This window comes from Triturus cristatus, chromosome 5_1 (genome assembly GCF_964204655.1).
Source record: "Triturus cristatus chromosome 5_1, aTriCri1.1, whole genome shotgun sequence".
Classification (NCBI taxonomy): domain Eukaryota; kingdom Metazoa; phylum Chordata; class Amphibia; order Caudata; family Salamandridae; genus Triturus; species Triturus cristatus.
The window spans coordinates 139,935,938-141,014,420 of record NC_140587.1 but is presented as its reverse complement, the minus strand read 5'-3'; the positions used below and the strand labels follow the sequence as shown (position 1 = coordinate 141,014,420).

General features: G+C 46.8%; 1 protein-coding gene across 28 annotated transcripts; it reads right to left on the bottom strand.

The window, feature by feature from the left end:
* Positions 1 to 228,452: 228,452 nt before the first annotated feature.
* On the bottom strand, positions 228,453 to 1,021,052 carry SCRIB (scribble planar cell polarity protein). 28 transcript variants are annotated; one of them, XM_085604619.1, is made up of 47 exons: positions 1,020,747 to 1,021,052; positions 825,355 to 825,472; positions 779,205 to 779,283; positions 773,623 to 773,712; positions 772,100 to 772,156; positions 759,088 to 759,151; positions 740,431 to 740,505; positions 739,875 to 740,019; positions 738,141 to 738,259; positions 736,132 to 736,331; positions 726,141 to 726,307; positions 724,974 to 725,095; positions 714,494 to 714,619; positions 711,370 to 711,597; positions 691,869 to 692,192; positions 685,603 to 685,665; positions 645,512 to 645,601; positions 625,388 to 625,465; positions 624,258 to 624,584; positions 515,447 to 515,527; positions 508,397 to 508,672; positions 494,613 to 494,723; positions 494,239 to 494,415; positions 475,312 to 475,428; positions 474,814 to 475,002; positions 474,364 to 474,489; positions 465,436 to 465,492; positions 459,078 to 459,134; positions 439,874 to 439,954; positions 398,522 to 399,045; positions 396,061 to 396,121; positions 393,768 to 393,818; positions 391,549 to 391,587; positions 387,045 to 387,170; positions 382,727 to 382,834; positions 360,726 to 360,773; positions 349,844 to 350,003; positions 349,000 to 349,174; positions 348,734 to 348,820; positions 348,030 to 348,218; positions 337,601 to 337,747; positions 324,895 to 325,034; positions 318,599 to 318,636; positions 317,501 to 317,575; positions 252,258 to 252,309; positions 251,509 to 251,542; positions 228,453 to 233,052 (listed from the first exon to the last, which is right to left on the bottom strand). In XM_085604619.1, exons 1-46 carry the CDS (start codon positions 1,020,903 to 1,020,905, stop codon positions 251,538 to 251,540), a joined length of 5,928 nt encoding a protein of 1,975 aa, XP_085460745.1. In that variant the 5' UTR covers positions 1,020,906 to 1,021,052; the 3' UTR covers positions 228,453 to 233,052; positions 251,509 to 251,537. The 28 variants fall into 28 exon arrangements, with proteins under 28 accessions (XP_085460745.1, XP_085460733.1, XP_085460747.1 ...); XM_085604607.1 differs by lacking the exon at positions 251,509 to 251,542; XM_085604621.1 differs by lacking the exon at positions 317,501 to 317,575.
* Positions 1,021,053 to 1,078,483: the final 57,431 nt, after the last annotated feature.

Genomic DNA, 1,078,483 nt, shown 5'->3' with positions numbered 1-1,078,483 from the left:
CTGCTCCAAGAGTGTGATTCTTGGACAGCTATCAACCAACCAGATGTCTGCTTCAAAGTGTGGCCCTGCACAGTCATTCTGACAGCTTTCAGCCACATATGGTATTATACGAAAAACAACAAGCTCAATCAGCTTTGTGTCATCACCCCGCCCCCCGTTCTTTAACAAGACATCAGGATAAGCCATACCCTACCGATGGCAGATAGGCATGGACATCCCTGGGGGTTTTAAGGCATATAAAAAAGGGGGAGTCTCCTTTTCTCGCAGCTTTATAACTCAGCAATGAATTCGTGGAGTGTGATCACCAGGTAGCTTCAATATTTAGCTCACATTTAGAATGAACTTCTCAATAATGTCACCAAATCAAATACAAGCTGATTTTGCGGTAACAGAATGCCTCACCAACTTGTAATTCGGCCAGTACTTTAGATGACACTAGTTTATATCATTCCGTTGCTAATTCAGAGTTAGGCCTTTACAGAAACCCACGGTCAAAATTGGCTCAACCAGCCGTCCCACGCCCAACTCGGCCATATTGGCATTTTCAGCAAACTTGGAGTCTGGACTATGGTCTCTTACTATTAAACAGGTTTGTGAGCATAGGCAGATAGTAAAAGGACATCTGCACAGCTGTGGGTGGCTTTCTTTTCTAGTGCTTCTTACCTGGCAGCTCACACTGCACTTAAATGCACCAAAGAGCTCTACAGTTTGCAACAGGTACTGTACAAAAAAACTCCCTCACGTAAGAGTGGGAGAAGAAAAAGGACCAGCATGCTGTAAAATGTTATCTGGCATAATGCTTTGAGCTAGGAATGCACAGTACCGTGCACTTGGTTGACTAACTAGTAATTAGTGAAATATTCACTTGGAATCGCATATCTATGTAATAAACAAATTCCAAAAACAAAAAAAAAGGATTTTCTAAAAAGCACGTGTTCGTTGGAAGGAATATGCCAACATACCATTTCGGAAGCGGCAGCCTGAGACCTATGCACAGACACGTGTGTGCGCTCGCGCTCACATTTGCAATGTTGCGATGGATACAAGGGACGCTGCTGTACTGCTACCGCTTGCGTCCCCTCTAATGCATTACAAGCCAGTCACTCTGTTTAAAGAGTTCAAGAGTATTTTGGCCCTGGACTAAGACCAGGCCCGGCTCTATGAATTTTTATTCAGGTGGGCCAAGGGTGCATTTGGGTGGGCCACTGCGGGCTCGATTTGTTGCATATATGCTTCAGGGCCCTCCTTTATCTCTTCTTAGTCTTACAAGGCCCAGTAAAACGCTCTCTTTTCCAAATCTCTATCTAAATGTTATCACTCTCAAAAAGTGTTTTTTCCATGTAATGTTCCTTTGATGGGAAGAGGAGGTTTCTGAGGTGGGAGTATCGGGCAAGTGACACTTCTCGGGCTCCCTCTGTGCGAGCCTTCAGGAAGAATCCCACTTCATTGCTACCTCCACCTGACCCCGGACTCTGCAACGCACTCCTTACAGGTTTGATTACCCACTACTCCTCTCCAGTGCACCTTATCTCACAGCTGACCTTGGGCCCCAGCCCCACATCAGGCACCATCGGGCTCCACTTTCATTTTTCCAGGTAAAAACATTAGTAAAATCCCCTTCAAACTTAAAAAACATTGAATATAGCAGTAAATATAATTAGCACGCACTTTAAAGTATGTTCCACAGCAGCCCTTATGACCCGACTGCTAATTAAATAAACAAAAACAGAAAGGCCATGACAGGGCCGGATTTAGCGCTGATGCGAAAGTTTTTTTTGGCGCCACACCAATAACCTCTTTCTCTGTAAATACCTTTACTATCACCTTCCTACAGTGCCCCTCATTCCTCCATGCCCCCCCTATTGACCTCCTCCTCAGATTCCCTCACTGCCACACGCCACAAGTGCCCCTCATCTCCCCATAGCCCCTCTCCCTTATGACCTCCTCCTCCTCAGATTCCCTCACTGCCACCCTCCAACAGTGCCCCTCATCTTTACGTAGCCTCTCTCTAATATGCATTTCATTTGTTGTACAGCGCTACTCATATCAGTGTAGTGTGTATCAGTACTTTACACCACGCACACATTATACAGAGACAATGAATCATACAAGTATGTAAATCAGTATACAGGGAATGTCGCATAAGTCAATGAGGATTACAAGGTGTATGAATCACATGTCATGCATACTGGTGGGCAGTATATTTTAAGAGGGTTTCGTCTGGGGAAACGCAACCTTAGGATTTAAAGAGTATTCCATGGGGGTCAGCTTTACTGATAAAAATGTATCTCTGCCCACAAATACTCATTTCAGCAACATTAGAATAATGAAAGACTGGGGAAGTTCTAACTATATCACACAAAAAGAAAGCGAAGTTCTAACTATACCATTCAGGTTTGTATGCAGCTCTTTGGTGCCAGTTCATTGGTCACTGTCCTATGTTAGGATTGTAACTTCTGAACTGCAAGTAACACAAGGATCTCTGTGACAAAGGCAGTAACCCACTGAGCTTCCACATAAAATACAGTTCATCTGCATTTAAAAACTACTAACAGACAAATGATTGCTCTCCAGCAGGATCATTAATCACCAGCGTTATTGGAGCATCTTTTATTGTCTTATTGTTGTCCTGCATCGGCCATGATAATGATAAAAACCGTTTAAATGAAGCGCACACGAAGTATGTGTCCTGCTGGGCCTGTGCAGATTTTAAAAAGAAAAACAACTAGTAACACCTTCTCTTACCTACTCCATTAGTCAAACTTTGTGCCACAGCCTGATGTGATAAGCAGCTGCAGGGGTCAGGAAAGGTGAATAGCAATAAACAAACTTCTTTTCTCCTGCGCTGCATAGAATAGAAATATCCACGCAGCAGAACAGTAGGCAAAGGTTACCGCGGCCAAAGAAAGGATATGTCCCTTTTCGCCATGTGGAGATGAAGGGGTGAAAAAATAAACAAAGCCTCTTTTTAACATGTGTATGGTCTTTTAAAGACCTGTGAAGTACTCGGGTGCGGCTGCGATAATCTCAAAAACAGCCTGTGTGTGCGCCCGGGAAGCTGTCTCAGCCCGGGCGCACACACACACAGACAGCCCTTTGAGCCCAATGCCGTTGCGTGCCTGCCTTCAAGCCCTCACTTCGAGGGCCAAGGCTCCTGTTTGGGTGGGCCAGGCTCATGTTTGGGTGGGCCTGGACCACTCGGCCCACCCGCTAGAACCGGGCCTGACTAAGACTATTCCAGTACCATACCCACCGCCCTTTCAATCAATAGCTTCCATTGCAGACAGTAACATTGGGGAGACCCGTCCGTCTGGCTGCTCTCTGTGCTCGGTTTCTGTGACGTAATGCCAATGAGTAGGGTGACCAGATTCTCAAAACAAAAAACGGGGACAGGTCATAGACATAGAAGTAGGACTACGGTTTGCAGTAACCATCGACATAAAGGTAGGACTATTTGACAGCTGCCATGGACATAGAAAAAGGACTATAATGACAGCTCCGTCCACAGACCGAGATGAAGCATTACAGACGACAAATCAGAGGTCTTTTATTGGCTGTAACCATTAATTCCATTTAAACAGACTTTGCCTCAACATTTGCTATAGTTGGTGACCACGGCTTTAGTGCTGGTGGCGCCCTGTGCGACAGTGTTTGTTGGCGCCCCCCCAAGACCACCTCCACCACGGATTCTCTCACTAGCACCCTTTAACAGTGACCAAGTCTCCATAACCACACTCTCTCAGATGCATTGAATTAGTTATATAGCGCCACTCATACCAGTGTAGGGTGTCCGAGCACTTCGCATCACACACACATTACACAGAGACAATCAATCATGCATGTGTAATCAGTGTATAGGAAATGTTACATAAGCCAAAGGACTAAAAGTGTAGGGAGTCACATGTCATCCATACTGGTAGGCAGTATAGTTTAAGAGTGCTTTGTGTGGAGAAGCACAAACGCAGAGTCGAAAAAGAAACAGCCTAGTTGGGAGTTTTCTTTAATAATAAGAATCGATTTCTAGCCAAATTATCCCTTTTTGCAACATTAATCAATGCTCTAATAATGTATACTTTGCAGTGTGTATGCAGTTCTAGGATGAAAGTTAATAGCTCACTATTCTATATCAGGACTTTAAGTTATAAATTGCAAGTAACAAAAGGATATCTCTTTTGAAAGCAGTAATCTGCTGATCTGTTTACATCATACGCACTCTGTAATCTACTTGGTACAGGTTCTTTGCAGCAGGCATGTTAACCCTCTACACTAACTTCACCGAAGTCAAAACCTCAACTATACAAAATGCTGATCTCTCTCCAGGAAGATTATTAATCACACGAGTTATCTTGACATTTATGTGAGGCCTGTTAATTGCTGGGGGTAAAGAAACACTGCAGCAGGTGCTTCAAAAGCATAATAAACTTTAAAACACGGCGCCCCCAGGAAGCCAGCACCCGGTGCGGTGTCACTCGCACCGCCCTAAAGCCGGCCCTGGAAACGAAGTACAAACAGGTTACTGTTTCTAAACAAGGATATAAGCAGGTCCTGCAAGTAGGCTTTTACAAAATAAAGACATTCAAAGACGCACTGCCATCAGTAGCTGTTGGAGCAGGAGCGCTGCATTAACAAAACAAAGGTATCTCTGGAAGCACCCTAAGTGACCGGCATTCAGGTGTGAATGTATGCAGATTGCATCCTTTGACTTCTCGGCCTGGAGACAGAGGTCGCATTCAAAGCGCTGAACCTCACGCTGTGGAATGAAAGGAGCACCTCTCCCCACCCCCCATTCCGTTCAAAGCCCGATTTCCCATCCTGCTACACCGCTCACCTAAATGTCACGCTTTAATCAGTGCAAAGAGAGCATGCACGCGCATGCTCAAACAACCGAAACAAATGAAAAACCGGGACATTTGTATGTTTAACCCGGACACTGTTTAAAAACCCGGACATTTCATTGAATTGGAGAAAAGTGTCGGGACACGGGGACACTTCTCCAAAAACGGGGACCGTCCGGGGAAAACCGGGACGTCTGGTCACCCTACCAATGAGTCACACACCTATGTACATATTTACCGAAGAACGATCTGCTGAACGACTTCCAGTCATGTGTTCATCTCTGTCGTGGGAGGCAAAGCGTGAAGCTTCACATCCGGGAAGGGTTGCTTGCCAAGGGGGGGTAAACTGCAAACCTGCTCCAAGACACCAAGGACCTCTGGGCAGCATTTCACCATATGTTCCTAGAGATGTAGGTCAGTTATCTCGCAACTTATGCTGGAGAGGTAGGTATTGTGCATCACATCCTTCCTGCCAACCGCAGTCACCAAGTGCACTGGCCCGCTACCATCACATGCCGGGTCTGCTAAAGTTCTGCATCCCACCATCACCTGGGCGCACTGGTACACATGCAGCCTGCTGGCAACAAAGATCTGCAGATATCCAGGGCGTGCGCAGGACATACAGACAGTCTCAGTCCAGTACGCTGGGGGCTTGCGCGATGCAAGTGCGGGCAGCCCATCCTTGGTCTCAGTATTGCAGCCAGTAAAACACCGCACACTACTGCAAGCGAACAGAAACGCGCAGAACCTCCTTTATAGGCAGTGGTTTTCGGGGGACAAAGTCAAAACTTTATGGCTTGCTCGAACGGTGGTGTGGGGTGGGAACGCCTCGCCCAGGCAGCACACACACGGCTCGCAATAATTACAATACCCAGTGTTACTCTTTTAAGTAAAGGAAACGAGTTAATAATCTTTAAGAAAAAATGCTTGTAAACTTTAAGAAGTTCATAGGGCATTATCTAAAACAGTCTTGGTTACACTGGAACTTTGGTGTTCTATGCCTGAAGCGGAACTGGTTTACTTTTGACAGCACAAAGCCTCAGAAGTAAGCACACTGATCTGCTCCGAGGGCGATCTAATGGCACAGTTCGATAGCCGATTCCTGTGTGTAGATCTTGGCCATACAGCTCTTCGGGAGCCGGCAACGGGGACTGCAGTCCTCAAACCATCGTGGTTGCAAGAGGTAACAAGGTATGGGCCTGCGGTTGTCGGGGTCAGAGGGGGAAGAAAGCCATCTCAGGGTGCCATGGAGTTCAATCAAGTGCAGGCACTCTTGGAGAGCTCAGTCACTCACAGTGAAGGGAAAAGGCTGAGGCGAAGACGCAGGATAGAGGCTCCTCGTGTTGCTGAGGAAATATGACGTGATGAAGGCTCACTGGCCTAGTCCGTGCCTCTATGTCACTTTAAGAAATGTGTCATGCGAATACGAAGTGCAGGCTCAGAGGCCTCACACAATCATTGGTGGCACATACATTCCGTGTTTCACAACAGAGAACATGCCGGCTTCAGCAGCACCGCTTGCAAGAGGATTGCCCGTCAGGGTGGGCCGCTGTTACAGCCGTCCACTCACGGCAGACTCTACGCATCTGGCATTCTCATGGGAAGTTTCTACCTCTGGCTCTCACTGACCAGGGCAGGTCCCCTCCTCACTGGCACACTCCAACTCATGGGTCCTTCGGCAGCGGGCACGCAGTTTCTTCCACAGTTCTAAGAGTATAGACCTTACCCGTAGACAGCGGATAGCCATGATTCCGTCTCTTGTCCTCGAGTTCCTCTACGCGGTTATGCATAGCTTCAAGAGTGAAAAGGGAGAGCACAGGATACCCAAGTGACCAGTCAAATTCAGAGCTAAACCAAACATTTAGAAGGACCAATAAACTCAAATTGCATTTGTGGTCAAGACGCCACCTATCCATGGTAACTAGTTTCAGGCTAAAGTGTCCTCCTGTATTTTAAGCATTGAACTCGGGCAGTCCCTGCTATTCTGCACACATCGTCAGATGTTGAAATGGGGCATGAAGCCACTTTTACCTTAAGAGGTGTTAGACTTACCGTGCCTTTTGGTCATTTCGGTGCGTTTGATGTGATGACAAGACTAGCCTACTGGAACTCAGTCCAGGGAACAATACAAGTCCTCTTCTTCCTTGAGGATGGGGACTGGAGTCCAGAAAGATGCACTTGGCTTCATCAAACATAGTGGATGAGGTGAAGTGAAAGGAGACGTCCGCAGGGGAGAGGTCAACCCACTATAGAGCATCCTTTTACCATAGTAGTTTCATACTTATCAGTGGAGGGGGTGCACAGGCAGACCACTATACAGGTTTTCCAAACAAATTCATACATGCCCCCGTGTTAGCAGGTCCCGGCACCCCGCTTTCCAAAGCCCCTCTAAGTGTGCCCCGTGTTAGCAGGTCCCGGCACCCGCTTTCCAAAGCCCCTCTAGGTGTGCCCTCGTGTTAGCAGGTCCGGGCACCCTGCTTTCCAAAGCCCCTCTAGGTGTGCCCCCGTGTTAGCAGGTCCCGACACCCCGCTTTCCAAAGCCCCTCTAAGTGTGCCCCCGTGTTAGCAGGTCCCGGCACCCTGCTTTCCAAAGCCCCTCTAAGTGTGCCCCGTGTTAGCAGGTCCGGGCACCCCGCTTTCCAAAGCCACTCTAAGTGTGCCCCCGTGTTAGCAGGTCCGGGCACCCCGCTTTCCAAAGCCCCTCTAAGTGTGCCCCCGTGTTAGCAGGTCCCGGCACCCTGCTTTCCAAAGCCCCTCTAGGTGTGCCCCCGTGTTAGCAGGTCCCGGCACCCCGCTTTCCAAAGCCCCTCTAAGTGTGCCCCGTGTTAGCAGGTCCGGGCACCCCGCTTTCCAAAGCCCCTCTAAGTGTGCCCCCGTGTTAGCAGGTCCGGGCACCCCGCTTTCCAAAGCCCCTCTAAGTGTGCCCCCGTGTTAGCAGGTCCCGGCACCCTGCTTTCCAAAGCCCCTCTAGGTGTGCCCCTGTGTTAGCAGGTCCCGGCACCCCGCTTTCCAAAGCCCCTCTAGGTGTACACAGACAATTAGTGATTTGAGGGGGCCCATTTATGACCAAATACAAGTATTTACCAGGAAGAACGAGTGGGTAAGCGCCCTACCTAGATGTAGGCAAAAAAGGCCCAAAAGCCACTACTGAGATCAATAGCAGTATTATTTCCTAGTCATGGGGGCAACTGTCGCCCAGGTTAACAGGAGAACCACGTAGAAGGTCCCCAAATGTGCTGAAGAGTCAAAGGCTCTCTTGTCAAGCAACGCACCATAATAATGTAGAACCCTTGCCGAAAGACACCTGATACACGACTTTCGTGCAACAAACGACAGAGGGTCTGCCAGAGCATAAGACTGAAGATTATGACGTCATATTGGCATTGCCAGGGACTTTTTCACCTACAGTCCTACCTTAAACAGGAGGAGGGATAGTGATCCGGGCGGGGACACCTGATACAGCCCTGGAAAGAAAAAAATATACCTATGACACATTTAAACACGCAAGGGATTATAACTATCATGCATTTAAGCAGCCAAGCAACTCTCTACAGGGTGGCGCGGGATACGGTCTTTATCCCCACAACCTGCCCTGCCCCCAGGAAACTGTTGGAAAACATAGGTTGGTGTTTGGAGGATTCTTACACGGTCCTCAAGCACCCCCCAGAAAATGTTCGAAACAAATTAGGCCGCACTGCATTTTACAGCCCAATTTTTCAAATATGTTGACTAATTCTATGGGTTTTATAGGCAAGGACGCTAATAAAATATTCAATCACTTCAGAGGCTCCCACAGTATCCTATAGAAGCATTTCTAGTGAATAGCAAATCATATGTATGTGGTCTGTATCATACGGTTAATCAATTCGTATGAATCCTAGGAAGAGGCCAGAGGTGAAACATCTACCCCTGGCGGTGCCTGCTTTCATTCGGTAGATTATAAATGTTTGCAACAGGAGCAATCTATACGAATGTGAGTTACACAAACCATCAAAGAGTGTGCTCTTGCAGGCTACACAGGAGCACTGAGGAGGAACCCAATAGGATTGAAACCCTGTGACCTTGGAAACAACACCAATTTCGATTTACCGCGCCATGACATAGCGTCCATAATTGTAACTGTGCCAATAAACAGTCCATTAATATTCAAGAAGATAGGATTTAGGCCCAGGCTCGCCCTGTCAAGAAAACGTGGCTATGCCACGAACTAATCCCTTTTTTTTAACCCGGTTTGTTTTCCCATTTAAAAAACAGAAGATCACAACGACTGCACCAAGTTGTCAACACGCATTTCCCCCAAACCAGAATGCCACATTGCAGTCTGACACGGTTTTAGTTTCAAATTCATACCTGAATGACAATGCATACCAGTGACGTCATCAGTGAACGACTATGTTCTTCTGGAAAAGTGAGTGCCAGCATACTGCTACTATTAAACTCAAACCGAATGTCATTCATGTGCATCAGCAAAGTAAGCTAACAACTGGTCTAAATGAGAAACATTTTCACTCTATTTTGCAACTAATCCACATATATATTACCTACTGGCGGTCGCCAGTAGGTAGTTATAGTTAGGACCTATTTTCCATAGGAAATCCGCAACATTCTATTCCCAATAAGTCTGGCGCCGGTTGACGAATCCTCGCAAAATTTTCCAAACTTTTGGCCAGCTCCGCTCCGACCCTGAAAGTTTCGTGGTGATTCGTCAAGCGGGGGCCGAGAAAAAAAGGGGGGTCCCAAAACGCGTTTTCCCCATGCAATTTCCCATAGGATCTGTTCTCGCAGCTACAGCCCGAACCGCTGAACGGAATGACACCAAATTTGACAAAGAGGTAGTCCTCAGTTCAGACTCGTGCCTATTGCATAAATGGTGTGAATCCGTTCAGTAGTTCCTGAGAAAATTAGAGTTAAAAGTACATAAATATCTATGGCCGAGGACGATCCGCGGACCCTACACGCACCGTTAGCGCACCCTCCCCAAACCGAGCGCGCACCCTCCCTATCGTACGCTGAATGCTAATTGGCTGTCGAGTGTCTCTCTACATTCGAAACCAGGAACTGTTGGCGGCCATTTTCTGCCTCGGTAGAAGCGAGGCTGAAGAAGCAAGGGGAATAAGTGTGTAAAACATATAAAGGGGGCAGAGTGGAAATACTCTGACCCTCTAGAGGTACTTAGGGGGTCCCAGAAGGACCCCCTTGGGCCCCCTTTTAAAAAAAAAAAACGGCGAAATGCGCGCACGGTGTGGAAAATGAAAGGGAAACTTTTCCATTCTTTGTTTTTGCTGAGAGGTGCACGGTGCAGAGATTCTGTAAAAGACCCTACACGCACCGTAAGCGCACCCTCCCCGAACCGAGCGCGCACCCTCCCGATCGTGCGCTGAATGCTAATTGGCTGTCAAGTGTCTTTCTACATTCGAAACCAGGAACTGTTGGCGGCCATTTTCTGCCTCGGTAGAAGCGAGGCTGAAGAAGTAAGGGGAATAAGTGTATAAAACATATAAAGGGGGCAGAGTGGAAATACTCTGACCCTCTAGAGGTGCTTAGGGGGTCCCAGAAGGACCCCCTTGGGCCCCCTTTTAAAAAAAAAACGGCGAAATGCGCGCACGGTGCGCGCATCCTGTCGCGTTGGGTGCGCGGATCCATGGAATTTTTTTTTAAAAAAGACAAGAAATCAATATATGTGTGGAAAATGAAAGGGAAACTTTTCCATTCTTTGTTTTTGCTGAGAGGTGCACAGTGCAGAGATTCTGTAAAAGAAAATATGGCGAGTAACTGATATACTTCTTAATCTACAAAAGAACTTGAAAGATGAGTTATTTAATTGTGAGGGGATGTATGTAGACTATTTTGATTTTAATCAGACTAATGTATTTCTCCTGCTAAAGTGTAGGGAGTACTTTTTTTCTCTACAATCTTATTGACAGTGTGTGTGCATGTAGAAACCATTCTGTGATAAGCATTTGTGTTTTTCATGTGTTTGCAGACAGATAACTGTGCTGTTTTTATATTTTGGTAGAATTAGAAACCAGTCATTGTTTATGAATTTGTGAAATGAGTTATGTTATGTTTCTATATTAAAATGTAGTACTTCTTCTAGATGAAGAAATGTGTTTTGGTATAGTGCAAGGGATAGTGTTGTTTGTATAGAATCACACAGTGAGTATGTGTGCATTTGGGAACCACTGTGAGAGAAGCATTTGGTAACATTGTGTATTTGCTGACAGATAACTGTTTTAACCTGTCATGTTGTGAAGTTTTAGTAGCATTAGAAGACAGTTATGGCTTATGCTTTGATTAAATGAGTCAGGCTTTGACAGAAAAGTGCAGTCCTGAAATATGTAGATTGTGTGCAGTTCCCTTACCACTTGCACTGTAGTGAATGAGTTTTGGTAAACTCCTAGGGATAGTGGTGCTTGTCTAGACTCACACTGTGAGTTAGTGTGTATTTGGGATCACTGTGAGAGAAGCATTTGGTGACATCATGTATTTGCTGACAGATAACTTTTATAAAACCTGTCATGTTGTGAAGTTTTAGTAGCATTAGAATCCAGTCTTTGCTTATGCGTTGATTAAATGAGTCATGCTTTGACACTGATGTGCTGTACTTAAATATATAGATTGTGTGCAGTACCATTAACTCTTCTAGACTAGTGAATGAGTTTTGGTAAACTCCTAGGATAGTGTTGCTTGTCTAAAATCACACTGTGAGTCTGTGTGCATTTGGGTAAGGATTGTGAGAGAAGCATTTGGTAACATCGTGTATTTGCTGACAGATAAATGTTTTAAAACCGGTCATGTTGTCAAGTTTTAGTAGCATTAGAAGCCAGTCTTTGCTTATGCTTTGATTAAATGAGTCAGGCTTTGACACTGATGTGCTGTACTTAAATATGTAGATTGTGTGCAGTACCATTAACTCTTCTAGACTAGTGAATGAGTTTTGGTAAACTCCTAGGATAGTGTTGCTTGTCTAAAATCACACTGTGAGTCTGTGTGCATTTGGGTAAGGATTGTGAGAGAAGCATTTGGTAACATCATGTATTTGCTGACAGATAACTTTTATAAAACCTGTCATGTTGTGAAGTTTTAGTAGCATTAGAATCCAGTCTTTGCTTATGCGTTGATTAAATGAGTCATGCTTTGACACTGATGTGCTGTACTTAAATATATAGATTGTGTGCAGTACCATTAACTCTTCTAGACTAGTGAATGAGTTTTGGTAAACTCCTAGGATAGTGTTGCTTGTCTAAAATCACACTGTGAGTCTGTGTGCATTTGGGTAAGGATTGTGAGAGAAGCATTTGGTAACATCGTGTATTTGCTGACAGATAAATGTTTTAAAACCGGTCATGTTGTGAAGTTTTAGTAGCATTAGAATCCAGTCTTTGCTTATGCGTTGATTAAATGAGTCATGCTTTGACACTGATGTGCTGTACTTAAATATATAGATTGTGTGCAGTACCATTAACTCTTCTAGACTAGTGAATGAGTTTTGGTAAACTCCTAGGATAGTGTTGCTTGTCTAAAATCACACTGTGAGTCTGTGTGCATTTGGGTAAGGATTGTGAGAGAAGCATTTGGTAACATCGTGTATTTGCTGACAGATAAATGTTTTAAAACCGGTCATGTTGTCAAGTTTTAGTAGCATTAGAAGCCAGTCTTTGCTTATGCTTTGATTAAATGAGTCAAGCTTTGACACTGATGTGCTGTACTTAAATATGTAGATTGTGTGCAGTACCATTAACTCTTCTAGACTAGTGAATGAGTTTTGGTAAACTCCTAGGATAGTGTTGCTTGTCTAAAATCACACTGTGAGTCTGTGTGCATTTGGGTAAGGATTGTGAGAGAAGCATTTGGTAACATCGTGTATTAGCTGACAGATAACTGTTTTAAAACCGGTCATGTTGTCAAGTTTTAGTAGCATTAGAAGCCAGTCTTTGCTTATGCTTTGATTAAATGAGTCAGGCTTTGACACAAAAGTGCAGTCCTGAAATATGAAGATTGTGTGCAGTTCCTTTATCACTTCCACAGTAGTGAATGATTTTTGGTAAACTGCTAGGTATAGTGATTGTTGTCTAGAATCACACTGTGAGTCTGTGTGCATTTGGGAACCACTGTGAGAGAAGCATTTGGTAACATCGTGTATTTTTTTAGCAGATAACACTTTTAAAACCTGTCATGTTGTCAAGTTTTAGTAGCATTAGAAGCTAGTCTTTGCTTATGCATTGATAAAATGAGTCAGGGTTTGACACTAAGGTGCAGTACCATGTACTATTCTCTTCACTGTGGCAGAACTGAAAATTTAAAAGTTTTACCCAAGCACTGTCCTAGAAGTAGTCTGATTATTTAGTCAGTTTCTAAGTACCAAATAGACTGCTTCAAATGTCTATGCAGTATGCATGTAGTGTTCTAACATACTATACACTTGTCTTTTACACCTTCAATTCCCTAGTCAGTATCCATACACTTCCAGGAAACACCCTGTCACTCCCTTTGCAGTCCTCTAGTGACCCATTCAACACCATGTACCAATCCATTCACTGTGCCAAAACCCAAACACTTATAAATTCACCTAGACACTCTCTTTCCAGTACTCTAATGATTCAGTCACTGCCTAAGTATTCATGTACTGAGCCAGGCCTTAGCACATGGACTTCTTCAAACCCCTATCCACTATGCATGCAGTCCTCTAACCACCTACACACTTGTCTTTCACACCTTCAATTCCCCAGTCAGTATCCATACACTTCCAGCAAACACCCTGTCACTCCCCTTGCACTCCTCTAGTGACCTTATTAAGCATCATGAACTAATCCATTCACTGCGAAAAAACTCAAACCCTAATAAATTCACCCAGGCACTCTCCTTGCAGTACTCTAATCATTCAGTCAGTACCCAAGTACTCAGCCAGTGACCCAGGCCTTAGTATATGGACTGCTTCAAACCCCTATCCACTATGCATGCAGTCCTCTAACCACCTACACAATTGTCTTTCACACCTTCAATTCCCTAGTCAGTATCCATACACTTCCAGGAAACACCCTGTCACTCCCTTTGCAGTCCTCTAGTGACCCATTCAGCATCATGTACTAATCCATTCACTGTGCGAAAACTCAAACACTTATAAATTCACCAAGATACTATCTTTGCAGTACTCTAATCATTCAGTCAGTGCCTAAGTATTCATGCACTGAGCCAGGCCTTAGCACATGGACTGCTTCAAACCCCTATCCAATATGCATGCAGTCTTCTAACCACCTAGACACTTGTCTTTCACGCTTTCAATTTCCTAGTCAGTATCCATACAGTCCAGCAAACATCTTGTCACTGCCTTTGCACTCCTCTAGTGACCCATTCTGTACCAAGTACTAATCCATTCCCTGTGCGAAAAGCCTAGCACTTATAAATTCACCTAGGCACTGTCCTTGCTGTACTCTAATCATTCAGTCAGTACCCAAGTAGTCATGCAGTGAGCCAGGCCTTAGCACATGGACTGCTTTAAATGCCTATGCAGTATGGATGCAGTCCTCTAATCACCTACACAGTTGTGTTTCACACCTTCAATTCCCTAGTTAGTATTCATACTCTTCTAGCAAACACCCTGTCACTCACCCAGTGTGTCTCCTTATAGTACTATAATAATTTAGTCAGTTAGCATGTAGAGTTTTAGTGAGGTAGGCTTGAGGGCATGAACTGCTTCAAAGTAGTATGCACTATGCATGTAGTGTTTTAACCATCGTCACACTTGTGGTTCAGGGCTATAGTTTCTTAGTCAGTATTTATATAAAATGTGTTTGTACAGTAATGGAATAGTATAATTTTGAAAGTTATTAATATACATTTATTTGTGATTCTTTTTTACAGATACAGAACAGGAGTGTTTCTCATCTGTTTGCACTCTTCTCGTGCAAGATTGTTTGGATGAAGGGTCCTTAGGTGTTTCATCATACTTGCTGTGCAGCATGAGTATTTTTTGTTAGGATCCCTTCGTAACCGAACTCTTTTGAAAATCTTGGGCATGAGAAAGGTGGTATTGGTCTTTGTTTGCCCCTGGAGAAAAGTAGAACATTTCCACATCACTGAAGGAAAACATTGTGGGCGTGGTGCATCCTCCAAAAATTCATCTTTAGATTTGGTGAATATTTTATAGCGACATCATTTACAGTTTTTGTAAGTTAAAGTTAAACATTTTTGTTAGCTGTGTGCATTTTATATATCTGTGATTTGTATTTTGAGAATGGCATGTAGGTTTTTTTTTTAATAATCTTTGAGATTGTGTTTTTTTTGCCCGCTGTTAAGTGATGAGTGCGATTGAAATCACTATTTTTAGTGAAATTTAATATATTCTGAGAACAGCAAAAAAGGCAAAAAAATTACTTTGTGGAAATTATGCTGTGTTGTAAAAAATGTATTATTACATGTTATAATTTTTTTTTCCTTTTCTTTCACAGATCCAAATTTTAAAATAAGCAATTTATATGAATTTATATTTGAATGAAAAACAGAAAAAATGTACACCATTTTTTTATTCCTATTACTGTGATGGTAAGTTTAACTAAGTCTCAATATGCAGAATGAAGAGGCCTGCAAAAAGCTACAAAGTTGAAACACATTTCTAAAAACACTCTGTTTATGTAGTTTTGAAATCTGACCATAATCAGATATCATGTGACCTGCAAAAAATAGAGATTTGAGGGGTTCATAATATTTCCATTTTAGCTGTTGAAGGACCGCAATCATTTCAATCATTCTTCTTTGAACATCTTTGCAGACAAAACTCTGTGCTTACCTTCTATCATTCGCAAGGAAATTTAAAAACGGAAATATGTCACTTTTTGTAACATAGTTATTGTGCAAGATACTCTTTCATATTTACAAAGAGAAGAAAAGGCACTCTGTGCACTTTTTATACTCCATGTAAATACAACCTCATCATGCACACCACTTTGTGTTGAAAGGGTGTTCTATAAATGTTGTTGTGCATGATTGCACTTAATACTCATAGAACAAGACATATGTCTAGATTTATCAGAAATCATAAATCTCGATATGTGTGTGAATGCTGCACCATTCTAAAATCGGTGTAGGAAAGCACAACACGGAGAATTGTTTTAATTTCTCCACATTTTTATATCTTCAATGCATGCTGAAATGTTCAGCATACATTGAAGAAGAAAAATGCATTTTCTCATTGCTTTGCAGGAAGGTGTGTCTTCCTGTAGAAAAACAAACAGCACATGACACAGATATCCTTGCACTATGGTGCAAGGGTGCCTGTGTCACCACATGGCTGCAGTTTAAGCAGCCGTGCAGAGAGAAGCATAGATTTGCAACATATTTATGTACATGTGTTGCATCCCTGTGCTTCGGAAGTACTACAGCACACTGCAGTTAAAGAGGTTACTGTGTGATGCTGCAGCACTTCCTCATAGTTCTGCACTTATACATTCACCATACGCTACTAATGCATTCATTCAGTCAATTACATACTACACATACATTCATCTAAACTAACACTAACAAAGAAATTTAGCTCTTTTTTTAAACCAGGAAAGTTAGTTCTTACAAGAACTTTTTTTTTTCTTCTTTCATAATTTTTTGGGGGTTTTCTGAACAATTATTTTTTGGGGTTTTTCTGCAAAAAACCAAACGAACTTCAGTGAACAATAAAAAATAAAATAATAAACTAGCAAATGTGACTTTCTTGCCGGCGGCAGATCAGATCGATCGATTGCTCACCATAGCACAAAGTCTTATTGCACTTAGTGCAGAGCACTTTTAAAAATTGAAATTGAGGACGGATGTCCAAGGTTTGGGCTGATGGATGCACTCTTGATGTGCTCGGCTGCGATGAGGTGGATGGTGCAGGAGCAGGAGTGTTTCTCATCCGTCGGCACTCTTCTTGTGGAAGATTGTTTGGATGAAGGGTCCTCATGTGCTTCATCATACTTGCCGAACCGCAAGAGTATTTCTTGTTAGGATCCCCTCTCGACAGGACTCTTTTGCAAATCTTGCATGGGACCAAGGTGGCATTGGTCTTATTCTGCCCCTCGGGAAAAGTAAAAAATGTCCACACCACTGAAGAAAAACGTTTTTTGGGTGGTGCCTCCGGCAAAAATTCATCCTCAGAAGTATGAGGTGATGCAAGTGATGCCTGCTGCCCCGAAGCCATTTTTGGTTGAAAAAAGTTAGAGCTAAGTGTAAACTTAGTCTAAAAAAATCTTCTTCTCTCCAAAGAGATGGTGCTCTAAAGAAGGTCAAAGAAGAATGATTGAAATGGGTGGGGTCTTTCAATAGTTAGAAGAGGAAGTGTAATGAACCAATCAAATCTCTTTTTTTGCCGGTCACATGGGATCCGCGCAGCACGCACCCAGCGCGCATCCGCGAAATTGAATAAAAAAAAATTATAGGATTAGATGTAAAAAAAAATTAGTTTTAAGACTAGTTTAGAGTTTGTCTTCAATTAATATTCACATGAAATACATACATATGTTTTTTAAAATGTTAAATACTTCGCGGGATCCGCGCTCCTACCGCGTCATAGACGCAGATGACGCATCGCGGAAGCGCGTAAACGTCGCGTTACGTACATCGAACGTGTCGCGTATAGGCTGGGAGTTGCGTACCGGTCGCATTGTGATCGCGCACTAAACACGTACCCAACGCTTACCATGTGCGGATGCTATCGCGTACGGATCGAGAACGGTGCGCATAGAGTGCGCGGATCCAAAAACATTGAAAAAATATATATAAAATAAAGTTTTGTACATATAGTTAAAAAATATTTTGAAAAATATAACAAAACATGTTTGAAAAACCCATTAAGTTCAAATAATATTTTTTAATTTTTAAAATAATTAATTGAAAAAATAAGTTTAAAAAATGGTGATAAAAAAGTATTTTAAAAAAAAGATAATTAATGAAATTGACACACTGAATTTGAAAAATATAGAAATCCAATCAAAATCATTAAACATTATATCTTCAGAGATAAGTTATAGATAGGAATTAGCATTTAAAAAACCTTTGAAATTCACTGAAAAAACCATAGGTTTCATGCACGTTAAAGTTAGGAATTGGCATTTAAAAAACCTTTGAAATTCACTGAAAAAACCAAAGGTTTCAGGGGCATTATAGTTAGGAATTGGCATTTAAAAAACCTTAGAAATTCACTAAAAAAACATAGGTTTCAGGGGCGTTATAGTTAGCTGGGTATTTCCCTCGTACAAAACCCTAGAAATTCCCCCGTTATAGTTAGTTCAGCTATCTATAACTCGTGCCCCCGCAATGCACTGCTGATGACGTCGCATATTACATCACTCATGACATGGTCAGTGACATCACTGATGACATCTCAAATGACATCACTGATGGCATCACTGATGACGTCATCCATGTGATAAATTAGTGCATCTTCTCACACCCTAATATAACCTTTGATACACAGACTCAAAATTTCAGACGGCCATTTTGAAAACCATAGATACTCCAATACCAATAACTACATACCCACTCATTGACTCTTAGGTCTACATACATCTCCACTCACTCACCTGTACAGTCACTCATACTTACAGTCACTCTGTACAGGACTATCATATGCATTTATACACCTATATAGACACTCACACACCGCCAATCATCCATTGAGGTACTGACACACCTAGTCAGTCATGCAAATAATTAATCACAGTCCAATTTACTCACCTATACAGTTAAACACACTCAAGTTCACTTACTCAAAAAAATACTAACAAATTCTGACGCTCTTATGCAATTACTGATACAAGCACACACTCATCCATACAGCCACTCCCGCAATCACACACTCTCACATATAGTTATATACTCTTTCACACATATACACCGCGTTTCACATATGCAGTTACTGACACATGTACAACTGAGATATACATTCAATCACTAAAACACCCATACATACACTCACCCAACCATACAGTCCATAACAGTTGCACTCTTAAAACCATGCACCCATAGAAACACCCACTCACACATCTATGCACAGAGTCACACACACCCTACCCACACAAACACTCAGGCACCCATACAGATACTCAGACAACCAATCAATAACCCATATAGACACTCATATAGCTATTTAGAAAACCATGCAGCCACATATACACCAACACACAGACACATACAGACATTCACACAGTTTAGTCACTAGTCTTCAGTAAGATACATTTAATGACTCACTTATAGAGTCAGTTACGCACCTAGAAAATCATCCATTCACACCTTGCACACCCACTCATTCTTTAACAGGCCTTTCCCTATATATATTAAACATATTAAAACTTTACAGAAACACAGACTCACTGGATGACGTCATCAGTGATGTCATCAGTGATGTCATTTGAGATGTCATCAGTGATGTCATCAGTGATGTCACTGACCATGCCATGAGTGATGTAATATGTGACGTCATCAGCAGTGCATTGCGGGGGCGCGAGTTATAGTTAGCTGAACTAACTATAACAGGGGAATTTCTAGGGTTTTGTACGAGGGAAATGTTCAGCTAACTATAACACCCCTGAAACCTATGGTTTTTTTAGTGAAATATATATATATATATATATATATATACACACACACACACACACACACACATACACTGTATTCTGGTCATGTATTTCTAAAAGTGTCTGGCAGGGTGTTGTATGTCCACAAATACAGTGGGGCTAGTAACGTAACATGACTGCCCCCCCCCCCCCTTAGAGGCCCGTGTTCTAATGTAGTCAAAACTGGTGTAATCATGAGAAAACTGGTGTAATGCTGAGAAATGATTGTGTGTTTTATGTCTTAGTGAAATAATTTCATATTGTGAATACATTCATATACAGTATGCCAATGCTTAACAAGCATTGGCATAGCCAATAGGTCTCGCCTTTGGGACCTTAAAAGTGTTTCGCCATGCAACAGTTGCATAACTAAATACTTATAAGGTCCCAAAAGCGAGACCTATTGGCTATGCCAAGCGGCCGTGCGGCCGCGAAAGTGAAAGTGATCGCGATCATGATCAAACATCAAAGCTGCCCTGCGGCCACGAAAGTGAAAGTAATCGCAGTAAAAGCGGCACGTGCGCCCGCGCACATGCACTGTAGCTCTAGGCTGGCCTGGTAGCACTTTTTGGAGCCCTCTCAATAAGTCTCGCCAGACCAGCGCATGTGCTGGGTCAGGCGAGACCCAAAAAACAAAAACAAAAGTGATAGGACAAATGCTTGCAAATAACTAACTTGTTACAATCGCTCCAGGTAGTATTTCAACCCACAGTTTTCCGCCCACTGTGCCACTCTAGACAGGGGTTCACCTAGTTGGGAAATTTGAGATTCACATCTCCTGAATTTCACTGACTAAGCAGCGCTCCAGCACTGTACTGCAGCGCCTTGAGAACAATGGATCCATGGGCGCACTTTCACTTCGCACATATCAGTAGGCATCATGTAGACACAAGGGTGGCCAACTGACTCGTTTTAGAAGGTCCCGCTCTTGGAATGTGTGTCACATGTTTGCGCCCAGCTGGTTCGGGACAGCAAATTTCTCACTGTGATGATGCTGGCCGCTCCTCAGAGGATATGAAAGAAGCGAGGGCAGTCTGTCATACCCAGTGGTGTCATGGGCACTAGAGTGAAAGGAAATTCCCCCCCACCCCCATCTGCGGTTTGAACTGTGAAATTCTGTAATAATCAGGGCGCAGGGGGTCCCTCTGGGCAATGGAAGCTACACTCCTGATCATGCCTCGCTCACATAACATGAGCTGTGCAGTGATGCCCGTCAGGGGCAGTGTTGGATGTGCCACAAGGGCCAGAGCTGCCAACTTTGGAGCTGGGGCACCAGGTTCGAATCTAGCTGTCGGCTCAACATCCTGTGTTTCTGGGCCTATCACTTAATCTCCCCATGCCTACAAAAAATGAATGTGTCCTTCAGGGGCGGCTGGTGACATTTGAAAGTGGTGGGCGTAAAAGTTTGGGATGAGCAGCATGTTGCGATCGAACGCAGCGAGCATCCCCGTCTGTCATAATGGGGGTATATGGGGGGAGGGGGGGAGAGAAGAGTTCTGATGAGAAATTTGCTCACTTTTACAAAAAAGATGATGTATAAAATGGGGATGAAGAAATTAAACTCAGTCTGTTTGGTTTTGAAAAAAAACAGTCATCAGTTTTTGAATTACACACTTCGGGGGGGTTGAATCGAAGCAATTTCTGCAATATACCACCTAATGTTGAGACTACGAGTTGTTCAGACTAGACATCTTCCATGAAAACTACAACATTTGGTGGTGTATTATGGAGAAAAACTTCACCAAATGACTTCGTTTTTCATGCACACGCTCTGAGTAAAGCACGACTGGCAACAATGGCACACTTCATAATCTATCTTCCCTTTGGAATCGTTTTGATTACCTCATCCCCCAGTTAGCCACGTAGCAAGATTACTTGTGAATACCTCCCACTCGGATTAGGCAAGTAGAGTTAATCTGCTAACCTTCCAACTAACACCGCGCAGTATTGTGTATTTATCCAAGCACGGACTTCAATACTGCAGTTTCGAACCAATTCCAGAGGCTTTGAGACAGGCTCTGTGCGTGAAATTCTAAAACAGCCTTTGACTGATGTAATATACCGTAAGCATTTCTAGCCGCAAACTGTGCCCATAAATTGTTAATGTGCCGCAGTTAATTTTGCCATACACACATTACACAGTCCTTCGTTCTTCATCAATTTTTAAATTGTTTGGCATTCGTGTGAAAGATAGAGGGCATCGTTGCTATGATGTCAAGCATTATTTAAACTCATAATGACGACGAATTTCCTTTTCTGTGCTGTGTGATACTTAGGGTCTTCAGAGGTGTAAAGCAGGCCCCTGCGGCCTCTGCTCTGACGAGATGTGTAGACTAGAGTGCGTGCATGAAAAACTAATACATTTGGTGCTGATGTATGGCCAGGCCTCGGCTTCTACTGACTGTACCCTTGCTCACATTCGTCTGGTGTCTTGCGGTCAGCACAGCAGCCCGTGGTAAAATACTAAATTAAGGCCTAATGCAGAATCTTCCCGCGCGCCTGACATCTCGGCAGAAATGAAGCCCTGATCCCCAGAGGACCTGTGTGGAGGCAGAGCTACTCCGGAGTGTGCTTCAAGAAGAGTCCCTGGTCTGTCATTCGGAAATAAAAAGAGCAGTTTAATTTTAGTCTCCACAGGACACAAAAGCCGGAGTACCTCCTTAAACTAACAGCTAGTATGTTAAGAGCACCATGCGGAGGGGATCCATCTCGACGCCGATTCTCAAAATGTCTCCGAGAACGATTATTCTGTTTAGCACGCTGTAGGTGCCCCACAGATAAATATCTCGGTTTTTTTTTCAATTAACTGTGCTTGAACTGATAGCGAGGGAAAAAACAGACCGTTTTATTTAAGCTGTTCTGAATAAAGCTGACACAACAAAAGCCCAATGAACACATGACCGGAAGAGTATATTATGTTCCACATTATAGTCGTTCACTTACCTCGAAAGCTTAAGCTAGTGCCTGGTTAGGTTCCATCTCGTCTGGCCGGTGTCCCTCCTAGATAATAAACCGCCAACACGATACACACCTACTGCATTCTGATTATCCCGACCCCGAAATGAAATCGGAGCTGCCTAGACGAACTCCTCCACAGCCCACTCCCCCAGCTTCCAACATCCAATCAGGATGTTTAAACGGCAGTACAAACATGAAGGGATTCCTTCAGTTGTTGCCACCCACTTCGCTTCCTCGATATAGGCCAGCCCTGCCCCTAACCATTTATTTCAATGGCACTCTGCTGAAAATGCCTGGGCCACAGCATAAGCGCCCCATATACAGGTTAACCATTCCACTTCTACCGGCCACTCCTACCATGCTGACATCACTCTCTCCTCGTGTCTGCCTCAAGGGCGAGCGAAAGCCGTCGCCCCAGCCAGCACATGTGCACAAGGACGTCTCGGCTCGCTCCTCAGTACTTTCATAAAGCAACTAAGCAAGTAAGCAACAGAATCTGTGTTACAGAGTTAGTTAACACGAAGCAGAGAGCACTTTATTTAAAGCTGCTTCGTGTTGTACATTAATTCTCTCTTTTCTCTCGGATGCTAGGGAGGGCAACGCCCCTTTCGCCCGTTATAACCAGCGGCCACTGGTGTCCTTGTGGAATGTAACTGGTGCTCATGTAAAGCGCTCCAATACTTTCTGGTCGAGTTCACGCTGTATAAAACTGCAAAAAAAAGTCATTCTGCACAACACAGCTTTAGAAAACGGTTTACCTCTGGAGATGATAAAGGAAGACTGAAAACACCCGAGGCGAAGGGGCCGTGAACCAGCAGGGGCCAGCAGTGGCGTAGCTAGGGGGGGGCGGTCCGCCCCAGGCGGCACTATTTTTGGGCGGACAAAGGCATTCAGATAAGGCTCGGCTTGCTTTCGTAGACGTTCGGGGACGGGCAGAGAAGGAATAGGACTCGGGCAATGACCTCTTCTTTTTTGTGCTGGCAGCTGCCCCCCCCCTCTTCCTATTATTCCCTCTCTTTCTGTCTTGCTCCTCACTTACTGAAAACCGTGACTTGAAGAAACGGTTCACAACCTCTCTTTCCTTCTTTCATTTAGTTGCTTCTCTGTGAAATGGATCCAAAAAAGAAAAACACTCTTGCGAGAAATGCCCTTTTTCTGACATTTTTCTATTCCAAAGTGCAGCAGGATGGAGAGAAATAGAAGGTTTTAAATATGAAAAATAAATATATAACTAAATAAAGCAAGACAGAGGGGTTGCAAAGTGGCCAGAATGGTTTTATTTACATCCAAATACATCAGCCTCACTTTGCAGACTTTGCCAGTGAAGCGCTACTTTCGTTTTCTCGTCTTTCTTTGAACAGCATTGCTGTCCCCAGGTGGGAAAGTGTACCATTCCAGGAGGCACTGCAATACCTGGTTGATGGATGGATTGGAAAACAAAACGTGTACCATGGCTCTGTGTTTATGGATGTGGTCTTTTTAAACCATACTGCTTACGTTTTGTAAGGATATAAGCAATGGACATTAAAACGGTTCCCTTCAGGGCCCTGTAGTCATGTCCTTAACTTTTCAGGTAAAACAACTCGCTGATTTCTGAATAGTGAATGAGAGATCGTTATGGTAACCATGTTGTTTCTGCTTACATTTCACATGCTTTACTTAATCTTGCATTCCCTTTGCTTTTACTTTTTTTTTAGGCAGCATATTACTCTTATCAAGTGTATAATTTGAATTGAGCCACACCCAAGGTTTATAGCGGGCACAATTATGTTGTAGCTAAAGGCAGTGCAAGTCTCTCTCAGTGGGGCAGTATGGTGTTCAGTGGGGGAGAGCATGTGGCACTATGGCCAGAGCTGTCGAATTTGGAACTGGGGAACTGGGTTCAGCCTTCATGACCAGTCCACCAGACCACTCTAATGAGGGAGCATATTCCCATGCTAGACCTTAGAAGGCCCCACTAGACCTTAGAAGGCTTGATGTCTTAGCACAAGCAGGTGTACCCTAGTGGTGTCAATTGTGAGTTAACCTTGAAGGCCTGTCCACCACAATCCATACTGAAGTTCATCTCCAGTCTTGCGGGCAGGCCTACGAAGCAGCACACCCTAGAGCAACAGTGATCCAGTCACTGTGACTCTGTCACTGAGGTCACATGAATCTTGAGCAGGTTAGGGCGGTGCAAACGATGTGACCGCACTGGGTACCTATTTCGGGTGGGTGCGTAGTGTTTGCAAGTATATTATTGTTTAAAAAATACTGGCTGCCACCTTCCTGACCTCCAGCAATTTTCAGAAACAATAAAAATTTCATGATAACTTCAGTGATTAATGTTCTTCCTAGAGAGAGATCCGAGTTTTGTCTAGTGGAAGGGTTGACTCCTGGAAAGGTAGCACAGAGGGTTAATATGCCTGTTGCAAAGAACATGTACCATGCAGATCACAAAGTGCACTGCTTTAATGGGGGGACCATGATGAATGGTCATTTAATGTCAGCTGTAGATGATGGATCCCTGAACAGTGTCATGTATGTGCATGTTAGCATTGTACTGAGGGGATTACCAGGTAATTGTTCACGCAGCTCTCTGATGGATGTCACATGCAGTTTTTCTGAGTCCCCAGATAGATCATGCAGGCTGTGTGTTCTCTTTTGTGCTGCCAGTCACTGCCAGTCACCGGTGTATTCAACTGTGTAGCCTTGGACCGTGTCATGTATGTGCATGTAACTTGCATGATCGAGGTAACTATTAGCGGCGATACTACGTGTCTCTCGGTCCTCTTTCAAGCGCTTGCCGTTCTTTTTCCACAGCAGCACCCCCCCCCCACCCCCAGGGGCGGCAATCTGAGGGATATCCCCGGGCGCCACAAGCTCTAGCTACGCCTCTGGGGGCCAGTCTTGAAAATCCTTCACCTAGCTCACAGTCAATAAATACTTAGCCAGACTGAGTGAATACCCGGCTCATCTCTGACACACCTGTGCAGCAGAGCACTCCGCTTTTCACTAATTTCACTGCACGGTAAAAAGGCAAAGAAGACTTCACCTCCTCCGGAATGTTTGCAACTTCCTTTCCTGTGCTGGGATGTGTTGCAAGTTTGACCTTCGGATGTCTTCGCCACAGTGTAGAGCAGACAGGACGTGAGAGTAAAAGCGGGTTACGGTGCCTCGGCTTGGGGGCACAGTGGTGGTGGGGCTACATGAGCACTATCTGTCAAGTGCACCGAGTTAGCCGTGAAAATATGATAAAATACGTATATGATAAAATACCAAACTGCTGTGAATGAATATTGTGGTGAGTGCACTTTGTGAAGAAGGTGCCTATTTCCTATGCTGAGCCGGTTTTAAAAGTCTCATCTGATCCTACATAAGGAGAGTGAGGGAGAGACAGAACAGGATTGTCCCAAGATCAAACAGTTTGCAATACTTGTGCAACAGATGGCCACTCTCTCCAATCTGGAACTTTCCACAAATTGCCCTTTTTTGTGAGTAGTGTGTGGGAGTGAGTGTGTGCGTGTGTTGCCTTCAATGTGGGTTGGGTTCCAGTCCAGTTTTGCGATCACAAATCTATCTTGCTAAAAAAGGGAGCAGAGGAACAAGTTCAACAAGCGTTTGCAATGCAATAGGTCTCGCATTTACGAGAGTGTGGGCTATTGGCATTGTAAATGACAATGCCTTTTATTTATGTGTTGTTTTTAAAACAGATAAATAAAAGGCATTGTCATTTACAAAGCCAATAGCTTAAACTCTTGCAAATGCGAGACCTATTGCATTGCAGATGCGTGCTATAAAAATAAAAAAGCTTTAGGAGAGAGCGTGTCCTGCCTGCTAACCCTATTTGAGAAAATAGTGCTCGGAGGCTGTAATTAAAGCCTACCAAGCATCAACACATGTAACAGGGGTTGTCATCATGGGAGGTTACAGAATGAGACAAGGCGGTACTAAGGAGGGGACTACTAAGCCTTTTGACCAATGAACAGCCACAATTTACAGTGGACAATTACACAAGCCAATGAAAGATGCGTGCAGAGCTTCAAGTCCCTATCTGAATACAGCAAGCTTCGCTGCGCAACGCATGCGCTACTTAGGCTTGAGCACAAATGGATTGTCTAAGAGCACACAACTGTGAATATGTCTGCAATTATCACAAACATTATCTGCTGCAAGCACACATGCATGCACTCTCCCGTACCTTGCAAAATAACTATCCAACGTGTTTACAAGTTAAAATCTGCCCTTTTGCAGAGCATGGGCCACTTTTTTAGCTGCCTGATTTGTTAATGAGCTATTTTTATTTTGGTGTCCAAGCCTAATTTGTGTTCCAGGCCAACCCTGCCCACCCCGGTGAACTGCAGGGCAGCCTGGCCCGTAGGCCCATCATACAATGCCAGAAGGTCAATGGTAGGCTGGTTTTGTGGTTGTGTGAAGCTGTTTTGCGGTGTAGTCGAAAGTTGTGTGGCTGTGTGTGGACTAGTGTTGCACATATATTACACAAAGACTTATAAGGCAGTGGAAAGCAGCAACGGGAGGCTCTGGCTGCTTTCAGCTCACCAGAAGCAGCACAGATGGAAGATTCATACTTTATGGGCAGAAGGGCGGGGCTGGGGCAATGTTGTTATCTTTTTGACAGGGAAAGAACATTGTGAATGTGGCGACTCATTGCTCGAATATTTCCATTGTCCACAGCAAGCACAAATACATACACCACGGACGCCAGCCAGGCAGGTCTAAAAAAAGACAAGAGGTGCTCGAGTCGATTCACAAAAGTAGGCATTTTTTATTTTTTTACTCCACAAATTAGGGCACTCAGGGGTGGGAAGGAATCAGCACCTGTTTATTACATCTGGCCCCACCGGACAGGATGCGTTTCGGCTGCACAGCAGCCTTTGTCACCTAATGAGCGCCATCTTGTGAGCAATATACATATCCTCTTATAAGAAAAAACACTACATTGTTCGTTTCTAAGCAACACAGTATCACAAAACCATTAAGTGCTTGGGGTGATTCGATAATGCCTATAAAATTATAAGAATTTAATTTCAACTTTACATTTTCAAATGTCTCCAAAGTTTTCTTGGTAAGCACACATGCTTGCTCCAATTCCAGCCTCGTGGCCCTACAATGGAAGCTTACCAATAAAGCTGCGTAGTCGTGCCGCTGCTCAACTCCAGTGTCTTCCAATGGCCCAAACATTTTGAAATTCAGCCCTGGCTCAGTGGGCTGCACAGACGGCTGGCACCAGCTGCTTTGGGGTTTTACTCAAGCAACAATGGATTTTGATTGTTTCATTTCTCGGGGGCAGGGCCGGCTCTAGGGCGGTGCGATCGGTGTCACCGCACCGGGCGCTGACTTTGGAAGGGCGCCTGTTTTCAGGTACAATAGTTTTAAAAGCACCTGCTGCCGGGTTCCTTGACTACAGCACTTTTCAGGAAACCATACAAATGTCAAGATAACTCTGGAGATTGATGGACCTGCTGCAGAAAGATCTGAGGAAGTTTTGACTCATCATAAAGTAGCGCAAGAGGTTAAAATGCCTGATGCAAAGCACGTGTACCAGGCACATCACAAAGTGCATATATTGTAAATAGGTCAGAGCGTTTCTGCTTTTGTCAGAGAGCCCCTTTTGTTACTTGCAGTTTTTAAGTGTAAATCCTAATATAGAACATTGAGCTATTAACTGTCCTCAAAGAGCTGCATGCAAACTGCAATTTATAGATTAGAGCACTATGACCTGACCCCCCCGTCTTTCATTATCCTAATGTTGAAAAAGAGTTCACTTGGGTAGAAATCAATTCTTATTTGTAAAGCCAAGTTACATTTTAAATTCTGAGTTTGTGTTTCTCCAGACCAAGCACTCTCAAACTATACTGTGTACGAGGGTAGATGACTTGTGACTCCTACACCTTGTAGTCCTCTCTCTGATGTAACATTTCCTATACATTGATTTACACACAATGATTCATTGTCTCTGTGTAAAGTGTATGTGATGTAAAGTGCTTAACATCTTACACTAGTATGAGTGGTGCTATTAAACAAAATAAATGCATGAGAGAGAGAGGTTATGGAGACAGGAGGGGCACTGTGAAAGGGTGGTAATAAGGGCATCAGTGGCAGAAGTGGTCATTGGGGGCCCCAACAAACATTGTCGCACCGGGCGCCACAAGCACCAAAGCCGGCCCTGCATTCACTCTTAAACCTACAGAGACACAGATCCACACAGACGCCCACAGATCCATTTACACCCACTTACAGACCCACAGACACTCACACACTCTCACAGACACACACAGAGGCACCCTCCCACTCACAGACCCATTCACACACTCACCTACCCACTTACAGACTGACATAGTCACACACGCACTCAGACACACACATACTTGCAGACCCAATTCATACACCCCATCTACAGACACTCACAAACCCACGTAGATGCTCGCACACACTCACACACTCATTCTCATACTCTCAGACCCATTCACAGACTCACACCCCACTCACAGACTGACTTGGATACTCACACAGCCACTTACAGACACTCATTCACCCATATAGATACTCACACAGCCACTGACACACCCATTGACAGTAATACAACCACTTACACACTCATTTACTCACCCATACAGCCCCTGACACACCTAACCACACACTGATACAAGCGCAGACACACCCTAAACACTGATACAGGCACTTACAGATGCATGCACACACTCATACAGCCTCTGGCACCCACACACACCGATACAGGCAGTGACACACCCACACACACACCGATACAGCCACTGACACACCCAGCAATAGACCGATACAGCCACTGACACACCCACTCCCACACTGATAAACCCACTGACACACCCAGCCACACTTTGATACAGCTACTGAGACATAAATGTACACACCGATACAGACGATAACTCACCCAGACACAATGCTATAGCCTCTCGCACACCCAGGCACACACTGATACAGCATCTCACTCATCCAGGCACACAGTGATTCAGCCACTGACCCACCTATGCACACATCAATACGGGCACTCCAAGCCAAACAATAATGCAGCTACTAACACACCCACACTAATACAGCTGCTCTCTCTCTCTCTCTCTATATATATATATATATATATATATATATATATATATATATATATATATATATATATATATATACATATATATATATATATATATTACCTACTGGCAGTCGCCAGTAGGTAGTTATAGTTAGGACCTAGTTTCCATAGGAAAAGCGTTTTTTCTTTTCCCAATAACTTTGGCGCTGGTTGAAGAATCTTCGCGAAATTTTCAAAAAAAGCACCAGCTCTGGTCAGCTTCTGTCTTGAAAGTTTCGGGGTGATTCGTCATGCAGGGGCTGAGAGAAAAGGGAGTCCCAAAACGTGTTTTCCCCATGTTAATTTCCATAGGAAACTTTAGACAAAGCTACAGTCCGAACTGCTGAACGAAATAACACCAAATTTGGCAAGAAGGTAGGTCTTGGTTCAGAAAGAGCCCGTCTTTTAGGTCTCGCCTGAGCCAGCACATGCACTGCTCGGAGAGACATTTAGTATACGGGTTTCCAAAGTGCTACCAGACCTCGCTGGCCTAACGCTTGTGTTCACACAAGCGTTCACGCGCGCAGCTGCCAATCACTGCTGCGCGCACACCACTCGCGTGGTTACCACACAGCGCGTCCCGTCCTCGCGATCACTTTTGCTTTGATCGCGATTACTTTTGCTTTCACGGCCGCACGGCCGTTACTTTTACGGCCGCGCGGCCAATGCATGTTACGATTCAAATGGCTTCTGACTTGAGTTGTGTGAAAGCAATCAGCCACCATGTCCTAAACCGCAGAGTTGCACAGGTCTGAATTATGGACTGTGAAATTACATTTTAAGTGACTGTAATTTGAACATCGGGTCCTTATTACGTGTCATGTGCAGGGTGGGGCATTTGTTATATATGTTAATTTTGTTTTGTAAACAAAGCAAGTAGTAAATTTTATTTACGCATCACTGCCCACTTTTATTTATCGTTGTATATCATGCTGTAAAAATGCCAAGCATTTTTTTCTTCTGTTGGAATTGGAGTCCCGATGCTTTAGTTGTTGTTATTGCAAGGGGAGGACAGCTCTATGCCTCATCCCCTCAGCGCGCCTTCACCAGCCCTGCTTCTTTTTTTCACTTTCAACATTAAACCTCCCACCTCTTCCTCAGCAACATCTGACTGCAAAAAAACATTAATTCGAGGTTTTGAGGCCAAACCGCCCACTTCACTTGTGGCACTAGAGGATTGGAGAGGTAATCCAGGAATTAAAAGCATAAATCAAAATTTCTTTAAAAGTCTACTAGTCTGACTTTAACATCTACCAAAGAAAATGAGTTTGTTGGAGTCACACTGAAAGAGACAAAAATATTATTAGTTTACATATTTCCACTGAAATGTCCACGTTGCTGTATGTGGAATGGTAGACTCCACCCCACCGAATGCTTATCCTCTCACATCCATGAGATGTATAAATATGTCTAAATGCGCTTCTTATGTCTCCAGCTCTTCTCTTCAACTTCATGAATAAGCGACTGGAGGCCGAAAGAGCGGCATTAAAGCTGTTCAACTCTGAAAAAACGTGTCTGTCCCCTGGTAGGTTTATATCTCATGTTCTGCTTCCTGTGCCATGGTGGGTGAGACTTGCAGTGCTTCATTGGCACAGAGAGAATCACATGATCAGTAGTGTGTAAAGTAAACATGAACCAGGAAGTGACGTAGATGGCTTGAGCGGCCTGACCCCACCCTAACCTCAGCCTTGCCCTCATTTACAATCAGCTGGGAAGAAGAGCTGTGAGTGGTTGCCATTTGTTTATTAGGAATTTGTTTACAAATCATGTTTCTGCCTTTTCTACGTGTGGTACATATCAAGTGTAACTATTAGCCAATTAATGGTATTCAATTTACCCACCTCAGAAGGATGAGAGGCTGAGTCAGGATTCTAATGAGTGACCTGTAGGATATTGCATATTTCAGTCAGTCCTTCAGCTCACTTATCTGCAGTTTGCATGGGAGGTTGGGAGGGAGGAGCTGAAGCACAGACGATGTAAAGTACAATACAGTTTCAGAAATACGTTTATCTTTAGTGATGCTAAGAAGAAGGACTTTGGTCATTTCTGGAGAAGTTACCCTAAAACAGCAGGGGATGGGCCCTTAGGCTTTGAACACACCATCTGACCCCGCATTTGCCTCTTAATTTACCCTTGATGTAAAAAATGGATATAGCAGTTACGTGTAAAAGTATATTCAAGCTGGAAAGGGTCCTTTTGGGCCTTACATCACTTTTACATAAAGTGGACTCATTGTTCAATGGAAGAGCTCCAGTGCACAGTTGCTGCTAGTGCCTTGCTTGGGGGATGTAATCCACCCATGGGTGGCTCCTGAGCAGTGCATAATTTGTAAAATAATAAGTGGCAGGGCCCTGACCAGGAGGCCACTGCAGCTTGCATCACCCATTGCCCCATCATTGCTGCCAATGATGGTACCAAAACAACTACTTACCGTCCCTCCCGCCTGCAAGTGTGACTGTTCTGATGATTCCAGGTCGCCAAAGCTAAAGGAATAGCTGGGGAGGCAGGTATAAGTATTTTCTAATGCACAATGTGTATTGTATTCATAAACAACCGTTGTTCTGCTGATCTCTAAATTAGTTGAGCAGCGCCATGCTGCTTAGGACTCTGGTGTATACAGTCAAGAAGCCTTTTTACTACAGCACATTCTCTGATGAAAGGAGTCTGATGGTTCTCCTTAAAAAGCCTTCAGCTGTCAATTTGGAACACGTGCAACCAGTAGCTAAATTGTTGGGCATGGAACTGAAACATTTCAATACTGGCTCGTTCTGTTTACAAAGACCCTGAAAAAGTGTGATCAGTGGATGGTGAATTCAAGTCACCAGTTAACAAATCTTAGGGCAAAGTAAATGTGCGGGGGCCAAACGATTTCCAGTAATAACTTCTTTATTAGTGTTTCATCAAAATGCAGTACTTCAGCCCAGCCAACACGTTTCATCCTCTAAAGGTCTTCATCAGGGTTAGCGTGATCTTATATAGATTATTTGTAAATAAAGTGCAATCTGAAGGAATAAAATATTCCACAGAGAGTAATCTCCCAGAAACCCTATCATATGAAGATGAAGTAATCCCCAAATACTAGGGGTTACCCAGTGAAATTAGGACAATTAGCGTGTATTTTCTCCCAATCATTATTTATTTATTTAGAAAGTTTTATAGAGCGCGAACAAGATCCTAAACGGATATCAGAGCGCTATACAGTCAGTAAAGTTACTATACAACAAATATATGTTAAACATAGCGCATACACAGAGCATCTTGTGAAGGCAAAGCAATAATCAACATGAAGAAAAACAAAATGTCTAGTTGCTTAGATGGTCTATTATCACCATCTAGATAGGGCACGGATGTGATTGGAACCCAGATGTCTATAGTTCAAAGTTAAGTGAATTTGGCCATGAGTATCGATTTTACCTCCATTTTGAAAGAAGCAGTGGAGGGGTTAAGTCTGGTTTCAGGAGGTAAGGCATTCCAGATTCTGAGAGCCATCCCGGAGAAGGATCTGTTATATGTTTTCTTCTTGTGGAACCTTTGTGGTTTCAGTAGTAGGTTATCCGCATTTTTTGAAGGTCTGATCCCGCCAGAGATCGTCAGTTTCTGTGCCAAAAAAGTGGGTGCATTGTGATGCACGGCTTTGTGCTTCATACACGCAATTTTCAGATGAATTCTGGCTTCAAGGGGTAGCCAGTTCAAGGATTGAAGATCCGGGGAGATGTGGGAATTTCTTTTGGATCCAGTGATGAGTCTAGCTGCAGAATTGATAGAGGCTCCTAATGGTGTGGTTGATACTTTGGGTAGGCCACAAAGAGAGATAATACCGTATTCCAGTCTTGGTATAACTAGAGCTTGTACTGCCTGTTTGAAGTCGTTGGGTGGTAGGAAAGGTTTACGTTTCCTTATTGTGTTTATCTGGAAGTTTGCTCCCTGTGTAGCAATGCTGATGTGTTTTTGCATACTGAGGTTATTGTCAAGAGTAATTCCGAGTGATTTCGCTGAGTCCACGATGGTAGGTTGAACTTTGAGTGCCGTAAGATGTTTAATCCACTCTTGCATTATGGGGACTTTGGCAGGTGGAGCTATAAGGAGGAATTCTGTTTTTAGGGCATTCAGTTTGAGATGGTTTTCTGCTAGCCAAGTTTGTGTGTTCCTAAGCATTATATTAAGTGATTTGATGTCTTCTAAGGAGTGGATCTTGAGGTATAGATCTTGAGGTATTATACAGCAACAGTGAAGACACGCAACACTCCACTGTGTTGTAGGTCCCACTTGGGAGAAAATACTCGGTAATTGGCCAAATTTCACTAGAAATAATTTTGCTCCCTCCTCTTATGTGGGTTGCGAAAGAAAAAAGAAGAATTTGTGGGATTTTATTATGAACTAATTTTTACCTTGAGACTGAGATCCTAGTGTTCCCTCTCTAATGGAATTTCTTGTACCCATACACACTGCCAGACACACCGGCACAGACACTTATATACACTGCCAGACACATACTCACAGAGACACATGCATCACAATACACATACTCCCATACACAAACACACACATAGAAACATACCCAAACAAACACACTTAGACATACTGAAAAACTCACACTTACACCGAAAAGCACACATATATACAGACATAGAGGCAAACATTTACATGCACATACACACAGACATATGGTTTATGTGCGTCTTTCCATTACTGCAATATTGCCACAAAAATACTGTAAGGGGATGACTGTCTTAAGGCCTCTGCCTCAAACAATATCATGCATATTTTTTTAAAATATTATTGCTATTTAAGTTGCTTGCTGGTGCATATTGAGATTCCATATCCAGAAAGACAGCTGCCTTTGAAAGGCACATAAAGCTGGGAAGAGTTGGTCATAACACTCAAACATTAACATGCTTTGTATGCAGCGCTTTCTGCTACAGTTTGTTTTTTCGTAATACTATAAATAGCAAATGTTGACAGGAAATAAACCTGTGCCCTACAGAGTCGGTCTGGCCTGTAAGGTAGTCTGGCAGTGAGAGGAGGGCTGGTCTGACTGTCCAGTATGTGGGCCAATTATTTTAAGGGAAAAAGGGATATGACGCAGCCAGCACTGCCACACCTTATCACTTTTTTTACACTTTTAGACATGCTGCAAAGCAAAGCTGCGCTGCTCTAAAACAAGGGTAAAATACATTGGCAAAGCCAATAGCTCTTACTTCGGCAACCCTATTTGCTTTGCTAATGCTTGTTGTGAGTGCCTCTTTATCCTTTCTTCCTGTACTAGTATGCAAATATGACTAGAACATAGTTAAATCGGTCTTACTGGATAAACTGAAATGAAGTTGGATCACTCACCGGACTTTCCGCGTCTCCAACACGAAGGATCGTAAAAGAAGGGGCAGTGTCCGATCACTCGGACCATTAGGTCTGTGAACACATGAGCAAGTTGGAACAGGAGGAGCAGTGTCTTCCTGAAACTGACCACATTACAATAAAAAGCAGATTTTGTCACAGCTTCATAGTTCCAGCAGAAAAAGTATCCCCTGATTCAGACTGAATTTTTCCTACCAAACGCATACAAAAAATACAGCTTTGAAAATGTGTAGATTTTTCTACCTATGTGTTATTATTGCCAGCACACCCAGTGGTCTAGCATGCAGCCCTGTGAATTAAGCAATTTGACTAAATAGCTCTCACTTTTTTTAAACATGTAAACTGTGGAAAAGTGCTTTTCTCAAATTGCGTATAATATTTTCATCAATTAAACTTACTTTAATAAAGTGCATTATTTAGATGCAGTTCAGAGGACACCTCACGATATATATTAGAGAGGGACTTCAAAAGTCAACATGTCACAAGTCATACTGTTCATCTTTCATAAGCATGCAACTTAACATCAAACCACCAAAGCCTCCATCATTCAAATGATATATTAACTTTTTTAGCTCAATGTTCACTCATTTATTTAATTGACGCAAAACATTCCTCTTATTCATTTAGACTCCAACAATCAGAAGTTAGAAAACTTCAGAGACTCTTGAACAAAATACACGTTTTGTTTAGTGTATTTTGGCAAATCCAACGCTGGGCTTCATTTTGAATAACTATTGATAGACATTATGCATTTTAAAAATCAAATATCTAATCTTTGAGCCTTCGGTGCATGCTGGTACAAAAGAATGAGCTGCTGTACCTCTTCAATGCGGTGTGTTTATTTAGATGTATATATGTCGTATAAAATAGATTGTTATTGCGAATTCCATATTGCATTTTAGTTGGCAAATCTTTATCAAATTCAAGAGAGGAAATTGGCATATTTATTATGTACAGTTGTCTCCACTGCCTGCGCTTCCGCAGATTACTTATTTAACCTGCTTACTTGTAGTACAGGAAATGCAGGCTGACCAACAAAGTCACCGCAGGGGACCCTCATAAGAGGGCAGCCCCTTTAGTGCCACAAGATGGCACACTGGGCAGCCTAGTGTCCAGAGACTCCTTTGGGGTCGTCCCGCTCCTCACTTTCGGCCGAGGTGGGGTTTGGGGAGAGGTATAAATTCCTCCACCGCCCCCCGGGCGGCCTCTTTGTCCCCTCGCCCTGACGCCGATTGCTGCTGCTTCTGCATCGAGGTCGCTTGACCACGAGGTCAGTCAATGAGGGCCTCGTTTATTCCCCCCTCCTCCCCGACCTCATTAGGGGTCTCTTCACACGGGCAGCTCCTGCCACGGCCTTTGCAATTTAACTAGCTTTGATGGCTGTGGATGTTCGGAGGTAGGGGAGCGGGACGGAGGTCAGGGCTGGAAGGGTGGGGTCCCGCAGGCAGCAGCTACCTCCCGTCTAGTGACAAGGTCGTGGCCTCGCTTTCAGGGGAGGGCCCGTTTTCAAAGAGCCACAGGCGTACAGCAGGCCCTGGGATTCATAGAAGGTAATATCGGGCCACGAGTGGCAATTATTATCTCTGGCCCATCCTCCGCTAAGGAGCCTTCGGGGGGCATCGGGCAATTAGGGTAGCGCTTTCCAGTTTCTAAGGGTGGCGCTTTTCTAATGAGGCCAACTTTTCGGACTCTTCACCACCGCATGCGCCTATGCGCTGGGTGCTCGCTGGTGGGTTAGGCCGTTTCTACAGAGTTTGGAAGCCCGTATGGTAGCGCTTTTCAATTGCTTTGGGCGGCGCCTTGCTTAAACATGCTTATTATACGGTCTCATCTCTACCCAGGAGGCTATGTAGCGGCCGTCGCTGGGGTCTAGATCTCGTGCTATGGCGCTTTGAGGCCCGTAAGGTAGTGTTTTATCTTAAGGTTAACGATTATTTATTTAGCCCCATTGTACGTCCTTTACTGGCGGCTATGTTGCCCAACTTAAAATCCTACACCCACCACAGGCTGCTTCTGTGTGGGGGGAGCAGCTGGTGCCGATTGCCCCCCCCCACCAAAAAACTGCAAACGTACAGCACTAAGGGCCCTCCCGTGTATGGTGCTTTTCAGCTGTGGTACGATCGCTTCAAGGATTTTGTTCTCTAATTGGGGCATCGTCTAATCGCCACATGCTTTCATCACCTTCTTTACTTCATTATGCTCACGAAAAAGTGTCTCTCAAATCGGTGAATTAACACTTGTTACACGGAAATTATCGTAATGTCACTTTTTGCAATCCTTTACTTCGGCAGCTATCTTCAATGTTTGATCCCATTCCCTGCCATCCACAGTTGAATGACTGACGACGACTGACACAGTTAACAGCAGTTACAAAATCATGCGAGCGGTAAGAAGCGATTTTACGAATGTTCAGCAGCAATAGTAGCCAATAATTTGAATCGGGAAGTCGGTGCTTCCCCCCAGTAACCAAAGGCAAATGCAGCATTGAAGCTTACAATGTAAACGGGTAATAACAATGTTCACGGCAGGTATGATGTTTTTGCTGCATCATAAGCAATATTGTCTGTCAGCGCGCTCAAGTGAAAAGTTTGCAATATTAGTTACAAGCTCAGTTGTGGCTTATTTATCTTATGCAACTAACAACCATTGACAAAGCCAACAACCCTGACATGTCAGCTATGATGGTCTGGCTGGATAATATATCCGCATGCAATGACAGAAACAGCAAAATACCAGTCGGGAGGCACATCACCTAGGCACAGAATAGCTCCCTCAAGCACAGGGGGACCCGGGTGCAGGTACTCAGGGGGTGTCACTGGGGGCAGGTTCACACGAGCTTTTATGGTTGCAAGCACACAAGAGGGGACACCAAGTGCATTTCTCATGTGTGGTCACAGTGTGCAAGCACACACGAGGTGTCTCGGCCTGCAAAGCAAGGCACGTTTCCTGGTAATAGGACCAGCAGGACTGGGGCATCTTAAGTTAAAAAATAAATGAATTAATTTTTTTAATAAATAAATAATAATCCAGTAATGAAAGGCATTCATTTTATTTAACAGAAGTGCCAGGGCACTCATCAAGTGCCATTGACAGTACCCGTGGGTAAGTGCGACGACTCCGTTTTTTCGAGCCCACCCCCTCTCATTGTACAAACAGCGCCATCATGGGCAGCGGTCACATGTCTCATTTATTTCCAATTATTTTCAGTAGGGGGCAGGGTGCATTGAGCAATCTGTGTATTGTACTGTGAGAGGTATATTGGCTAAACTATTAGGGGGGACAGAAGGTGCCCCGTGGGCATGGTATCGGTGGGTGGGCACACTGGTCCCTTGGAGGACGTGATGGGGTTTGGCCGTCTGGTGCGGGGTCTGCACAGACTTAAAACTGGAGGTCAGTCCAGGCTTCCCACGTTACCCAACTGGGTGATCACAGGCACATTTGCATTTCAACTTGCTTCTAGGCCTGGGCGAAGCACTACGCTACGCTCGCGTAGTTTGCGAAGTTCGCGCTACTTCGCGCTACGCGAACTGCACGTAGCACAGTGCGAACACGCGTAGCGTAGTGTTGCGTAGTGCTGCGGTCATTTTTTGCTTGCTCGCGGTCCTCAACGTCAAGTTGGCGACCGCGAGCAAGCAAAATGACATCCTGGCGAGACTTTTTCCTTGTTCGCGATCGCGAGCATGGAAAATAAACCTCCCGGCGAGATTCCCAACGCGAGAAGGTCAGGTTTCTCATTGCGAGGGGTCGCGTATGCTCGCGACCGCTCGCGATGAGAAACTACCAGTTCGCGTTGAGAAAGCTGCAGCTCGAGTAAAAATCTACTCGAGCAGCAGAAAACTACAGCTCGCACTGTGCAAGATGCCATTTTCAATGATTGCACAGTGCCGGTTGCTTGTCCGCACTGTGCAATCATTGAAAACAACATCTTGCACAGTGCGAACATGTTACTTCGCAGTTCGCGAAGTGCTACGCGTAGCTCGCGTAGTGCGAACTTCACTTTGCGTAGCTTCGCGAAGTGCTACTTCGCGAACTACGCCCACCCTTACTTGCTTCCTTGTGTTCATCACACGTGGGAGTGCTCTCATGCGAGTCGATTTAGCAGACTGCAATGTCACTCTAGACCTCATGTAGGATTCAGATGCAATTAAAAGGTTTCTTCGTTCACTGGTAGGATGTTCACTAATACTGAGCTCCATAACACTCCAGAAATTAAATACAGCGGATGATGCAAATGCCCATAATTACCACATTTACAGATTGGGACGGGTTACTGGGTATGCCTTGCCAGGACAGCGACACACACTTTACACAAACTGGAGCCTCAGTAAAGGTATGATGGAATCGCAAACTGGTACGTGGGACTCTCCTCTCCAACATGCTGCGGGGCATTATGTTGGCAGGGCTGTGACTGTCAGGCAAGGGCATCAAGGGGCTATATTAATCAACAGGTTCAGTTGCAGGGTGAACTGCGTAAGTTGTCACTCAGCGAAAGGGTGTGGTGGCCCCACAGTGGGCACAATTCATATCATTTCCAAACCAGGTCAGGAATGCATACTCGTGCACAACAGCACATGCGGTAGTATTAGCAGTTGCCCTTGGTAGAAACTTATTTGGGGGCCTCTGTTTGGATCAGCTTTGAATTTGATACAGTCCAGCTCTTTCTTGCCCACTTTGGGAAAAGTACTGACAGTGCACGGGCATAGTCTTCCAATTTCTAAATGTGTTTCCATACAATATTCGGGGATGGTGACGTGCCGTAACAGCAGTAGCTCACTAATAGTAATGAAAATAACAGGTGACTCTACCAACTAGCATATAGGAGGTTCTGTTTTGATATAAAAAAATAAATTAAAAAAACACCTTTTAGTGATGTTGTAAGGGTGGAACACATGGCCCAAGTGGCGAATGGTGAAGCTTTTCAGGGAGGCATACTGGGCTCGGTAATCGGAGCACTGTGGGTCGGTAGTGTGACCGTTGGTGTTAGTTTTGCTCTCACAGGTTGAGAAGAATAATAAGAGACTTGTACTTGGTTGGTGCCAATTTGATAAGGGGCTGTGTTCTCTGCAAGCACATGTGCCACCTGTCCAGAATCGTTGCATTTTCAGTATACTAGTACACCAAAGCCATATTAGGGCTGTTCGCCTGGTTGGTGTCCTGTGCTCGAGATGGGCAGATTCGGGCCTCCCGCCCCCGGGTAGGGGAGGGCAGTGCTCTCTCTAGGTGCAGCTGCTGTTTGGGGGCTCTTTGGGGTGCATCTTGATGATGGCACCATGGGTCAGTGAGTGGCGTGCTCAGTATGAGGCGAAACCGGCACGAGCCGATTACCCCCTCAGCGCAAGGTGTGTACATCGCGCAAGGCTTGTAGTTTGCAGGCGCCCATCGCCTGTACTTACGGTGCCAGGCTGTTCAGACTGACTGTGTATATTTGTGATACTCTGCTCAATATGAGCTACTTCAGTCTCAGAACATTCCAGGCACTTTGACTCCCAAAGTATCGTAGATATGTTACTGTCTCACACATGCACACTCCAAGCTCGGGAATATCTCTCAAAAGCAGCCTGAAACCTTGGTTGTCTTAGAGTTCTTGTTGGTAAAATAGGCGTAATTACTGATATCGGTATGTCTCCCTCATCTTCATGGTTTGATTGCTAGCAAGAAAGTGTCATTCATAGTCTTTTAAAGGTCACTCATAGTGCACTGGAATGATGGAAATGTCACATATAGCAGTTGAAACCGTGGCAGCCATGGATGGGGGCGGCTAGCTCTCAGTTGGCTATGCAAGAAAGCTATATTGTGGCTTATTTACCTTATGCAACTAAGAAGCATTGACTAAGCCAACAGATGGGCTTATTGTAGGGTAGTACTCCTTTTGTAGTAAATATAGGGAGACAATGACCTAGCGGCTAAATACCAGGCAATATTAAGCACATTGCCTGAGCAAGCTGGGTAGCCCTGCAGATTAGTTGGGCCTGCACAAGCCACACATATACCGCCTACATTCTGGCCCACGCTAAGACATTTACATAAGTTGTATCACAGCATCGCCAGTTTCTTTTACTCAGGCCCATTGGTACTATGGTGATGCATTATCAATTTGCACAGATTTTGGGCCTGCATTAGCCACACATACCTCCGCCTGTCTGACCCCACTAAGACCATTCAGCTCTGGCACCACTTCGGGTCTGGCTGATACAATAAAGCCTCTAACAACTTGTTTAATCTCATTGGACACATGTTGGTAATAGTTCAACTAGTTGCGCAACATGTATATACATTTGTATATGGTGTTTGTTAAAAGCTTCCTCGGGTCCAACGAGGGCCAGGCAAACGGGGACGACTTGTACAAGAGATAAACATGAGTAGTTACTCAACACGGTGTGTTAGAAGGGATGTTGCCTAAGCAGTACTCAAACTGGCCTTAAATGCATGATGGAGACAGTGAGTGACATGCCAAAGAGAAAAAACCTGTGTTAAAGGGAGGGTATGCCTAAGGAGATAGCTTATATATTTCACGGGATCCCGTCAATCCAACATGCCTAAGTAAGCGAGGAATGCCAGAGTGATGGGTTGGACCTGGTATTAATTTTATTAAACACACCAAGTACTACGAAGTAGTGACATTGGAAGTCATATCAATGGTACTTCCAGGACACATCTCCTTCAGTACACACACCTCCAGACGGGACTGCTCTCCCCTGGAGCAAAGGGAAGCAAAACACCATAGATGGCATAACGCCAACGTTGGGAAGCAAGAAAGATGGTGATGGAGTGGGGAGCGATGAATCTTGGTCTGCTAGCACAGGCAGGCAAGTTCCGCAGGGGCTTAGCTAAGCTTGCGGCCAGGCAGTGGGCTTGTCAAACTAATGTGATAATGTTAAGGGTTGCAAGCATGCACCAAGAGATGGATCCTCGAGACCATCCAGTACCAGCCCTATAGCCAGGGAGCCAGGCATTTTCTGAAGCTGCCAGCTAACTAGGGGGTTGTAGTGCAATAAGCTGAGGGAACATGGGGTCAGAGCATATTTGGCTAGAAGAAGAAGGATTGTTTTGGCGTTCCCACTGCTCAAGAAGGGGCAAGTATTCGTTCATGTTGTTCCCCTTCTTACACTGCAGGTACACGAGGACACCCATACTTATGTCACATATCCTGTGACCAATGTTCCCTCTAATTTCTTTCCTCTGTGTGCGGCAGTGGAGGGTCTCTGTGTGCTGCAACCATGGCTATGTGCGCCAGGAACCACACCGCACGTGTGCGCGGCGCAAAATGTCACTCAGAACGTTTACTTTAATAAGTGAAAAGATGGTGCATTTTCACACATACAGTGCGACAATAAGTGTCTTAAGCAGAGTCTACCAAGAAATCTGCCACGGGAGGCAACATCTAACTAGCTGTAAAAAAGCAACACGCAAACACTGGTACATGGTAGGAGTACCTGTGTGCGACATCTTGCAGGTATTGGAGCGCTTTAAATAAACACCGTCTTTACATTACATGTTCAGGCACAGGGAGATTAAGTGATTTGCCCACAATCACAGGATGTGGGCGCGACCTCGAGGCTCGAACTCTGGCCTCTGGCCCCAAAGTTGCTGCCTGAAATAGTCCCCGCACCGCGCTTTACTAACAAAAAGAGCAGAGCCAGTTTCAAAATACAGCGTGTACTTTCTGAAAGTACACGCTGTGTTTTTAAACTGGCTCTACCCTTATCAAAGTACAACACTTTCCCCTATGTGGTAAAGTTAGGAATGGGAATAGTAATGTTGAATCCTCCAAAGTTCAACACTTTCCACAATTCAGTTCAGGGTGGAATGGGAATAGTCAATCTGCCCCCCATCAAAGTCCATCACTTTCCTCAATTTTGACCGCCCAAAGATCAACACTTTTCCTAATGTGGGTACATTTGGAGTGGAAATGCTAAATCTGGCACCCCAAACCCCAATGTGGTTAAACTTGGAGTTGAAATAGTAAATTGTAACACTCCGAAGTTCAATACTTTCCAAAATGCGGTTAGTCAGGGGCTGGAGTAATGCATAGGATGCTGTGAGTTGCTTTGCTGGGGGCCCACGAAGGACTACATCACCCAGCGTGCTGTGCCCTGAAGGAAAGGAGGGACTTGCCATCAGCCATCTCTTGCTGCAGTGCTTTAAAAGCGCTTAGAGTACTCTTGCGGCTTGGGACTCTGAACTGCTTTGCTGGGGTCCCGGGCAGGACTACATTACCCAGCCCGCTGTCCCCGAAAGCAAGAAGGAGCTTGCCACAGCTGCTTTCCAATGCCGCACGTTAAAAGCGCTTAGAGGAATCCCATGGCGCAGGCATTGCAAACTGTTGTTTCAGCCAAAATTATTGTATTTTCAGATATTTTTAAAGCTGGTATTTGTGGTATAGTTCCTGCTTAGTTCAATGACTTTTGGCTAATATTGCTAGGTTGATGTCAGAAAGCACTTACTGCGTTGGCTACTTTTTCCCTTGTGTGAAGACAATTCATTGTTTATACTGATATGGTTTCCTAGGATATTATCACTACTGTTGTCTAATAACTGAACATGTAAACATGGTGTGCCCTGTCAGATCATGTAAGCTCTATATAACCGAACAGTGGCATTGCTGTATGAGTTGTTTATCTCATGTTTGTATTACATTTGATTTTACAGCCAGGGTCCTTCAAAGTTGAAAGTTATTCATAACACATGACTGAGAATCTACAGAGAAGAGAGAGGATGAAAAAATAAAGCAAATAAAGATGCTAAATACATTTTGGAAAATGTGTAATGCAGAATTGCATAAACAGATTGTTTTACTGCCCCAAATACATATGGCTCTTTAGTCGACTGTTTTTATGGAAATTGTGTTGAAAAGTTCACTCTAAAGTCCACTATTTTGGTACCATTTTGTCAAATATTCTTTGTCATGGGTGAGGCCAAACACCTCTGTAAGCCCCTCAACTTAGGGACAGTTCCGTGGACATCTAAGCCTACTTAGAGTAACCAAAGAGAGGATACACGTAAGAGATTTGTTTTTTGGTAATTTTATATAGCGTGAACTCGACCTGAAGGTGTCGGAGCACTTTACATGAGCACCAGTTGCAATGCAGACGGACACATTATTTTTTGTTAGGCACAGGGAGATTAAGTGATTTGCCCAGAATCTTAGGCTGTTGAGCGTCCCTGCCGAGGCTCGAATCCAGTTCCCTAGATTGAGGTCGACGGTGGGGCAGACTATGAGGTTCAGTAGTATTAGTGCCTGAACAAAAGTTATACCTGTTTTTGATAGCTGTGTGTGTGTGTAAATTAAAGTACTTTAATTTTCCGCTCCAGTTCTATGTTGCTCCCACTGGCTCTACTCTTTTGTTAGTAAAGCGCCCATGAAGGGGCTCTGATTACCATCAATACTTAAACAAGAAGCCACAATCGTCCTCGCACCGCGCTTTACTAACAAAAGAGTAGAGCCAGTTTAAAAACACAGCGTGTACTTTGGTACACGCTGTGATTTTAAACCGACACTACTGTTTTGTTAGTAAAGCGTGGGGACAATTGTGGCCTTTTGTTTAAGTATTGATGGTAATCAGAGCCTTCACGGGCTGTGATTGTCATCAATACATAAACATAAGGCCACAATCAGCCCCGCGCTCTGCAGCCACACGTCCCCCCCCTCAAGCCGCCAGAAGCCCCCCCAAGCCGCCAGAAGCCCTCAAGCCCCAACAAGCCCCCAAGCCCCCTTGCCTGCACTCTCCACGTCTCCTCGCCGGCACCGCAGAAAAAAGTGCCTGGTTTTCGAGCCGCTTGCTTCTTAAAGCGGCGGCGCGGCCAGTGCCTCTCCGCCGGGACTTCCTGGAATCGTTGTGCGCGCTCCACATCCGGGAGTGCGCGGTGCCTTCGGGGAGGGTGCGCACCCGCGCGCCTTAAATGGAACGTAGCCTGTGACCTGTCGAAGGTTCAGCAAGCAGGGTAGGCTGCGTAAGTTGTCACTTCATTAAAGGGGGCAGTGTCTATTAAAGGACACCATACACTTATTCCCTCAAACCTGTTGTGACACCATTACTATGTTCGCCAGGGATCAATCGAAAAGAACTATGAAATTGTCTGGTCAATGTGGCGAAGTAATGCACCCTAGAATAAGGCCACAAGGTGCAAATTAGCAACCAGTTGGGGACAGGTGAATTTTAGTGGTCGAAATTCACCCCCGGCTCCCATGGCATGGAACTCGGTTGGGGGAGGCGATGGAGCCTGCGCACAAGAGGTGCATCTGCGCTATGCGTTAATTCACTGAGCAGAGGGGATTTGGCTTCATTAGACAAGGGTTGCTACACGCCAAATTCACAGGGTGCTTTGAGGACGATAGGATACATCTCTCCAGAATAGGCATGGACTTGTTCCTTCTGGACCTAGGGGAGGCCCTGGAAATAGCGGGATGTAAGTAGGAGCGCCGGCCTTGGTGGGGGGCCCTGGCTGCGACGGTCGCCACACCCAGGGCTGTGGCGGAGTTACATGGCGATCCAGAGGCGGAAAGGTACTAAGGGGGAACCCTCTTCAGGAGCACAAAGGGTGCTGAGGCTGAATATCCCCAGGAAGTCTGTGCGGTGGACCCTGGGGTGCGACGGCGGCCCATCTGTCCTACGGGCGGTTGGAAACCTGTACAACCGGGGGTCGCTTGAACGCTCCGCCACTCGTAGGGGAGGCGTGAGTTATATGGTGAACCAATGGTTCACCGGAAGTGGGAGGGGCTATCCCCTCACCACAACCGCTAAGCACCGATTGGCCAAGACCACGATGCAAGTTGGCCCATCAGGTGGAAGGCCGCGAGGGGCGGCTTGCCTTTGGATCGCCTGTAAGATAACCCACCATGTTGGCATATTTGGTATGCTAATAAACCTGCAGCAATTTTCTCCACCAAAAAGTTGTCTTATCTGCTTGTTTATGCTACCTGTATGTTGCTGCGGGAGGGCTGGTGAGTGTGGCCGATATTCGCACTAGGTACTTTGTAGGTCTCATTACGGGAAGGGCAGAAGTTTAATCTGTACCTCCTTCTACACTCCCCATGTTAGTCACTATATATTCTGCATAGATAGGTGCAAGTAGTTGTGTTTTCTTCTTTTACTTTTTCTCATTAATAATTTAAAGTCCTGCCGCGGATGAACATATCCCGGGGGCCATCCGGAAGTTTCCACATTCTTGCTTTGTGGAAATATCACAAGATTTACGGTGCGTGGGCTGTGTAAAAGGTGAGAAGGTGGCGGGCTCTTGACGGTAATGGGCATTCAATCACATCCGAGGTGCCTCTGTCTGGCAGAGTTATTGAACGCGTAGCTGTAGGCTTTTTCTATGCAGCGGGTTTACAGCACGCCTGAAAACGTACTGGTGGATACAAGTCATGTGTACTCTGCTGCTGCCTGATGACCATGTAATTTTGAAAACAACACACAAATCTGAAATTAAGGCATTAAAGATCTGGTGAGGCTTGCCATCTTTATAGGTATTCCATAGAAAGTGTCCTACAACCCAAAGACCAAATATGGAATGGTGTAAACCTTATATAAATTCTTACTTTTCTGTTTTAAAATGTCTCACCTCCTGGTGAGTTTCCAGGAACCAGGACAGCAGGAGACAAGTAGTAGTATATCGACATGGCGCCCCTGATAAACGTGTAACTATAGGGGCATGTGTAATGGCTGAAATAATATGGCAATATGCAATTAGGGCACTAGTAGGCGCAATTCCTCTGGGTGAAGTAAGCCTTCCTTTTTTTAGGTCTCGCCTACACAGCGCGCATGCGTTGCATAGGAGGACCTTTAGCCGTCGTTTACTCTTTTTGGAAGCACATACTCGTGCTTGTGGCAGCATACACCTTGCGGGAGCGCGTCACGAGCACGAGTATGTGCTTCCAAAAAGAGCAAAAACAGCTGCTGCTTCGCGCGCGTTTGGAAGCATTCACAAGGCGTCTCTTGGCGACAGCCCTCCGAGAGCTCCCTCTTCAGATTTCGAATAAGTGGGTTATGCTGCTTGTCAGGCACTGGCAACATGACCAGCTCCTTCGCAATAATAAATCTTCCTTCCCTTCGTGGCAGAAATGACATACGGCACAAGGCTTGGTAAAGTAGGTGATTTTGAACCCAGCAATTGACCGCTGACCTTTCAAACCACAACGTAGTGCTCATCAGTAAATCTTGTTAGTAGAAGGGAAGGCCTGTTGTGCTGTGGGAGAGGATGTTATCATATTTCGTTTTTTATTGGCTGTACATTTTCCCTCCTACAATCAGTCATAAAGCAGAGAAAATGTGATGGAACGTGAGCAAATTTCTAACCTTTACTGTGAACAAATTATTTGCAAAGTAATCGATCCTCATCTCCCTCTCTCCCCGCCCACTCGCTCAGCCCTGCCCATCTCCTTTTTGAAGACCGCTTGTTACTTTTGTGTGAAGCACTTCCCTAGAGTGTGCATGTTTTCGAGCAGTCTCCCTTGTGTACATCTGTTGCCAGACTGCTCCGGCCTCTTGTGCTTAACCGTGTCCCCCTCTCCATTGCTTCCCTCATCCGTGCCCTCCATGTGGCTTTCCACCAATTCCTGTGATGCTGTAGCTCCCGCCATCCCCAGTGTTGCTTCCATTTCCCCTCCCCTCCCGTCCCCATGTTACTTTACCATCCCCCATTCTTCCCATGCTGCTTACCCAATCCTCCCACCCATCCGATATTGCTTTTCTGTTCGCCCCCCTACTCTCCCCCATGTTGCTTCGGTTCCCCTCACCTGCTTATTAAAACATTTTTTTTTAAAGTGTGTTTGTTTCTTTTTTGTTACAGATGCAATGTGGATCGGTAACTAGAAAGAAAACAAAGTGCCTACATATTGTGTCTCTTTTGCACATAATTTTCTAGGACTGCAAGGCTGTATGTGCGTGTGTTTTTTTGTTTTTTGTTTTTTTTTTTACTTTAGCCATGCTCCACAGCCTTGTGGAGGCTGTGCAGAATGACTAAACACCATTTGCAAAGCCAAACGGTCACAAAGGCGCAACCTATTGGCTTTGCCAGTGCTTGTTACGCAAAGGCCACTAAGCAAACATCTAGTCAACAAGCGAGAGCCGCCACTATAGCCAACATTTCTGGACCACTAACTATGAGATGCCACACGAAAGCCAAACTACACAGGTCAACCACTCTTAAAGATTGTACTGGCTCTCGTAACAAAAGAAATAGAATCACAATTCTCTTCTTTACCTAGACAGAATCAGAAGAGATGACACCATCTATACCCAACACAATTCTACTGACCTATGCCGCGCACCACGGTTCTGCTGGTTGCTTAAGAAACTTCCACTCCCACTACTGCCCTCCAAATGTTCAACCAGTGACAACGATGGCAAGACTGTAATACTCCCTTTCAAGGCCTATGACCCTTTTGTACAAAATACATTTTATTAACAATACAAACATAAGATTTTAAGAGAAATATTAAACTGAAAACTATATTAGAAAAGGAGAATCAGCAGCTTTTAAAGTGGTAGTGTGCTCAAATTAGTAAACAGGGAAAGAAAATAGGTAAACAGGTCAAAAGTGTCAGTAACGCCAAGTCAAAAGGACATATAGCTAACCTGGCAGCATAAATTTGACAGTGTGATGGTAAAACAGAACAAGCATTGGCATTGCCAATAGGTCTCGCCTTTGGGGCCTTATAAGTATTTAGTTTTGCAGCACAATATCCTTAGTGCAACAACACCAACTGTAGCATGGCTAAGCACTTATAAGGTTAATAGGTAAACTGGAGTTCGATTTGTATTGTGTTTTCTGTTTTGGTAAATACTTTACACATTTCTCCTAATTAAGCCTGCCTGCTCTGAGCTACATCTACTCAGAGTTGAGCTCGGATCTAAATTATTGAGAACTACCTGGAAAGGAAAAGTGACATTATTGCTTGAAGAGGGCTACCATCCACTTTCTCACTGTGACCATTTTGACAAGAATTACCTTCAGTTTGCCAGTGCTTGAATTTTGCTATGCGGCCCTTTAATGCCAAAAATTACATTCAGTATGCCAACACCAGCATTGTGCTGTTGGTGTCCCATGTGCCAAGAATTAACTTCTAGTGAGCCAGGGTCTTCTTTTTCTATAGGCGTCCTTTAAGCCAATAATTATTTCCCCTACAGCAGCATTTTACCCAGAGTGCTTCTGTGAGCAATCAATTACCTCCAGTATGGCAGGACAAGCGGCAAACTTGCAAGCATAACACACACACTCATGCTCACTTAAATTCACTCACTCACGCATGCTTCCTCACTCGCACTCTCTCACATTCTCTCAATCATTCACTCCCACTTACTCATACTCCTTTTCACTCTTGCCCTGTCGCATTCGCACAATCTCACTCACATCTTTACTTATTCTTAGTCATTATCACTCAGTCACACTTCCTGTCACTCACTCTAACTTATTTTCACTAACTCTCATTCACTTTCAATCACACACACTTGCTTATGTTCATTTGGGTTCACTCACTGAATATTACTAGCATTTACTCCCTCACATTCTTACATTCACGTGCTCTGAGCCTCGCAATACTATTCACTCTCAGTTAGTCTCACTGTGGCTTAGTCCTCCTCTCTCGCAATTACGCTCACTGTCACATACTCTCACTTAATTCCCCATCACATGGGGCCATTTTCACTTATGCACACATATACAGACGCCCTCACTTAAAAAATAAAAAATAAACACACATTTTGTTTTTTACATACACTAAACAACATTTGAGAGATTTTTCCTCAATGTACTTTCAACTGCTCATGTTGCTCCTCTTCAGCTGCTGGATAGACCCTTGTAGCAGACACACAGCTCCCTTACGCCACTGACACTGAACCAGGAAAGTAAGAACAGGCCCCAGCTTTCAGCCGCTTGCTTTTTCGCCTTACACTCTTCATCTCGCCACAGAGTGGGGTGGGGTCAAAGCGAGATGGGAGATGGTGAGGCGACAGCCTGCGTTTTTGTAAACAAATGTTATTGATTATCTCTTCTGCATCAACTTAGTACCTAATCATAAGGCAATTTGTTTAATTTGACATTAGTTTTCTCATATTCTTTTCCTTTGCCCCAGAGATAGTCAACTGGTATGTTCAAGCAACAATATATTGACAATAACTAAACCCCTCCCCCCACTCCCCTGAGTCACCCTGTTAGTAAGTCTCTTGTACGGTGCTGGGTCAAGTGTATTATTAGTTCTCTAGTTGCTTGTGCAGGGTAGGGTGATATCAGTTATGTATGACATTCGCAGTCTCGTGGTGGTTGGCAATCATGCATATGCTATTTGCTGTTGACATGTTTATGTCTGAAGCGTTCGTTTTTTATTAGGTCTCGCCTGATCCAGCGCATGCCGAGACATTTAGTGTACGGGTTTTTAAAGTGCTGCCTGTGGCCTACAGCTTGTGTGCACGTGAGCGTGCACGCGCCCGTGTACTTTCACCGCTTCAGTTTCCTACCAGGCGCCATCTGTCTTTCCTTAGTTTATGGCTTTCCTATGCAACTCGCAGGCACCCTACCCCCTCCCTTCTCCCCCTCCCTCTTCGTCAGCTTCAGTTTCACGGCCGCGCGGGATATTAGTTTCACTTTCACGGCCGCCAATGCTTGTTACTTCATGTTGACTGCTTTGTGTGAATATGTCCACTTGTGCTGTAGGTAGTGTAGGTAGGTAGAAATTAAAAAGCTGTATTAAACACTTCTGTCTAGCCTGCTCCTCAGCTGCCTTAACCCAAAAAGTCTGTGACTTTCACTGTCACCATCTGTACATGTTTATCCATTCCCCACAAAAGTGCAGATCAGTTTTCAGCAGTGGCATGTGTGGAATACTTTGAGTACATGAGTCTATTTTTACTCTTGTTTCAAATGCTTCTGCGTTAATCCTCGATCCCTTGATGCGTTGTGAAAATGCTTTTTCGGTTTTTTAAAACAATTAGATTTGATTCGAGTTCTCCCGATGCAGTGTGAAAATACTGAACAATAAACTTAACGTCAGAAAAGCGGTTTGTAAATGCTACTGCGCTAACTCCAGATGCTGTCTTAAAATCCTTTGTTGCATTGCCTAACTATAGTAAACGTTCTACTATTGGCATGGAGAATGGCAAATTGAATAATGTCATGGTTAGAAACGCCCTATTAGTGTTTAATTTGTAAACAAATTAAGGGCGGTGAATCATATTATTTTGAAGGTTCAAGGTGCACTTTTATTTCCTTCTTCTAACAAACAGCATGAAATCTGTGTAAACAAAAAGCGGTGCGGTTTTGAAAAGAAAATGCTAACGTCGCATCTTGGGACCCACATTGCTGTGTCTTATTTTGCTTATATTTCCCCAGCTACATGTGTACGTGCACACAAAGCATACTCAATCACCAATTGCAGTTTATAAACATTTCAGCATGTTTTTAAACGCGAATGTTTCACTCAGATATTTCACGGCCTGTGTGGCATTTATGAAATCTTTAGCAAACGTTAAAAAACATGTAACAGTTGTTTAAATTCTTATTTTACTTTCTAGATGCAACCTACAGTTGGTTTCGGTACTTGGGCATCCTGCTGTTTCTTTTTCTAAAGTTACCGATTTGCATTTCACACATGCTGCTGACTGAAAGATTTCGATCTTTACAACGAGGAGGCTTATTTCTAGACAACTCTTCTTGATTTCCTTGAGTCCTTGGTTTGTGATTTTTAACACTATAGCAGACTTTTAGGCTCCGTCAGTTTCTGGAAAACCAATGTCAATAATGTAGGATTTATTAATTTAGCTACATGAGCCAGCGTTAAAACTACAGTTTTTGGTAACAAAGTGTTAACCGTATTGCAATTTTCAATGTTTAAGGGTAAATTTAACATTTTGCACAAATGTGCCTTCAGCCGCCTTCTTACTGCTTTTTTTGTATCCAAATAGCTGCTGGAGCTCTTATTTGGCTTAATCTTTAAACAACATTTATTTTCTGTGGCTCTTGCTCCCTTTAACTGCTTCAAAAGTTCTGGCTTCTTTTAGTTTTATTAACCTCCCCAGTAAAAATCCCAGGATGGTGCTTATTGTGCAAATGAAGTACAATCATTGGCATTGCACCCACGTATTTACAGCATGTGCTCAATCTACTGAGCTACCTTACTAATGCTTGTTGCTTTCTGGTGTAGTGTGGAGCTTTATCATATATTTTTAGGTACATTCAAATGCTGTATTTCTCAGTGCGATGCAGTGTGCAAAGACAGAACGATAAACCTCACGTGAGAAATATTGCTGTTCCCACGATGCGGTTTGAAAATCCTGAACAAACTTCACGTTAAAAATGTGTTTTGAAAATGCTCTGCGCTAACCCCCGAACTGGTGTGAAAATGCTTTGTCAACAACCTTTTTTTATAATAATTAGATTTTATTGGTTTTCTCCCTAGGCGGTGTGCAAATATTGAACAATAAACCTTACGTGGAAATGCGCTTTACAAATGCATTTTTTGTTTGTATTTCTCTTCTCATGATGCGGTGTGAAAATTCTGAACAATTAACTACAATTAACTTCGTGACAAAAATGCTAACCCCCCATGCGGTCTGAAAATGCTTTGTCGCTAATAACGTTTTTAGGCCAATTAGATTGCTAGTTACTATATCGAACAATGAACCTTATTAAAGGATGCGGTTTTAAAATGCTTGTGCGTTACTCTTGTTTATTAATGCTCCCTGATGTCTGGTGTACTGTGGGGCTTTATGCTTTATCTTTCTGTAGGTTCAAATGCTCTATTAATCATTAGAATGCATTTTCTCCTTTTATGCCTCAAGGCACAGGAGTAGGGTGGCCTATGGCTTTGCGCAGCAACACATCCGAGTTATTCTGGCATATAACATCCAGTGTATTATTGAAAATAAGCTCAATTAAAGGCAAAACCAGTGCCTGGAATTTCTTCCAACATAGCATAGCTTTAATTGAGGAAATGTATCCAGTAGATTTTACTCAAGGAACGTTTTTCAGTGGTCTGGGAATAGGCCAGATTTTCCACGTATTTTCATCCCCTCAGTTACCTAATGTAGCTTTAAAACAATGGGTTTTTTGTTGCTTCTAAATATCAGCTTTTGGACACTTGGTTACATTTTTTTAAATGCCTAACAAACAAGCATTGGCATAGCCAAAAGGTCTCGCCTTTGGGGCCTTATAAGTGCTTAGCCATGCAACAGTTGATGTTGTTGCACCAAGGATATTGTGCTGCATTACTAAATACTTATACGGTCCGAAAAGCGAGACCTATTGGCTATGCCAATGCTTGTTTTAAATGGTGTAAATCTGTGCAGTAGTTCCTGAGAAATTAGAAAAAGAATGGGTTCGATATCTGTCCTCCTTAGGAAACTTTAGACAAAGCTACAGCCCAAAATGCTGAACGGAATTACACCAAATTTGGCAACAAGGTATCCCTTGCTTCAGAAAGAGCCCTTTTTAGGTCGAGCTTAGAGCAGCGCATGCGCTGCATGCTTGACTTTTAGTAAGGGGGTTCTCAAAGTGCTACCAGAGGCTTTTGCTGGCCTCAAGCTTGCGTGCATGTGCGCGTGAGCGCGCGCAGCTGCCATCTGTCTTTTCTCCGTCACAGGTAATTAAGTGCATCGCGATCACTTTCAGCGCCCGCGGGGCAAAGGCTTTTCACGCGTGCTTGTTTAGGACTTGTACCCTGCCCTTGCCAATACACATCCGACTCCCCGCTCACCCGAAACCTCGCGTAATAGCTTCGATCCTAGATCCCCAGCTCACCTCTCCATGCCACCCCCCCTCATCCCCCACAGACTTCCAGCTCAAATTCATCCCCGCCACACCCTAGACCACCACTACTCACTAGAGTAACCGCATCTCCGCTCAGTGCCATGGTTCATTTGCTTTACCTTTTCTCAAAGCCAAGGGGTGATCTTCGGCAAATCACCCAGCCTCGCTCATCCAGTTCACATCTTTGCTGGAGTGCTTCGAGATCAGCAAAATGCCAGCTTAAAGGGAGCTCTTTGTGAACACTGCTTGGAGCCCCTCCCTCCGAGCCCCGCCGCAGCCAAGAATAGATCATGTCCATTAATGCATTGGGAGATTTCCAGTCATAGGGTCTTCAGAGAGATGACGCTCTTAGTCGGCCTAAGCTCTCCACGTCACAAATAACTTGCCCTAATAGTCAGACCATGTCACATACAGATATCTATCTGTTCTACACACGGTCAAGCAGAGCAGAGCGTGCCCGGTGGCTGGAAGTCGAGCTGGAACCATAGCAGGGGGTTTCCAGCGAGTCTTTGGAGGCTGTGAACTATTGATGTCCATTTGAGGGGTGTGGAAAAACCCGGGACATCAGCAGCAACTTTGTTAGTGTTTTTCATCCGCGGCGTGACGATTCGTGGGGGGTGGGTGCAGAAGCCCCTCTTATTCCCCTTCGGTAGTTCTTGGCCCAAGGCCTCGCGCCCTCCAAAGCACCTCCCTCTCTTTACACAATGGTTTAAATTTGGGAGATCTGTAACCATACATGGCAATAGACCCGATTCGGGCGGGATACTGCCGATTTTTCAAGCCAAAAATGTCTTTATTTTAGCTGCCTCCGCCGGAAATTGCATTTTCTGCAGTAGAAGTCAATGGGGAATTTTCACTCTCCCAATATTTTATTTTAAATCTCCCACGTCCCTTTCCTGAAATGTTGGCATGTATGTCTGTAATATACTTGCATGCTCCTGTTTTTGTAGAGAGATTTCCGTGTAGCATCTTTGAACTGAATTTTAGATGTGCAAATTCTAAATCGCCGGCTGCCTCCAATTTGGTGCATCACACAACCCATCAAAACATTCAAACTAAAGCCATAACACAAACAAAATGTCCCTTGCCCAGAGGAAACAAACTCCAGGGAAGGCACCAACTTATGATCGCATCTCCCATAACCCCAACCCCTTTCAAATCACCAGACAGGAAAACAGCTGCAACACTATTGAGGTCAACTTCGAGCATACAACTCTGAAAAATCTAACCCAACAACTCTCCCTCCACCTCAAGTTGCAACCAGACTACCCCCAAACACTCAACACCAATGTCCACTAGGCAAATGTTCCTCCTCCTGTAGTAGAGGACACATGCCTTTCAAAGCACCACGACATCAAGAGGAAGGAAACAAAAATGCTAATTCGTCAATGCAAGAACCATGAACAAAAACAAAACAAAAAAACTCACTTCATATTTGGTCTCTTCCCAGAAACAGCACTAAACCTCTTCATTACAGAAGCATGGCTCAGAACCTTACACCCCTATGCCGTGAAGCCACTGCCCCTGAATTTCATATCAGCCCAAAAAGTCATATTGGAAAAGAATTAAGTCTTGCCAGCCATCTGTTAAACAAGCATTGGCATAGCCAATAGGTCTCGCCTTTGGGACCTTATAAGTGTTTAGCCATGCAACAGTTGATGTTGTTGCAGGAAGGATATTGTGCTGCATAACTAAATACTTATAAGGCCCCAAAGGCGAGACCTATTGGCTATGCCAATGCTGGTTTAAAATGGTGTAAATCCGTTCAGTAGTTCCTGAGAAATTTTAAAAAGAAAAATATCGATATTTGAGCACCAAGGAGGGTTCGCGAACCCACCCTAGCACGAGCTCAATTCTGATTGGCTGCCAACACTCCAAACCAGGAAGTGTTGGCAGCCATCTTGTGACTCAACCAAGTCACAAGAAAAAGGGTGAAAAAAAGATGAAAAACAAGAAAAGGGGGCAGGGTAGAAACACCCTGTTCCCCTAGGCTTTCTCAAGGGGTCCCACAAGGACCCCCCAGGGCCAAAAAAAGCATTTTTTTAAAAATAATTTCAGCGGAATTCACGTTGGGGTCGCGAATGCCGCCGAAGTTTTTAAAAAAATGAAGCGATGGCTCCCGCGCTTTTAGTGATGCCCCCGGGTGGGCCAGGACCCGGGGGCAATGTGGATTAAATTTGCGGGGCGCACTGTGGCTCCCCCCCCGTCCCCGGGGACCGCCACCTTGGACTCAGTCCACGCCGCCGGTGAGGATTCGTCAGTATAAATCTCTGTTAGTCTCTTTTGACCCTTCACGTCTTTTAATGCCGGGTCCTTTTCAGGCCTGGCTGTTTCTGCCACGAAGGCCGAATAAAATGAAAACAGCCAAGGATGGTACCAGTCCCAAGTCCATGATTCCCGGTCCTGTTGTTCTTCCTTGGTGTTGTTCCTCCATGCCAGGTCTCTCTCGGCTGAGAATGGAAGAGAGGTAGGCAGCCTACCACGCTGACATGCTTAGAGTCCTCAGCATGACAGCAAAGCCCAGACTCCTCCTCTCACTGCCTCCCAACCAAGACGGAGTTGAAGGAGCCTGTGTAGTATCTTGCATTTCTGCTTAGCCATTCTAGTTATCCTGTGGAATGTTATCATTCATGTGATGTCTTGGAATGTTGGGATACTGGACTCTAGGAGTCAGTTGAGAGCTGGGCTGAGCAAGTAACATACTGCTCCTAGTGGGGTCTCTGCATAAGCTTCCATCTTCTACTTGGAATAAACTTCTAAATATGCTACCTCGTCTGATTCCTGATTCATACACCATCACTACAATTTTGGCAACGATTTGACTGAACTTCCGCCTGCTACTTCAAGGATTTCTAAGATTAATGAAACTTCAAGGTAATGGACTTCCTTTTCTTCTAACCACTAATTCAAAAGCATACTGGCACCCTGCGAGCCCCACCAGTGACCTTTCCACCGATCGCCCACATCCCTTAAGTGCCAGTCCCTGCTGTAATTTACCTACATGCTTCTCCTAAAATCCATGGAGAATTATTCTGCCTTGCTGTAACCTCCTGCCTACTTGCCTTCTACCTGCTGGTCACTGTTTGCCTGTCTTGGAGGAAGATTGCCTCTCCTGCCCCTTGGGACAGCCGTACCCTTCCTGCTACTTTAGGAGAGTTTATCCATCAAATGCAGAGCAACGACTTCCCTTTCTCCTTTGTTTCTTGCTGCCTGCCTGCCTTGCCCCTCTGCTTCTCTAGGAGAGGTGTACTGCCCTGCGGTGTCTCCAGTATGCGTGACCACACCAGCGTGTCTGTCGAGGTGTTTCTGACGAGCGCTAAGTTCCTTTAAGACACCCCTTTACGTTACCGTCCAGGACCATTAAGGGTGTTGGAACATTTTGCCTTGCAGTTCCTGGTTCAATGTGCAACATGGGTGAAATGTCCCTGAAGTTACTGCCACTAATGAAATTGTGGATGTTTTTCAAGTTTAAACTGTCAGGTACACCACCTGTGACTACTTAGAGCATTTCGTGAATGAGTCACGTATTTATTTATCCCTACACCTGTTGTTCCGCCGAAGTTGACAGTATTTTAATATGAAGCTTTGAATTAATCATTTTCCTTCAACCGCCGTTCACACCAGCGCGAGCCTTACCTTTTGAAAGTGGCCTCACGCGCGTTGTTCACTCCTCTCCCTCGAGACTCTATGACGTTTCCTTTCCTGGCAATCTTTGCTGCACTGTGATGCCGGTAACCATCCGGTACGGCGTCACTGTGCGTGCCGCCATCTTGTGGTTGGCAGCTGAATTAGATTACATTGGATTCTGCCATTTGATACTTCCTTCTTGATGGAGAATTACTGGCAATCACGTTTTTTTTTTCAAGAGCAGCAGCAGCGTCAAATTTCCTCAAGAGCAACTTTTCACATGAAATCTCCTGTATTTAGCATGACATCGGGGACGTCGATCTATTTCTCACCTTAATGGGTTGCTGTACTCCAGTTTTCCTTGTTCTGCAGGACATCGGCAATTTCAACAGTGTTTTGTTCCTCAAGGTACTGTTAGTGAGAGTACTTTCTTCATAAAAAAAAAAAAGGCACGTAGTGTGTGAGTAGTTGATTTACACCTTTATTGTCTACAATTTGCAGTTTATAAAGTTTTCTTGAATCCCTGCTGCGAGTCCTCTTTGCTGATTCGCACAGCCTTTTATGTTCTATTTCCACTTATTTTCGCTAATGGACAACGGTGACTACCTTATTTATTTTATTTTATTATTTTGGGGACATTTACTGTGTGATACATGGTTAATTTAATTTTATTCAAGTTTCCACTCCACCTTAATTTTTATGTTTTGGCATGATTTCCTTCTACATTCCCACTTATCGGTTGAGAATTCGCTCACCTGTAAGTATTATGAGGCTGTTGTAATTTTCTAATGGATACTTAATGATTCTATTGTTGTATTCCAAATTTTGTTCTACAAGCTTTAATTGTTTTTACTCATTTCTGCTTATTTCTTACAATTGTTTATTCGCAATTCCAGCTTTGTAACTTTCAATTGCTTTTTGGGCAAATTTGTGATAATTGACATTGGTTGCTATCTGCATTGTCATCTGCATTTTTCGAGCTTCACATTTCATTTTCTGCCTTCAGTTTATTTCTCGTGATCTGTGCTTTTTCTTGTGTGTAGACGTACATCACTTGAAATTGATTTTTCACATTCTTCTGATTAATGATTATTAATGATACTCATTATTTTCTTTGCAGGTTAGACCCTTTAAACTATGTTAGAATTTTTTGGCAAATTCTTCTTGATGTTTGTCACCTGCATTTTCATTATTCTGTATTTATTCTATACTCATGAGTTTTCTTGGTTTTGTGCACGAAACCTCTTCCTGTGATTCTTCTTCAAAAGTTCTGTATGATTTTTCTTCAACAGTTCTGTATGATTCTTCTTCAAATGTTTTGCCAGTTTCTGTTTTACCTTGTGTAAGGGTTTCTTTCTAGAAATTTTACTGGCAATTGTGGTTTTTCCATTTTTTAGATGGTTTGTACTCCTGTTAGGTGTAGTTTTCTCACCTTTCTTCTTTCTTTCTTTCTGGGAGATTCTTGTTGTTTTCTCCTGTTAGGAGTACTTTTCTTGTTTTTTTGTGTTTTTCTTCTTTGCCTTCCGTTCGTCGGTTCTCGCCTTCATACCAGTCTGGCCAATTGGTGTGTTTTGCTGTACCTTGAACGTATGGTTTAATTCTCTTTTGTCTTTGAAAGAGAAGATGTTGTGTCTTGTTTCCTTCATCCTTGTTTTATTTTTCTTACCTTTGCTATGTTTTTCGTATTGTGCGTCACATCTTATTCACATTTTGTAATTATTCACCTCATGTAATTAGTGTTCTCTTCCCTTCTTATTCTTGCTGTACTCGTTTATTGCTCTTCCTATTCATTTAATTATGTTCTATGTATTTAGTGTTGTCTTCTCATTTTATTCTTCGTGTTCCTGCTTTGTAGTTTTTCTTAATGCTTTGTAGTTTTTCTTAATGTTCTTTCCTCATCGTCCACTCTATGTTTCTATTGTTATGGTTATACTTTGCATTTTTAATGTTTTTATAAAGGGGAAGATGTGTAGTATCTTGCATTTCTGCTTAGCCAGTCTAGTTATCCTGTGGAATGTTATCATTCATGCGATGTCTTGGAATGTTGGGATACTGGACTCTAGGAGTCAGTTGAGAGCTGGGCTGAGCAAGTAACATACTGCTCCTGGTGGGGTCTCTGCATAAGCTTCCATCTTCTACTTGGAATAAACTTCTAAATATGCTACCTCGTCTGATTCCTGATTCATACTCCATCACTACAGCCTGCTCAGCTTTCCCGTCTTCCCTCACAGGCCGATGACAGTCCCAGAGACCTGCCAGGTCCAGCAACAGCTGCCCGAGGCACATTAACCCTTGGCGCAGGGGATCAGCGGATACGGCGATGCCCTTCTTCCTGCGTCGGCGGATTTACACAGCCGCTAGAGCCGTGGCAGTTCGTGGGTTCATGCACCTGCTGTGGAGCCCTGGGTAGTTTCTAGGTCATCGGCTCGGATTTAAGGAAAGATGCACCTGTGATCCACTTGGATGTGAAAGACTTGGTCAGTTTATTTTATCCAGTGTGACACTTTAATAAGCACGAGCTCGACAAAAGCAATTTAATCGCAGTTATCAATGCATTATAAAGCGATGTTGATAACTAGAAACATTAAGGTTAATATTATGCATTTCCATCTCTATGGAATATAGATTAAACGTGTACTGGTGTTTGTTCTAAGGCACTTTTACAGGGGAAAACCCCATCAATAGAAAACCGCTGGGGACACGATAAGGAGGACGTAAAAAAACAAAAGTCTCATTCCCATCACTGAACAGCGGCCACAGTGACTGGTAGAAGGCCACTGCGAGCTCATCACCGCCTGTGACGCTGCTTCATGGGCTCGCTGAATGTAAAGTATTTCAGGATTGCATAAAGGCTCTTGAGACTGCACAAGGCACCCGCAGCAGCGTAAGCCGCTTTCACTGTAGAGCGGTCTCCGTCACTGTATAAATGCCCTATTCAGACAAGACCTACTCCAGTCCCCGTGGCTATATAAAATATCCCTGAAAATGTATTGCATTGCCCGGAATGTCCTAAACCTCCCCTCAAAATGTGTGAAGGCGGGGTCGCTGTTTAAAATCTGGCATGACTGCATGAAGGGCCGCGTTGTTTGTAAGACAGCCCACGCGATCATACAGCACCAGAGCAGGCTATATACTGGCCTCCGTGATTGGCTGAAGAGTCTCGTGACTGCATGCTGGGCCCTGTGACGCATAAAAACCATCATGCCTCTACAACAGTGACAGGGCAACGGCACGTACGGCTATAGAACCCCCTTGTAATTGACTACAGACAGTTTTCAATATCTGACGACCATTATGACTCTAGTGCGTCCTAATGTATCGACACACACACACTTGATTAAGTCACATGTTTATTTTTTTTTATACAGCATCACACTGTGATTAGTATGGCCACGCAACTCTGTCAGCCAGGGTAGAAAGTCTCAGGTGGCCGTATAATTGCTAATTATTTTCTGACTATATAACACATTTTGACGCATGAACCACCCCCCTCCCCCCCCCCCCCCCGTCTTCGCACAAAAGCATCCGTTTTTAAATAAATGATCCTCAAAATGTCCAACTTCACTGGTACCTGCCACAGTGAATGTATATTGGCTTTATCTCAACTAATTTACATATCGGGCTCCATAACAGTGTAAAGACACTTTTCACTTTGTACTTGCTCAATGCACTCGTTGCCATGTAACACATAATGTCAATAAAGAAAAGCCCCATGTCTGCACAAAGACCTCAACCAAAACAAGGTTCCATCGAGACTGCAAAAGCCTGCAGTACTGTTTCAAGGCATCTCTGAGAGCCACCGTATTAAATCCAGGCCATCATGCCAGGATAGAGGCCCCTGTGAGGGCACTATACTTCCAAAGGCAGCACCGGAACCATCAGACTCGTGAGAAGTCTCGCTGCTTGTGCGCAGCCTCAAGTTATCCTTGGACCGTTCATGAGGGCGATTTTTGTTGGGAGACTCTCCCCACAATTGCTGTGCCTGGGTGGGGATGGACATCCCAAAACATGTGGCACAAAGAGGAGGTTATATTATAGAAAGGGTACGGGCAGGGCAGGGCATGGCCTAATCAGAGAATGGCCATAGCCCAAACGGGTCACAGTTACAGAAGGGGGAACGTCGGACTTGAACTGAATACAGGGCACTTTTGCACCAACATTCTTTGCTTGGTGATATGGGATTCTTATACACCTCTCTTAATAACACCCCTTTTCTGTTGCTGTCATCCACATTTCTTACACTGTCACCCCACATTTTTCTTTCCTCTGTCCTTCATTTCAATGTTTCTATTCAAGTAGTAGTGTGCATTTGTTTACTTATAGTACTTTAATTAATGGACCCTATACACTCATGTCACCAGGAGAGAAAAAGAAATATCCCAGAGGGCAAAGTGATTACAGAAAAGATTGTACTCTGATAGATGTATGCTTCATCTCCCTGCATTAAGAATTTTATGTTTATTTTTTTTTATTCCCTGAAAAACACACTTGCTCTCCCTTTCTAAAACAAAGATGTTAGAATCACTTCTCCTTTACAGAAGTTCTAATTTAACTTGGCCACCTGTGGCTGTATTATTGAAAGTGCCCCAGGGGCGCAACGGGCATGTGCACCCACTTTGTGTGTCCCTGGGGCACTTTGGTTTTGCAGAAAGGGCTGCAGATACTTGTGTGGCACTTTCTGATATGCAGATATCGTGGGCACAGATCTAGCGCCAGCACTATCACCAGAGAGTGTCCCTCATTTGCATAGGGGCGTGGCCCCATGCAAATAAGGGAATATCTTTGCCTCTGAGCCCACACTGTATTATAGGCAAAAGCAAAGCAGCTGTTGAGAGACACCCCCTAACGGCTGGCGCACTATTAGTGCACCCACTAATATTAGCCCCCTGGAAGGAGTAAAGGGGGTCCTATGGACCCCCCCAGACATCCCCTTGCAGGTGGGTGCAGTCACTCACTGCACCCGCCTACAATAGGATCTGTTATACACCCCCCTCCCCAAAGGTGCAGGTTGGTTGCCACATGCACAGTGAAACATGGAGCAGCTGCTTCAATACCGCTCCGTATTTCACTTGCCCCTAAGGCAGCACAGCCTTGCGGATGCCCTGGGGGCAGTACATTCAATATAATACGGCACACTCTCCTTGTTTGTTCAGGGTGCACCTTTTGAAATTTGTGCCGGGCGCACAGAAAGGAAGCGCCTCATATTCTGTAGTATGGTCCCTGCTTGTTTCGTTTTTTAAGTCCATTTAAAACAAAATTGTATTTAAAAAAAATAGAAAATAAAATTTGGGGAGTGAATTGGGAACCCGCTGCGACCAGCTCCTATCAGTCAGCAGCCACATTTGCAGCACTTGAACACTTCATCAGCGGATGAGCAGTCTGCGCCAAAAAAGGAGAGCATTGCCTGGAAATGTTTTACAAATCCATCCGGGGAGAAAAAAGGGGTCGCGAAGAAGGTGCAATGTACTCTGCGACCGAACGTTATCAAGGCCAGGGGAGCTTCGACGAAGTACTCGCATGCTACGAGTTCGATGTTTAAACATGTCAAAACTATACATCCGTATCACCTGGCAAGGGCACAGAGGGAGACGGACCTACAGCAGCCTGTTACCTCGGGTGTGGCTGCTATAGCACTAGGAATGTTACCATCTGCTGATCCAGCTCCACCTCTGATCCCGACAAGAGCTCCTGAGCTTGCTAACATTAGCACCTTTTGCAAACTGTGCAATAAAGTCCTAACTGTTGGAGAACAGTCCGCTCCAGCTCCCCCAAATGTTATCTTTTTTTTTGTTCAGGACTTGTTGCACACATTCTGTGCATTCTATTTTTATAGTTTATATTTCACAGTTTTAGAAACTTAAGAAAAAACAAAATAAAATTAACCTACAAAACTATAAAAAAAAAAGGTTCTCATTAGAACTACCTTTACCGTTTTAAATAAAAGCAAACTATATGCTACATGTTTGTCCCTGAATCTCTGTTTAGGTGTGTATATATATATATATATATATATATATATATATATCACTTTCGTCACTTTCACACTAAGCGTACACTCAGGAAGGAAGACACAGTGTCATTCGGAGTTGCTGCTGTTTAATCACAATGCGTTTCATCTTAACCAAAGGTTTGATCACGTGAAAAGTACAACCAATACCGGCAACATATGTAGTGTATGAGGTAATGAACAACGAATATATATATATATATATATATATATATATATATATATATATATTATCTGAAAAAACCATAGGTTTCAGGCACGTTATAGTTAGAAATTAGCATTTAAAAAACCACGGGCAGATGGAACACAATGCACGTCATTGCATAGGAAACCGACCAAAGGGAATTCCGTGCTACAAGCAAACAGTTGCCATCCTGGGAAAACTATAACTAGCATCCCATAAGGCGAATTATTAAGAATAAAAAGGAACTGTACGCGCACCTGTGATTTTCAGACAGCAGCGAAAGACAGCATGAATAGACTGAAGGCCCGAGGATACTGTAAAGAGACCTTAGAAGAGGCCAAGTCAAAAGTAGATAGGAAGCACAGAAGGGACCTAATAGCTGGCTGTGACTTTAGTGTACAGAAAGAAAAAACAAAAGAAAAAAATAAAGATGCTGAAGTCAATAATCTAAGGATGATCACAGACTACTCGGGTGATGCCTCGGAGATTAGAAGAATTTTTGTTAAAAATTGGCATATCCTGAGGTCAGGCCCAGTAATAGGGAAGGACTTGCCGAAAGCGCCCCTAATGACATTTAGGAGAGCAAGATCCCTACGGAGTAGTTTAGTCCAGAGCCACTGTGGAAACGAGAATAGAGTACCATCTTTTGGGAGATTGGCGGGGTTTTTCCCATGTCTTAAGTGTAGGGCATGCAGAAACAGCAAAAAAAGCTTTGGAGTATGCAGTGCCGGGAATGAGGGAACCCAAGAAAATCAAAAGTCTGATGAACTGTAACACTAGCCACACGGTGTACTGTCTGGTGTGCCCGTGTGGCTTACGTTACATCAGAAGTACGATCCACCCTACAAAGATAAGAATTTTGGAACACCTCAGGGCAATACAAAACAAGGACGCCACTTATCCAGTGGCGAGGCACTTTGAGGTGTTTCAATAAAGTAACAGGGATCTGTTAAGCTTTTTCTGCATAGACCAAGTGCCCATGAATGTGAGAGGGGGCAATAGGCAACTGCAATTACGCAGACACAGGAGGTCTTAACAGTGGTGAAGAGATGGCTGTGCATCTGTAATGCTATTTTAGGCAATGTTTGCTTTTGACAATGCTTCTTTGGAAAATATGAATTTATGTGAATCGATTGTACTGATATTTCATTGTGATTTGGATTATACCAGCATGTATAGGTACTGAGGTTTGTTAAGCACTATCTACAATATGGGGAGTGATAAACATCAGGAACTAAAGACAGGCCCGGTCTCGACAGAAACTACGGAGGCAAGATGGCCGCTGACGGGCTGTAGCACTCAGTCGCAGATCTCCCTCTTCCCTCTCCGGTGTAGGATGGTGAGTTGAGGAGGATGCTGTGGATCCCTATCGGCCAGGACTACCCCGCGGTTGTGAGACAGCAGGATCTCGGTGCAACGTGGTGGTTACTACACTCGGCAGCTTCACTTGTCGCATTAATTAAACACAGCCTCACAAGAATAGCCGCATTGCTATTACGATCAAGAGCGGGGCACAGGAGGCCTCCACGGGGGCCAAAACAGGCGAAGGATCAGAAGGATTTGGGAAACCCCAAGGAAAACACCAAGGAGATGAGCAAGGACACCCCAGCCCTGAGCGCAGCGCTCCGCTTCACGGGGACTGTGCGAAGGGCCCCCACGACGCTCACAAAGAAGCCAAGTGAACAGCAAGGGAATGTTGGCTGTGCCGTGATTGCGGCAAACAAAGACACTGCCAACCATGCCCGGAAAGCCTCAACACAGAAGGTTCCGAAAGAAGTATTAAAGCCCAGGGACACTTCCCTAGGTCAGCCTACCTTAACCGAGGCTTTTGCTGCCAAGTCGCTGGAGAGCACGGAGAAGGGAGACAGCGAAGTCGGCCTCGAGGACGCTGGAAGTCCGATAACCAAGCAACGCCGTGATACAGTGTTGCAGGCCCCGCGCAGGGAAGCATCGAGGAGCGGGAACCTGAGCACAGAGCACACCGATACAGAACAGACGGACGGACGGAAGACAGAAAGAGCACCTCGACAACACTGGAGATCCTGCAGCATCCATAACTGGAAACAATATGGAGGGGAGTGCTCGAGCTTCTCCGGGAGTGGAGTTGATCGCATTAAAGGGAACAGTGAGTACTTGGTAATGCGATCCCATTTTGGTATGCCGTGACGTTGCAAATATCTCACAACAACAAGGGATAATTCAGGATAGAGGGGGCGCGGGCTCACCTGAGGGAGACTGCTTTTTTTCATTAAATGAAGACTCTGAAACTTTGTTGTCGAGTGAAGGGAGCTCGCTTGAGGACACAGACTCTGTAAGTAGTACATCCGCTCAGAAGAGCACCCAGAAGAAAAGGAGGTCTAAAGTAAGAGCTAAGGCGCTGGAGAGCCCCTCCGATACTGCCAGAAAACTGGTCTGGGATTATTCAGCCACGTCACAAATGTATCAGGATGGTGGTAATCTGCTCAAGCAAGCAGGCGAGACCGCGTCAAGTACCCCTCCTCAACCTCAGTCTACCTCACTGGATTTACTGTTTAGTACATTAAAACAGATGCAGGGAGAAGCTAGGATGGAGAGCCGTAGGGCCAAACAGGCAACGAAAAAGATCCAAAGCTCGCTGAGGAAAATGAACAAAATGTATGAAGATATGGCAGACAGAGTGGCACATGTGGAAGAAAGGACAGGAAGGCTCGAGGATGATGTTGGCAGATGGCAAACTTTCAAACAGGCACAAGAAAAGATGGTTGATGATGTCCATTGGAAGCTGGAGGATTTCGAGAATCACCAGCTGCGGAACAACATAAGATTACTGGGTGTGGCCGAAGGGGTGGAAGGGCAGGATGCCAAGATGTTTGTTGTTAACCTATTCAAGGGCGCATTCCCCGAGACGACCACCTGGAATTGGGAGAATGAGGTGCAGAGAGCGCACCGGTTTCCCTTGACCTTGAGGAAAGGGCATGGGGCGGCCCAGGGGGATAGGCCCAGGGCAATCTTGGTCTATGTGGGTAACTATCTTCTTAGACAAGAAATTATGGATAAGGCGAAGCCTGAGTCTAAGTGTACATTTAAGGATATCACATTCTTTGCCCGACCTGACTTCTGCCACGCCACCGTAGAAAGAAGGTGGAGGCTAAGGCAATTGATAGCTCCCTTCCAGGGTCTCGGATCTGAGGCGTATTTGTTATATCCCGCAAGGCTTAAGGTGGTTACAAAGGGGCAGGTCAAAATGTTCTTCTCTGAGGTGAAAGCGCAACAGCACATGGAGGAACTGAAAGGGCAGAAGGGGGGATGAGATGCTAGAGCTAAGGAGTAGACATCATAAGAAGGGGTTATAACTGCCTGTCCCATTCCATATAGGAACTTTTAATCATAATCCTGGCTCTTTTTCTTCTTTTTTGTTAGGTATTTTGGGGATAAAATGTGATTTGGCACTTATACAATAGAGGGTCACACTGGTTTGAACTGGCATTAGAGAGGGAGGAGGCTGCGATGGCTGCAAACTAAGCGGTCACGCTTGACCTATTTGCCTGTAAAGGGGGGTGGGGGAGTTTTCAAGGGGGGGTCCTGTGGGTGGGGGGGCGGAGGGGTTGGGGGAGGAGGGGGCACAAGGGGGAGCACATACAGCACAGTTCAGCATGTTATCCAAGCTTCTTTAATTTACTGGCTGAGAAGGCGGGACTGCCACATGATGTATTCTAATGAGTGTGCGGATCACATCAATCAATGTTTGTGGCCTCAATGACCACATTAAAAGACAGCGGGTGGCTGCTTTAGTGAGGTCAATGCGATTAGATCTTGTCTGCCTACAAGAGACACACATGGAAGGGACGAAGGGTTATTTTTTGGAACAGTTGGGTTTTTCTCTGCTCGCCCATCTAAACAAGGCTCCAAGACCAGGGGTGTGGCTGTATTAGCCAAAGGAAGTGGTATTGGAGTTAAAAGAAAGATTGAAGACCAGTGGGGCAGATGGGTCCTCCTCGAATGCATAGTAAATGGGGAAATGTTCACTATAGTGTCAGTTTATGGGTCAACGGAAGACTACCTGGACATTTTTGAGTTCTTGGACTCAGAATTAGCCCTATGGCCGGAGCCAATAATTTGCTGTGGAGACTTCAACATTAACGGGCTGGCTGGGTTAGGGATTGAGGGGGGGCGCGTTTATCTTGATCGTAAAAAAAAAAAGACATGTCGCGCAATAATTGATTTGGCTCAGTATAATTTGCTAACTGACGTTTGGACGCGCCTGAATCCTGTAGGCACCGGCAGTACATATTATTCAGCACCACATAAGATCTGCGTGAGACTGGATTATTTTTTAGTTTCTAATTCTTTAATCGCAAGAACTCAGATCGAGAAACTCCCCCGGATTATCTCTGATCACAACCCACTAGTCATCACCCTTAAGCTCGAAAGGGTAGCTAAGCGGGAAAGTACCTGGATGTTCGAAAGGGCACTGCTAAAGGATGAGAATTATATTAAACAGCATGTAAATATTAAGGACCCCCTGTAGTTCCTAGGACAGGGCAAATTGACAATGGAAAATATAATTTCTAGGACAAAGAGTAAAAACACAATAAACCTAATAACATACAAAAATGAGTTTATGATCATAAATTTGCCACTCATTGTTTTGTTATTTCTTCTAATAGGATAAATGAAATATAATAAGGATCAATTAATGTATCAATTTGACCTTTCTATTTTAGATTATTGATGTTTTTATTATTAAAATTATTAGTATTGGAGGAGGAGCCTAGCGCGCAACCAAGATGGCCGCGTAGGCTTGTGGCTCCCGAGGGCCTCCGCAACCTCCCACGTCTATCCTGTCATGATCCTGATCTTTTCGACGGGCTTTTGTCTATGATCTTACGCTAAGGTGCCACTCGTTTTCCAAATCGAAATTGGACTCCGGGAACCTGGTTTTTTGGCGACCTGAAGTTTGCGGCCTTCTCCGGCTTTGGTCCCGGACTCGGGTTGGTGAGGTGCCCGGCTGCAAATTGAACAACAACGGCATGCCAGGCTGGGCCTGCCCTGGAACTCGTACTTTCACTTTCGGTTTCGAGTTGACCGACCAAAACTGTTGAGGAGACATCGGGAGAGCTGCACCGAGTGCGGAGTGCCAAGCCTGGACATCAGCTAGCGGCCCGGATCCCCGGGCCTTCCTCCGGGTGCTGGAGGGTGCTGACCTTGCTGATCGCCAACGATGACGACAAGAGTGGATGGCGACAATCTAAAACCCAAATCTACCCGGAGGGGAGCCTATTCTCAGGCCAACAATATGGACCGCTATGCTCAGCCAAAGGGATCCCCTAGTGGATCACGTAAATCGCCTGAGCAAGGAGGCCTCGGGCGCATCACCCGAATTGACTCTGCTGGATGTCATGGGGGCCATCGAGGAGATGAAGGTGACCGTGAACCAGCAACTGGATACTCTGGCCAACAAGTTGGACTCGGTACTGATCGATGTCACCTTGGTCAGAGCAGACCTGTCGAAAACCAACGACCGGGTCGACTCGTTGGCCCAAGCGACTTCGAGCCTAACGGTGGATGTGGCCGCTTTGCAGACGACGGTGCGGAGGTTGCAGCTCGCAAGCGATCTGACCGAGCGTCGCCTCGAGGACTCTGAAGGCAGGGCCAGGCGGAACAACGTCCGCATTATCGGCGTGCCCGAACGATCGGAGGAATCTGCTGTGGACCTCTTTGTGGAGGATCTAGTGGTGACTCATCTAGCACCCAAAGGGCTGAGCAAATTCTTCGCCGTGGAACGGGCCCACAGGATTCCAGGGGGTGCGCCTAAGGTCGGTGCCCCCCCGCGGCCGATCATTGCCCGACTTTTTAATTTTCGGGATAGAGACGCTATCCTGCAGGCGTCAAGGGTGGCGGGGCCATTACGCTTTGAGAACTCTAATGTTAGCTTTTACCCAGATTTTACGCAAGCGGTTCAAAAGCAACGGATGGGTTTCTCGGCCATCAAACGGCGCTTGAGAGACATGGACTTTAAGTATGCGATGCTCTTCCCGGCTAGGCTGCGAGTCGAGCTAGATGGTCGCTCACACTTCTTCGACCGGCCGGAGGCGGTGGGAGAGTGGCTGGATGCCCTGCCCAAGATTCGGGAGCCGGAGGGGCGGATGACGGAGAGCGGAGAAGGTTCGCCGGAGTAGCAATGGATCTGTGATTCTGGCGCTGGACTGCTTTGGTAACGTTTTGCGCCTGTGGCTGCACCGGACTCCAGTTGTTGACACTTTGCCCCGTGGTGTTTGGAGGTTGCGGGGGGCTTGCTGGGGCCCTTTCCTCCTTCTGGGGTTCTTTTTTTTTGTCCTTTTTGTAGTGAATTTTATAATGGGGCGACAGGCACACTGCAGGTTGGGGGGGCTGTTTGGGCTCACGCAGGGGTGCAGGGAGGGGGGAGTTTTGTTGGGGTTGATGGGACGGGGTTGGGGATTGTTTGTTTGTTTCACAAGGCGGGATAATATTTCATGCTGTTCTACTATGATTGTGCCACCCGGGAGGGGGATGTTCTGTGCTGGGAGGGATGGGGGGTAGGGGGCTGAAACTTCTTTCCTGGAATGTGAATGGGCTGGGGGACAGGATAAAGCGGGGGGTAGTCCTGCAGTTTCTGAAACGTATCTCGCCAGACATTGTGTTCCTGCAGGAGACACACCTCATAGGGAACTCTTTCCATGCCATGAATAGACGAGGGTATCGCCTTCTGGCCCATTCTGGCTTCACTTCTGGCTCGAGGGGAGTGGGCATTTTGGTCAGGACCTCTCTCCCGTTAGTGTTGGATGAGGTGATCCACGACGACAGAGGGCGCTACGCTGCGCTGGTGGGGAGGTGGGAGGGTAGATTGATTACGCTGGTCACGGTCTACGTCCCGCCGGGCCTGCAGACGGCCACCTATGCTGATTTGGGACGTCTGCTGCTAGGGCTCCCGGGGGGGGTTGTGTTCCTGGGGGGGGATTTTAACGCTGTTGTTTCCGGAGTTGAGGATCGATACCCCCCTAGGGACCTCCCTCGGGCCCAGAGTTGGTTGAGGGGTTTTCTGGATGCCCTGGGACTGATAGATTGCTGGCGGTTGAAACACCCTGGACAGGCGCAGTATACCTTCCATTCTGGGGCCCATGGTAGTCTTTTGAGGCTTGACTATATGCTAGTTCCTGCGGCCCAAGCTGGGATGATCGGGGAGGTGAGACACTTGGCACGCGGTATTTCAGATCACTCCCCCCTTTTGTTGCACTTGGATATCGCCCTGGGGGCGGAGGGGAGGGTGGCGCCGATCAACCCCTGGTACCTACGGAACCCCGCGATTCGTGCAGACTTGGTCAAGTCTCTGGAACATTACTTCAAGGACAACGTGGGGTCGGTGTCTTCCGCCATCTCCCTTTGGGAGGCCTTTAAAACGGTGCTCAGGGGACAGGCCCTATCTCTCATTTCCTCCACCAAAAAATGCGCTGCGCAGGAGGTTGTTCGGCTAGAAAATGAGATTACTGAGTTGGAGAGTGAGTTGGAGCAAGGTGTAACGGATGACAGATTGCATATCTTGGAGCTCAAGCAGGCCGACTACAAGGCGCTGGTTACTGAATCTGCTAGGAGTGTGAGCAGGGAGCAACAGGGACGTTTGTATGATATGGGCGATAAGGCCGGGAAATTGATTGCTTGGTTGGATAAGAAGGAGAGAGCGAGTCGAGTGGTACCGGAGGTTGAGAGGGTGGACGGTGTGCGTGTGACGGACCCCGGTGATATAGTTGATTGCTTTGCGGAGTATTTTCACGGGGTCTACTCTCCGGTCTCGGAACGCTCGGAGGAAGACTCTCGACTGCTGCTTCGGGACGTAGCTCTGCCCTCCTTGTCCGATGAGGATAAAGTAGTGATGGATGCGGCCCTGTCGTCAGATGAGATTGCTTTGGCCATCCGCTCGATTGCATCGGGCAAGGCCATGGGTCCTAACGGACTCCCCATTGAATTATACAAGTTGCGCCCAGATGTTATTGCGCCTTATCTCAGGGACATGTTCCTTGAGGCTAGGGCGGCAGGCTCTCTCCCCTCTGATCAACGTCTCGCTACCATTGTTGTTATCCATAAGGAGGGGAAGCCCCGTGATCGATGTGCTTCTTACAGGCCCATCTCCTTATTAAACGCGGAACCTAAAATCCTCGCCAAGGTACTGGCCAATCATCTGGTCCGGGTTGTGGGCGACCTGGTTCATCAGGATCAATCCGGCTTTATACCCCATCACAATACCGCTTTGAACCTGCGGCGGTTGCATGGCGTCCTTGCTCGCGCACCATTCCTTCGTGAGCCGGCCATCTTGGTGTCCTTGGACGCTACCATGGCGTTTGATACCCTGGAATGGCCATACATCTGGGCAGCATTGGCGAAGTTTGGTTTTGGCCCGGGGTTCATCGGTTGGGTGAAATTGCTCTATGACAATCCGCTGGCACAGGTAGTGGTCAACGGACGGGTATCGGCTCCCTTTCTCTTGGGCAGGGGCACCCGACAGGGTTGTCCGCTGTCGCCTCTCCTATTTGCGCTTTGTTTGGAGCCCCTTGCGGAGTGGTTGCGATGGGAACCCTCGATGCGTGGTCTTAGATGGACGCCGGAATACGAGGACCGGGTCTCCCTATACGCGGTCGATATACTTTTGTATCTCGCATCACCGTGCAAATCGCTCATCGTGTTGGTGGACGTTTTGAGCTCCTTTGGTCGCAACTCCGGATTGGTCATCAACTGGGCTAAGTCCTGTGTGTACGTTCTTTCCGGGGAGGCCCCCCCCCCTTCCGGGGGGGTGCCCTATCCAGATTGCGACATCGGGATTCACTTATTTGGGTATTTTTATAACACTGGACCCAGTGGCCCGCTACGAACGGAATCTTCTCCCCCCCCTCCAGCGCCTAAGGGCGGACGTGGCGGGTTGGCGGCGGCTGCCGCTTTCGCCACTTGGCCGGGCAGCGTTGTTCAAAATGATGTCGCTGCCCCGCTTTTTGTACGCCCTACAGAACACCATGGACCTGGTGCCGACCCGTTATTTTCGGGAGGTGGAGTGTCTCCAGCGTCGATTGTTTTGGGATGGGCGGCCGCGGATTGCTCTTGCCAAACTAACCCTGCCATGGTACGATGGGGGGGTCGCCCTCCCGGACATTAAGCGATACTACTGGGCCTCCCAGTTGGCTGCCGTCAATCACGGGATGTATGGCCCTGCTTTGAACCCGGCTTTTGAGATGGACAAATTGCTATTGCCGGGCGGTGACTATAATCGAGCATTATACTCGGGGTCCCTCGATGCGCGGTTGACGGGCCCGACGCGGGTCGCGGTACAGGTGTGGCATGCAGCAAATGCGGCGATGGGGTGGAGGGATCGCTTGACTCGGGCTACACCACTGTATACATCTCAGCGCTTGGGCTATCTGTATACTAAGAAGGGCTTTGAGAAGTGGGATACGATTGGTATCAGCACGGTAGAGGATCTCTGGACGAAAGGGAAATTCAAGACGTTCGACATGCTGAAAACTGAATATCAGTTGAATGATAGGGAATACTATTGGTATGCTCAGGTTCATCATGCCCTGTGCTCCGTGTTTCCGGACGCGGCGGCTATTCCGGAGAATTCCCCGTTGGAGGACAGGGTCTTGGACGGCCATGTGCCGGATAGCACCATTTCGCTGATTTACAAGAAGCTTATTAATGATCGGGTGGGTTTGCTGGCCTCATTGCGGGAGACTTGGATTGCCGACGGTTTGGAGCTGGACGACGAGGATTGGGTGTCAGCGGTGGCCTCCCCGAAAGAGGTGGCTATCCCGGCCCGATTGCGGTTCGTCCAGCTTAAAATACTCCACAGAGTGTACGTCACGGGGCCTGGTTTAATGCGTATGGGATATTCGGTGGATGGGTTGTGTAAGCGAGGCTGTGGGCTACTGGGGAGTTTCCTCCATATCCTGTGGGAATGTCCGGAGGTGACTCGGTTTTGGTGCAGAGTGCATGCTGTGTTAGAAGAAGTCACGCATGTGGCCTTGTTGCCGGAGGCACGGCGATGTCTGTTGAATGTCTGGGAGCCTACTGATTACAATGCGACGCAGACGCAGTGGGTGACTCTGGGCTATATGGTAGCGAAGCGTGACATTGCACAATTGTGGGGCTCCCAGAGGCCGCCCACGGTCAGCGAGTGGAAAGAACACATGGACTGGTGTATGTTCAGAGAGAAAACGGTGTACGTGGCGAGAGGCAAGCCTGGCAAGTGGAGTAAGGTGTGGGGTCCTTGGAACTCCTATCGCGGGGATATATGTTCCCCGCCTCAGACGCGTGAGATAGATGCCGCGCTGTCGCCCTAGCCCGCGCATTCCTGTACGCTCCTGCGACATGCGAGTTTGGTTTCTTCGGCCTTACCCCCCTCCCCCTCTGTTTACCCGGGTTGGTCTACTCCCTCGATACGATGGGCACATGCTACTGCTCTAAAATTCCTTGCCTTGTGTGTTTGTTGTTTTTCGTTTCTTAAAAATATGAAACCTTTGTTTGTTCATGGACTGCAACTGCGGCCGACGGCAAGGATTTACACTCCAGTGACCCCCCTTTTATGGCTTCATCGACGTGAATGTTCCAGTTGTACCTAGGGTCACACTGCATTTTAGGGCCGGCCTATTGGTTGTAGGCCCATACTTGTATTTCTCTGAAATTGTAATAAAGGTTTTTCAAAAAAAACAAAAAAACAAAAAAAAACCTTTTTTAGTATTTTGACATTTATAAACGGGTTCGGAACTCATTTTTGTATGTTATTAGGTTTATTGGGTTCTTACTCTTTGTCCTAGGAATTATATTTTCCATTGAGAATTATATTAAACACATGAATAATTGGATTAAAGCTTTTTGGGAGATCAACAGAGGAAGCACTTCTTCCGGTGTTGCATGGGATGCATTTAAGGCAGGCATACGAGGGGAGACCTTGAGCTACAGTATACACAAACAAAAACAGGAAGATGTAAGATTGAAAAAACTTATTAAGACTCTGGCGGAAGCAGAGGAGGAGTTGAAGATAGCAATTCAGCAGAGGATGCCCTTAGAGCAAATCCTTATTAAAATTGTAGCTGGTAAGGCAGGGGCAATTGAGAGTATTGCTAGTAAGGCAGCAGTTAACTTTTTAATCAAGAAAGAACAATGCCATGAGCTAAGTGAGAGGGTGGGGCACACCTTAGCAATTCGCACGAGGTAGAAAGCTGCAGTGGGGGAAATATGGAATATTTCAGACGGCAGGGGAGATATAGTAACAGACTCCGGGGAGATTCGGGAGGTCTTTAGGTTATTCTATGCAGGACTATACAAAGAGGATCAGCCAAGGGATTCAATAGCCATCCAGAAGTATCTCAAGGACATATTAGCCCCTGGTTTTCCTGAGGAGGAGAAGGCGGCACTCAAACTCCCTATAACCCTTGACGAGATACTCATGGCATTAAATAATCTCACATCAGGTAAAGCGGCAGGTCCTGATCAGATACCTGTCGAATTTTATAAGGTCTTTCAAGGGGCTCTAAGCAGGGATATGGGGGACACAATGTTGCAGACGCAAGAGGGAGATTCTATACCAGATTCCTGGGCAGGGGCAGACATAGTAGTAATCTTGAAAAAGGGCAAACCGTCTTTAGAGCCAGGGTCTTATAGACCCATAACTATTATGAATGCGGATGCAAAGATTTTCTCTAAAGTTCTGGCTCTAAGACTATGCAGGGTGAGAGAGGGACTGGTTAGCCATACCCAGCACAGCTTTATACCAGGGAAGGGCACAATGCAGCACATACGGCAAGTTATTACCATCTTCGATGCAGTGGAGGTCTCAGGGGACTCTATGGCTGTTCTGTTACTAGACGCAGAGAAGGTATTCGATAGGGTCTCCTGGGACTACCTCTGGATGTATGTAACTCACACAAAGAAGGGTCTAGGGAAGGACTAAGCTACCTCAAAGAAACTAATGTCCTATATGTCTTCCAAATTTAATAATTCTCACATGTGATATAGGGTAGCGCACTAAAAACTATATACCAACCATCTACTTGGGCATATCCCAGTTATGGACGAAAACCCTCAGTCACCCGAGGGTGACATGCTTCATCATTGGGTTCCTCCAACACACGGGGACCGCAAGGTACCCCGTGTGGGCTATGACTTAACCCAAGAGGGAAGGAGCAGGAGTGCAAAGCACGTGTTGGTTCTACCAACTCAAAATGGTAAGGAGGGGCAGAGTGCAAAGTGGAAAAACAAAATGTGAAAAAGTGTGGTTAGAAACTATCTACTTAGGGGCAACAATTTAATTCTTCCTGCCTAAGTGATAGTAATTAAAATGCAAGTGAATATAGGGTTAAGAATACCCTATCTATTAATCAACATGTTTCTGCCCAGGTGACATTACTGTTCAAGGCATTCATCAGGATCAAGAGATAGTCACTCTGCTGTATCAGTGCACAAATAATAATGAAATACTTAGGCCTCAGGTTCTTGACCATCAAACGCAAAGTCGATCAACATGATAGGTCAGAGGGCTCTAAAGCATATTATGTATGTGTCAACTCAACCAACTTCAGAGTCTCACACCACGCTCGATATGTCTGTAGATTCGTGGCGCTGCTTCCAGGACTCCCCGCAGAGGGAGAGGGTGAGGTCCACAGGCACCACCGAGTCTAAGAGGGTGCCAGGAGCAAAAACAGGCCTCACAAAGCAAGGAGAGTTCAGGGACGGGGTAGCGAAGGCAGCTGGAGTCCAACTGGCGGAAAAGCCTCTAGGGAGGAGTCCAAGCACAAGATCTCCTGTGGAGGCGGGCATCCGCGGAGGTCACACCAGGGGATAAAAAGAGACTGCCCTGGTAGTATGGCAACCAACGAGGAGGTTGAAGGAGAGAAAAGTCCTCACAGAAGGTTGCACAACCGCAATGCAGAGCGAAGGCAACGGATAAACAGGAGCAGGAGGCTTGAGGTAAGCGTGAAGTACTCACTTGTGGTTACTACAATCAGGACAGCTGACCTGGAGTAAGCGTGGGGGTGGAGGTGAACCATCCCCACCCAGTGATTCGTCACCAGTGTTGCAAAGAAGACAAAGAGTAAGTAGGAAAATAACTCTTCTTTATTCGTCTTCACACCACCACAGGTTCCAGGCAGCTGGAGGGCACTGTGGAATGTTGGCAAACCATGCCAGGAAGGAACCATCCGGGACAGGGTAGAGGGGGGTCCGGAATGTACAATAAAAGATGGAGATTACAACAGAAACTTTCCACACTGTGCTCCAAATGTTCCAGTGACTCCAGTAGTGGCCAGTATTAGAGGAGAGGGGTAGGGGGGCAGCGACAACAAAAAAAAGAACCTGCATAGGCTCCCAGCCTCCCTTACCGCGAATCCTGACGCTGCTGTCATGCATGAGACTGAGAGCCTGTGCTTTGCTGTCTCGAACCCAGCTGGGTGGGAGACTGCTTCAGTGTGCATGATGGTTTGGATGGCCTGAGACAGCCGGGCAAACAGTCATGCACACTGATTGCAGTGCCCACCACACCCGGTCTGTGTCTATATTCCCCTAACCCCGCCCCCAAGAATCGGCCTGGAAACAAAATAAAACGGTAATAAACTAGGTGTTATTATCTTTTATTTTTTTATGCTGCTGGTGGGGTGGGGGGAGAGGAGGTGCACTCCTCCGCCATAGCTGAGGGGTTGCCACTCAGTGACTCCTTGTGTCCAGGCAATCCACCTTTAAAGTGCTCTGAGTTGTTGTTCGTAGGGCCATCCTTGGCAACCGTCTACGCTTTGTCCATGTAAAGACCCAGATGCTCAAAAACAGAAGTCTCCCCCTAGATTAGCAGCTCAGCTCATCACCCCTGCTCACCCGGAAGAAAGACACCGGTGGAACCAGCTCTTCTGTGCAAGTTGCAGCACTATGGAATTCCCTTTCACCAAAGGTACCTATCCAAGATCATCTGGAATTCAGGAAGGAGGTAAAGAGCTCACTATCCCAAAGAGATTTTGCAGCATCATACCACCAAGAAACTGAACCATTCTCCCACACAGGATCAACAACAGACGATTCAGGACCGTGCCCACTGGAAACTCCATCCACGAGAAAATAAGAGCAATCTGCTACTACACAGTAGTAACACTTCCTGTACAGGCCTCACTCAAACACACACCCTTCCAACCAGACACGACATATAGAACTATAGATGAGTGACATTGAATTACGGGGATGTTTTTCACCGAGGGGTTCTGAGTGAGGTCAAACGGACAACGAGAGCGAAGCTTGAGTGGTCTATGATGTCAATGACAACCACGAAGAGAAAAACATCCCCGTAGTTTACTTTACACCCATCTATAATTGTATGTTATGTATGGTCCCCCAAATCATCTGCCCCGGCCTTCAACTACTCCGCAGGGGCAGAGGATGATGGGAGAGCTATATGTATACCATGCACTCTCCTCCCTGATGCAAATGTGAAAAAAACGAATATCTTACCTGCTATCCATACCCAAAGCCCACCATCTTCCCGGCCTTCCATTCCCCTGCGGCAGCTCTGCTGACCGCTCTCAGGGAGCCCCGTCACCTGGCCTGGAAGGCCCTTATGACACTCCATTACTGACCAGGTGTTTTCATCAACTGTTGTGATGTCATAGCAAGGAGTTGCGACTTTCTGAAACTGAAATACATATAAAGCTCCCACATTCTGTTCCGCACTCCTCTCTGCTGCACTCCAGGCTTAAGAACAGGGACACCCAACAAGATGGAAGCACCTCTCTGGTCCTCACCACAACATTACACTTCCCATGTATGCCACACCCCAAACCAACATTCTTACAACAAGCACAAGCTGGTGCATTGTACTGCGAGTCAGCTAACCTGCTTCAGCGTCTCCTGAGGGGTTCGAAGCGCGGTGTGCGCCGCTTACCTTATGCAAAGTGACAGAAGAGGTGTTGCACTCCATGCGGTCATAAAACTTGAGCAAGAAACATTCGTTGTTTTAGTGTGGAAATTACACAGCAGATAGTGGTGGATTGTGAGGGGGGAGTAACACATTTTTTTACATGGACAATCTGCTCAGGAATTGCATTCGTCCAATGACTTTGCATCATTTGTAAAGCGCCAAGCTTGGAGAATACCAGGCACAGACGTGTTGGAGCACTTTCTAATATTCAATATACTATACAAGAATAATAGAATAAAATAAAAATAGGTGCCCAAGTGACAATCAACTAAGAGTGAAAAATAGCGAATATATGTAGAGAGAGTGTACAATAGAAAAACATCACAAAACGGACACTGATCAAGATTACAAAATTAAAAGTTAAACACAAGAGGTCTGGAAAAGAAAGGTCACGAGCAATGCAGCATGGGAAGACACTGCGGAGAAGTATTTGTTTCAAAAAGCGGACCTAGATAGAAACACAAAATAAAAAAAAATAATCAGATCCGGAAATGACAGGAGTAAGAAGTCTTTAAGATTTTTCTTCAAGAGGAGTAAGACGGAATGAAATTGGAAACGTTGGGAGAATGGTCTGGGAAGGCACAAGTACGGGTTTATGTCCTTGAAACCTGGCTACGACGACAGAACTACAGTTAGGGTGACCAGCTGGCATAGGTGCAAATTCAGGACTGTGAGTGTAGAAATTCAGGACAAAGGGTCAACATTCAGGACAAAAATTCAGGACACAAGGTCAAAATTCAGGACAGAAATTTGGGACAAAAGGTACGTTTCCATACACATCAGAGGAGGTCGTACAATAGTGTATAAGTAGGTAAATACACAACCAACATAAGTACACATCAAAATATGTTTATATTAAGTTGAGACAATCGTGCACCTCACCGTTTTCGTATGTGCACAGCTTTGAGCGACTGTGCAGGTCTTTTTGTAGTATTTCATATGACATTTTGTTTACAGTTTGCGGTTCCTTTGAAGTGTTGTCCCACCCGCACTGCAGGGAATGCAGAGGCCTTCAGCCTTCATTACACCCCTTCACCAAAGACCTCCCTCTGCACAGATTCCCTCACTATCAACCTCGCAAGGTGCCCCTCATCTCTATATAGACCCTCGCTCATGGGTATGTCATTTATTTTACAGTGCTGCTCAGCCCAATGTAGGGTGTTGAGCACTTTAGCTCACACACTTATTGTTCAAGACAATGATTCATAAGTATGTAAATCTATATATAGGAAATGTTACTCAAGACAAGGAGGACTACAAGGTGTAGGAGTCACATGGCATCCATACTGGTAGGTACTATATGCAGGGCCACTGGAATTATGCATCGTAATGCTGCACATTTCATCATAGTAGTGCCATATTATTTTCTCATTTTTGCACATTTTAACCATTTCTGGTCATAGGTTGCACCTCATTAGTACCCGTATAACACCCAAATATAGTAATATGCAAAGGAAGGTGACCAATCAACCTTTACAAAGGGCCTTTGCAACACGTCACTGTCTTTTTAGTTGTTTTTTAACCATTTGAGGTAGAAACTGTTTTAAAATTAGAATCTTCAGATATATTCAGCTAATGATGGATTATGTGGCACATGCGGCAAATCCAAAATCATGCGAAAATTGTTGAATCCGCACAATCGGATAATTCCAGTCACCCCAAAATACAAACTGAGGATATAACACATAACATAGTTGTTGGGGTTGTTTTTACAATTATTATACAAATGAATACTTTGTTCTGCATGTTACACTTTGTGCTTTACAAGAGGGGCATTATACCTCTATGCTTCTTTATGTTGAGTCAAAACCGGGATAAGTAAAAACTCAGATCTCTCCAAGAGATACATTAATCACCAGAGTTAAATAGACATTTTGTTATGGCTCGAAAATTGCAGGCGCGCAAACCCCTCAGAAGTCTTTGCCTTTCATTGTGTGGGATATTTCAAAATGTAGCTTAGTTCTCCAGCACGGCTCCTCCACAAAAGCAGCATGCAGTGCCGTAGGCCTATGCAGAGGACAGCACGCCACATGCGGTAACCACACAAGGGCCCATTGCAAGGGGGTAGCCAGAAAAATAAAATACCCTCGCTTTATATGGCACTAAATAAAGGAGCAAAGTGAGCTATCCTGGTCTTTTCTTTTGAAGTCTGTGACATTGTTCCTCTGATGAGAATTTGCAAAAATAATGCAAATTCATGCTTTTTACAGCAGGAAAGAAACTTGGTCAAAAACTGCATTTACCTATATTGACGTTTGTCTTTTATTCTCTCCGTCTTTTCGTTTTCTTTCTTTCCTTATGTCCTTCTTTCTATCCACCTTTGTTCTCTACATTCTTCTTTACATCCTCCATTTATTTTTCTTTCCATCTTTCTATCTGTGCATCTTTTCATTTTGTCTCTCATTCGCTCTGTTCTTTAAATTCAGATTTCATTTTCTTTTCATATTTCCATATTCCACATTAACATTCATTTTGGGCTCTTTTTTCCATTTGATCATCCTCTTGTCCTTCCTCCCATTGTCTAAATCTTTCTCTATCTTTCCTTCATTATTTGCGTTATATTCTTCCTTCGCTTTCTCACTCCATTTGCCTTGTGCTTCTTTTTGATTTACCATTATCATAATTTCTGTTTCTGTTGCAGCTTTTGGCTATGTTGGCACCCTCTGCCCCCATCCCTCCCCCCCCCCACACACACACAGCTGCATCACAGTGATTATTCTTGCTTTATTTATTTGTTTTTCTGTCCTGTGCTGATCTGCCAGTCAGAGATCACAGTTAGGAAGGGCCATGAAAACGTATCTGACCCTGGGTGCTTTCCTACACCTATAAGTGACAATCAGCCACATCAGAATGACCATGGGCCTGTCCACAGACTGAGCGAGGATGGGCAGGGGCTGCTGCAGCCTCTAGAGTTCAAGGAGAAGTGCGAGCTGGCTCATTTTGTTGCAGGGAAACAGCACAGCTTGCTGCCATCCCCAAAATTACGGACAAAAGGCGTCCGTGAAAGAAATACTCATGGACAAGGGGCCCAAATAACGGGCAGTCCGTGAAATTTACGGACGGTTGGTCACCCTAACTACAATGACACTACGGCCCACCAGAGCAGGGTAGTTTTCTAGTCCGGGTGCCAGAGTGTAGGATTTGATGTAAAACACAAGTCATTGTATAGATGCTCTTGGTTTCGCTGGGAAGACTCTGAATAGAGAGGAAATCTTGTACATGGATGTTACGTTGATGACACATCCAAAAGTGAATGCCACCAGAATCTTAGTTAGATGAGACATGTCGCTAGGCAACGAGTCTTACTAGTAAAGCGGATGTAAAGTAGGCTCCCTGGGAGTTTAAAGTTAAGATTATAAAAACTCAGAGCTGCGATGTTCATGGGGTTTGGAAAGGTATACAGAGTTTCAGAATTCGTTTTAATTGCGCTGCATATCTACACCATTAATGGTAAATATTTTCTCGTTTTCCCCAAAGGGAAAAGTGGAATATTGCATCATGTCAATAATAAAGTATTCCCTCCTCTAGCAAGAGCAAGTATCCCTTATTTATTTTTGAAGGTTTTATAGAGCGCGAACAAGATCCTTGCGGATATCAGAGCGCTTTACATAACAACCAACTGTAAGTTGAACAAACAATAATGTGCAGGTAACAATCGTATAAAACAACATTTCGTGCAAATATCGTAGGAGGATTAAACATTGTAATGTATATTATAACAGGATCTAAAGAACCCGGGCCTGAATAGATAGTGCTCATGTACATTTTGCCATGAGAAATGCTTTAACTTCTTTTTTGAAAAATGCGGTAGCGGCATTCAGTCTGGTTCCAGGGGGAAGTGTGTTCCATATTTTGGGCACCATCCTTGATAAGGATCGTTTATAAGTTTTCTTCTTGTTGAACCTTTGCGGTTTCAGTAATAGGTTTTCAGCACTCCTAGAGGATCTTAGACCACCAGAGATCGTCAGTTTCTGCGCGAGGTAGCTGGGAGTGCTATGATGTAAGGCTTTATCTGTCATGCACGCAACTTTTAGGTGGATTCTGGCTTCAAATGGTAGCCAGTTCAAGGTTTTTAAGTCAGGGGAAACATGTGAACTTCTTTTCGAGCCAGTGATGAGTCTCGCTGCAGCGTTGATAGAAGCTCTTAGGGGCGCTGTTGCAGCTTTTGGAAGGCCACATAAGGAGACACTTCCGTACTCCACACGAGGGATAACTAGAGCTTGTACTGCCAGCTTGAAGTCATCGACTGGCAGGAAGGGTTTCAGCTTCCTCAATGTGTTTATCTGGAAATGTGCTCCCTTTGTGACGTTACTAATGTGTTTTTGCATCGTGGGGTTGCTGTCAAGAGTAATTCCCAAGGATTTTGCTGAGTCCACGAAGGTTGGTTGAACGTTGAAGGCGGTAAACTGTTTGATCAAGTCATGCATTAAGGGGACTTTGACCGGTGCTGCTATGAGGAGGAATTCTGTTTTTAGCGCGTTCAGTTTGAGATGATTTTATGATAGCCAAGACTGGGTGTTCCTGAGTGTGGAGTTAAGCACCTTAATGTCTTCTAGGGAGTTGATCTTGAGATATAGTTGTGTGTCATCTGCATACATATGAAATTGTACGTTAGATGTCTGTAGAATTTCAGTGAGAGGTTCCATGAACAAGTTATATAAGGTCGGCGAAAGTGAGGACCCTTGCGGAACCCCAAGTGTTACAGGTAAGGAATTGGAGAGCGTGTTGTTGACCTTGAATTTTTGTGTACGGTTATGGAGGAAGGAGGTAAACCAGGTTAACACTGTGCCTGACAGACCCATTCTATTCTCCAGGAGATCAATTAGTTTCTGGTGTTTGACCGTATCAAAGGCTGAGGAAAGGTCTAGCAGGATGAGGAAGCACGATCCGTTCTGGTCAAGGATTTGTAACGCATCATCAATAATGTGTGTCATGGCTTATTCTGTGCTGTGACCTGCTCTGAAACTTGATTGGTGTTTATTTAGGAGGTAAAGTGATCTATGTGATTAGTCAGTTGTCGGTGTACACATTTTTCCAGCAGTTTGGCCAAGGTGGGAATTTTGGATATGGGACGATAAGTTGTTAAGTTCCGTAGGGTCAGCTGTGGGTTTCTTTAGGATAGGTGAAACTTGACCTACTTTGAGGGAGTCCGGGATGCAGCCTTGTTGAAGTGAGCTGTTAATGATTTTGGTCCAAAGGTCTTTGACTGCATTGACAGGGAGAGGGTCAATGAGGTGATTGGCCGGTTCCAGAGTGTTGAGAATCTTGCCTAGGGCATCTTCAGTGTACGTATCAAAGGAAGACCAAGCTGTCTCGTTTTTAGGGCCGGCTTAGGGGGGAGTTGGCATGGCGCGGTTGGTAATGAGTTGGTGATTTCCGTATGAGGAGCAATGTGTAGTAATCGGTCATTGGGGAGATCCTTCATGATGTTGTCGGTCTTCAGATTAAAGAAGGTAGAGAATTCTTCACAGTTGGATTGTGGGCGAGCTAGGTCTTGTAGCTGTTGGGGTGCGTCCTTGGATTGATTTTTGATTAATTCGCAAAGTTTTTTGGAATGATTTTTTGCTTGGTCTAGTTAGTGGCTGAAGAAGTCTGCTTTAGTGCGCTTAATCTTTTTGTAGTATGCATTTCTCTTTTTCCTTAGTAGTTTAAGGCGGTTAGCAGATGGGACTGATCTCCAGTTGCGTTCCAAGGATCTGAGGGCCCGTCTGTCCTCAGTAAGCAGAGCGTTGTACCAGGGCTTGGAGTCTTTAATGGGAGCTCTCTTAAGTTGCAGAGGGGCTACCTCATTAATTATCGTGGTCATAGCGTTGAGATAGTGGTTGGTGAGATCATGGACGTCAGAGGTGCCTACAGGGGGCTGGAGCAGGTTGTAGCTGGAGGAGGGTAGCCAGTTGGGGTTGAGATTTAAAATTATTTTATCCCTGTAAAATAATGAAAACTTCTCAGTGAGTCTTCAGAGCACTGCTACTCCACCCCCACAGCGGCACTAGGTACAGTTCTTCTTCCCGGAGTTTTATATAGCGCAAACTCACCCGAAGGTATCGGAGCGCTTTACGTGAGCACTAGAAGCGTTACACAAAGACACTTTCATTTTTGTTAGGCACGTGGAGATTAAGTGATTGACCCAGGATCACAGGATGTTGAGCGTCAGTACCGAGACTCGAAACCTGTTCCCCAGATTTAAGACCGCCCTAGACTTTAGACCACATCCTCTCTTGCACCTCCCCACCCCAGAGACATCCACATAGCCTCTGTCCCACTCCCGCAGGCATCACTAACCCCATGGAGGCAGCTGCGCCACCCATCAGACAGACAGGCCCAGCCCTGGTCTCAGAGGCCGCCACGCGTCAGCGTCTCCCCTTTCGTGAGGCGCTCAAGCATCACCTGTAGAGGGAGATCCCGGGCACTGCAATCAGGCTGTCACCCCTCGCCCCCCATCTCGTCACAGAATGGGGGTAGTGTCAGTGGCCTCAACCCACTCAACCCAGTAACAAGCTGAGAGTAAGAGTGAGTGAAAATGAAGGTGTGTGTAAGCCTGAGAGGGAACATAGGTGTGCATAAGTAAAATAGAGTCTACATGTGCGAGTGAAAGTGAGTGGGAATAATTGAGAATAAGTGCCTGTGCGTGTAAATGAGTGAGAATGATAACGAGTGCAACAGTGGGAATAAGAGTGAATGCAAATGAGTGAGAGCAAGCATTGAGTGATATAGAATGAGCGAGAATGAGTGAATCAGTGTGAGTAGAGTGAGTAAATGTATGAAAGAGTGTGTGAGAGAGAGAGAGACTGCTGCTTACCCTTGGCATGCTCGATGCAATTATTGCCTTATGGAGGCACACATGTCAAAATGCTGACACTGGCATACTGTGGGCAATCCCTGGAACTCGAGTGGACAACCAAGGCATGTGGGTGTTGCGGGGTGCAGGCAACCGTGACAAAATGCTGGGCCTGACATACCAGAGATAATCTTTAACATACGGGTTACCCATGCCATAAGGATTGCAAAATTCTAGCACTGGCATATTTTACGTAATCCTTGGTATAAGGGGGTTATTATTGACAACATGCTGGTCTTGTCATAATGTAGGTAGACATTGACCTACAGGAGCCATACACTGCACATTCTGATTAAAACAGGGGTCTACTTCTCGCTGGCATCAGGCTTATTGTCTTGGCACACCATGAACTTATTTCGATATTTAATGAGTGCCCTGTCAGAACCTATGGCTTTTGAGCAAAGTTATGTGAAAATTGTGCCTTCACATGCACTCTGACAATTTTTTTTTTATAAACGTTTTGGGGGAGGAGGGGTAGCTTTAAACCCTCTTAGAAGAAGTCAGGCTTGTTCACTGGAATTGGTGCCAAGTGTTAAGCCTCGCCACTTTCAAAGGTCACCAGCCACCACTGGCATAGAGCGCCAGCCAGGAAGGAAGGAGGGCCCTTTCCAGTGCTGGTGCTCTGATGCTGGGACTGGTTTGGACACAGGGTATAGGAAGAGATTAATGAATAGACAAAGTGAACTTAATTCAACTCCCCCCTCCTCTTCCCTGAGACTCTGCTGTCCTGCTGTGCACTTTGTAGAGAGATCTTTATGAGCTCAAAGTCGGCTTCTAGGTTAACATCAGCCACTTTATTATTCACTTCACCTTTACCCACGCAAGAAAGTAGGGGGAAGAAAACAAAGTTACAAATAGAGAAAAAGGGTAGAAGTAAGCAACATCAGACAAACAAAAAAGGGTAATAAAAGAGATAAAAGAAACTAGAGCAAATGAACTTAAACGGCCAAAAGGGACTGAAGGTCAAGAAACAAAACAAACAAAAACGAACAAAGAGAAGAAAACAGCAGAAAAAAACACAAGGCTGAGACCTGAAAGAGGATGAGAACAGATAACAGCACACAGGGCAGAAAACAAGAGGAACTAAAATAGGAGTGGTAAAGGTGAGAGAAATAATCAAAAATAACGAAATGGGTGTAAATAAGCTGAAAAGGCTGACAGAAAAGACGGTGTAATCTACATGCCTCTGGTTCCAATCCTTGGGCGATAGCGCAGTGGGTAATATACCGACTGTAGCTACCCCCGTATCCTATCCTTTTTTTTTTTGTTTTTTTTTTTCTTTTTCATCTTTTAAATAGCGCGAACTCGACCCGAAGGTATTGGAGCGCTGTACATGAGCACCGCATTTACATTACACATTCAGGCACGGGGAGGTTAAGTGACTTGCCCACAATCACAGGCTGTGGACGCGACCCCGAGGCTCGAACCCTGGTTTCCTGCACCAAAGTCGGCAGCGCAACCGACGGACCACATCCCCTCCCAGCTCTAATCTGAGTCAGAAAAGCATGTGTACAGGCCCCTGATGCTGGGAGTTGTGATTTTCCTGCAGGTCACAAACTGTAATTCTATTGAGAAAACCAAGAGGTGCAATGTACCTACGGTTGTGACCTTGGATTCACGATTTCCAGATTCAGACCCCCCACTCCCATCAGTTGTTCGATGAGTGATTGTAATGCCTGTGTGAGGAGTACAGCACGCCTCGCTGTTGATTCCATCTCTCTAGACAAGTGATGGGAATTCCAGACCCCAGTCTGCACATCACCAGCTGGGACTCCCAAGGATGGCATTGTTGGCCTGGACCAGTGTTGAAGAAATGGAGGGTAGAATTCAAAGTACCAAGCAAGAAAGGCTCCTGGGGCTCAAAGGGTGTCAGCGCTACTATAGAGTATGCTTCTGTTTCCCATCTCAGGTTGGATCTGTTTCTCACTTCAAGGTACAGGATTCTAAAGCAAATGATCGTAAGTCCTCGGTATTAATAGTCACAATGTCCAAAATGTACTTCCCAGAGGGTTATGCAACCTGATGGAGAATGCACTATCCACAAACAGATAACAACTAACTGGGGGGGGGGGGGGGTCTTTGGAGCACAGGTATTGAAACAAGACTGGTCTCTTATTTAACAGTGGCATGCCAGGACTTATCTACAATAGCAATACAAACAAGCATTGGCATAGCCAATAGGTCTCGCCTTTGGGACCTTATAAGTGTTTAGCCATGCAACACTTGATGTTGTTGCACCAAGGATATTGTGCTGCACAACTCAACACTTATAAGGTCCCAAAAGCAAGACCTATTGGCTATGCCAATGCTTGTTTAGCTTTTGAAGGAACCTCCTTCCTCCCTCCCACCTCTTTGAATTGTTCCTTGCCATACCACCCCTCCTGCAGTGTTGCTACTCTGGGGGCGGCCGCTCACCCTTTGTTGCTCGCCCCTTCCTGTTCCACCAGAAAAAAAAAGCAACTAAACCTCACACTAACTAATTTCAAGATGCTAGAAGCATGCAGACGGCGCCGCACTCCCTGCTCTGCGCGGCTTTCTTTGTGCTGTCTTCATGCAGGTCGTGCATATAGAACTTCAGCTTCAACAGAAGGTAATTTAAAGTCTTTTGTTTTTTTCTGGGAGAAGGCAGACCATACCATACCATACCATACCATACCAAGGAATCACATCACTGTGCCTTGCAGTCAGTGCTAACCACATCATGGTGATTTATTTTCTATCATTTAGACAAGACCTATATGGCTTTGCCAACGATTGTTTTAGATGGTGCACTTGGAAGGCTACCCAACCCATCCTGTGATGTATTGCATGTAATGAGAATGCAGGAACTGTATCAATGTTAAATTGCTACCTAGCAACACAGGCGAGGTAGCACATCTCAGATCTTGGACTGTCATTGGTTAATGTTTTTGGGGAGTATTTGAAGAGTGGGTTAAGATACTTGTCACAGCACGTTTCTACCCACCGCAGCTAAGAGGCGCTCACGAGGTGCCTTGGTTTATGGGGACTTCATAAAAACTTCAAATAACTAAATAGTTGTCTAGGTGCACTTCCCTTACAAACACTTGGACTAACACGTCCACCGATCATTTTTATCACAGAATCGCCCGGTCCAAATACATAAATGCTGCTAACATGGAGCGGTCGGGCAACTTCGTACACCCATGGTGCATACAGCTCGGACCAAATGGGCGAGACGTTGGTAGAAATACCAGAACTATGGCATCGTACCTATGATTAGGGGATTAGGATTACTGTGACAATTAATCCTTAAATAAAATCATGCAACGCATAGTGGGCAGGTTTTCTAAGGCAAGTTCTCCTTAATTCATAATAAAACCATTCCCTGCACACGGGGGAGCAGAAACACTAGTTTATAAACGCAGTAACTAATGGATGTTAATATTAATGCCCAGTGCAATGGTACTCAGTTTCCCAAACTTAACAGGGTGGTAGGCAAAGTGGACAGAATCTTATTTAAAATTAGTGACCCTCGTAGCACAACAAATTAAAGGCAAATCACGGAGCCCTCAAGCTTTATAGGTCACAATTCTAATTAATTTAGGAAATTACAATGGCTTTCCAAAACACATTAAAACAAACTAGAGAAATATAAAACTATCTAGAAGTTAAAAACTAAACCTATAAAAAAACAAAGCAGGGAAAATACAGCCAGCTGCTTATCCCAACTAGACAGTTGAATGAATCAATGAATCTTTACTGTTCAATTAATTAAAATTGTTATAAAATTCCATCAATAAAACAAAACTTGTTTAAAATCTCACACAGTTAGTTAAGAACGAAAAAGACATTTAAAAGAGATAAAAATAGTAGAAAGGACCATTACTGAAAATATTGTCCTATCTAGCAGTGAGGTGTTGAATATTGAATTTGATCAAAAGTTTTATCCTAGACTCTCATTGCTTGATGGCCAACTGAATGCTGTTATGACTCTGTTTTCAGTTTCATTGCGGCTCGGATTGCGTCTGAATTTCCCTAGTCGGGCCATAATTTGAGGTGTTTTAGCGGAGAAGCACAGGTCGGAAACTTCCCTGCAACTTTGTAGGCCATGCAACTGATAGAGATCAGGGTATCTAAAATATGCCCACTACCACGGATAGAGTAATCATACAGTTACACGCACATACATTCATCATACGCTAGGGCCCATTTCACTAACATACGCTCAAATACTCTACCAGCAATAAACCTGTGGAAAGAAAACACCTAAACACCCTGCATCAATATCAGGTCGATCAGATCTGGTTTAGTGACTGTCCTAATCAATAACATAATCTACACAACATATACAATAATGATCAAAAATATAAACCCAATAATTGACAAGAAAGAAAATTCAACACCATGTTTAAAATTATATTGCTTTATCTAAAATTAGTCAAAGTAAAATCAATCAGAATAAATCATTTCTCATAGTTACCTATTCTAACTAAGTGTCAGAACGGGTCAGGACAAGTCTCTCGGTAAAGTCTCTCAAGACAAAGTCCTCAGCATCAATCCTCAGCAACGCAGCTTCACGCAGCAAAGGTAAAATGGCAAATGGCAAAAGGGTGGCCCGATCCCTCCCTAAGCTAAGAGTTTTTATAGTGAAAATTACAATGGAAACTCACATTAAGTTTGCAGAATACACTGAATCACTGAGCAGAGCGAAAAGGAAAGGATGCAACATTTATGAACCTCCGCTCAGGAAAAATACACATAGCGAAGACCACAGAACAGGAACCAAGAAAATAAAACATGTATCACATTTAATCCGGCTTCTCCTCGGCCATCGAGCCACAGTTCAGAGTTTCCCTCTAAGGCTCCTTTGTCTTTCGAGATTGCCAAGGACACTTTCACTTTTCTTGGAGAACTCCCAAAAACTGCTGCTGTCCTCATGGAAAGTTTTATAGAAGGACCATGGTCAGTCAACTTCAAGACCATTTCCAGCAGGGGTCTCCCTCGTCACGTCTTTCACATATTCACTCGAGGCCAGGCTTCAAAATTAGCCATCATGGATTAGGCCTCCATAGGCCGCAATAGACCATCTCAATTAAAAGAAATAAAACAACGTTACTACAGCATAATGATTAAACAGTGTTAACCCCACTAATACCCTTATGTGTATGCATTTATCTAGCTTTTGCGACATAAAAAGCATTAATTCAGACAGCGTTTTGTGCTTAAAATAAACAGCACACAGCAACGTTTAAACATGAAAACTTGCATGTTATTTTTTAGAAAACAAAAACAGCACACACATGCTAACCCTTGTGTAACTTTCTCTTATGTTAAGACAAACGAATTGATTAATAAATACACACTTGCACAAGACAAATAATTAATTGTTATTCATTAATATTTAATAAAACGCATAGACATACTAGAGCTTCAAAAGCCCCTGAATTTTCTAAATGAAAACTCTGCTCCAGCAATCCCCCCTTTGGTGATTTTATCACCAAATAAACCCAAAAAAAAAATTAGTGAAAATTTAGTCCCATTTTAGGAGAAATCAGAAATGTCTTTTCCCCTTACACAACATTAAACACCAGTCACTCTTTCATCATCTCTCTTTGTCTCTAAATAAACACTCTCCCTCAATTCTTCTAGTTCAATTTCTTGAGGTTCTCTTTTCAACTTCTTATTTTTCTTTTCCTTATTCAATTTCTTTTTCCCTCCCCTGTTTTTACAACACACACACACCAATCTTATTATTAATAAAGCCACAATTATACAAGACAAGGGAAACAATATTCTACCTATAATTGTATTACCTATTTTTGCAATAAAATCCCTAACAGCTATCATTTTATTAGCTATTTTAGTCCACAAACTCCCAGCTTCAAGCGGTACTAATTCTTCATGTAAATCAGTAATATTTTTGATATAGACCTTCAGGTCTTTACTTTCATCAGGAATGTAAGTGCAACAATGTTGAACTTTCAATATTCCACAAACTCCACCCTCCTTGGCCAATAGAATATCAAGGGCAAGTCGATTTTGCATAGACATGGCACGTACAGCACTTAATTCCGTATTCACCAAAAGAAACCCTCCTGCGGTATTTGTCGATAAGCGATCAACCACTGTGGACAGTTTCCGAATTCCATAAGCATTTAAAGAAATTCCCACTGCTGGAATCAAAACCCCAAAAATATCACCCACAATTTCAGACCAAGTTTCTCTCTTAAAACGTGATAATAAGTTAATATCTTCTACATCTCTTATTTTATCTGTATGAAAAATCTTAGGAAAAACCAGGCCCACATAATATGTGCCATACCAATGGTCAGGCAACTTGTAATAAGCCTTGTTCCCACAAACATAGTACACTCCTGAAAAAATCGTATCTTCTCCACCTCTGAAACCCCAACCTGTCGCAATGAAGTATGTATCATAGCACTCACTAGTTCCCACAAAATATGTATCATATTGGGATTTCCTTCTGGTAATGCAAAGCTTACCCTTCTGCGGCGCATCTAGAGCTAAAGTTGGACTAGCCCCATTCTTCAACTCTTTTCCCATCTCAATGTCCCAAATTGTCTCACTCACTTCATATTTTCCCCCTTTCTCATGCATGTTCATTCTCCTTTCTTCTACCATATCCAGGAAAGCTCTCTCCTCTTCTTTCAAACTACAAGTTAAATTATTCTTAAAAATGTAATCTAATGTTAATCCTTTTTCTTCAATAAAAATCTCACCAAAAGTGTTAGCTTCTTTAGCTGGATTCAGCTCTTTGTTCATTGGCAAGTGCCCAAAAATTCTATCTCTGTTAGACATCTTATAATCTATATTCCCTAACAAATAAAAAACACTACTTAAAATACTACAGGAAATACCATATGTAGCTGGTAAATGGTGATAAGTAACACCCTCTGAGACAGATGCAGGTAATTGCATACAGACGTAGCAATCCCTTACTTCCATTGTCTTCAAATATTCATATAACAGTTTAGAAAAAACATTACTAGAAAAATTATTAATTGACCTATCTTTATGTATGTAACTACTACTTCTAATTGGAACTACTTTTTGTGAATTCTTCTCTACATTTGTCACATTCTCTATATTCATTCCAAATTCTACTCTAAAAGTAACTAATAAAACTAAAACACCCCATAGAAGCATTAATAATCCAGTACAACAGCAGCACATTCTACACCACCTCTTAAAGAAGGCACATCTATTTCTATTATCCTCTATGTTAGCCATATTAGTTTTAGTTTAGCCTCTACTACTCCACTACTGTTTGAACTTCTTCAATTCTTCAGCAATTCTTCAGCTTTCAGTTTATCCAAATGATCTCTTCGTTCACTTGATCCAAGTGAATCCTTCTTTCACTCAATTTGGATACTTGTCATTTTTTACTTCAATTTCTTCAACATCAAATTGTATCAGATCTCCTACGTCAAAATCCTCAGTACCCGACTCTTCTCCAATGTCAGTCAAGAGTACTTTCAGAATTTCACCAGTATCTTCCTCAACCACTTCTCTCAAGACCACTTCCGGATTATCTCGAGTCACTGTTTCTTCTTTTCCTCCTTCAGACAGTGCCACATAAGACCATTCCGGTGATCTGTACTTTTGGTTGGGTCTTCTTACTCTTTTTATTTCCACTGGTTCGTTTGACTCCTTTGATTCTTCTCCTTCAGCTTTTGAACTTTGACTCGAAACTTCATTCACTTGTTCAGCTTTCGATGAATTTGCTCTTATTACTCTGTATCTCAGCCTCTTAACTCTGTTGTTAGGCCAACGGTCTCCTCTTAACACCTTTTTCGGCTTTATTTCTTTACTCCTTTCTCCAATCCAAGTTCTCTTTCTCAGAACTCGACCCTCTGTTTGTTCATCTTCATCATCTGTTTCAAGTGCCTCTTGTTTCCGTTTTCCAGCAGCTTTCTTCTTCTCCACAGATTTTTTCACCACTGTCTGAGACTTCCCTACTCCTATCCCTCCTCGGGTCTCCGACACGCAATCTTCTTGCTGTCTACTTGTCCCTTCACCTAGCTCCTCATGAATGTTCCCTACACCTCCTCGGGGGTCTTCCGCAATCTGTCCCTCTCTATCTTCTTCTGACCCTACTTCTTCAAGTATAATCTCAAGTGGTTCTTCAATCTCCTCCTCTTCTGATTCAGGAGTAATCTCTGTGTGATTTCTTTTTTCTTTTCTTTTCCCTTCACTGCTGTTTGAAACTTCAGGCTCTGTTACAGAATCTGATCTTTTCTCTGATACTCGCAGTGATTCTCTTGAAGCTCTCTCTGCTTCTTTTCTCACTGATTCCGTATCATCAGTATCTTCACCACCATCACTGGAATCTGACTCTTCAAAATACTCTTTACCAGTCCCTTCTTTCGGATTTGGAACTCTCAGAGTATGACTTGCATGTACCCAGTGCTTCACTCCAGCACACTTTACTGCAGTCGTTGTAGTCAGAATAACTTGTCTCGGCCTTCCCCACCTTGGAATCAAGCAATTTCTTCTTCTGTGTACCTTAATCCTCACCCAGTCTCCTGGACTCAGATCATGGGCTTGCTTCTTCTCAAGTGTGGTAGCTTCTTCTCCAACCTGGTGAAACACAGAATGAACTGCGTCAGCCAGGCCTTTACAGTAATCCAAAATCATGTCATCAGTTATTGTCACCAACTTATTGACAGGCACGAATGCATGGCGCATAGCACGTCCCATGATTATTTCATGCGGGCTCAAACCAGTAGTTCTATCTGGAGTAGATCTCATTGTCATCAGAACTAGAGGCAAAACATCTGGCCATTTCATGCCAGTGGCTAAGCACATCTTTCCAATCCTATTCTTGATTGTGCCATTAATCTGCTCAACCACACCAGAAGCCTCTGGTCGGTATGCACAATGTAGCTTCTGCTGTATTTTCAATGCTTCACAAATCAAACCCATGAGCTCATTCTGAAAGTGTCTACCTCTATCAGACTCAACTGTAACTGGAAACCCGTACCTAGGAATCAACTCCCTCAACAGTAACTTTGCCACTGTTAATCCATCATTTCTTCTGGTCGGGTATGCTTCCACCCACCTTGAAAACAAACAGACTACCACTAGAACATACCTCAGTCTGTTCACTTGGGGCATTTCAATGAAATCAATCTGCATTCTTGTAAAAGGACCTCCTTCTCTGCCTATTGTTCCCAGACTCACCACCGTCTTTTTCCCAGTGTTAAATTGCTGACAAACTAAACACCTCTGACAGATGCTCTCTGCAATTGTCCTGAACTTTGCATTGTACCAGGTCTGCTTAAACGACCTAACCATCGCGTCTCTCCCCAAATGTCCCTGGCCATGATACATCCTTGCCATTGACGACAAGATAGAGTTAGGCATCACTGGTCTGCCATCTCTGTAGACCCAAACATGGTGTCTCTCTTGGAGCACATCCTGCCTTAATCCAATCTTGTTTCTCTTCATCTCCTGCCTCATCTTGTAACTGTTTCACTTCATCCCAGGTCTCTAGGACATTAGTAAACATCACAGAAAGAAAAGACATTTCCCCTTCTCTTTCCCTGTTAATGGACTGATTGGTCTTGGCACAATACTGTGCAACATCATTTGCGTACCTATTTCCAATCGTTATAAAATCTTCCCCTGGACCATGGGCAGCACATTTTACAACTGCTAACTCCTTAGGCAGCTGTATCGCCTCAAGCAATTTTCCAATCATTTCAGCATTCTTTATTGGAGTTCCACTCGATGTCAAGAAACCTCTTTGTAGCCAAAGTTGGCCAAAATCATGCACCACTCCAAATCCATACTGACTATCAGTCAACACAGTCGTCCTCAAATCTTTCCCAATCTCACAAGCTTTTGTCAATGCTATTAATTCAGCAACTTGCGCAGATTTCACTCCTTTCAATGGTGATGCTTCCATGACCTCTGAAACTTTGCACACCGCATATGCTGCACATAGCACACCATCATCATTCCTCAAGCATGATCCATCCACAAACAACACATGGTCATTCTCAGGTAAGGGAATATCCCTTATGTCTGGTCTCGGTTTTGTACAGTACTCAAGCACATCCAAACAATCATGATCATCTTCCATCTTTATACCCACATTTTCAATATCCGGCAAGAGTGTCGCTGGATTCACATTCACACATCTCTCAAGAGTCACATTTGATGCACCCAGTATCACTTTTTCATACTTAGTCAACCGACTATGTGACATGTACTGAGTTCTGCTTCTTGTCAAAAGAATTGCCACATTGTGAGGTACGAATACCCTTACAGGATATCCCATTATGATTCCCTCACTCTGTTCCAGACTTCTGCATGTTGCAGCCACAGATTTCAGACAACCTGGTAAACCCACAGCTACAGGGTCAAGTGTTGATGAGAAGTACGCAATAGGCCTTCTCAATTGTCCATGTTTCTGGATTAACACTGAAAGTGCACATCCATTTCTCTCACTGCAGTACAGCTCGAATTCTTTTTCATAGTCAGGCATACCCAAAGCTGGAGCCTCACACATTTTACTCTTGAGCTCTTCAAATGCTGCCAATTGTTCTGCATCCAGATCTAATGGATCTGTCATTTCACTTTTTGTCAGCTTAATCAGTGACTTTGCTATCAGGGAAAAATTAATTATCCACTGACGACAATAACCCACCATACCCAGGAACATTCTCACTTCTCTCTGGGTCTTTGGAGCTTTCATTTCTCTGATTATTCTGATCCTGTCAGTAGTCACTTTTCTCAGACCTTTTTCAATATTGTGTCCAAGATAATGAACCTCTTTCTTGCAAAATTGCAATTTGGCTGGAGATACCTTTAACCCTCCATCTGCCAGATGATTCAGTAAAGCTATGGTATCCACTTCACAAGCTTCACGTGTCTTTGATGCCACCAATAGGTCATCAATGTACTGCACTAACACTGAGTTTTCAGGCATAATCAAACTCTCCAACGATTTCTTCAGTAACTGATTGAATATCGAAGGACTCTCTGTATACCCCTGTGGGATTCGACACCATGCTAAGATACGCTGGCCAAACCTAAATGCAAAAATCGGCTGGCTGTCATGATGCAATGGAATTGAAAAGAACGCATGACACAAATCAATCACTGTATACCACTCAGCATCATGTGGAATTTGATACAGAATCACTGATGGATTTGGCACAATAGGACAACATGCCACCACAATTTGATTAACTTTTCTCAGATCTTGCACGATCCTAAATTTGCCATTGGGCTTTTTCAGTCCCATTATCGGTGAATTACACGGACTACTCAGTAGTTCTCTCAAAACTCCCTGCTGAATCATTTTCTCAATTATAGGAGTTATCCCTTCAATTATTTCTGGTGTCATTTTGTACTGAGGAATGTTAGGATATGTAATTCCCTCTTTCACTGCAATTTTCACTGGATCTACATTATTCATCAATCCCACATCCTCTCCTGTAAAATCCCAAACTGCTCTTTTCACAGTGTCTCTCAGCTCTTGAGGCAAATCCTCCGGATTAAACACAGCAAATGCACCAATTAACTCACTTTCTCTATTTTCTAGAGTCATTCGGTAGAAAACATCATCATCTGGTGTCTCAAAAGCTATTCCATCTGGTGTACAAAAAATTGTGCAGTTCATCTTACACAATAAGTCCCTACCTAACAGGTTCACTGGACTCGTGTCACAGACAATAAATCTGTGCATGTCTGAAAATTTCCCTATCTGTACTCTTACTGGTTCAGTAAGACGTGTTCTGATTTGTGTATTGGCTACACCAACTACTTGGATTGCTTCATCCGAGAGAGGAAGATTTTTAACATCTGTTGACCTGACAGTTGATCTTGTCGCACCTGTGTCTACCAAAAAAGTAACACTCTCCTCATTTATTTTCCCATCAACAAATGGTCCTGCCTGGTCTATTTCTAGAGTTGCACCAAGTATGCACTCTTCCTCCTCTCTTCGGCACCGTCAATAATCACCCTCAGACTCACTCCCTTCACTCTTTAACAAGTACTGCTGTACTTTGTTAGAACGTCTTGGTTTGTTTACCTGCTCATCATTGTAGAATCCTGAGTCCTGATTATATTTTTGTACCCCTCTATTCTGCGGCAAGGGCGGTTTTGGCTCTTGACTCTGCTGTCTCACAACTTTCTGTTGTTGCTGTTGGTTATTCCCTTCATTCTGGTTCTGCACCTGTTGATTTAAAGGTTTATTCTCATTACTCACTAATGGTGGATTTGAGGAAATATGAATTTTGTGATCAGTTATGTCCCCTATCGTAGACCCCAACGGCTCCATGTGCATGCTATAAGTACATGTATGTTCCCTCCAGTTCCAGTTTCGAAGACGCAAATACATGCGCGTCCACCGTCAACATGTCCTCTTTCAGATCCACCATGAATGGGTCAGATATTCCATTCCTAAGTATGAAAGGCCACCGACTTTATGTGGTTCACTTTCCACATTTTACAGATTCAGGCGAGTAGGCCCTGGATTCTGCCATCAAGCCTTTTCCTGCTTTCTGCCTCTGAAAGCTCCAGCCCGAGCCCGCATCTGTATCCATGAACTTTGTCCTACTCCCTGCGCGGCTAACGGTGCCTGATCCAGCCTGTTGCCTGCCAAAAACTGTATTTCACCTTCAAGATTATCTACTCCGCTCCTCATCCGATGCATTCCTGTCTAGCAGTTTAGGTAAACATTCCTCCAGCTACCGTGCAAGGGGCCAGGCCTCACTGTCCTCATGCAAGTAATTCATAGCCCCTGTTACCATGGAAGATTCCTGCCCCCTCGCATCTCATGTAGACACTTAGACGCTTGTACACGCACTAACAGTCAGTATAGAAAAGATTCCGTCCGAGAGACCTTTCCTTTTGGATAATACAGTTCTTTAAACATAAGATATTAGATATGATTTGGGATTAGGTTGACATGACCCCTCAGACTTCTGTCTCCACATGTAGAGCTAAATGTCAAGTCCCCTTCACCCTCTAGTTGCACGTCAATCACACGTCATGCGGCTGCGCGCGCATCTCTGCCAAGTATTTCTGCTGACATTGCAGGATTCTCTTATGGATCCACCCACTTGTGACATCATGTTTAATGACGCATTTTAGTTACACCCATGTTTACGCCTTTTTTTCATTACGTATGTGTATTATATCTGTATTATCAGCTGTTACGCCTCTTGCATCTGTCTTAATGTAATGCTTTCCATATAAATACCATTACTTGTCAATAATGTATGCCCTTCCTTCCTGAACCCTCATGGTGATGGAGTGTGAAGCCTGCAATTCGAATTGTATTTCCTTTATAGAGGAATAAAGCCTTTTAGAACCTCTAATACCACGGATTCTGCCTCTTATATTTACTGAGTTATTCTTACTAGACTATACCGCATAAAAAATAGTACCGGTAATGAAATATTTACCACAGAAATTGGCGCCCGAACAGGGACACTTTCTCGTCTCCTGCCACAGCTGAACGGACAAAAACGCGTACCCGCAGGATTTCCTGTATCTCCCTCCGGCCAAGCGGGGGTGACTGAGGCTGCGATCAACACCCAGACGAGGCGGTGAGAAGTGCGAAGTATCTCGACCAGAGCCTAGCTGAGAGAGCAAGATCCGAGGTATACAGAGGCCCACCAGGTTCCGAAGTTCCGAGTCCAGTCGAGTCGAGTCCAGTCCGGTCCAGTTTCAGTTCAGTTCCGAGGCCTTCCGTTCCGAGCTACCCGGTGAGTACCATTGCCGGGGAGGCATTTAAACGTGCACATAGTCTGTGCCGGTCAAGACGGGTTTGGGTACACAAATCCGGTCTGCACTGTTTCAGCAGTGTATCTGTACTGTTTAGCAGTATATCTAGTATGTCTTGCATACAATCAAGTATTATTTAGTGTTAGTATTATGTCAGTAACTAGTTTCTTATTAGTCATCATTATTCGTTAAATGTTAAATATTAAATGTTTTAATACGTTCTATATATTGTGGTGTGAATGACTGTTCATTATTGTGTTTATTTGTATTAAGGTTGTTTAAGATTAAGTAACCAGATCAAAAATGCCGTTCTTTTCGAAATTAAGACAAATCAAAACTAGAAAAGGGGTACTCGAAGAAGCTGTTCCCATCCCACCTAGGGACACTCCAGGGTACTTTATGTATCATAAGCATGGCCTAGATGCCGTGTTATTTCTTGATTTATGGGTGGACTACACCAAGGATTTACCAGAGAGTCAAAGATGGCCCGCAGCGGGGACCTGGGATGCAGACTGCATCATGAGAGTAGAAGAAGAATTATGGAAAAAGAAAGCCAGACAGTCACAGAAAGATGCCATTGAATTATGGCGTAAAGAATCATATAGACGTACAGAAAAGGCACTCAGACAGGAAGAGAAAGGTAGGGAGCATTCGAATAAAACCCGAGAAAATTTATTAATAGAGGAAGGTACCCGAGTAAAAACAGAACAAGTAGATAGACAAAGAAATACTCTTATGAATGGTATGTATCCTCTTCTGGCCGAAGGATTACCTAAGGCTACCCCGGAAATACCAAAAGACTTGACTCCTCCATTGCTCCCGATAAAAGCACATCCTAAAACAGCAAAGGACGTTTTCCTTTCCTCCTATTTAGATGACGTAGCTCCCGAGTATGCTAATACCATACCACACACACCGCTTGCCGATGGTGTTCAACACCAAGAGCATCCGTCTGTATCTCCGCAACAACTAGCTCCGCAACAGGCAGCTCCACAACAGACCGTAGCACCACCACCAGCGCAGCCTATTGCTGCCACACAAGCGATAACGCAACAGATGTACCAGTATGCACAAGCAGATTATCCTGATTATCAGCGATACACATGAAATAGCCTGGAGAGGGAAGTTGGCTTACCCCTTATTGAGGTTCGTGTAGATCAAGAGGGACCTTATGTACATAGTGAACTATTAGGGGAAGACAGAAAGTTTTTACTTGATACAGGGGCAAGCAGAACAACTATAAGACACAGTGAAGTTCCAGGGGCACCCCTCTCAGGCTCACAAAATATTTCCCTTGGATTCTCAGGAAAACCTATAATTAATTACGTAACACAGCCCCTTCCACTTACGGTTGGTCCATTGACACGAACTACAGATTTATTGCTTACTAAATCATGTCCAGAGAACTTGTTAGGTATAAAAACATTGAAAGCTCTAGGAGCTATAATATGTTGTTCTCCGGAAGGAGTACGATTATTTTTACGAGATTTTAAAGGTCACTACGTGTCCAGAGACATGGATCACCGGCTGCAGAGCTTACCTACGCATTTATGGGCACAAGGCCCCACTGATGTTGGTTGCATGAACATTACACCATATCGAGTCACACTAAAAACAGGAGTAGTACTACCACGAATGCGACAATATAGGTTACCACCAGATGCTGTTGCGGCCTTACTGCAAATCATTGACGAACTCATTGCACAAGGAGTGGTTGTAGAAACCGACTCCAATGTATGCAATTCCCCGATAATTCCGATTCTTAAAAGAACGGATCCAAAAGCGTCACCAGTATATCGATTAGTTATTGACCTGCGCGAATTAAATAAGTGTATTGTACCACAATACCCTGTGGTCCCAGATATCTCTTCATTACTAACTGCTATTGATTCAGAAGCAACGTTCTTCACTGTAATTGATCTCAAGAATGCTTTCTTTAGCGTCCCGATAGATCCGGAAAGTCAATATTTGTTCGGATTCAGTTTGAATGGACGAAGTTTTAAATTCACACGCGCACCTCAAGGATTTACAGAAAGCCCCAGCATCTATAGCCAAGCACTAAAACGAGAACTTGACAGTATCCACATGCCAGTTAACACTGCCTTGCTTCAATATGTCGATGATCTGCTGATCACCGCCCGAAGCGAACCTGAATGTGAAGCAGCGTCACTGACGGTTTTAAAATTTCTGGCCGACAAGGGGCACAAGGTGTCCCCTTCTAAGCTGCAATTCTGTGTCCCGCGAGTTGTCTACCTTGGGCACTCGCTGTCCAAGGAGGGAAGACAGCTTACACCCGATCGCATCCAGTTAATTGCTAACATGCCACCACCCAAGACACAAAAGGGGGTGCGGGCTTTTATAGGCCTCACTTCATACTGTAGGCAGTGGATCCCTCAATATGCATTTCTAGCAAAACCACTCATCCAATTGACAACACAGGAGGCCGCCACACCGACTGTCCTCCCTTGGACTCAAGAACATACACATGCTTTTGAAAACTTAAAGAAAGCTTTATGCCAAGCACCTGTTTTAGCAACGCCATGTTACAATAAACTGTTTACACTCTTTGTTACAGAACGCGAAGGTACTGCCTTGTCAGTACTCACTCAGGAACAAGCAGGATCACACAAACCATGTGCTTATTTCTCTAGTACATTAGATCCAGTAGCTCAGGCTCTTCCTGCGTGCCTGAAATCAGTGGCAGCAACAGCTTTAGCAATCAGACAAAGCGATGCCATAGTGTTAGGACATCAATTGACAGTACAAGTACCACACGCAGTAGAGGTTCTCTTGAACCGCACACAAACACAACACTTGACTATAGCGAGACTCACCGGTTACGAATTGACATTGTTTCAGCCACACATAGAAATCAGACGTTGTAATACGTTAAATCCTGCCACACTTTTGCCAGTAAATGGAACAGATCCATTAGCACATGATTGTATTGAAGTCATTACTATCACGACAAAACCCAGACAAGACTTGACAGATATCCCTTTATTAGATCCAGACTTGACATTGTATGTAGATGGTTCATGTATGAGAACAAGTACAGGAGAGTTAGTGGCCGCTTACGCAGTCACAACAGACACTGAAGTCATTGAAACAAATTGTATTAACATTTTGTCAGCTCAAGCAGCAGAGCTCATCGCTCTGACACAAGCTTGTATTCAAGCCAAAAATAAGAAAGTCAACATATACACAGATTCACGTTATGCATTCGGAGTCGTCCATGACTTCGGCGTGCTGTGGCGAGAGAGAGGTTATTTAACTTCTCACGGTGCCCACATCCAACACGGACCCCTCATTCAAGCCCTATTAGATGCGATTCATTTACCTACTGCAATATCGATTATGAAATGCAAAGCTCATACAAAAGTTACCGATATCATTTCCCAGGGTAATGACCTAGCTGACAGAACAGCTAAACAGACTGCTCAGAACCAGACTCATACAACTGACGCGACAAAGACAATAGTTCCGACACCAACACATTGCATGACAGTTAAGGATCCCGCCCTTGATATAATTGACATACAGACACACGCTACACCAGAAGAAATAAAGAAATGGACTGAATTAGGAGGGATCCAAACGGATCAAGGATGGATGACGAAGGAAAAATCTATATGGTTTCTTCCCGATTCCATGGTTCAAGTCATCATTAACACAATACACAGTCCAGCACACCTAGGAGAAAAAGCTATGCTAGACAGCATTCAAAACATTTGGTTCAACAAACACTTGCGAGCAGCAGCCAAACAGAAAGTACGTACCTGTATGATATGTTGTCAGTTTAATCCAGGTAAAAGCATCCCCGTAGAGCAGGGTGGATTTCAACCTCCCGATCATGCTTTTGAAGTCCTCCAGATGGATTATATCCAGATGGAACGATGTCGAGGATTCAAATATGTTCTCGTAGTTGTCTGTGCTCTTTCCCGTTGGACAGAAGCCTACCCGGTTTCAGATTACACTGCCCCGACTACTGCCAAACAGTTAGTTCGAGAATTCTTCCCACGGTATGGTTTGCCACGTGTTGTCTACTCAGATAACGGCCAGCCATTCTCATCCGAACTAATGAAACACGTTTCACTTTTGTTAGGCTACCAATGGAAATTCCACTGTGTCCGACATCCCGAGGCAGCAGGTCTCGTGGAACGTCATAATCAAACTCTGAAAATTAGATTGTCCAAAATATGTAGAGAAAAAGGTGTCGATTGGATAGTAGCCTTACCAGTTGCACTCTTTTATATGAGAATGGTAGCACATTCTCGAACAGGGCTATCCCCGTACGAGGTGATCTTTGGTAGACCACCAAATATGTGGGGGACGCCTATACCTCGTAAAATCACTGATGTTGACTGTAATATGCTGACAGATTACCTGGCTTCCTTGATGTCTGCACTACAATCTTGTCGTTCACAGGTAGCTGCAGCTTTTCCCGATAACACTGAGGTAAAGCCCCATGACGTGGTTCCAGGTGATATGGTCCTAGTGCGGAATTTCGACCGGAAGACCCAACTGGAGCCCAGGTGGAAATCACCAAAGCTTGTTCTACTGGCAACAAGGACAGCCGTGAAGATCGAGGGACGTAAAGGGTGGTTGCACTCGAGTCATATCAAGAAATTTTATGGACTACCGTCCAGTGTGGATACTGAGCCCTGCATTTCCTCACAGACAGACTCAAAGCTCCCCTTGGTTGAACCCTCGAAAACAGAACTTTATAAACTGAAATTACGGTCTAGCAAGTCAGACAATTTGATTGTTTAAGTCCTCTCCAAGGTGAATCGGTTGAATTTGTCTCTGACATGTATCCTCTAGACCGGAATAGAGAAAGAAATCAACAGATGCAGCTTAAAAAGCATGCGTATTGTAAATCACTTCGTAGTCACTGCACAGTAACATTATTAATTTTGTTTTCTCTCAGTCTTCTGATCATCATTTTTAGTATATTGCTGCATATGTATTACCCTATTTCTAAACGTGCTTACAATGTTACTGCTGAACATTCTTTTAGCGAATTACCTCCGCATGAGTTGTCCTACAGATTTGCGCTGCGCAACAACACATTCATTAGTATGTTACATCATTCCCATCAGACCAGCAATGCTACTAATTGTTGGATATGTGGCCGACTCCCTCCCTATCAGAACTATAAGGGAGTTTTGCCCCTCTTTCCGTATCCGTTCACACACAATGGCTCCTGTGGAGCATGGTTTAGTTTGATTAATTCCCTAGATTCAAATTCCGCAGTTTATCAAGACAACTGGGTATGGGGAAACCTGAACCTAGTTTTGCTTCGAGTCTGCTACCCTAACAAGGAGGGACTTCCCAAAAGAACAGGAACTGATCTAGAAAATGAAGTATATGGATTAGGTAATTTTACACTTAACCTCCTGATTCTGAATGTCGAATCCGAAGCTACACCAATTTTGCCCGCTATGTCAGTATTCCCAGTTAAAGGGGAATTATGTGTAAGAAAGAATGGTTCCATACACGTGGGCCATAGTAAATGCACCACTGTAATAAAATTCAGTGATCAAGGCAAATCTACATTTAGAGCTTCCCGTCATTCCTACTTCATATGTGGCCAGACCGCATATATATGTCTACCTCTAGATTGGGATGGTACCTGTTACATAGCATTCCTTCTGCCACCTGTTTTCCTAGCTCCTCCTGATTATCACAGAAATACCCATTTAGTACACAATAGACAGCAGAGAGATCTCCCGATTGTCGATTACACTGAAACGGCATGGGAGCAATACACAGATTTCAATAAAGGTTTCTTTCCTTATATAGGAACAGTCACTAATAGTAAACTGATACGTAGATTAACTAGAACTCTTGAAGCAGTAGTAAACGAGACTACTTCCGCCTTAGGCAATTTAACAGAAGAGCAGTCTGCTATGCGGATTGTTGTGCTTCAAAATCGTCTTGTCCTTGACGTCATCCTGGCCGATAGGGGCGGAGCTTGTAGGGTCATCGGATCAAGTTGCTGCATTTTCATACCAGAAAATTCACCGTCAGTATATAAAGCTATAACCCGCCTTCATAAGATTATAAGCCAGATACACCAGAGTCCAGGCACCTGGACTTGGTCCGGTTGGTTCTGGAGCGTGTTGTCCACCTGGGGATGGAGGATCCTATCCTTCCTAGGTATTGGCTTTCTCATACTATTCAGTTGCTGCTTATGTCTACAATGTGGGCCAGCGATTCGTGGCCTGTGTGCCACATCGTGTATCCCACCTCCAAGTTTTCGTTCAAAATCTCGGAAGAAGAAAGAAGAACAAATGATGCTATATGAACAGATCGATGGATTGATGAAGATCGATATCTCCTGAGGGTCCGTAGGGGACAAGGAGGGAATGAGGAAATATGAATTTTGTGATCAGTTATGTCCCCTATCGTAGACCCCAACGGCTCCATGTGCATGCTATAAGTACATGTATGTTCCCTCCAGTTCCAGTTTCGAAGACGCAAATACATGCGCGTCCACCGTCAACATGTCCTCTTTCAGATTCACCATGAATGGGTCAGATATTCCATTCCTAAGTATGAAAGGCCACCGACTTTATGTGGTTCACTTTCCACATTTTACAGATTCAGGCGAGTAGGCCCTGGATTCTGCCATCAAGCCTTTTCCTGCTTTCTGCCTCTGAAAGCTCCAGCCCGAGCCCGCATCTGTATCCATGAACTTTGTCCTACTCCCTGCGCGGCTAACGGTGCCTGATCCAGCCTGTTGCCTGCCAAAAACTGTATTTCACCTTCAAGATTATCTACTCCGCTCCTCATCCGATGCATTCCTGTCTAGCAGTTTAGGTAAACATTCCTCCAGCTACCGTGCAAGGGGGCAGGCCTCACTGTCCTCATGCAAGTAATTCATAGCCCCTGTTACCATGGAAGATTCCTGCCCCCTCGCATCTCATGTAGACACTTAGACGCTTGTACACGCACTAACAGTCAGTATAGAAAAGATTCCGTCCGAGAGACCTTTCCTTTTGGATAATACAGTTCTTTAAACATAAGATATTAGATATGATTTGGGATTAGGTTGACATGACCCCTCAGACTTCTGTCTCCACATGTAGAGCTAAATGTCAAGTCCCCTTCACCCTCTAGTTGCACGTCAATCACACGTCATGCGGCTGCGCGCGCATCTCTGCCAAGTATTTCTGCTGACATTGCAGGATTCTCTTATGGATCCACCCACTTGTGACATCATGTTTAATGACGCATTTTAGTTACACCCATGTTTACGCCTTTTTTTCATTACGTATGTGTATTATATCTGTATTATCAGCTGTTACGCCTCTTGCATCTGTCTTAATGTAATGCTTTCCATATAAATACCATTACTTGTCAATAATGTATGCCCTTCCTTCCTGAACCCTCATGGTGATGGAGTGTGAAGCCTGCAATTCGAATTGTATTTCCTTTATAGAGGAATAAAGCCTTTTAGAACCTCTAATACCACGGATTCTGCCTCTTATATTTACTGAGTTATTCTTACTAGACTATACCGCATAAAAAATAGTACCGGTAATGAAATATTTACCACAGATTAGGACATTCAGATCTCCAATGTCCCAGCTGGCCACAGTTGTGACAAGGGAACTTTTTCTTTGCTTCCTCAAGACTTCCTTTCCCTTTTCCTGCATATCTGGGTCTATTTCCTGCATTATTTCCTGGATTATTCGCCTGTTCCACTAACTGTGCTTCCTGTCTTTCTGCAACTTTCACTTGTGCCCACATTGCTTTCTCTTTCAGCTTTCTTTGTTTTGCTTCAATTTCATCACTGAAGTATTTTGCATGTCTCAGAATCTCATCTACTTTTTTACTCTGCCAATCCACTGTGTGTTCACGAATTCTCTCACCAATTTCAGGTCTTAGGCCATATACAAATCTGTATACAAAGTGACTCAAATCTTTGTCACCCAGGTGTTCATCTCCACTGAATTGTTTAAAAGCCAGTATCAGCCTCTCGTAAAAAGCATGAACTGATTCTTTTGCTTCCTGTTGTGTTCGATCTATCTTAACCCAGTCTGTCTCTTTTGGAGGAACTTTACTCTTCAGGTATACCATCACCTGATCATATTTCCTCATCACTTCTGGATCTGGTGCCCCTGTTCTTGGATCTCTTGGATATTCCTCAGTAGGCCAACTCACAACTATTTTACACTCAGTCCACAAGTCTGCTGGAACAATTATATCAAACAGACTATTCAGGTCAACCCACAGCACTTTTGACAATTTCACAAACCTATCTACCTGCCTATACCACTCGACGGGCTTTTCTCTCAATCGAGGGAAATCATTCGTAAATGATAAAATATCCTGTCTGGTCCATGGAACATGTACATATCCTCCTCCAGGTATTTCTCTCATAGGATAATTATCCACTGGTTTCTCTTTTTCTCTCACTGGAAATGCTGAATAAGTTGTTCTATCTACAGATTCCTCTCTTTTCTTATACCACCTATCCTTCCACTTTTCAACATCACCCCATCTTCGCAATAATGCCACCATTTCTTTAATCTGTCCTGTTCTACCAGAAGCATTCAAATTTTCAATGTCCTTCTCTGTAAAATCCATCCTGTAAGTTCTCTGTAAAGCTTTCACTTTATCAATGTCAACTCCTTGCTCATTTGCTATTGCTCTTAGCCTGTCATATGTATTCCTTGCTCTCCAGGTAACACTTTTACACATAAACAATAGCTCACCATCATGATGACTCTTCAGGATTTCTGTTGGAACTGTTCCTGTCACAAGCTCTTCTAATTCTATACGTAACCTAGCCACATCAATAACTTGTGAATCCTTATCCTTTTTCTGAAGAACCTTCATCCAATCATTCAAATCATCAACTGTTATTTCAGCAGTTTTTCTCACTGGAACCACTTTTTTCTGCGGTTCTAAAATTGGCATCCCTGAACAACCAGGTTCACTAGTATCCAATAGTTCACTACATGTGTCATGTCTTGTTTGTCTCAGGTCACTTCTTTCTGCTCTTTTATCTGAATCTCCTGATGGACCAACTGAATTTGTCAGATTATTCCCAACATATGGAATCACTAGTCCATTCTCACCTGCTCTCTGTTTGTCAAACACAGGCATAACTGGACCTATTGTTACAGGCACCGTAACAGCTTCCAGATTCTTCGTTAACTCCCTAATTTTCTCAGTCAGTTCTGTTGTCGTTTTTGCTAATTTTCTGGCATTTTCCTCACTACTTCGATTTTCTCTCTCCCTGAAAGAACTATTACTTCTTGATTCAGGTGTCATTTTTTCTTTTTCAATAATACAGACTGTATCTCTTATCGGAGAAACAACTGGTGTACTCTCATCTGGTTCTGGTCTATATGGAGGTGGTCTCTTGTAAATCATGTCATTTAAGACCTCATCATCATACTCATTAACTCCAACTGCTCCCTCTTCAATTGTTCTCATAGGATATAATCCCTCTGACATATTAACATCTCGCCATCTTTTCATCCGATCATGATGTGTTTCACGATCATGTCTCCTCCCAAACATATTCCTGTAATACCCTCCAGATCTTTGCTTTTCTCGCTCATGAACTTCCTCTTCCCATTCCACTAAAGCCTCGAACTGCGTAGGTCTCGGCTTCGGGTCCAGACGTACCATCTTTTCCCGTAAATTTCTCAACACGGCCAAATTAAATGAACCATGTTCTGGAAATGCTAGAACACCATCTTCTTTAGTATACCTAACCCAATTCTGCAACCATATGCAAGTATGTAATCCATATTTCGCAACCATGAAGGATGCAGGTGTTTTCGCTGGAGGTAGCAACTCACCCTCTCTTGTTTTAACCTCTTTATCCTTAGTAAACCACTTTTTAACTTTCCCAAAGAATGTTTTTTTCTTTTTCTCCTCTTGATAATACATTTTAGCGCTTACCAAACTCTCTACTCTCTCCGTATTATAAATATACAATACGAGCTTTTCAACCAACAGCAGCGCGACTCACACTAACGCACCAATCCTGGAGCGTCTACGTCACTAAACAGCTCTTCCAATCCCTGCGCGACTCACACTAACACACCAATCCTAGCGCGAACCCTATTCTGATCCACTATCCAATCAGAGCGCGGACTTTCTGACGTCAACAGTCGCTGCAGTTTGTCTCTGTCTTCTGTCTCTCGTCTACCCCTCCTTTACAAAATTTCTCAGTAGACTTCGTGTCAAGATTTCTACAAAATCTATTAGTTACAACATAAAAACATCTCCATTGTCTGCTTCGCTAACCACAGAATAGTAAAAGAGAGTCTATTTTTCAAGAGTCAACCTTTCATTGACACAGTAGCACTTCTACTCTGCCCTACTAACATACATTCATTAACTGTTTCCTCTAGGACTTGTCCAAAGAGTCTTACAATCAACTAAATGTATATACATTCACGCACATTCATGCAAGAAAAATATAGTACATGCACACAGAATCCTGTTCTCGGGAAACAGCGCACAATCTGTCCCACTACAGAATTATAACATACATTAACTAAGCAACCTCGCCCAGTTCCTCAAACAAGCTCAGAGAATACCTATTACTCCTCCCGCGATAAGCTTTAACGGAAATCCTTACGGATCCCTGGGACTTAAGACCAGAGTTTCAAAGATAACCTTCACTACGATACACACTCCTTACATACCAGAAATATATCTAATAGTAACATACGACGATGTCACTGATTCCGAACCCAGACAATGTGAACGCGCAACTTCAATTGTCACACGTTATTCCTTACAATCCCGTCTTTCCCGAGAGCAGCATATACTTCCCTCTGCCCTACTACGGAACTGCTACAACAGCTTCCAAGTTCCAGAAGCACTACATATAACTCAACATGACGACTTCAACATATAATATTAGTACATATACCAATATTGACAAAATAAAATCAATAATCAATAAGCCAATGTACAAGCAATCTTATCAGATCAAGACAACCATCTAAAACCATCCTCTGCTACCAGGAAATTGATAGAGATCAGGGTATCTAAAATATGCCCACTACCACGGATAGAGTAATCATACAGTTACACGCACATACATTCATCATACGCTAGGGCCCATTTCACTAACATACGCTCAAATACTCTACCAGCAATAAACCTGTGGAAAGAAAACACCTAAACACCCTGCATCAATATCAGGTCGATCAGATCTGGTTTAGTGACTGTCCTAATCAATAACATAATCTACACAACATATACAATAATGATCAAAAATATAAACCCAATAATTGACAAGAAAGAAAATTCAACACCATGTTTAAAATTATATTGCTTTATCTAAAATTAGTCAAAGTAAAATCAATCAGAATAAATCATTTCTCATAGTTACCTATTCTAACTAAGTGTCAGAACGGGTCAGGACAAGTCTCTCGGTAAAGTCTCTCAAGACAAAGTCCTCAGCATCAATCCTCAGCAACGCAGCTTCACGCAGCAAAGGTAAAATGGCAAATGGCAAAAGGGTGGCCCGATCCCTCCCTAAGCTAAGAGTTTTTATAGTGAAAATTACAATGGAAACTCACATTAAGTTTGCAGAATACACTGAATCACTGAGCAGAGCGAAAAGGAAAGGATGCAACATTGCAACATTTATGAACCTCCGCTCAGGAAAAATACACATAGCGAAGACCACAGAACAGGAACCAAGAAAATAAAACATGTATCACATTTAATCCGGCTTCTCCTCGGCCATCGAGCCACAGTTCAGAGTTTCCCTCTAAGGCTCCTTTGTCTTTCGAGATTGCCAAGGACACTTTCACTTTTCTTGGAGAACTCCCAAAAACTGCTGCTGTCCTCATGGAAAGTTTTATAGAAGGACCATGGTCAGTCAACTTCAAGACCATTTCCAGCAGGGGTCTCCCTCGTCACGTCTTTCACATATTCACTCGAGGCCAGGCTTCAAAATTAGCCATCATGGATTAGGCCTCCATAGGCCGCAATAGACAATCTCAATTAAAAGAAATAAAACAACGTTACTACAGCATAATGATTAAACAGTGTTAACCCCACTAATACCCTTATGTGTATGCATTTATCTAGCTTTTGCGACATAAAAAGCATTAATTCAGACAGCGTTTTGTGCTTAAAATAAACAGCACACAGCAACGTTTAAACATGAAAACTTGCATGTTATTTTTTAGAAAACAAAAACAGCACACACATGCTAACCCTTGTGTAACTTTCTCTTATGTTAAGACAAACGAATTGATTAATAAATACACACTTGCACAAGACAAATAATTAATTGTTATTCATTAATATTTAATAAAACGCATAGACATACTAGAGCTTCAAAAGCCCCTGAATTTTCTAAATGAAAACTCTGCTCCAGCACAACCTACAGATCGGGGGAACCAAGCGCTGCCGCTCACTGACTAACTTTGGGCAACAGCACAACAGATGGAGCCAGGATTCACAATGGTAGTTGCAGAGTCGGCAAGCCTCTGAATTATCCTGCCAGGCCCAAGTTGAGTTAAAATCCGTGATGGACAGAGCAATAAGTCTCATGTAGGTGATTATACCCAGAGCCAGGACTGTCAGGGCTTACTCAAGGTAGGGCTGCGGTTTTCCCATGATATATGAGGAGTCCAGTGAGGAAAGATTAAATTGGTGATGCAGGCTTTCCAGGTCCCTTTCAAAAGATATTCTCTTGGCCTGAGTATTCACTGTTTTCCTCCAGGCTATTAGTGGAATGTCAGAGTTGTGCAGATTTTGGACATTAATGTCCAATAATCTAGTGCCTGCTGCAAAGTACACTGCCATGGGGAGCCCTCCTCTTCAAAGAGCATTTTAATTTGTCTTTTTAGTGACCGTTCTGGTGCTCGCGTAGTCCTGATATAGTATTTTATTAAATCACCTAAGCAAGTAATATCCAGACTGGTGAGACCCAACTCCAGCCTTACTCTTGCTCTCCTCGCCTGTCTAGGGAGAGCTAGGACCTTTTTGTAAGCAATCATTTGATAGTTCGCAACAAATTTGTTGAAGGCACCAGGAAAAACTAAGAGGCCATAATTAAGAGGGCACTAATTTTGCCTTAAGAACTTTAGAAATGGGTTCAGCTGTTGGACTATGAAGCCGCAGGTTAAGGCTTTTTAAAGAAAAAATGATGTCTGCCGCTTTCCTTCTCAGATGTTTCAGGTGGGCTATGGGTTCTGCCCCTTCCGATAGCCAGAAGCCCAGATAGTTGTAGCTCATACTTGTTTTGATGTGCAGGGCCCCAAGTTGCCAATGTGTGGTCTTTTTACGTGGGTACTTCCCGAATATAAGTATCCTAGTTTTCTCCTGGTTCACCAGGAGTTTATTCTGTTGATTATATCCTTGTAAAGCTTTTAGGGCCTTCTGTAAGCCAATTCTCGTGTGGTCCATTATGACGATATCGTCCGCATACTGGAGTATTTGAAGCCGCGTGTTCCCCAGTTTAAGAGGCAGTAGACTTGCCCCCTCCAGTGCTTTCCCCAGGTCAGCTATGTATAGATTAAAAAGAATAGGGGCAAGAACGCACCCTTGTTTTAGACCATTATCAGTTGGTACCTTGGTGGTGACTAATGTTTGACTGATTTTAATACGGACCCAGGTCCCCAGATATAAAGAGATTATGGCCTTTAGCAGCTGTTGGGGAATTCCCCAGGAATGCAGTTTTTCCCACAGTTTTCCACGATCGACCCGATCAAAAGCTGCACTATAGTCCACAAAGCAGCAAAAAAGTGGTAACTGAGATGTCTGGGTAGCACGGTCAGACAGGTGGCCCAGTACTAAGATGTTATCTATAGTAGAGCTTGGGGCCCTGAATCCTGTTTGAAAAAGGGGAAGAATGTTATTTGTTGCCCAGGATTCCAGTTGTTTCAAAAGTATTCTGGCATATGCTTTCGCTTCAACATCTAGTAAGGCGATAAGCCGGGAATTTTCGGGTTTTGTGCTATCCCCTTTTTTATAAATTGGGGAAAGTATTGAGCCTTTCCACGATGATGGAACAGTAGAAGTGGCGAAAGTGTGCTTAAAAAGTGTTAACAGTTCTGCCCAGTATCGCTGCGAAGCTTTAAACACAGATGCGGGAACTCCATTGGGTCCTGGAGCACCATCTGACCTCATATTTTTGACAAGGGTAATTACCTCGGCCACAGAGATGTTAGTAGTGTTGATGACTTTATCTTTTATTGGAGATTGTTGATGGGAGTAGATTTGAATAATATCCTGTTGGGTTGAGTACAGCTGAGTTACATGTTTAACCCACTCCAAGGCTGCCACTCCGTTTCCTTTTATCTGATCGTTGTACGTGAGTTGCTTAATATATCTCCAGAGTTGGATGTGCCCCCTTTCTTTGAGGAAGGCAAACATTTTCAGCCATTCTGCCTCGATTTTCTTGGAGCGTATTTCCCAGACTTTCTTCCTGTGCGCTGTATGGAGAGCTATTATTTCCTGAGTTTGAGGATTTTTGATGCCTTTCCTTCTTGCCTTCAAGGCCCTTTAAAGGCTACGTTTTGTGTGAATGAAGTCTCTTAGTTTTATACATTGAGGGGGTCCCAGAGAGTGTGTATCCTGCACTTGGGTTTCTCCAGTTCGTATCCCTAGGGCTGATTTTAATTCTGCTAGGAGTGCTTTCCAGTGCACCAGGGGAGAGACTAGACTCATGTCTATGGAATGTATTTCTTTGTAAATTACCCACTCCTGGAGTTTGGGGCTAAGGTTAGTGGTCCATTTTATTCTCCTCAGGACTTCGTAACGTTCTTTGCCAGTTGAAACCCCCAGTGTTTCCAGTTGTGTTGCAGATTCCCCATTTAGCTGGAGGGTTATCCTGTGGTTCCGTGAATTCTGAATCCATTCAATGAAGGTTGTCGTATCGTGATGATTTTGGTATCAGCGAACCGCGACTGACAAGTGCGGTATGCGTAAGCATTTTCGTCATACTACACCGATGGATTCACTGTGTATTTAACGATCTAGTCTGCACCCGTGGGTTCCATCTTGTGCATAACCGCCATTTTGTGGTTGCCCTCACATAGGCTGATGACTATAGGATGACTGTGGCCAAGCGAGCCTCTAGGGTCGCATACACCTTAGTTTGAATTTGTGTTGACTTCTGTTTGACCTGAGTCAACTGACCCTGTTGCCCAAGGCTAAACTTGTTGAGCCAGTACCTTGTTAAGCAGCTGCTCAGATAGAGATCAAAGAGCAGGACATTATTGATTCTATGGCACACGCACACACCCCTCTATCTTTCTCCTCATCTGTTTCTGCGCCTTACTTTTATGGCCTTATGGCCTAATTATTGATTTGGGTTGAGGTCTTTTATGATGGGCCCGTCCGGCTTGTTTGATTTATGCTGTGTCATTGGCGGTGGGTTGGATAACTGAAAGTGGGTTTGTCGTTATGTGATGCCTCTGTAAATACCATCCTCTGATTGGTCAAGTTTCTGAGTAATTGATGCTAGCCAGGAATGTGGTTTTTGGCATAAAAGACGATGCTCCGCTCTATTATGTTGAGCAGGCTCCTGAGAACATACACCGTGTTTTGTACTTCTAGGACCTCTGTTACTGGCTGCAGCCAATAAATTTGATCTTTGACATCGACAGAAGAATCCCGTGTCTCTGTACTCCAAGACAGGTGAACCCGAAGACTTCGGGCGTGTCCCCTGCGCCGCTGGGATTAAATCCCGGTTCTTCAGTTGGCGCCCAACTCGAGGCGACTTCAGAGGTACTGGTCCAAGCCTGAAGATCGTGAGGAGCTTCGTGTGAAAATTCTGGATGGAGGCCTACCACATCATCGACCCCTGTATGTCGTTGTGGTCCGAAAGTCTTTGCTGCGAAGTTCCCCGCATTCCGACGGCTACGAATGACTGCTGCCCTGACCGTCGCCCTGTCTTGGAGCCCTTTGATGATTTGTAAAGCGAGACGATAGACGGGTCTTCTGGCGACGTCATCGATATTTCAGTTAAGTCTGAGTGGAGCGTCTCCCAGTCCTTAGTTTGTTTTGGTATCCTTCGGGATCGCTTTGATTTGGTACCTGCAGGCCCCAAAGCCGAGGGACTCGTGTATTCACAAGGCTATCGTTTTGATATTCCCTTGAAGTTTGAAGCTAGACTAGTGAGCGAAGATGCCTGGTCTTAGCAGACTTGTAAAGATATTTTGTTATGGTTGTACTAGGGATTCCCGATTGGAGGACTCGTGTCCGGTGCCTCCGATTGGAACTCCGACCTATGAGCCCTATTTAAAACACGGCGTGGGCCCCATCACATATAATGATGTATGGATTAGGTATACTAGGAAGGATGATGTCCTAAAGTGGCCCCAATATGGTAGTTACGACACGGAAATTTTAGATAATTTGGAAATCAGACTCTTCAAAAAGAAAGCCCGGCCGGCAATGTTTGACTCTTTCCGCCTTTGGCGAAAGGAAGCCAAACAAAAGGAAATTAAGTTAGCGAAACAAAATAAGCGTGCACGAGGTATATCGATGGTGCAAGCTGCTATACAGTTTAAGGATAATGAGGAAGAGCAAGAAAGCGAACAGATGCTTAGGCAACGTAAATTAGCGGTAGACAAATGTTACCCAGCTTTGCCGCCTCAACAGCAAGAAGAAAAGAAAGATCTTGCGAAAGATTCTTCAATGTCGCATCTATTAAGTTCGCCACCCCCTTATGCTCAGATTGCTACCGCACCTCCGCCTCTTGTAGTTGCGCAACCCCCGGTTGTTTTACCTGCAGTGTTTCCTCAACAGCCAGCTCTCCCTCTACTGGCTGCTACTGCCTCGGCGCAGCCTTCTCAAGGGCCGCCGTCTTTGCTACCTCCTTCGTCTGCTACTCCTGTACCTGTGTTGTCTGTTCCCTCTGTCACTGTTCCGACGTCGGTTCCTTCTCATTCTGCTTTGTCTCCTGTTCTTTTGTCACCTTCTCCTTCTGCTCGACGAAGGATGACTGATGCGGTTGCTAGTCTTTTTTCTCCTCTAATGGGTTCATTGGGTATGTCTCCTGCTGTAGAGCGTAAACAATTGCGTAGTCAATTGCCTGGTCCTGATGAACGGACAGTGTTAGATCACTTGGCGCGTAAATGGGTTACCTTTCCTTCGCACTATGATCTTGAGGGTGTTATGGATGTTTTCCATCAATGGGACGCACCGAAACAGAGATACGTATTTGATATGATGTGTTCTTTTCTTCGTGAACAGTGGGAAGATAGCGAGGTAGGACAGACTCCGCATGAGTTGTTCCGTGTGCGGTCCGAGTTTGCGAAAGGAACTATAGTGGGTCTTGATGTTGAAAGAGCAGTCGCGACATTGTTGTCGTTTAGGAGTGAGTTTCCTTCTAGGTCATTGTTTGAGCCTGATTCTTCAGTTAGGAGAAAGGCACGTCAATACCCGATGCGTGAGGTTCCTCCCGTTTGGAGACCTGGTGATGTGAATGCTAATCCACCTGTTCTGGCACATTTCCAGCGCGTTTGGGTACATGTTCCATGGAAACGTGCCAAAGTACTAGCTCTAAAGCAGACTCTGCCTGATCCACGTAAAAATCCTGCGGGGTTTTATAAGGAGCTATCTCAAACTGCGGGTTCATGTATCATGAATTTGGCTGATATAGATATGTTATTTGGGAATGTTGTTCCACAGCCTATATGGAGTAAGATTCGTCATACGGATCATGCGTAGGAATTAGGTGATACATGGAATAACCTTAGAACTGCAGATGAAAGACAAATAGGTGGTGCTAAACCCGAGAATGTGATTGCTGATCTCCCCGGTAGAATTATTGATTATATGAAGACTTTGATGCCTGCTATGTGTGTCAATTGGGACAAGTTGTCTGCATGCAAGCAGAAGAAAGACGAAACTGTGTCCGACTTTTTCACCCGATTTGAAGAGACATTTGCAGACCACAGTGGTCAAGACATGAGTACTGAAGGTGGTCAAAGGTTGTTCGTTGACAAGTTTGTGCATAATTTGCTTCCCGAGTTGTGCAATAGGTTGAAGGATTCTGAAAGTGCCTGGGCTGTTTCTTCATCAGCACAGATATTGGCTACTGCCCAGTACTATGAGAATAGAAATAAGGATGAGATAGAGAAGGCGGATAAAAAGACTAAGGAGGGGGAGGAGCCTAGCGCGCAACCAAGATGGCCGCGTAGGCTTGTGGCTCCCAGAGGCCTCCGCAACCTCCCACGTCTATCCTGTCATAATCCTGGTTTTCTAGACGGGCTTTTGTCTATGATCTTGCGCTAGGGTGCCACTCGTTTTCCAAATCGAAATCGGACTCCGGGAAACGGACTGGTGGCGATCTGAAGTTTGCGGCCTTCTCCGGCCTTGGTCCCGTACTCGAGTTGGTGAGGTGCCCGGGCGCGAAGTGAACAACAGCGGCATGCCAGTCTGGGCCTGCCCCGGACCCCGTGCTTTCACTTTCGGTTTCGAGTTGATCTGCGGAAACTGACGTCGGGACTTAGGATAAGCAGTGCCGGGGCCTGATTCTCGAACTGTCAACGGGCCTATTTCAGTTGGCGGCCCGGATCTCCTGCAGTGGTCGCCTGGCCTTCCTCCGGGTACTGGAGGGTGCTGACCTTGGTGGTCGCTGATGATGGCGGCGAGAGTGGACGGCGACAAGCTGAAGCCCAAGTCTACCCGGAGGGGAGCTTATACCCAGGCCAACAACATGGACCGCTATGCGCAGCCAAAGGGATCCCCTAGTGGCTCACATAAATCGCCTGAGCTGCCCAAGGAGGCCTCGGGCGCATCGTCCGAATTGACTCTGCTGGATGTCATGGGGGCCATTGAGGAGATGAAGGCGACTGTGAACCAGCAATTTGATACCCTTGATACCCTAGCTAATAAATTGGACTCGGTGTTGATTGATGTGACTTTGGTCAGAGCGGACCTGTCCAAAACAAATGACCGGGTTGACTCATTGACTCAAGCGGCGTCGAGCCTAACCGTGGATGTGGCCGCTTTGCAGACGGAGGTGCGAAGGTTGCGGCTCGCCAGTGACCTGACTGATCGTCGCCTTGAGGATTCCGAAAGCAGGGCCAGGCGGAATAATGTCCGTATTATTGGGGTGCCCGAACGATCGGAGGAGTCTGCTGCGGATCTTTTTGTGGAGGATCTAGTGGTGACTCATCTAGCACCCAAGGGACTGAGCAAGTTCTTCGCTGTGGAACGGGCCCACAGGATTCCGGGTGGTGCGCCCAAGGTGGGTGCCCCCCCGCGGCCTATCATTGCCCGACTTTTTAATTTTCGGGATAGAGATGCTATCCTTCAGGCATCGAGGGTGGCTGGGCCATTAAAGTTTGAGAACTCTAATGTTAGCTTTTACCCAGACTTCACGCAAGCGGTTCAAAAGCAACGGTCGGGTTTTTTGGCCATCAAACGGCGCTTGAGGGACATGGAGCTGAAATATGCGATGCTATTCCCGGCTAGGCTGCGGGTTGAGTTGGAGGGTCGCTCGCATTTCTTCGACCGGCCGGAGAATGGCTGGATGCTCTGCCTAGGGGTCGAGGTCGGAAGGGTCGGATGGCGGAAAACGAAGAGTGCTCGACGGAGTAGGAATAGAACTGGGATCCTGGCTATGGACCGGACTGGTAACGTTTTGCACCTGTGGCTGCACTGGACTCCAGTTTGTAACACTTTGCCCTTTGGTATTTGGAGGTTGCGGGGGGCTTGCTGGGGCCCTTTCCTCCTTCTGGGGTTTTTTGTTCTGTCTCCTTTGTAGTGAGTTTCATATTGGGGCGACAGGCACACTGCACGTTGGGGGGGCTGTTTGGGCTCATGTAGGGGTGCAGGGAGGGGGGAGTTTTGTTGGGGTTGATGGGGTGGGGTTGGGGTTTGTTTGTTTGCATCACAAGGCGGGGTAATGTTTTCTGTTGTGTTATTATGACTGTGCTCTCCGGGAGGGGGATATTTTGTGCTGGGGGGGATGGGGGGTAGTGGGTTGAGACTTCTATCATGGAATGTGAATGGGCTGGGGGACAGGATAAAGCGGGGGTGGTCCTGAAGTTCTTGAAACGTATTTCACCTGACATTGTGTTTCTGCAGGAGACGCACCTTATAGGGAACTCTTTCCATGCCATGAACAGGCGGGGATACCGCCTTCTGGCCCATTCTGGTTTCACCTCTGGCTCGAGGGGAGTGGGCATTTTAGTTAGGGCCTCTCTCCCGTTGGAGGTGGATGAGGTGCTCCACGACGACAGAGGGCGCTACACGGCGCTGGTGGGGAGATGGGAGGGTAAGTTGATTTCGCTGGTTGCTGTCTACGTGCCGCCGGGCCTGCAGATGGCCACCTTTGCTGATTTGGGGCGCCTGCTACTTGGGCTTCCGGGGGGGTTTTGGTCTTGGGGGGGGGGGATTTTAACGCAGTGGTTTCCGGAGTTGAAGATCGACACCCCCCTAGAGACCTCCCTCGGGCCCAGAGCTGGCTGGGGGGCTTTCTGGATACCCTGGGACTGATAGATTGTTGGCGGTTGAAACACCCTGGACAAGCACAATATACTTTCCACTCCGGGGCCCACGGTAGTCTTTCGAGGCTTGACTATATGCTAGTGCCTGCGGCCCAACCTGGGATGATTGGAGAGGTGCGACATTTGGCCCGCGGTATTTCTGATCACTCCCCTCTTTTGCTACACTTAGATATCGCCATGGGGGCGGTGGGGAGGGTGGCACCGATCAACCCCTGGTACCTACGAAACCCCACGATCCGTGCAGACCTGGTTGGGTCCCTGGAACACTATTTTAACGACAACGTGGGGTCGGTGTCTTCCGCCGTCTCCCTTTGGGAGGCCTTTAAGACGGTGCTCCGGGGCCAGGCCCTGTCTCTCATCTCCCAAACCAAAAAATGCGAGTCGAAAGAGGTGGTTCGACTAGAAAATGAGATCACCGAGTTGGAGATCGATTTGGAGCAAGGTGTTACGGATGACAGACTGCATGTGCTGGGGCTTAAACAGGCCGACTACAAGGCGCTGGTTACTGAATCTGCCAAGAGTATGAGCAGGGAGCAACAGGGGCGTTTGTACGATATGGGTGATAAGGCGGGGAAGTTGATTGCCTGGTTGGATAGGAAGGAGAGAGCGAGTCGAGTGGTGCCGGTTGTTGAGAGGGTGGATGGTGTGTGTGTGACGGACCCCGGTGATATTGTGGATTGCTTTGCAGAGTATTTTCACGGGGTTTACTCTCCGGTCTCTGAACGATCGGAGGAAGACTCTCGCCTGCTGCTTAAAGACAACGCTTTGCCATCTCTATCTGATGAGGATAAATTACTGATGGACGCTGCCCCGTCGCCGGATGAGATTGCTTTGGCCATTCGCTCTATTGCTTCTGGCAAGGCCATGGGTCCTAATGGCCTTCCCATCGAATTATATAAGTTTTGCCCAGATAGGATTGCGCCGTATCTCCGGGACATGTTCCTCGAGGCACGGGCGGCGGGTTCCCTCCCCCCTGACCAACGTCTTGCTACTATTGTTGTTATCCATAAGGAAGGGAAGCCGCGGGATCGGTGTACTTCTTACAGGCCTATCTCTTTGTTGAACGCGGAGCCCAAAATCCTTGCCAAGGTACTGGCCAATCGCCTGATCCGGGTCGTGGGCGACCTGATCCATCAGGATCAATCCGGTTTTATACCCCACCGCAATACCGCTTTGAACCTGCGGCGACTGCATGGCGTCCTCGCTAGAGCGCCATTCATGCGTGAGCCGGCCATTTTGGCGTCCCTGGACGCTACCATGGCGTTTGACACCTTGGAATGGCCATATATTTGGGCAGCATTGGCGAAGTTTGGGTTCGGCCCGGGGTTCATCGGTTGGGTGAAATTGCTTTATGATAACCCACTGGCACAGGTGGTGGTCAACGGACGGGTGTCGGCTCCTTTTGCTTTGGGTAGGGGCACGCGACAGGGATGTCCGTTGTCGCCTCTTCTTTTTGCACTTTGTTTGGAGCCCCTTGCGGAGTGGCTGCGGTGGCACCCTTCGATGCGTGGCCTTAGATGGACGCCGGAGTACGAGGATCGTGTCTCCCTATATGCGGATGATATCCTCTTGTATCTTGCATCTCCACGCAAATCGCTCATTGTATTGGTGGATGTGTTGAGCTCCTTTGGTCGCAACTCCGGATTGGTCATTAACTGGGCTAAGTCTTGTGTGTACGTTCTCTCCGGGGAGGCCCCCCCCCCTTTCGCGGGGGTGCCCTATCCAGGTTGCGCAGTCGGGGTTTAAGTATTTGGGAATCTTTATAACCCTAGACCCGGTGGCCCGGTATGAGCGGAATCTTCTCCCCCCCCTTCAGCGCCTAAGGGCGGATGTGGCGGGTTGGCGGCGGCTGCCGCTCTCGCCGCTCGGCTGGGCGGCGTTGTTCAAAATGATGTCGCTGCCACGCTTTTTGTACGCCCTACAGAACACTGTGGACGTAGTGCCGGCCCGCTATTTTCGGGAGGTTGAGTGTCTTCAGCGTCGATTGTTTTGGGATGGGCGGCCGCGGATCGCTCTCGCCAAACTAACCCTACCGTGGTACGATGGGGGGGTCGCTCTCCCTGATATTAAACGATATTATTGGGCCTCCCAGTTGGCTGGTGTCAATCACGGAATGTATGGGCCTGCTTTGAACCCGGCTTTTGAGATGGACAAATTGTTATTGCCAAGCGGGGATTATAATCGAGCACTATACTCGGAGTCCCTTGATGCGCGATTGACAGGCCCGACGCGGGTCGCGGTGCAGGTGTGGCATGCAGCCAATGCGGCGATGGGGTGGAGGGATCGCTTGACTCGGGCAACGCCATTGTACGCTTCTCGGCGTTTGGGTTATCTGTGTAATACGAAAGGCTTTGAGAAATGGGATATGATTGGTATCAGCAAGGTAGGGGATCTCTGGACGAAAGGGAAATTTAAGACGTTCGACATGCTGAAAACCGAATATCAGTTGAACGATAGGGAATACTTTCGGTACGCTCAGGTTCATCACGCTTTGTCTTCCGTATTCCCGGACGTTGCGGCTATTCCGGAGTCCTCCCTGTTGGAAGATAGAGTATTGGACGGCTATGTGCCGGATAGCACCATTTCGCTGATTTATAAGAAGCTTATCAATGATCGAATGGGTTTGCTGACCTCATTGCGAGAGACATGGACTGCCGACGGCTTGGAACTTGACGACGAGGATTGGGTGTCAGCGGTGGCCTCCCCGAAAGAGGTGGCTATCCCGGCCCGTTTGCGTTTCGTACAGCTTAAGATACTTCACAGAGTGTACGTCACGGGGCCTGGTTTGATGCGTATGGGGTACTCGGTGGATGGTCTGTGTAAGCGAGGCTGTGGACTACTGGGGACTTTCCTCCATATCCTGTGGGAATGTCCGGAAGTGACTCGGTTTTGGTGTAGAGTGCATGCGGTGTTAGAAGAAGTCACGCATGTTGCCTTGTTGCCGAAGGCACGGAGATGTTTGCTGAATGTCTGGGAGCCGACTGATTACAATGTGATGCAGACGCAGTGGGTGACTCTGGGCTATATGGTAGCGAAGCGTGACATTGCACAACTGTGGGGCTCCCAAGGGCCACCAACGGTCTCAGCGTTGCAGGAACGCATGGACTGGTGTATGTTCAGAGAGAAAACGGTGTATGTGGCGAGAGGCAAGCCTGGGAAGTGGATTAAGGTGTGGGGTCCCTGGAACTCCTATCGTGGAGGTATTTGCGCCCCGCCCCAGACGCGAGAGATGGATGCTGCTCTGTCTCCCTAGCCCGCGCATTCCTCTATGCTCCTGCGACATGTGCATTTGGTTTCTTCTGCCTGCCCCACCCCCTCTTTCTCCCTGGGTTTGTTTACCCCTTCGATACGGGGAGCACATGATATTACTATTGACCTCCTCTGCCTTGTGTGTGTGATGTTTTTCGATTTCCTTAAAAATATGAAACCTTTCTTTGTTTGTCTATGGACTGCGGCTGCGGCTGGCTGAGTTGATTAGCACTCCAGTAGCTCTCTTATTGCTTCACCGATGTGGCTGTTAAGATGTGTCTATGCTTATAGTGTGCATTAGCGGCCGGCCTGTTGGTTGTAGGCCCATACTTGTATGTCTCTGAAATGGTAATAAAGGTTTTTCAAAAAAAAAAAAAAAAAAAGACTAAGGAACTGAAGACTAAGGTTCTTTTGCAGCAAGCATACCCGCCTCGCAACACCCAGCGTGATTATCAGCAACCCCAACAATATCAGAGAAACTCGCAAAGGTTCGAGTCTTCTCAACAGCGTTTTTCTGTCGGCCCTAATCAGTGTGCGTACTGCAAAGAAGAGGGTCACTTCAAGAGTAGTTGCCCGACTTTATTACAGCGCACGAATGGTGTTTCTGGTATGAGAGGTCGAGGTATCCAACAAGCTCCGCGTGGTCGAGGATGTGGTATGTCTCAGATTGCGCGTTCCTTGCCTCCGCAGAATTCAATGAATTGTTTTGATCAACAGAATGGTGCGTCTGGTAGGACGGCTCAATACTATGCGGATGACTATTACGTTGAAGGTGAGAATATGGAAGGTAACGATTGCTAGGACAGCCACAGACAAAGAGAGGGAGTCGTTTCAGTTCCAGTAGATCAGAGTGGACCTTATGTTGAAGTGATTAAATCAGGTGTGTCAGAGCCTTTTCTGTTGGATACTGGTGCTGCGAAGAGTTCTATCATGCACTCTAAACTCCCTGGTCACCTTTGTCTGGCTCAACGAATGTTTCAGTAGGTTTTTCTGGCGCCCCGGTTAAAAATCCGATTTCTAGTCCTTTGTCTCTTTCTGTCGGTCCTTGTGAATTCGAAGCACCCCTCATTCTGACGACGGGGTGTGGTGAGAACTTGTTGGGATTGGACTTGTTGAAGAGATTGTATGCGACGCTTTATTGTTCTCCTTCAGGAGTGCAGCTTACATTGGGAAAGAGAGTGATCTCTCCGATGTATTTGGCTAAAGACCAACTTCCAGCTGAATTGTCTTCTCCTCCTGATTCTCTTTGGGCTACTGGTCCAAATGATGTGGGTCTTTTGGAGATTCCGCCATATGTTGTGACATTGAAGGCGAATGCCAGATTCCCACGCATTCCACAGTATCGTATCTCAAGTGATGGTGAAAGAGCACTTTTGGCGATCATCTCTGATCTAATTGAGAAAGGTGTGATTGAGGAAACGAGAGGTAATGTGTGCAATAGTCCAGTTTTGCCTGTCCTGAAAAGAACCGATTCTTCACAACATCCTGTATATAGGTTTGTGATCGATCTTCGCGAGGTGAATAAGATCGTTGTTCCACAATTCCCTGGTGTGCCTGAGATCAACGCTCTACTGACTTTGATTCCGGCTACAGCCACGTGGTTTTCGGTGATTGATTTGAAGAATGCCTTCTTCAGCATCCCGATTGCCGCAGAGAGTAGAGATATTTTTGGCTTCTCTTTAGGAGGCCGAAGTTTCCGGTTTAAACGCGCTCCTCAAGGCTATTGTGAGAGTCCATCGATCTATAGTCAAGCTTTGAAGACGCAACTTGATTTGTTGGTTTTACCTGATGGTGCTGCCCTTATTCAGTATGTTGATGATCTTCTAGTCGCTGCTGACAATGAAGAGACTTGTAGAGAGGCTACCCTGTCGTTGTTACGTCACTTGTCTGATTTCAATCATAAGGTTTCTCTTTCGAAGTTGCAATATTGCCGACAAGAAGTTACCTACTTAGGTCACCTCTTATCGAAGGAGGGAAGAAGATTGACCCCAGAAAGAATTCAAGCGATTGCGAAAATAAGTGTGCCTACGACACAGAGAGAAGTGCGTGCGTTTCTAGGTATTACATCGTACTGTAGACAGTGGATTGCTAATTTTTCGTTGCTTGCAAAACCTTTGATAGCTCTTACTGTTAAGGATACTCCGAATCCTATTCCTTGGACTGACGAATGTCAGAAGAGTTTTTCAGAATTGCGTGATGCGCTGTGTTCGGCTCCTGTGTTGGGTACTCCCGATTACAGTAAACCTTTCACATTGTATGTCCACGAGAGAGAGGGATGTGCATTGTCAGTTTTGACTCAACAGTTTGGTGATAAGCAACGTCCATGTGCTTATTTTTCGTCGACTTTGGATCCGGTAGCTAGAGCGTTGCCGAGTTGCTTGAGAGCTACAGCGGCAGCGGCTGTTTCAATCCGACAGTCTGCTGGTTTGGTGATGGACAATACACTGATCGTGATGGTTTCACATGCAGTGGATACCTTGTTGAACCGTACCAAGACACAGCACTTAAGTAGTGCTCGGTTGTCAGGTTACGAATTGACCTTGTTAGCAAGTCATGTACACATAAAGAGATGCAACACGTTGAATCTAGCCACGTTGTTGCCAATCTCAACTAAGACAGATGATACCGAACAGCATGATTGTTTTCTTAGGACTGAGGAAGAAACGAAAGGGAGGATAGATCTTAGGGACACTCCTCTTGCGGAATGTGATGGTACTTTATGGGTTGATGATTCGTGCTTCAAGCTTCCGAATGGTGATACGACTGCGGCATATGCAGTTACAACCTTGCATACGATTGTTGAAGCTGCTCGTATCCCACATAATTCAGCCCAAGCAGCAGAGTTGATTGCATTGACAAGAGCGTGTGTGTTGTCGAAAGGGAAAAGAGTGACTGTGTACACTGACAGCCAGTATGCGTTCGGTGTTGCTCTTAGCTTTGTACGATTGTGGAAAGAACGTGGGTTCCTGACTTCGCATGGGACCAAGATCCAAAATGGTCAATTGGTGAATGAACTTCTTGAATCTCTTCCTTTGCCGTTGCAAGTTGCGATCGTGAAATGCAGTGCGCATAAGAAAGTCACGGATGATGTTGGTCGTGGTAATGCGTTTGCATATGAAGTCGCGAAAGAGACTGCGAGAGATGTGATGAGTCGAATGTACGTTGCGGGTCCGGCAAGATGGGTTCCAGATAGAAGTATGTGTGGAGATACGATCGAGAGTGTGAAATCCATCCAAGCTGAAGCTACAGAGAGAGAGTTGAATGAATGGAGAGAAAGCAAGGGTAAATTGGACTCGAATGGTTGTTGGGTTGAGTTGTCAGAGCATCAGCGATGGTTGTTGCCTGATGCGTATGTACTTCCAGTGGTTACGATGGCACATGGAATGGCCCATATCAGCGTGAAAGGAATTTGTAAGTTGTTGGCCCCAGTATGGCAAAATTCTGGAATTCCTAAGTGTGCAGAGAATTTGGTCAAGAACTGTATGGTTTGTTTGATGTACAATCCTGGTAAAGGAACTCCAACTCCAGCTGGTCATTTTGCTCCTCCCACGTATCCGTTTGAGGCTTTGCAGCTAGATTTCATCCACATGGAGAGGTGCAACAACCTGAAGTATGTCTTAGTGGTTGTTTTTTCTTTTTCTAGATGGGTGGAAGCCTACCCTTTGAAGGACAATACTGCCTTGTCCACAGCTAAAGCCCTTATTAAGGAATTTTTCCCTAGGTATGGGTTGCCGAGGATGGTCTGGAGTGACAATGGGAGCGAATTTGTGGGTCAAGTGATGAAGAGAGTGTGTGATGGGTTAGGAATCCGGCAGAAGTTCCACGCTGCAAATCATCCCCAGTCAGCTGGTCTAGTTGAGTGCTACAATGGCACGTTAAAATTGAAATTGGCCAAAATTCAAGCGAGCTCTGGTCTACAATGGCCTGATGCTTTGCTGTTAGCCCTTCTGTCCACAAGAATGACTGTGCATTCACGAATGGGTCTGAGCCCTTATGAGGTTGTGTTTGGCCGCCCGGCAAATATTTGGGGAGTGCCGCGGCCGACAAAATTTAGTGAGATATTACACCCTGTATTGCTTGACTACCTGTACGAATTGACGGCTAAATTGCGTGTTCTGCATCAACAGGTTCATGATACTTTGCCACAGGTTTCTGAAGATCCAGGGCACACCATTGAACCTGGCGCGTTGGTGCTCGTGAAGAATTTCCAGCGAACCAAAAACGAGCAGCCCAGCTGGACAGGACCGTATCTGGTGTTATTATCCACCCGTTCTGCGGTTCGAGTGCAGGGTATAAAGAACTGGATTCACGGCGTACATTGTAAGAGGGCCCCTTTGCCTCTGCCGTACGACCGGTGGGTCCAAAAAGGACTTCCTGATTCCGAGACTGAGACCGTGCCTCGTTTTCTGCCTTTCAGCGATGCCTGTTTGATTGGAACAACCGCTGAGCCAGAAAGCGATAATCTTCTTCAAGAAGCTGTGCCTCCATCGAACCGTTTGAACACTGTTGAACCTGAGCTACTTTTCCGAGAACAGACATTGCCTGGCAAAGAGCGTTACAATTTGCGACCAAGGGTCACGGGACAGATAACAAATTAAGTTCCTTCTCTGTTTTTTTAAGGTCAGCTCCCCTCCGAGAAACTATTTTGATTTTTGTTTTTCTAACCACCATCCGGGTTCAGCTGTAGGGTCGCGGTGCCAAGTCCTTGGAGTGCAAGCCGAAGACGTTAGGTCGACGGTTCTGGTTGGTCTAAGGGCGTTCCCTGGACCAACAGGTGCATTCCTTAGCACAGAACACCCATCCACCGCGAGCAGCACGGTTAGAGGATGGAGTTTTTCAGGATGGAGAGACCTACTAAAAGAAGGAGTTTCAAGAACGAAATGTGTATAATAATGAGTAGAAAACGTTTTTTAATATTATGTCTGTTTATACTGTTTAGTTTAATGATGTTTTTAATTGGATATGTGACATTCTCTATTCAAGTAACATTCATGCCCACTGCACAACCCATGCCTCCTCCTACTGTTTCTTCGCATTCTTTTCGCCCTCTGCCTGAACATGAGCTCATTAGGAGAACAAAATTCGCTAATAACTCCTTTGTTCAGCTTCTGCACCAACACCAGCTAGTAGTGAACACAACTAATTGTTGGGTGTGTGGCCTCATGCCCCAAACTACTGACAAAGGTATTCCTTACCTGGTCCTGCCATTTAGCTACAATGGTTCTGTGTGGGCATGCAGAACAATGTTCATTTATGCCCGTGAAGGCAACCCCCTACGTTCTGTGAAGGATAATCCAAAGAATAGTGCTCTGGTCAAGGGAATAGTCGACATGATTAGAGGAATAGGTTCTTATGAGACTATCCCGAGAGATGAGACGCTAGCGTATATTGGATGGAACGTTACTGGATATGGAGCTAGTCTGAGTGGGAACCAGCGAGCGAAGAGATCCTCCCCGATTTGGATAGTAACCCATCAAGGTCATTACTGTCTGCAAGGTAATGGAAAGAATCCTAGAGCTCAGCTAGGGAAGAGTGTTTGCATTGAGACATACGTTTTTGCATCCCACACTTCCCCACCGTTTCTAGCAGCTAAGGGTACCTACTTCATTTGCCATGACAGAGCGTATACATGGTTGCCCCCTGATTTCTCGGGCACATGTTTTGTCTCGTTCTTGTTACCTCCCACATTTACAGCTGCGGCAGATTACCACAAGATGAGAGCCGTTAGAGGTGTCTTCAGAAAGGAAGATACCGCAGGACAAGAATTGGGAGATTTCTCGAAGGGTTTTTCTGCCGTTTTGGGGACCTATGGTTAACAGCAGGAACATACGGCAATTGACGAGAGTAGCTGAGTCCACCATAGTCGAGACTGCCGGCGCCCTTAGTAACTTGACTGCTGAGCTCCAGTCGGATCGTCTTATGACTCTTCAGAACAGAGTTGCGTTAGATGTCATACTTGCAGATAGAGGAGGGGTCTGTAAATTGATCCAATCAAGCTGTTGTGTTCTCATTCCAGACAACGCTCCAACAGTTTTCCAAGCCATCTCCAAGCTACATAAGCTCTCCGAGTCCGTACATGTGGACGAAGGAGATTGGTCGTTAATGGGATGGTTCTGGGGATTGTTATCAACCTGGGGATGGAAGATTCTGATGGTCATTGGGATGGTATTAGCTATCCTTTTCCTGTTCTGTCTTTGTATACAGTGTGCTCCTGCTATCTGTGGCCTTTTTGCTACCTCGTGTTCGAGGAGACCTGTCCAGAGAGAGTTACTAAGTACCAGAATGATGCTACAGCAACATCTCAATGATCTGATGAATATAGACCTGGACTCAGATTGACGTGAGTTTAGGTTATTGTCTATGTAAGGGCAAAAGGAGGGTCTGTGGTTCCGTGTATTCTGAATCCATTCAATGAAGGTTGTCGTATCGTGACAAGTGCGGTATGCGTAAGCATTTTCGTCATACTACACCGATGGATTCACTGTGTATTTAACGATCTAGTCTGCACCCGTGGGTTCCATCTTGTGCATAACCGCCATTTTGTGGTTGCCCTCACATAGGCTGATGACTATAGGATGACTGTGGCCAAGCGAGCCTCTAGGGACGCATACACCTTAGTTTGAATTCGTGTTGACTTCTGTTTCACCTGAGTCAACTGACCCTGTTGCCCGAGGCTAAACTTGTTGAGCCAGTACCTTGTTAAGCAGCTGGTCAGATAGAGATCAAAGAGCAGGACATTATTGATTTTATGGCACACGCACACACCCCTCTATCTTTCTCCTCATCTGTTTCTGCGCCTTACTTTTATGGCCTTATGGCCTAATTATTGATTTGGGTTGAGGTCTTTTATGATGGGCCCGTCCGGCTTGTTTGAGCAAGAATGCTGGATTTATGCTGTGTCATTGGCGGTGGGTTGGATAACTGAAAGTGGGTTTGTCGTTATGTGATGCCTCTGTAAATACCATCCTCTGATTGGTCAAGTTTGTGAGTAATTGATGCTAGCCAGGAACGTGGTTTTTGGCAGAAAAGACGATGCTCCGCTCTATTATGTTGAGCAGGCTCCTGAGAACATACACCGTGTTTTGTACTTCTAGGACCTCTGTTACTGGCTGCAGCCAATAAATTTGATCTTTGACATCGACAGAAGAATCCCGTGTCTCTGTACTCCAAGACAGGTGAACCCGAAGACTTCGGGCGTATCCCCTGCGCCGCTGGGATTAAATCCCGGTTCTTCAATCCTCAGTGGCCTGTGATCACTCTCATCCCTGTTGTCCACTTCAAAGTTGTTAAAGTATGGTACTAGATGATCCGAGATGAAGATGTAGTCTATTGTAGACTTATCCCTAAAGGTGGGGAGTGGGAGCCAGAGAGGATCCACGGCTGTTTGGATAGTGTGAACAGATACCAGACTGTGATTTAGAAAAAGCTGATGCAGTAAGGCACCATCAATGTGCGGTAGAATGTGCACTTTCGACTTCCCTAACTCCCGAGTGTTCAAATCACCAGAATTAACGGGGAGGTGTGAAGCATATTTGTTTATAAGCTGGTCCATTTTTGTTGTCAGTATTTTTAAGACATGTTTTTTTTTCTGGGAGGCAGGGTTTACATAGCAGTTGATTGCCAAGAGACGAATTGGGTTATTATTAGTTTTCAGTCCGCTTACTAGGACCGCTTGCATGTCTGGGATGTTGGTTACAATAAAAGTTGTCTCTAGTCTGCGTGCTTGGTTTATGTAAATGGACAGCCCTCCAGAGGCTCTCCCGAAGATGTTACGTTTTATAGCTGTGGTGTGTAATTCATAGAAGCCGTGAAGAATTAATGGTTCAGTGGTCCAGGTCTCTTGTAGGCACAAGATGTCATTTCCACGGAAGTAGTTACTCACTAAGCTGTGCTCAAGAAGTCTTTTTAGGCCAGCTACGTTCCAGGAGATCATGGACAGCTGAGTGTTATTTCCCAGAGTTCTGGTGCTGTACAGATGGCGTGCAGGGTTTTTGATGTTAGAGGTGCCATCGTAGTTGTTGCTCTGCTGGACGAGACCTAATACCCATCCCAGGGGAATGGTTTGGCCTACTTGCGTGCACTGTCCTATGTTCAGAGGTACTTGTAATCCTTAATGTATGGTACAGACTTGACTCTGTGGGTAATTGTTTTGCTTGTGGGTTGCACTCTGTCCCCCTTAGGACTGAGTAAACTTCCTTAGTAGGTGATGGTGCTGCTAAGACATGCGGATATTTCTCTGGGATGGGATAAGCAATATCAATGCCCCACTCTGCCATTTGTGATATTTCTTCTGGAGTTAACCCCACACTGGTGTGACGACTCAGCCCTATCGAGATTGATTCCCCATGGGTGTCACTAGTAAGGCAAAGGAACTTAACCCAAACTAATTCATCTGAGTGTGTTCCTGACAGCGTTGGAAAGTGTATTGCCCCTGTTTAAGATGTCATGTTGGCCTTTGATGAGGTATCTAGGCGTGAGGATTACCTCATGAGTTTTTTTGCAGACTTTTCTTAGATTACTAACTTGCTCTGCTTTATGGTTGATGTTAAGACCAGTATAAAAAAGTACTTTGATTGGCACTTGGGGCTATATCACTTTGAGTGGTCTCGGAGCTGATCTTAGGAATTTGTGTTGGCGGACTGGTCCTCAGAGAAGCCAGTGGGAGATGGTCCTGGGGGCGCAGATTCCAAGATCAGATCCTTGTTCGTAGGGCAGTCTTAGTTGATCATTGTGCTCCGACCTCTTGATGTCGATGTTTTGTGAGGGAACTGATTGAGTATTTATTGCCGGATCTAGTAAACTGTGCGAAACCCCCTTTCTGGGAATGGACTGTGAAGATCTTTCAGTCACTTGCTTTGCTTCTGATGGAATTGATACTGTAGGTTTTTCCTCATTCAAAGCGTGTTATATAGTGAAAATTGGAAAATTCCAGTTTTTCCCGTTGTCGGCTTGTGATATTTGTTTACAGGTTGACACGGAGCAGGCAACTGTTTAATAGCCTTTGTTTTTTTCTCTAGTTTCCTTAGTGTTTTTTTGGCCCTCCTTGAGAGAGGTGCGTCCATTCTTCCCTGGATGAGATCCTTGCTCTCAAGTTCTTTGGCTTGGTGCATGGATCCAGGGCTGGAGTTGAAACCTTGTGAGCTGATGTGAACTTTGGTGGATGTGGGTAAAACTTGGTTGTCAGAATTTATTAAGGGATTACTCGGGGAAGTTGTAACCAGATTGGCTTTAAGCTCTTCACTGTTTGTTGTAGATGCCGTGCCACTGTTATTTAATTGGCAAGTAATTCCTTCTTTTTGTTCCTTCAATGAGGCTACCAAAGCTGTTAGAATTTTTGGGAGTGTTGCCCATTTATCGATGAGTACAGCGCACGTGCAAGTACAGTGTAGGTTGTCCTGTGTATCACTAAGCTTTTTTTCTATACAGTCCATATTGTTGTTTAGCTGTACCAGGCGCTGTGCAATTGTAAATAGCAAATCAATTTGCAGCTCCATTTTATTAGACTGCCAGAGTAGTGCCCTTGCCGTTGATTGATTCGTTTCACTAGTTGAGGTAGGATCAGGGTCTTTTATGAAGCTGCTACTATGGCTTTGAAAGCTCTGGGTTGGTGAAGAAGAGAGCCGAGTATCGTTGGCCGTCCTGAGGAGTTTTGGGGTAAGCTCCAAGGTTCTTTGTATCTTTGCTTCCAGATTCTGTAAAAATATTGGTGATAGGAACCCACGGTTTCCTTGTTGTGCTGGCGTATCAATCTTAGTTGAGCCAAGTCGTAATGGCTCTAGAGAGGACATCAGAATGGGGGACTGCAGGATTGCTTGTTGGTGACAGTGTATTTGAACTGGGACAGCCTGCTCATGTTTTCCAAGAATTTGAGCAGAAGAGGTCCCAGGTAAATCGGATGGATCAGTTGCTTGTTTCTATTCATTTCCTGGCCAAGTACAGGATTTGCACCAGCGTCTCCCAGTTTGAGTGCTCTGGCCTGATATTGGATAGGGTTGAATGTTATGAGATCTCTCCAAGAGGGGGTTCGTGACATTGCTGGATTTAGACCGTACTGGTAGATCAATCAGGAAGAGGGGAGTCCTGTCATTAAAATGGTGTTTATGAAAAAATTGAGTAATAAGGCCTACTTTAGAAATGACTTCGGGTCAGGGACCGTGTTCCGTGAGCTCCTTAAGTATCTGGGTGAGACTTGAGTCGAGGGGTTTGATTTTACAAGGATTTTTCATTGGCATTGGGAAGCTATTTTTCTTTTAGGCATCCTGTAGTTGAGCTTCAGCTGCCAGTGACTGGTCACCAGAAAAAAAGGCTTCAGGAAATCAGCAGGTCATCTCACACCCAGGGAGCAAAAGAGAAGTCGCCCCTCCTTGTCTCGGGCGTACCTTCCTGCAGCCTCCCTGAGTCTCTGCTGCACACAGGGCCCGGTGAGGCACTTCGCTACCTTCAGCGATGAGTCGCACCAACAACTGCCATCAGCAACTGCCGCTATGCCAATTCCCTGCCGACGAGTTGCCTGGGAGCTGGAATGCAGGCAACCGGGCTCAGCGTAAACCCTGGCTCCACCGGCTCAGTCTGCAGCTGCTTGCAAGGGTCACTGGGGTGAAAATGCGGGTCCTGCTTGGCGCCCCAAGAGGGAAACCTCTCCAAAGACCTGGACCACGCAGAAGACCGCCAGCAATCCCCGCAGTGGCAATCCACCAAATACACAGCTGCCCCACAGTTCACCGTAGTTTTCACCGACACCACGACCCAACCGCACCCCGCAGCTCTCACCTCCACTCCAGAGTTCGCTCCAGGAGAAGACGCACCATGCGGCAGGTGGCAGGCGGCAGGCAGCGATGCGGGCGGGCAGCGAACAACGGCAGCAGGCAGCAAGCGACAGTGGCGGCGTGTAGTTACCCTTGTTCCTCCCGGACAACAAGCAGCACAACAGGCGGCAAAGTGATCCGCGGGTTCCCCCGGAACCCCACGGCTCCTTCCGGGCCAAGAGGCAGCAGTACCAGCAGAACTACCGGCAGAAAGTGATCCACGGCTCCCACCGGACTCAACAGGCCCCCACGCCAATAGGCATCACAGCAGGCGGCGCCGTGCACCGCCTCCCTCTCAGAGCCCGTTTCCGGTGAGGAAAGGCCCGGGGAGACCGGCTCGCAGCCTGCGGCTCTCTGGCTTCCTTCTTTCTGTACTCCAGCAGCCCCCAGCTGCAGCAGCGTCCTGCCTTCCCAGCTGAGGTCCCGAGCCTGCAGCCTCCGAGCCTCCAAGGTCTCCCGCAGAAACGTGGCTTCGCGACAGCACGGGTTCAAACATAGACCCAGTTCTTAACAGTGGACCTTGGTTCAAGCACAGCCGCTGCTTCTCCGCTGCTGCTCCCGCTCTCTCTCTCCAATCAGACTAGAAGTCCGACCAGCTGAAGTTCGTCTCACCCACTCTCCACTCTCTGGCCAGTTAAATTAAAAGGATTTACAACAACAGCACTCTTCCATCGTGAACTGGAGTGTTCACTGAACCCTGAACTAAATCTGATGGAATCAAAGAGCATTATCGGGCATAACTAATCTGGAATAGTAACAGCAGCTGGTTCAGCAGAGTTCACACACACCAGAAATGAACAGGTTCTGTAGGTGTCTCATCTGCCGAACGGCACAGGGGACCAGACAACTATATTCAAACAAAGTGAAATGTTCTGTACAACCCAACTCGGGCCCCATGCCAGCTCTTCCGGACAAACCCAGACCTGTCATCAGTGGCCTACTGTAGACAGGAAGGGTTCTCTCCGCGTGCAGAAACAGGCAACTTTCAGTGGGAAATGTCTAGATCCTTCGTAGGAGAATGAAGATTGTGTCCTCTATTTGAAGCGTGTGGTTTACTTATAAACAAAATATCTTGGATTAAATATCTCTGCCTAGCGGGCACTTTGCAACATCTTAGCACTTGTCCTTTCTTGATAGACAGCTGCTAGTTTCAAGGAGCTTTCTGGTACTTGTAGGTTTCAATAGCCAAGCTCTAATACACTGAGAGCTAGGCCACTAAAACCTTCAGGAGTTGTTATAGCATGAAGCAAGCTCAAATGTGAGACAGGCAAATGTAAACAAGCGCGGCCAAGCTAATTAGAAACAGATGGCCCCTGCGCGCCGCTTCTTGCTCCCGTAAGATGGATGCCGCCACACACACAAGTGTTAGAAAAGTGCAGATCGATTCTAAAAGGTCATCTCTTAGAGCAGCGCATGCACGCTTTGCTAGGCTCGACCTAAAAACTGTATGATCCGAACGGCTCATAGAGATGGCGCTTGATTTGTTACCCACTAGTACTAATATCTCTGGGCATAGTCCATCCATTCGACCCGAGAGATACGCTAATCATAGCTCCCATGTCCGTCTTGCCTATTTTGAGAAACAGGTTATTAAAGAAACGATAGAAACCAGGCATAGGCAGGAAATGTATGCAGATGTTTGCTATATCTTGCTTCTGTATTGATGTTTCTCCCGTTACCTTGGGTCCTGGCTGCTCAGCCAGTGTGAGTGATCTGCGTGGAATGTTGGTGTGGTGATGGTGAATGGAATGCTTAGGTGGCTGTGAGGTGTAGTGTGACAGTTGGAGTATGGGCTGAGCAGCAGGCAGGCTACTCCTTGTGGGGCTGCTGTACATGGATCTACCAACCAACAACTAAGGCTAATAAACTATATCAAAGTAAACCTCGGCTACTAGTAATGGATTAAATTTCTGGCGACGATCTGGAGATAGACCCATGTGTAGAACCATCTGCGTGGAATGGAGCAACTACTGAAGATACAAGAGTCAATCTTGATGGATTTGAGTAACCATAGAAATACAAGTCAAGACAGCAACAGAACGTGCCGAGCCCTACCAGTGTTCTGTTCTTCGGACGGCCCCGGCAAGGGCATGCTTCTGTTATGTACATTCCTGAGTTTTTGGATGGGTGAAGCATACCTGCAGCACACTTAGCTTGCCCAGCAGTTTTTACCACATAAGGATGCAAGGGATTTATAGATCACAACTACTTTTGTCACCATTTACAACAGGTTGATGTTTAAAAAAAACAGTTATTACCATTGACATGGAAAACACCGGCACAATTTTTCAGGAATGGGTGGTCTTTACAGCAACATTATAGTCCCGGAGACTGTTTTCAGCAGTGTGGCAAGCTGTACAAACGTCATCATTGCGTGCATGTGGGACTGGTAACGGGACTGGCACTGGAAGTAGTAACAGTTGCATCTAGAGGTCACGCTGTGTTTAGCAAGGTAATCAGTCCAAGACTAAATTGTTATTGGTGCGCGTTGTGCCAGAAGTTTTAGCATTGGTTTGAAATATGTAAGTACATTATTCAATACAGTTACAAGGCGATTGTAACATTGTGCCTTTTACTTAGATGTATCAGGTTGTCCCTTTAAGGGTTTTAGTTATTGTTCTTGCAGCACCATGGCAATGGAATGTATATGTATGACCAGCAAGTCAGTTGCACCTGACTAGATCAAGCCGATGGATGGGACTTTTCCTTCTTCTGAATAAACTTATCTTTATTCATCCTCCTGGAGATTAGTCTTAATTTTACACTGGCGACGATGAAGGTCTGAAACCTACCCTGCGTATCCAGCACCTTATTTTTATGGATTTGTCTTATCAAATTATTACAAAATCAACGGTTTTCAGCTCTGTGCTACAAAGAAACTTGCTACTTTCATGTGAGTTATAAACTTTCATACAACTCTGTGAGCATCGCCACATGCCTCACTCTGACAAACTTTAACTTTAGGTTTAAGAGCTGGGAGGCTTCGATGTGGGTTCACTTAGAGTGCATGGAAAACAGTTAGTCACTGTATTACTCGGTTCCTCTAAAGTTTCTATAATTTTGTAGTAACAGCAGCACTTCAACGTTTTGGGAGATTTTACTTCAAGAATTGTCGGTGAAAGCGCTTACTTTGGGGAGCTATTTGTAGCTTTGTTCAAGCCAGCATGTTGATGTTGACTGAAAGCTAACTGTTGGAACAGTGAACGGAATGACTCTTAAAAAAAAAAAAAGATGCGAATTTTGCTGATTCCATTTGTAAATTAAGGGAGTGTTTAAAGCGAGTGCCAAGGAAAACTGTTGGATGTGAACAAAAGCCAGCAGCGCTGAGTGTGACATCTCTTGTGCACGTGAACTTTACATATTCTCAGGAGTTCAAACATTTGGGAAAATGCGGGTCTAAAATTACGTGCGAGCAAAGTCTGTTAATCTCTATTGTTGCTGAATAAATAAAGCGCAACAGCGCTGAGCGTGAGAAGCCTACTTCGAAGCAATTGTTGTGTTTCATAAATAAACAAAGCGCGCGTTTCTTCAATCTACTGAAACGCATCAGCACTGAGCGCGAAAAGTCTATGGTGAAGTAATTGCTGTATTTGTAATTGCTGCATTTCATTTCACAAATAAACAAAGCGCGCATTGTTCTGATCTACTGTTCCAACTGTCCCTTTCAACCTTAACGAGCGGACATGTTAAAAATCAACATTAACAAATTGCCTCACCGGTTGCTACGCCACCATTGAATTCCACTCATTCCATCTACGCCGCAATAAGAACATACTTCTTCGGAGTTCTCTTCCTGCACCTCCAGTGAACTCATCATTCCACAACGCTGCGTGTACGTGCATAACGTCACGTAAGCGCCATATTTTTTTATCTTTATTAATCGTAAGCGGACGCAAAACGGACAAAGCTTCAGTTTCCAAGGGGCTTGCACATCGAGAAGTTAAAAAGACTTTGTTGGACTTGGAATCTCTTCGAATTACTAAGGACAGTATTTTCCTCACATTAGTCTACAGCTTCATTATAGCATTAAAAGTAAGAAATATTTGGAACGAAGGAAAGAACTCCGTTTAAGACTTAAAGATTTTATATCACTTGTAGGAATGCTTCATGTTATACTACCCTATAGCTCCATCTAGTGTTTGCTTTTTGGTGTTACCATTTTCAATTATACTTCAATACATTTTCTTAATTATTTTAATTATCAGATGGTAATACGAGTTAAGACTATGGAGTTGGGTAGCACAATATTCATGTTATAGAGTGTCAAACAACTTTCCAGTGTTTTTTTTTATTTTTTAGAGTGTTTATCAATAACAATTTCATTCTTTTCCAAGTGAGAATTTTAGTACTCACATTTAAAGTTTTTGGACTCTGGTATTGTTCGTACACTTCTAGTACATGTGGATTACACACAGCAGGATCACAGATTTTTTTAGGTTGTAAAAATATTTGCGCAACTGCAATTACTGATTTTAACTTACATTCTTAAAGTCTTATAATTTCATATTCCTCTCCTTTTAACCTGTAAGAATGCTTAATGTTGCCACACCACCTTTTTTCTTTTCAATGCCAGGAGACCCATCCATAAAGTGGCAGAAGTGGAAAAAAATGTTTGAACGGTACGCTAAGGTGTGTGGTACCAAGTTACATGCAGAATGTAGAACAGCACTCTTGCTACACTGCCTAGGGTCCGAAGGGCAAGAAGTGTTTGATCACCTTCCAGATGTTAATGATCAAACATTGAACGAATATGAAATATGCATCCTAAAGCTGGACAAACATTACTTACCTAAAGTAAGTACGGTCCTTGAAAGATATCACTTTGGGCATAGAACCCAAAATGAAGGTGAAACCGTAGAGAACTATATCACAGCTCTAAGAATATTGGGCTCTTCTTGCAAATTTGATGCCTTGCTTGAAGAGAGAATTAGGGACCAATTTATGCTTGGATGCAACATACTGAAGGTGAGAGATGATATCTGGCAAAAAGATGATCCCACTCTAGAAGAAGTGATTAACATAGCCAAGCAGATCGAACACTCAGTAAAGTGCGTTGAGATAATCCCAAAACAAGAAAATAAAAGCAATGTTATACATGAAGTTAAGAGCTCTTCCAATGGGAAAGGCTTTATGAAAAGTGTTAGACCGAGTAGTAGTGATTAATCTTTCGGTAAAAAGTCTGGTTTTCAAGGTAAATGCTTCCGTTGTAGGAACTTTGGTCACCTAGCCAATGATAAGAAATGTCCTGCATTAAAAGCCACATGTAGTAATTGTAAGAAGGTTGGGCATTTCACCTCCGTTTGTCATGCGAAAAAGAAAAAGGTAAAAGTAAGTTCAGTGTCTCGACAAATTATGTCAGATAGTGATTCGAACTCAGATGTTGACTGTGGGCAAATTGTATCACAAGTATCTGAAAGTGATAAGAAAGGACCTTTTGACGAAATACTGGTGGATGGAATGTCTACTTGTGTATTATTTGATTCTGGGGCAAAAATAACGATTATATCCAGACATTTGTACATTCATCATCTAGAGGGTAAAGTTAAAATTTTTAAAGCTGATATCAAGCCTTATGCTTATGGTGGAGAACCTATCAAACTCATTGGGTATTTCCAAGGTTTGATAGAATATAAAGGAAGATTAGTTTCTGGGAAGGTTTATGTTTCTCACAGAGGGGACAGTATCTTAAGCTGGTTCCACCAACAAGACTTAGGGGCCATGTTGGATCCCAACAGTAATCCCCCCATCTTATTAAAAGAGAGACTGAGTGTGAATGAGGTCAATGAGAGTTAAAGTGATACTTCGTACAATGAACATCTTAAAAGCTTGTTTCCCAATGTTTTTAAAGACAAGTTAGGTTGCTTACGCGATTACACGCATAAAATTAAGTTACTACCTGATGCTAAACCAGTTGCTTGTAAAGTTCAAAGTGTACCCTTCTCAGTGCGGGAAGAAATAAAAAGTCAATTAGACAAGTTGAAGGATGAAGGCATTATTGAAGAGGTTGAAGGCACGCAGTGGTTGGTCCCCGTGGTCGCAGTCAGAAAATCTGATGGCAGTCTGTGCTTATGCATAGACTTGCGCTCTCTCAACAAACAGGTCGTGGTGAACAGATATCCCCTCCCGAGAATCTCAGATATGCTTATGTTATTAAAGGATGCTAAGCTTTTTTCCACTGTAGACCTAAAGTCAGCTTATCATCAGATAGAGCTAGATAAGAATTCCAGAGATCTAACCGCATTCATCACCCCATTTGGCACGTTCAGGTTCCTTAGACTGCCTTTCGGTTTAGTCTCTGCAGCTTCAGTTTTTCAGAGGGCTTTAGAGAAGGTGTTACAGAATCTAAGCGGTGTTAAGATATATCAGTACGATGTTTTGATTTTTGCCCGTGACAATGAGGAACATGATAACATTTTGAAAGAAGTTTTAGGAAGATTCTGTAAAAATAACCTCACGGTCAAGTTAGAAAAATGCAAATTTAGGAAATCGTCTATTGATTATTATGAAAGTTCTGGGAATTACAGCAAATTTGTGGAAGGGTTTACTGAGAAAACGGTTAACATAAGGAAATTACTGTGCAAAGATGTTGACTTTCATTGGTCTGAGTTGTGTGAGAAAGAATTAATTAACTTGAAACATAGCCTGAAAAAGACACCAAAACTTAGGAGTTTTGATCAGTCATTAAAATCTGTGCTTATTAGGGACGCAAGCATGAAGGGTCTTGGTGCTGTCTTACAGCAAGAGCATCGTGAGGAAGTGAAAGTTATTCTGTTTCTCTCTCTCAGTTTGAAAGGTACAGAGTTAGGGTACTCCGTGATAGAGAGGGAGGCTTAGGCAGTTCATCGGTCTAATGAGAAGAGAAAGGCATTTGCTAGGAAGGAGTATTTTGATTCCAGAAAGGGTGTGAAGTCTACGACTGTCAACATAGGAGATTTGGTCATGATAAGGGCACCTGTGGGTAAGAAAACTTCCATTTTATTCTCGAAACCACACAAAGTTGTCAAGATCTTAAGGAATGCCATAAAGACCGAAGACTCTCGCATATGGAATTTAAATAGAGTAGTTGTTTTGAAAAATAAAACATTATTTGATGACAAAAACACAGTTGATTCATGTGATCCTAATACCACATCTGATGTTCCTTCTCCGACTCATAAGGAATGTAGAAAAATAATTATACCATCCAGATTCAAAGATTTTGAAATGAATTTTTAAGAAATGTTAGATAGAATATTATATCGCTTTAATCTCTTGCTTATATTGTTTTTTTTGGGGGGTGTTTGTTTTTATTGTATGGAAGGGAGGTGTGTAACATGCCTTTTACTTAGATGTATCTAGTTTTCCCTTTAAGGGTTTTACTTCTTGTTCTTGCAGCACCATGTCAATGGAATGTATATGTATGACCAGCATGTCAGTTGCACCTGACTAGATCAAGCTGATGGATGGGACTTTACCTTCTTCTGAATAAACTCATCTTTATTCATCCTCTTGGAGATTATTCTTAATTTTACAGCGATCCTCCATTATCTTCGGAATGCACTGTTATGTGCGTTCAAGATATGCACGTGTCTTACCTGCTTCAAACCACCCGTGTGGGAGCCGACAGTTGTGGATGAGTCATGACGCAGGGGGCAGGCACGAGCATGTCCAGTGGTGCCTACAGTGACGTTTCTCCAGCACGGGAATGCATTCTGCGCTGCAATGTTTGGTGCACGGATCCATCTTTGGTCACTGCGGCAAAACACTGAGAGGCTTGGTGGTTTTGGATCTCATACTGTGCCTTGTGCATGCTTGTTGAATAGTGGATGCGCTTTTGCAAGGAGGAGGAGCAGGCTGAAGGGAAACAAAACAAGCATTGGCATCGCCAATAGGTCTCGCTTTGGGACCTTATAAGTATTTAGTTATGCAGCACAATATCCTTGGTGCAACAACATCAACTGTTGCATGGCTAAACAGTTATATGGTCCCAAAGGCGAGACCTATTGGCTATGCCAATGCTTGTTTTCTATTTGCTGGAAAGGTTTAGGTCTTCAAACACCAGTGAGTGGTTTACTGCACAAAGGGCCCAGGGCTGCGATGAGGCTAGGATAAGGAGGCTGTGCCCGAGAACTGCCTATTGCTTGTAACATGGAAAGGGTTCAGAATATCTGCATTCATCTGTATTTTATTAATCCCACCAAACATCAGCATGAAGAATCTCAAACATCTGCATCTACTCACATACCTCAACCACTCCCCCACCCCACTAATGTTAACACCCAACTGCTATTTATTTCATCTACCCCAAGGAAATTCTAGTGAATGCATGGAATAGTTGCTTGAGTCACTAAACTAACCCCAATAACCAATAACTTGACTAGCCACTGACCTTGGGTTCGGTAACAGCATGCTGCCCAGGGTAAAGCCCTTCAGCACCTCGTCAGGGGTAGTAAGTGTTATATAAAGGCAATTACAATTTACCAAGGTTCCCCAGAAATTGATTTCTGAGGCTTAGATATCTGTGTGAGTGCGAAGGGCTGGGGTGAGTGGGGGTTCAAGAGCTATAGAGGGGGGGAAAAGAGAAGGCTTTGACTGTTGGGGAGAGGCTAGAGAGGGCGGGGCAGGCAGAGAACAAGACAGATGGAGAGTCAGAGGAGGGCGAGAAGAAGCAGGAGGGAGAGAGTGACAGAAAGTGAAGTAAGTGTGTAGAGAGAGAGCGAGGGGGGTTGGGTGAGGGAGTGGGCTGAGGGCAAGTTGTGTTTAGGAACATCAAAGGTTCTTGAAATGAAGTGACGTCATTGAAGATGCAGTAGGTGGGAGAGAAGTGTCATGGCGAGGTGCAAAGAGATGAAAGAGGTGGGATTGGTAAGGGCAGAGGGGGTTGGAGTGTGTGCAAGACAAAGAATTTATGAAGGGAGAATGATGGAAGCACGGGAAGGTAATGTAAAAAAGGAAATAATGGCAGAATATGAAAGACGGGCGGGATAAAGAGATAGGCTATAAAGGAGAAGAAAGGTGTGATGAAAGGAGCGGTCAGAAGAGGGTAGACATATAAAGTGGGAGAGAGGTAGGTGACAACGTAAGGGAGTGAGTGATGGAAAAGGACAATGCAGATATAAAAATAGGAAAGGGAAAGAGGAGACGATGAGGGTCCGAGAAGGTGGTGAAGTGAGGGAGAAAAGGGGGCGAAGAAAGCACAAAGTAGAAACAGGTCCAGGGAGAAGAAGGGTTCAGAAGAGTGATGAGCATGAGATGTAAAGGGGGACAGAATGGCGGGAAACTGGAATGAAAAAGACAAAAGGTGGAGACGGGGCAAAGTATGAAGAGAGCGGAGGTTGAGACGATAAGGAAAGCAATGAGAAAAGGAGAAGCTACTGAGACCATGTATGATGGTCCTGGCTCGTTCACGTATGGAGCGGAGATTCTGGGAGAGTGAGGGGAGGAAAAGTGGGGAGAGTCCTTGGGCAAGGGAAGAGAGTCTGGAATGAAAAAGACCAGCGAGAACAAGGAGTCTAAGAGGGGAGAGAAAGAGATGTCAAGGGAGCAGGAGAGGGTGAGAAATGGCGCTTCATGCGAGTGTGTGAAAGAGCGGTAGATTGGGTCGACAGGGACAGAAAATAGTACGGGAGAGCATCAAAGAAAAAGAAGAGATACCCCCATAAAGAAAGGGATGAAACAGAGAAGATAGGATGGTAGGTCTAAGGGGGAAGAGAGATGGTGACAGAGAGCAGGATAGAAAATGAGAAAGGGGAGGGACAGGCTGGAGATTAAGAAACGCGGTGGCGACGGAGAAAAGTGTTAGAAAGCGAGGGAGTGAACATGTAAGAAGGAACAAAGGAATTGAACATGGAAGGGTGACATAAACCAGGGAAGAATGAAGAGAGGATGTTTGGAAACAAGAACAGGGAATTCCTTTTGTAGGCAGAACTCCTTAAAATCACACGTTCAACCCTATCAACAGACACCATTCAGATCTTTCTTGTGGCGATTACATAGGATTACAGCACACAAATTATAGTTTTGGCCTGCAGGTGGCGATAGGCGACCACGTCCAGAAATTAGTTTGGGGATGGTAACTTGTCTCCGTAACATCCCCCTTTTGAGTGTGCCCAAAAGTGTGATAAGGGCTCCACACAAAGTTTGCGGCATTTAAAAAACATATTGTGTGGCAAGAATGGCAAAATTATGGGAAAAGAAAATACAAATTATGGAGCATGTTGCCACATATACAATGACAATGTTCTTTTTTTATTTTAACACCAAAGCAATCGGCAAATAAAACAAGCATTGCTTAAAAGCGGATGCCCATTACTCTCAGGGAGTGTGCTCAGACGGAGTGACAAGCGCCGAAAGGACGGAAGCAATGACGGGCAGAGGTGCGAGCGAGGAGACGCGCGCACACTAAAAGGAAATAAAAACAATCATTGGCCGCGCGGCCTTGAAAGTAACGCGATCGCGGGCTGTAAGGGTGCCGCGAGCGATGCACTTAATGAGCCATGACGAGACAGGAAAGCCAGATGGGGCCTGTGCTCGTAATTGTGCGCCTAACCGCACGCTCTAGGCCACACAAAAAGCTGTGGGCGGCTTTTTGAAGCCCACTTACTAAAAGTCTCACCAGAGAAGCGCATGCGCTGGCTCAGGCGAGACCTAAAGATGTGAGCTATACTCCTACTACCATGCTGGATTTGTGTTATCTTGGGACTCTATATCAAACTGCGGATATTGGTAAGATTGCTCCATTTATTCAAACTACTATCTTGGTGAGTTCCATAGTGATTGAACCTGTGATCTGGATTCCAAATTCGTGTGAGAAATCGCTCACAGGAAACTATTTAGAATCACATTTGAATGCAGTCCCCGGTCCTGCAAGACATGTTTGCTTTTCTGGTGTTTATTTGGGTCATCTGGGTTTGACTTGCCAATGATGTACTATGCTATGGTGCATGCTGCATGTATTTCTTGTTTTGGCACAACAATGTGTTTTCCTTAGTAGTGTGCTCTAGTGTGCATTGTCCTCATGAATGCTCTATTCCTATGTGGGTTTGGATTTTCCTACCGTTGTCCGAGGGTTATAGAATAGGTGTATTTCCTGTCTGTGCGCATTTTCTGTATGTTAATGCCGTAGCTGTAGTGACATAGCTTTTTCTGGTTTGGGTAATTTCTTTATGGTTTTGTCATGTTGAATTTCAACATTTTCACATTATATTTGTGGTTTAGCTATATTTGTACGGGTGCATTATCACACCTTACGCTATGTTATTATGCTGACACTACTTTACATCTTACGCTTCATGGCTACATTGTACATTACATACCCCTCACATGGGTGTGAATTGCCCATTTCTGTTTGCCTACGTGCCCTTCCGTGAGGGATGGCTAAGTGGGAGGGAGTCATCCCAATTCGGTTAGACGGTACACACCCTTACATGAGGTATGGAAATGGGTTACAGTCCCATTTCTCCATTTCTACAATTTACATTACATGAGGGATGTCTATGTGGGTTACAGTCCATTTCTACCATTTACATTCCATACCCTTAAATGAGGGATGTCTATATGGGTTACAGTCCCATTTCTACCATTTACATTACAGACCCTTACACGATGGATTTCTATATGAGTTACAGTCCCATTTCTACAATTTACATCACAGACCCTTTGTTGGGACGGGAAGTCTCCTGCATGTCTCTGGAGAGAGTGCTTCCCCTGCCTTATGCTAATCTCCAGGCAAGTCACTCAAAAGCTACTGGATGGTTTCTAGATCCCTACCTCAGTGAGCATGACAATCATACATGTCCACTGAGGATCTCCCTGGTTACATGGATTGAGACCCTAGAGCTTGGCTCTGAGGTCGAGGGGGCATGCCTAGTGCACCCCTATGTTTCAGAGCGTGGCTACTGCCCTCTCTATTAAGGCTGTGGTAGACTGACTGTGGTGGCAGCAATCAATCTATAGTCAGGAGGGGTGAGTCCATAGGCACCCCCTGACCATGTCTGTGCAGTCTGCCATGCCTGTGGTCCTGTTGCCTTTGTCTACCCGACGTGTGTTTGAGAGCCCGTGGGTGTACTGGGGAAGAATGGTGAGCTGAGCCAGTGTGAGGAATGCGAGCTGTTCTGCTGGACATCCAAGCTCCCCCATGCCCCTTCCCATTTCCTTTGAAGGGCCTGGTGGGCTGGGGTAGACACTCTTATCTGGCTTTAGCTGCACTAACTCTGCTAAGAGGACCCTCCCCCACTGGTCGGTGCCTCCTGGGCTGGAGTTAATTAAAATTCCCCTTTAGGGATGCACAGGCTGGTGCCAGAAAAACATGGAGGGAAATTGTGCATGCTTTAGCCATGCATTGAACATGCCATGAAGGGTTTGTGATTGAAGGTGTATTCAGGATGCAAAGGTAGCAGACCCTCTGATTGGATGAGCCTATCAATCAGAGGTGATAAAAGTCTGGCCTGAGTGGTCAGCTGTTGTTCAAGACTAGTCTATGACTGAAGAAGCGGCCACACCAGGTCCGTCTGAGGATAGCCAGGCGCAACCCGCAGTGTGAAGGCAGGAGATAAGACACTGTTCACTGTGTCTGGAACTAAGGCAGTTTTCTCTGTGACAAATGGAGTCTGCTGCCAAGAGTTCAATGAGAATCCGGGACATCAGCAACATGGGAGCCTTGTGGAGCATGCGCTTTTGAACAAGGAAATTACAGACAGCCGCCCAAGGTGTGGCAAGGAAGCTTACAGCACATCACAGGAGTTGGTGTGGAAAGGAAGCTTGCGACACATCAACTAAGCTGGTGTGGAAGGAAGCTTGCAGCGCATCAAGGGAGCCAGAGAGGGGGAAGCTTGATTCCCCTCTAACCTCCTCCCCTGCGCTCTTTGAGCCTGTACAAGCAGTAGCTGGCAATAGAGGCCAGTGAAACAGGTCCCCAACTTTCTTTTTGTGATCTCTGGGGGTATCAGGGTTAACTGGCACTCTGTCCAGCCACTACCCTCTTACAGCTAGCCAGTGGCTACTGGACTAGTGGGACTCCAGTAAACTGTGCCAAGACATCAGGCACCTGTGGTCAGATCCCTAACACCACTAGAGCAGTGTCCTCACGACGGGAGGGCACTGCTGTTGCTTTGGGTAGGGGTTATGGGGCTGATCAAGAACATTTGACTTCACATCATATGCTGAAACTATATCCTTTCAATCCAGAGATTGGTATCAAGGCTCTAATGAATGAGAGCAGCCCTGTGTAACATGGTCTGTAATATGCAATGCTTACTGTGTGTTTTCATGTTAACTGTGTTTTTATAGTGCTTGGTGTCTAGGCGATATAATACTATTTGGGGTCAGAACTCTGTCCCAGAGGGTTGTAGACATCTGGTTTTCACTGTTTATCCTAGTTTTATGTGTAGCATAATTATCTTGTGTGTATTAAAGTACTTTTCTTTTATAAAAAGTAAAGCACTGACTGGACATTGAGTTTATCAGCTGGTGGTACGGTGTGCACTGTATTCTGAACGTCTAACCCCACCTCACCTCCTTGAGTAAGCCTTGGACTGCTCTGTCTCGCTACCCTGAGAGAGTCAAGTGCTGGAGAGGAGTACTTGGTTATCCAGTTTTGGGTCCACTAGTACTGAGGCCCAAGGACACCCGTGGGGAACACTCCAGTTGATGCGATTGGAGTGCAGTTACCCCTGAGTGCCCTGGTGCCCAGGAAGCTGGGTCTAACACCCTTACACTAGGGATGTCTATATGGGTTATAGTCCCATTTCTTCAATTTACATTACAGACCCTTGCACGAGGGATGTCTACATAGGTTATAGCCCTATTTCTACAGTTTACTTGAGGGATCACTGGACAGGGTGCAGTTCACCCTTATCTTCACTTGTTTCCCCTTACATTAGAGATAGTGGTCTGGGGGTGCATGTCATCCGTGGCTATGCGTTACATGATTTCCCCTTTGTTGAGGATGTTTAGTTGGGTGTTTCACACCCATATCTTCAGTATTCACATATTTTTGTCTGATTCAGTTCCTTACATGAAGTTTTTTTGGGTGAGTTTTGCTTAGTCTGCTGTCTAGTCACATGTGATGTGTGTGACAAAATTGTTTCACCAATTTCGCTCTCTACATTTTCATCTGTTTATATAAAAGGGGAGGACGGGTGATATTTCTTATTTATTTATTTATGCATCCTCTCTGTTTTCACATGATGGTTGTTCTATCTTGCATTTGTGTATATTGAACAAATTTCTCGTTTATACATGTGAATAGTTTATTCCACCTAGAATTTTAAACTTTAGTATTTTCTAAAGGGGGAGGATATGTTATATTTTGCTTATGTATTCGTGCTTCTCCCCCGTTACCTTGGGTCCTGGCTGCTCAGCCAGTGTGAGCGTCCTGTGTGGAATGTTGGAGTGGTGATGGTGAATGGAATGCTCGAGTGGCTGTGAGGTGTAGTGTGACAGTTGGAGTATGGGCTGAGCAGCAGGCAGGCTGCTCCTGGTGGGGCTGCTGTACATGGATCTACCAACGTACAACCAAGGTTATTAAATTACATCAAACTACACCTTGGCTGCTAGCAATTGAATACAACAATGTTAGACAGTAATTACTAAGTATTTGGGAAGAAAATTTAATAAGAAAGTGGTGGGAAGGCTTGAGTTAGTTACTTTACTATGTGGAGTACCAGGTTGGGACAGGGCACCCCCAAGAAATACAAAATGGAAAAGGCTGGCCACGTGGCTCAACAAAGAAAATCATTGGGGGCAGCTTAATATGCACACTTCCCGGGAGGGAGCACCCCAAAATGCCCAGTGGGACTCAGCAAACTCCCAAAGTTCCCCTAAAATGGTGGTCCCAGGATGGCAGGAGCACTACCAACAAAGCAAATAGAGTTTGGGGGAGGAGGGCTACAGGAGTGTAGCAGCTCCCCCAAGGAAGTTCTCAAAAACCACAGACTGAGTTTTCAGGGTCTCAGAAAGGATGACAGACCTAGGAATTACTTTTGCTTCAAGGAGCGCAGCAGCTTCCTCTGGGAGCCGATTCTTTTATGGCAGTTTATGTGGCCTAAGGGCTGGAAATAAACAAAAGGGCAGACACAAAGGGGATGTTTGAACAATGCTTTATTCAAAACATAATATGAACAAAGCTTTTATTGAAAGTATTCTTTAGCCTTTGATCAACAATCCTTTGTTTAACGATATCACCTACAATGCTTCATGCAAAGGTGTGATCGCGGACAGTTATGCCTTTCCCTGAAATTCTGCAAAGCTTTATTATCGGTGTGCACATAGGTGCAAAGCTTTATTATTGGTGTGCACATAGGTGCAAAGCTTTATTATTGGTGTGCACATAGGTGCAAAGCTTTATTATTGCTGTGCACATAGGTGCAAAGCTTTATTATTGCTGTGCACATAGGTGCAAAGCTTTATTATTGCTGTGCGCATAGGTGCAAAGCTTTATTACTTCTAATAATTGCAGATGGATTATGGTTACTGGAGGCAATGACGGAATGAGATATTTTAACACGGGAGTCTGGTCTTTAAGTGTGCTGACATTAACACAACGTAAAGTGACACCGCCTATAGGGTTATGCGTTGGATTGTACATGTAAGGGGGGGTGTTGTAATTATTTGGGGTCAGGACATAATAGGGGTCAAATGTGACGTTTTCACTAGTCTTATAAATATTTGTAATTTAGTGGATAGCATTAAGTAGTGTGTGTGAAATAAATACACTTTTCCTTTCCTAAAGAAAAAGCACAGACTGGACGATCATTTATTCTGTGTTGCTATTGTGTGCCAGCGAATGGCATTTACTAACCCACAGCACTTCCCTTGAGGCAGCCTTGGACTGCTCTGCTTCGCTACCCTGAGAGAGTCAAGCGCTACAACGGGGTGTTTGGTTCCCCGTCAAGGGGTGAATGTGGAACAATTACTTGTGCAGGCCTCACAACTAATGGGCCTTTTCCTTACAGCTACACATTGCTTTAATTTGTCCTGCTCTTCATAATCATATGAAGTTATTATTAAACACAATGTTTATTAGAAAGAGTATATGCACTATAAATAATTACACCAATGTATTACCTGCAGCTAATATGGTAAATGTCTGTGTCAAACTTTGCAGATTTTTTAAAAGGAATTTTCAAATGTAAAGTGATTTAATTATGCATTGTTTGGTGGGGTTTTACATATTTTGAATAAATACAACTCAGACGTTTGATGCTAATCCGTTGCTGGAAGCAGAACACTCAACCCCTACAAGGCGTATGTGGACTAAGGTTTGGCATGTTCATACATTGGAAAAGCTGTCTGAGCTGCTGGCAGATGAAATGTTTAAATTCGAAAGGACTGATGTAAAGACTCAGTAAGAGGGTTGGAGAATGTTGTGACATGTTCCAGACCTGGTGAGAAAGAGCCTGCATCACAGGATGTCTGCTTGTTCGGAACATGACACAGATCCTGAAGAAACGCTGCAGGCCCAAGGGAGGCAACAACACCGGCCATACACCCCCCCTCTCCAGAACTAAAGATGAGCCATTATTCCTGCTTCTTATTAGGATGAGTTTGGACGTCTCCTGTGTCCCCCCTCCCTCCCCTCCTCTGTTTCCTCTCCAGGCCCCTCCTTTTTGCATAACCCTTTTAAAATGCACCAATGTCTGAAGGCTTGTGTTGTCTTATGTGACTTAAAACTTTAAAAAAATTAAAATGTGTGGGGGGAAAATATCTAACGTTTGTGATAATATTTGCGCATATGTTGCACCAAAGGGCAGCTCAAACACTGCGCACGTTGGGGTGACCTTCTCCATGACCTGCCCAACCCAGAGGCCTCTGCTGACTCCGCCTACAGCGCCCTCTGCCTTGAACTGGCGGTGGAGGAGCAGCGCCGACCCGCAGGTCAATCTGGTAATATTTGTTGCCTTTTTAATGGCACATTTCGTGTAGGTCAGGGTGCAACGAACCTCACTGTGCAGGAAGGGCAGATAGAAGTACCAAGGTAGGTGCACACAACATGGACTACAAAAGTCTGACTTAAGAACAGGTCACTTACCTTGAGTAGCACTTTTCTTTTTCCTGGTAGAGAACACCTAACCGCAGATCCCTCATAGTGAGAATGTTCCAAACGTGCCAGAATGGATCCGCAAACCTTCGTAGCAATTCCATTGTGTGTAGACAGGTGGCGTGTGGTTCCACATCGGTCCGTTCAGCTCCGAACATGGTGGTTGGCCACCATATCTGCGGCACCTCCACGCGATGACGTCAGTTACTTTCTGGTTTCCATTCACACCAACCGACATAGAGCCACTGAAATCAGAAGATGGCAGGGTGCAGACTTGCATCTGGTCAATGGACTACGAGTCCATTCTACAGAACAAGGAGGAAGGTGGTTTGGTCAAATTGAGTCTCTTCCAGAGTACGTTTTACCGAAGGGAAGCAACTTGTTCTTTAGAGACTTCTAACCGTAATACCTCACCTTGTGAATAGACAACAAAGCAGTTCACCTCCCCCAGGGGTGGATCTATGGAATGGCTCAAACCAGGAAACCCTGTTTGACTGACAGGACTAACAAAGTGCCTGTCCCTCTGGCCCTGGCTATCCAAGCAGTAATGTTTTTTTAATGTGTGGAGACATGTCCATGTCGCAGCCTGTCAAATGTCCAGAACTGGCACACCATGCACCAATGCAGTGGTAGCAGCCAATGCTCTGGTGGAATAAGCATGCAAGCCTTCTAGAGTCTGCTTCTTGGCTAGCACATAGCACATCCTAATACACAACAATTTCATCTGGAGATAGTCCTCCAGTACACTGCTTTCCTTTTCTTAGCCCCACAGAAACAGACAAGAAGTTGGTTGTCTTTTCTGCACTCCCTGGCCGGGTCCACGTGGAAGCTTGGTACCATCCTAGCGTCGAGGCCAGGATGCTGCTCTGACTTGAAGGGATGAGGCGAAGCATAGAACGTCAGCAAGGGAATATGACATGTTACAAAACGTACTAATACCACGTGTGTCATTACAACGCGGGTATTACTACACGTAGTCATTCACCACGGCCTACCATTACAACACATACTCTTAACACAAAAATGCCTTTCCCACGCATGCCATTACAACGCAAAGGCATGCGTGGTAAAGGTATATTATTGGTAATAGTATCTAAGGTAAGTTACACTACCCTGCCCTACCCTAAACCCTAATTTAGTACCCCTGTACGACCTCCCAACCTCCAATCCTTTCCCTAACCTAAACCCTAAATCACTACCCCTGCATGACCCCCAACCCCCAGTCCACTCCCTACCCAAAACACTACACTGCATGACCCCCCTACCCTAAACCCTAAAACACTACCCTGCACGCCACCTCCGACCCCCAGTCCTCTCCCTACCCTAAAACACTACCCTTCACGACCCTCCTCACGACCCCCAATACTCACCTTACACTAAACCACTACCCTGCACGACCACTACCTGAAAAAGAAATACCCTGCACGACACGCCCAGACCCCCAGTCCTCTCCCTACCCTAAAACAATACCCTGCATGACCCTCAAACCTCTCCCTACGCTAAAACACTACCCTGCACGACCCCACCCTAAACTGTACCTTGCACGACCCCCAACCCTACCCTAAACCAGTACCCTACATGACACACACCCCCACCCGACCCTCTTTTTTTATTATTTTTTTATTGTATTTTTGACTGATAACACTCAGTGACATACATTGCTTCTCGCCTACAACCCTGAGGCCGGCTTGCATAGCTTCGCAAGAAATTCCGCATCACATCTTATCCCACATCCCTGAGGCCGGGCATCGATGCGCGCCAAACACACCCTGCATGAAGTTCAACAGATATTGCAGCTTTGTACATCAGTGCTATAGCAAATTTCCTCACTGGAAATCACAGTTTTCTTATTTAACGTAACTGTAAAAAGAAAAAGGAAAAAAAAACCCTAGCTCCCGCCCCTCCCCCACCCAAACCAATAACGGTATCTAGTCACTAATCCTCCCATAATTCCTACTCTAATATGCTACCTAGCTATAAGATCAGTTCCCTGAGGCCACCCCATCTCCGTGGCTCCCATTGCAGCCAGTAATTCGTCAGTAAGCGGCCATCTTGCCTCCCCCGACCTCCAAACCCCATCTGCGCCGCAGGTAAACCAACTCTTCATTCCCAACACCCCCACACGCTTTTGAAGACTATCTCTAACCCCACCCGACCCTCTTTCACCCTAAAAACAGTAGCCCCCACTCCAGACCCAATCCCCCTTACCTCTCTCTCCTCTTGGTTCCTCTCTCTCCTCCTGGTTCCCCTCTGGTCGTCTGAGGGGCGGTGCGCGTCGTTGTGAGGAAACGAAAGAGCCTCTGTTTCCTCACAACGTAGATCGCCTACATCTTTTTTTACATGGTATGTGCTTTTACCACACATGCCTTTACAACGAAATTTGTTGTAAAGGCATGTGTGGTAAACGCACATACATTGTAAAGAACAAGTTACTTACCTTCAGTAACGCTGTATCTGTAAGAAACATTAGTTAGTTAGATTCCTCACCTTAGAATATCCCCAGGCGTCAGGCTGGATCCGGAAAGATTTTTGTAGCAATACCCCTTGCGCGTCGCTAGGTGTCGTCTGCGGCTCCGCGTCCGTCGTCGGCGTCGTGCGCCGGAATGACATCGGAGTACTTAGACGCCGCCCTCGCGCGCTGACGTCAGTTCTTATACATAGCTTTCCGCACCAGGGACGCTGAGCCATGCAAGAGACTGACACTGGTGCCAAAAAATCTAGGGCTCTGAAAGGGAGAACCTTAACCCTAGATGTCGGTTCGCAGAACGGGGAGGCTGGGTGGGTCGGTGAGGAATCTAACTAACTAATGTTTCTTACAGATACATCGTTACCGAAGGTAAGTAACTTGTTCATCTGAAAGAAACACGTTAGTTAGATTCCTCACCTTAGATTAGATACCCCAGCAATACCAACCCCGGAGGTGGGCCTGCGAACCAAGATCACACCAGAAAGTCCTGGAGAACAGAACGGCCAGTGGCCATCTCTCCGGACTTGGCTGTCCAGGCAATAGTGCTTGGCGAACGTGTGCAGTGAAGCCCACGTCGCCGCCTGACAGATGTCCTGCAAGGGGACTCCCAGTCCCAGGGCAGTTGTCGCCGCTGTGGCCCGGGTGGAATGGGGTCGTAGCCCAACAGGAGGGACCTTTTTCGCCAAAGAATAGCAGAGTTTAATACACAACACGACCCATCGCGAGATGGTCCGCTTGTGCACAGCTTTACCCTTCTTCGCACCTACATATCCAACAAAAAGTTGGTCGTCCGCCCGGAACTGTTTTGTGCGGTCCAAATAAAATGACAGCGCACGTTTTGGGTCCAGACGGTGGAGCCTCTCTTCATCTTTTGAAGGATGCGGAGGCGGAAAGAAGGTGGGCAGCGTGACAGATTGCCCGATGTGAAAGGGAGTCACGACTTTAGGAAGGAAAGAAGGACGGGTCCGGAGGACAACCTTATCCGGATGAACCGAAAGGAAGGGAGGCTTAGCTGACAGAGCCTGGAGCTCACTCACCCGCCTAGCGGAGGTGATAGCCACCAGGAAGGCAGTTTTCAGAGTCAGTAGATGAAGTGGACAGTTGTGAAGGGGCTCAAAGGGAGAGCACATCAGAAAAGTAAGAACAAGTTTCAAGTCCCACTGAGGCATTACGAATGGAACAGGAGGGAACATATGAGTAATAACCTTGAGAAAACGGGAGACAACAGGGGACTTGAAAAGAGAAGGCTGATCAGGAAGCCTTAAGAAAGCAGAGATTGCAGCAAGATAACCCTTCAAGGTGCCCAGAGCAGAGCCCTGCTGGGCCAAAGAAAGAAGAAAGAGGAGAACCTCAGAAAGAGGGGCAGAAAGGGGATCCACAGCCTTTGCTGTGCACCATGCCACAAATTTGTTCCACCGGCAGGCGTATACCGTCTTTGTGGAGGGACGCCTGGCTGCCAGAATGACATCACAGACTTCAGGAGGCAAGTCAAATGGCCTCAACTGCCGCCGCTCAATCTCCACGCATGGAGGTGGAGACTGGACAGGTTCGGGTGGAGGATTGTCCCCCGCTGCTGCGACAGAAGGTCCTCCTGAAGAGGCAGTCGTATCGGGGGATCGATGGACATACTGAGTAGCTCGGGATACCAGTACCTTCATGCCCAATCCGGAGCCACCAAGATGACTTGGGTCCGGTCGCGCCTGATCTTCTTCAGCACTCTGGGCAGAAGTGGTATAGGCGGAAAGGCGTACAACAGACCGCAACTCCACTCGCGACGAAAAGCGTCTCCGAGCGAGTGCCGCCTTGGAAATTCGAATGTGCAGAACTGCTGACATTGCGCGTTCTCTTCGGTGGCGAATAGATCTAACCAAGGCTCTCCCCACTGCAGAAAGAGACCTTGCGCCACGTCCGAGTTCAGACGCCATTCGTGATCCATCATGCACCGGCGGCTGAGTTCGTCTGCTCTGGCGTTCAGAGAGCCCGCCAGATGTTGAACTACCAGGGTGATGCCCTGATGTTCCAGCCATGTCCAGAGGCGCAGAGCCTCCTGACAAAGGGTCCACGACCCCACCCCGCCCTGTTTGTTGCAATACCACATGGCGGTGGTGTTGTCCGTGAACACCTGCACGACACTTCCCCGGACAGAGGGAAGGAAGGCTTTCAGTGCAAGTCAGATCGCCCTCAGCTCCAATAGGTTGATATGGAGCCGAGTCTCCGCCGGAGACCAGAGTCCTCTGATCTCCGCCTATCCCATATGGCCCCCCATGCCAGGAGGGACGCATCCGTCACTATGACATGCTCCGGTTGGTGTAGGGAGAGGGATCTGCCGCCGACCCAATCGCGATTCGTGAGCCACCACTGCAGCTGGTTCGCAGTGCCCTCCGAGATCAGAACATGGTTGGACAGGTTGCCTCGATGCTGGGCCCACTGAAACTTCAGGTCCCACTGCAGAGCCCGCATCCGCCACCTGGCGTGAGGTACCAACAGGATGCAGGAGGCCATCAGCCCCAGAAGCCGCAGCACCAACCTGACCGAAACCCAGGACAGAGGCCGGAAGATGGAAATCAGGGCCTGAATGTCCCGGACCCACTGTTCCGGCGGATAGACCCGGAACTGCGCCGAATCGAGAACCGCTCCAATGAAAAGGAGCTTCTGGGAGGGACTCAGTTGCGACTTCGGCACATTGATGGAGAACCCCAGCGAGTGCAGGAGGTCGGCCGTAGTCTGGAGGTGGGAGACGACTTGCTGGGGCGAGCACGCCTTCAACAGCCAGTCGTCGAGATAGGGGAAGACTGGAACCCCTGATCTGCGCAGATGAGCTGCGACCACCGCCATCACTTTCGTGAATACCCGAGGGGCACTGGTGAGGCCGAAGGGGAGCACGGTGAACTGAAAGTGCTTCTGACCCACAGGTAATGCCGGTGGGCCGGCAGGACGGGGATGTGGAAATAAGCGTCCTGCAAGTCCAACGCTACCATCCAGTCTCCAGGGTCTAGGGCAGCCAGAACCTGAGCTAAAGTGAGCATCTTGAACCGGTCCTTCCGGAGAAAGGCGTTGACGCTCCTGAGGTCCAAGATCGGGCGTAGGCCCCCTTTGCCCTTCTTGGGAACCAGAAAGTAGTGGGAATAACAACCACGACCTACTTCTGGACCAGGAACGTGCTCGACGGCCTCTTTGGCCAAGAGGGACGAAACTTCCTCTCGTAGAAGATGCAAATGGACCCCCAACATACGGTGGTTCAGCTGTGGCATGGCTGGAGGGGTCGTCTCGAAGGGGAGGGAGTAGCCCCTTCGGACGATTTGCAGCACCCACCTGTCCGACGTGATGGAGCGCCAGTGGAGCAGGTGATGGCGAACTCTGCCGCCCACTGGCATTGAATGGGCCTGAAAGCTCGGACTAGGAGGCGGATGCTGCCGGGGTGGATGTGGACTGACCGGCACGTTGACCTCCAGTACCGCATCGGCGGAATCCACGTCCGCGACCACGTGCAGGTTGGTTCTGCGGCCGGTGGCTGGGTGGACATGAGGAGGCATCCCTTCCTTGGCCACGAAAGGGACGAAAGGCGGAAGTTTGCGGCCGCGGGGCCGAAAGACCCAAGCACTTGGCCGTGGCCTGGGAGTCCTTGAACCGAGCCAGCGCACGGCCTGCCTTCTCACCAAAAAGGCGAGTGCCATCAAAGGGCATGTCCATGAGGGAACTCTGGACATCCCCCGAAAATGACGTGGACTTCAGCCAGGCGTGACGCCGAAGCACCACCGTGGTGGAAATCGCCTGACCCAGCGAGTCCGTGGTGTCAAGTCCACACCGTATGGCATGCCGTGCTGCATCTCGACTGTCAGCAAGTGCCTGAGTGAGTCGTGTCCGGGCCTCCACCGGGCACAAGGGCAGCACGTCCTCCACCGTATCCCACAGAGACTGGGAATAACGGTCCAAAAGGCAAGCGGTATTTAAAGACCGCAGCCCCAAACTCAGGGACGAGAACAGTTTCTTGCCAAACTGTTCCAACCTCTTGGATTCCCGATCCAGAGGAGCGGACGGGAAGGAGATTGGGAGGTTGAGGCCTGGATAACCAGACTCTCGGGGTGGGGTGTTGGGAGAGGAAACTGGGGTCGCCCGGAGCAGGGCGGTGGCGCCGGGCAACGTTCCGGTCCACAGGAGGGACTGTGGAGGGCCTGGACCAAGTGCCCTGCAGAACGTCAATGAGGGCCTCATTAAACTGCAGCAGAGGCTCAGTGGAGCTTGCTGTCGGTTGAAGGACCTCAGTGAGGACGTTAGTCCTCACGGCCACAGCAGGCAACTCGAGCCCTAGGGCTTCAGCCGCGTTGCGCAGCACCACTGAGAAGGCTGCACCCTCCTCCGAGGCCACAGTCGGAGGAGAGATGAAACCAGCATCCGGGGAGGTATCCAGACCACTGGCATCCCCCAATTCCTCTGCCCAGTCCTGAGAAAGTTGGGCCTGAGCGGCCATAGGGTCTTCAGACCCCTCCCAGTCGCCCTCGTCATCCGATTCCCGATAAACAGGAGCCGGGCAGTAGATGAAGTGTTCACCAATCGGCGCCGCGCCGGCGTCGGGCCCGTACCGGGGCTAAACTGGGGAACGACGTTGTCCGGGGACGGCATCGGAGGTGGAACCGGTGTCGGCGCCGGAGGAGGAGGCGTCGTGAGGTCGACCGGCGCCGACTGAGATCCAGGCCTGGATCCCTCGGGGACCTGCGGCGTCGGGGCCGGAGCCGTCGACGGGGCCGGAGCCGCCGGCACGCGTGGTCGCCCAGTCGAACCTGCGGGGCCCGAAGGCGTGCCTACAGGCGTCGACGGCGGAGCCAGGCCCCTCATGGCCGAGAGGAAGGCACTGACTTCTGCCGGAGTCGCGTCAGTCCCAGGGACCGGCGGGTATGGGGACGGAGGCGGCTCCTGCGGCTCAGACGGAGCCGCGGGGGTGGGACCACTTTGACCCTCAGCCGAGTCGCGCGACCGGCGAGGGGAGTCCGAAGAGCGATGTCGTCTCTTGGACTCCTTGGAGTGCTTCGACTTACCCGAAGACCCCTGTGAGAAGTTGGCCTGATGTATGATGTCACTAGTTCTAGTGTACACCTTATATCAGTCCAAACAACCCTTATGGTGATTGGTTGTAAAGTCAACCTTATAGACCAGCTATCCTAGTGGTAGCATGGACAAGAGCAGTCTTAGGCTAAACTCTGAATGGCATGTGAAGCCAGCTGTTATACCATTTGTAACCCCTTGAATACCAAATGAAAGGACACCACAACAGATATATATATAAAATAAAGTGTATTTATTCTAGTCAAACCCTCAGCACTCTTTATGAGATTCGAGGTAAGTACAACACAGTCTTATTCAAGCATACATTAAGTCACACAGGTAAGTAATACAGTTAGGCCCTAGGGGCCACGCAAACCATATACTAAGTAAGTGGTATAAGGACCACTGTCACGGAAATAGGATAGGCCTAGGCCTAGGCATAGGCATAGGCCTAGGCCTAGGGAATCGCTGGGGCTACACTACACTACCAAAGGTTAGGAAGTGGGAGGCCCACGGGATTCAGGTGCAGAGTGGAAACACTCACGCGTAATGCGTATAATCGATAGAAATAGTACAGTTTAGAATTATTAAGATTTAGGACACTTCTGGAGTAACTAGGAAGTCGAGACTTGAGAACTAGACACGAGGATAGTCAATACCCTGATGAGCACCAGAGTACCCAAGTTACCTAGCCCACGGGCTGCGGGTGCATAGGTGTGAAGTTGCGTCGGGTTTCGTCGTCGACTCCTATGGATGCCTGAAGGAAAGATGCTGACAGGCAGTCAGTGAAGAGTGTCCGGTGGATCCCAAGGCTCGGATCAAGAAGGAAGGATACCTGCAAGCAGAAGGGACAGAGTCTGGGTCACTAGCCAGTGACCACGTGGAACCAGGAAGGAACCAGGCGATGTCGGGAGTTTGCAGGTGAAGAGGTGAAGCTTGTCGCAGCAGCCACGGGTACCAGGAGGCGTCGAGGACGACCAGGACCAGGAGGCGAGCTGTCCCACGAAGGCTCTTGCTGTCGGCGGCGTCGAAGTCGAACTAGGACTCACCAAGCCTTGGCAAGCGGAACCCAGGAAGAATGGAGGACTTGCTTCTGGAAAAGAAATTGAAGAGGGGAGCTACCCCAATGTGCAACACACAACGGGACGGGGGGTAAGTAATGGAAAATTTACAAAATGTCCCTATTTAGACAAATTAGAATTGCTTATAGACAGGGTACTATAGGTGTTGGAACAAATTATTCGGGTTTATGCAAACACTGTACACAATAAAAGCACTTTAGGAAAACTATGTGAGACAAAATCATTAAAAATTATCATTTATTTCCATACATATAGTGACAAATAGACAGATACCTATAACTCCCATTACTGGGTTACAATCTATAATCCTTATAAAATGAGTTAATTCAATATATTTAAAACACAAGAATTAGAAGTCGACGCAGCGTTTCGGTGTTGTGTGCAATATTTCACCTTCTTCAGGACTAAAAAAACTGTTTATTTCATCTCATCTTAAATTTGAGAGTGTGTTAGGAAGTGGAGGATGACCTTCCAGTTTCGAATTCCTGACAGGTTAAATGATTTCACCTGAATTATATATAAAAGTCTTTCTTTTTATACCACGAGAAGCCACCAAAATTGAGTATTGTTTCCTTTTATTCCCGGACACCAGAACTACTTAAAAATAATCGGTTTTTGTAGTCTCTCAGTTTCGAGAGCAGATCAGACTTTATTGTCCTGGTTAAAGATTCTTTAGGATGGTAACTTTGCATCAGGTAGAAGAAGTTTCAATTTTCTTCAGTCTCATAGACTGCCTCGTCACGTTAATTCGGCCTCCCTGCTCTCGTGGTACATCCAAATCGGGTTTAAGAAAGACTTTTATATATAATTCAGGTGAAATCATTTAACCTGTCAGGAATTCGAAACTGGAAGGTCATCCTCCACTTCCTAACACACTCTCAAATTTAAGATGAGATTAAATAAACAGTTTTTTTAGTCCTGAAGAAGGTGAAATATTGCACACAACACCGAAACGCTGCGTCGACTTCTAATTCTTGTGTTTTAAATATATTGAATTAACTCATTTTATAAGGATTATAGATTGTAACCCAGTAATGGGAGTTATAGGTATCTGTCTATTTGTCACTATATGTATGGAAATAAATGATAATTTTTAATGATTTTGTCTCACATAGAGTTTTCCTAAAGTGCTTTTATTGTGTACAGTGTTTGCATAAACCCGAATAATTTGTTCCAACAACTATAGTACCCTGTCTATAAGCAATTCTAATTTGTCTAAATAGGGACATTTTGTAAATTTTCCAGGACTTGCTTCTGGTGCAGACCAGGAAGGTCTGGGGTGCTTCTCTTTTGCAGAGGAGCAGGGGCCAGTCTGGAGGAGCCAAACCAGCAGTGGAAAGTTAAAGGTGTGTCGTCACAGAGGTTACTAGCCAACGGGCAAGTAACCGGACAGACGCGGCAAGCAGGAAAATGCAGAAGGGCCCCACGCAGGACTCGTGGAGTGTGGGGGGCTGATCTTCGGTGCAGATGGTGCTTGGGGTTGGGGCTTCTCAATCCCCAGTGCACAACTTCGAGGGTGCCTCAGAAGCTGCGCTGGAAGATACTCGCCACTTTTCCCAGGTAGCCGGTCCCACGTCTCTCGTCGCCTCCACGGATCTCAGCTCGGCTGTGGATGTGGATCAGGGTCGGAGAAGTCTGGAAGTCAAGGCTCTGGTCGGGCTCTGCAGTCGGTCCCTCGTAGAACTTCAGCAAAGCAAAGGGTAAGTCTCTTGATGGTGCCTGTTTGCACAGGGTGACCACTCCTTGGCCACAAGGGAGATTCTTCAGTCTTCTTCTTTCGTCGAATGTCGAAGGTCCAGAGTTTCTGTTCAAGTTGCAGGTTCAGGATAATCTAATCTCCTGGGGCCCAGCTACCACACTTATACTAATCTGGAGGGCTGGGTTGCCTGCTAGGTCACGCCTTATGGGTGGGACCTGGGAGGGGGGTGGTTACACCCCCTTCCCTTTGTCCAGTTTCGCGCCAGGACTGGGGCTGGAGTGCCCCAGCACCGGTTTGAACTGGACTATGCATGGGACACCTTGTGTGCCCCAGGCAGTGTCTCGTTTCTTTCATCCCTCCCTGCCCCAATACACTAAGGCCTGTCTGGGGTGGTGCTCGCACCTCCCAAGGCAGGAAACCTATTGTCCAAGCCTCCCATGCCGGGATCACTCCCAGCAGCAGGAGGTCAGACTTGTGTCGTGGCAGCAGCATCCATTTTGTGATGCTGGGGCTCTGGTTAACTTTAACCGGGTAAGTAGGTTTCAACATGTCTTCTCCCTCTAGAAGGGAGGGATAATATCCTCATCCCCCGAAATGGAATGGTGGTATTATTCCAAAGTGTTAGACACCTTACACAACATGTTTTGATAAAGCCAAACCATAGTTACCATAACCGTTTAAGATTATAAGGCACTTTAAGAGTATATGGTAGGCTATATCATAGAACAGCTATAAGGACATGGTTCCGAAAGCTGCAGAGAGGCTCAGCTCATGCTAGAGCACCATCTCACATGTTACCAAGCACTCTGCCTCCAGGATTGTTAAGGCCTGCCATAGGAGTGGCTGATAGGTGCACATGTGTCTATATATAAGGTAGGTATAGGAATACTACACCTAAGCAAGGGGTGATTACACGAGCTTGCCCCAGCTGAGTGATCAGCCAGTTGTGTCATAATGGAAGGCCAGGCCAGGGGTGGCATAATACATGCTGCAGCCCCTGGTAGGCCTAGGGTACACCTTTGCCCTGGGTACCTAAGGTACACTGTACAGGGGCCAATAAGGTGATCCTATCAAATTGGGTTATGCACCTAAAGTACATAGTATTAATTTAGAGAGAGAACAGCAGGGCTGTGGGTCTGATTAGCAGGCCCACAGCCACATCTAAGTCGAAAACCAGTAAAGCAAAAGCAAAAAGTGGGGGTGAACATAGAAAGCAGACCCTACTCTCCTACAACCCCGACGAGCGAGGACGATGGCTGCAGCTCCGCGATCGGTCCTTGGACCTCCTCCTGGACCGGGACCGAGAGCGGCGCGGAGCCGAGTGCCGAAGCTCGAGAAGCTTACGGGACCGCTCCCGCCTAGCATCGATGTCAAGGCCTGGCAATCGAGGCACGACTCCGCGTCATGGTCGGCCCCCAGGCAATAAAGGCACCGGCGATGGTGATCCGTCACCGACATCAGGCGATGACAGGCGTCACAAGGCTTTGAAACCAGGCATCCTACCGGCACCAGAGTCGAGTCAATAGACCAAAATAAGTCAAAAACGTTATTCAAAAAATGACTAGGGGTAAGCTCGACGGACGCGGAGCCGCAGACGACGCCTAGCGACGCGCAAGGGGCATTTCTACAAAAATCTTTCCAGATCCAGCCTGACGCCTGGGGATATTCTAAGGTGAGGAATCTAACTAACGTGTTTCTTTCAGATAAAAATGCATAGTAATGACTACGTGTTGTTACAACGCATGCATGGTGACGCTTGCGTTGTAATGGTATGCGGGGAAACAGCTGCGTTGTAATGGCTGTTTCCCTCAGCAAAGTGATGGACTGCCCTATGTGGAGAGGCATGACTACCTTGGACAGGAATATTGCTTTTGTCTAGAGGACCAATTAATCCAGAGAGAAGGAAGTGTTTATGGTGGAGCTAGTAATAATGTCTGGAGTTCACTCGCTCCCCTGGCTGAAAGGATGGCAATGAGGAAAGCAATTTTGATGGTAAGAAAGTCGAAAAGGACAACTGTGCATTTGTTGAAATGGAGTGCACATCAGGTAAGTGAGTATCAAACTAAGATCTCACTGCAGGATAACAAATGGTGTCGGCAGGAACGTGTATGAGCCCCAGAAGAAGTGCATCACAACAGGTGACTTGAAGAGGGGTGGCTGATCGGGTAAACATAAAAAGGCCAAAAAGCACCCTTAAACTGTTGCCACTGTAAGGCCTTGCTGGGTGAATGACAGACAAACAAAGAACATCTGACCACTGTGTGTAAAGGGGGTGGATGTGTCAGGAGGAGCACAAAACTTCTCCCAGCGTCCTGAGTAAACAGAGTTGGATGATGGACGCCTGGCTGCCAAGATGACACCAATCACTCAGGGAGGATGGTCGAAGGCCGTCAACTTTTGCCACTCAATCTCCATGCGTGGAGGTGCAGGTTAGGCAGGCTTGGGTGGAGGACTATCCTGCTGCTGCGACAGGCAGTCCTCCCGAAGGGGCTGCCGAATCAGAGGACATGTGCTCATGGCCAGACATTCTGGGGAGCAATATCTCCTTGCCCCATCCGGGGCCACTAGGATAACTAGGACCCACTCTTTCCTGATCTTTTTCAGTTCTTTAGGTAGGAGAGGGTGGAAAGGCTTACAGGAGTCCCGGCCCCCAATGCTGGTGAAAGGTGTCTCCAATGGAGTACTGCTTTGGAGACTCCAATGTGCAAATGTTTGGATACTGTGCATTCTCTGCGTTGGTGAATATATCGAGACAAGGTTCTCCCAGTTGCTAGATAATGCCTTGTGCCACCTAAGAGTGTAGCTGCCATTCGTGATCTGCTAGGCGACGACTGCTGAGTTTGTTTGCCCTGGTGTTGGAAGAGCCCAGCAGGTGATGGTCAATCGGAAATGCCTTGAGCATTCACCCACCTCCAGAGACACAAGGCCTCCTAGCAAATAACCCATATCCCCTGCCACCCTGTTTGTAGAGGTACAGCATGGTTGTTGTGTTGTCTATGTTGATCTGCACCCGTTCCCCTTTGATGGTCGGAAGGCATGCTTTTAGAGCTAAGAAAACCGCTTGCAACTCCAACAAGTTGATGTAGAGGCGAGCCTTAGTCAGAGACCAGAGGCCTCTGATTTCCACCTCTCCTAGATGACCGGTCCAGCCCAGCAACAATGCATCCATTATAGACATTAGCTACAAGTCGGGTAAGGAGAAGGGTCTGCCGCTGGTCCAATTTTAGTTCAGCAGCCACACCTGCAGGTCTTCCGCAGTCTGATTCTTCACCTGGATGGACTCCGATAGGTACATTGGTGCTGAATCCACAGAAACTACAGATCCCACTGCAAAGCCTGCATGTGCTACCTGTCATGTTGCACAAGCAGGACGCACAAGGCCAATAAGCCCAGCAGCCTTGGAGCCGACCTTCACTGAGACCCAGGTCAAGGGTTGAAACATCGAGAGCACAGCCCACATACCCTGAACTGATTGAGGAAGAGGGATGGCTCGGACAAGCACAGTGTTTAGGATGACTGCAATGCAGGAAAGCCATTGTGAAGGAGTGAGGTGTGACTTCGTTTGTGGCCGTCTCGCCTTAAGGAGACAATATCGTCAAGGTAATCCCTCCACAGATGTGCTGTGACCACCACTATCACCTTTGTGGACACCAGAGTTGCGCTGGTAAGACCAAAGGGGACCACAGTGAAACTGAATGTGCTTTTAGCCTACCTGAAACAGGAAACGTCTGTGTGACTTTTGGTACAGAGATGTGAAATTATGCATCCTGCAAGTCCAGCGTTAACATAAAATCTCCTGGATCCAGAGGAGAAAGAACTTGGGCCAGGGTGAGCATTTTGAACAAGTCCTTCTGAAGGAAGAAATGTAGAGGGTGAAGATCTAGGCTGGGACAGAGGCTCCTATACTTCTTTGGCACCAAAAAGTAGCAACCAGTTCTGATCAGGGATGGAAGCTACCTCTGTCGCTCCCTCGTCCAAAAGAGCCTGAACACTCCGTGGAGTATGGATAAGTGGTCCTCCGGGAGGGCTGTGAATCAGTTGGCATGTTTATGGAGTAGGACAGAGAGGGTAGGGAATATGTGTTCCACAGTCTGAAGCACTCATTGATCTGGCATGATGTTCTGCCATCAGGGGAGGTAAAAGGAAACTCAACCGCCTACCGGGTGGTCGAGCGCACCAAGGACAATATAAAGCGGTTTAGCGGCAGCTGTGAGGGCGGGGATAGCACCTTGCCCCTAGGGGCCTGGGCGCTGCCAGCCCGCTTCACCTCCTTACTGCCCAGTGCATTTGGAGCCCTGTTGCTGCTGAGCAGGTATTAAAGCTGCCTCTGCTAATATCCCGTTCCAAAGCCTTCCAAGGGGCGCTGTTGTTGTGGAAACTGCCATACAGGCGGAGCTAGGCCCAAAGAGCGAGCAGTGGTTTCGCTTTCATCAAATCTTTCCAGGGCTTAATCGTTTGCTCTTCACAGTTTTGGACCATCAAACAGCATGTCCACAAGGGACTCAGCTGCAAGTTTGATGAAAACTCCACTGAGCAAATCCAGACGCATCAGTATTCTATTCCCCCCCCCCCCCACACCCCCCCCCGTGCTCCATGCTTTGCTGGCTTTCTGTAGGCGGATGAATTCTTTACATCTGTAATTTCAAAACAATGCATTATGGCAGCAGATAGCCCTGTGGGAGATGTACATATTTCTGCAGGCGCTCACCGTGTATGGCTGTGATGTAAATACATTCTGGGCTTCACAGCAGTGAGACAGCTGAATATTGATTATTTTCTGACACGGTCACCTCACCCCCTGTGATCTGGGGGTGCCGGCGGTCTGAAGAAGTATGACCAAGGACATGTGTCAGTGTTACCATCGTCGAGCTGGGTGCACCAGCATCGCTGAGCAGCGTGGAACAGAGTGATGGGTAGTAGCGTACCGCAGTACAAACGAGTCCCTAATGATTCGGAGGGAATCAGGCACAATGTGGCCCTCACACCCCTTACCCTACAGGGGGCGTCTGCCTTCCTTTGGGAGTGCTACACTTACACAGTCATTCGCGGTAGGATTCCTTATTTCGGGTTGGCCGGTCCTACATGCACTAGGAGTGTGGCATAGAATTCATGGGTGCTTTTTGGCACAGCAGTCTTGGGTCTTGCTGTTGTCGCCTCTATAGGACATGCAGGAAGAGCCTGCCGGTCATGTAATATCATTTAATCAGCTCTTTTTGACACTAGCGGAGGTCATTGCGTTATCTGAACTTCTAAAAGTGTGCGTACACATATGATTTCAAAACGCACCACTAAAAGTGAAGATTGTGACTCGTTGGGATCCCAAGAGCTAGAGCTGCTGACAGGGGGGGAATAAGCAGGATTACTGCTGCAGGACGGCCCGTGCAAGCTTCCTGATGGCGGCACTGAAGCCCCAAAGAAGCCCAGCGCCCAGTGTCGTCCCCCGTGGTGTACTAGCTCAGGAGCTCACAACTTCCCCGCATTTTGAAGACCCACCTTAAAAGAAAATCTAATGGGATCAGTCAAGAGAGGTTGAATGGTCAGTAACTTGGAAGAAACGAGGATGGCTTCGCTAGGATTCCATTTCCGGGGGAAGAGATAGTGGGGCTACAGGAAAGAGGTCTGTGCAACTCTGATTGTTCTAGAACTTTTCACCTTTGGAACAATCCAGATCTACCTGGTGATTTCTTTGCTAAACCGTCCGAATTTAGAAGCTGTTTTCACTTATTTGGCTGTCAGAATCCCCTCACAATAGGACATTTGAGACCATTGCAGCCAAGAGGCCAAGAATTGAACGAGCTTGGAGCCACTTGCTGCCCCATTCGCTGAGAAAGTACAGTGTGCTATGGGTGGCCGTTTCTGAGATGGTACTCTCAGTCCAAAACCTTCCATGAGCACTGATTTCACCAAAGCGCCGAGAGACAGTTAAGTTAAGGGTGTGTGCTATATACAACAAGCACAGGCCAACAGTAAATGAATGTCTCAGTGAGTCGAGTACTCAATTAAACAACCATTAAAAATGCAATAGGTCTCGCCTTTTATTAAGTTAAAGCCATTTGCTTTGCTATACAATACCATTAGCAAATCAAATGGCTTTAACTAAATCAAAGCGATACCAAAGTGGATGATGGATGGAGCGCTTGAGCGAATCAAACACTCACCCCCAGTCAACTGATCTGGGTTTAATCCATCATCATTATTTAGCTCACTCCACCACCCCAGTTCAGACATGGCCATATGCAAATCAGTCTGACCCTGTGCCTCATGGGAACAGTCCAGCCCGAACTGCCAAGTCATACTCGTTGGAGATGCCTCTTTCACATCAACTAAGAACACAGTATGATTCTTCTAGAAATTAAGAGGCGTGAACACGGAAATAACCCTGAATGAGTTAAATGCGGTCTGAAAGGGAGGCTGGGAGGAAGGGGTAGAAAGTGTGGGGTATGTGTGAAGCTGAAGACTGTGCTGGGTTAAGAGTAAGCAGCCGGTGCGTCAATGACAGGAGACCTGGGTTTTCTTGTCTGCAGTCACATTCTAGGGATCCCCGTCCCTAATTCCTTCCCAGCTCTTGCTATCTGCTGCAGAGTCCCCCCATGACCCCTCACATCCCTCCTGACCCCAGGTCACCAGAGGCCGGAGCTGTTTCTCCTTCTTGACAAGGTGTTATCCAGTGACAAGCAATGACTGACTTTAGTGTCTACCCCCAGGGTCTGCCGGGCTCTAGTCATCAGTGCTCAATGAGATAATTCCCCGCCAGTGACACCTATGAACAAGCTTGCACTTCTGCCTTTTGCAGGTGATGGAAGCTTGCAATGCTACAGTCCACGCTGTACATGTCCTACATGTAAGAGAAGCTTGCACCTCTTATGCTATGCCTTTTGCAGGTGATGGAAGCTTGCACTGTTAGTAACAGCCCATGTACTTGCTGAACCTATGTCTGCCTCTTGGAAGTGAGGGAAGCTTGCACTGCTGCACTTCATGCTGTACGTGCGAGAGAAGCCTCCACATACTATGCTGTGTTCACCTCATCCTATGCTGTGCTCTCCACAGTCTATGATGTGCTCGCCCGATACTATGCTGTGCTCTTGCAGGTGATGGAAGCTTGCACTGTTCCAGCCAATGTGCTTACTGAACCTCTGTCTACCTCCGACAGGTGATGGAAGCTTGCACTGCTACATTTCATGCTGTACGTGTGTGAGAGAAGCCTCCACACCCTATGCTGTGCTCGCCCCATCCTATGCTGTGCTCTCCACATCCTGTGCTTGCCCCATCCTGTGCTGTGCTCTTAGGCTGTGAGCTGCGCTTGCTCCTTGTCTGTACCTTCAGTGCCAAGAAGCCTACACTGTCTGGGCGGTGTGCATGTTCCACATCAAGGACTTCACATCTCCGCGCCACCCGGCGGCCCCTTTTACTCACACTAAATCTAATGCAGATGCGGCCCGAGGCGTGGCCCTGGCACACAGTGCGCTAGGCCAGTGCCCATGGAACTGTGGGAGGGGCACTATATTCACAAACGGCCAGTGCACACCATTCGGTGCACTTGTAAGAAATGTGAAAGTGGCGTGTTACCCTGTGTTCGTATAGTGCAGCACTCACCGATCACTTGGCTTCAGGGTTGCTGCGTGACCGTGGTGTCTCTAGAAGTGTTTTTAGAGGAGGGGTAGGGGCACAAGGGGCCAGATTGTGCACACGCGTGTAGCAAGTGTATACACACGCGCATACAAAGTCACAAACATTTCAAGCAGAGTACAGAGTATGAATTAAACATTCCTGAAAGTGCAGAGGCCTTCGTCGTGCCCCATCCACCCCCTCGCACTGCTCTCTCCTGCAGCCCTCCGGTTAGATGCTTACAACCTTTTCCTCTTGCCACCTTTCTGGAACCTTCCGTCTGCAGATCCCACACTTCATCCCTTTCCTCTTTTCACTCTTTTGCATACTTCCTTGCCTCGCTTTCCTTTCACCGCCCCCTCACACGCACACAGCGGGCTCACTCGCCTGTTCGCACTGCCTTCTCTCTTAACTATCGCCACGTTACTATTGCGACAGCTGTATACCTCATTCACACAATCACAACTGGCATACCCGGCTAGTGCTCTGTGCGCTCTGCAGAGAGGCCAAGGGCTGGATGAGCACACATTCTGAACCCCTGAATTATGGGACACTGAGAAAATCAAAGTGCCTTCGGCCTGAACTTCACCGTTCTCAATCGTGACCCGTTATAAACACCCACCCGCAGCCTGAACTCACACAGAGCATAGAGGCGAGTTTTTTCACAGTAAGCGCTGCATGAAAAACCGACATAAAAAAAAAACATCCCTGAAAAACACAAGTCCTCTTGGGAAATGGAAGAGAAAGGAACATGTGAACTGAGCACAGGAACCACATGGCTGTTCCCAAATTGAGGGGGCTTGGGCGGGCACCAAGGGGTGGGGGTGCCAGGACAGTCACATATGGGGATGCAGCCCCATCTGTATGTAACAACACTATGCCGGGTCAGTATTTTCTATGTAAGGGCCTGAGAGACTGGTGGCAAAACCAGCAAACCTTGGTCTCCGTGCCTTAATGACTAATAAAAGCCAGCAGAGGCCACGTTATTGTATTAAAAGGAATAGAGAACTAGATCTGCGTCAAGCGCTGGCCGCGGGGTGCTCCGAATCTCCAAGGACGAAGAAATGGCCTGCATTTTGTCCAAGAGAGTTACCAACACTGACCAGACAGCCGGCGCTTTGTGATTACGTTGGCCTGTGGTTGTGACACATCTGGATTCCTGAAGGGACTTTTAACCGGGATATTTAATTCCAGATTGTGGGGTAGTGTTCAGGGCGTGGTTTATCATCTTGGGGAATTTTTCATGGATGGGGCGAGTCCTGCAACCCTCTCACCCAATCCATGCGAATGTTCCTGATCCGGGTTCTAATAGGAGCACGCGGAGCCGGGTTCTGGCCAGCTTGTCTCTTAGTGCTGGAGTGTGCCTCTGCCAAAGAGAAGTGGGGGCTTCTACCCGGTGGATTGGCATCAAGAGGGTACATCCCACACAAGACGACACGGCCACTCTCCTATACTGCCAGGTGGTGCCCACTTACCTTAGAGTGCCTCATGGCTCACCCGTAAAGCGCTTAATCCACGGCAAAGCGCTAAAGTGAGCATTTCCAAGTTTGGGGCTGGGAGCAACGCGAGTCTTCTCCGCTTCCCTTCCCATATCAGGAAACGCTGCTGTTGTGGTTTGAACTTTATCGAAAAACACAATTTAATACTAAGTCAGTATAGCAGACGGGATATTTGCACCCCGAGAACGTGTATGGGAACGCGTTACCCCATCCTGTTTTAGAACAGATGGCACAGCCCACTGTGCCCCACAGGGCCCAGCCGGGTGTTTGGGGCCCGCGTGTGTACACGCCAATTAACTGCACTGACTCTTCTGCTGCCTCACGCCTCGCCTGGCAGGCGCCCACCACTTCACACTTGGCGCTCTTTCTGAGATGTTATTAAAATGGATTGAAGCATCACGGAGTCCCTGCAGGAATGTGCATCTGATACGCCGGTAGGGCCGGGGATGGGTCAGTCGCGACTACCTCCCTCCAGCCCTGCAGGATTTTGTCATACGCTCCTCTGTTTGGGAATCTCACAGTTTCCCCATATGTCTGCCTTCCTCCGTGTAAAATGTCAACACTAGTCGGGTGATAATAAAACTATTTTAAAACCACTTGGACTGCATTGGGATCACCACCCTCGCAGTGAAATGTTCAATTATAAAGCAGTGTGCGTGATGTTCAAACAGTGCTTGCGCCCTCTGGGGTAAAACTTCATTTTCGCATGGTATGTTGTCAGAAAAGAGTTTGGAGACAAGTCACTGTAAATGTTCATTATGTGCAGATATTGCTGAACGCCTCTCTTATCGTCTCATTTTTTACATTCTCAGTTTTGGCATAGGAGGGAACTGAGGAGGTGGATGGTTAAGCAATTTGCCCAGGATCACACGGTGTGGGTAAACACTACATCTCCTGGCCCCAAAAGCAGCATTTTAATCTATTTCCCTTTCTACTCCAATGCTAGTTAAGACTGAAACTCTAACCAGCTACGTTAGCAGGGAAAGCGAAAGAGGATCGCGCTGGAGCTTGTCTTTATGAGGCCATGTGTTTGAAACAGATGGACCCATAAAGATAAGAAACTTTTTGCAGCAGAAGGAAGGCAGACGAGCCCGTCCCAAATGGGACGGCTCAGAAAGCCAAGCAACAAGGTCACAAACACCTCTTTTCCAATGGCTGGCCACCGTTTAGCATAAACGGTGACGCCAGCCAATGGAAAAGAGGGGCGGGGCTTACTGCCCCTTACAGAAAATACCCCATATCATTAAATCTCGCCAGCGAGACTGCGCATGCGCGCAGCCTATGCTAGCGAGACCTAAAAAGGTTGCTGCACTGTAAGAATAAAACAAAAATGAATTACTGTATACAATGAGTCTACGAGATAGAGAACTTAAGCGATGCTTCAAATTACTTATGGGATGTAAAATAGTCCATAATACACTGCAGTGTAAGCATTCCATATGAGGCAGAATGATACATCAAACAGTCATTAGGATATGTTCCGTGTGTGCAGTCTTTGAACAGGGCCACTGATATTATACTATTTTGCAGCCACATTTTTTCCTGCCAAATTATGGATTTGCTGCTGCTGCCACCTAATCCATTATCTGCTTCATTTCCTACAGATGCTAATAAAAAAGGTTTCTAGCTGAAACGGATCAAACGTTACTAAAAACGCATCAACATGTGTTGCTGCGCAATGGAAGGCCCTTTGCAAAGGCTGACTGTCATCATTCTGTTGTTTCTTGCTGGCTTTGGGTGTCAGACTGGAACTCATGAGTTGTACCCTCTGCCTAGATAATGATAACATGTAAAACAAAAAAGACTAAATATTGAAGTATCACAAAATGTGCCACTTTATGTTGCATAATTTGCCTTTTCTTGCCGCACATTTAATAAACCCTGCCACATAATGTGGCCCTCCCCTGCTTTCATAATTCCAGTGGCCCTGTCCTTTGAGTTCAAGATGGAGCGAGGTTGGGGGAAATATCAGGGACATTTAATTAGTCTTTAATTAATTAGTATTTAAAGAAGGAGGTTTGTCGCAGGGAAAAAACACACATTTGGCAAATAAAATGTAAATAAAAGTATATTCGAAGACATCAGAGTCGAAATCTCAGGTCAGATCAGAATCTGAAAGTGCTGTAGTTTTGTGTTTCAACACGTTCTCCAGGTTTGCCATGTTTACGCACACCATATAAATACACATATAAGTTATACCGAGCACAGAGGCGACATTTGTAGGGAGGGGCAGTGGTCTTCCAACATCCACAGAGGCTGCTGAGCACTATCCCAGGTAGAACTATGAATTCCTGCTCGAAAATGCGTTTACAGTCAATAACTCCCCCCGCGCGAATTTCCGCGTGGCCGCATGATCACGTGCACACTTCTTCAGGAAGTAACACTGGCTGCCTTTTCTTCTATTATCATATGGAATGTCTACCATACCCCGCCAGTCTGTGCGAACGGCCAGTCACGCGCAACCAGTCAATCATATGCACCAAGCCTGTTGATAATCAGTTGATATTCAGTCACTCCTCCGCAATTGCATATTATGCGTTGGACCACAATGCTTACGTTGTCGGTCACGCAAATTGTCGAATTCAATATATCCCTTTTATGTATACATTGTAAAATAGGGCATATCTGTGTTATTATCCGGTTTTATTAAGTTAATGTTAGAAATCCTGATTTAGAATTCTGGAGCATAGACAGTGTCAGTTTAGAACGGCGGTGAACCGTATTTACCTTGAAAGAGTGTTAAACAGTTTGAAAAAAGTTTTAAAATCGGAAGATGAAGCTGAACTTAAATGTATTAAAGGTACATGGCAGTAAGCCCTCATGTGTACACGGTTGCATCAATAGAACTGTTCTGCCCCTTCAACCCCTCCCCTTCGAAGCAGGAAGTGGTGTCATTTTGTTTTGTGATCAGAATGTCCACCGTTTGTCGGTTCGTTGGCTCCAGCTGAATATTCGAAGCCAGGTGAAGAGTTGTCCCAGAAGGCCGGGTGCTTCGACATGGGATAAAATGGCGCGACCCTAGGCCTAAAGCCACGTCTATGTTCCTAATCCTTATTGAGCGCTGTTGCGCTGCGAGACCTTCCTGTACAACTAATTTAATGTTGTGAGGTATCACCATGGAAATCTCTGCATGGTGCTGATCCCCGCGAGTGCCAGTGACGACTGTGTCGCTCTGTGTGCGCGCGCATCGGAGTTCTGCTAGTGTGTGCGTGCATACGTGTGCACTAGGATTTTCAGTTCTCACGCTGGTGCGCCAGTATCTTCATTTTCACAGTGGTGTTAAATTGAATGCAGGTCTTTAAACAGACATTGCACGAAGTACTTTAATTAAAATGCCACTAATACCGAGTGGTGTGGACATTTCCTGCATGTTCACGATTCACAGGGGAAACGTGTTAACCATGTAGTGATTCCGCAGAAGGCATCCACTGTTTATTTTTGCGTCGCGCTTTCACTTTAAAGTGAAAGCGAGATGCAAAAATAAGCACGCAGGCATCCGCAGTTTATTTTTGCATCGCACTTTCACTTTAAAGTGAAAGCGAGATGCAAAAATAAACACACGGCGCCATGTCTCTTTTTTTTGTCCAGCCCATTCAGAGAGCCGGACTGCCACGTGCAAGGCAGCGTGACGAAGCTTCTGATAAGAAACTTTGTCACGACAGCTGTAATGCAGACGAGCCAGTCCAGGTGGGCCGGAACAAAAAGCCAAAGGGAGGCAACCAAAAACCCTCCTTTTCAATGGGAAGCCAGCGTTTAACAAACGCTGACGCTACCCAATGAAAATGAGGGGCAGGACTTCGAGTCCCCTTCTTCAAACTGACTTGTTCACTATAGCTCTCGCAGGCGAGGAGCACATGAGTTCTCCAATGCCAGCCGAGACCTCAAAACAAGTGTGCATTGCAATTACACGTAAAAGAAAAGTTAGTACCGCTGACTCTTTGCTAATGTCATATAAAAGAATGTAATTAATATCTCTTAAGTGAGATCATATCGCACCAAGTTAAAACAAGGTAAAAATCAGTATGCCTGTGATTAGCACCTTCAAGCATGAGCGAGCGCAATCAGGGATGTCGGAGAAAGTCAATAATATTTCATGATTAGTGAACGAGAGTAAGATCTGCTTCTTATAGTTACCCCCATTTTTTGCTGATGTTTCACTGTTTTTCGACTTTAGTCTGGCTGGGCCCCTGCTAACCAGGGCCCCAGCCTAGCAGCTTCCTCTCTAAAATGATTGCATGTACTTTAGTTACACTCCAGATTGGTTTCTGGGGTACCCTTATAAGTCCCTAGTATAAGGTATACTATGTACCCAGGGCATAGGTACCCCAGAGGCCTACCAGGGGCTGCAGCATGTATTGTGCCTCCCCTGGAAGCCATTTAAAATGAAAACGACACTGCTACAGCAGCCTGCGTAAGGTGGTGTATGCACCCCTTACTGACATATAGGTTCCCTATATCTCTCTATATCACTGCACGTATAAACCTATCAGTCACCCCTATGGCAGGCATTATCAATCCTGAAGGCAGGGTGCTGGGTTTTATGTGAGAGGGAGCCCATGCATGAGCAGAGCCTCCCTGCAGCCTTTGGAACCTTTATTCCTGGGTTGTTTGTGATGCAGCCAGACCATATACTCTTAAGTGCATTATAACCTCGTGGTAAATACTAACTTTGGAATGGCTGCATGGAAACAAGTTGTGTTTGGTGTTAAACATCTTGGAATCATACCTCAACACCAGTAACTGGTGTAGGAGGTATGATTCCACCCTACTAGAGGGAGAAATATGGCAGCACCGGTATGCCCGTTACCAGCTTTGCAAGCACTGGCATCACAAAATGGATGCTGCGAGCCACAGACACGAGTCTGCCCTCCTGCTGCTGGACGAAACTCCGGCAGGGGAGGCCTGGAAAATAGGTTTCCTGTCACAGGGAGATGTGAACACCTCCCAGACAGGCTTTAGTGTATTTGGGCTGGGTGGGTGCACTCAGAGGGCTTTGAAGTCTGCACTGGGGCACATTTGGTGTCCCTGTGCATAGTCCAGCTCAAACCGGTTGCAGGGGCTAACAGCCCCTTCTCTGGCGCGAAACTGGACAAAGGACAAAAGAGCCACCCCTCTGTCCAGACCCTCCCCTATGTAGGACCCAGAGTTGGTCCCACCCCTTCCTTGGGTATAAAGTAGGAACCCCTGACTACAGGACTTTAGATTTACCTGGATGAAACTCTGCTACAGAATTCCAGAACTTCTACTATCTATACAACGTTGGATGACCGAAGAATCTCCCTTGGAGTAAAGGAGTTACTCCCCTGCAAGGCAGGCACCAAAGACGCAACTGTCCGGTTGGCAACTACGCAGCTCCTGAAAGACTCCGAAGTTTTTGCAATGCAGGCAGTGGGTTTCCAAGCTTCCCCGAGGCCAATCCGTGCTCTCGGCAAACCTGAGACCCAAAGCCCACGTGGGGACTGTGCAACCCGTACCCCTGGACACCGTGACCATTTGCAGCAGCATTTGCTTTTTGGAGACCTCTAAGGCTGTGCTTTGGGCTACTTGCAGTCCAGACCCGGAGCAGTGATTCCACCGAAGATTACTGGCCTACACTCCTCGAGTGACCCGTGGGCTGGTATCTAGTGATTCCTCTTGAGGTCCCTTCGCGATCCCTTGTCCGTCGACTTGTGGGTCCCTGAGAAAGGTACTTTAAATTTCAATGGGCTTTCCTGGTTGCCCCAGACGTGCCCTGACTCTCAACCGCGTGGGGTGTCCACAGGACCTTGCTGGTCCACACCGAAGCCATTTTATCTCACCGCGTGGGTTGCCGTTGCCAAGGCTTTTTGGTCCCCAATCCGGACACCGACCCCCCAGCACTCTAATCCTTTGTGGGACAGCTTGCCTGCGGACTGTGGTCATCATCGAAGCCTCCTGGTCCCCGTGGCAGTGGAGTCAAGCTTCACCTCTCCGCACCTGAAGTACGAGTTACTTACCTTCGGTAACAATGTATCTGGTAGAGACGTTGTCTAGCTGCAGATTCATTAACTTAGAATATCCCCAGGCGTCAGACTGGATCCGGAAAATTCTTTGCAGCAGCACCTCTGCACACGGGGGGATGGCGCTACATGACCCCGCCTTGACGTCGTCCACGTACGTGATGTCAAGGAGGTCATACAAGTCCCTCCCGGCGCGCTGACGTCCGTTTTCTTCGGAGAAACTTTTCCGCGGCACAACGCGGAGCCTCCAACAAAAACTGTGAAAGTATGGGAACAGTGTGCAAAGGATGAAAAATCCGCAAAACAAATATGGTGGATGGTGCCAAACACCATCATAAAAGACAGCATCAGACACTGTCTACACATATATGCATAGCGAAGCGTAGACCCTTCTCAAAGTGTGAGCAACAAGGGTTGAATATCTCAACAGACAAAATGATAGACTCCTATTACCATGTAGAAATGTGACTGCTATTGCCCTGTAGAACCTTTGACCCAGTTCTGAGGCGGAAGCCGGGAGCTGGAGGTACTCTATTGTTTTAAAACTGCTCATTTTCCTTCATTTGTTGCTCTGTGTGGTGTCACTAAATCCTATGTGTTTTTAAAATAACAAGGCACTAATTAGCGCTCACACTCACCATGGGCACAGCTGATTACTAGCTGGTCGCGCCCCTCTCTGCTCTCTGCCAGCAGCCGCCATCACCAGCGGCGTGCGCGCTGACTCCGCCCCCTTTTTAGGCCACGCCCCCTGATCGGCGTACTTAAACCGCTGACTACAAGCGTCAGCCAGTAAACCTTTGACCCAGTCCTGAGGCCGAAGCCGGGAGCTGGAGGTACTCTATTGTTTTAAAACTGCTCATTTTCCTTCATTTGTTGCTCTGTGTGGTGTCACTAAATCCTATGTGTTTTTAAAATAACAAGGCACTAATTAGCGCTCACACTCACCGTGCGCACAGCTGATTACTAGCTGGTCGCGCCCCTCTCTGCTCTCTGCCAGCAGCCGCCATCACCAGCGGCGTGCGCGCTGACTCCGCCCCCTTTTTAGGCCACGCCCCCTGATCGGCGTACTTAAACCGCTGACTACAAGCGTCAGCCAGTAAACCTTTGACCCAGTCCTGAGGCGGAAGCCGGGAGCTGGAGGTACTCTATTGTTTTAAAACTGCTCATTTTCCTTCATTTGTTGCTCTGTGTGGTGTCACTAAATCCTATGTGTTTTTAAAATAACAAGGCACTAATTAGCGCTCACACTCACCGTGCGCACAGCTGATTACTAGCTGGTCGCGCCCCTCTCTGCCAGCAGCCGCCATCACCAGCGGCGTGCGCGCTGACTCCGCCCCCTTTTTAGGCCACGCCCCCTGATCGGCGTACTTAAACCGCTGACTACAAGCGGCAGCCAGTAAACCTTTGACCCAGTCCTGAGGCGGAAGCCGGGAGCTGGAGGTACTCTATTGTTTTAAAACTGCTCATTTTCCTTCATTTGTTGCTCTGTGTGGTGTCACTAAATCCTATGTGTTTTTAAAATAACAAGGCACTAATTAGCGCTCACACTCACCGTGCGCACAGCTGATTACTAGCTGGTCGCGCCCCTCTCTGCTCTCTGCCAGCAGCCGCCATCACCAGCGGCGTGCGCGCTGACTCCGCCCCCTTTTTAGGCCACGTCCCATTCCTCTCTCTACAAATGTGCATGCATAGAACGCGCAGCGGACGAGCGCAGCGGGAGCGCCGTTTGCGCGCCGAAGGCGCACCTAAGGCAAGCCCGTCTGCGCCCGTCCGCGCCAAGACCGCGCCAGGCGCAGGAACCCCTGCCCAAATTCCTCCAACCATCAGGTACGCTCCCAACGTCCTCCTCAAACTCCAAGGTAGATCTGACTGCCCCTGCAAGCTTGATCTTGCTAATGTATTCGGCTCCACCAGCTGTAACAATTGTCGTTGGACTCTCAACTTCGCCTCCAAACAGCCAACCTCCCCCAACAGTCCGCACTTTACAGGCGGTCTGGTAAATGCTAGGTCATTGTGTAAACATAGTCAGGATATCCACGACCTCATCATTGACCATGACCTAGATTGTCTCTTTATCACCGAGACTTGGCTTACTGAAGACAGTAACCCAGACATAGCCATCGCCCTCCCCCCTGGCTACTCCTTTCACAGACAGGACAGACAGAAAGGTAGAGGAGGAGGTGTTGCATTCATCCTGAGGAACTCCTTTAGCTGCCACACCTTCTGCCTCGACCCTCTCACGGATACAGAGGGGCTAGGTTTCTCCATTAAACTTAGTCAAACCCTTTCCTTCTCCGGGGGTTTGATTTACCGCCCACCCGGCAATGCCACGAAGTTCCTTGACTCCCTTCACGAAGCCCTCGGACACTTCTTACTCCGCTACCCCCATTTCACCCTCTTGGGCGACTTTAATCTACATCTCGAAAAATCTTTCGACCCCCTTACCAGTAATTTTCTGCAGACACTAGACATCTTTAAGCTGCAACAAACCGTCAAATTGCCTACTCATTCTCTTGGTCACACTTTGGATGGTGTCTGTTCCAATTTCCCGTCTATCACCACCTTGTCCCCCACCCCCCAAATTTGGACTGACCACTGTTTGATCCCCTTTCACATTTCAAGCGTTCCTCCGCCTACCTGCATAAAACGCACTCGCCAACCCATTCACTCTATTAATTGGAAAACTGTCGAGAAAAGTTTCAGTTCCCATCCCTTCTCTCCTACCACTACCCCTTCTTCCTCTGGTAACATCGATACTGATGCAGTATGTCTCAACAACTGGCTCTCTCACGAAATCTCAAAATGATGCCCTCCGAATAACAAAGGCAATACCCTAAAGAAATCGAAAATTAAAGCCCCCTGGTACACGCCTGATCTAACAGCCGCTCACCTACTCTGCAGGAAAGCTGAACGCAAATGGCGTAGATCCTACGACACTGATGATCGTAACTACTACATCCTGCAGAGGAAAAATTATCTTTCAACAATCAAATCAGCAAAAAGAACATACTATGTAAACGCCATTAAAGAGGCCAGTCAAAAACAAAAAACCCTCTTTTCCATAGTAAAATCTTTCACCAAACCTAAAGCTCTTCAACCAGAAATCCCCCCTTCCCAAGAGCTGTGTGACAAGATTTCTGACTACTTTGATGAAAAAATCTCCTCCATCCATAAAAACTTCCCCCCTCCCCCCCCTGTGCACTCAATCTTGGATCTAAACCAACCTCGCCCAATCGCTAACAGTCTCTACCACTTTACCCCGGTGACCTTGACTCAGACCAGAGAAGCGATCCTTTCATGCAAATCTGGCTCTCCCTCTGACCCTTGTCCCCCCAAGATCCTCCATATCATCATTGATGAAGTCAATCCTATCATTAATGAAATTGTCAACCTCTCCCTCAAAACTGGTTCTGTTCCCCTCTCCTGGAAAAAAGGGGTGGTTAAACCTCTCATGAAAAAGGCAAACAAACCCCCCTCCGACCTAACTAACCTCCGTCCCATCACCTTATTACCTGCACTAGGCAAAATAACTGAACACTTAGTCCACAAGGAGCTCAAGTCCTTTCTTGACACTCACAACCTCCTTCACCCCCAACAATCCGGTTTCCGGTCTAAACATTCTACCGAAACCGCCTTGATCGAGCTGACCGATACCATTAAAACCCTCCAAGATCAAAGGAAGAAGGCCATCCTGATCCTTCTTGACCTCACGGCAGCATTCGATACCATTTCTCACTCCATTCTGCTTAACAGACTCAAGGACATCGGCGTTACAAACTCGGCCCTAGCCTGGATTAGTTCTTTCCTCTGCGACAGGTCTCAAACTGTCACACTGGGTCCCTTCCATTCAAAAGAAAAAATGGTCTCTTGTGGAGTTCCTCAGGGCTCCATTCTGAGTCCCCTCCTTTTTAATATATATCTCATCCCTCTGCTTACCCTCATAGAATCGTTCGGCATAACCGTCACGTCTTATGCCGACGATACCCAGCTTGTCATCCCTATCGACGACAATTCAAACACGGCCGAACTCAATCTTAAGCACTGTCTCACAGCGGTCTTTCAATGGATGGACGCCAACCACCTCCGCTGCAACTCGAATAAAACCGAGATCCTGCCCATTGGTAAGAACGCTTCTTTTTGCCCTGCCCTGTGGTGGCCTGATAATTCCGCTGCCCCACCTCAGACAGTTTCATCAGCCAGAAACCTCGGAGTTATTTTTGATTCCGATCTCTTTCGATACCCACGCCACGACCGTAGCAGGTAAATGCTTCGGCATCATAAAGTCCCTGAGAAAGTTCTTTGACTTCCTCCCGCTCGACTCCAGAAAGACCATCGCGGTAGCCCTCATACTCTCTCGAGTGGACTACTGTAACGGCCTCCTGGCAGGGACCAAAAAGTCCACCCGATTGAAAATTCAAGGCGTCCTACACACTGCTGCGCGCCTTGTCCTTAAACTCCCACGCAAATCCTCAATCTCCTCTGCTCTTAAATCCTTACATTGGCTCCCCTTGCATAAGAGAATACTCTTTAAAATTCTCATTGTAGCTTTCCGAGCCTTCAACAAATCCGGTCCAGCATATTTGTCAAGCCGCTTCCCCCACTACACACCGGGCCGCTCTCTCAGATCCTCGCAAGAAAACCTCATGACCCCCTCCAAATTCAATCTGAAGTCTAAAGGCGGTAAAACACTTAGTTCCCTGGCTATCAGAGCCTGGAACAGCATGCCAAGGCATCTCAGATTTCAGACGCTTGAAAAGCCGTTTAGGAAACATCTCAAAACGTGGATTTTTAATCTCTCTGATGACTGGACCAAAGCAGCCATCTAGCCCCCCACTACCTTCTTTGTGATTTGGTCATTGGTTTGTCAGCGCCATGATGCTCCTTCCGGAGCGAACGTTTGCGCTCTATAAATACCTATCCAAATCCAAATCCAAATCCAAATCCAGTGCCGTCCAACAAGGACGGAACACAGATTGAACAGCAATGTACTCCAAGAAGGCATCTTCCGTACAGAAAGAACAGCAATGTACTTCAAAAAGGGTATCTTCCCTTACAACAATGGAAGTGTGAAATAGAGCTGAAGTAATCGTCCAAGAAGACGACTATATAGGAGACAAGAGCCTCTAGTGAATGGAGAAGGCGGGCGAGAGGGAAGACAGCAGGAGACGAAAAAGAAGAAGAATAATCTCCTGATGACAGTGAAAGAAAAAGCACCATCTACAGGAAGAAGCCCCTTGGAGGGAATCAGCAGCATATGGTAATTCCGAAAGGGGCGCAACTATGTGAGCACCTTTGAAAGAAAACCAATGGCAACTGAAAGTAGGCAAGAGAAGAAGCCCTCCTGGCCAGCTTCTCGCAGAGCGGGGAGGATGGGTGGGCGTTAAGGAATCTGCGGCTAGACGTCTCTACCAGATTCATTGTTACCGAAGGTAAGTAACTCCTACATTTGATAGAGACATCTAGCCGCAGATTCCTTAACTTAGAATTGATACCATAGCATTACCCCAGGGGGGGTGGTGAGTCTGTGACAGAACAACAGTGTGCTCAAGCACGGAGCCGGCAACAAAGTGACGGACAATGGGTAAGGCTGTGGCAGAACAACCAGACAGCAACCCAATTAGCTTGGAAGAGCAAAAAATAAGGGGAGGCAAGGCATCCCAATGGAAATGCCACAAAACACCTGTATAAGTATGAGATGTGGAAACGGCACCAGCTCTACAGGAGAGAGAGAGAGAAGAGAGGAGAGAGGAGAGAGAGAAGAGACCAGATTGAAGGAGGAAGACAGACCACTCTCGGTTTAATGGCACACTATGTGAACACCAACCAAAGGTTGGGAAAAACAGGAAGCGATGCAGCATACCAGAGCCTACGAGGCTAGCCCATGGAAGGAAGGCCGGTGAAGCTACCGCCAGGAAACAAGGGCAAGAAGTAGAGACTGAGAAATGTCCAAGAAAGACAGGTGCGAACAGTAACAATCAGAAGCAGACTGTTGCGGGCCCACACTGAAACATGCATAGAGCAGACAGCCACAGAGACAACAGGATGGCGTAGCTAAAATAAGCATAGGACTGCCCAACCAGGCAGCTGGAAGAATAAGGTGAGAACTAACTCACGAAATACAGATATGCAGGGTACAGACCCTACGACGACTGACATCAGAAGAGCTGTCCTGCAGGCACAGTCGACATAGTAGAGGGTGAAATTCATGCAAAGGGGCACATCTGAAGGAAGTGGCAGCAGAGGCACCAGAGTACCAACAGATGCATACATTTTTTTTAATTTTTTTATTTTTATTTTTTATAAATTTTTATTGTGTAGAGAAAAAGGGTACAAGCACGGGCCTACAACCTCCTGGGCCGGCCGCTAGTATTCAGAAATGATCAAGCAGTTCAAAAACAATGACTGGCCCGCAGGGGCTCCGCTAAATGACAGGAGATCAGGCTGCACATAAGGGAAGTCAGGATACACCCTTTTTTACATAAATATCAACAAAAGTAAAGAAAAACAAAAAGCAAGGCGAAAAACATTAAAAGGGCGTCTAACCACAGCAGAGGAACTCCACATAGGACCACCCTAGGGTGGTCAATAAAAAGGGGGTCTGAGAGGGAGGGGAGGCCACGGGAAAACCAAATCTATACTCAGATGAACAAATTAAGCAAGGAACCCTCAAGAATCAGGGGGACAAGGCAACATCAGACGTATCCACCAGGGGGGGGAGAACAGATAGTCCCTCGATACACATTCCACTGACCCCAGATTCTACCCCACGCCCCCGGTTTACCACGAGCAACATACACCGTCTTCTCCCTGAACATGCACCAGTCCATGTTCTCCTTCCATACGGACACGGTGGGAGGCCGTTGGGAACCCCAAAAGTGCGCAATATCTCTCTTTGCGATCATGTTCCCAAGGGCCGCCCACCGAGCCTGGGCCGCATTATAGTCATTGGGCTCCCACACATTCAGAACACATCGGCGCACCTCCGGCAGCAGAGCGACCCCAGTGACTCGTTTCATAACATCATGCACCTGGCGCCAATATTCCGCCACCTCGCGGCACTCCCAGAGGATGTGGAGAAAGGTGGCACTGAGCCCGCAGCCACGCTTACAGAGCCCGTCGTCAGAAAACCCCATCGAGACCAAACGGGGACCCGTCACATAGACACGATGGAGAATCTTAAGCTGGACCAGACGGAGACGGGCCGGGATGGCAACCTCCTTAGGGGATGACAGCGCAGACTGCCAGTCCTCGTCGTCCAACTCAACCCCATCTCCCGTCCATGCCTCCCGAAGACGCACCAAGAGATCAGCCCGATTATTTATTAGTTTTTAATAAATCAGGGAGATAGTACTGTCGGGGATGTGTCCGTCGAGTATACGGTCCTCGAGAGGCAAAGAAACAGGGACCGTGGTCCCCTCCCCAAAGACCGAGAGTAGGGCGTGCCGAACCTGGGCATAGCGGAAGAACTCCCTTTCACTAAGCTCGTACTCGCTCTGAAGCGCCGCGAAGGATTTAACCGCGCCTTTAACCCATAGGTCCCCCACTCTGCTAATGCCGATCGTATCCCAGTGCTCAAAGCCTTTCGTTGTCCAGAGGCTTCCCAACCGCTCACTCCAGCCCACAGCTACATTCGCCGCCTTCCACACACGTACCGCAATCCTAGTAGGGCCCGTGAGGGTCCTTCCGGCAGATCGAGAGTAGAGCGCTCTGTTATAGTTACCGCCGGGCAGCAGGAATTTATCCATCTCATATGCCGGGTTCGAGCCAGGAGCGTACGTAGCATGGTTAATGGCAGACAGCTGGGAGGCCCAATAGTACCTTCTAATGTCAGGAAGCGCGATGCCCCCGTCATACCAGGGAAGAGTCAGCTTTGCCAAAGCGATACGCGCACGACCGTCCCAAACCAGTCTCCTCTGCAAACTCTCCACTTCCCTAAAGTAGGCCGCCAGAATGATATCGAAGGAGTTCTGGAGTGCGTAAAGAAATCTGGGAAGGGACATCATTTTAAACAGTGCTGCGCGACCAAGGGGAGACAAGGGCAACTTACACCACCGAGCCGTATCCGCCCTCAAACGCCGGAGGGGAGACAGGAGATTCTGCTCGTAGCGGACCGCCGGATCCAACGAAACGTATAGCCCCAAGTATTTAAAGCCGGATTGAGATGTTTGGATCGAAAGCCGAGGCGGCAAGAGAGGAAGGCCACCGGAGATAGGATACACGCAAGATTTGGACCAGTTAATTATCAAACCCGAATTTCTCCCGAAGGAAGTAAGGACATCAAAAAGCACATTGAGCGACTTCCGCGGCGAGGTGAGGTACAGAAGAATATCATCCGCGTACAACGAGACCCGATCCTCGAAGCCCGGGGCCCACCGGATCCCTCTGATCGAGGGCACCCAGAAGGGGTGAACGACGTCTCCGGGCCCCAGAGGGCGAGCAACACCGCGACTGTAAACCAGAGGAGCCTGGCGGCAACGAGGATGCCAGACGACGTGACGACTCCGACCGGGTCAGTCGAGCCGAAAGGAGCTTCATCCGGTGCTACCGCCGGGACTTCGGCTTGAGGTGTTGGCAGGCGTCGCAATCTGTTGAAGCGTGGTGTTTGCCCAAATACCACATACAGATAAGATGAGGGTCCGTCGCGGACATTTGCCGCGAACAGGAAGTACAGGTTTTAAAGCCCAAAGGCATCACACACTGTTCCAGACGCGAAGCGTCAAAAGGGGCCTGAAACCAGGCCAGAGGAACCGCTTACTATGAATCCGCGTTGCACGCGGAAAAGGAAACTGACGTCAGCGCGCCGGGAGGGACTTATATGACCTCGCAGATTTCACGTATGTGGACGACGTCAGGGCGGGGTCGTGTGATGCCGTCCCCCGGCACGCAGAGGTGCTGCTGCAAAGAATTTTCCAGATCCAGTCCGACGCCTAGGGATATTTTAAGTTAAGGAATCTGCGGCTACATGTCTATCAGATACACCCGCCATCAGGGGGCATTTGTCTATCGTGCCCCTGGTCACTGGCAAGTGAACCAGACACTGTCCCCTCTGCTTTCAGGTTCTTCACATCTTCGATCCAGGCTTGGATCACCCTGGACACTTCTCCTTTCCACGGCAGCAGCACTTTGCAGCACATCGCCATTGAAATCAATGACTATTCCCGACACCATTTGACAACTATGTACCCGGCTTCCCTGGGTGAAGTAATACGAGTACTCCGGTGCTCCCGTGGGTGCTGGCCCTAGAACCCTCTAAGTCTAAAGGGGTTTGCTCAAAGTCCTCTTCCAAGCGTTCTTATTCTTTAAAATTCCAACCGCGACTTTCCTATTGAGTTGTACAGGGCTCGTGGCTGTGTTCTCACACTGCACACGTCCCCTGTGGGTCTCCTGTGTCACTGCCTTGGGTGGTTCTCCTTGGGGTCCCAGTGATTCTACGTGCTCTAGGCAGTGTGTCTGGTCAAGTCGTGGTTCTTATACCACTTTCTTAATATATGGTTTTGTCTACCCCTGGGGCCCATTGTATATTGTGATATTTACTGTTGTTTAATAACTGTTATTGTGTGCCTTGCTCTCTAACTTCATAGAGGTTAGTAGAGAGTGTTTAGAAATAAATACATATTATATATATATCCCGTGCTGCTTAACTAACATTGACATTTGCGATACTTCCAGTCTATTTATTTGAAATTCGAGCTTTCATTCCTTTGTGCAACAATCATCCGGTTAAGGACACTGTTAATTCATGAAATATTTGCACTTTCGGAATGACACGGACTATTTTTTCTCGGACACCAAAGCTGCCTAAGGGAATTATGGGTCACGTAGTCCCGCTGAGAAGAGTAGCTACCACCCAGAGGCCGGCATTTTGTCATAATTATACACAGCATGTGCAATCAGAGCCCTGTGGACTTGTTACCAGCCCTGTATGCTTTCACTTTCTGTGTTCGTTTTTGTATGCAGTTGAAAACACAGTGAAATTCAGTTCCGTCTAGGGCAATGTTTTCATTCTCCTAACCGGGTAGCTTCTGCTTTATGTAGTCACAAGGGAATGAGGGGAGATTTAACACGCATCGTCATGTCGCAGCACTATCTGCATTTTAAGCAGTTTTAATTTTTGCAGTTTTATTTTTGCAGTTAATCGGCAGATTGTTTTGAGAGCATTGACGCCACATATTTAATTATCATAAAAGCACCTCGGCATGTCATTATGACTTGTTTAACCTCAGGCCAATAAGACATATTTATATATTTGCTGTATATACATAAGGAATTTGATCAAGCCTAATAGTCGACATTACTTGCTCATTTGCGCAATATGCAGTTTTCATATTTGTATTTGTTATTGTTTGCATTTTGCATTGTTGCACATGTTAAAACCAGTATATTTCACTAGCTATATTTCCGATTATACAGTCCACTTTCTATGTCCATTGTATGCCTGATGGAGGGAGGAGGGCTATACATTTCAAAAATTCTATGGCGCCAATTAGATTGACAAAGCCTGCTGCGCAGGCGAAACACGTCTTTTTATGCGGGGGTCGTGGGAGACCTGAACAACAATAAAGAAGTCTTATCTATGCATACCTGGAGTACGTGCCTCTTCGTTTGGAGTAGGATTGTTTTCTTCGATATATATATATATATATATATATTACCTACTGGCGGTCGCCAGTAGGTAGTAGGTAGTTATAGTTAGGACCCCTTTTCCATAGGAAAACCTCAACATTCTATTTTGAATAACTTTGGCGCCGGTCGATGAATCGTCGCGAATGTCTCAAAATAGGTGGGGCGCTACGCTACGCTCCTACCCTGAAAGTCTCGGGGGGATTCGTCAAGCGGGGGCTGAGATAAAAGGGGGGTCCCAAAACGCGTTTTTCCCATGCATTTTTCCATAGGACCTTTAGAACGAGCTACAGCCCGAACGGCTGAACAGAATTACTAGAAATTTGGCAGAGAGGTAGTCCCTAGGTCAAGGAAGTGCCTTTTGTAGGTTTGGTGTAAATCTGTTCAGTAGATTGAGAAAATAGCCTTTAAATCAATATATATATCTGAGCCCGCTTACGGTACGCTTACGGTACGCTTACCGTAAGCGTACGGTGGCGTGCGCGAGCGCGATTCTGATTGGCTCTAAGATCTTAGTAAACATTCGAATCGGCCGAAACCAGGAAGCGGCGGCCGCCATTTTGTCTCTCGCACTGAGTGTTGTTTATCAAACAAGATGGCCAAAAACATGTTACGGGGCTGTTTTGACAACTCCCTCCCACATAGTCATGTTGAGGGAGTCCCCAAACATCCCCCAAGAGCAAAAACGGTTTTATTTTTTTTTCGGCAATTTCGCCGAGTACGCTTACCGTACGCTTACCGTAAGCGTACGGTAAAAAAAAAAAAAAGAAAAGAAAACACTATCCACACTTACCCCACCCCCTGTGCTTTTGGTGGCCGTAGGCCACCAAATGTACAGGGCTTATTAATAGGAAAAAAAAACTAAATTTTGGCAACATGAAATTATAAAATCGAAATAAAAAAAACACTATCCACATTGACCCCACCCCCTGTGCTTTTGGTGGCCGAAGGCCACCAAATGTACAGGGCTTATTAAAGTTGATAAAAACCGTGCACGGAACGAACTGCGTTAAGTGGGCGCGCACGCCTCGAATGGCGTAAAGTAACTTAGCATTTAAAAAACCGTACAAATTCACTGAAAAAACCATAGGTTTCACACACGTTATAGTTAGGAATTAGCATTTAAAAAACCTTGCAAATTCACTGAAAAAACCATAGGTTTCACACATGTTATAGTTAGCGGAAATTTTACTGATAAAAAACCAGTGAAATTGCCCCGTTATAGTTAGTGCTGGCAACTATAACTCACGCGACCGCAATCTTCTGCTGATGACATATGTGTCTTTATGAAAAAAAAATATTTGTAATATATGTATAGCTAAAAATGTATGGAAGAAGACATGGGCAAATAAGTGTCTAAATACAGTATTAGCATCAGCAGAGGATTGCGGTCAAGTGTTTCGGATGCATTATGGGATCTGTATTTTTCAGTCACGTGACTCAATGACATTTTCAAAAAAGCGTGCACACATGCACTTGGCGTTCAGCTTCCTGTCCGTGACCAAGGCTATTCGCCGAAACATGTTGGAACAATGGAAGCCTAACTGTGCAGCTTATCTCTAAATAAAGCTGTTGTTTCCAGAGACGGGCCTCTATTTTGTGCTCATTGGCGTGGTGAATCGGCAGGCTGCTCCGTGCCTGTCTCCAGAGGCCGCCCTGAAGGGTCGAGGGCTCCTTAATCGGAGGTTTTTCTTGTGGATTTAATAAAGGAGCATGGCCCACTTGCTGTAGTCTGGACCTACGAAAGGTAATGCGAATGTGCAAATCAGAAGACAGCGTTGGAAGGGATTTGATGAGGAGGACTTCCAACATCAATCGCTCTGAAAACGAGAACTTTTGAAAGAGAACGATAATATCTGGCAACATGCCTGCAAATTCATATTTCCGTGACTGATGTACCACTCATTTGGAATTACATGCACCGGCACAATGCAAAGAGCAAGTTATTTACTGCCTTAAACAACGTGAATTGTTCCGTGTATTACCAGCAGCCAGTCAAGTGTTTCGGATGCATTATGGGATCTGTATTTTTCAGTCACGTGACTCAATGACATTTTCAAAAAAGCGTGCACACATGCACTTGGCGTTCAGCTTCCTGTCCGTGACCAAGGCTATTCGCCGAAACATGTTGGAACAATGGAAGCCTAACTGTGCAGCTTATCTCTAAATAAAGCTGTTGTTTCCAGAGACGGGCCTCTATTTTGTGCTCATTGGCGTGGTGAATCGGCAGGCTGCTCCGTGCCTGTCTCCAGAGGCCGCCCTGAAGGGTCGAGGGCTCCTTAATCGGAGGTTTTTCTTGTGGATTTAATAAAGGAGCATGGCCCACTTGCTGTAGTCTGGACCTACGAAAGGTAATGCGAATGTGCAAATCAGAAGACAGCGTTGGAAGGGATTTGATGAGGAGGACTTCCAACATCAATCGCTCTGAAAACGAGAACTTTTGAAAGAGAACGATAATATCTGGCAACATGCCTGCAAATTCATATTTCCGTGACTGATGTACCACTCATTTGGAATTACATGCACCGGCACAATGCAAAGAGCAAGTTATTTACTGCCTTAAACAACGTGAATTGTTCCGTGTATTACCAGCAGCCAGTCAAGTGTTTCGGATGCATTATGGGATCTGTATTTTTCAGTCACGTGACTCAATGACATTTTCAAAAAAGCGTGCACACATGCACTTGGCGTTCAGCTTCCTGTCCGTGACCAAGGCTATTCGCCGAAACATGTTGGAACAATGGAAGCCTAACTGTGCAGCTTATCTCTAAATAAAGCTGTTGTTTCCAGAGACGGGCCTCTATTTTGTGCTCATTGGCGTGGTGAATCGGCAGGCTGCTCCGTGCCTGTCTCCAGAGGCCGCCCTGAAGGGTCGAGGGCTCCTTAATCGGAGGTTTTTCTTGTGGATATATATATATATATATATATATATATATATATATATATATATATATGCTGTGGTTCTCCTTTCATTTAGTCATTCAGGAGGTTATAATCTGGTAAACCAAGCTGCTTTGCACTTCTTCAAGACTTAGCCTGAAGGCTGCTCTCCTTAGCTACCACTAGGATACCTTTCAATAAAGGTTGTCTTAAACCTAATCATCAAAAAGGGTTGTTTGGACTGGTGCAAGGTGCCCACTAGAACTAGTGGACAGCATATACCAGGCCAACTTCTCACATTGGTGTGCAGCGGTTGGATTCAGGCTTGCTATTGCTTTACCAGATAATCTCATTGAGTGACTAACTGAAAACCACTATAGGTACATATAAATCAAGATTAGAATAACAGTAAGTTCTACTGAACTTAGAGTTGTGTGTCAAGGGCTTAGCACAACCTTTCTACATCTCAAGAGAGTTTAGTAGTTCCCACTAGGTTAGGTAGGTGCAAAACCTCACAACACTAGTATATCTTCAAGAGCAGAAGCCAGTGGCTCCTTGCTGAACAGGTATGACCACCTCTCATTTCAAGAATTAAGAAATGTGTGCATCCAGAAAATTGAAGACAGGGAAAAAACCCTAGGACTCAACACCTCATAGAGGCTTTGCTTTTAGATTACCTCAGAAAGACCCCAGGGTCTGATGAGGCAGGCAAGTTGGATGGGACAGCAGAAGAGGACAGGCCTGGAAGTGAAAACATCCAGGACCAGGACTCTGAAGCTGGCCAGGAGGATCAAGAGGATTCTAACCTGGACAATCCAATCTTTCCTGAAGGCGAGGATGAGGAAGAAGGCCTCTCTTCAGCCCACCTGGAAGGGTTAACAGTGTGCCAAGAAGATCAAGATCTCCTTCTCTGGAGTCTAATCATACTGGTACATCTGTAGGGACCTCTGTTTCAAATATGACCACTACCTCTCATAGGAGGAAGACCTCTTATGACTGGATGTGCAGACTGCTTGACTTTGAGAGAGCGAAGCTCAGAATCAAGAAAGAACAGCTGCCCCTAGACAGGGATTCCCTGGAGCTCCAGAGAGCTTCAAAACAATTGGGGCTAGAGCCCCATGGTGGCAGCAACAGTGTCCCTAGAGTTAGAGAACATACTTATGACCATAGGAACCTGAACAAGATTGTCCCTCCCTACCAGAGTGGGGATGACATCCATAAATGGATAACTGCACTTGAGAGGGCCTGTAAAGTACAGAGGGTCCCTCGGGAGCAGTGGGCAGCAATCTTGTGGCTCCCCTTTGCAGACAAAGGTAGAGACAAGCTCCTCGCTGTTAAAGAAGAGGATGCTGATAATTACAAAGTCTTGAAGAGTGCACCTATTGGTGGGTTTGGCCTAACCACAGAACAATACAGGTTAAAGTTCAGAGATACCCAAAAGGCACAGACTCAAGACTGGGTTTGTAGATTGTGCTACTAAGGCTCTGGGGGGCTGGTTACTTGGCAGTAAGGTGTGTGATTTTAAAGAATTGTACAACTTAATTATGAGGGAGCAGATCCTTAATAATTGTCAAAATCAGCTGTTGCATCAGTACCTGGTGGACTCTGTTCTGACCTCTCCCCAAGAATTGGGCCAGAAGGCAGACAAATGGGTCAGAACCAGAGTGAGGCAGAAGGTTCAGAACCACGGTGGTGACTCCAAGAAGCAGGATTCCAAAAACTCTGATAAGGGTGATAAGGGTGGGGAAAAGGGTAATGACCAGAAGTCTTCTCAAGGGCCCCAAAAATCAGCATCTGGTGGGGAGTCCAATCTAATCAAGGAAAAGGCCAAAATAAACCATGGTGTAAAATCTATAAACAGAAAACCCATTGGACAAGTGATTGTACCAAGTTCAAGACTCAACTCCATCCACCATTGCCCCTAAGGTCTAGTCAGAGTTCCAACTCAGGCTGTACTGATCTGTGATGGAGGCATGGACATGTCCTCCTTTGTCAGTCCCAGTAATCTGGGCAAATACAGACAGCAGCCTTTAATCAATGGAAGAGAGGCCTTGGCATTCAGGGACACAGGAGCAAGTGTCATAATGGTGATAAAAGATTGTGTGGCTCCTGAGCAAATCATACTTTGTGAGATGTACCAAGTGACCAATACTAGCAATGTCAGGACAGACCATTCCTTGGCAGTTGTTGATTTCTCCTGGGGAGGGGTAACTGGCCCTAAAAAGGTTGTGGTAAGTGCAGACCTCCCTGTTGAATGCTTGCTTGGCAATGATTTAGAAACTTCAGCTTGGGCTGAAGTGGAGCTTAGGACCCAAGCAGAAATGTTGGGAATCCCTGCACATGTGTTTGTTGTGACCAGGTCACAGGTCAAAATGTCAGAAGCTGAACAGGCCTTGGATGCTGGAACAATGGGCCAGGAGCCTTCCAAGAAAAGGAGCAGTAGGGGTAAGGCAGTGTCTTCCCCCCTGACTCAGAAAGCAGATTTGTCTCTTGAGGGAGATGATCTCAGTCCTGAGGAAGGAACTCTCCCAGATGAGCTTGAGCCTGATCTGGTTGAGTTCTTGTGGACAGGGGGCCCTTCCAGGCCAGATCTGAACCAGGAGCAGCTGAGCTGCCCTTCTCTTGAACCCCTCACACAGCAGGCAGCTGCGGGGGCTGCTGGGAATGCTAGTGGAACCCATAGGATCGATTGGGATGATGGACTCCTATACTCAGAGAGTAGAGACCCCAAGCCTGGAGCCACCAGGAGGTTGTTTATACCTCTGAAGTTTAGGGGCTTCCTATTAACACTAGCCCATGATATTCCCTTAGAAGGTCATCTGGGCCTAAACAAGACATGGGACAGAATTGTCCCTCACTTTCATTGGCCCCACATGTCTGAAGACACCAAGGAGTTTTGTCGCTCCTGTGTCACCTGTCAAGCCAGTGGGAAGGCAGGTGGATACACAAAGGCCCCCTGATACCACTACCTCTGGTGGGGGTTCCCTTTGAGATGGTAGGGATTGATATAGTTGGTCCCATGGATCCTCAGACAGCCTCTGGTGGTGGTGGACCATGCCACTAGGTACCCAGAAGCAATTCCCCTTAGGAGCACCACAGCACCTACGGTGGCAAGAGCCCTCCTGGGAATATTTTCCAGAGTGGGTTTACCTAAGGAGGTGGTATCAGACAGGGATGCAAACTTCATGTCTAGTTACCTGACTGCTATATGGAAAGAGTGTGGACTGAATTACAAATTCACCACCCCTTATCACCCACAATGCAATGGGTTAGTTGAAAGGTTCAACAAAACCCTCAAGGACATGATCAAATGTCTCCCAGAAAAGCTTAAGTGCAGATGGGACATACTTATGCCCTGCCTTCTCTTTGCCTACAGAGAGGTTCCTCAGAAGGGGTTTGGTTACAGTCCATTTGAACTTCTGTTTGGACATCCAGTTAGGGGTCCATTGTTTCTAGTGAAGGAGGGATGGGAGTTACCTCTCAAACCCCCTAAACAGGATATTGTGGACTATGTACTTGGTCTCCGCTCCAGGATGGCTGAGTACATGAAGAAGGCAACTAAAAACCTTGAGGCTAGTCAGGAATTACAAAAGGCCTGGCATGACCAAAAGGCTGCGCTGACTGTTTACCAGCCAGGGCAGAAAGTATGGGTGTTGGAACCTGTGGCCCCAGCAGCCCTCCAAGACAAGTGGAGTGGCCCCCATACCATAATTGAGCAGAAGGGAGAGGTCACCTGCCTGGTGGACCTAGGAACTCCCAGGAGCCCCCATAGGGTGCTCCATGTCAACAGGCTCAAACCATATGATGAAAGGGCAGACATGGGCTTGCTCGTGGCTACTGATGAGATGAGTGACAGGAGGAAGAGAGTGATCCACTCCCTGACCTGCTCTCACAGAACCCTGATGATGGATCAGTAGATGGTGTAGCTTTGGCAGGCAGCCTCACTGTCCAGCAGCAACCTGATTGCAGAAAAGTTCTCAATCAGTTCAGACATATGTTTGCATTGACTCAAAGTCAGACTACCTAGTGCACTCATGAAGTCGACACTGGGGACAGTCTGCCTGTTAAAAATAAGATTTACAGGCAACCTGACCACGTCAGGGACTGTATCAGGGCTGCAGTTCAGAAGATTTTGGAATTGGGAGTCATTGAACCCTCAGATAGCCCTTGGGCTAGTCCAGTAGTCTTAGTGCCTAAACCTCACACCAAAGATGGCAAGAGAGGGGTGAGGTTTTGTGTAGACTACAGGGGTCTCAATGCAGTCATTAGGACTGATGCCCATCCAATCCCAAGGGCAGATGAGCCTATAGACACTTTGGCCTCAGCCAGGTTTCTCAGCACATTTGACTTGATGAACAAGTTACTTACCTTCGGTAACGATGTATCTGTAAGAAACATTAGTTAGTTAGATTCCTCACCTTAGAATATCCCCAGGCGTCAGGCTGGGTCCGGAAAGTTTTTCGTCAGCAATACCCCTGCGCATCGTTAGGCATCGTCTGCGGCTCCGCGCCCGTCATCGGCTCCGTCGTCGGCGTCGTGCGCCGGGACGACGTCGTCTGATTACTTATACGCCGCCCTCGCGCGCTGACGTCAGTTCTTGTACATAGCTTTCCGCGCCAGGAACGCAGAGCCATGCAAGAGACCGACACTGGTGCCAAAAAATTCTAGGGCCCTGAAAGGGATAACCTCAACCCTAGATATCGGTTTGCAGAACGGGGAGGATGGGTGGGTCGGTGAGGAATCTAAATAACGTTTCTTACAGATACATCGTTACCGAAGGTAAGTAACTTGATCATCTGAAAGAAACACGTTAGTTAGATTCCTCACCTTAGAATAGATACCCCAGCAATACCAACCCCGGTGGTGGGTCTGCGAACCAAGATCACACCAGAAAGTCCTGGGGAACAGAACGGCCAAAGAAGCAGTCTCTCCGGACTTGGCTGTCCAGGCAATAATGCTTAGCAAATGTGTGCAGCGATGCCTGACAGATGTCTTGCAAGGGGACTCCCCGTCCCAGTGCAGTGGAAGCCGCAGTGGCCCGAGTAGAATGGGCTCTCAGCCCTACAGGAGGTTCCTTATTAGCTAAGGAGTAACATGCCTTGATACACAAAATGACCCATCGAGAGATGGTCCGTTAGTGCACCGCTCGTCCCTTCTTAGCGCCCACGTAACCTACAAAGAGTTGGTCGTCCACCCGGAACTGCTTGGTGCGATCCAAATAGAAGGACAGCGCCCGTTTTGGGTCCAGACGGTGGAGCCGCTCTTCCTCTTTCGAAGGAGGCGGAAAGAAGGTGGGCACCGTGACAGACTGCCCAATGTGAAAGGCAGACACAACCTTAGGAAGGAAAGAAGGACGAGTTCTGAGAACAACTTTGTCCGGATGGACAGAAAGGAAAGGAGGCTTAGAAGAGAGAGCCTGGAGCTCACTCACCCTTCTAGCAGAGGTGAAGGCCACCAGGAAAGCAGTTTTGAGCGTCAAAAGACGAAGAGGACAATTATGAAGTGGCTCAAAGGGAGCACACATCAGAAACGTCAAGACCAGATTCAAATCCCACTGAGGCATTACAAAAGGAACAGGAGGAAACATGTGAGTAATGCCCTTAAGAAAGTGAGAAACAAAAGGGGATTTGAAAAGAGAAGGCTGATCAGGAAGCCGTAAGAAAGCAGAGATAGCAGAAAGATAACCTTTCAGGGTGCCCAGAGCAGAGCCCTGCTGGGCCAAAGAAAGATAAAAGAGGAGAACCTCAGAAAGAGGGGCGGAAAGGGGATCCACAGCCTTTGCTGTGCACAATGCCACAAATTTGTTCCACCTGCAGGCATATACCGATTTTCTCGAGGGACGCCTGGCTGCCAGAATAACATCACAGACTTCAGGAGGCAAGTCAAATGACATCAACTGCCACCGCTCAATCTCCACGCATGGAGGTGCAGACTGGACAGGTTCGGGTGGAGGACCGTCCCCTGCGGCTGCAACAGAAGGTCCTCCAGAAGAGGCAGACGGATCGGGGGATCGATCAACAGACTGAGTAGCTCGGGATACCAGTACCTTCGTGCCCAATCCGGAGCCACCAAGATGACTTGGGCCCGGTCGCGCCTGATCTTCTTCAGCACTCTGGGCAGAAGTGGTATAGGCGGAAAGGCGTACAACAGACCGCAACTCCACTCGCGACGAAAGGCGTCCCCGAGCGAGTGCCGCCTTAGAAACTCCAACGCGCAGAACTGCTGACATTGCGCGTTCTCTTCGGTGGCGAATAGATCTAACCAAGGCTCTCCCCACTGCCGAAAGAGGCCTTGCGCCACGTCCGAGTTGAGACGCCACTCGTGATCCATCATGCACCGGCAGCTGAGTTCGTCGGCTCTGACGTTCAGAGAACCCGCCAGATGTTGAACCACCAGGGTGATGCCCTGATGTTCCAGCCCTGTCCAGAGGCGCAGAGCCTCCTGACAAAGGGTCCACGACCCCACCCCGCCCTGTTTGTTGCAATATCACATGGCAGTGGTGTTGTCCGTGAACACCTGCACTACACTTCCCCGAACAGAGGGAAGGAATGCCTTCAGTGCAAGCCGGATCGCCCGCAGCTCCAATAGGTTGATATGGAGCCGGGACTCCGCCGGAGACCAGAGGCCTCTGATCACCGCCTCTCCCATGTGGCCCCCCCCATCCCAGGAGGGACGCATCTGTTACTACTACATGCTTCGGTTGGGGTAGGGAGAGGGATCTGCCACTGACCCAATCGCGGTCCGTGAGCCACCACTGCAACTGCTTTGCAGTGCCCTCCGAGATCAAGACACGGTCGGACAGGTTGCCCCGATGCTGTGCCCACTGAAACTTCAGATCCCACTGCAGTGCCCGGATCCGCCACCTGGCGTGATGTACCAGCAGGATGCAGGAGGCCATCAGACCCAGAAGCCGCAGCACCAACCTGACCGAAACCCAGGATAGAGGCCGGAAGATGGGAATCAGGGTCTGAATATCCCAGACCCGCTGTTCCGGAGGATAAGCCTGGAACTGCTCCGAGTCCAGAACCGCTCCGATGAAGAGGAGCTTCTGAGAGGGACTCAGATGCGACTTTGGCACATTAATGGTGAACCCCAGCGAATGCAGGAGGTCGGTCATAGTCTGGAGATAGGGGAAGACTGGAACCCCTAATCTGCGCAGATGAGCTGTGACCACCGCCATCACTTTCGTGAACACCCGAGGGGCACTGGTGAGGCTGAAGGGGAGCACGGTCAACTGAAAATGCTCCTGGCCCACTGTGAACCGCAGGTAACGCTGGTGGGCCGGCAGGACGGGAATGTGAAAATAAGCGTCCTGCAAGTCCAAAGCTACCATCCAGTCTCCAGGGTCGAGGGCAGCCAGAACCTGAGCTAAAGTGAGCATCTTGAACCGTTCCTTCCGGAGGAAGACGTTGACGCTCCTGAGGTCCAAGATAGGGCGCAGGCCCCCTTTGCCCTTCTTGGGAACCAGAAAGTAGTGGGAATAGCAACCGCGACCTACTTCTGGACCAGGTACGCGCTCGATGGCCCCCTTGGCAAAGAGGGAAGTACCTTCCTCCCGCAGAAGATTCAAGTGATCCCCGACATACGGTGGTACTGCGGTGGCATGGCTGGAGGGGTCGTCTCGAAGGTGAGGGAGTAGCCCCTTCGGACGATTTGCAGCACTCACCTGTCCGACATGATGGAATGCCAGTGGAGCAGGTGATGGCAAACTCTGCCTCCCAATGGCGTGGAATGGGCCTGAAAGCACGGACTAGGAGGGCTTGGAGGCGGATGCTGCTGTGGTAGATGTGGACTGACCGGCACCTTGTCCCCCGGTACCGCCTCGGCGGAATCAACGTCCGCGACCGCGTGCAGGTTGGGTCTGCAGCCGGTGGCAAGGCGGACGTGAGGGGGCGCCCCTTCCTTGGCCACGAAAGGGACGAAAAGCGGAAGTTTGCTGTCACGGGGCCGATAGGCCCAAGGACTTGGTCGTAGCCCGGGAGTCCTTGAAGCGCACCAGCGCACTATCCGCCTTTTTGCCAAAAAGGCGACTGCCATCAAAGGGCATATCCATGAGGGTGCTCTGGACATCCCCTGAGAAAGACATGGACCACAGCCAGGCGTGGCTGCAAAGCGCCACCGTGGTTGACATCGCCCTACCCAGCGATTTCGTAATGTCTCATCCACATCGGATAGCATGTCGCGCTGCATCCCGCCCGTCGGCAAGAGCCTGGGCGAGCCGTGTCCGGGCCTCCTCCGGACACTGGGGCAGCACGTCCTCCACCGTATCCCACGGGGAGTGAGAGTAACGGTCCAAGAGGCAAGCGGTATTTAAAGACCGCAGTCCCAAACTAAGGGAAGAGAACAGCTTCTTACCGAACTGTTCAAGCCTCTTGGATTCCCGATCCGGGGGAGCGGACGGGAAGGACGACTGGGAAGTAGAGGCCTGGATAATCAGGCTCTCAGGCGTGGGGTGTTGGGACAGAAAGCTGGGGTCACCCGGTGCAGGACGGTGGCGCCGGGCCACGTTCCGATCCACAGGAGGTACTGTGGAGGGCTTGGACCAAGTGCCCTTCAGAACGTCCACGAGTGCCTCATTAAACTGCAGCAGAGGCTCTGAGGAGCTTGCTGACGGTTGGAGAACTTCAGTGAGGAGGTTAGTCCACACGGCCAAAGCAGGCAGCTCCAGCCCAAGGGCTTCGGCCGCCTTGTGCAGCACCACGGAAAATCCAGCACCCTCCTCCGAAGCCACAGTCGGAGGAGAGATGAAGCCAGTGTCAGCGGAGGTGTCCAGACCACTGGCCTACCCCAGCTCATCTGCCTAGTCATGTGATAAGTTGGCCTGCAAGGCCAGAGGGTCCTCAGACCCCTCCCAGTCGTCACCGTCATCCGATTCCTGGTAGACAGGTGGAATGATCGGAGCCGGGCGAAAGATGAGATTGCCATCCATCGGCGTCGGACGCGGCGCCAGGCGGCGCCGCTCCGACGCCGGGCCCGGACCGGGACTGAACCGGGGAACGGCATCGTCCGAAGGCGGCGCCGGAGGTGGTACCGGAGGAGATGCCGGCGGAGGGGTCGTGAGGTCGACCGGCGTCGCCTGGGATCCAGGTCTGGATCCCACTGGGACCTGCGGCGTCGGGACCGGAGTAGACGACGGTGCGGGGCCTGGAGCCGCCGGCCCGCTAGACCCCCCAGTCGAGCCCGTGGGGCCCGAAGGCGCGCCCGCAGGCGTCGACGGCAGAGCCAGGCCTCTCATGGCCGAGAGGAAGTCACTGATCTCCGCCGGAGTCGCGTCGGTCCCAGGGACCGGCGGGTATGGGGACGGACACGACTCCTGTGGCTCCGACGGAGCCGCGTGGGTGGTACCACCCGAGCCCTCAGCCGAGTCGCGCGACCGGCGAGGGGAGCCCGAAGAGCAATGTCGCCTCTTGGACTTCTTACCATGCTTCGACTTACCGGAAGACTTGAAACCAGACGAGTGGTGGTGACTGCGGCTCCGTGACCAGTCCCTCGACCTCCTCCTCGACCGGGACCGTGAACGGCGCAGAGCCGACTGCCGGTACTACAAGAGCTTGCGGGACCGCTCCCACCTAGCCTTCTAAGTCAGGGCCCGGCAGTCGAGGCACGACTCGGAATCGTGGTCGGGCCCCAAGCAGAACAGGCATCAGCGATGATGGTCCGTAACCGACATCAGTCAGTGACAGGAGTCGCAGGGTTCGAACCCGGGCATCCTACCGGCACCAGAGTCGAGTCGACAAGAGACCAAAAGAGTGAAAAAAGTCAAAAAAGCATTTGCTAAGCATTATTGCCTGACAGCCAAGTCCGTAGAGACGGCTTCTTTGGCCGTTCTGTTCTCCAGGACTTTCTGGTGTGATCTTGGTTCGCAGACCCACCACCGGGGTTGGTATTGCTGGGGTATCTATTCTAAGGTGAGGAATCTAACTAATGTGTTTCTTTCAGATGATCAAGTTACTTACCTTCGGTAACGATGTATCTGTAAGAAACGTTATTTAGATTCCTCACCGACCCACCCATCCTGCCCGTTCTGCAAACCGATATCTAGGGTTGAGGTTATCCCTTTCAGGGCCCTAGAATTTTTTGGCACCAGTGTCGGTCTCTTGCATGGCTCTGCGTTCCTGGCGCGGAAAGCTATGTACAAGAACTGACGTCAGCGCGCGAGGGCGGCATCTAAGTACTCCGATGACGTCATCCCGGCGCACGACGCCGACAACGGACGCGGAGCCGCAGACAACGCCTAGCGACGCGCAGGGGTATTGCTGACAAAAAACTTTATGGATCCAGCCTGACGCCTGGGGATATTCTAAGGTGAGGAATCTAACTAACGTGTTTCTTTCAGATAGCTGGCTACTGGCAGATCAGACTAGCTGATGATGCAAAGCCAAAGACTGCATTTTCTACCCCTAGTGGGCATTACCAATTTGTGATGATGCTCTTTGGTTTGTAAGATGCACCTGCCACTTTTCAAAGGTTGGTGAACAAAGTCCTTACAGGTCTGGAAGCCTATAGTGCAGCATATCCAGATGGCATTGCTGTCTTTAGCTCCACCTGGGAGGATCACCTGGTCCACTGAGAAATGTTTTGGAGGATCTGCAGAAAGCAGGTTAACTATCAAGGCCACCAAGTGCCAGATAGGACAGAGTGAAGTTGTGTTCCTGGGACACCTTGTGGGTGGAAGCCAGGTTCAACCATTGCAGAGCAAAATCCAGACCATAATGGACTGGGTTGCTCCAACTACCCAGACTCAGGTCAGAGCTTTCTTGGGCCTGACTGGGTACTACAGAAGATTTGTCAAAGGGTATGGATCCATAGTGACCCCTTTGAATGACTTAACTGCTAAGAAAATGCCCAAGAAAGTTCAGTGGACAGTAAGCTGTCAAAAGGCATTTGATGACCTGAAGCAGGCCATGTGCATTGCTCCCAATTCTGCAAAGTCCTAACTACTCAAAAGAATTCATTGTCCAAACAGATGCATCTGAGTTGGGGGTAGGGGCTGTGTTACCACAATTGAATGATGAGGGTCCGGATCAACCAGTAGCTTTTATTAGCAGAAGGCTGACCCCCAGAGAGAAATGTTGGTCAGCTATTGAGAGGGAGGCCTTTGCTGTGGTTTGGGCTCTGAAGAAGTTGAGACCATACTTGTTTGGCACTGATCTTCATTGTTCAGACAGACCATAAGCCCCTCTTATGGCTAAAACAGACGAAGGGTGAAAACCCCAAACTTTTGAGGTGGTCCATTTCCCTACAGGGGATGGACTATGCAGTGGAACATAGACCTGGGAGTAACCATGCAAATGCTGCTGGACTCTCCAGATATTTCCACTTAGAACATGAAGACTCAACTGGTCAAGGTTAGTTTAATGTCCCTGCGTTTGGCAGGGGGGGGGGGGTTGTGTAGGAGAGTAGGATCTGCTTCTTTTAGTTACCCCCACTTTTTGCTGATGTTTCACTGTTTTTCGACTTTAGTCTGGCTGGGCCCCTGCTAACCAGCCTAGCTGATTCCTCTCTAAAATGATTGCATGTACTTTAGGTACACTCCAGATTGGATTCTGGGGTACCCTTTAAGTCCCTTGTATACTATGTACCCAGGGCATAGGTACCCCAGAGGCCTACCAGGGGCTGAAGCATGTATTGTGCCACCCCTGGGAAGCCATTCAAAATGACACAACAGGTCTGCTACAGCAGCCTGTGTAAGGTGGTGTATGCACCCCTTACTGAGATATAGGTTCCCTATATCTCTCCATATCACTGCACATATAAACCTGTCAGTCACCCCTATGGCAGGCCTTATCAATCCTGAAGGCAGGGTGCTGGGTTTATGTGAGAGGGTGCCCATGCATGAGCAGAGCCCCTCTGCAGCCTTTGGAACCTTTATTCCTGGGTTGTTTGTGATGCAGCCAGTCCATATACTCTTAAGTGCATTATAACCTCGCAGTAAATACTAACTTTGGAATGGCTGCATGGAAACAGGTCATGTCAAACACCTTGGAATCATACCTCCACACCAGTAACTGGTGTGGGAGGTATGATTCCACCCTACTCGAGGGAGAAATATGACAGCACCGGTATACCCGGTACCAGCTTTGCAAGCCATGGCATCACAAAATGGATGCTGCCAGCCACAGAAACGAGTCTGCCCTCCTGCTGCTGGACGAAACTCCGGTAGGGGAGGTCTGGACAATAGGTGTCCTGTCACAGGGAGGTGTGACCACCTCCCAGACAGGCTTTAGTGTATTGGGGCTGGGTGGGGGCACATTTGGTGTCCCTGTGCATAGTCCAGCTCAAACAGGTTGCAGGGGCTACCAGCCCCTGCTCTGGCAGAAAACTGGACAAAGGATATGGGTGTAGCCACCCCTCTGTCCAGACCCTCCCATAGGTGGATCCCCAGAGTTTGTCCCACCCCTTCCTCGGGTATAAAATTGGAACCCCGACTACAGGACTTTAGATTTACCTGGACAAAACCCTGCTACAGAATCCCAGAACTTCTACTATCTACACGACATTGGATGATCGAAGAATCTCCCTTGGAGTAAAGGAGTTACTCCCCATCGCACAAGTTACTTACTTGTGTAACGATATATCTGTAAGAGACATTAGTTAGTGATAGATTCCTTACCTTAGAATAATCCCCAGGCGTCAGACTGGATTCGGAAAGTGTGTCAGCAGTACCCCTGCGCGTCGGTAGGCGTCGTCGTACAGCTCCGCGTACGTCGCTGGTGTCGTAGCCGCCGATATGACATCGTCGGAGCTACTTAGATGCACCCACGCGCGCCGTCAGTTCTGTACAAAACTTTTCCGCGCCAGGAGCGCAGAGCCATGCCAGAGACCGACTACTGGTGCAATAGAACTAGGGCCCTGAAAGGGATGACCTGAACCCTAGAGAACAGTTTGCAGAACGGGGAGGATGGGCGGGCGGTAAGGAATCTATCACCAACTAATGTCTCTTACAGATATATCGTTACACAAGTAACTTGTGCATCTGAAAGAGACACATTAGTGATGGATTCCTTACCTTAGAATACATACCCAAGCAATACTAACCCCGGTGGTGGGACTGCGAAGTGAGATTACACCAGAATGTCACGGAGAACCGAATGGCCAAAGAAGCCGTCTCTCCGGACCGGACTGTCATGGCAATAGTGCTTAGTGAAAGTATGCAACGAGGTCCAAGTGGCCGCCTGACAGATGTCTTGCAGGGAGACACCACGCCTCAATGCTGTAGTAGCTGTTGTCGCCCTGGTAGAATGGGCGAGCAGCCCAACCAGAGGTTCTGTTTTTAGCCAGAGTAACAGGCTTTAATGCACAAGACAACCCCTCGGGAGATAGTTCGCTTGTGCAGAGCCCAGCCTTTCTTAGCACCCACGTAGCCAACAAAGAGCTGGTCATCCACCCAGAACTGTAGTGTGCGGTTGAGATAGAAGGAAAGCACACGTTTTGAGTCCAGACGGTGGAGCCGCTCCTCTTCTCTTGAAGGGTGCGGAGGCGGAAAGAAAGTGGGCAGAGTTACAGTTTGCCCGAGATGAAAGGCAGAGACTACTTTTGGTAGAAAGGAGGGACGTGGTCGAAGCACAACCTTGTCCGGATGAATCGCCAGGAAAGGAGGTTTGCAGGAAAGAGCCTGGAGCTCACTCACCCGCCGAGCGGAGGTGATGGCCACCAGGAAGACAGTTTTCAAAGTTAATAACCTCAAAGGACAGTAATGAAGAGGCTCAAAGGGAGCGCACATCAAGTATGTGAGAACCAGGTTCAAGTCCCATTGAGTCATCACAAAAGGAACAGGAGGGAAAAGGTGAGTAATGCCTTTGAGAAATCTATTGACAACTGGGGACTTGAAAAGAGAGGGCTGATCAGGCAGCCCAAGAAAGGCTGAAAGAGCAGAAAGGTAGCCCTTGATAGTGCCCAGAGCAGAGCCCTGCTGGGCCAAAGAGAGAAGGAACAATAGAACCTCAGAAAGAGGGGCAGAAAGAGGATTTACAGCTTTCGCTGTGCGCCATGCCACAAGTGTTTTCCACCAACAGGCGTAGACTGTTTTAGTGGAGGGACGCCTGGCTGCCAGGATTACATTACAGACTCCATGAGGCAAGTCAAATGGAATCAGCTGTCGCCGCTCAATCTCCACGCAAGGAGATGGAGGCTGGACAGGTTCGGTGGAGAACCGTACCTGGCGACAGGAGATCCTTCCGAAGAGGCAGTCGGATCAGGGATTCCACGCTCATACTGAGTAGCTCGGGATACCAAACTCTTCGAGCCCAGTCCGGTGCCACAAGAATTATTTATTTGTGTATTTTATAAAGCGCACAGCTGCCCCAACGGGGCGTCCCGGCGCGGAGAACTCTGGGAAAAGAGAGCCAGAAATGGAGGGCCTGTCTAGGAGGAGAAAAGGTGTGTCTTCAGCAGTTTACGAAATGCTGATTCTGATTGGCTGGTACGTAGAGCTAGCGGGAGCTTGTTCCAGCACTGAGAGGCACAGACCTCAAAGGTTTTTCCACCTGCACGAACTCGTTTAAATCGTGGAGTGTGCAAGAAGAATAGGGAGTTGGAGCGCAATGTCCTGGAGTGGGCATACGGTCGCAAGATGTTTTTCAGGTGAGCCGATCCGGTGCCTTTTGAGGCTCGGAAGGCCAGCGTCATTGCTTTGAAGACACTTCTTTTAGCAATGGGTAACCAGTGCAGTTTGCGTAAAAGTGGAGAGACATGGTGTCTAGCAGGAATTCTCTCTACAAGCCGAGCGGCAGCATTTTGGACTGTCTGAAGTTTATGACACAGGCCTGCTGAGATACCAAGGTAGAGGGCATTAGCGTAATCGAGATGGGAAATTATCAATGCCTGGATCACAGTTTTACGGCAATCCGCCGGCAGGTAGTTAATGAGGCGTTTAATGGTCCTGATTTTAGCGAAACAGGAAGCAGCCACTGTCTGTACCTGATTGCTGAAACTAAGATGGTTGTCCCAACGTACCCCTAAGTTTTTCACCGAGTCTTTAGGGGTAGGGGCTTGACTTAGATCGTCTGGCCACCATAGGCTAGAGTCCAAAGGAGATGGAGAGTTAAAAAACAGGATCTCCGTTTTTCCTGCGTTGAGTCGGAGAGAGTTAGCGTCCATCCAGCTAGAAATGTCCCTGAGGCAGGATTTCAGCGGATCAAAGGCAGAAGCAGAGGGGGTGTCAAAAGTAAAAAGAAGCTGAATATCGTCAGCATAGGAGGTGGATTTAATCCCTGTCTGAGCGATCAGCTTGGCCAAAGGGGTAAAATAAATATTAAAAAGGAGCGGACTCAGGGAAGAACCCTGGGGAACTCCCCATTTAAGTGATCTGGCAGGGGAGGTATAGGGAGGGGTGAAAACCTGCTGTGTGCGGTCCGAAAGATAGGATGTGAGCCATTTCAGCACAACACCTCCCACACCCAAGTCCTCGAGCCTACTCAGCAAGATCTTGTGAGAGACGGTGTCGAATGCTGCTGATAAATCCAACAGCACTAGCACCGCCCTCGACCCCTGGTCAAGCGTCCACCTCATCGAGTCCGCCATTTCAATAAGGGCAGACTCCGTGCTGTGGCCCGACCTGAAGCCGTGCTGGGAATCATGACTTGGGCCCGGTCGCGTCTGATCTTCTTCAGCACTCTGGGCAGAAGTGGTATAGGCGGAAAGGCGTACATCAGACCGCAACTCCACTCGTGACAAACAGCAACTCCGAGCGAGTGCCGCCTTGGAAATTCCAACACGCAGAACTGCTGACATTGTACGTTATCTTCGGTGACGAATAGATTCAACCAAGGTTCTCCCTAGTGCCGAGTCCCTCTGAGTGAAGATGCCATTCGTGATTCAGCATGCACCTGCGGCTGAGTTAGTCTGCCCTGGCGTTCAGGGTACCTGCCAGGTGTTGAACCACCAAGGATAATGCCTTGACGTTACGGCCACGTCAAGTGACGTAGAGCCTCCTGACATAGGGTCCACGACCCCGCCCTGCTTGTTGCAGTACCACCTCCACTACTCTCCCCTTGACAGAGGGAAGGAGTAGTTTCTTACCTGTAACTGCAGTTCTCTTGTAGGGGTATTTCCATGATAGTCATAATCATGTGAATAGTCCCGCCCATGTGAGTGGACCAGGGAGCACTTCATTAGATATATCTTCTTAAGTTAACATCTTCTGCCTTTCTTCAGGAAGACCTGTATGGACACTTAAGAGATAAAAAGACAATAATGCAGCCTAAGAGACTAGGCTACACTGACCATTACTTCATCTTGAAGGGAAAACGATAGCCAGTTTAACTTTAAGTTTAGTAATTTACTGAGTTTTACACATAGAAAACTCTTCTTCACAAAACTGCTTTTTCATGATAGAGATGAAAGGAATGGATAGAGAAGCCCCCATAGGCTGCCATTATGTGTCTGCAAATGGGTACCGTGCCTTTAAGAGTCTCCAGAGACCCCCGGTATACCATGAGGCACAGCCAGAGGCATTTACTTTCAGTTCTTTTTGAAGACTTAAATAGGCAGAGCCTGCTGAGTCTTGGGGACATCTGTATCTGCCACCGGTGAGGAGGGCGGGTTGCTTATGACTATCACGGAAATACCCCTACAAGAGAACTGGAGTTACAGGTAAGAAACTACTCCTTCTCTTGTAGGGGATTTCCGTGTATAGTCAATCATGTGAATAGACTAGCAAGCCCATCCCCAAAACAACTCACCAGCGGTGGCAGAACAGAGGACAATCGCACTATTGTGCGAATAGATTTCGAAGTGAAGCCTGTCCAACCTGAGCATCTGCCCTAGCATCAATATCAAGGCAGTAGTGCTTTGTAAATGTGTGGACTGACTTCCAAGTGGCAGCCTTACAGATTTCTGAAATAGGTACATTACGAAGTAAAGCCGCAGTAGCTGCTTTACCTCTAGTAGAGGTAGCCATAGGCTTACTAATCAAAGGTTTGTTTGCTTTTTGATTAACACAGCTGAACACATTAAACAATCCACCTAGAAATGGATTGTTTAGAGGTAGCTAGACCAGTTCGAACCCAGCCATAGTTTACAAATAGCTTGTCTGTTCTACGGATATCCTTAGTCTTGTCTAAATAGAATTTCAAGACTCTCCTAACGTCAAGAGAATGTAGTGACCTCTCCGCAGGAGAAGATGGATTTCGAAAAAATGTAGGTAAGGTAATAGTCTGGTTTACATGAAAAGCTGACACAACTTTAGGAAGGAACTTAGGTTGCGCCCTCATAACTACCTTTGAGGAATGAAAGACTGTATAAGGTTCTTTACAACATAAAGCCTGAAGTTCGCTAACCCTGCAGCCAGACGTAATGGCCACAAGGAAAGCCATCTTCCAGGACAGATGCTGAAGAGAAGCCTTATGAATGGGTTCAAACGGTTCCTTCATCAGTCGTGAAAGGACTACATTCAACTCCCAGGGGGGGCGAAGGACGCCTGATAGGAGGAAACACTTTCTTCAATCCTTCAAGAACATTTCGGATGACTGGGATTTAAAAAAAGGAAGTTTGTGAAGGACATTTCCTATACGCAGTCAAAGCTGCCAGATGAACTTTGATCGAATGGAACTGAAGGCCAGACAGCGGCAAGTGTAACAAGTAAGAAAGGATGACATCTTCCTTAAGGAGGTAGGATCGAAGTCCTTAGAAGCACACCAGATGCAAAATCTCTTCCATTTATACGCATAGGACGTGCGTGTAGATGGTCTCTTGGCCTCTTTCAGTATCTCCATACAGTCATGAGGGAGATTCACATGTCTGTACTGTACAAGCTCAGGAGCCATGCCGCCAAATTTGACGAGAGGTTGGGGTGGACCATCTGTCCGCCGAACTTCGTCAGAAGGTCCGGCCTGCACGGCAGCCGGAGATGTGGCAGGAGAGACCGGTGGAGTAGGTCTGTGAACCACCACTGCTGGGGCCACTCCAGAGCAATGAGGATCATCTTGGCCCGTGATTAGTAGAGCGGTCGGAATCAGGGGAATTGGCGGAAAAGCGTACAGAAAGCCGCCTGACCAATTGATCTATAGGGCAGTTTGCGGTTGGTAAAACCTGGAGGCGAAGCCGTGGCATTTGTTGTTTTCCGCAGTAGCGAACAGATCGGCTTCTGGAGTACCCCATCTGTCGAAAATTTCTTGCACCACTTCGTCGTTTAAGACCCATTCATGGATTTTGTGAATGAGTCTGCTGAGCGCGTCTGCCTGAACATTCTGAACACCTGGAAGGTGAGTTGCTGTGATGGTCAGGTTCCTGGCTAACAGCCAGTGCCAGATGGCCTGGGCTTCCTGAGACAGCACTCGAGATCTGGAGCCCCCTTGCTTGTTGAGGTAGAACATCGTTGTCGTATTGTCCATCTGAACAAGCAGGGAGTGGGAGTGAAACGACAGCTGGAATGCTTTCAGCACCAAATGGACTGCTCGAAGTTCCAGGAAGTTGATGTGGTACTTGGTTTCCTTCAGAGTCCATGCGTCCTGTATCTGTAGGTGGCCGAAATGCACACCCCATCCGTGGAGAGGAGCATCCGTTACTATTGTTTGTGTGGGTATCTCCTTGTGGAAGGGAATCCCCCGGAGGAGATTGCGTGGAGAACACCACCATCGGATTGACTGACGAGCCTGTTGCAACAGTTGAATCCTGTCTTCCCAGTCTCCCAGTGTCTGGTCCCACTGATCCTCCAGACATTCCTACAGGAGCCTCATATGGAGGCGTGCATTCGGAGTGAGGAAGATGCAGGACGCCATCGAACCCAGGAGAGACGATACTTTCCCCACCGTTGGTGCGGGCATGATCATAAGAGTTTGAGCCTCCCAAAGGATCGATAAGCATCCCTCCTCTGAAGGACACACGCTTGCTGTACGTGTGTCGATAGTAGCTCCTATGTACTGAAGACACTGAACAGGAGTTGAGACAGACTTCGTGAGGTTGATGTGAAGTCCCAAACGAAGTAAGAGATTGGAAGTCCGATTGAAATGCAGTTGCGCTTCCTGAAACGTAGCTGCCTTGATCAACCAATCGTCCAGATATTGATAGACAAATATTTTATTCTTCCTCAGATGCGCAGCCTCCACTGCCATGCATTTGGAAAAAGTCTGAGGTGCTGACTTCAGGCCTAAGGGCTGCACGGAGTATTGATAATGGTTGTTGCCCACTGTGAAACGCAGGAACTTGCGAGGTTTCCTCGCTATGGGCACATGAAAGTACGCGTCCTGCAGATCTATTGCGCATAGCAAGTTTCCCTGATGAAGTTGATGGTAGATCTGATGCAAGGACATAATCAGAATCCGAAATCTTTCTCTTCGAACCCATTTGTTGGCTTGTCGTAAGTTGAGAATGGGTCTGAACTCGTTCTGGACTTTCTTGCGGACTAGAAAGAACCGTGAATACAGCCCTGTTCCTTTCTGATTTAGAGGGACAGGTTCTACCGCCCTTTTCTCTGGGAGGGTGTTGGCCTTCTTCTGCAACCCGCGCAGCATGTATCTTGATCGAGTTGGAGGAATTGATAGAGGAGGGCTTATAAAACGTATCCACTGCAAACAATATTCAGCACCCAATTGTCCTGAGTTATTTTCTGCCACTCTGCCAGATGTAAGGCGAAGCCAAGCATGATGTCGTAGAGCGATACCATGGCAATACCCGTGGGCTGCCAGAAGGGAAGTATCCGCTGCAGCGCTGATGACTTGGTTAGAGACCATCAGGCCCTCATTCACAATCTCCTGGAAGTCTTCCATCTTGTCCCTGGGTAGAAGATCCACAAATTGCTGAAGGGACTCCCACAATGATCTATCGTAACGGCCCAGAAAGGTAGGTTACGCCAATGGGCTGGCAGGACGGGGATATGAAAATAAGCATCCTGCAAGCCCAACGCTATCAGCCCGTCTTGCGAGTCTAGGGCAGACAAGACCTGAGCAAGCTTGAGCATCTTGAACTTCTCCTTCCGGAGGAAGCGATTGACGTTCCGGAAGTCTAAAATAGGGCGCAGACCTTTGTCCTCCTTTGGAACCAAGAAGTAGTGGGAGTAACAACCACAACCTACTTCTGGCGTCGGAACGTGCTCGATGGCCGCAACTTTCTGCTGGAGAAGTACCAAGTGATCCCCCGACGTGTGGTGGTACTGAGGTGGCATGGCTGGAGGGGTAGACTCGAAGAGAAGGGAGTAGACCCTTTGGACTATTTGCAGAACCCATCTGTTCGAAGTGATGGCACGCCAGTGGGGGAGGTGATGGCGAATCCTGCCGCCCACTGTCGTCCAGTAGTTCTGAAACACTGGTCTAGAAAGGTTTTGAGGTGGCGGCGGCAGGAGCGGTGGTGGATTGACCTGCCCGCTGTCCTCGGGACCCACCCCATTGGGTCCCACGTCCGCAGCTGCGCTTAGACTGCAATGGCGCAGGCCTGCCGGTTTGAAAGGAACGCGATTGGGCACCTCGACCCTGACCTCAAAAGGAGCGAAAAGCGGACCCCGAGGGAGTGCGCGTGGTGACGAGACCCAAGGATTGAGCCGTACCCAGAGAGTCCTTAAAGCGTTCCAGGGTGCTACCCGCCTGGTCACCAAAGAGGCGTGTGCCATTAAAGGGCATGTCCAACGAAGTGATCTGAACAGCCCCGGAGAAGCCAGTTGTTCTGAGCCAAGCGTAACGGCAGAGCGCCACAGTTGAGGAAAGTGCCCCGACTAGTGAATCGGCCGTGTCAAGTCGGATAGTGAATTTAGCAGCATCTCTCCCCTAGGTAATGGCCTGGGAGAGCACCGCCCGAGCTTCCACAGGGCACTGAGGCAGCACCTGTGCCACCGTGTCCCACACAGAATGTGAATAGCGGCTCATCAGGGACGCAGTATTCACCGCCCACAACCCTGAACTGGTAGAAGTGAAAATCTTTTTCCCAAACTGCTCCAGTTTCATAGATTCCTTGTCCGGAGGGGCAAAAGGGAATGCGCTCGGCGAGGCAGAGGGCTGGACACCCAGTCGGGTGTTGCGTGAGAATGCTGGGGTCGCCTGGCACCGGGCGATGGCGGCGCGCCACACCCTTATCCACAGGTGCCATGTTTTGGGTTTGTTCCAGGTGCTCAACAGGATGTCGGTAAGTGCCTCGTTGAAGGGCAGTAGCAGCTCCGCCGAGGAGGACGCAGGTTGCAGTACCACAGTAAGGAGATTGGTCTTGATAGGCACAGAAGGGAGCTCGAGGGCAAGAGCCTGAGCCACCCTATGCAACACCACAAAAAAAGTCCCAACCTCCTCCGTAGCCACAGACGAGGGGGACAGCATACCAGGGTGTGAAGAGAAATCCAGATTCACTGGACTCTCCATGGCGCCTTCCCATTCAGGCTCATCCTCGCATTGAGCTGCAAGAGGGTCATCAGACCCCTCCCAGTACTCCCCTTCATCCACCGGTTTTATGGTGCCGCGACTTACCTGTCCCCGATTCACGACAAGCGATGGTGTCGGCTCTGTGACCGGTCCCTCAACCTCCCACGAGAGCGGGACCTCGATCGGCGCGCAACTGATTGCCTGGCCTCCAACATCTTTCGGGAACGCTCCCGCAAAGCTTTCGGTGCCATGGCCAGACAATCGGGGCACTCCTCGGGGTCATGTGCGTGCCCCAAGCAGAAGAGACACACCTTGTGCGGGTCCGCTACCGACATGTTCCGACGGCAGACCCTATAGGACTTAAACCAGGGCATCCCTACTGCACCAGGAGTCGAGTACTCGACAAAACAAGATAAACACGTTCTCAGAAACCAAGTTAAAACTTTTAACTAGGGGTACCGCTCTCTCTTGGATGTGCACGGCTGGTGCGGAAAAAGAAAACTGACAACGCGCGTGGGCGTGAGCTCCGACGACGTTATCTCGGCGTTTACGACGTGAGCGACGTATGAGGAGCCGTAAGACAACTCCTACCGACGCGCAGGGGTAATGCTGACGAAAACTTTCCGGATCCAGTCTGACGCCTGGGGATTATTCTAAAGTAAGGAATCTATCACAAAATGTCTCTTTCAGATAAGGCAGGCACCAAAGATGCAACAGTCCAGTTGGCAACGACGCAGCTCCTAAAGAACTCAAAAGTTTTTGCAACACAGGAGGTGGGTTTCCAAGCTTCCCCGAGGCCAATACGTGCTCTCAGCAAACCTGAGATCCAAAGCCCTCGTGGGGACCGTGCAACCCGAACTTCTGGACACCGCGACCATTTGCAGCAGCAAATGCTTTTTGGCAACCCCCAAGGCTGTGCTTTGTGCTACTTGTAGTCCAGACCCCGAGCAGTGATTCCACCGAAGATTACTGGCCTACACTCCTTGAGTGTCCCGTGGGCTGGTATCTAGTGATTCCTCTCGAGGTCCCTTGGCGATCCCTTGTCCGTCGACTTGTGGGTCCCTGAGAAGGGTACTTTAACTTTTAACGGGCTTTCCTGGTTGGTCCAGACGTGCCCTGACTCTCCATCGCTTGGGGAGTCCACAGGACCTTGCTGGGCCACACCGAAGCCATTTTCTCTCACCGCATGGGTTGCTGTTGCCAAGGCTTGTTGGTCCCCAATCCGGACACTGACCCCCCCAGCACTCGACATCCTTCGTGGGACAGCTCGCCTGCGGTCATCGTCGACACCTACTGGTGCCCGTGGCAGTGGAGTCAAGCTTTACCTCTTCGCACGTGAAACACCTGACATCGGGGGGCATTCGTCTATCGTGCCCCTGGTCACTGGCAAGGAACCCAGATTCTGTCTCCTCTGCTTTCAGGTTCTTCACATCTTCAATCCAGGCTTGGATCACCCTGGACACTTCTTTCCACGGCAGCAGCACTTTGCAGCACATCGCCATTGAAATCAATGACGATTCCCGACACCACTTGACACCTATGCACCCGGCTTCCCTGGGTGAGGTAACACGAGTACTCTGGTGCTCCCGTGGGTGCTGGCCCTAGAACCCCCTAAGTCTAAAGGGGTTTGCTCGAAGTCCTCTCCTAAGTGTCCTTATTCTTTAAAATTCCAACTGCGACTTTCCTATTGAGTTGTACAGGGCTCTTGTGTCACTGCCTTGAGTGGTTCCTTGGGGTCCCAGCGATTCTACGTGTTCTAGGCAGTGTGTCTTGTCAAGTCATGGTTCTTATACCACTTTCTTAATATATGGTTTTGTCTCCCCCTGGGGCCCATTGTATATTGTGCTATTTACTGTCGTTTAATAACTGTTATTGTGTGCCTTGCTCTCTAACTTCATAAAGAGGTTAGTAGAGAGTGTTTAGAAATAAATACATATATTTTATATATATACATATTGTGTGGTTCTCATTTCATTTAGTCCTTCAGGAGGTTATATCTGTATTCTACTTTGAATTGAAGGACCGATGTGGAGCCTTCCAGTGCTTCTTCACATAGAGCTTTGTGTTCTCTTATGACCTTTGGATTCATCTGGGTACAGCCACTGCAGGTTTTAGAGTTGTACGTTGAACCCAAACACCAAAGGCACACCACATAGGGATGTCACAGACATCTGGTTGCAACAGTATCTACAAGGTTTAAATCTTGTCTTTTTAGTGAGCAATAGGATCCTTGCACAGAGGAATATTTGATAGAAAAACTCTTCATAGAGCAAAGAAAAAAGAAACAGAGCTCTGAATCCGTGGAAAGAAAGGAAATGACATTAGCAGGCATGAGTGGTGCTTATATGCAGCTCTGAGTCACATGACACCACTTACCGGCACGCTGGAGCAGTGCTTTTCAGTTTTCTGGATCCAGTCTAGTGATTTGGGATATTCATGAGGTGGTTAGAAATAGCCATAATAAATTATCTCATATGCTCCGCTCCCTACTCTCAGCCCTATCCTATCCACTACCCCAATTCGCGCTATAAGCAATATGGTTTGAAGTTGCCCTCCTAACCTTCAAAGCGTCTCAGAGCAAAGCAGCTTGAAGACCTCTGCTTTAGAGCAAGAAGACACAACAAGCAGCTTTGCATTGGCTTGAAGTGAATACACATGAGAAAAGCCAGGACCAAATTAAGATCTAACTGTAGCATCACAAAGTTTGGGAGGAAACATCTGGGTCAAACCTTTAAGAAAATGCATTACAACAGGTGATTTAACCAAGGACAGTTGGTCCGGTAAATGAGCAAGGGCGGGCAAATAACCCTTAAAAGTGCCCATTGCAAGACTTTGCTAGGCAAATAAAATATCTAACAGTTTGACATGTAAAGGGTCTGTCAGGTAGACTCCACACCAGGCCACAAAATGTCCCAGTGCTCGGCATGAACAGACTTCTTGTAACGGAACCTAGCAGCCAGAATGAAATTAATAGCTTTAGGTAGCAAATCAAGTGCATTCAACTACTGCCACTCAATCTCCAGGAACGGAGATGCAGATTGTGCAGAAATGGGTATGAAAGCCTGCCCTAGTGCAATCAGAGGGCACCATGATCATACACAGAATTCTTGGAACCATACTCACCTTGTCACGAGATCGGCCTCAGGAGAGGGCCTATGCCCTCTTTGGAGGGGGGCTTACACAAGGTCCGTGACTACTGTTCAGCAACAGACAGCTTCGTTTCATGGTCCTGGATCACCTTCGGGTGCATGAAGACACACATTCCACAACTTGGAGTTGTACCCCGAGCCCAAACACCATAGGCACACCTTGTGTGGGTCTGTTACAGACATTTGTTTTCTACAGTCACAGCATGGATTTGAACCCTGCAGTTTTAGGTGGGAACATCGGTCTCTTGCACATCGGATTTTGAGATTGGAAGGTCGCTGAATGAACAAGTTACTTACCTTCGGTAACGATGTATCTGTAAGAAACATTAGTTAGTTAGATTCCTCACCTTAGAATATCCCCAGGCGTCAGACTGGATCCGGAAGATTTTTCGTCAGCAATACCCCTTGCGCGTCGCTAGGCGTCGTCTGCGGCTCCGCGTCCGTCGTCGGGCGCCGGAATGACGTCGGAGTACTTAGACGCCGCCCTCGCGCGCTGACGTCAGTTCTTGTACATAGCTTTCCGCGCCAGGAACGCAGAGCCATGCAAAGACCGACACTGGTGCCAAAAATAAAATCTAGGGGCCTGAAAAGGATAACCTTAACCCTAGATGTCCGTTCGCAGAACGGGGAGGATGGGTGGGTCGGTGAGGAATCTAACTAATGTTTCTTACAGATACATCGTTACCGAAGGTAAGTAACTTGTTCATCTGAAAGAAACACGTTAGTTAGATTCCTCACCTTAGAATAGATACCCAAGCAATACCATCCCCAGTGGTGGGTCTGCGAACCAAGAGCACACCAGAAAGTCCTGGAGGACAGAACGGCCAAAGAAGCCATCCCTCCGGACTTGGCTGTCAAGGCAATAATGCCTGGCAAACGTGTGTAGCGAAGCCCACGTTGCCGCCTGACAGATGTCCTGCAAAGGGACACCCCGTCCCAAAGCAGTGGTAGCCGCTGTGGCCCGAGTAGAATGGGCGCGCAGCCCAACAGGAGGGTCCTTTTTTGCCAAGGAGTAACAAATTTTGATGCACAAAACGACCCACCGAGAGATGGTCCGTTTGTGCACAGCTTTCCCCTTCTTAGCACCCACGTATCCAACGAAAAGTTGGTCGTCCACCCGGAACTGCTTTGTGCGGTCCAGATAAAAGGAGAGCGCACGTTTTGGGTCCAGACGGTGGAGCCTCTCTTCCTCTTTGGAAGGATGCGGAGGCGGAAAGAAGGTGGGCAAGGTGATAGACTGCCCAAGATGAAAGGGGGTCACCACTTTCGGAAGAAAGGAGGGACGAGGCCGAAGGACAACCTTGTCCGGATGAACAGAGAGAAAAGGAGGCTTTGAAGATAAAGCCTGGAGCTCACTCACCCGTCTAGCCGAGGTGATGGCTACCAGAAAAGCAGTCTTAAGCGCCAGCAGACGAAGAGGACAATTATGAAGAGGCTCAAAGGGAGCACACATTAGAAATGTGAGAACAAGATTCAAGTCCCACTGAGGCATTACAAAAGGGACAGGAGGGAACGTGTGAGTAATGCCTTTTAGAAAGTGTGTAACTACAGGGGACTTGAAAAGAGAAGGCTGATCAGGAAGCCGCAAGAAGGCAGAGATGGCAGCAAGATAACCTTTCAGGGTGCCCAGGGCAGAGCCCTGCCGGGCCAAAGAAAGAAGAAATGGTAGAACCTCAGAAAGAGGGGCGGAAAGGGGATCCACAGCCTTTGCTGTGCACCATGCCACAAATTTATTCCACCGGCAGGCGTATACCGTCTTTGTGGAGGGACGCCTGGCTGCCAGAATGATATCACAGATTTCAGGAGGCAAGTCAAATGGCATCAACTGCCGCCGCTCAATCTCCACGCATGGAGGTGGAGGCTGGACAGGTTCGGGTGGAGGACCGTCCCCTGCTGCTGCGACAGAAGATCCTCCCGAAGGGGCAGACGTATCGGAGTCGGTCAACATACTGAGTAGCTCGGGATACCAGTACCTTCGTGCCCAATCCGGAGCCACCAAGAAGACTTGGGCCCGGTCGTGCCTGATCTTCTTCAGCACTCTGGGCAGAAGTGGTATAGGCGGAAAGGCGTACAACAGACCGCAACTCCACTCGTGACGAAAAGCGTCGCCGAGCGAGTGCCGCCTTGGAAATTCCAACGCGCAGAACTGCTGACATTGCGCGTTCTCTTCGGTGGCGAATAGATCTAACCAAGGCTCTCCCCACTGCTGAAAGAGACCTTGCGCCACCTCGGAGTTCAGACGCCATTCGTGATCCATCATGCACCGGCGGCTGAGTTCGTCTGCTCTGGCGTTCAGAGATGTTGAACCACTAGGGTGACGCCCTGGTGTTCCAGCCACGTCCAGAGGCGCAGAGCCTCCTGACAAAGGGTCCACGACCCCACCCCGCCCTGTTTGTTGCAATACCACATGGCGGTGGTGTTGTCCGTGAACACCTGCACGACACTTCCCCTGACAGAGGGAAGGAAGGTTTTCAGTGCAAGTCGGATCGCTCTCAACTCCAACAGGTTGATGTGGAGACGAGACTCCGCCGGAGACCAGAGGCCTCTGATCTCCGCCTCTCCCATATGGCCACCCCATCCCAGGAGGGACGCATCCGTCACTACGACATGCTCCGGTTGGGGAAGGGAGAGGCTCTTGCCCTTGACCCAATCGCGGTCCGTGAGCCACCACTGCAACTGCTGTGCAGTGCCCTCCGAGATCAAGACATTGTCGGACAGGTTGCCGTGATGCTGGGCCCACTGAAACTTCAGGTCCCACTGCAGAGCCCGCATGCGCCGCCTGGCGTGATGCACTAGTAGGATGCAGGAGGCTATCAGCCCCAGAAGCCGCAACACTAGCCTGACCGAAACCCAGGATAGAGGCCGAAAGATGGGAATCAGGGCCTGAATATCCCGGACCCGCTGTTCCGGCGGATCGACCCGGAACTGCGCCGAATCGAGGACCGCTCCGATGAAGAGGAGCTTCTGAGAGGGACTCAGGTGTGACTTCGGCACGTTGATGGAAAATCCCAGCAAATGCAGGAGATCCGCCGTAGTCTGGAGGTGGGAGACGACTGTCTGGGGCGAGCCCGCCTTCAACAACCAGTCGTCGAGATAGGGGAAGACTGGAACCCCTGATCTGCGCAGATGAGCTGCGACCACCGCCATCACTTTCGTGAACACCCGAGGAGCACTGGTGAGGCCGAAGGGGAGCACGGTAAACTGAAAGTGCTCTTGGCCCACCGTGAACCGCAGGTAACGCCGGTGGGCCGGCAGGACGGGGATGTGGAAATATGCGTCCTGCAAGTCCAACGCTACCATCCAGTCTCCAGGGTCTAGGGCAGCTAGAACCTGAGCCAAAGTTAACATCTTGAACCTTTCCTTCCGGAGGAAGGCATTGACGTTCCGGAGGACCAAGATAGGGCGTAGGCCCCCTTTGCCCTTCTTGGGAACCAGAAAGTAGTGGGAATAACAACCACGACCTACTTCTGGGCTCGGAACGCGCTCGACGGCCCCCTTGGCCAAGAGGGCCGAAACTTCCTCGTGGAGAAGATTCAAATGATCCCCCGAGATACGGTGGTGCTGCGTTGGCATGGCTGGAGGGGTCGTCTCGAAGGGGAGGGAGTAGCCCCTTCGGACGATTTGCTGCACCCACCTGTCCGATGTGATGGACCGCCAGTGGAGCAGGTGATGGCGAACTCTGCCGCCCACTGGCGTAGAATGGGCCTGAAAGCTCGGACTAGGAAGGCTTTGAGGCGGATGCTGCCCGGGTGGATGTGGGCTGACCGCGTCGTCCTCCAGAACCGCCTCGGCGGAAACCACGTCCGCGACCGCGCGCAGGTTGGTTCTGCGGCAGGTGGCTAGGCGTACGTGAGGAGGCACCCCTTCCTTGGCCACGAAAGGGGCGAAAGGCGGAAGTTTGCGACCGCGGGGCCGAGAGGCCCAAGGACTTGGCCGTAGCCCGGGAGTCCTTAAAGCGATTCAGCGCACTGTCCGCTTTCTCGCCGAAAAGGCGAGTGCCATCAAAGGGCATGTCCATGAAGGTGCTCTGGACATCGCCCGAAAAGGACGTGGACCGCAGCCAGGCGTGACGTCTAAGCGCCACTGAGGTAGAAATCGCCCTACCCAGCGAGTCCGTAGTGTCAAGCCCACATCGGATAGCATGTCGCGCTGCATCCCTCCCATCGGCCAGAGCCTGGGTAAGTCGTGTCTGGACCTCCTCAGGACACAGGGGCAGCACGTCCTCCACCGTATCCCACAGAGAGTGGGAATAACAGTCCAAGAGACAGGCGATGTTCAAAGACCGCAGGCCCAAACTAAGGGAGGAGAACAGCTTTTTGCCGAACTGTTCCAGTCTCTTGGAATCCCGGTCCGGCGGAGTGGTCGGGAAGGAGGAGTGGGAGGTAGAGGCCTGGATAACCAGACTCTCGGGGGTAGGGTGTTGGGACAGAAAACTGGGGTCGCCCGGAGCAGGGCGGTGGCGCCTGGGGACGTTCCTGTCCACAGGAGTAACTGTAGAGGGCTTGGACCAGGTGCCCTGCAGAACGTCAGTGAGGGCCTCATTGAATGGCAGCAGAGGCTCAGTGGAGCTTGCTGCAGACTGAAGCACCTCAGTGAGGACGTTAGTCCTCACAGCCACGGCTGGTAGCTCGAGCCCAAGGGCTGCGGCCGCCTTGCGCAGCACCACAGAGAAAGCAGCACCCTCCTCCGAAGCCACAGTCGGAGGAGAGATGAATCCAGTGTCTGGAGAGGTATCCAGACCACTGGCCTCCCCCAGTTCATCTGCCCAGTCCTGTGACAGTTGAGCCTGAACGGCCATAGGATCCTCGGATCCCTCCCATTCGCCCCCATCATCCGATTCCTGGTATGCAGGAGGAAGGATCGGAGCCGGGCGATAGACATAATGTGTCTCCAGCGGCGCCGAACGCGGCGTCCATCGACGCCGTAACGGCGCCAGGCCCGGAGCGGGGCTGAACTGGGGCCCGACGCCGAGCGGAGCCGGCGTCGGAGGTGGTACCGGTGTCGACGCCGGCGGAGGAGGCGTGACTAGGTCGACCGGCGTCGGCGGGGACTCGGGAACGGGTCCCTCGGGCATTTGCGGCATCGAGGCCGGAGCCGTCGACGGCGCCGCCGGCAGGCAAGGTTGTCCAGTCGGGTCTACGGGGCCCGAAGGCGCGCCAGCGGGCGTCGACGGCGGAGCCAGGTTCCTCATGGCCGAGAGGGAGGCACTGACTTCCGCCGGCGTCGTGTCAGTCCCAGGGACCGGTGGGTATGGGGACTTGCGCGGAGCCTGCGGCTCCACCGGAGCCGCGGGGGTGGAACCACCCTGACCCTCGGCCGAGTCGCGCGACCGGCGAGGGGAGTCCGAAGAGCGATGTCGCCTCTTGGACTTCTTGGAGTGCTTCGACTTACCCGAAGACTTGGATCCCGACGATCGATGATGACGTCGGCTGCGGCTCCGCGACCGATCCTTGGACCTCCTCCTGGACCGGGATCGAGAGGGGCGCGGAGCCGAGTGGCGAAGCTCGAGAAGCTTACGGGACCGCTCCCGTCTAGCCTTCGAGGTCAGGGCCTTGCAGTCCGAACAAGACGCCGCGTCGTGGTCGAGGCCCAAGCAGTAAAGGCACCGGCGGTGATGGTCCGTAACCGACATCAAGCGGTTGCAGTCAGCACAGGCTTTAAAACCAGGCATCCTACCGGCACCGGTGTCGAGACAAGATCAAAAAGGATCAAAAAACTTAGTCAAAAAAGACTAAAAGGGGTAGCTCTCCCGGATCTGCGCTTACTGGCGCGGAAAAAACGTCAGCGCGCGAGGGCGGCGTCTAAGTACTCCGACGACGTCATTCCAGCGCACGACGCCGACGACGGACGCGGAGCCGCAGACGACGCCTAGCGACGCGCAAGGGGTATTGCTGACGAAAAATCTTCCGGATCCAGTCTGACGCCTGGGGATATTCTAAGGTGAGGAATCTAACCAACGTGTTTCTTTCAGATACCCACAGTAAGGGAGCCGGTCTAAAGATCTGTGTTCAAAGGCACGCAAAGAAAGGAACTGCTGTCAGCACATAGGTGTGGCGACTATGTGGCTCTGCTCTTTTGCTTCCAGAGGAGTCGCACAGCGCCATCTAGTGGCATGCAAAGCACTGCTATGAAAAGTTGCCAGCTCAGTATGGCACCTGGGGAATATTCTAAAGGTGAGGAATCTGTGGTTAGTAGTATCCATCAGAAGGAAAAGTTACTTACCTGTAACCCTAGTTCTCATCTGGGGTGGGTGTGTGTGTGTGTCCCTTGCTCACTGTGCCACTGGATTCAAGCTAGCCTGGCTGAAGAAGGGTGACATACCCAGAAACTGGTCCCAGGATGCTTGTTTCCGGTCCAGGGAGGACCTGGCCTGGCAGTTCGGTCTGGACTGTTCCCATGGGGCACAGGGTCAAGACTGATTTGCATATGGCTGGGTCCAAATTGGGGTGGCGTAGTGGGCAAAAGAACAATGGATTTAACCCATATATTTTGACTGGGGGAGAATGTTTGCATTGTCAGCATTCCGTCCATCATTTGTTTGCTGTAACACTTTACCCAGGAGACTGGCACCAGGTGGTGACTGGGCACTGCAGACGCCTATGCCAAAGCAGTGAGGTCAGTCTTGGTGTACTCACTTTTAAGCATCAGTCCCCTTCAACCTCAGTTTATGTGCCTGGTTAGAACCCAATTTTGCTGCTTCACATTTGAGACAATGAGAACATAGCCTCTGGCCTTGCTTATTTTCACCTTCGTGCTGACTCCTACATTAGAAGAAGATTCTTCTTGTGCACATTAGCTTTGCCATACCAGCTAAGGGGCTTTATGGGATTGGTAGTCCTGTTGAATTTTGCGCACATGCTCGCTGGCAGACATCAAGTCTAAAGTTCATACTTGGTGTAAAACCTGGCCCCGAGGTGCGGAGGCCATCAATCTGTTTCCCTGCCCCCAGATGACTGGCTCTCTATCGTGGTATTTATAACATGGCAGGAGTTTACATTATTTGCACAATAGAGTTCACAGAGACTCGAGAATGGTGAAATTGTTATCGGCTCGGGTGAGCACTCCGGGCAGAGGCTGCCTTGATTGGGAAAATTCAGTTAAACAGCAGCACTGTTCTTTGAATATATTTAACAATTTGTTGTTTTTATGAAAGGCGAAACTTGATGAGACTCTGGCGGCACATTCCTAAATTCATTATATTACCACTATGGCGTGTGACATTTTCTATAAGTTAAATGAATTTAACCATGCAAAAGCTAATTTGGTGAAATATGTAAACTACGGATTTGCACTGTGCAATTGAAATATTACATATTAGTTTACCTGATAACACTGCTGATACTCAATTGGAGAGAGCATGCATGTACTGCATAGGTTTGAAAATGTGACAGCTCAATGAAAACTATGGGGCATATGCATCAACATTGGCATTTGCGATTCCTTATTAGCGAAAAATAAGGAATCGCTAATAAGGAATAGCAAAAGGCTATGCATGTAGGAATCGCTATTCAAATAGCGATTCCTTAACTTTCCTTAATTGCTACTAGCAAATAGCGAGTAGCAATTAAGGAATGCCATCCCAATCATTCCTATGGGCCTCCAGGCCCATAGGAATGAATTGGAGATTGCATGAGCAAATAGCGAGTACCAGTAGGTTCTCGCAAATTGCTCATGCAATTTCAAGGGTGCAAGGGTGTCAAAATGACACCCTATTGCACCCCTGAAATTGATATGTGCACATAAGTTGCACACACACATGCTCTAAGGGCATGTGTGTGCGCAACATGAAACTTTGAAAAATGCACAAAAGTGCATTTTTCAAATTTTTAGCAAATTACCATGCAGTTCATCTTCATGGTAATTTGCTCCCCCTATTAGCGAATTCGCTAATTTTTTTACTTTCATGCATTGCATTTAAGGAATCCCAAATAGAGATTCCTTAAATTAAGGAATCTCAATTTGGGATTCCTTAAATGCTATCGCTATTTAAGGAATCGCTATTTAAGGATTCCTTAAATAGCGATTTTTGCTTTTGGGTTGATGCATTGGGATTGGGTATTTTTAACTCAATACCGGGAGCTATTAGCGATTCGGTATTTTACCGACTGGATTTTGGCTTGATGCATGAGGCTGTATGTTGTTTATGTCTACCATTTGCTTTAAGTAGGAAGGGCTATATATACTGTGAAAATAATGGCTCAAACCAGATTGATAAAGGCTTCCAACAAGCCGAAACGAGTCTTATCTCAGGGGTTGAGGGAGGACCTGAGAAAATAAATCTCTGCCAAATCTTGACTCCCTCGAGTCCGTGCCTTCTTCCATGGATGTCTCTGTGGGAGCTGGATATTATATATACATATACACACATACATATACACACACACACACACACACACACACACACACACACACGTATATATATATATATATATATATATATATATATATATATATATATATATATACACACACACACATACACACACATATATATATATATACATATTACCTACTGGCGGTTGCCAGTAGGTAGTTATCGTTAGGACCTATTATCCATAGGAAAACCGTAACATTATTTTCCCAATAACTTTGGTGTCGGTTGACAAATCTTCGCGAAATTTTCAAAACTCGTGGGGTGCTCCGGTCAGCTCCTATCTTAAAAGTTTCGCGGCGATTCAGCAAGCGGGGGCCGAGAAAAAGGGGGGTCCCAAAACGTGTTTTCTCTATGTTAATTCCCATAGGAAACTTTAAACATGGCTACAACCCGAACTGCTGAACGGAATGACACCAAATTTGGAGAAAAAGGTATACCTTGGATCAGAAAGATCCCTTTCTGTTAAATGATGTTACAGCCTCTGTTTCCTTACAACAACGTGGATCATCTACATGTTTTTTAGAACGCATGGTCATTTACCATACATACCTTTACAAGAAAATTTGTTGTAAAGGCATGCATGGTAAATGACCATGCGTTCTAAAAAAATGTGTAGTAATGACTTTGCGATGTACAACGCATGCGTGGTAAATGACCATGCGTTGTAATGGTATCGCAAAGTAAAAAAGTTGTTGTAACGGCTGTTTACCGAAGCTGGCCCCTGTTCTTCAGTGAGACATTTATTTGATTAATTAGGAGGAAGTAATGTTTTTTTACCGAAAAGTGCATTTCCAGCTGTTGTATTGTGAAAGTATCCGTGTGGTCTGGTTTCACTTCCGGTGAGAAAGTGGAAGAGTCTCTTTGGAGCTAAAGGAGTTCTGTTGTTGGACAGGGCCGGCGCGACACATCATCAGAAAACATAGCTAATGGAAGCGTCCTCCCTGAAGTGTGGAGCAGTGCCATGAGAGGTCAACGAGTGTGCGTCCCACCGCAGTATGACCGTACTGCGTGACCCATGTGCCGCCTCCAGGGTACGGGAGGCAGAAGCGGCATCGCAGGTCGTCTTGAAGACCGTTGTAGCACTAATTCTACATTTTGGTACTAGGGCATTTTAACTTTGTTGTTCCTGCCAGATACAAAGAGAAGATCCTGTGTTATTCAGTGCCCTCATTACTTTTTTGTGGGTTGTGGTGCTTGTCACTTCGCTGCCCCGACTGTGCACACGACTGGGCAGCCCACCTCGTGTGCCATCTGCAGGGCCTCTGCCCTCGGATCACTGGTTTCGGTTTCTGGAGTGGCAACAAACAGTTGATCCGAAAGGACTAGCCTGAACACTTAGGTGAATATCCCCTGCACCAGCATTCCACGGAAATTCTTTCCTAGCTCTCCCACGTCGATGACGTCATAATAGCACGGCTCCGCTCGCAACACCTTATGATGTCATCCGAGCCATAAGAGGACATCGACGGCGTGCTGACGTCAGTTCCACCCATTTTTTATGTGCCACAGAGGCAAACAGGCGGACCGAGACATTTTCACATGCATACATAGTATAATAAATGTCACATATTACATCACACATGACATGGTCAGTGACATCACTGATGACATCACTAATGACATCATCCTTGTGATAGAGTGGCAGACCTCCTGTCACCCTAATATAATCTTTGATACACACACTCAAAAATACAAACTAACATTTTCAAAACAATGGACATACCAATACCATTTACAACACGCCTATTCAGTAATTTCAAGATCTACACACACATCCACTCATTCACCAACAGTCCCTATACAGTCACTCATACATGTACTCACTCATCATATGTACTCATACACCTATACATCCTGTTACACACCGCCACTCATCCAGTTACTCTCACACAGTCACACATGCAAAGTATCAAACATCCATTTACTTGCATATACAGTTATACACACACTACCACACTTACTTCTACAGAAACTTACACATACTTAATCTCTTAAACAATGACTTATGGAAACACCTACTTATTTGTAGAGAAACTCTTCCAATCTCTCACTCTCACATATACTCACTTATATGCACCAATACTCACATATACTAGTTAAAACATATGTAGTTACTCATAAAGACACTATTAAGACAGTCATTCACTCACTAACACACCCATACACACACTCATCCACCTATACAGTCCTGCACACATGCTGTCTTCAACACATACAGTGAGTCACTCATTCATGCATCTATGCACTAAGTAATACCCCCCACCGAACCATACAGACACTCATACTGATACTCAAAAAGACAACTAATAACCCATATAGACACTCATGTAGCTACTCACCAACCCATGCAGCCACTTATACACAAAGTGAGAGACTGATACAGATATTTACATATTTAAACATTACTCACTAACCCATGTATTCACTAAAAATACACTTAGTCAGTTATACAATCAATTTTACCCCAAAAAATCATCCATTTAGACACTTATATACCCATTTATTTTTCCATCGACCTTGAGATATACATATATAAAACATATTTAATTTTCAGAAAAAAACACATTCACTGGATGATGTCATGAGTGATGTCACTGACCATGTCAGGAGTGATGTAATATGTGACGTCATCAGCAGTGCATTGCGGGCGCGCGAGTTATAGTTAGCTGAACTAACTATAACGGGGGAATTTCTATGGTTTTGTATGAGTGAAATGTCCAACTAACTATAACGCCCCTGAAACCTATGTTTTTTTCAGTGAATATATATATATATATATATATATATATATATATATATATATATATATATATATATTATATATATACACACACATTTATACACATATACACACATATATATATATACACACACACATACATACACACATACATATATTCATATATATATATATACACATGTATGTTTATGGAATAAAAAACACAACGTACATTCAAACATTCATATATATGAATATCTACGTATACATATATGCAGCCTAGAATACCAAGGGATAAAACGCCAAAATTGCATTTACATTTTCTTTTAAAATAAATGAATTCAAGATAATACACAGACTGCTTCTAATCCACACATCCCTAACTTAGCCCAACACTCCTACGATGAGCAGTTTTGAAAACTGACAATAACAGCATCAAGATCTACAGGGGTGTTGTCTAACTAAGAAGGGAGCATCATACACCAGTGTGCCAGCTCACTTTGAATACGTTTTTGACAAACAAATTGCACCATATGGTCATCGAAGACATATGATATAAGAAGAATTAATCCAGCTTCCTGGTTCTGTGCTTACCACCAGAAGCACAGGTGCTCCATAGTCCTCAGGATACTCTTGTCCTGAAGAGACCCTCCCATTTCAAGTAGGGTCAAAACATCGTCTGCAGTTTCGTCTGCAGTTTCTAAGGATAGTCTAATACTGAACCAAAAAAGATTCTAGTTCTTGGTCTGCAATATTGAAACCGAACCACACAGACCTCCTAAGACATACCAATAACCTGTTGCTTGATTTTAAATCACTATATGTCCTTTTAAATGTATGGCTGGTAATGGTCACTTCACTGGGGTTGCAATTGTCACTTTCGCCTTTAAAAAGAACCTATTAATCACTGCTTTGTGCATTGTATTTATAATAGACCTGTGTCATATGATAGCTGGAGCTCAGTATCAGTGTGGTGCAACTTGACCCTTTCCAAACCACGCTGGCATTTCAGATTGTGCTTTTGTCCCTAAGCTGAGAGTTGCTATTAGATCTTGGTTAGCCTAAGAGACTATTGTCCCATGAATAAATGTATTACTAATTTAAGCTAAAATGGAGTACAAAATTATATATTTTGGGCCAGTTTCTTCTCAGGACAAATAATTGTAATGTATTACTGCAATGGATTTACAGCAGATTGATTCTACCTTATCGTTAATTTAATATCCTTTTTTGTCTATGACTAAACCAAGACCTTGTGATATATATATATATACATACAAAAAAATATAATTTACTCTCGAAAATATATTCCATGTGAACAATTATTGCAAGGTAAGAGGTGGTTGGAGCAGGCAGCTCAATGTTTAGCTTAGCTGTTCTTCTACATAGGACCTCATTGAATGTGACAATATTGTCCACTGGTGAAACCCTAGCTGGAAGGGTCGCAGATAGGGTAGGTGAGTAGTCGCGAACAGACAATCTTGATGCATCTGTAGACCAGGAAAAATACCTCTGTCTGTGCCTCTGAGATCTGGATGAGTGGGAGTGACAAGAACTAGATGGTGATAGTCTGTGAAGACTCCTCGACTGAGACCTTCTTGTTGAAGGAGACCGTGGCCGCATTTGAGATCTTTGGGGAAATCTCATGGGAGCTGTCATGGGAGGAGCACCAGCGTAGATTCTGGAAGGTAAATCGGTTTAAGAAAAGTCCGAACCTGGACTCTGTCCTGGAACTCTCCACTATTTCACACTTTGTAGCCAGAGCGGTGAAAGATGAACTAGTGGTGTACGTTGTTCCCTACTAGGAGATCCCTCTGGAGTAATCTGCACAATCCTGTGCTTCTCAACGTTGACTGTCTAGACCTCCACACTGATCTCTGTGTTTCAGTCACTTGTACTTCTCTCGACATCGATCCGAGTGAACCAGAAGCCTGCTTCCTCTTCCCCGGTGGAGACAGGTGTGAAATCAGATGTCTTGACGTTGACCTTCTAGACGCTGTCGTCGACCGTCTGAGGCCCGAAGTTGAAATTCTATGGCCCGATGTCGGTGGAGTTTGACATCGACCACCCATGCCTGGTTGGCGGCGCGGTTCTCTACGTTGAATGTCTGTATTCTGGCGTCGGTGGAGATCTCAACGTTGACATTCGTCGAGGGGTTGTAGACGTCAGCCAGTGAAGCAGTGGAGATGTTCGACGATGACCCAAGTCTAGACTTCGACATCTGCTTACTTGGGGCCATCTGTGATGATGATCTTTGGATTTCAGCCTTGACGCCAGAGTAAGCGGTTTCGATGTTAACTTTTTCTTTGTCGACGGGTCTTTTGCAGTACGCCTTGTCGGCGATTTCTCCCACGACGTCGCCACATGCTGAAGATGCCTTTCTGACGTTGATCTTGACGCCGACGGTAAACAAACAAGTATTCTCAATGTTGATCTTCTCTCCGTCAATGGGGAGCCTCAGCGGTGCCTTTTTTCCTTTCTGCCCCTATGCTCAGCCTGAGCGAGCACTTGAGGAGGGCTCTTTGAAAGGTTGCTGAGAACCTTCAAGGCCACTTGTAGATCTCACCTTTCCTCTCTCCTGTATGGCATGCAGATCGATTCTTTCCTTGTCAAGCAGGGTCCTTCTGGGAATTTGTTGACAGTACCAACACTTGTATGGTTGATGAGAAGATGGCAAACACACAATGCAGACAGAAAGTGGATCCGATTTAGCAATTTTTTTTCCCCACACAAAGGACATTTGTTGAACAAGGCTGGCATTTCTGACTAAAAATTATACCAAAATAGACAGGAAAAACAGGATGGTAGTACAGATTGTACTAAACAAATTCGAATGAAGGTCAAAAATAATTCTTGACAGAAAGTAAAAAACTGACTAGCTCAATGCTCCAGGATCCTCACAGGGGGAGCTGGAAAAATGAACTGACATAACTGTGACCTGTGGGGCATGATGGGAGCATGAAGGTCTTGGCGGTCTTGAAGGCACAACGCCAGTTTTATTCTGTTGTGGTTTGTCTATGCAGCCTATGGGCGAAAATGCCTTCTATTACTTTGCCTTTTTCTTTGTAAATAAAGGCAATGTTTAAACGGTGAAAGTTCTATGTTACAGAAATACTATTATAGATATATATATTTTTTAATGTAACATTCAACACAATTTTGGCATTTTATCCTTTGGTGTTCTAGGCTGCATGTGTGTGTATGTGTGTGTGTGCGCGTGTATATGTATATATATATATATATATATATATATATATATATATATATATATATATATACGATCCAACGCTCACCTTAAACACAAAAGCAAGCAGGACTAATTAGTGCTTATGACCAATGACGGGTAACCCCTGGAAGAAAAAATGTGTTATACTAATAACAAATATCATCCTTACAAGTCTGCTTAATGTTTGTTTCTTCTAAAGGCCACAACCTGTACTTTTATGTGTGTTCAACCCTGGCACATCAAGAGGAATCACCCCAATGAAAGAAAGACCTCCAATCAGTCAGTGGAGTTGGTGAGGGAAGGATATGATTATGGTGTGGAAGTGGCTCAATGGATATGGAATGCATTCTGTCCCATCCTCTGCTGATTTTCCAACACTCACCTGAATGCACGACTTCACTCAAGGCATAAAATGTAAAGTAAACTTTATTGTTTGAGAACCACAAAATAGACTTCTTTGGTTGTACAAATTTCACTAGTTACAGTCTTGGTGAGCTATGTTCCCCCTCGGCTACTTTCCCCCTGGTGGCAAAGGAGAACCACAAAAAACTATGTAAAAGACAGCAGGGGCTTCTGAACCAGTTTCCTAGATTTTCAGTTTCCTTCACCTTTCCTTAGAAGCCATTCATGATTTCCTCCTACCCCAAACCGCACTCCAGTTCAAAGCCAAAAACACTAAAATCAGTTGATTATAGCAAAAATAGATAAAACCGTTCATTGTTAAATACATGGCTCAAAAAGAGAATTGACAAGATGTTTGTTTCTTGTCACTCCTACCTCCTCTCCCAGCTCCATCAACTATTAAAAAAAGTGTTAGGAGTTTGGTTTTATTTTGAAAAATTCTCTAAAGACAGGCATTCAGTCATTCATCGAAGATACATGCAAAAGTGCAGTTTGGGAACTGGAAGAGGAGGCACGCTGGTAATTAAAAAGGAGTAGGGGAAGCTGATCTTAATGGAAGATTACTCTAGGGAGAATGGTTGTGAAACAGGGCAACAATGTGCTCACTGACAGGCAACTTAAAAATTTGGACAATTCTGGACTTGTAGGCAGGTTACACCAAAGGGCATACTGTTGGAAGAAGAGCAGCGCTACCCAGTAGGAAGCATATTTCAAGAGCCATAGACACTGACTTTCGAACAGCAGACAACAGCAAAAATACTGGAGCTTCTGACAGACTAAAGAGAATGAATAACAAACCCAACAGACTGTCGACTTGATGGTAAATATGAAAGGGAATTATGCATTCTGGCAAGCGAAGGGAAAGGTATCTAAGGACTCCAGACTATGCTGGACTCCATGGGTAACAGAAAAGCGGATATTGGACTGCTCTCAAACAATGAGAGAAGAAAAACATACTAATTTCACAGTAGAGAAGTAATGACGGTGGAAGGCCTGCTTTAGTAGCTGAACAGTAGTGGTGGAAGTATAGACGATGTCTCACTTCTAGACAGACAATGGCGGAGTTGGGAGTCCGTGGGAACATAACACACCTGAACCCAAAGCAGACATCTGAGACATAAAACCACTGGATGGGAGAGACTGCTGGGACCACTGGCTGACAATAGGATGACAGTGAATGGCAGAGGTGGGAGAAGGATTGCACTATCGTCAGAGAGCGAGGGAAACAAATGTGAGGCAGAAGGGCGAGATAACAATGGGAATTATTCTCAAACACTGGGGTCAGGGAGAATGATAGGACCGTTGTCAGAATAAAAGGGATGAGACAAGAGAAGGAGAGACCCCGCTGTCACCCCTGTCAGACACACGGGGGGAGATAGAATGTAGGAGCTTCTGAGTGGCTTGAGGTAACAGAATGGTGGACAGTGGGAAAGTTTGTTTGTAACTTAGAATGGAGAAAGGCATTATTAAAAAAGTGATTTGGTTGTATGAAACATTGTTACAGGTCATGAAATGTTAAGAGATTGGCAACTATGTAGACACAAGTCACCAGTTCCCTTTGTGTTTATAAAATTGGTAACTCCCTCAAGATGGAACGTATCAAACGCAGGCAACAATAAATACATACACACATCCCTGGAAGGAACTACACAAAGCCAAATATTAAATACACATCCAGAGTCATCAAACAAGTAGAAGAACAGGCACATTAATGTACATATATACAAAAAGGGCTTGCACAATCCCCACACAGCAGCTCGCATACACAAACATTCTGATACCGCCCCCCCATATCAAATCCACACAGGCAAATGCATTCACAAATAAATATGAACAAACGTAGATAGTAACATCTTGCACTGAAAATAAGTGCAGTGGACTATACAGAATAACTACAGACTCACGCTTTTTCCCCATACACTGGCAAGCACACAATCCGCAACATGAGATTGCAATCGATTTCTAAGGTGTTTAGGTCTTCCATCTCACACACAGATCACACACACGAGGATCCCTGCAATAACTCGCATACAGGAATAAAACAAATTCATATGGCAGTAAATATATACAGTGGTGCACAGCAACACAAGATCATGTTTTCCATCCTCACAAGTGTAGGCATTCTAGATGGACAGGTTTTGGTTGGTTTGGTGTGGAGGTATGACGATGGGGAGAGGAGAAAGTATGTTTGGAAAGACGATGGTGAGTTTTGAAAAATGAATGTGTCCAGGGTTGTCAAACAGATCTCTGCTGAAGGATACACATATGACTGTGAAGAGGAGTGAAAGCACTTGGACTCCTTTGTGACAACCCTACTGCAAGCACACTAGAAGAGAAGGGGCATATAGGTTTAAAATCAATTTTAGCCCTTCACAGATGAATAGAAGCAAAGAAAAGGGATAAGATAAAACAAGATCAGGAGGAAAAAAAAGGAGGTTTCACGCAGTGCTGCGGAGATGCCAAGAATGTTTAGTCACTGGCAGTTACTGTCTTTGCGTTATTTTCCAGGCACAAATTTATATGAACGATAGCACCAGTAAGGTAGGGGATTTCACTGCCTTAGAAGTACCAGGGTTCACAGATATCACCAGTTCAGAGTGATTAGTGATTTAAAATGCAACTTCTCTGGGACCAGCTATAATGAGTAACATGGGCAGGCATTCCTTGCATGCTTTAGAGTAAACTCTGCACAAGCACTGGCCATCCTGCTTGCACACTGCATATCTTGTGGAAGGAGCATCCGAGATGTGCTGCCTGCTCACCATCAGACTAATACACAAAGGTACACTTACAGTCGCATGGTGCTACTGACAATCTGGATGGTATCTCAAGCTGTCACAAGTGCAGTGAAGGCGCACCTATGATTGAGCACTGTCCATTTAGAACAGACAAGATGTTCTGCCTTCAGAAAGAGAACAGGTCTGGGAGAAATGGACATTAAACGCAGGCAAAGGGTGTGGGTTTTGTGCTGTAATTCAGAGCTCAAACTTTCATTACTTGGGAAACTGAAGCTTCAAAGGATTGGCATGGTTATAAAATTGAACCATTGTTGTATGTGTTCGAGCACAGCAGTTTTATGTCCGAAACATTTCACATGCTGGAGCTCAGTATCAGTGTGGTGCAACTTAACCCTTTCCAATCCACGCTGGCATTTCAGATTGTGCTTGAGTCCCTAAGCTGAACGTTGCTACTAGACCTTGGTGGTCCCAGGAGACCATTGCCTCATTGCCCCCATGTCCTGCTTAGCTCCATGTCCCATTACCAGCATGCAACTGACAACAGCTTCACATCTGAACCATTAGACACCAGGCTGCAGGTCCTGAAATTCATTAGGAGATTGCAATGTTTCCACTTTGTCTCCAAACAAAACACAAAGATAATTTAGCTATCTAACAATCCTTTTGGGGGCATGAGTCATAACTGAAGGAGGATTAGGGAAAGAACAGTCACTCAAGTGAAATCCAAAAATAGTTAAAAAAAAACAACCAAGCGCTGAGGTGGAACCCAACCAATGCAATGTCATAAGAGCACAATGAGCCAATAGGGACAAAAAGAGGGAAAACAGCCATCAACGCATGGAGAGAAACCCACAAAAGACATCAGCAGTTTGTTCGGAATGACAGCTACCCAGCCGTCCCTCAGCAGCTAGGCCCAGAGACATCCCAGTACTCCTTTCACCTGCACATGAGACATACCAGAGAGGACAACACTGCAGGTGAATATTGCTGTTTGCAGGATCGAAAAAACCTAAAGCCACCCTAACTGTGCTACTCTTCCACAAGTAAAAAAGAAAGGTTAAAATACCCAACTCCCTGCATTTACTAATTCAATAAAAAAATCAACTAAGGAGTCTCTGGCAGCATAAAAACATGATAAAAACCGATCTGGGAACAATTGAGATGCGTCTTCTCCCAGGGCTCTCTGAAAAACGAGATGCGTGATCTCACGCATGCACACGCAATCATACATACACTATTTACAAGTTAAGAATTAGGCCGGCCTCTTCCCCCTCCCCAACTTCGATATTGCAGACTAGAGGATAGCCACTGATCTCCAGCCTCCTTCAACGATAAGGGTAAAATTAACAAAAGCTGAATACCTGAGCCCCCTCCCCCTTTGCTCCCCCCCAAATCCCCAAAAATGTCCTCCCTGTTTCGGACGCCCTACCCCATTCCAAATGTCCTCGGCACCAAGAGGATGACGGCAGGAGTCCATCTCAGCCTAAGAGCACATTAGCAAGCCAGTCAACCCATGAGGTGTTCAGGTTCAGTATCATGGCCATTGGCAAAGACTGCGCTCTAGTATCTACCCCGTGGCAGTGGGGGCCTGAGGCTCCCCGCTTTTGCTGCTCCATCAGTATATCATGTAGTGGGATTTCACAGTTCCAAGTGCGTGCTATGTAGCAAAGAGGGCAGTAGCCCCGGCGGTGATCTGCCCCGCCGCCTGGCGGTCTATGTTGGAATGGCTGCCTCCAAGCTTCTTCGGCCGTGTCGCAATTTTCTTTTACTGCTGTAAACGGACATTTCCTCAAGTGCGGAGGGGTTGGGTATGGAGATGTTCTCTGCTAAATCTGCATTCTCGGCTTCTCCATCTTCGTCTGGGTGATCTGTGTAGGGAAACAGCAGGCAGGTAAATATGCAGCTAGAAAGAAAGACCATCTTCTAAAACAAAACAAATGAAAACAAAAAGTTAGTTGTCCATAGCATTGGCTCTTGCATGCTGAGGCTTTTTTTGTGTTGGTGTAACACTAACGCCCTCCTCCCTTACCCTCATGTCACTGTTAAACATATTTGGGGCTGGAGAACCTTTGGGTCTCTCTCAGAGACTCATGTTCAATTGCGAAAACCAGTTTGAAAAAATCTATTGGGAAGTCTATCATTCAAACTATTACAACCAGCAGTGGTCTTTTGACAAGGGACTTTATGAAAGTAAAATCATTCACATGTTACGAGCCTATCATTGATGAAATTAACCCCCGTTGGCTCACAAACTGTATATTCAGTTCAGGTACAGGACTCTTCCAACTAAGAAATTTTGCAGCAAGTGGTCTAGAGCTGTGCCTGAGAAAGCTCTATGCCGTGCCTGTGGAGAGGCTACGTAATCGTTAATGTGCATTCTGTATTTTTAGCTCACCAAATCGGCACCACAGAAGAAAGTGGATAGCTCCTCTTTTCATCAAACTGAATTTTAATTTAATTTTTCAGATAGTAACTGTATCTGAGGTGGCTTTTCCTGAAGAAGGTATTGTTATGCCGAAACGCGCGTAGAAACCACCCGGGAACTGCAGTCACTTCACGACGCAGATACATGTTTTATATCAAAAGCCCAAAGACAAGGCCCAGTCTTGAAAAATGATAAAAAATAATCAAGTGTTGTTATTAAGATCTAATGCATCAGCACATGTACATATTATGTTGTTAGACAAGGTCTCAAATATTGAATATACCTGTATATGTATATATTCTGAATGTTGAGTGAGTATGATTAGATGATGGTGGCGTGCATGTAGGTTTTATATTGGAACAAAGAATATACTATCAATAAATAACTTGGCTTAATGAAAGCACAAATTCAACCATAGCAATAGCGATTCCTCCAGGGTACTCTATACTGAGGAAAGACCGTGTAGGCAGTAAAGGGGGAGGGATTGCTATTATTAGTGAAATAGAATATTCGATCTCTCATATTGATATGGAAGACATAGAAGGGGCGGAATGCCTCAGTTTTCAATGCATCCTTTCCCCCCATCAATGCTTAGCAGGGATATTAATCTATAGACCCCCAGGTCATGCCAGAGGTTTCTTGAGAACTTTCGATGCCTCCTTGGCCTCGCTGGCCCCCAGATTCAAACACTTCTTGGTCCTCGGTGATTTTAATGTTCACCTAGTCAACCAGGAGAGAGACGATGCTTATTTTTTTCTGGAGTCTATGAAATCATTAAACCTCGACACGCATGTGACATCTCAGACTCACACTAAGGGACATATCTTAGATCAAATTTTCACAAATTTTGATATTCAAACCGATGTTCCTCTGCCTTGGTCGGACCACTTTTTGATTAGTTTTGAGATTCAGAAAGTCCTCAAACCTCGACAGCCCCAGGCAAGGCAGGCATTGTTTTCCTCTAGACCACTGCATAAAATTACGCCAGAAGCTTTCAAAGAGGAATTAGCCAAGCACCCCATGGTGCTATGTGGGAATATAGAACGGGATGTGGAGTCCCTAGAAAGTTGGGTCACTTTTGGCACTAGGTCTTTAGCCCTGCTGACTGTTTGTTCAGTAAGATCGGTAAGAAGGTCTGCACCCTGGTTTAATGCTACTCTGCTGCAGGCAAAGAAAGACTGTAAACGTCTGGAAAAAGTGTGGAGGAGAGATTTTAGTAAGGAAAAGAAAGAAAAATATAGGTAAACAATAAGAACCTATCATAGAATGATACAGGAGGAAAATAAGTATTTTTACACTTGAAGAATTGAATGTGCCGGGAATAAAAGTCGAGAACTCTTCAATATAGTGAAAAGTTTCTCATCACCCAAAGCGGGAGTCAACCATCCCTCTTTTACCGCAGACTGGATTACTCAGTTAGCCAGCTTTTTTTATTCTAAAATCATAGAGATACAATCCTCTTTTGGCATGTCAGACGGCTCAGCGAATAAAGTTCCCACCTTGGTAAATTGTCAAACTACGATAGGAATGGTTTCTCTCTCTCATTTTTCCCCGATCTCTCTAGATTCTTCCTTAATAATAATGAAGGGTCTGACGTCTGCCTCTCCGTCCGACCCTTGCCCGGCCAAGATGGCAGAGATACTGAATTTAACAGTAAACACCATTCTGAATCTGTCTTTGAGCTCAGGCCAGGTACCCGAGCTATGGAAAAGCGCGAAAGTAATTCCGTTGCTGAAAAAACCCGTTGCAGATCATACTATACTTTCCAACTATAGACCGATCTCCCTTCTTTCATTCTTTGCCAAAACATTGGAAAAATACGTTCATTCGGAAGTTTCCAACTTTGCTGAAACCAATGAGCTACTGCATTCAAGTCAATCAGGATTCCGTCCTAATTTTAGTACGGAAACGGCCTTACTTGAGGTCTCAGACCATTAAAGAAACACTTGATAAGGGTGGAAAAGCTGTCCTTATTCTTTTAGATCTTGCAGCAGCTTTCGACACAGTGCCCCATGATCGCCTGCTGCAGAGATTGCAGCAGTGTGGTTTTGGTGGCACGGTTTGCCTCCTTTTTAAAGGACAGAAAGCAAGAGGTTTGGTCTCCTCCCTTTACCGCCAGGATCCCACCTCTTAATGTGGGGTCCCTCAGGGCTCTATTTTGAGCCTGGTATTATTCAATCTGTACATGTCCCCCCTTGCAAAATTGGCGGTGGCAGGAGATGCGAAGATTATATCCTATGCGGACGACACGCAGTTGTTGTTCACTTGCAGGTAGGGTGAAGACTTCCAAGGTCAGAAGATTAGAGCTTGCTTGACCGAAGTGTTCCTCTGGTTCCAATCCCACCAACTCAAATGTAATCCGGAGAAATCTGAGATCATTTTCTTTGGTTCCCCCCCTTCGGATATTTGGAAACAGTGGTGGCCTGACGAAATGTCACCTCCCCAGACGGCCGTTATCATGGTTACAAATCTGGGAGTGGGGGGAGGAGCCTAGCGCTTGACCAAGATGGCCGCGTGAGCCTTGAGCTCCCGCGACCCTCGCGCCCTCCTGCAATCATCCTGTCCTAAATCCTGATTTTCATGCACGGAATCCTGCAGATGAGTCACAGCTGGGGCGATTGACGTTGTCCGGGCTAAGATCGCCCACCGGGGACCGAAGTTGTGCATGGCGGAAGATTGCGGCCTACCTCCGAAGGATGCCAGGGGCTTGCGTTGGCAGGATGCCCGGCCTCTAATTGAACAACAGCGGCCTTGGGAGGTGTGAACTGGCGGACGGGTGCCGCTGCACTTTCACTTTCGCTTTCTCGCCCTTTGCTTGCTCTGGGTTGGGAGTGCTTCGTGCCGATCCCCTGTTATCTGGAAGACCTCCACTCGACCCTGGCTGGCCTAGTTGACCCTGTTTCCTCTGGCTGAGTGAGGGACGTCTTTTTGCGACTGACCGCCCTGCTGTTCGAGATGTCGACCAAATCGGAGGCAGACAAGCCGAAGTCTAAGACTACCAGGAGGGGAGGCTATACCCAATCCAACAATATGGATCGCTATGCCCAGCAGAAGGGGTCGCCTGGTGGATCGGGACAGTCGCTGGAAGCACAGAAGGCCGATTCATCCCCAGCCTCGGAGTTATCATTGCAGGATATCAAGGGGCGATAGATGGGATGCAATCTTCGATTGGGCGACAGTTCGAGACCCTGACGCACAAGGTGGACATGATTTTGGTTGATGTCAACTTGATTCGCGCGGACCTGGGCAAAACCAATGAGCGGGTCAAATCCCTGGACCTCAAGACTACTGGCCTCGCGGACGATGTCTCGGAACTCCAGGCTGAGGTTCGTAAGTTACGAACCGCGAATGACCTCTCCGCCCGCCGGCTCGAAGACTTTGAAGGTCGGGCCCGGCGCAATAATGTGCGCCTTATTGGGGTCCCGGAAACTTCGGAGGAGCTCTCCGTGGATTTACTCGTCGAGGACTTGGTGGTGAATCATCTTGCGCCTAAGGGCCTCGGCAAGTTTTTTGCGGTTGAGCGGGCTCACCGAGTGCCTGGCGGACGGCCTAAGGTGGGAGCCCCCCCGCGGCCGATTGTCGCCCGGATCTTTAATTTTCGGGATCGAGACGCTATCCTGCAAGCATCGAGGGTGACAGGCCCGGTGCCTTTTCAGAATGCCTCTGTGAGCTTTTATCCTGACTTCACCCAGATGGTGCAGAAACAGAGGCAGAGTTTCCTGGGGGTGAAGCGGCGGCTTAGGGAGATGGACCTGAAGTATGCCATGCTTTTCCCAGCCAGGCTACGTGTGGTGTATGAGGATCGGACTTTCTTCTTCGAATCACCGGACATGGCAGGGGACTGGTTGGATGCGCTCCCTCGGCGACAGCCCGAACGGGACCGCGTGGATGGAGCGGAAGGCGACCGGGATGGACAGAAGTGATACCTCCGGTGTCGGTCTGTTTTGACTCCGGACAGTGACTCGCACCCTACTGCAGTAATGGGAGGGCGGCGGGGGGAAGATAGGAGCTCTTTCCTCCCTTGGGGTACTTTTTGTAGATTTGTTTTTGATAGGGCGACAGGCACACTGCAAGTTGGGGGGGCTTTGTAAGCTGACGCAGGGGTGCAGGGAGGGGGGGGGGGATTCGGGATGTTGGGGTTGTTGTTGGGGGTTGTTTTTTTCTCGCAAGGCGTAGCAATTGTTATCAGCATTGTCCGATCGTGGTTCTCCGGGGGGGGGGTGGAGGTCTCTTTGTGTTTGGGGATGGGGGATAGGGGCTTAAACATAATTAGCTGGAATGTTAATGGCTTAGGGGATCGTATTAAACGGGGGATAGTCCTACAATTCTTGAAACGGACCTCGCCAGATGTGGTCCTCCTGCAGGAGACCCACCTTATAGGGAATACATGTTATGCACTTAACAGAAAGGGTTATAAATTCATTGCTCACTCTGGGTTCTCCTCGGGCTCCAGGGGTGCGGGCATACTTGTTAGAGCTTCCCTACCATTTGAGGTTGACTCCACCATCACTGATGACAGGGGGCGCTTTGTGGCTGTGGCGGGGAGGTGGGAGGGCAGAACGTTGGTATTGGTTTCTGTTTATGTCCCCCTGCCCTGCAGGCCTCCACGTTTGCTGATCTGGGCAAGGCCTTGTTGGAAATCCCCGAAGGGATGTTAGTGGTGGGAGGAGACTTCAATGCGGTTGGATCTGGAATGCTCGATAGGTACCCGCCCAGGGACACCGGGGGTGCTCAGAAGTGGCTTCCTGACTTTATAGATACTTTTGGCCTGGTAGACTGTTGGAGGCTACGGCACCCCACTCAGAGACAATATGCCTTTCATTCCGGGGCCCACGGGAGTCTCTCTCGGATTGATTACTTGCTCACTCTGGCTGCGCACGCCTCATTGGTATCTGAGGCTAGGCACATGGCACGGGGCATATCTGATCATTCGCCGGTGTGGGCCCGTCTGGATATTGGCCGGGTGGTGGGGGGCAGGGTGGCTCCCATTAACCCCTGGTACTTTCGTGACCCCAAGCTGCGCAGTGCGTTGCTGAAGACAGTTGATCACTATTTTCAAGATAATCAGGGTTCAGTTGAATCAGCGGTGTCCTTGTGGGAAGCTTTTAAGACTGTATTGAGAGGGGAGGCCCTTTCCTTGGTAGTGGCCGCCAAGCGGCGGAGAGACGCCGAGGTGACACAAGTAGAGGACGAGATAGCGGCTTTAGAAGTGGCCTTGGAAGAGGATGTTGCAACGGCCACACTGCATAATTTGAGCTTGAAGCAATTGGAATATAGGGATCTGGTGACGAACGCTGCCAAGACCCTCAATAGGGAGCAGCAGGGTCGATTGTACGATGTTGGTGATAAGGCCGGGAAATTGCTGGCGTGGTTGGATAAAAAAAGAGCGTGTTAATCGAGTGGTGCCGGAGTTGTCAATGGATGGGGGAGAGGTTGTCACTGACCCCGACGGTATAGTTCAGTGTTTCTCGGACTATTTTCGTACGGTATACACCTCGGTTTCGGATAAGCCGACTGAGGACTCGTGTGACCTTCTGCGTGATATCGCTCTGCCCTGCCTTTCTGCCATTGATAGGGATGACCTCGATGGAGATATAACTGTAGACGAAGTGGCGTGTGCTATCCGTGCGTTGCGCTCCGGTAAGGCCTCGGGCCCAAATGGTTTGCCGATTGAGCTGTATAAGCTTCGTCCGGATAAGTTGGCTCCTCACCTGCGCGCCATGTTCGTGGAGGCGCGGGTGAATGGGTTTCTTCCGCTCGATCAACGGCTGGCGACGATTGTGGTAATACATAAAGACGGTAAGCCCCGGGACAAGTGTGGCTCCTATCGGCCGATATCACTTCTCAACGCCGAGCCGAAAATCCTTGCTAAGATCCTTGCTAACCGCCTGGTCCGGGTGCTTGGCGACCTGATCCACCCGGATCAGTCGGGCTTCATCCCGCACCGTAACACTGCACTGAATCTTAGACGCCTTCATGGAGTGATCGCTAGGACGGGCACGATGCGAGAGCCGGCTATTGTGGCGTCCCTCGATGCCACGATGGCCTTCGACACGGTGGAGTGGGCATACCTGTGGGCTGTGCTAGCCAAGTTCGGCTTTGGGTCTGGATTTGTAGGCTGGGTGAGGTTGCTCTATGAGGGGCCTCTTGCTAGCGTCGTGGTGAACGGGCGGGCGTCGACACCGTTCGAGCTCGGGAGAGGCACCCGGCAGGGCTGTCCCCTGTCGCCGTTGTTGTTCGCCCTTGCTCTTGAGCCGCTGGCGGCGTGGATACGATGGCACCCGGATATACGTGGGATTCGTTGGTCGCCTGACCACGAAAACCGTATTTCACTTTACGCCGACGATATTCTGCTATACCTCACCTCGCCTAAGAAATCTCTGATAGTGGTTTGCGACGTCTTGACTTCTTTCGGTAGGAACTCTGGTCTTGTCATTAATTGGGGGAAGTCATACTTGTATGTCCTGTGTGGGGATGTCCCGCCTGTCCCGCGCAACTGCTCGATCCAGATAGCCCGGCAGGGCTTTTTGTATTTGGGGATCTATATTTCCACCGACCCCATTTTAAGATACGAGAAGAACTTGCTCCCTCCCTTGGCACGCCTGCGACGGGACGTGGCGGGCTGGCGGCGGTTGCCGCTTTCCCTCCTTGGCCGTGCCGCCCTGTTTAAAATGATGTCTCTTCCCCGTTTCCTCTATGCCCTGCAGAATACCCTTGACTTGGTCCCGGCCAGTTATTTCCCTGAGGTCGAAAGCCACCAGCGCGCGCTATTGTGGGAAGGGCGCCCGCGCATAGCGATTGCTAAGTTGACGCTTCCGTGGTACGACGGGGGTATCGCGCTTCCAGACATTCGACGTTATTATTGGGCAACTCAGTTGAGCGCGATTAACCATGGTGTATATGGTCCGGCGCTGAGCCCCGGCTACGCCATGGACCGGTGGTTGCTGCGTGGGGGTAATTACCACAGAGCGTTGTACTCGAAGTCGTCGGACTTAACCCTTACGGGGCCCACCAGGGTGGCCGTGCATGTATGGAAGGGGGCGACGGATTCACTGGGCTGGAAGGGTAAGCTTACCCTTGCAACCCCTCTGTTTGACTCCGATGTTCTGGGAAAGCTCTGGCATACAAAAGGGTTTGAGAAATGGGACCTGATCGGTATATCCAGGGTTGGAGACCTTTTGGTTAAGGGTAGGGTAAAGTCATTCGAGGAGCTGCAGAAGGAATATGAGCTAGGGAGCACGGAGTTCTTCCGATACGCTCAAGTGTGCCACGCCTTGCGGTCAGTCCTTGTAGAGGGGGAGAAGGTGCCTGAGTCCTCTCCGTTAGAGGACCGGATCCTGGATGGCCATATGCCAGAGAGTACAATCTCGCTCATTTATAAGAAACTAATTAATGTTCGGGCGGATCTTCTTCTAGGGTTGCGCGATCAATGGACCAGGGATGGCCTCGAACTAGATGATGAGGATTGGCAGTATGCAGTTTCTTCTCCCAAAGAGGTCGCGATCCCCGCGCGCCTGCGGCTGGTGCAGCTTAAAATACTCCATAGGGTCTACGTGACGGGGCCCAGGCTGGTTCATATGGGTTTCTCTGAGGAGGGCTTATGTAAGAGAGGCTGTGGTATGGTGGGCACCTTCCTACATATTATTTGGGAATGCGGTGCGATTATGGAGTTTTGGAAGCGAATCCACGATGTGATGGGGGAGGTGACAGGCATCGTCATGCAGCCGGAGGCGCGGTGTTGTCTCCTGAATGTTTGGGGTCCTACTGACCACGACGCGGCACAGACTCAGTGGGTGACCCTAGGGAACATGGTAGCTAAGCGCGACATCGCTCGCCTGTGGGGCTCTACTAGGCCTCCTACATTGACAGCGTGGATGGAAAACATGGACTGGAGCATGTTCAGGGAGAAGACAGTGTATTGTGCTCGAGGGCGCCCTCGGAAATGGCACTCTGTATGGGCGCGATGGAACCAGTACAGAGGGGGCATATGCCTGCCCCCAGACCCGGACCCGCCTGAGGAGCAGCTCTCCCCTTAGCTTTCTTTCCGGCTTTGTACTCCTTGCTGGTATGTGTTTGTCTTCTTGAGTCTCTGCCTTCCCCTCCTTTCCCTTACTATAGACCTGTTTCTGATGGACGAAATGGGGCTCGCTCCCCCTGATGGGAACCCTTTTTGTGCTTTCAGTACTTATCGCCTTGCTTGTGTTTAGGTTTGGGTTTGTGTTTATTTAAAACAGAACCTTTGATTCTCCTGTCAGTGAAATGTGGACGCTCACATGTGTTGTGTTTCTAAAGCTGCCGTGCCTCCGGGTTGTCGGCTGAATAGCTGTGTCACTGATTTAAAAGAATAAAGGTTTTTGAAAAAAAAAAAAAAAAAAATCTGGGAGTGAAAATGGACGATATGTTATCAATGAAAACACAAGTCCAAACTGTGACGGGTACTTGTTTTGGCTTACTAAAAATGATTAAGAAATTTCTCTATCTCCTGCCAATGACGCATAGTAAGATGGTTTTGCAGGCCCTTATCACCTCTAGATTAGATTATGTTAATGTCCTTTATTTTGGCATAACGGAGGGATTACTGAGTAGACTTCAGGTCGTGCAGAATTCTGCGGCCAGAGCGGTTTTGAAGCTGGGAGTCGGAGAACGGATTTCGCCCCACTTGAAGAAATTACACTGGCTCCCGGTTCGCTGTAGGATTCTTCTCAAAGCATTAACCCTTGCTTTGAAAGCTTTGCACGGGTTAGGGGCTCATTACTTGCATAAAAGAGTTCTTTACTACACCCCATGTAGATCTCTTAGATCAGCCCAACAATATTTGATCTCAGCGCCAAGGCTCTGCAGAGCACGCTGTGGAGGACGGTCTTTCCAGGTACAAGTGGCCCGTGCCTGGAATACTCTGCCGCTCCCCCTAAGACAGACTACCTCCCTTTTGGAGTTTAGAAAACAATTAAAAACTTGGATGTTCCAACAGCTAATCTAATCCGCTTCCCCACTCTGTCAATAGTTTTGGGTGCATAGCTTTTACCTCTGTCTTTACTGTCATAGCCCCGGGACACTCTGTTGAGTAGCTGTGCGCTCTATAAATCCCTGTTTAACATAACAAAACTATTTTTGTATTTTTCCATTACACTTGTCTCTCCTAGTATTTACTTGTTAGTCTTGGATATTGTTGTTGTTGAAGTTGCCCTAGGAATTTACATTATGTATTATTTCTCTGCTTAGAGGAACTTCCTATTAGTAGCAGGGTGCCCTTTAGCTTTACAGATATATGGAGGCATACAGAATCCTCTCCACTGACAATTAGAGCAATGTTTTTTTCAATTGCCAGATTCCTAATGCCAGCTTGGATCTGGTGTTGCAAATGTCTACAAGCAGCAGCTATCCAGGAAAGGGTTAAGTGTTGACTCGCCAAAAAGAGATTGTCTTGTTGATGTTTTTTTTAATGTTCTCTTATCTGTCGACCACATTGTGTTTAATGAGCTGTGAGTTTGTATGTCATATCTGTGATGTTTATATAGTACTTAATTCTATTTTGCACATCTGTAACAGGGGAAGTTTCCTATAGGTACAGGACAGCCTATGCGCTGGAATGCTATGAAGGCAGTACTTGGATTTGACTGTTGCATCTGTGAATTAACATTTAACTAGAAGTTGCACAATTTTATGTTGATTTTTGTGCTGCACCAGGATCCTCTCCTTTTGTTAGGAGTATTATTTTTTATACTTTTAATTATTTTTATGAGAATTTGCACTGTGGTTCAATTGTGCACTTTAATAATGTATCTAATACTATGCTATCATGTTCTTAACTATTTAGTTTACAGATTGCCAGGGCTGCTTTGGGTTCCCAGTCCAGTCCTGGGTGTGGTGGAGTGGACTTGAAGGGTAGAGCATACCCCTTCCGCAAATTTTGCAGTACCCACCTGTCCGATGTAATGGCCTGCCAGCCAAGCAACAATAGTTGAATTGTGCCTCCATACGGGCAGCTGTGCTCCACAAAGGACAGAAAGGTGGAGCCATGGGTGAGTGGTGGAGTGACTGGCACTCTGTCTCTGACCATGGTGTCAGTGGGTACCACAGCCTTGGCAATCAAACAGCAGAGAACCCTGCTGAGGCTGAAGTGGCTATCTGTATGATGTACACCTGCCAGAGCTGTGGAAAGAACGAGAGGGCTGAGGATGTTGGTGTTGTGGAGCAGACAAGTCCAAGGAAAGTACTGTAGCCCTGCTCTCTTTGAAATGCTCCAGAGCGGAATCTTTTTGTTCCCAAAAAGGCAACGCCCATTAAAGGGCATGTCCATTAGGGACGACTAAGAATTGCCAAATAAGGAATGCAACGTATGAGACCTGCCTTGCAGGATTAGGACACCAAGTGGTTCGATGGACATTGAGCGCAGCCTATGTCGAGTTTGGAGTAGCTCAGAGTCGGAGAGTGAATTGGGTTCAGCCTCACCCTTCTACATTGATGGAGGCAGAATTTGCATTCCAGAACCCGGTGTGGAGACAGAGGTGGAGTTGGCAAAGGTGCTAGTAGAGGTCCAGTGGCAGGGTAAGAGGGTCCAACTGTCACTGAGGGGGAATCCACCAGTGGTATCCCAGATGGAGTATGTCTTTGCTTTGTGGGCCCACAGGCATGCCAGGAGGAGTTGGAAGGTATCCAACGAGACTCAAGATGGCCCTGCGGAACTCTTGAATCTGCCTCTGTGGTACAGACAGCCTGGAAACTCTGGCTGTTCAGAGACAGGTTATGGGACTGGAACGATGTTTACTAGCTATGGGAGCAAGATCGAAAAGCATGGCAATGCCCTTGCACCTTCTCAGGTGTACGATTGTCGCGGGAAGGAGCCGAGTCCCACTTGTATTTTTTATGTTTTGTCTTAGACTTCTCTGAAGATGAGGAGCATGACCATGACCGACCAACTTCTGGAGACAGAGACCGACCTTTAGACTTGGATGGGTCTTGGCGTGAAATCTGCCAATGTTTGGCAACGTACAGCTTCAACTTGTGGTCCCGAATGTCCTTCAGATTCACCAACACGAGTTCACTGCGGGACTTAGAGTTGTGGCCCGACCCCAGACATCACAGACAAACCAGATGTGGATCTGTTAGAGACATTTGCTTGCGACAGTCCTAACAAGGTTTAAACCCAGTCATCTTGGCAGTACTTGCCCACTACGTAAAATTGAGGCAAACGGTCTTAAAATAGACAAGAGGGGCTCTGGACCGGTGTCTGGTGATGTGGAAGGAAAGGAACTGATGTCAGTGTGTGGCACATTTCCGGAGAGGCATCAGTGTGGAGCTGCACGTTGCCACCTGGTGTCATGCAGTGGTACTGCAAAAAAATTCCAGATCAAGTCTAATACCTGGGGGCGTGGGGGTGGAGGGGGAGATATTCAAAATGTGAGGAACCGGCGGTTAGAAGTCGATCAGAAACATTCTGAAAACATTTCAAAAACTGCATCACAACTGGTGATTTTAATAATGATGGTAGATCTGGCAATTACAGGAAGGCCAAAAGAGCTAATGAGCAGCCCTTAAGGTTAGTCCTTGCCAGGTAGGGACAGGAAAAAAAAATAACTTCAGACAACTTTGCCCTTAAAGGGTCAATGTGGTGTTTACCGCATCAATCCACAAATGCATCTCAACAGCTGGTATACTCTGATTTAGTGTAAAGATGCCTTACTACTAATATTAAATCAATGACCTCAGGATGCAGACAGAAGCAGGTCAACTGCCGCTGCTGAATTTCCAAGCATGGAGATGCAACATGCACAAGACAGGGCAAAACACACCGCCCACATGCTGCTGCGACAGAAGACCTCCCAAAGCCGTAGCTTGATTGGAGGACAGATGCTTATGCTCAGGGTTTCCCGAATATCACTTTTTCCTGACTCAATCTGGTGCCACTAGGATTACAGGGCCCGGTCGTTCCTGATCATCTTCAGGACTTGGGACAGGAAGGCCCGTGGTAGGAAGGCATACAGGAGTCTGGAACGCCACTCTAGACAGAAGGCATCTTTGAGCGAGAGCTGCTTTGGAAATTTCACTATGCAGAAGTGGTGACACTGGACGTTCTCCCCTAAGGCAAAAATACAGAGCAAGGGTTCTTCCAATTCCTGGAAGACAGTTTGTGCCACTTCGATGGAATAACTGTCATTCCTGATTCCCCAGGCGCCCGCAGCTGAATTAGTCCGTTTTTATTTTACAGAGTTTTATATAGTGCGACTTGACCGGAATCGGGTATCAGAGTGCTTTACATAGCACCAGTTGCATAACATGAGGACACATTCATTTTTGTTAGGCATGGGGAGATTAAGTGATTTGCCAGAATCACAGGATGTTCAGTGTAATTGCCGAAACTCGAACCCAGTTCCCCAGATTCGAGGTTAACCGCCCTAGCCGTTAGGCCAACTCCTCTCAATATTGCATAGAGGATCAATGTGTCTGCTGGAAAGCACATCATGCAACATGTAAATCACAGATTAGTTGTTTTACGTAGATAGCTTAGTTGATTACTGTTTTTGTTGCATAGAGCCTTGTGTTACCTGCAGGTCAAAAGTTAACATTCCTGTATTATAGCTTAGTGAGTTATGAACCTGCAGCAAAGACCTGCCTGCAAACAAGAAGGCATATATTTAGAACTTGCTGTTTTTTCCTCAATCTTTTCTTATTTTAAAGTTGCTGAAAAAAAGATTACTTAGGATAGTAATAAACACTTATTAGTAAGTGCCATATATATAGTATTTGTGAGATAACTAATGGACAGATACATCCCACATTCTAACAATGCATGCAGATTTCGTGCATACAACCTTGGCACGGTCAAAAAGCGAACACCGCCCATTGTGCCCGCCCTAGCACCACCCTTGTGCCCGCCCTAAACTCAGCCCACTGCTCCTTTTGGTGTGTACCTGCACCTATTTTTTTCCATTTAAAGCACTGAACAAGACTACAAGTCACAGAAATCAAAGAAAAAAACCTGGACTACAGCAGCACATCACTCATAAAACTGTGAAAGTTGGTTGCAATGCGAGGGTGCCGCTCAAAGAAAAAAACTTGTGTTACTAGCAAGCATCAAGGGCTGTGCAATCTTTAAATCACAGGTAATTTCTACCTGCAAAAAGGAAGATTGGTAAATTACAACAAACAGTCACTCTGGGTAGCACAGTTTTACAATATTTACATGGTAATACTTCATGAATATTTTTTAAAATGTTATTTGGGCACTTTTAAAAGCTCAATTAAATATCATAAAACCACCTACATATGATCAGGAAATACATGTATAGAACGTTATTGTATGCTCCTTATTTTCCAGGTATTGCTGCACCCAGTAATTATCAACATTCATCATGGTGTCATGCTTAAGTTTACAAATTCAAGATGGCTTACGTATGGGTCACCGCAGCTTAAGTATCCAGATTTCTAATATATGAACATAACAGGGCTTAATTTACTAATAATATAATGCGTCATTTGTAGATCATGAGAATAATCGTGAATGGAGGAAGGGTGTGCTTTTATTAAAACGACGAATCTGCCTCCTAAGAAGTTGGCGAGATTGTCCGAGGGCTTCGGCCATTTTTCAGAGGCGCCTTTTGCAGATCAGATGTTTAAAGATCCCACCAGGTCATTTACCACAAGAAAAATCTCTTCGCAGTCCACCAGCTTTCATTGGGGCAAGGCCTGCTGTCACAGGGTCCAGGACCTCCCTGCACGCTGTTTGTTGCAGTACTACATGACAGCACTATTTTCTGTGAGCAACTGCACCAGCTTTCATTTGATGGTGGGCAGGTAGGCATTCAGTGCAAAGCGAATTGCCATCAACTCCAACAACCTGAAGTGGAATAGAGTTTCCGCCAGAGTCATCTGAGATCCACCTCTACCAGATGGCCTCCCACTACCCACTAGTGATACATCTGTGACCAAAAGGGGTGCAATAAAGCAAGGTGCCTGCCACTGACCTATTTGCGGTCCAGTAGCCAAACAGAAGATCTTTCGCAGTCTTCTCCAAAATCTGGATACAATTCAACACATTTTCCTGACGCTGTGACCACTGGATTTTCAGGGCCCGCTGCAGAGCCTGCAGGTGACACTACCAGCATTCTAGATGCCAACAATCCCAGCAGTCTTAGTCAGCCACTCAGATCCAGGACTGAGGCTAAAACATTGAGATCATAGACCGATTTTCCTGGACTCTCTGCTCTGGAGGGAAAGCATGAAAAGTACTGTATCCAGAATAGCTCTGATGATGGGAAGCGTCAGAGAGGATGGGTGTGACTTCGGCACGTTGATAGTGAACAGCAACGAGGTTAGGTTTGCTGTCTGGATGTGGCTGACGACTGGCTCGAGCGAGATCACCTTCAGAAGCTAGTCATCAAGGTAGGAGTAGACTGGTACCCCGATCTCCGAAGGTGTGCTGCGACCAACGCATCACTTTCATTAGCAACCGAGGGGCACTGGTGATTCCAAACTGAAGCACTGCGCATTGTAAATGCTACTTGCCTACAATGAAATTCAAGTAGCGACTGTGGGCCAGCAAGACGAGGATATAGAAATAAGTGCCCTGCAGGTCTAACACACCCATGCCGTGTCTAGAGAAGACAGGCCCTGGGCTAGTCTGAGCATCTTGAATTTGTCCTTTCGCAGAAAGACATTGAGGGAGCGAAGATACAAAATGGGACCAAGGATTTAGTCTTCTTCAGCACAAGAAAGTAGTGTAAGTAACACCCAGTTCCTACTTATGAGGCCGGATTCCTCTATGCCACCTATGGTCGAAAGGGCCTGCACTTTCTGCTGCAAGAAGGGCAGATTATTTTACGTCTGCCAGCCTGATGATGATGATGGTGGTTGAAGGCGAGGTAAAAATAAGGGGGAGGCCATAGCCCCAAGGGACAATGTGAAGGGCCCACCTTCTGAAGTAATGGCCTGCCAACCTTGGAGAAAATATCATATCCTGCCTGTGACAGGGTGGCAAGGGAACACCAACAGTATTGGTGCTGCCTTGTGAACCTTGATAATTAAAGGTCTGAAAGGTCTGCTGGACTGGCGGAGGGGTCTAGAGTTGGCCATACTGAAAACCCCGATTGTAGCCATGGAGTGGGCGAAATAGTTTGTGGAATTGTCTGGAAAGAGGAAAAATTCCTGAGGAATGTGCTATGGCCCTACTCTCCTTAAGTGTCTTGCATTTGCTAGATCATTGGCGTTTTAGCCATACTCTTGACCAGACTAAGAAGGGTCCAAACTTAAACTACCTCGTCAAACTTTGTTCTACACTGAGCAGCCTGACCAGAAGCCTAAAGTAGGACTCCCAACATGGTCTCTCAATAGCAACTTCAAAAATGAAATGGTATGGGGCAGTTCACAGCACCAACAAGATTTCTGCCTTTGGAACTCTTAGTTCATACCTTTTCCTGGAAACCAACACCTTATCCTTCTGCAAACATCTGAAGACTTACCTCTTCTACCAAGAACCTGCAAGACCCAGAGCTCTAGAGTGGAAAACAACATCAAGAGAAGGGCATAATACATTCCATAATCTACAAGATGCAGAGGTCCTGGGGAGAAAACCCCTTCATGGAAGTACATAACACTCCATAATCTGCAGAAAAAAACTGTTTCAAGATGGAAATCAACTGAATGGAAGAATAAACCAGGATTCATAATCTGAAATATCTACGGGTCATTAATAGAAAACTTCAGAATAGAAGGTCGGTCACAGAGCCCTCTTAAATCTGCAAGAAGCTCTCAGATGGCTTTTTTTTTTAATCGCACAAGACAAAAAACATTTGAGAGACAGCAACTGGGAAATGCTCCAAAAGAGCCCATTGACTGTACTTGGTATACTGTACGAATATAATAACTGAAAACTGTATGTAGGCTGAGCAGGAGAAGAGTTGAAGTATTAAACAAATACAAGACCACCACAAGTTTCATTAAATAAAATATTTTTCCCTCCCTCTTTGGTGTCATCAGGTGTTAAGAAATAAAGGTACTGCATATGTGAATCTGCTCACTGCCCCTTGCAAGTTACTGTGCTCAGTAAGCACTAAGCTTTTATCAGGTATTCAGGAACATTCGTTTTGTTTATGTAATAAATATTAAAAATAGGACACAGAGGCAGTCTATATGAAGGAGATAATCATTAGTGTCTCCTGTCTTGCATACTACCGGGACTGTTTTTTCCTTTATACACTCCAGCATGTCCCATCATCCTCATTTCCAGCAAATCTGCAATTAACCAGCCTTATAGTCACATCATTATTTGTAGCACTTGGTCTATGCCCACAATGTCATTAAACAGGACCAGTCCCTATCCACAGTGCACAAACTTCCGTCACCCACACAATGTTCAAGGGAGCAGCTCGCTGCTTACAGTGGTTGGAACTCATTTATTGCCACAGTACGAGTGGCAGACTCCCTTATTGATGCACCATATTTAGACCGTGAACAGCAAGAATCTGTGGTCACAGCTAGCACAAGTGCTTTGATCTTAGAATCAGTGTAACCAACTTCACTATCTCCATATCACAGGCCTCCACACAAACTTAAGGAGGTTTGGTTGCGATTTATTACTCATATTCCCTCAGAGTTTAACACAGAATTGCCCAAGTATAACTGAGTACTCTAGTCAAAGTTACTACTTGAAATATTGATAACCAGCGATGATCAACCGGTTACCAAAGAGACACCCTTATTCGCTTCTATAATCTTAAATATTTATACAAGTAATCTTCAATTGCTTTGAAAGTTAAAGTCATATGCAACTTAAGGAGAACGTGCTATGGATTTAGGATTTCTTTAATCCCAGACTACTCTGAAATTTCCACCTCAATCAGGTGAAAACCCCCTTCACCTCTTCCCTTGCTTCCATACTCTGAAGACAGAAAAGATCCTCCTTAAAATTAACATACTCCGTATGAAGTATTTATTCACCGTACATTGACATTTCATTCCGAAATTTGTCTATGGAGAGAATACCATCAGCAGACATGCGATCAATCTTACTCAGTTCGCTAGCTTGGCTTCTGTAATTTCCAAGTGGGGAGTGCCCATTTCCAGAAGGCATCATGTGTATTTTAACCAGGGCAAAGCATCTTGTCCTTCACATACAAAGATGTGTAAATGCCAGAATAAACAACTGGGGTACCTCGCTTGATTCTAAGAACTATTTTTAGGAATAATGTCTGGTCCAAACTGCAATACTTGTATTTCAAAGCACTCTTTGCACGATGCATGCTTGGTGTTGGAAAGGCCAGTCCTCTCACAGGATTGGGATGGGAGGAGCTTGATATAAGGAAGAAAACATTCTACTTATTTGTATAGAAAGTTATGCACTGGTAGTCATACTCTCTCTTAATTTGGAAAGAGCTGATGCTTCCTTTCCTACAGCTCCAACAGATAATTGGTTAAGGAAGGGAAGATATGCATGCACGGTTCCAGGCGAATGGAGCCTGGAAGTGGGAGACTGTAAAGGCCTTTTTGGAGCCCTTGCACGTACTTCGACTTCAGCTTAATGAGCAGTTTACAAGATGGTATATTATACCCCTAATGAGTGCGTGTAGTGAGTCTAGGACTCTGGGTACATTCATGTTCCTGAACTAAAGAACTTTATAAAAGGTCATGGTAGAGAAAGATGCACTGTAAGATAAATACGAAGTATGACCACTGATGGCATGTTTCAGTTGCTATTATTCCATGAGTAGTAAAGAACAAGGAATGACATGCACCTTGTTCTCTCAGACTACTGGTAGTATCATATTGCAAACAAGCATGATGGGACCCCAAAGACAGGTAAGTGCAAAGTTAGCAGCACAACTAAAACTGTGCCCACCACACTATGGAGACATGCGCTTTACACTCAATTAGCAAAACCCAGTTACAAGCCACAGGCATTTACCCAGAGTTAAGCGCTGTTCCTCACATGGATCAGTCTGGTCAGAAGAAGAAAAACAAACTTTAGGAGGATAGTGATGCACGAAAATGACTACTCCCACCTGGCTTATCACAACTCAATTTGGTAACCAACAGCACCAAATCAGTATCAATGCACTTTCCAGTAGGTAAGCATACAACACATGTATTGCATGCTAATGTAGTGACTTCCGATAACATGGAGAAGCAGTTAGCTATTCGGGCAAGGAATAGATCACAAGAGATGAGATATGAACACTGCCACATTCTCAACTTATTGCAGGGTTCAGAAGGGCTTTCTCTTTGTTAAAATATAAAAGCAGCCACCTTAATCCGGTAGATGAGGATCTGGACATTTCAGTATGAGCAAACACACTAAGATACCAGACCAGCAGCTGTGCAATGGGTTGACTCGCCTATGTGTACTTCTAAGTTTAGGATGGAAGGCAACACACAAACCAAGAAAGCAACTAATATTAAAATAATATTTAGGAGAGTTAACATTTCTTCAGGAGCAACACTGTAGGAGACACTTCCCGAAGACACAACGGCAAAGAGACACTCCACCCACCAAAAGGTCTTTTCAATAGACTCTGGCTGAGGAGTGGTATGTTCTGTAGACATTAATACCCTCCAACCCTAACCCCTGTACACCAGACGTAAATGTTGACACCTGCAAACTACAATGTGCCCCACACCTACGCGACTTTCAACATTCTCTCGGGTCACACTTACCTAAAGCGTTAGTGTCAGCCGTGTATTTCAGGTCATGTCCAAAGTCGGGAGACTGTAATAACAGAAATAGGAAAGAATTAGACTTGCCCATAATACAGGATCATTTAGTTGAGCTCTCGGGCTAGTCCTGCTTTGGTGCCCAGGCCCTCTAGCACTGAATATGAAACAGTGAATGAGAAATTCAGTCACAGCCTACACCAGCCAGGGTTAAATACTAGTAGGTTACTCAGATGATGCACTGGCAAAAGAAGCAGCCCCCTGCCAACACTAGTGCTTGCAGCAGTGCACCTTCCTCTTAACCGGAATCATTTTTAGTGGTCTGTTGGCAAGTTAATGATATCCATGCTACATTGCACCGATGTGCATTTTGTGAAATTAACCCCATTATCCTATAGGTAAACAACTACTTTCTGCTAAAAATTATTAACATGGAATAATGATGCCACCAAGTGCCTGCTGTATTACTGACAAGCCAGATGAGTTTGAATTGCCAGTTGGTTGGTTCCTAGGAGAATTTACTGCCTGCACCCAATATGACAAATATGTATCAGATCAATCTCAGACCTCAATTGCCTGACGTGCAAATTAAATGACTGTGGCCAAGTTTGATAAAGAAATCTGATGTAGCCAAAAGGTACATTGCTGGACCGCACACAACATAAAAGAAAACACTACAGTGACTCATGCACAGCAATCCTCTTTCCTTTACATTTCCAGGATGTTCTCATTGGCAGGGGACCTGCCAGGAACATTTTGCACAGCAATTTTGTACGGATGGAATGTCCAAGCATGACAAAGATAGCTGTAACACTCTGACCCTCATTGAAATTCTATGACCTGCTATGCACTTTTGTCACATGAGAAATCGCCAATCTGAGTGCACTGGGTGTATGCATACATGCATGCAAAAACACAGGAAGATCGCCCTAAATATTTTCCCTTTAAAATAGAAAGTTTTTTTTTTTTTTTTTAAAGTTTTATTTTGCTTTTCAAAAGAAAAAGCAAACAATACAAATACAACAGCGATTCCATGAATGTCGATTATAGTGTTGGGTAGATTTCAAGAAATCTGTGCCCCATGCAATCTCGAACAGTCTGTTATTTCTGTGACTCCAGTATTCAAACACAATTATTTGTTTATCTTGTCAGCAAATACGACATAAAAGGGCCCCAGAAATCTTTAGGTTGTGAGGTCTGTGGGAGTTCTTCTGTGCAAGCATCAAGTTGGGCCTTACAGTATGCCATGTCCTTCAACCACTCTGTAAGCTTAGGAGTATGTCTCCCACCCCAAAAAACTGACCCTCTTCTTTTCGATAGCAAGAGCGGCACCAACACCATCCTCCAATTTGTTGGTTGAAGAGCTTAACTAGGGCTCAGAAGACACACTTGCAGTTTAGACTCACAGGTTCCATTACCATATGCTTTGTTACTGCAATTTCTGGAGCGCACTTTCACCAAATGGTCTTTTGGCGCTAGGTAACTGAGTCAGCGCGGCTGAAGAATTGTATTGGTAGGCTTGCTTAAAGAGCCAGGTCTTTAGCAGCTGTCTGAATTTTAGCATACTTAGTGGTGGTCCTAAGTTCCAAAGGCAGCAAGTTCCGGGGGCAGTGCCCGAGAACCTAGTGGCGCCTGTCCTCTTCCTCCTAAATGGAGGGCTAGCTAGATAATGTAGATTACTGGATCTCAGTTCTCTGGTGGGGGAATATTTAATTATCCGAGATTTGATGAAGGCAGGAATGTCCATATGCAAGGCCTTGAAGACAGCGCAGCTTACTTTGAACATAGTTCTCTTTACGACTGGAAGGCAGTGGAGATATTTAGCCACCTGAGAGATATGGCAGTATTTGGACAGGTGATATATCAGCCGGGCAGCCTGGTTTTGAATCCGCTGGAGCCTGCGTGTGAGAGATTTAGGGGGGCATAGATAGAGGGTGTTGGTATAGTCCATTCTTGACATGACTATAACCATTATGGCTTGAACGAAGGAGTCTGTGGTGAGAAATATATGTATCTCCTTAATGCAGCAAAGCTGGATGAAGCTTGAGGATGTCACTTCTCATCAATGATAAGGCCGAGGCTTTTTAGTGTTTACTGACATTTGCCGGGGGCATTTCACTGGGCCACAAGGAAGGGTTCCAGAGGTGAAGCTTGTTTTTGGTGATTACTATCTCTGTTTTAACAGAGTTTAGCTTCAGATGATTGTGGTTAATCCAGTCCCGGATGAGCAGCATAGTTTCTTGAAAATGCAATCTGGACTTAGGGCTATCATTGATTGTAAACAGTTGCATGTCATTGGCATAATTAAAAATATTTACTTTCCTATTTTTGAGATAGTTAATCAGAGGGTGGATATAGAGAATAAAAAGATGAGGAGAGAGAGAGCGGAGTCCTGTGGCACCCCGCAATTCAACTGGACCTCTGAGGAATTAAATGGGGGAAGTCTAACTGAAAGATCTGCCTCTAAGGACCGAGACAATCCAGTTGAAAGCTGTATGTCCTGTATGCCTGCGGCCTTGACATGATCAGCTAGGAGGGTGTGGTCGACCGTGTCAAAGGCTGCCCACAGGTCAAGGAGTACTAGGGCTTGAGTGTTGCCACTATCCACTTCCTTCCGCATTATTACTGAGAGGATCACTGCCTCCTAGGAGTGTGCAGGTCGGATTCCGCTTGGCAGGCGTCAAGAAAATCTGAGGCCTCGATGAATGAACAGAGAGGACGGGCTATCTGTGTCTCAAGCAATTTTGCTAAATAGAGGAGGAGGGAAACTGGTAGAAATATTTTCATATCGAGTGGATCTATCCCTGCTTTGTTTTGGAGTGGCACTATGATTGCCTTTTTGAAGTACGTGGGGACTAAACCCAGAGGAGGAGCGTCGCCCCACTGCTTTTAAGCAGTGTGAGGAAGAAGCAACATAAAATAACTTAGTTATCATTTTATGCATTGTGCTGCTTGACGGGTGTGCCTGCTCTCAGAGCAGGGGGAAGAGTGGTTTGCCCACTCCTAAGTGCGCAAAGACTGTTTGGTCGGCCCTCTTGGGCCGCCCAAACCAGTCATGCGCACTTTCCCCATTCTCCATGCAGGCTGCATTATAGCCTGCGTGGAGAACAAGCCCAGGCCACAATCCCTGGTTGAGCGTCGAACCAGGACGCTCAAAACCAATCACAACGCTGCACTGCATGGCAGCGTTGTGAAGGGTCAGGGGAGCCTGGGTGCTTACCAATCACAACGCTGCATTGCAGCTTTGTGAATGGTCAGTGGGGCATGCTTACTGTTCGAGTTCCACGAGGAGAGCAAAAGCAGAGATGCGGGACCCGGCAGCTAGGTAAGTTTATTTATTTTTTTACTGCCCGATCACCTACGAAAAATTCCCCCCACCCACCCCTGCATGAACCCCACACCCTGCAAGCCATGCCGGCTGACACTGACTGAACCTGTGTTAATGGAATGATTGAGAAATTATATCAGATATGCGAAGAGGGTGAATACTATTTTTAGGATATTTGGGAGGCAGGTGTCATTAGGTGACTTTGACTTGACTTTCGTCAGTAAATTAGCTAGGTCCTCTTGACTTATCTCAGTAAAGGAGGTGAGCATGCAAGTATTTGCATCACTGAGTGAGAGATTGTGAGCTGAACAAGGGGGAATGCTTTTTTTGATGGACTCAATCTTATTAACAAAAAATGAGTTAAGAGAATCACATAAGCTTTGTGAAGGTATGACAGGTGGTGTGACTGTCTGGGTTGGAGAGTTCTGTAACAATCTCAATTATCTCTCTGGATTTATGGGGGGCATTAAAGATGTTATTGGTAAAAAAGCTGGCTTTAGCTTTCCTATTCAGGAGATTGCATGCTTTAAGTTATTGTAAATACATTATTCTGAGGTCAGGAGAGTACATGATGGGCCATTTCCGTTCTGAACATCGCAGATTCAAATTGGCTATTTTTAGATACTCTGCGAACTACCCATTAGCCTTATGACACCTTGTCAGTCGGGTTCTGTGGAGTGGGGGCATATACATCGCTGGCCTCAGTGAGCCAGCTAGTGATTGCTTTTCCTAAGGCCTCTATGTCATCCTTTGGGGATGGCGAAACTTTCCCAGTTTGTTACACGAGGATGTCAGGTTGACTTGGGCCCAGTTCCTGGAATGAATGGCATAGCCGATTGAGGGTCTGTGAGAATTAAGGACAGGAAGGAGAAGGAGATCAGGTGATGGTCTGACCATCCACATGGGACAATGTTCAGGGTCAATGCGAATTCGGTGTTCCATATCTGATCCAGAATGTGGCCTTTAATGTGAGTGGGAAGGTTCACCTACTATTCCAGATTTAAGTTATTAAGGTTGTTGGTAAGATCAGCAGCTTGCTGCCAGCCCTTTTCCTCATTGGCCCAGTAGTTCAGGTCTACTACAAGTAATACTTTGGCATGTTCAATGATTAAAGGTGAAATTAATTCTGCTAAGGTATGAGAGAATTCATGCATGTAGTAGGGGAGCCTAAATAGGACACAACAGAGATGAGGTAGAGGACTCCAGATTGATTACTATATTCTCCAATAAGGGAAAGTTTAGTGAGGACATCTTAGAGAAGCAAAGCACTTTCTTAATTACTGGCGCAACGCCCCTTCCCTTCTTCCCAGTTACCCTATTGGCTTGTAATATGTAGTAGTCATTCGGGACAGCAGATAATACATCTGGTGAGGACTCATCAATGAGCCAGGTCTCTGTTAGTAAAAGTATGTCATTAGTCTCAGAGTCCAGGAGATAGAAAATTTCATCCTGGTGCTTAACTAGAGAGCATATGTTCAGATAGATCAGCCGAAGTTTGGTGTGATTTTGCTTGTGTATAGTGGTGGTGGAGATAATCAATCTGCTGGCTGACCCAGCTTTAAGGCGGCTGCCAGCAGTGTAGGTAGAGTCAAGCAGGATGGGGGGAGGGGGGGGAATAATAAGCCTAGCTCACTTAACATGGAAAGTGAGGGAAGATATGTTTTGCCTCACTAGATTGAGCTCTAGTAGTTCTACCTGTGAGTGCGAATTTGGGCATAGTGGCTGGCCCCTGGCCCCGACCGGAAGGGCGCAGAGGTGCGTGCCTTTGGCGCACCCGATGCGCATATGCGCCGTGCACCTCCTTAAGTAGGTGCGGATTCAACCCATTCCACGGCCTTCGTCCCAACAAGATCTCTGATTGGTTACCCCTCAGACCAATCAGCCTGTATACAAGACCTTTTTAGAGAATGCTGCAACCTGAACAGCACGATGCAAATCAGTTGAGCAACGTTTTTAAAAACATCAAATTCATTCCAATCAGTGCAATTAAAAAAAAAAAAGATTTACATACAGGTGTTGAGCGAACAGAGTTACCGGTGCGTACCATATCTGACAGAGCTTGTGTTATCTGCATCCAATATCGAGCTATAGGGCCACAGGATCATGCTAAATGCAAGAAATCCGCTGCCGGGTCTCCCCAGCGGGTACAGGCCGAATCCGCTCTCAACCCATATTTTTTTAATTGATTAGAAGAGTAATACATCTGTTGTACATATTCAAACTGAATAATCCTCAAGTTGCAATTCGCCGTTAATCTACACATTAGGGTACAGCAAAATTCCCAATCGGCCAATGTTAGTGGATTGCCTAATATGTCATTCCATTTATCTAATGCAACCCTTAGGATCTCTGGCGTTTTTTGCTGAGAAGCATATATTCTCACTACTTCCGTCCCAACTGTAGACACGGGGGTTAGCTTTCTAGCTTTCCGGCATCATAAAGCCTTCTTAAACCGCTTCCGGATTTTATTATCCCTCCCCACACTCCGGCAGCGAGACACTCTTGTTCTTGACCCGTCTGCACCAGGTAATTTTCCAAATCCCCCCTTTACCCCATGGAGATTTATTTATTTTTCTCCCCTTTCGGTCCGACCCCAAGTATTCATTTCTGCCCCCACTCCCTTTTAGGCTCCATTGATATACGGATGTATCCGCCCGTTTGACTTGTTTTCCAGTTATTTCTATTCGTACACCCGAATTTTACCTTCGGATCATTTTGGAATTTTCACCGTAATCTCGATTTCCATCCCTAACTCGCTTACATCAGGTAATAATACGCTTCCTGGTCCGGCTTTTCAGCCGCTCTCTTTTACCTGCACGCTTTGGTTACACGGTTTTCTTTCACCTCTCCCGTAGCCCACTTTCGGCCTGTGTTATGTTTTAGAGCAGCCTTTCATTTACATTATGTATTACAGCAATGATTTAGTGCGGTTTAATTTTGACTTCCTAATCATATGATTCACCGCTCTCCTCGGAGGACACGTTATACGGACAATTGCGCTTTGTTTAATCATTTTACTATTGTTTTACTATTACGTATACATGGACAAATTTTGCCTTTTCTGTCCATTTACTTAATTTTTCCTAATTACTTTGCTTTGAAGGATTGATTCGTATTCATTCTCTCTACTTTTGACCAATTTTAGACCATTTATTGCTATTTTATTGTTATTTTTCTACACTTTGCGGCACAACTACCTACTTAAATTGTCATTTGTTACACACCCACCTCAGCTTGTAAGTGGGTTTCTGAGGCCTTCACTCTTATGCTATGTCACTGTATGTCACAGCTCCTGACCCATCGCCTTTTCTTTCTCTGTGAACCATATACCCCATCCTTTTAAAACTTTCTTTTCTCCTTTTATGTTTTCTTCCGTTAAGATCTCCACCACCAATATTATTTACGTATGATATTTTTTCGTCACTAATTATTGACGTGTGATTTCCTTTTCGCCTCACCGTTCTTATTGATTTTATGTTACCTTTTTCCTAGTCGCAGGTTTGATTATTGTTATTGTATTATTCCCAGCCCTGAAGAGTCACAGGTTTCTACCTGTTGACGAAACACGTGTCGGCTGGCGCCTTTTGTATTGATGAACTCAACTTGAATTAAAACAACATTCACAGAACTACAAGTGATGAACTACTTTTACTATACTGTGAATGTCTTATTTATCTTAAAACGTATGCACAGGACTTGTTTATAATTATATAGTTTGGTAATGTTTCTTGCGATTGGAACAGGTAAGAAGAATTTGTAGGGATTCCAGAGTCAGCGGTTCCTGTGAAAAGGAAGGGTACAGGACGTTCATAGCCACGCAGAGATGATTAAATATAAACAATTAAAGTATGGTATGATCCCTGGTGCCTAGAAAGGCAACAAGCGTAATAAAGGTCCCCAAGTATGCATCGCCCTTTGTCTTTAGACCTGCCCCTCCCAGGACAGAAAGCACCCCTGGCTCTTGGGTAGCTGACAATACCGGATGGTTCAACGACGGCATTGCTGGGGCATACAGTAGGAGTTCACCCGCACTCACGCTCAGCGTACGCCAAGCACTTATGTTACGGAGCGTATTTATTTCTGTGACAACAGCTTCAATGCGTGAATAGAGTAATAGGGCCATGAGGGGACTAGTGTGAGCGGAGTCATTTTTGATCGCTGTTTGTGGCGTGTACTGTTAAAGATGATATCAGTAGTGGGCACAGTGCGCCTGCACACACAGGTGATATAGATAAAAGTCAGGGGTGACAGAACCCCCATGCTTGAATGGGCGTGTAAGCATGAGCCAGCAAATCCTAGGTTGCCTTCCGGTCCAGGCAAGGGTTATCAAACAAGATTGGAGAATTTTAAAGACAGCCCGAGTCAGAGGGTCAGAAACAATAACGAATAAATACAGAAATCTGGACAAACAAGTTACTTGCCTTTGGTAATAATGTATCTGGTAGAGACACATGTTAGTTGTAGATTCCTTACCTTAGAATTTCGCCTAGGCGTCAGTCTGGATCCAGCGATTTTTTCTTCAACAGTACCCCTGCGCGTCTTTAGGTGGCGTCGGTAGCTCCGCGTCACTCAGCATCCTAGGTACTGGAATGACGTCATGGGACCTACATAGACACCGCGGATGCGCACTGACATCAGTTCTTAACAAGACTTTCCACACCAGAAGCGCAGAGCCATGAAAGACACTGACCACTGGTGCGTCAAACTAGGGCCCTTTAAGGGAGCCCCTATCCCTAGAAATCAGTTCGCAGAGAAGAGAGGATGGGTGGGGCGGTAAGGAATCTACAACTATCGTCTCTACCAGATTCATAATTACCCAAGGTAAGTAACTTGTTCATCTGATAGAGAGACAGTTAGTTGGAGATTACTTACATAAGAAGAGGTACCCCAGCAATACCAACCCCCAGTAGGAGGGTCTGCAAACCAAGACCATACCAGAAAGTCCTAGAGGAAAGAACGGGCAAAGTACCCATCTCTCCAGACTTGGCTGTCCAGGCAGTAGTGTCTGGTAAACATGTGCAAGAATGCCCATGTTGCTGCCCAACAGAAGTCAAGGACTGGGACTTCACGTTATAATGCAGTGGTTGCCGCTGTTACTCTGGTGGAATGAGCACACAACCCCACAGGAGGGTGCGTCTTCACCATAGCATATTTTGATGCAAAGGACAACCGTTCTGGAGATGGTCCGTTTTTTTGAACAGCCCAACCATTTTTGGCACCCACATAGCCAAAGATGAGTTGATCAAGACACGGTAGTCTTGTGCGATCAAGATAAAAAGACAGTGCATGTTTTGGGTGCAGACGGTGGAGTCTCTCCTCCTCCTTGGAGGGATGCAGGGGTGGATAAAAGGTGGGAAAAGTGATAGATTGCCCCACATGAAAAGGTGTGATGACCTTAGGAAGGAACTAAGGTTTGGTCTGAAGCACAACTTTATCCGGATAGAAAGACAGAAAAGGGGGCTCAGATGATAAAGCCTGCAGCTCGCTCACCCTCTGAGCAAAGGTGATGGCAACAAGGAAGGCAGTTTTGAGAGTCAGCAACCTGAGAGGACAGTTATGAAGGCTCGAAGGGAGAACACAAGAAAAGTTATAATCAGATTTAAATCCCATTGGGGCATTACGAAAGGAGATGGAGGGAACAGATGAGTAAGGCCCTTAAAGAAGCTATTAACAATAGGAGATCTGAATAAAGAAGGCTGACCTGACAGCCAAAGAAAAGCGGAGATGGCTGCAAGCTATCTTTTGAGTGCTCAAAGCAGATCCCTGCTGGGCCAACAAAAGAATATATAAAATGACTTCAGATGGAGGAGGGTCAACAGCCTTTTCTGTGCACCATGCCACAAATTTATTCCATCTACAGGCGCATACCATTTTAGTGGAGAAGTACAAGTTACTTACCTCTGGTAACGATGTATCTGGTAGAGACGATTCTAGCCGCAGATTCCTGAACATAGAATTATCCCCAGGCGCGAGACTGGACCCGGAAAACTTTCTTGCCCAGCATCTCTGCGCGCCGGGGGGTGGGGGGGGGGGGGGGTCTGGGCGGCACCACGCGACTCCGCCCTGACATCCTCCGCGGGCGTGACGTCAGCGAGGTCACATAAGCCCCACCCCGGCGCGCGGACGTCAGTTTGATTCGGAGAACTTTTCCGCACCACAATGCGGCGCCATCACAACAACACTGATGAGAGCAATGGGAACAGTGTGCGAAAAAAATCCGAGAAACTAAACAGAGAGAGACAAAGGGTGAAGAACAGCACCAGTTGGGACTAAAGTACCAGAAGGCAATAGCAGCGAAGCCATAGCAGGGAAAGAGAGAGAGAGAGGATGCAACCACAAACCACACAGTGAAGGGCCACAAGCCTGGAAAAGAGGAGCAACAGCAATCCACCCCCAGACTACACTGTCAAGGAGGGCCATATCTCCTGAAAGGAGCAGGAGGCCAAAGGACAGGCAAAGAATCCCCAACGCAGAAGACCGCAAGGGGATCAGAAACTCCAAACAAACAGAGGGGAAAAAAGAGCAAAAGGAGGCCCCTACACTGGTGAGAAACGAGCTGGAGGGAAGCAAAGGCAGGCAGAAACCAACCATCCTTGTATCAAACGAAAAACAGGGGGATGGAACAATCAAGCAGAACCGGACAGCCTGATCGGAAGAAAGCGAAGGTGACACCCACAGAAGACAAGCCACCCAGAGGGAGGCGAGTGCAGAAAATCCAAGCTGAGGGTCCTCGCAGAACGGGGAGGAAGGGCGGGTCGTGAAGGAATCTGCGGCTAGAATCGTCTCTACCAGATACATCGTTACCGGAGGTAAGTAACTTGTACATCTGATAGAGACTACTAGCCGCAGATTCCTTAACGTAGAATAGATACCCTAGCCATACCCAGAAGAGAGGAGGGCCTGCGAGAGAGCCCCCCCAGCAGGAGAGACACAGGGCCCCAGCAGGGGACATGTCACAGGAACAAGAAGGGAAGGCCAGGAGATCCCAAGCCCAACTAAGGGAGAACCGCCCAACACCCCGCAGGGGCAGACAGCGCCCGAAGGGCCTCAAGGAACAAAAGAACCACCTCGAACCAGAGGGTGAAGAGGTAGAACCGGAGGCAGGGCCCGCTGTAAGAAGCACACACAGTGATAGGAAACGGCCGAACAAATCTCGGCCGCAAGCAGCGGACAAGGCAGGAACGGCCTCACCACCAATATCGCAGGCGTAAGAAGAAAGGCACAGGTGCCAAAGCCCCAGCGGAACCAGAGGCAGGGGCACATGGGAACACATCAAAGGCTACGACACTGGACCAGAACAAGCAGGCATGCACAGGCATGAACAGCCAGCAGCAGGCAACACCATGGAGCAGTGCACCAGAACAAGCCAGGTGCAAGCCGAAGGCAGAGGCCAGGGAGGGTCAGGACACACCCAAAGGGGGGGGGGGGCGGTCCAGAAAGACACACTGACCCACAAAAGAAGTGGGACCAGGCAGAAGAGAAAGCGAGAGAGAGAAAGACACACGGAGGACGGGCCCAGGTCGTCAACCAGAACACAGAAAGCCAAGGAAAGCCAATCCCTCTGGAACACCAGACAGAGGACCAGGTCGAAACGCCAGACAGAAGGGCGAAATCGCCACAACACGATGCCGCAGACAACAGACCAGACTGGTCCAGTGACGTAGCGAACATGGAGAAGGACAGACCTGGCCGCAACGCAAGCTGTGTCAAGACAATTGTCAAAGAGACCGCACCTGCGATATACCATGACGCCAAGGAGAGCAAGGAACCCGAAAGGGTGACCACACCTCCCCAGCACATGACAAAGCTATGTAATAGCTACAAGTACCCCACATAGGGTATGTAATGTCCCAAGAAAACATGGGAACACCTCTTAGGAAAAAATTCCGCAGCAGAGGACAAACAGAAAGGCCTGCGGGTAGAACAGCAGATGGCTTGCCAAGCAGCAGATAAGACACAAAAGGCCCAATCTCAGGACCTACACGGGCTTACCAACAGCCAAAACCACAAGTCAAAAAAGGGGTTTGAACCAGCAGCCAACAGCACCGAAGGGCCAAACGAAGGACCCGGAAGGCACACCAACCACACAACACACAACCGGGGCTACCGAACACTCGACCCCAGAAAACAATGGGAGAACATCTCCCAGAACACAGCAGAGGACCAACATCCAAGTTTACTGAGGAGGAGGAGGACAACGAAGCCCCGCAAGGAACCGCTGAATGGCAGAATCCGCATGGCGTGAAATAAAAGAGTGCCAACGAAAGGGAGGTCAACCAGACGCTCCCTAACATTCTCAGGGAAACCACTATCCCTCAGTCAAGCATGGTGACGGAGGGACACCGAAGAAGCCATAGTGTGACCAAGTGCCTCAGAGACATCTAGAGCCGAGCGAAGAATAAACGCGGCCAGCTCCCGGCCATCCAACACATGGTGCCGCAGATCAGCGCAGGTCTTGGCAACCTCCTGCGACACCACAGGGACCCCCACAGGGGTTTGCGGCGAGGCAGAGGCGCTGTGGGCCGAAGGGGGGAACCGTGTAGGGACGCACCCTGACAACACCACATCTCCAAGACCTGAAGTCGAACCTGTCGGCGCCGGTGCCGGAGCTGCCGGCGACTCCGCAGATGGCCCGCACATGGCAAGGGATCTGCGGACATCCCAGGAAGAGGAGGAGGAGCCAAGGAGGCCTGCAGGGCCGCAGCATAGGCCACCATTTGGACTCTGGTCGCCCCCACGCTGGGAAACAGCAGGTAGGGTGGCGACGCGCAAGGCTGCATGACCTGCGGAGAACCCGTGCCTCCCACAGGGTGGGGACCGGGCCTCGGAGACAAGCTGTGACACTTACCAACAGGCGAGCGACGCCCTTGCGGCCTCGGAGAGGAACAATGTCAGAGACGGAAGTGGCGTTTTTTTAACCATTCCGCGGGGGACGGGCGCGGTGACTACGCCGACCTAAACATGTGGGCCGAAAGGAGTGCTATCCGGCGCTCCCGCCAGGACTTCGGCTTCATCTGCTGACAAGCCTTGCAGTCCGTGGAGTCATTGTGATCACCCAAACACCACATACAAATGGGGTGAGGGTCTGTCGCCGACATCTGGCGCGCGCAAGACGAGCACGTCTTGAAGCCCGAAGGCATTAGCACACTGTTCCCAAAAGGAAACGCAAAGCGTGAAAAGAAGGCCTGAAAACAGGCCAGGGACACGATCCGGATCTGCGTGGCACGCGGAAAAGGAAACCGACGTCAGCGAGCCGGGGTGGGGCTTATGTGACCTCGCTGACGTCACGCCCGCGGAGGACGTCGGGCGGAGTCGCATGGTGCCGCCCCCGGCACACAGAGATGCTGGGCAAGAAAGTTTTCCGGGTCCAGTCTCACGCCTGGGGATAACTTGAGCCCGATCGCGCTTGATCTTCTTGAGCACTCTGGGCAGAACTGGTACAGGTGGAAAGGTGTACATTATGCAGAAGCTCCACTCGCGACGAAAAGAGTTGCCCAGCGAGAGCCGCCTTGGAAACTCCAACGTGCAAAACTGCCGACATTGCGTGTTCAGTGGGGAAAGCCCTCCCCACTGTTAAAGAGACCTTGTGCCACCTCAAGACGGAGATGCCATTCATGATTGACCAAAAGAGACAGATGATAGACGGAATGCAGAGCAAATCAAACATTCACCCCCAGTCAAGAGATCTAGGTTAAATCCATGGTTCTTGGTGGTGTGGCCAGCGATTAAACATGGCGTTCGCACACTAGGTGAGCTCTGGAGTCCGAGCTGCTCTGCCCCATAATCCTGCCAATATCCGGTGCAGATCGGGGGGGGGAAAAAGGCAATCCCCATCTCCCCACCAGTTTGGCGGCTTCTGCTGTCCTTGTTTGGAGGCGAGCGAGGCTGCAGTGGTGCGCCAGACCTTGCAGCCTCGGGCGCTGCGGAAGAGACGGAAAGCGGCACCAGATGCCATGCCCGACGCGCACAGATGGGGGCATGGACATGCCAGTGATCGGACACCAAAAGACGATACAGACAATAGCGCGAATGGGGGGAGGCACCCTGATGAGGTTCCAGACATGCCAGATCCCTGAATCAATTTAGAACTAACTAGGTACCTCCACTGTTACAAGCTCTGAGGCATACGCACAATAAATAATCATGTAGGTCGACGAGCTGCAAGGATAGCCACTAGTGTTTATACTCCAGGGGAGACACCGAAATGCATATAGAGGAAGAGATAAGCGGACATTGAAATAATAGAGGACATTTGCTGCCAACACTATTTCCTGGAAAAGACTAATTTCCTCTCGAGAGCCAACCCTCCGAGACAGCAGAGCGGCGAGCGATAGTTCTGGTCGCTGTCTCCCCCTCAAGAAACCTGACCTAGACCGACACTCCCAAACCCCTCTGACCTACTGGGACCCCACGCTATCCAATTTTGTCACTGCCCTAGGCCTTGCTAACACTTGGCGCACACGACACCAGTCAGACCGCCAATACACCTTCCTTTCCGGAGTCCACCACAGTCTCGCTAAGCTAGACTACATTTTCACACAGGTGGCCCACTTGGCCAAGGTGCAACACTTGGTCAGAGGAATCTCAGACCACTCCCCGGTGTGGTTGGAACTAAAGGGACACGCTAACACAATTTGCGGTCCACAGCGCATCAATGTCTGGCACCTCCGGGATGCCAAGTTCACTGAGAAACTAGGCCAGGCCACAACAACTTATTTTGAAACCAATGAGGGATTGGTTGCCTCCTATCTAACACTCTGAGAAGCCTATAATGAGGTCATACGATGTACGGCATATTCACTAATAGTGGGGCGTCAACAGGAGAGGGGAAAATCACTCCTTGCGTTAGAGAATGAAATAAAGGCACTAGAAGAGAAGGGAGGTAACGACTTGAATGAAAACCACGTGCATATCTTCCTACTAAAACAAAAAGTGTACATAGATTTAATAGAAAATAGAGCGAAAAATTCATACACCCTGTCCCAACAATGCCTATATGAGGTAGGCAACAAAATCGGGAAACTACTTGCATGGCCCGAGAAGAGAGATTGTGTGAAAGAATGGGGACCCCAAGTTGTCACCGAATCAAGTGAAACGGTCTCTGACCTAGAGGGTATAGCGTAGGCATTTGCACAATACTATGAGCAGCTTTACTCCACCTCAACACAAAGGTCACTCACAGAGGTTCATGATTTCTTGAGAGATATTAAACCCCCAACCATTTCGGAGGAACATTGGACCGTTTTAGAGGCAGACATTGAACCGTGTGAAATAGAACAGGAGATACGAGCATTGAACTCTGGGCTAGGCGATGGAACCCAATGGCCTTCCCATTGAACTCTATAAACGTTTGGTGTCTTAACTAACTCCTCGACTACTCCACATGTGGAGAGAAGCGAGGGAGGAAGACGTGCTTCCCATACACCAGTGCTTGGCGACGATAGTCGTCATCCAGAAGGCTGGGAAACCATCAGAGAGACACAACTCCTATCGTCTTGTCTCCCTTCTCAACTTTGAAATCAAAGTCCTAGCAAAGCCCCTTGCAAATAGGCTGCGCCGGGTCATAACTACCCTGGTCCACCCTGACCAATCGGCCTTTTTGCCAAACAGGAGAACACGCCTCAACTTGCGCAGGCTGTATGGAGCGATGGCGGGCTCCCGAAAAGAGGAAATATCTACTGTGGTTCTATCGATGGATGCCTCTATGTCATTCAATACTCTGGAGTGAAAATAGATGTTTGGAGTGCTTGAACATATGGGCTTCGGACCAAATTTTTTCAGGTTGGATGCAATTATTGTATAGGGCTCCAAAGGCACAGGTCATGGTCAATGGGCATTATATCACGTAACTTTCTTCTGGGTATAGGAACCAGGCAGAGATGTCCCCTTTCCCCACTAATATTAGCACATGCCTTGGAGCCCCTGGCGGCCTGGGTATGACATGACCCAATCGTAAGGGGCATCACTGGGGGGAGGGAGAGGGTCGGGCCATGGGAAGAGCGCACATCTTTGTATGCTGATCATACCCTTTTTTTTGTAACCAGCCCCCCTGTAACTATCACCCGCCTTACACATATTCTGCGTATATTTGGCCAATACTCCGGATACACTGTAAATCGGGACAAATCCCTTATGCACCCAATAACGGGCCCTGTGCCCACGCTGCTGAGGGGTGTTGACCACCTCCTGTCAGCTGGGCATTTTAAATACCTAGGCATTCATGTCACCATGGACCCCACCCTATTCTACCATCTAAATTTAGTCTCCCTCCTTGAACGTTTTGGGTCTGATGTACAACATTGGAAAACCTTGCCACTCATTGGGGCGAGTGGCAATGTTTAAAATGAGGACGCTCCCCAAATGCTCTATATTTTAAAAAAATACCCACCATAGTGTGCCGGATAATTTCTTTTGGACCACTGAATCCCTTCTCTGCTCGTTGTTGTGGGAGCAGGCCAACCACGGATTGCCCTCTCCAAACTGATGCGTGGACTATACGACGGAGGCATCAGCCTCCCAAACATTAAGAAGTACTGGGCAGCGCACCTAGGGATAGCAAATTGTTGAATGTTTACCCCCTGGAACGACCTGACCTTTAGGCTGGAACTACTTTCCATGAAGATATCCGGCCGTGCTCTATAGCTCACTTAAGGCCAAAAATGTATTTCCCTAAACGCACAGAAGCTCAAATATGGAGGGCGGCCACAACCTTCTTGGGTTGGAGAGGGAAACTCCCTGGCATGACCCCATTATGGCAGAGTGAAGCATTCTCCCAGATGCGTGACCTTCAGGGTTTCAAAGCATGGAACCTAATAGGTATATCCTCGTTGGGGAATGTATGGAGAGAGGGGGTAGTGTGCTTACCTGGGAGGAGCTACAGATTCAGTACAAACTGGCTGTCACTGAAGCATATAGATATCTCAAGGTCCGACATGTCCTTGGGAAACACATTTCCCGGGGGACTGTCCTCCAGGATTCCTCCCCTTAGAAGATAGAATCCTAACTGAGCCATTAAACAAACCAAAAAGAAAGTCTCCCTGCTCTATAAAAGGTTGCGAAATAACTCTCCCAATATTCTCACCTCGCTGAGGTCCAAATAGGAGGTAGATATAGGCGACCGTGACAACGGAGAATGGGAGAAGGCGCTAGGGACCTTTCGTGAAGTAGTTATACATACTGGGTTCTGACTAATTTTCCTGCACATATTACACCGCTCTTACTACTCATGTACAACACTCAAACTCATGGAACGCGCCCCAACAGGCCACTGTCTTAGGGGTTGTGGGGGTGAGGGAACTTTCTTCCAAACGATATGGACTTGCCCAGCAATTCAGGCCTTTGGGACCACCATACACAGAATCATGGGGTAAGATACTTCAGAACTCCCCCGCCCACCTTTCACAACTGCAAAGAAATGCATTTTACATATCTGGGGAGATGATCCGCCACCAAAGTACAGGAGTAGTTTGATAATAAGATGCACCAATTACCTAGATGCCTGAGACGACAAATCTGTACTGGCTATGTCCAACTTAGATCATTTCTCCTTATGTAGTTTTTTTTTAATTTATTTTGAGATATGTACCAGTGACTTAACTCTCTCTATGCTGCCCAATGTTATGTTGTATGTATGCTCTTTTACTTAAAACAAAATAAAAAGATGGTTAAGAAAAAAAACATTGTTCTTTTGCTCACCATGCCAACCCAGTTTAGACCAAGCCATATGCAAATCAGTCTTGACCCTGTGCCTCATGGAACAGTCCAGCCAGAACTACCAAGCCAGGTCCTCCCTGGACCAGAAACAAGCATCCTGGGAGCAGTTTTAGGGGCATCACCCCATATCAGACAGGCTAGCTTGAATCCAGTGGCACAGTGAACCTGGGACCCATGTCTGGGCATACCTGGGGCACTTAGGGCTAGAAAGGAAAAGACACACAGATGATGGATGGAATGCAGAGCAAATCAAACATTCACCCCAGTCAAGAGATCTGGGTTGAATCCATTCCATCCCAATTTAGACCCAGCCATATGCAAATCAGTCTTGACTGTGTGCCTCATGGGAACAGTCCAGCCCGAACTGCCAAGCCAGGTCCTCCCTGGACCTGAAACAAGCATCCTGGTCAGCCAGGCTAGCTTGAATCCAGTGGCACAGTGATCCCGGAACCCACATCTGGGCTTACCCAGCGCACTTAGGGCGAGAAAGCAAAAGACACACATGCTCTCCATGCCACTGGAATCAAGCTAGCCTGGCTGATAAGGTGAAACACCCAAACCGGTCCTAGGATGCTTGTTTCCAGTCCAGAGAGGACCTGGCAGTTAGGGCTGGACTGTTCCCATTGGGAGCAGGGTCAAGACTGATTTGCATATGGCTGGGTTCAAACTGGAATGGCATGGGGAGCAAAAAAACGATGAATTTAGGCCCAGATCTCTGTTCTGGGGTGAATGAATCACATTGTTCTGCATTCTGTCCATCAATTATTCTTTTTGCATTCATGATTGACCAAGCACCAATGGCTGAGTTCGTCCGCTCTGGCATTCAGAGAATCTGCCAGGTGTTGAACCACCAGGGTCATGTCCGGATGGTCCAGCCATGTCCAGAGGCGGAGAGCCTCTTGACAAAGGGTCCACGATGCCACCCCACCCTGTTTGTTGCAGAACCACATGACAGTGGTGTTGTCGGTAAACACCTGCACGACTTTGCCTCCGAGAGAGGGAAGGAATGCCCGGAGCTCTCAATCTTGGTTAGTTTGCCACCATTGCAGTTGGTGCACAGTTCCCTTTGAGATCTGGACGTAGTCGGAAAGATTCCCCTGATGCTGGGCTCATTAGAACTTCAGGTCCCACAACAGAACCTGTGCATGCCATCTGGCACGTTCCACCAGCAGGTTGCAAGAGGCCACAAGACCCTGCAGCCTCAGTCATTCTCACCGAAATCCGGGATAGAGGCAGACACATCGGTATCATAGCCTGATTATCCCAGACGTGCTGCTCGGGAGGACAGGCCCAAAACTGCAGTGTGTGCAGAACTGCCCCAATGAAAGGGAGCATCTGAGATGGAGTCAGGTGTGACTTCGGCACATTGACAGTGAACCCCAGCGAATGCAGGAGGTCTGCCGTAGTCTGGAGGTGGGAGACTACTACAGCCTCAGGCGAGCCCGCCTTCAACAGCCAGTCGTCGAGATAGGAGAACACTAGAAACTCCCCTGGTAAGGCCAAAGGGGAGCACAGTGAACTGAAATTGCCCGTGGCCCACCGTGAACTGATGGCAACGTCTTTGGCCCGGCAGGATGGGGATATGAAAATAAGCATCCTGCAAGTACAACACCACAAGCCAGTCTCCTTGATCGAATGCAGACAGAACTTGGGAAAGGGTGAGCATTTTGAACTTCTTCCGGAGGAAGAGATTGAGGGCCCGGAGGTTAAAGATCGGACGCAGACGTTTGTCCATCTGGAGTACCAGAAAGTAGCGGGAAAACCAACCACGACTTACTTCTCGCACAGGGATTCTCTGTAAGGCTCCCTTGGCCAAGTGAGCCGATACTTCCTGGTGGAGAAGTGCTTAACGATCGTCCATCATGTGGCATAGAGGGAGGCGTAGTTTTGAAGAGGAGGAAGTAGCTCCCTCCAACGTTTTGCAGAACCCACCTGTCTGATGTGATGGATTGCCAGTGGAGGAGGTGATGGCAGATCCTGCCTTCAACTGGCCGTTTATGGGCCTGAAACGTCGGACTAGGAAGGTTTTGATTGGCCCGTCTTCTGACTCCCTGACCCATGAGGATGCTGGGTCCCAAGTCCACTGCCACACAGAGGCTGAACAGCTTGCGTAACTCTGTGGCTGGGCGCCCCTTCCGTAGCCTGTCCACATCGTATGGTGAATTAGCCTGCGTCTCTCCAGTTTCCAACTGCTTGAGAGAGAATGGTCCAGGCCTCCTTCGGGCACTGAGTCAGCACCTGCGCGATCGTATCCCAGATAGTATGGGGAGTATCAGCCAAAGAAGTATGCGGTATTTACCGGCCGCAATGCCAAGCTGGAGGAAGAGAACATCTTCCAAAGATGGTCCAGCTTTTTGGATTTCCCTATCTGGGGGAGCAGAAGGGAAAGCGCCTTTTGAAGAAGTGGCTTGGACTATTAAGCTCTCAGGGGAGGTGTGTTGGGTCAGGAACGCTGGGTCGCCCTGAACGGGGCAGTGGCGGGCAATAGTCCTATCCACAAGAGCCCCTGTGCTGGGCTTGGACCAAGTGCCCAGAAGGACGTCTGCGCGGGCTTCGTTGAATGGCAAAAGGGGTTCAGAAGAGGAACTTCAGGATCTGGGCACAAGACGCTCCAGCACCTGGAAAGGAATGTAGGTGGGGAACAGTCTACGGAGCTAGAGCCTTTAAGTGACGACGCTTGGGATCCTGTATTGCGTTGGATAGGGAGAAGTCGAAGATCGCATGTACGTCGACGACTTCTTGTGTTTTGTTGAAAGACCTGAAGAGGTCCCCGAACGTGAAAGTGAGTGACGTGGAGCCGAGCGCCTGTCATCCAGCAGCTTTCGGGACTGCTCACAGTAAACCTTTAGGTTCATGGCCCGGCACTCTGAGCACAACTTGGGTCGTGGTCTCGCTCCAGATACCAAAAGCATACAAGGAGAGGATCCTTCATGAACATCATCCGGTGGCAGAAACCGCAGGGCTTGAAGTCAGTCCTTCGCTGGGACACCCTTGACGCACCGAGAGTCTACGACTCGAAAAAGACGTTGACAAATTTTCTAAAAAAAGTTAATCAAAAAGTGTCTGGGGTAGCTCTCTCCAGATCTGCGCTAGGCTGGCACGGAAAAAGAAAGAACAGATGTCAGCGGGCATGGGCGGAGTCTATGTAGGTATCGCAATTTCATCCTGGTGTCCACAATGGGCACGGAGCCAACCAATACCACCTAACGACACCCAAGGGTACTGCTGAAGAAAGAATCTCTGGATCCAGACTGACGTCTGGGGGAAATTCTAAGGTAAGGAATCTACAACTAACGGTTTCTTTAACATGATATATAACCATTTTCATGATGGCCAACCTATCTGCCAGGGACAAAGGGCGACAACGGGCCACCAACTCAGGGTACTATAGGCAACCTCACCCCTAATTATTTCATGGAATCCGCACACTATTCTAGTGGGTAGTTCAGGACATGCGGTTTTGTGAATGGAGTAAGTGGAAAAACAATCTATTTAGACCAGTTTAAACTCAGTACTGAGTACAATTCATATTGCATGTACTCACAGATAATTGGTACCAAATTAATATCAGGGTCGTAAACATATAGTACCATATCGTCCGCATATAATTCAAAACAGAAAGTTAATTGAACAAATACAAGATAAAAAGATATCCAAATTAGGTCAGAGCTGTGAAAAAGATTCCTAAATGCTTTTAAAACAAATAGAGGCAGAATTGTGGTGTTCACATATAGGGTTTAACCTAAATCGTTATTTAAGTATCTTCTCCTGGCCCTTCCAAAATCTGCGGCTGCCACCCTCCCTGGTAGAGGAAGCTAAACTAACTAGTGTAGATCGGGACAGGACTCTGACCAAAAAGACAAATCGCAGTGTCTCCCAGGAGGTGGGTCTGTGAACTAGCTCACCAAAAAAGGTTGCAGAACCGAACGGGCAAAGTGGCCTACCTTGTGAAAGTATGGAGGGATGCGCATGTAGCCATCTCACAAATATTCAGGATAGGTACTTCGCATGCCAAAGCAGAGGCTACTTTTTCGCTAGTGCGTAGCACATTTTTATGCTAGGTACGATCCAATGAGAAATGGTTCCTTTCTCTAGTACTACTTTGCCTTTCTTTGCTCCTGTCAACCTGGCAAAAAGCTGCTCATCCACGCAGTGTTGTCAGGTATGATTGAGGTAGAAACTGAGAGCCTTCTATGGATCCAGCCAATGAAACCTTCTCTTACTTTGAGGGGTGAGGAGGAGCAAAGAATGTCAGATGAATGTTGGTTTGACTGATGTGAAAAGGAGTCCCTATCTTCGGCAAAAAGGATGCACAAATCCGAAGAACCAGCTATTCTGGGTAGAAAGGGGTATACGGAGGGTTCATGGAGGAGGCCTGAAGGTCGCTCACCCGCTGTGACAATGTTATGGCTACCAAGAATTCTGTCTTAAGACAGAGCAACCTGAGAGGACAGCTATGCATAGGGTCAAATGGACAAAACAAAGGTCAAAAGTAAATTAACTCCTACTAGGGCATAATGAAGGGGAAACGAATACTGTAGCCCTTTATGCAAACGCCTCCCAACTCGTGATTTAAACTAAGGCCGGTGCAGCAAATGTAAAAAGGCTGAAATAGCCAAAAGGTACCCTTTAATAATGGCCAAAGCAAAACCTTGCTGGGCTAGGATAAAAAACAAAATCTTGGACAGCTTAGCATCAAGTGGGGCAACATGTGTGATCGTGCATAAGGGCACAAACTTGTCACAAGGCCAATAAGCTGACTTGGGATCGGTCGGTCTTGACAACTACGGGTAGGAGTGGTATTGGCTGAAAGGCATACAGGAGAACAGAGTTCCACTTGAGGAGGAATACGTCTCCAAGGGAGAGACACATTGGAAACTCCAACATGCTGAAGTGCTGACATTGCACATTCTTGGCAGTGGTGAACAGATCAAGCCACGTTTCTTCCCATTCGGAAGAGAGACCTCGTGCCACCTCTGGAGGTAACTGCCATTCGTGTTTCCCTAGGAGCCAATAGCGGAGCTCATCCATACTGCCATTCAAAGATCACCAGGAAAATTCCTTGGTGGTCCAGCCACTTCCAGAGGCACAAGGCCTCTTGGCACAGGGTTCGTGACCACACCCCGTCCTGTTTGTTGCAGTACCACTTGGCAGTGGTGTTCTCAGACAGCACCTATACCAGCCTCCCTTTGATGGAAGGAAGGAAGGCTTCTGATCGCCAACCTCTCCCAGGAGGCCACCCCATCTCATCAGCGATTCATCAGTAGCTACTGTGAGCGGAGTTGTGTGGGGGTTACCGCTGACTCAATCGTGGTCTAGTAACCACCACTGCACGTCTTTTGCAGCCTACTCAGAAATCTGGACGTAGTAGGAGAGGTACCTTCGATGTTTGGTCCACTGAAACTTCAGGTCCCACTGTAGAGCCCACATATGCTACCTGGCATGCTGAACTAAAACGAAGCAGGAGGTAATCCGTCTCAGCAGCGTCCGAGTCGACCACACTGAAATCCAGGGCAGAGGATGAAAGATCTGGATCATAGCCTGAACATCCTAAACTCTCTTTCCCAAGGGAAAGGCATAAAAGCAAACTGTGTCCAGAATGGCTCAGATGAAGGAGATTGTCTGAGAGGGAGTAAGTTGCGACTTTGGAACGTTGATGTGTGAATCTGAAAAATTACAGGAGGTTCACTGTAATCGGGAGGTGGCTTTTGATTGCCTGAGGTGAGCTGACCTTTTACAGCCAGCTGCCAATGTAGGTGAAGACCTCGGAAGGTGTGCTGCCATCACCGTTATTACTTTCGTGAACACCCGAGGGGCACAGGTGAGACGTAATGCTCCTGTACCACCACAAACCATAGATAGCGCTGATGGGTCTGCAGGATGCGTATATGGAAGTAGAAGTCATGCAGGTCTAACAATACCATCAAGTCTCCAGGGTCGAGGGCAGACGAGGACTGGGCCAGTGTGAGCACCATGAATTGCTCCATCTAGAGCATTCGCCTAGGGGCCACAAACTACGGTCTGTGGCATGACCAAGGGGCGCAATGATGCCAGCAGGTTGGCGGGTGGGGGTCTGGGTGGGTCAGGGATTGTGTAAGGAGATCTAAAAACAAGTTAAATGAACAGGCAATAATTTTTAGCACTTTAATAAATGCTTGTCCATTTAACATTTTTTCTGAATATTAGTGCTCAGCAACTAGTTCTGCAGTTCACCATGGCGGCCGCATGTAAAGGTCAGGAGGGCCGCAAGCGGCCCCGGGCCATACTTTGAGTATCACTGTTCTAGAGAAAGTTGCTGAGAAGTCGCAATTCTAAAATAGAATAAATGCCTCCTTCTTGGGCACCAGAAAGTAGCGGGAATAGCAACCATGCCCTACTTCTGGTGCAGGGACACTCAATACACCCTTAGCCAAACGGGCCTTCGCTTCCAGCCACAAGACAGAAAGATGGCCTTCTGTTAGCCATTGGGGAGACGGCAGAAGGTGTGGCGGTGCTGAAAGGAAGTGAAGGGCATAGCCTTTCCAAACAATTTGCAGGACCCACCTGTCTGATGGTATGGCTGGCCAACTCGGAAAGAATATTCAGATCCTGCATCCCACCGGGTGGCTGTGCTCCATGAAGAGCACGCTAAAGGAGTGTGGCAGGTGGCTGGGAAATGGGCAGCCCATTGACCTTGGCCACAGGCGGCAGTGGGCACCACGGCCGTGAAACTATTGTGCACCATGCTGTGGTTGGATTGCCTGGAAGTTTGAAGTATGTCTGCTGAAAGCGAGAAAGGAGCAATAGGGTCTGGCAAAGTTGGTGGGGTAGATAGGCCTAGAGATCGAGCTGTGGCTCTGTTCTTGAACCACTCAAGAGTGGAGTCTGCCTGATCCCTAAACAGGTGAGTCCCATTGAATGGCATGTCCACGAGGGTCACCCGAAAAATCACTGGACCGCAGCCAAGCGTGGTAAAGAATAGCAACATTGATGCTAAAGGCCTCCTCAGTGGAATTGCTGGTGTCCAAGCTACAAAGAATTGTGAATTTGCCCATGTCCCGATAACCTTGAATGGCCTGGGCAAGGTCAGGTTGGAGATCTTTGAAGACAAAGGGGCGTGGGAGTAGTGTACCAGGAGATAGCTGGCATTTTCTGAATGGAGAGCCAGGCTGGTAAGAGAGAAATCTTACTTCCTAAGTGGCTAAGGCCATTTGGACTCCCTATTGAGTGGGGGAGGGGGAGTAGTCAGAAAAGTGTTGGGGTTAGACCTGCTCGGGGAATGGTGTTGAGACGGGAACGCAGGGTCACCTGGGGCAGGGTGAGGACGTCTCACTATTTGCCTGTGGTCTAGGGAGCAAGAGGAAGGCTTGGCCCAGGCACCCAAAAAGGTAACCGTTAGTGCCTTATTAAATGGCAAAAGAGGTTCAGAAGACGTACACCCTGGGTTGGAGGTCTTCAGTCAGCACATTAGTTTTAACCTCCAAGGTAGGGAGCTGGAGGTCACCATGGTGCAGGATGACAACTCCTCAGTAGCAGGAACTGGGGGTGAGAAAATACTTGACTTGGAAGGTATCAAGACCCCCTGTCCTCCTGCAAGTCGTTGCACAAGTTGTCTTTTGTGTAGGGCTCAGTGAACTCATCATCCACTTCATAATCATTGTCACAGTTCATGCCGGAAAGGGAGCGCAATGTGTTTGTTCTCCCTTGTGGAGGCAGCACCTCAACCGATGTCGGACTGGCTCGGAATCAGAGAGTACTATAGGTTTCTCCTTGTCAGGCGTTGATAAATTAGAGACAGGTGTCTCTGGGATCCTAAAGTGTGCCAGAGGGTGTCGGCAAAGATACAAAGAGTAGGTGCATGGCATCGCGGAACTCTTCAATCAGTTTAGGAGTGGCAGACGGCCCTGTTCCAGAAGGAGTTGCAGGATCAACTCCAAACTCAACAGATTATAGGAGCCAGATCAAGAGCCATGGTGCTGCCCCCACACCTTCTCAGGTAAAAGCAAGAGGCGAGAGGAGGCCCACTTTGATTTCTTATGGTTCTTTTTGAACGTACTGGAGGATTTAGATTTCGACGAAGACAGATCTCCGGAATGGCTTTGGTGACTTCTGAAGCAAGAATGGGACCGAACCTTCGACTTGAACCGTGGCTTTTACAAGTCTTGTTGTGGGGTCTTCTTATGTTTGGGGATGTAAAATTTAGCCTCACAGTATTGGATGGCATTTGGGTTCATTGATGTGCAGTAGCTTCTAGACCTTAGAGTTGTGACTCGACACCAGTCACCACTTGCACACGTGATGGGAATCCGTCACAAAAGTTTGCCTGCAACAGTGTCTACTGAACTTAAAACCTGTCATTTTGTGGGGTGACAATTCCTTGCACACTGAAATTTTTAAAAAATATATCTGGGCTAAATGTGTCTGATTGACAAGAGAGCGCTCTGAATTCACATCTGATGGCGCAGAAAAAAGGAACTGATGTCAATGTGTGGGAGTGGTGCCCATATAGGCCTTGGACATAATTTCCAGGCTAGGGCAGGGTGGATCTTAGATCCTGTGCATTGGCACTCATCGAGAGATGGCTGGACAAACAGAAGATCTTTCTGTAAGCCAACCACCTAGCAGGTTCTGTGAACTCAAGAATAGATGAACTAACCAGACATTTGCTGGTAGGCCACAAGTGGGGTCTCCCTCCCAATGTGGCACAGGTTATCTTCGATGAGTGGGGCATGCCTCGGCTACATGGTGCCACCTAGCGCTGTGTAGTGGTATGGTTGAAAGTTTTCCAGATCCAGTCTTACGCTTGAGAAATATTCAAAAGTTGAGGACTCTGCAGCCAGAAGTCTATCAGATTTGTTCTTTTTATGGATACTTCTAATTGCAGATTCCTCCCCTTTAGAATACACACCACAGAAGTACTTCCTCAAAGGTGGAGGGTCGGAGCCATGAACTCAGAGCAGGAAGTCTTGCAGGATCAACCAGGCCAAATGGCACACCAGCAGAATGGACAGTGAAGACAGTAGTGTTTTGCGAATTTGTACACCAATGTCTACGTTGCAGCCTGGCAGAAGTCCAGAATAGGCACCTCCCTTTCCAATACTAATTTAGCAGCATTGGCTCAGCTGGAATTAGCATGCAGGCCAACTGTTGTTTGCATCTTAGCTAGCGCGTAGAAGAATTTAATACACAGGACTATTCACCTCAACACCTTGCCTTTTTTGTCCTGTGAACCCTACAAATAGCTGATCATCCACACCATGGGTTCTCGTAGGGTCAAAGTATAAACTCAAATCTGGTCAAAGCAATGGAGCCTCTCCTCTTTCAAGGGATGTGGCAATGTGAAAAGTACTGGAAAGGTAATCGATTGACTGACATGGAACGATGACACCCCACCCCCCCTTTGGCAGCCAGTGGCCTCAACTATTTTGTCCAGGAAAAAGAGTAGCATAGGGAGATTGCCCAGAGCGCGCCTGTAGTTCACTGCCTGCAAGGCATTCAAAAGTGATAGCAATAAGAAAGACTATCTTACGGTTTGAAGCCGTAGGAAGCAACTGCGCTTAGGCTCAACTTGTGTGCACTTAAGGAACGTAAGGACTAGATCTATGTTTCACTGTGGCATGAAGAATGGCTTTCAAGAGAATATACATGTCAAGCCTTTCAGAAAACAACTGGCCATCTAGTGTTGGCCTCAGGCGTTTGCAAGTTTTTCGAGCCGTGAGGCGTATGGTGACGATTTCTTATGCTGTTATTGCTCATGGGCACTGACTTCATATTATGTTGTTGTTGTTCGCCTGGCAGTTGAGAGTAGGATGGAGTGGTTGAAAGAGTATGGTGCGAATTTGCATGGTTAAAGGTCTTGTGTATATTAAGGAGAGATCTGCATCTCAACCTACATGCTCCGAGGAGGGCACATGTGAATCTACAGCACTGCACGATACTAAAACAGATGCTTCCAGCGCAAGTAATTTTACCCGTTCGTAGCATATGTTGCTGCAGATACACACTGCATAGACTGTAAAGCGGTCCCAATGAATAAGCGGTGGTTAGCATGAGGATGGGCCAGATGTCTGAAAAACAGTCCTTAGGACTGTTTAGGCCAACAACAAAATGAGCAGTGGATCAGAAAGTTTGGACTGCTGAAGGTGGGTGTACAGACCACACACCAGGTCACAAACCTTGCCCAGTGCTTGTCGCAGATGGATTTCGTGGATAGACATCTGGCTAGAATGACCTCTACAATTTCAGGGGGTAAGCCAAAAGAATTCAACTGTCATTCATGCATGGAGGTGTAGGTTGTAGAGATTCAAATGTAGGAATCTCCACTGTTGCTGACACACAAGGTACACAAGACACAAGGGAAGCCAGATGGGAGGGCAAATGCTCAGACACTTTCGGTACTACACTCTCCTGGCCTAGTCTAGGGCTGTTAAGATGATTTGAGCCCATTTAGGCCTGACTTTCCTCAGAACTCTAAATGGGCAAGGTAGTGGGGGGGGGGGGGGACATGTACAGGATACCAGAGTTCATCACAGACAGAATACATCTTCCAGTGACCTTTAGGAAGGCAACACCACTGCAGAAGCTTTGACAATGGTTTTTCAACAGAGAAACATATAGTCATGGCATGCCCCACTTATCGAAGACGGCCTGTGTCACCTTGGAATAGGGACCCCCCATTTGTGATCTACCAGCAGATGTCTCGTCAGCTCATCTGCTCTCGTGTTTGCTAAGGTGGTTGGCTTCCAGAAAGATCTTCTGCTGGTTCAGCCATCTCTAAAAGCCTTTCGGCATAGGTTCCCAACCTGCATTTCTGTTGCAGTACAACATGAATGTTGTGTTGACTGAGGATCTGCACCAGCCTGCCCTTCATGGATGAAGGGAAGACCTTCAGGAGAAGGCACCAAAAGGTGGATGTGGAGCTGGTTCTCCACTAGAGGCCAGAGGCCTCATACTTCCATCTGATTCAGATGGTCCACCCAACTCAGCAACAAAGTATCAGTTAAAAAAATGGCATGTGGGGAGGGGGCTTGGTCTGCCAATTGTCATGTTGGCACTCCTCTGCCACCACAAAAGGGTCTGGGCAGTCGCCTGCAAAATTGCATGGATTCAGAGAAGCAACCCTGGTGTTGGCCACATTGAAACTGTAGGTAGGTAAATAAAAACAAATAAAAATGTAAAAAAAAATAGGTAGCCCTGCAGGGTACGCATGTGCAACGAGGATGCATGAGGCAGTAGCCCAGGAAGCCTCGGACCCAGGCTCACCAAGACCAAGGACTGACACCAAAACGATGGTATATCTTGAATGTCCCAGACTCGCTGTTATTGTGGAAAGGCCTTGAACATTACCATGTCCAAGAGAGCAGTATTGAAGGGAATCCTTTGTGCATGGCTCAGGTGGGACTTTGGCTCATTGGTGGAAAAACCCAAGGAGCTGAAGAGCTCGGCCATGGTCTGGATGTGGTCTCTGATGTATTCTGGCAGACCCCTAATGAGCAGCCATTGAGGTATTGGAATCTTTTAACCCCCACTGTGAACTGCATGTAGCACCTGTGGGGCTGCAGGATAGGCATATGTAAATGCACGCCATGAACGACTAGGGACACCATCGAGTCCCCTGGATCCAGAGCAGAGAGGTTCCGAGCCAGAGACAGCATTTTCAATGTTTCCTTCTTCAGATAGCCTTACAATGGGTTAAGATTCTCTACAGGCATGAGGCCTATGTCCTTTTGGATGAGGAAGTTGTGTGAACAGCCCAACACCCCTCTCCAAGTCTGGCACCCACTCTATGGTGCTCTTGGCCAGCAGGAGATTGACTTCTTCCATCAAGACAGAGGAAGCTATCTGCCAATAAGTGCTATAAGTGCTTTTTTTGGGGGGGGGCAGGGGGGGAGGAGGAGAGGTGGGGGGGATAACAGGTGGGATTAAACGAAAGGCAGGACGTAGGCCCATTTGAACAATTTAAATTCAATAAACTTTATTCGGTCGACAGACCATAAAAGTACAAATGATATATATAAGACCCAGTAAAAAATGTAAAGATATCATTAAACCCATCATGAGCTTAAAAAGACACAATAATTCATCATTTTGGAATCAGCTTGAAAAACAGTGCAATAATCACTGTATAAACACCAGCAGATCAATTCTAAATGCTTGATACATAAATAAAATAGACTGAGTAAAACTAGATTGTTAAAAAGTAGTGCAAGGAATCTATTGTAGTTATGCTTCCACTACATAAAAAGATACAAAATGACAAAATCAATGACCAATGGTTTACTCGATAATAGTATACCCTCAAATTTAGGCTCAGTAACTCTGCCATCAAAGTCGGGGTGTATTAAGGTAAGATCAAGGTTGAGCTCTTGGCCTTCCTTCTTAAGCCCCACATATGACCCAGGAACTTTGCAGTTGGCAACACTAATGATGGTCTAGTAACTGATTTTAGTATGCACAGAGCTGCTCAGGAATCACGGGTTCCAAGCTGCTTACAAATGGGAGTTAGCCATTTTGCCCTGGGTCAAGAGAATGCAGGGCAAGCGAGGAAAACATGGCCAATTGATTCAATCGGGTGGGGAAGCAGGGGCAGCCGTTGGTCTGGGCAGCATGGCATGACCAAGAATTTGTATAGATTTACCGGCAAGGAACCATGCCTAAATTGGAAATATAATTTTGTATTGGCTGTTACCTTGATGAGGTCAAGATAGCCTTCCAGTGAGCAGCTTGGTTTAAAATCTGTGAATTCCTCGGTTAGTCTGCCCTGATTGCTAGCCATTGATTCCAACTGCACTACCCAGTCCCAATACAATACTTTAATTTGTTTCTTAGAACTTGGTGCTGGGCTGTTGATGTTATGCCTCCTTAGACCAATACTAGCGATGAGGTTTCTAATATTTTTGATCCATCCTATTTTTTTTTGTGTGTCTAATAAGCAAAACTCATCTACGACAGATACATACGGGGACAGTTCTGGGGTAGATATGGGCCTCTGCCAAAATAAAAGTGGGCAAAGCTTCACTAGATCCTTGATTGATTTTATGCCCATGTCCAGTTTAAGGAGGCAAAGGGATATGCTGAATGGGAGGGTCACTAAATTCCTAAGGAACTTGTTCTCGGTCGCTGCTAAGTCAGTCAATTTTTCAAAGCCCCAGAGCTTTGCCCCATACAGGGCACTACTTACAGCCTTACTTTTATATAGTTCCCGGGCTGTCCTACTGGTTTTGTATAAGAGTGACGGTGTTCCTTCCTTATTGCCCCAGTTATCTGTAAAAACTGGAGGTGGGCCTTATTTATATGTTGTTTCCAAGCCATCCCTTCAGAGAGTCTAATGCCCAGGTACTCAAAACTGCTCACTCTCTCTAGGGAGATGTTATGTAAAGTTAAACACCCCTTGAAGGTCTTATGGGGGTTCAATGTCATCAGTTTTGTCTTGGAAGTATTAATTTCAAGAACCCTCATCACAGAAGGTCTTGAATCGATTTAATAGAATTTGCAGCCGCATAGGTGTTTTAGAGATGAGAAGTGTATCGTCTGCAAAGAGCAGAGTTGCGATTTTCTGTTTCCCTAGACGGGGCACGTCCACTGAGGTTGCTTCTAGAAATTCGACAATATTATTGATGTATAACAAGAACAGTGTTGGAGCCAGACGCAACCCTGGCGGACTCTACGCTTACTATTGACAGGATCGGTAACTTGTCCCTGTCTGCCCCATCTTACCCTGAAAAAGTTCACTGCATGTAAGTTTATTAGTAGTGACAGAATTTCTATGGGCAGCCCCATCTCCAGAAGACCTGCCAGAGCTTGCCCCTGGGGACGGGATCAAAGACGGACTTCAGTTCTATAAATGCCACGTAGAGACTCCCCTTGCCCAATGTTACCAACTTCCAATATAATAAAAGAAAGCGAAAGACCTGATCAATTGTTACCGTTTTCTTACGGAACCTTGTTTGCAGTGGGGACAGGATGTGATTGTCGGCCATCCAGTCCTGAATCGTCACTAAGAGGGAGCAACAAAATACTTTTTGGACGCAATCAATCAGACTAATGGGCCGACAATTAGCCAGATTGCTCCTGTCACCCTTCTTAAAGACGGGGAGCACTTCAGCTCCCTTCCACGAAGCGAAAATAGCCCTCCCAGAAATGTCATTAGCAAGTGCCATTATATATGCAGCCCAGTTGTTCCTATCGGAGAGGATGAGATCTCCCAGAATCCCATCTGGCCCTCGTGCTTTGGAGAGAAGAATCTCATCTACAGAGGTCAAACTTTCCTCCATAGAGAGCAGAATGGGTTAGGTCCACAGAGGATCGGCCTAAGTCCGGACAAATAGTATTATCATAAAACGCACTAAAGTGCTCACACCATGTATTAGCCACAATATTGTTAGCTAGGAGGGGGTGAGTTTTCAAAGTTTTCCTTTGCTACAAGTGCCCAAAATGTCCTAGTTTCTGATTGGGAACATGCCTCCCCAAGTTTGCTCCACTTCTCATCCCAGTCTCGTTTGGGATATTTTGTAGAGCCTCCTCAGGTCTCGTGTCAAGGGGATGTTCTTGGATCTGATGGCTGTTGTCAACTGTCTCCTTAGGGTTCTGCATTTTCGTGTAAACCACAAATTCACCTTGGGGGCTTCGCTTTGTTTTAAGCTAGGATTGTGCGGAGGGGCAATAAAGTTCTGAGCTAATTGGACAAAGAACTCTGCATGCCTAGTGCTAACATTCACTGATGAGCACGGCTCATCTGGTGTTGATCGAATCATAACCAGATGTGCCTCAAGCTCCCTTTTTTTTTTTTTTTTTTTTTTTAACAATTTGTAAAACCCATCCGTCTGACATGCTTGATTTCCACCCAAGGGAGGAAATATATGCTACCCCCTGTGAGAAAGTGCCATCTTTAATGCATGGTATGCCCCAACTTTTTGCTGAATGTACTTGGACTGAGTGTGTCCTGGACTCCTGCCAATCAGGTGCCCAGGGCCGATGTTCCTTCCCTAAAAACCTCAAACTCATATTGGCAAACCCTGGCCGCATGTCAGCCCCTGGTAAATGGTACCCTAGGTACCCAGGGCCTTGCGACCAGGGAAGGCCTCTAAGGGCTGCAGCACTTATTGTGCCACCCTTAGAGGCCCTATACCCTAACACAAACACACTGCCCTTGCAGGCTGAGTGTCTGGGGACAAAACAAAGAGTCGACATGGCACACATCCCTGTGTGCCATGCCCACAACCTACACTGCCCTGGCACATCAGCCACCCCTCTAGCTGGGTGCCCTATGCCAGTGGCGTGGGCACAGGAGCATGAGCCCTGTGCCCCTACAGTACCCAGGTCCATTCCTGGGCACTGTAAGTGGAGTGCTGCCATGTAAGAGTACATGGTGCTGAGAGCTCGTCAAACACGAACTCCACAGCACCATAATGGCAACACTGAAGACTGAGAAGTTTGGTATCAAACGTCTCAGCGCATTAAACCCACACTGATGCCAGTGTGGGATTTAATGTACCAAGCACTACGGAGGGCATCTTAGAGATGCCCCCTGAAACCTAACCTACAATCCACGTCTGGTCTGGGAGGCTGCCTAGGCTGCCACACAGCAGACATGTTGCTGGACCCCTGGGTGGAGAGCCCCCCGCTCTCCTGGGCCTGCAACAATGCACATCCTGGGCGAGGTGCTAGGTCTCCTCCCCCAGGATGGACAGGGGGAAGCTTCAAAGGCATGCCGCCTCTGTGAGCTTCTCCAGGCCACTTGCTGTACCCAGCAAACTGGCTCCCACCGGTTCTAACCCCACTCTGGCGGGAAGACTGGCCTGAAACCCCAAATAAGGACAGGGGATGTGCCAGCCTGCCAACCCCACCCCTCAGGTGGGGGAGGCGAGGTGAAGCACATCTCCGGGCGCTCGCCATCTTGAAGATGGGAGGCCTGCCCAATCAGGACTAGGCTACTGCCCCCCTCCCACAGGAGAGTGGCAAGATAGGGGGTGTACACACCCCAGAACAGGGACCCATTGATCCCTGCCCTTTACCTACCTGTAACACCCTAAATCTAGTATTTAGAGGCACCCTGAACCTTCCTTCTCCAGATTCCGAAAAAGCAAAGAAGAGCAAGAAGAAAGACCTGCCGTGCAGCTGCTAAGAAGAGGAAGACACCAACTTCTTTGGCCCCAGCCCTACCGGCCTGTCGACCCTCGAACCTGCTCCTGCTACATCCCGGCACCTCTTGTGGCCAGCAACCTCATAAACCCCGGAGGACCTGGCTACCTTGTGACTCTGAGCATCTGGGACTCCCATGAGCAGTGGCTCTGCTCAAAGCAAGTTCTAACCCCTGGCATCAACCCGGAACCGCGAACCCTGCACACTGTGCACCCGCCAAGCCTGGCCTGTGCCGGAGTGCACAAAGACCCCAAGGACGTCCCCCCGGCGACTGTGACCCCGAATCAGGCACCCAAGGACTCACCTTGATGTTTCTGATGACGCCTGCAGCCTCAAAACCAGGTACCCCATCAAACCGCAATCAACAGAGGGCAAGATTTCCCGACATCAAAAGGCACCCCTGCACCCGGCCCCCTGTGCCCAACTCCTGGGTACCTACCTATCTTCCAACTACCCAACTTACCTCTCGAAGTGGTGGTGGCACCTTAAGAATCTTCGTCCCCGAGCTTGCAGCCTTTGTTCATCCTGGAGCTTTCCCATTGAAATCCATTGAGCGCCCGAAGGCTCAAAAGCACCCTGCACCCAGCCGCCCGAGTGGCCCTGGCAGTGTAGCCTCTACTCCTACCTACTTCCCCATTTGCCCTGAGCAAGTGACCAGGATCCCAGCTCCCACAGCCGCGTGGCCTGCTAGTCAGCAGCCACCAACCAAGGGCCCCCTGCCCCCCATAGGATAACATTGGGCCTAACTCACTCTGCACCCAGCTGCCCCTGTGCCGCTGAGGGTGTAACAACTGTACTTACCTGACCCTGGGAGACCCCCGAGTCTGTGCCCAGAACCTTAACTCTGCCAGTCGAGTACTTACCCAAAAGCCGATAACCCAATTTTCCTCCATTGTGTAACATTGACTGGTTTCTTCTGAAATTTCGTCTAAGTGTGGAGTTTCTAAAACTTAAAATATTCACCGAAAATCAACCGAGTAACGAAAACGAAAATACTCACCTGCTATTACGAGAGATCCCAGTGCTGGATATTGGTGCCCAGCACTGACCCTGAAAAGTACTCACAACCGTACTTACCATTAACCCAATAGTCTTCCATAGGAAATCAATGACTGTTTTTCTGTGAAATTTCTTCTAAGTGTCGATTTTTGTAAACTACAAATATTCTTTAAAAATCGTACCAACTGTGAAAACGTAATTGCTTACCTGTTTTAGATAGAGGTCCCAGTCAGTACTGAGCCTAGGAGCCCAGCACTGGATTACACAAGTAACAAGAACATACTATACCTGTAACTTGAATTTTCTCCCCTAGGGAATCATTGACTGTTTTTCTATGAAATTTCTTCTGTCTCATCTTTTAAAATAGCAAAATATTGCCTAAAAATCACAACAGTAACTAAGTCGACTTTACTCACTTGTTTCCAAGAACTGTCCCAGGACTGAATCTAGGATCAAGTCCTGGAGTTAGAAAAGTAATCCTGAAAGTAATCTATTGCAAATAACTTAAAACTCCCATTGAGCTCAATGAACTATTGTGTTTGAAATTGTGTTGCCAATTGCAACAACGTCTAACTATTACCTACAAAAGTCAATTGCATAAGTATATAACTAAAGCATCTCATTCTGAGAAAGGAATATGCTACTTACCAGTATGCATCTGTTCTTGGCATGTAGAGCTGCAGAGTTGTACACTTAGCATAGGTCGCCATCTGGTGTTGGGCCCGGATGTTTGCAGTTTGTTTTTCTTCTTGGACAGTCTTTGGAAGTCACGAGTTTGGTGACTCCTCCTTCGGTCCGTACTGCGCATGGGCTTCGGCTCCATCCTCAGATTGTTTTTCGACAACAGGGAAATGATGGAGCGTAGTAATAACAGTGAGAAACCCATGTGTTGTATCTAAATAAGATGTACTGGAACGGATACAGGTAGCCGGGGAGGCGGGTGGGCGTGTACAACTCTGCAGCTCTACATGCCAAGAACAGATGCATACTGGTAAGTAGCATATTCCGTTCGAGGCATATGAGCTGCAGATTGTACACTTAGCATAGATTATATAGCAGTACCCAACCTTAGCGGCGACCACCGGTATCCGTTGCAGCTGTTTGAAAAAGTGTCTTTAGTACAGCCTGGCCCACCCTAGCTTGCTGCTTGGAATGCACATCTACACAGTAGTGTTTTGTGAAGGTGTGCGGTGTAGACCATGTGGCTGCCTTGCAGATGTCATCTAAGGGTATATTCCCTAGAAAAGCCATAGAAGCCCCTAACTTTCTTGTAGAGTGGGCTTTAGGGGGAACAGATAATGTTCTCTTTGCCTTTTGATAGCAAATTTGGATGCATTTTACAATCCACCTAGCTATCCCTGATTTTGAAATGGGGTTGCCTTTATGTGGTGGAGAGAAGGAAACGAACAATTGTTTAGTCTTCCTGAAGGGTTGCGTTCTTTGTATGTAGTATAGTAACGCCCTTTTTACATCAAGTGTGTGTAAGGCCCTTTCTGCAACAGATTGGGGTTGCGAGAAGAAGACAGGTAATTCCACTGATTGATTGAGGTGGAAGGGGGAAATGACTTTGGGCAGAAACTTCGGATTTGTGCGAAGTATGACCTTGCTGTGATGCATCTGTATGTAGGGTTCCTGTATGGTGAACGCTTGTATTTCACCAACCCTTCTAAGGGAAGTGATAGCTACAAGGAAAGCTGTTTTCCAGGTGAGAAACTGTAGCTCACATTTGTGCATTGGTTCGAAGGGCGGACCCATTAGTCGTGTAAGAACTAAATTTAGATTCCATACAGGGGAAGGTGGTGCCCTGGGAGGAATTACTCGTTTAAGGCCTTCCATGAAGGCTTTAATAGCGGGCACTCTGAAGAGTGATAAATGCTGCCTGTTTTGTAGATAAGCAGCGATCGCTGCAAGGTGTAGGCGTATGGATGAATATGCCAGGTTACACCTGTGAAGATGGAGCAGATAGCATATGATGTGCTGTATGGATGCATCTAGAGGGTTGATTGTATTGTTACGGCAGTAAATTACAAATCTTTTCCACTTTGCGGCATAGCATGCTCTAGTGGTAGGACGTCTTGCTTCCATGATGATGTTCATACAATCAGGGGGAAGGTTAAGGTATCCGAATTCTAGGATTTCAGGAGCCAGATCGCCAGGTTGAGCTGAGCTGGGTCCGGGTGCCTGATTTCTCCATGGTTCTGGGTTAGGAGGCATGGGGATAGATGCAGTTTTTGATGTGGTACCACTGACAGTTGTAGTAGCGTGGTGTACCACGGCTGCCTGGCCCACGTCGGAGCTACCAGAATGAGTGTGAGGGAGTGTTGTTGTAGCTTCCTGACCACTAATGGAATTAGTGGGAGAGGTGGAAAGGCGTATGCAAATCTGCCTGACCAGTTCATCCATATCGCATTGCCCTTGGACAATGGGTGTGGGTATCTGGCGGCGAAGCTTGGGCATTTTTTGTTTTCGTGGGTGGCGAAGAGGTCTATCTGAGGATGCCCCCACCGTTGGAAGAATGGGTGAAGAACTTGTGGATGCAGTTCCCATTCGTGTATTTGTTGCGTTTGTCTGCTGAGCAGATCTGCCATGGTGTTTTGTACGCCTGGAACGTGCTGTGCCAGGAGAAAGATGTTTTGAGGAATTGCCCATCTCCATATGCTCTGGGCTAAGCGGGAGAGCTGGGGAGAGTGTGTCCCCCCCTGTTTTTGGATATAATACATTGCAGTCATATTGTCTGTGCGAATGAGGACTGCTTTGCCCGAAATCTGTTTTTGGAAAGATTTTAGGGCTAGAAAGATCGCCAAGAGCTCCAGATGGTTGATGTGGAGCGATTTTTGCTGTGGCGTCCATAGACCTTGCATGGTGAGGTGTAGAAGGTGCGCTCCCCAGCCGGAGAGCGATGCGTCCGCTGTTAGAGTCACTTGAGGAACCGGGTCCAGGAACGGCCGCCCTTTGGAAAGGTTTGTGGTGTTCCACCACTGCAGAGAGTGATGTGTGCGGCCGTCCACCAACACCAGATCCGTCAGCTGACCCTGGGCCTGGTTCCACTGTTGTGCTAGGCACTCTTGAAGTGGACGCATGTGGAGTCTTGCATGGGGCACTATGAAAATGCAAGACGCCATCATTCCTATGAGCTTCATAAACACTCTTGCTGGAAGAGAGTGCTGAGGAAGGAATGTTTTGCGTAAGGCTTGAATGCTTGTGATTCTGGCTGAGTTTGGATAGGCAATACCCTTGGAGGTGTCTATAGTGGCCCCGAGGTATTGCTTTGTGTGAGATGGTATGAGGTGGGACTTTTGGTAGTTCACCGTGAAGCCTAGCTGGTGGAGCAGTTGGATGGTGCTGTTTGTATGCTGCACACATTGGTGGTAGGACGCGGCTTTTATCAGCCAGTCGTCTAGGTAAGGGAAGACGTGAATATGTTGACGTCTGAGGTGTGCTGCTACTACTGCTAGGCATTTGGTAAACACCCGTGGTGCGGTGGTGACCCCGAAGGGGAGAACCGTGAATTGGTAATGTTGCCCGTCCACCACGAACCTGAGGTATTTCCTGTGAGAGGGGTGTATTGGAATGTGAAAGTATGCGTCTTTCAGATCCAAGGTTGTGAGAAAGTCTCCCTGGCAGAGGAGTGGGAGGACTTGTTGTAGAGTGACCATGTGAAAATGGTCTGAGTGTATGTAGGCATTTAGAGGCCGGAGGTCCAGAATGGGTCTGAGGGTCTCGTCTCTCTTTGGTATTAAGAAATATAGAGAGTAGACCCCTAGATTTCGTTGGTTGACGGGGACCTGCTCTATAGCATGTTTTTGCAGGAGTGAAAGTACCTCTTGTTTGAGCAGTGTGGAATGTTCTTGAGACATTGGACGGTGCCTTGGTGGGATATTGGGTGGGGTAGATGTTAGCTCTAGACAGTACCCTGACCGAATAATTTGGGTCACCCATTTGTCCGATGTTATGGACTCCCATACGTGGATAAAGTTTTGTAGTCTGCCCCCGACCGGAGTGGAATGGTCTGGGGGGAGCGGAGGGGAGTCATTGTGCGGGGGGGGGGGTGGCAGAACGGGTGTTGTTGGTTTTGCCCCTGCCCTTATTGTTGTTACCCCTGTAACCACCTCTCTGATTGCCCTTTGAAAAGGTATTTTGAGGAGGGGACTTGTAGGAGGAAGAGGCGTTATCGGTGGAGGAGCCTCTACCTGTGCCACGAAAGGACGAGCGTCGAAAGGAACGTTTGGAGGCTTGTGTTTGGAGTGCCCCCATAGACTTTGCTGTGTCTGTGTCTTTCTTCATCTTTTCGAGCGCTTCGTCTACCTTTGGCCCAAAGAGTGTTTCCTGGTCAAAGGGGTGATTGAGTATGGATGCCTGGACTTCTGGTTTGAACCCTGAGATCCTGAGCCAGGCGTGGCGGCGAAGCAGGACACTGGTATTTATGGCCCTAGAAGCAGTGTCGGCTGCATCGAGGGCACACTTAATGGAGGTGTTTGTGATTAGTTTACCCTCCTGTATGAGGTCATGAGCCTTGTGCTTGTATTTTTCTGGAAGGTGCTGCATAAGAGCCTCTAGTTCGTCATAGTGTGCTCTATCATATCGCGCAAGCAGTGCTTGTGTGTTTGCAATGCGCCACATGTTTGCAGCTTGGGAGGCGGTGCGTTTACCAGACGCGTCCAGAAGTTTAGATTCTTTGTCTGGCGGTGGGGCATCTCCTGAGGATTGGGAGTTAGCCCGCTTTCTAGCTGTGGAGACAACTAGGGAATCTAGGGGAGCAGGGCCCTTGATGTAAGCAGGGTCTGTGGGTGCCGCCTTGTACTTCTTCTCTATTCTAGGGTTCAGTACTCTGGCTCTGACAGGGTCTTTGAACACCTCTGTAGCGTGCTTGGTGACACCCTTAAGCATGGGTAAAATGGAAGTAGATTTGTCTTGTATATCAAATGTATCCAGTAGGAAGTCTTCTTCTACTGGTTCACTGTGCATGTCCACCCCATGGTAGTGTGCTGCTCTCTGCACTAAATGATGAAAACCTAAGGAGTCCTCTGGAGGAGACGGCCTTGATGGGTATAGGTCGTCCTGAGGTACATTGGGTATATCAGGGTTATTGTAATCCTCCCATGGATCTGGGGTCCCTGGTGGAGTGGGATCCATTGGGGGGTCCGCCGGGTAATTGTCCGGATCCCCATCATCTGGATCTGGGGATGGGGCCGGATCGTAGTGAGGTAAAGGTGGCGGAGACCTGTGAGGTGGAGGCGGTGGAGGAGGTGTGGGTAGGGGAGGCGGTGGTGGGGAGGGCACTCTGAGGGGAGAAGTAGCAGAGTCCTTCCTTTTGGGTGGAGGAGGAGGAGCCGGAGCATCAAGGCGTCTTTTCTTGGTAGTTAAAGTCAAAAGCCCAGTCTTTGGATCTTTGGACAAAGTCTTTTGTAAAGGGTCTGGTGTAAACAGAGCCAACGGTGTCGAGTCGTCTGTCGGCACCGGTGATTTCGGAACCGGGGGTTTCGATGGTCTGTGTGCGCCATGCTTTTTTGAGGTCTCCGGGTGTTTCGGCGTCGAATGATGTTTCGGCGCCGGAGCGTCGGTGCCGACAGATTTGTGTTTGTGTTTGGTCGGCACCGAGTGTCCAGGCTTCGGCACCGGTGGTTTCGGAGTCGAGCTGGATTTTGCAGTCTTCGGTGCCGGATGCTGTTTTTCGGCACCGGGTGTCGGCTGGCTCGATCCCGAGCTGCCATGAGACTGGGTGCTTCGACACCGGGCCCGAAGGTGGGGTGATCGAAGTTTTGGTTTTGGTTTTGCCCAGGCCGGCAGGCGAGGGAGTAACCTGAGTCTCTTTGGTTTTCGGCGCGGGGGTGGGAGGGGGCATAGTACTCACGGCCCGCTGCGCTGGTGTAACGTCCTCCACGTCGGAGTCGTCGGCCTCGGAAGCGCTGACGACGTCTTCCTCCTGCTCGGTGTGTGTTTGCCCCGAAGCTTCGGCGTCGTCTCCGAAGATGTCCGGTGGAGCTGCCGAGGATGAGTGCGCCATGGTGCGTCGAGCTCTTCGATCTCGGATGGTCTTCTTCGATCGAAAAGACTTGCAGGCGGGGCAGTCTCTAGCCTCGTGTTCCGGAGAGAGGCAAAGGTTACACACCTGATGGGAGGTCGGTGTGGGGAAATTTAGACCCACATTTTGGGCACTTTTTGAACGGAGTCCTTTCCATCGGCCGGGACCGGAGTCGCGGAGGGCCCGAAGGCCGGTGTCGATGTACGGGATGGAGAAAAGTGCCGCTTCGAGAGATGAAGATGATGAAGGAACTCGAAGAATCGAGGATTTTCCGTCGAGGCTGGAACCGTAGAAGTTCGAAGCCGGAGCACGAAGTATCACATCCGAGCCCGATGGCGGAAAAAAACAATCTGAGGATGGAGCCGAAGCCCATGCGCAGTACGGACCGAAGGAGGAGTCACCAAACTCGTGACTTCCAAAGACTGTCCAAGAAGAAAAACAAACTGCAAACATCCGGGCCCAACACCAGATGGCGACCTATGCTAAGTGTACAATCTGCAGCTCATATGCCTCGAACATATAGTTTAATACCCATTGTTGGTTCTAAAATAAAACAAACATATATTTCTTATATATAAACCATTGGCCTAGAGTTCAGTTTTTGAGTGTGTGAGAACATTTGCTGACTGAGTGTGTACAACAAATGCTTTACACTGTCCTCTGATACTGCCTTACTGGTCGACCAAGCTACCACTTTAGAGAGTAAGGTTATATCTAACTTTAACCTCTGCCAAACCTCTGGGGACTGTGGACTCTGTACACACTGTACCTATGTGTGAACAGTATATACAGAGCCACTTTCTCACACCGTCTAATAGCGGATTGTGGGCCCAGGAGAGCAAATCAAAGCAACTTAGGAACAGCAAAGGAGGAAAAGTTGGAAGATTGCGGCCTCTGCTGGTGTGCACTGCTTCAGCAGCCACTACAGTCTGTCCTGAAAGGGCCAAGTTTGCTGTTGCACCAGTTGGGAAGGCTGATGCTGCCGGTAAGCTAGAATTCTGGAATAGCCCTAAACATTCTATATTTCTGGTGTGTGAGAAAGTGCCATCTTTCTTGCATGGTATGCCCCCACTTTTTGCTGAATGTACTTTGAGTGTGCGCTGGACTCCTGCCAATCAGGTGCCCAGGGCCTATGTTTCTTCCCTAAAAACTAAAACCAAAATTGGCAAACCCTGGCCAAATGTCCGCCCCTGGTAAATAGTACCCTAGGTACCCAGGGCCTTGTGACCAGGCAAGGCCTCTAAGGGCTGCAGCACTTGTTGTGCCACCCTTAGAGGCCCTGTACTCTAACACACACACACTGCCCTGGCAGGCTGAGTGTCTGGGTACAAGACAAAAGAAATTGTCGACATGAGACACATCCCTGTGTGCCATGCCCACCACCTACACTGCCCTGGCAAACATCAGCCACCCCTCTAGCTGGGTGGCCTATGCAGTGGTGTGGGCACAGAAGCAGGAGCCCTGTGCCCCTACAGTACCCAGGTCCATTCCTGGGCACTGTAAGTGCAGTGCTGCCATTTAAGAGTACATGGTGCTGAGAGCTCGTCAAACACGAACTCCACAGCACCATATTGGCAACACTGAAGACTGAGAATATTGGTGCCAGTGTGGGATTTAATGTACCAAGCACCCCAGAGGACATCTTAGAGATGCCCCATGAAACCTAACATACAATCCACATCTGGTCTGAGAGGCTGCCTAGGCTGCCACACAGCAGACATGTTGCTGGACCCCTGGGTAGGAGCGCCCCTGCTCTCCTGGGCCTGCAACAATGCACATCCTGGGCGAGGTGCTAGATCTCCTCCTCCAGGATGGGCAGGGGGAAGCTTCAAAGGCATGCCGCCTCTGTGAGCTTCCCCAGGCCACTGCAACCCCCCACTCTGGCGGGAAGCTTGGCCGGAAACCCCAAATAAGGACAGGGGATGTGCCAGCCTGCCAACCTCACCCCTCAGGTGGGGGAGGCGAGGTGAAGCACATCTCCGGGCGCTCGTCATCTTGAAGATGGAAGGCCCTACCCAATCAGGACTAGGCTACTGCCCCCCTCCCACAGGAGAGTGGCAGAATAGGGGGTGTACCCACCCCAGGATAGGGACCCATTGGTCCCTGCCCTTTACCTACCTGTAACGCCCCTAAATCTAGTATTTAGGGGCACCCTGAACCTTCCCTCCCCAGATTCAGAAATACAAAGAAGAGCAAGAAGAAAGAAGACCTACCATGCAGCTGCTAAGAAGAGGAAGTCACCAACTGCTTTGGCCCCAGCCCTACTGGCCTGTCGACCCTCGAACGTGCTCGTGCTACAAACTGGCATCTCTTGTGGGCAGCAACCTCACAAACCCCGGAGGACCTTGCTACCTTTTGGCTCTAAGCACCTGGGACTCCCATGAGTAGAGGCTCTACTCAAAATCTACTTCTAATCCCTGGCATCAGCCCGGAACCGCAAACCCTTCACACTCTGTACCCGTCAAAACTGGCCTGTGCCGGAGTGAACGAAGAGCACGAGGACGACCCCACGGCGACTGTGACCCCGAGTCCGGCACCCAAGGACTTCCCTCGACGCTCCTGACGACGCCTGCAGCCTCAGAACCAGGTGCCCCCCCAACCGCGATCAACAGATGTCCCAACACCAAAAGGCACCCCTGCACCCGGCGCCCCGCGGCCCCCTGTGCCCAACTCCGAGTACCCATGTAGCTGGACACACTCTTGACGGGATTTTTACTTCTAATCCCGACATCAAACTCCTAGACATCCTACCAGTTCCCTGGTCGGACCATACGGCTATAATCTTTACTATAAATACTAGAGACACTCGTAATACAGCTGTCATTCTCTCCAATATAACATCCTATTTTGACTGGAGCAAACTAGACGCCACAAAATTAAATGATCAGCTCACCCTATCCATTCCTAAATTAGTACCTGACAGCAATAACGCAACACTTCAAATTTCTAGCTGGATAAAGACAGCAATTCATGAACTAGTACCTTTAAAAAAGAGTACTTCCAGCCGAAAAACCCCTTCTCAACCTTGGTTTTCAGATGCTCTAAAAACACAAAAGGAACTTTGTAGAAGGGCGGAGAGTAGATGGAGGACCAATTATGATCCTCTGCTGAAAGACAGTTCTAAAACCTCCTTGGCCTCCTATAAAAAATTAATTTTAGAGGAAAAAAGCAAATACTTTGTCTTGAAAATTAATGAAGCAAAGAGCTCCAGCAAGGAACTCTTTGCCACTGTGAAGAAACTGTAAAAAATTGACAGTGATAAACAGGCAGTAATAAGTACTGAATTTAGTAACACTCTGGGCCAATTCTTTGTGGACAAAGTGACCACAGTTTATGAATCCTTCAAACTAACAGATAAGGTCACACCTATACAGTTGCACACTATTCCCGATAAGGTTCCACAACTTTCAGAATACAATACCCACTTTGTACCACCGCCAGTGGAACAAATCCTTCAAACCGTCAAGACTATGAAATCAGGGAGTCTGACAGATCCCTGTCCTCCCAAGGTTATGCATCTTTTCCCAGAGCTTATAAGTGAACAACTATGTAGTCTTTTCTCACATATAATAAACTCTTGCCAATACCCTGATCTCTGGAAAATCACCTCGGCACTGCCTCTCTTGAAAAAACCTAATTTGGACCCACAAATCCCAGCTAACTACAGACCTATTGCAAGAATTCCTTTTTCAGCTAAAATTCTTGAAAAAATATTAAATAAACAACTGTCTAAATTCCTTTCAGACACCCATGCTCTAGACCACTCGCAATTCGGCTTCCGAGAGGGTCACGGAACTGAAACAGCATTGATTACGGCAGTTGAAGAACTTAGATACATCCTAGACGCCGGAGGGAAGGCCGCCTTGATCCTACTTGATCTCTCGGCGGCCTTCGACACGGTCAATCACGACACTCTTCTCACCCGTCTAACTGAAGCAGGAGTACACTCATGAGCCCGATCATTACTTGCCTCCTATCTGTCTAACAGAACTTTCACTGTAGAGTTGGGGGAAGTAAAATCACAATCTTTTAGCTCCCCATGTGGTGTGCCTCAGGGGTCTTCCCTGAGCCCCACTCTTTTTAATCTTTACGTCAAGCCCCTTGCTGCCATTATTAGAAACTGTGAATTTCTGCCAGTTTCTTACGCCGATGACACCCAAATAGTGGTGTCAATCAAAAACGACATGAGGGAAACAGCAGATAAATTCCAAGATTGCATGACACAAGTCAATCACTGGCTGCAGAAGAACTGTCTAAAGCTGAACGGAGATAAAAGTGAAGTCATGATGCTAGGCACGGACATGGAAATCTGGTCCTCAGAATGGTGGCCGAACAACCTAGGCCAGTGCCCACGTCCAGTAAACAAAGTGAAAAATCTTGGCTTTATACTGGACAATAAGCTGACTTTTGATGCACACACCAATAAACTTGCATCTACTATATGGTATATTCTGAGAGTAATCAGGAAACTCCTGCCTTTTATACCCCTAGCTTCCCGCAAAACGGTGGTAACCTCACTGGCCTTATCGAGGCTCGATTACGGGAATGCTCTGTTTGCTGGGATCCAGGCCCAACACCTAGCTAAACTTCAACGCCTGCAGAATGCTGCGGCCAGATTGATCCTTGACATACCCAGATCCGAGCCAATTTCACATAAATTGAGATCCCTACATTGGCTACCAATAGACAAAAGAATAAAGTTTAAATCTGTCTGCCTGACATACAAGGCCTTGCAAGGGATCGGTTCTAAGTTTCTGAAAGATCACCTGCAACTGTACGAGACCCCTAGGACCCTTCGCTCAAGTCAATTAAAACTCATTCAGACTGCAAGATACAAGCAGGTCAGATGAGGGGGGGGGGGGAGGAGAAGCTTTCTGTTACATGCAGCAAGGGCTTGGAATCTCCTTCCTATCGCAATCAAAAATAGTCCCTCCATCCTGTCTTTCAGGAAAGAGGTAAAAACGTGGCTGTTTTCTTCCTTGTAGATCAGACCGTTGACATTTTTACCAGGTAGTTATTGTCTCTGTTCAGCGCCAAGACGCCCATGGGCATACGTGCGCTTTATAAATTTTTAATCAAATCAAATCAAACTCCGGGGTACCTACCTATTCTCCAACTAACCTCTTGAAGTGGTGGTGGCACCTGAAGAATCTTCGTCCCCGAGCTTGCAATCTTTTTCTAAACCGGAGCTTTGCCATTGAAATCAATCAGGCTCAAAAGCACCCTGCACCCAGCCGCCCTAGTGGCCCTGGCAGTGTAACCTCTAAACCTATCTCCTTCCCCATTTGCCCTGAGCAAGTGACCAGGAGCCCAGCTCCCACAGCCGCGTGGCCTGCTAGTCAGCAGCCACCAACCAAGGCCCCCCTGCCTCCCATAGGATAACATTGGGCCTAACTCTCTCTGCACCCGGCTGCCCCCGTGCTGCTGAGGGTCTAAACTGTACCTACCTGACCCTGGGAGACCCCCGAGTCTATGCCGAGAACCTTAACTCTGCCAGTCGAGTACTTACCTTAAAGCCGATAACTCAATTTTCTCCATAGGGTAACATTGACTGGTTTTTCCTGAACTTCTTCGAAGTGTGGACTTTTCAAAACTTAAAATATTCACCAAAAATCAGCCGAGTAACCCAATTTTCTTCCATAGGAATCAATTGACTTTTTTTCTGTGAAATGTCTTCTAAGTGTCGATTTCTGCAATCTTTAAATATTCTTTAAAAATCGTATAAATTGTGAAAACGTAATTACTTACCTGTTTTGGATAAAGGTCCCAGTACTGAGTCTAGGCACCCAGTACTGAATTACAAAAGTAACGAGAACATACTATACCTGCAACTTGAATTTTCTTCCATAATCATTGACTGTTTTCTATGAAATATTTTCGAAGTGTCAACTTTTAAAATAGCAAAATATTGTCTAAAAATCATAACAGTAACTAAGTCGACTTTTATCACTTGATTCGAAGTACTGAACCAGGACTGAATCTAGGATCCAGTCCTGGAATCCCAAAAGTAATCTGTTGCAAATAACTTGAAACTTCTATTGAACTCAATGCATGATTGTGTTTAAAATTGTGTTGCCTATTGCAACCACTCGTAACTTTCTACCAAAGTCAATTGCATATTGCAAAAGTTTTTATATAAAGCATCTCATTCTGAGAAAGTACATTTAAATACCTATTGTTGGTTCTAAAATAAAACAAGCATATATTTTTTATAAATAAACCATTGGCCTAGAGTTCAGTTATCGAGTGTGTGAGACCATTTGCTGACTGAGTGTGTGCAACAAATGCTTTACACTGTCCTCTGATACGGCCTTACTGCTCGACCAAGCTACCACTTTAGAGAGTAAGGTTATATCTAACTTTAGCCTCTGCCAAACCTCTGGGGACTGTGGACTCTGTACACCCTGTAACTATTTGGGAACAGTATATACAGAGCCACTTTCTCACAACCTCCCCTCATTGTGTGTAAACTATCCTTTGACTGAGTTCACAGGCTCTACTACTTTACATGATCATATCCGTCTCTTTATGTCCTTTCTGGCACTCTGTTTCGGGATACTGTGTTTGCCTGCGATTTTGATTTGTGCCCGTGCTGGAAAACGTGTGCCGCCCAAGGAACTTGCACCTGGAAAAATTATTACTTTGGTGTCCGTGTGACCGAAGAGACTTGTTCTGAGGAGCGTGTGCCACGCAAGGAACTGGCAAAATCACCCAGTTTGCTGTGACTGGTCCAGTTCACTACAGGGAACTGTCAAGTGCAAAAACAAATAAAGAAATGCTATTCAAGAGATTGTGAGGCCGAATGAAGGACATCATAGTGTTTGCGGCAGTTACTAGCGTCTATTTGGTTTGCGAGAAATTGTGAGGCCAATTGAAAGACATCAACGTGTTTACGGCAATTACCAGCGTCTATTTAGTTTGAAAACAAACTTGCATGTCAACGTCTTTCATAGAACCTCACCGTACGACTCGCGTGTTGCTCAGAGTTCAACAGATGCACTGCCTTGCGTTCCGAGTCCAATCTCTTCACGTCGTACTCTAACATCTATTTCCTCAAGAACACAGACGCAAACGACATACCGTGGCGGCCATTTTTAGTAGATGGTAAAGTTCCTTACAAAAGATTAGATCTACAACGTTCTCCATTCCAGGATCCAGGACGTTCCCTATTTCAACTTCCCACGAAGGATTTTCTTTACCACAGCCACACCGCATTGACACTCATCCTGAGGAAAACGCTGCCAAAAACGTCGGTCACAAGGTTTTTATTCTAATTTGTTCTGTTAGTTTGTTTCGTATAACTAATGTTGCATCTTATTGCAGGTGGACTTAGATGTGCGAGTGAAACTGTATACTAGTTTTTATTTAATTTGTTATGCTAGTTTATTTTATATAACTAACATTGCTTCTTATTGCAGGTGGACTTTAATGTTACGAGTGAAAGCTTTATACATTAATTTAGCCACTAAGTGTAGTGGTAGTCATACTTCAAGTCCTGTTTTAATGGCTGACCAAGGTTTACCTGCTCCTCCTTCCTTCCTTCCTTCCAACTCCTGGGGAGCCCGTTATTCCTTGGAAAGAAAGGAAGAAATAATTTTTAACATACATATTAGCAACAGGTGCGGACAAATATGGTCCAGTACGCAAACAAGCCATTTTACTCCACAATTTAGGTGTAGAGGGACGTCGCTTGTATGACAATCTTTCAGAGGTATCACTTAGGGTAGGTGATGGTCAGCACCGCAACGTGTATGACATGACTATGCAAATGTTGGATTTAAGATTCACTACTAAGGTGAATGTAGTACTTGAGAGGCATAAGTTTTTCTTTAGAGCGCAAAAAGTAGTTGAAGACATTGCGAGTTATGTCGCTGCTCTAAGAGGACTTTCTCTAACTTGTCATTTTGAGAAGTTAGCGGATTCTCTTATTCGAGACCAAATAGTAAGATGTACGAATAACAAGAGGGTGCGTTAAAAGTTACTCATAAAAGATTCTACCTTAGAAGAAGCAATACAGATAGCCAAAGGACTTGAGCATACTGATTTGTGGATAAAAGAAATGGACAAGTGTACCAGCACAATAGTATCCAAAGACTCCGAGTCAAAAGTAGTGGCTTCTAAGGGAACCGAAATTGATGCATGTATTGATGAAACCAAAATCATAAAGCAGCCAATTGTGAAATCACAATCTAAGCCCTTTAACAAACCTTTTGACAAAGGCAATGAAGTTCCTCACACCACAAATCCTGTTCCTGGTCTTGGGGCACGTACTGTTAAATGCTATCGTTGTGGTGCGCCAGGTCACATTGCTTCCAGCACTAAGTGCATGGGTAGGAATGCAATTTGCAGAGCATGTGGCAAGAGAGGCCACCTTGCGAAAGCATGCAGGACAAAAACCACATATGTGCAAGAAGTTGATGATTCCTGTGAAAGCATTCATGAGTTGATACCATGTGTTGATAACATTGATGTTCCTCAAAAAGGATATTGCAACAGAATGACAGATGGAGACGTTATCGCAGAAAGCACTGATAAGTTAGAGAAACCCCATTGTGTCATTAGTTTGGATTTAAATGATGTAAGAATGTTAGCTGACTCAGGGAGCTTGTACACATTACTCTCCAAAGAAATGTATCTCAAAACTTGAGGGGGGGATGAGTAATATGGAATCTTGGGATATTCCTGATATTAAGGCTGTCGGATATGGTGGCAACACAATTGACATTTTGGTTCTTAAGTGGATGGTAATTGGCTTTGAAGGAAAAAAGGTCTACAGGTGTGTATATTTGACGAAACAAGGCTCCAACTTACTAGGTTGGCGTAATTAAAAGGACCTTGGTATCCCATTGAATCCCAATGCCGCTAAACCTGTCAAATCGACTGTCGTACATAGTGTCAACAATTATGATTCAGATATAATGGAGACATTTCCTAATGTTTTCTCCGATGAATTAGGGAAACTCAAGAATATTTCTCAAAAAATAATACTTAAAAGTAATGCGACAACAGTTGTACATAAAGTAAGGTGTGTACCACATCTCATGAGAGGTCCCCTGCAAGAAGAACTTGAGAAGTTGTTGAAACTGGAAATAATTGAGCCTATTGAGGCTTCAGAATGGTTGACGCCCATTGTTGTCGCACCAAAGGAGGGGAGGGGGGGGAAGAAGATTTGTTTGTGTGTCGACTTGCGCAACCTAAATAAAGATATATAGGTCGACCGACAACCTCTACCCAACATTTCTGAAATGTTGACTGCTATGGGTGGTGGGGCTGTATTCAGCGTAATTGATATGTCGGCAGCCTACCATCAAATTGATCTCAGTGAAGAATCAAGACACCTTACCCCATTTGTAACACCGCTGGGTGCATTTCGCTACCGCAGGATGCCATTTGGACTGGTGTCTGCCTCAGCGGTGTTTCAAAGAGTTATGCAAAAGGTCCTTCTGGGATTAGAGGATGTTCTGTGTTTTCAGGATGATGTGTTAATTGTGGGGAAGGACCACGAACACCATGACAGAATAATGAATGAGGTTTTGACCCGTATGCAAGAGCATGGATTGACTATAAAAAAAGGAGAAGTGTCAGTTAAAAAGAGATTGTGTGACCTATCTGGGACACGAAATATCTAAAGCTGGGATTAGGCCAAAGAAAAGCATTGTGTCTGCTATCAGAGATGCTCCTACCCCCATTAATAAAGACCAGCTGAAATCATTCTTAGGGCAGGCAGAGTACTGCTCCGAATTTGTGAATGGCTTTACCGAAATTGTGGAACCGTTGCGGGCGATGATGAAGAATGGTGTAAGTTTTGAATGAAGTAAAGTGTTTGACAAGGCGTTCAACAAAATAAAGGCTGGTATTCTGCATGCGCCTACTCTTGGGCATTTTGATGTCAAAGCTAAGACTTTTGTTACAACAGATGCCAGTGTTGTAGGAATTGGTGCTGTTCTAACGCAAGTGAATTGTGGTGAAGAGAAAATCATAGGATTTGCATCTAGGAGACTTCAGGGAGCGGAGGCATTGTATTCTGTGATAGAAAAGGAGGCTCTATCGTGCTGCTGGGGGATTAAGCACTTTAAGTACTTTGTTTGGGGTTTACCCTTCAAGGTTCGAACCAATCACAAACCTCTTGACCATTTATTTAAAGGAGGCAGGGGTCTCGAAGGGAGTGTAACTCCTAGGATCTCAAGGTGGATCTTATCAGTGCTAGAATATAACTTTGAAATGGAATACATGAAAGGCCTAAAAAATGTACTAGCAGATTACTGATCTAGGATGCCTATAAAGGTTGGTGAAGAGGAATCAGAGATTGTGATTGATTTCATTAGATGCAGTGAGGAACAAGCCTTTGACAAGCAGGAGTGGAACACTGCCATATTGAATGATGTGTTGCAAAGAGTCATGCGTGGTGTATCTGAAGGATGGGGTGGCGATCTTGTTCAAGATGTGCGTTTCAGAGGTTATGACCATGTTGAAACGGAATTGAGTGTGAGTGAGGGAAAATTTTGGAGAAGAAACAAATTGGTACCACCGGAAGCACTTAGAACAAAGATTGTGAATATTGCTCATGAAGGACACTTGGGCAGAAACATGACAAAAAGACGTGTCCGATATTGAGGAAGTTGTCAAGAATTGTTATGCATGTGTGACAAGTGATAAGACCAAGACTGTGCGCCAACCCCCTCTTGCTTGTGTGAAGTTTCCAGTGCGTCCTTGGGAGAAGGTAGCAATTGATTTTCTTGGTCCCATTTCTAGACTAGGTTCGCGCTGTAAGTTTTTGATGGTTCTGGTAGATTACCACTCCAAGTGGCTTGTTTTTGAAACTGCTGACTATATTGTATCTGAGAAAGGGATTGGTTTTCTGGAGAGAATTTTTATGAATGAGGGAATTCCTAAGGTGCTTGTGTCAGATAATGGAGTCCAGTTAGTGTCGAGAAAAATGCAGGAATTTCTCTGTAAGATGGGTGTGAAGCATGAAAGAGTTGCCATGTTCAGGCCTCAGGCTAATGGTCTGGTGGAGAGGATCAACCGGCTGATCATGGACAACATACAACTTTCAATTTCCAATGGGTTGTCATAGTCAGACGAGCTTAAAAAATTAGTGTTGTCTTAAAGAGGGAGGCCACATTCTGTGACTGGAGTGTCGCCCTTCGTCTCACTTAAGTGACGTGAACAAGGCGTGAAAGAAGTTCCTGGATGGCTAAAGAACAGGGATTGCGTGTGGGTTGATCGTGATGTAGTTGAGAGAGATGTCACCAAACAGCAAGCCATTGCTGCAAATCATTACAATTGTTAAGAAAGGTGCCAAAGTTCCTGACATAAAGGGGGTGACTGGGCGGTGGTAAAGCGCGGGGGAATAGTTGCTAAAGGTGACAGTAAATTTTCTAAACTTGTTCAAGATAAGAGTGTGAACAAGAACGTTATCATTTTGACTGATGGGTAAGTTTGGAGCATTGGAAACATTTCTAAATGCCGTGCTCCTCAGCCATTACTGTGTGATTAATTTCTTGTGTTATCCTTGTGTTCTTTTCCTCCTTTAAATTGTACATATTTTGGAATAAAATTATATGTAAAGGGGGGAGATGTGTGGAGTTCAGTATATGTAGAATGTAGACTTGCTGCTAGGTTGGAATGTTAGTCTTTGAAGTGGCAGGAGTTAGAGCTGTGAAGCTGGAGGAGGAAGCTGGAGGTGCCCGCTGTTAACTTACAATAAAGATTTCTTCTCTTCACCTTGAGTGGACTGGATCTTTACACTGAGTGTCTGGGCACAGGACCAAACATTGTCGACATGGCACACATCCCTGTGTGCCATGCCCACAACCTACACTGCCCTGGCATACATCAGCCACCCCTCTAGCTGGGTTCCCTATGCCAGTGGTGTGGGCACAGGAGCAGGAGCCCTGTGCCCCTACAGTACCCAGGTCCATTCCTGGGCAATGTAAGTGCAGTGCTGCTATTTAAGAGTATATGGTGCTGGGAGCTCTTCAAACACGAACTCCACAGCACTGATGGAGCAGGTAAAGCAACATTTTGTATACCTCCTCTATTTTGCACGAAAATACAAATTATATAACCTACTTATATTATAATTTGACTAACGGTTTGCTGTGTTATATTAATCAACTATTTGCATTTTTATTAGACACCAATTACACGTGGGACTTATTGCTATTTGCATGGCAGAATAACTAATAACTAAATTATGTACGCATATTAATAATAGTACGTGTGGTAATAGGATATCGCATGATTTATGCTGCTTTTGTGATGTTTGCGTTCCCGTTTTGGATCGTAAGGGTGAGTTTTATCGCTTTAAATGTCGCTAAAAGCTAGGAAAATACTAAAACCTAAAGGGATTAGGGAGGGTTTAACATTAGAATCTTTATTTCTTTGTATTAATTACACTTTTGTGTTTGTTTCGCTTAAGTTGGCATTTGGGCCTACCAAATCATGGCGTCCAAAATGGAGTTCAGAAGTGGCCACCGTCTCGTGAGCGCGATGCCTACTGCGCAGACTCGGATGGCTCCGTAGACCTCCAGGCACAGTGTTCCTGGTCAAGGATAGGAACTTGGTGGACTGCCAAACTTCAGCCAGTAAAATCTGGTCTAAATGAACAATTGGGACATACAAGCAAAACTTTTACATTGTTGCATAAGGGCAAAATGGACAGAGGAAGTGAACCAGCAAAATCCATGAGAACCTGGATTGACGTAAAATCGGATGACATTACAAAACTCATCAAATCAACCAATCATCTGTTTCCTGAGCCTAAGAATGTTTCATGTTATTCCGGATTTCATTATAAAAAGGGGAGTAGAATAGGGAGGGGCATCATCATCTTCTTCTTTTGCAGGCATTCTGCGGTTTTCGATGACTGCACACCCTATTGACCCCACAGGCGATGACAGATGCTTGCACGATCTCTGGTCCTTTGGAGATCTTTGGGACTGTAACGTGCTGAGCAAAGAACTTTCGGACTTTGAGCTTTGGCCTGCTTTATTTAGACAATTTAACGGCTAAATTCGGTTATGCAGAGTCAAAGGAATTAGGAAAAATCCAGATAGCAAGAATAGGTCAATATAAATGTCATGCGATTTGTGCTGATTGAACAAAATTCTAAACTTTGATTGACCAAAATGCTAATATTAATTGCAAACAATTTTTAGATAAAAAATATTTGATTAACAGAAATTACGAGTTTGTGGTTTTTCCAATGAAGAGACATCAACCAGACCAACTAATTGGTCCATCGACCAAGTGGTGGAGTGCCTTGATGTTTAAGGTTAGGATTCTATAGGTGGTGATGCTAATGTATATTCTTTAAAATAACTTTTCTTCCCTATAGGTAATAAGGTACTCCCCCACATGTCCAGCGCTTGATTTTATCATCCCTCCTGTGTGCAGACTCGTGAGTGGAGACGTGCGAGTGTTGGTGTTGGTGTTATGGGTCCCACCAATGAATGCGTGTGTGAATGAGCTAGTGTGACATCGGGTCTGCGACACAGGGAGGATAGTTGTAAATTTGCCCTTTATCCCTGATTTTGCGCTGGATCAGCACCATGAGGGCAACACTGAAGACTGAGAAGTTTGGTATCAAACTTCTAAGCACATTAAACCCGCACTGATGCCAGTGTGGGATTTAATGTACAATGCACGACAGAGGGCATCTTAGAGATGCCCCCTGAACCTAACCTACAATCCACGTCTTGTCTGAGGGGCTGCCTAGGCTGTCACACAGCAGACATGTTGCTGGACCCCTGGGTGGAGAGACCCCGCTCTCCTGGGCCTGCAACAATGCACATCCTTGGCGAGGTGCTAGGTCTCCTCCCCAGGATGGGCAGGGGTAGCTTCAAAGGCATGCCGCCTTTGTGAGCTTCTCCAGGCCACTGTACTCAGCAACTGGCCCCTACCGGTTCTAAACCCCCATTCTAGCGGGGAGACTGGCCGGAAACACCAAGGAAGGACAGGGGGTGTTGCTAGCCTCTGCCAACCCCACCCCTCAGGTGGGGGAGGCAAGGTGAAACACATCCCCGAGCTCTCGCCATCTTGAAGATGGGGAGCCCTGCCCAATCAGGACTAGGCCACTGCCCCCCTCCCACAGGAGAGAGGGCAGGATAGGGGGTGTACCAACCCCATGACAGGGACCCAGTGGTCCCTGCCCTTTACCTACCTGTAACGCCCCTAAATTTAGTATTTAGGGGCACCCTGAAACTTTCTTCCTCAGATTCCAAAACAGCAAAGAAGAGCAAGAAGAAAGAAGACCTGCCGTGCAGCTGCTAATAAGAGGAAGACACCAACTGCTTTGTCCCCAGCCCTACCGGCCTGTCGACCCTTGAACCTGCTCCTGCTAAATCCCGGCACCTGTTGTGGCCAGCAACCTCACAAACCCCGGAGGACCTGGCTACCTTGTGACTGAGCACCTGGGACTCCCTCGAGCAGTGGCTCTACTCAAAGCAAGTATCTAACCCCTGGCATCAGCCCGGAACCACGAACCCTGCACACTCTGCACCCATTCAGCCTGGCCTGTGCTGGAGTGGACAAAGACCCCGAGGACGCCCCCCCGGCTACTGTGACCCCGAATCCGGCACCCAAGGACCCACCTCGATGCTCCTGCCGATGCCTGCGGCCTCAGAACCAGGGACCCCCTCAACCGCGATCAACAGAGGGCAAGATTTCCAGACACCAAGAGGCACCCCTGCACCCGGCGCCCTGCGGCCCCCTGTGCCCGACTCCTGGGTCCTATCCTCCAACTACCCAACTTACCTCTAGAAGTGGTGGTCACACCTGAAGAATCTTCGTCCCCGAACTTGCAGCCTTTGTTCGTCCTACTCCCCCATTTGCCCTGAGCAAGTGACCAGGAGCCCAGCTCCCACAGCCGCGTGGCCTGCTAGTCAGCAGCCACCAACCAAGGGCCCCCTGCCTCCTATAGGATAACATTGGGCCTAACTCACTCTGCACCGGCTGCCCCTAGGCCGCTGAGGGTGTAACAACTGTACTTACCTGAACCTGAGAGACCCCCGAGTCTATGCCCAGAACCTTAACTCTATCAGTCGAGTACTTACCCAAAAACCGATAACTCACTTTTCTTCCATAGGGTAACATTGACTGTTGTCTCTTGAAATTTCTTCTAAGTGTGGAGATTCTAAACTTTAAAATATTCACCTAAAATCAACCGAGTAACGAAAACGGAAATACTCACCTGCTATTAGGAGAGATCCCAGTGCTAGATCTTGGTGCCCAGAACTGACCCTGAAAAGTACTTACGACCGTACTTACCACTAACTCAATTTTCTCCCATAGCAAACCATTAACTATTTTTCTGTGAAATTTCTTTTAAGTGTCGATTTTGCAAACGTATAAATATTCGTTAAAAATCGCCTGTATAACCTAAACGCAGTTTCTCAACTGCTTACAGGTGGTACACTTGTGCTGGATCCAGGATCCAACACTGACCTAGAAAAAGTAACCAGAACTCTACTTACCTGCTAAGTGAATTTCCTCCCATAGGATAACATTGGTAATTTGATTAGAAAAAGTTTCTAAGTGTCAACTTTTAAAATAGCAAAATATTGCTTAAATTATCAACAGTAACTAAAACGTATTTACTCACTTGTTTCCAAGAACTGTCCCAGGACTGAATCTAGGATCCAGTCCTGGAGTTAGAAATGTAATCCTGAAAGTAATCAATTGCACATAACTTAAAATTCCCATTGAGCTCAAAGACTTATTGTGTTTGAAATTGTGTTGCCTATTGCAACAAACTAACTATTGCATTCCAAGTCAATTGCCTCTTGCAAAGTATTTAACTAAAGCATCTCATTCTGAGAAAGTATATTTTGATACGTATTGTTGGTTCTAAAAAAAAACAACCATATATTTTTATATACAAACCATTGGCCTAGAGTCCAGTTCTTGAGTGTGTGAGACCATTTGCTGACTGAGTGTGTACAACAAATGCTTTACACTGTCCTCTGATACTGCCTTACTGCTCGACCAAGCTACCACTTTAGAGAGTAAGGTTATATATCTAACTTTAGCCTCTGCCCAACCCTGGGGGACTGTGGACTGTACACACTGTACCTATTTGGGAACCGTATATACAGAGCCACTCTCCTACATGGTGGAATTGTCTGGCCGAGAACAATGACTCCAAAGATTGAGATCTGTGTGACTATCCTTGAACTGCTTGAGCAGAGTCAGCATTTTCTCTGTTTAGTCCAGAACCATTGAGGGGTATGTCAATACAGGACGCCTAGACAGCTAATAACCCGGGTGACTGCCTCCAGGCATGCTTCTAAGCAATAGGCTAGTGGCAGTAGTAGAACCTATGCAGTCTGTAGCGTCCAGGCATGTACACAAGACATACTTGGCTGAGTCTTTTCCATCTTGGATCATTTGGCCCATTGAGTGCGTTAGTTTGTTTTCAGCTTACATAGTGATGGGTAGCTACCATATTGCTTTTCTACCTAATTTTGTACAGCCCGAGTTGAGCTGATAGGTGTGTTTACAAAACACATGTGCTTCTAATGCATCATAGGTGTGTAGAGGTATTGTACATGTTATAATTGTTTGCACTGAAGAGGAACTCTGTGTGCAGGTAACAGTTCACAACTTATGTCCAGCGTGTTCCATGCAGGTTTTTAGTATATGCAGAAAAAGGTTGCAAATAGGCAAAGATTCGACGTAAAACATACTACATATTGTAAACAGTCTTGAGTTTTTAGATAGAGAGGTCTCAACGTGACAATTTCTACACAACAAAGTCCTGTGCACACATACAAGTTCAAAAGCATAGATGCAACATAATATTCAAGTGGTACGTTCAGAGTGCTAAGGTAACACTGGAAATTCTTTATTCTGTAAGAGAAACGCAACCAGCCGACACGTGTTTCGTCAGGGAAATGAATCCCACGACTCTTCAGGGCTGAGAAAAGTTGCTTGAGCGAGGTGTATTCCCAAAACCGGTGATAATTCCAACCCGGCTGGGTACAGAGTAGCAAAGACAGGATAATGGGGCAGCAAAATAAGTCTAAATCAAGAGTCCTAAGTGATTGTGCCGCAAGTAAGACGAGGAGTAGATTCATCAATAGTGCTAAAATAATGGGTAGAAAGGATTAGAACCGAAATGCGTTACACATGTAAAATCACAACAGTGATGGCAAATGGGACGAACACGGGTGTGTGTTCCCCATGGGTATTACGGATAAGAAGAAAAGGCACGTCCTGCTGGCATCTGGAATCGTGTGTGAGTGACAATTTCTACATAATGTAGAAGACTGTGTCCACCAGGTACTAGGCTATGTTAATGTGTTTGTTTTGCTTCAGAAGATGGGCTATCTGTTTTCACCACAGAATGAAGTTTTCACCACAGAATGAAGGCTGCAGGTAGTATAGTCTTTAGCACCTTCAGACGTTGCTTATTTTAAGTAAAGAGTGCCTTTTTTGCCAAGTGTAGCATAGAGTGTACACTGTACTTAGCAGATACTTTTTAATACTCTGGGGTATTTTTCATGAGAGTTTCACGGTCTGCAAACAGTGTGATACAGGGTAAAGTCTCTCCGTAGAGTGAATAGTGATTACAATACCCACTTCTCTACTCATATCAACTTCATTTCTCAAAGTAGGTTCAGTGACTGTCGGGGTTTGATACGGAAAAATGCTGTCTGTAGTTGGGAATTCGCTTTGGAACAGACGCTCAGTATTTTTAGGAACTTGGCTTTCTCTGTACAGTTGTATACAGATTGAACACTGTATGCAATGAAGGTTTCCCATATATCTGTGGTTGATTGTTAATCTGAACTACGCTACCTGTAAAGTGTATGGTATAATATCAATGTGGCATATAACCCATGCTTTCTACAGCTAAGAGTTGTTTCTGTGATTGCATTAATTATAAGACTCACTAAAGTTATGTTCTACCCATGTATATGAAACAATACTATAGCATTGTTTTGCACACTATAGTATTGTTTCACATACATGGGTAGAACATATCTTTAGTGAGTCTCAAGATTAGACAGGGAGGGATATGTTTTATGTCACTCTCCCTCGGGTCCCACGTGTGGTCTTAGTATTGCATTAAGTATGCCTCATTCTTCTGAGCTATTTTGCACTTACTTTCAGAACTCTAATGCAATATCTGTTCATAGAGCAATGTGTACAAAATAAGCTTGGATGAAGTCATAAGTGATGCCATTTCAGATGTCAGTGATGTCAAATGTCATAGAACATGTCATGAGTGATGTAATAATTGAGGGCATCAACAGTGCATGGCGGGCGCAAGTTAAAGTTAGCTCTTCTAACTATTACTGGTGAATGTGTTTTTCTCAGTTTCAAACGTTATTGTTGTGACTGACAAATTCACCTAACTAGAACGTTTCTTTAACCTTTGGTTTTATCGGTGACGGTCAATGTTTTTTTTTTAATGTTTGAGGGAGGGGGCACGTGCCTACCCACCCCAAGCTTAATTAATCCCAGTAGGCCCTGGTGACCCCAGGACCTTATGTTTGTAAAGGGAGGTGGGCTGGGGGAAGTGCCCCCCCTCCCCATGCCTTATTAGACCCTGGAGACCCCATCCCCAAGACCTATGGGAGATGGACTGCATGGCCCCCGTCCCTAAACCTTATTAGGCCCAGGGAACCACATCTACTGGGGTAATTTTCTTTTTTTTTATTAAGGGGGGGGGAAGGCATGGCCTTCCTCCTCAAGCCATTACTAAAGTTGAAAGGGGAGTCCCCCCTCCAGCCTTGTTTGACCCTGGGGACCCCATCCCCCAGGTACCTCAAACCTTAAAGGTGGGTGCCCTGGTGCCCACCCAGGGAGCCACCATATACTCTGAGGCCGCAGGGGGGAGCCCCAAGATGCTCACCCCCAGCCAGCTTACTGGTCCTGCCTGGAGGGACCAGCTACTAATCCTACTCCCTCCAGGTGGGATTATTATTTATCTATTTCCCAGCCCGCATCAGTGTGGGCAGAATAAACGATCAAACATATCAAAAGAGGGGGGGGCCAAGGAGCTAATAAAGGTCCAGTGTCCATGCTCCAAATGCTTAAGTCTCGTTAACACAAGGGGCACTGTTCCTGTATGCGGGGTGCAAAAGTCACTCACGCATGAGGGTGCAATTAGTCACCCGTGCAATGAAAAAAAAAAGGGATGGGGGATAGAAGAAAGAAATTAAGATATCCTAGGTAAAAATGGGGGCCCATTCATGAAGTGGAACAACCACTTGTACTCTGTTGCCCTCACACACCCCAAGGGGTGTCATGCTTCATCATCGGGCTGTTGCTCCTCGTGGGGCCGGCGCTGCAATTCCCCACGGGTCCCCCGAAGGGTCTCTTTGTCGGAGATCTTTTTAGGCCTGCCGGATGGTGCATGTGGGTGTGTGGGGTATGGGTCCAATTGAGGGTGAAAGTGGTGCGTGCAAAGTGGTGAGATATTTAACAAAGGGTAAACATACAGCAAATGTATGGATAGTAAACCCTTGGCAGATTGCCTGCTGATTAAAAACTTGCCCCGGAAACACACTATGTCCGGGTGTCAAAAGGTCATAGGTCGACATGTTTCGCGCCTGTGTCGCCTTAAGGGTCGTTGGCGCTTCTTCAGGACCAGAGCAATGATATATAAAGTGCACGTGATAAAAATTCCAAAACCCTCTAAATCAAAAAAAGGGGCGGGGCAGTAACCTGATTACCATTAGTACGGTTACAGCTGCATGGTGAAAGAACGCTCCTGATAAAAACCTAGGAGAAGGAACAGAAAAAGCAGATAAGAGCATCAGTAACAACTTGATGTCTCATAATGTGACACATCTGTATTCACATCAATAAAAGCAATAGGCAAAGAAACAGGCACAGGGGGCATATAAGTACGTTCAATGGAGCAGTGGCCCAGTGTGGTATTATTGAAACACCATGCCATATGATAATGTCAATATCGGTACCACTCGTAACCCTCCCAAGTGGGGATTATGCCTTACAGTAACAGCAGCTGATAAAACGAATGTTGCTTCGCCTATTGGCGGTGCCGTGAAGTCATTGGTTATAAAAGGGGCTTACCTCATAATGTTATGAGGGTACCTCCGCCGGCAAGAGCAGGGAATGCCTGCAACATTACTGGGCTGTAAAAAAATGGAGATGGACACATAGATGCAGGAACAGAAACCCAGCACAGACTTTCCTGAGCCAAACGCTCACCATGTCTGAATTTTATGCCACGGGAATCTACTTACTGTTTCTCCGGGGGGGCTGCCTCCTCTACACCTACCCCTTCCAAGTCACTGCCGGGAGTGAAACAGTGGCAGCGGAACTTGGTGCTAATAAAGAAGTGAGGTCAGGTGTGGGCGTATACAATTTCCGGGTTGTCCTCACAGATCAACATGGAGCGCGCATGCGCACAAGCAGGGGTAAACAGCGCATGTGTGTAACAAGGGAGAAGATCTCTCGAGCACATGCGCAAAAGCTAAATGGTCAGCCGCATACCAAACTGGGCTAAGAAGTAGCAAAAAAATTCCTTTTGGCAAAAATCTATTTGGATCGTTGTAATAGCGATCACGAAATTGCCCACAAATTGAAGTGCCTGCTGACCACTGCCTTGTTACTCGCGCTAAATATCCTGCCGCAAGAACGCCGCTCCCACGTTGTTAATCCGGGAATACCCCGTGCTGAACAAAGTAAGAAGAAGGTCTGTGTTCCTAGTGTCAGTGAATATACCAACTAAATCTACTAAAGTGAGGTAGTGGGTTGTGGTGGAGAGGTGTCTTTAGGGTAGTGACCCTTGTATACCCTCAAGACTATTTTCTCATTTTTCAGAAAAAGAGGGGGAGTTTATGTAGATAAGACCCCTAATAAAAGTAACAATGTCTTGTGTGCCTGTAGAAACGGAAAGAGAGAAAGAGCAAATATAGTACTGGCCCTCGGCTGAACCGCCGTGCATAATTAAACATATCAAAAGAGGGGGGGCCAAGGAGCTAATAAAGGTCCAGTGTCCATGCTCCAAATGCTTAAGTCTCGTTAACACAAGGGAACATTTTTAAAGCTCCCGCCCACTGGGAGTGGACTTGGTGTTTGCTCCCGCTTGGTGGGAGATTAAAATATGCTCCCGCCAAGTGGAAGCAAACAGGTTTCCCTGCCTGAGCTCACACTGGTGAGGGCAGGGAAACAGCTATGTCCTTGTGAGCCAGCCAGGGGGCTTGGGTCCCTGGGGCCGGTGTCCCCGCGGCCCATTAATGGTTCAGGGAGGACGGCTGTGGGGACACGTCCAATTTAAGCAATTTTGGCCCTGGGGAATGTGGTTTCCGGGGGCCTTTGGAGGCTGAAAGAGGAGAATGTGTGCACTACCACCCTTCCCTTAATCGTAATTTTTTGTTATGAATGTGTGCTTCCCGGGGCCTTCAATGGCTGGGGAGGGGGACCGTGTATCCCCTTCCTTTTTTACATGATATCGACCCTAGGGGTGAGCTCCTCGGGCCTTTAATGGCTCAGGGAGGGGGCCTCGCGGCCCCCCCAATTACTGAATACAGCTCCGGATGCGGGCTCTGCAGGGCTTATAGTTATTGAATGCGGCCCGGACCCTATTTTCTTTTTTTCCCCCAATCCCGTGGCAGTCCCACGGAAATTGTGGCATTTTGTGCACTCTTTATTGTTTAAGCCCCCAATGGAGTCTTCTGGGGGGGGGGGGGGGGAGTCAGGGTATCCCTACCCTGCCCCATATATTATTTTTCTTTTTTTTACTTCAGGACAGGGGACTAAGTAATGGCTGCCAGCAACATTTTTCTCATGTTGCTGGCAGCCAATCTCAGCGCTTGCTCCCACTAGAAATAAAGCTCCCTAAGTCAATCAAAACGCTCCATTTTTAAAATGGCACTTCCGCAAGAGCCTCTCAGGGGACCCAACCGTCCAGATATTCAATTATTTTTGGCCCTCAATTTCTCAAAAAACTACTGAAACGATGTACACCAAATCACCAAAAAACAAAATCTGCGGATCAATATCTAGCTTCCTGCCGAATCTGATGTAATTCCGTTCAGCAGTTTTTGCGGCAGTCCCTCTTAAAGAAGTCAATGGAAAATTTATGGGAACTTTGCGTTTTGGGACCCCCCCCCCCCCTTTTTTCTCAGCCCCCTCTTGATAGATCACCCTAAAACTTTCCATGCACTAACTAGTCAGAGAATAGCCCCTTTTGGAATGTTTCGTGGAGATTTGGCAAACGGTGCCGAAGATATTAGCAACACAAAAAACGCATTCCCTATGGAACAGCTGACCCAACTATAACTACCCAGTGGCAACTGCCACTGAGTAATATATATATTTATAATATATATATTACCACTGGGTAAGATACATATATATATATTGCCACTGGGTAGTTCTAGTTAGGTACTCTGGCTGAGTCCTGAGTCTCAAGATGGCTGCCACCACTTCCGGGTTGAAGTAGCAGCCAATCAGATCTCATCATGAGATCTGTCGGAACTGCGGAGCATCCGTGTCCCTAAATATATATAAATCATTTTCCTTTAATAACTCAAACTACTGAATGGATTTACACCAAATTAAAGAAAATATTTTTCTGGAACAAGATCTGCCTTCCTGCAAAATTTCGTGTTATTCCAATCAGCAGTTCGGACTGAAGTCATGTCTAAAAGCCCCATGGGCAATTTCATGAGGAAAAAGCGATTTGGGACTCTCCTCCCCACCCCTCCTTGACAAATGACCCCAAAACTTTCTAGACAATAACTAAAGGGAGTGGCAAACTAGTTTTTTTTTTAATTTCGTGAGGATTCGTCAACTAGCAGCAAAGTTATTAGCAAAACAATAAGACATTTCCAATGGAAATTAGGTCCCAACTAAACTACCTACTGGCGATCGTCCGAAAGAGAGACACCCACACACACTTTCCATCTTGTTCCACAGATCTGTTCAAGTGTCATTCCCATTTTGATTCCTTCCACCATGGCATACTTCTTGGGGCGATGGGCCAGTCCACTTCCTTCACTGGCCATCGTGCGCTGTGAGTGACACTATTTTGCATGATCACATGTACACTTAGGTGCCAGGACTTTATAGTTTTGGCTAATTTTTGCCACATTATAGAAGTGCGATTTTTCTTTTTTGTTTTAAACACTGCACACATGCCAATGCCTAAGCTTTGCAAATGCTTGCTTACTATGCTTTGTAAGGTAATCTATTTATGTTTGCATTTAAAACAAATACTCTTGTAAAGAAATGCCTTTCAGCTCAGCCTGCAAAACCACAAAGACAAACTTGCAGGATGTTACTGAGAAGAATCTCCGTGTTCTGTTTTCCTGTTAGAGCAGGAATCTTCAAGACAGGGAAAATGGGCTATGCATTTAAATGCGCTTCTTAAAAAACAGAAAAGGCTAACCCATTGACCAACCCATGTGCTTTCCCGGGAGCTAGCTCTACTCCATAATATCCTCATGGTTAGATGAGTACAACCAGTTTTATTTAAAATTTCTCAGTACCACTGTATCAATCTCACAAAATTCCAAACTCATCAGCCAGAACGATGGCTGGAATAACTAATCACGATCCCCAGGAGGATACACTCAGAGATGCCCACTTAAAGGCCAAATCTGGGGGAAAGTAACACAAAGGAACATCCTTTTTGTCAAAGCACTTCAACCCCTATATTCCAATAAGAATGCTAAAGTGACCTATACACTATTCTGAGAATTTCCAGATCCTCCAGGGTTACAATGGAGAGCAGAGCTTTCTTGGTGCTGGGCACAGCCCTTTAGAACACCCTTCCTCGAACAGGAAATTGAGGTCTAATGAGGACTATCAGAAACATGATTCTTCCCCAAAATAAAATGTTATGTCATAGCAATTTTTTTACAACTTGCTACACTCAGCCTATGTCATAAACCAACAAAACAGCACAGCACAAATCGCACAAGAATGATTAATCATACTGTAAAAATACCCTCTTCCCCACTGCAACCATCACTTCTGCTGCTCTGGATCTAAACACAAAGACATAAGTCCCCTAGCCACCCCTCCCAACCAATCTTGTAGCAAAGATCCAGAGTAACAGAAAGTAAGACACATACATTATGGAAAGAGGCAAGACACCACAAACCACCACAGACAAGATCTGCCACTGAGGTTTCTGCATAAAGTCTGATTGAACAGTGTACACCCAAATTTCTCAGAAAACTGAGCAGCATGAAGGCAGGATATACAATGGATTCAGTTTGTCAGCTGTGGAAGCAGCATTCTGTGCCCCAGATTAAAAAAAGAAAACATTGGTAAAACAATTGTGCCAGCTCAGATCAGATGCTCAGAACAAAAATGCTAACAGGGGGAGAGGACTTGACCCAACGGCAAATAACATTTGTTTTGATTATCTTGTTTAGGGTCTTGCCAGAGAATGTGGGGGAGCACTCCTTACAAGCTACTCAAGTGCATCCAAACCTCAGGCCTAAACTAGACCTTTGTGAAAGAGAGGCCGGCAGAAAGGGAAAGTGGGAGATTTGCTAACCGGCACCTTTGAAAGACTAGTTAGACTGAAGTAGAACCAGCCATGTGCAGGGATAGCCTGGACCATCTGACATCTCCAGCCCTACGTGGCTTTCAGAAGTACCAGCCCATGAAACAAGCTCCCAATTCCCTAAGAGTCAATCGACAGCAGTCTGTAGGTTAACTATTTCTCGGTGCCCTGATGTGCCTTCATGCTGGATTGTAAAAAAACACAGGAGTGAGAGAAGACACAGAAGTGACTGCAGCGAAGAAGACAGGCAGGAGAGAGAGCAAATTCCTTTTAGATCCCAACATAACACCACATGGGCAGATCCTACTTCCCATAACAGCATGCCAATCAAAAGACTTTCCTCCACTTTGCCTCCGCCCCACCTCCGCATGAGCCAGCCAAAGATCAGGCAAGACTACACCCTTTTAGAATGTAGGTCAAAAAATGTGCCAATGGAGCCAGAATCTTCAATGAAGGGCTGGCCATGGGAAGGAGGGGCTTTCTGACCATTAAACAGACACCAACTAGTTAGGCCTGCAATTGTGACCCAATCTGAGTGGCGATCAGCATGCAGGCAGTACCTGGATCTCATAAACGGGTTTGGAAGAAGGAATAGCAGCAAACTCTCTGTAGTCAAACTTCTTTTCAGAGATGGACTGGAAAGAATAGCAAAAAAACAGAAGGGAGAGAAACAGTGTGAGCAGTAGTGGGTAAGTGGAAGCAGGGGTGGTGAGGATGAGCAACCTTGCTTCACTGGGCACAAAGTGAGTGAAGGAGGGAGACGCAAGAATGAGCAGTGGACAAACTCAGTGATTGTTGTGAGAGTGAATAAACCCTTTAGCAGCTGTGCTTCATTAGGACAGAGTGAGCATGGAAGACATCCCTGCAAATGGAGATCTGAGTGAAGATTAGCAAGTGAAGGAGGGGTGGAGGGGGAAGAAGAGAAGACGAGCAGAAGTGCTTAACCTGGGACAGGGTGAGACTCACTGAATGACTGGAGAATCAGTGAGATATTCAGTGCAGCTATAGCAGACTATCAGGATTTATGTCACGTCTAAGTGAAGAATCAGTAAGGATGAGCCCCAATGCTTCAGCAGGGCATGGAAAGTGTGTGTGTGTGTGTGTTTCACATGCACATGGAATGAGTCAGTGAGGGAAGGTGGCAGCAGTGATCAGCCACAGGGCTCAACCTACACAGGAAGTGAGTACGCGAAGGAAATGCTGATTACCATTTTTTTCACATGTAGTGAGTTGGGGAATGCTAAACCCGGCGATGAGCTATGGTGCTGTGGCTGCACATGGAGTGAGTCGAAGTGTAAGGGCACAAGTGCTAAACTGTTTTCCAGGGCCCCACCCAACATTCCCTTCACATCGTTACAAGGTCCCATTTCGCTGCGATGGGATGAGGTTTGTCTTGGCACTGCATTAAGGTTAAGGCTTGAGAGAATGTGTGTGTGGGACTCTTGCTCGGACTGAAAGAAGAGAGAAAAGGAAAGAAGAGAGAAAAGGAAAGAAGAGAGAAAAGAAGATCTGCAAGTACACAGAGCATTTAGCCCTCTAACTGAATGAAGAGAATGACTAAGTGTACGCAGGGAAAAGTGCAGATATTTTGCAATTTTCTGAAAAGATAACATCTGACAAATGGGGGAAGAGAGCCAGGAAAAGAGAATACTTCTTACCAGCCTCCCTGGAGACGTCACATTCCTGGGACTGTAATCTGAGAGGGAGAGAAGAGGAAGAGAATGAGAAACCAGTTCTGGCACCTACAGCTATCTAAGCCAGAGTACTGTTGCTCATAACAAATAAAGATATGACGGAAGACGGGCTCACGGACTACGCTCATGAGTACACACTGCAGCAGGTGCAGAGACTGCAGTCAAAGGTATCCTTCCTTGTTTGGAAAATTATGATGGTGGGAAAAATGGTGTTGAGCCCAAGAATTGTCATGGGAAACACTGTTTTTTTTAAAATACCCCTCCACACTAAAAATGTATTCAGTGTCCCGCTTCATCATAGGGGTCTTCCCGTCCCTCTACGGGGTGGGGTGTGCTGCGACCTACGGAGATGCGGGAGCACTTAATTTAGTGAAAAAATATGTGTTGTGCAGAGGTGGAAGTGGTAGGGTCAGGAAAGATAGTGGTGCAGAATTAAAAGTTACCCGGCTAGTGGAAAAAATAAATTGTATTGCCTTCCCTAGCTGGAAACATTAAAAATGGGGAGACGTAGGGGGTATACTTTAATGAGTTGCCTCCTACTTGGTCAACATGTTTCAAAAGCCATCCCCTTGGCTTTCTCTTCAGGACCATGCATGATCCCACTTTCCATATTGCAGGATCTTGCATGCCTAGATCCCACATACCATAGGTATAGCACCTCCCTCCTGAGATCCTTTGCTAGAACAGTATATGGCACTGCTGTACCTTGGATCAAGCTGAACTATACACACGTAATACCTTAAAATACTATAAATTAATAGAAAAACACACCTTAAGTGGGAGTGTGTGCAGCTTTCAACTTTGGTACTGCATCCATGTCTAAATCAATTCCTGTGACAGACCTTTATGGACAAAAGTCCTATTGTCTGTTTGAATACATTTTCTAACATCTGAATCCTTGTGGAGACTTAGTATCTGAGAACTGTTTTAGCAGGAGAGGACTGGGTATTCCCATCTGTTTCATGGTGGAAATAACTTGAGTGAGACCTGGAGATTTTTCAAGCTGTCCTTTTAGGACACAGAATGGATCAAAAATCTATTTAAAAAAAAACCCTGTGTTATAAACATCCCCACACAACTGGCCACGGACCCAACAAACCTAAATAATCAACTACAGTAAAAAAGATGTCCAAGACGCAAGATATGCAGGGGCCAGGATAAAGATACTGATAGGAGGGCTGCTGTATGCGACCTCTGGTTTTACTTTTATAAACTACCCATGCATCGATTTCTGAGCATTACAGAAGATTTTGGTCATATGCTAGACGCTGGGAATAAAATTGACACAGGGATGTGAAGATTACCCCCACCACATACCTCCTTTTCTATCTCCCATTAAATATATCATGTTTTGAATACACTGAATGTGGACAACACTAGATTCCTCTTGTATCACCACATTAATATTCTGACAGACAAGCATCCTGAACCTGCAGACAAATTTCTCACTCAGTTCCCACTTCAAATATAACACACTAAAGCTGCATGAAGATGCCAGCCCAACTAACTAAACAAATGCAAAATGAAGCTTCCCATTGAACTTGAAATCTGATTCCTCATTCTACAAAAGTAGAATGCAAACCCTTGCATAATCACAAAGTAACACAAGAGCTCTTGCTGAACTTGAAAGCAGGTACCCCATTGTGTTACTGTGACAAGAGCTCTGCAATTATATAGGGCATCTGACTAAATATTAGGAGGAGCAACTTATTCTGTTCTATGAGCAAATACTGAGAGGTGGGAACACTGAGAACATTAAAAAAAACTGCAAATCAATTAACAGTGTTAAACTCAGTCACTGTGCTGGTAATTGGATTCTCTCTGGAATTTAACATGACATCAACAGAACAAGCAGCAGGGAAGCACACACCATTCAATGACAAAATAGTTAAATGAGACATCTAATTTAACATGTTTGATCCAACTGGACCTGCCTAGAGTCCCAGAGAGCTTCTCTTGCAATATGCTGGACAGGGTACTCCAGGCTGAGTCGAGTTATGATGCTACACTGCCCTTTTAACCTACATGGAGGTGTCTCATACTACTCTGCAGTAAAGCATAAGCAAATATCCCTGACCAATTCATCCATAGTGCATTGCCTTTGGACAATGGGTGTGGATGTATGGTTGCGAAGTTTGGGCATTTTGCGTTTTGGTGGGTGGCGAACAGGTCTATGTCTGGGAAGCCCCACATTTGGAGGAATGGTAAGAGAACTTGGGGGTGAAGTTCCCATTTGCGTATCTGCAGTCATTGACGACTGAGCAGATCCGCAACTTGGTTGTGTATTCCTGGAAGATGTTATGCAAGGAGATATATGTTTTGAGGTATGGCCCATCTCCAGATGCTCCGTGCTAACTGTGACCGCTGTAGAGAGTGCGCCCCCCCCCTGTTTTTGTATGTAGTACATCACTGTCATGTTGTCCGTGCGAACCAAGACGGCTTGGCCTAGTAGATGAAATTGAAAGGCTTTCAATGTTAGAAAAATTGCTAGCAGTTCTAAGTGGATTATGTGGAGTTGTTTTTGCTGTAGAGTCCACATGCCCTGAATGATATGTTTTCCCATATGTGCTCCCCAACCAGTAAGGGATGCGTCTGCAGTTCTCACTATCTGAGGAACCAGATTGAGAAATGGCCATCCCTTGGAAATGTTTTTTATGTTCCACCACTGCAGAGAGCGACGAGTACGGCCATCTATCAACACCAGATCTGATAACTGACCTTGAGCCAGGTTCCACTGACGTGCTAAGCATTCCTGTAGGGGACGCATTTGGAGTCTTGCGTATGGAACGATTAAAATGCAAGAAGCCATCATTCCGATTAGTTGCGTGAACACTATGGCTGGTAGTGAGTGTTGAGGCTGAATAGTGAAACTAGAGCTTGGAAGTTGCGAATCCTGACTGGGTTGGGGTAAGCTAAGGCTTTGCAAGTGTTTATTGTGGCTCCCAGATACATTTGCATGTTGGATGGTTGGAGGTGAGACTTGGCGAGGCTTACTGTGAAACCCAAGTCGTGAAGTAGTTGGACTTTCTTTAGAGTGTGATGTATGGAGCTTTGTTGTGATCTGGCTTTTATTAGCCACTAGTCTAGGTAAAGGAAGACATGAATGCGCTGTCTTCTTAGATGAACTGCGAGGCACTTGGTGAAAACTACTCTGAGTGCTGTAGTTACTCCGAATGGTAGGACCTTGAATTGATAATGTCCGTCCACTATAAACCTAAGATATTTTCTGTGAGCAGGTTCAATGGGAATATGGAAATAGGCGTCCTTTAGATCTAGAGTGGATAGGAAGTCGCCCTGCCGAAGTAGTGGGAGCATTGGCTGGAGTGTGACCATGTGGAAGTGGTCAGACTGTACGTAGAGGTTCAACTGTCTGAGGTCTAATATAGGCCTGAGAGAGCTGTCCTTTTTGGGGCTTAAGAAATACAGGGAGTACACTCCCGTACCTTGATGTATTAGCAGAACAGGTTCTATAGCGTGCTTTTGTAACAGGGATAGAACACTTTTTCTTTAAGAGAGTGAGATGTTCCGGTGACATTGTATGTGCTCTTGGAGGAATGTTTGGTGGAGTGTTTGTAAGCTCCAGGCAGTAACCATGTTGGATAATTTTTAGTAACCATTTGTCGGAGGTGATCGAGTTCCAGACATGGAGGAACTGGGAGAGACGTCCTCCAGCAGGAGTGGGATGATCGGGGGGTAGTGAAGGGAAGTCATTGTTTGTTTCCGGGGCAAGAGCATGTGGAATTACCTCTTCCTCGCCCTCTATTATTGTTCCCTCTATAATTTCCTCTAGAATATCCTCTGTGGAAGGGGGTTTTTTGGTTGCCCTTGTAAGTGGAGTGGTCAGTGGAGACAGCTTTTGAGCCACCACTGTAAAAGGAGAGGCAAAGGAACCTCTACTGGCCGGCAATTATAAAGCCCCCATTGACTTTGCGACCTCTGTGTCTTTTTTCATCTTTTCCAGCATGGTGTCAACTGCTGAGACAAAAAAGATGCTCTTTATCAAATTGATGGTTAAGTATAAAGGTTTGTACCTCTGGCTTAAAACCCGAGATCCTGAGCCAAGCAGGTCTGCACAGAAATACACAAGATGCTGTGTCTGCTGCGTCCAGTGCACATTTTATGGAGGTGTTAGTAATGAGCGTACCCTCTTGTATATGGTCGTTAGCTTTGGATTTGTATTGGTAAGGCAGATGTTGGATTCGTTTTTCCAGCTCATCATAGTGAGCTGTGTCATAACAGCTAACAGTGCTTGGGCGTTAACAATGCGCCTGTCATTTGCGGCCTGTGAAGCTATCTTTTTGCCCGAGGCATCAATAAGCATAGATTCTTTGTCAGAAGGAGGGGTGTCTCCTGTAGCTTGAGAGTCAGCACTCTTGCGTGCATTGGCTACTACAAGAGAGTCTAAAGGTAGTTGTCCTTTAATATAAATAGGATCTGTAGGAGCCGATTTGTATTTATCTATCCTAGGAGTGATAATCCTAGCCCTCTCAGGATCCTTAAAGACCTCATCCGTATGTTTGAGCATACCCATTTAACACTGGCAAGGTAGGAGTTGTTCTTTGTGAGGAGGAAAGTGTTTTTAAAAGAAAATCCTCTTCTAAGGGTGAAGTTCTACCCCATGGTAATTAGCGACCCTGTGAGAGAGTTCCAAGAAACCGATGTTGTCATCAGGTGGGGAAGGCCTAGAGAAGTACAAATCAGGGTCATTGTCTGTATTTGGGTCTGTGTGGCAATCATCCCAAGCATCAGCGTCCTCATCCTTGTCCCCTTCATCCTGTGGGTCAGGTGTATCGGGCCTAGTAGGTGAATGTATAGGTGTAATGAGCCGGTTAGGATTAGGAGTAGGAGGAGGAGGAGGAGGAGGAGGTGATATGTAAGGAGGAGAGGGGATAGTGCCCATATTCTTTTTAGGAGGGGCATGGTGGTCCTCTGGCAAGTCAGCTTTCTGTTTTTTAAAAATAATTGCTTGAATATGTCCAGTCTTAGGATTTAAGACCAATTTCTTCTGTTTTGGGTCGAAAACTGGGTAATTCGATGGAAGTTCCTTGGGGGAAGTGCCTTGGAGACTTTGGCACCGAAGATTCCGAGCTCTTGGGTGCTGGTATTTTCACCTCTGTGTGTTTGGGTTGATCAGAGTCTTTGGTTCTGGACGATTTCCGTTCCGAGTCTCTGGTTTTGGAAGTTTTCGGTTCCGAATCTTTAGTTTTGGAGGATTTAGGCGCAGAGTTCTTGTTCTTGGATGGTTTCGACTCCAAGTCTTTGGACCTGGAATGTCTTGGCTCCGAGTCTTTATGCTTGGAGGGTTTCGGCTCCGAGCCTTTCAGCGTAGCAGGTGAAACCTTCGGTCCCGAAGGTAGGTTGCTTTTATGTTTCAAAGCCGAAGGTGTCGGTTTGATGTCAGAGCTGGGCCGGGCCGGGCCGGAAGGTGGGGCATCAGAAACATGTTGTCGGTGCCGACCTGAACCCAAAGGTGAAGGAGGGATCGGAGCCTTTGTCTTTTGTGGATTGGGTACTAGGGGATTTGTACTCACAGCACGCTGTCCCGCAGTGATGTCCTCCTCATCCTCCATGTCTGAGTCGGCTTCGGAGATGGAGACCTGCTCTTCTTCCTCTGGCTCCGAAGTTACAGGTTGGATGCCGGAATCTTCTCCAAAGAGGTCCGGAATGGAGTCGCTGTGGTGCGGCATTTCGTGGTGCCAAGCCAGACGATCACAAAGTGTCTTTTTCGATCAGAAGGATAGACACGCGTCACAGCTACTTTCGTTGTGTTCCGGGGATAAGCAGAGTTCACAAACTTCATGCAATTCGGTGGGTGGAAATTTAGCATGACACCCGGGACATAGTTTAAATGGAGTCCGTTCCATCGACAGCTAACGCGGTCGGCATGGGTAGGCACAATGGCCTGCCTCGAGGATCCCAATGGAAAGTTTTCCTAAGTCAAACAATGTGCATCGAATGAGGGATCGCAATCGGTAACAAAACAGACTAGGTTAGTGGATTGCGCATCGAAGGGTTCCGAAAACAGTATCGAACCGGAGCGTAGCAATATACATCCGAACCCGATGGCGGAAAAAAACAATCTGGGGATGGAGTCGATGCCCATGCACACTATCACCGAAAGGAGGAGTCACCCATCTTGCGACTACAAGACTTCTTCGAACAAAAACAAAGTGCAAACATCAGACGGCGAGCTATGCATGGAGACACGGATGTAATTTGAGCTCCAGGTATTGGACTACTCAATTCAACTAATATCATACCTTCCAGTGGAGTCGGTGATGGTGTGGGTGCTGGGGAAGGAGACTCGGCAAGCTGGTCCAGCGTACTTCGTTTGCGGCCCTCTTTCGATTTGGCTATTACCATCTGGGCTTTCAGTGCATCCTGTTCTAGAGACTTCATCCTACAAAGAGAGATTTTCATATTTTCAGAAATCTGCAGAATAATACAGTAGTACGCACCTCCTACCTTCCCACTATCTCAAAGGCAGTAATTCACCTTTAAGGAGCACCACATCAATTATGTTTTCAAAAGGCAATAGCAAATTATGTGAATGGAGGCTGGTTCAATAAAAGCACATCTTTACATTTTCCAACCAGGACACAACCCACACATTGTGTATGTGATACATCTCATGGCGTTGACCTTCATATGTTTGTTGCAAAAGTATCATTACACGGGTGTGTTTGAGACAAGGTTCCCTAGGCAGGGAGAGGATTCTCAGATCTTCAGAGAAGAGAACTTCCAAACCACAGGCTTTCAATAACCATATGCAGTACACAACGGAAGAGGTAGACATGCAGATTCATGCATTTACCTCCTCACATTCACACAAACACCCCTTCTTCAAATGCAAGGGCATTATCCCAGGGCTCATACAGGAATACTGATGCTCAATGCAGAGTGCTTTATTTCAGGGGATTAAAAAAAGGTCCACAACCGATATGTAGACCTTAAAGAGGCGCAATATATTTTGAAACGTGTTGGCTAAAAATATATAAATTTATGTGTATATAAAATAACTTTGGAACTAACTGGCAACTAAATAAACCTCGTCTTTGGATGGATTTAATAACAGACTCGAGTGGATTAACTTTTTACTTGCTGGAGTTTGTTAGTACTTTGAAAAGAAAGGGCTGTGTGCAGCAAAGGCACCTGAAGGGGAAAGGGTGCAATTATTTGAGAGCACCTCCAGCTCTGGGCACATTTGTAGGTCTTAGCTAGACAGTGCATGCGCTGTCTCTTTGAGACATTTTGTCTACACACAGTGAACTTACAGCCTGCTTATAGCTCACCACTGGTTAGCTTCAGTTTCCTAATTTGCTTTGTTCCAGCTTATCAAGGCATGCATGCGTCATGTCCTTTTCTTGTGTTTGGCCCTCCAATGGAGCATGGACCAAATGCTTGTGCCCTTCCACTGCTCCAATTTTTGGAACTTTTTTTTTGGTTCCAAGAAATCCATAGGAGGTAGCCCATCTCCCATATCCCCGTCCATGCTCCGTCTCTGCCATCCCCCCTTCTGCCCCTGATGGAGCCTAGATTTCACCTAGATTTAGGCATTTGTCTGTTTTAAGTTTCAGACAGACTGCATTTCAAAAACGGCACGCAGAATTTTGGTGCAAAGTGAAAACATGATAAGTGAATGAGGCCTGGTCAGATGTTTCCAGTTTAATGAAATCATGTAAAACCTTGCTCAATTAATTAATCCAGGGTGGTTAAAAATTTGTTTAGTTTAGATTTAACCTCACTATAGAATGTACATTTAATTTAGAAAATGTGTTTGAACTTTCAAAGTAGCATATATGTGTGCTGAATAAACACGCATTTACAGTGTAGAAAGGCTGAAATACACAGCTCAGTGGCAGGCCCACTGTGGCCTTTGGCCTTTAAGATAAGAAAGGAATGTTTGCTCTCTGTTTCCTCCCGTCTCTTCTCCATGAAAGACCTTTGTTATAATTTACGCCTCTGTTTCCGTCGATGTGTTCTGAAGATCCTACTGGACAAACTACGAAGACCAAGACATGAATTTTTGCTTGAAATATGGGTTGCTAAGCTGGGAGGAGCATCCTTGCTCATTTTTTTTAGCAGGACGCAAGGCAGAACACCGTTTTTTTTTAAAATCCTGTGAAGGGAGGGCTCATTTAATGAGCAGCTTCTGTGTCAGATGCAGACAGGCAGAGATGAACAGACAAGCGCAAAGAGAGTAGCTGAGAGATCAGGACACGTTTAGGTACTAAAATTCTAAGTTTTATGCTTTAACTAACTAGTTTTGAAAATATTTATCTTATGCATTTATTTCTATTTATGGGAGATTTTTGCCAAATATTAATTATTAACTAGCCTTGCAAAACTCACTCTAGAGTTATATTTTTTGTGACACTCTTTAAAGAGTTCTGACTGACATTTTATGCCTCATACCCTTCCTTTATGAAGTGCTTTATATACAATCTATAATATGTTCTGTATTAATTCTATTTTTCAATTCTGTAACCGGATTGAAATTTGATTAATGAATAAAGAATCAGAGAACCTTAACTTTTGACTATAAAATAAAACCCTTTGAAACTACTCACAACTTTCATTATTGCCTTAAATATTATTTGCATTTAATGTTTCATGTTTGTGTAAAGTCTCCTGATGGATGATAACACGGTGGCAAAGGTCCATTCCCTTTAAGTGGTAAACAAGAGGTAATGAGGTTTTGCATTGTGAAATTACCTGCTGGATCACCCCGGTTCAATTCTTTTTTTTTTTCTTCAACCCATCTATTTCATTCCCACCCCACCTGCCCTTGTTCGTGTTTGGCTTTCCCCCTGTCCATCAGCTCCCTCCCACCCACTGTTATATTGGCTTCTTCCCTCCCACCCATTTTCTATGTGTTGCCCCTCACTCCTGTTGTCTCAATATAAGAAAGGCCTACAACGCAAACACTGCTGGCCACGTCATAATGCTTTTTTTTCTTTTTTAACCTTCTGACCACCCGTCCTCCACTTCCTCTCGTGTTGTGCTACAAGCCACGACCCCCGTATTGTGCTGCTTATCTCGCCCCTCCTGCTAGACAAAAAGTGCTTTGACACTGCTAGCGTCACAGCACTTTTCCCCCATGACTTTGTCATTCCTGAACAGCAGCTGTGCTGCTTATACAACAGGGCTAAAAGACATTGACAAAGCCAACAGCTCTCGCATTGCTGAGATCTACTGACTTGCCAATGCTTTTTTTTTTAGCTTCTGGCTACAGACAGCCTTAGATATCAGTTTCCAGTAGAATAAGACATTGATATAGTACAGGGCCTGGCATAAAGATACACCACCAATCACTTTCTCTTATATCGACAGACATACAGCTCTGTCATTTTCAGCTTCATGACTTCATATGCAGGGCACACATCTACCACCATGTGTCCATTCTTGGTACTAGAGGCATGCAGGCTAGATGTGTTGGCCTTGCCAATACCAGTTTCCTTTTTCCTATGTGTAGAAGTAACAAATTAATGCACCAGTGCCCTTACCACACCAGCGGAAGTCATTCTCATCAAAATATCCTGACAGTGGCTTGTTTTAGCAGCAGCGTTCCCAGGCTACTAACCTTCCTTCATAGAAGACCCACCCACGGCTAGCATTTCTCTTACTTATCAGATACTGCCAGATCGGACTAACATACTGTGCCACTTAATTTTATTTTCTACTTTTAGATGTACTTTTCTTTTCATAAACCAACAAAATCCTCCGTACACCCCTCCCTGGGGCAAGCATTTCAGGGCTAGATCACCAACCTTGCTTTGAAAAGCCTACTCTGTGGGAGACAAGTAATGCCAGTAGCAAATATGGACTGTGTGTTTAAAGCTCACTGAAGCACTGATGGATGAAGCTATACAACTAGAATCTAAACTTGATGATTCTTAAAGGAATGGTGTGAGAAAGTGCCATCTTTCTTGCATGGTATGCCCCCACTTTTTTCTGAATTGCTGAATGTACTTTGACTGAGTGTACCCAGGACTCCTGCCAATCAGGTGCCCAGGGCCTATGTCCTTACCTAAAACCTAAAATCCAAATTGGCAAACCCTGGCCACATGTACCCTAGGTACCCAGGGCCTTGTGACCAGGGAAGGCCTCTAAGGGCTGCAGCACTTATTGTGCCACCCTTAGAGGCCCTGTACCCAACCACAAACACACTGCCCTTGCAGGCTGAGTGTCTGGGTACAAGACAAAACAGAGAGACGACATGGCTCACATCCCTGTACGCCATGCCCACAACCTACACTGCCCTGGCATACATCAGCCACCCCTCTAGCTGGGTGCCCTATGCCAATGGTGTGGGCACAGGAGCATGAGCTCTGTGCCCCTACAGTACCCAGGTCCATTCCTGGGCACTGTAAGTGCAGTGCTGCCATTTAAGAGTATATGGTGCTGGGAGCTCGTCAAACACGAACTCCACAGCACCATGATGGAAACACTGAAGGTTATCAAACTTCTCAGCACATTAAACCCGCACTGATGCCCGTGTGGCATTTAATGTACAATGCACTACAGAGGGCATCTTAGAGATGCCCCCTGAAACCTAACCTACAATCCACGTCTTGTCTGAGAGGCTGCCTAGGCTGTCACACAGCAGACATGTTGCTGGACCCCTGGGTGGAGAGACCCCGCTCTCCTGGGCATGCAACAATGCACATCCTGGGCGAGGTGCTAGGTCTCCTCCCCCAGGTCGGGCAGGGGGAAGCTTCAAAGGCATGCCGCCTCTGTGAGCTTCTCCAGGCCACTTGCTGTACCCAGCAAACTGCCCCCACCGGTTCTAACCCCCACTCTGGCGGGAAGACTGGCCGGAAACCCCAAGTAAGGACAGGGGATGTGCCAGCCTCTACCAACCCCACCCCTCAGGTGGGGGAGGCAGGTGAAGCACATCTCCGGGCCTTTGCCATCTTGAAGATGGGGAGCCTCACCCAATCAGGACTAGGCCACTGCCCCCCTCCCACAGGAGAGTGGCAGGATTGGGGGTGTATCCACCCCAGGACAGGGACCCAGTGGTCCCTGCCCTTTACCTACCTGTAACGCCCCTAAATTTAGTATTTAGGGGCACCCTGAACCTTCCTTCCTTCGATTCCAGATTCCGAAACAGCAAGGAAGATCAAGAAGAAAGAAGACCTGCTGTGCAGCTGCTAAGAAGAGGAAGACACCAACTGCTTTGGCCCCAGCCCTACCGGCCTGTCGACCCTCGAACCTGCTCCTGCTAAATCCCGGCACCTCCTGTGGCCAGCAACCTCACAAACCCCGGAGAACCTGGCTACCTTGGGACTCTGAGCATCTGGGACTCCCACGAGCAGTGGCTCTGCTCAAAGCAAGTACCTAACCCCTGGCATCAGCTAGGAACCGCGAACCCTGCACACTCTGCACCCGCCAAACCTGGCCTGTGCTGGAGTGGACAAAGACCCCGAGGACGTCCACCCGGCGACTGTGACCCTGAATCTGGCACCCAAGGACCCACCTCAAGGCTCCTGTCGATGCCTGCAGCCTCAGAACCAGGGAGCCTCCCAACCGCGATCAACAGGGGGTAAGATTTCCCGACACCAAAAGGGACCCCTGCACCCGGCGGCCCCCTATGCCCGACTCCTGGGTACCTAACTATCCTCCAACTACCCAACTTACCTCTCGAAGTGGTGGGCACACCTGAAGAATCTTCGTCCCCGAGCTTGCAGCCTTTGTTCACCCTTCAGCTTTCCCATTGCAATCCATTGAGCGCCCGAAGGCTCAAAAGCACCCTGCACCCACCCGCCCGAGTGGCCCTGGCAGTGCAACTTCTACTCCTACCTACTTCCCCATTTGCCCTGAGCAAGTGACCAGGAGCTCAGCTTCCACAGCCGCATGGCCTGCTAATCAGCAAGTTCATTAAAGAAAAAAGGTTGAAGGTGCACTCCAAGATAGACCTAATGATAATCAACTTGTTCGCGTTAAATAATTGGTGCTACGATACTGCATCCGCTGTCAGACAGGATGACTGGATAGTTATAACATGAATATAGCAGGAAGACCTACTAGTACCATGCACTGTTCAATTGTTTTTTTCCAAAATCACTATTAATAAATAAAAATAAACAAGACTAACCCAAAGAATGAACTGTCATTGTATTAAATGTAGACACAAAATCGCAACAAATCACATAATAACATCCATAATATGGAAACAATATATCTGAGTTTAGTTCTGCATAACATTAATCACTCTTAATGATGCAAACAACATTCCATGGACAGTCTTAGATGTTACAGAAACATAGTTGTTCAACTCTTCATCCGTATTTGACGTGCGGCCCGATGCATTTCGGGACAAAAGAGTCCCTTCCTCAGGGGCAAACCTATAACAAATATTCTAAAATTACTCATGATGTCAGTTTACAGGCGGTGGACTCTGTTGCCTCAACAGAAAATAGCAGAAAGACGAAGGTCATACAAGGAATGTGCACGACACTTAAAATGTACTTCAAAAAAAGATATAGGTCAGAAAATCACCGAAAAAGTGCTCATATTAAGGGCAATACGAAGATGGAAGAAATCATATGTATGAAAAACAATTGAAAAAAATTACTCCAGGTGGTAAAGGAAGACTCAATATACTCATCAAGGGAAAAGACCCATCGAGTGAAAACGGTGCTGAGTAAAAAGCAACAACTCACCATGGCACGAACTACAAACACGTGTAGTGAAAGGGGCATACAGGAATGGCACATGTCACTGTAAAAAACATGATATATAGAGCCTAAATTGAAGAAACTTAAAAAAATATATATATTGAGCACACTAGAACGAACAGCGTTCAAAAGAGCTCACCTCTGGATCCACTTAGTGTAATGCGTGCTACGTGAAGAACTTGAATGCAGTGGCTTGGGAGAATTATCACCGGAGCCTATGAATAAAGTAAACTTGGTATGAGTACGGAAAGTACTCGATGCTACACCAATATGAACCACCATTAAAGAAATTAAGGTCTTACCGGTGGAAATACTCACTAAATCAACAAGTAATCCTCATGAGGCGCGAACTCTGTGGGAAATCAGCATGTGTGTGAATATACGGGACGCAAAGCATTTAAAACAAAACCGAAGGAACACGTTAGTCACCCTGGTCACGTGACGGGTTATGGAAACAGAGGATGCACTGACAGTAGTTCCAAAAGAAATGGAAACGACCCGTGTGTGTTGAAGTTAGGAATAAGTGAATATATGAATGATTGTGACAATTAGAAGGCACAATAACATAAGAGCACACAATTTATGATACGGCAAAAGACAAAGAACTTCCCGAACAAAATACTCATTAAAACAGCATGTGATCCTCGTGAGATGCGAACTCAGAAGGCAATCAACATGTACGTAGATATGTGGAACGCCAAGTATTTGAAAAGCCGAAAGGGCACAGAACACACCCTAGTCACATGGTGGTTATGGAAACAAATCATGCACTATCAGTAGTTCCATTGTAAATGGATCCTACCTGTGTATGTGTTAATCAAGGATGAGTAATGGACATGTAAAAACGATGGTAACAATCTGATGGTGCGTTAGCATGAAAACATGTTTGCTCATAAAAAGAACCACGAGAAAACCTAACAACGAATATTGCCGCATGTGCGAGAAAAAAATATGAAACTGGACTAATAGTAGGCACAACATGAAGGAATGAGTGTGTCAACCAATGATGTGTTCACGTAATGGTCCAAATACGGAGTAAAATAAAACAAAATATGAATGCAAAAAATGTATAGAACAAAGGCAAGCCAGAGGTGGATGAAGTGGTGAGAGGTGGACACAAATTAAGCCCCTCAAAGAATAAGAATGCTGAAGCTAACCAAAAATGGGGGATGTGTGGTACAGAAACCAGATACAGAAAGCCATCACCATAGAGACCTACATTATAAATATTGTGACATACCCAGTTATAGAAAAGATAATGTATGATCACAATGCAGATGTTTTAAATAAAAACAACTAGACAACACTTATGTTGCTCCATAAGAACATTAGGAATAAGCATTATTTAGATAATCCTAGACATAATAATGATGTGTTGTCACAGGAACAGTGTGTCATAGGAAACAATTCATAGCTAATCTGTTATTTAACCCGGAGGGCATCATAGAATTTAGATTTTTAATCCAATATATTTCTCTTTGAAGTTTTTTAGTGATGTCTACCCCAGGGTATGTTGTCAAAGATTCTACGACTTGAAATCTCAGTTGGGAAATGGTGTGTTTAGATTCATCCCAATGTGTTGCTAGGGATGACGTGGAGCTATGGTTTCTAATTTTACTTTTATGCTCTGTTATCCTTATTTTCAGTTTACTCTCTGTTTTGCCCACATAGACTTTGCCACAAGGGCATTTGATGCAATATATTACATTTTTAGAATTGCAGTCACTCATATGTTTGAGACCAATCTTTTTACCAGTGGACGGATGAGTAAGAACATTACCCATGATAACGTTGTTGCAATGAATACAGTTTGTACATTTAATGGTGCCTTTGTATTCAACAGTAGTTTCTGGTTTTGAGGGGGATGACAATAATGTTCGTAGATTATTGGCTCTTGTATATGCATAGAGAGGTTTCTTCGAGAAAATGCCATTGAAATCAGGTTAATTTTCTAACATTTCCCATCTTGAATTGATGATTTTTTTCACTGATTTAGAAGCTGTAGAATACCCGGAAACAAAAACCATTCTATCCTCCTGTTGTCTGTGTTGTGGTAATAATAAGCCACGACGGTCTTTCTTTTGTGCTCGTTTCAGACAGTTTTCAAGAATAACCTCTGGATAACCTTGCGCTTTAAAGCGTTCCTGTTCCTTCTCTGCTGTGGTGTTGGGATTTGTGCATATTCTCCACACTCGAATAAACTGTGAAAATGGAAGATTCTTAAGTAAACTTTTGGGATGAAAGCTGGTGTAAGCAAGTGTGCTGTTGCGATCTGTCGGTTTTTGGAATACTGTTGTTTCAAATTTCTGTTCGTTAATAGATTTGGTGACAAGATCATCAAGGAAATGAATACTATGGTTCTGAATATTGTAAGTAAATTGAATTCTTGGGTCAATTGTGTTTAATGTGTCGATCATAGTCCTCAGTTTGGTGCTGGTATCTGTCCATTACATGAAAATATCGTCAATGTATCTACAATACATATGAATGTGCTGCCACCAGTTTGGGTTCGTCATGATGTTTTCTAATTCAAAGAGAGCCATGAATATGTTAGCATATGCTGGGGCTCCAGAAAAGCCCATAGAAGTGCCAGTAAGTTGGGCATAAAATCGTCCTTGCCATTCAAAATAGCTATGGTTAAGGCAAAATTTCAACAATTTTATGATGAACAGTTTTTCCATGGCAATGTCCTCTGTACGTAATAATGCCCACTCAACGGCTTCAAGACCAGCTTGGTGTGGTATGGACGTGTATAGCGCAGTAACATCAATTGTGCAAAGCACAATGTCTGAAATGTTCGTAGCATCGATGGTTTCCAATTTTTGAAGAAAGTGTGTTGTATCCTTCACATATGATCCTCACTTCTGAACAAATTGTTGCACGCGGTGATCCAGAGATTTCCCAAGGGGATCAAAAATTGATCCACACCCTGATACAATTGGCCTGAATGAAGGGTTCAAAGCATCTTTGTGTATCTTAGGAATCATGTATAATTTTGGCCTTCTTGGATTTTTAGTTGTAAGTTAAGTTTTGGTCAGTAATCTAATCCTGATCCGTAGCTTCATTCAGCTAGTCAGCAGCCCCCAACCAAGGCCCCCCCCCAGCCTCCCATAGGATAACATTGGGCCTGTCTCACTCTGCACCCAGCTGCCCCTGTGGGTGTAACAACTGTACTTACCTGACCCTGGGAGACCCCCCCCCCCCCCCCCGAGTCTGTGCCCAGAACCTTAACTCTGCCAGTCGAGTACTTACCCAAAAGCCGATAACTCACTTTTCTTCCATAGGGTAACATTGACTGGATTCTTCTGAAATTTCTTCTGTGTGTGGAGTTTCTAAAATTTAAAATATTGACCTAAAATCAAACGAGTAACGAAAACGGAAATACTCACCTGCTATTAGGAGAGATCCCAGTGCTGGATCTTGGTTCCCAGCACTGACCCTGAAAAGTACTCCCAACCGTACTTACCACTAACTCAATTTTCTCCCATAGGAAACCATTGACTGTTTTTCTGTGAAGTTTCTTCTAAGTGTCGATTTTTGCAAACTACAAATATTCTTTAAAAATCGTACCAACTGTGAAAACGTAATTACTTACATGTTTTAGATAGAAGTCCCAGTACTGAGCCTAGGAGCCCAGCACTGGATTACAAAAGTAACAAGAACATACTTTACCCGTAAATTGAATTTTCTTCCATAGGAAACCATTGACTGTTTTTCTGTGAAATTTCTTCTAAGTGTCGATTTTGCAAACTTATAAATATTCCTTAAAAATCGCCTGTATAACCTAAACGCAGTTTCTCAACTGCTTACAGGTGGTACACTAGTGCTGGATCCAACACTGACCTAGAAAAAGGAACCATAACCCCACTTACCTTTTAAGTGAATTTCCTTCCATACGATAACATTGGTAATTTGATCAGAAAAAGTTTCTAAGTGTCAACTTTTAAAATAGCAAAATATTGCTTAAAAATCACAACAGTAACTAAAAAGTATTTACTCACTTGTTTCCAAGAACTGTCCCAGGGCTGAATCTAGGATCCAGTCCTGGAGTTAGAAAAGTTATCCTGAAAGTAATCAATTGCATATAACTTAAAATTCCCATTGAGCATTGTGTTTGAAATTGTGTTGCTTATTGCAACAAACTATCGCATTCCAAGTCAATTGTCCTTTGCAAAGTATTTAACTAAAGCATCTCATTCTGAGAAAGTATATTTTGATACCTCTTGTTGGTTCTAAAATAAAACAACCATATATTTTTATATACAAACCATTGGCCTAGAGTTCAGTTCTTGAGTGTGTGAGACCATTTGCTGACTGAGTGTGTACAACAAATGCTTTACACTGTCCTATTACACTGCCTTACTGCTCGACCAAGCTACCACTTTAGAGAGTAAGGTTATATCTAACTTTAGCCTCTGCCAAACCTCTGGGGGCTGTGGACTCTGTACACACTGTACCTATTTGGGAACAGTATATATAGAGCCACTTTCCTACAAGTGGTACAAGCTGCCATGAAGTTGACAACTACATTTTATGAAATTCAGACAGCTGGGCTGAAGTAACATCCAAACAGAGCTATGTGTGGGTCTGTCAGAGCCTTTAAATGTGCCACTGTGCCTGCTCTCTGACCACAGTAGTTTTATGACTGAGCATGATTGATTTAGGTTTGTGAAGCTACAGACAGAGTTCCCATTTCGCTTGTAGTTGCATACTAGCTGAGCTTTAAGCGGCTCTTCAACGTTATGTTTGCCTGTTTTGTGTTTTTGGCAGCTCTTAAACTCAGTGCTGGTTTACAACAAGTATGTCACTGGTGCAACTGCATGGTAGCTACTTTACTATAAAATACAACAGTGTTGCCTGTTTTAGATAATTTCAACGATAGTCATTCCCCACAAACTCTCAATTTACTGTGAGTCTCTTAGCATTTTCAGCGTCTTATCTTCTAGCAACTTTCAAATTCAAGGCAAAGATTCTTAGATAAAATGATCCAGTCACCTTTGCTGCCTTATTTTGGTTTACTGTGACAAACCCACTGAACGTTCCAATCTTGCTTCCAGTTTACAAGTTGCATCCCTTTTCCCCAGACTTCTTTCCAATGCTTAGCTCTGCTATTAGCAGTAAACTTTGGTTTTAGGGTACAGCTTGATGTTTTGCATTGGGAACTTTGTACTAAGTCAACATTATTTATCTCATGCTAATGCAGTATCAGTTCTGTATCTTTTTGTATGCTGCTACCTGCATAGACCACGAGCATGAGACAAACAAAAAAACACAAACAAAAAAAAACGTTTACAGTTAAATAGAAATACAGACCGATGATGCACAGTATGTTAAAATACAATATGTTCACTCAGCAAAAAAATAAGTCATTGGAAGGAGAATGTATCCAAGTTGGCACAGAGGATTAACGAAAGCTGTTTGAATCAATGGAAGACAAGGAAGTATTCCTATTTTTGAAGAAGTAAGCCAAGAGCCAAGTGAGTTAAAAGTGATTAAGGGTTCAGTATGTATGGCTTCATTCCCAGAAAAAAAACTCCGCATGCAGGTCAATAAGGTGTCCTCAAACTACTGCTCTAAGCTACAAATTCCCAGTGTATGGAATTCCAAACACTTAACTGTACTAACCGAGACGCTAAAAAATAAACCAAAGTCTGTGAGGACCAGCTAATCCTTGTTCCATTGAGAGGAGTTACTTGACATCTTGATACAAAAATGTTATCCTAGATCATTTACAGTGATGCTCTTTCTTTACATAGGTACTACACATTGCAAATGAAATCAACAATTTATAACCAACCCATTCTGCAGGTTTCAATGAGGGAGGCTGCAGGAAGGAAGAGGTCTACAGGTAAACCTGTAAAAAACATACATTACACAGAAAATATCAAGTGAACATGCAGCTTCATTCCTAAATATAAAATATATGGAGGATGTGAGTGAGATGTGCACACAAATCAGGCACACATGGTAGTGAATGAAATAACACGTGACTTCTCTACTCGAGCACCTAGAATGATGAAAACTGTAGAAGCTTGCAGGAGAAACAAGAGCCCAGTGCAGACATGCGAGCAGCCCTCCAAAACATGGCACTCATACAGACCAACACCACCAATATATGCTGAATAGTAATTGAAACAAAAGGGGCATGGCGGATGTGGAATCCCCCCTGCCCCGCACTAACATTACCTATATGGATGTTGCAAGAATACATGATGGGCATAGGAACTGCATGCGCTCTAAACCTGCTCTGCATGCAGCAGGTGTGGTGAAGTGGCACTATGCACACCTGGAATGGCCTGCTGGCACAGCTGCTCCTGGAATGGGAGTCTGTGCTGGACTTGATGCCTGAACTGGCGCAGGCACGCGCTGCCGCGACTGGTACAGCTTCCTGGCCAGATCCTGCTCATACTGTTTAATACTCTCTTCCAAAGTGCTGGACCGAAGAAGGAACAAATAGCGAAGGAGGAAGAGGTAGGCGGCAGCAGGAGATGACGAAAGCAAACATCACAGCGGGTGAGGAAAGAGGGAGAAAGAACAGGTGTCATATTATGACAAGTTAATTTGGAAAGAGACAATGAAGGCAGAAGCAGGCAGGGAGGAAAGAATGCATCACAAGCTGTACAACAACAGCATCAAGAAGACGGAGGTATAATAAGAGAAATGAGTAAGTCAACCTGCAAACACAAATCAAAACCAGGAAATTGTACAGCAAATATCACCATGAACCTTGGAAGAGCATTCAAAGCTGATCAGAATGTGAGCACAATGAGTAGAAGCGGGAAGGTCAATGGAAGGTCAAAGCCTGGCCAGCCCAAGCCTGGTTTACTGGTATAGCTTGAGCAAGATGCATCAAATTGGACCAAATAAGCACCTAAACCAACTTGTGATTTTATATAGGATGTAGCACTATTGCTCCTGGTATCTTTTTTTACATGTTTCTTTTGTATGTTCACGTTGCCAAGCACTTCCTAATCTCATGGCCTATGAGTAGGTTCTCAGAACCTTCTGGCCTGCACAGGTCTATTCAAGAGTAGAACTGGTTTATTTGCTAACACCTGATCTTAATGCACAAGTTACTTACCTTCGGTAATGATATATCTGTAAGATTCCTTATCTTAGAATTATACCCAGGCATCGTCAGCAGTACCCCTGCGCGTCGGAAGGTGGCGTCGAGCGGCTCCGCATCCGTCGTAGACATCGTGATCGCTGGGATGACGTTGCTGCAGCTACTTCGATGCTGCCCTCGCGCGCAGACGTCTGTTCTGTACACGACTTTCCACGCCAGGAACGCAGAGCCATGCAAGATACTGACCACTGGTGCATTGAAACTAGGACCCTGAAAGGGATGACCTTAACCCTAGAAATCAGTTCCCAGAACGGGGAGGATGGGTGGGGCGGTAAGGAATCTATCACTAACTAATGTCTCTTACAGATATATTGTTACCGAAGGCAAGTAACTTGTGCATTTGAAAGAGACACGTTAGCGATAGATTCCTTACCTTAGAATAGATACCCCAGCAAAACCCTGGTGGTGGGTCTGCGAACCAAGATCACACCAGAAAGTCACGGAGAACAGAACGGCCAAAAAAGCCGTCTCTCGGACTTGACTGTCAAGGCAATAACGCGTATTAAAAGTGTGCAGCGAGGCCCACGTGGCTGCCTGACAGATGTCTTGCAGGGGAACTGTCAAGAATTCCTGTCATGCGAGGGGAGGAAAACGGTAACCAGCGAAAACGGACTACATCTCCCAGGATGCTTAGCGGTTGAGAGGTTATGTAAACAGGAGAGCTGTTACATAACTCAAGGAAAACACGCCCTTATGTAAAACAGGAGAGCTGTTACATAACTCAAGGAAAACACGCCCTTATGTAAACAGGAGAGCTGTTACATAACTCAAGGAAAACACGCCCTTATGTAAACAGGAGAGCTGTTACATAACTCAAGGAAAACAACGCCCTATAAAGGGAGGAACCGGGAGGCACAACGCTGTCGGATATTGTGTTTACAACCGACGTACCTGCTTAGTGAAGAGCAGTGTTCCGGAGTGGTGCTCCAGTAAGGCAAGAACGGAGGTAGGTCGAGTCGTTACTCCCTGGGCCGTGTCTTGCCCCATCGTCACCTGTGAAGGACCCGGAAGCTCTACCGGATAACCATCGAGCTTCGCTTTTTGACTCGGCTGAGTCAAAGCGCAGTGGCGCTTTTGCTGGTTGGAGTCGTAACTCCCAGCCCGACCAGAGATACAGGGACTGCCAGCTGTAACGCACACCAGGAGGTGTTTGCCGCGTTACAGACTTGGAAGTCCACAGGATCGATCGAGCGGCTGCTCTCGGTTCAGTCTTCTTTGCTTGTGATTGGGGTATCGGTGACGCATCACCAGGAGGTGACTCCGCGTCCCGGTGCAGTCTGAGGAAGAGGTTGAGCGGCTGCTCCCTTCAGGTAGAGACCCCGGCTGGGTGTTTCCCTGACTCCTCGATTCTCCCCAACACTCTTCGTGCCCCTCACAGCCTACCGATTGGCATTGTCGGCCATTTCATTTCTGCCCTCTGTTGGCATACGCCGGGATCGGCGTATATGCAGAGGACGGTTAGGACCATCCGTGCTGTGGGCTGGTAACGTACTTAGCCTGGAGGATTCCAGTGACTATAACCTTTGTTTATTCCTTGTATTATTTTTGCCTTCATTAAAATAACTAAACCTTCACAAGTGGTTGCGTTCTCATTATCGTGTCTGTTAAACGATCCTGAGACGTTCAGGGCGTTACAGGAACACCACGTCCCAATACAGTAGTAGCTGCTGCCGCCCTGGTAGAATGGGCACGCAGCCTCACCGGAGGTTCCTTTTTAGCCAGAGAATAATAGGCTTATATACACAAGACAACCCAGCGGGAGATAGTACTCTTGTGTACAACTCAGCCTTTCTTGGCGCCTATGTAGACAACAAAGAGCTGGTCATCCACCCGGAACTGTTGTGTGCTATTTAGGTAAAATGAGAGCACACGTTTTGGGCCCAGACGGTGGAGTCTCTCTTCCTCTCTGGAAGAGTGCGGAGGTGGAAAGAAAGAGGGCAGGGTGATCGCTTGCCCAATGTGGAAGGCAGTAACAACCTTTGGCAAGAAGGAAGGATGAGTGCGCAGCACAACCTTGTCTGGATAAACAGAAAAGGAGGTTTACAGGAAAGAGCCTGGAGCTCACTCGCGCGTCTAGCGGAGGTGAAGGCAACCAGGAAAGCAATCTTTAAAGTCAGTAAACAAAGAGGACAGTTGTAAAGTGGCTCAAAAGGAGTGCACATCAAATAAGTAAGAACCAGAATCAAGTCCCACTGTGGCATCACAAACGGAATAGGAGGGAAAAGGTGAGTAATGCCTTTGAGAAATCTACTTACAACAGGGGACTTGAAAAGAGAGGGCTGGTCAGGGAGCCTGACAAAGGCCGAAATTGCTGAAAGGTAGCCCTTAATAGTGCCCAGAGCAGAGCCCTGCCGGGCCATAGAAAGAAGGAACAAAAGGACTTCTGAAAGAGGGGCAGAAAGGGGATCTACAGCCTTTGCTGTGCACCATGTCACAAATTTGTTCCACCTGCAGGCGTATACCGATTTAGTGGAGGGACGCCTGGCTGATAGAATTATATCACAGACTTCAGGAGGAGAGTTAAATGGAATCAACTGTCGCCTCTTAATCTCCACGCAAGGAGGTGGAGGCTGGACAGGTTCGGGTGGAGGAGTGTCCCCTGCTGCTGCGACAAGATCCTCCTCCTCCTGGGGATCCACGCTCATACCGAGTAGCTCGGGATACCAAACTCTTCGAGCCCAGTCCGGGGCAAAAAGAGTGACTTTGGCCCGGTCGCGCCTGATCTTCTTCAGCACTCTGGGTGAAGTGGTATAGGCGGAAAGGCATACAATAGACCGCAACTCCACTTGTTACGAAAAGCGTCGCCGAGCGAGTGCCGCCTTGGAAATACCAACGCGCAGAACTGCTGACATTGTGCGGTCTATTCGGTGGGGAATACATCTAACCAAGGCTCTCCCCACTGTTGAAAGAGACCATGCGCCACCTCAGAGTGAAGACGCCATTCATGATCCATCATGCACCTGTGGCTGAGTTTGTCCGCCCTGGCGTTCAAAGAACCTGCCAAGTGTTGAACCACCAAGAAAATGCCTTGACGTTCCAGTCATGTCCAGAGGCGCAGAGCCTCCTGACATAGGGTCCACGACCCCTCCCGGCCCTGCTTGTCGCAGTAGCACATGGCAGTGGTGTTGTCTGTGAACACCTGCACTACTCTCCCCTTGACAGAGGGAAGGAATGCCTTCAGTGCAAGTAGAATCGCCCGGAGCTCCAGAAGGTTGATATGGAGCCTGGACTTCGCTGGAGACCAGAGGCCTCTGATATCCGCCTCCCCCATGTAGCCCCCCCATCCCTGGAGGGACGCATCCGTGACGGATGCTTTCCTGGTTGCCATGACCTCCGCTAGACGCGCGAGTGAGCTCCAGGCTCTTTCCTGTAAACCTCCTTTTCTGTCTGTTTATCCGGACAAGGTTGTGCTCCGCACTCGTCCTTCCTTCTTGCCAAAGGTTGTTACTGCCTTCCACATTGGGCAAACTATCACCCTGCCCACTTTTTTTCCGCCTCCGCACCCTTCCAGAGAGGAAAAGAGGCTCCACTGTGTGCTCCGGTTGGGGAAGGGAGAGAACTGCCACTGACCCAATGCTGGTTCATGATTCACCACTGCAACTGTCGTGCAGTGCCCTCCGAGATCTGGACGTACTCGGACAGGTCCCCTTGATGCTGCACCCACTGGAACTTCAGGTCCCATTGCAGAGCCCGCATATGCCATCTGGCATGATTGGTCAGCAGGAGGCCATGAGGCCCAGCAGCCTCAAGGTCATCCTGACCGAAACCCAGGACAAGGGCCTTAAGATCGGAATCATAGCCCCAAATGTCCCGGACTCGCTGTTTGGGAGGATAAACCCAAAACTGCACCGTGTCTAGAACTGCTGCGGTAAAGAGGAGCTTCTGAGAGGGAATCAGGTGCTACTTCGGCACGTTGATGGAGATCCCCGGCAAATACAGGAGGTCGGCCGTAATCTGGAGGTGGGAGACAAGCCCGCCTTCAACAACCAGTCGTCGAGATAGGGGAAGACTAAAACCCCTGATCTGCGCAGATGAGCTGCGACCACCGCCATCACTTTCGGGGGGCGCTGGTAAGGCCAAAAGGGAGCACGGTGAACTGAAAGTGCTTGTGGCCTACCGTGAACTGCAGGTAACGCCGGTGGGCCAGCAGGACGGGGATATGGAAGTAAGCGTCCTGCAAGTCCAACGCTACCATCCAGTCTTGCGTGTTTAGGGCAGACAAGACCTGAGCAAGTGTGAGCATCTTGAACGTCTCCTTCCGGAGGAAGCGATTGACGTTCCGAGGGTCTAAGATAGGACGCAGGTCCTTGTCCTTCTTTGGAACCAGGAAGTAGTGGGAGTAACAACTACGACCCACTTCTGGCGTCGGAACGCGCTCGATGGCCCCCCTGGCCAAGAGGGCCGCAACTTCCTGCTGGAGAAGAGCCAAGTGATCCCCCGACATGCGGTGGTACTGAGGTGGCATGGCTGGAGGGGTAGTCTCCAAGGGGAGGGAAAAGCCCCTTCGGACTATCTGCAAAACCCACCTGTCCGAAGTGATGGTGCACCAGTGGGGGAGGTGATGGCGTAGCCTGCCGCCCACTGGCGTATGATGGGCCTGAAATACCGGACTAGGAAGGTTTGGAGGCAGTGGTGGCAGGGGAGGTGGTGGACTGACCCGCCCGCTGGCCCCGTGACCCACCTCGGCATGTCCCACATCCGCGGCTGCGCTGAGACTGTTGCTGCTCAAGCCTGTGGCTTTGAAACGAACATGTTTGGGCGCCACTTCCTTGGCCACGAAAGGAGCGAAAAGCAGACGCTTAAGGAATGGGCATGGCCGAAAGGCCCAAGGACTTGGCCGTAGCCCGCGAGCCCTTAAAGCGCTCCAACGCACTATCTGCCTTGTCGCCAAAAAGGCGTGTGCTATCAAAAGGCATGTCCATCAGAGCGTTCTGGACATCCCCTGAAAAGCGAGTGGTCCTCAGCCAGGTGTGACGGCGTAGCGCCACCGTCGTGGAAATCGCTCTGCCCAGCGAGTCAGCTGTGTCAAGGCCACAACGAATTGTGAACTTGGCTGCATCTCTCCCCTCAGCGATAGCTTGGGAGAGCACCGTCCGGGCCTCCTCCGGACACTGAGGCAGCACCTGCGCCACCGTATCCCACACAGAGTGGGAATAACAGCCCAAGAGGCATGCAGTGTTCACAGATCGTAGCCCTGAACTGGCGGAAGTGAAAGGAAAATGCTACTTACCAGTATGCATCTGTTCTTGGCATGTACAGCTGCAGATCCACACACTATGCATAGATCGCCATCTGCTGTTGGGCCCAGTTTCTTGGATTCCCTGTCCGGCAGTGCGGAAGGAAAAGCGCTTGGGGACGCAGAGGCCTGGACAACCAAGCTCTCAGGGGGAGGGTCTTGGGAGAGGAAAATGGGGTTGCTTGGGCCGGGCGATGGCGTCGAGCCACGTACCTATCCACAGGAGCCCCTGTGTTGGGCCTGGAACAGGTGCCCAAAGGGACGTCTGAAAGTGCATCATTAAAGGGCAGCAGCGACTCCGCAGAGGAAGCCGCCGACCGAAGCTCTTCTATCAGTAGGTTAGTCCTGATGGCCACTGTAGGGAGCTCGAGGTGGAGAGCCTCTGCTGCCCTACGCAACACCACTGAATAAGTACCACCCTCCTCCGTAGCCACGGTAGAAGGAGACAGTGTGCCAGGTTCTAGCCAGAAATCCAGATCACCGGCGTCCCCCAAATCCTCTGCCCAGTCCGGGTCTAACTCGCATTGGGGTCTTCAGACCTCTCCCAGTCCTCCATAACCTGCCGGGCAGGTGGAAAAGAGGGAGGAGGATGGAGAAAGGGATACAAATTCCCCATCGGAATCTGCGTCGATCGACACTGGTCTGGCACCGTCTCCATGTCGGGGTGGAAGCCGGGGACGACATCGGCCGGGGAGCCAGCCGGCGCCGTAGACGTCTATGTCGGAGGTCGTACGAGGTCAACCGACATCAGCTGAGATCCATGCATGGATCCATGGAAGTCTCGCGACGCCGAGGCCAGAGCGGTTGACGACTTTGGGGCCAGAGAGGTCGACGACGTTGGGGCCAGAGCCGCCGACAAAGGGCGAGGACCCCCAGTCGGACCCGCGGGGCCCGAAGGCACACCGGTGGGGCCCGACGGGCCAAAGAGGTGGGCCGTGGCTGTCAGAAATTCCTGCATCTGGGCAGGAGACGCTGACGGACCCGGGAAGGGCGGGTAACCCGACTGCATAGGCTCTGCCGGAGCCGCGGGGGAGGCACCACCCGCACCCAGAGCCATGTTGTGCGACAGGCCAGGGGAAGGCGAAGAGCGACGTCGCTTCTTCGACTTCTTGTGCTTCGTCTTACCTGACCGAGTGCGAAGACTTCGTCAAACGATGGTGGCGGCTCCGCGACCGGTTCCTCGACCTCCCACAGGACCGGGACCTTGAATGGCATGGAACAGACTCCCGGGCCTCAAGCAACTTTCAGGACCACTCCCGCAAAGTTTTCGGAGCCATGGACTGGCAGTCGGGGCACGATGCGGGGTCATGGTCGCGCCCCAAGCAGTAGAGACACTCGCGGTGCGGATCCGTCACCGACATCATGCGGGGACAAACCTCGCAAGACTTGAAACCAGGCATCCCTATACACCAGGAGTCAAAGACTTCAAAAAAGACAGAGACAAAAGTCCCCAAAATCTCACAGGGGGTACTGCTCTCTCCGGATCTGCGCTTGCTGGCGTGGAAAAAGAAAGAACTGACGTCAACATGCGAGGGCGGCGTCCAAGTAGCTGCCGCAACGTCATCCCAGCAATCATGACGCCTACGACGGACGCGGAGCCGCACGACGCCACCTTTCGACGCGCAGGGGTACTGCTGATGAAAACTTTCCGGATCCAGTCTGACCCCTGGGGGTAATTCTAAGGTAAGGAATCTATCACTAACGTGTCTCTTTCAGATAGCAGGGCTGTTTTGGAATCACCACAAATCCAACATACCTAAATTCTTGTTTATCTTTAAATTATCAGAGAGATACTTGTGGAATGCAGAACTTTATTTCTCGCCCTCAGTAGCAGCCTCCTCTTTAAACCCAAAAAATGTGGAGAGCGAGCCAGTCAAATGTAACTGCCCTGTACTAAATCCCCCAAATGATTCCACTGGGGCACACAACTTTACAAATACAGAAAGACAGACTGCCAAAAGGCTTCAGTCAGTAGTTGTTTGTAACTGTATGAATATTTATAGCATCCATTTATTAATAGTATAAATCAAAAGATTGGGTGAACATATACGAGATTAAATATGGCGCTCACTATTCATGAGCTAATATAACAACCCTCTTTTTAAGTTGCGGTGCTCCACAGGAAGGAAGAATCACCCTGACTCCTTGAAATCCAATCTGGAGGATCTTTGTATTAGTATAAGCCAAGACCCTGTGCACACGCTAGATCATAATAAAGTCCATGTACAAAAATTAATGCAAACAAGTTCCTTTTGGATTTTTATTTTCTTAACTTTTTGCCCAGCCAGCATGTGTTTTGTCAGAGTTCCCTACGACTTCTTCAGGGCTACAAGATATAATAAACATGTGGTTGTAGTGTGCATACAACACACCACACCATAAAGCACCTGTGACTCTGGTGCCACACATTATGGTTACAGAATTTGCAGAATGGTGTGTATACTGAATGGTGATAAGATATTTACTTAAGAGAAAGTGTGCAAGTGCTGCACGACAGCATAGCTGCATGGCTGCCTCAGCAAGTCAGGATGTTCTCATGCAGGGTCTTTCAGTGAGCTGGGATTATGCAGACCTTCCTTGGAAGTCAGGTCATTCCTCCTGGCTGGTGCAGTCTCACTGTAAGAGAGGCAGGTAAGCCTTCTTTCTTTCCCTAGTTCACACTAACAAGGTGACTAACCAGGCTTTACTAGGAACTTCTGGAAAGAGAGAAGCATTTGGTAGACATTCAACCCCTGCTACAGAACAGTGTCTTTAAGTACAGGCTTCCACATGATGAGTCGTGACTGTGAATAAATTACTGGCTGAGATGCCTAGTACTTAAGCTTCTCTGATGCTTTAGGAGGGCTGTCAGAAAGAACTAGAGGTTTACAAACATTCAAATGCTTGTGGCCTCCTCTAGTCCTCGAGGACCTTTCTGTTGATGGATAGATTTCCCAGGCTCATAGCCAACTGTCCTTTTGCCAACAGAGGTGGCCACAACAAAGGAAATGGGTGTGAAAGAATGAGTTTCACCCAGGAAGGCAAACCTACCTCGTCCATCCACCAAGTAAACAAGTCAGGTAAGAAGAAGGTAAGAGGGAGAGTGTACTTGCAGGCTCAGATGTCTGCAAGGGACACCACCAAGTCAGCACAAGAGAGTCTATTATTTAGTGCACCACACATACATGCACTCACCAGTCCATTGTTAACTCGGAGTCCCAAGGTTTCAGCAGGCATGTTTCATTCATGCCCCAGACATAATGAAAGCAAATGACCTCAGACTGGATATTTCACAGGGAAGACTCAATCCCCCCCCCCCCCCTAATACTCCCCCCTCAAGATTTAAATCACCAGGCACTAACAACATAGGTTGTGTTTAGCTAGTGGTAGTCTCTTACACAAAAGCAAGGTGCACGTAGGGTGTCCTTCTGACATCAGAGCACAGCTTGATTATCAACATATCAAAAAAATACCTCCAGTGGGTGTGTATGTTTGTCAAGCGGACTAGGGAAAAACATAGATCACAGGAAACATACAGAGGCAATGCAGCCAAGCTTCATAACGTTGTGAAGAGGTTATGGGCTCCAAAACAAAACCTGAACCAACAAGTAAAGGCATATATGTATGGAAGTGGCATCTGTATCGCGCAAGCCTACACAAAAGATGGCAGGTGATTCATGTCAGTTCACACCTATGGGGAGCCCAATGTAGAACTAAATTACATGAATAAAATATATTTAAAGAGGCTAAGCAAACATTCACTCATTTCAAATATGTCTTATCAACTCACACACATAGGTCCTTAATTTAGAAACATCCTTGGAGCCCATGTAAAGCCCATGAACTAGCAGTGTTTGCCTAGGAGCTGTACTCCCACACTCCGAGTGACCTTACTGTAGAAATATGAAACGAGTACATGCTGTCATTAAAAGGCTACTTTTTATGATTTCATAAAGACTTCGTGGTTAGCCTAATGGTAAACTCTAAATATTTTAAATACACCTTAGGGGTCAGGAAGTGCAAGACCCACAATTCTATGTAACAAAAAAACAAAAAAAACGAGTGATCAGTTAACATTGGCCAAGATGTCTGTCTTTTGGACATCATATTTTGTCCATATTCTTACAAGTAAGAGGTCTAGTTAAGGCTGTCTTAGTAACAACCCTACTTTTACACAGAATGCTGGTCCTTTGAAAATCGGCTGCACAGCCCACAGAGGAGCAAAGGTTATCTTACTTTAAAACTGAAACTAATTAAATGGCTTGTAGATTTTATTGTGTCCTTTTAGTGATTGCATTTTATCCACATTGCTTCATGCGTCTCATTGCAAAGCACACAGGGCAGCATCTGCTCTCATCGTCCTATCAATCTTACCTCGCTGCTCTCCACATGGCTCTCTTTTCCGCCTCTAGGGCACGGCGCTCTGCCGGGGAAAGGTCCTTTTCCTGGGGGGTCAGCAACTCCGGGCTCTGCATTCTGACTCTATCCTGGTATCGTCGCTCAGCCTTTGCTGTCCTGATCGGAGCACTGGCATCTACACTTCCTGGGTAAACTGGAGTCAGCCTGTGGAAGTCAAGAACACAATTAGAACTACGGTAGTGGATATGGGTGGAATGAGTGTGGGATGGTGTGCTGCTACCCTAGAAACTTGATTAGAATCAGTACTTGGGTCGAGAGTTGACTAATCACTATGGGACACTGCACTGCTACCCACAGCGACGAAGCTGGAGTCAGTGCGGGACAATGTGCTGCAACATGAGCAAAGGGTTATCGAATTAGACTGGGAAATGCTCCCTCATCCTACAGCTGACAGAAACCAATGAAAGGACCTGCAGAGCTACCCGAGACTAGAGGTGAAAAATCATTTGGCATGCTGCCCTGAAACGAAAGATTACTGGAAAAACACACTGGAAGATCTAGTTCTGGACACTGCATCGAGCACAAGAGGGGACACAGGGTTCAGTGTGGAGTGTGGTTCTGACTTTTAGTGTCCCAAGAGATGTGCAACTGGAATCAATTGGTGAGTGTGTGCTAACAGTTGCATCTGAAGGGAAGCAGTTTAAACAATGTCCACATACCCAGTCATGGAGTCCGGCCTCTCGGACTTCAAACTCTCATCCAGAGAGTTTCTTTGTGAGTCGCCACGCCCATCAACTCGCGACATTCTGAAAATAAAGTCCTATTATTTAGCTATACTTGTAAATTCTAATAACAAGGTCATACAGGAAAAGTACACTGCATCAGGGATATTATGAACACATGGAAAGCCAAAACATCATTACACGCCTCGGGAAAATTACATGCAGCAGGGACTACAAAATCATTGGAGAACAAAACTTCTTACCCGGTCAGAGGTGAAGGCTGGTTCCTCCCGTCTATCCTCTCGATCTTGTATTCAACCCCCTCTATGTAGACAGTGGACTGACTGCTCATGTCGGCCATTTTCTTCACTGCATCTTCCTCATCCTCCTCGTCCACCTCATGCAGGAGCATCTGCCTCTTCTGTTGCAGTTTCCGAGCTTTAAGAAAAAGAGACATAGTAAGGGAGACAAAACTGAATAACATGACAGTAAACAAAAATGAATTTTTAACTACTGAGCGTTCCCTACATTTAGGGTAAATGACAGCACTTAGACATGCTTGCAAGCAACAGCGAGAAGAAGCACTAGCCTCTACAGCAAGAGAAACAATAAACGTAGTCCCATAACCTTTGATGGTGCAGACATTCAAATGACGTATGAGGCATGGCATAATGCTGAGATTCAATAATATAGTGAAAAGAGCTAATAAGTTAGCAAAGGCTGACATCCAAAAGGGATAGCACAACCAAGTCTCAACCCCCAACTCCCAGAACATCTGAAAAGGGTAGAAAGCAAGCTTGTGGTTAGCATGATTAGTGAAAATTCATTACTTGCATCTCAAGTCATTTCCACCTGTTCCACTACATACTTGAGTCACTCCTTTAACTTACAAAAGCCAGGACTCATTCGACCACCACAGGGCCATGAGTTTCTCCTATCATGTCTGAATAATCTTCACTACGCTCCCCAGCCTGTAATGTGAAATGCAAGGACCCAATGTTTCTCACTAGAATGGTCTGCTTTACTACAGGAGACAGCGGGATATCACCTACTGTCAGATCAGACTGCCCCAGTGAGTTAAATGGTCATCCCTCTACATCCTCTCACCTTCTTCTTCCTTCATTTTCTTGAGGTCATCTTCTCCAACAAGGGACACACGTTTGGGTGGCTTTTCGGATGACTGCTGCTTAACATCAATTTCAAAGTATTTCTGTCGTTCACGGAAGGATCGTTGTTCTGGGCTGTCCAAACCTGTTGGAGTTGAAACCTGCACACAACGCATAAGTATGCTTGTTATTTAGCTGAAAATAGGCATGACTGAAGCTTGATTTATCAGATACATTTGACACTGATGTCTCACCCTCCTTTCTGGAATTGAGACAGAATTTGGGATGTTAAAATCGACAAATAAATGGTTTGCCAGAATTGTAGGAAACAACGGTCTGCCAGTGTGATGTCTTCTCATTCAGTAACAGGCAGCTGTGGAGAATGCCATATCTAATTTTTAATATTTAGGAGTACCTTTTACACCAAAGGTTGAAGGCACTGGTGGAATAGTGGAAGACACCTGAAGGTATGCTAGAATTTACAACTGCTCAGAGAGACCTCCAGGTCCTACAGGAGGTATTTTCTAAGACCAATGCCAGGCTGAATCAAACATGGTTTAGCCTCAATGCGTCCAGGACAAGATTTCTACTCTCAACTTAGCAAAATTAGTTGAAAAAACCTAACCGCGTTCTTAAAACCTACTGCTAGGCAACACTATGAATATATACAGTGATGAACAGAATATATGGGTCCTTATGAATACATTACCCAAGACAAGACCAACAAGTTATTACCAATCTACTAACATTAATCTTATTCTCACATGGTCACAAATACTAGGGCACAGCCTTTGTTAGAAAGACCCTAATAGCACACAATAAAATTACAAACTTCACAACATTTGTCAGCAAAAACATGAATATCTATTCCAAAACAAGGATGAAGAGTTACTCTCCTCTAGAGGAATCGCCACTGAAATTCTATGCCTAGAATAGTCATGCCCACACACAGGATTCCAAAGCACTTTTCTGTAAAGTATTTTAAACTTTTTTTTTTTTTTTTTTTTTAAGTTTCAAAGACCTTTATTACAACAGTGCACAATATTACAGCTCCCCGCCTACAACCTCATGGGCCGGCTACAATGCAGCATTCCAATTTGTTTTAAATGCACGTATACACAGCCAGCAGGCCGACATCCCGGAGGTCCGGCGGCAGCTTCACATTACCCATCCTGCATACCATCTCTACCGAAAGTATTTTAAACTTTTTATGAATGCAATTCTTTTAAAAACTATTTTACAATACCTAATTTTTTTCAATTAATGTATAGGGTCGCTTACCCAAAGCTACATTGGCCAAATGTCATTTATTTTTTTTAAATTGTCTAAATTGAGACAGAATTGACTTATGAAAGAATGAACAGACTTCTAGGTGGTTGCTTTGCAGATTTACCTAAAGGGGATTTTTCTTAATTAAGTGCTAGATGCAACTCTCCCTATAGCAGAATGGGCTTTTGATAAGCCGTTTTGTTAGCTTTTCAGTAGCATAATAAAATAGAGACCCTCACCTGACAAACCAGTGGTTAGTCTACCTTAACTGTTTGCCCTTATGACAGAATTTCAATACCCTTTTAACGTCTCCTGCAAAGGGTTATCTATCTACTGGAGTAAGTGATTCTCCCCCCCTCCCCCGCCTAAAAAGGATGGTTATGAAATGGATAGGTTAACATGGATGTCGGAGGCGATCTTAGCAAGTAATCCCGGATACGTTTGTATGACCACCTTATTCTTCGGGAAGAAAGCATAGGGCTCATCTAAAGCTTCGCTCTGAAGTGATGAGACAAGGAAAGCAGCCTCCCACGCAGACGTTGCAAAAAAGGCTTACGATAACATGAGAAGGGTGACTCATAGGATTTGAGAAGATTTAATTTGGTGCCCAGGGAAGTAAAGCTCTTCTGACTGGGAAGTACAAGTTACTTACCTCCGGTAACGATGTATCTGGTAGAGACGATTCTAGCCGCAGATTCCTTAACATATAATTATCCCGAGGCATGAGACTGGACCCGGAAAACGTTCTTGCCCCAGCATCCCTGCGCGCCGGGGGGCGGCACCACGCGACTCCGCCCCGCCGTCTTCCACGGGCATGACGTCAGCGAGGTCACATAAACCCCACCCCGGCGCGCTGACGTCAGTTTGCTTCGGATAACTTTTCCGCGCCACAACGCGGAGCCATCACAACAAAACTGAGGAGAGCATGGGAACAGTGTGCGAAAAAACAGAGAAACAAAACAGAAGAAACAAGGGGTGAGGAACAGCACCAATTGGCACCAAAGTACCAGAAAGCTATAGCATCGAAGACATAGCAGGGAAAGAACAGAGCACCACTTTGAGGAACAACTGTGCAAGCCAGGGCAACAGCACCAGACGGCACTAAAGTACCAGAAGGCCAAAGCAGCGAAGCTATAGCAGGGTAAGAGCAGAGCAGCCCCCCGAGGAACAACCGAACAAGCCAAGGCAATAGCTATCCTGAAGGCACAAGTATATGAAAGCGTCGGAACAGAACGAGAGAGAGAGAGAGGCTGCAACCACAAGCCACACAGTGATGGGCTACAACCCCAGAAGAGAGGAGCAATAGCAATCCACCCCCAGACCACACAGTCAAGGAGGGCCAGGCCTCCTGAAAGGAGCAGGAGGCCAAAGGACAGGTAAAGAATCCCCAACACATAAGACCGCAAGGGGATCAAAAACTCCAAACAAATAGAGGGAAAAAGAGCAAAAGGAGACACCTACACTGGAGAGAAACCAGCTGGAGGGAAGCAAAGGCACGCAGAAACCAACCATCCCTGCATAAAGCAGAATCGGACAGCCTGACCAGAAGGAACCAAAGAGGACACCCACAGAAGACAAGCCACCCAGAGGGAGGCGAGTGCAGAAACCCAAGCAGAGGGTCCTCGCAGAACGGGGAGGAAGGGCGGGTCGTGAAGGAATCTGCGACTACAATCGTCTCTACCAGATACATCGTTACCGGAGGTAAGTAACTTGTACATCTGATAGACTACTAGCTGCAGATTCCTTAACGTAGAATAGATACCCTAGCCATACCCAGAAGGGAGGAGGGCCTTCGAGAGAGCCTCCCCAGCAGGAGAGACACAGGGCCCCAGCAGGGGACATGTCACAGGAAGAAGAAGAGGCCAGGAGATCCCACGCCCAATTAAGGGAGGACCGCCCAACACCCCGCAGAGGCAGACAGCGCCCGAAAGGCCTCAAAGAACAAAAGAATGACCTCAAACCCCAGGGAGAAGAGGCAGAACCGGAGGCAGGGCCCACCGTAAGAAGCACACACAGGGATGGGAAACAGCCGAACACACCTCGGCCGCAAGCAGCGGACAAGGTAGGAACAGTCCCACCGCCAATAGCGCAGGCATAAGAAGAAACGCACAGATGCACAAAGCCCCAACGGAACCAGAGGCAGGGGCACAAGGGAACACATTAAGGGCCACGACGGTGGACCAGAACAAGCAGGCAGACGCAGGCATGCGCAGTCAACAGCAGGCAACACCATGGAGCAGCGCACCAGAACAAGCCAGGCGCAAGCCGAAGACAGAGGTCAGGGAGGGCCCGGACACACCCTAAGGGAGGGGCCGGACCCGAAACACACACAGACCCACAAAAAAACTGGGTCCAGGCAAAAGAAAAGGAGAGAGAGAGAGACGGAGGACGGGCCCAGACCGTCAACCAGAACACAAAAACCCAAAGAAAGTCAGTCCCTCTAGAACACCAGATAGAGGACCAGGTCAAATCACCGAACAGAAGGGTGGAAGCGCCACGACACCACGCCGCAGACAGCAGGCCAGACCGGTCGAGCGACGTAGCGAACCTGGAGAAGGGCAGACCTGGGCGCAACGCAAGCTGCACCAAGACCATTGCAAGGAGACTGCACCAACAATATACCGTAACGCCAAGGAGAGCAAGGAACCGAAAAAGGGTGACCACACCTCCCCAGCACATGACAGCGCTATGTAATAGCTACAAGTACCCCACATAGGGTATGCTACGTCCCAAGAAAACATGGGAACACCTCTTAGGAAAAAATTCAGCAGCAGAGGACAAACAGAAAAGCCTGCGGGCAAAACCACAGACAGCTTGCCAAGCAGCCAATAAAGAAGACACAAAAGGCCCAATACCAGGACCTATACAGGCTTACCAACAGCCAAAACCATAAGGCAACAAGCATTGGCATAGCCAATAGGTCTCGCCTTTGGGACCTTATAAGTGTTTAGCCATGCAACAGTTGCATAACTAAATACTTATAAGGTCCCAAAAGCGATCGCGATCAAACATCAAAGCGGCTGTGCGACCGTGTAAGTAATCGCGGTGCACGCGCCCGCGCACATGCACTGTAGCTCTAGGCTGGCCTGGTAGCATTTTTTGGAGCCCTCTCAATAAGTCTCGCCAGACCAGCGCATGCGCTGGGTCAGGCGAGACCTAAAAAGGGGGGTGGGGGCTGAACCAGAGGCTAACAGCACCGAAGGGCCAACCGAAGGACCCTGAAGGCACACCAACCACACAGAATACACAACCGGGGCTACTTGTTACTAGGCCCCAGAAAACAATGGGAGAACACCCATCAGAACACAGACCGACATCCAGGTTCACTGAGGAGGAGGAAGCCCTGCAAGGAACCTCTGAATGGCAGAATCCGCAGGGATGTGAAGCAAAAGAGCGGCATCGAAAGGGAGGTCAACCAGCCGTTCCCTAACATTCTCAGGGAAAACACTATCCCTCAGCCAAGCATGGCGACGGAGGGCCACTGGTGCGACCAAGCGCCTCAGAAATATCCAGAGCCGAGTGAAGAATAAATGCCGCCAGCTCCCGGCCATCCAACACATGATGCCGCAGATCAGCGCAGGCACCCGCCGAATCCCACAAGCAAGAAGTGGCTCTGGCCAACACACAAAGCGTGTTGAGCGCCCGCAAGGCAGCACTGGAGGAGGCGAAGATGTTGCGCCCCCATAAATCTAATCACCAGGACTCCCGTGACGGTGGAGACAACAACGATGGCAAGGAGGGAAAGGCAGTCTGCAGAAGAGGGCCCCTGGTAGAAGGGTGGAAGGAAAGGTAGATCGGATCATGCGGAGCTGGACGGTGGCGGTGCAGAAGCGGCTGGGGCACCGGGTCCCCCATGGCAGGATGCCCCCAGGCCCCCCAAGAGAGAATTATGGTGCGAAGCTTTGAAGGGAAGAAGCAGCTCCCGTCCACTAGAGCCCTGATGGAGAACCTCAAGCAAATGATCCGCGGGGAAATGGGCAGCTGGGTCGCCCATGCGCAAAATGCCCGCGGCCGTGTAGACAGCCCGGGCGAAGGCAGCACTCCCCTACGTAGGGCAACGCGGTGGGGAGAGCAATTCCTCCGTGGGCGACAGCTGTAAGCTAAGCTGGCTGTCCCCCAGCCCAATCGGAGGAAGGAAAGACTAAGCTCGGAATGGTGGAAGGTTGAGCGACGAGTGGGGAACCTGAGGCGCCTCCGGGGAAGACTGCGGGCGTGGGGATAGCGAAGAGCCCTCCTTGGAAGACGCCGGGGAAAAGGCCACAACGCAGCGTCCTGTCTCCGGGGAAGAAGAAACAAACAGTTGCCGGACCTCTGGAGAAGAGGGGGCCTCCGAAGACGAATAAACGACCCGACGCCGGCACGGTGCCGTGGAGTTCGCCACCGGCGTCAGCTCAACGCCGAGACGACCTCTGCCACGACTCGCGCAGCGGGAGGGCAGGGCCGGGGCAGCCAAAGAACGGCGCCTACTCGACCTCCGACGAGGCAGCCACCTGCGTGGAGAGACGAGGGGGGCAAGGGAAGCGCCCCGGCCCCTACGGCGCCGCCAGGGCCAGAGGCCGCCGGCGCCTGCGCGGCATCAGCTCGGCCTCGGACAAGGCCACCGCTTGCCCAGAGGACCGAGGAGGACTCGAGGACGAGCCCCGAGTCCCGGCAACCTCCCGCGACACCACAGGGACCCCCACGGGGGTTTGCGGCAAGGCAGAGGCGCCACATCCGAAGGAGGGAACCCCGTAGGGCCGCACCCCGACTACACCACATCTCCAAAGACCTGAAGCCGAACCTGTCGGCGCCGGAGCCGCCGGTGACTCAACAGAAGGCCCCGCATATGGCAAGGGATCCGCAGACGTCCCAGGAAGAGGAGGAGGAGCCAAGGAGGCCTGCAAGGCCGCAGCATAGGCCTCCATTTGGGCTCTGGTCGCCCCCACGCCGGGAAACGGCAGGTATGGTGGCGATGTGCGAAGCCGCACAAACCACGGTGAACCCGCGCCCCCCACAGGGCGGGGACCGGGCCTCAGGGACAAACTGCGACACATACCAACAGGTAAACGACGGCCTTGCAGCCTCGGAGAGGGACGATGTTGGAGAAGGATGCAGCAGTTCTTGAAACCTTCCGCGGAGGACGGTCGCTGCGCCGACCTGGACATGCGGGCCGAGAGGAGTTTCATCCGGCGCTCCCGCCGGGACTTCGGCTTCATCTGCTGAGAAGCCTTGCAGTCCGTGGAGTCATGGTGCTCCCCCAAACACCACATAAAAATGGGGTGAGGGTCCGTCGCTGACATCTGGCGAGCGCAAGACTAGCACATCTTGAAGCCCGAAGGCATTCGCACACTGTTCCCAAAAAGAAACGCAAAGCGTGAAAAGAAGGCCTGAAAACAGGCCAGGAACACGATCCGGATCCGCGTTGCACGCGGAAAAGAAGGAAACCCAACGTCAGCTCGCCGGGGTGGGGCTTATGTGACCTCGCTGACGTCACGCCCGCGGCAGGCGGAGTCGCGTTGTGTGGCCTGCCGGCGCGCATGAATGCTGGGACAAGAAAGTTTTCCGGGTCCAGTCTCACGCCTGGGGATAATTCTACGTTAAGGAATCTGCGGCTAGTAGTCTATCAGATATATACCTTTTTAATTCCCTCCAGAAATCATTGATGCTTGGGACTCTGAAAGTTTGTGAATTACGTTTTCTATAAGCAGCAGTGTGTGTAAGGTGTACATTTATGGAAGGGTATCAGTCCTACGTGATTAAGTGCAGATTGTGAAGTCTATCCGTTTTTTTAAACCTGGGTGAGATCGCGGTTCTTCTGTACTCGGCACTTGCAGAATTTCTTGTTTTTGAAGGCTCAGGAAGTTCTGGTGTATACACATGGCTACATTCAATATGTCAACTCAGTCCTGAGGATGATTCAAATGCTGATATAATCATTGATGATGAATTGGAGTGCAGAGGTTTGCCTCAAATTTGTGTAGATCTGTCCTGAATGGCAGCCTTGTGTGTGGTTGCCTCGAAGTGAAGTAGGTTCATAAAACTAGGTCTGTTATTGCATTAGGAGGATCATGTTGGCCTACGAGTAGGTTTATTTGAGGACGATAGATTGAAACAGGAATATTGGTGCAAAGGCACACAGAAACTCACCCGAGCAGTCAACCCAAAAAGCATTCCACTTTGTTTATGCCTAAAACTTTTGGAGCCGAAGCGCCAATTCTTGTTTCCTGTGTCCACATAAACATGTCCCATTCATAGTACAAGTCCTACAGCATTGCATACTATAGGGTACGATAGGGTTCTCCTGTAATGTTCTGCTGTGTGAATATGCTCCTGCATTCTGAAAACCAGTGCTTCTTAAAACAAGACCACGGGTCTTGTACCTCCCTACTCTTTTTGAAGTACATAGTTGTGCTTTCGGTCTAAACAAGCAGATAGTTTGTCCTGAATGCTGGAGGAATTTGAGAGCTAAATGAAGTGTTGCAGAAGGTTTAGATGGTGTAAGCCATTTCATTTGGAGGGGTAAACTAAATGGGCTCCCCAATCCCATTTGGGAAGGGTCTGATAAAATGGTCTGCATTGGTATGTCTTGATGAAAGGGGACTCCCTGGAACACATTTTCTGACTGTCATAGAATGGATTGTACAGCAACTACCGACAAAATCAGACTTTCTTCCCAACTGCTTGAGTTTTGACACTACTGGTACTCTAGGCACTGTTGCAATGGTGTCAGTTGAGAATGAGCATGCAGGACTAGAAAACAGTAAGAGGCCAGTGACTGTAGCAAATATTAAATCTGTTGCACAGTGTAGTGCTTTGCATTTAGAAGACTGGGGACGGACAAGTAACTCTCTATCAAAGGATATAATTTTGCTAACTGTGCACCAAAAATCACCCCCAGGAAATAGATGGATTGCACTTAAATCTATGTTGACTTTCTTGATTTGCAATATTGGCAGAGGCAGCAAAGGAAATAGTCTTTTTATCTGGAAGCACTGAAGAAGTTACTGGGGTTTTGTCTCTTTGATGATCAAAATTACTTGGAAAAGGGTAACTGTAAATATTATGTCTCCTCAGATATGTCAGAGTTATTGGCGTTGCCTCAAGGCAAAAGGCCAAGACCTTGCAAATGTAATTATAATTTCCCACCAAGAACTTCACGAATTTCTAATGTTTTTCCACAACTGGCATGTGGAAGTAAGTGTCCTGAAGATCTATGGTGTACATCCAACCTCCTCGATAAACAGCGGATAGATCTGATAAAGTACTACCATCCTAATTACCGCTTTTCTTACATTTGCTTGTGGTTTTAACATTGATAAGGTCTCTGAATATGTATTTTGTTCACCTCTTTCACACCAGAAAGCAATGGTAAAAAATTCCCCTTTGTTACTGAAGTGATGAACCCTCTCCATGGCACGCTTTTGAAGAAATATGTTGATCACCTACTGCAGTCTATCTTGATGGTAATTTACATTTACTGTACTGTCAGTGGAGGAGACCAAAACCTTATAAAGTTGCCATGTTGCACAATACTTGCCACCTATCTTTGTGATTTTTACATTTTGGTGCTTGGTAAAGTTTTTTCTAACTGGAATGGATAATGGACAAGGGGGGGGGGGGAGAGAAGAGCTACTCTGTCTCTCCTGTGGTGGGGTTCCTCATGACTGCAGCTTAGTTGCTCGCCCCCTTTCCCTCTGGACTGCACTTGTGCGGACACGACTGCCTAAGCTGTTTCTGAAGCATAGGCCAATGAGGGGGTTTGGCCTGCCTATTTAAAGTGGAGACTATCATAGGACTGGTTAAGTGTTTTTGCTTTTATCTTTACTAGGCCATCTACATTCACTGTCTCTAATTGCAGTCTCCAAGCGTTTCATTACTTTAGCGGCATGCGGCAGAAGGGAATGGTGCATGGGAAACAAAGATTGATGATGCTTTGTTTAGCTTCTAGTTGGAGTCCTGCCAGACTCGTCATGGAAGAACACCTTTTGGAAAGACCATGACTAACATGGCCAGCTAGGTCAGACAGATCTGCAGCAGAATTTATAAACAGAATAGAGACTATTATCAAGCTTCTGTTCAGGATCTTTTTTAAATCCTCCTTTTGCTCGTTTGCCAAACCTCTTGTGAACCGTTGCACTGGGACCTGTAACTACCCATCAGAGCAGTCACATTATTCACCTTATTTGCTGCAGCGGATGCACTATCACACTTTCCTGCCGACTGATTCTAGGTATCTGCTCTCCTCATCAGGAGGATCAGGAGAATATGCTGCTGTAGCATGGCTTCTTTCCAGGTGACAATCACAGATTCTGGCAGGAAGATGACAGAAGTTTCAAAGGATCACATTAGGGAGGTCTGCATTTGTTCTGGAGAGGCAAAACAGCCACCTTTACAGATCATCAACAGGATGAGGAATAGAATGCTTGAACTGATCGCGGCCACTGGGGGCCGTGTTCCAGTCCTTCATTTTTCACCCCACTAAAGGGTGCCCACCATCTTAGATCAGTTAATAGAAAAATAAAAGAAAATGACTCGCTCATCATTTTTGCGTCTGCATATTGACAAGACTATCAGCGGCCATGTCACTGTGCCTTTTTTTGTTGTTGCAGATACTAAACACCACTGGCCCAAACCATGGCTTTTAACTGATGAGTTCAGCATTGTCAAAAACATTGGCAAAGCCAGTCGGTTCCTGAGGCAAGACCAACTGGCTGTTCTTGATGTGACCTATTTTGATCCCCGATGGAGGAGTTGCAGATAAGAACTGTGCTTCCTTAAATAAACCAATGTCAGTTTTTCAATTACTGAAGGACGCAGCTCAACTAGCAACATTTCCAGTGTATCAATTTATTTTCTTTTAAAAGGTTTGGGAAAACTTTTGTCACATTTATTTATATAATGTTTTTTTAATTATAATTGCTTCTTTTAAGAATAATAGCTGTAATTCAGCCAATATAGGAAGCAGATATGTCACTACACACACACACATGCATTTTAAATTGGCTTTTCTAAAGAAAACATTTAATGTAAATATTTTACAAAAAACAGTGGTCTGGGGTCACTCATTTGGGCAGCACTATTCACTGGAGATAACCTTTAAGGAGAATCATAAGAGGACTCTGTCAGAATAAAAAAATGAAGGTGCTAACAGTCTGTAAAGCCATTTGATGGTTCTCCTTCACTTGACTTAATATATTACAAATAAATAACACTGCTTTAAACATTTAATCAACTGATGAACAAGCTTTAGAAATGCCAAGAATAATCAGAATTGCATAGGAGGCAAGTTACTCTCCAGTGATGATGGTGAACTGTGGAACATATTACAAGAAATCACTGCAATCTTCCCAGTCAATAAGTATAGTGAGAGACAGCTGTTTTCATCTCTTCACTCAAATACTGTGAGCGCTCTAAAGTCAAATCTAGGTTTGCTAAGTGCTTTAGAAGAAGCGTAAGGATGGTGTAGCTATCTTATCCATTTTATGCAAGACCTGTTTACCCTGCCCCTAGCTAGGCATTTCTAAGCCTCCATCAGGTGTGTACTTGTTATTCTGTTTCTGGTTTAAACAAAAGGGGAATGCTTGTACAGGAAGACAAGAGTAAGACTAGATATATTTCAGCAAGTGCACACTTACCTCGGATGGAGCATTTGGTCGCTCTGGAGTTCTTGGGATGTACACATCCTGCATAGAAAGAACAGACCACCCGGTTGAGGACCAGCCGATTCTAGTTATACTTCACCATCACTACATTTCACTGAAAGATCTGAATCATCTATTACTACCCAAGCATGTATGCAACATTCCATGCACTACAGACCCTTCCTTGCCAACCATCACATTAGAAGTGCACAGATTTTCCTACATCACTTACCTTTACCATACCCCTCAAGAGAATCTGTCTCACTTCTGTTCTCCGCACTCTACAGATTAGAAAGTGCCCTGTTAAATCTAAATTGCAGCTCAGAATTTGCTACACCCTTACTTTGATCATTAATCTGCAGAATAAATGAATCCATCCACTCCCTTCATATGGAATCAGACACATCCCTTTACCTCCACAAATCCAAATCAACAAGCCATCACTTCGACACAATACCTAACCTGTTAATATTCTGCACTCCAGTAAATGCCCTAGGTATTAGGTTCACCTTTATTTTGTCTGAATTGCTCACCACAGCATAAGGTACAACCATTGCTCACAATCTGATTCCTCCATTGGTATCTGCATCACCTCCAGAATTTGACGTTGCTCTTTTCCCTAGTCAGATTTATCATCTGATAAGTAAAAGAAGGTTCCTTGCCTTCAAACAGCTAAAATATTGAATTGGGCTTTTAAAGTGCAACTGATACTCAAAGGGCATTCTGGTGCTGAGGGACAGGAACTGCAGGGAAGGAACAGACTTGTAGGAAATACAACATATGCAACTTCTTCCTGAAGAGATACGGGCATGTTATGTTCCTGAGGGTAATGGGTAAAGAATTCCAATGTTTGGCAGCAAAGTATGAGAAGGAGCGACCCCCGATGCAGTTATGCACGAAACGTGGCATCACCACCTGACTGGCCAAGGCACAGCGTAGTGAGCGGGAGGGGCAATATGGAAGGGGCTGAAAATTCTATGTAAATAAAAAATAATCAGTGACACGTTGGGGACTCCACACTGTTTGGGTGGGCTCTGACAAGAGTCCAATGAATTGTGTGCTTTAATATGAGTTGGACAATTGGGGATGGCGAGGAGGCCACACTCCAATACATGGTCTTTACAAAAAAATAACTTGCCTTGTACACCCTGCTTTCTTGTTTGGTGTTCAATATTATCTTTGACAAATTTTAGAAGGAATGTTTAGCCACTTGTGGTATGTGATTTACAGTAGATTTGTGATGTTCACTGAGGTTTTCCAGGGACATGACTAGTGGAACATACTAATCTGAAAGTGGGACACTAAAATAAATGGATCACATGGCAGGGAGAAATGGGGTTGTCAAATGGAAAGTTAGGCCTCGGCTTCCTAATTGTAACCTTATGTCTCTAAAGCTATTTGCTTAGCTCATGGGGTTCTTAACATCTGTGGGCCTTCATACCTCAGATGCAAATGTCTTCCTTATTGCTCTTCCCACTCCCCTCTTTCTTCCTTGGACAGTCAGGTGAGGATGTCACTTTTCAAGCATAGCTGAACTGAGGGTCGCTCCTTCTCCTACTTAGCTGCCAAACATTGGAATTCCTTACCCATTAGCATATGAAATATAACATGCCATATCAGGAAGACGTTAAAAGCTTTGTATTTTCAACAGAACTATTCCTTACCTGCAGTCCCTGAGCACCAGGAGGCCCTTTGAGTATCAAATGCCCTTTACAAACCCAATTAAGTTCAATAGTTTAGCTGTGTAAAGGAGATGACAAATCTGAAAAGGGAAAAGAAACATTCTATGCTGAAGGGGATGCAGATGCCTTAGAAGGAATCATTGTGAGCAGTGGGTGTGTCTTATTCTGGGGTGAGAGATTCAGACAAAATAAGTGTGAATATAATACCAGGAGCACTTGCTGGAGTGCAGACAATGAACAGGTTTGCAGTTATGACAAAGTGATGGCTAGGGGTAAGACAGTTTCTGGATTCTGGAGGTAAAGGAGTGTGTCTGATTGCATGTGGATAAGGTTGATTTATTCTGCAGATTAATTGTCAGGATAAGGGTGTAGCAAACTATGTGGAGTGATATAGACTTAAGTGGACATGATCTAATCTATAAATTGTGGAGGAAAGAAGCAAGTCTGACTTAAATCAAAGGTAATGTGAAAAGTATTTAAGCAGTGTATACAAAATACAAACAGTTGTCACAAAACACAAAATCCCACAGCAAATTTTAAAATACAGAGAAATATTTTATGAGTAAAATGAGACCAAAACGGAAAATATCCAACAAGGGAAACTGGAGATTATTTTAAAAGATTTAAGTAAATATAGTACCAAATAGCAAAAGTGCCAATGATAGTCTATGGAAGCTGTAGACAGGAACCTAAGCGTGGTTTGAGGCCACCCGTGATGGAGCCCTGGTCAGATACAAGAAGTGGATTGGTCCTGGTAAAAGTCTGAAAAGAAAAAATTAAAGTTTGAAAAAGTTTGTAAGTCCTAATCCAAAACAGGACCTTATCTGTTTGAAGATCAATTTGCCTCCCAATGGGACAGATGTCATTAGCAAAGACCAGTCCAAGTTCTTGTTGCCACTGTTCATCAGGGAATTGTAGGCAAAAGGCTTCTTGCAGTTTTTTGTGTTCCTGTAGCCACACGGGAGGTCTGCCACCTGAACCCTGCAGTCCACTATCTTGTCGCGGGTACACGGGGGGCAGGTCCAGTCCTTAAGTGTTCCTCACAGATCAAAGACAGCAAGCCCAGTCCTCTTCAGTTCTTCTGCAGGTCCAGGCAGCGTTCTGAGGAAGTCTGGGTGAGGGTCCAGCATTGTTGGGTTCATCAGCCTGAGGGCGGTGGACACCCTAAGACACTCCTAGTCACTCCTAGTCCCTCTATGACCAATTGAGTAAGTTAGACTCTGGCCTACCTTTTCAGTTGGTTCTATCTTACTGCAAACAACCCAGCAATCACCCTAGTCCCAAAATACAAAATGGGGAAACCCTAATACCCTTGTGCAGAGCCTGTGTGCTCAACAGGAGCTGAGTACAGGGTAATGAGCAGTACCTGTCTCAGTGGTCACTCAGAGTTCTGGGGATAGCGTTTCTCTGTGTTTGGTGGCAGTCTGAGTAGGGGGGCAAAAGCAGGGTCATTTCCACGTATTGCCTTTGCGACAGTGAAGGCCACTTTAAAGTAAATTACGTTCCTGGCCCACCTCAACTGGTCTTACTGACAGGGGAAGAAAACGTGTCTGCACTCCCAGGGCATTGTTTCTGCTTTCCGGCCAGTTCTCACATCTCTTTTGTACCCAATTCAGGGTAAACACTGGCTGAGTATTTGCTGGGGAGGTAATTCAAATTAGCCTCTATCTGATTCACACACAGTAAAGGTAACTTTCTAAAAGATACATTTCCCATACTTTAATACAATTTCCACTTTAACATTAGATATAAAAGTAAGTCTGAAGGGGATTCTGTAGCTGGTAAAGCGCAAATGTTATAAATTAAATTGTATAATCTATATTTTGACTTTTTCCTATGTACCCGATACTGCCTGACTAGTGCCAATGTCATTTTGGGCCTAGTCACCAGGGAAACATGCATTTTTTTAATGTCACTCATGTTCTGCTCTTAAAAATTATGCACCCTCCCTTGTGAGCAGCAAGGTGCGCTTATGGTCGACTAATTTAATATTTTAAATCTGGTTTTCCTACCAGTGAAACTTTCCATGATATAGGTGTTTTTGAAGACCATATACTAAGGCCTTATAGGAATGTTAAAAGTGGCAATTAGGTTTTAGGCCAATTTCATCATGGTTTATGGGTCAGAACACATACAGTGGGGGCACTGTATGGAAGTGTCCCAGTGTTAGCGTTCAAGATTACAAGTAGATGAATCCTCAAAAAAATTAAAAACTGGGGGTGACCACCCAAAAATGGGTTCACTTTCCAAAACTAACTACAACCCTAAAGGTCAAGGAGAAGCAGAGGTGGGTGCATTTATGTCATGGTGTAGTCACAAAAGCGGCCCTCCCTCATGGACCACAGTCGGTCCAAAGATGATAAAAACACATAAAAGCAACAAAGGTGGCGCAAATGCAACGATCCAAAGCAGAGTAGAGATTCATCAAGTTTGAGAAGGAGTCGTCATTGAAGAATGCATAGATGGAAGGGGGGAAATAAGAAGCGCACACAGGTACTGCCATAAACCTGTTGCAGGACCAAGCCAAAACCCTCAGACTCCAAGTCCTCAAAAGCATCCTTGACACTGAAGGCCTCAGCAGGTGAGGGGGGAAATGAAAGCAAAGAAACCTTGTGGTTCTACACATAGGCGGCAACTTCTCAGAAGCCAGTTCAATGCCAAAAGGTAATAGGGCCTGGGGCAAAATGGCCATCAACTAATCCAATGCCGCCCCCCCCCCCCCCCGAGATTTCGAATCCCAGTAAGACCTCTGATTTCAGAAGCGAGATAGAGCCCCAACCAAAACTCAAACCTCATGATGAACAAGAACTCTACTGATAGCAATACGAGCAAGGTTCCAAGGCACCAAAACAGCTGAAGGGGATTGGCAAGACTTGGACACTGACTCACCAGAAGAGGATATCGACTCACTGCATTCTATGCATTATGTTTGCATAGGCAAAGCTGTGAGCCACCTTTTCCAGATAGGAGAATTTAGAGAATTTAATGTTAGGGTCGGAGCTGACGAATGAGTAACTCTGGAAATAGGTTTGAGTCCAAGCTTCAGCTCAACATCTTGTGATTCTGGGCAAATGACTTAATTGTCCAAAGCCTAAAATAAAAACGAATTTGATTTTCTTTAATTTACTAGTGCTCATGTAATCTCTGCCCTTGGGACTAATTCACCCTACATAAATGTACAATAAAAAAAAGAACTTCTGTTTGCTCATCTTTTCAGAGTCTGCAAAGGCTGCAACATAATAATGAGAGCACAATATTTATACAATAATATAAAAGTCTGTATTCCTTCTTATCATGGCTTTTCTTCCTTTGTTTAGTTCTAACCATCAGTCACAGGTCATTAAAGCAGCTTTACACCATATTTTAAACTGCTTTCACCCTATGTTTACTGTTTCAACTTGGCCTAACAGCTAGAGCGGTCGACCTCGAATCTGGGGAACTGGGTTCGAGTCTCGGCAATGACACTGGACATCCTATGATTCTGGCCAAATCACTTAATCTCCCCGTGCCTAACAAAAATGAATGTGTCCTCATGTAACGCAACTGGTGCTGTGTACAGCGTTCTGATACCCGATTTGGGTCAAGTTCGCGCTATATAAAACTAAAAAAAAAAAAAAAGTGCATATTAATCAGATGAGAAAGTATCAGCTTTAGGTGATTTTCTTCATTTTTATACCGGCAAGGACATTCGAATACTGGTAGTGCCGGTTAGAAAAACGGCAAACACAGCCAGATCAGGAGGTGTGGCCTGCGGGCCACATTATTTCCCTCCGCTGCCTGGCCAAAATGTAGTGTTTTTAATTTTCACCTATGTTTCTGGCTCCCTGAGCTTTAAAATACATAATTTAGCAAACATGTCTAAAAATGAGCCCAATAAGATTTGCTGTTTCAGGAACAGGCGTGATCTGGGAATGTGAGCCACTTTTTGTTGGTGCCCGGGCCGAATTGTGATCCCAAGCCGACCCCCTTCCCCACGACACAGCAACACATCTTTTTCCCAGCAACAGGGCCAGGTCAACAAACTTTCTATTGTGCTTAGGTACCTCTTTAACATAGCCCCGGAGCACCATCAGGGACTCTGGCTGATGTGCCAGGCCCACAATATCATTTAGTAATTGGAACAACAGGGACCAGTAATTAGCAATCACGTGGATAGTCCAGCTGCAGATTTCTCACCATAAGAACATCTCAGGCATGAGACTGAATGAGGAAGATTTAAACAGCATTGCTCCGCACCAACTTCATTCCTGTCCAGAAGGGATGACCAGATATAGAAGAACCACAGCTACATACTGTTAGTTTCTTTAACTCTGTCCATGCCCACAGACATGAATCCCAACATAATCAGCTATACCAGTTTGCTAATTGGAAAGGAGGCAATTCCACACGCCGGCGAGGAGGGAGTGCAGTGAGGAATCTGCAGTTAGATAGTGGTATCCACCAGAAAGAGCATTACTGAAGATAAGTATCTTGCTCCTCTGATGGATACTTCTATTTGCAGACTCCATACCTTTAGAATAGATACAAAAGGAAACCCCATAACCTGTGGAAAGGCTCAGAACAAAAAGTCCTGCAAAATTATACAGGTGAGGTCCGTCTGACCCGGATGTCAAGCGAGTAGTGCTTTGTGAAGGCTAGTACAGATTCCCGTGTTGCAGCCTTATAGATACCTGGTGCAGGCACTCTGCGTGCCTGAACAGTGGTAGCAACCTTGGCCCTGGTGGAATGGGCCCTCAAACCCTACAGAGGCCGCTTCTTGGCCAGTGCGTAGCATCTTGATGCAGAGGACTATCCACCTCGCCAAAGTCATTTTCCACACTGCCTTGTCCTTTTTTGCCACAGAGAACCCCACAAAGAGTGGTTTGTGCACCTGGTGGTCATGGATATAATCAACGTAAAAGCTTCAAGCTTTTTTGAGGTCCAGCTGATTAAGTCTCTGCTCTTTTTTTTGAAGGGTGAGGCAGTGAAAAGAACATTAGAAAAGTGATGGATTGTCCAACTTGAAAAGCAGTTCCAGCTTTAGGTAAAAAGGCCACCTTGGTCTGCAGTATCACTTTGTCTGGGAAAAAGGTGGTGTAAGCTGACTGAGAGCTTGGAGTTTGCTCAGTTGATGAGCCAAAGTCACCCTGACCAGAAACATGGTCTTCACAGTCAGGAGACGAAGTGGACAGCTGTGCACAGGCTCAAATGGTGTGCATATGAGCAAGGACCAACTTAAGATCTCACTGTGGCACCACAAAGGACATGGAGGAAATAAATGAGTCAAATATTTAAAAAATCTCAACACAAGAGGTGACTTGAACAAGGGTTGGTTTTGTAAACATACAGAAAAGGCTGAACGGGCCAACAGATAACCCTTAATGGTGCCCAATGCAAGTTCTTGCTTGGCCAGTGATAAAACGAACAGAAGGCCATCCCACAATTTGACCTGCAATGGATCGATATTGTGGGTAACACATTAGGCTACAAACCTGTCTCAGTGTCCGGCATAGGTAGATTTAGTAGACGAACATCTGGCAGCCAGGATGACATCCACAACCTTGGAAGACTGCACGCATTTAACTGCTGAATTGCCACCGATCAATCTTCACGAAATGTGCAGATTCTGCACATTAGAGTGCAGGACCCAGCCCAGCAGCTTTGACAGGAGGTCCTCCTGAAACAGTAGCCTGTTCTCAGGACAGAAGCTTGACTGGGGGCCAATCGTAGTCTTCTTGAGAACGCAGGAGATGCAGAGGTGGAAAGAAATACAAGAGTCATATGCTCCACTCTATCCCGAATATTTCTTAGAGAGCGTCTTCTTGGAAACCGTTCAGTGAGCAAAAGTTTTGAGATTGGGCATGTGACTAACAGGGAGGACTGAGATCTAACCAGGGTTCTCCACATTGCACAACGCCTTACACCACAGATTGTATTGGCCTCGTCACCAAACAGGCGAGACCCATCACATGGACTGTACATTTAAGAGGCTACATGCCCCCCTGAGAAGCCAGTGGATGCCAGCATGCAGCCGCAGCACAATGTTATTGACAACTGGTCTACTCAGGCAGTCGGTGAGGTCCAGCCTACACCGGATGAAGTACTTTGCAGCAACATGACCATCCTGGATAGTTTGAGCCAGGTTGGCCCGAAATTCCTCTGGAGCTGCCAGCAAGACTTTGCCAACCATGTCACTTAAAGCATGGGCATATCTCCCCAGCAAGCAACCCGCCACACACTGACAGAAGGGTGACACTAGCTTAGGAAACCATTTGCTTCCCGAAGGTCTCACGACATTTAGACTTGAGGATTTGTCGTGGGGAAAGAATTGTGTTTCACCCTACTGGTGAGAGCTTGAACTACCAAACTTAGTTTGGTGCAGTGTCAATCATGGTCGCTTAGAGCCTGTGGTGTCTGGCAACCTGCCTGGAGCTGGCAAACAGGATCTAGACCAGAGCTTCATTAAACTGAAGTAATGGTTCTAAAGAAGTTTGTCCCGAAGCATAACTTTGATAGTACGTTGGTTTTGACTCCCATATTTGGCAGTTTATGTCCAAGCTTACACCTCATTACCACAGCATAGGCGGCTTTCTTCCGTTAGCGGTTCTAGGTGATAACACAACTCAGTGCTGGGGGTAGATAACCCACTGGCTTCCTGTAAATCCAGATATAAACTGCCAGTATAATGTTGGTGAAAATATTTCCCCTCACCCCCGTTGTCAGTCCCAATGCCAGGTTGACTCTGATCAAGGTCTCAGCCAAAAAGTTGGTGGGGAGCAGCTCTCCAAGGCAAACATCCAGATTGAACTAGGGCCGGTGCATTAGTATGGCAGTGAGACAACCTCAGTTAGAGCAGAGATGGATTAAACTTCGAGTCAGAGAAAGCTATTGGAATGAAGATGTCCTCTGGCACCAGTGGTCTCTGCATCAATGTTGCAGGGACCGGTGTGGATTTTTTGGATTGGAAGTCAGCTCCAGCATCGGAGCAGAACCCAAGGCAGGCTCTTGAGGCACAGACAGTGCTGAAGGAGGACCCACACTGTGCTATCTAGACTGGAGGCCTGCATAGATCCTTGGGGCCGAATGCACACCGCAGAGAGTCTAAGGGTGCTGAAAATTCACAATGTGGCTCCTCTAAAGGCCTTAATCTATTGTGACTTCACCGACGGACCCGGAAACTCTGGGTGCATCACAATCAGTTGCAGTATCACCTCTTGGGCATGGGACAGAGAGTGAGATCGCAAGGATTGCAGGCCTTGCGACCATGTGGTTTCCCTTTTCATTGTTAACCAGAGGTTCGCTTTCCCCTGCATGCCCTGAGCAGCTCAATCTCGGGCCAGCCCGATTTTAGGTAAAGATATTTATTTGCCATAAGGCTTACTTTACTTGATTACATTTTATAATATTAAGAAAGGTAATAATTCATTCTATTTTACCTTGATAGTAAGCCTGTTATGCTTCATATTTAGTCTGGATCAGGTTTGCTTTATCTTTACAATTTTTACTTTGCTTGGTTAGGCAACCTTATGTACTGATGCTTTTGAAAGCAGGATTTCTTCTTCCACGTTTTTATAAGTTGATGGTACCACATATACGTTCAATTATGCACTCTTAGCGGCCCTTCACCGTTATTCACTGATGCTCTTAAGATTGCTTCCTTCCTGTGTACACATTTTACTAGTAGCATTTAATGTTTTACCCTTTGATGATGATGATGCATTTTTCACATATCTGGTGGTTTCGTGGTCACCTACGAGCTGCACTTAGGAGCGCTTCTTTTCGAACTATTGCATAGGTGACTGCACCAGACTGAGTGGTTGCTGGCTCATATTTTGTGTCTGATGTTTCCATAAGGAATCCAAAGAGATTTGCATGGATCAATTTATGTGCTTCACAATGCTTGCACTTTATCACATTTCTGAATTATTTTCCTCACTTTGATATAAATATTTCTGTTAGGACTAATTGTCCAGTCGATGTATTCTTTCACAGATTTGTGCATACAGGTTACATGGAATCTTAACATGAATATACCAGTATTACACTGGTCAAGTGAGATTAAGTCTTTGGTACATTCATCCTATCAAGCTGCAGTAGGAATGTAGACCTTGACAGTTCCTACGTTATTTCTTGTAGGTTGCTACCATCCTTTGCTGTCCTGATGAGGATCCTACATTCACAGTAAGGTGTCAAAATGTTGTCTTATTAGGTTTCACCCATATCGCTGAATGTTTAACTACATAAACCCAAATGTCTATATCTTTGGGTTCTTAAAAATCTTTTTGTCCTATGGGCATGAACCACTTTTGTATATATTGTAAATATCATCAATGTAGTATATGATTGTATCACATACTTGCACTTTTCACTGTGCTGTCATTTGGAGCACCTACTTTGTTTTGATTTTGTATAATTGTGACTGTGATTAATACAGAATATTAACCACATAAAAGGGCAACAAATGTTTGTAAGAAAAGATGCCAGAGTACGAAATACCAACTGGTCAGGGAATGAGTTGGTATAGGGAGGCTGCAAGGACAGCACCTGTAGCTCACTGACTTATTGTACAGAGGTAACTGCAACAAGAAAAATAGTCTTAAGGGTCAGAAACCTCAAAGAACAACTGTACCCGGGCTCAAAGGGCATGAACATTACTAACAGTAAGGACCAGATTAAGGTCCCACTGAACATATTAAACAAACATTGACATAGCCAATAGGTCTCGCCTTTGGGACCTTATAAGTGCTTAGCCATGCAACAGTTGATGTTGTTGCACCAAGGATATTGTGCTGCATAACTAAACAGTTATAAGGTCCCAAAGGCGAGACCTATTGGCTATACCAATGCTTGTTTGTAACGTGATGTGACAGCTCAAACTAGTTTGCTGTAGAAGTGGGTACTGCAATGCAAGATAGCATACAGCTGCATCGTCAGCTGTGGATCCAGTCATACCAATTTATTTTATTTTAGTATTTATATAGCGCAATCGGGTCCTCAATGGTGTGTGGGGGTCTTTATATTGTAAACTTATGTAACTTTTGAGAGAAGGGCAAAAGAGGGGAAGGCGTTTGGTCTGGCGTGACAGTTGAAACTGAAAGCCATCATCTTGTAATAAAAATGGATACATAAGTAACACATCTAAGCTCCCCTCAGGCATTGCTTTGATTAATTGCCAATTACACTTTGGATCAGTTCACAGCACACTATACATTGAATTGGGGCAATTGGTCATCCCCATTGTGTAACTTGTTACACGCCATGAAGCCCCTAAGCTCTATGTGAATGGAATTACAGTTCAATTAAGGTATTTGCTTTTAACGCAACACATTCACATTTGTCCTCTGCCCACAAAACAACTGTTTGGTGTATGTTTGTTGTAATTGTGAATGACGTCATTTTGCCTACTTTACTGTCAGCTTTCATAATCATTCCATGTTGAAGCGGCAGGTGAAGGGGATGAATGATGTCCGTGCAAGAGTAGCGCATCTCCAGCTGCAGATGCACCTAGGCACTGGATGCTGCAAGAGTAGCGCATCTCCAGCTGCAGATGCGCCTAGGCACTGGATGCTGCAAGAGTAGCGCATCTCCAGCTGCAGATGCACCTAGGCACTGGATGCTGCAAGAGTAGCGCATCTCCAGCTACAGATGCGCCTAGGCACTGGATGCTGCAAGAGTAGCGCATCTCCAGCTGCAGATGCGCCTAGGCACTGGATGCTGCAAGAGTAGCGCATCTCCAGCTGCAGATGCACCTAGGCACTGGATGCTGCAAGAGTAGCGCATCTCCAGCTACAGATGCGCCTAGGCACTGGATGCTGCATTCTCGCATGTTTATGGCGAACATGTCCCAGAATGATGACGACTAACGCTGTATTTCATCTGCTGTGGCTGCCGTGAGTTGCTGCAGAGTGGTCCTTGCCAATAGATGAGCCATCGCTGAACTTACAGTGCACCCATCTTCGATATCCCCACTAGTCCATCCATGGCTGTCCATAACTGAGGAGTTTTTCTATATTTTATGTGAACATTAACATTTCACTTCTGAGCATGGCTTTGTAACCTCAGCATGAAGGAGCACTGCACGCATATATTGTGAACAAACATTTTAGACTTAACTGTATTGTTGGCATGTGATAAAACATGCTCCCTGTTAAATTTGATGCAATTTTTATTATTGGTATGATTGATTTGGTGCTAAAGATTGGCACTCCAGCAAGCAGTACTTGGAGCAGATGTGCGAGGACATGTGCACCTAAACTACGGCCCCCTTTGTATGCCCACTGTGTTTCATTGAGGCCTCCAGGTCATAACCTGGAGGTTTTTCTTACGAGACTCTCTCAGCCAGGGGGTTGCGGAATCTAAGCAAGTCCTGAGGGGGTGGCGGTTAACCCATTTGCCTTACACCTACATTTCCCGCTGCACGTCACTTCCTATGGAAATATGTTTTTTGGGTATGAGGCAATACCACATGTGGAAGCCTAGGAGGTTGCAGCCGGTGGTTTTTGGTGTGGCCAGACAGAAGTAGGCTAGCGAGAATTATTGAGTGTAGAGTTGCATGCACTTGTGTTGTTTCCATTTCTCTGTGTTTTGTTTTACAGGTTCTACTCCCTGCTGTTCCCTTCCCTTACTTGATCGCCCTAATACCCTGTGCAATCATTGTAGGAGTTGGGGATGTTGAGGAGTGGAACCCCTATTGCGACGCACGAATCCGGAGGAGCCTCCGTTTCCAGGCGGGATCGTGACACTGCTGCCCTTCCTGATGGCCACATGCTCGACCACCACCAACTGTGGACCAACAAAAAGGCCAAGCAGCTTCTTTGACATGTTAGGAGGGCTGCCTCTGGTGACAGGCAAGGGCTCCGGAGTAGCTCTGGCAGTTCTGGTACTGCTGGTGAAATTGGGGGATGGAAGATCACACACCCAAGGAGTGAGCCATAGCTCTATTTTTTAAGAGAATTCGAAGGTTGATGGGCTGAGAGATGCAGTGGATCCAAGAGTGGATCGGAGATGTTGAAGACCTGTAAGCAGAGGGGACAGTGTTCACAGTCACTAGCCAGTGACCAGCGTGGCACCAGGTGGGTACCAGGCAATGTCGGGTGCAAACAGGAAGAAAGGTGTAGCTTGTCTCTGCAGCCACGTGGTCCCTGGAGGTCGACGACGTCCAGGAGTCGGTTCACGAGCTGTCCCACGCAGGCTCTCGCTGTCGGCGGTGTCGGCGACTTGATCGAAGCAAACAAGCCTTGGCAAAAGCAATTGTTGTAGGAAATGAAATAAGCTGATGGTTCTGACCAGCAAGGTCAGAAGGACTGCTCCTTTGGAGGGGAGCAAGGGCCAGTCTGGAGCAACCAGACCAGCGGTGTATTTCGTAAAGTTCGTCGCCAAGATGGCTACTAGCCAGCGGGCCAGCAACCGGTTAGGCGCGTCGAGTGGCAAAATGCAGAAGGGCCCCACGCAGATCGTGGAGATGCAGGAGGGCTCACCTTTGGTGCAGATGCTGCTCGAGGGTTGGGCTTCTCAGATCCCAAAGCACAACTTGGAGGGAGCCTCGGTTGTTGCACTTGTCAGCTTGTCGTGGTCGTTCCAAGATGGCTGGCTCCACGTGTCTCGGTGCCTCCACGGGTCTCCTCTTTTCAGGGACTGTGGATCGGGCGGTGAGAGGTCTGGAGGTCCAGGTCTTGTCAGTCTCTGGGCTCGGGCTCCGGCGGGAGGCGGCGGCAAAGCAGACGTTGATTCGCTGGATGGTGCTTGCGTTAGCAAGGTGGTCACTCCCTGACCACAGGGGAGATTTCCTTCAGTCTTCTGTGCAGCAGAATGTCGAAGTTCCCGTCTTCTTCTTAGTTTCAAGTTGATTCCAGGATGTCTGAAGTCTTAGGACACAGCTCCTACCTTTAAGCGGATTCTAGGGGCCGGACTACCTGCTAGGTCCCTCCCTATGGGTGGGACCAGGAAGGGGGGTGGTTACACCCCCAATCCTTTGTCCAGCTCGCCTCAGGCCCGGGACTGGTGTGCCCCAGGGCCGGTTTGAACTGGCATATGCACCGAGGCTCCTTGTGAGCCACAGGCATGTCTGGTTTCTTTCAAGCCCTACCTGACCAATACACAAAATCCTGTCTGGGGTGGTGCACGCACCTCCCCTGGCAGGAAACCCTTTGTCCACACCTCCCAAGCTGGAAGGACTCCCAGCAGCAGGAGGGCAGACTTGTGTCTGTGGTGGCAGCATCCATTTTGTGGAGCTGAGGCTATGTCTGATTTTACCCGGGTTTCAGGTACTGTACATGTCGTGTCCCTCTAGAAGGGTGGAATGCTAACCCCGTCGCCAGAATTGGCGAGGGGTTAGTATTCCAATTCGTATGACACCTTACTCGACATGTTTTGATAAAGTCAAACCAAAGATAGCATTTAACCGCGAGGTTCATAATGCACTTAAGAGTATATGGTATGACGATATCTGGAAACAGTAGAAGGAAGTTGTTCCGACCACTGCAGACAGGCTCAGCTCATGCCAGAGCACCACCTCACATGGAACCAAGCACTCTGCCTTCAGGATTGTTAAGGCCTGCCATAGGAGTGACTTATAGGTTACCAGGTGTCCCATTTAAGGTTAGGTATAGGTATACTACACCTAAGTAAGAGGTGGTTACACCAACTTACCCCAGCTGAGTGATCAGCAAATTGTGTCAAATTGTTAGGCCAAGCCTGGGGTGGCATAATCCATGCTTCAGCCCCTGGCAGGCCTTGGGTACACCAATGCCCTGGGTACCTAGTGTACACTGGTACAGGGGCTGACAGGGTGATCCAACCAATTGGGTATGTACCTAGGGTACATGGAGTCCATTTTAAAGAGAGAACAGCCAGGCTGAGATCCTGAATAGCAGGATCTCAGGCCAACTAAGTCGAAAAACCAGCTAGACACTAGGCAAAAATTTGGGGGTAACCATAGTCAGATATCCACCTTCCTACAGAACCCCCCCCCCAAACGAAGGGAGATAAGGCTGACCTCAACCAGGTAAGCCTATATTGCCCAAGTGGCCATATGAGGAGGAACCAGCACTGGCATGGTTACCCCCTGTCTCATGGTCCACTAAGCAATCCCTCACCCTAAGGGTAGCAGAGGGTCTCCACCATAGGGAATCTCTACCTTTGGTGCGTCTTGGCAAAGTAAAAGGCTGGTGTTGAGATGGAGTACTGAAGTGAGTGTCCTCAAAGTGAGGCCTCAGCTTCCTCCAATCCTCCTCCACCATGGATGCCTTTCTCTCCTTAACTGAGTTGCACTGTGCTCTCAGGGTCAGCCTCTGGCTACCTAAAGCTGGAGGCTGGGTCCCTTTTGTGGGCTTACTGGGGGGACAGGTCAGGTCTGGGGCCCTAAGGTCCCATGTTTGCCTGTACCCAACAGAATCCCTCTGGGGGAGGTCCCTAACTACCTGTAAAGGAGATCCCTCAGGAATGTTTTTACCCATCACCTGACTAGGGCTACTAGCCAGGCAATCCTCATTCTTTTGATGGGGGGGTTCTTGTGGACAGGGGCCCTCTTGGGGTCCACTGGCCTCCCTGACCTCTGCAGCCCTGGGCTGACTGAGGCAGGGTAGAGAGAGGCAGGCTACCTGCACCAGACTGGGTCCCACCTTGGAAGGGGCCACTGACATCAGAGGCTCTGCCAGGCCAGGCCTGGCTACCTCTGGGGCAGTTCCTTCACAAGGGGTGAGGTCAGCTCCCTGAGGAGGCTGACTTTTTCCTAATGTCTGGGGAGAGGGAGACTTTTCTTCCTCCCCACTACTCTCTGTTTGTGTGGAGTGATCCATAGTTTCAGGCTTCACTACACCTATGTCAGTCTGAGTATAGGCTGAGACCATTACAGCCTTGCCAACCTTTTCAGGGGGGCCCTCAGTTTGTGTTTGAGCTGTGACTGTCACAGCTCTGCCAGTCTCTACAGGGAAGTCTGTCTGGGCCTGGGCTGTGGCTACCACTGCCCTTCCAACCTTTCCAGGGAGGAAATCTATTTGGACAGGGGTTGTGAATGGCACAACCCCACTACCCTTTTGTGAAAGGCCTACCATTTTAGAATGGGTGTCTTGTTCAACTCCAGCCCAAGCTGAGAGTTCTAAGTCATTCCCCAGTAAGCAGTCTACAGGCAAGGTTGGGGACACTGCCACCCTTTTAGGGCCAGTGACACCTCCCCAGCTGAGACATACCTCTGCCATGGGATGACTGTTCTGTTTACCATCAATGTTGGTCACCTGGTAGGAGAAACCAGGCAAAAGCTGCTCAGAGGGAACTAGCCAATGGGCCACCATTGTGATGCTAGCTCCAGTGTCTCTGTAGGCCTCAGCATTTGTACCATTGATGTAGGGCTCCTGTCTGTACCTTCCCAAAGTGTTGGGACAGGCAGTGAAGTTGGCAAACCCCATGCCACCATCACAGACAAGAGTATCTGCTGCAGGGGAATTGGCTAAGCCAGGGTCCCCCTGTGTTCCCCAAGTAAACCCACCCAAATTTTGGGGGGCACTCCCACCACCCGGGGGATTACTGCTGACAGTAATAGGTGGTGTGACAGGAGTAATTGGAGGAACAGTTTTGTTTGTAGCCCTTGGGCAACTGCTGTCAGTTTTCCAATGCCCAGGAGTTTTACACTCATGGCAGTAAGGCTTTTTACCTGTGGTAGAGGAGGGAGCTTGGGACCCACCACCCTGTGTGGAGTTTTGGGGCCCTGAGGAAGATTTCTCTTTTGCCTTATCCCCTCCCTTCTCTTGAGGTTTGGTGGTATCTTTCTTTTGGTCACCACCCTGATTCTTAGGCCTGATCCTGGTCCTGACCCATTCATCTGCCCTCTTTCCCAATTCTTGGGGAGAGGTCAAATCTGAGTCTACCAGGTGTTGATGGAGGAGCTGGTTTTGACAGTTACTTAAAATCTGTTCTCTCATCATCAAATTGTACAATCCTGTATAATCAGATACCTTACTTCCCAGCAACCAACCCTCCAAAGCCTTAGTGGCACATTCAACATATTCAGACCAGTCCTGAGTCTGTGTCTTCTGGGTGTCTCTGAACATTAACCTGTACTGTTCAGTGGTTAAGCCTAACCCATCAACTAGGACACTCTTCAGGGCTCTGTAATTTCTGACATCCTCCTCCCTAACAGTGAGGAGTCTGTCTCTGCCTCTTCCTTCAAAGGAGAGCCAGAGGATTGCTGCCCACTGGTCTTCAGGAACCTGCTGTACTTTGCAGGCTCTCTCAAGAGCAGTTATCCATTTGTGGATGTCATCCCCACTTTTGTAGGGGGGCACAACCTTAGACAGGTTCCTATTATCAAAGACCCTATCTTTGTCCTTAGGGACAATGCTGCCACCAGTGGGTATAGACCCACTCTCTCTAGGTTGCCTAGCCTTCCTCAGTTTTTCTTCCATCAGGGCTACTTCTTGCTCCTGCTTCCTGATCCTCAGCTGGGCTTCCTGCATTCTGGCCTCGTGTTCCCTCCTCTGAGGGGTGGTCATCCTTTTCCTGGAGTGACCTTGAGAGCCTCTAGAGGCATGAGAAGCATTAGAGTCACCTGAGCGATTCCTTTGCCTCCCAAGCCCCTGGTTAAGTCCACTGGGGAGATCCAATGGGATGATCCCATTGTCAGTCCCCAATAGCCTTAGTTTAGCTGGGCCAAGTATAACACTTGGCTCTGGGCTATTTCTCCCTTCATCATCACTACTTTCTGTATCCTCCCCACTTTCCTCCTCTGTAGTATGGTTCTCATCTAAGGGATGGCTATTGGAAAGGGGTACTTCTGTAGCATCTTCAGAAGGGGGGCCTCCTGTTCCAGTCCCTAAGGGGCCTAACTGGGAAGCTTTCTTGAGCTCTCTCTGATTCTCATCATTTTGCAAGAGTTCTCTGAGCTCAGCAGAGGTAGGGTTCTTGGGCTGTTTAAGGCCTCTAAGAGTTGCCAAATGCCTGAGCTCATTCTGGTTAAGGGTAGCAAAGATGGATGGTGCCCTCTGGGGGTCACTCTCAACAGAGATAGGTACATTGGACCCCTCTGCCCCAGCCATTGCTCTTAAGTGTGGGTGGATGTGTTGCAATCTACCTACACTTGGGTTTACCTACTAAACCTATCTAGTAGTTGTAGTCAGGGTGTGCTACTCCCTTTGCTCTACAACAACTAAGTTCAGTAGAACTTATGTATATCTAATCTTGTTTTATATGTACCTACAGGTACCTATGTGATCTTTCAATTGGTAACCAAGAGATTACAATGGTAAAACACAGCAAGCTCAAATCCAACCGCTGCTCACCAATGTGAGAAGTTGGCCTGGTATATGATGCTCACTAGTTAAAGTGATCACCTTGTACCATGCCAAGCAACCCTTATGGTGTGGTTGTAAGTCAACCTTTTCGGACTAGCTGCCCTAGTGGTAGCGTAGGCTAAGCAGTCTTTGAGGCTAAACTCGTGAAGCGTGTTAAGCCAGCTGTTTTACCAAATGCAACCCCCTTTTATACCAATGAAAGGACACCACACAGATATATATTCAAAATATATATGTATTTATTTCTCAAAGTAACCCCTAGTCTCTTTATGAGCACAGGAGCACAAATCGTCAAACAAGATTACAGTAGAATACACAGAAGTTGCACTTTATATGGATAGGCCCTGGTGGCCGCTCAAACCATATACTAAAATAGTGGTATAAGTACCACGAACAGAAAAGGGAAAAGGCCTAGGGCCTCTAGAATCGCTGGGCCTACAAGGAGCTAACTTCAGTTAGTGACCAGGAGGTCCACGGGTGGCGTGTGCAGAGCAAATAGTCACACGCGTTCTCCCATAGGTTTCAATGGGTGCGTAAAAAGTACAAAGTTACTGCAAAAAGGATCTTCCGGATGGACTAGGAACTCAAGATTTGGAACACAGGCACTAGAGATGTAATACTACACTTGGGCACAGGGGTGCCAGCTTTACCTCACCCACAGGAAGCGGGTGCATAGGCCTCGAAGTGCGTCGGGTTTCTTCTATCTGTTCCGTGGAGCTTGAAGACAAAGATGCTGCAGGCGGTCGGTCCGGGAGAGATGCAGTGGATCCAAGAGTGGATCGGAGATGTTGAAGACCTGTAAGCAGAGGGGACAGTGTTCACAGTCACTAGCCAGTGACCAGCGTGGCACCAGGTGGGTACCAGGCAATGTCGGGTGCAAACAGGAAGAAAGGTGTAGCTGGTCTCTGCTGCCACGTGGTCCCTGGAGGTCGACGACGTCCAGGAGTCGGTTCACGAGCTGTCCCACGCAGGCTCTCGCTGTCGGCGGTGTCGGCGACTTGATCGAAGCAAACAAGCCTTGGCAAAAGCAATTGTTGTAGGAAATGAAATAAGCTGATGGTTCTGACCAGCAAGGTCAGAAGGACTGCTCCTTTGGAGGGGAGCAAGGGCCAGTCTGGAGCAACCAGACCAGCGGTGTATTTCGTAAAGTTCGTCGCCAAGATGGCTACTAGCCAGCGGGCCAGCAACCGGTTAGGCGCGTCGAGTGGCAAAATGCAGAAGGGCCCCACGCAGATCGTGGAGATGCAGGAGGGCTCACCTTTGGTGCAGATGCTGCTCGAGGGTTGGGCTTCTCAGATCCCAAAGCACAACTTGGAGGGAGCCTCGGTTGTTGCACTTGTCAGCTTGTCGTGGTCGTTCCAAGATGGCTGGCTCCACGTGTCTCGGTGCCTCCACGGGTCTCCTCTTTTCAGGGACTGTGGATCGGGCGGTGAGAGGTCTGGAGGTCCAGGTCTTGTCAGTCTCTGGGCTCGGGCTCCGGCGGGAGGCGGCGGCAAAGCAGACGTTGATTCGCTGGATGGTGCTTGCGTTAGCAAGGTGGTCACTCCCTGACCACAGGGGAGATTTCCTTCAGTCTTCTGTGCAGCAGAATGTCGAAGTTCCCGTCTTCTTCTTAGTTTCAAGTTGATTCCAGGATGTCTGAAGTCTTAGGACACAGCTCCTACCTTTAAGCGGATTCTAGGGGCCGGACTACCTGCTAGGTCCCTCCCTATGGGTGGGACCAGGAAGGGGGGTGGTTACACCCCCAATCCTTTGTCCAGCTCGCCCCAGGCCCGGGACTGGTGTGCCCCAGGACCGGTTTGAACTGGCATATGCACCGAGGCTCCTTGTGAGCCACAGGCATGTCTGGTTTCTTTCAAGCCCTACCTGACCAATACACAAAATCCTGTCTGGGGTGGTGCACGCACCTCCCCTGGCAGGAAACCCTTTGTCCACACCTCCCAAGCTGGAAGGACTCCCAGCAGCAGGAGGGCAGACTTGTGTCTGTGGTGGCAGCATCCATTTTGTGGAGCTGAGGCTATGTCTGATTTTACCCGGGTTTCAGGTACTGTACATGTCGTGTCCCTCTAGAAGGGTGGAATGCTAACCCTGTCGCCAGAATTGGCGAGGGGTTAGTATTCCAATTCGTATGACACCTTACTCGACATGTTTTGATAAAGTCAAACCAAAGATAGCATTTAACCGCGAGGTTCATAATGCACTTAAGAGTATATGGTATGACGATATCTGGAAACAGTAGAAGGAAGTTGTTCCGACCACTGCAGACAGGCTCAGCTCATGCCAGAGCACCATCTCACATGGAACCAAGCACTCTGCCTTCAGGATTGTTAAGGCCTGCCATAGGAGTGACTTATAGGTTACCAGGTGTCCCATTTAAGGTTAGGTATAGGTATACTACACCTAAGTAAGAGGTGGTTACACCAACTTACCCCAGCTGAGTGATCAGCCAGTTGTGTCAAATTGTTAGGCCAAGCCTGGGGTGGCATAATCCATGCTTCAGCCCCTGGCAGGCCTTGGGTACACCAATGCCCTGGGTACCTAGTGTACACTGGTACAGGGGCTGACAGGGTGATCCAACCAATTGGGTATGTACCTAGGGTACATGGAGTCCATTTTAAAGAGAGAACAGCCAGGCTGAGATCCTGAATAGCAGGATCTCAGGCCAACTAAGTCGAAAAACCAGCTAGACACTAGGCAAAAATTTGGGGGTAACCATAGTCAGATATCCACCTTCCTACACATAGGTATTGCATAAATGACCTTGTTGGTTAGTTTATCCCCATGTCATACAGGAAGCTTGTATTTCAAAAATGGTCATCCTTCCTTTGACTCCGCATTGAATCCATGGCGATAATCTTTTACTGACTGGCAAAACGAGGTAATCGTCTTTCACTAAAGCAAATCTGTAATTAATTAAAATTATACAGTTGGTTCTTGTAAACAAGCTACTAATAACCCTACTCAGATTGGCGATCTACTACTGAGCCTTTTCAAATGGCTGGGTGTCTCTGCAGGCTCCATGCCTGTAGAGAGGATATGGAAAATTAGTGAGTAGTGTTATCTGAGCCCTTCAATAACCTAACATAGTTGTGGGTTTTTGAACAATCAGTTTTCAGTAAAACGGGCCTCTTGGTGTTGTGTCCTGTAACTACCATGTGGCAGCGAAATATCCTATGCAAGAAAAGGCATTACTTTTTACAATAGGCGTCACATTTACTGTCACTTCCTTTATGTGGACAAACTCATGCACATATATACACCACATACATTACTACCTTCCATACTGGGACTATACTAATACAGATTTATAAGCCCTGGAGAGCACTTCACGCAAGAAAACCTTTCGGTGGGGAAACTCTCAATATTGAGGATCCCCAGATAAAGTAGTTAGCTGTCTCTCAAGAGGAGATGGTAGACAAAAGTGAAGGAAACGGTCTACACGACACCCTTTGCAATAATATCAACCCTTCTAAAAAGCAACATGCCTCCAAAGACATCCATTCGGTCATGCTCTTTACAAGCTTGCCACAGCACCCAATATTTTATTTCCTCCATTCATTTTAACACGAGCACCCTCTTTACATCAGGCCTCATCCCTTTTTGAGCGCCAGCTGGTTGACATGCACGAGCCTTCTTCATGACTGCATGGAATAAGGCCACCACCTTCTAAAGGAACGGCTAGTGGAGCAGGTAACATTGTAGTTCCAAATAACTTTCAAGAGTTGTTCAGACATTTTTTCTGTCCTAACAACCATCAATCGTTGTGTTTGCAACACTTGTTAAAGTAAACCAAACTTAGAAATGACCAATCCTTAAAATAAACCACTGGTACAAAATGTTTATGCCTTTGGACACATTTGCTGGAGGGATACAGATGGAGAAAGGTGAAGGTAGTAAAAACAGGAACGTGAAATCTTTAAAGAAACACTGAAGGTGTGCAAGTGTGTGGAATAGAAATCTGTGCTGACTTCAAAGGATCGACCACTGCATGACCAGAGACAGTAAGCCTTCATAAACAAAAAGTACGACTTGGGATGAGGAGCAACAGTACCTGCAGCTCCAGCACAGGCTGTGCTACGGGGACAGCAGCAAAGGTCTTATACGCCTGCTTGATATTGGCTGGGAACTCATCGGGAGAAAGAGGGGTGGATGGTCCTGGCTGCAGAGAAAAAAGGAAGGGAAAGCAGGAAAGAAGTGAGGAGGAAAAACACAAGAACAGAAACACAAAGAAAGAGAAAGTTCAGCAAGAGAGAACCAGAAATCGCTTAAGTGCACTAGCAGTATAATACAAGAGGAGCCAAAACAGGATGGACAGAACCGAGCAGTCAGTGTTAACTTCCAAGAGACTAAAAAGTGACATAATATTGGTCTGTGTAGTGTACTGCGGGTCTGCACATGAGTATCTCTATGTAGTATTTATGTTGTGTATTTAGGCCAATAGGTGTGATGATATAGCAGTCATAGCACGTAGATATTGTGACACTTAAGAAGGTGGAAGTTCCTAGAGGAGCAATCAATGGGCGCTATGTTTTAAGAATCCAAGTGCAATGTTAATGTTGATATAACTTTTAAAGCGCACGAATACCCGGAGGTGTCTTGCTGCTGAACCTGACCGCAAGCCCTGTAGAAAAGGAAGGGAAATACATTAATTAAAAAATAACCAGGTTTTCAGGCCTTTTCTAAGAGGCAAGAGAGTTGGCAGCTCTCATTTGCCGGGAGCGTGTTCCATATTTTAGCCGTGCCATGGCCTATGCTTTGACCTCCTCAGCTCGAGGTTCAAATCCTTGGTACCAACATCAACCTGGCATTGGTGGACCTTAGGTGTCTGCCAGGGTGGTACCAGGATAAAAGGCTTTTCAGAGAAACAGGTCCTGTATTATTCAATGCTTTATAGGCTAGACAAAGTGCCTTGAACTTAATGCGTTGTGCCACAGGCAGCCAATGAAGTTTCGGGATGTCTTTCGCAACTGATTGATACTTTGGTATGTTCAATAAAAGCCTGGCGGCTGCATTTTGCAGCACGTGAAGTTTGTTTGGATGTTGTTTCTGTAACTCTAGGTAGAGGCCGTAATAATAGTCTAGTTTTGATAGTACTAATGTGGTTACAACCGTCCTCCTGGAATCTTGGGGGATGTACGGCAGTATCTTCTTCAGTTTCCTTATCAAGTAAAACATGCCAAAACTGTGGCATTGGTTTGTTGGGAGAAGGTGAGTTTACTGTCGATCAGAACCCCGAGGTTCTTAGCCTTTTCTACCGGCTTCGGAAGCTCTCCGATTTCAGCTGGCCACCATAGTCTATCCCATCTTGGTTGAAGGTTACCAAAGATCACCACTTCGGTTTTGTCCGAATTCAACTTAAGGCAATGCCTTCCCATCCAGCTTCTGATTTCCCTCATGCAGTTTTGAAACTGCATTGCAGGGGATACTTGATTTTTATGAGCCACGATCACAATCGGAGTGTCGTCGGCGTATAATGTTAAGTTGAAACCGAAGTATTGGATTAGGGGAGCCATTTCTGACACAAATGTTTAACAAGGATGGGCTCAGCGATGAACCCTGAGGGACCCCACACAGGAGCACATAAGGAGTTGCTTTGACCTGAAGAGCTAGTGTGCCAGGCTGCGCATCCTTTCAACATTTCTGGTTGCCACAGTATGTTTTCTGGCACAGGTGTCTCATGAACCAATGCATCTGGCAGGCGGTTTACACGTTGTGGAATACAAAGCTCCACCGTTAAGTTCTCAACTTGGCATGAGATGGGGTTCATCCTTTAAGTGGACCATCTTTTAACTTGGGCAACTACCATTCCCATGTCCTTGCTTTGATATGGCAAATTGTTGGTTGCATTTGACTGATAGTTGTAGGGTAAACACATTGCATCCCCAGTTGTGGCCATCAACTGCTGATCTTCCCTGGAAAACGCATTCAGACTCATTATTGCAACTCCTTACCTTCCTTTCAATTTGATGTAGGCGTGTGCAGCAAAGAAAGATGTGACTGGAGTACATGAGAGGTTGGGTACTCCACAGTGGGTTTCCACAAATCTATGTATAGCCCCATGAGGGTTGGTTTTCCATGCTAGACAGCAGGGGTTCTTTGGCATTTGTCTACCCCTGCGTATTCCAGGGCTATTCTTAGGACAAAAGACAGCTACACACTGCACCCACCATCGTATTCAGGTTGTGGTCACCTTGCTGCTAATACCACCTCTGAGCACAGGTCATTCTTCAGCCTGAAAGAAGCATCAACTTCACAAAGATTAAGACCAAGGTTATGGCCAAGATGTGAACAAATGTGGTGGCACGCCTTCCCACCCCCACTCTTGGTGGTAAGCTCTGGTAGAAGAGAGTTTAACTACACCAGCAGTGAATGACTGGCTGGAGGACAATCTGGGACAAATACACATTCTCTGCTGGTATTAAGTGAGGCCTACCATCACCAAGGAATCAGAAACACAGAGAACTTTATAGTAGGCCTGTTACCTAGAGGCTGAGATAAATGTATTTAATTAGAGAATACATATTTCACTGCCCATCACCTCATGAACACTCCAATGTGCATTATATTCATTATTGTCTAGATCTCATCAATATCAGATATGTGGAGATATCACCCCCCTCCACAAAAAAACACGGGCTGAACTGTTTCCCTTGACCACAAAGATCAGACTCTTATCTCATAAAGGTCTGTAGAATGGGGATATAAGAAAGTAGGAGCTTTCTACACTGAGGAGAAATTCTAGATAGAAGCCAATGTCACGAACGGTGATAGGAAGGTTTGGCAAGAGAAGGGTTTTTACTTTAAGTGCTGCCTAATAGGGTGGAACTACACCAAATAAGCATACAGTAGAGGCACACATTACTGATCATTTATACAACAGCATGATTTCTGGCTTAGGTTAGGGTTACAGGGTTTAACTAAAATAGATTTTAGAGGAAGCAACTGGGGATGGCTAGAAGGGTATTAACTGGGAAGACGATTAGGTATAGCTGCAAATATAATAAAAAGAACACCCAACTTACAGTAACATGTCAGCAAGGATGTGCGGGGTGTAATTTAAACTTGTTTTAAAGGGCGCAGATTCAGACTCAGCTGAACCTTTGAATGCAGTGCACATGCAATGGGGACAATCAAATGGGTCAGAAGATATGGGGGGGGGTGGAGACAGCTGACTGATACTGGTGATATTCTAGGAGGTGGTTACCTATTTCAGTTTCTACTGATAGTTTAAAACTATGTCCAGTCAATCAATGAACATGGAGAATACAGGTGCTGCATTAGGGACTAGGTGACTCTTGGAGCACGCACACTTGTCACCTGTGCTCAGGTGGCCGGACAGGTCCAGCGAAAATGGATTGTCTTTACCTGATTCCCATTTAGGTTTGTAGTGAGGCAGCTAAACATTTATCAAATGAGTACAACGCAGAACTTGACCTGAGGGAATACCTATTGCAGCTCAAAAGTTAAACTGAGGCACACAAACCAAATCAAGGCTAACTCAAAGGTTATTAAAACACATGTTCACCTAAATTTGCAGCATTACAGACTATGGCCCCACTGGTTACTAATACAAGCTATAGAACTCACTAAAGCCAATGTTAAATCGTAATGCAGGAATCGCCACATGGCAAAAACTACTTAGCATGCCAAACTCCAAGCAAAAGAATAAACTCAGAATTATGTTTACTGATTTTACAGCACATAGCACAGGCTGTGAATAAATTATGTCCACATCTGTGCATACTGAAGTAGATATCTAGTTTCCACTGGAAGGATCTGGCGACTCTAGGAGGAGAGGATTTCTAGGAGCAGCAGATTATCAACTACAGAGTTAAGACATGCTACAGTGCCGAAGAATACGAGCAGTTCTTTCAGTTCAGATTACAAGAACCACAAAGAGGATGAGGTTCTTTCAAACAAAGACACTGGAAAAATCAATGTGGACTGGTACAATTAGCTAGTGGCAGGAGAAACAGATGGAACACGGCTGTGATGTGTCATGCAGCTAACACTTCCCAATAAACCCAGACAAGATTAAAATTTGCAAGATGACGGACATTATAGTGGGAAGATTTTGATGACCTCTAACAATGCACACTAAAAAATGATGAGATACGAATGTGAAAATGAAGGTAGAAATTGAGGTTCATGATGGTGTCTGGGGAACCAGCCATAGACCATATGATTCCTACCTATATGCTACGACAACCCAAAATGAATCTAGAGTAATATTGTTAGTTTCCTGTAGACCCAAATGAGTAGAAAAAACAGATTGGCACGATTTCAGGCTTCCAGCAAAACTTTGCTACAGAAGCTGATTTTCAAATCTAGCTAAACTCTTACCACAAGGAGGGATACGGGGCACTTACAGAGTTGTGTACGCTGGAGGAAACCTCTGGCTGTTGGAATGGGTTCGGGCTGTTTCTGCCTTCTGTGTTGGGTGGAGTTATGGTCTGCCGCACCCAGGAATGAGGCTGAATGGCACCAGGTTTTGTCTGTTTATCCAGCCACACCATCAAGAGGAGGTTAAGGATAGGAGAGTGAAATAAAGAACACAGACACAGGAGCCAGTGTAAAAAAAAAAAAAAACATAGAAAGGAAATAGAAATATTTAGGAAAAGGTAATTAAATAAAGAAAAGGGCAATAATGTTAAAGAAATTAAATGATTCAGCAGTGAAAAAGCAAAAAAAAGAATCAAGATATAAAGAGCAAATGAGCACAAAAAGGAATCAATTACAATAAAATAAACAAAGGAAAACAATGATAGAAAAGGTGAGAAAAACAGTAGTTGGGACAGAGAAAGTTTTGCAAAATAGATCACTGCAAACCTCTCAAAGCTTGCCTAAGCATCAAACACACAAAGGTTGTACAAAACATAATGAGATGTAAAGGTTCGGTGTATCACTGGAAAGTGTGTCCATCTATCTATACCATACTGTGATGTCAAAAGAAAATAGTGGTTGGGAGATCTCGTTTCATGGCAGATTACGGCAGCTCCACCGCAAGGTTGATCTGCGATTCCGTGAAGATTTATTTGAATGACTCTATAGTAACTTCATAACAAACTGCAGCTATGCAATCATTTTTATTTTAAATACCATATTTATTTATTTATCTCACTCTTTTGCCCTTCTACACTGACTCTGTTACTACCACTAAGAGGTAAACACAGTATATGACAGCTCCATTATAGATGCATGCCGGGATGAATTTACTAGCCCTATTACACTCTGCATCCACTTCTGAACTGAAATCTAAAGAGCAATGCTTACAAAGCAGCATACGGGAGTCCCACAAAGCTCCACCTGCAACTAAAAAGCAAAAAAAGGCCAGAAGATTATGGACTCACCGGACTGAAGTGATAGCCACTACAAATATTTCTTCACATCATAAAAACAATCTCTTAAATAGTAACGGGCTCAAATCTCACTGCCAACATGACCACAAAAAAGTATAAATATTAGATTTCCAAAAAGGATGAGGATTATTCCAAAAAGGATGCAACTTCCTTATTCAAGGAAACAACTTACGTAGACCATCCAAACAAACTCATACCAAGATCTCAAATTAAATTAACTCAACTAAAGTATTTTAAAGGCCACATTTGAATCATACTTGGGTGCTTCATAAGCTGTCTCAAGCATGGCATTACAACTACAAAAAGCTCTTCAAGGGTGAGAACTGAGTTGGAACCAACACAAAGTCCTCAAAGCGGAGATGACAGATCTTAAAGTAATAAGGACATGTCTGCAGTGCCTTCTTAAGGAGACAAAGAGGGCATATCGTAATGGTAGCAATGTCCATCTTCTCCTTTGCCAATGGAAGCTGCTTGAGAAAAATCTTTGCACTCTCCAAGACCAAGCTGAATATCATTTGATAAGGTAAGTGATGAGCAATGAGCACTAATTGGCCACAGGTTTCCCCCCTAAGCATGAAAGGAAGGCATTTTAGGAAATGTGACTGAGGGACACTGAGCACTAAATAATGGGCCAGTGACACTGGCAGCATTTCAGTTTCCCATGGTATGCTTCTACCGCAATGCCCACCAAACATTCCACATCAGCTGATGTCTGATAAGCTGGTCCCAGCTAAGTCCACACCCCATTTGAAGGGAACTGCAATTGGTCTACAAATAAGGAAGAAAGGGAATCAAAGAAGATTTATGACTTTGGTGGGAGCTGACCTAAACACTTGTAACTTCAAGTACATCTACTACAGGGTAAGTACCAGGACTGCGAATAAAGGATTTCCACAGACCTCACATGCAATTGTATACACAACACCTTTCCACAATCACCTCCAGAACTGCATGCACTAGAAGAGTAGTTGAACCTTCATCTCCTCCAGGAAGCATATTACCCTCTTGTACTCTATTATGCACGCTAGGGCACCTGTGCTCAACCCTAGGGCTCGAATCAACTGGCAGGCCGACATCGATGTTGAGCTCACAGATAACCAATTGGGATGATGTTGTGCCCAAACAGGTCCACTATTGTACAATTATAGGTACAATTGATACATGCTAAAAACCTTAGCAGGATGTTTCACACCCATGCATTTCTCAATAACATGGGCTTGCTCAATACCTCGGTTGTATGCCCTGCAAAGCCATGGGAACAGACGTTCAGCGCCTGGACTGGCTCTGCTCTGAGGTGGCCAGGTCTTGGTCACTGGTACTTGATAAAATAGACGAGGTGACTGAGGCTACAGTTCAATGTACCCCAGTCACGGCCCATTTGGGCTATGTCAAAGATGTTCACCTGGGGATGTGTAAACGGAATGTTTTAATGCTGCTACTGGCTAAGTGTAGATTGGCGATACATTGAGGATGTAGCATTTTTCACCAGCATTAAAACATGGTGGGAGGATGTAATATAGCCAGGAGCAATTAGAGGAATACTGGAAGCTGATGAACTTTGATCATCTCAACCAAGAGACATCTGGAGCCCACTTGTCAACTTTGTGCATGGGAAGCAAGTGAGATCTGGACTACAGGACACATACTTAGAAACTGTATTTGGGCTACTAATGTTGCGATTCTTATAAGGCAACCGTAGCCGGCTCACTCATGTTCATTACAAAGTGAGAATGTGCAACCTCTGAGGTCTTCAGAGCTATGTGGGAGCCTTGGGATGATGTGTGACATGAAGGTAGCGAATTTTGTTAATATGCAGAAGGAAGAGGGGAAGAGAGAAGTGAGGGAATATAGTACATTGCATCCGCTTTGTAACCGTGAGATGAAAAGTTATAAACACTTCTGGGGTCTGGGATTGTGGCAACTTTCGCCATGTTCTAATATTGCTTCCTGTTACTTTTTTGGGGGAAAATCCTAATAAATAAAACATTTTAAAAGAAGGATTTCTGCAGACCTGATAAACCACAGAGCACTCAGGGAATTTTGCTACATTGAAGGTATTTGCACTCAGCCAAGCACCGGTTACCATGGAATAGGGTATGATGCAAAAAAGTGTTTCTATACTTAGAGACTACACTTGGAAAGCTTTGGTCTGGAACACTTCCCTCAATGCCAGGAAGTAGGGCTGAACCTTTTACTTTGGCAGCTGGAAGACTGAGGTGATGATGCCTTGAAGTGGTCTTCCAGATACCTCATCTAAAAGCAATTATCACAAAGAGCTGGTAGATCAGAAACCAGTTTCCTGGTTAGAGAATACAAGCTGTAGGGGTCCCATATAGGCAACAGTCTATAGCCCATCCAACATCATACAAAGCAAGGCCAAAGTGGAATGATGTGAACAAAACCAGTATTCAAAAAAGAAGCAAGAGCAGTAAGCTTCCTTTTAAAAATACTTTGAAAAGCTGGTGCAAGTAAAAACACACTTAACAGAAAAAGTAAGGAATTTAATGAACCTAGCAGTAGCCAAAAGTTTCTGATATGCTAATCTGAAACATCCAGAGTGAGCAGAGGAAAAGACGCTGCATCTGGCAGGAGCGATGAGGAGGGCAATGTGTAATCAACAGCAAAACCATGTACAGCCTCCAGAGTTTGCGGCGCGTTTTCACATGTTACTGAAATATCGGTTTTCTACCACATTCACAAATGCAAATAATCCTTTCCATATGACTGCAGGCAATGTAGCCATCAATAGGACTTGTGCAGGGATAACTGCTGTCGATCCGAAGTGTACAACCTGCTCAGCACGGAGGCCTATCTTCACAGAGGCTTAATGATTCACTGCTCCAAACAGCAAACTCATGGCCTCACCACCACACTGGCAGTGGAGTTAACATTTTAAAAGTTGTAGTATCCGAGATATACAAATCTGCAAGTCTGATAACTGAGCTTTTGCATGCATGTCAGAGTCCTTTTGAGCTCTAGTCCTTTGTCCTCACTGTTAATAGGAAAGGTGCCCATCCAGAACCACTTTGATTGGAACAGCGGTGCCTTTTTGTCACCTCCTCTCTCGCTTTAATACTGTGATCTTGAAATGTGGATCCTTCTTTTGTTTCTACATTACTCATGTCCGCTGTTGGACTTAAATCTTAAGTGCCTGCTATTCCCTTCCACTGCTACGTCTACTTTGTTGTCCACCATCAACCCAATCACAAGGACTCCCTCCCAGTATCCAAAATTAAATGAGCCCTAGCCTGAAGCTTACCTAGGCCACAATGGAGTAGTAGTGCTGCCTCACCCTGTTCCTTGTACAGCTTTTACAATCATGCATATTTCTATTGCTATTAGTTCCAACAGCAGACCTTGCTGTGGGCACACCATAGGTGTACCATCTGGACAAGTCCGGAGATGGAGGATAAATTTGGGGTTGTTATGCGAGGCTAGAAAACACAGATTACATTTAATAAAAAAAAAAGGTACATTAGGAGATGTAGACCAGATCAAAGGACGTGCCACTTACCGATCTGCTGTCACTCTGGGAGAGGAAGCTTATGGAAGCCTAGGAAGAGAGAGAGTGTGAGATTCTTCAGAGTGCGCTAGCAAACAACATGCCACAAGGATCTGGTGCATTTCCAATCTACACAACATCAACACATGCAGGGCCCACTCTAGCAGAGTGAGCCTTCGTACTTCAAATGCACAGAAAGGCAGGACGTTACAAACCTAGAAGGGCTGTCGCAGATTTGGAACGCCCTCAAAAGGTGCGAATAAAACATGACAACTTTCAAAGAAACACTTTACGGCCATTTTGGAAAGCAAAAATGCGGCTCCAAAACAGCAACACATGCAAGGAAAGTGTTCTATCATACACATGTTTCCAAGCTGCTTAACATAATGCATTTCAGTAGCAATACAGGAAATATATGTCATTTCCAGGCATTTTGTTCAGATGGAGGACAGATGATGCACACTAGCCAATTCCCATCTGTGGGATTACACCTCCACAGATCGCACCTTCTCAAAGCATTAGGGCAACAGCAGCATCTGAAACATTTCTGTGTTGAAGAGGAGTGGAAAGCTAGTTATCAAACTACCAGAATAAAAGGCAAGACAAAACAAAACAATGTACAAGTCTGATGAACATGACTTGTGCAGATACTGAGCAGCCATTTCCACTGAAGAGGAGCCTAGGCTGGGCATGAAGCCGGTTAGGAGGGAGGTGCTAGCTGCTAGCTGAATGCTGTGCAAAAATTATCAGTACCTTAATATCATCCACAGGACTACCTGCAATGCATTTTATTATTCAACAAAGTTTCATCATAGTGAAGACCACTGAAGTCCTGTCCATTGCTCTCCTCAGTCGAATTAGTATCAAATAATGATGTATTCCCTATCAGGACATTAAATGCTAAATCGATTATCTCGATGAATAATTCTTAGATAAGAGCTTTGTTTTAAACGTGAACTTCACCACTGATAGAGAAGCCTGATTTCAGCACCAAGAAGAAGAAACAATGTTAAACTGCCAAACAGATCTCAAGTTGTCTTGTGGATGCAGTACACGAGTTGGAACAAAACAACTGCAATTTAACACAATTTAATGGAACGATCACACTGCTCTCTTCGTTTGCCCTGGGGATGCTCCTTGGGCATGGGTGCTTGCAAACAATCCAAGGGCCATATCCTCGTGGGCATTCCAATTCAACCACAGATACCTAGGGTCTGAAATAGAGCCATTACCATGGGCCGTCGGAAAGCTGAAAACCTGAGCGCTGGCCAATCAAGTGGCCAAACAGTCAAAGTTATTCAAAGAGAAAACAGAGCATGGAGGAAAGGTAAAGGTGTTTGGCTGGTAGGCAATGGGCAGAACAGGCGAGCAATGGTTTACACTGGACTGTCATAACTGGTGAAACCGAAAATGCAAAGCATAGCTGCAGTTTGACCAATGAAAGCAAGAGCATGGCGTAATCCCCTTCATGAGCAATGGTGATACATGCACAAGGGTTGTTCATGCATGCAGCACGGTCACATCAATTCCGAGCCAAACTATAAACCATGACATCTATACTGCCCTGAAAATGGGACAGTATGGATAATCATCTGAGGATTGTTTAAAAAACAAAACACATTACTGAAAGGTATTGAGTGCCTATATCTCCAGATCCCCACTGCATCTAATGGAAGGCCTATGCTGGTGCACGGAGGATCACATCATGAGACTTGGTCTATGCATAGGTACAACCCATGAGGGATGAGAATGGAGGAATAACAGACAGTGATGTGATGGATGCAGGTGAAGCAAAAAGCCTACAAAGGGCACTTCAGATAAAGTGGCAACCGCCCAGGGGTAGGACCTTTGGAGGAGAAAGGAGAGTATAACTGGGGATCTCCAATGCAAAAGGACTTCGGGTGGAGGCAGGCTGAATGAATAACTTATAAGTGACGTGGGGGTAAGGTCACAAGGAAGCATTTATAAAGAGGGATGTCACAGAAATCAGTGCACCTAAGGTGATAGTAAGATGTTATGAGCAAGAAAGCCTGCAGGGGAGAGGTGCATATAAAGGCAGATGTCTGCTGATGACACCTCTCTGAGCAACAAGAGTAGGAAACAGTGACATGGGACACTGAAGCTGACTGCAGGAGGTAAGGCACACTATGATCGGAGACTTGTGCGGAGCATGTTTCAGGTAAGCAGAAGCCAGCGAAGCCCTTGCACACAGCAAGCAGAACTCCACTTACAAACCGCGTCTCCCTGCCTGACATGTGAACGGACCGAGAGGCAGCAGGCTGCTGGAGACAGACACAGAGGACAAACACAACAAAGAATATGAATGTTAAGTGAACCTTCAGCAGTACACGCCTGGATGTATTTACAAGAGACATCTACCTGGCTGAACACAAACTCTGGTTCAACAAAGGTATTGTAACTGCAAGATTGCCAATTTTTCTTAATTAAACAAAATGTGTTAATCTTGCTACCACAGCATGTTCCCTGCTCTAACGACCACCTGTAAAGTCTATATGGTTTCTCGTCGGAAATGCTACAGGAGTCCTTAAAGGATTGGACTAGCACTGAGGACCACGGCTGAAAAATAACCAAGGCTTCGATAAAGGCTGCAGTAATTTCCTTTGGGAACATCATCATACTCTTTCCACCAAAAGGAAAGACTGGGAGGTTTATTAATGCTTGCAAAATCTTACTGTGGCTTTATCTTATTATTTTTAAATAAAACCACACTCTGCCTCTCTTTTACGATAAGCACCACACCACCTAGGACCAACCAGACTTCATCAATGCAAGTAGTCAATGAACTCTATAACTCTTTAGATGTAATTAAATTCGTTAAGACAAACTTGCAACCAATATTGTTGATCCCTGCTCTAAAGGAGGTCAGGCTCTGCAGAAAGCACTCTTCTACCTGTATTTGAATGCCTACATTTTTTGTTGAGCTTTGCTGGAAGGCGATTTGATGGACAGTGATCTAGATGTCAATATCTTCTCCCATCTCATTCAAATGCAATCTACTATTCAAGTGTGTGAAGGGGAAATCTATCAAAGACTTTTTTTTCTTTTTTTACACAAGCTGTAACTATTTGACATATATCTAAGTTAAGTCTGTTTTTTGGGTTTATTCCTGCGTTTGAAATTAGGGTCTCTGTAGAAAGAAATGGAAAGCACTTCTATTTTCACTGGAAGTTTAAAGGAATGAGAAAGGAAGCTTGGAGAAAGGGTGTGAGGATTTGGAGAAGGGACATGGCGAAATGAGGAAAAACAGACTACGTTTTCCTAAAGCCTGCAGCTCCATGCATCCACTCCGATTATTTACTTTGCAGCAGACATATAGTGCTCAGATATAGCTTTCAAAATATCTGGTCTCATAAGTAAGTGGCTCCAGATTAAAACAATGTATTCTCCAGGGAAGTCATGTTGTATTGTATAAACACAGTCTAATATGACTTCTACCTGGGAGCACTCTACTGTTCTTTCTTCCTTGACTGTTAGTAGTTTATGATCAGAAGATATCCAAGGGATGCTTGGACTTGCTGTGTGCTTTGTCTCACACTAATGGTGCACTGTACATAGATGGCTTCACACAATGCCACTAGTAGAGAAATGTCACTCAGTACATCTATATTTTCATAAGTCTATTTAAAAAATAATTCAATCACAAAATATAATCATCTTATTGGTCAATGTATTGAATCCTGAAATCTGTGTAACCGCATAAAGTGCACTGCCGTGCTTAAGTTCTTTTAGCATCCAACTCTGTCAGTACTCACATGTCGAAACTGGCCTAGGCTGTGCTCAGAACATAATAAAGCAGCCAGCGGTACATATTTTATTAGATGACTAATATGGTACACAATGTGGTTCAAAGCTCTGACAAGAGAGAGCCAATGTGAAACAAAGAAAATCAAGGTTGCAAAACGCAGTTATTTTTAGGGTACCCAAGTAAACAAGGCTTTGGTGACCTTTCATAGCACAAACAACTACTTTTCTCACCAATGCCCAAAAGACATTAACTACGACAAAGTCTGAAATAGCTACACCAAAGTGTAAAATGCTCTACACATGAAATTTTAAACTATCAAGAGATGAACTTCTGGCATTGTATCAGCAACTATTTGAAGTCTACATCAAGGCGGAATCCATTTTTAGTTTACTCTCAGCACCTGGGAAGCAAATTTGGTATCAATGTGCCAGAGCATGTTATTTTCACCTTTTCCTTAGCATGCCAATGACTGAATGAAGAAAACTCTTAAGCACATATTAGAGTGATCACAATATTGAACCGATGGACAGCAAAGAGATAGGCTAACCAATTTAGGACTGGCGGATAGTTTAAATATACTGTAAAAAATATATTTTGTCTGCATAGGGACATTTTAGGTAAGCATGTTAAACATGGCCGGAAGCCAAAACGGAAGAGCATTATCTTTAAGAAAAGCAATGGGAATGATGGAACATGCTATGCCTGCTCATGGGTACTTTGATCATCTTGTAGATATGAGTACTGGGGGAGGAGTTTACCTGCTGAGAGGATGGAGAGTAGGGGGCATCTCGTTTCACGCTGCTCCCGGAGAATCCATCAGTTGTCTAGGTAAAAAAAACATATCAAACTTGTGAACATACTGGACCTTAGAAGCAGATCCAAGCTTTTAATGCAGAACACAATACAAGAAACAACTGAACGAGTAAAATTAAGAGTAGCAGCACATCAAAAGGCAGCCGTGTCCAGCAGTGGGCAACCATGAAGGACAATGAAAAAACTGTCCTTTGAAAATCAAAAGATGACGAACGTGGACATTACGAAGATAGATATTACTCAGCTACATTCATCGATGACTAAGCAATGGAAGGACCATCCGAATTATGTGAACCCTGGTATGGGACCTTGGCATAAAATCATAACGACCTGACCTACCATACCTAAGCCAAGCCCTTACTGTGTGTTGTTATCTAAGAGTAGCAAGCTAATTGGACAAAATTGTGGATATTCCCTGGGTTCTAATACTTGGGTTGGCTTCAGGTGCCCAGGTCATATGATTAGCTTTAGAGTTCCAAGAATGGATCAGCAAATTATTTAAAATTTGAGAGATCCAGGACAGATTTTAGGCCACTTGCCAGCTCGTGGTTGCACAGATCACATCAGATATGGCATATGAGCCCAATGGTTTCTTGGGTACCCTGAAGACAAAATTTCACACCAGAAAGTGGTCTGTACCCACCAGGAAAAGAATGATAATACCGGCCCAGTGATTATATAAGGTGCACCAAACCACTAAATCCCTTCAAAGTATTAACTATTCCCCTCCCAAACTATGGTAATTTCAATACAATTGCAGTACCTGACCTAGTTTTTAAAGATTGATGGAGTTTCCTTATTGAGATCGCACCACATTGTTCAGCAGCAAACAGGACCAAAACAAAGTGCACACATATTGAACACCAGGTGCACTTCAACTGGTTACTATGAGCTGCAGCAATAAAATAAATGTATAACGTATCAGAACCTTTCCAAGAACAAGTCAGTACAAATTAAATGCAACTCAAACGTACCCTACAACAGTGATGTTTTTTAACGCAAGGTTTGGTCCAGTGCCTGTATCTAGGAGGACAGGGATCGCGAAGCTCAGGCTTCTAATTTGGATGGGACTGAGGAATGATTCATCTTAACTAGAACTAGTTGGAAGATCACAAAACCAACAATCTGGCCCAGGGTGAATACTCCCAAAAAGTTACGTGCAGAAATATGAACTGAACTGGATGTGTCATAAAAATAGCCAGCGGTCTATTAGTGGAAATAAAGTGTCTTCCAAAAGAGACTTCTTGTATCTTGATAATTAAAATATTTATAATCAAAGTCAGTTAGCTGAACACAATGTGATATGGGGCCGAAAAAGGTTAAACTATAATTATTTGAATGGCTGAAACCATGTATATGCATCAAAATAGTACATCTAGTGCCCTCCTAAGGCACAAGGTGCAACAGCGTCATGAAGCATTACTGCATAAATCGATGGACTTTGAATCCAGCGCCCAGTAGGCAAATGTTTTGATAAAAGATATTGAGAACTCAAGCTAGAAAGAACCCAACCACGCTCTATTGCCAACTGATGCCACTGCTGCTACGATTCTCTTTGGTTCATTGACCAAGTAGGAGCTTTACATTAAACTACTAACTAGATTCTAGTCTACGTTAGTTAAGGGTTAATGGGCACAGGACAGATGGATTGAAATATGAGGTTAAATAAAAAGGTGAATCTAAGTGGAACCGTGAATGTTACTGCTTGCCGAAAGCTCACTTGAACTGTGAGTCAATAAGACTAGGTCCCAACAAGCCAAATTGGCCAATATTGCTCCTGCTTTAGTGGTGTGTGCAGTGGAAAAGGGTAGCTATCATAGCTTGCAATATTTCAATGTCTCCATGAGATGCATGTGAAAAGAGAATATATTCAGAGGCCCAACCTTTAGCCTAGGGTTTGCCCAACAGTGACAAATTGACACCTGACAAACAAATACAACCACTTTAGTTACGATACTGAGAAGTCACAGAAAGCAACCCAAGCACGATTCAAAGGTCACAACCTATCTGCCAGCCACAGAGCACACACAATGGCAAAATAAAAGGTAGTGAATCCACTGAACGGTGCCACCATGAAACATTTGGTGACTAGGTCCACAGTTTAGATCAACTTACCAGATAGGACCGCATAACTAATGGAAACAATACCACTAAAGCATACCTTCTTGTCCCATCCTTGGACAGGAGGGGCTCTGGGCCCAGCTCAGTACATACAATGTGGTTTTGTGCTCAACAAAAAGCGTAGCTACTGTGAGAGATAGAAGCAGGGCAGCCGTGCAGCGCAGTTTAAACCATGCACACTAATATTAATGCCACAAACACACAAAACGCTCGGCTTGTTTAGTCAGGGGGTGATGTGATGAGCATGCTCCATACATGGGCCCACGAAAGACAACACACAGGCAGCTTGCCTTCTTGGCGAACATGTTGGTCTTCAGTACGCCACTCTTGCCGTAGCCAAGCGGAGGGCCTCCTAGGCAGGCCCCTCCTCCAGATTTCCCCTTGCGATTGGCTACCACGAACGGGTTCTCACTGAACAGGATGGGCTGAGAGTCAACCAAGGTCTCCTCGCCCTCCTGAGGAGGGGCTTCAGATCTGGGGGGAGATGGTTCTGATGTCTTTGGCTTCAAATCCTGTTGTGGGAGATGGTCAGCGGCCACCATGCACTGGTCACTTGTGGCAATTACATTATTTGTTGTCCTCTCCTGAGCAGAGGCCATATTTTCTTCAGCTTGGATGGCGAGATACTGGGGGGCCCCATTTGGGTCACCTGCTGGACAAGCCCTTACACAATTTTCTAATTTCTGAGTGGCTGCATGTCCTGTCAAGTCCTGGCATGGAGGACCCTCAGTGTCTGTGCAGCGAGGGAGCTCCTGAAGCACAGGGCAGTCTCTATCCATTGCCAAAGTGCACGTATCAGTGTCAACCAGCTGACAACCACCATTGAGAGTCAGACAGATAAAAGGAAACAGGAGAAATAGAAACAGGAAAAAGTGAAGAAAACAAGGGAAAAAAATAAAAGCGATGAGAACAAAAAAAAATCTGATGCAATGGTCAGTTTTCTAACTGAAGCATGTTACAGATAAATAACAATGACCCCTCACAAGCAGAGAAGTGGCTTCAAAAGAACACTGAAAAGTCAGTCTTAAGTCATCGCACGGACTACAGATGGGAACGATGAATTTTAAGCCCCTACCCACATTACTCGAGTCTCACTTCTCTATTTTCTTACAGTAGGCTTCCAGCCGCATAGCTGCAACTTCTCATGAGAAGACAGAACATTCCATTGTCTTATCACCCTTCTCTTACTGAAGGACAGAGGGGCCGACTTATCGCTGCCTCCTCTTACTATAAAGCAGAATTTTCCAGTCCCCTTTCCCAGACTCTAGGAGTATTTGATGGAGTTTACATCCAGCGCCTCCTACCTTCTTTTTGATGAGCTCGGGGCAGCAGGGTTGAATGATCACATCTCTCCAGTACAACAGAATATGAAGTCCTCATCTCAATACACAATAATCTTACTAAGGGACAAAACAACAGAGACAGGTTTCCGTCCTGAGAGTCCACAATTGACGTTGAGTCTCCTAACTAGTGCGAGGTGGCAGGATTGCACAAGAGCACACCTACTCCAAAATATGGCAGGCCCAGGGCTCAATCCTCCAATAAGGCAATGTTCCATAGTCTTACTACGGACAACACTCCAGTCTTAATCCTCCCTATGTTTCTTGCTCCAGAAGCACAGTAGTCTACTCTTAATGCATCTTCCATCTTCAAGCCCTTTGTCTTTGGTTTTCTCACTGCACAATCAAGTAAAATAGCCCCCCTTCAATCGCTTAATGACAAAGGATTTTAACAACTCAACTCTCTTCCTACATAAATGGATGTGCTATTAACTTGTGCGTGCCTCCTTCTTTCTCTAAGGAATAGTACTTTAGTGCAGGGGCTCCAAACTCTCAACTTATGACCACATATTCTTAGCCTATACCCCCACTATCCTATCACTCTGCTTCATACTGTTTGGAAAAATGAAATACTTCTTGTCATATTTTGACCTTCTTGTGTTAAATCAAAGTGCTCTAGGTCTGAGTCACAACACTCACTAAAGAACAGAACTGTGTAATTCCTAGTATCTGGGCTCTCACTCCAGACCCAGGTTACCAATAATCTTACTAAAAGACAGAAAATACCAGATGTTCCCGATGCACAAACATGCATGCCAGGCTCATCTATCCAGCCTCTTCACACAAGACAGAGGATTGCTTTTGAGTTTTAAATGTCGCCATCCTAAAACACGCTGAAGAATTCCACAGCTGTCACCAGTTCGAGTTATAATAAGCTATGGTAGCATGTCCACTTTCTAATGAGGGCAGAATTCCAAGCAGGAATCAAACACTTTCCAGAGCACACAATCCCAATGTCCCCCGTTTAATACATTATCGGAGAGGCAAGACTCCCATCGAGGCATTCACTCTGAAAGGCACACACTCAGACAAGTCTAAACCCTTAATGCACAGCAGAGGAAAAAGTTGCATGGCTGTGAAGGCGCAGGTAGTTATCGGGCGTTCACAGGAATACTACTTTCATAAGTCTTCCAGAGAAACAAGGAGGGTATCCAGTACTTCAGTAAGTGGGGTTCCACCCAAACCAAAGCAAGCCACACAATACTGCATTTTACTTGAAGTCCCATGCATGTTTGCCCTCATCTTTTTTGTTGTATTTCAGCAAACAGTCAAAATTTCATTCCAAAATTTCCAACAAATCACATCTCCTTTGAAAATCATTCCTGCAACCCAACCATACTTAATCTCCTCTATCTAACATAATAATTCCACCAACCGTCTGCATTAACTCGCGTACTCCCCAACACCAATCTTCACAAGTAATTCCTATTAATGTAGTCCACCACAAAGAAACGCGTAAATGCACCAAATGGTTTTCTTGACAGCACAAGACCAATCCCAATAACCACTGGATTAACCACTAACCGTGGGTTCTAGAGCAGCGTGCTGTCCTGCATAAAGCACTCCAACAACCCAACAGGGATAATAAGAGCTATATAAAGGCCATTACAGTACAATATAATTTCTGAAAGTGCATCCCCTCATTCACTCTTCATGTTCTTACTGATGGGGAGGCAGTAGCCCAGTTCAAGTAGGACAGAAGACCAATTTGCCAGCTGACCATTAGCTTTCCGAACATGGGCTAAGCTAAAAGTCAAAGCAACTAAAGTATCCCAGATAGTCTGCATGATCGGTTGCCACAAGAGTGATGCGTTGCGGATAAAATGGTCATCTTGGCATGTTTGCACAGCGCTGGTTGCATCCCCGTTGGCTTAGCACAAGGTCATTTATTCCAGATGTGTTTAAACATTTTGTACTAACAAGAAAATCACTGGATTCCTTTTATGTCAAAATAAATGAATCAAGTTTCTATCTTCCTAGCAAAGACCACATCTTTTAAGTAAAAATCCACACTAACTGCTTGCTGCAAATTTTCCTGGTCCCTGGCTGAGAAACATTTAGCGTTACGGTTACACTTTCTTTGAAGTCAACATTTTCAGCGCTTGCACATTATTAGGGGTCTACCTTACAGGGCATTATCCTCTCATGGTCCACTACTGTGGAGCTAAAAATAATTGCATGTAAGCTATCATGAGGGATGAGTGACAGAGCGATAAGTACATGAGCAACATAACCCGGGCAATTAAAAGCAAGTGTAACTTCCATTTCATTCTACTCCACTGCACAAGGTCTTAGCAGATATCAATGCAACCCTATGCAATACTGTGATCAACTGCTTCTACATCAGGTGTTGTACCCGTTTTTTACTGTTTAACATCCTAGGTCTTTTTTGTCACATTTTCTATGGACTGGGGCCTGTTCACCAGGTCTCAATGACTATGTGATCTACAGAAATTACTTCTTAGTGCAACCCTTGTGGGATTGTGCCGGTCTTATTGTGCCGGCCTTGTGATATGCACCCCTTCTGTTGTGTCTTCCATCATGAACACGATTTCTACTGCATGTCCTGCACCATGGAATTAGACCACAGCATTTGGGAAATATATATATTTTTTTAAATAAACTTAGATGTGAGGGTCTGGGATGGAGAGAAACCACCCTAAAGTGAAAAACAAAAACTGAAACATGGGAGAAAAACAATAGGTTAAAAAAAAAACTGCACTTGGACGCAACAATGTGGAGAGCCTCAACATCTGGGTTATGGCCAACTCCCTTCGAAAATCTCAGAATACTGTGCCGCTCTTCCCCAAACTGACGTAGCAAGAGGGGAGAACTTCTCGTGTAAAAAATAAGAGCTGGAGGAGAACAGAAGCCAGGGACTGTTGAGAACTGTTGCATGGGGAATTAAAATATCTACAGACACTAGCAGAAAGCAAGCATCCATGACAGTGGTGTGATGAAAAGGCTTAGAACACGCATTTGTTTCAGGTACCAGGATGAGAGGAAAGTAAAGAAATATAACACACACACTTTAAGCTGCCTGTATCAGTTTCGGACTGGCACAGACCAGTTACGCGTGTAGACCATGACACTTTATTTTTAAATTAAACTTGGCTTAAGACTAGCTCTTACCCATACTTGATAGTGCAGTTCCTACCCCTACCTAATGTACAGAACAGACTACCAAATAGAACCGATGATAAATGATCATGAAATAGTGAAGATGCAATTTTCTAAATTTACTGTATATGGTGTACCTTTCAAACTCTTTACACTTGAGCTCACCGCTCATTACATTCCTCATGCAAAACCTACACTCTAGTTAATTGAATTGCTTTTTATTAATTTACCAAGTTACACTCCATTTTTTTTAAAAGTGGCATCTATCAGTTGGTTGTCTGTTAAACGCTGGATTGACTTAGGCTATGCACATGGTACGAGGTTTTATTGATTTAGGCCATACACCATTCGCTTACGCTCCTATACAAGTCTAGAACTGTCCAAGATGTGATTACTGCGTAGATCTCCATGAGGAGATTCCCGACAGTCGGGTAATTCACTTTTCTTCTTACTATTCTCACAGGTTTGAAGTGCACCTTTACATCCGAGTCCCATCCCTGCTGCATGCTGGACTCCGTCATGCATTTATGAGGGATTAGTGTGTACTCCTGGACCGGATTGCGGCGTTTCAAATGGCCGACTACAGCACAATGAGCCGAATGTCCATCAACTGCCTGCACATGCATAGGTCCAGGACGGGTGTGCCTCTTTCCATTCAGGTGGACTATGTTCATCACGATGGGTCACCCCCATGCTCTACCATGGACCCCGCTGGTCATGTCTACATGGAGCCACGGTGGGATCTGCAGCAGGACATCTCTTAATCCATTAGGTCACCAATGTAAGTCTTCAAAAGTGGCACGTCCAGTGCCTGAAGCAGTCTTGTATCCATTATGGACTTGAAGAATCTTTCTTAAACCTCCCCCACCTAAAGCATAGCTTCATCTTTCATCTTTCCCCTTTCCAGTTGTGACTTTGATAATTCTCCGCCTCAGTAATTCTCTTTAACATTCTCCTGTGATTAAATCTCGGAGGTTCCTTTAGGTTTGTCGCTTAATTTCTTGACTTTCATGAGTGATTTGGTGTTCATTTGTAATTTCAGTTCTTTGGGGGAAAAAGTACTTCCTTAATGCTCCTTCATGCTTTTGATTTCCAAAGCCATAGTTATTTCCAGGGTGGAAAGTGGTGATAATTTACACACTTGCTTATAGGCCTCTTGTGTTCAGTAGCCAGGCTCTTCTCCCACGCAGACACCTTATCAAGGTAGAGAGTGTAGGGTGAGGGGGGCGGGAACGGATACACATCATTGATGCGAGTAAGAAGGGTCGGATTGGCTTGTCCAATGGGGCATACACACAAAGGATATGAATCTAGGGCAGGGTGGCGGAGGCGGGAGGCGATGAGGTGAACAGCGATCCTGTAATTATTCTGATCATACTGTGCCCGATTGTGAGGCACTGGGGTGTTAAAAGGATGTTGTCACTAGTGTGAAACGTACTTGTTGTGATGTATAAAACAATAAGAAAATAAAAACAAAAAAGGTAGCGAGTGTAGTGTAAGTAGAGACTGCCTGCTGCGCCTTACACCAGCCCACCTGTGGCCTGGCTCAGGTTGTGGTAGCAGGAACACGAACAGATCACCAGTATTCTTTCTGTACTGTCGGACATTCAATATTGGGTTTATGTTAAGTTGCGCTGGTCACTTTTGAGGCGTTCGTTTTAGGACTGCCCAGATATGCGGTGGACAAATTGAAGAACTTACAAGCGGGTTCAGGGGTACAGAGTCATGATACTCTTCATTGCAAAATTCTTATATTTCATTTAAATAAATTTGTATCCTCAAATATACAAATATTTCACACAATCTATAAAAATCCATTGACACTGTGAAAAAAATTCCCATGCAAATCTTCTCAAGCCCCTCTATTTAGACTATAAATGCCAGACGGCAAATGCTTCTCAGTTGTAGGATCCGAGGCATGGAACCAACCCGCAGCCCTTCGCGTTTCACAGAGTCGGAGCCCTATTCAAAGCTCTTGAAGAGGCTCTTGCTGGCACCTGGTGAGCTCTGCTTTTCCCTTATTTAGATATTTTTCCATCTTTTCTTCCTTTTCGGCCGAGTATCAGATTCAATTTCAGAGCCAGGATGCTCCATTGTGAGTGACAATAAGTTTTAAAGTCAGTCAATCATTCAACTGTGTACAACAAGCTCCCCCACCACACAAAGATACGACTCAAGACTACACACATGGAAGCAGCTAAGGGCCACCAAGTACTGAGAAGTTGCCGGTTTCCCACACTTTGTCGCCATTTGAGCTGTCTTGTAACCATTCCAATTGGCATCCATCGGCTAGAAGCTGAAGGAGCAGGTAAGACTGACGGCAGCGATTGCAAATGCTGCAGACGCCAGTATGCTTCAAAGCGCTCCCCTATGATACCTTCTAGTGATGCAAGCGTAGAGCAGAGAGCACCCCCACAGACAACAAGGCACTCCACTTTGTACCCCACCCCTTCCTGTTCCACTTTGTATCCACCCCAGCACATTCACACCACACTTCACAACTGAAGCGTAAGGCGCAGTTGAACTGTGTGTGGTTTCTACGCTAAGAAGTTTACACTAACAGCTAGATCGAGATTTCCGAACCTAGCCAAGAATACTCGTCCAGCAACCTAGCCAGCAGAACAAGCAGCCCACCATAACGCACCGAGGGCGCAGGGATGAACAGTGCTTGCACCAGGACACGCGCAGCCCACCATAACGCACCCAGGGCGCAGGGATGAACAGTGTTTGCACCAGGACACGCGCAGCCCACCATAACGCACCGAGGGCGCAGGGATGAACAGTGCTTGCACCAGGACACGCGCAGCCCACCATAACGCACCCAGGGCGCAGGGATGAACAGTGTTTGCACCAGGACACGCGCAGCCCACCATAACGCACCGAGGGCGCAGGGATGAACAGTGCTTGCACCAGGACACGCGCAGCCCACCATAACGCACCCAGGGCGCAGGGATGAACAGTGTTTGCACCAGGACACGCGCAGCCCACCATAACGCACCGAGGGCGCAGGGATGAACAGTGCTTGCACCAGGACACGCGCAGCCCACCATAACGCACCCAGGGCGCAGGGATGAACAGTGTTTGCACCAGGACACGCGCAGCCCACCATAACGCACCGAGGGCGCAGGGATGAACAGTGCTTGCACCAGGACACGCGCAGCCCACCATAAGGCACCCAGGGCGCAGGGATGAACAGTGCTTGCACCAGGACACGCGCTATCACCACTCAGGGATCCAGCTGGAGACACCTGTGGACCACACGAGCACAGCAATCAACGTTTCACCATCAACGGGGTCTTGTCTCTATAGCAATGACTTTGAGGCCAGCTCTTGGGCTACGGTACATTAGGGTGCAGCACTAAGGATTGGGAAGGCCAAAGATCACACCGAGTGACAGCTGGGAGCAGCATCTAAAGGCAGAAGGCGCGGCCCAATGCCCATCTTATAACAATCTGTGAACACAGCAGTCACATTTAAGGGGGGGGGGGGGGGGGGTACGTAATTTGGCTAAATGAGAACATCAGGAATAGAAACCCACGCTGCCAAGTTCCACAAATTCCAGCTCAACCATTGGACCACAACTGAGGCGAGTGGTGAAGGGACTGCCTTGCATGGGAACGGTGACGAGTGCCACTCCCCGGAGAGGGCACACAGCGTGTGGGGGAGGCCTCAAAGGCTCGTTGTGGTGCAGTGTTGGTATTCTGTTCAGTCACAAGTACCTGGCCCGTTCGGACTCTGCAGGATGCTTGGCATGTGGACACGACATAAAGCGGGTGGGATGCAAGTCGCATCTCCTTCTCTAAATCAGGCCATCTTAACACGTATACCCCGGGTGGTCAGAGTGTGATTATTACTCACACTGTGATCGAATTCCAAACTGTCTCCCGGAGTAAGCCTTCACTGCTCGCTACTGCCAGTTTTAGGAGACAAGTTTGCAAAATGATCAATTATAATATCAGAGTGGAACAGTCTTGAATACCAGTATCCAGCAGGGGCGCTGCCGAGCAACCCCCTACAGGACTCAAAGAAACGTTCTTAAATCTACTCAGGTCTTCTTCCCACTACATGAAACTATCGGGGGAGCTTAGAAACCGCTTCAATGCAGAGGGTGGTTCTTATGAGCAACCTATACAGGACCCCTAATAAGGCGGGCAAGTCAATGGGGTGGAGCACAATAAAACTCTGTGTGGACCAGTGGGCATGATGCCATGGCTAGGGCCACGACTGCGGCGCACACCTGCAAAACGCCGTCCTCTCTCCGAGCCGGGGCTCTGTGAGGCTGGACGCCCCCAGGGACCCAACTGACTAGCTAGGGCCATCCGGCCAACGTCGGGAGGGCAGGCAGCCCCGGAGGCCGCCTCACTCCAGGGACACAGGTCCGTCCATAGCATCCCTAAAGGTAATAAAAGGGGTTTGTGAGCCGCGCTGCGCATCCACACACACCCATCCCACGATGACACCCCCGGCCCACTCCTCGCCCAGACTTGTTCCCAGGGCAGGCAGGCGGACGGCCAAGTAAACCCCACGGATGCACCGCACCCCCTTACCTCGCACATCCACCGCGGGAGGGAAGGCGACGGAGGCAGCGCCGAGAGCGGGCCCCTGTGCCCTTGTCGAGGCGGGGTGGGGCTTGGACAGTGTATTAATATCTGCGTCCTGATTCACGGGCCTGGAATGGCAGCTGTGAGAGCGGGGGCACCCGGGCATTCCTCACAGCTCCCGACTCCCACCGGGGAACAGGCAGAAATAGCAACCTACGGCTCTCGGAATGTGCGGGCCACTGTGCCATGACACAGACATTCCTAGCGCCCGTCACAGCGACCTGAGGCTTCTCAGCGCACGTCAGAACGGGAGCACAGCCAGGCTCGCCTCTGGCGTGTCTACATGACTGAGGCCAAAAATGTACAAAAAAGGACACCAGGCACCTTCGAGTATTTTGAAATATATATAATTACAGACATTATTTGCCAATTAAGCACTCCATAGTCTAGTGCCTCCAATTACTCAAAATAAGCAGTCAAGCCTCCAAGCACTTCTATTAAAGTTAAGCGCCTCGCACTCAAATGGCGAAGTGAAAAACTTTATAACACCAATAACAGCAGTAAGACCTCCATGTGCGGGTACAGGAAAGGAAGGCGTTGTTGCACTTGGGAAGACAAAGACCGGCGCAAATACCATAAGAGCTATTTGTAAAGTGCACGTTCACCCGTGGGCATCTTGGCGCTGAATAACAGATGATTGTTACCCAACTCATTGTATCGACCTCAGAAGGATGAAAGGCTGAGAATTTGAACCTGAGACTCATGAGGTCGAACACAGGCCCCTAGGCGGACGCATTAGTCCACTGAGCCACCAGACGCGGCAGATGTGCTCACAACAACAGCGTCTTACACATCTAGGCACTGGGAAAATCAAGCTGTTTCAGCCTATGCATAAGAACTAAGTCAATCCCCTTTGATACTGGTACAGTGACGTCAATTACTACCACGTACAAGAACAAATTACTTTACCTTAGAATGAAATTTGAGGCCTTTTTATTACCTTTGATGTATTTTACGCATCACTAGTAGCTGCTGGCGTCCCTAAAGTAAGTATTACAAAGTATAATTAACAGGCAAACAAATTAGGAAAAGTAACGCGGCCCTGAACGGCGAAGCACGCGCCTTTTTTAATTCATAAAACTACTAAGGGAAGCACTTCTAGGCAGTCTGGTATTCGGGATGCCTACGGGCTCTTCACTTGGGGTCGAACAAAATCGCTTCTACGTCCTTGCAACACTTAAAGTCGAGCGCCTTGAGATAAAGAAAGCCAAAATTAACCAGGCACTTTGAATAGCAAAGCCCCCTGAATTCTACGACGCATTCGCCACAGGTCGAAATATAGGTAAGATGAAGATATTTAGGTGAGGTTTTTGGCTTACTGTTTTTATGTGTCTTTTTTTAAATATTTGTAGTCTTTGTTTGACACGCAGACTCCTGGAGCAGCTGCCCCTGCGCCCGGACCATCATGGCTGTGCATTCCAGCGCCAAGGGGTGCCAACGGCCCCAAGGTCATCCTCCCTGGAAGGACCCAGCCTCCCGCACAAGCACAACTAGTAGTCCAGCAACACCCCCAATGCCTCACGGAGGTGCCCGAGCTTCCTGACACCCACCTCCAAATCTCAGAGAGGCAAAGTCAAATATCCAAATATTTGCTTTTCTAACTCCAATATCGTTGATTTTTTTTTTTTAGAAGTCGCATGCGAAAAAGCGTGCGCACCCAAGTCTTGGGAGTTTGAAGGCCTGGAGCACGGGCCGACCATCTCGTGGTGGTGCGGCCTCGCCCCAGTAACACACCTAGACAGTAACGAGCGCCCTGAAGCTCCCGCACCAGCCCTTTACAGAGACATCTTAAGGATTTTGGGGGCCCTGGGCCAAACATATTTTGGGGGCCCCTGTGCAGAACAGCTTTGAATTTATGATACAAATTGAGCCCCTATTTCCCACGCAGTTTCCGCTTCCTCAGCTGCGTTAGCGATCTAGTTTGCATCATGGGCATTAGGCTATATTTTCCCCGATGTAAACAGATGCGCGCAGCTGACAGCGGTAGGATTTAGTGTTCCCTGCCCTGCTACTAGGTTTTTAATACTTTTTAACTTGTATATATGTGGCTGAATTACTCTGTGCTTTTTAACAATTTCTCCTACCTATGCGCACTTGCACTTTACTTGATTTTGCTTGCCTACACCTCCTTAGCTGCTCCGATTCGCATCTCGCTTTTCCTCCAGTCCTTGTCCGCCGCGGCTGATACACCGATTGAGCGGAGGGCTGGGGCTACTATTGGGCCCCTCACTTCCGCCGTCACAGTTTCCGCTTCCTCAGCTGCATTAGCGATCCAGTTTGCATCATAGGCATTAGCCTAAATTTTCCCGATGCACACAGACGCCCGTCAGCATCCTGGAGGCGTCCGGCACCAGCCATGCTGCCCAGTTCCCCCCCCAGTGAGTTTCTTCCACTATATTACATTAGGGAAAATCCGCTTAGCCATAGGCGGCTACCATTATGTCAGTGTACAGCGGCTGATCCGAGCTTGGAGGTAGACTTTCAACGCAATAAGTGCAACTGGTCTCCTCCAGCCAAGGAAACGTGTACCCAAGATCCTCCCACGCAACAATAAGTGTAAAAACAATAAGAAAACAGAGGACTTAAAGGCCACACTTTTAAATTGTAGCTCCATGCAAATGCATGAACCACACATTTATGACCTACTTTTAGATGAACAGCCTTATCTCTTATTTCTCACTGCGACCTGGCTGTCTGAAGCCACCAACCCTACTATCACCTCTGCCATCCCTACGGGTTATAAAATCCTTAGGAGGGAACGACCGAGTGGGAAGGGGGGCGGTGTCCCCATAATTTACAATAAAAAACTCGACTGCTCTCCCATCCCGATGGAAAACATTGAGGGTGCAGAGTCCTTAGGCTTCCGCTCAACCTTATCCCCCCATCATAGCATAGCTGGTTTTCTGATTTACAGACCTCCCAGTGCAATTGGAAATTTTATTACTACGCTTAATACATCCACCACCTCCCTGGCCTTAAAATACAACAACTGCCTTGTTGTGGGAGATCTCAATATACATATGGATAATAGAAAAGACCCTCAAACAATTTCCCTTATTGGAGACGCTGCAGGCCTGCAACATGTTTCCATGTATTTCTTCAGCCACCCATGAGAAGGTCCATACCCTCGACCACATTTTTCACAACTTTGACAGATCAGTAAGCTTACTTCTTCTCATTACCTGGTCTGACCACCACCTATTAAAATTCATCATTCCCAACTCTGCCACTGCCCCTCGGGCTAACGCAGGGCAGAGGGTCCCTAATTACAGGACATTCCATAAAATATCCATCCCAATGTTAGCAGACGCCCTCAGTTATTCCTCACCGGAGCTGTCTGGCTGCCCCGACTCGGACGCCCTCTCAATAGATTCATGGCTCCGAACCAACATCGGTGCAGCGGTATCGGTGGTTTCCCACTCCTCAAAGAGGTGGGCCCCACCAGCTCCATAGTTTTATGGTTCCCTTAGATGTAGCAAAAACAATTGTAGAAAAATGGAACGGAAATGGCGTAAATCCTATGCACCTTAGGACAGGAAGGTGTATAAAGACACCTTAAAAGCTCATTACATTCTCGTGAAGGCAGCCAAGAAAAACTTCTTTCAAACCAAGATAGAAAATGCCCAAAATAAGAGTAAGGAAATCTTTAGCATAGTTAAATCCTTTACCGCCCCGAAAGCCGGGACAAAGGAAGGGCCATGCACAGAAGAATGGTCTAAGCAAATAGCTCAATTCTTCCACAAAAAGCTCTCTCGTGATCAAACAAGCATTCACTAACATCTCAGAGGAAGAACTGACCTTCTACCTTAGTTCTAATAACAAATTTCACCTCTTGGATCCTCCATCTTTACTAGCTTTCCCTGAGTTTCAGCTTGAAGAATCACTGACCCTTCTCCAAAGCATTAAGTCTGGCTCTCCTATCGACCCATGTCCAGTGAATATCCTGAACCTATTAGCTCCCACCATGAACCCCATGGTAAACCAGCTCTTTAATGCTTCCCTCTCCTCAGGGAACATGCTGAAATTATGGAAGAATGCTAAGATTCTTATACTGATAAAAAAGGCTAACGCCAAACTGACGGACCCTGACAACTACAGGCCAATCTCCCTTCTTCCTGCTCTCTCCAAAGTATTAGAGCAGCATGTAAACAAGGCCCTCCAAAAACACATTGAAGATGGGAAGCTCCTTCCTGAGTCCCAATCCGGTTTTAGGGCTATTTACAGTACGGAGTCCGCTTTGCTGGAAGTGACTGAATTTCTCAAGGGTAAGCTGGACCAGGGAGGCAAGGCTATTCTGATACTGCTCGATCTGTCGGCGGCCTTCAATACAGTCCCACATGAGAGGCTCCTGGAGAGACTTGCTAGCATCGGCCTGGGGGGACCGCCTTAACATGGATGTCATCCTTCTTGGCAATTAGATCTCAGGACATCTGGCTTCCCCCTTTCTTATCCCCAGTTCCGGCCATGAATGTAGGTGTCTCTCAGGGCTCCATTCTCAGTCCTACCCTTTTTAATATATCTATCCCCCCTTGAGTTTCTGGTAGAGGAAGAGGGCGTCAAAATAGTTTTCTGTGCTGATGACACTCAGCTGAGTTTTACATGTGAAAAAGGAACCAACTTTGACGGGCAATGATTAGGACTTTCCTCACAAAGGTTTTTAACTGGCTTAAGATCAATCAGCTGAAGTGCAATCCTGACAAAACTGAAGTTGTTTTCTTTGGTAATCCAGAAACGCTCTTGGTGACAAAAAGATCAGCCACCCCCGCCCACAGAAAAGGAGAAAGTCAAAAACTTGCGCTTGCTTTGGCATGCTCCGGATGTCAACAAAATTCCTGCCACTGTTACCGCTTGAGAGTAGAAAGATTCTGGAGCAGGCTCTGATTACATCAAAGCTTGACTATGTCATCAGCTTGTACCTCGGTCTTCCCAAATCCATAATCCAGCGCCTACAAGTGGTACAAAATGCGGCAGCCAGAGCCATCCTGAGACCTAAACCCAGATCTAGTATGACCCCTATTCTTAAGTCTCTACACTGGCTCCGCATAAAGAACAGATCGACTTCATAGCGATGACCATCTTCTTTAAAGCTTTCCATGGCTTAAGAGCCAGCTAACTAAATAAGCGCGCTAATCGCTACACAACATCTAGACCCCTAAGATCTTCCAATGCCAACCTGGCCATCGTGCCTAAAATATGCCATGCCTGCACTGGAGGCAGATTCCTCGCCTTTCTAGGCGCAAAATTGTGGAAAAGACTCCCTGAGTTTCTGAGACTAACCACAGACCTACTCTCTTTCAGGAAGAACTTAAAAACCTGGCTTTTTAATAACTGATGGGTCTTTCATGAATGTTTTCCTCCTACTGTCACTTTTTGTGACGCACCGGCAGCGTAAAAAATGTGCTTATTGCACACTATTTACAAAGTAACGCATCTAGGCAGATGCGTCACTTTGTAAACCCCTGCACCGCATTATACCTGCGCCAGGTATAATGTATGCAGGGTGGGTGTTACCCCGCAAGAAGCCTTGCAGAAGTGGCGCATTGAAATCTATGAGAACTCATTGCGCCGCTTCTTGGACCCCATTGCGTCAATATCTTACCCCTGCCTCACAGCAGGTGTAAGACTGATGCATTCTCTTTCACGTGGGGCTGTCCCATGTGAAAAGACACATCACTGGATTTGTATCTATTTTCAAACACACCCCAGCAATGCATCACTGTTGCGCTTACAGATACGTCAGAAATACTGACGTATCTGTAACTCCTTGCGACATGATGCGTCATACAGTAACTATGATGCATCCATCATGTCGCAAGGAGGGCGCACTAAGAATTGACGCATCCCTGTTTTCACACAGCGATACATCACTTCTCATAAATAAGGCCCTAAATGTGTTTACAGCCAATATTCAGGGATAGTTGTGTGTTTTAAATATTGTACCACACCAGCAGCTCACCAATATTTCTGCAAATAATCCCTGTGATGCCCTCCCATTTCTTATATGTTAGGCCTTGTTTGATATAAAAGAAACATTTTTTTATGTATATTGCATGAAACATAAACACAACATTTCTCTGCAAAATGGCTGTACTAGACTCTCACACACCAGCTACATAAAAAATAAAGTAAAGGAAAACAGTATTTAAAACAATCTGTTTAAGAAATTTGCAAGGTCATGAGGGCAAAAGTCTGGAGAATGGAGATGACTGCCAGGGGGCCCCCTGAAAGGCTGGGGCCTGGGGCCAGAGCCCACTTGGCCCATGCATTAAAACGTCTCTGGCCCCTTTAACCAACAATCTAACAACATGGGAGGGTTTCGAGGCGGAGGGCCGCCGTTCCAAAGACCCAGAAACCGTGACCGAGACAGTAAAGAGCGCCCTGAAGCTCCCGCACCAGCAGCCGCAGCACTTTAACCAACAATCTAACAACATGGGAGGGTTTCGAGGCGAGGCGGAGGGCCGCCGTTCCAAAGACCCAGAAACCGTGACCGAGACAGTAAAGAGCGCCCTGAAGCTCCCGCACCAGCAGCCGCAGCACTTTAACCAACAATCTAACAACATGGGAGGGTTTCGAGGCGAGGCGGAGGGCCGCCGTTCCAAAGACCCAGAAACCGTGACCGAGACAGTAAAGAGCGCCCTGAAGCTTCCGCACCAGCAGCCGCAGCACTTTAACCAACAATCTAACAACATGGGAGGGTTTCGAGGCGAGGGCCGCCGTTCCAAAGACCCAGAAACCGAGACCGAGACAGTGTCTGCAGGAGAAATGATGACAGCTGGAAAGAGCAAGCACTGGCAAAGCCAAAAGGTCTCGGCAATCCTTGCTAAACGCGTTGTCAATGACAATGTCTTTTAGCCATGTGTTATGGAGTGGAGTGGATCCAACCTACATAATGTAGGTTGGATTGGAATGGTTTGTTGTGGAATTGTGTGGAGGTAAGCAGCAGTGGAAATATGTGGATAGTAATTAAGTGGAGTGTGATGGAGTAAAATTATGTTGAGTGATATTGTGTTTTGTTGAATAGCATACAGTGGAATTATGAGGTGTGCTGTTGAATTTTGTGGCATGATGTGGAATTCTGTGATGTGGATTGGATACATGTGATGTGTAGTGGAAAATGCTGTGGCGTGGAATCATGTGGGTTGTTGTGGAATTAAGTGGTGAGGACTGGAAACGTGTAGAGTTGAATTGTGCGGCGTGGAACTGTGTGGCGTTTAGTTAAATTATGTTGGCATGGTGTGGAGTGTATTTATGTGGTTTGCTGCTATGTGGCATTCAGTGGATTTATGTGTTTTTGAGTAGAGTGCAATTATGTAGAGTTGAAAAACATTTAAAAAGGTTATACATTCCATGAAATTGCCCCTCGGTGTCCAAATCTCGCATCTTGTTACTGAACTCCTTGCAAGCGATGTCTTTTTTTACTAGAGCCTGTTTTAAACGTTCAATACACGCTTTTCGTTCCATTTTGCAGATTAGCGAGACCCGTTGTAGAATGGTGTGCTTCACAAGGACGGTCTGCCCTCTTCAGTCTCTTGTGGCACTGCTCTGGGCAGGTGGAGAGTGCTGATGTGTGCCGGTGGAGGCTGATGGAACGCTTTGCTGTGACGGGCATAGGGATTTCTTCCTGGTCGAGGGGAGGCTCAGTGCCACTTGCCCCAGTGAAACCCTCACAGCCGGTGTTGTGGTTGTGCGGTTGCCTTTACAGGGAATGCTGGACAACATGTATGGCCTGCTTTCGCGGTATGCATGCCCTTGCCTACAGCCCATAGCAACAATGGCACAACAGGGAAGATGCACGTGTTCGGACGGAGGGAAGGTTGAAATGTGGTTCATGGACGGTAGTTCATGCAGAAAGATTATTAAAAAAAAAAAAAAATTAATTGTCACCACAGTTGGCTGATAATAGGACATTTAGGGGGGAAAAACAGCTGAATGCAGTTTTAAGTAAGACAACGGGAATGGCTTATTTATTTAAATGCTCTGAAGCGCTTTACAAGAGCAGGAAAGCCCAAAAAGTTCAGAGCACGTCAAGTTCCACAAAAACAGGGGCAGGCGTTGCTTGGCAACCCTTAGAGCAGCCCATCTTGGGAAGGTGGTGGGTCGGATTAACCAGCTCCGTGTTAACACTTGAAATATAACGTAATCCAGCTGATTTTGGGAAGTACAATATATAAATAAGACCTATCAAATGCCATCAGTCCATGTAATAGGCAGGCTAGCCAGCACCTTCCATGACTGCTGATGGCAAATCTATCCAGAGGGAAAAGAATTCCTTACATTCTTGCATAATAATGCTTTGTGCCACAGTTCACGATGACGGCTCGCGGCTCCCGATTCCAGTGGCTAGTGACCCTGGATCACGCTTGGACCGCCGCATCCAGTCGGGCCACAGATGCCCGGTATGCTGCTTGCTGGATAAAAGCAGTTCCCGTGGAGAGAGCTGCTCTAAACAGCGGGAGCCGGAGCCACCACGGTTAGAGATGGGTGAGCGAACAGCCCGCGCAAAGCTCTGAAAGCGTTTGCAATGTAGATCACGTAAAATATGACAGGCTTTATAAAATACTCTGAGTGTATTTCTTCAACATGTTGAAACGTTGCTAGTAATACGTCACGTTATGGCACGGCACTGAGAGGTACTTGTCGAAAGTGATCGTTTAAAAAAAAAAAAAAGTGTGATGGCCCTTGCAGGACAGGAGGAGAGAACGGATCAAGGCCAGAGGTGCAGACTATGGAGTTGGGAAACAGGATTAAGAGTCTCGGCGTCGGCACAACATCCTGTTATTTTGGGCAAATCACTTAATCTCCCTGTTCCAAGAAAAAACAAGCATTTGCAATGCAATAGGTCTCGCACTTACGCAAGTTTGAGCTCTTGGCATTGTATATGAAAATGCCTCTTATTTATTTTTTGGTATTTAAAACAAATAAAAGCATTGCCATTTACAATGCTAAAAGCTTAAACTCTCGCAAATGCGATACATATTGCTTTGCAAATGCTTGTTTTAGAAAGCTGCGTTGTAATTGGCTAAAAACGTAATGCTGCCTTAAGGCTATTCTATCAGTTCAGTCTGTTTTAAATGTATTCACACCTTGTGCTTCAAGAAAGAAACATGTGCCAAGCAGTGTGGCGTGGTGTGAAATCTTGCAATTGTTTCTTAAATGTACTTCTGTTAGAGACTGAGGCAGCACACTTAAAAGTTGGGATATAAGGATGTAGGGTATAACAAAGCTCCATGTTCCTTTGTCGTGACCCGTGGCTTAATGTGTGAGCAGTAACTGAGCCAGTGTACAACTGTTGACTGTTATCAGTTCCTCCCTGCCCCAAGAAGTCTGGCGTGGTGTCAAAAGTTCCAATTGTTTAGACTGTGGCAGTATAATAAAAGACATGTGGCCTGGCACTTAAGATTGCTATCTCCTTGAGAAGTTGCTGTTCTGTCCCATAGGAGCAGGGAAAAGACCATTCCATGTAGGCAGAAGGAAAACGGAAGGTTTATAAGGAGGTGCATTTTCGTATGGTACCGTATGAAAAAAATGTGTAGATTTCTGTTATCAGAATTAAGTGTTTATAATTTGGAATAAATGAAAGCATTTTTTGTAAATGTTTTCCTATATGTTAGACGAGGCAGGGTAGCCATGTGTTAGGTGTGGCCAGAGTCACACTGATTTATGGTGGGGCTCCCATTCACCAAACTTTAAAGTTTTTAATCCACTATAGAAATATTGTACAAAGAAAATTGTATATTTCTTAGTATATTTGTGTAACGTTTATGTTGTACAGTGGCATGCAGGTTTCTAACAACGCGCCTTTATTAAAACTCCTTTTTTTGTCATTTCAATGTTGACAGTTGTTCCCTCTTACTTCTATGTATCACACCATATCCGTTGCTTCTGCCCCCCTGCGTGTGGGAGCAGTGAAATATGAAGCGCTGTAAGCCAAAGCAGAATTTTAAATGTGACCTTATTAACCTCGCAGGCTCCTTAAGTATATGCAGCACGGACACCTCTGAGGGGAAACCGCAATCAAGGAGGATGGTTCTGTCTGGCTTCTGCCCTAGTGGCGCCTCTGGTCTGTTTCCTGCTGACACTTGTTAATTTAGCATTTCTAATGTAATTGCAAAGAAGCCCGCTGTCTGCATGCTTGAACCACAGTTACTATTTCCCATATCTCTAGTGTCAAGAAGGCAATATTTACTTCATTTTAATGTACTTGCTTTCGGCCTTGATTCCTTTATATGTGTAACTGTAGTATACTTCGATCACACTACAAAAGGATGCAACAAGGATACTGTAAAGAAAGTTTATATTTGCCTGTGGAACATTCCTGTGGTATGGTGAGCCGGTGAGAGTGAGTCAATGAGTGAGTGAGAGTGAGTGAGAGTGAGTCAATTAGTGAGTGAGTCAATCAGTGAGTGAGTCAATCAGTGAGAGTGAGTCAATCAGTGAGAGTGAGTCAATTAGTGAGAGTGAGTCAATTAGTGAGAGTGAGTCAGTGAGAGTGAGTCAATTAGTGAGAGTGACTCAGTGAGAGTGAGTTAATTAGTGAGCAAGTGAGCCAGTGAGAGTGAGTCAATTAGTGAGAGAGAGTGTGAGTCAATTAGTGAGTCATTGAGAGTGAGTCAATTAGTAAGTGAGTCTGTGAGAGTGAGTCAATTAGTGAGAGTGAGAGTGAGTCATAAGAGAGAGAGTGACTCAGTGACAGTGAGTCATTTAGTGAGTCAATTAGTGAGTCATTGACAGTGAGTCAATTAGTGAGTGAGTCAGTGAGACTAAGTCAATTAGTGAGAGTGAGTCAGTGAGAGTGAGTCATAAGAGAGAGAGTGACTCAGTGACAGTGAGTCAATTAGTGAGTCATTGAGTGAGTCAATTAGTGAGTGAGTCAGTGAGACTGAGTCAATTAGTGAGAGTGAGCCAGTGAGAGTGAGTCAATTAGTGAGTCAGTGAGAGTAAGCCAGTGAGAGTGTGCCAGTGAGAGTGAGCCAATGAGTCAGGGAGTGAGAGTGAGTTTGTGAGAGTGATTCTGTGAGTGTGGAAATTAGTGAGAGAGTGAGTCAATTAGTGAGAGAGTGACTCAGTGAGTGAGTCAATTAGTGAGTGCGTCAGTGAGAGTGAGTCAATTAGTGATAGTGAGTCAGTGAGTGAGTCATGAGAGAGAGAGTGAGTCAGTGTGAGTGAGTCAATTAGTGAGAGAGTGACTCAGTGAGTGAGTCAATCAGCGAGTGAGTCAGTGAGAGTGAGTCAATTAGTGAGAGTGCGTCAGTTAGTGAGTTATGAGAGAGAGAGAGTGAGTCAGTGTGAGTGAGTCAATTAGTAAGAGTGACTCAGTGAGAGTGAGTAAATTAGTGAGCCAGTGAGTGAGTCAATTAGTGAGTCATTGAGAGTGAGTCAATTAGTGTGAGTCAGTGAGACTGAGTCAATTAGTGAGAGTGAGTCATGAGAGAGTGAGTCATTGAGAGTGAGTCAATTAGTGAGTGAGTCAGTGAGAGCGAGTCAATTAGTGAGATTGAGAGAGAGAGTCAGTGAGTGAGTCAATTAGTGAGTCAGTGAGTCAATTAGTGAGAGTGTGTCAGTGAGAGTGTGTCAGTGAGAGTGTGTCAGTGAGAGTGTGTCAGTGAGAGTGTGTCAGTGAGAGTGTGTCAGTGAGAGTGTGTCAGTGAGAGTGTGTCAGTGAGAGTGGCAATTAGGGAGAGAGTGAGTCAATTAGTGAGAGAGTGAGTCAATTAGTGAGTGAGTCAGTGAGAGTGAGTCAATTAGTGATAGTGAGTCAGTGAAAGTGAGTCATGAGAGAGAGTGAGTCAGTGAGAGTGAGTCAATTAGTGAGTCATTGAGAGTGAGTCACTTAGTGAGTGTGTCAGTGAGAGTGAGTCAATTAGTGAGTGTGTCGGTGAGAGTGAGTCAATTAGTGAGTCCGTGAGAGTAAGTCAGTGAGCTAGTGAGTGAGTCAATTAGTGAGAGAGTGTGTGCCAGTGAGAGTGAGTCCATTTTTGAGTCATTGAGAGTGAGTCAATTAGTGAGTGAGTCAGTGAGAGCGAGTTAATTAGTGAGATTGAGTCAGTGAGAGTGAGTCATGAGAGAGAGAGTGTCAGTGAGAGTGAGTCAATTAGTGAGAGAGTGACTCAGTGAGAGTGAGTAAATTTGTGAGCAAGTGAGCCAGTGAGAGTGAGTCAATTAGTGAGAGGGAGAGAGTGAGTCAGTGAGAGTGAGTCAATTAGTGAGTGAGTCAGTGAGTGAGTCAATTAGTGAGAGTGAGTCAGTGAGTGAGTTAATTAGTGAGCAAGTGAGCCAGTGAGAGTGAGTCAATTAGTGAGAGAGAGTGTGAGTCAATTAGTGAGTCATTGAGAGTGAGTCAATTAGTAAGTGAGTCTGTGAGAGTGAGTCAATTAGTGAGAGTGAGCCAGTGAGAGAGTCATAAGAGAGAGAGTGACTCAGTGACAGTGAGTCAATTAGTGAGTCATTGAGTGAGTCAATTAGTGAGTGAGTCAGTGAGACTGAGTCAATTAGTGAGAGTGAGCCAGTGAGAGTGAGTCAATTAGTGAGTCAGTGAGAGTAAGCCAGTGAGAGTGTGCCAGTGAGAGTGAGCCAATGAGTCAGGGAGTGAGAGTGAGTCTGTGAGAGTGAGTCTGTGAGAGTGTGGAAATTAGTGAGAGAGTGAGTCAATTAGTGAGAGAGTGACTCAGTGAGTGAGTCAATTAGTGAGTGCGTCAGTGACAGTGAGTCAATTAGTGATAGTGAGTCAGTGAGAGTGAGTCATGAGAGAGAGAGTGAGTCAGTGTGAGTGAGTCAATTAGTGAGAGAGTGACTCAGTGAGTGAATCAATCAGCGAGTGAGTCAGTGAGAGTGAGTCAATTAGTGAGAGTGAGTCAGTGAGTTATGAGAGAGAGAGAGTCAGTGAGAGTGAGTCAATTAGTGAGAGAGTGACTCAGTGAGAGTGAGTAAATTTGTGAGCAAGTGAGCCAGTGAGAGTGAGTCAATTAGTGAGAGGGAGAGAGGGAGTCAGTGAGAGTGAGTCAATTAGTGAGTCATTGAGAGTGAGTCAATTAGTGAGTGAGTCAGTGAGTCAATTAGGGAGAGTGAGTCAGTGAGAGTGAGTCAGTGAGAGTGAGTCAGTGAGTCAATTAGGGAGAGTGAGTCAGTGAGAGTGAGTCAGTGAGAGTGAGTCAGTGAGAGTGAGTCAGTGAGAGTGAGTCAGTGAGAGTGAGTCAGTGAGAGTGAGCCTGAGAGTGAGCCTGAGAGTGAGCCTGAGAGTGAGCCTGAGAGTGAGCCTGAGAGTGAGCCTGTGAGTGAGCCTGTGAGTGAGTCTGTGAGTGAGTCTGTGAGTGTGAGTCTGTGAGTGTGAGTCTGTGAGTGTGAGTCTGTGAGTGTGAGTCTGTGAGTGTGAGTCTGTGAGAGTGAGTCTGTGAGAGTGAGTCTGTGAGTCTGTGAGAGTGAGTCTGTGAGAGTGAGTCTGTGAGAGTGAGTCAATTAGTGAGTCAGTGAGAGTGAGTCAATTAGTGAGTCAGTGAGAGTGAGTCAGTGAGAGTGAGTCAGTGAGAGTGAGTCAGTGAGTCAGTGAGAGTGAGTCAGTGAGAGTGAGTCAGTGAGAGTGAGTCTGTGAGAGTGAGTCTGTGAGAGTGAGTCAGTGAGAGTGAGTCAGTGAGAGTGAGTCAGTGAGAGTGAGTCAGTGAGTGAGTCAGTGAGTGAGCCTGTGAGTGAGTCTGTGAGTGAGTCTGTGAGTGAGTCTGTGAGTGAGTCTGTGAGTGAGTCTGTGAGTGAGTCTGTGAGTGAGTCTGTGAGAGTGAGTCTGTGAGAGTGAGTCTGTGAGAGTGAGTCTGTGAGAGTGAGAGTGAGTCAGTGAGAGTGAGTCTGTGAGAGTGAGTCTGTGAGAGTGAGTCAATTAGTGAGTCAGTGAGAGTGAGTCAATTAGTGAGTCAGTGAGAGTGAGTCAATTAGTGAGTCAGTGAGAGTGAGTCAATTAGTGAGTCAGTGAGAGTGAGTCAGTGAGAGTGAGTCAGTGAGAGTGAGTCAGTGAGAGTGAGTCAGTGAGAGTGAGTCAGTGAGAGTGAGTCAGTGAGAGTGAGTCAATTAGTGAGTCTGTGAGAGTGAGTCAATTAGTGAGTCTGTGAGAGTGAGTCAGTGAGAGTGAGTCAGTGAGAGTGAGTCTGTGAGAGTGAGTCTGTGAGAGTGAGTCAATTAGTGAGTCAATTAGTGAGTGAGTCAGTGAGAGTGAGTCAATTAGTGAGTGAGTCAATTAGTGAGTCTGTGAGAGTGAGTCAGTGAGAGTGAGTCTGTGAGAGTGTGTCAATTAGTGAGTCAATTAGTGAGTGAGTCAGTGAGAGTGAGTCAATTAGTGAGTGAGTCAGTGAGTGAGTCAATTAGTGAGTCAATTAGTGAGTGAGTCAGTGAGAGTGAGTCAATTAGTGAGTGTCAGTGAGAGTGAGGCAATTGGTGAGTGAGTCAGTGAGTGAGTCAGTGAGTGAGTCAATTAGTGAGTGAGTCAGTGAGTGAGTCAATTAGTGAGTCAATTAGTGAGTGAGTCAGTGAGAGTGAGTCAATTAGTGAGTGTCAGTGAGAGTGAGGCAATTAGTGAGTGAGTCAGTGAGTGAGTCAATTAGTGAGTCAATTAGTGAGTGTCAGTGAGAGTGAGGCAATTAGTGAGTGAGTCAATTAGTGAGTGAGTCAATTAGTAAGTCAATTAGTGAGTGAGTCAGTGAGAGTGAGTAAATTAGTGAGTGAGTCAGTGAGAGTCAATTAGTGAGTCAATTAGTGAGTGAGTCAGTGAGAGTGAGTCAATTAGTGAGTGAGTCAGTGAGAGTCAATTAGTGAGTCAATTAGTGAGTGAGTCAGTGAGAGTGAGTCAATTAGTGAGTCAGTGAGAGTGAGTCTGTGAGAGTGAGTCAGTGAGAGCGAGTCTGAGAGTGAGTCAATTAGTGAGTCTGTGAGAGTGAGTCAGTGAGAGTGAGTCTACGAGAGTGAGTCAATTAGTGAGTCTGTGAGAGTGAGTCAGTGAGAGTGAGTCTGTGAGAGTGAGTCAATTAGTGAGTCAATTAGTGAGTGAGTCAGTGAGAGTCAATTAGTGAGTGAGTCAGTGAGAGTGAGTCAATTAGTGAGTGAGTCAGTGAGAGTCAATTAGTGAGTCAATTAGTGAGTGAGTCAGTGAGAGTGAGTCAATTAGTGAGTCAGTGAGAGTGAGTCAGTGAGAGTGAGTCAATTAGTGAGTGAGTCAGTGAGAGTGAGTCAATTAGTGAGTGAGTCAGTGAGAGTCAATTAGTGAGTCAATTAGTGAGTGAGTCAGTGAGAGTGAGTCAATTAGTGAGTGTGTCAGTGAGAGTCAATTAGTGAGTCAATTAGTGAGAGAGTGACTGAGTGAGTCAATTAGTGAGTGAGTCAGTGAGTGAGTCAATTAGTGATAGTGAGTCAGTGATAGTGAGTCAGTGTGAGTGAGTCAACCTATGGCATAAGTGGTCTTTTTTTCAAGTCACTGCTTATGGCACGGAGCAAGGGAAAAGAGTAACTAAAGTAACCATTAATCGCCACTTAATGTGAATAGATTATATAAATTAACCACAGTTACTATTTCCCACATCTCTAGTGTCAAGTAGGCAATATTCACTTCATTTTAATGTACTTGCTTTCGGCCTTGATTCCTTTATATGTGTAACTGTAGTATACTTCGATCACACTACAAAAGGATGCAACAAGAATACTGTAAAGAAAGTTTATATTTGCCTGTGGAACATTCCTGTGGTATGGTGAGCCAGTGAGAGTGAGTCAATGAGTGAGAGTGAGTCAATTAATGAGTGAGTCAATCAGTAAGAGTGAGTCAATCAGTAAGAGTGAGTCAATCAGTAAGAGTGAGTCAATTAGTGAGTGAGTCAGTGAGAGTGAGTCAATTAGTGAGAGAGTGACTCAGTGAGAGTGAGTCAATTAGTGAGAGAGTGACTCAGTGAGAGTGAGTCAATTAGTGAGAGTGAGTCAATTAGTGAGAGAGTGACTCAGTGAGAGTGAGTTAATTAGTGAGCAAGTGAGCCAGTGAGAGTGAGTCAATTAGTGAGAGAGAGTGACTCAGTGAGTGAGTCAATTAGTGAGTCATTGACAGTGAGTCAATTAGTGAGTGAGTCAGTGAGACTGAGTCAATTAGTGAGAGTGAACAAGTGAGAGTGAGTCAATTAGTGAGCCAGTGAGAGTGAGCCAGTGAGAGTGAGCCAATGAGTGAGAGTGAGTCTGTGAGAGTGAGTCTGTGAGAGTGTGGAAATTAGTGAGAGTGAGTCAATTAGTGAGAGAGTGACTCAGTGAGAGTGAGTCAATTAGTGATAGTGAGTCAGTGAGTGAGTCATGAGAGAGAGAGTGAGTCAGTGTGAGTGAGTCAATTGGTGAGCCAGTGAGAGTGAGCCAGTGAGAGTGAGCCAATGAGTGAGTGAGAGTGAGTCTGTGAGAGTGTGGAAATTAGTGAGAGAGTGATTCAATTAGTGAGAGAGTGACTCAGTGAGTGAGTCAATTAGTGAGTGAGTCAATTAGTGAGAGAGTGACTCAGTGAGAATGAGTCAATTAGTGAGAGTGAGTCAGTGAGAGAGTCAATTAGTGAGTCAATTAGTGAGTGAGTCAGTGAGAGTGAGTCAATTAGTGAGTCAGTGAGAGTGAGTGAGTCAGTGAGAGTGAGTCAATTAGTGAGTCAGTGAGAGTGAGTCAGTGAGAGTGAGTCAGTGAGAGTGAGTCAGTGAGAGTGAGTCAGTGAGAGTGAGTCAGTGAGAGTGAGTCAGTGAGAGTGAGTCAGTGAGAGTGAGTCAGTGAGAGTGAGTCAGTGAGAGTGAGTCGTCAATTAGTGAGTGAGTCAGTGAGAGTGAGTCAGTCAGTGAGAGTGAGTCAATTAGTGAGTCAATTAGTGAGTGAGTCTATGAGAGTGAGTCAGTCAGTCAGTGAGAGTGAGTCAATTAGTGAGTGATTCAGTGAGAGTGAGTCAATTAGTGAGTCAATTAGTGAGTGAGTCAGTGAGAGTGAGTCAATTAGTGAGTTCAGTGAGAGTGAGGCAATTAGTGAGTTCAGTGAGAGTGAGGCAATTAGTGAGTCATTGAGAGTGAGTCAATTAGTGAGTCAATTAGTGAGTGAGTCAATTAGTGAGTCTGTGAGTGAGTCAATTAGTGAGTGAGTCAATTAGTGAGTGAGTCAATTAGTGAGAGAGTGAGTCAACTAGTGAGAGAGTGAGTCAACTAGTGAGAGAGTGACTGAGTGAGTCAATTAGTGAGTGAGTCAGTGAGTGAGTCAATTAGTGATAGTGAGTCAGTGATAGTGAGTCAGTGTGAGTGAGTCAACCTATGGCATAAGTTGTCTTTTTTTCAAGTCACTGCTTATGGCACGGAGCAAGGGAAAAGAGTAACTAAAGTAACCATTAATCACCACTTAATGTGAATAGATTATATAAATTAACCACAGTTACTATTTCCCACATCTCTAGTGTCAAGTAGGCAATATTTACTTCATTTTAATGTACTTGCTTTCGGCCTTGATTCCTTTATATGTGTAACTGTAGTATACTTCGATCACACTACAAAAGGATGCAACAAGAATACTGTAAAGAAAGTTTATATTTGCCTGTGGAACATTCCTGTGGTATGGTGAGCCAGTGAGAGTGAGTCAATGAGTGAGTGAGAGTGAGTCACTGAGAGTGAGTCAATGAGTGAGAGAGTGAGTCAGTGAGAGTGAGTCAATTAGTGAGTGAGTCAATCAGTAAGAGTGAGTCAATCAGTAAGAGTGAGTCAATTAGTGAGTGAGTCAGTGAGAGTGAGTCAATTAGTGTGAGAGTCTCAGTGAGAGTGAGTCAATTAGTGAGAGTGAGTCAGTGAGAGTGAGTCAATTAGTGAGAGAGTGACTCAGTGAGAGTGAGTTAATTAGTGAGAGTGAGTCAGTTAGTGAGTTATAAGAGAGAGAGTGAGTCAGTGAGAGTGAGTCAATTAGTGAGAGAGTGACTCAGTGAGAGTGAGTCAGTGAGAGTGAGTCAATTAGTGAGAGAGAGTGACTCAGTGAGTGAGTCAATTAGTGAGTCATTGACAGTGAGTCAATTAGTGAGTGAGTCAGTGAGACTAAGTCAATTAGTGAGAGTGAGTCAGTGAGAGTGAGTCATAAGAGAGAGAGAGTGACTCAGTGACAGTGAGTCAATTAGTGAGTCATTGAGAGTGAGTCAATTAGTGAGTGAGTCAGCGAGACTGAGTCAATTAGTGAGAGTGAGCCAGTGAGAGTCAATTAGTGAGCCAGTGAGAGTGAGCCAGTGAGAGTGAGCCAATGAGTGAGTGAGAGTGAGTCTGTGAGAGTGAGTCTGTGAGAGTGTGAAAATTAGTGAGAGAGTGAGTCAATTAGTGAGAGAGTGAGTCAGTGAGTGAGTCAATTAGTGAGTGAGTCAGTGAGAGTGAGTCAATTAGTGAGTCAGTGAGAGTGAGTCATGAGAGAGTGAGTCAGTGTGAGTGAGTCAATTAGTGAGCCAGTGAGAGTGAGCCAGTGAGAGTGAGCCAATGAGTGAGTGAGTGAGTCTGTGAGAGTGTGGAAATTAGTGAGAGTGAGTCAATTAGTGAGAGAGTGACTCAGTGAGTGAGTCAATTAGTGAGTGAGTCAGTGAGAGTGAGTCATGAGAGAGAGAGTGAGTCAGTGTGAGTGAGTCAATCAGCGAGTGAGTCAGTGAGAGTGAGTCAATTAGTGAGAGTGAGTCAGTGAGAGTGAGTCAATTAGTGAGAGAGTGACTCAGTGAGAGTGAATAAATTAGTGAGTCAGTGAGAGTGAGTGAGTCAATTAGTGAGTGAGTCAGTGAGAGTGAGTGAGTCCATTAGTGAGAGTGTCAGTGAGAGTGAGTCAATTAGTGAGTCATTGAGAGTGAGTCAATTAGTGAGTGTGTCAGTGAGAGTGAGTCAATTAGTGAGTCCGTGAGAGTAAGTCAGTGAGAGTGAGTCAGTTAGTGAGAGAGTGAGTCAATTAGTGAGAGAGTGAGTCAATTAGTGAGAGAGTGACTCAGTGAGTCAATTAGTGAGTCCGTGAGAGTAAGTCAGTGAGAGTGAGCCAGTGAGTGAGTCAATTAGTGAGAGAGTGAGTGAGTCAGTGAGAGTGAGTCAATTAGTGAGTCATTGAGAGTGAGTCAATTAGTGAGTGAGTGAGAGCGAGTTAATTAGTGAGATTGAGTCAGTGAGAGTGAGTCATGAGAGAGAGTCAGTGAGAGTGAGTCATGAGAGAGAGAGAGAGAGAGTCAGTGAGAGTGAGTCAATTAGTGAGAGAGTGACTCAGTGAGAGTGAGTCAATTTGTGAGCAAGTGAGCCAGTGAGAGTGAGTCAATTAGTGAGAGAGAGAGAGAGTGAGTCAGTGAGAGTGAGTCAATTAGTGAGTCTGTGAGAGTGAGTCAATTAATGAGAGTGAGTCAGTGAGAGTGAGTCATGAGAGAGAGAGTGAGTCAGTGAGAGTGAGTCAATTAGTTAGTCATATGCCTTGAGATCAGCACTATCCTTTTTGGCTGCATATAAACTGTCTTTGATCTGCACGCAAGCCTTGTGGTTTTCTTTTGTGAAATTTGTGTGGAACTTTTTATCACATTTCAGCTGCATGTCCCTGTTTGATCATGCATGTGATTGAGAGCCCATGACTATGTGCTTTAAACAAGGAAGTCGCACAAAAACAACTCTTTGTTCCACAGGCCATACGATCTTCTGTGTTCTTAGATAATGTTGCTACCGAAATGCGGAAGTTTTTTTATCTGACTTGTATTTCATCATTATTAAGTACTCATTGAGGCAGACATTAATTTAAAGCTACATCATTACTGAACAGAGCCCCAGAGTGAGACGCTCTTAACGTATCAGCTGGCACATAGTCTTTTCACTGTATGCTCTTTCAGCAGCATAAACCGAAAGTGCGTGGGGCACTGACAGAGCTGAAGTGGGTGACTGGTGGCCTGCTGGTTCTGTTGAAGCAGTAAAATAAAAAAGCCATTAATCAAGCATGATGGCTCTGTCTCCCTTCACGCCCAGGGAGGAGGGAGATGCTAGCAGAGCATCAAAGGGCTGGGTGAGAAGGGAGGGGGGAATGCAAGGGTCAAAGCGGGCGAAAGTGAAAGTAATCAAGCAGAGCATCAAAGGGCTGGGTGAGAAGGGAGGGGGGAATGCAATGAGCAGAGGAGCAGCTGTGCACGTGCATGTGATCTCGTGCACTCAAGGTTTAGGCCAGCCAAAAGACTGTGGGTAGCACTTTGAAAATCCCACATATAAAATGTCTCTTTGAGCCTTTGGCTCGCGAGACCCAACGAAGGTGTCCTTGTATAAAGTAACTGGCACTCACGTAAATCGCTCTAACAATACATTTGGGTGGAGTTCGCGCTATATAAAACTGCATTTAAGCATTGTGCATTGCACCAAGACGACGGAACGTGAAGTCAGAAAGCACCAAGCCAATGAAGGGCTTTAAGGGGTGACGTTAACAAGACAGCATGCATTTATCATTTGCAATAGTTTACACCTGGCAAGCAATGATGAGAATAAATGCATCAGTGGGCAGGGGATAGGTGATAAGAAAGAGTCAATCAGGTGTGTGTGTCTGCTGCCATTAGTACGAAAAGTGGCCATGCTCTTGCCCACACTATGGTGTGCACTTTGGGGCTATTCGGCCACAGTTAAGCAACTTTTCTCTAAAACGCCACTTTGTTTGACCTCAGAAGGAGTGAACCATTAATCTGATTTAAGCAGGAGTCGGAGAACCTTATTACTGCTAATGTCCGCACCATGTGCTGCTGTCCCCGCAGTAAGCTGGTAGGTATTTCACAATCCAATGAGTTGATAATTCTGTAAACAATAGTCCTATGAATCTGGCATCAACACTTGCTACTTGAGCGGGCACTGTCTGCACAGCCAGCAAAAGGGGTCTATTAGAAACTCTGCCCTTCCCCATTGCACGCTGCAAGTGGTATGATCCGCCGCAGTGAAAAGACAAACATTGCCCCAGGCTGGCCTGCGTGCCACTGCTGCCCGATCTCTAGGATTGGTTTAACACCGGGCAGAAGGCCAGAACACCGCTTCAGGTACGGTTTTAGGACCGTTCGTGCAATTATTAGAGTTTGTGTCGGCACAACATTCTACGATCTTGGGCAAATCATTTAATCTCCTTGTTCCCTTAAAAACAACCGTGCCCTTGTGTAAAGTAACTGGTGCGCACGTAAAGTCCTCTAATAATACATTCGGGTGGTGTTCGCACTATATAAACTGCATTAAGAAAAAAAAAGATGGGCGGAGCGAGTGAACTGAAAATACGATCATTGTACGGAGTGATCCAAGACAAAACAAGCATTTGCAATGCAATAGGTCTCGCATTTTTTTAGAGTTAGAGTTATTGGCGTTGTAATGGAAATGTATTTTACTTATGTGAGAGCAAGTGCGAAAATGATAGAAAGGGAGAGCGAGTTGCTACATAGAGATAGTTAGAGTTATCTGCGTATACAAGTGTGAGGTAGAGTGAAGAGAGAGAGAAAGAGAATGAGATAGAGATTGAAAAGAGAGTTAGAGAAAGGTAGAGTTACATGCTGGAGGCCGGGGATACTTGTAAAAAGCATAGTCAGGGTGAAGCTGCTCCCAAAGCTACTGATATATATTTTGGTGTCACGTTGTGTTGTCATACTTTATATATTTATTATTGCAATGCAAAAACAATCTATGGACGCATCATGGTGGTCCATGTAGGTTATGTATTTGTTGTTCAGGTTTAGAAGACTCATGTAGGCTTCATGTTATTAAATGCGTTAATGCACTTAACTTTCACAGATCAGTAAGCATAATGGTGTTGGTCATTAAAAATTCTGACGGGGACCAGGTATTGCTTGGATATGCAGGTTCCCAAGTCCATTTGAGTTGCTGCGGTATATGTGTGCGTCCCTGCGGCATCAGACTTTTGTGATGTGGATATAAGAGCGGCAGAAACAGCGGGACAATGTAAGAGGCGCGGGGGTCAAAGAGGACAGATGGATGTAAAAGGGACAGACCAGCAAAAATAAGTGGCGGCCCAGTGTGATGACGTATGCACGTGTATGCCTTGCCTTTTTTTTTTATTATTTACGATTTCAAGATGTCGAATGTCACCTTTAGCAGTCAATTTATTTTTGAAAAAGACAGGTAATTTCTGATGTATATGTTTCCCTCGTCTTCATTTTGCTTGCAACAAAGTGTCACCCATAATCGCTGAATGCCACTCAGAATTAAAGTGAAGTTATGAAAATGTCATACACAAGCAATATGAAACCTTGGCATCTATGCGTCTCCGCTGATGCGGTCTGAAGGTGGCGTGGGGGGGGGGGGGCTGTTGCAGCCTCTCTGCTGATGCTGTCTAAAGGCGGGGTGGGGGGCAGAACACAGCTGGGCTGCGAGGCCTCTCTGCTGATGCTGTCCGAAGGTGGTGGTTGAGGGGGCAGAAGAGGGCTGTGCTGCGTGGCCTCTCTGCTGATACTGTCCGAAGGCAGCATGGGAGGGGGGCAGGGGGAAGCAGAAGGCTGAGCTACAGAGTCCTCTCAGCCGATGCCATCTGGGAGGGGGAGGCTGACTCGGGACTGTTGTGGCCTTTCTGCTCACGCTGTTCAAGGGGAGGTTGGAAACACAGCGGGCTGTGTGACAGGCGAAAGTGAAAGACGAGTGCTTTCAGGCTGCCAAATGGTGCGCGCGCCCGGCACACATGCACAGTAGTTGGCGGCCTGAAAGCACTCGTTTGCACTTCCAAAAGTGCTTACTATAAGTCTCGCCAGAACAGCGCTAAAGCGCTGTCTCAGGCGAGACCTAAAAAAGCAATCCCGAAAATATTTCCTAAAATGGCCGCTGTGTATGAATAGTAGTACTTGGCCCTTGCAAAGCCAGGAAGAGGCATGACACACGCAAGCCATGGGGAGAACAAACAATGGAGTGGGGAGGTAGCCAGCAAATGGCAAGCACACCGGCACGCTGAAGCCCACAAAGTACATACAGCCGGTCTCTTTGAGACAGCGCAAGCGTGCTGCTTACAGCGGTGACCTAAAATAAGGAAAACGAAAATAACTTTTTAGAGAAAGAGAACAATGATTAGGAAATACAGAATTAGAGAAAAGATGGAAAAAACACCACATGAAAAGATAATAGCATGGAAATATGGAGAAGAGGAAAAACTGAGAATAAAAAACAAGCAAAGAAATACAGAAGACAACAAGAAAAACAAGTTGAAAGGAAGAAGGAGAAACAATGAAAAACTAAAGAAAAATAAAGCTGCAAATATAGTAAAAACTTTTAGTAAAAGAAAGATGGAGGAAAGGTAGCTCGAGTTAAATGAAAGGAAAAAAAAGTAAGCAAGAAAGGTAGAAAGGAAAGATGTATCAAAGATGGAAACAAAAAGAATAAAACAAGGAAAACGAATATTGGCAAAGCTGATAGGTCTCACCTTTGGGATCTATTTTTTGGCTTTGGGAATGTCTTGACGATTATGCTTAGCAAGGGCAAAATAAATATTTTGTAGGCACACATGTGGTATGGTGCCATTTGTTTATTTTACCATTTTGGATTGGTAAATCAAAAAAAAATCAAAAATAGAAGCACAAAAGAACTTTTTGAAGGCAGAAGTGGCAGTAGTTTGCTACCTGGTTCCCCCATCCCCAGAAGCGACCGTGGGTGTAGCAGGCAACAGAAGAGCAACTGGGGGTAGGCAATAGGGAAGTTGGGGAGGGGAGAAGCAGCACATGAGGGGCAGCAACACAGGGATGGCGGGGGAGCAGAAGAACACTAGTGAGAAAGCAACATTAAACATGTGGGAGGCAGGGAGTTTGACGGGGAGAAAGAAGCACACAAAACGCCTGCACCATGAGGGAGACAGCAACACCGAACGTGAGGGTCGAACACAAGGGGAGAGCTGGAAAGAACACGCACGCCTATGGAGAACTTAAGCACAAAGGATAAGTAAATTCCCTAAAAGTGAACAGTGGAAGACAGAAGCTAGCCAATCAGAGATGGTAAAGAGGCTATGCGCCGGGAGGGGCAAACACAAGATGGACACACTAAGACAAACAACACCATCAAATAAACAAGTAAATGAAAGTGACAAAGCTAACCATTGGTAACCAATGGGCGGGTTGTAAGCACACTAAGTTGTTGGAAACTCCACAATAGGTCTTTTGCAACTTGAAGTTTGCCATGTCTACTTAGGTCGACGTAAAAGGAGAATAGCTAATGCAAATTCCCCCTAAGCGAGACAGCACTCTTTAAAATGAATCTAAACTTTCTCACTTTATGCCTCCTGGCTGAGGTGTTAGCTGAATAAGGAAAGCACCAAGGAGGAAGTGGGAATTTCTAGCTTCCTCCTTCAGTGCATCTTGGGAAGTAGCAAGAGGGAAGGTTGCCAATTTGGAAGGTATGAACTTTTAAAGTGTGAGAGAATGTGTTTATGCAAGAGATGCTCAGTAGGTAAGCATTGGGTAGTGCTTCGTCGTGTGCAGTTGGACAGGAGATCCGACATCCAATCTGGCTTCCCTGCTTAAATTTGCGATGGTGGAATCACTTGAGCCCCACAACAGAGACATTTGGAAATGGCTATGTTTTGTCTTCAAGGCACTGCTCACCGAATCTCTAGCCCCACACTCTGGTGTCTCTCTACGGTCACCCAGCGGTGGAGAGTGCTGCAAGAGGAGGCAGGTGGCAAATGCCACAAGCATGGAGGGGGAGGGCATGTGGCCATGGCTCCAGAGCTGCTGATCCTGGAAGCAGGGTCAAGTCCCAATGTGTGCTCTAAGTCCTGGTAGTCTGGACAAGGCACTAAACCTGACGTCCTCAAAAATGTGTAACATACTCTGGTAATCATCTAAAGTGCTTGGGTGTTTTTGGGCAGGTTCACGTTCTGAGTGCTACAAAAGGTGCAACCAAAACAGCGTCTTGGCTGATGTCACGTGGGCGTGGCCATAAGAGCTGTACTGGGGCCAAGCAGCCTATGCCCAGAATGCACCTATTTTTAAGTGTGTTTCTGGGGTCTCGCTGTATGGAGAGGTGGGTGCTTAAGGCGACTGAGACAGATAAGTATGCTACAGTGGGGATGACTGTACGCCTGGGGCAGGCATCCAGCCACAAACACAGCTCAGAATAGTATATTAAGCTAGTAGCACTACTGACTCTTCAAGTCACTTCGTGCCACACTGCATCGGTAGTTGTTTCCTTACACCCTCCTACCTGCACAGGTACTGGGCTGATGAAAGCTTGCTGCGCCTTAGTAACCCTTCTTTGCTTCCTACTTCAGTCTACATCCTTGCCTTTAATGTGCTTCACGTTTACTAAACAACTTAAGAAAACAAGCATTGGTTTTTAGCAATGACGCTGTGGCATTTTTTGGCCGAGTACAATACACAAAATATCAGGCTTTTTTCTTCTTAAACGAGGAGAGGAAAAGACAAGCGTTTTCAATGCAATAGGTCTCGCACTGACATTATTTTGAGCTATTGACATTGTAAATTACGTTGTTTTTTGGTTTTGTTTTTCTTTTGTAAAACATAAATAAAATGCATTGTAATTTAATATGATTTAATTTAACAATGCCAGTTGCTCAAAGTCTCGATACTCGCCTGCGAACTCACAGCATTTCTTCATAGAAGCATAACAAAATAAAATAAAAAAAATCACCTTAAAGATATTGTGAGCCTGTCAACACGTGCTCACAATTCATGAACCCAATATTAGTATTTATTTAACAAGCAATTGTGAAAGCAGTGGGAACTATTGAATAAGACCCTCGCAGCAATTATATTTCGCGCCCTTCAGCCAAGTGTTTTTCGCTGGAGTCTATACCATAAGACTTGCATGTCAGAAGTTAACCAGAGAAAAACTGACATTTTAAAACGGATTTTCTTTCTGTATTTCTTCACAAATAATATCGGTCTAATCTATTTTAGTATGGCCGTCGCTTAACAGTACAGACGGAGATCCTGCAAAGAAGCGTCACCTACTTGAAAATAAAATGTTAACTGAAACCCTAGAGACAAAAAACGATAGACATATAATACAGGTACAAAAATAGTTCTGTCAAAACCACAGCACCTGAAAGCTAAGCTCCGAGACTAAAGGCATGAAGAAATCATCTGACGTCAAAGTCCATTCCTATGAAGCCTATCTGTCATAACAACTAAAGCAATGAATTACTGCTTTGAACGAAGGCTCCCTTTAGCGACCGACATCCTTCGATACTGTGACTTGACCATTAGTGCTTTTAGCACAAAGGAACTTAGAAGATCTCCTTATCCTTCATGAGTACATATACGATTCCATTCAGAGAATTGAAGGATTTCGAGGCAGACTCGACTGAAGCACTGCAAGGTAGAACGTTCGCCAGTCCTCTCTGTATTGCTACTTCTGAAAACAAAACAGGAGAACTAAAGGGGATTTTAAATGCATAAATATAATCACATCTATGTGTATAAGAAAGTTCACATTTGTTGCAGATTTCAGTGGAGTGTAATTAGACCAGACCTACCATGTTGATTTTAAAATTTAACCTGCTTGAACGATAGGTATAGAATGAAAGGGGGGTCCTGTTGCTCCCTTCTACATACATAAACGAAAGACAACATAGCTAAAATGTCTAAAAAGGGTTCTCAAAAAAATTGTAAATATAAATAGGGAAAACGTAGTTGATTATAGTGATTTGTTTTGGCAACCACATTTTAAATATAGGATGGTATATGCGGCGTTAGATCGCAGCTCAGACCGCCCAACCGGAGCTATCCCGACCCAACGCAAACTCAGTAGCTGAAGCACAAACCACGCGAGCCACTGCCCCAGACAGGGTTTGTATTTGATCAACAGGAGAGATGAAAATACATGCTGCAGTGTGAGGTGCTGAAATGCGACGGAAAACACTGAAAGGGAATGTGTGTAGAAATCAAGAAAGAGTTCGAAATGCAAAAAGACAGCTCTATACAGTGGAATAGCAGGACAATAGGGGCAAAGACTCATGAATGTCAGATATGGAAGAGCAAAGATCTGGCAAATAACAGGTAACTGAAAAAACCCCTTACCAGGTATGCTCTTGATCAGACCGTTTTTATGCAGTGGGCATGTATGAACGTTTGATAAAACTGGGGTCTTAGAAGACCCTCAGTTTTCGCTATGCAATGGTGTTGGGCAACTCCTAACGGTGAGTAAAGGCGGAGGTTGGCGAGGGGGCTTTCACAGACACAAAGTAGCAGTGTTCAGGCAGCTCTCAAGGAAAAGCGGAAGAGGGTGTCATTGGGCAGCGGTACATAGGCACTAAGGTAAGTACAAATGCTCTCAGCACTCTACGGGGGGGGCAGACATGGATCAAGCAAATACTACGCATGAAATCTCTCTGCACCGTACGGCAAAACGGGTGGGGCTCGATCGGCATTCGCAGCTGTGCACAGAAACAGATTGGTCCTACTCTGCAGTGACTACTGTGTGCGCATTGCAGCAGATGGGCGGGGCAGGGACGCTGCTCTCGCATCTTGCTTATGCCGGGTTTTAAAATGCTCAAGTTGTGCACTGGAAGCAACAAGTTATCGGGCTGACTACGAGTGCAGTAGTGGAGGTTTCCCGGGCCTCCCTGCCCTCCACCGGCAGCTGCCGGGACAGCTTGTGCACTGAGAAAGATACGCACAACCTGCCCACTGGTATACTTGGACTTTATGCCTTACCTCTGCCATATCTGTCGTGCCGAGGGTCACATTGCGGGTGACCGAGAGAGCCAGGATGCACAGAAAACAGCACAAGAGAAACAGTGTGAGTGACTGTGAAAGCGAGAACCAGCCTGAGTCATCTGTGTACCGTTGCAGGCAATAGGAAAGTCCCGGAGTTAGACTAGAACATCCTCACAGCCAATGGCAGCACGAGAGGGGACGGAACAAATTTAGCCGGAGTCAACTGCAGTGCCGAACAGGAGGTGAAAAACAGCTGGGCCAATAGAAGCAGGGATACAAATATTTCACAACCAATGGCAGAACCGAAAAGAAACGAAAACAGAAGCAGAGAATTTGAATGGGAATATAGTGAGCCACCATTTAATTTTCCCTTCTATGGTACACGCCCAGTTCGCACATATCTCACACACTTATTATCTTGAGAGACCCAGTACAGATTACCAGAGCTACAAATGTCCCACTTTGCCTCACTAATCTACTTCTCCAACGGAAACTGCAACAAGCCCTCGCCATTGCGGGAAGGCAGCTGCGTGTTTATATTTGCATCGCGCTTTCTCTTTCATTTTAAGTGAAAGCACGATGCAAAAATAAACACACGGCTGAGTGAAAACAGATGGCCCCTAATAAAGATAAGAAATTGCTTTGCGACAGCTGCAAAGCAGACGAGTCAGTCCGGATGGTCCGGAATAAAAGCCGGGAAAAAAAAAGACCCCGTTTCCAATGGCAGCCCACAGTTTAGCATAAACGGTGATGCAAGCCAATGAAAATGAGGGGCAGGGCTTCAAGTCCCCTTCTGAAAAACCCTCATCCACAATCTCTCTCGCAGAGCGAGCATGGCATGCGCTGCAACGCTAGGCGAGACCTAAAAAACGGCTGGTGTGGGTGATGGGATACAACACTGAGAGGCACAGGTGAGGGAGAGGGACATGGAGGGACATGGTTGGGGGAAGCAACAGACGGGTGGAGGAAGAGCAGCACACAGGCGAGAAAGAGTAACGGAGCGGGAGGGGGAGAAGGACATTGGTGAAAGAGCAACACAAAGGGAGAGAAGCGCACACAAAGAGTGAGTGCAACATGGAGGGGTGTACAGGAGAAGCACGGGCTAAAGAGAGAAAAATACAGTGTGAGGTGGAGAGAGGGGAGAGAAGTTCACAAGGGAGACAGCTGGAAAACACATGCACTCCCTTAGAGTTCCTAACCCAAAAGAAAAAAATAGGGCTTCAAAAGTAAGCAGTGGAAGGAAAAAAGTAATAAGGCCATGCTCCAGGGTAGGGATAAACACAAGAAGTGAGAGGGATAAACACAAGATGTGGAAGGAAAGCCCACACAAGCAAACATATAAAAGTAAGCACAGGAGGGTGACTAAACTAAACTAATCGTAAGCAATGGGCTAAGCCCCCTGCAAGCTGACAACAGGTCTTTTTGTAAACAGACCGCTTGTGCGGTCTGGTAGGTGAGACCTAAAAAGGAAGCAAATGTGAGAGAAAAACCAAGACAGAACCAAAGACAGAAACCCTAACAGGAAAGGATGGGATCACTTGCTTTGTTCATTCACTCCACTCGCTCAATGTAATTCGGGATATGGTTCAAAGTTGGGGGGGGATACCTAATTTTTATGGCTACTCCCATGGATAGAGCTCCAAGGTTGTACAGCATGTGTTACACTGAAGCATCTTAACCAATCCCATACTGCCACACTAACATCGTTACACATGCTGCTTGCAAGGCCTTTTCTCAATATCCTGCTAACTGGGCAGTGTCCTGCGTGGCAACTGTCTTACCACTAGTGTCCCAGGTACGGAAGTGATATTTCACTAGAAACTGGAGGCACAATTTACTCCCTTTGGGTACTTATCTCCAAGAGGACCAAAAACTAGCAGTCCAGGCTTACTGCAGAAGGCGGAGGGAGCTATAAACTCTAAGTGGCATAAGAGACAAAATTCAATGGCAGCGTCCAATCAGTACCTTACAAAAAGAAAAACTGAACAGCTACCTGAAGCAATGCGGTTAAAACTAGAACAGGCACAACAAAACTAGAATGTGTAATCACTTTCTGGGTACAAGCTATGCCCACTAACATTACTATAGCATCATAGCCCTAGACACTAGATTTTTAGTAACAGTGGCATTATTGTATCCTTTGGGGCATTTGGGTCAACTGTGGGACAGCTGGGATCATTATTCTTTAGCAGCAGTCCCTCTCCCCAGCCCCTAAAAAAGGAACTGAAAGTGGACGAGGTGCACAGATTCAGGGACAACAAATCGAGCTCTAGCACTGGACCAAACTGTGGATACTACAAGACTAGCAGAATGAAATCACCCCCCCCCAAAAAAAACCTAGGAACTTCCAAGTCTCTGTTCCTACAGTTTTCCAGGTGGTGGTTTTCAGTTGGAGATGTGGTACAAAAAACAAACAATTATTGGAGCCCAACTATTTTAGGACCCAGTTTGTAGTCGTCCAAATGGACTGAGGAACTAGAAATCTTTGAAGTAGTCCTTTGGGAAAGGGGCAGGGAAGTATTTATACTACTCCACTGCAATGGCAGGAAGCTTCAGCCAACAAGATTGTCTACAGATTTAAAAATGTGGAGCCTCTCTCAAATTCGGTATGGCATCCTGCCCTTCTTGGTCACATTGTCCGCTGCCACATCAGTTCTGACTAGGACCAGGTTTTGTGTATTGGGCTCAGGCTCTGTTCAGCATCTGCTCCCATTGTCAAGAGAGATGGTCCAAGCACAGGAAAATGGGATTAGTCTAGTTAACCCAGGGCAGAAGAACATACTCTAGATAGGAGGAACGGGCTATACACCTTTCCCACTACGCAGCTCCAAAGGTTACGTAGAAGGGAACAGAAAAGACACCAATGAAAGCTGATCTACCCAAGATGGCTGTTACCAGCTTTATACAAAGGAGTCCTCCATCTTGTACAGCATGCAAAACGGATCATACCGTTTCACCAGTCAAACAAAATAAAACGGGTAAGGGTACAGCTTACTTGCCCCTCTGATGACATAAACCAGCTTGGATGTTGGATCTTGGATGTTGACAAAACCAATTATGTGATTGAGTATTCTAGTGGGCAAATTGGAAAAATATAGGGTAGTTTAGAAAACACTAATAGAACCGAATTTTTCCAAGCCATGTAGGGAATGTTCCTCCCAACACTTTCACACCAAACATAACAAAAAAAAAACCTTGCACCAAACACCTTACACAACTCCACTCCCCCAACAAGCTGCCACATAAAGTGTCCCACAAATTGTCCTATGACATGCTGCCACGTAAAACGCTGCACAGAATTCTGCTTACTCCATTGCTGCCACACCAACCTTATACTACTACTAAGTTATAATCCATACTTGTAAAGCACGACCATATCAGCCCTTAAGGTTTCAAGGCACTGTGGGCCGTCGAGGAGGTTAAGTGAGCTATTGCCCGGTCACATGCTGCTGAGCTGCCGCCGGCAATCGAACCGTGAGCCCCGCGCTTTGGAGTCAGCCGCACTGGCCGCTGTGCCACGCCTCTCAACCTTCTTACTCAACTGTATCCCTGTTCCCAAAATATGCAACCACGACAACAAACTTGCATAGCTCCCCCCATGCTGCCAAGTCACATAAAACATCCATAATATTGTGCCAGCCAATGAACCTTACGCAACTCTACCCATTTCCCTAACATCCTCTGTTTGCCCGCACCATATACAATGCCACTCCTAGTTATTTCTGGACCAGCAAATAAAAAAACAATGATTTTACACACGGTTTAGACTTCACACCAAGAGTCCCATGTCTCGAACACAGAGGCAACACGAGCAGTATAACTACCGTAGGTTTTATTGGACAAACCGTGCAAGAAGTGCACAAACAGTATCCAAAGAATTGAAATCGCTGCTAATTGCAGGACTGTTTCAACTTTAAATGCTGCAAGGTGCGTCTCTGTGACTGCCTCCACTGCCAGGACATAATCTCAAGTCATGCCTGGCAATAAAGCATGCTACCCACAATATTTCACTAACTGCTGCTACAACCATACAGCGAACAGCCCACAACTCTTCCTTTTCAAGTTTCAGATGCTAATGCCGGTGTTTGACTTTCATATCAGAAGAATTAGCAGCTCCTAGTGCAATGAGCCTATATCCTCCTCCTGTCTGCATGTTGGAAAAGTGCCTGGTGCACTCCCCAGCCTGTCTACTGGGCCCTTGTCCAGGCTTGTCAACACAAGTGGATCATTCTTTAACCCACATGTGGTGACTCATCGTCCCCCAAAGCATCCTGATGTAATTGGTAGACATCGCGGCCCAGGGTGACACCACACTAAAACAATAACAGCAGGAAAATATACACCCATAGAAACAGAGGACAAAATAAGAAGCCTGAGAAATAGAAGAAGTCATAGGAAACATATGACAGCCATGTTAGTAAAGTCACACTACCACCAAGACCTCAAAAGGGACTCTGCTTGATATAGGAGGACGCGGAAGAAGACCGGGGCTGATATTCATGAAGTGCAATAACCTGCAAGTAAACACTCTGGTCTGACAAAAGAGAAGGTAGATCGATCTACCATCAAGCACACGTGCTGCGATGCCCAATACAGGCTCGACGACAGACTCAATCAAATGAATGTCACGGTTTGGTCAAGAACCCAAACAGCTTTCCTAAAAATGGCCAGAGTATATATACATCTGATGTCTTGTGTCCCTGGAACAATGGTGAAAGAAAAGGACTTGTTTTTCATCCTTGCACAGCCAACAATTTTGTGCAAGAGTGCAGGGGAAGGCAGACCACTTTTATTGGTGTTCACTTCCCACTCAAATGAATTGGATCCAAACACCATTACTATTAAGGAGAGGTAAATCACCAGGGTATGCATTCTCAAAGTTAGTACCATTATCTAAACCTCATGCCACAAAGAAGAGGGATGGGGGAGCTGAAGGTGAGTAACTTACCCGGTTGACTTTCTGAAGGCTGGTGTTGGGTAGCGCAGCTAACGTCTTGTAGTCTAGTTTCATGGGCTGGGTCATGAAGCTCTGAAATTCAAAAAGCGAACAATGAAATAAGAAAAAACACACGGTAACCATCACTGGATTCCGTTTTATACACCATGTCACTGTTTACAAGTTGCTGGATGGATGTAACTCAAACATACAAGACACCGCCATCTTCCTTGGAATTCGAAGTTCCATTTTTAGGAATGAAAAAATCATAAAACTACGCGCACTTTGGTAAACTTACAAGTGAGACAGTCAGTAAATCAATACCAGAGCATCCATCTTGGTCAATCCTGGCTGCAATGACCCTAAGCAGTCCAGACTACAGTAGACAGCACAAGCCCCTCAAAAATTGTTTGTTTTTCCTGAAACCATCTAGGGTCTTACAAAAAAATCTTCCTAAAGAACTCCGGCGCTCCAATGACTACCCCAATACCTAAAATCAGACGGACAAGTTACTTAAGTTCGGTATCTGGTAGAGACATGAGCTAGTCGCAGATTCCTTACCTTTGAACTTCCAGGCGTCAAGCTTGATCAGGAAGATTTTTTGTAGCAGTATCCCTGTGTGCTAGTAGGTGGCGCCAGTCGACTCCATGTGACGTCGTGTTCGTCGTCGTGGTGACGTCCGCATCGTCAATATAACCACCACTCTGGCGCACTGACATGAATACTTTTCCTGACTTTCCACGCCATAAGCACGGAGCCATGAAGTGACTGAACGCGGTGTTAAAAAAGGCAACTAGGGCCCTGAAAGGAAATAGCCCTTAACACTAGAACCGATCCGCAGTGCGGGGAGGATGGGTAGGTCAGTAAGGGATCTGCGGCCAGATCATGTCTCTACCAGATAAGGAGTTACCGAAGGGAAGTAACTTGTCTACCTGAGAGGAGGTACTGCGGAACAGTTCAGACCAGAAAATCCTGTAAACAGCGCAAACAAAAAGGCCCTCTCTGCGAACCTGGGAGTCCAGGCAGTAGCGTCTGGCGAACGTGTGCAGAGATGCCCACGTGGCAACTTGACAAATATCCGATACGGGAACACCATGCTGGAGAGCCGCGGTGGCCGCTTTCGCCCTGGTGGAATGGGCCCTATTCCTTCAGGAGGCTCCTTCTTCGCTAAAGCGTAACAAATTTTTATGCAGAGCTAATCCATCAGGATATAGTCCTCTTCTGGACAGCGGAGCCTCTCTTTGTGCCCAAGTACCCTATCAAGAGTTGGTCGTTCACCTGGAACTCTTTTGTTCAATCAATGTAGAACTACAATGCTCTTTTTGTATCCAGACGATAAAGACGTTCCACTTCCTTGGAAGGATGCGGGGGCACATAGAAGGTGGGCAGGGTAATCGACTGACCCAGATGGAAGGGTGTTACCACTTTAGGAAGAAAAGATGCCGTAATCTGGAGTACTATCTTATCCGGAAGGTCGTCAGGTAAGGAGGCTTTGATGAAAGCGCCTGTAGTTTACGGACTCTCCTGGCAGAGGTTATTGCCACCAAAAAAGCTGTTTTAATGGTGAGCAACTGCAGATGGCAGTTATGCAGCGGCTTAAACGGTGCACACTAAGAAGGTGAGCACCAAATTCAGGTCCCACTGTGGCATGATAAAAGATAAAGGAGGAAACAAATGGGTTAGCCCCTCAAAAATCTCTGCACAATTGGAGATGTGAATAAAGATGGCCGATCAGGCAGCCGAAGAAAAGAAGAAAGGGCCGAAAGGCAGCTCTTCAAAGTGCCCAGAGCAGAGCCCTGCCGGGCAAAAGAAAGTGTGAAGAGTAGGACTTCAGATAAGGGAGCAGACAGAGGGTCAACAGACCGATCTGTACAATATTTACAACATTTGTTCCATCGGCAGACGTATAATAATTTGGTAGAGGGACGCCTCGCTGCCAAGATATCCTCACAGACTTCAGGAGGAAGGCCAGAAGCGGTCAACTGCCGCCGCTCAATCTCCACACAAGGAGGCGAAGAGTGGATAGGTTCAGGTGGAGGACCCTCCCCTGCTGCTGCGACAGAAGATCCTCCTGAAGGGGCAGCCTGACCGGAGGATCGATGCTCCTGTCCAAAAGCTCGGGATACCAAACTCTTCGTTCCCAATCCGGAGCCATAAGAATGTTTTGTGCACGGTCACTCTGGATCTTCTTGAGCACTCTGGTCAGAAGTGGTATGGGCGGGAAGGCGTATAGGAGGCCTGAGCTCCATTTGCGACAAAAAGCGTAGCCGAGCGAGTGCCGCCTTGGAAACTCCAACGCGCAAAACAGCCGACATTGACATTTTCATCGGATGCGAACAGATCTAACCAAGGCTCTCTCCACCACTTAAAGAGACCTTGTGCCACCTTCGGATGGAGACACCATTCGTGATCCCCAAGACACCTTCGGCTGAGCTAGTCTGCCCTGGCGTTCAGAGAACCACCGGGGAAATTCCATGATGTTCCAGCCAAGTCCAGAGACGCAGAGCCTCTTGACAGAGGGTCCACGACCCCACCCGCCCTGTTTGTTTCAGTACCACATGGTAGTAGTGTTGTCTGTGAACACTTGAACAAGCCTTCCCTTTATGGATGGCAAAAAGGCTGTTAGTGCCAGTTGTATCGCTCGAAGCTCCAGCAGGTTGATATAGAACTTGGTTTCCACCGTAGACCATAGTCCTTTGATCTCCACCTCCCACAGATGGCCACCCCAGCCCAGAATAGACAAGTCTGTCAATACTGTGAGTTCTGAGTGGGGAAGGGAGAGGGGTCTGCCGTTGAACCACTCGCGGTCCGTCAGCCACCACTGCAGACCTTTCGCAGTTCCCTCTAAATACTTGACCAGGTCAGCAAGATTCTCGATGCCGTGCCCATTGGTACTTCAAGTCCCACTGCACAGCCTGCATGTGCCACCTTGCAGGTGTCACTAGCAGCATGCAGGAGGCCATGAGGCCCAACAGCTTCAGAGCAGTCTCACCGGAACCCAGGACAGAGGCTAAAACATTGGTATCATAGCCTGAATATCCTGGACTCGCCGTTCGGGAGGATAGGCCCGAAACTGCACTGTGTCCAGAACCGCCCCAATGAAAAGAGGTGACTGAGAGGGAGTCCGGCGTGACTTCAGCACGTTGACAGTGAATCTCAGCAAATGCAAGAGGTTCGATGTCTTCTGGAGGTGGGAGACGACTGCTTGGGGTGCTTGTGGCCCTCCGTGAACCGCAGGTAGAGACGATGGGCAGACAGGATAGGGATATGACATTAGGCATCCTGCAAGTCCAGTGCTACCATCCAGTCTCCTGGGTCCAGGGCAGACAGGACCTGAGGAAGGGTGAGCATTTTGAATTTCTCCTTCTTGAGGAAGAAATTGAGGGACCTGAGATGTAGGATAGGATGAAGGCCTCCGTCCTGCTTGGGTACCAGGAAGTAGCGGGAGTAGCAACCACTGCCAACTTCGGGCCTGGGTACCCACTTTATAGCTCCCTTGGCCAAGAGAGCACAGACTTCCTCACGGAGCAAGGCAAGCTGATCCTCCGTCAGCCGATTGTATACTGGAGGCATAGAAGGAGGAGTAGTCTCGAAGGGGAGGGAGTAGCCCCTCCGGACTATTTGCAGCACTCACCTGTCCGATGTGATGGTTTGCCAGTGGTGGAAGTAATGGTGTATTCTGCCACCAACTGGCCGAGAGTGTTCCTCGAGGTTCAGACTAGAAAGGTTTTGCAGTGGAGGAGGCAATGGTGGCTTGGCTCGATTTCTGGTTCCCGGACGCACGAGGCCAGGGTGAGCCACTTTCACAGCCCCACAGAGGTAGCTGAACTTGCGGAGCCCTCTGGTCAGAATCGGGTTGGCACGGCTGGTAGCCCCTTCAGTAGCCATGAAACAAACGAAAGCTGGATGAAGCCCTGGGGGCCGTAGTGAGGCTCAAGGACTTGCCCGTGGCCCGGGAGTCCTTGAAGCGCTCAAGGGCAGTATCCGCCTGGTCTCCGAAGAGACGAGAGCCATCAAAGGGCATGGCCAAGAGGTTGGCTCAGACATCCACCAAAAAACTAGATGTTCTCAACAAGCGTGGAGACGAATTACCACTGTCGTGGAAATCGCTCAACAAAGCGAGTTCGTTGTGTCCAAGCCACATCGGATGGCGAACTTAGCTGCGTCTCGCTCATCGGATATAGCTTGGAAGAGTAGAGTCTGGTCCTCCTCCGAGACTCTGGACAGCACCCCCGCAACCGTATCCCATAGAGAATGAGAGTAACGGCCCAAGAGGCATGCGTTCACCGACCACAGTGCTAGGCAGGTGGTGCAGAAAGGAATGCGTCTCGGGACGTGGAAGCTTGGACTACCAAGCTTTGGTGGTGGGGGTGTGGATTGGGTGGTGAGGAAAAGTGGATCCCCTATGTCCGGGGCGGCGGGCGATAGTCTTATTCATAGGAGACCCTGTGCTGGGTTTGGACCATGTCCCCAGAAGGACTTCGGTCAAGGCTTCATTGAAAGGCAGCTGGGGTTCTGAGCTCGAAACCCCAGGCTGCAGGACCTCTGTCAAGACGTTTGACTTGACCGTAACTGTAGGAAGCTGTAGGTCAAGGACCTCCGCAGCCCTACGCACCACCATGGCAAAAGTTGCTCCTCCCTCTGTAGCCAGGGTTGGTGGGGAAAGCATGCCAGAATCTGGGTAGGTGTCCAGACCACTGGCGTTACCCAATTCCTCATACCAGTACAGGTCTTGCTGAGATGGAATTTCTAAGGGATCTGGCTCCGCTTCCCAATCCTCTTCCTCCATTCCAACCCCTTCAGAATAGGGCAGAAAAAACAGCTGTACGGCTCAGTAGGCACTGGTGTCGGTAGACACCCGACCGGCTCTGTGTCGTCAGGACTGAGGATTGGGGAGGCTTCACCTGCGACGCCGAGGACCTCGGCGCCAGACGCACCGCCGGGGAAGGTCGCTGTCGAAGTGCGACCAGCATCAGTCCGGACCCGGGAACGGGTCGTCTCGGAGGCCATGGAGCCGGGGTTGGTGCCGCCGGCACTGGAACCATGGGGGCCCTTTCATTATCTGAGGCTGTGGGGCCCAAAGGTATGCCAGCGGGGTCAAGCCGCCCAAAAATGACGCACATGGCATCAAAAAAGTCCTTGAGTTGGGCGGGGATCGCTCCCAGCCCAGGAAAGGGAGGAAAACACAAAGTCGACCCGGGCACTTGCTTCGTGGAGCGGGTCCTGGAGTGCTGAGGTTCCTCTGCTACGTCATGAGACAGGGTGTGGGGTTGGGGGGGGTGAGTCAAAGCACGCTTCGACTTCTTGTGCTTTTTGTGGTGCATCTTACCAGACTTCGACGAAGAGGACTTTGAGTCGCCAGAGTGGTGCTCGGGCCTTCTTCTCGACCGAGACCGGCGAGGTGACCTCCGCTGTGCAGGACACCAGGCCACGAGAAGCTTTAGGGATAGCTCCCTCAAAGCCTTCGGCGCAGTCAGAGCATGACTTGGAGTCGTGGTTGCGTTCCGGACACCGTAGACAAACAAAATGGGGGTCTGTAACCGACACGGCGCAGTGACAGGTGCTGCACGGCTTGAACACAGGGGTCTTCTTACTTGACATCCTAACACACAACGGAGTCAACAAAAGTCGAAAAAAGTCTCTCAAAAAATGATAGGGGGTAGCTATCTTCAAGATCAGCACTGGCTGGCGTGGAAAGAAAAGAACGGACGTCAGCACGCCGGAGTGGAGGTTATATTGACAACGTTGACGTCACGACGACAACGAACGCGACACCGATGATGTCACGTGAAGTCGACCGATGCCACCTACGGGTAACTGCTACGAAAAAATCTTCCGGATCCAGTCTGATGCCTGGAAGTTCAAACGTAAGGGATCTGTGGCTAGATGTCTCTATCAGATAAAAATGTCAATGTTTCTTCCAAGATGAAGTAACAGATTGAAAGAGTCCCATGAACTTGGATAGGCACTCACAATGGAGACAATCTCATGTGGGATGCCCGCCAGCAATGGCTGAATACTGGATTGGGTTTAGTGTGTGTAAGGCCTGGCAGTTTCTGATTGGGTCTAGGTGGACACCACACCGTGCGTGTAAGTCCTGGTAGTTTCTGCTCGAGTCTAGGTGGACACCAGACAGTTTGTGTGAAGGCAACCACAATAAGACGATGGACGGAGCGCTGAAACTTTTCAATCACAGATCTGGGTTTTATCCATCATCGTTCTTTAGCTCATTTTGCCACCCCAATTCAGACCCAGCCATATGCAAATCAGTCGTGACCCTATTCCTCATGGGAATAGTCCAGCCCGAACTGCCAAGCCAGGACTGCCCTGGACTGGAAGCAAGCATCCTGAGACCAGTTTCGGGGTAGCACCCCTCATCAGCCAGGCTAGCTTGAATCCAGTGGCAAATTGAGCAAGAGGCCCACGTCTGGGCATACACTGCCACCTTAGGGTAAACAAAGCAAACACAAGGAGACAATGGACGGAGCACTGAAACTTTTCAGACACTCAAACCCAGTCACAGATCCATCATCGTTTTTTAGCTCACTTCGCCACCCCAGTTCAGACCCAGCCATATGCAATTCAGTCTTGAGCCTATTCCTCATGGGAATAGTCCAGCTCGAAAAGCCAAGCCAGGTCTTTCCTGGACTGGCAGTTTGGGTTGGACTGTTTCCACTCAGATCTGTGACTGGGGGTGAGTGTTTGAAAAGTTTCAGCACTCTGTCCTTCATCTCTTGTGTTTAGTTTGTGTGTAAGGCCAGGCAGTGTCTGTTTGGATCTAAGTGGGCAATATACATGTATCTATAAATGTCACAGTTCTAGGAAAAGTACAAACAAATCCATTCAAAGCACACAGGCCTGAGGGCTTTTTAATAAGTCCAAGGCCACAACTGATGTCCGGGAGTCCCAAGTGAAGAAGAAGAAATCATTGATCATTTTATGCAACTCTGACACGTCATGACTTTGGGCTGCAACTTCCCAACATACATTTTAGTGATTTCTGATTTTGAACACTACGGTTTTAGGAAGGAGTTCTTATATCCAGGTTTTGTTTGTTCTGCATTTTCTACAATTGCAGCATAATAGTAGTAACTATTAATGTAATACATATTTGTCAGTAGAAGGGTGCTGCCTAATATGATAAAGCATAGTAATGTAAAACACTGAGCTTTATAACTAGTGAAAATCTATGACACGATCATGGCAAGGCTAATACATTTTCTTCAATGGGGCAATGCCCGAAAGTTGGCACTGATCTCGAAGCTAACAAAATATCTTCGCGAACACCTTGCTTTAAGGTGTATCTGGTTGTCAACTCGAATATCTCTACAGAAAGCTCTGCGGACAGTTGTAGAGTTTGCAAATACACATGGGTTCTACTTCTTTAATCGTGAAAAGAAAACAGGTGATCTGATTGCTTTTGAATGCTCCTATTACATACACTTCATGTACCTGCCTGCTGTGTGTACTGATAAAACTTTAGCCCTAGGTTGGTATACTTTAGCTATACTTTGGTCTCTACGTGTAACTGAAGTTTTTAAAATTCATTTGAGTGTTATACTGATCAGGTTTCCAAATACACAGGACCCTTTACATTAAAAAACTGAAGGTCGTAAAACAGAGGGGTGGGCTGAAATAGTCGCCAAGGGCAGGAGATTGCAGGGATGTGAAGGTGTACAAGGCTCTGGATAAGAGGCACATTTCCGTACGCCCCAGGGAACACAGACAAACAAAACTGTTAAAGAATGAAAAACAGTGGCAGTGAGCCACTCTGTAATGGGCCATCGGTAAGGTCTTATCTCACTCATGCCTTTGCTGGAAATAGGTGTGATGGTGGGGTGGGGGATTACATTGGCATCTGTCCAGTATGACGCCAAGGTGATCAAACAAATCAAAATTTTCTAGGCATTTTCTCTTTATGGGGAAAGTGCATATCAAGGGTCTTGGAGGATTTATAATCATTAATGATGTCTTTCCAGTGTCGATTTTCTGTTTCTTACTGTGAACACATGTCTCAAATCCACTCAGTGGGCAGTGCATTGATATCTCGGTTAGGGAGAGTAGTACCAAAGAGGAGTAGGACTAACTTTTCGTCTCCTTTCTGCTGTATCTGGTTTTAAATCAGGCAGATGTATTGAATATAAATATCTGTCAATATGAAGGAATGATAGGAGGAGAGTGCATGAGAAGACCAAAGGTTTGAAATGGATTGAAGATAGCAAAAGACAAAATGGGTGGAAAAGAGTAAGGGTCATTATAAACCCGTCCCAGTATGGATGCTGAAGAGCAAGAAACAAAGTGTGAAGGGTGGTGCAAATGGGAAAAACAACTGCAATTTCCAACCTAGAGTGTCTTGATTTTGAGATCTTCAAAGGAGAAATGCACTTTAACCAGGTGGTACTTTGGGGTGCAGAAGTCAGACAACAGCCTGCTGCTTTTGGAGGTGTTCGATTGGATTATTTGTTTCCTGAAACGCTGAGTCCATGCAACTCTCATCCGAAATGTCATTAAGAAATATACAGGTAAGAAAGCTAACACTTTACTACTGAAGCATGCACAGCAATGCTCTAAAAAGCTTTTGTATGCCGCCATTCGACTCCATGTAAAACATTTTTTTTAATAGTCACACCTCTCCCACCCCACTCAATGATGTCAAACCCATTATCTCATAATTATTCTATAAAATTGGCAGGTCTGAACATATTTAGCAATACAAACCCAACTGTGGAGGGGGAAGTAACCATCAGCAGGGATGTGTGTAGCAGTAGACAGTAGAAGAAGGGCGTGGCCAACTTAAAACATTTAAAGGCCAAATTGGTTCAAAGTAGTGGTGCAACAGGTAGGCACAGAAATGACTGGACGAGGGGGAACTAAAGTGGTTGACAGCACCTGCCGCAAGTGAGGTTGTAGAGGAATGCTGCATTTGCTGCTGGCATGAATCCTGAACTCCCTTTCGGATCGGCAAAAGGGATGGACAGGCTTTAGAGTGGGCTGCCTCTAACGAAAGTTCATGTGCTGGTGGAGCACATTTCGAAGACAATCAGCTCCATAGAGCAACTCAATGCCCTCCTCTCCTAAAAGTGCTCTAGCCCAGAAGAAAAGGAATATGCTACTTACCAGTATGCATCTGTTCTTGGCATGTAGAGCTGCAGATCCACACACTAGGATAGTAGATCGCCATCTGGTGTTGGGCTCGGATGCTTGCACGTTGTTGTTGTCTTTGGAAGAAGTCTTTGTGGTCACGAGATAGGTGACTCTCCCTTGGACGATAGTGCGCATGGGCATCAACTCCATCGTTAGATTGTTTTTCGCCATGATGGGAAATGATGGAGTTTGTAGAAGAGAGAGAGATGTCCATGTGTGATGTCTAAGTAAGACCATGCTGGAACAGATACAGGTCCCGAGGAGGGGGGTGGGCGTGTGTGGATCAGCAGCTCTACATGCCAAGAACAGATGCATACTGGTAAGTAGCATATTCCGTTCGAGGCATATGAGCTGCAGATCACACACTAGGATAGACTATATAGCAGTATCTCCCCTAGCGGTGGTCACCTGTATCGGTTGCAGCAGTTTGAAATAAAGTTTTAAGGACAGCTTAGCCCACAGAAGCTTGTTGCTCTGCTTGCACGTCAACACAATAGTGTTTAGTGAAGGTGTGTGTTGTAGACCATGTGGCTGCCTTACAAATGTCTTCTAAGGGAATGTTCGCTAAGAATGCCATGGAAGCCCCTATTTTGCGTGTGGAATGCGCTCTAGGGGGAACTGTTAGTGTGCGTTTAGCTTTGTGGTAGCATATTTGGATACATTTAACTATCCACCTAGCTATCCCAGATTTGGAAATGGGGTTGCCCTTATGTGGTGGAGAGAAAGCTACAAACAATTGTTTTGGTTTGCGGAATGATTTGGTTCTGTCAATGTAGTAAAGAAGGGCTCTTAACATCTAAGGTATGAAGAGCTCTTTCAGCCACCGAGTCTGGGTTTGGGAAGAACACTGGTAACTCTACTGATTGGTTAAGATGAAAAGGAGATATGACTTTTGGAAGGAATTTTGGATTTGTCCTAAGAACCACTTTGTTACGGTGTAATTGTAAGAATGGTTCTTGTATGGTTAAAGCCTGGATTTCACTTACCCTTCTGAGGGATGGGATAGCGATAAGGAAAGCTACTTTCCATGTGAGGAACTGTAGTTCGCATTTAAAGGGACGCATTTAAAGTCTTGCATAAGGCACAATGAAGATGCATGACGCCATCATGCCTATGAGTTGCATGAACACTCTTGCTGGAAGAGAGTGTTGGATTTGAAATGTTGTGATAAGAGCTTGTATATTGGCTATCCTGGCTGGGTTGGGATATGCTAGGGCTGTGGAGGTGTTTATGGTGGCTCCTAGATACTGGTGTATATGAGAGGGTTGGAGATGAGACTTGGGATAGTTGATTGTGAACCCCAAGTTGTGTAAGATTTGGATGGTTTGGGGAGTGTGTAGACCACATTTGTTGAATGACTTGGCTTTTATTAGCCAGTCGTCTAGATACGGGAAGACATGAATTTGTTGTCTGAGATGTGCTGCTACTACTGCCAGACATTTTGTGAATACTCTGGGCGTGGTTGTTACCCCGAATGGAAGGACTGTGAACTGATAGTGTTGTCCGTCCACCACAAACCTTAGATACTTCCTTTGAGCAGGATGTATGGGAATGTGGAAGTAGGCGTCCTTGAGATCTAGTGTGGCAAGGAAATCGCCTTGTTGCAGCAGTGGGAGCACTTGTTGAAGAGTGATCATATGGAAATGATCTGAGTGTATATACAGATTTAGGGGTCTGAGGTTGAGTATTGGTCTTAGAGTCCCGTCCTTTTTGGGGATTAGGAAGTAGAGTGAGTATACCCCTGTCCCTTGATGTTCTAAGGGAACTGGCTCTATTGCGTGTTTTTGGAGCAATGAGAGAACCTCTTATTTGAGGAGCGTAAGATAGTCTGGTGACATTGAACGCTGTTTGGGTGGTATATGTGGGGGGGGGGTTGGGGGGGGGGGGAGAGGGGGGGTAGTTGTGAGTTCCAGGCAGTAACCATACTGGATAATTTGTCTTACCCACTTGTCTGTTGTGATGGAGTTCCAGACAGGTAGGAACTGTGTTAGTCTGCCCCCGACTGGAGTGAAATGGCCTGGGGGGAGCGGAGCAAAGTCACTCTTTTGTGGCAGGGGAGGTGCGAGTATTGTTATTACCTCATCCTCGTCCCTTGTTGTCGTTTCCTCTGTATCCGCCTCTAAAATATCCTCTACTGGGGGACTTTTGTGTAGTGGCTTTGAATGTAGATGAGGTGTCTGCGCCCAATATTTTGGAGGCTCCTCTGTAGAAGGAGCGCCGAAAGGGGCCACGTGCTTGTGGAGACTGTAATGCTCCCATGGACTTAGCAGTCTCGGTGTCCTTTTTCATTTTTTCCAAGGACAGTGTCTACTGCTGGCTCAAATAGCTGTTCCTGGTTGAATGGCTGACTAAGTATGGTAGTTTGTACCTCTGGCTTAAAGCCTGAAATGCGTAGCCAGGCATGTAGTCTAAGGAGCACACTGGTGTTAATTGCTCTAGAGGCAGTGTCTGCGGCGTCAAGCGCACATTTGACGCATTTGAAATAAGCTTTCCCTCCTGGATAAGGTCATTTGCCTGGGTTTTATACTGTTCAGGCAGATGTTGTAAGAGATTCTCTAACTGGTCGTAGTGTACCCTGTCATATCGTGCTAATAGTGCTTGGTTGTTGGCAATACGCCAATGATTAGCGGCTTGTGCTGCTACTCTTTTGCCAGAGGCTTCTAGCAGTTTGGATTCTTTGTCGGGGGGTGGTGTATCTCCTGTGGTTTGGGAGTTGGCACGTTTCCTAGCATTGGAAACGACCAAAGAATCCAAAGGCAACTGTCCTTTGATATAATTAGGATCTTCAGGGGTAGGCCTATAATTCTTTTCTATTCTAGGGTTAAGAACCCTGGCACGGACGGGGTCTTTAAATACCTCGGGGGCGTGCTTAATGATTCCTTTGATCATAGGCAGGATTTGTACTAACTTTTGAGATTGTTCAAAAGTATCTAAGAGGAAGTCTTCCTCTGGTGCGGAGTGCAGTGTAACGCAGTGGTAAAGTGCCGCTCTATTTAATAATTGGCCAAACCCTAGGTGATCATCTGGAGGAGATGGTTTGGAGGGATATGGCTGCGGTTCTGGCATGTCTGTTGGGAGAGGGAATGCCCAATCAACAAGTGGTGAGGTATCTGGATCCGTGAACGGGTCATTAGGATCACCCCCACCCCCTAGGTCATCATCATCATCATCTGGAGGTGGTTTATGTGATGGAGAAGTTACAGGTAAGGGTGGTGTAGGCAGAGGAGGTGGGTTAGAAGGCAGTATAGGAGAGGAAGGGGGTATAGGCGATGTTGCAGAGTCCTTCCTGTGTACAGGAACTGGAGCAGATGGTGTGTCCAGTTTCCGATTTTTTACATGGCACAGCCGTGACATGTCCAGTCTTTGGGTTAATATAAATCATTTTCTGCCTTGGATCGATGGGATCTGGGTGAAAAAGTTCTTGTTCCTCTGGAACAGTTTTTGGTGCTGATTTTTTCGGTTCCGAGCGAGGTTTTGGCTGATCCGTGTAGGTTTTGGCTTTAGGCGGTGTATCAGAGTCCTTAGCTGTTTGTTTAGGTGCCGATGATGGTTTCGGAGCCGAAGCTGGATCTTTAGAACCTTCGGTGCCGGTTTATCTATGGGCCTTGGCGTTTTCGGGGCCGAAGGCGTCGGAGCCGATTTTGGTGCCAAGTGGTCTTTTGGCTTTGGTGCCGAAGGTGCCGGTGGGACAAAGACATGCGGTTTGCTCGGTCCCGAGCTACCGGAAGGCTTGTGTTGTTTCTTCGGAGCCAAGCCCGGAGGCAGGGCTTCTGAAGGATCTCGACTGGGGCCAACAGGCGAAGTCTTGACCACTGCCTTTGGTTTTGGAGGGGTTGGTGCAGGGACAGTAGTACTCACACGTTGCCCAGGAGTGATGGGGTCGGAGTCCTCTGCTTCGGAGATGATTTGGAGATCCTCTGAATCTTCTTCTGGGACATCGGGGCCTTCTTCAAAGATGTCCTCTGGTTCCGGAGCTGGTCTCTGTGCCCTGATGTGTCTTCGAGCCCTTCGATCTCGAATGGTGTTTTTGGATCGAAAGGATGCACAGGCTGGACAGCTGGACTCCTCGTGTTCAGGTGATAGGCACAGGTTGCAGACTTTGTGATGGTCACTGTGTGAAAATTTTGCTCCACACTGGGGGCATTTTTTTGAAAGGCGTCCTTTCCATGAGCCATAGGCCTTACGGCGTGGATAGGCCCAGCGGCCCGCGTCGACGTCTGGAATCGAGCCGATGAAATCGATGTCGAAGATGAAGGTGCTTCGATGGTTTCTGTGGAAATTTTACGCTTCGAGAAGCTTGGAATTGAGATTTCCAACCGGAGCGGAAAAGTTGCATCCGAACCCAATGGCGGATAAAAATCAATCTAACGATGGAGTTGATGCCCATGTGCACTATCGTCCAAGGGAGGAATCACCTATCTCGTGAACACAAAGACTTCTTCCAAAGACAACAACGTGCAAGCATCCGAGCCCAACACCAGATGGCGATCTACTATCCTAGTGTGTGATCTGCAGCTCATATGCCTCGAACCGTTACTTACCTGCCGGTAAAGATCTTACCTCACCTGTAAAAGAATCATAGACATCAAACTGAATCTGGTAACTCCGAAGCTCTCACTTCGCCGGTACGGTGTGCTGATTTCATGCAACACCAGCAGTGGCGTTTGATGTCACTGAAGCCATACATGCACAACCCAGCGGATCATCCTCAGTTTCAACCCATTTTTCGCCCTGCCTTCAAGGCATGTGGATGGAGTGACATCAATAGACTAACAACATCAGGTGTAATCTTGTTCACTTTCCCTAAAGGGGAGGCAGGTGGGTCGGAGAGGAATCTGCAGCCAGATACAGTATCCACCAGAAAGATCGTTACTGCAGTTAAGTAATTTTTCTTCTGATGAATACTTCTACCTGTAGATCTCTCACGCGCAGAATGCATTCCAGAGCAATATCCTGCCCTGGAGGTGGGCTGATGGATGGTTAGGCAAGAAAATCTTACAAAACAGACCTGGCAAAGTGGCCTTCTTAATCCAGGCAATGTTGCTTGGTGAAGGTATGTAGGGATGCCCACATTGCCACCTTGCAGATCTCTGCTGTGGGAACACTTCTGGCAAGTGCCAAACAGGGAGATTTGGCTCAGGTTGAATGGGCCCCGATGCCTTCAGAGAATTACTTTTTGCTGAAGTAAAGCAGTTTTGAAGCAGAGAATGACCCACCTTGAAAGGGTTCTCTTCTGCACGGTCCTCCCTTTTTAGGCTCCACAATACCCTTCGAAGAGCTGGTCATCCAGTCGTATGCCCTTGGTATGGTCCAAGTAGTAGTTGACCACCCGCCTATGATCCAGCCTATGCAACCGCTTCTACTCAGTGGGATGCGGAGGGGGATAAAGAGCGAGTAGAGCAATGGACTGACCCAGGTGGGGGGGGGGGGGGGGGGGGGGGGGAGGGCGGTCATCATGTTAGACTGGAAAACATTTCACAAACTTGTCAAAGAAAAAGGAAGTAATGAGTGGACGGAAACTAAGAGCTTCTAATTTGCTCACCTGTCAGGCTGAAGTGATAGACACCCAAATAGTTTTTAATTTTTTTTTTTTTTTAACATTTTTTAAAAGAGTTCACATCCTTAAGGGTCAAATATTGAGGGGCTCAAACAAAGTCCTCATAAGAAAAGTTACAATCAAATTAAGGTCCCATTGCGGCACAGAAAATGGGGTGGGAGGATACATGTTCATCAACCCCTTCCGAAAACGTATAATGGTGGGGGATTTGAAAAGGGAAGGCTAGCCTGGCAGACAGAGGAATGCTAACAACCCAGCCAAATACCCCCTGACAGTGCCTACGGCTCAACCCTTCTGGGCAAAGTGCATATCAGAGGATATGTGCGGAGCCATGTTAACAGTTAGAGGTGCCCAGTGCAACAATTGTATTTGGCATCCCCCTCCATGACCTCCTCCACAGATTACCTCACCACCACCTTCCAACAGTGCCACTTATCTCTCGGCAACCCCTCTCTCACATGCATTTTGTTTTATAGAGTTACTCATACCAATCTTCGAGTGTCCGTGCACTTTACATCACACACACATTATACAAAGGGAATTAATCTTGTGTGTGACACAACAATGAGGATTACTGTTTCCGATCTGCGTGGTACACATTCTTTGAAGCAGGCATATTAACCATCTACTTTAGGAGTCCAAAATGGTAGCAACACAACTTTAATCTCTCGCCAGCAGAAACATTAATCACCTGCATTGAAATTTTTACTGTTGCCTGAAAACTGTTGGATGCAAAGAAACACTAGATGTTTTTAAAACCAATAGTTATTTCTGAACACAGCGCCAGGTGTGGCTGCACCTATCGCACCATTCTAAAGCTGGCGCTGAACATGTGACAGTTTGACATTTAAGGGGTTTAGATTCTTGACCGCTGCACACGATGCAACAAAGCTTATCAATCTCCCAGAGTGAGCAGATTTAGCAGAAGGGTAAGTGGAGGACGTCCGGTCTGAATGATAGCTTGATCGGTGGACAGTTGAAGAAGCGCAGGTGGTCTTCATAAAACACCCTCCTTGTCAAATGTGAGGCAATGAGAATAAAGCAGGGCAATGAGAATAACTTAGGCCCCGTATTTGAGTATCTTCCTCAGGACTAGAGGATTCAAGGGTTTGAATGGGAAACGCATGGTGCAGTGGAAATTTCCATTTAAACTGAAAACGCGTCCCTCAACACTCTTACAAAGGATACTGCAGGGTGCAGAACTGCTGGCATTGAGCATTCTTTGAGAAGGCAAACCGGTCCATCTGAGATGTGGTCCCACTGACAGATGATGTTCTGGACTACCTCTGGCAATAGTAACCCCACTTGATTGTTAATATAACGCCAGCTCATGCTGTTGGCTGACATTCAGAGCCCCCTTTAGGTCAATGGTGTTAAACCAGAACCCTTGACAGTGTGCCCAAGTCCACAGTCTCAGTGCCTCCAGATAAAGGAGGTGAGACCCTAATCCCAATTGCTTGTTCACGTACATCGCCAGTGTGTTGTTCGTCAAAGATCTGGATGGACCGATCTTGGAAGGGGAGGAAGGCATTGAGTGCCAGCCCAATTGGCCACAGTTCCAACAGATTAATGTTAGGAACCTGTTCTTCTGGAGACCAGAGGCCTCTGATCTCCAGATTCTCCAGGTGAGCACCCCATCGTAAGGTGTAGGCAGCCATCACTACCATAGTCACGGTTGGAGGGGGTGAAGGCCATTGTGCCACTGAGGTTTGCCAAGTTCCCCCACCAAGCCCCTTATGCCGTAGTGCTTGGGGAGATCACAATGGAGTCAGTCAGATCTCCACTCATACTGTAGCCACTGCCTGCGCAAGCACCACTGCACAGCTTTTATTTGCCAACATGCACAGGTGACCAGGAGAAGGCAGGAAGCCATCCGACTTAGGAATCACACGAGCCTCAGGACTGAAACTCTCACGCTTTAAAGGAGTGGAACAATTTTCTGTATGCTGACACTCATTGGAGGTGGAGGAAAGGCACAGAGAAGGGCAGTATCCAGAATAGACTATGAACAGGAGCTGTTGGGAAGGCCATGGGTGAGATCTGGGCTCATTGATTAAAAAGCCCAGGTCGAGCAGCAGAGATGCTATCTAGTACTGATGGCACAACACTGCCTCTTGCAAGTAGGCTTTGTTTAGACTGCCATCAAGGTACAGAAAGATTGGGGTGCCCACCCTTTTGACATGGGCCGCAACCACTGCCATTGCCTTAAAAAAACTTGAGCGGACGATGCACAGCCAAATGGTAGGACTGCAAACTGGTTGTGAGTAGAACCCGCCACAAGTTGCAAGTTCTTCCAGCATGACTGCAGGATAGGAATGTGAAAGTGTGAAGTCTGTAGGTCAAGTGGCACTATCCAGTCTCCAAGCTCCAACCCAGCAACAGTGGGGAAGAAATTAAATTCACTGATGTCTAGGATTAGCCTGGTCTCTGAAAAAGCAAGCTCAATAGAATGGCAGGCCCATTAAATTTGCCTAGACATCACTTGAGAAGTTTGAAGAATGTAACCAGTCTCCGGGGGTTTTGATTCTCTGAGGGGACTGCTGGGAAGGACCTGCCTGACTGCCCCGAAGAGCCGGAAGCATGAACAACCAGACTCTCAGGTGAAGGGTGAGCTGATAGGAAGGACAGGCCACCTGGAGCTGGGTGATGGAGGTGTGCCACTAGCATGTTCACAGCAGGAGGGGAAGTTAGGTTTTTACCAGGCTGCCAACACTGGGTCATTAAAGTGCAGCATGTTGGTGGCATTGGAAAGTGGACTTCCTTTAGGACATTGGTCTTGACATCCACTGCAGGAAGCTGAAGATCTGATAAGTCCACAACCCTTTTCACTATAAACTGAAATGACACTCCTTCTGGAGTTAGATGGCCAGTAGGGAATTACAGCCCTGCTCTGGGGAGGAGTCCTGGCAACTAGCTGACAAAAGCCTTTGAGATCATACCCTTGGTCACCACCATTTCCTTTATGAGAGTAAAGACCCAGAGGATCCAAATCAATTCTAAACAGGTCGTACATCCTGGTTCTATATTCCTCTTCCTGTCATGAAGCCTCCCAGCAGGATCTGACGTGAGTCGCAAGTTCAGGAACTGGTGAAGCCGGCAGTGTCCAGTACCAGTGGCAGAGCTGTCCAGGGCATGGGTGTCTTGTAACGTTGTGCTAGGTCAAACCAGTGTGAAGTTGGTGTCTGGCCCAAAGTGCCAACACTAAGTGGTGTACGAGTCATGGACATGAGCATTTAGAATTAGCATGAAGACATGGTGCCCCCATGCGCGCTAGATTCACCAGGAAAGATGGAGTGCGTGGCGATTAAAAATACTGGATCTGAGCCTGACGTTGGAAACTCCAGGATGGCTGAAGCCGGCATCAGGAACTCTAGGTGCAATGGTCTTGGTGCTAAAGGGTCCGGGAAGGATGGTAGAGGAGCAAAGAGGGTCGAGGTGGCTCTGGGACCAATTCCAGAATAGTCATCGGTGCGGGACTGCTGGAAGGGGGAATCAAGTGCTCCAAACCAACCAACTCCAGTTACAATAAGACCCTGTAGGAGTCAGAGGGTGCTGGGGTGACTTACCATTTGCTTGCTTATATGTTTCTTGTTCTACTTCTCCCCTCCCAAAAAAAAGTGCGAGGAAAATGACCTAGAGAGAGGTTTCGAGTGTCGCTGACTACGCTGGTGAGCTCTTGCCCTGGCCATGTAGAGTTTTGCTTCCTTCTCTTTGAAGGCCATCAATTGCATGCTCTGGCATGAGCCACAGGGACACGATTTAAGGTCTGATCCAAGACATTAAGAGACAGATGAGTGGAGATCCATTATGTCAATCTGTCCCTCACAGTCCCTATTGGGTTTAAACCTGGGTTTCTTGAGGGATTTGAACTGTTTCAATTGTTCTTCGTAGGTCGGCAGTGCAAGAGCTCAAAAAGCACATTCGATCTCAATGCCAGAAAAAAAAACAATCGGAGGTGGAGTCTTTGTCCTGGTGCATTGTGAGTTTCACGGAGGGACCAGGAGACACCTCAAAACCGCAACTTACACTACAAAGAAAAAACTTTCAATGTCTGTGCTCAACGTGAGATTGCAGGAGAGTTCAAAGCATGTGCTCTTTACCAACACAGGCTAAACACAATCTAATTTCCTAAGGGTCCTTGTAAGACATACTCTCAACTTGCACAAGGTTTAACATGTCCACTTCAGAAAAGACTGAGCGTACGATACCCACCTGTCCCTATACATTATCTGCAAAGGCTTTGTAGTCTGAGATGGCGGAGGGCTTAGTGTGGCAAGAGAGTAAAGCATATTGGGAAAAATACTATGTCAGAATGAAACATCTATACCCCAGTAATACAGACTTTCTCAGAGTGGGAGTATCAGGTGAGTGAGCTGCTTACAATAAGGAAAGCAGAGTAGACAGAAGGAGCAAGTGCAACTCACCAGGGAAGCAAAGCAAGCAGTTAGACAAGCAAGTCCCAATCCCCACCCCTTCCCTCACTCCCACCCACTCTGTACCCCTGACCTTTCTCACCTCTGCCTCCTCCTCGAGGAGTCGCGTGGCCTCCTCCCGCTCCCTACGCATCCTTTCCTTCATTGGAAACAGGACAGCATGACAGTCAGAGCAACATCCGGCCAAAGACACAAAGCAGTGCAAGCATAAAGACCAAGAAGGAGAGAAAGAAAGGGATAAGCGTGAAAGGTAGAGCTTGAAGAGGGTGACTGCCAATTCCTGTTGCTTGTCAGCCTTAACCAATGACCCCAGAGAATATCTCCTTTTGTCATCCACTTTCAATTGAGTGTCGGTGGAGCAAGGTGGAAACCGGGGACCACAAGTTTGCCAGTAACAGCATTGGTAGCAACAAACTTCCCAATTGTGTTTACTTCTGACCTACGCTAGAGAGGCTCAAATGGGTGTATGAATGTGTCCCATGATGTAAGCTTATACAACTCCGTTTCCTCCATTCCTAGAGAAAAGACAATTCAAAAGCAGGTTGAAACACGCTAAACTCAAAGGCAACAACCATATTTCAATAGTAGATCTCAAGCGACTTGAGAAACAAAGACCTTAGTCACAGCCAAGCTTGCCACAAAATGTTGCATTATCTTTGGCCAACAATCTTTAGGTTGCAATCAGATTGAGAACAACCAGGCTGGATTTCACAGCCCAGGTCTATTCATTTGTCTACTACAAAACTTAGTATGTTGCATCCATTACACTTACTTCTTTAAAGATAAACACCCCCCTTTATTTTTCATCCTGTTCAGGACTGGAAACTGCTTATTAAAGCACTTAATACAAATCTACGGATGATCCTTCGCAATGCCTGCGAGAGAAGCTACACTTGTGTGTGCGCCCTCTCAACACATCTTAGTGTGAAGGTTTCTTACTAACAGATTATTTAGGGTGTTGGGAATATGAGACCATGCCTATGGACTAGTAGCAATAGCATCACTAAAAAGGCAACTTTTTCCTTTGCTTACATTATGTGTCAATCTTAGTCTAAATCTGTGGTAAAAAGGCACCTATTCTTATTTTCCGTACCACATCAAGGTGTTCGGACAGCAACCAAGAAAGCGTATACAGTAGCGACCATGACAGTGGGCAAAACACTGAATGCCGTGAGATTTTATTAACAATGGCACTAACCCTTAGGGAAGTAACGCGCACTGCAAGGGATATAGTATCCACTGGAAATGTCGTTAACTGAGGCAAGTAACTATTTCTTCTGATGGATACTTCTTCCAGCAGATTCCTCACATTAAGAATTAGTACCAAATCAATAAATTGAAGGAGACAGGATTCAGTAGAACTGTTTAAACTGCACTGGCAAAGTATCCATCCATGTGAGCCTTAGCTGTGAAACAACAGTGTTAACCAAAAGTATGCATGAATAGATACGTGTCACCCACCAAACAATAGCCAAGGACTACTCTAGTGAGGGCAGCAAAAGTTACCATAGCCCTTGTGGAGAGGGCTCAAATGCCACCTGGAAGATTTTTATTTCCAAGGCATAGACGATCTTAATACCAAGGGCAACAAAGTGATAACATGCGCCAGATTACCACCTTGCCCTTCTTAGCTGCAGTAAAGTCCACAAAGAGCAGACCATCCACTCTGTTCTGTTATATGCAATCAATATAATCCGACAACACTCCGATGGAGTTTAGTATATTGCATCCCTGCTCCGCTTTGGTGGGGTCAGGGGGAGAGAAGGATGGAAGGGCAATGGATTGACTAAAGTGAGACAACGTTTGGAAGAAATGCACGGCAGGTGTGGAGCCCCAGTTTGTCTGGATAGCACACCATGAAGGGTAGACAGACCGAAAGGACCTACTGATCAGCATTCCTACACACAGAAATTTTTCTGAGCAAGTAGCCAGTATAAAGCATTAGCAGATAAACCAAGCAAGTGTGGATTGGTTAGAATAGCGAAACCATGAGAGAAAGTCTATATCAAATTAAAAACTCCCTGAGGGAGAGAAAAGATGGTAAACGTTTAAAAAAATGTGTCACAAGTAATGACGTCAGGGAGACATACGGCAGAGGGGGCTGCCAAATGGACCTTAAACAGGAGTGACTACCAAACACTAATGAGCAAGAGGCAGCATGAAGTGTAGAACATGAATGCTGCTCCCTGAGAAAAGAAAGAAGAAGGCCTTGAAGGCAAGGCAAAACACCCTAATTCGAAAAAATTAATGTGCAGTCCTTGCTCTGCCAGGAGAACACACACCCTTCGCCGTAACGTCACACAGATGAGCGTCCCTGCCAGGAGGCGTCCATAACCACTGTAGCCTACAATATTAGAGAACTGAATGGACAACCTAGCAAAGGATTGTATGGCACATTAGAAAGAACAATCTTAATTCTGCACCGGAGAACAAAGACTTCCCCAGATACTGAGGCCACTGTTTTCTCAGACTCCATTGAGGAGTTATCATTCACCAACCAGGGTGGGACACCACTAGGATACATGAGGTTATCAGGCCTAGCAAGCATAAGACTGGAATCTGTGTCTAAACAGAAAACTCGAAATCATACGACTAATGTTTGCAATCCTATGGGGAGAAGAAAAAAGCCTTCATAGCGATTGTGCCTAGCACCTCTCCTTTGAAGGTGAACCTTTGCGTAGGGCCAAGGTGAGATTTCTGGGCACTGACGGCAAAATTCAATTTGGTGGGAGGGTCAAGGTGCGCTGAAGATGTTCATCAATTAGTGCATGCCTTAATCAGCCAGTCATCCAAATATGGAGCAGCCACATGTACTCCAGATCTCTGCAGTGAATCTACCACAACTTCAGCAAATGCTATGGTGTAGTCGCTAGACCAAATGCAAGAACCATGGGAAGGTAGTGCTGCAGATCCTACAGCAAACCTCTGGTAGTGCAAATCAGCAGGCAGGATTAGTAGTTGAAAGTAGGCATCCTGGATGTCCTGGGACAACAGCCAATCCCAGACACTGAGTGCCAATAGCATTTGGCACAGGATCAGCATTTTGAACTTGTCCTGCTGAATGAGCAGATTTATGAGGCATAGGTCGAGGATGTTCAAGCCCCTGGTCTCTTGGGACCAAGAAATATGAGAAGAATCCCATGCCCCTTTCCTCCAAGGGCACCACCTCTATTGCAACACTGTTCAGCATGGATACAAAACTGCACTTCAAGACAGAGGTCTGTGTCAGCGAGCACATCCTGGTGGAAGGACGGCAGGCAGGAAGGGAAGAAAAAAACATAGTGTGTAGCCCTTGCAACAAAAAAAAAAAAAAAAAAAAAAAGAATGAAGAGGATCTAGCAGTCCATTGTGATCACCTCCCAACTGGCGGTGAAGTGGGAGACACTGACACACCCACCAGAAGCTGGTGCATAAAAGGTGTTGTAGGGGGTGTGGGAGTCAACAAGTTTTTGAGGCAGCAAAGCAGGCAGAGGATGTCGGGTACTGGAGCTGCTGCTAGTGATGGCATTTCCTCAAATCCTCTTCTTAGATCGGTTGCGAAAGGTTTTGTGTTGGCCTTTAAATGCACTATAGAGCATAAGTTGCAGGCCAATAGACCACAGTTGGAGCAGATAAAACACACGCAGATGTCATGAGAATCTGGCCTTTGTTTTTTTTTTTGTAACACCACCTACGGCAAGGTTTAATTTCTCAAATCTGAGGAGGAGGAAACATAAGGAATCTCATCACTGAAGGGCCAAGAGAGATTTGGAAACAACATATTGAGGCATGGAAAAACAAGAGCTGATGCCTGGCATGCTGGTTAGCACAGTAAATCTCCTGATGTTGTCACATCCTGGACAGGCAAAGCTGTGTCACAAGTCGCATGGCTTATCGCTGTAGAGCTATTGCTGGGAAAGAAAAGTTTCTGGGTCTACTCACGGCCTGGAGGGTATCGATAAGGTAAAAAATCTAAGGGAAGAAATATCAGCAATTCAAAGTTAGGTATGTCTCCTGGAAAACGGGTCACTCCAGGTGTGGACACAATATAAATTGGGCGAAGCATCTTATTTAAGAATTTAATCAAGCCTTTGGGACGAAAGATGTACAGAGAGGCACACCGTCCAACTCACAAATGCATAAAAGTTGGAGGCACCTAGGACTTGTAGATGATGTATGCACCCTTCTGAGATAATGGCTATAAAATACACAATATTACATAACAGTAGCGATTTATCGAAGGAAGCTATGGGTCAGATGGTTTGTATCTCAGACCAGATAAAAATTGTTTGGTGTCCCACTGGTAAACTTAATGGGCGATAAGAAATATAATGTGGCAATCAAATGATCTTTGCTGGCTTCTTTAGCTGTCCAGTATTCCCCCGACATATTTCAGAAAGTTGCAAAGTAGTTTTAGAAGTATCTATGTGCACAATAGTCTACATGTGTCTGAAGAAGGTTAGTTCAACCACAAAACTCCGCTGCCAAACCCTAGCTAGTTGTTCTTACAATGACAACAATTGTGGATTTTCTGGTCTGGATATCATAAGAAACAGTTTTCAATTGATGTTTTGTAACAACCGCCATTCATCCAACTTCTGAGAAAATACTGAATGACCAATTTCTGGACAAAGTTGAGGATGTCTATGGACCAGACTGAAGATGGCACAGCACCTGGGGTTGTGAAAGATCTTTCTCAGAACTCTCGAGGTCAAGAGAGCAGAGTCCACCAGGGAATCCAACCCACACAAGAGGCAAAGATGTCACATTTTTTTCAGCTGCAATGATAACATGTCATCACCTGGTATCTTCACTGGCTCAAATACTGAATTTTGATGTCTACACAAAGGGGAAACCGGAAGGAACATGCACTAGGAACTGGTTGACTACATCAAATGACGTTCTTGTGGTAGAGTTGTGGCGAGTGAGTGTTTCTTTGCTTTCTGACAGAACAGGATTGTGTTCTCTGCTTTATGAGCATCATGGCCATATTTGAGCCGACTGGGAGGAATGCCTTTAAAGTTAGAAAGACTATTTTCAAATGTATTGGTACTATCCCTTGAAATGATTGGCAGCTTCCCCAGTGGAGTACCAGTTCGTACATGAAACAATCTGTCATTACCAAAACTGTATGGACCCATTAGGAGCTGGATGGACTGGGAAAGTCTTGGATTGATTGTCCAAGCAGGAGTCAGCATCAAGTACTATTATCACTACTGGATCTGTTACTAGGAAACCTACTAACATTACTAAAGCTGGGACCACTACTACTGACATTACAATTATCATCACCTAAAGAAACAGCACACCAAGTACTTCTAACTTTAGCATGACCCCACGTCCCATTACTGGTAGTAAAGCACTATTACTTTTACTACTGGATCCATTACTAGGATACCCACCAAAATTACTAAAGCGGGTAACACTGCTACTGATATTACAATCAGTACCAGTAGAATGCTAAAAGGTGTGCCTAAACAAGCACAAGTGCTATCATTGTTACACTACTAGAACCACTGCTGGTTGAAGCTCCTGCTACTAGCACTGCTAATAGTAGTTCCAGTAAGTCCACAACAAGTTCAAAGGTCAGATTTCTTACCCCTACTGCCCCTTTCGTGCGAACGTCACAGTATGACCTTGACTGATGAGAATCGTTCTCAACTTGTTTGAGCTTGATGAGTTGGCTTGTTACATTTATTGGCAGAAAGAAAGAGGAAGGGTAGACTTTTCTTTCTGTTCACCAGGGATGCTAAATTGAACCATTGATCACGAATAGGGTCAATAGTTGTGGCAAACGAGCAAGCAAGGGGCAGCCAAAACAAAGGGAAAAGCAACATCTAGATGGAGATGTACGGGATGGAGGAATCCACATGGGCTACTTGGTGCGATGAAGGATGACACAAAGAACTAACTGGAGTGGAAGATGGAGTTTATGATGGGGACAGGTGATGCATATTAAAACAGGGCTAGAAATAATAGCAATATGTGCAGTCAAGATCTGCGATTTAACACTGCCCCAAACCATTCCCTCACTTCTGAGTTGTGGATGCACTATAGCTAGAATAATAACACATTAAATAAAAAATAAATCACTGAGAAACATTCTGCAGTGAAACTCTGCTGGTCTGCACATATGTATTATGTATTACATGGAGGCACATTGACCGAAATAGTAAGGCCAGTCTAGTGGAACGCAGGTAAGGGAATTATAAAGGCAAGTTTGTTGATGCTGGTAACAGCAACATTTAAAACTTGACTTAGCTTTATGGGTGAAATATAACTCCCTGAAAGCATGTGTAGTTTCATGAGCATTGGATTCGAAGTAGATGTGAGACGACTAATGTCTATTGCAACACCTGACTGCAATATGGCTGCTGATGCTAGTATTTCTAACCCAGTGTTGCTACTTCTCAGTTAGTAACTAAAGGATGGAACTGTTAACATTAGATCAATGTGCTCACCACTTTCTCCAGCTCTTCTTTCTCCCATTGAGAGGTCTCTCTCACCATCTCCATTTCCTGTGCAAAACAGAACGCAAGCATTAGAAACTCGGCATCAGACTTTCAGAAGCCCGCCAGCAAGCAAATTGAAGACGATACCCAAAATCATACATCAAATTTGGTCACACTCAATTTTTACTGTGGTTCAGACAATCCACCAGCCAATGACCGCAATAGCATGACCAGCTGGACTACACGGGAACACTGCAGATCAAAGGGTGGTGATGGAAAAAGCTAGGCCATTAGCTGAAGGAGGCAGAACGCAAAGGATATTTTCTTTTTCTGTGCAAAACATTTTATTATTATTTTGAACAGTATGGTAATCAACAATCAATAGAGCAACAAATTACTGACCTTCTGTTGATTAATAATTTGTAGGAATCTAGCTCTTTATGTGATGTATCAATAATCTGATATATTGTGTAAAGAGTCCAGGGGTTCCCTTACTAATGGGTGTACAGGGCTTGGTATGCAATCCCAAAGTGCTCTGTTAAGGGGTAGTGTGGTCGAGCAGCCTTAGACTTAACACAGAGGAGTGTAAGACATCTGCAAATACACACAATGAATAATAAATGACAAGAAGACTCAAGAAGGAGATCCATGACAATTTATAAAAATAGCAAGTATCTTAATATGTGTTTAGGAATCAGAGAAAAATCGTTCAGGTAAGTACGTTTAAAAATATATATTTTTTTCACTTTAAAAAGTATGGACAGTGCTACAACGCAATGCTGCAGACAGTAGGCCAGACTAGGCCAGCGACACAGCGATCCAGGAGGAGGACGGACCGGGGCGCAACACAAGCCACTCCAAAACCATCAGCAAGAAGGTCGCACCAGCGACAATCCGTGTGATGCCACGGAGAGCAGAAGTCCGAAGGACGACCACACCTCCCCAGCACATGATAAAGCTATATAATAGCTACCATTACCCCACATAGGTCATGTGACGTCCCAGCACATGGGAACCCTCTTAGGAAAAAGTTTCTGCATCAGAGGACAAACAGAAAGACCTGCGGAGAAAAACGGTGACGGCTTGCCAATCAGCCAATAAAGAAAACACAGAAGGCCTAATCTCAGGGCCTACACTGCTTACTAACAGCCAAAACCACAAGTCAAAACCGGGCCAGACCAGCAGCCAACAGCACCAAGGTCCTAACAAAAGGATCCGAAGGCACATGAACCACACAGAACAAACAACCGGGGGTGCGCCCTAAAAGGCCCCCGGAAAACCACGGAAGAACACCTCCCAAAACATGGACCGACTCATGGGTCACTGAGGAGGAGGAGGACGAAGCCCCGCAAGAAATCTCTCAATGGCAGAATCCGCAGGGGCGTGGAACAAAAGAGTGCCATCAAAAGGAAGGTCCACCAACCGTTCCCTCACGTACTCCGGGAAGATACTATGCCAGAGCCAGGCATGCCGACGTAGGGCCACCGAAGAAGCCATCGTACGACCTAGCACATCCGAAACGTCCAGAGCCAAGCGAAGAATAGAGGCCGCCAGCTCCTGGCAATCCAACACATGGTGCCTGAGATCAACACAGGCACCGTCCTGAGAAGCGGCCGACGTAAGGGACTCCGCCGAGTCCCACAAGCAAGAAGTGGCCCTTGCTAAGACACAGAGTGTTAAGGGCGCGCAAAGCCGCACTGGTGGAGGCGAAGATATTGCGCCCCCAGGAATCCAACCAGCGGGTCTCCCGTGACAGGGAAGACAACACCGATGGCAGGGTGGGAAAGGCAGTCTGTAAAAGAGGGCCCCTGGTAGAGGGGTGGAGGGAAAGACAGACAGGGTCATGTGGCGCAGGACGGTGGCGGTGCAGAAGTGGCTGGGGCACCACATCCCCTGTGGCTGGCCGCCCCCAAAAGAGACGTGTGGAGCGAAGCCTCAAAGGGAAGAAGCAGCTCCCAACCCCCATAACCCTGATGGAGGACCTCCAGAAGATGATCCGTGGGGAAATGGGCAGCGGGATCGCCCATGTGAAAGATCCCCAGCGCCGTGGAGACAGCCCGAGCGAGGGTAGCAGCATCCTCCGTAGGGCCCCGTGGCGGGGAAAGCAGTTCCTCGGTGGGCGACAGCTGCAAGCTAAGGCGGCCGTCCCCCAGGCCAATTGGAGGCAGGAAAGGCCAAGTCCGGAAAGGAGGAGGGGGGGGGGGACCGAGGAATGGGGAACCTGAGGTCCTTCCGGCGAAGACTGCGAGCGCGGCGACGGCGATGAGCCGTCCTTGGAAGACGCCGGGGAAAATTCAACGACACGGCGGCCCGTCTCCGGAGAAGAGGAAACCAACAACCGCCGGACCTCTGGAGCAGAGGGAGCGTCTGAAGACGACTCAACGACCCGACACCGGCCCTGCGCCGTAGAGTCCGCGACCGGCGTCTGGTCAACATCGACCGGTGCCGAAGGGGACGCCGGACCGACCTCCGCCACAACGCGCGGCGCAGGAGACCAGAGCTGGGTCGGCGAAGGAACGGCGCCGAAAAGGCATCGACTCTACCTCCGATGAGACAGCCGCCTGCGTGGAGGGATGAAGGGGGCCCAGGGACACGCCCTGACCCCTAGCAGGCCCCTGCTGCGCCGCCAGGGCCAGCAGCCGCTGGCACCTGAGCGGCGTCACCTTGGACAAGGCCGCTGCCTGCCGAGAGGACCGTGGGGGACTCGAGGACACGCCAGAGTCCTGGCAACCTCCCACGACACCACAGGGATCCCCGCGGGGGTTTGCGGCGAGGCTGTGGCGCCTGGGTCCGAAGGAGGGAACCCCTGTCGGGCCGGAGCCGCCGGCGACGCCGCAGACAGCCCCGCACGCGGCAAGGGATCCGCAGATGTTCCAGGAAGAGAAGGAGGAGAAGGAAGAGGCCTGCAAGGCCGCCGCATAGGCCTCCATCTGGGCTCTGGTCGCCCCCGTGCCGGGGAACGGTGGATAGGAGAGCGACGCGCGGGGCCGCACCACCCGCGGAGAACCCAAGCCCCCAACAGGCCGGGAACTGGCCTCTGGGACAAACAGCAACACTTACCAACAGATGAGCGACGCCCTTGCGGCCTGGGAGAAGGACGATGTCAGAGACGGAGGTTCTTGAAGCCGTCCGTGGGGGATGGACGCGGCGATGACGCCGACCTGGACATGCGTGCCAAAGGAGCTTCATCCTGCGCTCACGCCGGGACTTCGGCTTCATTTGTTGACATGCCTCACAATCCGTGGAGTCGTGGTGCTCCCCCAAACACCACATGCAGATGGGGTGAGGATCCGTCGCCGACATCTGGCGCGTGCAAGACGAGCACGTCTTGAATCCCGAAGGCATTCGCACACTTTACCCAAGAAAAAAAGCCCAAAGCGGGAAAAGAAGGCCTGAAACACGATCCGGGTCCGCGTTGCAAGCAGAAAAGAAGAAAACTGACGTCAGCGCGCCAGGGTGGGGCTTATGTGACCTCGCTGACGTCACGCCCGCGGAGGACGTCGGGCGGAGTTGCGTGGTGCCACCCCCCGGCGCGCAGAGATGCTGGGCAAGAAAGTTTTCCAGATCCAGTCTCACGCCTGGGGATAATTCTACGTTAAGGAATCTGCGGCTAGTAGTCTATCAGATATGTTATCCTACGGAAGGAAGAACAATGTCTGCAAACAGGTACAGTACATCGACTTACAGGACCAATCCCCAGGAGTTAAGGTGAGTGGTGGGCAAGGTCCGAGGCAGCACCAACACTACACCACCAGCGGCACAAGGGCAGCCGGGTGCAAATCAGCGTCAGGAGTCCAATGCTTTTCAATGGGGATCGGTCTCTGTAAAAGAGACTGCAGGCTCTGGCTAGGAAGCAAGTTGGGCTGAACCAGCAAGCAGGCTCAGGCCGTGCGATGCTCTGGGACAGGGGCACATCTTTGTTTCTCTTCTCCAAGGGCTAGGGGCGACGGGTGTAAAGGCGTCTTTAGGCGTCAGGTTTTTCCTTACCGGAGCAGTCGCGGTAGTGGGGACCTGTGTGCAGAGGCTGCAGGTGACGTCGCGAAGTCCAGGAGGGGTGAAACCACAACTCGAGCTCTAGAGGACTGGGGAACCGTGTAGGCATCGTTGTCCCACCTCAACTCTGGCCGGAGGCGTCCGGTGCAGTGGCTGCTTCAGATGTCGGGATTTGACGGTTTGAGGGCCCTCAGTCTTTTTTGCAGTTTGTGCTTAACAGGTCTGCTGTTCACGGTAGGTCTTAAGTCTTTTTTGAAGGCAGGCAGTCCTTCCAAGTTTCTGGAGTCATAGCTACAGGTAGAGTCAACTTTGGCGCAGTTTTCGACTAGGGCTGCAGACAGGCTGGCAGAGCTGAGGCAAAGTCTGGTGCTCTCTTTAGTCTTCTCTGCCTTTGCAGCTCTTCTGTGTCCTCTTTCTTCTTAGGTTACCAGGATCTGCTTCTCTGGTGCCAGGGACTCTGCTAAATACTGAATTTAGTGGTGTTAGGGGAGAGCAGGGTAGTAGCCAAAGGGCTACTGACCCTTTGGGTCACTACACCCCCCCTATATGACTACATCCTGTGGGAAGTGGGCAAAACCTTGCCCCAGAATTCCTAGGAATGCCATCACAAAGATGGATACATATTGAAAATAGTGTCCACCTCGCAGTTAGCCCACCTTTGGAGTAGTACTAGCCTGGGGGTGGCATACTTCGCTCACTAGCTAATGTTTTCACCTGTCCAGGTGCCAAGTGGACTTTGGACAGGTAGAGGTGGCTTCCTCTTCTGAGCCAGATTTGCATTTCAAAGGTGACAGCTCCCTTGAAGCTAGCTAGGCCAAGGAGGCTAATCAGCAGGTAATCCTGTGGGAGGGAGTGTTACACCCCCTTCCAGGACAGGATTTTGTTCCTGACCTCCTTAGATCATAAGGCTCTCACTTAGGAGGTCAGAAACCGGTCTTGGTGGCAGGCTGGCAGAATTAAGTCAGCAAGCACACCAGAGGCTGGTAGGTTTTCAGGGGTGCACCTCCAAGGTGTCCTCTGAAGGCATGTTTTGATACATCCAACACTGGCATCAGTGTGGGTTTATCAAGACAAGAAGTTTGGTACCAAACATCCCTATTTTCACTAAAGCCATCATGTAAGCTGGAGAACTCTATCTCCAGAGTGTCCAGTACATGGTTTAAGATAACGTCCCTGGTCACTTGCACTGGATTTCTTTTATGAAAAAATTCAAGCCATTTATACGTCCTTTCCTCTTGCAGATGGTCACAGCAATTTTCGAACACTGGATATTAGTCCTCAAAGCAGGGAACATCACTAGGAGGCAATTCCCTCGATGGACCCAGAGTCGTTTGAAACCATCTTGGCACTCGTGAAGTGTGGGTCGCCAAGAGATTCAGCACCTCCCAATATTTTGAAGCAGGCGTCCGGAACTGTCTCCCCTATTATATTGGAGCTGATTAATGCCTCCATTTCTACTGGAATAGTTCCTCCTCCGTGGAAAAGTGCCATGGAGAAGCCTAGTCTTAACCCTGATCTCCTGGGAAACTATCGTCCCATCTCGCTTCTCTCAGGGATCAGTAAAATTGTGGGAAAACATGTTAACTCAGTCCTTTCTACATTACTGGAGTCCCACAATCTTCTCTATCACTCGCAGACTGGCTTTCGACCACTTCAGTGAACAGAAACTGGCCTCTTAGCAGTAGTCGAAGAGTCCAAGAAGATTCTGGACGCCGGAGGCACCACTGCTGTTATCCTTCTGGACCTCAGTGCAGCCTTCGACACAGTTAACCACCAAATTTCGGTCCATAGACTCAGAAATTTGGGGATGACTGGGGGAGCTTTAGTGTGGCTGTAATCATTCTTGGAAGACCGGTCTTTTCAGGTTTTCGAAGGCGATGCCACTTCAAAACTGATGTCCCCCCACTGCAGGGTTCCCCAGGGATCCTCCTTGAGTCCCACCCTGTTCAATGTTTATATGAGCCCGCTAGCGGAGATTGTGCTTCCTTTTGGGGTCCATATAGTGACCTACGCATATAGTGACAACTTGTCGTGGCCCTGAACCATTCTGACAATTCCTCTTTTGGTCTACGTCCTTGCTTGGAGAAGGTGGCCAAGTGGATGGATCATTCATATTTGAAATTGAATGGAGATAAGACCGAGATGATGCTTCTAGGGAATCCCTCCTTTTTTAAAGCAGAAGTAATGTGGCCAGCCTGTCTGGGCTACGTTCTTGCTCCCAAGAACCAGATTAGAAGTCTAGGTATCTGGCTTGACTGTGATCTGAGCTTTAAGGCACAGGCTCGGAATGTGGCGGCTTTCTACTATGGCATCCGAAGGATGCTCCGTAAAGCCCCTTGAGCTACTATCTCGAAACTCCAGATGGTACAAAATTGCGCAGCGCGGAGGCTTCTTGGGGAAGGGCACTGGTACTAGAAACCTGGTTAGCAGAGACTCAGTCCACCCCAGTCAACGTTGCATCAAAAACGAGGTCTTAGAATGGTAAGGAGAGGTTTGATTCTGTGATTTGATTCTGTGAAAGAGACACTAAGCACAAGGTATAGTTTAAGGACCATGAATATACAGATGGATATACTAGAATAAGAAACACATGTTGAGTGTTGTGTACAGTATACCTGAAGTGGTATACTTCAAGAAGAATTGTTTCACAATATTCTGAGTGTATCAGATCAGTACCACATTTTGAGCATAACCACAAGAGACCCATTTGCAAGCAAAGATTCTAAACAAGAGTTATTTACACAGTGGTTAGTCTGAACAACTGGCATTGATCTTCCCATGTGGGACAACATTGGGAAGATTATTAGAGCACAGATGGAAATATGGGTATGTGATAGAGACTTCCAGTGTCCCTAGTGCAAGAAGTAACAGGAGGGTAAACAACTGGCACTCCTGCTCATGTCCAGTTTTATCTGGGTGGCATAGGATAAAAATTATCTATGGTATTTTATGCAAATGTAGGACCCTACTTTTGTGGCCCTATGTATAATCACCTTGATATCGGCAAGCCATATTCTGGCAGCACAGGAGAGCTGAGAAAAAAGAGATGGTTTGTATCTCAAAGAATTTAGGTCATGTGTAATATTAGTGCTGAAAGACCAAACCCCTGCTTGTCGACGCAGTACCTTTCCTTCTTCATTAAGATTTATATTTCTAAATGCTAGAAAAAAACAAGCAAAATTACAAGACCTTGGAGCACGGTGTTAAATCAGAATAACCAATAAGTTCTCACCCTGAGGCTTTAAAACCATTTTTAGAATGACCCCAAAAATGTAGCTATTTGGCAAATTCCTGAAATTTGTTTGTGACCACTGCTCCAAACCAGCTAACTGGCAGGAGTCCACATTTTTTAGAGAGATTAAAACATGCCCTCCACCTCGGCAAGCAATGCATGTGCCTACTAAAGAGATCTACCTTAAATTTTCATCTTCTGGGCAAACATAATGCTATCTGGTTCGGTTTTTTAGTACATTTACACAATACCTGGCCCTCCCTGGAGAAGGAGGAAGTACCTGATCTAGTTTCCCAATGCCTATTGATGCAGGTTTTGGCTGAGATTTCCATATCGGCAATAAATATTTGGGGTTAGTTTGATCAGCATCAACACAGCAATGTTAATATGCTACAATTTCCCAATGGCTATCAGTTGCTAGTTTACCCACTTGCCAACCTTCAGTTTATTGCTAGTTTCCCCAAAGGAACTCCTCAGTTTAGTAAAAGTTAATCTGTCCATAAAGTCAATTACATTCGGAGGTTGATGGAGACATAACTTTTGCTAGGTCCAGTACAACTCTGAACATTGCATATTTGCACTCAGTCATGCCCGGTTGCCTGCTCTTTCAGGACCGCTTCTAAGCCATCATCAAAATTCTGCTTTGCACAATCTGTTGCATTCAAGGTAACATCTAGTAAAAGAGCGCTCTGGACTGCTTGAATGTAACTGTGACTTGCCACTGTGCCAACAGAAAGGGATTTATGATGGTTACTACTTTGACTGTCTTTGCTGGATGACTCAACTTCATAAGCCAACAACTGCCCTCAGAAATAGTAAGGTCTTCACAACATGTTTTTATAAGGCCTTTGTTGCAGTTCTGCTACTTTGTAGTATGGTAACCAACAAGAGTCACAATAATCCAAAGAAATAATAAGACGTGGCAAGCATGTTATCAGGCGTCGTCTGTCCAGCCACAGCAGTGAATTAAGTGTCCCTGCGCTGTGTGCAGAGCAGGTATCAGCCATGAGAGTGAGGCCAGGACAATGATGAGATGACCAGAGCTTGAAACATTTGAATATAGAGATTGGTATGCTGTATATCAAGCCTCCAACAGAAGCGCCTCGAAGAACGGATGTCCTTGCTATGGACTTCTGTTTTCTATGATACAGTTTATGTACATTGCATATATACCTGTATGTATGCTAACCTTTAACCTATACACCATCATGTCATTTGAATTAGCTCTTATGATTTTTTTGCATAAATTATTATATATACTATTGTGTTATTATTTTTCAACATATAAGACATATAGGGCTGGCAGATGGTGAATATGTGAAGGGCGTCTCACAGGAAATAGCCTTTTGAAGGACAAGCAACTGAACCAAATGGTGCATGTTCAAGACATAAGAAATCTATAGATAACATGCTTTAGGGGTGATGCATGTAAGGCAATTTCAGGAAAGGGAGCCCAGATTCCACTATATTTTGAGATGTTATACCTCCAGCGGTGTGCACAGAATTGAAACTTAAAGGGTTTGTTCATTCACCAATGTCGTATATATATTGCATCAGAATCACCAAACACACTGTCTGCTACAGACATCAAGAGTTTGTCACTTTTAGTATTTAGTTTTCTGGAACTCCAAAAGTAAGCCCTGGCATAATGCTACCAGCTCAGGAAACTTGGAGATGGATGTAGTGGGAGTGATGTTGGTAGACGCACTCACCCTCACCTTTTGAAGGATTTCCATCTCTTCGGGGCTCATGTCGCGGTCGATGGAGGAGATGCTCTCCATGCTATTCTTCCTGGCTATGCCCGCAGCAAAAGGGTTGGCGATTATTCCAGGTGACACCTGAGAATGAAACAAAGATTAAGAAATGAGCCCAGAAACAACAGTTGTGGCATCCCTATCTTCCCAGGACCCAGCATCTCAAAACCATGAGGAAAAGCAACACCTCTTAACATACTCTATGGCGAGTGTGACCGTATGCCCTACGCATCAAAGTGTAGGTAATGGGGTCAGATCAGCAGCACAAAGCCTTGCTGCCATGAAGGGTATACACTAGCAGTATAGATTAAAGCACAATATGTCCAGATGGAACAGTGAGATGAGGGTAACAGCACAGCATCTTTGCCACTCCCCCCCCCAAACGCCCTTTTGACAAAGGATACATACCTCAATAGCAGCTGCAGCTCTGGGATCAAAACCATCACACACCAGCACTAACAGGGTGTCGCCGACCGATCGCAGAATCTGCACTGCTTCCGTATGTGTCATTCCCAGGAGAGATTGGTGATTCACCTCCAAGATCCTCATGCCTACTCTCAGCCTGCTGTCCCGTGCCGCAGCACCTGAAGAGCTCACCTAAAAGAAAGTGGGGACCGTATCATTGCTGTCCAGCCACAAACCTGCTGATGGTTTTTGTCCCAGGAACAGTGTCACAACAGGCATTAAAAAGTGCCCTGCATTCTCAACTTTGCAAATGGCCCCCCATAAGCCCACCACAGTACATTCTAGGCTCCAACCAGCAAGTCTGCACACCATCAGCACATTAACTGATGAGGCACTCAACAAGTTAACATGCATCTGCAGAGTGCAAAATACAGACACATGACCATAACCAAAGCCCTCTCACTAGGACATTTTGTGAATCATGTCCTTGTGTGCACTTACCCTGGAGATAAATATTCCCTCATCTGTGGCATCAAACGGATTTCCTGCATGACCCTTTGCTCCACCTCGGATGCTGATACCAAGCTTTTCACCAGGACCTTTCTCAATGCTGATCTCCTGCAGAAATTAACAAAATATGGAGTTAAAAAACAGTAAGTACTCCTCCAAAATCACCGACTAACATCACATTTGTGCACGATACACAGCACACAAACAGGAAAACCACCATCATTAAAATAAATGGACAGTTGGACCAAAAAGCTCCAATAACACCCTAAACCAGGGGCAGTAAAAATATTTGCCAGCTATTATTACATATATATATATATAAAGTGCAACTATCATCAAACGGGCATTGTGACGCTTCTAACTTATCAGTAGAGAAGCTCAGTTAAGTTATATTTGAACTACAGGTAACTTTAATGGAAATTAAAGGGTAACATCAGTGTTTTAGGTCTGGTGCAGGGACAGATTTAGCGGTCTCACCAGCCTCATATTTTACAACAAATTTGTTATAAAACCACATGCATATATAGGCACAAATGGGTTTGGGGATAGCCCTCTTCGTCCACGGGTCTGTTCAAGTGTGATTCACATTTTGCCTCGGACATCACACATACAGCATGGGTCAGTTCACTTCAGCTTTTGGCTCTTTTCACTGTGACAGCATTTTGCCTGAGCACACCTGCCTTAAAAATGTGTACACTTTAGTGACAGGGCTGTTAGGCCAATCTCTACCTGTATTTTACTTCTTTTATTTCTTCTTCATGCTTTTATTTTATTTTCACGAGGGGTCATTACGTATTGCTTTTGCAAACACATGCACATTACATTTAGACAGCAGACTTACATTTTTAATGCCTTAAAAAAAAAAAAAATTGCAGGCTTGCAAATAAACAGCTAATAACATTTGTAGATTAGATCTGTAAATGGGGTCAGAGGCTTTGCATGAGAACCCAAAGAACAGTATAGAATTCCCCAGCACAAAATTGTTAAATTATTGTGGAAAGATTCAAAACAAACCTCAAACATCTTCACCACTCTGGTGAATAAGAGAGTTGATGCCATTGGTGTTTTGAAATATCTTAGGACTGTTTGCAAAGAAACACGAATGGGGGTATATTTCAGTCAGACTTTACCAGAGGCAGTAACTACAACATTTCTTGTCAACGCATGCTTACAGGATTGATATTATGATCCACCAACCAAATAAAGAATCTTTTCCATTGCAAGAAATAGGTCTTAGTTGTTGAAGTGCGAGTTACTTACCTTCAGTAACGATGTATCTGGTAGAGACACAGTCTAGCCGCAGATTCCTTAACTTAGAATATCCCCAGGCATCAGACTGGATTTGGAAATCTTTTGCAGCAGCATCTCTGCGCGCTGGGGGACGGCGCCGCATGGCTCCGCCCTGACGTCGTCCGCGGACATGACGACAGTGAAGTCATACAAGTCCTTCCCGGCGCTCTGACGTCAGTTTTCTTCGGAGAAACCTTTCCGCGCCACAACGCGGAGCCACCACCGAAAACTGCGAGAGTATGGGAACAGTGTGTGAAAAAATGAGGAAGATCAGTGAAACAAAAAGAATCGAATGGTAAGAAACATCACCATAAGGGATAGTGACAAGCACTGTACACTAAAAGCAATTGAAGATAAAGAGCCGAGCAGCGCTCTGGGAAGCAGCCCCACAAAAGCGAAGGCAATGCCCTTCCCTGAGGCAAACGACACATGAAACGAATGCCAAGGCAGACGAAAGAAAGCCTGCAATCACAAGATCTAACCGTGACCGGCAACAAGATCTGAACCATATAATGAAAGACGATCCACCAAAGTACAGCAACACCAGGCATGCGATATCCTCTGCAAGAGAACTATTGGACTGAGGCCTAGTCAAAGAGACCCCAAACCAATTGACTGTAGTAGAGTCAACGACAAGAGATCCCATATCAATGGAGAAGGTGGGAGGGAGGGACTAAGAACATTAGAAGGCCCCAAACGAAGGACTAGGGAGTAGGAATGTAGGAGGAGACATGAACCCTCTACCCCATTACGAGAATGGGAGGAAGAGAACAAGGAAAACAAAGAACCATTCTCTTGAGGAGGGAGGATGAAAGAAGTCACCCCGCAGAAAGACAAAGCCCCCCAGAGGGAGGCGAAAGCATAAAACCCAACCTGAACAGGTCCTCGCAGAACGGGGAGGATGGGGGGGGGGGCGTTAAAGAATCTGCGGCTAGACTGTGTCTCCACCAGATACATCATTACTGAAGCTAAGTAACTCATACATCTGATAGAGACATCTAGCCACAGATTCCTTAACTTAGAATAGATACCAAAGCCATACCCCTGAGGAGGCAGGTCTGTGACTGAACCCCACCAAGTTCCAAAGGAACCTAATCGTCAACAGGTTGACTAAACATAGTGGGGGCAGCAATGCCACAGTGGGCAATTACAGACCAGGAGGTCTGCAAGGAAAGCCCATCAGTGTACACAGTGTAGAAAGGGAGCACAGAACCAGAAGGGCAGTGCAGAACGAGAACGTCCAAAACTCCAGTAAAGGAAAGGAAGTGAGCATAGGAACCGAGGGATCGGCAGAATCCGACGGGTCTGCAGAAGAGAAGGGGCTAGGGAGAGACAAGACTGTATGACTGAGTCCAAGCATACAGGTGGAACATGCATAACAGTGGAAGCGCACCAACGAGGACACCGGGGACAGCAGCGGTAGAATGCTGATCATGCCCAGGAAGAGCCAAAGGGACTAGAGGTACCAGACTAGATAGTGCGCAATCGCCCGTTTTCAAAGAGATATATGAAAGGGCGAACATCAAAACCATATAATCATGCCACAAAAAGCACAAGCGGGAGACGGAAGTACATAGGGTAGACCGTGTGTACCGCCACAACCACACCACGTAAAAGGAAAGGCACAAGGGAGTGCCGCGAGAATAGTCCAGATGCGAGAGATGCCTCACCAGGTACGCAACTGTGAAAGGGATCCGTGAAATGAACACACACACACACAGAGGGATTGCACCTACGAGAAGTCTAGGGCAAGGTCATGGACACCGCCGCCAGGACCTAGCATGCGCCACTCCTGGCTTCGTGTGGACGCCAGACAGAACAAACGTCCAGAAAAGATTCAGCCATGAGGATGAGTGGCATACAAAAACCAAGAGTGAACCATAGGTATTAACAGCTGTGTGGTAACAGAACTGGACAGATAAAAGGCCAGAGCTATAAGCGACACCAGCCACCTGGCAGGGGGGAGCCACGGTCTCCTGCGAGACCGGCCGGAAGGCGTAACAATACAGGAAAGAACCAGTACGAAACGTATATAAAAGAGTATCATGAATTGCATAGAGATGTACACACAAGAACACAGAAGACAGTGAATGTCCTGAGGAGAGCACCTCTACAGAGCTTAACCTGCGCGGAAGGACGCAGGAGAAGAGAAAAAACCCGTTCGGGGGAAGGGCCCAGGAAGGCAGGGCACAAGGCTATGTACATTACCGGCGCAAGTGGCTAAGATGCCACGATGCAAGAACAAATTACGAAAAAACACTACACACCACGGATAGAGGAGGGGAAGTGTAAGGAAAGCTTCAGGGCTCCGTAACGGTGAACACACTAGGAGCAACCACCGGATGCGCCAGAACATAGGAGAAGTGCGCCGTGTCAGCCCTGCGCATTGTGGGACAGCGACAGGGCACCGACCAAGGCAGTCCACAGGTAGGACATCCGTGCTCGCACGGAGCGAACGCCTGATGACTGTGGAGCTGCCAGTCGTGACGGTGCGAGAGGCGTGGGCCGGACGGAGATCAGGAGGTGGACCCCGGCGACTGGGGAGGCACTCTGTGCGGAGCTCGCTCGCTGCGGTACTGAGCACCCGTCGGTGCTGGTTGCGGTAAGAGGGGCTGTGGTCCGGCTGAGGCTCGGGCTGCAGAGGCGGGATTGGGCCTTGAGCCGGGGCCGCGTCCTGCGAGCAGCAGCCGGCACGGGTCGTGGGGTGTGCGACCTGACTTGTGAGGGGCAGTGGCCATCAGAGACGGAGACATTGCGGTGCCAGCTGCCGATCGCTTCATAGGGGCCCTCTATCTTCCTGTCTCCTGCGCTGGGAATTATGTCAGCCTGTATTGCTTGCCTGGAAGCTGGTGGTTCTCATTGCGTGCTGCCAGTCTCTGCATATTGCTACGGCACGTCTGGACTGCTCCAACGATTATACGGCCTTGATTGAGTGTGGCGGCATTGACCAGGGGGGAGATTTTGCTGGGCCTGGTGCCGGCTGCTTGCTGGGGCCCCTGTCCTCCCGCCTCCTGGATTGGACACAACATACAGCCATTACATCCTCTGTCCTGACAGCTAGTGGAAACTCCTGTGGAGGTGTTAATCCCTGCCTATTGCCAATAACTACTCTTAATAGTGTATAGGCTGGTAGTATCGAAGACAGCCGGAGCAGCTACCTTCGTGAGTTCAGTGCCACGGTCTACCTTGTCTTGTGCTTCTGTCCTATGGGGCCTGGTGAGTTAGCTGGCTCCAGTAGTGTAATTCCATAAGCAGCCAGGTGGCCACCTTTGCGCTTCTGACTCCTACTGGTTCGTACTTGGGACACTTGGCACCACCCCACAACAGATATCACCTGTTTGAGGTACCTGGTCGGGAGCCATGGGGAGAACTGACAAAACGCAGCCACGCCTCAACTTTGAATCTCGCAAGGTTGCAAAATCTCTGCAAAAGGACGCATCGGACTCCGATGCGGATGCCCAGGCGGATAACCCCCTCCACCCCCCCCCCCCCTCGCTGGAATCCATGCTAATGGCCATGCACCGCACCCTGCAGTCCATCGAGGGCACGATGGCTGCGGTAAATCATCGCTTAGATTACATGTCCTCCCAGCTTGAGAAGCAGCCTGTGCGCGTGGGGGAGGTGGAACAGAGGGTATCCGCTACGGAAGATGGCTTGAGCTCCATCTCAGATAAAACTTTGAACATGGAGAAAGTCTTAGCCCTTATTCAGGCAAAGAACGAGGACTTAGAAGCGCGGTCTCGACGCTACAATATCCGCATCACGGGGCTGCCAGAGACCACAAATGTGGGTAAGATGGAGACTTTCATCGAGCGCCTGGTCTCAGATATCTTCGGCTTGGATCAGCTCTCCAGCATGTTCATAGTGGAACGCGCCCGCCGCTCTTTGGCTGCCCGACCGGTCCCAGGGGCCCCTCCTCGTCCCATTATCGCCAGGATTCTGAACTATCGGGACCGTGACACTAGACTACGGATGGCTAGGGAGAAAGGCACTATCGTTCATCAAGGCAACACACTGGCCTTTTTCCCTGATTTCACGGTGGCGGTCCAGGCAGCCAGACGAGAATTTGGCAATGTAAAAAAGTTTTGCAAACTGAGGGGGTCCCATACGCCATGCTATACCCGGCCCGTCTCCGCATTGCAGCGGAGGGCGACAGTAAAATATTTTCATCCCCGAAGGCTGTGATGGAGCATGCCAAGCAGCTGAAGCGCAGGAGACGTGAATCTGGAGCTGCACCTGAGGAGGAGCAGCAGCGGTGGGATATACTAATTAACTTGAGCTTGGTGCTTCAATTGTTTTTTAGCCCGCACCTGACAACCTGTTTGGCTTACTGGAACTGTGCAAATTGTCAACGTACACGCACTGGGATGTACAGGAAAAATGCTTCTATTTCAACCAAATGTGGCTGCTGTATTTGTATTTTACAGTCTTTGTGTCTTTTTTCATTATTATGAAACTTCACTGCCTGTGTTCGGTGGGAGGGGCCCTTATATGGAGATAGTATTTGACATGCAGATGTAGCCTGGTACGTTGTGTTCTCCATTGGCGCTTTAGTCGCCCGGGATATTGTAGCGCTTAGCTTAGGTTGGGTGTGTTGACAGCGACAAGTGTATGCCTTAATACATATTGGATCTGCTCGGCCACCTCCTACAGTGTTGGGGGCTAGTGGCTCTATGTGCCCCCCGTGAATGGGTGTACCCCAACCTTGTATTGCTGATGTTGGGAGTTTGGGGGGTGGTTGGATTGGAGATTGGAATGGCTTTGGCATGTTGGGGCAGCTGAAGTAGGTGGGGGGCTGGGGGGATTTGGTTTGGGAATGGCAGAATGATAATAGTAATGGTCCGGATGCACAATACGAGTGTATGCAACTGACCCCTGGGCATTGCTTACCAGTTATCTTTGTTGTGTGTCTTCATGGCTAGTGTCATTAAGTTCCTTACATGGAATGTGCGTGGCTTAAAAACGCCAAAAAAGATCAGATCAGTGTTTGCCTATTTGGATCGCATGGGAGTGCAGGTTGCCCTCTTGCAAGAAACTCACTAGACTAGGGACACAGCGAACAAAGTGGGCACGCGATGGGTGAGCGTGAAGGCATAGTCTTCCTTTTCTACCTACTCCAGAGACTTAACCCTGGTGAAAAAGGGTGCACCCTTCACTGTGATTCGATCTGAAACAGACGAGTGTGGTCAGGTTGCGATAGTACATGGCCGTTTAGGCGGAGAGAGTGTGCTGATTGTAAATGTTTACAGACCAAATGTGGATGACCCCCTCCTTTTACTCGGATGTGTGGCGCAGAATATCGCTGTTTCCTCAGGCGGCAATCAAATTGGGGGGGTGGGGATTTTAACTTGTGCTTAGATATTACCATGGACAGAACTGGCAGTAGCGAGGCCCGACCCAAGCGCGCTGTGGACATGTTATTGGGGCTTCTAGAGACTGGCCATTTGCATGATGTTTGGCGCATGCGCCATACCGCTGGTCGGGAGAGCACATATGCTTCCTCGGTGCACGGGTCCTGGTCCCGCATTGATTTTTGGCTGGTCTCGGAAATGGTCTGTACCTGGACAGTGGCGGTGTCGCATGAGGCCCGTACTCTGTCAGATCACTCCCCGGTTCTCCTCGCGCTACAACTTCCGGCATATCAGACACCGGCTTTCACGTGGCGGTATCAACCTTCCGAACTCAAAGATCCTGTGTTTAAGCATAGCCGAGGCGATAAAACATTATTTTAGAGACAATGAGGGTTCAGTGGACAGCACGGGAGTGTTATGGGAAGCTTTCAAAGTTACCATTAGGGGAGTGTGTATCGGGCCCAGTCTGGAGTTTTGCGCGACATTAAGCGCAGAATAAAGACATTAGCTTCTGACATCTCTAAATTGGAACAGGAATTTGAGTTAGGCCCTACCACTGCAAAGTTAGCCGCAATAAGGGAGCTGGTTACAGAACATAATGAGACAGTTGACCAGGAATTGCTTCACTGCTTCCGGCGTAAGATAGCAAGGTATTATGGTGAGGGTGGCCGTCCTGGTCGCTCTCTCGCGCAGAAACTTTCGGAACCACGAAGTCAAGAGCTCATAACTGAACTCATTGACGATAATGGGGTGGCTCGCCACTCGACTTCGGATCTCTGCGATATCGTCTTGTAGTTTTACACCAGCCTTTATGCCTCTAGAGAATCTCCGTCGACAGAGGAGATACATGACTATCTTGATGATGTGGCACTTGGGTGGCTGTCAAATGCCCATCGAGAGTATCTTGTACAGCTGTTTGATGAGGAGGATATTAAGGAGGCCATAATGCCAACCTGCAAGGCTGCTGGGACGGACGGATTACCCAGTGAATTTTATAAGGCATATGCAGCGGACCTTGCTCCTCAGCTACTAGCAGTTCATGCAGAGGCATATGATAACGGGACATTGCTACCCTCTCTCCGGGAGGCTTTACTGGTCACGCTCTTAAAACCGGATAAGCCCTCAAATCAGTGCGGGTCGTATCGGCCTCTATTGATCATTAACATTGATGCCAAAATCTTAGCAAAAATGATAGCTATTAGGCTGCAACCCCTGGTTCCATTATTGGTATTGCCAGATCAGTCTGGGTTTGTCATGGAACGCTCCACGACTCATAACTTACGCACACTTTTTTCTACCTTGCACTGTTTTGAGTCAGACTTCCAAGCAGTGGCCGTGCTGCTAGACGCAGCAAAGGCCTTTGACTCTTTGCAGTGGCCTTTCAGGTTTACCGTCTTAAGTAGGATGGGATTTCCTCCTTTCTTTTTGCAGTGGCTTAGGGTACTCTACAGTGATCTGGTTGCCCGAGTCCGGGTTAACGGATGGGTGTTATCCTTGTTTATCATCAGGAGAGGCACCCGGCAGGGCTGCCCCCTGTCACCCATGCTCTTCTCTCTAGCTCTGGAGCCCCTTGCATATAAACTGCGCCAAAAACATGCTGCAGCTGATCTAGGGTTCAGGCAGCGGCCATTGATTGTCTCCCTCTACGCTGACGATATGTTGTTGAATGTCCGTGAACCTGCTGTGCATTTATCTACGTTACTTAGGGAATATGTGCAGTTTGAGCGATTTTCAGGCCTAGGGAGAAATTGGTCCAAATCCGTAGTGTTTCCCCTAACTGCACTCACTAAAGAAGTTGAGATGGACTTCCCACTGTCCTGGACTTCCGACCCTGTAAAATATTTGGGGGTTTGGATACACAGGGATCCCGATATAGTAATCTCCTAGAATTATGGCCTCACGGTTACACGCATTTCCGAACAAGCCACGCGATGGTCGCACCTGCCCCTCTCTCTGGCGGATAGGATAGCTGTAGTAAAAATGTTTTTTTTTGCCTAAATTATTGTATTTTTTTGTTAACATCCCTATTAAATTGAACATAGCTTTGTTCCACGCTCTTCAATCGACGCAATTAACATTTGTGTGTGGGGGGGGGGGGGGGGGGGTAAGAAACCTAGATGCCGATGAGAGTTGCTGTTGCAACCTTTTGACCGAGGAGGGTATGAGGCTTCGGATTTTCGCCTTTACTATTTATGCGCTCAAGCGCAGTTTGCGCATTATTGGCATTTCCCACAGCGCTTTTAGCCTCATGTGGCTAATGAAACGGATGTTATGCTTCCTACCCCGTTGCAGGTGGGGTCCTTTCGGGAGGATCTAGAGGTCCGCGGACCGAGATATCCTACGCAGTGCACAGCGTGGCCATGGCGTATGCTTGCATCACAGGCTCAACTATCCTATTTATATGCTCCACTGCTGCCACTAGCTTCCCACCCTGATATTTCAGCAGCACAGGAGCCTTCCGCCTTGCGGGAATTGGCAGCTGTTGGCATCTCTTGGTTGGGTGACTTATACAAGGGGGGGCGGTTTAAAACGCTGCATGAGGCGCAGAATGGTACAGATCGTAGCTTTATGTTCAGTTTCATCTATGTCCGGGTTCGCCAAGCTGTCCGTGCAGCATATCCAGAATATCCCACTGAGCCCACTACTTTATGAGCGCTGCAGGTACTGATGAAGGAGAGAGTCACAAAGGGTAAATTACAAAACTGTATAATGCCTCTACATGAACGGGACCAGGAGGAGCATCCCTCTTGCCTGCGCTGGCAGGCTATGTTGGGTATTCCTATTGCGCCGGAGGTCTGGACGGCGTGCTGCCAACTTACGGGCCGCCTCACATCCATCTGCAATCTTAGAATTATTCATTTCAAATTCTTGCATCAGGTGTACTACTCCCCCTTACAGCTCCACAAATATGGTCTGAGAGAGACTGCTAACGGTGTGAGATGTGGAGCAGCGGATGCGGATTTTCTTCATGTTGCTTGGCTGTGCAAGGGTGTGTTTGTTTTTTGGACTGCAATAGTGACCATTCTCACTGATGTTGTATTGGAGCCTGTGTGCTGCACTCCTGAGCTGTGTTTGCTGGGCTACGTTAAAGGCCTTAAGTCTGGTAGTAAGCGCATTGTGGCAGTTTCCACCCTCTTTGTCAGGAGGGAGGTAGCGCAATGCTGGGGAGCCAGAACTACACCTACTATAAACGATCATTTGCAATCAAATAGGTCTCGCATTTACGCAAGTTTAAGCTATTGGCATTTTAAAAGACAAAGCGTATTATTTTTGTTTTTAAAAAGATAAATTAAAGGGATTGTCATTTACAATGCCAATACCTTAAACTCGCATAAATGCGAGACCTATTGCATTGCAAATGCTCGTTTTATCTGCAGTTTGGTAACTTTAGCCCATTTTATTTCATTATAAATTCAGGGCTGCAGGTAAGAGCGCAAAAAACAGGACATGCCTGAAATTGTCACACATGGGATGGTAAAGTTAAGAGCTCTGGCGCAGTCAACTAGCATTATGGTTAACATCAATGGTGTCATTTTACTTGTAGGGACTGCTTCGAGAAATTCAATATTCGTATTTGCGCGAATATACTAGAGAGAGCAATAATTAATTTTGCTAACGTTGTTTCACTATTTTGCATCAATAATTAAATCTGCGATAACAGGTCAGTCGAGATGTCATAAGTGGGACAAGAAAATTTACACAGGTAGAACGTAAAAACTGAAGTGTTGCGCATTATCAGGCTGAAAACCAGACCAGCTCTGGATGTCTGCAAATGTTAAGAGATCCTGGGAACTTGGCTTGGGGAATGCTTCTGGGTCAAAGGCTCTGGCCTGCTGCAAACAGGAAAGGGACCAACATGTTCTTTAAAGAACGCCCGTGTGGCACGACGATTCCCCTTCTGGGACGCCATGTGCTTGAAGAAGAACGGCAGCACCAGGGGCGCGTTTCCCATGTAAGGGCACGCACGCGCACAAACACTACCCATCTGATTCATGGGTGGTGTCTGCTCGTCTTTGGGAACCGCGAGCACTGCGGAGACTGTAAATGACAATGTCTTTTACTCCCTGTTGACCCCCAGGTGCCTTAGCAGTCACTAAACTGTGTCTCTCGTCACTCACTGCATCAATGTCCAGGTCCCAGGTGCCCCGACAGGCACTGAAGCGGTCTCTTTCTCGTCACTCACTGCATTAATGCCCAGATGCCCTGGCAGTCACTGAACCTGTGTCTTTCTCATGCATTATTCCCCAAGTCCCAGGAGCTCTTGGAGTCAATGAAGCTGTCTTTTTCTCGTCACTCACTGTATTAATGCCCAGGTCCCAGGTGTCCTGGCAGTCACTGAAGCTGTTTCGCTCTCGTCAGTCACTGCATTAATCCACTAGTCCCAGGTGCCCTGGCAGTCACTGAAGCGGGATCTCTCTCTTCCGTCACTGCATTAATCCTCAGTGTGACGAGTGTGAGAGGAGCCTGGCATTAGTCGCTTGTAAACACAGGGGCTGCGCACGCACGGCGTCACAACTATCCCGGCACACCCGCGGGTGAGCAGGAAGGAAGTGGGCAACCACGGATCCACCGGGACTCCAGATCCTGCCCTGGCAGAAGGGGCTGTTTGCACTGGACTTCACCTGTGCAGGTGTGTAAACAGGAGCCTGAGGTGGGAGGGTGAAGTGAGGGGGAGGGAAAGTACGAGGGTGCAGTGGGAGAGCACAAACAGGAGAGACAGAGGCATCGAGGTGGAAAGAGATAACCAGAGGCAGACAGCAAGAGTAGAATGAAACAGTGATAGAGTGTGACAGGGAAAGACAGCACGCACGAGAATAATCGAGGCAGGAGAGACAAACCTAATCTACAATTTAAAAAGTGAAACTACACCTGCGGGAATGCATCTCGAAAGCGGCTAAAAGCCCAGCGGCCCCAAAGTAGGTTACTGTACAAAGAGCACCTTTACAAGCGGGCGGCAGCCTCGTGGGTGCCAGACTCGCGGCCTCCGTTGGCAGCGCACCCAGAGACAAGTTCCTCACACGCAGACGGTGTCTCATCTCACACGCAGAGACTTACCGTTACACTACCAGTGTGTCCTGTGACGGTCAATGCGTGTGCTCTTACATAGTGTTTTGCGGTCCCATGGAGGTGCTGCGTGTCTGATCACGGGTCGAGTACTGAAACGCCGTCGAGATGGAAAGCAAAAGCACGCCATGCGTGCGTTGAGGGAGACGAGCCATACGCATGCTCACGTAAGCAAGCCGCTCCTGGACAGGAGATGTGCACGTGTATGGTCCGAGCAGGAGTTGTAACAACGCCGCGAGCCTTACGCGTGCACATTGGCTGTCTGGGCTGAAGCTTAAACAGACGCCGTGAGCGTGCACATCGCCTGTCCGGAGAAAGTGCACATCTTCTGTCCCCCTTCCAAACTCAAGTCGACAACAATAGATCTCGCTAGCGACAGCGCTTCGCGCTGATTCACTAGGCGCGACCTAAAAACGGCAAGTACAGTTTAGAAAACATTTTGAGGTAGCAAACCATGTGATTATTAAATCACAGGGCATGAAACTGCAACACGGTTTTGAACCTCAGACCAATGTGTGGAACGCCACAATAGGACAGGCCCAGCTTATGAATATTAATGAACAAGGCTGCGCATTGATGGGTAAGTGAGTTTGTTTTGATACAGGCTTGCACAGGCTAAAATGCCTCATCTAAACAGTAGTCCGTGTCACACAGAAGCTTACCAAAAAGTACAGTGCTTTGTATGCGGAGAATGGGCCGTCGTAGATAAACGCTACATGGATCACAGGTGTCCTCAACAAAACCTTCCCCTCACAGTTTTTTTTTTTTTTTTAAAGGTGTGCATTATGGCTTTGTGTGTTTTGCATTAGGGCAGGTTAAAGCAGACAGTAAAAAACATGAATACCGGAATACAAAACCTGTAGTGAAGCCGCCAACTGGTGGACACATTATTAATCTAGAAAATGTCCAAGCTTTTATAAATTAGTTGCAAACTCCACTCAGTGCAGCAGAAATATTAACTCACTGCTCTGTCCGGCTGCTGGCAGTTGTAAGTGGTTTGATTGGACATAATTAATAAGTCACAGTTGAATGCAACCTAATCACAAACACAAGTTTCCTTCAAGCCACGAACTTCAAATAAAGTCAACGTAAAAGGTCAGTTTTTTTTATAGCACTTAATTGGTCATTTTGGAAGTTTGCAGCACTTTTAGCTGACAGAGTAACAGGGGCACAAGCAAACTGACTAACTGTTCAAGCACCACACAATAGGCCGGATTAACTAAACTTCGAAACAGAAAAACACACATTTACAGATTTACACTTACACCTTTGGGCCGGCAAAATGTAAACTTCCCTTACAAATTCTTGAACCTTCGCCATTTGAGAAGCAGGGACGTTTTCAGACTTTGCCCCAGGCAAATTTTAACCCGCGTGGTATGCAAAGTGATATTTTCCTGCCTCAGTATGTCCCACCAAAGAATTACAGGTCAGTGTAGCAGGGATAAATAGAGTCTGGAAACTTCTGTCCATTAATGTTAGAGGAGGTGGAAGGGACACAAGTCAAACGTAGGTGTGCTGATGGCTTTGTGAATGGGGCTTAATGTGGTTAAGTGGTGAAGCTGGGATTGCAACTTCAGCCTCCCGGTCTAAACCACTAAACCGCATTCCTTAGCAGAAAAGAAATCAATACATGGCTCAGTAAAGGGCACCGGATGCTGTGCAAAGTAAAGACGTTTTAGTATTAATGAATCATACATGGTTCTAATCAGTACAATCCTTTCCAACCAAATGGACCAAGTGAGCTAACTTTTGCCACAAAGCACTAGAAGCAGAGATTCAATTTGATGATCAATGATACACACATTTTTCAATATGTGCCCGGCAGTTGAGGAGTTCAAAATGTATTGGAATCCTAAACAGGCCGCAGTCCCAGGCGAAAGAGGCGCCGAGAAAATCCACAACTTCAGCAAACAAGCATCGCGGCACCCGCGCTTTACTTATAACGTCAAAAGTAAAGCGCGGGTGCCGCGATTATACCAAAAGTAAAGAAATAGATGTTTTTTTCTATTTCTTTACTTTTGGTATAATCGCGGCACCCGCCGCTTTACTTATAACGTCAAAAGTAAAGCGCGGGTGCCGCGATTATACCAAAAGTAAAGAAATAGATGTTTTTTTCTATTTCTTTACTTTTGGTATAATCACTGCAACGCTAGGCGCGAGACCTAAAAAAAAGGCTCCGTGACTTGATTTATTGTAGGGATCAGCTGCAGATCTATGAGGAGGAGCTGCCGGAGTCATCCCGCCCCAAAGATTTCTGGGCCCTGCTCACGGCATATTTAATGTCCCATCCTGACATACTGTGAACACTATGGCCCACCACCTCTGTTTTTTACTTTTCCTTCCACAGCGTGAAGGCCCTCTGGAGGAACTTGCCTGTCGCCAGAACATTTGTAGTTTTTGCCGGATACCCGGAAATGGATGTGTTTTCATTCCTAGTATATATTGGTGGACTATACGTAGGAACTTTCCTTAACACTGCCATGCGTTCCTTTTACTGTAGAGGATGTGTCACTATGTCCGGAATGTGCTGCAATTATGATGTTGTTCTGCCTGGGGGGGGAAGGGAGGGCGGGTTTGCTGGGGATCTATGACCATCTTGCTTTTCATTAGTCTGAACTTTTGATTGTTCATCCAACTTTAAAATCAATAAAGTGTTAAAAAAAAAAAAAAAGCAGTCCAGGCCACCCGGGTATTGCAGCATGAACCTACGGCCCAGACCAACACTGCACATGGAAGTAAAAGGGCCGCAAAATAATCTCAAAAACACAAATGTTATGGTAGGCCAGACAGGAGGCGGTTGACTGCTGAGTCCGCATGACTGTCAAAAAGGGATACGCCATCAAACGGCAAATCCCGTAGACTCTCCCGAATATTTTCAGGGAAACCACCATCATGCAGCGAGGCACGGTGATGCAAAGCAACGGACCTGGCAATCGTTGGACACACAGTCAGTAGTGTCCATGTCCGATCTAATGGTAAATTGTGCCATTTCCCGGCCATGATGGAGACGAGCCAGGTCAGCACGAGGACCCTCTGGAAGAGAGAGAAGAAGACCCTCGACCGAGTCCCCAAGGGCAAAAGTAGCCCGTGCAAACACGCAAGTCGTGTTCAACGCACGGCTGCCCGAACTAGTGGACACAAAAATGTGGCGCCACAGGTCTCCAACTAACGAGACTCCCTAGTGGGAGGCAGTAACGGGAGAGAAGAGGCAGGCTGCGTGGCGAAAGCCACCTGGACGTCCTGGCCCTGTGCCCTAGGATGAAGGGACAAGCAGACAGGATCATCCAGAGCTGGACGAGGCCGATGAGCAATGGCCTGATCCACAGGATCACCCGAGGAGGGTGTCAAATAATGACCCACCAAAAGGCAGCAAGTGCACCCCTCCACCGCACCCTGGTGGAGGAGATCCAATAATGGTTCTGAAGACAAGGAGAGCGAGGGGGGCTGCAAGTGTAAAAGAGCTGCAGCCCCACGAACAGCCCTCGCAAAGGCTCACTAGCCTCTGTAGCCATTCTAGGAGGCGATAACAGATCATCTGTAGGGGACGGCTGGAGGCTAACTCGTCCACCGGGAAAGAAAGACGCCGCAGTCTGATCAGCAGGGGGCCACTGGCCAAGGGGCTGCAGAGCCAAAGGGCATGGAGAGACCCCAGGGTGTTCCTCCTCAAACAGAGGAACAATAGGGACCGGTGTCAAATCGATGTCGACAATAAGCAAAGGCGACTAGACCCGGTCTCGGACCGGCGTCGACTCACCCTCCACTGAGACCTGTGGAGAGGAAGGTTGTCGACAAGGAGCCGATACCCTTGGTGCAGTCGTCGCCGACATCGGCGCAGGAAGCTGCAAAGGGCTATGCGGAGACATGGCAGAAGGGCTCAACGTCTGACAGGGATGCCCCTCCGGGCTGTGTCAGACATCGCACCGACTCCGGAACCGGAGTCGAGGGACTCGGCCGGCGCCGAGGGCGAACCCACCGCGATGATCCGACCTGAGTCCTACCTCCACTGTGGGGCCCGAAGGCACGCCAGGGAGAGGAGGTGACCCAAGGGTGGAGTGCAGAGTCTTGAAATAGGCTTCCATCTGGGCCCGAGTCGCTCCAACACCCAGAAAGGGTGGGTATAAGGGGTCGACTCCTGGGGGCCCGCGTCCGGCAAGGACTGGGAGCTGTGAGCCCCGCTGTCACGTTGAAGAGATGCCGACAACATCCGTGACTTGTGCTTCCGCTTACCTGCGTGAGGCAAACAACGTCTGCGAAAACGACTCCGTGACCGGACTCGAACACTAGCCCCCTCCCGAGATGGAGATCGGCGCGGAGGAGCCGAGCAGGACAGCTTCATCCGGCGCTCCCGCAGGGACTTCGGCCTCATCTGCTGGCATGCGTCGCACACTTCGGAGTAGTGGTGCGCCCCTAAGCACCACATGCAGATCGCGTGCGGATCGGTCGCCGACATCAGCAGTGTGCACGTCTCACACGCCTTAAAGATCAAAGGCATCACACACTGTTCGCGGATGCCTGGAGGCGTCCAGAAGGCCTGGGAAAACAGGCCAGAGGAACCGCTTACTCCTGGATCTGCGTTGGGACACGGAAAAGAAGGAAACTGAAGTCAGCGAACCAGGAGGGACTTGTATGGCTTCGCTGACATCATGTCCGCGGACTATGTCAGGGCGGAGCCATGTGGCGCCATCCCCCGGCACGCAGAGGTGCTGCTGCAAAAGATTTCTGGATCCAGTCGGACGCCTGGGGATATTCTAAGTTAAGGAATCTGCGGCTAGATGTCTCTATCCAATACTGTTCTCACCACCGTTCAGATGGTTCAGCTAAAATGTGGACGGATCCAAATTCTAATTCTGTGGCAGCCGGGTGGCTGATCAATGTTTGTGGTGCAGAACCCGACTGAGACCTTTAGTCAGCAGATAAGCGTTAAATCAAATTAGAGGGTCCACCTAGCAGTCATATATATCGTAACTACCTTGCCCAATCCCTGACCTGGGAATTAAACCAGCTACCCTCAAGTCCACAACAATCACTATCTGCTTGCGTAAAGTAGGCATTTGTATTGCCTGGAGAAGAGAACAGATCGAGGAGGGGCACCACATCTGTTGAAGAGCAGTTGCTTCATGTCTAACTCCCACTCCTGGCAGCTCCAACTGGTTTTGCTCAAGGTGTCCGCCATAATTTTGCAGGCTCAACTGTGAGCTCTATGTTGTGAAGCAGAACCTAATGCCAAAAGATTGAGCTTCCTTTGATAGTTTGACCCACCTTGATTTTTAAAGCAAGAGTGGTTTAGTTGTGGGTTCTTATGAGTACTTGCTGATTTTCGACCTAAGTTAGAAAGGCTTTTAGAGCCAATCTTACCGTCCTTAATGGTGAGACTTTGATTGGAAGACGCATCCATTGTCAGGCGGAAATTACAATAAATGTGTCACTTTCAAATACAGGTCCTGACCCGCATAGATGTTGGCCAGCTCAATCCACCACGCAATGGATTGCTTTACTTTAGGAGCCCAAGAAATAATGCTGTCCCAATAACTGGGTGTAGGAGTGGGTGCATCTGAGGAGACACTGAGGGATAAGAAGAATACAAGATGACATCATCCCTAGCATTGTCTTATATTTGAGAATTCAAATCCCGATCTGTTCTGAGTTCTTCTATTAACTACATCAGCTTGTTGACCTTTCCTACGAAGAATAAGCATTTAGAGGAGTGTGCAGATGTCAAGACCCAAGGGATATGAACTGTTGGTGAAGTGCTAGTATTGACTCTTTTTCTGTTTAGAGTTAGGCTCATTTGGTTTAGCAGGTGTATGAGCACCAGTGAGTTCAGTAACAAACACCGTATTTTGCAACGAGATACTCCATGGCATTGTCTGCTTTAAAAGTACACATTACACTAATATTGTGTAAGGTCGAATTCTCTGCTTGCTTTGTGCGCTCAGATGACACGCCTTTGATGAGACAAACTTCTAATAAGGAAAACACCCTAATTCCTTGCAGTCACAGGGTCAGACATTTTGATGAAGACAGAGTCAAACAAACAAAAAAAACAAAGGGCAGAGTCTTGAACTAAATATGCTGACCAATGACCACAAACAAAACTCCAGTGCTTGAGGAGAATTGGAAAATAAAATAGGCATCCTCCAAGTTGAGGGACGCTAGGACACATTCTTCATGATCGATTCTAGTATGCTGAGAAGAGAGACCATACTGAATGACACAACTTTTTCCTTGGGTCCAGAAAAGGCACCATTACCCCAATTTCTGTCTCACTAGAAAGAACCATGAATAAAATCCCAGACTACGTTCGAATTTGAGCACCGGTTCTATCGCTATTCCTGAAAAACCTTTTTTTAAATTTCTGTAGATGGTGTTCTTATTTTTGGTGGGGTTATAGGAGGGTTGTAAAATAAATTATATGGTGTGGCCAAGCTGCAAAATATCCAGTCACAGTGCGCAAATGTTAAACCATGACAGCCTGGAACATAGACCCCCATATACTCTCACACTGGCTTGAATATAGAGAGGGATGGGCGGCATGAGAAGTAAGGCTTGTCGATCATGGTTCTTCAGTTTGCTCATCGAGGAGCCTCAGTCCCACCATTAGGCAAGTCCACCTGATTGCTGTTGAAGGCCATAGTACTAGGAGGTGAATTGAAGGTTGGTTACAGAATCCTGATTGGTGATAAGGTTGAAAAGCTTCAAAGGATGATCACTAACATTTGCAGTTTGGCTGCCTTCATGGAAGCCTCTGAGACACCAACAGACCCAAACAGTTACAAAGCTGAAGTGGCCCCAATGAAGAATGACTTACAACTGCAAGTATGAAGAGCTCATCCTAATGTTTTTTAAAAACAGACTGGAGAGAGCTCTGCAAACAAACCAAAAACGTGTACGCATCGGACCGATCAGGTCATTTGTTGCTGTTTCCAATGCTAAACAGCCTCTGAGTTGAACAGGTATGTTTAATCATAAGGTCCCTGAAAAAAACTGAAATAATGTCATGTCAACTCCTGTCTGGGAAGAGATGCACTAAAACAATCCTTCCACAAACGCTAGTCCCATGGTGTGAGGAACTCCTCCAAACAAGCATCAAATACAAAATGTAGATACTATTGGAGTGGCTACTGTAGTTTATACACAGACACACACACAACGCCTTGTTACCAAGTGTTGTGCCCATCCTAATTATCCTCAACATTTGACACTGTGTACGTACCTGCATTCCCGGTGGTGGAGGATCTCTCCTGACCAGCATCCGAATTTCCTGCGAGTTAGAAAGCAGGGCATTCACTGCCTCTTGGTGGGTAGCATGTCGCAGGTCAATGGTGTTAACTTCTAATATCCTGTCGCCTACTCGTAGTCCACTACGAGCAGCTAGCCCTTGGGGAATCACCTTGAATAAATGACAAGTACCAGAGAATCAGAGGTGGGAACAAACACCCTCTGTGTGTACAAAAATTAAGTGACAACACAACTGCGCTTTCAAGAAACCGGTATCTGCCATTAAAATCACATCGTCGAATCAGCACATATTGACCCCAAAGTGCACACCTCCCCATACACAGGTTGGCTGTCCCCTTTTCACAGTACCTTTGAGATGAAGACCCCTGGTTCAAGGACTCCGAAAGGATGGCTCGAATGATCACTTCCACCAACGATACTGAGTCCAAGAGGACCACCTGCTTTCACCAGCAGGACCTCCTGTAAGAAATAAAGGGTGGGAATTTACGGAATATAAAGTTAATGTTAGGAGAAGAAAAATAATCTCAGATCAAGAACAGTTCAACATTGATAGTTTGCATACACCACAAGGCTAATGACATCCAGATTGTGTCAAAGAGAGGGAAACAGCTGCCCTTTGAGTTACTGTGAAAAGGCCATGTTTATGCGGATCACCTCATACTCAAGAGATCTATCCTTGGGGACAAATTGTGAAAAATCGGGACATTGCTACAAAATGGAAAGTATTTCAAGTTTGAACCATTGCTGCAGCATAAGCATGCATTTCTTCTCTGAAAGAAACAGTTTCAAGCACGGAGTTATACAACACAAAAGAAATTCTTAACATTGTGAAGCAAGTTTGGATAATAAAACCAGCTTTCTTCCACTGAAACTTCCCCAGCAACCAGGGGAATGTTGTCTAGTGTCAACCAAGAAAAAAGGTGACTAGGTGGCCGCCTGGAAAGCCAGAGATAAAAATTCCCACCTGACTCGAAGAATGTTTAGATTTTGCATTGTTCCTAATCCTAGCTACAGCCAGTGCCTCTCTGAAACAGTAACTCGCAATTCATCAGGACATTGAGGAGACTTCATTCACTAGATCAGAGAGAATGCTTACTTAAGACAGGACCTTGTTGCTAGATGATCCCCAAGAACGTGAGCCGGCCTATGTATTGGAAGAGCTTTAGGAGAGCTGCCTCAAGAGGGGAGAGGAGCTGGTTCCTTTCCAATGGAACAAAGAGCAAAAGCAGCTGTTTAGCCCAGGAGACATGAATACCTTGCAGCTCAGCTAAACCAGATTTTCCCCTAGAATAGAATATGAAATCAGAGGTCCAAGAGCAGTCAAAATGTATTCGAAGACTGAGTGAGGAGAGCTTGTGACATCCTCTCCCTGCCTGGTGCCAAAGAAGAGCCTGTATTGACCCATATCCAGCACAGACTTTTAATTTTGCTCATCACCCCTCATCTAAGTTGCAACTAGTCACCTTAATTCTGGCACCAAAGGAATGGTCATTCAAGGACTAATTGCTCAAGAGTTACAAATGCTTAAAGTCATGATTGCCCCCCGATTCTAAATCTCAGTTCTCAGGTGTGCTTCTCTGAGACCGTGGGTGTAGAAGGTTACTCCAACCATTGAGGGCCTAAGCCAACTGAACATTTTGATTAACTATCCAGTTTTGAGATTCGGGCACCTCCTATCAAAGCCTGGAGGACTTTGCTGAAGGTGCCTACAACAAGCAGCATCCAGTTCCCATGCACATCATTAGACCAGTTACATCTCCAACTGACTCCCTTACCCAGTGACTATGTCAAGCTGCTGGGACTTTGTCACTACTGGACTCCCTGTAACCCCATTAAATGAGAACAGCAAGGCTCTCTTGTGAATTTGATTTAGGTACTGTGTTAGGGTAGTTTAGAATGTCTTTAAATATTTTGCCTTTTGGCATGATATCCAAGTAAATGTCAGTCAAACAAAAAAAGAAAGTGTTTCTATGTCATATCACAAGTGTGTACTCTACTGAGCTGACTAAGTGGAAGTAAACAAGCTAGTAAACGAAAGGGCATACAATGAGTGCTAAGATCACCCTTGGTTTTACCCATGAGCATGGACAGGTTATAAAGGCCAAGGTTATTTAAAAAAATTAAAATAAAAAAAACATCTAAAAGGGCCCGAGGTGTGTATCTGTGCCTCAACAGATGCTAGCACCTTCAAGTGATTTTACGAAATTCCTAAGTTTAACTTTACTTTACCCACCTGTAAACAAGAACCTATATCTGACAGATACTGCTGGGTATCAAGTTTATGTCCTTTACATTGTCATGTTGTGTGTTAATTAAAAAAAATATTACACTTAACAGTAAGCCTCAACTGCTCAACTTGGAGAATCAACTGCAGAAAAGAAGTAACTTGGTTAACCAAGTTGAGGGTCACAGTGCTGGCAGCCAAGAGAGACAGACTGTAAACCATAAGAACCAAACAAAATATTTATTACATAGGACCTACTACACCAGGGTGGTTTTACACAAGATGGGAAGGTCCCCTGACCCGGGTTGTCTACGCCAGTGTGGGGACATGGGTACCTTCTACCTCACATTGTGGGGCTGCATGAAACTGGGACCATATTGGGAGACAGTGGTAAGAATAATTGCAGAGGTAACAGGGAAACTAGTCCCGCTGGAGCCTAAATGCTGTCTTTTGAATGTGTGGGGGCTAACGGATCTTACTTACGCCGAACGACAATGGGCAAAGACACGCATGGTGATAGCCAAGAGGAATATTGCACAAAAGTGGGGGATTGAGAATGTACCATCTGTGGTGCAATGGGGTAATGATAAGGATGTAGTCATGGTAGCGGAGAAGGCCACATTTATTAATAGGAAATGCCCCCAAAAATGGGGTAGAATATGGGGAAAATGGAATACATATAGGGGAGACATCTGCACCCCCCCAGAAGAATAGTGACTCAGATGATGACGTGTAATAGTGAAGAGGGCATATGTGAAGTCTTAAGTTCATATTTGTATTGAGTAACTGTAATGAAGTGTTGTGCAGATGTTAACTGTACATGCAGATCTCTGTTTACAATAAAAAATTAAAAAAAAATATTCAGTAGAATGTGCAGAGATAAAGAAAAAGCCTCACAATTTTGATGTAAGCGATAATCCACTTGAACAAAACTTGCTTTTACTCAACAGAATGCTTTTAAGCAGTAGCCTGTCACATTGGTTTGCATTTATTGGAGAATTCAAACAGTGTCAAAAGGGCATTCTGACATGAAATGTGCACTATCTATGGAGTGAGTGCTAGGCAGTTAAGAAGGTAAAGTGCAAGAGTAACTGTCATAGAAGTTAAAGCTTAACTACTAACAGATGGCTTCAACAAGGCATTCCTACAATGGAAAACAGTGCACAGCTCCACAATCAAGTAAGACCTTTTGTTACATTCACTAAAATAGTTTTCAATAAAGAACACATCTCACGATTATACACAATGTTAATCAAATAAGAAAATGTCATCCTAAGCTAGGTTTCCAATCTCTCCTTCAACAAATATGAATGACCACGAGGCATAGCAAATTAAATTTGGCTGTAGAAGACAAGTGGACAATAATTAAAGCATAGATGTGACCTGTATGTTATATACAAGTTAAGAGCCGTAATGCAACCATAGAAACAAGAGAAAACCTACTAAAGAGCTCAGATGCACAATCAATTAGAACAAGTAACTCACTATACTAACTTGTATTAACAAAACCTAATCAGCACTGTTCATTAGCTCCGTGAAAAATTCCAGCTAGAAAACATTGATCGCACAAACTGCACAAGAAAATAAACTTCCAAAGGGCATTCAGTGTGGATGCATGGCCAAAGATTACACTAATCTATGGTTTCCCTGGCTCCCTTTAGCCAGAGTTCGCTTTTCAACATCATACTGGTAAAACGGGTTTTCAGGGCTACCGGAACTACCAGAACAAGATGCATTTCAATAATTGGAAATAAGTTACTGAAACGATTGCTCATTTAAATGTCCAGAGCCCTTTGGTGGGTAGCTGTGTTTCCCCATCCTTCCAGATGTGTCTGTGAAAAAGCAGATCTATAGCAAGGTTTCATTGATTCGGTGACCATGAAAGGGTGTTTTTCATGATGTCGAATGTATAGGCTCCAAGGATTTGGTTCCTGTAGGAAAGTGCCCCTTTTGGACATGGTCACCACCACTTTTTGCCAGGTAACCGATGTGATTTCGACTGAAAGTGCACTGGGTTCCTGCTAACCAGGTCCCCAGTGCCAGAGCTTTTTCACAAGACTGTACAATAGTTTCCTCAATTGGCAAACCTTTAACGCCCTCTGTAAGCCCCTAGTAAATGGTACCCAGATACCTACAGTCTGAGGGACCCTATGGATCCCTAAGGGCTGCAGCATGAATTGTGCCACCCTAATTTAAGAGTTACTTACCTTCAGTAACGATGTATCTGGTAGAGACGATTCTAGCCGCAGATTCCTTTAAGTAGAATTATCCCCAGGCGCGAGACTGGATCCGGAAACTTTTTTGCCACAGCATCCCTGCAGGGCGACATCACGCGACTCCGCCCAGGCGTCGTCTGCGTACGTGACGTCAGCGAGGTCACATAAGACACGTCCCGCCGACGTCAGTTTTCAGTGGAGAACTTTCCGCACCACAACGCGGAACCACCAGATAAAAAACTGTGGAAGCATGGGAACAGTGTGCGAAGAGCAGAAAAATTGGAAAGAAACGATGACTAACACCAGAGAGTAGTGCCATCACCGCAGAACCCAAGGGCAGGGGAAGAAGAAGAACAAGCGGAAACCTGCGCAGTCACCCTGCCAGCATATAGACAACCTCCCATCCCTGTGCCCCGGAGGCAAGAACATGCATAAAAGTCATGGCACATGTAGGAAACCCATCCCCCCCCATCCTGAGCAAGAAATAGGACCAGTCCCAAGACAGACAGGGACAACAAACCTCCAAGCCGCCCCAACCTCGAGGGCAACCAGCCACAAGGGACAAAGGCAAGACAAGGCCAGATGACCCTTAATCAGAGCATAGCAATGGAAGGGAGGGAGGGGAGGGAGGACAGGGATGGAAAGCAATGCCCCCCAAACCTGGAGTAGCCAGAGCAGCAGGGCACTGGAACCCCATCCCCCCCCTAAAGGAGGAATGAACCGCCCCCAGACGGAGCCACCTGTCAAGAACAAGGAAGGCAGTCACAGGAGACACAGCCCCCCACTGGGAGGCAAGTACCGAAGACCAACCCAAGGGTCCTCGCAGAATAGGGGACGAAGGGCGGGCCGTGAAGGAATCTACGGTTAGAATCATCTCTACCAGATACATCGTTACCGAAGGTAAGTAACTCGTACATCTAATAGAGACTACTAGCCGCAGATTCCTTCACGTAGAATAGATACCCTAGCAATACCCCCTGGGAAAGAGGGTCTGCAAAAGGACCCCACCAGCCAATGCAGAACAGAGGGCCCCACAGGGGACCAGATCTGTGGACCAGGTAGAACCTCGCCCCTGCCAGGCCAAGGGAACCCCCTCAAGCAGGACCCCACCGACCCCAAGGGGATATAGGAGGGAAAGAAGGCTGAAGAGGCTCGTACACTCACTGCAGAGGAACCAAGGGCAAGGACAGAGGCCGAAGCACCCCACTACCCCACAAGGCAACATAGCTTCCGCCCAATACCAAGACAGGAAAAGCGGAAGAGAAAGAAGAAGCCGCCTAGAGGGCACAAGGAAACTAGGGAAAAGAAGGCAAACCTACTCCAGATGGAGAGCAGCCTGCCAGCCAGAACAGCGCCGGCAGTCAAAGCCAGAAGCAAGAAGAACAGCCTGAGGCCCCAGGAAGGCCGAGTAGGCGACGCCCGGCAAGGGAGACACAGGATCATCCCAGACCTCAGGACAGGAGTAGGGAGAGGAGGAGATGACCAGGCCACCACTACGAGTGGCCGCGCACACGACCTCAGGAAGCAAAAGCAACCTACCTAAACGCCATGGAGAACAGGCACCCGAAGGCGACCAGAACCCTTTAGAAGAGCGCAAGTCATATGACAGCTACCACTACCCCACATAGGGTACGTTAAGTCCCAAGATAAGGGAACCCTCTTTGGAAGAACTTCCGCAGCAGAGCGGGGGAAAAAAAAGAGCCACGGGGAAAAAAACACCGCCGCTGAAGGCTTGACAAGTAGCCCAAGCAAAGCAGAAGGCCCAATCTCAGGGTCAGGCCTGCGCAACAACTCCTGCAGAACCACACACGATCAACACAAGGGTCGTCCAGCAGCCAACAATGCCAAAGTACCAAGGAAGGACGTAAACGGCCAGAAAACACACTGCACAGCTAGAACAGCCAGCTTAAGAAGGCCCAGAATCAACCCAACTCAGAAGTCACTGAGGAGGGGACGGAGGAGGATAAGGCGGAGGAGGATAAGGTGGAGGACGGAGCCCTGCCAAGAGCCTTTGGATGGCAGTATCGGCCGGGGCATGGAAAAGGCTGCCATCAAACGGAAGGTCGATGAGTCGCTCCCGAATATTCTCAGGGAATACTCTGTCCCGAAGCCAAGCATGGCGATGGAGAGCGACCGAGGAAATCATGGCCCAGCCCAGCACCTCTGAGATGTCCGGAGCGGAGAATAAACACCGCAAGCTTCCGGCCATCTAATGCATGATGCTGTAAGTCCACCAGGCCAGACTCCTGGGACGCTGCAGATCCCAGAGACTCAGCCGAGTCCCACAAACAGGAGGAGGCCCTAGCCAGCCCACACAAGGTGTTAAGGGCCCGATGGTTGAGGCGAACATGTTGCGTCCCCAAGAGTCCAGCCAGCAGGCCTCTCGGGACGGCTGAGTCAACAGTGGAGGCAGGGAGGGAAAAGCAGTCTGCAAAAGGGGGCTGGCGGCTGAGGGGTGAAGGGAAAGACACGCCGGGTCACGCGGCACCAGGAGGTGCCGGTGCAGAAGATGCTAAGGCACCGGGTCCCCTGAGGCAGGACGCATCCAAGCCCCCGTCAAGGAAGAAAGGAGCAAACCTTCAAAGGGAAGCAAGATTTCCCTCCCACCAGTGCCCTGGTGGAGGACCTCCAATAGATGGTCTGCCAGAAAGTGAGCCACCGGGTCACCCATGCTCAGAATGCCTCACAGTCGTGAGCGAAGGCCACACCCACCTCCGTAGGGCCCGTGGTGGAACAAGCAGCTCCTCCGCGGGCGACGGCTGCAAACTAAGGGGGCCGTCCCCGAGGCCAAGGAGGGCGGGCAAGGGCCAGACCTGAAAGTCAGAAGGAGCCGAAGAATGAGGGACCTGCCGCTCTTCCGACAAACACCTCTGCCCCAGGAAGGTCAGGGAGTCGCCCTTCGACGCCGGTGAAAAAGACACCACATGGCGACCTCGCCGGGGAGGACAACACCAATATACAGCCTGCCTCCAGAGAAGGAGCGTCCAAAGACGAATCCGCGGTATGACCCCTGCGCGGAGCCGTAGAGTCCGCTGCTTGAGGTAAGACATCGACACCAGCCGGCGTCAACGGACAAGGCACCTCCAAGTCACCCTGCTCCAGGGACCGGAGACCGGAGTAGAGCTGGAGCCACACCGGCCCCGGGGCGGCGCTGGAGTAACGCCGAACCCCGCTGTGACAGCCACCTGCGTGGGGGAACGAGACGGACCTGGGGAGTGGCACGAAGCCCTCCGCGGCCCAGAATGAGGCGGAGAACGCTGGGCAACCCATGTGGCGGCGCCAGGGACGATTCAACCTCAGACTCGCCCTCTGACGAGGCAGCCGCCTGTGGGGAGGGACGAGAGGGGCCCGGAGAGGGACAGGGGGTCTTCCCTTGGCCTCGACCCGGAGCGGGACGAGGAGGGTCCACTGACCCCAGGGGCTCCGCACGGTCCAGCTGCTGCCGGCGCCGTAGCGGCGTCACCACGGCCTTAGACAGGACCACCTTGTCAAAGGACCGAGAGGGGCTCGGGGATGCGACCAGAGCACCGGTGACCTCCCGCGACACCACAGGGACTCCAGCGGGAGTTTGCGGGGAGGCAGAGACGGCGTGGCCTGAAGGAGGTGCCCAGAGGAGCCGCGCCCCAACAGTACCACATCCTCCAAGCCTGGATCCGAACCAGTCGGCGCCGGAGCCACCGGCGGTGCCGGAGAGAGCCCTGCGCAGAGCAAGAGATCCGCCGACGCCCCAGGAGGGGATGGAGGAGGAGACGCCAGCGAGGCCTGCAAAGCCGCCGCGTATGTCTCCATTTGGACTCTCGACGCCCCAACACCGGGAAACGGTGAATAGGAAGACACGTGGTGCCGCATCACCCACGGAGAGTACACGCCCCCGGAAGGCTGGAAATCAGCCCCCGGGGACAAACTGCGACACTTAGCCACCGGGGAGCAACGCTCATGTGACATCGGAGAAGGGCGAGGACGACGACCACGGCCGTATCTGAAGCCGTCCGCCAAAGCAGACCGATGGCAGGACGTCGACCTGGAGAGACGCGCCAAGAGAAGTTTCATCCGGCGCTCCCGCCGCGACTTCAACTGTTGGCACGCCGTACAATCTGTGGTGCCGTGATCCTCCCCCAAACACCACATACAAATGAGGTGAGGGTCTGTCGCCGACATAAGATGCCCACAAGACGTGCAAGTCTTAAAGCACGAAGGCATTTGCACACTGTTCCACCAAAAGAAATGGAAGAAAAAAGGGGGACCCTAACAGGCCCGTAGCAAGGTTCGGATACGTGTTGCACGCGGAAAAAACTGACGTAGGCGCGCCGGGGCAGGTCTTATGTGACCTCGCTGACGTCATGTACGCTGACGATGCCTGGGCGGAGTCGCGTGATTTCTCCCCGCCCCCGACACGCAGGGATGCTGTGGCAAAAAAGTTTCCGGATCCAGTCTCACGCCTGGGGATAATTCTACGTGAAGGAATCTGCGGCTAGTAGTCTCTATCAGATAGACCCCTCACCAGGCATATGCACGACTGCCACTGCAGGCTGCGTGTCTTGGTGCAGACAAAAGTGAAAACATGACCAATCACACATCCCTGTGTGTCGTGTCCCCTATCACTGCATGTAATATTTGTAAGTCACTCCTACAGCAGCCCTGAGGCAGGGTGCTTACTATTATATGTGAGGATATATCTGCCTATGCTGGGCAGCCCTACTTCTGCCAGTGCAAGTGACCAGGGAAGCCCTTTTAAGGACATGTGCTGGACACTGGTGAAAACAAGTTCCCCAGCTACATGATGGCTTCATTGAAAATAGGGATGTTTGGTACCAAACTTCTCGTCTTGATAAATCCAACACTGGCATCAGTGTGGGTTTATCAAAAAACATTCCCTCAGAGGGCATCTTCGAGATGCCCCCTGAAAACCTACCAGTCTCTGGTGTGCTTTCTGACTGGATTCTACCAGCCCGACACTTGAGACGAGTTTGACCTCATAGGGTGAGAGCCTTTTGCTCACAGGAGATCGGAACAGAAGCCTGTCCGGGAAGAAGGTGTAACACCCCCTTCCACAGGATAACCTGATTAGCCTCACTGGACTGGCAAGCTTTAAAGGAGCTGCTGCCTTTGGAATGCAAATTTGTCTCGCCTCACAGGAGCGGAAGCCACCCCCTGTCCAGAGCCCCCTTGGCACCTAGAGAGGCACGAAAATTAGCTAGTCAGGTAAGCGGGCCACCTCCAGGCTAGTACCACCCCTAAGGTGGGCCTACCGCGAGTTAGATGTGATTTTTCAAAGGTAGCCATCTTTGTGATGGCATGCCGAGACATTCTGGAACTGGGTTATGCCCACTTCCTACAGGAAATGGTCATATGGGGGGGCATAGTGATACCTAGGGTCACTAGCCCAGTGGCTACACTCCCATACGTTCAGTGTTTAGGGGAGTCCCTGGCACCACAGAAGCAGATCCTGACGACATGAGAGAGGACACTGAAGAGCCGCAGAAGACTGAAGAGAGCACCTGACTTGGCCCCAGCCCCGCCACCTGCAGCTCTCATCTAAAACTGCACCAAAGTCGACTCGTCCTCCAGATGTGACTCCAGAAACATGGGAGGACTGTCTGCCTTTGACAAAGACTGTTCAAGAAGAAACTCCAACGAAGGGACTCGGAGACCTCCGGAACCACTAAAACCCAACATCTGAAGCACCACTGCACTAGTCTCCTCCGGACTGAGCTGAAGTGGGCCAACGTTGCCAACAAGGTTCCCCAGCCCTGCAGAGAGAGTCTGCATGGTTTCACCCCTCCTGGACTCCCAGTTGCCTGCAGCCGCTGCATGCAGGGCCCCCCACCCCCCTACCGCGACTGCTCCGGTAAGGAAAAACTCAACGCCTAAGACACCGTCTGCACCTGTTGCCCCTAGGCCTTGGAGAAGAGGAACAAAGGTGTCCCCCTATTCCCGAGCATCACAAGGCCTGGCCTACTTCACTGGCTCAGCCCCACTGGCTTGCTAGCCAGAACCTGCAGCATCTTCTTCCCAAGACCGATCCCCATTGAAAAACATCAGGCTCCAGACACTGATTTGCACCCTGCCGCCCTCGTGCCACTTGTGGTGTATTATTGGTGCTGTCTTGGACCTTGCCCACCATTCACCTCAACTCCTGTGATTGGTCCTGTAAGTCGATGTACTGTAGCTGTTTGCCAAACTTGTTCTTCCTCCATTGGATAACATTGCAGAACTCTGAAATTGCACCATGTCCACTTTTTAAAGTGAAAAGTACTTCTATTTGAAAATGAACTTACCTGAACGATTTTTCTTTGATGCCTAAACATATATTAACATACTTGCTATTTTTATAAACTGGCGTGGATCTCCTCCTTGAGTTGTGTTGTCATTTATTAATCATTGTGTGCATTTGCAAATGTCTTACAGTCCTCTGTGTTAAGCCTAAGGCTGCCTAACTACATTACCCACTAATAAAGCATTTTAGTATTGCATAGCAAGCCCTGTCCACTAGTAAGGGAACTGCTAGACTCTTTACACGGTACATTAGATTGATATATCACATTAAGAGCCAGCTTCCTACAGTTCCACTTCAGATGAAGCACTTCTTGGAGAGCCCTAATTCAGATTATGCAGAAGAGGATCACAGTTCTACAGGATGCAGAATGTACACAAGAGCCATGCATCTACCTGCAGGTACTGATAGGGCTATCTGGAAATGTGAGGCAATTAGCGAGTGAGTATCAAACACTTGGGCTGACAATGTCACACTGCACAGGTGTCTCCAAGCACATCCCGAGGCACATTATAATCAGGCTAGTGACTAAAATGGATACCTACCGCAACATGTGAATGGTGACAAGGCAATGCTCATCCCTGAGATCCAGTGATCAAATGAAATCTGCCCTAGGTTATGGGAAAATTCACAGCAATGCAAGTATGTTTCAAGGTGTACTTGTTGATAAATCTTAAGACTCTAGGGCTGCATGTTTCAGCTTGTGCTGCCCCAGGAAGTACCTGGTTTGTCTTTCTTGTAAAGTCTTCTAAGGCACCTTTATGCCACAGGCTATGAATCTGTTGGATCAACAACTTTAGATCTTCTGTCAATGTCTGAGAATTCAAAGAATGTAAGGGTACAGCATAAATGAATATTGTTGACTACTCATCTGTTTGAAGTTATCCAGACCCATTTCAGGAGTAATGAGCCACCCACACTAGTTGCTTGTAGGACGACTCAAGTTTGATCGGTTAGGTCCTCTGTCTTAAGAACTAGTGCCTGTTGACATGGTGAGCCTCCATCCACAAAATCATTACTTCTAACGACCATTGTTACTTCAACCTCACTACAGCACCTATCCCAATACTTTTATTTAGATATACTATGATGCAACTACAATATTAGGTCATTTAAGGTAAGAAAATAAGTCATTTAAAAGTGTATGTAAAAGTAACAACAAATTTAAGTGATCTAATTCAATAATGTAAACTTACTTCCAGAATATATATTTTTTAAATCACTTAAAAAGGTTTCCCGGTTAGAATTAGCTTAACAAACACATGCTTAGTAATTGATTACACAATTAAATTACAGAAAACATTTTAAGACCAGGAGTCCTATTTTTTAAATTTAATACATTTTCAAATTATACACTGAACCTACAGACAGGGGTTATTTACTTTATTTAGTGGGATCCCATTTGCATGGCTTTTTTGCAGATCCAGGGCAGTAACAGACTACCGGAAATACGCTAACATTTAATGTCATTTAGCAATGCTTTTCTGGGGTCAAAATACTATTGCACTTGGATGACCAAGTGCACCCTTTTATCACTTGACTAACCCAAGGTAGCAAGGCCAAGCCATAGCAGTAGAAGGCTCACTCCATAAGCTGGTGGGAGGTATAAAACAGAAAAAAACATTTAATACATGCAAGTCCAGGCAATTAACTTGTAAAGAAAAGGACGTTGTTTATAAATCTTTGCTAAAATAAACACTAAACAGGCATAAATATTGAAAAAGAAGTGCCTAGCTTCTTCTGGACTAGGTTAGCGCACCCAACACAAATGCAGCTCATTAACGCCATACGCTTTAATTTAACTTAAGACTGAGCCATATGGCACATGTTACAGTGTGGAGAACGGCTGGTGTGGCCTGAGAACCACAAGAAGCCTCACATTGTTACTCAAGCCTTCTTTTCAGAGTATTTCCAGTGATACTTAAACCTGGAAGGTGATGGTTCTTGAGGTTTTAGTCGCACCCATTCAGTTTCAATGATACAGACTAAAGTCCTCAAGAGAGCACTTGCAAGAGTACAGAAGACCCCTACCAGAAGGAAAGAAGAGCCCTGCCCCTTCAAGAAAGAAAAGCATTATTTTGGAGAGATTCCAATGTTATAATGGATGGAAGGAGGTAGGTACCAGGTCACACATCTCAATGACTACAGGTGAGAGACTCTCCATGATCTAGACCTCAGTAGTGCTCAGCTGCTACATTATATTTAGAGTTAGCTATAGCAACGTCACAGACATTGCAACAATCAAAACACGAAATGACAAAGCGTTAGGAATTTTGTGTTGTAAAAGCAGCACTACTCTCCCAAAACGCTTGATTAAGGAAATGAAAATGCTTCCGATTAACACCCTTAAGGAAGGTACAATATGAACTTAAAGATTATCTTCCTGGTTACAGGCATTCTCATGCGCTTCTTCTGAAATACTATTGTTTATTCTATGCGTGTTGGTTTTTCTCAATTTGCTATTTGCATCTATTGCTTGGTATCAACATGCATTTTATATGGAATCAGCCAGTTGTCTCATATTACTTCTCACTTACCTTATCTACATGGTTTACCTATTTTGTATACCTTGTGATTTAATTAATTGTGCATAATTTTTAAATGTACCAAATGTCGTGTCTACACCCCTTCTATCGTTTTGATTTCTTCACTTTGTACCAGCCAGCTCATTCTGAGAGTAGATGTCTCTGAAACGGCCAATGTCCTACCTGATTTTACTCATATTTTGGCCTCCTTTTCTCTTTAAAGCCCAAAAATGGGAAATGAGTCACCACCTCTCCATACTTCTGTTAAAATGCTTAAGAGACATCACCATAGTTTAGCACTACTACCTTAAGTTTAGGTTCTTTGTGTTTTTTCTTTTTATGCATCTGTGTTAATACAATTTTTATGTGTCTTTGATGTTTTAGCATTTGTTAGATTTCTTCACAAAATTGGATACAAGCTCTTTATATATGTAATGCACAGGTAAATAAATTCGCCATCGGGTATAGTGCTCTGCTGAAATCTTTTAATCTTGTTTGTTAGGTTTGAGGGAAGAGATCTACTTCTTTAGTTACAGTGGTCACTGCCTTCAGGCTGCCATTTGTCCTCCTATTGTTTGCTGAACACATGATTCAGCAATGATCCCCAACTCCCCCCGTCACTCACCTCGGCTTGTACATTTTAATGACATGAGGACCGGTTACACAATGGGACTGTGCCATTACAAACATTCAAAAGAAAGTACTCCTCTGAAATGCGTGAAGAATCCCCTAAGTATTGCAAGAAGAATTTTAAAACTAAAACATGTATGCTAGAGAACAAATGTCCCCAACCCCAAAACAAAAGGTCTGGTGTGACCAAGCTCAATTTAAATGCAACATTTAATTACTCTTAAGGGGATTTCAAAGCATGGGAACAAAAAATAAACTCTTACCTCCATTGGATATTCATCCTCCATGCCTCGTGCCCGGTTATTTCTTTCAAATGGATCCACCTCCTGCCCTTCAGCTTCGTCACCAGGATTCACTTGACTTGGTGGTGGCGGGGAATGTGGCCTCATCCGCTGCAGTGCTGGTGAGGCTCCAGCATTTGCTTCTTCACCCGGCTTTACTATCTCTCGCTCCACCAGCAGGGTGATGGTGGGTGAGGAACCGGTAAGCAGCGCTACTGCCTGATCGTGCCTGGCTTCTGTCATGTCTACCCCATTGATCTAAAACAACCCGTAAACCCAAAGTGTCAGCATCTGGAGAACAGCCATTTGGAGTTGAAATCCACAATAGTCCCCATTCTTGATCACACTCATCCCAGCCACACACCTCAGACTCGGGCTTGTCAAACATGTCTTTCAATAAGAGTAAATAAAATTAAAAGCTATGGAGGACGGGTTTGTTAGGTGCAGAATTAGCTTAAAAAATTGAGGTGACCATGTTTGCAGGTCAGAAGGTGCTTCTTTCCTATGCATTGAGATCAAGACTAGAAAGATGCAAGATGGCGACAGGTGTAGGGTTAGCATGTCAGTGAGGGGGCATATATAACAGCAGTCATAAAACATAAGGGGGATAGGGACAAACATAGGAACCGAGGAGGGGGCTCAGGAAGATCCACAGAAAGCACTGCATTGTGCTTACAATGTTACTCAACTCCAGAGTGGAGGAGTTCCTCGAATAGACAACCAGTAAATGAAAGAGATGGATTGTACTAGATCCAAAAGACAGGGGTGAAGGCTCTGTGACAGCCTTTAGATTGAATCAAATCCATATTTTAGGCAAGGAACCTGTACAATCTTCAGCAGCAATGACACAACTGTTACTATGTGCAGCAGAACAATAAACCACACATTTTGGTCTAGTGAACAGGTGAGAAGTTGCTTTGACTGTCCCTTGAATGTAAAAACGATTACCTCGACAGGTCCAACGTGCCTCACTGTATTGTCCATTATTAGTGGTGCATGAAACAAAAGGCCAAGCTAATACAATCCCTTATTTTCACTTGTACAAAGTGCTGGTGACAACTCTTACAGTGGCAGAATAAATGTGTTGCTCAGCTCGGGTGTTCTGACCTATTTTGTAGATAATGGACCTGCCAATGTTGTAGAGTGCTAGTGGTAAGATACAATAGCACCGAATTGGTTATGCACGCCATTACTCCTAAAATTACAGTACACTTACCTGGGAATGCTGTGAAGCACTACTGAAAACATAAGCTAATGCTGCATGTCACTATTACTAAGATACAAGAATAGACATGGCTGGATTTACTTGAGAACATTATTGGCATTATACAAGAGTAGAGATGCTTGGTCGCTTGGTAATTATTGCTAAAGGGAGAGTACACAGGCCTCATAATACTCTAGAGCATCATAAAGTTTAGATACAAGAGTGCACATCTGGTAAAGCAAATCACGTCCAGTAAGTTACATGTGCACGGTAATGCTGGGTGGCACTATTGGCAAGTTATGACAGCTCATGTGAATGGTAAAGCTTGAGGACACCATTGGTATTAAAAGAAAAGTAGGGATGGTTGGCAATGCCACGTGGCACAATTGCCAAAATAGGATTACAGGTCTCCTAATGCTGCAGCTTATTTGTGAATGCTGCAAAAGCTGACCGCAGTGAACAGATTATCTGCAAAAGCATTTTGCAACTCAGATATAAGATGGTACAGGAATCAGAAGTGAGGAAGTAATTGAATGTCTATGCAGCACTGATTCAGGATCCATGGAAGATCCAGCCAAGTGAACAGGATGAGCCCCCAGTTTTATCACTGCGGGATTTTGTGCTAAGTGGTTTTCTAAAGAGGAATTTCCAAAGCATATTCATGTAGTAAAAGTATGTAGTCCTAGTCAATTTTATTGCACAATTAAATCCATACCAGACGAGCATCTTATTAATACTTAATCAAAGAAAAAGGCAGAAAGTCATTATAAAAATACACAGTACAGGATAAAAATGTCAATTTACAAAGCCATAGTTTTGGAATCACGTTATACAAGCAGACAATACAAGATAAAATGTTGATCACAAAGCAACCCTTTTTTTTTAATGGACAAAATATACCAAAGTTGTGATAACATCAGCAAAAAGTGCAAAGGCTACTTCAGATGCCGTCACCTGGCTTTCGGTGAAGAGTATTTATTTCACAGTAACCGTAGAGATAACGTTGAGGTACTACAGCAGCGGTCACTGAGCGCTGCACAGAAGTACGTGATTAGAGACTACAAGCAAAGGCCCAGGATAGGCAACACCTAATAAGTGTGCCAGAGGTGTAAAACATTAGTTTATGGCGTGCTAAAAAGCAAACATATTTGTATTACATGGTTAGTTAACCCTTTGCAGCTCAAAAGCTTCATAAGAACACACTAATCACAGAGCACTTAAAAATAGTACCCTCGTAAGAGGTGACAGGGGTGGGTGCGTAAAAGCGCCGACAGAGGTGAAAATACGTTTCAAGATCAGGGATGCCAGGTTACTACCCATTTGCAGCCTAAAAATGTTAACATATGAGTTGCAGGGAATATGGTTGCACCGTAAGCTTATTAAAGGGCTTCAAAAGACAACAAGGCAAGTGCTTAAAAGAGGCGCATCTAGACTTAAGGCTGTCTGCTTGTTCTTAACCTACTTTTTCAAGAATGGGTTCAGGATGCGTTTAATTGCTTTTTTAAGGGAGCATCACTTGTTTTATAAGGACCTTGAATTTCCGACAGACCAGCCTAGGCTTCAATTATTAGGCTGCAAGATGTCACAAGCAACCAGCCTTTTTGCGCGAGCTTCAAGAATTTTGTAAACCGACAGATCCGAATAGGGCCCGTTGCTTTGAGACTTGCAATCACATCCGGCCTGCAGGACCGGATGCCTCCTAGGTTAAAAGGAGCTCTTAGTAGAGTCCTACTCCCTCGTAATGAAGCAGGGCACAAACATGTTACATGATGATTTTCTTCCTCTGCATTACACAATCTTCAGCAAGCCTTTCAGTGATCTACTTCCATGGTACCCTATGTGTCTGGCCTGGGAGAAGGCCAAAGCGATATCTCACAAAATGAACTTTGAGGTGCCTGGACCCAGCTGACCTCCAGGTAAAACTGGGGCTTAAGGATTTTATACTCGATTAAGATCATCCAAGTGTGAGATCTGGAAGATATGGACTCTCCTATGAGCACGGAGACTTTTTTCGTCACCCCAATAATCCTTTTTTAAGGGAATTTTCCCATGTTGGCCGAACGCTCAGATCGTCAATGGCCAGGTCTGGGTACCGACGAGTGGGGGCATCGTCATTTGTTTGTAGTTCCTGCCAGAGCGGTTGGCACAACTGGTTTGCTGGGGTGGACTTTATTCTGCTCCATGCTTTTATGTAGGCCCCTTTTGGGTTGGTTTAGTAGGCCAAACTCCAGCCTCATCTGGGCCGGTGAGGTGTTTGGAGGGAGATGACTAAGCAGTCTGAATATTTTGGAGGTGATTAAGTTTAGGGTTAAGGCATCTCTAACTCGGAGGGCTTTGCTGTCATAACAGATGCTCAGTATAACTTTTGCGGTTATCTTCAGCAGTGGCAGGTAGCTTGAACAATCCAGTACTCTTTGTAAGGTATGAAAGGCAAGGAGCACGTTGTCACCTTTTCTCAGCAGGTTCATCCTATGCTGATGGAAGGTGACTATCATCAAACAGAACTCCTAGATATCTATAGGCTTTTACCAGCTCCAGTTGCAGACACCATTTAAAGGTACAGGTTCATATGATGAGGTGCTTAGTTACAAATTGATGCTGAAACTAGTGCAAGGCAGTGCCTCACTGAGATGTCCAGAGACAGAGGCTACATGGCATAGTACGATCACCTATCCAAGACAGCGCAGGTGCTCAATGGACAGTTTGGTTTGAAGTAGTATATCCCCATACAGAAGGGTTATTTTGAAGGGATCATAGTGGGAATTACCACTAAAGAAAACTACACAGTACTACACAGATAGTGTTTTATGAATAATCTTTATTATGGTTTAGAGCTCAAACTTTGATGAGGCATAACATCCTATGTGATGACATGTTTTATTGGCACCACAGGAATAACTCATGTAGCGCAATGCAGCATTAGATATACAAATGGGAGTCTGTCCACGTCCGTAAGTGGATAGACTTGGAAGAAGGTGCAAGGAAAAGTTAGAGGGCATACGCTGACCAGAAGGATTAAACTGAAATGTTGCATCAAGAAAACACCACAACCACCAATACTTCTACAGCTTCCACAGTTCCATGCCCAGGCAGAAGTATCCCTTGGTTATTCATATACACAGTAGAGGAAACCTAATATCAAGATGGAGCACTGAATCGCTCTTTGACTGCATTGGATGACTTGTTTACCCTTCCACCAATGCTCTTGTAATCTGGCGAATGATAAGAGGAGGAATTTGCTTACAACCCCAGACATTTGTGGATCTTCCGGAGAAGCCGTTACCTATTTCATAGGTTTGGAATTGTCAAATAGCCACAGTAGGTGTCTATCAGGTTGGTGTTGCTAGATGTGTCAAGAAACAGGTTTCATAGAGGGTACGTCTTGTTCGTAGTCCAACACTAAACTGGTGGACGAGTGACAAAGGTTGGTGACTGAGGCAAGAAGGACACGGTAAGGAAAATACCCAGATGTACCCCTCTTTTCCCAATTTCCTTCTTGAAGCAGAGGGCCTTCCATGACATTCATTTCCACAGTTCCAATGACAAAACAGATGTGTACACTTTCAAAGTGATTGTTTGACACCTATGTCGTCTCAGGGATGTCAGATGAGAGGATGTGCTCTCAAAGCTTTATCAAACGTCAAAACCTGAAGATTTGGAATAATGACACAAGCTCCAATGTGCATTGTCAGATGAGAAAATAGACAAGAGGGAGATGTTTTAAACTAACATGCAGCACACAGGGCTAGGATTGTAGAAGACATGTCTGCAATTCCAGGCATTGCTGTATTATAGCATTGCCACATTTTCATTAAAGTCAGTGTAGCTGTTTTTGTTGGTTACTGATAAGGGGTAAACAAAAGGGAAAGATTTGAGGCTTCCTTCTTGTAGTGGTCTGAAGAATTCAACATGTGACGATGCCCCCTGAATATGGTTATCTATTCTGCCAAAGTAAGGACATCCTTTAACAAAATCCTCGGAACATCGAAAAGTAGATAACTCCAACTTCACAAAATCCTCACATCATCTCTTCAATAATGCCATGCCCCAAAACTACCAACCACACAGCAATATCCATATGTGCTACGTCTAACATACCACATTCACAAACACTACAGCAACTCCTGCTGCAGAGCAACATTTGGTACAAATGCCAAAATGCAACTTCGATGCAGTCACTGAACTGGAACTCACTGCACCAGAGGCATTGAAAAGCATCCTCGTGTTAAGTTTTATTACTAAAGATCACCGTACAATCATTGAGGACTTAGACAAGTGGTGATGGTTTACTCAGGTATGTGTAAACGTAAAAGGGGCAGCGCTACTAGTAACCTACTTTTCTCATCCTCGTGTTGTGCATGGGTGGCCTGCATGTATAGACAAAGACATTCGCTCAGAAACCAACCCAGAAGAGGAGGAAGCAGACAAAAGCTACGGGGTTAGTAAAAGAAGACCGGTCAAATGAGCAGGACCAAAGGCTGAAGGGTAAGACCAGATCATATTTTCGCCATCACCAGACTCCTCACGTGCCGCCTTCCAAAAACAGCAAGTAGTGCTTAAAGGAAGTGCTAAGAAATGTCCCTTTTAGCTCTCCATTCTCAGCAGCCCAAGTCAGGATGCTTGTGTAACCTACTAATGAAGGGAGGGGTGTTGAGCTGTTTGTTCTATGAAACACTAGGATGTCTTGCTTTAATAAAAAAGGACTGGTATTCTGAACAGAAGGCACAGTAATGAGAGGAAAGATAGCATGTTGGTTATGTGCTCAGGCCATAGATATAAAAGGCATAGGATGGCAAGACCTACTGAGACATCTTATGTATTTTATTACCAACATCTTATGTAGTTCAAGACTAAAAAATAAACCAAAAAGCAACCTACAAGAGGCAGGAAAAAACTCTGATACTCCCTTTCAATGATTTTCATATGTGATAAGCTATGGTCAGTCTAGCATAAACATGTAGAACCTTACAACAAGGAGTCCCCTTTAGGTAACTACTCAGAATAAGGTCAGAGACCAAGTCTGACACTTGCTCTTAGGCAGAAACATTACTTAAGTGGATAAAGACTTAAAGCTGGCTAAAGTGCAGTCCTGTGGTAAAGGACAGACAGAAAGCCAGCACCGACAAGGCAGTATCCGCTCTTACCAATGGGAGTTGTTATGGTAACACATGCTGTTACCATCACAGCAAATTTAGAATAACCAGCACTCCACCAGCAGCTGCCAGGTGAGCCCAACTCACTTAGGGCATGCAAAGTGAAGATGACATTCCATGAGTCAAGGAGAGCAAAGAGGCAAAAGCAGATGTGGGGAATTGGAGAGTGGGGCAAAGAGGTGCAACTGTATTTCAGTACAGAAGGAAAGGGATGGTCTAGAACATGGCAAATAAATGACTGTTGAGAATACACCACACCAAAAATGCAAAGGAAAACTCATTCCAGTTTGTCCAAAGTGCACAGAAAAAGGAAGAACTGGTATAAAACAAAGTAGGGTTAGATAATAAAAAGCCAGCCTCAGCCAGGTGGAAGAAAGATACAAACACAACAGGCACCAACAGAGCAAGCACTCACAAAAGCTATATTCCTTATATCAAACTCAAAAGAATATTTGACATAAACTAGGGTTGCTGCCTCAGAAACCAGACCCAATAGTGTAGCTGCAACTCCAAGAGCACAAACATGCAGCCATGCAAGCACAACACATAATATAGCCACTTCAATCCTAATGTTGTAGAGATGGGATGAGTGTTTTCGGTGACTGGAAATCTGAGAAAGGGAGACCGAGTGTGAAATGTCAGCAACTCAAAGAAGCATGCAGCTGGAATACTCACCGATATAACTCTATCCCCCACGCTGAGAGCACCATCTTTATGAGCAGCTCCGCCCTCTGCTATCCGTGAAATGAAGATTCCCTGTAAACAAGAGAGAAACCTTGGTCAAATTCAGAAGACTGGGTTGCACACAAGTACTGCAAAGCTCAAGCAGGGACAGGAGTTTGCATAATGATATGGTCAAAAACTAAGAAGTGAGGAAAAGGTAGCAGAAACTGTTGGGCAGACATGGTGAGTTGGTCGCCATGTTAAAAATTCCTAGATATACGAAGCCACCTGTGCTAGCAGAACAGTTATTAAGAATCATGTAATTCGAGCTTTACTGCTGAATAGGGTTTCAGACCGTGGTTGAAGACCACGACCACCGCTGAAGCTATGTCACTGCTGCCTCAAAAGAGCACCAGCACTTTTTGACATGGGCTAAACAAACCCATTATGCACAATACAGAACACATATGAGCTTCTCAAAATAAACAAAATAGTTCCTTCCAATGACAGTGTGCAACACTTAACTGACAAACAAAAAAGTGCCTTATCAGAACCTACAATGTACCTCAGTATCCCAAGATATAATCACTTTGCAGAAAGCAATGGAAGGGTGAATGTGAAAGAGCCATCTCTCATGGTCTTAAACTAAAGATAGAGTTTGCACAGGTATTTGTACTCTACTGTAACCAACATCCCCTTCTCATTCATTATTAAACATCTGTCAAAATATTTTTCTCATCCATCAAGCCTTCACTAGCGAAACCAAGTCACCCATAACACTGTAAAGCAAACAGCGCTAATTTGCCCTCAATGGACTCATCATGAAAATGTACAACACATTTCAAGCAGTTGAACCAGAGTTAATAATGTCTGTTTGTTGTCAGTTTATAGTTAAGCTTTTATTTATTTTACAGAAAGTTTAGAGACAGGTGGGAAAAACACAACTATGGTTGAAAAATAATGCTTCAACAGTGGCAAAAGAACTGAAGGAAGACAGAACTAGTGGTGAAACAACATCCATAGTAGAAGAGCAAAGGTGACCAGTTGAGGATAAGAAGTTAAAAGTGGAAAAACAAGAGAGGAAAGATAAGACCCAATGAGTGGTAGCTTAACATAGGTGAAGTTAGCATTGAGGATGGAAGAGGCTAGGGGTCAGTGCTAGAACCAATCAGACGCACAGCAAAAAGTGCACAAAAGGAAAAATGAGTGGAAGAGCAAGAGGGTCTGCAAAAAATAAGCAGGCCATATTACAAAGGGGCCAAGTCAACAGACTACAAGTGAGGAAAGATGGGCACAACTAAGACCAAAAGCATGTGAAAAGAACGGTACAAACAAGAGGTAAAACAAGCAGATGAAAGCAAAAACAGAACAGAAGACAAAGAAAGAGGACTATGACAAGAATGAAACAGTGAGAGAACAAAGGCAGAAACAAACAAGCATTTGCAATGCAATAGGTCTCGCAGTTACACGAGTTAAAGCTATTGGCATTGTAAATGACAATGCCAATAGGCATTGTTATTTGCAATGTCAATAGCTCAAACTCGCGTAAATGCGAGACCTAATGCATTGCAAATGCTTGTTCTTGAATGAGGGTGAAGTGTAAGGAAGAAATTGTCTCTGATGTAATGATAGTACCAGAGTCCTCGGGGCACATTTATGAAAAGTAGAGGAGAGTGCCAGAGGCATACAACACATAAGAAGGAGCTAATAAAACAGGAGAGACTGGCAAGAAGGTGGTACCTGGAAAGAACAAGCTGCCGCCATTGTGAAACAAGCAGGAAGTGGGATAAGGGAGGGGGTGGCAAATGGTGTGCACTTTTGCGGCCGCTTTGATGTTCGCAGTAGCCACGCGGCTCACTGAGAACATCAAAGCAGCCGCGAAATGATCACGCAGGCTGCCAAATAAGAGGAGAATGGAACGAATGGTGCAGCGTAAACAAGAACTAACAAGTTGAGAGGAGGACAAAGTAACAGCCAAGAATGAAAGTGCCAAATTACCATAACATGAAACATTAGGGTGAAAAATAAATCAAAAAACCAAGCAAGAGGACTAAAACAAAAGCAGCGAGTGGTTAAAAATAGGAGAATTACGACAAGAATCAACTTTTGCTAGAGACAGAACACTATGGGAGAGCAAGAGGGTCACAACAAGTACTTAAAAGTGTAGCAGGGAGTGAGAAATCCTGGGAGTCTTCGTTCTACTACTTTTCACTTCTTTGGGACACAGTGGACTGCTTCCTGAGTACATGGATTCTCACTATTGTTGCAGACGTCTTGCTCTGCTACCCTTTCATTCCTGCTGTACACTACCTATTTTGTTTCTGACCCTCTCACTTTGCCCTTTTGGCTCTTGCGCATTTTTGTAGTGGGTTGTCTATTTAGTTTGCTTACTTGGTTTCTATGTATTACCTGCTATTGGAATTCTATGTATGTAGTATGGAATGTATTGTTTTGAATGTACGCATGGAGCCTTCTTCGGTTCGAGGTTCAATGGGCTGAGGAAGTTGCCGATCAGACTTCGTGCTGAAGAGGTGCTCCATGTGCCAAAGTGAGAGGGTCATTGTGGCGCACGCGTAGGATAAACTGAGCTTTGTCACAGCACGTTCCTATTTCCTAGGGAACAGTAGACGCTACATAAAAGTTACGGTCACTTTTGTAGTTCCCTCGCTAGAAATACATACGCTGTTGTTTTGAAGAGGTCGAAATTCGAATTCACTTTGTTTCAATAACAACATCACGGTGACACGCAAACCTTAATAATAAAGAGGATTCATTCTGACAACAAGCGTGTCTTCGTGATATGCACAACTCTTTTTAATTAATTCTTGGGCTGAATATTGAGTGTTTCGGTGATACACTCACCATTTTAAGCAACTGCAAGAGCACTTAGACAACAGGCATGTCTCGGTGATACGCACACCGCATTTCAATTAATTCTTTGAAATAAAATATATAAACATGTCTACAGTTCGAGAAATCACTCCACCTTCTACGTTTTTAGATAAACCTGGTAAACCAGTAATGCTATGGGCAGAGTGGTTTGGCTTATTCGAGAACCACCTTGTGGCCATCGATGCTACAAATTATTCTCCTCCTTGGAAATTCGCTTTGTTGTTTGGAAGTTTGGGTCTAGCGGCCCAACGCATTTTCAATAGCTTAACGCCAATACCTCCTCCTCATGGCAAATCAGGAGACAGGCAGTGGAATGTTTATTTAGAAGCTATTGCTAGGTTGAAAAAGCAATTTGAGGAATCCCCGAATATTATGCTAGAAAGGCACCATTTTTACAAACGGAAGCAGGATGATGATGAAAAGGTTGAGGAATACATTTCTGCCCTGAGAGTATTAGCAACTTCTTGTGATTTCGGCCCTCTGTTGGATAATTACATCAGAGACCAATTTGATTTTAATTGTTCTTCCTCTAAGATTAAAGAGAGAATTCTTAGTTGTAAAAACCCTCCACTCTCTGAAGTAATAGACTTGGCATTAAGCATTGAAAGATCTGTAATTTCAACTAAAGCAATGCTGTCGGAATCAATTCCAAAGGTAAACATGATATCGGAGGAGTTTAATGAGGATGGATTATATGCTGTAGGCTCAAAAGACAAAACCACGAAACCTGTACAATCCAAAGTCCAATATTACTGCTACAGGTTGTAAGAAATTGGCTCTATATATACTGCACTAAAGTGAGGTACAGTGTGTATAGAGTCCAAGAGTCCCCAAAGGTAGGCAGAGGTTAAAGTTAGATAGAACCTTACTCTCTAAAGTGGTAGCTTGGTCGAGCAGTAAGGCAGTATCAGAGGACAGTGTTAAGCATTTGATGCAATCACTCAGTCAGCAAATGAATTCACACACTCAAGAACTGAACACTAGGCCAATTGTTGTTGTATAAAAATATATACTGTTTTATTTTTCTAGAACCAAGCAAGCCTGGCACAGGTAAGCATATAAATACTTTGCAGTAATATGATACTTTGTAATACAGTTCAAACATGCAGTAGAAATTATACTGGTTTTGGTTTACAGATAATGTAGCAGATTGCAACACTTAGCAGGTATAGTACACATTAGAATGAATAGACTTTTTCAAAAAATTGCAGGTAAGTTACTTTTTCTAACTCAGTGCTGGATGCCTAGATTCAGCACTGGGATATTTCCTGAAAACAGTTGAGAAAATGCGTTTTTGTTATTTGTGTGATTTTAAAGAATATTTTCAGATTTCAAAACTCCACACTTCGAAACTTTTTGGAGCAGTACATTGAAATAAATGGGCTTCTACCATAAATTGTAGGTAAGTAACTTTCACGATACTTTTTCTAACTCAGTGCCGGATGCCTAGATTCAGCACTAGGACCTTTCCTGAAAACAGTTGAGAAAATGTGTTTTGGTTATTTAGATTTTTAAGGAATATTTCAAGTTTTCAAAACTCCACACTTAGTGGATTTTTCGAAGAAAATTGTCAGTTATTCTAGGGAAGAAAAACAGGTTATCGGTTTGCAGGTAAGTAAACGACTGTGGGAGTTAAGATTCTGGGGTTAGACTCAGGGGTCCCCCAGGGTCAGTGATGCACTGTGATTGCACCCTCAGTGGCATTAGGGCGGCCGGGTGCAGAGTGTTGAGGCCCAATGTTATCCTATGGAGGATAGGGGGCTTCCAGTTGCTGGCTGCTGGCTAGCAGGCCACACGGCTGTGGGAGCAAGGCTCCTAGGGTTTAGCTCAGGGCAAGTTGGGGACCAAAGTAGCACCAATGGTGCACCCTCAGCGGCACTAGGACCGCCGGGTGCAGGGGGCTGTTTTGAGGTCGGGTGCCCTGTTTCCAATGGAGAACCTCCAGGACAAAACAAAACACTGCAGGCTAAGGGAGGAGGACCTTCTGGGTGAGACCACCACTTCGAGGGGTAAGTTGGGAAGTTGTGGGTTGGTTAGGCACCGTTGGGTTGGGCACACAAGGCCGTGGGGCGTCGGGTGCCTTTTCACGTCGGATTTTCTTACCCGCTCTGGTCGCGGTAGGTGGGATCCTCTGGATGGAGGCTGCAGGCGTTGTCAGGAGGCTTGATGCTGGTCAGGGGTTGCCGGATCTCGGGTCAGGATCGCCGGGGGGACCTCCTCGTGGTGTTGGTTTACTCGAGCTCGGGGTCGGTGGGTGCAGTGTGCGCTGGATTCGTGGTTTCTGGCTGGCACCAGAAGCTGCAGTTTAAACACGTCCAGTGTTCTCGGGAGATAGAGTCCTGGAAGTGAAGGTAGGCAGGTCCTCCGGGGTTTGTGAGGTTGCTGGCTGCAAGACACGCCGGGATTTCGCAAAAGCAGGTTTGAGGGGAGACAGGCCTGTAGGGCTGGGGCCAAGTCAGTGGGCGTCGCCCTAGTTAGCTCTGCACGGCTCTTCGATCCTTCTTATCTTTTCTTGTGGTTTCTAATCTGAGGAAGCAAGGTTCAGGGTGCCCCCTAAATATTAAATGTAGGGGTGTTACAGGTAGGTAAAGGGCAGGGACCAATGGGTCCCTTCCCTGGGGTGGGTACACCCCCTAATTCTGCCACTCTCCTGTGGGAGGGGGGCAGGAGCCTGTCCCTGGTTGGCTGGGTCCCCCATCCTCAAGATGGCGGGGACTTGAGGTTGTGCTTCACCTTGCCTCCCCCACCTGAGGGGTTGAGTTGGCAGAGGTGGGCACACCTCCCTTCCTCACTTGTTTTTCCTGCCGGTTCTCCCGCCCAAAGTGCGGGTAGAACCAGTGGGGAACAGTTGCTGAAAGCAGCAAATGGTCGGGGGAGGCTCACAAAGGCTTTGAAGCTTCATCTTCGTGAACGCTGCCCATCCTGGGGGAGGCGCGTAGGGACCTTGTCCCGGGATGTGCATTGTTTCAGGCCCCCGAGAGCAGCAGGCTCTCGACCCAGGGGTCCAAAAACATGTCTGGTGGTGGCAGCCTAAGCAGCAACTCAGTCAGGTCACTAGTAGTTGGTCGAATTTCAGGGGGCATCTCTAAGATGCCCTCTGTTGTGCATTTTACATTAAATCCCACACTGGCATCAGTGTGGGTTTAATGTGCTGAGAAGTTTGATACCAAACTTCCCACTCTTTAGTGTAGCCATTATGGTGCTGTGGAGTTCGTAATGACAAACTCCCAGCACCATATACTCTTTAATGGCAGCACTGCACTTACAGTGCCCAGGAATGGACTTGGGCACTGTAGGGGTACATGGCTCATGCACCTGTACTCTCACCACTGGCATAGGGCACCCAGCTAGAGGGGTGACTGATGTATGCCAGGGCAGTGGTTTGTGGGCATGGCACACAGCAATGTGTGCCAAGTCGACTCTTCACACATGACTTCACACACACGCAGCCTGCAAAGGCAGTGTAACTGCAACAGAACCCCGCTTTCCTACACAGGTGGGGTTCTAAATTCCACATCGGCAATTTTAAAGGCTGTCCAGCTTTAGGTAAATGCTGCTCCATTTGCAAAAAGGTTGGTCATTTTCAGAAAGTCTGTAGAAATCTAAAGAAATCTGTGAAAGTAAGCAGTGTGGATGTTTAAATGTGCTCAGAGTCTCTCGACAATCTCTTATTAACTCTGGATTTTGTGGCTGATCCAGTAGAAATTAAGGGTCCTTTGTGTGAGGCTACCATCAATGGAAGAGACCTGAAAGTCATGGCAGACTGGTTCGCCATCACTATTCTTCGAGACTCTACTTTTTATGAAAAATGGGGTAAAGAAGTTAGTTTATCTAAAGCAGCCGTGAATCCTAAAGCCTTCGGCGAAAAAGATATCGATATGATGGGATTTTTCATGGGCAATTTACAAATTTTGAACAGAACACTATGTACTAAAGTTTATGTGGCAGTCAAGGGAAAAAACATTGTGGGGTGGAAAGACCTAGCAAAAATGGGACTGTATTTAGTACCAGGGGATGAAGATCCTATAAGGGCAAGGGAATTGTCTATATGCAATGTGTATGAATCAAAAATTGATCGCAAGGATCGGTTAGCTGAATTCAGAAATGTATTTAATGACAAGGTGGGCTTAGTGAAGGGTGCTAAACATAAAAGAAAATGCTACTTACCGGTATGCATCTGTTCTTGGCATGTAGAGCTGCAGATCCACACACAATGCATAGATCGCCATCTGGTGTTTGGCCCGGATGTTTGCACTTGTTTTTGTCTTGAAAAAGTCATCGCGCTCCATCTTCAAATTGTTTTTCGCCAGCAGGGAAATGATGGAGTTTTGCGAGAAACAGATAAGATGCTCATGTGTGCTGTATCTAAATAAGAAAGTAGTGGAACAGATAAAGGTAGCCGGGGAGGTGGGTGGGCGTGTGTGGATCTGCAGCTCTACATGCCAAGAACAGATGCATACTACTAGTAAGTAGCATTTTCCGTTCGAGGCATATGAGCTGCAGATCACACACTATGCATAGATTGTATAGCAGTACCCATCCCTAGCGGTGACCACCAGTATCTGCAGCAGTAGTTTGAAATAATGTTTTGAGTACAGCCTGGCCCACATAGCTTGCTGTTTTGTTTGCACATCTACACAATAGTGCTTTGTGAATATGTGCGGTGTAGACCATGTAGCTGCTTTGCAGATATCATCTAAGGGAATGTTTCCTAAAAATGCTATTGAAGCCCCTATCTTTCGGGTAGAGTGGGCTTTAGGGTGAACTGATTATGTACGTTTTGCTTTGTGACAGCAAATCTGTATGCATTTGACAATCCACCTTGCTATCCCAGATTTTGATATGGGGTTGCCTTTATGTGGTGGTGAGAAGGACACAAAAAGTTGTTTTGTCTTGTGAAAAGGTTTTGTTCTTTCAATGTAATAAAGCAGTGCTCTTTTTACATCTCTTTCTGCGACTGTTTGTAGTTGCGAGAGGAATACTGGCAACTCCACAGACTGGTTGAGGTGGAAGGGAGAAATAACCTTACCTTAGGGAGGAATTTTGGATTGGTTCTGAGAACCACTTTGTTATGGAGTTGTAAAAAAGGTTCTTGAATAGTGAGTGCCTGTAGCTCACTGACTCTTCTAAGGGAAGTAATGGCCACTAGGAAAGCGACTTCCCATGTTAGAAATTGTAGCTCGCATTTGTGCAGAGGTTCACAAGGAGGGCCAATTAGTCTTGTGAGAACTATTTTTAAACTCCACACAGGTGAGGGTGGTACCCTGGGGGGAATTATTCTTTTGAGGCCTTCCATAAATGCTTTGATAGAAGGTACCCTGAATAGCGACAAGTGTTGTCTATTTTGTAAGTAGGCTGCTATGGCAGCAAGGTGTAACCTAATAGATGTGTATGCTAAATTACACCTTTAGAGATGCAGTAGATAACCTATGATGTGTTGAATAGACACATCTAGAGGATTGATGGAGTTATTGTGACAATATATCACAAATCGTTTCCACTTTGCTGCATAGCAGGCTCTAGTGGTGGGGCATCTAGCTTCCTTGATAATGTTCATACAGTCAGGGGGAAGGTTAAGGTAACCAAACTCTAAGACTTCAGGAGCAAGATCGCTAGGTTGAGCTGTGATGGGTCCGGGTGTCTGATCTCTCCACGGTTCTGGGTTAAGAGGCGTGGGGAGAGGTGTAGTTTTTGGTGCGGGACTACGGATAGTTCCAGTAATGTGGTGTACCACGGTTGTCTGGCCCATGTTGGAGCAACTAGGATGAGAGTCAGTGAGTGTTGCTGTAGTTTGCGCTCCACCAGTGGAATGAGTGGGAGAGGCGGAAAAGCGTACACAAATCTGCCTGACCAATTCATCCATATCGCATTTCCATTGGACAATGGGTGTGGATATCTAGCGGCGAAGCTTGGGCATTTGGCGTTTTCGTGTGTAGCGAGGAGATCTATCTCTGGTTGCTCCCACATGTGGAAAAATGGTTGAAGAACTTGCGGATGAAGTTCCCACTCGTGAATCTGTTGCGTCTGACAACTTAAGAGATCGGCTAGGTTGTTCTGGACTCCCGGGACATGTTGGGCTAGGAGAAAATATTTCTGAGAAATAGCCCATCACCATATGCTTTGCGCTAGTTGAGAGAGCTGTAGGGAATGTGTCCCGCCTTGTTTCAGTATGTAGTACATGGCTGTCACGTTGTCGGTGCGGACTAGGACAGCTTTGCCTGATATTTGTTTCTGGAATGCTTTTAGGGCTAGGAAGATGGCTAGTAACTCCAGGTGATTGATGTGGAGTAGCTTTTATTGAGGTGTCCACCTGCCCTGAATGGTGTGATGTAATAGATGAGCTCCCCAGCTGGAGAGCGATGCGTCCGCTGTTAGCACAATCTGTGGAACCGGCTCGATGACGGTCGCCCTTTGGAAAGGTTATTGGTGTTGCACCACTGCAGAGACCAGTGCGTGCGACCGTCCAACACCAGATCTGTCAGCTGACCTTGAGCCTGGTTCCACTGACGTGCCAGACATTCCTGAAGGGGATGCATCTGGAGTCTTGCGTGAGGTACAAAGAATATGCAAGAGGCCATCATCCCTATCAACTGCATGAACACTCGAGCTGGAAGAGAATGTTGCGGCTGAAATTTTGATATGAGTTTTTGTATGCTTGCTATCCTGGCTGGGCTGGGATATGCAAGTGCTTTTGAGGTGTTTATTGTGGCACTGAGGTACTGTTGTATGTGGGACGGTTGTAGGTGAGACTTTGCGTGGTTTACTGTAAACCCCAAGTCGTGGAGTAGTTGGATTGTGGTGTGAGTGTGATTTACACACTGATGGTATGAGTTGGCTTCTATGAGCCAGTCGTCTAAGTATGGGAAGACGTGGATGTGTGGTCTTCTGAGGTGAGCTGCAACTACCGCCAGACACTTGGTGAATACTCTGGGTACTACGGTGACTCCGAATGTTAGGACCTTGAATTGGTAGTGCTGACTGTCCACTACAAACCTGAGATATTGCCTGTGAGAGGTGTGAATGGGAATTAGAAAGTAGGTGTCCTTGAGATTTAGAGTGGCAAGGAAATCGCCTTGTGAGAGAAAAGGAAGGACCTGTTGAAGCGTGACCATGTGAAAATGGTCTGAGTGTATGTACAGGTTTAAGGGTCTGAGGTCTAGGATAGGTCTTAGGGAGCCATCCTTCTTCAGAATGATGAAGTACAGGGAGTAAACTCCTGTGTTTGCTGTTGCAGGGGGACTGGTTCTATTGCATGTTTGTGTAAGAGGGAGATTACCTCCAGCTTTAGCAGCGATAAATGTTCCAGTGACAATGGGCACTGTCTGGGTGGTATGTTTGGGGGGGTAGAAGTGAGTTCTAGACAGTAACCCGATTGAACGATTTGTCTCACCCACCTGTCTGTGGTGATGTTGTTCCAGAGAGGTAGGAAATGTAGCAATCTTCCCCCGACCGGAGTGGAATGGTCTGGGGGAGCGGAGGGAAGTCATTGGGTAGGGGTGGAGGCAGAGCGGGTATTATAGGTCTTGCCTCTACCTTTGTTATTATTGCCTCTGTAGCCTCCTCTTTGATAACCTCTGGTGAATGTGGTCTAGGTGGGAGTTTTATAGGACGTGGAGGGATTGTCAGAGGAGTAGCCTCTGGAGGTGCCCTTGTAAGAGGAGTGACAAAAGGAACGTCTGGGAGCTTGTGATTGTAAGGCTCCCATAGATTTAGCCGTGTCGGTGTCTTTTTTCATCTTTGAGAGATGAATCCACGGCAGGCCCAAATAGACGTTCCTGGTCAAATGGCTGGTTAAGAATGGAAGTCTGTACCTCCGGTTTAAAACCTGAAATGCGTAGCTATGCATGCCTGCGCAGAAGGACACTTGTGTTGATGGCTCGGGAGGCAGTGTCTGCCACATCTAGAGCGAAATGAATGGAGGTGTTTGTGATGAGCTTACCCTCCTGTATGAGGTCGTTGGTCTTAGTTTTGTATTTGTCAAGGTGTTGCAATAGGGACTCTAGCTCATCGTAGTGTGCCCTATTGTATCTGGCTAACAAAATGAGTGTTGGCAATGCGCCATATATTAGCTGCTTGTGACGCCGTACGTTTACCAGAGGCGAAGAGTTTTGACTCCTTGTCCGGAGGTGGGGCGTCCCCTGATGTTTGCGAGTTAGCCCTTTTTTTAACATTGGAGACCACTAATGAGTCCAAGGATATTTGGCACTTAATGTATGTGGTGTCTGCTGGGGCAGCTTTATATTTTCTCTCTATCCTGGGGTTTATAACCCTAGCCCTAACAGGATCTTTGAACACATCAGGTGCATGTTTGATGACCCCTTTTAACATAGGGAGGACGTAGGTGGACTTTTGTGAAATATCAAAAGAGTCCATTAAGAAATCCTCTTCCGCAGGGTCTGTATTTAAGGCAACCCCGTGGTATTGTGCAGCTGTGAACGAGCTGGGTGAAACCTATGGTATCCTCTGGAGGAGAAGGCCTAGAGGGGTAGATGTCGTCTTGTGGTACTTTAGGGACATCTGGTGTGTTGTAATCGTCCCAGGGGTCTGGGGTATAAGGTGGACCAGGATCCCCTAGTGGTTGATCGTCCACCCCCTCCTCAGTGTCATCGTCCATTGGTGGAGAAGATGGTGTAGGAGAGTGGTGTGGCGGGGGAGGTGGAGGAGGAGGTAGAGAAGGGACTCAGAGGCGATGTTGCAATGTCTCTCTTCTTAGCGGTGGAGGCGTGTCCAGTGTTCTCTTTTTAGAACTGAGAGTCAGTTGACCAGTCTTTGGGTCTTTTAGAAGAGTTTTGTGGGTGGGATCCGGTTAAAAAAGCTCTTCTGTTGGAGGCTGGTGTTTCAGCGCCGATTTTTTCGGTTCCGAAGGCTTGCGTGGCACCGATTCTGGAGTGGACTTGAGCTCCTTAGGCTTTGAAGCGTGAGATTTTTTTAGTCTCTGCAGGAGTTTCCGGAACCGGTTGTTTTTTCAGTTCCGATTGTTTTCTCGGTTCTGAAGGTTGAGGATGTGAACTCTTCAGTAGTGTATTTTTGCTCGGTTCCGACAGCTTTTTCGGAGTTGATGGGTCGGTGCCAGTAGGTTTGGGTGCCGAGAGCGTGGATGTGGAGGCAGTGGTGAGCACTAAGGTGGAGGAAGGTTTCTTTTTCGGTGCCGGGGCTTGAGTTTGGGCACCAACGGCAGGCTGACTCGATCCAGAGTGGCCTGAAGGCTTAGTTGTGGACTTCTTTGCCGGGCCTGAAGGTGTGGCGTGAGAAGTATTGTCTCGGTGTGCACCTGGGCCCAAAGGTGAAGGTGTTACTGAAGCCTTTTTCGGTGCGGGGGAGAAGGGGGCAGGGTCGACGTCACTACTTACGACCCGCTGCCCAGGAGTGATGTCTTAGAGGTTGGAGTCATCGGCTTCGGAGGCGCTGACGGGGCCTTCGTCGACCTGTTCCTGTTCTGGCACATCAACGCCCTCCTGGAAGATGTCATCGAGAATGGATGCCGATGAGCAAGCCATTGTTCTTCGAGCTAGACGATCCTGAATGGCTTTCTTAGAGCGGAAAGAGGCATAAGCTGGACAGTCTTTGGCCTCGTGCTCCGGTGAAAGGCAGAGATTACACACCTCAAAGATCTGGGTGTGGGAACTTCAACCCACATTGAGGACACTTCTTAAAAGGAGTCCTTTCCATGGGCCAGATCGAATGGCCTAAGTAAGCCTGAAGGCCTTCGTCGATGACCGGAATCGAGGACTTTGAAATTGAAGAGATGTGAGACGACTAGGGATCGCGTACGAAACAATACCGGAGAAAGGGTGAGGATTGCGCATCGAAAGTTGGATTGATAACGGCACCGAACGGGAGCGCGATAAACACATCCGAGCCCGATGGCGGAACAAAACAATCTGAAGATGGAGCCGATGCCCATGCGTACTATCATCCAAAGGAGGAGTCACCTATCTCGTGACTTCCAAAGACTTTTCCAAGACAAAAACAAGTGTAAACATCCGGGCCCAACACCAGATGGCGATCTATGCAAAGTGTGTGATCTGCAGCTCATGTGCCTCGAACATTAGGTTATTGCTTGGTGCATCCCCTGTTTCACATAAGGTCCACCCTGTACCTTTAAGTGTGAGAGGTGAGTTAACAAGCATTCACAATGCAATGGTCTCGGCATTGGTAAAGTTAGAGCTATTGGCATTGCTCATGACATTATTTTTGTTTATGTTTTTGTTTAAAACATTTAAAGAAACGGCATTGTTATTTACAATGTCAATAGCTTAATCACTCTCCAATGCGAGACCTATTGCATTTGCACCCACACACAGATTAAGCTATTGACATTGTAAATAACAATGCCGTTTCTTTACATGTTTTAAAAACATAATCAAAAATAATGTCATGAGCAATTCCAATAGCTCTAACTTTAACAATGCCGAGACCGTTGCATTGTAAATGCTTGTTATAATGATCCCCACAATGCAGAGAAAAAAACTTGGGTTGGAACAGTTCATCATGCATGCATGGGAAGCTTGGCAGGGCAGAGGGAATTGACCCTGTTCTGTACCAGTGATTTGGGCAGTTTCTGTGTACACAATCCCTGTATTTACAAAACTGTAACATAGTTTTTATGCGTGTCATGTCCTCTGCTATGAACTGTCATTAAGGGTGCAAGGCTGTTGTCCTGGGTTTGCATTTAAAATCTTTTGAATTGCATTCTGGGAGTTGTAGTCCTAGATCAGTTCACTGGATACAAGTGACTGCACAAACTTTGAAACTGTGATTTGTAAAAGAAAAGCCCTGGACTGCAGCAGCACGCCCTTGAATATACCCAGTCGCTCGGTATCCTTAATTTCCACATCTTTCCCGCTGGCCCCATGTCCGGTGTGTGACTTTCAGCCATCCCGCGCTTTTCACTTCAGGCATTACAAAGAAGCATGCGTTGGTGCAGTTGTGTACCAGAACGGAAGTGGCTGATGGACACCATGTGAAGGGGGTGGCGGGGTGGGGACAGTGGTGCTGGAATAATCTTCAGAGTGCCTGTGCTGTCATCAATGTTATGTCAATCTGGGTAAATCATTTAATCTCCCCAAGCCCATTGACGGTGCATGGATACCCTCACGGGTGACAAGCCGCACTATATAAATCCACAAATGAATTATTTATTGAAATTACGAGAAGGGTGAGGTGGGGAGAAGTGAAGGCGTAGCAGAGAGATGGGAGGGTAATTGGGTTAATAAGGAGGAAGCAAGAGGATGGGTAGTAAGAACAAAAGGATAACTGTGATGGGGAGAGAGGAGGGCAAATTGGAAAGACAGAAAAGAGTAAGCAAGAGTGAGAGGAGGGCGAGGAACAGAGAAAAGGGTGAGGAAGAGAGAGATGGGTTAAGTGGAGAGAGAAGAGTGAGGTGGAGAGAGAAGAGTGAGGTGGAGAGAGAAGAGTGAGGTGGAGAGAGAAGGGTGAAGTCTAGTCAGAGTAAATTGAGGCACAGTGAGAGGTTTGCGAGTTCAGGAAAGCGAGAAAGTAGGACAAGGTGGAAAGAGAGGAGGATGAGGTGAGAGGTAGATTAAAGGGAAGTGTAGAAAGTGAGGGGACGTACGGAAACAGGTGGCTAAGATGGAGAGTGAGTTGGATGATGTAAGGAGAGAAGATAGTAGGGTGAGAGGAAGAGCGTGCAGTGAGCAGGAGAGCAAAGTGAAATGAAGAGAAAGAAGGGTGAAGTCGGAAGAGAGGGAGTGACACGGAGAGAAAATAATGTGATCTGGAAACAGCATTAGGGATGAAACCAGTAGGTGTAAACTTCTAGCAATGCTCAATGAAAACTAGTAGTCAGAACCCGGTAATAGGTATGGTATGCAGTTCAAAACCGTACAAGACCACCCAACATGCACACACCAAGCTCAAAGACACCTGGGGGTCTCTGGACAACCCCGCTTATCTTTATGGCCTATCCATTCTTCTTCTTGGCCCACCCAGATCCCAAATCCTGGAGCCAGGCCTGATTTGCAGTTGATAGTGGCATGCGGATGGCCCGACTTATCTAAATAGAGGACAAACATCTGCAGTCGGGGCAGTCAATTCTAACAGCAACTTATTTGGACAAGCTATGGGAACACCAAGTTATTTGCATCGACGCAAATAACATCACGAGCCAGTGTAGGAGTCAAAGTGCAAGTGCCGGGAGCGTGGGAACAAGTGCCAAAATTAGATTTCAGAACAGATATCTTTCAGGTAAACCGTAGGGAGCATGAAGGCAAGTGGGGGTACTACTATTACCCAATATCTCAGGATGCTTGTCTTGTGCAGTCAGCACACACACCAGTCTCAATGGAGGCTAATATTTGATGCGGTTTAAACTGTCAACGCCCTTGGATTGGAGATTCTCACTTGTTACTGAGGAAATGTGGCCTCGAACACACAGGAACACAAATAACTGGGATAAGAGCTCCACGATGTGCCAGCCCTGGGCTGAAACCCATCAACTGGGCGCTACTGGCATCCTTTGCAGAGGAGACACACATGCCCAGCACCCCCAGGGCCGCGTCCTTCTATTAAAAATAAATATGTCACCTACCAGACAGCAGCAAAGTAAGGAGACACGAGGAGCAGCAGGAGGTAAAGAAAAAAGAAGAAATAAAAGCACGACCCAGTGACGGAGAGGAGGGAGCGGTCCCGTTAGAGCAGCGTACAGATGACCGCCCTTCTGAATGCAGTTCTTCCTCCTCTCAAGCAGTTGCCGGCCGCTGCTAGGAAAAGCTGCCGGCGCGCCTGTCAATCGTCTCGCAGGACCCCTCCCACCATCTTTACCTTTTGTCCAATAGGAGGCGCAGTAGCGTCGCCGCGTGACTCGCGAGGTGAGTTCTGGCCCTCGAGTTGATTGGCTGAGGTCAGGTGGGATGTTCAGTGTGGAGGCGGTGGGGGTCGAAACTCGGGAAGAAAACGAAGGGAGGCTGAAAGCTTAACGAGGCGAGTTAGATTTCGAGGTGTAGGCTGCTCTTGTTACCTCGGTGGCCGTGACGTTCCTTAGGAGCTGTAGTACATGATGGAGCACAAAGATTGTTTAAGGGGAAACACTGGAAGAAACACTGAGCACAAGTGCGACGTAGCCAAGACCAGTGCGAGTCCTAATAAGGGGAAACACTGGAAGAAACACTGAGCACAAGTGCGACGTAGCCAAGACCAGTGCGAGTCCTAAAAAAACACGAGGGCTCCGAAAGACACCACCGCCTTTCTCCGAGGCACAGCAGAAATGCCTCGGAGAAAGGGAGCGTCCTTTTCGGATTCGGGGGCGTGTTTTGCTGTTGTCTCCTCCCTGAGACTTTTCGCAAAAAACACGCCCCCTGATCCGAAAAGGACGGGGCATGATTGGAGTGACGGGACCTCTTCTCCAATGGCTGGCCAGCATTTACTAGGCCAGCCAATGGAGAACAGGGGAGAAGAGGGGCGGGTTCAAGCCCCTCTTCTCCCAAGTCATTATCTCTCGCGAGCGAGACTGCGCAAGCGCAGCCATCGCTAGCCGAGACCTAAAAATGATGCTAGAAGATTTAGGTTCCCAAGGTATAATACAGCCCACAGAGTCATCTCAATGGGTCACCCCCATTGTTGTAGCTCGTAAGAAGACCGGCGAGATTAGATTGTGTGCAGACCTCAGGGGTCTGAATAAAAACATCAAGGTGGACTGTCACCCCCAGGGCAGAATTCGCGAATTTGGGGGGAACCAAATGGTTCTCATTGATCGATTTAAATTCCGCCTATAATCAGGTTCCTTTGTCCAAGGAGTTCCAAGAGCTGACAACCTTTGTTACACCGTTTTGGGAGTACAAGTTCCTGAGACTCCGTTTCGGGCTAGCATCGGCGCCCAGCGTCTTCCAAAAACTTATGGATACAATGTTTAAGAATGAGACTTCAAACCGTGGCAGGGTTACAGTCTAGCGCACATCCAAAGTCCTGTCAGCTTTGTTGATCAATATCTGGAAAGTGCTCTAGGGAAAATCAAGGGGAACAGCCACTTATGCCCCAATGTTCCTCCGTCCCAGCAAAATGAGAACTAAGTAGCTGTTTTGACATGCAGTCTCTGACTTTAGAAAATGTACAGGATAACAGGACATAGGTTGTGTCGTGTAGGTCATCCCCTAGATATTCTGATATAAATATATATCTTAGTTTTGTTGGGTAGACTACTGATGATATGGTCCTGTGGTAGAGGTGTATGACCTATATTCGGTCTTTTATTTTCAGATATACTAACCTTCCCCGTCATCTGATGCTTTTGATCGGGATTGTAATCCGCTGAAGGTATTTTCCGTTTAATGTTTCTTTAATATGACTGATACTCGTTTCGAGTGATTCTTATATGAATATGATTCTCCATAGGTCACGTGCCGAATAACATAGACTGAACCTGGTTCACTTTTTAGTCGCTTTTAGCTTTACTGATATATTTAAACTGCTCAAGGTACTAGGCATGGAGAGAAAGGTTCTCTTTAGTCTGAAATGATGTCTAAGAAAGTCTTACGTTTTTGATCAATGGTTATGATTTGACCTGTGGGGGATAAGACACAAGGTGATGTCTTGTCTCACATTCTCTTCCCCTTAGACCTTTTATGTATACACGAATGAAAGTGTAAGGATTTACACTCAGGATTTGTCATAAGTGTGGCAAAATAAACAACAATATATACTTCATTTGAGACTTGTTTTTATGGTGAGTTAAAAAATCTTTTAGGGAAAACATATGGTCATAATTGGGTTACATTTTATCTTTATGATACACTGGGACTGTTATATTCCCTTCCTTTATTTTCACAATGATGAGAATTAATTAAACTTCTAGTATAGAGCTTCTTTTTCACTTCAAGGTGTTTCTTTGTCGCTTTTTTCCTTTTTGCTCGTTTGGTGCTGGGCAGCACTTTTACGTCTTCGGTTAGCTTTCACTTGGTGGATATATTCTTTTTCCCCTGATTTAGGGTTACTTTTCTTTCTCTATCTGAGTCACATTTGCACCATCTATGTGGATCTTTTGTGTACTGAGATTTTGTGAGAATATGATTCTTAAGTGACAAATGTTTTGAACAGAACAATTTTTATGGTTGTTGTTGTAGCCCTGAGGAAGTCGCCGGGCAATTTACCCGAGATGAAACACATGTGTTGGCTACTGAGCTCGTTGTGGCGTTTCTAACGATGCCAATATGTCACTATGGAAGAATTGAGAAGGAACAAAGAAGATTAAAGAAATAAAAGAAGACATTTATTTGTTTGATTTACTGGACTCTAAATCAGTCTCTCTACAATTGTTATTGAAAATTGATGTTTAAAGGCCTAATTGCCTTGTTCTTGCTCGGGAATCTCTTTTTGTTTTACAATGTTTAAGAATCTTAAAGGGGTACAGGCATACTTAGATGATATTTTGATATTTGCCGAAAGCTTAGAGGAACATAATCTGGAATAAAAAGTGCTATCTATTTTAGGTGAACGCGGCATGACGGTCAGAGGACAAATGTAAATTCAGAGTGAATAAATTGGAGTACTTAGGTCACACAATATCGGAGTCTGGTATCAAACCAAAATTTTCAGTGGTCAGAGCTTTGAAAGAAGCAAGTGCACCTTGTGATAAAGATTATCTGCGCTCATCTTTGGGGTTAGCTGAGTATTACGCAAGGTTTGTGGTCAATTACGCTCAAATCGTGGAACCTCTTCGTGCTTTACTAAAAAAGGGTCAGAAATTTTTGTGGTCTAGAGAACTGGATGTAGTCTTTGCAAGGGTGACAGATTTAATTGTTTCAGTACAAGCTCTTCATGCTTTCCGAGATGATTGTACCTCAATCATTTCTGTGGACGCAAGCATGAATGGTTTAGGGGCAGTTTCAAGTCAGGAAGTTAATGGCAAGGAGCAAACTGTGGCTTTTGCCTCCAGATCACAAACAGTTTGAGCGTCACTATAGTACTATCGAACGAGAGGCTTTAGCCTGCGTTTGGGCTGCACAGAAATTTAAAATGTATATTTGGGGACGCTAATTTGTAATTTATCCGGATCACAAGCCTCTTTCTTTCATATTTAGTAAGGTTGCTGGCAATAATAATATGTCACCAAGATTAACCAGACTGGTGTCAAAAGTGCAAGAGTATAATTTTGAGATGAGGCATATCTCTGGAGGAAGAAATTTTCGGGCGGAATGTCTATCGAGGATGTTAATGGAAAAAGATGATGAGGATGATTTTATTGAAGAGGATGTTGAATGTGTGGCGGTGGTAGATGCAATTGATGAATGGAGTTTGGCAATTTCTGAGAATGGATGGAAAGAGTCTAGTTTAAAAGATACAGTACTATCTAAAGTAATGGAATTTTCAACCAAAATCTGGCCCAACACAAGCAATTTGTCTGGGGAATTGAGAAATGTTGCTCAAGTGGCAGAGGAAGTTTCTGTAAAGGACCACATCATATTGAGGGGCGATAAATTTGTACCTCCAACAGATCTGAGAAATACTATTGTAAAAATGGTTCACAAAGGTCATATGGGAGTTACTAAAACTTGCATGAGAATCAAACAGCATTACTGGTGGCCCGGCATTGATGCTCAGGTCAGGGCAGTGGTGAATAATTGTGAGGAGTGTTTGCTGTCAGACAAGCATTGGAAAACATCATCATCCCTCCTACATCCTACTCAGTTCCCCGGGTCAGCATGGGAAAAAGTGGGATTGGATTTTTCAGGTCCTTATGTTTTACGGAATGGAATGAGGTACCTCATTTTAGCAAGAGATTATTATTCAAAATAAATGTACTATAAATTTGTGAAATCACTTGATTCAGACAATACCATCACATTTCTGAAGGTATTTTTTTTCGAACGGGCCCCTTGTGTTCTAGTCACGGACAATGGGACACATTTTGTATCAGGTAACAAAATTATGAAAGAAGGGATTCAGACTGCTATTGCTTCAGGTCTAGATGTTGGAAAGTTTCTTGAAGAGAAAGTATGGAACTATAATACATCTCCCCGTTGTACCACCGAGGTCTACCCTTTTGAACTCCTAAGAGGCAGAAAAGCGCACACTACTTTATTTCCCTCTTGGTTAGGTAAGAGAAGTTCAAATATTGCAAAGGAATGTGTTGACACAAACGATGGTAAACACATTTAAAGAAAAGCAAGTGTATGGAGGAAAATTTTGATTAAAAAAATAGTTAGAGAAACTTGGACATTTCTGTTGGTGATTGGGTAATGATAAAAAAAACATTTAAAGTTTCGAAAGGGAGTTCGGTATTTTCAAATCCAGTTCAGGTTAGCAAAGGAGCTGCTTTCCTGAATGAGAAAGGTTGGTGGAACAAAAGACAATTAGTGAAAATGTCTCAAGAGCAAGCCAGGTTGGTTGGTAGTGGGAAAGACAATTTGGATGCTGAAAATAGTGGGTGGACCCATTGGTTACAGTCTGATGTGAAAACTGATGCTGTTTCCGGAAACGAAAGTTATGGTCCTGTTAGAGGGTCAGCTGATTTGGTTGCTCCTTCATTTAATTGTAGTGGCAGACTGAGATGAGCTCCTGCTAGATACAATGAGTTTATTGCATATTGAATTGTTTTATGATAACGGGGGAGGTGATGTAGTGGGTTGTCTATTTAGTTTGTTTACTTGGTTTCTATGTATTACTTGCCATTGGAATTCTATGTATGTAGTATGGAATGTGCGCAGGGAGCCTTCTTCGGTTCGAGGTTCGATGGGCTGAGGCAGTTGCCGATCGGACTTCGTGCTGAAGAGGCGCTCCATGTTGTGGGTGAATCTTAACCAATAAATGACTTGCTTTTAACTGGAAGACATCTCTCGAGTAATGACTTGTTGAATCATTACAATCTTTCACTCTGCCATTCTCCGCATCTTGATGCGGCCCTCTCGCTCAGCCAAAGCATGAGATGCCAGGTGACACAGAAAATGGCTGCATTTTTCCACAGATATTTGCTCAGAAAAGCCAAATAAGGAGGCACACAACTGGGCTTTCTTCAGCTGTAAGGGTTAAACTAAAAAAAACAATTATTAAATGTGAAATATTTAGTGCATGGATGCTCTCCAGATTGAAAACACGGTCTTACTGAGAAAGAGAATATATGCAACTTGGTCAGCTTGCGGAGCTCTATGTTGCATTCAAAAGATGCTCAAAATAAACAGATCTGTTTTACAGATTGAGCCACGTGAGGTCTGAATGAGTAAACTAGTGACCGTTGAAGCTTATAAACTTTATTTATGAAATTCTGCGTGGAAAATGGCTGCTGGTTTTGTTTCAAGGCCTGCTGTATTTACAGCCTTTAAAATTGGATCTGCCCAAACAACAGCTCTGCTTTGTAGAAAGAAGAATCGCTGTACAGTTTAAGGCCAGTGCCTTACAGGTTTCTGGGGCCCGCGAGATAGCTCTGCAGTGTAAAGCTTAAAACTAGAACAGTGGTGCATGGATGAAGTCTCAGGTGGCCTAGAAACGAAGTCCTCTGCAGGATCGCTCAGCTGCATTAGGCTGAAACCTCGAAAGTTCGATACCTCGAGCAAACATCTGATGTGTAAGACTGCCCTAAAGGTCCTTGTAACCCAATCATTAATGCTGTGGGGTACGGAGGCTTACCCGAGAAGTAGTTCTGTATTGTAGGCTGGTGCTGGTATAGTTCCCGTGTCTCAGGCAGCGCCATCAAATACGGTGCATGTAATCCAACAGACAACTCTGCTGCACAGACCTGCAAGGTTAGTGAACACGAGTAACTGCTAAGAAGGAAAACTGCTGTACAGGACTAGTTCCTTTAACGCCTGTGTTACTGTACTCTGCTGTGTGATGCTGATGACTAAGGTCTGTAACGCCTGAGGCATCGCTCTGCTGCTAAGGCTGGTACCGGTTTGCCAGGGACTCCCCCAATGTTGGGAATACCTAAAGTTAAGGCATCGCTTCAATGGCATACTTGGACCGGGCCAGTTAGCGCACCCAGTGTCACCAGGGCAGCGGGGAGGGTTCTGCTATCATATGCAGTGATTGTTCTTTTCAACTCCTCTGCCAAGATCGCCACCTTGTACCTTCTCTGACCTGGACGATACCACATCTCACTGGAGGATGTAGATGGCTACAGCATTAAATGTTTCTTCTCCCCATCCGTTGATCCTCTCTCACCCTTCCACCTCTGCCCCAGCTTGGTTTCTTTATGGGTCCATTGTTTACACAGCTAATTGTTCTCGAATGGCTATGGTGCGCCTGGACTGTCACTGTGACGTACCATGTGTTAGTTACCTAGCCACTTATTTGCTGGCACTGTGTCTATAGTCACTGCAATACCAGGAGTTCTGTTTCCATGCCAATAAACACAAATAGGTCAAAAAATACAATAATCGAGAGCCATGCAGAGTGCACGCCCAACGGGAAGCAACATGTTGAGTGCCACGAAAGCCCTAAAGTGAAGGACAAAAACAAATCAGCATAGCAGGGATTTGAATGCGTCCCTCGACTCTGCATGATGGCAATTACCCTCCTGGTGGAACCATTCCCCAATGTGACGCCAAGCACTCTAGGAACTCAAGGACGTGAAAACACAGGAAGTCAATAAACACAGCGGCATACAGAAGTGTGCAAAAAGGGGGCCATGGAGGACTTCCGTCCTTCCATTGCAAGGCTGTGCGCAACCTAGAGCGATACCACTGCTGCATAGGGTCGCGTCAGCTGAGGGACAGTTTAGTGCAGCTTATACGTTAACCTATGTGTAACTTGGCGGATAGCTCTTTCATGTAGACTGGCTGCATTACTTTGCTATGTGAGTTAGATATCTCTATGGGATGTGTAATCTCAATGAGACGTCAGCTTTGTGAGGTTAGTCATATGACATCGGGGTGCAAAACCTCTATGGGGGTTGGAAAAGCTGAGCAAATGGTCCCCTGGTTATTTTTTATGGCCTTTTACAAGTTTTGCCTCCAATGACCTCAACAATGTACAAGTCCCCTAGAAGTGCTTCACATTAATACCATGGTTTGTTAACACAAGAATGCTCTGCAGCTATCAGAGTACATTAAAAATGTGCCACCATCCTCAGCGAAAGTGGATCCAGAGCTGTAAACTGCCTTGATGGCAGCGACCATAGTTCAGTACAGATCTTTTTACCTGCACTCCAGCTGGAGGGATTGATTACCAGTGCTCCCCTATAAAGATCTGTTCAACCCTCTGGGGTCTTTATTCCATTCATGTGTGGGATAGATATGCGTACCTTGTCTGCGCTTAGTGTGCATTTAACTGCATGGAGTTTGTCCATAGGAACCGCCATAGAGAGGCATGCTGTACCTGATGCAGGACATCCTTTGACCAAGCTGGAGATGACGCCCTCCAAGCCCCTTTGCTTCAGGGCCAACCCTTATTATGAGAAAAAAGTGACTTTGAAATAAATCAGAACATTGGTTGGCTCCAGGATCTCGCCCACATCTCCAAAACGGGACACGTCCTGGCTCAAAACCACAGTAAAGCATTGCCTTAGTTGTAGCGCTGCAATGCCTTCCAGCATCATCAATAATTAAACCGCCTTGTCTAATGCCACCCTATACCTGTAAGGTACTGGTATGTTCCTTTCTCAGTCGCAAGCAACCTAGAAGCGCCCCACATTTAAATACCCAGCATATGGCTCCCTTAGCCAAGCCAACTATCCTGGTTTCGTAATGGTATGAAGAATCTTTCTAACCCTTAGGATTCCCGAGATAGAGCAGCATGAATTCACAAAAGGCTCATAACCTTTAATGTTTAGTCACCATATGAAACTGGTGAGGGGTGTTGTGGTAGTCCCATGGCGGACCCAGCCACCAGAATTGTTTGACCACAACCGGGCGTTTGCAAGATCTGGACTGTTAAAGTCTGACAGTCCACTCCACGGCGGTCTGTGCAGTCACTAGTGAAAGACCACAATGACCACCCTAAATGAATATTTTGTTTGTCTTAAAATTTCTGCAAGTAGACTGTGAACTTTGCAAAGACTATAGACCCAAACACAGGACACAAGTTACCAGTCCATCAACGTCCTGCGGCCCTCCACAAGATATTTGGTGGGACTCAATGCCTAGCTAGATGGTGGGTTTTAAAGTGCTGGCCATTTTTTGACTGTTTTGCCTGAAACTCAGCAGAAAGTTCTCAACGACACGTAGTTACAATGTATTGGGCGTTCATGTGGAAGAATAAAATACTCATTAAACCAAAAGGCACAGCTCTGTTGTCTAAATCCAAACCAAGAAACCTGCAAACATTAAAGGTTCTCGGGATCTAACCCCTGTATATGAAATGGTCTTGAGTCAGGAAAGAAAGCCATCTCTAACATGCTTCGCTCAAGTAACTTGCGGCTATATTCACAAAATAATAAAACCTACAAATTCAAGTATAACAATCCCAGAGGAGGTCAGACAAGGTAGATGTAGCCCAAGACAGAAAGCATAAAATTGGATGCAATACCAGGTAAGTGATCTAGTCCCAGACAGAGATCAAGCAGGCAGACATCAGATAAACAGAGGTAATGTCAGGTAAATGATAACCAAGACAGAAGTGAGACAGTCAGGTGTACTCTCAAAGATCAAACAGGTGTTATATAGCGCTTCATATTGCACTTCTGACTCTTCCAAGCGATGTACATAATAGATGTTAGAAATGGGGGCCTCTAGTTGGCAGAGGTAGGTACCTTTGTCGAAATAGGGACCCTTGCTTCTAGTCAGGCTAAGGGGGATACACACTTTAGATAACCCCTGCTCACCCCCTGGGTAGCTTGGCACGAGCAGACACACTTATCCCAAAGGCAATGTGTAAAATATTTGTACTCAAAACACACAGTAATACAGTGATAACACCACAAATGGACACCTCACCAGTTTAGGAAATCTAAAGTATCTTTATCTAAATTCAACAAGACCGAAACGACAAAAATCCAACATACATGTAAAACTCTGTTAAATGCAGTAACCCACTTACCCATTTACATCAAATAAAAATCTGTCATCTGCGTGTTACACAATGTGCTTTGCAGGAAACATATTAACCCTCTATGCTACTTTGATTCAAACCTCAATGGTATGCCCAGACATGGGTCCTGTGCTCACCGTGCCACTGGATTCAAGCTAGCTTGGCTGATAAGGGGTAATACCCCGAAACTGGTCGCAGAATGCCCGTTTCCAATCCAGGGAGGACCTGGCTTGGTATTTCGAACTGGACAGTTTCCATGAGGAACAGGGTCAGGACTGATTTGCATATGGCTGGCTGCAAACAGGAGTGGCGTGGTGAGCAAAAGAACGATGGATTCTGGGGTTGAATGTTTGCATTGTCCATCAATTGTTTTTTGCTCAAACCAAGGACTAGGCAAACACAGATCTCTCCAGAAAATACTTTATCCCCCAGAGCTATTTTGCCATCATTATTAGTCACTGAGATTTACTAGGCATACAAAGATCTCTGCAGCATGTGCCTTAACCCCATAAGATATTTTAAATTGCAGATTTTGCAACCAATTAGGCCAAACTGATTTGCTGCCACCTTTCTCCTTGTCAATTTATTTGTGGCAGAGTTTAAAATAAAAAAAAAAATCATAAACTAAGGCCCTGATTTCGCATCAGGTTGTCACTTTTTTAGCACAACCCAGACGCAAAGTCTCCTTTTCTAAATATTGCAGTGCTCTCAAATGTGCTCATGAAAGACTGCCAAATGCAGGAGGGCTTAAGATCTGATGGCACTTCTTGGGAGGTCATGGGTATAGATGCCACATGCAATGTCACGAGCAGTGATGTCACTTGCATACTGCACAACTTGGTCAGTCCCCCAATTCTTTTTTTAGGACGTGTGCCCTGCTGTTGTAGCTTCAAACTGAAATCAGGCAGGCTGGTGTTTTCCAAGGCAGCCGTGAAACGGATGGATTTATTACTAGATGGAAATCGGGCAATTACAGATGGACAAATGTAGATCTGAGGAGATTTAAACCAGGATAATGTAATCCGAGTCATATCGATATGTTGGCAACAATTAGAAGAACAAATAGTACCTCACTTAGATAAACAATCTCAGAGATTAGAACAGTAACGCACTGTTCAGAGATCAGACTAGTAAACAATTACAGACCGGCAAATGAAACTCGAAGCAGAGAGAGGTAGCTTCAATCTTTGTTTGGAGACTTAAATACAAAAATAATCAGGTAACCAAGCATAGGAAAGCATGCATGGGTCACCGAGCTACAAAACTTGCCTTGGTGCGTGAGGCCCATACGCACCAGGTGGTAAAATAACCTGAACGGTATGGAGAAAGTGTCAGGCGTTAGAAACCGAGGGGTTTCGGCTGCTGAGAGCTGGACGTGTGTGGGCACCGAGCAACCCTGGTTGGGAGGCGGACCGCACTTGTGCAAATCAGGTTTACGGAGACAGTAGGCCGTAGAGGGTGAGAGACCAACTCCGTCCCTACAACTCCTGCTGCACCGAGGGGGACACTTCGGTGCCCTCGGGGCGTGCGCAACACTCGCACCAGCCTTGCCTGCCCAGGCCGAGTAACACCGCAGTTAGCATCCACTCTTACAACCCGTGTCAGGGTCCGGGGGCGGGCGACCCGAGAGCAGGAGAGGGTCAGACACAGAAGAGGGGGTCACAGCCACATCCACCCAAGCGGCACAAGGACGAGATAGGAGGACAGACACCCCGAGAACCGTCCACACGCGGCAGCGTACCTGTGCGACGCGGAGCCAGGCGCTCTATCCACAGGCTGGGATGCGAGCTCCCGGTGCCTTCCGAGCTCTGCTCTCAGCTCAGCCGAAGTTCGCAAGCACCTGACCTGACTCAGCAGAGATCCCAAAATACTACCACAACCCCGCAGCCAAAGAGCAGCCAGGGCAGCGCAGATCACCTTACCGCCGCCACCTCTGTGCTCTGTCCGTCAACCAGAGGAGAGGTCTCCAAAGGCATCGAACCTCTGCCCAGTGCCACAGAAAACCAGCCCCCGCAGAGAGCGCCGCAGACCACCTTAACGCCTCCAACCCTGCGCGCACTGCACTGACACCAGGAGAGGTCTCCAAAGAGATCCAACCTCTGCCCAGTGCCAGGGTAAACCTGCCCCCGCAGACCACCTTAACGCCTCCAACCCTGCGCGCACTGCACTGACACCAGGAGAGGTCTCCAAAGAGAACCAACCTCTACCCAGTGCCACAGGAAACCTGCCCCGCAGAGGGCACCGCAGACCACCTTAACGCCTCCAACCTTGCGCGCACTGCACTCACACCAGGAGAGGTCTCCAGAGAGAACCAACCTCTACCCAGTGCCACAGGAAACCTGCCCCGCAGAGGGCACCGCAGACCACCTTAACGCCTCCAACCTTGCGCGCACTGCACTCACACCAGGAGAGGTCTCCAGAGAGAACCAACCTCTGCCCAGTGCCACAGGAAACCTGCACCCGCAGAGGGCACCGCAGACCACCCTAACGCCTCCAAATCAGCGCACACTGCACGTCAAAAGAAAGGAGTAATGTTGTGTTTTATTGTAGCGCGCAGCACAGGTGCGGAGCGCTTTTAAATGTAAACTTGTTTGGGCACGGACCCTAAGCTGGAGCAACAGGACCGACAGTAAATCTGCACCCACAGAGGGCGACACAGGCCACCTTAGCAAATCTAAGGGCGACACAGACCACCTTAGCAAATCTAACTCTTTGCGCCCTGTACCTCAAATCAAAGGAGAGATTTGCATAGGCATCCCATGTCTGTCTGGAGCCACGGGAGTACAAGTAAATACGCACACCACAGAGGCCACTGCAGGACACCTTACCACCTACGACTCGGCACATACTGTTTGTTAAACCAGATTTTTGATGAGATCCAACCTTTGCCTGGTATCACAGGAGCAAGAGTAAAGCCACAGTCGCAGAGGACACCACAGATCATCTTATTACATCCAACTCTGTGCGCACTGCACATCAAACCAGATTTCCAATAAGAACCAACTTCTGCCCGGTGTCACAGGAGCAGACTAAACCCACAGCCACAGACGAGACCAGGGCATCTGCTGATCACCTTTCGGATTTTACCTGTGCGCACACTATGTCAAACCAGGAGAAGTGATCTCTGGCAACTTTTAATCCATGTCTGGAGATCCAGGAGCAAGAGTAAACCCACAGAGGACACCACAGATCAATTTACTACATCTAAGTCTTTGGGCACAGTTCGTCAAAGCGGATCGTTGATAAAATGAAGCCTCTGCCCGCTGCCGTCTGAGTGAGTAAACCCACAGTCACTGAGGGCACCGCAGATCACATCCGTGTATCCAGCTCTGCACACAATACCGGAGAGATTTTTGGCAAAATCCAACCTCTGCCTGGAGCAACAGGAAGAAGTGCAAATCCAGAGGCAAGATCAACTAAGTCTTCAAGGAGTTACAGGAATGAGAGTAAACCTCACAGCCACCGAGGGCAATGCAGATCATCTCACCGTATCCAACTCTGTGCTTAATGCAGACCAAGCTAGAGGAGAGCTGTCCGGTAAGATCTAGTCTGCCTGTGCCTTGTGGCACAGGAGCGAGAATAAACCAGGAGCCGTGGAGGGCAGCACAGTTCTCCTAGCCACATCAAACTCGGCACACACTGCAAGTCAAACAAGAGGAGAGATCTTCACCGAGACACAACCTCTACCTGGAGCGAGAATAACCCACAGTTGTAGAGGGCACCACAGATCACCTTACAGTATCCAATTTGGTGCACAATGCACGTTCAACCAGAGGAGAGGTCTCTGGTAATGTCCACTCTACACCTAGAACTCCAGGAGCCAGAGTAAACCCGCTGCTGTAGAGGGCACCCGGGCAGCCACGGACCACCCGACTGTAAGCCACTCTTTGTACACTGCATGTCAGGACAGAGGAGAGATCTCAGTAAGATGCAACCTTTGCCTGCAGCTGGTGCAGCAAGAGTAAATCCAGCACTGCAGCGGGCACCAGGACAGCCAATGATCACCTAAACACATCCAACTCTGCGCACACCGCAGGTTAAACCAGAGATCATCAGTAAAATCAAACCTTCGGCTGGAGTTACAGGAGCCACAGTAAACCCACTGCCACCAAGGGCACCACAGACCATTTACCGCACCCAGCTCTGTGGACACTGCACGGCAGAACGGAGGAGAAGTCAAGGGTAAGATTCAACCTCTGTCTGGAGTTACAGAAGCAATAGTGAACCCACAGTCGCAGAGGGCACCAGGGCAGCTGCAGACCACCTTACTGTATCAAACTCGGAGGGCACTGCACGTCAGAACAGAGGCAGATTATTGGTAAGATCGAACCTGTATGGAGCTACAAGACCAATAATAACCCACAGCCCACCTTCCAATACCCAACTCTGGGCACACTGCAAATCAGTCCTTAGAAGGAGTCCGTGGAGGAGTGTGGCTCAATGGTTAGAGCGGCAGACCCTGAAGCAGAGTTCTGGCCAGGGACCAGGGTTCGATTCCCGCCTCGGCGGGGCTCGGGCTCAATTTCCTCGGACCTGTCTATTCTCGCCTCGGTGCCTCTTCTAATCACGGGCCCCACGCTGCAACTCTGGGCAATAGCTTGCTTAGCCTCCACACCGGCCCCAACAGCGCTAAGGATGCCTGGCTTCACCCTGGGGGTGCCCAGGAGTGGACACTTCACAGGGAAAGCCAGGAGGGGTTCCACAGCGGTATGAGTATCAGCGCCAGGAAACCGCAAAAAGGCGACACCGCAAGGTGGCCGTCTGGTGACAGTGCGCTCTACAAGTACCTTGACATTTACATTTACATTTAGAAGATGCGTCCAAAAAAGAGCTATAGGCGCGAGCCTGCAGAGGCCACAAGGGGCTGTAAATCTGGGCCCAGAGCGGTTGTGAATAGTGCAGAGAGCCTCAGTAGCACAGTGCCAAGGTTACAGAAAGGACCAAAGGGTATAAGACGCAAGGGCAGTTATCCACTCCACTGCAGTTTGTCATCACTTCTAAATGCGGTGCCATTGAACCTTAAGTGGGCACTGAATCTGGCAAGCTGCTTCAAGTCATCTTGCCTTCTGCTGTGCCACCCAAAAGCTGCAGAGTCTACATCACCCAACCACAACCTCCAGAAGGCTCCTTTGTTTCTGAACAGCATTTGATACAACAGTCTTCTTTGCTCCAGTGTCAACACACTCCAGTCTGATCATGAAATGAAATGAACGAAATGAGGTATTTATAAAGCGCGACATAACCCGGAGGAATCTAGGCGCTGGATACACCAGAGGACAGTTATTTCCCAACAATGTCACTAGTACAGCCGGGTCTATAAGCGCTTCCTAAATTGAAGCAGGTTATGTTCGTTTTTCAAGCAAGTGGGAAAGGAGTTCCAAAGTTTAGCAGTGGTATAGGAAAAACTTTTACCTCCACATTTTACTTTTAAAATCTTGGGGACAGAAAGGTTGCCACTGTTAGACTATCTTAGTGATCTGCCTGGGACATAAGGTCTGAAGAGTTGCGACAGTTGTCGTACAGGTACCAAGGAGCAAAACAGTATGTCAAATGAATGAAGCACTTGCAGAATTAAATCATTCCTTACAGCAACTAAAACAACTGGAAACATTCATTAGAAGCCGCTAGAGCAGTAACTGCATCAGTGATAAATACCAGACCAGAATGAATATTTTACGCACATGCTAAACCATCAAGGCAAGAATGGAATTATTCTTTACACGCCACCAAGACAAGAACACAATCAATCACTACAAGCTAAAAAGGCAAGAATGGAATCATCCCTGACAAGCTACACAAGCGCCAAAGGCATGAATGTAATCCTTAGAAGCTACCAACACGTACATTTAATCAGTTAAGAGCCACCAATGTACAAACGAATCACATACTTCTAAGCCACCAAGGTAAGAATGATGCATATTCTTATGGGAATGACCAGACCGGGCCCCATCAGAAATGTTTTGCATATGTTCGTTCCTTGTCTGGAATGCCACAGTGGGCAAAAAACAATGGACGTGAATGAAGCTCTAGTGACATATGTTAAAAGGTTTTTATAACATGCATTATGACCAATAGTCTTATTCTGTACATTACATGCCAAAAGGCTTGACTAAAGAGGCACGTTTTAAGTTGGAAACAGAATGCGTGAATAGAGGACTAAGAACATAGATGGATGGGGAGAGAATTACAAACATTCACCCCCCCCCCCCCTCAGAATGTAAACGGTTTGAGGCTTACTCCTTGAGTTTCCGGACAGATAAATGCTTCACGGGCAAAGATCTCAGTAGCCACAGAGGCGTTCAATTTTCGGGTGCTTTATGATAAAGTCAGGCAAGTGTGCTAGTCAAGGCCTTATGAGTCAAAGGAGCAGCAGTAGCTGCAGCCTGAGCAGGATATATTTAGGAAGTTGGAGATAAAGGAAAGCAGCATAATGCAATTGTGATCCTGTTCGCGCCATGACGGAGGTAAGCTTGCGTTCTGTGCATAGTAGGGGAGGATCTTTGAAGGAGTTTACGGAGGTAAGAACATTATGAACAAAAGACTATCTGAGCAGTCAGAGATAATTGGGGAAACAACTCATTAGTTTTAGAGGGAATAGGCTCAGTGCCCATCAGAATTGGCCCGCAGGTACTGAACAAGAGGCCGTTGAGGCCACCGACAACAAGAACCTCTGTTTTGAGCAGTTCGCTTCAGTTTATTACTCCCCATTCAGTGGGTATCATGGTCATTTGGAACTTTTGATAAGACAAAGGATTATCACCTAAATGAACTCATAACTGCGAGTCATCTGCGTACATGTAGGCTTTAATTTCTTTCTTTGATAACATACCGGAAAGAGGAAGAACATAAATGCTAAAATGACCTGGCGGATCCTTGTGGAACGCCGTATGTAATAGGTAATTGGTCACTCATAAATTAATCTAGTTTAAGAGACTGAGTCCCGTTAAAAAATAGAATAACTGAAAGCAATGCAAGGCCCAGCCTCTTCGGCACACTGCAGCAACTGTCCAACAGGATGTTATGGTCCACCACATCAAAGAGACCGGTCCAATAAAAGTAGCGCATTGACTTCACCCGCATTACAATGGTGTCTTAGATCATCTAAAATGACAAGAAGCACAGGTTCGGTTTTATAAGCCAGCCAAAATCCTGCTTGCAGGGATACTAAACAAGTGTTGGCCCGACTATGGTTATCTAGAAGTTATGCCACATGTTTCTCCAAAACTTTGGCAGCAAAGGGTAGTAATGGTGTCGGATGAAAATTCTTAAGATTAGAAGAATCTGCTCCTGTTTACTCAATATAGGTGTGAGACTTGCTGCTTTAAACGGTCAGGCTCGGAGTTTTGCAAGCACTCCATCCAGCCTGCAGCTCTTGTTTTTTTGCCATACTTATTTATTTATTTATAGAGTTTTATATAGCGCGAACGTGACCCTTGGGTATCAGAGCGCTTCACAGTTACATAAGATAGGTTTGAGATACAGCTAGTATAGCAGCATTAACATATATACATAATATTCCTGTACATGTCTATCTTCTCGGTTTCAAATAATTTTTTGAACTGATTAGTATACAAGGTGTAACAGTATTCCTATACAAATGGTTCCGATGTGTCTTTTGTCCGTGATTTCTACATCAAAACGAGTCCCGAGTAGTACAGTACCATTAAAGACTATTCTCAGCTTAACTGGTGACTTTATCTTTACATACGTTGTTGTTCTGTGTTGGTAACACCTATATCACAATGCTGGTGATGAACAGTCTTGCCTAAGGAAGGAACTTGCTCATTAGGAAGATCTTCGCTTCCCTCTTGAATGTTGCCGTGTTTGGAATTTTTCTTATGTTTGGTGGGAGTGAGTTCCAGATTCTGGGGGCAGCTCCGGAGAAAGCTCTGTCATAAGTTTTCTTCTTCCGAAAGATGGGTGGTTTCAGCAACAACTCTCTGGCACTCCTGGCTGGTCTGCTTCCTCCTGATAGCTCAATTTTCTGGGCTAAGTACCTTGGTGTTTTGTAGTGGAGCGCTTTGTAGGTAATACATGCCAGTTTAAGTTGTATTCTGGCTTCGTATGGTAAACAGTTTAAAGCTTTCAGGTGTGGGGAGATATGGTCGTATTTCCTAGATCCGGTAAGAAGTCTTGCGGCCGCATTGAGACATGCTTTTAGTGGTGCTGAGGAAAGTTTTGATAGACCTGCTAAAGTTGTACATCCATATTCAATCCTTGACATAACTAAGGACTGGACTGCCAATTTGAGGTCTGCTGCAGAAATGAGTAGTTTCACTTTTCTAATATAGTTCAAGTGAAACTGGGCACTTTTTGCCATTGATTTGATGTGGGTTTTCATCTAGGTTCTTATCCAGCATGATTCCTAGCGATTTCGCTGAGTTAACTAGAATAGGGGTGCAGTGTAGTGCTGTGATCAGTCTGGTCCATTCCTTCACTTCTGTGGGGTTCTTTGGTGGAGAAATTAATAGGAATTCCATTTTTTTGTGCATTTAGTTTCAGATGATTGCTAGTTAACCAGTGTAATGATACTTTTAAGGCCTCATTCATTACCTTGATGTATTCCAGTAACGCGATCTTGATGTAGATCTGCGTGTCATCCGCGTACATGTGATATATGTTTGCGTCTCTGAGAATTTCTGTAAGGGGTTCGACATACAGGTTGAATAGTGATGGAGATAGTGTATATCCTTGAGGGACTCCAAATGAATTCGGGCATGATGGGGATAGCGTCTGATTGACCAGGAATCTCTGTGTTCTATTCTGAAGGAAGGATTCAAACCATTTCAGAACATTTCCAGATAGACCTATCCTGTCATGAAGCCTGGCTAGTAATTTTCATGATTTACCATGTCAAATGCAGACGACAGGTCAAGAAGGACTAGTAGACATGTTTGATTACGATCTAGGGCCTGTAGCGCATCCTCCACTATGTGTAGGATCGCTGTTTCCATACTGTGGCCTGTTCTGAATCCAGATTGGCAGTCGGCCAGCAGCTTGAAATTAGCGATGTTATGGCTTAGTTGATTTTGCACACATTTTTCAATTAGTTTGACAAGTAATGGAATATTGGTTACTGGGCGAAAATTATTTGGCTCTGCCAGGTCCGCTGTAGGTTTTTTGATGGGGAGGACTTGACCTGTTTTTACGCATTCTGGAAGGATCCCTTGAGACAGTGAAGCATTTATTATTTTTGTTCATATTGGGACGACGATATGGTTGATTCTTTTTAGGCATTTAGAGGGGAGTGGGTCATTGTATTGGTTATTTGGTTTGATGTCTGCGAGAGTTTTGGCAGTGGTATTCTGGTCATACAGCTTGAAGGTTGCCCATTGTGCCTTGTTTTTCGCCCTATCATGATCGTTTGTTGTAGTAGCATTGTTCAGTGTGGGTGGTGGTCTGGGAAGGTTGTCGGCTGCCATCCTGAGCTCTCTTTCTAGCGTGTTGGCTTTGTCAGTGAAGACTTTTGAGAATTCTTCGCAGCTCAGTTGAGTTTTAGAAGTTTCTTGGGCAGATTTGTCCAACTTACTGGATTGTTGCTTTAACATCTCAAATAGTTTCCGTGGTCTGTTTTTGACGTTGTCCAGTTCCGATCTAAAGAATTCCTTTTTGGAATTGAGGACCCTTTTGTTGTATTAGTTTGAGAGATTTCAACTGGGGGGATGATTGGTGCTGTCTCCATTTTCTTTCTGCAAGTCTCAGTTTCCGCCTATCTTCATTCAGTGTCCCAAACCATGGGTTTTTATCTTTCTCTGTGACTCGTTTCAGTGGCATGGTGGAGTTGTCTATATTAGTCATTGACGTAGTGTAGTGATCCGTGAGTTCATTCACATTCAGCAAGTTGTTAGGCGGATTTAGGTCCTTCTCACATCTTGGTACTAGTAGCTGAATATTAGGGTCTTTGGTGTCCCAAGTCCACTTTTTGAGTTTGATAGGCTGCGTGGTCTTGTTCTTTTTCAAGGTGGGTATCAGGAATGTTATGGCATGGTGATCCGACCAATCGCAAGGAACAATTGAGTGGGTTGTAGTATCCTGGATTCTCGAGATTTTCCAGTCTAATTTTGCCCCTTTCGAGTAGGTTGGCTGTGTGGAGGCTTGGGTCAGGTTTAGATCTGTTAAAAAGTCTTTAAGTGCGTTGACCTGTTTGTCATTCCAGTGTAAATTAAAATCACCTAGGAATATGTTATTAGAGTGAATGTTAGGGTTAGCCGTGATGATCTCCATTAACTGGTCTATGAAAGCAGCATTATTTCCTGGTGGGTGGTAAAACGCATGCAGGTTGCACCTTTGATTATCTGCAGATCTTAAACTAAGACTGAGGTATTCACAGGATCGAGTGGGTCGGATTGTATTTGGCTGACCTCTATATCCGATCGGTGAATGCAGGCTATACCGCCTCCTGTCTTTTCTAGTCTGTCTAATCTCACAATGCTATAATGAGGGGGCACCTGTAGATCCATGAAAGGGGAAGAGGAATCTGAAAGCCATGTTTCCGTTAGGATTGTCACGTAAATATACTGGCGAACGATGAGGGCAGCGATGTCTGAGGCATGCTTTGCTGCGGATCGACAGTTGAGCAGTAGGCATATCAGTGGTTTCCCCGAGCTACTAGGGTTCAGCTCTTGAGAATTGGCGGTTAGCTGGACTTGTAGGTTAAGGTTGGGTTTCCTCTTCTTAGGCCAGGATGTTTTATTAGCATCGATCGGGACTGATCTAATTTCCTCACCTCTTCTGCTGTCTTTAGACTCATATGACTGGACTAAGGTTAAGGTTTCATCTTCCGATAAGTATTTAAGATTTCTGACTGGTCGATTATACCTATTTGATAATGGCATGGCTGTCTCACTGCTCTTTCCTTGAGAATTATGCATTAATTTTTGGATGTGCTCGACTTTGGAGTGAGTGCTTACAGTGATTTATAGTATTTTTTCCATAGATTGTAGTGCGCTTAGAATGTCCTGTGACAACTTGCCCACTTGTGTTTGAAGAGCTTCGATTTTGCTCTTAGTCTGGGGTGACATATTAGGAGTGTGCATCTGCCTATTTCGGGATTTGTTGTTTGTGTCCCAGTGTTTTAGATCTGTGATTTTTCCCCGAGTTCCTTTTTTTGCCATTATTTCGGTTGTCTGCGCCTCCTCTATGTGAGATGCGCTCCCTATGTCTTGTGATCTTGATACCATGCTCGGGGGATATGAGTTTCGTAAGGTCATAGATGCAATTTGTGCTGTTGTAAGGGGGGGGTATGGAAGGGGTGATAGCCTCCACATCCTTTATGTCTGGATGGAGGTTACCGTTGAATGGCCTACATGTGGGAGAGGTCAAATCCTGGGGGAGAGGCGTTGATTCTTTCCCCTGTAACGGCATCAGAGCGGTATTAGCATATAATATAGATTTTTCTGTTGTCTCTGTATCCTTTCCATCCAATGTGCCTCCTGTCAAGGTTGTGTCTCCTGGCATCATTGTATGTTGTGGTTCTTTTTTTTTTTTGGTTTTTAAAAAAAAAAAAAAAAACCTTTATTTGTGCATATGAAAATAACAAATACGGGCCTACAACCGTCAGGCCGGCCACGGTACGGTTAAGCACTGGTACAAACATTACATCCCCTGCGCATCCACGGTCAAGATTAGCAACGAGTCATGAGGTATAAACTGGAGAGATCTTTGACACCAGGGGAAGGAGAAGTGAAGGTTAATTTTAAGGTTTTCAAAATAATTTTATCAGGGAAAAAATCAGTAAAGAATAAGAACCAAGGAGATTCGAGTCCGCAAGATAGCTTCACCACACGGGAGAGCAGCAGCATCATTAAAACGGTCATGGAAGGAAAATCTCAGGCAGTGAGGCGATGCAGCTATATAACAGGATAGTCACATGATTGAATATGCACCCCTCCAGAGCCGCCCCCATTCAATCCACCCCACACCCGGACCCCGAATCGAAACAAGTATAGCGCAGAGACATAAAAGAACAAGCATTTACAATGCAATGGTCTCGGCATTGGTAAAGTTAGAGCTATTGGCATTGCTCATGACATTATTTTTGTTTATGTTTTCGTTTTTAAAACATTTAAAGAAACAGCATTGTCATGAGCAATGCCAATAGCTTGGAAATCCATGGCTATCCGCCCCTCTTCTCCCCTGTTCTCCATTGGCTGGCCTCTTGAATGCTGGCCAGCCATTGGAGAAGAGGTGCCGTCACTCCGATCAGACCCCGTCCTGGACGCTGCGTTTCTCCGAGGCATTTCTGCTCTGCCTCGGAGAAAGGCAGTGGTGTGCCTTTTGCTCTGCCTTATCTAACCCCTCAGCGGTTGTCTCAGCCATTTGTTATACGTGTTCTACACTCATTTAGAAAATGTTCGAAATTAACACCGGAACACGCGCCCCCTCCAGGGAAAAGAGTGAAAGGGCGATGTTTTCCCGTTTGTCCGTTGCTCCACCATGGACTTTGGTTTTCTTGCTATATCAACTCTTCTTTCTATCAGTTTTAATCTTCTACAGTGATTTTTTGCGGACACAAACGGAAATATACAGCCCGACGCCAAAGCACCAAAACTCCCAATTGGTGATGCGCGCCCGATCACAGGTAAATGCGGGAGAGAACGGGGTTGTTGAGCAGGGCCGGGCTGGCTTGCCCGGGCATCGGGCGTTTCCTGAAGCAAAAGTGCTTCCCAGTTAACCTCCCCCATGACCCTCCAGCTGTTCCGACATAATTGCCAGGCCTACTTTGGGGTTCCAGTTCTGTCCTGTTGTTGAGTATCCGACCCACGGCTTTAAGTGGGATAAAAAAAAATGGGTGGGGGTGGGGGGCGGTGTTGCGCGGGGTCTATACGACTTGTATTTTGCTGTCTCTTTTGTCATTGCATCCAGGCATAATGATACAGCAAGTAACATGATACCTACAACAAGTACCGACTATTGGCTTTGTCAATCGTTGTTAGTTGCATAAGATAAATTAGCAGTAACTGTGGCTTGTACAGAATATTGAAAAAGCATCCACTTGAAGCCCTAGTGACACCACGACAATGTTACTGCTCCTGAGTTTCAAAAAGAGACAACAATATAATCATGCAGTGGCTGAACTGAAAGATTAAGAAATATATCCCAAATTATATATAACAGTCGGTAGACGCATGCCTCTACAGTGTTCTCTTATATTTTGAAACCAGAATTGTTCAAGTTCGTATCCTTTCAAAGTTCCCTTTTCAAACAATCATTATCAACGCCAAGTCTGGCCCTGGCACGGTAGTGCGTTTTTTGTTTAGTATTAATAAAATTTGACACTTCAGAGAGCAGTTTCAGCAGAGAGGACAAAGAAGGAATGGGCATGGAATCCAAATACAGAAACTGAAACTTCTCTATCAAGGGGAAACATCACTGCCAAAGTTCAGAGCTTGTGAAAAAGCGACCAGCGAAATCACTTGCTAGTTAATGTTGGGGCGGGGGGGGGGGGCTAAGCAAAAATGTCGGGGGGGGGGGGCTGAATCTTTAAACAGTAGGCAGAGTGGCGCTGATTTCGGGGGTGGGGGGGCTGAATCTAGGCAGAGTGGAGCTGCGGGGGTTCTTACAAGGGGTGAACCAACAGCGAGGCCTCATTAACCCCTTCGATGCTCATGACGGAACGGTTCCGTCATGAGCATCGGTTGGGCTGTGCTCATGACGGAACCGTTCCGTCATGAGGACAGCCCCCGGGGGAAGCGCTGGCGCTCCCCCCCTTTTGCCTCGATCTTGCCCCCCTTTACGGGGGTGGCAGCGGAAGAGCTTCCGCTGCCACCCCCGACCCCCCCCGAGCCCCCCCACGCTTTCTGATGACGTCAGCGCGCACAGCGCGCGCCGGCGTCATCAGGAAGCGTTGGACGCGCTGGAATCCATTTCTTCCAGCGCGTCCAAGGCAGCAAGAGGTAGGTTCCGTTGTCCGGTGGGGGCCGCGGGGGTGATTTCTTTTGTATTGAGGCATCGGGGGAGAGGAAAGAGTATTTCCTCTCCCCCGATGTCTCAATACAGGGCATTCCTGCTCCACGATCGCGCACAGCGTCGCGATCGTGGAGTAGGGATGCCCCACTAGACACCAGGGATTTGTTTATTTGGATTTGGGAAGCGACCCCTTAGGCAAGGGTCGCTTCCTTGGGGACGAAAATTTTGCAAAGTCTTTTCTGCCCCCCCTGGGGGCAGATCGGCCCGCTTTCTGCGCGTTTCTGCCCCCGGGGGGGGCAGAAAAGCCCACTAGTCACCAGGGATGCTGTTCCTACTATGTAGGAAGCGACCCCTTGGGCAAGGGTCGCTTCCTTGGGGGCAAATTTTGTTGAAGTCTTTTCTGCCCCCCCTGGGGGCAGATCGGTCCGCTTTCTGCGCGTTTCTGCCCCCGGGGGGGGCAGAAAAGCCCACTAGACACCAGGGATATTGGTTATGCTATGTAGGAAGCGACCCCTTAGGCAAGGGTCGCTTCCTTTGGGGGCCAAATAATTTGAAGTCTTTTCTGCCCCCCCTGGGGGCAGATCGGTCTTCTTTCTGCCCGTTTCTCCCCCTAGGGGGGGCAGAAAAGCCCACTAGACACCAGGGATGTCTATTTCGTTATGTAGGAAGCGACCCCTTGGGCAAGGGTCGCTTCCTAGGGTGGTAAAGTGATTAGGAGACTTTTCTGCCCCCCCTGGGGGCAGATCGGTCGTCTTTCTGCCCGTTTCTGCCCCCAGGGGGGGCAGAAAAGCCCACTAGACACCAGGGATGTCTTTTTCTTTATGTAGGAAGCGACCCCTTGGGCAAGGGTCGCTTCCTTTGCGGCCTAATTTTTTAGAATACTTTTCTGCCCCCCCCCTGGGGGCAGATTGGTCGTCTTTCTGTCCGTTTCTGCTCTTTGGGGGGGGGCAGAAAAGCCCACTAGACACCAGGGATATAAATATTATTGTAGGAAGCGACCCCTTGGGCAAGGGTCGCTTCCTTGGGCCCCTAAATGTTTTGAAGACTTTTCTGCCCCCTCTGTGGGCAGATCGGTTTTATTTTTTTGCCGTTTCTGCTCCCATTGGAGGCAGAAAAGCCCACTAGACACCAGGGAATTAGTTCAATTAGAAATAGAAGTGACCCCTCGCTTCCAGGGTGCAATTTGTTATATGTATTTGGGTCACCTGCCCCGGGACTGAATAGCCTTTTTTTTCCTGCTGTTTTCTGCCTGACCTGGCACACAAACCGATTGACCATTTGGGTAGTGACATGGCATGTTATAATGTTTATTGTTATATGTTTTGTGATTTCCAATTGTAATGTTTTTTTTGTTTACTTTTTTGTTCTAGGTGAAGGCTTTTCTTCTGTTCACGGTGACATTTTGGTTCTGGTGGTTTTGCTGTTTGTGTAGTTTGGTAAGAGACTGTTTTTTTGTACAATGCAAATGTGTTTGATTTCTCTGCCTGTTTTTTTTTGCAAATGGTGTAATAATAGCAGTATGTTTGGTTTTTGAGTTTCAAAAACTTTTTGCATTGGTGCATGATGTGTATTTTGTTGTCTTGTGAGTAATTTGTTTTTTTTTCTTCTTTCTAGTTTGATATCGTTGGTCTTTGCTGTGTCACTGCAGAGTTTGTTTCTGGTGAGTGTAGCTGTCTCTTTTGATTTTGGATTGTATAGTTTTTGAGTACATTGATCTTATTGATATAAGGTACACATTTCTTTACTTACTTGGTTTGCACATTGTTGGTTGTTGTTGACTTGTTTGTGCAGTCTTCCATCTTAGTAGGTATAATGGCTAGCCGCAGGATGACTGCTCAGCAGGTTGTTGGTTTGCTGTTTGAGTCTTCCTCTGATATTGGGTCAGAGACTGACTCTGCTTCTGAGGGAGAGGGGGCAGGGGACGATTCTGGCAGTGAGTTTTCTCTCCGTATGGGGTCATCGGATGATGAAGATACTCTTAGCGCGGATGAAGTGCCTGTGTTAGAGGAGGAGACTGATGTGCCGATAGTGCGGCAAGAGGCATCTGGGCTGCAGCCTGCGCCTGCAAGGCTTCCCGTTGGTGTAGTGCGGCAAGAGACATCTGGGCTGCAGGCTGGGACTGCAAGGCTTCCCGTTGGTGTAGTGCGGCAAGAGGCATCTGGGCTGCAGGCTGGGGCTGCAAGCCTTTCCGTTGGTGTAGTGCGGCAAGAGACATCTGGGCTGCAGGCTGGGGCTGCAAGTCTTCCCGTTGAAAGTGATGACCTCTGGGTTGCCCCTGGCATGGTGCAGCCGGAATTTCCTGAGTTTACTGGTGTTCCAGGGTCTAGAGTGAATACCGAGAACTTTTTGCCTGTAAATTTTTTTCAGTTGTTTATGGACGATGTGTTTTTGGCAGAGATTGTTGAGCAGACTAATTTGTATGCCGAACAGTTTTTGAGGGACAACAGTGCCAGTCTTAAGCCACACTCTAGAGCTACCCGGTGGACTCCCACAAATGTTGAAGAGATGAAGAAGTTCTTGGGTTTAACTTTTTTGATGGGCTTGCTAAGGAAGCCATCATTGGCTTCATATTGGTCTAGCAGTCCCTTGATGGCAACGTCTATTTTTCCGGCAGTCATGAGTCGTGACAGGTATTTGCTTCTGCTTCGGATGATGCACTTTGTAGATAATGGTTTAGCGTTGCCACGAGATCACCCTGATTGTGACCGTCTTTTTAAGATTAGGCCTGTCCTTGATCACTTTGTTGATCGATTTTCTGAGATTTATGCCCCTGGTAGAGAAATTGCAGTGGATGAGTCTTTGGTGTTGTTCAAGGGCCGCTTGGTTTTTAGGCAATACATTCCTAGTAAGAGGGCACGCTATGGAATAAAGCTGTATATGCTGTGTGACAGTAGGACTGGATATGTCTCTAATTTCAGGGTGTACACCGGTAAGGAATCTAGGTTTAACCTCCCTGGTTGTCCGTCCACTTTTGGAGTGACTGAGAAAATTGTTTGGGAACTTGGAAGAGGATTTTTTAACAAAGGCCACCATTTATATGTAGATAACTTCTACACTGGTGTACGGTTGTTCAGGGAATTGGCCAAAGTGGACACTTTTGCTTGTGGCACAGTCCGCTGTAACCGTAAAGGTTTTCAGAAAGAACTTGTTTGTCAAAAGCTTGTGCGGGGACAGTGCAGTGCGTTGCGTTGCCAGGAGCTTCTTGCTGTGAAGTTTACAGACAGGAGAGATGTCTACATGCTGACTTCCATCCATGATGAAAGCACTGCACCTGTGACTGTTTGGGGTCAGGTCGCTGAAGCGCGCAAACCTGTATGTGTTTTAGACTATAATAGGTACATGGGTGGTGTTGACAGAGTAGATCAGAGGTTGGAACCTTACACTGCTCTTCGTAAGGCTTACATTTGGTACAAGAAGTTGGCTATCCATCTTTTCCACTTGGCAATGTTTAATGCTTTTGTTGTGTTCCAGGATTCTTGCCCTGAGTCAACGATGACTTTTGTTAAGTTTCAGGAGTCTGTAATAGGCAGCCTTGTTGTAGTGGAACAGGCAAGTGTTCCTAGAGTTGGACTGGTGGAGGATGTTGCTAGATTGAAAGAACGCCACTTTCCAGATCACATTCCTCCCACACCCGCAAAAGATTTTCCCAGTAGGAGATGTAGAGTCTGTTGGCGAAGAGGTACGCGGAAGGAGTGTCGTATGTACTGCCCCGATTGTCCCTCTCATCCTGCACTGTGTCTCTCTGCTTGTTTTAGAGCGTACCACACGCGAAAAAATTTTTGGGAGGATTCTTGAGTGGTAAAGTGAACTGGCTGGTCTGTATTCTTTGGATAATTTGATTCTGTTTCAAGGTTGGTGTTAGTGCAATGTATTTAGTTGCTGATTTTCTGTTAGAAAATTTGTATCTATTTGCGATTTGTTTGTGTTTTTATTTTTTTCTAAAAAAATCCAAAATGTGATGGCGGTGTGTGTAGGCTTGCGCTTGGCTGTTGGTGTGTGTGGACTGGCACTTGGTTGGTGGTGTGCGTGGAATGGTGCTTGGCTGACGGTGTGCGTGGACTGGCGGTGTGCATGGACTGGCGGTGTGCGTGGACTGGTGCGTGGCTGGTGGTGTGCGTGGCTGGTGGTGTGCGTGGAATGGTGCTTGGCTGGCGGTGTGCGTGGAATGGTGCTTGGCTGGTGGTGTGCGTGGAATGGTGCTTGGCTGGCGCTGTGCGTGGACTGGTTCTTGGCTGGCAGTGTGTGTGGACTGGTGGTGTGTGCGGACTGGTGTTTGGCTGGTGGTGTCCGTGGACTGGAGCTTGGCTGGTGGTGTCCGTGGACTGGAGCTTGTCTGGTGGTGTGTGTGGACTGGAGCTTGGCTGGCGGTGTGTGTGGAATGGTGCTTGTCTGGTGGTGTCCGTGGACTGGAGCTTGGCTGGCGGTGTAGGTGGATTGGCGATTGGCTGCCGGTGTGCCTGGACTGGCGATTGGATGGTGGTGTGCCTGGACTGGCGCTTGGCTAGCGGTGTGCGTGGACTGGCGTTTGGCTAGCGGTGTGTGTCGACCGGTGCTTGGCTGGCTGTGTGTGAGTAGTGACTTTCTGCTGGTCACTACACACACTGCTAGCTGAGTGCCACTCCACGCAATCCTTCTGCCTGTGTAGTTGCTGTGTCTGGATTGTGGGCGTGTGAAAGTGATGGGCCCTTGAATGGCGCTGTGTGCCGGTGTGAGTTTTGTTATGTGATGGGCCCGCGGCTGGCGGTGTGAATGGTTTTGTATGTCTCACACGTATGAAAGGTGTATGAATGGCCTGTAAAGAGGTTGGTGCCTTGTCGTGGCTTTACAGCTCACGAGCTGTGAGTCAATGGTTCAGTTTCTTGCCCTTTCAATTATTACCAGTGCATTTCATTTTTTGTGAAATCACTTGGTAATACAATTTTATCTACTGAACCATCACTCACCCTCGTGCCAAATCCAACCAGTATGTGCGTGTGCTTGCGGGTTAGATGACTGTGCAGTAATATTTGTTTTTTTGAAGCAGGGTGTACCTTGTCCCTTTTTGGTGATTTTTGTACTGTGTTGCTTTTGTACCTGGTGGTGCGAATGGTCTTGTTTGTATCACGTATGAAAGGTGTGTGAATGGCCTGTAAAGCGGTTGGTGCCTTGACGTGGCTTTACAGCTCACGAGCTGCAAGTCATTGGTTTGGATTTTTGTGAATTTAATTATTGACAGTGCATTTCATATTTGTGAAATCTCTTGTTAATAAAATTTAATACACTGAACCATGACTTGCCCTCGTGCCAAATCCAACCAGTATGTGTGTGTGTTTGAGGAATAGATGGTTGTGCAGGAATCTTTTTTTTTTGTTTCTCTGCCAAGGTACACTTTCCATGTAAGAATAACCCACCAACTGTAGATATTGTCGAAAACCTTTGGGAGTTCATGGTGATGTCTCTCTAGTGATTTGAAAAATATTTTTTATCCCCATTGTCCTGTAAACCTCAAATTGTCTGCCACATTTTCTTTGCAGTATTATTCCTAAATTCTCACGCTGTAGTAACAATAGGTAATCTGGTTATGCAAGGGGGGTTACTTTTGTTTTTTGCCCAGGGCTCGGCGGCCATCTAGGGAAACCTACCAAACCCAGGCATTTTTGAAAACTAGACACCCGGCGGCTTCCAGGGAGGTATGGCTTGCGTGGATCCCCCAACGTTTCCTTACCCAGAATCCCCTGCAAACCTCAATTTTTGCCCAAAAAATCACTTTTTTCACACATTTTGGGGTGGGAAAGTAGTGGCATCACCGGGCTCACACAAATTTACCACCACCCAGCGTTCCCCCAGGTCTCCCGGTAAAAATGGTGCCTCACTTGTGTGGGAGGCCCAAGTACCCGCGGCAGGCAAGGGCCCCAAAGGTAGTGAGGCCACCTCAAGATGGCCTATCGCCAAACCACCTGGTTTTGCAAGGGGGGTCACTTTGGTTTTTGGCCCGGTGCGCGGCGGCCATCTAGGGAAACCTACCAAACCCAGGCATTTTTGAAAACTAGACACCCGGCGGCTTCCAGGGAGGTATGGCTTGCGTGGATCCCCCAACGTTTCCTTACCCAGAATCCCCTGCAAACCTCAATTTTTGTTCAAAAAATCACTTTTTTCACACATTTTGGGGTGGGAAAGTAGTGGCATCACCGGGCTCACACAAATTTACCACCACCCAGCGTTCCCCCAGGTCTCCCGGTAAAAATGGTGCCTCACTTGTGTGGGAGGCCCAAGTACCCGCGGCAGGCAAGGGCCCCAAAGGTAGTGAGGCCACCTCAAGATGGCCTATCGCCAAACCACCTGGTTTTGCAAGGGGGGTCACTTTGGTTTTTGGCCCGGTGCGCGGCGGCCATCTAGGGAAACCTACCAAACCCAGGCATTTTTGAAAACTAGACACCCGGCGGCTTCCAGGGAGGTATGGCTTGCGTGGATCCCCCAACGTTTCCTTACCCAGAATCCCCTGCAAACCTCAATTTTTGCTCAAAAAATCACTTTTTTCACACATTTTGGGGTGGGAAAGTAGTGGCATCACCGGGCTCACACAAATTTACCACCACCCAGCGTTCCCCCAGGTCTCCCGGTAAAAATGGTGCCTCACTTGTGTGGGAGGCCCAAGTACCCGCGGCAGGCAAGGGCCCCAAACGTAGTGAGGCCACCTCAAGATGGCCTATCGCCAAACCACCTGGTTTTGCAAGGGGGGTCACTTTGGTTTTTGGCCCGGTGCGCGGCGGCCATCTAGGGAAACCTACCAAACCCAGGCATTTTTGAAAACTAGACACCCGGCGGCTTCCAGGGAGGTATGGCTTGCGTGGATCCCCCAACGTTTCCTTACCCAGAATCCCCTGCAAACCTCAATTTTTGCTCCAAAAATCACTTTTTTCACACATTTTGGGGTGGGAAAGTAGTGGCATCACCGGGCTCACACAAATTTACCACCACCCAGCGTTCCCCCAGGTCTCCCGGTAAAAATGGTGCCTCACTTGTGTGGGAGGCCCAAGTACCCGCGGCAGGCAAGGGCCCCAAACGTAGTGAGGCCACCTCAAGATGGCCTATCGCCAAACCACCTGGTTTTGCAAGGGGGGTCACTTTGGTTTTTGGCCCGGTGCGCGGCGGCCATCTAGGGAAACCTACCAAACCCAGGCATTTTTGAAAACTAGACACCCGGCGGCTTCCAGGGAGGTATGGCTTGCGTGGATCCCCCAACGTTTCCTTACCCAGAATCCCCTGCAAACCTCAATTTTTGCTCAAAAAATCACTTTTTTCACACATTTTGGGGTGGGAAAGTAGTGGCATCACCGGGCTCACACAAATTTACCACCACCCAGCGTTCCCCCAGGTCTCCCGGTAAAAATGGTGCCTCACTTGTGTGGGAGGCCCAAGTACCCGCGGCAGGCAAGGGCCCCAAACGTAGTGAGGCCACCTCAAGATGGCCTATCGCCAAACCACCTGGTTTTGCAAGGGGGGTCACTTTGGTTTTTGGCCCGGTGCGCGGCGGCCATCTAGGGAAACCTACCAAACCCAGGCATTTTTGAAAACTAGACACCCGGCGGCTTCCAGGGAGGTATGGCTTGCGTGGATCCCCCAACGTTTCCTTACCCAGAATCCCCTGCAAACCTCAATTTTTGCTCAAAAAATCACTTTTTTCACACATTTTGGGGTGGGAAAGTAGTGGCATCACCGGGCTCACACAAATTTACCACCACCCAGCGTTCCCCCAGGTCTCCCGGTAAAAATGGTGCCTCACTTGTGTGGGAGGCCCAAGTACCCGCGGCAGGCAAGGGCCCCAAACGTAGTGAGGCCACCTCAAGATGGCCTATCGCCAAACCACCTGGTTTTGCAAGGGGGGTCACTTTGGTTTTTGGCCCGGTGCGCGGCGGCCATCTAGGGAAACCTACCAAACCCAGGCATTTTTGAAAACTAGACACCCGGCGGCTTCCAGGGAGGTATGGCTTGCGTGGATCCCCCAACGTTTCCTTACCCAGAATCCCCTGCAAACCTCAATTTTTGCTCAAAAAATCACTTTTTTCACACATTTTGGGGTGGGAAAGTAGTGGCATCACCGGGCTCACACAAATTTACCACCACCCAGCGTTCCCCCAGGTCTCCCGGTAAAAATGGTGCCTCACTTGTGTGGGAGGCCCAAGTACCCGCGGCAGGCAAGGGCCCCAAACGTAGTGAGGCAACATCAACATTGCCTATCCCAAAGGTCGCCTCACTACGTTTGGGGCCCTTGCCTGCCGCGGGTACTTGGGCCTCCCACACAAGTGAGGCACCATTTTTACCGGGAGACCTGGGGGAACGCTGGGTGGTGGTAAATTTGTGTGAGCCCGGTGATGCCACTACTTTCCCACCCCAAAATTTGTGAAAAAAGTGATTTTTTGAGCAAAAATTGAGGTTTGCAGGGGATTCTGGGTAAGGAAACGTTGGGGGATCCACGCAAGCCATACCTCCCTGGAAGCCGCCGGGTGTCTAGTTTTCAAAAATGCCTGGGTTTGGTAGGTTTCCCTAGATGGCCGCCGCGCACCGGGCCAAAAACCAAAGTGACCCCCCTTGCAAAACCAGGTGGTTTGGCGATAGGCCATCTTGAGGTGGCCTCACTACGTTTGGGGCCCTTGCCTGCCGCGGGTACTTGGGCCTCCCACACAAGTGAGGCACCATTTTTACCGGGAGACCTGGGGGAACGCTGGGTGGTGGTAAATTTGTGTGAGCCCGGTGATGCCACTACTTTCCCACCCCAAAATGTGTGAAAAAAGTGATTTTTTGAGCAAAAATTGAGGTTTGCAGGGGATTCTGGGTAAGGAAACGTTGGGGGATCCACGCAAGCCATACCTCCCTGGAAGCCGCCGGGTGTCTAGTTTTCAAAAATGCCTGGGTTTGGTAGGTTTCCCTAGATGGCCGCCGCGCACCGGGCCAAAAACCAAAGTGACCCCCCTTGCAAAACCAGGTGGTTTGGCGATAGGCCATCTTGAGGTGGCCTCACTACGTTTGGGGCCCTTGCCTGCCGCGGGTACTTGGGCCTCCCACACAAGTGAGGCACCATTTTTACCGGGAGACCTGGGGGAACGCTGGGTGGTGGTAAATTTGTGTGAGCCCGGTGATGCCACTACTTTCCCACCCCAAAATGTGTGAAAAAAGTGATTTTTTGAGCAAAAATTGAGGTTTGCAGGGGATTCTGGGTAAGGAAACGTTGGGGGATCCACGCAAGCCATACCTCCCTGGAAGCCGCCGGGTGTCTAGTTTTCAAAAATGCCTGGGTTTGGTAGGTTTCCCTAGATGGCCGCCGCGCACCGGGCCAAAAACCAAAGTGACCCCCCTTGCAAAACCAGGTGGTTTGGCGATAGGCCATCTTGAGGTCGCCTCACTACGTTTGGGGCCCTTGCCTGCCGCGGGTACTTGGGCCTCCCACACAAGTGAGGCACCATTTTTACCGGGAGACCTGGGGGAACGCTGGGTGGTGGTAAATTTGTGTGAGCCCGGTGATGCCACTACTTTCCCACCCCAAAATGTGTGAAAAAAGTGATTTTTTGGGCAAAAATTGAGGTTTGCAGGGGATTCTGGGTAAGGAAACGTTGGGGGATCCACGCAAGCCATACCTCCCTGGAAGCCGCCGGGTGTCTAGTTTTCAAAAATGCCTGGGTTTGGTAGGTTTCCCTAGATGGCCGCCGCGCACCGGGCCAAAAACCAAAGTGACCCCCCTTGCAAAACCAGGTGGTTTGGCGATAGGCCATCTTGAGGTCGCCTCACTACGTTTGGGGCCCTTGCCTGCCGCGGGTACTTGGGCCTCCCACACAAGTGAGGCACCATTTTTACCGGGAGACCTGGGGGAACGCTGGGTGGTGGTAAATTTGTGTGAGCCCGGTGATGCCACTACTTTCCCACCCCAAAATGTGTGAAAAAAGTGATTTTTTTGAGCAAAAATTGAGGTTTGCAGGGGATTCTGGGTAAGGAAACGTTGGGGGATCCACGCAAGCCATACCTCCCTGGAAGCCGCCGGGTGTCTAGTTTTCAAAAATGCCTGGGTTTGGTAGGTTTCCCTAGATGGCCGCCGCGCACCGGGCCAAAAACCAAAGTGACCCCCCTTGCAAAACCAGGTGGTTTGGCGATAGGCCATCTTGAGGTGGCCTCACTACGTTTGGGGCCCTTGCCTGCCGCGGGTACTTGGGCCTCCCACACAAGTGAGGCACCATTTTTACCGGGAGACCTGGGGGAACGCTGGGTGGTGGTAAATTTGTGTGAGCCCGGTGATGCCACTACTTTCCCACCCCAAAATGTGTGAAAAAAGTGATTTTTTGAGCAAAAATTGAGGTTTGCAGGGGATTCTGGGTAAGGAAACGTTGGGGGATCCACGCAAGCCATACCTCCCTGGAAGCCGCCGGGTGTCTAGTTTTCAAAAATGCCTGGGTTTGGTAGGTTTCCCTAGATGGCCGCCGCGCACCGGGCCAAAAACCAAAGTGACCCCCCTTGCAAAACCAGGTGGTTTGGCGATAGGCCATCTTGAGGTGGCCTCACTACCTTTGGGGCCCTTGCCTGCCGCGGGTACTTGGGCCTCCCACACAAGTGAGGCACCATTTTTACCGGGAGACCTGGGGGAACGCTGGGTGGTGGTAAATTTGTGTGAGCCCGGTGATGCCACTACTTTCCCACCCCAAAATGTGTTAAAAAAGTGATTTTTTGAGCAAAAATTGAGGTTTGCAGGGGATTCTGGGTAAGGAAACGTTGGGGGATCCACGCAAGCCATACCTCCCTGGAAACCGCCGGGTGTCTAGTTTTCAGAAATGTATAGGTTTGGTAGGTTTCCCTAGGTGCCGGCAGGGCTAGGGTACAAAATCTACAGCTAGTCACTTTGCCAAAAAAAGGGTCATTTTTCACTCCAAAACCACGTTGCGTTTTGCGCCGTTTCCTGTCGCGGGCACTAGGCCGACCCGCACAAGTGAGGTACCATTTTTCTCGTAGGACTTTGGGGAACGCGGGGTGGGTGGAAATTTGTGGATCCACGCAGATTCCAGAACTTTCCATCACAGAAATGTGGGGAAAATGTGTTTTTTTTGTCAATTTTTTACGTTTGCAAGGGATTCTGGGTAACAGACCATGGTGGGAGGCAGTCAAGTCACCCCATCCTGGATTCCCCTGGGTGTCTAGTTTTCAGAAATGTATAGGTTTGCTAGGTTTCCCTAGGTGCCGGCAGGGCTAGGGTACAAAATCTACAGCTAGTCACTTTGCCAAAAAAAAGGGTCATTTTTCACTCCAAAACCACGTTGCGTTTTGCGCCGTTTCCTGTCGCGGGCACTAGGCCGACCCGCACAAGTGAGGTACCATTTTTCTCGTAGGACTTTGGGGAACGCGGGGTGGGTGGAAATTTGTGGATCCACGCAGATTCCAGAACTTTCCATCACAGAAATGTGGGGAAAATGTGTTTTTTTTGTCAATTTTTTATGTTTGCAAGGGATTCTGGGTAACAGACCATGGTGGGAGGCAGTCAAGTCACCCCATCCTGGATTCCCCTGGGTGTCTAGTTTTCAGAAATGTATAGGTTTGCTAGGTTTCCCTAGGTGCCGGCAGGGCTAGGGTACAAAATCTACAGCTAGTCACTTTGCCAAAAAAAGGGTCATTTTTCACTCCAAAACCACGTTGCGTTTTGCGCCGTTTCCTGTCGCGGGCACTAGGCCGACCCGCACAAGTGAGGTACCATTTTTCTCGTAGGACTTTGGGGAACGCGGGGTGGGTGGAAATTTGTGGATCCACGCAGATTCCAGAACTTTCCATCACAGAAATGTGGGGAAAATGTGTTTTTTTTGTCAATTTTTTACGTTTGCAAGGGATTCTGGGTAACAGACCATGGTGGGAGGCAGTCAAGTCACCCCATCCTGGATTCCCCTGGGTGTCTAGTTTTCAGAAATGTATAGGTTTGCTAGGTTTCCCTAGGTGCCGGCAGGGCTAGGGTACAAAATCTACAGCTAGTCACTTTGCCAAAAAAAGGGTCATTTTTCACTCCAAAACCACGTTGCGTTTTGCGCCGTTTCCTGTCGCGGGCACTAGGCCGACCCGCACAAGTGAGGTACCATTTTTCTCGTAGGACTTTGGGGAACGCGGGGTGGGTGGAAATTTGTGGATCCACGCAGATTCCAGAACTTTCCATCACAGAAATGTGGGGAAAATGTGTTTTTTTTGTCAATTTTTTACGTTTGCAAGGGATTCTGGGTAACAGACCATGGTGGGAGGCAGTCAAGTCACCCCATCCTGGATTCCCCTGGGTGTCTAGTTTTCAGAAATGTATAGGTTTGCTAGGTTTCCCTAGGTGCCGGCAGGGCTAGGGTACAAAATCTACAGCTAGTCACTTTGCCAAAAAAAGGGTCATTTTTCACTCCAAAACCACGTTGCGTTTTGCGCCGTTTCCTGTCGCGGGCACTAGGCCGACCCGCACAAGTGAGGTACCATTTTTCTCGTAGGACTTTGGGGAACGCGGGGTGGGTGGAAATTTGTGGATCCACGCAGATTCCAGAACTTTCCATCACAGAAATGTGGGGAAAATGTGTTTTTTTTGTCAATTTTTTACGTTTGCAAGGGATTCTGGGTAACAGACCATGGTGGGAGGCAGTCAAGTCACCCCATCCTGGATTCCCCTGGGTGTCTAGTTTTCAGAAATGTATAGGTTTGCTAGGTTTCCCTAGGTGCCGGCAGGGCTAGGGTACAAAATCTACAGCTAGTCACTTTGCCAAAAAAAGGGTCATTTTTCACTCCAAAACCATGTTGCGTTTTGCGCCGTTTCCTGTCGCGGGCACTAGGCCGACCCGCACAAGTGAGGTACCATTTTTCTCGTAGGACTTTGGGGAACGCGGGGTGGGTGGAAATTTGTGGATCCACGCAGATTCCAGAACTTTCCATCACAGAAATGTGGGGAAAATGTGTTTTTTTTGTCAATTTTTTATGTTTGCAAGGGATTCTGGGTAACAGACCATGGTGGGAGGCAGTCAAGTCACCCCATCCTGGATTCCCCTGGGTGTCTAGTTTTCAGAAATGTATAGGTTTGCTAGGTTTCCCTAGGTGCCGGCAGGGCTAGGGTACAAAATCTACAGCTAGTCACTTTGCCAAAAAAAGGGTCATTTTTCACTCCAAAACCATGTTGCGTTTTGCGCCGTTTCCTGTCGCGGGCACTAGGCCGACCCGCACAAGTGAGGTACCATTTTTCTCGTAGGACTTTGGGGAACGCGGGGTGGGTGGAAATTTGTGGATCCACGCAGATTCCAGAACTTTCCATCACAGAAATGTGGGGAAAATGTGTTTTTTTTGTCAATTTTTTACGTTTGCAAGGGATTCTGGGTAACAGACCATGGTGGGAGGCAGTCAAGTCACCCCATCCTGGATTCCCCTGGGTGTCTAGTTTTCAGAAATGTATAGGTTTGCTAGGTTTCCCTAGGTGCCGGCAGGGCTAGGGTACAAAATCTACAGCTAGTCACTTTGCCAAAAAAAGGGTCATTTTTCACTCCAAAACCACGTTGCGTTTTGCGCCGTTTCCTGTCGCGGGCACTAGGCCGACCCGCACAAGTGAGGTACCATTTTTCTCGTAGGACTTTGGGGAACGCGGGGTGGGTGGAAATTTGTGGATCCACGCAGATTCCAGAACTTTCCATCACAGAAATGTGGGGAAAATGTGTTTTTTTTGTCAATTTTTTACGTTTGCAAGGGATTCTGGGTAACAGACCATGGTGGGAGGCAGTCAAGTCACCCCATCCTGGATTCCCCTGGGTGTCTAGTTTTCAGAAATGTATAGGTTTGCTAGGTTTCCCTAGGTGCCGGCAGGGCTAGGGTACAAAATCTACAGCTAGTCACTTTGCCAAAAAAAGGGTCATTTTTCACTCCAAAACCACGTTGCGTTTTGCGCCGTTTCCTGTCGCGGGCACTAGGCCGACCCGCACAAGTGAGGTACCATTTTTCTCGTAGGACTTTGGGGAACGCGGGGTGGGTGGAAATTTGTGGATCCACGCAGATTCCAGAACTTTCCATCACAGAAATGTGGGGAAAATGTGTTTTTTTTGTCAATTTTTTACGTTTGCAAGGGATTCTGGGTAACAGACCATGGTGGGAGGCAGTCAAGTCACCCCATCCTGGATTCCCCTGGGTGTCTAGTTTTCAGAAATGTATAGGTTTGCTAGGTTTCCCTAGGTGCCGGCAGGGCTAGGGTACAAAATCTACAGCTAGTCACTTTGCCAAAAAAAGGGTCATTTTTCACTCCAAAACCATGTTGCGTTTTGCGCCGTTTCCTGTCGCGGGCACTAGGCCGACCCGCACAAGTGAGGTACCATTTTTCTCGTAGGACTTTGGGGAACGCGGGGTGGGTGGAAATTTGTGGATCCACACAGATTCCAGAACTTTCCATCACAGAAATGTGGGGAAAATGTGTTTTTTTTGTCAATTTTTTACGTTTGCAAGGGATTCTGGGTAACAGACCATGGTGGGAGGCAGTCAAGTCACCCCATCCTGGATTCCCCTGGGTGTCTAGTTTTCAGAAATGTATAGGTTTGCTAGGTTTCCCTAGGTGCCGGCAGGGCTAGGGTACAAAATCTACAGCTAGTCACTTTGCCAAAAAAAGGGTCATTTTTCACTCCAAAACCATGTTGCGTTTTGCGCCGTTTCCTGTCGCGGGCACTAGGCCGACCCGCACAAGTGAGGTACCATTTTTCTCGTAGGACTTTGGGGAACGCGGGGTGGGTGGAAATTTGTGGATCCACGCAGATTCCAGAACTTTCCATCACAGAAATGTGGGGAAAATGTGTTTTTTTTGTCAATTTTTTACGTTTGCAAGGGATTCTGGGTAACAGACCATGGTGGGAGGCAGTCAAGTCACCCCATCCTGGATTCCCCTGGGTGTCTAGTTTTCAGAAATGTATAGGTTTGCTAGGTTTCCCTAGGTGCCGGCAGGGCTAGGGTACAAAATCTACAGCTAGTCACTTTGCCAAAAAAAGGGTCATTTTTCACTCCAAAACCACGTTGCGTTTTGCGCCGTTTCCTGTCGCGGGCACTAGGCCGACCCGCACAAGTGAGGTACCATTTTTCTCGTAGGACTTTGGGGAACGCGGGGTGGGTGGAAATTTGTGGATCCACGCAGATTCCAGAACTTTGCATCACAGAAATGTGGGGAAAATGTGGTTTTTTTTTCAATTTTTTACGTTTGCAAGGGATTCTGGGTAACAGACCATGGTGGGAGGCAGTCAAGTCACCCCATCCTGGATTCCCCTGGGTGTCTAGTTTTCAGAAATGTATAGGTTTGCTAGGTTTCCCTAGGTGCCGGCAGGGCTAGGGTACAAAATCTACAGCTAGTCACTTTGCCAAAAAAAGGGTCATTTTTCACTCCAAAACCACGTTGCGTTTTGCGCCGTTTCCTGTCGCGGGCACTAGGCCGACCCGCACAAGTGAGGTACCATTTTTCTCGTAGGACTTTGGGGAACGCGGGGTGGGTGGAAATTTGTGGATCCACGCAGATTCCAGAACTTTGCATCACAGAAATGTGGGGAAAATGTGGTTTTTTTTTCAATTTTTTACGTTTGCAAGGGATTCTGGGTAACAGACCATGGTGGGAGGCAGTCAAGTCACCCCATCCTGGATTCCCCTGGGTGTCTAGTTTTCAGAAATGTATAGGTTTGCTAGGTTTCCCTAGGTGCCGGCAGGGCTAGGGTACAAAATCTACAGCTAGTCACTTTGCCAAAAAAAGGGTCATTTTTCACTCCAAAACCACGTTGCGTTTTGCGCCGTTTCCTGTCGCGGGCACTAGGCCGACCCGCACAAGTGAGGTACCATTTTTCTCGTAGGACTTTGGGGAACGCGGGGTGGGTGGAAATTTGTGGATCCACGCAGATTCCAGAACTTTGCATCACAGAAATGTGGGGAAAATGTGGTTTTTTTTTCAATTTTTTACGTTTGCAAGGGATTCTGGGTAACAGACCATGGTGGGAGGCAGTCAAGTCACCCCATCCTGGATTCCCCTGGGTGTCTAGTTTTCAAAAATGTATAGGTTTGCTAGGTTTCCCTAGGTGCCGGCAGGGCTAGGGTTCAAAAACTACAGCTAGACTCTTTGCAAAAAAAGTGTAAATTTTCAGTGTGAAAATGTGGTGTGTTCACCTTAGGTTTTGAGCCACTTCCTGTCGTGGGCACTATGCCTACCCACACAAGTGAGGTACCATTTTTCTCGGGAGACTTAGGGTAGTTCAAATTTGTAAAGCTACTGTTATTACCTGTTGATTTTTGATGCATTTCTCCCTTCCAAATGAAAGACATTGTGTAAAAAAAAAGTCATTTTGAAAAATGACCAATAATTGTCATGCAAATATGAGTATTCCCAATTTCGAAAATGTGCAAATATGCACTGTTTCTGAACTCTGTAATTTGTTCCCATTTCAGAAATACATAGGTGACTTTCATACCGATTTTTCCAAGTATACATTTTCCCACAATAATTGCTATATACCCGGACCAAAAAAAAAAAACATTACAAAATGCTGCTCATTTTTCTACTCTGGGTTCGTTGGGCTCTTGATGAACCTACAAGTCCTATATGTCCACACAACCAGGAAGGTCTACCGGATGTAACGGTACATTGCTTTCAAAGAGATGTCATAATTCGAAGAAGTTACAGGTAAAAACGTTGACTCAAGAGGCTGCTTTTTTCAACAAATTTTTAATTTCTCATATATTTGCCTGTAAATTTCTATAAAGAAACCTTGATGGATCTACGCAAATGACCCCTTGCTGAATTCAGAATTTTGTCTACTTTTCAAAAATGTATAGCTTTCCAGGATCCATTATTGTTTTGTTACCCTTTTCTACCGTTAACTGGAAGGAGGTTGAAAGCACAAAAAATAGCAAAAATAGGGTATGTCCCAGAAAAATGCCAAAACTGTGTAAAAAATGTTGGTTTTCTAACAAAAGTCTGTCATTCCCTAAAAGCTGGAGAAATTGTGATTTCAGCCCCACAAACCCTTTTTTGATACCATTTGCAGAGAAAAACCCAGAAGCTTTCATTTGCAGCCCGTTTTTCACATTTTTCACAAAAAAAAAAAAAAATTGCTGTATTTTGACTAATTTCTGTGACCCCTCTAGGAGAATCCACAAACCCTGGGTACCTTTAGAATCCCCAAGATGTTGGAAGAAAAGGACGCAAATTTGGCGTGGATACCTAATGTGGTCAAAAAGTTACAGGGGCCTAAGCGCGCACTACCTCAAATAGCCCAAAAAGGGCTTAGCACAGGAGGGGAAAAGGCCTAGCAGCGAAGGGGTTAACATGCAAATGGTCTTTTTAAAGACCTGTGAAGTGCTCAGGCGCGGTTTATTGTGTAGTAGAGTATTGAATAACTCACTGAGCCATATGGCTTGATTTAAGCAGTTTTAAAGCATCCGAGGGGAAGGGGTGCTGGAAACGAGCTTCTTGAGCACAAAGGTCAGTCTGTGCTGCATTTGTTGGTAATTGTGTTCTGTTTCCATTGTTAAGTAGAGGGTTGCACAGGCATTTCCAGTTGTAGGGTGACCCTTACAGACAGCGAGCAGGAGATGTGGGGGAGGGGAATTCCATCAGGTCCGAGACTCTGCACTCCTGTTTCAGCGCCTAGTAGACCCGCTGGCACTGCGTGTGTTTATTTTCAAGCCACTACAATATAACTGTCCTTGGAGCTAATGTCTGCCTCCTAACAAGAGCATTAGCCTTTCAGTGCACACGTCCAACCACTGTCCAGACTCCGGCCCATGCTCACCTCACCGACCACCACCCACAGTGACTCATCTCTAAACAGCCTGAGACGTAAACAAACATATATCAGCAGACCTCTTCCTGTCACCCACTAGCCAGGGACAGTAGGGGTCCGGGCGCCTAGATTCCGAAAGCGCCACGGAACTTCCAAGCTGTAGTAAGCGCTATTCACATGCACATAACTTAGGAATGTAGGGAGGGGGGGGGGCGGGGCAGACAAGGTAGAGCCAGACGAGAAGTGATAAGTGGAATATGTTGTGAGGTTTAATGCAATGCGTCAATTTACTCCATGTCAGGCTGTATATGGCAACAAAATGCTGCTTAAGTGGCTTCATACTGTATTGCAGGGTGTTGTGTTTGAATCCCAGAAACCTCTGGCGACCAGCGGCAACATGTGATCCTCGACGTTTATTTGTTTAATTCTAAATTTAGCTCCGGGTGACTATAGGGCTGATGCAGCGTTGAGGCTGTTTGTTGCTGGTGATAGCACGGGCATCCTTCTCAAGGCATCGAGATGTGATCAGACGTCATGGGAGAGAGGCGAGGAGGAGGGAGGGAGGCAGAGAGGCAGAGGCGGAGGGACTGGGGGAGAGAGGGCGCTGTGCATACCAATGCTGAGGGAGATCGGGTCCAGCTGAGACTGCAGAGGAAGAGGCTGAGGAGGGGGCGGCGGGGGAGACAGTGAAAGGGCGAGAGAAGAGGCAGAGCTGAAGCGTGCCGGTAAAAAAAACGCAAGAAAACACAAAATTCTGAACGGAAATTCATATCTTTACCGGACTTGTGAAAACTGTGCTGTACTATATCCTGAATCACACAGACGCCCTTTTTGAGCTAAGCTTGAACTGTTAGTCAATAGTTGCCATGAGAGTCTAGGAAACTGGATACATTCACTTTCTGTTGCAGCTGGGAGTCAAGTACCCACGTTAGCAGGGAGCATGCGCAGCTTACAGACTCAGCCGATTGTCCTTGCAACTTGGAATGTTAGAGTAGAGCAATTAAGTTCATATATTAAAACTTTCTACCGAAAGAATGCCTGAAGTAGTAGCAATGCTCGCATGCCGAAAGCCGTGAATGCTGGGCCAATGAATCAGCAATGCAAGGTTCGACAAATAAAAATAAAAGATTTCCGGTCTATGCATCTGATGCCCTTGTTAAGGGCCGACGCCCAGCATATAGGAGAAAGCGCCCCTGACACAGACCCTGTTAAGAACCACAGTGGGGCCCACGCAGCAACCCTTCCTGGTCTTGTCATCCCTTCTATCCCCCAGAGACCTTCTGCGGTCAATCTCAGCTGACCCCGGGCGTGACGAAGCCTCTCCTACTAAATGGACTGTGTAAAGTTAAAGCATATCAAACGGCCACATGCCAGAGTTTAAGAGACGAGCGTATATCAAGCAGAGCTCGGAGCTGCCAGGAGGCAAATCAAAAACAAACACGGCAATATGTTATAGCAAAAGAAAACAAGGCAGAGCAAAAGGCACACCACCGCCTTTCTCCGAGGCACAGCGAAAATGCCTCGGAGAAAGGGAGCCTCATTTTCGGATCTGGGGGCGTGTTTTGCTGTTGTCTCCTCCCTGAGACTTCTCGCAAAAAACACGCCCCCCGATCCGAAAAAGACGGGGCTTCAACGGAGTGACTGGACCTCTTCTCCAGTGGCTGGCCAGCATTTAAGAGGCCAGCCAATGGAGAACAGGAGCGAAGAGGGGCGGGTGCAAGCCCCTCTTCTCAATGACATTAAATCTCCGGACTTCCGGTCTGCCGACCGGATGGTCCCGAGACCTAAAAAGGCCCATAGAACTAAGTAGAAACAGTGAATTACCCCCCCACCCTACACCAATGCGGAGGCTACGGCCTGCCCCCCCCCCCGGCATAGTGCCTGTCGCCCAATGAACCCGAAATATAGACAAGAGAGAAAGTAGGAATAGAGTAAAGAAAAATAAGAGAACAGAGAGATAAGTGGGGAGGAGCCTACGTTACCCCAGAGCGCCCGAAACCATCGGCCAACTATGGCCGCCACACACTGAGAACCCACTACGCCAACAGCGATCGTGGGAAGATACAGTGTCACAACAATTTAACTGAAGGCGGACAAACCGCGACGAGTGCGCACAACATATGCAAACAGTTCCAGTCCCAGTCCAGCCCATCCGTGAAACCATGTCGATATAAATCAGTTTAGCCCTGGCCCGACAGCGGGCTTAAGATTACACCCGCCCCTACATGAAGGCCCCGCACCCCGTGCAGACAAAGACAATATGGCCGCTTGGGAGAGGATGGTGAAGTAGAGTCACAAAATGGCCGCCGACCATCTATTGAGGTCCCCTTGTGCACCACATAAAGTCCAGACCTGGCATGTAAAGTACAGGAGTTCCACAGAAAAGAAGCAGTAGGCCACCGTGAACGGTTCCTCGAGGACGTCAGGTGTCGCTCTGCTGGATACCCTTGCGGGCACGGTGAGGCAGGCAACAACGAAGCAGGCGGCAATGAACGGGGAGACAAAGTATCCGCAATTGAGCTGGAGAGCGATTGATCCTGGGTGCCGGTAAAGCCAGATGCAGGCACCAGTGTAGCACGATCATAAACAGCCATTGCGTCCCCGCAAGAGGGCAAAAGCACTGGCAGACCCACTCCTTGTTGATGACAAACGGGGCGCTCACGACCCGCAGCCGACAGTATGGAGTCAAACCGTTCACTCAGCGCCTGCAAACCAAGACACATTTGTAGACGAAAGTCCCGCAGGGCAGCCAGCACGGAGCCGCATGTCAGCGGAGGCTGCGCCCCCACATCGGTAGCAATCCGGGACGGCACTATGGAGCTGGTGTCTGGTAGAGGGAGGGCGAAGCGGGCAGCGGGCGAGACCGGAGTGGCATCCCCCAGCCGCGAGCAGGCAATCAACGCCATGTTTTACCGCAGAACGGTACAGTGGCCAGGGGGGGGGTCGTAGGAAGGAGGCAATTCCCCTCCGGTCTGCGCCGCAACAGGGAAAAGCCAACAGTCACTGCCCTTCCCTCGGGATCTCTTTGCAACCGACTAGGCAATAGAAAAAGGGGGTCTGCAGCCTCCCACAGCGCGGTCCACAGAGCGGGGCAGGAGACCCGCCGCACCGGGGCCTACCCTATAGCTCCAGCCCATCAGGTGCGGGGTGCAGGGGGTGTCCGGGCGTCCCTCCCCCGGCTCATCCGGCGACAGTCCGTGGTGTGAGGTGGGACCGGGTCCGCGGGGCTCAGGTTTACGCTAGCGGGTCCGGTAACTGCGGAGCTTCCAGGGGGCCGGCCACGGCCACAATAGAGCAGGGGTCCAATGCGGAGAACAAAAGCACCAAGAACTCCGGCGTCCGGGCGGGCTAAAACTCCGGGAAGGCAGCGGCGCAGTCAGCGCGTCGTCGCACACGTTGCACCTCGAAAATCGGCGAGGATAGTAGTCAGGATGATAGTCCGAGGCCAAGGGCCGACGGAGCCGGGCGCTCAAGCGTCTGCTCCGGTCGCCATCTTGGCTCCTCCCCCCTATGTTGTGGTTCTTGAGGGTCTCTAGGTATTCTGATGTCTGTGGTGGTAGTGTTGGTGGTGTATAGGGTGGCTGCTTGTGTGGTCCGGTGTTGTTGAGACCTTGAGTTATCTACACACTTTTAAGGTTAAAAACAGGTTATCGAACTTTTCAAACTCGTTGTTGGCTGCTTGTATAAGCACAATTCCGTTCTTGTAGATAGTTATGCAAAGGTCCGCTCTTAGTCTTGGTGACGGTATGATCACTAGTTTTGTACCATGTGGGATATTGCTTACATTTTTTATGTTGAACATCTTCGTAAAGACAGTGCGCCATTTAGCCGTTTTTCTGGTGAAAAATATCAGGTCATTAATAATAATGCCTTTGTCTAGATTAAGGGAGGGGTCAGAGATCAGTGTGTCCGCGTTTTTTCTAATTAGATTGTGTTTGAATTTTTTGGCTGCATTCTTGGATAGGTCAGTTGGGTACTTTATGACGTAAGCGTTTATGCCTGCTGAGTTTAAATAGGTTCCGGCCATATTTGCTGAATGGTGTTAAATACTTTTCCGGGGTTTTCCTGCAGTGGTGACCTCACTTAGATGTCATTATCTGTCTCCGGCTGTTTAAAGGTCTATTGTCGTTCCTGTGGTGTCTCTCTTCTCCTTCGTTTCCTTGTGTCCCACTTTGATGTATCCCCGTGCCCCCTGGGCCTTTCTGTGGTTTATGCTACTGTCTTTGCTCTCTTTTTGTTCCTTAGGTTTGTGTTCGTTTGGAATTTCTCCTCCTCTAGCATAGAATGTATTTATTTCTATACCATTTGGTTAGGGCGTATGGCAAAAGTACTGTTCAATGTACTTTACCAGACCATTCCACATTTCCATTCATTGGTGCTATATAGAGTTATTCCAAGATGGCCGCCGTCTTAGTGGTCTAAACTCATCTAATAGCTGAATGCCCTTTTCTGTTTCTATGCCTAGTCCTCTTTCACTTGCCCTTTCCTGGTTGCTTCCATTTTGGAGATCGATTTGATGCCTTAAGAGGGAGCAATACTCTACTCAAAATGGCTGTGGTAATAAGGCAGGAAAGACGAAGGCAACGTGTGTAAATAGAAAGGGAAAGAAGACAAATGTTTGTCTATTGTCTGCCTTGCATCACATCGCATCACTTTAGGTCTGGTAGTCAGCGGCGGCCACCATTTTAAAGGCAGGCTGCATCCTGACCTCCAAGCTCGATGGGTGTGATTTAGCCAGCTTTAATATTTTATTGTACCTTTATTGTTCCTACAAACGTGAGGCAGCGCAGTGTTGGCCAGCAAGGGGGGGGGGGGGGGGGGGGGGGGAGAGGCAATGAGTCCACAAGTTAGCAGGGATGCAGCGTGTTCAGCACGGCCTCCGACCAGGAGGACAGCGTCTTAGGGGAATCCACTCCGCAGTAAAGCAGAGCAGCAGATCATCAGGGCCCTGGGAGCCTCAGCCAGCAGTCCGACTTACATTGACGCAGAGCAGCGCGGCCTCGGGTGCACAGGCCAGTACAGTGCCGCACTTTGCGGGAGACTAGGCTCGGGGGCCGGGGTTAGCACAGACCCTGGGGGCACCGACCAGCCTGCGGGCGATGCGGCCAAGAGGATCCACAAATCGGTGGGGGTGCTGTGTGTTCAGTGGGGACCCCGATGCAGACGATGCGGCCAAGAGGATCCACGAAACAGTGGGGGTGCTCTGAGTTCAGCGGGGCCCGATGTGATGAGTAGTGGCAGTCGATGAGGGCGATGCAGATTGGAGTAACCCACATGAGCGGCTCAATAGCTGATCCTCCTCCGTGTGTAACGCTGATCCAAACCCCCACATCTGGTCAGTATCGGCGACAGGGATGCGGCGTGTCCTGCGATGCCCCAGCAGGGAGCTCGATGGTTCCAATCGCTAGCGCGAGCGATCAGCTGTCTGGGTGGTAAACATCCACCGTGACCACAGCCTCCTCAATGCCACAGGATGTGGTGATGTTGTGGTCCCGTAGCGATCCTGTACACCCAGTGTGGATCCCGACGCCTTTGCAGGCCTGGAGCGGTGAGGCAGGAGAGAAGAAGGCACGTTGAACCGGAGTCAATCCTCTTGGGGTAAGATGATTTATGTTTAATGTGATCTGGAGTGTTGCCAAAGGTAGTTGGGTGGCAGGCGGATGGATGGCGGGGTTTGCAGGGGGATTTAAATCATTTTGGTTATCCCCAACCCAGCTCTAGCAGAGAGCTCCTACTTGGCGGCCATCTCCTCCTTCTTCTGCCATGTTTTGCAAGCCACTGTGAAAGTTTGAGTAATCACAGGTTGCAACTGCGCCTTGACTCTGGAGTGATATCCAGGTTGCCAGGATCAAAGAAAGGGAACATTTTTCACTGTACAGCGAAGAAGCTCTTTTAATATTTTCACTAACATTTTAATAGAAAGTTTGTCAAAATGGAATTCAGACTTGTATGTATTACCGAATTTTGGGGGTACAAAACTTTATAAGAGTTTGTAATAATGGACTCTAGAACAAAAAGCCTGAATTTCTTTACAAGACCGGAGGTTACATTATGCATAAATCTTTTAATGCAGTCACAAGCAGCCGCACTACATCATAAAGGAAAACAGTTCTAGAATAGAACACACAGATAGTATGAAGGACATGAGCATCAAACAGACTGCCTCTTTTAAATGTGGCTCTCAAGCAGATAAGTTCCTCTTCTGTTCTCTACTAAATGTACTGTATAATCCATTTTAGTTTAGATTGTTAATTATTATCCTAAACTTAGGTTATGTGATTATTCAGAGGTCTTTTACCTTTCCTCCCCCCCACCCCCCCCTTCTCCCCTTGATTTCCAATTTATGTTTATCAATCCCTCCCGCCCTTCCCGGAGTTTGCCTCCAATCTGCCTCAGGGGGTCCGCACTCCTTAACATGGGGTCCGCTTTGATTAGGTATTCTTTTTTTTGTGAACTGAAACTCAATTCACGGACTCTGCGTAGATCGCACCTCCCTAATCGCCTTCACGCGCCTCAACATTAAATAAATCAACGCCAATCATTTGCGTCTTTCACATAATTGTTTTCAGGCTCCCTCTGAAGCCCTGTCCGCGTCCCTTAGAGGAACGCCCGTTAGCAAAAGTGGCGCAACGCCCCCCTGTTGCCAATCTCTCCCATCTAATCTCTTGGCAGCAGCCGATTCTCGAGCGCGTCTTGTCAGTTACCAGTTGCTGCCAGAGACTGTGCTCCATACGCGTCTGTTCATTTCTCTCCTCATTTCACTGCCCCAATACGCTCCAGGCTTTTAATCTTGCCTAAACTTACCAAAAAAGAAAAAAAAAAAAAGGGGGACATTTATTATTATTAATTCACTAACAATAATCCTTTCTCTTCTTAATTTCAAGCAAAACTGCCAACATAATGTCTGACTCTGACGTTGCTGCATTTGGCTCTCCTAATTTCAATAATGAATCCTTTAAGAATTGTATTAAAAAAGAATTGCATGTTAGACACATTTAAGGAGGTTATGTCATCAAAAAGAGCCCTCCCCTTTCAGGACGAAGTCCATGAAGTCCCCATTACATACACCTATTAACCAGGGGAAAAGAGTTAAACAAAACAAAAAACGCGGAGCCATATTTCAAGAGCACTATGGGAGGTCCTAGCACCTCAACTGACTTGGGAGGTCTTAGCACTTCAAATATTGTGGGAGGTCGTTGCACCTCGAATTCTACAGGTGTCCTTAGCGGCACAAATCACTCAGGTGTCCATCGCGGCACGAGCTACATGGGTGTCCTTAGCGGCACAAATTATCGAAGTGCTCATACCATAGCTGATGCAGATTCTGACGTCGAAGATAGGTTCCCTAATCCTTATGAGTTAGTCCTTGACTTGGACGATGAGGACCTTGATTTCAATAGCCAAATTAATGACGATTCTCCATCCTCATCTAAGAATGTAATTCTCGACCCTTTGGGCGAGGAAATGTTTTCGCCACTTATCTCCCACCCCAGGAGTTCTGAATGGTTTCCACAAGACCATGTGGCGAAATTTATTAAAAGATGGCTCAGGAACACCCTGGAGACTCGGACTCGTAGTACCCTCAGGTCCGAGTGCCCTAGACCGGCAATTTAAGCCAAGGTCTGTCAGACACCCAACCTTGACCCCCAACCTAATTAAGTTTTTGTTCAAACTGGGTAAGGACCCGAGGAAGGGTATGGAGAAATCCCTCAAGGGCTGCCAGGATAGCCTTCTCGACATCCTGGGACCTCTGACAAGAATGAATATGCTACTTACCAGTATGCATCTGTTCTTGGCATGTAGGGCTGCTGACATTCATATCTGTGCATAGATCGCCGCCTAGTGTTGGGTCCGGATGTTTGCACGTTGTTGTCCTGGAAGAGTCTTCGAAGTATCCTCTCCATCCTCAGATTGTTTTTCGCCATTGTGGCAGTGATGGAGTAGATACAGAAAATGATGACCATGCTTGCATTAATTCTGAGAGCTGCAGCTGCTACAGGCGCCGGGGAGGAGGGAGGGCGATATGAATGTCAGCAGCCCTACATGCCAAGAACAGATGCATACTGGTAAGTAGCATATTCAGTTCGAGGCATGTGGGCTGCTGAATTCATATCTGTGCATAGAATACATAGCAGTGCCCTCTATTGGCGGCGGCCACCCGTGCCAGCTGCAGCGGTCTGAAAAAGTGTTTTGAGAACAGCCTGTCCTACAGCTGCCTGCTGTTTTGACTGCACATCTACGCAATAGTGTTTTGTAAATGTGTGTGTAGTGGACCATGTGGCTGCTCTGCATATATCATGCAGGGGAATATTTCCTAGAAAAGCCATGGAAGCCCCCAACTTGCGTGTTGAGTGGGCTCGTGGTGGAATAGTTAATGTGCGTTTTGCCTTTTGATAACAGATTTGAATACACTTAACTATCCATTTGGCTATCCCTGCTTTGGAGATGGCGTTACCTTTGTGGTGGGGGCAAAGGCAACGAACAGTTGTTTTGTCTTCCTGAAGGGTTTAGTCCTGTCGATGTAGTACATGAGGGCCCTCCGTACATCTAGTGTATGTAGTGCCCTTTCTGCAACAGTTTGTGGGTTTTGGAAGAAAACTGGCAGTTCAATAGTCTGATTCATGTGGAACTGCGATATTACTTTGGGCATGAATTTGGGGTTGGTACGTAGTACGACCCTGTTGGCGTGAACCTGTATAAATGGCTCTTGAACGGTTAGTGCCTGGAGTTCACTAACTCTTCTTAGGGAAGTGATCGCTACAAGGAAGGCCACTTTCCAGGTAAGAAATTGAATCTCGCATGAGTGTAGAGGTTCAAAGGGTGGACCCATCAAGCGTGTGAGGACCAAGTTGAGGTTCCACATTGGAGCCGGTGGGTGGCTTGGTGGAATGACTCGTTTGAGTCCTTCCAAGAATGCTTTGATGGCAGGCACTCTGAATAGAGAGAGGTGCTGCCTGGTTTGCAGATAGGCTGAGATTGCGGTCAAATGGACACGTATAGAGGTGTACGCCAGATTGCATCGATATAGGTGTAAGAGGTAACAGATGATGTTTTGGATGGATGCGTCCAGCGGGTTGATGTCATTATTACCGCAATAAATGACGAACCTTTTCCATTTGGCTGCATAGCAAGCTCTGGTAGTGGGTCTTCTGGCCTCCTTGATGATGTCCATACAGTCAGGTGGCAGGTTGAGATAGCCAAACTCTAGGACTTCAGGAGCCAGATCGCCAGGTTCAGCTGTTGCGGATCTGGGTGCTGAACCTCTCCATGGTTCTGCGTCAAGTGCGCGGGTTTGATCCGCAGCCTTTGATGCGGCACCACGGAAAGTTCGAGGAAGGTGGTGTACCACGGCTGGCGTGCCCACGTGGGAGCAACTAGGACGAGTGTCAGGGAGTGTTGTCGGAGTTTGCGGGCCACTAGCGGTATCAATGGCGCTGGGGGAAAAGCGTACGCAAATTTGCCGGACCAGTTCATCCATATCGCATTGCCCTGCGACTGCGGATGTGGGAACCTGGCGGCGAAGCTTTGGCATTTTGCGTTTTCGCTTGTCGCGAATAGGTCTATCTCTGGATGACCCCACTGCTGGAAGTACGGTTGGAGTACTGATGGGTGTAACTCCCACTCGTGCATCTGGTGGCTGTGTCTGCTGAGCAGATCCGCCATCTGGTTGTCCTTGCCAGGGAGGTGTTCCGCCATGAGGAACATGTTCCTCTGAATGGCCCACTTCCACATGCTCTGAGCTAAATGAGACAACTGTGGAGAGTGTGTTCCTCCCTGTTTCTGTATGTAGTACATTGCGGTCATGTTGTCCATCCGGATCAACACGACCTTGTTGCATAGATGTACTTTGAATGCCTTCATGGCTAGGAAGATTGCCATCAGTTCCAGAAGGTTGATGTGCAACTTCTTTTGTTGTGTTGTCCATAGTCCCTGCACTGTGTAGTGGAGTACATGAGCTCCCCATCCCTGGAGAGACGCGTCCGCTGTCAGTACTATCTGTGGGACAGGTTCTTGGAATGGTCGGCCCTTGCAAAGGTTTTGTGGGTTCCACCAATGCAGAGAGTTGTATGCCCGACCGCTCACCAACACTAGGTCCTTTAACTGTCCTTGAGCCTGATTCCACTGACGTGCTAGGCACTCCTGGAGTGGGCGCATATGTAATCTCGCGTGCGGGACTATGAAGATGCAGGAGGCCATCATGCCTATCAACTGCATAAACACTCGCGCTGGAAGTGAGTGATTGGGTTGGAACTTGGAGATCAGCAGTTGTATGCTGTTGATCCTCACTAAATTTGGCTGAGCTGTGGCCGCCAGAGTGTCTATAGTCGCACCTAGGTACTGTTGTACGTGTGTGGGCTGGAGATGGGACTTTGGATAATTTAGTGAGAATCCCAGACTGTGAAGAAGGTGAATAGTGCGGGACATGTGGCTTGCACATTGCTGGGCTGACTTCGCTTGAACGAGCCAGTCGTCTAGGTAGGGGTAGACGTGTATATGCTGCCTCCGTAGATGTGCTGCCACTGTAGCTAGGCACTTCGTGAAAACCCTGGGCGCTGTTGTCACGCCGAAGGGAAGGACTTTGAACTGATAGTGCTGCCCCTGAACAGTGAACCTGAGGTATTTTTTGTGCGAGGGGTGGATGGGTATGTGAAAGTACGCATCCTTGAGGTCCAGTGTGGCTAGGAAGTCTCCCTGCTTGAGAAGCGGAAGGACTTGCTGTAGAGTGAGCATGTGAAAGTGCTCTGAAAGAATGTACTGGTTCAGGGGTCTCAGGTCTAATATAGGTCTGAGCGACCCGTCCTTTTTTGGAATTAAGAAGTAGAGGGAGTACACTCCCGTACCCTGCTCGTGGATGGGTACAACCTCTATAGCGCCTTTTAGAAGCATACTTTGCACCTCTTGCTGTAAGAGCGTTAAGTGCTCTGAGGACATAGGACGGCTTCTTGGTGGTATTGTGGGTGGAGTGGAGGTTAACTCCAGACAGTAACCGTATTTTACAATATCTTTGACCCACCTGTCCGTGGTGATGGAGTTCCACGTGGACAGGAACCTTTGTAGCCTTCCCCCGACAGGTGTTATGTGGTCGGGAGGAAGGGAGAGGGCGTCACTGCTTGTTCTTGGGGGAGGACCTGGTGTTGCCGTAGCCACGTCCTCTGCCCTTTGTACTGGAGCCACGATATCCACCTCGGGTGTTTTTATCGTAGGTGGTCTGTGTATTGCCTTTGTTATATGTTTGTTGTGACCCCTGTCCTCTACCTGCTCCCTTGTTTCCGGGGCGACGAAAGGAGCCGCTCCGAAAGGACTGAGTTTGTAGGGCGCCCATGGACTTTGCAGTGTCCGTGTCCTTCTTTATCTTTTCGAGGGTGGTGTCAACCTCTGGCCCGAATAAATAGTCGGGGTTGACGGGCTGGTTCAGTATATTGTTTTGTACCTCAGGCTTGAATCCTGAGATCCGTAGCCAGGCATGTCGTCGCAGCATGACGCTTGTGTTTATGGCTCTGGCAGCCGTGTCTGCAGCATCTAGTGCACATTTGATGGAAGCGTTCTTGAGTAGCTGTCCTTCTCTGATGAGCATTTCTGAGCCTTCTTTGAACTGGTCAGGGAGATGTTGAAATATTTGCTCCAGTGTGTCATAGTGCGCTCTATCATAGCGAGCAAGGAGCGCTTGAGTGTTGGCTATGCGCCATATGTTGGCAGCTTGGGCGGCAACTCTTTTGCCAGAGGTCTCTAACACTTTGGACTCTTTGTCCGGGGGAGGAGCGTCACCTGTCGTTTGCGAGTGTGCCCTCTTGCGTGCATTCGCTACGACGATGGAGTCGAGTGGTAATTGGCCTCTGATGTAAGTAGGATCCCCAGGTGCTGATCTGTATTTCTTATCAATCCTGGGGTTTATCACTCGTGCCCTGGTGGGTTCCTTGAAAATGTCCTTAGCTGGTTTGAGGACCCCCTTCAACATTGGCAGAGTTTTCACATGTCTTTCTGAGGATGCAAAGGTGTCCATTAGAAAGTCATCTTCGATGGTATCAGAGTGAAGCTGTACCCCATGGTTATTTGCAGCACGTTCAATAAGAGCGTTGAACGCCGCAGTATCCTCCGTAGGAGATGTTTTTGCCCCATAAAGTTGTTGGTCCTGTGCATCGAGAGGTGCACTGGGGTCTGCAGGGTCGCCCCAAGTTTGATCAGGGTCCTGCTGGTCATCAGGGTCTGTGTCTACATGGTAGGGGACTTGGTCATCCATGTAGTCCTCCAATGCGTCCGTGTCGGAGCGTGTGGGGGAGAACCGGTGTGGGGCCTGGTAGGATGAATGGAAGCGTTCATAAAGGAGAGGTTCTGATTCTACAGGCAACTTCCTTTTTAGTGGGATCCTGAAAGGGTCCAGTGGCGGCTCCGAAGTTATCCTTCGGTCGTGGAGAATCATCCTGCCAGTGTCGGCGTCGATGACGCGTGCCGGAGACGTCTCAGCCGGGGTGACCGTAGTTTGGGTGACCCGTGTCCTGAGTTGGAACATTTTTGGGATTGTCGACGGAGGCAAGCCGAAGGTAATGTTGGCCGGCACCGAAGAGGCTGCTGGAGCTCCGATCGAACCGGAACCCGACGTGTCCTGGAGGACAGCCGTGGTTTTGCTGCCTTACGTCGCACCAGGTCGTATTTGGGGCGCCTTTGAGGCTTTGGCACCGGCCAGGTTCGTAGAGGCGGCCGTGGATTTTTTCGGCGCCGGCGGTTCTTCGAGTCGAGGTGCAGAGATTACCGTCGAAGTCTTCGATACGTGAGGCTTAGGTGTCGTCGAGGGAGCGACGCGAGACGCAGCAGGCGTTACGGCCCTCGGTGTCGTTGGTGCCGGTAGCCGAGCAGGTTTGTCGGTGCCGATGGCCTTTTTCCGTTTGTCGACTCCAACGTCGCCCGCTTCAAGTTCGGCACCGAAGTCTCTCTTGGTGCGGTCGGTGCCGACGCGTTGCGCTGGCGTCGAAGGCGTTGAAGGCCTCGATCCGACCAGCGCCACTTTCAGTTTCGGTGGAACCGGAGCAGCTTTCGGTTTCGGTTTTGCGGTAGGGAAACCAGCCTGTTTATGCAATAATGGCTGCCGCTGAACGTCCGAGGCCGGGCCCGAGGGCGGGGCCGAAGAACTGCGGGATGGGTCTCGGGTAAGGCCCGAAGGCGATCCCTCGACCGGAGCCATAGGCTGTGGCACTGGTGTTTCTTCGGTTTGAACAGGTAGGCCTTGTTCATCATTGGAGCTACTCTCTTCGGCCCCTAAGGCCTCCTCGTCGTCTCCTACCTCGGTGTCGTCTTCACCTCTGTGGAAGAGTGACTCGTCTACCTCGTCCGATCCGGTGTCGTGCTCGGAAACGGGACTGGAGGGCAAGACTTCTAATTCCTCGACTTCTTCGGCCTCGTTGAAGATGTCTGCTGGGGCCGGTGCCGCGTGCTGCGCCTCGAGTCTCGCCGCTCGTCGATTCCGTAGTGTCTTCTTCGAACGGAACCGGGCACAGGCCATGCATGTCGATTCGTCGTGGTCCGGCGAAAGGCATTTGTTGCACACCGGATGGACGTCGATGTGTGGGTACTTCGCATTGCATACCGGACACCTTTTGAATGGCGTCCTCGATTCCATCGTCGAAGTAGTCGATGGACAGGTAAATGCGAAAAAAGTCGGTGTTGAAAGTTAGTAAACTAACAGAATTGTATCGAAACCCGATCGATAAACAGTACCGACGCAAACTAAAGGCCTTTTGGCCTCGACAAAATATTTTCCTAACTTGAGCTAAGATAGCACATCCGAACCCAATGGCGGAAAAAAACAATCTGAGGATGGAGAGGATGCCCATGCGCACTGTAGTCCAGGGGAGGAGTCACCTATCCAAGGATACTTCGAAGACTCTTCCAGGACAACAACGTGCAAACATCCGGACCCAACACTAGGCGGCGATCTATGCACAGATATGGATTCAGCAGCCCACATGCCTCGAACTTCTAGATACAGCTGAACAATGTCACATTAATGACACTCCTCTTGACACTGATCTTGTCAGAGGCTGGAGCCAAAGGGCCTTGGTTCTCCTTGGCAATGCCAACGCTAGCCTCAGCGTCGAAAGGAGGAGAGTCATCCTCTCTAAGATAAATCCAAAATTGGGGGATATGGCAGAAAAAGAACCCTCCAAAAATCCAAAAGGCTTCCTGTTTGGTGAGGATATGATTAAGTCAATTGGTAAATATGTTTCTACCTTCACTGCCCTCGACAAAGCCCAAGCTAATATGAGGCATGATTTTAATTCCAATCTTTTTGGACGGGCTGGAAGAAGGGGCCTTTCTTCCGGCCGTGGCAACCAAAGGCCCTTCTCGAGGTTCAGAAGCTCTGGAAGAGGTTTCTTCACATCCAACGCACAATTCTATCCTCAAAGAGGAAGAGGCTCGCGGAACAGAGGATTTTTAATTCCCGCGGCACACCCATCAACACCAATCTTCAAAGTAAGTATACCTCTTATTCCTTCTTCCCCTCCAAAGGTAGGGGGCAGACTTCAGTTCTTCGCCCACATATGGGAAAGCCTGACTCAGGACCCCTGGGTTCTGGAAACCGTTTGAGGCTTCAAAATAGACTTTACCGATACCCCCTGTACAAATGTACAACCCGAAAGCTCTCTCTCTCCCAGAGGATCAACACAAAATTGTAGAAGAGATTGCCTCCATGCTTCAAAAAGGTTGCATGGAGTTTAAAGAGGTTTGTAAGCACGCTTTTTCTTGTTCAGAAAAAAGACAAAGGTTGGAGACCCGTCATAAACCTACGGGAATTGAACAAGTGTCTGGTCTACAGGCATTTCAAAATGGAGGGCATACACCTCCTGAGAGACCTACTTTTAGAAGGAGACTGGTTGGTCAAACTAAACTTAAAAGACGCCTACTTTACCATTCCTATGGCCAAAGAACACCAACCCTTCCTTCAATTCACTTGGAACAATCGGCTTTTTCAATTTCAGGCTCTGCCTTTCGGTCTTTCCTCTGCCCCATGGTGCTTCACCAAGATCATGAGGACTATCGCCCTCCTCTTAAGGGAAAGAGGTATTCGCTTGATTATATATATTTGGACGACATTCTCATTATGTCCGAACAACACTCAAGTCCTGAAAGACCTGAAGATTGCAATGAATCTCATAGAAAGTCTAGGCTTCATTATAAACCGAGAAAAATCAATCCTTACCCCCTCCAGATCCCTGGAGTTCCTCGGTTTTACAGCGGACACTTCAAAATGTCTCCTCTTACTTCAACCGAAGAAGATCGCCAAGATTCGCAAAGAGATCAGATTTGTTCTAAAACAAAATTCTTTAACACAGAGTTAGCCAGACTTCTAGGTCTCCTTTCATCTTCTATTCAAGCCATCTTCCTGGGACCTCTCAACTACCGAGCACTTCAGGGAATAAAAGGGAAGGCTCTCAGATCCAGCCTGTGGTGGACCTAGTCAAGTTAGATCAAGAAGCCAGGTCGGAGCTCTCCTGGTGGCTGGAGAATATGGATGCCTGGAATGGCAGGGCAATCTTTGGCTCAACTCCAGAGTTCGTGCTGGAATCAGATGCGAGCCTTCATGGTTGGGGTGCTCGCCTCCTCAACCAAGACACTGGCGGTGTTTGGTCTCTTGCGGGGACCTCCCACCACAAACTTTCTAGAACTTACGGCAGGCTTAAACGCTCTTATGAGCTTCAGACACTCGCTTCAAGGGAAATCTGTTATCCTGAAGATGGACAACATCTCCGCAGTTTCCTACATCAACCGCCTAGGTGGGACCAGATCACCCAACCTCTCCAACTTAGCAAAGAAACTCTGGATGTTTTGCTTAGAGCACAAGATCGCGCTAAAGGCAGAGTACTTCCCTGGAAAATCCAATTTTTACGCAGCTTGGAGTTCGAGATTCCTCTTAGACTTCAGTGATTGGAAACTCAATGTGAATGCTTTCACCGCCTTAAATCGCTTCTGGGGCCCCTGGATGTCGACTTATTTGAGAGCAGACTAACCTTCCAGCTAGAGAAATACTTCACCTGGATGCCGGACCCGGGCGCCTTTGCAGTGAACGCCTTTCTACAGTCATGGTCAGACATCCGGGATTATGCTTTTCCCCCCTTTGTCATGATTCAAAGAGTCCTCCAGAAAGTGAGACAGGCCCAGTGTTCATCGATACTGATAACCCCCTTTTGGCCGTCTCAGGCCTGGTTCCCAACAACCCTGGAGTTAGCATGCAACATTCCTTTCATAATTCCAGCGGTCAGGGGTCTGGTTACCAACGGAGAAGATCACCATCTAATTCTTTCCGGGAATTTGAACCTTCTTGCCAGGAAAGTGTCAGGAAATACAACAAACTGTCTGGCCTTTCGTCATCAGCTGCAATTCTGCTCAGAGAATCTTTGGCCCCTGGAACACACTATAGGTGCAACAACATTTGGAGAAAATGGTTTCGTTGGTGCATCAAGAGGGACTTGGATCCCGTGGAAGCTCCTATCGTACACGTAGTCAATTTTCTTGTTGAACAATTAGATTTGGCTCTTTCCGATAGATCTATTAATTGTTATAGATCAGCTGTCTCCGCTGGTCATTCGCTCATCAACGGTAAGACGGTAGGTAACATTTTTCTTGTTTGTAGAGTTATTAAGAGAGAGGCTGAAGAGGCCTCCGAGACCCAAGTATCAATCCATGTGGGACTTTAAGGCTATTTTAGACCTTTTTTGTTCTTGGCCTGATAATTCTTTTCTTAACAGGACATGTCTTTCTATTAAACTTGCAACACTCTTGTGCTTAATTTCCTGCCGTAGAGTCTCTGATATTAAATGTCTTGATATATCTTATAGATCTTATATGTTTGGTGTCAAATTCGAAATTGTTAGAAGAACCAAAACTAATGTCAGATTTTATTTTTTATGCTCGTTTCGACCTGTGTAACAAACTTTGTGTTGTAGACTGTATGAAAGAATATGATAGAAGAATGAATGATCTTCGTCCTCATGACGTAAACCAACTGCTTATTTCCTTTCTCAAACCATTCAAGCCCATTAGCTCTGCTTCGATTGCCAGATGGGTCAAATCCACTATGGGACTAGCCGGTGTTGACTTATCTAAATTTCAGGCCCATTCTCTTAGAGGTGCTATGGCCAGTAAGTCCTTCTGGTCTGATGGTAAGTTGGATGATATCCTCAAAGCAGCGGACTGGTCCAATGCGTCAACCTTTGCTTGACACTATTGCAAACCTATCGAGCCCATGTCCGATGTTGTCCTACACGGCTACCAACATGCATAATGTAGCCTCCAATCTTGTAATGAAATTGCGATTCTTCTATTAACATGATCAGAGAATCTGGATTTCATTAAAGACATGGAGGCTAACATTATCCCTCCCGTCCCTCCCTGGGTCGGACATTTCCTCGCTTATTCTGTTCTTTCTAAATGCATCTTTACAATTGTTGTTTTTTAATCTTCTGCCTATATTTATTTATTATACCGCTGCATTATTCAGTTTTGATGCTCTGTTATTTGGACATGTTTAACATACTCCTCCTTTTCAGACATCTCCTCTTAATGGATTCTTCTCATCATCATTGTCTCAAGATTAAGATGAAGCTCACCTTTTTGGAACTTTTTCGTTTTTCTTCCACATTTAAAAGAGGCAGTCTGTTTGGTGCTCATGCCCTTCATACTATCTGTGTGTTTTATTCTAGAACGGTTTTGCTTTAGGATGTAGTGCGGCTGCTTGTGACTGCATTAAAAGATTTATGCATAATGTTAGCCTCCTTGTCTTTAATGAAATCCAGATTCTCTGATCATGTTAATAGGAGAATCACAATTGCAAAGCCTTTCCAAAATGTCTCTCTTCTTTTGACAGATAAGTGTGGACTGTGCTCAGTAACTGGCTTAGCTAAGCATTGGCACAGCAAATATGTTTGATGCCAGCTTTTTGGCTTTGTCAGTGCTTGTTTGGTATGGTTTTTACTAAACATAGTTGGAGAAGCTGCCAAGGCCTCAATTTGGAAAAGAAAACTATTGGTTAAAACCAATATTTTGGGCCTTAAAAAACAGGGTAATGTGCTTGTGGATATGCAGAATGCCATAATTCATAATGAGATGGCCCAATGCCCCATTCCGTCATGTTGTAGTAGGCAGAAGACAAAAGTGAATGACAATAACAGATCAATGGACAAAGAGTGCTGACTGAAATCCCCTTTAAGTAGGCATATTATGCATTTTATTTTAGTAAAATCAAAAGGTTACTAACAAGCACTGAAAATGCAACAGGTCTTGCCTTTGTTTAGGTTAAAGCAATTTTGTTTATGAATGGGGTTGCTTTTCAGCTTTGCTTTTATTATTGTTTTTTCAAACTTGTATGTACACATATGCATGCAATTATATCTGCATTTATATAAATATGCAGATATATATATATATATATATATATATACACACACACACACAGATATATAAATGCATATATATGTCTATATGAACGGACATATGCATATATATAGTCAAGTCAAAAGTATGCTTTATTCGAATTTCATTCATAATGAATATGCTACTTACCAGTATGCATCTGTTCTTGGCATGTAGGGCTGCTGACATTCATATCTGTGCATAGATCGCCGCCTAGTGTTGGGTCCGGATGTTTGCACGTTGTAGTCCTGGAAGAGTCTTTGAAGTATCCTGAGATAGGTGACTCCTCCCCTGGACCACAGTGCGCATGGGCATCCTCTCCATCCTCAGATTGTTTTTCGCCATTGTGGCAGTGATGGAGTAGATACAGAAAGTGATGACCATGCTTACAGTAATTCTGAGAGCTGCAGCTGCTACAGGCGCCGGGGAGGAGGGTGGGCGATATGAAAGTCAGCAGCCCTACATGCCAAGAACAGATGCATACTGGTAAGTAGCATATTCAGTTCGAGGCATGTGGGCTGCTGAATTCATATCTGTGCATAGAATATATAGCAGTACCCTCTATTAGCGGCGGCCACCAGTGCCAGCTGCAGCGGTCTGAAAAAGAGTTTTGAGAACAGCCTGTCCTACAGCTGCCTGCTGTTTTGATTGCACATCTACACAATAGTGTTTGGTAACTGTATGTGTAGTGGACCAGGTGGCTGCTCTACATATATCATGCAAAGGAATGTTTCCCAGGAAAGCCATGGAGGCCCCTAACTTACGTGTTGAGTGGGCTCGTGGGGGAATCGTTAATGTGCGTTTAGCTTTTTGATAGCAAATTTGAATACATTTAACGATCCATCTGGCTATACCTGCTTTGGAGATGGCGTTACCTTTGTGGTGTGGGGCAAAGGCAACGAAAAGTTGTTTTGTTTTCCTGAAGACTTTAGTCCTGTCTATATAGTACATGAGGGCTCTCTTTACATCCAGTGTAAATGTAAATGTAAATTGATACTTGTATAGCGCACTACTCACCCGCAAGGGTCTCAAGGCGCTTGTACGAATACCGCTGTGGAACCCATCCTGGCTTTCCCTGTGAGGCGTCCACTCCTGAGCACCCCCAAGGTGGAGGCCAGGCATCCTTAGCGTTGTGGGGGCCGTTGTGGAGATTAAGCAAGCTATTGCCCAGAGTTGCAGAGTGAGACTCCATGATTGGAATGGCACCGAGGCGAGAATTATCAGGTCCGTGGAATTTTTGAGCCCAAGACCCACCGAGGCGGGGAATTGAACCCTGGTCCCGGGCTAGACCTCTGCATCAGGGTCTGCCGCTCTAACCATTGAGCCACACTTCTCCACAAGTGTGTATGGAGTGCTCTTTCTGCAACAGTTTGTGGGTTTTGAAAGAAAACAGGCAGTTCAATAGTTTGATTCATGTGGAACTGCGATATCACCTTGGGCATGAATTTGGGGTTGGTACGTAGTACGACCCTGTTGGCGTGAACCTGTATGAATGGCTCTTGAACGGTTAGTGCCTGGAGTTCACTAACTCTCCTCAAAGAAGTGATCGCTACTAGGAAAGCTACTTTCCAGGTGAGGAATTGAATCTGGCATGAGTGTAGAGGTTCGAAGGGTGGACCCATCAGGCGTGTGAGGACCAAGTTGAGGTTCCACATTGGAGCTGGTGGGTGGCTTGGAGGAATTACTCGTTTGAGTCCTTCCAAGAATGCTTTGATGGCAGGCACTCTGAATAAAGAGAGGTGCTGCCTGTTCTGGAGATAGGCTGATATTGCGGTCAAATGGACACGTACTGAGGTGTATGCCAGATTGCAACGGTATAGGTGTAAGAGGTAACAAATTATGTTTTGGATGGATGCGTCTAGCGGGTTAATGTCATTGTTATTGCAATAAATTACGAACCTTTTCCATTTGGCTGCATAGCAAGCTCTGGTAGTGGGTCTTCTAGCTTCCTTAATGATGTCCATACAGTCAGGTGGCAGGTTCAGGTAGCCAAACTCTAGGACTTCAGTAGCCAGATTGCCAGGTTCAGCTGTTGCGGATCTGGGTGCTGAATCTCTCCATGGTTCTGCGTCAAATGCGCGGGTTTGATCCGCAGCCTTTGATGCGGCACCACGGAAAGTTCGAGAAAGGTGGTGTACCATGGTTGGCGTGCCCATGTTGGAGCAACTAGGACGAGTGTTAGTGAGTGTTGTCTGAGTTTGCGTGCCACCAGCGGTATCAATGGTGCTTGGGGAAAAGCATACGCAAATCTGCCGGACCAGTTCATCCATATCGCATTGCCCTGCGACTGCGGATGTGGGAACCTTGCGGCAAAGCTTTGTCATTTTGCGTTTTCGCTTGTGGCGAATAGGTCTATCTCTGGATGACCCCACTGCTGGAAGTACGGTTGGAATACTGATGGGTGTAACTCCCACTCGTGCATCTGGTGGCTGTGTCTGCTGAGCAGATCCGCCATCTGGTTGTCCTTGCCGGGGAGGTGTTCCGCCATGAGGAACATGTTCCTCTGAATGGCCCACTTCCACATGCTCTGAGCCAGATGAGACAACTGTGGAGAGTGTGTTCCTCCCTGCTTTTGTATGTAGTACATGGCGGTCATGTTGTCCGTCCGGATCAACACGACTTTGTTGCACAAGTGTACTTTGAATGCTTTCATTGGGAGGAAGATTGCCATCAGTTCTAGAAGGTTGATGTGCATCTTCTTTTGTTGTATTGTCCATTGTCCCTGCACTGTGTAATTGAGTACATGAGCTCCCCATCCCTGGAGAGACGCGTCCGCTGTCAGTATTATTTGTGGAACAGGCTCTTGGAACGGTCGGCCCTTGCAACGGTTTTGTGGATTCCACCAATGCAGAGAGTTGTATGCCCGACCGCTCACCAACACTAGGTCTTTTAGTTGCCCGTGAGCCTGATTCCATTGACGTGCTAAGCACTCCTGAAGCGGGCGCATATGTAGTCTCGCGTGTGGGACTATGAAGATGCAGGAGGCCATCATGCCTATCAACTGCATGAACACTCGCGCAGGAAGGGAGTGTTGGGGTTTGAACTTGGAAATCAGCATTTGCATGCTGTTGATCCTCAGTAAATTTGGCTGAGCTGTGGCTCCCAGAGTGTCTATGGTCGCACCTAGGTACTGTTGTACGTGTGCGGGTTGGAGATGTGATTTTGGGTAATTTAGTGAGAACCCCAGACTGTGAAGAAGGTGAATGGTGCGGGACATGTGGCTGGCACATTGCTGGACTGACTTTGCCTGAACAAGCCAGTCGTCCAGGTAAGGGTAGACGTGAATGTGTTGCCTCCGTAGATGTGCAGCCACAGTAGCTAGGCACTTTGTGAAAACTCTGGGTGCTGTTGTCACGCTGAAGGGAAGAACCTTGAATTGGTAGTGCTGCCCTTGAACAGTGAACCTGAGATATTTTCTGTGTGAGGGGTGAATGGGTATGTGGAAATACGCATCTTTGAGGTCTAGCGTGGCCAGGAAGTCTCCCTGTTTGAGCAGCGGGAGGACTTGTTGTAGGGTGAGCATGTGGAAATGCTCTGAGAGAATGTAGCGGTTGAGGGGTCTCAGGTCTAGTATAGGTCTGAGTGACCCGTCCTTTTTTGGTATTAAGAAGTACAGGGAGTACACCCCCGTGCCTTGCTCGTGGACGGGTACGACCTCTATTGCGCCTTTTTCCAGCATACTTAGCACTTCCTGCTGTAATAGCGCTAAGTGCTCTGAGGACATAGGACGGTGTTTTGGCGGTATTGTAGGTGGAGTGGAGGTTAATTCTAGGCAGTAACCGTGTTTGATAATATCTTTGACCCACCTGTCCGTGGTGATGGTGTTCCACGTGGACAGGAACCTTTATAGCCTTCCCCCGACAGGTGTTATGTGGTCGGGAGGAAGGGAGAGGGCGTCACTGTTTGTTCTTGGGGGAGGACCTGATATTGCCGTATCCGCGTCCTCTGCCCTTTGTGCTGGAGCCACGATACCCACCCCGGGTGTTTTTATCGTAGGTACTTTGTGTGTTGCCCTTGTTGTAGGTTTGCTGTGACCCCTGTCCTCTGCCTGCTCCTCTATTTCCGGGGCGACGAAAGGAGCCACTCCGAAAGGTCTGCGTTTGGAGAGCCCCCATGGACTTTGCAGTGTCTGTGTCCTTTTTTATTTTTTCTAGGGTGGTGTCAACTTCTGGCCCGAATAAGTAGTCGGGGTTGACCGGCTGATTGAGGATGTTATTTTGAACCTCAGGTTTGAATCCGGAGATTCGTAACCAGGCGTGTCGTCGTAGCATGACGCTGGTGTTTATTGCTCTGGCAGCTGTATCTGCGGCATCCAGTGCACACTTAATGGATGCGTTCGTGAGGAGTTGTCCCTCCCTGATGAGGATCTCTGCTCCCTCTTTGTATTGGTCAGGGAGATGTTGGAGTAGGGTTTCTAATGTGTCATAGTGTGCGCGATCGTAGCGAGCTAGGAGCGCCTGGGTATTGGCAATACGCCATATGTTAGCTGCCTGGGCTGCAACCCGTTTGCCGGAGGTCTCTAGCACCTTGGACTCTTTGTCCGGGGGAGGAGCATCCCCAGTTGTCTGCGAGTGCGCCCGTTTGCGAGCATTTGCGACTACGATGGAATCCAGAGGCAACTGGCCTCTAATGTACGTAGGGTCCCCAGGCGCCGACCTGTATTTCTTGTCGATCCTGGGGTTTATTACTCTTGCCCTGGTGGGTTCTTTGAAAATGTCCTTTGCTGGTTTGAGGACACCTTTCAACATGGGTAGAGTTTTGATATTCCTTTTTGAGGATGCGAAAGTATCCATTAGAAAATCGTCCTCTATTGTGTCAGAGTGGAGTTGCACACCATGATTTGCCGCAGCACGTTCAATTAGGGCGTTGAATGCGGCAGTGTCCTCTGTGGGAGACGTTTTTGCGCCATATAGCTGCGTGTCCTGTGTATCCATAGGTGCACCTGTGTCTACAGGGTCATCCCAAGCCTGGTCAGGGTCCTGTTGGCCTTCAGGGTCCATCTCTCTGGGGTAGGGGACGTCGTCACCCATATAGTCCTCCAAAACGTCGGTTTCGGAGTGTGTCGGAGAGAAGGACTGTGGATCTGGGTAGGAGGTATGGAGACGTTCGGAAAGAACTGGTTCCGAATCCGCTGGCAGCTTTTTCTTCAGCGGGATCCGGTAGGAGTCCAAAGCGTGTTCGGAAGATATTCTCCGCTTGTGGAGCATAATTCTGCCGGTGTCGGCATCGATGATGTGGGACGGTGACGTCTCCGTAGGAGAGCGTTCGGCAGGTGTGATCCTAGTTTGGGTGACACGTGTTCTTATTTCAAACATTTTGGGCGCCGTGGATGGCGGCAGGCCAAAAGTGATATGGGGTGGTGCTGGAGAAGCTTTTTGAGCTTTTTTCGGCTCGGGGACCGACGTGTCCTGGAGGGCTGCCTTTTCTTTGATGCGTTGCAAGGACGCTGCAACTTGTCGCACCTGGAGCGCCGACGGTTCTTTGGCGCCGAGCGGTTCTGTAGAGGCAGGCGTGGGCTTCTTCGGGGCCACGGGGTCATCGAGTCGAGGAGAGGTAGTAGCCGTCGACGGCGTCGATGATTGGGCCTTAGGTGCTGCTTTCGAAGTGGTGTGTGACGCAGCGGCCATTTTGACCTTTGTGGCCGGAGCCGATTGTTTCGGTGCCGGGGCGGTTTGGCGGTACCGATGGCCTTTTTCCGTGTGTCGGCGCCGACGTCGGCTGCTGCGAGTTCGGCACCGAAGTCCCGTTTGGTGCGGTCGGTGCCGACGGGTTTTGCTGGCGTCGAAGGTGTAGTGGGCTTCGATCCGACCAGTGTCACTTTCAGTTTCGGTTTCTGTGGAACCGACATGACTTTCGGTTTCGAGGAAGGGAAACCAGTCGTTTTGGATACTAATGGCTGTCGCTGAATGTCCGAGGCCGGGCCCGAAGAACTGCGGGATAGGTCTTGGGTAAGGCCCGAAGGCGATCCCTCGACCGGAGCCATAGACTGACGCACTGGGATATCCTCCGTCTGTACGGGTAGGCCTTGCTCGTCACCGGAGCTACTTTCTTCGGCCCCTAAGGCCTCATCGTAGTCTCCTACCTCGGTGTCGTCTTCATCCCTGTGAAAGAGTTGTTCTTCGATGTCTTCCGATCCGGAATCGTTTTCGGAAGCGGGGCTGGAGGGTAGGTTCTCCACGCCTTCCACATCTTCGTCCTCGGCGCTGAAGATGTTGGTCGGGGCCGGTGCCGCTTGCTGCGCTTCAAGTCTCACTGCTCATCGATTCCGGAGAGTCTTTTTGGATCGGAATCGGGCACAGGCCATACATGTGGATTTGTCGTGATCCGGTGAAAGGCATTTGTTGCACACCGGGTGGACGTCGACATGGGGATATTTCGCATTGCAAACAGGACACCGCTTGAATGGTGTCCTCGATTCCATCGTCGATGGTGTCGATGGTCGATGCGAAAAAGTTGTTTTTGAAGTTAGTAAACTAACAAGTAACTGTTGATACCGATCGGGAACAGTACCGACGCGAACTAAAGGCCTTTTGGCCTGAAAAAAGTTTTTCCTAACTTGAGTCAAGATAAGCACATCCGAACCCAATGGCGGAAAAAAACAATCTGAGGATGGAGAGGATGCCCATGCGCACTGTGGTCCAGGGGAGGAGTCACCTATCTCAGGATACTTCGAAGACTCTTCCAGGACAACAACGTGCAAACATCCGGACCCAACACTAGGCGGCGATCTATGCACAGATATGAATTCAGCAGCCCACATGCCTCGAACAAGCCAAATACAATTTAAATAATCAATTACATACAATAGTTTAAAATAAGGTTAAACACAATCAGGACATCGAATACTAGACATACTTTGGCGAAATTCTTACTTGATAATGACCCTAAGTGAAACATTCTGTTCTAATAACAATAGATGTTATTAATTTAAAAACCGGGAAAAATGATTAAAATAAAAATAAAAAATTTAAAAGCATGATACAAAAAGTAAAATGTAGAAAATAACATGGCAGAGAATAGTCGAACGGCTAGCAGTCGCTCCCTTATCAAGAGAGTAGTCAATCGACTAGCAATCTCTGTCTAATCGACCATGCCCATCCTAAATATTTTGCAGTGGCTACAGAAATCCAAGTCAATGTACTGGTGCATATAATACGCAGAGCTACGGTACTACTGGTTGTTCCTAAATTTTTACACATCGGAGTCAGCCAGTTACGCCTTCGTGCCACATAAAATTTACAAGCAAATAAAAAATGTCCGATAGTTGTTTATTAATACCACAAGCAGGATAGCCATCACATGATCCCACTTCCCACTTAGATGTCAGAAATTTAAGAGGGAGTGCCCCTGCTCTCAGTTGAAAAAGGAGCTTCCTTTCTCTGGGCTTTGTTATAATGTCCCAATATGGTTCTAAACAGGGATACATTTTGGCCTCTAGGAACTCTCCGGTCATAGAGCCAGCACTAGAGCTGCTCCAATGCCGGCGGGCGACCATCTCCCAATAAATGGTCTTTAAAGTACTTTTAGACGGAAAAGTAGAACTCACCGGATCATCCCAGAGTGAGCACAAGCCAAGCTCAGACAGGGATATCCTAAGTGATTTTAACCATCCAATTTTGTGGTAGACATCGGATCTTATAATATCTAGAAAACCCTCTGCATAGTGAGAAAGCACAGGAGTTGTCCATAGCCTGCGCCAATACAGGATCGGACGAAGTTGAGCCAGATCTGAGATAGCTCTTCTGCCCAGATCGTATTTAAGGGGCAGCAATGGAGTACTTTTTGGGACGCCTGTTATTGCCCTGAGAAATTTATTCTCTGAGGATTGAAGGGCAATCATCTTCTCAAAGCCCCAGAGCTCAGCACCATAGAGTGCGGATCCTAGAGCCTTTGCTTCATAGACCTGTAAAGCAGGTTTTACAGGTTTAGTCAAGGATTTTCTATGCTCTGTACAGATAGCACCAGCCAGTTGCCTATGTTTAATTGTAGCGATATCAATATGATGCCCCCAACTCTTCTCGCTAGATATATGCATGCCCAGATGAGTAAAGGTATTCACTACCTCCAGCGGACGATCATTTAAAACAATTTTTGATTTAAAACTACGGTGGGGGTTAAAAATCATAAGCTTTGTTTTAGCAGTGTTAACCTCCAGTCCATACTCTCCACAAAATTGGTCAAAGATAGACAAGGCGCATTGTAATCCACTAGGAGTTTTAGATAGGATGAGCGTGTCATCTGCAAACATTAAAATGGGGATTTTAGTCCCAGCTAAAAAGGGAGCATCCACTTGTGCAGAAGTCATGCGTGCAACAACATCATTAAAATATAATGTAAAAAGGACAGGAGCCATTGAACAACCCTGCCGGACTCCTCTCAACGGGGAAGTCCGAGGTTACCGAACCTAATCCCCCACACTGAATTCTGGCATAATTAGATTCGTGAAGCCTCATTATCAAAGATAATAACTCACTAGGAAGACCCTGCTTCTGGAGGACCATCCATAGCTTAGATCGGGGGACAAGGTCAAAAGCGGCCCGTAGATCAACAAAGGCTGCATACAGGCTTCCTTTACCCAGCACAACCGTCCTCCATTGTAACAAGGTAAAACGAAAAACCTGGTCCACCGTACTTGTGGATCGTCGAAAGCCAGCCTGAAATGGCAAGAGAGCATTAGTCTCTGCCGCCCAATCCAGGAGTCTATTGACGATCACACGTCCTACAACCTTTTGAATGGTATCTATAAGATTTATTGGCCTGTAATTACCCGGCAGGGATCGATCACCTTTCTTAAAATCAGGGATAATTACTGCACCCTGCCAGGATTTTGGAACTGCTGCACCCAGGGCAATAGCATTAGTGAGATGGTAAATATACTGACCCCAACGCTCTTTATCATTTATAAATAGATCAGCTGGCACTCCATCGAGACCAGGGGCAGTTAGTGCAGGCAACTATAACTCACGCGACCGCAATCCTCTGCTGATGACGTCAGAGATTACATCACTGTATTTAGACACTTATTTACCCATGTCTTCTTCCATTCATTTTTAGCTATACATATATTACAAATATTTTTTTTCAGAAAGACACATATGTCATCGGTGATGTAATATCTGACGTCATCAGCAGAGGATTGCGGTCGCGTGAGTTATAGTTGCCTGCACTAACTATAACGGGGGAATTTCAATGGTTTTTCACGAGTGAAATGTCCAGCTAACTATAACATGTGTGAAACCTATGGTTTTTTAAGTGAATTTGCAAGGTTTTTTAAATGCTAATTCCTAACTATAACGTGTGTGAAACCTATGGTTTTTTCAGTGAATTTGTACGGTTTTTTAAATGCTCAGTTATGTATTTTTTTTTAACATTTTTTTAAAGGTTTTTCACCGTGCGTGTACGGTACGCGCACGGTGCGCTTTGCGCACCGTGCGCGTGCTGTGGGCGTGCGATGCGCTTCACGCACCGCACGCCCACGTTACGCAGTTCGCGGAATTTTTAAGTTTCTACCGTACGCGCATGCTACGCGCACTCCGCGATTTTTCGAAACAAAATTAAAAGAAATTTTGGCCCTTGGGGGTCCTTCTGGGACCCCCTGACAAAGGCTAGGGGGTCAGGAAATGTCCACCCTGCCCCCTTTTCACGTTCTCCACCTTTGTTTTTCAACCCCTCAGACTGCGAGACACAAAATGGCGGCCACCACTTCCTGGTTTCGACCGATTCGAATGTTTACTAAGATCTAACAACCAATCAGAATCGCGCTCGCGCACGGCAGCGTGCGCGTACGGTAAGTTTACCGTACGCGCCCGGTGCGCGCTTATAGATATATATATATGCTTTTAAATGCTATTTTCTCAGGAAATACTGAACAGCTTTACACCAGACCTGCAAAAGGCACATCCCTGACCTGAGGACTACCTCTCTGCCAAATTTCAAGTAATTCTGTTCAGCCGTTCGGGCTGTAGCTTGGACTAAAGGTCCTATGGAAAAATGCATGGGGAAAACGCGTTTTGGGACCCCCCCTTTTTCTCAGCCCCCGCTTGACGAATCCCCCCGAGACTTTCAAGGTCGGAGCGGAGCGCCCCACCTATTCTGAAAATTTCGCGAGGATTCGTTAATCGGCGCCAAAGTTATTCCAAATAGAATGTTGCGGATTTCCTATGGAAACACGATCCTAACTATAACTATCTACTGGCGACCGCCAGTAGATAATATATATATATATATTCACTGAAAAAACCATAGGTTTCAGGGGTGTTATAGTTAGCTGGACTTTTCACTTGTACAAAACCATTGAAATTCCCCCGTTATAGTTAGCTGAACTAACTATAACTCGCGCGCCCGCAATGCACTGCTGATGAAGTCACATATTACATCACTCATGACATGGTCAGAGACATCACTCATGACATCACTGATGACATCTCAAATTACATAACTGATGACATCATCCAGTGAATGTGTGTTTTTCTGAAAATTAAATATGTTTTATATATGTATATCTCAAGGTCGATGGAAGAATAAATGGGTATACAAGTGTCTAAATGGATGATTTGTTTTTGAAAAATTGATTGTGTAACTGACTAAGTGTATTATAGTGAATACATGGCTTAGTGAGTAATGTTTAAATATGTAAATATCTGTATCAGTCTCTCACTTTGTGTACAAGTGGCTGCATGGGTTGGTGAGTAGCTACATGGGTGTCTATATAGGTTATTAGTTGGTTTTTTGAGTATCAGTCTGAGTGTCTGCATGGTTCGGTGGGGGGTATTACGTAGTGCATAGGTGCATGAATGAGTGACTCACTCTTTGTATGTGTTGAAGACAGCATGTGTGCAGGACTGTATGGGTGGATGAGTGTGTATGGGTGTGTTAGTGAGTGAATGACTGTCTCAATAGTGTCTTTATGAGTAACTACATATGTTTTAAACTAGTATATGTGACTATTGGTGTATATAAGTGAGTATATGTGAGAGTGAAAGATTGAAAGAGTTCCTGTATGAATAAGTATGTGTTTCTATATGTGATTGTTTAAAAGACTAAGTATGTGTAAGTTTCCGTAGAAGTAAGTGTGGTGGTGTGTGTATAACTGTATATGCAAGTAAATGTATGTTTGATTCTTTATTAGCATGAGTGACTATGTGTGTGAGTAACTATGGATGAGTGGCATTGTGTAACAGGATGTATAGGTGTATGAGTACATATGAGGAGTGAATACATGTATGAGTAACTGTATAGGACTGTTGGTGAATGAGTGGATGTGTATGTGGATCTTAGAATTACTGAAGAGGTTGTTGTAACTGGTATTGGTATGTCCATTGTTTTGAAAATTGTAGTCTCTATTTTTGAATGTGTGTATCAAAGGTTATATTAGGGTGAGAGGAGGTCTGCCACTCTATCACAAGGATGATGTCATGAGTGATGTCATCAGTGATGTCATTTGAGATGTCATGAGTGATGTCACTGACCATGTCATGAGTGATGTAATATGTGACGTCATCAGCAGTGCATTGCGGGCACGCGAGTTATAGTTAGCTGAACTAACTATAACGGGGGAATTTCAATGGTTTTGTACAAGTGAAAAGTCCAGCTAACTATAACACCCCTGAAACCTATGGTTTTTTCAGTGAATTTCTGAGGTTTTTTAAATGCTAATTCCTAACTATAACGTGCCTGAAACCTATGGTTTTTTCTGTGAATTTCAAAGGTTTTTTAAATGCTAATTTCTAACTATGCCTACAGAGATAGGACATGTGAAGAAAGAAGAAAAAATGCACAGAAAGAAAAAAAAGAAGTGCAGAAAGAAGCAACAGAAGTCCTCAAAGACGAAGAAAAGTGCAGGAAGAAGGATAACGTGCAGAAAGAACAAAAAGAAGAGCAGCAAGAAGCCTTGTTGCAAAATCATCCTGTACTTTTTCAGACGGATACTGGTGGTAACTGAGTCTGACTAACCAGTCCTAGAGACAGTGCTATGTTAAAAGACACTTAGAATACAGTGAAAACACCTACATACAATAGGGAACATTATGCGTTGGGGTCCCCCTATGATTAGCATGACCTCCTCTGTAAGCCCCTAGTATATAATAAGGCAGGGGGATTAAAATAGGCCACAGGGCGTTTTTGCACACGTTAACTCAGGCCCCGTCCCCTCCCTTCACCACTGTGTAAACCCGCCCTGTGTCCGTTTTTAGTTGGGAGATTAAGTTCATTTGAATCCTGAGGGTCCCTAGGGTCCAACTAGCCCACTAGGTACCTCCAGTAAGTGCCACAGAGCTGCGTTGCAGAGAGGTGTAAAAAGTGGCACAGCCATGACCACCTCTCTGCAATGCAGCTCAGTGGCGCTTACTGGAAGCACTTGGTGGGCTAGTTAGCCCCCAGGGGCCCTCAGTATTGAAGGAAAATTATATCCCCAATTTAAAACGTGCCATAGTGCGTGTTTGCACACGTCACCTCAGGCCCCGTCCCCTCCCTTCACCACTGTGTAAACGCGCCCTGTGGCTGTTCTAAGTTGAGAGATTAAGTCCCCTTGAATCCTAAGGGTCCCTAGGGCCAAACTAGATCACTAGGTACCTCCAGTAAGCGCCACAGAGCTGCGTTGCAGAGAGGTGTAAAAAGGGGCTTGGCCTCAGAACACCTGTCTGCAGCGCAGCTCCCTGGTGCATACTGGAGATGCCTGTTGGGCTAGTTGGCCCTCAGGGACCCTCAGTATTGAAGAGGAATTAATTCCCCAACTTACAACTCGCCAGGGGGCGCGTTTGCAGAGTGCTGCAAGGAGGGGGCGTGGCCTCCGGCACGATGCCAGTCTTTTATTTATTTTAATTTTTTAAGAAGGGGGGCTGTGTGGTTCCCCTTCTTATTCTAATTTATTGGCCCTGATGACCCCATCCCCCAGGGCCTGTCTCCGAATTATATTTTTTGACCCCAATCCCCAGGGCCGGCCACTGTTTTTTATTATTTTTTAAAAATATATATTTATAGACACACCTAGGACATGCTGGACAAACCGTACGTACCTATCACCATGACGATTTGCGTGATATTCATTAAAAGGCGACTAGGCATACAATGACTCCACGTGGAATGTATTTACACCACTAGTGAAGCTCTGACATGTCTGATGCCCTACCGTGCCTAATCCCGGTAGACACCCTTGTTGTTTATTTATACAAACATGGGTAGCTATTGATGGGCACATTTAATACACATGCACACCAAGCCATTCAAAGGGGATTCAACAAAAATTCGACCAAAACTATGCAAGAAACCCCCCTCACGGTTAATAAAACACACATCCACTGCCGGATGTGTAATACTTTTTATTTTACTCTCTGGAAAGGGGACGAACATCACTTGAGAGTCACAGCGCGCTGCTGACAGAGCCCAATGCTGTGTTACACCCACCATTGCCTGCTGAGTGCCACACACCTCTGTGTTGTATTCCACTAGCTAGTGCATATGCTATGACACTCTCTAGCCCATGTGCACTGTAACACCACCCCGTGAATATGTCATGCCACACTTGTCTTCGCACTGGTTATATTGCCCCATCTAACGTGCCTTCCTCGATGCCTAGGTTATAACGCACAGTGCTATGCCATACATATTACAATCTGGGATCCATATCTTTGTCACAGTGCATATACAACGTTACACTCCCCAGCACATATTTTATATTACAACTTTAGAGACTAGTTAGGTTACACAACACTGCCCTGTGCATATTACACTCCAAGGCGCATATAGCATAGCACGCGCTAGTGGCTGTGCTATCTCGCGCTCTCCAATGAATCTGTCATTGCGCACAATGAATTGCATATTATATTTCACGCCTGGTTCATCTTATATCACACTTTTTGGTGCATAGTTTATACCATACACTATATCTAGTTTTCATTTTCAATCGTGCTCTCAGGACTATGTTCTATATAACACTGTGTTCACCTACCCTTTTCACGGAGATTACATTTTGCGATAGGGGGTGGAGGGTCAGGGGTTTTTTCTGCCAAGTGAGCCTCTTCTTCCTGAATAAAAGTGAGATTATGCTGCATACTTGTTCATATTTTAAGTAGTTCGCACAGACACACGTTTTAAAAACAATAAAGTTCCTAATACCTGCCTTCTCTGAACAGTTAGCTTGCTGCCCCATCCCCCTCCTCCCTATCCTCTGTTGTGTGAATCCATGGACTAGCCTCCGCCCTCCTGCCATGCATGGTCTGATGTGCTGCCACTGCCCTCAATTTAGTATGATGTACCAGTCCACTCCTCCTGCCCTCCATTGCCCAATTCTATGCCCCATCATTGACCTCCTACTTAAACTCTGTGCTTAGCTTGCTGCCCCTATTCTCCTTCCCCCTGCCCTCCGATGTCTTTGTTTATGCCCCTGCTCCATCCTTTTTGCCCACCATGTTCCATGGACCTGCCACTCCTATCTACTCTGAGTGTTCTGTTGAGCTGCCACTCCCCTCCCACCTGCCTAGCATTTTCAGATGACTGTAACCTGTCCCTGCCACCTCCACCCTGCCTGTCCACATGCCATGCCCCTATCCTCTTCCTCCTGTCCTACATGGTCCATTGTACTGCCACACCCTTCTGCCCTCCCTTGTCTGTTGTGCTGCAACTGCTCCTCCTGCCTGCCCCGTGCGGTCTGTTGTGAGGCCCCTTCCCCTGAACTTTCTCGTTTGTGCACAGGTCCTGACCCTCCCTTCTATCCTCCATCGTCCTTTCTGCATGCCCCTGCACCCTCCTTCTTGCCCATCATAGCCATTGTGCTACCACTAACCCTCCCACTTGCCATGCATGGTCTTCTGTGCTGCCATGGCCCCTCCCACCTTCCCTGTGTGGTCAGTTAGCTGCCCCTGAACCCCTCCCACCTTCCCTCCATGGTCTGTGTGTATGCCATCACAGTCTCACTGTTGCTCTTCATGGTGTGTCTTGCTTCTAGTGCCCATCCTGCCTGACCTCCATGGCTATCTTGCTGCTCCTGCCCTGCCCCCTTGCCCCCAGCCCTCTGTTTACATGTGCAGACCCCTACTCCCTCCCTCCTGGCTTGTCTGTTCCATTGTAATGCCCCTGATCCGTCCCTCCTGCCCTTTATGGTCTGTGGTGCTGCAGCTTTCTCTCCTGTCTGTCCAATATGGTCAGCTAGCTACCATTGCCTCTTGCCCCTCTGTTCTCTGTTGTCCATGTGCATGGTCCCGTCCCCTCCCTCTTGCTTTCTATGGATTGTTGTGCTGCACTCCCGTCCCGCATGCCCTGTGTGGTGTATTGTGCTGCTGCAAACCCGGATGCCTGCCCTGCAGGGTCAGTTTGGTGCACCTCTGCATGTCCCTCCTGTCCTCTGTTATCCAAGTCCATGTCCCTACCCCATTTCCTTCCATGATCCAATGTACCATACTTGCGAACATTTTGAACTTGGTAAGAGGGAGATTTTGAAAAAAAACTGGGGTATTGATTTTCCCCTTTGAGTTACATTGAAAAAGAGGCGATTGTAGACAGGAGACAGATAAAATAAAGCCCATTTGAACTTAAAAACATTGGACGTTTCCTGGCTGAATCGGGTCTGTTGGCATGTATGGTTGTACTACCATTGCCTCTTCCTTCTGCCCACAATGGTCTATTACATTGCCACAGCCTCTCTTGCAAGTCCTGTATTGTTGGTTTGTTGCCCCTGCCCCCCTTTCCACTGCCCTCCATAGTCTGTTGTGCTGCCACGGCCCTTCCTGCCTGCTCAGTGTGGTTAAATTGTTGCCTTTGCACCCTCCTACCTGCCTTCAATTTTCAGAGTCCGTGCCCCTGGCCTCTGCCTCTCAACAGTATCCTAATGAACAACTAGATTGCTAACATTCTATATTTATTACAAAAGTGTGGAACGCCCGACGTCATCTTGATGTAATCAAAACTGTAATACCTAGAGCATTTCCTTTAGAAATTACATATACGAGAGGGTCTTATTGGCATCAAAATTATGGTTAGTGCTCTAAAAGACTAAAATAAGGACATATTTTCTGAGTTTTCAAATAGCGAGAAAGCACTTTTAAATTATTTGTTACCTTTATGTTTTTTTATCCAGTTGACCACTTGATTAAATGTTGCACTTAGGGGAGAGGATGTGGTGTTACTTCCAGAACTGCAGACTTTGCAACTGGGGAACCAGGTTGGAGTTTCTGCTTCAGCTCGACATTCTGTGATTCTGGTCAAATCACTTAGTCTCCCCATGTCTACAACCAAAATGAATTTGTTCTTGTGTGATGTAACCAATGCTCATGTAAAGCACTCCAATACCTGACAAGTCTGCACTATATAACACTGCAAAAACACAAAATAATAAGTGTTTTGCACACTTCTGTCATTGGGCTATATTTGGGCTACATCTGGGTGATTTTGGGCTACATTTGGGCTCTTTTGTCTCCGGTGGCCATCTTGGGAGATTTATTTGTTATGAAGTTTCCTAATTTCCTCATGTACTGCAGTCTCCTCAGTAGGAAATGCTTTCAGTTTTTTAATTTGATTCCATCATGAAGGTATTCAGATATGTCACACATTTGCCATACATTCTGAATGTTAGCACTCTAGTTGCTCATTAGATCACTGTAGTAAAACTACTGTTCACCATGGAAGTCTGCTCCTGGTATTGAAAGTGCATGTTTCAGTCTGCATGTCAGAATTTTTTAATGAAATAGAGGAGGATTTGAGAAGTCACTCAAAGTGTGCCCTCATTTTCTTTCTTCAGCATTAATCATAATTTCTATGGCAAAATGAACCCCCTCATTGTGTTCCTTTTTAAATTAAATGTTTTAAGTGTTACCTGTTTATTCCAATCAAGATGGCTTCAGGTGTGCCATACTTTTGTCATAATAAAGACAGTAAGCGCTCTAGTTGTTTTTAAGAACACTCTGGGACATTCTGTCATTGGGCTATACTTTGGCTACATCTGGGTGATATTTGGGCTACATTTGGGCTCTTTTGTCTCTGGTGGCCATCTTGGCAGACTTATTTGTTATGAAGTTCTCTAATTTCCTCATTTACTGCAGTCTCCTCAGTAGGAAATACTTTGTTTTTTACTTTGATTCCAAAGGCATTTAGATGTGTCACACATTTGCCATAAATTCAGAATGTTAGCACTCTTTTTGCTCATTAGATCACTGTAGTAAAGCTACTGCTCACCAGGGAAAACTGCTGCTGGTATTGAAAGTGCATGTTTGAGTCTGCATGTCAGAATTTTTTAATGAAATAGAAGAGGATTTGAGAAGTCACTCAAAATGTGCCCTAATTTTTCTTTCTGCAGCACTAATCATACTTTTTATGGAAAAATGAACCCCCTCATTTTGTTCCTTTTTAAATAAAATGTTTTAAGAGTTACCACTTTAATCCAAGCAAGATGGCTTTAGGTGTGCCATACGTTTATCATAAGTAGGACTGTTAGCGCTCTAGTTGTTCTTTGGAACACTCTGGGAAGCTGCAGTAGAACACAAAGGAATCAACTGACAGTCTCTGACCTTGTTGGATGTACATGTTTTACTGAGAATGTCAGACTTCATTCTCACATGACTGAGAAAGATAATGTGAATTTACAGAAAATAAGCTCTCAGTTTAGCTTATAGATCACCTTCCAAACCTCTGTGGGAAAAGCATGAGAAAATATTTTTCTCTCAATCACGATATCCCAGCAGAAGGCTTTTTCACATGGTGAAATCACCTTAGAAAATACCACAATTCCTAAAATGAGTATGGTACCATCAACAAATGATTTATAATGTAACTAAAGTCTTAAAACCTTCTATTAACTGCAATGCTTTTTAATGAGGTGCTATCATGTATATTGGTCCCACGATGGCTGCCATCACTTCTTGGATGAAGTGCTGACAGCCAATCAGATCTCAGGATGAGATGTGTGGTTAGGCTCCGCCCACATATATATATGATTTTACTTTTGATTTTCTCAGGAACTACTTAACAGATTGACACCAGACCTGCAAAAGGCACATCCCTGACCTGAGGACTACCTCTCTGCCAAATTTCAAGTAATTCTGTTCAGCCGTTCGGGCTGTACCTTGGACTAAAGGTCCCTATGGAAAATTGCATGGGGAAAATGCGTTTTGGGACCCCCCTTTTTTCTCAGCCCCCGCTTGACGAATCCCCCCCGAGACTTTCAGGGTCGGAGCGGAGCGCCCCACCTATTTTGAAAATTTCGCGAGGATTCGTCAACCGGCGCCAAAGTTATTCCAAATAGAATGTTGCGGATTTCCTATGGAAACACGGTCCTAACTATAACTATCTACTGGCGACCGCCAGTAGAAAATAAATATATATATAAACGCGAAACGCGTTGTGAATAAACGGCGATTTCACCTTGGTACGGAGTTTTGTGTTTCTGAGAGTGCACTTATCTTAAAATTGGTTTTGATGAGATTACGAACCGTATTTCCCTGCCGGTGTGTGCACCACTCTACGTGGGTCCCAAGCTGTCCGGAAGGGGAGAAGCGCTTTTGGATATATATATATATATATACATATATATATATATATACATATATATACATATATATATATATACATATATATACATATATATACATATATATATATATACATATATATATATATATATATATATATATATATATATATATATCTCAATTCAATGGTCCTGGATCCCTTGAAGCATACTCCACAAGTCTCACAGGTACAGACCACAACAGTGCGCCGTATAAATTTTCAACGTGCTAAATTTATTCTTCCATTTGCCAGCATGACGCGTTTCGGCTGTGAACACACAGCCTTGATCACATGACCCCCCCGGTGAAGCACATGATTTATATACTGTGACAGATTGGATAATCAAAGCTGCGTGATGGTTAGTGCATGGAGCTAAACAAAATACTTACAATTAGACAAGTAGATGTTTAAAATCCATAAATATATAAATAGCATTATAAATACATTATTACTATAACATATCTAAAAGCAACGATAAAAATACCAAATGTATAAAATCCATTAAGTAAAAAAGGACTAATCCTTTTTATATAAGCAGTTTACGTAAACAGCCTAGATCTGGAGTCTAATTGCAGTCAAGTGACCAATTAATGCTCCTATAAATGAATTGTCCTATTGCACTGTCCCAATCACGCTTGTATATAAAGTGCTAGTGCTCAAAAAATCCAAAATTACTTAAGCAAACTAAGAAATAAACAAATCCTATTTTGATATTAAAATTCATATCAAATCCCATTTGTCTCTTAAAACACAGCAAGACAAATAGTGACAGATAAACTTTATATTGTGCAAAAATGTGCAAAATATATAACTCAATCCTATACACATATATATGTAAACTTATATCCATACATGCATATGTATGCATAGATATATGTATGAGAGTGGACGAGAGCGTGCAAGACTGGGTTTTAAATGTGGCAACTCTGTTCACCCCCACAATTAGTAAAAGTTGGAATTCAGGGCCGTCGTAAAAAGTGGACGAGAGCGCACAAGTCCATTTAAAGTAAACCAAGATGGCGTCAGGTTGCCCAGGCGAGTGTGTGTGCACGTGTCTGTCCGTGCGCATGCATGATCCCCTGCAGCCACTCCAATGCGTCCGTGCTCACCAACTCCAGCCATCACCAGACTACAAGCAGTCTGTCCTAGGGGCGCGATGCCACCACACTCAGCACCGGTACCGCTCTCCACGTCAGAATGGCAGCGAACTCCAGCTGTCTGCTTTCTAATTTGCATCCCAGTGCTTGTCACCGGTTATACAGAAAGGTCCTGAAAAATTGTGATCGTAATCCTTACACAGAATTCACAATCAGTAACAGTCGGAATTCAGGGCCGTCGGAAAATTGGACGAGAGCGTGCAAGTCCATTTAAAGTAAAACAAGATGGCTTCGGGTTGTCCAGGCGAGCGCATGTGCACGTGTAGGTGTCTGTGTCTGTCCATGCATTTTTTTTGTAAACCAAGATGGCGTCTTGCCCTGGCGAGCGCTTGCGCACGTGTATGTGTCAGTCCGTGCGCATGCCTTTTTTTTCCCTCCGTACGCGTGCACATCTAGATTTTCAATAATGTGAATCGATTACAAAAAGCCCTCGCATAGCGAGAGCAGCGCTGCTAACGCCAGGCGAGCCCTTAAAAGGTTGTCAAAGTAAAGTGAAAAAATAGCTTCAAGATATTTCATATGGAGCAAAACTATCTCCCAGGAACATCAGAGGGCTTCTCAGACAGAATTATAATTGTAGAGGAGCATCTCAAACGTGAGGTGCTGTGAGTCTGTGAATTCAGTTGCAGCCAGAGAAACTAAGATGTGATGACTGGAAGGGAGATGAGGTGGTGGTGAGGAGTGACTGGAGAGAGCCGTCTGCTCTTTGTAGATAGAGCCTAGGCAGCACGGTCTCTTCGAAACATGCTGCATTCACTCTGTGGGCTTGGCAGCCCGCCCACTGCTTTTCATTTGTTCATTTCAGTGTGCTTTGAAAATTCCTGCTTCTAAGTGGTTATTATTCCTATTTGTCCCCTCCTTTTTCGTTATTTGTTCCTCCCACAGAGCAGGCCCCCATTACTTGTAGCATTCCACTTGTCTCATAGTTACTGGCTCAGGAACTTTAAAAAAAAAATCTGAAAAGAGTATTTCACACCAGTGTTTGTGTTTTGACTAGCTCTCACTCATGTCGGTTTCTTTCCCCGGCCCACAACCAGTCCGTGCCGGTTTCTTTCACTCCCCCACCCCACATCCCTTCAACCTCAGTTTTATATGACCAACGTTAAATAAAAAGATTACAAAGAAAAAAAGTGCAGGGTTAACCCAGACTCTAGCAAAAGAGCCTCACTAGCTCCGACTCCGGGTGAGTGTGTGCCATTCACAAAGGTTTAAAGAGGGTCCAACGTGGGTTATTTTTGCAAGCGCAGAGCAGGCATTGCTGCTCTAGCTGTAGGACCAAAATATTTTTTTATGTTTTATTTCACATTAACGGCAACAGTTATGAAATACAGTTAAAAATAACACTTTGAAAGCCCCCTACATTTTTCCATAGCAACAGGAATGGACGGTACCAAACAATTGACCAACTAAGGGCTATGTAAGTTCCCAGGTACTGGGGGTGGGAAGACTATTGACGCACAAGTTACTTACTAAGACACAGTTAGTGATAGATTCCTTACCTTAGAATATCCCCAGGCTTTATACTGGATCCAGAAAGTTTGTCAGCAACCTGCGCGTCGGTCGGCGTTGTCATGCGGCTCCGCGTACGCCGCTGGCGTCGTAGCCGCCGAGATGACGTCGGAGCTACTTAGACACGCCCTCGCGCGCTGACGTCAGTTCTGTACACAACTTTTCCGCGCCAGGAGCGCAGAGCCATGCCAGAGACCGACTACTGGTGCAATAGAACTAGGGCCCTAAAAGGGATGAACTGAACCCTAGAGAACAGTTCGCTGAACAGGGAGGATGGGCGGGAGGTAAGGAATCTATCACAAACTAAAGTCTCTTACAGATATATCGTTACACAAGTAAGTAACTTGTGCATCTGAACGAGACACGTTAGTGATAGATTCCTTACCTTAGAATACATACCCAAGCAATAGCAACCCCGGTGGTGGGTCTGCGAAGTGAGATTACACCAGAAAGTCACGGAGAACCGAACGGCCAAAGAGGCCGTCTCTCCAGACCAGACTGTCAAGGCAATAGTGCTTAGTCAAAGTCGGCAACGAGGCCCAAGTGGCCGCCTGACAGATGTCTTGCAGAGGGACACCACGCCCCAATGCTGTAGTAGCTGCTGTCGCCCTGGTAGAACGGGCGCGCAGCCTAACCGGAGGTTCCTTTTTAGCCAGAGAGTAACAGGCTTTAATACACAAGACAACCCATCGGGAGATAGTTCGCTTGTGCACAGCCCGACCTTTCTTGGTGCCCACGTAGCCAACAAAGAGCCAGTCATCCACCCGGAACTGTTGTCTGCGGCTGATATATAATGAATGCGCACGTTTTGGGTCCAGACGGTGGAGCCTCTCCTCTTCTCTTGAAGGCTGCGGAGGCGGAAAGAAAGTGGGCAGAGTGACAGTTTGCCCGAGATGAAAGGCAGAGACTACTTTTGGTAGAAAGGCGGGACACCGTCGAAGCACAACCTTGTCCGGATGAATCGTCAGGAAAGGAGGTTTGCAGAAAAGAGCCAGGAGCTCACTCACCTGCCGAGCTGAGATGATGGCCACCAGGAAGACAGTTTTCAAAGTTAATAACCGCAAAGGACAGTTATGAAGAGGCTCAGAGGGAGCGCACATCAAGTATGTGAGAACCAGGTTCAAGTTCCATTGAGGCATCACAAAAGGAATAGGAGGGAAAATGTGAGTAATGCCTTTGAGAAATCTATTGACAACTGGGGACTTGAAAAGAGGGCTGATCTGGCAGCCTAAGAAAGGCTGAAAGAGCAGAAAGGTAGCCCTTGATAGTGCCCAGAGCAGAGCCTTGCTGGGCCAAAGAGAGAATGAACAATAGGACCTCAGAAAGAGGGGCAGAAAGAGGATCTACAGCTTTCGCTGTGCACCATACCACAATTTATTTCCACCGACAGGTGTATACCGTTTTAGTGGAGGGACGCCTGGCTGCCAGAATTACATTACAGACTTCAGGAGGCAAATCAAATGGAATCAGCTGTTGCCGCTCAATCTCCACGCAAGGAGGTGGAGGCTGGACAGGTTCGGGTGGAGGACCGTCCCCTGTTGCTGCAACAGGAGATCCTCCCGAAGAGGCAGTCGGATCGGGGGATCCACGCTCATACCGAGTAGCTCGGGATACCAAACTCTTCGAGGCAGTAGTGGCTGCAGTTGCCCTGGTCGAATGGGCACGCAGACCCACAGGAGGTTCCTTCTTGGCCAAGAAGTAACATGCTTTGATACACAGAACGACCCACCGGGAGATGGTCCGTTTGTGCACCGCCCGACCTCTTTTGGCGCCCACGTAGCCAACAAAGAGCTGATCATCCACCCGGAAATGCTGTGTACGCTGCAGATAGAATGCAAGCGCACGTTTAGGGTCCAGACGGTGGAGCCGCTCCTCTTCCCGTGAAGGGTGCGGAGGTGGAAAAAAGGTGGGCAAAGTGATGGTCTGCCCGATGTGGAAGGGCGTGACAACCTTTGGCAAGAAAGAAGGACGTGTCCTCAGAACCACCTTGTCCGGATGAACAGAAAGGAAAGGAGGTTTGGGAGAAAGAGCCTGGAGCTCATTCACTCTCCTGGCAGAGGTGATAGCTACCAGGAAAGCCGTATTGAGAGTATGAAGACGTAAGGGACAGTTATGAAGTGGCCTAAAGGGAGCGCACATCAGAAAAGTCAAGACAAGATTTAAGTTCCACTGAGGCATTATGAAGGGCACAGGTGGGAACGTATGCGTAATGCCCTTAAGAAAACGGTTAACAACCGGGGACTTAAAAAGAGAAGGCTGATCAGGAAGCCGTAGGAAGGCAGAGATAGCCGAAAGATAACCTTTACGAGTGCCCAGAGAAGAGCCCTGCTGGGCCAAAGAAAGAAGGAACAGGAGAACCTCAGAAAGAGGGGAAGAAAGGGGATCCACAGTCTTAGCTGTGCACCATACCACAAATCTGTTCCACCTACAGGCGTACACCGTTTTAGTGGAGCGAGTGCCGCCTTGGAAATTCCAACGTGCAGAACTGCTGACATTGCGCGTTCTCTTCGCGTTCTCTTCGGTGGCGAACAGATCTAACCAAGGTTCTCCCCAGTGCTGAAAGAGACCTTGTGCTACCTCTGAGTGAAGACGCCATTTGTGATCCAACATGCACCTGAGTTTATCCGCCCTGGCATTCAGGGTACCTGACAGGTGTTGAACCACCAAGGAAATGCCTTGACGTTCCAGCCACGTCCAGAGACGTAGAGCCTCCTGACATAGGGCCCACGATGCCACCCCACCCTGCTTGTTGCAGTACCACATGGCAGTGGTGTTGTCTGTGAACACCTGCACTATTTTCCCCTTGAGAGAGGGAAGGAATGCTTTCAGTGCAAGTAGGATCGCCCTGAGCTCCAAAAGGTTGATATGGAGCTTGGACTCGGCTGAAGACCAGAGGCCTCTGATCTCCGTCCCTCCCGTGTGGCCGCCCCATCCCAGGAGGGACGCGTCCGTCACTACTGTGTGCTCTGGTTGGGGAAGGGAGAGGGATCTGCCACTGATCCAACGCTGGTTCGTGAGCCACCGCTGCAAGTCCTGTGCAGCGCCCTCCAAGATCTGGACGTAGTCTGACAGGTTTCCCCGATGCTGCGTCCACTGGAACTTCAGGTCCCACTGCAGAGCCCGCATATGCCATCTGGCATGATAGATCAGCAGGATGCAGGAGGTCATGAGGCCCAGCAACCTCAGGGTCTTCCTGACCAAAACCCAGGGCCGAAAGATAGGAATCATAGCCTGAATGTCCCGGACTCGCTGTTCGGGAGGATAAACTAGAACCTGCGCCGTATCCAGAACCGTTCCGATGAAGAGGAGCTTCTGAGAGGGAATCAGGTGCGACTTCGACACCTTGATGGAAAACCCCAGGAAATGCGGGAGGTCGGCCATAGTCTGGAGGTGGGAGAAGACTGCCTGGGGTGAGCCCGCCTTCAACAGCCAGTCGTCGAGATAAGGGGAAGACTGAAACCCCTGATCTGCGCAGATGAGCTATCATCACCGCCATCACTTTCGTGAACACCCAAGGGGCGCTGGTAAGGCCGAAAGGGAGCACGGTGAACTGAAAGTGCTCGTGGCCCACCGTGAACCGTAGGTAACGCCGGTGGGCTGGCAGGATGGGGATATGAAAATAAGCATCCCGCACGTCCAACGCTACCAGCTAGTCTTGCGGGTCTAGGGCAGACAAGACCTGAGCAAGCGTGAGCATCTTGAACTTCTCCTACCGGAGGAAGTGATTGACGTTCCGGAGGTCTAAGATAGGGCGCAGACCTTTGTCCTTCTTTGGAACCAAGAAGTAGTGGGAGTAACAACGACAACCTACTTCTGGCGTTGGAACGCGCTCTATGGCCCCCTTGGCCAAGTGGGCCGCAACTTCCTGCTGGAGAAGTGCCAAGTGATCCCCCGAAATGGGGTGGTACTGAGGTGGCATGGCTGGAGGGGTAGACTCTAAGGGGAGGGAGTAGCCCCTTCGGACTATTTGCAGAACCCACCTGTCCGAAGTGATGGCACGCCAGTGGGGTTGGTGATGGCGAATCCTGCCGCCCACTGGTGTCCGGTGGGTCTGAAACACTGTATCTGGAAGGTTTTGAGGCGGCGGCAGGAGCGGTGGTGGATGGACCAGCTCGCTGTCCTCGGGACCCACCATGTCGGGTCCTACGTCTGCGGTTGCGCAGGCCTGCTGGTCTGAAAGGAACACGATTGGGCGCCTCCACCCCGACCTCGAAAGGATGGAAAAGCGGACCCTGAGGGAATGTGCGTGGTGGCAAGACCCAAGGACAGGGCCGTCGCCCGAGAGTCCTTGAAGCGTTCCCGGGTGCTATCCGCCTGGTCACCAAAGAGGCGTGTGCCATCAAAGGGCATGTCCAACAAAGTGTCCTGAACATCCCGGGAGAAGCCAGTTGTTCTGAGCCAAGCTTAACGGCAGAGCGCCACCATTGAGGAAAGTACCCTGCCGAGTGAATCGGCCGTGTCAAGTCCACAACGGATAGTGAATTTAGCAGCATCTCTCCCCTCGGTAATGGCCTGGGAGAGCACCGCCCGAGCTTTCACAGGGCACTGAGGCAGCACCTGTGCCACCATGTCCCACACAGAATGCGAGTAGCAGCCCAACGGGCACGCAGTATTCTCCGCCCGCAACCCTGAACTGGCAGAAGCGAAAATCTTTTTCCCAAACTGCTCCAGTTTCTTAGATTCCTTGTCCGGAGGGAAAGAAGAGAATGCGCTCGGCGAGGCAGAGGCCTGGACAACCAGACTGAGGAGTTGGGTGTGTGAGAAAGCTGGGGTCGCACGGCGCCGGGCGGTGGAAGCGCGCCACACCCTTATCCACAGGTGCTCAACAGGACGTCGGTAAGTGCGTCATTGAAGGGCAGCAGCGACTCCGCAGAGGACGACGCTGACTGCAGTACTTCAGTCAGGAGATTGGTCTTGATAGGTAGAGAAGGGAGCTCGAGGTTAAGAGCCTCAGCCGCCCTACGTAACACTACAGAAAAAGTCCCAAGCTCCTCCGTAGCCACTGAAGAGGGGGACAGTGTACCAGGATGTGGAGAGAAATCCAGATCCACTGGACATTCTGTATCACCTTCCCATTCTGGCTCATCCTCGCATTACTCCCCTTCGTCCACCGGTTGTTGAAAAGGCCCTTAAGGACGAGGTTCCCGGGGGAATGGAATAAACTCTCCACCCAGAAACGGAACGGAGGGGTGGGGGGGGGGTAGACAAACCCGGTTCTGCGCCGTCCGGCGGCACCGTAGGGTATTGTGCCTGCGTAGCCAGGGCCAAAGGCGGCGGCACGGGGGCAGAACCACCCAACGGGTCTGCCGGGCCCAAAGGCGCTCCGGAGGGACCCGATGGGCCAAACCAACAGCTCATGGCAGACAGGAAAGCCTGTATTTCGTCCGGAGTCACATGCGGGCCTGAAAAGGGCAGGAAGGCCACAGGCAACAACCGAGGATCCATCGGAGCCGCGGGGGAGTGACCGCCTGCCCCCTCCACCGCGTCCCGCGACCGGTGCGGGGTAGACTAAGAACGACGTCGCTTCTTAGACTTCTTATGGCACCGTGACTTACCTGTCGCTGTGTCCAACGAGCGATGGTGACGGCTCCGCAACCAGGCTCTCGACCTCCCACGTGAACGGGACCTCGATCGGCACGGAACCGATTGCCGGACCTCCAATAACTTTTGGGAACGCTCCCGCAAAGCTTACGCCGCCATGGCCCAACAATCAGGGCACGCCTCGGGGTCATGGGCAAGCACCAAGCAGAAGAGAGACGTTGTGCGGATCCGCTACCATCATGTTCCGACGGCAGGTCCTACAGGACTTAAACCCGGGCATCCCTACTGCACCAGAAGTCGAGTACTCGACAAGAGAATATTAACTAGGGGTACCGCTCTCCCTCGGATCTGCGCTAGCCAGCGCGGAAAAAGAAAGAACTGACGTTAGCGCGGGTGGTGCGTCTAAGTAGCTCCGATGACGTCATCTCGGCAGCTACGACGCCAGCGACACACGCAGAGCCGCACGACGACGCCTACCGACACGCAGGGGTACTGCTGACGAAAACTTTCCGGATCCAGTCTGACACCTGGGGATATTCTAAGATAAGGAATCTATCACTAACGTGTCTCTTACAGATACGTCTCCCAGTATCGCCATTGAATGGTTATGATGAGCACGTGAAAGAGAAAATACATGCGAACACAAATGTGCGACATGACATTCTTAATTAAAGGTATGGCACACTATCCACGTTGTATTCAGCGCCCACTTATTTTGTTAGCCCACAACCCCGTACACCTTTCCCAGAGGAACTCCAGATTCAGACACTGGTGAAACCACCTACGGGCTAAAATGGGGGAACAACTGTTGAGAGATTTATTTTTATCCTGTTCAAGAGCAGTCTTTTTAAAAAAAATTATAACAGCATAGGCGTGATATCGGGCGCCTTTCTAGAGAGTTGTGTTTGACATACAGATATCCCACAACAAACTGAGTCTCCCTGGAACCTCGAGTTTTCACCATAGTGGACTAACCCATTAAATTCGGAGGCAGCATCTGGCTGCCAGCGGTTCACAACAGGACTGACAGTCAGAGATGGCAGTAATCTAGTGCAGTTGCTGTACTATGGAGTCTGTCATAGATGGTGGTGCCAAACCTGCCACTGCACCTTTTAAATACAAGCGAGAACCATCCTCTACCTCATAACGTGTATCTGTTGTAATCACTCATTTGCAGCTTACTAAATCTCTGGAGCATCTTTTATAAGCTAAATTGGTTTTCTGTAAGGTCTCCTCTTTCATGACCTCAAGAGGGATACTTTGAATGATCACAACAATACCACGTTTAGTTTCCTTTAAGAATCACCGTGGAGCTCATATTCAAGGGTCAGCTCAAGGTTTCTTTTTAAGGATTACGAAGAACCACTGTTGTCTAATATTTAGTAACCCATACAATTTGTTTATCGCTCTTTCGCTGTGTTTTCATCCCTGTCCACATCGAAGTCACCTGGCGCCTTGTTGAAACTGGGGGTGCGCCCAAGGCATCTCCGCAGCAATATGATGATCTGTCCGCAAGACACCTATGACTGGTACAGAAAGCTGTCAATGGTATTATAATGCTGAGCACGCGGTCACGACTAAGTAAAGCCTCCACAGGCAGCTCTGTCTGTATGATTTTCTCTTTCACTGCTATTACATACTACTTAACATGCTTCCAAAGCTGTGTTCTTTTTACTCTGACCTGGGATTTGCTTATCTGTAATTTGTTTTTAACATTTCCAACAGCTCTCGTGTCTTAAAAACTGCTTCATGTCTGATCGTTGATGGGACCCATTACTTGTGCAGCCCTAGTGAATCGGTGCATCGTGGCGTGAGTGGTGTGCTAGAATAACGAGAGTTCTGTATGTAGAGTGTGTTGTGTCGTGTTCCAGAACTCTTCTGCAGTGCCATGCACGCTGTGGGTTCCCGGCCGGCTGTATATCTGCATTGGGCCTATTAAGCCTATTCTCAGGTGGTAGGACCCAATCTAGATTTTAAAAAAAAATCCCTTTTTTTTTTAGTCTCATCACTTATTCTTGGTTTTTCCATCCTCACCCAATTCATTGCATTTAGTGTATCTTAAAACTGTAACTCTTGCATGGTTAGGTTTCTCATTTAAGGTCTGCCTTCTAGGCACTCGCACGTTAATTAAAATGTATTTGTGTTGCTATTTCTAATGGATTGAAATTATGTTTTTGATGTTATTTCTGAGCTAATGAATTGATGAATATATTTATTTCGCTGTGCTAAGGACTTAATGAATAAAAGTGCCACTTCAACACATCCGTGTTCATTATTAGGTCTCGACCTTGCTATCGCGTAAGCGATCGCAAAGCTAGACTATAGAAAGCTGGTTTGAAAAGTGCTCCCAAAAAGCGGATTGCATTGCTAGCACGCGCACAATCACGCGCATCGTGCCGCCATGCAATCTGCCTTTTGGGAGCACTTCAAAGGGTCCGCTCCCCCGCCAAGCGCGCGCGCCACGCTCCGCTTTTTGGGAGCACTTCAAAGGGTCCGCTCCCCCGCCCCCGCCAAGCACGCGCGCCACGCTCCGCCGGGCTTCTCTTGTTAACAACGCTGCATACCGTGCTTTCACTTCATTGTATCGGACGCGCTCCATGTCCTCTGATACTGCTGTGGCCCCGGCACCACATGACACCCCCTGACCCCGCCCCCACTAACCACAAACAGCAGTGCCACCGGTTGCAAACGCCATAGCGTCGGAAGCGGCAAAGTCACTGGCACTGAATCACATAAATGCCCTTTGAATGCAGCATATGCTCGCGAAGAAGCATTTCTTCAGCTTATTTACGATTGCTACTTTCTGCCGCTGCTTGCATTTATTGTCCTTACCTTTCCTAGCGTTGGGCGTCTTGATAGGAGTCGAGCATGTTTAGGCGTCTTTCCAAAGCTATTCCTGCATGCTTTGGATTCGATGCCTGACGGGGACACAAACATAAACGGCACGCCCACAGGTTCTCGCAAATAATTGCTGTTTCAATGTAATTCAACTTGATAGCTGAGTTGTATTATATGCGTGAAATGTGCACATTTGACTGCACTGGTGAAATGGCAAATTCATTAACTTGTAACATTGTTCTTTCACTTTTGACGAGAACATTGTCCGGTTAATGACTTCATTTAAAAGGGCGTTGTGTCTCCTGGAGGAGGGGTGATTACAGTGTAGAGGGAGTGAAGTTTGAGGTGAAAGGGCCGCCCATGCTGGAAACTGTTAACATTTATACGCCTCAACACAAGCGCGCAACACCTTCACAGCGTTCTCCAGCCTCTTTCCATTTTTCGGCAGCAGGCAGTGGGAATGTCCAAACAGTGCAGGCTGGGGCTGCTACTGCTCATTTAATCATTAAGATGTCATTTGGCACCTTGCGTGATAAAGTGCAGGAGCCCTCGAGAGAAAATAAACACGCTTCTGCAATGCAATCGGTTTCGCATTTGAGCTATTGACATTGTAAATAACAGTGCATTTCATTTATGGGTTTCAGAAACCTGTAATAATAAAAGACAATGCCAATAGGTCAAAGTTTTAACAATGCGAGACCTATTGCATTGCAAATGCTTGTTTTTACATAAGCAGTGTTTGAGTGGCCCGTGACCACAACAGAAGGGAAATACTTACCCTTTATCACTATAACTCCAGGGGAGGAGCCTCACGGATCTTAAACATTGTCAGCACATTAATCATGGTGTGTCCGATGGCTGTAGGCAATGGGTCGGAAAACAGGTACTGGTGTGCTTGTGCAGAGTCTGCACCCCGCTGCTCTATTCATTGGCTTGCAGGTGGCGCTGAAACAAAGTCATTGTAGAGCGCCAGTTGAGGCTGCAAGGTAATAACACAACAGCAGCTAATGAAGTTTTCAAATACTCTCCAGTGCTCCGTGATGTGCTGGTTGGCTTGTTCATGCTGCTGCTCGTCTTCAGGTCTGCACGTTTGACTTGTCACTAGCAACGAATTTATGCTGCTTGTTTGCACTTAGTTACATTGTGGGCACTAGTACACGTTCTGCGTCTACGCACATGACCATTTTCGCCAGAAAGGTAGTTTTGTATGTAATGTAAATAGGGGCGCAACTGCAATCCCAATAAGAAAGGCATATACATTATGGACATTAATACTAGTCTGCTAACAGAGTAGCGGTGAGCGTCAATGTTTTGCTTTTATCGCAAACACGCCGATGATTTTTAGAAATGTTACTAGCAGTACTATATAAGAGTAATTAATTCCATTCCGTTTTTTGAGTAAGCCTATTGGCTGTAATTTATTTTAAAATGATATGCTTATCAACCAAGTTTGTATCGCAAATAATTGTTTTAACAACAATGCAAATAAATTAATTGTTGATCTTAACAGGCTGTTTCTAAAGAACTCACTCTACTGCCTCATCTACTTAAAAAACACATACAATCTACACTTAACTATCAACCCACACTACTGTAAAGCAAAGAAAAAAAACTTCTTGCAAATTCAAGACCTATTAGCTTTGCCAATACTTATCTATGCAGCAGATATTTAAACTTGTGTACTCGACACAAACTGGGATTATGTTATACTTTTTAAAATCTGAGGCAGGGGGAGATAAAGTGATTTGCCACAATCACACAATGTTGCTGAAATGCCAGAGCCAGGATGAGATCGGTTTATATAGGATTTGGGGATGGTTCAAAATGAATGTTTCAGATCAACTGCATTTTTTACCGGGTGCAAAAAAGGCACATATAAGTATCATATTAAACTGGGGGAGAGGACCAAAACTGCTAAAAAAGGGACTGGCGTCAACTGAAGCAGGCCCAAACCCTGCGACAAGAGGCGGTTCGACGCTTCTTGAAGACTTTCTGCACAACTTTCTGCTCTCCTCGGCATGAACGTCTCTTTATTGCTTGTATTAGTTTAAGAGTACGAGGTCATTGACTTATTTTAACTATTGTTTTGTGAAACATTGTCATTAAAAAGAAATTAGCAAACAGTATAGTAGATGTCAATCTAAATAATATATTTTAAAACACCTGCCGACACGGATTCTTTCCAAAACTTAAGTTTAGGATAGGGGTGGCTCACCAGCTGCAATGAGAAAGTATCTCACATACACCTTTTTCTTCTAACCTTCCAACCTCAAAAATATCCTCTACAGTTTGGAGAACAATAACTTGCTTCCAACATTTTTAATATAGGTAAGAGAACTGCGTACCCTACAGAAAAGTCGTTGAATATCTATATAAACTCCAGACCTTTAGATACAGCAATGTCTCTAGCCAACTTCAATCCTGGTATGCCAGAGACAGAAATGCTGTTGGATAAGTATTGAAAAGGGAAGTGCCATCCTATTTCTTCCTTCTCTTTGAACGTCCTCACAATTTAGTAACTAGCTAATAAGGAAACATTTCATGGGCCAACGCATTCATTGTTAGGTCTCGCCTACGCAGCACGCATCCGCTGCATAGGAGGGCCTTTAGCCGTCGCTCTGCTCATTTTCAAGCACACTCGTGCTTGTGGCGGCATCCACCTTGCGGGAGCGAGCAGCGGCGCGCCACAAGCACGAGTGTAGAGCTTGAAAATTAGCAGAATGCTCTCCCAAGCGCGCGCGCCACTCGCGGGCTCACCTCATCGACTAAGTCGTGCGCGCTGTTTATAGCGCGTTCGCTTTCACTTTCTCCCTGCTGCTCTGACTGAGACCTCTTCCCACTGCCTGCAGTGCGCTACTTTCATCCCTTGTTGCATCGCTTGTGTTACTCTTTTCTACCTCTTCCCTTCTCAGCCCATGGTCTTTTAACATTGTTTTGTTTACTCTTGTCTGTTTTATTCTAATTTCTTATTCAAGTCTTCTACATAATGGTTCTTACCTAATGTGTTCTAATGCCCTTGGGGTTTGACTGCGCTATAGGAAACTGTTAAGTAAGTGAATACATTGTGTTTGGATGCCCCTTATTTTGAGTGAGACACACACACATCCATCCCCCCCATCCCCCCCTGAGGCTGAAGGAGAGATTTCATGCACTATCCCCTCCCTGAGGCAGTGCAAAAGGATTTACTAGCCCATCTTGTGATGAGCTAATGGGGCTATTTCGCCCTTTTTGTGCAGTTTAGAGGGGGCTAATTTGGAAGCTCTGTTTTATGCAGGAGTGTGTGAAAACACAGGGAGTGTGAGTGGATGAGTGCGAGAGGCAGACAGAAAAGACTTCTTTTTTGCCTTCTTTTCTATTCTGAGAGGTCAGTCGGAGCTCCCTCTGCTCGTTTAAGTTGCTCAAAGAGCGGTCGGAGAATGGCAGCGAAGCCCGTAAACAGGCCGAGCTCTGGGTTTAAGCTTCGGGCCTCCTTGTCTTGTGACCTGGTCATGGCAACCCATGAGGCCCCTATACATTCTCACTCGGCCTCCGCATTTAAACCAAGATCACACATTTCTCCATCCCCGACACTGTTTTCCCGATGGGGGTCTGCCTAGGTTTGCAAAGGCTACAGAAGGTCGGAGCTGCATGCAGACGCAGAGTGTGACCGTGAGCAGGTTGTGCGCCCTCCATCGGCTCGCACAGCACATTCCAGTGGGTTCTGTTGTAAGTTTGTTTTGCTTGCAATCTCCCACCCAGTGCTACACGTAGTAAAACCTGTAAATGTTAAGCACCCAGAATAATGTGCTGCATGGCTAAAAAAGGCGAGACCTATTGGCTACGCCAATGCTTGTAATAGTGTGCCGCTACCAGGCTTCAGGATTAAATATATTAGCCTATGAGGCAAGGCACACAAGAACCATTCTACAACCTACAGTTGGACAGTAAAGTGACTTACACTGACCTACTCCCACAGCTGAGCTCCAATATAGACTGGTAAACTATTGAATGGTCATGTAATGTAGAGCACACTGTAGGAGGGAGAATCAGTTTAATTGCTGAATGAGTATTGACTGAAGACCTTTGATGATTACATGGAGCAGGTGTCCTCTACCACACATTAACATGATAGTGCACCTCATGCAAGAGTCTCTGCGACCTCATGTGGGAAGCTGGCCACCTAAAGCTCCTATTTGGCTACAATGACTGGACTGTAATGCACGTATAGCCATAAAACACTAAATTCTTACACCGTACAAAACAATATATACATTTTTGGGAAATTCATCTTCAGTGCAGACAAATAGATGTATCTTTAAATTGGAATTTTGGACTCTGGATGCCCAGGGTCTATGAAATCACTTAGTGCCACCCCGAGAATACACTTAACTGGAGTGCAAAGACCTCCCAAGAGGACACAGGGCCCGGCAGAGTACTCACCGTGTCTCCCACTTTGTAGGGCGTGGAGCCCTTGCCCCCGGCGATGCTGAAGCCCAGCCCCTTCTCATTGCGCATAAGGCACGTGGAGAAGCGCTTGGTGGGCACCGCCGCCGCTGGCTCCTCGTCCGTTTCCTCGGGGAAGCTCATGGCGCTCCAGCGCTCCCGTGGATAGTAGTCATCTTCAGGCCGCAAGGGGGTGACGGTGATAGCGTTCTCCGGCTCTACCATCCGCTCCCGCAGCACAGACATGGTGACCGAGGTTCCTGAGCTGCGCAAGGCCTCCACCGCCTTGTGGTGCTCGGCGTTGTGCAAGTCCACGCCGTTCACCTGGTGGAGACAACGGAGAGAGTGAAGCTGGAGACATTCACAGACTCTGGACACCTTCTGAGCACAGCCTTCTGAAGACCAGTGTGTGTGGAGCAGAGACACCGCACCGCACAGGCCTACCCAGTAGTCCTCTACAGACCAGTGCCTGTGGAGCAGGGACACCGCACAGGCCTACCCACTAGGCCTCTGCAGACCAGTGCCAGTGGAGCAGAGACACAGCACAGGCCTACCCACTAGGCCTCTTCAGGCCAGTGCCTGTGGAGCAGAGACACCGCACAGGCCTACCCACCAGGCCTCTACAGACCAGTGTCTGTGAGGCAGAGACCGCACAGGCCTAACCATTAGGCCTCTGCAGACCGGTGCCTGTGGAGAGGAGGCTCTGCAAGTACGAACCTACAGCGTCCCTTCCCACTGCAGCACTCAGGACATTTAACTGCGGAAAAGAGCTCAACCATACTTGCAATAAATCGTGCAATTGCGCAGGAGGAAAGCTCCCAACATTCAAAAACACCCACATGACTGCACTACACGCCCGGCAGGGAAGAAAGGTGGGTAGCAGCTGAGACCCACCAGAAGCAGCCCACCCACATGCTGCTGAGCCAGCATCTGCTAAAGAAGGCAGGAGGGCGGCCTCTGCGGCCTGCTCAGGTTAGGGCAATGCAGGCCGCTACGAGTGCGCACTAGTAACATTTAGCTGGAGCAGCAGAACCAGCCAAGGGCAGGAAAGCAAGTGAAGATGGCAAGCAGGAACCAGGAATGAACAGTAGAAACAAGCACAGCACATCAATCAGTCGCCGTCTCACCTCCAGGAGCTTGTCTCCCACCCGGACACCAGCTCGGGCCGCCGGACCCTCCTCCGCCACTCGGGAGATGAAGATGCCCTGAAAGAGAACTCTGAGTCAGTGCAGGAAGCCAACATTTACAACAGGAAACCTGGCAGGACTGGCTTCCAGGTCTGTTGGGCACCCCACCATACCTACGTCAGGTCCTGGCTGAACCACGACACAGGGCATTCTTCACTGTTCGAAAGCAAGAACCCAGGCACGCAGGCAGGCTCATGCACTGTAAATCAGCACACCCAGTGAGGCGAGAAGCAGCGTGTGCTCTCTACAAACAATACTGTGGGAGGTGTTACTCATCAGGTCATGCATCTCACAGACTTCAGGCATGCTTGTGCACCACCCCTGCTAGAGCTTCCCACAGCAGGGAACACCGTCCAACCAACCTACAGACCCCCACAGAGCGCCGCAGAAGGATAAGAGAACACGCTGGCAAGCAGAAGACTGGCTCACTCTAGCAATGCCGGATGCTAAAGAGGGCTTCATAAAGCAAAAACCCTGAAGCAGGGACCGCGCCGGGACCCTACTCCTAGGGAGGGGAGACCGTTAATCACCAGCCAAGGGATACACGCTCCCTTATTTAATCAGTACACACAACAAAAGGGTATCCCCTGCCTAAGTAAGGGGCTTTCCTTTACAAATAGGTACCCTGTCGGATAGCAAAGAAAAGATACATTATTCATTTTCTTTTGTTAGACCCTCACCCACTCTAATAGAGGCATGCGTCATCATCAGGTCTCATCCTGGTCCCTAAAACCAGGTTGGGCTCGCGCTTATTCCAGCACCTAGAATATTTTCATGACTAGGATACAACAAGACTATAAAAATATCTCAAACCAACCTCTTTTTCCCTTTATTAGTAGTTGTTTGAGTATAGTTATAAAGTCTCAATCGGGTGGGGGGGGGGGGTTAAGGATGTTTAATGAATTGAAAAAGGTATTTCTAGAGCGCATGGCTACCCGAAGGCATCCCAGCGCTAAGTCCTCTGACCCTAATAAATCGTCAACATGTTTCAGCCCCTACACTAAAACCAATTTGGTCCAGGGCTTACATCAGAACGTCAACCATACAATGCCCCGGATGCATCTTTCCAGTTAGAATTCCATCTGTCAGGTTCCACTCATCGCACCCAAGGAGCAGAACCTGCTACCAAATCAGAATGGGTGCTGGAGCTTATTTAAAAAGATTAATTTTTGCAACCGCAAAAAGGACTGTGGCTTGCTTAAGGCATGGTGTGATTGATGTATGGCACCACACTCCGAAACCTGTCCCGAGAGCCCCAAGCAGCTGAAGTCTGGTTGCATGCTATCCGAGGCACCCAAGGGTTAAAGCAGCACAGAGGAGAGAACCAGGGCACTTCCTCTACATCCATGCCAAGTAGAACCATGGCCACCACAGGCCAACGCCATAGAGAGCCAGGCAGGCATTTCAGAGTCCACAAGCGAGATGAAGTTTGCCATTAAATCGATTATAAATGTCAACTCGTGGATGCAGTGTTCTCTCGCATTGTGTTCTGCTCCATATGAAGAAAAAAAAAGACAAGGGGCAAACATGTGCATCAGTTAAATAATGCCCCAAAATGGCCCCTCATCTAGAGGAACATTCACATTGATTATAGAGCAGTAGAGGCTGATTCATAAAGACAGACTTGTCGAAAGAGCCGTTCTAGGCACTCAAAAATCAGACTACTCTTTCATGCTGTACAGTGGGACAGAGGTCCTCTCCCTGCACACAAGAGATTTCTTGAGCATACAAGCTGCGTTGAGAATCCAGAGCAGCTATTGTCCCCATCTGGCCCTCAGCTGAAGGACAAGCCTGCCTTTTGGCAAAGAAGGAACGATGTAATATACTTGCCCAATTCATTTTGATGTGCAGATGAATGTAGTCACCATTTCTCATCAAAAATACCCTTCTTTTCGTGTTTCAATTTCTGAGGGCTATGCTTCATGTTAAAATGGCCAATTGAGACATTCCTCCTTGGTGGGTGGGGGCCGAATCTGAACAAACTAAAGCATAACTATGCAGCCAATTATGAAAAGACAATCATCAACTACCTGCACAGCTAAAGAAAATCAAAAAACAATTGACCAGTAAAGGGGCCTTCATTCTGTTACTGGCAGATTCTGTTACTGGCTGGAGTCTGCTAGAGCTGTTCCAGGTTCCCTGCTTGGGGGCTTTCCCAGACACACTGCTGGCAGGAGTCTGCTAGAGCTGCCCTGGGTTCCCTGCTTGGGGGCTCTTCCACACACACTGCTGGTAGAAGTCTGCTACAGCTGCTCTAGGTTCCCTGCTTGGGGCTCTTCTGCACACGCTGCCGGCATAAGTTTGCTAGAGCTGCTCTTGGCTCCCTGCTTGGGGGCTCTACCATACACTGCTGGCAGGAGTCTGCTAGAGCTGCTGTAGGTTTCCTGCTTGGGGGCTCTTCCACAAACACTGCTGGCAGGAGTCTGCTAGAGCTGCTCTGGGTTCCCTGCTTGGGGGCTCTTCCACAAACACTGCTGGCAGGAGTCTGCTAGAGCCGCTCTGGGTTCCCTGCTTGGGGGCTCTTCCAAAAACACTGCTGGTGGAAATCTGCTAGAGCTGCTCTAGGTTCCCTGCTTGGGGGCTCTTCCACATACGCTGCTGGCAGGAGTCTGCTGGAGCTGCTCTGGGTTCCCTGCTTAGGGGCTCTTCCACACATTGCCGACTGCTCCTAGAAGTCTGCTAGAGCTGTTCTTGGTTCTCTGCTTGGAGGCTCTGCCACAAACACAGCTAACTGGAGTCTGCTAGAGTTGCTCTGGGTTCCCTGCTTGGGGGCTCTTCCATACACACTGCTGGCAGGAGTGTGCTAGAGCTGCTCTGGGTTCCCTGCTTGGGGGCTGTTGCACATGTTGCTGGCAGAAGTCTTGTAGAGCTGCTCTGGGTTCCTTGCTTGGGGGCTCTTCCACATATACTGCTGTTAGAAGTCTGCTAGAGCTGCTCTAGGTTCCCGGCTTGGGGGCTTTTCCACATACACTGCTGGTAGAAGTCTGCTAGAGCTGCTCTGGGTTCCCCGCTTGGGAGCTCTTCCACACACACTGCTTGCAGAAGTCTGCTAGAGCTGCTCTGGGTTCCCTGCTTGGGGGCTGTTGCACACACGTTGCTCACAGAAGTCTGCTAGAGCTGCTCTAGGTTCCCTGCTTGGGGGCTATTCCACATATACTGCTGGTAGAAGTCTGTTGGAGCTGCTCTAGGTTCCCTGCTTGGGGGCTCTTCCACATACACTGCTGGTAGAAGTCTGCTAGAGCTGCTCTAGGTTCCCTGCTTGGGGGCTCTTCCACATACACTGCTGGTAGAAGTCTGCTAGAGCTGCTCTGGGTTCCCTGCTTGGGGGCTCTTCCACAAACACTGCTGTCAGGAGTCTGCTAGAGCCGCTCTGGGTTCCCTGCTTGGGGGCTCTTCCAAAAACACTGCTGGTGGAAATCTGCTAGAGCTGCTCTAGGTTCCCTGCTTGGGGGCTCTTCCACATATGCTGCTGGTAGAAGTCTGCTAGAGCTGCTCTAGGTTCCCTGCTTGGGGGCTCTTCCACATACACTGCTGGTAGAAGTCTGCTAGAGCTGCTCTGGGTTCCCTGCTTGGGGGCTCTTCCACAAACACTGCTGTCAGGAGTCTGCTAGAGCCGCTCTGGGTTCCCTGCTTGGGGGCTCTTCCAAAAACACTGCTGGTGGAAATCTGCTAGAGCTGCTCTAGGTTCCCTGCTTGGGGGCTCTTCCACATATGCTGCTGGCAGGAGTCTGCTGAGCTGCTCTGGGTTCCCTGCTTAGGGGCTCTTCCACACACTTCTGTCAGTAGTCTGCTAGAGCTGTTCTTGGTTCTCTGCTTGGAGGCTCTTCCACAAACACCGCTGACTGCTGGTAGAAGTCTGCTAGTGCTGCTCTAGGTTCCCTGCTGGGGGGCTCTTGCACACACACACACACACACACACACACACACACACACACACACACACACACACACTGGCAGAAGTCTGCTAGAGCTGCTCTTGTTTCCTTGCTTGAGGGCTCTTCCACACACACGCTGCTGGCAGGAGTCTGCTAGAGCTGCTCTAGGTTCCCAGCTTGGGGCTCTTCCACACACGCTTCTTGCAGAAGTCTGCTAGAGCTGCTCTAGGTTCCCAGCTTGGGGGCTCCTCCACATACACTGCTGGCTGGTAGAAGTCAACTAGAGTTGCTCTGGGATACCTGCTTGGGGACTCTTCCACAAACACAGCTAACTGGAGTCTGCTAGAGTTGCTCTGGGTTACCTGCTTGGGGGCTCTTCCACACACACTGCTCGCAGAAGTCTGCTAGAGCTGCTGTAGGTTTCCTGCTTGGGGGCTCTTCCACAAACACTGCTGGCAGGAGTCTGCTAGAGCCGCTCTGGGTTCCCTGCTTGGGGGCTCTTCCAAAAACACTGCTGGTGGAAATCTGCTAGAGCTGCTCTAGGTTCCCTGCTTGGGGGCTCTTCCACATACGCTGCTGGCAGGAGTCTGCTGGAGCTGCTCTGGGTTCCCTGCTTAGGGGCTCTTCCACACATTGCCGACTGCTCCTAGAAGTCTGCTAGAGCTGTTCTTGGTTCTCTGCTTGGAGGCTCTGCCACAAACACAGCTAACTGGAGTCTGCTAGAGTTGCTCTGGGTTCCCTGCTTGGGGGCTCTTCCATACACACTGCTGGCAGGAGTGTGCTAGAGCTGCTCTGGGTTCCCTGCTTGGGGGCTGTTGCACATGTTGCTGGCAGAAGTCTTGTAGAGCTGCTCTGGGTTCCTTGCTTGGGGGCTCTTCCACATATACTGCTGTTAGAAGTCTGCTAGAGCTGCTCTAGGTTCCCGGCTTGGGGGCTTTTCCACATACACTGCTGGTAGAAGTCTGCTAGAGCTGCTCTGGGTTCCCTGCTTGAGAGCTCTTCCACACACACTGCTCGCAGAAGTCTGCTAGAGCTGCTCTGGGTTCCCTGCTTGGGGGCTGTTGCACACACGTTGCTCACAGAAGTCTGCTAGAGCTGCTCTAGGTTCCCTGCTTGGGGGCTATTCCACATATACTGCTGGTAGAAGTCTGTTGGAGCTGCTCTAGGTTCCCTGCTTGGGGGCTCTTCCACATACACTGCTGGTAGAAGTCTGCTAGAGCTGCTCTAGGTTCCCTGCTTGGGGGCTCTTCCACATACACTGCTGGTAGAAGTCTGCTAGAGCTGCTCTGGGTTCCCTGCTTGGGGGCTCTTCCACAAACACTGCTGTCAGGAGTCTGCTAGAGCCGCTCTGGGTTCCCTGCTTGGGGCCTCTTCCAAAAACACTGCTGGTGGAAATCTGCTAGAGCTGCTCTAGGTTCCCTGCTTGGGGGCTCTTCCACATATGCTGCTGGTAGAAGTCTGCTAGAGCTGCTCTAGGTTCCCTGCTTGGGGGCTCTTCCACATACACTGCTGGTAGAAGTCTGCTAGAGCTGCTCTGGGTTCCCTGCTTGGGGGCTCTTCCACAAACACTGCTGTCAGGAGTCTGCTAGAGCCGCTCTGGGTTCCCTGCTTGGGGGCTCTTCCAAAAACACTGCTGGTGGAAATCTGCTAGAGCTGCTCTAGGTTCCCTGCTTGGGGGCTCTTCCACATATGCTGCTGGCAGGAGTCTGCTGAGCTGCTCTGGGTTCCCTGCTTAGGGGCTCTTCCACACACTTCTGTCAGTAGTCTGCTAGAGCTGTTCTTGGTTCTCTGCTTGGAGGCTCTTCCACAAACACCACTGACTGCTGGTAGAAGTCTGCTAGTGCTGCTCTAGGTTCCCTGCTGGGGGGCTCTTGCACACACACACACACACACACTGGCAGAAGTCTGCTAGAGCTGCTCTTGTTTCCTTGCTTGAGGGCTCTTCCACACACACGCTGCTGGCAGGAGTCTGCTAGAGCTGCTCTAGGTTCCCAGCTTGGGGGCTCCTCCACATACACTGCTGGTAGAAGTCTGCTAGTGCTGCTCTAGGTTCCCTGCTGGGGGGCTCTCACACACACACACACACACACACACACACACACACACACACACTGGCAGAAGTCTGCTAGAGCTGCTCTTGTTTCCTTGCTTGAGGGCTCTTCCACACACACGCTGCTGGCAGGAGTCTGCTAGAGCTGCTCTAGGTTCCCAGCTTGGGGCTCTTCCACACACGCTTCTTGCAGAAGTCTGCTAGAGCTGCTCTAGGTTCCCAGCTTGGGGGCTCCTCCACATACACTGCTGGCTGGTAGAAGTCAACTAGAGTTGCTCTGGGATACCTGCTTGGGGACTCTTCCACAAACACAGCTAACTGGAGTCTGCTAGAGTTGCTCTGGGTTACCTGCTTGGGGGCTCTTCCAGACACACTGCTGGCAGGAGTCTGCTAGAGCTGCTCTGGGTTCTCTGCTTGGGGGCGGTTGCACATGTTGCTCACAGAAGTCTGCTAGAGCTGCTCTGGGTTCCCTGCTTGGGGGCTCTTCCACATATACTGCTGTTAGAAGTCTGCTAGAGCTGCTCTAGGTTCCCTGCTTGGGGGCTTTTCCACATACACTGCTGGTAGAAGTCTGCTAGAGCTGCTCTGGGTTCCCTGCTTGGGAGCTCTTCCACACACACTGCTCGCAGAAGTCTGCTAGAGCTGCTCTAGGTTCCCTGCTTGGGGGCTCTTCCACATGCACTGCTGAGAGAAGTCTGCTAGTGCTGATATAGGTTCCCTGCTTGTGGGTTCTTCCAAAATACACTGCTGGTAGAAGTCTGATAGAGCTGCTCTGGGTTCCCTGCTTGGGGGCTCTTCCACACACACTGCTTGCAGAAGTCTGCTAGAGCTGCTCTAGGTTCCCTGCTTCGGGGCCATTGCACACACGTTGCTTGCAGAATTCTGCTAGAGCTACTCTGGGTTCCCTGCTTGGGGGCTCTTCCACACATACTGCTGGTAGAAGTCTGCTAGAGCTGCTCTGGGTTCCCTTCTTGGGGGGCTTTTCCACACACACCGCTGACTGCTCGCAGAAGTCTGCTAGAGCTTCTCTGGGCTCCCTGCTTGGAGACTCTTCCACACACATTGCTGACTGCTGGCAGGAGTCTGCAAGAGCTTCTCCGGGCTCCCTGCTTGGGGGCTCTTCCACACAAGCTGCTGACAGCTGTTAGAAGTCTGCTAGAGCTGCTCTGGATTCAGTGCTTGGGGGCTCTTCTACACAATGCGGTGAGAAGTCTGCTGGAGCTGCTCTAGGTTCCCTACTTGGGGGCTCTTCCACACACTTCTGTCAGTAGTCTGCTAGAGCTGCTCTAGGTTCCCTGCTTTGGGGCTCCTCCACACACACTGCTGGCAGAAGTCTGCTAGTACTACTCTGGGTTTCCTGCTTGGTGGGTCTTCCACACACTGCTGACTGCTGGTAGAAGTCTGCTAGAGCTGTTCTGGACTCCCTGCTTGGGGGCTCTTCCACACACTTCTGTCAGTAGTCTGCTAGAGCTGCTCTAGGTTCCCTGCTTTGGGGCTCCTCCACACACACTGCTGGCAGAAGTCTGCTAGAGCTGCTCTGGGTTCCCTGCTTGGGGGCTCTTCCATACATTGCTGACTGCTGGTAGAAATCTGCTACAGCTGCTCTAGGTTCCCTGCTTGGGGGCTGTTGCACACACGCTGCTGGTAGAAGTCTGCTAGAGCTGCTCTAGGTTCCCTGCTTGGGGGCTCCTCTGCACACACACTGCTGAATGCCAAAGCTAGGTGTTTTCTGCGTGGCAGAGGTGGTGAGTGGTCGCTGCACTCCCCTGACAAGTAAGATGCTACTTACCCAGTATGCATCTGTTCTTGGCATGTAGAGCTGTAGAATCTCAAGCTTTGCATAAGATCGCCATCTAGGGTTGGGTCAGGATGTTTGCACTTTGTTTTTCTGGAAGATGTTTTCCCTAATCACGAGGTAGGGGACTCCTCCTTTAGGTGATTGTGTGCATGGCCATCGACTCCATCTTCAGATTGTTTTCCACAGAGGGTGAGAGAATGGAGTAGTAGTAAAGAATAGAGATGTCCATGCGCAAGTATGTTTAGTAAATCAGAAAACTACAGCAGTTACAGGTACACGGGGAGTTGGGTGGGCGCATGAGATTCTACAGCTCTACATGCCAAAAACAGATGCATACTGGGTAAGTAGCATTTTCCGTTTGAGCCATGCGAGCTGTAGATCACATGCTTTGCATAGACTATACTATTAACCATGAGTTCAATGGGCACCTTAGACCAGCAATTCGAAGGCGCCTCAGATTTATTCAAATTGACCAGTCCTAATTTCAGAAATACACACTAGGCGGACATTATCTCTTTTTCAAGGCTGATATGTCTTGTCCTGCCTGTGAGTGAGTAATGGTGTTACACAATTATCTGGGTATTGCCTGGAAAGGGGAAGAATTAAACTAATTCCTTTATGGTACCCCCCCTGTTCAAGATACCCCGCACTCAAAAAGTCTTTACTTTTTGAGTGCAGGGTATTTTGAACAGGGGGGTGCCGAATGCGTATTTCTGAAATTAGGACTGGTCAATTTGTGCTCCTTTATGTTTTGGTTTATGAATTTTTCACTTCAATGTTTTTCTGTCATTGTTACACAAATCTATTGTGTTGTATATATTGAATTTGAGTATGTGTTAAAATGAGCTTTATATGTCGCTATTCCAACTAAGTGTTATCCATTCTCAGATGTGCACAAATGAGTTTGATTGTTTTTTTATATAAAATATTATAAATTAAGCTGAATGAAGCAGAGGCGCCTTCGAATTGCTGGTCTAAGGTGCCCATTGAACTCATGGTTAATAGTCTTCTAGACATATCGTTTTGTTTTCAATTAGTATAGTGGTCCAGTCCAGGCAGCTAAGGATCCAAGCCTTGCTTGTTTATTGCATAGACCAAACAGCAGTCTTCCTGAAGCGGTGGCTAACCTGTAACCGTTGGAGTTGTCTGAAATAACGATTTAAGTAATGCTTGACCCATATTAGCTTGTTGTCTTGCTAACACATCTACACAATAGTATTTGGTGAATGTGTATGGTGTGGACCATGTTGCAGCTTTGCATATATCAGTATTAGGAATATTTCCTAAGAAAGCCATTGTAGTCCCTAACTTGCGAGTGGAATGTGCTCTGGGGGTACTGTGAGAGTCCTTTTGGCTTTTTGATAACAAATCTGAATAGAGTTGTTTAGTTTTATGAAATGATTTTGTTCTTTCAGTGTAATACAAAAGAGCTCTCTGACATCTAAGGTATGTAAAACTGGTTATGCAACAGAGTCCTGTTGAGGTAATTCAACCAACTGTTTGATGTGAAATGCAGATACAAGCTTAGGCAGGAATTTAGGGCTGGTACGAAGAACTACTTTATCTTTGTGTAACTGGAAAAAGGGTTCTTCTATGTTAGTGCCTGTAGTTCACCCACTCTCCTCAATGAAGTGATTGCAATGAGGAAAGCTGTTTTCCAAGTAAGGAATTGTAGTTCACATTTGTGCATGGGTTCAAATGGCGAGCCTTGTGAGGACTATGTTAAGATTCCATACTGGGGCAGGTGGAAGTTTTGGCGGTATTACCCTTTTTAGCCCTTCCATGAATGCTTTGATGACAGGCACTCGAAATAGCGATAACTGTTGCCTATTTTGAAGGTAAGCTGCTATGGCAGCCAGATGCAGTCTGATGGATGCATAGGCCAATGCTGACTGCTGCAAATGTAATAGATAGCACAGAATGTTCTGTATGGAAACATCAAGAGTGTTGATATGATTGTTATTGCAATAGATAACAAAAAGCTTCAATTTGGCTGCGTAGCAGGCTCTTGTGGTAGGCTTTCTGGCCTCTCTAATAACGTTCATACAGTCTGGTGGAAGGTTGAGCTAACCAAACTGACTTCAGGAGCCAGATCGCAAGGTTCAGCTGTTCGGGATCTGGGTGTCTGATTTCTCCATGGCTCTGTGTGAGGAGACTGGGAGTTAAATGTAATTTTTGGTGTGGTACCAGAGAGTTCCAACAGGGCTGTGAACCATGGTTGACGTGCCCATGTTGGCGCGATTAGTATTAGCATGAGTGATGTTTGCCTGAGTTTCCGAACCACTTATGGCAATGAGTGGGAAGAGGCAGAAAAGCGCAGGCAAATATCCCTGACCAGTTCATCCATAGAGCACTGCCTTTGGACAACAGGTGTGGATACCTGGAGACTAAGCTTTGGCATTTTGCGTTTTCGGTGGTGCAAACAGGTCTATGTAAGGGACTCGCCAGGCTTGAAAGTATGGTTGGAGAACTTGAGGGTGAAGTTCACACTTGTGTATCTGATAACTTTGCCTGCTGAGGAAATCCGCAATTTGATTGTCGACTCCTGGGAGATATTCTGCTAGGAGATAAATGTTGTGGTGTATCGCCCACCTCCAGATGTCTTGTGCTAAGTGGGACAGTTGGAGAGAGTGTTTCCCCCCTGCCTCAGTATGTAATACATAGCTGTCATGTTGCCGGTTCAGAATAGTACAACTTTGGCAGACAGGTGATCTTCAAAGGCTGTGAGCGCTAGAAAGATTGCCATGAATTCCAAATGATTGATGTGAAGCAACCTTGACTGTCGGCACCACCGCCCTTGCACTGTGTGTTGTTGAAGATGAGCTCCCCAGCCAGTAAGGGATGCGTCCGCTGCTAGTACTGTCTGTGGAATCGGGTCTATGAACGATTTCCCTTTTGACAGGCTTTGTGTGTTCCACCATTGCAGAGAGCGAGGAGTACGGCCGCTTACCAACACTAGATCGGTTAATGTACCTTGTGACTGATTCCACTGGCTGGCTACACACTCAAAGTGGACGCATGTGTAACCTGGCGTGGGAAACTACCATGATGCAAGATGCCATCATTCCCAGCAGTTGCATAAATACTCGAGCTGGAAGTGACCGATTGGGTTGAAATTTCATAATGAGCGCCTGCTTGCTGCGAATTCTGGCTGCACTGGGATATGCTAGAGCCTTTTGAGTGTCTAGAGTGCCTCCTAGGTAATCCTGAGCTTTGTTTGGCTGAATATGTGATTTTAATACATTGACTGAGAACCCTAGCTGTTGAAGTAGCTGAATGGTTACTGAAGTGTGCTTGCCACATTGCTGATATGTGCCGACTTTGATGAGCCAGTCGTCCAGATAGGGAAAGACATGTATGCTTTGTCTTCTGAGATGCGCAGCTACTACCGCCAGACATTTTGTGAAGACTCTGGGGGCAGTGGTGACTCCGAATGGGAGCACCTTGAATTGGTAATGTTGACCTGCTACTACAAACCTGAGAAATTTGGTTGGATTGGAATATGAAAGTAGGCGTCTTAAATCTAGAGTAGAAAGAAAATCGCCTTTTTGCAGAAGAGGCAGTATCTGTTGCAATGTTACCATGTGAAAGTGGTCTGACCGTATGTAAAGATTGAGTTCTCTGAGATCCAATATGGGTCTGAAAGAGCCATCCTTTTTTGGAATTAGAAAGTAAAAGGAGTACACGCCCGACCCTTGATGTTACGGTGGTATGGGCTCTATGGCTTGTTTGAGTAACAGGGATTGTAATTCTTGTTTGAGAAGGTCTAGGTGATCCTGTGAAAGTCTGTGTGACCTTGGGGGAATGTTTGGAGGAGTGTTGATGAACTCCAGGCAGTAACCAGAACGGATAATTTGGAGAACCCATTTGTCAGTTATTGAATGCCACTTTGGTTGAAATTGTGACACTCGTCCCGCTGCAGGTGTTAAGTGCTCAGGGGGGGGTGGATTTGGGGGGGTGGGGGGGGGGACTACGTGCAAGTCACTGTTTTGTATTGGAGGGTGAGGTACGTGTATTGGAACCTCTACCTCTACCCTTGCCATTATTACCTCTGTAAGTGCCTCGAAAGAATCCCTTGGAACCTGAGGGTTGGTTATTGCCCTTATAGGTGGACGCAGTGTCAGAAGAAGTATTTTTAGACCCTGCTCGATAGGAGCGACAAAAGGAACCACGCCCTTGTGGAGACTGCAGGGTTCCCACGGATTTAGCCACTTCAGTATCCTTCATTTTATCCAGTGAAGTGTCTACCACCGGTCCAAAAAGGTGTTCCTTGTCCTTCCAGTTTAAACCCTGATATGCGCAGCCAGGCGTGTCTTCTTAAAAGAATACTAGTGTTCACCACTCTGGCAGATGTATCAGCAGCATCTAGGGAGCATCTAATTCATTAGAAATTGATTGTCCCTCACGAACCAGGTCTTGCGCTTTGGATTTATGTTCCTGAGGAAGAAATTGGATAAGTTGTTCCATCTCATCCTAGTGTGCGCGGTCATAGCATGCTAGCAACACCTGTGTATTGGAAATACACCAGACGTTAGCAGCCTGTGAGGCTATCCTTTTCCCTGAGGCATCAAGGAGTTTAGACTCTTTGTCTGGGGGTGTTGCGTCTCCGGTAGTCTGGGAGTTTGCCCTTTTACGTGCATTCACAACTACTAATGAATCTAATGGTAGTTGACCCTTTACGTAGACTGGATCTGATGGAGCAGGCTTGTCTTTATCTACCCTAGGGGTAAGGATACGTGCTCCAACATGATCCTTAAAAATGTTGTCAACGTGTCTGGTCATGCCTTTCAACATGGGCAACATGAGTGTACACTTGTGTGTTGTGTAGTGTCTCAAAAAGGAAGTCCTCTTCAAGGGATTCTCTGTGTAGCGGGACTCCTTGGCAAGTGGCAGACCTACTTAAGTCAACAACTCCTACTCTGTCGTCTGGTGGAGAGGGTTTGGTAGGATACATGTCTGGGCCGTTGTCAGGGGGAGAATCAATATTATAGTTGTCCCACACATCTCCAGGCTGATCGTCATTATTATCCCCATCACCCTGATTGTCAGGTGTGTGTGTGGTGGTGATTGCTCAGGTGAAGTTGGCACAGGTATAGTCTGGGGTAGAGAAGGTGAAGAAAGAGGAAGAGGCGGAGGGGAAGGATTTGTCCCGACAGATCTCTTCTTCAATGGCATGTGGTATTCCTCTTCTGTAGCACCACCTCTCTTTAAAGTCACTTTAGTGGTGATATGTCCAGTCTTTGGGTGTATAACCAGAACTTTTTGTTTCGGATCCGGTTTGTCGAGCGGATCACCGAAAACATGCTTTTTAGGTGACTTAGGCATGTCCTTATGTTTCGGCTCCGAATGTTTCGGTGCAGATGGTTTCTTGGCATGAGTTTTTGAATCCGAAGTTTGTTTCGGTGCCGACGGAGAGTGTTCGGTGCCAGACTTTCTTCGGGTCCGAAGCTTTTGGCTCGGAGCCAGATTTGGCATGGGGCTTTTCGGAGCCGGGAGACTTTTTACTAGACTTCGGTGCCGAGCCCGAAGGTGGGGCTTCGGAAGCTTGTTCTTGGCGCCCACCAGGGCCCGAAGGCGCAGGTTGGTCCGACGCTTTTTTCCTCAGTGGAAGGTGGAGCGAGGTAGGGACTGTACTCATGGTACGTTGTCCATGTGGGATGTCTTTATCCTCGTCGGAGCTGTGTTTGGAAATGAAGAGGTCTTCCTGTTCCTCATCGGCTCCGATGGGCTCGCCGCCTTCCTCCTCGTCCGACTGAGGTCCGAAAAGGTCCGGAATGGAGCCTGTTTGGTGTCTTTGCATGTCGCATCGTCGGGCCAGACGATCGCGAAGTGTCTTTTTGGAGCGGAAAGCTCAACACACGTCACAGTGGTCTTCTCTGTTGTCGGGTGACAAACACAAGTTGCACACCTGGTGTGAGTCGGTGCACGGGTATTTTGCGTGGCTCCGAGGACAGAACTTCAAAGGAGTTCGCTCCATCGACAGCGAGTCGAACCAGGGGCTAGGCCCGGCGGCCTACCACGGGCTCTCCAATTGAAATGGTCTTTAGAAGTCACGGTCCGCAAAGAAAGGGGAACGCGATCGGAAACAATACTGTCGAGTGTTAAGTGATACGTGCCTCGAAGGATCGATGTCGAACCGGAGCGTATCGAGTTACATCTGAACCCGATGGCGGAAAAAACTATCTGAAGATGGAGTCAATGGCCATGCGCACTATCACCTAAGGGAGGAGTCCCCTACCTCGTGACTAGGGAAAACGTCTTCTAGAAAAACAAAGTGCATACATCCGGACCCAACACTAGATGGCGATCTTATGCAAAGCATGTGATCACAGCTCACTTGCTTCGAACAAAAAGTTCTTCATTAGCTATTCGTTCTCAGGCCAAAGCTGGTTTGCACTGTGCTTCAGTGTGAAAGGCATGTTATGAGACAGACTTACTATAACTAGATACCCATACCACATCTCATCTAGAGGGGTAAGAGCACCTACCCATTCTACTCACCCTAGGTCAGATAAAGGATAGAGGTATGTGGAGGACTTAGCACTGTGTGGAGCAGCCTGTCTGGAGGGGCTCTCCCAGCTCATTACGGTCTTCGATCTCATAGAAGCTAAAGAGGCAATGATACCTGGCATCAGAGCATGTCATCTCTAAGCCAAAAATGCCAGGTTTAGCAAGACTTAATGGAGGCAATGGGACAAAGCAAAAAAGGGTGCAGGGGTGATGGCACTCCAGCAGTAGAACAGGATACCCTTCACACCAGTGGAACAGTGGTGAGGAGATGGTGCGATGCTTAAATTAGAAAAGAGTTAAGTCAGAAATTGGGATGGTGGATGAGGTCTTGTTCAGTACAAGACCATCCACACTACTATTTCTGGAGAGCCGCAGGTACGGACCCAAGATCTAAGCTAGTTGAACAAGTTACTTACCTCCGGTAACGATATATCTGTAAGAAACATTAGTTAGATAGATTCCTCACTTTAGAATATCCCCAGGCGTCAGGCTGGATCCGGAAAGATCTTTAGTCAGCAATACCCTTGCGCGTCGCTAGGCGTCGTCTGCGGCTCTGCGTCAGTCGTCGTGATCGCCGGGATGACTGAGTACTTAGACACCGCACTCGCGCGCTGACGTCAGTTCATGTACATAGCTTTCTGCGCCAGGAACGCAGAGCCATGCAAGAGGCCGACACTGGTGCCAAAAATTTTAGGGCCCCGATAGGGATGACCTCAACCCTAGATATCGGTTCGCAGAACGGGGAGGATGGGTGGGGCGGTGAGGAATCTAATGTTTCTTTACAGATATATCGTTACCAAATGTAAGTAACTTGTTCATCTGAAAGAGACACGTTAGTTAGATTCCTCACCTTAGAATAAATACACCAGAAATACCAACCCCGGTGGTGGGTCTGCGAACCAAGATCACACCAGAAAGTCCTGGAGAACAGAACGGCCAAAGAAGCCGTCTCCCTGGACTTGGCTGTCCAGGCAATAATGTTTGGCAAACGTGTGCAGCGAGGCCCACGTTGCTGCCTGACAAATGTCCTGCAAGGGGACTCCCCGGCCCAGGGCAGTGGTCGCCGCTGTGGCCCGAGTGGAATGGGCCCTCACCCCTACAGGAGGTTCCTTTTTAGCTAAGGAATAACAGGCCTTGATACACAAAACAACCCACCAAGAGATGGTTCGCTTGTGCATAGCCAACAAAGAGTTGGTCGTCCACCCAGAACCCCAAATCCCACTGAGGCATTACGAAAGGGACAGGAGGAAACATGTGAGTAATGCCCTTAAATAATCGAGAAACAACCGGGGATTTGAAAAGAGAAGGCTGATCAGGAAGCCGTAAGAAAGCAGAAATAGCTGAAAGATATCCATTGAGGGTGCCCAGAGCAGAGCCCTGCTGGGCCAGGGAAAGAAGAAAGAGGAGAACCTCGGAAAAAAAGGCGGAAAGGGGATCCACAGCCTTTGCTGTGCACCATGCCACAAATTTGTTCCACCTGCAGGCGTATACAGATTTTGTGGAGGGACGCCTGGCTACCAGAATAACATTACAGACTTCAGGAGGCAAGGTAAATGACATCAACTGCCGCCGCTCAATCTCCACGCATGGAGGTGGAGGCTGGACAGGTTCGGGTGGAGGACCATCCCCTGCTGCTGCGACAGAAGGTCCTCCTGAAGAGCAATCGGATCAGGGGATCGAGCGATAGACTGAGTAGCTCGAGATACCAGTATCTTCGTGCCCAATCCGAAGCCACCAAGATGACTTGGGCCCGGTCGCGCCTGATCTTCTTCAGCACTCTGGGCAGAAGTGGTATAGGCGGAAAGGCGTACAACAGACCGCAACTCCACTCGCGACGAAAAAGCATCTCCGAGCGAGTGCCGCCTTGGAAACTCCAACACGCAGAACTGCTGAAATTGCGCGTTCTCTTTGGATGGCGAATAGATCTAACCAAGACTCTCCCCACTGCCGAATGAGGCCTTGCGCCACGTCAGAGTTTAGACGCCATTCGTGATCCATCATGCACCGGTGGCTGAGTTTGCCCGCCAGATGGTGAACCACCAGGGTGATGCCCTGATGTTCCAGCCATGTCCAGAGGCGCAGAGCCTCCTGACAAAGGGTCCACGACCCCACCCCGCCCTGTTTGTTGCAATACCACATAGCGGCGGTTTTGTCTGTGAACACCTGCACTACCCTTCCCCGGACAGAGGGAAGGAATGCCTTCAGTGCAAGCCGGATCGCCCTCAGCTCCAGAAGGTTCATATGGAGCCGGGACTCCGCCGGAGACCAGAGGCCTCTGATCTCCGCCTCTCCCATGTGGCCCCCCCATCCCAGGAGGGACGCATCTGTCACCACTATGTGCTCCGGCTGGGGTAGGGAGAGGGATCTGCCACTGACCCAATCGCGGTCCGTGAGCCACCACTGCAACGGTCTTGCAGTGCCCTCCGAGATCAAGTCATGGTCGGACAGGTTGCCCCGATGCTGGGCCCACTGAAACTTCAGGGCCCACTGCAGAGCCCGCCTCCGCCATCTGGCGTGATGCACCAACAGGATGCAGGAGGCCATCAGACCCAGAAGCCGCAGCACCAACCTGACCGAAACGCAGGATAGAGGTTGAAAGATGGGAATAAGAGCCTGAATATCCCGGATCGCTGTTCCGGAGGGTAGACCCGGAACAGCGCCGAGTCCAGAACCGCTCCAATGAAGAGGAGCTTCTGGGAGGAACTCAGATGCAACTTCGGCACATTGATGGAGAACCCCAGCAAATGCAAGAGGTCGGCCGTAGTCTGGAGGTGGGAGACGACTGCCTGGGGCGAGCCCGCCTTCAACAAACAGTCGTTGAGATAGGGGAAGACTGGAACCCCTAATCTGCGCAGGTGAGCAGCGACCACCGCCATCACATTCGTGAACACCCGAGGGGCACTGGTGAGGCCGAAGGGGAGCACGGTAAACTGAAAATGCTTGTGGCCTACCGTGAACCGCAGGTAACGCCGGTGGGCCGGCAGGATGGGGATGTGGTAATAAGCGTCCTGCAAGTCCTACGCTACCATCCAGTCTCCAGGGTTTAGGGCAGCCAGAACCTGAGCTAAGGTGAGCATCTTGAACCTCTCCTTCCGGAGGAAGGCGTTGACACTCCTGAGGTCCAAGATAGGGCGTAGGCCCCCTTTGCCCTTCTTGGGAACCAGAAAGTAGTGGGAATAACCCCGACCTAATTCTAGGCCAGGATCGCGCTCGAAGGCCCCCTTGGCCAAGAGGGCTGTAACTTCCTCCTGCAGAAGTTTCAAGTGATCCCCCGACATGCAGTGGTACTGCGGTGGCATGGCTGGAGGAGTCGCCTCGAAGGGGAGGGAATAGCCCCTTCGGACGATTTGCAGCACCCACCTGTCCAATGTGATAGTACGCCAGTGGAGCAGGTGATGGCGAACTCTTGCCTCCCACTGGCATGGAATGGGCATGAAAGCTCCGACTAGGAGGGCTTTGAGGCGGATGCTGCCGGGGTAGATGTGGACGGACCGGCTCGTTGTCCCCCTGCACCACCTCGGCGGATTCCATGTCCGCAACCGCGTTGAAGCTGGTTCTGTGGCCTGTGGCTAGACGGACATGAGGGGCCACCCCTTCCTTGGCCACGAAAGGGATGAAAAGCGGAAGTCTGTCGGCGCGGGCCGAGAGGCCCAAGGACTTAGCCGTAGCTCTGGAGTCCTTAAAGCGCTCCAGCACACTGTCCGCTTTGTCGCCAAAAAGGCGACTGCCATCGAAGGGCATGTCAATGAGGGTGCCCTGGACATCCCCAGAGAAACTCGTGGACCTCAGCCAGGCGTGGCGACGAATTGCCACCGTGGTCGCCATTGCCCTGCCTAGCGAGTCCGTTGTGTCCAGTCCACATCAGATTGCATGCCGTGCCGTATCCCGCCCCCTCGGCAAGAGCCTGGGCGGGCTGTGTCCGGGCCTCCTCCGGACACTGGGGCAGCACGTCCTCCACCGTATCCCACAGAGAGTGGGAGTAACGGTCCAAAAGGCACGCGGTGTTGATAGACCGCAACCCCAAACTAAGAGAGGAGAACAGTTTCTTCCCAAACTGTTCCAACCTTTTGGATTCCCGATCCGGGGGAACGGACAGGAAGGAGGTCTGGGAGGTAGAGGCCTGGATAACCAGGCTCTCGGGCGTGGGGTGCATCGACAGAAAATTGGGGTCGCCCGGTGGTGCCGGGCCACATTCCGGTCCACAGGAGGAACTGTGGAGGGCTTGGACCAGGTGCCCTTCAGAACGTCAACCAGTGCCTCACTGAACTGCAGCAGAGGCTCCGAGGAGCTTGCTGACGGTTGAAGCACTTCAGTGAGGAGATTAGTCCTCACGGCCACAGCAGGCAGCTCCAGACCAAGGGCTTCGGCCGCCTTGCGCAGCACCACAGAGAATGTAGCACCTTCCTCCGAAGCCACGGACGGAGGAGAGATGAAGCCAGTGTCAGGGGAGGTATCAAGACCACTGGCATCCCCAAGTTCATCTGCCCAGTCCTGAGATAACTGGCCTTGCCGAGCCAGAGGGTCCTCAGACCCCTCCCAGTCGTCTCCGTCATCCGATTCCTGGTACACAGGTGGAAGGATCGGAGCCGGGCGGAAGATGAACCTGTCACCAATCGACGTCGGATGCGGCGCCGCTCTGACGCCAGGCCCGGACCGGGACTAAACCGGGGAACGGCGTCGCCCGAAGGCAGCACCGGAGGGGTCTGCGCCGGCGGAGGGGTCGTAAGGTCGACCAGCGTCGACCGGGATCCAGGCCTGGATCCCACGGGGGCCTGCGGCGTCGGGACCAGAGTCGACAACGGCGCTGGGGCCGGAGCCGCCAGCTCGCTAGGCCTCCCAGTCGAGCCTGCGGGGCCCGATGGCGCGCCGGCAGGCGATGACGGCGGAGCTAGGGTCCTCATGGCCACGAGGAAGTCCCTGATCTCCGCCAGGGCCGCGTCAGACCCAGGGACCGGAGGGTATGGGTTCGAACGGGACGCCTGCGGCTCCGACGGAGCCGCGGCGGTGGTGCCACCCGAGCCCTCAGCCGAGTCGCGCAACCGGCGAGGGGAGCCAGAAGAGCGATGTCGACTTCTTGCTGTGCTTCGACTTACCGGAGCGCGAAGACTTTGACCTCGGCATCGTGGTCGGCCCCAAGGTATAGAGGCACCGGCGGTGGGGATCCGTAACCGACATCAGTCGGTGATAGGCGTCACAAGCTTTGAAGCCAGGCATCCCTATCGGCACCAGAGTCGAGGTCGACTAAAAATGGAACCAAGAGTTCAAAAAAGTTTAGTCAAAAAGTGACTAAAAGGGTATGCTCTTCCAGGAGCTGCGCTTACTGGCGCAGAAAAAAGAACTGACGTCAGCGCGCAAGGGCGGCGTCTAAGTACTCCGACAACATCATCCCGGCGATCACGACGCCGACGACGGACGCGGAGACGCAGACGACGCCTAGCGACGCGCAAGGGTATTGCTGACGAAAAATCTTTCCGGATCCAGCCTGACGCCTGGGGATATTCTAAGGTGAAGAATCTAACGTGTTTCTTTCAGATTTGTAGGGTTCCAGGTGTGGCAGTAACATATGGATGAACCCAACTTTGCCAGGGAAAAGTAGTCAAAGGTGAGAGAGAAAGTCCAAGTGGTCAGTGATGAGGGAGATCTATTTGTTGAACTTCCTTTCTAATAAGAGCAAATTTGTTCAGTGGGTGCAACGTAGGACACAAAAGCTGCACATACTACTCCACTTAAAAACAGCGGCTTCAGATCACAGCTCACATTCATGAAGCTAACATAGCAGTTTGATTTGTATACATCCAACCAACAACTGCCATGTTTGAGTGGTCACTTACCTCATCATCCCCCTTGTATGGGGTGGACCCTTTGCCCCCTGCAATGCTGATGCCCAAGCCCCCGGTCTGACGCAGGATAGAGAGAGTCAACTGGAAACGGAAATAAGAATCAATTACTGACGGATTTATTAAAATGCTGTTTTACAAGTAATGTTGTGAGAGTTACAGGGAGAAGGAAAGGACTATTTCATCCGCAGTAGTTTGTGTGCTCACTGGAAAGGACCTAATATATGAAAAACAAATACCCTCTTCACTGCCCTATAAACAAACATAGTTGGCATTTATATAAACTCAGCAACATTTGGAGGTCTCGCCTACAGACCGCTTAAGTCAGTCTGTAGTCATACACTTATGTACAAATACCAATGCTTAGAGTGGGCTTTGGATCAGCCGGTTGCATATCATTTGTTGACAATCTTGTCAATCTCATTTGAATGCTTCCAATCTGATCATATTTCTTAATGATCTTGTATTGCCCCTCACCTTGAGCATAGCTTCTTTACCGCCCTTCTGCCTGAATGACTTGTATTCTTCCATAGCACACATCAGAGAACTACTTTTGACTTTTTCTTTGAGCAATCCATGAGATTGCAAGTATTCTCTCCCATATGTGCTACTTTACTCTCATATCACTCCACTCTCCGTCTTGCTCCGCACCCCTCCGAGTTTATCCATAAAAGCACAGTAATGGTTAAATTTCAGGTTTGACTAAAGAGCAGACTATCTGTTTATTCTTATATTTAACCTGCCTTCCACATGTTGGCACAAAAAAAGGCAGCGGACAGCCGCTGCATTCACTCAGCCTGTTTTTGAGGCAGAAGATATACGGAGATTGAATGGACAGATGTCTCTTCTCTCAGAGGCCCATAAATCTGCTCTCTGGTCTACTGCAAAGCACTAAATGGCGCAACCATTTGCATCCGTTGCCAACTCATGTGATAAGTAAATGGCAAGCATTTTTTTTTAAATGTAGATACTTCGTCATACAACTATTATGCTCTTTTAAGCACTTGAGACTTGCCCTTCATGTTATTTTTAAACTATATCACAATAACAAAATCTTTACATTCTGTTCAGTTTCCAGCTCAATATTTGAAAAACAGACCATGCTGTTTATTAAGATTGAAAATACTGGCTTGAATGTTTAGTTTTGAGATACCGCAAGGCAAGTGTTTACTTTTACCTTTAACAATGATTTACAAACAAGCATTACAACGGTGTGACCTTTTGGTATATCTAATGTTTGCTAAATAATAGCCTTCTCTAATAAAGAAATGTTGAATGGATGGCTAGATGGGTGCTAGACTGGGTGACTGGATGGATGGAAAAAGGGGGCTTGTTAGGTGGTGTGTGGTAAAAACAACTTCATTTTGATGGGTTTAATGGCAGATCTCTCCCGCCACCCACAGCTTAGGAGCTAGTATCAGAATGAAGCCAGTTATTGGTGGCTGGGGCCTGAAGAGGGACAGGTGAATTGAAAAGTTTATCCATCTATTAACATTTTATAGACAGATTAACTTTCTACTAATGGCTTGGGCTGAGGAGCCATAGGCCACCAGAGAGTAGCTGTCGTAGTTCTGTGGAACAGGTACCAGTGTCTTGATGAACTTCAATGGCTTTTACGAATGCCAACTAGCATTGTTTGACTAAGTGTGACCCTACATGATCATTAAGGACACTTACGGCGTGAACTGCAACAACAACCTCCATTGACTGCGGGGTCCCTCAGGGCGCATCGCTGAGCCCCACCCTCTTCAATGTTTATATGTCATCTTTGGCTGACATTGGAAGGAAGTGGGGCATCAGCATGTGCTCATATGCGGACGACACGCAGTTAGTGGTGGCCCTAAACGAAAAACCTGAAATTATTAAAACTAAATTACAAGGCTGTCTTGCAGAAATGGCTCAATGGATGCACTCCCACTGCTTGAAGCTAAACGCTGGAAAATCGGAGATTCTCTTATTCGGGGGAGCCAAGCGAATCTGGGACGCCACGTGGTGGCCTCCCACGTTGGGCATGGCCCCTACCCCCAAACAACACGCTAGGAATCTGGGAATTATCATGGATGATGAGCTATCCATGAAAGATCATGTGCGATCCCTTTGTGGCAAGGGTTTCGCCATCTTGAAACTTCTAGTGAGGCTATTTCCATGGATACCGTTGAACTGCAGACGCTCAGTCACCCAAGCCTTACTGGTCAGTCGTCTTGATTACGGGAATGCACTATTTGTAGGGATGAATGAACACCTTTTTTCTCGCCTACAGGTACTGCAAAATGCGGCCGCCAGACTGATTTGCGATAAAGGCAAGTTAGACTCGGCATCAGAATGCCTGAAAACCCTTCACTGGCTCCCTGTGCGCCAGAGGGCCGCATTCAAACTTCTCTGTCATGCCCACAGAGCCCTGCACAAGACCGGTCCCATCATGCTCCAGGACAAAATGGAATTCTACGTACCTACCAGGAACCTACGCTCCACTCTATCAGCACTAGCAAGGACGAAACGCATATATAAAGCCAGAACGGGCGGCCGCTCCTTTTCTTACTTAGCGGTCAAGAGATGGAACGAGCTTCCAGATGATCTCAGACATACCACCAATTACCTCCTGTTCCGTAAAAAGCTGAAAACGCACCTTTTTCCTTCTTTCTACTAATGTCCTTCTGTTATAGCTATCAGCTGTGTCCATCTGGCTTAAGCGCAGTGATATCCCTCGGGATGAGTGTTGCGCTCTACAAATACCATAAATAAATAAATAAAATAAATAAATAAAATAAATAAACAAGTTGATGGATGGAACGCTTGAATTAATCTAAGCCACTGCCAATCACTTTTGTATACTTTAGTTATATGTTGCCGTAAATGGGACGGGGCAACCCAGATGTGGGCTCCGTGCACACTGTCACTGGAACAAAGTTATACCCGGCTGATGAGCCCATAAAGGTGAAACCGGTCCTGGGTTGCTTGTGTTCTGGTTCAGGGAGGACTTGGCTTGGCTGCTTGGGCTGAACTGTTCCCCTTGGAGCAGGGTCGAGACTGATTTGCATATAGCTGGGTCCAAATTGAGGTGGCGTGGTTTCAAAACAATGATGAACTGGGATGCGGTCACGAGTTATCAGCGGCTAGGATTAATTCAAGCAGTCCATCCATCATTTTGTATACCTTTCAAAAGTAAGACCTCTACCTCCTAGTGAAGGATGCATAAGTGGCCTGCTGAAGAGAGGTAATAATGGTTGGGGGGGGGGGCGGGACTATGCAGAGAGGCCTGTTGGAAGGGTAGAGCATACCCCTTTTTCCACGATCTGGAAGGCTCAATGATTGGAAGTTATGTCCTTTCAAGCTTGTGGGAGGGAAGATACCCATACTGCAAATGGTGCCATGTGCTCCGACAAGAGGGACCTACAGCTACTTCTCTGTTGTGGCTGGGGAAAGAAGAGGAGAAGGAAGGAGGGAGGGATGAAGGAGTAAAACTCATCCTCTACCCCTTTTGAGGCCCAGATATTGTTTAAATAATGGGTTCTGTCTGCTTTGGCTCTGGAGGCCTAGGGGCCTAAGAGTGACCTTGCTGTCTTTGAGCCTCAAGGGCCGTATTGGTTTTATCCTGAACAATCTGGAGCCATCAAAGGGAATGTCCTTTAGGGTTTCCTGGACATCAGTGGAGAACCCTACATTTCTTAGCCAGGTGTGATGTTGGAACGTTGCAGATGTACTCATAGCGTGCACTACAGCGTCCGCTGTGTCTACGCCCAACTAAATGACCTGCCTGGCCGCAGCTTGTCCGTCCTGCACCAGCTCTGTTAAATGTTCCGGGAGCAGGGGAATCAACATTTGTTGCATGTGCAAAAGGGCATTGGAGTAGCAGCCAAGTAGGCATGTAGCATTTACTGATTTTAAGGCCATACATTGTGACGAAAATGATTTCTTAGCAAACTATTCAATTTTCTTAGATTTTCTATCCAACAGGGTGGACGGTAATGCACCAAGTTACCGTTTGGAGGAGCATGATGCCTGTACCACCAACTTCTCTGGGGATGAGTGGGTTGACAGAAACCCACTGGGATTGCTGGGTCGCCTGGGGCTGGTCTGCATCTCCTGGCCACTAAGCGGCCAACGTCATGGGTTGGTTTCTCCCAAGCTACCATAGCTGGTTCTGTGAAGGCACCGTTAAAGGGAAGTAAGGATTCTAATGCATGTGATGTGGGGTGTGGGACATCAGTCAAGATATTTGAATGTACTTCCACAGACTCTAATGCTAACTCCCAACACTTCTGCTGCCTTACATATTGTGTGGTAAGATACAACTTATGGAGGTAGAAGACCAGAGGGAGAATATAATTCCCATTCAGGAAGAGTAGCTAAATCACTAGCAACTCCTAGGGTAGGGAAATCAGGGTCCATGCTGATAGACTACCCATCTCCATCGCCTTTGTCCAGCCATGGGTCCTCCAGAGGATCAGAATCCAATCTGAAATATAATCTAGCTTCTTCTGCCAGCCTCTGTGATTTGCTTCTGATCTATGCACAGGGCCCGGGAGATCCATCAAAGGGAGGGAAGCTGGACCCACAGTCAACACTAGTGACATCGGGAGCATCGCCAGTGAAGGCTGACCTTGAGCGGTCAAGAGACTGGGGTCAGCCTGCTGAAATCACCTAGGGAAGCAACATCGTCTGTGGTGTCGGAGTCGAAGTTGTCACCGTTGTGACAGTGGGGGACATGAAAATAAGCAGCAGGACCGAAAAAGGGGGATCGGGTAAAGCCCACCAACAGCATCCCTCAGGGCAAGCTCATAAGACCCAAAGGGGACCACTGTGAAAGAGGTCAGTTCAGAAACAAAGCAGGTTCTTTCCTCAGAGCGGAAAACGAAACTCCAGGTAGGGCTGACAGGGCTGAGCCCTGGATGAGGGAGCTGCGGGTGTTTGGGCCAGGACCAGAGTGGCTCCTCTTGGAGTAGAAGACAAGTTCTGGCTCTAATGAGGAGTCTGGAGGCATATGGGAGCGTATTAGTGCATTTTGAAGTCCGACACTATTTGAGCCAAGTTGACGCTTCTTATGCTTGAGTCAGAAGGACTACAACGAAGGAACTTCAGTGAACTCTGTAGATCCATAGGGCCCGAAGGCACACCAGAGGGTGCTGAAAATGTGGAGCATTGAATCCTTAAACACCTAAACCTGTTGTGGCATCGAAGGACCAGGCATTTAGGGTGCATTGGGATCAGCTGTGGTATCGGCTTCTCAGTAGTGGACCGATGGAGGGGCTGCAGAGAGTGGCAAGGCTGGGACGAGGTTCGCTTGGACTTCTTGTGTTTCATTTTGGATTTTAAATTACTAGAAGACTTGGAACGCAAAGATGATCAGTTGCGAGACTGGCCGCAAGAAGAAGAACGGGTCCATGTCCGTGACTTCGGGCAGGAACAGCCTTTCTGTCTCTTCCTTTGCTGCTGGGTGACAAACAGCCTAGCTTCGCAGTCCTTGACAGCCTTCAGATGTATTATATCACATTCCTCGCACAACTTTCAGTCTTAGCACACAACACACTTGGGGGGAACATTTATTTGCGACGGTCCCTACAAGGCTTAAACCCTGTAGTTTTATGGGGGAAAGGAATTAAAGAGAAAAAAAACTTGTCACCTAGAGAGATAAAAGTAGGAGCAAGCTACAGATCAGAGTATGAAGGAGCAGAAAAAAGAATCGACGTCAGCACACAGGAGTGGTGTTTATATGTGGCTCCAGTCACTTCTGGGGTGGAACGAAATTGGCAGAGAGCCACACACCACCTACTTACAGGACCTAACTTGAAAAACCTTCTGGATCCAGACTGGCCCATGGGAGTATTCTACAAGTGCTAAATCTGCAGTAGAAGTAAACATCAGAAACATCTGTATCTCAATGTCCAGGATATGCTGCAGGGGTGGGAAAGACCTGAACACCACAGTAAACATGAGGGGCACTATGAAGGGAATACGGTGTACAGTTATAAGATGGGACTTCGGCGCACTGATGGAATTCCCCAAGGATGAAAGAAGAGTGACCATCATCTGGACGTGGTCTATAACCAATTGCAGCAAGCCTGCCTTCAGCAGCCTCTTGTCTGTGGGAAACTGGGTTTTTGTTGCAGTAGTCCTCCCCACTGTTAGTCTGGTATTTGATGCAACTTTGACTGAAGTGCAAGTGTTCTTTACCCAAAACAAGACAACTGGTCACTTGATCCGTAAGTGACCAGAATGTTAGCACCTCTGTAAGTCCCTTGTAAGTAGTACCTCTGGTATCTAGGGCATAGGTACTAAAGAGGGTCCCCAAGAGCTGCAGCATATCTTGTGCAACGTATAGTTTACCTGTCGGTGTAGTTTTGCAGCTTGAAGACTTTCTGGATTCACTATGCTGTGCATTATTGCGCAATCTAGTGGTTGGGTCCGGAATTGTAGTCCCAGCACCAAACTCATACAGACTGGCACTGCAGGCTGCATGACAAGGTGCACTAAAAAGTGAAAACATTAAATGACACGATCCCCTAACACAACATGTAATATTTGTAAGTCACCCCTACAGCAGGCCTTACAGCTCCAAGGCAGGATACATTAAATTACATGTGAGGACCTATCTGCAGCAGCAGATATGCCCCTGGGCTGGCCAGTTCAATTACTGACAGTACAAGTGAAAAGGGAAGCCATCTTAAGGTATGTACTGGGCATTGGTCAAAACGAGTTTTCCAGCTACATAATGGCTTCACTGAAACCTATAGTGTTTGGTATCAAACACCTTATATTAATAAACCCACATCGATTCAAGAGATGGATTTATTAATACATGCACCCAGAGGGTACCTTAGAGGTACCCCCTGAACACCACTAGTCTTCTAGTGCGCTGGCTGACTGATCCAGTCCAGCCTGCCACCACAGATGAGTTTCTGACCCCCTAGAAGGTGGGAGCTCTGCTCTCAGAGGACAGAAACAATGCCTGCTCTGGAGAGAGGTGTTATTACCTCCTCCTTCAGGAAGGCTTGTAAATCAGCATATCAAGCAAGGAGGCTACAAAGGCCTCTGCCGCCTTTGACATGCAACATCCGACCCATGGCTTCCCAAAACAGGGGAGATGCCACACCCTGCCCATCCGGCACCAGGACAGGCGGAAAAATTTGCTATGCAGGAGGTGTGCTGCACTGCCAGGCTGGATACACATGACAAACATGAATTTAGAATTTCCACCATCTTGTGTGTGGTGGAATTAGGAATCCTGGGACAGGGTGATGTCCACACCCCAAAGGAAGTGATCATCTAGGGGGCATAGTGACCCCAGGGGTAAGCAGGCTATTATTCCCTCACTCTCCTTAACATCCCTAAATTGAGCATTTAGGAGACCCCGCAATACCGGAACTTCAGACTTCGGCGGACACAAAAGAAGGAGTGGACAAAGAAGACTACTAACCTGAGAACCAAGGTGCATGATTGACTTGGCGCCAACCTTGCCAGCCTGCCTGCTGCACCAGTGGGGCTACAGACTCATCCTGCTGCTGTTCAGACTCCAAGTAACCTGGAGAGCTGCTGGTGCTTTGCCAATGAAATTCCCATGGAGTAGAGGAGCTACTCCCCTGCAGCCGTAGACACCAAAGAAGCAAGACCCGGTACACCGACCTGCCGCCTACGGGGAACTACTGACGCAGCAGCCGCCGAGGGAGAGGTAACTGTGCTCCTAAAGGTCAAATCCAGTCCTCCCTCCAAGTGTGGGGATGCCAGGGCCGATTGGAGCCGCACACCACCAATACCTGGGTTACTAGACTCCTTGCAGCAATCGATGCTTGTTATGTTCAGTCCGGACACCAACGCCGAGGAAAACCAACCTGCACGCGGAGGAACTTCAGGGACAGTGAGACCCATATCAAGAGTGGCCCAGTTGCCCTGTTTTCCCTCTTCTGCAGAAAGCGAAGAAAAAGAGTGAGCCCCTGATCGCCATCACCCAACGCTTCAAAGCACCTCAGCACCTGCGTCTCACAGCCAGAATCGGGACACAGGTGACGGTGCCCACGGAGTTCCGAGACCCTCAAAGGCTAAGTCTACCCTTAGGTTTGTCAAGACTGGACTTCCAGTCGCTGCCAGCAGCCTATTTCTGAAGGCCCCCTCCAACGGCGAGTGACTCCAGCACCTAACCAGACGCCAAAAAACACCACTGCACCCGAGCCCCACAACCCGAGGAAAAGTGGACCAACGGTGCCCCAATGTGCCTGAGCATCTCAAGGGTCGAGCCCTTCATGGGTTCCCCGGGACTGGTCACCCAATTCCAGCTGGCAGGCTCTTTGCAAGCAGACCGTTCTCTGTTAAAGTGAATGAGACACAAGACGCTGCAACACACCTCTGCACCCGGACGCCCCTGAGCCTCCGGAGGTGACCTGTTGGTGTGGCCTTGATTTTGGATCTTCTGACCCGGAACTCCTTACTATGGAAGCACATATTCAATATGCTGCCTCTGGCCCAGGTCATTTCTTTCCTGGATCCAAAATCAGCCTGAGCCCTTAAACGTTTTTGGGCTCCAAAAAAAAGAGCAGGTATAAAAACCCATTGCATTTTTGCATGTCCCAGATCCTCCCTATGGCCCTATGGCCCTCTGGACCAAAGCAAGAGGGTCAGAAGGATGGTGGCCTTTAAGTTTGAGTTAAAACAGGTGAGATGTAAGGAGGGAGATGTGATGGGGGGGGGGGGCTTCACCCCTCTGAACAATTGTAGTGCCCACTAATCGGAAGTTATAGCACTGCAGCAGAGTAGGAAAAATGTAACTCTTCTCCTTATCGACCAAGCATGCCCATGGAAGGAGGAGTCAAAGCTACTTGGTAGCCGTTGTGGCAGGTGATGTCCAAGGTGGTGTCCACTGACGAGCCAGGGAGTGTAAGAGCGGGCTGTAACTCCGCTGTCTATGAAACAATTCAGCGTACAGCCTGCTTTAGTCTTGAACCATAAGGGAGATTTCTGTCACTGGAAAAAGCTGTTGATCACTTTCTGGCACGACATTTGATCACGACATTGGTGTCCATGGCACAGCAAAATAGTCCATTGTATCAAGGCTGGTATTCAACACATTATTTGGTCAAGGGAATTCTAAATTCGGTGTGGGTGTCTGGCAAGATCTCGAGGTTTAGGTACTAAAGGACATGTGTGGACAGGCCCAAAAACAAACAGCTTACGGGGATCAAAGAGCCAAGCTGATGGGAGAGAACACGAGCACAGCATTAGACATAATTCCATCAGGGTGTCTGTTAGGGCCTCATTACATGGCATTATGGGCTTAGACGTCGTAGACCCAGGCTACAATAGTTGGAAATTAGAGATCTAGTACTTCTGCAGCTCTTTAAACAGCAGCAGTAAACGAAGCACCTTCCTCAGTGGGGAATCCTGGTAAAAATTCTAATTTTGTTTCAGAAGTATGTACACCACGAGCATTTTGTATGTCTAGGTATAGTCAAACGAGTTATACAATTCACCTTCTTCATTCTCCAAGAATTTGAGCCATAGAAATGCATCTGAATCTGAGAAAAACAGGGCCATGAGCCTCCGAAAGTACTGGATCCAAAGAAGAGGCTAGGGATTATCCAAGGATAGAGGGCGCACCTTTGATATCTTACAGCAGGACATGGGCTTGACGCAGGCTGGCATCTGCTCTTGAATGGAAATGTGCGCTGGCGGTTTAATAGGGAACTCTAGCAGGCACTGCTGAAGTCTGTAGGAGATGGCGAGGATTGGCGTGGCCTCAAGAACTAGGGAGGAGGCATGGGTTGGTGCCTGCAGGGAGCAAGGAAGAAGCCTAATGGAGGTCAGTTGGCGGATAGCTTAGATCGGTATCATGTGTCACCTCGAAACCTCAAGCACTTCTTTAAAGAAAAGAACTTGTAACATTTGAGCCCAGCATTAGATGGCAGGAGTTTGCACACCAAATGATCTACAGGGAAATATACTGCAAACATACTTCCTCCAGAGGAGCACATCTACTCCACTGCACCAACAATACGGAGGGGAGCAGGAGCTTAGCCTCCCACTCAGACATCAATGTTCATAAAATATCATGTACCAGTCGCAACCAGAAGCACCTCATAAATAGTACTGAAGTGGCTGGGATGTAATAATACCTTGTGCCTTTTGTCTCAGGAAATTATGCCTTAGAAATGGTAAACATTACGTTTGATCTAAAAAAAAAAACAGTGAGCTCAAAAAAAATTGATTGAGAACACGGTCACCTCTACTCAGTGATGGGGAGTTACCTTTCATGGCTGGAGGTGAAATTTTGACTTTCTGCCTCTGTCTTAGGAACTGCTGTATCAAACTACAGCATGCCATGGAACATCAATGATAGCACACAGAATAGACATCACTGTGGATTACAGAAAATGCAGTGATGGTAGCTGAGGAATAGAAGCCATAGTTCAACCAGGGACTTTGTCTCTGATCCCAGTTACAGGACAAATGAGGTAAAGTGTGAACTGGGAGTCTTTGCTCTTGGGGGTGTGAACTATAATGAAGTATCAAGGGTGAGGTGATAAGTGAAGCCAAGGAAGGGCTATACTATTACTGTGTAGAGAAAGAAAGATTACGAGATGAAGCATAGTCCACCGATGTCCAAGCATGTGACCCTCTCCAAGTGGAGCAAGGGAAAACTTCAACACACCCAATGAAAGTTATGCGGTGGGTACACATGCTGCAATTTATTTTAAGAAATTCTTGCCCTCTTCAGAAGTTGTGAGATGTAGAGAAGGGCTGTCTTTCGTGGCACTGGACAGAAGCTGTATGAAGCTGGTTCTGTACTTGATGTGCCACTAGTACAGGGGTTCCCCAAAAGTGTACATGGCTCAATGTAATGCCCAAAGTGCTCCATTAGTGGTAGTGTGGATGAGCAGCCTCAGGCCTAACACAGAGGAGTGTAAGACATTTACTGCACAAGCAGCACCAAACATACACCACCAGCGGCACAGGGGAGGCCGGGTGCAGGGTGCAATTTCAGTGTTGGGTGCCCAATGCTTTTCAATGAGAATTCTGCTTTCGACAAACAGGCTGCAAGCGTCGCACCGGGAGTTGCAGGAGGGAGACCAATGTCAGCAGAGGTGTGTTGAGATGTAGGGGGGTCGTAGGGGCACCGTCGATTCAGCTCACCAAGGCGCAGGGACTTTGAGTGCAGGAATGCCTTTAGACGTTGGAGTCTCTTACTGGAGCCAGTTGTGGTCAGGGGGAGCCTTTGAATTCAGGCTGCAGGCGTTGTTGTAGAGTCCAGGAGGCAGTCAGCCAATGCTGGACTTGAGGTTAGGATCCCTGTGGAACCTGTTCTGGGTCAGTGGATCACCTGGACACAGGCCGTAGGCGTCGGGTATAGAGTGGGCAGGACTTGCGGATCCGCAGGACACTGGAGTCCTTTGTGTTGGATTCTTGGGGACAGAACCACTGTCCTCTGGACTTCTGGTATTTTTCAAAGTACAGAAAGTCTTCCTCTGGTTTCCATAAGTCGCTGGCTGCAGGACAGGCGCAGTCTCCTTGCAGGGTCTTGGAAGCTGGAGACAGGCCGGAAGGCGTGGGGCCAAGTCAGTTGTCATCTTCAGGCTTCACTGACAGCGTCTTCTATGTCCTTCTTAAGTCGCAGGTAACTAGTGTCTATGTCTGCGGGAGCCCTCTAAATACTACATTTAGGGGGCATTTTAGAGGAGTAGGAGGAAGGGCCAATGAGCACCTTAACAGGGGTGTCTACACCGACTATTATGTCACCCTCCTGTGTGAGGGGGCATAGATCTAGTCCTGTTTGGAGGAGTCCCCTGGTCTTCATGATGGAGTGAAAGTGTTCTAAACTTCGCCTCCTCAATGTTGGGCACACCTCCTAACTTTCTAAATTTTCCTGCCCAAAGTGGGGATGTAAACAGGGGGGATGCCATCTGCTGCTTGCAGCAGAGGCTGGGGGTCGCATTACAAAGGCAGCAGGCATTTGAAGCTTCCCCTTCAAACACTGCCCCTTCCTGGGGTAAGGAGGTGTGACACCTCTTCCCAGAATGTGCATTGTTTCTGGTCCCATAGAGTAGAGGCTCTCCACCCAGGGGTACAGAAACCTGTTTGTGTGTGGCAGGCTCCCTAAAGCCAGTTAGTGCAAACACCAGGGTCGGTAGGTTGGTTGAGGGTGCCTGCACACAGAGGCTGCAGGTGGTTTCTGAGAGTTCACGAGGTGCAAAACCAAAGTGGGCTCTGTCTCCTGAGGGCTTGGGGACCACGCTCATACCTGTGGCCCACTTCGACCCACGCTGGGGGGGCTCGGTGCAGTGGTAATTGGTGGCGTCAAGTTTTGGCGGGTTCTTCTTGGGTGCCTGCAGAAGACAGGAGTACCTGCATCTTTGTAGAAGGCAGGCAGTTCTCCCAGGCTGTGGGAGGCATAACAGCCTGCAGGACGAGACACCTTTGGAGCAATTCAACTGGAACAGCAGACAGGCCAAAAGGGCTAGGGCCAATTCATTTGCCCCTTCTTCAGTCTTTGCTTTCACAGCTTTTCAGTATCGTCCTTCGTAGGTCAGCAGGATCTACTTTTCTGGTGCAAGGGGCTCCCCTAAATACTGGATTTAGGGGAGCGTAGGGTCATAGCCAATGGGCTGACCCCTGAGGTTGCTAAGCCCCCTAAATGACCACTTCCTGTGGGAAGTGGGCATAACCCTGCCCCAGAGTTCCTAAGTTTGCCATCATCAAGATGGCCACCTCTGAAAAATAGTATCCACTTCAGGTAGCCCACCTTAGGAACGGCACTAGCCTAAAGGTGGACATGCCTACCGGACTATTTACCTTTCCCACCTTTCCAGGTAACCAAGGGCTCTGGACAAAGGGGGATGAGGGGGGGGGGGCATCCTCTCATGTGAGGGAAGCCAGATTTGCTTACCAAAGGTGGCAGGCTCTGTGAAGCGCCCCTGTCTTGGAATTCTAATATGCAGGTCATCTTGTGGGCGAGGGTGAAAACACCCTCTGCCTGAGAAAGCTTTATTTCTGACCTCCTGAGAGCAACTCATCTCTGGTGGCAGGCTGGTGAAATCCAGTCAGTCAGCACACCAGTAGCTCATAGGTCTTCAGGGGGCATCTCTAGGAATCCCTCTGGGTGCATGTATTAATATATTCATCACTGGAATCAGCGTGGGTTTATTAATACAAGATGTTTGATCCCTAACATCCCTGTTTTCACTGAAGCTATAACATCGCTGAGGGACTCGTTTACACCAGTGTCGAGCACATGCTTCAAAATGGCTTCCCTGTTCGCTTGCACTGGCAGTAATGTAACTGACCAGCACAGGGGCATATCTGCTCATGTAGATATGCCCTCACATGTAATATAAGACACCCTGCCTCAGGGCTGTAAGGCCAGCTGCAGAGGTACTTACAAATATTATATGCAGTGGAAGGCGGCACAGCACACAGGGATGTGTGTCATGTTGAGTTTTCACTTTGGTCTGCGCCAAAACACGCATTCATTTGGTGAGGGGTCCCTTAGGGTGGCATAATTCATGCTGCAGCCCTTAGGGACCTTGTTGGACTTGGCCCTTTTTGCAGGGTCATCCCTGAACTTTTTGCCTACCTCCTATATTATTTCTGACCTGGTGTTGACTGTTTTATGTCTCTGGGCACTTTACCACTGCTGATCAGTGCTAAAGTGCATATGCTCTCCCGATGGTAAATTGATGTATGGATTAGTGATTCCATGTTTGGCTGGTTTACTTGCCAGACCCTAGTACAGTGCACAGAGTGTGCCCAGGGCTTGTAAACTAAATGCTGCTGGTGGGCTTGCAGCACTGGTTGTGCCACCCACAGAAGCAGCCTGTAAAAGTGTGTCTCAGTCTGCCATTGCAGAGCCTGTGTGGAGTCTGGTACTGCCATGTTGACTGGGCAAGTGCACCCACTTGCCAGTCCTTAAACCTTCCCTTTTCTTCATATCAGACACCCCTCTGGTAGGCCCAAGGGCAGGGTGCATTGTAAGTATAAGATAGGACATGCCCTGGTGTGTGTGGCATGTCCTAATAGAGAATTACAGCCATTTTCGTGTTTCACTATTGCGAGGCTACCTGTTCCCCATAGGCCAGAATGGGCAGTTTGATTATTACGTCTTATAATCCTAACTGACTCCGGGAACTAGGTAGAAATTCAAGTTTAGTATGCCTGAACTCAGAATGATAAAATGCATCTTTTAGTGAAGTTGGTTTTAACATTCTGTGTTTGAAAATACCACTTTTAGAAAGTAGGTCTTTTCTTGTCTAACCACCCAAGCCTGCCTCTGCTAGGTTGTGTATTCCTTGTCTGGAGTTTGAGTGACAGGGGCTGGGGGATTCCAGGGGACAGCGTGAGTCAGCACAGGGCTGAATAGAGAGATCTGCATGTAGATGGGTGGGAGGAGTTGCACCTGGGACCTGAATAAGGCTGTGCCTTCCCTCCACAATGCTAGCTCCACCTCCTGTGGTGCCGTGTGATGTCCCTGGCCTGCACTGTGAAAGGAAAGGAGTTGTCTTGTCAACAAAGTGCTCCAGGACTGACCAGAACCGGTTTGGACTAGGCAAAGGCCTCTCTGTCTTTAGAGACCAAAGAGAAACTGTGTATAAAAAGGGGGACCCAGAACTTTAGATCACTTTTGGGAAACAAGAAGAACCCTTTGCTGAGGAGAGGAACCAGAGAGACTGAGGAGAGACTAGCCCTAAGCTGAGAACTATTTGGGGGATTGGCCTGCAGTGGTTGCCTGACTGCCAAAGAAAGGAGAGAGGAACTTTGTGTGTACTTTCATCAACTTGTGAAGGATCTCCAAGGGCTTCAGATAGAGCTTGCCTCCTGCTGATGTCTCAGGGACAACAGACTACACCAACCAGCTCCCCAAGTGTCTTTCGGAAGTGCCTGCTGCTGTGCTGGGCTTTCTGAGGGACTGCATGTCGCAAGGAGCTGGAAGCGTGACGCACAAAGAAGAAGCGTGTTGCCGAACTGCCACTTCACAATGCGAAAGCGTCTTGCATCGCCGGAGAAGAGGATCGACGTCGCACCAGACGCCGCCGCATCATTGGAGAAGCGTGTCGCAGCCGCTGTCGTCGCATTGCTGGGAAAGCGTGTCACCGCTGCAGTTTTCGCGTCATTGCCAAAGCACCTCGCATCATCGGAGAAGAGGATCGGCGTCGCATCAGACGCCGCCGCATCCCCGGGAAGCGTGCCGCAGAAGAATTGTTGAGTCACCGCACATTCCATTGGGCGTGCACGCATCGTGTCGCATCAAGAAGACAACGCCATCTTTGTTTCATCGCACCACGGCGTTGCGGGTCGCATCGCCACGAAAGCGCAGTAAGAAACCGACGGATCACCTCCCCTCGCAGAGAAGAACCGACGCATCCCCTACGCATGAGTAGGGACCCGACGCATCACCTTCCCTGCAACACTTTCGTTGTATAGTGTTACGCATCCTAAGGTACATTGAACTCAAAGTGGCGCATTTTACATCTTAAGAGAACTAAGCTAATTCTACCATTTTTAAAGTACAGTACTGTGGATTTTTTGTCGTTTGTGGTCTCGTGTTAAGTCTATATAAAGATACTTATTTTTATCCTACAACTTTTGTGGTGCCCATCTATAGTGTTGTCACTGGGTTACTGTACGAGTTCAAAAATGCTTTACACACTCCCTCTGAGATAAGCCTGTCTGTTCGTGCCAAGTTACCAAGGGGGTGAGCAGGGGTTATTTTAGGAGTGTACCCCCTTACCCGGACTATAAGCAAGGGTCCCTATTTGGTCAAAGGTATTTACCTCTGCCAACTAGAGACCCCCAGTTCTAACAGACCCTTTTTTTTAGTACCAGGGGTACCATTTACTAAGGACTTATTGAGGGGAACTAAAGATATTGCAAAGTGGGGAAACAATAGCACAATTGTAGGAATGAGATTTGGCTGTGGGGACCTACCTAGCAGGAACCCAGTGAACTTCCGGTCTAAATTACATCAAATACCAGGCAAAAAGTGGGGGTGATCATGTAAAAAAGGGGACACTTTCCTACATGTCATTCAGAGCTTGTGCACCTTTTCACCCGTAACCATGTCTTTGGGAAACTAGCAATTGCAGAATAGTCCGCAGATCATCTGTCCAACTCATTTCCAAGATAAAGTCACCTTTCCTGAGGAAACCACTGTAGCCAGGGAAAATCATTGCTGCCACACAGCTTCTGAAGCAGGGTTTTCTTGCGGCAACGACAAGTTGTTAAACAAAGCTGCTGTTATGTCCCCTCACCATGTGTTTCAGCCATCTGGCTTCTCTCCCCAGAAAAGTATTGTGCAAATAGCATCAATTATTTTATCTGCAAATCCAGAGTCATACTTTTTGACTGAGCACTTGAGAGCAACGTATGACTGCTACATTTCTGTAGATGTAGAGCAGACATTCTGCCCTGAGACACCGTTTCCAGTCCTGAACGTTTGTGTGATAGCCAAATGCACCCTTTTTCATGTCGTAGTCACATTTGGTTTCCACTGAAATAATTAGACTGAACACGTGAAATCAATGATTTGTAGGTGAAAATGTCAGGACTGGTGCTGGTATCCATAATGATCTGGAGTGAGGTGGTCACCCTACATGTGACCTGAAAGTGGTCATCCTCCAATGCAACTTCGCGTGCAGAGACCTAAAGAACAGGCAGACATCCGTATCTCTGTGGAAGTTAGTGAAGGTTTCAGCAGCAGGTTTCTCCCATTCTCCTTTGCTTGGCCCTAGATTCCTTACAGCTGCCATCAGTGAACACTAGTTGTGTTTCTGGAGTCTGTCACTTTAAGAGGCAATGCAAAAGGTGGGCTTGATCAAACAAGTGACCACCAGGACTGAATAAAAAGGGAGGAACACTTTTGCAACAGGCGCAGTAACAATGAACTCTTACAATCACTTCATCAACTGGAGGGTGAAGCGACAGTAATAAACAAAATATCACAGAGTCTTTGTAATGTGCGGACGGTGGAAGATAAAGGGACGTTGGGGACAAAGGGATGCATAGTTTTGAATTTTCGAATCTTCACATTCATTGTTGTATGAGGGGCAGGAAAAATCTGAGATAATCATGCTGGGAGGGCACATTTAATCTCCTTTTAGTCAGAGGTGAATCTCGATGTCATCAGGATGCATTATAAAATGCAATTTGGGGATCTGATAAGTTCAGAGATGTGAAACACAAAGCATTAGCGATAAACCCACATATCATTATTAGCCTGCCAGATGTTACGTTTTCCATCTGTTGCATTTAGATGGGAAGAAAATGAACTGATTACAAGGCAGTGGCAAGAACGGTCAGATTCTGAATACTCATAGCAAGGAGTGATTGCGGCAAGCTATAGCGTCAAACATTAAGAAAGTAGTGTGCAACAATCTAGGATCATTGATATCGCAGTGAATTTTGGCCAGCAATGCTGATCACAACAGCTACCTTACCTGCAACTAAATCGACCTACCACATCACATCTTATTTCATCATCCTAACACTAATTTTTTCAGTAAACCTAATCCTATTTTATTTAAATTATCCTAAAACTTAACCTAGCTTATAAAACCTTGGACAATGTAAAGGAAGGTGAAAGGGAAGCGACAGATGCATTACTCTAAAGTGTTCAAAGGTTTACAAAACGTTTTATACTAGGGGACAGATGGGAAGAAATGAAGGACATCTTTCGACAGCAACGTACCAATAAAAAGTAAGACTTTGAACAGTCCGATGTCCAGAAAGAATTTAATGGCCAGAAAGAAAAAGTTACTTCCCTTCAGAAGGAGTATGTTACTCACCCTGTAAGCATCTATTCGTACCATGTAGTGCTGCAGATTCACATGCTATGCATACTCCTGTCATCTAGTGTTGGACACGGATTCCGCATGTTGCTTTTCCTCCAGGAAGATTTATGATCGAATTTGTGCATCGTTTCTCCTCCCCCCTCAAGGTATTGCACTGACCACCCCACTTCGTACTGGAGCACCTGCTTCGCTTTCCACGTCGCTGTCATGCGAGAACTCCGCCTCGGACGCCAATTCCATGGTGTGTGCCAAGCGTCGATCCCTGCTGGCCGAAGAGTCTTCTTGCTTTTGAATAATGCGCAAGCTGCGCACTCGTCCTCTTTATGCTCTGGAGAGTGGCATAAATTGCACACCTCGTGTGTACAGAGAGAGCGATCGTGTGTGTGTGTTTGTGTGTGTGCGCGTGCATGCATGTTGGGCACCGGGTAACGTGTACCTGGCTCTTAGAAGCCATGAGTGTAGTCTACTGGATCTCCGGCTGCATTCCTGGTTAATCGTAGGCCATGTGGACATCGAATGCTGCAGAGCTCTGACGCAGTCCATAAAAGCCCGATGACGGAAAAAAACATTCTAACAAAGGAACCGTTGTACATGTGCAGTACTTCGAGGGGGAGGATAAACAATGCACAACGCCGATCGCACAAGTTACTACTTGTGTAACGATATATCTGTAAGAGACATTAGTTAGTGATAGATTTGTTACCTTAGAACACTCCCCAGGCGTCAGTCTGGATCCGGAAAGTTTTCTGCTTAGCAGTACCCCTGCGCGCCAGTACGTGGTGCCGTGCGGCTCCGCGCCTGTCACTGGCGTCGTGCACACTGGGACAACGTCGCGGCGGCTACTGAGGCGCCACCCATGCGCACTGACATCAGTTCTGTACACAACTTTCCGCGCCGAAACGCAGAGTCATGCGAGAAACTGACCTTTGGTGCATAAAACTAGGGCCCTAAAAGGGGATGACCTTAACCCTAGTAATCAGTTCGTAGAACGGGGAGGATGGGTGGGGCGGCAAGGAATCTATCACTAACTAATGTCTCTTACAGATATATCGTTGCACAATTAGTAACATGTGCATCTGAAAGAGAGACGTTAGTGATCGATTCCTTACCTTAGAATAGATACCCCAGCAATACCAACCCCGGTGGAGGGTGTGCGAACAAGATTACACCAGAAAGTCACGGAGCACAGAACGGCAAAAGAAGCAGTCTCTCCGGACCTGACTGTCAAGGCAGTAGTGCTTGGTAAACGTGTGCAGCGAGGCCCACGTAGCTGCCTGACAAATATCCTGCAAGGGGACACCGTGTCCCAAGGCAGTAGTGGCTGCAGTTGCCCTGGTCGAATGGGCACGTAGACCCACAGGAGGCTCCTTCTTGGTCAAGGAGTAACATGCTTTGATGCACAGAACGACCCACTGAGAAATGGTCCGTTTGTGCACCGCCCAACCTCTTTTGGTGCCCACGTAGCCAACAAAGAGCTGATCATCCACCCAGAAATGCTGTGTACGCTGCAGATAGAATGCGAGCGCATGTTTAGGGTCCAGACGGTGTAGCCGCTCCTCTTCCCGTAAAGGATGCGGAGGCGGAAAAAAGGTGGACAAAGTGATGGCCTGCCCGATGTGGAAGGGTGTGACAACCTTTGGCAAGAAAGAAGTACATGTCCTCAGAACCACCTTGTCTGGATGAACAGAAAGGAAAGGAGGTTTGGAAGAAAGAGCCTGGAGCTCACTCACTCTCCTGGCAGAGGTGATAGCTACCAGGAAAGCACTCTTGAGAGTAAGAAGACGTAAGGGACGATTATGAAGGGGCTCAAAGGGAGCGCACATCAGAAAAGTCAAGACAAGATTCAAGTCCCACTGAGGCATTATGAAGGGCACAGGTGGGAACGTATGCATAATGCCCTTAAGAAAACGGTTAACAACCGGGGACTTAAAAAGAGAAGGCTGATCAGGAAGCCGTAGGAAGGCAGAGATAGCCGAAAGATAACCTTTAAGAGTGCCCAGAGCAGAGCCCTGCTGGGCCAAAGAAAGAAGGAACAGGAGAACCTCAGAAAGAGGGGCAGAAAGGGGATCCACAGTCTTAGCTGTGCACCATGCCACAAATCTGTTCCACCTACAGGCGTACACCGTTTTAGTGGAGGGACGCCTGGCTGCCACGATGACATCACAGACTTCGGGAGGAAGATCGAAAGGCGTCAACTGTCGCCGCTCAATCTCCAAGCATGGAGGCGGAGGCTGGACAGGTTCGGGTGGAGGACCGTCCCCTGCTGCTGCGACAGAAGATCCTCCCGAAGAGGCAGACGGATTGGGGGATTGATGCTCATACTGAGTAGCTTGGGATACCATACTCTTTGAGCCCAGTACGGAGCCACAAGAATAACTTGGGCCCGGTCGCGCCTGATCTTCTTCAGCACTCTGGGCAGAAGTGGTATAGGCGGAAAGGCATACAACAGACCGCAGCTCCACTCGAGACGATAAGCGTCTCCAAGTGAGTGCCGCCTTGGAAATTCCAACGCGCGGAACTGATGACATTGCGCGTTCTCTTCGGTGGCGAACAGATCTAACCAAGGCTATACCATCGCAGAAAGAGACCTTGCGCCACATCCAAATTCAGACGCCACTTGTGATCCACTATGCACCGGCGGCTGAATTTGTCCGCCCTGGCGTTCAGAGAACCTGCTAGGTGTTGAACCACCAAGGTAATGCCTTGATGTCCCAGTCACGTACAGAGGCGCAGAGCCTCCTGACAAAGGGTCCATGACCCCACCCCGCCCTGTTTGTTGCAATGCCACATGGCGGTGGTGTTGTCCGTGAACACCTGCACTACACTTCCCCGGACAGAGGGAAGGAATGCCTTCGCCCGCAGCTCCAGAAGGTTGATAAGGAGCCGGGACTCCGCCGGAGACCAGAGGCCTCTGATCTCCGCCTCTCCCATGTAGCCTTCCCAGCCCAGGAGGGTCGCATCCGTTACTACCGTGTGCTCCGTTTGGGGAAGGGAGAGGGATCTGCCATTAACCCAATCGCGATTCGTGAGCCACCACTGCAATTGCCGTGCAGTGCCCTCCGAGATCTGGACATGATCGGACAGGTTGCCCTGATGCTGCACCCACTGGAACTTCAGGTCCCACTGCAGAGCCCGCATATGCCATCTGGCATGCAGCACCAGTAGGATGCAGGAGGCCAGCAGGCCCAGATGCAGGAGGCCAGCATGCCCAGAAGCCGGAGGGACATCCTGACTGAAACCCGGGATAAAGGCTGAAAGAGCGGAACCATAGCCTGAATATCCCAGACGCGCTGTTTGGGAGGATAAACCAGAAACAGCGTCGAATCCAGAACCGCTCCGATGAAAGGGAGCTTCTGAGAGGGACTCAGGTGCGACTTCGGCACATTGATGGAGAACCCCAGCAGATGCAGGAGGTCGGCCGTAGTCTGGAGGTGGGAGACAACTTCCTGGGGTGAACCCGCCTTCAACAGCCAGTCGTCGAGGTAGGGGAAGATGACACCCCTGACCTGCGCAGATGAGCTGCGACCACCGCCATCACCTTCGTGAACACCCGAGGGGCGCTGGTAAGGCCGAAGGGGAGCACGGCAAACTGAAAATGCTCCTGACCTACCGTGAACCGCAGGTAACGCCGGTGGGCCGGCAGGACGGGAATGTGAAAATAAGCATCCTGCAAGTCCAACGCTGCCGTCCAGGGCAGACAGTACCTGAGCTAGAGTCAGCATCTTGAACTTCTCCTTCAGGAGGAAGCGATTACTTCCTGACAGAGAAGAGCCAAATGATTCCCCGACATGCGGTGGTACCGAGGTGGCATGGCTGGAGGGGAGGACAGAAAGGTGAGCAAATAACCTTGGCAGATTATCTGCAGCACCCACTTGTCCGACAATCTCGCGCCAGTGGTGGAGGTGGAGGTGAACCATGCCACCCACTGGCATGGGGTGCCCCCTGAAGCTCGGATTAGGAAGGTTGAGGCGGATGCAGCAGGGGTGGAAGTGGACTGCCCCGCACGCTGGTTACCAGACCCACCCCTGGGGAACCCACATCCGCGGCCTCACTGAGGCTGGTTCTGCACAGGCTTGCTGAAAGTGCGCGCCTGGGTACCCCTGCCCTGGCCACGAAAGGAACGAAACCCCGTCGTGGCAGGATTTTTCGAGGAAAGACCCAAAGACTTGGCCGTGGCACTAGAGTCTTTAAAGCGCTCCAAGACATTGTCAGCCTTATCACCAAAGAGGCGGGAGCCAACGAAGGGCATGTCCATGAGCGAGCTCTGGACATCGGGTGAGAAGCCAGTGGAATGCAACCAGGCGTGGCGCCACAACGCCACCGTCGTGGAAATCGCCCTGCCCAACGAATCAGCGGTGTCCAAACCACACCTGATGGCAAACTTCGCCGCATCCTTGCCCTCCGCAATTGCTTGGGAAAGGACAGCCTGGACCTCCTCAGAGCACTGAGGCAGAACCTCCGCCACCGAATCCCACACTGCGTGGGAGTAACAGCCCAATAAGCAGGCGGCATTAACCGATCTCAACCCCAAACTGGCTGAGGAGAACAACCTCTTGCCATATTGGTCCAGCCTCTTAGAGTCCTTGTCCGGAGGAGCCAAGGGAAAGGCACTCTGCGATGTCGAGGCCTGAATGACCAGGCTCTCAGGTGTGGGGTGAGTGGTCAAGAAGGCGGGATCACTAGGCGCCAGGCGATGACGCCTAGCGACGTTCTTATCCACCGGCACCCTCGAGGCCGGCCGCAACCAAGTACCCAAGAGGACTTCGGTAAGGGCCTCATTGAAAGGTAGCAGCAGCTCCGACGATGTAGACACCGTCTGGAGCACCTCTGTAAGGAGGTTGGTCTTAAGGGCCACCGTAGGGAGGTCGAGGTGGAGAGCCCCCGCAGCTTGACGCAGCACAAGAGTGTAGGAAGCACTCTCCTCCATAGTAGGCGGAGGCGAGGCTAACCCCGGGTCAGAAGACACATCAAGTTCACCCGCGTCTTGAAGGTCATCCACCCAATCCTGCACGGAGTCATATTGCCGCGCAAGGGGGTCCTCTGATCCGTCCCAGTCCTCATCCGGCTCCGGGGTGGAAGGAGCCGGTCGCGGCGGCAGGACCAGAGCCGGAGAGGGGGCCAGCGGCGCCAGAAGCGGCGCTGGCCGGGGCCGAACCAGAGCCCTATCCCAATGAGGATCCCAGGTCGGAACTAAATGGTCCGAGAACCGAGGCAGGGGCGGGATAAACGGCACCCAGTGCGGCGCCTGTGGCAGCGCTGGGGCCGGAGGCAAGGGCAGCGCCGGGGCCGTAGCCAAGGGCAGCGCCGGGGCCAGAGCCAGCGGCGTTGCACCTTGTGGCGCCGGTGCCGGAACCGCGGGCGCTGGATCCAGTGGCTCCGGAGCTGGCGCCGGAGGCGGTGCCGCCGGGTCAACAGGATCTGTACATGGAGCCGTGGGGCCCACAGGTGCACCGGCGGGAGCCCGAGGCCTAAACACGCGGTCCAAGGCAGCAAGAAACTCTTGCCGCTGTTCCGGAGTCGCTGACGGACCCGGGTAGAGCGGGTAGGCCGCGGGACTCCCAGGCTCCAGAGGAGCCGCAGGGGCAGAGCCCTTGTCCCCCACGTCCACCTCCGGGGAGCGACGGGGGGACGTCGGAGAGCGAACACGCTTCGACTTCTTATGGCGTCGCTTACCGGAATCTGAAGGTGAAGACTTAGAGTCCGAGGAGCGACGGCTGCGGTCCCGCAAACGGCCCCTAGACCCGGAGCGGCGGCAGGGAGGACTGCCGGACCTCCAGCAACTTCCGGCGCCGCTCCCGCAATTCCTTCGGGCCATGGCACGGCAGTCCCAACAATCCCGGGAGTCGTGGTCGGTCTCCAGGCAGTGGAGGCAGACATCATGGGGGTCCGCCATCAACATTTTATGGTGGCACGACCCGCAAGACTTAAAGTCGGGCATCCCTACGTGCACCAGGAGACAAGAGAAGAAGACAAAAAGTCTCAAAAAGTGGTCAAAAATTGACCGAGGTACGTGCTCAATCCGGATCTGATGACGTCAGTGCGCATGGGTGGCGCCTCAGTGACGTCATCCCGGCGTACACGATCCCAGTGACAGGCGTGGAGCCGCACGGCGCCACCTACTGGCGCGCAGGGGTACTGCTAAGCAGAAAACTTTCCGGATCCAGACTGACGCCTGGGGAATATTCTAAGGTAAGGACTTTATCACTAACGTGTCTCTTTCAGATATGTAACTTCGAGGAACAACAAATTGCAGAGTACGGGCCCAACAATAAATGGCAGGAGTATGCATAGCATGTGTATCTGCAGCCAACACATGCTATGAATACAATATTTCTGATGGATACACTATCTACCTGCTTTCTCACTTTCTAAATATTTGCATGCACTGGAATAGATCAGGAAATTTTGCAATAGCTTGTGTAGGTAAGTGATGCTCTCTCCAGTCCAACACAAATTATCACAGATGTGATGCCACTGGAGCCATATAGTGTCACCCCAGGGCCCTCAGGTCAGTTCCCTTTTTTCCACTCCCTACAATGCTGATCTGGAGCTTCTCACCGATATATTCCTGTTATTTCCAAAAAAACTTTCTAATTGTATAGTATCTCCCTTAAGAATTCAGGATTTGAGCACTGTCACTTCTATCATGAACAAATGCCACTTCCATGAGCTGTGTGTGTGTGGTGTCTGGGATCAAAGCACAACTCAAAGTTGTTTGACAAATGTAGCCTCATGCATACCAAGGCAATAAAGGAGTAGAAGGCTAAACATTTTATGGTATGCAAGATTAGCATCAAGCTCTAAGCCATGGTCTTCAAAGTCTTTCAAGGAAAAGAAGATAAAGCACAAACAGGAGGAGACTGTACAATACCACATCTTGACATCGCTCCCACTTACAAGGAAGGTCACCTTGGCGCTCTCCATCTCTGGCGGAGTAATTCTATAAGCTACAGTTGGTGGATATTACTCCACCTAAGAATTCATCACTGGCAGCTCTGAGCCCTACAATCTCTCGGCCCGTTTCTTTTGCGACTCCTGTTTTCAGGAGTGCAGCAGTAAACTTTGGTGCAACTGTGGGCCCCATGGTTCCGCCCAGGCCTCCGACTCGGATACCACCAGTGTGTTCAACCTCTGCAAGCTTTCGACCCCAGAGGCCTTCTACAATGTACATCAACATCAGCTGGAGCCGCACCAGTGCCAATATCTTTGCCAGTGGTCCACCTTTGACAACGGCGCCAGCCTCTCCTCATAAGCAAGAAATGAAGACTATAGTAAAAAGATCTAGGAGGGAGGCTCCGAGATTGCCTGCGGAGGCCAGTTACATGGATGACACACAACCTGGATTAGCTCCAAACAGCAATACAGGCAGATGGTGGAATAGACTACTCTGTCCTTTTTGCCATTTAGGTTCCTGATTTTACATCTTCAAAGCTCCAAGTGGAAACGGATGCTTTAAAACATAACAAGATTGACTAAAATTCTGGATTCGTTCCTCCCCATCAAGCCTGAGAACGTTTGGTGTGCATAACCACTTAAGGCTACGTACTGTGGGGGGATCCCACCTTCTGAGTCAAATAGCGCCTTTCTTCAAAGCGGCTTCAAAGTGGCCACCTGCCTTTATCAGTGAATACTATTGTCCAGCTTCCCAGAGTGCTTTACTAACTAAATGCTACAACCTTCTGGTCCCGATGATCAAAAGGATTGACTCCCAACAACCTTTCCTATATTGATCACTTTTTAACCAGACCTTGACAGCAAAAGAAATAACCTACCATGACTACACAATTTTCAACAAATGAGCCTGCATCTTCTTTTGCTGGTGCCGTGATGGTTGCTTGAGATGAAGTACAATTTTTAAATTGAAGACTTTTGAAAAACGATTCATGGTGCACTCTCTCTCAAGGCTGACTTTTCCAAACATTTATAGAGCAAGACGTTGTGGCAGGATTAAAAACTGGGCATAGCCATAGTCATGGCTACCTTTAAGCAACTTATCAATGATACTGTTTGAATAACTGCCAAGCACACCTTTTTTTCCTGTCAGTTTCGAAAGGCTTGTTTTGCCCATCACAGACTACCTTCTCTTCTCCCTAGGCTAATGACTGGCACCATCTAAAGCAACTGCTTGAATTCCACGACTGGAATAAGGAAGGAGTAGGATACCTTCCCCCCCGTAAGCATCTATTTGTAGCATGCAGTGCTGCAGATTCACATGCTATGCATACTCCTGCCATCTAGTGTTGGGCCTGGACTCTGCAAGTTGTTTTTCCTCAAGGAAGTTTTATGAGCGGTGGCGTGCGCCGTTTCTTCTTTTGCACATGCTCAACAGCTTCTTTGTTAGATTTTGTTTTACCCCATGCCATATACGGAGTGAGGATATAGTCTGCTAAGTTAGCATTTGCTGTTGAACATGTTGTATTTGGGTGTATTTGTCTCACTATCTAATACATGCCTGGGAGGCAGGAGGGTACAAGTGAACCTGCAGCACTACATGATACGAATAGATGCTTACAGGGAAAGTAACATACTCTATTCGTAGCATGTGTCGGCGGCAGATACACATGCGATGCATAGATTGTGAATAAGGTGTGTTTGTTTGCAATAGTATCTGAAGGACTGTTTGTCCAACTAGAGCTTGTTGTCTTGCTTGAACATCCACACAATGGTTTGTAAATGTATATGGGTTCATCCATGTTGTCCTCTTTGCAAATGTCACAAAGATATTTCCCCAGGAAGTCATGGTTGCTCCTGTCTTTGTCGTATGAGCCCTTGGCATCGTTGTTAGTGTTCGTTTTGCTTTAGCATAACAAATTTGGATATTTATGACAATCCATCTTGCTATCCCCGATTTTGAAATAGCCTTTCCTTTATGTGGCTTTGAAAACGAAACTAACAGTTGCTGTGTTTTCCTGGACGGTTTTGTACGTTCCAAGTACTACAGAAGTGTCCGTATTAATATCAAGTGTATATAAACCACGCTCTGAGACGGTCTCTGGTTTGGGAAAGAAGACCAGTAACTCTAAAGTTTAATTTAAATGGAAAGGACATATAACTTTAGGGAAGAACTTTTGGTTTGTGCGTACATGCACTTTGTCACTTGGAAGGAATATGCTACTTACCAGTATGCATCTATTCTTGGCATGTAGAGCTGCAGATCTGTACACTTTTGCATAGATCACCATCTGGTGTTGGGCCCGGATGTTTGCAGTTTGTTTTTCTTCTTGGACAGTCTTTGGAAGTCACGAGTTCGGTGACTCCTCCTTCGGTCCGTACTGCGCATGGGCTTCGGCTCCATCCTCAGATTGTTTTTCGCCAGCAGGGAAAAGATGGAGCGTAGTGATAATAGTAAGACACCCATGTGTGTTGTATCTAAATAAGATAGACTGGAACGGATACAGGTAGCCGGGGAGGCGGGTGGGCGTGTACAGATCTGCAGCTCTACATGCCAAGAACAGATGCATACTGGTAAGTAGCATATTCCGTTCGAGGCATATGAGCTGCAGATTGTACACTTTTGCATAGATTATATAGCAGTACCCAGCCCTAGCGGCGACCACCGGTATCCGTTGCAGCGGTTTGAAATAGTGTCTTTAGTACAGCCTGGCCCACACTAGCTTGTTGCTTGGAATGCACGTCTACACAGTAATGTTTTGTGAAGGTGTGCGGAGTTGACCATGTGGCTGCTTTGCAGATGTCATCTAAGGGTATGTTCCCTAGAAAAGCCATAGAAGCCCCTATCTTTCTTGTAGAGTGGGCTTTAGGTGGAACAGATAATGTTCTTTTTGCTTTGTGATAGCAAATTTGTATGCACTTTACAATCCACCTAGCTATCCCTGATTTAGAGATGGGGTTGCCTTTATGCGGTGGAGAGAAGGAGACAAACAATTGTTTGGTCTTCCTGAAAGGTTGCGTTCTTTGTATGTAGTATAGTAAAGCCCTTTTAACATCAAGTGTATGTAGAGCCCTTTCCGCAACAGATTGAGGTTGCGAGAAAAAAACCGGTAATTCCACCGATTAAGATGGAAGGGGGAAATGACCTTGGGCAGAAATTTTGGATTTGTACGAAGTATCACCTTGCTGTGATGTATCTGTAAAAAGGGTTCGTGTATAGTGAACGCTTGTATTTCACTAACCCTTCTAAGGGAAGTGATAGCTACAAGGAAAGCTGTTTTCCAGGTGAGGAACTGTAGCTCACATTTATGCATTGGTTCGAAAGGCAGACCCATTAGCCTTGTAAGAACTGCGTTTAGATTCCATACAGGGGAAGGTGGTGCCCTGGGTGGAATTACTCGTTTAAGGCCTTCCATAAAGGCTTGAATAGCGGGCACTCTGACCAGTGATAAATGCTGTCTGTTTTGCAGGTAAGCAGCAATTGCTGCTAGGTGTAGACGTATGGATGAATATGCCAGGTTACACCTTTGAAGATGGAGCAGATAGCATATGATGTGCTGTATGGATGCATCTAAAGGGTTGATTGTATTGTTACGGCAGTAAACAACAAATCTCTTCCACTTTGCGGCATAGCATGCTCGAGTGGCAGGACGTCTGGCTTCCTTGATAATGTTCATGCAATCAGGGGGAAGGTTAAGGTATCCAAATTCTAAGATTTCAGGAGCCAGATCGCAAGGTTGAGCTGAGCTGGGTCCGGGTGCCTGATTTCTCCATGGTTCTGTGTTAGGAGGCATGGGGACAGGTGCAGTTTTTGATGTGGTACCACCGATAGCTGTAGTAGTGTGGTGTACCACGGCTGCCTGGCCCATGTTGGGGCTACCAGAATGAGTGTGAGGGAGTGCTGTTGTAGCTTCCTTACCACTAATGGAATTAGCGGGAGAGGTGGAAAGGCGTATGCAAATTTGCCTGACCAGTTCATACATATCGCATTGCCTTTGGACAATGGGTGTGGGTATCTGGCGGCGAAGCTTGGGCATTTTTTTTTTCGTGGGTGGCGAAGAGGTCTATCTGAGGATGCCCCCACTTGTGGAAGAATGGGCGAAGAACTTGTGGATGCAGTTCCCATTCGTGCATTTGCTGCGTTTGTCTGCTGAGCAGATCTGCCATGGTGTTTTGTATGCCTGGGACGTGTTGTGCCAGGAGAAAGATTTTTTGTGGAATTGCCCATCTCCATATGCTCTGTGCTAAGCGGGAGAGCTGGGGAGAGTGTGTCCCCCCCTGTTTTTGAATATAATACATTGCAGTCATATTGTCTGTGCGAATGAGGACTGCTTTGGCTGAAATTTTTTTCTGAAAGGATTTCAGGGCTAGAAAGATCGCCAATAGCTCCAGATGGTTGATGTGGAGTAATTTTTGCTGTGGCGTCCATAGACCTTGCACTGTGAGGTGTAGAAGGTGCGCTCCCCAGCCGGAGAGCGATGCGTCCGTTGTTAGAATCACCTGAGGAACCGGGTCCAGGAACGGCCGCCCTTTGGAAAGGTTTGTGGTGTTCCACCACTGCAGAGAGTGATGGGTGCGGCCGTCCACCAACACCAGATCCGTCAGCTGTCCCTGGGCCTGCTTCCACTGCCGTGCTAGGCACTCTTGGAGTGGACGCATGTGGAGTCTTGCATGGGGCACTATGAAGATGCAAGATGCCATCATCCCTATTAGCTTCATAAACACTCTTGCTGGGAGAGAGTGCTGAAGAATGAATGTTTGGCGCAAGGCTTGTATGCTTGCGATTCTGGCTGAATTGGGATAGGCTATAGCTTTGGAGGTGTCTATAGTGGCCACGAGATATTGCTTTGTGTGAGATGGTATGAGGTGGGACTTTTGATGGTTCACCGTGAAGCCTAGCTGGTGGAGCAGTTGGATGGTGCTGTTTGTATGTTGCACACACTGGTCGTAGGACGCGGCTTTTATCAGCCAGTCGTCCAAGTAAGGGAAGACGTGAACGTGTTGTCTTCTGAGGTGAGCTGCTACTACCGCTAGGCATTTGGTAAACACCCGTGGTGCGGTTGTGACCCCGAAGGGGAGAACCCTGAATTGGTAATGCTGACCTTCCACCACAAACCTGAGGTACTTCCTGTGAGAAGGGTGTATTGGAATATGAAAGTATGCGTCTTTCAAGTCCAGTGTAGTGAGAAAATCTCCCTGACAGAGGAGTGGGAGAACTTGTTGGAGGGTGACCATATGGAAATGGTCCGAATGTATGTATGCATTTAGAGGCCGGAGGTCTAGAATAGGCCGTAGGGTCTCGTCTCTCTTTGGTATTAGAAAATACAGAGAGTAGACCCCTAGATTTTGCTGATTGATGGGGACCTGCTCTATAGCTTGTTTTTGCAGGAGGGAGATTACCTCCTGTTTGAGCAGTGTGGTGTGTTCTTGTGACATTGTACGGTGCCTGGGTGGAATATTGGGTGGGGTAGATGTTAGTTCGAGACAGTAGCCTGACTGAACAATTTGTATCACCCATTTGTCTGATGTTATGGTCTCCCAGGTGTGAAGAAAAAGCCGTAGTCTGCCCCCGACTGGAGTGGAATGGTCTGGGGGGAGCGGGGGAAAGTCATTGGGCGGGTGGTGTGGCAGAACGGGTGTTGTTGGTTTTGCCCCTGCCTTTATTATTGTTTCCCCTATATCCACCTCTCTGATAGCCCTTTGAGAAGGTATTCTGAGGAGGGGACTTGTAGGAAGTAGAGGTGCTATCGGCAGAGTAACCTCTGCCTGTGCCCCGAAAGGAGGAACGACGAAATGAACGTCTAGGGGTATGGGATTGTAATGCACCCATAGACTTTGCTGTATCCGTGTCCTTTTTCATTTTCTCCAATGCTTCGTCCACCTTTGGACCAAATAGGTCTTGTTGGTCAAAGGGGTGATTTAATATAGATGCCTGGACTTCTGGCTTAAACCCTGAGATTCTGAGCCAGGCATGACGACGAAGCAAAACACTGGTGTTTATAGCTCTAGAAGCTGTGTCTGCTACGTCGAGGGCACATTTAATTGAGGTGTTGGTGATGAGCTTTCCCTCCTGTATTAGCTCATGAGCCCTGTGTTTATGTTTGTCTGGGAGGTGTTGCATGATAGCCTCCAGTTCATCGTAATGTGCTCTATCATAACGTGCAAGCAGAGCTTGTGTGTTGGCAATGCGCCACATATTTGCGGCATGCGAGGCAGTGCGTTTACCAGACGCATCTAAGAGCTTTGACTCCTTATCTGGTGGCGGAGCCTCCCCTGAGGATTGAGAGTTAGACCGCTTCCTAGCTGTGGATACCACCAATGAGTCCAAGGGAGCAGGTCCTTTAATATATGCAGGATCTGTGGGGGCTGCTTTATATTTTTTCTCTATCCTGGGGTTCAGTACCCTAGCTCTGACTGGGTCCTTGAACACCTCCGCAGCATGTTTGGTTACCCCTTATAGCATGGGCAATATTGCTGTGGCCTTATCTTGTATGTCAAAAGTGTCCAGTAGGAAATTGTCCTCAACTAGCTCGCTATGTAATTCTACCCCATGGTAGTGTGCCGCCCGCTGTATTAAGTGGTGGAACCCCAGGGAGTCCTCTGGAGGAGATGGCCTGGATGGATAAATGTCATCCTGAGGCACATCTGGTACATCGGGGTTGTGGTAATCCTCCCATGGATCTGGTGTCCCTGGAGGTGTGGGGTCTATTGGGGCGTCTGCCGGATCATAATCTGGATCTCCATAATCAGGGTCTGGAGATGGGGTTGGAGAGCGGTGAGGCAAAGGTGGTGGAGATATGGGAGGTGGAGGAGGTGGTGGTGGGGAGGGTACTCTGAAGGGGGATGTGGCAGAGTCCTTCCGTTTTGGTGGTGGAGGAGGATCTGGCTTGTGTAAATGTCTTATTTTGGAAGACAAAGTTAAATGACCAGTCTTTGGATCCTTTGTTAAAGTTTTTTGATAAGGATCAGGCGTAAATAGTTCTTCTGGCACCGGATCGTCTGTCGGTGCCGATGTTTTCGGAGCCGAGGGCTTCGATGGTTTCTCCATGCCATGTTTTTTCAGGGTCTCCGATTTCTTCGGTACCGAGGCAGGCTTCGGCGCCGGAGCGTCGGTGCCGAGGGGCTTATGCTTTATCGGCACCGAGAGTGCAGGTTTCGAGCCCGATGACTTCGGAGCCGAACTGGGTGTGGTTTTCTTCGGTGCCGAACGGTGTTTTTCGGCACCAGGAGTAGGCTGGCTCGAGCCCGAGCCGCCGGGAGACTTATGATGCTTCGACACCGGGCCCGAAGGTGGGGTGATAGAAGCTGTATGTTTGGTTTTCCCTAGGCCCGGAGGAGACGGTGTAACCGGAGTCTCTTTCGGTGTGGGTGCGGGAGTGGGTAGAGTACTCACGACCCTCTGCGCCGGTGTTATCTCCTCCAGGTCAGAGTCGTCGGCCTCGGAAGCGCTGACGAGTTCTTCCTCCTGCTCGGTGTGCTGCTGCCCCGAAGCTCCGGTGTCGTCTCCGAAGATGTCGGGTGGAGCCGAAGTCGATGAGTGCGCCATGGTGCGTCGAGCTCTTCGATCCCAGATGGTCTTTTTCGATCGAAAAGACTTGCAGGCGGGGCAGTCTCGAGCCTCGTGTTCGGGAGAGAGGCAGAGGTTACACACCTGATGGAGGTCGGTGTGGGGAAATTTAGACCCACATTTTGGGCACTTTTTGAAGGGAGTCCTTTCTATCGGCCGAGACCGGAGTCGAGGGAGGCCCGTAGGCCGGTGCAGATGTCTGGAATCGAAAAGTGCCGCCGAGAGAGATGAAGAAGATGATTTTTTGTCTTAAGAATCTCGATGGACGAGGATTTTCCGTCGAAGGTCGAACTGGAAAGGTTCGGACCTGGAGCACGAAGTATCACATCCGAGCCCGATGGCGGAAAAAAACAATCTGAGGATGGAGCCGAAGCCCATGCGCAGTACGGACCGAAGGAGGAGTCACCGAACTCGTGACTTCCAAAGACTGTCCAAGAAGAAAAACAAACTGCAAACATCCGGGCCCAACACCAGATGGCGATCTATGCAAAAGTGTACAATCTGCAGCTCATATGCCTCGAACATATGGTTCTTCCACAATGAGTGCATGTATTTCGCTAACCCTTCGTAGAGATGCTATTGCTAAAAGGAAGGCCAACTTCCATGTTCAAAAATTGTATTTGAGAGTTATGTAGTGATTTATGTGGTGGCCCCATAAGTTGTGTTAGGACAATGTTCAGATTGTGTGCAGGTACTGGATGTGTACGTGGTGGAATTACTCGTTTTAATCCTTCTATGAAGACTATGAATACAGGAATAAAGAAACACGATTGGTGTTTTCTTTTTTGTAGGTATGTAGCAATGGCTGCTAAATGTAGGCGTATTGAGGTATATGCCAAATGTGCCTTTTGTAAGTAACAAGTAACAGACTAGTTGTTCTGTTGGTGAAGAAGGGTTGGTATTTAAGGATGCACAGTAGTGGACAAAATGTTTCCATTTAACTGCATAGCAAGCCATTGTGGTTGGTTTTCTGGCCTCTTAAAACAGTAATTCATTTTGGGGGTACATTTAGGTATCCAAACTATGACTTCAGGAGCTAGATTGCAAGATTGAGCTGCTGTGTACTGGGATGTCGCACCTTGTCCTCACTGAGTGAGAAGGCTTGGATAGTTGGGTAGCTTCTCGTGAGGTTCCAGGGATAGCTCTAGCAGTGTTGATTACCATGGCTGTCGAGCTTGTGGGAGCAATTAGTATTAGGGTCATCGAAGTCTGAGTTTACTGACCACGTACGGAATGAGGGGGTAGAGAGGGAAAAGTGTAATCAAATATCCCTGACCAGTTCATCCATGTAGCATTACCTTTCGATAGTGAGTGTGGGTAACTGGATGCAAAGCTTTGGCATTTTGAGTTTTCGGCAGTAGTGAACAGGTCCAGTGTGGTGGTTCCCCACTGGTGGAAGTATTGTTGCAGTAATGGAGTGTGTATTTCCCACTCAAACTTGTTGCTGTGTCCTGCTGAGCAGGTCCATAATGGAGTTTTCCTGCCCTGGTATGTATTGTGCCAGGAGGAGGCTTTTGTGTTTGCTTGTCCATTTCCATATAGTCTGCGCTAGTTGAAACGGTTGTATGAAAATACTCTCCCCCAGTCAGTTTCAGGATGTAATACATTGCAGTCACATTGCCTGTTCGTATAAGGACACTGTTCCCTGTACTGTTAAAAATGCTTTGAGAGCCATATAGATGGCTAGACGTTCCAGCATGTTGATGTACATTGTCTCTAGTTGTGAGGTCTAGAGTCCCTGAACCACAATACCCTTCATATGAGCACCCTACCCCAAGAGTGATGAATCGGTTGTGACTGTCACCTGCAGCATTGGGTCCTTAAAGGCTCTTCCCTTCAATATATTTAAGATGTTCCTCCACTGTAGTCCCTGATGGACCTTGGGTGAAACCAACACTAGAACTTTCATGTCCCTCCCAAACCCCGCTTGTGATCATTGCTATGGTACACACTCCTGGAGAGGTCTGATGTGTAATCCTGCATGTGGCACTGCCACCATGCATAATGCCATCATCCCCAATAGGCGCATCACTGTTCTGACTCATAGGTGAGGATGTGGCTGGAAAAGAACCAGTTGGTTCTGAAGATGGAGAACCCTTTGTCGATTGGGGTAAGTTGATCCAGATACTGATTGGAGTATTGCTCCTGGATATGGTTGTAACTGGAGCCGTTGGAGATTACATTTTGTTGCACTGATAGCGAAGACCAATTGGTGCTGTTACTGCTACTACCAGTAAGCATTTTGTGAACACTCTTGGGGCTGTTACCTCAAACTGAAGCACCTTGAATTGATATCTACATCCACGTATCACAAGCCATAGGCATTTGCGGTGCGCTGGGTGGATTGGAATGTGGAAGAAAGCGTCCTTCAGGTCTAATACAGTCATGAAGTTGCCCTCTTGTAGTACTAATATTACATCGTGAAATGTGACCATACGGCAATGTTCAGATAGTATGTTGTGATTGAATGGTCATAGATCCAGAATAGGCCGTAGTGAGACGTCTTTCTTTGGTATGAGGAATTAAAGGTAGTAGACTCCTTTGTTTTGATATTTGAGTGGGACTAGTTCCATAGCCCCTTTTAGTAGTAATGCTTTCACTTCTTCCTTTAGCAGATGTAGAGGATTTAACATCTGCCGTTTTGGCAGGATATTTGTCTGTTAAGTTAGTTCTAGGCAATATCGTTGCCTGATTATTTGCAGTACCGACTGGTCTGATGTGGTGTTTAGCCATAACCGGTGGAATAATTGTAACCGTCACCCGACAGGTGTTGTTGCTCGGGGGTAAATGTGAGTAAGTCATTTACTTGATGGTGTGGAGGTGTCCTTGTTGGGGGTACCTCTTCCTTTGCCCCTGTTTTTGTAGCCTCAACAATGGTATACATGCTCCTGCTGGTGATACTGCTTGCACTATGTGGTGTTTTCTGGGGTAGAGGCTTTTGCTGTTCCTCGTCCCAGTAATGCTGAAAGGGCTGTTGCTTTTGAGGCGTTGTCTGTAATGTACCCATGGATTTGGCTTGATGTCCTTTATTTTCTATAGCTGTCTCTCCACAACCGGCCCAAAGAGGTTTTCCCCACCTAATGTGACATTAGGAATGTGCTGCTGCACCTCGAGTTTGAACCTGGATATGTGTATCTAAGCAGGTCTACGAAACAGGACTGATGTATTGAAGCCCCTTGCAGCAGTGTCAGCTCCGTCTAAAGCACATTTGATTGTTGCATTTGATATCTGCCTTCCCTCATTTACCAGTTATTCCCCTCGTTTTTTGTATTCATCTGGGAGATGTTGCATCAGATCTTGCATCTCAGCCCCTATAACCCAACCTTATCGGGAGAGTAGGCCAACTGAATTGGCGATCTTCCAGCAGCTTGCGTGCCCTACAACTACTCTTGACTGCTGCATCAATTCTTTTACTTTCTTTTCCTTGAGGAGACGCCTCTCCAGTACCTTGTTGTCATGACAGTCAGGAAAAGAGCTGCAGCACAAGGGAATCTGTTCGGGGATGTGCCCTAATGTAACAAGCATTGGCATAGCCAATAGGTCTCGCCTTTGGGACCTTATGTGTTTAGTTATCCAGCACAATATCCTTGGTGCAACAACATCAAGTGGTGCATGGCTAAACACTTATAAGGTCCCAAAGGCGAGACCTATTGGCTATGCCAATGCTTGTTGGTGAAATGAGACGTATCAGATTATTCTATTTAAGCGTTCAAGGTGAGAAACATGTATTCCAGATCCAAGTCACCACGAAAGTAAGAGTTTAAAGCTTTGTTTTAAAGGAAGAAATGTTAACATAACAATGGTGCCCGGGTGTTAGGCTCCATTTCCGTCTGTAGGACCCTTGAGGGCGAGTAGGTGTAAGACAACGCTGGGAGAGGCATATTTATTTATTGAGCAAGATGTGACCTGCATGGCTCTGCAGACTGCGGATTTTCAATTTAGTCAGAGCCTCGCTGACTATCTTCCTTACACCGATTTGAAAGATAATGTGCACGAAAATCCTTAAAATTGCAATTCCTCCAGATCTCCACGACAGTGGCAGAAAAATAGCAGAAATCCTTCTGAAATCTATGAAAAATAGCACATCTCTCTTGAATCAATACTTAAATCAAGATTAGGAAAACTGACTCGTGTGGAATATGTCCCATGTTCAGTTTGCACACCTAATCATTAACAATAATTTGTAGTGCTTGCTCTCATAACACTACTAGTAGTAGCTGTCATTGTTACCCAACTTAATGCTACTTTTTTATGGAACCGAGGGAGATGAAAGGCAAAGCAAGAGATGGGTGGATATGAACACAAGACTTGCAGGTTGCACACTGATTTCAGTAGTGAGCTTTTAACTCGCTGAGCTAGATTCCGAGCGTCCCTGCTCCATCATTTCAAGCTCGTTGTCCTGGACGCTTTTCATGTTATGTGCGTATGAGTTGATTTGCACCGCCTGTAAATACTGCATAAATAGGGATGCTGCTCATCATTTCAGGCTGCTTGTGCTTATTTTGAATACTTTATGTTCGCCTGATCAGATTTGCACAGTCCGTAACTCTCGTTCGTCCTCTAAATGAAAAATGTAGGTATGACATTACATGTCCTGACGCATACATAGACAAACATGCAGAAATAAATAATGCGTGGGTGCAATAGCACATTATAGGTAAACGATTGGCTTTGCCGACAAGGGAAGCGCTGTAACGCTGTTGCCATCCCAACTCCCGGTGGCTAGTTAAAAGGCAAAGGGAAGGAGGGCATTGACTCATGGCAGCAACATGTGAGGAAACAGTGGAAAGGACAAGGGGGCGAGGGGAGGAATGCCAGACGGGTGCGAGGGAAGAGGCCAACAGCGAAGAGAAAGATACGCGCCGATAGGAAGGCAGAGATTCCTAATGGTGAGTGTAGGACGGAAAGTAGGAGGGCGCCTGTAAGAACAGGAGGCACTGTTGAAAGAAGAGCAGCAACACCGAGTGACAGGAATGGAGAAGTGTAGTGAGGACGGAGCTGCAGTCCATCCTTAGCAGCAAGAGCACAGTGAGGAGGAGGTGGAAAGATCGTCCGGGAGAAAGGAACGGAGCAGGGAGAGGGGGAATGCCACACTGCTCCGAAAGGAGAAGTGAGAAGACGGGGACTTTGGAGGGGCAAGTGGAAAGGAGGAGGGAGTTGAGCACCCCTAGTATTGCCGCCTAATATCTTCATACCTGCCACGGAGAAAAGACAGATGGCGGCTGCGCGCGTTCATGCACACATTCACGCAAGCTTGAAGCCAGCAAAAAGTTTCTGGTAGCACTTTGAAAAACCCCTTACTAAAAGTCGAGCAAACCGCGCATGCGCCGCTCTAGGCTCGACCTAAAAAGGGTCAGTTGAGATGGTCTGTATTTCTTCTCTATGCGAGAAGTTAGGACCCTGGATTTGAATGGGTACTTGAAGATGTCTTGGGATATATTAAGGACGCATCCCATCATTGGCAGATATTGAACTGTGCATGAAAGTGTTTCCACTAGGAAGTCAGTTGGCTTCTCTGTAGTGTGCATATGAAGCTTGTGGTACTCTGCCGCCCTTTGGATGACATTGTGGTATAAGGATGTACCATCTGGAGGAGACGCCTTAGTAAGCACTGGCGCCTCCATGTTTGGGTCAGGCAGGACCAGATCATAATCATCTCATGGGTCAGGGGAATGGTAGGTGTCCTGGGTTCCTTGGAAATCTGTGTCCTGTATCCCCCCCCCTTTTCCTCTTTTTGTGGAGAGGGTAAATGTGTTTGTGGTGACGCTGTGGGGCTAAAAGTCATTGGGCTTGTGGCCCGGTGTTCTTGTTGGACTGTTTATGGTAGAGGCTGTGGCAAGGATTGATCCAGAAGCCGGTCTCTTGCAATTTGCTTTACGTTTCTCCTGCATAAATTGTTGCAGTTCTTCAAAGACAATGCCTTGTTTTTCATTTGCTCTATGTGTACAAGTCTTTTGTTTCTTTGGAGCCGGTGACGTGTCCTCAGAAACTTTGTGTGGCTTTGGAACCCCAAGAGGAGAGACTTTTTCTGGCCAGAAGGTGGTCCATGTTGTTTTTCAGTCCTCGGAATCTAGAACTGTTTTGATTCTGAGGTGATAAAGCGTTTCTTCAGGTCCAATGACTTTTTGGGGGTCACAGCCTGCTTGGCATCCTTCGGTGCCAATGTGTCTGCCGGTGCCAACTTATGCTTCGGTGCTGGTGACTCAGTCAGTGCAGACTTGAGCTTCAGTGCAGGCGTAGTGCTGGAGTCATCCCCAAGCTGAGGCCTTTTTGCCTGATTGGGATCGAAAACGTTCTCAGCTCCAAGCCGTGCTCACGGTGTCGGCCTGATCCCAAGGGTTGCGGTTCACCATGGCATGGTGGGGAGATGGTGAGTGTAAGATCTTCTTTACACGGAGGTCGACACTACCCATGGCACATGGCATAATCTTGATCGTCGGCCCAGATACGGGGATCAACCTCGACGATGTGGGCCCCTCTTCATGCACCAGAGCTTGTTCTTACCCAGAGGATGAATCAGAAGCAACATAGTGGGGGCTACCAATCACCACTCCACCTCCTACCGGAAAATTGCTTTGCATTCCACATCAATATCGTGCGAGAACTCTGCTTCGGCCGTCAATTCCATGGTGTGTGTTAGGCATCGATCCCTATGTGTCCGAAGTGTCTTTTTGAACAATGAGGAAGCTGTGCACTTGCCCTCTTTGTGCTCCGTAAATAGGCCCAAATTACAAACTTCCTGTGTGTCAGTCTGCGCATTTGGCCCCGCACCGAGTGCCCCGTTAGAAGAGGGCCTTTTTTGTCTCCATTACCCGGAGACGATAATGGTGTTTGGGCGTGTGTGTATTGGGTGCCGGGTAATCGGTCCCCGGCTCCTTGGATACGTGGGTGTTGTCTAATGGATCTCGAGTCACGTCTTTTCATGACCGGAGGCAGCGTGGGCATCGAATGCTTCAGAGCTCCAATGCAGTCCGTTCGAGCCCAATGGTGGAAACTTTCTAACAGAGGAGCTGCTGAACATGTGCCATACCTCGAGGGGTAGGAGAAATTACGCCAATCATAAAACTTTCTCGAGGAAACAACTTGCAGAGTCCAGGCCCAACAGTAGATGGCAGGAGTATGCACAGCATGTATATCTGTAGCCAACACATGTTACGAATAGGTTTTATTCTTGCTTTGATGAAAAGTGCAACAGATGTGTAAAGGAAAAAGCCGCAAGCACATTGGCTAGTGGTTCATTCACCTCCCACTATTAGATAAGATGCTTACAAACAACTGATGCAATATCTGGTGCAACGGAAAGCAATGTATCACTCATCTGAAAAATTGAACTTTTCATGCCAAAACTGATAGAATAGATCTTGTTCCAGTACTCACCATATGCAAGACTGAGTAAAATGGTCAAACCCTTTGAATAACAAAGAGCAAAACTACCCTACGTTATTTTATTGTATCCATTTCCCTAAATACAATCCGTTATATGTCATGTTAAATAAAGCACAACACTAGGTCTGCCCATACAAACCCCCAAAAAGCTTCCCCCTTCTCCAAGACAAGTCACACGCTTTCATAGGTCTAAAATACCACGCTAGTGCCCCAGAAGAACAGTTCTTCCATATGCACCTGCTTCCTCATTTTCTCTGTGGGTGATAAGGCATTAAAAAGGTGAAAAAGTGTGAGTGCGATGAAGAAGCTGAAAATCATAGCATTTTGTGATTTCATGATTGTAGAAGCCACAGCGTGACACAGATTAGACAGATGAGATAGGCAGCAGCATGATCATCCCAGTGAAGCAGAACAAATTGTGAAGCAGGTGAGTCAATCCCCGGTGATTTCTGGTGAGAGAGCAGAGCGATACAGACCTCTTCCTCCTCTATTCGAGCAGGCTCAATCAGCAGATTATTGACTTGATCAAACGACACCCCCTGTTAGGACAGGAAAACCAGCAGAGAGAAAAGAGAGAGACGCATGCGGATTAGTGGAGCCAAAAACCAAAATAAAACACCAACACCCACCTCTCAAGCAAGCACGCTGCTGCCACCACCACCACCACCAGGTTCAATTGCTTCTTGTGTTCACCATCTGGCTGAAGAAACCTCTCCCAGGAATCTGAGCTGTGAAGTTCATTCCGCAAAAGATTTAGGATGAACAGAATCCGATCCAATACGATACGAATTCTGTACAATGGCCTCTGGTACCACGAAAGGCCAAGTGCAATAGATGCCTACATATAAATGGGCACCGCCAACACAAGCCTAAAGGTATTTTTTGGGCTCTTAAGTCTCCAATGAACACTCGCACTTTAGGTTTGGAATTCACTGAAATCAGTAATGGCAAATGGTAAAAACCATTGATCAGATGAGTTCTGTTTTCTTCACATCATAACCGAAGTTTACCGTCACATGAAATCCTAACACAGTTGTGACATGGTGTTCCCCTAAACACAGCTAGAGCAAGTCGCACTAGGGTGAACTCAATGACTGGACTAGTCTTGTGAGAAGACCCACCTACACAATAGGTGCTCTGCAACATCACCTACATCCTCAGTGCAAAGGCATGCGTACGGGTTGGATAAAACTGAACTCTTTTAGATAGTTTTGATACAAGACGTTACTGTAAAACACCCAAGTAGAAGCAGCAAACATACTGTGGTAGACTGATCTGCAATACTACACATTTACCATTTTTCAATCCTAAAAACTTCAGATGATCAAAGAAAAAAGCAACCAATTAAGAGTACCTCACTTAGGATAAAATAATTCTTGGAAAGCTCATCCTAAGTTGGACCAAGGCTCAATTAGGGTACCTAACAAATCTAAAAGAATGTCTTGATAGAGAACCATCAAGAGTCAAATTTAAAGAATCTTTGTTGGGAAAACCGGACTCTCAAACAGGGTCCTTCATTTCTTTAGTCCCTTTGCATACAACCTTTTTATTTTCTCCTCTGTGAATTTTATGGATTTCTCCCTTAGAATTGCCCTTCGAGGGGAATTGGATCCTGAATCTCTGATAACGTCAAGCAACACCCCCAACCGCCTTTTTGGTGTCACTGTTTGCCCCTTCACACTTGACTTTCCACGTAAACGCATTTGAAGATTGAATGGGGAGAAATATTTGAAGAATAATCAGTTTTAATGTAAAAATCCAAAAAGATTTTTGGGAAAAATTGAAGGGTGGTCTCTGGGAACCAAATTACTTGTATAGAAATATTGTGTAGATTTCATCAGAAGGAAAGGAAGGCAGGTCAATTATCTTTCTAACAGATGTAACTACCTTCATCAAAATCCATAGGAGATTTGTAAAACCAACCTCATGTAGCTACAATTAAGGAGTTGCCAGGACTTTGAGAGGATATTTAAAAATCGTACTAAGAACATAGCGTGCCATAGAGTGCTTCAGATATCTATGGCGGCTCTGCTACCATGCATAAACAACAGAGTTGGGATATACCCTTCTGTATTTCATCAGCATTAGATTGGTATTGTCAGTCGAGTCCAGGCCCGCCTTGGCATCAACAGGTGGTAAAATGGTCTCCAACGATAAGACTGCCTACAACTCCATTGTGTGTTAGAAAGGTCCTGTTTGCAGGGGACCGGAGGAACCCTAGGAATCCATGTGCATGTTCCTGCGATACGGCGAGCTTTGAGAACACAGCATCATTTTCCATTATTAAAATGAGTGGGGCAGAACAATATTTCAAACTTAATAACAGATTCCAATACATGGGTAATTGTTACGAAGTGTTGCCCAAAATGAATTCACTACAATACTGAGTCAAAGAGGTTGAAGAAGAAATGTCAGACAGTGTGTAAAGAGCTACCTGCTTTGTCTTGTGCCACTCTTACAAAAAGACACGCATGGCTGTGACCAGCTCATAGAACAGATTACCTAAATGACAGGGGTGTAGGCTTCAAAGGTAAACACAGTCCTTATCAATCCCTTGCCCATCGAGGGACAGATGAGCATATCAGGTGCTTTCTATTGCCAGCATCAACTCTTGTAGTATTTTTCAGTCCAGTCTTCTGAAGCACGAACATCAGGATTCATAACTTTAAGAGATATTCAACTTTACCTCCTACATAATGTTTTCCGGTCTTCTACCTTATGAGCCAGGTAAAGACAACTTAACTTCCAGCATTGCCTCAAATGACAGCCAATACAGACCTCTATATTGGATTTAAGAGCCTACACCTATGAGAGCCTGGTATTTAGCGGGCTGCAGGATTAAATCCAGCCCAATAGCAAGTTAATCTAACAAGTCCCAAGTGCACTCAAGAAAACCAACGTCTGCACACTGGTTTTAACATAAGTTTGAGGTAGATAACGTAGTCAGTTATGTAGGTGCTAATAGTAACAATATCGCACTGAAATATTTGGAAAGAATCAACCAAATGGTAAACTTCAAGGATTTCACATGTGTAGAAAGAGAAACTGCAACATTTAGGAAGAACAGCCACATTTTGAAAAACAGGTCTAAATTGTGCAAGATAAACAGAAACTCTGTTTGAGGAAACCTGCTCCGAAAAAAGGCTGTCAATCAATAAGTAGTGTACAACCCAAGGTGTACTTGAGCTGCCTAATATTCTCTGCAGTGAAAACATGCAACGAAAAAGTCTTCCTGAAGGGTCCCTTCTACACCTGCGCATCAAGCATACTTTAGGTAGATGATCCAAGATGGGAGCCAGGGTTACCACCCTGACAGATACCATTGGAGTGAATAAGTCCAGATGATATATAAACTAAGTGTCCTTCTGAATACCACAAAAAAGCATGAATATAAGTCGCTGTGGATCTTTGACGAAGAAGGCAAGTTAAAAACCCTTCCTCAAAAAGCTTTTGAACTGCCAGGAAAAGCTTGGATGAGCCTGGAACAAACTGTAAAACTTGGACTGAAAGAGAAAAAAGGGAAATTGACCTTTGGCGTCACTAAATTTCACATGTAAAACCATTCGAAAGGCGTACATCGGCCTAAAGAAGATACATTTTCAAGTGCTACTTACAACCTAGAAAAGGCTCTAGGGCTACATCTTGGGTACATGATGATCTTCTGCGGCAACAGGGGAGCCCATTAAATATCCTGATAACAGATGACACCTAAAGTATCTCACAGACAAGAGTGCTCAAAGAAAAGTTGCCACTCTCTGGTAAAATCACCCTACCAGAACACAGGCTGCAACAGTGGAAACCTGCAGGGAGTCACACAACAGATCTACTAAGTGTCTTCTACTGCCAAGTCAGTTACATGGACGAGATGCAAAGAACATTGTTAATGGTTCTTAACCCCTTCCATGCTGCGCAGATTCCGCCGCTGTGCTGACGGAATCTTGCGCGGGCGTGGTCATGACGGAACGGTTCCGTCATGAGCACAGCTCAACCGTGGCTCATGACGGAACCGTTCCGTCATGAGCACCGAAGGGGTTAATGGGAAGATAAGCATTGGCGGCAAAATAAAAAGTTGAGCAGGGAGCACAACCAGGTAGGAATAAAAAGGGGGGGATTGGGGCAGGAAGACATAAAAGCCATGAACAAGCACAGAGGAAAAACTGTGACAGAAGAAACATAGGGGTGCATATTAGCAAGGAGAGAGAGGAGGTCGTGAGCAGTTAAGGTATATACTTTCAACTTATTTCCAAGCACTTCAGTATGAAAACCTAAGTGTTTAAAGACTTTATGGGCACAAAAGACCACATAAAATTTCAAATTAAATATTTTCCTACTCAGGAAATTACAAACCCTGAACAGGGCATAAAGAAGCACTTCAAATTTGTTTGAGTGTGTGTCTCGGCAATGACTGACTGGAAGCCAGTAATATCTTGTGTGGTACAATGCAGTCTAAATGATGCATGGTTGGAATGCTGCATAAAATGATCACACACGCTCAAAGGCTGACCGTGCCTCAAGAGCAGACCTCTTAACAGCTAAACAGCAAAGAGATCATAAACCAAACCCACTGTTATTAATAGGGAATGGAGGTACAAGCACCCAATTTCTACCATATTACCAGTAAAGCTTTGCTGACTTCCTATGCTTTACATAAGCAATAATGAAAAAGGTGCTTCGATGACGGCTTAGTCACTCTGCTTTTACAGCAGCTTCGCTAAAGAGAAACTCATACATTCATTTTACACCAATTTTATTAAATATTCTGTCAGATGCCACATTTAAAGAGATATTTTGTCTGATGAGGCATCAAACAAATCCTTTATAATAGTCCCAAATTAAATCTCCAATGGCAGGATTAATTATGTGTTGGCGGTGCCCTTGGCGCAGTTGCTCTTTAAAAATATTTCACTCAATGACTTGGTAGCTTGAACTTCAAAGATCAGAAGACTGCGTTAAAGAGGTAAACCACAAACCAAGTGTAAGTACTCAGAGGACAGTCCCACGTTTATGAGTGCTCAGTGATTAGGAACGGAGGGGCTAGGAGGAATATAGCCTTAGTGGACCCCAGTAAGACCCAATGTCACTCAGATCATTATGGTATATGGATGATCATTCTGTACAAAAAGGGACCTTGCCAAGAGGTACGAGGGGAGAGGAAAGGAGAAGGTGCGGGAGAAATGAGGGGAAGCAGGCAGAGGAAATACTTGAGTACAGGGGCATGGGGATGTCCTGATATGTACTCAGCCCCATGGAAGTCATGAGAGCAGGGGATTAGCCCCATGCTAAAATTTACAAAGTGCACATTGTCTTTAAACCAATACCTGGGATTCGGAGACACTGGTACATACTCTGCCTGACAAGTGCTTTGGACAACGGGTACAACACAATATCAAATTAACACTGGCAAAACACAATACCACAATGAATACCAGTACAACACATCTAGTACAATAAACACAATATATCACAATGAAGTGACAAAGAAATGCCACCAACTGACGTGTTGCAGTTTAAGTCACGGAGCACCAAACACCACAATGGAGTGAATGTGAACATGACCTAGTAGATATACCCTGGGAAAATGACATGGCTTACACTGAATGAGCTGCGTGTTCTATAAGTAGAGGGCAGGAAAAGTTACTTACTTCTAATCCTAGCACTCCTCAGTGGAATCCTCATTAGACGCATAAGCACTGAATCGTCCCACACGTGGGTGTGACAATTTAGTGCTTATGACTACTGATCAGAATCTCCAGGAGGAGAACCACTGTTACAATAGGGGGAACTTTTAAGGCTCATTGAAATAAGGGACTAAGTAAGGCATGCATCAAACAATCTTAGTAAGAGTGACGATAACATGATCAGATCCAAGAACTTTGTTTGGATCAGAAGAGACAAATTAGGCTATTTCTTAGGATGGGGAACCCAATGAGGCCCTAATGGGAATCTGTGGAGCCCACGGAGGTTCTTGCAGGGGTTGTGAAAATCATCAAAGGGGGTCAGGGCATGGATTAGGAGCAGAATAATACTATTGGTGATAAACATGTGAGATGATACGGACTAGTTTCTACAGAGGATTGGGGAGAAAAAGCTGAGTGCCCCTATCTAAGGACTTTGATTTAGCAGAACCTAGTGCATGCTGTTCTAATGACAATGTCTGCTTTGCAAAGTACATCGAGCAATAGCATCATAAGTTATGCACATTCACATATTAATTTTTTTAAACTGGACTTTTAACTCAATATTGTGTAAATCTGGTGGATGAAATAAGTTTTAAATTGACACCTAATCATATTATATAGCAGAAGCGTGGGAGGAGAGTATACAGTAACAGGTATCATCAGTGCTAGGCAGTGTGAAGAAAGGAAACACTTCAATCAGGAGAGGAGACCGGTGGACTTCAAACCAATACATAGTAGCAGAGAGGAAATCTCAATGTGGCAAAGGGATGGCTTAACCATTTAAATTATCAACTGCCGTTGATTTGTAATAGGAAGACCCACTATGCTGAATTGACAGGCCACTTTCTAACCCTGTGTACAGGAGAGGGGGAAAACACAAATGGCTGCTTCACTAAAAAAGATGTTGTAAAGCATTTGTCATTGACAGCACAACTAACTGATGTGTGTGTCAGCGACCTGCAGCCAGACTCCTAGGCAGCTGCCAAGTGTTCTTTTATTACTAAAGGACAGGTGGACCAATGCAACTATCCCTGGGACTCCTCTTTCTTCCTTTAAGACCCTACCTTAATTGGCTGTTCCAACAGCCTCCCGTTCTTCGTCTCCCCATCCCAATCCCTTGGTTGTTCATCTTCAGCCTGTTCATCGCCTTCAAACTCCACCTCTTCCTCGTCCTCCTCTTCCCCTTCTTCAGGTACCTCTGGGCGACTATACCCCTGTAGCAGAGCCACCACAGCTTCTGGTTTGGGCAGCTTAGTGATTTTAAAGTTTTTCTTGTAGTGGGGCGTGTCCTTTCGGATCAAGCGCTGCTTTTCAACTGGTGAATGCCGGTCTTCTTCCTCGTCGTCATCACTTCGGATAAGAGTATCCTCTGCAAAGTGCACTGTGGGCTGCAACAGAGACGGTATCATGGAGCACTTTCGATCACAGAAATGACTTTGTATACAAGGTTCACAGTCATGCACACTCAAAATAAGCACAGTGACACAAATGAAAAGTACATGTGCTAAAGAGGAATCTGAAACCAAATCAAGTTACTTACGTGTTTTACTAAAAGACCTACAACCCTACTACAATAATCCAAACTGCCAAGATGTTTCCTAAAGCATGAACAGAGATGCAATAACAACTCTGGATGACTATATTCTGAAAAAACTATTCGAGTTCTGCACTTTTTCTTGAGGGAATATGGTAGGGTGTTAGAACATGCTTGTATTGCAACGTCTCCATTTCAGCTGCAAAATATTTTGAAATGGGTACCTCCCCTCTAACACTAAGTAAATGATACAGAGTGTCCCCCAAGTGGCATCTGCTTTTAAGGCAGGATGACTAGAAGACAATCATCCACATTTCACCTTGAAAGGAGGGTCAGCTGGACTAGGTTTACGCTTGTGTAGAAATACCTGAGGGTCGCGGTATTTTAAGCAATTAGAGCTTCGAAGCACAAAGAATATAAAGTCTGAGAGGATCCTCATTCACAGAATCCACTTCATACACTGATACAAAAAGTGCCACTGTATGCAAACCCTAGCTAAGTAGCAGAGTAGTTGTTTCTATTAATATTTTAATCAATAATAGGTACAAAGTTCAAGCACAGAGGGGAGTAGTGGCACAAATTACAATCAGTTCATGTCTGTCAATCACAATAAATATTTGTAAAAGGTAAAAAAATAAAAATAGAAAAAAGGTGCTGAAGTAAAGAATAAAAGTAAAATAAAGGCCAATACAAATATTTCCAGGCTCAACAAGCATTGGCAACACCAACAGGCTTCACCTATGCCATATCTAATGCCTTTTTGATGGTTTCTTTTGCACATGTTGCACAGCAGGACGGGTTGCTGTGCAACATGACAAAGTTAAAAAACAATTTTTTTTAAAAGAGCTGTGATGCAGCCCTCATAGGCCGCCTAATACCGCTATTATTGCCTTTACTTTTAGCCCCGTAGCACAGCAGCCCGCACTGCTGTGCAACATGTCTGTCAATGTGTTTTAAAGTCAATAGATATTTCATAGGTAAAACATATTGGCTTTAACAGTGCTTTTTTTCCCTTTCTTTTAAACAAGAGATTTCGCACTAGCTGTGGTCATTTACCTTGGAGGAAACACGCAGGTACTTGCAGCAATGGGCACATTAAACCACTGAGCATCAACCAAGAGTTGTTTTGCCTCGCAAGGAGTGAACCCGCTAATGGGATTTCTTAGTAGGACATCGGTGAAACGGTAGATGAGACCAGGGCTGGCAGGAGGCTGAGCCAATGGAGGCAGCGTCTCTCGAAGAGGTCTGTGGGGGCAGGTTTAACCCCGTGGATTCAGATCCTGAGGCTGCCTGGGGACTGCTGGGTCTCTCCTGCCCTCCAGGATGTACAGCTGGCACACATACCTGTTCACTCTAGGCACTGTCTGCCAAGGTTTTCACTAGAAGCAGCACGAAGAACAGCTATTGCTTCCATTTGTGGGAACAGTCACAGCTGTGATCGTCAAAGGTTTGTTCAGATACATTTAAAAAAGAACTCAAACTCAGAAACATAAATCCTAGAAGCTGAAATGACAGTGTTGCGTATTTACAGATAATCGTTAACTCCCTCGATGCTACACTTTAATTACACAAGCGAATTAAGAGGAGGCTAGAGGGTCGCGGGAGCGTCAATTTATGAGTGTTTCTTGCACTGTTCGCAGTTTGCAGTGGTAAAACCTGGTCAGCTGAGCCCCACCTGAATAAATATGAGTGTCCAATATTAAACCCAACTGTTAAACTATGTCAGTTATTACCCATTGTACACAGACAGATAACTGAATATGCTTGGTGAATTACACTTTATTCTGCACAACTGTAGCTTGGATTAAGTGATTATGAAAATCCGGCGCCCAAAAGTCACCGAAAGGTGATTCGCATTGGTTTATACAGCAATACATAAACGCACGTCTTTACATTAAGAAAGTGTTTCATACTATTGCTTGTCCTGTTTATATGAACTTCGAATATTGATCCTGGCAAACGGATAATTAAAATGGTTTGCCCCAGTACAGGAAATGAAGGGGAGCTAACCGTATCCAGAGCAGACGGCTACTGTTTAGTCAGATTCAGGCTGGACCCTGGTAAAAATGCTGTAATAGCCCCTTGACCAGGATTGCCCAATATTGTCAAATGGGGGCACGGGTGTAACCTCTTATCTTGGCTCTACAGTGGTTAGCAACCACATCTCTTTCATACTCCTTTTATCGACTGCTGATGTAGATAAAAGAAGCTCACTGGACATACTGTATGGCGCAGCACCAAGTCTGTTTTATACTGCAGGCAACCAGCATCCGAGACATAAAGCACCTGCACCAATTGTATCGACTGCAGAAGGGTGAAAGTCTGAGCACACTGATAGGGAGTCTAACTAGGAGGCACACGGATCCTAGCTGAAGGCACCAATCCCACGGCGCTGTCCTGCTTGACTGCCGCCACTGAGGACTTTGTACTCTGTACAGTAAACTCCAAAGGGCACGCGTGTGGGCATTGTGTATAGGGAGTTTATGCAGATTCACTCAAGCCCCTCTGCTGTACTAGAGGCCCCACATTTTTAGGTTCAGCCTAGAGTCAGCGCTCATGCACTGCAAGACTTGTTGTAGTGAAGTATGGAATAGAGGCTTTGCCCATATCTGTCATTGGCTTGTGTCATTGTCCTACATAAATGCTGGCTTCTGACTCGTTAACAGGCGTGTTAGTCCCACCTTAGTACCGCCTTGTCTTCATTTGTAACATCCCATGGCTACTGGCCCTTTTACTTCGGTTGTGACACAGGATGCTTTATTTAGTCAGTAAGCACTATTTTCTTTGAGTTTCTCTTACTGCAGGCAGGACGTGTTTGAATGTAAGCAAATCATGCTGTGCCTGCAGAAAGCAGCTGGGACAATGGCAGCTGCTTCTTTTCAATGCCATAGTTCTCGCATTTAAATGCGAGACCTATTACATTACAAATACTTTTTTACAGGTAGAGACCAGAGTGCGTCCCTCGTGGAAGTCTACCTCCCCCCCAAAGTCGTATTGCTGTTTGCCCCACCCGCCCCTCTACTGTTGATGCCCATGTGGTTGCTTATCCTCTGACTATCCCTCGCACCTTTACATTGTCTGGGTGACTGTAGAAGCCCCTCTGTTCTGCCGAATCCGGCTTCCACTGGCTGTTATTCATGTTGCCCCCGTCCCCCCAACCCTTCCTCCTTGTTACCAGCAGACCCGCCCTTCCCCTGTAATAAACACAAAAAAAGCAATACGACACGGCCAGTGCTTACCGCGTCAATGCTTTAAAAAAAAAAAAAAACACAAACATCAGCTCTACTCTACTCCACAGCACAGTCAGGAATGTTATCAGCTCGGGACATGAGCAGTGAGTGTGCATCCCAGAGCTGCACTCCGGTTAGTTAGCGGGTGTTTAGTAATGCACTGCTCTCAGAAACGAGCACGTTCTGAGTGGTTCAAAAATATTAGCGGATATTTATCTATCCATTACAAAAACATAATTCTAGTCTGTGTTACCATTAAAATACACAGAAAATGCATGCGGTACATCTCCACTGACATTATGCAAGCCATGCAATGTCTCATTTATGGCTCTGTACTTGGGCTGATAATGTTTCCGTAGATGCTTTCAGCCTATTTGTAGCCATGACACAGCTGCTGAACTTTACCCCAATGAAAGAGAGGCAATCCTAGTGATGCAGGCGTTGTCACCTGGGGTCCTTTTCTAAATGGTGTCTACAGAGCAGGACGTCTCTATAAATGTACATCACACTATTTCCCCATCAGAAAATACTTAATGAAGACAAAGCGAGGAAAAAGCTGGAAACCATGTATTATCTGGCAGCGGAGAGCAGGCAGGAAATGAGCAGACTGGGAGGGTTTGTGCATTTATTGACCATTACTACTTGGAGAATCGTTTTATAAATATGCAGTGTCTTAATCCAAAAGTAATGTTTGTGTTTGCACAACCTACCTATACTGCTAGGCTTTAAGCTGCCGCACACTTTCAAGTATAAACAAGCATTGGCATAGCCAATAGGTCTCGCCTTTGGGACCTTTTAAGTGTTTAGCCATGCAACAGTTGATGTTGTTGCACCAAGGATATTGTGCTGCATAACTAAATACTTATAAGGTCCCAAAAGCAAGACCTATTGGCTATGACGTAAAAATGAATGTATCCTTGTGTAATGTAACTGATGCTCATGTAAAGCGCTCCAATACCTTTGCGTCGAGTTTGCGCTATATAAAATCTGCACACCAAAACAAAAACAAAAAATCAAACAGGCTACTTGCTGTTCCTCAAGGCTTTCACTGGAGGTAAAACTTGCCGCAGCAAAATTAACGAATCCGCAGGACCTCCTGAACGCTGGATGCCGAAGAAGCGTGGTATTACCAAATTGAATCAAATAGAAGTCGAACAAAATAACGGAGGTTTGACGAAGTTTATTTATTTAATAAGAAAGAGGTCTACATGAACGCCATGCAAAAGCAGTGCAGTTCGTCTCCCCACAACTGTCTCATCTGCCCACAACATAATGCACTACAGAATAAAACCTTACCAATGCTATTATGGAACATCACAAAGGATCCGTTCCCTTACAATACATTCATCACTAATACAGCAACAGTCTTTCTGTTCCTCTTCGGCATTCCAGAATAGATTTCCATGAGGCGCAGGCACAAACATACGGGCAGCTACGGCGCTTTCAGGGAGGTGCAGGAACAAACAGAGTTAGCAGCTGTAGTTCTAAACTTCCCTCTGACGTCGGGGAGGAACAAACATACGGGGGGGGGTGCGCAACCTTTAGAATATTCTACTTTTTGCTGAAATGTCTTGGAAAATTGCCCTGTAAAGTTAATTACATTGTTAACAGTGTTGAGGGCAAAGGGGTGAGAACGAGTAAGAAAGAAGTCGGGACTTCCCTGTGCAATCTGGGTAAGGTACTGGCACCCAACTTGTAAGTAGCCAACATTGGTGCAACCTCATGGAAAGAATCGAAGATGGTTATAGAGAAAAGTGCTTGGCATTGTGTAACTGTTAGTGTCCACCTCTTATACACAACACATTTGCTGTTCTCATCGACCTGAGTAAGTGCTCCAACTGTCTAACGCCGTCATGGTTTGCCATTTAAGCTTTATTGGTGTTCTGGCTAAAAACAAAACAAAGTATGTTGTCAACTCCTAATAAACATTTTAAAGAGCTATTTTATACATCGCAGAGTACTGATGAAACAGATATAAAAGAATTGACTACGGATGAATGCTTTACATACTTTTTGTCTCGCGAGTGACTAGATGTATTCCGGTGTCGTGCTGGTAATGACGTGTGAACTGCCAATGGTTACACACTTCTGCCTACACAAAGGTCAGGCATTTCAGTTGCAGCCAATGTCACGAAAGTCTACATAATCCGCAGGGCAAGATCACCGCTGTAAATATAAAACAAGCATTGGCTGCGCAGCAGTGAAAGTGACACGGCCGCACAGCCCGCGAAAGTGATCGCGATCAACGGAGGAAAGACAGATGGCGGCTGCGCATGTGCACGCAAGCTTTAGGCCACCAAAACCCTGTGGCAGCACTTTGAAAATCCACCTACTAAATGTCTTGCAGAGCAACGCATGCGCTGGCTTAGGCGAGACCTAAAAACCAGAGGGAGGACTAAAACAAAATCCTTCGCGCTGGAGTAAACATTAAATATGAGGTGAAATTATTGAACTGGGCAGCAGTCTTAAATAGATAGAGGGTTGATGCTTTTTCCAATGATGAAATGTTCAAAGAACATGTTATCAAATGGAGGTAAAATAGACTGCCATTAGTATTAGCAGTATCCTCTTTGAAAACTGGAAATTCTTTTATTATAGTCTTCCCATGATTTTGTTTGCACCTTTTCTGTGTTGTATTTAAAGCGCAAGCAAATCTGACAGAGCCACTGCCGATTTTAACTATTAGGACAAGGATTGACAAAGACAATAGGTTTTGCCTATGTGAGATTTAATGGCTTTATCAATTTTCTTTTAGTAATGTTATACAGCAGTGAGGCTATTGTACAGCATGGATGAAATTCAGAAAAAAGCACTATGACACCAGCGTGGACCACTTAATAGCACTTTTTAAAATATACTTTTAACCATGCTGCACAGTAGCCACACTGCTGAACAACATGTGTACAATTAAATTGAAAAAACGCAAAATAGCAGTATTATTTGACTTTGTCAATGTTTTTAAGCTATGTTGTCCAGTGCTTGCACCCTACTGCCCCTACAGGCTAGCCAGAGCGCTTCAGGAGTTCTGCATTTTGCTTACGTGCCAAGTAGCTCCCCAGCCTCACCACCTACTAGGACAGTGGTGGTGGCCAAAGTCAAGGCAGATGCCCTTTGAATTTGTAATTACTCCCTCTAGCCTGCCTCCCGCCATATCAGGCATGGCCAGTGTGCACATTACCAGTGTTAGGCCTCAACAGGGCAGCATATGCACTTTTTGGTAAACCAAAGCAGTAAATGATTGGCGATAGGGCATGTTTTATTGAATTTTTAACAATTTTTGAATCCAATGCCCAGAAGGCAATGGCTAAACATTTTAACTATAAATCTATCACTCAATTAGCTATGTCTCCATAGATAGAAGAGACTTATCATGGATCCTGATTTTATGGAATTTACCTTTATTAGTACATTTTCACCTAAATTTTAAGATCTATTTTTCACTTTTGCTATTATTTCATGAGTAGTTCATTCTGTAGAAAAGTCTCAGCTGGTTTCTTTCAACACTTGTTTTATATGTTCAAGGATGGTGAATAGATGGAATCATGCAATTTATTGATCGAGCATAAGTAAATAAATAGGCTATTTATTTTACTTTTTTTATTAAATGACTTAAAAATTATTCCATACCACTTATAGTGCGACTCTTCAGAGAGCTCTGAAAACAGAGAAGGATTAGTTACTTACCTGTAATCCTAGTTCTCTTCCAGGGGTATCCTCATCAAAGTCATAAGCATTAGAATATTCCCGCCCATGTGCGGGATCCCGGAAACAGTATATTATATGTGCCCCACATATATATATCCATACATGTATACCTATATGTATACACAAGCAATTGCAGCCCATAAACCCTAGAGCTGAACCATGCTGTAAGGAATTTCCACTATACATAAGAAAATAGCATTATAAACACGAGAAACAACATTATAACTTGTTTAGAAACTGTTTTAATGCTTAGAAAACAGCAGAAATTCTTAGAAAACACTGAAAGCATAGGAAGCTCCCAGGCTGCATTGCAAATACCCAGTCTAAAAAGACTGAAAAGCTAACTAATAGCTGCATAGCAAAAAACTGACACCGTGCCTTTAAGGCACACCTGACCCCCACCTTCCCATCATGCCTCAGGGGTGGCAGTTAGGTCAGTTGTTCTTTGCAGAGACTGAAAAGTCATGGCACAAAGAAATAATAACCTCTGAAAACGATCACACCTTTGCCCGGGGAGGCGGGAGGGTTACTTATGACTTTGATGAGGATACCCCTGGAAGAGAACTAGGATTACAGGTAAGTAACTAATCCTTCTCTTCCAGGGGATCCTCATCAATAGTCATAAGCATTAGAATAGAATAGCGAGCCTCACCTCACCTCATCCCCCTGCGGGCAAAGGAAAGAAAACAGAGAAGGAACAGTATGCTTAGATAGACCCAGCTACCCAAACAGGTTCCTCAAGGAGGCTTGGCCTACTTGGGCATCCGCCCTGGAATCGGATTCGAGGCAGTAGTGCCTGGTAAAGGTGTGAACCGATTTCCAAGTGGCCGCCTTGCAGATCTCTGCCATTGGAACGTCATGCAAGAAAGCTACTGTGGCCGCTTTCCCCCTAGTAGAATGAGCCTTAGGGGCCAAAGGTAAGGACCTTTTCGCCAGCTGGTAGGCTAGGGTAATGCAGGAAACAATCCATCTGGAAATGGATCGCTTAGCTGCTGGGAAGCCTGTTCTCATGGCGCCATAGTTGACAAACAGTTGATCCGTCTTCCTAATGCCTTTGGTACTTTCCAGGTAGAATTTAAGTACCCTCTTGAGGTCTAAGGAGTGGAGCGACCGCTCAGCCGGGGTCGCTGGATTCGGGAAGAAGGATGGCAGAGAAATGGACTGATTAATATGAAAATCAGACACTACCTTAGGGAGAAAGGATGGATGTGCCCTTAAGACCACTTTGTGCTGGTGAAAAACTGTGTACGGCTCTTTAGTACATAGCGCCTAGATTTCGCTTACTCTGCGTGCCGATGTAATGGCTACCAGAAAAGCGGCCTTCCAAGACAGATGCTGTAAGGAAGCTCTGTGGATCGGCTCAAAAGGTGGGCCCATCAACTTGGACAACACTAAGTTCAACTCCCACGGAGGAGAAGGGTTTCGAACAGGGGGGTAAACTTTCTTCAACCCCTGTAAGAAGTCCTTGACCACCTGCATCTGGAAAAAAGAAGGTTGATTGGGAGACCTCCTGTAAGCTGTAATGGCAGACAAATGGACCCTGATGGATGCATACTTCAAGCCTGATCTAGCTAAGTGCAGAAGGTAAGGGAGGATGACATCCTCCTGCCCCTTTGTAGGATCAAGGTGATTCTCCCTACACCAAATGAAGAACCTCTTCCACTTAAACGCATAAGACGCTCTCGTGGAGGGTCGCTTCGCTTCCTTTAGAATATGCATGCAGTCAGGCGGTAGACCTAAATGTCCGTATTGCAGGACCTCAGGAGCCATGCTGTTAAGTTCAGTGAGGGAAGGTTGGGATGCAGAATCCTCCCGCCCATCTTGGACAGCAGGTCCGGCCTGCAAGGCAGTCGCCTGTGAGGCCGCACTGAGAGATGGAGAAGGTCCGGGTACCACCACTGACGCGGCCAGTCCGGAGCTATGAGGATCATCTTCATGTCGGATCTGAGTAGCTTGGATACCACCTTCGGAACCAGAGGCAGGGGCGGAAAGGCATAGGCAAATGTCCCTGACCAGTCCATCAAAAGAGCATTCCCCCCGGTCCCTGGACGGTGGAATCTGGACGCGAAGGCGTGGCATTTTGAATTTGTCGTCTGCAAACAGATCGATTTCTGGACGACCCCAACAATGGAACAGGTCTGCCACCACTTCGTCGTGCAGCACCCAGTCTGGCTGATCTGCGAAGTGCCTGCTGAGTGCGTCTGCCTTGATATTCAACTCCCCCGGAAGGTGCACTGCCACTACCGAGAGGTTCCGGGCGAGCAGCCAGTGCCAGATCGCCTGTGCCTCCAGGGAGAGGGGGCGTGACCGAGTCCCGCCCTGTTTGTTCAGGTAAAACATGGTCGTGGTGTTGTCAGTCTGCACCAGGACTGAATCGGCCTTGATTGCTGGGAGGAACGCCTTTAGGGCAAGGTGGACTGCCCGAAGTTCTAGCATATTTATGTGGTAGCCCTGCTCTTTTGTAGACCACCGACCCTGTATTTGGAGGCACCCCATGTGGGCCCCCCAACTTTGCAGCGATGCATCTGTCACCACCGATTGCACCGGAAGTGGCTGGTGAAACGGGACTCCCACCATCAGATTGTCCTGACGAGTCCACCATGCAAGGGAAGATTTCGCCACCTGGGAAAGAGAGATTCGATCTCCCCAACGGCCTGTGGACTGATCCCATTGGTCCTCTAGAGCTTGCTGCAACTGTCTCATTCGCAGTCTGGCGTTGGGAATGAGAAAAATGCAGGACGCCATGGATCCCAGCAGAGATGCTACCTGCCGGGCTGACGGCCTCTGCATCTGCTGCATAAGCCTGCATTTCCGCTTCATTGAAGACAGTCTCTCCCCCGAAGGATACGCTTTTCCCACGCTTGTGTCCAGAACGGAGCCAAGGTAGTGGATGGACTGAGTGGGCTGCTGCACTGACTTTGTCATGTTGACGTGAAGGCCGAGAGCGTGCAACTGTCTCAGACAGGTCTGGAAGTCTTTCTTCACCTGCTGCTGGGATGGAGCCTTCAGCAACCAGTCGTCTAAGTAAGGGTAGACGAATAGACCCTGCTTGTGTAGGCAGGCCGCCACCACTGCCATACATTTGGTGAAGACTCGCAGAGCCGACTTGAGCCCGAATGGAAGGACTCTGTACTGATAATGCTTGCTTCCGACCACAAACCACAGGTACCTGCGGTGATGTTTCGCAATTGCAATGTGGAAGTATGCATCTTGGAGGTCCACCAAACACATCCAATCCCCTACTTGCAGATGTGGACATATTTGATGAAGCACCAACATACGGAACTTCTCTTTGACGATGACTTTGTTTAGGAGACGAAGGTCCAGAATCGGCCGAAACTTGTGCTCTTGATCTTTTTTGGGCACAAGGAAGTACCGGGAGTACACTCCTTTTCCGACCTGCGAAGGAGGAACTTTTTCTATGGCCCGTTTTTGCAGAAGGGCCCTCACCTCCTGTTGGAGCAGTTGTAAGTGGTGAGGACGGGACCTTTTTGGCGGGATGTCTTTCGGACGCGCTCGAAAACGTAGCGCATATCCATTGCGCAGTATATTCAGCACCCAGCGATCTTTTGTGATGCTGTCCCACTCTGCTAGATGTTGTGACGCACTTCCCCCCACTGGAGTGGGCAACGGTCGTAGAGGAAGCCACAGCTCATGACTTTCCTCCTCTTGTGGTAGTGGAGGACTGCTGCTGGTGTCCACCTCTGCCCCTGCCGGATTTTCCGCCTCGAAACTGCGATTTTCCTTGGGGTTTACTCTGAGACCACTGAGGGGTTTGAACCCTCTGTTGAGGCCCCTTGCGTTGGGTGGGTCGAAAATGGCGCTTGAATTCTTTTTTCTTCTCTAACCCCACAGCTTTGAGGGTATCCAGTTCAGTTTTCATGCGCCCCATCTCCTCATCCGTGTGAGTGCCGAAGAGGGAGGTGCCAGAGAACGGGAGGTTTAAAATCCGTTGCTGCGCATCCGGCTTGAGCCCTGTCAGCCGCAACCAGGACGACCTCCTGGCGCACACGCCGTGTGTGTAAGAATGAGCTGAGAGCAGCGCACCATCCGCCGCCGTGCTAATCGACTGATTAGCCACCAGAGCCCCTTCAGTGACTATTTCTTCGAAGTCCTTTTGGTCCTCCTTGGGGAACTTGGACTTGAATCGCTCCATCGAGTCCCAGAGAGCCCTATCGTATCTGCCCAACAGCACCGCCGCGCTGGAGATTTTGAGGGAAGCCGCCGCGGACGAGCAGGCCCTGCGCCCCCAGGAGTCCTGGGTTCTGCTCTCCTTATCTGGAGGAACGGAAGAAGAGGCCGATGCCGTCTGACCCTTTCTTGCAGCCGCCACTATTACTGAGTCCGCAGGCGGATCCATCTTCACAAAGACAGGATCAGAGGTAGCCGGCTTATATTTTTTGAGGATACGAGCCGGAACCGCTTTGACGGTCGCTGGGGTGAGGAAGGTGTCCATGACGGGTTCCATGATTCCTGGGACCAAAGGCAGCAGTGGATGAGAGGCAGACTTCTGGTGAAGTGTTTCAAAAATCACCGACGTGGTGACTTGGGGGACTGACATCTCAATCCCCAACTTCTGCGCTCCCCGCTGCAGCACCTCCTGGCCCGATAGCGTGGGTGAATAGTCCCTTATGGAGGACCTGGTGGACGAGGAAGAGGACGATGATGGTGACCTCCGCTCCCGGCGATGATCACGAGCCTGTGATCCGGATGAACGCCCCTCCCGTCTGGGGGAGCGCGATCTGCGTCGCCGGCTGTCAGGCGACTTCTGACGTGCTGGTCTGGGAGGACTAGCTCTGTCCACAGCCTCCACCAGCCGTTGCAGCGGAGAGTCATGCACTTGACTGACATATTCCCGCAGCCTCCTTGTAGCCCCTGAGTCCTGCCAATGATGTGCTGGCAGCAGCCATCTGGGCGACAGAGAAATGTTCCCTTGAGTCTGAGGGGAAGACCTACGGGGTTGGCTGGTAGGCTCTCGTGGAATTGCCGGTCGTGGAGATGCCCCTGAGTGAGAGGAGGAATGGCGCGAAACCGACTGTCACCAGGACCACCGACCTGTCCGAGGCCTGTCTCGACGTCGAGCGTGGTCTTGACGTCGATCCGTGGCGTCGCCTTCTTTCTCGCCGGGACTCTCCTCTCGACGTCGAACGACGCCTCGATGTGGACCGGCGGCCATGTTCAGTGGGCGAAGAACGCCGCCTCGACGTCGAACGGCGACGTGAAGCCGACGACGGAGGTCCTCTCTCCCTCGACGCCGAACGCCGTGGTGACGCCGGCGGAGATGCTGCCACTCTCGACGTCGACGCGGATGGTAACCTTTGCCAAACGCCGTCTGGATGACGAAGGCGGAGGATTCTGCCCTCTCGACGATGATCGCTGATGGAGTCGCGACGACGGAGGGGTGACACTCCGACGCCGATCGTCGCCTGGTTGACGACGGCGGAGGGTCCATGCTCCTCGACGCCGATCGTCGTCGAGAGGACGACGGCGGAGGCTCCCTGCTCCTCGACGCCGATCGCCGCTGGGTTGGCGACGGCGGAGGTTCTCTACTCCTGGACGCCGATCGTCGCCTGGTTGATGACGGCGGAGGTTCCCTGCTCCTCGACGCCGATCGTCGCCGGGTTGACGACGGCGGAGGGGTGGTGTCTCTCGACGCCGATCGTCGCCGGGTTGACGACGGCGGAGAGGCTCTAGATCTTGACGCCGATCGTCGCCGAGTTGACGATGGCGGTCTGGACTTCGACGTCGACGACATACCTGCTCTCGACGGCGAGCCCGCTGTCGAAAGTCTCTTCTTGGAAACACGACCTACCGGAACATCTTTCCTCAGCGCCGATCCCGACGCTGAGGAGGAAGGATGAGAGGACTTGCTTCTAGATGTATCTCTAGGCCTCTTGGAGCCCTTCCTCACCGGAGATCGCCCTCTGGATGGTTGTGCCAGGCCATAAATGCGAATTCGCTCTCTGTCCTTCAAAGTTCTCTTGGACAGGCTCTGGCAGTGAGGACATGTCTTGGAATCATGATCCTCCGGTAGACACAGGATACAGACCCTATGAGAGTCAGTCCTGGCCTTCTTCTTGCCACAAGCAGGGCAAGGATCGAAAAGAGATGGCATTTTAAGTTGGAAAAAATGGCCAAAACTGCCTAAAAAGACAGCCTCTTACTTCCTTAGATGTAAAACGTCGAAGTAAGGGAAAAAACAGTTGAAAAACAGACAATATTTTCTGACAAACTCAGAAAAAAGTGGAGCTCTGTTGCCAGGATCCTTCCAGAAGGAGCCGGAAAGAACAACTGACCTAACTGCCACCCCTGAGGCATGATGGGAAGGTGGGGGTCAGGTGTGCCTTAAAGGCACGGTGTCAGTTTTTTGCTATGCAGCTATTAGTTAGCTTTTCAGTCTTTTTAGACTGGGTATTTGCAATGCAGCCTGGGAGCTTCCTATGCTTTCAGTGTTTTCTAAGAATTTCTGCTGTTTTCTAAGCATTAAAACAGTTTCTAAACAAGTTATAATGTTGTTTCTCGTGTTTATAATGCTATTTTCTTATGTATAGTGGAAATTCCTTACAGCATGGTTCAGCTCTAGGGTTTATGGGCTGCAATTGCTTGTGTATACATATAGGTATATATGTATGGATATATATATGTGGGGCACATATAATATACTGTTTCCGGGATCCCGCACATGGGCGGGAATATTCTAATGCTTATGACTATTGATGAGGATCCCCTGGAAGAGAAGCAAGAAAACGTGATAGAGGGTGGATAAGCCGAGAAGGGAAAAAGAAGGTGACCGCGGTAGGCAGAGTAGATGCGGTAATAACCAGTAACATCCAGCCCTAACAAGTGTATTCGTCAGACTTTTCAGGAAGGAATCCTAATCCTCTAACTGCAGGGTTGTAAAAGTTCCATATTAGGGTCCCTTGGTAGCTGAATTTTCTTTCTCCCTATCTAATCTTTTTTATGGACTGGTTGCTGAGTTTTGCATGTCGCTGATGTCCCATAGTTGATGTGCCATTGCCAATGCTCCCTGAATCCCAGTGCAATGGTAAACACAACAATGGCAGTTCAGTACCCAGTAAAATAAGCAGCAGCACATTTGTCATTTGAGAAAATCACATTGCAGGAATATGTACACAAGGTAATGGGTTAACTTACAAGCGACTCAAAGGGCAGCCAATGATGAATAAATGGCCTAAGCTGGCTGCACCAAAGACCAGCCACCGCTGAAGAAATGGCCAAAGCTGGCTGCACCAAAGAACAGCCGGCTATGAAGTAATGGCCAAAGCTGGCTGCACCAAAGAACAGCCGGCTATGAAGAAATGGCCTAAGCTGGCTGTCGTCCTGATTAATCAGCCAGCATCAGGGCTACATTGCGACAGCTCAACTGATGCAGCAAATGCAACTGGTTCACAAAGGTCTTCCCTGCAACTGGAGTGCCGTGGAAAGTAGCTCCCACCTAGGTGAAGCAATCACATGCTGCTCAGGCTTGCAACTGTCCTAGAGAATACAGGTGGGCTGTTGCTTAAAAACGAGGACCCAGTCGAAATGACCGTTCTCCGTCTTCGAGGTACTGTTACCTTTTTCATTTATTTAGCAGTAAAGCTGTTGAATCTCCATGTAGCACTGCGAAGCTTCAGGGTGCGGGTGTTCCCACCACTGGAGCCCCCGCCGATTACCTGCTACTTATGACCACTTCCTAGTTTCAGAGCATTAGTTTCAGCATCTTTTTAAGTCTCGCCTAGGCAGCGCTAGCGTTGTCTGTCAGACATGCTGTATTCAGGATATGGGCTTAAAATCACCTCCCATTTTCAGGGACTGCCCATGTTACATGTGTGGTTACTCAGGGCTTGTGAACACTATTTATGTCTTTAACCTGGACCACTGGAGACCAGTACTTGTGGTTTACAGAACTCTGTTGTAAACAGGGCTATAAATCTTGCTCTTATTTTGCCACATTTGCTGTGCATTCCAAGGCCAAGGTCTTTTTTTGAGCTGCAGCTGCCTCGGCCTCCCTCCTGCTTCTGAAATGCACAGCCTGGCATCAGGGTCCTTCCTATGGCTGCTGCAGCCTTCGCCTGTTTTCTTTTGTGATTCCATGAGCGTGCATTTTTATAGCTCTGTCTCACCTCTAACCAGATTGGAAATGTAAGACGTTTGTGAAGCAAGCATTGTGGTAGGTGAGCTAAAATACAAGGGCACATATGGATTACATTGCCCGGTGCTAAGGTTTCCCATCAGTAAACTAATTGTTCAAAATAGCATGGAAATGTTCCGCTAAACATGAAATTGTGTATAGAATGAAGCCTGGGGGCATGCCTTTCGTTTACCCCACTTCTCACTGTGCCATCTGAAATCTCACACAAAGTGATCTATAGAGGCGCCCTATCTTCTGCCCCTGTCATCTCATTATTCTTTTCCAGCCTCGCACACAGAATGTTATAAAATGCAGAAAAGCAGAGTCGGCTTTCACCGATAATAAATGGAGTTTTGAATTCATATTTTTACTCACAACATGCCTCCCTTGGAGAGTTGTTGCACTTTAGATGTTATAGTACTTTATCCTGGTTTTTGTGTAGTTGGTTCGTAGTTAAACTGCATATGATTTTGCTTGCCAAGAAGGGCAGTCGCCTCACAAGCAAATAATGTTTTTTTTTTTTTACGAAATGCCCACTGTCGTGTTTTTTAATGGATACGTTCAGTTTAAGCTATTAGCATTGCAAATGAAAATGCCTTTTATTTAGGTTTTAAAAATCAACACAAATAAAAGGAATTGTCATTTACAGTGCCAATAGCTCAAACTCTCGTAAATGTGAGACCTATTGCATTGGCAATTCTTGTTTAATTAGTAATTAATTTTGCAAAGTGAATGCGATTTGGTGGCTGTGATCTGCAGCATGAAGGCATGTGCCTGCCTTTAGACTCCTGCTTTTCAATCCATGTCTTTAAATTACCTTAATACAGAGGGGGCTCACAAATAAGCACCCCTTGCTTGAAGTTCCCTACACTGAGTGACAGACGGTTTCAGAATCGCACAAGATGTCTTTAAAGTGAGAGAAGAAACGCACGCACTGCTCACGCCCCTGCTATAACAGGGGGCACGCGTCCTTCACCGGGCATGGCATATTAATTGAAGAACCCACGGTTTTGCCTAGCACAAATGGCTGGAACCCCACGCAAGCTCACTCCCGAAATCTTACACCAAAGCTTTGGCCCCAAGTTTGTATTCGGTCACAGAGCGTTTGCGGCGTTGAAGGAGGCGCACTCAGTTTAGTCTGAATGTAAAAGTGACGCAAACCGCGCCTGAACACTACACTTTCTACGCGGTATAAAGAATGGTGATATACACATGCTAAACACAAGAATATGGGAGCTTCTGCAGGCACCATTTGGTTGCCAAGTAATGTATCAGAGCCCAAGAGTAACAGGCTTGTGTACTTGAACATAGAAAACAAGCATACATATTTACTGCAGAAATCAAGGTTACACGTCTTAAAGACTGCTTGTTTTCTATGTTCAAGTTCACAAGCCTGTTACTCTAGGGCTCTGAAACGGCAGGAGGAGCACAGGGGTGGTTTAAAAATAACAGGTGTAGGGAGGAGGGCTTTAAAAAGAATGGAAAGGGGGTTAAACAAGGACAAGCTGGGGGTTTAAAATACCAGCAGCAAACGGGTTATAAAAGGACAGATTGGGTGAGACGATGGGGGGTAGGCGGGGGAATGGGGGGAAGAAAAGGACCCAAAAAGTAAAAAAATAAATTTAAAAAAAAGACTAACTGCAGTGGAAGGACACTGGCTGGCCACCAGAAGCAGTACTTGGTCGAGGATTCACAGCAGGACAAAGACTCAAAGGCCCAGGAGAAAGACTAAGGGGAAGAGGAGGCGCTGACCAATAGGAAGCAAGGAAACGAGAGGGACGTGGGAGCCAGCCAGTGGTAAGTAAAGTGAAGTAATGGGCAGGCTCCATGCCCCTTTAAAGATTTTTTTTTTTTTAATACAAGAGATTATGCAAGCGCTGTACAGACGAAAGCTAAAAGTGACCAGTGAAGTGATTCTGCCTCAGAGTTCGAAGCACAACAGCCTAGGAAGTTCTACAGCACTCCACTGTCAGGAGGCTCTCCATGCATAACTGAAAAAAGGCTGATCCATAGTGTTCTGAGAGCTCTCTGGGTCCATACAAACCAGGACTAAACACTGTTCTCCAACCTTTCCGGAGTAGCCAATGTGGGGCAGAAGCTTCTTTGTACTGGGAATTGCTAGATGTATTCAATATGGGACTGAATTTTATTGTTCAGGTATATCATTAAAAGTATCTAATATGGGGCTGAATATTATTTTGCGAGTTCTCTAGGCGTATCCGACCTAGTACTGAGTTCTATTGACCAAGAAGCTCTCTAGGTGCATTCAGTGGGGTACTGAATTCTATTGCTGAAGATGCTCTCTAGGTGTTGCGTTCCTGGGATTTGTAGGAACGTTGATTATGTGGTGTGGTTGCGAGACCTCACTGTGTATTAATGTCACAATCTTTATTCAGGACAGTTAGGTTTCTTCAATAAAAACATTACCTCAGTCCTGAGTAGCTGTGGCACAGAGCAGTTGGTATTAATCAAAGCAGTCAGGCTTAATCGATGGAACAAGTGTAAAGCATTTCCGATGTACCAAAATAGTCAGTCAGAAACAACACAATAGAAATCCGACACCAATTTATAAAAAGATTGCATTTTTAACTTAAAATAGACACCTAAATGAAAAAAAAATATTGGGGGAAACCAGAGATGTGAATTTTTAAAGGTAAGTAAATTATAGTAGTTCACTCTTTGGAAATGCAAAAAATTGTTAGCAGTTTTTATCCAAATGATTAGTACGGCTACTTCTCTTGGACAGGTGACAAGAGGTTGGGGTCCAAACACAGGGACCACTGGCGTAGACGGAGACAGTTACCTGTCGGGTCAGCAGTCTCAGGGTCTTTCCTTAATTTTGATCCAATACTGCTGTCCAGCCAATAAGTAAACTAGATGCTGAGTATGCTTGATGCTGAAGATATGCAGTGAACATTTCTGGGGCCACCTTGGTACCCACGAATGCCGGGGGTCATCTCTGCCCTCAGGACTCGATCTCTCGAAGCAGGGGAGTCCTGTGCAGGTCCAGTTGCCACTGGTCAACAGGTTACAGTTGTCTCAGCGGTTCCTGCAAGTAAGTAGATCCTTTTCTTTGGGAGACCAGAGACCACTTTGACATTTGCTACGAGTCCCACAGACTTCGGGACAGCTTGGAAAGGTCAGGACTCTGTCGAGCAGCAGGCACTTCAGCAGGCAGGCATTCCTGGGCAGCTGGGCTCAAGGAGTGAGCCCTATGATTCAGAAACATTTCCTCAAGTATATCCGATACTGGACTTGACTGTTTAGGGAGATGTCTAGGTGTATGCAGCAGGAAGCACAATATGAATATTACGGGAGCTCTTTAGGTGTACAAGACCTAGGGCGGAATTATAACGTTCTGGGAGCTCTGCAAGTCTATCCAACCTAGAGCTAAATCCTAGTTGGAGCTCTCTAGGAATATGTAGAGCTAGGACTGAATCCTATTGTACTGAGAACTCGACTTTAATCTAACCAGAAACTTCATCCAATGAATCAATGACGTTTCTAGGTGAATCAAATCTGTGGCTGAAACCTATTTTTCTGAAAGCCCACCGATAAATGACTGAAGGACACTTTTCTAGGAGGACTCTAGGTGTATGTGGCCTAGGACTGAAATCTACCATTCACCGAGCTCTCTATGTGACTCAACCTGGGTTCTTGAGGATCTCTGGGTGTGTCTGACAAGGCACCAATCCTATCATTCATCGAGATCTATAGGTGCATCTGACCTGGGAGTGAATCCGAAAGTTCAGAAAGGCTATGTGTATCCAACATCTGCTTTCAACCTTTCATCCTGAGAGCTTTGTAGGTGCATCCGACATCTGGCCAGCTGAATATGAACATGTGTACAGTCTTGGTCAACTTCAATAAAATCCTTGATTGTGGAATCCTGAAAAATATTCAACAGTCATCTGGAGTTGCATCATGAACCAGTACATACCCAAGTTTTGCATTTCACTTACCTCAGTATACTCCACCTCCAACTCATCCTCATGGATATTCTCATCTTCCGCTACAACTTCCTTTTCTGGCAACTGTTTTTTTTCCTTCCGAGGTTCTTTCCAAATGTCCAATGTTATTGGACCGTTTTGCCGGCTGCCCTCTACTTCCTCCTTCTGCCCTGCTGATGCTGTGCTGCTGGAGATGTGAGACCCTTCACTCTGATTGGATAATGCACTGAGCCTCTTCTCCTATGCGATATGGAAGATGAGGTTATAAGCAAACTGAGAAAAGCCCTTAAATTCTCACTCAAGCCTTAGCCGAAACATTAATTAGTGGGCGCCAATTTCAAGTAATATGTATTTTATGGACTATCACAGTCTCAATCTGGAGGAGCCATAAGACCTAGCACAGGTAAAGCTGGAATACAGTTTTCTTAAACAATACCTACACGAAAGGAGAAGCTGGAATTTTTCTTAGCACGCTCTAGCATTATACCACTAAAAAAAGACCCTTATGGACTATACTCAGTCAACTTGAAATATATACCCCTGTAGCAGCTATAGCAGAGAATAATTTCCTCATTTCTTTCTTCTATGCAGAACGCACATTACAATTAGGAGAAAACAATCTGAACCACAATATATGAAACTGACATCGGAACAGCAGCAACTATAATGAGATACCTTTGTGGGAGCCAGGATGCATAGAAAATGGCAATAACAGCTCACTCCCTGGAGGAAGTGTGCTCTCTTCATGCCAAAAGGATGACAAACAGCAGGACTGGAGTCAAGAAGAGGACCAGTACCCTCTTAGACAAGAGAACCAATACAGCTAAATCAAATAAAGAGTAGCAGACCACATGCAACACCCAACGAAAAACCCAGAGAGTAGGCTCACAGCTTTCACGGAGGACAACTTAATGGTGGCATGCTGTGCCAACTGGCATTATAACCAAGAACTTTGTGAAACTCAACCAGCTGATAAATTTTGGGGAGGCTCTTGGAACTAAACCAAGACTAGACATTAAGCCACCCGCCACTGGTGCAGATCACTGAAAGGCTGACGACCACTGACCCAAACGTTGTTAGTTCTTTCTCTCTGCTGTATATATTTTTAACTCACTGTTTACAACTCATCTTTTCACCTTCTCCAAACTGATGTATTCTCCAAGCTTCATATTCCTTAATTGCATATACGTAAATAATATGTATTCATGAAAGGCCTGAAGTGCCAATAAAATACTACTTCTTAAGTCCTATCCACTGATAAGTGTGCATGTTACAAACAAACATTAATTTGGCTGAAAGTGTAAAACCTCAAATTCAGATTTTTGGGATCCTTCTTGATGTAGTGAAGGCTGGACTGCAGTTTGTAAGTAAAGGTTCTTAGCCACTATCGCTTACAGAACAAGTCCTTCACAAATCTTTAAAAAAAAAAAAAAACTCTAGTTGTCAAAGACTTCTTAGAAGGATTTAAGAAGGTTTACCATAACTTAAGGAGGTCTTCTCCTCCTTGGGAGCTTAACGTGATCCTTTCGATCTGAATGCATCTCCCACTTGAGTCTATCCATAATGTTACTTTACAACATATTTCATGGAAGACTGTCTTTCTAGTGGCCAAACCCTCCACCAACAAGGTTAGTGAGATTCAGGCCCTATGCAGTAAAGAACTGTATACAGTTTTCCACAAAGATCTGTTTGCAATGCGAATCCATCCCAGTTCCCTTCCTCAAGCTGTATCTTATTTTCACGTCAACCAGACTATTTCCCTTCTAACTTTCCTCCAGAAAACCTCTTCTCCATCAGTAAGGTCTTTATCTTCTCTGGATGTTAAGCAATGTTTAAAATCCTACCTAGATAAAATCAAAGACATTAGGTAGACTGACCACCTTTTTACAAACTATGGCACAGTAAAAACGAGGCTGGCCAGTCCAACACAGATCATATCTTTTTGAGTATTGGTTACTTTACTCTGTTATGATACCACAAGGTCAACAAAACTTTGTTTGGTAGGCTCAGAGCCCTATCAACAAGAGAAAGAGCCAATACTGCAGCATTTTAAAGGAACATTTCCATTACTGACATGAGGCTACCTGGAGGTCCAGACGTTACTTTTACAAAACATTTTCTGCACAAATTCCAGAAGATACCTTCAAGCAGGTCACATGTCTCTGCATAATCTATGCTATTTCCTCCTCCCCAGATAAAGAGAAATAGGAATAAACCTCAGTTCTACTATGATCCTTCACCTCTGAAAAAAGATCTGGCTCAACTGCCCTCTATTAGACATAAAGGGATCCCTGTGGTATGCTGTTCCTTAAAGGCGTGGCAGCAGCTTTGCCAGCCTCTCAGGCTTCAGTCTATTGGGGTACGTTGTCCTTATTTTCTAACACCCACCTTATAAAAAAGCTTTAGGAAACGATTTTTTCTAGTGACTATTTTCATACATTTAAAACTGTTTCCTTTTCAAAGTAAATAGGAGAAAATTGGTCAATATAGTCTTTTTTAACAGGCTGTTAAAAATAACCTGCTTCTAGAACAAAATGGCTTTTCATAACGTGGACAGAACTATTCAGTGCTTAGGACTAAATAAGTAAGATTCCCTGGAGAAGAACATAACTATCTTAAGTTTAAGTAAAGTGTTTACAAAATTGCTTTTTCCACTAAACTTCTGTTTATGATTCCTTTTCCAATCGCCTAAGATTCATGCTTCTAAGGCTGCATAACCCTTGCTATGTTTAGCAGAGATAGTCCTATATTCTACACACCCCTTCACCCTGTGTCCTAAGCATCCAAATCTATCATGAGAAGAAACATCTCACTTCCAACTTTTTTCCAATGTGAATGAAAAAGTCCACTTCTACAGAGCATTTTGCAAAGCGAGTGGCCCATATGACAAATCTGGCCAAAACATGATTCAAAATACATTTTATCTTAGAGAATATGCCACTGAGTTCTTAATAGGCTGAGATGCCACAATCAAACGTGAGCTATCTAAACCACAGTGTGAAACCTCCATTTCGGACAAGAAGAACAACACTTGATTCCCGGAAATAGTTTAACGCTGCAGTCAACTTTGACTGGAGTAAAAAGAACAGCACCAAACCCAATGCATGGAAAAAGGCATGGTAGGTTGGAGCATTACCTCTTCATTGGGAGACTCCAGCTCAGTGTCAGGCTTGGCAAAGTAGGGCTCATTGCGCCGTCCCTCAATGTTGTCCTTCATAATTTTCAACTCATTTGGATGTGGGGTGGCCCGCCGCTGCAGGATCTGGCAAGAAAGAGAGGGAGAAGAGTAAGCATTGTTATCTGTGATCAACCCCAATAGCAAACTGTGGGTGAGAAAAGCAGGGACTTTCCCTCAACAAGGGCACTACTGTACTACATGGAAATGGAGGAGCCACAATATGTTTGTGGGAAGCATCTGCCATCAGTGCACAGAACATTACTCCTACTTGAAGCTAAACGTGTATCCCTATTTGCAGGATAAGCTGCTTTTAAGTTTAATAATGACTTCTCTAGCATCCTGGGCTGGCCCCTGTTTAAACAATATCTCACCAAAGATTGCTTAGGTTTTGAAAATCACTAGATTAACCCTCAAAAGGCACAATGCAAAAAAAAAAAGAAGAATCAAATGAAGACATACATATGTGTGTGTGAGTACACATATACACCCAGTGACAAAATTGAAGCGCTCACTCAGGAAGGAAGCATACGAAGCGCAACCTTCTAAGACAATAACTGGAGAGACCAAGTGTAAAAGGGGGTTCCAGGAGGGGGCTGAAGGTAATAGAGGGGGAATAACTCTCTTAAGTCCTTTTATAAAGGCTTTAAGGACTGGGACTTTGAAGAACGAAAAGTGTTCCCCCTGTTCTGTAGGTATGGTGCTACCATAGCCAAATGTAAGCAAATGGAAGTGTAAGCTAGTCCTGAGCATTGTAAATAAAGTAGATAGCAGACCATGTCTTGCACTACAGGCTTAAGTGGGCCAGTAGTGGACAAACATCTCCCACTTTGCTGCATAGCATACTTGTGTAGTGGAACAAACAGCTTCTTTGAGGATGGACATGTGCTCAGATTGTAAACTGAGATCGCCAAACTCTAGGACCTCAGGATCTGGATCGCCAGGTTGAGCTGTCTGGGACTGGGATGCCGGATTGTGCCCAGGTGTTTAGCGAGAAAGTCTGGACTGTTTGACTGCGTCTCGTGTGGGACTATGGAAAATCCAAGGAGGGCTGCGAACCACTGCTGCCTGGCCCACATGGCGATCACTAGGATGAGGGTGAGGGGGGTCTGCAGAAGATTCCGTACCACATACGAAGGTGTGGGAGAGGTGGAAAAGTGTAGGCAAATATCCATGACCAGTTTATCCATAGTGTATTGCCCAGGGACTGTGGGTATAGAAACCTGGAGGTGAAGCTTGGGCATTTGGTATTTTCAGCGGCTGCAAACAGAATTGCAAGTATGGGAGCAGGACCTGGGGGCGTGGAGTTCCCACTAGTGGACATGTTGCCACATCCTGCTGAGTAGGTCTGGGAAGTGGTTGTCTGCTGCTGGAAGGTACTTTGCTAGTATGTGTACCCTGTGATGAATTGTCAAATGCTTTGCGCTAATGCCGAGAGCTGGGAAGAGTGTGTGTCTCCTGTTTTTGCAGGTAATACATGGCAATCATGTTGTCTGTTTGGACCAGGGCTGTCTTGTGATTTATCTGTCAGTAGAAAACACTGAAAGCCAATTGGACTGCCAATAACACTAGATAATTGATGTGGAAGGTCTGTTGAAGGGGTGTCCACAGACCTTGTACAGTAATTTCCTGCAGATGCTGCAACACCCCCTTCCCTCCACCCCCCAACCTGTGAGAAAGGTGTCGGTGATGTTCACATGGAGGACTGGATCTAAGAAAAGCCTTGAATGCAACAGATTGCTGCTGCTCCACCACTGCAGGGAGCGATGGGTGCTCGCCCAAATTAACACTAGATCCTCCCATAGACCCTACGTTTGTGACCACTGTACCGCCAAGCACTCCTGAAGCGGACGCATGTGTAATCGGGCATGGCGAACAATGGTAGTGCAGGAAGTCATCATGACAAGGAAGCGCATTACTGTTCTCATGGTAAGCTGACAATTTGACTTACAAAGAGGCAGCAGGGGCTGGAAGGCTTGAACCAGTATGGGGCTGTGATAAGCTTTCCCAGGGAGTAAGTTTAAAATTGCACCTGGGAAGGGCTGCATTTGTTGGGGTTGGAGGTGGGACTGGATCATGGAAGAGATCTAAGGTGATCTGTGTGAGGCAAATGTTTGCTTGAGCCCTTTATCAGCTATTCGTCAAGGTACGGGAAGACAGGGACATTGCTCCTTCTGAAAGGAGCAGCTAACACTACAGGGACTCACAGAGTAGTCTTTACTCTTAAAGGCAGAACTTTGAATTGAAAATGCTGTCCACTCACCAGAAACCAGAGGTAGTGGCACTTTGTAGGGTGGACCTGGATTTTAAAGTAGGCATACTTCAGGTCGAGGGCAGTCATTAAGTCACCTTGCTGGACTAGTGGAATGACATCCTGGAGCGCGACCATGAGGAAATCCTCCGACAGGCCTCAGGTCAAGTTTGGGCCTCAGGCAACAAATTGTCATGTCCCATAGGAAGGGCACCAGGCACTGCAGCGACACGCAAGAGCGCAATAACGGCAATAAAGAACTACAGCCCCCATGAGCCTTTGCGGGGTCTGATGTCGGTGACATCAGCACACGCTAAGGCGTTGCTCAGAAAAGGCTTCAGGGGCATCAGAGAGGTGCTGCTTACTCTTTTTCTGGAGCTGCGCCGGCAACGCGAGTAGGCTGGTAAGGGTGCTTCGAACACCACTCTTCTCATTACTGGTTCGCTTCACGAGCGGCAGCTCTTTCCTGTGTGGCAAGGGCATTGTGCTGCCTTCACATTGCTCCGTTGGCTGAACTCAGTTCGACGGTTCATTGCGGAGCAACTTTCCTGTTGAGCACAAGTCACGAAGGATAGACCCTCCCCTGCCTTTACCGGGTCTTTCCCTTTTCAAGTTGCCATCCTGGGATTATTTCAGGGTACAGAGCCTGCTCTGGGCTTATTCGCTACAGGTGCGTTTTCTCGCGAAGGAGAACTGGCATACAGCGGTTCATGCGGGGAAAGCGCCTACCAGATTCAAATACTACCTGTTTGAGACTTGGTCGGGTTGAAGGAAGTAACGAGGAGTTACTTACCTGAGAACTTATCGTTCATTCGCAGCACTCCTATCATTTCAAGTTTATGCGCAAGAGACATGAGAAGAATCATAGCCCTCAGCAAAAAGGGGGAATCTAGCAGAAGACCAACAAACAATCTGTCTATGCTTTTTCCTGGTTGCTATCACGTGCATAATAGTGTTTGGCCACTGACCAAGAAGTAGTGAGGAAGTGTGCCGGATATACTTTGTGTTTTGCCTGCGGGTGTGTGGTGCTTTGTGGTCATTGGAGTCATACCTGTTTCCTTGTGTATTCTTTAGCAGGGGTACAGAGAGTGAGCAGGAGGACGGCTCTTCCGCACCCCTGTCTCAGCCTTCATTACTAACCAATTGGTAGGTCAGATTGCTACAGCTGCCGTTCTCAGAGAATGCTGATAATGTGGGGTTACTACACTTGCTGACTGTAATGCTTTTCCTTTAGATCTGACTGAGCGCTACCGCACACCTTATTTGTTAACCGATTTCGAAGAGAAGTTTCTTTCTTTACAGGTACGGTTCCTCGAACTGGTACTTGATAAAGTGGGGTCAGGGTAAGAAAGAAAACTGTACTGTTTGCTGATCCCGGTCTCGTTATCTTTACAGGTCTCCCTCCCTGCTGTCCCCTTCCTTCCCTTCCCCCGCTTGATCACTCCATTGAGTCTGTGTGTATTTAGTCAGACCGGGGGGTGTCGAGAGGTGGACCATTATTGAGCAACGTATGATCTTGAGGATTCCAGGACACGACACCCATCTTTCTTGGGGATTAGAAAGTACAGAGAGTACACATCTTTGCCATGTTGTTCTAGCGGCACAGGTCCACTTGAGTAAGAGCCCATCTATTTCTTCCAGGAGGAGACGCTGGTGTTCTGAGATGAGTGTTTGCAGGTGGTGTGGGGGGATGTTTGGTGGTGAGATAGTGAGTTCCAGGTATTAATCCTGCTCTACAATGGACAAACCCCACTGGTCTGAGATGTTCTGCCATTGCGCAAGGAACCCCTGCAGACGTACCCCAAGAGGTTTTGTGTGTTCAGGGGAAGAGAGGGGACATCACTGCTTAGTGGGTGCGGCTCCCTTAGCAGCCCCTGCCCTTAGAATTGTTCCCTCTGTAGGCACCGCTGGAATAACCCCAGGAAGATTGTGACTTGTGTTGCAGCCGCTGGTAGGAGGTGGAGGCATCTGGGGAGGTGGCTTTGAGGCTGCCACTGAATTAAAAGTGACAAAGTCGCATGGGGTGATGGAGAGTGGAGAGCTCCCATTGATTTGGCTGTGTCGTCTTTTCGACACAGCCAAATCATCTGATCAACCCGAGGCCCAAAGAGGTGCTCACCATCTAAGAGCATGTTGATCTGATGCTGCTGGACTTCAGGCCTGAAGACAGAGACAGAGACAAAGAGCCAAGCATGTCTGCAGATCAAATCACTCAAATGCCTATGGCAGCAGTGTCAGCCGCATCAAGAGCACATCTTATTATATTAGAGCTTGTGTCTTTCCGCTATAATGTCCTGTGCCTGTTGTTTGTACTGATCCGGAAGATGCTGGATAAGGTCTTCCATGTCGTGCCATTGGGCTCGGTTGTACTTGGACAAAAACCCTATGGAGTTGGCTATCGCCAATGAGTTGCAGATTGTGCCACAACTAGTATACCCGCTGCACCGATTTTCTTGCTTTGTCATTTGGCGGGGCATCCCAGTACCCTGCGCATTTGCCCATTGGCTGGTGGTGTGCACTACCAAAGAGTCTGGTGGGAGCCGACCCCTGATGTAAGGTGGGTCTGAGAGGGGAGGGTTTGCCTTTTTTGTCAACCCTCAAGGTTACTATCCTAGCTTTGAGTGGGTCCTTGAAAACATCCTGCATATGCTTAAGAATTCCCTTAGATTCAACAAAAAAATGCCAGTACTGCACTATGATTCACTCGTTTTCTATGATTGAGTAGCAATCCTTTTATTTTAATTATTAGTCATATATTATCCAAATAATTATATGACTAATAATTAAAATAAAAGGATTTTTTCAAAAGAAGTCAGACTATAAGATTGGTCTTGAATTGAGGATTGCTACTCAATCATAGAAAACGAGTGAATCATAGTGCAGTACTGGCATTTTTTTGTTGAATCTTATATTGGCGCAGCCTTACTGCGTTGGAGCCAGAACCCTCATTGTTGGCACTAAGAATTCCCTTAAGCATGGGCCAAAAATGTATAGAACACTGAGTGCGTGAAAACGTTTCCGCCAGGAAGTTCTCCCTTTTCACAATGGTGTGAAGGTCTACCCTGTGGAAGGTGGCCACCCTGGGAATGACTTTGTGGTACGAGGTGGTATCGACCCAAGGCTCCGGGTCATATTGAGCATTATAAGGGTCTTTGTACTGAGGACACAAGAGAATGTGTCAAGCCCTCTTCAGGAGGCAACGGAGGTCCATGTGGTGGTGGAGTAGGAGGTAAAGCAGGTCAAGGGGGCAGTGGACTGGTGCCCCTATCTTGAGAGGTGGAGGAGGTTCCAATGTCAGCTGTTCCTCAAAGTTAAGCAGCTTCTTATGAGGTATCCTGTACCTTTGGTCGTGGCATTGCTGTAATTTTCCCCCGTATGATGGTGAATAACCAGTCTCCATTGTCTGAGAGTGCAACTGCTCTTGAAGGTGTTGTAGGATCAGTAGCTCCTGATTTCGGAGTCGGTCGTGGATGGTCAACTGGGCACCAAAGGCTGTTTTGGCCTCGAAGCCAGTTGCGACGTCCAACATTGCTTCTTCTCCAAAGAGCCCACCAGTGTCAGCGCAGAGAACCCAGAAGTTGTCAAGGGAGCAGTCAGCCTTGAGGCGGGCTGTGTCTGGCGCGACTGGCTCAGCGCAGGGGATGGAGGCTGAGTCGGGTCCAAAGCCTAAGGGCGGTGCCAAATATGGCTGTGTATCCGATTGCGGGCCCAACGCCCGAACACAAGAGGGACAGTGGGTGTATCCGATTGCGGGCCCAACGCCCGACCCCCAGAGGGGCAGTGGGTGACATGATTGTGAGAGCTGGTACTCACTGTTGCTGTCTTCCGAAGTTGGCCCAGGTGAGGGTTGCGAGTCTTGCGCCTCAGAGTCCAGGGCGAATCTGGGTCCGGGCTGAAGGCTGCGTCCTGTTCAACATCTGCCTCTCCTTCAGCTTCGTATTCAGCGTTTTCACAAAAGATGTCAGTGGTATCATCATCACGTTGTTGTTCCATGGAGAACTGAACGAGTCGATCTCACTGGTTCCTGATGCTCTTTTTGGACCAAAAGGCGAGGCAGGTGGAGCAGGAGGTCTTGTTATGCTCCAGCGACAAGCAGAGATTGCAGACTGTGTGTTGATCTGCCCACAAGGACTTGAGTGGCACTGTGGACAGCAACAAAAGGGTGCTTTGTCCATCACAATGCTCACATTGTGGCGCACAGAACCAGACGAAATAGGCCCAGGAGGGGCAAGACTCCGAACAGGGTATCCACGAACCCAAAGATGCAGATCCAATGGAAGGACCACGATGGAGGCAAAGAAACACGATGCAGAAGATGATTGCTCAAAGCTATCGGGAACGGAAGACTCTAGCAGCCTCGACGAAGAGCACCACGCGGCTTCGACTCAGAGCCCCCACGATGCACATCCGACCCAGCCAATGGAAGAAAGCAATCTAACAGTGGAGCCAATGCCCATTCCCAGTTATAGGAAGAGTTTCTAAACCACGACTCGAAAGACTTTTTCAAACTAAAATAAGTTGTACACATCTGAGTCCAACACTAGATGGCAGGAGTATGCAGAGCATGTGTATCTACAGCTACACATACAACAAACATCAGGGTTTCCACTAATAACTAACACAAATGCATTAAGGAAGACCAAAATTATTCTTTAAAATGTCATATTTTAGAAGCATTAAATGGAAAACAGCAAACATTATGCTAACTCTTCGCACCACAAAGATTAATGGAAGGCTGTCACTGATGCATAGTGGGGCTCAGGAACAACCAGAGTGTCCTAAAGTAGCAGTGACAAATTCCTTGCTCCAGGTCAGCTGTCAATCTGATCCGGGTGTTGTTCTTTATCGAAAGGTTTAAGATAAAAAGAGGGCTCAAACAGCACAATCCTCGTTTAGAGAAGGTTTCAGTTTAATAGGTCTTTAAAAAAAACAAAAGAAAACTAAGAACAGACATTTAAAGATAAGTTTTTGTTTAAATAAAGCATGTTTTGGGATACAGCACAGAGATATTCCAGCATTAATGAACATTCATTTACATCCCTTCATGATGGATAGCAGTTACAGCTATATACGTAGAACATTACTCTCAATCCTGCCATGGTTTCAGCAACCACAACAGTCCATGGAGGTTTAAATTAATTAAAATGCAGGCACACCTTGCAACTGGAGTGCAGTCACGACAGCTGCACATTCATAAAAGAGTGTAGTAAAGTAATTACTATAAGTAAGAAGGGGGACCCGATATAGGTAGCTTAGGACCACGGGTAATTATGTATTTTACAAGAACAAAGGTCCCTAGCATAAATTTAATTAAGGTGACTGTTTCAACATAGTCTTCAATAAGACCTATGTGTATTCCTCCTGTGTCCAGCCGGACAAAGGAACATTTATTATTGAATTTCACAAAATTTGAAATAAGATAATGAAAAACGAAAGCAATGAAACAAGGGCACAATCCTGTACCAAGTTTTCAACAAGGGAAAAGAAGTAGAATAAAAGTGGAAAGAAATGGCAGGCAAAAACTTTGGGAGCAAACATGGGGGCTTACAAAACAATAACGGACTTAGGTAAACTCAGACCTACAGAAACCACAATACTGGTGTATTGTGGTTTCTGTAGGTCTGAGCTTACCTAAGTCCGTTATTGTATTGTAAGCCCCCATGTTTGCTCCCAAAGTTTTTGCCTGCCATTTCTTTCCACTTTTATTCTACTTCTTTTCCCTTGTTGAAAACTTGGTACAGGATTGTGCCCTTGTTTCATTGCTTTCGTTTTTCATTATCTTATTTCAAATTTTGTGAAATTCAATAATAAATGTTCCTTTGTCCGGCTGGACACAGGAGGAATACACATAGGTCTTGTTGAAGACTATGTTGAAACAGTCACCTTAATTAAGTTTATGCTAGGGACCTTTGTTCTTGTAAAAAAAAAAAAGTAAAGTAATTACTGCCCTCACTATTATGAGCTGCATTGATCTACCTATCTTGCCAGAGCTCCCCATAGGGTGTCTATTTACTCTCCAATTTAATTAAAGGGATGTGCTAGTATTGATGGAGTGCAAACAATTCAAGTTCAAAAAAGCGCTGCATTTTGAGTGGCTGTGAAGGGAACATGCTTGAGACTGTGCACAAAGTTCATCCTAGACAGAAATGCAGCACTGCTAAGTGGGGCTGCAGATACCTCTTCTAACACGCAATACTCTAGATATGGGTAGACAGTTCTCATTACATTTGAAGTGGGATGTCATTAGCTCCAGAGGTTTCGTGAAGCCTTCAAAGCTGACCTGAGCCCAAACAGTAGTGCCCTCAAGTTGAAAAGGTTTGTTTCCCACTATAAAGGCAAGTGCTTCAGGAGCAGAAGAATCTGGAATTACGAGGCCTGTAGATACAGTGAGCAGAGGCCACCTCCTTGTTTCAGCAATGGGCTTATGATCTGCAGCATGACTAATTTACAACTGCTCATGTATTTCTATATTTTCTGATATATGAAACTGGTAGTCATTGGACAACTATATTCTTTACTAAAAGTAATGATAAATAAGTTATTTTGTGCATTGATTTAGAAGAGCTTCATTTAAGAAATGATCAGAATCATGCAATTCCAGCCACGACTATTTGCTGTACGTGTCCTCCTGCCCTCAAAAGGGAAAGAGGTCTGCTCTGATGTGGGTCCTCTGCATGCTGTGCCATAGGTCTCAAGCTACATATAAGCAAAGAGGAGCGCACAAGCAATGCAGAAAAAACTGGCCTGCATTGCTTGTGTTCCCATTCCAAGCAGACATCCAGAGTAGTTCATGTGAGTCAAAGAATTATTTCCAAATGGTTGAGCCCTGTCTGATAAAAAAATAAAACTGCTTATTCCATCGCTTTTCACCTGTCGCAGAGACCTCATCCACTGCCTCATCTAGGAGATGTTGTATTACTCCTGGAGTAGAATTTGTTTGAACTTCAGTCTGGTGAGAGCTGGTGGTAGGTGAGGAAGCTTTTAATAAAACTCCAATCCCGCTCTTATAAAATGCAGAGCATCCACTTCTTGAATTTGTGTTTTGTCAGCTTGTTCTGAAATGAGCTTTCATTCATCAAACTAAGATCCAATGTTCGGAGAAGGCTGCCAATCTTTCACAATTCAGGTTTGAGCTTTAGGGTCTGGTGTACCACATGCAAGTCTTCATTCAAATCCTGAAGATGTAAGGGACATCAAGCAGCATCACACATGAGACAGCATGTGTTGCCTACTGACCCCTATGCTGGCCACTTGATCTGAGACAAAGTTATCATTCAGCGACTGTGAATCTATGGGGCATGTTGGTGGAGCAGTCAATAAATGGCTTGTAAAAGATGGGGTGAAGTTTGAATGAGGCACTGACAACAGTTGATTTTAAGTCACATAAATAAGGGTCAGTCAGTGTTTTCTTAATTCTATAGGAAGAAGAGCTTAATAAGCTCAAGTATGGGCAGACAAAATAAAGAACACTGGAGGTTTGAAGTGTTTAGCCCTAACTATTAACTAGCCAGTATAGAAAGGAGCCTTAGAGGTCGGGCCGCACGGATTGCACTGGGGTTTTGTTCAAGTAACATTAACCTGGGAGAGGTCGGTACCACTGACAGCTCTAAGGTAGGGAGATCAGCCTAGCCAAGACACACAGGGTAGGGAAGTCCACTGATACAGGGATGCAAATTCTGACAGCACAACAGTTTCTTCTTTAGGCACCTCTCCCAAGGATTTTGTTTCTTGTCCCCGCATTTGGTAAATAAGTTGAAATCCAAAGTTCAATAGTAAAAGAGAATAAATATTTTAACCCAAGTGCCTGAGAATACATGGCGAGAGAAAGATGGGCTCACCAACGAACTCACAGTTGTAGTCAGAGGTCACAGTTGGCTACCAGGACTCTCATAATGACCTTCTGCATTGCCTAACTCAAATGTTATTCAAGTAAAACACAAGATTTTGAACCCAAACTCATTTTTAATCCATCTGTTTATGCCTAGTGGTTCATATGCATGTTGGTACAAAGTTCTGAAACTACCTCGGGCACTCAAGGAGTGCTATTCTACCAGAATAAGAGAGTGTACTACCATACCAGTTTGAGAATTACTTTATCTTCTCATTATGTGTGGCTTTCGTAAAACACTTGGGTCAATACTTGACGGGGAGATTTTTTTTTTTTTTTGGAGCTGCTGAAAAACATCTTACCTTCTTATCTGCTCCATCATCATCTTCCTCGGGCTTGGGCTCTTCCAAGAACTGTATCACACTGACCCGGTTTAAGTTGGTGTCGTTCCAGCTTTCGTCCACACTGTCCTGAAGGAGGTTCTCTGCAGAGTAAGTGATGTAACATTTATTTTTCAAATAGATGACAGTCAAAAGTAGAAAAGTGTTTTAGCGGGACATGTTTTGAATGCCACTGTAATACCATATTGTGGTGGGAGGGCTGAGAGGGGGTGGGAGAGGTCAGTTTTATTATTGAGCTTTTCACACTAATGCAAAGAGTAGATGAAAGGAAGTAGACCGCTTAGGAAAGTTGCCAAACAGCTTCTAGCGATTTTGATCAACAATGACAAGATTGTACTTTAGGGAAGGGAAGGAAAGAAAGACCATAATAGGAAAAATGTACAAAATATGGAGACCAGGAGAAATTGTAACATGCTGGGTTATTAACGAGAGGTAGGCTGAACAATGAGAGGAGAACTGCGCCAGGCGCCATGGTGAGTGTCCTACGTCCCTGCTGCTGGGGATGGCTTGCTAGTTACTACCCCAAGTAGACTGAGTCACCAAAGCTAAAGATTTTGTCACAATAGAATGAGAAAGGAACTGTGGAAGGCAGTTTGGCCGAAAAGAAGGAAGGAGGCCAACCAAAGAGAGAAATCGTAAAAAGCAGGCCGACCAATGAGAGGGAAATTGTCAAGGCAGGTAGACCAACAAGGGCGGAATTGTAAAAGACAGGAAAGTTAATGTGTAAGAACTAAGTACGTATAAGGGAGAATGAAAAAGCAAGGACCGCCAAATGGATAGAAATAGCAAAGGAAGGCAGATCAATTAAATACAAATTATAAAATAAAAACTGACATACACACCAGAATATTGCTACATTTTACAAGATGAGGAAAGGTAATACTGTGTGATGCTCAAGAAGGATGGAGTGCACAGGAAACTCCTGAAGGTAGAATATCAGCCAGTAAGTATACTGCGAGTGAAGAGGCACCTATTTCCCGTCTGAAGTTTTAAAAATGTATCTTAGACTGTAATTAGATATACTGTGGTACTTCACCAAAGGCACTGAGGAAGGACTTTAAATGATTAAAGGCGTTCTAACCTCTGAGTAAATAGACCCGAGGCTTTAGGCCGCATCACAATTCTTACCCAGGCTTGGCGACGGCTGCTGAGGGAGTAGATAACAAGTAAGGACTTTCTCTCCACTCTTCTCGTCATCTTCAGTCTGGAATTTCAACATGGGCTGCGACTGGTTCTCCGCAAGCCACAGTGCTTTCAGGTTAAGATTTGTGAGGGCAAATGGCAGGTTTTGCAATCTGGAAGGATATAGATCAGAAATAAACGCTCTTAAGGAAGTGACACACAAACCCTGATTTGGCCACAAAATGTAAAACACAGTCCCAGTCCAATGACAAGGCCATCTTTAAAGTGCTTGCTGTACGTCATCAACTTATTTTCTCCTCTGTTTTCTCAGTAGAACAAACAAGTACAATGCATTTCCATTTGATTCAGAGACAATGTAAAAAAGTGAACCAAAGTACTGTTTGGGTGTCTGATTATAGACTTTCAGATCACAATGTTCACATCGTGAAAGTATAGACGGATTATATTTCAAAGCCCACATGGAGCTGTTTGAGGCACACAAAATACCAGAACCCACGTTTTTCCAAATGTAATAGTTGATAATGCCTCAATTTACATTAGATGTTCAGAAAGCATGAATCTGCCAATAATCAATGGAGTTTGACTTGATCACAATCTTGCTCCTCACGATATTGACCCTGGACATACCTGAAGCTAAGCTGACAAAATAACACAAATCTTAAAAAATGTAATGAACAGGGAATCCCACTTAAAGGATTTAAAGAGAGAGGTTGTAGGAAAGTGGATTATTGTGCGGTGTAGTTGTGAGACATCACCTTGTAATATTGACACAATCTTTATCAGGTCCAGTAAGGTTCTTAAATAAAACACTTAGCCCAGTCGTGGTTAGCTGTGGCACAGAGCAGCCAGGCTTAATCAAAGGGACCAAGTGTAAACAATTTAGAAGTACCAAATCAACAGGTAAGAAAAAAAAACGAGACAGTAAAAATCCAATAATTTATGAAAGTAGAGTGTGTTTTTAGCTTTCATAGATACTACAATGAAAGACTATTTAGGGGAATCGGAGAGATTATTTTTCAAAGGTAAGTAAAAAAATTTAACTTTAATCTTTTAGATGCAATAAATCATTTCAAGTGGTTAGTAGCCAACGGGCTAGAACAGGGGTTCCCAAACTGGGGTCCTTGGACCCCTATGGGTCCGTGACACATTCCCAGGGGGTCCCCAGGCAGCAGTTTTAAAAACACTGCAAAGTTCCTTGTATATTCAACAGTTTTCAAAGCAACAATAAAAGTTTCAAGATAACTCCGGTGATTAATGTACCTGCTGTAGAGAGAGATGGTAGTTTAGTCTATTGGCAGCCTTGACTCCTCTAAGGAAGCGCAGAGGTTTAATATGCGTGCTGCAAAGAACATGTACCATGCATTTAAAAAACACAATATTTTATGTGCATAGCTCAGTGGGTTACGGCTTTTGTCACTGAGCTTCTGTTGTTACTGTGCAGTTCATAAGTTACAATCGTAAACTAGCACAGTGAGCTATGAACTGCCATCAAAGAGCTGCATTCAAACTGCATGGTACAAGGTAGTAAGTTATGTTTTCTCTCAGGCTTTCACTATCCTGATGCTGCTAATAAAGGTTTATTTGGGTAGAAATAAATTCTTATTAACATCAATGCTAACCACTGTTATGTTCTGAATCCGGAGTTTGTGCTTCTTCAGACCAAGCACTCTTAAAAAATGCCAACCAGTATAGATGACATGAATCCCACACCTTGAAGTCCCCTTTGCCTTATGTAGCATTTTCTATACACTGATTTGCACATGTATGATTCATTGTCTCTGCCCTACACTGGTATGAGAGATGCTATGAAACAAATTCAATACATGTGACAGAGGAGCTATGGAGAGATAAGAGGCATGGTGGAGGGTGATAGTGAGGGAATAATTGAAGAGCCCCAACAAAAGATCGTTGTATCCTAGTACACAGTAAGGTCATCATTTACTATGCCTTAAAAGCTAATACAATTCAATATATAATGACTAATGTATGTGAAATGCACAATTTGTTCCAAATATTCTTGGGGGAGGGACAGCCCCCCAAAGCTCCCTTTGTAGTGGTCAGGCTCACTCACTACACTTGGTGCGGCGCACAGTGGAGGGAGTGTTCTGACAACATTTGCCAGGGCTGCCTTGGGTTTCCAGTACTGCCCTGCCAGAAGCAGGAGCCTCATACCGCAAAATAAAAGCAAACATTGAAAAGTTAGTCGCCAAGGTGCAGCACCAACCTTTCCATTAAAATCTTTACATTTTTGCCAATATTTTCAATATAAAAAATTCAAATCTTTAGCTAGTAGAGTAATTGTATGGTATGCACTTGTGTGTGTATTTTTCACAGACTTCTGAATTAATGTTTGAAATTTAAATAGTACAAATTGCTTGGGGGTCCCTGGCTTCCAGTAGTGACTTACTGGGGGTCCTCAGGAGTCAAAAGTTTGGGAACCACTGGGCTAGAACACCTGTTCGAACTCTCTTAGACTAGTCACAACTGGGGCCAGTTGAACAGTCCACTCATGTCCAGCAGGGCAGTTTACCTGTCACAATCAGCAGTCTTGGGGTCCTCAGTGTTATGTGTAAAGTGCACTAACACCCACGAGGCTATCCTCGCGCAGAACTTTTGTACTTTTTCCCTTTCACGTAGTGCAGCCAAAAGTGGTCCTGATGCTGGAGATAAAGATGCTGAAGGGATCCTCAAAAATTGTGGTGAATTTTCCTCGAACCACACTGGGGTCCTCAAACTTCAGGGGTCATCTCCGTACACAGGACTCTAGGGCCACGTAACAGGGGAGTCTAGTGTACATCTAGTTGTCACTGGTCAACTGGTTTCAGGGTCACAGCAGGGACAGCGGTTGCTTACAGAGAAGCAAATCTTTTTCTTTGGGGAATCACAGTGCACTTTGGCTATGGGTCCCAAGGACTTGGGAACACCTCGGGAAGGTCAAGACTGTCGCCAGCAGGCACTTCGTCATCCAGAAGTAGGCAAACATTCCTGGCAGCAGGGTTTTGGAAGGGATCAGGTTCCTTCAGCTTTTGGTGGCCCTAAATCTTAACAGGAGGCTAGCCAGCTAGCCTTTGTAGTCATTACTTCTGTGCTGGAACAAGTGGCGCTCTTATCACAGCATGAAAGTCCTCTTTGCTGGCCAGTCAGGTGTAGCAGGTGCAGTCCAGTATTTGGTGCAGTAGGGATCTCAGGAATGTGGGTATGGGTTGCCTCATATGCCCGTTTGTGGGAGAAGAGGACTCACTAGTCAATGGGGTAATAGTTCCTACGAGCACCCTTCCCACTTTACATCACTTCCTCGGGGTTTGGTGACCAAGCAATCCCAAGATACTCTCTCTACACCTAAACAAAGATGGTGCAAGCCTTCTACCCCTCTGAGGAGTCCTGGGCACACCCTGGGGTGTACCCAGCATAAGCCGCTCCTACTGGAAACCTATTCTGCAATGGGTATCCCTCCTTTGGAGAAGATACCAAGTGGGGCGTTGGCACAGTTTGAATTACGGGGTAAAAGGTTTGTGGCTTGTGCAGTATATGGCCCCAATGTAGACGATCCTGCTATTTTTGAATATCTTAATCTAGAACTATTAAAATGGGAGGGCGAAAGACTGATTATGGGAGACTTTGATTGTGCCATTGACTATGGCATAGACTCTACTGGACAATGTCTCAATCTTAGAATGCGGAAGACCCGTGCTGCGATACTTCAACTACGTTACAACAAACAAATGATGGACGGAATGCTGACAATGCAGACATTCTCCCCCAGTCAAGAGATCTGGGTTAAATCCATCGTTCTTTTGCCCACTACACCACCCCAGTTTAGACATGGCCATATGCAAATCAGTCTTGACCCTGTGCCTCATGGGAACAGTCCAGCCCGAACTGCCAAGCCATGTCTTCACTGGACCGGAATCAAGCATCCTAGGACCGGTTTCTGGCTATCAGCCGTCATCAGCCAGGATAGCTTGACTCCAGTGGCGTAGTGAGCACGGGTCCCACGTCTGGGAATACCCATCCCACTTAGGGCCAAAAGCGTTACAACAAACAAATGATGGACGGAATGCTGACAATGCAGACATTCTCCCCCAGTCAGAGAAGGGTATGCTCAGACGTGAGTCCCTTGCTCTCCATGCCACTGGAATCAGGCTATCCTGGCTGACGAGGGCTGAAAGCCCGAAATTGGTCCTAGGATGCTTGTTTCCAGTCCAGGGAGGACCTGGCTTGGCAGTTCGGGCTGGACTGTTCCCATGGGGCACAGGGTCAAGACTGATTTGCATATGGCTGGGTTCAAACTGGAATGGCATGGTGAGCAAAAAACGATGGATTTAGGCCCAGATCTCTGTACTGGGGTGAATGTATGACATTGTTCTGCATTCTGTCCATCAATTATTGTTTTTGCGATACTTCAACTGGCAAGGTTTCAGTCGGTTAAGGATGTATGGAGACATTTATACCCAATCATACCAGGTTATACATTTTACTCAGTCCCCCATAAGTCGTATTCTAGGATAGACATGGCCTGGGTCTCGAACAGCTTAATTTTATCAGATATGGAAATAAGCCCCCGGGTTACTTCAGACCATAATCCCATCATTCTATCCTTCCAGGTTGAAGCAGAGAAGAGGGAAGTCAGGCCATTTTCTTTTCCCAGGTATTTGCTGTCAGACAGCGAATATCTTGTTAATATGGCTCAACAACTTGAGGAATTCTTTAGAGAAAATACAGGGAGAGCATCCCCATTAATCGTTTGGGACACAATGAAAGCTTACGTCCGCGGTATTACGCAAAAATACATTTTACTACAGAACAAAAAACGTAAAGGGGAAATGTAGATACGGGTGAACGCCCTGTGTATTAATACGAAACAACATGTCGAGGCAGTAAAAAAGGTCAGAGGATCCAAGATAGTCTGCTTCTGTCGTTAATAGACGCAAGAACTTTAGTGAAGCAGTTCTTTAGGGATAAAATTGCGGCTAGTTATAGTAAACAGCGCTTAAAACAATACGAATATGGGGAACATATAGGGCAGATGCTGGCCTATCAGACAGCGGAGGTGAAAGCTAAAACTAAGATAAGCGCTATAAAGGGTATGGATGGGCTTTTGCATACTGAACCCTCAGTCATTTCAGAACAATTCTTATTGTTCTATCAACAACTCTATTCACTTACTTGGACACCAAATCAAGATGAGATGCTACGATATCTCCAAAACAGCTGTCTGCCAGTAGCAGATGCTGAGGAAGCCGCCATGTTAGATACAACAGTATCAGTGGAAGAAGTGGAGTTAGCGGTTTCAGCATTGTCAACGGGGAAAGCTGCTGGAGACGACTCTATACCATTAGAATTCTATAAATCTTTTAAAAAGATTTTGCTCTTGCCCCTTAGTAGGGTAATACAATTGGTGTCCAGTAGTGGGCAGGTACCGGAGTCGTGGTGTACGACACAAATTGTGTTTTAAAAAAAAAAAAGGGTAAACCACCGACAGAATGCAGATCATATCGGCCAATTTCTCTGATAAATGCGGATGCCAAGATATTTTCAAAAGTCTTGGCGTCTCGCCTGGCCCCGCTAATGCCGCAACTAGTTTCTGAAAGACCGCATGAATTTATCATGGGTAGGGATACTACTGCCCACGTTAATATGGCTATTGGAGCGTTTGATTTTGCTGAGAAAAAAAAAAGATTGACTTTGGTATGATTTTTTTAGACGCCGAAAAGGCTTTTGACCGGGTCAGGTGGGATTTTCTATGGGCCGTATTAGTTAAGGCCGGTCTCAGATCACAGTTTCGGTCTTGGGTGCGGGCTTTATATTGTAATCCTCAAGCTAAGCTGTTTTATATGGGGTCTCGATCCATACCATTCCGAATTTTGTGTGTGACTAGGCAGGGCTGTCCCTTGTCTCCATTAGTGTGGCTCACTGGTTAGAGCAGGTATACCCTGAAGTAGAGGTCAGACCCGGGACCAGGGTTCAATTCCTGACGCGGCAGGGTCTGAGCCCAAGTGTCCACGGACTCGATAATTCTCACTTCGGTGCCTACTCGACTCATGGGTTCACACTCTGCAACTCTGGGCAATAGCTTGCTTAATCTCCACTACGGCCCCCCCCGCGGTGGGATGCCTGGCTTTCACCTTGGGGATGCCCAGTACGGGTTATCTCACAGGGAAAAGCCAGGACGGGTTCCCAATGCAAGCGCCGAGATGCCCAAGGGTAAGTCGAGCGCTATATAAGAACATACATACAATTACTGTTTGCTCTATATATAGAGCCATTTATACGTACGCTACAATCTTGCATGCATATTAAGCCATTGGAATCTGAGATCTCCAAACTGAAGGTCACGGCATATGCAGATGATATCGCGGTCTACGCAATTAATCCAGGCGAGGCCGTGATAAGCATCAAGAAAGAAGCAAAGAAATTTGGCGATGTTTCAGGATATAAACTGAATGTTAAGACTCAAGTGCTTACTAATTTCGAGACTCAAAATTCAATAATAGGGGCTTGCACTACTGTGACTTATTTGGGGGTAAAGATAACAGCTAAAGTCAATCAGATTACTGACTTAAATTACATACCACTTCTGAATGAAACTATTAGACTGCTTAAAATATGGCATAAGCTCCCTATAGGGTTACGAGGCAGATGTAACCTAATAAAAATGAAAATACTCCCTAAGTTCTTGTATTTGTTTCGGTCCATTACTTTAAAAGTTTCTAATATTTTTTAAAACTTGAGGAGATCTTTAGTAGCTTCATATGGGGATATAAAAAACCTAGGAGAGCAATCGATTTGCTCAAATCACCATTTGATCAAGGCGGACTCGGTTTTCCAGATTTTAAAATGTATTTCTGGGCTGCCTTTACGGGTCGATTCCGTAGTCTGCTTGGTCTTGACCAGACAGACTCAATTTTTTGTTTTATCTTAGGCAATCAGAGGGAAAAGTTCTTGTATGGAATTAGAGATCCAAATTATTTCAAGCGAGTTAGGTTCAAGACCGTTAGAGATACTATATATATCTGACAAGCTATGTCTGCTAGATGTAAATTACCAGCATTTCATGAAAAATTTCCACTATGGGGGAATCCTTTGTTTCCCTTAGTGTTTCATGATCAAGCAGGCAAATCTTGGGCCAAATATGGAATTACTTTTCTAGGTGATCTGTACGATGAGAAAGGAATGAAATCTTTTGAAAATTTACGATTACTTTATAAACTTCCTGCTCATTTCATTTTTAAGTATTTACAGATCAGAGACTATTTGGCCCTAAATCTGGAGGTAAAAGCAATAAGAAACTCAAGCATCTGGGACTGCTTGTACGGAGGGAAAACCAAGTCCTTGATAGGGTTAATGTATGAACATATACATAGTTTTAGACCAGATGGCAGCGAGAAACTAGCAGAGCGCTGGAGTCAAACCTTGGGCACATGTGTTAAACCTAGAGTGATTAAACAGGCTCTAGGCCATGTTAAGGACTCGGTTAACTCTGTTAGCTTGCAACTTCAGCAATTACGCATTACTTGTATGTTGTACTATACCCCGGCTAAAATAGCTAAATGGGCTCAGGGAAACATGACGGGGGATAAGATAAATTGCCCTAATGCGGATTATATGCTGCTAATCTGATACATATGTTTATTGAATGCCCAGAGCTGAGGGGTTATTGGCAGAAAATCGAACAGATACTCCAGCTTAAGCTAGGCTTGGATTCCACACTCACTAATATTGAAATCATGCTGGGTTATAAGGAGGATAACCTGGCAATCGCACGTCTTTTTTCAATCCTGATGGCTGCTGCCAGACTGGCCGTCGCCCGGGTGTGGGTCTCTAAGATATCGCCCTCGGCTGAGGATTGGTGGTTTATCATTAGAGAGACGTATGGATTAGAGGCAGCCTTGGCTAAGGCAAGGGGTGTCCGTTCTTTAGTCAAGTTAGAAGCACTATGGAGACCATTGATCTTGGATGGAATAATTTAACTATTGACAGTATTGTATGAAATAATCTTGTGTCCCCTCTGTAATAATTTTACTTTTTCTGTTTTTTTTTTATGTACTTGTGTCTTCGCCTGATGGGTAAATTAAAATTATCCAGCTGTTTTTTCCTCTTTTATTGTTGTATATATGTGCCCTTTTTGATGAAAATAAAAATCATTTAAAAAAAAAAAAAAAGAAGATACCAAACTGTGTGCCTACACAAAAGGGGGCACAGGTCAAGATGCAATAACTATTTGTTTCACGGAGACTTTAGCCTCTGAATTTGGACAATCCACGGCCATCGCACAGTGGTCATCCTATTTGAGGAGGTGACAGCTCCTCCCTTCTGCAATTCTCACTGTTCCCAGTCCCTAGGAGCGCTTCACAGTTCCTAGCGGGGGTGGGAGGAAGCATGTTTTCTCGGGTTACAACTGCAGCAGAGAGTAAGAAAGGCTACCAAATGCTTGGACAACAAAGTGGTGACTTCCTAAATTCACCTTTCGATTAAAGGTTTCCTTAAATACGATCTCAGCAATGAGTCAGGTTTAATGTAACAATGAATTTGATACCTTAGAATAACACCTTTGGTGGCCCCAAACAGACGCAAGCACTTAGCGCAGTGGCTACTAAAACTCCAGCCTTACTCCAGGGAAAATGGCAATTTTGTGTTTTCATTGTCAGAGCATGTTAAATACAAAATACACATTCCCTTCTTTTTAATATTGAGCAGCCTGCCTGGTGGGCTACCTAGGAATTTCCCAAGAGTCGCTTACTAATATCTAAAAGGAAGGTTGAGCTGACAATAAGAGTTTATTTTTCTATGCAGAGTTGGCAGGTTCAAGCTGCCCGACCAGGCTGCAGTGGCAGGCCTAAAGTTACGTTTCCACCTTGTCACAGCAGTGGTGACACAATCAAGTGCTGCAGTCCATTGGTGACATTTAACTTACTATCCCTGGGTACCGATTTTACCATAGACTAGGGACTGACAAGTACGTTAAATGTGCCAATCGGGTATTAGCCAATTGAACACATATTTTGGGGTGTCAGAGCACATGCACTGGTTTCTGGACTCCAGGGCTCAGTGTACTGCAGTCGAAAAACCAGCAGCATCAGTTCAAAAAATTAGGGGGGGGGGGGGGAGGTGATCATTCAAAAAGAGGTCCTTTTCTACAGAGATGTATTATTTGATTTAATTTTGAACAAACCTATGCTAAAACCCCTATGAATAATCAATGATCCTGCAAGAGGAAGAACCACATCACTGCATATATAAGGACGTGGACCTCTGGAACGCACACCTGAAATCAAATCCACACACAAGATATTCAGAAAACTGAACATTTCAGTCTTCCCCTGCAGCTGATCTCAACACAGAACGAAGGTCACAACTGAAGACCTACGACACACTCACTTACCCTGTCAAGCTGGACTCTAAAAGCTCCCGTCTATCATCGTGCTACTCTTTTCCCATTGGTGCTCGCAACTAACTGCAGGGCAACACACAATAATTACAGAACTTCTAAACAATGAATGGGATTAGGCAAAATAAGCAAGACCATTATTATTTTTCCTGGCTTGAACATCATCAATTTTTTTAATTTATACCAGCTTTAATCATAACCCCCAAAGCGTCTACTTTACCGGCTTTCTAGTCGCCTCTCCTTTCCAATGATGCATCATCTCCTTCCTGTACTCTACACAGCCTTTAATTTATGTTGTGTTGCCATTCATCCACTTTATGAACCACTGAGCCCCCAAGGCCTTCGGACATCGCAGTAATGCATTTCAGATGGAACTCAAATATCTGTTTGTTAACAATTCAGTTAATTTCAGCATTTACTTCTGTCTGTGGCCCAACTGCCAATACTAAACGTACACTTGAGTAAGTAACGGCTCCCAAAAACAACACAGGGCAATCCTCTAGTAGTCTAGATCAGGAAAGCCAAAAGTGGACAGATGGTGATTAAATAGCCTGTTTTGGAGCATAGTACATAGAAACCTAGGTTTACCTGTTGCCAGCTACATCCAGTACATGCAGCTCAGTGGCGTCCGCCAGCTCCGAGGGAAGGCACGTTAAGCGATTGTCTCGTAAAGAGAGGACATTTAGGCAGGCACAGCCACCAATCTCAGGTGGAAGAACAGTGAGCCGGTTCCGGTCCACGTTCAGGTTGGTTAGCTTGCTGAGCTTTCCCAAGGTTTTCGGAAGAGTCTAGAAAGGAAAATAAAACATGAAAAAAATATAACCGCTAATTAGAACGTTTTAATGAAATATACACAAGTGCAGGTTACAACAAGCATCATTTCTTTAGTTTCAGAAAATGTGACTGAGTATTTTTAGGAATGGTAGTCTACCTTGTCCTGTCCTTGAGGACACAATGTAAACAGTATCTGTTCAGACAAGACCTCACCTGAAGATTTGCTCTTTACAGTCCATTGGCACCTACACTGACACAGTAGAATAACTGCCTATGAAAGGCCTGGGTGCTGCTACACGTTGACTGCATGGCTTGAAAAATCAGTGCCAAGCTCTCATGTATCTTTTTGTCACCTGACCTGTGGAATGTCTCTAACAGATCAGAGGATGATAGTAAACCCAGAGATCCATTCCTTGTGATCCTGCCCCTACTTTAGGACTTAAAATGACAGCATTTGGGTTAAGTCTCATGCAAAGGCAGTGTGTGCAGCTTTATTTTATCTATGTATCATAGCTGTAATTTCAATTTGTAGTTACCTGTTAACAGAAGTTGAATTATTTTTCAAAAATATAACACCAGCATGCCGACAAATCAGTATTTTTTTGTGTGTAATGACTACATCCTGGACTAAAGCTTGGGTAGGTCACCAGGCCACGGCAATCAAGAGTCCAAAAGAGTAACTTGACCTTCCACGTAGAATGCATAATCGTGGTCTTGTGACATCAGTGGCAAAGCAAGGCATCCACTAAGGATACTGGCCAGTGACAATAACTGCCCCTGAACCAGAAGAAAAGACTTCAGGAACCCCAAAATTCAATGTGACAGCAATCTCAGACTCACTCTGTTATCACTGCAAACTACAAAGCACAGTCTTTCACCACAACACATCACCATTCTCGCCTCAGTTTCAGCTTGGATTTCGAGATGGGCCTAGCTTTGTAAGCCTTGAAATCTTGAGAAGACTGACAACTTGGTGATGCAGATGGCCTCAGGCAAAGCTCACCCAGAAATATGATGAATGAAACCTTTGTTCAAAAGACCAAAGGCAATGGGTGGAGTCCGTGAAAAAGTCTTAGCTACTGGCAACTGCTCAGAGCCACATTCAAGTCCATTATTTTTCCCCCTACAGCACCACTCCAAGTAGGAAGTAAGCATATGCAAGTCACTCGAGATCATTCTCCAAACAAACAGTTCAGCAGGATAGCAGACCGAGCTGCCTTGCTTAGATTCAGACTCATGACCTGCAGACCACAGCAAACGTTGACTGTAGGTGATCCACATGTCCGGTAAAGGCCCTGATCCTTGTGAATATATGAAGTTTGGAGTTAGACACTTATACAACTGTAAACTTAGTTATTCATCACCCAGATGTTAATTCGATTAAGTATTTATCAGGAATGGCAAAGTCACCTCTTTAACTAGACACAATCTGCATTTATTTGACAGGGTATTTTCCCTTAAGAGTCCCTGACCTCTGAGCCCCAATGAGGAAGAATGATGGCTAATAGATCTCACTAGGCTTTGGCCAGATGGATGGTCAGTGGCTGTTAATTTTGCATGCAGGATTGCATCTTTTTTTTTTTTTACTTGTAGCTCAAGTGAGGGTGCCTACTGAATCATTGAATATCCACTGTGATCCTCATAGCAGGCTCCCATGTTGGCACTGCAGGTGTACGTGGAAGTGTGCTGCGTGATGCAAGTAACAAGACATGTGCTGTGATCTGCAGGTGGCAAATTTGAATTCCATCATGGGCATCTGAATCTTCCATCCTTTCAAGGTTGGTCAAGTGACTACCAATAAACGGGGCAGTAATCACACCCACCGTTAGCAGGTTCTCTGTGAGGATGAGCTCAGTCAGGTTGTCGCAGTCCCCGATGGATTCCGTCAGAAGGCCAATGCGATTCTGATCAACCTTCAATATTGAGAGCTGCTTCAACTGACCTGGAGTGAAGACACAAAGTTTTGTTAGAAAGGAGAAAAAAAGCAGCTAAAGTAAGCCAATCACAGTGTAGAAGCAGAGCAGACATGCTGGGATAATGTAACGCATGCAGCATTAAGTGCAGAGGTGAAAATGTATTTTGGGGAACTACAGTTCACATAGAGAGCAATCTAGAGATTTCAGTACATGCTGGGACACAATTTCAGATTTAACCTGCCTGCACATATAGCAAGGAAAAAAAAAAAAAAAGAAGCAAGATGTAGGCTTTTGTTTTTGGTTAAGTCTGTTTATTTCACATTTTCATTTAGATATCATATCCAGTATTGACAACATCAATATACAAAGTACAAGAGTGACATGCATTTAAACAGCAGTGTGTGTGATGTAATGTTAGCTAATATCTACTGTAGAACGCGCTAAATGCAGCCTATAAAAACATTGCTGTAAAGGTAGGAACGCCTGAGGTGGAATCAACGTAGCCAACCCACAGCAGTATAAAGATTGTTAATTCGAGGCAAAGGTGCAAAAAACAAGAAATCTGAAACCGGGAACATGTGTCATTTCTCAATTACACATCAAATGGATTAAATAAAAGAGCGGGTGGCAAATGGTCAGAGCGGAGCATACGATACATTTTGCAATCAATGCAGAACTGGGCAGCATATGTCTATAGTGGAGTCATGATCGTCCAGGGGACTCAAGTGTGTTACATAGCAGTTTGGAAATCAATCAGGTTAACACCCAGCAAGGGGTACTTGCGTAAACTCATTGTGTCTTCCCTGTATAGGGTGATACTGCTTGAACGCATGTAACCATGGACTGCTCCCAGGCAGCAAACATAGGGGGGCCAGATGATTTCAATTTTAAAGTAATCAGGCACTTGGCTAGCAGGAGACTTAAGTAGAGAAATCAGGCGGTGGCCGTGTGTCCTATCGCTACGGTGTGTGCCTAGTAGGCAAACCTCCCACTTGTGCAATGAGGTGCGTCTTGTGTAATCCGTCAGGCAAGATGCAAGCTTAGCAAGAAATGATGACCCCCAACAACTTCAGGATGGAGCAAGGCTTGCTGGGATTTAACTACCAGAATGAACAGACAGTACAGCCTCCAAGCTTTCGAGCACTCTAGGATGGAGTACGCTGAATGTATGCACTATTTCCTTAGCACAAACCTAGCTAAAAGGCAGCAGAGTTTTGTACAGTGCCAAAGACGCGCATAAAGTCCACGAGTGACAGGAGAGGTGGTTGGTTGGTGGACTTTTAATGCGTTTTGTAGTGCTGTTATGTAGTGTTCTTTAAAGAAATGTGTCTTCAACTGAAACAGCACTAGCTAGGACGAACAAGGCATTATAAGTCAAAGAGGGACCTACAGAGAATATTTCACTGAAGGCTCAAAGAGACTGCCTAAAAATCGCAACCTCCATTACACCATGATATACCGATAGTCCATAAAGGCACCAGAGTACTTGACACAGTACAGACTGAAGAAAAAACAAAACCATGTTACAAGTAGTTTACAAGCATGTGGTAAAATAAGGAAGAGGCAGTGCAAGTGCAGAGCCGAGCACAAACACAGTTGAACAAGTAGGTACAATTCAGCGAAGGATAACGGTTTCCTCACCAATGCCATCGGGAATGCTTTCCAATACATTCTGGGAGAGCAGCAAGTCTGTCAAAGCCACGAGGCCACTGATCTCGGCAGGCAGGTGCTCCAGCTTGTTCTCCGACACATCTAGACACACCAGGCGTCTGAGGTTGCCAAGTTCCTGTAAAAGATGAAGAAAGAGGGATTGAAAGACGCCCAGCTCAGGAGAAAACTAAGGTTCTGCTGCTCTGAAGGACATTTTCTGCTCATAAAATAATGTCTAGCAGTAGAAATATGCAGTAAAGCAGCCAGGCTTTACAGTCTTCATTTCTAAAAACACGAAATACTCAACTATCTCTAACAGAGTGAGTGTGAGACCATTAACTGACCTGGAGATTTAGATTCTGCTCAATAACCCCCATAAAATCCTTCAGTTTTTTGTCTATTTGATTTGAAGGTTTCAAAGTTTTGAGGCAGTGATGCTTTAAGCAAATGTCTCTGTTAAAGTCAAGTATAGAAACCAATACTTTTTGTGCACCACCTCATGGTAAAATAATAACAGACCCATTATCGTTGAAAGAACAATACTCACTGGAGGAAGTGCAGAGAGTTGGTTTCGGTCCAGCCATAGCTCTCGTAAGTTTGGCAACGCTCCTAAAGTGTCTGGCTGTACCGAAATAAAGCAAATGGTGATCATCATGAATAAACAGGCACTAATAGATAATCTAGAAAAGTACAAAATACTATACACACACACTTCTCTTGGTCGCTGCTCCAAAATCGAAAATCATGCATACCTTGGGGAAAAAGTCCCTTACCATCCAATACACTGACTAAATGTCAAGTAATCCATTGGCTTAAACCTTGGCCAGATGAGAATCCAGACCTTCCAAAGACTGACCCTACTGGCTCACCATTTCATACAAGCATCTAATGAGATGCTAGCTACTGGGATCACCATCCCATAAACTTACCAGACAAGAAGTGGGCTCTCCTTGGATCACCACCCCTTATAGAGACTCAATGAGCAGCCAGTCTCCTTGCTCACCATTGCATACACTGACCCAAAATGAAATCAGTACCTTACCTCGCCAGGCCATATGAGAAATCTGCCCAGTGACTCACCATTCCATAAACTGCACTGGTTACAAGCCAGCACTCAGAGCAGAATCATAAGTCGGCTCCTTGCCCAATGAGAAGCCAGGTCCAAGGCGTACTATCCCTCATATAAACTGACTTATAGAAATAATCACCTTCTAACCCACTTGAATAATTGGATCTAAATGGCAGTCAGGATCTCACCTCAAACTCCTGCATAGTCACAAAGATCGCCAAAAAAACTTAAGTCATTATTGAAACACACCTGGCTGCAAGAATCCCTCACGTCCTTCAGAATACGGAGTACACTAAGTGCCAACCGTCCATTTGGTTCTCCTACAGATGCAATTAATGCTTTAAACACATCCATTTATTAATGATGGAACGTCTGAAGGGCCTTTACTCTGCAGGCAGTCAGGAAATGCTTTACTTGCAGAGCACCAGAATATACAGATTACCTGCGAACCACAACGAAGAGTGGGTAAAGTTTACTTAATTGAGAAACCACCTTTCTCTAAATATCTGGAAAACCAACTCAAAACAGCCAAATGCTAGTTCTGTTCTAGCATGTCCAGGCAGTCACGATACTACTGGAAACAATACTGGTGCTCTCCCCCCTCCCTATTAGAAATTGCTCGAAAATTTGGCTCATGAGCTTTGGGATTTTGCGGACTGCAATATTTCAGCCCAAAAAGAAAGCACCTGTCTTTCTATTTTCAAAGACTTATTTGGCCTTTTTTGCACCAGTTCTAGGATAATATATATAAAAACAAAATATTGATGCTACAAATATTTTGGGGCAGGACAGACTTCCACAGCTGTGTTGCTCCTTCCTAATTCCAGTAGACAATTTCTATTTCCTCTTCCTCCCCTGACCTTGACTCTTTTAAACACCTGTTTTTTCCTTGCATATACTATCTACCTGCACCTTCGGGCAGAAGGCAAATACATTTACACCTTTTTACTCTTTTGATGTTTTTCCTCATGATTTTGATTCTCTACCAGCTGCATCATCACTAAGAAATTGTTCGGAAGTTGATGCCAATGGATATGGGCTAACTAAGAAGTCAAAACCAGCGCCCACTTCCTACCTTCCCCCTCCAACTACTACATTGAATTGACATTGAATTTATTAACTGTTCGATTAATTAAAATCATTACAGTGGGAAAAAAAAACTTCTGTTAAAAATGAATCCATTGCTTAAAACCAATTCACCTCTGGCCCCTGCCCACCCCACGGCTGCCCTTCAATGCCTTTGACCTTATGAGCAGCTTACTTTCCTTAGTTCATTAGTGCACATTCTCGAGGTTTACTTTAAACATAATTTAAAAAATAGGGCGATAAGACTCAAATTACATCATTTTGTAAGACCCAAATTGCAGGAGTGGGAAAAAAGGGACGTCAGGACTGGCACAGTAGCAGCATCTCCTTGTGATGCCTCCTTTATAGCAATCCTGATTGCGTGTCTATATTTCCCCAGTCTTGCTAAATTTCTTGCCGGTGGGTCTGAGAAACACAAAGCCAAGGCCTCCCTACAGGTCCTTACTCAGTTTGTGATAAATAAAGGGCGAACAAGGCGCCGGCGCTCTTTGTTCAGTTTAGGGCAGCAGCACAATAGGTGTAGCCTACTACTACCAAAGCATTTTCAGAGTACAGCTTATGGTCTTTCATGTACAAAGCATATCCTATTTATCGGTTTCAACGACTGCAGTTCAGTTATTTGATTAACAATGCGTAGTAACGGGGGCGAGCATTAACTTATCTGCAATCGTTTTGAAAGACAAGATCTATATTGTGTCCTGGGAACACCCGCCTCAATTACTAAGGGGGGGATTAGTGGCCAGTTATAAGGATTTTCGATAAGAAGCTCACAACTGCACATCTAAGAAGATTTTCTCTTTCTTCGTGATGAAAGTGCAAAAAAAAAAAGCTTGAAAAGAAAGAACTTTTGGTAAGTGTATTTCTGATGGCTACAACAGCCATCACAGATTCCTTATATGAACCCCTTCTCATGTGCCAGAAGGCATCCAGAAAGCCTTTTAGCCACTGAAAGTCACTGGAGCCAGAAGGCATCCAATCACAGATGGCACAACTTGACCAAATGACATATTACCAGTGTAAATTGTGCAAAAGCACCAGTGCCTCTGTCCCGTCCAAGGTTATTTAGGTGCCCACAGAGGCTAAAAACGAAGAGGACAGTGCCAAACAATAACGAAGTGTGAAGGTAGTAAGGAATGTGGAGAAGCGCCTATATTAGTCAGAAAGAACCTTCCCAAAGCTAACTTGTTCTTCTAACTCATACCTGAGGTTCTCTATAGGAAACCATCTAACTGCACCAGAAGAGCATGGTTGAGGATCAATAATAAATTGCAACAAGAAGGATCGCAGCAACACTATATTAAATTAGGACTGCTCCAGCTCATCTGAAACCAGACAGTAATGTTTGGCGAATGAGGGGGACCAAGGTTCAAGTGGTGGTATTTCCTACTGTTTGAATGGGTACACCTCTCAAAATCCAAAAATCGAGCCATTAAAAAAGCCCATCAATATAAAGCAATCTAACTGAAAACTTCATATAAACCATTAATCTTTTAAGACTGTGAAGAGCCTCATGCACTAATCAATTCAGGATGGTGCTTTTGTTTAGAGATGACAATCCAAGCCGTTGCTTAATCTGCCTCATAACACAGTCTTTCTAGGCGGCTCAGTGATTGCTATCTCCTAATTGTATACCTAATATAGTTTGCAATAACATAACAAGTGTAAACATCTGACAGTTTTCGGAAAAATCAAAGGCCACCTGATGGTAAACAAGACCCTGTGTTAATAATGAGGGTCGAAGAACTCTTAGGATAATATCTTCGTAAAATTTGCAGAACAACAAAGTGCATTGCCTATTTTTTCCATCACATGGACACATAAGTAAATTTGGAAACCATGCCTTAGATCTGGGAAATGCAACAGTGTGATGAAGTAGCTGGAAGCGTAATCTGGTCGAGTAAAATCTATCCTGGTTATTAATCACACTTATCAGATTACACTTTATCCCTTGTTGTAACGGGCCCTTGCAATAACTCTCCACTGTGGCCTTAGTTATTTCACTTAGTTCTATGTGGGCCTCCCTTTTCCCTAGAAAAACGGCACTTCGTTCTATCATGTTAAATTGCAAGATACTGGTGGAAGCCCTTACTCTACAATTTTCCTCCAGTTCCTTTTATAAACCATTTATGTACTGAAACCAGGGGATTGGATCATAGTGGCAAATTCAAAACAGTCCCTTATGATCTCTCTAGTAAATTTTGTGCCTGGTTTGCTCCAGATACTGTGCCGTTCGATTACACTACTGAGATGAACGTGATCTATGTGCAAAATATCGAGTTTTGAGTTAAATAGACGGAGGTAGACAGTGGGACTGCTAAAAGCCTACACAAAAAGGTATTCTCCAGAATCTGCATCTGTCTGCCATTTATTATGCCCCATATTGGTGCCCAACATAAGGCAACCAGAAGACATTTGCTCTGATACAATTTCACCATTTCTCTAATGGGTTTCAACCCACTTTGACTTGCAAATCTAAAGACTGCATCTTAAGCTCAAATACATTTTAAGTTGGCTGTCTTTAGATGAGGTACCCGGTGCCCATCCTGTGATAATAAAATACCCAAATAGCTGAAGGTCTTTACCTGTTCTGGCTTTTGTCTTTCCCTTATTCTTACCCTTGCCACAAACCATGGTGTATGTTTTGGTTAAGTTAAGTTTTAGGCTTCTGCCCTCCATAAAAGATACGAAATTATCGATTAAAAGCTGAAGGCCATTTGCTATCCTAGAGAACAGGACTGTATCGTCGGTGTATAATAAAATCGGGGTGAGACGTTAACCTATTTTGGGTGCATCTGCATATAAACTTTGGAACATGGCGTCGACCCCGTTAATGTATAATGAAAATGGAACTGGACCAAGACGTAGCCCTGCCTCATGCCTTTTGTCACTCTGAAATGGTCTGTATATTCCCCATTTTTTACCAAAGCGTATGCAGGCTGTTAATGAGGCGTACAGCTGTGAAAGATGGCTTATAATGTCAACTGAGGCACCCATTTCGGCTAGTGTCTGCCACAATTTTACATGGTTCACTAAATCGAATACGCAACTCAAGTCTGCAAAACAAAGGCGGATGAGCCCTAGTGTGGTATTTACTAATTGTCAGATAAAGATTAATGCCCATTTTATTCCTGAACACATATTGGCGTACACCTCTCATGAGAGCAAAGGTGGCCGCTATGTCCCTAGTTGAATGTATCTGGAAGCTTCCTGGTGAAGCAGCTCACTTACCAGTGCATCTGTCTGTGGCCCAGTGCCATGGCACCCTTCCTGGCGCAAGGGAATGGAATCTAACCCCTCTCTCTTTTGTTCAAATAGTGCATGGCACATGTACTACCTTTCAGAACGAAGATGTTTCAAGACGGGACAGAAACGCTTTCAGCACCAATTCTTTAACTCCTAATTCTAGCAGACAGACATGACCTTGCATTCTCTCTAGGTTCATGGAAAACTGAAAATGAAGGACACAGGCTCTATATCCCTACAAGTAGGCATCCTTCAGTAAGGTGATTTGAATCCATCGAGTCTGAAAACGATCCCCTCCCCCAAAAGTAGAGACTGAAAGGAATCATCCACCAAGGGGAAGACTAAATGTCACTCTGTCCAATAAAATGTGCAGTTTCTGCCCGAGTAGCCACTAAAGGAACTGCTAATGAAAAAGCGTGCAAGAGCAACCATGAAGGTACAAGAGAACATCAAGCCTGATAGTCTCAAAGACCGTGGCCAGCCGATGACTGAATAAAAATACTCATCCTTTACTGTACATGAAGCAAGCACTCTGAGGCAAGTGCCATCCCAATAAATTATAGGTGCTGCATCTGCAGCAGGCTGAATTTCTCTTTATTTGCTGAGAAGTCAATATAGCGCAAAAGATCAACAATAACAGAAAGAGACTGTGGAAGCCCTGTAGAAGTCTGCCTTCAGGAGCCAGTCGTCCAAGAAGGGGTAGACACAAATTTCTTGCTGATGCTGGTAAACTACTACCACCAACAAACCTTAGAATACTGTTGGAGCTGAAGACAATAAGAATAAAATAAATGAAAATTGGAAATGTAAGTCTCTCACTATAAAACCACAGATAATATCTTTGCTGAGGGCTTACTGATTGGTACATAGGAATAAGAATCCTGCAAATCCTGCAGTACTAAGTAGGTCTGAAACTGGTGTACCAACAGGATATACAGGAAGATAATCATCTTCAATTGCTCTCTGAGAACTTGAGGAGGAATCAGAGTTCCAGGATCGGCTCTATGTCCCCTCCTTTCTTTGAATTTAGGACATATCTTGATTAACACCCACAACCACGATCGGAGGGTGGGATGAATTCTATCACCCCTTCGGCCAAAGAGAGAAGTTTCTTTCACCAAAATTCTTGTCAGTGGCTAAGGGAAATGTGCCGGTGTATGCAACAGTGAAAGTAACCCACACACCAGAGGCACTCTTTGCACCTTCCGAAGCTAGCAGAGCACTTGAAGCTCAAAGACTTAGAAGAAGACATACCTAAGAGTTTGAAGGACAAAATCAATGAAAACTTAGAAAAAAAAAAAATATATATATATGGAGGGAAAAACCTCAGAGGTTCCTGATCCTGCACTTTTGGAGGCAGTGAAAAAAGGAACGAACGCCACCGGCCCATTAATAGAGTTAGTACATAACTTCCTGGAGTTTCACAACACCATCTGATTACACTGGATGCCGCAAGCAGCAGTGTCATGCAAGGGCCCAAAGGTGTTCTAGATCCAATCTATCTCCTGGAAGTCACACAGACAAACAATCCAGGAGAGAGGGTTAACAATCAGAAATTAACAGCAGAAGGTATGGTATCACAATATCGACTTTCAAATATTGACATGCAACAATAGTCACTTCATGATATCGAACTGCACAAGATCGTCAAGGTAAGCAGATGTGGAGTTAAATAGTAGATCCAAGATCCCTTTAGAATGTTTAACTTGTCGATATTGTGCAAGTCTAACTCTTGTATGCTATATTGTTGCAGGTGGAGATTTTTGTATTTGATACTTGGATATAGATTCCAGCAGAATATGTCCAGGAAATCCTGGAGATTAGGATCTGCTCCATTACATTCCAACCTCACTGCAGACTTGTGGAGGGGGTTTCAACTCGCAATGCCCTGGGTTGTGCTTTAAGGGATGATTTGTGTTGGAACTACATAAAACAGTGAATGTTTGTAGGAAAGTGGCTCTATATATACTGTTCCCAAATAGGGATCAGATCTGTGGTATCCCAGGGATCAACGTCAGAGTCAGAACAAGCGAGTCTGTACGAGTAACCGCAATAGGTTCTCAACAACTGACAAGTACCCTTAAGGAAGGTTTCTTCACTATAATAGAGGAACAGATACCACAGATCTGATCCCTGAACACAAGGGCGGTGAGTACAAAACACCCGCCCCATAACAATCTTTGGTGAGCCAAAAGGTGCTCTCCTAAACTCTTCGGTCCTGACGAAAGCCTCTAGATTCTACACGAGGCTGAAACATGTAGACCATCACTAGACCATCACCAGTGCATTAAACCAATAACGAGGTTTTTACATGCACGATAACTTTTTAATTTCCCATGTCATGAATTTCAAGAATAAAAGACACGAGATTTGATATTGGGAATTTTACCTTCAACTTCACAATTTTTTGAGCACGTGTACGCCCTCTTTTTTATCTCTGGCCACTACTGCAGAACCAGTTGGTCTTCCTCCATGTGGAGGTTAGCATACTGACAAAAGAAGCCCTATGATCATGCTACTACGGTACACGAAGGCGGAGAATCAACATATACCGCCCATCGCTTGTGTACGTATATAAGGGGTTTTTAACGATGACTTCCCACGTTAACTGAGATCCTGGTACACAGGACAAGTGGTCCATTCTCCCCCCCCTTTTGATATTTGTACTAACCATTGGAAGCTGAATGGATCACTGCTTCTCTTTCCCCCCCCCCCCCCCCCCATTGATTTTTTGAAGTAGAGTCCACAGTCCCCAGAGGTTTGGCAGAGGATAAAGTTAGATATAACCTTACTCTCTAAAGTGGTAGCTTGGTCGAGCAGTAAGGCAGTATCAGAGGACAGTGTAAAGCATTTGTTGTACACACTCAGTCAGCAAAATGGCCTCACACACTCAAGAACTGAACTCTAGGCCAATAGTTTGTATAAAAATATATGGTTGTTTTATTTTAGAACCAACAATAGGTATTAAAATATACTTTCTCAGAATGAGATGCTTTAAACACTTTGCAATATGCAATTGACTTTAGTAGATAATAGTTACAGTTTGTTGCTATAGGCAACACAATTTCAAACAAAATAATACATTGAGCTCAATGGGAATTTTAAGTTACATGCAATTGATTACTTTCAGGATTACTTTAAGTCCAGGACTGGATCCTAGATTGAGTCCTGGGACAGTTCCTCGAAACAGGTGAGTAAATACGTTTTAGTTACTGTTGTGATTCTTAAGCAATATTTTGCTATTTTAAAAGTTGACACTTAGAAACTTTTTCTGTTCAAATTACCAATGTTATCCTATGGAAGGAAATTCACTTAGCAGGTAAGTAGGGTTATGGTTACTTTTTCTAGGTCAGTGTTGGATCCTGGATCCAGCACGAGTGTACCACCTGTAAGCAGTTGAGAAACTGCGTTTAAGTTATACAGGCGATTTTTAAGGAATATTTATACGTTTGCAAAATCGACACTTAGAAGAAATTTCATAGAAAAACAGTCAATGGTTATCTATGGAAGAAAATTCAAGTTACGGGTAAAGTTTGTTCTCGTTACTTTTGTAATCCAGTGCTGGGATCCTACGCTCAGTACTGAGACCTCTATCTAAAACAGGTAAGTAATTACGTTTTCACTGTTGGTACGATTTAGAATATTTGTAGTTTGCAAAAATCGACACAAGAAATTTCACAGAAAACAGTCAATGGTTTCCTATGGAAGAAAATTGAGTTAGCGGTAAGTATGGTTGTAATTACTTTTCAGGGTCAGTGCTGGGCACCGAGATCCAGCTCTGGGATCTCTCCTGATAGCAGGTGAGTATTTTCGTTTTCGGTACTCGGTTGATTTTAGGTGAATATTTTAAAGTTTAGAAACTCCACACTTAGAAGAATTTTTCAAGTGATACCCGTCAATGTTACCCTATGGAAGAAAAGTGAGTTATCGGCTTTTGGGCAAGTACTCGACTGTTAGAGTTAAGGTTCTGGGCATACTCAGGGGTTTCCCAGGGTCAGGTTGGTACAGTTGTTACACCCTCAGAGGCACTGGGTCGGCCAGGTGCAGAGTGAGTTAGGCCCAATGTAATCCTATGGGAGGCAGGGGGGCCTTGGTTGGTGGCTGCTGACTAGCAGGCCACGCATCTGTGGGAGCTAGGCTCCTGGTCACTTGCTCAGGGCAAATGAGGAAGTAGGTAGGAGTAGAAGTTGCACTGCCAGGGCCACTCGGGCGGCTGGGTGCAGGGTGCTTTTGAGCCTTTGGGCGCTCAATGGATTTCAATGGGAAAGCTCAAGGACGAACAAAGGCTGCAAGCTCGGGGACGAAGATTCGAGTGCCATCACCACTTCGAGAGGTAAGTTGGGTAGTTGGAGGATAGGTAGGTACCTAGGAGTCGGGCACAGGGGGCTGCAGGGCGCCGGGTGCAGGGGTGCCTTTTGATGTCGGGAAATCTTACCCTCTGTTGATCTCGGTTGGGGGGGTCCCTGGTTCTGAGGCTGCAGGCATCACCAGGAGAGTCGAGGTGGGTCCTTGGGTGTCGGATTCGGGGTCACACTCGCCAGGGGGACGTCCTCTGGGTCTTTGTCCACTCCGGCACAGGCCAGGCTTGGCGGGTGCAGAATGTGCAGGTTTCGCGGTTCCGGGCTGATGCCAGGGGTTAGAAACTTGCTTTGAGCAGAGCCACTGCTCATGGGAGTCCCAGATGCTCAGAATCACAAGGTAGCCAGGTCCTCTGGGGTTTGTGAGGTTGCTGGCCACAGGAGGTGCCGGGATTTAGCAGGTTCGAGGGTCGACAGGCCGGTAGGGCTGGGGCCAAAGCAGTTTGTGTCTTCCTCTTCTTAGCAGCTGCACGGCAGGTCTCCTGTCTTCTTGTTCTTCTTTGCTTTTTCGGAATCTGGAATCTGAGGAAGGTAGGTTCAGGGTGCCCCTAAATACTAGATTTAGGGGCGTTACTGGTAGGTAAAGGGCAGGGACCAATGGGTCCCTGCCCTGGGGTGGGTACACCCCCTATCCTGCCACTCTCCTGTGGGAGGGGGGCAGTAGCATAGTCCTGATTGGGCAGGGGTTCCCATCTTCAAGATGGCGAGAGCCCGGAGATGTGCTTCACCTAGCCTCCCCACCTGAGGGGTGGGGTTGGCAGAGGCTAGCACATCCCTTGTCCTTACTTGGGGTTTCCGGCCAGTCTTCCCGCCAGAGTGGGGGTCAGAACCGGTGGGGGCCAGTTGCTGGGTACAGCAAGTGGCCTGGAGAAGCTCACAAAGGCGGCATGCCTTTGACGCTTCCCCCTGTCCATCCTGGGGGAGGAGACCTAGCAACTCGCCCAGGATGTACATTGTTGCAGGCCCAGGAGAGCTGGGGCTCTCCACCCAGGGGTCCAGCAACATGTCTGCTGTGTGGCAGCCTAGGCAGTCTCTCAGACAAGACGTGGATTGTAGGGTTAGGTTTCAGATGCCCTCTGTAGTGCTTTGTACATTAAATCCCACACTGGCATCAGTGCGGGTTTAATGTGCTGAGAAGTTTGATACCAAACTTCTCAGTCTTCAGTGTTGCCATCATGGTGCTGTGGAGTTCGTGTTTGACGAGCTCTCAGCACCATATACTCTTAAATGGCAGCACTGCACTTACAGTGCCCAGGAATGGACCGGGGCACAGGGCGCATGCTCCTGTGCCCACACCACTGGCATAGGGCAACCAGCTAGAGGGGTGGCTGATGTATGCCAGGGCAGTGTAGGTTGTGGGCATGGCACACAGGGATGTGGGCCATGTCGACTCTGTTTTGTCTTGTACCCAAACACTCAGCCTGCAAGGGCAGTGCGTTAGTGTTAGGGTACAGGGCCTCTAAGGGTGGCACAATAAGTGCTGCAGCCTTCAGAAGCCTTCCCTGGTAACAAGGCCCTTGGTACCTAGGGTACCATTTACCAGGGGCTGACATGTGGCTAGGGTTTGCCAATTTGAGTTTTAGGGGAGGAACATAGGTCCTGGGCCCCTGATTGGCAGGAGTCCAGGGCACACTCAAAGTACATTCAGCAATTCAGCAAAAAGTGGGGGCATACCATGCAAGAAAGATGGCACTTTCTCACAATGTTGCCTACCTAAAAATAAATGCATAACTGCATTAGATTGATTCTGGAGGAAAAGAAACTTGAGATGGGGCCACAGGATAAGGTGTTATTAATCATGGAGTTAGCTTAAGTCAACAACAGAGAAATGGAAACCATGAAACAGTTCAATACATTGTTAGACTGTGAAATAAATAATACATGTACCGAAATATGTGCTAACGAACGATAAGCGGTTAAAATGGTGACTAATAATTTGCTGTCCTCCTGGAACATGTGCTGATCTAATTCAATACTGCAATTACCTTCTTGCTGAAAACAATTGAATAAAGTCCCTTTTCTTGAAAATGCTACTAAAGAAATTTATATTTTTACACAACCACAGTTCAATAAATCAGGTTGATTTGAAAGGTAAGACCCAAATTAGCTAATAAGGCATGTATGCAGCCATGACATTCTGGTGATAAAGTCATGTTAAAACAACCCCGGTGATAATGTGCAAGGGACAAATGGAGTAACTCCTTAAAGGGATTAACATAAGAAAGTTGAAAAGCAGGGAAAAGTTATTGCAACTGCTTGGTCGTAATTGTCAAAGAACAGCTAACTTATTTTCATTAACTCTTGTTCAGTAGGAAACTCTTAGCACAGACTCTACAGTGTAGAATTATCTCCAGGATTGAAACACTACGTCTTGGTAAGTTCTACATATAAACTCGGATCCATCTTAGTGCCCAGAGTCCGAAATTGCTCCCAGGCTAAGAGGTATTAGGAGGAGGAAAAAATGGAGGCGACAAGACCTTGAGATGCGAAACTCTGAAATTACTTTAAAGTAAAGTGAAGGACGAACACTGGCTGGGCATGAGCTTTCTAGCTCAGCAAACTGCAGAGACAATTCCACAAGAAAAAAAACTTTACACTGTACCACATTTTTGCCTGACATAACAGCTTCAAGAAGAAAATGTTTAACAATTTCAATAACCAAATCACAGGACAAGATCAAAAAGGCTCAACCGGAGGCTCCCATTAGAGGCATCAGTGTGAGATTAAGAGCCTGCTTCAATGTGAAAGAAGATGTGGGAGGGATGGTATTGACAATATAGTCATAAAAATGAATACGATCTACAACTGAATAAATGAACTTCACTCAAGAGAACAGAGGAAGGCAGAGACTGCTGCACAGAAACTTCGGCAGAACACACGTAATCCGGAACAAAGCAAACTGTAAAACCACAGGCATCCCCACTCTCCCCAGACTTTGTCTGCGGGATGCACCACTGTTATAATACCTTCAATTGACAAAAAAAAAACTACTGTGGATGGATGGTTGCTAAGCCCACACTGAGCAAAGATGACGTTGGGAAGAAGTGCCTCTATATCAGTCCTCCTCCAATGTGCCCAAGAGTACCCAACTATCCTGCACGAGCTAAACACCTGTACAGAAAGGCTACGACTTCTTGAGGCAAGACATTTCTTCCTAAGGCATCAATTTGCTTCAAATGTTGTTAGAATGGATCCATAGGGAAGTGTTAGGGAGAGTTTTTTCCGAGTCAAACAGGGAATCTACTTGCTTTCATATCTCCGCAGTAGAACATCTATTTATCCGAAAGTGCAGCACTGCCGACTTAACTGGACCATTCAAGAAGGGGAGAGGATGTGGCTTAACGGTCTAGGGTGGTTGATCTCAAATCTGGGGAACCGGGTTCGAGTCTACAATGATGCTCAACATCCTGCGATTCTGGGCAAATCATTTAATCTCCCCGTGCCTAACAAAAAAAATGAATGTGTCCTTGTGTAACGTAACTGGTGCTCATGTAAAGCGATCTGATACCTTCGGGTCAAGTGAGAGTTATATAAAACTCCAGGAAAAAAAATTAAGTCTGAGGATGGCTCATAGAATCAAGATTGGCCCTAAAGCCCACCAGAGGGTAAAGGACCTGGGCCCAAGCAACTAGCTCAGATGCAGATTGAACCAGAAGTAACAAAAGCTCCTAAGAGGCACCAGACCAGGTTTCAAATCAAATATTCTCAGCATGGTAGTGTAGAAAGCTTCCATCTGTCCTACATTTGAAGCAGCAGGAGACTGTTCATGCGCTATTGCCACTTCAATTAAAGCTTTTCAAAGACCGTGACGAGCTCTGAGGAGTCCAACATCTCCACAGAAACTGACAAACTATACTAACAGTGAACCACTCAACCATGGACTTGTGACAAGAGGACGTACTCTTGAAATCCTTGCTCTTTTCAGGTTAAGAGCACTCAACAATGTATGCACTATTATCTGCATTATAGAAGACATATCCATAAAGGATGGATCCCAGACGGTATACAGCTTGGCTTCTTTCTCCCTAATGGCCTCAGGGTGCATCTGCAAACATGGGACGTAGTCTTCAGTATCATGTGCTAGGCCTGAAGACCATATGACCAGTCCACTTCCAATTGGTCAGCAGGTCACAAGTCAATATGATAAAGTGGTGGGAAAAGATCACAAAGATACTGGTAGAAAATCTCTGAATTAAAGTGTCTATGATATGCAGACGAAATACAGCACCAGCTGAGCTGGAGCTACTGTGTTAGTTCCATCAACTAAGTCTGTGGCTCAACGGATGCCATTTTCAGGTCTCGGCTAGCGAAGGCTGCGCTTGCGCAGTCTCGCTCGCGAGATTTAATGACTTGGAGAAGAGGGGCTTGAACCCGCCTCTCTTCTCTCCTCTTCTCCATTGGCTGGCCTCTTAAATGCTGGTCAGCCATTGGAGAAGAGGTTTGTCTCTCCATACAAGCCCCGTCTTTTTGCGATTCGGGGGCTTGTTTTTTCGATTCTTTCTCTGGGCGTGTTTTTTTTTTATTCTTTCTCTCCTCCAGCCAATGGCAAGAGGAGAGAAAGAAAGACACGCCCCCGAATGCGAAAACGACGCTGCGTTTCTCGGAGGCATTAACCTCGGAGAAAGGCAGTGGTGTGCTCGTCCTCTCCCCCTGCTCTCGGCTCGGCTGCTGCTCTGGTCTCCTCCCCCCTGTCCTCTCAGGCTGGCCCAGCGTGGGGCTCCCGGGGGCCTTTTGTGCACTGTAATTACGTCAAAGGGGCTGGTACGCAAGAGACGATCATCGTTATGTGTTTACTTCTCTCAGTGTATTTCATGGGCGGAAAGTGATTCCCAGGGGTCTCCACCTCTCTTGTTTTTGGAAGAAAGGTTTCTTCCATCTCCTCCCTCTCCCCCATTGTGTTGTGCTTGGCCCGTCCCTGGCCCCCACCCCTCGGTTCCCTCCCCCTCCTTGGTTCGGACGGAGGGTTCATTACCTCGAATCCTCTTGTTCCTCCTTGGAAGCGAGACCCGTTATAAATCCCGGCGCCTCTGGACGTGGTGCCAAACGGAGCATTTATCAATCCGCGCCCGTGAGCTCATTCACCCCCTCCTTGGGGCCCCCACCCTCAGGCGGCGTCGGTCCTCGCTGCTGAGGCTGCGTCCTCCGCCCCGCATCCGTGCAGCAGCACTTCTGAGCTAAAGTTTATCGCGCAAGAAAACGCCCTTTCCTGGCAGCAGGCCTCGGAGAAATGCCCACTCGGAAACAAAACAAAGGGGCATCCTCGTTGAGACGCCCTTGAGCGCTCCTCGCCGGCTCCGTGTCTTTATGGCGTGCTCATGGCGTTGGGCAAGGGATTTACCGCCCTTGCGGCCCCTATGCACTTGGAACCCGGTCTGCCTAGATACACATTCATATCAGTAAACAAATATTGGTATTTTTAAGCCAGTGGGCCAGCTCCGCAGGCCGCTGTGCAGATCACCAATTTCCATTCCGGAAGTCGAGAGAATGCACCATGGGGGTGATTTAGAACTTAGATGCCCCGTTAGGCGAGCGATTACATCTGTTGTGTACGTCTCTATCGACAGCTGTTTTTACTGTTAGTGTACACAAAGACATGTGTTTACATAAATCAGGTATTCAGGGGGCTACAACCCATGAACACGTATTCCTTTCCAGCCATTGGAAGTCGGAGTATGATTGCGTTCACGCAGGTTTGCAAATTTTTGGGACGCTAGTCAAAGTGTACTGCCCTAAGTGCAACTTGCTCTTGGGGTATTTCCATTTCTTACGGTCATTTCATGCAGGTCTGACAATGCTATTGTTTAGTCCGGTAATACCTAGGGTGTACTTTCTAAGTGCTGTACTCGCCTCGGAACACACACCTTACGTTTGGGGGACAAATAGGGGCTTTTCAAGGTTCCTCCTTCCAGTCCACATTTACGTATCAACGCAGTTTACTTGCAGGTTGTGTCCTTTACTTACCGCACCCTTGTGGGCCTGTTTACATCAGTTACTTAGATACTTAGACAGCATGCCATGAGAAGCAAGCAGCTCAGCGGCTGCTCCAGCGGGGCCGGGTGCTCGTCAGAGAACTCATCCTAATGGTCATAGGCTCTCGCATTAGAGAGTGATTAAGCTATTGACATTGTAAATAACAATGCTGTTTCTTTAAATATTTTTAAAACAAAGACAAACAAGAATAATGTCATGAGCAATGCCAACAGCTCTAACTTTAACAATGCCGAGACCATTGCATTGTAAATGCTTGTTGGACAAGTTACTTATCTTCGGTAACTCCTTATCTGGTAGAAACATGATCTAGCCGCAGATTCCTTACCTTTGAACTTCCAGGCATCAGGATGGATCTGGAAGATTTTTCTTAGCAGTACCCCTGTGAGCTTGTTGTCGTGAAGTCCACATCATCAATATAACCGCCACTTCGTCGCACTGACGTCAGTACTTTTCACGACCTTCCATGCCAGAAGCGCGGAGTCATGAAGTGACTGACCGTGGTGTGTTAAAAAAGACAGCTAGGGACCTGAAGAGGAACAGCCCTGACACTAACAACAATTCTGAAGTGCGGGGAGGATGGATGGGTCGGTGGGTCAGTAAGGATTCTGCGGCTTGAGATAAGGCATTACCGAAGGTAAGTATCTTGTCCTTCTGATAGAGACATCTAGCCACAGATTTCTTACTTTTGAAAAGAAACCAAAGCAATACCTCCCCCGGAGGTGGGACTGTGGAAAGTTTTAGACCAGAAAAATCAGACAAACTGGCCCTCTCTGTGTAACAGTGTCTGGCAAACGTGTGCAGAGATGCCCACGTAGCCACTTGCAGATATCCGCAATTAGGACTGCACGTTGGAGGCTGTGGTGGCTGCCTTCGCCCTGATGGAATGGGCCCTAAGGACTTCGGGAGGCTGCATCTTTGCTAAAGCGTAACAAATAATTATACAGAGGATAACCCAACGTGATATGGTCCTCTTCTGAACAGCAAGCCCCTTCTTTGCTACCACGTACCCTTTAAAGAGTTGTTTATCCACCCGGAACTCTTTAGTGCAATACGGGTAGAACAATAACGCTATTTTTGGGTACAGACAATGGAGCCCCTCCTTCTTTGGAAGGGTGTGTGAGAAAGTGCCATCTTTCTTGCATGGTATGCCCCCCACATTTTGCTGAATTGCTGATGTACTTTGACTGAGTGTGCCCTGGGCTCATGCCGATCAGGTACCTAGGGCCTGTGTTCCTTCCCTAAAACTGCATGACAACCTAAACCCAATTGGCATCTCTGGCCACAGGTCAGCCCCTGGTAAATGGTACCATAGGTACCCAGGGCACTGTGACCGGAGAAGGCCCCTAAGGGCTGCAGCACTTATTGTGCCACCCTTAGGGGCCCTGTGTGTGTGTGTGTGTGTGTGTGTGTGCGTATGCATATATATATATATATATATATATATATATATATATATATATATATATATATATATATACATATACATATACATATACACACACACACACACACACACACCCCCTTTGCAGTCTGAATGGCGACAAAAGGACCTCTATCTAGACGTTAGTCTTCACTGCCACCATGGGGAGCTGCAGGACCAAGACCTATGCAGCCCTACGCACCACCATAGCAAATGATGCCCCCTCCCCCATAGCCATGTTAGCGGGAGACAGCATGCCAGAATCTGGAACGGTGTCCAGGTCACTGGCATCACCCAGTTCCTCATACTAGTCCATGTCCTGGGGTTGCAGGATTTCTAATGAGTCCAGCCCCCACCCCCTAATCCTCCTCATCCATTCATTCATAACCCTTCAGGATAGGGCAGGTTAAAAGGCATGGAGCCGTACTGCTGAGTCAGCGCTGGTCTCTGCGTCGCTGAACGCCCTACCGCCCCGTGTCGTCGGGAATAAGGATTGGGGAGGCGCCGCCGGTGGGCACCCGCGAGGCCAAGGACCTCGGCTGCGGACGCAGTGCTGGGGGAGGTCGTTGTGGAGGTGCAACCGGCAACCGTCCGGACCCGGGAAAAGGTCCAGTAGGAGGCCGTGGTGCTGGAGCTGAAGGCGCGGAACACACAGGGACTCATTCATCTGTGCCTTCGGGGTCTGAAGGCGCCCCAGCTGGGTCAGGCCACCCAAATATGGTGCACATGGAGTCAGAGCTCCTTAAATTGGGTGGGAGTCGCTCCCGGCCCAAGGAAGGGAGGGAAACGAGGAGCTGACCAAGGCACCCGTTCTGCGATGCAGAGCCTCGAACGCAGAGGTTCCTCCATCTCGTCAAGTGATGGATGTGGCGAAGTTGAAACACGGTTTGACTTCTTGTGCTTTTGGTGATGCCTCTTATCTGATGACTTGGAAGACGAGGACTTCGATCCTCTGGAGCGGTGCTCACATCTTAATTTCGACTGAGTTCGAGACCTACAGGGAGACTTCCGAGGCGCCGGTCGCCAGCCCAATTAGCTTTAGGGACCGCTCTCTTAAAGCTTTCGGACCCATGGCCCAGCAATGGGAGCACCGCTTCACGGCATGGTCGTGCTCCAGGCACCAGAGATGCACTTAGTGGGGGTCCGTGACCGACATGGCACAGTAACAGACACTGCACGGCTTGAACCCCGAGGTCTTCTTGCTAGACATCCCTAGCACACCAAAAGAAGTCGACAACTAGTTGAAAAAAGTCTGTCAAAAAATTACATGGGGGTAAGCACTCTTCCGACGGATTTGCGCTGGCTGGCGCAGAAAGAAAATAACTCATGTCAGCGCCCCCTAGAAGCGGTTATATTAACGACGCAGACGTCACGACAAACACAACCCCGATGTCAACGCGCAGAGTCCACAGAGGCCACCTACTGGCGCGCAAGGGGTACTGCTAAGAAAAATCTTTCGGACCCAGGTAAGGAATCTGCGGCTAGATGTCTCTATTAGATCTCAAGCTACTCAGATTCAGTCTAATGACAGTAGATATCTACCAAGAAAGAGAAGCAACAACTGAATTCTTTTGCCTTCAAAAGTGAAGATACATTTTTAGTCTGAAAAAAACTATTTCATCATGTTTTATCAGTGTAATTCTATTTTCAATGTTTATTCGACATAAGCAAGTGCATTGTTATTCAAGAGTACTTTGGTATTTGTAATCCGCATGTTGTGCAGTGAACATAAGTGGTGGGGTAGAGAGCATCATTTTACCATACAAAGAGCAACAATCCAGTGGTCAAAGGAGAAAACTGAATTATAGGGGGTGAGGGAAGAGCACCTCTTTGTCAAATGCACAAAGTGGACATCTCACAATGTAGCTTTTTAGACACTTGCTTCACAGCCTAATTTGGGCAACACAAATCTGCTCTTTTCCTACCCATGCAGCAAGCCAATAGCAAATTCAAATGTATACGTAAATGTAAAGAGGGTCCTTAAAAGGTTTAATCTTCAACTTTCTACAAAGGTGGGACAGAAGCGTGTTCTCTTACCAGGACTTCCAGGTCATTGCTGCCAAGGTCCAGCTGCTCCAACTTGACAAGGAATGAAAGAGAACTGAATGTTGCCACCCAGTCAGACAAGAGACATAGGGGGAGAAGTGCAGAGAATAAAAGAATAGAATTGATACAAGAAATGGAAAAGATGGAAAGAAAAAAAGAAAACAATTTCAAATCAAGCAGTTTGCATAAGAAAACATTTTAATCTCATTAACATAAGAACTGCGCTGTAGAATCAACCTCTACATGGCACTTAATGCATAACATATCCATGCAGGTGTCCAAAAATACCTTGGTTAGTCAGAAAAAATCGAATTATCCTACAGCAGTTCAAACAGCGCTTATAATGCCCTACATTTAGCCCATGTAGAACCTCACCCACTAAGGAACCAGCCAAAGATAAACAAGGAACAGCAGGATAAACCTAAAGAACAAGTTACGTACCTTTGGTAACGATGTATCTGTAAGAGACATTGGTTAGTTGTAGACTCCTTACCTCAGAATTACCCCCAGGCGTCAGAATGGATCTGGAGAATTTTTTCTTAGCAGTACCCATGCGTATCGGTAGGTGGCATCAGTCGACTCCGCGTCAGTCGTGGTGGTTGCAAGGATGAAGTTGCGGTGCCTACTTAGACGCCGCCCCTGCTCGCTGTCAGTTCTGACACGGCTTTCCACGCCAGAAGCGCAGAGCCATGAAAGACACTGCCCACTGGTGCACCCCAATCAGGACCCTGTAACGGAGTCCCTATCCCAGGAAGTCAGTTCGCAGAACGGGAGGAAGGGTGGGGCGGTAAAGAATCTATAACAGACCTATTTCTCTTACAGATACATCGTTACCAAAGGTAAGTAACTTGTTCATCTGAAAGAGACAGTTGTAGATTCCTTACCTTAGAATAGATACCCCAGCAATACCATCCCCGGTGGAGGGTCTGCGAACTAAGTTCACACCAGAAAGTCCTGGAGGAATGAACGGGCAAAATAGCCGTCCCTCAGGACTTGGCTGTCCAGGCAGTAATGTCTGGTGAACATGTGCAAGGATGCCATGTGGCTGCCTGGCAGATGTAAAGAAGTGGAACTCCACGTTCCAATGCAGTGGTTGCGGCCGTAGCCCTAGTGGACGTTCCTTTTTCGCTAAAGAGTAACAGGCTTTAAAACAAAGGACAACCCATCAAGAGATAGTACGCTTTGAACAGCCCGACCTTTCTTGGCACCTATATAGCCAACGAAGAGTTGATCATCCACCCGGAAATCTTTTGTGCAGTCAAGGTAGAAGGACCGCGCACATTTAGGGTCTATAAGGTGGAGTCTCTCCTCCTCCATGGAAGGGTGCGAAGGTGGGAAAAAGGTGGGCAAAGTGATAGGACAAACTATGTGAAATGGTGTAACCACTTTAGGAAGGAATGAGGGCCTCATCCTAAGCACCATTTAGCCCGGATGCACAGAGAAGAAAGGGGGCTTGGAAGTTAGAGCATGAGGCTCACTCACCCTGTGAGCAGAGGTGATGACAAGGAAGGCAGTTTCCAGAGTGAGGAGCCTGAGAGGAGTTGTGAAAAGTCTCGAAGGGAGCACACATAAGAAAGGTTTGAACAAGATTCAAGTCTCACTGGGGCATTATGAAAGGAGATGGAGGAGAGAGATGAGTAATGCCCTTAAAGAATCTATTATACAATAGGGGACTTGAAATAAGAGGGTTGATTTGGCAACCGAAGGAAAGCAGAGATAGCTACAAGATAACCTTAAGAGTGCCCATAGCAGAGCCCTGCTTGGCCAAGAAAGTATATACAAGAGAACCTCTGAAAGAGGAGCAGAAAGGGATCCACAGCCTTTGCTGTGCACCATGCCACAAACTTGTTCTATCTACAGGGGTATACCGTTTTAGTGGAGTGATGGCTGCCTGCCAAAATGACATTACAGACTTCGGGTGTAAGGTCAAAAGCTGTAAACTGCCGCTGCTCAATCTCCACACAAGGAGGTGGAAGCTTGACAGGTTCGGGTGAAGAACCCTCCCCTGCTGCTGCGACAGACGATACTCCAGAAGGGGCTTTCTGATTGGAGGATCGATGGCCATGCTCAAGAGCTCGGGATATCATACTCTTCGTGCCCAGTCCGGAGCCACAAGAATAACTTGGGTCCGGTAACGCTTGATCTTCAGCATTCGGGGCAAAAGTGGTGCAGGCAGAAAGGCGTACAGGAGGCCGTAACTCCACTCACAATGAAAAGCATCACTGAGCGAGTGCCACCTTGGAAACTCCAATGTGCATAACTGACATTGCATGTTCTCTTCGGTGGCGAACAGATCTAACCAAGGCTTTCCCCACAGCTGAAAGAGACCTTGCACCACCTCTGAGTGAAGACGCCATTCGTGATCTACCAGGCACCGATGGCTAAGTTCGTCCTCCCGGGCGTTCAGAGAACCTGCCAGGTGTTTAACCACCAGGGTCATGCCCTAATATTACAGCCATGTCCAGAGGCGAAGAGCCACTTGACACAGGGTCCAAGACCCCACCCCGCCCTTTTTGTTGCAGTTCCACATGGCGATGGTTTTATCGGTGAACACCTGCACCACTTTTCCTTTGAGATAGAGAAGGAATGTTTTACGTGCCAGGCGGATCACCCAGAGCTCCAACACGTTGATTTGGAACCCGGACTTCGCCAGAGACCAGACACCTCTGATCTCGCCTCTCCCAGGAGTTACGCATCCGTCACAACTGTTAGATCTGGTTGGGGAAGTGAGAGGGCTCTGCCTCTGACACAAGCTTGGTTCGTTAGCCACCACTGCAATTGTTGTGCAGTTCCCTCCGAGATCTGGATATAGTCGGAAAAATTCCCCTAATGCTTCGCCCACTGGAACTTCAGATCCCACTGCAGAGCCCGCATATGCCATCTGGCATGATCCACCAGCAGGATGCAGGAGGCCCAGCAGCCTCAGGGACATTCTCACCAAAATCCAGCATAGAGGTTGACACATCAGTATCATAGCCCGAATATCCCATACTCGCTGCTGGCGGTGGGGTGGGGATTGGCTCGAAACAGCACTGTGTCCAGAACAGCTCCGATGAAAGGGACCGTCTGAGAGGGAGTCAGGTGTGACTTTGGCACGTTGATAGTGAACCCCAGCAAGTGCAGGAGGTCCGCTGTAGTCTGTAGGTGGGAGACTACATCCTGGGGCGAGCCTGCCTTCAACAGCCAGTCGTCGAGATAGAGGAAGACTGGAACCCCTGATCTGCACAGATGAGCAGTGATCACCGCCATCACTTTCGTGAACACCCGAGTGGCACTGGTAAGGCCAAAGGGGAGCACAGAGAATTGAAAATTCTCATGGCCTACCGTGAACTGTAGGTAGTGTCTGTGGGAGGGCAGAATGGGAATATGGAAATAGGAGTCCTGCAAGTTCAACACCATCATCCAGTCTCCAGGATCGAGGGTAGACCAGGCCTGAGCCAACATGAGCATTTTGAACTTCTCCTTCCAGTGGTTGAGGACATCGACGTCTAGAATAGGACGCAGGCCTTTGTCCAGAAAGTAACTGGAATAGCAACCACGACCTACTTCTGGAGAAGGGATCGTCTTGGTAGCTCTCTTGGCCAGGAGAGCTGAGACTTCCTGGCGGTGAAGTGCCAAATGATCCTCTGACATGCGATAGAAAGACGGTGGCATGGAGGGACGGGTATTCTCAAAGGGGAGGGAGTAGCCCCTTCGGACAATTTACAAATGCCAGAGGGGCAAGGTAATGGCAAATCCTGTGCCCACTGGCCATTGACGGGCCTGAAATTTCAGACTAGGAGGGTTTGGAGGCTATGGCGGGGAAGTGGACGGGCCTGCCCGCTGGGTCCCAAACCCGCAAGGTAGCTGGGCCCCACGTCCATGCATAGGCTGGGCAGCTTGCGTGAACCGGTGGCTAGGCTGGACCGGACGTGGCTGGGTGCCCCTTATGTAGCCACAAAGGGGGCGAAAAGCAGACTGGAGTGGTCAGGAAGGCGCAGCGAGACCCAAAGATCTGGCCGTAGCCAGAGAATCTTTAAAGCGTTCCAGCGCAGAGTCTGCTTTGTCGCCAAAAAGACGATGGCCTGGACATCCCCCGAAAAGCCAGATGTCCTCAACCAGGCGTAGCGCCTAAGCTACCTATGTGACAATCGTTCTGCCCAGTGAGTCAGTGATATCTAGCCACATCTGATTGTGAATTTGGCTGCGTCTCTCCCATCCGCCACTGCCTGGAAGAGGACGGCCCAGGCCTCCTTTGGGCACGGAGGCAGCACCTGCGCAACCGTATTCCATATGGTGCGCAAGTATCGGCCCGAGAGGCATGTGGTATTCACGGTCCGCAGTGCCAAGCTGGAAGACGAGAACATGGACTTCCCACAGTGATCCAGCTTCTTGGATTCCCTATCTGGAGGAGCAGAAGGGAATGTGCCCTTTGAAGAAGAGGCTTGGACCACCATGCTCTCTGGGGGAACGGTGTTGGGTGAGAAAAACTGGGTCGCCCGGGGCAGGGCGATGACAGCAGGCAATCGTCCTTTCCACAAGAGCTCCTGTGCTGGGCTTTGACCAGGTGCCCAGGAGGACGTCAGTGAGGGCTTCGTTGGAGGGCAGAAGGGGTTCAGAGGAGGATGCCGCAGGCTGAAGCATCTCTGTCAGGAGGTTAGTCCCAGCTGCCACTGAAGGGAGTCCAAAGACCTCGGCCGAACTTCGCACCACCACAGCGTAGCACGCTCCCTCCTCCGTAGCCACTGTAGGAGGAGAAAGCATGCCAAGGTCTGGAGAAGAGTCCAGACCACTGGCGTCACCCAGGTCCTCTTCCAGTTCTGTTCTTCCAACTAGTCTGCTCAAGGGTCCAGCTACCCCTCCCGGTCCTCATCACCACCTTTTGGTCGGTAGAGAACACCAGGGATGAACAGGGGGATAAAAGTACCCTTCAGCGTCTGATGCGACGTCCGTCCGGGTCCATCCCAGGGGTGAGGATGGGGACGGCGCTGGGGGCGTCGTCGCCAGAATCAGCGCAAGGGAGGGTCGAGTGAGACTGACCAGCGTCAATCCGGATCCAGGCCTGGTTCCGCAGCAGCCTGCCGGAGCCACCGGCATCAATGAACCAGGGCCATCGGCCGGCTCCGAAGGCGAGCCGGCAGAGTCGGGCTGCCCAAAGCCAAGGTGGAGGGCCTCGTAGAACTTGCGTAGTTGGGCAGGAGACACTCTGACTCCCGGAAACAGGGGGGAGGCGCGGAGTCGGCCCTGAAGTAGGCACCGGAGACGGAGCCCTAGAGCAACGATGCTGCGAGTCCTGCGTCGCGTCAGACGACCGACAGGGAGAAGGCGAAGAGCATCTGTGCTTATTCGCCTTCTTGGACTTATCCGAAGACCTGGAGTGCGACATGGTGTGGGAGCTCTGCCAGCGGCCTAGAGACCTTCCTCCCGAACGAGACCGGGAACAACACAGAGCCAACCGCCGGGCCTCCAATAACTTTCGGGATCACTCCCACAAAGACTTTGGACTCATTGCCCAGCAGTCGTAGCACAACTTCGGGTCGTTGTCGCGTTCCAGACACCAAAGAAACATAGGGTGCGGATCTGTCACAGATATCAGCTTGTGATAGGAGCCGCAAGGCTTGAATCCGGTCCGGCGTTGGGACATTCCTCTCGCACCAGGATCGACTTAAAAAAGAAGAAGTCGACAAAACATCGAAAAAGGTTAGTCAAAAAATTACTAAGGGGTAGGTCACTCCGGATCTGCGCTAGGCTGGCGTGGAGAAAGAACGGACGTTAGCTTGCAGGAGCGGTGTCTAAGTAGGCACTGCAATGTCATGCTGGTGACCACGATGCAGACGACCACGATGCCGACGACAGACGTGGAGTCGACTGACGCCACCTACCGACGCGCAGGGGTACTGCCAAGAAAAATGCTCCGGATCCAGTTTGACGTCTGGGAGTAATTCTGAGGTAAGAAATATAAAACTAACCGTCTCCTTCAGATAAAACCTTTAAAAAAAAGAAAGAAAACCACAAGCCTGAGAAGAACCAGATACCCAGCAGAATAAGCGCAAAGGAGTCTAAAGGAAGCCACGGCCTTCCAAAGGGAAGCCTCATCCACTACACTGCCAGCTAAAGATATAATACACCCACCACAGAACAGGAACATTGCACAATGAAGGACCAAGACACTGTTTCTAAGAAGAATCATCCCAAATGGAATCTTGCCTACTGCAGGGCTAGCTAAAGCAACACTGCAAAACCAGCCAAGGGAAACATCGCTCAATAATGAACCTGCACCAGGCTTAGATTACCCACAGTAGAACCAACCTAATGGCACGGTGCATGTGAGAAAATGGGGTTCTGTTGCAGTACCCCTCCCCCCCACACTTTTTGCCTGGCTTTTGATGAAACTTTTACTGAAAAGTACTGGGTTCCTGCGGTCTAGGTTCCCAGTACCAGTGTTCTTTTCCTAAAACTGATCCACAGTTGGCCCTTCAGGCCCCCTGTAAACTTCTAGTAAAAGGTACATGAGTACCTAATGCATTGGGACTGAAGAGAGTCCCCTAGGGACCCCTCACCTAGGCCATTAAGTCTGCCACTGCAGCATGCATGGCCTGGTGCAGGCAAAACGACAAAGTCGACATAGCACACTGCCTGTGTGCATGCCCACCAGCACTGCCCAAGAAATTCACCCCTCTAGCAAGCCTTACCAGCCCTAACAAAGGGAGCCCTACATCACAGGTGTGGACATATCTGCATGAGCAAATATACCCCTGAAGTATTAGGGTCTATTCCTTAATATTGTTAGTGCCAGTGAAGCCATAGAGAGTACATGGGTTGGAAACTCAACTCTAGTTCCACAGCACCATGATGGCGTCTCTGAACCCAGGAGCGTTTGGTACCAAACAACTCCTTATAATAAACCCACACTGATGCCAGTGTGAGATTTATTAAACCAATGTACTCGGAGGGTACCTTAGAGGTGCCTGCTGAAAACTTACCAACTCTGGTGTGGTCACTGACTAGCTTTAGGCAGTCTGCCATCCACAGACTTTTCTGGACCCCTGGGTGGAAAGCCTTTGCTCTCTGGGACCAGAAACAGTGCACATCCTGGGCGGAGGTTGCACACCTCATCCCCTAGGATGGGCACAGTGCTCGAAGGGGAAGCTTCAAAGGCCTGCCGTCTTTCTAATCGATCCCCAGCCTCTGCTGCTAGCAGCAGATGGTAGCCCCTGGTTTACACCCTCACTTTGGGCTGGAAACCCGGCGGGAACAATTAAGACTAGGAGGTGTGCTCACCTTTGCCAACTCCAGTTCTCAGGTGGAGGAGGCGAAGTTGAGCACACTTTTCAGTCCCCCTCCATCTTGAAGACGAGGGAACTCCTCCAATCAGGGCTAGGACTATGCCCCCTCCCACAGGAAGATAGCTTAATAGAAGTTGTAGTCTGCCTAGGTAAGGTGCCCATTGGCCCTACCTACTGCTCCCCTAAAAAGCCCCATTAATCTAGTATTTAGGAGGCTCCCCGCGACCTTGTATTTAATTACCTGCGACCTAAGAATAAGGATGAAGACGATGACTGACTTCGCCCCAGCCCTACCAGCACGTCTCCAGCTTCCAAGACCCTGCAAGAAGACGACGCCTGTCCTACAGCCAGCAGATTTCAGAAACACAGGATAATTTCCTTAACTTCGAAAAAAACAGAACTACCAAGGACAGTGGTTCTGTGCCCAAGAATTCAACACAAAGGACTCCAGTGCCATGCAGATCCGCGAGTCCTGCCAACTCTGCATTCGACTCCTACGGCCTGTGTTTACCGACCCAGAAAAGGTTTCCCAGCGATCTGGACCTCAAGTCCAGCATTGGCTTACTCCTCCTGGACTCCACAACAACGCCTGCAGCCCGAATCCAGAGGCTCTCCCTGATCGCGACCGGCTCCGGTAAAAAAACTCCGACATCTGAAGGTACCCCTTCACCCGAAGCCCTTGCGCCTTGGTGAGCTGAATCGATGGTGCCCCTACGACCCTCTACATCTCTACTTAACTCTGCTGTCATTGGTCTCCCTCCTGCAATCTCTGGTGCAACGCCAGCAACCTGTTTGTCAAAAGCAGAATCCTCAGTGAAAAGCATTGGCGCCCGAAGCTGAAATTGCAGTTTTGGTACTCACCTGACACTTGCCCCTTGCGGACCTTTGGTCCTGAAGACTGGAGTTTTAAGTATTGTACGTAACTGTTACACCGCATTATTGTTTTCCTCCATAGGATAACATTGAACTGCTCAGATACTGCACTCTGTCGACTTTTTAAATTGAAAAGTATTTATAGTTAGTAACTTACTGACCTTATTGCAAAGATCTTGGTCTTAAAATAAAATACAAAGCTTTTTTTTATAAAATTGGTGCGGATCTCCTTTTTGAGTCGTGTGCCCATTATTGGTCAATGTTGTCAAGTAAAAGTCTTGCACTCCTCTGTTAGGCCTAAGGCTGCTCACCCACACTACCACTAATAGAGCACTTTGGGCGTTTTACATTGAGCCCTGTACACTTTTTGGGAAACCCTGGACTCTGTGCACGGCATTACCATCTGTTGGCATACCATATACAAATCCAGCTTCCTACAGTGCATCCACTACCAAGGGTCTACAGTGGGATGCAGCCAAACGGGACATGTGTTCACTGCATGATTGGATTGCATACAAGAGGACCCCTGTCCACTAAGGGATCCAGTCCAAAAGGACACCCGTCCACTAAGGGATCCAGTCCAAAAGGACACCCGTCCACTAAGGGATCCAGTCCAAAAGGACACCCTTCCACTAAGGGATCCAGTCCAAAAGGACACCCGTCCACTAAGGGATCCAGTCCAAAAGGACACCCGTCCACTAAGGGATCCAGCTCATGGGGATCCCCATCCACTAAGGGATCCAGCTCATGGGGATCCCCGACCACTAAGGGATCCAGCTCAAGGGGACCCCCGTCCACTAAGGGATCCAGCTCAAGGGGACCCCCGTCCACTGAGATGGCACAGATTCAACATACTCTATTAACCTATTCCACAGTGTCTATATCTGTCCCAAGAGCTCCTTGCAAAACATTCCAGTTTCTAATGTAATGAAGAACAGGGCATTGACAATCAGCATGTAGGCTGTCAGCATGTTTAACTGGCATTTCTTAGTAGAGACTTTCAGAAAATTTAAATCAGAAATCCCTGCATGAATTTGAGAAAGCAGGCCCAAGAACAGAGCCTGGCCAGTCCCGCACCTCCTCGTGGTTTTGAAATATGTAGGTTTCAGGAATTTTTCATAACATTTATTATTATAGAACCTTAAGCGAACATGTGCAAGCCAGCAATTCCTAACATTGAGGACTCCACATATTCCTGTGCACAGTAAGACATCCAATTTTTCAAACCAGAAAGGTAGCACAGCCCATAGTGGATAAGCGAGCTTCAAAAGGTTCCTTTAAAAGTGTGTTTCAAGGGATGTTTGGCCAATGGTAGTCGGGACACAATCATCGGATGAAGATCCTTGGGGTTCCTGAATTCTGCCCACTGACTCTGGATGGAATAACTGTTGTATAGTTTGAGGTTGAACTTGGGGTGGGCTTGGCAAGTACGATGCTTGCTGTATTCAGATGGAGTAGGTGCTGGGCAAACACACATTCATGGCCTTTCCAGAAAAGGATTTGTGTCCAATATAAAGAATTGTAGATATGATCATTTTCTCCACTGACATCCAGTGGAGCTTTTTACAGGTGGTTGATGCAATTCCACCTCATGAGGTTTAGGCATAGTCTTTTCCTTTTTTTTGACCCTTCAAATTTTTGGATTTCTTTTCTGCATGCTTGTGCATAGATCAGAAAACCTATTGCGTTAGATTCCCAGATCTGGTAAGTTTGCACCACAGTTTTGTCCTAAGTAGCAGCACTCCTCATTATCATGAGTTGAAATTTAGGGTTGTGATGTGCTGTGATTGGGGGGGGGGGGGGGGGAGTCGAAAGAACTAGGCAGAACCAAAACCTCAGGTTTGACCCATTGCGTTAGGGAGTATCTTGTGACCAGTTCTTGAGACACTATGAAAGGGAATGTTTCAGACAGGTGGGCTACGTGCCACAATAATCTCGATTAGGGCTTGATTTCAAATCGGTTATGCTTCATCCAGATTGTTCTTTCCCAGTTGCATGTGAAATTGTCAGCCATCCGGGAGAAATAAAAGCCATGGGTCACACAACAGGCAGAATTCTAACAACTGGTCAGGTGGCGAATGAGTAAGGAGCCAGTGCAATGCTGGAAACCCCACTCCTGCTATGTTTGAGGCCATTTATAATTGTAAGGGGTAGTGCCAAGCGCATCAGCGATAAAGACTTTGCAAAATTGGAATGTGTCAAATGCATGGACCTCAAGCAGGAAAGTAACCATAAAAGATCAGCTTTTCTCCGTTACAGGCCTGGCTTCTCAATCAATATGCTAAAAATGCAAGAGGAAGATCCAACTTGGACATAGATCTGACATTAGCAACATCCAGAGTGGCAAAGGCTTCCACAGAAGAGAAAGGTTATAAAACTTTATTGATATTTGTTAAAGGCAGACCATCAATGCTACTTATTTAGTAGCAGAATTAATGGCAGAATCCAAACAAATGTCAACTGAAAGCCATTCTGTTTCTGTCAAAAGCATCCTGAGAGAAAGGCTACCTACCCAAGGGAAAGGGATTATAATACTCTTCATATATTAATACTTAAACTCCATGCTCTCTTAAATCTGTACTCTTCCAACCACGCCTCCCATTCAGTGCAGGCTCAGTTTCATGCAAGAACCTACAATCATCTCATGTCCCATCTTAATACAAAGGCAATGCTTTAATGCCAACGTCCACAGACACCTGGGGATTGTCTAGGTCAAAATGCATTCTAAAAATACAAATGGCAATTGCCAGGTGTTTATCAAGTGCAAGGAATAAAGACCGAGACAAATTTAAGGGAAAAGCGACACTTTGCCTCTTACATGGAACAGGGCTCTGTAAATACTGGGGCTGTAGTCTTATGTGCTCCCAGACCCCCTGGGGCCACCGAAGGGAGGCAGGAAATTCTAAACACCTCTGGTGGTGGAAACCACCAGAACCTTCTCCTACCTTGAAGCTGGCACCAGGTATAAATATTGGGCTCACAGATAAAACGTTTCAGTACATCTCTGGACCAGTGGAAGATTCAGAAGGATTGCTGGGCTGCTCTGCTACCCAAGTGAGAAGGACCGGACCTGCATCTTGAACCCAGGACCACCAGAGTGACTTCAAGGGTAACTGGCTGGCCTTTGATCGGTGCCTCAGGGACAGAAAAAGCTCCAGCCATCTTGAACCCAGCATCTGGGTTCTGTCTGCTGTGAGACTTGCCCCCCCCCGCCCCCACATGAAGTGGTGCCACCCCACTCCAGGACTGTTGAACGTGGGCCTGCAGGTGTTCCGCCAGCCCAGCTGGGGTCTTTTGGGCAGAACTGATGCAGCACAGCACATCTCCTCGTAGCCCCACATCAGAACCGCCGCTGCATGACGCATCCCTGACACAGGACCTCCCATCACAGCTGCAGCTCATCGGAACCGCTGCTGCATGACTCTGCATCGCAAGCCTCCATCTACGGCATCCTAAACTAAGGACCTCAAATCGCTAGCCCTGTTGATGGCTCCAACAAAATCGCCACTGGGTGAGGCATCCTTAATGCAGGGCCTTGTATCGCCACCCGCAGCTCATCGGACCACCACTGCATGACGTATTCTCAATGCAGGTTCTTGCAACGCTCTGCAACCAGCATTTAAGGTACTTTGTTCAGCAGGCCTAACTTGGTCCCTGTATCCGGCCCGCGCTACATCGTGGCTGGCCTGAAATTGTGACCAACATGTCCAGATAACTACAGTTTGGACTATGTGCTTTTAGGCACTATTTTCACTTAAATCTTTTAAAATTGGATCTCTTTCGGTTTTACTGATTGAATTTGTCGTTTTGTTCTAAAATAATTATATTTTACTCTATTTTTCTAAATTGGTGTGGGATTTTTCTTCTGCTGTGTTTTGGCTTTATAATGGTTTGAAATGCTGCAAAAATACTTTATACATTGCCTCCAAGTTAAGCCTGACTATTTTTCTGCCAAGGTATCAGCGGGTTGAGCACAGGTTAATTTGGAGTTTGCTTGTGTTTCACCCTGAAAAGAATTGTGGTTGTTGCTTGGGTAGGTCCGGTCCCCCCCCCCCCCCCCTCCCCCCTTTGACTGGTAACACAATTTCTTACAGTAACAAACATTTTGAAACCCTGAAATAAAATCACAGAAGTGCATGCTAAAATTCAGTAAGTCTGACAATAAATAACTTCAAAATCTCACAGGCAGTCGGAATGTGACAGAAAGGTGACTGCTTAAACATAGGGCTTCACTTTTAATATGCGGGGACGTTACAGATCTCCTTGCCTTCAGCTATTATGCCACAGAGTAGCTTACTTCATTGCTCTTTTCTGCAAGGAGCAGAAGCATTGAGTTCCTATCTCTCCTCTTCAGCAAATGCTACAGATAACTCCTCTGAAAGGAGAACTTTTTTAGGAAATCCTTGGAGTCTGAAACCCATTAATGATGTCCATGTAAGAGACCTGAAAGTGTATTTTAGCTTTAGAGGAATACGTTAATCATACATAGGGACATCCTGAAAGGGCAAGAGACTAAACAGCCACAGGTTTATATCACAGATTTCACTCTACCAATGTGATTCTTTCTGAATGGATATTTGAATGTAAAAGTATTTGATATCTGAGCACAACTGCAATAAGAAGAATTGTTAAGGCATCACAGTAAAGGTGAATTCACGGGTTAGAGGACTGATTAACATTTTTTTGTTCAGTGGGATGAGGCAGTGGATTGTGCAATATCTACAAACATCATGAGCAAAAGTGTGAAAGTCAATGACAGAAAACACTGCATGCAGGACTGATGAAGGGGTTTCACCACATAGCTTTGATTAAGCTACATTTTGTTAACCCATCAGGAGCGGAAATGCAAGTCCCCAAGTACTCACGCAGGGAGCAGCTTCAGCAGGTTCTCCCGCAGCTCAAGGGTCACCAGGTTTGCCAGGCTAGCAAGGAAAGCAGAGACAGAAGTTACACGAACGTTTAGTGACACTGCCACTTAACCAAGACAATACAGAGAAAGCAGGCCCGGGCAATCCTTCCCTACAAAGCACTGATGCATTTGCTTCAACAACATCTACAGATGTTAAGAGAGGGGCTACAGAAAAAATGGTTAATCGTGAGACTGTTAAAAAGGTACCACTCTCTACCAGCTCACTGTGCACAACACTTATAGGTTACTAGGGAAAAGGAAGGTCTCAGCCCTAGGAATCAGAGAGACAGAGGTGATGAGACAACTGATTCGCGTATAGGCACATGTAGGTCAGACAAGAAACAGAGTGGCAACAACAAGACAATGAATGGTTGGTAGTCAAGCAGAGCAAGTTTTCAACAAAGTTCTCACTACACGCAGAAAATGCATGGCAAAAGGTGAACTCAGACTTCAGATAGCCATCATAAGAGCAGGTGCCACCAATGAGGCAGATACCACTACAGTATACCCCTGCTATGCCAATTAACACGAACCAACCATGTTAGTTGGGTTTCCTTTTTTCACATTCATTCTTGAGCATGCGTCACCGAGCTCAGGTTCCCCAGGTCTAGTCTTTACATCAGGAGCCTTTAACTATACTGCCCGATGGTAAATGTCTATCCAAGATTTAAACTAATCAAAAGGGTATGCGGCTGGAGGCTGCAAAGTACTAAACAGCTGAACACTCACCATTGGTTTTGGAATCCTTAAAAAACTGTTGCTCTTTTTAAAGATCTGAAGTTAACCATCTGTAATGAGAGCTTTTTCATGCACGGTGAGCTACATAAATGAGACCGACCCATCATAGGATGATGGGAGCCACTGACAATAGTTGGCCCTTTGGCAAGCAGTCAATCTATGCCTCCCAAGAGACATCACCGACATGGCAGAAATTAACACCTGGCACACTTTTCAGGGTGTTTTCAATTTCTGCCATTTACACAACAGGTCCTATTTACAGTGACACAGTAACTGAATTGAGGGCAATAATTGACAAAATCAGGTTCAGCATATTTTTACTCTTAAGCTGCATTTGCAAAAATGCAGTAATACTATGGTGGTATCCTTTTTTATTTGCTTCTAACGGAGCCCTTAAAAACAATAAAATCGGAACAGAGCACAATATACGAGGTACTGCATTTCTTGCTAATTGTTTTAATCACAACTTAATATTGTTGAAATTCAACAGTAAAGCCAGAACCACTTTTAGACATTACAGCTGGATGTTGTGCTACACTCAACCGTACAGTCTCTGCAAATTCTTCAATGAAGCCCTTATGCGCTTTAACAGTTGACAGTGGCTGCAGAAATCTGATTCAATGCTGTGTTGGTACCAACGCTCAGATAAGTCATAGTACCCCTCCATTATAAAGCACCTACTAGAAAGAGTTCATCAATCATCATCTAAGTTTACGGAGCATAGGGCACAGAAAAACTTACTTTCCAATGTCACTGGGTAAGGCTTGTAGTGAGACGTCATTAAGTGCAAGGTGCGCCAAGCTGCGTAGTTGTGTGAACCCGTCCGGCAATCTGCAACCAAAATCAGATAGAAATTAAAACTATAAACCAACCATCTACTGCCCAACCAAAGAAAAGATGGTCTAAATGTAATCAGCTACTCAGACTTGATGATGTAACACGTGTTTTTTATTGTTGGGTGTGCCCGAGCAAGGCTGTGGCGTCATGGGTAAACACAGTTGATTGGTTGATGCATTGCCTCTTGCATAAACGTTTGAAAATACGGATTTCAGCTTACACCAGTTTGATGGGTCAATGAGGTGAAGCCACATATAAAATACAGGTAAATGAAGGTGAATTTGGGTATGTTACCTAACAATTAAAGACCAACAGACCTCTAACTAAAAAAAATACAAAAATAAGGGATAGCTGATGATACTCTAGAATCGAAACACCACCTTTAAAACTGGTGGCACACACGCTTATCGAGCATTAAAACTCGAACACCAGAGACCTCTGTGAAAATGGCAGGTCAACAGATAGGAAAAATCACAGCACAAATAATCTTCAGGAGGCCTTTACAATGCAACTCTCTTCTAAAGTCGGCACTCCTTGGTTTGAAGGGTTACCAAAAAATGCAACTCCGCTCCTGGGCCCTTAAGGCAACTATACTTTCCTCGCCCTAGGGTGCTACAATAGGTCAGAGGTGCTGGGTGTCACTACTGGGAAACAGCCACTCACTGCCTTAGGGTGTGGCCTCGACAGCTGTGATGACACCTCTAGCCAGTGACTAGGAAAGGTTACTATAAAGGGGTGCAGTAAGATTGCTCTTTAGATGATATATCAAAATTAGATCTACTGTGTTAAAGAGACCAGGGGTTGCCTTATGAGTGGACAGGAGCTTGCTATGGCAATCCCAAGGTGCTCTTTTAGGTGGTAGTATGGTCGAAACGCCTTAGGCTTATCACAGAGGAGTGCAAGACATCTGGAAAGGCACACAATAGTCAATAAGTGAGACAGACGACTCAAGAAGGAGATCCACACCAATATATAAAAAATAACCAGTATCTTTATATATGCATTGGCACCAGAAACAATTCGTTCAGGTAAGTACGTTTTTTTAATACAAATATTTTAGAGTTCAAAAAGTTGACATTGCACTTTCTGGAAGCTGCAATGTTATCCTTCGGGAGGGAAAGTCAATGCGGCACTCGGTTATAATACAGCAACTTACGGGACCAGTCTCCAGGAGTTAAGATGAGGGATGGACAAGGTCCAAGTAAGCACCAGCAGAACACCAACAGCGGCATGAGGACGGCCGGGTAAAGAGGTGCACAACAGCGCTAGGTGCCTAATGTTACTCTATGGGGATCGGTCTTCACGTAAAGAGGCTGCAGCTTTGGACTTTGAGGCCAGTCGGGATGAACCAACAGGGGGGCTCAGGTCTCACAATGCTATGGGACGTAGGGACACCGTTCGTCCTCTTTTTCGCGACCCACGGGTGATGGGTGTAGAGGTGTCGCAAGGCACAGGTTTTTTTTATCAGGAGCAGTCGCGGTAGAGGAGGCCAGCGGGCAGAGCCTGCAGATGGCATTGGGGAGTCCACGAGAAGTGTCACTTGTCACCACACTGGGCTCGGTCTCTGGGGGAGCACGCTGACACTGTTGGCTTGGAGCGACTGGTACAGTAGTGTCTTTAAGCGTTGGGTTTCTGCAGTCAGAGTCCTTCCAGGGGTCTTTGGATGTCTGCATGATGCAGGTCCGCTGCTTCTCGGGAAGTCTGGGTTTCTGGGTAAAGTGCTGGCAGGTCTCAGGGGCTTTGGGGACTCAGCAGCTGCTGGAAAATCAACTTTTGGTGCAATAGGCAAAGGCAGCAGGCAGGCCGGCAGGGTTGGTACCAAGTCAGTTGCTGGATCTTTTGTTCTTCCAGGAGGTGACTTCACGTCCTTCTGTCTTTCAGGTCAGCAGGATCTGTTTTTTTGGTGCCAGGGGCTCCCCTAAAAACTGAATTAGGGGCATTAGGGGTAGTACAGGGTAGTACCCAATGGGCTACTGACCCTTGGGGTCACTACAGCCCCTATATGACAACTTCCTGTGGGAAGTGGGCATAGCCCTGTCCCAGAGTTCCTAAGTATGCCATCACAAATATGGCAGCTTCAGAAAAGTCGTGGCCACCTCAGTTTAGCCCACCCTAGGGGAGGTACTAACCTTGGGATGGCACGCCTACCTAACAAGCTAATTTTACCGCCTGTCCAGTGCCAAGTGAGCCCTGGACAAAGGGGCCGGCTTCCTCTCCTGTGAGGGGAGCCAGATTTGCATTTCAAAGGCAGAAATTCTCTAAAGTTTGCCAGCCTAGGAAGGCTAATCAGCAGGTCATCCTGTGGGAGTGGCTGTGACACCCCATTCCCAGACAGGCTTTTGTTCTGGGTCTCCCGAGATCAAAAGGCCCTCACCATAGGAAGTCAGAACAGTGTCTCAGGTGGCAGGCTAGCAGAAACCAGTCAGCGAGCATCCCAGAAGCTGGTAGGGTTTCAAGGGTCACCTCTAAGGTGCCCTCTGTGTGCATGCATTGGTACAGCCAACACTGTATTCAATGTGGGTTTATCAATATGCGATGTTCAATACCAAACATCCCTATTTTCTGTGAAGCTATCATGTAGCTGGTGACTCATTTTCACAAGTGTCCAGCATATGTTCTAAAATGACTTCCCTGTTCACTTGCACTTGCAGTAATGGAACTGACCAGCAGAGGAGCAGTTCTGCTCATTCAGGAATGCCCTCACATTTAATACCAAGCACCCTGTTAGGGCTGTCAGGCCTGGTGAAGGAGTGACTCAAGTACCACATGCATTATTGGTGGGCTGGCACACAGGGATGTGTGTCAGGTCATGTTTTCACTTTTGTCTGCACCAAAACATGCAGCCTGTGATAGCAGCCCTGCATGAGGTTGGTGAGGGGTCCCTTAGGGGGGGCACAATTCGTGCTGCTGCCCTTGGGGGGTCCTCTTTAGTACCTCAGGGCCCTGGTACCATTAACTAAGTGCTTATAAAGGGTGCTAAAGGATTTGCCAATTGGGGGACCAATTGTACAGTTTTGGAAAAGAGATTTAGCACAGGGGATCTGGTTAGCAGGAACCCAGTGCACTGCCAGTTGAAAAAGTGGCCCTGGCCATGTCAAAAAGGAGCACTTTCCTACAGGGGGCAACGACCACAGATTAAGTAAGGCACTTTCTTCTGGTGCACAGCAAAGAGGGCACACATCCAAGAGCCCCAGTGTTTTCTCAACAACTGAAAACTTTAACCTAAATTTCAAGAAAACACAAACTGAACCAGCAGAAATAAGGAACGTGGGTTACCATTTAATGACCTAGAACTAGACACTGAATTTGTGTGCATTACTTCTCCAAGACAGCACAAATGTGCTGGAGTAGCGGTGCACTCAATGTGTAATCACACACAGTGGAGGGTGACTAATGCCTCTCTGTGGTAAAATTGATGTTTGGTGGGAGTTCTGCAAGGGCTTTTGTTACCTGTACCTAAGTAGTCCATTTGCAACATATGTATAGATAAATTGGTACCTTCTCTCATAACAGGTGCCCTTCAGCTTCTCCTGTATGCATGTGAGGAGCTGTGGCCTGTCATGAGAGGTGTGTGTTGTATCTAGGTGGATATTATCCTACCTAGCATAAGATAGGAGGTTCACCTCCATACTGCCGTTGTTGGACAGACATTATGTAACTTCCAGAGTCCTGAAACATGTCTGGGAAAGTTAAGGTAATCCACATATGCCTCCTGCCAGGATATATCCCTGCTTGGCTGTCCAAAACAAGTTATGCAGTTTGCCAGCTCTGCTTGCAGATTTACTCGGAGAAAACAGGTGTGTGGCACAGCACCCAAATGATTAACATTTCTGAAGCCTCTCCCTCAGTCTTGCACTTTGGGGTGTCTGAAAACAGTTGAAACCCCACTCTGAAAGTCTACAGTCTCCAATGGAATACACATTTCTATGACCAGTGAGCGCATGCTCCACCCCTTCCTTTGTAGAGCTGACGCAGGAAGCAGAGTGCTGCTCTGGAGGGCCAAGGTGATGAATTTTTTAATATAGCATAGTCGGAAAGATCACAGCAGTCCTTAACTGAAATAAAAACAGCAACTTACCCACAAATCAAGAGTCAGAATCAGTGCTGAAATCTGTCGGAGGATAGCAAATGCCCACAACCTGCCCTGGAATCTGAGGAAGTCTACAAGCTGCTGCTTGCAGCCGACCCATGATATCTGTTATATGTGAGAGCAGGGCATGCCGAGACCCTAGAAGGTTCAGCACCTTCGAATCCGGACTGAGAAGGTAAGAGAAATGGAGGCACATGATCCTGGTTAAGCAGGCTCCAAGGTCAGACAAAGTTTGTAGCTAGATAGTCTTGATGGGATGTGGGACATGCTGTGTTGTAAATGTATTTGTACTTGTATAGCGAACTTCTACCCAGGGGTCTCGTAGCGCTGTATTCATACCGCTGTGGAACCCTTCCTGGTTTTCCCGTGAGATGTCCACTCCTGGGCACCCCCAAGGTGAAGCCAGGCATCCTAGCGCTGTGGGGGCCGTTGTGGAGATTAAGCAAGCTATTGCCCAGAGTTGCACAGTAAAAATGACATGTAAAAGGTTTCTTCTGCCGCACAGTGTTAATAAAATATATTTAGCAAATTACTAAAACATTGCAAAACAGTCAAAAAAGCATTACTATTGATTCAATTTACATAAAAAATTAATTTGGATGTGGTATTTATTTAATGCGTGTCAGGAACATACTTGGGAAAGGAATAAAGAGGAATCCGAAGAGCATTAAGATTTCTATTACTGCATTTCCTTTTTTAAGTTATTACAATTTTACATTGCTGCAATTTATTAAGCAAGATTTTTTGTAAAAATGTGGATATTTTACACATTTTAATTCAAATGATAATTAATTTAAAGGATTAACATATTTCTCAAAAACAACTATGCAGGTAGGTATATTAAACTAATTAAATAATTGAAAAACAAAATAACCCATGATGGAATCTTACTCCGATAAGCTGGGGTCATAATGTAGAAAAGCGACAACTGAAATAGATTTTTCCCTTTAAACCAGTACAACCAGCATGGAGAAGTATTTCCTTCCGGGGTGACAGACCGGAACATTGCCCACAGTCTGGAGGACACTTCCCAAACACATGAAAAGCACAGGAGCGGCCCGAGGTGTGGAAACGAGATGAATAGTAACCACCTCCCAACCAACGGCCCTGGACAGTGTGGCAAGACGACTTTCTGACCTGGGGGTTAAGCTCAGAGTAGACAAACTCAGATAATGGATAACTTCTATGACATTTCATAAATCTAGAATTCTGGCCACGGGCTTCTAAAGAAGGTACCAACACATCCTCGTCCGACCTCTGAGAAGTCCAACTCAAGACTTCCTAAAATGGACATAAGAGAAGTTACTTAAAAAGAGCTGATACTTCCCAACAACATTGAACCTGATCAGAAAAGAGGCCCGGCTTGGCTGCACCTCCCCATGGAATGAAGTCTTACCTGGCCAGAGGATTGCCGCTGAAGTCTGCGATCTCCAAGGACTTGCAGAACCGGATGCTTTCTGGAATTTCTGGAATGTCTGAAAACAAAGTCAATAAGAATTACATTTCGAAAACTATAGCCCAGAGACAAATGTGTGGGGCTCAGCAGACAGACAGGTTTTGGTATTTGAGAATCATCCTGAGGATGGGCAAAGGGAGCACTTCATGGGAACTAACGGCTGCTATAAATGAGTATCTCCAGATAAAGTGGAAGAAGGAGAAACATTGTTCCGTGCAGGAGATGTTGGTAATCTGGGATAAATAACCTCAAGAAAGCAACGGATTGTGCTTTTTTACAAGTCAATGCTCGGATTTATAGCGACCCACAGCAATCTTTCAGAAAGAAGGGAGAAAAGGGATAAGTAAGTTTGCACAATTCCGTTAGAGAGGCTACTTTTGAGCACCAAACTTAAGGCAAAAAGGATGTTTTGTTCACCACAGAAGAGGATGGTGTGTTATGAGGCAACTTAAAAATAATGCCAAATAAATCATACAGAGAACTGGATGCTGCTGTTGTACCAGAACACTAAGTTCCCATTTTCCTGGGAGCTTTCAAGTGGTCTAGGTGGCCACAAATATGCTATATCGGTGTTATAGCACTTAGTATCAAATACAAACTTTCTTCAAAGTACCAAGGGAGAATCAACAGAGATTAAAAATAGGAGACAGAAGGTAGAGACCAGAGAAATCCATGCTTGACACCAGTTACTGAGCCTAACACTGGTTCCTTCAATATCGTATCAAAAATATCTGCAACACCACCTGTGTATCACTGGGAACACACACGGGTTTATGGACAACCCGTGGTTCAGTACCTGTGGTTAACACACAACTATTCATCTTTCTTTAGTGCCTGCTGTACCTGAAAGGTATTAATGTGCCTTACATATAAAAATACAATCGTACAACACTGAAAGAAATGTTGGCTTAAGTCAAGATGAGAGGGATAGCATGAGCGGTTTAACTGAAATGATGCAGGAATACAATATACACAAGTGAGCGAGTATGTTAAACGCACATTTAGTCAACAGAAGGTCCAAAAAGATCAGTGTTCATCTGTATTGTCTGAAGGTGAGGAGTCTAGGTAGTGTCCTGTGTCGGGCGGGTGTTGTATAAACTAGTTGCAGCGGGAGTACAGGATTGCTTTCGCACCAAAGATGCTTGAAGGTTTGGTGCTTCCAGCTGAAGACTTGTTTTGATCCTTGTATTGTATGTCTTGCCTTATTTATGCTTCTGCGCACGCCTCATAACATATACTTGCTTGTTTGGAGCAGCCTTACCCATCTACTTCATAATATATAGCTGCTAGGTGCCATTTAATTGATTTGCAGTTACAGTATGGTGAGGTTTAACCCCTTTGCTGCTAGGCCTTCTCCCCACCTGTGCAAAGCCTTTTTCTGGCTATCTGCGGTAGTTCGCTGTGAGAAAGTGGGTTTCTGTTGCAGTAAACCTCCCCCCCTTCTTTTATTTTGTTGCCAGACTACTGATGCCCTTTGACTTGGTGTCCCCTGGGCTCCTGCCAATCAGGTGCCCAGGGCCTGTGTTCCTTCCCTAAAACTGTGTTGAACCCTAAACCCAATTGGCATCTCTGGCCACGTGTCAGCCCCTGGTAAATGGTACCCTAGGTACCCAGGGCCCTGTGACCAGAGAAGACCCCTATGGGCTGCAACACATTGTGCCACCCCTAGGGGGTTCTGTGCCCTGACACACACACACACTGCCTTTGCAGGCTGAGTGTCTTGGTGCAGAACAAAACAGAGAGTCCGCATGGCACACAACCCTGTGTGCCATGCCCACAAACCCACTGCCCTGGCATACCTGTCACCCCTCTAGCTGGGTGCACTTATGCCAGTGTTGATGGTACAAGGGCATGAGCCCTGTACCCCTACAGTGCCCAGGTCCATTCCTGGGCCCTGTAGGTGCAGTGTTGCCATTAAGAGTATATGGTGCTGGGAGGTCGTCATCACGAACTCCACAGCACCATGATGGCTACACTGAAGACTGAGAAGTTTGGTATCAAACTTCTCAGCACATTAAACCCACACGTGTAAAATGCACGACAGAGGGCATCTTAGAGATGCCCCCTGAAACTATCCAACAACCAGCGCCCTGCCTGTGAGGCTGCCTAGACTGCCACCCAGCAGACATGTTGCTGGACCCCTAGGTAGAGAGCCATCCGCTAGTGGGTCTGCAACAATGCACATCCTGGGCGAGGTGCTAGGTCTCCTCCCCCAGGATGGGCAGGGGAAGCTTCAAAGGCATGCCGCCTTTATGAGCTTCCCGAGGCCACTTGCTGTACTGAGCAACTGGCCCCCACCGGTTCTGACCCCCACTCTGGTGGGAAGACTGGTGAGAAACCCAAGAGAGAAAAGTGGGAGTGCCAGCCTCTGCCAACCCCACCCCTCAGGTGGGGGAGGCCAGGTGAAGCACGACCCCGGGCTCTCGCCATCTTGAAGTTGGGGAGCCCTGCCCAATCAGGACTAGGCTACTGCCCCCCTCCCACAGGAGAGTGGCAGGATAGGGGGTGTACCCACTCAAGGGAAGGGACCCATTGGTCCCTGCCATTATCCTACCTGTAACGCCCCTAGAGTTAGTATTTAGGGGCACCCTGAACCTTCCTTCCTCAGATCCCGAATCCGAAACAAGCATGAAGAACAAGAAGAAAGACGACCTACAGTGCAGCTGCTAACAAGAGAACGACACCAACTGACTCGGCCCAGCCCTACAGGCCTGTCGGCCATCGAACATGCTCCTGCTCCTCCAGTGGTCAGCAACCTCAAAAACCACGAAATTACTCACCTGTTACCAGGGGAGATCCCAGTGCTTGATCTTGGTGCCCAGGACTGACCCTGAAAAGTAATTACAACTGTACTTACCGATACCTTGATTTTCCTCCATAGGATAACATTGCCTGGTTTTTGCCAGAAATTCTTCCAAGTGTCGATTTTTGAAACCAACAAATATTCCTTAAAAATCACCTGTATAACAAAAACGTATTCTTTCAACTGTTTACAGGAGATGCACCAGTGCTGAATCCAGGATCCAGCACGGAGTAAGAAAAAGTAACGATAACCCTACTTAGCTGCTAAGTTAATTTCTTCCGTAGGGTAACATAGGTGTTTCTATGTGAAAAAGTTTCTAAGCGTCAACTTTTAAAATAAAATAATATTCCTTAAAAATCATAAACGTTTTTACTCCCCTGTTTCCAGGAAATGTCCCAGGACTGAATCTAGGATCCAGTCCTGTGGTAAGAAAAGTAATCCAAAAGTAATCAATTGCATTTACTTACAAGTTCCCATTGAGCTCAATGTTATAATTGTGTTTGAAATTGTGTTGCCTAGTGCAACAACTGTAACAATTGCATTCAAAAGTCTATTGCCTATTGCAAGTATTTAACTAAAGCATCTCATTCTGAGAAAGTATATTTTGATACCTACTTGGGGTTCTAAAATAAAAGATATGTTTTTATAAACAAACCATTGGCCTAGAGTTCAGTCCTTGAGTGTGAGACCATTTGCTGACTGAGTGTGTACAACAAATGCTTTACACTGTCCTCCGATACTGCCTTACTGCTCGACCAAGTTACCACTTTAGAGAGTAAGGTTATATCTAACTTTAGCCTCTGCAAAACCTCTGGGGACTGTGGGCTCTGTACACCCTGCACCTATTTGGGGACAGTATATAGAGAGTCACTTTCTTACATTCGCACTTAGGCCTCTAACTTTTTGACCACGAGGTATCCACGTGAAATTTGCATCCTTTTTTTCCCCAACATCATAGGGATTCTAAAGGTACCCAGGGTTTGTGGATTCCCCTGGAGGGAACCCAGAAATTAGCCAAAATATAGCAACAATTTGTTTTTTTGGGGAAAAATGGGGAAAAAAGGGGTACAGATGAAAGCATCTGGTTTTTTCCCTGCAAATGGTATCACAAAAGGGGTTGTGGTGCTGAAATCACCATCTACCCAGCTTTCAGGGACAAGCAGACTTGTCAGAAAACCACTTTTTTTTTTAAAAACACAGTTTTGGCATTTTTCTGGGCCATAGCCGATTTGTGCTATTTTTTGAGCTTTCAACCTCCTTCCAGTTAATGATAGAAATGGGTATGAAAGCAATAATGGATCATGGAAAGCTAAACATTTTAGAAAAGTAGACAAAATTCTGAATTCAGCAAGGGGTCATTAGTGTAGATCCTTCAAGATTTCTTCATAGAAACTAACAGTTAAATATAAGAAAAATTGAAAGTTAGTTGAAAAAAAAAGCCATTTGTGTCGCCGTTTTCACCTGTAACAACTTCTAATTATGACAGCTGTTTGAAAGCAATATACCGTTACATTCGCTGGACCTTTCTGGTTATGGGGATATATAGGACTTGTAGGTTCACCAAGAACCCGACGAATCCAGAGCCAATAATTGAGCAGCGTCTTGCAATGGTTTTTTTATTATGTACCGGGTATATAGCAATTATTTTGGGAAAATGTATACATGGAAAAAAATCGGTATGAAAGACACCTATGTATTTCTGAAATGGGAACAAAATATAGAGTTTAGAAACAGTAGATATTTGCACATTTCCGAAATTGGGAGTACCCATACTAGTATGAGAATTATAGGTCATTTTGAAAAAGGACTTCTTTTTAACACATTGTCTTTCATTTGGAAGGCAGAAATGCATCGAAAGTCAATAGGTAATAACAGTTGCTCTACAATTCTGTGTTACCCTAAGTCTCCCGGTAAAAATTTTACCTCACTTGTGTGGGTAGGCCTTGTGCCCATGACAGGAAACCGCTCAAAACGCAACGTGGGCACACCACATTTTCACAATGAAAAATGACCCTTTTTTTGCAAAGTGTCTAGCTGTAGTTTTTTAACCCTAGCTCTGCCTACACCTAGGGAAACCTAGCAAACCTATACATTTTTTAAACCTAGACACTCAGGGGAATCCAGGATGGGGTGACTTGACTGTCTCTCACCAGGTTCTGTTACCCAGAATCCCTTGAAATCCTAACATATTGTCCAAAAAAAAAAAAAAACATTTTCTTCACATTTCTGGGGTGGAAAGTTCTGGAATCTGCGTGGATCCACAAAATTCCACCCACTCAGCGTAACCCCAAAGTCTCCCGAGAAAAATGGTACCTCACTTGTGTAGGTAGGCCTAGAGCCCGCGACCGGAAACGGCCAAAAACGCAAGGTGGACACCACATTTTCACAGTGAAAAATTACTCTTTTTTTGCAAAGTGCCTAGCTGTAGTTTTTTAACCCTAGCTCTGCCGTCACCTAGGGAAACCTAGCAAACCTATACATTTTTTTAAACTAGACACCCGGGGGTGCCAGGGAGGTATGGCTTGCGTGGATCCCCCAATGTTTTCTTACCCAGAATCCCCTGCAAACCTCAAGTTTAGCTGAAAAGAAATCACTTTTCCCACACATTTTTGTGTGTGAAAGTTGTGGCATCACCGGGCTGATACAAATTTCCTACCACCCTGTGTTGCCCCAGGTCTCCCGATAAAAATGATGCCTCACTCGTGTGGGAGGCCCAAGTACCCGCGACAGGCAAGGGCCTAAAACATTTTGTGATAGGGAATTTTGATGTCGCCTCAATATATTTTGGGCCCTTGCCTGTCCTGGGATGGTTGTGTGTGTGGGGGGGGGTTGTTTGTGTGTGGGGGGTTGTGTGTGTGTGGGGGGTTGTGTGTGTGTGGGGGGTTGTGTGTGTGGGGGGTTGTGTGTGTGTGGGGGGTTGTGTGTGTGTGGGGGGTTGTGTGTGTGGGGGGGGTTGTGTGTGGGGGGGGGTTGTGTGTGGGGGGGGTTGTGTGTGGGGGGGGTTGTGTGTGGGGGGGGTTGTGTGTGGGGGGGTTGTGTGTGGGGGGGGGTTGTGTGTGGGGGGGTTGTGTGTGGGGGGGTTGTGTGTGGGGGGGTTGTGTGTGGGGGGGTTGTGTGGGGGGGGTTGTGTGGGGGGGGTTGTGTGGGGGGGGTTGTGTGTGGGGGGGGTTGTGTGTGGGGGGGGTTGTGTGTGGGGGGGGTTGTGTGTGGGGGGGGTTGTGTGTGGGGGGGGTTGTGTGTGGGGGGGGTTGTGTGTGGGGGGGGTTGTGTGTGGGGGGTTGTGTGTGGGGGGTTGTGTGTGGGGGGTTGTGTGTGGGGGGTTGTGTGTGGGGGGTTGTGTGTGGGGGGGTTGTGTGTGGGGGGTTGTGTGTGGGGGGGGGGGTTGTGTGTGGGGGGGGGGTTGTGTGTGGGGGGGGGTTGTGTGTGGGGGGGGGTTGTGTGTGGGGGGGTTGTGTGTGTGGGGGGGTTGTGTGTGTGGGGGGTTGTGTGTGTGGGGGGTTGTGTGTGTGGGGGGTTGTGTGTGTGGGGGGGTTGTGTGTGTGGGGGGGTTGTGTGTGTGGGGGGGTTGTGTGTGTGGGGGGGTTGTGTGTGTGGGGGGTTGTGTGTGTGGGGGGGTTGTGTGTGTGGGGGGGTTGTGTGTGTGGGGGGGTTGTGTGTGTGTGGGGGGGTTGTGTGTGTGTGGGGGGTTGTGTGTGTGGGGGGGGTTGTGTGTGTGGGGGTTGTGTGTGGGGGGTTGTGTGTGGGGGGCTGTGTGTGTGTGGGGGGGCTGTGTGTATGTGGGGGGCTGTGTGTATGTGGGGGGTTGTGTGTATGTGGGGGGTTGTGTGTATGTGGGGGGTTGTGTGTGGGGGTTGTGTGTGGGGGGTTGTGTGTGGGGGGGGGTTGTGTGTGTGGTGTGTGTGTGGTTGTGTGTGTGTGTGTGTGTGTGTGTGTGTGTGTGTGTGTCTGTCTGTTTGGTTGTGTGTGGGGTTGGGTGTGGTCCCAAAATGATGCCGGTAAGAGCCTGACCCCGAGTCATGATGGGGGAGGGGCTGGCGGTCAGGATTGGATTCCTCACATGGAGGCACTGCACATACAGTATTATGATTTTGTACACAACCTTGATCTTTTATTTGGATCATTGTTCGTAGAGATAGAGGTATGTTGTAAACCGCAAAAACAACAATTGATGGACAGAATGCAGAACAATGTCATACATTCACCCCAGTACAGAGATCTGGGCCTAAATCCATCGTTTTTTTGCTCACCATGCCGTTCCAGTTTGAACCCAGCCATATGCAAATCAGTCTTGACCCTGTGCCTCATGGGAACAGTTCAGCCCGAACTGCCAAGCCAGGTCCTCTCTGGACTGGAAACAAGCATCCTAGGACCGGTTTCTGGCATTTCAGCCGTCTTCAGCCAGGCTTGCTTGATTTCCAGTGGCATGGAGAGTAAGGGACCCACGTCTGGGCATACCCTTCCCACTCGGGGTGACAAATGCAAAAACAACAATTGATGGACAGAATGCAGAACAATGTCTGCATTCACCCCAGTACAGAGATCTGGGCCTAAATCCATCGTTTTTTTGCTCACCATGCCGTTCCAGTTTGAACCCAGCCATATGCAAATCAGTCTTGACCCTGTGCCTCATGGGAACAGTTGTAAACCGGACTGTTACAGACCAATGCTATGTGATTTTTTTCATTTTCATTTGATGCATGTACAACTTACGTATTTTGATTCGGTGGTACCAACCTTTTTGTGAGCATTTCTCTAATTACTGACTGCTTGAAACGTAATTACCATGTTATGTAGCAGCCTCTCACTAGTGGTATATTACACAGTTCTAATATTCCGTACATGCAGCACCATTTTTCCCTGTGGCTACATCGCCAGAGACCTTCGGTCTGAACTACATTTTCCTGGATTGCTATAACAAACATTTATGTAAAGCGGGTTGGTTTAAGCCACGAATACAGATTATCATGATCTACAGCGCCGGAAATGTGTGTACTCACTAGTCAAGGATATATGGATCTTTTAAGTGCCATTACTGTACAATTATAGTGTGTTATTTTTGAGAAATGGCCGTACTGGTCCATTAAAGACATAATCGCCATGCCTATGTACCTGTTCTTTAAAGAACGATTTTTAAAAGGTCGTCAAATTAGTGTATTAAAGACTGACGTTATTGGTAATAAGTTCCAGCGCTGCACCATTGAGAAGAATGACATTAAATTGTGCCAATGCAGTTTCATTGAAGAGTGACTCTGCTGTTGAGATACGACTGCTGGTTTGCTAAATTATTGCTCAGAATAGTCTGTAAGCGCGAAGGCGGGGGGAGGGGCGGAGGCAGCAAGCAAGAGGAAAGACGGATGGCGCTGAAGGCTGGCGGTTCGCGCATGCACGCTCGCGTGAACGCAAGCTTGTCGCCAGCCAGCAGCACTTTGAAAAATCACCTACTAAAGTCTCGCCGAGCAGCGCATGCGCACTGACTCAGCGAGACCTAAAAAGCATTGCGGCTCTGAATAAATATTTAAATGAATTCACAGGCTTCTGATCTCAACTCACAGATCACATGGTTAATTCTTACCAAAATAAGTTTAAAAATTATTACAAAACCGTGTTTGCAAGTCTCCAGAAAAAAAGACGTTTCAAACTGTTCAGATGGGGCTTCTACAACAAACCACCTGCATTAAGGTGGCACTGACTACATTGTTTTCCAATGGGAAGAACAGAGACGAGAGCCAACCTGCTCAAGAGCAAGCGGCGGAACGGAAAAAGACGAGAACTGAGCAGGTGTGCATGTGCACCAGGGGAACTTGTGGGAAGCTCAAACTTTTGGTGCCAGTACAAACATTAGCTAGAATTATGAGAAAAGTGATTCCATCAAATATTGCTAAATAATATATTGTCTTTTTTAAGATTGTGCACATGCTGTGCCTCTATATTAATATCACCACAAGTGTGTTATCTGCAGTTACTCTTCCATATATTCTGCACTAAAACTGGGCATCAATATTTTAATAAAGCTTTTAAACAGAACTGGGATTTCTTGGGTATGTGTAACCCCATTTGGGGAAAAGGGCAGCAGCAGACCGGAACAAATATAAATGTATTCTGACGGTCTCTGGGAGGATCTGATTGTTTGCCTGATGCACATTTTCTGCAGGCAAATTGCGGGGTATGCATGGTTCACAACCGGTCTGTTCCTTCCAATCATGTTTGTATGCACCTGTCCTAGCCTTAGGACCTATTAGGATCTACCAGACTGTGTTTACAAGAAAACGTGCAGAACCTATCACTTTGCCCCCAACATCCTCTGGAGTAGTTGAGCAACAGACACACATAAAATGAGGTAACCAAATGTAGAGCCTTTCACGTCAGACAACAGGTTTAAAATGTGTATTTTAGAATAGAGAGCAAGCCACTCTAACTCCTTCAGAAGCGATGAGAATGTGTAGATATGATTTGGGCTTAAGTATGAAAAAAGGCTTCACCAGAGTAAATAATGTATGGGAAACACCAGCTAGCAGTGTGAAATGATATACCTCAGGATCCTAACCCTTCACTATCCTTGTATCATACGTTCAAGGGTATCTCTGTGACAACATACCCAGACTTGTAGGATCTGGACACCTTCTGTGTTGGGACATCACCAGTAGCACACCAAGCACCAGAGAACCAGGCAGCATCTGCATATGTTTATCCTAGTCATCAAATGCTTCATTTCAGCAGGTGTTTACCAGGGTTTTGCCACAAAACTTTTTTTGAGCACCTGGACTTAACTGAGTAGTTTGCACGCATGATTTCACCGACTGAGCAACAAGCAGATAGCTGTACACTTTGCATGGAAGTACAGAGGCTGCTGAGCAACATTACTAATGGTGAGAGAATTATGTTTATATTTTAAGAATAGCAATGCTACTAAAGCGGAAGAGTTGTGCCAGCGTAAGTGGCACAAGAGGCCTCTCCAATACCCCACCGTCAAAAGAAGTTACTGGCAGGGCCAGCTCCAGGGCAGTGCGACTGGTGGGGCCGCACTGGGTGCTGACCTGTGGAGGGGGCGCGGACCTCAACAGGGGGGTGTATATATAGTGATAACTTCTGATTGGAGAAATGAGGGGCACTTTTGCCCGGTGGTAGTGAGAGAATCTGAGGTGGTCATGGTGTGCGGGGGCACCAGGCACCAACAGCACTGGCAGTCAGTCAAGCCCACACAGCACTTCAAAAGCGAGCCTCCAGCTGTACTACTACTCAATGGTGTGGGATAGGCTGGCTCGAATGATAGGAGAGGGCCAAATTGTGGCTTTACAACCTAAACTGACCTTTCAAGCTCACCCTTGACAGACTTTTGTCTTTTTAGGTCTCGCCTGGCGTTAGCAGCATGCGCGCTGCCCTCGCAATGCGATGGCTTCTTGGAATCATTACGGTTCTAGAAGTCGTGTCTCTGCTCCGCCTGCAATTTTCATTTGTGCGCGTCGTTTTTCTTCATGGATTATGCAAAACACAGTGTAATGATTGCACCGGAGGCATTTTAATCACTCCTGGTTGCCACCCTGTCCACTTTTGGCCCCGCCCACCGGGATTGGATCTTTTACTTGCGGCGGGAGACAGTGTCTCTTAATTAGCCGCTATGCACTTTTTTGGGCATTTCTCAGGTGCGGCTTGTTTTTGTAGTTTTAGTCTCTGGCGTGGCTTGTTGTAATATGGGCAGGTTCGAGCGCTTTAAGGTAACCCTGTTCATGCTTTCATTGCGGCTTGTTTTTGTAGTTTCACTCTCTGGCGCGGCTTGTTGTAATATGGGCAGGTTCAAGCGCATTAAGGTAACCATGTTGTTCATGCTTACATTCCAAGTGCTTAACATAACATTGTTTTTAACAGCAGTCCGCGTGGCCCCGGAGGGCTCCGTTGCTGGGCTCATTATCGCCCCACTCGCTACCCCATCCTTGCATGAATATGGGGGCTGCCCCCTTTTGTTTGGTTCTGCATATCTGCGCGTCAGCTGCCTCATCTCCATTGCTTGTTATTTGAAGACTGCGCACATTGTAATGACACGCAGTCCATTGCAGATCATTTTTAAGACGTTATGTTGTTGGCGAACATGTCACGTAAATAGGACTTATTTTTCCCAAAATGTGCAGAGCGAACAGAGACTGTTACAAAATTAATGGGTGATGTTATTCACGAAGATCGAGGAACCAGTGAAAGTTAGGAGAAAAAACAACTGTAATTATGCACTGCTATAATTAAGAAATTCACTACAAAAGTCTTAAATGTAGTAGTGCATATTTGCAGTTTTCTTTATTCCTAACTTTCACTGGTTTCATCGTTGTGACAACATCGCAGCCTGCAGGCTGCATGGGGCAGATCCAGTTATATGTTGCTTCTGTTCTGGTGAAAAAGTGGGGATTGGGTGAGGACGGGTGACTTCTGCCACTTATGGGAAAGCTCTCATTAGAATGGTGTACAGTCTACTGCAAATTCGATGTCGGGCATTTATTAACCCATTTAACACCACAAAGTTAAGCTAATTGATATTTCAGACCTTTAAGCAGCATAAAATTCCCTATAAAAAAAAAAAAGGATTCCAGCAATGCTGTAATGGAGGCAGAGCCAAAATTCACTACGGCTGTCGCGGGTTCCATGTTGAGACCGTGGTGCTTAAGGATTTCCTTGGAGAAATGCCAAAATATTTTTTCTTGCAACTGGCTACTTCTGCAATCACAAGACTATGGATGGGAAAGGAATTTAGGTAAACACTCGAAGGTCTCACATCTGCCCCTCCTAATGCTCACAGGTGTGAGGGCATCCACACCTTAATCATCGCTCGCCAAGATATTTCTCCCCTGCCCATGCACTCCACTGATATATTTATTTCTGTTTTACAAACAATTCTCCCAATTATCAAGTACAAATCGCCAGAATGTCGCAGACACGCCTACTCGATGCAAGGCATTATCAGGAAACTGGCACACAATGCACATGAACCCACAACTGACCACATCGGGTTTCTTTGCAGTCTAAAGGCGTCGTGCAGTGGATGTACAGCGCACTAACAATGTCTATTTTAACAATCAAATAAACATGTGCGAATGTCAGCTAAAGCCTGCTTTAAAGATAACGAGAAAGATGACAAACTATGATGCCTTCAGTTGGTAATCCGCAGCTCGTAAGCTCTGAGGGCAGCTTGCAGGGCAATGGTAGAGGAAATTTGGGGTTCTCACACACGTGCTGTGGGCACAACATTTTGTCCATTTTTATTTTTAAACACAGGGTGTTTATATGTACGGAGCAAATATATTCATTGAACCCCAGAGATGCAGACGACCAGCGTAACCACTCCATGCGTCCGAAAACAAACCGCGATTTGTCATAAAAGAATATATTACATTTTAAAACATTGCGAGTGTCAGATCCCTGTGATAAAGAAAGGACTGCAGCTCCAGACAAGGATATCCTTGCGCTTTTTGCTTGCACCACATCATATGTATGTCAGGTAGATCTGAATCAACTTGTTTTGAAACAGAACATTTCCAAAACAAGGCCCACTCTTGGCAGTGATTGGATTGCCCTTAAATATGTCAACATCACCCTACTGTTGCTCTCCTTTGTTTAGTGCTCACTGTGACTTGGAGAGCAACGCGCCATTGTGTTACTTTAAAATGTGGGTATTCAGACAAATGCACAGAATTTCAAACACACCTGTCTGAGTTACAGCTGTAAAACGTATGTGTGTGTGTGTTTCGGGAACATTGTAAGATTCATTCCCGCATAAGCATACCTCTGCACATACCATCAGTTGAATGTTGTAGCGGGTACCATTGGTGTCATTTGTTTCCCACCTCCCCTCCCTCATAAGCTATTTACCGGTTCTCCAGGGCCACGAGGTCATACAAAGGGCAACAGCGCTGTACAAATATCACTCCACCGCAAACAAAAATTAAAAACACTGTCATTTACAACGCCAATAGGTCTAACTTTAACAAATGGGAGACCGATTGGATTGCAAAGGCTGGTTACTTGAATTCCTGCACTAGGCAGTTTGTTTTGTATCATTAATATCGAACTAAAAAAGCAGAAAATAAAGGAAACCGCTGCAGAAAAGCTACTTGTGCAGTCTCAAAGCCATTTTGGAATGTGAGTGTCCTTTGTGGTTCTGGAGCGCTTGTTGAAAGCAGCCCTCTTGATATTGCATTTGGTGGGGTTTCCCATGTAATGGCGAGTTAGACATGATAATGGCCAGCAATGTTCGAGTAGGGTAGACTAATGTCCTGTTAGACTCGGGCATGGGCGTTTGTGGAGCATCGTATGTACGGGTCCATGTGCTGGAGCACCATGCAGTTTCTTCAGATGCGGTTTCAGTTGTCCGGTGCTCAGCTTTAGGCGGACATGCTTTGAGCCATCTTTCACCATGGCATGGCTTAGGTCTCATTCTGTGCACACGCAGGCCTGGATACAGGTGGCAAACAGTGACGACTATTGTCCGGGTTTATGGAAGGTCAAAGGTCAGAGGTTAGGTTTCACTGTGCTTGGTCAACAGGTGCGGCTCTGGTGCATGGTCGAGCTGGGATCGGGTAGGCGGTCCTAAAACCTCACCTCTGTCCCGCTAGGGAAGATGCCAAGCTGGCGTAAACCTTGCTGGCAGCAGTCTCCGCCGCCAGCATGCACTAAAACACGGATGTCTCCGACACATCAGATGTCCAACTTCCAGCCCTCTTGGCCTGGCAGAAGCAAGGATCACAAAGGGCATCTAAGGTTCGTGCAAACCTGATCCCAGCAGCTAAGAAGCGGCATGCACGGACCGCGAAGTAAAAGTGGTAGCTCGGTGGGTTCATCGCCTCTGGCGGGTGTGTTGGGCCAAGTCTTTGAAAGAGCAGCAGATAAAAAGATCCGGCAGCAGGAGCTAGTCGGCCCGTGGCTCACTGCGAGCGAGTGTTGGAACCGCGAGGAGGCAGCAGGCCTGGTCCCTAGCTGAAAGAGTGGCTGGGCATGTGTCCAGTCAGCCAGGTGGAGTGTCCCGAGGGGGTGGGGGTAATGATGCACACAAGGCCAGTGTCGCACTCCTCTGGGTAAAGTCAAATATCATTAAGTACATTTTTAATAAGGTTTAAAATAAAAAACAAGCCTGTCAAGTGCAACCTAAAAATGATAGCCGAGCACAATAAAACGCTAACTTGATTGCCAGAAACGTCGGGTCTACAGCAATAGTCGGTACTGTCCGGATTCATGTGTTTGTATCCTCTGCCACCTGGTGGCAGAAATCAAGTTGCCAGATTCATAATAAAATATGATTTTAGATATATATATATACACACACACATTTAATTGGCGTCAACAGAAGTGACTTGATCGAACTTTGAATCGTTGAGCTAAGTGCCTCGAGCCACCTCGGCATGAATGCAATTCAAGGTACAGTCAGGCAGCACAGCCGGAGAAGAGCTCTGTCTCAGATTGGCGCGGCTATTAATAAAGACAGGCGGCAGAACCAGTTTTACAGAGAAGGGACTTCCTTCCGCAGTCTAGGATCCCGCCACAGGCGGTGACCTCTACACTGAATCATCCATTCATAGGACCCGGGCGGCTCCTCCAATGAGAAAGGGGCCTGACGTTTCATCCGGGAGCTCCGCGGTTCTGAAGCTCGACGCTGCCTCCAACAGTCCTCCTGCTTCTTAATTGTGAATCCTGTCTGCAGCACTTCTCCACGCAGCCCTGCAGGTGAAACCGGTACACGCGCATCGATCTGCAAGCTCCCATCCATGCGATTATCCTCGACAACCTGCTACGAGCGTCTGGTGATTCCCGAAACTAGCTCCCTGCCACTGAACGACCAATGGAGGCCTTTGCTGTGTAGTCAACCCTGAACAGTTAGACCTCTTCCCTTTGCAATATTTGACAGCTCCCAATCGTTATTTAGAATATTAACTTTGTATTTTTCATGTCGGACTTTCAAGATCCACTAGCAGCCCCCCCCCCCACCAGCTTGGCCACTGATATTCTGATCTGTTCAATTTGTTGAGTTTGTCTAGTCAGAGACGCCTGCTAGCCTCACTAGTGCGGTGCACGTTGTTGGTGAGCCAGGTTCGCGCTCTACATAGACCACCACATACAAAGATGTCCTCTAGCCTCACGAGCTCGGTGCACGTGGACCTGGAGCTAGGCTCATGCATTACAAACACCATCACCATCCAGAACACCGCCGCCAGACTCGTCCTCGGCATCCCATGATAGGATCACATCACCCAACACCTGCGAGACCTCCACTGGCTCCCCGTCGAAAAAAGAGAGTGACCTTCAAGCTGCTCACTCACGCCTACGAATCCCTCTACAACACTGGACCCCAATACCTCAACAAGAGAGTCTCCTTTTACGCACCCAAAAGCCTCCGCTCCGCCGACCTCGCCCTGGCCGAAACCCCAAGCATCCACAGAGCCAGATCGGGAGGAAGAGCCTACTCCTACATCGCGGCAAAGACCTAGAACGAACTCCCCCTTAGCATCAGAAGATTCCCCACTCTGCAAGCATTCAGGAAGAGCCTCAAGACCGGACACTTTGGTTGATACGGAGCTGCGTGAACCCCCCCACCCACTTTTTTTTCCCCCCAGCGCCTTGAGACCCTCATGGGTGAGTAACACGCTTCACAAATACCTGATTGATTGACTGACAAAGATGTCAACTGGCCTCACTAGCTTGGTGAACATGGACCTTGAGCTAGGCTCACGCTTTACAAACACCACCACATACATACAAAGATGTCCGCTAGCCTCACTAGCTCGGTGCACGTGGACCTTGAGCTAGGCTCACGCTTTACAAACACCACCACATACATTCAAAGATGTCCGCTAGCCTCACTAGCTCGGTGCACGTGGACCTTGAGCTAGGCTCACGCTTTACAAACACAACCACATACATACAAAGATGTCTTCTAACCTTGCTCGCTCGTGCATGTTGCCCTTGAGTTAGATATACGCTCTACAAACAACACTACATAAATATAAAGATGTCAGCGTCCCTCGCTAGCGAGATGCACTTTGCCCTTGAACTAGGTTCACCCTTTACAAGTAACAACTAATACATACAAATCAGTCCGCTAGCGCAGTGCACGTTATACAAATGCCACACATTCACTGAATAAACAGGAGCAAGGCCAGGTCACACAGTCTGGCAGGACAGATTCGGCCACGCTTTCTGACCCACCATTACAGCTTCAGTATTCCAGAGTCCAAACAGAGGTACTTCAGGAAAGTGCAAAAAGATCTCGAAGTAGCATGCTTGCAGGATCCAGTTATGAATGTTCCCAAAACGCAATTGTATTTGAAGGTTGACTTCTTGAGAGCCAAATTAAAACAGTCATACAGACAGTAGTGAGATTAGTGGCTTGGACAGCCTTTGGCTGAGATGATGGGCAAAAAAAAGACAAAAATGTGTGGTAACAGATGCAAAGGCAGAGTGGATTTGCTCTTGAGGCCCCCCTTCATGCTGATTAAAAAGATTGGCTCTTTGTGGATTCGGTTAGTAGGGCTCAACCCTATAACTTAGTCCTCCTACCTCTGCCTTACAGTTACTTTACCTTTCTAACTTTTACTCATTAGAATTGCAATTAACCCATTACTGGTCCATGTGTCCCACATCGAAGCCCAGAATGTAATTGTATTGAAGATAATGAAGCTGACTTAATGCATCGGAACACCAGGAAAGGAACATTTTGTTTTGGAGATTTTATTGGAGCCAAAACTAATTTCCAGGATGGTGCGACACAGAAAAGGAGTTTGAGGGGACAAAAAGCATGGACTTCAACAGCAATGGAGTCCAACATCTCACAAGAGGAGGACCAAACAGAGCAACAATAAATAAATAACGGCAGCAGGAGGGTGGAGATGCAGCAGTGGAGAGTTGGCGATTCCCCAAATCCCATTAAGAACTGAAAATAAATATACATCTTCTGGAATGCTTAGCCTGAACAGAGTTCCTCCCCTCCCACCCACCCCCACCCCCCTTAAATGTTAATAAAAAGCTAAATGAATACAAAACAAAGATAAAAACTTCGCAAGAAGAAAGTCAAGGGCTAGTAATAGCTGAAACATGTCAACTGAATGTGTCGCAGTTGCAGCAACTTCATGCAATCCACTTACAAGTGAGATGAGGGCATGGACGTCAATTAACTAGAGCCAGAAGAATCCCCTTTCCCCTGGCGCTAAACTTGCAACTCCTGATCTTAATGGCTCATAAAGGCAGCAACAGAAACGAAAACACTCCGGGATCCACGTCAACTCCCTGTAGTCTCCACTCATTGCTTATCAACAGCAGTACGAGACTGCTGTGGGCTTGAGGCTTCTCCAAGGAGTCAACACTGATTACTGTGGAGAGGAGTCAACAGCTGTGTTATTACCCAAGACACTCTGGTGAGAAAACTTTCACGGGGTGCCTAGGACAAGGTAAATCAGCCAAAGTCTGTTAATAGGTCAAGGCAATAGAAGAAAAGAAAAAAAGATAGCAGCCATCAGAAGATGGAAGCATGTGGCTCCACAAAACACGGATGACTCCTGCAACCTAAACTCCCAACCTGCCCATCATGCTGCAGACCTCACAGCGTCCACTCTTAGCAGCACTGCAGGCTTTTGATGGCTCATTCTAACCCCCCCCCACCAGTCTACTATATGCAGCAGACATGCAGGTTAGCCCTTCTGCCCACAAAGACTTTACCAGCCGTCTTACAGACATCGGCCCCTAGAACCACCACCACTCCAGCTCCTACCAAAGCCCTCTTCTCAGCAGCGCTCTGAACCTGGCTGCTGATCCTCCGTCACCCTTTGTAGGAACTCAGCATAGGGGAAGCCAAGAGAAAACATCTGCTCTATGAGCTGCCTGAGGCGCAACTCTTCCCGGCACAGAGTTCAGGCAGTTTGTATATAGTAACAAGAAATGAATGAGGATTTCTATGGTTCAAATCCAATATGTGTTCTATGGGATGGATCTCATCCCTAGAGCAATTTTTAGCTCATTGACATTTATCCTACTGAGGTCCTCATTCTTCACCTACACTGGAGGTTGTCCAACAAGGATGATTGCGACGGGAATTGATTCTCAGTCTGCTGGACAGAGTGTTAATGCGCGCACTTCAGGCACTTATGATTGACTTAAAGGTAGGACATTCATAATCAAAGTAGTCATCTGTCCCATGAACTTATCGGGACTCAGTAAAGCTGCTGTCATTAAGTTGAGCAGCAGCTGAAGTAATCCAATTTTATTTAGGATATCCTTTTTAAACTCAATGATTATTTTTACATTTTATCTTTCTGAGCCCTTGATCATTTTCTTGAAGCATCCGACTATCTGTGCGGGACAAAGCTACAGGCCACTACAATTAGACTGAACGGCTTACCAGAATAGGACACAGAGGCAATTTCAAGGGGAGGCCTCTTGTAACAACATATTAAAACGCAGAGCTGTGATTCAAGGAAGCATGTGAGTGTCTAAGGTAATGGCAATCGAACTGAGCCACATTCCAGGACATCTCTGCAGTGCTCACTGCCTCGCTACGGCCAGCCATGAACAACGTAAGATGAACCAACTAATTATACACCTTTAGTTTAAGTAAACAATGCTGGTGTTGATGAATGTTTTTCCTCAACTGCTGCCATAGGTGTGTCTGCTCCAAACCGAACCATGAAGTGCCTTTGTGGGATTCCTGCTTGTGGAGTGCACAGTCTCAAAGTGTATTCCAAAGGTTCTCAATCTACATATGACCGCTGGACCCATGGACTCTAACTCACTCAAGGTCAATTTAGTAATCTACTCCTTGCCTTTATGTCTTCCGTTCCAAATTATTTATCAAAGGTCCATATTGCCCCACTGAAGCAGAATTTGAAGAAAATGAATAAGGGACATTCTTAGTGTGAGAAAGATAAAACTTAAATCCGTGTAATGCCTTAGTAAGATAGATTACCTGCTGCAGAGGTCTGTATGGATTCTGCAGTCACTGATCCTCACCAAGCCCAGACGTGCTTTATTCTCAGAAGAGGATGATAAACTAAGGACCACTGACGGCAAATGGTGCCAGCTCATTGCCAGAAGGGAAAATGATGCTACAGCTGTTCAAAATAGCTATGGCCACCCAGTGCCATGGTAAGGTAAGGCCTGCACCGATGACAAATTGCTGAGAATTCGGCAGAAGGGTTTTTAGAAGAGTCCATGGGCCACCAGGTAACTTATGCCTCTTTAATGGCTTCCTGCTGATTGTTTCAGTACATTTTGCTCTGTTAAATCATGTACACCAGGCTTTTGTTAGTTTATTAGCTTATTTCACCTTTATGTCAAGTGCACTAGAATCCTTCTGTGAACTTAAAACACTATGTAAAAACTAAATATAAAAGGGTTTCCGCCCATTCTTTCTCCAGCTAGACTCAATAGCATAAAGAAGAGAGACTATGGAGAAGAGGATGATGGCACCAAGTACACAAATTCAAGGAGTGCCAAATGTATGCAGTCTTGCCTACATAGCAGGCCTACATATTTCTCTAAAAAGGGTTCAAGCAGTCCAACAATCAACTTTATGTTTTTGCATCTGAAGCCCTAAGTGTGCCGGGTATGCCCAGGTGGAGTTCCTGGCCTCTCAATGCCACTAGAATCAAGCTATACCTGGCTGAAAAGCCCCAACTAACTAGGGTGAAACCAGTCCTAGTTTGCTTGTGTTACGGTCCAGGGAGGACCTGGCCTGGCAGTTCGGGCTGGACTTTTTCCATAAGAAGCAGGGTCAAGATAGATTTGCATATGACTGGGTCAAAACTGAGGAGGCATGGGGGGCCAAAAGCAATGGATTGGAATGCAGCCCCGAGCGATTGCCAGGGGCTGAGATTAATTTAAGAATTCCACCCATCAAGGTGTTTTTGCATTTGAGGCCCCAATTTTCTGAAGGCATTTCAGAATCAGTGAGATAAGCGGAAAGGAATACATGGATTTACCCCCTGACTAAACATCAGGCCATACACTAATTATTACTCTTGCCCATCCAGGCGGCTAACCTAGACATAAAAGTGGTGATGACTGGATGGCCCTTAGGCCTCAGTTTGACTTTAGCACTTCTTGATTGATTTCTCTGGCAAAAGTGGAAGTGAAGAGACATGTTGACACAGCACACCCTGATGGTCGTGCCTTATAATCTGTACGAGTAAGAACGACCAAGGATGATCTTCCACTCAAATATTTCTACCGTCGACCACAAAGTTTCAGGGAGACACCGCTCTGCTTACTTTTAAATGTAAAAGGCCTTTGCCTGCCGCCTATTCCAGAAACACACCACTCAACACTCCACCTTAATGACCCCGGTAACCACCAGGCACTCAAGGCATCTCAGAATGTGTCTGGACTGAGCAGAAATATGTGCATGTAGGGGTTTTCCTGAAACAGAGCAGACAAAGTCAACTTTAGATCCAGCTGTTGTTGATCCAGTCCGAAAGAGATGTCAGACCTGTCCATCAATCAAGGTCACTTTCTGGAAGAAGGGAGGCAGTCAGGAGAACTCTGAAGCGCAGAAATCCTGCGGAGAGCCATAGGGGATACCAGCTGTGGCTTAAATTGTATGATGCATGAGACAATCAATGCAAGACGCTATCCTCCCAAGAATTAGAGTTTTAATGAGTAGGGCAGTGTGACATACTGCCAGTTTAAAAAACAATGCGACTAAGGGAGGGTAGTAGAATCCTATGAGGAAGTATCCAATTGTCAGAGTTCGTACAATCTGTTGGGAACAACCGCATGTGAATAGTGGACATTCGAATGTGAATTGTTCAAATATAGAGTAAAGTATTTCAACAAAAAAGAAATTTGAACTTTGCAGGCCCTATCAGGAGTAAGAATAGCATATACCATAACACCAAAAATGTACAGAAGCAGCTTTCAGGATTTAGTGGGACAGGCAGCTTTGATTGAAGTGTTCCAGGAAGTATGTCGATAAATATGTAAATATCTATTATCAACTCTTTGAGCCTTAAGTTACACACGAAATACTCAAAGTCTTAGGACCACATAGGAAAAATCAAAAATATTATTGGTTTTACTGAAAAGCATTTAAAACACAGTTGGAAATGTTACTGGCCTAAAGAATTGAAGCCACAAGGAAACTGATCCTCCCAAAATTATCAATCTCCGAAACCTCATTAACGTGCACAAGGAGATGCTGTCTTCTGCTTGTGAGAACAGAAACTAAAAATTATAATTCTATAAGATACTTGCTCCCATTTGATTTATAACATTCATACATTAATACAATTGTTAAAAACCTTTAACAAATCGTTGCATAGGATTTCATTTTCTGTAACATTTAAAAACATTCATGTCATTTTTACAGTAAAAATGTCATATCTAAATAACTCCAATTTGTGTCGCTATCACAAAAAATGATTCCACAATTATAACAATCAATGAAGGCAAGACAGACGTTTAACACACAGTTAGCGGCGATATGATAATCCTCTCACTGATGCAGAGGAAACGCCAGAAAATGTTTCAGTTTGTCAGCAATCTTATTATCCATAAAATCTGAATTTTACGCTAAAAAGTAGTTTTTTTTTGTTTTTTTTTACTTCAGTATGAGTGCCATGACAAGAGTGAAATTATGCTATTCTGACAATTATTTCATGGAGCTTTTTCTGAAACCAGACAAGTGGATCAACAAAATCCATACGAGTGGATGTCAGTCTGTGGGAGGTCAGGTAAAGGTTAAATAAGCGAAGAGGAGCACTATCATAGAGGGACAAGACAACCGAGGAGGCTGAAGGGGAGGAGCAGAGATTTAAAGCAGTTGGAAGGTGGAGAGACAGTTCCTGAGATCCCCACTCTTTGGCATTTCTGCATGCAACTAAATGAATAAGTTACTTACCTAGGTAAAGATGTATCTGTAAGAGACATATGTATTTATAGATTCCTTTCCCTAGAATTACCCCCAGGCGTCAGAATGGATCCGAAGAATTATTTTCATAGCAGTACCCCTGTGCGTCGGTCAACTCCACGTTGGTCGTCGCCGGGATAATGACGCGCTGTCTACTTAGACGCCGCCCCTGTGTGCCGACGTCAGTTCTGACATGACTTTCCACGCCAGAAGCGCAGAGCCATGCAAGACACTGACCACTGGTGCACACAACTAGGGTCCTGAAAGGAAGTCCCTACCCCTAGAAGTCAGCTTGCAGAACGGGGAGGATGGGTGGGGCGGTAAAGAATCTATAACTACATATGTCTTGTAAATACATCGTTACCGAAGGTAAGTGATTTGTTCATCTGAAAAAGACTGTAGTTATAGATTCCTTACCTTAGAATAGATACCCCAGCAATACCAACCACGGAGGTGGGTCTGCGAACTAACTTCACACCATGAAGTCCTGGAGAACAGAACGGCCGAAAGCCATCTCTCCGGACTTGGCTGTCCAGGCAGTAATGCTTTATGAACGTGTGCCAGGATGCCCATGTGGCCGCCTGGCAGATGTCAACCAACGGAACACCACATCCCATGGTAGTAGTGGCTGCCATCGTCCTGGTAGAGTGGGCGCGTAGTCCTACTGGAGGTTCCTTTTTTGCCAAAGAATAGCAGATCTTAATGCATAAGACACCCATCCAGAGATGGTACGTTTGTGCGCTACCCGACCTTTCTTGGCGCCCACATGACCCATAAAAAATTGATCGTACACCCGGAAGTCTATAGTGTGGTCAAGGTAGAAGGACAGCGCACGTTTTGGGTCCAGACAGTGGAGTATCTCCTCCTCTTTGGAAGGGTGCAGAGGCGGGAAGAAGGTGGCAATGTGATGGTCTGGCCTATGTGGAAAGAGGTAACCACTTGGGCAGAAAAGAAGGCCTAGTATGAAGGAACACTTTGTCCAGATGGACAGCAAGAAAGCGAGGTTTGGAAGAAAGAGGCTGAAGCTCACTCACCCTGGGAGCAGATGTGACTGCAAGCAGGAAAGCAGTTTTGAAAGTAAGGAGACTAAGAGGACAATTATGTACTGGCTAAAAGGAAGCACACAAGATAAGTGAGGACAAGATTCAAGTTACGAAGGAGGAGGAAACAGATGAGTAATGCCTTCCAGTAATCTGTTAACAATAGGGAAATTGAAAAGAGAACGTTGATCAGGAAGGCAAAAGGCCGAAATGGCCGAAAGGTAGCCTTTAAGGGTGCCCAGAGCAGAGCCCTACTGGACCAAAGAAAGAATGAAGACAAGAGCCTCTAAAAGAGGGGCAGAAAGGGGATCCACAGCCTTTGGTGTGCACCATGCCACAAACTGGTTCCATCTACAGGCGTATACCGTTTTAGCGGAGGGACACCTGGCTGCCAAGATGACATTACAGACTTTGGGACGAAGTTCGAAAGCGATCAACTGTTGCCACTCAATCTCCAGGCAAGGAGGTGAAGGCTGGACAGGTTCGAGTGGAGAACCGTCCCCTGCTGCTGCAACAGATGATCCTCCCGAAGAGGCAGTCTGATTGGAAGATCGATGGCCATGTTCAAGAGTTTGGGGTACCAGACACTTTGTGCGCAGTCCGGAGCCACAAGAATGACTTGGGCACGGTCGCGCTTGATTTTCATCAGCACTCTTGATAGAAGTGGTACAGGTGGAAAGGCACACAGGAGGCCACAATTCTACTCGCAATGAAAGGAGTTGCCAAGCGAGTGCCGCCGTGGAAACTCCAATGCGCAGAACTGCTGACATTGCGCATTCTCTTCAGTGGCAAATAGATCTAACCAAGGCTCCCCCCACTGCTGAAAGAGACCTTGCACCACCTCAGAGTGAAGATGCCATTTGTGATCCATCATGCACCGGTGGCTGAGTTTGTCCCATTGAGGGAACCTGCCAGGTGTTGAACCACCAGGGAATGCCCTGATGTTCCAGCCATGTCTAAAGGCGAAGAACTTCTTGACAGTGTCCACGAACCCACCCCACCCTGTTTGTTGCAGTACCATATGGTGGTGGTGTTGTCCGTAACATCTGCACTACTCTTCCTTTGACAGAAGGAAGGAATGCCTTCAGTGCAAGACGGATTGCCCGGAACTCTAGAAGATTGATATGGAGCCCAGACTCCGCCAGAGACCTCTGGTCTCCGCCTCTTTAATGTGGCCGCCCCATCCCAGGAGTGACGCATCTGTCACCACTGTGAATTCTGGTTGGGGAAGGGAGCAGAATCTGCTGCTGACCCAATCTTGGTTCGTGAGCCACCACTGCAACTGAATCGCAGTCCCCTCCAAGATTTAGACGACATTGGAAAGATTGCCCTGATGCACTGGAACTTCAGGTCCCACTGCAGAGCCAGCATATGTCATCTGGCATGACCTACCAGCAGGATGCAGAAGGCCATGAGGCCCAGTAGCCTCAGAGACATTCTTATCGAAATCCAGGATAGAGACTGAAACATTGGTATCATAGCCCGAATATCCCAGACTCGCTGCTCGGGAGAATAAGCCCAAAACTGCGCAGTATCCAGAACTGCTCCGATGAAAAGAAGCTTCTGAGAGGGAATCAGGTGGGACTTGGGCATGTTGATAGTGAATCCCAGCGAATGCAGGAGGTCCGCCGTAGCCTGGAGGTGGGAGACAACAACCTGGGGCAAGCCCGCCTTCAACAGCCTGTCAAGATAGGGGAAGACTGGAACCCCTGATCTGCACAGATGGGCTGCGATCACCACCATTACTTTCGTGAACACCCGAGGGGCGCTGGTAAGGCCAAAGGGGAGCACAGTAAACTGAAAATGCTCATGGTCTACTGTGAACCGTAGGTAACGCCGGTGGGTAGGCAAGACGGGGATGTGAAAATAAGTGTCCTGCAAGTCCAACGCTACCATCTAGTCTCCAGGGTCGAGGACAGACAGGACCTGAGCCACGGTCAACATTTTGAACTTGTCCTTCCGGAGGAAACGGTTGACGTCCCTGAGATCTAAGATAGGACACAGGCCTTTGTCCTTCTTGGGTACCAGAAGGTAATGGGAATACCAACCACGACCTACTTCTGGAACAGGGACTCGTTCGATAGCTCCCTTGGCGAAGAGAGCTACAACTTCCTGGTGGAGAAGGGACAAGTGATCCTCCAACATGCAATGGAGTGTTGGAGGTATGGAGTGAGGGTAGTCTCAAAGGGGAGGGAGTAGCCCCTTCAGACTATCTGCAAAACCCACCTGTCAGATGTGATGTTGTACCAGTGGGGGAGGTGATGGCAGATCCTGATGTGTGTCCCTTCCTCACTTTGCGACTGGATTCAAGCTAGCCTAGCTGATGAAGGGTGTTACCCGGAAACCAGTCCCAGGATGCTGGTTTCTGGTTCAGGAAAGACCTGGCTTGGCAGTTCGGGCTGGACTGTTCCCATGAGGCAAAGGGTCAAGACTGATTTGCATATAGCTGGGTCTGAACTGAGGTGGCGAAGTGAGCTAAAGACTGATGATGGATTCAACCCAGATCTGTGACTGGGGGCGAGTGTCTGAAAAGAAAAGATTCAGGTGCTCCGTCCATCATCTCCTTGTGTTTGCACTGGCGGCACTTAAAAGATGGACTAGGAAGGTTTGGACCCTGCTGCAGGGGGGCATTGGTGGACTAGCCCTCCCACGACGCTGGGTGCCACGTCCCCGGCCACACATCGGCTGGGCAGCTTGTGCGGCCCTATGGCTGGGGGGATCGGGGTGACCGTGGTGGGGCACCCGTTCCGAAGCTATGACAGGGGCGAAAGGCAGACTGCATGAGGCGAGAAGTTGCTGCGAGGCCCAAGGATCTGGCCGTGGCCCTAGAGTCCTAGAAGCGCTTGAGGGCGTTGTCTGCCTTGTCACCAAACAGGTGACGGCCATCAAAGGGTATGTCCAAAAGTGTGGATTGGACATCCGCAGATAAGCCAGACGTTCTCAGCCAGGCGTGAAAATTGTCCTACCCAGCGAGTCTGCGGTATCCAGCCTACATCGGTGGTGTACTTAGCTGCGTCTCGACCCTCAGCAACAGCGAGGGTGAGCACAGCCCGGGCCTCCTCGGGGCACTGTGGGCAAAAGAACAATGGATTTAACCCAAATCTTTTGACTGGGGGAGAATGTTTGCATTGTCAGCATTCCGTCCATCATTTGTTTGCTGTAACACTGTGGCAGCACCTTGCAACCGTATCCCACACCGTGTGTATTACGGCTCAAGAGACATGCGGTGTTCCCCGGCTGCAGTCCTAAGTGGGCGGAAGAAAACATCATCTTCCCAAGATGGTCCAGCTTCTTGGATTCCCTATCGGAGGGTGCAGTAGGGAATGTGTCTTTTGAGGATGAGGCTTGGACCACCAAGCTCTCATAGGTACGGTGTTGGGAGAGGAAGTGGGTCGCCCTGGGCTGGGCGGTGCGTCGGGCAATCATCCTGTCCTGGACTAAGTGCCCAGAAGGATGTCCGTGAGAGCCTCATTAAAAGACAGCAGGGGCTCTGAAGAAACTGCTGCCGGCTGAAGCACCTCAGTCAGGACGCAAATCCTGACAGCCACCGTAGGAAGCTCGAAGCTCAAGGCCTCAGCCACCCTACACAACACCACAACGTAGGATGCTTTTTCCTCCGTAGCCACGGTAGGGGGAGAACGCACACCAGGGTCTGGGAGGTATCCAGACCACTGGCATCACTCAACTCCTCTCGCCAGTCCGGCTCCTCAAGTTGGTCTGCTAGAGGGTCAACAGAGCCCTCCAGTCCTCCTCACCCTCCTCTGTCTGCCACTCAGGGTGGTAGGGAACACCAGGGATGAACAGCGATACAAAAGTACCCTCTGGCGCCGGTACAGATGTCAGTCCGGCGCGATGTCCAAATCAGGGGGTGAGGCTTGGGTCGACGCCGGTTGGGGGCACAACAGACGTCAAGGGCGTCATCACTGGATTCAGGGCCAGGGAAGGTACTGTGGGGTCAACCGGCACCGATCGAGATTCAGGCCTGGATCCTTGGGGACACTGCGGCACCGAGGCTGGAGCTGCCGGCATCGAAGGCCCAGGGCCTCCAGCAGAGTCCGTGGGGCCCGAAGGAGTGTCTGCAGAGTCGAGCTGCCCAAAGATGCTGTGCAGCGCTTCGTAAAATGCACAAAGCTGGGCAGGTGAAAGGAGGGAAGCGCAGAGCCGTCCAGGGGGGTTCCGCGGAAGGAGCCGGAGAGCGACGACGCTCCGGGTCCCACGTCGAAGCACAAGGTGGAGTAGAAGCATCGTCGGTCTTTGCCTTCTTGTGCTTCGACTTACCCGAGGAGTACGAAGACGAATGGCGGTGGCTCCACGACCTTCCCCTCGAATGGAACCCCGGACAGCCGGGCCTCCAAAACCTTTTGGGACTGCTCCCGCAAAGACTTTGGGTTCAGGGCCCAGCAATCTGAGCACGACTTTGGGTCGTGCCCACGCTCCAGGCACCAGTGACACAAGTTGCAGATCGGTGACCAACATCAAATTGTGACAGGTGTCACAGGGCTTAAAACCGGGCCGACGGTTGGACATCCCTCGAACACCAGGAGTCGAAAAAGGGTTAGTCAAAAAGTGACTAAGGGGTGCAGGGGCGGCGTCTAAGTAGACACCGTGATGTCATCCTGGCGACCACTGCGCCAACGACGAACGTGGAGTCGACAGACGCCACCTACCAACGCGCATGGGTACTGCTACGAAATAATTTCGCCAGATCCAGTCTGACGCCTGGAGGTAATTCTAAGGTAAGGAATCTAACACTACAGTCTCTTTCAGATGAAACACAAACACTGTAGTTTTTTGTGGACACCATTCGCAACAAGGAAGCAGAGAATTACAAGAAGGCAGTGGCTGAAGCTATGAGACCTGCAAACCATTTTCTAGCGTAAGGACTGATTTGCCCACGACTTCTCTAATCGCTCATGGAAACAAAATATTCTTCTTTGACAAATTTTCTGGGTAAGACTACAGTTACGAAACAAAAAAAAGACCTCTTTAGAGCTGCAAACCAGAGTCACATTTCTCAAGGTCTGGATTGATCTGTCAAACAATACTTTAACAGCAATAAACACGGTTTTCGTGTAACCATTACCTACAGCTTGATGATAGAAGTCAGGACATAAGATTAGCATCTGCTTTCGGTGACTAATGTATTTTTGTGGTATAGACTATTCATCTGGAAGATCTATTAATTTGGCTGTTGATTTAGATATATTCATCTGGAGGTTCTAAATAGATCAGAAACTAAGCATTTGAATGACAATTTACCTTGTTTTGACATTGATCAATTGGTAAATCAAGCCACTCATACAGTGGGCAATACTCTAGATGAAATTTTCTCTAACAAAAAGCTAAAGGTTAAATCGGTTATACCACTAACCTGGACCGATCACAGACCCAATTTTCAAGCCAAAAACTTCAACTAAAGTAATAACAATTATTATTCCCTGCAAATTATTAAAGCCAGAGCCTGCAAAAACAAATACTGCTAAGTTCAATGATACTCTGGCTGATTCTCAGCCTATCCTAGGACCTTAATGTAGCCTCCTCCGATTACAAGGACTGGATAAACGCAACAGTGTCTCTAACAGACCCACTAAAAACTTTTACAGAACTCCGAAATAAACTTTGTGCCCACTGGTTCTCAGTTGAACTTAAACTCTTTAAACAAAAATGTAGGCTTCAAGAATGTGTGAGGAGAGAAAACTACTGTGGGGCAGAAAGAACCAAATTACAAACAATATATCTTAGAACACAAGAGCCTGATTATAGATAATAAATCAAAATACTTCACAGCGAAAATTAATCTGGCTAAAAACTCAGCTAAGGAACTTTTCAAAACAGTTAAAACACTTTCCAGTCATGATACTCCAAACACTCTGGTGTCTGACCAAACTATGTGCAACAGAATAGTACATTTCTTTGAAGAATGGTACAGGAAATATACTGTAAATTTCACCCCAACCAGAACACAATAGTGATGGGAAATTGTTTGGATAACTCAGATTTCTCATGCTACACTTCATGAGTTCCCTCTGCTGAATGATGAGAAAAGTAGGATGCTTATTGATTCCATTAAATCAGTTTCCCCTTCAGATGCCTGTCCACCAATAATTCTGCAGTCAGTAACCAGTACTAGCTCGGTTCATCTGACTAAACTTTTAAACACGACCATCCAAGCTGGAATCTTCCCAACTGATTGGAAGAAAGCCTCCATTCTTCCCCTGTTGAAAAAGCTCTCACTTGACCACAATGTGGTTAGCGTACCAATTACTTAACTTCGGTAGTGGTGTATCAGGTAGAGACTATTCTAGCCGCAGATTCCTTAACGTAGAATTATCGCCAGACGTGAGACTGGATCCGGAAAACTTTTTCCCACAGCATCTCAGCGTGCCGGGGGGCGGCACCACGGGACTCCGCCCTGACGTCATCCACGGGCATGACGTCAGCGAGGTTACATAAGCCCAACCCCGGCGCGCTGACATCAGTTTGCTTTGGAGAACTTTTCCGCACCACCACGCGGAGCCAGTGCAAACAGAAAACTGTGAAAGCATGAGAACAGTGTGCAAGAAGTATAGAAAGAAGGAAAAATAATCCATGGTGACCCAACAGCAGCACGAAAGACAGCGTGCGCACCGCGGACCAGAACACGTATGACAGAAAAGAACATGGCAGTAGCCCAAAAGGTAGCCCCACAAGGGAAAGGGGACACCCATCCCCCCAGGGGATGGGTGTCCCCGCAATCCTCTGCTCATGACGTTACATATTACATCACTCATGACATGGTCAGTGGCATCACTGATGACATCATCCTTGTGATAGAGTGGCGGTTGCGCAAGTTATAGTTATCTCAACTAACTATAACGGGAGAATTTCATTGGTTTTTTACGAGTGAAATATCCACCTAACTATAACGTGTGAAACCTATGGTTTTTTAAGTGAATTTGCAAGGTTTTTTAAATGCTAATTCCTAACTATAACGTGTGTGAAACCTATGGTTTTTTCAGTGAATTTGTACGGTTTTTTAAATGCTAATTTATTTATGTATGTTTTTTATATATTTATTTTACAATAAACTACGTATTAAAATTATTATTATTTTTTTTTGGTTTTCACCGTGCGCGCACCCCGCGATTAAATTATAATTTTTTGGGGGGGGGGGGGTTTCACCGTGCGCGCACCCCCGCGATTTAAAAAAAATAAAAAAATTTTTGCCTTCGGGGTCCTTCAGGGACCCCCTGACAAAGGCTAGGGGGTCAGGAACTCTCTACCCTGCCCCATTTTCACATTCGCCACCTTCCTTTTTCACTCTCGCACTGAAAACAAACAAAATGGTGGCCGACACTTCCTGATTTCGACCGATTCGAACGTTGACTAACATGTAACCACCAATCAGAATTACGCTCGCGCACGTTAGGGTGCTCGCACGGTGGGCGCACCCTGCGCGCGTATAGATATTGATATGCTTTTAAATGCTATTTTCTCAGGAAATACTGAACAGATTTACACCAGACCTGCAAAAGGCACTTCCTTGACCTTATGGCTACCTCTCTGCCAAATTTCAAGTAATTCTGTTCAGCCGTTCGGGCTGTAGCTGCGTCTAAAGGTCCTATGGAAAAATGCATGGGGAAAACGCGTTTTGGGACCCCCCTTTTTTCTTGGCCCCCGCTTGACGAATCACCCCGAGACTTTCAGGGTAGGAGCTGAACGGAGCGCCCCATTAGTTTTGAAAAATTCACGAGGATTCGTCAACCGGCGCCAAAGTTATTCAAAATAGAATTTTGAGATTTCCTATGGAAACACGGTCCTAACTATAACTATCTACTGGCGACCGCCAGTAGAATATATGTAGAATATATGTAGAATATATGTAGAATATATGTAGAATATATATATATATATATATATATATATATATATATATATATATATATATATATATATACACATATATATACATATATATACACATATATATACATATATATACACATATATACACATATATATACATATATATACACATATATATATATATATATATATATATACATACATACATACATACATACAGGGGCAGAAGTAGCAATCCATTCCGCCCAGCACGGAGTCAATGACCCCAGTACACCGCCACCTCTTCTCCCAAACCGAGAGGCGGGCTGAGATCAATCCAATACCTTGGAGCACAACACGACACCGCCGAAGCAGATACCAATGGTGTCTCAGCCAACTTGCGCAGCGGGAGCCTCTGAAACGCGTCACTGGCAAACGCGTACCTGTAGTGGTCATGCTATCTGTGGTCACGCTCTAGTTTAGAGTGTTATTGCTCCATGATGGGTGGTAGCTCATTGGCGGTTGGGGACTGTCTTGTGTAGTTGTATAAGCTGTCTTCTCTGATGGAAATAAATCTACCTGGAATCCACCAGATGTGCATCTTGTAATTACTTCACACTGGCGACGACTGGGAGCATATCACCAAATCCTCCTTCAAACGAAAAGAGCAAAGGCCACGCAGGGGAATCTTGGAAGCTCTTTTAATGAATCTATGGCAAATGCATTTCGGTACAAACGACCTTCTTCAGTGCCAGAAATTATGGAGAGGCTGCCACCCACTGCTTAATATTAGTCCTGCCATGTTTCCATTGGTGGAAACCCGCTCCTCCCCCATCACGTAGCTGATCACCTATTCACAGTTCACAAGATGCTAGTGAACTGCAAGTCCCAGGATACACTTCTGCCGAGGTAGGTGGTGCAAGGGGTCTGTATTGCCAAGTGGTTAGCGGCAAGCAGGATATATATCATTTTACAGCTCGGCAATGACAGCACTGTGCTAGTCCTATGCTTAAAAACTTTGCTGTACAAATGGCAAAAGACTTTGTCCTTTTCTATCTCGGCGTGGATGGCACTGTGCTAATCCTATGCTTAAAGATTTTGATAGAAAATCAGACATTTGAGGTGAGCAGATCTAGAGTGTCGCTGGTGTTGAGAGTGCTCCATACAGGAGCTGCTTTCCACCTAAACTTGATAACTACCCAGAGTTCTCTGCTTCTATTTTTGCATAATTTATTCGTCACTCTATGCCTGAAAGGGTATTTCTTTGACTTATACTGGGTGCTCCCTTGTGTCTGGACAAAGCTATACCTCTCTGAAGAGCTCTAATTAGAGCGAAACACTGTGTCAGGGGTTGCTTTTACTCATTTCAGGTTGGCTTGATTGGTATTTTACCAACTCAAAGCTGTAATACTGTGCCTGGAGTGGTAATTGGCTTTTGTCATTTTACAGCTCGGCAATGACAGCACTGTGCTAGTCCTATGCTTAAAGACTTTGCTGTACAAATGGCAAAAGACTTTGTCCTTTTCTATCTCGGCGTGGATGGCACTGTGCTAATCCTATGCTTAAAGATTTTGATAGAAAATCAGACATTTGAGGTGAGCAGATCTAGAGCGTCGCTGGTATTGAGAGTGCTCCATACAGGAGCTGCTTTCCACCTAAACTTGAGAACTACCCAGAGTTCTCTGCTTCTATTTTTGCATATATATATATATATATACATACATATACACACACACACATATTCACAGAAAAAACATAGGTTTCAGGGGTGTTATAATTAGCTGATATTTCACTCGTACAAAACCATAGAAATTCCTCCGTTATAGTTAGTTCTGCTAACTATAACTTGCGCGCCCGCAGTGCACTGCTGATGATGTCACATATTACATCATTCATGACATGGTCAGTGACATCACTGATGACATCATCCAGTGAACGTGGTTTAGTTTGAAATTTAAATATGTATTATATATATATATATACATATATATATACATATATATATATATACACCAATCTGTATTGAAGATTGAGTGGATATATAACTGTCTGGATGGAGGATTTAGTAGCTGTCTGACTGTGTGCATCACTGTCTCTGTTGTATAACATGCTGCATCAGTTGATCACTAGCTACTTGAGTGTGTATATTAGTTATTGATTAGTTGGGTGAGTATTTGTATGGGACACAGATTGTGTGTGGTTGGATGGGGTGTGTGCAACTCTATGCATAGATGTGTGAATGGTTGATTGACTAGGTGTATAGGTTTAAGAGTGCACGTGGAAACAGTTGTTTGGGTGACAGTGTATTTGTGTGTTGAGCGAATATATGTTTTAATTGTACATCTTCACCAAAGTAAAAAAATAAAAGGCATTGTATGTGAGAGTTGGTGTATATAAATAAGTATATGTAAGTCAGTGATTGTGAGAATAACTATATGAATGAGTAAGTAGTAGAGTAGTACAGAGTAGAGAGTGAGTAGTAGAGAGTGAGTAGTAGAGAGTGAGTAGTAGAGAGTGAGTAGTAGAGAGTGAGTAGGTGCGTGAGTAGGTGCGTGAGTAGGTGCGTGAGTAGGTGCGTGAGTAGGTGCGTGAGTAGGAGAGTAGTAGTAGAGAGTAGTAGTAGAGAGTAGTGTGTAGTACAGAGTAGTAGAGAGTAGTAGAGAGTAGTAGAGTAGTAGAGAGTGAGTAGAAGAGAGTGAGTAGAAGAGAGTGAGTAGAAGAGAGTGAGTAGAAGAGAGTGAGTAGTAGAGAGTGAGTAGTAGAGAGTGAGTAGTAGAGAGTGAGTAGTAGAGAGTGAGTAGTAGAGAGTGTGAATAGTAGAGAGTGTGAATAGTAGAGAGTGTGAATAGTAGAGAGTGTGAATAGTAGAGAGTGTGAATAGTAGAGAGTGTGAATAGTAGAGAGTGTGAATAGTAGAGAGTGTGAATAGTAGAGAGTGTGAATAGTAGAGAGTGTGAATAGTAGAGAGTGTGAATAGTAGAGAGTGAATAGTAGAGAGTGAATAGTAGAGAGTGAATAGTAGAGAGTGAATAGTAGAGAGTGAATAGTAGAGTGAGTAGTAGAGTGAGTAGTAGAGTGAGTAGTCGTGATTGAGTAGAGAGTGAGTAGTCGTGATTGAGTAGAGAGTGAGTAGAGAGTGAGTAGTCGTGATTGAGTAGAGAGTGAGTAGAGAGTGAGTAGAGAGTGAGTAGAGAGTGAGTAGAGAGTGAGTAGAGAGTGAGTAGAGAGTGAGTAGAGAGTGAGTAGAGAGTGAGTAGAGAGTGAGTAGAGAGTGAGTAGAGTGGCATGGTGTGGAATATAGTGGCTAGTTGTGATATGATGTGTGTTGGTGGGATGTATGTGTGTAGTGTGTTTTGCTGGTGTGTATGTTGGTGGTATATGCAAGTTTACACCCCCCTAAAAAAACAATTGTAATGATATTAGTTATGTGCGTAGTGTGATGGTATTAGAGAGAAGAGGGGAGCAAAAGACAGAGAAAAGGGACAAAATCTGGGTAAGAGAGAAAGTAGCAGGGAAACAGAAAGGGCAAGAAACAGGGAGACTGAAAAGAGGATAGAGGCAGAGGAACGAGAAGACGTCCCTAGGCACTGTTCCTAGGCACGGGGTGGCTACGTGATTTGCTCAGAATCATAGGCTGTTGAGTCGACGCAGACTGCCAGCTCCAAAGTAGGCGTCTCTGGCCGTTGCGCCACACCTTCGACTCTCAGCCCTTGTTACCTACTCTGGTTGTTTGTCTCTTTCAGAAAAGGGCCGTGGTTATGAGTCAGGCAGAGAGGAATTACTGTAGGATCATGAGTGGATCAGCATTAAAGCACCTGGTATTCCTAGTTGTTGGAACACCGGACCCCATTTTACAGGCAGTAATTCTACTTAGTAAAATAGTAGGAGACTTTGGCTGCAAGAAGTCAAGCCTCGTCACCCAATTTGTTTTTTTTATTTCTGGTGGGGACGCATTCAGTTCTACCCCCTGCCCCACCTTCTATGCCCCTTTCCTTCCTAATCCCCACAGCCTCTCCCTCCATCCACACCCCACACAGACGCTCCCACACACATTGATCAGGTGGTAAATGTATGCGTCAAATCCCATGGAATTAAGAATTCTGCATCGTTTTGTGACCATAAATCCAGTTCCAAATGTTAATTCCCCATTCCAACTGTTATTATGAGGCAGGTGGAACAGGTTTACCGTAGGGAATTCTAATCCACCTGATAATGATTGGTAGTGATTTTACCAGGCACTAATTTTTCTCAGAGCAGGTGTGAATGTATGCCTTAAAACCCTTAAAACTGGGAATTGTGTGGCTTTACAACCAGGAAGTCCAGCTTTACAGACCAATTCCCCTTTCCAATACATAATGTCATGGTACTCGTGCGATGTTACTGCACGGTTATTTAAATTTCACCTGCAGATTTATCCCCACGCCCTAAACAAGTACCAACGAGTCAGAAATGCATCTCTTCCCATTTGCATCTGCTGATTAAGTTTGTTTTAATGTTTCCCTTAGCTTGAAGATGGTAGCTGCCTTCCACACAGCAGCTGTCTGGTGCTTTTAACATACTAAGGGAAGAAGAAATGCAGTTGACATATGGAACTTTCAAATGTTTTTACCTTATGAGGTGTTCAGTTTTGCACAAAGCTATTGTCTTTCTCCCCTCACTTTCACACCCAAGGCTCATCTGTGAACGATTTAGGGCATAACGTCTCATCTCCAGCGTACCCGCTGCCTTCCTGACCTCCAGATTGATATTTCGATGAAGCCAATTAAAAGTTCCTCTCAATGTAAATATATATTGCAGCTGGGTACAGGTGCTAGAATAAATTCTCAAAGATTTTTTTGACAGTAACACAATTCTCACTTATTTAGGCGAAAACAGATGTTTATTTCCGGTCCATAATTCATTCTGGTTTGTGCTTCATTATCACCTCCAAGACACGTCATATACGAGCTTCATGAATAACAAAAGCAAATAAATGTGCATTCATAATAAGACCGAGCCGCCTAAGAATGCGCCTCGTGTTTTGCTGGTAAAGTGTCATGATTGCTCTTTTAGTGAAACGCTCGCTGCAGATCTCGACGGTGATCTGGTTATCACGCGTGACCCTCTTAGTGATTATATTGGACAAATAATACAGCCTGATATTTGTATCCTTTAAAAGCCTCAAAAGGGTGGTATAAAGTGTGATTGATACAGGCTTTTGTTTTCAGAGGGCAGCTATTGTTGTCTAATTGATGCTTCTTTGTGCTTCATTATCACCTCCAAGACACGTCATATACGAGCTTCATGAATAAGAAAAGCAAATAAATGTGCATTCGTAATAAGACAGTCGCCCAAGAATGCTCTACCGAAAGCCTGTGAACTTCTTCTGGGCAAAAATGTAAATGACTGCATACGACCAAATGTGGTTAAGACCTCAATTGGATTCTGTACTTCAGACCACAAGGGACATGACGCCCTGTGTGACAGACACCTGGGGTAGCGCTTCTGCTTTGGATTAACAAAATGGGAGGATTAGGGTTTTTTGCCTGGGTGGATGCTTAGAAGACGTTTGTGAGAGCTTCCCGCAGCTCGCCTTCTCGCAGAACAAACGTGCTGATACAGAGAGTACAGGTACAAAGCAAGAACGGGATTAGGCTGCAGCCGGAAGATGGCAATCATGCGACATCTAGTTCCAGGTCAGCAGCAATGAGGAAGTCTGCGACCCGATACCAAGCAGGTAGGAATAGAGGGAGCAACTGCGGGGAAGCCAAAGGGAGAACAGAAGGTATAAGAGAACATGCAGAAAGGTTTTTTTTTTTTACCGAGACAGAAATAAGTGATGCAGGTGACGGGGCTATAGCAAAGAGGTCTGCTCCAGTATTAACAAAAGAAGCAGGAAATTCAGCGCTGGAACATTAGTGCCACTGCCGGATGTAAAATACATGGTGACGTCACATGCAGAATACATCTAAGGGAGGTCGGCCGAGTTGGCGGGCAGTGCGCACGCCTGCATGGCGGCGTGCTTTCACTTTAAGCACTCCGTGTTTAAAGTGAAAGCACGCGTGTTTATCAAGATGGTGACAGGCTGTCCGCTGTCCTTACATGCTGGCACATGCTGTTCGGTTTGGACAAATGGCGAGAGCACCCATCTTTGTCCATCCCTGCGCGTGCATGTAAGGCTTTGGCAGAATCGATTTCAAAAGGTCCTCTCTGGCAAGAGCAGCGCATGCGCTGCTTTCACCAGGCGAGACCTAAAAAGAAGAAAGGCCGCCCTAGGCGGCATACAGCGACCTCGTGGAACACAAGGAACCCGAGAGGGCAGGCACCGCTGCTCGACAGAGAAGAGGACTATACAATAGCCAACCAGTACCCCATCTGGGGTAGGAAACGTCCCCCAAAGAGCACCAGGGGAGAAAAACCTCTTAGGGGCAAAACCCGGCGGCAGAGTTAGAACCAAAAAGGGCCCGCAGACAGCACCACATGCGGCTTACCAGGCAGCCAAGTCGCACAAAAAAAATTGAAAGGCCGAACCAGTGGCCGAGGGCACCGAGAGGACAATCAGACCTCAAAGGCCCACTCCAACCTAAACCAGATACATACGCAAGGCCGAAGGGCCCACCAAGCGCAGAAGGGCCAATAAAAGGGCACCAAGACAGGCTTCACCAGAACCAGACTATAACGAAAAACAGCGCCCAACGGGGCAGGGGATAACATCTCCCAAGGAACACACAGAATGACCATCGAAATCAAGGAAGAGGACGACGACGACTGAGGCCCGCGAGAAGCCGCTGAATCGCAGAATCTGCGTGAGTGTTAAACAGAAGCACTCCGTCAAAGGGCAAATCAACCAAACGCTCCGGGATATTCTGGGAAGACCCCATTGCGCAACCAGGCATGGCGGCGGAGGGCAACGGAACACGCCATAGCACGGGCAAGACAGTCCACAACATCCAAAGCAGAACGCAGAATATACGACGCCAACTCGCGACCATCGATCTCACACGGCTCTGCAAGTCTGCCCCAGGTCCCTCCCCGGAGATGCGGGGCAGAAGGGCCTCCACGGTATCCCAGAGGACAGAGGTAGCTCTAGCCAGAACACAGAGCGTGTTGAGCGCATGCAGAGCGTCGCTCGAAGAGGCAAAAACATTACGCCCCCAAGAGTCTAACCAACGGGCCTCCCGCGACAGTGGGAGCAACACCGAGGGAAAAGACGGAAAGGCAGCCTGAAGAACAGGGCCCTGGGTGGAGGGATGGGAAGAGGCAAGCGGGCCCATGAGGAGCCGGCCAGTAGCGATGAAGCAGCAGCGGAGGCACCGGATCCCCAGAAGCAGGGCGTCCCCAGGCCCCCAAGAGGGAATCATGGAGCGAGGCTTCAAAAGGAAGCAAGGGCTCCCCCCCACCAGAGCCCTGGTGGAGGACCTCCAACAAATGGTCAGGAGGCACCTGCGCGATCGGGAAGTCCATCTGTAAGATCCCAGCGGCCCTGGCGATAGCCCGGACAAAGGCGACGCCTGCTTCCGAGGGACCCCGCAACGGCGAGAGCAAGTAGTCTGTGGGCAAAGGCTGCAGGCTGAGCTGCCCGTACCCACGCCCCGCCGTAGAGAGTAAAGGCCCGCCCAGAAAGGACGGGAACCCCACTGATGAGTGAGGAACCTGAGGGCCCTTCGGAGAAGAAGTGATAGCCGCAAGGGGCGGAACAGCTGTCCCGGGATCTGCAGCCGCGGGGACGGGGTAGAGCTAGCCCCAGAAGGCACCGGAGAGAAAGTAACGCGCACCCGGACTCTTGCGAGGAGCAGACCAAAAGACGGCAATCGTCCGGAGACGAAGGAACGTCCGGGGAAGAGTAGACGCCCCCACGCTGTACCAGCGCAGGAGAGACCTCGACGGGAGCCGGGGCATCTGTCAGCGGGGGCAGGAGCGTCTGCCCCACCGGCGTCGGCGCGTCCCCGAGGGGCCAGACCCACCTCCAAAACCACCTGTCGCACAGGAAAGGTCGAACTCGGCGAGGCCAAGGAAGCGCCGGCACGACCTCGGAGGGGCCCACCGCCCCCAGAGAGGGACGTGGTGAGGCAACCTCCGACCCGGCCTAAACCCGCGGCACCATCCGGCCCGGGGAAGAAAGCCGCTGGTGCCAGCCCGGCGACAGCTCGGCCTCCAGGAAGGCAGCCGCCTGTCCAGAAGGCCGAGGGGAACCCGGGGACGAGCCCAGAGTCCCGGCGACCCCCAACGACACCACAGGGAACCCCGCAGGGCTTTGCGGCAAGGAGGTAGCGCTGTGGGTCGAGGAGGGGAACCCCGAAGGGCCGCATCTCGGCGACACCACATCACCCACTCCTGAAGCCGCACCTGTCGGCGCCAGGGACGGATCCGCCGGCGATTCCACAGCCGGACCCGCGAGAGGGTACCGCGGAAGTCTCACGGGGAGGGGTGGGGCAGAGGGAGGCCGGCAGAGCCGCAGCGTAGGCCTCTATCTGAGCCCTGGAAGCCCCTGCGCCAGGGAACGGCGGATAGGGGGCCGACGTCCGAGGATGCACGTCCCGAGAGGAACCTGCGCCCCCCCCCCGCCAACCGAGGACCTGGCCCCAGGGGCAGACTGGCAGACTTAACCACCGGCGAGCGACAGCCAGGGAGCCGCCGGCGCAGCCGAAAGCAGCGATTCTTGGACTCCTCCGGGGACACACACTGGGACGAGGCCGACCCGGACAGGCGGGCCGAAAGCAGCTTCATCCGCTGCTCCCGCCGGGATTTGGGCTTGAGCTGCTGGGAGGAGTCACAGTCCGTGGAATCGTGGTGTTCGCCCAAACACCACATGCAGATGGGGTGGGGGTCCGTCGCCGACATCGGACGCGCACACTTATCACAAGTTTTAAAGCCCGAAGGCATTGCACACAGTTCCCCAATAAAAATGAGGGAAGGCCTGCAAACAGGCGAGCAGTGCAATCCAGATCCGCGTGGCACGCGCAAAAGAAGAAAACTGATGCAGCACGCCGGGCTGGGGCTTTTGCGACCTCGCCGTCATGCCCGCGGACGTCAGGGCGGAGTCCCGTGGTGCCGCCCCCCGGCGCACAGATGCTGTGGGGAAAAAGAGTTTTCCGGATCCAGTCTCACACCTGGGGATAATTCTACGTTAAGGAATCTGCGGCTAGTAGTTTTTATCAGATAATTACAGACTCATTTCCCGGCTTCCCTTTATAGCAAAGATACTGGAAAAACAGCTCAACTCAGACCGAGTCAGCGCTGGTTACAGCGCCTGAAGAAATTAGAATGATTATGGACAGCCGAGGGGAAATCGGCCTTAATCCTGCTGCATTCTACACCATCTCCAACTCACTGCTCATCAAACGGCTTGAAAGCGTAGGTATCTGAGGGATGGCTTTAGAGCGTCTGACAGCTTTTCTCTCAAATAGAAAAGGATCTGTAGGTTTTGGAGACTTCACATCTGTATATTTTACTTTACCATGCAGTGTTCCTCAAGGATCTTCCCTGAGCCCTACCTTTTTAGGTCGAAGAACCGTCCGGTCTGCCGAAGGCAGAACCGGAAGTCCGGAGATCTTATGATTCTTAGAGTGGCTATTTAGCCCGCCTCTCTTTTTGCCTCTCCTCCATTGGCTGGCTTCCTAAACGGAGGCCAGCCATTGGAGGAGAGAGCCGTCCCTCCAAATAGGCTCCGTCTTTTTCAGATTCGGGGGCCTGTTCCGTGCTCTTCTTTCCACTTTTTAGCCACGCCCTTTTTTAGGCGTGTTTTTCTCTCCTCCAGCAAATGGCAAGAGGAGAGAAAAAGAAACACGCCCCCGAATCCGAAAACGCCACTGCATTTCTCCGAGGCATTTCTGCTTTGCCTCGGAGAAAGGCGGTGGTGTTCGGGGCGATTCCCTCAATGACTGGCAGCTGAGCTCGCTCGCCGCGGCAGCACAAACCTTGAAAATTAAAATAGAGCTTTTCGTCGGATTTTCAAACCATGCCTCATGTCGAATAAGCAACTAAAATTGCAAAGACCACCCATGAGCCTCCATGTTGGTGTTTCAGAAGCTCAGCTTAATTTACTGCCTATACGCGCGCTTCTCTGTCCTGCTCCATGGAAGGCGGGAACAACGCCCCCCTCCTTTCACACTGATAGACAGCCGGCCGCCCGATCGGAAACTCGAAGCCGCCAATGGGGCGCAGCGCATCTTACTAGACGACCCAATGATGATGGAGCGCGAGCACTCTGAGGGGCGGGAGTAATTGCTGTAGCAGCAAGTTAGAATGAGAAGCTGCAGTTTTCTGTTTGTTTTGTTTCCTTCCATTTTACCTTCGGGGGCTTGTAAGAACAAAGGAAAAGGAAACGCCATCTCCCCCGGTCCTTTCCCAAGAACCCTCCATCTTATTTTGAACCTTCGAGTTTTGATCAGCGTCCGTATGATTGGCAGGCACGTTATCTATTGCGCAAAGTTCAGGGGATGCGAAAGGTTAGTCCCTCGCCTTTAATGCAATGTCTGGATCTTCATGCCCGCATGTTTCACGATGTGTGCAATAACCTAGTATATGTCTGCATTACCCTATTGTATCATCTGGACTTTCCGCACCCACATGGTGGCATCTGTTTTGGGGACAATCGCAACCGGGCTTTCCAGATCCAACGTATGTCATCGCACGTGTGTGTGACTATAGCGCGAACTGGACCCGAAGGTATTGGAGCGCTTTACATGAGCACCGGCAACGTTGATTTCCGTGGGATTGATAAAGCCTCTCCTATCCCGCCTCGTTGCTCAAACAACATTTGGCCTATCTGTCAAGGTGTTACAGGCTGGCCCCACAAACAAACACTACAGCCACCCTCCCCATTACCCTGTATGCTCTTGGCACGCATGCCCCCCTTGCCCCCCCCACAGTTCCAGTCTTAAACCTTCCAACATCGGAAGCTTTGGCCATTTTATGCGCGGTCTTTACGGAGCGGGACGTGGGGTCGCCTCTTCCTTGCTGCTCGGCGTTTTAAGTCCGGCGTTTCCTGGCTCGGCGTTTATCTATGGGCTTCTTAATGTCAAAAGGCGGCCCATAATTACAAATTAACGACGAGGTAAAACTTTACTTTTGGTCTATCCATACCTCCTCCGTGGGAGTTGGCACATTCCGTTTATCTGAAGGCGGTGCTTTCACTTTGTTTTGTGTTCAACGAGTGTTTTAATAACCCAGAAAAGTGGAATAACTCCCATCTTTTCATTCGACACTTGTAAATAACTCTTAGCTCAAAATAAACTGCAAATGGAAACAGCCTCTCCCATCCCGCCTCGTTGCTCAAACAACATTTGGCCTATCTGTCAAGGTGTTACACGCTGCCCCCACAAACATTAAACACAACAGCCACCCTCCCCATTACCCTATATGCTCTTGGCACGCATGCCCACCCCCACAGTTCCAGTCTTAAACCTTCCAATCTCAAACTGCTCAAACCCGTTTCTGTTTCAGGCACCAAGGAGGAGTTCTTTTAAAAAAAAAAAATAATAATCAAACTCCTACACTGAAAGTGTTCAAGTACTCCCTTTCCCTGAAAGTCCCTTCCCGAGGTTACTTTAGAATGGCTAAGGCTAACTCCCAGCACAACCACTCTCTTCAGCGGTACTTTTGCGCAAAGGTAGCTTGCCCTGGGTCGGACTGGGCCAGAAAATAGGCCTGGGCGCCAAATTAAAAGTGGCCCTCAGAGAGTTGAAAAAAAGTGCCCTGAGTTGCAAACCAGGGCACTTTTTAACGTGTAAACACAGGCTGTAGAAGTGTTTTGCAAGGTATGGAAGGCTGGGTGCATGTATACTTGCTCGTGCAATGTGTGTGCTAAAAGAAGGAAAATCAGCGGAGAAAACGGCCTCTATAAACCATGAAACAGGCCCACAAAGAGCCGGACCAGCACCTCCGACGCTGCCACAACATACTATTGGCCAGTCCGACCCTGCATGTAAAAACATACTATTTTCGATGTACTTTTATATAGCACACAATATTGATTAAGTAGACATATAATAAGTGACAGTTGCAAAAAAATACAGAAATAAAAAAGAATACAAAACATGCACAGCAAATGTGTGAACAACGTTTTATTTTTCTGGAATTCGCAGTAAGGTTTCTGTCCATTTGGGCCTTATATCAGATGAATTAAATATAAATATTAAAACCTTCTACTGAATCCTGCTTCATTCTAACACAACAGTTTCCTAGAGGTTTTCTGAAAAGGTGAAAGCTGAGAGTTGCTCGATGTGAGCCTGTGTTTTAAAAGCCTGTTTGTATCCATTACATCTGGAATAAAAGGTTAAAAATATGAACAATAATTAAATAAAGTAAGACAGTGGTAAAAAACTGGCCAGATTGATTTTATTCACACCCAAACACATTAGCGCCACTTTTACAGAGTTTGCCAGTAAAGCGCTATTTTAGTTTTCTTGTCTTTGTTTTCCCTGGGCTTGCAACTAGTGCACAAATCCTGGAGGTACTGCAAGGTGTGGATTAGAAAACAAAATGTGTACTGCGGCTCTGCGTCCAGGGATGTGGTCATTTTACCATACTGCTAACGTTTTGTAAGAATATCAGCAATGGACATTGAAATAGGACCATTCAAGGCCCCTTTCACGCAAAAGCACTCACTGATTTCTGAATAGTGAGTGTAAAAGCTTTAAGGCAACAATGTTGTTCCTGCTTGCATTTCACATGGTTTGCTAAATTTTGCATTCCCCTATGAGTGTTTGCTTTTTCCAGGATGAGGTTACTTTTTTTTGTAGGCCGCATATTGCTCGTCTATTGCGTCATTTAAATTGAGCCTCATCCAGGTGTTTATAGCCGGCAGCAATTGAGTTGTAGTGGACGGCAGTGTGAGTTTTTCTCAGTGGGACAGTATGGTGTTCAGTGGGGGAGACGATGTGGCACTATGGCCAGAGCTGCTGAATTTGGAACTGGGGAACCACGTTCAGCCTTAATAACCAGTCCAGCAGACAACTCTGCTGAGAGAGCACAATCCCATGCTAGACCTTAAACGGCTTCGCAAGACATTAGAAGCGCTGGTGTCTTAGCACCAGCAGGTGGACCCTAGCACTGGCAAGTCTGGGATAACCTTCAAGGTTTGTCCACCACAATCCATACTGAAGTTCCTCCAGTCGTGCTAGCAGGCCTATAAAGTAGCACATCCAAGAACAACAGTGACTCTGTCACTTAGGTCACAGGACCCTTGAGAAGGGCCAGCTCTAGGGCAGTGCAACCGGTGAGACCGGGCGCTGACTTTGGGTGGAGACATTATGTTTGCAAGTAAATTAAGGTTTTAAAAGCGCTTGCTGCCTCCTTCCTGGCCTCCAGCAATTTTCGGCAACAATAAAAATGTCATGAGGACTCTGGTGTTTAATGTTCTTCCTAGAGAGAGATCGGAGTTTTGTCTAGTGGAAGTTTTGACTCCTGGAAAGGTAGCACATAGTAAGGTTAATGTGCCTGCAGCAAAGAACATGTACCATGCAGACCACAAAGTGCACATAATGTAAATAGGTCAGTGGGCTACTGCATGTGTGTGTGTAGGTGGCTCTGTAGGTGGCTCTATTTGTGTGTGGGTTGCTCTATGCGAGTGGCTCTGTGGGTGGTTCTGTATGTGTGGGTGGCTTTATGTGTGGGTGCAAATGCAATAGGTCTCGCATTTGCGAGTGATTAAGCTATTGACATTGTAAATAACAATGCTGTTTCTTGAAATGTTTTAAAAACAAAAACAAACAAAAATAATGTCATGAGCAATGCCAATAGCTCTAACTTTAACAATGCCGAGACCATTGCATTGTAAATGCTTTTTTTTTTAATATGTATGCAGCACCTCTGGACAAATTTATTAGATCCTTTGGCTTTTCTATCGCTTATGCAGATGATACGCAAATGGTATTTTCGATCGCAGGGGATCCCTCAGAAGTTGGGAAATGTTTCAGCAAGTGTATGGGTGAGGTAGTAGGCTGGATGGGAAACAATTGTCTCAAGCTAAACTCTGAGAAGACATAGTCCCTTATTTTTGTAAAAGAAACAACGTTTTGGAATCCTAAATGGTGGCCATAAGAGCTGGTCCCTCTCCCTCTTCCAGTCAGTAAGGTCAAAAATCTGGGGGTGATTTTGGAAAGTAATCTCAGGTTCTCAGAATAGATTAATCCAATTACATTATCCTGCTTTTATCTTTTAAGAAAACTGAAAAAGATCCACATGTTCATCCCTTTCGATTTACAGAACACAGTAATCACAACTTAGTTCTCTCAAGGACTAACTACTGTAATGCCCTTGACTTGGGCACACAAAAAATGCAGATGAATAAATTGCAAATTCTTCAAAATGCGGCAGCTCGCCTTCTTATGAAGATCCCAAAATATACATCAGTCTCCCAAACTATTGAGATCCTACATTGACTTTAATTCAGTAAAAGAGTAGCCTGCTTGACACACAAAGCCTTTCTGCTGCCTCCATAAAATGATGGAATACGTTGCCTTTGCACCTTAAAGCTCAACCCACTCTCCTGTAGTATAGGAAACAACTTAAAACCTGGCTTTTTATGCAGGCCCTGCCCCTTTAGCACATGTTCCTTGTCAACTAGACAGGCTTGTTTTTACTTGCATCACAATGGACGCTAGCGCCAAGAAGACCTTGGGCAAACAAGCATTTTACAAACTATCAATATCAATAGATATAGCCATTATAAGTTAGTGATAAAGGCGAATAACATAACTTAAGCTTTAGGATGCATCACTGGATTGCTCTTTTATGTAAACAGATGCTACAGAACTCTGCAGCTGGGCTTGCATGCTCAAAAATGAGATGCAGCGACTTCAATTGTGTATGAACTCCCCTGGCTGCTTTCTTCACAGACCTCTTTTTCCAAGTATTTTGTTTTGAACACTAGCCCTTTTATGGGAAAGAGCCTCCATTTTTTTTTAGCAACCAATGAACTGCATATTCTCCAGGTCGAGCGTTGCACTCTGCCAAGCAGGGTTTGCTCTTAGTTCCCAGTTACGAGAGACAGAACGAGGGGAGGCATTAACACCAACTTTCTGGAGTAGCCTACATTCCACTCAACTTATTTTAAGAGTCAGTGTAAAACTGGGTTATATTTTGCATGCAATGGTTATGAGGGGGCCCTACGTGTTTGGAGTAAATACATATTCATTCAGGGCCAAGAAACCACTAAGGGTGGCATGATTTCTCATGAAAAACATCAGAAACAAATCTCAGTTTGCTGAAAACCAAGGTTTAGATTGAGCTTTCATATTAGGGACAAAGCATTGAAAAAAGACAAAGCTTCAAGGTGTCTGCACACGTTTGAAATCACAAATGTGGCCAAAATCTTAGAGAAAGAAATTTTGGAGTCAGACTTCTTCAAAACTGATGCATCTCCAGAGGGGAGGGTTCCCTGTCTAGGATTAGGCCTTAAGAACTCTTGGCCACAGTACTATGCATCTGACCTGCAAGTATCAACACACAGTCTAATTGTGACACCTCTTCTAAGAAGCTTGTTTTGAGTGAAAATTCATCAAAGAACATCTAAAGTTGTCATTTCACCAGCTTCTACCAATCCACATGAGCACCATTTGACTTTCGACTCCTTACCATTTCGGGAGATGTCCAGCTCCACCAGCTGCATGAAATTGGCCACCTCCGGAGGCAGTCTCTGGATCTCATTGTCGCTCAGGCCAAGCTTTCGTAGGTTCAGCAACCGGAAGAATGGCTGAGGAAGAAGAGAGGAAGGGTTAGGAGAGACCGCGCTGCATCTCCTCCTACTCTGATAATGACAGACTGCATAAAAAGAAACAAATTAAAGGGATATCTTCACTGAATCCTGGTTTTATGGCAAGGCACGGAGATCCTTTTCATAGCCAACTCACAGCAGCAACTTCAATAAATAATAGAACTTCGAATAAGAACGTCGAACACTCCAATCCAGCATAAACCCCTGACAGGCAGCCATCTTCCTTCGTTGTTGTTGCTCACTTTCAAGATAAGAACCTGTGTAATTATCCTTGGCTTTGGATAGGTTTTAAGTACAGTTTTTTGGTTGAAAGATTGACAGGCATATGTTTGATTTGAGAGATATGCCTACAGAGGGACAACCGGTACATCCCAGCAGAGAACATTCAATGACTAGCTTGAATACTACAGCTGGCGTCCCCTATTGTGACAGTGACCTTGGTCCCTAAAGAGTAAATAAATTTAAAAAAAACTCCATCTTCATTCAACATACAAATTTTGTAGAATGTGCATACTACAGAAAGAGCAAACACAAACAGCATTAAGTATTTCCACACAAGATGACACCCTATGACAGTCTCCTTAACTTGCACAGTAACAAACTACCACAAGGAGCATTCAAACATCTGAAGCTTCCAGAGGATTAAAAGATGAAAGGCGTGACAAACATTGCGCGGTCATTTGTTACTGCTAAAACATGCTTATGGAAGATGTACTTTCAGAGACTGAACTGAGGAAACCTGGGGGCAGCTTCCCATGAAGTCTGGCCCCTCAGCTCCAAGGTGTATCTGGACTGGTTCCTGGTCTGGGTCTCGCAAGGGCCAGGACAAACCTTCTCATTTATAGCACACCTCAGATGGCGATTCATTCAGCCTCTCCTTCAACATCTACCTTTTCTAACCAAGCAACTTGCGAACTACTCCCATTTAGAAGAGTAGCAGACCCACAGGTCACCTCAATGTGTGGAAAGACCCTTAGAGCGGACCTGCTCAATATGCTTCTATTGATCTCTTTTCGAAGGCTCTACAAACGCACACAGTGGGATGGGTAATGTTGGGATTGACACATTACTCCTATGTATGCCTACCACTGGCCACAAATTCTGAAATCTGGGCACTACAGCTTATCTGCATTTTGCTGGACTGGAAAATGAAATAGATTCTTAAAGCCAGAGCGTTCGAGCTGTGCTTCTGGACAGCCCTCCATCCCAGTCACTGCTGCACAGAGGATACTCATGATTTTGGCTTACGTTCCACCTCCAGTACTGAGGCCATCCCCACCTACAGCTTTAAATAATCAAACATTAGAGGGGGTCAAGCCCCGTAGCCCCTTTCACTATGGTTTCTATTGTTTTATTCACAGTGCTGAACCTCTCAGCTTGCTACAATGGCTTCTCTTCTGTTAAAATAATTTAATGGACCTCTTTCTTGTCTAGAGAGTGAACAATCTGTTTGGAACCTCTGCTGTGATAACATGTTTTACACAGGCCTCGTAGGGTCGACCACATTCAACCTGGGATTAACACGCATCCTACTCCAACCAGACACACAAACAAGATTGAATGGGGCTACGCTTTGCCAGCACAAGGATCTTTGGTTTGTAATGCTCTGCACAGCATCCTCACTGGTTAATATGATTAGTATAGATCTGAGGCTGTTCCTTTCTAAGTAGGCAGTGTGAGCTAAATGTGCACATGCCGAGCCAAAACCATGCAGGATAGGACAACAGGGCGTTCAAGGCCAAGTGGATTTGGATTCAAAGAATGGGGATTAGGGCTCTGTGATCAGAGATCTTAGAATTGTAATGATTTTCATTGTCTGTAGAATTGTTATGTCCATTTTGTTAAATATTTTTTCCATCTTCGGTTCTTTTAAGTAGCAAGGGGACAATTTTTTTTTTTTGTAGCTTGAAAGATTTTAATTTAAGTGGAAACTAAATCATTCATAAAAATTTAAATTTTTTCACTGAAAGATTAAGAGGGAATGAACATTGTTGTCAGTGGGAGCTAAAACTCTCAACACTACCACAAAAGCTGAGAACAGACTATACAAAATCATCTTGGTCCATAGGGATTTGTGATGGTTTAGGTTTACCAGAGTGGGGCATCGATATGAGTGCTGTTATGAACAGGACGGCAAGTCGCCTCACCAGTGCGGCTGGGAGCGGCTATTAGATACAGAGTTCGAAGGGGCCAAGATTAGGCACAAAGTGTTTCCTCTGCTGCGAGTCAATTAAATTGCTGAAGTTTTCCCAAGGCTGACGTCACAGTATCATTAGACTTTTTCTAATGCATATTTAGATCACTTGGATCCAATGGTTTTCTTGGCTGCAGAGATCCTTGTGGTTCTGCGTGGTCCTATGGTGATACACAATACCATTGATCGATGTTTTCCATCATTGGGTTACCGCGTTCAGGAAGACCTAAATTCACTTTGATTTAAGGGGAGATGAAGGTGCGTCAGAAGCGGCCTTCAAAGACTTGCTGGTGCTAGTTAGAAATTGAATGGGTGAATGTTGGTTGAAATGAGGTACTAAGACAAACGGGTTTGTGGTTGTAGGAGCCATCAACGAGATCTTAGACACAACCTTCTGCCCACCAAGTGTATGCGCTTGAAAATGTCCTGGGTCAAAGTGAAGACCCTGGGCTACTGCTCGATCAGAGATTCGTATCTTGATCAACGGTATCAAAGATTTCTACCACATACCATGCCTGGTCTGAGGCCCTACAGATGTGATATTGCAGTGTCATCCTTGGCGGCACCCAGACCTGGTTAGGCCAACACTCTATATTTGGGGCTGCCCAAGTTGATTAGGCCAGACCTCAGACAGACTTTGCTCGGGGGCTAGCCAGCTTGATGACTCTTGAAATTCAGAGATCCTTGCACTGGCTCTTGTTGGAATCATCTTCGTGTTGCACATCTAACCTTATGTGGTATAATCAGTCTGTTTTTTCCAGGTACATGTAGAACTATCTACCGGAGCATGTGCTTTACTATTAGGGAATGTGTTAATTTAGTCAGAGAATGCCATGATGAGTTATATTTCTTTGTCCAACACCATCTCTTTTTGTAGCGCTTTTAACAAAAGTGCTTATACAGCCATGGGAAACCGTGCACAAAGCCAGGACATTCAATAAACGAAGCTCCCGTGCAATCTGAGGTTCAGACAGGAGTACACGATGCCAGACAAGTTGTCTTTTAGCAATTCCTTGAAAAACAATAAAGATACATGGCTTAGACGGCCATCCATGAACAGAGGAATGGGAAGTCGGGGAAACGACCTAATCAGAAGAGGGTGTCTGAAGCCAGGACAGCAAGTGCAGGAGAAATGCCTGGCAACGAAAGGACAGGTGGAAGAAGCAGTTTCAGGCAGGTTAATAATAGATAGTGATTCGGTATTTACATTTCAGACGGTAAGAATCGATAGTCCGTGGGGACAGAGTGCATGGTCGGGTCGGTGCCAGATAAGGAGGGTACTGCTTTTAAGTGGACGCAAAATTAAAGGATGCTTAAAGGCGATACGCACCCGTCTCTCCGGCTAGTAGAGTGCAAGAACACTGAGCAAGAAAGCCGGTCAATCACTGCCCCCTAGTGGGCACATGTAAAGCATACTGCTGGATACTTCATACAGCGTCGCTTCAAAAATGGGATTAGACATTTTGCAGGTCTCAATAAAACTGATCTTGATTTTGTACTAAAAAAAAAAGTGCAATTTGTACCACTCACTTTAGAAGACGTCAAACAATGAGTCCACTAGAAAGATGAATGTATTGTACCCACAACATTAAGAAGCACAAAATGTGCAGTCAAAATCTGCAGCCGAGCGAGAGCTTGCCCAGAAGAAGGGAGAGAGGGGGCAGCGCCGCCACCGAAGCAAGGACAGAGGGGCGACGAGAGGTGAGCGGCAGCGGTGGAGCTTCTTACACTACTACAAATAATAAAAACATGAATAAACGCTGGTCTGTGGGTCCCTTTCTCACACCTCTGCTGCTCCTAAGAGCCAATTAGATTGGTCAATCTAGCGAAAACTGCCGAGTCCATAGCGAGGCATTAGCAGTCTGAAGCGGGGGCAGCCAAACAAGGGGGCAGGAGGACCCCCCAGTGCCAGCCGACCTCTTGGACGGAGGGGTGCAGGTGGCGAGGGCCTACGATGACGTCATGCCGTCTTAGTAGGGAAACCACGGCTGTGGAGAGCGTCAATACCGAAGGCGTAAAGAAGGCCTTGCTTTACGGACAGCGACCTCTGCAGCTTTGCCAAGTCTTCCCTTTAAGGCCTCGACTGAGAACACGTTCCACGGCCTTGTCCCCTCGCTAAAACTCTGTGAACACCTATTACACAAGCACTAGGACCCGATAACAGCAGGTTAAAGGCCACTTGCGGCGCATCCTCCCGGGATGGACTATCTAGCTGGACCTCACTCTAGTGATGCCGGGAAGGACCGCGCAGCCAAGCAGCCGACCAGCAGGAGGACTCAGCAGCAGACACGTGCTGGGAGAACCCGGCTGGGAGCCGCAGCACGGACAACCCCGCGCACACTGACACGGGTTAGGGCAGGGCAGCGCCAACACCATGACAGTGTCACTCTCATCCCTCCCAATCCTCCCGCCCACGGAAACACGGATCAAGAATAGAAACCGTCACACAGAGAATCTGTGCTAGAAAGAGTCACAGCTGCAGAATACAACCTGCACAAAGCGCCAAGAAGCCCAATAACTGGCGAACGCTGTGCTATACAAATATACCCGATAAGATATTAAGACTCCGGAAGCGTTTGTATTTACCCTCGGTCACCGATACGCCGTGGGGTGAAGTCGAGGAGGCAGGGCCGGGCCACAGACACAGGGATGTTACGAGAGGCACACCCCTCAGGGAGCCGCCGAGCTCCACGCCCCAAAACTGGAGTAATTAGTATTTGGCTTTCGAGCGAGGCAGCCGTCCGAGTCAGGTTAGCAGAGGCTGTTCTGGGCGGGTGGGCCGCCCTGGGCTGAGGATAAAGAGGCTTCCGGACAGGCCGGCTCACTTGCCACCCCGCAGCTGGGGGTGCTGTCACGGCCTCTACACGGTGCTGCCTTGTACCTCTACACGCAGCGGCGACAACCAGACAAAGGGAACAGACAACATTTCACAAATCCAGACGGGAGCGGAGAGAACAATCACCTGGGCAGGGCCTGGTCTCACAGCCCACCCTGGAGCCAGAAACAGAAGGCTGAGCAGAGACCTCAACCCCCAAGACCACCAACCCGCCGCTGGCGCTCAGAGCCGGTCTCCAGTCTTTCCCTCGCTTACTAGCAGGTTCAGAATCAGCATCCAGCCCAGAATTATTTGCTGAAGTCACCCCTAAGCTCTTCTGCTCACTCCATCCGGTGCAGAATGCCGCCTTCCCACCATATAAACACGTGCAGGCATGTCCGCGTCCAGGGGTCTCCTGTATACTGCCACTCGGCGGAGAGCAGCAGGTTTCCCTCTGCAGACTCCTGATGTGCGCCCTTCCCTGGTGTCAGTCAGGGGGTTGGAACCCTTCTCCCTTGCGGTCGAATGTCTCCGGACTGGCCCTAGTCTTTGTGCTCCTGGACACCTTCTCCCCTCCACACGAGACCCCAGGAACTGGATGGAATGTTGGCCGTGCCCTGCTAAAATGCACAATACTACCCACGCAGCCTCAAGAACAAACCAGTCGTGGGGACTCCCCCACACTAGACTTCACACGCGACCCAGAAAAATAGATACATACCCTATATGTGCCACTGTGAACTGAACTAGGCATGCAGTCTGAAGCAAACACAGCCACACTAGACTTCACAAGCGACCCCAAGAACTTGGCACAGTACTGTACGAGCCCTGCTAAAATGCACAATACTACCCACCTCAAGCACAAACCAGTCACGTGATCTCATCCCCACCACACTACATACTTGAATCCAATCAATCAATGGATACATACCCTAGAAGTGCCACTGTAGACTAGATACTACGCGTGTTGTCTGAAGAAAAACAGTCACACTAGACTTCACAAGCGGCCCCAAGAACTGCATGCCATGCTCTACATGTACCTTTCAAACCACACAATACCACCAGTATGCCAGGGACAGTAACACAGCATGAATAGGCATCATAACATAAGAATGACCAAGGGCAGTTAAGCCCCTTCATACTAAAGAAAACAAGTTATTGCTCTTTGATAGTGCTCTTTCTGGTGTATTCTCTAATGGCAGATTCCTGCCCTTCACAATATTCCCAGGTGCCAGACTGGATCCAGGCGTTCTCACAGCATTGCTTCCATACGCTGTTCACCTCTGCCTTGACTTCATTCCACCTCAGAAGTTACAGAGCACAACCACTTATAAGCACCATCACTGTGTGCAGATTTCAGTTTCTTGGTCAACTCTTTGAGCCCTTGGACACAGAGCACAACATATTTGTCCGTAGAACTCTAATTTTAGACTTTTTTATAAAGTCAAAAGGTGTCCACTCCACAGAACAGGGCAGAGAGGAATCGGACGTTAGAGTATCCACCAGAAAGCGCGCTATTGTAGCTAAGTAACTTACTAGTTGATGGAGTCGCTCCTCCTCTTTTGAGGGATACACCGAGCAAAGAGCTTTGAGAGGTTGATGGATTGCCCAAGGTGAAATGGAGCCACAATGTTTAGCAAAGAGACCGACCCGGTCCTTTTAACATTAGTTTGTCCGGAAAAAGGGTGGTGGAGATCAGCTGCACCAAGACAGCCTGGAGCTCACTCACGCAACGAGCGGATGTGATTGCAGTGAGAAAGCCAGAAAGTTTTGAGAGTCAGAAGACGCAACCAGCAGCTGTGCATTGACATGGAAGGGGTGCACATGAGGAACGTACGGAGCAGATTAAGAACCCAATTTCGCATCACAGCTTGGGAGGGAACATGCGTGTGAAACTTTAATAAACTGCACCACAAAAGGTCATCAAAAGAAGGATGATTGGTCTGGCAAACGCAAAAAGGCAGCAAAGGTCCAAAAATAATCTTTATTAGTACCAACTGCAAGGTCTTGCTGGGCCAAAGCCAGAAACAATAAAACGTGTGACAGTTTGGTCTGCAAAGGGTCTATTTTGCGAATGCCACACCTGGTCACAACATTGTCCCAGCACCTGGGCGTAAGTGGACTTTATAGACAGACGCATGGCAGCAATGATAACCTCCACAACATCCAGTGCTAGATCGAATGGAGTCAACTGCTACCACTCAAGCTTCATGCACGGTGATGGAGATTGCTCAGGTTCGACAGAAGATCCTCCCAAAGCGGTAGCTCGACCAGAGGACAGATGCTCATGCCCAGAAGTTGCAGCTAACTTCACTCTCCTGACCCAATCGGTGGCCACTAGGATGACTTGGGCCCTTTTGTTTCTAATCTTCAGAACTCGAGGCAGGAGCAGTAAGCCATATAGAAGTCCCGTTCTGCACTCTAATCTGAATGCATCTCCCAGCAAAAGCGTTCTTGGGAACTCCAACAAGCAGAAGTTTTGACAATGCACAATTCTCAATGGTGGCGAAAAGATCCAGTCAGGGTTCTCCTCAATACCAGAAATGCCCTGCGCCACCTCGGGTGCAACCACAATCCATGATGCCCCAGATGTCACTGGTGAGCTCGCCCACCCTGGCATTTAAAGATGCCGCCAGGTGGTTCACAATCAAAAAAATGGACTTGATGCTCCAGCCAACTTGGTATGGTCCATGAAAACTTGCACCTGCCTTCCCTTGATGGACAACAGGAAGGCGTTCAACATCAGGCAGTTGATCTGCAGCTCCAACAGACTTGTATAGAGCCAAGTTTCTGCTGGAGGCCAGTGTCCTCTGATCCCGCACCTCTCCCAGGTGGCCTTCACTATCTAGCAGTGACACATTAATCACTGCTGTCAGCTCTGGGTATAGAAGGGCAAGATCCTTGCCACTTGTCTGGGTTTGATCAAGCAGCCACCACTGCAAATCTTGTGCAGTCTCCTCAAAACCTGGTTGACGTCCACTAGGTTCTCTTGGTGCTGGGCCCACTGAGACTTCAGCTTCCACTGCTGAACCTGGATATGCTACTTGGTGGATAAGCAGGATGCACAAAGCCAAAAGGGCAAGAAGCATCAGACCTGCTCTCACCAAGATACAGGACCCAAGCTGAAATATTGGGATCATAACCCTAATGTCCTAGACTCGTTGGAATGGAGGAAACATCCTGAACTGCCATGTGCCCAGAACAGCTCCTATAAAAGGAAGCCTCTCCTAGGGAATTAGGAGTGATTTAAGTTCATTGATTGAGAACCCGACCAATGTCAAGGAGGTTCACTGTTGTCTGTAACTGGTGTAAGACTGACTGTGGCAAGTGTGCCTTCAAAAGACAGTCGGGTAAAACTAGTACTTCCTAATCTCCGAAGATAAGGGGCGACCAACGGTATTCCTTTCGTAAAGACCCTAGTGGTGCTGGTAAGGCCGAAGGGGAGCACATCAAACTGAAAATGCTCCTTGTGGACCTATGACCTGTAGGAATGGCACATGAAAATCTTTCAAGTTCACTGCTAACATCCAGTCGCCTGGATCCAGGGCAGGCAGGAATTGGGCCAGTGTGAGTATTTTAAATGTCTATCCACAGAAAGGCATTCAGAAGGTAAATATCCAAAGTAGGACAAAGACCTGGTCTCATTCAGCATGAGGAAATAGCAGTAGTAACAACCTGTTCCTATGTCTGAAGCCGGCACCCACCTATGGTTATGTGGACAGCAGAGCTGGCACCTCTTGCAGTAAGATGGATAGGTGCTTCTCTGAGAGCGACTCTGATGTGGGCATAATCCTTAGAGGGTCTGAAAGAAACAGAAGGGCATAGCCTGCTGGAAGATCTGAAGAACCTATCTGTCCGATGTGATGGACTGCCATTGTAAAAGAAAATGTTGGCTCCTACCTCCCATAGGGTGGTTGTGCGCTGCTAAGAGCAAACCAAAGTGGTTTGGAAGCTGATACGGCACGAGAGGGGACTGGGAAAATCGTTGCCCCTGGTCAAATGCACATTGTCTGCCTGATTCCTAACCTCTGCCACAAAAGCGCGAAAGTGACTGCAGCTGGGGCAGTGGGGCCCTGGAGTTTTCTATATGCAAAACCTCTGGAGTATTCTTGTAAGGCCCAAAACTAATGAGGGGACTATCAGGCAGAGCTAAAAAGGTTCAAAGTGTGTGCCATGTCAGGTTTCCATGAAGAACCCAAGGGTGAAAACGTATTCACCAAAAAGGCAGAATCCATCATGTGGCATATCCACACAAAAGGGAGATGGGAGGAACTCTTGCATTAAGTCTAACCACTTGGCAATCGCTCAGGGTAGCATTCCAACGAGTTGTTCTTTTGCCCACCATGCCACCTTAGTTTGGACCCAGATTTATGCTACTCAGTCTTTACCAGATTCAAATATGAACAATTCAGCCAGAACTGCCAGGTCATGTTCTTCCTCAACTACAACACAAGCAACCCAAGACTGGGTCTCATCATGCAGATTGGCACAGTGAGCACAAGACCCTCTGTCTTTAGGGAATCATGGTCAGGGATATAAGTGGTGAAAGTCAGCTTAACCTCCAAATAGAGTACTGTAATTTCAGGTGCAGGTGGTCTAAAGGTCGCAAACGGATTTGCGGTTGAGCCAGTAGCCGAAGACACAGGTAGTGGCTTGTTGTGGGATGTCTGCACCGCCCTTCAAGATCGATGGAAACCATCAGTGTAGTTCAGGACCATACTTCTAACTCTAGGCTCCAAAACTCGCACCACACTAGATGGGTGTCACGATGTTCCACGAAAAGTGAAGGAAAAACCTTCCACCTGGCTCTTGTCTGTGGACACCACAATCTCTTTGAAGGTGGAAACCATGAATGCTGTGGTGACATTTGTTCTTTTTAAGGTGTCAATATGGCATTAATATCAAATGTCCTAAATATATGGAATGTTGCCAATTCTTATTTTATCTGACTTTTTATATGAAATAAACATTTATATAGCTTAACTGTCAACCTGGTAAATGCAACAGTCGCCGAAGTCAAGCCCGTCTGCGCCAAGTCAGCGGCCAGGGCCAGTTATGCTGCCCGAAGCACGATCACTGATGGGGCTCGTTATCGGGTGAGTTTCGTAGATCACTTCAGCCTCCTCCCTGCCCTCCTCAATGCTGCAGTCTTCTGCCTTTTAGAGCGGACTTTGGCTGCGCTGCCTGTGGTTTTGCTCCCAGACAAGAGCTCTTGTCATTCAACTCTCAAACCAACTTCCCAAGAGGGCAGCGAGTTAAGGCTGCTCTGATAAATGCCAGATCGGTGAGGAAACACCACGCAGAGGTTTTGAACTAATTGCGGACAACTCTTTTGATTTGTTGTTTGTTACGGCGACCTGGCTGGATGCCGCATCAAACCCTAATGTTGCGTTGGCCACCCCTGCTGGTTTTAAGCCCTGTGGGTAGAGGAGGTGGCGTAGCTATCCTATACAGAGATAATTGGATTTTTCACAGCGAAGTTTCCAGTTCATGGGACGGGTGTGAGGTTCTGGATTTTAACATCCACTTCTCGGATCATTTTACACTGGGTGGCTCTCTTATCTATCGCCCCCCTGGCCCGGCTAGTGCTTTTCTTAAATCTTGTGGGGATGCCATAGCCGAGCGTTCACTGCGTTTTTCCAACTTTATGGTTCTAGGTGATGTGAATCTACATCTTGATCAACAAGATGCTAAAGATTCGGTTGATTTCCTTTATTCCCTCCAACTTGCTCACCTTCTGCAATGGGTTTCCCATCCTACTCATCAGGGTGGTCATATCTTAGACCCTATCTGTTCCAACTTCCCTCTGGTGGTGGACAAACCCTCCCCGATCTCCGGGTCGGACCACTTCCTTATTGGCTTTTCTTGGGAGTTCACTCCGCCAGTTCAGCCTTCTCGTTCCATTCGTCCTCCGATGTTCAGTAAAATTGATCCTCTTCAATTCAAGATCTCCTTGGCTGCCTCTAGGCCCCCCCCTCTCAGCAAGATCTTATTGGAAGTGTGGCCGGGTTTACAAACTGGATTGCTGACTCAGTGTCTTCACTATCGTCACTTCGCCTATCTAAACTTGCTAGGGAATCTCCATCTAAACCTTGGTTCCTACTGGAGCTTAAAACCCTGAAACGTAAGTGCAAAGTTCTGGAGAGGGCCTGGCGCTCCAGCTGTTACTGCCCTCTGGCAAAGCTTACGTTGAGAGCCAAACAAAATAGTTACTATGCCGCCATCGCAGCAGCAAAAAGCCAATACTTCACATGGCGCATCGACCAGGCTAATAACGCTAAAGAAATCTTCTCAATTGTGAAAAGCTTCACATCCCCGCTGGCCTTGGCGCGTTCTGCACCTGTTACAGAGGCCTGGTGTAATACTCTGGCCAGGTTTTTTCTGGATAAAATTTGCGCTATTCAAGCCACGTTTGCTACCTGTGCCTTGACACCTGTGCCCTGTATTTCTGTTCTACCCTCGGCTGATCCTTCGCACAATTTTTCTTCTTTCTCGTCTGTAGATTTATCTAGCTCCCTCAAAATTTTGAAGTCTCTGAAATCGGGTTCTCCCACAGATCCCTGTGCGGTCAGACTTTTGGCTTCTGTTTCAGTTTGCATCAATCCAGAGGTCAATCTGATCATTAACATGTCGTTGCGGGAGGCCCTCGTTCCTACGTCCTGGAAGCAGGCAAAAATTCTCCCCCTCCTCAAAAAACCATCTCTGGACCCATCTATTCCTGGTAACTACCGCCCCATCTTGTTGCTCCCCAGCCTGGCCAAGGTCTGTGAAAAGGTGGTTACTAACCAACTCACCGAGTACGTTGAGACCTTTGGCCTGCTCCATCCGGCGCAATCGAGGTTCCAGGCGGCTTACAGCATATTGTCTGCTCTATTGGAGGTGTCCGAGGCAATTCGAGAGTGCCTCGATGCTGGCGGGAGGGCAGCTCTGGTTATGCTGGACCTCTCGGCGGCCTTCGATACTGTAACCCATGCCTTGCTTCTGGATCGCCTCCTGGAGATCGGAGTTTCCGGGGCCGTGTGGGGTTGGATCAGGTCTTTCTTAGAGAGCCATTTACAGCAGGTCTGGCTTCCACCGTGTGCCTCCACTCCTCAAGCGGTGGCCACTGGTGTCCCACAGGGGTCATCCCTTAGCCCCCTTCTCTAACATCTATGTTACCCCGCTGGTTTATCTTGCGGAAGCATTAGGAGCTAAGGTGATGGCCTATGCTGACGACACCCAACTATTTTCCTGGGATCAGGAAGAGGACTCGGTTCTCCCTGCCAAACACTGCCTATCCTCGGTCTTTCAGTGGCTTGCTCAGGCACAGCTCAAATTCAATCAGGAGAAATCGGAGATCCTCTTGTATGGTGCCTTCCCTGCCGACTTCAGAGACAAGCTATGGCCCCCTGGTTCCCCTCTTCCCAGCTCTAAGGGTAATTCTGTTAAGAATCTCAGGGTCTGGTTCAGTGAGAACCTGATCTTCTCATCGCAGGTTAAAAAGCTGTCTGGCTCCTGCTTTAGCATCCTTAGGTCTCTGAGGAAGTTTCTTCCTCTTCTACCCAAGTCTGCAAAGGAGACTGTGGTTCGTGCTTTAATTCTCTCGTGCCTCGATTATGCTAATGCATTGTACGCTGGCATTCCAGGCTACCTGTTGGATAAAGTGCAGGTGATTTAAAACTCAACCGCCCGGCTCCTGCTGGGTCTTTCCAGCAGGTGCAGTGTGTGCTCACATCTGCGATCTCTGCATTGGCTCCCGGTGAAGGCTCCGATAAAATTTAAAATCTTGTCCATTGCTCACAAAGCCCTCTATGGGCCAAGTCCCATCTATTTACAGAATAGGCTGGCTTTCTATACTCCGGCAAGACTGCTGCGTTCGGCCTCCCAACTCTTGGCGCAGATTCCTCGATTTAAGCGCCAAAGGCTTGGCGGGAGCTCTTTTGTCCGGCTTGCGGAGCAGGCTTGGAATGCTCTGCCACTGGATTTGAGGGGTGTTAAAGACCCTCTGATCTTTAAAAAAAAAAAAAAGCTGAAAACTCTTCTGTTCGAGTTTTCCTATTAGTTTCTGATTCGGACCCTTTTCAGGCTCGCACCGGGACACTCCTTGGAGTATCTGCGCACGGTACAAGTGCATATAACATAACATATATTGGCGGAGTCTACAGGCAGACCTGTCACTCTGGACAGCCTGCACTTTTTGTTGTGGGACACATCGCGCAGTGCCAAAAGCAAGACTCTAAATACATTCTTAGATTTGGCAATGGTAATAGCCAAACGGAGGTTAGCTATGTGCTGGAAGTCACACTTGGCCCCTCCCATTCAGTTATGGCTCACTGATCTTCGTAGTGCCCTCATAGCCGAGTTAGAGATTGCCCAGGGCAACATACCAGGCCGCCCGATAACACCCAATCCCCCTGACTGGAAAGCTTACCTTTTAGTGATAGAGTCCAAGCAATCTAACTTCCCCAGTTGATTATCGGATTTTGAATGGGCCGACATAAGAAAGGGAGTGGGTGGCTGCATCAAGACACTGGGAACGATACTGCAACCCTGCCATACTCTTGCTCTTCTACACTTGGGGGCTGAGAATAATCCCCGACGCTCTACCGAAAACGAGCGCTGTCTCCCTCCCGCCGCCGCCATTCAATACGCGGCCGCAGTGTGGTGGGGGACGACCTCTACCGAGAGCCCTAGCGCCGGACAGGAACCGGAACCCGTCTACTGTGTTCTCGCGCCTGGAGGCGCTTAAATCCAGGACCTACCACCGCCACGCGGGGACCGCGCGCGGGACTGCGCCGGGCTAAGCCCGGGCAAAGGGCGGGCCCTCTGAGGCCCTCAGAGGCACAAAGAGGCACGGGACGGCCCAGGAAATAAGGCCTGTATTTGAAAAACATCATTTTAAATACTGTATGAGATATATTGGCAGGGACTCACGCTAACATTGCTCCCGACATTTGTCACTTCTAATATATAAGTTATATACATGTTAATGTGATCCCGTTTTAGTGTCATTGGAAATTTTGGTTATTTTTCCTTATTTTATCATTAGACAGGGTCATCCTGCTGTATATATTGTTTGTTGTTAATATGAATATGCGGGAAACTAGAAGTAAGGCTGTCACCGGAGGGAATAAGCTGACGGGAACATTAGATGATTTCATTGTACGTACTAATAGCTTGATCGATCAAGGGATAGTATTAATGGAGAGAAGGGTATCCCAAGACCTAGCTTTTGCTAAGAGATCATCGATAGGTAACATTGCTGTGGCTCGTAGCCCTGAAAAAACCCTGCCTGATATTCCCTTATTACAAGCACATGCGCAGATACATAATAGTGCCCCTACTGATTTGGTATCACAAAACCCAATCACTATGGGATTAGAATTATGAAACCCTGTGGAAGAAACTTTGATTGGGGTACATTTAGATACCCAGGATAATATTGTAAATCAAAAATTAAAAGGAAATAGGCAGGGGGCAATTTCAAAAGAATGTGCCAAGAATAAAAAGTTAACTTGTAAGAAGGTGAAGGCTAAAGTTCTGAAGAAGGGTGGTATTAAAGACTCTGTGGTAAACGAAGCCGGGCATGACCCTGATCCTGAACTTGAAGCTGTCAGTCATAAGAAACTGTCCTTACCTATGATAGATATTACTTTACCAGATGAGTCTTTAGTTGATATCCTTTATGAGAGTAATATAGTGAGTAGTCCAGACGGTTATGAAGACAGGGAAAATGTTATGATATACACCCTGTCAACACTAATCAAATCTTTATTTGCCCCTATACAAGAAAGGCTCCAAGATATAGAGAAGCTACTCCAAACACTCCAGAAGGATATAAAGACACAGCTGCATACCCAGGAAAAAGTGCCAAATAATGAGATTATATCGGTGGATAAACCACCAGTCTCAAAAGAGAATTGCCCGAAAGGGAAGAAAATAACTTCTACAATCCCTCTGCCTGAACCCACGCAAAATGTAAATAGTTCAGTAGTGAGTACAAGGACTCCCGGGCTATTGATGGCCACTGAAGTGACTGCACCCACTATACCTTTGCCTTCCGCACCTACCCCTAACTTAGACAAACCACAACAGGAGAAAATTGAAAAGAGCAGAAGTATAAATTTGCCCCCGGATGCTTGTCCTTATGTGGTTGTATTAACTGGGGTCCCTGAATTGGCACCTCATACTATGGAGCCCTTTGAAGCACTAAGAAATAAGGTGATTCACTGGCTAAACTCCAATTATCCCATACCTCCACTTTTGGCCAGTAAAATCTTAATGGTCCGAAGGGCATCATGGGTGGGCAGTAAGAGAAAGAAACTACAGGGTGACTGCGTGGTTATAACTTTTGAAAACCCGCAAACGGTAGATTATATCTGCCAGGGGAACCCTAGGAATCAAGATCTGTTGATTACAGTTAGACCCTTATTTTACTTCTATACTCCAAATGAACAACCAGATGATAGATGGAGTTGGACTAGAAATGAAATCTGTGCCAGGGAAGGAAGGAGAAATAATTTGCATGGGGATCAAAATTTTAATAGGCAGGGTTGGAGGGAAGATGACCACTGGACTTTAATACAGCGAAGGTCCGGGAGAAATCAAAAGGGAGGCCTGCAACATTGGGGAGATTGGCCAGGCATACAGTCTGTTCCATTTGTCATCCCTTGCTATAACAGATTCAGTCCATTGGATATGGTCGACTGACGTCTAGGGTGTGAGAAAAAATCTTTTGTCCTGTTGCCATCTGTAAATACTACCTCAAATCCACCAGCCCTTAGTTCCCCCAACGAAAATCTTGATAAGACTAGTAGTAGTTTGTGCAATAAGATTCCATTAGCAATCAAAGAACTGAATAATCAAGCCAAACTGTTGGGGCAAGAGTGTGTAAAAGGTAAAAAGGAATTACCCCTTGATAGTAGTCTAAATTTCGTCTCTAAGTCAAAAGGAATCATGAGTGATCCTATAGTTGAGATAGATAAGATTGACATAGGTCATGGTGACACAGACGAGGTAATAATATCCACCCAAAATGGAAACTGTAAGGTGATGTTTTGGAACGTGGCAGGATTAAAACATAAAATCTCTAATCCTTCATGGAAAACGGCCACGGATGGTGTGGATATCTTGGCCCTGCAAGAAACTTGGACAATAGATCCTATACATTTAACTGGCTACAAAACTTATTGCACTCCTGCAGTAGGAGGGCCATATGGGAGATCCAAAGGTGGTATAATCACGTACCTCTCAAACTCTTTACTATATGAGAGGGTCCATTTCTATCAGAGTTGCAGTTACTATCATAAATTAGTGATAGATACTAAAACCGGGATTAGCCTTGTGATAGTTAATTTTTATAACAATATCCCATGTACCGCAATTCAGAACATTATGAAAAGGCTAAATGAGGATCTACAAGGGGAGATAGTTAGCAAGACGAGGGAAGTAATGATTTTATGGGGGGGGGGGGATTTTAATTGTCATCTTTGCAAAACGGGTCAAAAAGGAACTTGTGGTTTAATGTTGGAGCAAGACATTAATCTTACACACTTTGACCATACTCTAACCGGGGATTTACTGAACGATATATTATTTAATTGTGATTTGGGATACGCAAATGAATTAACTGCGTGCCCAACATCGTTTGCCCCGACCTTTATTGGAAGGGGCGCATCAACCACCATTGATTTTATTATCTGCTCAAATACTTCTGGATTTAGGGCCTCTAACTATAAGAACTGTCAATTACCATTGAGTGATCATTACTCACAAGTACTCGAAATTGATAGCCCATTTTTAGCATGCCAATATGATAGTTCACAGGTACAGGCAGCCCCGGATGTGCTGATGGGGCGACAAAATGGGTACTCTCTCAAGTGGAGTAAGGTGGTCCCGAACAAATTCTTAGCCAAACTAGTTAATACCTGTTCAGATAGCTTTAGAGTTTGTTTAGATGAAAATTCAAAGAGCGAAAACATAATTGAACATTTTAATATGATAGCAGCAACAATTAAAGAGAGTCTGATGGTGGTTTTTAGAAATAGGACTAAAAATGGTAGAAGATGGTTTGATAAGGCATGTACCAGAGCCTTGACTGAGCTCAAACATGCTATTCACCGGGAACCACGGGACCCCATCCAAATAAGAGATTTAAGGAATCGCTACAATCTTGCATTACAAGAAAGAAAGAAAAATATAAAGAGGATGGCCTGGGAACAACTATGCGATGCCTCACAGGCTAAAGATACATCGGCATTTTGGGGGGTGGTAAATGCGCCCCTCCTTTTTGATAATACTAAGGCACGCATAGAAATTGCAATCAATGAGGAGGACTGGGTCACACATTTTTCAACCCTCTATATGTGTCTAGAACCGTCTCCACAAGAGGTTTCTCCCCCTTTGTGCGAGAAAGAGATGGAGGCACAAAAAGTACCAGTCCCATTATTGGAGATTCCACGGGAGAAATGGGGGATACCTGAAAAAATAGTGGTAACACTGCCCGAGGTTCTATTGAGTTTAAAAGATACAAAGGGTGGAAAGGCATCGGGCCCAGATGGGATCCCAGCTGATCTGTATAAAGCTAACAGTGAGATCTGGGGTCCCATACTGGTACAGCTTTTTAACGCAGCATTGGCGAAGGGCCTGAGTCGGTCATGGTTTACATCAATCATTGTTCCCATTTTTAAAAAGGGAGACAGACAAAACTGCGCCTGTTATAGGCCAATATCCCTACTTGATTCGTCCATAAAAATCCTGGGCAGAGTTATTTTAGCTAAATTACAAAACTGGGCAGAGGATAACGGGATAATAAGTGACCTTCAGTTTGGTTTTCAAAGAGGCATAGGAACTATAGAGCAATGCTTAAATCTATTCTTTCTTCAACAGAAGTATACAACGATAAAGAAAGAGCGCCTATATCTTGTTTTTGTCGATCTTACTTCGGCTTTTGATTGCGTGTCCCACAATAAATTCTGGAAAGTGATGCAAAGGATGGGAGTGGACGATTCGATCCTCTCCTTTATGAGGGAGCTGTATTCTGGGGCTACAGCAACTGTTCGTTATGGAAAAGGGGGGGAATGTAGTAAATCCTTTGGGATAGGGCGCGGAGTACGCCAAGGATGTGTCCTGGCGCCTTTCCTGTTTCTGATTTACATAAATGGGTTGGAAGATCGTCTTCTGCAGGAATGCGGGGATATGCCGGTTGCTGGCAATAGGCGTATTCCCGCACTACTGTATGCGGACGATGCCGTTTTAATGGCACGAACACCAAACGCCCTACAAAATTTAATAACATCCATCAATAAGTTCATGAACAGTTTGGACTTAAAAATTAACTGTAGCAAAACTTTTACCATGAACTGTGGAACGCGAACTAAGAAAAGGATGAAAACCATCTCAATAAATAATGCTAGTTTAGAGAACACGCCCGCCTTTTCTTATCTAGGCATCCTATTTCACGAGACTGGCACGTGGACAAACGCGATCAGGGCAAGAACTCTTTTGTTCTCAAAGACAATAATGGCCCTAAAGAGTTTTATACAGAAAATGGGAAAGAAGCCTTTTAGAGAAATTTTAACTGTTTATAATGCAACGTGTATATCAGTGGCTGTCTATGGAGCAGGACTCTGGGGGTATGCCAACATAGATGCTATCCAAATAATTGAAAATAAGTTTATGCGGTACATGCTGTCCGTGCCCGATAGTACTGCAACCCTAAATTGCCATGAGGAGCTGGGGCAGCCATATATTTCTGTAATTGGTATATTTTACACTGTTTTGATGCTAGAAGTTAATGTATACTCCCACTGTGAATGGAGTCTCGTATGTTCATTGAAAATCAATAAAGATTTTTCTTTTAAACTGTCAATGTCAACCCTGTAAATGAAGTTGTTTTCCCTGCATCGTACCATACTCAACTTTGGATAAAAGAGTCCCATGAGGTCTCATCTGAGTACTGGGTTAAACTAATGCGAAGAGTGAGCAAACTCTTAAATATATGATATTCTTCCGGCTTTATCGGCATCATCATTTACATAGTGATATTCCCCTTGGAGAGCTGCAACATCTGATGAACCGTGCCTCAGGGTTTGACCTACTACAGTGCCTACACAGCCTCCATTGAGACTATCCTTGTTACTCCACGCGGAATACCCCATTTTGCTGACAACTCCCAGGTCCATGTTAGAATATGTAAGTGTCTGGGTAATAGCTGAACAGTAACGGAGTGCGTCACCCACCTCCACTGGCAAACAGTTCTAAAACGCCTGGACTCCGTGGGATCCATGTCCTTCTTGGTCGATACCAGAGACCGCACAGTTCTGGCAGTCTACCCTGGGTACCAAGCAAAAGGCATTGTAGGGTGGTGTTACAGCCTACCATCGGAAACGGATGTGCTTGTGCCAACTCCGGTAGGCCTCCCTCAATGGCCTCTTGGTCCAGCCACTAAGACCCAAATGGCTTGACCTGAGACCTATGCATCTTCAAAACACCATGCTTTGGAAAGCTCCTGCAGCCTCTTCGCCCGGTGATCTTTACACTGGTGCTCTTTCACTCTTTGGCCTCCTGCTAGAGGTCTGAAGCTTCCCTGATCGGCCTCTTCACCTGGAGACCCACCTAAGGAAATTGTGCAATAGGCTGAAGACCTTCGTCTCCAAAGAAGCGGTGCTCTATACACTGGTCATCATTGCCAAAGGCATTCCTTTTCACCCTTGGCTTCCTGCTAGAGGTCTGAAGCTTCCCTGTTGCTATAGTGGCGCTTCACAACCAATAAAGGAATACAGTTCGGTCCCCTTTCAGTCAACATCACGCCACCTCCCCTCTCCCCAATCGAGATCTCGGTCGGCGAGTCGCTCTCCCAAGGCGGGTAGAAGTGCCTGCCCTCAGGGAGGGTAAAGAGGAGCAGTGGCAGAAATACAACGAGAACGGGAAAAGGGGGCGACAGGGAGAGACGGCAGGGGGTTAGGCATGGAGGGAACTAGGCGGTGAAAATACGACACTCCAATGAAAGATAAAGCAGCGCGAAGCGCAGGATGCGCTTGTAAGGTCACAGGGGAGCAGCGGGAGGCGGGGCAGCACGGATTATGTGTTTAACCCTCACTCAAGATGAGCAGTAAATGTGCCACCACAGACGGGCAGGGGGTGCCCGGCAGGGGCGGACTCAACGCGCACAATGCAGCGCTCGGGACTGGGCGAGGCCCCTGCAGGGGCCATTACTGAGGGACAAAGAGAGCGACAGTCAGCAGCAGGCCCGGCCTCTTTAAATCCCTCCATAACCCCGGAGATCTTGTTCATAAATCCTACCCCGGGCCCATAAATCCGACGTGCGGCTGCGGTGGCACGCTTCACCGGGCGAGCCGCGTGCACCGCGAGGAGCCAGGGTCAGGCCTTCGGTCCGTCGCGAGCGTAAGGGGTGGGTAGGCCATGGGCCCTCTCAGGGTGTGAGAGCTGTGGACCCACAAACCGGGGGGGGGAGGGGTTGTGTGTGTGTGTGAGAGAGAGAAAGAGCGCTGTGGCTCATGCGGAGTGAGAAAGATATGGACACACACCCATTATAAGGAGGGAGCTGTGAGCCCATAACGTGTGGGGGGGGGGGGGGGGGCGCTAAGGGTTCACCGTCACGTGCATTGTGAGGGGGAGCCATCGCCCTACACGCAGGGTAAGGGGTAAACCATAGCACACACTGACAGCAAGGGGCGAGTCATGGGTCCACATGGTGTAGGGTGCACCGTGGTAGGCCCAGGCAGCATGACCAGATGCCTAGTTTTGTCACTGAGATTCAGGGGGTGCAAGAGTGAGATTTTCTAACAAACACCGCAGCACACCCAACTAAAATAGATGGCTTTCCAGTCCCAAATTGTATTTTAAATACTTTTCCTATTTTGCATGTGCTGCACAGTAACACATTTTGAAAAGTATGGAAAAAGTAAAACCTTTCTCCTCTGTTATGCCTGCCTCAAGGGCGTGTAAGGTTTTGGTGCAAAGATCCGTCTACAATTGTTAGTGGATGGGGATTTGCATCAAAACCCAAGGGTAGTTGCATGGAACACCCACGTACCACCCACTTGACTCAAAGTTGTACGCACTAATTTGGCCAACTTTCCAATTCAAATCCAGATTTGCGTTGGAAAGGAAACACCACAAGAATTTTGCAGCCCATATTTACTAATATTGTGAGCCTGGTTTGTGTTAGTTTTGTAACGCAAATCATGTGCAGTGTCCTAAAACTTATTATAAAAAAAATCCCCCAATTGGAGTTAATACAAAATCTATACCCCATGGGATGATTTTTTTGTACACTATATTTAGGACACAATATTTATGTCAGATAACAATTCAGCATATCATTTTCTCAAATACAATTTATTTTTCTGTAGTGGCCCTAGGAACTTTTCATTGGTGCATTGAGCATGAACCATTGATATGAAAGCAATACCATTCTGCCCATCCCCTCTGAAACCTGATAAGACCCAGGCAGACCCAAATGGAGCTCCCACCACCAGATTTTAAACAGGACGATACATTTTTAAGCAGGGGTGGGCACCTTCATGAAACTACGCCCCTGAGCGTGTTGTATGTGCCTTGGACCCACTGTGTGGACTGTGGGCACACGCAGTATGAGGGGTATGGCATGGGCCCTAACAGTGTCAAGGGGTGAAATGGGCACACTGAGTCAGGGGGAGCTATGGGCGCAGAGTATGCGGTGCACTATGAGTGCGCCCAAACAGAGTGGGACCCACCATACGAACACAGAAGGTCTGGTCAGTGTGGTCAAGTATTTCCTCCAGGGTGTGTCCTGCCAAGTTTCAGTGTCACTGATGAACTGTAAGAGCGGTCGTGCTCAAAGTCTACAGATTAGCATTCTCGTTAATGGCAGATCAGGTGTGTTTAAGGTAGAGCAGCAGAAGCATGCTATAATAGAGGCTCTCTGAGGGGGGAGGATGTTAAATGAGGAGTAGATTGTCTCATTAGGGAATAGGTTGTGTGTGACGAGGAGAGCTTCTCATTCCAACTCCCAGGGATCACTTCGGTGTAAGGTGCAGACAAACTTTTTATAAATCACTACAGTTCTTTAAACACTTTTATTCGGATGGTTTCTCGTGATAGATAGTTCTGTAGAGGTCAGCTGTTAATCTTGACCTCGAAAAACATAAAAAAGGTGAAAGGATGAAGGCTTACTAATGGTCGAACCCCTGGCAATTGCTCTGGGTTTCATTCCAATCCATCGTTTTTCACTCAATGGACCACTCTACGCAGAGTTCCACTTTATGCAAATCAATACAGACCCTGCTACTCATGGGAACAGTCCATCGCGAACAGCCTGGTGAGCCCCTTCGAGAACATGACACAAGTAACTCTAGACCAGTTATGGTCTTACTGGCCATCCATCTCAGCTACCCACAGCGTTGATCCAGTGGCACAGTGAGCAATGAACCCACATCTAGGCATACCCTTGGCCACTTAGGGCATTACAACTAACACACAAAAGGAGATGGGAGGAATGCTTGGAAATAGTCTACCATTGTACTTTACCTTAACATCTCGGCTGTATTCTTCTGTTCGAGTCTTGGAAGGCAGGGACTGAGGGAAAGGGATGCAGGAAGAGACTAGATCCTTCAAAGTCTGCCCATCTACTCCATACTGACAAGCACAGATTCTATACGTTTCAAGGGCTAAGGGAACAGATGCCAAGTAGCCTAATGTCCATGTCACACCTTAAGCCAGTCCTTGATTGGCATGCTTGGGCTTTGACAATGAAGAGCTACATGGAATCAGTCCATCTTAACTAAGCAATGTTCCCACTCGTCAGACCAGGTAAACCACCAACATAGAAATCGCTTTAATTTCACCCTCGCCAGATGACTATATTAAAACACTTGTTCTTTGGCTACCAATGACAAGGTAGAGCATTACTGACTAATGAGAGGAATGTAGTAGTCTATAAATCGCTACAATGCAACGCAGAACTCTCCACTGCAAAGCACAGCTTAACCATAGCCAGTTTGGGTGGGGGGGGGTGAAGAAAAATACTCTGAATGGATGATTTTCTACAGAAAACCTTGTGGGAGAATATTCGCACAACAAAGGTTTCAGTGGAAAAAGTATTCAGCAAGAACGTGTCCTTTGAAGTGGTTTTATTAAGTTTAAAAAATGTTGAAAGTGTCACAAAACACCAAAATTTGTACACTTGGTAGTCAAATTTCATTTTGTCCACCCGTACCAGCCACCCACATACCAAACGACCCTACATTAGACAAGCGCAAAATAGCTCATTTTGTTGTCCTTTCGTTCTTCAGAGTTTTATAAAGTGAATAAAACAAAGTTGTGTATTAGACAGACATGGTGATTAAGCACCAGCAGCATAAGATTTGTGCAGTACACCGTATAACTGATAATTATCACCCAACTCAATCATTCACAGCAATGACACGAGGCCAAAGTTGTGTGTAAGGTTCTGCACGACATGAGCTAACCCTCAGAGGCTGTTAAGAATCTTAATAGATCTCTACAGGAGCCTCTTGGACCAGGCGCACGTGTGGTGGACTCCTAGTGTGCAGAATACCAGTGACAGGGTAAGTTTTGTTTATATGAACTGCCTGTGCACATAGTGTTTTATGGCCCAATTACTGGAGGTTGCTAGTTATCTGCTACGGAACCTGTTCTTTCACAGACACAGCGATGTGATGGGCTCTGCGTCGCAATGTCGGATCTAGACAATTGCCAACTGACCGGAGCAGCCACCACTGTAGTCGTTGGTCATGGCTAGAGCAGTCTAGGCACTGCATCCCTGGTATTGAAATGTGCCAGAACTCGTATCATAACAGAGCTATGACCTAGTGTCCCCTACCCTTCCACAATTCCAAATTATGTAGAGAAATGAGGGACCGGCACTCCCCTAGCTCTTATTTCAATTCTCTTTGCAACCCTAGGGATCTATAAATAATGTATTGATCAGTGACAGAAAGCAGAGAGGCCCGTTTCTCCTTGTAGTCCTTCGACAAGGAGTTCAAGACGAATAGACTGGCCCTTGCTATAGATGGGCATAAGAGGCCACATGTTAACGTGCCACTGTATGCGAAGAAAACTTAGTAAGCTAGCTTATTATTCACTCAGGGAAGACAGCAAAGCTATCTCTCGGCTATAACAGCGGAGCAATTGCTCACTTGCCACAACCAGCAGAGCTATCACTCAGCTCTGCAAGATGAATGCTCTGCCAAGCTGGTGGATCTCCTTTTCGGTGGGAAATGGAAAGCAAGACGTGAGAGAGACATGGGTAAAGGGGAGACAGAGCAACACTGGAAAGAGGCAGAGCAGACAACAGCACAGCAGGGTTGCAGCTTTAACAATGGCAACAGTTGCAAGACAGGGACATCTACAGAGACAGTAAAACAACTCGGGGAAGTATGCTTCTACTGAAATTTACATACTCTAGAAGACACACACACACACACACACACACACACTTTAATACCAAGGACTGACAACCACCAACCTGATTTGGAAGAGCTTAAGATTCAGGATCCCTAAACAATACTACCATATCTGGTACAGGTTAGGAAAGGGGCTCAAGACCTGAACCCCCCCCCCCTCGCCCCCCGTGAACCACTACACAAAGACAACCCATTACACACTGCAGTCACAGATTTTATTGTTTGGTCACAAGACCCACACCTCCCTTACAGAACACTTTACGGAGGATAACCCACACTATTCAACATCAACAAACCACACCAACGTGGTTAGGGAACTAATTCCTCCAGAGCCGAGCTTTGGGTAGGTGAATCACAACCGCAGGCGAATGTAAGAAGCAACAATGAACCGAATAATAGCAACACAAAGTGGGAGTTGTGCACCGGCATCTTAGCTACCGCTTGGCCAGATTGAACGCTGTACCTTTAGGAGATATTGAAGAATATCACTTTTTAAAATTTTTTTTACAACAAACTAGCTTGTGGCCCCTCCTGGCCTTCATCTGCAGCCCCTGCTGGGCTTATGTTCACCTGGCCGCGCACCAACATTCAGAAAGCTGTTCAGCACACAAGCATGTATTACACATTAACTCACTAAAGCAAAAGAAACAAAGGTGTCCTGCACCACTTATCTTAAAGAACACCTTCATTTTGAAAGGTCTTGGGCAACAAACATGTAAAAATATGATAAAGTCTCTTTAAAAAATCCTAAAAGTGCTTAATAACATGCAGAAGTGGTTCACTTTTAAGTACATCAGATATAATTTTATTTAGAGGCATTTATTAAAAGTGATATAAAAACGTTAACTTAGACACTTTCATGCCTCCCTACCATTACAACAATGCCATTAGTGAACCAAGAAGCAAGTCAATTTGCCATGTGCACCCTCTGGGTGGCTTAGGAGGTTATACATTTAACAACTTTATAGGTAATTAACTCAACCACAAGAGAAGTTTCTGAACAGCACACATCCTAAACTCCTGTATTTCAAAGTGCTCTCATATGCGATAATGAAGAAAAAGGAGGCGAAGCAAAATAAAACAATTGCTTAGGACCTCACAGGTTGGTGAAGTGGGGAAGCCAGGATTGGCCCCATTGGGTTTTATTTGCAGCCTCGATTTGTTTCATTGTATTGATATGGTTTTAAGAAACACACAACGTTGAGTTTGTTGAACATGTTACATGAAAATGGAAAAATAAAGATGCATATTAAAAAAGCAGGGCCATATAGTGAGTTATCAGTTTGATGGACGCTTGACTTCTATTTATACGTACAGAGTGCTGATGCCCACGGGTCTAGTGCTGCACAGTTATACATAAATGGTGAGGATCTAAAACTAACTCACCACAGAAATGTCACTGTGCTGTGGAACATTCCCATACTTCAAATACAGAGTTCACAACCAGCATATTTTGGCAAAGTGTTAAAGCCAGGGTTAAATGTGAAGTTTCAGTGCCATGGCTAAAACGTTACCAGTGTCCTATGTCTAGCCGTGGAGGTTGGGTGTTTGCCCACCTCAGTGAATTGCACACTTAGTTGGGGATCGCTGTCAAGGAATCTTTCATAGCACTGGCTACTTAAATAGAGCTTCTAAGCACTCTTGTTATACACAGAAAAGGGACTAAAAGGCAGAAGGAGATTGTGAGGCCGAAGATTCTACTCTATCTCAATTCAATCATCCAGTTACTTCCTTTTTAGACTTGAGTTGCTAAAGGTAGTGATAGAAAGCAGAGACTGCTTACTACAGGGTGCAGTAGGTGGTCCGCGACTCCGATACAGTACAGTACTGTCAATTCAATGACTACCGTGGAGACTATTAGTTCTGGCTTACATTTTGAGTTCTGACAAACAAACTAGCTGGCCGCACCAACAACAAACGAGAAGGCAGAAGCAAGCGGCAGGGAAAGCGATCACTTTCACGATCAGTTAAAAAACAAAGAAGCCCGCGAGTGGTGCGCGCGCGCCACAGTGAGCCATATGGTTTCAATTATTGCGCCCGTGTCTGGGCACGATAATTGAAACCATATGGCAGGAATGCGCATAATAGACACCAATAGGCCATGGGCGGAGCAATGCACCCGCCTTTGGCCTATTGTGTGCTATCTTTAAAACAAACACGCAGGCAAAGGCCAATAGCAGGCCACAAAAGTAAAAACACACGCCCGAGCGTGTACAATTCCAGGGTCAGTTTCAGAACCCCGGACAAAAGGACTCTCGCTGCGCGAGCAGTGCTGGGCACTGCATCGCTAGGCGCCAGACCTAAAAAACATTCAAACCAGTGAGCAGATTCCTAGCACAGGGGCTGTCTGAGAGGAGAACTCTGCGTTTCTATTTCTTGGGTGATAATAGCTCATCACAGCCTTGACTATTCAAGAATCAACCACAAACACATGAAGAGGTGCATTATATGTATACTACATGTATATAACCGAGGGCAATGCGGGGACGGACAGTGTGAGAAGCCCTGCTATGAAGCAGCAACCCTTCCAGGTGCGATCTTTAGCAGACAGGAGAGTAAAATGTGGTCCGAAAGACACTATCACCAAAACACCAGCAGTTGTGAGGATACCTATTCAGTGTCTGGGACAGAAAGTCCACAGAGGTAAAATCATCAACTGAAACACAGCAAAACAGGGAGTCTAAAGAGGCAGAATCAACTACTGACAAACAGGGCAGAGTCCACAGCGGCACCACAACTAACATCTGACACGAAGCAGGCCAGAGAGTCCCTAGTGGTAAAGGAAACAACTGACAGGCAGTAATGAAGAGAGTCCACAGAGGTAGACTAAACAATCGACACACAGTTTGGCAAAGAGTTCACAGAGGTAGAATAAGCAGCAGGGCAGAGTCCACAAGGATTAGACAACAACTGGCACACAGCAGGGCAGAGTCCACAGAGGTAGAATCAACAGAGACACACATCAGGACAGAGTCCACAAAGGTAGAATGAACTACTGACACAGAAGGGCAGAGTTTCCACAGAGGACGAAAAAAGAACTGAAACAGAAAGGCAGAGAGCTTGCAGGTAGAATAAACCAGCAGGGCAGCGAACCCAACAAGGTAGAAAAAAGAATTGAGGCCGAACGGCAGGGAGCCAATTGAGGAAGAGTACAAAGCAGGGCAGGGGAGTCCACAGAAGTGGGGCAAACAACGCACACGCCAGAGACAGCGAGAGCCCACAGAGCTAGAATACACAACTGACTCACAGCAGGACAGGGAGTCCACAGAGGTAGAATAAATAACTGACACACAGAAGTTCAGAGAGGTAGAATCAACAACTGAGACTGAAGGGCAGAGAGTCCAGAGAAGTAGAATAGTATGGCAGGGGCCGGCATTGGACACGCCGCATGTATGGCGGTCGTGCCGGCCCCCGATGACGATCCAAGGGCGGGACCGTCGCGCGCAATAGTGACGTGATGGGTGCGCCCATCAAGGATTGGTTGGCCCGATTCGCACCCCGGAAGTGATCATAATCAATTCTGGGGCGCACGTCGTCCAAACACCAGGGGCCGGTTAGGACCGGCTCCTGGCTGAACGTTAGGGTGCAATAAAGGGCTGGAGAGCGGCAAAGATGGCCTCTTAGCTCGCCAATCCCACAGCCTGCAACAGGTTGCACTCAGCCTCGCTAGGAGGCTGTATCTAATTGTCTTTTTGTATCTTTCAGGTTAGCTCCTGACGGTTCTCCGAAGTTAGAATTTAAAAGTCAGGTGATCCGCAACCTCGCTGGGAGGCTTTACGGCATTGTGTTTTCTTTTCCAGGATCCATCAGTTGCAGGCACCTCTAGAATCAGGACAGCGTCTGAGCGTTGACTGGAGAGAGGGGCCATCGGTTGCAGGCACCTCCGAAGCGCCCGACTGCGCGAGGAATCTGGGTGGCGTCAGAGTGGTGAACAGGGAGAACATCTGTTTGTTGGCGGTACAGCTAAGGGTAACCATGTGCGAGTGCATAGAAATTGATTGCCGGCAAAAGCAGGAATTTTCTCGCCGGCAATAGCGTGTTTGGCAGCGTGATTGGGGCCTGTTGTCTTTCTTCCCAGGAACGGGATTGGCGGCAAGAGTAGCGCTTTAGAAGCGCGATTGGAGGCATATTTCGACTAATTTGGGCCAGCGGGGTAGCGCCACATAGGGATACCGCCTCAGCCTCTTTGGGAGGCTTCACCCATCGGTACATTTTGTTGCGGATTGGGACTCTAGGCGGGGGCAGCATTACATAAGTGTATTGCACCTCCTCTGCCACAGTGAGAGGCTTCACCTGTGTCTGCAGTTTTTTGTACAGTTTGGAATCCTAAGCGGGGCCAGGGAGATTTTAAATAATTAAGGGCAGCCGCCTGGGATTCGGTGAGCACAGTAGCTACTCAGCCTCGCTTGGAGGCTTCACTTGATTTGTTCTTGTGTTTTAAAAGCGAACAATTACCGAGTTGGACGGCACTGAGCACGTGCTGGCAGCAGACTGGAACAGCTCGTTTACCATGTTTGGGGATGATCAACAGCTGATCTACAGCGTGGTTCATTGGATGGCTCATTCGGGGATCATCAGCACAGAGGGACCTTAAGGGGACACGGACAGGCCTGCATTCCAGCGCCTCTGGGAGCCACGCGGGTTTGAGTATTACTCACCCGACCCACTGGACTAGCTGGTAGGCGTGGCTCTGGTTGCGTGGGTGCTTGTGGCCGGTTGAGTACCTCCTACGTTTCACAATGTAAGGGTCTGGGCAGTGTCTCAGGCCACAGTGTGCTGTGGAGTGTGTTAGTGTAGGCTGCTCCAAGGGTGCCTTCTAGCTTGTGGGGGGCACTGTTGATTTGGGGTGGTTGGTCACACATTCCTGCACGGGCATTCCTTCAGGCAACTGTGCTGTTTAAGGCACTATGGCCAGAAAGGCAAAACGGGGCGAGCAGCGCTCTCGCATGGAGAATTTGATGGAGACCATGATGCGTAAAATGGTTGATATGGAAGATAGACTGAAGAAGGTTGACGAAACTGGACAGGCAATTGCAGACCTTAGAGAGAGGGTAGATGGGCACGAAGAGGTTGAAGACAGGCCCAGGTGGTCCAATGTGACTCCCAAGGCAGCATTCCCTCCCCTTCCTAAAAGGAGTAAATCTAAGAAAGGTGGGGCGGTGAGGGGGCAAACGGCCCCATTGAACCGGAGGTCCTTCTGCCAGTTCCACAGACAAGCGGGGATGGGGGGGGACCCAGGGCCATCGAGGGGTGGTGATCCACCGGGCAATGGGGGCAGGGTGTCCCTCCAGAAGGTACAGTAGGGCAGCCTGGAGCAGGGGCAGAAGCCCGCAGGTCCAAGTTGTTCCTAGGGTGGGGAGCCCGCGGGGGTTTCCCCAGTTACTCAAGATTTCATATCTAGTTTAGTGGTGGTTCTTCCTTGGTTGGGTAAGGTTGGGAACTGGTCCCCGGCAGCTGGGATGTCTGGCAGCGGGGAGGACTTGCTTGATAAAGCTAGGCAACTAGTGGCTCAGTTGGATGGGGCATCCTGGGTACACCAGGAGAAGGGCTGGGTGCTCCAACCCCTGTCACTCCAGTGGGGGATGCAACCCCTAGTGGAGCCAGCAAAGAATTCCCAACAAGCAGCACAGGCACGGACTCAGCAAAAGAGAAGCCAGCAGAACCAGCGGGGGCAGCCGCAGCAGGTAAGCGGCAGACTTTGCCAGTGTTAGGTGTGGAAGAAGCATGCACCCCTAGGGAACATCTGGCAAGACATGTCACAGATGAAGTGAAAGAGAAGATTTGGAAGGGGAGCTATATCAGTATGTTGTCTTTGCTGCTTGATGAAACTGAAAGAGAGGAGGTCAAGAAAAAGAAGGACTGGATGCTCCCTAGGGAATGGGCAAGTGAATTGCAAAAATGTAGGATTGATGAGAATTTGATTAACTGGGTGAGGAGCTTCTCAATTTACATGGCTGTCATGGCAGAGCGTTTCCCAAATTTAGCAGCAGAGATGGCATGCTACCAGAGTAGGATCACTGGGGTACACAACAAATATGGTGGGATAGGATGGAAGGAATATGATAAAAACTTCAGAAGAGCCAAGGCTTCAGATCCTGCCCTCAGGTGGGACCAAATTGATATGATTTCATAGTTAGACCAATTTGTTTGTGTGTCACAAGACAGTAACAAGGGCCAGTCCTCTGTCCTTTCGGTCATGTTCCCCGCGAACACCAGCAGTGGGGGGGGGGAGGTAAAAAAGGGGCATGTTGGGATTTCAACAGGCGCACATGCACTAGGGCACCAGGCACGTGTAAGTTCAAGTATGCATGCTCTTTCTGCGCCAATACATCACACCCTGAATCCAAGTGTTTTAAAAAAAAAAAAGCAAAGGATAGAGGGAGAAAGAAGCAAGATTGATGATATTTCGCCGAATAAAGCACGTTCTCCCATTAAAACAATGGCATTGGTCCCATGGTTAAACAGATACACCTGTCCTTCATCTGCCAGGCTGTTGCTACATGGTTTCAGGTTTGGCTTTAGGATTCCCGCCCCAGATTGTGTAGGGACACCCGAGTGCAAGAACCAACTCTCAGTGAGGGACAACCCAAGAGAGGCTGCAACAAAAATAGAAAAGGAACTGCGCCATGGCAGGATAGCGGGGCCATTTGATACCATCCCAGTTAAGAATTTGGCTGTTCTCCCCTGGGGGTGGTACCTAAGAAAGAAGCAGGGGAGTTTAGGTTGATTCATAACCTGTCTGCGCCCAGGGGAAAATCCTTGAATGATGCCATTGATGATTAGCTGTGCATAGTCGGGTACTCATCGTTTGATCCAGCTGCTGAGATGCTCAGGGGTTTTGGCCCTGACACGCTGCTGGCAAAATCAGACATCGAAGCAGCATTCAGCCCGTTACCAGTACATCATTCAGACTTTCATCTCCTGGGCTTCCAATTCCAGGGGAAGTTTTACATGGATATGTGCATGCCTATGGGTTGCTCGGTTTCCTGCGCCTATTTTGAAAAATTCAGTTCATTTTTGGAATGGGTTTTAGACAGGGGCATCAGTATGTCTTGCACTACCTCGATGACTTCCTCTTCCTGGGGTCACCAAGTTCTCAGGAGTGTGAGAGGGCATTGCAGGAGTTTTGCACGCTCATGCAGAGTTTTAGGGTCCCTTCAAAACCAGGGAAGACTGTCGGGCCATCAACAATGACTGAATTCTTGGGAATAGAGTTAGACTCAACTCAGGGTTGTTTTCGGCTGCCCACTGAAAAGGTTACTAGTTCAGGTCAGTCTTGCAGCAGTGCTTGGTTAAAGAGAAGGTCACGCTACATCAGCTGCAGCAGGTAGTGGGTCAGTGAATTTTGCATTGCGCATCACCCAGATGGCATCACCATTTTCGCGATCCATCTCACAAGCCATGTCAGGTCTCAAGGAGAAATAACACCACCCCAGGCTGTCTACTGAGGTTAAGCAGGATATGCAGATTTGGATGGCATTCCTGCGTGACTTCAACGGTACAGTAATATGGCCCGGTCCGCTCACTTCTTTCGCTGAGTTGGGTTTAATGACTGATTCAGCAGGTATTGAAGGCTTTGGTGCTATTCTGGGCAACGAGTGGGGGGCACAGCGGTGGACAACGGTTTGACACACAACATTGTGTTTTTAGAACTGTTCCCTATCTTTGTGGCATTGACAGTGTGGCCAGAGCAATTAAGGAATCAGGCAGTGGTTTTCTGGTCAGATAGCATGACAGTAGTTGAATGCATCAACCAGCAAGGTGTAAGATGATCCTCCGTCTGTTGAAAGAGACAATCTTATTATACATTAAATTAAATATGCAATTTAGGGCTAAGCATGTCCCAGGAGTGTTAAATCATGCCACTGATGCACTCTCTCGCTTCAAGATGCAGGTTTTCAGGGCACATCTCCCGGCTGCGGCAAAGAACCAGACACCCTTCCAGAACAACTTTGGCAGATTGGTGCCTCCAACAACCGAACCTCGTGGCAACTAGCCTAGCACCTAGGACCAGGAGGGCTTATGATGGGGCGCTTTGCGCATACTGTACCTTTTTGGGAAGGAGTGGGGGGGGAGAGGTGGCATGACACAGGGGCTATTCTTGCTTACCTGGGAGCTTTGAAAGACGGAGGGCGCTCAGTGGCAGCAGCAAGGCGGCATGTAGCAGCGATCTCTTTCTTCGCGCAAGCAAAGGGTAGGGAGGATCCCACAAATAATTTCACAGTCAGGAAAGCTCTGAATGGATGGCAGCGCCTCCAGGGGTCCCAACCGGACCCAAGGCGGCCTATTGGGGTTGAGATACTGGCAGCGATACTTGGGGCCCTTAGCCAAATTTGCAACACCGAGGCGGAAGCCTCGTTGTTCCGTGCTGCCTTTTCCCTAACATTTTATGGCGCATTTAGAATTGGGGAGCTGGTGTCCCAAAACAAGCAAGATGAGCAGGGTATTCTGCAGTTTAGCCATATTAGGATCCAAGGTGACTCGTCGTTCATATCCATTCAGAGATCTAAAACCGACCAGGAGGTCTGCGGGGAGGGGGTGGTGCTGCGCCGGGCGTAGGGGAACCTTTGCTGCCCTATCACCAACCTAGAGGCCTTTGAGTCAAAGGCCCTGGAAGACAGGGGGGGCATTGTGAATTCCTGCTGATGGTACGCCACTCGCGAGGTTTCAATTTAAGAGGGTCATGGACATGGCAGTGCAGAAGGTGGGTTCAGATCCCAGTAGTTTTGTAACACATTCTTTCAGGATAGGGGCTGCCACCGAATCAGCAGCAAGGGGTTTCACCAGGAGCGAGGTGCATGGATTGGCAGGTGGTCCTCCAATAGCTATAAGCGCTATGAGCGTCTGTGTACGATATGAGAATTGCGCATACAGCTTTTCTGATGCTGGGTTTCTTTTCTGCTCATTTCACAGTTTCTCAGGCCTCTCATGCAGGAGGGAAACTGACGGCGGCACAACACCAACCAGGATCAGCGCAAGAACGGGTGCACGCCCGGGACCAAGGAACACACCTTGTGTGGGTTATTGGACATTCATATGTGAAACGTCTAAGTAACTTATTTCTTTCAGGCAACTATGAGAGGAGAGCAAGGCAGGCAGGTTTTAGGCTCTCATTCCATGGATAGGGGGGGACTGCGTTTGGGTCAATTCAGGCGTTTAGAGTTAGACCTGCTAGACAGGGAAAGTGTTCGCCCGCTATGTCCGGGGTCCATCCTGGTTTGGTCACAGATGGTGCCGAGATTTCACTGGCGAGGAGGAGAGTCTGTGAGGGCAGTGAACCACTCTGTGAAGAGAATTGATAACAAATTGGCTAGGTTATTCAGGGCCCCACATTTACAGACTATCGCCCATGGGTGCATCAGGGGGGAGCCGTGCTTCTTAAAAGATGGCGTCCATTTGTCCAAATTGGGAAACTAGATCTTCATAGAGAATATTCTGGCCTGGTTAGTTTGGTATAGGGACAGGGCATGACCTTTCAGTGAGCGATTGGGGGTGAGGGGCCTGATAGTTGGGCAACTATGCAGGCCTGTGGCGGTAAGGTCATGATTGGTGCGGGAGAAGGACAAGTGGTTTCATGGTACTCCAGGGGCAGTTACAGCCAGTTTGCTGGAAGCGTGTGGGTGAGGGGAGCTACGCTTTCCAGTAGGCTGGTTGGCCACCCCGCACACACAAAAGGGCGCAAGTAAACGGCGCATAACTGCAAGGGCCCCTTATGGAGATAATCTACAGTGGGTTGTAGATGTCTTAGGGGGGGGAGGGGAGTACCCTCCCAGTGAACGGGCCTCATGCGCACTCCGGTTGGAAGGCGGGCATAGTTTGATCAGGATCTGGCGCCAGTCATTGACCTTGCCGGTGGCTCAAATAGGGATACGCAGAAAGATAAATGTATGTTGATTATGTAATTTTTAGACTCTGATAGGAATGTCTACGTATTAGAGCTATGTCAAGGTTAGCAAACATGACATATGTACCTATCAATGTAATCAATGTAATGCAATGGACTTTCTGCGTATTGTGTAATTTATGTATATAAAATGTTTAATTTTAATGAATACGGCCAGGGGGTTTAACGACCCTCTAATCCAAAAACCTCTTGTGATAAATGACTTGCTGCCTTAGGGGTGAATGGGAGGCAGTAATCTTGGCCCCGGTAAAGGGGGGGGGGGGTGATTTGGTTGGGGTTGTGGTCTTAGGAAGAGGGGGTCTAGGCAGTACCTGGCCATATACACAACTGACAGTGAATGGCAGAGAGCCCGCAGAGGTAGAATACACAACTGAGACTGATGGGCAGAGAGCCCGCAGAGGTAGAATACACAACTGAGACTGATGGGCAGAGAGCCCGCAGAGGTAGAATACACAACTGACAGTGAAGGGACGAGAGTCCAGAGAGGCAGAATCAACAACTGAGGCTGAAGGGCAGAGAGTCCAGAGAAGTAGAATACACAACTGACAGTGAAGGGCCCACAGAGGTAGAATAAATAACTGACACAGAAGGGCAGAGAGTGTAGAGAGGCAGAATCAACAACTGAGACTGAAGGGCAGCGAGCTCGCAGAGGTACAATACACAACTGACAGTGAGGGGAAGAGAGTCCACAGAGATGGAATAAACAGAGCAGGGCCCACAGAGGTAGAATAAATAACTGACAAACAGAAGGGCAGAGTGTGTAGAGAGGCAGAATCAACAACTGAGGCTGAAGGGCAGCGAGCTCGCAGAGGTACAATACACAACTGACAGTGAGGGGAAGAGAGTCCACAGAGATGGAATAAACAGAGCAGGGCCCACAGAGGTAGAATAAATAACTGACAAACAGAAGGGCAGAGTGTGTAGAGAGGCAGAATCAACAACTGAGGCTGAAGGGCAGAGTGTCCAGAGAAGTAGAATACACAACTGACAGTGAGGGGAAGAGAGTCCACAGAGATGGAATAAACAGAGCAGGGCCCACAGAGGTAGAATAAATAACTGACAAACAGAAGGGCAGAGAGTCCAGAGAAGTAGAATACACAAGTGACAGTGAAGGGAAGAGAGTCCAGAGAGGCAGAATCAACAACTGACACTGAAGGGCAGAGAGCCCGCAGAGGTAGAATCAACAATCGGCAGACAGCAGGCCAGGTGAACCTCTGGTGTCTGGGACAGAGTGCTCGAGACGCACAGTCAGCATTAGATCAGGGTTGTGATGTTATGCTCTGTAGAGAGCCCGGGCAGGTCTCTACGGTCAACCGAACCCGCCCCCTTCCGGGGCACACCCTGAGCGCCAAAACAATGACACTCCACAACAGGCCACGTCACCGCGCTCCGTCTGGCAAAGCAAGTACCAGGAATACAGAAACCATTGACGCAAACCCAGAACTCTACAGCAAACGACGGGAAAATACGTTATTTGGGTTTACTTGTTGACGACGCATCCAATGAGCTATGTTTGCAGAGTAAAATATATTTATTTCAAACTAATCTTAAACTAACAAACACAATTCAGGTAAAAGTAGTGCTCAGATTTCGTGAAAATACGTTTGGGCCCTTTCACAAAGATCAGCCACACAATGGCCGTCAGCAGTTACACGTCTCCTCCGGGTCGTGCAGGGGCATACTCTGTCCATCTGCCCAGCAGATCACTGCAAGGCGTTCTCAAACACTGCCTTTGGTGAGACAAGTAATCCGTCCATCGGCAGGACAGAGGCACCAGGCTAGGGGCTTTTCGATTCTTACTTAAAAACAGCAATTAATGCATGTCCACTTCACCATCTTTAGTCACAGCATTAACCTCGACCCTCAGAGTGGCAGCAGATGGCACTGAAGGAGGCGTCTTCCTACTCAGAAGCATGAAAGAGGCCACTGGTCATTGCTGGGTGGGTCACCACATCCTCCTCTTTTAGGTATGCGCGTAACTAAAGAAGCAGGGGAGTCATATGGGGATGAAACACTTACTGCTTCTATGTGAGGATTCTGCAAGTCATGAGTTCTGCGACCATAGAGTGCCTCAAGGCCAGTTTATAGCAGGTACCTTGTGATGGCCTCTGGGTATGGCAGGACGCATTATATTCTGTTTGTTTCACACCCCCTCACCCTCCCTATAATCCCCATCCACACATAGATGCCCTCTAGTACCTTCTTATAAAACATCCTCTGGTCGCAGGCATGGAGAATAAACGTAAAACCTGTGGTGTGCGCGTGAACAGGTCGCTGATCAGTTTACACTTTGCTGCAAGCACATCAATTAAGCAGTTTGTTCAATGAACGGTAATGTGCAGATACACTCTCGCGATCTCTAGGTGAATTAAGGCAGTGCAATGAATAAGTCCGCTGAGATAAAGGAACTCCTTATCAGCTAAAGAAAATACTAGGAATAAAGAAAAAAAACAGGCTAAAAAGCTGAAAGGTTGGGGGTCTCTATTTGCTTAAGGGGCTTTTGAAATCCAGCTCCATGCCGTTCTCTCACATTGTCTGCTTACTCTGGCTGCAACTCTACGTTTTTAACTTACTACACCAGAGCAGTGAAATCGTTTTCTTATTACAGTGGAGCAGCGATGTCACACATAACCAATCCAACCAGAAGAACCTATTTTACGCGTCCCTTTACAGCTTTTCCAGCCGCCACGCATTAAGGTAGGTCTTTCAAATTTGCTAGGAAAAAAACCCTTCACGTTAAGCTTGTTTACATTCCAACAGCAGCCAGCACACTGCAACTGTGTAATTATAGCCGCATGAAAGTAGAAGTTGTTCCAGGTTCCACCCAGCATCGTCACACACATCAGCACCGCATTACACAGCGTGTTTCTCCCCGCTGAGGACGGCAATGCCTGTCTTACGGTTTCACATTCAGATCCAGGTTTGGGCACTCAATTTACCCTATGGGGGCTGAGTGAATTCAGCTGTCACTGTGGGAAATCACTTATCTTAATCAAGGCTTCATTTTTCGCGTTTAAGAAGTCTACTTATTTTACAGTGCGACAATTCTCGAACTGAGAGGAAGCACTGTGGAGTCTTAACCAAGGATCTTCTCAGGGGGACCTCAACACCTCGGATCTCAGCTGGCTACATATCCTGTGGAGGAGGAACAGGGACGCTAGAGGACGGAGCAGCCTAGGGCGGCCCCCTGCATCCCCGGCAGGTGTCCTTCCTCTCAGTTCCTACAGCAGCACACCAGGTGGGGTTCCAGCTCGAGCACCGACGGGAAGGCTGCCTAACCTGGGCTCTAGTAGTAGGCAATTCAGAGGAAAACTTTAGGGGCTTGACCTCCTGTGGTAACACTGCGGCTTACACTCGAGGATTATTAAATGCACGTTAGTAAGGTTCAAGCCCTTTACATGTTGGGAGCTTCAAAGGAGTAATAGTGGACAATGCTGGCTTTACAGGCTCTTGTTTTCTCATGACGGTGTTCGCTCTCTTCTCTAAATCGCCACTGACACCCCGAGGGCTTGTAAATTGAACAAACCGGAGTAGCGTGCACATGCTGCAAAATACTTCCCAAAGCAAGGTGCTCGTGTCAGTCACTGAACAGCATCACAGGATGAATGTCTCGATCCTCTCAAAGTAGCCGTGAGCGAGGTTACGTCCACCTCTTGAGGAGGTGCCCTCTAGAGGCGGTTACGGAGTGAGATGGGAGCTTGGAAAGTTCGCACTGCCGCATCAAACCTTAGCTACTTTTCCAGCGGAACTCTCGCTGGCAGGGTCAGTCAGCGCGTGGGTTGTCACTCAGCTGCCCCTACATGCACCTTCCAGGGAAGGCAAGTAGCCACTCTAACCAAACACTCCTCCTGATTTTTGTTCTGGACACCAGCAGGCTGCAACGAAAGTGTGGATGCGAGGGAGATAGCTGCTAAAGGTAACTTGCCTTTTTCAGCACAATTGTTTGCACATATATAGGAGCGAAAGGTCCCCCCCCCCCCCCAAACAAGTGAACCTTTGCGTGGCCGTGTGGATGACGTGACTTGGGTGTCGCGAGGTCTGCAATCCGTGCTACAAAATCCCGCCGCCGCCCACTAAGCTGGATCAGAGGACAGAGGTTGACGGAGCAGGAAGGGGACGGGGAGATAAAAGAGCAAATCCCTTTTCAGGACTGCCAACCACAGCGACAGGGTTCCCACCGCAGACAAAGCCCGAGCAGCAGGCCATGAAAGGCTGGCAGGAAAATAGGATTAGGTAGCCAATCAAAGGCGGCTAACGGTGTGGCCCTGCCCCCCCCCCCCTCACCCCCAAAACACTGGGCCGACAACACACCAGACGATCGTGGAGGGAAAAGTGCACCCCACAACTGAACCAGGGGCAAGAAACACAAACATATACATACACCAAAAGCGAACAGAGAGAGGATCCGAAAGCGGACATATGCTAAGTAAGGTAACAATTAAACTAGAGAGATGTCTATCAGAATAACCTGCAAACGTTAATATCACAACTGTACCTGAAAACATTTATTTCATTCAAGTTTTTCTACAGTGGAGGCGTTATCCAGAGAGGACATCAGAGAGCAGTAATAACAGACACTGCATCCAAGTACAGCAGGCGAGAGATTAAACTGTTAAAAGAGATTATCTGAGGTGATCCGAGTAGGAGTGTATGTGGCGACGAGGATGGAGACCAAGACTCATGGGGGACAGAGTATCTCAAGGAGGAAGGGTGGGTCGCCGCTCATGCTGCGAGGATGCTGGACCATCAGAGGGCCTCGGATTTCAGAGCCGAACTTCCAGAGGCTCTTACATTTTTGATAAGAGACAGGCTTCAGATGGAAGTTGAAGGAGCAGAAAGAAGGATTTCACCTGTGTGGTGGTACTTACAGAGCTGAACAAGGGCAATGCCAGAGAATTATCCAATCACTTAGAAGAGAGAGAACCCTAATGTCAATTGTTACACTAACATTAACCAACAGCACAGCCACACAGTGAGAGAGATACATGAACACCCCACAAACACCAAGAACGGAAAACACTTAGCAGCACCACTACCTTACATGAAATAGCCACAAACAGCTCAACGTCACAACTATGCCAAGGAGGTGGAACTATAACCACCTAACTTCAAAACTAGAACTGAATAAAATGCTCTCATTGGACATCACTGTTGCGCCCAAAATGGTTTGATACTCTGGACAACCTCAACTATTGTTGAAAACTAGACAAAACTGAACAATATCACAAGCGTATTCAAAAGTGCTCATCAACTTGGGGGGCGGGGAGGAGGTTTGAGCAGCAGACAGATCCTCGTGGGTCAGGAGGGAGTAGAAATCCTCCCAGGCTACTGGCAGTGGGATTGAGCGCGTCAGGGGATAAGCATAGATCCTTGCGTGGAGGAGGGAGATCAGGAGTAGTGGTCGAGTGTGAGCCAACTCAGACAAGATCACCACAAGCACGGGTGGGAGGGAGGGGACAGAACTCCCCAGACTGGAAAAAAGGGGGGTGGGGGGAATCTTGCAAGCAAGGGGAATGAGATCCCGGCCAGCCTGGCTAGGCTAGGGGGGGTGGGGTTGTCGCAGGTCAGAAGCTTAGACTGTGTGAGATCCTCGAAAATCAGATACACTGGAGTAGGTTCCGCCTTGTGCAGCTAAAAATCCTCCACCGGGTATACTACCCGCAAACCCGTCTCTTTGCGTGGGGCAGGAGCTTGTCTCCCTTATGTATGCGAGGCTGTCAGGAGGAGGGTACATTCTATCATATCCTCTGGGACTGCCCGAACATAGTACCTTTTTGGACGCGGGTTGCGCGTACTATGGCGATGGTGGTGAGCTCCCCGGTACCAGTTGAACCTAAATGGCTTCTCATGATTAAAGGTCCCACGGATTGGTCCAGGTATCAGGAAATATGGCTCGCCCTGGCAGCTGGAGTGGCGAAGCGGAATATTGCCAGTAGTTGGGGGGCGCAGGCGCCCCCTAGGTGGGATCAATGGTGCAGGGACCTGGATTGGTGCCAGAGGGCGGAGGAAGTTATTTATAAGTCCCGGGACTGTGTGCGCAAGTAGAAAAAAGTGTGGGGGCCGTGGTGGAGATATCGGGCGTCTAGTAGTGGGGGGGAGTGGGGCCAAGTGTAATATGTTATTGTATTTATTCACACATGCAAGGAGCACCCATGTTTAAAACAATATCTCAATACAAATATTTTTGATTTAACCAATAAGAATATTTATTCTAAGTTCTCAGATTCTTTCCAACATGAAGAATGTCAAGTTGATTCCACGCAAATGTCCTCTGACGCGTTTCGTCCCCTCCTAGGACATCATCAGGGCTCTTCTGTACTCTTCAAAAGCCTCTTTTGTAGTATTTCATGTCACTAATCTCCCCTTTGCCTCAATTGGTTAATACTCCGAGTATATCTTTTATCAATAATTTTGGTGAGAACATCCAGAGCGTATCTTTTCACATGAAGGCTGCAAGGATCGACTAGAGAATCCAAAGAGGCTTTTGAAGAGTACAGAAGAGCCCTGATGATGTCCCAGGAGGGGACGAAACGCGTCAGAGGACATTTGCGTGGAATCAACTTGACATTCTTCATGTTGGAAAGAATCTGAGAACTTAGAATAAATATTCTTATTGGTTAAATCAAAAATATTTGTATTGAGATATTGTGTTAAACATGAGTGCTCCTTGCATGTGTGAATAAGTTACATTTTAGGAATGGTTTGACGATGACCATTTTAAAGTGAGCACCAACAGTTGAGCAATATGTTGTGATCCTATATATATTGTTGATGTTCTCTCTTGACAATGATGTCATCAGAGAGTTGCCCAGCAGCTGTGGCCTAGCAAGGGGGTTCTACTACGGGACTCCAGTCTGGGGAGTCACGGAGACAGGACAGCTGTGTCCAGAGGAGCAGCTGTTGGGGGTTCCTGATTACTTGCTTCAATAAACATATTTCTTCATATAATTGCTCCATCCTTCTTCAAAATTGGCGACAAGTGTGGGATCCTTAACTTTAGAAGAAGGTCAAAGATATTATACCAAAGGACTAGAAGATCGTCCCATCATATTCTTCAGCAGGGTCCTGTTTGGATCTTTTTTCCCTTTGATCAGTGGAGAACCCCAAGGCAAGAAATGATCACTAGCGTAAGCAAGAGTGGCATGTAATTGGATTATTTGGACTTCCATATATATCGATGTTTGCCTTGTGACTGTCGGTGTGACGGAGACGCTAAATAAGGCGTGTACCAGTCTCGTGTTCGTGTGTGTACCTAACAAAGCAACAAGGATTTTCCTTATTGTAAAAGCAACAACGTCATTGTCGGACATATCAGGTGACATTTCCAACGTGAGACGACACCTTTGTGAGTATACAAAGTGGGATTACCGTTGGGGTGAGACGGTTGCCGTGACGCGCGACGTCCTTGTGCATCTTCAACCCGTGTCTGCCATTCTGTACGGAGTTCTTTGCATGCGAGCCGCGCATGCGGGTAGAATGCGAACAAGCGTGCGTGACCCTGCGTGAGGTTACGTTACGCGTACGTGTTCGCATTGTTGTCCGTTGCCTAGTTACAGTGATCATACAACGCGGAAGAGAACTAATGGTGTAATTCGGACGATCTGGACAATAAGGGTAAGCGTTAAATATTTCAAAAGCGTGCCAAGAAACCTAAGAGTGGTGAATGGTGAATCCCACATTGGTCAATTTGAAGGTGTAATTCAGGTAGTGCCAAACAGAGGATAAAACAGTCTAGAATAAATACAGCACGTTACAACTGCGATTGACAGCATGGCAAATCAAACTATTATACCTCCACCTACATTTTTGCAAGAACCAGGAGCACCTTGTATGCTATGGGAGGATTGGAAGGAATCCTTTATAACATATTTAGAGGCTATTGGAGCAGAACTATATGTGGCTAGCAGAAAGTTGGCAATTTTAAAGCACCATTTAGGAGTCGAAGGGAGAAACCTGCATCTATTGGAAGGGGTAATACCAACACAGACGATGAGGATGACGAAGACATCTATGAGATAGCCATGGCCATGCTAGAGGAAAATTTTGGAAAAAAGTTAAGCATAGTAGTAGAGAGACACAAGCTTTTCTCACGCAAACAGGTACAAGGAGAAAAAATTGAACAATATGTTGCTGCATTGAGAAAGCTAGCTATTTCGTGTAAATTTAAAGATATGAGAGATGAGATTATAAGGGATCAATTGATTAATGCTACATGCAATAAAAAGATCCAAGAAAAACTGTTAGACTTGACAAATCCCACTTTGGATAAAGCCATAGAGATAGCAAAACGCATAGAAAATACGTCAAGATATGTCAAAGAACTAACGAATTCTAATACATCACAAAGTGAACCCAGTGATACAAAAGTGTGCGAAGTAGTAGCGGATAAAAAAAGGAATAAGAGTTCAGAAACCAAGAAGAAACAAACGTTTTACGCAAACAAAGTGTGCTATAGGTGTGGAAGCAACAGACATTCTGCAGACGCTATGCATTGTCCAGCTGCAAAAACTAGATGTTATAAATGCAAGAAAATAGGTCATTTCTCTAGAGTTTGTAAGGCGTCTAACATTACTCAAAATACTAATACGAAAGTAAACGTGATCAGAGACTGTTCAGTTGCAAGTTCTGATGAAAGTGAAGTAGAAATATATGTAATTGAGGATGTCAATGATGTTGGTGATAATTATAGCGAAAGTTATATTCCGCCAAAGTGCAATCTCATATAATAGTATGATTTCTATATGGGCGGATTCTTGTTCCCCTTTTACACTAATAGACAGGCACACATGGGAAAAGTTAGGGTCCAAACCATTAGTCCCCACAGATGTTAACCCAGTTGGTTATTGTGGCCAGAGATTGCCAGTTATAGGATATTTCACAACCACGATCAAATTTCAAGACAGGAAAACGGAGGCCAGGATTTATGTAGTGGAGAAGGGTTAGTCCTTGTTAGGGTGGAGAGAGCAGAAAAACTTAGATATCATATTAAACCCTAACCATCCTGCTCAAGTATTGCTAACAGAATCTGCAGATTCAGAAATGTGGAAATCCAAATTTCCAAAATTATTCAAAAAGGACTTAGGATGTTAAAAAAAGTTTAGACATCGTATCATTTTGAAAGAAGGTACCATACCTAGGGTACATAAGGTGAGAAATGTTCCATTGACCCTTAGAGGTCCTCTCAAGGATGAATTACACAGGTTGTGCGGGGAGGGGGTCATAGAACCCATTGAGGCTTCGGATTGGTTAAGTCCCATAGTTTTAGCGCGCAAACCCAATGGCAGTATCCGCATGTGTGTGGACTTGAGAGATCTGAATCAATGTATATGGATTGATCGTTACCCTTTGCCACATATTAATGAAATGTTATCAACGATTGAGGGTGGAAATATTTTTTCTATTTATCAAGTGCATACCACCAGATTATGTTGCATCCTGAGTCAAAACATCTAACATCTTTCATCACACCTGAAGGTGCATTTCAATTTATACGCATGCCTTTTGGTTTGGCATCGGCATCAGCAGTCTTTCAAAGGGTAATGCAAAATATATTAGGTAATGATCCAAATGTGGTAGTATTCCAGGATGATATATTGGTGTGGGGTACTAATGATCACGAGCATGACAAAGTCCTAGAGAACGTTCTACACAAATTAGAACAAGCAGGCTTGACAATAGGATTACAGAAGTGCAAATTTCACAAAACAGAGGTGGCATATCTAGGACACACGTTATCATCAGAGGGAGTTAAACCAAAATTTAAGCTAGTGGAAGATCTGGAAAAGGCACCTACTCCAATAAACAAGGATAAATTAAGATCATTTTTAGGTCTAGCGGAATATTACTCAAGATTCATTCGAAATTTTTCCACGTGTGTATCACCTTTACGAGAGCTGATGAAAAAAAGGGTAAATTTTCATTGGTCTGATGAGTGTCAACTGGCATTTCAAGATATAAAAAAAGCAGTAGCAAGTGCCGTTGCCTTAAAACCTTTCAACCCCGATAACAAAAGTATAATTGTGACTGATGCCAGTGGTTATGGTATAGGGGCTGTTTTGATGCAGGTACATGATGGCAAAGAACGAGTGATAGCATTTTCTTCACGCACACTAAAGGGAGCAGAAGGCACGTACTCTGCTATAGAAAAAGAAGTGTTAGCATGTTGGTTGGGGGTACAACATTTCCGAAATTTTGTTTGGGGTACAAGTTTTGAACTACATACTGACCATAAGCCGCTAATTGATATATTTTCCACTTTTGGTGCTAGTAAAGCTTCTCCACGTATCGCAAAATGGATATACCGGTTACAAGAGTATAACTTTAAATTTAGGTATGTTCCCGGTGTGAGAAACATCAATGCTGATTGTCTTTCACGTCTTCCAGTGGATAAGTGTGACACAGATAAGTTAGACCATGAGACAGATGATTGGGTAGTGGCCAGTGTATCTGATGCTTGTCAAGCCATTTCCGAAGTGGAATGGAAGGAGGCCATGCAAGAAGATGTAGCTATAAAGGACGTGATAGAGCACCTACCTACCATAGATGGGTGGAAATTGCATGAGAGTCTAGTACAGTATAAAGAGGTTTGGAATGAATTAGCTGTTGTAAGTGGAATATTGAGGAGATGTGACAAGCTAGTAGTGCCTAGTTCACTCAGACCGAAGTTAATTGATCTATTGCATGAAGGACATGGTGGTATGTCCGCAATGAAAAGGAAAGCACGAAATGATTTCTGGTGGCCAGGTATGGACATACAAATAGAGAGATTTGTGAGACTGCGTAGCATGCTCACGCAGTGACAAATCTCATACGGTTCAAGAGAGTCCAAGTGCCCAGAACGTGCATGGGAGAGGTTGGCAATGGACATTTGTGGTCCATTTGATATTTTAGGAATTGGGAATAAATACGCCATTGTGTTGATGGATTATTTTTCAAAATGGCCAGAGTTAACATTTGTTAAAGAGGTCAAAACCACCAACATTATTGAATTTTGTGAGGAAGTATTTCGTAGAGAGGGTTGCCCAGCGGAAATCTTAACGGATAATGGGTCACAATTTACGTCAAGTGAATTCTCTGATTTTCTCAAAAGGTGGGGTATAAAGCATTAAAAAACCCCGGTATATCATCCCAGGGGTAATGGATTAATTGAGCGCTTTAATCGAGTGCTTGGAGAATGCATACAAATGTCATTACAAAACAATGGATGTTGGAAAAATGATATAAAAAACATGTTGTGGAATTATAGAATAACACCTCATTCTGTAACAGGAGAAACTCCTTTTTGTTTACTAAAAGGTAGAACACCATGTTCCATTGCTGTGCCTGCATGGATGGGAAGGGTTGGAAAAAGAATAGTGAATGAACAAGAAGATTTAAGATTGAGAAGTATCAAGATTCATATGTCCGGAGACATAATGATAACCTATGCAAGAAACCAAAATCATTTGGTATGGACACGTACGGGAGAGTCAAATTAGATTCATTTCAGGGAAAAGGAAGATCTAAATTATCTGAACCAAGGAAGGTGTTGGTTGACAATGGGCTTTTTGTAAAATTGTCAGATGGCAAGTGGTGGAATGTAAATAGAGTAACAAAGTGCAATGAAACGGAAGTTAGAGAATGGTTGAAAGAAAATGAGGTGAATGATAATGGGGGGTCAAGATCCGATGGCATTAGTTCTTCCAAACCCAGTAATTCTGTAGTGAACAAAAATACCAATCACAATGTGGATGTCAAAGCGAATATACGGCACAGTTCAAGAAGAGTATTTACTCCAGTTAAGTTTCATGATTATGTTCGTTTCTAAATATAGTGTTGTCTATAATTTTGTTATGGAAAGGGGATATGTTGTGATCTTATATATATTGTTGATGTTCTCTCTTGACAATGATGTCATCAGAGAGTTGCCCAGCAGCTGTGGCCTAGCAACGGGGGTTCTACTACGGGACTCCAGTCTGGGGAGTCACGGAGACAGGACAGCTGTGTGCAGAGGAGCAGCTGTTGGGGGTTCCTGATTACTTGCTTCAATAAACATATTTCTTCATATAATTGCTCCATCCTTCTTCAAAACAGAGAGAATTTAGAACGATATTGTCACTCCCTGTGCGCACAGGTTTTGGACCATCATCGTTGTGGCATTTTGAGTAATATGTTATTGCCCCATCATGCTGATCGATGTATATCCCGTACAGGGGGTTCCCCCCTTTTATCTTGTGATTTTAAAGATGTACTGTATGAGATCATGAGCAAAGTTAATAAAAAGATTTCCACAAAAAAACAAAAAAAAAAAAAAGATACGCACTTGCTCGGTGGTCGTATTGGGGGGTCAAAGAAATCTTCATGCAATGGTAAAGGATTGAATACAAAGGACAGGAATGTGGACAGCACATAATAAGTAATGTTGTGACCAGTCCAAGGTGCGACTTTCCAAACGTTTTCATTGGTTGTATTGAGGAGGGTGGTCAGTAGAGTGACTAAGTTTTGACAAGTAGCAGTATCTGGTAGGCAGGGTGATGCTGGTAGGGCTGAGCCAAAGTGCTTACTTTGTTCCTTGAATGGAAGTCGTCGCCACTGCCTGCCAAATGTGTACGCTATAAGCAGATGACGGTAGCATGTCTGTATCGAGGCCTTAATAGACTGTTCAATTCATATTTAGGTAGTGCCAGGAGTTTGTTTAGAATTCGGTTTTAATGCCGGCTATTGGAAGGTGGGGTTGTACAAGATGGCAGGCAGTGATGCGGAGTGTACCACTAGACCCTATCTATAGGGCATGCTTTGCGGAGTAGTTCGGAGCGAGTGTTGTGGAGCAGATTCTGTTAGTGCAAAGTACGTCTGGGCCCATTTCAGCTGGGCATCCAGATCCATCTTGAAGCGTATCCAGGTGTCTGCCACAAGGTCTGAGTGACTGAAGGTATGGTCAAGCGCCTGAGCTGGGTACAATCTAACATGGCTTTCTCACACTCGTGAATGTACCTGGGCCAAGCTGGGTGTCAATTGGTCACGTCAGGGAGCCAGAGTATGAGGGAAGGCCTAAGCACCCGAATCTCAAAAGCACTGGAGTATGAAGGGATGAAAAGGCAGAGCATGCATCCTTCAACTCCGCAGGCAGGAAGTAATAAAGTTCCTCCTCGATACCCTACACCTAGGAGTAGCAGTCAGTGGGACAGAAACATTAACAGCTTGAGAACACACAACTACCACAAAGCCTCAAACAGAAGCAAACAATAAGAAACACACCAGCCTAAACGGGATCAGTGTGCACAGGATCAGAAAGCACAAACTAGTTGCAAAGCAGAGGGCTGCACTCATCCGTCTGTGCCTGGACAAACATCTACTAGCTACTCCAAGGCATGCTGTCTTCGGGCCCACATCTCTTCAAGAGCCTACAGAACTCCTGAGCAGAGCTCTGAGCACACCCCATGGCCAGGGAAAGGCATGTAGGCAGGTGTAATAAGCCACATGTCCACCTGTCACTGACAGAGCCATCATCTGCTCGGCTAATATTCCTGCCTCGGGGCGGACAACAGCCATTTCTCATGTGTCACAGAAAGCAGAACAGCCCCTCACTTTCCACAGTCCTCTGTGCCATCCTTCACTGTTGACAGATGACTCCCTTACTCCGATAGCTCTGCTATGTGCACTGAACAAAACATAGGCTATCTTTCAACGGTCAGACAGCAAAACAACTAACCACTTCTTGTGCCATCATAGGCAAAACTCTTGCAACACAGAAAACAGAGCTATCCCTCAACTTCCGGAGATCCAATACCTGGCTCTTCTGCATAGGAAAAGAGGGATTGGGCAAAGGATGAACTGAGGAGGGTGGGAGTAGATTTTAGGGTGGAAGCAACATGTTGGAGAGAGCAACAACTTGAGAAATGAAGCATACAACTCTTCCCATCATAAGGACTGTAAAGAAGCTACCCTCCAGAGGAGGGTCGATCACAAGAAAATGGAGGAAAGGGCATCGAATAAGAAGCAAGAAAATGTGATTGACAACAAAGCCAACCAATGCTAACTAACGTGCTGGCCATCAGCCCATTAAGTTGTAGTATGGTACACAAGGTATTTTGCAAGGTATTTTGCAAACAGAGCTGAAAACGACCTCGTAGGCAAGACCTAAAACTGCCACCATCGAGAGGTGGCATGCATAGTTTGCAACAAAAAATGACGCAAAATAAAACGTTTAACATGAAGGGGACTGCTTTTTTGGGAAGATCCGCACAAGCAAAATGTCACCACTAAACGAGCAGAGAGCCAGTGGCTGAAGTGAGATGACCAACTGTGACATGGTGTATGCTGTAGAAGAGGAGAAATGGAATATGAGCAACACTTGGATAGACCAATGGACAACAGCATTTATTACATGTATTTTAATTACGAATTGTTTTGGAACATGAGGCTAGTTTAACAGCTACATCTGTCTCTGAGCCAGATCTATAAACAACCACTTCCTGTAAATTAAAATAACAGCCCCCTGATCGACCACATAACTCTTTTTTAACACCTCAAACCATGTAGAACATCAGTCAGGGATACAAATGGGTATTACTACGCAATTTGTGTTGCTGACTCAATCTGCCCACTTAAAGAGTTTTAAGTTGCTGTCTGAATTCAACAACACACAAGTAAGCAAAACTCTACATAACGCATATCAACAGTTCTGAAGTGCACCAGTTGAACACTGACAAGAAAACTGCAGATCTCTACTACTCTCTCCCCCTCCTCCCCCTTCGTGAAAGCATTAATTAGCCTGGAGAAGGCGCACCCCAATCCCTCCATCTTTACTGCCCATGCTGCACTCGTGTCCTTGAACCTACTATCTGGTGCCAACTTTCTCAACATTAGCCTCAACAGCAGACCCCTGCCCGCCTGCCATGTTCAAGAAACCCCCTCACTAAGCACAGACTTCTTACCGGAAGCATCTCTTGAAAAAGGTCACCTTCATTTAAAAGAGCTCAGACAACTACAGGTAGCTACCCTTCCAGTTTCGCTATAAGAGACCCCTTGAAGCACTGCTGCCAGGTAGCTCCTCTGGAACTGTAGCGCTGAACTTTAGCAGCCCTCATCTTCCGATACCAGCAGCACTGCTGCCAGATGGCATCGTCGAAGCGCCAAACTTCAGCCTCTGCCAGTGCCAATATCAGCAGCACTGCTGCCAGCAGGCCCGCCTAGTACTACAGGGTTGCATCTCGCCTCTGCCAGTTCAGATCTCAGCAGCATCTGGCAGTAATGCTGCTCTGTTCTGCCAGTTCTAATATCACCAGCACTGCTGCCAGCTGGCCCTCCTAGTGAGTACCAGGGAGCCTCTCCCAGTGGCATTATCTGCAGCACTCTGGCCCGAAGGCCCTCTTGATTATTATAGCACCGAATTTCAGCCTCTGCCACTTCAGATATCAAAAGCATTGATACCAGGGGGCCTGTGACATTCTAGTACTGAACAGCAGCATCGGCCACTTATGTTATCAGCAGCATTGATACCAGGGGCCTGTGGCATTCTAGTCTCGAACAACAGCCTATGCCACTTCATATAGCAGCATCGATACCAGTGGGCCTGTGACATTCTAGTACTGAACCAGCAGCTTGTACTAGTTCCTGTAGCAGCACCTGTACCAGTTGGGTCCTGTTCTAGTAGTGAATAGCAGTCGGTACTAGTTCCTGTAGCAGCACCTGTACCAGCTGGGCTCCTGTTCTAGTAGTGAATAGCAGTCCGTACTAGTTCCTGTAGTACCAGCTGGGCTTCTGTTCTAGTAGTGAATAGCAGTCGGTACTAGTTCCTGTAGCAGCACCTGTACCAGCTGGGCTCCTGTTCTAGTAGTGAATAGCAGACGGTACTAATTCCTGTAGCACCACCTGGACCAGCTGGGCTTCTGTTTTAGTAGTGAATAGCAGTCGGTACTAATTCCTGTAGCACCACCTGGACCAGCTGGGCTTCTGTTTTAGTAGTGAATAGCAGTCGGTACTAGTTCCTGTAGCAGCACCTGTACCAGCTGGGCTTCTGTTCTAGTAGTGAATAGCAGTCGGTACTAGTTCCTGTAGCAGCACCTGTACCAGCTGGGCTTCTGTTCTAGTAGTGAATAGCAGTCGGTACTAGTTCCTGTAGCAGCACCTGTACCAGCTGGGCTTCTGTTCTAGTAGTGAATAGCAGTCGGTACTAGTTCCTGTAGTACCAGCTGGGCTTCTGTTCTAGTAGAGAACAGCAGTCGGTACTAGTTCCTGTACTACCACCTGTAACAGCTGGGCTTCTGTTTTAGTAGTGAATAGCAGTCGTTACTAGATCCTGTAGTACCAGCTGGGCTTCGGTTTTAGTAGTGAATAGCAGTCGGTACTAGCTCCTGTAGAAGCATCCGGACCAGCTGGGCCGCTTGGTATTCTAGCACAGAGAAGCAGCCTTCACCAATGTGGACATCCTGAGACTCAGCAAACACTGATGCCAGCCGGGCCCCTGGCATCGCACCTCGCACCCCACACTGGAGGCCTTAGCGGTGAGGAAGGGATGGTCGCTACAGCCCTGCCAGGCAGCCTCTCCAGGCTCGAACATCAATATTTGCGGATCCGGAGGCGCTGCAGCCTCTCCCACGGATTCCAGCCTTTGTGAGCAGAACACCAGGGGGACACAGCTGTCTCTGGCAGCTCCGGTGCCCCTTGGCTGGGAGGGGCACCACAATAGCGCAGAAAGGGACAGGCAAACCTTGAACGGGTGCTCTACCCTGTGATCCACCCCACGGGGCACCTCGAGGAGCAATGGGATCTGTGCCATGGGAAGCAGATACAAGGGTATCACCTACTGTTCAACCAAAAGAACGAACGCTTCTGGTGAGACCACGGGTATCACTGACTGTTCAACCATCAGAATGAACGCCTCTGATAGGACCACGGGTACCACCGATTGTTCAACCAACAGAACAAACGCTTCTGGTGAGACCCCGGGCATCACCGACTGTTCAACCTTCAGAACAAACGCTTCTGGTGAGACCACGGGTATCACCGACTGGTCAACCTTCAGAACAAATGCTTCTGGTGAGACCTGACTGGAATCACCGACTGTTCAACCTTCAGAACAAATGCTTCTGGTGAGACCTGACTGGAATCACCGACTGTTCAACCTTCAGAACAAATGCTTCTGGTGAGACCTGACTGGTATCACCGACTGTTCAACCTTCAGAACAAACGCTTCTGGTGAGACCACGGGTATAAACCGACTGATCAACCATCAGAACAAACGCTTCTGGTGAGACCACGGGTATCACCGACTGATCAACCATCAGAATGAACGCCTCCGATAGGACCACGGGTCCCACCGATTGTTCAACCATCAGAACGAACGCTTCTGGTGAGACCCCGGGCATCACCGACTGTTCAACCTTAGGCACAAACACTTCTGGTGAGACCACAGGTATCGCCGGCTGTTCAGCTATCAGAACGAATGCCTCTGATGAGACCACAGGTATCACCGAAAGTACACCATCAGAACGAACGCTTCTGGTGAGACCACGGGTTTCACTGACTGTTCAACCATCAGAATGAACGCCTCTGATAGGACCACGGGTACCACTGATTGTTCAACCATCAGAACAAACGCTTCTGGTGAGACCCCGGGCATCACCGACTGTCCAACCTTAGGAACAAATGCTTCTGGTGAGACCTGACTGGTATCACCGACTGTTCAACCTTCAGAACAAATGCTTCTGGTGAGACCTGACTGGTATCACCGACTGTTCAACCTTCAGAACAAACGTTTCTGGTGAGACCACGGGTATAAACCGACTGATCAACCATCAGAACAAACGCTTCTGGTGAGACCACGGGTATAAACCGACTGATCAACCATCAGAACAAGCGCTTCTGGTGAGACCACGGGTATCGCCGGCTGTTCAGCTATCAGAACGAATGCCTCTGATGAGACCACGGGTATCACCGAAAGTACACCATCAGAACGAACGCTTCTGGTGAGACCACGGATGTCACAGACGCACACCATCATACAAAGGCATCTAATGGCACCACGGCAGTCACCAACTGTATGCCGCTACAGGTATCCCTGACTTTGCACCATCAGAACAAAGGCATCCCAACTGTACAACATCAGAGCGAAGGCATGTGATGCCACTATGGGTTTCACTGACTAGACCATCAGAATAAAAGCATCTGATGCCATTATGAGTTTCACAGATTCTATGCTACCACAGGTATCAAACGGTACAACATCAGAACGAAGGCATCTGATGCCACTATGGATGTCACCTACTGTACACAGCCAGAACAAAGGCATCCCACCTGTACACCATCAGAACAAAGGAATCTGATGCCAGTAGGAAGCCTCCTTCTAGACAGTATGTGGACATGCCAGAGCAGGCCTCTGTAGCAGCCGGACAACACCCACCCGAAAACCCCAATATACAGGACAGGTGGGAGTTGGAAACAAAATCGGAACGCCTTTCACTTTCCAAAAATCTGGCAAATGGTGCATAAAGGTCAGGTGCACGTGTCTAGCCATAGATGGTGCTTTCCAGAGCACTCGAATATGAAAGGACAAAGTGATACAGAAATGCATACTGTTGCTGCAAATTGTGCTGCGCAGGGGGAATGGAGTGGTACAGCAATACTGAGGACTACAGCACACCACACTGTCAAGATGAGGTACAGCTATGCAGTGTAAAAACAGGGCTACAGCACACCACACTGCGCAGTGTGACGAGGGGGTACAGCTAACCAAGCAGGGCAGTGTGAAGATATGGCTACAGCACACCACACCGTGTGGCACGAGGGGGTAGAGCTATCCAAGCTGTGCAGTAAGAAGATAGGGTTACTGCACACCACACTGCAAAATGTGACACGAGGGGGTACAACTAACCAAGCAGTGCAGTGTGAAGATAGGGCTACAGCACACCACACTGTGCAGTGTGACAAGAGGGGATACAGCTATCCAAGCTGTGCAGTGTGAAGGTAGGGCTACAGCACAGCACAGCACACCGTGTGGCACGAGGGGGGTAGAGCAATCCAAGCTATGCAGTAAGAAGATTAGGGCTACTGCACACCACACTGCAAAGTGTGACAGGAGGGGGTACAACTAACCAAGCAGTGCAGTGTGAAGATAGGGCTAAAGCACACCACGCTGTGCAGTGTGACAAGAGGAGGTACAGCTATCTAAGCTGTGCAGTGTGAAGGTAGGGCTACAGCACAGCACGCTGCGCAGTGCAACAAGAGTGGGTAGAGCCATCCAAGCTGTGCAGTGTGAAGATAGGGCTACAGCACACCACACTGCGCAGTGTAACAAGAGGGGTGTGGTCGGGAACTCTCAGCCGTCAGTCACCCCCTCCCTTCTGTGGGTTTAAAGTAGTCCCAAACTATGTAGGTTTAGCGTTCTGGTTTATTTTAATGGTTCAGGATTTTAGTCTTTGGCACGCGTAATAGTAATAGACAGACAATAATGGATGAAGACAACGCAGGTGTGGGGCCCTCCACGTCAGACTCCTCGTCTCTCTCTGCTCCCAGCTCCGTTTCGTGGTAGGCGAGCGTGGACCAAAAACAAAGAAAACACTGGCTTAGGCTTCTGTAATCATCAAGCACATGGGGGGGTGGGGAGGTAAGTGTACCGTCACCAGTCCCTAGTGTTTTGTGCCTAATGTGGGGGAAAACAAGTGGTGACTTTAGTGATGTCCCCTTATACGAGCCCACAGCCCCTGATCAAGCCCAGAGTATGCAGCGGGTACTTGCCTGCTTCCACGACCCTCCTGGGCCGTGGTGTTGGGAGACCAAGCCTCCTTCGTGTCGGGGAGTGCAGTGGTCCCGGGGGCAGTGCTCTTGGAGCTGTTTTCCCTCATTGTCTCCCTGGTGCATGGCTCTTGTTTTGCTCCTCCGGCATGCAACCCCTCGGCGTCTTCCTCAGTTCTCCTCGCGGTCGTGTACCTCTGCCTCTCCTGTCCGGCTTCGGTCGCGTCCTCTTCTCGCTCGGATCCTCCTGAACAACGTTACACCTGCCTCTCAAGACTTTCAGCCGTCTCAGCCGCCCGTTCTCTCCCAGACGCTAGAGCGTTTACCCCACTTACGGTTTTCGCGTCGGCCATATTGGATTGGTCAGCGCCACTCTTGAGGGGGACATCATCACAAGGGGGGTAGACCTATCCAAGCTGTGCAGTGTGAAGATATGGCTACAGCACACCACACTGCGCAGTGTGACAAGAGGGATTACAGCTATCCAAGCTGTGCAGTGTGAAGATGGGGTTACAGCACACCACACTGCGCAGTGTGACAAGAGGGAGTACAGCTATCCAAGCTGTGCAGTGTGAAAATAGGGCTACAGCACACTACACTGCAATTTGTGACACGAGGGGGTACAGTCATCCAAGCAGTGCAGTGTGAAGGTAGGGCTACAGCACACCACACTGTGCAGTGTGACACAAGGGAGTACAGCTAACCAAGCTGTGCAGTGTGAAGATAGGGCTACAGCACACCACATTACATTGCACAGTGTGACACGAGGGGGTACAGCTGTGCAGTAAGAAGATAGGGTTACAGCACACCACACTGTGCAGTGTGACAAGAGAGCGCAGTAATGCAAGCTGTGCAGTGTGAAGCGAGGGCTACAGCACCCCCCAGTGCGACAAGAGAGTGCAGCAGTCAAAGCTGTGCAGTGTGAAGAGAAGAGCACTGCTCGCTGTTAAGCTTGGCAGGCAAGTGCGGGGGTGCACTAATCCATGCTATGCAGTCTTAAGAGAGGACTACATCAGTCCATACTATAGACTGACAAGAAACGCAGCATTCCATAGTGATTGGGGAGGGGCACAGCAATCCATACTATGCACAATAGTGCATAGCTTTTACAAGAGAGCTGTGCAGTGTGATAAGATGCGGATTAATGAATCTATGCAGTGCAGTGTGAAGAGCATGAGGTAGAACAATCTAGACAGCAGTGTGAAGTGAGGGGTACAACAATTTACACTTTGTAGTGTGACTCGAGAGGAATACGGCAATCCACATTTTGTAGTGTGAAGAGAGGTATTACAACAATCTAGGCTGTGCAGTGTGTAGAGACAGGTGTTTGTTACAGTACACCAGGCTGTGCAGTGTGTGGGAGTTACAGCACACCAGACTGCGCAGTGTGGAGAGCGTTACAGCACACCAGGCTGTGCAGTGTGGTGTAGTTACAGCACACCAGGCTGTGCAGTGTGTAGAGTTACAGCACACCAGGCTGCGCAGTGTGTAGAGTTACAGCACACCAGGCTGCGCAGTGTGTAGAGTTACAGCACACCAGGCTGCGCAGTGTGTAGAGTTACAGCACACCAGGCTGCGCAGTGTGTAGAGTTACAGCACACCAGGCTGCGCAGTGTGTAGAGTTACAGCACACCAGGCTGCGCAGTGTGTAGAGTTACAGCACACCAGGCTGCGCAGTGTGTAGAGTTACAGCACACCAGGCTGCGCAGTGTGTAGAGTTACAGCACTCCAGGCTGCGCAGTGTGTAGAGTTACAGCACTCCAGGCTGCGCAGTGTGTAGAGTTACAGCACTCCAGGCTGCGCAGTGTGTAGAGTTACAGCACTCCAGGCTGCGCAGTGTGTAGAGTTACAGCACTCCAGGCTGCGCAGTGTGTAGAGTTACAGCACTCCAGGCTGCGCAGTGTGTAGAGTTACAGCACTCCAGGCTGCGCAGTGTGTAGAGTTACAGCACACCAGGCTGCGCAGTGTGTAGAGTTACAGCACACCAGGCTGCGCAGTGTGTAGAGTTACAGCACACCAGGCTGCGCAGTCTGTAGAGTTACAGCACACCAGGTTGTGCAGTCTGTAGAGTTACAGCACACCAGGCTGTGTTGTGTGTAGAGAGTTACAGCACACCAGACTGTGCCGTGTGTAGAGAGTTACAGCACACCGTGCTGTGTAGTGTGTAGAGAGTTACAGCACACCAGGCTGTGCAGGGTGTAGAGTTACAGCACACCAGGCTGTGCAGTGTGATGAGGCCGGTACCCCGCCCGTCTCTACAGCGTAAAGTGAAAGGGTACAATTCGGTGTAAAATTGAAACGATTGGACCCCAGTTTCCTCCCGTTGCTTACACTGCATTCCACTGCGCCCACGGAATGGGGGACTCTGGGAAGGGGCGCTTTTGCAGAGGCCGCCCCCGCAGGGGGCTCGAGGGCCGGCGCCATAATGGCCGCCAGAGCCCGGGAAGGAACAGGAACTGGTTTTCACCAGTGGGAAGCGCCGCAGGGCAGAATGCCCTGAGGCCCCCGCCCTCTCCCTTCCAAGAACAATAGGAAGGGGAGATATAAGACGACGCTCCCCCCTGTGGCAGCCCACTTGCATATCCTGGGAGCTGGGGGAGCGGCGCCAAAGACTTTCGAATCGGTCGTGGGCTCTTAGGAGCAGCTGCGGCCTACACCGTCATGACCCGGGCGATGAAGGATCCAAGCCCGCAGTAGAGAGCAAGGAACCCTGCTACCACATGAGGTGCCAGATGTTGGGGGACTACATGCCCGAAGCGTCCCCACCCCCGCCGGGGCACGGAAGATCGGGATGGAATGGACGGGGCGAGACACCAGGCATGACCCCCAGCTCCCCAGGAGTTCTGATGCTCGCAGCGCCGGAAGCAATGGCAGGGTAAGGGCTCGAAGAGTGGCGGCGTCTCTGCCTGTCACCATTGCCATGTTATAATAATTGCCTGCCGTGCCTTTCTTAGCGCAAGGGCGATGTACTAGCCATGTAAGCAAGTGTAGCGCCAATCGTTAATATGGGCTGGAGGCGCAGCGGGCCGAGGGCTGTTACTGCGCTCCACAACGCCGCCACCGCAACAGGTGCCCCTTCCGCGCTTTGGCGATGCGTACGATACATTGCTGCTTTGCCACCCCCCCCCCCTACCCACCACTGGCAGGGATCAGTGCAGAGGACGCGCGGCTAGGCGCACTCCCACTGCATAGCGGGAGTGGGGCTGGAGTGGGGTTAAAGCGAGGAGAGGTCGTGGCCCGCCGGCGGTGCTGCCGCCGCTAGGGAAGCAGGATCGGAGCCTCGAGGTCGAGTCCTCGCCCTGTGATTCTCGGCAAATCACTTAGTGTCCCCGTGCCTGAATGTGTAACGGGGATGTGGTGCTATGTGAAGCACTCCAAGGCCTTTACGGTCGAGTTCGCGTTATGTGTCTGTGAGTATAAAAGAATATACGAAGTGGGCCCTGCTGACCTTTGGGGGACGTCTGCGGTGGGGTACATCGGCCTCGGATGCTGTGAAAGAAGGGAGCAGTTGTGTAACATCACATGTGTGTTTGCGTGTAAAACATGCTGCTGCTACTGCCTAAAAAGCGGTATTCCCAATGGGTGCCATATGTGCCAGTAGACGTGAACTGTTGAGCAGGCATTTTTCAATGGTTTTGGTGCAGACGGCTCTAAGGAAAGCCAGAGCTGCGCCACTACAGGGGCGCCCCGGGCTCAGAGAGTAGATGCAGCGCGCATGTGACGCACATACTTTGAAGGACGCTACAAACAGTTTTACACCAGGCAACTGTGCCACAGTTTGAAGCAGGATCCCGAATTATCTGCTTTTTAAATGTGTGTGTTGTTTGAGCCTCCTGCGTGGCCATATTGAGAGATCTCCGTGACACCCCTTCAAACGCCCACGAGTGCAGAACTCACATGTTTGTAAATACAAACTCACTGCACGAAGACAAAGGCTGCTGGGCGCACCGAGTACCAGGACACACGCACCTATTCCTGCCGAGGCGCGCGAGCAGCCGGGCTCTGGGCCTCAGAACATACAAACGGCAATTAATAAACTATGTCATTGGTAGAGGGTCCCAACAGTTAGGCTCGTAATAAATAACATCTAGTTTTATTTATTTTCGCTGCGTTTATTACGGAGGGTCCACTTCTTTCTCTGAATTATCGTTAATGCATCACGCTCGTGGCCGGCGCGCATGTAAAGAGCTCCGGTGCCTTCTGTCGAGTATGCGCTATATATATGCACCGAGTGTGAGTAGTCTCCCCCCGAGCGAGCGGAGTGCTGTGTGGGGCGCCATTGGGGCGGAGGGCGCTGGAGCCTGGGAAGGGATGCGGAGAGTCTCTGGGCTGGGCCTCGACTTTCGGGCCCCTGGGGGGGGGATTTGCCTTGGCCCCCAGCTGCGCACCTTCGCCCACCGGAGCCGTGGTGTATGCGGCTTTACATTGTCTTAGTAGGCAAAGATGTGTGGCCTTCACGAGCGAATTAAAAAAGTCATAACCTTAAAGAAATTGCAATGTAGCCTTCAGAAGCGGTTTCGGGAAATCTCTCCTCCCGTCAAACGTCTTGCAGATGGACGCTTGGTACATGCATCAACCGGAGCACGACCCCCCTATCTGTGCGCTTGCTGCTAGACCAGTTTCTCTAATCAAAAATAACAGCAGAGTGTGCCAATTTTGATAGTCAAGGGAGTGAATATGCGGCGCTGGCATTCAGCGCTGATGGAGGTATGCCCCTACAGATCGGGGCTTCTTAGCTGCAACACCTTTCACGGTGCTTTCATGGGCTAATGGGTAAGGCGTCTGACTTCGGACTAGAAGTTTGAAGGTTCGAATCCCTACAGGTCGGGGCTTCTTAGCGGCGGAAATTGCAACTTTTAATCTCCCTGTGCCTGAATGTGTAATGTAAATGCGGGGCTACGTAAAGCGCTCCGATACCTTCGGGTTGAATTCGCGCCATATAAATGTGACGACCAGCTCTGTTAACGCCAGACTGGTTCTGTCAACTAGCGGTGGTCGGCACCGGAAGTGAGCCACGTTGCTCACCAGGTAAATACACCAAAGAGCAACAAGTGTGTCATGTGGGCCTCTATCTATGTATGTAATAAACACTATTAATTTAAAAAAAAAAAAAAAAAAAGGGAAACACCATTAGGGCTGTCGACACAGAGTTTAGCAGCTATGTATTTAAAGCTGACAGGCGTAAAATGGTGTGTTCCCAAGGAATCTCCCCCAGGGATATTCATTCCATGAAAACCCAGAGTGCCATTTCCAGACAGAGCCTTTTGCATGACCAGTACGTGTAAGGTTTCCATCCCACTGCAGAGGACTATGGGGATTGCTAAACGCCCCCTAAGCGAGCTATCACGACCAGTATAGTCTAAAGCAGAGAGGCTGACGTCATTACTAAAATATATATATATATATATATATATATATAACTTAAACACACTGAATTCTGGTTCTGGGACCAGGGTGCATAGTACGCTGAATGCGGGCAAGGTAACAAGAACGCTGAATGCTGGCAAGGTTACAAAAAAAAAAAAAAAAAAAAGACAAATAAATAAATGTGTCCTTTTGTAAGAGTTCATGCGTGCTGTGAAAGCGCCCCAATACCTTTGGGTCGAGCCCGCACTGTAAAAATAAAAATAAAAAAAAAAAAAAAAAATAATAAGTGCCAGAAAATAAACAAACTAAGTACAAACGTTTCGCAGACAGGGGTGGCATCCCCCCCCTATGTAGATCCGGTGAGAACACGCAGGGCATGCGTGTGTTGCTCATAATCGCTGGGCTTCCCAGCCTCCTGGTGCCCGTGACAGAGCGAGGTCCCAGGAGTAGAAGTTAGCATGTGTGGGTGCCTACCAGCGCCGTGCGTCCCAGCCTCTAGGCGCCTGTAAAAGAGCGCTTTCCCGGTAGGCATGGGTCAAGCACCAGACAGGGAGGGCTGTGCTGAAGTTACACAGTGCTTGGGTTAGCATACCTGCTGCAAAGACCGTCCATACAACATGCAGATCGCGAGGGAAGAGCAATGTCAGATGTCAAAGCATAAGATCGGAGCATATGTAGTACTGCCAGCCTATCATTCTGGGAATGTCGCAAAAGGGGTCAATTGGCGGTGAAGTTGTTCGGGTGCGAAGAGCACCTCGAGCCATTGCGTGACACTTTAGATTCGGAGTTTGGGCTGGTCCAGAACAAGTACGCTGCAAACGTACTGCCTACCTGTAGGGTGCAGTCAGCTGACCCATCCAGTAGTTACCGTAAACCGAAGTGGATGAGGCTTGGAAGAGGTAGAGGCCATGGTGTAGAGGGGCTTACCGGAAAAACCTCCCAGGAGCAGGTTGAGGTAGAGGATGGGATGTGAGCAATGTATATGGTATCATGCTACCACAGACTGTAGCTGACTGTCTCCCAATTTTTGTTTTCATGATTGGCCCATGGTGAGAGGAGACAGCGCCGTAAGACTCCGAGCAGGACGCAAGCGTCCCGCCTCAAAATGGCGAGGAAGGAGCAGAGCACCATGGCGTGTGGATGGAAGATTGCCATCAGAGCCAACCCGACGTCAGCCACGAGAGGTATGACCCATTGCGGGTGGGGACAGCACTGTCAGACATCGGAGTAAGATGCAGGTGTGCCAGGGCACTAACGGCAAAGATGGAGCAGAGCGCATCATTGCGTTTGTGGGAGGATTGCCGTCGGAGCTGACCAGAGTTGGGGGGAGCCGCAGGAAGACGTAAGCCTCCCTGGCGGCGTGGCGGAAACAACAAGTGTATTGGTATTGTATGGGAGCACACCAACAGGGCGGTGTGTAGAAGGAGGGCCACTCACTTTGGGATGCCGCACGGCAGGGTGAGTGCGCCTGACGAAATCGGGGTAGCAAACGGAGACGGCGCTCGCAGCCCAGCCCCCGCCAGAAGGTGGGGCACAAAAGAGACTAACAAGGTAGCGAGTTGGGGGCCTAACTCCGGGGAAAAAGCTACCCCCCCACACGCAAAGGGGCGTGGTAAACAACAAAGAACAATCTATGAGCTGTCAGGGTGATTTACGACCCTAGGAGTTGCAAATGAGCAAAAAGACAAACCAGTGATTTATGGCCAGCCGATGATTTATGGCTGATGATTTATGATGCTCATGCGGAGTGATTTATGACAGCCGAATGATGACAGATTGTGACAGAATGATTTATGGCCTACCGATGATTTATGACCCCATGATTTATGATATGTTGGCAAAATGATAACGAAATTATGATGGCTTGTGATAGAATGATTTATGACCAATGATTTACGACCCATGATGTCGGGCTGCTGATTTATGGGGATCAGGCAGAGTGATTTATGGCAACAAAGTAAGGGCCAATTGTGGCAGAATGATTTATGATGCATAATGATTTATGGCCCATGATTTATGATGTCCAGCTGACAATGCGTGACATCACATTGGTAATAATGTGTGACAACGATTTATGACCCCGGCCTCCAAGGGGTGGCAGGGGGAGTTGTACAAGTGCGATTATGTAATAAAACTGCGGCCAACAATTACCACCACATACGACGATTGTTGGCTGTTTTTCTAGTAATGCAGATGCACGAATATGGTACGGTTCCTGGAATGGGCGCAGTGCGGCCGTTATTGCAGAGGCCGCCCCCGCAGGGGGCTCGAGGGCCGGCGCCATAATGGCCGCCAGAGCCCGGGAAGGAACAGGAACTGGTTTTCACCAGTGGGAAGCGCCGCAGGGCAGAATGCCCTGAGGCCCCCGCCCTCTCCCTTCCAAGAACAATAGGAAGGGGAGATATAAGACGACGCTCCCCCCTGTGGCAGCCCACTTGCATATCCTGGGAGCTGGGGGAGCGGCGCCAAAGACTTTCGAATCCCACCCACCCACACCTTGGGAGCAGCAGCGTCGCAGTGCTGACGAAAACCAAAGGAACTACGGGTACAAAGGTTTGGAGACGAAGACACACTGGCATACGGTGTGTGTGAATAGGGCCACTCACTTTGGGATGCCGCTCGGCAGGGTGAGTTGGCCGGCAACTGGGGCAGGTAACGGAGACGGCGCTCGCAGCCCAGCCCCTGCCAGACGGCAGGGCACAAAACAGTCTTAACAAGGTAGCGAGTTGAGGCCTGACTCCGGGTAAGGAACTGCCCCCGCGCAACAAGAGCACACACAGATTGCAAATCTAAAATGGCGGAAACAACAAGTGTATTGGTATTGTATGGGAGCACACCAACAGGGCGGTGTGTAGAAGGAGGGCCACTCACTTTGGGATGCCGCACGGCAGGGTGAGTGCGCCTGACGAAATCGGGGTAGCAAACGGAGACGGCGCTCGCAGCCCAGCCCCCGCCAGAAGGTGGGGCACAAAAGAGACTAACAAGGTAGCGAGTTGGGGGCCTAACTCCGGGGAAAAAGCTACCCCCCCACACGCAAAGGGGCGTGGTAAACAACAAAGAACAATCTATGAGCTGTCAGGGTGATTTACGACCCTAGGAGTTGCAAATGAGCAAAAAGACAAACCAGTGATTTATGGCCAGCCGATGATTTATGGCTGATGATTTATGATGCTCATGCGGAGTGATTTATGACAGCCGAATGATGACAGATTGTGACAGAATGATTTATGGCCTACCGATGATTTATGACCCCATGATTTATGATATGTTGGCAAAATGATAACGAAATTATGATGGCTTGTGATAGAATGATTTATGACCAATGATTTACGACCCATGATGTCGGGCTGCTGATTTATGGGGATCAGGCAGAGTGATTTATGGCAACAAAGTAAGGGCCAATTGTGGCAGAATGATTTATGATGCATAATGATTTATGGCCCATGATTTATGATGTCCAGCTGACAATGCGTGACATCACATTGGTAATAATGTGTGACAACGATTTATGACCCCGGCCTCCAAGGGGTGGCAGGGGGAGTTGTACAAGTGCGATTATGTAATAAAACTGCGGCCAACAATTACCACCACATACGACGATTGTTGGCTGTTTTTCTAGTAATGCAGATGCACGAATATGGTACGGTTCCTGGAATGGGCGCAGTGCGGCCGTTATACATCGAGATACCGCCATAACATCAATGCCAAGGCCGGGAAACATGATGAATTAAAGAGCGGCGGCCTTTCAACGAGGGCCGCTCGGCCCATTCACACGGAGTGACAGCTGCACACAGCCCGGGGACAACACGACGAGGCCCTCCCCCTGAGAGCGCCTCGGCCATGTGAAAGGGGCAGGGAGCTGCCGGCTGCAACGACGGACTCTCCCCTCCCCCGCCATCACCCTGCGCTCCTGCACTCCGGAAATAAACCCACGAGCAAAGAAACACGGCACATGTGTGGGAGCCCGTTAATAACGTTCCATTATTTGCAGAGTTATCATTTCCTCCGAATTATGAATACGATCCACATGAAGACCTAATATTAGTCTGAGTTCTGTTGCCACAAATGTATTCATCTGCAAACACGACGGACAAAAGCAATTTGGTACGACCCACCCCCCTCCACCCCACAGCCCCCACACATTCTTCACCAAAACCAAATCAGGCCACGGCGCAATGGAAACCCTTGTAGAGTCCTCCCCAGGCCTACTGAAAGGCTCCGACGGCAGACCGCGGACTACACTAGGCCAACTGGCAATAGCAATGTACCTAGAACGAGGACGAATCCGGCAAACTGCTCCGCTGGCTCCATCGCAGCCCCGCCTTCCAGTCCAGAGAACACAACCAGAACACTCCAACGAGCAGGAAGGGCACCGTCACCTGAGCGTTGCAGACATTAACTAAAATACAGATAAAACGACGTACTTTTCCCTAAAACACCCACCTTCTAGATAACATGCGTAAGTAAGCACTTTCTTTTTACTACTGCAACCAAGTAGTGCAGTCCAGTATTTAGCTTCACTGCTTTCACTAAACATTTTCTTTTATGAAAGAGTGCTGTTTAAAAAACCAATATGTAATATTAGGAACACATAGGAGGTAACATTCGCTAAGGCCCAACAAAGCAGGCTTGTGATTCTGGGGCATGTACAAAGCCCTCAGCCCCATGGGTTGTCACCATTACCGGGCATTAACACAGCAGGTATGTACGCTCCCCCCATTTGGGGGCTTTTGTTGCTGAGAAAGCAATGGTGTTAAAACCCGTATTTCACAGGGACCTGTGAAATATGAAAAAGATTTCACTGATCGCCGTAGAACTTGAAAAAGGCAGAATTTTATTTATCACGGAAAATAAAATTAGCCAGTATCACTCACTATAGGGCGCCCCTCGGTAGAGACGCTGTCTAGCTGCAGATTCCTCAACTTAGAATATCCCAGGCGTCAGGCAGGATCTGGATTTTTTTTCTGCAGCACCTCTGCGCGCCGGTGGACGGCGCCACACGACCACACCCTGACGTCGTTCACGTACGTCACATGACGTCAGCGAGGTCATACAAGTTCCTCCCGGCGCGTCAGTTTTCTTTGGAGAAACGTTTCCGCGGTACAACGCGGAGCCGCCAACAACAAACTGTGAAAGTATGGGAACAGTGTGCGAGGGATGAAAAATCCGTGAATAAAAAGGAAGATGGTGCAAGAGACCATCGTAAAAGACCGGATTAGACACTGCCTACATATAAGTGAAAAAGCTGTGAGAAAGAACCCCGCAAGCTAAGCGAAGATCCTTTCCAGGTGCAACAAGGGAAGAATATCTCAACAGACAGAAATAGACTTATTACCATGTAGAACAATAGACCGAAATAGACTGTCGTTACCATGTAGATCTGTGTTGTCTAGCAAGAGAACAGTCGACCGCAGGAAGGTATGAAAAGACTGGTACTGCCCCTATAGTAATGGAGGTCTGAAACAGAGGTCAACAGATCCCCAAAGAAGACGACTGTAGAGGAGACCAGAACCCTGAGCCAATAGAGAAGGCGGGAGGGAGGGAAGGCAGCAGGAGAAGGAAAAAAAATGAAGATGAATCTCCTGGTGAAGGTTAATCAAAAGGCAACATTTTACATGTAAGAAAGCCTGGAGAGGGAGCCAGCTGTATTATGGCAATTCTCAAAGGGACGCAACAATGTGAGCACCCGTGAGAGAAAAACCAATGGCAACTGAAAGAGGCCAGCGGAGAACCCCACTTAGCAAGATTCTCGCAGAACGGGGAGGCTGGGTGGGCGTTAAGGAATCTGTGGCTAGACAACGTCTCTACCAGATACATCGTTACCGAAGGTAAGTAACTCGTACATCTGATAGAGACATCTAGCCGCAGATTCCTTAACTTAGAATAGATACCACAGCCATAGCCCAAAGGGTAGGTGGGTCTGCGACAGAATAGAAAGCGCCAAGCACTTGAGCCGGCAACAGAGTGACGGACAATGGGGAAGGCTGTGGCGGAACAGCCAGACAGCAACCCAAATAGCTCGGGATGAAAGACCTCCCAAAAATGCCAGAATTCGGCTACACCATACCTGTATAAGCATGAGAGGTAGAAATGGCACCAGCCATATACCAGAACAAAAGAAAGAGAGAAGAAGAAGGACCACTCTCAGCCTAATGGCGCACTATGTGAACACCGACCAAAGGTTGAGAAGAAACATGAAGAGATGCAACCAGAGCCTACCTGGCTAGCCCATGGAAGGAAGGACAGAGAGGCTATAGCCAAGAACCAAAAGGTCAAGAGTAGAAATCAACACTCTTTTTAGAATTGCAGGCGGAGACAAGAAACACGCCAAGTGCACACCCAGTCCCAAAAGGGGGAACAGGGGCGAACAGTAACAATCTTAAGCACGCTGATGCAGACTACCACAGAAACATACACAGAGCAAACAGACACACAGGTGGTGCAGCTAAAATAAGCATAAAACAGCCAAAGAGACCATAAGTTGGCGTAGCTAAAATAAGCATAAGGCTGTTCGACCAGGCAGCTGGAAGACCAAGGTGAGAACCAACACAGGAAATACAGATATGCAGGGTGTAGACCTAGGACTTTTGACATCAGAAGAGCCGTCCCGCATGCCCAGCTGATATATTATAGGGTGAACTTAAAGAAGGCGGCACATCCGAAGGAAGGTACAGCAGAGGCACCAAAGTACTAAGGCGTGGAAACGGAGGGAGAATCTCAGAATTTCAGACCACACACTCCGACTGGAAGGAAAGTAACCCTTGTCCAGAAGAGATAAGCGTTCAGTAACTGAACACGAAGAAGGGAGCAGTGTAAAACCAGGGAACCACCCCAGTAAGTGGAACGCAAAAAGGGCCTTATTGGCAATGCCGCATGCAGCACTGAAAAGCTCCCTGAAGCATGGAGACTTCAGACCAAACCTTGCAGCTTCGAAGAGAGGTGAAGAGTTAGGAAGAGGAGTACCCATGGAACTTCTATATATACATTAATACATATATATAGCAAAAACAGGTAAACCAGCCACAACTATGCAACATGGTTGTAGAGGAACACACCTGGTGCAGTAATGGCAGACGGAAGCTGCCCTTAAAGCGTGATGAACACCCCGAAAACCTCCCAAGGAGGAGAATGAAGCAAATAAGCAAGATGACCCATGACGTATAGAAGATGGCGCCAAGGCACAACATTGAGCACCGTACAACAGCAGATAACATTTAGCACCGTACAACGGCAGATAAGAGCACCAGAGGACGCATAGAGGCCAAGGGATCTCTCAGGCCCAGTTGACATAAACAGAGCTATATAATAGCAAACAAGTACCCCACATGGAGTATACACACCCCAACAACAGGGAACACCTATTAGGACAAGCCACAGTCAGAGGAACAATCTGTGAAACACTGCCATAGTAGGTGAACTGCCAGTTTAAAACGCATAATGCATCCAAAGGATGCTAAATGAAAGGGTAATCACCCCTGACCATGGGAAAGGAAGACCTGAGGCTTACTACCAGCCTAAAACACATAACACATCAAAAGGATGCTAAATGAAAAGGTACCACCCCAGAACAAACGCCTGAGGGACACAGGCCAAAGGGGGAAGGGTGGGGGAAGGGTGGGCGAAGGCCCGCAAGGAGGCGCTGAACAGCCGAGTCGGCGTGGGCATCAAACAATAAAATCCCATCAAAGGGTAAATCAATAAGTCTCTCCCAGGTATTCTCTGGGAAGACGCTATCCCATAACCAAGCATGGCGCCGCAAGGCGACTGAACCAGCCATAGCCCGGCCTAAGGAATCAGTAGTATCCAAGGCGGAGCGGATTGTAAACTCAGCAAGGTCACGGCCATTCTGGAGAAGATGAAGGAGGTCAACACAAGCACCTTCAGTGCTGGTGGAGAGCAAAGACTCTGCAGAGTCCCACAGGGAAGAGGTAGCCCGAGCCAGGAAACACACTGTATTTAGCGACCGTAATGCAGCACTAGTGGAGGCAAAGATGTTCCGACCCCATAACTCAAGCCGTCTGGGCTCCCGGGCGGAGGGAAGCATTAGCCGGGGCACGGAAGGGAAGGCAGTTTGCAAAACAAAACCCTGCACGTCTGGATGCACAAATAAGCATACAGGATCATGTGGAGTAGACGGTGGCGGTGCAAGACCGAACGGGCCACCGGATCACCGGAAGCTGGCCGAACCCAGGTACCCAAAATGGCATCATAAAGAGAAGCTTCAAAGGGCAGAAGTGGCTCCACATTACCTGCCGCACAGTGAAGGACATCAAGTAAAGGGTCCACAGACAAGGGCGCCGAAGGGGGTTGCATGTTCAAAATCCGAGTGGCCAAGGAGACCACTCTGAGAAAAGCCGTACCAGCCTCGGTAGCCCTCCGAGGAGGGGATAGTAGCTCTTCAGTAGGTGAGGGCTGTAAGCTAACCCTCCCAAGACAGTGAGGGTGGGACCAATGCCCAAATGAGGGGAGCCCCATTGCCAAATGGGGGTCCTGATGAGGCTCTTGAGGAGGCGAGGAGCCTGCCGGGTGCTCTTGAGGAGGAGGGGATCCTGCTGGATCCACATATTCTAAAGGAGGCACAGGCAAGAATACATCTGGCGTTGCCGGGCATGAGGCGGATGCTAAACTCTTTCCGGACACTTCCGACTTTAGTCGGCGCCGATCTCCATCTGGCGTCGAGTCGCCCCCATTTGGCGCCAAATGCACAACAAGCTCCCCTTCCGAAGAAGGAGAAGGCACCGGGGTTGCAAGCCTCTGGCTCCGAAGGAAGAAGCGGAGGCAAAGTCGGGGAGGCATCAAGCTCTCCTTCCGAAGGAGAAGGCGCTGGAGCCGGGGAGACAAGCCTCTAGCGCCGCATCGGCGCCTCCAGCACAACCGGCTCCAAAGGAAGAAGCGGAGGCAGAGCCGGGGAGGCGACAAGCTCTCCTTCCGAAGAAGGCAACGCCCGGGAGGCAAGCCTCCGGCACCGCACCGCCGCTGACTCAGCCTCAACCACAACAGGCTCTGACTCCGAAGAAAGAAGCGGAGGTAGAGCCGGGGAGGAGAGTCTACGGTGCTGAAACAGCGCCGACCCTGGCTCCGAACAGGCGGCCGCCTGCCCAGAAGGCAGAGCCGTGCACAAAGCGAGGCTTTGAGCACCAGCAACCACCTGCGACGCCACAGGGAGCCCTACGGGACTATGAGGCGCGGCAGGGGTGCAATGGGTCGTAAAGGGGGACCCAGCCGGGCTGCAGCCTGACGATACCACATCTCCGACGTCCCTGGAGGGCAAGGGCTTATTTGACGCCGGGGGCAAACCCACCAGCGAGTCCATCGGGGACCCCACAGGTAGCGGAGTCCCCGAGGACGCCCCAGGGACGGGATAGGGCGGATAGAGGGGGGGATGACTGTCGGGGGCACACGCTCTGAATATTCCGGGAACCAGTGCCCCTGACAACAGATGAAAGTGAGGTCGAGGACCTCAGCGACAAGCGCAGCGACTTACCAAGAAGTGGTGAACAACGGCCCGAGCCCCAGAGGGCGATCAACAATGGAACTGTGTTGAAGAGGCCGGGCAACGAGACTACTCCTACCGGGACAGCCGTGCTAAAAGAAGCTTCATCTGGCGCTCCCACCGGGACTTCGACTTGAGGTGTTGGCAGGCGTCGCAGCCCGTGGAGTCGTGGTGCTCGCCCAGACACCACATACAGATAAGCTGTGGGTCCATCGCGGACATTTTATGCGAACAGGAAGTACAAGATTTAAAGCCCGAAGGCATCGCACACTGTTCCAGACGTGAAGCGTCAAAAAAGGGCCTGAAAACAGGCCAGATGAACCGCTCACTCCGGATCCGCGTTGCACGTGGAAAATAGGAAACTGATGTCAGCGCGCCGGGAGGGACTTATAAGACCTCGCTGACGTCACAAATGTGGACGATGTCAGGGCAGGGTCGTCGTGGCGCTGTCCCCCGGCGCGCAGAGGTGCTGCTGCAATTTCTTTTCCAGATCCAGCCTGACGCCTAGGGATATTCTGAGGTAAAAGGAATCTGCGGCCAGAGGTCTCTATCAGATAGCCAATGGCTAACAGTCCACCATGTCCCAGATTGTGTAATGCAACCAGCACAGGTGCAGTGGCATGGATTCTCAACATGCTACAGTTAGCACTGGAGCGGCATCCCTGGTTAAAATACCACACTGGCACAGGAGGACAGGAGTTCTTGATTACCAGGAAGACAGTTGAAGTAAAGTGAGGTCAATGGATAGGTTTGTGTTATTTCCTTAATCTTTAAATTCTTCCGCAGTGGGTGAAATAAAGTGATAGCTAGTTAGACCCCGGGACTTTTTAATGTAGGGTTCGGCCAGCAGCTTAGTGCCCGAAACCTATTAAATATCTATACGACTCATGACACACGTGGGCAAAAGGCCTGGGCTGGCATTTAATCACACGCCAATGACATCCTGTTGTATCTTTAGTTCAATATCAGTACCTACAAGACTGTGATCGGTACCAAATCCTTGATGCATTGGAGGCGGCTACAGAACCAAAAGAGGTGAGCAGTACGGGAAGCACTCACACATCTGCTGTCATAGTAGGTTCCCTTCAGGGGTACCTTACATAGCAGGAACTCCCAACGGCTGGGGAAACTCTACCCCTTCTGCTGAAGAGGAGCCTTTTTTGTCATTTTTTTCCAGGGCACTTTGACAAGCCAAAAGATGAATCAGGGAGTAAAACTGGCTACTTACGGCCCACTCCTAGAGCCCATAAGGTTGTAAATCCACTGTTGAGGTTTATGGACATGTTCACTAAGAGCTGTGCGAGCAGTCACATGCCCGCTCCAAATGCCCTGCCGTAGAGGGCGTGAATAAAGTCAATGGAACTCTTCCATGATATGGCAATGCTGGCCAGGGACTCCCTGGCACTTGTACATGGCATGCAACAGAACAGTCAAGAGTGGAAAAACTCCAAGGCACAACTATTGCACTGGTGCAAAGGATCTATCAAAACTTCTGCCCCCAGCAGAGGCAGCAATGAATGTCCAGGAGACACGTGTTACACTGCAAGGCACCTTTCTCCCTTAAATACTGTTCTTGCTCTGTAACCTGGGTGCTTTTTCACCAGCCCCTCCGTTTTGCGCTTGCCCTCATGTATTTCTCACACCCATGATGCTTTCTTGCTCATTTGCTCCCCCAACAGCTCTATGTTCCCCTCTTTAGCTCATGTGCTTTCCTTCCACCTGCACTAAATCTCTCACTTGTGCTGCTTTCCCCACCTGCGCCCTTCATGTTGAGTCACCCACGCACGCTTCTGAAAAAAAATGCCTTTGAGCTACTTTATTTACTGAGCCAGTAGGAGCACACAGGTGTGTTGCACGCACCTACAAAATGAGGCGAACGGACAGGTTGCAGCGTTTTTTTGGTTTGTTCTCCCTTCAGACATGCTGGACCACATTGGAGATGTAGAGCCAATAGTTTCCATAGGCAAGACCTAGTTAGTGTCTTTGCCAATGCTTCAATTACTGTGCACCTGCACTGGTAAGGATTCTTAGTGCTTCATGCTGCCATACTGCTCTTCACGCTGCCAGAATATATGGGATAAATGACCCTCTGTCGTACATTATGAGGATATAGTTGCAAGCCACCTAGGAGCTCCGTGACCATGGAGGTGGACGAGGCAGAAAGCAGAGTTCCTTAACAGAGGCAAGGAACTCCAAGGTGGCATCCACAATCTACGAGTATAGTGGCAAATATGTAGAACAAAAGGAAGTGAAAAGAACCAATATACAACTAGTAATTTGTTAACAAATTATATTTGAAGATGTTTAATAGCTACAGATCATGTAGGTAAACATGCAGAGATTTGTAATTCTATGTAATGAACTAAAGCTGTACAAAAACGCATGATGCTGTGAATAGTTTTTTTTTTTAAATGACAGTTTTTGAAGACAGTTAACAGCTGAAAAGATTGCTCTTTATTACCTTATTTAAACAGCTGTTTTAATCTTCCTCATCACTTGCCCTTCACATTGTCTGCTCGCTCTGGTAGCAGGAACAGTTACATCATTACTCAAGTGCAACAAATGATTACAGTTGAGCAGCTATATTATTTTCTTATTATACAAGAATACTGCTTTCACAGCAAAACTTTAATAAAAACGTTCGAGGCAGGTACCTTGTAGGCATCCAGGTATTATATGAAGATATGTTGCATTTCAACTGCAAGACATATTGGCTTTGCTGCTGCTTGTTACTTTTGCTGTAGCCAACCTTGCGGTTTTGCCAATATTTGCTGGCAACGCTAAACAGCACAGGCTAAAATAAATAATTAAAATATATATGTCCAGGTCCAGATGGGTCCACCCTCTCGGACCCCTCCGTGATAGCGGACAGCTTTGCTACGTATTATGCAGATCTTTATGCCCCCAGGGAATGCCTCCTGGCAGCGGTAGTCGGCCGGTTTCTTGATGATTTGCCGCCCAGGACCATCTCTGACCATGTGCGCGAGGAGCTGGATCTCCCGCTCACGGAAGAGGAGCTGGGTGCGGCATTGGGCAAAATGCAGCCCGGGAAGGCCCCTGGGTCCAACGGCTTCCCATGTGAATTCTTTAAACAATATTTTCTGCAATTGGGACCACATTTCTGTGGATTGGTGGAGGAGTCCAGGGAACGGGGATGCCTGCCTCGTGATTGGAGACACGCGGAGATCGTAGTGTTTCATAAGCCCGGAAGACCTCCGGATCAACACGCGTCGTATCGCCCCCATCTCGCTTCTCAATGTGAAGGCCAAGGTGCTGGCCAAGGCTCTGGCCAATAGCCTTCGTACGCATATTACATCTTTGGTTCATCCCGATCAGGCCGGGTTTATGCCTCAGCGGGCGACCCGTCACAATATTCCCCGCGCCCACGTGGCGTTGGCAAACGCCCAGGGGTTGGGGGAGCGGACCGCGCTATTGCTTGCGGACATGGATAGGGCCTTTGATTCTCTCAGCTGGGTGTATTTATTCGCTCTCCTCCGTAGGTTAAATTTTGGACCACGCTTCCTGTCATATGCAACTCTCCTATATACAGACCTGACTGCGTCTGTACTGGTGGCGGGTTCTGTCTCCTCCACGTTCTCTATCAGACGGGGCACTAGGCAGGGGTGTCCGCCGACCCCCTATTTGTTCGCTCTAACGATGGAACCCTTAGCGTCCTGGGTATGGATTGATGCCAAAGTGACTGGTCTGGAGTGGGCGACAGGCCTGTCGGATCGCATTGCTCTATATGCGGACAACGCCCTCCTCTTTTTTACGGATATCGATAGGACGGGACCGCGCCTTCTGCGCATTATGCAAATCTTTGGGGAGACCTCGGGCCTATATATGAACCCTCGCAAATCTACTCTATGGGTCATTGGGGGAGGGGCAGGCACGGGTTCCTGGGCCTCCTCTGTTCTGTTCAGGTGGCCTCTGGGGGATTGCAGTACTTAGGAGTGTTAATATCGGACTCACCATTTGTCTCATGGGAAAGGAATCTTGCCCCTGTATGGGATCACATGCGCGAGGATCTTAAAGTCTGGTCCCACATGCCCCTATCAATATATGGCCGGTCGGCCATCTTTAAGATGGTGTCACTTCCGCGCCTCCTTTACCAATTGAAGAACCATCCATATCTGATCTCTCCCGGATGGTTCCGACGGGTTAATTGGGTCAGTTTGTGTGGGCGGGTGGAATAGCAAGAGTGGCCCTGCGGACGTGCTTTCAGTCCATGTATTGTGGGGGGATTGGCAACCTCCGATATCTTGTAGGATTATATGGCCTCCCACCTATTAGTCCTCAATGAGTGGTGGTATGGGGATAGGGCCGATCCAGCCTACGTGGTCGAGAGATGTTCTATGGGGGACCACACCCTACATGCTATACTATACTCGGTGTCGTTACGCAGCTCCTTGCCCCCGGCTACGAAACTTATCTTTCAAACCTGGCGACAGGCGCTGCGGAGTACAGGGTGGTGGAACATGCTAGCTCGGGAGACCCCCCTTTGGCACAATGGGCGACTGCCGCAACTGGCTACATTGTCAGGTTTTCGCAGCTGGGACCATATTGGCATGTCTACTCTTGGGAATGTCATGCGGGGCTCGGTTCTGAAGTCCTTTCAGGATTTCCAAAAAGACTTTCAAATGCCTAAAACCCAATTTTTCAGATACCTACAGTTCCGGCATGCTATCACCCCATATATCGAGGGGTTGGAGACCTTGGCTGAGTTTAGTCCCATAGAGGCTAAGATATTTATGGGGGACCTTCATGACCACAAAATCTCAAAGATCTACCAGTCCTTGGTTACGCATTGCTCCCCCATATTACAGCGTCTCAGGGAGGTCTGGGAGTAGGACATAGGCCCACTGGAGGAAGATGACTGGGTGGAGGCCCTGGCCTCCCCACAGGGGGCATCCATAGCTGTGCCTTATCCAGTTTAAGTATCTCCATCGGGTCTATTTCACGAGGGTCAGGCTCTGGAGGGCAGGATTGGTGGCCTACCCGGTGTGTCTCCGATGCCAGCATGAGGAGGGCACTTTACTGCATACGATTTGGCACTGCACTGCCCTAGCACGATTTTGGCGGGGAGTTTTGTCGTGCCTCTCTGAGGTGCTGGGATGGGACCTCTCCAGTTCCCCGAAGCTGGTTCTGCTGCATGTGATGGACGATATAGGACGGAACATATACAAGCGCCATCTAATGCTACTGGGGTTCACCTTGGCTAAACGGGACATTGCTAAAGCGTGGAAGGCTCCGAGGGCGCCCTCGGTCTACGCTTGGAAAAATGGCATGGATTTCTGTATGGGTCTAGAAATCCCTATCTTTGTGGCCAGGGGTGTGCCCGCTTAAGCATTATAAAATTTGGCGGCGATGGGCAGAGTATCAAGGCTTGGAGTTGGAACCTGTTTCAGTAGCCAGGCCCACGGATTTAGCGTCCCTCCCGTTATAGGTGATATGTAACATTGACCTGTGGATGTAGGGGTACTGTGTCTAGACAGTTGTGTATGGTTCCTCTGGTGCTGCTTTTGGGTAGGCGTGAGTGCGATGGGGGGTGGGGTTAGGGGTTTGTTTCTTTCTATTTCTTTGGTCAATATTGCAACTGTATTGCTCTCAATTTGTCCTATTTTGCTCCAGAAAGTGTCAGTCATTTCTGTGTACATTTTCTTTGCATGAGTTGCTGGGTAGCAGTGCTCTGCAATATCTTTGTTATTTGGCAATTAAAATCGGTTTAAAAAAATATATATATACATATGTCCAGGACCAACCTGTCGTCATGCATTAGTCGCCATGCACGCACAAACATTCCTCATGACATTTCAGTGACCATTTATTTTTTTACTTTGTGACCAGACCCACCATGTGGTTACTTCAGGACACTGCAGCAGCCATTTTTCTTTACCTTTACAATATGGCGGCTGCCCATCTTAAAAGAATACATTTTAAAAAGTACACAAAAAAAAAAAATCACAGGACCATAGAACAACAACCAGGTAGCAAAGGCAGTTACCAGACTGCCACAAAAACAAAAGAAAATAGAAAAAAAAAATACAGGAAGGGGACGGATGCAATGAGGGAAGAAAAAAAATGTCACAGAGTGAAGGGCGCAACAATGAGCAGAAGGGAGAGACGGCGCAACAGAGGAACTTGGAAGTCACGAAGAAAAAAAGGGGAAAAAAGTTAAAGGGGACGGGCAAGGTCAGTGAAGCAAGAGACGACCTGGGGTAAGGGTAGCAGCACAGACCACGGGAATGTGGGGAAGAGTGTGTATACACGGGGACAAGAGAAGGAAAATACATCCACACCAAAAGAAAGAGAGAAAAAGTAGTTCTAGGATTGGAAGCGGTGGAAGGATACAAGACACCCAATAAAAAGGATAGTAAAGAAGCTATGCTCCAGGATAGAGACAAACCAGAGACGAGGAAAGAAAGCCCTCAAATAAGAAGCAAGCAAATTGACTAAAATACACAAGTCACACTCCAAGTACTGGTATTGTAGGTAACAGATCTTTCAACAACAAAAAGCTAAAGCTGCATATAGGCAACACCAAAAACGCAAGAAGCTGGGCTGGAACCAAGAAATTAACAAAATGCTGCTATGTTGGTTACTGAGCAGCAGATTCTCATGGCTACTATAGATGATACGGTATGAAGCAACAGCAGCACATTTCCAGTGCAGAGGAAGAGCTGCCGTGGGGGTCAGGCGGCCACAGCCAATTCACAGGCTGTGCAGAGCAAAAGCTGCTGTATAATATATGAAGCTGCAACAGAAGAAACCCAAGGGGGGAGTCCTGTGCAGATATAGAGCTACCCAATGCTGAGCACTGTGCACAGTAAAAGCAGCCACTGATGATATGAGGGCAGCATGGCTGAGCACTCTGCATAGCTGTCATTGACATGAGGACGGCTACCAAAGTCCCAATGCTGAGCTCTCTGCAGAGTTAGGGCTGCCACTGATATGGGGCCGCAGTAGCACAGTCCCAAAGCTGAGCACTCTGCAGAGCTGCCATTGACATGTGGCCACCGAAGCATTGTCCCAATGCTTCGCTCTCTGCAGTGCTAGAGATGCCACAGATACAAGGAGGTCGTAGCACAGTCCCAAAGCTGAGCACTCTGCAGAGCTGCCATTGACATGTGGCCACCGAAGCATTGTCCCAATGCTTCGCTCTCTGCAGTGCTAGAGATGCCACAGATACAAGGAGGTCGTAGCACAGTCCCAAAGCTGAGCACTCTGCAGAGCTGCCATTGACATGTGGCCACCGAAGCATTGTCCCAATGCTTCGCTCTCTGCAGTGCTAGAGATGCCACAGATACAAGGAGGTCGTAGCACAGTCCCAAAGCTGAGCACTCTGCAGAGCTGCCATTGACATGTGGCCACCGAAGCATTGTCCCAATGCTTCGCTCTCTGCAGTGCTAGAGATGCCACAGATACAAGGAGGTCGTAGCACAGTCCCAAAGCTGAGCACTCTGCAGAGCTGCCATTGACATGTGGCCACCGAAGCATTGTCCCAATGCTTCGCTCTCTGCAGTGCTAGAGATGCCACAGATACAAGGAGGTCGTAGCACAGTCCCAAAGCTGAGCACTCTGCAGAGCTGCCATTGACATGTGGCCACCGAAGCATTGTCCCAATGCTTCGCTCTCTGCAGTGCTAGAGATGCCACAGATACAAGGAGGTCGTAGCACAGTCCCAAAGCTGAGCACTCTGCAGAGCTGCCATTGACATGTGGCCACCGAAGCATTGTCCCAATGCTTCGCTCTCTGCAGTGCTAGAGATGCCACAGATACAAGGAGGTCGTAGCACAGTCCCAAAGCTGAGCACTCTGCAGAGCTGCCATTGACATGTGGCCACGGAAGCACTGTCCCAATGCTTCGCTCTCTGCAGAGCAGGAGCTGCCAATGATGATACAAGGCCGCCGTAGCACAGTCCCAATGCTAAGCATTCTGCAGAGCAGGAGCTGCCACCGAGCACTCTGCAGAGCTGGAGATGCCACTGATTCGAGCCGCCATAGCACAGCCCCAGTGCTGAGCACTCTGCAGACCTACAGCTCCCATGGGGGTTGCCAAGCAGTAGATTCCCAATGCCGAGCGCTCTATAGATCTGGCAGGCTGCTCCTATTTTTTCTTTTTTTTTTTTTTAATCAACCTCATGCAATGAATGAGGTCTTTGTGTACCGAGGAGTGCAGTGTTGGTACCTGCCTACCTTGGTGACTAGGCATGTTTTTGCTGGGCAAGGACTGGCAGCATGCCAATGATTAGTGGCGAGCCTGCTGAGGGAATGGCTGGTGTAAATATTCAGTGCAGCTCAAGCTTGTGATTAGTCAAAACCAACAATGCCTTGTCCAGCATTACTACCATAGGCAAATTGGCCAGCCAGGTTCTGCAACAGAGGCAAAGGATCTCACACTGTGGAGTCAGTCATGATAAGTGGTGCAACGCTGTCACCTACCCGAGTGTAACACAAGACATGGGTGTCTTCACAGTTGGAGTAGTGCAGACCAAATAGACTGGGGGCAAATCACAGGGACGGTAATTATAATTTCAGACAAACTGTCAGACATGTTCACATATTCTTGAATTGCAGCGACCACCTAAAAGTATCAAAGATGGTAATGCATGTGGTCCTACAGACCAGGATACTAGGAGCTTGGCCCATATCACAGCATTGGCTCCTTCAAGCCACCAGAGCTGTCTGGGTTGAATTGTCCAGCATTCTCCATGGTAAGTAGTCAGAGAGTTCACTCAGTGACTAACGCAATCACAACACACATAACTCAGTAAATAAGGATGAGGGCTATGCCTTATATAGAAATAAGTAACAACAGCTTTAAAACAGGATATGCTAAACACAAATCTGGACAGCGGAAGTCTCCCGTTTCTTGGCCTACCCATTTACACATTCATGAAAACAGCTTTATGGTTCTGTTTTGCAGTTCATGTCTTTTGAACTGCTCTCGTAAATTACAAGATACCAATATTATAATTTAATAGGTCAATATCCTACAAGAGCCAGAGGAAGGTATTTAGAGCTAAAAGTCCATCAGTGAAGTCTAAAGAACTGTCCCTTGGGCGCTGCTCAGATTTTGCAGAGTTCAAAGTTCTTAGCGTGGCCAAGGGTGACTGATTACTCTCCAAGAATACAGAGATTGTAACTGATTCTCAAGAAACAGATCCAAGCTAAAATCAACAAGCCCTGGCAAAGCCAATGGGTTTTGCCTATGCAAGACCTATTAGTGCCAATGTTTCTTAAAAAAGTTGAACAGCAGTATAAGCGGTTGTGCAGCATGACTCAAAGTAAACAAGCATTGGCATAGCCAATATATCTCGCCTTTGGGGCCTTATAAGTGTTTAGCCAGAGCTATTGACTTTGCCAATGTCTTCAAGCTGTGCTGTAGAGAAGTGTGGCTGCTGTGCAACATGCTGAAAAGTTATAATAAAAAAATGTCAGAAGCAATTTTGTTACCTTATATATGACCAAGAAGGCATTATGTACAACTGAACGACCATATTAAAAAAAGTATTTACACAATAAAAAAATTCCTCAGTTTTCTTTTGTTCTTGCAATTCTGGCAACTTGTTTCTGCCTATTCCAATGGTTGTTAAGGCTTTTTTTTGAGGGGACATAAACAATCGGCGGGTGAAGTTTGGGAACTAGTACCTGTATTATAACACTAGCAGCGGCACGACGCTAGGGGAGAATCAACAGATGCCAGATTCCGAGAGCGAATGATGTGGTGCTGTACTAGTGCAAAGGCGATGCGGAGGGATGCTGGGGTGGCGCGGAGGGATGCTGGGGTGGCGCTGAGGGATGCTGGGGTGGCGCTGAGGGATGCTGGGGTGGCGCTGAGGGATGCTGGGGTGGCGCGGAGGGATGCTGGGGTGGCGCGGAGGGATGCTGGGGTGGCGCGGAGGGATGCTGGGGTGGCGCGGAGGGATGCTGGGGTGGCGCGGAGGGATGCTGGGGTGGCGCGGAGGGATGCTGGGGTGGCGCGGAGGGATGCTGGGGTGGCGCTGAGGGATGCTGGGGTGGCGCTGAGGGATGCTGGGGTGGCGCTGAGGGATGCTGGGGTGGCGCTGAGGGATGCTGGGGTGGCGCTGAGGGATGCTGGGGTGGCGCTGAGGGATGCTGGGGTGGCGCTGAGGGATGCTGGGGTGGCGCTGAGGGATGCTGGGGTGGCGCTGAGGGATGCTGGGGTGGCGCTGAGGGATGCTGGGGTGGCGCTGAGGGATGCTGGGGTGGCGCTGAGGGATGCTGGGGTGGCGCTGAGGGATGCTGGGGTGGCGCTGAGGGATGCTGGGGTGGCGCTGAGGGATGCTGGGGTGGCGCTGAGGGATGCTGGGGTGGCGCTGAGGGATGCTGGGGTGGCGCTGAGGGATGCTGGGGTGGCGCTGAGGGATGCTGGGGTGGCGCTGAGGGATGCTGGGGTGGCGCTGAGGGATGCTGGGGTGGCGCTGAGGGATGCTGGGGTGGCGCTGAGGGATGCTGGGGTGGCGCTGAGGGATGCTGGGGTGGCGCTGAGGGATGCTGGGGTGGCGCTGAGGGATGCTGGGGTGGCGCTGAGGGATGCTGGGGTGGCGCTGAGGGATGCTGGGGTGGCGCTGAGGGATGCTGGGGTGGCGCTGAGGGATGCTGGGGTGGCGCTGAGGGATGCTGGGGTGGCGCTGAGGGATGCTGGGGTGGCGCTGAGGGATGCTGGGGTGGCGCTGAGGGATGCTGGGGTGGCGCTGAGGGATGCTGGGGTGGCGCTGAGGGATGCTGGGGTGGCGCTGAGGGATGCTGGGGTGGCGCTGAGGGATGCTGGGGTGGCGCTGAGGGATGCTGGGGTGGCGCTGAGGGATGCTGGGGTGGCGCTGAGGGATGCTGGGGTGGCGCTGAGGGATGCTGGGGTGGCGCTGAGGGATGCTGGGGTGGCGCTGAGGGATGCTGGGGTGGCGCTGAGGGATGCTGGGGTGGCGCTGAGGGATGCTGGGGTGGCGCTGAGGGATGCTGGGGTGGCGCTGAGGGATGCTGGGGTGGCGCTGAGGGATGCTGGGGTGGCGCTGAGGGATGCTGGGGTGGCGCTGAGGGATGCTGGGGTGGCGCTGAGGGATGCTGGGGTGGCGCTGAGGGATGCTGGGGTGGCGCTGAGGGATGCTGGGGTGGCGCTGAGGGATGCTGGGGTGGCGCTGAGGGATGCTGGGGTGGCGCTGAGGGATGCTGGGGTGGCGCTGAGGGATGCTGGGGTGGCGCTGAGGGATGCTGGGGTGGCGCTGAGGGATGCTGGGGTGGCGCTGAGGGATGCTGGGGTGGCGCTGAGGGATGCTGGGGTGGCGCTGAGGGATGCTGGGGTGGCGCTGAGGGATGCTGGGGTGGCGCTGAGGGATGCTGGGGTGGCGCTGAGGGATGCTGGGGTGGCGCTGAGGGATGCTGGGGTGGCGCTGAGGGATGCTGGGGTGGCGCTGAGGGATGCTGGGGTGGCGCTGAGGGATGCTGTGGTGGCGCTGAGGGATGCTGTGGTGGCGCTGAGGGATGCTGTGGTGGCGCTGAGGGATGCTGTGGTGGCGCTGAGTGATGCTGTGGTGGCGCTGAGTGATGCTGTGGTGGCGCTGAGTGATGCTGTGGTGGCGCTGAGTGATGCTGTGGTGGCGCTGAGTGATGCTGTGGTGGCGCTGAGTGATGCTGTGGTGGCGCTGAGTGATGCTGTGGTGGCGCTGAGTGATGCTGTGGTGGCGCTGAGTGATGCTGTGGTGGCGCTGAGTGATGCTGTGGTGGCGCTGAGTGATGCTGTGGTGGCGCTGAGTGATGCTGTGGTAAAAAACGTCCAATTATATACGAAGGTAGCTTGCAGTTTATACTTCTATATATAAACCACATGGAGGGATCTCAAAGGTTTCAGGTCATGTTATATTTTTCTTAGTTCCCCGAAGAGGCTCATGACTACGTGGGCACTATACAAAATCAGTAAACTACATGTTATGAGAAATGGAAATGTGAAAAAAAAGTAAAGTTATGTAGCTATTGTTAACCGCTTGCATGTTTTCCATGTATTAAAAAAATAATTTGACCGTGTAATTGACCCAAAATGATGTAATTTCAAAAGAAAGGGAAGGTAATCCTATGTGGTTCATTTTAAAGGGCAATTATTCAACGAGTAAAACACTTCTGTGTTGAACGTGAATTCTTGGGTCCTCAGGAGTGTGCCCAGTGAGAGATGCCCTCTGACTCTTGTCCCCAAAGCCCCTCAGATCTGCGGATCACTCGTGATCACTTGTCTTTCTGAAAGTCAGCACCTGGGAACACGGAAGCCTTGCGGGCATCTGACCCTTGTCCATTTAAAACAGGTTATTGGTGGGTCCGAGCCCTGTAACCTGGCGCCTGAGGATAGAAGTGACGTTCGTCCTCCTGGAGGCGGCCCCTCTAGAAGTGTTTGTTTATTGGCTCTGCTGAACCAAAGCTGCTTTCCAGCGTTGGGAGTAAAGTATTCCCACCAGTAGTCATCTGAAGCTCCCTCCTCCCCCCTCTAGAGCTTGCATCAGTCATGGACTCAGCTGCAGCATTTCAGGAAACCTAAAAAGACAGACTGTAGGGGCTTCCCATAAATTAACAATAAAAATACACACACAAAAAAACTCTGCAGTTGCAAAACGGATCTGCAGGCAGTAATGTAAAGACAGAGTCTGTGGTATGTCAGTAACTCTTAAGGGGGTGGGGTGGGGCCGTCACTGTGGATGGGTTTGTTTTCTGTGAATGCAAATGGAGAGGACGGGGTTCAAGTCTCTGACGCGAGAAGCGTTGGGCTGGGCACCAGAAAGACAAGCGTGTGCGCCTCGCGCTGCAAGTAAAAAAAAAAAAGAGGCACTTCTGGCGAGTGGTGTGTGATGTGGGCGCACCATGACGCGAGAGGAAAGCAATATGGCGCCTGTGCTCATAATTGTGCGTGTAACCGCATGCTTTAGGCCACACAAAAAGCGTGTGGTCTGATTTTTTAAGCCCACTTACTAAATGTCTCGCCAGAGCAGCACATGTGCTCGCTCAGGCGAGACCTAATAAAAACAAAGCACTATGGTACATCCAGCAGTGACTGAGTCAGTGCTTTTTTGTTTACTTAAAGCCATATTGCACAGCAGCCCACGCTATTGAGCAACCCCTTTAAAAAACATTAACAAAGCTAAATAGCTCTAAGCAAGCTATTTGACTTTGTTAATGTTTTTTACGATGCTGCACAGCAGCATGGGCTGCTGTGCAGCATGGCTTAAAGAAAATAAAAACAGGGTGCTATGGCGCAGCCAGCATTGACCGTTTTCATTGTGTTTTATTTTTTATTCACTGTTAGACATGCTGTTCAGCAGCCTGTGCTGCTGTGTGATATGCCTTAAAAACGCACTTGGTGGGGGCTGGAGTGGTAAGCAATCCCCTCCTCTGGGGAGGGGAAGTGGTGTAACGGCCAGAGCTACTGACTGCGGCACTGGGTTAGAGTCTCAGCGTCGGCTCAACATCCTGCGATTTTGCAAAAAAAAAAAAAAAAAAAAAAAAAAAAAAAAAAAAAAAAAAAAAAAAAATCGCTAAATCTTCCTGTGTCTATAAAGCAAAAATGTGTCCTTGTGTAATGTAACTGGTGCTCTTCTAAAGTGCTCCAATACCTTGGGGTCGACTTAGTGCTATGTAAACTTGCAACAACAAAAAAAACAAGATGGAGGAGGATGGAAAATAAAGGTGGGTGAGTGGATTAAAGAGAACGACGGCAGGGTCGAGGGTGCTGAAAAGTAAAACAGAGTACCTGAAGGGGCCTGCGGTCAGTGGAAGAACAATGGCCAGAGGAAGCCGTACTTGGTCCATGCTCCACAGCAAGGTCAAGTAGACTGAAGCCCAGGAGGCAACTGAAGCGAGGAGGCGGCACCAAGCAATAAGAAGCAAGGAAACTAGAGTGATGCAGGCGTCAAAAACAATGGCAATTAAAGGCAAGGAATGAGTGGACTCTAGACCCTTTAAGATGGAGCACAGAGCAAGAACTTTGCATGCAAAACCTAAAAAGGAACTTGCAAAATGTTTCTGGTTTTATATTTCATAGGATGCTAGGGCGCCTTGGTACTCAACAGATCGGCGTCTAGGTCGGACCTCTCTTTGCTATGTGGAATGAAATGTCTATTTCAAACACCTACTATCAAACATTCCAGCATTCCAAGATATTAGGCTACCCTTTGTTAAGGGGGAACTTCTTCCAAAACTAAACATAGGGATATCTTAGTGAGCAAGTATACAAGCATAAAACGGCACCGAGAAAAATCTATGGGTACTCTCCAGTTCAGGCACTAGAAAAAACAGAATTGAATGGGAGAGTAACCATGGAGAAAATTAAATACCTCCTCTCAAAAATAGTATGTTTCTATGAATGTTTAATGAAAATTAAGCTTAGTACATAGCAGCTGGATAGGCCCACTTCTAGGTTCTGGGTGACAGTCAAACTGGGCACAGATAATCTAGCAAAGATTGGACTTTGGAGTGTCAGAAATGTCTGGCTTGGATCTGCGTGTGTTAGACACCAATCCAGATGAAAATGCACCTATATGGACAGAGTTTCTGCATGCACTGCGGATCATAAAGTTTCTTGCCTTATGTATGCTCCGAGGGTGCCCGAGCAGGAATATAAGTGGATTCTTCTTAAGTAGCAAAGTAAGAAAGACAAGCATTGGCAAAGCCAACAGGTTTTGCCTATGCAAAATCTACAGGACTTAATTTTTTTTTTTTTACACATGCTGAGCAGCAACGCGGGTTACTGTGCAACATGAGTAAAAAACAAACGAAACCAAAAAATACTAATAAAAGTAAGCAACAGATGTACAAGGGAAAATACTGCAACTCTGAAGTGCCCCGAAGGGAGATTTATATAGCGCAAATTGACCCCCAAGGTATTGGAGCTCTTTAGATGAGCAGCAGTTACATTATGTAAGGACTCATTCATTTTAGGTTTATGATTTGCCCAGAATCAGAGGATGTTGAGCTGATGCAAAGACTCACACTTGGTTCTCAAGTTCCAAAGTCAGCAGCTCTAGCCGCTAAACCACATCCTCTTCCTTCAGTCCACTGTAGCAGATTGGCATGCATGAAACCTTGGTTTTTTTTTAGGGACAAAAAACATGCAACTTATCCTGTATATCAATCTGTTAATAGAACGGCACAGAGGACCATGTGCAGAAACATCAAACCAGTCCATGATCGTAAATGGTAACGAACCTCACAGCTTCCGACATTTTATCGAATTACGCTATTTTTGTTACTGTGAAGAAAGAAACGTAAGAAAGTTCAAAACACGCAGATAATCTGCCCGGCAGTACATGGCGTCATTTCCCACTACCACAGCCTTTTCATTTAGCATGGATAATACATGAACTGCACCAACACCCTGCGTACGTTTTGCACATGATTTTAAAGCAAAACGGTTGGATTGCTTAGGCTTTAACCCAATTCAGTCAGGTGGGTCTGGGGAAGAGAGAAAATCTGTGGACAGAAACAGGAGGTCAGAGGTGGCAAGCAGTGACGGGAGTGAGGTGGTGAGGGGAACTGAGCAAGCTACAACAAATGTGGGCGGGGTAGGAGGGATAGGTAGAGGCAACCCACAAAACTATGCACTCTGATCGAGTACTACATTACAATATAGAATAAAACAAGCATTAAAAATGCAATAGGTCTCGCCTTTCATTAAGTTAAAGCCATTTGCTTTGCTATACAATACCATTAGCAAAGCAAACGGCTTTAACTTAATCAAAGGCGAGACCTATTGCATTTTCAATGCTTGTTTATATTACGATCAATCTATGGAAGAGGGGTTGGCGATCCGAGACAGAGAGAGAGGGAGACAGACGGATGGATGGTTACAGAGGCACAGGGGTTGTGAGACACGAAGGCAGCGTAAGACCTGAGACCACAGACCATGTATGTTACACTCAGATTGAGGTAGGTCTGTGTTACGTAGACACGGGGGTGGTCTGTGAGATAGATAGAAAGAGAACCCGTGCAAAGGGTGGGGGGGTGGAGTTACACAGAGGAAGAAAAAGAGGTGTGAGGTGCACAGCCGCGCTGATTACACACATGGTGGGTCTGTGTAACCGAGGGAAAGGGGCAGGGTTACACCCAAAGTGGGAGAGGGGGGGGGTTGAAGGCAGTTTAAGTGCTTACACAGGACATAGAGGTTTTTATATAACGTCGGGCTCTAAATTAAAGTAAAAACTATTAATTTAAAAAACGGAGCCCCGGGGGTAGGGTATAAGAAGGAATGTACTGGTGGGTTTCGGCAGAGAGGAAGCACCTGTATTCAAGCTGCCATCTCGTTTCATGCCTGTGCAGGGCGGGAAGGCGCGCCCCAGAACGTGCATGAGTAACTCTCGCATAGGCTAGCCAAAGAACAGGACTTCAAAATACAGATTGCAGGGTCGTAGAGAGAGCAGCCACAAAACAAGTATAACACAACACTACCTGCTGTAGCCAATGAGCAGAATTCGAGAATGCAGAGTGCAGGGCGAGGACAATCCTAACCCAGAACCTGTATACAAAAACAAGGTATAATCGAACGAGACTGAAGAATTATAAAATGCAGAGTGTGAGGATAGGGAAAAAGTGCTTAGTGGCACGCCGCAAGTAAAAGAACCAATCCCGCTGGGTGTCGCCTAAAACGGACAGGGTGGCAACCAGGAGGGGCTTAAAACACTCCTGGACAATCAACAAAGTCTGTTCTGAATAATAACCGACGTCAAAGGACGCACACCAATCACAATTGCGGGCGGAGCTCAGTCATGACTTCTAGAACCGGATTGATTCCAAGAAGCTCTCGCATGGCGAGAGCAGCGCATGCGCGCTGCTAATGCCAGGTGAGACATAAAAATAAGTACCTCTGCAGGCACAACAGGAAGCAGTACTTGGTCCAAGCTCCACGGCATGAACACACACAGAACAAGGGGAGAAAGAATGCGCTGTCCAATAAGAAGCAAGAAAACGAGAGATATGTGGTAGCCAACAAATTGTAAGTAAAGGTAAGAAATGGGTGTGCTTTTAAGCCCCCTTTAGGATTTTTTCCCCAGCCATATTCTACAATACATCTTGAACAGATGGGGCAAAACCCTTGATACGACTCGCTCTGTTTTACTGACTTATTACTAAACAAAGTCTCACCTTTACCATGGCTAGGTGGTCCATACAACTTCAAGATCTGGAGGGTGAGAGGACTGACAAGGACGCTTAAGGTGATCTTGGTCGGAAAGGCGAATCAGGAACAGAACGCATGGAGAATTATTGTGGTGTGAACTAAAAGGCAGATGCAAAGTATGGTACAGGGGCGTCTGCACCACTTTCTAAATAAGAACGTGATCACTAACTTAAATGGTGTGGGTGCAAAGGAGTTAAGGACCTGCAGGTCCACCCACTAAAAGCAGGTGAACACCCCCCGCCCATCCCCACAGAAAATGAAGCAAATATATCCGGTAGCAGGAAAGTCATGGGAGCTTGTAACGTACGAAGGCTGGGGATGGAAAGCTGAAAAGGAGACTATAATGCTTGCAAAAGTGAAAAAGTGGGCACTGGCAGGACCCAATGAGAGGCAAAATAAAGTCTAAAATGAACAAGCATTGGCATAGCCAATAGGTTTCGCCTTTGGGACCTTATATGTTTAGCCAGAACTTTCGGCTATGTTGTAGAGCATTGTGGCTGCTGTGCATGATGTTGAAAAGATATAATAAGAAAGTATTAAGCATTTTTGTTACCTTTATACAAACCAAGATTACATTATATACAACTAAACAACCTGATAAAAAGATTTTAACATATAAAATGTCTTCTAGATTTTTTTGTACTTGCACTGCCGGCAACTTCTTCCTGCCTGTTCTCATGCTTGTTTGTTATAATTTTTTCTGTTAGGGGGGGGGGCGGGACATAGATAGCGGGGGAGAGGAGGTTGGAAAACAGCTTCGTGTTTAAAATGTTACTTGGCATTGTAATGGCTGGACAAGTTAAACGCTCTTGGCTGACATCTGCTGAGCTCAGCAACAGGTCGTAGTCTACTGACTGAAGTCATGTGAGCGCTGCAAAGTCCTGGTAAATTAGGCATTGCTTGTAGAGCCAATAAAAACGGCAACAGTGCTGTACACAATACCATGTTTAAATCGTTTTTGTATTACTATTAGACCGTAACTTTATGTAGACTATAGGATGGAAGCTTTGCGATTTGTGCCCCATTAGCATGTCTTTAAACGTAAAAGCTGGCTAGTTACGAGAGTGCTCGTGCTCGCCGCGGCAAAAGTGAAAGCACCTTATTTGCCCATATGTTTCCAATTAACGTGACCGCAAGACGCGGCGCGATAAATGGAAACATATGGCGCTCATGCCCGCTCCTGCGGACCCTAGGCCACAAGAGAAAGAAGGCAGGACATGCACCCACATTTGGCCAATTGCGTGCTATCTTTCTTAGAAAGACGTATGCAAAGGCCAATAGCAGGTGAAGAAAAAAGCACAAGCACGTGTTCCAAAGTTTAAAGCCCTTACTAAATGTCTCGCACGCTGGCTCAGGCGAGACCTAAAAAGCACCAAACCTGTCATATCAGTCTTAGCAAGGCAAGACGACAGTGGAAGGCTAATACTCCCTTATTTTCACCTCCATCACCAAAAGAAGGTACCAACTGGGCAGAGGAAGGGACTACTCCGTTATTACCACAAATCCCACCCCTCAGTAAGGCCAAACATGATGCAATCAAAGGTAGACAAGCTTCATCAAAAGCAATGTGCTAAAAATAGGAAGCCACGTCAGGAACTCGCACAGAAGTCAATCTTGGATTACCTCTTCCACATTTCCACCTTCACAACCCTTCATCTTCCTCCCGGTCTCCTCCAAAGAAATCATTTCAGTGCGCCCAAGAACCCCAACAGTATGATCATATAGGGACAGTTAGAATAACCTGAAAATCACAACAGCTCTGGCAGTATTAAGTGAGAGAAATACAAAGCATAATCTTAATGCGGATTTAGTTTTACATCAAGGTTATTCCTTCACCTGCACGTGTCATAACTGGGGGTGAGTGTTTGGAAAGTTTCAGCTCTCCGTCCATCATCTCCTTAGGTTTGCTTTGTTTGCCCCAAGTTGGCAAGGTATGCCAAAACGTGGGGCCCTTGCTCACTTTGCCATTGGAATCAAGCTAGCCTGGATGATGAGGTTTTACCACGAAACCAGTCCCAGGATGCTAGTTTCAGGTCCAGGGAAGACCTGGCTTGGTAGTTCAGGCTGGACTGTTCCTATGAGGAACAGGGTCAAGACTGATTTGCATATGACTGGGTCTGAACTGGGGTGGAGAAGTGAGCTAAAAAATGATGGATTCAACCCAGATCTGTGACTGGGGGAAGAGTGTCTGAAAAGGTTCACCTCTCTGTCGATCATCTCCTTGTGTTCGCTTTATGACTGAGAATGCAGCATCCTCTTCGGTACTCCCAAGTAACTGCTCCTGGATGACGAACCTGTAGTCGTTGACTCGCACCACATTCTGCAATTGGTCTAGGTGGGCAGGTTTTGGAAATCTACAGATTGTGTGCTTTGGCATCTATGAGATCAGAGAAATACGCCCCATACAATCTAAAGACTAAACAGGAGGGAGTGACCTGAACTACCAACAGCACAAATAGGTTGATTTGTTTTTATTTATTTTTACTGTAACCCGTAGTTCAAAGTTTAAGTCTATTTTAGTTTTCTGGTTACTGAACAGCAAGTCAAGTATTGCTATAGGAGTTGTGCCCTTGAAAAGTATTTAATTAGTTATCAGTCTCATACTTTTCGATGACCCTTAGCCCCAAATGGCAGTTACCTGGTCTTTGATATTTTGCCCGCCATCTAGGAAATTGGGAACTGAACCTGTAACCACTGGATAGCTCCCTTGCCAAGATCCACTTTCTCTAACACAATCTTCTCACACTGAATTGTAGAAGGAAACTGTCACTTTGGGAAGTATCTTTCACAAATTGGATCTACTTGCTTTGGTCAAACTCATAGGTTTCCATTTATTGTACTACAAAGCAATGAAGGAAAAAAAATGAAGTTCCTCTAGTTTATAACAAGCATTTGCAATGCAATTGGTCTCGCATTTACTTGAGATTGAGCTATTGGCATTGTAAACGACAATGCCTTTTATTTAGTTTTTTTTTTTTTAACTGATACATAAAAGGCATTATTATTTATAATGCCAATAGCATGAACTCTCGCAAACACGAGACCTATTGCATTCAAAATGCATTAGGAGACAGTGTGTCCTGACTTTTCCTGCCGGCAAGAGCAGGCAGGACAAAGCTCTGAGTAAATAGTGCACGGAGGCTGTAATTAAAGCCTACCGAGCAACACACGTAACAGGGGATGTCCTCATGGGAGTTTACAAAATGGGAAAAGGTGGTACTAAGGAATGACTATTAAGCCTATTTACTAATGGAAAGCCACAATGTACAACGGACAATGACACAAGCTAATGAAACAAGGCAGAGAGCGCAGCACAGCCTTGATAACATCAGAGCAGCCCCTGCGCCCGGCCTCAAAACAGTAAAGTCAACTCAAGAATGTAGATTTATGTGCATCCTGCGAGACCTAAAAAAGAAGGTTTAGGCCTGGCAAAATGATTATTTTGCCAAGTAAAAACGGCAGCTTAAAAGTGCACTACAGCCTGAAGTGGCAGGCCCGAGACAGGTTTTACAGAACAACTTTAGTTGGCGACACAGTGAATGCTGCAGCGCACAATATGGCATTTAATTAACAGGCCCAGGGAATATGTTGTACCATAAACTAGGGACTTACAAGTAAATTAAATGTACCAATCTGCTGTGGGCCAATTTTACCACGTTTTCAGAAGACAGCAAAAGCATGTTACCACTGGGCAGCAAGAAAAAAGTGTAGAGTCTTAAAAGCCAACAAAAGTTGGTTCATGAAAGGACAGCATAAATCTGGGATGACCCTGAAGAAAGGGTCAGGTCCAACACATGCGATGGGCGATTGCTGCAATGGTTGACTGCTTTTATCACACTCTATACAGGAAGGGATCTGTCCGCTTACTGTAATAGGAGTTCTTTCTTTCCACATTTGTTGAGATGTCTTAAGCAGTGCTGCTGTCCTCACATCACCAAATGGAAAAGATGACCACAGAACTCCGTGATAAAGCCAGTAGGAGTTTTATAGCGCCATAAAACTCATATGGGGTGTCGCTTAGCCCAACCCACTCATTACTGATCACAATAAAACCTCTAAATTAGTTCTACACGGCATCAGTCAGAATCCAGCAAGGTTCACACACAAATTAAAACTCACTCGTTAACACTTTTCGTCGCTCTACGCCCAACACATCCACTACTACTTTTTAACCCATAAAGTAGTTTAGAAAGCATTAATTTTTCCTGTTTATCTTCCATCTACTTTTCATGTCTAACCACTAGCGAAAGTGTGTCAAACTATCACACATGAAGTATGCAAATCTCGCATATAGGGCGGGACACTACAAACACAGAAATGTCATATATAGAGATGCTGAAAACTTGTCAGCTACATCTAAAACCTTCAGTAAATTCAGACCAGTTGTCCTGGTTTGATGTATGCCACCTCTTCTGCTAAATCAAATAAGTCATAAAACATGTCCATTTTAGTCATGAAAATAAATATTGACGCAAGATCCTACTACCCAATAACTACAAATGTAGCTTCATCTGACCACACCTTCTACTCCTCCCCCGTAATCTTCCTTAATATATCAGCACAAGTAAACAACGTTCCCTAGCCTGCAAACCCCTCCAGGGAGCTCCACTTGTCTTCTGCCCCGCATTTCCCTACCTGATCCGTCCTTGGATATCTCGGGTCCTAAACATCCACTGCACACTGAATGCAAGCAGGGCAGTAGGCAAGGCAGTAGGCACGGCTGCTGCGGGTGGCACTTACACACGCCGCAGCTCTCCAGCAACTGCAGGTCGGGGGCCCTCGGAGCGCCGCTCCCTGGGGGGACCCTGCCGAACCAGCCTGTGCCATGCTTGCTGCCAAGTACGCGCTGCACCCGCCTCTGTCCTGAGTTTTTCTAGGGATGCCCATAACACTGTCTGGGAATGGCAGGAAAGAACAAAAGATCCGCAGCTTAACGGTTACAGCAACGCGTTGTACCTGCAAGTAAACATTGTACTTCCCACAAATTGAGAGAAGGAGCTCTGATCCTTTTGCACCATTTTTCACGTAGGACTAAACACTTCAAATAAAAATAAAAATGGCAGCACACACATGGGTGCATATATATTCACATAATACATAGTAGAATCCCTATGTTGGATAACAGTATCAAGAGGAGGACGATTCTACCTTTTTCCTCTTCACTCCCTCCTTTGATTTTTTGATTACAAGCATTGTAGCCACCAAAAAAAGGAATACACTTAAAACAGATCAAAGTAGTTATGGATTTAGAAGTACTATTACCGGTGTAGTCAGGAGCCCGACTCACAAAACAAGCACGCAAGTGGTGCGCGCACGTTCCACAGCAAGACGTCTGTTTTGCATTATAGGGCACGATAATGCAAAACAGATGTCGGCCGTGCGGGTAACAGACACCAATAGGCCATGGGCGGGGCAAATGCAGGACATGCGCCCGCATTTGCCCAATTGTGTGCTGTCTTTGTTAGAAAGACGCACGCAACGCCCAATAGCCTGCAACGATAACAAAACCACACGCACAAGCGTGTGGTCAGCTTTCAGACGCCCCTACATGAAGTCTCACTGCCCGAGCAGTGCTGCGCACTACTACGCTAGGCGCGAGACCTAAAAAATATTGTAACTTCTGCAGCCACCAGCAGGTGACTTACATTTTAGGCCAAAAGGTTTAGAATACATTGATATGAAAAAATTACAGCCTCTTAAAATTCAGTGGTTACAAAACAGACCCCCATCTAGCCCTCACCAACTCCAAACAGCAGATAAGCCTAACTTCATATGCCAAATAACTAATTTCACATGGCCGTCCTTTAGTGAACAACAAGTAATCAGCCAACATTCAGAAGTCTTGTGTGAAAAAGTGCATCCTTACTGCTTTCATCCATGTAAAGGCGGCACTTTGAATCAAGTGCTGCTAAACAAGTCCACGATCACTGAATCATCAGAAAGTGCTAGCATCTGTATACAAAATCTGAATTTTTTGTTAAGTTAGTCCAGTGCTTTCAGAGTTGTGGTAACACATTTTGACATGGTCAAGACAGATCTAGAACAGTCCCAGAGAAAGAATGGTTATGGCTCATCAGTCTGGGTAGGGTTATGAAACCACATGCAAACAACATGAACACCATAATTCCACTGAGAGAGATTTACAAATGGCAGAAGTTCATGACATTGACAATCCGCCCAGGAGCAATACCTCCAGCAAATTCCTCGCCATTACCAGACTGTGATGCCTCAAGAGATAGCAATTAAGCCGAAAGATACATTCAGAGATCTACATACCAATCTGTCACCCCAATAAACAACAGAGTTTACAAACCTATCATTGGAGAAATATGTAAAAAGCATGGCTTTTGTAGCAGGGTAGACAGGTAAAAAAATCTTCTCTCCAAAATGAACACTGCTACACCGCTTTTGTTTGCAAAACACCTGAATGAACCACAAAGCTTGTGGAACAATGTTCACTGGGCCGCTGGCACCAAAGTGAAGTTGTTTGGCAGTAACATGCACGATACTATGCTTTGCGAAAACGAAGCAAAGGAACCTCATACCAACTGTCACGGGTTGGGGAATGGTCTGCAGCCACAGAGCCTGGACATTATGCACTCACTGAATCAAACTTAAATTCTGCTCTGTCCAAAAGAAATTGGATCATGAAACAGAACAAGGATGGAAAACAACAGTAAATATATGACTGAATGGTTGAAAAAGAAAAGAATCAGGATTTTGGAAAGGCCAAGCCAAAGTCTAGATATCAAGCTCAGTAAGAGGCTGTGCATGTACGAGAGCCCTCAAACCTCAAAGAGCTTACGTAGTTTTCTATGGAAGAGCAGACCAGATTTCTTCCCAATTGATGCCAGACGTATAAACCTCTTACAAGATGGGTTTAGTTCAACTTATTGCTGGTAAAGTGAGCTTCACAGGTTACAGACTCATGGAGGGCTCCTCCTTCATCAAACAAGGTTTCTGTTTTTAATTGAACAAATAATGACAAAGTAAAATGTGTGTTTGTCACATGAGAATAGCTTTATCTACTGCGAAGACTGGAGGACCAGAAGGGCAGGTACAACTTGGTATGTAAAACAACAGACTCTTAGGAGGACGCACTTTTTTCACACAGCTGTATTAAGGAAAATTGAGAATTTGTATGCACAGAGGGTGGTAACGCGAATGCAGGTTAGTAAGTGCTTTGCCAAAAGGATCTCAGGAAAATCAGCAGTATTTGCCGGATTTCACGATCACTGAAGCCTGCATTGAACAAGGAGCGTGCAGTTTATTTTTACGGGCAAAATGTTGTTAAGTTTCCCCCATCTGAAACAATTGTCATTGCCTAGCAAGTTCATATTCACGGTCATCAGACCCAGAAACACTGAATATTTTATTTAGAAATATTCTCTGAGAAGTTACCTTTTGCAATTTTCTACGCACCAGCATGAAGGAGTTGAAGAATACTAAATAATCTGTAAAGTATCTGTCCAAAGACAGTTAGCCAGCATTAAAAAAAGTACACTCGAATCAAACTGTAGCAAAAAGTCACAATTTTCAGACGGATCACAAAATGTGTCACGCTGCATTGCTAAGGTTGGAAAAAGTCATTTTCTACACCTCTACCTGTGAGGCACCATAGATGCATCCTTTACTACACCTCTACGGCACTACAGATGCATCCTTCTATATACCTCTACCTGTGAGGCATCACGGATGCATCCTTCTATACACCTCTCTACCTAGGAGGTTCCATAGATACATCCTCTTCCACACCTCTACCTGTGAGGCATCAAAGATGAATCTTTGTATACACCTCTACTTGTGAGGCACCACAAATGCATCCTTTTCTACACCTCTACCTGTGAGGCACCACAGATCCATCCTTGCATACACCACTATCTGTAAGGTGCTAAAGATGCAACCTTCTAAACACCTCTACCTGTGAGGCACCACAGATCCATCCTTGCATATACCACTATCTGTAAGGCGCTAAAGATGCAAACTTCTATACACCTCTACCTGTGAGGCACCACAGATCCATTCTTGTATACACCACTATCTGTAAGGCCCTAAAGATGCAACCTTCTATACACTTCTCTACCTATGAGGTTCCAGAGAAACATCCGTATATACCCCGCTACCTGTGAGGCACCACAAATCCATCCTTGTATACACCACTCTACCTGTAAGGTGCTAAACATGCAACCTTCTATACACCTCTACCTGCGAGGCACTACAGATACATCCTTGTATACACCACTATCTGTAAGGCGCTAAAGATGCAACCTTCTATACACCTCTACCTCTGAGGCACCACAGATCCATCCTTGTATACACCACTATCTGTAAGGCGCTAAAAATGCAACCTTCTATACACCACTACCAGTGAGGCACCACAGATGCATCCTTGTATACACCTCTACCTGTGAGGCACCACAGATGCATCCTTGTATACACCACTACCTGTAAGGCTCTAAAGATGGAAACTTCTATACACCTACCTGTGAGGTACCACAGATCCATCCTTGTATACACCACTCTACCTGTCAGGCTCTAAAGATGCAACCTTCTATACACCTCTCTACTTATGAGGTTCCATAGAAACATCCTTTTATACACCTCTACCTGTGAGGCACCACAGATGCATCCTTGTATACATCTCTTTACCTGTGAGGCGCTAAAGATGCATCCTTCTATACACCTCTACCTGTGAGGCACCACAGATACATCCTTGTATATACCACTATCTGTAAGGTGCTAAAAATGCAACCTTCTATACACCTCTACCTGTGAGTCACCACAGATACATCCTTGTATATACCACTATCTGTAAGGTGCTAAAAATGCAACCTTCTATACACCTCTACCTGCGAGGCACCACAGATGCATCCTTGTACACACCACTCTACCTGTAAGGCAGTAAAGATGCAACCTTCTATACACCTCTCTACCTATGAGGTCCCATAGAAACATTTTTCTATACACCTCTACCTATGAGGCACCACAGATCCATCCTTGTATACACCACTATCTGTAAGGCGCTAAAGATGCAACCTTCTATACACCTCTACCTGTGAGTCACCACAGATACATCCTTGTATATACCACTATCTGTAAGGTGCTAAAAATGCAACCTTCTATACACCTCTACCTGTGAGGCACCACAGATGCATCCTTGTATACACCCCTCTACCTGTAAGGCAGTAAAGATGCAACCTTCTATACACCTCTCTACCTATGAGGTCCCAGAGAAACATTTTTCTATACACCTCTACCTATGAGGCACCACAGATCCATCCTTGTATACACCACTATCTGTAAGGCGCTAAAGATGCATCCTTCTATGCACCTCTACCTGTGAGGTACCACAGATGCAGCCTTGTATACACCTCTTTACCTGTGAGGCACCATTGACGCTGCAGAGAAAGCTTCGGTGCCAAGCATCAGCTTTGTTCTACTCTGTACCCAGCGAGCCTCGTTAATCACACACACGCTAAGGTCTCCTTCCTGTCTAGGCACAATAACACCACCTGCACTTCCAAGGATTACCTGAACTCCCAGGGACGTCACATTGACCACAGGTTGTCTCCATAGCGCGTCTAAAAGAGACGGTGCAAGCGCACCGCTGGAGCAACCACTAGACTAGGCCAGCCCACCCCCAACACACAATCACCTGCAGCATACATGTATATATATAAGCACATTCAGACCTACATTAAACCACCGTCTCGAGGCCAGACTGTGCAGCGCCCCCAAAAAAATATTCTCTCAGGCCTACACTCTACAACCTGCTCAAAGCCAGCCTCTGTGCACCAGCCCCTCCACACACAAGATGATGGACAGAGTGCTGAAACGTTCAACCTCGCACCCCCAGTCAATAGATCTGGGTTGAATCCATCGTTCTTTTGCTCACTATGCCACCCCAGTTTGGACCTAACCATATGTAAATCAGTCTTGACCCTGTTACTAATGGGCACAGTCCAGCCCGAACTATAGGCCAGATGTTCCTTGGACCGAAAACAAGCATCCTGGCATACATGCACTCGAATACATACATTGAGATCTGCGCTCTACCACCGGCTCAAGGCCAGCCTTAGTGCAGACCTCCAGCACACACATACAGCACACAGGCACCAGAGCACGTTCTGGCCTGGCCTCTGTCACCGGCTCAAGAACAGCCTCTGTGCAGCCTTCTCCCCCCTCACACACACAGAACATGTAAGTTCTCAAGCACGTTTATGCAGGCCTGCACTGTACCACTACACAAGGCCAGCCTGTGTGCAGCTCCCACACACTCACTCACAGCGTATATGTATCAGAGCACATTTAGGCCTGCGTTCTACCACCGGATCAAGGCGTGTCTCTAAGCAGCAGCTCTCAAATAAACCTACAGCATTTGTGATCCCTATCGCATTCAGACCTGTGGTCCACCACCGGATAAAAGGCAGCCTCTGTGCAGCCACCCCCTTCCCCCCCCATACAGACACATACACCTAGAGCATACAAATACCCGAGTACATTCAGGCCTACACTGTACCGCCGACTCAAGGCCAGCCACTGTGCAGCCTCCACTAGGTGCCAGTGCCCTGAAGAAGGAAGTGGGTAAGATGCTCCATTATGGTTCGCAGTTTGGCGACCCAAGGGAAAGCAGGGAAAAGAAGTCACACACATGCCTTCTGACTGTTCCACTGTTAACTAAAAGCGAGAATGTCTGAGGGAGTAAGGAATAATTCTAACCTTCACCTGGAGAAGAGGGGCAATAGGTCTGGAACATCACATTCCTGAGGGGAGGAAAAGGGGCAGTCGCGGGAAGGCAGTGACTGTGACCGGCTACGGGTATCGCACCCCGGCAAGTGCAGAGCACAAGTTGGGGGCGGGAGCAATTCGTGGCTAAACTGCATCCCGCTTTAGACTGCTTGGAGGAGGCAGTAATCAAGTTCATAGTTCTAGTTGCAAACTTCATTGTTGTGCCTGCGGCTGTTCCACTTCACTTATTCCATGATCCAGCTAGTAAATCACTGTTATCTATTACGCTAACCTGAGGGCATGGCAGGAACGCCCAACCAATATATTTTACTTGGCTATGTTGTGACTGTATAGCACTTAGGTGGAGTTACGGCCTGGCCTCTGCTATACTAATGCATTTAATAATTAATAAGTCCAGGGCTAGTTAAGAATGGTTGAGGAGTGTGGTACTGACAGCGAGCACACCATCCTTGCCCCGGGAGAAGACAAGATGGCAGACTCAATGTCAAGACAGTCACTAAGAGCACAGTCAGACTCTCTCCAGATTCGGAAGACTGTAGGGAGCACCTAGTAGTTTCAGAAGTGATACTCCACGCATCCCTTACAGGATAGGGACTCCACATACTAGAACTGTTAGAAGACAATTCCATACCACGCTTGACCCCTTTGTGATCAAGCCATCAAGATGGAGGTTACAGTAGATGTAGCAATGCATGAAATTAGAGTACTGATACACAACTAGTGTTCAGCACAGAGCACTCTGAATGCTCGCAGGCCAAAGAGGTTTAGGATTCCAGAAGCAAGGAGACTGCTGCTCAATGGCTTCTATCTAACCATTACCATTGGGACAGGTTGGGATGGAAGCACTGAAGGTCCTTTTCCTGCTCTTTACAATTCCTCAAACATTAACCATGATTATACTCCTCGACCATCTCAACCGTCTAGAAATTAAGGATACTGCCCATAAGTGTATGGCTTCGCTCCCCACTTGCAGATCACAAACTTTCCAACTAGAAACATTCTCTTTATCCTCCTTCCCTGTGAGGTGCAGTCTTTAATCTCTACATTTCCTTTGTGTGGTACTTTTTAAGACTCTTGTTATCTTTATGTAGGCGATGCCCAATTCATCATAGACTTAAGGGGCAGCTTCCATGCTGCGCTTACAGGTGTAGAGGCCACCATGAGTTTAATAGTTAACGAGAGGGGTCTAAACTACCTCAAAATAAACCCAGCATAATCTGAAATTCTCTGTCTTTAACAAATGGAACCTTTGGGACAACTTCCGATGGGCATACCATCAAGGGGAATGTTCCTCCCTTTCTCATGCCTAACCCAATCAACTCGGTAGCTACAGTCAAAAGGCTGGATGTTTTGTTTGACTACAAACTGAATAGGAGTACTTGGAGCCCACGTCACCAACTCCTTTTACCGCATAACTCCTTGTTCACACCAAGCATCAGCTGTTGAGTCTAGACTAGGCTCTAATGTCTTCAGTAAACATGGATACCCATCCTTGTACCACATACCTTCTTGTACACACCAAGCTTCAGCTCAGGAGGCATGGCTACGATTTCAAATTTGCAATAAGGACGGAATCCATCCTTGCACCACAGAGCTCTTTGCACACACCAAGCATCAGCTCTGGAGCCATAGAAAGGCTCTTATGTCCTCAAAAGACGGGGGGGGGGGGGACCAGGAGCGCTTAAAGTTCCAGCAAACCTGCCCCAAATATAACATGAGAAGGGTATGGAGTTCCTATATCAAACAGTAAGAAAATATTATCAACAGGTAAGAACTCCTGGGAAGTCAGCAGGGAGCGCAGGAGCAAAAGCCCTCACACACCCAGGTGGGTGTCACACTTCATCCTTGGGCAAGTTCAACGTCGGGCCTGCGCATCAATGCCAGACGGGCACCCACAAGGGGGCAATTTACTGGAGATCTTTTTGGTATGTCGTTTGGGGGTTTTTTTAAGCCTAGGTGTGGGGCTAGGTCGTGTAGATCGGTTAAAAAATGCTTTGACATGTACATTAAGAAAGTGCAGGTTAAAATAGGACAGGTTTTAATAGGCGAGTCCCCTTGCCTATGTTAAAAACATGTTTGCTATAATCAGAAGTGATGGTCTATGATAGCTAGAGGGTCAACATGTTTCATGCCCTAATCAGTCAGCTAAGGATCTGGTGGAAATTCTTCAAGACCAGTGTACCCTAAACACAGTGGCTACAATTGTGAAGTACCATATAAATCAGATTTCTAATCACCAGGTAACTACCTAAATATGTATAGATACCTTCCAGTGTGTATAACAACTCACCCTATTGTAGTGCCATTGGACTTCATCGAATCGGAGTAGAGCCACATGCTGACTACGCACGAGTGATCAAAGCACACACCAAGCTTTAGCTTAGGAGGCATGGCTAAGAATTCATATTTGCAATAAGGATGGAAGCCCTCCTTGCAGCACAAAGCTACTCGCGCACACCAAGCATCTACTCTGAAGCCATGGCTAGGCTCTAATGTTTTTTAGTAAACAATGGAACTCGTCCTTCTACCACATAACTCCTTGTACACACCAAGCTTTGGCTCTGGGGCCATAGCTAGGCTCCAGCGTCTGCATTAATCATAGAGGCCCATTCTCGGTAGCACAGAGCTCCTTGCACACACCAATCTTGAGTTCTGTGGCCATGGTTTGGCTCCAATGACTGGCACAAGCATGGGGACACATTTATGGGACAGAGCTCCTTGCACAGATCAGACTTCAGCGCTGGATTCATGTCTAGGCACTATCGTCTACAGTCAGAATAAGGCCCATCTTTGTAGCGCAAATCTCCTTACCAGGCGCTAATGGCAAACCAGAGCTCAAGCCATAACTTAAACCCTTCCCAGAACATGGCTGTAGGAGCCACCAGGCTCCAATGGGTATGTGTACGGAGAGCAGTTAAATGCTCATTTTTTAGTTTAATAACTAGGGTCTCTGGAAGGCTAAACCCAGAGTGGCAGGCAGCCAATCCCACAGAATGCAGCACTTTTCTTAAGGCACTTGCTAGGTGCTAACTAAAACCATCACGCCTGCTCATTCCCAGCCAAACAGGTTTTTGCAATCAGGTCCAATCTTATACTAGTAAGGCAGTAGACTGGATAATCCTGAACGTATGTATCTCTGACTGGAAATCGGAGCTGGCAACTCTGAACGGTGAGAGGCAGGCCGAGCCACACAACCACGCTACAGACCCCAGAACACTCTTGGAAGGCTAGAACAAAGGCTCCCAATTGGAGTTAATTATAGTTATTTCGAAAATAAAACCTGCCACGTAGGGAGAGTAATTATTGTTATGATAGTCGTGCTGCAAGTGGAAGCTACAAATTAAAGCATTTCTCCCTTGGTCACGTGCTCTACAGTGTCAGCAACAATGGGGTCTCCTCTGTAGAGGGGCATTGCGCGGATCCCACCTGTCAGTTTGCTCTGAAGGGATCTCCGGCAGCCATGTTTAAGCGTTCGCTTCTACTCCACCTGCCTCACGTGATGTCCTCATGGCCTTGCATCTCCCACCACTACTTCATTACACTCTACAGTCAAGAAAAGTCCAACATCCTTTCGAAAGACGTTTCTAAACTGGGGCCTTCCAAGCACCACTGGACTCCTATGCTCTTTTACCCAAGCAACAGATACCAACATAACTAAAAACGCCATTATTACTAATTGGCTATTTTCTAGTTTTACTGTCTTGTCTATGGAGTAGTACATAACAGAGAGAGTGCCATTGCATACAGCCCTACGGTATTTTGCAATATCCTCATACCGAGGGCTTTCTTTATACAAATATAATTTATTCATGTTCCCGATTGTGTCATTAAGATCACCTTACTACAAGACTATTTTTTTCCTTCTGCATGCGTACTTTACTGGTCTTGTAACAATATAAACCGCGGTGACGCTCAGAGGCCAAACCACGGCGCATCGCAATCTTAAACAATTGTAGGGTGCAATTCTAAATTCAGCAGTACCCATGTAGCATCGAATGTTCTTAAAATTCCCCCAAACATGTGCAAGCTACGTTCACACCTTCGTACAAGGATACAATATCAGTCAATAAACAATTCTTCATAGCAACAGAAAAAGATGGACAGAATGCTGAACATCGTCAAACACTCACCCCTGGGGGTGAACGTTTGACGATGTTAAGCATTCCGTCCATCATCATTTTGTGTTGCAATTTTTGCTTAAGCGCTTGCTACACCACTGGATTTATGATAGCCAGGGTTATACCCTGAAAAGTGTCCCAGGGTGCTTGTTTCTGGTCCAGGGAGGACCTGGCCTGGAATTTAAGGGCCGGACTGTTTCCATGAGGGGCAGGGTCAAGACAGATTTACATATGGCTGGGTCCAAACTGGAATGGAGTGGCGAGCAAAAAAAACAATTTACCCCATATCTGTGACTAGGGGGGAATGTTTGACAATGTTCAGCATGCCATCAATCATCTTTTTGTATTGCAATAAACAAGACCCTTTGAAATATTCGAAAACAGAGCGTTTTTACGCATTCTACAGCCATAACTTGCTTGATCGATAAAAAGAAAACAAGGCTTTAATACAGGGCAATGATATACTGCAGCACTTAAAAGAATGTAAAACAGGTTATCAGCATACGTTCGTCTCTTTTCCTAACAAAATGGATTTATAACACTTAGCCCTCGACATCAATGTGTCACAATCCTCATCAAATACATAACAGAAAGGACCTCAACGCAAATCTGCCACAACCTGTTACATTAACTGGCTAGGATGTCCCCAATCTAGAATGATGAAATCTCAGCACAGTTCCTTCGCCTCAGTCTGCCAGACTTCTCAGCAGAAACCTGCTGACATCGCTGCTACAAATAATTCTGCCATATCACTCCATTTCTGCTTCCCTCGAGTCTTCCCAGTGGTTTGCCTGCTGTTACTTCATCCTTCAGCATCGACTCCCCTGGGTGAACTGTTGCACTCCAGCTGAGTCTCCAACCTGGAGTCACTGTTCGCATCCACACTACCACAAGCCCCATCTCCACCCTGTGCCCTACTGCCATTTTTTGTCATTTGACTTGATAACACAGCTCAATTTTTTGCAACATGAAAAACATGTTTTAAATCTTATTGAGACCCAAGACTTGTGTGTCCTTAATTCTTTTTCAACCAGTAGGTTTCATCTTGGAATGCTGAAAGTTCCCCAGCCACATTTTCCCTTGAACCCAACTTCCCCAGATTATAAAGTCAGAGCATGGGACACAGAGGCCAGGTTACATTGCTTCTCACCCAGCTTTAAAAGGTTATGTGTGGGAGGCAGAGTGAAGTGTAGGCTGAAGGACAGCAGGAGCGCCCAGGGGAGAGCGATATGGATGAACGCAGGTGCCTGAGCAGGGAAGGGGGTCTACCCGAACTTGAGGCTGGACAAGGGTAGTGACTCCACCGGATGGCTGTACATTGATCGGTATGGCTCCTTCTGCAGGCGCAAACCAGGCATCCACAAAGTACAATCTCCTACCATCAAAGCCTGTGGACAAACACTAGCAAAACTGGCCGTCGCCATCTGTTCTAATGCAATGATTTCTAGGAGCAAACACAGGCCCTAGCAGTCTTTCCAAAGCCACAGGCCTATCTGGCTTTGTAGCTATGCTAGAGCAGGACTAAGTATCCTAGATTGCAATTCAGCTGGTTAATTCCATGTACCGAAGCCCGTTCGTACACGGACTGGCTGGCAAAGAACCGTCTAAATAAGAGCTGGTTTTTATGAGAAAGCGCTGAGATCCATCAGACTCTGGATTCAAACTCAACAAAAGGACTCTTGGAAATACAGTCTGCGACTGTACAATGAAAGCTGTTTTGCTGGCAATAAGAAATCTACAGAGTCTGAGAGCTGCATTGAGGGAGTCCATCGCTAGGTCCTCAACGGAGCACAAAGATGCTCCGCTCCGGGTGTTATTTGCATGCTAGGGTGCTATGCAATCTGGTGGACACCAGACAGTAAGGAACAGAATCCTGGATCGCTACCTCGAGAGCCAAGAATAGACCAGCACCTGTCAGGATCCCCTGAGAAGGAAGCATGGACTTACTCCCGTCCCCAAGAGATGATCACGCAAGCACTTGGAGAAAAGCGGTCCTGGAAACCACTCCACATGCACGTTAAATGATCACAGAAATCAGAGCCCTTGATGAGAAGAGGGACGTAGGATAACCCTCTAAACTCAAAGGTCGGATCCTACAGTGTATGTGACAACCCCCCCACCCACCCGCTCCCTACTGCAGATGAGCACTGCACTCCAACGAAAGAACCATGGACGACAAGCCTGGTTACTGCTACAGGTAACAGCCGTAGGCACATGCATTCATTAAAATGTCTTCTTGTCACCATGTATGTATGCTCCCTAAATATGGACAAACCACACTAACTGTACCCCGAAAACCATACCACATTATTCAACGCAACAAGAACGTTTGCTCAGGACAACTGCAACGAGAAGGTATACTCCAGGGACCACAGAAAGCCACTTGAACAAAAAGAGAAACTACTCAATGAGGGGGCTGACTGCGAAGGATCAGCTGTGATCAGCACCAGGCTATCGCGATACGAAAAGATGATCTTGGACGCTCAGAAATAACAGGCTTGTGTTGGAATAATCCCCCTAGGAAGTCGTTGGAAAGCCTCGAGGTCTCTCGCCACTGCGTGGAGTTATCCACCAAGTACATCCCGAACTTTCATCTTTTCTTGAACTTTGGTACCAGTTGCCATCCTCCTTCAGGCACACTTCAAAGAAACGTCCGAGATAAAACAGCAACAAGAGCCACAAGGGCCTGGGTGCAAGGCGAGAAATCAACTCCAGCAGGGCACAGGAATTAAATTCATTGGCAATCCGAACGCGCTGATGCGGAAAGGACAAACAAAACCTGCAGTATGCTGGAAGTAGGAGCGAAGCCCGGCAGCAGGAAGAAATTAGAAATACCTGGGACAAGAGTGGACTGTTGAGACCAGAGCCGGTCGGCTCGGGGTGGAGAGCGCCGTCTCCCTGTGTGACCCTGGGCGCCTCTGAACTGTGCACCTTTCTAGTCAGTTATTGACTCGATCCCCCTACACAGAGGGCCTGTTTTGTTCTGCTGCTGCTGGAGGAGTTCAAGTGATGCCAGAGCCGCGGGAGCAGGCGCCTCCCCATGTGCTGTTTATTAATGCTAAACCGTGGAGTTATTACACGCTGCGCACCCACTCAGACGTGGCCTCGCCCAGAGAGCGCTCATTGCTCGCTGTAAGGCTGTCCACGCAGATGGTGTCTGGTGCATACCGACCCACAGTGTAGCACCTAAATAGGACATATATCAGGCGACTTAATGCATACAGGCGGAAGGGCCTCACGCCCATCAGGCGCAAGTCCGCACCTGGAAAACACGACAGGCAAGGCGCAGTATTTACCGTAGGAGACGTTACCTCCACAATACCGCTTCGGCTTCCACACTGTGGAATGTGGGGTATCGCAGTGTTTCCCCATAAGTGCATGCAAAACTCAGTAGAATGCACTTTCATCTCAAAATTCCACCAAGGTATTACCTGGTTTCATTTGTCTAAGAATATTAAGATCGGGGCAATATCTGTGTACCAGCTGTAATCCCGAGCCCGGTCAAACTTACATTTCCTCCCGAATTTAGATTCCCGACCACAGAAGGCCTAAAGAGTGAAACATCAAAGCAGCAGTACTAGTAGTTTACTGTACAATCTACATTTAATAGTTTGAAAGAATCGTGCAAGATCTTAATCCTTCATATCACTACAGAGACCATAAACCCATGATACAATGACACGTGACAATGATACTACTACACCGTCAAACATTTTAGTGACAAGTAGAGTGCATGATGTGCAGCGATGTTTGCAACAGATGTCTTTGTTCTGTCCCCAGTGTGTGAGTTCAAATACTCCAAAATAACAGGGTCTGCAGATAACATATCTGGGCAGCAGCTGCGGCACACTTTAGCTAGAGGCATACCAAACGTTATATATACTAAAACATGAAGAATTCAATATGAACAAGGCAGTTTAAAAATACAAAACCAAAAATAAAAAATTCCTTTATGGTAATGTGTACAGAAAGGTAACATTTAAATGAAGAGCTTTGGAGAAGAGTTAGAATGTAGAGGAAGAGCAGGTGCTCACAGGTCAGTCCTGCACTGTGTCCACCACTGCACAGGTTCACCACAGCTGCATCCATGTGAGCAGCACCACTGCACAGGGTCACCACAGCTGCATCCATGCGAGCAGCACCACTGCACAGGGTCACCGCCGCTGCATTCATGCGAGCAGCACCACTGCACAGGGTCACCGCCGCTGCATGCGAGCAGCACCAGTGCACAGGGTCACCGCCGCTGCATGCGAGCAGCACCAGTGCACAGGGTCACCGCCGCTGCATGCGAGCACCAGTGCACAGGGTCACCGCCGCTGCATGCGAGCACCACAGCACAGGGTCACCGCCGCTGCATGCGAGCACCAGTGCACAGGGTCACCGCCGCTGCATGCGAGCACCAGTGCACAGGGTCACCGCCGCTGCATGCGAGCACCACTGCACGGCTTCACCGCTGCTGCGCACGGCAGCAGCACTGCACGCACGGCAGCAGCACTGCACGGCTTCACTGCTGCTGCACGCACATTAGCACCACTGCACGGCTTCACTGGTGCTGCATGCACGTCAGCACCACTGCACGGCTTCATCGCTGCTGCATGCACATGAGCACCACTGCATGGGTTCATCAGTGCTGCAAGCCTGTAAGCACCACTGCACTGGTTCTGTACTGCTGAATGCGAGCAGCACCACTTCAGGTGTTCACTGCTGCTGCAAGCATGTGAGCAGCATCACAGTAGCACTGGTGCTGCATGCATGCAAGCACCACTGCACGACTTCACTGCTGCATGCATGTGAGCACCATTGCACGGCTTCACTGCTGCTGCATGTGAGCACCACTGCACGGCTTCACCGCTGCTGCATGTGAGCACCACTGCACGGCTTCACCGCTGCTGCATGCACGTGAGCACCACTGCACAGCTTCACTACTGCTGCATGCGAGCACCACTGCACGGCTTCACTACTGCTGCATGCGAGCACCACTGCACGGCTTCACTACTGCTGCATGCATGTGAGCACCACTGCACGGCTTCACTACTGCTGCAAGCCCGTAAGCACCACTGCATGGGTTAATCAGTGCTGCAAGCCCGTAAGCACCACTGCACTGGTTCACTACTGCTGAATGCGAGCAGCACCACTTCAGGTGTTCACTGCTGCTGCAAGCATGTGAGCAGCATCACAGTAGCACTGGTGCTCCATGCATGCAAGCACCGCTGCACGACTTCACTGCTACATGCATGTGAGCACCACTGTACAGCTTCACAACTGCAGCATGCATGTGAGCTCCACTGCACGTTAATGCTGCTGCATGCGAGCACCACTGCACAACTTTACCGCTGCTGCATGCGAGCACCACTGTACAACTTTACCACTGCTGCATGCATGCGAGCAGAACTGCACGGATTTACTGCTGCTGCATGCAAGCACCGCATCACCGCTGCTGCATGAACATGAGCGCCACTGCACGGCGTCTCCGCTGCTGAATGCACGTGAGCACCACTGCATGGCGTCACCGCTGCTGAATGCACGTGAGCACCACTGCAAGGCTTCACCGCTGCTGAATGCACGTGAGCACCACTGCTGCATGCACGTCAGCACCACTGCACGGCTTCACTGCTGCATGCACATCCGCACCACTGCACGGCTTCAGCGCTGCTGCATGCATGCAAGCAGCATGGCTGCACTGGTGCTGTATGCATGTGAGCACCACTGCATGGGTTCATTGGTGCTGCAAGCATGTGAGCAGCACCACTGAACGGCTTCACCGCTGCTGCATGCACGTGAGCACCACTGCACGGCTTCACCGCTGCTGAATGCTCGTGCGCACCACTGCACGGCTTCAATGCTGCTGCATGCACGCGAGTGCTGCTGCATGCATGCGAGCACCACTGCGCGGCTTCACTGCTGCTGCATGCATGCAAGCACCACTGCACGGCTTCACTGCAGCATGCATGCGAGCACCACTGCACAGCGTCACCGCTGCTGCATGCACGCGAGCACTACTGCGCGGCTTCACCGCTGCTGCATGCGAGCACCACTGTGCGTCGTCACCGCTGCTGCATGCACGTGAGCACCACTGTGCGGCGTCATTGCTGCTGTATGCACGCGAGCACCACTGCATGCATGTAAGCACCATTGCATAGCTTCACTGCTGCATGCACGTGAGCACCATTGCACGGCTTCACTGCTGCTGCATGTGAGCACCAGTGCACGGCTTCACCGCAGCTGCATGCATGTGAGCACCAGTGCACGGCTTCACTACTGCTGCATGCATGTGAGCACCACTGCACGGCTTTACTACTGCTGCATGCGAGCACCACTGCACAACTTTACCGTTGCTGCATGCATGTGAGCACCACTGCACGGCTTCATCGCTGCTGCATGCACATGAGCACCACTGCATGGGTTCATCAATGCTGCAAGCTCGTAAGCACCACTGCATGGGTTAATCAGTGCTGCAAGCCCGTAAGCCCCACTGCACTGGTTCACTACTGCTGAATGCGAGCAGCACCACTTCAGGTGTTCACTGCTGCTGCAAGCATGTGAGCAGCATCACAGTAGCACTGGTGCTCCATGCATGCAAGCACCACTGCACGACTTCACTGCTGCATGCATGTGAGCACCACTGCACGGCTTCACTACTGCTGCATGCATGTGAGCACCCTTGTACGGCTTCCGAACTGCAGCATGCATGTGAGCACCACTGCACAACTGTACCGCTGCTGCATGCGAGCACCACTGCACAACTTTACCACTGCGGCATGCATGTGAGCACCACTGTACAACGTTACCGCTGCTGCATGCATGCGAGCAGAACTGCACGGATTTACTGCTGCTGCATGCATGCGAGCACCGCATCACCGCTGCTGCATGCACATGAGCGCCACTGCACGGCGTCACCGCTGCTGCATGCACGTGAGCACCACTGCATGGCGTCACCGCTGCTGCATGCACGTGACCAGCACTGCACGGCTTCACTGCTGCTGCATGCACGTCTGCACGGCATCACCGCTGCTGCATGCACGTCAGCACCACTGCACTGCTTCACTGCTGCTGCATGCACATCCGCACCACTGCACGGCTTCAGCGCTGCTGCATGCATGCAAGCAGCATGGCTGCACTGGTGCGGTATGCATGTGAGCACCACTGCATGGGTTCATTGGTGCTGCAAGCATGTGAGCAGCACCACTGCACGTCTTCACCGCTGCTGCATGCACGTGAGCACCACTGCACGGCTTCACCGCTGCTGAATGCTCGTGAGCACCACTGCACAGCTTCAACGCTGCTGCATGCACACGAGTACCACTGCACGGCTTCACTGCTGCTGCATGCACGCGAGCACCACTGCACGGCTTCGCTGCTGCTGCATGCGAGTGCTGCTGCATGCGAGCACCACTGCACGGATTCACTGCTGCTGCATGCAAGCGAGCACCACTGCACGGCTTCACTGCTGCTGCATGCACGCGAGCACCACTGCACGGCTTCACTGCTGCTGCACGCATGCAAGTGAGCACCACTGCACGGCTTCACCGCTGCTGCACGCATGCAAGTGAGCACCACTGCACGGCTTCACCGCTGCTGCATGCATGCAAGTGAGCACCAGCGTCACCGCTGCTGCATGCACGCGAGCACCACTGCACGGTGTCACCGCTGCTGCATGCACGCGAGCACCACTGCGCGGCTTCACCGCTGCTGCATGCACGCGAGCACCGCTGTGCGGCGTCACTGCTGCTGCATGCACGCGAGCACCACTGTGCGGTGTCACTGCTGCTGCATGCACGCGAGCACCACTGCGCGGCGTCACCGCTGCTGCATGCACGCGAGCACCACTGCATGCATGTAAGCACCATTGCACAGCTTCACTGCTGCTGCATGCACGTGAGCATCATTGCACGGCTTCACTGCTGCTGCATTTGAGCACCACTGCACGGCTTCACCATTGCTGCATGCACATGAGCACCACTGCACTGCTTCACCGCTGCTGCATGCACGTAAGCACCGCTGCTGCATGGATGTTAGCACCACCACACAGCTTCACCGCTGCTGCATGCACATAAGCCCCACTGCACGGCTTCACTGCTGCTGCTGCATGCAAGTGAGCATCACTGCACGGCTTCTCCACTGCTGCATGGATGGAGACCTCAAGAAGAGGAGACCAGATCTCTCGTCTGCCACCAGCACCGGTCCAGTGCATCCACACACGGTAACAATAGAAGCTACCAAAGCAGTCATCATATTACAGGTGCGGAAGAAACGGTCTACTCTCTAAAGTGACTAGGAAGAGCGAACACAAACAGATCGATAGACGAGTAGGACAGAGGTTTTTACAAGGTTTATCAGATTCCCAGAAAGCAGGCTCCAGGAGCTCCAGAGCAGTCAGCAAACAATAATTCAAAGAGATCCTGCTTTGCTGCAGGCCACAGGCAGCACAGCAAGACCAGTGAGACTCGCAGGCTAAATGGTAAAGACCCTGGAAGGCCGCCTCTCTCGACACTAACAGTCTATAGAATTACCAGCCTAAAAGCGCTGCTGAGGGCAAAGATCCTGGAAAACCCTCTTTAGCAGCCTACAGTCAGTGCATCAACATTATTAGCCTACAGGCACTGCTCACAGTAAAGACCCCACAAGGCCATCTCTCGACATTACCAGCCCACAGGCACTATTCAGGGCACATACCCACACCGCAGCATCGCTGGGGGTGACTTGAGCTCCAGACACAGAATCTATGACATACGCTGCCTCACCAGCCTAGGCAGGTCTAAGCATTACCCTACGAGAAGAGCTGTAGGCTGCCAGGAGAAGGAGCTTCCAATCATGAGGACGAACCAGCAGGGGATAGTGCACTCCAGTCATAAGCGTGCAGACTGCTGGCTTGTGCTCTGGGCTCACTCTAGAGACTCACAAGAAGGGGGTCCTCTGAACCCCTGTGGTATAGTCCTGCTTTGGGTGCCCTTAGAGTAGGCACTGTAGTCTCTTGCTGGACTCGCAGTCACACAGTATGAGGCAGAATGCCTGGGGGGCTGGAAGTGCAGGCAAGAAGGGTGGTGTGCCGTAGCGGACGAGAACACAGTCGAGAAGATCCAGGCTCAAGAGACTACGAAGGCTGGAGAGGAAAGGAGGTCCAGGCCCAAACATTAGGCTGCTGCTAAGGAGAAAGCATGCAAAAAAATGACGGATGGAATGCTTGAATTAATCTCCGCCACTGGAAATTACTTGGGGGTGCATCCCAATCCTCTGTCATTTTGTTCAACATGCCACTCGAGTGTGGGCCCAGCCTTAAGCAAATCACTCTGGACTCTGTTCCTCATGTGAACAGTCCAGCCTGAACTGCCAGGTCACTGCATCCCTGAACCAGAACAAAAGCAAACCATGACCGGTTTTGACCTAGTAAGGGCTTATCAGGCAGGTACAGCTTGGAGTAACTGGTCTTGGGTTGCTTGTGTTCCAGTTCAGGAAGGACCAAGCCTAGCAGTTTGGGCTGGACTGTACCCATTGGAGCAGGGTCAAGACTGATTTCCATATGGGTGGATTCAAACAAGAGTGGCATGGTGGGCAAAAAAACGATGTTTTGGAATGTTACCCTGTGAGATTGCCAGTGGTTAGCCTCAATGAAAGCATTCGTCCCATCATCTTGTGTGTTTGAAAGAGGCAAAAGCAGTACCAGAAACTTTTGAAGGGTTCAGCATTATATTCAGCAAAATCTCGGTGTCGGTAGTCCCCCCAGAGAGGAACTCTGATGGCTGGGGCTTACCAAAGGGAGCCACACAATACAACCCCTGCTAGTATCTGTCCAACCAGACCACAGATACTCTATTTGAAAAGATACTCTTTGAAAAGAGTTGCTCATGTATGGCACTTTGAGCTCTGCTACAGGTGCTTTTAGCCATGCCCCAGGCTAAAGGGCCCCTCAGCCATGAGTAACACCTGTATGAAAGTGCCCCCTTTTGACATGTCGCCCCGACCTTTTCCCTGGTAAATGATGTGATATCGACTGAAAGTGCACTGGGTTCCTGCTAACCAGGTCTCCAGTACCAGAGCTCATTCACAAAACTGTACAATTTATTCCTCAAGAGGCAAAACCTTTAGCACCCTCTGTAAGTCTCTAGTAAATGGTACCCTGGTACCATGGGCCAGAGGTACTAAAGAGTGCCGTAAGGGCTGCAGCACAAATTGTGCCACGAAAAAGACTGAAGATCTTCTGTGAACTGACCTCTTCTACAGAACTCCAAAGGAGAAGACTCCGAGGTCTCCAGAACCACTGAAATCCGACACCGGAAGCAACCACGGCACCCGTCGCCTACGACCCAAGTTAAAGTAGGCCAACGATGCCAACAATATTCCCCAGCCCTCCAGAGCTTGAGGCCATCGTGGTTTCACTCCTACTGGTCTCCACCAAGTCCCCTGCAGCCTCTGCACGCAGGACCCTTTACAACAACTGCTCCAGTAAGGAAAACCCCGATGCCTAAGGACCCCCCCTGCACCAGTCACCCCTGGACCTTGGAGAAGAGGACCAAAGGTGACCTCCCCCCACACCCCTGAGCATCGCAAGGCCTGAGCCCAATTGCTGGTGCAGTCTGATGGCTTCCTAGCCAGAGACTGCAGCCTCTTTTTACAGTGATCTATCCCCATTGGGCTCCAGACGCTGATTTGCACCCTGCACCCAGCTGCCCTTGTGCCGCTGGTGGTGTACTGTTGGTGCTGCCTTGGACTTTGCCCACCACTCACCTTAAGTCCTTGAGATTGGTCCTGTAAGTCTATGTACTATACCTATTTGCAGAACTTGTTCTTTCTTTCATAGGATAACATTGCAGAACTCAGAAATTGTACGGTGTCTACTTTTTAAAGTGAAAAGAGTTTATATTTAAATACGTACTTACCTGAATGATTTTTCTCTGATGCCAAATCATATATAAAGGAACTAGGCGTTTTTATAAATTAGTGTGGATACCCTTCTTGAGTCATGTCATTTATTAATCATTGCGTATATATACAAATGTCTTGCACTCCTCTGTTTTAAGCCAAAGGCTGTTGAACCAGATATTAACAATACACTATTATTTAATTGTACACACTTGAAAATTTAAAATACTTTAAATATCTTTTTTTCTAATTTTCAATGCCATAGCTAGTCCCTATCCACTCATAAAGGAACCCCTGGACACTTTACACAGTGTATGAAATGTTTGATATACCACATGAAGAGCTTCCTACAACACCCAACCGCAATTTAGATCTGCAACCAAAGCAGTCCGCTTAAGTTGGGCCCTTGTGGTAGACCTTGACACAAACAGGCACAATCAAAAATTGCGTCATTGATTTGATGTGGGGGGACCTAGAGCAAATGCGAACATTCTCACGCGGAGGAAAAAGCCTAGTCTTGCAGTAAGGGGAGTGTAGGTGCCTGGGAGCAGGCGGCCATATACTTAGACCCCTTATCTGGACCTAGCTTTTGAGGCAGCTAACGAAGCACTTAACCCCATATTTTGTAAGGTTATGTGTGGTTGGTAGGTAACCTGGTGTTAAATCAACCAATGTTTATGTCCGAGGACAAGGCTGTTAAATCAGAAAGATTTGACTTGCAGTGAATAATCAATGTTGTAATTCTTGTAAGAAAGCCATTGTGCTTGTAGTTAGTAGTGCCATATACACTGGTAAAGGCTGTAGGCCTAGCGTTGCCTCTTGACTGATGTAATGGGTATAATTTTAATAGTAAGCAGCCTTGTATGTTTCGCAATAGGCCTATATAAATAGATATTACTGGTTAAAGGATGGGGCTCCCTGGAGCGCAAAGAGTCACTCGGTACCTTGCGCGTAACAGGTACAGGCTACAATGAAAGGGTTAGTCTTTAGGGTCCAAGATTACCACCCAGGTTATTTTACAAGGGCCCTTTACCAGGGATTCAAATTGGCATCTCCATCTATCACCTTATACAGGATTTAAGAATTAAGGCTTCCAGTTTGTTTTTACTGATTTGTATAGCTAAATACAGACACAAAATCTATTTCCTGTTAGTATTGATTTTTAAAAGTGGAAAAAATACTGAAAATTGTGCTTCTTGTTTCCCAGACCAGCTGCTACGCCGATTGACCCAATTGGGATTTAAAAAACAGGATCAGATTCCCTTAAATACAGGCATATGTTAACATAGGTTTGTATTTAATACAAATATTTACCTACCGGTGTAGTGTTTTGTTATATATGGTTAATTTATTCGCTAAAATGCGGCAGGCATGAAAGTATGAGTGCAGCTTTATCAGTTAAATACATATGGAAATATACCATTTTATGACTCCATGTATTCTCAAAATATTTAAAAAAATGAATAAATACCAATAAAATGGCCCACAAATAAATATGGATCAATAAAGAGGGAAATGCTACAAAAAATAAATGCCATAAAACTAGGAGCCTATTTAGAATTGTGTGCGTAGTAGTTAGCTGCATGCCCGTAAGCATTTCTTTTAATGAAACAGACCAGTGGTTTGTTGAAGGTTATCTTGAGTTTTGCTGTTTTCAGTGTTTCTGGCGGTCAGCACCTCCCCGAACCAGCCGTGGCCTGCTCTCCTTACTTCTCAGAGTGAAGTGGTAAAGGGGTACCTGGTCTTCAGTTGGGAGGTCTGTGGAACCACGGGGTCCCACAGGTACGGGGTCCCACAGGTTAAAGACTCCCCTGGATACAAACGGGGCTTGGTAACTTCTGACAGCTTCGGAACCTGACGACCGGGTATTTTACTCAAACATATTCCAAAAAATATGTGAAACCTCATTACCATTTTTCTCGTCTTTTTTTTTTTTTTTACTAATAAAGTGTTAACATCTATTGCTTACATTTTCGCTAGAAAAGCTGTGGAAACAAACTCAAACATCGTGGAGCGCAAAATGAATTGTCAAGTGCTAAACCACTAACAAAGGGGGGTGGCCTCGGGTGAAACAGGCGTCTCCACAGGCGTGTCTAAGGGGCAAAGGGTGAGCGGCTAGACTCTGGTGACTGGAGGTCTGGCGAGCGCCCAGTGAGCACCGCTCTCCTAAAGGGTGGAACTCCCAGGCCTGCGCACGTCTGCTCGGCTCTCCGCGCCTCTTCAGGCCTATCCACCTCCCTTCCCAGTTCCCACCGCTCTGTGGTGGCAGACGCACCTTTCCGCTCCACGTCCTCCGAGGAAGCGGCAGGGCGCCAGTGCCAGCCTTGGGGCACTGACCGGAGGAGAGCCTTGGGGCACTGACCGGAGGAGAGCCGCGGGGCACCTCACGCACCCCGAACCCTCTTCGGATGGAGCCGCCGGGGAGGGGGGGGGGGGGCAGCATACGTCAAAAGAACCCGGCATCCGAGTACACTCTGTGCGGAAGTGAACTCTAGGCAAGCTGGGCTTGGAGCCAGGGTCTAAGTACGGAAGTAGTGACGATGGGGTAACCCTTAAGGTTACATAACCCACTACCCTACGTTACACTGTACTTTATGCTGCCATTACGCTACAGCGCAGAGCGCCCAGCGTCGGGCTCGTGAATCCCTTTCCTGGTGTAAGGCGTGAAAGTAATCTAAGACTTCACGAAGTGTCCAAATCCGCCCCTGGAGCAATCTTGGCGCTCCTCCTTCTCTTCAACGGGTGCAGACGAGCACGGATGGTTTAAAGCACGTGCACCAGGGCACTTCACTTGGGTTTACAAATCTCGCCTACTTTCGCCCAGTTTACCTCGGTTTGTATTGGTTCTATTGCTATCTGGTTGTGGCAGTTTAGATAACTGGCATCGCCTGTCGATACATCGCTGTCAGTGTACGCCATCACCAGACGTCACGCCCACCCGCTGTACTTTGGAGACGCTAAGTTTCCTACAGGTGCCCCCTCAGAGGGTCTGCATCTTCAATCGAGTTACGGGAGTCCTGGTGGGGTGAGGGGCGCGGGTGTAGGAATTGTTGCAGCTTTCGAAGCCCCTCGCCCTCCCGGATTCCCCAAGCCGGAGAGACGCTTCTAATTCCACTGAGCGCTGAACATTATCCTTATGTGCGCGAGTTGTTCGGGTGCAGGGGAAGGCTCTGCGGACAGGAACACATCTCTAGACACAACTAAACAAAATCACGCAATTCAGCCACAGAAAGCTGAGGGTCCACACGCCTTCGAACCTGTGAGCAGACACTCGTCCTCCGTCACTAACCCTCCCAGGTCTGAACTCCCTGCTAGTCCCTCCTGCAAGGCCTCACCCACGCACGCACCCAGCGCACCTGCCGCCCACCAGCAAGCAGCCCCCAGCCGTCTACGAGCGGCTCCTTCCAAGCCCAACTTGTCAGATCCTCTTCGGCACAGCCGGCCAGGCTGGCGGCCCTCCAACAGATGGCACAAGCAGCATGGAGAAGGCGCAAATCCTCGGCACAGCTGCCAGAGGCAAGTAGGCGAGGTATTTAGATGCTCTCTGCCACCCGGCACGGGCACAAACAGGGCATCTCAAAGACTGCTACAGTGGAGAACGGGAAAAGAAGCCGGACGGACTCCGGATTAAGGATTCCACCACATCAGGCAGGGCAATGCCACCACATCAGCTGTAGTGATTCCACCATACCAGGCACAGTGGTACAATCATATATTGCGCACACTGATTCCAACCAGCTCTGTTCTGCAGAGACCTTGCCCTGATGCCCCTGAATAATTCTTTAACAGATTATTTTCAATACCGGTTTCCTTTCATTTATTTTTAATGTGAGTGATGTGTGAGGGTCTATTACAGACATTTTGCAGAGAAATGTGTTTGTTTTATGCAACATCCATAAAAAAAAAAAAAGTTTATTTTAGATCCAAAACAGGACCTTACATGTGAGAAATGGGAGGGTCTCACAGAGATTACTTACGGTAATATTAGTGAGCTGCTGCCGTTACAATATTGAAAGCAAACACAAGGAGATGATGGAGGCAGCGCTGAAACTTTTCAGACACTCACTCCTAGTCACATATCTGGGTTGAATCCATCATGTTCTTTAGCTCACTTCGACACAGCTATATGCAAATCATTCTTGACCCTGTGCCTCATGGGAACAGCCCGAACTGCCAAGCCATGTCTTCCCTGGACCGGAAACAAGCATCCTGGGACCGGTTTCGGGCTTACAGCCCTCATCAGCCAGGCTAGCTTGAATCCAGTGGCAAAGTGAGCAAGGGACCCACGTCTGGGCATACCCTGCCAACTTAGGGCGAACAATACAAACACAAGGAGGTGATCAGGGCACAAGTCCTAAAAAAAAGAAGTGGGGGCACGCGCCAAGTTAGGTGGTGTAACCAGAAGTGACGTCACAACAGGAAGTGACGTAATGGAATGTAGTCCCCTCTCATTAACAAAGGTTACAAGGCATGGGGCTAGGTTCAAAGGGCAAGGCGATGGGGGCAGGTTCAAAGGGCATCAGCAGCTCAATGAAAAACGGTAATCACCTGCTCATGCTGCCTTTCGTGGAGGGTTTTGTTGAGGGGCGTGGTGATATCCAGATTAGACTACATGAAAGTAGTCTCCACTGGGCTTCCTTCCTGCTAAATGTGCAGGAAGAATCGCACAGCCAGAGCTATTTATAAAATGAAAGTCAAGCACATTACCCTCGCACTAGCTGAGCTGCACTGGTCGGCAATCAACAGCAGCGTTAACTGTAACATGCACTACAGTGTTTATTGCCACGCCCCCTTTGAGCACAGTCACATAGTATCTAAAGAGTTGATTGTCAGAAGCGAGCTTTCATTATATCTCAGGACAAGCGCCGACTGCAGTACCCGAGCTCAAGAATGTCTGCATAATGAACGATTTCCCTGAAGACCGGGCCTAGGTTTGGAAAGGTGACCTGCATCGAGCAGGAGAGCATACCTGCCTGCTCGAGGAGTTGTACTGGGTCTGCCAGAGAAGCCAGCCTGATCCACACGCAAAACGGGGAGCATGTGGCTAAAAGAGCCCTGTTCGCCCTCTCTCGACAATAGGAGGTGAGGTTTGCTGAGCGCGCGTGCAGGTGCAGACTCGGGTACCGGCTCCATCTTTTGGGCAGGGGGAACGGCATCCACCCGGTAAAAACCAGGTAAAATAAGTGGGTGGGGGACGCCGTCCACCCGCATGCTACCCCGACTTGAGTCCTGGAGATGATGGACGACGCGCTGAAACTTTTCAGACACTCACCCTCAGTCACAGATCAGGGTTGAATCAATCATTGTTCTTTAGCTCACTTCGCCACCCCAGTTCAGACGCAAATCAGTCTTTACCCTCTGTCCCCTGGGAACAGTCCAGCCCGAACTGCCAAGCCATGTCTTCCCTGGACTGGAAACAAGCATCCTGGGACCGGTTTCGTGTGTGTTTCTTTCTTTTGCACATGTCACCCTAAGTGGGAAGGGTATGCCCAGACGTGGGTCCCGTGCTCACTACACCACTGGATTCAAGCTAGACTGGCTGATGAAGGGTGATGCCCAGAAACCAGTCCCAGGATGCTTGTTTCCGGTCCAGGGAGACCTGGCTTGGCAGTTAAGGCTGGAATTGTTCCCACAAGAAACAGGGTCAAGACTGATTTTCATATGGCTGGGTCCAAACTGGGGTGGTGTGGTGAGCAAAAGAATGATGGATTAAACCCAGATCCTCGTGACTGGGGGTGAATGTTTGCATTGTCCAGCATTCCGTCCATCAATTGTTTCTTTTGCAAGTTACAATATTGAAAGCACACAGCACTATCCCTGGATATTAGATGTAAACACGTTTAGAATGTAGACAAGTGTTAGCAACCATGCCAAGGGAGGCATAAAAGACCTGAATCTGGATCATAATTTCAAAGTTCATCCGAACAGGGCCCCCCCAAATCCTTAAAATGTCTCGGGCCATAACATCTAGGTCAGTGAATCCACAAGCATAGGATGTGAACACTGGTTCCACGATACTAGCTGCGCATTGATTTCACATTACTATCCTCCGCATGATACAACACCAGATACTGCCGTTCACCATTGGTGTACTAGGGTCTCGAATACAGTTTCTCTCTAGGTCAGTGAATCCACAAGCATAGGATGTGAACACTGGTTCCACGATACTAGCTGCGCAGTGATTTCACATTACTATCACCCGCATGATACAACACCAGATACTGCCGTTCACCATTGGTGTACTAGGGTCTCGAATACAGTTTCTTTAGAATGAATAGAAGAGTATTACTGCATCTACCCCATGACAATCGTCTTCTATAAACTCCTAAATAGCGAGCGGGCCGCTGTTTTCGTTCTTTGTGCAGTAAAGTTATTGATGCATTTGTCAAGAGCAGGATTCCATGCCACATGCGTGGTGCACATGTCACACGGGGACGTCACACATGTGGGGCACACGTCACACACGTGGACCCGCACTGAAACTTTCCCGGGTGGACACTGCTACGGGGGCTCAAGCATCAGTACAGACCCCTTTAAGCCCCGTCCATGCCTCACGCTATGGGGCACCCAGAGGTAAACATCTCACTGGACGTAGTGCCGCACATGTACTACAAGCCACGGGTTCTCACCAGCTACAGTCCCAGAACAGGTCGACACTCATACACGTGGGAGCCTAGAGAGGGCAAGTTCTGCATCCAATGAGACAGCGAAAGACCAGCACTCGGACAAGAAATGGACTAAATGAAAAATTGTGTCTCTCTGAAGAGTGCCACTCACCGCGCGCATGCGCTATAATTATCAGGTGCTATCACCCAATTGTCCTGCTGAGACTCAACCCTGCGCCGTACTGATAATGGCAGATGTCAACGGCGAGCATTTAGCGGTCATCTTGTGCTTGACCTGAGAGTTCACGTGTGGAAAGGTCCGAGTTGTTGCTGGTGCACTCAGCATCGCATCAGTCCATTGAGTTTACAAGGTCTAGGTGATGGCAATAATATAACCCGAGCAGCTCTGACCCCTCGACCCCCGCCTGTGAAAGATGAGCAGATGTTGTAACTCGAAACATTTGGCTTCACTGTCTTCCAATCGAGGCTATGTGGTTCAAGTCCGAGCATTATTCTGTTGCATGTGGCTTCCACAGACGCCACCTTAGAAGCTAAAGGCTTATGACGATGTGACACAAGTTGTCAAATAAGTTGTTTATGCTCTGGCTTGATGTCACAGCGCTTGCACCGACACCTCTGGCCTCACAGCTCGTGTGAGAAAAACCAGCACTGCTGCCAGTACCTTCAGCCAGGCCAAGGAACCTGTTTAGGGAAGGGAGGAGGGCCAATACAGAATGTCACAGACCTATCCTGTGTGCCCGAAACAAAGCATTAGTGGGACAGATGGATAATAGAGACACCAGATATGCGATTTTATTTCTGGCAGGCCCATTAAAGCTCTTCAGGGGAGGGGGCGAGACTGGGATGTTTTTTTTTTGGGGGGGGGGGGGGGGGGGGAGAAATGCAGAGCACACAGAATTATAACTGGGTAGTTGCCATTAAGGGTTTTAAGCATGGCAGTCACAGAGAACCACTAGTGTGAATACCAGATTCCAAATCCAGTTAGTCGCTGCCTAGACATGGTAATAGAGGTAAACAAAGTCTGCGTCCCACTGTTGCTTTGTCAAAGGAATTTCAGGCTGCTCTGATAGGACTCTCCGAGAGCCTATCAGTGCAGCATTGGCCCTCTGCTCCGAAGAGAGCAGAGATCACAGCTTTGGGAAGGAATGAGGACATGAGACACAGAGGGTGTTGACGGTGGGTGTCAGGACGCCAAGATTTTCTTTTTAGGTTGAGCCTAGGTAGCGAATACACTGCTCTGCGAAGCATGCTGTATTAGAGTATAGACTTGAAGCCCCATCCACTCTCCGCCCATATTTTTCATTGGCTTGTGTCAATGTCCTTCGTAAATGCTGGCTTCTGATTCATTAATAGGCTTGTTAGTCCCTCCTTAGTACCACCATGTCTTCATTTGTATCCTCCCATGAGGACTGGCCCTTTTACTTCTGTTACACGGTATGTCTTATTTAGACTGTAAGTAGTATTTGCTTAAATGAGTTCTCCTACAGCAGGCAGGACATGCTTTCCTGCAACATTCAGCGCGCCATGCGCACTTTCAATTTTCAAGTAGCCCAGGAGTGGTGGCCGTTTATTTGAAATTAAATAAGTCTGCATTTATAAGAGTTTGCGGTATTGACATTGTAAATGCCTTTTATGTGTTAATTATCAGATAAATAAAAAGGCATGGTCATTTACAATGCCAATAGTTTAAACTCTGGCAAATGCGAGACCTATTGCATTGCAAATGCTGGTTTGCTTTTGGGACAGGGAAAAGAGAACATATTTATGGCTCGCCCATTACTCAGGTGATCATGTGTAGCAGCTGAAAGCAAGGGCAGATAATTTTGGGGGTCATAAATGACAATTATAGAGGGATAAAGAGCAAATAAGAGTAAGAGTATTTTCACCTTGTAGTGCTGAGTGATATCTTAAACAAGAGCTCCACTCTCGTCCATATCGTCTGTCAGAACCCCTCAGTGTAAAATAACCCCATTATTCTCCGTTAGCCATATATATTTTTGTTATGGGTGTGCAAGATACATCCCACACAAAGATAGCTAGGGTCAGGTTTATGGAACACTTCACACTGGCAGCTATCCATATACAATCCTAAAGGTGTCTATGTAACCTCCTAGCACCACCTCACCCTCCACTTTAAGATCATCCTTTGGCAGTGTGCAGGCATCCCGAATTTGTCAAAACAGTCCTGGCTTTTTACTATCTGTCCCAGCAGATTTCAGGAAATGTAGTTTATGTTCTGGTTTACAGAAAGGGACGAATGAACACAGGGAAAGGTACGTTTTCTTGTGTGGATGTATAGAATCAGTCAACTACCCTAATCAGAAAGCAATCAAATTAACACTAATTAGACAGTGTTTAAAAGTAGCATTTTATTACCCATAGTGCCTCAATGCCCTGTTTTCCACATAGGTGAACACTATCCACAAACCCATTCTGTGTTCCTTGGTCGATGCAAAATTGCAGTCTCATCTATGCTTGGGGAATGTCCCAGTTTTTTATTTTCAAAATGTGGACACCCTTTAAGCGAACCAGTTATGGAGAAGAACAGGAGCAGTGGTGTGGAATTTTATAAAATATGTACTTGTCCATGGGACAGGTTGCTTCATAAATCTACATGTCCTGTAAAAAAAATCTATTAGCCCTTTTGATGGCAGGTAGTGTGGGGACAAATTAGGGCAGCAGTCTCATACAACAGCTCTGATAATAGCCTCTCTGATTATGCCAGTGCTAATACTATGTGGTACAAAAGGGGGTGGTGATGGACGGAGCATCAGAACCAATCAAACACTCACACCCAGTCAACAGATCTGGGTTTGATCCATCACCGCTCTTTAGCCCACTCTGCCACCCCAGTTCAGACATGGCCATATGAAAATCAGTCTGACCCTGTGCCTCATGGTAACAGTCCAGCCCGAACTGCCAAGCCATGCCTTCCCTGGAACGGAAACAAGCTTCCTCTTATGAAGATCACAGCGGGCGGACTGAACGGGATATCTCCAGCGCCTGCTGAGCTACCAACCACTCCTGATTTATTCTCACCTGGGAGGGCTGACAGTCCTCGATAGGTCGGCGGCCGACAGTGTTGCGCGCCCGCAGTGGGGATAGAGGCTACCTGGGACCAGAGCGCGCCCGTGCCGGAGATCGCCCTTGCTCTGTTAGCTCAGGGCATCTGGTTCCCGAAGAAAGAGTACATAGCTGGGTGCCCTGTGCAAGGTCCCTGGGAAAGACCTGAGGCGAAGCGCTACCCCTACTGTGTAATGACTCCACGGACAGCCTGCAGCGTCCCCACACCACAGATTAGGCCTGCTACTATCCTGCGCCGATTACAGAAGCTTTCCTGCTACGACCTAACTTCACAGGCAGCGTGGCTGGCGAGCTTTCAACACGCGGGTGAACATCAGGCATACTTCACAAGTTGAGGCACCTCTGATGCGGCAGCCCAACTTGCACCAATGGGAAAGGTGGACAAGACTCAGCCCAAAGTCCACTTTGAGCAAAGGAAAAACAAACTTCGTGAACAGCAGCTGGAGTGGGACCAGAACACTAACAATGATGCTCCAGAAATGGCAGAAGGGGACATCCGAGTTATATTAGCCGCAATGCAAAAGAGCTTGTCTTCTATAGACAGCAAAATGGACACTTTAGTATACCAAATGGACCGGATGACTGAACGAATGGACAAGCTGGTGGAGAGGCAAGACATGACCGAACGCAGAGTTACCGAGGTGGAGGAAGCGCAGACAGAAATCGATATAGTACGTAAGCAGATGGGCAAACTTTTGTTAACTCTCCAGGACAAGGCGGAGGACCTTGAAGCGCGGTCACGTCGAAGCAATATCAGAATCATGGGCCTTCCAGAGTCCACTAACGTGGGAAACATGGAACTATTAGTTGAGGAGCTCCTGACAACGCTGCTGGGCCGCGACACATTTTCCCAGATGTTCATAGTTGAGCACGCACACCGCTCGCTAGGCCCGAAGCCACCTCCTGGGGCAGCGCCAAAGTCTATCATCGACAAACTGCTGAATTACAGAGACAGAGACGCGGCTTTGTGGGCGGCCCGAGAGAAACAGTCTCTACGCTATGAAGGATCATCCATTTCACTGTACCCGGACTTTACAATGAGAGTGCAGGAGGCACGCAGGCAATTCACCTGCTGAAGAAGCAGTTGCGAGACCAGAATTCGGACTACGCCATGTTGTATCCAGCGAGGCTACGGGTCAACAGACAAGGCAGGTCCCCCATCTTCACAGACCCCAAATCCCTGCAGAAAGCACTGATGGAGTGGTAGAAGGACAGAGCACATAGCAACTCATCTCCTGCCCATGAGGGCGCGTCTGGTGGTGCCCTAGACGACCAGGACGAACGATGAAACTGTCAATCTGCCAGATAAGACTATTTTTTACTTTTGGCTTACAAAGATGAGGATTTCGCTACTTTGCTGTGAACTTAATTTGAATGTTATTGCTAAGGGGCGGGGTTGTGTTGTGCGAACAGCACGCGGATCACTATAAAGTGATGCTGATGAGTTTAGCCCTCAGGGAATAACACATAACCAGGAAAATTATGCTACACCTTTATAAGTAATTGAAGGCTAGGGCTGGGCTATCAGTTTGATGCGTACTATTGGCAAGATGGTGGACGGAGGATACGAGCAGCCTACTGAGTGAAAGTAGTCTGCTGCTGCAGGCAACATCTGCCCACGAGTGTATTCCCACACCCAGGCTTTTTCTTGACTTAGTTTTGGGGTTTGACAAAGTTACTTATGGCTCTTTTATGCTTTCTTTTATCGGAGGGTTCGACAGGGGGTAATCGTCATGGCAGTGTTGGGTTGGCATGGCGTGGCGTGGGTGGGGGGGTTGGAGGAGGCCGAGACCTTGGAAATGTTCAACTAAAAAGGCAAAAGATGATAGTATTGAAAGAGTGTGACCCCCTTGTCTGCAGAGCGACACAGAATGGTATACAAGCTACCGGCGCTATTGCCACAATTGATCTAAACACAATACATGACACAAAATCAGACTAGCAAACTAAAAATTTTAACCTGGAATGTCCGCGGCCTGAATGATTTCAGGAAGCTTAGAAAAGTTCTGTCATATTTGACCAGGCACGACATAGACATTGCTTTATTACAGGAATCGCACCAGCCACTCAGCAGCAGCATGCTCAACAACAGAGGGCTGCGGGGAAGCACACATGTTGCGGGGTTCACGTCTCACGCCCGAGGGGTGATTACCTTGGTGAACCCTAAAAAGGAACTAAAATTAGCTCCATTAGATACTGCTTCAAATGGTAGGTATGCAATTTCGCGATGTAGCGGGAAGGGACTTGACTTAATCCTAGCTAACATATGGCCCGCACTACGACAACCCTAGGTTTTATGCATTGCTACATGAGAAGATGCGTGGATATGGGGGGGGGGGTTGCCCCAACTCTGGGGTGGTGACTTTAATTGTGTATTAGACCTGCAACTGGATAGATCGGGGGGCCCCTGACTGACGACAAACAGCGGCTGAGCAGACTATTATAGACGCAGCTACCCAACTAGAGCTTTGTAATATGTGGAGAACGCGATCCCGGGTAGGGGAGGGTACACTCATTACTCTGCTTATCATAACTGGCATACCAAGATTGGCTATTGGCTAGCCTCCAGGGATTTGTTCGCCCAGATCCATGACTGTGCAGTCCTCCCTCGCACTTTCTCAGACCATTCACCGGTTTTGTTGGTTTTGACTAGTCCTCACAGGCCAATCCCCCCCTTCATGTGGCGCTTTCCACCATACTCACTACCTGACAGTTTTCAAAACAGTTAGCGGAAGCGATTGACACTTTCTTTGAGTGCAACATTGGATCGGTGGACACATTCGCAGTGGTTTGGGAGACTTTCAAAGTGTACATAAGGGGGATAGCTATGGCTAAACATTCTGGCGTCCTACAGGCGTTGCGTAAGTGTCTATCTAACTTGGAGCGCGACTTGAAGTCGCTAGAGGGTAGGCTACATTTAGGCTCAGATGGCAAAGCGCAAGATGAGTTCCAAGTCCTATTAAAAGAGTATCACGAGACGGCCGACTCAGAATTGAAACACATCGGTAAATATGCTGCGGACCGTGCTTATGGAGAAAGTGAGCGGTAAGGCTCGGTTTTGGCCTCTTTACTGAGTAAGCGTAGGGAGACAAGTGTGGCGGTGATAGACGACGAGGAGGGAGCCCTTTTGATGGAACCGACAGAAATAGCAGACAGATTTAAGCAGTATTACTCGACATTATACACCTCTAGAACTGCAGACTTAGATGCTGAAATATTACACTATCTGGCGCATATCAAGCTCCCCTGGCTGACAAATACCCAGCGAGAATGCCTAATGAGGCCATTAGACGCAGAGGAAATTTCAGCTGCGCTGGCCAGAATGTAATCTGGCAGCGCACCTGATATCGACGGCCTGACGGTCTCCTACAAGGAGTTCAAAGATATACTTATTCCACACTTAAGCACGCTCTTCGAAGAGATTAGCGAAAGTGGTCAGATGCCGCCCTCGATGAGGGAAGCCCTTATTATCACCATTCTGAAGCCGGATAAGTTACCCACCGCCTGCGCATCTTATCGTCCACTTTCTCTTCTAAACGTAGATACAAAAATATATGCTAAGATTTTGGCGAACCACTTGGCCCCTCTAGTCCCGCACCTGGTTGTTCCAGAGCAAGCCGGGTTTGTCCCGAGTAGTAACCCGACTTACAAATTGAGAACGGTTTTCGGTGCAATCCAACAAACGAGGCAGGATGTACAGACGGTCGCAGTGTTCCTTGATATAAAAAAAGCATTTGATTTAGTCGAATTGCCATTCATGACTCATGTTCTGACGAGATTAGGGTTGGGAGGTATATTCTTACAAATGGTGAGCCCAAGAAAAAAATTGGTGATATGGTAACTGATAAGATCCGAATAACTACAGGCACGCGACAAGGGTGCCCGCTTCCCCCGATTCTCTATGCGACAGTGACGGAACCTCTAGCCTGTGCGCTACGAGTGTATCAGATTCAGAGGTATACGCTTTCCGGGATACGAGCTGATTATATCAACATACGCTGATGATACGCTACTATATGTTAGAGACCCTGAACAAAACTTGTCTCCCGTTCTCCGCGAGGTTGTGAAATTCGGGGCGCTGTCTGGCCTCCGGGTGAACTGGTCTAAATCAACCATTTTCCTGCTCATCCCCGTCACAACCCCCTTTAACTCAGACTTTCCATTACGATGGTCCACTGAACCCGTCCGCTATCTGGGCATTCAAGTCCACACTGATACGGACGTAGGGATCAAGGAGAACTACAGGGTCGCAATAAGTAAATTAGACGACAGATCGCTGAATTCGGTTGCCCCTATCTCTTGCGGGTAGGGTTTCGATTAAGAAGATGGCGGTGCTCCCTCGATTCTTGTTTACTAACATTCCGGTGGTACTCCCTCGTCCCTTTTTCAGACTGAACTTCCTTACAGATCAGTCTCGCCTGGGCTGGGAAGCAGCCTCGCGTTAGATGGGATATACTCATGCTTCCATACCACCTGGAGGGACTAGGGGCCCCAGACCTAGAGCTATACTATACTATGGCGCAAAGCACTCACGCGCACTATTGGACACATGGCCCTGCGAGCATACTGCATATACAGATTGAGAAGGTGGTGGCGGCGCCGCTCCCATTACAGGCGCTCCTGTTTAATCCGTTGGATTGCAGAACTGGAATCCTAGACTCTCTTAACACAACCGCACACGCATGGCAGCACCTCCTGAAACTGCAAGCAGGAGCTATTTTATATTCCCCATTAACGCCACTGGAGTGGTGCCTCTGGCTGCCAGCATGCACAGATAGAGGGGTAACCCGGGCACTAGACACCGTCCAGATCGAGACGATAGGCAATATGTTTTTATATAATAAAATCCTGGGAGGAGGTGGATAAGTCGGGACAGCACGTCACTCCACTTGTCAAATTCCAGTTTCATAGGTTAAAGCAATCCTTGAGGGAGACACTGGGCAATGACCTTACTGAGCCACCTAAAATGGCAACTCTCACATTCCTGATCAAAGCCGACACACCAACACAGATAGTATCTAAGCTATATAAAGAGGCACAGAGATACAGTGCTAACCACTACACAAAAGCCAGGTTGGCTTGGCAGGCGGACCTGGGCATAGACAGAGGATGATGTGGAAATACTGCTGCAAGAACCTCAGACGCATCTCCCTGAATGAATGCCACAGATTGATCCATTTTAAGTTCATCAACAGAGTATATTACACCCCTGAGAAACTGCACAGGTATGGGTTGCAAGACTCCGCTCACTGCGAGTGTTGCGGGAAAAGTTTGGCAGACTTTCTCCATTTAGCCTGGACATGCCCTGGATTAGCCAGATTCTGGGACCAGATCTTCAAGACTATTGGGGATATTATTGACACTCCTATTGCACCAGACCCCAAGCTTGCCCTATTGGGGTTCTCCAAACACTTGTCTAAGGCTATTAGATGATTGGTTGACATGGGGCTGTTAATAGTGAGACGCAGGGTGGCGATATGCTGGTCCCGGGGCCCGACTCCTACCACTGCCTGCTGGTCGAGAGACATGATATATTGTTGAACCCAGACGGAGAGTGACAGCCAACTCATTCCCCAGCGTAATCGCCCAAATTAAGGAAAAGGATGCAGGGAGTGATGATGCCTCCGTATAGCTGCTGGTTGGGTCATTGTATGCTGGGAGGCTGCAGCTGACGGGTGAGGCCATTGCGGGTGTTTTTTGCTGATGATTCCCAGGGGAATGGGGTACAGGTGGCCACTGTCTGCCTGGGAAATGTGCATTGTAAGAGAAGCTAGGTTGTAATGGCCTCATTGGTATCCAGGATGCTAGCTGTAAAATGCGAATGCATTCTGCCTCAGCTCGGAAGCACTGTTAAGATATGCTGTAACATCTTATTAGGTTCTTGCCTGCTTTGATATCCTCAACAGAAGGTCTCTGTTATGTATTGTTTTCAATTTGCTTTTTCTTGTGTTTCAAATAAAATGTAAATAATTTATTTTTTTAACCCCTTCCATGCTCATGACGGAACGATTCCGTCATGAGCATCGGTTGAGCTGTGCTCATGACGGAACCGTTCCGTCATGGCCCCGCCCGCGCTCGAACCCTTCAGCACCGCGGGGGAATCCGCGCAGCGCTGAAGGGGTTAAGCATTTGGAAAAACTAGCATACATCAACACATTTTAGTAAATTATGTTTCTAAGAAATGTTACCTAAAATTTCACAGTAGTTTAGCACAAGTTTTTTTACCTACTTGCATTTTATTTTAAAAGCAAAGAATCATCCATCTTGCTTTCAGGCTTCTGCAAATATTTCCATCTAATCAGAGAGCATCCGGGGAGCATTATACATAGCCTCATATTGTTAAACTTTGCAAACGTGTGTACACTTTTTTACAGAATTACTGTCAGTACTGCAATCTGAGCTCACAACTATATTTAGATTGTCACCCTACGAATCAATGAACCATAAATAAAAGATCAAACAATATTAACATATGGACACAAATCTTACCTTAACTGCAGACAATGCCCTTTCCTGCTCCATAATGTGGTATTGTAAACTGGCAAGTGGTATTGTAAACTGGCAGCCTAAGGGTTTGTGCTAAACATTTGTTATAGATGACCCCAAACAATGTGTCCTGGGCCTCAGACTATAGGTCATCTCTTCTATAACAGAAGTTCCCATCCCCCCCACCTCACCGAGTACTGGCACACAAAATAAACGTACTTGGAGCCAGACCATCGGCTATCTCAGAAAAAAAAAAACAATATTAAAAAAACAAGTATTGGCAAAGATACTAGGTCTGGTGTTTTGTTAGAGATATTTTTCATAATAGCACCAGCTGTCCTAGCAACCTACCCATGAAAAAGAAAAATTCACGTTGCGGAGAACTGTTTGATGTGTACTGGGGATATATAAAGGCCCTTTCCAATGTTTTCACAATGGGTCATCGACACCCTCCGATCATTTGGTTTCAATATGTTCTTTTTAAAGTTAATGAGAGGCTAAGGTATACTGTAGGAAGCTGGCTCTCTATATATCACACCAAAAAGAGGTATAGTGTGCAGAGTGTCCAAGGGATCCCCAGAGGCTTTACAGAGGCTAAAGTAGATACTATTAAAGCTCTTTTGTGGTAGGGTGGGCAAACAGTTAGGCTCATCGGCAGGCAGAGTTAAGCATGTGTTGTACACCGTGCCAATAAATGAGACGCAATAAATAAATCTGAGACCAATTTATAAAAATAATACATGGTTATATTTGTTTTGTAGAACGGCAGTACTACTTCGACTTTGCAATGTTAACTTATGGGAGAAGGAAAACATTCAGCATACAGATAGGTAACATTGACTTACAAGACCAGGCTTTGGGAGTTAAGGTCAGTGTTGGGCAAGATTTAGTTCAGCACCAACAGTACACCACCAGAGACACAGGGTGCAAATACGGTGTCAGGGGTACAATATAACGCAAAGAAGAATGGGGCAATCAAACAGAGGCTGCTTACAGCTTGGGGAGCCAGTTTCCAGGGGTCGAAGCTAGCACGGGCAGGGTCCAAAGTAGCACCAACACTACACCACGAGCGGCGCAGGGGCAGCCGGGTGCCAACACAGCGTCAGCTGCCCAATGTAAAGCAATAGAGAAAGGCAACATCAGAAAAGGGCTTCAGGCTCAAGCCTGGAGGCCGTTTGAAGGAAACCAACAGCTGAAGAGGTAATCAGTGCAGGTTTATTATGACAAAATGTCTGTTACTAAACATCCCATAATTCAATGAAGCCATCACAGAGCTGGGGAACTCGTAAGGAGAAGTGACCAGCCCATGTACTCACCATAGCTTCCCTGTTTACTCACAATATCCAGGAATCAACAGAAATTGCAGGGGCATATCTGTTCATGCAGATATGCCCTCACAGGGGGATATAATACACCCTGCTTGGGACTACAAGGTCTGCCTTAGTGGTGACGTACCCATATCCCATGCAGTGTCTGTGGGCATGGCACACAGGGATGTGTGCCATGTCGACTCTTTAGTTTGGCCTGCACCAAGGTACTCAGTCTGCAATGGCAGATTGCAGGGCCTGGATGAGGGGACCCTAAGGTGGCACATTTCGTGCTGCAGCCCTTGGGGTCCCTCTTCAGTGCCAAAGCATTAGATACCAGGGGTACCATCTACTAAGGACTTACAAGGGCCATGGAAGATGTGCCAATTGGGAAACAAAAAGGTATAGTTTCATGGGAAAGAACACTGGGAAGCTGGTTAGCAGGGACAAAGTACACTTCAGTCAAAGTTGCACAGCTGGCGATGCTTGGGTGGGCTCTTGTGCAACAGTATCAAGAAGATGGAACAAAGGTGAATCATGCCTTCTCATTCTCCTCGACCTTTCTGCTGCCTTTGATACCGTTAATCACTACGCCTTACTAAACACTCTTGAAGTCCGCTTTGGCCTTAATGGCCTTGTCCTCAACTGCTTCACCTCCTTTCTCCAACACAGAACCCAACAAATCAAAATTGAGAACTGCCTCTCTAACCCCACTCCTATCTCTCTCGGTGTCCCCCGGGGATCCATTCTCTCTCCTGCTCTCTTCAACCTCTGCATGGAACCTCTCACCCTCATTCTCAAACAAGCAGGAATAAATTACCACCTTTATGCAGACTACACACAACTTCACTATAAGATTAAATCCCACTCCGATATCCTTCAACTAAATGACACCCTGACCAAGATCCAATTATGGTTCCAACATAATCATCTCAAACTCAACCCTAAAAAACACGGAAATCATTCTCTTCGCGCCTAAAAACAACCCACTTCCCATACAAGAATGGATCTCTGACCTTAATGCGCTCAACTGCTCTCTCACCACTTCTAATTTAGTTAAGTCTCTTGGCATCACCATTGATAATAGCCTTACCCTCACCTCCAACATCAAAACCGCAGCCAAAGGAACACTCTTTACTCTCCGTCATCTCAAGAAAATTAAGCCCTTCATCCCGGCTGATGACTTTAAAACTGTTGTCCAATCGCTGGTCCTGTCAAGAATCGACTATCGCAACACTATCCTCGCTGGAACACCTAAAGTCCACCTCGCTCCACTCAAATCTGTGCTCAACCTAGCAGCTAGACTTATCTCCGACTACAAACGTTTCGATCACATCTCCCCCCACCCCTGAAAACCTTCAAATGGTTACCCATCGAAGGCAGATCCACCTATAAGATCGCTTGTATCACGCACAAAGCCCTTCACCAAAACACCCTAAGTTACCTCTCAGATAAACTCCACAAAGCAGGCTGCGCATGACCTACGAGGAACATGAACGCCCTCACTCTTATCCTCCCCCCCCCCCCCCCCCGTTTAAGAAGAAAGGCACTCAAGTTCGCTCCTTCTCCGGTAACGCTACCTCCATCTGGAACTCCCTGCCTAAAGACCAATGCTGTAACCCCTCCTACTTCAACTTCAAAAAAGAACTCAAATTGTTCCTCCTCAACAAATACTGGGTTCCTTAATTCCTACCTCCGACACTGATCTCAGGCGCTGCGACCACATCATGTCCCCCTCTACTGCCCTCCAGTTCTTCCCCCTCCACCTTATCCTACCAATCCCCCCTCCCTCACGCTACTCTTCCCCCCCTACCCTCCCCCCTGCTCTCTATATCTACTTATGACTCCTAGCCCTACGCACGATCTCCCACTGATTTACTACTCCTGCTACTCCCCTAACTCCTACTCCCGTCTTCCCCTCCTTTTTCTTTTCTCTCTCACCCCCTACCTACCCTCCCTAACCTAAGTTCTCACTACCCACGTTAGCTTAATATAGTGTTCTGTAAATAGCCTTTGTATTTTATTCTGCTTTCTTTGTTATATTGGCTCGTTTTGCTCAAATGTGTTTTTTTAATACTGTACCTCCTCACATTCCTGTAAAGCGCTCTGATACCCCTGGGTCTAGCCAGCACTATAAAAAAACCTTTAAAATAAATAAATGGAAGATGAGAACCACAAGCAGATGACCTGATAATAACTCTACAGAGCTTCTGAGCTGGAACACTCAGGAAATGGAACGGGGGGAAGCAAAAGGGGTTGTGGTTGACATTTATAATCATTACTCAATGGTTGTAGTGGAGTATATGTGCCATCTTTAATATTAAAAAAAGATGTATTCCAAAAAAATGCCTTGGTCTCGATCCACCATAAGCAACAGCAAACCTTGAAAAACACAAGAAAGCCAATGGCTGGAGCAGACTGACCCGTTGACCGCTCTCTTTGTGCTTCATGTTGTGTAGCTATATATATATATATATATATATATATATATATATATATATATATATATATATATATATTGACCCGCTTCGGTCAGCTCCTGTCTTGTTTCGGGGTGATTCGTCAAGCGGGGGCCAAGAAAAAAGGGGGGTCCCAAAATGACATCACTGATGACATCCACTGAATGGATGTTTTTTGTTAACTTTAAATGTGTTTCATAGATATATATAGCCAAGGTGTTTTGAAGAATAAGTGTGTGTATAAGTGTCTGAATGGATGATTTTGTAGGTGCATAACTGATTGCATAATTGATAGATTAAGGATATCTTACTAAATGTACGGGTTAGTGAATAAACTGTAAATGTTTGTATGACTGTCAATTGTTGTATTAGTGGCTGCATGGGTTGGTGAGTAGCTACATAACTGTATATATGGGGTTTTGTTGTTTGAGTATCTGTATGGGTGCCTGAGTGTCTGTGTAGGTCGGTGGGGAATGTGTGACTGTGCATAGATGTGTGACTGGGTGATTCAATGGGTGTATGGGTTAAAGAGTGCTTCTGTGAAGAGATGTATGGGCGGGTGAGTGCGTGTATAGGTGTGTTGGTGAGTGAATAGATGTCTGTGTGGTACATGTTTTAAGGTAGTATACGTGAGTGTTGGAGTATATAAATAACTATATGTGTCACTTAGTGATTGCAAGAGTGGCTGTATGGATGAGTGTCTGTATGAGTGATTGTTTTAGAAAATATGTGTTAGTATCTGTATAAATAAGTGTGGTGGTGTATGTGTGTATAACTGAATAGGCGAGCAAATGGGTGTGTTTGTTTGCATGAGTAACTAGGTGTGTGAGTAACTATGGATGATTGGTGGTGTGTGAGTATGTATAGGTGTATGAGTACTTATGATAGTTCTGTATTGATGAGTGACTGCATGTATGACTGGTTGTATGGGTGAATAAGTGGATTTGTGGGTTGACCTAGGAATGAGTGAATGGGTATGTAGTAACTAGTACTGGTGTGTCTATGGTTTAGCAAATGTATTTTAAGAGTGGGTGTATCAAAGGTTATATTAGGGTGTAAAGTGGTGCGTCAGATTGTCACATGGATGTTGTCATTTGAGATGTCATCAGTGAAGTCATCAGTGATGTCACTGACCATGTCATGAGTGATGTAATATGTGATGTCATCAGCAATGCATTGCGGGCGCGTGAGTTCTAGTTAGCGAACTAACTATAACAGACGAATTTCTCTGGTTTTGTACGAGAGAAATGTCCAACTATAACGTCCCTGAAACGTGTGGTTTTTTCAGTGAATTATATACATTATATATATATATTCCACTCCAAACTCCCACAGCGATCGGCTGCACTGGGACACGGACACCAGTTGAGTGCTTCTTTTTCTTCTTTATTTATTTAATCTAGCTGTTGCATGGCAAGACGACGCGTTTCGCCCACCTAATGGGCTTGTTCACATAAGAAATAGATAGGTAAGACTGCCTTTATACAGTATGCACCATGTGACTTCTAAAATAACCCAGTGAAAATGGTAGACAGACTATACAATCATTATAAATAACAACTTGGTACTGATCTTGAATAGATTAAAATATTTTGTCATATACATAATGTACAAATATTGCTATCTCGAATTTTTGTGTTGGGCAGAATCATTATTTCAACCAAAGATGCCGACTCTTTTTACGCTTGCGACATTTAAATACAGAGTTTTAGTGGGTATTGTAATTCGGCCACTAATGATATTGGACCAGAATTCTGGGCTGATACCATGCAGTAATTTAAACACAGAGGTGTGCAAATGTCTAGATCTAAAAATACAGATATATACCATTTTGAGGTGAGGCAATACTGTGTACAAATATCACTCGATCCTTATTATCCCAAAGGCGCACAGTGCATTGAGATGTGCAAATGTCGCAAATATCTAGACCTAAAAATTCAGATATAAAACATTTTGAGGTAAGGCAATACTGGGTACAAATACCGTCCCAGACGTACACAGTGCATTGATTAAATATAGAGATGTGCAAAAGTCACAAATATCTACACCTAAAAATTCGAATATAAAACATTTTGAGGTAAGTCAACACTGGGTACAAATACCATTCGATCATTATTGTCCCCTTGTAGACTCTCCAAATGTGCAAATATGTTACAAATAGAAAGGGTATAAAATATATATCGATATATACACAGTAGCTGCCTTCATGTATAAAAAATAAAGTGCATTGTGCAATCTTTTGTATGCATGGCGCTACATCATATTTTAGACATTTGTACACATCAAACTCCCGGCTTGTAGGACTAAGTCTAGAAGCCTGTTGCGCCTGCTTAAACACAACCTCATATGTTTCTAATTGTGTCTTAATGCTAACTTTTGCAGAAGCCTGAATTAAGTAACCCCGAGTATCAGATTTTGATTCTTATTACCCATTCAGCATGTAATATAAATATGAATATATTGATACGTCCCAAGACATAAAATTATATATAAATAAATGTATACGTCTGTCAAACTTTGTGAAAGTGAAAGAATAGTGCTAGTGCAAACATCTACATAAAGTGCTATGTCTAATTACAGTAAGGGATATAAGCAGCATTCAATTTCATTACAGTCTATAAAGTACCACATATAGCATTAAGAACGGAGTGGATACTAGAGGAAGTTGTATAGCTCTTCCCCATTGTTCAATCTATTTGGCGCTCTGGTATCTAGCTCTAATATAAATTTGGATTAGGAGTTTGTCCCTGTTGCCACCTCTTCTTAGTGGGGGTATTGAAGCAATGACAAAATATTTTAGATCATTGAGAATGCTGTCATGCACAGATTTAAAATGCCCGGCTACTGGATACGACATATAGTGGTTTACTATAGCTCATGTGTTGGAGAATGCGCATGTGAACAGGCACTTTGTACTGCCTACGTATTTAAGCTCACATGAGCAAGTTAACACGTAAACCGCATATTCTGTGCGGCATGAGTAGATCCCCTGCAGTTTTTTGGGATAGACATACACACATACATACGTTATCAAGACCACGGTGGTTTTCTGCCAAAATAAACACCTTACTTGGATCAAGAATCACCTGTTCTGGAGATTCGTTGCATACGATATACTGCGGCATCCACCTCAAGGGCATTCGATATATATATATATATATATATATATATATATATATATATATTCACTGAAAAAACCATAGGTTTCAGGGGCGTTCTAGTTAGCTGGACATTTCCCTTGTACAAAACCCTAGAAATTACCCCGTTATAGTTAGTTCAGCTAACTATAACTCGCGCCCCCGCAATGCACTGCTGATAACGTCACATATTACATCACTCATGACATGGTCAGTGACATCACTGATGACATCACTCTTTTAATCGCTTTAGATGTAACCTCGCTATACACATCAATCAAACACAGTGACGGATTACGTGCCTTGAAATATTACCTGGCAAGAAGAGGACTCGCCTATGCTGAGCACAACAAAATGATAATGAACATGGTTGAGTTGTGCCTAACTAACACCATTTTTATGTTTCAGGATGTGTTGTATCAACAACTACGTGGAGTAGCGATGGGTGCAAGCTTATCTCCCAGCTACGCGTGTTTACACATGGGCTGGTGGGAGGAGCTTGTACTCGTGACCAAACACAATGAAACATTTGAAAATAATATTAAATGTTGGTGGAGGTTCATTGATGATTTGTTTCTGGTATGGAAAGGTACGGAAAAAGATGCAAGGAATTTCATAGATTTGCTAAACATCAATGATTTAAACCTTAAATTCACTGCCAGCATCAGCAACACGAGGGTAATATTTCTAGATGTTGAGGTGTACATTGATCAGGGTAAAGTGGAAACTAAAATACATAGAAAACCGACGGCAGGGAATTCAATTCTACATGCCAGTAGTGCCCACCCCAATCACCTCAGCATTCCTTATGGCGAGCTTCTGCGAATCAAGCGTATTTGTAGTAATGGGGAAACCTTAAAGATAGCACATCAGGAATGCATTGGCAGATTTAAGGAACGAGGTTACAGTAACAACTGTTTACAAAAAGCTTTAATTAAATGTAATCAAGTGGACAGAGGGTCACTGATAGATCAAACACCCAAACACAACATACCAGATGAAGTTTCTAATAATTTCAGATTCATTTTTTAATACAACCGCTTGGAGGGTACAGTAAGGAAAATCATAAATAAAAATTGGTACCTTATCAGACAGGACCCTGTAATAGGAAAAATGGTCCCCAAATGCCCAGCCATAACATACAGAAGAGGTGTATCAATGAGGGATGTATTGGTAGACAATGACCCTTGTGGTATACCAGCCAAGGGATCTTGGCTGGCACAAAGATAGGGATTTTTCAAATGCAAGGTGTGCAAAGCCTGCCAACACGGGGTCTCTACAACCAACTATTCTACACCATTTGGTGGACCTAACAATGAAATTACCACAGTCCTAAATTGCAAGACGGATCATGTGGTATATGTGTTGGAGTGCCCGTGTAAATTAAGATATATTGGTAGTACCATCTTACCAGGGCATAAAAGAATACTCCAACACATACGCGCTATCAAGAACCATGACCAGGCATACCCAGTAGCGCGCCACTTCCAAGAGAAACATGAGGGTAACCCTAAAGATCTCAGTTACTTCCTCATTGACTCAGTCCCTAAGAACAAAAGAGGTGGGGACAGGGAAAAATCGCTTAGGATTTTGGAAATGTATTATATCTTAAATTTGGATAGTAAGCACCCAAACAGACTGAATAGCTCGGAGGAGCTTCATGCCAGTCTATAATGGTTAGTAAGTACGTGATGGTGCCAATTCTATACCTTATCCTATTGAAGACCTGATTCCAACTATGATATCCAGCAATACCAAATTCAGAGAACCCGCTTAACTGAAATATCCAGAACCACCTTATAAATGAAAGTTGTCTTATTAGCAACATATAGGCTACAATTAAACATTTTTGTTTCCATGTATATATATATATACACATATACTCTCTCTTTATCTTTTACTATCATTTTTTATTTTATTATTTTAATTTTAGCACAATTTGCACATATATACATGTAGATATGTATATAAAATGATTTTTTGTGGGGGTTTTTTTAGGTTCTTACACCAACACGTCTCTCTTTTTTAATAATAAAACTTTACTGGATCAATACATTTAAGTGGGCCCAATTTGTGGAAATTGTAGAGAGAATTATCACCAGAACATAGAGTGATCCAATTACTAATGGGCAAGCATTAAACAGAATACTGATATTGACAACATATACACTTACAAAACGAGTCTACAATAGTAATTTAGCCATAAATATTCAAAAAGGGATTTGAGCCGGTTATTCTCGAACCTAAACGATGAGGTTTTACACTTAGTATTCAATGGATGTGTCCTTATATGGCTACACAGTTGGTTATTTTACATTGGCTTTTATCAATACATGCTAATATGGATTTTTATAACACTTTTACATTTATGACTGTTTTTATGGTTATATTTATAAAAGTTTTATGCCAATATTTTCTATATATATTCATATATTTATATACTTATATATTTATGTATTTATTTTAATGGGTGTATTTAATCTATATTTATCCAGTTATCGATGTATTGTATATTGTATTCTGTTTATCCATTTTTTTGCCCATTACTTATAATCATTTATGAAGTAATAATTGATTAAGATAATGTTATTCTAGATGTTGGAGCTAGAATCATGTATTTATACAGACATAGTAACCTTAATTAGCAGCCAACAGAAAGCGAAATTTGGGATACTGCCAATTTATCTCCTTACATTGACAATTATTAATCTCTCTTCTATGTGCTGACCGTACCTAACATAGTCAAATGCAAAGACAATGTAATACTATGTTTTGAACTTATTTGATCCAATCACTCGGTGTCAAACAACAAAAGAACAAAAAAAGTTTAAAGAGATAAAAAAAGTTGTAAAAAAACAAATGCCCAACCTCTTTAAAAACAAGATACTACTGGTAGTTCAGCGTCATGTGATCAAGTCCCCTTGTAGGGATGAAACGCGTAATGGCTGCCGTTCTGTTGATGTGAAACCGATATGAAAATAAACTAATCGGTATTTGAAGAAAGTTGTGGTCCGTGCTCTTTTTCCGTGGCTGAAGGGAATAGCGCGGATGGGAAAAGTGCTTGGCGATATATATTCACTGAAAAAACCATAGGTTTCAGGGGCGTTTTAGTTAGCGGGACATTTCCCTTGTACAAAACCCTAGAAATTCCCCCGTTATAGTTAGTTCAGCTAACTATAACTCGTGCCCCCGCAATGCACTGCTGATGACGTCACATATTACATCACTCATGACATGGTCAGTGACATCACTGATGACATCACTGATGACATCTGAAATGACATCACTCATGACGTCATCCATGTGATAAATTAGTACATCTTCTCACACCCTTTGATATACTCAATCAAAATTTCAGACGTCCATTCTCAAAACCATAGATACTCCAATACCAATAACTACATACCCACTCATTGACTCTTAGATCTACACACACATCCACTCACTCACCTGTACAGTCACTCATACTTACAGTCACTCAGTACAGGACTATCATATGCATTTATACACCTACATAGACATTCACACACCACCAATCATCCATAGAGGTACTCTCACACCTAGTCAGTCATGCAAATAATTAATCACACTCCTATTTACTCACCTATGCAGTTATACACACACAAGTTCACTTACTCATAAAAATAGTACCACATTCTTACGCTCTTATACAATCACTGATACAAGCACACACTCATCCATACAGCCACTCTCACATATACCCACTTATATACTCTTACACACATATATACTGCCTTTCACATATGTAGTTACTCACATGTACCACTGAGATATACATTCAATCACTAACACACCCATACATACACTCACCCAACCATACAGTCCATCACAGATGCACTCTTAAAACCATGCACCCATAGAATCACCCACTTACACATGTATGCAGAGTCACACACACCCCACCCACACACACACTCAGGCACCCATACAGATACACAGACAACCAATCAATAACCAATAGAGACACTCATATAGCTATTCACAAAATCATGCAGCTGCTTATACACAGACAGACAGATACAGACATTCACACAGTTTAATCACTGGTCTGCAGTAAGATACATTTAATGGCTCACTTAGAGAGTCAGTCACGCACCTACTAAATCATCCATTCACACACTTATACACCCACTCATTCTTCCATAGGTTTTTCCATATATATATATAAATATATATAGAACGAATCTCCTCCTTGCGAAAGAGCAGGACCCAGAAGGGAAGTTCAAAGAAGACTTTATTGAACACGGATGACATGGCGAATGCATTTCGGCAATGACTGCCTTCCTCAGCGCCCAAGTTCACAGGTGGCTTCCATCAATGTCGGATAAGTGTTCCTGCCACTTTTATTGGTCCTCATGAAGGCTCCGCCCTGTAGAACGAAGCTCCCCCTGCCAGTAGCTCCCAAGATGGACGAGAACTCCAACACCCAGAATGCAGTGCTCCGCTTCAGGCAAGTGGTGGGTGGGGGGCATGTTGCACCAAGTGGTAAAGCGGAATGCAGGATTCCGATGGGGATGTAGACCAGGATGTCCTGCTTGTGGTGTCCAAGAAACGCTTCCCCGAGCTCCCTCACCGCTTCAGCCCCAAGTCTCAGGATATACATCAGCAGGGGCAGCTGTGCGGATGCACGCTGCCCAAAGTGCAATGAAATCATCGCACCACTGCTCCGGAGCTCCCAGTCATCGAGGCGGACACGACCCAATTCACAACCGTGAAATAAACAGATTAGCCGAAGCAGCGCCAGTTTAGGTACAGTCCAAAGTGAAGCGGGGGTCGCAGTAATGTGTCTCTGGCTGACACAGGCAAATAGAACGAATCTCCTCCTTGCGAAAGAGCAGGACCCAGAAGGGAAGTTCAAAGAAGACTTTATTGAACACGGATGACATGGCGAATGCATTTCGGCAATGACTGCCTTCCTCAGCGCCCAAGTTCACAGGTGGCTTCCATCAATGTCGGATAAGTGTTCCTGCCACTTTTATTGGTCCTCATGAAGGCTCCGCCCTGTAGAACGAAGCTCCCCCTGCCAGTAGCTCCCAAGATGGACGAGAACTCCCAACACCCAGAATGCAGTGCTCCGCTTCAGGTAAGTGGTGGGTGGGGGGGATGTTGCACCAAGTGGTAAAGCGGAATGCAGGATTCCGATGGGGATGTAGACCAGGATGTCCTGCTTGTGGTGTCCAAGAAACGCTTCCCCGAGCTCCCTCACCGCTTCAGCCCCAAGTCTCAGGATATACATCAGCAGGGGCAGCTGTGCGGATGCACGCCGCCCAAAGTGCAATGAAATCATCGCACCACTGCTCCGGAGCTCCCAGTCATCGAGGCGGACACGACCCAATTCACAACCGTGAAATAAACAGATTAGCCGAAGCAGCGCCAGTTTAGGTACAGTCCAAAGTGAAGCGGGGGTCGCAGTAATGTGTCTCTGGCTGACACAGGCAAATAGAACGAATCTCCTCCTTGCGAAAGAGCAGGACCCAGAAGGGAAGTTCAAAGAAGACTTTATTGAACACGGATGACATGGCGAATGCATTTCGGCAATGACTGCCTTCCTCAGCGCCCAAGTTCACAGGTGGCTTCCATCAATGTCGGATAAGTGTTCCTGCCACTTTTATTGGTCCTCATGAAGGCTCCGCCCTGTAGAACGAAGCTCCCCCTGCCAGTAGCTCCCAAGATGGACGAGAACTCCAACACCCAGAATGCAGTGCTCCGCTTCAGGTAAGTGGTGGGTGGGGGGCATGTTGCACCAAGTGGTAAAGCGGAATGCAGGATTCCGATGGGGATGTAGACCAGGATGTCCTGCTTGTGGTGTCCAAGAAACGCTTCCCCGAGCTCCCTCACCGCTTCAGCCCCAAGTCTCAGGATATACATCAGCAGGGGCAGCTGTGCGGATGCACGCCGCCCAAAGTGCAATGAAATCATCGCACCACTGCTCCGGAGCTCCCAGTCATCGAGGCGGACACGACCCAATTCACAACCGTGAAATAAACAGATTAGCCGAAGCAGCGCCAGTTTAGGTACAGTCCAAAGTGAAGCGGGGGTCGCAGTAATGTGTCTCTGGCTGACACAGGCAAATAGAACGAATCTCCTCCTTGCGAAAGAGCAGGACCCAGAAGGGAAGTTCAAAGAAGACTTTATTGAACACGGATGACATGGCGAATGCATTTCGGCAATGACTGCCTTCCTCAGCGCCCAAGTTCACAGGTGGCTTCCATCAATGTCGGATAAGTGTTCCTGCCACTTTTATTGGTCCTCATGAAGGCTCCGCCCTGTAGAACGAAGCTCCCCCTGCCAGTAGCTCCCAAGATGGACGAGAACTCCAACACCCAGAATGCAGTGCTCCGCTTCAGGTAAGTGGTGGGTGGGGGGCATGTTGCACCAAGTGGTAAAGCGGAATGCAGGATTCCGATGGGGATGTAGACCAGGATGTCCTGCTTGTGGTGTCCAAGAAACGCTTCCCCGAGCTCCCTCACCGCTTCAGCCCCAAGTCTCAGGATATACATCAGCAGGGGCTATACACATATATATATATATATATATACATATACATATACATATATATATATATATATATATTCACTTAAAAAACCATAGGTTTCACACGTTATAGTTAGCTGAGCATTTCACTCGTGAAAAACCAATGAAATTCCCCCGTTATAGTTAGGTCAGATACCTATAACTCGCGCAACCGCCACTCTATCACAAGGATGATGTCATCGGTGATGTCATGAGTAATGCCACTGACCATGTCATGAGTGATGTAATATGTGACGTCATGAGCACTGGATTGCGGGCGCGCGAGTTATAGTTATCTGACCTAACTATAACGGGGGAATTTCATTGGTTTTTCACGAGTGAAATGCCCAGCTAACTATAACATGTGTGAAACCTATGGTTTTTTAAGTGAATTTGCAAGGTTTTTTAAATGCTAATTCCTAACTATAACGTGTGTGAAACCTATGGTTTTTTCTGTGAATTTGTACGGTTTTTTAAATGCTAATTTATGTATTTATTTTTTGAAAGTTTTTTCACCGTGCGCCCACGTTACGTAGTTTGCAGAATTTTTCCGTTTCTACCGTGCGTGTACGCTACGCGCACTCCGCGATTTTTCGTAAAAAAATTAAAATACATTTTTGCCCTTGGGGGTCCTTCTGGGACCCCCTGACCAAGGCTAGGGGGTCAGGAACTGTCCAGCCTGCCCCCTTTTCACGTTATCCACCTTTGTTTTTCAACCCCTCAGACTGCGAGAGACAACATGGCGGCCGACACTTCCTGGTTTCGACCGATTCGAATGTTTACTAAGATCTAATAACCAATCAGAATCGCGCTTGCGCACGGCAGCGTGCGCGTACGGTAAGCTTACGGTACGCGCTCGGAGCGCGCCTATAGATATATATATATTGATTTAAATGCTATTTCCTCAGGAAATACTGAACAGATTTACACCAGATCTGCAAAAGGCACATCCCTGACCTGAGGACTACCTCTCTGCCAAATTTCAAGTAATTCTGTTCAGCCGTTCGGGCTGCAGCTTGGACTAAAGGTCCTATGGAAAAATGCATGGGGAAAACGTGTTTTGGGACCCCCCCTTTTTCTCAGCCCCCGCTTGACAAATCCCCCCCGAGACTTTCAGGGAAGGAGCGGAGCGCCCCACCTATATGGAAAATTTCACGAGGATTCGTCAATCGGCGCCAAAGTTATTCAAAATAGAATGTTGCGGATTTCCTATGGAAACACGGTCCTAACTATAACTATCTACTGGCGACCGCCAGTAGATAATATATATTAAACATTTAAAATTTACAGAAACACACTCACTGGATGACGTCATCAGTGATGTCATTTCAGATGTCATCAGTGATGTCATCAGTGATGTCACTGACCATGTCATGAGTGATGTAATATGTGACGTCATCAGCAGTGCATTGCGGGAGCGCGAGTTATAGTTAGCTGAACTAACTATAAGAGGGGAATTTCTAGGGTTTTGTACGAGGGAAATGTCCAGCTAACTTTAACGCCCCTGAAACCTATGGTTTTTTCAGTGAATTTCTAAGGTTTTTTAAATGCCAATTCCTAACTATAATGCCCCTGAAACCTTTGGTTTTTTCAGTGAATTTCAAAGGTTTTTTAAATGCTAATTCCTAACTATCAGGCCTGAAACCTATGGTTTTTTCAGTGAATTTCAAAGGTTTTTTAAATTACAATTTTTAATGTATTAATTGTTATACAGATTTTTTTTATACTGATTTACTACATTTTTTAAACTTTATTTTTAGATATTTTTTTTTAAATTACATAATTACATTATACATTACAATACAAAATATACATTCTCAGAATGAATTACTTTAGTTTAAATACTTGGCAAATAGGCAACAGACTTAAGTACAGTAGTTACAGTTGTTGCAATGGCCAACACAATTTCGAACACAAAGCAACATTGAGCTCAATGTGAATTTCTAGTTAAATGCAATTAGTTACTTAATGGATTACTTTTCTAACCACAGGACTGGATCCTAGATTCAGGCATTGGACATCTCCTGTAAACAGTTGAGTAAAAGCGCTTTGGTTACAGTAGTTATTTTTAAGGAATATTATTGTATTTTAAAAGTTGACACTTAGAAATTTTTTCACATAGAATCACCAATATTATCCTATGGCAGAAAATTCACTTAGCAGGTAAGTAGTGTGATCGTTACTTTTTCTTACTCAGTGGTGGATCCTGGATCCAGCACTGGCCAACCTCCTGTAAACAGTTGAAAGAATGTGTTTAAGTCATACAGATGATTTTTTAGGAATATTTTTAGTTTGTGAAAATAGACACTTGGAAACTTTTCTGCTGAAAACTACACAATGGATTCCTATGGAAGGAAATACAAGTTACTGGTAAGTACGCTTAGAATTGCTTTTCAGAGTAAGTGCTGGGCTAAAAGATGCAGCCCAGGGTTCTCTCCTGATTACAGGTGAGTAAATCGGAATTCGTAGTTCGGCTGATTTTAGAGGAATATTTATACATTTCAAAAATGGACACTTACAAAATTTTCTGGTGAAAACCACACAATGGATTCCTATGGAAGGAAATACAAGTTACTGGTAAGTACGCATACAATTACTTTTCAGAGTCAGTGCTGGGCTAAAAGATGCAGCCCTGGGTTCTCTCCTGATAACAGGTGAGTAAATCGGAATTTGTAGTTCGGCTGATTTTAGAGGAATATTTGTACAATGGTGAAGGAAGGGGGCGGGGCCTGAGGTGACGTGTGCAAACAAGCCCTGTGGCACGTTTTAAGTTGGGGAATTAATTCCTCTTCAATCCTGAAGTCCCCTGGGGGCCAACTAGCCCACCAGGTACCTCCAGTATGCGCCAGGGGGCTGCATTGCAGAGAGATGTTCAGAGGCCACGCCCCTTTTTACAACACTCTGCAACGCAGCTCCGTGGCGCTTACTGGAGGTACCTGGTGGGCTAGTTGGTCCCCAGGGACCCTCAGGATTGAAGAGGAATTAATTCCCCAACTTAAACCGCGCCACAGGGCGTGTTTGCACACATATCACCTCAGGCCCCGCCCCCTACCTTCACCACTGTGCAAACGCACCCCGTGGGGTATTTTAAGTTGGTGGATTAAGTCCCCTTGAATCCTGAGGTCCCCTGGCGTCCAACTAGCCCACCAGGTACCTCCAGTATGTGCCAGGGAGCTGCGTTGCAGAGAGGTGTTCAGAGGTCACACCCCTTTTTACAACATTCTGCAACGCAGCTCCGTGGCGCTTAGTGGAGGTACCTGGTGGGCTAGGTGTCCCCTAGGGGACCTCTGGATTGAAGAGGAATGAATCCCCCAACTTAAAACGCGCCAGAGGGCGTGTTTGCACAGTATCACCTCAGGCCCCGCCTGGGAGATTAAGTCCCCTTGAATCCTGAGGTCCCCTGGCAGCCAACCAGCCCACCAGGTACCTCCAGTAAGTGCCACGGAGCTGCGTTGCAGAGAGGTGTAAAAAGGGGCGTGGCCTCATTACACCTCTCTGCAACGCACCCCCTGGCGCATACTGGAGGTACCTGGTGGGCTAGTCGGCCCCCAGGGACCCCCAGTATTGAAGGGGAATTCGTTCCCCCTCTGCAAACGCACCAGGGGGCACGTTTGCAGAGTGATGAAAGGAGGGGGTGGGGCCTCCTCCCGATCCCGTTTTTTTTTTTTTCTTTTTAATAAGGGCGGTTGTGTAGCTCCCCTTCTTTTTCTTATTTTTTGGCCCTGGGGACCCCATCCCCCAGGGCCAGACCCCTATTTTTATTTTTTTTTTAAACTGTGGAGGGGGGCCACGTGGCCCCCCTCCCGAGGACTTAATTTGCCCCGGAGACCCCTTCCACCGGGGCATGGCCCTTTTTTTCTTTTTTTTTTTTTTGGAGGGGAGCTGCCTTGCCCTCCTCCTGTGGCCTCTTTTGGCCCGGGCCGTTTTTTTTGTTTTTTTTATTTTGGGGAGCCACTACTGGCCCCGGGGACCCCATCCCCCGGGGCCTGGCCTCTGTTGGGGACCGGGGGGGGGGTCCCCAAACCCCCCACGGCCCCGCCGGCTCCCCGCCTCCTACGGGAGCCGGCATTGCTTTTCCACATGGGGAGCAGCTAACATGCTGCTCCCCATGTGGAAAAGCAATCTGCTTTGCTATTTGGAAGAGAGAGCAGGGAAACCTGCTCTCTCTTCCAAATAGCAAAGCAGTTTGCAATGGCAGGGTGGGAGCCGCTAGGCTCCCGCCCTGCCATTGCAAACAGCAGTGTCCCGGGGGTGGGCACCCCGGGACACTGCAGGAGCCGGCCCTGGGGGGTAGCGGTCCCCAGGGCCACGACAAATCTTCAGGAGGGGGGCCACCCTCCCACTTAAGTTAAAGCCCCGGGGAGGTGGCGGTCCCCGGGGCGTGTGGGGGGGCTCTAGCTCCCCCACACAGGGTTTTTTTTTTTTCCTTCTTCAAAACAAGCCCCGTGGGGTGGCGGTCCCCGGGCTGCGGGGTGGCCACGAGCCCCCCCCGCATACATTAAGATAAGCCCCGGGGGTGGCGGTCCCCGGGGCTGGGGGGCCCCTCTGGGCCCCCCATGACTATGAAAAATTGCCCCCGGGACTTGGCCCCCCCGGGGGCTAATTGCAAACGAAGCGCGGGAGGCCGCGCTTCGTTTGCAATTAGCCCCCGGGGGGGCCAAGTCCCGGGGGCAAACGAAGCGCGGGAGGCCGCGCTTCGTTTTTTTTTCCTCAGCGGTATGCCTTGTGGGACCCCCTGAGCAGGCCTAGGGGGTCAGGGTGTTTCTACCCTGCCCCCTTTTTGCGTTTTGCGATGTTTTTTTGGGGCTTCTTGTGCCTCGGTTCTACCGAGGCACAAGATGGCTGCCAACACTTCCTGATCTGGAGTGTTGACAGCCAATTAGCATTCAGCTTGTGCACGGCAGGGTGCGTGCGGGGAGGATGCGCGGATCCTCCTCGGCCATAGATATCACTAACTTTTTTACCCTAATTTTCTCAGGAACTCCTGAACGGATTTACACCATTTAAGCAAAAGGCACAAGTCTGAACTGAGGACTACCTCTTAGCCAAATTTGGTGTAATTCCGTTCAGCAGTTCGGGCTGTAGCTGCGATAACAGGTCCTATGGGAAATTGCATGGGGAAAACGTGTTTTGGGATCCCCCTTTTTTCTCGGCCCCCGCTTGACGAATCACCGCGAAACTTTCAGGGTCGGAGCGGAGCGGAGCTGGCTAAAAGTTTGGAAAATTTAGCGAAGATTCGTCAATCGGCGCTAGACTTATTGGGAATAGAATGTTGCGGATTTCCTATGGAAAATATACACACACAAAAAGCAGCCTCCGAGCAAAGGAGCCCTTGACCCTACAGGGCGGCCTCAGAGAGATAGAGAGATATATACTGTAGCCAGACCTAATAGCCCAAAACCTAGCCCTCCCCTTACCTCACTTTATTTTCCAGTCCATCATGGTTCTCTTCCACTCTGAAGGTAGGGTTGGACCCTATCTCTAAACCACAGTTGCGCACCCAGAAGTGGGAAGCAGTGGACCCAGTGGGTGCTGCTCATCTCACGAGAGGCACAGCCACTAGAACACTGCGATTGGTGATAAACAGTGCACAGGCACGAACTGCCTGGTATCCCTTTGGAGAGCCCTAGTGTGGACCAACTCAATTTCCAGCACCAGAACACCTGTTTGACGACCTGTTGAGAGTAGTTCACGATCTCCCAAGAATTGGGTCACATTAAGCCACTCACAATCGTCCTTCATGTGGACCTAAAACTTTTAGAGTTCTTAGCCACCCTAAAAGATAAATTTGTGTGTGATCGGTAAATATCCAGTTTAGTTTCGGGAAGCTAAATTTTGGGGGGTTTAAAGCACGTGATATTTTTGGAAGACTTCTCCTGTCTCCCTTGCTCCTAAGAGAAGGATGAAGAGCACACCTAACATAACACCCTTCAAACGTTCAGCCTGGCTGGGATCCCTGCTCCACTGACTGGGGGCTCGAAACAAAGGCTCAACATGAAGGCCGAGCCTGTCGCCAAGTCGTGATCTTCCCACCCACAGAACAAAAGTCCCCCTCCGAATTTAAGCGTCTCAATTCGTAAGCACTATAAAAGGTTTCAGAGGTGAGATCTCAGACTTCAGCACAGTTTGATTTTAAGGGTGCTAGTTTGTGTTTTTGCATTTTATGTTTTAAGAAGGAAATACATACCTACACACTTCGAAAGATATGACTAACTGAACAGTTACCTTCAAGTATTACTGCTTTATGATAGACATTGAATTTCAATCCTGCTTCGCCTCAGATTTAGCCGGGACTGATTGACCACGCTACTGCTAGGGCGTCAATATACAACTTGGAATACTTGATGCCCAATAAACCATGGGACAACAGTGGTGAAAAAGTGATATCAGAGAAACATACTTTCTACAGCTCCATAAGTAAGAAAAGTACTGATCGCTGAAAGCAACAACAAAAATCTGCAATATATCCGGAGAGGGAGACGACCAAACAGCATCTAGATAAGATATGTTGCAACTTCTCACCAACTTAGCCACAAAATGGTCTAAATCTAATCCAATAGGGTGTATATCTTGTCCACTGGATACATGCTTGTGTAAAGTGTTTAAAGGCATAAAACAGACTCTGCTGCTTGTTCCAATGATTGTGCCATGTATCAACTCTGGACTATTAAAGTTTATTTGAATCGAGATAAGTTTCTGTGTCCAATGTCGGAAGGCACAATAGTTACCCCCGTTTACTTTGCGCACGGATGTTCCTGCACTTTAAATTCTAGCACACAATGGGCACTGCGTATATGGAGAATTCGAATGAAGGGCACTAGAGTTGTATGTGCATGGCTAGCATTCATGTCAACAAGGAACAACTACCGCAAATACATTTTAGTGCTCAGATACAAATAAAACGACGATAAGGCCACCATCTCTGCATAGAAAGGCCTCCTCAGTTCTGCAAAACCTTTACTCGTGATAACTGAGTGACCAGGAATTCGCGGGGGGTGGGGGGGGATGAGGGGAGGAACTCTAGCCAATGTGAATAAGGGCACTGCTAATTAAAAGCCTGCAATGGTTTCTTCGCTCGAGGCCAGTAAGGTTTCGTTGTAGGAATGCAGTCTCCTTCTGTCATAATTCTGTTTTGTCATGAAGCATTGAAATGCTGCGGTGACATGCATGCACCACCACTGTGGTGGCATTCAATTCTAACCTTCATGCACTACTTCGCATGGCCTTTGAGCGACATAGAACCTGCCCATTGGGAAGCTGTAGCGCAATGTTCCACGCTGCGGATCTGGAGCTGCATTTCCCTGGAATGCCCAGTCCTGCACCAAACAGGTGCTTGTTTTCCATGCAAAGGTGCAAAGACGCCTACACTTCAACAGCTCCTTGAGACCTGCCGCAACAGCCATCTTCTTGAGGCACCACAAAATGGCTTCAGACCCACTAGGGGCATGAAAGCGCGTAGATCAAAACTGGGTGACTTTACGATGTGAAGGCTGTATGTGTGATGGGGTGCGCCTTTGACCTCAGACTTCTAGAAAATCCTCCACTCATCTCACGATGTCGTCACTTACCTGCCCTGAAACTGGGTAAAATCACTGCCTTCCTCCCACTCTGCAACCACTTCTCTAATCCGCTCTTCACTTGTGTTGAGCCACTCTGTCTCCTGCCACCTCTCCTACTTCTTAATGTGCATCTTCTTCCCTAGCATTGCTCTTTACACAAATTAACAACTTTGTTTCAAACAAAATCTTTTGAGATGTGCGCTAACACGCTTAAATTGAATTCTCCTAAACCAATATTCAGATTACTAATTACATCATTTGATGGGTAAGGTGCCCGATATGGGATCATAACCCCCAAACTCTTTTTCTACTGGTGTGTCAGTGGAAAAAGCACTGACAAAGTCAATAGGTCTTGCCTTTGAGCACAGGGACAAGAAAGAGCAAAATAGAGCACATTGAAGCACACGAGAGACATCTAGGAAACAAGTACACTCTGGGATGCTTAAAGCAAAAATTAAGTACTTCCCTGAGCAAAATTGAAATAAGTAGTTTTCCAAGTGCGCGCAGAGAAAGGACACAAGTAATGCAGAATTGTTCCAGAGAAAGGACAAGCAAAAGATGGACAAGGCAAGCTATTGAATAAGAAGCAAGCGAATTAGGGGGTGACACTAAAGCCAACCAGTGGTAAGCAATGGTCAGGATTTAGCCCCCTGTAGGTTCTCGGTAAGCTCACAATAGGTGTAGTAGACTGGACCTAAAAACCAGGCTGGTCCCACAAATTACAGCATTGACAAGGTGAAATTCTGCAAGAGATTTCTCCCTGTTCGACATACCTGGAGAGTCTCAATACTGAGGAAGAGCTAGCACATACCCATCATGAGTATATAAATATCTGCTTACCTTCATATCTCTCAGGATGCCTGCTGAACTTTCTAGCTGCATCCTGTCTTTTTGGCAGACTGGCATAGGCTCAGGCAGCAGCTGCACTACACACAGGTCATCGAGCACTCCTAAGGTAGCAGCTCAGACTGACTGCCAATCTCCCTTACCAGCTCCTAGGACCATGAAGTGCACAGATGCTCTACTTCTGAAAAGCCCTTACTGCAGAAGAGATTTTTTCGCAGCAGCATCTTGGATCTCCAATTTTGCTTAACCCTCCATAGTCGCACCAGAGAAAAGAAGGACCATCCTCAACTTCAGTACCTCTCTTCTCTGGCTAATGACCCTATTCCCCGACGCAATACAGCACAGGTAACAGTTCTAGAAGTATGAAACCACTTTTGTGGTGCAAGTATACTTAAACGCTGTAAAGACCTAACGAAGGGGCTTGGAGGATATCCAGGACTGCAGGTCTTTTAAATGAGCTGTTAAGTGTCTGAAGTTTATTCTCAATAATAACAAATATAGATTTATATTTTTATTTCTTGCAAGTTGCATTACTGAGTTTTTGGTTAACGCAGTAATAGCAGGTTTACTACAAGCATCTGTCGGGAAAGCTGAGGCATTAAACCCTACAATGGCCCACGTTGGTTGGGTGATCTGGGTGTAAGGCAAGGGTTTTCTCTACAATGGTGTTTAAGGGAACGTGACAGGTCTTGTGACCCTCAAACCAAACTCGAGTGAGAGTTAAGCCTTAAGTTATCCCGGCAGAGTACTCTGGGTTGAAGGTCAGGGGTCTTGGGGCCCTTCACTTAACCTGGATCACCTATGTCAACGTTCATGTATAGGGGCAATGGTTTGGGTGTCCTTCCAAAAGTCCTATAGGGAATGAGGTCAATCTTTCTAGAGCGGTGCATGAGAATCTTTTGATTCTCATATGCAGTTCGCAGTTTCTTCTAATATAAACACACCGTTCTTGTTTCCATGTCTCCTTGTAGTTTAAACAGGTCTTTGTATTTAACATTCCTTTATTTTGTTCAGTACTTTCCAGTGCAGTGCAAGTCCTCATATGTCTGTGTAACCTGTACCATGAAGTATAGTCAATAAAGTAATAAAAAAGAAGGCATCTACTCTACAGTGACCTTCATGGGGCCATTCATGCGGTCCCTTTTACTAAGGCATCACGCTGCTAGGGCTGGGCCATGCACTACTGTGGCACTTTGGTATTACAGAAGGAGCAGCAGACACAAGTGCAAGAGCAAACAACTGATGGAGCTTCTCAGGGACCCGGCGAGTGGGTGCAGTCACACACTGCACCCGCTTGGTGGGTCACCTCCTTCCAGCTTGACAGACCCACGGTCAGTGAAAGACGGCCCACGGTTGTTAACACCTGGCTCTGTATTTCACTGCTGTGCTATCCACGACACAGTAACACACTTTAGAGTCAGCTCTTGCACTCGAAGAGGGTATTTTTCCTGTAATCGGGGGGCATGGCCCTGTTCTTGGCCGGGCACACCCAAATGAAGATGCACGCGAGGAAACATAAATATGAGCTGAATTTGTGCCAGTTCACATTTGTATGCGAAAGCAGCAGCATTCTTGCAAGCTTTTTTCTATCCTATTACGCTAGACTTTTTCGTAGATTGGTGGAAGGGAAGTTGCCAAATTCAGGAACAAGACACACCCGTGAAATAGGACAGACAAAATGCCTGAACATTAAACAAGAGGAAAAGGTCAGAGGCACTGGAATTCCTTAACGGGTGAGTGAGCCTTGCACAAGAAGCAGCGGTTCTCGGAGCAGGGCTGGGCTGCAGCAGCAGATGGAAGGCTATGTGCGCAGAAGGGCAGTGGGCAATTGCAAAAGCTTCATTGTGAAGAGGGCCGGGGGGAAGAGTTGTGAATTACAGCAAGAGGCTTTTAAAGTATTTGATAGAACAAGGATATGGTTCGGTAACTTAACGTCTGCAGCTTAGCTATCGCACCAGAATCAGGTTTTCAAAAAATAAAATCTACACCCAGCTACACACAGGCCTTTGGTCGCCTATCTTCATCCATTGGTCTGTTTGCTTCATTCACATTTTGCTTCAGGCCGCTCTAGCATGAGACAATGTGGAAGCCCGCTTCAGCCACGCGCGCTCTTCACTATGAGACAGCATTTTTCTAGTGCACGGGCACATTGAAAACAAGCATTGGCATAGCCACTAGGTCTTCTTGCGCCTTTGGGCCCTTATAAAAGTGTATAGTTATCCAGCACAATATCCTTGGTACAACAACATCAAGTGATGCATGGCTAAACATTTATAAGTTCCAAAAGGCGAGACCTATTGGCTATGCCAAAGCTTGTTTTGAGTGAGTGGCTCGTGCAGGTATGCCACTGTGAGGTAGAGATGCTGCGAGTGCTTTTACAGTAGCCCCTGTGACATTGCGCCTCTTCAAAATTTATCTTTGGTCTGGTGTAATAGTTCTAGCCCCTTATCCAGTCTTCTCGCACCCAATGCATCCTTAAATGTCCCATGTACAGTCGGGGTTGACACTCCTATTACCTCGGCCCTCCAGTGACACTTTACCTGTTACGGGTGGTGGACATGGTGGTGGTGGTGGACGAGGTGGTGATGGTGGACGTGGTGGTGGACGAGGTGGTGATGGTGGTGATGGTGGACGAGGTGGTGGTGATGGTGGACGAGGTGGTGGTGATGGTGGACGAGGTGGTGATAGTGGTGGCGGTGGACGTGGTGCTGGTGGCGGCGGTGGACGTGGTGCTGGTGGCGGCGGTGGACGTGGTGCTGGTGGTGGACGTGGTGCTGGTGCTGGTGCTGGTGGTGGACGTGGTGCTGGTGGTGGACGTGGTGCTGGTGGTGGACGTGGTGCTGGTGGTGGACGTGGTGCTGGTGGTGGACGTGGTGCTGGTGGACGTGCTGTTGCAGGGATTCTGCTCATGCACAGAACTATGCGCAGGAAACCAGGACCTCAGTGAATTGTGGTATACCAAAAACTCACCTCAGTACCCAGAACCCCAATCAGACTATCATCAGTGTCCCATTCGTTATCCGTATTCTCTTGGAGGTCCCAATGTATAGACAACCCAGAACAAGCGACTTAGAGTACTCTCAGGAATGGTGGGAATCAGAAATACCTGTTCATTATTATTCTCATATCAGTCCACAACAAGGGTTATCAGAGGCACGGTAAAGTTTAAAATGTTTATTTTATAAACTACGTGTCCTAAGATGCAGTACTTTGGCTAACATAAGCAGACAAATGATTAAGATTAAAACCATCAGCATTGTTACAATACCATAGAAAATGAAGGGAGAAATCATATTACAAATGACCGTGGAATACAACCACCCTCCCTTCACTAGTGAGCTAGTATTATTATACTAATAGAAGGTCTCTAGGCTTGAATGGGGAACCCCATACCGTAAAGATCAGCTTAGGTGAATCACATCACATCACAGGATCAGCTTTGCTCTGCGCCTGGAAAAGTTATTCTCCAGAATGTGTGTCTAATGCATGCAAACTGCAATATTAAAGGCTCTCGACTTTCAGATATTTGCAGCTGTGTGCGTGTTATGGCTAGAGCGTGGGCCGATCAACCTGAACTCAAAAACATACATTGTTTGGTGGCTCAGACGGTTTCTGCACACAATGTTCAGACCAAGGTCGCAATGCACGTCTAGGGATGTGAATAACAGACAGTTCTCATGTGAAGAAAAGGCAAGCAAGCAGTTTTCAAATAATAACATGTACCTGCAGCGTTGCGTGCAAAAGCAGCAGAATTGGCAAGATGGCGCTTCTAACGTCTAAGGCGCTTATGCTAACATAGCAATGTATGCTACATCCTCCCCTGATCGGACCACAACTATTAGGGATACAATTAAAAGAATGCAGAGTTCAAGTTCGACAGAGTGGAACCAAGTGCATGTATTGGGAATCCAAATAAATGGGAGTGAAAGTTCGAAGAAAAAAAACGGGAAAAGAGAAAGAAAAAAAATGGAGAAAAAAAGGAAATGGAAATTCGTAAAATATCATGCAAAGGCTCAGCAAGCCGAAAGGTCGAATCAAAAAAAAAAAAAAAAATTATAATGTGTGGGTCATACTAGGAAAGCTGGACGACATCCAAGTTAATCCATCAATGTGTAGGCACAGTAAGTAGCGACAGCTTCCAAGAGGAAGTCATTGGAATGTTCTGTAAAAGTTTCTGCCACCCAGTCTAACTAGGTAAACGAACATACATGTTCCTCGACAACTGGGCCCTCTAGCACAATCAGAGGACAACTGGCGTGTTCTTCAAGATAACTTCGCCAGGAAGTCATACGCTGCCGTACAGATGTCCCAATTCCCTAGGACTCCATGTGCCGCTCCACAGGCCATAATCCTAACACCAGAACAGTCCAACTCATGAGCCACTAAGGGACTCAGTCGATCACAATCCGGGGCAGGAGACACCGAGTTTGACAAGCACAAATCCAGAGCCCATTCGAATGGACAATCTAGGCAATGTAAAACAGGTTGTACGCAAGTAAAGCAGGAAAACCGGAAGGACAATCCATAGGCTATGCTCAGGGTTGCCAGTGGTAATGTTCCATATTATTCAAGCATCCGGTTACGAAGATGGAGCAGCCGGGACAGGCTGTCTTGTGGCACAAATTGTGCAGCCATTGCGCAGTAAGCAGATCAACAACAGCACACCAGCCGTGAGGGCGAGAATCAACGGAAGCCCGACAAAGACGCTGGAAAAAATAGAATGAAAAAATGCCGGTATCACACCAAAAATAGTTTGGAAGGAGGTCACGAGGCCGGAGCCCACAATTTTGAAAAAATGCGCCAAGCCAGTTGTGGACGAGGCATTAAATATAGTTTGAATCAGGACACCGAAATGCAGTGGGAGATCAGTATTTAAAAGCGCATGCACCTCTGTGCGGGTATTTGCTACGTGAAGGACAAATGTTTCATGGGAGGAAGTCAGGGCGACTTCTTTTTGAGACAATAGAGCCTCTATTCTGCTCATCTTGTTGAACTCTGCTTTCAAGGTTGGAATGGAAGGCCAGATGGATACATCCAGCCGCCCATGCGGGGGTGGGAAAAGGACATTTTTACAGCAGACTACTCTCTGTGAAACGGTCACAATGTAGGGAATTCCCAATAGCATCCCGCAGCAAGCCTTGTTATTTAAAAGCAAATAACTACCGTTAGCTAGCAACGTGAAAGACGGTGTAATAGCCGGTACTGGAATCCCTTTCAGGACGCATGCTAAATTAGGTGCATGGACATTGCACGCACCATGTAATTGGATGTGCCTACAGACTACAGAGTGATCAGGTGTGGAAGTGCATTCTTCACCCTTCAAATAAACTTCTTTACCTTCTCGCATGCACCTATATGTAAATGGGAGTGACCAAACTTCATGCAGGAAAGCAGTACCCAACGGTTCATATCTGCCTAGGGCATACTGTTTCATGCAGGAACTGAATTTAAACAAAGGAAATGGTAACGTGATTACACTGTGGATAAGCCACACAGCAGAGTTCAATTTGGCCACAGAGAAAGGCAAAGGTTCTAACTTTTCAATATGCAGGAATGAGTATTTTGCATCTTTCATGGACATGAATTGTTGTTTCGCAGTTAGATTAAAGGGAAGGAATAAAGATGAAGTATTCATGTAGTCCCAGGGTACTTTCTCAGCCTTTAACGTTTGCAAAGTCCATGCAAACTGCATTACAGAACGTAATTGATTCGGACCATGATACAAAACAGACATATCATCCTGTACAGTATCAACAACAGATGAAACAATATTATCTAATGTATAAATTCTGGAAGAAAGGGTGTTAATGCTATTATCGATAACAGCTAGTACTTTTTCCAAATTGGCTTGATCAATGGCTCTCAATCTGGAAGCCCCTTCAATTTGAGATAATTTCCAAACTTCGTTATAAACAGCATACACCCATCTTTTGGACCTGCCACCCACAGGACCCTTAACAAAATCATTCAAATCTATTTTGTCATTTAATTTAGATAAATGAAGTTTAACAGATGCCAAGGTGGAATGTTGCAGCCAGTTCTGACATAACTTCCCTACAGAGTAGGTAGTAACTGAGTGGGAAGATTCAAAGCGGGGGTCTATGCGAACCTGCGTATACCCCGGTTTCAGACCCAGAAAACGATGCCGACAGGAATCCGAGCTCGTCTGCCACGTTAACCATCCTTCTGGATCTAATTTGGAAATATTGAAGAATGCATTAGTGATGTATGACTGCAACGCATCAAGGGACACATCTGTATGATTATCCCAATTTGTATAAGCACCCAGATCCGGAATAGAGGGAGAATTCACTTTTTTAGAGGTAGCCAATCCAAAGCAGGTGGTCTGAAAAATAGTTTCATTAAAAAATATGTGGTTTGGGATGAGGCAGGCACGATGCAAAGCTTCTGTTCCTTGTACCTGCCATGTTTTAGAACCCCAAACAGATTTAAGATCAATTGTAGCTTTCCACAGATCATAACCCCTGACCGCCAAATCATCCATAAAGGATTTGGAATACAATAATTTAGTGTGTGTCAGCCTAACCTTTGAGGCAGACTCCGCTGCTACTTTAAAATAAAAAGCGGCAGGTTTTGAAACACTGAAATCAGTAAAATATGCAAATTTGTTCACCAGTGTGTTGGAGCTGCCTTGCATTGGCGTCGGACAATGTTCCCATTGCATATAATTTACAAAATTTCGAAATGTATTGGCCTTATGTAGGAAATGATTGCTATAATGCTGATAGCAAAACAGTTACCCATAATTAGCAGTGTCTAAATACAAGTCTTCAGCATCAAAGGCAGCATAATATTTCAAATCAGAAAACAGTGCTTCTATGGCCTGAACGTCCCAATCATCAGAGCGGATGTTTTGTGTCACTACATCCCCCATAGAAACACGAAGAACATTTGGAACATTAATAACCTCAGTGGGTCCATGAATTTGAAATTTAACAGCATCCCACACAATCCCATCTAACACAGGCCAGGCAGTGATATTCACAAAACTCTGGTCCCTCTTCATGATGTGTGATGAGGAGTGAGGGGCCAAAGTTCCATCAATTAGTCTAATTGTAGATCTTGCCTTCAGGTAGTGTCGATTTAAAAGACGAAAAAATACCACCCCAAATCCAATGGACAAACAAAAAAATACATATGAGCACCAGCCAAATGTAAGTGCAAGGGGGAATTAAATGTTTTCTAAACCAAACAGAAAAAATAGAAATTTTTGATGGAGTACTGGAAGTCATAGAATCAGTGTCAAAGGAGGAATTGGACTGGTCAAATGCGGTAGATTGTAAAACAGGCAATGTAACCTCTGTGGGATAAGCATACTCAGTATCTTCAAGTGGACCACCAGCCGTTGGTGTCAACAAAGGATCAGCAACTGTATGCATCTCGATGGCAACATCAGGCAAGGTGGTAGGAGCCGGAGCCAAAACTGAATTTCTCAGCATCGCAGGGCGAGAAACCGCTGGAGTCATACTAAGAAGAATCGGCCACTCGCTGTAGTTTGACATTGTCAATGGAGATGTACCCGTTATCCTTGCAACCAGGAAGTGGAGGTAAAATGACTGTTCTTGTACCCTGCACGACAAGCACTGGAACCAGAGCACGATAAGAGGGGCCGAACTCCTTCTTGTTCTCCACCTTCTCACGGACCAGGTCTCCAACTCGAGGTAGCCAGCAGACTACCGCAATCTGAAGCGCAGCATTAGTTGTGCAGGGCAAGTGTTATTTTGCGAGACTGTCTCTGGTCTCTTGTAGATTCTGCAATACATTACAGTGATCATCTACGTCAAAGGGTGCGGCTGATGCCGCCATGTCTAGACCATCAAGGTCCGGGACAAACATTTTTATGCCAAAGAGCATCATGTATGGGGTCCACCCACCAAGATACCTTCTAGGGAGATTATTAAGTGCACGTTGTACATTAAACAAATGGGCTAACCAGTTCCAGCCAGTGCCTAAAACCCTGGCTGTCAAGGATTGCTTGACGTTGTATGTCACCTTCAATTAAAAGGACTATGTCATATAGTCTGTCAGGGGGAGCCACTCTAGTGTCAGCAGTTTCTACAGTAATGAACGTGTCCGTTGCTGTCGCCTCCAGATATGGACGCAGTGCCTGCCGCACTACTGTAACCTCCGTTGCGCTGACGAGCAGCGTTAATACCCATGTCAGGTTCCGAAGCTGCGTCCGCACTATCGGTGGCATACCTCGCTGTTAATGCAGCAATTTTCTTCTTCTGAAACTGGGGATGTTGACGTGCAAACTCGTCCTGCTTGCCTTTACCGTCAGGCTGACGGGGTTGCTCACGTCCCTGCCGGGCACCCCGACCCTTGCCACGTTCTCCGACACCGGACTGAGACCGATGTTTCCTGTAAAGAACGAGGAGAACGTTGTTCAGTGACCTGAAATCTATCAGGTGACCTAATACTAGTGCGATCGCGCAAATCGTATGTGCGTTCACTAGTCGCCTGTACTGGAGACGCAGGACGAGACCCCCGTTTCTTTGTTCGCCAATTTTGTTTAGGAAAAGTTGGACGATCGTCTTTGACAGACGAACTCACCTTAGTTTGCTGAATCAAGTCTGGAACGACAATAGTTGGCTTAATCCCTAAACTACTGCAGCCAATAGTTCGCAAGTAGATAGAACACGAAACAGATTTAACGGGGTAGTCCCTTCTTATAGCGCATTTGAATGTTCCTTAGCACCCCATTTTTAGTAAACAGGGGGGACCATGGGGAGATTAATTGATTAATCACGCATGATAGCTCTGTACACCCCAGTACTGAATTTAAAATTTAAAGCGCATTAAAGCGCAATGTTCCTTTAATGAAAAAAAAACACCTCGTGCCTGCAGTGAGAGTGGCTCATGTAATGTAACTGGGTGTCTTGTAAAGGTCTCTACAACTCTTGAGTTCAGTTTGCGCTGTATGAATTTGCTAAACAAACAGCCAGACCTTGTAGAGCAAGAGCCTATTATATCTGTTCATGTGGCGCACGCACAGCAATGAGGGCTCTGTACAGCCCAGTACTGCACACTACACAACAAACCAATATGCGTTCATGTAGGGCACGCACAGCAATGAGGGCTCTGTAAAGCCCAGTACTGCATTTAAAATGTAAAGCGCATTAAAGCGCAATGCTCCGTTAATAATAAAAAAAAAAAAAACATGTTGTGCCTGCAGTGAGGGTGGCTCACAAAGAAAAGAAACAAGCAGTCTCTGCATGGTAAATGGGACCAGACACGCACAGCGTTTACTTTTGCTTAAACGCGTGCATGTTTTGCATTGGGTTGTTTTGCCACTCGTGCACGGTTAGCGTTTACCTTACAGGAGCAAGCAGCGGCAGGGCGATAATTGCTAACAGATGGCGCCTCTGCTCGCCCCCGCAAGGGAAACCCCAAACATGCACGAGTTGCAATACAAAGCAATACAAAACGTGAACGCGTTTAGGCAAAAGTGGTGATCGATTGCAAGAGGTCCCCTCCTAAGCAGCGCTTGCGCGCTGCGTAGGCAAGACCTTAAAAAGTCCTCTTCAGTGTTGAGACTGAAAGAAAAAATGAAAAATGCAGATTGGTTTATGTCTAGGATGAGTCATTTTTAGGTCTCGGCTGGCGTGGGCTGCGCACATGCGCAGTCTCGCTGGCGAGACGTAATGTTTTGGGGTATTTTCTGTAAAGGGCTTTAAGCCCCGCTCCTCTTTTCCATTGGCTGGCGTCACAGTTTATGCTAAATGGTGGCCAGCAATTGGAAAAGAGCTGTTCGGGACGTTTACTTTTGGATTTTTTGAGCCGTCCCATTTGGACGGGCTCGTCTGCCTTCCGTGCGTCGTGAAAGGTTTCTTATCTTTATGGGGCCATGTGTTTCAAACACATGGTCCCATAAAAACAAGAGATCCCAATGCTTACAGTGCGGCTGGCAAGAACTTTCTCATTTTACAGTGTAAAACTGACACAAATAAAAATCTCCTTTTTCTTCCGCATAACGAATGCCGTGGTTCGTGTTGAACGCCCTCTCAATACTTCCACACACGTGGTGTGAATAGTACAGTACACTCTTCATGCCGGGTTCTGTAAGCCCCTGTGCAGTGCAGAGACACTGTGGTTTCTCCAGCCCTTTTTACATGCTCCATATCAAGGTAAAGGCTGAGGGCTTGCAGTCTGCGCTGGACCCCAGAATCTCTGCCCGCAGCCTGGCGAGTGCACACCGGAGCTCCGGCACCCCACACGGCTGAGGAGAAGGAAGAGGAGGACCGGAGGAGCTGCGAGGACGAGGTGCGCACTCCCCCCGCACAGCATCGAGTGTGTGCTGCCGACCCCGACAGCCTGCGCCCCCCCACGCACCCAGGGGTCTGCCCCTGCTCTCCGCGGTAACCTCCAGGTAAGCAGGTACAGGGCTCTGGGGAGGCTGTGGCACGGGTAGTACAACCAGGAAGAGCTCGGGGACTGTCAAACACCGGGAGGGATTCCTCAAGCACTGTGTGACCCTGGTGCCCACCTGTCACCGTCCCCACCTGTCAACTTCACCATCCCTACCTGTCAACCTCACCATGCCCTGCTTCTGTAACGCCCCCGTGCCCTGCTTCGGTAACTCGCTCTCAAACCTAGCTTCTGTCTAACCCGCTCCGCACCTCGCTTGTCCAGCGGTTTTTCAGAACACCCACCTAATATCCTAAAAGAGTTCCTATCCCTGGCCCTACTCTTCCCCCTCAGAGACACCCCCGTGTCAAGTTAGTGCCCGTGCACACAGCTGGCGGCTAGTTCAATGCCCAGTGTGCAGCTCCGTGCTCCCCTCAGAAGCACGGCCGCCCGGGAAAGGTCGCTCTGGAGATCACCTGAGACAGGTGGGGTATTTATTTCTGTGGATACATCAGCTACACCTAGTCAAGCGAGGGTCACCTCTTTCGGGGTATTTGAGACAAAATGGTACAAATGTCAGAGAGGACTGGAGGGGTGCAGGTCCCCTCACACATCCAGGTACGGTGGACATTACCGGGAAAGGGGGGGGGGGGGGATCTGCTCCCATCGAATGAGTGGCTTGCTGCCAGTGACACAACACACACGTTTATAGTCTTGATTATAGGGCATGTTATGTGGCGTGATGCTGTGCCACGGGTGGTGTGGGAAGTACCCAAACATGTTGTCCATCATCTCTGGTCGTGGCTGATTTGCGGTTTATTGTATACACAGCACCGTCGTCCTCCCATTGTGTCCTGTTATACTGTACTCTACGGTATTGCATAGTTATTTATAAATATGTTTGTAGACTATTTACTATTGTAATGTGTAAGAGGCAGGGTAAGGGTTGTGTATTTTGGCGTGCTATGCACCATGCGAGCCCAGTGTGTGTGGTGTGTGGTGTGTGGTGTGTGGTGTGTGGTGTGTGGTGTGTGGTGTGTGGTGTGTGTGTGTGGCGCTGCTATGCACGTGCAAGAAGCGCATGTGTGCAAGTGTCATCTTTGTGTAACTGTGTAAGGGAGTTGTGTGTAAAGAGAATTAGGAGTGATTGTGCAGGGATTGCGATGTGTCCGTATGTGGGCATAGAACAGGTGTGACTGTGTAAAGGATTGTGCTGTGGTGAAGTGTGCGCGCGCAGGTGTGAAGGAGTGTGCAGGTGTGATTATGTAATGGGGGATCGTGCGGTCCTGGGGTATATTGCGTGCACGGGCATTGTAGGTCAGCGCATGCAAGGGGGCAGTTTGAGTAACAGTGGTTTGTGCGTTTCTAAGAGGAGTACATTGTGTTTGAGCGTGTACTATGTGCGCAAGTGTTGCAGTGCGTATCAGCATTCTATGTGTAAGGGTGTAATGTGTGAAACAGCACAGGGCGTGTAATATGTAGATGTTTGTATACATAAGGTGCAGTGTGTGGACTAAGGGAAGTGTAGATATTCGTATACATGGACATGATGTTTACTTACAAGTACGCTGCTGCAAAGGTGGATATGTCAGAGTGGTTCGTGGTGTTCAGTGACTACATGGATGGCGTGGAGGTAAAAGGCTGTAATCTGTCATAGGTGAACCGTGTTCAGTGAATTAACAGGTGTTGTACGACAGAGGCCGCCATCCCATCGCACCTGTGCGGTGCTCAGTGAATGATGGATGTTGAGATACAGGTCGTGATCCCATTTGCAGCCCGTGGAGGGCTGAATGATGCACACACCAACATACGTGTATGTATTCCCTTTCACCATGTACAGCGACGACTCCTCAGCAGACTCCCCGTGCCCCCATTCTGCCTGTTTGTTTTACGCCTCCTATGCAAGACATCGTATACATAAGCAGGCGTGTACGACACGGAGGTGCACATAAACATGGGGCGCACGTGCACGCAGACGCGCCATCCACCGACCTGCTCGCGCTATGTTGCGCCAGGGGGTGGATACACCACTGCGCTGCCATTTAATTGACTGGAAACTCAACAAATTATGTCGTGGCTGCGCCGCGGGAAGGGATTGGCCGCTTCCAGACGTGTCGTCCACTTTTAAAATAATGGGACGTGGTGGCCACCAGTGGTCTCTCGGCACAATCCAGGGTGATGGCGGTGCAGAAAGAGGAAACAGTCATTTTTTGATTTAAGAAGGTTTACCAGCATTTCACAGCAGGGCACAAGTACCACTGTTTAGGTACCTACAACTGTTTGTCACACATAATACAGGTAATGTGTGACGAATCCTCACTGTTGCGCCACAACTCGTGTCGCACTGTGGATGCGTGAGAGATACTAACGACACTGGCGGTCTTGTTAAAGACGAGGGGGGTCTACATGACTCCATCCCAGTTTGTATATTTTCTGCTGCACACCCTTTCCTGTGCCCTCCTAAAAGCCAAGAAAACACATTGTCTCTTCAGAATACATTCTCATTAGTTTGCTGACATTCAGTTTGAATTTTTATTTTGTTGAACCTGTGTTTGTAGGACTTTCAGTGCCGATAGGTGTGTGGGTGTGTTGATGACCCATCCTCCAATTAACAGTTGTATTTATGTACTAATGTGTTCATACATTTATTAAAATAGATGTTGAGCAAGGAACAGCATTCTCCCTTGATATTGATTTTGGATACATGAAATGGTGTGTTCCCAATTGTATAATGCAAGCCACAAAGGAGTTGCATGACATAATGGAGGTGCAAGGCTGGAGGCGGAGTTCCTTTGTATGGTCTGGTCATTCTGAAGTGTTATGCAATGTGTTTTTATGCACAATAGGGGATGTTTTGTTGCTTATAATACATGGTTGCACCATCACTCCTCCCTAACCTGCTTTTAAATCCTTAGATGCTTGTTCCTACTCAGTGCTGAGTTTGTCAACAATAAGTGCCGGTGACCTAATGTGTCGATCAAAAGTCTGAGGCGTGAGCTATGAATATCCGAGATTGTCGAGTACCAAGGATGTGTAGCCCCGATTCCACCTGATGCCCCTTTCATCCACCACCAGTCACTCCCCGTCCCTTTATCAAACTCTTGCAGGTTCTTTTCCAACCCTGCTTTCTCCCTTTGTCACAATTTTCTCCTTCTTTCTCTTCCTCTTTCTTTCCCTCTTTCGTGTTTTTCTCTCCTGCTCTGGGTGAAAGTCTAATGAGGAGAATTAAGTGCAGGACCGCAAAAATAAGTTCCATTGGTTCCCACCTGCAACCACCGGCTCAAATTAAGCACTGCTCCAGCTGATTGAAGTGTTATTTTTGTTACATGCAAAGGAAAAGCAGAACTGGTTATGTAAAAACGGCCACGCATTACCCAGCTTGTAATTTGTTACTAACTTGTTTTAAGCTGGCTTTGTGGTTTAGAATGTTTAGGGCAATAAAAATAGTACCATAAATGCCTCCTTATCAGACTTCTTTTCCTAGTGTGTACTGGCTCGGGCAGCAGGCACTGTGATGTCACAACTGCACCTCAAAATATGGGATAAGGCCCCCTAATGGACATGAGGAGTTTATTTCACGTCCTCGAGAAATAGATAAAGGAATGAGTCCAAGGGTTCCTGTGTGAGGACTGGTCGCAGTTTTAAAGGGAGCAGCGCGCAGATCTGCCGGGGCCTGGTGATTCAGGTCTCCAAGGAAAGAATACACACCGATAAAGACGTTCACACAAACCGTGCAGTACCTCGCATTATCACAAATGTATCCTGCCCCGATTAAGCCTCCGCACTCCCACCCCACCCACCCCTAAGAAAACAAGCATTAAAAATGCAATAGGTCTCGCCTTTTATTAAGTTAAAGCCATTTGCTTTGCTATACAATACCATTAGCAAAGCAAATGGCTTCAACTTAAAACCGAGACCTATTGCATTTTCAATGCTTGTTTAACATTTTTTGTGCAAATATATGCAAGCCATCTTAGAGTATTTTGTTTTACTTTCCATTACCTTTATGACTGTTGCATATGCTTCCAAAAATACATTTAAAAAATCTGAGGCTTGTCAAGGCTAGACCTACTGGCTTTGCCAATGTTTGTTATTGGAGCAGGAACACTGACTATGAGGTGCTGTTAACTGGAGCGCACGTGGATGTCCGACACTGTATTACAGACAGAGGAACATGTCGCTGGGACTAGAATAAGCTGCATGGAGGTCACTTTATGTTCTGATAACCTGTAAATATGAATAATTTATTGCAGTTATAGATTTGCTTAAGTACAAGTAGAGAAAAAAAACGGTTTACCAGGACCGCCACCAGTGTTGGCACCTAGATCTGGGTGGGGGTCTAGAGCAAGGGAGGTCTCACTACAGACAGTGAAAGCAGACCTCTTACCCTGCTCATCATCAACTCAAAGCAAAGACACTAAAATCATTCCATCCAAAAACAAGCCCTTGAGCTCGGAAGGTTAATAAACCTCGAGTGGTTAGTGACATTAAAAACATCTGAGGAAGGAAATTCCATACTGACAGGCAAATCTATGTTATGGATTAACTAAAATGCAGGATATTCAAGACAGTCTCTCAGTCAGTTAACACCACCCCAAATTGTTAACTACACCAACACTGACCATTTATGTAGCATCCAACACGAACTCTCAAATAACCTAATCATTGTAGCAAACTAGGTATAATGAAAGGTTGCTGGGCTCTTTCGGGCACCAATCTCTGCGGGGTGCATTAACCCAACGAGCTATTTGAGTAATTTACAGTGGATCACACTGCAGAAGTCAAGCCTATTCAAAACGAGGTACATTACACAAGAGAAGCCAGGCCGCCCTGCCAGCGGGACACAAAGAGCCTGCATGAATGGAGACGGGAGTAACACACACCCAGGAAGAGCTGGCATCACACGCGAGTGCATGTGCATCGGTGGTGGAGGCAGGAAATGGTCTTTGTGTTAACCCGGAGTATTCAGCGGGATGCGGGAGCGCCTGGGCATCACCATAGAAGCGCCAACGGGGCACGGCGGTCAGGCTGGCTGGACATGGTAGGCTCAAGTGAGTTTCGGCAGTTTTCGGGTCATGCCGGACTGTACAATGTTCTGCAAGGATGGGGCCAAGGGGGCGCCAGGTCAGTCCTTGGGGAAGTGCGCCCTGGGGGTAGGTACCCGGACAGGTGCCCCAGCGGCTCCCTGCCATGGGGAGCAGCGCTCGGCACAGCAGCTTTACTCTCCACTCACAGCTCAAGCACCCTCCACCCAGGCCGCAGGCGGCAGTAAATGAAAGGCTTCGCTTTAGTGGGCCTTGCTCGCGAGGCCGCTCGGAGAGGCCACTCTGGCACGGTGACAAGTGCCTCGGGTTTCACCCCGCAGCTGGTGGTGACACCGCCGCCTCAAGAATCGATGGAGAGCGCCCAGGGAGCGGTTGTGGTGGACACCAGACTCCCCGGGATTGACGAAGAGGCCCAGGGGCGGGCTCTAGTGGACACCGGACTTATCAGGGGTCAACGAGACGCGCCCAGGGGCCGGTTGTGGTGGACACAGCCGCCCCGGAGTCGATGGAGAAGGCCCGGGGGCCGGTGTGGTAGTCACCAGACTTTCTAAGAAACACCGACTACGCCAAAGCTGTTCCAACAAGTGGTCTGCGTCAGATGGTTTGTTTTTTCTCACATTAGTAATACTTCTGATAAAACTGTCACCAAATGTATATTTCTAAGGGTATAGAAGCACATCTCAACATTTAAACTGCGCACAAATCACCCTCTTCAGTTCCTCATACAATTTTTGTTTTAAACGAAGGAAATGGCGTCTACCTGCTTCATACGTTTCAATGCTGGCGCCGCCCACGTCACAGAGGACGTCACTTCCGCTCACCAGAAAAAGTCACTCTTTTTCGCCGTTATGTTACACCTTCGCAGAAGCACAGCAGCCACTCCTCAAAGCACTTTCATATGGAAGGTGCAACACGGGGTGCGCCATTCCTTTCTTCAGTGGTGAGATTACGCTCCTAGCATAACTAGACCTCGGTGAAATTTGATTTACGCAAGAGTAATCTCGTGTAATTTCACATTAAGATTATTACACCTCGCAACACCCTATGGCAATAGGACGTGAACAAGGCGAGTTAATCCATCGCAAGCAGCTGGTGTTTGTCACTGGCAACTTGTGCTATTTTTTCCCAGTTAAATTTGTCCTTGCGCCCTAAACGGATTTAAGGACATATTTCACGATAAAAAAAACAACAAGCCAAATACAAGACCGGCATTTTGCATACTAATGCTGAATTTCTGGCCATTACACGTAATTTCCTTAACGAATGATATACGAGTTTCGCCCAGGCTAGTACTGATATCCATCCATGCACTAACTGCCTCCTCAAACTACGATTTACCAATAATGGGGTCCTTGTTCGACACACCAGCTAGAAACAGCTAATGCCTAACGAAGGTCACGGAGTGCAACAGCCTGGCCGCTTAGAAGCAACCAGTATGACGCGCACTTCAACTAAACCGCTTCTTGGCACTTGCTCATTCGAAACAGATAAACAGAAGACTAAAAAGAAAAGATGCAAAAGAATCAAAAAGGTGCGTTTTTATAAACGGGGAAGTGGGGCTCCGAGATGAGCGATACCATCTGTGCTGTCCCAGCCTTGGTTTAAGAACTGGAACCCCATGTTGATGGTCTTTACGCACAAGGAGCAAGACTCACTAGAAAGGGAAACAGCCTTTACCACGAAGGCTTTTCTACACGTTACGTTTACAACGGTACACTTACCTCGTAAACGTCTTCACAACGCGTATTGCTTCCACGACTGTCTTTATCACGCAAGCAACGTCTTCACGGAACGTCTTCTACCTCATCCGAAAAAATGCATCAGTCCTTTTTTAGTGTCGGCGAAGACGTGAAAAAAAGGCAAAAAAAAGAAAAAAGGGGGCTTGGGGAGGTGTGGGGTCCCCCCCCACCCCCCAAAAAAAAAATTATGGTAAAGGAAAAATCGAGGTAAAGGCTATGCGTAGAAAAATCATTCCGTTGTAACGCATGCGTGGAAAAGGCATGCGTTGCAACGGAATGCGTAGTAACGACATATATTCCACTGGAAAGCTTCCTCGGACTCCTAGACTCGGCCCTTCCAAAAACCGACCCCCGCTTTCTGAACAGTCACTCAAAGGAGGTGTGTGGAGTTACGGTCCAGAGACCTGTGGTTAGCCCTAAGCACCGAGTATCGTCAGCACGCTGCACTCACCACAGCACTTGAGCGGTGCCCTAACCAACCTTGGGCTAAGCCCGGGTGCAGTCCCAGGGCCTCACTGCATTCGGACACGTGAGGACGACGCCTCTCAGATGGACAGCAGCCTCGAGAGGAGGGGTTAGGTTGTACCAAGGGTAGACCCTTCTCACTAGGAGTGGCAGCTCTCGCTATACAGACGAGTCTTCGGCTTTCTTCCTTCTTGCTAGCCTGAGAACCTCGCCATGTCTACCAGACCATGAAATGCAAACTAGACGCCATTTCAGAGACCAGTGTCGGCAGGATCGGCCTACTTAAAGATGGCAGGCCCGAGGCACAAACCCCTTACAGAAAGGGCGCCGGTTCCTGCCCCTCGACACTGAACTCCGAGCCGTACAGCATTGTTGGTGGTGACACCCTGCTCGAAGAGCTGTCGTCGCTCTCAGGACTGGGCCCTCGATTTTAAGCAGCTTCACAGCTACAGCAGTCTAGCAAGACGTTGGCTGTTTGTTTCTCTAATTTCCTTAAATTTGGTATCTCGGCCTAATCTCGCAATGCACTTCTACTCTCCTGCATGGCCCATCTTCACAGGTATGCAAACGTAGTGCGTCATTAAAACAGTAGTCATCAGTGCTCTTTCCAGATTTGAATTTATGTGTGTCGTGTATCTGATTCTCTGTACACGCGTCTGAAAGGTTTTTGCACCTGCTTAATCCGTTCCTGGCCAGCATCTTGCCTGCACTTTACAGTTCCCTTTGCCCAGTCCTGCATTGCCATCAAGCACCATCAAAAGAGGTTCTGCAATGTTGGTTTGATGACGTGTGCTTGGGTTGTAGACCAATCGTAACACCATTCTCCGGGTGACCCACTGAACGCTGCTTGCAAGTAATTAAGAGGATGGCCTGCAGAATACTGGCTGCAGATTCCTTACAGTTTGGGTCTGCCTGTGATGGTTCTGTGACACCAGAAGCACCGTGTTGTAGCAGGCTCTCAATGCACACTACAACACTACACTTCACAACCAATCCGCCGACAATTGAGAGGGCTGTTGACCAGGGTCTCCTCAGTGAAGTACGGTTGCTGGTACCACATTGCCTTGCTGTATGTTCCATCTTTTCTGTGTAAAGGCATTTGTATGTCTGTGTGATACACAATATACCAGTGCGTTACACCACGACTTTCACGAATGGTGGACATAATGAACGAATGGTACATTTCTAATGCAACTCTAGTCAACACAAATCAAAAGGTTCTCCTCTACATACCACAGGAGTAGTTGTGGCTCAGTAGCTTTTCAGGTGAGGAATAAGTTCGCTTTCATACTGGGGCAAACATTCTTTCGCCAACAGCTGGCCAGTAAAAATATCCAAGAAAGCTGTGTAAAACGTGCAAGCCACAGACTCAAATCAAAGTGGAGTCCGCCATGCCCATAGTGCAAGATTCACTTTTGGGGAAGGTGCTGGGGAGTCCCCTATTTTTGACAGCAATGAACACGCCAACCATAACAGTGGAGTCTCTAAAGTCAAATCTAAAGCTTGTGGAGCAGAAAGAAAAGCACAACCACCTTGGTCCTCTGTGGCACTCACTTTAAAGTATCTCTGAGAGGGCAGAAGCACAGCTGGCGTCACGAGTCAGAGGGAGGGGTTGTGCGCTTCAGTGAAAAAAAGAAAGAGGTTCTGACCTCTTCCACTGTGACACCCCAGGCCATGATTATAGGTCCCCAGGCTCTTGGTGCCACCGCTCCCCGCTAGGAGTGGAGTTGCAACCCTGATTCAAAAGTTGTGCAGGTCATTTCTTCCCTGGTGAATACAAACATCGTCCCCTACTCTGGAAGTAAAGGACAAATGGAGACACAGGAGAGAGCAGCAGCATGGGGATGGAGTTGGAAGTAATAGAGGGGGCGGGGTGGTCACAGAGGACAGGGTGCAGGAGCATCAATGCAGAGGGCCGTGCGGACGGCAACGCAGAGGGCAGTGCGGACGGCAACGCAGAGGTGTAGGAAAGTGGCTCTGTATATACTGTTCCCAAATAGGTACAGTGTGTATAGAGTCCACAGTCCCCAGAGGTTTGGCAAAGGTTAAAGTTAGATATAACCTTACTCTCCAAAGTGGTAGCTTGGTCGAGCAGTAAGGCAGTATCAGAGGACAGTGTAAAGCATTTGTTGTACACACTCAGTCAGCAAATGGTCTCACACACAAGAACTGAACTCTATGCCAATGGTTTGTATATAAAAATATATGGTTGTTTTATTTTAGAACCAACAATAGGTATCAAAATATACTTTCTCAGAATGAGATGCTTTAGTTAAATACTTTTCAATAGGCAATAGTCTTTTGAATGCAATAGTTACAGTTTGTTGCAATTGGCAACAAAATTCAAACACAATTATACATTGAGCTCAATAGGAAATTCTAAGTAAATGCAATTGATTACTTTTAGGATTACTTTTCTAACTCCAGGATTGGATCCTAGATTCAGTCCTGGGACAGTTCCTTGAAACAGGTGAGTAAATACGTTTTAGTTATTGTTGTGATTTTTAAGCAATATTTTGGTATTTTAAAAGTTGACACTTTAAAACTTTTTCCAATAAAATCAACAATGTTATCCTATGGGAGGAAATTCACTTAGCAGGTAAGTGGGGTTATTGTTACTTTTTCTAGCTCAGTGTTGGATCCTGGATCCAGCACTAGTGTACCACCTGTAAGCAGTTGAAAGAATGTGTTTAGGTTATACAGGCGATTTTTAATGAATATTTGTAAGTTTGCAAAATCGACACGTCGAAACTTTTTCAGCAAAAAACAGGCAATGTTATCCTATGGAAGGAAATTCAAGTTGCAGGTAAAGTATGTTCTCGTTACTTTTGTAATCCAGTGCTGGGCTTCTAGGCTCAGTACTGGGAAATCTATCTAAAACAGGTAAGTAATTACGTTTTGACAGTTGGTACGATATTTAAAGAATATTTGTAGTTTGCAAAAATCGACAATTAGAAGAAATTTCACAGAAAAACAGTCAATGGTTTCCTATGGAAGAAAATTGAGTTAGCGGTAACTATGCTTGTAATTACTTTTCAGGGTCAGTGCTGGGCACCAAGATCCAGCACAGGGATCTCTCCTAATAGCAGGTGAGTATTTTCGATTTAGTTACTCGGTTGATTTTAGGTGAATATTTTAAAGTTTAGAAACTCCACACAAAGAATTTTCAAGTGAAACCAGTCAATGTTACCCTATGGAAGAAAAGTGAGTTATCGGCTTTTGGGTAAGTACTCGACTGGCAGAGCTAAGGTTCTGGGCATAGACTCAGGGGTCTCCCAGGGTCAGGTAAGTACAGTTGTTACACCCTCAGCGGCACAGGGGCAGCTGGGTGCAGAGTGAGGTAGGCCCAATATTATCCTATGGGAGGCAGAGGGCCCGTGGTTGGTGGCTGCTGGCTAGCAGGCCACGCAGCTGTGGGAGCTGGGCTCCTGGTCTCTTGCTCAGGGCAAATGGGAAGTAGGTTAGAGTGGAAGTTACACTGCCAGGGCCACTCGGGCGGCTGGGTGCAGGGTGCTTTTGAGCCACCGGGCGCTCAATGGATTGTAATGGAGAAGCTCAAGAACGAACAAAGGCTGCAAGCTCGGGACGAAGATTCTTCAGGTGCGACCACCACTTCGAGAGGTAAGTTGGGTAGTTGGAGGATGGGTAAGTACCCAGGAGTTGGGCACAGAGGGCCGCCGGGTGCAGGTGTGCCTTTTGGTGTCGGAAAATCTTACCCTCTGTTGATCGCGGTTGGGGGGGGGGTGTCCCTGGTTCTGAGGCTGCAGGCGTCGTCAGGAGCGTCGAGGTGGGTCCTTGGGTGCTGGATTCGGGGTCCTAGTCGCCAGGGGGACGTCCTCATGGTCTTTGTCCACTCCAGCACAGGCCAGGCTTGGCGGGTGCAGAGTGTGCAGGGTTCGCGGTTCCTGGCTGATGCCAGGGGTCAGTTACTTGCTTTGGGCAGCACCACTGCTCGTGGGAGTCCCAGATGCGTAGAGTCACAAGGTAGAAAAGTCCTCCAGGGTTTGTGAGGTTGCTGGCCACGGGAGATGCCAGGATTTAGCAGGAGCAGGTTCGAGGGTCGACAGGCCGGTAGGGCTGGGGCCAAAGCAGTTGGTGTCTTCCTCTTGTTAGCAGCTGCACAGCAGGTCTTCTTGATCTTCTTTGCTGTTTCAGAATCTGGATCTAAGGAAGGAAGGTTCAGGGTGCCCCTAAATACTAAATTTAGGGGCGTTACAGGTAGGTAAAGGGCAGGGACCACTGGGTCCCTGCCCTGGGGTGGGTACACCCCCTATCCTGCCACTCTCCTGTGGGAGGGGGGCAGTGGCCTAGTCCTGATTGGGCAGGGCTTCCCATCTTCAAGATGTCGAGAGCCCAGAGATGTGCTTAACCTTGCCTATCCCACCTGAGGGGTGGGATTGGCGGAGGCTGGCACACCCCCTGTCCTTCTTTGGGGTTTCCGGCAAGTCTTCACGCCAGAGTGGGGGTTTAGAACCGGTAGGGGCCAGTTGCTGAGTACAGCAAGTGGCCTGGAGAAGCTCACAAAGGTGGCATGCCTTTGAAGCTTCCCCTGCCCATCCTGGGGGAGGAGACCTAGCACCTCGCCCAGGATGTGCATTGTTGCAGGCCCAGGAGAGCGGATGGCTCTCTACCCAGGGGTCTAGCAACATGTCTGCTGTGTGGCAGCCCCTCAGACAAGACGTGGATTGTAGGTTAGGTTCAGGGGCATCTCTAAGATGGCCTCTTTCGTGCATTGTACATTAAATCCTGCACTGGCATCAGTGCGGGTTTAACCTGCTGAGAAGGGACTTCTCAGTCTTCAGTGGAGCCATCATGGTGCTGTGGAGATCGTGTTAACGATCTCCCAGCACCATATACTCTTAAATGGCAGCACTGCACTTACAGTGCCCATAAATGGACCTGGGTACTGTAGGGGCTCAGGGATCATGCTCCTGTACCCACACCACTGGCATAGGGCACCCAGCTAGAGGGGTGGCTGATGTATGCCAGGGCAGTGTGTGTTGTGGGCATGGCACACAGGGATGTGTGCCATGTCGACTCAGTTTTGTTCTATACCCAGACACTCAGCCTGCAAGGGCAGTATGTTTGTGTCAGGCTACACGGCCTCTAAGGGTGGCACAATAAGTGCTGCAGCCCTTATGAGCCTTCCCTGGTCACAAGGCCCTGGGTACCTAGTGTACCATTTACCAGGAGCTGACATGTGGCCAGGGTTTGCCAATTTGGGTTTAGGTTTCAGCACAGTTTTTAGGAAAAGATAGGCCCTGGGCACCTGATTGGCAGGCTCCCAGGGCACACTCAGTTAAAGTACATTTAGCAAAAAGAGGGGGTATAATGCAAGCAAGAGGGCAGTGCGGACGGCAAGGCAGAGGGCAGTGCGGACGGCAAGGCAGAGGGCAGTGCGGACGGCAAGGCAGAGGGCAGTGCGGACGGCAAGGCAGAGGGCAGTGCGGACGGCAAGGCAGAGGGCAGTGCGGACGGCAAGGCAGAGGGCAGTGCGGACGGCAAGGCAGAGGGCAGTGCGGACGGCAAGGCAGAGGGCAGTGCGGACGGCAAGGCAGAGGGCAGTGCGGACGGCAAGGCAGAGGGAACAGGGAGGGAAACACACTAAAGGGGAGAAAGTAATGGAGCGGGGGAGGAAAGAAAAAGGGAGCAGGCAGGGCAAAAGCATACGGGCAAGAAAGCACAACCCAAAGCAAGGGGGACAGGTTGGGCGGACTCTGCATACAGCTGGAAAACACACTCACTCTTGTGAAATGCTTATCCAAAAATAAACCATAACAGGGGCTATACCCACTGGTCATTTCATGAAGCAAACTCCATCCATCACGAATATATCCCCACTTTATGTAGTTTCTAAAAACGTATGGTGGCATTGGATGCTATTTCCACTTTCTCCGAAATCTTCTTGCAGGAGTGTGATATGTTGTGTGGAAATCTAGTTCCGATACACCAAAAATAAGCTAGATTTAATGCACCAAGTCCAGGGAGGCTTTGTTGCCTCAGAAGACCCTGCTTCTTCAGGAGGGTGTAGAAAGTCACATGCCAGATCTCATCAGAGTCCAGATTTTGGAGGGGTCCCCTAAAATGTACGTGCCATGGAGCTGATGAGCAGTTCATGGCAGATGTGTGTATTCTGGAGGAGCTGTCGCTGCTTTCTGTATTTACAGACACTATAACCCTACAATTAAAAAAGAGCCACCTCCATGAACAAGCATTGAAAATGCAATAGGCCTCGCCTTTTATTAAGTTAAAGCCATTTGCTTTGCTAATGGTATTATATAGCAAAGCAAATGGCTTTAACTTAATAAAAGGCGAGGCCTATTGCGTTTTCAATGCTCGTTTATATTATGCAACTAGCAACCATTGACAAAGCCAATAGTCCTGACTTGTAGGTATGATGTGACTTGTTGTATCATATCTGGACGCAGTGACAGGAACAGCAAAATACAATTAGGGCGACACACTGTGCTAAAGACAGATTTTTAGCTTACGTGTTTTTAAGCCACGTCCTTAACTACAGTGATCACGCCCCTTTAAGAGACCCTCCAGTTTTTTCATCCCCACTTAAAGCCCTGACTTCACAGTTCCCTGAGGGATCTCACCCTGTTTTGAGGAGGGACCACACTGCTAGGAGGGACGATGTCCTCAAGCTGGTCCAATTCTGATGTGAGGTATTCTGTCAGGCCTGGCTTTGTACCTCACACCACTCTGCGCTGTCCCAGTTACAGATTTGCATTTCCAGTTACAAATGTAGGCGACAAGTGCCGGGATGCAAAGCCATATAATGAAACCCCCAGGGCTGTCTGGGCCGTTCACAGCCAGGTGGGAGATCCCTTGAGCTGTGACCGTCTTGTGTTTCACGAGGACCTGCCACGCTCTTGTGAGACAGCGCCTGTTCGCCTCTCCAGTATCTACCCTGGCGCTCGCTGCAACAACAAAGAAAACCAAAACTGTGGAACATGGCAACACGTTTCTTGGCACTTGGAAGTAGAGCTGGGTCTTCTTCGGGAACATAAAAATGAGTTGTGAGAGAGTCCATGAAAGCTACGCTTGCACTCCGCCCCGACCCCCATCCCCCTCCAGCCCCCCCCCTTTAAATTCCCTATTGTTTTCTGTGCATTTGGCTGCACGGTGTGGCTCAAGGCCGGAAGTCCACGAGGTGAAACGGCTGACCGAAATATTCACTGATTAGCCCTGATTTTGGCATACAATTGAATTTTCCAGGTCTTCAGGGCACTACGTTTAATACATCTTGGATTTATTTTAAGAGCCTATTAGGGTGCTTAAGGCGCCTACTGCAGACAGCCGAGTGCCCACACTCAACAGGTTTCAATTCTAGTCGGATAGCTGAAGAGGTTCACGTCAGCTGCGAAGTTTCTTAACATGCCATAGGCCCCAGTACTGTAGGGAGGTAAGTCACTCTGTTAAGGCGCATGCTGCGTAGCTGTGCGAGTTACCTGCACATAAAACGACCCGGTTGGGATCGGGTCCCCCGATTCAAACCACACCACTCAGCTTCCGCAGGGGGCGATAACAAAGAGGCATTGAGAGCTGAATTCGAAGCAGGCTCGCAGTACCCGGCTGCAGAGAATATGTCATGTTCTAGCGCCTATCCTGGCAGGGTACTGTGTGTGTGTAAAATTATTTCAGCACTCACGCTTATTGTGTGGGTCTTCCTGGTGAGTGAATATCACCCGAAAAAGAGCTTGTTACCACTCCGGGTTTAAGGGACAAAACGGTATAAAAGACCATCTTTTCAAGAGTGTTTGTGTTCATGCTGTTGAAAAAAAAAAAGCAAAAGGTATGGGCTCCAGCGCAGACTCCGTGTCCGCCATGTCAGCTGCAGCGACAAGACCGGAGGTAAGCCGTGGAAAGCTAAGGCCGGGGAAAGCGAAGGCCGAGACGCCGTCGGAACCCGGCGGGAGAGCCTCTTCTGCTGCCCTGCGTTCAACTGCTGCAGCGCCTGACCGAAAGGAGTGAGCCCGGGTCCCCGACACTGCAGGCGCGTGCTGCAACACGAACAACTCTCTTAGAGCGTCCCAGTTGGACTGCCTCGCATGACTGGTTTCTTATCTTTATGGGGCCATGTGTTTGGCCCCATAAAGATAAAAAACCTTTTATGCCAGCAGTAAGTCGGGCAGCCAGTCCAACTGGGACGGCTCTAAAAGAGAAAAGTGTACGTCACAAGACGCTCCTTTCCAATGACTGGCCACCGTTTAGCATAAACGGTGACGCCAGCCAATGGCGGGGCTTAAAGCCCACTAGAGAAATCTAACCAAAACATTAAATCTCGCCAGCGAGACTGCGCATGTCTGCGCAGTCTTACGCCAGGCGAGACCTAAACAGGAACGTGCACAAATCAGACACTCAAGCAGGGATGTCCAACTTGTGTCTATGGGTACCAGAGCATTGCTCTACATGACCGAGCCCCACTGATCTCAGCTGTGTGCGAGATTGCGATATACACGAAAAGTTGAGATGGGGCCGTTCTGCAGCAAAGTCAGACCCACCTGCTCTCTAAAGGTAAAGCAGACTAGACAAGGCAGAGAAGGGAATGCTGGCGGAATATCCTACAGCTCCTTAATAAAAAGCTTTCCAGAGGAGTGAACAGCACAGTGCCATGCACTGCAGGACAATGCCACATGTACGAGGAAGAGGATCAAAGCTCTGCTTTGCTCCAGGTAGGCCTTGCAGCAGTGACTCACACCCTCTCCTGGGAGGACCCACTCCACCTGAAACTCCTGTCCGAGGCGGAGACCGGGGGAAGGCGGTCTCTGGGTGCCACATCAGTCTCCTAACATCAGCTGCTGGCACCGGACGGGGAGGAAGTAGAGTTTAATAAAGCGATCCAGCAAACAATGCGAGCTCTAAGAAGAAAGGGGAACTTGCCTGGCACTAGCCCCAAGACACCTCCCGCGAGAGCAGCATGACTGCAGTCAGAACCGACAGAGAGTCCACAGTACAGTCTTGAGCGTGCCTTCATCCCCCCCACTAGGCCACGCCATCCAGCCTCCTGAACAAAGACTCACTATCCCTGGCATCGGCGTGGATACTGCCCAGATCACTGGAAGATACCAACCACTGCCTCTGACCCAGAGGCAGTGCCAACGCTGCTGCAATACCTCTCGAAAATGAAAGCCACTTATAACCATCACAAATACGGACTGGCTCACCCTAAAAGGATGATGCCGCAAAGTCACAGGGTACAGCTTGTACACTGCATGCTCTGACGGTAGCACTACAACCATCACACTAAGCATGACACCTATAAACAGTGCGCCCTGGAGTAAAACCTTAACAAGCCCAAGCGACCCGCGCCAAATTCAGTGTACGTTCTGCAAGTACAGAACAAACCAGAGGCCATACATGCCTCCATGCACTACTAACTGCTAAAAGCCAGGTTTACCCATCACCCTCCAGAAACCACAAAACCACTGTCAAACCCAAGGGTGAACAAAGCGCCAAATGCTGTTCTGGCCTTTCATACTGAACGATCCCAAAATCATGATTAACGAGTTCAACTGAGTAGGTCTGAATCCAATTTTAATGAAGGAATCACACATTTAATGTTCTCAATATCACATCCGAAAAGTATCAAATGACCACTTCAGTTGTCATAAACAAAGCCCTACCTAAGAGCTTCCCAAACTCAAGTGCAAATCACCGGTCACCCCATCCCGCCTCGCTGACTTTTGGCTAAGTTTGAGCAAAAGAAATACCACATATACATGAATATATCACCTCAACGGAGGTCCTAAATGTATTCCCTCTGAACACGACCACATGATCTGTAGCCTCTGGACAATAGAGTCGAGGGTCTCTTCATGGTGTATCTCAGGCTGGCATCTGCCCCTATAAGCAGAGCCGCTTGAATTATGCAATGCAGAGCCGTTTTTCGCAGGTATGGATTTGCCGCATTTACCACATGCCACTGGAGTCAAGCTATCCTGGCTGATGAGGGTTGAAAGCCCGAAACCAGTCCTAGGATGCTTGGTTCCAGTCCAGGGAGGACCTGGCCTGGCAGCTCGGGCTGGACTGTTCCCATTGGGCGCAGGGTCAACACTGATTTGCATATGGCTGGGTCCAAACTGGAATGGCACGGTGAGCAAAAAAAACAATGGATTTAGGTCCAGATCTCTGTACTGGGGTGAATGTATGACATTGTTCTGCATTCTGTCCATCAATTGTTCTTTTTGCATTTGTCACCCCGAGTGGGACGGGTATGCCCAGACATGGGTCCCGTGCTCTCCATGCCACTGGAGTCAAGCTATCCTGGCTGATGAGGGCTGAAAGACCGAAACCGGTCCTAGAATGCTTGGTTCCAGTCCAGGGAGGACTTGGCCTGGCAGTTCGGGCTTGACTTTTCCCATTGGGCGCAGGGTCAAGACTGATTTGCATATGGCTGGGTCCAAACTGGAATGGCATGGTGAGCACAAAAACGATGGATTTAGGCCCAGATCTCTGTACTGGGGTGAATGTATGACATTGCTCTGCATTCTGTCCATCAATTGTTCTTTTTGCATTTACCACATAAGCCATCATCTGCTGTATAATTTGCAGATTAACAAAAAATGGCATTTCTTGTTCAAAAGGATCAAAAGATAACAAAAAAATGTGGCGACACGTGTTGATGTGCAGTGAAAGGCAGGTCATAAAGGTTGACTGTTCTCCTTTCAGTTGCATATTCCTATATTTCGGAGTTAAACTAGTACTAATAAAGTGAAACCTTTGTTCAGACAGTGTTACGTGTAAAAATGACAAATAATGAACATACCATCACAATATGTCCTGCACTATGCCACATAATTTGCTTTTCTTGCTGCATAATTTAGTAACCCCTACCACATAATGTGGTCCACTCTTGCCGCATAATTCCAGTGGCCTTGCCTATAAACCTCAATGCCCTGTCTGTTACGAGGGGCTGCTTATTTGGACACCAGCTGCCACTCCTTTTCTGCCCTTCATCCTCCTATTTTACTTGTGGCCACAGACGAGTAAAGTTTCTTTTTGGTGGGGGTGGCTTGCAGCACCGGTATATGAAATGACAGCAGATGGAGTCTCTTGCTGGGACACCTTTAAATTAGTATTAAGATCTGACTTCAAAATAGCGATGTTTGTCACGGTTTTCTGCCAATTGGATCTTAAATGTGCTGTTTCTAAATCAAAGCATCTGGCCCGTGACACCCAAGGGCTTGTCCACATATTAAAGCTGTCTGTGAGCTCAAAAGTGAAAAAAAAAAATTTTAAAAAATTAAAAAATAAAAAAAAAAGGTAGATTTGCTAACCAGCATCTTGCCTACTAGGCCGGTCCAAGGCAGCTCAGTTCAATGTGTTTTGGATGAAAAACAAACTTGCAGAAATCGGTTCTCACGAACCATTTTCCTACAACCAGCTTCCACATTCTTTTCCAACAAGAAAGGCATTCTAGTAAGTGTCCTTAAATTCAGTTTGTATTTTTCCTTTTCTTTATAAACCCTACCGCTCCTCTCTCATTATCTACACTTTCTATGTTTGCAGTGTCCCCAAGGACTAGGACAGCCTTCATCCCAAAAGTCAACTCTTGAATAGTTTACTTCTTAAAGCACTCCTGGGGACAGACAACTTATTAGTCCCAGTTCTGATACCAATAACCATTCTACAGTATGATCAAATGAATCCCTCATCTTCCTCGCAGGCCATATTCCATCACTATTTTCTTACGCATCCATGTAGCAACGGTCAGGTTGGAAACCCACTTATCGCCTACACCTGGTTTATCCTCAGCTTTCCTTATCCTTTCTCTGGGCACTTGCCAAGTAATCTGTGGCAATATTCTCCTAAATACACCATACGGGGTCTGAGGGATTTTATAGACTCAACGCAGATCAAATCCCCCTATTCTATTTATCATAAAGCAATATGTGTAATCCGTGGTCTATAGTACCAGCTGCTAATCTAGATGGATTTCTAGAATAAAGTACATGCAACTTGCTCTCGAACTGAGTGTGACCAAAGAGAATCAAGAAAGAAAAGTTAATGAAAAATAGTAAAAAGAAAGAAGCCACCGAAGTGACCATTGTCATAATTTGGGGTTCCAATCAACCTCTCATCCTCACCATACCCAGAGGAACACCTATTTTGAGCAGAGTATTTTTTTTTAAAAACACATTTGATGCATAACTCCATGATTTCATCCGCCCTTTTGTGAAAAAATCCCCTAAATTGTTCATACGCTCATCTAATACCAACACTATGTCTCTAGTGCTGAGCAATGCCTCAAAACCATGGAGGTTGCACAAAAGTGATAAATAAACCTGCATTTTTTTTTGCCCAGATATGATATTAACAGGTGATTTTAAGGCGCACTTGTAAAGAATTGTGACTTGTGTGACCCCAGTGGAGTGAACATAACCAACAAGTGAATAAGGCTAAAGTGACCGTTTTAAAAACAAGGGATTGGTTATTGGAGTTAAGAGGATGTCCATTAAGGTTTCAGAATAAATCATATGTTCTGGAGTATGTTCTAGTGTTCATTGGACTCTCCTTCATAAATTGTCGATGACGTTTCGACCCTCTATCGTTAACGGGGTCTCTTCAGGACGGAGATTCTGGGGACTTCAATGTATGCCATAGGCGCAATATTATTTCAGTCATCCAAATGGAGCAGGACGATCGGTACAGCTCTCAAGAAAATGCTCGGAGCCTCACCGGCAAGTTGGGATATATTTCTACACCCACATGTAGAGAGTGAATCCAATACCCTTACACCTCTACTATACCTCTAATTATTCTACAGAAGCAAGTGCATACAATGCCTTGGTACAAATCATTCTTGGAAGATTAATTAATACCCACAGAGGACAGCCCTGGAAGGCCACCATAGGCTGCACCCATAATGGATTCCTTGACGTTGGTTGACTGAAATGATATTGCGCCTACGGCATACATTAATGTACCTTGGTCCCCAGAATCTCCATCAAGGGGAAGTATGATCCTATTTGGATGCCATGGCTCAGTATGACAAGATGGAGGATGATGTTAGCTTCCCCAGACAGTGGAAGATGATTGCCTTTATTGACTGAAGACACTGAAGTGAGGAGAATAGAGACCGGGCTACCTTTAGAAATTCATTCTGGATCTTTCTACCAAAACACTGCTCGTTAGTTCTTCCAGAGCACTGCCATTTGGTAGGCAGAAGGGTCGAGGGATGGGACTGTCAATTCTGTTGTTCAAAGTGAGGAGGTTCGTAGGGAAGGCCTGCCCTTTTGTCTGTCCTGGATTACTGCTTAAGGAAGGCGGTGACAGCCACGTACAGAGATCTCACACTACATGGTGATCCTGTTCCTGGATACTCCTGCTGGGTGCCAGCCTACTACCTACAGTGAAAAATAGCACTTTGCACAAAGGCTGTGTATGGAGAGTAACGCAAAAAATGCAGTGTATCTGGAACTATTTGGGACAATATAACGTCCCTATTTTTCAATTTTTTAAAACATGTTTACACTGTATGGGCAACAGTTTCACCTCATATCAGTTGAACACCTAAATCCAGCAATTTAGCAACTAAAAGGTGACCTGCCTATGCGCTGCAACACACATGGTAGATAACATTTTAATTACTTTTGAGATGTTTGAGACGGAAACAAATATTAGGTTGAAATCTGCATATTAAGCAGAGAATAATGGATTATGTGGCAAGAGTGGCTTATTTATAACTAGACAGAAAAAGTTACGTTCGCAGAACCGCATAATTCACTGGGTCTTGTCTGAAGCCCATCAAGTAACATTCTGAGAAGAGGCAGGGGCCTTGGGCAGCGGTAGGTAGGGAAAGTCAAACGTCGGTACAGCCAAAAGGAATGCCTATACTCAAGACAGCGATAACTATTCCTGTGCAAATCAGGTCCACATAGAGACGTTGTGTGCAAACGTCCTAAAACCCGCCATGGTTTCAGCATATCTCGAGTTATGAAATAGCAAATTTACTTTTTTTTTTTTTTTTTAAATATAGACCCGTACTGTTAATGGAGGTTCCAAAAACATGTCCACAAATGTTAAATAAAACCAGATATTTAAAACACGTACTGGCATCTCTTCACCACTCTGGGTGCAGGTAAAGTTTCATAAAAAAAGTAATCTAGAGGAGTGGTTTGTAACCTTTTGACTTCTGTGGATCCCTACTTAATCATTACTAGAACTCCGGAAACCCAATAAATGATTGGAATCCAGGGACCCCCAACCGAGTCATTACTGGAAGCTGGTGACCCCGACCCGGGCTTTTTTGAACCAGAAAGAAAATATACAGAAACAAGCATTCAAACAAATACACAAAGATGATGAAATAAGCACAAACAAAAAAAATTAAAAAGTCAAATTCACAACATGAAAGTTGGACCTTTCCACATTTCAACTAAGGCCACTCTTTGTCCATACTAAATTTGTTTGATGTGCTTGCCCTGATCCCGCAAATCACGATGAGGAAACTAACTTATTTTTGGCATCCAATTTCAAATCCCTTCACATTTACAGAACGTTTTGAATTTTTCATTTTTACATTTTGCTCATTGATTTATACACACAAATCATCTGTTATTATTGAATTTTCTAAGCCGTTGCGGCCCCGTTGAGCAGACTTCAAGAACGCCAGGGCTCCCAAGACCACAGTTTAAGAACCACTGATGTAGAAAAACCAACCTGCTTGCCTACGAGTCATCCATGCACACACAGTTCTCTATGCTCAAGAACAGAGAAAGTTAGTGGCAAATGCAAATCTTGTTTTTATACAGATTTGTAAACCTTAGGGAGCTTCAATTTTGGAAAATAGCTAAACTAAAGCATTGGCAGATTTAATTTGCCCTGAATCACACAAGTGGTCAAGTGTAAACCCAGGATTCTAATTTTGATGCCGGGGTTTAGCATCAGACATCAACCACCAGATCACATCCCTCCTCTATAAAGCTTCCCAGAAGCAGCAGTGCCTCCAACAAATGCATTGTCATATCGCCCATGAGACAATTATCTGTGGGCGCCGTTTGTAATAAAAAACACTTTAAAACAGCACTTCTGGACCAAAAGTTATTAAAATGATTTACAGAAAACAAAAGAACAGATACAACAGCGAGTAAACCACTACACCCAGAAACTCAAAAGGAAAAACAGAATAAATGCTTGTTTTGCAAAAGTGTGTAATACAAGTTATTAAATGTAAATTCATTTCTTAGATCTGCTGGAGGGGACTTCCGGGAGTTTTGCAATTACTATTTTAAAGAAAGGGCTAAAAAAAATTAAAAAAAACATAGCATGTTTACTTTATTCCTTAAAGTACAGGCACTAAGACAAAAACACTGGCAAACTCGTGAAGGGCTGAGTCTTCTTAAGCTTCAATTAAACACAGGGATTGGGTCCAACATGGGTCCCAGCTCACAAGCACAGCATATCAGCAACAGTGTAAGCTTCCTGCCGAACAGAAGAGGTACAGCCTGGACAGCAGCAGGACAATCTTCCCTCAAACACAGAAATGTTAACAGCTTCAGCAATCGCAGCTGTAGGTCAACCCTCCCTCAAACAACAAACCGGCATCATACGGACATCAACAGCACAAGCTTCCTTCATGGTGTGGCAGGTACAGAAGAGCAGCAGTGCAAGCTTTATTCCTTGTCAGAACAGGTACATCTTTGGCAGCAGAAGGGCTTACACATAACCGGTACCACGTGTATCAGCAGAAGTAAAGCGCTCCCCACAACAGAGGTGCAAACTTCCCTACATCAGAGAACTGATAAAGCTTAAACAGCAGCAGGGCACGCTTCCCTCTACCAAAGAACAGGATCAGCATTACCAAGAGTAGTTCAATCTTCCGTCACAGAGGACAGTTAGAGAACAGCAGATGTAGTGCAAGCCCCCTTGAACAAGGAGCACTAATGGAAGGAGCTCTGGCCTGAACTGTGAACTGCAAATCCAGATGATTCAAGTTCTTATCCTTATACTCTATATAAACAAGACCATTTGCCTTCTTATTTTTGGAATCGTTGCAACAATACTGCACATTTTTTCTTCTAAGGTGCTTCATTTATTTCCTACAAATTCTGTTGCTCGTGGAAGGAGGCGTGTGCTAGTGGTGGAGGGAAGGGGGACTGTCTAGTGGCTTCAAGGCCAGGGTGTATTTCTGCACGTCATAATTAAATGTACTCATTGCTAAGTGTCAAGAGTTGCTAGAACACAGATGAGATTTAGCTGCCTGGCTGAGGAGGCTTGGCAGGACGTGTTCCGTATGAAATAAATGATGGAAGCAGACTTTAGCAAAATCTGTTTACTACAGCAGAGCATCAACCACCAGTAGCCTGTTTCCTTTACCAGTATCCCCAACCTGTTACTAACTCGAACGGCGGCTGCGCCCAAGGAACACATGTTACCTAAGGGCACAGTGATGGGTACCAAGCAGACATGGTGTGTGGACGATGATGATTTCTTGGTGCTGAGCGACCAACTATTGATGGATCTCACGCCACAGCAGTCAATCTAGGCCAACACAAACGAGACAGAACGTGGACTGCTGCTTTAGAGAAGCATCAAGTTAGCAGAACCTCAAGCACAATGATGGACCTACACGACGGACTGATTATGGCAGCCATGCTGGAACCAGAACAATGTTCTCACTGTAGTTACAAAGATAAAAGTACAATTTGCGGTTTCACGACATGCTGGACTTTATTCGAAGACGGACACCATTTTATTACAGCTACATACAGAGTCACCTTCTCGGCTGACTCCACTGCCAAGTTTTCTTTCACTTTATAACACTATCAGAGGTAGTATCCGCTACTGGAGCCCACCCAACTAGGCAGTGAGATGAAGCAGCTAAATACTGCACCTGCAGCACATGAACTGTCAACCCCACGACCCTATCGGCCAATACATAAGGCATCAACTCCTCTGCAGCATGATATGTAGCTAGCTATTTACAGAGAGACGAATGCATGCGAGGCTGTTTCTGCACCTTTGTTACAGCAATAAGAAATACTAAATAGCATTATCAAAGCAATGCATAGATAACTAATCCAGTTACTTCCCATCAACTAGTCTATTTTTTCAAAAGATGTTTTTGCCTTGCATGGTGTCTAACGCCCCATTACACCAAAACATAAAAAAGTGTATGCTATAAGAAAAGAACAGAACTGTGTTCCATGCCATTCAATTCTACGGTGTACAAATTTAAAGCTGCTGTAGCCCCATTCGAGAAACAAGATAGATATACAACTTTCAAGACCATAAATGTTCTAACAGAATCGTACTGATCTCAGTCGTGTTTAGGAACTGGTGCTTTACGCTAGCAGAAGGCGGCTGATTAAGGGCATCCACTGAAGGCTCACCAGCCCGGAACGTGTCTTTAACACCCCCAAGTGAGTTCAAATGCACAGAGTTACTCTAAAAAGCGGTCCATGCATCCAAGTACCACACAAGTCTGTCCACCTGTGACCCAAACAGACCCTAGGTTTGCCTACGCGCGCGCCCTAGGTGCCACTAGAGCTGGACATGTATCCCATGAACTTCCTAGGCCTGACACTTTACACAGAAGTCCTCACAAGTGAGTCAATTTCTCTAGGTACAAGGACAATTGTTCCCCACGTCTGTCCCTGTACCAGACTACACAATACTGTGCTTGTCCCCCAAGTGACCATGGCTCAAAGCTGCGCATGTGTTCATTGCATTGTCCATGTAGTAAAATATACTCAAAAATGCTCACTGCCCGTCGAAATATTTAAGACTGGCATAGTGTTCATGGGCTGCAACCATATGACACGTCTGTTGCTTTCTACAAATTTTTCAATGCGGCTACAGAGGCAATCTGCCTACTATTTCTCAAAGGATTTCTCAAACAATGCATTTGCAATGCAATAGGTCTCGCATTTACAATGCATACTGTCGCAAATGCGAAACCTATTAAGCAACCTTTAATCCAGCTGAGGCATGAGAAGCAGTATGTGCCATGCTGGTTGAATTCATTTTTTTTTTTTTTTTAAAGCATTGTGGAAGAGTCAGGCAGGAGAAAGGCATTTTGTGCCGCATGGACCACAGTTTGCTCCGTGCAAACCATTTACTCCGGGGATCTAAAAAACCAAGATGTCGCCACAAAGCAGCTGGACGCATAGACTTGGGATGAGGGAGGGGCAGGGCGCGAGTGCAGTGAGAGACACAGGGAGGAGTGTTTTAAATTAGGATATTGTGAAGCGCTTTTTAATTAAAGAAAAAAAACTATGCGTAATGGCAAACTACTTTATCTCCTGCTCCACTAATTTAAACAAAAAAACACATGCGCCCATTTTTGGGAACAAAAGAAATCATGCGGTATGTGCCGTGCTAGATGAACACATTTTTTAAAAACCGTTTCCTGCCTGCAAAATGCATGTGCAGTGCGGGTTAAACCAATGTTATAAAAGCGATTCCTCCCTGCAACAGCAGATACTTGCAACAGTAGACAGAAGAAGAGCATTTCATGCCACCCGGTATGTGCTGTGCTGGTTAAATAAATAAAAACGTTGCAGGAAAGCATGTCGTGCCTGCAGTAGGACAAAATAATTAAAGAAAATGGTGCTCACAGACTAAATAAACATAGCGTGTAACCACACAAGTAAAAAGTCCAGTCCTCATAGGAGGTTACAAATGCAGATAAAGCGTTAGTAAGGAGGAACTAATAAGCCTATCAACGAATCAGAAGCAACTATTTAGAAAGGACACTAACAGGAGCCAATTCAAAAGATGGACGGAGAGTGGACGGGGCATCAAGTCTATACCGATAACAGCATGCCTTGCAGAGCACCGCATGCAGGCTCCACCTAAAAATTAAGCCATTCTTCCAAGGAATTCATCAAGGGGGATGTGATCATGTTAAAATCATGTATATTCAAAATGACTCTTGTGCTCTCCAATAAACAGCTTTATTTGTCCTTGTGCAAGTCAAGGGAATATTAAAAAGACAACTTGTGACGAGATGGCCATGTCCAGGGTGAACGAATCATACTTGATTGTGCTTTACAGGGACCTACACACATCCAATACCGGTAAGATGTTAAAGCCAGTCTGATTTGGTAAGCCTGTCCACCTACAGAGCGTATGGAGGAGCAGGCTCTCTGGGCAGGCATAGAGCTCAGGTTAGTGTCTGAACAGAAGACACCATGTTGTCTTCAGAAGCCTCGATAAACTAGCAACGTTTTTCTCATATAACTTGGCGGAAGTATCTATCTCACACGCCAGTGCAACCAAAGCATCACAAACAAAAACAGCTATAGAAGTGTTTTAAAGTGAAGTAGCAGGTCCCAGGTAAGTGCACTTAGAGCATGCATGCTGACACTTTCTGTTGGACTCTCATATGCACACACGTTTTATGTACCCACCACACAACAAAAACTTATAGCGCCTCTTAGACCTTTTAGCAGGTATATTTAACATGATTATAATAACTCTAGGAAAGTCTCCTTGTAGGTTGTGTCTGACTTTCAAAACACAACGAACAAGTACAAGTTCCATTTTACTCAAATCAAAGTAGAGGGATAACTGGTTTCAATTTCTCTACAGTGACACTATAAAACAAGTTAACAAAGAAGCAAGCTTCCAAAACAATCACTGAGGACAGCCTACACAAAGGCATACCACCTCCTATAACTTCCAGGCTGTGTTGGGGATTCAGCAGCATAGAGCCACAATGTTAAGGCCTAAACCTGAACACAAAATCCAGCAACAGCATGAGCCAGGGAAAGAAGCTTATTAGGACAAGCAGTACATAACGTAAATTGGGTCGAAGTGTCAATCAGGTGCTTTTGCAAATTTTCAGGAGCTACACAAACTTGGAAGGAGATGCAGTTTAGTGGCTAAAGTGGCAACATTAGAAATGTGGGTTCTGTCCAATTCTAGCTTTGGCAAGACTGAAAATTGTGTGAATCCGGGCAAATCAGTTAGGAAATGTAACCTAATTGCAGTGGTTCAAATGTGTAAATCTAACATGGTCTAGCACAGTCCCAGTCTCACAAACCCTGTTCCTCACCCGCAAATGAGCAGCACTCCATTGCTTTTCATGTAGATTAGGGTTGTGGCTCCTTGTGCCTCCGTTCAACTGCAAATGACTACGGGTGTTCCGCAGGGTTTATCCCTTAGCCCCCTATTATTTAACATCTATATGACCCCGCTGGTTTATCTGGCGGAGTCTTTGGGGGCAAGAGTGATGGCCTATGCGGACGACACTCAGCTCTTGTTTTGTTAGACTAAGGATGATGACTCAGTCACGGAGGCGCAACAGTGTCTGTCGTCGGTCTTCCATTGGCTGGCTGATGCCCAGCTAAAATGCAACGAAGGTAAATCGGAAGTTCTCTTCTATGGCTCTCCTTCTTTTGAGTTTAGAGGCAGGTTTTGGCCTCTTGATTCCCTCGTCCTTCCATTGGTAAAGAGGCAGTAAAAAATCTTGGCGTCTGGTTCGAGGAGAACTTGAATTTTTCAACTCAAGTGAAGAGGCTGGCTGGTGTTTGCTTTGGTATTCTTAAAAGCGTGCGGCGGTTTCTTCCTCTTCTTTCTGACAAGGCTAAAGAAACTGTGGTTCGGGCCCTAATTCTATCTCGTCTGGACTACGCAAATGCTCTTTTGGTAGGTAGCCCAGGATATTTGGTTAAGAAACTGCAGGTGGTCCAAAATGCAGCAGCCAGACTCCTCCTGGGCGTGGGTCCTAGGCTTAGCGTTCGTTCCCATCTGCGCTCTCTGCACTGGCTTCCAGTGGAATCTCGTGTGAAATTTAAGATACTTTCCATTGTGCATAGGGCCCTTTATGGTCTGGGTCCTTGTTATCTGCGTAAGAGGTTTTTCTTCTACGCTCCAGGGAGGACGCCGCGTTTGTCTGCTCAGCTTTTGCTGCAGACCCCTAGGTTTAATCGCCAAAGAATGGGCGGGAACTCCTTCGGCCATAAAGCAGGCCTAGCCTGGAACTCCCTGCCTGTAGCGCTTCGCGCTACCCATGACCCTTTTCTGTTTAAAAGTACATTAAAAACCTTGCTTTTTTAGCTCGTTGGGTTTTTACCTTTCTTCTGCCTCTTGCCTTGAGTTTAGCGCCGGGACACTTTCGAGTAGCTGCGCGCTTTATAAATCAAAGATAACATAACATAGGGTTACAGAAATATCAATATAACACAAACGTGTGGCAGGTTATTTAGGACAGTACAGCCTTCCTCTGTCACACTCCAAGACTCTGGAACAGCAACCCGACAAAGATCCATGCAGCAGCACCACTTCTCAGTTTCTGGAAGAAACTAAAAGAGGTCTATCTATTTAACAAACTCCTCGCTTGGAGGAGTTCAAAACTATACTGTTTACCCAACTAATAATTGCTTACTCTCCTGCAACATACAGTGCGTTATAGTTTGGTTCAAACTATGAAACTATTGCATTTAGATATGTTACATGTGGGATCATAAGTAAGAAAAGCAAACTCTGACAAAAGCCAACAGGACGGGAATCGTCTGCCAGTATTTTGGCTTTGCCAATGCTCGTTTTGTCCTGTTTCTTTGCATAATGTTATTACTGGGGATGATGCTGGGCCATCAATCTTAAAAACACAGATGCTGGGGAAATGCACAAATACATTTTTGGACTCAGAAAGCACACACTGTCACAATAGTCCCGGTCACGTAAAGGAACTAGTCTGGAGAGGGATGTGCTCCTTGTTAAAGGGCCACATGTCACTCACAGTGAAGTTAGCCAATAGCTGAAGGGGTCTGACCCACGGCCCAATGCTGCATGCCGTAGTGTGTGGAAGAAAATAAAGTGGACACAAGAATAGACAACTGGATGAAGAGAGGTGACTGAAAGCGCAAGTATAAGCATAGATGTAATTTTAGTAAAATCAAAAAGGTCTTGCCTGACGCCAGTACTGCCAAAGCCAATAGGTCTGGCATCAAGTGACGGTAGTATGGCTTTACGGTGGTAGTTCTGTTCTCTTATAGCTTTTGTAAAACTTTATTACTGGAAAGCTGCTGGGACCTCGCTAATATAAAAAAAATATTGTCTAAGCAAAAAAATGTTTTTGTTTTAACTAACTACTTTGAGTGTGGATGTACGTCTAGCGAGAGAAAAATGCAGTAATTCACAGTAAAGTAAGCATGTTGCTGAAGTGGGCTCACCTAATGCCCCATGCTGTAATGGACAGAAGAAAAATGTGAATGACAACCATAGACCAATAGATGAAAAAGGCTGGCCAAAACCCTGTATACGAGTGAAAGTGTGTAAAAAATTGTACTTAAATCAAAAGGCAGTGGCTAACACCAGACCGAAAAAGTGGGTTATTATAGAGCAAAACTGAACACTTACGGCAGAAAACCCAAGATGAGTTTAAAAGCAAGACGAGAAGTTGTAGTCATAAATTTAAGTACAATGAAGGAGACAAACCTCAAAAGATAATCAGCCAAAGCATTACCGGTCTTGCAGAACTAGGAGAGTGCTACAATTTCCGAAACAGCGCTCCTTTCATCATCCCTTTCTAATGGGATCCTTCCATGAGTGGCATTGTATCATATATGGATATGGCGCTCTCATACCAGTGAAGTGGTGCCCTAAGTGCTGTACCGGCCTGGTTGGCAGACTGCTGGTTCAACGCGTAGCCAATATGGGCACCTCAGATAATGGCGGGAGCGCAGATGTTCAAAGTGCCCGGCGCACCCTAAGAGCGGTACCGGGTGCAGGGGCCCGCACAGACTACTCATGGCCATCTCTCACTGTCCTCTAATTGGCCACGATAGCACCACTCCTCCTGTAGTCTGCAAAGGGACTGGCGACATGGAAGCAATTCTCTCATGCGAGAGACAGCGCCGGCACCTGCGCCTCTGCGGAGATTCATGGGGCCTGTGGTCACCGCCAGGCAGTCATATGCTCGGCTAAAGCAGACATTAAACCTGATTAACAATGAAACCGCCATTGCGGCGAATCTGGGGCCTGCCGCCTTTGTCCTCCAGCCATTCCACGACAGAGGGACGAAGGAGACATCTTCACCTATGCTCACATCCTTGACTTCAACAATACACGTGGTTTGGATGCAGTACCCCAGAGGCCATGGGAGCTGGCCTGACAGCAGCCCTACCCCTGAACCCGGGTAACCTCGCATCGTCTGGGAGAGCAGGCTGACAAAGGATGCGAGTGTGATTGCAGGCCCACGAGGCACGGCGCACAGCCCAGCCGGAGCAGCCTGCCTGGGGTGACGGGCCCTTCTGAATAGTCTGTGTGTTCAGGGGAAAGCCCCGAGCAAGGGATGCAACCATCACAATGGAAGTGAGCTCGGCACATGGACGGTCCAGGGCTCCGTTCAGCAGATTAACGCATGTTTCCTTCGCATCAGCAGCCTTACAACTGACCCACTCCCACCCCAACCTCCCGTGGTTAGAGCCAGGGCTTCCCTAAGAACCGCAGAGGTCGTAACCAGTGAACGACACCCTCTCTAATCACCATAGCAGCCACGGTGCGTGCATTCATTCACATCGCTTCAGCCACCATGGGCTAATAGTCGAACCCCAGCCTGCTTTCCAAATCAACACTACCGACCATAAGTGACCGATTATTCATTTGGTTGCCAGATCTGCAGCAGACAGCGACTAAAATAAGGCTCATTAAAATAAGGTGGCCAATGTACACTGGACAGTCAAATTTATGTCCGGTAACCCAGACTAGACCCCCACACTCCAAGTAACTACTGATCGGCTGCCACCTAGGACCCCAAAACACTTCCATCCCCGTTTCCTCATTACAATATCGCAGACTTGACCATTTCCTTATCATTGAAGAGTATGCTGGATGCTCGAGGCTTACTGGGCTGTTTATCTTAACGTTCAGATGACAAAACAAAGTAAAATCTCAGCTATGCACTGCCTTGTTCAAAATTAGCATTTAAAGTTTCGTTATGAGCTACACCCACTCCAGAGTTAGCGCTAGGAATCTGCCACCCTCAAATCCCCTGTTTTGGATGTTTAGGTCTTGTCTACTAGACAGAGGGTATTAGCTCTAAGTTTACAGTGGGCTGAGAGCCTGCCCATTGCTTACTATTCTCTTGCTTATTTGTCAGTTGAAGTTGGGGTTCCTTCCTCTTCTTGTGTTTGCCCCTCCCCTAGAGCACTGTCCCATCACGTGTGTCCTTCCATTACTCACGTTCAAAGTACTACTTTTTTCTTTACACACACCACAAATGCATGTGTTTTCCAGGTGTCTCCACCGTATACTTCTCTCCGGCACTCCACGCTCAGTGTTCCTCTCTCTCGCCTGTGTGCTTCTCCCCACCAGATCCAAATTGATCTCTAGTGCCCTCACATTGCTTCTAACCCCCCAGGGTTGCTCTGTCACCTAAATAAAAAGAACATAGCCGATACACCATTTTATAGGCATGCACGTCTACAAAATTACTCAGTTGACCAAATCAAAGGTTTTTATTGTTTTATTCTTTAGCCAGGCTACAAAGCATTAGGGAATCTGTGCAGCTTGGCTAAAAATTAATGGCAAATCCAATTGGTCCCAAAGGCAAGAGGTACTGGGTTTGCCAGTGCTTGTTTCTAATACCAAAATTGACCCATTGCCTGATTCTCAATATAAATGATGCCAGCGCAAGAACATGTCTGCCCACCAGCCACTGAATCTGTTTTAGGTCCAGGAGAGAGGGAAAAAAACACCCAGGAGATAAGAAAAACTTAGACAGCAGGGAAATTGTGTTCCCATCGTGGCACACACAAAGATAAAATGAAAAAAATAACAACATTAATGTGCATGAAAGCAATATGCAAAACATTTGCTATAGCTTTAGAAGACATTAATGCGAGTTAATGTGTTTGTATTTTCCAACCCCAGCCTAAGGTATTTAAATATATCATCTTGGCATTCAAAGAATCTGTAAGACGCCACTCGTTTCTCTGCCTGGACTATGCAAGCATTTCATGCACAGCTAGCTATATCTGTACTGGATCCACAAAATGAGTCTGCTGATACATCTAGGGATCAGTCAATGCCTCTTTTAGGAGGCTCACAAGAAAGAACGAGTGCAGCATTCAAATGGCTATTGATTAGAATGATGAATTGGCTCACAATATGTGAGCACACACAACGTTCCCCGAAAAAGGATTTTACATTAAAACTTGATTTTGCTCAACATACAATAAGAGTGTAACCAATCAAGATCCTCTTCCTAGAGAAAGCAATCAAAGTGAGGAACATATCACAATATTTTCAAGCACTGACACATAAGGGCGTAAACTATTCCTTGCAAACTTGCTAGCAATAGCCTATCAATGATATACTGTACCCTGTAAATGTCGAATGCGTAATATGATCTCTGTGCAATGTAATAAAGACAAGTTTAAAAAAAAAAAGATTCCTTGTAAACTCGATAAGGGATAATCTGCTACACCATGTTTCAGACAAATGGATGAATGTAACAAGTCTAATGAAGGAGTTGTAATGAGCATATCTCATCAAAGCATCACAAGTCACCATAGTAACACTAAGATTTTCAATTTTCAGTCAGTCTGTTTCAGACACAAGGTTGATAATGTTTCACAGAGCCTAGCCCATTGCTGAGAATTAAGTCTACTTCAAGGATGTTAGGCACACATAGGGCCGTGTAATGGGGCATTATCAGAAGTGGGAGGCTGCCGCAGCACATTACACTTGAAACAAGTTCTTTATTCTCCATGCCCAAAACCGTATGTAATTTTGTGTCTCTCATCGAAGCGAACAGCCTCAATAAAAGTGTCCGCCCCAACTGTGGCCAACTAATCCCGCCCTTCGAATATCAACAGTTCTGAAGCAGCTCAAAGTTCTTTCCTTGGCATCTCGCTTCTTCTCAACCACCTGGAACCCTTTATCTTTATGAATATATGTCGCTCAACACTCCCTCCTCACCATGGCCAGCTCTTTACAGTGCCACATACGCATCTTCCTTGTGTTGGTAGCAGTACCACTGCCCCACGCATCTGCTTGCCTCATGCAATGGGAAACTACTACAACTGTTCTAAATGCCTAAGTCACAGTACCATGGCCATGCCATCCTTTCCATAGAGTTGCCATCATTGTATAAACATTAGATGCCCTCCACTCACCATCAAGAGCTCCTCCAACTGGTCCTCAGGCTTCGATACACCATGGTGCTTGTTCCCTCCCCTTAGAGCCCCAAGACCATGCACCCCCTCTCCAAGCTGTTCTCACCTCTCAGTGGATAGCATCTATAACTTGTTCTACGGGACTATGCCCCAGCCAAAACCTTCTAATGGTCCTTCGATTTCACCCACACAGACCCAGTGCATGTTCACCTAGAAAGGTACCTTGGAGCAGAACCATAAATGTATATTAATGCCCGACTCAACAATACTCATTTTATTGCCTGATTGGAACCTATAAACATACAGTCAAACACAGATCACAGTAGCGGATGCTTTAGCCCTGCAGCTCTTAATCTTGTGACTTCTTTGGGCCTCTCAGTGAATCACTACTGGAAACCTGAGACCACAGCCTAAGCCATTTCTACAATTCAAACCACAAAACAATGCCTAGAAATAAAGACAGAAGTGGCTCTCAAACATATACACAAATTATGAAATGCTTCATTCACAAACAAAACAAATTTAAAAACGAAACTTAAATGAAGACTGGAAATGGTTTGTCCATTCCAGACTGTTTACTGTACTCACAAACCAAGTTAAAAATGTCAATTAAATTGTCCATTACCAATTTCAAATTCCTTCATATTTAGTGATTTTTTTTTACTGCTTTTCATGTATATATACACACTTTATCAATCTGCAAGCATTATTTACTTTTCTAAATAGTCGAGGACCACCAGAGTAGGCATTGCAGACACGTTAAGCGTTACAACAAACAAATGATGGACGGAATGCTGACAATGCAGACATTCTCCCCCAGTCAAGAGATCTGGGTTAAATCCATCGTTCTTTTGCCCACTATGCCACCCCAGTTCAGACATGACCATATGCAAATCAGTCTTGACCCTGCGCCTCATGGGAACAGTCCAGCCCGAACTGCCAAGCCATGTCTTCCCTGGACCGGAATCAAGCATCCTAGGACCGGTTTCTGGCTACCATGTTAAGCACTGCCACTTTAGCCGACTGTCACACACGAAGCTGCACTTTAACCTTGGGCAGTCTTTAACAGCTAAACCCCACACCATTAGTAACTTCTTTAACCAGTTTGAAGGCTGCCTCCTTATCCTGCGGTAGTGCAGTCCGCCCTTCTGTCCTCCAAATCCCCAGCAGTTGCCACCCACTTGACACCACCACAGGGTGTAGCTCCTACAACCGCTTCAAGTGAACCTTTCTACGTAGGAGTGATGCTTCCTCCTTTGCCCCCTTCAAGACTCATCATGCAGCTGACCCATAATCCTGGGCAGAAAAAAGCAGGTGCCGTCCATCTCTCACCGATGGTAACTCATGTAAACTGGTCAAAAGGCCCAATAGCCTCCATACTGGTCCTCAGCCCTCTCACACTTCATTGGTAGCACCAATAATTGTTTCCAAATGCACTCATACCGCCTGGTAATTGCTACCCTCCTGAACCCCACAGATCCAAACAGCTGTCCTGACCCCAACCAAACCCCAGCAGCTTCTCTGGCCACGAGCAGCTGCTGCAACGGGCTTCAGGCCCCATTCCCCTGGTACCTAGTAGGGTCCCCTACCCCACATCCTCCAAGCTGTTCCTCTCTCTCCACATCCCATATGGACAGCCTCGTCTCCCCGCCAAGAGCAGTCATTACACTTGTTTCAGGAGGGCTCCATGTGCCCCGGTACTTTGTGCTGGGATTGTGCACCCACCCCTTACCTTGGGCAGCTCTCGCAGCTGGTTGGCGTCCAGCAGCAGCTCCTCCAAACTCCGGCAGTGCCGGTACAGCTCCTCGGGCACAGCCTGTAGAGAGCAGTGCCGCCGGTCCACGGCCTCCAGCTGCCGGTTACAGCGCCACAAGGGCATGCACTTGAGCATGGCGGGGACTCAGCGGGCGCGCCGCATCCCGGTCTCCAGCACAAGCCGCGCACCGGGCCTCACTCTCCGGCAGCCACTCCGCCCCGGCCCGCCCCTTGCGCACTCCTCCAAACACAGCGCCTCCTGCCGGCTCTACCGCTAGACCGCACACCACTCTCTATCGCACGGCCCTATGGGAAAACGAGTCCTGCAGATGTAAAATGCAATGGAGCATTTCGGGGGTGGGACTACGTATCCCAGTTTGTAAACAAAGCTCTGATTGGAAGCCAGCTATCGCATGGCGAGATGGGATACTTAGTCCACTTGTATCAATTATAAAGGCTAAGCTAGGTGGACATAGAACTACATTTCCCTAAAGGCAGAGCTCAACCTGCTCTCGAAGCCGTGACGTCACGTCGATATTTAAAAAAGAAAACTACGAGTCCCTGGTTGCTCCTTATCCCTTATTACGTCATCAGCATGCCGCACTTAATTCTGGGGAAAATAGTCCTTTTGTGCTTGCAAATTGCAATAAATACCCTAAAAAACACCACAACTCCCAGTGCACATCGGATTACATCTAATGACTCAACATCAACAAAACTGATTTAAAACAATTAACATAGAAAAGGGACTAAAATGCCACAGTCCCGTAGTCCCAAAACAAGTGACGTCAACACAGGCAGATTTCCCGAATTTGCGTAAAGAAAGAAATGAGCCGCGGGGCAGACATGTGACGTGTGTCTAACAGTGCAAGTTTACTTTTATTTTGTAAATTTGTTAAATGAAGAAGATATCACCGGCGCCACAAGGGGCAGCAGAAACTTTCTTATGTTTCATTTGCATTGTTGTGTATGGTATGTGTAGAAACGAAGCGGAAGTGTAGGTTCATAAGTTTATTTCATAACAGCCCCACACCAGTGTGTGTGTAGTAATCACTCCAGTAGTCTCATATAGTAGACATGATATTTATTTGATAACCTCCGTCAGCAATCTAGTACAGCTCATAACTAATCTCCGCCTCTCTGCCATCTGCCCCGTTCCCTGGTTACATCGAATACAGAACGACAGTACATTCTACATTCTACAATTCTATACTCTACCATTACAACATAGTATAACAATATAAATACCACATTACTACACATCCCTTCTCTTCAATAAAGCAATACCCACATCCCCATTCGATAAAAAACAAGAAAAACAAGAACAGGAAAGAAAATGAAATAAATAAAAATAAAGAAATGAAATTAAATGAAACGAACGTAATCATCAAGTTTCTTTGGTTTAGCTATGTTCCTCCCAAAGCTGCTAACTTTAGGCTCATTGGCATCTGACTGAGTCTCAGGAAGACTAACATCATTAGAGACAGTATTATCAAGATAAGCAAGATGAGTAGACGGAAAAGGAAAATAAATTTGATTGCACATCGTGTTGGGAGTAATCCACCAATACTTATCTGAATAAGTTACACACGTATTGTCAGGTATGGTTCCCAAAGAATCCAGCTTCTTAGTTAACGCAAGTTTACTCGTGATGAATAGAACTATCTGCTAACTGTACAGTATTTTTATTTACCTTAGCAATTTCCATGGGTAAACTAAATCTACTTCTTCCTTTAGGGATTTTCCTGCTGGATTTAACTCGTACCCATTGACCTACTTGTAAAGTGACGTCCTTGACACCATGTTTTTCATTAAAGTACGCAATGTTTTTCTTCTGAGCATATACAATGCGTTCTTTAATGTCAACAGTTTGCCAAAACACTTTGCCACCTTTATTCATCCATCCAGGGTTAACTTTGGAAAGGGGAACTCTTCCTCTCATGACATCAAAAGGACTAAAACCAGTTGAATCATGGATTGTAACTCTATAACTCCACACCATTTTCGTTAATTCAATTTCCAATTTTTTTTCCTCTGTAAAGCTTGTTGTAGAGTACCTTTGATAACTCTATTGATTCTCTCTACAACGGCGTTTCCCCTGGGATGATAAAGTGCTGTGAATTTATGTTCAATGCTAGCACAGCTTAAAAATGTTTTCATTTCCGATGATTTAAACTGGACACCATTATCAGTGAGTAATGATTTTGGAAAACCTTCTCTCACAAAAATGTCCTCAAGAAATTTGATTACAGTGCGAGTATCAACTCTCGTTACAACCTTCAATTCTAACCACTTAGAAAACATGTCCATTAAAACAATGAGGAATTTTTGGGAACCATCATCCCACAAAACAGGACCCATAATATCTAGAGCAATATCTTCCCACGGTAAGTTAGGACAAGCAAGAGAACTTAAAGGGGGATTTAAAGTTTTTTGTGATTTATCAGCTGTTTCACAATCTACACAGGATCTGACAAAACGCTCAGTTTCAATGTCAATCTTAGGCCACCAGTATAAGGATTTAATATTGCGTTTGGTTCGGGAAATACCAGGATGACCCTCATGGCAAAGAGCAATGACTTTTTTCCTTAGCTCAGAGGGTGGAATGATCTTTTCACCTCTGACAAGAAACATTCCTTCAACACCTAACTCATTCCGTACTTCCCAAAATGCTTTCAATTCGCCTAAAAGTTCGTTTTTTTCACAATCCATCCAACCATTCTCAATTTTGTGTTTAACTATTTGTAACGTTTCATCATTAGACTGAGCATCAGCCCATTCCTTTTCTTGTAAACCCTGGCAATTTTCGCTCACAAAAATGCCCGCAACACACATCTCATTCCTAGGATTAGAGTCAACTTCAGTCAGAGGCAAAGACATTCTACTCAAGAAATCTGCCGTAGTATTCATTTTTCCTGGAACATACTGCACTTTATAAAAGAAGTCTTGCTACCTCATGGATAATCTAGCGATCCTGGCAGATGCCCTTGATAAACCATCAGTGGTAAGTACCTTAGTTAATGGCTTATGGTCCGTCCTTACTACAAACTCTCTTCCCCAAAAAAATTTCCTGAAATGCTCAAGAGCCCAAACGCATGCCAGAGTTTCCCTTTCTATAACTGAATATCTATCTTCAGTAGGAGAAAGTGATCTAGAAGCAAATGCAATTATGTTTTCACTACCCTTAACGTTGACCTGAGTAAGATCTGCCCCTAACCCTTTTCTACTTGCGTCGGTGGTAATAAAAGTTCTGGCAGAAGGATCAAATCCTTTTAAAGTGGGTGAATTTGCAATAGCAGATTTAATTTCAAGAAAGGAAATTTGACATGGTTCAGACCATACAAACTTAATCTTGTTCTTCAGTAAGGAACGCATTTCATGTGTCTTTTCAGAAAATGTATCAACGAATTTTGAGTAATACTCTGCAAGACCCAAAAATGAACGAAGTTCATCTTTGTTCTGAGGCGGTGGAGCATTGAGAATAGCCTCAATCAGTTTGTTCTTGGGTTTAATACCATCACAACCAATTTCGTGTCCTAGATAAGTAACTTTGGATTCCGCAAATTTACATTTACTAATTTCCCCTGTTAACCCTTTCTTATCAAGCACTTGCAAAACCATGCGTAAAGTCTCATCATGGTGTTTCTTAGTTTTGCCCATGATGAGAATGTCATCTTGGAAAAATATTACATCACGGATATCACCAAATAATTGGGTCATGAGCCTTTGGAAAACGGCCGCAGCTAATCCAAAAGGCATTCTTCGGAATTGATAGCAACCAAAAGGTGTACAGAACGCAGTTAACTGCTTGCATTCAGGATCGAGCATTATTTGGTGATAAGCTGATGATAAGTCAAGCGTGGAAAACCACTTAGCATCCATAGTCAAAGACAACATTTCGTCAATGCGAGGTAAAGGAAACTGATCGACTATGATGTTATCATTCAATGCCCTTAAATCAACACACAAACTGACTTTTCCGTTGGAGCGCCTGGCGACGACCAACGGAGAGATCCATTCGGACGATTCAATGGATTCGATTATATGAGCACTGATTAATTTATCCAATTCCAATTTTACCTCATCCCTAACAATCAGTGGGATGTTTCGTGCTTTATGAATTTTAGGGACAGCATTACTTTTCAACTTGATAGAATGCAAAAAGCCTTTTAATTTGCCGATTTTGCCACTAAAAACATTAGGGAATTCGTCCAATACCCACTTTTTTGTATCCTCAGTGTCACACGCTACCAAAACTTGTTCTGGACTATTGGGGTCCAAAATTATATTCAACTTACGTTGGTCTTTCCACCCAAGAACAGATGGTCCCTCTTTCGCAACGTACAATTTGCACAACACATGTCTGCCTTTAAACCTGAAAACTAACTTTCTGAACCAAATCATGTCAATCTTTTCGCCTGTATAACTCTCAGGGTTAATGTCAGGTTCTTCCAAATGACACCCAATGGTGGATTTGAAATGTTGTGACCAAACATTCTCAGCTATAATGGTGTAAGGCGAACCTGAGTCCGCAGCGACCTGCAACGTAACCCCGCCCAAGGAAACCTGATACAAAGGTTTATTTTCGCCATCACCAGATATTTTTAAAACCACTTTCTTCTTGGAATCATATTTGTTGTTATTCTCATATTCACTATCATCAGAAGAATACTCTTTAACATCACTTTCTTTCACGCAAGCTATATTACCCTTTCTTTTATAATCCTTGCGTCTGCATGAACGTGCAAAATGTCCAACTAATCCACATTCTAAACACTTTGCGGATGTAGCAGGACACTTGTCATACCAAGCAGCGTGAAAATTACTGCCACAACGATAACATGTGTACTTATATTGTTTGTTCTTCACAGAACGATCTCCTTTCTTTACATCTTTTTTTCCACTTTTAAAGTCATCATTGCGTGAAGATTTGTTTTTAGCATCAGAAATCTTATTCACTGCTATCTTTTTTTTCTGAAGATAGAGTGGCTTTAGCGCAGCGCTCTGACAACTCAGCTTTTTTAACAATAGCAATAATATCCTAAAGACTAGACTCTCCTTCTACCCATAGTCTATCTTGGATAGCTTTGTTACTAGCATACCTAACTATTTGGTCTCTAATTAAATCTTCATGTAAAGTACCAAACTTGCAAGTTATGGACAATTTTCTCAATGCAGAAACATAGTCGTCGATGGATTCGTTCTTTTCTTGCTTTCTCTGAAAGAAGGCGTGACGCATTACACCTACGCAAACCGCAGGAGAAAAATGCTCATCCACGTCTAACAACGCTGCTTTAAATACATCTGTATCACCGGATCTGTCATGTTTTTGTAATTGGCTATAAACGTGAAGTCCTTCTGGACCAAGACAGTACATAAGAATTCTTTTTTTTCTCTCCGGGGTAAATAATCCACTGCAATCTTCCAAGTTAGCTATATAATTTAAAAAATATTCCTTCCATTCACTCCATTGAATAATGGGTTCTCCAGGCGATGACAAGAACTCTTTAGGTGTATTAAGGTGTAACATAGAGTCACCACGTGGGGGAGCTTCACTCCGAGTGTTGTCTTCAGTAGACATAGTTGTTACTAAGAAAAGAACTTGTGAGGAAAGGAAAGGAAAATAAATGTTCTTACTTCTTATTTTTTAAATAAAAATGACTCGGTAAACCAATTGCATGAAGATCCGGTAAATCAACAAATTGCGAGGCCTCGAAACACTGTGCAGCTGGTGATATCCAAGACAGCCTACGTAGCGAACGTCACTGTAATGAGCTCGCGAACGATGCCTCTCGAGTTCTTGGAATGTCCGTCTTTGAAAGTAACCAACTCTAGACTGAGACCGTTAACGTACCATGAACAGGCAAGCAAATACCTTGATATTTCTCTTCTTTCGTGGAAAGTCTTTTCCCTGTTTAAGCTGGACACAGTTCTTTTGTAAGATGAGTTTTCCGAGCCGTTTTCAGACGCTGGCTGAATTTAAATAAATTCCATTACCAATCCCGATTCCGATTCCAAGTGGAAAATCCGTGGATTCGTTGGAGGTTACCACCATCCTGTCGCCATATTCTGTAGTAATCACTCCAGTAGTCTCATATAGTAGATATGATATTTATTTGATAACCTCCGTCAGCAATCTAGTTAAGCTCATAACTCATCTCCGCCTCTCTGTCATCTGCCCCGTTCCCTGGTTACATCAAATACAGAACGACAGTACATTCTACATTCTACAATTCTATACTCTACCATTACAACATAGTATAACAATATAAATACCACATTACTACAGTGTGGTTCACAGATAAGGATCCGAATCACGTTGGGACGGTTGACAACAGGGGAAGATGTCAGGTTATAATGTGGAATGTTGGGGAGCCAATAGCAGAAGAGATAATGACATTGGGTGCTCTCGCGCAGGAGAGTCTGTGGGCTATTGCTGTCATACGTCAACCTTGACACGTGACATTGACAGTAAATACAACACACCTTCCTCTCTTGAATGTTTAACAACAATGCAGTTACTCACAAACAAAATCATCAGATGTTCTGGGTTTGTTGATGGTTCTACCAAACCTTCTCCTGAGACCGAGATTGTCTGACACAACCTCAGTATCAGAATGAGGATCGCTAATGGTTCTACCAAACCTTCCCCTGTGATTGTCAAACATGACTTCAGTATCAGAATGTCAATCTCCTTCATCGCTCTGATTGAGCATGGGAGCGTGAGGACTGACTTCATCATTCTGGTCCGGTGTGCGACAATCAGTGGATTCAGCGGTGGGTGGAGGACCACTATACATTTTATTATTGAAAGGCATGGAACAGTGTCCCCTTTCAGGTTCATCGTAATCAACCCACAAATCGTTATTAGCACTATAGGGCTGACATTGACTTGACAAATCTTTGTTAGCACTATTGGGCTGATGTTGACTCAGCTCTTTTCCCACTGAATGACATTTGGCCAACCTGTTCATATGCCAGACTTTGCCATCACTGAGTCTGGCTGCATTGTTGTAAAGTTTGCTGATGCAGAGGTGAGCGGTGAATCTGCTTTCTCCCTTCCTGACTTTCCTTTCAAGGCAAACTTTGACCATATCAACAATCCTGAATGAATGTTCTTTGAGACCGTGTCTGGTGTCGTACGAATCTTTATAGCAGTTTTGTGCCTTCTCAATATTGTTTCTGATGGTTTCTGGTGACCACTCTATCCGTTTGGATGTGGTCATCCAACCTAAGTCTCTTCTCAGGGGTTGTCTGCTCCTCATGAGGACAAAAGGTGATTTGTTGGTGCTGGAACATGGCGAGATCCTATATGCCCAAATTAGTTTGAATATTTCCTCTTCCCAGTTGAGGTTAGCGTTCCTGGACAATTGTAAGTTCCCTTTAATGACTCGATTGAAACGCTCGACAAGGCCATTACCTTCAGGATGGTAGAGTGAGGTGGTGTGGTGAGTGATACAGTTTCTCTCCAAGAATGACTTGAATGCATCTGACAAGAATTGGGGGCCGTTATCAGTTAGTAAGTATTTGGGTAACCCCTCGCTCAAGAATAGTTTGTCTAAAAATGAAATGACCGAAAAACTGTCTGCACTGGGAACAATTTTTATCACAGGCCATTTGAAGAAGCGATCCATGACCACCAGAATGTACTTGATCACCCCATCGTGGCCTTCAATGGGCCCAGTTTTGTCCAAACCTATCCTCTCCCACGGCATTCCAGGAGGGTTGAGGGGAGAAAGAGGAACTCTGGAGGTATTTAGGCTCTTGTCTGAGTCATTGCAACTCACGCAGTCTCTAATCATGACTTCAACCTGCTTGTCGATTCCAGGCCACCAATAACTGTTTCTGACTCTTTGCTTGGTTTTTGAAACACCAAGGTGACCTATATGGTATAGACTGAGGATTTTACCTCTGAGTGTGATAGGGGAAATTGCCTTACCAATTCTGTACAGTACCCCATTTTCCAAACTCAGTTCGTTTTTTATTTCCCAGAATACTGTTGATGTATTTGCATACCACAAATAGGGTAGGATCTTTCAACATGTGTTCTTTCCACTTACCCGCTGTGATCCCTTCCAGGTCTGAGTTGAACAGTAATGCTACTTACTCGGCTTCTTCCTGGTCATTTATGACCTCCTCCTGGGGTAGGGGTAGCCTGCTTAAGAAATCTGCCACTTTGTTCCTGACTCCCGGCCAGTATTCGATTGTGTAATTGTAGTCCAGTAATTTGACAGACATCTTGCTGAGCCTAGGGGAAGTATTCTGGAGGCCGGATGCTGAGAGGATTTTGATCAGCGGTTTGTGGTCTATGCGCAAATGTATTTTGTATCCCCCGACATACGCTCTGAAGTAGTAAAGGGCCCACGAACAGGCGAGCATCTCGCATTCGATCACCGTGTACCTCTCCTTAGTCGAGGTGAGTGATCTCGACACGAAAGCTACAACCCACTCATTGTTGTCAGAGTCTTTCTGTGCTAGCACCGCACCAAGCCCTTTGTTGCTGGCATCAGTGGTAATGTAAGTTTGGGCTTTGGGGTCAAAACCCTTAATTGAATTGAATTGAAGAAGTACTTGTAAAGCGCAACTGTCACTCCGTAAGGAGTATCCTGGCGGTGGATTGGCAGTGAGAATGAGCCCTATATGAAATTAGATCAAAGCTAGACAGAGCTAAAGAAAAGGTGCATTGCCTATTTCCTTTTTAATGATGTCAAAAGCATTCTGGCATTCCTGGGAACACACAAATTTGACCTTGCTTTTGAGTAATTGTCTCAAGTTGTACGCTTTCTCTGAAAGGTTGAGAATGAACTTCGAGTAGTATTCGGTTAAACCGAGAAAAGCCCTCACATTCTCTTTGTTGGAGGGGAAGCGAGCTTTAAGGATGGCATCAACTAAACCGTGCTTAGGTTTTATGCCTTCTTGACTGATGGTGTGGCCAAGGTAAACCACTTTATTTGGGGAAAATTAGCATTTCTCTAATTCGACTGTCAACCCATGCCTTTTCAAATTTTCAAATACCTGCCTTAAGCGTGCATCATGTTCCATTTGGCTGCTGCCCATGACCAGGATATCGTCCTCGAAGAACCTTACACCAGCAACGCCCTCAAAGCTGGATGTCGTGACTCTTTGAAAAAGCACTGAGGCCAAAGCCAATCCAAAAGGTACCCTCGTGAAACGATAACAGCCAAATGGTGTGATGAATGTAGTGTACTTTCTGCTTTCTACATGCAACGGTACCTGATGGTGCGCAGATTTTAAATCTGTAATAGAAAATACATTCATAACTTTTGTAGCATTGAACATTTCACTAATGCGTGGCAAGGGGTACTGATCAACAATTATGTTCTTATTTAGGTCTCTGAGATCTATGCAGAGTCTAATTTTCCCATTGCGGCGTTTAACGACAACCAGGGGAGAAACCCACTCTGCAGATTCGACTTTTTCAATTATTCCATTGTTGACTAGTCTGTTAAGTTCCGTTAGGACATCATCTCTGACAGAAACAGGTAGATGTCTAACCACGTGTACACATGGGGAGGCATTGTCTTTTAGCTCAATTTTGAGTTGGAAACTGTTGAGAAGGCCCACTCTACCTGAAAACACTTCGGGGTAGTCTCTGTGTAGGGTGCTATTGCATGCATCTTCGATGGACATAACAGGGTCACTGCTGTTTGGGTTGAGAATGATCCCTAGGTCAGCCTGATCATTCCATCCCAAGACAGAAGGACCTTTTTTAGCCACAAAGAGTTTGCAGAACGCCTTCCTGTTTTTGAATTCAAATTCCAGTTCACGAGTCCCTATGAATTCAATGTTATCCCCAGTATAACTTTTAGCAATTACATTGGATTTTTCAAGGGAGGCACTGATTTTACCAACAAAATGCTGCTTCCAGACATATTCGTTCACAATTGTGAACGGGGAGCCAGAGTCAGCCATTATGTTCATAGGCACCCCACCCATTCTAATTTCACAAATAGGTTTGTTGGCTCTAGTGGGAGCAAGTTCCAGTGTGTCATATTCAATTGAGAATACGTAGTTAATCTTGTCTGACTCCGAGTCATCTGATTCCTCCGACTTGGAGTCATCCTCGCCTTGGATGTGTTTTACTGGCTTGCTACGTCTGAAGAATTTCCTATTGCATACTTTTGCAAAATGCCCAGTCAAACCACACGACGTGCACTTCTGAAATCTCCCAGGGCACTTTTTGAAGTCAGCGAAGTGAGACGAAGACCCACAGCGATAGCATCTTTGTTCAGTGTCATCATTGTATTTCTTGGCATGTACCTTCTTGTGGTCGAGTTTTTTCTTGTTGAGCTCACTTTTCTTGTAACCCTCACTTAGATTTTGGCGAGAACTTTCCTTGGACCTGAGTTTTCTAGCATTGGATGTGTTGACTGCTTTTACAACATTAGGCTTATCTAGAACAGCTTTGGCACATCTGCCCGTAAGTTCTGCTTTTTTAACCAAGGCGACCACCTCTTTCACTGGTGACTCATCATTTACCCAAAGTTTGTCCTGGATGTTGGGGTTACTAGCGTGCATTATAATTTGGTCACGTATGAACTCTTCTAGTAATTGTCCAAATCTGCATGTTAAGGCTAAAGTACTTAAAGCGGAAACATATTCATCAATGCTCTCATCTTTACCCTGTTTTCTCAGTGAAAATTTGTAGCGGTCAACAGCAACGCACACTATCGGTGAAAAATGAGCATCTAAGTCATCCAAAGCGTGCTGATAAACATCATCACCCTGCCTGACTTTCTTCTCGATCTGGTTGTACGTTTTTAAGCTACCTCGACCCAGACAATACAATAATACTTTCTTTTTCTTTACAGGAGTGAAATCCTCATCTTCAACTGTTTCAATGTAGTTGCAGAAATATTCCTTCCACTCCTTCCATGGCATGCACGGTTCGCCTTTGAGTGGAAGGAAAGCTTGTGGCTGTATCTTGTATCCCGGCACGGACCCTTGATTCGGTTCTAGAGTGCTCGGATCGTGCCGTGCTAATGGTGGGCAGTTAGTGGATGGTGAATGGGTTGGAGCCGACGTGTTCTGGGGTGCTTTACTATTGTACAATTAAACTTAGTTTATTCACTTCAAGTAACTACGGAGCATGTTTGACAGTTTGGCGACGATCCCGGGATTGGCAATGTTGTATCTGCCCTTGGGTATAATAACGTTTTTCAGTTGTGTAGTTTGCTTGCACCCCACTCCCCACCTGATTGCTAAAGCATTGTGACGTAATATGGAATCCCCAAGCTGTATATATTACATGTCATGGAATGTTTGAGATTCATTCGCCAGCTGCTCTACTTGTCAGCCACGCTTCTCGCTGTGGGCATTTGTAAATTGATAAATATTTAATTAATTAAACTTTGGAATCATCATTCCTTTCGCTGTTACTATCAGGCAAGTTACTACGAAGTTTATTTACTTCGTGATTGACTCTATTTCTAACTTGTGAATGCGCTATGCGTGTTCATTTTCTGTCGTGGTAGCTCACCTTCAAATGCCGTTGGCATTTAGAGGTTTCCGTTAACGGCTGCACTGGCTCTCGAGCTTCAACTGTCAAAGTGATGTTATCATCATCATCAGAGTCTAAGCCCGTAGTCCTTGAATCTGAGGAGATTTTTTAGGGCGGCGGCAGACAGTACACTGGAGTGGCCCAGGGCAGGCTGCCTAATACTTGATCTGGAAAAGGCATTTGATTGCCTGGAATGGCGGTATCTCTCAGCGCTTCTGCTGAGGTTCGACCTTGGCTTGGGGTTCCTGCAAATGGTGGGTCTCCTCTACAAGGATCCTACTGTGCGGGTGCATCTGGGACCGTATATATCCGAAGCCATACCGATCTGCAGGGGAACCCGGCAGGGATGCCCACTGTCGCCGCTCCTGTTCGCTCTGGCGATGGAGCCCCTGGCAGCGACTATAAGAGAGCGGATGGGGGCTGGCATACCACTGGGGGACGCGGTTCACCAGGTGTCACTCTATGCAGACAACCTGTTGGTGTACGTACGGGACGTCGATGACATTCCACCTCAGCTGGCCTACATTCTGCGTGATTTTGCTGCCCTCTCGGGACTCCAGGTGAACGCTAGCAAATCTTGCCTCTACGCGTTCGGCGAGGGGCGACAGGACCCTGGATATATCTTAAATGGCACCAGAGTACAGTGGAGGGGTGACACCTTCAGATATCTGGGACTCCGCATTTACCGCCAACTGGCGGACTTACTAGATGGCAATCTGGGCAGGGCCTTCACGGCCATTAAATCCCAGGTACGCTTCTGGAACTCGCTTCCGCTCACGGTCACAGGTAGAGTGGCACTATCCAAAATGGTTATCCTTCCGCGGCTTCTATACTATTTCGCTAACCTATCTCTTTACATCCCAGCAGCCTTCTTTACTAAGTTGTCGCAGCTCCTTAGGGACTTCATCTGGGGGAATAGTCGACACAGGATGTCCCTTAAGAAACTATACCTCCCCACGGACCAGGGAGGCTTGGCTGTACCCTGTTTTGAGCATTATTACCTAGCGGCCCAGCTGCAGTGGATAGCGCGTTGATTCGCGGATAGGGGTCGCGAGGACACTGCGTCCATGGGCCCGCCGTACACACTTGAAGAGTTGTTGGTGCTCTTCCATCCGGCCTCCAGGAGTGCTATCCCAGCCCCGCACCTCCTTGCAGTGGCGTATCGCTGTTTCCGCAGGAGCCTATTCCTTACTCGGCACGTGCTCCCGTATGCGCCGGCGCTGCCGTTGGAGGGCACCCCCAGTGGGATGGGGCCGCTTACCTCCCTTACACTCACACAGTGGCGTGAGGCAGATATTCAGACTTTAGGAGACCTGTACCGAGACGGAGCGCTCCTATCGTGTGACTTGCTTGTGGAGGAGGGGGGACTACCACCCGGACAATTCCTGACTTATCACTCCTTAGTTAGGACTTTGGTTGCTCGGTGGGGAGACATGTCCGTGGAGCCAAGCCAGCACCTTACTATACAGTACTTACACGTCATGGGACGGGGCTGCCATCTGATTCGGTGGTTTGCGGCATCACTGAGGACGCACACGGCGATTACGCTAGAGCCGCTTAGGCACAAATGGGAAGTGGACCAGGGGAGGCAACTTACGGATAAAGACTGGGAACGCATACTGAAAGGTCCGGTGCGTATACCTAGAAACATGCGCCTCCGGCAGATACAATTATTCATTATACATAGGGCATATCTCACTCCCGCGGTCCTTAACAGTTACTTCCGTCACATGGACGCCAGGTGTCCTCGGTGTGCTGAATTGGGAGCCGATCTCATACACATGCTGTGGGGCTGCTGCAAATTACATTCCTACTGGCGTACAATTCATGACTCCTTACACACTATAACGGGACGGGAGGTATCATTTGACTGGGTGGTCTACCTACTGCATCACTTTCGCAGGACACAGACAACTAAGGTGACGTTCAGGTTTCTGGATTTAGGGCTCGTGGTCGCAAAGCGCCTCATAACCAGGAGGTGGAATGCGCAGGACCCGCCTCATCCGCAGGCGTGGAGGCACTCGCTTGCTTCTTGGGCCGGGGCGGAGGGAGCTGCCATTAGACGGGAGGAGACACTAGGGTTGAGGAAGATGCCCATAGCTGCGCAGTGGGAAGAGCTACTTCGGGCACTCAGGCATGCTGAGGAGGGAGATGGGAGGGATGAGCAGGCAGGGGGGGGGGGGTTGTCACCACGACGGGCAACAGGAGATCAGTCGGAGTGATCTCGTAGGGTTCCACACACAACCTGCACCTAAATTGACCGATGAGGGAATACGCCTCTAAACACGCGATTATGTACCGTAGTTTACTCCCTACACACCATCGGGGGAGAGGGGGACCACACTGGGGGCAGGGGCAGCGATAAGAATAATGGAGCTGGTCTACTTGTGAGGTGGTTGAGGTTTGTTATGTTGGTTTTATTATTGTTTCTGGGAAGTAGCCATGGATTCGGCCGAGGGACTCAACGGGGTCTCCTGATGTACTCCTGCGGGGGAGTGCATGGCTGCACATATTAATGTTTAAGAGCTGTGCCTCATTAGGGGTTCAGTGCAATGGGGTGGAGTTTCCATGCTGTGACCCAACTACGTTTCTATTATGTGCGTTACGTAATGCTGTATCAATAAGGGAACTCGTATGTCAGTGAACTGAATTCCTGTACTTGTGTTTTGAAAAATTAATAAAAACAGATGATAAAAATAAATAAAAATAAATCAGAGTCTGAGCACGTACGCACGTAACGTGAAATGCGTGACTCTATTTTGAAGTCAGGTAACTCCTATGTAAGTTTAATGGAGTTTTGCCTGTCGTCTATTACTGATGAATGCTCTGTTCACTTAAGTCGGCAGTTCTAAGGTATTATAGAATTTTATATTCTATTTGTAACGCTTATGATTTCTACTTGATTTTCATGTGCAAAGAATTGTACAACAATTAGTATACACTTAAATATTTAATACGAGTGGCCTGTGCACACGTGATTAATAAAGGCAGAGCGAATCCTGCAAGTCTAGAATGCAAGTATACAGATACACAACAATCACAGTAATCCAATGTTGCATTTGTTCTCTGTTTAATGCCAATCAGATGCCCATCCAACACGTGTTTCATCAGGGTATTGGACCCATGACTTCTTCAGGGCTAAAGGATGTAAAATGGCATAATGTCAAACACTGTTACATACCCCATGGGGCTGTAAATTACAGGCGAACACTGTGACTCAAGTGCTACCAACCACCCAAGGTGCCATATGCAGGGGAAGTATAAGACATCACTGAAAAGAGCAGACTGTGACTTTCGTGGGTCATTGGCAGACCCGTGATGTGTGTGCATTAGGTATCGACAGATGATATTCCATTCAACAATCAATGCCACGTTAATATGTAATCACCGACATAAACTGCCGTGTGTTGAACAATAGTTACAGTTTCTTTGTACATACACATTCGTGACGGTGATCTACACATTTCCCTGGGTATAAGAGCGAGGTAAGTGGAACAACATTGCATTTGAGTGACAAGTGCAAACCGAAACAAGATGGTCAAAGAACCCGGAAAAAAGGAAGGAAGGAGAAAAGGAAGGAAGGAAAGAGAGGGAAACGGGGAAAGGGGGTAGCCAAAAAGTGTCCATATGTGCTAGAGTGAGTACTCTTAGGACACCGGAAACAAAACTGCGCTTACCTATTGGGCCGATGGGCTGGAAGGGGATCTCTCTGTAATTACAGAAGCATATAAAACCCCATCAAGTAAAACCCTGCTAAAAAAGCAATAACACAAGTCCTGATATAGGGGTGAGTGCGTCAGAGTCAGGAGGCTCACCTCTCCGCCGGTTGTACTTCCGTCCCGGCTGCTGTGGGTGAGTATCTCCAAAGGAATGGACATCAAAATGTGAAGTGGTCAGTACCACCAAAGAGTACACTATGAACAAAGGTGGGAACGAAATGGGTCAGAACAGAGCAGAAGTGCTGTAAACATGCACTACAGCCAACATGTAAGAAAATACTCAAATGGTGGGAGGGAGCGCGTGGTGCAGATCAGAGCTTCCGAATCCCCTCTACTTCCACGGACAGAATGATTTCACAGTCACACACGCATACACACATCACACGCTGGTGGGGCCCATTACACCAACATTCACCCTAAATCACACTATCCGTGCCCTGTAAAGGAGAAAACACCTTCCTCATATGCTCTATCTAATCTGCCTGTATTTTGTAGTCAATGCGACCAGCTAGTTGCTGAAGGTCTAGTGAAATACATTTCAAAGAATACACAATAAAATCAAATAAACATGACCAGAAATAATCACCCGAGACAGGAATTCAAACAGATTGTTCATTTATCTAATATTTCAAGAAAAGCCAATTAAATGCAAATTCATTTTTTTCTCATATTTACCTATTCTGTCTAAATGTCAGATCCTAAGTCAGAACCGGTCCTCTGGAGAAAAATTAGAGTCTTCTGTTGTCATGTAGAGTCATCGTCCTCTCCGTCAGCATAGGGACCTCGCATCATCAGCTCGGGAAGAAGTGGCGCTAGACCTCTCTAGTCTACTTACTTTTATACTGAAATTTACATTCTAAAAAGTATAATTTCTTTATTCAGAACGGATGAATGGCAGAAATAATGTCATCTCGGTACTTTTTCGATATTTTACGGAAGGTTCTCACATAGATTGTCCCAACTAATGAATAACAAAATTGAATGTTCATGACTAATTCGCAACATTCACGGATGTCTCTATTAGGTGAATTTGTTGCAAACATGGGTTCACTCTCAGTTCGTATCAACTTTTCCGTCTTTCAGGGGCTTTTGGCTGATGTCCCAGACTTGTCATCATGCTTATGGCTTTTCAGTTCACCGGAGGTGCAAGGTCACAGGCAGAGCGAAGCCTTTCTGTAAATTTCCAGCAACTCCAATGCAGGCTGTAGGTGGCGGCCATTTTGTGGCAGGCCACAATGGACAACTTAAAGCAAAGTAGACATAAAACAGAATTACTGCATAGAAATGATTGAACAGTGTTATTCCCCTACTAATACCCTTATGTGTGTGTATTTATCTAGCCATTTGCGACATCAGAAGCCATTAATGCATATTAATTATAAGCGCAAAACACCATAACATCACATAAGCAACATCGTTTTCTGTCAGTTTGCTCACCAACTTAGTTCACTTATTATTTAGCCATGCAATAGCATTCCCACGTGTAATTCTCATGTTAATAAGGTTGATTAGTCAACATTCGACAAACTTTTAATCATTAATAATTAATCAGTAGTACTTTTAGTTATAACATGCGAAAATGAAACAGGTATTCGGTTTTAAAGTAAAAACCCTGCTCCATCAATCCCCCCTTTGGTGATATATAATCACCACAAAAATCAAAACCCCAAAAATCAATTTAGTTTCCCCTTTTTAGAAGAATTCGAAATGTCTTCTTGTTCTTGTTTTAAACCCTAGTTTCCATCTCATCTTCCTTTTTAGTTTCTATATACATGCTTTCTCTTAGCTCTTCTAGTTCTATTTCTTGTGGATCTCTTTCTGATTTCTTTTGTCTCTTTTTAACATTTTCTTTTATGATTTTCTTTTTATTTCTTCTATATCTACAACACATACATCCTAATCTAAGAATCAATAATGCAACTATTACACAAGTTAATGGAAATAATATCTTACCAAATATGGTACTACCTATCTTAGCTACAAAATTCTTAATAGCAATCATCTTGTTAGCCATTTTAGTCCAGATACTTTCAGCTTCCAGTGGTACTAATTCTTCATGCAAATCAGTAATATTTTTGATGTAAACTTTTAGATCTTTACTTTCGTCAGGAATGTAAGTGCAACAATGTTGAACTTTCAGCATTCCACAGACTCCACCCTCTTTTGCCAAAAGAATGTCAAGGGCAAATCGAGTTTGCATTGCCATAGCACGCAAAGCAACCATTTCTGTATTAACCAAAAGAAAACCTCCAGCGGTGCTTGTTGACAAGCGATCTACCACTGTTGACAGCTTCCGAATGCCATAGGCATTTAAAGAAATTCCCACTACTGGAATCAAAGCTCCAAAAATATCTCCTACAATTTCTGTCCATGTTTCTCTTCTATAGCGTGTTAATGTGTTAGAATGTTCAGCATCATCTACTCTATCCATGTGAAAAATCTTTGGAAAGACCAGGCCAACATAACATGTACCAAACCAATGGTCAGGCAAACGGTAATAAGCCTTGTTCCCACAAATATAATACACTCCCGGGAAAACTGGATCTTCTCCTCCTCTAAATCCCCATCCGGTTGCAATAAAGTATGTATCATGGCACTCACCAGTCCCTATGAAATAATAATCATATTGGGATCTCTTCCTGGTAATGCACAGTTTCCCTTTCTGTGGGGCATCTATAGCCATGGTTGGACTGGCTCCATTTTTCAACTCCTTTTCTTTCTCAATATCCCACATTGTGTCACTCACTTTATGCCCTTCTGCTTTCTTGTGCATGTTCAACCTTCTTCTCTCAACTATGTCTAGAAAATTCTTCTCTTCTCCTTTTAATTTGCAAGTTAAATTGTTTCTAAAAACATTGTCTAAGGTTAATTCTTTGGTTTCTAGAAAAATTTCACCTAAAGTGTTAGCATCCTTTGCAGGATTCAGTGCTTTATTCATAGGCAACTGCCCAAGAATATTATCTACATTAGACATATTGTAATCTAATTTCCCTAATTGATAAAAAATACTAATCAACACACTACAGGAAATTCCATACGTAGCCGGAAGATGATGGTAAGTCACTCCTTCCGAAACAGAGGCAGGTAATTGCATGCAGACATAGCAATCCCTTACTTCCATTGTCTTTACGTACTCATACAACAATTTAGAAAAAACATTGCTAGAAAAATCATTAATTGACCTATCCTTATGTATATGTACATTACTAGTTCTAGTTGGTACTACTTTTAACGGACTCTTCCCTGTATTAGTCTTGTTCTCAGTATGACCTTCTAAAGTGTCTATAGTGACTCTAAATGAAATCAGTAGAGCAAGCACGCTCCAAAGCAGCATTAATAAACCTGTACAGCAGCAGCACATTTTGCACCATCTTTTCAGAAAGGTACATCTACTTTTATTCTCAGTGTTAGCCATCTTGTTAATTTGACTGTGTCTTTTGACTTAGCCTCTTCTACTCCTTTACTGAACTTTTTAAGGGCAGCAAGTACCCACCAGATTATTAAACTCTATTAATTTTAGTACTACTTCTTCTTCTCTTCTCCAAGTGATTTTCCTTGGATTTACTCAATTTGGGTTTTCATCACTTTTCACTGTCTCTTCAACATCATCAAACTGTATCAGGTCCAGAACATCCGTCTCTTCTCCAATGTCGGACAAGATAACTCTCAGGATTCCCACAGCTTCTTCTTCTGCAACCTCCTTCAGTAAAGCCTCCTCTGGACTTTCTTGGCTGTCCGCCTCTTCTCCTTCTTCAGGCAGTGCCACATACGTCCATTCCGGTGACTTGTACCTTTGATTTGGTTTTCTTATTCTTTTTGCTCTTTCAGGTATCTTTGTTTCTTCTTCTTTGGTTGGGTTTTGACTTGACACTTCGTTCACCTGCTCAGCTCTCGAAGAGTTAACTCGTGTCAGTCTGTACCTCAGTCTCTTTATCTTATTTGGCCAAAGATCTCCTTTAGCATTTCTCTTTTGCTTTCCTTCTTTATTGTTTCTTTCTCCAAGCCAAGTTCTCTTTCTCAGAACTAGCCCTCCATGAATCTCATTGTCACTTTCATCAGACTCTGTTTCAGTTGCTACTGGTTCGTCAACAGCTTTCTTTTCTCCAACAGTCTCTTTTTCCACCAATTGAGATTTCCCTACTTCTGTCCCTCCTCGGGTCTCCGACACGCAATCTTCTTGCTGTCTGCTTGTCCCTTCACCTAGCTTGTTGTTGATGTTCCCTGCACCTCCTCTGGGTTTTTCCGCAATCTGTCCCTCTCTGTCTTTGTCTGTCCCTTTTTCTTCAATATTTATCTCGGGTGGAATTTGTCCAATTCCTTCATGTGACTCAGGTGTCTCTTCTGTTGGAATGTTCTTTTCTTTTCTTTCTTTCTTTTTGTGTTGATCACTGTTAATTGGAACCTCAGGCAATTCTTCTGAGTCTGAACTTGCTTCTGCAGTTTGCACTGTTCTCTTCAGAACCTCTTCAGGTGGGATGAAAGCTTCTCTTGACTCACTTTCCCCACTTTCAGGATTCTTTTTCCTTCTTACTGCCTCACTGTCTGCATCATCACTGGAATCTGATTCTTCAAAGTATTCTTTTCCAGTACCATCTCTTGGATTTGGAACTCTCAGGGTGTGGCTTGCATGTATCCAATTCTTCACACCAGCGCACTTCACAGCAGTCGTTGTGGTCAAGATGACTTGTCTTGGCCTTCCTCACCTTGGAACCAGGCAATTCCTTCTTCTGTGGACTTTTATCCTTACCCAGTCCCCTGGGCTCAGATCATGGGCTGGTTTCTTTTCAAGTGTGGTGGCGTCTTCTCCAACCTGGTGAAACACAGAATGAACTGCGTCAGCCAGGCCTTTGCAGTAATCCAAAATCATGTCATCAGTTATAGTCATCAGCTTGTTCACTGGTACATATGCATGCCTCATAGCACGTCCCATGATAATTTCATGTGGACTCAAACCTGTTGTTCTGTCTGGAGTAGACCTAATGGTCATCAGGACTAGAGGCAAGACATCGGGCCATTTCATTCCTGTGGCTAAGCACATTTTGCCAATTCTGTTTTTGATAGTACCATTCATCTGCTCAACAACTCCAGAAGCCTCTGGTCTGTAAGCACAATGCAACTTCTGCTGTACACTCAATGCTTCACAAATTAGACTCATGATTTCATTATAAAAATGTCCTCCTCTGTCTGATTCAATGGTTACTGGGAACCCGTACCTTGGTAGGGACTCTCTTAACAGTAATTTGGCCACTGTTATCCCATCATTTCTTCTTGTCGGGTACGCCTCCACCACCTTGAAAACAAACAGACCACAACCAGGACATACCTTAACCTGTTGACTGGGGGCATTTCAATGAAATCTATCTGCATTCTCGTGAAGGGTCCTCCCTCTCTGCCTATTGTTCCTAGGCTCACCACTGTTTTCTTTCCAGGATTGAATTGCTGACATATCAGACATCTCTGACAGAGACTTTCTGCTATCAGTCTGAACTTTGGACTGTACCAGGTTTGCTTAAAGCCTCTTATCATAGCATCCCTTCCCAGGTGTCCTTGGCCATGATACATCCTTGCCATTGTTGATAACATGCTGTTAGGCATGACTGGTCTTCCATCCCTGTAGACCCACACATGATCCTTTTCTCTGGGTGCACAACCTGCCTTCACCCAATCTCTCATTTCATCATCTTCTGCCTCATCCTGCAGCTGTTTTACTTCCTCCCATGTCCCCACTTCATTAGTAAACATTAATGAACAAGAAGACATTTCCCGTTCCTTACTCCTGTTAATTGAGTGATTGTTTCTTGCACAATATTGTGCTATGTCATTCAGTGGCGGCTGGTGCCATTTAAAAGTGGTAGGGCGTAAATGCTTGTCCTTAATGCTATAGGTGCTGTGCACCGCCTAGAAGCAACGGCGCTTTGATGCTATGCAACGGAAGGGCGACTCGCATTCAAGGCCTGCCAGGGAGCCTTGCTTCAATACTTAAAGACGTTTATTGTAGATGCAAAGCATCGGTTGTCACACCCCGTAATACACGCGTTCGAGACACGTTTTATCACGCCTGACGTGCGTCCAGCTTCTGGGGGCAGTAAATACAACTAATAAATAAATAAATAAGAGGTTGAGAGCATTCGGCGTAGTGGCGAGGAGAACAAAACGGCACCGTGAGAGTTATATCAACGATATATCTGAAAACAACAATATCAGAAAGAGATATGAAATACATTTTTAAACATAAATCTAGAATGTTATAGAACCGACGCAATAGGATACAGCAGAAAACATTAATCTAACAAAATAAAGATATCTACACTTTTAATCGTGGCCTGACGATTTCCTTCTGGCTTGGCCGTTTTCTGAACAGTCCGGATGACGTAGGTACAGAGAAGCATATCCGCCCTTTCCTATTTAGACCGTTTTCTAGAGGAACTATTAACAATTAACTTTAGGGATAAACAGATTTCATTGCAGAAAACATTCTGAGACCATTTAAAGTAAGGATACATCTAGTGTCTCGCTACAGCTTTTTACTTTTGTTTTAATATCACTTCAGTTTGACCGGATGTTATTAGTGGAGTCACGTGGATACCTTTGGTTTTATTCTGTTAAAATGGCTGTCAGAGGAGAAGGGTTGTATTATGGGGTGTGGTGGTGCAACCCCCCCCCCCCCCGTTTAACACACGACCAACCCCTCCAGGACCCATCAGGCTTCGTTTATTAAACCATAGCTCAGTGTTTCCCAAACCGATTTTTTGTAGGTTGCCAAAGTTCAAGCAATAATTAAAGATGCCTTTATTCTGTAATTATCTTGACAAATTTGCTGCGCTTCGATGCCAGAGGTCAAATGTCAGGGTGTCTTCTGCTGCTTATGGTTTAAGATGGGAAATGGTGCTCACACACCCCTCACTTTGCAGATAGAGAAAGAAAAAGTAAAGTGAATGATGTCACAGTCTCGCTGGGGTTACAGTCGCGGCTCGCAATACTCGATGGGGGTGGACTCGGGTGGGGACAGGGAGAGTTTTAAAATAAAATAAAAACTTACCTGACCGGCATCTGCTCCTGGGCCGGGGTCCAGCGTTGGCGCTCTTCAGTTTGTGAACAGGGGAGCAGCAGCGTCACAGGACTCCCGCCCTGCCTTTTTCAATTCCGGCCGGCTGCAGCTCTCCTTGCGTCATCGGGACAGCCTCCCTCCCTCCCCTCCACCAATCAGAACTCTCCAGGCGAAACTGAGCGCGCCCCACCTGGGCCATTTTCTCTATGTAGGCTGTTGCATGCAGCAGCCTACATAGAGAACAGCAAGAGTGGGCGGTCCTGCTCAAGGGAAGGGGGGGAGTGGCTTGCCCAGTGTTGTGCATACGGACTGTTTGATCGGCCCCAGGGCCGGCCAAACAGTCCCTATGCACAACAGTGGGCAAGCCACTCCCCCCTGCCCTCAAGCAGGTCCGCCCACTCCCAACCAGGCACTTCTGCTTTCTCGCAGTGCGAGAAGGCAGAAACATAAATGGTAGTTATTACCATTTATGTTTCTGCCTTCTCGCACTGTGAGAAAGCAGGGGGGCGGCGCCCAAACGCCCCTATGGAGGAGCCGCCACTGATGTCATTGGCAAACTTGTTACCAACTGTTACAAAATCATCACCCTGACCATGAGCAGCACATTTTACAACTGCTAGTTCTTTAGGCAGCTGTATCGCCTCTAGCAGTTTTCCAACCACTTCAGCATTCTTTATGGGAGTTCCACTTGAGGTCAGGAAACCTCTTTGTAGCCATAGCTGGCCAAAATCATGGACAACTCCAAAGCCATACTGGCTGTCAGTCATCACAGTCACTCTCACACTCCTCCCAATCTTGCATGCTTTTGTCAGTGCCACTAATTCTGCCACCTGAGCGGTTTTAACTCCTTTCAAAGGTGATGCTTCCACAACTTCCGAGACTTTGCACACAGCATATGCAGCACTCAACACTCCTTCATCTGTTCTCAGACAAGATCCATCCACAAACAACACATGATCACTTTCAGGCAGTGGCAGATCTCTTATGTCTGGCCTCGGCTTTGTGCAATAATCAAGTACATCCAGGCAATCATGGTCAACATCATTTCTCACTCCCACACATTCAGCATCAGGTAACAGTGTCGCTGAATTCACATTCACACATCTCTCCAGACTTACATTTGTTGCACCAAGAATGACTTTCTCATATTTAGTCAGCCGAATCTTGAGACATGAACTGTGTCCGGCTCCTTGTTAAAAGGATAGCCACATCATGAGGTACAAATACCCGTACAGGGTATCCCATTGTAATTCCCTCACTTTGTTCCAGACTTTTGCAGGTAGCAGCTACTGCTTTCAGGCAACCTGGTAAACCCACAGCTACTGGGTCAAGAGTTGCTGAGAAATAGGCAATTGGTCTCCTCAGACGTCCATGTTTCTGGATTAACACTGAAAGTGCACATCCATTTCTCTCACTACAGTACAATTCAAATTCCTTCTCATAATCAGGCATCCCTAGGGCGGGAGCTTCACAAAGTCTGTCTTTCAGCTCTCTGAATGCAGCCATTTCTTCTGGGTTTAGTTCCAATGGGTCTTTCACCTCACTTTTGGTCAATTTAATCAATGGTTTGGCAATCACGGAAAAATTACTTATCCACTGACGACAGTAACCCACCATTCCCAGGAACATTCTTACTTCTCTTTGGGTCATTGGGGCTCTCATTCCCCTAATGATTTTGATTCTGTCAATAGTCACTTTTCTCAGGCCTTTCTCAATATTGTGTCCTAGATACTGGACTTCTTTCTTACAGAACTGCAATTTGGCTGGAGACACCATAAATCCTCCATCTGCCAAGTGATTCAGTAATGCAATGGTGTCTACTTCACAAGCTTCACGTGTTTTTGATGCCACAAGTAGGTCATCAATATATTGGACCAAGACTGAATTTTCAGGCATTGTCAGATTTTCCAGAGATTTCTTTAGCAACTGATTAAATATCGAGGGGCTCTCTGTATACCCCTGTGGGATTCGGCCCATGCCAAAATCCGCTCTCCAAATCTAAAAGAAAATATTGGCTGGCTGTCATGATGCAATGGGATTGAAAAGAAAGCATGACACAAATCAATTACCGTGTACCATTCTGCATCATGAGGAATCTGATACAAAATCACTGATGGATTTGGCACAATGGGACAACATGGCACAACAATCTTGTTAATCTTTCTCAGATCTTGTACTATTCTGAACTTTCCATTAGGTTTCTTCAGTCCCATTATCGGTGAATTACATGGGCTGCTCAATATTTCTCTTAACTCCTTGCTGGATCATCTTTTCAATTAAGGGTGTTATTCCTTCAATTATTTCAGGTGTCAATCTGTATTGCGGTATATTTGGGTAAACCACTCCCTCTTTTACAGTAATCTTTACTGGATCTACATTTCTCATCAGGCCCACATCTTCTCCTGTAAAATCCCAAACTGCTGCTTTCACTGTCTGTTTCAACTCTGGGGGTAATGCATCAGGATTAAATATTGCATATGTTCCCAAAGCCTCACATTCTCTGTTATCCATGGTCATTCTGTATAGCACATCCTCATCAGGTGTCTCAAAGGTTATTCCATCTGGAGTACAGAAAATAGTGCAATTCATCTTGCACAGCAGATCCCTGCCTAACAAGTTCACTGGACTGGTGTCACACACCACAAATCGGTGCATGTCTGAAAATTTCCCTATTCTAACCCTTACTTGTTCAGTAAGTAGTGTTTTGATCTGTGTGTTGGATACACCAACCACTTGGATTGCTTCATCCGAGAGAGGAAGATTCTTTATATCTGCTGACCTGACAGTTGATCTCGTGGCCCCAGTGTCAACTAGGAAAGTGATACTTTCACCATTAATTTTTCCATCTACAAATGGCCCTGCCTGGTCTATTTCTAGAGTTGCGCCAAGTACGCACTCCTCCTCCTCTCTTCGGCTCCGTCAGAAGTCTCCCTCAGAGTCACTCCCCTCATTTTTCAGCCAGTACTGAGATACAGCGCTTGTGCGTTTTGGTTTGATTACCTGCTCTTCATCGTAGAACCCCGATTCTTGGCTGTACTTCTGGGATCCTTTTCTCTGTGGCAAGGGTGGTTTTGGCACCTGATTCTGCTGCTTATCAGCCTTCTGCTGTTGCCGATGCTGACCACACCCCTCGCTCTGCACCTGCGAATTCAATGATGAATTATTATCGTTAGTGGACGGTGGATTCTTACACTCGGATTTCCAGTGCCCCAATTTTCCACAGTTGTGGCAGGGGAACTTTTTCTTCGCTTCTTCTATATTCCCTTTTCCTTTTCCTGAACCAAACCTAGGTTTATTTTTTGGGTTATTTGCCTGTTCAACCAGCTGAGCTTCCTGTCTTTCTGCAACTTTCACTTGTGCCCACATTGCCTTTTCTTTCAGCTTTCTTTGCTTTGCCTCAATCTCATCACTGAAGTATTTTGCATGTCTCAAAATCTCATCAATCTTCTTACTCTGCCAGTCCACGGTATGCTGCCGTATCATTTCACTGATTTCAGGCCGCAAACCATACACAAATCTGTACACAAAATGACTCAGATCCTTGTCACCCAGGTGTTCATCTCCACTGAACTGCTTAAAAGCTAGTATCAGTCTTTCATAGTAAGCATGGACTGATTCTTTCAATTCCTGATGTGTTCGGTCTATTTTAACCCAGTCTGTCTCCTTGGGAGGTACTTTATTTTTCAAGAAGGCCATAACCTGCTCGTACTTTTTCATTACCTCTGGGTCTGGAGCTCCTGTCTTTTGATCTCTCGGGTATTCCTTAGTGGGCCAGTCTATGACTATTTTACATTCTGCCCACAGGTCTGCTGGTACAATTATATCAAACAGACTATTCAGGTCAATCCACAGTACTTATGACAACTTTACAAATCTGTCGACTTGTCTGTACCACTCCACAGGCTTTTCACTTAGACGAGGGAAATCATTCGTAAATGATAAAATATCCTGTCTTGTCCATGGGACATGTACATACCCTCCTCCTGGAATCTCTCTCATGGGGTAAGCTGTCACTGCCTTCTCTTTTTCTGTCAGGGGAAATGCTGAGTAGGTTCTATCCACTCCATCCTCTCGCTTTCGATACCATCTGTCTTTCCATCTTTCTACATCTCCCCATTTCCTTAACAAGGCAATCATTTCCTTAATCTGTCCTGTTCGGCCTGCATTATTCAGATTCTCAATATCTTTGTCTGAAAAATCCACTCGGTATGTTTTCTGTAAAGCTTTCACCTTATCCATGTCAATTCCCACTTTACTGGCTATTCCTTTCAACCTGTCATGTATGTTCTTTGCTCTCCATGTGATACTCTTACACAAAAAGAGAATCTCCCCTTCCTGATAATTCTTCAGTGTGTCCGTAGGTATGGTTCCTACTATCAATTCTTCCATTTCCATACGTAGCCTAGCTACATCCATTCCCTGTGACTCTTTCTCCTTTTTCTGTAATGTTTTCAACCAGTCATTCAAATCTTCAGCAGTTATCACAGATTTCTCTGCACCCCCTGGTTCTGCCACCCTTTGCGGTTCCAAAATTGATCCTCTGTTCCCTTCCATACATCCAGAATTCAAACTTGAGTTAGTCTGCACACTCATTACCCCTCCACATACGGTATGTCTCCACTGATTTTCTCCTGTTCTCCACTGTGTTTCTCCCGCTCTCATTTCTGCCTGTTCCGGAGGTACAATCAACCTATTGCCCACATATGGCACCGTCAAACCATTTTCACCCGTCCTCTGCTTGTCAAAAATCGGCATAACTGGGCCTATTGTCACAGGCACTGTAACAGCCTCCAGATTCTTAGTCAGCTCCCTGATTTTCTCTGTTAGTTCAGATGTTGTTCTTGCTAATTCTCTGGTCTTTTCATTTTCAAGTTCATTCTCTCTCTCTATCTCTCTTTCTCTCTCTCTCTCTCTCTCTCTCTCTCTCTCTCTCTCTCTCTCTCTCTAACTCCCTTTCTCTCTCTCTCTCTCTCTCTCGCTCTCTCTCTCTTTTTTCTCTCTCTCTCTCTCGCTCTCTCTTTCTCTCTCTCTCGCTATCTCTCTTTCTCTTTCTCTCTCTCTTTCTCTCTTTCTCTCTCTCTTTCTCTTTCCGACAGAGAACAACCGCTTTTCAGCTCAGGGGCTGTAGCCTCTGTCTTTATAATCCGCAGGGTGTTTCTTATTGGGGTAACTGCTGTTCCTACCTCTGGTTCTCTTCTATACGGGGGTGGTCTCTTGTAGAGCATGTCCTCTAAGATATCATCATCAGACTCATTTGCCCCATATCTTCTGGTTTCTACATTATGTTGTTTCTCTGTACATTTTCTCCCTCCTGATTCTTCTGCTGTTCTTACAGGATATAATCCCTCAGTCATACTGGCATCTCGCCACCTTCTCATTCTGTCATGATGGGTTTCGCGATCATATTTTCTACCGAACATGTATCGGTAGTTACCTCCACTCCTCTGTTTTTCTCGCTCATGTACTTCATCTTCCCATTCCACTAATGCCTCGAATTGCGTCGGCCTAGGCCGAGGCTCTAGATTCATCATTTTCTCTCGTAAATTTCTTAACACGGCCAAATTAAATGAGCCATGTTCCGGGAAAGCCAAAACCCCATCCTCTCTAGTATATTTCGCCCAGTTGTCTAACCAAATACAGGTATGATACCCATATTTTGCAACCATAAAGGATGCAGGGGTTCTGGTCGGAGGAAGTAACTCTCCTTCCTTAGTTATGATATCCCTATCCTTGTCAAACCAGGTCTTAACCTTACTGAACAAGGACTTCTTTTTCTTTTCCTCAGCATGGTAATACATTTTCTTATTTTCCACAAGCTGTTTACTCTTCCTACAACTGTACGATCTTTTGTCCAATTGCAGCGCGATTCACACCAACGCACCAATCCTGGAGCGTCTACGTCACTGACTCAGTCCGCGAATCCCAGCGCGACTCACACCAACGCACCAATCCTGGAGCGTCTACGTCACCCTGTATGTCTCCCAATCCTAGCGCGGCGTACACTAGCACACCAATCTCTGCGCTTCCTTCGTTCTAACCCACTGTCCAATCACAGCGCGGTCTCCCTGACGTCAGCAGTCGCTGCAGTCGCTTCTGCTCCTGTCTCCTGTTTGTCTCGTCTACCCCTCCTTTACAAGACTATTTGGTAGACTTTGTTTCAACTTCTACGAGTCTGTTAGTTACAACATACAAACATCTCCATTGTCTGCTTCGCTAGCTACAGAACAGCAAAAGACCTTTCCCACGAGAATTCTGCCTTTCCCGAGAGCAGCGCTTACCTCTGCCCTACTACAGAATCGTTACTTCCGTTGATAAAGTAGCACATCCCTCTACTTTACCCTTCTAACAAGCACCAATTAACTGTTTCCCTCCGGAATGTTCCTAAGAGTTTCCCAATTAACCAGAATGCCTTCTCATTCACGCACTTACACACCAGAAAATGTAGTACACTCACACAGAATTCTGTCTTTCCCGAGAACAGCGAACAGTCTGTCCTACTACAGAATTATATCATACGTTAACAAAGCAGCGCTTACCTCTGCCCTGTCCTTCTAACAAGCTCCGAGAATACCTCTTACTTCTCCAGCGGTAAGCTTTAACGGAATACCTTACGGATCCCTGGGACTTAAGACCAGAGTTTCACAGATAACCTTTGCTATCATATACACTTCTTTCACACAGAAAATACGTTTCTAATGGCAACACACGGCGATGCTACCGAATCGAACCCAGACAATGCGACGCGCAACTTCAATTGTCACACGTTTTCCCCTGCCTGCATACAGGGCCAACAATCCCGCCTTTTCCGAGAGCAACACTCCCTCTGCTCTACTACGGAACTGTCACCGACTCCCTACGTCCCAGAAGCCGTTTACAATACATAAAAACTCAACACGACTTTAACATATAGTGTTAGTACAAATATCAATCAATAATCAACAAGCCTATATACACGCAATTCCACTAGATCAAGACAATAGCTAACCATCATTCTGCTACCAAGAAACTGGTGCAGATCAGAGCTTCCGAATCCCCTCTACTTCCACGGACGGAATGATTTCACAGTCACACATGCATACACACATCACACGCTGGTGGGGCCCATTACACCAACATTCACCCTAAATCACACTATCCGTGCCCCGTAAAGGAGAAAACACCTTCCTCATATGCTCTAGCTAATCTGCCTGTACTTTCAGGTCAATGCGACCAGCTAGTTGCTGAAGATCTAGTGAAATACATTTCAAAGAATACACAATAAAATCAAATAAACATGACCAGAAATAATCACCCGAGACAGGAATTCAAACAGATTGTTCATTTATCTAATATTTCAAGAAAAGCCAATTAAATGCAAATTCATTTTTTTCTCTTATTTACCTATTCTGTCTAAATGTCAGATCCTAAGTCAAAACCGGTCCTCTAGAGAAAAATTGAAGTCTTCTGTTGTCATGTAGAGTCATCGTCCTCTCCGTCAGCATAGGGACCTCGCATCATCAGCTCGGGAAGAAGTGGCGCTAGACCTCTCTAGTCTACTTACTTTTATACTGAAATTTACATTCTAAAAAGTATCATTTCTTTATTCAGAACGGATGAATGGCGGAAATAATGTCATCTCGGTACTTTTTCGATATTTTACGGAAGGTTCTCACATAGATGAATAGCAAAATTGAATGTTCATGACTAATTCGCAACATTCACGGATGTCTCTATTAGGTGAATTTGTTGCAAAAACTGGTTCACTCTCAGTTCGTATCAACTTTTCCGTCTTTCAGGGGCTTTTGGCTGATGTCCCAGACTTGTCATCATGCTTATGGCTTTTCAGTTCACCGGAGGTGCAAGGTCACAGGCAGAGCAAAGCCTTTCTGTAAATTTCCAGCAACTCCAATGCAGGCTGTAGGTGGCGGCCATTTTGTGGCAGGCCACAATGGACAACTTAAAGCAAAGTAGACATAAAACAGAATTACTGCATAGAAATGATTGAACAGTGTTATTCCCCTACTAATACCCTTATGTGTGTGTATTTATCTAGCCATTTGCGACATCAGAAGCCATTAATGCATATTAATTATAAGCGCAAAACACCATAACATCACATAAGCAACATCGTTTTCTGTCAGTTTGCTCACCAACTTAGTTCACTTATTATTTAGCCATGCAATAGCATTCCCACGTGTAATTCTCTTGTTAATAAGGTTGATTAGTCAACATTCGACAAACTTTTAATCATTAATAATTAATCAGTAGTACTTTTAGTTATAACATGCGAAAATGAAACAGGTATTCGGTTTTAAAGTAAAAACCCTGCTCCATCACGCGCGTCAAGAGATGGAAGTAAGGGAACAAAATGGTGCAGCTAATCAACGTGAACCAAGGATCGTAGTGGTATGATATCAGTAGATACATCATAGTACAATGGACAGGTAAGTCCAGGTCGAGCAATTACGCAGGGGTATGAAATCCCACACTACTGGAGTGCTGGCTGTAACTGCCGTGCTAAACGCAGTCATGGGCCGGCACAGAACGGTATAGAAAGCGCCATGCATGCAAAAATCCCAGAAGTCAATAAACACAAAGCACCCCACTGGTGCGAAGTTCGTCAATAAGACAACCAGAACAGGGCGACATCGAATGTGTTTACACAAAGAGGGTGGACCTGGAAACCCCACAGAATAAATACAGAGAGTGCATATACATCTATATCAAGAATGTGGACCTCAAAACCCCACAGTAAAATGTGGGGAATACATAGAAAGGGACGAGGACATCCAAGGTAAAACAAGCGCGCGTGTTGCAAAGCGAGAATAGCTACACAACGATGGTAAAGACCAAATGCAACACAGCGGTGGATAAATACCTGGTGGAGCGTGTAACTTCAGGGCAGCGAGTATGCAGAAAAATCATGTTGCGAGTAAAAACCGGAAGTGCCGTTCAATCGTGAAACCGCCTATTTGTATTGTAAAACGGAAAAGAGGGCTGCACCGCTAACTCACTTTCCGGATGGCAACCCGGAAGTGAGTGTGTAATGATACGCGCGCATTGCGTGTCAGCATAGTAACTCATCAAGAGGCGTGACTCCAGGAATGTGCAAAGTAGATATTAAGCATCTCAGTAGAATGAGGCTATACAAAATAGAACCTGGGAAGAAGGCAGTGCACGAAATTAGCAAAGAGTTGTGAGGACTGGTTAGGATCAGGAAGTAGAGGCAAGAGAAGATCATGAGGGGGTAGATTACTTGCTATTATGTAGAAAAAGATCAAACACTTATTTACAGAATAAATTCATTAGTACGTTATCTGACATTAAATGACACAAATCAGACAATAAAATACAAGTGCAAAAAGAAAAAAATATTTAAAAAAATATAAAAACTTTTGATGAATCAAAAAGAATAACAAAAATTAAAATTACATTTTAAAACATCAACCCCCAAGGGGGGAGCATTCGAGTAGGAGTGCAAGGGAGCAGAATGTCAAACACATAGAATACTTCCTGGAGAAAACATGTTAAGATTCTTCATATCTAGATGCAAGCTAGTGCAGAGTATACGAAAACCGGATATTAACATTAGGTAAAAGGGGTCCTTCTCACCACTATCTAAACATGCATGCATTTGTCTGTACTGGGGTTGTGTGCCTTGTCTTAGTCACCTAGAAAAAACTGTAGCTCATGGTCTGTGTTGAGTCCGAGCTCAACCGCTCTCAGACGCATGATCCAGGTAGTTTCTGCGCGGCGCAATTTCAGTTCTCTGTCTCCAACCCTGGGATTAGGAGGGATCAGTTCTATTCCAAAGAAAGTGAATTGCTTATATGCGCCTTGTTCCTTACAGTTGATAGCATGAGTTGCCATAGGGTATCTGGCGTCACCCTGTTTGAGTGCCCGTGCATGTTCGCTAATGCGTTCCTTTAACATCCTGATAGTGCTACCCACGTATTGCTTGCGGCATTTGCACACTATGATGTAAACAACAAAACGTGTCATGCAGTTGATATTTTGTTTGACCTGATATCGCCTCCCATCAGGCCATTGAAGGTTGTGGTGTTGTTAACAGCCCATTTGCACACACCACAACTCCCACATTTGTGAAAGCCCAGTGTGCGTCTGGTGAGCCAGTCATTTTCCCTGATGATTTTGGGGACGGTGGGACTTGCGTGAAGTGAATGTGTCAAGTGACTTGTCTGCTCTCAAAATTTTCCAGTGTTTCTGCATGCTCTTGGTCAAGACGTCTGTTCTCCGATTGTGGTTAGTGATGCATCTCACAGGTTATGTCAGCGTGTTCCTGGTCTCCTTCTCTCTTAGTGTCTCTGTGCGGGGTAGACCCAAAATTCGTCTTTCAGCCCTATCTAGGGTGGCCTGTTGATAGCCTCTGGCCTTGAACCTGTTTTTCACGGCGTGGAGGCAGGAGTGAAATTCTTTATCTGCACTGCAGTTTCTCCTTGCTCTAGTGAACTCCCCAAAGGGGATAGCCTTGATCTGATGTGTGGGGTGTGCACTCGTCGCGTGCAGCACAGCATTGCATGCAGTGGGCTTGCGGTACAGCCTGCTCTGTATCGAGCCATCTTGGATATATAGTTCCACGTCCAAGAAGACAAGGTGTGTCCTGCTGTGTTGATGTGTGAATTGTACTCCTAATGTGTTGGTGTCCAAGTATCGGTAGAACTCCTGTAGTTGCAACTCTGTCCCTGACCACAGTAGCAATCAATCGTCTATATACCTGACCAGTAAACGATGTATTGGTTGAAAGGGCTGCCTCTGTCACTCCAGATCCATTTTGCCTCAAAATACCCCATAAAGTGGTTGGCAAAGGAGGGCGAGAATTTGGAGCCCATGGCTACTCATAGTGTTTGCTTATACCACTGGCCCTCAAACATGAAACAGTTGTTGCTGAGTATGAGTTCTGTCATGGCTAGGAGCATTCTCGTATGCTGCCACTCTGTGGCTGTTTTCTTACTGAAATGCCGCTCCATGACTTGTAAGCCAATGCGTGGATTGATGTTAGTGTAAAGGGAGACTACGTCCAGTGAGGCTAGGATGATATAATTTTGCCAGGTAAGATCCGTGAGTAAGCTGAGGATGTGTTTCGTGTCCTTAATGTATGCAGGGAGATTCTGAACAATCGGTTTCAGGAACATGTCTACATATTCTGCTTGTCTCTTGGATGGTCCCCCTATACATGACACAATGGGTCTTCCTGGTGGGAAGGGCAGATTCTTGTGTACCTTGGAAGTGTGTATAGAGCCGGAAATCTAGGTCTCTCCACTTTAAGATACAGGAATTCTTCTTGACTCAGCATATCCTCTCTGTGCCAGGTACTAAGATGTTTGTTAAACAAGAGGGTGAGCGTGCCCATAGGGATAGTTGGAAGGGCTTCATAGCACGTGTTATCACTAAGTTGACCCAAGACCTCCCCGTTGTAGTCTTGTTTATCCATGATAACAATGTTACTCCCCCTTATCAGCCTCCCTGATAATGATGGATGTGTCTGTGGATAGGAGCGTGTGAGCTTGTCGTTCTCCTTGTGTAAGGTTGTCCTGAGTGAATCTCCTGCCGGATGTCTTCTTGGCCTCAGTTGATCTATGTCTTGTAAGGCAAGTCTGTAGAAGGTATCAATGGTGTTACCCCCAGGTAGGACAGGAGTCCACCGGGATTTGGACCTCAGTCCACTAGCTATTGTATGGTCTGTGTCTACATTGAGGCCCATGAGGAGTTGGCTCATGTCATCTGGTGTTGCTTCCTGATTCGTGATAGACAATAGAAGCTGAGTATCATGTAAGTCTTGTATGCTGAGTACATCTGACACACCGCACGTAGGGATTTTCTTAGCATTTTTATTAACAGGCGGATTATTCACAAACATTTTTTTCAATTTTAGATTTCTGATGAATTTGAAAAGATAAATTTTCGCTTTGCATATATCCCCCCTCTCAACGGGACAGAATCCGAAACCTTTCTTAAGAAGGGATACCATGTCATCAGTAAGGGTGAGGGAGGATAGGTTGATAATGTCCACCCCCAATTCTTGTGTGTCTGTTAATTCTTCTTGTCCCCTGACCTCAGATTTCTCCTGTAGTTGTTTGCGACTCTTCTTGTTTTCTTGGTTGTTCCCCACTGTTTGGTTGTACCCTGTTTCCCTTTTTTATGCGTTGGACTTCTTTTAAAAAAGAGTTCCCTGGTCGGTCTAGATTGGAAGTGCCCGATGCGTTGTCTAGTTCACCGTCACTGGAAACTGGTATACTCAGGGAGGTAGAGCTAGAGGAAATGGAGATAGTTTGCTGTCTACCCTTTTCAATCTTATCCTGGTCACTCAATAGGATTTGATCGTACTTCTTAGCAAAGGTAAAAACTCTACCCTCCCTGTAGTCTATCTCATCTCTCTTGAGTTGTCTTGCTTTACGTTGTTTTATATCTTCCTGGTGTTTGGCTAAAATTTTAGCAAGTATGGCATAGTTCTTTTCAGTGGCTTCTGGTAGGCCAAGATCTTTGATTTCCCCCTCAAGCTTGTTCATCTCTGTCTGAAATTCTGCATACCTTTCGGTCCGCATTCTCTATGAGTATGCCTATCAGTGTCTTTGAGTTTGAGGTGATTGATTCTTCCCAAAGTTTCAACAAGTCATCATCCAATTTGTCATAGGTGGGTAAGATTTGTGCGCGTAGCCCTCTAGGTATTCTATCTAATCTGAGATATTGCCTCAGAGTGATTCCGTCCCACCATTTACTATTCTCATTCTTTTTAAATTTTTCTAGTTTAACAAATTTTTCCCTCAATCCTTCATTGCGTGTCTGATTAGGGTTATTCACACTGGCCGCCACTGTGTGGCCTTTTGCTAAATTTTGGAAGAGCTCTTCCGCTATCTTATCTCTGTTCATGTTGTAGACACTAGTGAAAACTTCAGCAAAGATTATATATTATGTATTAACGTTGGGGCAACCCCTACCGCTGGTCCTTAAAGGTAGACAATCAAATCGGGTTTCAAGTGATGCGGTATGCGTTGGCACCTGCTCGTGTATATGTGTGTGTGTGTGTGTGTGTGGAAAAGACAGTAGGAGACAGTTCCACAGGCAGGGGGATAACCCCAAACCCCCAAGGTAGACACAAGGTCTCTGAACAATTGATACAAGTGGCCTGTGCACACGTGATTAATAAAGGCAGAGTGAATCCTGCAAGTCTAGAATACGAGTATACAGATACAAAACAATCATAGTAATCCAATGTTGCGTTTGTTCTCTGTTTAATGCCGATCAGATGCCCAGCCAACACGTGTTTCGTCAGGGTATTGGACCCACGACTTCTTCAGGGCTAAAGGATGTACAATGGTATAATGTCAAACACTGTTACATACCCCATGGGGCTGTAAGTTTACAGGCGAACACTGTGACTCAAGTGCTACCAAACACCCAAGGGGCCATATGCAGGGGAAGTATAAGACATCAGGGAAAGGAGCAGACTGTGACTTTCGTGGGTCATTGGCAGACCCGTGATGTGTGTGCATTAGGTATCAACAATCAATGCAAATATTTAAATGATTTGAAGTAAACTCATTCCTCATTATCAAAAACGTTCTTCAGAGTGGCAATAGTTATTATTCCAATTTTACAGAAATTCATCTTAAAGTTTCAAGATAGCTTTTACAGTAAAAAAGGAGGAGGGCGTTTGTTCTGGAAACTCTATGTCTTATAACTCTAACATAAGTGCGCTAACAGCATTTTTATCAGAACCCGGCAAACCATCTATGAAATGGAAAAACTGGCTACGTTCTTTTGAAAACTATCCTGTAGCCATAGATGGTAAAAAATATGAACCTGAGAGGAAGAAGGCAATGTTTAGTTTACTTGGTGTGGCTGGACAAGAGATTCCTGCTGGGCAATTCATACCTATGGACGAATATCAGGAAGCTATCAAGCGTTTAGAGAAGCAATTTGGGGTGGAACCAAATATGATTGGTAGACACTGTTTTGCAATGCGAGAGCAAATGGAGACTGAGACTGTTGAGGAATATATTGCGTGCCTAAGAGTTTTAGCCACAAAGCGGGATTTTAATGAAATGGTCGATGTTTATATTTGTGATCAGTTTGTGTTTTATTGTTATGAGAAGAAAATGCAGGAAAGACTGTTAGAGTGCAGGAATCCTACATTACAGGAAGTGATAGACATTGCAAAGGGAAAAGAACGCTCACTAGAAAGTTCTAAAGAGCTTTCAGATTAAAGAAACTCATAGGCTAATATTTTTTCGGTACAGGAAAAAAAGAAATTTGACATGACAAGTGAGAAAAGAAACGAACCGAGTAGTTTTATAGATTCTCAAATCTTTGTTTGTTTCAAGTGTGGATCCAAATATCATAAGGAAGACTATTCTGGATGTCCTGCACTTGGAAAGAAATGCACGAAATGTTTAAAAATAGGGCATTTTGTAGGAGTTTGTAGAAATTTTAAACCAACACGCTTACAGAAAGTTAAAGTTAGTAATGTTGATGATTTCATGAAGAAATGTGCTCAAATATCGTTTTCTTTTGACCATTGACAATCCATGTAATTCAATTAAAGGACCACTTGGAGTGGCATATATACGCAAAGTTGAATTGAAAATAATGGCTGACTCTGGGTCACCCATTACTATTGTCTCTGACAAAATATATGAAGAAAACTGGTCACATATACATTTATTAGCTTCAGATGTCAACCCAAAAGCTTTTGGAGATTTCAATATCAACTTGTTAGGTTATTTCCAGGATATGTTGACTATCAACCAAAATATATGTTGCAGAACATGGAAGAAACATAGTAGGTTGGAAAGATTTGGCACATTTAGGTATCATTTTACAACCAGGTGCTGATGATCCAATTGTTCTTAGTGATGTTGTTGTTGCATCTGTCCATGCATCTTCTTCTTCTTCTTCTCCTCTTAATAGTTTAGATTTTGTTCTTCGGAAGTATGATTCACTTTTTGAAGATCGCATCGGCTGTGTGAAAGGTTTTGAGCATTCCATCAAATTGAAGAAAAATGCCATTGCTGTTAAACACAAGGTAAGGTCCGTTCCGTTATCTGTCAGGAGTGATTTGCAAAAATTACTCAATAAATTGGTTGAAGAAGAGGTCACAGAACAAACTGATGCTGCTGAGTGGGTTTCTGCTATTGTAATTATTAAAAAGAAAAATGGCGATATTCGTCTATGTGCCGACTTGAGGTCTTTGAATAAAAATATTTTGGTGGTTTGTCATCCATTACCCAAGATTCAAGAGATTTTAGCAGCTACCTCTGGGTCAAAATATTTTTCTTTAGTTGACCTAAAGTCGGCCTACCACCAAGTCAAGCTAGACGATGATTCAAAAGATTACACCACTTTCATAACACCTTTAGGGGCATATAGATTCATCAGGCTTCCCTTTGGGTTAGCCTCATCAGCTAGCGTTTTCCAGAAATTGATGGAATTTATTCTCAAAGGCGTTGATGGTGTTGAGAAGTTTCAAGATGATATTTTTATACATGCAGGTACAGTTGAGGAACAAGATGTTATTCTTGACACTGTGCTCCAGAAATTAAATGAGAGAGGCATGACTGTTGCAAAGGATAAATGTAATTTCCTTCGACAGGAAATAGAGTATTTAGGTCACATTTTGAGTGGAATTGGAATTAGGCCAAAACTTGATTTGGTCAAGGCAATTGCAGATGCACCAAGGCCAGAAGACAAAGATTCTCTGAGATCCTTCTTAGGTCTCAGTGAATATTATTCACGTTTTATTGAAAACTATGCAGATAAAGTTGAACCTTTGCGATCTTTGTTACGTAAAGGTGAAAAATATGCCTGGGCCAATGACCAAGATTCAGCATTTTCTGAGATAAAACTTGCAATTGATAATTCTCCCACGTTGAATCCATATGGTGCAGAAGGTATTAACATCATTACTGTTGATGCTAGCTCTGGTGGTAGTGGTGCTATTATCACCCAGAAAGCGAGAGGATCTGTACATACTGTTGCTTTCATTTCCAGGCGTTTACATGATTCTGAGTTTCATGACAGTACAATAGAGGGGGAAGCATTGGCCTGTGTGTGGGCTGTGGAGAAACTGAAAATGTATCTTTGGGGAAATTGTTTTGAGTTTTGAGTTAATCACTGATCACAAGCCGTTGACCTACATGATGGACGGTTGTGGTAGAGGTAATGGTAAAGCCTCTGCAAGGTTAGTTAGATTATTAGCAAGACTGCTGGAATACAATTTTGAAATTAAATATATATCGGGTAAAGATAATGTCCGAGCAGACTGCTTATCAAGATTACCACTGTTGTATTCAGAGTCCAAATTGGAAGAAGACACTGAGTGTGTTGTGGCATCTGTTGAAATTTTCAAAGATACTGAGCAAGTTTGCAGTGAATCAGAATGGTTAAATGTATGCAACAATGACCCTGTTCTTCTTAAAGTTAAAGAATTTGTCATGAGAAATTGGTCCCCAGTGAGAAATCTTACATCTGAACTTAAAACTTATGTCCAAGTTGCCAATGAACTCAGTATTGTAAATTGTTTTCTTTTCCGAGGAGATCTTTTGATTCTGTGGAAACATAAAATCTGAATCTCTCGTTTTTTGATTAAGCTATGCTTCATCCATTTTCACCCCTGCCCTACTTTCAGTCTGGTTCTCTTCTTGACACTGCATCTGTATAAACATTAGGTAAAGAATTGCAGGTTGGGACATTGTAGGCTGTGTAAACATGCAGAGTCAGCTTGCTTGAAGGTTTTCAGGCAATAGTTAATCCTTAAGTAAAGTCTACTGAGAATAGCACATTTTGTTGCTCAGCCTTAAAACGTAGAAATTGCACAAGACACCGAGGCTGTCAGATTCTTGCCTTAGCTCATTTGTGTGTTCTTTCCAAAGTTCTATTTACCTCTGTGCGTTCCTTGTTTGTGATCTTCCCTATAAAAACCAATGTAGCCATTGTTCAAGTGTGCTCCTTCCTTGAGTAACTCCATGGTGCTCGTTGGATGCAGACCCATTCTGAATGCTTAATAAATTACCTATGATTTGTACTTCGTTCCACTGTTGATTCCTCCTTACTTGATAAGGACCCGTGGCAAGAGTGGTGACCCTGCACCAAGCAGATTAAAATTAATCTGTTCCACAAATTGGCGCCCGAACGCGGGGCCCCATCAAAGGCCTGCATTTGGACTGGGGGAGGAGATCAGGTCGGTAAGACGAACTTCGCTGAGGAGCGCACCACCTGATGAGATTAGTGTTGCTCGTGGGCAAGGTGATTTTTCAGCTCTCCAACTCTGATCTTCCTGGCGGCTGCTGGCCTTGACTGGGACCTTTGGATTGTCATTTTTGGATCAGGGAGGATCAACAAGTGGGAGTCGAAGACTACCCATGAGGTAAATCTGTATTGAACGGTTCATTTGTTCATTTGGTTAGGATTTGTTTGGTATTTGCTTGACTCAATATTCGTCTTGACTTGGTATTCGACTTGGTAATCCGTTCAGAATTAGTTTGGAATTTTGAAACCTAAGATTTGAAACTTGAACTTTGTTTTGAGACTTGCTATTTGTTTTGACTAACATTTTTTCTTACAGGTAAATGTGAAAATATTTTTTATTTCTCTCTGTTTATAAGTTTTTAAAAATCTTCTATAACATCCCTGTGATTAGTACGCTTTGGAAGTTTTGTTGTTGCTGCTGCGATAAGCAGAGCATTTTGGAAGCAAGTCAGCCGGCGCCACCAGAAGGTACGCCGAATTTTGAGATGTACATCAAATATGGTATTTGTCCCATCATGTATAATGCATTGTGGAACAAATATACAAAAGGGGATCCCCAGTTAGAATGGCCATTAGAGGGAGCCATGGACCCTCACAAACTTGAGTATTTAGAGAAACAATTTTTTTTTTTTTTTTTAAACATGTTTTATTGGTCGATTGCACAGATGTTACAGGACCCTGAATATCAGAGTCGTCAACAAAATCACATTGCAGCATATCTCTATAGCAATCTATTTGTACGCTTGCCATCCAGCAATGCCATTGAAATATATCTCGAACAATAACAACCCCCCCAAACTCCCCCCACCCCATCCCCTGCGTCGCACCATATCCATGGATTCCCCACCACAGCCCTAAGGCCCCACAGCCACGTCATATTGTGATAAGATGAAACCCCCTGTCTTCCTCTCTTGCCTGGCACCCCCCCTGCTCGACTAGTCTCCCTAGGCATCCCCATAATTAATCCTCTTCTTCTGCTGGTGGCTCCAGCCACAGCCCCCGGTAATCCGCCCACCTTTTCCATATTTTATAATGCTTGTGTGGACATCCTCGGGCTTCAAATATGGGCTGTTCCAGCCCCATACAAAAGTCTAGGCCGTTTTTCCATGCTGTGATCGATAGAGCTCTAGGCGCCCTCCACGCCCTGGCGATATCCCGCTTTGCTAGTGTAAGGCCCAGCCGTAGCAGGTGCCGCTTATATACGTTGCCCCCAATGCCCTCCATGACATGTAGTAATGCAAATCGTGGCGTGCGCGGGATCGCCCACCCCAGCACCTCGGACAGATAGGTAATTACCCCCCCTCCAGAATCGGTCCAGCGCTGGGCAGTGCCAAAAAGTGTGAATAAATGACCCTCCCCCTGACCACACCTGAGGCAGTCCGGAGCAGCAAGCAAGCCCGCTCGGAACAGTCTGGCCCGGGTAAAATAAACTCTATGCAGATATTTAAATTGTATGAGGCGCAGTCGCATCGCTATAGCCGCTTCCCTCGGAGCTAGCAGGGCCTCCCTCCAGTCGTCCTCATCTAAGGCACCTACGTCAGTTTCCTAATCTCCCCGCAACTTCTGGAGCTTCGCAGAGCAATGAATCACCAGGGCCTGATAGATCCTGGAGATCTTTTTGGTCACCAGATCCCCCATAAAAAGTCTCGCTTCTAGCGGGCTAAACTCTGGAAGAGATGTCAGGCCCTCCAGGCTGGGGGACAGTACATGCCGCAACTGCAGATATCTGTAGAATTGTGATTGGGGCATAGAGAATTCTCTCTGCAAGTCCTGAAATGATTTAAGCGTCATGCCGCTCATAACGTTTCCCAATGTCAAGATGCCTATGTCATCCCATCCGTGGAAACCTCTTAGCGCCATCAATTCTGGGAGGCGCCCATTGCTCCAGAGGTGGGTCTCTTCGGTGAGAACGTTCCACCAGCTCATCCGACGCAGTGTCTGCCGCCAGATCAGGAAAACCACTCGCGTGACCGACGGCAGGCTGCTGCGCACTGACGTCGAGTACAGGATAGTGTGTAGTGTATTAGTTCCCATAAGTAACCTCTCCAGTGCATATGTCGGGTCTCCTCTGTCCCCATACCACCACTCGTTGAGAACAAGGAGGTGTGAGGCCTGATAGTAAGATAAGACATCCGAAGACGCAAGTCCCCCGCAATACGAGGATAAGAAACACGTTCTAAGGGCCACTCGCACTTTACCCCCTCCCACAGAAACTGCCCCAATACTGAGTTCACCTGCCGGAACCATCGAGGCAGGATCGGGTATGGATAGTTTTGCAGCTTAGGTAGTGCTACTATCTTAAATATTGCGGACCTGCCATATAGCGTCAATGGCATTCGAGACCAGGTTTTGAGATCCGAGCTGATCCTCTCCCACACTGGCGCTACATTGCGGCCCAAAGAAAGCTCCGGAGCCTCCGAAAGGAATACCCCCAAGTATTTCAATCCTCCCACCGCCAGCTGAATATCTTTCGCCCACGCCCGGGCCCCGAGCAATCCCCCAGCATCCACACTGTGGATTTGGAGGGATTCATATACAGTCCCGATGTCTCTCCAAAGATCTGCATGATCCGTAGGAGTCGCGGTCCCGATGTGTCTAACTCCGTAAGGAAAAACAGGACGTTGTCTGCACATAATGCGATTCTGTCTGACACCCCCGGAGACCACTCGAAGCCCCGGACCTGCGCATCCATACGCACCCACACCGCCAGTGGCTCCATTGCCAAGGCAAACAGGTATGGGGACAGGGAGCATCCCTGCCGCGTGCCCCGTTGTATGGGAAAGACAGTAGATGTCACCCCCGCCACCCGCACCGCCGCTGTATAGAGGAGCTGGAGATAGGAAAGAAAGCTCGGGCCCAGATTGAGTCGGCGCAGTAAGGCAAACAGGTATACCCAGCTCAAGGAATCAAAGGCCCTATCCAAGTCTGCCAACAATAATGCCGCCTTCTCCCCGGTCTGTCGAACTGCCGCCACCGCTACGTGTGCCCGCCTTATATTGTGTCTAGTGGCCCTCTTGGGCATGAATCCTGCCTGGTCAGGGTGTATAAGAGTCGATATGTGGGGCAGAAGGCGGTTGGCCAGTGCTTTGGCCAGGACTTTCGCCTCCACATTAAGGAGGGAGATAGGACGATACGAGGCCCGTTGATCCGGGGGCCGGCCGGGTATGAGAAATACCACCACTTCCGTGTGTCTCCAGTCTGGGGGAAGCATGCCCCTCTCCCTGGCCTCCTCCACTACGGCTCGATAGTAAGGGGCCAATTGATGTTATAGCGTTTGAAAAATTTGCTCGGAAACCCATTTCGCCCAGGCACCTTCCCTGGATTAAGTTCCCCCAAGGCCGTGCTGAGCTCTTCCTCCGTCAACGGAAGCTCCAGACGATCCCGCACCTCATCCGATATCTGTTTAGGGGGTAGATCAGATAGGAATCGCTCGATGGTGGCCGCTGGCAGGCACTCCCAGGGGGCATACAGCTGCGCGTAATAGGCAGCAAAGCTTTCGGCTATAAGGAGCTGATCAGTGATCGGAGCTCCTGTATTATCTACTAAACCCGGAAGGGCCTGAGCGTGAAAGGCGCCCTGACAGAGCCTGTAGATCATTTTACCGGACTTGTCCCCCCACTGATAAATCCTGCTACGTGTCGCCAGCCAAGTCTGGCGAGCTTCATCCATGAGAAGGGCTGCACATGACTGTTGGGCGTGGAGCAAGTGCCGCACCCACCGTCCCCCCCCTCCTCCCTGGCCTGCCGCTCGAGTGCCTCAACGGAGGCCTCCGCTCGCGTCAGCTCCTCCCTGCACTTGTGGCGGGCTGCCGAACACCAGGAGATGTCCACCCCACGTTGAGTTGGCTTCAAGGCCTCCCACAGGGACCCCACACTCGACACCGATCCCTCATTTGAAGCAAAGTAATGGGCAATAGCTTCCCTCATATGAGTACTATAGGCTGCATTCTGTAAATGCCATGGCGACAGACGCCATCGAAATGACTGCCGCCCTCTGCCCATAGCCAGCTCAAGGGACACTGGAGAATGATCCTATAGGCCGCGGGGGAGGATCTCTGTGAGCACCACTCCACTAATCGGCGCCCGGGGAAGAAATATATAATCCAGTCTCGAGAAAGTGGCATGTACCACCGAAAGGTACGTGTATACCGCCTATCCCCGTGGGTCCACCGCCAGACATCAACCCAGTCAAGACTAGTCACCAGGGAGCTGAGTTTCGTGGGGCCACCTCTCCGCTCACCACCCTCCCCCCCACTCCGGTCCCTGGCCAAATCCATGACATCATTCCAGTCCCCTCCCACGACAGAGAGCATATCCGGCATATCCGCCCAGAGGGCCAATACCTTCTCTACAAAAGACCACTGTAAGGGAGGGGGGGCTACACACTACCCAATATCACGGGGACTTCCCCAACAGTACCCCTGATAAATAAATAATGGCCCTGTGGGTCAATCCACTGCTGCGCGTGTACATATGGGACCCTACGATGGACCAGTATCGCTACCCCTCTGGACCCACTCGCAAATCCCGCATGAAATACCTGGTGGTACCCATATCGTTGCAAACATGGGGTCTTCGTACCCAAGAGGTGTGTTTCCTGCAGCATGAGAATATCCGCCCAAGCCCTTTTAGCCTGATGTAATATTGCCCCTCGCTTAATTTTATCTAAGGCCCCCCTCACGTTCCAGCTTATAATTCGGAGGGTACCTGGGAATCTGGTGTCCCCCAGCCGTGCGCTAGCCATTGGGAAGGAACCTCATCTCCCTCACCCATAGAGGACTGTGGCTAGATGTAGGACTAAAGTCAGGAGCCCACCCGGAAAATGCGACGCGGAACCAATAACAACTCCCCCCAAACAAACCCCCCACCCCATACCTCAAGAACACTGAAGCATCTGTTGCGGCGGGGCGAATACCCAACTCCCAACCGGGGAAGTGGTACTGCCCCATCCAATGGATCCCAAACTCACAGCCCATGGTCCTCAGGCCAGATCCCGACCCGGACAAGTCCGTCAGAAAACCAGCCCACTCCTTCGTTCCCCCGACCGTTACATCTCAAGGACTATGATGAGCACATTGGGGGCTTGAGAGACCACCCCCGCCCCCAACCAACCCCAAACAACAGGATACCAGAGGTCAATGTCCATGTTCCGGGCCACCCCCGCGGCAGCCCAACCAGACACCGAGCGCCTCCTGGAGCGCGACCGCCTGTCCCCCAACCCCTGCCGTCTCTTCGAATCCTTCCGGGCCACCTCTCCGGAGGAGGAGTCCGACTCCCTGCCAGGCGCCGTAGGCACTCGCATCCGCACAGTTTCGTCAGTCCACTTGAATACCTCCTCCGGGGTATCGAAGAAGTGAGTACGGGACTGATACACCACCCGCAGGCGAGCCGGAAACAATAGGGCATATGGTAGCTTAAGGTCTCTCAAGCGGGCCTTCGCGGCCATGAAGGACTGACGCTGTTGCTGCACCAGGCGGGTGTAATCGGGGAATATTGAGAGGCGTACATTTTCATATTGCAGCGGTTCTTTAGCCCGGGCCTGTTTCAGAACAGCATTCCGGTCCAAATAGTTCAGGAATCTCGCTATCACAGGCCGCGATCGCGCCCCCGGCGGCGGCTTCTGCATCAGCGCCCGGTGAGCCCGTTCTACCACGCAGCAGCGTGATAGCGCATCCGGTGGGAGCCAACTTTCCAGCCACTGTGTGAGGAAGCGTTCCATATTACCTGCCTCGCAGCCCTCCGGAAAGCCCACAAATCTCAAATTGTTCCGCCGGGCCCGTCCTTCTGCATCTTCCACTCGAAGCGCCAATCCCCGCTGAATCTTTTCCATGGATGCCACTTTTTGTTTCAGCGTGGTAACATCGTCCTCCACCCCTGAGATCCGGGTTTCCGCCTCTGTGATGCGAGACACTGTGCCCCGATCTTGGCATCTAGCATGTCTCTGGATTGGGTTATGGCCGTCATCAGGGCCGCATTGTCCGGGATAGTCTCTGACGGTCCCCGGGTCGCGCCAGCTGCCGCTCCGGGGCCAGTAAATTTATCAATTGGGACATGGCGAGCGTAGCCACCGCCTTTGTCTCTTGTCATGTCCTCTCCCAGAGACCCCCCACAGGATCAGTCGCGGCAGGGCCAAACGCAGGAGCAGCTGCCCCAGACCCAAGGAATACCCTCCAGGGGGCCGTACCCTTCGATCCCACGTAGAAAGAGATCCACAGAATCAATCCAATCCTGCCAGCTATTGGGTGGCCTCTCTGTGCGCCATAGGCGCCGACTGACCAGGAGCTGCCAGACCAATCACCCTCGATGTAGCTGTCCACCAGGCCCAAGGCCACGATTCCCCACTGCACTTCGGCCGATCGCACCACCAATTGCACACCGCTAGGGCGTTCCGCCGAGTCCCAGGCGCTGCCCCGCGCGTGCCGGGTGCCCCGGTGTCGTCACACTCTGCTCCTCTGTCTAGGGGATGCCCTCTGACCCATCGCGAATATCACTCCTCCTCGCTGCTCACCTCCGTGGCCCGGTCCGGCCACCGTGTCATCAATCGCCACCCCGCCTAGGCCGCCACTCGCGTCCAGAAGTAGGCCCTCGCCCCTGGCCCGCAGCAGGTAGCAGCCCACGTGTGGACAGCCGCTTGCACGCAGATTAGGATCGGAACCCCGCCAGGTACCGCCTCCGTAGCCCACAACGCCAAGGGGGCCCTCACCACCGTCACTCCGGGCCGTCCCTCTACTTCTCCGGCACTCGGTCAATGGGACCCGAGTTTGTTGGCTTTGATGGCTCTCAGCGCTCCCCCACCGCCAGGCCTCAGCGTTGCAGCGTGTGATTCTAGGGCCAATCCCCTCCATTGGGCCCTCTACAACAGCCGCCGCTCTTTTGTCGCCGGGCCGGCCCCACGCAGCTCCTCACCTGGCCCCCGGTGGCACAGTAGGCCCTGTTTATTCCTCTACTGGGTCCCGCAGGCCGCCAGCCCCCAGCGTCGCTCCCATCACTTGCCGTCAATCTCAGTCACTATGGTTCCGCTCGGGGCCGGGCGCACCTCGATCTGCCACCGCCAGGGGCCATCCGGATGCAGCACTCGACTCCCCGGCGTCAGCAGTGTCTCCGGGCCCGATCCGCGCGCGGCGCGACTCCACCGCCGATAGCGCACTCAGGCTCCCCGGAGCTCCGTCAGGTGGATGCTCGGGGGGACAATGCCTCTACACCCCCTTCCAACCCAATGTTTGGTCGGGATATTGCAGGATATTACCGCGGGCTGGACGGAGCTCATCTAACTCGCGTCCGCCATTGCGGCTTGCTTAGCCACGCCCCCGAAACGATTGTTTTTAAAGAAAGTTAGGCCAGCTATGTTTGACAGTTTGCATATGTGGAGGAAGGAAGTGAAGGAGCGGCAGCTCAAGGCAGAGAAGGTACAAAGGAAACAGGAAAGAAAAGCAGAGTATCAGAAGTATAAGGAATTGAAGGATAAGGAAGTTCAGCAGAAGAAGGAATGTTTAGATAGAGAGCACTGTTTATTAATATCTAAGGAATTTATAGTTGGACCAACTGTAGCAGTTCAGGTCCACCAAGAAGATGTTGATTCAGATATATATGGGTTGTTGATAGAATATGTACCTTTAACACTCTTCCCCCTGGACCCCTAAATATCTCCCCACTGGCACCCTCCTTTGCCCGTGGTTGTCCAGCACCCTATTTTCCAACCAGTACTGGTACATTCCTTACCCCCTCTAAACCAGGCTACTGCACACCCATCCCAAGCCTCTGCGCCTCCCCCTCAGGCCACTGCATCTGAAATGACTAATGATTCTGTGCTTCCTGCATCTGTCCAGACCCCTCGAGTTCCTCGCTCTACTGTACCTCAGTTTCGGCAGGACGCAATAAGGTCGATGGTATTACATTGGTTAATTGATCTAGAAATGGAGGTAGGAAAAATGATCAAATACAGGATTTCTCTGAGGGTGAGCTTCTTTGTCTTATAAATAGGCTTTCTCATCAATTTATGGTTCAATGGGAGATGACTACAGGGCAAAATGGCCCAGATGATGTTAGAGCTATTAATCAATGTCAGATAGGGGCCTTCTCTGTAAGTAGAGTCTATGCTGCGAAAAAGCAACAATGATTGGATTCCGGAATGAACTCTCTTCCTCTCCCCGAATAAGATCTATGAGAGAAGCTGCACCATAGTTCATTCCTGAAAGAGGGAATGCAGATAATGATGACCCTAATGGTCCCAATGCTAGAGCCCATTTTTTATACAATTGGATCTATACGCCCTGGAAAAGGATGGATGTACTTACTTTAAAAGCCTCCTTACGAGACATAAGGAAAAATCCTAGGGGATTTTATGATGATGTACAGGCAGCCATTGATTCTTGTATCATGACCTTAGCAGATATTGATATGTTTTTTTGGTATGATCCTGCCCCTGAGATGTGGCGACTTACCCGGAAACAGGATCGTGCTGTTGATTTGGGAGGAGATTAGGCTGCCATAATAACAGCTGATAGGGATGGGAAACCTGGTCAGAAACCTAGTCAGCTTATACTGTATCTTCCTGGTAACATACTTACTTATATCAAAACGATGGTTCCAGCTAGGTAAATAGATTGGGCACTCCTTACTGCTTGTAAACAAAAACAGGGAGAGGCCGTCCCTGATTTCTTTGCTCGCTTTGAGGAAGTTTCCTCTAATGTATGTAATAGCCCTATTCTTCCTGTCCTTAAAAGGGGGGATGGACTACAGGATAAAAGTTTATCAATTTGTGATTTATGTGAGAGAAAAGTAACAAGATAGTAGTCCCTCAATATCTTGTTTCTCAGGTAAAGTTAATACACCTGTGGGATTTTCTGGCATCCCCGTTCAAAGCCCTATTTCACACCAACTGAATGTTAGTACAAGGGTCTCCAATGTTTTCTGTAACAAAAGTCACTAGTGATGAAAAAGTGACCACCCCATCCAAGAGTATTAGTAGTAATCACATTGGTGCATTAGCCAGGGTTTTCAGCAGTAATGAAAAAAAAGAAAGAAAAAAAGACGCTTTGACAATTTGAACTGAAATATTACATGGGTACTAGATACAAACAATAGCTGCAATGCTCCCTTGCCCCAAGATATAATTATGAGTAATACCATATCTCAAACTGAAATAATAGCTGTAAGTACATTTTTAAAATGTAAACTATTTTTCTGTAGACATCAGTTTATGAGTTGTGAAAATACAAAAGAAATGTTGTCTTGAATGCCTGAGTTTTATTTTTTAAAATACAGGTTGGGCCGTATACTGGTGAGCTGCTGGAAGTTTATAAGCTACTCATTGGAGACAAAGCAATACAGCAGAAGGTTTGAAACAAGTTACAGTGAAATTATTGCATCACTTAGTATCCTTGGGACATAAAGTATTTCTTTTTCAATTACAGTATTGTCAACAGAAGGTTACCTATTTAGGTCTCCTCCTGTCGAAGGGGGTAAGACGCTACACCAACATAAGATATAATTGGTGCAGAATTTGCAGAAACCACTGACTCAATCTAATATCTGTGTGTTTATTACCAAATGTTTCACTAATTACAACACCCCTGCTTGCTTTAACATTAAAGCATGTATGCATGCTGCTTCCTTGGACTAATCAGTGTGAAGCTGTCTTTTTGAAATTGAAAAAAATGCTTTATGTAATGCTCCTGCTTCAGGTAAAACCTGATTATTACAAATTTTTGCATGTAAAAGATGGTTGCAGCTTGGCACGGTCCCATGTAGGAAGGAATAGGTCATGCGCATATTTCTCCTCCACATTGGACCCCACTGCGATAAAGCAATCTGAAATGTATATTTAAGGTCACAAAGATTTTGTTTGAACATCCTGACATTGTTCAGCCCTGATACAAAATGTGGCCAAGATCCAAAAGAACTAAAGACTTTTATTGAAGAAACTATCTCTGTAGAGGTGGCAACCCATGCCGGTGGTCAAGAACGCCAACGTCCAGACCAGTACATAAGCTTGCAAGTGAGGCTTTGAAGCAAAAGACACTTGGGACTTAATGCTCTTTGATAGTGTAGTGAGGGAATTTTGGGAGAATTGAGATTATATTGCTCTGTTTCTGTATGATCATTACGCTACTCTTTGTTACCTTGGCTATCAAACAACAAATACTACAGTAGGACGCTTAAGAAACATACAGGTTGGATATAAAAGATCAGTATAGGAAATAGTGTTAGGTGTTCTTCTGAAATAGTTATTTGTATATAGATTAGGTTGAAATGGGTAGAGTTGTCGATCTGTCATTAAGGCCCTTTGGGAAGGTGTTTTCGACCTATTAGGAGGAATAGAAGTACTTGCCCCGAATGACCCCGCTAAAAGCTGACCATTTGGGATTAGAAAGAGAAGAATAGGGATATTTGTATGTTTTCTATTGTTAGTATTGGGATTTTTGGGTCTATTTTATAGCCTAGTGCCCCCCACTTCTACCGCATCTGAACATTATCACTTCACCTTGTCCTCTCTTAAGGATTCACACTGTCAAATACATTAAACACCCTTAATGTTAATTGAGCCACACAAAAGTTTCATCAAAATAACTGCAGAAATACACCAGGAAAAAGGAACATGGATTTGGTCAGAATGGTTTTGAGGTATTGTTTCTGCTGGGGGCTGGAAATTATTAATGGGAATAGTGATTATAGGAGCCATCTTTCTCCCTTGCTGATGCTGTATTCCGCGTCTTCCTGTGATATGTACAGCTTATATAGCTACTTGTAACAGTATCAAGCCTTCCCCAATTAATGTTTATAAATTAAGTAGAGATATGATGATGCATACTGAAATTTATGAATTGATGAATATTAAATGTACAAGATTAATATATGTACTTTTAAAATGGGTTCAGCATAGCTGAAAACGAAGGGCTGTGGAAATGTAAAATCTGAATCTCTCGTTTTTTGATTAAACTATGCTTCATCCATTTTCACCCCTGCCCTACTTTCAGTCTGGTTCTCTTCTTGACACCGCATCTGTATAAACATTAGGTAAAGAATTGCAGGTTGGGACATTGTAGGCTGTGTAAACATGCAGAGTCAGCTTGCTTGAAGGTTTTTAGGCAATAGTTAATCCTAAAGTAAAGTTTACTCAGAATAGCACATTTTGTTGTTCAGCCTTAAAACAGAGAAATTGCACAAGACACCGAGGCTGTCAGATTCTTGCCTTAGCTCATTTGTGTGTTCTTTCCAAAATTCTATTTACCTCTGGGCGTTCCTTGTTTGTGATCTTCCCTATAAAAACCCATGTAGCCATTGTTCAAGCGTGCTCCTTCCTTGAGTAACTCCATGGTGCTCGTTGGATGGTGACCCATTCTGACTGCTTAATAAATTACCTATGGTTTGTACTTTGTTCCACTGTTGATTCCTCCTTACTTGATAAGGACCCATGGCAAGAGTGGTGACCCTGCACCAAGCAGATTAAAATTAATCTGTTCCACAATTCCACCTACCAAATTGAGAAAAGGTTTAATTGAGATAGCTCACAGAAGCCATCCTGGTTCTACTTTAACCAAGAATAAATGTTAAAAATGAACTATTGGTGGCCAGGGTTGGACTCTGACGTTAATTTGTTTGTGGACAATTGGTACTTATTCCTGATATATCCTGGACCAAAATTGCAATAGATTTTGCAGGTCCCCTCAAAATTTTGGAAAATGACTGTAAGTTTCTAATAGTAATCAGTGATTACTATAGCAAACGTATCTATTTTGAATTTGTAGCAACTATAGACACTAATTCTGTTATTGAATTTTTGGAGAAATGTTTTACTATAGAAGGACTATCTCTCATCTTAGACTCTGATAATGGTAAACAACTCACCTCTGAGAAGATGGTTTCATTTTTGAAACGTAATAGTATCAAACAGAAGAAAACACCTCTCTATTCTCCTAAATCCAATGGACAGGTTGAAAGAATCAACAGATTCTTAAAAGAAGGTGTTCAACTTGCTACTGCTTCTGGATTTCCAGTTAAAGAATTTATACAGGAGAGAGTGAACTCTTATAACGACACTACCAACAACGTGACAGGACATTCTCCATTTTTTCTCATGAGAGGAAGGAGAGGAAGCATCTTACTTACCCCTAAGTTTGCTCTAAATGAGAAAGGAAAAAACTGTTTTATGGAAATTGCCGGTAGTCAGCTAAAAGTAAAGGAAAGAATCCAAGAGCATCAACTTAAGTCAAAAATTTACCATGACAAGATTCATAGGGCAACTGTCAAGGAGGTAAACAAAGGTGATTGGGTCATTGTTAAGAAACCCTACAAAGTTCAAAAGGGAGAGTCTAAGTATTCTAAACCTTTTGAAGTCGTTGAAGTGGCTCATGGTTCCGTTTGCTTGAATAAGCAAGGATGGAGAAGTAAAAGTGACATCATCAAGCTTAAACCTGGACAAAAGGAAGTTATTGGAGATTCTAGGGAGAATAGTTTAGATTCTGTGGAAAATTATTTGTGGTTTGAACCTGAGTATGAAGCGAACCATGAATATGAGTCACATGTTGACTCACATAATCTGGAATCTATTCCTTGTACCTTTTCTACTAATAGTGATACATGTGTCCCTAGTCATACAATAGCTGAGAACGAATCTGAGAATACATCTGAGAATAGCAGAGGCTACAATGTTGATGATTCAAGTTTAACCCATTTTTCCAATATAGAGCCTAATGTTGCCAGAGGCAGTGTTGTATCTTCCCGCAATTTGTATGATGGTACATGTACTAGCTCTGGAGGGCTGTCTCGATTCCCTAATATGTACTGAGACTATGTTATGTTTTAACTTGCTTTTTGTGTTTATAAAAAGGGAGATGTTGTACCTGCCCTTGGGTATAATAAAGTTTTTCAGTTGTGTAGTTTGCTTGCACCGCACTCCCCACCTGATTGCTAAAGCATTGTGACGTAATATGGAATCCCCAACCTGTATTTATCACACGTCATGGAATGTTTGAGAATCCTTTGCCAGCTGCTCTACTTGACAGCCACGCTTCTCGCAGGCTGTCTGTGGGCCTTTGTAAATTAATAAATATTTAATTAATTAAACTTTGGAATCATCATTCCTTTCGCTGTTACTTCAGGCATCACCGTACGGACTGACGTGTGCATCGTTCTCATTTGTTTGAGGTTTTGGGAAGCTACGTTCGAACGTCCTGCCGCCCGTACCTGTGTTTGCTGGTGTTCCCACACTTTCGACTTTCCTGCCTCCCGCACCTGTCTTTGCTGGTGTTTCTGCGCCTTCCTGTTTTTGTTCAACTGTTTGAAAAGCCTTTCCATCATTCAAATTACTACTGGACTCTCACCGAATTGGTGGACCGAGGATTCCTGTTTAAAATTTTGTAGCAATTCACTCCAACTCCATGTAGTTAAAGTAGTTTGTTGTGGTTGTTCTTTGAACTTCAGTCTCGTGTGAGACAGTTATTACCTGGAGTACTGGCAGGCTGGCAGCTGGAGTTGGTGTTTCAGCATTACAAGACATATAAAGGCAAAGAAACTTACCAGTGTGTCTCTTTTTAACACTGGCGACGAGCGAGGCTTGCGGGGGACAAGCCCACCACCAACTTTCCCCCTTCTTGATGAACCCATGGATTGCTGTCCCTTTCTCTTCGAGTGAAGTCGTGTGACCAGTGAGGAGGAAACTGCCCACGTTTCCAGATGGATATTCCTGCTGTTCGCGACGTCCTGTGACTTTCCATGCCGATTTTGGACAATTTTCAGTGGTTTCTCCTTTTCCCAACATTTGCTGATCCTGACGACGCTGTAAGTGACGCTGCACCATGCGCTCATTCACGCGCACACATTCTACACTATTCTTTGGAGGTTCTATCTCGAGGAGGTTCTTCAGCGCTCTTTGCTCCGGGCTTGTTGGCGCCAACAAGCCCGGAGCAAAGAGCGCTGAAGAACCTCCTCGCAAGTCCAGAACGGGCATAGACGAAGAGAAAGAGTGACAATTGAGTCGACACCTTCGTGCCGGAGATACGATAAAATCAAAGGCTCCAGATTCATACGCTACTGGAGGAGCACAGACGAACGATGCATAATCTCTCAGGTTTGACATAATTGCAAGGCGCCACATTAGGAAGAGGGGAACCTCCAAAGATCTAGATTGACACGTCAGTGAAGAGAATGACTATTCAGACACCTCAACAAGCTCGACAAGTCAGTACTTGACTTCAGATCTAAGAATCTTTTCTGCATTTGGTGAACTGCAGAAAACGTTGGTCCTGACGAGAATCCCGACAAACAAAGGGGTTCGAAACGCGTAGACCTTTCTTCATTAGAGGCCAATCAAACTCAATTGATTATATATAGTGCATTATAAGTGTGACAATTTATATTTGCTGATGGCCTTTTTGAATATTTGACTCTTTTTTGGAAAATGTTTTTTTACCATAATTAGTGATTTAGGTTGTTTGTGTGAAAGTGTATGTTTAGTATGTATGATTGATTGTGGTATGCAAATAGGGGTGTCGCAAAAAATTAGTTTATGTGAATGTATATATTTATGTGGTTCTTTTCTCTTCTTGAATATGTGTTAAATGTGATATTTAAAAAGACATTAATTGACAAATAAATGGATTGATTATAAATAAATGTCGATTTAATCAAACGGAAAAAGCGATTTCTCGTGAAACTGTTTGATTCAGTTCATGTTTCAATTGTTCACTTGAATTAGGTGCAGCATTGGCACTGGTTTTGTTTTGTTGCCTTGCTTTTCAAGCAAGTGTTTTCCTCAAGTTTTCCTCAATTGATTTTCTGCTGCACTGCCTTTCTTTTTACTCTTGATTTTGTTACATAAGATTTTTGGAATAATACGTATTGCAGCTGCGTTAATTATTCACGGCCCACTGAACTTCCAATTTACATCTAAGCTTCACTATGGCTGCCACTACAATGAGCCAGCCACCTCCATTTCTTTGTGAAAAAGGTGTACCACTGCTGCCATGGAAAAGATGGAAACTGCTTTTTGATTCATATTTGGTAGCCATTGGAGGTGAAACGTTCTCAGCTCATAGGAGACAAGCTATTCCCCTTCATAATCTAAGAGTGGAAGGACGCAGCATTTACAAGACTATTGATGTGATTCCTGTTGGTGAGGGAGATGGTGAACCGTCTGATGTGTTTGAAATGTCCATAAAAATGTTGGAAATGTACTTTGGGCCACGCATTAATGTTGTGTTAGAAAGGCACGAGTTTTTCATGAGGATCCAAGAGACTAATGAGAAAGTTGGGAATTATATAGCTTTACTAAAAACGCTTGCCCGCACCTGTGAGTTTGGGGACCTTACTGACTCATTGATACGCGATCAATTGGTCAAGTGCACTAATAGTCCTAGAGTGCAAGAAAAACGTCTGTCTAAAAACCCATCTCTCAAGGAAGCTGTAGCTATTGTAGAAGGCATGGAAAATACCTCTGGCTGGGTTAAAGAGATGAAAACCCATAAAGCAAGTCCTAGTAGCATTCATGAACTAACCCAAAGGGAGACATCTCAAGACTCTATAGACAACGTCTCTAAAAATATGCGTGGAACCAAGGCCAAAACTTCCACAGATTTTTCAAAGATAAAATGTGGCAGCATCAACCACTCCTCCAACTACCCTCACTGTTATGCGAGAAACACAACCTGTCTCAAATGTGGGACAAGGGCCACTATGCCAGAGTATGCAAGTCCGGTGGCAGAGTGCGCACTGTAGAGAATGTTGAAACTTGTGATACCTCGAGAACTGTCATGCTAAGCATACGGGGTGATGACATGGTCGATGCTGATCTCATCAGTATGCCAGAATGTGAGGTGATGGTTGGTGACAAGTTAGTTGTGGTTTTAGCAGATTCCGGCTCTCCTTTCACTATGCTGGGCAATGAACTGTGGGACAAGACTTTTCCTGAGCTCCAACTTTCAGCCCCTGACATTAGTCCTGTTAGTTATGGTGGCTCACATATTGATGTAATTGGGTTTGCCATCATGAAAATTCATTTCAAAGGAAGAGGGACCATTGGGAAGATTTATGTCGCCAAACGAGGCAATAATCTTCTTGGCTGGAGACATCAGAGAGACTTGGTAATAATCCTCAACCCAAATGCTCGGTTCCCATCTGAGCAAGTCATGCTGGTTGATCAATCAACAGTCTCTAGCAAGTTTTTTGAGGAGTTCCCTCAAGTCTTCTCTGACAACCTTGGTCTTCTTAAGAACTTTGAACACCGTATAGTACTCAAGCAGAACGCAACACCTGTGGTACACAAGGTTAGGAAAGTTCCCAACATGATGCTTGAACCACTTTGAGATTAACTCAAGAGACTGGTACTTCTGGGTGTGATTGAGGAAATTGAATCATCTGAATAGTTGGCCCCAGTGGTTTTGGCCCCCAAGGATGGTTGGAAAAGTATTAGGATGTGTGTGGGCTTTAGGAGTCTAAATAAGTGGATATGGGTTGACCGCCAACCCCTGCCAAATATCTCTGAGTCAATTAGCATGCTTGATGGTGCCAAGGTTTTCAGCGTGTTAGACTTGTCCTCGGCCTATCATCAGGTGCCCCTCCATCCAGAGTCCAAACATTTAACATCTTTTGTAACACCACTGGGGGCCTTCCGTTTTATCAGAATGCCATTCAGGTTAGCCTCTGCGGCTGCCTGTTTTCAACGCATCATGAAGATGATCCTGGCCGATATTCCCAATGTCATGTTCTTCCAGGACGACATCTTAGTCTACGGGAAGGATGATTTGGAACATGACAGAGTTCTGAGATCTGCTCTACAAAGACTGAGTGACAATGGTTTGACTGTGAATAGACTAAAATGTAAGATTGGGGTATCTTCCATCACGTATTTGGGACATGTTATTTCCGGGGAGGGTAGCCGACCAAAACTAGATCTAGCTAGGAGTATTGTCGATGCTCCTGCCCCAACCGACAAAGAGCAGATCAGGTCTTTCCTTGGCCTTGCACGTTTTGCATCTACTGTTGAACCCATCAGGGCCCTACTAAGGAAAGGTAGACACTTTGTTTGGTTGCCAGAGTGTGTTTCGGCTTTTAGTTCTGTAAAAGAAGCAATAGGTAAGATGCCTACACTTGGTCATTTTGACTGCAAGAGGAGAACTTTCTTGACTACTGATGCCAGTTTGTGTGGCCTTGGAGCGGTGCTTTCCCAAGTTAATGGAGGTGGGGAAAAGGTTTTTGTATTCGCCTCAAGGGCGTTGAAGAAACCAGAGCAACAGTGTTCCTGTATCAAAAGGGAGGCTTTGGCTACTGTCTGGGCAATAAAACAGTTCAAGTTTTATCTTTGGGGCATTCCCTTTTCAGTTAGATCTGATCATAGCCCCTTGGTTCAAGTTTTCTCGTGTGTGGAGAGTCAAAGACTCACCCCTAGACTTAAGTGTTGGAGTGAGGGGTTGGAAGAGTAAAATTTTCAACTACAATATCTTCCTGGCTCTGCCAATAAGGCAGCGGATTGTTTATCGAGACTCCCCATTGACTGTTGCAATGATGCTTTGGACTGTGATGCTGTCAGTGTTTGCTGGGTGAGGGAGCCGGCCATTCGAGAGCAAGAATGGGAACAAGCTTTGTTGGAAGATGTGTTGCTTCCCATTGTTAATGATTTTGTGGTTAAAGGGTGGCCTGACAGCAAGAGACTTGATTCTGATCTATTACCTTTCTGGTCCATTAGAAACGAACTTACTCTATGTCAGGATCAACTCAGAGAGTAATACCCCCTGATGCCTTAAGACCTAAACTGGTGAATCTCCCTCGTGAGGGGCACTTAGGGAGAAATCTCACGAAGTCTCGGTTACGTGGAAGATATTGGTGTCCCAGGTTGGATAGCCATGTTGAGGAGGTTGTTAAAGAATTCTGTCAGTGTGCCTCCAGTGATAAATCTCAAGTCACAAATACTGCTCCGTTGTCACCTGTTGAGGTTCCACGTGAGCCCTGGATCAAGCTTGGTTTGGACCTTATGTGTTCCTTTTGAACTCTTGGGTCCTCCAGAGAGGTTTGTGATTCTTTTGGTAGATTATTCTTCCAAGTGGGTATCCACCAGGTGTGTGAGTTCTATCAGCACCAGGGTTGTTATTGATTTCCTTAAAGATGAATTTGCATGTGACGGCATACCTAGATTTCTCAACATGGATAATGGGGTGCAGTTCATCTCACAGGAGATGCAGGATTTTTTGA

What these genes read in the sequence shown, in the direction of transcription:
- SCRIB (XM_085604607.1), bottom strand. Translation starts at nt 1,020,905, where the DNA reads ATGCTCAAGTGCATGCCCTTGTGGCGCTGTAACCGGCAGCTGGAGGCC. An exon ending in AAGCATTCCCGATGGCATTG is followed by an intron (nt 738,260 to 739,874) that starts GTGAGGAAACCG and finishes TCTTCACTCCAG; the next exon opens with GTCAGTTGAAGCAGCTCTCA. An exon ending in GGCTGACACTAACGCTTTAG is followed by an intron (nt 233,053 to 252,257) that starts GTAAGTGTGACC and finishes TTCCCTACACAG; the next exon opens with ATCACCCAGACGAAGATGGA.